Source organism: Bombus pyrosoma, linkage group LG12 (genome assembly GCF_014825855.1).
Source record: "Bombus pyrosoma isolate SC7728 linkage group LG12, ASM1482585v1, whole genome shotgun sequence".
Taxonomy (NCBI): Eukaryota; Metazoa; Arthropoda; class Insecta; order Hymenoptera; family Apidae; genus Bombus; species Bombus pyrosoma.
Window position 1 is genome coordinate 9,024,179 of NC_057781.1, and position 1,027,738 is coordinate 10,051,916.

The following is a 1,027,738-nucleotide window of genomic DNA, read 5'->3' on the forward strand; positions in this document are numbered from 1 at the left end:
CTCGCGTGATACTCGGCCTGATTTTCCGCGCTTGCACACCAAAAAACGAAAGGGACACAGGAGGTTTATCGTAACTTCTTGAACGATCTTCCAAGCGTTCCTGGCTCTACTGTCTTTTGTTTTCTCCTTTCTTCCTTTCCTCTGGAACTGCTGTCTATTTGCCGCTCGCTTCGACGTACAACGACTCTCTGTCACGTCGAGTCGACACCGGTAGTACACAGACTTGGCGTGTTTCCGGTAGCAATGGATGTCTCTCGAGCCAGCTCGATCATACAAACCGACGAGGATGACTGCGATGACCGATCGGCGGACTATGACGACGACCGTGTCTTCTCAGAAATGACTCTTCAACTTTTTTAAGGTTAAGGGACGCGCGTTGACCGTTCTCTCGACGATTCACCGTGTGTCCAGCTACTTCTCTCTCCTCTCTCTCTTTCTTTCTTTCCTCTCCTCTCGTTGCGACGACGACGACGACGACGCACCTTCCTACCAGTCTCTTGTCTCTTTGGCTAGACCACGACACGACGTCCGAGGGGCTCTCTCATTCCGCGTTTTCCCTCTCTCTCTCCTTCTCGTCGCTTCACCCTTTCTCGTTCCCTCTTTCTCTTTCCTCTCATTCGCTCTTTCGCGTGTCCTGGGGGGCAATACGATGCAAACTCGTCACTCTTCTCTTTTTTTTCCCGCTCCTTCTTCCTTGCTCCTTTTTACCAACCGTACGATCTTCTTGTCTCTCCTTGCTCGTGCGTGCACTTTCTCACTCCTTTTTTTCCTTCTTACAGTCTGTCTTATTCTAGCAACTAGAGGCTCGCGAGCGCTAAGCGGGAAACCGACTCGAAATTCGCGAACGCATCGCCTTCCATTGGCTCGTATTGGACCACGTGGCTACCCCACCGACTCCCGCCTCTGTTTCTCATTGGACAATTTTCGCACGCCGGTTTTCGCAGCCGGCAACGTGTCTGTGTCTGCGTGCGTGTTCGCTCTCGCGTGCATGCGTGCTCGCTTGCTCGCTCGCTCGTTCGTTCAGGTTGCGTGCACGCACACGAGCATGCGTGTACGCGAGTAGAAAATGTACATACGCGTGGCCGGTACACGCGTGTGAGCGGCGACTCGCGCGAACGCGTCCACGTTTCTCTTTCTCGCGCCTTCCCATCGTCGTTTCCTTACTCTTTCTCACCGTAGCGCGTGTTCGGTTCCTGCAGAAATCTACCGGGTGTTTTCGGCGAACGGTAGCATGGTTAACGAGTTCCTTGCTCCTGCTTCGTCGTTGGTATTCATATTGAAAGATCGTTGTACGAATCTATCGGCCTTTTTCTTTTTTTCTTTTTTTCTTTTTTTGCTAAGCGCCGCTGGAAACGATGAGACCAGCGAATGAATCGAAGATGCGTATCTTCGTGGCCGATTTACATTTATATAGGCGACTAGATGATTTCTGTACAACTATTTCGTAACCTTCGTTACGTTCCTCTACTGCAGCAACAGTAGGGTAGAATCTATTCTTCTGACTCGTTACAAATGTTTAGGTGCTTGCTTAATGTGCAAGCATCATAGACATTTCAATGAACGATGCTAAAATTAAATGCAAATTTTCTGCCAACTGTTTGTGATGTATACGTGTACGTGAAACGATTATGAAACCTTTTTCACGTAATTTTATTATCATTTTACTAAAATACTAGTAACTTTTTCTAAATTATTAAAACCATTTACGCACGTGAAATTTAAATAATCATGCTTCGGTGTAGTTCGATCATTTTTCGAATAGTTCTAATTCGTAAAAGTTAGAAACGAAATATATCAAGTCGATGAGCGAGCGATTCTATTAATTGGGGAAATGGATGATAAAATTTTATGGAGATGATTTTCGATAGCCTTGCGATACGCTATTTTGCGCACCGTGCAGCCATAGACAAATCCGCTCTTACGTTAGAGCAGTGCCATGTCCACAAAGGGGTGGAGTGAGACAGCTGCCTATGTGGCCAGGGTCAGGGTGCTCTGGGGTAAGAGGTTGGAAAAGGAAGAAACTGCGTCCATGTTGTTTCTATTCACCTGCCTTCCACGAGTAACGATTAATTAGCTAAAATTGCTTTTCTCCTGATTATTGGACGTTGGACGTAGAACGTAAACTGCAAGGACATACGTACGTATTAAATCGGTAGATAATTGTTTGTTCTTTGCAGACCAATGAAATCGTACTGTATATTTCTCGCTAAAAGTTATTTACGTACAAGTTGGAATGCTCGACACACATAGAACATATATACGAATATTTTATTTCCAAGTTGGAATTTTCGCTTCGTTTAATTAAGCGAACAACGGAAGGATATGATAAGTTAACTGATAAATTTATTAGATTCTTTCCTTAAAAAAAATATATCGACGAGAATAGGGTATTTTCACCGAAATAAAAATTATGTTTCGAAATGAAGGATGAATTCAGAATATAGTCGACTACGTTTCGTCGTGCCATCCGGTTTTCCTGTTCCCCTACGTACCCCTCCCAATTTTAGAACGCCTATTCCGACCCTCCGGTAGCTTAGAACTATTCGATTACCCCTGTCCACCGTTTAATGGGGGCGTCCTTAGAGACGTATGCAAAGGAAACTTAGCCACAGGATATTATAAACGCTTCTCTAGCTTGTGTAAAAAAGGCACGGAAATCACAAATATTTGTCGCATTCTTGTAGCTATTAGAATTAGCTTATCTGTAGGTTTGTCTGTATTCTGCCACGTATCTGTAAATCGTAACTAACCATTCGAAACATATTACACTGTTAAGTAATCTAATCACGATTCCTGTAATTTGAATATACTTTCGGTCTTACCAACATAATCCTGTTAAAGCCATAATACGATGCTTAGTAGGTACATTAGCCAGGAACACGCTTTTTTAAACTTCCTATGTGGCTTCCCTCGGTAATGGTATATACCTTGATATATTATATTTCATAGTTTACCTACTCTTAGATACAACAAATTACGTAGCGCCATTTTAAAATTGCATCCTAGTTTCTCGTTTTATTAATGTTCTTCCTACGATCATATTGATATATATATATATGATATTGTGTATATTTTGTTTCACCATTCACATACGCTACATCTGTGTATGAGTATACGTGAAACTTATTTGTAACTTACGAACTTGCCTAGACCCAGTTACAGCCGGTGTAATTAAATTATTAAAAAGTATTTATTACCAAAGAAATATGCGATCCTATTTCAACGAAATAGAAAAGTATAGAAAAGAGAATAAAAGATATCTGAATAATTACAAATAACATGGGAGAATGGTAAACAGCACGCACCGTTCTTTGTCGACGATAATTTGTTTCGTCTCTGTTTACAGTTTTAATTGTTATTTGCGTCTTTCTCTGACATCTATTGTACGGTATATTTCATTGCTTTCCTTAATCACTGGCGAATAAAAGGAAAGGGAGGAGGGAAAATCCGAGTAACGGAAAATGAATTGGAAAGCTGCTGTGGCATTCTCTTGGGTTCGCAGCTGCTACGTGGTGTACACATTATGTGATTTTACTTCGGTCGAGTCGAAAGTACAATCTACATCTGTAACTTGCCATATGTTTCCACGCGATGCATCAAAAAATAGAACACATTTTTCCTGAAAAAGATTCAAGAAAACATAAAAATCATCAAGTTCTCCGTGGATTTAAATTAACCTGCGTCTTACGTTCGACACACCATAATATTGAAAATACAAATATTTAAGGTATACCTATTTGTCGATCCTTACATATACACGCATATCGTCTCATCGTTATTCTAACACGATCAAAGTGATTCTAAGGGTAGAAATACCGATCGGTAAAACGCTTCCTGTTCTTTAATACGATTTTTCCTTTACAGTGGGACATAGTTTGTGCGAAAGCTATTCTTTCTACTTTATGTTAAATGGATTTTTAATTTTTTAATTATTATCCTGGTACACAGAAGCACAAAGTGCAGCGATAGCTGTGAATAGAACTAAAGTAAACATCTAGAAAGGCGTGATTGCGTAAGAGCAATAATTACGTATAGAGTAACAGAGTTTCTCAGTTATAAATATGACGATCGCTACGAGGGACAATTAATTAATAGATTTCGAATCTGTGTTATAAATAGCTTTAGGCGGAGTTTAGAATAAATTACCATCGCACCATGACAGTCGATAAGTTAGGATTTAGGAGATTCCTAACTTGCCAATGCAGCAGCTGCGGTTTCCAACGAGTGAAATTTCGCCCCGTATTTGTCGCTAGAGGGTTTTTAGGCACCGAGAGAAAACATTAGATGGATTCATCGTGATTTTGTTTGCACTTTACCGAATAAACTGTAGTTTCTTCCCTTCGATTTCGTTTAAATTCTCCCGAATTTATCAGAAAGACGTTAGTTTGTAGTACGTGCACGCAACACACAATGCATCTTTGCATTATTATTTTGTAAGAAATTTCTTCTTAAATCCTAATGAAAAATGAGATCGAATCCCTAAAATAACTTATCGTGCGTACAAATAGAGAATTTCTCGTACGTACTTCGTATGACGTTAGAGTCGATTGTTACCAAATATCAAGTAATTACACGCTGAGAATCTTTGAATTTCGACGCTTTTCTATTCCATAAGATACCGAAAACAACGTTACTGCATTTATTTAACTGGATGCGATTATCGTAAAACATAAATCCGTTTACATGATATTTTTCGTATGTAACCGATACTCGTGCGTTGAACAGGATTTCAGAAGACGTTCAGTTTTCGTCCGGGCGAGATCTAATCTCTCAGTGCTCGCTACACCCTCGCAGTAAGTTCTTCTCGTAGATAATTTGGAGCAGCCTGTACCAACAGCCTAATGAACAGTTGGTTCCTATTGGTAGAAGGCGCCCGCGTTTAGGCCTCGTTATGTTACGGTAGCGCAGCTGGCATTGCCCCGGATGGCCTCCCCCCGTTTCCCTCTCCATTCCCTTCCCCATTTTCGAAACGATCCTCGTGCCCCTTCTTATTTCTCTAGCGACTCTAGCTTGTTGGCCTAGAAAACTATTCTCCGAGCAATAAATCGCCCTACACGTACGAATAATCGGATGAAATACGAGCTGTACATGGTCATTATATGGGTTTCGTGGCTAAAATCCAGTGTCTTTTTTCTCCATTTATCTTTTCACCGAATCAAATTTTCCAAAAATTCGTGCCGAGTACGGGAAACAGGGAATTACCCCGTGAACAGCGGCAAACAAGTATTACGCGCAGTAAGATTTATACGAAGGTAGAGAAATAGGAAAGGCTCGACTCGGCTCAACTCGACACGCTAAAATTCCTTGTAAAAATTAGTCACAGTTACGGGAACAATGCCGGCTAGCTATCTTTTAGCCTTTTCTTTTTCTTTTTCTTTTTCTTTTTTTTTTTTTTTTTCTTGAATCGTACCGCATGTTGTCTGTTGGAATTGGATAAGTAAAATTGAATAAAAGATTGAAGACATTTAAGTGGCGAGTTTCCTCAGATAAGGAATCCGTTTGATCGATATTCTACAGAGAGAACGTAGGATCGAGACGAATAACATCGGATAGTTGTAGATTAAAAATTTGAATGTCGAAATTCCAAATATTCAGATTTTCTAAATAGGCTAAACTTTTACATCGTTACATGGAAAATTTGTATTCTTCGATTTGCCTATACACAAATCTCAAATAGCAATTTTTCAACCGTTTCAGACAAAGAATTTTTATCTCTATCGTTTGAAGTCATCTTTCATTCGTTTGCTTGTATGTTTACCCTTGTCTTATTATAGTATCTCCTAATACTATATCTAGCTAATAATAACAAGAACAACAACAATAATAACATCTCCTCTTTACTTCTAATCTTCTCAGGGACAAATCAATTCACTGTGCGATTTAGAAACGGACTTCATTTTCCAATAGTAGATTTAAACATTAGACACAGCTAAAATCAAACGTACAAACAGAATAATTTACTTATAATTCTCAATGAGAATTGATCGTAAAGTTCTTTCAAATAAAAAAAGAAATTTTTCAATGGAATACTCATCTCGATAGAAACGTCTTTTCGTTTTGTTATTCCTATTCTACGTTGTCATATTCTTGCCTGACTTTCTACGGACTAGTGAGCGGCAAGGAAAATCTGTTAGCTGAAAAATGCTAAAAGGGGGAATTTCCGCTTTCCAGTCCTTCTCTTTCCTTCCTTGGTGGATTTTTGTTTTCTTACCGATTTCCCTGGGCTAGTCGCAGGCAAGATTTTCTACTTATCAGGGTCTCTAGCCTGGCAGCTGCAGCTATTTCGAAATGCCGTTGTAACGAGCGTATCCAAAGGATCGAGGAATCCATTATCCCGGCGTGAAATCGTAGGGAAAAAGATGACGTTCCACAAAAAGAACTGATCTCACGGATGGATCCCGTGATGACAATATCCAGGGGTTGCTATGAGTAGTTTTTTTTCACGCAAATCCCTTTTTTTATCTTTGACATAACTCTTTCGGTTCTTCTTACGGTTCGTCCTTTCTCATAATGCTCGTATTCAAGCATCGTTGCCATTGGTCTATCCGACACGAAGATATTCCAAGGGTAAGTTGCCGAAGAAATTCAAATTTTCTTCCACGTGGACTGTATACGATTTTGAATTTTCAAAAATAAATTATCGATTCACGACAATCGTTGTCGTGGAACGTACATATATCGCGTTAACGTTGGATCGCTAAAATCGTTAATTAAACAAATATCGTACAAAGGGTGTATCGTAACTTTAAGTAAAAAGTTTTCCTCTTTTGCTGACCATGATTCATGGGCAAAGGGACTTTTACTTTTAAACGCACCGCGCTATTTCGCTGTGTCGTTTACGGCCGAGAACCGAAAGTGTTTATTGCCATAATATAATCCCTTGGTGAATTTAACTGCAGCGTATCGTTATTGTCTTGGACGGTTACCTGTCCCTAAGATTAGCATGCAGTTATTCCAGCAGATGGAGAATAGGAAAGAATATAGCAACGATGTCTCTTGCGGTTACGCCACGTTAAAGTAGGACAATCGTTTGATATGCCGGAATTAGGATTCTAACGGTTACCGAACCATGTTACTCCTTTCCCAGCGTGTTTTTGCTTGAATAGAACGACACAGCGACAAAGGATAACGTAACGTTCCCAACCGCATCTCTAATCTTCTATAATTTTCTTTTACGTATTCCTGACATTTAATAACGTCACGTCCTAACGCAAAATGATTTGTTCGATGTTACGATAGAAACGATTTATGTATGTGTGTATATGTATAATTAGAAATGTCCACAACGATAATACCGGGAATCTGAATATTCCTTAACGTATACGTAACAGGTATTAAGAGTTGATCGAGAGTAGATAATTATTCGAGAAAATAAAAATGGCGTGTACTATAAACACACGGAACCAACCATGTTGCTCATGTACACGCGTACCTATATGTAGGTAGACGCGTACATGCACATATGGTAGCTGAAGGGGCAGGTTCGAGCACCAACGTTGGCAAAAGGGCCCAGCGTATAAATGGCGGCTGAAAATTCGCAAACTCGCGAACTTTGTACAGATACGTTGATCTCTTTTCGTTACTATGCATTTAGGACGATAAAATTTTCACTTGGAACATCGAATAAATAATGTATTATCCAAGCCACGCTACGTTAAGGTATCAAATACTCGTTTTATTTGGTTCCAACGAATAGGAATATTAAGATATTTAGAATATTTTACAATGAAATCTACCAACTGCACGATTTTCCACAATGTTACCTTTAACGTGCATTGCCCTGTTGATGCAGTGTTCCATTTAAAGTTGCATACGATTATTTCCTACGAAAATTTAACGTTTCTCTTTGGGAAGCAATGCGGTTTGCTTCGTGGCCCTTTTTCAAACGTTGCTTCTTCTTGTCACGTGCCTAATAGATTTCCTGTTTATCCTTGGAACGAATAAATTATATGGCAAATACAGCGCGGCAAAATTGCGATGAAAGTTGTTCCTTTCCTCTTATATGTCTTACGTTCTGTTAAAATTATAAAAATTCAATTTCCGAGGTTACTAATATTCCAATACGACTTGCAGCCTCAATACGACTAGAAGGAAGGGAAATCTACGATAGGAAAAGGTATATACTGTTGTACAGTATTTCTTATTTTCCGCTATTGAAGCTACGCCACCGAATCGACCGGCCATCGTAAACAACAGATTGATATTACTCGCTTTAATACTCGACAAGCTTTTAGCAACATCTATCAGGTTCTTCCAAAAGTTTCTTCTCTTCCATAAGGAAATAGTAGGTGCACAACATCTTTTCTTTTACATTATCGCCATTAGGTTCGACTAGAATCGAACATATTATAAACTCTTACAATCCAAGTTACAGTACCACGCCAAAATAATTTACTTACAGTTCTCAATCAATTATCGATTGATCATGTTCCAATAGAACAAAACGGATCCTCCGTAATTCACTAAAATAGTATAAAACAAGCCAAAAGTTGCGCGTTTATTATTTCCCCATCGAACGAAAGAAACCTTTAGAACGATCTAATGTGTTCCACATACCTAGCGCAGACTTTTATTACCCAAAAGTTACTCCTCTATTCTTCTGCCGCCGATAAAAAGGTCAACTTTGGCGGATAAAATCTATCACATCCACAGATAGTTGCAGATACAGTTCTAGCATCTGGCTGGATGAAAAAGATTCTCGGTTGCGGACGTAGGAGGAGCGGCCACAGATGTAACCCCTCTCCCGTGTTTCCCTTTGAATTTTCATTCGGAAATGGTTAGACGAAGAGGGGACAGGCGGCTTGTAGTTGCATCCCCCCTATTGTCCTCGAATTCACAGTGTGCATCGTTGCATCGCTTTATTCTATGCAACTCGTGGCGACGAGGGAAGCCAACAACGAACATCCTCTGCATGGCGGTGGCCTCTTCTGGAGGGGGAAAATCGGTGGAGGGGTAATGCATGCAGGTGGGGGGTAATGCATTTTGCAGGCTGGAGAACTGCAGCTTCCAACCGCCATAAGACATTCGTACGGTATTTTCGAATACCAGTGGAAATGGTATTTTCCAGCTGGATCTGTTTATTTCTTCGAATTTGCCATACAAATTTTTGACGAAGGATCGGGAAAAGTTTGGAGGAAAATCGTTGCGGCCTATCTCTACCCTGTAGAGAATTGATAGACCATTGTTTTCTGCAAAATTCCGCTAGTATCGGTAGAATTAAAATAAGTCGTTCTTGAATCATCGATATGCATTTTAGACTCTTCCAAGCGCATCTTTTGTTTCTCGTAGAACTATTTTAAGCGAGAATAAATATAGGAACGTTTAGATAGTAAATTTATCCATGTTTTATTAACCAATCGTAATTAATCCGCCAATCCGATGGCGATACGAATTTCCTTCGAAATATTTTAAATAAATCTTAAAAAGAAACAATAGGATATTAGATTTAAGTATTTTAAACGGAGCCGCTATAAATATCTTGAAAAACAATTCGCATAGAATATATAGTACGTTACACATTTTTTTATTATTTTTTATTATTCATCATGAACTTTCGATGGCTTTCGACCTTCCTTACAAACATCATATACCTAACTATACATACAGCGGCGGATAGGAGAAAGTTTTAAAATAAACGAATTTTGTACTAAAAATGAAAAAATCAAGGTAGCTTTCGTACTAGAAATTTCTCCCATTTTGATAACGGTCGTCTATCCTACGCTGCATAAAGTATTGCATTTCATTCGTCGCTCTTATCAAACACGCAAAATTATGGCGTCCTTCTACGCTTTTTATATCTTATAAACCACCTTTTGTCCGCCGCCGTACGCATTATTTGTGCATCTATACGCCCGCAATAATTTGCAACGTATATTTTTCTGTAGTAATTTCACAAAGACGAAGCAGGCTTATATCATTGGTATTAGGAGGAGTCCCTGCTATAACTGCGATCCATTTACTTAAGGGGGTGTCCTGAATGTCCTAAAACAGTTGTCTTCTTGTGATTTTTTTTTGGAAGGGAAAGAAAGAAATGGTGATATTGAATTTTGAGGTATGGTTTTATATATGTTTAACGAATACAAAAAAATTTTTTTTAAGTGAAGAGAAAAATTATAACAGATTTCTAAGCCTGTTTCATGGGCTGCAGTTTTCGATCGGTGGGAAAGACCCACCTCGTAATTCTCGACTGAAACGAAAAAACCAAAAAAGGATTAAATTATTATATATTTTTCTTCTCGATGAACCAGAAAAAGTTCGTCAAAAAGTTTATTTAAATAATTGTTATAGCGCCTTAAAGTTTATCTTTTCATTTTATAAAACACATTTTTTCTTTAAACCCGAGAAAATTTTTAATTTTACACTATTTTCTGCCTTTTTTTTTTTTTAGTTCATCGTTCATTAAAAAAAATTTTTTTGTATTCGTTAAATATATATAAAACCATAGCTCAAAATTCAACAACTTCATTTCTCTCTTTCCCTTCTGAAAAAAATCACAAAAAGACGCTGTCTTAGAACATTCTAATTCAGGACAACCCCTTAATATTCGTGGTTAAAATAATTGTGGTGGAAAGTGAGGCTCTGCCGATCAGCCGACTTCATTACAGATCCATGGCAGACGTCTATTGGCGGAACTGCTTATGGTGGGGCAATGGCAATGCACATTTACGCATGCCGTACGCCGAGTCTTGCATCGTGCATCGCATATTTGACGCCGTGTGGGAGAGACACTGCACGATGGTGGGATACCACATGCGGCGTTAACTGGCAGAGGGGTAATGCATTTTACCAACGGTGCAGCCAGAACTGCAACCGACATTGATACGCCATTCGCTTGCATACTAACGCTGAAACTTTGAACCGTCTTCGACCGCGTATCCGGCGATATTTTCGGGAACCACGGGATTTTCGAGACCCACAGAAGATTTCCGACTTCCGAACGTAACGAACGTTTGAGAATATCCAGCAAAATTGAAGAAACGCGCGAAAGGAAATTTAGGTTTCTTCATTCTGCCCAACGTTGTTTTCTGTTCGTCACAATCCTGTTTACCTTTTGTTACGAAATATCGTACATTTAAAAAGAAAAGAAGGAGTTTTTAGTTGGAAATTTGTTTCTACAAAATCGAGAATTTCAACGATGAAACGCGATAGTGCAATTTTGATTGGAAAAATTGGACGATCGTAGCGTGGAAAAATATTTGTCAGCTACTATATCCGTGTGAAAATGTATAGGAATAATTGTAATTGAACGGAGGCTAAGAGGTCCAAAATTATCGTTTTCCAACGGGTTTTTCCACGTGCATCTCGTAACTGAAAATTCAGTATCGAGAGATGCATGACATGATCGATATTGCGTTGCGTTCGCTGATCCTATTAAAATGAAATTCAGCATCGTGCATGTCACGATTAAAAGGATTAAAAGGAAGATAGAAAAGAAATTTCGATCAAAGATCCACCTCTGGAATAATTTATTTCGAACAATCGTACGTTTGATTTATAGCCTACTGCGTATTAGTATTTTTTCGATATTCCGAACATACCGTGAAACGTAAATATTTCAAAAAGGACGTTAGTTGCTCCTTAGGTCGTATTTGCCATCGTTTAAGTGACAAACTTGTAGAAAAGAAGTTGTCCTCTTTAATGGAAGGAAAAGAAGAATAAGAATAAGAAGATAAATTGGTGTAGTTTAAGATCCTGGAGAAACAAAGGCTGGGATAAGGATGAAAGTAAAAGTTGTCCTTTCTGGAGGCAGTAGCCTGGCTCGTTGGAGCGTGCGTGGTCGGGGCCGCATCGGGAACACGCCTGTCCTGGAAATAGCCTGGGACGTATCTGGTCTTTTCGTCCTCGTGCACGCCGTAAACCTGGAAAAGGAAAGTTGTTCCGGGTATCATCTGCCTGGGAGGCCCTTGCGGCCGATCAGGGTCGCGTCGATGGTTAGACGCGGTAAGGGCTGCTAGCACCGTAAAACTTTCAGGAGGGTGAACTGGGAAAGCGTCGAAGGGGCGTCGAGATATCGGGCGTAAAAATAGAAAGGGACGAAGGCATACCTAGTAGACGGAAGCGGATAGATAGAGGGGAAAGCTGATTGCGAATGGAGAAGGACACAGTGCGAAGGGGAATGATGGCGGGAGCTGAGAGTCAGCGGGATGGAAGGAGAAAGATAAAGAGAAAGTACGTGACAGGGAGGAGAAGGTAAATAGGGGAGAGAAGGAAAACGCACGAGGGTTGATAAGAGAAGGAAGATCGTGCAGAGAGAAAGAAAAGGGTAAACGTAGGGTCGCGGCGCAGAGAGGGAAGCGGAAAGTTAAGGGAGAAGGTTAGTGGACGGGAGGCATAGGCCTTCCTGCAGGCAGGGGTGAGTCACCCTGTATTAACGAGCGGCTACGCCCATTCAAAAGATGGCTGTTTCCCGATTGACCAATTAGATTTCGCGATGTGGCCCGTGTCGAAAAAGCGCGGCAAACGTGACCCTCTTGGCCACCCTGTGGCGCGAGACCTCCGCTGGAGGGATGCTTTTATTTATGTGTCCTTTCTCCCTTCTTTCCCTTCACAACGCCGGGCAAAAAAAGTGTTCTCCCTCCCGCCGCACCGACCCCTCGGCGCTCTTACAATTTCTCCCCCTTTCTTTTTGCTCCACGAAAATTCTACGCGGAAAATGATAATCCGCTTCCGGTAGCGCGCATCTCGCGCAGCCAGCTTTCACCATCTCCTGCTTGCAAGCATCTCGCGCGTGACTATCTTAGCCGTCAGATTCCCACGCTTTTTATTTAATCCTCTATATCGGTCGTATAATCGGTTCGAGAATCGTGATCGATGGAAATTTGTAAGACCGTTCAGAAAATATGGCCACTCTCTTTTTAACAAATTGGGCAAACGGTTGTTTCCCGAACGAAAGATGGAATAACTGAGAACAGACGGCAATTTTTCATTGGAAAAAGATAATAGAGCTAAGATCTTCCCGTTCTTTCGTTATTTTCGTTTTTACTGGTTGCCGCCGAGACGAGGTAGAAAATTGTAAGTAATTATTATTGGCAGTCGAGACGCGGAAAATTTTATAAAGCTTTAATTTCAGTAAATCGAGACACGATCTCCGATGAACTAGCGTTTATTGGAGAATATTTGTATTCATTGGTGTTAGTATTAATTTATGAATTTATCAAAGCCTTTGCCTTTGCTCGATGAATATTATACAAGTAGGGAAAACTAAATAAATGTTTCGCGATATCAGCCGTTCAGCGATAAAGTTTCATTCGGCATTCCAGCATTTTTAATTTTTCCACCTTCCACCAAAATTACCACCTTATGCGTTTTCTGTGCTTTCAACGTGAAAAGGAAATTTGTCGCCGATATCGCGTCGATTCGCGTCACGAAAACTTTTTCAACGTTCTTCGTAAAACCTCCATACGTTAGCAATAAAATATAGCAGAAACGACAATGTTCGATAAAAGCAACGCCTTTTAAAATATTATCTCTAGCGACGTATATCCTTGCACGATGTTTTCTAACTTCCGTTTCTTATCGAGTGCAAGGAAAAACGATCTGACGTGAATATAAAATACACGAAACAATTTTAATAAATGACGTCAAAATGTAGTTCATATTTATCGTTCGACCAAAGAAACGCACGAGCACGCGTCCTTCCCGAATTTTACATCGCTGAAAATTTTCTACCATTTTGCCTTTCGACACTTACTTCGTGAAAGATTCTATTTTCCAAATCTCTGTGAAATAAGAGAAAATTCCAATTTCTATTTTGCAGACGATATTTCGCAGCGCGACGATCGCTTATCGAGTAGTTTGACGACTTGCAAATGGAAGGAACAAGAATTATTTACTTGAACGACAGTTTTTCACGATAATTCTTGTAGAGCAGCAAACCTTAGCTAGGCGAGCTAATCCTACGCCTATGGATTCCTAGAAGCCGGCATGTTCAGGGCTCATTGGGCGTGTATAGACGCTTGTGCGTCGACCTAACAGCACTCTAGGGTGGTGTCGTAGATATACGTTAGCCTGGTACAGAATTTTTAAACCTTCGGCAGGCAAGCGAGGAATTTTCTGACCAAAGTTTGCTTTGTGCCGGGAAATTTGACCTGAAAATCTCCTGTACCAGGAACGTGCGTTTCTGCCTATAAAGCTACAGTGCCATCCCTTCACCCAGGTCAAACTGTTGACAACCTACAATTTTACATTTTTCATATACAACGGTGGAAGGTTTTTGAAGTAAATCTTCCATCTGTACGATCTGTTTGTCGTTTGAACGATCTTACAGCATAGATCGATTTAATCGAAACTGGCATTTCGTTGTATCGAAAGATATTAGCGCGTTTCGTTGTTTTCCCGAGGTTCGTCGTGCTAGGTTAACAGTAAATGGAATCTAAGTTATTTTTAATACCATGTTACAGCGAAACAGAGCGTGTTCGATGGTTTCTGAAACTTCGAATCGAATTTCTCTTCCGGCACGGAATAAAAAGGTCGAAAAATATAGGAAGGTTCTACTTGGAAGTGCGGGACGTTTGAAACTAAAAATAAAACATCGTACTTTCGTTCGATATTTATTACCTAGCTTGATTTACCGAGCAGACAGTACGTAGAAACGGCCTAAGTGTTATTCATCGCTCGAAATGGTTCGACATGTTAGTTTCCACCCGGAAGTAGCCTTCATAGGCGACGAAGAATTTTTTTACTCGTCGTATTGGTAAGGGGGTTGAATGGACGTGTGAAGCAAAGCTGAATGGCTAACGAGATCTTCTCTCGTTTCATAGGCATTAGGTACTTGCACGTGTATACCACCATTCATACGATGGAAACGCTCCAATACACGCATCTTTTCGCTCCATCCAGGAGCGTATCGACGCATGCTCGCTCGATTTTCCACGACACACGAACCACCAGTCAATTTTTTCCTTCCATCTTCGGCGAATCTTCCCGAAATCATACAACGAACAAAGACGCGACAACGCGTATGACATGGCGTCGGCCAACTTGGAAAATTCTCTTCGTTCAGCTACGAGGCTTTCGCGATCGTTTTCGTATTTCGGTAGAGGCATACGTACGTGTACGCAGGGAAAATCGATTTCGACGGCTATCCTCCCGTTAAGTAACGCACAGAGGCATCCGCACTGCCAACTCTCGAAACGCGTGGCTCGCGAGCACGCACGTGTGTATTTTTGAGGGAAGCAGAGGGAGGACGTTGCAGTCCCTTCGTATAATTAGCGTACGGCCCTGGATACACACTTAGACACACGTATCGCAGGTAAAAAGCACGACGGAGGATGGAACAGAGAAGGTTGCACGTGCTTCGTTCACCGGTCGAGGTTGGTACACGGCTTCGCAAGGACAGCGGCCCGGTTTCCACTGGCCGCGCGCATAGACGCGCACAGAGCGAGAAAGAGAGAGAGAGAGAGAGAGAGAGAGAGACAGTCGACATTCAAAGAGCGGTCGCCATTTGCAATCGAAAACAAAAAAAAAAAAAAAAAAAAAGAAAAAAGAAAAAATAGAGAGAAAAAAAAGGAGAGAAATAGAGAAGGAACGGGGAACAAACGGATTCGACCAGGGGGCGATTGCCGGCTCTCTCGGGGTCGTTACCCCCTTTCGGATTTGGGTCACTGCTCCGAGGGAGCTTTGATTCGCCATCGATGAGAAAATTTATTTCACCGTACCAATAGAGAAGCTTGTTTCGTCCAACTTCCCCGTACAACGTGGTCCCGTGAGAAAAAAAATATTGAGAAGCGAGGATGCTCGGCCGATGCTGTCCCCGTGAGAACATCGGAACAACGATTAATTAGGATCGCGCGTGTCCTTCGAAAATGATATATCAATACGATTTGCTAACAGATCGCCGAAACGTTATTTTATTCGTTTATTTAAGACAGATTATTAGAGGATTTCGTTCGAAGCAAACGTTTAATCGACTAAATACGATGAAACGCGAGGTGTACGCACGCTTTTAAACGCATAGGAATTTGCAGTAAGAAACGATGCGAAAATACGGGTCGTTCGATGCAACGTTTATTCGAATACTTGGACGTATCGACGTTCTGGATTTCCATGGCGTCCTGCCTCCTGGAAAACTCATGGAACGCATTAGGGCTTTTCGGGGGTCGTTCCCCTCTTTTCTCGTTCCTCGTGTTCTCAATATCGACCTCGCTTATATTTTCTCGACCCAATGCGAAGGGTCGTTGGCCCCCCCTCCTTTTCGCTCCCGGAAATCGTGGCTCATGTCTCTCAAAAGAGGCCTCGAACAATGGATTTTATTTCCATTGCAGTTCGTGACCTTCTTCGTCTAGTTTTTGCAGAAAACTTTTCCACTCGTATTCCGTGTATTTTTTTTACGAAATTTGCATATTTCTATGACACGTCTTCTGACACGGTAACGGGTTATCATTTTACGAAGAAAAAATAAGTACAGATACACCGAATCTAATATTATACACCGAGTCTAATATTATCTACATCGCGTTTCCATTGTAATCATCGTCAGCGAAATATCGTATCGCGTCTGTAGAATAATCTATGGAACACCGTAATATCGGTGATACTAACGTTCTTACGATGTTTAGGACGTGCCGGATTATCATCTTCGATAGAATCGCAACAACATTTCAGAGAGTATTTTTACGTTTACAAGTCGCATAATTTCTTCTGAACGAGAAGGAAACGTAACGTTTGATGGCGAAAGGCTCCCAACTCTGAACCATCTCGCTCGGTATTACATAAATATTTAACAAGTAAAATAAATTGCACGTAGAGTTCGCATTTTCGAGTATTTAGACGGTACTTGTTACGATATCGTTCCAACTTAATTTCCATTTGGATTTGAAAATTCATCGCGTTAGAGAAAAGCGTGCCTCGCCTGGAAAGAAAAATGATGCTCTTTCATCGATATTTCACGTGAAATTCTACGTTCAGAGAATTTTCATTCGAACCGCTGTTGTCTTGAACATCGTGTAATTATTCGGAACTTTGACGATTCTCGCAATGAAATTACGAGAACGATTTACGTGCCACGTTCGCCGAACCAAGGTTCGATACGTTGTTTTTTCTTCGACGATTTCTCCTAACGAGCTCGTCGAAAAATAAGTGATACGATCGGCAAAAATTCCAGCAAAGTTTCGCCGAAAAGGGATCAAGAGGGTCTTCTACAATTTTCTTATGTGTCTTGTACAATCGGTTGCCAGTGGCAACGCCTCCAGTTACCTCTATAGGTTCGGACCAATTTTTACGCGTTTGCTTCTTCAAAGCGCTGAAGAAAGACCGATCCGGCAGTAAGGACGAAAACGTAGACGTTGTGGGTTAGACTTAAAAGCGAAAGAACGACCCTCCTATCGATAGAAGCGAGCCTGACAGTTTTCACCTGCGAAAAGGAGAGAAGAAGGAAATTACGCGACGTGAAATCTGATGAGAACGTACACGGTGGAAAAGGAGGAAGTGCGTGTTCGTTTGATGTAACATCCTTTTAACGTTTCTCGTCTCAGCTTGTAGCTTCTTCCTGTAAATTGCCATCGAAAGTGCAAATGGACGAAAGGTAGAGGAATTTCTTTTTTTTTTTACGCCTAACGTGTTTCGTTGGAATTGAACGTGGAAAATTTCATACCGTATCTATTTGAAAATGTTAGAAAATAGATGTGTGTACGTCTGTATTGTACGAGCGAGGAATGAAAGAGTGGAAGATAAAAGGGAAAGGTCGTGTTGAACGAACGAATGCGCAATAAAACAAATTCATTTGTGTTTGAGATGTACAGGAGAATAGAGCGCTGTTCGTCGATACTTTAAGTTATTATGTTACGTATAAAATTGTCATTCCGTTCTATATAAATTTTGTATTTAATAAAACGTTACATATTGGGTTGGCAACTAAGTGATTGCCGATTTTGTCATTAGATGGTAATGATAATAATAGTAACAATAGTAATAATAGTATTATTTTAACAGAAAAGTAGGGATATTTTTTTTAAAGAAGCAAAGAATTACAGGAAGTTTCTCGGTTTATCGTAGATTGTATCTCGCGCGAAAGCGAACAGAGAAACGCTTCGTTGTCGTACGACAGTTTTCAATTATTAGAAACTTTCCATCGTATCGCACGTACAGTCTGCGAAATTTCCACGAAGCCATCCATATCTTTTGATAAAATCTTACGATTGCTCCGTTCCAGTGTCAATTTTCTATAAAATTCGAATTAAACTCGAATCAAAATGGAAATCAACGACAATTTCTTCGCTGTTTCCCTATCGATAGCTCGAGTAGCTGCCATTTTCTCGATTTACGTGAAAAATGCCATTTGCCATTGACAAAATCAAATTTTGCGACAAATCTTTTCTCGAGTTTTCTTATCGACAGACGTCCACGCTTCGTTTACCGAGTTTGATAATTCGCTGATTTAATTTCATTGCCCGCAAATGACATAAACTTTTTTACTTATCTTCCATGGAATTCGAGTCCGGTAAACAAACTGGCCATGTTAAAATATAGCAGTTATTTTGGCGCAACCACCGTTTTTCGTGTCTGGACGCGTGAACCGAAGCGTTTTCCCGTTGATAAATAAAATTATTATCTTCGATTCCATCTGTGAACGATATCAACACCATTTTTACACGTACGTTTCTCTTCTAGTTTGTCCAAAATGATGTACAGGAACAACTGTAAGATTTTTCCAAAAAGTGAGAAATGCCTGTAGAAAAGCCTGTAAGTGCAAAGAAAGAAGCTTTCCAGGAGGAAAAGGAACCTTACGCATCAGTATGGTCGAAACCCGTGAAAAAGTAAAGGGCGTTTGTAGAAAATTCTGTGTCGCTTCTCCCCTTACGAAGAAAATTCCATCTCTCGTTCGCTTAGACGGACGACATTGGTACAAGCCGAGAAACAATTAACTAACGTTTATTGGCACTTGTACCTTTTTTTCTATAGAGGCGATGTTACCATTTTTCTGGCATCGTTAATAACTATTTATAAAGGGAAGCGGCATTTTAATATTGTTCCACGATATTATCATCAGTACGTACAATAGAACATTTACCGATAAAAAAATCGACGTTTTTAGCGACTTTATTGAAATTCCGGGCATCGTACGGTAACGATGAAATTTTGTATTTCGAGCCATCTGTAACAAACTAATAAATAAACGGTATACATTTTTTCAAAGATCTTGCTACATGTAATCTTTTTGCTTTTAGGATGATCGCGCGACCGAAAGAATTTTCAGCGAACAGTCGTTAGAATGTTGGTCGAACGAGTCTTAATAACCAAACACTACGAGCCCTTAGTTAACCTTCGTTGTCGATCGGAATCGTGTTCTTTCCTCGAGCTTAAACGTCACATTCTCTTTGGAATGTTTTACCAAATCGAGTAGAACGTCCTTCGACTCATCTTTGTTCTCGCGTAATTGTTTTTCTACGATACGTCATAAATTTTCTGGCGATTAAATTCCTGGGAAAAAATTAAATCGGATATCCGACAGGCGCGCCGTCTGCTGGGAAAAACATTCCGAGATATTTGCAGGTAATTTAGTGGGAAAAATTCAAAAGAGATTAATCGCGTGGCAAAAGAAAATGGCGGTAAGGAAAGCGCGATTCGCAAACTTCGCGAACTGCAGATGGCGCCACTGAATGGGACGAGGAAATACCAACAACGAAATTCGCAATTGCACGTTTCGCACGATTACTTGACAAATATACCGATATATATCAGGTTTCACGGCGCGTATTTAATTTTACGTCGCGTACGGACGAAAAAACCGATGCTATTCGATTAATACAATTTCTCGTACGACGATATACAATTTTCGTTACATCAAGTTTACGTCCACTTGCTATTTGTCGATCCTATTTTTCTAAATTGTCCTTTAGGTTTCTAACGATATTATATTTACGTTGTTATGCGTTAAACTGATTTATCGTGTTATAAATTTTCCACGACTGGTCTGGAACGAAGAAAAGATTCATCGAAAATTTTGTCCGATAGATCCAGTTACAATTTCGTTCGAGATAAAGCAAGATTATAACGTTACCGATAAGAAAACACTGTAAAAGTGGGTGATAATAGTAAATCGAATCTTCGTATTACGTAAGCGACCTGCTACAAAATATTCGTATAATAGCGAAAAATAGTTAGATAAGCCTGTCTGAAAATAGGAAGATAAATATTTCGTCAGAAACCGGATCGTTTATTTCGTGATTTCGCTAAAAACCATATTCCTCCCTTTTCTATTCGTAATTCCTTTAAAAAAATCGCAATTTTTTTCTTTCCTTTAATACTAGAAACGGGCTAAGGCGACGATCCGTAACAACCAACGCATATATTTCGAAAATACCACAAATTTTCTGTCCACCGGTATTTCATTTCATAGAAGGCCGAAAGACGTTGAATACGTCGACGATCGAGTCAAAATTCGAACAGATACAATTGTAAAGCTATGCGTGAAAAGTTGTAAAATAATGTAAGCGTGGAGCGCGAAAAGCGAGAGGGAAGACGACGATGGAACTTTGAATTTCCTTCTAACCGATCGAAATTTATTTACGAAAGTTTTATCGTACGGTTCGGCTAAAGATCCTGCTAAACAGGATGGTTGAACGAAATATTACGATTTTTAACGATGATTTGCAAACGTAGAAAATTACTGGCGACACAGGCGCGACGATCGTAGTTTGGACTTGGAATCGCCGTCAAACGCAGCTTCGCTGTTCTCGCAAATTTTGATTACGAACAGAATTGATCGAACGTTAGGAAAGATATCGTGGAAAATATTCTGGAAAGCCGAGAATTTTCATCTTGTCCCTTTGGTCCTTTGATTTACAAAATGGCGCGGCTTTGCCTGGGCGGCATTATGGTTTCCCCATCCTATAGGGTGAAACTCCATTCCACAAAGCTACCCTTCACGTGGGGTGAACTCTCGATCCCTGGCATACTGAATTCGAAACTAACGCAAGGGAGGGGATAAAGGGAGGAAGGGTGTCCAAAAGGCACTCCCGGGAAATTCCCGGAAAATGGTGTCGGTGCAGCTGGGTTCGCTGGCAGCGCCATCTCGGAATCCTTGTTCATAGTCGTTTAATGAAAACGAACATTGATCGTTGGTAATGTAGGTTTCCTACTTCGAGAACGTAAATCTCGTATTTGTTCAATAACCGAACATCGCGTTTTAGTTCACGAGGTTACAGTCGTGATCGTCGAAATTCTTTCTTTCCTTTCCTTTTTTTTTAATTTAGAGGTAGTTTACGATCGATTCTCATTGAGAATTGTGAGTCAACTTTTCTGGCGTGATACTATGTCGTGTTTGATAATTATTTATCGCGTGTTTGGTTCTAGTTGAATCTAGTGCTTAAATCTAAAGGGTAATGTCTTTTTAGCCCGATCCGACGCGTCAAGAAATCGAGTAACTTGTGGATTTCGGTGGTTGTTAACTCTTATGTTATATCTATTACTCAACTTGGATATTTCTTCTTTGACCGTGGGTATCTTGAGGCCGCGATGTATTGTTTCGTTGGTAACATACCAAGGTGCATCCTAGAGTTTTCGATCGGAATCGTTGAAGAATTTCTATGTTGGAATTATTTGCTGTTCCCCATAGATGATCGTCGAAATGGAAACGAAATTTGGCCGGAAAATTAGGAACAAAACATGGCTACGAAATACAAACGAAATAATCTCCTTTACATTTTCCCACTGAAACAACGTTTTTTTTTTTTTTTTTTGCAAACGAACGTCTATTCTTAATCGTTTATACGTACACGCGTCTACTTTTACGTTAGAATTTTGCTTCTGCGAGTAATATAATTCTACTTGCAGCCAAGCGAGTTTATTTGTTCGAACGTTGTATCGACGGACGATACCTCATCTTCTTTCGAATCCTGCGATTCTTCTTCCGGCGCTATCAACTTGCCCATCATAGCGGCCGAGTAATTTCCCCTTCCTGGATCGTCGAAGACGATTCGATCGTTGAGAATCCATAAACTGTAACGGATCTCGGAAAGAAGTTCGAAGCCCATGCTGCGCGCCCATGCTTGACTGGCGCCGCACGTGAAAAGGCCACCGATCGCTCGTATTCTCAAAGACACCGCAACTTGCACGCAAGCGTTCAGCAACGCGATCTCCACGCCTTTCTCTCGATAAGACGGATGCACACAGAGAACGTACACGCAATAATACTCCTGCTGTCCGAACGTTTTGTGCGCATTCGTTTGCTTGATCAACGTATTCAGCAGATGCATGATCTTGCGCAGACTCTCTCCTTGCAGGATCTACGCGATGGAAACGCATCCCCGTTAGAATCCTTAGACTAATATTTTCTTTTTTTTTTTTTTTTTTTTCGAATATAATACAATCACGCGGAATCTTTAGCACGAATTTCCGAGTTTTGCAAAATTTCTTTCGCTCTTTCGACAATTTCTGCGGCCACGCGTTGCGTTTCATCGCGACGATCCACTGGTTAATCGCGGCGTGGCACTCGTTAAAAACGCGTCAAGTAAGAGGATTCGTTCTCGAGGTTTTTGCCCCGTCGAAGCTTCGCTGGAAGGCAATCGCCAACGCGTCCGCCTTTCGCGGCGCAAATCGCCATCGTACCTGCGCACGATGGTAAGTGTCGGTTTTCTCAGGGTCGCTGTTAATTCGCGCGACAACCGTTCCAACCACACGGCCAGATTTCATACTGGTAGCGATCAGGCTTGTCGTGTCCTTCATCCACGTTCTTACGAGCTCCAGGTAACCGTTCACCGACGTTTCATCTTGGAGCAACGAGGACGCCTTGCACATAGGCTCGTCGCGAAAGAAGTGGCGCTGTGGAAATCAGACGACGCTACAACCTCTCACACCAGACACTTACAGCCGGATACGAAGGTGGTAAAAAAAGGTCGCGCGACGAGTCTGCGCGGCTTCGTACGCTGCATGATTTCGTTTCGTAGCTAAACTTTGATCAGACGCAAAGCTTCGTCGTACTGCGACTCCTTCAAGTCCAATATTCTACATTCGGCCGACGAGCGCCATTCGAGGGGAGCTTTCATCCGAGTCTCCACTCCCAACGCGAATTCGTCTTTTTCCTCGATCGCGTCCATTTCCGACCGATCCGGGTGACCGATATCCTGGAGATTCGCTGTACGACAAGTGCCTCAAGTTAACTTAAACTCGCATTTCGTAGAAGAAAAGAAACGAAAGTTGTATAACACGTTAATATAGAAATACCGAATGTGTCTACGAACGAGTACGTCGAGCCGAGAGGATTCGATAAGAGAACAACTTCAAAGTTGAGAATCGTCGGCAAGTTTGAAAGCAGCGTTAGGTGAAATTCGTGCGTGTGAAACGGTTGAAAATTTCCAATTGAAATTCCTTTATCAGATATATCGGAGGAACCGGGAGATATACGAAATATCAAGCGCGTTAATTCAGTTTGTCGTAATATGTTCGCCAAGAGACAAAGTACGAGGGACAATTCGATCGAGTCTCGCAAGCGGAGCTCGATCAAGGAAAGCGACTTCTTCTCGCTGAATCTTCGTATGCTGGCGATCAGAAAGTTACAAGAGAAGGACGATCTGCACACGGTGGACGCGTCTATGGTGTGGCAGAGACTATCGGCGGGCTATCGGATCGTTGACCTTCGGTTAAACAGATTCATGCAAACGCTCCACTTTGTACTAGTACATCGCCGCCCGAAGTACAGTTTATTACGCTTAAAAGATATCCGTAAATTTCGAAGCAAATCTCTACTCGATCGCCCCGATCACCCTATGCGTCATACGCTCGTTGCTCTAAATGGAAATAAATTTCCTTTTCCCTCGTGCACCTTAAAACACCGATATTTCAAAGAAATTGCACGAATACGGCGAATGCTTCGGATTAGACCGAATCAGATTGGAATTACGCGTGTTTCAGACCTATTTCTGTCGAACGGAACCGCTGTTTAAGGCCGTCGGTTTGTCCGACGACGCCGTCTCCATAAAAATGTTCATGAACGGGGTGTTCAAGCATATGGAAAATATGATTAGCTTCTGCGCAGTTAAAGAGGGAACCAACGATCTCGTAGGTGTACTTGTCGCCTCGATGTTCGAGAAATCTCAATGGTACATTAAGAAGGAACTGTACAGCATCGTGAAACATGTCTTAGTAAGCATAGAAATCGTCGAATTAACATCGCGTTTCAGCAAACCTACGAAGATCGTCGATTTAACATTTACCGAATTGAACGTTCAACTGTTATGATTTACCATGTCTTTTTTCCTCGTAGAAAACGTAGCGATAAATAGTTTTCCGTTTGTAGCAAGGAGAGACGTTGCGTCAGGTAATGACGTTGAAAAACTACGTCACTGGCAAGGCTCAGAGGCACGAAATGATGAACGTGGGCGGACTCGTATGGATCGACATCCTCTGTGTAAAACCCGAGCATCAGAATAATGGCATCGGCACCGCGTTGGTACGTTCTTGCATGGCTCGAGCGAGTTACCTCGAGACCGTTTGCGCCGGACAATTCACTTGCGGAGCTGCCCAAACCATCGGTACGTTTCGTTTCGTCCGCCGTTTCGCGACGACGACGACCAAGCGGTTCGCGTCGTCTTTCAGATAACGCGTCAACGCGATCCGATCCTTTCAGCCAGGAGGTTAAATTTCCAAACGCTCTATGAAATACCGTACGAACATTTGCACAAGGAGAAGAGCAAATTCAAGGTTTTCGGACACTGTCATCCGGAAAATTATTCCATAGCCTGTATGGCTGTTCGAGTGTCACGACCAAAGTTGCAATTACCAATGGCGCCTAGTCCCGCGTACGAGGAGAACCGAGAGAACGATCGAGCCAAGGCCAACAAGAAGCGAAAGAAAGCGAAAAAGAAAGAGTAGGACATATACCGCAACACGTTCAGTGTATTTTTCCTTCAAACTCTCGCCGTTTACTTTTCTCGTCGTTTCACTCCGCTGAAAATCTTCTTACTCGAACGCAATTATACTTATTCTCTAAAATGGAAAACACTGGAGATAGAACGTCGATAGACGAAACGTCGTAGCGCAGATGCAACATACTCGCAGAGTTACGTATTAAAAAATTGTATAACCATAGCAAACCGAAATCTTTCCATGATACCATACTTTTTATCAGACCACGTACGTATACTTTTTTGTTCAACCACGAATATTAAAAGCATATATTATACGCAAAATCGTTCGCTGTATGCTGAAACAAGATCGTTCCCGATGTCAACCTTCGACAATTTAGCGTGACTCCGATGGAAACGCGATCGTGCGATACGATCGTGCCCGTGATTGTTGAAAGTACTCGAGAACAGAGATACAATTTACGTTGTACTGCATCCGGCGGGCGTTCAATTTTACGATTCTCCGAGACACGCGCGAACTTTTTTACAATTCGTCCTTCCATTGACGCTGGGTGACAAAATCCGCTCGTACTGGTAAAGTTTGCCAGAAGTCTATTCTCTCCTGCAGAAGATTCTCCGACATCCGAATGTCGTCTTGTCCTATGTGAAGATACTCGAGATTCTGCGTTCTAACCGGTTTCCATTTGATCGGTATCTTCTCCGACACTTCCGGCGTAGGATTGCTACAATATTAATTAGTCTCTCAGCGCTCGATATCGTCGCATCTTTCGAATAACGATCTAACGGATAACCGACAAATTATCTTTATCGCGCGATCGTATCGGAAATACTTACCCGGAGTTTGCAAAGTTGTACCAAAGGCTGGTGAGAACGTCCACCATATCCAGGTCCTTCTCGCTCAGCGGTATATCCCTGAATAATTGTTCTCCGACAGGAAACAGGTACTGAAGTTCGTCCGCGTGCGATACTCCGTAATTACTGTTAATATCGCCGAATATTCTGCTGAACGACGCGCTTCCTCTGTACGACAGATAGTAATAATACACGGGAGAAGACTGCTTCTCCAGATAGTTGCGCACCGAAGTGCGAGCCGCCTGAGTGAACCAAGCGTCGCTGAACATCTGCGAAATATTCGAACGATTACGACGAGCAAGATAACGGGAGGACCAAAGAACAGAGAAAAGATACTAAACAAGACTGGAGAAGGAATAACAGAGCTAAAAACAATAATAGAGAAGAGGAGGGCGATAGAAGACGGGGAGGAACGACGATAAGGAAGCACAGCAAGCAGGCAAAAGCTTAAAAATTGCCATAGTTTTAGAGACAGAATAATTAAGGGAGTGCAATATAACAGAGTGGATAAGAGGGCAGGTAGATGTATAAGAAGCGAAATAGGTAAACGAGATGTAAAACCGAAAGCTCGTCGAAAGCCGAAAGGCACGGACCAAGCAATAATAAATAAATAAATAAATAATAATTACGACGAGCAAGAGCGATTTATCGCTTGGCCCGTTATCGCTCCCCGAAATTAATCGTAGGAAATTACAAATTAGATTTGCTAAATCTATCTCTTCGTACCGCGACGTATCCGGTGGCCTTCGTCGCGGCAATAAAAATTCGCTGCAACGTAGCTGCATACGTCGATGATTTCGGAGCAGCGAATATATCAAAAGACGAGCTAATTGCCAAGATTCGTGGAAAAATAACAACTTCGATAGAGCTGGCGAATAACGTTACAGAACATCAGTCGCCGAATTCTGAACAACTTTTTGTGCTTTATACAAAGTTGAAGATTAGACGTTGCATCTGGTCTGTGCGTGCACGCGCGTGTGTCAAAATTGTAGGTGCGTCGATGTAGTCGTATCGTTATCGGCAAGTGGTTACGCAAGTCACTACCTACTTATTCGCATTTGACATTGAACGACTGGAATTTTTATCGCCTTTTTCATAATTTATACAGATGCAAATATTTAAAACAACGTTGTCAAAATTCACGAGCACACAACACGTTGACAGCTTCGCACGGCCGCTATGATATCCAACACGTTGGTTCTCGTGTAACTTTGAAAGTAAAATCGACCGCTCGTTATACGTCTAGGAAAAAATTGTTCAGAACGACAACGTATTTGTTCGACAAATTCGTCGCAAATTCTACTTTATCCGAATGCGTAAGTTTCGCGGCGAACTCACGTTGATCAGCTGGAATCGCGTGGAATTGTCAATGGCAGCCTGGCCGAAGTAGAACTTGCGAATTTCGGCGGCCACGCGTTTCTCTTCGCTTTTGCGACACGTTTCGTCGAATACTAACGTTATCGAGGCGAGATCCAAGAAATTTTTGTTCAGCTTCTTAACCAATTCTCCGTTGTTTCGTCCGTACAATCCTAATGAAAAAAAAAAGAGAGAAAAGAAAAATAATATCGGTCGTAAAGTTTCACGAAGGGAAATAACGTTAAGAATCTAACGTGGAACGAGAGAAAACGAGTCGTGCGCTTAACCCGAAAATACCTGGTGCTAGGAGCGATCCTTCCTCGGACATAATTCCTGTCATCCACGGAATGTCCGACAAGCGGCCGTTCCTCGACATAACTACGGGATCTTCCGTTATGAATGCACCAGGGTGAACAGGTTCGATCACAGGTTTGAAGGGTATCGCCGGACAGTAAGCAAACTCCTAACAGAGAAAAAGAAACAGTCGACTTTTACAATGTCCGTGTATCGATTCCCAAAATTCGGTTTCCAAAATTTTCTTTCTTTTCTAACGTTACTCTAGATTTCGTGACACGGATACTATACATAGATTTCGTTAGATTCTCCATGTACAGCGCGATAACTCGAGCGAAGCTGCAGAAACGCCGCCTATCCTTTGATTTCCATGATTTATGGGTACATCGTAGAATATTTGAAACTTTCTTCTCTATATTTTCTTATACGCAACCGGTGGATTCGTTTGGTTTGCGAGATACGCGCGAAAACCTTGCCGCGCTATGCATCGAATTCTACTTATATTGGGTTGGCAACTAAGCGATTATGAGTCAATACCACCTAATGAAAAAATCTGTAATCGCTTAGTTGGCGATTCAATAGATGCGAGCGTGCGTCGGTATCGGCTGCCGGCCGTTTATCTTCTGTTTACGAGCAACGCTTGCGTGAAGTAATAACGAATTAATCAGAAATATAATAAAACGATCGATCGATACTATTTTACGAAATAGAGCGCTGTTATCTCACACAAGCCGCCTCGCCGCGTCCGGATCGAAAAACCTGAAAAATCCATGATATTCGCTTTCGTTCCTGTTATAAGTTACGACACGCGTTTGTTGCAGCCTGGCGTACACACGCCGTGCACAGGGTCTTTAAGCTCGCCCGCGGCTTTCGTTTATAAACAGCGAAGATAAGCGGCCGCCAACCAATACTGACGCATCCGCTGTCGTAAAAGTACACTGTGTGATATCTCCAGTTTTTTGCCAATATCTTGAAAATTAAACGAAATCTACCGCTTTACATAGAGCACGGAGCGATTCAGAATGTTAATTTCTAGAACGTAGGAAAAGATCAGGGACAACGGACGGAACGGAGTCCATCGAAGTTTCAAGCAAAACTCGAGCGTTGTTGGAATCTCTGAAAAACCCGTTTAGACGTTTCCTCAAGGTAGAAACTTGCTTCTCACTTCCGAGAAAATAAAACAACGCAATGAATTTGTCGCTTCGTTCCGAATCGACTTTCTCTTCCTGTCGTGTCGTAGCGTATTTCCTCATTTCCCGACTTATATTTTATATTTTTATATTTTTTCCATCCAAGTTTTCTCGCTACCTTTCGTATTTACTCGACGCGAATAAACGTATCGACTAAGAATTTACATCGGACATTGATTTTCGTTGCTATTCTGAAATGTAGACGCGAGTATTTACCGGGCACGTATGATACGTTCGCAAAGGATCTGGTTTTCCAGAAGTTAGAACTGTCGCGTTAAATATTTAATACGTGCGAAGGACGTACGTTTCTTTTCTATCTCGCGGCATATTTCTCAATTTCCCGACGCAACCAGTTTTCGTCGTGTTGCTCCATTTCGTAACTGATTTACATCGATAACGACGAAAACAAATTTCAAATGGAAAAACTCGTTCGAGACTTGCAAACATGAAACACAACTGTATCGAGGAGATTGATTTGCGGCGCATAAACATCTAGCTGGAAATACAGTAGCGCGATGTATCGTATCACAAAGGTATACGCTATGAAATCACACGGTTGCCTTTTTACCTTGTTTCACTTAACGAACTGTAAATATTAGTTGCGTGAATAACGTAAACTTATATAATAGAAGTCGATCTACGAACATGTTTCTCTTTGTATAGAATTATAAACGCTCAGTGTTAAATTCTAGCGTTTAGACTTCGTTTCTCGCGGCATAGTCTCGTTAATCGTAGAAAAAAAGTGATTTGTCACGAAACGTATTCTATAATTTATGAAATTATATATCAGACGTATTTCTCTCTGTTGTTTTCTTCATCTTATGACGCTTATGACATATTACGACTCTTATAACTTACGATCGTCGAAGCGATCTTCGCTATATCGAACGATTTCCAGTTTTACTACTTTCTTAAAGGTCAATAGTAAATCTTAAATCGTTTCCAATATTTCAAATTTGCGTAATCCTGCTTTCATAATTTTACGATTCTATGTTGCTATGGAACCATATCGTCGAATACATCACGTACTTTACCGGTTATACGCATCTAAAATTAACGAACATAGTCGTATGACCTTCGTTTCTCTCCTCCTAGAAGAACGGAATCTCCTAAAGCAGCGAGGAACAAGATATTTCACTTACTTGAAAAGATCGATCTGTCGCAATAAGTTCGATGGCATCTTTTGTACGCAGGCAATCGACGAGCTGCTTCGAGTCTTTGGAAGGGCAAGCCAGAAGTTGGGCCACCTTCGCGGCTTTCTGTCTCGCCGAACCGGGTTTTGCCACGGCCCAACGACAATCGCCGGTACCGCTTTGCGAGATAACACGATGGAAAAGTCCTGTTTCGTACAAATGTTATACATATATATATATATATGTATGTTTTGCCTAAGTATCGATAATGCCTTTTACGAACAAATGAAATTACGTAATTTTCATTGTTAACCGAGAACGTGACGTTGAATGAATAATAGGATTATTTTACAGCGTGTAAATAATCTGGTATCTTTTTCTATCGATTCTCTGTCCTTGAGCGTTGTTCTTACGCTATCTGTTTTTCCCTATAAAGTAATTTGATATTCAAGATGATACATGCATGGGAATTTTGACTTTTAATTACGCACGATCGCCGTTACTTTTCTTATGAAACTTCGTACTCGATACTCGTTTAAACGAGAGAATTATGAACAACGCCCCAGAGATTACGAAGCGCGCAAACGCTCAGAGCTAGGAACGCCTTACACGTGTTACTTCTTTTCAGCTTGTCGTGTGTCGTTCGTTACGCAATTTCGGAACTTGTCGAGAGTTTTACTACTGTCGCGTGGTAATGGTACGTTTCAAACGTTCGTTGCCTCTACGTAGCCTAACTCGAAACTTGCGATAGGATACGGTAGTACCCCGCACTTGCAGTTCTTCTTTTCTTACCGGTTTCATCCGTACATCTTACGGTTTATCGAAGGTCGATATGATCTTTCTCGGAATTAAAATGTACGTGACCGGTAAATTCGTGAAAGGGCGAATGTATCGAATTCGAAATCTACATATACTCGAGGCAATAATACTACAGGCAAGGCAGAGTGAAGGACGTAGGCTCACCTTTCGACGAATTGCTCATCATGTGATAATGGGCGCTTACACCACCCGCGCTTTCTCCGAAAATAGTCACGCGATTTGGATCACCACCAAAGGCGGCTATATTCTCGTGTACCCAACGAATAGACATTGTCTGATCCTTTAATCCGTTATTTCCAGGACATACTAGATCCTCCGTGCTCAAGAATCCTATTGGCCCGAGTCTATCGTACATATTCGTAAATTTAACGAACGTTAATAAACACGTTGGCATCGTTCAACATCGATAAATCGATTCACCTGTAGTTCACGGTGACGAGAATCACATCGTGATCCAACAAGAATTTAGGATGATAATAGTCAGAATGACCGGCGCCGCAGACCCATCCGCCACCATGCAGCCAAATCATAACCGGATATCCTCCCTTTAATTTGTCTTCCTCAGTGGGCACTTTCGGCGTGTAGACATTCAGATAAAGACAATCCTCGACACCGACGATCTCATCGTCGTAGGTGAAGATATTTCTTTGAATACATATGTTGGCATCGTCTTTAGCCGATCGTATTCCGTCCCAGGCAGCTGCCGGTTTCGGAGCCTGCAAACCGAACAAACGCACGTTCTTGTTCACTCTACGCTACCTCTAGCTATTATAATTATCCTTCTTTACTACGACAGATGAACAAATTCTCAACTTATCGAGCTTCATTATCGTTGGCAACGTCTATTGATAGTTTAACGGTAGCGTATCTACGAGTATAACAATAGAAGTTCTTTTTTAAATAAATTATGACATAAACCTTAACCGTTTCAGGCGTGACGTAAACCTGTGAATTTGATCTGCATAAATAAATACTGAACTAAAGTAAAGCTCAGAAAGTTCGTAAAAACTAACGGAAATTGTTTATTTAAATTAAATTGCCTACTTAAATGTATAATCGCAAGATTAGATATACGAATAAAAATAGGTTTGTAGTTTAAAGTTTGTAGTTTTTGTACCAAAAAAAATCTATTCGTTCGATATCTTTGCTAGACACGTTAGATTCTAATTTCGAGAATTCTTTGATTTTCCGTTCCAACACTTGGCTCTGACGAGCAGATCTCGCATCGTTATTTATTCCAGACACGTTTCATCGAATTGTACTATCAGGAAAGATATCGCGGTATTAGGAAATCCTTTATATAATTCGATGGTACGTGCGATGGTACATGTACCGGGAAAATCTTTTCAAGTTTATGATTAATTTATGGATTCGCGTTAAGAGGTAAAGCATAAGATACTAAAACGTGTAGCACGATTTTCTACAATATGTGGTTCTTCTAATCGAAAAACCGTAAATTCGCTAACAAGACTCTTAAACAAGATTCAAGATCACGGTGGGAAAATCTAACGGGAAGTTTCGCCATTAGAGATATCGCACTTACCTCAAATCTGAGTTCTTCAACAGGTGGAAGCGCATACGGTATGCCCCGAAATCCGGCGAATTCCCTGCCCTTCCTTGTTCTCATGAACAGACCCGACAACGTGCCATTCTTTATTTTTACCAGCGGTGCGTTGGCTGCGGTAAACTCGAACAAGCAAACGCACACCAAACAGAATTTCAACAGACTTCTCAGGTACCTCGTCATCTCAAAATTGACCGAAAGAGTCGTCCGAACACTGTGTGTGCTACTGTTTTCGTATCAGACTCTTCCTATCGGTGTGCTACAAAAAAAAAGAAAAAAAAAAAGAAGAAGAAGAGGAAAGTAGAAGCGATTACGAGTCAGCGATTACACGTATAGATGATAATAAGCGTGATGAATATAATGACTTCTGTAATAGTCGGCAATTTTTATTTCTAATTATACCCTGGAAAATACCGAATCAAATGTACCAAAAGCAACTATCCCATGGATACAGTCGCTACGAGAAGGCCGCTCGATTAATCTAATTAATGATTAACGATACGATGGATGGCTAATGACTCGAGATAATTGGCGCGAGGCAAATATGCCGAACGAATCGCTCTATTATTAGTCGAACAGATTTCTTACTAAATGAGTCACGTTGTTCCTTTATTTCGAAAATGCTTCTAAATACTGGACAAAAAATTGTATACGTACGATCGTAAATAGGCGACTTTTCCGTTCGTTGTGTAAGTAACGGAATAAATTTTAAATGCGGTTAGGAGTGAAACGCGTGTACGATTCACGAAGGCAAAATTACGACTGTTTCAGGTGAGAGTCGTTCCTCTGCTCGTTACTTCGATCATGTTGGGACGCACTCTTCAACACTCACACGACCACACGTATCTTAGTCATTACAGATGTTTCCGGTTGTTCCACTGGAATTGTTAATAGTTGTTTCTTCAACATTTACAGTTACTCGGCGGTACGACTTTTTTGTTAAGATGCAGTACTAACATCGGAGGTAATGTATACGGAGGACTATCTACAAAACCATAACGTGAAAACGATAAACGGTATGGCACAGAGACAAGAGAACGCCTCCCCTCCTTTATGCGTTGCATAACATTTACACACAATATCTGTGTTTATTTGCAAGATTGCATCGGGTCTATCAAAAGTAACAATAAATATATTCAAATTGTTCATTGTATTTTCCTTTTTAATTACTAGTTGCATCTTCTTCAAAGTTAATTATCCGCTTTCGTTAAGGTTTACTGTACGTAACTGTACGTACAAGGAAAAGATGGTCGACAAAAATTCTAAAGAAACAAGAGGCTACAAATTGTACTATCAACTACTTAAATACCGTTATTATATTATATTATTATATTATATTATATTATTAACGACGATAGTAGATCTAAATATAACGCAGCTAAAGAAGCGTTGCATATTAACATCGAATAAAAATCGTAAGGACGTTATTTATAGAATCGTTTTATAATTGTATGTACAAAGTATTACATAGAAATAGGGATTTAACAATAGTCCCATTTTGTAACATGTTTGCTTATAGCATTGTATTTTTAATATTAAAAATAAAAAGTTTCTAGTACAGGACACCGACTTCTACGGGACTAATCTATCGATACGTGATACGCGTATAATAGATCTAATGGCAATAGTTTATCCTACAGAAGAAATAATTAACTCGGCAACGTCTGCGTCTTGACACAGTACGCTAAGTTGCATTGTTACTTGACTGTCCGATATCGCTAATCTTGCTCGCGCAAGGACTTCTTTCCCTCCTCTGAAGACGCCGCTCAATAGTAAATTATGCGTGGCAGCACCAGATTGTACTCGATTGGTTCGCTCCACGGCATCCAAGCCCAAAAATCCTGTGAGACTTTGAATCGCTCCTTCCAAACTGTTCACCGATGAGCCTAAAGCAAACGTTTCTTCCAGCTTGGTGAATCCTCCGGCAGCCGCTGCTTCCCACGCAGCACCGAAATCTAATCCTCTGTTTCCGATTCCGCGAACTTGATCGGCCAACGTCACCTCCAAATCCTCTAACTGGAAATCGCAATTGTTTTTCTTTAATAAACAAGCGCCAAACTTATCGTACAAAGAGCAAATCAAATTTAATACAACGTTAATAAGAATGCCGTTGGTTTTGCCGTATTAATTGTAATTATAGACAAGGAGAAACTGCGCACCATGTATTCGTCGTTGTATCCTTGATCGGCATCTGGAACACCCGTCGCAGGGTCGCAATCGCGAGCTACGAATCGCAGGGTTGTAGGAATAGTAGCAACACTGGCATAAATGTCTTCTGGGTATTTTAATACTGTATATGTTGTACCAAGCTCGTTGTAAGGTAGACGAGGGCATGGAACCTCGGTCACGATCGTATAGCTAAAAAGCAGAGAAAATATCGTCTTTCGGAAGATGAGATATCTTAAAAAAAGAATATACTCTAATATAATTACCCTTCAGGTGCTTCGACAGCTACTCTCACATCCTCGAGTAATTGATCGGAAAGAGTATTTACACAATCGAATTGCAAAATAAGGAATTCCGTGAACGTGTGCTTAACGCACTTAACGTTATATTCCGTTTCCGACTCTGTTAATTCAGAGACGGGCGAAGACTTAAGCAAGGAAGAATCACGAATAATGTTAGCCAAATGTGGTATTTGTGACAATTTTTCCATGAAGCTCTCCTCACGCGTTAATCGAGGCTGTTGTTTCACAGTAGTATGTAGTTCTACTTGTGTTGGTTCTTCGGCCGTTTGCGCTGGTGGAATCTGTAACGCGAACAATCGATCGATCAGACTAGAGAGCTTTTGAATTTCGGAAATTTCGAAGCTTGGATCAATTACCTGCGAGATGTCGAATGGTTCGTCCATCGATGTTTGCATATAATTTCGCAAAGCTCTTTCCAGACTGGGTACGGAGAGAAGAGGAGGCTGTACCAAAGGCAAAATACTTGGTTCGTTTTGTTCCTGTAGAATAGCGCAGTAATAAGCTGCACGATCGCGGACTTCGTCATCCGAATCCAATTGACAGCGGGACAGAAGAACTAGCACGTTTGGTAGTAACGGAGGACATGTTGCTGCAAAACGCGCTAACGCGGTAACTGCGGCTGCACGAACGCTGGCACTCTCCAGAATCACACGATTGTAAATGAAGCGAATATATCGAGATGGTTGTTTCGAAGTTGGCCCTTCCTGACCAAGTAAGTGAAGAATGCGAACGGCGAGCGAGTTATGCTCGCAATCTTCGATAAATTCGCAGAGGTGAGCTAAACCGGCTTCTTTCGCCTCGGCATTTACCTCCATAACAGCTATTATCGTGTCCGCAATTGCTGCTTTGTATTCGAGTCCTCCCTCGTCTCTTAGCATAGCAGAGAGAAAGTTCATCAAAACTGCATGTTTGCGAGGGAATTTTTGACATAGAGCTCTAGGATGAAAGAACTATGTAATATAACTTTTCTCCATACAAGTAAAACTAATTGAAAATAACTGTAATGTTACCTTATAGCTTGTACAACTACGACCTTAAATTCATCTGAAATTTCAGACACAAAGGTAGCAATTTGTTTCATCAATCGATCAACCGAACTTTCCGCTCCAGTTTTTAATAGGGTAGTAATTGCCAACGTAGCGATAGATCTGTTCGAATCGGTGATCAAGTTCTCCAAGTCTAAGTTGCACGCGGTAACCGCCGTTGGATGAGACATGGCAACTTTATTCAAGGTTCTGACAGCGGCGAATCTCAAAGCTGGTTTCTGAGATCCACAGAATAATTGGAGGACGCTAATAGCAGGCGTTATCTCCTTCGTGCAACTTCTTCCAAGATTGATCAAGGCATGCGCCGCTTCGTATACCACCATCTCCGACTTATGACGTAAACAAGATTCTATAAATCCCAATAGTTCTTCTCCTTTGTCGACTTCGTCTAGTAATTTACACGCCATTCTAATTAACATGCAGGCTGCGTAAGGGCTTTTTGGACTTGTTCTCATGAGCTTGGCGACTAACTTAATCACTGCATGTTTATCTGCTTTACGCGCCTGATACAAGACACCAAGGGCATGGTACTGAACCATCACGTTATTAGAATTTAGCGCTTCCTGAGCTTCGTTCGCCCATCTACGTGCTACGTCTCCAGAGACGTTGGTCAAGTGCAAAGAGGAAACTAAAGCAGCGCTGGAAACAGCAGGAGAACGATCTACTATAGCTTGTTTCATATAACGTTCGATAGCTGCTAGCATTCCACCGTCAGTGATGGTACATAACGCTCTTATCGCAGCAGCTCTGTACAAATCTTCTTTCCCGGTCATATCCTTGGTTAAGCTCGACGTAACTATAATCACATCTTCTGCCAGAGAACTCAGTTCCTTGATACCTAGATAGACCAACCTTCTCAGGACAACGTCCCTGGACTGAAATAGCTTGGTCATGGCAAAAAATGCCTCTGTCGCTTCCATCGTACCCAACTGTTCCCCCTGATTCAGTAGGTATAGGATTTTGGTTAGAATGTGCGCGCATTTTCTTGGATTAACCGGAGTGTCGTTGAAGGTACGAGCTTCCTGAAGAACGGTTGTCTTTTCTAGGTTTTGGAAAGGATTTCCCCCACCTATTAACACAAGAATCGCATAAGCAGGTGCACAGAAACGTTCGTCGTACGTGCATTACTTGTTCGAAAAGTACGTATAAACGTCTACTTCGAAAGAATAAAAATCAAGTTACGTGAAACAAAAGAATTCATCGAAGCAAAATTATCTTCCACGACGAGCAGTAGCCTAAATCTGTTTACAAGGAACTGTCACAAGAATAAGACCGATCCGTTTAATTTCGCATAGAAACTTAAACTTATAATAGTATGAGGGGAACGATGTTTATTTATGATTACCATCTTCTTCCTCCTTTTTATCGCGTTTAAAGGCGTTCATTTTGTAAAACCACTGTCAGGAAATTGGAAAATAGAAGACACGTCACCTCGGCTCTTTCACATGGGAACCATAAGAGTGACCTCCGCCATATTGTAACGGCGAGAACTCGAAGCCAGACGTGTACTTTAGACGTCGCAGTTACACGGTAAGTAGTATCTACCGTCGATAAGATCGTACTCTCTCAAGATAAAATAGACGGAAATCGCTGTACAAAAACAAGAACCAGACGAATTATACGACGCGTTGAAAAATGTAAAATGGATCTGTTACCATCAGATTCGAAATTGAAACAAAAGCTCTCGAAGGAGGTCAAGAAGCAGCAATCGAATCGATTTTAAAGGAAAGAAATAAAGGAACGCAAAACGCAAATAGTATTTCACTCTGTTTTCTTACACAATTTCATAGAGCGGTATACAAATAACGATCTCGTTTATAAAATCTTATTCCCTATACAACAGCCACAATTTTCCATTTTGTCGAGCACATATTCTCGTTTGTACGACAAAGTCGCGTTCCGTCGGTATTTCTATATTACCAAATCATCCGTCGAAAGAATAAAAGCTTCTACAGTTTAACACGCTTTCCCTACAACTGGTAATAGCAGGTCCAAAGTTCTTTGGCACGTAAAAACCATATTAATCAATTTAGTCTTCTTTCCTGCTTCATTACTTTCATCGTACATATATATATATATAGTTAACGAACGATCTATCTACAAAATTCACGACGAACGTACCTTACTAACGATTAACGTATTACGATTAGGTAATTCTCTTCTCTATCTCCGTATCGCTCTGCGATTTGTACAATTGTTTCAAGTCGGAAATCGTATTTCTCTTGTCATTCGATTGCGAACTATGTCTTATCCTTTGTACGGTTTGAATTTTCGCGGGCGTCGACGCGTTCTTCTCAGCCGAAACGTCTTCCGAGGACGATCGGTCCTCCGACGACTTGCCCATATCCTTGCTCCACTTGGTTAGCCATTCGCTTGCGACAGTCTGATAGAAACGAAAGAAGAAAAAAAACGGTCGTTACATTTTATTTTCATATTTCTGCGAAAGATAACGATCGAGTCGTATCGCGGTCGACAAGAACAAGCAATTAGCTGAAATTACGTTTTTGTCGTCGTTTCCCGGCGTAGCCACTGCGTTTGACTTCTTCTCCGTCTTCTTTAATCTATCCAATTCCTTCTGTAATTTGCGCTCCAACTGGTACTTGGCCACTGCCTGAGCCAGCGATCCGAGCTCTCCTCTCATCGCGGCGTTGAACATCGCCTGTTTAGAACGCATCGACATTATCGCGACGCAGGTTCAGCAAAGAAAACGCCGATTACGCGATCAGAGGATCGTTTCTACCAAGGTACTCACGTCTCGACGTCTCTTCGAGTCGGCATTGCTAATGGGCTCGGTTTCCGTTTGCGGTCCCAACTCGAACAGCATCTGGAAGTCCGCGTGTTCGCCAAGCCGGAAACCAACGCCTATCCTCGAGTCGGTACCTGTCGCCAGAATCGACACAAGAAGAACAATTCCGGCTAATCGGGCGTACGATTCGGTTGGAACCGGTCGCGCACAGGCGCGCCTCGAAAAGGCGAAACACGCGCGACCAGTGAAAGTACCTCGCGCGTTCGCGTCACGCGACAAAACGTTCTTTTTTTTTCATGCGTATCGAAGCATTGGATTTTGCCGTGGTAATTCGGCTAACTCTGACACGGACAATTACACGTTTACCTTTTTTACGCAATCGCCGTTTACCTTTCTTTATCGGTGGGATATTGGAGTAGATGAGCGACAGTATGGTGGGCAATTCCTCCGGAATAACGAAGCACGTTGCGTCTGAAAACCAATAACGACCACGTTATCGCACGATTTCTTCCTCTACCCGACCCTTGCGATCCGATCATTCTATAGGAATCTTTTCGTATCGACCGTCTCGCTCGTAAGGATGTTTTTGCGCCAGTCAAGCGGACTATGATCGAGGATGTTTGCGACATTCGGGGCAATTCGTCGTAAGTAGGCGAAGGACGCGGTACGCGCGACACGCGTATGCGTAGGAATCGACACTTACGTTCGCAAAGAAACAGCAGGATACACAGCTTCGCTAGGATGTCCTTCGTACCGCACATCGTTTACATCAAACAGATGCTTCCTCTCGTATACTCGCAGCGCACGTGTAGTCCTTGTTCGAGTGTGCGAATATCAATTGACTTTCCTGCCGCCGATCTTCTGTAATTAAAATCGTCGATCACCGACCGTCCTGCCGATCCGTTTCATCGACGAACGTTAATCTCGTCGCGCGTTGTATTCTTTACGCGACGAGACAAAACGCCAACACCGCGCGAACGAACGTTAAACGTCGAACGACGACGTCGCGCGGATTTTCCCAGGCAAATCGAACGAGTTCGATATCGTTGTCCGAATGCGCGTAATTGGAAATCGAAGAGAATCGAAGCAGAAGGGAAGAACGCGAGCACGTTGGCGGATTCAACGGTTGTCGAAGACCGCGAAAACGTCGTCCGACTGGACGCGCGATCGATGGTACTTACATGAAAGTGAAATCTAAACGTCGGTCTGGCAGGTAACACAACGTCGAGCCTGCGTACTCCAGCGAACGCGATAGAATGCAATCACGTTCCTTGGCAGCGCCGGTGCGAGAAAGAGCTCTCGAAAGAAGTGCTCGAGTGAAAGGAGACGTCGGATCGAGGATCGAGGTCACCGTGTCCGAACGACCGTCCATCGATCGGGGATGAACTCTCTCTCCGTTTCCTCGTTGTCTGCCCCTTCCTCCACGGGAGCTCGCCCGTTTGACTTTTCGGCGCGACGCGTCCCATTTGCCCCGAACTTTCTTGCTCTTTTCGAGCACCGTCCGACTCGACGAACACCATTTTCCCAACACGAACTCCACTTTACGGAAATACGATGGATTCTTCAAGTTCGTTCGAATGGAAGGTAAAGAGCATCGAGTTTTCGAAACGGCTGCTTGCGCGCACTTCTATTCAAACAAAACGGTCGTTCGCGCTACTCGCGCGAGCTTCGTTACGACGAAACATCGACCAACTCCATATGGCGTTACGTAAAATTATGTAAAATTATGTTCTCGCGAAATTGTCGTATCGCGTAAAACGGTAATTTTCGGCCTGTCTACGCGAAACGACGATGCGATAAATTCTCCAGAGGCAGGCGAAAGCCCGCAGCGACTCGAGATTCCCCATCGTTGGAGAATTTACCCGGAAAAGCGGGGAAATTATATATTGACTGGAAAGTGAAACTACCTGGTCGATTCGTGTCATTTTCAATGGCAGCTATAGAAACGACTATCCTGTTCCTCGTATACGCTCGACTACCTTTTCGTCGAATACCATCCGAAATAGCGAACCACCGTCCCCCTACCTTTTTCGCCTTATCCGTCGTGTCACACGGTCCGGCATTCTCTCGCCGAGCGAGATATCGATGAATTTTACGCAATCCGATTGCGCAATGCGTCAGCGCTATGTTTCATCGAAGAATAGCGACATTGAGACTAGCGCGCAATAATCTCGTAATACCGATCCGTACGTACGATCATCGAACCTTTTGGTTTTCTCGAAACCGAAACGTTCGTCGACGGGAACAGCAACGCGAACAGCAACGCGAAAAGAGGCGAAGAAAATAGCAACATCGGTGCGCGCGGGAAAAAGCATCTCTTCGGTGTAGCGACGCAACTGGTCGAACTTTACTTGGCAATCGTATACACGCGAGAAGAATAAGGAATCGTTTGGAGAAACTTTGAAAAGAAGAAGAATCTTCGTCTCTTTGAGCGACGTTGCTCTGGACGATCCGTCGTATTTCGATGGTCGGCAAGGTGAACGAGCGATGGTTGCGCAGCCCGTAACGATCGAGCCACGTACCTGTGGAACTTTCTATACAGGTGTTTTAAGTCGCTCGTACCATTACCACGAGGCATTCGTTATCACGGAGAACAGTTTGTCAAACAGCGGATAATTTGTTGTCAGAAGGGAACGCGTATGCGAACGATCTATCGACGTTCCTTCCGTCGCAATTTACGTGGCGCGTAAATCGATTTATCCGACGCGGCGTTTGAATCAGTGGATCGAGTTCGAATTTTTCAGGAGACCGTGAACGCTCGTCGAAGCTTACCGTACTACGATGCAAACGCGTACACGCGACGTAATACGTGCGTAACGGACGACGTTCTGTTGAAAAATATGCACGGTGGCATTGTCTATGGGCGCGCTCTATCATCGGTCCTGTTGATAGGCAAGGCGAACACAGGCGCGATAGCGCGCGCGTTATCAGTCGTAACCCACAGTTTCCTCGTTGAGCGTTCAGGTTTGCCCGCGCATAACGGCGTGTTACGGTAAAATGCCAACCAAGGATCAAATTCTTTCCTCGCTTTTCGCACGATCGAGTCTTATTTAGAAAACTGTCGACGCGACGCGGTGGCGAGAAAATCTGCACAGGACGGTTCGTATCGTATTCGTAGATTCATTGGCTCCGAGCGATTCGTAAGGGCACGTAACGGTTACGTAAATCGTGTATTTAAACGAAAGATTAGCCGGTGAGTCCGTGAAATCGTCTCGGTGACTCGAACGTTGGCGCGTTCAAAACCATTCGACTATGGAGGAACTCGCACGAGGATCGCGTACAACGGCGAGAGTCTACCGGCGATCGAATCGTCGATCGAATCGAGATCGAACCACGTTTTGTATGCGTTAACGTAAGTCGCCCACCGGCGGCTACCGGCCGCGGTAGCGGCGGAGGTACGTAGAGCAGAGTCGTCGAAGCTGGGGAGAGGGGCGCGTAGATAGCGCGTTACTCGTTCTTCCTTCTATGCAGCCGCGTACTTACGTTCGTTGTTCACCGGTAGTTGACGATCGCGCACCAAGTCACCGCGATCGATCCGTTCTTTCGGCCTGTTTCGTCGTCGTCTCGTCGACGACTCGCGAATGCCGTCCGATCGCGCGAAACCGCGAAACTTCCTCTCGTCGTGGGACGCTGTCTTGGCCGAGTGAGTATCGAGCTGCGGAATTTGTCGAGAAATTCGACGATTCGCAGGAAATACCGAAGAGACTTTTATCGCGACGACGCGCGAACGTTCGGCTTCGCCTCGATCGAGCGTCTTACGTTCGACAGGAAGGATACGTAATATCCGGGAGGAAGGAGAACATGGAACCGCCGATAACCGCCGTTGTTCGTCGCGACGTTGCTCGGCTGAAAAGCGACTCGAGACGAACGCTTAATTCGCCCGGTATACGCCATGTACCTGTACGCGGTTTTCTCGCACGGTGCGCTCGGTGTGCGTGAGTTTCCTCCGACCAGCGCTTTATCCCGGCACGCGACTGCAACTCGAATAAAGAGGAAAAAGATCGAAGCGACGGTGGCTGCATTCGGCTCGACGTGCTCCTCCACGTCGGAAGCTTCTTGTCGTTTTTCTCGAGCGGTTAGAAACGAGCGCGAAAAGCACAAGTGTTTTCTGCGCGCATTTAACACCGACTTCTTTCTTTTCTTTCCTGCGACGCGAGAATCGCGCGACAGATGTACGGAACGTGACGACACGACACGCGAGTAATTTTCCTGCTGTCCGCGTCGACCGCCACAAACGCACCGTCTCGGATAAACGTTTGGGAATAATTTCGGTAACGTAGTCAACCGCATCGGGACGAAGTAAACCGTAAAACGGTGAAACTAGAAAGCCGACTAACCGGCGTTTCCGATCGATCATCGATCGTTTGCTTTTAACGTCGATCCGTAGTAATCTTGCAACGTTTCTAGTGAATGGTGCACGGTGACCTTTTTGGCCCATGGGGCCGAATTCTTATCGTCGTAGTGGCAGCGCTGGCCATCGTCCTTCTCTTGCTCGTGATCGCCTGTTTTCTCACGCCAGGATGCCTTGGATACGAATGCGTGAAAAGAAGTAAGCCCTGCCGTTTACGCCCAAACACCTTATTATCGCGTTATTATCACGAGCATTGCCATTCGTACGGGAACGTTTGAGAACGTTCGCCCGATCCATACGCTCGAGTATCTCGTTCGCGATTAAAGCTGTGGCTTACTTGTGAGTTACGAAGCTTCTTGAATTTCACATAAGGACTGCTTGTTTGCGACGAAAAATTTTCGTCGATGATTTTGCTCGCTTCGTCGCTGCACCGGAGCCACTCGAATACCGACACGTTCCATTCATTGAAATTGATCAATTTATTAGAGCGTATTTTATTTTCGTCACGCGTTCCATCTCCGATTGGAACGTCGATCCACCGAAGCGACGTGGTGATCGTTTTCTTTATCGCACGAATACGCCGAGTTTACGAAACGAGGATGTAGCGCGACACAGCGCATCGTTTTGTCGGCTGTCCGAACTCGCGGCCAGGCAATTGGTGTCGGTGCTTAGCGTTGATTAAACGTCTGGCGACTAAGCCGAGCCAGTGGTATTTCATTTTCTCGGCACGTCCGCGAGCTCTGCTTCCGCGCACACGTGCTTGTACATGAAACGCGTGCCGGGAAAAATAATCGCTCGTACGCCTCGCTTTTCATACCTTTCGAGCCAAAGGGCCTTCGAGCCTCGGCTCGCTAATACGCCGACGATCGCTCGGTTTACCGGATGCTCGCGTTTGTCCACTCGCGGAACGCTGCTCGACGCGTTTCAATTGCTATGTGGAACGGAGATTCTTCGCACGCGTTTACGTAAAAACTAAAATGACAAGAACGCGCGGATCAGTCACGAAACTCATCGTAGATCGTTTCTCTCGCGTTCGTTTCAGCTTCGTACGTGTCGCGTATCGCCGCGTCGATTATAAAATTATTCGGCTCTATTCGAAGCGACATTTATCCTCCAACCGAGCGACAGACTATTTGGCTGAAAGGAAGGAAGCTGAAATTCCTGCATGGTGAATCGCGAATCGTGTGTATACGCGGCGGTTGATACATTACGCCATTGTTCGCACAGTTATATTTATACACACATGCAAACGACGACGTTTCCTTCGTTTCCTCCGCGACGTTACGTAATTAGGTATGTCATCCTGCAAACTAACTGCACACAGGTCTTCGATAGCGCCGCTATGAAAACGCCCATCCACCAGGCAACGCGAGAATCTGATCAATTCTTCTATCGGACGAGTATCGTTTTATTTTTTCCCCTCCGACGAAGAGCGTCGCGTCACCCGAATCGTGGTTACAAGTTCGATGAACTTGCCAATTAAAAATGTCGAGTACTCCGCTTTTTAATCGCAATATTAACCAGCTTTTACCTTTCACACGCGTTTATTCACCATGTTAAACGTTTCGAATCCTAGAATGCTCGTCGTTCGAACGTTTTAGAAATCGGCACTCGGTCCGCTATGTGTACGTTAACCAAAGCGCAATTAGCGGCGAGCAATCGCGGCTGTTTACCAATTGCATAATCAAAGCCGAGAATAATTCTTTGCAGAGAGAGAAGCAAAAAGTGTGCCGTTGCGTGTCAAGAGCAAACAGAATGAAAACGTCAAGTTGAACGATGTCAGCTACAGGTCATGGAGATTGGGTAGCCTGTACGAAGGCAGCAGCAACGGTACCTTTCGATTGCTTTTCTTATCCGTTTCTTCTATCAGTCTGTTGTCCAATTTTTACCTCTTCTTCTTCTTCTTTCTCTTTCAACCTGGCTAACAACGCGTTGATAAACTTTTGCGCAGGTACGATCGACGAGAACGTCAGCCCGATCGAGGGCAATTCCTGGAATTCCAACAACGCTCAATTCGGTTGCACCGATACTTCGTCCACCCTGGTGAGCTCCGTTAATCGTGCTGATTTTCATTTTAATTAGCCGAGATCGTGCTGCCTTGTTGATCCATTGGCGCGTGTTACGTTGCAGAATTTGGTGCAAAAGGACAAGCAGAAAGCCGAGAGGAAGCAAAAGGAATTCCCGACGGAACTGACGATAAGCCTGCAGTACTTGCCGCCCTGCGACGAAACTATTACCGGGAAACTCGTTATTGGTATCGAGGTATTAAACGCTTTCCTTTCATCCGATCCTCCTTTCTGCCTACTTTCTCGTCAGAATGGAAATCGAGTTATGAATCTCTAAGGACTCGCGACGTTCCACGGCCTCGGGTTCGTTTCGTTTCGTTTCGTTTCACTTCTCCAACGTTGCTCGATATTTCATCAGCTGTGCCTATACGTACTAATTCTAAGAGGCCGTGTTAACAACGAACGACGTAACGAGTTTCTAGCGACAGACAAAACGCACGGTAGCTCGCTTCGTATCGAAAGAAAGACGGCTAATCGCGAGATTAACATCTCGCAACGTCTTCTTCAATGAAAGAAGAGAACTTAAGCGTTGCGCTGTGTGCAGGCGTTATCCGGCCTTCCTCCGAAGCAATACAACTGCACCTTGGAGCCGTACGTGGCTTTGAACATAACGAAACAATCGTGGAATCACAGGAACCGACAGAAATTACACAGTTTCCGCACGAGGGGTGTCAGGCACACGGCGAGCCCCGTTTTCAAGGAAACGTTCGTCGTGGCCAACGTAAAACCTCACGAAGTTAAGGTACGTACGTTTTTATCGCGCGTATCCTATCGTTGTTTTAACTCAAGGTTAAAAAACACGTCACTCGTCAAACGCATCTACCGTGAAACTCGCTCGAACAAAGTATATTTTACATAACGAACGAACGAAGGTTTAAACAAACGTATCGACGTCGAATGTGTAATTCAGCGCGAAGAAAACGGGCTACGAAGCTACGTAACACGATCGTTTTTCCTTTTTTTAGGAATGGATTCTCGATTTTACGGCGTACGATCGCGACAGATACGCCAACGACACGGAACTGAGCACGCTGAGGGTGTCGCTGAAGGAGGCGAAGCACGTTCTACAGAGTCCAGAGATTCATATGTTCAACTTTAGAATGAAGCAGTCCAATTTGGTACTGGCGTGAAATACATCAAACGTTTCGATTTTACCTCCTTCGATTCCTCTTCGCTTACACGACGTTCTTCGTTACATGTTGCAGGCGCTTGGAAACATTTTATTAGCTATTAGTTATTTACCCACAGCGCAGAGACTGACTATAAACGTAATGAAAGTACGCGACGTGAAGTTTACGCCACCGGTGTCGTGTTTAAACGACTTTAGTAAGCGCCGCACGTAAACTTACTCGCATCTTCGTTTTCCTTCGTACTTTGTTATCGCTGCTCGTTGTTTCCAGGTTTTTACGTCAGGATACTGATGCTCAATGGAAGGACAGGCCAACGAATGAAAAAGAAGAAGACCCGATTCGTCGTTGCGAATTCGCACTCAGAGTTCAACGAAACGCTGACGTTCGACGTATCGTACAATCAATTGGACATAGTGCAATTTCTCGTGGTATTGCGCGGCAAAGTGCGTATCAATTTTGACGACGGTTTACAATTTACGAACGAAATGTCGCGTGACTGGGAAATATTTTAGGCTGCGCCTGCCGAGCCTGCTGCCAGCACCGTAGAGCATCCGAGCGACAGCGAGGATTCGATAACGTCGGTTCAAAGGTCGAAAGACACTTCCATCGGTAAAGTTGCGCTTGGAAAGGGAGTCAGAGGGTCGACAGAAAGGCTACATTGGTTCTCCGTACTTCAAAATCCTAGAAAGCTAGTTACCGTATGGCACGTATTGAAATAACGATCGAAGGACAAGAACGGTAATACGGAAGCTGGATAATCCAACGTTATTGCTCAAACTATCTATAAACGTGCATACTGCTGTTACTATTTGAAGAAATTTGACAACGCAATACGAAAGTATATTTGCGCGACCATTCTCCTATGCGTTTACCTTCAAGTGACGCAAAGGGACGATGTTGCGATATCGTATCTTCCTATAAACGTTTCTCCCAAGTCGGAGACAAAGACGTTTGCGTTGAATAGTTAAACGGTTAAGCAGTGCCATAGTCGGTAGACGACTAAAGTTCGCGGAGGTACATTTACGCCGAAAACAATGATCACGTAAAAGTTGCTTTGTTCGGCCAGTTTATTCGAAACTATCTGAATTTTCTATTATCTTCTATTATCTCGTTTTTGTTTTTCGGAGATGTAAATTCATAAGCGCTCGAGTAATATTTATCGGTTTCCGTAGATATAGTATATTTTGAGCAATAACGTTATATCGTACGTTATATATATACACGAAAACGTGTAAAATATATTTCTATATTTATTTTGCAATTTGATAATATATATACGATAAATATATATACGTTTAAAAGTGCAACCAAAGATCGCGAAAATTGTAAATGTTATAAATATTTGTGCTACTTTGTTAATACATCGAATCTTATTTAAAATGTAACGAAATAAATAGTACTAGGTACGTTCATGACCGTTACATGTTTTGCGTAATTATCGATTAAACCGTCTTTTTCGATTTCCATTTAATCGCGTAAGAAAATGGGAAAAGGAAGGAACGCGTTTGAAATATGGCGGGTTACGGAGAGCGAGCGTTGCAAAGTTCCGGTGTCGCCGACAGAGGGCGGTAGCGTCGCTTCGGTCTCGTAGCAACGTCGAAGAGAGGGGTGCCCGGCCAGTCAGCTTCAGTCTGTTTCGTGACTTGTGAGTGTGTTGTGTTCGTCCTCGTCGTATTCGCATTATTCGGTTATCCCTTCATACGTCGCGAGTTTAGTTACATTACCTGAGAGAAGTGTGTCGTGTACGAGGAGGCGGACGTTCGCCGAACGGTGAGTAACCGATTTGTTCTATCGACATCCTGCTCGATTTCCTGCGAGTCAGAGAGCGTTACGTTGGAAATGTAACCTCCAAAGGCGCTCCCGGGGTCCTTCCACGTAGAACGATATTTAACGCGGCTATCTTTCGCGGATCGTATTGTACGCGTCGGTATCGCACGAAACACGGTATCGACGATATAACGCCGCGATTGGAGAACGAGCAGCCGGCTTCGCCAGTCGCGAAATCCATGTTTGAAAAGAACAAAGTATCGAAACCGCTTCTCGCGGTAATGTCAACCGTTTTTGAATATCGTCCAATAGCAACGCTCGGATTCTCCGTTCGAGATGCTTGAAAACTCCTCGAAGGCCACCGATTTCCCGAAAGCCAAAGCCTCTCGCGATCGAGTCGTCGACGCAACCTTTTGATAACATCGTTTGCGAGTAAATTGCGCAAAGATTTCTATAGTTCCGTTGAAATCATCCGGTGTTGGAATTCTCCGTTCACGTGCTCTGCTGTCAAGCCGCACACAGAAAAAACGAACATGTCGACTACCTGTGCACTTCGATCCCCAACGAATCGAGTTCGTTCCGAGCGTCCGTTGGCCACGTCGCCACCCTCTTTGTCCGGTTCACTCCGACCCAAAATGATTTTAACGACTCGCCCCGAGCTCAAGCTATCTCCGTTCGGTTCTCTTCGAAATCCGTCCTCTCTTTCCTATCTACTCCTCGCCATTACGTTAGGTAGGTTAAGTCGCGAATCTCCCTTCTTTTGAAAAGAGGTTTCATGGCGCAGCCTTTCGCATCGCGATATCCCGTACACTTTCGCGGTAATCTCGATCAGGCATCTAAGATCGCTGTCGGTAACGAGACAATACAGTGGCAAGGAAAGTTACAAAATAATCGGATGCCGTTATCGAGAATGCGTGGGCAATTAACGCGTTTCCGAACGGTTAGTACGTAACGTGCGCCAGGTTGTTGCAACGGTTCACGCGTATGGTGTCGCAGATGCGTTATGCGTTCGATCACGCGGCAGGTCCGTCAACCGGTCACCGTTTCCAAATTACGCGCCCATGTACGTACGTATATACCTGTAAGTAAATAGCCACGAGCGTTCCCCTTATACATCCTGTCGTCGGCAAAAAGAATATCGTACGTTGTTTTTTCGAGCGCACCTCGATATGGCTGAAACTATTATCGATCATCGAAAGCAAAATCCAGTTGAAAAACAAAAGACACGCGCACGCACCCGTACCTCGATTGCTCGTAAATTTCGATCGCCGATATAGCGAGATTGGAATTTAATTCGATTCCGTTTCTTTCTGTATTTTTTCCCCCCCTACGAGACGAACGAACGTTGGTTTTTGCGTTCCGCTCTTGTTTATTTACCTCGGAACGCTATCTGCCGCCGGCTTCGGTTCGTTTCTCCGGAAACAAATTCGAGACGACGGCGATCGCGTGCGAGATCGGTCATTTCGTATCGTGCCTTTCAGTTACATTACGTGAAAACGACGTAAACGCGTCGCATGGCAACGGTACGCGGGACACTTTTGACAGGTTAGCGGTTCTTCGATCTCCACGAAAGAACGTCGTTGGCTTTGTTGACGTATCACGCGAAGGACGTCCCGCGGCTGTAGCAAAAAAAGAGAAGAAGAAGAAAAAAGGTAGCGCGTAGCTTTCCGTGCATCCTCGAAATACGTACGTATCGGTAGGAGTCGGTGTTCGACGAGGATCGTCTATGATTCGATTTAACGACGCGACGCTGGTGTGTACCGGCTATTATCGGTGCCGAGGAACGTCGACTAGGTAACTCGATCTTGCGCTTATTATCGATATCCCAACGTGGTACATGTTTAAACGACTATACCTACATCGTGCACCGTTTGACGACACCGCGGCAAATTTGTACTCGTCGCGGGTGCCACACATGCAACCTGTAAATCGCAGGAAACAAGTATGTACATTTAGCCCGGCGAATAAGCGCGAAGAAATATCGTATCAACGCGCGTTTCGCTAACGTTGCTGCCGGTATACCGGTTTACCCGTCGCATTTAGAAGCTCCTGCGAAACAATATATTTATCATCGTGCTTTCATCAACGTGCGTACTAATCAATTCTTGCACCTAACCACACGCTTTGTACAACGAGAGTAGATATATAGTGTATGAATACGCAGCTGTTAACGTTAATAACGAAACTGTTTTCGTGAAATTTATTCGAAACACTCGTCGCAACAATAAGCACGCTTTGCGGTTAAACGTACGTACGATACACGTAGAGATAACGTCCCTGTGCTTCGTTCGCTGTACTTGCCATGTTTTTATCATCGAACGTTCATTTCTAAGTCGGATTTCCGTTCAATTTTTCTGCAGTTTAAAATACGAAACCAGTTCGTTAGCAAGCTTTTTTTTTACGCAACCATCGACGAATTAACGGTAACGAACTTTCTAAGAAATTGCCGAGCTGACTGCAGCTTGTTCCAGAAACAAAACGAAACGAAACGAAACTTTGTTACTAGAAGGGGGTCGGGAAAAAACTGGTCGGCGGGCAGTTTGATAGAGCGAACCGTAGCGAGAGACGCGCGATGGCCGGCGGTACGGGTTGCTCGATTTCCCACAGGTTTTTATTTAGAGTCGATGCGCATTTTTTTTTTTCGGTCGTCGAGCTATGCCATGCGACACGCGGCCCTGGCTCATTGTCATGCAAATGATTTTTGCGCAACGACGAAAGAGGCTAGCGACGTGAACGTGCTCGATCTACGTACACGTGCATGGGAAAAAGATTCCGGAACGTCCACGCGTCTCTCCAACCCTTTCTCCGCGTATTTGGGTTCTCGTCTTCTTGCCTGTTTCTCGTCGTTTTCCTTTTCCTACCGCCGCTCGTATCTCAACTCTTCCTCAATATCTTAGTTAGTATTTTAGTCATTCCCGCGAATCAAACGCCCTCGTCTTTTCCAATAGCATTACGGAAAACTGCGATATAAAGAAAACTGTCAGGTTGTTACACGCTGTTGCGTTGTGTTTCCACGCGAGAAGCTTTCGCAGGATATTTCAAGTGGCGTCGGGCAATTGTCGCGTTTACTCGATCGACGGTGTATTTTCGACCAGTCGAAAATTCGTAACGAATTTACGTGTCGCAAATTCCCGTTACGATTATAATAATCGACACCACGAACAGATCGATCAACTTATTGCTCTTGGGATAATAGGGGTGATTGATGTGGCTTAACGCTGCGATTAACAGGTTATAAATTCTATATTTCCAACAGCTTCGTACAACGAACAGCTACGCCGTTACGTGCGATATAAATATCGTGGACGATTGTTCGACGGATGAAGACCCGATAGAGATACGTCGACCAATTTGACCGTTGTCGACTTGATGCCGGAGTATTGACTGAACTAATCTCGTAGAAACAGTCGAGTAGACTCCCCTTGTGCCGTGGAAGAAGAAGTTGACTTTTCCTAGTGTAGTAGAAGAAGTAGTTGACTCTCCTAGTGTAGTAGTAGAAGTAGTTGAATCTCCAAGTGTAGTAGAAGAAGTAGTTGACTCTCCTGGTGTAATAAAAGAAGCGAAGTCCGTTCTCGTGTCATTACGAGAAGGAAAGCTCGGTGTGGGTGTGCCTTTCGAACTAAGAACGCCGATTCGTGTTCACACTTTTCGTCAGGAAAGTGAAGGTAAAGATCCGCGATGCCCATTGGTTATGACCCACGTTAATGAACGAAGATAGGAGGAGGAAGCTTCCTACCGAGGTGGCCCGTGGGTAACCGTGTTCATGGGAAAACCCTGCTTTATCGTTGCACAAATATCCCCTTTCTCCGTAATTTGTAAGAACGCGCAATAAACCTAAGGACTGTCTTAAGGACCATTCATAATCCGAAAATACTTGCAGGATTAGAGTTTGAGATAAAAAGATTCCGTTTATGGTGGTTCCTTAGGTTTATCGAGGGTCTGCGTGACGACACGCGGATTGGGGTTACAAACTATTGTGTTGGCAACTATGTGATTGCGGATTTTGTCATTAGGTGGTATTGACAAAAACCGCAATCACTCAGTTGCCAACACAATACTGTACCATTCAATTATAGTCACGCGTTATAGAAATATCGCGAGTCTCGTTTACACCTGCGACCGTAGAAACGCGCATCTTAGACTCGTAGGGAATTGCAGGGCAATTACTAGCGACGGATAAATTGATGCAAGGTGTAACGACGCTTATAGCGGAGCTCGAAGGAAGAGAAGAGAAAGGCGAGAAACGAAATCGAGTCGCCTGGCTGCGATTCCTTAATTCGACAGACGAGGTGGAAGTTGGAAAATCGGGAAGGAAAAGTTTCCAACGTGGACGAAAATCCGTCGAATCGAAAAGTTCGGCTCGAAGCGAAGCGTAACTTTTCAATTTCTATGTGAAAGTTGCTCGATCCTGTGCCGCTGCCGCAACAAAGTCGCAGCTCGTTGAATTAAAAAAGTTGTCGCTTGCTATTATCCTACGCGTCGTCTCGAACGTTTATCGAACGCGTGCCACGAAGAAACAGAGAACACAGCTTCCACAAGGATATATCGTTCGTTTCCTCTTTTTATGAGCCAACGTCGTCGGATTCCTCGCGATTTTTCGATCGACCTCGCTTACGTTCGAGTCTGATCGTATCGTAGATCCGTCGTCGCCGTGTTTCGCAATAGCTCGAGAACCGTGTACGCGTTTTTAAACAATAGCAACCGGGACGATACCGTTGTTCGCACGCACGGCCATACCCGAAAACACGTAAACAAATAAGCCTACGAGCCGTGTCCGTAAACTCGGCGATTATTCGTAATTTCTCGTGGAAAATGCAGCAGCCGGCACGTGCTCGTTAATTAAACGCAGATTCCATAGAAAATCGAAGTGGTTGCCGGGCCGACCCTGACGCTGATCGATCTCGCCCTTGCCAGCTGCAAGTATTTCTACGATATCTGGATATGGCGACGCGCAGAACCGAAACGGCGCCGGAAAATTAATAACTGCGAGCTTTCGAACGATAAATGGAATAATGGGTCGTTTGATGGTACGTATATGGTTTAGAATGGCGTCCCGATTAGGAAAGCGGAGAGTAAGGTGCTAGAATCGCGTGACTGTTCGGTGATGCATCGGGATTCGCGTGTGCCTGCGGTTGGCAGAGGTTTGCAAACGTCGCGAAAGCCATTTAAAACAAAAATAGTGGTCTGAAAATAGGCGGTCTCCTAAATACCATCGAACAATGATTGGCGCGATCGTCGTTCACGGATCAAGAGCGTCATCGTTACTATTTCGGTGGACGTTCGGTGGCACGAAAAAAATAATGTTTATTTGGGTTACTTAAAGGAAGAACAAAAAGCGGCCGGGCCTCTGGTCCACAGTCCGGCTTAATCGTCGGTGTATCAACTGCATCCGGTGCATCGATGTAACTCATTTCTCCGGTTAAACGCTGCTTGCCCGGGGAAAAAGTGCCGCGAGTCCGGTGCAAGCGGTTTCATCGCAGTTACAAATTCCAGCGGGACTGCGCCTATTACGCTACAAATATTTGATGCGAGAAATACGCGAGTTATTCTTCTCGTGCCGCGTACGATCGCGATCGTTTCGAATCGATTCGTTCGCCAACGAAAAGAGCCAGGTAATCGTCGTAATCGTCACGTTTGCGTACAGGTTTTCCTATTTAAATTCGAATTCCAAGCGCAGACGTATTTTATATCGCTTAGTTACCGATCGTCGTTTACGCGTACGTCCAGGAACAAAGATACACACTGGACGCAGCGAGACGATCGCTACCGCGCGTTCGTCCTTCGTTCGAGCAGTACGTTTATTCAAGCGACGACGATAACGCGTTGGCGATCGTAACAGCGGCGGTCAACGCGCTACGTACGCGGTTCCCTCGTAAAAGCCCCGTAAAATTACGAAGCAGCTGTGTCGTTTCGTTCCGCCAAAAAACGGTGCATCGAAGCGCGGTGGTTGGTCGTTTGGCTCGCGTGGGGTGAAACTTTCGAAAGGCTGGCTGGAAGCCCACGAGGTTCTTTGCATTCCCGGCGTCTGATGACGGTTCCCGTTGCACGAGCAGGAACGCGCACGAACACGCGCGTTGACCATTTTACCGTACTTTCCGCTCGAGGATAATTCTCGCGCCCGGTTCCCAGGCCCCATTAAGCTAAATCCACGCTCGTCCCGCGTCTCTCGTCCCTGGAATCGTAACGAACGCTAGCTCGCCGCAAGGAAGAGGGCACCTCGCGTTTACCACGCATCGGCGAATCGAGCGAAACCACTGGAAGAAAAAATTTGGGTCGCGACGATTCAACGTCGCGACTCTCGTCGCTCGTAATTTCCGATTTAAAACGATTTAAGTTCCCAAGACCGAGCGTATTGAATTTCAGCACGTAAAAACGCCTTCTCGAATTGCTTAGTTTACGCGATTCTAATCGTTTCGCACGCGATACGCGATACTCGAGAGGAGAAGCACGCGCATAGGCGGTTGCTTGTGTCTGAAAGACCGAGAAATCGTTCCGACCGACGATCTCTGTCGCGTTTACGAGCGTTTCGGAGTCCGTCGTTTCGTCGACACGCGAATAGGATACGACGACGGACGTCTCGAGGTAGAAATTCGAGAACGTCGATGCATAACTGGGTCGCCGTCGGCGGGCAGGTTGGCTAGAATGCAGTTTTCGATGTAGGCAGTCATTCTGCATTCTGTGCATCTATAAATATATACGTTCGATGGTATTACCCCGTAACAACGGTTTCATCGAACAGTAGTCGCGCGTTCGATCACCTTCCCCACCGTGTTACGACCGTGTGCGACAACCGTGTTACGCTTTGCCGCGGTGACAAAAAATCCGTCTTGCGAAATTATTTCCAGCGGACGAGACGTTGCGTCGTTTTAAACGCGGCCTTTATCTCTCGTTCGGGGAACGACGACGAAGTTTGAGTTTCGTTTGAGGATCGTTCGATACGCGGTGGTATCTTTCTTATGTTTTCGTTCGTTACACGTAAGCGGCGAAGATATTAATTAAGTCGCGATTAATGTTGACGTCGGTAAGGTGACGACATACGTCGTCACCGAGAACTTGCCTTTTTACGCGTAATTAATTCGATGGGAACGTAAGATCAACGAGAAAACTCGTTTCCTCCGATGAGTTACTCGAGCACGGCAAACTTTTCGATCCCACGAGACTTGCCGCGGCCGCCAAGTCCTTGAATTTTCTTCGCGTTGTTAAAACACTCTCGATGGAAAGAGCCAGTATATAGAGTAGAGCGGTTGAAAGTTGGGAGAATGGTCGGGAAATATCTGGCCGCGGTAATTCCGTATCTACTCGCTCAGGGCTAAAGTCAATAGCGAGACTTCTTTCTCCTTCTTCGTTTCTTTCTTTTCGAATTTCACGGCGCTTCTCGTTTCCTACGAGGCCCGTTCCGTTTTAACGAGGAAACGCGTTTGCTCCATCGGCGGGGGTCTATCGGTAGACGCTCGCCTGGAAATTTCTGTACGCGCCCGCTGTTTCGCTTTTTATGCAAATGCGTCCACGTCTCTGCGACGTTGGTTCGGTTTAAGAATAGCGGACGATTAATTCAAAGATGGAAGACGCAAAGTCGACGCGTTTAACTTGCTTCGTATCTGTAGAGAATTGGATCGCGCGTAGATAAACAGTGATTTCTTGAGACAATTAGTCGATCGATGGCTCAATGTCGCGCGATAACGATAAGTTAACGAGCTGGACGCAACGATGAATCACACGACGCTTCTTGGTTCGTCAGAGCGAAGAGAAGCGCGGTGTTCTCGAGTTCTGCACGCGTGCTATAATTCCAGTTACGTCGTTTCCACCGAGTATAAACGTCCGTCCGCGTTACCGGCAGAGATAACAACGCCGACTCCAGAGAGTCGGTGTCTTCAAAGCGGCCCGAGCCAACGGCAACAATTGCCTCTGTTTAAATTTGCCTAGCGATTATCGGCGCCCGTTGTTGATCGTCAAACGCGCGCCTTCTTACCTAAACCATATCGCGGATTTATCAATCGTATCGCGATTCCAGACGATCCTGGCAAAGTAGCCAAAGTACACGCACGTACATCGACGCGATTGTACATACACGCGTTACCTCGCGTTGGATAGAGCGCTCCGTAAGAGAAGCTAATGATCGGAACGTCGGCTAACGTAAGTGAAAGGAGAGCAGATAGAGACGATGTGTCGCTGCTGGAAAATAAATCTCAGCTGTGATATCGACGTGGATTCCAGGACACAAAGGAGACCGAATTCTAGGGCAGAAGAAACGACTGGCTTTCTTCTCGGATGCCGGTCGATCGATCGTCTTTTCTGCAATTAGAAATCCCGCGCTAATCCTTATAGAGCGAACCGCGGGAGCGTGATCGCGTTCGCGTTTCTCGGTGCATTTGTGCGGACGGGCAGCCATATGCGACAATGCGGGAAACAGCGCGCATCCACGCGGCTCTCGGTGTTAATGAAAAACCCGAGGAAAAAGACACGTCGACCAGTTACTTCCTTATATCGAGATCGAGCGATTCGCGTTCAACTCTTTCACGAATACTCGCTTTATTGCCGTAAAAGGCGAATCTCTAGCCGGCCATGTCTCAACTTTTTTCTCCCACTCGTCTTCGTCTTTTGCGTTTATTCGCTTGATCGTCGTTTTTAACGCGAATCGTCGCTCCATAGCGCGATTCCTCGCCGCGCACCGCAAACTTACGGAATCGCGGTACGCTCCATCGGTCGCGAATCGATCCGATTAAGCTACACGCGGTATATTCCGACAACGTAACAATCCTATCGAATAATATTACGTTCGTAGGTAGAACGCGACGCGAAGTCGTTTACGTCGATTTCACAGTCGTAAGAAACGTTTTGTTCGCGAGCGAGGCGCTGCAAAGGAATAAAAGAACGAGGTAAATCTTGGCAAAGCGCGTTTCGCCGAAGAAACAATGAGAGACCGCCAACCGGAAGAAACGGGAAAGCCCGAGAATTCTTTTATTGCGCGATGACTCGTCCATGCGTGAAGCGACATGCAAAAATTTCTGCGCTGATCGTTTGTTCGCTCGCTCGCTCCGCCGCTCTTCCCGTGCGTCCACTCGCGGTTTCTTCGCACCGCGAACACTCGTCTTCTCGCGAACGAGACTGACGCGAGAGTACTCTTCTCGTTTCAGCTAGCTATAGATGGGGAGGAAGAGCGAAATTAATTATAATATCGAAGCGGAGGAACTCGAACGATGTTCCAGACCAGCGGCCGATCGTGTAGATCGTTTCGATTTCTCGCGATATGTCGTCGGAAAACTCCAAAGTCAGCGCAGTTAAAATCCGTTGTTCGTCCTCGTTAGAGGCGTGTGCACGCTTCGCCGATAGGTTTTCGCTGGCGAAATTATTTCATTTCTCCGGCCTGTGCAAGTTTTCGTCGTCCCTTTTTCCTCGATATCCTTGCCATTTGTTCGTTCGTCTCGTCTCCGTTCGCTCCGCGCGACAGCAGCGCAGAAATCGGTCGCGAGTAGTCGTCGAGGCGATAAATCCGCTACATCCCCTTGTTCGTTCTTTGTTTTTGCGCTAATAAATCGCTCTTCTTCGTACGCTGTGCACGGTGTACAGAGCGCGAGTATTTCGATTTTGAGTTACGATTTGATCCTTTTCCCGGTGGAATCGAACTCCACCTCCGACGCTTCGAAACACGTACGTAGCCTTTTCTCTTTGCTTCGCCAGCGACGAACGAATCGCTCGTTTTCTCCCCTCTACTCGCAGCTTTTCTAGCGGCGTGCACATTCCGCTGACTCGCGGATCGTTCCATCGGCATCGTCGACGGGCGAGCGAAACGGCCAGACGATTTTTCACGCAGCTCGTACGTTTTCCACGAGACGTTTAAAGCTTGGGGTGCATTATTTTTAATCTGGCGACTGGCAGAAAGCCGCGTGGAGCGCGTCGCCGAGAAGCGTCGCGCGAAGGAACAGCAGGTTGCGTTCGATATTTCGCGAAACTCGGTGATCCGCGACGGCCGCGAGGCGAAGCTATCGGTTCGTCGAGGTGAATAACCGTGAACACGCGTGCTCGTCGTAAAACGTTCGCCGCTGCGTCGCAACGTGCCGGCCGTAAAAACGCAGCGGGTTGACGCGTAACGTTAACGCACGTTTCTCGATGCGGCCTGGCACGAGAGGGAAGGAGACGAAACGCGACGAGAGGCGCAGGACGAGGAAAACAGAAAACAGGGAATCGCGGAATCGTGGAACGACCCGCGTTGCAACAGCGCTTCCAGGTTCACCGTGCGTGCGCCGCATAGGTGTGTACACACGCTCTCGTATAAACAGGCCGCGTATTTTTAGCGTGGGTCCGTGTCAGATTTCCCGACACTCGCGATACGCTGTAAACTGGATGGCTCGAGCGTACGCTCGCTAGGGGGATGGATGGATGGATAGATGGATGGATGGATGGATGGATGGTTGGCTGGTTGGTTGGTTGATGGTTGCCATGCCTACGTCTCCCTCGACCCTCGTTTCTTCTCTCTCGATCCATTCACCCTTCTATTCGCCCGTCTGTCCGTCGATACCGTTCGTCCACGTCGTTCGATATCCGGTCACCTCTTCGCGTCTTCCGCGCACTCTTATTCTCATTTATGGTTTCTCGGTTATGCTGAGTCCGCGAAACCGACACAATCTTGTCAAAGTCGAGTCGACCGTCCTCCTCGAGCCGTTCGAGAAGATTCAGCGTTTAAGACGCCACCGGGCCGAAACGGTGACACAACCGCCTCGCTTTGTACCGTCGCTCGACGCGCTGAATTTTTTACGTTTAGCGATTCGTCGTCCGAGACCGAGCAAACCTTTCACGTTTCCTACTCTCGCTACTAAACGCCTCGTTCGACGCGTAACACTACCACAGTCGCTCCAACACGGTGCGAGCCGTCGCGTCGCGAGACCTTGGCCTGTCGTTGTTTCGTCTAAAGTCTAAGGTTACGCGTCAGCGTCCACAAAACGGAAACTTTAGTCGGGCAATACGCCGGAGGTTTCGTTTGGGCAGTCGGCCCATAAAAATCGTGTTTCACGCGCCGCAGAACTCACTCAGCGAGGGGTCGCGCGATCACGCGCGTCCAAAGAATACGAAAGCTTTTTAACGGTTTTCGACCTATCGAGCGCGACGCATCGACGGACGACGAGGAACGCTCGACACGCACGCCTCGATTTTCTCCGTACTCTTCGGCGACGCGTCCTGGCTGAACAATGCTGGCCTCTAACGCACACTTTTTACAGGCGTCCAGCGACAACCGCGCGACGTACGCAGCGCAGGAAAACGCGCAAATCGGGGCGAAACGATCGGCGCGAAAGAGAATGTCCGAGAAATATCCGCACTTCCATCGATCGAGGTGCGGTGCTTCTCGATAAATGCACGGATTTTATGGACGCGTGCATCTTCGTACGTATCTTCGTGCGAGAAACGAGTAGCTTGTTACTCTGGCAGCGGTAAATATTATTGGTCAGATTTTTGCGGAATGGTTAGTTTCTAACCGCGTAAACCGTCCCGTCGACCCGTTTATACGTTCAAAGTCTGGCGTAATGCCGCTCCTTGCTCCACTGTTTGTAGATTTATTCCGTAAGACGCGGCTTCGCGTGGACTTTGACCGAAAATAGCTGGCATCGCGCGTCGAGGAAAAACACTCTGTTTTTCTTTCGTTTCGATAATTGAAACGCGATCGAGCGCGACTAATCGCTGCTTCGTCGCGTAAGCGCCGTGTCTTCGTCCCGAATGCACGCGAGCCACGTTTCCACGAGCGATTCCACTCCGATATCGTCGTATATGTCTGTGTCCTCTTTGTTGTTCGTAATTGGAAAGACGCACAGCCGCAGCGAGATCGTCCGCTAAGATACACGTGTGCATTTACGTTTACGCGGAAACGATCGTCGATCAAGGATTTCCGAACCGTTTCCAACGTTTCTACGTTTGCGTCGCACGTTCGATCGTTGGAGGCACGCGATTTACGCGACCAACGTTAATTAACGCAGATGCAGGCGATAAACCTGTACGTGGTAACTTGGACGTGGGACGAAACGTCGATGGAATTGAAAACAGAGATGGAAATTCGTAAACAAATTTGGTTGGTTTAACCGAGGCAGTCGTCCCGCGGGAAGACAGACGGCCCAGGTTGCTGCTATTTCGAGGAAACGGCAACGGGTTGATGGCGTGTAAAAAGAAAGGCTGACGTTAATTAAAGGCTCGACGTAAATCACGTCTTTCGACGTTTCAACGCTGCGTTTTCGGTTCCCCGATGCAAGCCAGGACACCTTTTCGAGGCGACGAGGAGACCTCCATTCGCGTATGAATGAATACGACGACCCGCTTATCGATTAACAGACGAACGAATAACAAACGTATAATCTTCCATGGATGTCGGTACTCGTTCGAGCGAGAATCTCGGACAAAGGAGCATTTTCGAATCTGTCAGCGACGCGGACGCGAGATACAAACACGGTGTCGCGATACCGAGCGGGAATATCGCATAACGTTGAAGGAATTCTGTATCTCGCGGGCGAAACAAAGGATCGCATTCTATATTTGGCGAGATTTGCAACGAAGCAGCATAGACGCTTCGAATCGTCGAGATCCAAGCGACCGGTCTTGGGCACAACGGAATCGTCTTCGGTCGCTGGAAACGGGTCAGCTAATTCTACTACTATGCACTATTTACGTACTATGTACTTGTATCTTACCGTCGTACTATTTTCTTCTGTCTGGTGAGAAAGAACGAAAGGATGTACGAAGAGGAAAATAGACGAACCTGTCCAAGTAAAAAGGTTGTATCGGAAATAAAAAGGAAAGAAAGGGAGAAGCGGCCGAGGTTGGATGGTTGGGTCAGGACGTCGAAGAAGACAACGTGTGCGTACGGGCACGTGTAACGAGCAAACGGTGTTATTTAACGCTGCAGCTATTTCCAGGTGCGTACGTCGCCGGTGTCGAGTGCTACTCACCGCCACGAACTACGACGGCACTCGTGCCAGCCTTTATACCACTTAATCTCCTTTCACCCAGCCCGTCGAAACGAGTCATTTTTAGTGGCACTCCTTTTACTGCCATTTTCGACGTCCGTTTAGCGCAGTCACGGGAATTTTCAGTTTAATCCCGTGCTGCGTCTAGAGCGAAACCGGTTCACGACGCGCGTCGATAGTCAAACGTTTTGCAATATCGAAGGATGCGAGCGAGGTTTTGCTTTTCCCCTTCCGACCTCGGCCTCGCCGTATCGCGAACTACCGGCGTACGTATCATAATCGTCGACCGTTGGCGCTGTCGCGGAGTTTAGTAGCATTTACCGTGAAACGAAGGATACGCAAGCAGTCGACGCAGACCACCAACTCGAGACGGTTCTCGGGATTTACCTTCGTCTCTCGAATCTCTACCGTGTTACGCTAGACGCGGTAGTAGCAGCAGAGTGTTGGTCGCTTGGTCGTGGCGTAACTGCCGCGTCAGAGATTCCATTAGAAGCTAAAAACTTCGTTTGCAAGGGACGGGGCGCTAACTCGACGCGCGAAACGAGCAAAACGAAGAAAAAGGGCAAAAAGGGAACACGGCCAAGATCGTAATCTCGCGCGGCAAGAAATCGCGAGCGAGTTAATGGCAGTGGGAACACGACAGTGGCCGTTAAACGGCGCGTGCAATCTCTTCGGGCGAATCGTTGGTTGTTTTCTTAGCGTTCGGCTCGCTGTAAGCGACGTTGTCGGAAAGAAAAAATCCCGACGAGATCGCTCGATTCGATAAAAACCGTCTCATCATCGCGTAACGCGCCATCCTTCCTCTATAATCCTTCGTGAACTTGGCTCGGCCGTTTAGTCGCGTAATTCGCTCAGATACCTAGTTTTCTTCGCCGCTTTTTTAATAGCCGATTCTCCGGTCGTCGATCCATCCGCCGACGGAATTTCCGTTTCATTCACGTTTCTCACGCACGTTCGAACCGGTACACGCACGAGCGAACGAAAAAGGAACGTAACGAGATAATTCAGCGTATCGTCGATCTCCGGTTACCTAACAGAACGAACCCTTGCAGCAAAGTTGCGGATCGAACGTCGATCGGTCGTACGATACGGCGCTCGTTGCATCGGGCAGATCGCTACCAGCGAGACGCGTCGTTGTATTTACAAATTGCCGGCCAACGATCGCGTTAAACTTTCCTTAGACGCGACTCGAATCGTAACCGAACGTTACGCGATAATTGCGCGTACGCGACGTTCGTTCGGCCTCAAACCGGTATATCCGTTCTTGATCTAAAGTAGAGCGACGCCCCGCGAACGTTTACGTCGATAAGTCCACTCTTTTGTTCCATTTCGAGCCGTGCGCGTTCTTTCTGGTCGTTTCTTGCCGCAGGTAAAAGGATAGAGAGCGTCGTGTGGAATGGTTCCGACACGTAGAGAAAGACGAAACGACCGCGATCGGAAGAAAAAGTCACGTTTTTTCATCTCGTGCGAGATTTTGCAACGCCAACGCGACGCGGTAGGCTCGCGTCCGATACGCCAAGCGGTAATAGCACAACGAAACCATTCTCCGGCCGAACAAGGTCGGCCGAACACGCGTATTTCATCGTATACGTTTCTTCGTGATTCCCTGGAGGGTTTGCCGCGCGCGATATCTCGATAAAACTTTGATAACTCGTCGCGCGATCTCCTACCGTGGAACTCGGTGGCAGATTTCTATATCTGCAAATTTCTCCTACCTCGCGGCTCGTCCGTTAAAATCCGAAGCTTTATCAACGTTGAGATTCCGCTTTAGGCCAGTCCTGACCTGCTTCTCTAACGGGTTAATCCAACGCCGCTTGGATTTTAAAGCGTGCGTGGTTTACGACTATATACGTTTAACTGACGGGATAACCTTTGCGTTCTCGCTGGTCTATCACGCGAATTACAGCTTCGTCAACTCGTATTCACGACGTACGAACAACCTCGCGAACTGCTCGGAAGTTGGGCTGCGACAACGCGGCGTTCCTGACGACGTTTAACCGCTAGGGACGCAAACGATTCATCGATGTCGTCACTCCTTTCTCGCTCGTTTTCGCGTACGGAGTCATCGATTCCGAAAATCTCGATCGTCGGCTGATTAATACGAATTCGGATTCGTAATCGATGGTACGCAAGAGATTTCATCTACCGCGAGTCGATCGTCCTTCCTTCTGAGAAGCTTGCCGTTCGTTTTCAAGAATGCGCCGCTGCTCTAAGTATTTCTTGCAAGGTGAACAGGAAATCCGAATCCGCGACACCGTCTCGCGCGTCACGTACGTCTCGTTCTCGATACACCGGGTTCCTCGCGGATTCGAACGCCAACGATTGTCCCGCTGGCTCAAAGTTTTCTCCTTCGACGAGTTAAATGGAACCGAGGCAATCGGAAAAGCCCATTTCGTGACAATAATTTTTATTTGTAATTAACGCCAGGGAGGATTGTTTTGTACGCGTGGCGGACACGTATTACAAGAGAGTACCGTAAAAGCCGGAGTTGGAAAAGAAAACGGAAATAACGATATTAGATAACAAGTGGTATTAGATAAGCGAGAAAGGAGAAAGAGAAAATCATAAGACGAAATTTACGACTGGCCTTTAACGCTTTGACTGCCACGCCAAAATCACATGTTTCGCTCAGGAAGTATACGGGAGTATTTTTATTATTCAAAGCATATAATTTTTTTTTATTTGGAAGTAGTTTACAATCAATTCTCATTGAGAATTATAAATAAATTTGTTGGGAATTTTGGATCATAGTAGCCGAAATAATGGTATAGGAAGACTAAATTTACACTTGGAATTTATATTAGAATAGTTATGTATTTATTTGATAAACGATTTCAAAGATATTCATCGATACACATTTGCACGCGTCTCACCTTCTTCCAGATCGCACTGTTAACCGACCGAGCAGTTTACATTCCTTTGTTTTAGAGACACAGCGCACACACGTACTTCCACACACTGATATTCACATACAAGTATCACTACTACGCATCTAATCTAGTCCAGCACATAAAATTATACACATTTCGATAAAATTATTCTGGCGTGGTACTATAACGCGAATAATAAATGATTAACGTATATTTGGTTCTAGCTGAATCCAATGTTTAAATCTACAGGGTAACGTCTTTTTAGCCTGCGGATCTGATCCATCGCGTCAAGTAATCGAGTAACTAGTGGGTTTTGGTGGTTGTTAATTCTTATGTTATATCTATTGTTGAATTGGAATATTTCTTCTTTAATTGTAGGTATCTTAAGGTCATCTATTTCTATGAAGAATTTCTATGTTGCAATTACCCGCTGTTCCCCATGTACGGATCTCATAGGTCCAAACAGATTTTAATATGTCTTTATATAGCGTTATTTTACTCTGTACGCTTAAGTTGGGACGTCTGCTAATGAGCAAAATAATAATAAATTGACGATGTGAGACAACGTTCTTCCGCAATGGACCGTTTATTTTATCGATGGTCACGGGTGGCCATCGTGATGTAACATCAATCCACATCAGAGACCAGGTCACAGACCGCGGGCAGTTGTCTGCACATCCTTGGCGCGTATCCTCGGTAGTCTTAAGGATGGGGTCTCGACATTTTTATAGTTAAGGTCCTTCGGACCAAACAAGTATCTTTTGTCCCAGGTTTTCTTTACGTTCATTGTTTGCTATGGGTTGATACGGGAAAGTTAGTTTTCCTCACGTTCGGTATCTTCCGTTAGCAACTTTCTCTCGAGGACGGCTAAAGCCCTTCCTGGTGCACCAACCTTTTTATTATCCAATCGGAAGCGGTGTTTACTGTCCTCACTTTCGTAACTAAAATTGTCATCAACAAATCCGATGGTCCCGTGTCCTTAGGCACAACCAACCCTGGCTTTCCTCAGACACAGTATCGTCGGTAAAATTCACTTATTCTGTATCCTTAGAATAGTCAACGTATGTCTATCGGTTTCTACCCTCGGACCAGTCGCGTACTTGATCGGTGTATACTCAATTGTGAATATTAAGTGAAAAATAAAGTTTAATAGTTGTGTCACGGCTCGACTATCTCGTTTTCGTCGTATAACCCTCAAGTTTACGTGACAGTGGCGCCTTGGTAACAGTTGATAACGACATATTATAACAAGGCTTCGTTTATTTCAACAAACCATTCGAATTCGTTATTTTGTCGCGGGCAAAACGTGCAGAATATATCGTTGTAACGTGTAGAAGATATTAGTAAACGGTATTTGCTGCTTCTATATGTAACAGTAAGGTACGTGCACACTTCTAACTTCAATCATACGATTATAAACCATCATTTGCGATTATTTTCTAAGCTGTGTTTATAATAATATTCGTAGATTATTCCTCAAAGATAGATGCAAGATTTGTTGTCATTTTTTTTATCGATGTCCCGATAGAAATATTTAATTGCTCAATGGGGCACTTTTTGTTTCAAAGCATCTTCTATTTATCGGTTATATTCAAAATGCCCTAACGGTTAATTCTCATACAATTTTTACAATTGCAAAAAGTTCGAGCGTTCCGGTCACCAATGACCCAACGTGGCAGTCAAAGTTCGGATAAGTGAGGAAGGAGAAAGAGAAAATCGCAGGATGGAATTTACGACTGACGTTTAACCGATTGCGGATCGCAAGCCGATAGCTTGAACAAACCTAAACATTTAGAAAGGAAGTCGTTGGTGGTAGGAAACTGCTTATCAATTATTGTATTACAATGTACAAAGACAATTGGTTGCATGGTATTCCGGGTTCAAAGAGAGTAGAATTTCAAGGAAGGCGAGTAACGATGTAAAAGTCGAATTTGCGTAGGATATTAGGCGAGTCTATCGGCCGATAGATAGCCTCACATTTAAGAGATAGATGATAGATTCGTTACACTGGGACGATGTTCGGGAGTCGATAATTATATTTGCGAGGAAATCGCGTTTCCCTTGCGCGACCACGCGAAGGCCTGTCGAATAATCGGAAAACCGGTGTTACCGTTCGACGTGTCTCGTTGGAAGGGACGTCTGGGAAGGTTCGTGCGTCTCGTTTCTCCCGAGATGCATTTTCCAAAACGACGAGCCGAGCTACAGATCGATATCGATGATTCTATCTGTTCGTGGTTATCTCGCTATCTTTACGATCGATTAAGATTATCGCGATTCCTCATCTTGCGACTCGTGACTCATTGCACCCCTTATCTGAATTTCGCAACGACCCGTTATTTTGCATCGGATTTGTCATCCCTGGATTTGTCATCCCCGGATTTGTTTGACGAGAGCGAGTCATACGGAATAGGAGAATCGATATCCGGACGTTTTATACGCGTAGCGTTAACGAGACCTTTTAAAACGCCCATTAAAAACATATTTCTACGCGCGCATTGACGACGAGGTTGAACGAAAGACGAGGAGGCCATTGAGTAAAGGTCGCGCGTGGAGTTAATAGAGACGAGAAAACGTAAAGTTTAAAGATCGGATTGTCGGCTGTAAACGTTGTTCCGGTGCGGTTTAATTAAAAAAAGAAAATACGATCGATCCGCGAACGACCTCGCTTCGGAGACAACGTAACGGATGGCGTAAGGAGATGGGACGGTTGAAAGGCCGAGCCAGGGCGGCGGAAAGAGGAGAGAGAAGGGTACGAGGAAGCGAGGAAAAGGCAGGAAGGAAAGATGGAAGGGTCGGAGAAAACTGGTCGATAATTCGTTGGTTTATATTCCTCCGCAGTGGCTGGTCGCGTCCGCTCGTGAAAAATTTATTTGTCTGCTCAGGCTCGTAACATTTTTACAGCAGGATCAAATAATTCGTCTCGCGTTTAAATAATATATCGCGATTCCAGCTTTGCCCTTTCGTGGCTGCGCGCCTATCTTTTAGCAGACGGCAACCCCAGACACCGTAAAGTGCCAATTTTCTTATGGTTTTCCCTAGACGGACGAGTACTCCCGCAGATCATCTTTTTATGAAAAATATTTTTCCACGAATATTCGCACGTAGATCTTCTCCTGGATATTCAACTTGTATTACGAATTATTTATTTATTTATTTATTTATTTACTTGTTAGTTTTACGGGAAAAGAGAAATTCTTTTAAAGACAAATAAAAGATAGAACGTAAGGGAAAGATAGTAAAAATAGAAAAAGAAATAACAGTAGCAATTTGGAAGAAGTAGCTAAGGTATGAAATTAAGAGTCAAAATAGAAAAGTTACAAAAATCTGTTTTAAAGAGAATCCGTAGATGTTCCGTAAGTAGACTAAATGTATCAGTTCGCGATGGACGGAATTAGCGAAATTTATCGCCCTATTAAAACAGCTGTGATAACCGTAACCCGTGCGATGTTGCTGAGCGTTTAACGGCAAGTAATTTCGCATTCTTCTCGAGGGCGCGATTTATGGGGACTAAATGCACGATCGACGTGCAACTTACGAAACCTCGAAGAATTTTATGTACCAACGTGATGTCGCGCGTGATTCGTCTATGCAATAGGATTTCGAAGAGTCAAACTCCTAATAATATCGTCGTAATTGCGGGAATTAAACCTAACTACGATACCTACTGTGGCTGCGAATCTTAAAAATTCCTGCCGAACATCCTCGATGTCTGTAACGAGAGATTTACAGAAACGGGATCAGCTAATACCACCATAATTATCTTATTCGTTGTCTCTCGAAAATTTATTGCACCTTGTACCTTCCCCCTTATTATCCTTCCTCCTTCGTGCGAATAGAAATTAGGCGATTCTCGCGTCGCGTATCAGTAGGACCGTTGGAACGTTTGGTCAGGCTGTGCCGCCCTCTAATTTACTTATCATCGTCAGCGACGAGGCAGAGCGCTATCGCGTTTAACTCGTTAGCCGAGAAGTGAAAAGAAGCGCGCTGGCTCGGTGCAACGGGGCAACGTCAACATTTTACCGAGTTGCTTCAACTCTGTCGGCTTTATCGTAATCTTTGCTCGGCAAACACTTCTCGGCAAGATACGAAAGATCGCGTCTCCGCTCGATGAAAGGGAAGACTGAGTTTGGTTGGCAAGCACAGTTTTTTTGAAAGCTGTCTTTAGACGGACTCGCACGATTCAGCGGCACTGGCTCGGAGATCCGACCCAGGTTTTCCCTACTCTGTTTGGTTTTCCATCAACGGGAAGTTTGAACGCGCTTCGTGAAAATTAACTCTTTCCCCCCTATATATGTCGGCGTTTCCGACTCGTTTATTTGAACGGTAGAATTTTAAGCGGTTCCCAAGCAGATGGTAAAATTCCAATTTCTCGTTCGGTCAAAGCGTAGGAGAGGTTCGACGCTGACCTCGTTCAAGACGAAGCGATCGTGGAAATTCGGCCGATCAAGGAATATTCGTGGCGTGTGTGTAATCGTAGTTTGGATCAGAGGCAGCGTAGGAACAGCTACGTAGACGCGCTGCGCTGAAGCGTTAAGCATTTCTACGTGACTTTTGTTCCAGATGGAAGCACGTTTTCTCGTATTCTCTTGTTTCTCTCCTTATTGGGTCTTAGAGGTTGTGCCTTATCTTTCCAACTACGTTGTTGCAGCCGTGTACGTCCTTGATTCTTTAACCACACGCGTCATAATTATTAGTCAGAATTATCGATATCGCGATGAAAAATATCTCGGTGGGATCTACTCACGGAATCGTCGCCGAGCGGTTCGTCGAACGCCGTTGAAACGCGAGGCTAGTTGGAAAAAAAAAAAAGAAAAAGAGAATACAGAAAATATAGCAAACACCCTGGAAGAGGAATCGAAAGGAAGGTGATCGTTTCGGAACGAAGCAAAAGCCGTCTATCATTTTCCTATTAATCAGAGCGTTAACCGATTGTACGCGTCAAGGTAAAGGAAGTATGCTAATGAGCGCGAATCGTTGAAAAGCATATTTTCACTGAAAGCTACGTTACATTCTAGAAATATACATACGTATGTACTTATACGTACATGTACGTACGTACTGGTGTAATTGATGCAGACCATAGAAATTAATCGTTTCTTTGAAAGACGGCACGCAGAGCAGATTGCTACGGTAATGCGTCTTCAATTAGAAATTTAATTTACTTTTTAATCTAATTTAATTTATTCGAAAAAACGGGGAAATCCGTTTAACGTCGAGAATATACAAAAACACAAGCAGACACATAGATTCGCGGAAATGTTTTAGAACGCGATACGAGATAATACGGAAAGAAGCTAAGAAGATCCAACAGTTGAGATCGCGATTTTTCGATGCGTAAATTACAGATTTTTAGGTCAAAGACCTAAATCCTTGGATAGCGGAGGACCAAAGGAAAAGGTCTCTTCGCCTATTCTGTTTATTATATCGATGTGGTCGAAGCTGAAAAGGAGAGTGTTTCGTAAAAGAGCTTCGATGATTCGGTAAAAAAAAAAAAAGAAAAAAAAAGACAGTGGATTGCGGAATACAGAAATTCACGAGATTCGAGAGCTTAGTGTAGTTCGAGTAGCTATTTAAAATTTCATGTGAAAATTTTAGGAAATTTTATAATCCTGGTCTTTAACATTGAACGGTCGCCCAATTGTGTAAGTTAATTATCGTAGAAATCGATGCCTTCGAGTTGACCGGGATGTTTGACCAAACGAGATTGCCAACGATTATCGTCGATTATCGGTCGTATCTATCAAGCTTTACACGAACGATACGCGACGAAGCAATTGGTTCTTAAAATATCCGAGCGAGATCAAATCGATATAGATGGTCGTAATAGCGAGCAATAAAGCCGATCGAAAGGTCGTTGCGTCTCGAGGATAGGACGCAGAGAGCGTAGTCCGGAGTGACGGCTGCCTGCGAATGCCTACTCGTCGCTCGCATAATGATCGAAACGCGACCTCTCGATCGTCGAGCTGCTCGCTCGTATCTCTGGCGCACTTGTCGATGCGACCGCGGTGCAAACCGCTCAGCGTACGGATCGCCGTTTCTCGACATTCTCGCTCCGTGTAAACGTATTGGCTGTTTCTCGACCGTCATCGTTCTCTGTGACTCAATCCGTCGAGTCTGTCACGGTACGCGGAACGATAACAGAGAGCTCGGTCGAGGTCGCGGTAGCCGCCGGACGATGAAATCGCGCGTAGGATTCTATCGGTGGACGGTCCGTACTCGTCGAAGCTGTTCGCTACTTTTCACCTCGCGGTTATTTTAACCGCGAGATGGTCGAGACGAAGAGGTAGGCGCAGAGTGGCACAGCGGATGGTTGGCTCGCGGGTCACGTTCCTCGTCTCGTCCCGCCTCTGACAATGCGGCCGCTCGGCGCAACACCGACCGGTCATCATCGAGGCAGCGACGCGCGGTGTACTTCGTCGGCTAACCGGATAGCTTGTGCTACCGTCGCTACCGTCGTCGCTTCGCTCGCCGTGCATCCTGCGGGACCTTGGCAGTGACAAACTGTGCGACCGTCGTACGCATCTACGTCTCGTTTTTCCGAAGCTCGAACCGCTCGCGAGCCATCGCGCCCGCCACTCTCCTGCGATTCTTTGTTCCGCGTTCACTCGCATTCACTCGCGTCCGCGCGCGCTCCTCTCGTCGCACGGGTCAACGAACCGGCCGAGCAAAACCGTCCGTGTTTGCTCGCAGATAATGGTATCGATCATCGTCGACGGTAGCGGAACGCGCGATTACCTTCGCACCTTTGCTGCCGCGTTATCGCCACGTTTACTCTTCGAATGGTATCACCGAGGCGTCAAAGTATACCCGATGCATCTCGAACGTTCGGAATCTTTTTGAAAGACGACGACGACGACGACGTAAGTAGGTACATCTGTTTTGAAGATTCTCTTTCGATCAGTTCACTTCTCGAGGCACAAATTACGTGGCTACGAAGGAACGCTGGAATTTTCGCCAGCGAATAAACGCACGGGCGTCGTACAAATTAGAGCAGAGTAGAGTGGCGGATCAAAGGCCCGAGTTAACCGAGTAGTTAGCCACTGGACTGGCAATCGGTCTCCCCTATGAGACCTTGGCAGTGACAGTCAGCCATGCGAATGGTTACCTTTTTGTAGCATGGTGGTTTCTTCGCCAATGCCGCGTTCGCTAATCTGTTACGTATTACGCGGCGGACCTTTAAACAAACCCACTTTCCGAATCGGGGGCAAAAACGTTACTCCAACGCGTAAAGTTGGTAGCGAAGAAAAAAAGGATGACCGTGGAAGCGTGGAAAATGTCGCGTTAGGCGATTAGTCCGCGGGAGCAAAGAACGCAGTGAAACGCAGAAAAGGGAGAGGACGTTGAATATCGCACGTGCGCGATCACGCGTGTATTTAATATTTATCGCTAGTGACAATGCGTGACGGAAAGATACATCGACTTGGCCGGATAAACGAACGGCCGAGAAATTCCTCGAACCTTTTGCTCGTGCCAGTTTTTCGCGGATTTCGATCCTCTTCTTCGCTTCGAGCGGAAAACCGCGTGGCCTGCCGGGCCGTCTGACCGAAAATAAAACGTCGCGAGAGCCTTAAGTCATCGAAAGCTTTTCTCGCTGTCGCGAAACGACTCTTCGTCGACGAACGGAATCGTCCAGGTGTTGCGCAGTTCAACCCAAGTGCAAAACTGTGATCGTTTTCTCCTAAATGTTCCCTGTTCCGGAACTGTAGCCCGTAAATGGTCGCTGGAAATGGCGTATCGATTATGGAATCGGCCCGGGATACGATGGTTGATCGATGGGAAACATTATCCAATTAATTATACGACGGATCAACGGGCAACAAATTAATTCAACGCGCGACGTAATTTATTTCGCATTGTCCCGTAATTGGTGGGCTGAATGAAAGTGAAAGCTTTCCGTGAATCGCTGCTCGGCGAAAAGGGAATGCAGATTATTCTCGGATCCTTCGCCTTATTTGTCACGTTGCCGATAGATTCGGCCTCGGACACGGATCTAAATATTCTAAATAACGACCATCGGGAACGCCGATCGTACGACTATCGAATGTTAGGTTACGCGCGTTGCTCTACGTGTTTCTCGTGGGAAATAGAAAAGCGATCGTTTCTCGGGCAATGGCTGGCTCGTGTTTCGGGCAAATGTCGTGGAACGAAGTGGAATCGGGCGAGTAGAATGCGCCGCTCGGCCGTTCAAGAGCACCGACGATCAAAGTTTAAGCAAACGTGGGTGTTGAGTCGCGTCGTAAATTGCCACGACGGATTACCAGCTCGTAAAATTTTCAGTTCAAGGCCGGACGAAGGATGCTCGCTCGACGCACCATGGTAGCGAGATCGAATCGCGATTTTCTCAGGAATCGCGCTGAACCAGTGCGTCTTCGGTGTCGTTCGACGTTTTTCTCTTTCTCTCTCCTCCATCGACGCGAGACTTCCTCTATGGGAAAAGCATACGCGCGCGTAAAAGTACACGGAAACGGTTGTCGCGAACGAGCAAGAGCCCTACTTGGACTCTCCGCTCCGTCGTACGTGACACGAGCTCGTAAAATGACTCGAACAGGTTGTCGACGGATTAAAACGTTTCTTATCTTATTGTCAGGTACAACGAACGAAAGATAGACGACACGTTATCGCAAACGTGTCAGCGGTGATAGCGCGTCGTTCGATATCTCGGAATTGTTATGTAAAGCGCGTTTTTCGATCTTCTGTCGGCAGGGCGCGGGCGAAACGCGCTAGATTTCAGCGCGATATCTTCAACGCGTGTAATAAAACGTAATTAAATCGTTGTAAAGTCGCTGGATTCCGTTTTGTCCGGATTCTTTGGCGGCGCGGCTAAGTCGATTTCCGATCCGTTTACCCGTTTTTCGTTTGCTCTTTTCTCCTGGTGCTCCGCGAAGTCTTTTTCAGCCAATGCCGAAAAGATACACCGCGATCGAACAACGATGGACCTACCTTCCGGCTGTGACCTATTTCCCGTAAACTCTTCATTTTCTCGAATTTTTCCCCCGAACGAAAGATAGACCGGTAAATGGTCTGCCCATTCCGATACGGTTCGTTTCCCCTTTTGCTTCTCTCGAGTTCGAAAAGAAACTGGGAACTTTTCAAAGACATCTGGAAGTCGACCTCCACGGCAAACACTTCGATTATATCGAGAGTCGCGTAGGTCGGATAATTTTCCTAGTCATCGAGGAACGATTCGACTCGATACCACGCACGTACACGGGACGACCTGGCATTCCGTAATTCATCGTACCTTCCCTGGCTCTAGGTCATTACGATTCCCACGCTTCCATCGCGACGTTCAACCGTACGTACCGCTGACAGCGGAAGAGCTGGATACTTTAGTCAGCTTGCAACGTTGCACGAAATCCACGATGCGATGGTAAATCGTGCTCGACCGAGATTTACGCTTCGTTTCCCTACGGTTTATCCGCTCGAAAACCATCCAGCGAGATATCGTAAATCGAACCGAAACGAGAGGGAGGTCGCTTGAAATATGACGTTACTGCGATACCAAAGTGGTTGACGCGTGGCATCGAAAGCGATCTGGAGGCGAGACACGGACGTTGGTTCGAACGATAGATGAAATTCGGAGACGGAACGAGGTTCGTTCTACTCGAATTGGCCGCGCTTAGACGATGTTTCGTCGCTCACGCGGTCGATAAGAAGACCGGCGCGCCGACGAATTAGGTTAGCTGCTTCCGGTTCCGAAGAACGGCGAAAGCCTCCACGAGTGATCTCTCACGAGGCGCGGCACCCATGCACCGGAGGATTCACAGCAATTTCTTTGCCCCCAGTACGTGCGCGTTTTTCGAAGCTCGTTCCGTGAAAATACGCTCGTCGCCGGCACCCGGACGATCGGAGCAGAGACGAAGCTGGCTCGTCGTCGATCGTTAACCATCGAGCAGGAGCGAAGGCGACGAGCTACCACGGTTACCGCACGCTGCCTGCCCCTTCGCTGTCTCGTTCGTGCCGTCTTTCTTACGTAAATGCACGCAAGAAATACTCCGTGCGCTCGCCGCGCGTTACCTCTATATTTAGCTAAAGTTATGTCACGTTATCGTACGCGCGACGAGTAACTTTCTTTTTCGATAAAACTCATTCAAAGTGCGTCCGCGCGTCGGCTATTTTTGCACCCGTGGAATCTCGCGCGGCTTCTGCTTATCCGCGACGAGAATCTTTTAAAGCAGATCCCTTTGAATACGCGCGTAGGGGCATGGAAATAGGCGGCCAAACCTCGGCCGGTTGTGTGAAATATCTGGGCGAGGGTGAAGAACGTTTCGAGCGACGAAACTTTTCTCCCTCGGGTCGCGGCCTTTCTCCGCGAAGACGATTTTTCCGGTTTTACGTCTCCATCGAAGCAACTTTTTGTCGTCGTTCCCGTTTCTCGAAAAAGTCTCCTCTTGTTTCCGAGCGATGCTTCAGCGCGCTTCAGCGACGAAATTTTCCTCCAAGTTGCTATGTTTGTTGGGCATCTTTTTACGAACACGCAGCAACCAGAGGTGACGAAAAGAACGGAGCTTCGAAGAGCGTGTCGGGTACGTCGGGAAAAGCGACTCGAAGCAATCTCGCGACGCTATTAACGCGATGAATGGGATTAACGGGCCGGAAAAATGTATCTCGTGTTGCCTACGTTCGTTTCTTGCGCGTACAATGGCGAACATCGTTGTACGCAACGTTTAACGCGAAATTAATGCGTGCAGCGGTTAATTACCATTTGACGTTCCGATATCTTTACGTGGCATCGCGTTTCGAGTTTCGCTCGCGATTCGATTTAGATGTCGATGGAACGGAAATCGGCAAGTGATCGCGAGACAATTTCGCCGGATCGAGAGTTCGATTCCGCGTAAGACAAATCGGAAATGTTTCTTCGTGGTTCGTCGTAGCGGTGCTGGTTCGAAAGGCTTCGCAAAGCGGTCGGCCGACTAGCTGTAACGCTAATGGAAACTTGCCAAAAGCCGTGCTAATGCGGGACCGATTGGCGAATTAGGCCGACGAACATTGTCTTTGGTAATTAAAATCGTACGTTTCGAAGCCGTTGACGATTAGGTCGAGTCGCAGTACAAATTTTACCGCTTTATTTCGCGCAAAACGAGAAACCTTTAATCTGCTCCGTGAAAAAGAAAAATCTCTTCGATCGGCGACCACGTCATCGGATGTTAGACTTGCTTTTGGTCCTATGCCGATGGAGGAACGCGATTTCTCGCCGGTGAAAACGCAAACGAAACGTAACCACTTTCGTGAGATATCTACGGTTCCGGATCGTGAAGTAATCTTACCAGTTCTGCGTCTGCCGCGTTAACTAAGCGTCGTGGGACTCGTAACGGGGAGTCGCGCGAACTCCTTCATTGCGAAATAATCTCTGGGCTCGTGGAACCGGGGCACGTCCGTTTCTCGTTTCGGATCTGTTCGTCGTTCTACGCTGTTGCGCTCGTCTGTTCGCCACGATCGTCTACAACTTTACATAATTCGCCGCGTACGGACGGCTAGAAACCACTTTTCCCGAATCTTTTTCGTTATCGATGATAGCGCGTAACCGAACGAAGAAGGCGAATGGATGACGGTGAAACGGAAGTGGCATCGTCCTTCTCGCGCGCTAAACGTTATGCGTGCCGCTACCATCGAAATTAATAGACCGCCATTACTTGAGCTAGTGAATCGAGTAAGTATTAGGTTCGTTCGTATCTGGTACAACGGCCCGTCTCCCGAACGAAAAGAATAGATACTCGGGTGATGCACCATTTACCACGTGGAACGCCTTTCAATGACGGCGGATTTCGATGACGTTAGAAGACGAGGGTCGCGTCGGTGCTTCCTCGTTAGTTGCTCCACCCTGAATACGTCGACAACAAGGGCAACCGGAAGCCATCCGTTTACGTTATTGCTTATGATTGGGACGTTCGCATTTTAAGAGGCAATAAGAAACGAAGCGTGAAACGTTTCAGCGACTCGCCGTATCTTCCCTATTACGTTCTAGTTTCGTAACACGCGTTTCGTGCTGCTTTGCAGCATACGGGGCGTGCAATTTGTATACCGTGAGATGCGCGCGTGTCTCGTATATCCTCGCGCGGGTCGCGATAGAAACCGCCCAGTCTCCTCTCGGCTTTTCGCTCGTCCGGCAAGCAGAGATTTTTTGACTCGCTGCCAAACGTGTAGGAATAAAATAGCGGGTTCGTAACTCGTTATCTCTGGGATATACAGCCGCGCCAAGTCTTACCCTTGGACCACGGAATCGCGAGAAAGAGAGAGAGAGAGAGAGAAAAGAGATCGGCGATGGGGCATCGAGGGGAAAAGAAAAGGGACAGCCAGGACGATCGAATCGGAAAAATCGGCGATTCTTGGAGGAAGCGGTGGTTTCGCCGCGAAGTGCGTGCGCCGCGAGTAGCGGAGTGGACAGTTTGACGGGGCGTGACTTTCATCGAACCGACGATACCCGATCCCGGCGAAATACCGCAGCCTCCTCGTCTCCTGGATTTTCGAATATTTGGCCGCGGGCCAAGTCCTTCTCATCGGTCGAGCAGCGTCCCGAGCCACGACATCGGATACGTATTAATGGACAAACCTCATCAGCGGTCTGTTAAAGACGCGTTTAACGATGCCCGGACCCGACATCGGCTGCCGTCTTCTCGCAGCCTGCCTTTGCAGCTCATAAATCCTTGCGACAACGAAGCCGGCTACGCGTACCTCGGAACACCGCCGGTAATTGCCTCGGTTCGAGCCGACACGTTATCACGCGCTTTTTATTACCTTCTTCTACTCTTTCCATCTCGTATTTCGGCCATCGTACGTCTCCGATCTTATATTCGCTGCGCCAACCTTCTTTTCGCTGATTCGTCCAGTTCTACTTAATTTCTTCGGCTCGCGTTACCGGACGTTCGAACGAAATTTAAGCGACCCGCTTTACGAATCCACGCGAACAGACGCTTCGTTTCGCGAGAAAATATCTCCACCCCGGCGAACACGCGTAGCAACGATTCGCGTTCGGAGAATTCTTGGCCGGTCGGTCATCGTCGAGTACCTGGCGACGCTGGTCCGAGAAAAGGCGGATTAGTATCGCGCTTTATCGATTTCGTGTCACGATAAACTGCTTTCTGTCGTCGGTGGAAGCCATACTCGCGTGCCTTCTGCCAATCTCTGTACGCTGGAACGTTCCTTGCGGTTCACGGTCGACGTTATCGCGCGCGTAGCCGGAAAAATCGATCGATCCGATCGACGGGCCTGGAAGATCGGAAGGCCGTGTCGTCGTCGCAGACGAACGTCGAAGAGCCGTGCGTGGCAAGGCGATCGCCGACTCGGAGGCGTTACCGAGGGAAATGGAGAGAGGCGAGGTCGATATTCGAGGAATCCCTCCGACGAGCTAGCTCTCCTTATACCTGCTCGTGCATTATCTTCCGTTAACTGCGGCGCATACCGTTATCCATTCCTCGCGTTTGCAACCACCAGCTGTACCGGTCGAGCTGGAATTCGCGTAGGTCTCGATCCGCCACGATCGGGAGACGCGAGCGCGCTTCGTCCACCTTTACTCTTACTTTCGCCCAACGAACGGCCGTTTATCGCCGATCGACTGACTAGCAGATGGTGACACCGATTTTTCACGCGACGCAAATTCCTATCTTTGCATCGGCGTTTGGCAATCTTCCATTGCGTGTCTCTCTTTTGCTTGCAGAACATGGAATGAGAGAATCGAGCTTCCTTCAGGGATGAACTCCTGACGAGAGAGCAACGCCTGCCACCATGATGGAACCGCCAGTTACGAGCAAGGTCCTGCGGGCTCCTAACCTGAAGAGAGGTCAGGAAAACGTCAGGATTCAGGACAGGGTGAGTAGAAGGAAAATTCGTTCGTCCGACTTGCTTTGGGTTGGCAACTAAGTGATCGCGGCTATCGTCGATACCACTTAACGAGAAAATCCGCAATCACTTAGTTGCCAATTCAATAGAATACGCGCATGTTGCTAACAGCTTCTGGCGTTCGTCAGAGTTAGCGCGAACTAGCTTTTGCTCTCTTGTCGCCTACTTTAACTTGTATTAGGTTGTCCGAAAAGCGTCTTTCGTTTACAGACGCGTCTTTTGCAACGATGCATCTTTATGCAAACGCGAAACCTAATCCGTCGAACGTTGTGATCTTTATTTTGATAGGACAAAATGGATCGTCCGTAATTCGATAAAGTAATATAAAACGAAAGAAACTTTTCCGACGACCTAATATCTTCTCCAGGTAACACTGCGAAGACGATCGTCTTTTCTCTGTTCGCTTCTGCGCGAATCTACTAGCAAGCTACTCGCAACGTATTTACGAAAATGCTGCGCCGCAATTGCACGATCTGGAAAATTAGAACCGCGTTGCGTTAAAGAGGAAAGCGCGCTTCGATTAATCGGCGTATCTAACACCGTGGACTATACAGGGCAGTAAGCGGTTATAAACGAGCGATAGCGCATAGTCGACGTCGCCAATTTTTGCCACGCTTTGCACGATCGCGCAGCTTAACAAGCTTTATTACCCCCTGCTTCGATCGCCCGTCGGTAGCGTCGGTCGAATTTTGCCTGGCATGTTTAGAAATTTGGGGAAAATTCGCCACCTTCGGAGCACGGAGTTTTATCGGAAATTCGAAAGTGCAAAAATCCATAGAACGCGTACGTCGTTCCATTTTCTACGAACGTCGTCCCGATAGCGACGCAACGCTGTTTCGAACGTAAAGTTCGAGCAGCCGTCGTTCGACGTTTCATCCGTCGGGATGGAAAACGTGAACGATTGGCGGGACGAACTTTCCGCGATAGAAGCGGCTTCCACAGAAAGCGGCATGACGTACGACTGACACCGGCCAAGACAATAGTCGCAGTCGAACCGTGTGGATTTCTCGATACGCGCCGGATGCGCGTTATTATTATGCATCCCTGTCCATGCAGCAGCCCCGGATTGACGTCACCGCGATTCTCCATTTTTCGAGGGCTCGCCTCGCCTCGTCTCGGAGCTGCGGCTGCGGCCACGCCGCGCCGGTGTGTCAAGTATGCGCGAACGTGGGCGACGCACTGCCGTGCACAACGCGCTGCACTTGCAGCCCGCATTCCGTGGCCGGTCGTTTCTCGAGGCCTCGGAGTCTTCCGCGACGAGTCGCCGCTCTCCGCGGAAAATCTCACCGCTCGTTTCCATGCCACTTTCCCTCTCGAACAGGTGGATCGAATTACACGACTCTCGAGACGCGACGCGACGCGACGCGTGCGCCTGCACACGCTGCCTTCGTTACATCAACCGTCGCGTAACACCCTGTTATTTTGTTGTCTCGCCACCGAGCGTCGCGTTATCGCGATCAACGTGGATGTCTTCGTCTTTCGGCTGTAACATCGTATCAGAGATCGAACAGAGGCTCTCGCCAGTCTTCCATCGACGTATCGTACGACGAACGATACGACGACGTTCGGAAAGAAAAATCTTTGGCAATCGAATTTGAAGCTCGAGGCGTCTTGAAGCGGCGTGAGTCGCTGGCTGGCTCGACGCTCGTTCGAACAAGTGGTCGTCGATAACCGAATAATCTTCTTTACCCTGTGAACCGTGCTTCGAAGCGATTACGACGATAGGCGCCTCCTGTCACTCGAGTCGCGTACTAGGAGATGTACGAACGTTCGATCGACGTTCGTGTCGTGATCGAAACGATCGAACTTTTAAACCATTTTCACGTTTATTCTTAACTTGGAAAGTTAGATTTACCGCTATAGAGAGAGAAGAGTGATCGATGGTTTGAAGAAAAAGCGAGTCCGTTCATTTACTCAGCTGTTTGATGCGATCTTTCGACGTTTGCCCGACGAACGACTGAAACCGATCGTCAAGGTTTCCAGATCGGGGAATGTTTAGATTATCGACGCTCGGTTCGCCGCGAACACCGACGACTGACGCGGTTTCCACGTCTTATCGCCTGCGTTTCTTTAACTTCGCCCGCTTTATCCCTCTTTCCGACGAGTCAAAGCTTCGCCGATCGCGCAGATTGCGTTTGCGATTTTTCCGGGAAAAAGAATGTACGGATTTCTCCTGGAAATTTCAACTTCCAAACTACGAAACTTTGCTCGCGAACGAAAAACGTCGTACGCCCGCGCGAGGTCCGAAATCGCGATTGTATGTAAATGAACGCGTGGGTGGCCGACAGAGAATCGGTTCTACGCTCTGCCCTCGCCAGTTTTTCGGAGCAACGGCGCTGCTTCGTTGCTGATGCCTGTCTCAGCGATCGAGGTTAACATTTTAATCGCTCGCGTTTGGGTCAGTTCGATGAAGGAAAGCGCGCTTGGCAAAGACCTTTCGAATCTTAAATCGATTTTCTCCGACGATTTTGCAAAATATAAATATATTTTGCCATTGACTTCCAAATGATCGCTGTCCACATGAGTCCGCGACCCAAAAGTCCGAATCTGGTCTTGAATTCGGAACTCGTTTCCACCTGACCAAGACCTCGACAAATTCGTCGGGGATGCAGTCGCGAAACAGGTGTATGCCGCTCGCAGCTGGTGCGGATCGTTGACCTAGTCGACACACTTTACCCGGCGAACCGCCTGCTTTTACTTTTTCTTCGAAGGGCCAATGTCATCCGTTTCGTCATTGGTAAATCCGTGTGCCCCTCCACTAGTCGCCAACAACTCGGTCCACGGTCGTACCAGGCGACGTAAACTTCAAAAATGTCCAATCCACCGAATTCTATCGAAAGTTACGTCAACTTTGGCGTCAAAGAAATTTCGACTGTAATTTCCCATCGATTCTTCTCCCTCTTCTTCTCTCGAAACACCGATCAGACAGGTGTGACAGGTGGAAAGTCACATGCCTGTGGCTGGATTCGATTTCCTGTTTCGTCTAACGGCGCGACACAACGCCGGTTCTTCCTCTACGTTCTCAGCGACCGATCTTTTCATTTACATAGCGACTTTGAGTCGATCGATCTGAGATCTCCGATACTTGAAGGAATCGCTAGGTATTTTCTCCGTTTCCTCTCGCTCTTTCGACTTTCGTCGAGGATGCGCCAGTTAAAAGAAGAAAGGAATTAATATACGAGGTAAAAATGACGCGCGTATTCTGCAACCTGGGTGTCTAACACTTTGACCGCCACGGTGATCATTGGTGACCAGAGCGCTCCAACTTCTTACGATTGTGAAAATTGACAATTAGGGCATTTTGAATATAACCGATAAGTAGAAGATACTTTGAAATAAAAAGTGCCCCATTCATCAATTAAACATTTTTATTAGAACATCAATAAAAAAAAATGATAACAAATTTGCATCTAACGGTGCACTGTGTTAAAACACTGCGGCTTCCTGAGCGAAACATGTGATCTCGTGTCAATGACCTGGGAAAACCTTTTAGACTTTATTACATCGGATGTTAATGACCAATAGGGGACACACCTTTGTCTGCCATCACAGCCCTTTCGCGTCCATTTCCATCCTTTCTCGCGTGTCACGGGCTTTTACCACTCGCTTGTAGTCGGCTTTTAATAAAATTGCTTCTTATCACGCGACCAGCTCCTCCTTCCTTCTTTGCTTTTTACCTGCGACTTTTCGGACGATACCTGAACGCTTATAATTCTCGATTCCAAGCAAAAGCGAATTCGTGTACTACGCGAATGGTTGAAAGTGGCACGATTGCTCCATCGAACTTGCACGAATCGGGACAAAGCGAGTTGGAACATTTCCGAGCGAAAAATGCGACCAAGCGATCTTCTTTGATTATACCGTTTCAGGTTTTTGCTCTTCGCGTTTAGCAAACAAAACAGTTTACGGCAACCTGGGTTCTTCATCAGCGTCCGGCTTTTTATTACGAGGCGCGTAAAAGGAAGAAACGTGGTCGACTGCGCGAGAATCCCGGCCAACTGCCATTACGTTCTCTCTCTGTTTTTTTTTTTTTTTTTTTTTTTTTACTGAGTCTTAATCAGCGTCGCATTAACACGTGGCATGGGTCGTTAAAGCGTGCCATTAGATAATTCGCGACTGCCATTCGATCGTTTCGATAGAAGCTTCCATCGGGAAAGGGGAGAAACGTATCGAGCGAATTTCGACCGATAGCGAATCTGCGAGGAATGAATTTTCCATCGCGGAAGCGGAAGGGACGTTGCCTCCGCACGACGGATACGGAGATCAGCGTTTGAATTAATTATTCGGTCGTTCCATTCTAGTCGCGCGAGTTCCATCCTCGATTTGCACGAGTTCGTCCCCTTTCGCGTTTCAAGTTCGTTGCCCGGCCGAATACGCGTTCACGCGAACGAAAATAGATGGCCGATTCTTCCGTTCTCCGTAAAAGAAATAGCGTAACGTATCGAGATTTTTATCTTCAAATAACTTCGTTCCGAAAGCCAAGAGACCGCGTTCGGTTTGTTTCCTTTTCATCGACGAAGCGCGCGATTCCCTCGCAAAACGTCGACCGTATGACGCGCGCTAATACGACGTTCTCGCGTCACCGATTAATAACGTACGTCGATTCTCTGGCGGCCCATCGGCTTCCTATGTAAATTTCGACGAACGTACGTACACGGTTTTGGCGGTTCATCGAATCGACGAGCAACTCGATTACATCATCGGGCTAAATAACTCGACGTCGTTTCTCTGCGATTACGCGTGTGCATATGCGTATTTGCGTTGCTCGATGTCCGACTGTTCGCCGATTGAATTTATCAACGATACCGGCAACTCCCACATTTTCCTACGACCTCGATGGAGCTTGGTCCGAATTACTTGGCGCAACTTTCCTAAAGTAGCGTTCATTCCGTCGATCGTATAACAGCTACTTACGAAGTTAAATTGCAACGGTGGTTCCCGTTTGGCTTTCTCTTCCACTTCCGAAAGAAGTTTTCCACTTCTCTTTTCCATTGCTTAAACTTTACTTAAATGGTTCCCGAGTAACAAACGACGTCCGTTTCACGCGCACTAGCTATGGCCGGGTAACGTATATCTACAGGCATACACCAAGCGATTCCCCGTGGAAAAATAAGAGAAGAACACGGGAGTGATATCTTCTCTGCGCTTCGTTTTCGAGAAAATCGAGTTTCAAAGATTTATCAAGTATGCTGGAACGTGACTACACGTGCCATGTGTATCGAACGTACAGAATACGTTTGCACGATAACACTGGAACTTGCTCGCCAGTCAAATTGACTGGTTTTACGATTTTATTTTAAAATTCCTACTTCGTGTTATATCTTTTTCCCGCGATGATGTAATGACTTTCGCGATGATAACTAAAGGAATAATATAATGAATCTTCTTTTCTCCTTCTTTTAAGTATTCAAAATCAAAATAATTTTGTATCAAGGCTACTTATAAAAATATCGGTCAAAATGTAAAAAGGTCCAGCAATCTGTTTATCGAAGCCCACTTAACCAGTTTCCTCGTTTTCTACAACTTGCCACAGGTTTTCCAAATTTTTACCGAGTATCATTCGATGTGACGATATCGGTTATCAGGAAAATTCCGAATCGATCGCTAACGCTAGAAATACCACAGCAGTCAAAATGATTGGCTCTACAATTGTATAAACGTGTCAATCCTCGTTTAAGGATCCCAGATGGATTAATAACACGAAAAATCTACTAGATAACGTGGAATTGCTTCTGTAAGAAAGTAATAAATCAAATATACAAATATTCTATCGTTGCGTATTTTTTAAAGATCAGTCATTTTAACTGTTTTTGGTAGAAATAGCTTCGTGTTAGCTATCGGTAGTTGTAGCGATAACGCGCGCTGTGGCAATGTCCCGTGTAGTCGAAAGTAAACGCTACGCGACCAGAGCTCGTGGCGCAAGTAGCCGCCTACTTTCGGCGCCAGAAATCCAGAAATTACAGATTCGCTTTCGTCCGGCGGGAGAAGATTTTTCGGGCATACATATTCAGCGTTCCGGTTTTCGTTCGCGATCCGCTGGTTGCATAGACCGTTTCAATCTAAAGCCGCGATCTCGCTTTCGGAGTTTTACTTTCTTCCTTTGAATCGATAGCCTACAATTGCACGGCAATAACCAGGCCAAATTCGAGTTACGTCGTCGGTCAATTTCACCCGACGTTTCCACGCCGCGATTTTAATCCGCGACTCGTCAACGCCGGTTCAATACCGATCGAACTTTCCCTTTCGATGCTTCGTCGCGTTACAAAACGCCACACGCGCGGAGGTGGAGGTGCGAGAGGAGAATCACGCTTCACAGCGACCGTGGGAGGCCGAAAATCGTTTCACTAACGTGGGTGGAAATTTCGTATTCGCCGTCCTTAACGATCGAGGACAGACGAGCCAAGTGCCCACGTAGGATCCTAGAGTAAACACGATCGAGAACACGACGTCGGAAACACGATTTCAATTACGTGGATCGTTTCGTGGAAAGTCCGAAAGGGCGCGAGAAACGTTTCGATAAGAGCGAACATGCACTTGTATACTTCGGTCTGGTTCTTCACTCACGGCAACGGTTGACTGAAAATCGTCTCGATGGAACATCGTCGTTGAATCGCAAGTAGCAAGGACGAGAAAGAAGAAAGCACGATCGAGTAGCGGAGCTCTTCGTCGAGGATTCTCGTCGGGGCGCGAATTTCGAGACGCACGTAACACGCAACTCGATCTTTGGCACTGCTATTCTCATTTCCCGTGGAAGCATCCTCGTCGGTTCTTCGCACCGGTCGACTATAGGAAACGACCACGTACGTCGAAATAGGAGAAAAATGTGGCGAGAGGGAAAAGTAGGGAGAGAGAGGGAGGGAGGGAAAATCGAACGGACATCGTCGGGTAAAGGCTTGGCAAGTGGCAGATATACGTTACAGTCGCGGTCTCGGGAGTGGGGTTACACGATCGTCGGTCGGAGCGGTAGCCTGGAGAACACCTCAGTTCGGAGTCGGACGTCCTCCGTCGCTCTTCTTCCTCCTGCTCTTCCTTCCATCTCCGGTCGCCTCGTTCGTTTTTCTTTCTTTCCGCGACCGGCTCGTTAGCGGTCACGCGATCGCCGGTGCGAGCAATTACCAGCGAATATAAATCGATTCGTTGCGCAACTAACCCGGTCCTCCGAAACGCCACGTCGCGTTCGATTTTAAGTTCGGCCGGTTACGACGGTGTTTTCCTCTGTTCGATGCGGCCAGTGATCGTGCAAGTCTGGCACAGGCCCAGTGTCGTGAATTCGTGAAACGATTTCGTCGGCCAGTGGAGGAAAGGTCGCTGGAACCGAAGAAGGTGCGGATGCGCGAGCGGAAGGAAACGGCTCTCCCGACACCTTTAGCATCGAGGATGCTTTGAGCGACGTTCGTGCTGTTTACGGCGACGCTGCGAATCTCGGAAGCACGCCAGTGCGTCCACACGTCAAGTTAATTTACACGCGTGCTGCGAAGCACCGCGCCGACGCTTCCAAGCTACGATCGTTCGCCGTGTCTGGCAAACGCACGCGATCTAGACGTTGATAAACGTACAGACGAACGTATAGAGGGAGTAGCAAATTGAATGAAAGGAAGATGGAATGAGATGGAATGAGATCTAAGATGCGTGCGCTGGCAAGCCAGCGGAGGATCGTTGTCCGAACCTCTCGATCCGAAACGAAGGTCAAAGTCGCGTCGTAGCGACGATTCGCGGGCAAACGAGAGAAACGACTTCGCGTGCCACTTCGCCAGCAAGGATACGGATAATTTTGATGTTGCATCGCGGTCCCGCGACTCGACGGGGAAAGCCAGGCTCGTCGAGGGAAAACGGCGAGAGATGCGAGAAACCGAGGACACGCGGTGACCGAGAAACACGACACGCGAACACACCCTGCACGGACCCGTGGAGGAAAATTGCACGGGAGAAATGGCTCTGATAGCTTCGAGGAACAGCTCGCCCGTGATACGGGACAAGGAAAGCATACCGGCCTACGACGTACGTATGCACGAACTCGCGATTATCCTCTTCTAACGTCTGCCGACCTTCTGCCGCATCTGTTCGATGTTTTGCGATAGTTCGTTCTTTCCCGACGCTTACTTCCTTCTCGGTCGTCGAGGAGCTTGTCGCGTTGTTGGACAGACACGCGAGGACAACGTATACGCACAACGATAATTTCTCGTAATTGCACCGATCATTTGCCGGGTAAAGTTTACTCGAATGTCGACGATTCCGCCGTAATTGCACTTCCGTGGTAGATGCCGTTAGTCGGAGACTGTCGCGTGGAAGGCTAAGAACGGGACGAATAGAACGATAGTTTGGGAAATTTTCGAGAAGCAGCTCCGTTGTAACTTCCAGCAGAACTCGAGAAAAACCAGTACGAAAATTCATCGCGGCGATGTTATCGATTCGCTGAGATATTAACGACCGTGATATTGAAAAATAATACTGTTGCAACGTAACGGTGTTGCGATCTCGTTATATCACGAACGCGTATCGAAATAGCCGCATTTTCACGTCGAAACATCGCGGGATTACGTAAACGCGTGTACTTCCGATATCGTTCCGGCGTCATGTCCATTCATACGTCTGAAAGAAGGCGCTTTCCTCGCGTTAACCGGCTCTCGGAGGAAACGATTCGCTTTGCTTTTCCTTGCGGACGTCGTGTCTAGTCCGTGTCAGCTCGCGGTCGTAACGTATAGTCCACGGCGGAAAGTGGTAACGTCGATTAGCGAAATCGAATCGCGGCTAACGCTCTGCGAGCGAATTAATCGATCGCGCGGTTCTTCTCCTTCCATAATTCGTATATATTTACATACTTGGCGTTACGCGTTATTACCTTATTTCGTCCAACGTGAATGAAGTTATTACGCGGTCGTTGATCTCCGATGTACGTTTTCGCATTGCGTTTCGATAAATTACCTTTGCTTCTACCTCGATGTCGTAATCTTGGCCGAATAGTCTGGCTGGTTGGATGCAAAACCGACTTGGTCGACGAGTTTGTTAAAGACAGTGTCGAAAGTACCATAATATTGTCGTTAAATCTTATTTCCGTGATTCGACTCGCCGCATCTCGGATTCTTTTACCGCAAGCCGGTTCTTCTTTCTTTCGAGATATCGACGAGTTACCGACTCCGGCGGGAATTACCGGCGACAACTTCCAGTCGCCCGAAATATCGAAGCAAGTAAAATGAAAGTAAACGTCCGCAACTGTGCACAAGGATGAGCTCGTTTAATGACGTTGCAGTTTACTACCGCGCAATAATCCGGCAAACGAACAGTGCCACGGGCTTAATTATTCCGCGAGATTGATAAGGAAAGACCGGTTTCGGAGCGTAAAGGCGAACCGTGTACCTCCTGCGCGTACGTTGCCTTCTGCGTTAACTGGTACATTGTTACCGCGAACAATCGCGTTACAGCGCTCGTTCCAGCAACGCGAGTTCGTTTGTACGCGGATATTTTTTTTTTTTTTAACTATTTTTCGTTATACAATTTTCTTTGTCACGGCGAACAAAAAGGACGAAGCGAAGTCAACTGCACGAGCTACGTAGCTACAGTTAGTCAACGGTTTGAATTTCGCCGCTCGATGCGCACGACGATGATTTCACAGAGACAGTTCGCATCGAATCGTCTTCTAGCGAAGAATCTAACGAGTGAATATAACAAGCGTAAATTCCGAATAGAAAATGTTACGATGCACGTGCACTGGAAAAATATAAATGTGTGTACGTATGCATATGTATGAGTACGTACTTCAGTTTCTGTGGGAGAAAGGGGGCTTTGAAACTACGCTGATTTCACTGTACGCGGTCATTCGGTATCCTTAAGGATATCCTCAAGTTATTAATATATATATTGTCAATATTTCAAGGCGCTCAAAAAGAATCAACGTGTATCGTCAGTACAATGTCGTCGACATTTATCGACAGACCGCATTTTCGTTGAGAAAGTATCGGCGATATTATTGATAGACCTCGTTGCACGAAATTCTCGGTTTTGAACAGCCGTGTTTTACCGCGTTTGTTCCCTAATTTTAATCGACCCACCGTCGAACCTTCGAGTTGTTTCGTTCGGCGACCGATGCAAAAGTTTCTCCGTAAAAGTTGGCGAGGAAAATCGTTGCCACGATAAACGTTGCTGTCTGTGCACGCCGAAGCGATATTGCCGTTTGATCTAACGTTAAAAGCGCGCCCATTGAAAGGCCTCGCGATAGCGTGTTAATAACAGCCAGGCTTCGATGATTCGCATTCATTCGCACGCGGTGGAAAATACCAAATCGCGCCAATCGATTCACCGATGCGATCGTTGCTTCCACCTTGCGAAAAAAAGAGCCATTCACACGTCTCTCCCGCGGCCAGTTTATCGGAACCGAATTGAAATCGACGTGCAATAAGTACGAAGCGGCGTCGGTTCGTTGCACATCGGTGTTCGCGTCGATTCGTCGATCGATCGTACAACGTCGAATCTCTTTTCGCGATTTCCTTGCAACTTTCGAGCGCGAATCGCGAGTTTAACTCTGGACAAGATTTTCACCCGACCGGTAGAGAGCAGGCAGCCAGCCCGTCAAAAATGCACGGAAAGGCAGCGCGTGGCACACTTTCCGCGATAGTCCTTTTCCCCGGCATGCGAGAACGCTGCATCAGGCTCGGCAACCACCTGCCTTCTTTCTACTCGCAGTTTATCTTCGGTACCGTTGCCACGCACCAGCATCGTTTCCAACTTTATCTCTGTCCTAGCTCGCCCAGTGCTACCGACCAATCGAGCGTCGCTCGGCGAATTACGCCTTTAATATGCCACCGCTTGCAAATCGAAAGAAGATACGCCACGTTACTCCTTTTTCTTCTCTTTCCTCTTTCTTTTTTTTTTTTTTTTTTTGTTTGTTTGATCTTAACACTTTACCGACCGGCAGCTCAGGCGCAGATTCTCCCTGGCGCCGGCTCTGTTTCGGTTTAGACTCTCCAATACCATTCTTTTCGTTCATTGAGAATGGTAAGTTTTTCAAATTGGGATAAAATTGTGGGAGCTTAGAAAGCAACGCAACTGAGCAAGGTACCTTAGTACTAAATAACAAATTACTGCTCAGATAATGAGAAAGATCGTCGGCGACAAAAAGCCGATTAATAGCCTATCGAACGGTAAAGTGTTAAGCTGTGATTCACTGTCCTGCCGATCAATTTCCATGTACCTTCTAAGAACACGAGGAGAAATAATATCTTTTACGTCGATGTATCTGAAATTGTAGGCTGTCGTTAACTGTACTGCGTTGCTAATGTCCTCCGCTGTTGAAGCAACGTTAAACATATTTATATTTATATATATATATATATATATATATATATGTCGGAGATGTAGGGACATGGAGCATTTCTTTTGGAATAGAGTTGGGCTCGAGATGACGCAACTGGTCGCTGAACGTAGCCACGGTCACGGGATGAACGTTTTAACCTGACAGAAGTACCGATATTGAGGGAGACGCTGTATTAACGGACAAGCCCCGGCCTGGAGCAATGTCGGCTCTATGCAGGACTGCCTAGCAACGGCGCCTGGAATCCTGTTGATATTCCTAATCAATATGTAATTGACAAATGAGATCCAGGCAGTCTTTTATTGTGATCTCCTTGGAGAATTTACTGATATCGGGGAGTCAGTCTGGAAGAAACCGAGCGACACAGCTAACGTTATTTGCAATTCAGAGAAAGTATAATCTATTGTACAAAGAGTTTCCCGTTGACCGTGGATTCGTTTGAACCCAAGAATATTGTTAAAAGCTGTAATATAATTTAGTTGAGTTAAACAATGGTTAATCCAAATGAAAAATTGATACGCACCCAAAATTCTAATGATAATTCGACACAAAATTCTAGTAATAATTCGACATATATATACATATAAATGTACGTTTAAGGTACGGTTGTTTGGACTCGTCGTACCGTATCTTTAATTATGCCAATCGCTACGCCGACCGCCTCGACCTTTTTGCTGCTAATACCGCTTCGTTGAAACGCAAGCCTTGTATAGGCTTGTGGACGATGATTCGATATTGCGTATGTCTTTTTCGTCTGTCTGTAAGCTGTGTCTATTGGATATTCGTGTATGTCTGTACGCGAAATATTTACCTTTCGTATTGAAAATTTCCCCTGCTACTTTTCGGAGAATACTTGCGAATATTCTTACAAGGAACGGACTGTGGGAGGGTTTTGCATAAAATACATCGATGACATTTTAGTCTTTTCCAAAACATTCGATCAACAGATCAGGCATATAGAGATGTTGATGAGATCTATTAAGAAAGAAGGCTTTCGATTGAAACTGGCAGAAAGTTCAGTAAAATATCTTGGTCGCATCATCGAAAAAAACGGTGTGCGATCAGAGAGAAATAACCTCAGAGCAATACGCGAATTTGAAGCCCAAAGAACAAAGAGAATGTAAGACAGTTACTGGGGAAAATTAATTTTTGTTATAAATTTATAGAAGATGCCTGCAAACTCCTGCAACCAATTCATAATTTATTAAGGAAAAATGTCCTATGGTCAAATAGGTTCCGTTAATAAATGATACGATACGATACGATTAAGCGAACCTGAAACAACTTCCTTCGAACCTTTGGCGAAGGACGTTCGGAGTCCCTTCGATAGGGCGCGTGTAGCGTTCAATTATCATCGCCTCGTAAAATGCGCCGCTTCCAGCTAAACCATTAGCGTTAGCGTTTAGCCTTCTAACCCGGCTTACAGACACACATTTCCAACGCGAAATGGCTAGCTCGACCTCGCTGTAAACAATGCGCGATTATAGATTACAACTACGATATCCATTGGAGGGTCTTTAACGGAGTTATTTAGCGAATAAGAAGCGCGCGAGTGGCGTCGTGGCCGAGCGAACGAATTCGGGAAGCGTTCGTGTGAAGGAAAATACGCGTTTGCGAGGCAAGCGACTTTTTGTCGCGGTCAGCGAGACTGCCGCATCGTATAGGGTTCCTTCGCGTAAATTGAAGCCATTGCAGCACCAACGTGGCCATTATCCTCAGCCGGGGCACGCGTTTCACGGCAAAGTAGACGTACGTTCCCTTTTTCTACCGCTGAACTTTGTTGTTTCGCGAGACGCTTCTCCCCGAGGTCGCAATGAAGCTTCGAGCCATAGCGAAACGAAGGAGAGTAGAGATACGCGTCCACTTGATGCTAGAAGTTTCGTCAGCTACCGTCGAGAGTATTTTTCGCGAGTGGACGCCGCATCGAGAGTGGCTGTCTTGTTTGATCGATCGAGTCGGATAGTCGCTATGAACGCCCACCTGCGAGAAATACTCGGCAGAATGAGTCAGGAATAGCTTTATTCTCGAGCGGACACGCAGCTTAAATCACCAGGTCCATGGCGCTGATCGACCAATCGGTCGATAAATAGACAAATAAATAGGTACATCGAATACATGGCGGAAGCGAGCTAGTCGATGGGTCCTGATTAGATCTGTTCTCACGACTGCGTCGACGTGTAATACGTAAACGTATAGGAACACGTCGTGGAAAGTTCATCGAAGGAGTTTCGACTCTCGAATGCTAATTATAGTTCAAATGGCACACGACTTTTCCCTACACGAACAGAAACGTACGCGCTCTATCGGTCAACCGGTTGATAACCGATCCAACGCGTTCTGCTCGACTCTGTTCCACGCTGTTTTCTCGGCCAGGATGATGCGGGCTGTACGGGCGATTAATCGCCTCGCGGCCGTCGAAAAATATCGCGGACATTAACGCGGTAGGCAGCGAGATCGAAAGATGAGAAGAATCGCCGGTGCACGTGCCCGAGTTCCATTCGATCGGCCCAGTTTAGCGGTCGAATAAATCGATCGATACGGCGCGATATGCCGCGTTTATCGTCGAAGCACGCGTAAATTTCCGTGTCTGACGTTCGCTTAACAACCGTTGTACGCGCTTGTCGGCTGTGTCTACCGTAGACGCGCCTTCTCGCTCGCGTACGAGCTTATTCTTATTCTTCGCCGATGCGGTATAACTGTACCAGGGTGTGGCTTACACGCCGCGACTCGACGCGCCGCACGCGGGGAAAAACGGTCTTGCACGAAACTCCTAATGGCCCGTTAGATCGATCTGCTATGGTAACGCCAATACGTATACTTGCATGCGACTTTCCTCCGACCCTCGTGCGAGTCGCACCCTTCGCCATCCGGTCCGCTTTCAACCACATCGTTTTTGTCATATTTTTTAGAAGGAGAGAAACCTTGCTTGATGATTTTGTGCGCGATCGATTGTAGCACGTGGCAACGAACGGAAACCTATCTCGTTCCAAACAAATTTCTCTGGCCGATTTTATTCCAACCGCGACCTCAAGTTATTGTACTTCGCTCGTTAGCAGCGATCGCTCACGGCCGAGATTCGTTGCATCGCGAAGAAACGGCACGATGAAAACGCGGAAAAAATGTACGGTTAACAGGCACGGCACATTCGCGAAAAGAACGCGATGCGATAGACGTACGATCGATAGATAAACGCGGTGGCGAGGTACAATATCCGACGGCGATCGGTTCCCTCAGTTTTCCAGATGCTTTGGTGTGAACTTGGCTCTATCCGTCGACGATCTTCCCGCGTTTCCCGATTTCTCTCCGAGTTTTACCTCTTTCGTCCGAGAGATATCGCGTTCATCGCACGCGATCGGCAGATCTGTCGACTGGGATATTCCTGACGAAGGCTGGAGAAAAATTCCGCTCGATACCGATCAAGCACGCGTTTCAGCGAGTACCGTTTTACACGCTCCCGTTGGCAAAGGGCGTGCGAACGTTGCTCAGTTTTTCCTACAAGAACAGCGACTGCCGGTCGGACCTCGCAGACGCTACGAAAGAAGAAACGAACGCGTCATTGACCCGTGAAGCAATCGCGTTAAGCTCGACGGCATCGTTTTCTTCCTTTTGTATTCGCTAAAATATGCTACTCGAACGTCGTGGAACGCATCGCGCAATTTCGAAGCGCCAAGGAGATGAATTATTTGAAGCGCTATCTCGTGGAGCTGGCTACGCACGTAGCAGTTTAATTAGCCTTCTCTACCTCGGCCGTTGCAAACGAGTTTAGCGATAAATATTTATCGCGAATAAAGCTACAATCTTGAAACCGTTCTTCGTCGTATATTCCTCCGCGAGTACACGCTGGACGCCTCGTGTATTTTTCACACCTCGCGACACCCGCTTCGAAAATTTACCAATTTCTCGCCAAAGTTTAACTTTCCACGGATTCCCTCGGTTTTGATCAAAGCAACGAAGTTTGTATCTTTTTTCGCGAACTATCCATTGAATCGAAGTGCTTTTTACCTTCCTCTCTTTTCCTTTCTGCTCGATGAAGTAAGATACGGCGCGATTTTGCTCGCAGCTAAATATTTATCGTTGGCAGCGATTAGCTACGTCCTTCGAAAGATTCATCGTCGCGAGTTGTGTTTTGCGTATGCACAGGCATTATCCCTTCCACGATGCTCCGTGTTCCATGCAAAATTACGCATGCCGAGTCACGCGTCGTCGTGGAAAACGTTCCTCGAATACTCGACTAGAATATCGTGGAATCGTTAAATATGTTTTTCTATTAAAACGTCTTCTGGCTGGACGGCGTTCTCGCTGGCAGAAGAAAAGAAAAAAGAAAAATAGGATTTCCGTTAGCGGAGAATTCTTTCCGAATGCCCCGTTGCAGTCTGCGTCAAAGTCGGCCAGCCGACCGGTGTAATTTGCATTACGAGCGACTATTCCGGCGCACCGTAGATGGAAATTGCGATCGTCGAGACCGAAATTTGCATTATGCCACGGCAAAACTGTTTCCGTATCTCGAGTACTGGAACAACTCGAAGCAGTTTGCAAAGTAAACTGTGCCATTAACGAACTTTGCGCAAACGAAATCGCAACCGTTGAGAAGCTTGGGGCGTTCGTTTCTCGGAGCCGCGGCTCGTCGACCGTCGACTTGGAGAGGAGAGCGCACGACGCGTGCACGGCATCGTTGATCGAGGCGCAAATTTGTCGGCTCTTTTCATTGAGTCGCGTCGAACCCTGGCTCGTGTTGCGTAATGTTTCGTATTATACGAAGGAGACCTTGTCTTCCGTCGGTCGTAGATTACGTCACCGTGTACGGTGTATCGCGATGCAGCGACTATAGCCGCTTTCAGCGCATTAGTCTCGGAGATTACGTCTTGTCCGTACGTCTGTTCTTTTCTTCTCAGTCAGTTGGTCCCTCGGTGCTTCTGCGACTGGTCGCGTCTCCCGATGGAACCTCCCGTCGACTGAGGACGTTTCGTCGATTCGAAGAAAGTTCCGTGGGAACGCGAATCATGCTGAGTCGTGTAAGAGACGTTTCTCTTCTTTTGGCTATTGATTGCGTCACGTAGAATTAAGACGAAAGACCGAGGAGCGCGGCAGAAAGAATTACGGTGATTGAGTGTTAATCGCGGCGACGATCGGACGACAGTACGTGATTTGGCGTTGATAACGACCGCCTTCGCCCGCCGACCATGCTGCTTAGTGGATCGATCTCCGGCACTGGCGACACGCGTTTCACATCGGAAGCAACAGAGTGAAAGACGAAGAAGAGGCTAGAACACGTCGCGTAACGCGTAGCAACGTGCACGGTGACTCGCGATAACGTCGGAATCGGTCACGCGAGCTACGCGATGCAGCGGATTTTTCATTGGAAACGGATCTGGGTCGGTCTCGTTATCTCGATCGGTGTACGCCAGAACAGACTTCCCCTACAACTTTTCCATTCGAATCGACGATTCCTGCGAATTTTCGGCTATCGATTGCCTAAAGCCAATTTTCTTGCCAACCAAACGATTTCCGGATCAACGAGCTGGCATCCAGCCGCCACTCCTTCCTGGACGAACTTCAAAAGAAATTTCGACGAACGCTGTTTCTCGATCGTTTCGGCATCGACTGGCAACGAACGCTGTCTCCACGCTGTTCGACGTTTTCGCGGATCGGACGAAAGGAGATTAAGCGAAACGAAAGTTAAACGAAAAGACTGTCGTTGTCCGCTCAGCGACGAAAATGTTTCGTTGATGATTTCGTTGGTACCTGGTGTCGACAAAAAGAGGACACGAATTTACGACGAGTTTGCGAAACGAGTGGAATCGGTACGGTTCTCGAGCTTGGAACGCGATCGCGCCGATATCGGTCGCGTCAAGTGGGCGACACCTTTACGCAGCAACGACGCTCATTTGCATACACAGCCGCGGTCCGCGAACCAGTCGTTTATTCGTCGTCCTTGCGTGGAGCGTGCACAAATACCGCGTTTTGCAACGGACTTTAACGCAACCTACATACGAACAAAGCCGCGCGCTTAACCAAACAGGAAATCTCGAACTCGCTTATTTACTTTGCGGGACGCGCTCGCTCGTTCGTTCGGAGGATCGAGCCTTTCGGCGAATCGCGATCCGCCGCCATGGAAAAATTAACGACGCGGATCTCCTGCGCGAGTTTCCCTTTCGTTCGGACGTTACGAGGCGCTGGAAGCGTGCAAACGCGACCCCGAGAAGAGGAGGCACGCGACGAAAGACGACTGTACGAGGAAACGCGCAAAAAAGTCGGCTAATGTACGTTAACGTGTCGGTAGCTCTCGCTCGCAAGGACGCGCCGACTGTATCATCGCTAAAAGCGTCGCAACCGGTTCCACCAGAAGCGCGCGTTATTCGATCGTTAATCGACCGGTCGAGATAACGAGCCTCATGCATCGAACCCGTCGCGATATCGTCGACCTCGATGTCCGGTCAGCGAGCGATCAATCACCGGCGGACGCTGTTTTTGCGTGTTTTTCGTTCGCAGCGGGCAAACTGGTTCTGGTTTCGCGACAAGTTACACGTTCGCGCCGATGAAACCGCGCTTCTGAAACGACTTTTGTCGAGGAAATTGCCCGAACGATCGGTTCGATCGGCCGACGAGGATCCATCGCGCGCTGATGCGAAGTCGTCGCGACTCCGGAAATCAGATAACCGTCTCGCCACGGCCGATGACAAACGACGAAGGTGAAATTTATAGCCAGTACCTGGCGGCTGTTTCATGGCATTCGTATGCACAGCCGGTCTCTCGCGCACCTTGCGACTTACGACACCGGTACATTTTCCAGCGCGTGTTTCGCGAAACAACGACGACCACGGCAACGGCTACGGTGGTCGTTGCGAAACCTTCCGTCCAACGACCATAGATGTACATAGACAGAAGTCCGTGGCACGCGCGTTCTCGTGCCCACATCCGCCGCGTTACGATTTCCATGGTCCCGTGCTGGTGCTGAACGCAATGGGTGTACGTCGCCAGCGAACCTCTCGATCGACGAGCGCGTAGGTCGACATCACTAGCGCGTTCGTTTCCGAACAAAACCGTCGTATTTCTATCCCAATAACCAAACTCTCGGCCTTGTTCGCCGACTTTTCGTTCAAGGTCTCTCTCCGTGTTACCCAACGGAGATTTCGTCGTTTCGTAGGTTGGTCGCGGATTGTTGAAAAATTTAGTAGCTTCGATACGCCGCTACCGATCGAACGCGTTCGACCGAGAGAAAGTTGGGACTCGTCGTAGATGGACGAGGACCAAATAGACGATGTAGGTTGGCGATCGGTCTTGAAATCGACGATTCGAGCTCGAGTTTTCTAGCCGTGAAAAAATCCATCGACAGAATCTCTACGTTTAAGAGAGATGCTATCGTCCGAGTCGAGCTATCCGTGAACGCGACCGTTAAAATCGTTAGACTCGCAGTAACGATTGGAGAGTTTGTTAAATTACGGAGAACACGCGGCCAGATATTCGTACGCCACGCGCGACACAGTTCTTCGTTTAATCGCACACAACGATGCTCCGATCTTCCCTTTCTATCCGTCGTGGTTTTCTCTGGTCATTGCGGCGATCGATCAGCTGCTCGCTCATAGATGGAAGGTTTCACCCCGCGAGAAATTACTTATACTTTCTCCGAAGCTCGAATCGTTTCGCGTGTCGCGCTCCCCTCCTCCGACACTCGTTTCCTCTAACGAGGCGAATTAATTCCTCGAGATTCTCGGATCACTCTACTTACCACCGGCACGAACGAATCTACTCGCCGGGACACGAACGAATACCGAACGAGAAACTTTGGTCGCACTCGAATCGGTCGCCTTCTCCTTCGTCGTTATTACTACCAGCTGTAAGAATTCGTTTTTTCTCGTTTTTACGTAGTCCGTCGGAATGAATTTTTCTCCGCGTCTGTTGCTCTTATTAACCCATTTACATCATGGCCCTGCTTAACACTAGAGCTACCTCATCAGTCAAATTGACTGGTTTTACGATTTTATTTTAACATTCCTACTTCGTGTTATATCTTTTTCCGCAATGATGTAATCACCTTCGCAAGCATAACTAAAAGAACAGTATAACGAATTTTATTTTGTTCTTTATGCATTCAAACTGAAAATAATTTTGTATCAAGGCTATTTATGCCAATGCCAGTCGAAATGACTGGTACTTGTCAAAGTGTAAGAGGATCCTGCAATCTGTGAAAGTGACTGGCCTTTAAAAAATACGTAATAACAGAATATTATTAATCCATCTGGGATCCCTGAACGAGGGTTGACACGTTTATAAAATTGTAGAGCCAGTCATTTTGACTGCTGCGGTATTTCTAGCGTTAGCGATCGATCCGGAATTTTCCTGATAACCGATATCGTCACATCGAATGATACTCGGTAAAAATTTGAAAAACGTGTGGCAAATTGTAGAAAACGAGGAAACTGGTTAATCGAGCTTCGATAAACACATTGCTGGACCCTTTTACGCTTTGACAAGTACCAATCATTATGACTGGTATTGGTACAATATTATTTTCAGTTTGAATATATAGAGAACAAAATAAAATTCGTTATATTATTCTTTTAGTTATGGTTGCGAAAGTCATTACATCATTGCAGAAAAAAGATATAAAACCAGTCAATTTGACTGGCGGGGTAGTTTTAGTGTTAATACGGTGAAAACGGTTATGGGTAGCGCAGGTTATCCTTTATCGTTGCGTCCTCAATTTTTTCCACCGAACATTTGCGAATAATATCGTTCGGACGCCCACGCGAACCGAGCTAGTCATTCGCGTGACGAACCAATGTCGCGGTAGCGTTCTCCTCTCCGCCTACGCCGATCTCGATTGTCCACGGAGCGGAGCGTAAGACAAGCGTAAGTGTCCCTGGGTGTCGCGTAACCTCCGCCGACTTCGTTCGATGGAATCCTTCGACGAACCTGCGGATATCGCGCGGAGATCGCACCGAGCCGCTATAACGCGATCGCCGCTTCTAGAACGTCGATTTGCTCGTTCGGCCGTTCGATTTACGATCGTTGGACGGGCCGGTCGTTCATCGTGAAAGTCGACGGAAAAGGGAGCAGGTTTTTGCCGGGAAAGAAACATAAAACGCGGACGGAGCGTTCTCGAATGGCGGAAGTTGTTGCGCGTAACCACCCTTAATTATACCGTTACGAGTCATCTTCGGCGAAGACTTTGCGATTACGCAACGATCGCGCAACCGCGACGAATCGCCCTGTCGTTTGGCGCGAATCCCGACGGCTCGGACGATCTCTGCGTTGGCAATTTTATTCTCTTCGATAGATCGTCGATGATTCGTTAAATGGCAAGCGGTCGATGTTTGTCGGTTTCTCGAGTTCCGATTCGCGCCAGTCGCTCAACTTTACGTAGAACGCGAACAACAACGACCAATGAGAATCGTTCGAGTATCGACTGTTAGTCGCAGATACGGTTCGCGAGATTAGAACACTCGTTAAGACGAACTCGTCGCTAGGTTTCCTAAGTTAACGACGACACGGTACGATGGTTCGCGAAAAATTTGACTCGATGCAACTTAATTGCGAACGATCGACAGATGGTTGAACGTTGGAGAGAGAAGGCGCGAGTAGCTTTTCGTCGGACCCCGAAGGAAAGTCGCGAACCATCTACCGAGTTGTTGCGGCGAACACGCGCTGTTACTTTCTACAATCTCGTTTTCGCCCATCGATTTTAAGTTGTTCGAATTCGCCCGTATAGACACACGGTGTCGGTCGAGTTGAAACGACTTGTAGTCGTTCGAGCAGAAATAGCCCGTTCTTCTATCTTCGAACTGGTCACTTCGACCGAGACCTAGTCGCTTCGAGTATAGTTGCGCGATGCGAATGGGATTTAACCGATGAAAATTTTCGCTCAAACAGCGGACTCTTTTCCAGTCGAGTCTGTCGACGTAGCTGGTTAAACGCCGATGATTCGCCAGAGTCGGCACGCGCTGGCAACCGAAAGTCACGAAACGAGTCTTACGACGAAACAATTTCATGGTCTAAAGTTCCAGTGTGCACGGTCGGGCCCCTCGCGCGCCTGCTTCTCCTTTCAAACGTCGTTTCGCGCGATGCGTTCGTTCGGCGACGACGAAATCGCACGATGCTAGGAAGCCAACCATGACGGGCTAGCGTTTTCGTAGCGAAAAAAGACCAGCTGCCCGCCGAATGTAACGCGCCGCGTATTCGTTAAAACTATGGAGGCGGCGGCGTTTGTCTCCCGGGGGACAACTTGGACTGCGCTAGTCCGAAGTGTAGAAGTCTAGAGAAACCAGCCACACGCGGTGAATCTCGGCTTCGAACGAGATTCCCGATGGGGAACATGGAACGAAAGAAAGATTCTCGTTACGCCGCGGTACAGCGGGTTGCTGATATCGATCGGACGAGTTTCTCTGAACTTTTGCCGACAGCCGTGAAAAAAACGGAAGTACGCTGTATTAACAAACTCCGCCTTCGCGAACCATTTCAGATCAATGCCCCAGTGGCGTATCGAGCGAATTTTCCACGCTGGCGTCGCGTATCCACTTGCCCTGGCTTTTCTCTTCCCCTGCCACTCTCTGTCTTCCGGATAACTTCCTTCATAAATAACACGGTGTCTGTCTCTTTGTCGCAGAATCTTCGCGCAACTCGATAATCACCCGCTCGAAAGGCTCGACGAGAGAGCCTCGAGGCCGGTCAGAGGCAATGACAGAGCCTTTGGTTATCGATTATGCAGCCGGTCGAAAATAGCAGCTGCCGTTTACGACGATTCTTGGATCGCGGATCATAGAGAAACAGTTAGAAACACCGAGACGACGTGGAAAATCGCTAACAGTGATTTATCGCAGCGATGGCAGAATCACGATCGCGATAGCGACGCAACCTTATTTAAGACCGTGACTTTTTTCATTCTCGAGTGAATTCGCTCACTGTGATCGTAATTCTTATATTTTGCTCTGAATCATTTCGTGTGGACTATTTCGCGATACAGCGTGCAGAAAGGTATCTGCTTTAGTTTACTTTATTTAATATTAAAAAAAAAAAAAAAAAAAACAGTTGAATTTCCTTTTCTTTATCGTATATCGGTATCTCAAAGATATTCTGTCTTGAAGATATTCGTTCTTGCTGTCAATTTCAAGACCGTAATATATTAATTTGATATCGTTGGTGTAAAAATGACAAGATTACGCGATGCGCGCAAACAACAGTTATATCTCTCCTCCAGTCAGAAGCGATCAGGAAAAATCGCAAATCACCGTGAGGTATTACCGTGATTGAGAACGAACGCGATCGAACTGCTCGTAATTCACAAATAGCAGCTTGCGCTGTCTCTAATTAGACACATCGTACGTCATTCGCGCAGATACATACGAACGAACACTCGCGTAAGTAAATAAGTGGTAAATTCGTTACGTATGACGTTAATCCTTTGCTGCGAAGTACTTACGCGTTAACCAGCAACACAGAGAGAGAGAGTTTAATCGTCGCGCATCGAGCGATTCATCGGTGACGTAACGCGCCTTTCGAGATTAAAATTAATTCTTTTAGAAAGACGAACAGAAGGTGAAGAGAATCTCTACGATTTTGTAGTTTGACGATGATTGCTCAAAAAATTGTCGCTATCGTAGGTGAAGGAACTGGCTGCTAATTTACTTATTTATCGCTTGTTATTACCTTCACGGGCGAAAGAAAAATCCGTTTAGCGGGAAAGATGATAAAACGTAAGACAATAGAAGTAGAAAAGAAATAATAAGTGAGAATTTGGAAGAAGTGGCTGATGTATAGAATCAAAAATCATTGAAAAATCTGTCTTAAAACGTTGACTGCCGCGCGTGTTTTCAATGACTTATTGTCCAAATTGCCCCGATCAACCTCAGTTTTGTATGGAATGCTTTAAAGTTTTACATCCTAAATAATTTTCTTAATAAACAATTTTCCTATTATTTTTATAACAATTCAATTGTTCTGTTACTTCGTGTGGAGTATCTCTTCAAATACCTACGACGATTCTTCGCGAGAGGTCAAATAAGCGTCACCCGAATACCGATCAGAAACTTTGCCGTCGCCCGAATATGGGTGACGCGGCAGTCACCGTGTCAAAGGGGAGAATCTCAGAGATTCCATAGGTTCATCGAGTATATAGTAACGTTGCGATAGACGCTGTTAGCGAAATTCATCGTCCTATTGAAACAGTTACGGTAGTCGTGCTTACGTTGTGTAATTTCGTGTAATTTCGCGTTGTTCCTGATAGGCATATTATATCAAATGCACGAGTGACGGACAAGTTACGAGACCTCTAAGAACGTGCAGGATTCCAAGATTCAAACTCCTAACAATACCGTCGCAATTGTGGGAATTAAACGGTATAGGGGCACTGTACAGCTGCTGGCCAAGTGATTCTTAAAAGTTAGCGTCGAACGTCCCCGATATTCCCGATGTGAGATTTATATAATAAAGAGACCGGATAACGCCGCTATGTTCTGAGATGTTCTGCGATGTTTGATCGATCGACTGTAGCGGCATATGCGTCTTAGGACGTTTCGATACGAAGATGCCCCGCATAGTTGTTTTGCCACAGAAGATTAACACTGTACGACGCACGTAACGTAATAAACAAACTCTGGACAAAGCAATTTCGCTTCCCTCGACCAGTATAAATAGACGACCATGTTCTCCAGAAGTCAGTCAGTCGAGCGACTAAGTATAGCGAATGAGTCCAGCGAAGCAACGTAACAATTAGTATCAGTAGCGCAGTATCGCGCAATCCTCTAACGAATATCATCGAGCCAGCAACGCTTGCGGTTAACTTTGTATTTTACGTTTTAAAATATCTGTAAATATAGTTAATTAAATTAACTCGTCTCGTTATTAATTTAAGCAACAACATGTCACACGGTCCATCACGCGACAATAGGAAATTTCCGAGGGTGTTCGCGTCTCTTACGAGTGTAGATATCCTACGAATTTGACGTGGAGATTTATAGCGACGAGAAATAATATTCCTGTAGTATGTGGTAAAAGTAAAGTGGCAGGAAAAGGTAACGTCAACATCTTTAACGCAAAGGTAACCTGGTATTTAATTTGTTTCAGATCAAACTAGAACGCGTTCTCGGAGTAACCGTATCGAGCAATGCAGCCCTGGATTGCGACGCGACCAGCGAGTTGGTCGCTTATCCTGCCGGGTGAGTTCGAGACCGGTCTACTGCTTTTCTTCGATCGATTCCTCTTCGATTGTATGCACGTCGATCCAACTCTGTTACGTGTACCATCCGCTCCTGTCCTCTTTCCGAACTCTATTCTAATCTCACGATTCCTCCTACGACCCTATTTTCAGCCTAGTTTTCTATATCGGTAGGGAAAGTCGCGATTCGGGCTCGACCTTTTCGATCTTGTGCCTACTCGTAGCGTCTACTCGGTTTCGCGATTAGAATTCCGGACGCCGCGGTACTTTGGAGGCTACGTGGTTACGCTGATATTCTCGTTGGAGACGCGACTCTTGGAAACATCATCGTGGTCGATCGGCTCGGTCGCGTCGTTAGTCTCGCCGTTAGTCTCGCCGTTGCAGCCTCGAAATTATTGCCATCGTCCAGCGAGCTCTAAATCGTTCGCCGATAATAGCCGGTATCGATTGCGGAATTAAAATAATTGGCGGGTTAAGGGGCCGCAAGAACCAGGCAAAAGGGAGAGTGGCGCTCGTCGACGATCGCGCTCGCATCGCGTATCGCCTTGAACGAGATGGAAACTTTTGCTACGGTTTATTTCTACGCGAAGGAAATTGCTCGCGTGAACGGGAGCGGTGAACTCCGTGGCTATTTAACCGTAATCGGAAAGTAGAAGCAGCAAGGTCGACTTTTAAAAATCGTTTCGCTTTTCGCAACTTTCGACGGACCCAATGAACGACGATGTATCGGCGGAGAACTTGGTCGACTGCGGGTCGTGATCGGAATGAAAGAGGAAGGAGGTCGTATTACAAATCCGACAAGTTGTTAGAAGTCGGTCGATATTCGTGGGAACGAGCATGCAGAAGAAAGAAGAGATCCTTTGCACAACGCGCGGCACACGGAAGCGCCGCTTTATCTCGATCGGCGATATCGGATCGCGATATTTCGATAAAGATGCTCGCTGGTCGTTGGTCGGTGGAAGCTTGCGAAACGTCGATAGGCTTGGTCGCGCGCGTGTCCCAGATCCGTTGTTTCTCGCCGTTCGACTTTTCGTTTTTTCGACCGCGATATCCTTCGCCTCAACATCCTCTCAACGATCGATCGAGTCGTCGGGCTAAAAGTCGAAGACGAACCGCCGCTGGTTGGCTGCGTCGTTTCGATTCGCCGATCGAGACGCCTCTTTCTCCCTGAAACTCGAAACACGAAACACGTTTCGAACCTCGTCACACTCGCCTGTGCGATATTTCGAACTCGCGGCAGCTACCGTGGCGCGAACGTTGCGAACTTTTGTTAGACGCCGGCCGTGAAGGAAGAAGGCGACCGTGAAAGAAAGTTCATCTTCGTTAGCGCTTTGTTCGGCGCTGTAAAAAAGTGCACGTGCGATTCTACCGGTCACGGATAAACGCGGACGGTAGAAAAGAAGGCTCGCGCCATGAATGGAAGAATGGCGAAAGTGCGATCGGAAGATTGCGGACTAAGACACTAAGGTATCGCGTGTCAAGAAACAAGCATTTCGTCCGCGCTACGTCGTGCCGCTCTTCTGCGGTTCTCCCAGGCTTTTTCCTCGGAATTCGCTTCGTAGCTGGATCTCGCCTGCCGATGGACGTTCGCTTCTTCGCTTTTCCATTTCTTTCGAATTTCCTCCGCGATCGATCGACGATCGGGAATTCTCGGCGGTGAATTATCTCGTACAGTACGCAACTCGTCGTCTCGCCAAACTCGGGGAAAGACAGTTGACTCGACGAAAAGAAACGTTTCGGTTCGACGACGTTAACGCAACAACGAAACTTTTTTATTCTCAATCATCGTTGAATAAAAGTTTTAGCAAAGTAATTCGTCAATTCTATCGAATATACGCAAAAACGTAAATTAAATCGCGTTTGGTCTTGTTTAAAGAAGGTTTATTAAAAAGATATCGGAAATAAGAAAAGTTTCGTCGTTTCATTCTCGTGGACAATTTAGCGTTGTTTCGTGGGCACATTTGGCTTCCGGTCGGGTTACGCTAGTCAGCCGTCGAACTTTACGGTGTGTCAAGAGGAATATTAGGGTGTCCTTGGGGAAAACTCCCCTCCGTAGCGCGGGGATAACGACCGATCAATTAGGAGGAACATCGTGTCCTGCTCGCTTAGAGAGAAAAACCGTATTCGCCGAGCGACGCGCGCTCGTTAGCCCATTGTATCGCTAATTACGATCGCGATAGAGAAAAACGGCGGAGTAGGATGACGCGTTAACTCGGCGCGTAATCAAACGTCGCTTGACAGAAAGCACGGTGACGAGCGAGAACTCGTGATTTTCGCACGTGCTACTTGAGTCGCCTAAATCCGCGGCGCCATCGAGCCGGACGTCGAGAACGTACATGTCGCGGATACGTCGGGTGCAAGCGAACAAGCAAACAGCTATGTACGGTACTCGGAAATCGGGTCAAGAGAGAGGTGAATGGACCAAAAGATTCTGTGTCGGAGATCCGCCTCGAACGATAAGCGTCGGCGACAATTAAATCGTTCGATCGACCTGGCAACCTCTGCACCTCTTGGCTGTGTACGCGTTTTTGCCGCGTCGAGCCACGGCGATTCTTTCCTTTCGTTTCGTCGACGACTCGATCGGCCTGGTTTACAGGCCGATACGAGACGTTCGTTAGCATCGATGCCGCGATGTTACCAGCTCGAGCGGAATTATGATTCTTCGGTCACGTAATGTAGCGTAATTACGAGCACGAGCATGGTAACGAGCTCGGCGAGATTCCTCGCGCATACGCGTGTTTACGCGTGCGTGAACAAAGCTTCCCCGAGTCGAAAGTAGCTGTTAGCATGCGAGTACTTGCCGGCACCGCGCTCGATTTTCCTCGATGCATCTGGCTACCGTTCGAGTCGCTGCTCCGGCCGATCTCGTTATGTCATCGCGGTTAGTAGCAGTTAGAATTCGCCGCTTCCTCGTCCTCGTCAAATTCTCCTTCTGGTAATAAATCCGCCGTTGGAGGTATCAAAGCGCGTCAAATACGTTAACGTATCTCGCCAGCCATCGATTTTCGTCCTGTTTTAATCGCGTAGGGAACGCCAGATCGGTTACGCGATGATACCGGTTGTACGCGCTAAAGACAACCGTAATAGCGGCTACTCGATACGTTATCCGATAGCGTGCCGGTACTTTCACGAACACTTTTGATACAAAGTCGATGGCGTTACACCAATTACGACCAGCTGTCCGGCAATCGTAGCTCGGCTCGCTGTCGCTTGCGATTTAACAAACCGCCTCGGACGATCACGCGAAACCTTTTAAATTTGACGACGTTTACCGCTCGTCGATTTTTCACGTTCGATGGAACGGAACGGCCGCGCATCCTTGGACGTATCGAGATTTGTTCGTCGATGGCAAGGGACAACGGTTGGACGTATTCGAGCGGCCGATCGCGTATCTGGCAACGACATCGTCGAGAGCTCGACTCCAAGGTTAGAAAGTGCTTGACATTGCGTGTATCGTGTTACGAAGGAAAGTTCCGCTTTCCCGGTTTCTCGATCTACTCTGTTTCCCAGTTTCGAGGTTCCAGATGCGCCGCCAGTTTAATCGACAGAGGCGATAGAGGAATAAACGCGCTAGTCCATTAATTGCCGGAGAAAATCGTGCGCAAAGAAAAGTAATTGCTCCTCTGGTAAATTTCACCTACGGAGAACGCAAGACACGAATTACGGTTTGCTTAGCGTCAGCTATAGACAACGCGAGACCCATATTCCTCGCGCGATCGTGATCGCCTCGGGACTTTCCAAATTCGATAGCATCGAGAACCGTTCCGTTCTTAGAAAATGAAAACTCGACCGGACTGTGTTTACCAACGTCGACATCGGCGAGGCAAAGATAGCGCGCCACCGGTATTTCGAGACGCGATCGCGTACAAGGTAAGTAGATCTTCGAGGTGAGGAAAGTTGGTTCGCATGCCTTGCGTTGGAGAACGCTCGAAACGAAGAAAGTCCCTTATTAATAATTAGGCGAAGCAGCCGAGCGCTGCCGTCTTGTGTTCCGACGACACACTGCCGGAATTAGTCACTGTGGGACAATCTTTTCCGGCTAGCGAGCAAACGTGTTACGCGTTCGAACGGCACGAGCAAGAAAACGAGAGTTTCTTTCTTTCTACGAATACGCTTGCGTACGAAACACGAAACACGGTCCTTAAAATCGCGTACCACCTTTCCTACCTCTGCACTGAGTCGTCGATTACGTTTCGTGCTCGTTCCCTTTTCACATCGGCTCTTACGATCGCTCTTATCCGATACGAAAAAGTCCTGTGCCGATTAAATAAATAAATAAATAAGTAAATCCGTTCCGGAATACGAAGAAAGTAAGTCGTTCGATGAGGCGATTTCGAAAATCTCTAAAGCGGTAAAGCAAAGAGCGTAATCGTTCGCCGAATCGAATTTACCATGCCGAAGTCATAAACGACTCGTATCGTGACCTGTCGTTCCGTCATCGAGATGCAAAGGAACGTGGCGATCGGTCGTTTTAAATCAGCCAGTTCCATCCACTAACTTATTAGAACGCCGTCGACCGGTTTCCATGCTCGATAATCGACCTAGTGACCTTTATACCGGCGACCTTACGTGTTCCTCCGCACGCAACCCGTGGCTAGAAATTACAGTTACAGGCTTCCTGGTGCATCGCTCGGGCTCTCGCGAGACTTTCGTGCGAAGCTTTTGCCATGACGGTAACGTTGCCTTAACGGTACGCTTCTCCGCTCGCAGCGCTCGACCACGCGACAGGCGACGAGACGTTTTTTCTTCCGATAGAGAGTAGCTTGTTCGAAGAAGACTCGAACGTTTGCGGCGGATGTCGCTTTGCTGGCATATGAACTAGAAAAATAACGGTGGAGCAGATAGGAACGTGGATAGAAAAAGTTGCAACGGGCAAACGCACGGCATTCGATTACGAGCCAAGCGATATCGCTGGAACATCCAACTGCCTTTCCTTTGATTTCAGCCATTTTCTGACTTTAGCTGTCGAGGCGCGGCAATCGTTGGTATCGTCCTACCTCGCCCAGCGTGCGTCAGCTTTCGGTAGGTCGTAGATACAGCGATTTTGTTGCGTCGATGGATCGTTGTCAGGGAAATTTCATGCGCGCGAGAGACGCAAGAAGAGTTTATGCCGCTTTTACAGCCCCGTCCGAAGTTTATTTGGTTGCGATCTCACCCCTTCTCGTTCGACCCTAATCTTCTTGATCGATTCGCCTCTGATTTGGAAACGGTCGGATTACGACTCTTCTCTGGAATCGGGTAAAAAGAGTGCGACGCACCGTTGGAATTTCCTTCTCGAAACAGCCTTCGAAAACGAAGGTCCGAGGAAGGTAGACGGTTTGCGCGGGAAAAGTAGATTTTCAGGTTAATCAAATGAAAAGTTTGTATCGGCCCCGAGCTCGGCTTTACGCGCCGCTTGTTTCTCTCTCGCGTTCGACGAGGAAGAAGAACTAGCATCCAGCTACGATTTCTCTACGGTTTCCACGTGTTCCTTTCAGACGCGTCTGACGCGATTCCAGTGCGATTCGAATACAGCTGGAGTCGCGTTCCCACGCCAACCTTTCAGCAACGTTAAAGTAGACCACGCGGCGATTCGACCGACCTACGATCAACGAGGAACGAGATTTTCATTTCGATGAAAATCATCTAGATGATACGGGTCAAGCCCGAGCCCGAACCACTTCCTCCTCGTAAATGGCCCTTCTTCCTGTCCCACACTCGTCGTTTCAGAGTCGCTCTGTATCGATCGCGACGCGCGATTTCCTCCGCATTCTACCACGTAGTAGCCAGCTTCGTAGTTAGCCAATTCCTTGTGCGATAAAATTCTGGAAGGAAAAATGCTCGACTATTCCGACAGTCGTTTATCCGGCCGTCGATTTCGAAGATCACGTTCATTCGTTACGGTAACGAACTCAGCGAGCGGAAAGTGTTTTAATCGGAGGCTAGCCGTATACTCGTTTTGGCGAACCGAAAGCGAAGCGACCGGAAACGCGGCGGACGTGCATGGCGGCTAGCTCGACGAACGCCGTTCGCAAACGGAAACGAACCGTATGCTCGAACGAAAGAGACACGCTTAGTCGATCCGCGATGCGAACTGCTCGCGATTATCGACCGGGGAGAACCGCGCAACTATCTATCCTTGCTTCCACCTTGCCATCTTGCGATCTTCTCTCTTCTCTGACGGAGAATGCTTGGCGCAGTTGCTGCTCGGCGCCGATCTTCTCGTCCTGAGAAGATATCTCGTATGGACGAGCAACGACAAACGTGAAGATAAGTTAACTCTTTGCACTGGAGAACTTTTTCGGTCGGACGTAGCAGCTACTTTGGATGATACGTGTCTTACAGCTAGTAAAATGTTTTATATACAAATTAACATTATATTCTAATGATTTATCTATATTTACATGTTTGAAAATATGATTTGGCAATATTAATCTCTGTATTTCTTGTATGATAATTTATAAAGTATTCAGCAAGATGCATTCTTGAACGTAATTGATCTGATTTTTCAACAGTTGAAAATCAAGTGCCGAAAGTTTCTTTCGTTCTATAAGGAAACGATGGATTTCCTTTTGCATTGTTTTATCGAATTACGTATGATCCATTTTGTTTTATTACTACGCTGTTCTGTTGCTGCGAAACGGACTGTACGTAATTCGATAAAATAATATAAAACGCAAAATATTGCGTGTCTACTATTATTTCCTCGCGAAACGAAGGAACATTTGCGACAACCTAATGCATCTATGAACCTAATAGATCGCGTGAATTGTAACGACTAAAGTAATCAGACGTCGCGCGGTGTTGATGAACGCGTGACAAATTATTTCTAAGGCGTCTTGAAGAAACATTAAGAGAGAACCGGCGGATCATACGAGAACAGGACATAATATCCTTGGCTATTTTACTTACGAACAACGTGCCAAACGTTGCTCTCCTTTTGCCGAGACCCTGCACACTCGAGTTATTAAGAATTATTTCGTCAAGTTTACGAGACAATAGACACGTAGGTTTTGCCATCCATGTTTGACAAACTTACGCTGGACTCCTTGTGTGTTATTTATACGCGAAAAAGAACAGAAAGTGCGACAGAGTGTGATATTCTGAAGTAGATCTGAAAGTACAGAGTTCTAAGAGTGTCGGTACTGCGAAAGAAATTTGGAAACTCTACGAACGAGAGCGAGAGATTTAAAACTACGGGAAATAATACTCTTACAACGCGCTCTGTCAGATTAGACGCGAAGATGATGTCTAGGTTCTTGACACGGCTCAAAGCGGATAAAGGAACACCATTTGTAGCGTATGTGACTATTTTTGTTGCGATTAAATTCGACGACGCGACGCTTAGTCAAATCGGGAGACGAATTACTTAGCAAACACCGTTCGTAGAGTCTATCAAAGTCACTTGGAATTAATGAAACGAGTCACGGATTATCGAGGCTAAGAAAAATCTTAAGATCGTTGGTGTACCGGTAAGCGATAATTAGAGTGACGACAAAACATTAGATGTATCGTCGATGAAAAATATAAGGAGCAGAAGATCAAGGTGAGAACCTCGAGGAACGCTAGAAGTAACCTTGACCTCGCTTGAGAATGTGTTACTAAAACGGAATATTTGCTTTCTGTCGGATAGAAAGTTGGTTAACCACGAGAGCACACACCGCCGTTCATTTCAACAGACTTGAACTCGGCGATCAAAACAAAACGACCGATAGCATCGAAAGCTTTACGAAAATCCGTATATATATATAGCTTCAGCCTGAAACCCATTTTCGATACAATCAGAAAGACAGAGAGGAATTTCATAAGAACAGTTGCGGCGAAGCGTCCAGCGGATAAAACCGTGTCGTCCCAACGACGATGTTATTAAAAAGAAAGGATCTTCGCGTATCTAAAGAGCACGGAGCGTAATTGGAATATAACCGCGTCCCGGTTTAGATCTTCCAACGATCGGTTCGCGAAACGATCCGATCACGATCCACCTAGTTGTCCGGATCCATTTCGACGAGAAACACCGTTCGTGTTCGTTCCATAGAGCGTCGCCGTCGGTCTAAACGTGTTCGTCAACCAGACCGAGTCTGATCGACATCGTCGAGAGTCTGTTCGCTTCTGCCGCGTCTCGACTTGGCCGGTCTAACCCTCGCCTTCCGTCGGTGTCGAGCGATCAAGAACGACGACGATCGTTAACCAATGGAGAGCGCACAGAGACATCGGCGCTAGAACGCGCCGGTATAGACGGTGACTTTTTGCAAGACTGTAAACAGTTATAGACGACGGACGACGAGAAAGTAGCACATATTTTTAGCAGCGTAATCGTAGCTTAGGTCAGCTGCGGTGCAACGACCTGCGACAACTTGACTTTTCACCGTTGATGCTGCGCGCTTTGCTAATTTGTCGGGTCGCCGTCGGGAAATTATTCGGCAAGCTTTTTCGTCTAACGTCATCGCGTGCAATCGCCGCGCGTCCACGACGACAACCAACACTACGTCAGCGAAGAACTTTTTCAGTGCGGTCGGTTTTACGAAAGAGAGTGGACGGAGCAGAGTTGCGGCGAGATTACGTTACGTCGGTGTTTTGCTAACGTAATGTCGGGACAAACGGCAGCGCGTGAAAGAAACGGCCGGTTGACATCGAGTTTATTGACACGTTGCGGTTTAGGTTGGTAAGCGAAATAAATCGCCTCGGTGGACAACGAGATTCAACGAGTCGCACGAGTCGCGTTTCGTGTTACCGCGAACGACCGCGTGCCTCGCAGCTTTACACTTGCCCAGTGGTGCTCGTTGACGCTTTCGGAGACCGCGGTCACGCGATCCGTTTTTGGTGCGTCGTTCGCACTTTCCGGGTTGTTTTTCGTCTCGCCTCTCGTCGTTTGGCGCCGGCCTCTGGAATCCGGAAGTCGAGCGCCAACCGCAGCTGCTTTAGGAGCACTCGTATCCTTTTACTCCCATTAAATTCTTCTCTTTCCATCTTTTTTATCCTCCGATCGATCGACCAGCGCACGATGTACATTCAAATTTTGCTTCGCTTCCAGTTTTGGTTCAGTGAATCGATATCAACTTGACCGAGCGTTACGCCATCAGGTTCGCTCCTGCCAGAAACCGTGTGTACTGCAAGTATTCTAATGTTGCCGCGGTTAGCAGGGTGAGAGACCTTCGTGCGATCGTAATAATCTAAAATACCGGATTTTATTAAGCGTAGCTGTGGCCATTTCAACAACCCTCGTACCCTAATCGGACTTTACTGCTTCCTTCTACTCCTTCGTCTCGATTATGGATCGATCGTATGGCAACCTCGTGTTCAACCTGATAAAAAAGCCAGCAATTTTTCCCAAGACTCCTCGGTTATAAATCTGACTGGCCGATGAATGTGCCCGTGACCATGATTACGCTGCTATCTTGATAAAATATATATTCTATTCGCTCGTAACCAGGCTACTGGCTGATGAGAGGCTGTTTTTCTTTTAAAAACCTTACATAGGTTTAATCTGTCTATAGCAATTCAGCCTTATCAATTTTCACACACAAACCTATCTTTCCAGGTCTCCCTCCTTATTCTACCCTCCGTCCATTTCATCCTGATTTGCTCGCATAAACGCTATTGCCCGCGTATGAGAGCGAGGCAACGCTTTAAGCGATAGCGTCAAATCTTCTTCCACGTCAACCAAGAATTTCGGACAGAAGGTCTCACACAGACAGAAGTCTACGTTTCTCTTATTTTCTCTCACATCGGCGCTCGTCTTTCTCTTATCGCATAGCACTTTCTCGTAAAAGGCATATTTCCCGTTTAACCCGTTCAGAATAAACCAATAGGAACAATGTTCGAAGATCAGACTAAGTAACAACATTCGAAGAATTCTTATTTATGAAATTCTTTCAAACGTACGAGAATCGCGACTCGAGTGCACAGCTGACGGAGCTGAGTGTCACTGAGTCGAAACCGCCGCGCCCATGCGTTTGCAGCGCGTTATCAAATGGACCAAGAAACGCGTAACGCGTGCCGCAGCATTTGCAAGCGAGCGTGACTAACTGTCGCGATATGCACGTTCATCCGTGCGAGTAAACCCGTTACGAGTCATCGATCGAATCCGCGGAGAGTCATCGAATCGTATCGATTTCGAATTAAACGACGGTGCGGACAAAGTGGCAAAAATTCGGTGCAATCGCAGGTGTCGTATCGCTGCGGCGAATTTGCAGCAACCTCTTGCTCGTAATCGTACGCGTCGCTTTCTCCGGCTGCCGGCCAGCAGCGGCAGATCGAAGATGAAGTTATCGTTCGTTCACCCGAGAATTCTCGAATTTCGCGTGTCACGGAGCTTGCCTTCGCTGCTCGTAATGAACGTGTTTCGCGCGAATCGCTCGATTCTTCGTCCGTTTTTCGCTAATTACGATGGCAGATACATATGTATGTTGCGGTCACGATTCAAGCAACGTTTCGTGAGACGCGTTACGACTACGGAATCGACACAAAGGTAGAAGCAACGGATCTAACGGTCGAATTTCTGTCGAATGCCAAAGCGGTTGTGCGAACGGAGAATAACGATTCGAAGCTTCGGATATCGTTCCGTGGTCCGTCGAAGTCGATTGCCTCTGGGATTCGTTAAAATACCCCGTTGATAAACATTTACGGTACAATGCATTAGCGTTAGACGACTACAGTTGAAACGACGAGAAAGAATAGCCAAAAATAGAGGAAAAGATAGGGCTATTTCTGGTTGAACGACTGCGAAGTCGTTTCAACTTGATCGACGCTGTGTTTACACCGACGAATTCGAGCAACCAGTGTCGGTGTTCGACTCGATCGTTCGATCTAGAAGTTGCCTGACGCGAACTAGGTTCAAATATTTGTTCCATCTTCTCGTTTCCTCGACCCGATTCGTCGGAACGGCAAAGTACCCGTTACAAAACGGTGTCGTCCTAGCTCGCGTCTGGTATATCGAGCTCGAGCAACCATGACGAAACCCCGTGGTCCAATCGCGGTTTATCTTATCGCGAACGATTTTGAAAGAAGAAACTTCTTTTTCTACGGTATTTGTGCAAGAACCGCTACTTGAGATCGATCTTCGATGGACCGAAGGATAGCGAAATTCAACGATCGATCCTTCCTTTGTGTTTCAGCTGTACCGTCGTTTTGTTCAACCCACGAAAGAACACTCAGGCCCACGTGTTGAACGCTTGTCGCAAAACGGTAACTTCTTTGGCCCTCGCTGGTGATGGAAGGTTTCTGGCCACCGGAGAGTGCGGCCACATGCCGAACGTTCGAGTTTGGGACATCTCCGATCCGTACAATGCCGTGCAGTTCGCCGAATTTTCCGGACACAAGTACGGCATCAACTGCGTGGTGAGTAGCAAGCGGGGAAAACCTACAACCTGTTCGCGAAAAACGTTCTATCGATCGCGAATAGTCGAAACGAAACTGGAGAAGCTTCGCAGTGGCGAGTGCAGCGAACGCACTGACGAGTCGTTTTTCCTTTTAATAGATCGTTTAATTAACCATATCTGCATTAGCTTCGCGATATCACTGGCGGTATTCGCCAGCGCGTATTCGATTGTCAATCAGATTCTCTCTCTCTCTCTCTCTCTCTCTCTCACTGCCTGGATAATTCTACGGCAGAAATTACTCCGAACATCGTTGGAAACTTTTGTTTCTCGGATCGATACGTCGGGTTTGGTAGTACAAGCTGCCTGTCGGTCACTCGAATCTGCATTACGCGCCAAGAAAATAAAGCGCTTAATTCGAGGGTACGTTTTGTTTCGCCGAGAGGAATTTAATTTCGAGGGTCTTTGTCGCGCCGCTTTGTTCGCGTTTACCTCGGCGCGAACCGCCGGTTTCCACGTGAAATTACTTTCCGCAAGCAGAGAAACCAGCTTTTCGAGTCCTATTGCGACGAATACCGAAAGTACCGCGATGAATGCTCGCGACGAAGAAAGGGTCGCCACCCCGTCGAACGCGCCTTTACGAACTCACGACTTTACCTCTGTTACGTCACCGCTCGCATGTTAATTAAGATCCACGGCTTTTATCTCGGCACCCGCTTACCAAAGACTCCGTTTCGAGCTGCTTCCGTGGCCGTGCGGTTGCTCCTAACGCAACTACGTGTCGTTGCAGATATGTAAAGTTGTAATCATCAAGACCGTGCGCCATCTCTTTCTTCGTTGCGTCGCTTTGCGGATGAAACGCCGTCGCGTAAAAGTATAATTTCTATGGTCGTTCGACCTCGAATAAATATAATTGAAATATTCTCGGGTCAACGACGATTCCGTCTCGCTGGAGACAATTTTCGCGATAGACTGCTAACGAAGAACAAGCAAGCGGTTGCAGCAGCGACGCGCGTTTCGTCGAAGAACGTTGCATTCGCGCCACATTGCACTCGCGAGACGCGTCGACGTCGGACAAAGTGCGTGAATACGAGATCGCATTCTCAGCGAACGGACAACGGTATCTTTTCCTTTTTTCTTTTTTTCCCTCTTTTTTTTTTGTTATTACTCGCCGTTGCATTGTCTCGACATCCGTCGAGTACGACGATCTTTGGTGGAAAACGCGCAAGGTGTTTCGACCGATCTCGCTCAGATTCTCCCGTTTCTTTTCTTGCTTCGGTCGATCGTAATCGAGACGACAAACTGGAGAACGTTTTTACACGCGTGTTCGTGTACGATGGTTTTTTCTCAAGGCATTTTCACCGAGCAACAAGTACGTGGTATCCGTGGGCTCTCAACACGATATGATCGTCAACGTCTGGGACTGGAGGAACAATGTTAAAGTGGCGTCGAACAAAGTCTCGAGCAAAGTGAAGGCCGTCTGCTTCGCGGAAAACGGCAATTACTTCGTTACCGTCGGCAACAGACACGTCAAGTTTTGGTATCTCGAATACTCGCGCAGTGCCAAGGTAAGTCGGACGTTAAAGTGCCGTCTTTGTCTGAAACGAACGCGGTCTTTCTCTTTTCTACCGTGCCCTGATGGATCGAAAAGTAATTTTGCACGGACGAGTCGTAAGGGAAGTAGAAAAGAAAGAAAGAGGACGATCGGAGGGGGAGGCAGGTGGTGAAGTAGAACGGTAACGCGAAGGTGGTGATAGTGGGAACTTTGTTGCGCAGTATAAGGAACCTGTGCCTTTGATGGGTCGGTCTGCCATATTAGGAGAACAGAGAAACAACGATTTCGTGGACGTAGCCTGCGGCCGAGGGGATATGGCGGATTCGACGTACGCGATCACCAAAACGGGGCTTCTATGCGAATTTAATAACAGGAGGCTGTTGGACAAATGGGTGGAGCTTCGTGTAAGTAATGACTTTGCGCGTAATGGCTTTGCCGGATGCTGTGTTTTTAAGGATATTACGCGACCATGAACCGACGAGGCTCGTCGCGACACGCTGCTCTCATCGAGGAATTTGTTTTAACGCATTTGCATGGATTTGCGGTATATCAACTTGTCTGTTGGAATCGTCGAGCGTATACGCGGCACCGTGCAACGCACGACGATGTACCTTGTCCGTAGCTCGTTTCAAGGAGCGGCTGTTTTCAGACGAGCAGTGCCAATTGCATGGCCGTTGGAGACAAATACATCTTCATCGGTTGCGCGGAGGGAATCGTGAGGTGCTTCAGTCCTAACACGCTTCAGTTCATCACCACGTTACCGAGAACGCATTACCTAGGCGTGGACGTCGCTCAGGGATTGTCCATTAGGTGCGAGAATCTAAACGTCTCTTTAGATAAATTTAATCCGACGAGACGATCCATCGGTGTGTCCCTTCATCAAGTCTGTCGTCTGTCGATTGCAGTCACATGTCTCAGCATCCGACGAACGCGAGGTATCCGGACGCGATCGCGCTGGCGTTCGACGAACGGAACAACAAGCTTACCTGCGTCTACAACGACCACAGCATCTACGTGTGGGACGTGCGGGACATCAGGCGGGTCGGCAAGTCCCATTCGTTTCTCTACCATTCGGCGTGTATCTGGGGCGTCGAGATGTATCCCACAGGATCGGATTCCATGACCAGTATGCCGGCTGGCAGTTTCATCACCTGTTCCAGCGACGACACCATCCGCGTGTGGAACCTCGAGAAGGACATCTCCCCGGACGACACGCTCTACAAGCGAAACATCTATAGCAACGAGTTGCTCAAAGTCCTCTACATAGATCCGGAGCTGACTTACTTGAAGGATCTGGATCTGGCCGCTGCCGGGTCGAGCGAAAAGAGCGACGCGTCGTACGACGGACGAAACGGAGTCAGATCGATCCGAGTGAGCCCGGACGGGAAACATTTGGCGTCCGGTGATCGGTCTGGCAATATTCGAATTCACGATCTCTCCTCGTTGGAGGAACTGTGCTTGATCGAGGCGCACGACGCCGAAGTGCTCTGCCTGGAGTATTCCAAGTTCTCCCGATACTCGGCGGAGCCTCCGAGGCTGCTCGCCAGTGCCTCCAGGGATAGGCTGATCCACGTGTTCAGCGTCGATCAAGGATACAACTTTTTGCAAACGCTCGACGATCATAGTTCTTCCATCACTGCCGTTAGGTTCTTCAATCAAAGTAATCAGAGCAATCAGATACAAATGGTCTCCTGCGGTGCCGACAAGAGTATCATCTTTAGGCAGCTGCAATCGGTAAGTCGGTCACCGTTCTCTCGTAGCGTCGTTTCGCGAACGTGGTCGAAGATTTCGATCGTTTCAGACACCGGGAGGAATGCCGCAATTCGCCAGAGGTCACAACGCCCAGGGCAAGACCACTCTGTACGATATGGAGGTCGATTCTGGACAGAAACACGTCTTGACCGCCTGCCAGGACAGGAACATAAGGGTTTACAACGTAACCACGGGTAAACACAGTAAAACGTTCAAGGGGTCTGTCGGCGAAGACGGATCGCTCATCAAAGTCGTTCTGGGTAAGGCAAAGTATAACGGCGAAGCAAACATTTGCGCTTGGTCGCAGCTACTCTGGCGGGGAACGATCGATGGACGACGGTAAACCGCGTAACGTTGCACGTTTCAGACGCATCGGGAATCTACGTAGCTACCTCGTGTACGGATAAGACGTTGTGCGTGTACGATTACTACAGCGGCGAATGCATGGCCACTATGCTCGGTCACTCGGAGTTGGTGACGGGGCTGCGCTTCAGTCCCGACTGTCGCAACCTCGTGTCCGCCAGCGGAGACGGTTGTATATTCGTGTGGCGCGTTCCACGCGACATGGTCGTCACTATGCAGGCGCGTCTCGCTCAGCAAGCGATGCGAGCTGGAAAGTAAGAGAACCTTAACGTTTGCCTCTTATGGTTTCGAACGAAAGAAAAACGCGATCGACGGCACGATATGGATGGAAATGCGATGTTACAGGAGGCCGTCACAAGTGAACGGCACGGGGATCGACATACAGCTGGACAACGAAACTTTCGGCTCGCCACCGCCGGAATTCCTCGATCCAAACGCGAACCCAACGTCGCAGAACGTTGGCGTGGATTACAGATTCAGCGTTGGCCAGCTACCGCTCTGGGCGAAGAAGCAGATAAACACGACGAACGCGGACGAAGGTGCTGTCCTCGGTTCGAACGTGAGACCACTCGGCGTGGACCTGCCGAAGGGCAGATGGGCGCAAAGGGTTCAGCAAGGAGACGGTATAACGGTCAAGTCCGTGTACGACAGCGACGAGGTTATACCGTTTCCTCCGCCTCGTGGCGCTATCGATTCCGATGGCGGTGGCGGAGGCGGCGGTTCGAAAGATAGTTCGATCGACAGCGGAACCGAGACCAAGTGCAGCAGCGATTATCGCAGGGAAACGATCGTCATCAAAAGGGTAAGGTCGCTTTCTGAAACGCGTTACCCGTGGGCAAAGATCGCGCGCTCGTTTCTCTTATCGTTTCCGAGATCATCCTCGGCATCGATCCGCGCTATAAAACGAACCTGCTAATGGATCGATAAATCGTTCCTTCTCTTTTCTTTTCCTTCGAACGGTGCTCACGATACGCTAACGATCGATAACTGGTTCTAGGAAGAGGACGAAACTGTATTTCAACCTTGCCCAGATAGTTACAGAGAATTAGCAGATGAAACGAAACAGGTACTAACTGATTCCCAGTAACACAATAATTGTAATAATTTCTCCGTATCCAGCGAGTGTTATTAGTGTGCATTTGCGAATCGCGGGCAGCTCGCGAGAGAAACAGACCAACCATACTTGCGTTTGTCGTTCACTTTGTCCAGTCAGCTTCCACACACTGCTCAATTTCTTTTATTTTATTTTATTTCCTCCACCATAACGTCAGATTATTTGTTCGCGATTGTTTTGTGTTGATTCTATTTTGTTTCAACCGATGACATATAGGTGATCGGTGGTAACGTGACTGTAACTAGAGGTAGCAATATCACGGAATTGACACGACAATCAAGGAGTCGTCATCATACCGACGATAGCAGTCTTGGCAGCTTTAAATTTGAGGTATAATCTCACTAACGCCTCAGACACACTTTATAGCAAAGCATCGCCAACCAGTAACGCAGTCAAACAAAAAACATCCAAATTACGTACATCGAGTTCAAGAATGGGGTCTCATTGTACATGTCTTTCTATAACTCGTAGCTTTTCAGTTACTCATGTTGGTTGCTTTAATTTCTCGTAATAAGTACATTTATATATATATATATATATATATATATAAATCTAACCTTAGAGCCTCGAAACAGCCGAAACTCACGCTTCATCAAGTAACAATAGCTCGTAGGTGAAACGACGTTCGGAAAGAGGAAGAACGCTCGCGTCTAAAATGTTTTAATTATGTATCGTGTAGGATCACGAGAGTACCGAGCACGACGGAGACGTGGAAGATTATTCGGAAGGAGAGAACGGTACAACCGGTTCAGAGAAATCTCATCATAGGTTGATGTATTATCCTGCACCGGAAGATACGGTGTCGAATCAATTCACCGTAAACGCGATGGACGTCGAAGAACTTCGAAGGTTGGGGACGTCGCCTTCTCGTTTATCGTTTTACGAACTTTGTACGCCCAAGTTATCCGAAAAAGTAATTACCGAAAATGTTTCACAGGTCTCAGAGGAGACAGAAGAAGCCTAGAAACGGGGAGAGCGGTCGAACGAGCGAATTAACCGCTTCTGGCAGTCAAGACGACTCGGACTCCGAGGGCGGCGCTTCGACGCCCAGTGCCGAGCGAAATCCTCTGTCTATGTTGTCGGAAGCTAGTTCGGAGGGATTCGACCAACTGGCCAAGCAGAGTCACCGTGAAAAGTTCCTTAAGAACGCTTTTGAATCTCTTAGCGGTGCCGAAGAGCCTACGAATAGAAGCGTTAAAACGACTAGCATCAGTTCCCAGTTTCACGGAAGGTAATTGCTTATCGTTTATCGTTGCTAATAGATTTCCTCGAGAGCTGACGAAACGAACGCGCGCGATTGCAGACTCAGCGGTAACGGCGATAACGGCGGCAACAACAAGATTCGCAACGCAGCGGTAGTGAACGCAACGAAGCAAGCGAGAGGTGACTCGGACGTCGTGAAGAAGCGCGAAGAGTTGCAAAGGAGAATAGAGGAAACCAGAAGAAAATTGCAAAGCGTAAGTACCGCGAAACGAAACGTTATCGGCACCATTGCGTGCTTCATAGCGATATTGCAGTTTGATGGTTGGTTTTTCAGGTCGGTTATAAGTCGTCGTTAAAAACCAGTCAAAGCATATCCGATTTGAGCAGCCATATACCGGAGAAACATCATCGTTCGAATAGATTGAGCACAGGTAACAAATCTGGTCAACAAACCCAATACTCGAAACCGATCAATCCCTGTAAACCTATACCGAATCCAAAGCCCCCGTTAAAACCTCAACAACTCGTTAACAAAATATCGGTTGTGGGTAATGCGCCACTTAAGCTAGATATTCCGAACGATAACTGCTTATCCAAAAGTCCGACTACGTCGTGCGTAAATGACAAGACAAAACCGTCTCTTAGTCGACCGTTAACGTTAACCTTAAAGAAAACTGAAAAGTATAAGCTATCGCTGAATAAACCGAATCAATCTTTGCCCGAGTCGCCCGTCTGTGAAGAGCTAAAGCTCTTGAAGGAACAGTGTAAAAAGAACGTTAGCCGATTCGCGAGATTCGCTCAGAAAAGGAGATCGTGTAGTTACTTTATCGGACTCGATGACAACGAGGAAGACATGGAAAATATAGCCAAGTCTTTCGAGAGTTTACCGGCGATGAACGAGCGCAACATAGAAAACTTGAACGACCCGATGGACGACGGGGACGAAGGGAACGGAAACTTCAGCGACGACTCCCTGGAAGGTGACTTTAAGAATCCACCTCGACGATGCGTCAGCGATTATCAGATAAACATGCATATCGATCATCAGCAAGGCACTCAGAGAAACTATTCCACGTATCAGACTTTCTCGAAACGGATTCTAACCGGCTCTCAAGAAAGCATCCTTTCGGACGCCTCGGTCGAGTCTTTCTCGAAAGGAAGCGCCGAAATTTTGGATTATAGCCACTACGACAACGACAGGCATTCGAGCGCGAGTTTCTTCCTGTCCCGCCGAAAGATGCAAGCTGGTCGAAGTCACGAAAGCATTCTCACGGACGAATCCGATTATCAGATGTTCCCGTTGCACGAGAACATCGATCACCGAAGCACCGAGAGCGTGTTGACCGACGACTCGGACTCTTTAGTGAAATCCGCGCCGTTGGAGATGCTGTTCGATTCTCACTATAAACGAAAAAGGCAAAATTCGGAAACGTACAGCGGTAATCCGAACAACGCCGTGATACCATCGAGTAATAACGAAAATTCTGCTAACGATCCAACGTCTTGTCGGGCTGTATTCAGATCGAAATCGCTGCAGGACACGCGAATAAGCCAAGCTAGGAACGAGAATAGCTATTCGGAGGATAACGCGCAGCCGGCAACTTGCATCTACTACGAATTCAATTTCAACGATCAGAACGACACGAACGTCGAAATGAGAATCGGAACTAAATCGGACACGATGCCGCGAAGCAACAGCCTAAAAGTTGCAAAGGAGCCGCAGTCGATGTTGATTCTGAACGATTTCGTGGCTCACAAACCACCGAAACCTAAACGCAACTCGGCTCGAACGCAGAGCATGCGGAACAGAGCACGCCCCGCCTGGAACAAGTACGTGGACTCTGCGTCTCAGTCTTCCTGCGTCAAGTCCGCCGATTCCGACAACTATCCGAACAAGTCTCACGGGGAGGACCGAGCAGGCAGAAACGCTGCCGAAGGCAAGTCCGATGCGAACGAATCGTTGCACGCTTCGAAGAGGATCGAGCAGTTGTTGCAACCCTCCAGCTATTCTTTGCAGCCAAGCGACGATAAAGATTCGAAGACCAAGTTTTACAGCCTGCAGACTCGTCGGTCCGACAAAGGTATCGCGTACGACGCGGGTGGACCGATGGACAACTTTGCCTTCGATCCAAACGATTCCTCTTGTCAAACGAAGAGCTATCGAGCCCGCGACGTGGACGAGGATCAAATAGATTCTTCCCAGGCGGAGAGGAATCGACATCGTTGCTTCGAGAATCAGATACCAACGAAAGACACGCAGGAGACCTACGACTCTCTGGAGCCTCCCACAGTCGTCTCCTGCGACTTGCAAGCGACCGGCATGCAAAACGCTTCGAATCTATTGACGACGAACGAACGCATCGACAATTTGGACGCCAGCGTCGATCTCAGAATCACTCGAGCCATCGAAGGGACCGTTAAGTTGCTCTCCAAGGAATTCGAAAACTTGGTGAGAAGGGAGCAATACCTAATGAAAGAGAAGTGTCTGCGAATGTCGCATTGTCAGGAGACGAGCGAAAACTTCGCCAAGCTGGAGGCGGAAAGGGACGGCAGATTTTGTTCGTTGAGGCGCGACATAAGATTCCATTCCGGGGGCGAGGACAGCGATTGCGCGGACACGTCTGCGATGGACAAGTCGATGATGGAAAGCGGTTCCTCCACGTCCGCTTCGAGCTGCACGAACTCGCCAAAGCGAATGTGGCCGCCAGCCTCGCGCTGCCAAAGTCACACGAAGTGGACTAAAACGTTGCCCACCATTAATCAAGCCATTCTACCATCCAAGCATCTGTACGCAGGTACTTCACCTGAAAGAAAATTGTCCTATCATTCTGTTCGTTTCGTTCGTTGCAGTATAGTAGTACAGTTTTTCTTATCTGGATGCCGAGAAACCGTGCCGTTCTGCCGTGATCATTTTCGCTGCTCGATTATCGATCTCGATCGATGCCCACGGGGCAACGTGGTGGCCGCAACACGAGAAAACAAGGTTTTTCGCAACGAAAAGCATGAGAAATCGCGGAGAGAAAAAATAAAGAACCAGTAGCCAACGTTCTCGGATAGTCGAACGCGTCGGGCAAGAAAATCGAGGAACGAGTCGTTAAATGTTTGTCCGAGTGTGTAACGACAACCGTAAATCGTGTAAATACCGTCGTTCGACACTCGGCACAGCACGATCACAAAAGTTTCTCATCGTTTATTACGTTTACGGTAATTTTCTTTTCCGCATCCTAAATGTGAATGTTTACTCTCTATAGTTTTGTTATATCCGTCGATATAGTATCATTGCTATCCGGCCGAAGAGATATTTCGCTTCTTTTATTTTAGTTAGCGACGATAGCGATCGCCTACTTTTCAGTTTGAACATTTACGAACATTTTTTCGAATTTTTCGTTTGGCATGACACGTGATCGACAGCATGTTTTGTCTTCACGATGTAGTTTCATCCAGCTTCCTTGTCCCACTATCGATCACTTTTATCTTATTTTATTAATTATACTCGTGTGCCAAAGTCGATCGCGTTCACCGTGCACGTACTACCAAGCTTCTGTACTGTTATTTCATAGTTCGCATTCGCAGAGTACGAAGTTAGGCCGATCGGCTTTGGACTGGAATTTCCCTTTTTTATTTATCTCACGCACTCGACATACATTTTGCATCTTTGTTTTCCTACGAAAGTCATGATTTTTCGAATTTTTATATTCGCTATAATTCATTAACCAGACGGTTAATCGTACGTTGATCCACCGTCTACGCGATTAATTCGTTGCTTCCGCGATGTGCATGAATGAGAGAAAGCACCTTGCCTTTCAACGTTCTGAAAATTCCTAAACCGTACGTTTCGTTGTTTGAAATTTAAAAGACGTGTAAAGCCCGGCTAAGCAAACCTAATGCCGCGATTAAGAAAGAAAAGACAAAAAAAAGAAAAAAAAGAAAAAGGTCAGAGGTAAGTGTAACTCTATAGAAAAGAGACACGATCATTATAAATACACATTAAAAATCTTTGAGCTAAGGGAAAAAGTAGCTTAGTGCATGTGTGTGCGTGTTGTTGTCGACAGTTGGCAGTAGTGGGGGGCGAATCTCGTCAAAAGTTTTTGACAGCGAAGAAGAGGGGGGTGGCATGCGACGTGCCTGCTCGCTGAGTGATCTTTCCGTCAGCCCGCCAAATAGGTTACTGCATGGCCCGATACAAGGTACCCTTTCATTGTGTGCCACGTCTATGAGGGTCTTTCCAACGACAATTATCTAAATTGCACCGGGAGAACGTCGACGGGCAACTTGGTCTTGCCGTTTCAAAGTTGTTCCTCGTTTTTGCCATTCTTCTTGATGATACATTCGATACAGCCCCTCTACTAGTTGTCAAAGTCACGGTACAAGGTCGTATGATTTTACTAGAAGTTACCTTGGAACGACCCCCTTTTATAATATGGAAACTTTGAAAATCGTTAGTTCGATATTTTGTGTACGCCGATGTCGACGGCATCGTAAACCTCGGCAGAGATTAAACTTCGGATCGTTTAAAACGTTAACGTTATCGGATATGATGATCGATGATATCGTCGCGGTTTTATACAAGGTATCGAACAGTTTCGCTCTTACTTCTCTCTAAAAAAGAAATTTGCTCTGTGCAGTGTTGCATTTTATCGCTAAAAATAGATAGACGATGACTTTACGTAAGGTGAATTTGTTGCTAATTGGTGCTAATAGTTTCAGGAAAAGTAGGTAATAAGAACGCGAACGCTTCGGCGAGAAGTGGACTAGGAAGTGCAAATAGCGGGAATCAGTCGCGGCACGGTTCGACGAAGAATCATTCTTCTCACATGACAAGGAGCAGCAGCGTTGGCGTCCTAAATCAGGTATACGTCAATTCTAGTGAATTGTCAAAGCGCGTGAAATTGTAGGAAATGTGTTCTCCGTTTTAACGATATTGTTGCAGAGTGACTCGGAATCGGACGTTGGAGCTGGAAACAACAGGGGTTGGAACAATCAGACAGGCAGCAACAGAATCAGCGGGCTAATGAGGCCGACGATCAGTTCGCAAAACAAAATCAATCATCAGGCAAAGTCGAACTCCTCTTCTAACAGCAATTTGCCTTCCGTTCTCAGAAGAAGAGGAATGCAGGGAGCATATTCGAGTGGTAATTATCGTCACAGATATTAACCAAAGCTTAAGCAATCAAGTTATCTGCCGATACATCATTGGCTTCAACCATGTCACGCGTATTCTTTCGCAGTAAATCTAAGTCAAGTGGGTAATCAGGAAGATTCGAGTTCGGAAGATACCTCCTCCAATGGAAACGGTGGAAAACCAGCGCTTCCACCGAGACCTCGAAGTATCAGTATCGACCACTCCACGACGAGGTACGTTAAATAGAATTGAAATCTATTTTTCTCTTTTTGTTTTTTTACACGCGTTAATCGGAATTCCATCATCGATGCATCTCGCTTCTTTTTACAGCTTAAGTCTACCCGGTACAACGGTAAGAAGATCGGGATCGACGACGATTATAACTAACGGTCGTAACGGAAATAACACGATGGGACAGAATGCAAGTCGGATGTCGACAACAAATCGCAATCAATTAGATCCTAGCCCACAGGAACTTCCAGTTAAAGATACCGATCGTGCCATCGATGTAGCCAGTGCCGAATGTAAGTATTGCGCGATTATCTTCATTTTCCTTTATTTTGTTTATGTGCGTGTTGTTACACGCACGCGTATTTCTCACAACTCACGATCATCTTGTCGTTTTTCAAAGTGTAAGCATGCAAGATTGCAAGAAGCTGTAATACGATATACGATTATAGATAAACGTACTCGAACGTTCTATCGATTGGGATATTAAGTTTTTATTATTTAATTTTCGTCTGAGAAAATATAATCTAACAAGGATTTTACTATTGCAGTAGGCACGGATAAAACATTAGGTAAACTAAAGACACCTATTGAGAATGCTGTCCTGTGAAAATAATAAATCTTTCAGTCTGTTAAAAATTTGTAAGTGATCATGCTATGACAAGGCAAAAACCATTCAAACAGAATCGTTTCACGCGAATTTTAGTACAGACTAGGATATAATAGTCTGTAGGTCGCTGTATATAATATATGTGCTGTACATGTGACGTTCAGAATTTTCTGAGAGAACGCGTAGCATCGTTTTCCTCGTGAAACGAAAATAATGCAGCTTTTAGTTGAGACTATAAAACGCGTCAAACTGTCATTGCATCTTCGAGTCCGAGATATCGCATTATTTTCCACGTTCCTTCTGCTTTGTATGTGTTTAATTGATCGTGGAGAAAATTCCCTTCGCCTTCGGAGATTCGATCGCTTTTCCAGTTTAACTCTTCTATAAGTATGTAAATACCGCACATAAATGTTGTACATAAAATGCTCACGGAAGAAGTTTGGGACGTTTCGCGTCATGTCAATCATAAGAAAATCACTCGAGGGCCAGCCACGAAGATATTGTTACTTAGCTCATTGCATAGACCTGGAAAATTTAGCTCTCATCGTTAGAATATTACCCAAGTCTCTAGGTCTCGATCACAATAGCATGGTCTCATTACGGATTTTAGAACTGATGTAACCTGCACGCTGCACGATTTCATTCGACCTTTTTTCATGTTGCGAAGCGGGTACTACATGCTGTACATTGAGAATATAAATCATGTAACATCCGCTTGTGTCTGACGTGCATCGTTAAAAGTGTAAATGTTCGGTCGAATCGAACATCTTATCTTTTTCTTATCGCGTGCCGGAACGTTTGCATTTTTAAGCACGTGTTCTTAACGGTAAACCTTTGGCGAGCAGCGTATTAAAGAAACTGTCGCTTTTTGCAGTGTCGACGCAACTGTGCAATACAATCGCAGACGAATTAACACGAACAGCAGACAATGTCGTGCAACTGTACAAACGTTTAACGATAGATAACGAGGATGATCCGTCTCGAGCTAGCATTGACAGGGACACGATGTTGCGCGGCCTCGAGTCGTCCGTAAACGAGACGATGCGCACATTGCGACTGGTGGTCTCAGGCGGCGAAGGCCACGAAGGCTCCGCCAATCCCGAGAACGTTACAATGAACGAAGCCACCGCCAAGTTTCAAGAACTGCTTGCTGGCCAAGACCAAGGAAAAGTGGTTAACATGATGCAGCAATACTCCGAGTTGCTACTGAACATGATGCAACAGAGAATGGGAGGGACGCAGTCAAGCCATACGTAAAATCCGTCCATTCGCTAGTTCTCTAAGAAGAAAACGAACGATCAGGACATCAGCTACACTACACGGTCCTCAGGTACCGTATACGCGAGCACATAAAGCTCCACACCTCTCAATCTCTGTAAACTCTTCCTAAAAGCGTATCGAGACACGGTAGATAGTATTTAAGATCCTGGCTCTGAATTCTTATCTTCGATCTCTCGTTGTTTCCGAGAGTGGTTTTACGAGTGCGCAGGATCAAACGTTTAAGCGTGAACAGTTTTTTTTTTTTTAAATACGCGGAACGGTTGTTTCATTGTAAACGTTGCTGTCAGAAGGTTGGCGATTCAACGAAAAGAATTGTTCGTTTGAAGGTCAATATCAGTTTCTGTTTCTTTTTCTCTTCTTTTTTTTTTTCGAAAGCAACGGATCTTTGTGTTTTCGATTGAACGAGTTTGAATGAATTTTGTCCTTGATCGAGGAGCCGCGTATCGCGTAAGTCGTGTCGTGCACTGAATGGTGTTTCTAGCCAAAGTTAATAGAATATTTATCAGCGATTTCGTGCGACCAAATATACAAGATTCGCGAAAGTTTGAACGGGCTAATTTAGAAACAACTAGAAATGTGACGCGGCAATTTTCAAGTTTCTAGAAATGTTGCGTTTGGAGATCTTTCCTGTCCAATTTGGAAGGAAAAGCGGGAAATGGAATAATTACTCGTATCTTGAGGCCATACGCCGATAAATGCCAATTAACTAAAGACTCTTAGATTAGTTTTCAAACAAATATATATATATATATATATAAATATATATATTTATCGATCATTGCGCGATATATTATAATATTAGTCCTCTTGTTATGTAACCAAAGGTTGTTTGTACCTATGGTCTAAAAAGCAGTCTCCCTTCCTTCCCCCGATATTTGCAAAAGCTTCGAAAAACTGTAATGAACGTATGCAGTGAGCAATGTAAACTTGCCAGTTCGAGTAAAAGAAAAAAAAAAGAGTAACTAGTTTCTAATTAACGCATTTAGATGAAAGATGAATGTGTATCGGCTTTGTAGACTTAACCGTGTGTCTGTCAGGGATAGGAGACGGATATGTGATTTTATATCTTTAAAACGAATATAATCGCCGAATAGGACGGGAGTGTGTCGCCTACTAATTTTACTTAGCAAAGAAGAGATAAACAAGTAATTGTCGAACAATGGATCGCGAGTCGAGATAAGCAAAAACAGTAACAGCGAGAAGTTTCATTTTTCTTCGACGAATTGATTTGAACCGAGCCTACACGATGGATACACGGAAACTGTGCTACGTTAGTAACTGCATATTTTGTCATAGAAATTATAAATATTTTTACACGCGAATAACGTCGAGAGACAAACAAAGCAAAAGTTCCACAAAGTACCGTAAACTTTCGTTGAAAGGTTATACTGGAATTCGAGGGCAGAAAACGGGCTTTACAAGTTTCAAAGGAAGGAATTGCATCGAGGAATCAAAGTATTACGAACACGTATTATTAACGATTTTAACGTTTATTACAAAATACGCGCGATTCGTTTCTCCGTTTAATAAATTGTAATTACGTTTGTCCTCTGTGTAAAGTTTCCATATTGTATGTAATGTATAAAACGTGCCATTTAGGTTAACCAGTATCACTCGCTTGTACTCTATACGAGAACGTTTTATTGCTTCTTTAGGCGTGTATCATTAATCTCTTTGTTGATAAACGTGTAACATATCTTTAGTATCATTCACGGGGACATAGGCCTAAAGTTGTTTTCATTCGATTACATAATTTATTAGATACTGGATTAAGAAAGACGATTCTTACAACAAATTGCAATTCAGTATTGCTTTACTTTATAATAATATCACTTCTTTTTCTTTTCATCGATGACTCGATCGGGAAAATATTATTTTTCATTGTTTAGTCGTGTAATTTTTGCTAGTGAAAGAAGCGACCTTTTTACGGTGGTGACTATTATTCTTGAATGATACGGATCAATACCTTCGCCATTCGTTGGTTCCATATTTTCCAGCGAACATGTCTCAACACGAGTAACGTCGTAATTAATAACCCGCGTATCGTTCGCGGACAGAAGTCGATTTGCTGAAAATCAAAAGTACCTTTTGTCGCTTATAGCGGTTAGAATCTGATATATCTCTACTATCGTGTATCACAACTGCCTATCGTGGTAGATCTTATCGTTTTAGAAAATCGATGTAAATCACTGATTTCGGCGGTGAAGGTGTTGATTTCGTCTAATATATCATTATGTATTATAGAAACTAGGAATATTTTATATTCAATGTCAGCATTTTTGTAATACATGAACGTTAGCGTATAAAATCATGGAAGCGGACGTGAAAGGTGGAAAATGTGTCGAATCTCGTCTTATACATCTCCTCGTATATTTACCCAGCTTTATGTGGTAATGAACCATTCCAAAATTTCACTCTCTCAGTGTAATAATCATCAAAGACATTTAAATACTTTTAATTGATCGCAAAGATGATTAACGGCTTTGTATATTGTTGTATTTGTTATATTAAGACGTATTGTTATGTAATATGTTACTACTCGTTTCTTTAATGTGTATATATTTATTTCAAAGTTTTTGCAGGAAACAAGACAGTTTGGTAACCGCGAATGCCAAATGTAATGATTTCGTCGTGAAAGAATGTAACTTTTTAGCACTTTGTTTTGTATATTATGTTGATAATTAATAATATAATAATTCTTACAAACTGAAGAAATTTTAGCAGTCTTGTCAAAAAATAGAAAACCGATTAAAATATACGTTCAAAGCTTTATTTTCAGAAAACATTGTATTAACAAGAACGAACATCACAGGATGATGAAAAATATCGCTCATCCCGGCGACTCGATGACTAAAAATGTTAAAAAACTCTTATTCTTGTTCTAATTCTCATAAAAATATATAACCGTCTCTATACAATAGGAACACACTCGCTAAATATATGGATATACGTAACATTAAATATAATTTTTAAAAGATAACAATCTCATCGATAGATCAGTGGAACATTACGTGCGAATAAGATTCGTGGAAGACTTGTTTCTGATGATTTTGCATGTCGTGCAATGTAAATACTGTTGTAATATACTGTTATGTTGTCATGATCATATTTCTTATACGGTGTGAAAGGAGTAAGAGTATATGATGAGTAACTGTAAAAGTAAAAAGTATGACGAACCGTCTTATTTAATTTAATAATTCTCTTCATGGAAGACTATATTAAACAAATTATTAGTACTACTATCGTAAAGTCTCCACGTATTCATCTAATATACACAATTATTCGCCACTAATTTTTACATATCTTTTTACCATTTATGTGCCAGTTGTTTGGCGTAATTCCTCTAGCTGCAATGAAAGATAATAGTTTCAATCGGAGGTTTTAAATTTAAAAATTCGAAGTAGGAGATTGATAGAACATTACACGAACCTCCTTCTCTTCGTCCACTTCGTCTTCTTCGTCGGATCCGTGAACCGACGCAGCAGGAGTAGTGTGTCTCGAAGAGGAAGGCGACGGTGGTTCACTAATAGGTCTGGGATAACTGAAACGTCCTACTCCGCTTTCGGCATATTCAGAGGCGAGTTCCGGATAAACGATTGTCAAAGCTTTGATTCTGGCCTGCCGGTAGTACTATTAAAAAAACAATCGTGTATTTAGTTGATTTACTTCGAAAGCTACAAACGTGAAAATAATAAATGAACATTTAAGTAATAAATACACTTACGATGCCAAGGTTTCTCCAGTCGAGTAGATCACTAAGACGTTCGGTACGATTTCTTTGAATAATACGTTGTCGACGACTCAGTCGTGCAAAATCAAACATATAATGAGCAAGTTGTTGAACAGTGTTCTCCAGGCCAATAAATCGTCTGTCCACGATATAAATACCATAACTCATTGGATCAGCTATGTGTTCTTGCATGAAACATCCGAAACCAGATAGATTTGTGGTTATACTGGGGATACCCATAACCGTACATTCTGCAGGTGTGTAACCCCAAGGTTCATAATACGACGGAAAGACACCTAAGTGACATCCTCTGACAAATTCTTCGTAATCAAGCCCAAATAATGGATTCGTCGACGATAGGAATTCTGGATGGAATACTATCTACGATATGAAATTGATACCAGTTACGTATAATTATAACGGGGATAATAACGTTTTAATCACATTGCCGCATAATTACCACGCATAATCGATTACCTTCACTCGATCGTTAACTGTATTGAAAAGATTGCATCTCCTGATGGCGTTTAATACCGGATCGTTCCAGTCGTCTACGACATTGTGCGTGGTGACCGGAGGCAAACCATTTCTTTGCAGGGCATATAAACATCTGAAACGATAGAAATAATTTCAACATGTTCTTTTTTTTTTAAACTCTGATTGAACGCATTGTAATTTCAATCAAATATTACCGTTTAATTTTGATGGTATCTTCTTTCTGTAAAAGATCTTGTGTGTCAGGCATACGACCAGAAAGACACAATTCATACATTCGCTTTCCTATTTTCTGTTGTATGTCGTTAATTGTATCTCTTAAAGATTTGGTAACCTTCAACGAAAAAGCAAATTCTCATATTAATAATCGATACAGTTCTTCGTTGATTTGAGATTATTTCACTTACAGCATGACCACGCAACGACTCTACGTTAAAATTATTAGTTCGCGCTGGAAAAATAAGGAACGCCACGACGGTCATATCAGGTCTAGATGTTTTTAAGTAATGATTCAATCTAGCCAAAGCCTCGATAAATATATCGGCGCCCTTGTTTCCAAACTCGTAACGTCCAGCAATAAAAAAGTATAAGGTTTTATCCAGATCGAAATCATAATGCCTGAAATGGCGATTTAATGCAAATAGTTTATGACACAGAAAACGAATGTTACGTGAATCTGGTATTACGGTTTGCATACCCGTAAAAATGACCCCTCACAAATTCGTGTATTTTTTCCTTGCTAACAGCGTGTAAATTTTGAAATTCATGAATTGCTGCAAATTTCTTCACGTTGAGCCCGTTTGGTGTGATTATATCAGGTTTTCGTCTCAGTAAATGCTCCGCTTCGAAACCTGTTATGTCCGAAACAGTTGTGAATATGTGCGCTAAATGCGTAGCTGCACGTTCCATACAGTATCTATGATAAATTTGACGCTTTCCTGCTTCTTCGTCCACGTTGAACTACAGATGAATTAAAGAGATTAATACGTTCAAATAATATTGACAAAAGTGATTAGATTCAAATAGATAACTACGATACCTTATCTAAATTATTATAGAAATCAATCTTTCCCGCGCATAAGTATCTTCCTAGGAGAGTGGCATGAGTAGTAAAAACTGTAGCAACGTCTACGTGTCTGGTTCTTAATGCGATTATACCAACACCGGCTTGCCATTCGTGACAATGAACCACGATTCGAGGAGGAACGTCGCAATACCCTTCGGCAGCTTGTCTAAGATTTAAAAATTTATTTTTAAAGGAGTAATGAACCAGACAAAAATTGACTTTTGTGTTATGTAAAATTCACCTGAATTCAGAAATAAATTGACACACAAGATAACCAAGAATAACTGCATCATTGGCTTCTATATCCAAATGAGGAATACCAAGATTACAAGTATTCCATAATTCCTGCTTATATTCATCCAACTTCCATGCTGCGCTTCCAATATCAAGCAGAATGATCTGTGGGTTTCCATCCACTAGCCAGGTCCCTGTTATCACCTCAATAAGAACTCTTTACTTTATGGCAAAATAGATCTCATTTGCTTTCAATTTTCGTAGATTTTATTGAAAATAAGGAAAAACAGGGAGCAACTACATCATCTACTTGCAGGGGCGATTGACCTTGAATTAATTTTGGCTTTGTACCTGGACTTTAGCCAAATCGCTATTTTTAGTATATAATGAAATATTACAGTAACTGTGTCAAAACAACAAACTTTTGTCTGATTAATCTGTTCGTGCTCCATTGCATACTCTCTTCTATCACTTTATCTTTGCACAATTAAAGTTTTAATTAAATACAGTACTCAGAGCACTTTATAGAGAATGTTATTTAAACTTACTTTAAATCCTTGGTCACGCAAAGCTTGTACAGCTAAATGCAATGGATTATTATGTGGAAAATCAGCTTCCTCTACTTCAGTACGTGCTGAGGTTTCTTTGTATGGGCCAATAAGACAATATTGATCTCCCATTTCTTCTGTTGATACAAAAGCTTTGGAACGTATTACAGTGTATATACCACCAACTAAAAATGCAATAGTGAAGAGTAATCAATATAAATTAATATATTAACGTTTTGCTTTGGTATATTATGCTTACCCTTATTGGCAGCCTCCCATGCAACTTCAAAATTCCATCGATTTTCATGCTGTGCTGAATATCCACGATCCATAAATTCTAATAAGTCATTACTGCTGTCCATGCGGTAAAATCTCCTGGATACACGTTCTCTTGACATTTTGTTGGCTCTTTTGCACTCTTAAATTTGTACAAATTCAAACCTGTAATTCAGCATGATAGAATATCATCTTTAGAGGAATTAAGATGTACAAAAGTATTTGAATCATTTAATAACAATATATTAGACTTTAATAGTAAATATTTTTAATGGTCTTTTTTCACCTCTTTTTTGTGGAATTTTTTAAATGTATTTTACAATTTTTAATTTAATAGCAATTATACAAGTAATATTCTATATTTTTTTTCTCAAAAGGTATTAAAAAAAATAAGATACAAAATCGACCAAAAAGAACTAAGGATATAGCAATAAAGATAACTCGATATTAATGTAAAAAACAAATACTACATTCCATGCTTAAATCGATTGAATTACTGAAACAACTTCCCGAAGATCAAGATCAACGCGAGCAAGTGCAATTTTACGAGCGTTAAGTATTTTCCTACGTATTTAACTGGCCAAAGTTGTAGCTATATTATACTTGAAAGAAACACGTTGCCCCTTGAAAGAATCTATCGAAGGTCAATGACAGCACTAACGTAAGTATTGCCAGATTGCTACTACTGTAGGGGTTTGCCGGTTCCATTAAACCATGTGGAGTTTACTGTTCCTTAAGAATAGTAAACGAAAACAAAGTATAAAAACTAATGTTTAAATCCGAACAACTCACTTACTTCTGCTCGAAACGATGTATCACAACAGAAAGGGGAAACGATGAAGAACAAGTAGGTTGTGGACGGACGAATAGTTCCACGGTCAACCTCCCGTGAAGGTCACCACAAACTACGAAAGGTCACAGGGACTTAACGGGGCTCGAGTCAGCCCCGGTATCTCGGTCTACTTTAAACACGGCGAACCTTGCTCGATTCACTGATAACCACATTGCCTCGTGTTTCTTTCGTAACAACAGATGGCACGAGATATCTCGAAGAAACCGTCCTTGGCTTATGATCAACCTCGTCAATTTCTTTTGCCGATATATATGTACCTAAATATGCCCCATTCAAGTGCATACTCGCAAAGTGCACACTCGTATGCATACATCCCGATGCAACTGTTGATATTATATTATTTTTGGTTACAACATATACATATATACAAATTGACAAATTCTTACATTTACAAAGAAATTTATCTGGGTCACCAGACAAAATTTGTACTCTTGGATTACTCAATACTCTTAGATTACATTTATAATTCATGTTACAGATTTTTCTCTCTCTGACATTCCTTTTATATGTAAATAAAACACGTTGTGAACATACGTATAAATCAGAGAATAATTATTCACACTAGAAAGGAATCGTGACATATATTGTTCTTAATTTTTAATTATTTATCAAAGTTTTGATTTATTTTTTTCATGTCGAGAAATAGAATATATAAGACGCAATTAAAATTTCATGTACCGCGAAGATTGTATTAAATAATTAGTACGATTGGATGTTTAAAAGTAATTCTCTCAATTTCAACTAGATTTATTCGAAACGATAAAAAATAATAAATAACAGAAATTTTTCGATTTGCGTTTCTTTGCTTCGTTTGAATTAAATTTTTACCGTTTAGTTTCCATAACAACCGTCATTTTTACATCGAATCTATTAGTTCAAGATGTATTCTACCGATGGCGCTTTTAACCACTATATCCTATGTAACTACAAGTTTCCTTCCTAGTACATTTACATATTTATGAAATTATAAATAGCATTATTTTTTGGAGCCACAGTCATATAAACGGATTTGGACTGAACGATAGTATTGTTGTTATTGACGTAATATATATTCCTATGAGACATTTCCTCTTTCTATGTCCATGAGACATTTTTACACGTGAATGCGTTAACGGAACTATCCGTCTATTGAGTCGAAAAAAATCAAGATGGAAAGCAATGGAAGTTCCTGTTCCGCGCATGCGTTATACATATACGTGTATACTATGAATGTCGAGACAGAGCAGAAACATGCTATTCATCTCTGTGTGCCCCGTAGAACAAGACCTTTTTTGTTCTCCATCTTAGTTCTTTTCGACTCAAAAGACGAATTGTTACCCCTAGCGAATATTTAGACCTATTTATATAACCATTGCCGTCACAGATTGTACCAATTAACGCACTCTTTCCGGCTACGTCACTGGTGACGAATGCGCATACGCACGCTTTCGGGACTTTTGTGATAGCGTCGCTATCGGCAGTCCTCGCATGTAGAACTGTTTAAAAAGGTTCTGTTTTGTTAGTAAGGAATAAACACGTGGAAAATTTGCAGACATGGCGGTAAATATTCATTATGAATTAATATTATAATTAGCTAGTTTTTGTACTTTTTACGTTATATTCAACATATTCGTATTACCATGTCTTTGTCTTGTTTATGTCAATTAACCTATTTGGAATACATTCATTTTTCTAAACGTTTGAAAATATAAAGAACGTTTTTGTTTATCGTATTATTTCTACGATAAGATGTGTCGTATCAATTTTAAATAGTATAATGCTTTGTATTTCTATATTTCATCTTTAATGGAATTGAAGCAAAACAAGTTGACATGGCAACTGTTGTTTGATCGATATACTTTTGTAATATTTGGAGAGATAGAAAGATAGAAAGAGCGATAGAATAATAGAAAGAGAATGTTGCATAGAGACCCTTTATGTCATGATCTTATAATGCGTGCACATCGATGTAATAAATATGTAAACATAAAATTGATCAAGCGGTAGCGTCGGTGTAAATGACAGATTACATAAGGACAGAAGAGGCCTTTATACAGTATTCTGTTTCTATTCCCACTGGTGTATTATATCTCTCTATCTCTATGACAATATTGTATGTAGAGTATATTAGCACTATATTAATATAATTACTTTCTTTATTTCAGGCTGTTGCAGCTGCAAAAGTTCAAGAAGTTCGTGAAATCACAAGGATAGAGAGAATTGGTGCACATTCTCATATTAGAGGTTTAGGCTTGGATGATAGTTTAGAACCTCGCCATGTAATATATATTAGTCTTTTATGCATTGTGACTTCAATACCTACTTTCGTTAACTTCATGTATGATTATTTAGGTGTCGCAAGGCATGGTTGGTCAGCTTATGGCACGGAGAGCTGCAGGTGTTGTCCTTGAAATGATTAAGGATGGTAAAATAGCAGGTAGAGCTATATTGTTGGCAGGCCAACCTGGCACTGGAAAAACTGCCATTGCCATGGGAATGGCACAAGCTCTAGGAATGGATACTCCATTTACTTCAATGGCTGGTTCCGAAATATATTCTTTGGAAATGAGTAAAACCGAAGCTCTTACCCAAGCTATTAGAAAGTCCATCGGTGTAAGAATAAAGGAGGAAACAGAAATTATAGAAGGTGAAGTAGTCGAAATACAAGTGGATAGACCTGCTACGGGTATAGGTGCTAAAGTTGGTAAACTAACACTGAAAACAACGGAGATGGAAACAATCTACGATCTAGGAAACAAAATGATCGACAGTTTGATGAAAGAAAAAGTTAGTAAAAACAAGCAATGAACGTTTATCTTTTCGTAACATTGTTTATCGGGTTCCTTACAATTATGATTTGCTTAAGGTACAAGCTGGAGACGTGATTACAATCGACAAAGCCACAGGAAAGATAAATAGACTGGGAAGGTCATTCACTAGAGCTCGTGACTACGATGCAACTGGTTCTCAAACTCGCTTCGTGCAATGTCCCGAGGGTGAATTACAAAAACGGAAGGAGGTCGTGCACACAGTAACTTTACACGAGGTCGATGTTATTAACAGCAGAACCCACGGATTTTTGGCGCTGTTCTCTGGCGATACAGGAGAAATTAAATCAGAAGTGCGAGACCAGATAAATGCGAAAGTCGCTGAATGGCGCGAAGAGGGAAAGGCAGAGATCGTTCCAGGCGTTTTGTTCATCGACGAGGTTCACATGCTCGACATCGAATGCTTCTCGTTTCTTAATCGAGCACTCGAAAATGAAATGGCACCAGTCGTTATTATGGCTACAAATAGAGGTGCCTTATACTCGTGCGTACATGTTGTTTTAATTGATAAAAAATTAATCGTCGAATCTTACAGGTATTACTAGAATCAGAGGAACGAATTACAAAAGTCCGCATGGTATTCCAATAGATCTATTAGATCGTATGATTATCGTTCCAACGAGTCCGTATCAAGAAAAGGAATTGAAGGAAATTCTAAAGATCAGGTGCGAAGAAGAAGATTGCGAAATGGCGGATGATGCTCTAACCGTTCTTACCAGAATCGCATTAGAAACTTCATTGAGATACGCGATTCAGTTGATTACTACTGCTTCTCTCGTTAGCAGGCGAAGGAAGAGTACGGAAGTAAGTATCGTATTATATGTGCTGTTAGTCGAATACGTGCTTCTTGTACTGTTACAAGAACGTAAAGATAATATGTAAATACAGGTCAATATCGATGACGTGAAGCGTGTTTACCAGCTATTCCTCGATGAAAGTAGATCTACACAGTTTCTCAAAGAATATCAAGATGATTTTATGTTCAATGAAATGCGTAAGTAAATTCTGTAGAGAAGAAAGAAAGAAAGAACTAGTAGAATCTTTACGTTTCTCAAATTTCATTCGTGTAATTGTTTCTGTTACAGCGGAAGAACCGATGGAAATATCGTAACGATAGGTAAATAAATAAATTTAAACGCGAATGTTGTTCAATAAAAGTTTATAGTTTTCTACTTATTAATTCCTTTCAATATTTCTTAAATATCTGTCTGGAAGATATACGTAAACGTAATATATAAACATTATAATAGCAGAAACGACGTGCTATAGTTCAAATTAAATATAAAAACTTAACAAATTCTCTCTTCATACTCGCTACAGTTTGGTTTTACAGCGTTTGATTTTTCTTACGATTATTAATAAATTCATAACGACAGAGGTAATTAACTCTAACATTAATCGTCGAGGTAAATTAGTTTTTGGCGTAAACTCTCTGTTACTGCGTGAAACTCAACTTTTGAAATCTGTCGTACATTTAATGTAAATCCGAGATTTGCTTATGATCTATAACTTCGACATTATATATATATATATATATATATATATATATATTTCTGAATATATATATATATATATATAATGTATCACCGTACGATGTTAATGAATATATACCGCTTCATCGATGACAGACTACGATACGAATAAAGTCAATCTGGAACTAGTACGTATATTTTGTACCTTTATGTTTTCTTCTCCTGGCTCTTCTTAACTGTAACAAACGATATTCATTGTTCCTTTCATCGGATATACATGTATACAAATACATACATAGTTTCGCATAAATTTTGCTTACTCGTTATCAATTTTATTCCACCCTCCGGCTTCAAGGACGACTGAGCCTTCTTATCTTTCGATATAAATCCCAAACCATATTCCATTTTGTAGACGGGGAGAGGAATCACCGTGGACGAGACTGGTATCATCACTGAAACAATCGATAGCGAAATTTCGCATTAAATATCACGAGGTTCGGTTCAAGAGTTGCGCTTTAAAGCTTACGCCCCTTAAGGATACAGAAGATAAGTTCATTACGTTTCAGGATATCGCAATTTCTCTCGCATTTCGCTCTACGAATACTGGTAGGCAGAATCGTTTCTTATCAAGTAGGAAAAAGAACGTAGGTAACGTGGCGAGGCGCTAAATATTTATTCCCGGTATCCTTAACGAGGAATATTTGCTTATCGGTTTTAATCGAATATCGATTCGATAAGTAGGCGACTGTCAGTGTCGACGTCGACGTCCATTCGACGAGCTGCAGTCGAGACAGCGAGCTACTCGCGTAAATCTTTGCCATTAAGGTTGCTGTCGTCCATCGCCGCGAAATTTCGATTAAATTCTCATTGGCGAATTCGCTACTGAATTATCTCGTTATTTCTTTGGAATATTTCGTTAAGTCGAGTCAAGATACCTCGACCACGTTAACGCAAGGATGAAAGGGGAAATTTTACGGGGATCGTATTTGAAAATTAGTAGCTTTCGAGTAACGATATATTTTCGTAGCGAAAGTAAAAGAATATTCCACTTACGTAACTCGAGAGAGATTCATTGCGAAGCGATACTCGAGAAGCGTGGATTTTCGCTACGAATCACGTGAACGGTGAACGCATTGAAACGTTCGAAATCACGCGACTACACGGCCAACCTGCCTGCCATACTCGACTGCAGTTGACATTTACGCCGATTAATTATCATATTTAACATTCTCTCTGTTTCTCTCTAATAGTCTAACGAAGGTCGAGTCGTACAGGTTCTACTATCGTCTTGCGCGACACGCGTCTCCTTGCTGCACAGGGTGTAAGAACGAGCGCAATTAGGTGTGTTCGGACGACTCTTAGCAGCTGCGGCCGCAAGCTGTTCAGTTTCCTAACAGAATCTTAATTGCATATTAATCGTTGGCTCGTACCTTCCTATTAATAGCGATCGAACTCTTCGGTGTTATTAAGAAGCCGATAACTCGATAACGCTAATAATCCAATAAACTCGACGTTACTAATGAACCGATAACTCAATTTTCCTAACAGCCTAACTAATTCAATGGTATTAGCTTTTCCGCTCGCCCATTCCCGCTATAACTCTATCCGTACTTTCGATCTTCGATCAATTCCCCAGTTTCTTTGCATCATGCGTTCGCGAGCCAAAGTTCTCTTAGGCTGAAAGGGACGACGAGAAGCAGCTTCGACGTTACAAACGTTCGACGAACAGATAAAGATCGGTACGCAACTTCGCGAGCAAGAACGGGCACGCCGGCGCACCTTTCGATCGTCACGACTCTACCAACGAAAGGAAACGCGGATCAACAGCGGTGGTGCGCGTACTCGTCCAGCGAGTATCCTGCTATCCTAGAAACCAGCCGACAACACGAAACAGGAGACACAACGCTACTCTCCGCTCTAAAAGTTGCACCGGGGATACGATCTACTCGAGATCGCGGCCTCGCTATAATCGTAGCCTACGCTGAACGTGGACTGACGTCATCGGCCCGTTATTCCCACCTGTCAAACGTGGCCTCAAGGAAATTCGGGCTCGAAGAAATCGCTCTTTATTTGGCCAAGAATTGTTCGGGACACAGACGTCGGCGGATACCGACCGATCGTCGGTTTTGTCCTCGCCACGATGCACTCATTGACTGTAATTTATGCTACTCTACGGTCTTTCGCGGTTAGGCAACGAGAAGGCAGATAACGAGCAATAGCGACGGTGTAGCTGGAGTTTGATCGAGTTGTCTGAAGTTCCATCGATACCGGCTCGGTCCTATTCAGACGTCGATAAAACGCCACGCCAAATGACGATGCATTTGTCAACCTGTGGTTTGTCATCGCCGTTTACCATGTACGATCAACAAGGTAAACAAGCCTCGAGAACCGATTGTCGATCCAAAGATTTGCGCGAATTAGTCATCGTTAGTTAGATCACAGTTTATATCTGTTTGTCGAGGTTCGCGTAAGCCGCTTACACACGAAGCAGGAAACGAGACGTCACGCGACTCGATGCTTTCCAAATTGTCGGAAGAACGAAACGAAGCGAATAGAGGCGGAGGAGGCGCGACGCGAATAGAATAGAAAAGCGAAGAAAAGAAAATTCGCTCGCAAGGAGAGAGAGGTCAAGGCGCGTCTTCGTATCGATATGGCACGGGCGGCAACAATTAAGGTGAAAGCTTTTCCGCGGCCAGATGTTCCCGCGCGACCAAGACCTCGATCTCCGTCCAGATCGGAGAAAGAAGCATCGAAACTTTCGATTCTTTAAGAAGCGCCACGAACGCCTCGTTACCTCGCTCGTCTCGTGCTTCGATATTCATCCAGGCAAACGGTAAAGAAATCAGTTTCGCAAAACGAAGGAAGTCTCGTTGCGGAGTCGATCGAGGTTTCTTCGACGTGTTACGCAGCCAGCGAAGACCAGTCCGAATCGCGTAAAACTCGTTGCACGGACAAAATCTCGAACGATTTTTCGTCCCGTTTGACTGGGAGATGCGCGAGAAAGTGAAAAGAAAGCGAGTCACTTTTTCACGGCGCAGCATGGACACAGCTGAGGGAAAACGGAAGAGACACCATTCGCTTGGTCGCGCACTAACGTTACAAATTGCTCCTAATCGAACGTTAAGCGGCAACAGTAGCGCAGATATTATCGCAGATTATCGTCGCTTAGATTTCAATTTCGTGTTAATTTATTTCGTGTTAATTAATCAGAGACGCGTCTTACCTGGCTCGAACACGTTGTCATGGTTTCTTTTGTAGATGGTCGGTTTCGCGTACGTCGTCGCGATCGTCACGAGGAAACAAACGAAAAGAAAGGTCGGAAGAAACGACATGGTTCGCGGGAGGAAGGATCGCGTTTCCGGTGCGATCGTGAGCCGATCGAAGAGAACGAAGTCGCGAGGTTGCTACTCTTGGCGATGTTTGGGCCGGCACTACGCGGAGCAAAGACTAAAGAGGTGAAAACACTTGCCACGAGTGGGGAAAGCTGCGAATAAACAACAGAATTGCCACTCTCCGGCAACTCGCAGCTTCGGATTTCTAGCGCAGCCAAGTACCGCGGCACAGTCAAATTTCTTCAACCGCGAAAGCAAAGTAGATTTTCTGTTTCGAGTCTCACCGCTATGACCCGATCATTCATCCACCTTCGTCCCTGTTTCGCACGAGAGAAGGTTCCCACGATCGATTCCGGTTTCGTTCCGATTCAAAAATTTCCATTTCTACGTTCGACTGGTTCGACGTTCTCTATTTCTAAATGTCACGCGTGGAACGCGACGCATATAGTTTTACACCGCCTCTTTCCCAATCGACAGGGAAATATACAAAGGCTAGCAGAATTTTCATATTTCTCGTCGACACTCGGCAAAAGATATCGCGCAAGGCGAGAAAAAGAGTCGCAAGACGAATCGTATGAGTTGATGACGAGTCGCGTCGATGATGGAACGGCAACGGGAAGGAGACAAGAAAGAGGAGGAAAACATTTCAGACGAACAAAACGAAGGAGCGTCAAGGATTTGTATTAATCATTGACGATATTCGTCATCCGTCGATTTATCTCGCGAGTTCTCGTTTAACGACTAAAGAGCACGACGAGCGACTCGCGGCTCGTGTCGCGCTGGGAAACACAACGCAGAGATGGTCAACGCGGTATTTCGCGCGTTCAACGCGCACTTAATCGCCGAGCATTTTCCTTTCTGGTTGGTTCGCGATCGCGCAACTGTGTCTAAGTTGCGCAACGCGTAACTACGCTGCGTAAAAAAGATGCCAGGGAAAGTGGGAGATTTCGCGAGGAAACGAATCGTCGGACGCGTTTTCGCAAAAGGATGACAGCAGCGAGGAAGAAAGCGGCGAAGCAGTTGGATATCGCGGCGTTAATTATACGGTGGATCGGATCGGTTTAGTTCGGTCCGGTAGTCGAGTCGGGTGTGACAGCAACGACCTGCCGCTGGCCTAACAATGGAAACTGGGTTAAAAAGTGAAAGGATGCAGAGATCGAAGGAGGAACGGCCGTGGCTCCTATTCGGCTCGCTATTCGCTATTCTGTATTCGCGTGGCGATAGAGCTAGTTGCACTGTTCCGGTCCGTATAATCGGCTTTCCGGGTTCAGTGGTTTCCAAATTGGCAGAAATTTCGCTCGGTCGCCGAGGTCGGTTTCGTGTCTAAAGTGACTCGGATTTTTATCTTTATCAAAAATCTCGAATTACCTCGAGAATAACTGTCTTTCTATGCTACGAGCTATATGTATAAATAGCGAGCAACGGGGCAAAGTTTTCTGTTTTGTCCTATTTTTTTTTTTCCACCTCTCCGACGGAGAAATCCCTCCTTTCTCTGCTTGTTGCCTCGCTGCTCTTTTGCGTTAATCACCCCATTAATTACCCGCTGTTTGTTCGTTCTTTCAGCCGTTCGTCGATCGGCAAACGGAAACACGCAAGTCGGCGAAAGTCGTCGCGACTCTCGTTTCATCGTTTCGCGTTCACGTGCGCGCGTTTCTCGCTCACGAAATTTGCTCACCTCGGCCGATTAACTTTATTCGCAACGATGCGAAGCTGTCTGTGTTTCTACCCTCGAAAGACCTGTTATCGCTAAAAGACCGTTTACCGAACGTATAAAGCTTCTCCGTTTTGTCTCACAGCACATTTTGCGCGGTCTAGATGTTATTCAGAAACCTTGTTAAACCTGCTATTTACGAAAGATGCCGTTCCGACGCCTGTAGCTAGCTGTTATCGCGTAACCGGGCCAAGTACGATAGATTTACATAGTCGTTAGCGTTTAAGAATAGTCAGCCTGGTGATTCAACTTGCAGCGTAAACTACCGAAAGGATACAAAATCGCGATACAGAAATTAGAAAATACGTTGAACGAGTATCGAGCGCACGTTCGAAGCGCCATACGTAGGGATCATCGGTAATCGGTAGATCGGTCGCGGATCGAAAACTAAAACGACGGCAGCTAGAATCGATTAGAAGGAGTTGCACGGAACGAGGAAAGGCATGCACGCTGACACATCCGGGTCTTGCCGCGCATAATCTAGCCATTCTGTCGTGGCAGTCTGTTCTTGTATCGGTCGGGATACACGAGCCGAAATTATTTCATCCACCCCCGCGGCTTTATGGAGATGTCAGCGACGGATCGGAGGAGTGCGGGCGACAGGAACGTCACCAACTACCAGGCAAATGGTCTGTAAAAACGTGACGTCATGTTCTCTTTTAGATAGACACCTGCCTCGAAATAGAAAAGATACAGGTATTATGATTTTCAATCAGGGAGGCTACTTATTTTGCGCTCGATTTGACACGAGTCGTACGAGCGTTCTACGTAACGCTCGAAAACCTTGATTTCTCGGCACTCGAGGTATTTTTAAAACGAAAGTTGTTTCAAGTGTCAAGCGTAACCGGGGCATCCTTAGACGTTGATAATTAATAGCATTAGGGATCGTCGATGCACCGACCCTTGATAGAAATTCGATAGGGAAGCACGCATAAGAGCACGGTATGGACAAACAGACGTTCCATTTCGCATAGCGTCATCCCCTGAATCTCCGCTTTCCCCCATTAAGGAGAAAACGAGGGGAATCAAGCGGAATCGAAAGGAGTGACTCAACGTACGAACGATGCGCGCGTTAAACGATACAAATCCCCTGTTTTCGGCTGAAAATACCGATCTCGTCACTGTCAAGAAACTGTGAATTAGGAGACAAGTTTTTTTTTTTGACGGACTAATTTCGCGTGCCACCTCCTTGCACGCCGTATTCTCTCAATTTTGGTCCGAAGATTTCCATCGGTTCCCGAGAAAAATGGATCTCAAAAATTGTTTGAAAAAGCGTCGTTCCTCTCGAGTAGGTTTCTTTCTTTCGCGAATATTGTCCGACAGAGTTTGCGAATTGGAAGCCTCGTGTCGTTTATGGAAGACAGAGCGTTTCCTGTTTGCGTTATAAGCGCGGTCTCTGCTATCGGTAGTTTTCGTGCAATGTCTCTGCTATAAAGCGATCGGTCGTAAAGAGAGCACGATAGCGAACTCCGGACGAGATTTATTACTATTTTTACGGTCTTGAAGGCAATCGTGCATTTTATCGCGTATTCTCGGTGCGCGCACTTGCAACGAACTGCGATAAGTCGAGGCGGAAGTAGAAACAACGTAGATAAGAGAGTCGGATCGCTTCGACCCTTATCGACGATGATCCTCCGTGGAACCTTGGAAATCGCCGTTTGCCCGCGAAACGGTCAATCGATCTGAACCGACGAAGAAAGCACCGAAGAAACGCGAGGCATCGGAAGAGCCTTCGACAGACTCGTTCGTCTCCTCCTTTTCACTTTCCACGGCTGTACTATTTTTTATTAACTCCGCAGTCCAGGCCGTGGTTGACTCGACAGATACGAGGAGAATAGGAGTAGAGAATGGAAGAAGAAGGCTCGTCCGAGTTTTTACTAATTACCAATTATAAAAACTGCTAATCGTTACTCTATCTCTTCTTTGTTTCCTCTTTGCCTTTTTACTCCTTTTCTTTGTACGATTTTTCATGCGATCATGTTTGTCCCAGAAAAGGCTACTCACCAGCCGTTTGATAATAAATTAAATTAAACTAGGTTAAATGCAAGTGACATAATCGTTCCGCCAGGAGCGGTTGATCGGTCGAATAAGCGGCAAATTTCGTTATTTTTCAAGGTAAGTAGAATCGGAGTTGAACGTTATCGTAGCTACCAGTACGTTTCTACTTTCGTCAAGCAACGATCGTGATATCTCTGTATGGTCTTTTGGTCTACCGAGGTATCTTAAAGCGTCGTGAAAGAAAGAAAAGACAGTGTAGCGATGGAAGAGAACGATACGCGGAACGTACGTTGCGAGCCAGCCTTTCGACCGAAACTGTTAATCGATCGAGAACCACAGTCCCACCAAGCAAGCTTCGTATCGTGATTTATACAAGCCGGATGTCGCACCGTATATCGCAATCGAAGATAATTCCGTTTCCTTAATTCGAAACGAGAACACGCGAACCTCATCGTCTCGGACATAGACACCACGGCTATTTGGAATATCGAGCTTTGGGGGACAGAATTTGGCCGGAACAGACCAGTCGCGTAGCGTTGTTCATTCTCCAGTTTTTGCCGAGGTTCCCTCTTTTTCCACCTGCGTTCCGCGAACCGACTCTTTCAGCCGATGGACCGTATCCCGCAACGTTCATCCCTTATCGATGGCTGCGCGGAAAATCGAGCCAAATAGCCCAGACACGGCGTACGTTTCGCTCGGGTTTTCGGATTTTTTGGTAACGAGCGCCGGGAATTCACGAAACACGGCAAGCTGCCGGCTGCTGGCTAAACCCGGCAACTTGGCCGCTCGTAGGAGATATAAAACATCTCGATATTGATTTTAGGCAGTCGCGCGAGGCTTCGGAGTTCGGTAGCGACGACGTCTAGCCGCGTTTGGCTAGAGTCGCGAATAACGCGACCGACTACAGAAATTCACGGTGGACCGAGCGAGACTGATATTCGGGAAAAATCGGTTGACACCCGTCAAACCGTATTGATGGCTGTGCGGTCTCCGCCCCGATAGAAAAAGAGCAGTGGCACGCGAAGCGACCTTTCACGGGACGATGGTTCTAAACCGATGGATAAAACCGACGCACTCTGACGTTCGCGACGATCACTAATTACGAAAAATTGCTCGATACTCGACAGACAGCAGATTCCGTGCTTCCGCAAGGAATTAACGAACGCGAATCGACGAACTGCGGTGGGACGCCGACTCCGACCCATCGATCGCTAGATTGTCGCGCGATTACTTTCGAATCGATAATCATAGCTGCGTAACTCGTGACCGAGATAGCGCAAACAATTGCTGGTAACTGACGCGAGATTTATTCGACGTTCGGTTTGCTCGTAAGGTCCCTTCTTTATTAATCGCGTTCCTCCGATAATATTTTTTGGCTTCGTCGGATGCGTGAGACGTTCAACAGCGACTTTGTAAGTAAAGCGATCGTTTATCGACTATTTCGATGGATTTCACGCAGCCGGGCTATCGGTCTATAAAATAAAACATAAAATATACATAAAGCGAAACGCTTGGCATTGCCACGTTTTCGGAACGGCTAAGAAAATTCGATCGTCGATAGTTTCGATCGTAAAGAATCGGTGGATGGATTAGCAGAGCGATTGTAATCGCGGTTTATGACGCCGAGGAGAACGCGTGTCCGTCGGTGCGACGTATGCGAATCAATCGAAACGACGTTTACGGGTCGTGCACCTTTGAAACCTACCTACGGATAACGACTTGGCGCGACACGTCCAGCCACGAGGTATCTAGACTCGGTACGACAGTTCCTTATGGATTTTACACGACTGTGCACTCGGCGAGGCACAATAGCCACCCCGGTGACTAAGCCGCATTTCCGGGATACGAGAGAGATCTCTTATTTTCCCCATCGGTTCGGCTGCTACTTTCGCGTTGCCACTCCGTTCTCTCGACAACCGCGTGATTAACGAACCTCGGTAAAAATCCTCCGGGTCCTTGCAATCTACTAGTTCCATTTAGAAAGCAGCAATCGACGAGTTCTTAGCCGATATTCTGCCGCTATTCTTCGCTTCTCTGGGCTTTCTCGGTGAAGCACAATTCGACTGGAACCTCGAAACTCGGATGTCTCGATGTGCTCGATTTAACATCCTCGGTATTACAGCGAAGTACTGAACAGAAGGAACACGAAGCGAGGTCTTTCGAAGCGAACGAACCCTCGCTTCTGCAAATTACGTTACACGCGATCCTGTGACAAATGCAGAGACGACGTTGTCTTTTCATCCGTGAATATGGCAATACAGCGGGTTATACAGTAGACTATTTAGCTTTACGTTGGCACGGTGGCAACAGTCGCTTCGCGCAAATTTCTCGTATTCGGATTACGAGCGCACAATGGAGCGCCGTTATCACGCACGCCATCGGTCTTGCGTGCATGCACAATTTTCCGCAGATACGCCTGGAAACGAGTTAAAATCGAAATTCGTGAACGAGATGCTCCGCTCGAGTGATCTCCACCCGCAGCTTGAGATTTACCAATTTTTTCTATTCTCCTTTTCTTCGCGTTACAGCCGACACGTTTCGCTACACGAGTTTGCGTTTATCCAAAAATGTACGACTTCTTCTGTCGAATTTTTCTCTCCCTAACGTCTGTCGACGCGTAAAGCAGTCCATTGCGTTAACGTTACATGCTCGGGAAGCTGTTACTCGCGTGACGCACGGTCACGCGTGGCCGTCAAACGGAAAATCAATCGCCCCAGTCCGCTGGTTTGCGTAATCAAGTGGACGAAGGCCTGACCGAAATCGATCGGTGATCGCCAATGGGAAAACGAAAGTCGCCAATGCGCCCGTCCGACGATTAGATCGTTACAAATTACCCGATTTGCGGTTTATATTCGACTCGATATATAGTCATACGTAGGGTCGATAACTCGCCTAATCGCAATCTGTTGCATCGGGAGGCGCGTGAGTCTGTAGGAAAGGTCGGAACCGTCGGAAGGGTGGTTAAAAAAGAAGGAACGCGCGTGTCGTGGCGAGGCAAATTCATGAAGAGGATGAGAGAGAGTGAGAGAGAGAGAGAGAGAGGGAGCAAGGCGTGGAGATTTTCACGAGGCTAGAAGCACGCGTGCGCGCGATTACGCGTATCCCTGACAAATAACCGAACACAGCCATTCTGGCGTCCCCTATGAGTACGAGCGCTCGAGGAGCTCGTAGGGAATGGTTTGACGGAGATGGACGCAGAGGAGCCGCGTACTCCACCACCGGGCGAGCGAGCGAACGAGAGAAAAAGAGAGAAAATGTGTGGTGTGTGTGGGTGTGTGTGTGTGAAAGAGAGAGAAAGAGAGAGAAGGGCGAAGAGCAGCATACGATATGTGTGCAAACGAAGAGAACAGAGAATCGAGGAGAAACGAGGAGCGAACGAGCAGGGACGAAGGGTGGTTACCGGTAAGAAGGGTGTACTACCCCTCGCTAGAGTCGAGTCTTACCGCGTTAATTGCAAGTACTTCCCTCGGGGTACCGCAACGGGTATACAGTTCCACCCACCTTGCAGGTTCCACCCCATCCAGTAGGGTTTAAGGGTACGCAGGGATGATTCGTGCACCCCTTTTTCCCTTTTCATGCTCACCCGGGTCCTTTCATTCCTCGCCAGTGGTTAAAATATTAGGATTTCCTCGAGGTCTTGTGCGTTCGTGTTAGGGCTATCGCACTAGCCCTCTCCTCCACTCTCTTTCCTCGCGCTTTCTCTCGCTCTCGCCGAGATTCCCTCTCTTCTCTCCCACCGCTGACTCGTCAACGGCTCGACGCGACGCTGCTCCAGCCGATTCTACTCTCGAAAACTCTTCTTACTGCTTGACACCCTCGTTCGAAGCAACGGGCCAAGATTCGAATCAAAGGCGAGCTGCCGTTTCCACCGCTGTCGGTCCCAATATGCCCTTGCGCGTGTATTTCTTTCGCCGTAGCAAATTGTTTTTCGGAATATCCGATTTCCTTTGAACACCTCGAACGATTTCGAAACGAGAATAACCGTTTCCGCGTTTTGGAATACGACGTTCGTTCTACCGCCGTATCTGGTCGAGTAAGTGGTTTTCGCGAGAGAGACAGTCTCGAAAACAAATTTCCGTTCTCTTCGATTGCGAGTATTTCTTTTCTTCTCGACAAAGCTCGGCACGAAGCAGCACGAGCCGATACAAAGCAGAAGAAGAAAAGAAGGGTAGTTACGCGATGGTAGATGCTAGATACGGGAATGTAAAACGTACTGAATTGCGTACTTTCATCTCGAGTACTCGCGGTCTTCTTCCTTGCATTCCCGCTCGCTTGTTACGCTCGCACGCCTCTAATTATCGAGTCATCGCACAACGAGCATAATTGCCGCTGTCAAAGAGCATAGCGTTCCGCTCGTCGCCTTTGTCGCCGTTGCTTCCAGTTGCCAACACCGCCACGCTACCACGAAATAAGACTTGCGCGGACCACGCGGAGAGAGCTACAATGGTTTCTACTTCTTTTCTCGGTTTGAGGAAGCTCGGCGATTCAGTTTGTCAAGATCTCGTGGAGCTTTTGTCGTTCATCGTTGAGAAATTCGCCGAGACGCGGAGAAAAAAGAGTTATCTCGCTCCTTACATTTTGAGTTAACGAGCAGATCGGAGGATTAAACGCTTCCAACTCTTTTCTCTTGCTAATTCACCGGTCCGGCTCCCTTTGACCGTCTCCTATAAAACGAGCAGCGATAAAATTTATCTGGAAAATTTAGGAACGCGTCGCGTGGGCAGAGCGTCCCGCTTCTCTTTAGATCCTTAGATAGAGTAAAAAACGTTGCGTGGTAGCTCTAGCAGAGGTTCCTGACGTGCTTTTATTTCCGTATGCCGTAAGAACTTCTCGTTCGTCCGTCGGTCGCGCGGATTTCAATTTCGGTACACCCTGAAAAGCTGCAGGCTTACGATGAATTTCTCGAACCACGTTCTTCTTTTACCTTCTACCTCTTATTAAATCTCTCAAGCAGTCATCGCGACCACTGAACGACTTAGCAAAAGTTTTCGTACTTCTCCAAAGAAAGTTCGGAGTATTTGCGTCCGAAAACCAACTACCTCGATCGAACGAGTTGACGTAGCTGCACTTTTATGAAAAACGATCGCGAACCAACGTTCCTTCCTTCGACAAACTAAGGTCTTTGTCTAGAACGCTTACCGGGTGCTTTAATTCGAATAATCCTTCGTATCTCGAAGTATAGGAGAACTTTTCTCCGAGCCACGAGCCACGTAACTCGAGCCGAATAATCGCTGATCTCGGCGTTAATCCGCGGAAGAAAAAAGTTGGCTGAAGGCGACGTTTCGCAAAAGGTAGGTAGCTTTCATTGTCGCAAGCAGAATCACGGCGGTAATTTATACGTAAACTTCTGGTACAACAACGTGCCGCGTTACGAAACGGAGCTAGCACTCGAAGAATCTTGTATCGCGCCTCGTGGGAGCAGACCACCCGACCCTCGTCATTTACCATCTATTTTCCGAGCGTCCATGTATGGAATACATATTTAATAGACATTGTATTTACAGCGGCGTAAATCAAACTACGGTATGGACATCGAACGTATGCAAGCCACGCTCGAACGTCACCGTCGCCTTGCCTCGCCTCGCTACGTGTCGCATGGCTTCGTGTCGCGTACCATCGTCGTTGTATCGCATTTGACCACTACGTATTATGTATATTCACGCGTCCACGTGCGACAACGCCACGTTCTGCCGCTCTGTGTCGCGACTACCAATCGAATCCCTCAGCCTTTTCTGCTTTTCGGCCAATTTGCTCGGCCTGTCCGACCTCGTTTCTGTTCGTCCCGGCAAATCGTTTACTTCTCGACGTTCCAAGATGTTACGGTTGCCAAATCGTCCAATTTTTTCAACAGCGAAGACAGAAAAAGAGAGAGGAGGTAATTTTGCACAACGTTCCGGGCAAATGAACGCACCCTCGCAGACGCGCGGACGGCTGATCTTTGAGGAAGCTTCGTTTCCTCAAGAGAAAGAGATACATTAGGAAAGGTACGAAGCGACGGTTTGGGAAACGGAGGAAAAATGGATGGACAAGCAAAAACTGACGAGGACGAAGCGTCAAAGAGTTTGAAGGTAACGATGGTGGAGAGGGCGAAAGCGGGCAGGGAAAAAGGAAGACCGGCGGCAGAGGATAGGAAGAGGGGTGTTTCGAGTGTCTGCTGCTGTTCTGGCCTGTGTTAACACTTTACGCCTCCCTTTTACGTATTACCGTCTCCACTTAAACGCTTTCGTACGAACTTGGACGGTCTGACTCGTAAAATACAGCCGTAACTACTTTCATGCGATACGCCGTGCACACCGAGCGAAAACAGCTCGAGACTCTGCACCCGCTTGAAATTTCTTGATCGCGAATCGAATCGCCCTTTCGCGAAAAATTTTTTCTACGACGATTTACCAACCGACGTAATCGACCTACTATCGAGTAATCGATTTTACAAATAGGAAATATACGAAAGAAACAGATTTACCGAAGCGAGTTCTCGGAACGATGTACGAAACAAATTTCCCAAGTTTGCTCGCGAAAAGTGATTCGGTAATCATCGCCGAGAGAAAATCGTTGTCGGGGAACGAGAGGAATTTGTCGAAACTTCGCCACTTTGATTGCCTCTATATCTTTACACGACTGATCGACGCGTCGACGGTTTTCTGCACTGCGGACGTTTCTATGGATCATTCGCGAACTTCGAAAAAGTAAGATGGAGTCGTTGCGCAACACACGGCAATCGCGTCAACGAAAAAGCTTTGAGATCGGATCTGCGTGATCCAAAAATCTAGGAAAGAAAAGGACGAAGATCTTCGATTACGTCGTCCTTCGTACGTTTTTCTGCAGGCGCCCGAAATGGCTGAAAGTAGCTAGAAGTAGAGGCGTGACAGCTACCCGAGGAACGTAAATTGAAAACGTCGACGATCGAGCGAATTCGAACGATCGAAAGTCGTTGAAAGAATCGATTCGTGTTATTAAATCGGCAGAGACGGCAGCCTGCACATTTCACCGGGTAAACAATGTGCGTTCCGAGGAGTTGGTAGGTTGCAGGATGCTTCAGACTGCATTCGGTTTCCGGTGTCCGGGAGTGGAGCAGGGGCGAGCGCGGTATGCGAGCGACCGTGTCGTCTGCGGTGCGGTGAATAGGCGAAGTGCCAGCTTCGAACTTTGTTGACTCGTCCCAACGCGTAACTTGCATCGTGCTCGATAGAGACAAGTACACAAGTACACAAGTACGACCTACGAGTGGACCGGATTCTAGCTTTTCCCTCTCGGTGCAACACGTTGCATCCCATACACTGCGATTTGCATCGGAGAAAATTTCACGAAAAAAGATCCATTTTTCGCGTTATTTTCTTCGGTGTTGATCGATTAGACGTACAGTCCCATGTATTGCTGACAACTTGGCAACATCAAGAAATAGATATATATATATTGGAGGAAAGCTCTGACGGGAATTGAAAAGTGGCGATACGGGTGGGCAGAGTGACGTAGGATTGTCGATGGGACGGACGACCGTACTTATCTATCGGATGGATAGGAACGAATAACGCGGCTAGCGATTTCAATGAGCAAACCCTACCGGAATAGTGTAAACACGAACGAGAGACGGACACTATCTGGGTAGGAACGAATATGCGTGATTTGCCTGTAGAGATATGCGTAAATCAGCGGTGCATCGACCTTTAACAGGTTGACTGTCGCGCCAATTGTATATCTTTTGTCCGAAATATATTACGCCATAAAGTTCAATTTTTCCAGAATATTTATACGGAATTTGATAATTAGGCAGCGATTTTGTATGCATTTACAGGAGAAATTTAAAGTCGAATAATTGCACAGAATGTATAGATAATATGAAAACGTATTTGAAAGTATAACGCGTTCTATGATACATCGTAGCTAAAACAATTGTTCTTTTTTATTTCTATTAAACTCTGCAGTTTACCGATAATATTATCTTAAATTCATTCGCATCGTTGAACATTTTTCAACGAAATTTATCTTATTTTAATCGCTCTAAAATATTTAACGAGGCGTGGATCACCGATAGCCACAGTGGCAATTAACGCGTTAAACATCAGAGATTTAACGACAGCTCGTATTTTCTATCGGAAAGATCGTATTTTCTTCTCGCAACAATGGACAGAAATTCGTTTCGCGATCCTCCGAGGATCGTTAATACGTCAAAAATAAGGTCGCGCGATTTAAAAGACTTTTTGCGGCAATTTCTATCGTTCGGTGATTTAGCGATTGCACCAACGGCACCGAGAACTTTCCCGTATTTATGGCAATTACGTAGGTCTATGCTGCGGAGGACAGGGCAGAGATTACCAAGAGCCAATTAATCGTATGCGGTTGAACAGTCCGAACCCGAAGGGAAGTCTCCTATTTGTTAGTTTCAAATCCCACTCCACCCACGTTTCTAACGCTGCCAAATAGGAACAGGAGCGATCCTAGGAGCGGACAACGTTAAAACACCGATAAATACACCAGGAGGAGCAAAGCAGTCGCGTATCTCCATAAAGGAAACTCGGATCGAGGGATTCCTCGAGGGATTCGCGAAAAGATCAAAGGCAAAGGTCGTTAATATACGTACGATTAATCCAACTGCCGCATATTTTAGATACACGTACGTCGACAAATTTCCTATTCCATTTTCCGAACGATCGTTGATCGTCCCGCGTTTGTTGCAAAGATCGCGGATCGCGTCGAACAAACAGTGGACCGCCGTTTGCCTATTAGCCAAAGCTAATTTTGGATTTGATTTTACGAATCGTGTACGAAAGTATTCTCACTTCAGATATTTCTATCGTTACGGACTTAAACATGTTATCATTCGAGTTGCGCTGTTGTCTACTGGTTGTCCCTAGATGCGACGTCGGCATGCGATGCGATTTACGGCGCCCTGGCGTCGATATAAAACTTTTTACGATCGCGTGAAAGAAACGTCGTTTCGATTCATCGTTCCTCGATGGCAAATTTAGCGTCGAACGGATAAAAATAAAGCTGAAGTCGATCAACTGGGAGGACGAAGATGGTAGAAATATGAAGAAGGGAGGCAGAGAAGGAAGAAAGACAGGAAGAAACAGTAGAAAACGGGTTGTCAGTCGGTCAGAACTAGCTCGTAAGAAGCCATCCCCCAGGAGCTTTCCGGTGTCAGACGCTTCCTGTGTTCCTATCTGCCTCTATATACCTATCGATCCTCGACCTGCACCCTCCTCTTTGTGCCATCCGACTGTCGTCCCTCTCTTTTCCACCGCCCTTTCGACCTCCTCGTCCCTCCAGGCTCGATCTATATCGTATTCGTACCCCTCTCTACACGAGGTGTCCTCGCTCGTAGCTCGCGCCATAACGCTCAGGGTAATTTACCTTGCATATTTATACGCACGTCTCATCGAGAAAAGTGCCTCCGTTAAATGCTGCTCTTCTTTTCTCTTCTATTCTTTCTTCTCCTCTCTTCTTCTCTTCTTTCCTCTTCGCCCGTCTACTCCTTCTCCCTTCTTCCTCTCTACTCTTTCACCCCGTGTATCTGCCGTTTTCTCTCTTTGCTCGGGGTTAACAACGTTTAATAGATTCTCGCTAGCGGAGCTTCGATATTCTAGAATCGCGATTTTCTTCAACCGCGAGCGATCAAACGTGAGTCGATGTCGTCTCGTATAGAAATCTCGCGACTCGTCTTTCCACGTTCGCTCGCCTCTTCGTAGTCAATATCATTTTTCAATCGAAGGAAGCGTTTCGTCTTTTCCAAAGAGAATTCAAGCTGAAATGGAATCGCCTCGAGCGCCGTTTCTATTCCGCACAGGGGCGTTTTCAGAACCCTTTCTCGTTTTCTACGCCCGCGACTCCAACGAATCGATCATTTTACGCGAATACCTCGCCGAACGATTCTTAACTCGATCGTTTAGCAGCATCTACGGCTGCGATTAGCCGGATGCGATCGTGAGGCGAAAATATGTTCAGTGACGATCAGAACGCACGAAGGTAGACACCGGTTGAATATGTAAGCAGACAAGGGCCGGAATGACGATACTGGCTTTCGTTAATAATTAATCCGTTAAATGATTAATCGACATTCGGCCGGCCGAACCGTCTGACTTAACCTGTCTAATTCCATCGTAAATGATTCATCGTGTCGATGTCACTTCAAAGTTTATTTCGATCGTAATAGTCGGTACTGTCCTATGAAATAACATTTTCTCGCTTTTATGGAATTTACGCGTTAAAATTGGTATCCGTTACATCTAGCCAGCGAGATCGAAGGCTGCCGGCAATCAATTTGCAATTACGCGACCCGATTTTCCGTAATCCCTTTCGAACAATTTCTTTTCAGAGACGATCGCTACCAAACGGCGAGTTCTTCTTCGTAAATTGATTCTCCGTTTCTATCGGAGGAAAAGACGGTACGCTCTGTTAGATCTCTCGCGAGTCCAATTTATACTCGCTGCTTCGGCTCATCCGATGGAAATTTGTTTCGAGGCAAACGCTTATGTAAATAAATTCTCGACACGGTGAGAAATACTTTGAAATTCTATAAGAGCGTTTCGGTTCGCGGAAATTCAGCAAACGTCGTAATCCTACAAATAATATAGAAGAATTTCACGTTGATCAGAAGTTGTGGAAGGTACACGCGATGACCGAGGTAAAATCATTCGACAACGATCGTATCGGATGGTCTACGCCTATCTTTTAAACCGAGGGAAACTGGACGGGACAACGAGAATCGCATTTGCGCGTAAAAGTTTGAAAACTAGGGATTTTCGCACGCTGCAAATCGCACGTCTTTCAAAAGGAAAACGCGGATGCAACGATTACCGGTCGAAGGACGCGAGATCGATCGAAAATCTCGTTTGTTTCTTACCTCGGACACAAACCACGAGTAGTTACCCTGGTACCGACGAGAACACACCGAGCCATGCCCCACCGTGCACGTTAAACCGAGAGAATCAAAGTCTCCCTAGCTCCGACTCCCTCGCTTTCAGCGATGGCTCCGATCGTTCTCCGTCGCGTTCGCTCGCGCTTTGTAAGAAGCAACTACGTGTTCTGAAATAATCGCGAATTAACCACGTCGACTCCTCTAAGCTCACCGCAAAAACATATCTGGTTGGCGTGATTCGAGTTTGCCTTGGCGCGTCGTTTATCGTCGTAGAAGCGGCGTGTAAAATCGAGGAAACGGAAGCGCGAGAATTCGCTCGAAGAGTATCGACGATGTCGTCGCTCGGTGAACGTCGTCTGCTCGATTCGAATCGAAAGTGGAATCGGACAGACAAGTTGAAACGAGAACGTATCCGAAACGATTTGTTCATCGGCCGGGACAGTTTCGAAGAGACTCGAAGCGGTCGCTACGCACCACCGATTCAGCCAGAGTGAAGGAAGGGGTGGCCGCAGGGGTGGCGACGAGTTTGGAAGTGCGCGCGCAACTTACCCCCTCTGTTGGTGCCCGTGTAACACGTAATCGAACTAGGAGCGCCGCGGTTCGTCGTCAGCTCCGTCATCCGCGAACGACAGGGGCCAAATCGTTGACCACACACGGCTGGATAAATCGACTATCCGTCGAAACGAAAAGAAAATCCAAGCCTGGTGGATGTTTCGTTCGAATCGATCCGGTCCTCGGACAAGTTTCTAGCGAATCTAGTGAAATATCGGTGGCAGTGGCGGTGATGGTGACGGTGACGGTGATGGTGGTGGTGGTGGTGCATGAGTCCGCGTAGGGTGGAGGTACTGGGGGAGTAAAGGGACAGTCGGTGAGCTTCGTAGTCTCCTCCCGTGTTGGCTGGACGTGGATTCGAAAAGGGCGATCCGAAGGTCGAAAACGATCGGGAAAAGGAAAATCGTTTCGATTGGTGCGGAGCGAAAGTTCGAAGGTTGCGAGCGAGCGGCGAAGGGCGAGAAAGCACCGTCGTAGGTAGAAGAGGGTACTACACCGCGGGCGTTTCGCGAACCGAGACAGGGGATCGTCGCGGTGACTCGCGAACGGTCAAACCATAAGTCGGAGTGCGTCGGTTACGTCGCAATGGCGCCGAACGCGGCTCCGTCGAGGAGCGACTCGGTTTCCGACGGAGCCGCCGGTGATGGAGCGACCGTGAGCCGTTCACGTGAGCCCACCCCATGTTACTAGAACCGCCGCCGTGGCCCGTGCTCGTGATCCAACCGATTCCGGACTCGTACGAGTTCCCCGTTTCCTCATTTGCCCCCGTTCGGTGAACGCGAATCGGCCAACCACCATGAAAAGGATCCGCAAGAGGCAGCCGCGCAAGATGAAAGGCCGGTCGCGCGAGTGACAGTGCGTGTACATGTGTCAGAGCCGAGTGGTGGGCAAGTTTTCGGGTGATCGTTCGGTTCGTCGATTTTTCGATTTGTCGTGGCCGTCGCCACCCGTGTCCTCTCGCTCGTCGTCGAAAGGAACGGGGGTATCTCCCTTTGACGATCCGGCAGAACGATCTGCCAGCGATCGTCGTCTACTCGCCGATCGCCATGCCGTGGATTATCGCCGACACGAAACACCGCTCCGTCACGGAGTGATCCTGCGAGGACGGGCAGCACGCGAAACAGAGAGGACCAATCGTAGGAAGAAAAACCGAAGGAGAGTCTAGCGGAGAAAGGAGGAACGGAACGAAAGGAGGAAGCGAAAGAGGGAAAGAAAGGAGCGGAAGAGGCCGGTACGCTGGCTGGGTGGGTGGTGAAAGGAAGTTTGCAGGAGATTCGTTACCGGCAAGCCAGGGTTTCTAGGATAATCTAGCCAACCTGGCGGACCAGGAGGAAGGTGGCTCGACGATGCAGGACAAGGAGAGCCCCGTCGGGTCCAACACCCAGGAGACCCATCAGTACGTTGGTCCTTATCGACTGGAGAAGACCTTGGGAAAAGGCCAGACAGGTAAGTGCAGCGGATCCCTCGCGCATTTTCTACCTCAAAGATCTCACGACTCGTACGATACGTTGTCGACGATACCTTGTTTGCGAAGCTTCCACGTTCGTCCGATCGAGACTCTTTTCGATCGTTGACGCCAAGGATCTGCATCGACGAGTTTACGGGAAGAACAAAGTCTCGAGACGAGACGAACGACTTTTCCTCTTAAGCTACTCGTCTTGGAACGAGAAAGAGTCTTTGGACGAATAAATTCGAATTAACCGTTATGTCGGAATCTATAGGTTGTTACTTTAGTAAACCGCATGGCTGCGGTATAAATAGAGCTCGATGCGTGTTTCGGTTTGCACATTGTTGTATCACCCCCAACGTGATGCAACGTCGGTCACGCGAGATATCGGAGCACGCAGTCGCATCGAGCCTTCGACGAAATTCGTACGACCCCTCTCGTTCTATTTACGTTACGAAATATAGCTAGCGCGCGCTATTAACTTTTCACGAAACGATAATTTACCGGCTGATTACGTGACTTCCATTGACGATCTCGTAGCTTTCCTTTTCGGTCGGTACATCGATCGATTCGAAGGAGAAAGGATCTTCGGGGCTGCTTGTTACGCTTCGTTCGATCGTCCACGGTCCAAGGACGTGCCTCTGGTTTTGCACAGAGTATCCAGCGGCATAATCGCGTTCCGTGGAAGATATAACCGGGTTGCATAGGAAACGAATTTCATTACGCGGTTAAAGGACGATTCTGGATCGGAAAGAGAAGAGAGGATGGAGCTACCCCACCTCTTGGACGAGTTGCCGCGAACGCTTTCAACGTGGCGTCTTTTAACGCGTTGCGTTACCCCAAAAGCGACCAGAATCGCGAAGAAACGGGTTCCCTGAGGAAGAAGAATGCGCTTTTCATTCGCCGCGTATACAGTTTTCCGTACTACGAGCCGGCGACTGTTTCTGTGAACTCGGCCGTAAACAAAAGCCCGTCGAGACAATCGTTGAAACAATCGTCGTGCTACACAGTAATCAGGTTGACCGATTAACCCTCGGACGACCGCGATGAGTTTATCCTGACTCAATGCGATATATGCCAACGTGGCATACGTAAAAATCGTTGTATTCGTTTCAAGCGAGACTATGTTACAACTACGCGATTTATTCCCATTCGTGATTTATCGAGAAATAACGTAAAACGATGTCGATCTCTATTTCTATATATTTTTTCAAGAAAGTCATTGCTAGAATACAAAATATTGGATGAGAACGAGACCCAATACGGAACTCCGCGTCGGTAGTTGGTGAGTTAAACGAAGATTCAGCTTTGAAACGGACGTCGTCTTCTCTTCTCTCGCGTAATTTTGACTATGGAAACCTTGTATCGACCTGTACGGAACGAAGACAAACTCAAAGGAGTTTGAGAAAACGCGAGCTGACGTGTTTTGCCGATTAAAGCCGATTACGGTTTATGACGAAGTCACAAACGCGATCGTTCGACGTGATCCTTTGCGGCTACGTCGTGCAACGAACAGACGAGAGGACAACGAGGAAGAGGTTTCGACGAAGAAGCGTGCGTCATCCCCGCGAGAGTAAACGATAATGTTACAAAGCGCGCTTCGGACTTCGTCTCTACTCGACTCGACTCGACTTTGCGTCGAACGACGATTTCTATCCCGACCAAACGCACGAGCACGAAGTTCGTTCGAGTAGAAAATCGTGCTGTTTCGCGGGAATTTACATCACGCGACGCGGCGCACTCCCACGCTGCCAACTAACGTTAGAAGCTACTTCTACCAAAATGACCGGTCTTTGAAAAATATTCTATCGAATATTCGTACATTTATCGATTTGTTACTCTCTTGCGAAAGAAATTCCACGCTGTGTAGTACAGTTTTGGTATTATCAACCGATTTGGGACCATAATCCCTAAACGAAGGCTTGGCACGTTTATAAAATCGCAAAACCAAGTCATTTTCGCTGGTGTGGTAGTTCCAGCGTTAGCATCGTGATCGATGCGGAACTTTCCTGATAATTGACAGCGTCGTATTGAACGATACGCGGCAGAAATTTGAAAAACCCGTGGGAAGTTGTAGGAAACGAGGCAACTGGTTAATTCGGGTTCGATAAACAGATTGAAAAACCCTCTTACACTTTGACAAGTGCCAGTCGTTTTCACTGGCATTGGTATAAGTAACCACAAAATTGTTTTGCTTTTGAATACAAACAAAACAAGAAAAGAAAGACAAAATTCGTTATATCGTTTCGTTAGTTATCGTCGCAAAAGTCATTACATCATGGTAGGAGAAAAATGTAACGCGAAGTAGGCATTTAAAAATAAAATTGTAAAACCAGTCGTTTCGACTGGCGTGGTAGTTCCAGTGTTGATATCCCGACGGATTCTGTATCCAGGAACGGAATTCTACGAGATACGAAGTAAAGTGGAATCTAATGAAATTGCAAGTCGCGTACCGAATCGCAATATTCGCTTGTGGTCGAAGCACAGGTACGCGTGCACGCGATACACCGCGACAATCGATGAAGACGTCCCGCGAGCGAAGGTTACCGTTGTCGTTATTGTTATAGTTAGCCCGTGTCGTGTAAGAAACTTTCGAGTCCAGAGACCGCGGCTCCAAGATGAACGAGTTCGCAGGGCGTGACGCGACAAATCGATGCGATCGAACGTTATGCGGCAAAACAAATTCTTCCTCGTACTCGTGTCAACTTTCATCGTCTTTTTTCCTACGATCGGACCAGCCACTCTCGTCGATTTATTGGCCCGAATTGAACGGAATTCGAGCAGCAAACAGTTGAAAATAAAAATTATTCCGCGGTTAGAACACACGGGAAAAGCGTCTGTTTCGCGGTCGACGCCGAAGAATTAGACGAGCGAGGGTGACCGAATATCACGTCGTTAAAATTATAAAATTGTAGCAAACGGTGTTTCTTTCAAAGTTGCAAAGTGTTGGCTGCTATTAAGCGAATTGCAGAGGCGAATTCGTATCACGCAAAGAGGAAATGAGAAAGGAACGTTATTAAATCTGCCAAGCAGCCAACTGCTTCCCATAGGGACGATTTAACCTGATTTGCTTGCCAAATATCCTTGAGAGATCGCGCGTTTCGATTTTCAAATAGCCACGTCACGTCGCGTTGGAACAAGGTAAACCGGAAAATTGGACTACTGCGGAATCCGCTTGCCTTTCTTCCTCGCGAAAGGCGTCCCACGCGATAATTTACCTACGCGTTGTACTTATACGCGCAAACCTTGAACTATTCGGACAACAACGACATGCCGGAATAATGCCAAGGCGGAAAGAACAGAGTAGAAATTTGACGGTGAGCTTCTATCGAATGCCAAATTCGTTCTCGAACAAAGGATCGCGCTGTTGTTCGCTCTTGTCGCGGATTCTCGTTCATCGAACGTGTTATCTCGCAGAAGAGAAGTAACGAAGATGTCTTTCGGAATTAATATACGCCTGGGTTGATAATAATTTTCCGATAAAGCCGTGACAGACGCACGGGGGACGTTCGTGCGTTGGCGAATTCAAGAGAATTCGATGAAGCGTGCAATCCGTGAAATATCGAGATATAATTCGATTTGGTTGGCGAACGCGGTCCTGTCGAATACGAAAAAGGGATGCCGGTAAATACATTTGCGTGTTGCGTCGTGGGTCATCGGCCGACAGAATCGTCGACGATCGCGTTTAAAATAAATTCTTCCGTTCTCGTTTCGAGAATCTCGCGACGATATTTGACGCTTCGTAGACGCTTTGTACTTCACTCGTGCATATCCTCCGCGTATCCGCTAGCTTTATTTATTTCGTTTACGCATATACCTTTGAACCATCGAAAGGAAAACTCACCGCGCGTTTTGTTCTTCATTTTGAATCGACGTTGATTAACAACTGTCTCGATCGGATTACAGATTTGACGCCACGCTAGATTTGCAATTTTCGTTGCATCGAGACGAGAAAAGATTCGACGATAAGCAGCGATACAAGATTACCACACTGATAACCAGCATGAAAAGTCGACACGGATGGTCTGACACAGATTCGTCGAATTAGTTGCGAACAGTACCTTGACAGATGTAGGCTCGGATCGACTCGTCGTCGTCCCCGACGTATCCTCGGCACGAGCAGGGCTTCTCTGCTCTATACCATAAAACGACCGATTATACGTACTTAGCCTCGTGTACGCGCATATTTGCCTACGCGAGGACTATATTTAAAATATCGTGGCGCAATTATTAGCCGATATTTAAATATTCCATCAGCTAGACACTCGATAATGAAGCGGCTAGAAAATAGAACGACCTTGAGATGAAAATCCGCTGGCATCGCAGCCTCCCGTTTATCGCGTTTTATCGCGAGTGCAACGTGAAGATCGGAGAACGAGAGATCGACGATGCGTACAGACAACGTGTTTCCATCGCCATCGCGTTATCGAATTATCGTCGACGCAACGTACATTCGTGCACCGTAAGAACATCGAGGAAACAGCGACGCGTTATCGACAGTTGCGTGTCGTAGGTACGGCGCCAATTGCGTTACAAAACGGTCGAAATGTAAATTTCGGAGAGATTGATTTCCACGAGGGAAAATCGAGGGCTGGCATCGATGCCGGTAAATCGTGCGTGATGCAAGTCGTTAGGGAAAGTGCACTTTAACGCCCTATAGCGGCGCTAATGCAATTCTCGTCGATTTGTTGGCGAGCGCGACCAGTCCACTTCCCTCGCCAAATTTTCATCCGATTGACCGACACGTGGATCGCGGTTGCGATCGCTTAAACGCGCTTTTCGAAATGTACCGGCGACCTTCTTCCGTTGTCCGTTCACAACGAAACGCGACGCGAAACGATGGTTGATTGGAGCGCGTTGATCGCCAACAATTTTTCCGTCATCTGGTTCGATACAAAATTCCGATTCGTTAGCGTCGAATGTGTGGCCGTAACGAGGATAGGTCGTGTTTAATAGGGACAAAGAAAAATCGTCTGGAGCGTTATGAAATGCTCGATAAATTGGAAGAGGAATTATAATCAGCAGGAAAATCGTAAAAGCGGACTCGCAGAAAGGCCATTCGATTAATTAATTGACGAAGGTCGTTCGATTCTTCTAAGCCGTCGCCGACGCAACGGGCTCCGGTTCTTTGCATCGTTTTCCTTCTTTTCTTTTTTTCTTTTTTTTCGCCCTTCTACTTAAAGAACAAAAGGAGGGAGGAGCCTACAGCCGGCTGCTTTTAAACGGATAAAGACATCGCGTCGCTGTGGTCTTCGGAGACGGTTTAAGCCAATTTAGCTGGTCCTATAAATCTTCCTTTCCGCGTTATTCCCTCCCATCTGTTCCATCATATTTTCTCTTCCTCCGTCTATCTTTCGTTTTCCTTGTCGTCGCAAATACCTACGCCCTAGAGCCGTAATTCCTGGTTGTACGAATAGCTCGTTTCCACGTATTCTGCTACCCAATAATTTCCCAATAAATCGTAGCTGATTTGCAATTCGATTTCGCTAACGCCAAAGTTGCCTTCCGTCCTAAAACGTTGAAGCGATTCGTTGACGTTAACGGCAGTCGAATAATCCGACGCTCTCGTTCTTACAGACATTCTGCATAATCGTAGAACGCTCGTAAACGCTTTTGACTAGTGAAGCGCGCGCTGATACAACGAAGAACAGAAATCAAGTTGGAAAACGTGTGTTTGACTCTGTTGACGGGTATCTGTATCGGTATCTGTAGGTTGAAAAGTAATTTCACGAACGAGGGTGCATTCGCGAATTAATTACGAGCCCCGTAAAACGGTCTATGGGCTGTCGTTTGATATTTGAAGTAGGGTTGCGGTGGTCGAAACGTTTCAAACGTTTAGCTACCCGGCCAGATTTCCGCTCCAAACGTCTCGTCGTCGTCCGTGTACATCTTCGGCGTGGCTTTCGCGATTACTCGATTCGAAACTGCTGTTCATCGTACAACCCTTCGCCCGCAGTCGACTACTTATCGTGGCGAAATAATTGGACGAGAGGGTCTCACGGAAACAACGAAGCAAAAGACAGAAAGCAGAATTGCAATCGTAGAAGGAAAAGTAACCGCTTCAACGACGTTATCGTTGCACGATGACAGAGCAGTGGCGCGGCACGACACGATGTTGCACGCTTGGAACGATAAGCACGAGTCGATCGTCCGTTGGCGGAAATATTCCAGAATTTACCCTAAATACGTCGAATCGTTTAAGTTTGCGCGTTTCCGCGCGGAGAATGCTCGCGATCCAATTTAAACTTGTCATTCGATTTACTCGAAGCACAAAATGTATGTTTTCGATTAAAGTTGACAACGACAAAAGCGTATCCTATTCCGTTCTTCTTTGTCACGATTTTAACTACTTTTTCCCTCTCCGCGGCTCTTAAACTCCGTAATTCAACTACCAGCAAAGAATCACAGTCGTTGCGTTGCTCTACGATTTCCAATCTCGTGGTCGCGTTTCTCGCGCTCAAAGCGCTTGGCTGGCGTGCGTGTGAAATTAGCGAAATTACCAATGGAATTATGGCGCGTAACGTAAGCAACGCTTGACGCAAAGTCCTTGCTGGAAAACTTTCCGTGATTTAGCAAATGGAAGCAACTCGAAACCACTCGGCTGAAACCTCTCTGTTTGCTTATCGAGGTAGGAAAGTGTGAACACATAGGATCGTGCAGAAGGTTCTCGAACAGTGACTCGAATCTCGAAAAAAATACGTCACGCGTCGTACATCGTATCTATTTTTCCACTGTTATTGTCGTACGGAACGTGTTTTACAAACTTGCTCGTAGCTTTAAAAGAGCAGTAGACTCAATGGCGACACAACGTCACCGGTATGAATTGCCTTTTGCCCTGGCGATACAACGCGGATCGAGAGAAAGCCGCGCTCAACAGCGACTAAAACGAACAAAGTAGATGCGACTAACGGAACAAACGATTTTTACGGCTAACATCGAGCCATTCGTTTTTTTCGCTTGCCAAAAGATTCGTCGAGCAAGAAAAAAAAGGCGAAACGGACAAAGAAGGACGATCGCGCTGATCCAGGCTGAATGCAACGAGCCACTCTTTGTACAAGGAGCTCTACTTGCCGCGACCCTACTCAGCAGCTTTCCAGATTTTCTCTCGCGAGATTGTCCGACTAAAAACGACTGTACCACTCGAGCCGGGCTACTTCGTTCGCAGTGATACGACGTTCCGAAGCAGCGACGCGACGCGACGCGGCGTCGCGCCTTCCGAAACAGAATCCGAAACCGAATTCAAGTTTTAGTTTCTTCCGCAAACGATCGTCGACGAAAGCGTATTGGTCGAATTAAGGGAACAGTTAATCGCGAACACGTTTGCTTCAGGATTGGTCAAACTCGGGGTCCACTGTGTGTTGGGCAAGAAGGTGGCGATCAAGATCATCAACAGGGAAAAATTGTCAGAGTCGGTGCTGATGAAGGTGGAACGGGAGATCGCGATTATGAAACTGATCGACCATCCGCACGTGCTCGGCCTCTCTGACGTATACGAGAACAAAAAATATCTGTGAGTACCTAGAAAGAGACTGAATTTTTCTGCGAATTTTTCCGCTTTGAGCGAGTCGAGGAAAAACCGAGACTCGCTCGAGATTCATCAAGCTACAGAAGTCGTTGAACTTTAATTCGGCCGTTTGGAAAAAAGAGTATTCGTTGACTCGGACAAACTCAGAGAGTGAGAAAGAGAGAGAGAGAGAGAGTGAGTGGGAAAACAGCAAAATCTACAGACTAGACAAAAGTGTTTTACTCACGGTGGCAGAGAAGAGAATACACGCTCGGAAAAGTCGGAGTGTACCAGCACTGAAATTGCGCTTGTTCGTTTCAGATATCTTGTTCTGGAACACGTTTCGGGCGGGGAGCTTTTCGACTATTTAGTGAAAAAGGGTAGACTAACGCCGAAGGAAGCGAGGAGATTTTTTCGACAAATCATTTCTGCTTTAGATTTTTGTCATAGTCATAGTATTTGGTGAGTAATGTGAAATTCTCTTCTATTCGAATATATAAAAACGTTGCTTTGAAAAGAATCGGGTCGAAGAGAGATATTTCGTGGAAATACGCAGCCGAAAAACACTTGCTAAATCTGTCGCCAAAGCGTATCCAAAGAAATCTCGGTCAGTTGGTTCGACGCAAAAACCATATCGTTCGAAGGACGATGCGAAATTTCTCTCCATTAATTTCGTATGTAACGACGACTCGATAACAGAGTTTTATTCAGACGCGAAGGGTCCCCCAAGTTCTAGATAACATCGGGGATACCTACCACGATCGAATAAATCTAGAAATGGACCTAATTTCTCGCAGGGACACCGTGTAACATCGGTTTCGATCGATCGGACATTTAAATTACGTGACCCTAAACCGGGCCACCACTTAGGGTAAGGGCAGTCACAGACGGCTTCACCGGCTAGGAATTTTAGTAAGTCGCTGTGCGTGAACGGAAAATTTTACTCGACTAGTCGACTCGACCGATCGTAGTCGAGTTACTTGGGAGGACCCGTGTCTGTAGCCGCCCTAACGCGGTAGTATTAGGTTGTCCGAAAAGTTTCTTTCGTTTTATGAGGAAACGATAGTCGCACAACGTTTTCTGGTTTATATTATTTCGTCGAATTACGTACGATCCATTTTGTCCTGTTGAGATAAACACCGCGACATTTCACAAACTTGGTTTGATACGAAGGTGCATTGTTGTAAAAAAGATGTTTGCGAAAGAAAGACACTTTGCGGACAACCTAATAATTGGTATCGCGTGGAGCGTACCATTCGATATAACCGAGTCGCGGGTTTCTCCTTTTCAGTCACAGAGACTTGAAGCCTGAAAATTTGTTATTGGACGAGAAGAATAATATCAAGATAGCGGATTTCGGAATGGCGTCGTTGCAACCTGCCGGCTCCATGCTGGAAACCAGCTGCGGTTCTCCTCATTACGCCTGTCCCGAAGTGATTCGAGTAAGTTTCGTCTCTAGCCTGCGCGAGTATTCGCTTCGCCTGCCTAACTTTAATAATTTTGTCGTTAGCCGTAGAAAAGGAGGAAAAGATTGATAACGAAACGGTAATCACGGTCTTTTAAAATACACTTTCTGCTTTCTTGCGTTTCCCTTTTGCCGCTCGCCAAGAAAACCATCGAGACGAGTTACTACTGTTTTATCGTTAGCCAAACGTTCCCGTTTCTCGGGAATTTAATTAAAAGGGGGGAAAAACACGGAATAATTGCGCGTTTGCAGGGTGAGAAATACGACGGAAGGAAGGCAGACGTTTGGTCGTGCGGGGTGATACTTTACGCGCTTCTGGTAGGTGCGTTGCCCTTCGACGACGACAACTTAAGAAAATTATTAGAAAAAGTGAAACGAGGCGTGTTCTACATACCGCACTTCGTGCCGCCCGAGTGTCAGAATCTGCTGAAGGGGATGATCGAAGTAGATCCGGACAAGAGACTAACGGTAAGTTAGTTTCGCTTTAATATCTCGTTGTTGGTCCGTTAAACGGTTGGTCTGATTGGCCGAAAACGATTCCAAGTGGAAAGAAGGGTCCATCGGTTGCATCGATCATGCAACTGTCATAAAACAAGCCGACTCTCGGCGCCCACGTTTAACGGGCTAAATTCGAGAGAAATGGTGCGGCAGGCAACGGATCCTAATTTCGAATTTCCTCAGCTGGCGGAGATAAACAGGCACGTGTGGGTGACGGCGGCGGGCAAAGGCGAGTTAGAATTAGAGCTGTCGATGATGGACGTGGTGCAGACGCACGTTATTCCGTCCGTGGAGGCGATCGATCCGGACGTGTTGCAAGCGATCGCGAGCCTAGGTTGCTTCAAGGAACGGGACAAACTGATTCAAGAACTGCTCAGCCCGAAGTAAGCGTGGTGGCATGAACCGAAAGACAAAGTTAGCAATTTGCCTCCAGATTAGTTGCTCCCATTCGATTCCTTGGTTCCATTGTCGCGCGTTTCTCTAAAAATCAAAGGACATATCTTCCTATCGAGCGGCAAACAAAAAGTTGTCAATCGCTAAAGGATCTAAATCGCATTTTTCTGTACGTATTCTCCGAACAGTTTCGGTCGTTTCTAACGTTCTACGGTTTTCTCGGTGCAGTCACAACACGGAGAAGGTGATCTATTTTCTACTGTTGGAGCGAAAACGGAGAAGACCGGCGTGCGAGGACGAGCTGGAAGTAATGAGAGGAGGTATGAGAGGATCCGCCGGACAATTGGAAGCGGATCCACCGAGAAAGCGAGTGGACACGTGTCGAGTAAACGGTAGCACGGCCCTGAATCTCGGCGAAATTAGTCACGGTTCTCCTTTAACGCCTCGAAGGCAGTCGAGGTAAGTAGAATAGAAAACGATCGTTCCTGTCGAGTATCACGAATCGGATCGAACACTGTGTGAAAAGCTGCTAGGCTAGGCGACACGCTCGATCGTTTCACGTATTACTATCTCCGGGCTTCGTCGAAGTTGACGATCGCGTGACCACCGCGATTGGTCTCTCGACGCGAATGCATCGCGTGCACGATTTCACGTGTATTCCCTTTAGGTACCTTTCTTCCGTTCTCTTTGCTTTCTCCCCTCGTGACGGGTCACGTGCGAGCTTCGTTCGCACGATTAGCTTTCGTTCGATTAGAACCGTGTCTCGAGCATCCTGCGACGAACCGATTCCGTGAACGAATCGATGGAACGCCAAGCTCGCGAAACAACGCACAATCTGGTCCGAGTCGCGGCTTCCAAATATCCTGAATATCGTTCTCTAAAGTCTAGACGCTTGCGCGAGATCGTTCAAGGGCGGATCAGGACAGACGCTAATACCACTTGTCGCCATAATCCCGTCTAATACCAACGTTGTTCGCAACAAATACCCTTTAGCGGTCGCTCGAGCCCTCTGTCATCTCGTCTATCTCTGGTCACGATCTTTGTCTCAAACGTGCTCAAACCTGTCGCGAATTAGATCGACAAAACATTCTCTTTTTTACAGCATTAGGCATCATGCGCGTCGTTCGCCAAGTACGGGATGCCACACACACGCGTCGCATTCGCACGCATCGACGCCAGGTAGTTCGCCGTTGCACGGCTCGAACGCCGTCGCAGGATTGTTAAGTCCTCACAGGGCACCGCCGACCTCGCATCTAGGCCAGACGATGAGTCCTCACCGGCTGTCGTCGGTAACGACCGCAGCGGGCAACGGAAACACCAGCGTACCGCCTGTCGTGGCCCCTGTTCCGGTTCTACCCAACGTGGGAATAGAAATAAATGACGTCCAGCAGGGTGAGCGTTCGCATTATTTTCTCTCTTGTTCTCTTTCTGGTTTTACTCGGCGTTATAAAAATCAATCGGGTCGTTTTACGAGACTTTGCCTAAAGGAATCTCCTCGTTGTTATTCGCGATAATTCAACGCGAAGAAACGGACGATCGTTTGCTTAGAAAACGCAAATAATCGAATTTCTTCTTCGGGGCAAACCCCGATTATTCCACGGGTCTTTGGTCCCGTTGCTCGACGAGGATTCGATCGAGCGGAAACAAAGGATAAGTCAAATTATCGCTTTACGGTATGTAATGCCACAGCTTGACCGATTCGGGTATCTAACAGCAGTTTACGAAACACTTTGCAGAAATAACGTCGAGATTTTAATGGCGTTATCTAACCAAGCGTTAGATCGCTGAACAAGAAACTATCCGATGTCCTTCTACACGATCGATACACCCTGCCAGGTTACGTTATTTCGATGAATAATCCATTCTTCCGAAGTGCCCTGTAGATTGTGTTTCGTGAATTAATCGACTGTAAATCCTCCTAAAACTAGTTAGCTGGCTCAAAGCTCGAAGATGCATTTATACGTCACGAAGCGTACCAAAATACATTAGGTGGTCCGAAAAGTGTCTTTCTTTTACAAACGTGTCTTTTACAACGATGCATCTTTATACGAACGTGAAACCTAATCTGTGAAACGTCGTGGTCTTCGTCTTGATAGAACAAAATCGATCATACGTAATTCAATAAAATAATAGAAACGTTGCGCATCTATTATTTCCTTATAAAACGAAAGAAACTGATGTATCTGCTGAAAAGCGCGATCCACCAACGACGGTATATAGTAACACGTTTGCTTTCTCGTAAACTCGACGACAGGATACTTCTTCGATCGGAGAGTAGAGTCATTGGCATAAATAAACATCCAATTAGAGAAGAACGTTTGATCTGGAACCTGGTAAAATGGGTAAAAGTAGCTGAACCGAGGTGCAGGTGTCCAGAGTGTTTGTACGGGGCAAGTGGCGAAAGCCTTGTCTGAGTGCGCGTGTTTTATCTTGCCAGAAAGGGCTAATAGCTGAGACGGTTTTAAAAAATGCAAGTGACCGTGCTTACACCGCATAACGAGCACGACGTATCATTGTTAAAGACTGGATACGCGAGCATTCATCGTCGACGAGCACACTCGCTTCTTCCTTTTCTTTTCTCCCTCTTTTCAACACCGTGATCGGCCGAAACACGGAAGAAGCATCCTTTCTTCCAGACGACGCTACGCATTGTTTTGCTCTTCAACCTCCTTCGCGTACAACGCAAACGTCCAATTCTGCGTTTATCGCGCGCAATTAGAAATATACGTAATATTCGGCTAAATTCGTTCACCTTCGTAACTTCGCGTTTGCTTCGGAACGCAAAGGATACGCGATGGTACAGGTAAAGAATAGTCCGTTTCGCAGTAGTCGCGGTCGGCGTTACACCGCCAGGCTCGCCGCACACCGGCGCCGGATCTAGCGCCCATCACTGGCGATCGAGGTTGACGACCATCAAGAACTCGTTCCTTGGTAGTCCCCGATTTCATCGACGCAAGTTGCTCACAAGCGCCGAGGAGGTAGGTTCTCTTGATTTTTCACCTTTTTCAACGAAGCGGAGGAAACAAAGAATGGAAATTAAACGTGGTTCGCTTTGTCCCGCGAAGGTACATCTCACGCCGGATTCCTCCCCGGAACTTACGAAGAAATCATGGTTCGGTAGTCTGATGACCACGGAAAAAGACGAAACGTTCACCATTCTGGTAAAAGGGAAGGCTCTGGCCAGCGTCAAAGCCGACCTGATTCACGCCTTTTTATCGGTAAGTTTACATCGAAACTTCGTACGCTCGTGTGCGCTGTTTACACGGGCCCACGTTAAAGGCAAGTTTCGTTCAACAGATAGCGGAATTGTCTCACAGCGTAAGCTCGCCGATGTCCTTCAAAGTGGAATACAAAAGGGGAAGTACGGCGCCGGCAATGTTCCAAAGACAAGTCCGTTTTCAAGTGGACATTAGCGCCATATCGAAACAGCCGAACGAACCATTGTTCGCTATTACTTTTACTCTGCTAAGCGGTAAGTGAATTCTCTGGTTTTCCATCGCACCGCCAACCTTCTTCATTTCCGATAGTAAAGAGCTTTCGCATTTTTTCGCCTCCTGGATAATCGAATAATTTCGCGCGCCACGTTAATTTGCGAAATATCGAGTTGGCGAAAGTACGGCCGAGGGTACGAAGCACCCTCGGAAACAAGCCGCGGACAAGGGTAGATCGGTAAGGTGGTGGCGTTTGGCAATCGTCCAAGCGCAACTAGATCGATGTTACCTAGGCAAGTGGAATTTTGCCGTCTTGTCGGCGTATGTGCGCGTGTATAATTACAAGTCACAAGTCGCGGTGCCCTCGGGTTTTTCTCTTACGGTTGGTCGCTCGTTCGCGCGCCGCTTGATTTACACCGCGTGCGTCTACTCGACGAGGTAATCCCGTTCCAGCCGTACGTTCCGTCCCGATTTCGATACGCGGCACCCAACGACGACTACAATTTTCCATCGATGTTTTATCTTTCAGGAAACATCCGAAGATTTCGAAGGGTCTGCGAGCACATTCAGTCGCAGGTCTGCTCGAGAAGCGTAGGAATAAATTTGGGAGGGCAGAGCCGCGCGGCACCGCCTAGTCCGCGAGCATCTCGGAAATTTACCACGGAGATGAGCGAAAGTTCCAGCTGCGGTAGCGACACCAGCGAACGGTTATTTCTCAGCCCGCACCCAGCTACCAGACAGGTAGTCTGTTTCAACAAGGTAGTGCATCGTCATCTTCCTTCTCCCGCCCATCATTCTCGCGATAATTCTTTCCTTATCTCGCAAAAATCATTCTTCGTGGAAAGCAATTACGACAGGTGATAGCCTTCGATTTATTTTTAAACGTCGAGCCGATTTTCGGTGTTCTGATATCGACAAATTCCTGCTCGTGCGATTCACGACCTTCGTAGTCCCTTCTCGTAGTATATGGCACGCGTAGAAAATAACGTGTCTGTTGCTCGCGCTGTGCACCGAAAACTACGTTAGATGCAAACAGCCAAGTAGCCGCTGGCACGGTAGCAAACCCATTTACGAGAGAAGCCATTAGACGAAACGAAATGATTTTTCTCGTTAAAAAGTAACCGTGTTTCATTGGCATTGTCAGTCGCATAGTAGCCAATTACGCGTTAGTCGTAGCTAGTCCCACGCAATAACAATATCAAGAGTTGGGAAACATGGTGAATCGAAAATTACTGTTTTCAGATCGACTCGGACATCGAATCGGACACGTCCGTGTTTGACGTGAAATCGCCGACCCGCGAGAACGGTCGCAGAAGTTCCACGTCAACGAACAACAACAACCCGTTACCAGGCGACGCGACGCCGACTCCTGGAAGTCCGACAAAGGCGGTGCGTAGTAATTCGGAGAGTCAAAACACGCCGGAGAAAAAATGCGTAACAACGATGAGCGGCAATAACATAGCGTGATACTACCAGAACTTCCGTTTCGAGTTTCGATCAAGCTTGAAGAACTTGTGGGACAGTGCCCAGAGATTCTGGTGACCTTCGTACGAGCAGCTCGCTCTATCTCCGATCAAGAAACGATCCAACGCCGGGCAGGCAGCAACGATTCTGAGACGAAGCTTCGGCCGAGGACGGAATAGACTTCAAGGAGGCATTACCGATCCGAAAGGAAAGATCGACGTTTAACCGAAAAATCGAATAAAAATACCTCGACACGACTTCCTTACGTCGCGAGCAAACGAACGAGAGATTGTAACGGATAAATTCGCAGCATCGAAAGCGATCGAGGAGAGACGATCCTGAGGAAAAGTTCGGCAATAGTCGTCGTTCCGACAGACGAAGACCAGAGAAACGAGACATCCGTGTGAAAGGAGAGTAAATGAGATTCGAATGAAAAATACGAAGGAAATGCTCGACGTCCAACTCTCGGATCGTTCGGCGACGCATCTCGTGCACAAAATATATTCGACTGGCAAAAACAACGGAGGAAATTTGTGCCGCAACGCGAATCCTTCTCTTTTGATGTTTCGTTCGCATAGTGATCGTGTGATCGTGTGATCGTTTTGTCAAATCGTAGCACGGTTTTACCTGAAAGTGAAGTGCAATAGTGACATCGTACCGGTATACGTCGGATCGTGCCGTTGTAAGAATGGTTTACCGGTACGTATATCTTGTTGTGTATCGTCAATTAGCGATTTCGTTTTACCTTTTCGTTTGTTTCGAAGAAAAAGCTGGAGAAGTTAAGCGAAAATCGACCGCGGCTAATTTCCTCAACTGTCGTACGAACAGGTTTCAAACTTCTCGTCGAGTCGAGCTTTCAGTGGAAATCGATTTTCCGTTAACCTCTCCGGCTTTTCCGATTTTAAACATCGTTGGGACGGTTGCGTTCATCGTAGACGCTAATTAGTTGCATCTTTAGGCGATTCTTTAAACGAATAACTTTGTTGCATATTGCTATTGCGTCGACCATTAGCTATTCGATTTTCTTATTGTTGAACAAGTCGAAACGTTATACAACGTCGATTATCCGAAAGTCGAGTTTTGAAACTTTCGGCCAAACGTTCTACGCGCTTCTCGCCATAAGTATGCGCTATTCTCTTTCTTCCTTTGTTTCCAATAGCCAATAGTTTTTCTTCAGCAATCTAACGGATCAACTAGTCGTGAATTCGCGGACACCGAGTCTTTCTTACTCGCTTCAGGCAATCGATGTTTTATCGGAAAGAACAAAGAGTCGGATATATGCCTTATACGCAAAAATACCCTAATGTTGATTCCAAGCCGCCTTAATCAAATATAAAGTAATGCAACTAATGTTCCACTAATGGGAGTAAATATTAAAGTTTTGTGAAACGAAACTTCTCGAGTTAAGTGGGGAAATGGAAACTCTGGAGAAGAGACGCTTGTTCGGTCGACGTTTCACATTAACGCTATTTTTACATTGCGCGATAAAGACGATACTTTCTAATTTGTTTAGTGCTTCGAAGAATCTAGTGTAAACTGATAGGCGTATTTTTGCGCGGAGAGAAAAAGACGAAAAACAGGAAGATTCTGACGTTCGCCGGCATTTTTCATCTTCGCTCTCGTGAAATTTTCGAACGGCGGACAAGCCACGTTTACGATCGCGCATCGTTTCGCATGCTGACAATTTCGAATCTGGAATTTTTGAATCCTCGATCGTCTTATCAGCGACTCGCTGTTACAGCCAGCTCCTATTTCTCGGTACACGATCGCGAACCAGGAAACGTTACGAACGAGTCGCTGAAATTGTCTCGCGATGTTTCTATAACTTTTACGGGACGCGCGTAGTAGAGAGAAAAAGAGAAACGGAGGATCAGCGGGGAATGTAGGAAAAAGAAACGCGTTAAGGGAGAAAGAAAAGAAGAAAATCCACTCGCGACGCAACGATCGCGTCGAGAGATTTATTTTTTGCACGCACGAGAAAACATTTCAAAAAGACTAATATATAAATATATAAATACGAATATAAATATATAAATAAATGAATAAATAAATAAATATACATATATATATATAAATATCAACAATTTATATATATATATATATATGTATAAATACACACACACACACACGCGTACATATATGTATAAGTAGATTTCACTTACGAGCGACGCGTTGCAACGCGTACGGCTTCTTGTCTGCTACTTATGCGAAAATAGACGACGAAAATGAGGAACGGAGGGAAAGAGAAGGGACGAGAGAACGCAGCAAGATGAAATCTAGCGTTTCTAACCATAGACTAAATAGAGATAAGTGATTTCAAAAGAAAAGAAAAAAAATGTTATAATTAAATATCGTACACGTTTTTCTCAATACACAGAAACATATCTCGAAAATAATCCTGGCTTCTTAGTGGAACGACGAATGCATCGTGAACGTGATTATAGAAAGAAAAGAAGAGCACCGTTTTTAATCAAAGGCTCGCTACGTAGACGTAACCAAAGTCGAATCCTGCCGAACGTAGAAGTCTCGACGAACCGAACGAAACGCCCGTGTATCCCTGGTCGACGCGACTCACGTGGTTACAAACGGATCGACCCTAGAATGTTAAACGGTCATACCGAACCGTGCAAAATCGCCTAGCGTTTATATTTTTGTTAAATATATCGAGGAAAAAAGCTGCGCGTTCGCGAACCGCTACGCTCCGTGCGTTAAAATCGATCGGACGGGAGATTAGCCAAAGTATGTTGTAACGTAATTTTCGACGAGAAGCAAGACACGTTCGAGACGGTCGGAGTAGTAGTACTCGACAACGAAAGAAGCGTTGCAAGTGTCGTCGGAAAGGAGGGAATGGTTTTCAGTTTCCGTAATTCGATCGTCGGTCGATACACGGCGCAGCAATCGGAGATGGATCCCGTGAAAGTTTGCCATTCTAGTAACGCTCGATCGATAAATCTTAACGGCAGACGAGTCGAGACGAGGCGTTAGTGATATTAAAGTTTTCGCGATTAGATAGACATAGGCAAGAGAATTCGAACCTTAGATGTTCGCTCGAATCAAAAATATTGCAATGTCGAAGCCCTTAACGATCCCCGATAGTTCTCTCGCTTTAGATATTTAAATTGTACATTGTACGGCGCACGACGACTCGTTCCTACATAAACAGCTACGTACGAATTATATCGAGAGAAAGGAGTGTGCGGATCGTTGTTCCGACCAACGCTTCGAAAACGGAGACATTCTTTTTGCCAAGAAAAACGACATAGTCGTAGTCTTCACTAGGTAAAAATTCGTTGCGATCCTATGGACGACGCAACGACATTTTGTTATATCACGGGACGCGGATCAAAATTATAGGGTAACGTTTGCTCGTAAGAGGTTCGAATTATTTTCTCTCCGTATCATCGCTGCGTTTTTCCCTCGTGAAAATCGACTGCAACAAAAGGAAACGTTTCGGGTTTTCTTCTCGAGGTATGACAGCCGGTTTCGACGATGGCAAGATGGACGAACAAAGAGCGTCGTAACAACAGAAAAGCGAAAGATAGTCGGACGTAAGCCTGGTTTAATTGATAGGCGATTAGATTACTCGTTCTTACCGATTCCCCTATTTGTACCACAACATTCCATTAAGAAGCTTGCAGATAGAAAATAAAAAGATGCTGTAATCGTTTGACGTACGGCACCTTCTATGCTTCTGATCCAGACGGAGAATGAAAGCAGCAAAGAAACAGAGAGGAAGAATGCGTACAAGCGTGAACGACGGATCGTTTGTTGCGTGTCGAGGAAATAAAACGGGCTTTGCAATACGCGAAATCGCAAGTAAACTAATAAAATGGTAGAGAGAGAGAGAGAGAGAGAGAGAGAGAAAGAGACGGGAAGCAAGAGAGCGTGTATGTGCGTGAGTGTGTTATGCGTGAGCGAGGAGAGATTGCTGTTGGATAGCAGAAGCGACTCGTTGATATTTTATGCGTCATACAACATAACACACACCACTAATTCGTAAATTCAACTTAGACGTAAGCTTGCGGTTATCTATTTACTAATTGCGGATTAATGTAAAACCATTCGTAAGACGTAAGTAACATAGACGTAACTAAAGAAAGGGGGAAAACTCGTAGGATGATCACGGGAATGGGAAAAAGAGGAAGATGCGAGGCAGGGGGTGTGAGAGGGAGGGAGACGAGGAAACAAGGAGAAACAAATTACCGGCCATACTAAGCTAGGATTTTATATCGTGCGAATTTAAGAATGGAGAAAAATACTAAAGTACTTCGGTGAATACTCGAGTGAATGGATTAGCTGTCGAGCATGAAATAGCTCGGCATCATTTTCTGTCTGCTGCTTTTTCTTTGCAATTGGGCGTGCCGCGTGGCGCACGCGCTTGCCTCACCTGTCACGCGTATCGCACGACGGACAATTAATAATACTCGCTATCCCTCATGTGTCTCCGATTTATTTTTCGATTCGCTTTTGCCTCACGTGACTCTGTGCCGACGCGCGGCGATTCCTTTCGATCACCTGTCTCGATCCGATAAAAACGTTGCCACCGTTCTCTGATGTACGTTTCTACCCGTTTCGTTTATCGAATCTGTACAACTTTTCGATCGACTCTGTTAAAATAATACTCGAATCGTTCTAACGTGTATCTCGTAAACGATCAGGATTATTATCCGATCGTCGTCGCTCTGTCTACTTTCTGTTACCGTTCTCTTACCCCTATTTTATTCGTTTCCCGAAATACACAACCGTAAATCGTTCGCGGTATCTACGTTTATCACATATACTTTGAATACCAAAATCCACTTTCCGTTATATACGTACGTATAGGATACTATTGTTCGGATGTATTTGCAAAAGTCTGCCGACTCGTTTGATGGAAGAAGAAGTCTGAATGAGATTCACCGTGCTTGTCGCTGAGCGCACAGAGGGCATGCGTGCTTTTCCTGGTGTATAGAGACGAGATTGCCGAGCAGAAATAATAAATGCAACAGCGTCTCTTCGACTGGACATAAATCTATAGGAATTATACGAATTCCCAATACCGTATCCTTAAGGCATTAAGCTAGGCAAATAGAGATTTTTATACAATTTATAAGGCGATTTGCAATCGATTGATTTATCGCACGTTTACTTGTTGACGTTTTGTTATATACACACGGGCGCACTATGCTTTCGAACCTGCATCGTGGCAGCCTTGTTTAAGGAATCCGATTAAACAGATTATAGCGTTGCATCATTGAAATACCGTTGTCAGATCGTACGGAAATCCAGTCGACCAATTTGTTTTCTCATAGAAACCCGTACGAACAAGAATCATCCTCGTGTTACTTGCTTCTTTTTTGAGTAAAAAAAAAAAAAAGAAGAAGAAGAAAAGGAAGAGACGACTAACTCGCGTTCGTAGCTTCTTTCAGCCTCGTGAACCGATCCGATCACTTTCGCTGTACTTATTCAGAGATATAAAGCTCCGTAGAGATAATGGAAAATAAACGATTGATAATAATAATAATAAAAAAAAAATACCATTGAAAACACTCTATCCACTGTTTGCGTTGGATTCGTCGAGCGAGTGGTCACTACGGTAGGAAGGTTGCTGCGATGCACGCATCGTAGCGCCTAGATGAGAACGCATTACCTATTGTAAGATATTCTCTCTCGTCGCTCGAGGTTTAAAACTAATCGATTATTATCGTGCTTCTGACACATTCGTATAATTATCGTGTGTATTTACGAATCTCTGTACGGGCGTGATGTGGTACACAACGGATAGATAAGCAAGAGAGATCAAACGAAGAACGAAGCTCGAAGGTTGCCCACGTACGTTGACCATCAACGATTCCGTTCACGAACAATGTTCGCCTTGACGCGCAAATCAGATTCTTTCCGCTGGAACGAGGCTGATTGCCACACGGGGACGTCGGTAACGTCGTTCCGTTACTCTCTGCACGAAACTGAAACCTCTGCCAACCTCTCGAGCTCGCCAACCGCTCCAATTAGCTTATCGACTAGAACGAAACACCTCGTTCCCCTATCATTACCAGCTTCGTCTTCGAATTCACCTTCGGATTTACTTACTGACGCGTTTCCAAGCGAAAGCATTTATCACGAACGCGACACCGTAACTCGATTCCTCCCGCAGAACGAACGCCAAATCTTATCGAACCGTCGCCTCTTTTTTCATATATCACGAATCATGCTCTATCGTTCTCACAGATTGTCTCTTCGTTTAGGTTTCATTGATCGTAACCGGTCGCAAAAAAAAAGAGAATATGTTGGCAATGCGTCAAATTTTCATCGTTCAAATGCGAGTGACTGGGTTCACACCGAGGAAGCCTTCAAAGATTCGTCCCAAACGGTTCCATCTATAGAGGGAGAAGCGTGAAATTTCGAAACGAACGGTAAACTCGTAAAGAGGCAGAAGCGGAAAAGAGGAAAGGGAGCATTGTCCTAAGATAGAAGCGTTGCCTTGGCACGGTAGGTCGGCGCACCTTCGGCCAATTCGATCTTGCACGGTCGCGAATTAACCCCGCGACCAACAACGTCCGACTAGTTAGTAAAGTTTAGTAAAGGCGTGAATCTGTAGTTCCACTGTGTTGATCGCTGTATTGTAAGCAAAATCGACTAGAAACACACCCGGAGACGCTTCTTTTCACGCTATACTGTTCGCTGGGTTACCGACTTCTTCACCGTTTACGCGTAGACGCCACCGTGCACCGATTTTTAGTATTTCAATGCTTTTCACCTTAACACGCAACACGCGTTTAGTTTTCTTCTTATGGTTGGCAACAACTTTCTACCCTTTGCACTTGTACCGGTATTATTCTTCGTGCCGTATCGTATTCACGAAACTGGGATATAATCGATGTTAAATAATCATCGTTATTTTGTACAAGAAGGCCCTGGTACTTTTATAAATATGGCTACGCCATTGTGTATTTTAATTTAAAAAAATGGGAAAGTATATTTGATGGAAGGTTTGACGCGATAGCGCGTTACGTTGAAATTGACGCAAAGTGCAAAGGGACGAACGATAATTTTCTTATACAGCCGATTCGACGAAAACAACTGACGAAGATATTGTTACGTCGTAGGAACGGATAAAAAATGGTACGAACGCGAAATAACGTTGCTCAGGGCTGTCGGAAGATTATTGACCAAGATTACTATGCGATCGTTGCTACTAAAAAGAAAGAAAAAATCAAAACGCCTTTTCAATAGGGAAACCCTTAGTGCTGAATTATCCATATTCATAGCCGTAGCAACGAAGATATTGCTTTCACGATTGATTTAGCAATCTCACGATACACCTTTAATACAGGCATATCTCAACGATAAAAAGTTTCAAAATCGAAATGTCGTACACGAGGGATCCACGAGTCGTATCTCGTGCAAACGAGCTTCGATTTCTATTGTGAGTATCGATTATATGTATTTCGTGTGAAGTCTTTCACTATTGTAGCAGTATAATAATCTATTAAACGATAAAGAAAATCATATTGACGTACGAAGTGGATAGTAGTGATAAGTTACGGACGCTTTCAAACGTTATTCAAAGTTCAAATTGTCTAGAAATTTAAAATTCTCGAATGACGGACATCTGTAAATGATCGTTTGAATAAAAATTTTGACGTTTCGAACTAACGAATTCCTAGTTTCAATTTATCGAATACCGATTAGATAACTGAGTAACTTGCGACGTTTGTTACGATAAGATTTTGTATAAAGTTGCAAAAATGAAATAGCACGTTTATTATCGATTGTTATGCGCGTATCGAAACAAAACGATTGTCACCTGCGAATTTCGTGTGAAACAGTTCATATCAAAGATACATAATCAATATTCTATTTAGAGGATCCCAGAGGTACAGCGATTCGATTTGCCAATTACGCGTTGTATGTACCGAGTATTTAGTAACGTCCATGACAACTGACAATAACGGCTGTGAGTCCGAAGATGTGTTTTCTGAAAAGTATTCCTTATTGTAAACCATTTCGCTTGACTTGCCTGCGTGAATTTAAACTTCCGTTGAAATTCTAGTGGGAACCGATCGTACAACGCTGTATTCACACAATAGAAACAATTCGATAGACAGGCTTCGATTATACATTCGATTATTCGATGTGTACCGAATAACATAAAAAGTAACTGTGGTTCGTAACTTTAACAATAGCATTACCTTGCTATGCTATTATTTCAAGAAGATGAAAGCTCGAGATTTGTTCATTTCTAACAGAGCGTTAGAGCAGTTGCAAATATGTTTGAGTATTAAATTTTTGGTCGGTTTTCACAAAAGAAATTTCAGAAAACGGAACGACGATCTATCTAATCGATGCATGAGTACAATAATGATATACATACATACATACATACATACATAGGTACTCACCATATGCAGCCGATTACGACGAAGTTACAAAATACTTGTCGCTTATTTTGCAAATAAAGAGCACTCCTAACAAAAAGTGGTTACATCGATTTGAGAGTCGTTAATTTGCATCACAGAATTAATCAATGACCGCGTCACACAAACGGTCGCAGGAGATGTACAAACAATGGAACTTTAGGCCGGTTTCAACGATATAGGGGAAACACCGATGAAATATATTGACAATTTTGATTATGTGATAAAAGAAAATCGTTCGAAATTTTGAAAAAGTACAACTTTACGAAAGAAGACACAAACTTGTTCAAAGACTCGAAAACCTCCACGCCGGAAACACGAGAGAAGAATATGGCTTCGAGTTGCTTTCCAAGTTGATGCAATTATCGATCGTGAAATCGATTAACCACCTTTGAAATGCCCGCGTTTAGCGGCAAACTGACTCCATAAAATTTGAACGATCGTGTTCAGAGGGATTAGGGATTTGCGCTAAATTCGATGCACTTGCAGTAAACTATTTTTTTACGAAGAGAAAAGAAACAATCCTGCCCTGAAACCCTTGTTCCGCATAACGAAGAACTAGTTTCTTTTTTTAAACGTTCAATTCCTGAAACCACGGCAACGGTGTACGCATATTGTGATTCGAGTGTCTCACGGTCCCACGAATCGATTAAATAGTTTCTTTCTTGTCGACCTTAAATGGGTATGTATATATCACCTTGTTTTGGAGAAAAAAAACGATCATTACACCACCAGATGTAACCAACATTGATATCACAATTGTTTTATTTTATTTCACTTTATCGAATAACAATTCAGTCGATTATTGAATTACCTTTTCTATAGTTTACTTGTGAAGCAAACTACAAATACAGTGTACAGTTATTGTACTAACGAATACTACTGGTACTTGTCACGCAATGACTATGGATTATTATGTATTATTATAAAATAATATCGTTAGTTTTCAAGCAAACGAATAAACACGAGAATGTGGGGAGATAAAAATTGTAACATATTTGTTGATGGCCAATATCAAATATGTATAAAAGTAATAATAATGCAACATTACTAATAAACAAATATTACTAATTCAGTTGTAAACTTAATTCCTAAATTATAATATAAATATCATCTCTATACGCTTCATATATGCAACATAATATAACAAATAGTCAAGCTCTGATGATTAAATATGTATTTGTTTTTTATTGCATCTATTTATATACATATATACACACATATGCTTGTTAAGAGATCTATGTACATAGTAATCTCCTATTTATATGTATAAGAAAATTCTTTACGTTATGGAAACAATTATAAAAACAATTTAAATAATTGCAAGTAATTTCATATTAAAAACTTCATAATCCAACGACAAATGTATTTAACTTTGTTTTTGTTTTGAGTTTGTAATTTAAGCATAAGGTAGAAAGATGGAAAGATTGCAACACTACATCAAACTACACGACTACATATACATAAACTTCTGTATGAGCTACATGGTTGGTTGCTCTGTCGAGTCAACTTTTCCGTGGTACGATATTATGAAAATTCTAATCTGCATTTGTTTATTGAACTGTTGTTAATTAAGTTAAATTAAGTTAAAGAATGCCGAAACGTGCATGTCCTTTTGAAGATAATTTACTACCCCAATTAAAAGTACACGTAGGCCAGAAGCAAATAGACAACGGCGTCTGTCAAGAGGAACGAATGAAGAATGTCTATGGTACGGAGGTTATAATATAGGAATATCAACCGATATTATAATAATATACACTCTGTTTATTCTATTTTATATAGATAAAACAATGGATTTATTGAAAGAAGGTGTAAAAGTACTGTCGCGAAGATTAAATACTTCTATAGAATTGAATTCTATCGATGTACCATCATCGAAAACTCCTTCTTCGTGCAAATCCAAAAATGAACGTATCTCAAAACAAATGGTGTTGAATAGTAAACTAGAATTATTAGGAGCAGATAAAGCTATAAAGGTAAGTTATTTACACTTATTAACAATAGTAAAATCTATCTATTATAAATTTATTGTTATTATCAATATTACAAACATTTATCATTAATCCAATATAATCCAACCTATATGTATAGAGATTTTAAAATATGATAAAATTAACACCTTTCTCTTTTCCTTTATATCCTGTAAGGATGTTCGACCGAAGTATGATCTTTGTGAATGCAGTCGAGTGATAGATCAAAGCATGTTCAGCAAATGTTCCTATTGTGATCAAATTTTATGTAATTCTTGTCTCTTTGAGTGTATTAGTTGCTCAGAGCTATTTTGTCAAAACTGTTCGCTGCCTACGTAAGTTAGCTTAATCTTGGAATATATATATATACATATATATATATATTTGGTGGATTTCATTTTTCTTTATTTTTCTTTTTTTTTTTCAGATATGATTACGAAGAACAAACTAAATGCCTTAATTGTTATAAATAGGACTCAAATATATGTATATTTTTTATACTCATTTTGTAAGTTACATATTTCTACTCACATTGGCTAATATATAAAGGATCTTAAATTAATTAAAAAAATGTAGTATTAAATGAAAGAATTACCTGTTATCCTATCCGCATCCTATTCTTGTCATTAAAAAAAATATGTACTATTTGATGTGAACTTACTTTTGCATATGTAATAAATGTTATGTTTGTTGTTCATCACGAAGAAGATTGGACAAAAATTCATTACAATTATGACATTGCTTAATTGAAAGTTAGAAATGTACAAATTAAAACTAATAGGGAAAAAACAAAAGACTATCATTCAGATAATACCCCATAGAAAAGAGAAATTCACTAAAGTACGTATGATAAAACGTTACTATAATTTCGACGAATTCAGAATGATTTAAGAAATCAGCAATCGTTGATTTATGATACATGATATATTGCAAATTATCAGTTGTATTGAATAATTTAAATTTCGTAAATGAATAAGAAAATTAACAAGACATTTCAAATAAAATAAATACTTAGAGCGGGAAACGTATTTGTATTTCTGTATACATATATACGTACCGTTATCGCATATTCACGTGGGTTCTCTAAGAAATCTGAGTGACAGTAAGTAAGCCGGCTTTCAAACGAAAGATCTTAAATTTAGACCAGCAACGGTAGGAGATATTAATATCTACATTACTTTCAGTTATTATATTGCATTTACATGTATCACAAAATTACATTTCTATATAATATGTATTTATATCGTTCATTTTAATTTAAAAATTATTTTCAGAATAAAATTCTAATTATTAGCGTGAAATGGATTTCTCATTTTATTTTTAAATCGACGTGATAAAGTTAGATTAATTATTATATTATAAATTTCTTTTTATATTCAGATACCGATATGATTAAAAGAAGGAAAGCATCAAAGTTACCGGTACAAATCAATGAAGATGAAGATACTAATAACATATCAAAAAGCAATACTTTGGTAAGATATTTACATTATCTTAAAATTTTATTACTAGCAACAGAAATTAAAATTAACAGTAGATCGTGTACTTATAGAATGTTAAAGAGAAAAAAGAATACGATTTATCCCAAGAAATGAATATGAAACAAAAGGTAAAACAGAAGAGCACAAAAAAGTGTCAGAAAGTTAGTAAACAAATAAGTGTTTCAAACATGATTCTCAAATATAATGCGAAAGCATATAAATATCAAATTCAGCAGTTAAATCTATTGTTCAAAAAATCTTTAAAATATCCAATGCTTACACAAGATGAATTATATATGTTATTTGCAAAATATAAATCCGATGGACATTATAAAATTAATAAGAACTTACCACCATTTACGAGCCTTCTTGTTAATACACGTGATATGTTTAAAGAAAATCATTGTTATAATCAGTTTTCTGATATACAAAAAACAAAGCCTGAAAACAATGGGGAAACAATTGCAAATTCATATTCTAACACCTTTAATAGAAATCAACATGTAGAAGAAAATCCAAAGGTGTATGAAATTCTGCAATCAAATGTAAAACAGGATGTACTGAAATGTACAGAAACCCCTCAAGTAAATAATATAGACAGCAGAATACAAAATAAATATCTTTATAATGATCAGAACTTCTTACACAGTAGCAATTATAATCATTTATGTATGAACTACAATATGCAATCATATAATAACTTAGATATATTAAATGATATACAGTATTGTGCTCAATCAAAAGTAGACACTAAGAAAGTTTCTGATGCAGAAAAGAAACAATTTTCATGCAATTTAATAAAGTCACAAGATATTGCCTCTGAAGAACATCAAAATTGCAGATATATGAATAAGAATTTACTTTGTAACATACCTGATACACAATATGAAAATTTAACCAACAGTGAAATTCCACAACAAAATGATATACACTATTCATTGCAGTATAACAATTTTTCATTGAGTCCAAACTTTTACAATGATTGCTATTTAAATAAATGCAATAATGTGGCTCCTATCAATAATAACAATAATTATCAATCAAAAAATGTACAATCAATTTGTATTCCTCACATCAATAATTTAGAATCATGTCTTGATATGAAAAATTTGGTTGCTCCTCATCAGTTGCCATTGGCAAGAAATCATTTAGAAGAACAAGGTAATTTAAACTTACCTATTCGTACAGAGACATATTCTGTGTTGAGCAACAAAAATTTGCCATATGTTTCCAATGAAAATGTCAGTAATATTCAGGCAGATTTTAATGCTTACAATACAAATTCAACTGTGATCTCAGATGATATTCTGTCACAAACAAACGCATTTAATCCATTGCATGCTAATATGGCCAATCAGTACAACTAAAATATTATAATATTTAAATATTACTCTTTAAATTTATACAAGATTTTATATATTTTTTTACTATAAATATTTGAAGATATATATATATATATATATATATATACATACTTAACAATATATAGTATAAATCTCGAAAATGTATTTAATATACATAGTTTAGTTTTAAATACAAAGAAAACATAATATATTAATGTACAAGTTATTCTACACTTTTATTTCTCGTTTCATTTTCTATAGATATATCAGTTTGAGTTTTTATAAATAAACATATTTAAAAATTTATAATAGGTGAAACACACAACTGCGCGTGAATATAATTATATAAGTTGAGGTATTATAGTTTATTAAGCAATATTTGAGTTGAGAATTTTAATTACAATTTATATAATCTATAAGCTGTAAAAATTCATTATGTTTTTGTAACAAATAAAATATATACTATGATAAAATTTAAAGCGTTTTAAGTTTGTACTTAATTAAATTAAAACATGGTCCCAATAAACCTTTTAAGTATCACTTTCATAATACTCAGTATTGAAATATATTAATGATTTTCATACAAAACCTCTTTTGATTTCTTACAAAATAATGACTGCATCTTTTTATATAAAAAATGTTAAGTACAAAATACATATAATGCAATACAAAAAGTTATTAACAATTTCATTTGAAATAAAAAACGATAAAAATGATAATACTATTCATGAACTTAATGTAAAAGAAGACAATGAATTTATGAAAGCACTATTAAGGTTCTTCGCATTTTGCTTGCGTTCGTTTCCTTTTGTAAAACCTATTAAAAATTTAACAGTTAATTACAAAATATATTCTGAAACTGAGAACTTCGTGATTATATTGACAATAAGATATTATGACAAAAATTTGATTAAATGTCAGTTTATTATATTATTGGCAAAAAAATGTCCGTGCGCGCGCACACACACACACATGCACAGAATAAGAATTATATAAAGAAGATCCTTACAAGTCATAAGGGTGTTATGTTTGTATGGTCCTTTATATTTTTTCGATATCCAGAAAAATCTGTTACCAAATCAATTTCATCAATATCTTCACCTAGGAGGCGACCCTCTACATCGTCCTTAGATCTCCTAAATAGCCTGCAATTGAATTGAACAAGGCAAACAAATTATTAAATTTATTCCAGAAATGTTGAAATATCGATATATAAATTAAAACTTGTATTACCTTATCTTATACTTAAAGATGAGACTGTATCTTATAACTATTTGTCACGTTTTTCTATGTTAAGCTACAGATACAGTAAAATATTATAAAAGCAATCTAAATATCATATTGTTAATTAATAATTTTGCAGTAATATAAGCATTTGAAGAAAGTTAAAGTATTTTCAAGTATTATATGAAATATAAATTCAGTAACCAAATTAGTTACAACATACTTTATACATCACTGCTATTTGCTGTAAGCAAATTAACTGGATACACAGCCAAATTAGCCCGAGAAAAAAGGTGCTATAATTTATTCCTCTCGCAATCAATCAAAAATATTGCTGCAATCTCAAATATTGCTGCAACATTATAAACCTTCAACACAATTTCCAATTAATATGCAGATCATAAAAAGTAGCTACGGTAAAAGCGTGCAGAAGTACATATGTACAAAAATTGAAAACCAATCCTTAGGATCAAATAATATTATTATTATTATTATTTAATAGATAACATATACATGTTCAAAAGATATGAATATTTATTTACAAAATATATATATATATATATGTATTTTCTTCTCTTCTTACAATAACTGGAATCGATGTACAGTAAGAAATAGCTTATTTAATATCAGTTATTTACTTTTAATACAATATTTACAGTTTAGTATAGTAAAATTGCTCCTGTATCAATTGTTGCTTTAGCACATTATTTACAACAGGAAGCGACATGTTTCACCAAGTTTTTGTTTGATAAAATTTCTTTTCAGTCAGTCTTATATTGTTCTAGATGTAGTTAACAATAAGTCTCCAAAGATAATTTCATAAGTTTAATTTAAAGTTCACAGCCTATTTTACTCATTCACAATACAATTAAAATGTTGAGATATCAATAGAAAATTTGCTACTTAAGTTATGAAACATATTACAACTAGGATTATAGTAGTTTTACTACAATCACTAGTTAGTTAAATTAAATATTTTTAATATCTTTGTTAGTTTAATATATTAATAATATAAATGATAAATAACAAGCACATCAAATTTAATAGAACTACCACCTTGATATTAGTATGATACAATTAAGAAGGCAACACGAATGTATGATGTCAGGTTTGCCGCAATTCTATTAGGCAGTAGGATTATTACAGTTCTGCACAAATTTCGAGAGCATAGAAGGTGTTTGTGCGTACCTGGACAATGTCGATGTTGATCTATGCATAATAGGTATTACAGTATCATCTAAACCACGATGAAGAGATATTGTATCTAGATCAATCATTCTTGCAGTAGAATGAGCATGCATCGCTGATAAATATTCTGGTGTTTCTAAAGTGGTCTTCGTTGGTTTACGATACCTGCGGAAAATAAAATAAACAACATTGAAATTTACAAATACTGTATTCCTTGAATGCAAAAATATTTCTTCTTTATGCGGTTCTTACAATTTTAGTAACAAAGAACTACCAACTACAGATGCTGAGCTTAATGCCATCGCCGCTGACGACATCCAAGGTTGAAGAAAAAACCCGAAAGAGCTAAATATTCCAGCAGCAATAGGAATACCCAACAAATTATAGATACTGGCAAATAAAAAATTCAATCTTATTCGACGAACTGTTTTTCTCGATAGATCCAGACACGCAATAACATCTAGAAGATCGTTCTAAAAAATTGTTATTAATAGAGTATTTGTTGTATAAATATAAAATATCGAAACTTTTTCATTAAATTTTTAACTCACTCGCATGAGGACTACATCGGCAGCTTCCACAGCAACATCCGTACCAGAAGATATTGCAATGCCAACGTCTGATTGTGCAAGGGCAGGACTATCATTAACACCATCTCCTACCATTGCAACTCTTAGGCCTTGATCTTGTAAACGCTGAATTTTAGCAACTTTGTGCGAAGGTAACACTTCTGCAAATACTCTAGTAATACCAACCTACATGAATAACAGATATTATGAATTGATAAAAAGTCATAAGCGAACTCATTGAGCGAAAGGAAGCTTACTTGTCTAGCAATAGAAACAGCAGTCTTTCTATTATCTCCTGTTAAAAGAATGACTTCCAAACCCATTTTTTTCAAAGTATAGATTGCCAGATGGGCTTCTGGTTTAACCGTATCTGCTACACTGATCATAGCCACCAGTACATTATTCACTGCTGCTAAAACAGCAGTATGTCCCAGATCTTCTTCGGTAACCATTTTCAACTCTACTTCTTGTGGTATATTAATAGCATTTCTTCGCATCCACTCCCTGTTACCAACGCAAATTTCATATACATCGTCAGGACTAGTCTGGTCACCATGGGAATCCGGACTTAGCAACAATTCCAAATTTTGTCTCGTGCTCGAAATTGGCGTAACATCGATCGACACATTATTTAAATTATGCGTTCCAGAAGGTAATCTTTTTACCTCGTTAGTATAGTTAAGAATCTTATCAGATTTTAATGCATCGGCCAACGTAGTTGAAATGTGTGATACTTTACATTTAAGTCCGCAACCAGCAACTGCTTGAAAATTCATGCACTGTCCAGTTGCTTCGGAGCCTATCGTTTCCTTCACGTATCGCACAATTGCTTAAGAAAAAAAAGCAGTTTATTGAAAATTGTACGCTAGACATAATATATAAAAATATAAGTATTTTCAATCAGTTTCACCTGATGCGATCGGATGTTCGCTATTTGTTTCAGCTGTACAGATAATGACCAAGAACTTTGCTAGTGAATAAGCTGTTTCATTTACAAAGAGATTTATCTTTGTTACCATTGGTATACCATGTGTTATTGTTCCGGTCTTATCGAATACAATACATTTAACTTTGTGCGCATTTTCCAAAGGTTCAGCACCTTTTATTAAGATACCATTTAATGCTCCGACTCCAGTACCAACCATAACAGCAGTTGGCGTAGCCAATCCTAAAGCGCATGGACAAGCTATTGCTAATACGCAAAGCGCGCTTCGAAAAGCATATTGAAATATAATTTCTTCTCTATTCATTCCGTGTTTATTGATTTGGTCGTTGTGCGAGATTGGTAAACTGTTTACATTTACATATCCCACTATTATCCAAACGAGTAAAGTTACTATAGAAACAACTATAACAAGAGGTATGAAATAACCAGCTATCTTATCGGCTAAATGTTGGATAGGTGCCTTATTCGTTTGTGCCTCTTCTACTAATCGTACAATTTGTGCCAATGTCGTGTGTTCTCCTGTATGCGTGGCAGTAATTAGAAGCGGACCATTTTGATTTATCGAGCCACCTATTACAACCGATCCCTTCTTTTTTGGCACCGGCATACTTTCCCCGGTAATTAGGCTCTCGTCGCAAGTAGAATTGCCTGATAAAACTCTACCATCGACGGGAACTTTGGCACCTTGCACTACTTTTAGGACATCGCCTCGTTGTACTAAATCTATACTGATTAAACGCTCAGATAGTAGTTCATTATTAGGGCCCAAAGTAACCAGGACCGCGTCCGTTGCTTTCAAAGACAATAATTTCGATAACGCCTCCGAGGTTTTACCCTGAAAAAATTAATTGCTTTTTATTAATTTTCGTGACAGTTATATCAACGTAAGCACAATGTTTAATAAAAGATTGAAAACCTTTGCGACGTGTTCTAACCATCTTCCTAAACTGATGAACACTAACAACATCGGAGGAGTGTCAAAAAATGTCTGAGGACTAACGTGTTCCTGCATTATCATGGCTGCTGTAAGTACGGCAACTGAGTACAAATAAGATATCGTAGTCGTCATAGAAATTAAAACATCCATATTAGTTGTACCGTGTTTCAAAGCTTTGTACGCTTGAACGTAAAAATGCCAGCCGCCAAAAAACTATAAATATCATTTTGTCAAGATTTCTACATAATTTCGTAATTTATAAAGAAATATTTGGAATTACCTGGACTGGTGTAGAAAATATGAAAAGGATTAAGTTTTCCCAGGAAAGACCAGGAACTACGCAACACATATCTTCGTGCGTTTTTTCACCAACAGACATGATTACCATAAAGTACGTCATGGCTAACATACACGGTATGCCAAAAATTAAGGACACTAAGAACGCTGTCCGCCACTTGTTTATTTCTTCCCTACATAAAAACGAAAGATATACTTATTTCAATTTATTTAAAAACTCGTGAAATAAATTTACCTCTGATCCAAGTAGTCTCTGTTTTCTTTATCTTTATTGATAAATAACATTGCGGTGAAACCTAATTTGTTAATGCATTCGATAATGTCCCTGACGCCAATTTTTTCCACATCGTATTTGAATTTGCCACGTTGAGTTGCCAACGCGACAGCGGCAGAATGGACGCCTGGCAATTTCCTCACAGTCGATTCTATCTTATTCACGCAAGATGCACATGTCATACCTGTGATCTATAAAAAATCAATATTAAGAACGATGTTGTCAACTTCGTGTCGTGGACTTGGGAAGTTAATAATCAGCTCACTTTTAATTCAATGTCTCCCTCTCCAGTGCCAAGTTCCTCGATCAAAGTAGTAGGGAAGCCCAATTCCGATATGCTAGAAGAAATGTCGATCGCCCTTATCTTATTCGGATCAAAGGCAACTTCTGCCTTGGCCGCCATCAATGCGACCAAGATATTATTTACACCGTATAATTTTTTGCAATGTTTTTCTATGGCAGCAACGCAGGAAGCACAGGTCATCCCCTTTGAGCAATACACCGATTCATAACTTCAAAGCATTAACGCGAAGATGAATCAGGATTATTTTCACGCGTAATATTTACCGTTATATGTAAAAAGCATTTTGCTATTTCGTTTTGAGTCTTTACATCACCTCCCCCATTCATTTGCAACGGAAGTTCCTCTTGCGCAGAATTGTTTTTTAACGATAAATTCATTGGTGTTTCCTCTCCTACAACTTTACCGTTTACTTCTTTAACAAACGAATTAAAACCCATTTCCTCGACGAACCCTGATATTTGTTCAGCCGTTAGGACTTTATCGTTATAAGAAACCGTAGCTTCCTTCTTCTCTAAACTAACGTTCGCCTGCTTTATTCCTGCTTTCTCCGATAAACCATCTGCAACAGAAATAGCAAAGAAACGCGATAACTTGTCTATACCAGCAAGAATCGGTTTAACAAAATTCGGTACTCACCGGTGATAGTTTTAACGCAAGACGCACAAGTCATTCCATCGATATGTACAGTACAAGTACCGATAGTTAATTGCAACGAATCACTTTTTTGTATCTTTTCAGTAGAGTTAGTTTCGTCGCTGCAAAGGGAAGCGGTGAATCCCATATCCTCTATCGCCTCGACCAATTCGTTCGGCGTAATTTCTCCCGCTTTATATTCGATGTAACCGAGCTTCTCCTCTAGGATTACTTTAACGCTTAAAACCTCCGGCCGGCCACCTATGGTTCCCTCGATGTTCTTCACACAGCTCTGACATCTCATACCCTCGATATTAACCTTCATAGTGGAAGCATTCGTGGAATCTTTCATTTTCTGCGGCCGAGAAACGCACACCATCGGTGTCGTGCCTTCGTAATCGGTATCGTCCTCCCCATCGCTAAACAATCAGAAAGAATCGATCTTTTCAATTTAACCCGCCTTTGAAAGACGTCCAACTGCACGAAGATAATACGCAATACGCGTTGCGTCCAGTCATTAGAATTAATTATAACGATAAGCATTTGTGACATTAAGGTACATCAATAAATAACAAAGAACGTCATCGAAATATCGTAGCAATTATCGTGGTCACATTAGCGTGCCTATACCTGCATTATGCAACCGAAGCAGCTTGGCTATCGTTCGTTTTATAAACGATAAAAGAAAGTAATTGTCATCGGTCGATCTTCGAAGCGAGTTATTCGTTTAAACGTTAGAATACGATCGAGCGAACATATTTCTTTCCAATTACAGTGATTTTCCTCCAAATTGAACGTCAATGATCAAAACGATGAGCAGCACCATCTTCTCGTCATCGATTCGAATTTTTAACGAGCAATTAGCAAAATTAGTCTTATTAAAAACGCGATATTATCGTTTACAGTGACCCGAAACGTAAATAAGCTACGTTACTCTCTCTTATCTTAAGAGGAAATACTTTCTGTTTTATGTAACTTGCACGTTTGTCGGTTAATGTGAAAATTGTACAGGAAAATAATGCGCTCGAGTCAGCATCTCTCGCGATACGACTGTTTCGATCGTTCGGTAATCTCTTCTTTGTTCTTTAAAGCAGATTACACCGAGATCTGTATATCGTCATCGATTAACGCGGGAGCTACGAAAGAACTTGTCGTAAGCGCGATGTAATTGGCGATCGCTATTATGTATTCGAAACACATAACGATACATAACGAAAATACGATCTTGCCTTTACAGGATTCGAAAAATCTTACCAAAACGAGCTCGTTGACCCATATCTTTTTCGAATTAAGGGCTGCCTATCGTTGTCCATCTTTCTAATTGCAAGTATGATCACGTTTCCGTTTCTGCGGTTTTATAGATCCTTCAAGAACGAACGACCGTTATATCCGTGGAATTATGCGCATAATCACGATCCCATTGGGTCAAGGTATTAGACGAAAACATTCTAACGATAAACGTTGCTCGCGGGACGATAAAACTGAGCCGAATCTCGCGACAAGTCCGTACTTGTTCGCGAAAAGGGGAAAAAGAAGAAGAAGAAGAAGAAGAAGAAAAGAAAAGGCGGACGAAAGCTGCGATGATCGAAAGAGAAATTTTTGAACGCGTTAAAAATATTTATCAAGGCAAAGTATCATCGGTGGATATATTCCTAATGAAAAATGTCCTGACTTGCGTCGATCGAAATTTCGGGGAGGAAGCGCGGTAACGAGGGTAGGCAGTTTGGCGAAGTTAAATATTTCGAAAGAAATTGAAAAAAAAAAAGAATCGTAGATTGGACAAATGGAGGAACCGGACGACGAACACCAAAGTATCAACGAGATAATCTATCGGATCGCTCACAAAAACGCGATCATTGGCTCCTTTGTCGTGTAGCCGTGATCGTTTTATAAGATCAGCCCAAGGATTTCCGGAATTGTACGTGCAATGGATACAATTAGCCAGTGTTGTGGCCAGATCGAGATCACACATTCCTTGAAAGCGAACAGATTCCAATGACGACGAGTGGGGCGCGCACCAAACGCGCGTTCGTGTGTTTGACTGGAATTGATATCACAGACCGACTGATAACTCCTCTAATCGCCATGCTACGCGATACCGTCTTTTTGCTCACGGCACTTATTCGATCGCTCGTTACTCCTCTCTACAAGGACAGTTGCGCACGACCTTTTCTCACTTCGTTCGTACGATACTCGAGTTTAGAAATTCCCTTCTACTAGTGTTCCAACGATACTGTAACAGTAGCCGCATTGAAATTGTTCGGAATAGACGCGATACAGACGCTCGCTTTGCACGCGTACCAGTGCATACACGTAGGAAGGGAAAAAGGAAAGAGATGAAACGTCGAAAGAGAAACGTCTCGTCACACTTTCTGCGCGCGCGATTTTCTCCCCTTCATCAAATATCCATAGATTAAATAAATGTTGCCAACGTCGTCTCTCAAATTAAATTAAGTTCGTACTACTATACCGTAGCAACGAATTACCTATTAAGTTATGGCTACAGCGTGCTCTCTCTCTCTCTCTCTCTCTCTCTCTCTCTTTTTCTCTGATTAACGAAACGTGTGAAGACCGAAATGCACAAACATACTAATAAACTCGTAAGAATCTATTCGTCGTTTGATTCGTCGGAACACGCATCCGCTGTAAGCGTAGCGTTAATTGCATGGTGCGCGATATACATTTTGCAAACAAATTAGCAAGAGAAGGAGGAAAACCTTCTGTCGCTCTATCGCGTTTCAAGCGTTGAGTTTTCTGAAACGGTTTACGAAACGAGTAAAAGAAAAGGTACTGACCCAAGTAGTTTCATATTCTCATCGATCATATTGTCGTAAAACTGCAAGCAAGGGAACGACTGATAGTGGAAATTTGACCGTTTCGCTACTAATTTCTTGTGAACTTTGCACAAAGGTAAAGGATATTTCATCATCCTAGATGGAACTTCAGTTTTCCCAAGATCATATACATATGTGTGTGTGTATATATATATATATATATATATATCCTGTAATGATCTTGTTCGTCATGCATCGAACGAATCCACTTCATAAGAAAATGACCGTAACGAATGAAAATACCGATGATGTACTCTTCGTTATCAGTTCTTTTACATAGAATATCGAACCAAGGAAACCAGCTGCAGTGTCTGTTTCGCTGCTGTTTATTTGTTTACGGGCGTAAATTTTGCATAAGCGAATTCAAGCTTTATTTACAAGACTCTATAGAAACTATAGAAGACTCTGGTAAAGCACGTTTCAGTCTAACGTTACCCTTTCTTCCACTTTCTCTATGTTATTTTAATTTCTCATTCGACAGTTGTACAGCAGCTGATACTGATAACGACGCACTCTTCCTACTTTCCTCGATTCATACGTTAATAAACGCTTCGTTCAGCGGTGTCTAACTGCAAAAGACGTTCGTTCGACTTTGAGCCGCAATGTGTACTTATACAAAGCAAAGCATGGTATCTAAACCGATGTCGCTTTCTCGCGTCGTTATCCTCGTCGTACACGTAAATATTTAAGTATACGCATCGGATCGTTTCTCTTCTCTTTAACTTCACGCTTCTATTACTTGTCGCTGGTGAACTATTTTTCGATGCTTGATGGCTTTACGACCGTGGTATAATTGCGGGGAACACGTAAAACCGCAAGCCTTTATCTTGTTTCCTTTTCTTCGACCGCTTCGTAAAAGCACTATCTTTCAAAATAAAACTCGTGTCGAATACTCGGTGACAACTAAACTGACCGGAGAATAGATTGAAAGAAATCGAAGAACGCGTTTAATTATTTTCATTGAATCTACGTTCGAACGATGCCACATTGTCGATGATATTTATACGCAAACAGACGAACGACGGAGTCATCAAAAACTCGAAACTATGTTGAAAAGAGTTCGATGTAAAACGAAATTAATTCGATCGAACGAAAGAGTGAATATGGTACACTGGCCAAAGAACGGAACGCGTTGAACAGCTGGAAGCGAATACATGATTTCGCTGTGACTAGGTGTACATATACCTGAAAATGGATCGAATAAGAATGGCATGAACAAGAGAGAAAGTGGTGTTCCAGATCCACGTAGCGAAAGATAGAACGGATTGATTTCTCGGCTGTATAATTGCCTTGTGCGTCTATTTTTTTTCATTTATTGAATCATATCATGTTTAATATTGTATTTCGATTCTTGGTGAAAAGATAAGTTTTTATCGCTTTTTTGATAAGTAAAATACGGATAAAAGGATCAGAAATAGATATGCTATTCATAATATTGATTGATCTAACGAATGACTTACCCCAAGTATTTTGTAGAATTCAGTAATTTGTACCGCCACGTTTTTGCGATCTTCCGCATTACGATACGATTGCATAAAATAAATCGAAAGAGTAATCGTTAAAATGTAAAGAACGTCACGATAGCATAATGTTTTACGAATTGACTCGCGATAAAATTGGAGTTATTCGATAGGCGAAGCGAAGGAAATACGTTTGTTACACACTTATAGGTTTGAACGATCGATAGATCACGATCAAATTTCGAATCGATCTATCCCCCTGTGTCGATTAGAAAATAAAACTACTGCGAGTCACCAAGTGCTTTTTGAAATATGAGCGCTCAATAACATTCTTCTGTTCTTCGCGTTTCGTCATCAAAGCATTGTCGTTTAATTTTCAAAACTATCGCGCGTTATTTTACGTCTTCGATACGATCAACTTATATGTATTACTTTTTTAACAAAGTTACGTTTCCTTTATATACGCGTTTCCTCTTACCAATTACCAATACGAATTTAACGGAACGAAAAAATAATTTGTCCTTGGACAATTGGCAATATTTAAATAATTAAAGTTAAGCGATAATACTATCAACAATAATTATCCATGCCACATATTTACTCTGTACAAAGCAACCATTTTTGTTCTATTCTTCTCTGCCATTTAACCTGTTTGATTAGCATTATAAAAGATACGCAAACGTATGTATAAAATTAAATACAAAATTAATCGTAAAATAATACAATATTTTGTAATCTTTAATATAAAAATATGTTATATTTTGTGTAAATATTCATAGTACGAACAAATCACTTACTCTTCTTTTGTTACTGTCAGCTCTGCATTTGCGGCATCTTCTCTGTCAGCCTGTTCTGTAAAGTCAATGATTAAACGTTGATTTCAAATATGATACAATTATTTAATGCAAATTCATTGTGAAAATTATGTCAAGCAATAATTTGTAACAGATACATAATATTACCTGTACTGATTTTATTAAGCTGATGATTGTCATCTATTAATGTCTTTGTATTAATTTCTGATTCCATTTCCTCTGTAAAATAACACTCCAAGTAAATAAACATAAAAAAGTATAATTAATACGATTAATTAATACCATTCTCAAATATATCCAAATTCAAAAACACTAAGATCAATATAATTGGTAACAATTGATAAGAATAAATGAGTAACTACAATATTTTTTAATCGCTACGTGAAAAATCTAAGAAAAGAGTTAAAAATGGAATAGCCAATAAAATGAATTAAATCATCAGTTAATATTCATTCGCTCTATTATTCACCACTATACATATGTAACTGTCATATCCGATAAATAAGATTACTATATACATTTTTAACATTATTACGCATGATTAAGAAAATGCGAAAAAATAGAATACATACCAATAAAATCAAATTTGAAAATAAAATGTTTTCATCAAAGTGAACAGTTCAATTTATGATTCACTTTTTTCACTATCTTACACACATAATGCACCATCAGAGAGGAATACATTACTGGCAAAATCTTATTTACCGATTACAATTGTGAACATACACTTTACTTTTGATAAATTAATAAAAAAACAAAAATATATATATAAACATGTGATCTAAAATAAGTTTACAAAACTTATTAGGTTAAACGGATTCTTGTTCTATACACTGTTCTAACTGGATACTATCAGAATTGTTTAATGAATGTAATCTAACCTACAAAAAATTCATAGTTAAACCGAAATTAATGGATTTGATTAGTAATAAACTATGTGAATATCAGCACAGGCAATAAATAGACAATAGGTTTCTATTCACATTTATCACACTGAATTGTTGGTACTTCGGCAGCAGCAGCAGCAGCAGCAGCAACACCTTTTCCTATTAGATTACAGCGCTCTATGGCTAGCGGCCGATTTGCAAAGCACACCTTACGACATTACAACCTTATCCCCACCACGGGAGTTATGAGATCTGTGTAATTAAGTTAGTATTCGACTGTTGCCGGCATACAGGGAGTATGTCGAAATTAAAATGTTTGTCAATTTTGGCATTTCAAATGTTTTTAGTAAAAAGTATAGATGGTTCGATAGGTGATAGAGCTCAATTTTACAGTTTGTGCCTGGAAAAATGTCATAATGATAATTGCGATAATGGTACGTATTTTCAATAATGTATCAGGGAGAAACTCAGTGACATAGTAAATTGTGACAAAAGCTTAAAAAAATTATGATTAATAATGCTATTACACATTAATGTTATTACATTATGTAATAACTACATAATGTAAGTACACACCGATTATTACATTATTAATATATGTACATTATTATATGTACATACCGATGTTAACTGATCATTTTACAGATCAAAAATTTAAGGTACTACCTTCCTTATCATTAAGATTATTATTTTGGTCTTGTAAGGAAGATTGTAGTTACAGCTGTAGTTGGAAGACAGTGGATTATTTTACATCTCATGGTTTAACAGTTCCTCAATTTCATGGAAAGGTATATGACATACATAAACATACATAACATAACATAACATACAATAACATACATAAATATAGAGTAAAATATAAATTTTATAAACAACTGATTTTTATTTTAGTGGCCATTTATTCGTATTTTTGGCTGTCAAGAACCCGCTTCTGTCGTATTTTCCATATTAAATTTTTATGCTCATGTTACTATGTATTGGAAATTTAATAGAAAATATGGATGTACTTATCCTATGTTTTACATATGGACTTATTTTAGTTTGGTATATATCTATTATTTATATAAATATAATTCCCGTATTATATCATTTATATAAATATTTCTTATGTAAATTTAAAAAAATTTAATTCCAGATATGCATGCATGGATGGTTTTGGTCGTCTATTTTTCATGCAAGAGATACTCCATTCACAGAAGTAATGGATTATTCCTGTGCATTTATTATGGTGCTTACATTACTGTATTGTATGCTACTAAGGTAATTTATACAATTGTTAGATAGAATAGAATATTAATAGAAACATTTTAAAGATATCTCTTTGTACATTTTAGAATAACTTATAAAAACAACAGGTTATTTATTGTGATTACATGTGGATACCTTAGCACTCTATATTCACATTTATCCCACTTATGGTCTGGTTACATTAATTATGACTATAATATGAAATTTAATATAGTTACAGGTAATTTAATAAAGTATTTGTATTTCTTTCAATAATCAGACGTTTTTTAATTAAAAATTATGACTAATCATCGTAATGTTACAGGTTTCTTGACATTTGTTATAACAATGATATGGTGGCACCGTAATCGTAAAAAATTATCTTATATTTATCTAATTGGTTGGTTTAATATATTAACAGTTTTTGTTACTATATTGGAAATAGCAGATTTTGCACCAATCTTTTGGATATTTGATGCTCATTCTTTGTGGCACGCCAGCACAGTTCCTCTTACAATTTTGTTGTATAGGTCAGTATAATTTATTTAGTACAATGTTAATACATTCTAAATATATTTTTATATAAAATTTTTAGGTTCATGATGGCAGATTGTTCTTATTTGAATAAATGTTACAGTAAGTTAATATTAGATATTGATCATCATATACATTAGTAATATCATTACTAGTCATATATTTCTTTTGAGGTACTAAAGTGTTATTTCATTGTTACTTTACAAAATAGTAAATATTATTCCGTATTTTTTTGTTAATTATAAAATACTATTTTTTATTAACATTAAATGAAATTTCCAAAACAGAAATATATTTCTTTCATGTGCTACTTAGTATATCAGTAGTATATATATTTTATTACTTTTTTTTGAAGATATTGTTTATACACACACATACATATATATATATATCCAAGTTATAACTTATAATAAAGTAAAATTTAAAATATAATGATAAATACAATGAATTTGTAATATATATATTTTTTTTAGATTGATATGAATGATTATCTGTTAAAATATCATTGAACACATTTCTTCAATCTACTTCTTGTTTTTGTAAATATTAATGTGCAACATGGCAGGATTAGCTGTCATTGGCAATGTAATTAATACTAAATATCAAACATTTTAGTGTCAACATATGAATTTAGAGCAAGGTATTAGTTCTGACTTAATACTGCCAGAGCTCATTGCATTTATTACTTAATACAGAAAAACATATAAATACTTTGGGGAATGTGTTGTAATATGAAGATATAATTGCATAATGTTTATATTAATTAAACCATTGACCGATTGATAGAACAATAGGTTTTAAGTACCCGATATACATTTAAATTATTCGTATACCTTAATATGTAACAAGTAGTATACATATAATATAACAATCAATAAGATGTATACAATATTTTAAAGGCACGTTACATTAAACATTCTCTAGTTTCGATAGTACATATGCATATGTATATTACTGACATTTAATATAAAAATGTAATAATGTACCTAATAATTTTGAACGCTACTTCCAGAGAAATAAGTTTCCATTATGGGTACAAATTAAAACCTCTAATAATTGTTATATTGTAAATAAGATTAAACAATTTAATCTTTCTTATGTAAATGTAATATAATTAAATATATTACTCGTATAAGTCACAGTGTAAAGATAATGTGAGTCTGATTTTTTCATTAGCATTGAACTCTAGAGTTAAGTATCTTTGTTCTAATAATCTTATGTTACAAAATTAATGGCAAGTTTGCATTTATTATGACTTTTTTAGTTTGCAATTGTCAATTTTTTAATAAAAAAGAAATTGTACAAATTTTGCAAAACAAAAAGTGCATTTTATATAAAGTCAGTCTTATTATAAAATGTATCAAATAATTTCTGTATAGCTTACAGAAATATTTAATATTAAATAAATGCATCTTTCATATCTAAAACTGAAAGTAATTTTATACCATGTTTCTATTTAGTTGTAATAGATATTGTTTCATTATATGAATGTAAAATTGTATAAAATTTAGAATTAAATCGTATAGTTTTCCTTACATATTTTTTTCTTTTATACTTAATATAATTGTGCGCTTGTATAAATATGCAAATTAAATAACATTATTGTCGTAAAGTAACCTTTATATTTTTTAATGTTCTTACGATTTTAATATTTTGAATAATTTCATAAAGATTTTTGGTAAAAGTATATAGTTAAAAAAAGATTTATAAAAAGTCAATGGCCCAAATATTATTGAAAAATATAACTACTGATGTAGTTATTAAATAGATAGTAAGTACATATAAAACATTATAAATTTTTGTGCTTTTCTAAAAAAATTATATGGATAAATAAGTCGATATATCACAATATGGATACCAAACTTTTTGCATCAATCTACTTCTTCTTCTCCTTCTTTTTTTGAAGAATTAATTTTTGCTGTAACTTTCATTGTAAGTACTTTAAATGTAAATATATAAGATAGTATATATCAATCAATAATCTGTAATGTTTCTGTTATAAATGTTTAGCGTTTAAATAATGCCTCACTTTCTGGATTATCTTCTCTATGTTTTTCGAGATTTCCTGACAAAGTAGGATCTGGCCGCCGTCTTTTAAAGAATCCGAGTTTTCGAAGAACCAAACTAATTAAGACAAATAACAACAAACCTGCTGCAACAGCTATTATGATTACCCATATTGGTACTGGTTCACCATCTTGGTGATCAAGAAGATTCGGATATACAATTATTTCAGCCTAGATATTAAAATATAATTATGAAGTTAAAAATGCCGAATACATGGCATTAAAGTATAATTACAATTATACTCACAATTGCATAATCATCTTTTAAATTTTCTTGTTGTATTACAACATTTGGTGGTATAACAATTTTTGCATTAGAACCAATTTTTACTTCGTCTACTTTTGGATAATCTTCTACAAGAGTAGAATTCCATAATCTAAACATATGACAAAGTTTATTTAGCAAATAAAAAATTCATTTAAAAAATGTTTGTATAACTAAAAAATATTAAACATTACCTTGCTTTAACAGTAATAATTGCCTCCTGTTTTCGTTGCAAATTGTATATAAAGCATGTAATATCAAAGCACTTTGCTGTCCCAGCCTTACAATTCTATAATATTTAATGATAGTTCTTAAGTGTTTATTATATTTCCAAGATAATAGTATTTTTTAAATTAATAAATTACTTACCATCGAAACTACTTGACGTCTGTGACCATCTTTATCAATGATCGTTCGTGTATTAACAACTTTTTCTGTATCTCGTCTAGTTCTCATGTGATTAGTATGATTGTGTGGCAAGGGAGGAGGAGTAGATATTACAGATTGGAATACATCAATATCATCATAGCTTATACTATCTTGCAATTTTAGTGGATTAACTGCTTGCCCTGGTGGTAATATACATTCACCATCACCTAAAGCTACAAAGTTGTAGAGTAAGTAAATATATTGTATATATTTCAATATTAAATAAGATATAAAAACACGTTAAATTACAATAGAAAGAAATTTTACCTTGTACAGTTGGTAGCTCTTCTAAATACAAAAGCCATTTACCATGGGCTTTGTCATTCGCAACCTCATAGGGCCACGAAATGTGAACTTCTAAACTACTTACTCTCCATGGACCTTCGTTGAACACTTCGTACACATGCGATACTTTCGGTCCTACTTCATTTAAATGTTTTATGGCAGATTCACCTATAACTGGACCACCATAGAAGGCCCACTGAATTTTCGCACTCCTATAATTTTAATCATTTGTTTATAATTAATGTGTGATTTCATTTTGTATTACATTATCATCCTTTCTTGATATACAATTGTAAATAAATGTTACCCTTTAATTGATAATTCTGCTTGTTTCAATACTGTAGCTTGTAATCTTATAGGTTCTTTTTCTTTTATTTCTTTTGAAGTCGAATTTGCAAATATTACAAATTCCAATTGTGATTTATTATCTTCTAGTTCTTTTGGATCAAATCTTACTTGTATATTTACTAGTTTGTCTTTTTTAAAAGGATTTCCAATAGAACAGCCTACTATAGTCGCATTATATAAATTACAGATTGCAGAATCATTGCTTTTACTAGCGATATAATTTAAACTTTGAGAATGAACAATAAATAATTGTGCTTCATACGCAGATTCCCCAATATTAGACACGTTCACATCAACCACAACTTCGTCTCTTTCACCAAGGAGAAGTTCGTAGAAATTTGGTTTCACCGAAGAAGCTAATAATTGAGCACATTAATAATTTCCATAAATGTTTTTTAATTTAATATTTCAATAATTTTAGTTATTCGGAAATATACCTGATAGATTTAATCGAGCCTTTACTTGCAGATCACTTTCACAGATATCATTATTACCACAATCTTTTTGAAAGGTGGCTTCAAATACACGAGCAGCTTCTTGTTGGTTTAATATAGGGTAATTCTTTATATCAGGTAAAGGTTCTCCTTCAGCTGGCATAATTGGTTCTTCTTGTATTAATGAGTAATTTAAGCGGAATTTAATAGGTGATTGAATATCACGTGTATTTTCCTAAAAATTATTAATAAACACATTTATAATGAAGACATTGAGTCTCTGGTAAAAATATTATTTCTAATATACCTTCAAATAGACTATTTCTTTTTGGCAATGCTTCAATTTTGTTGTATCTAAATGAACAGTACGATTTACGTAATGTAAATGAGAATACCCAGTTCCAAACCAAACTCTAGAAAATTTTTTAACTCCGGTATAAGTTTCAGCTTCAATATAATAATTTAATTTTAGATTTTGCATATCTTCTTCCTTTACTAAAGATTTTGTCTCACAACAAGCTTCAAATGAGAAACTGCAACAAATTAATTACAATTTTATATGGAAATAATCTTACTTCTAAATTTTATTAAATTATATTTACCAGGTATGGTTTGAATCCGGATCTTCTGGACACCCAACTTTATTAGGATCTATAGGCTCAATTTTTTCTTGGAACGTACCATCTTTTTTTAAATAATGAATAGAAGTCGTAATATCAATGATTTTTTTCGAACGAAGAAGTGCTACAGCGTCGTTTTCATAAGCTCCTACTAATAAATCGAAATATCCATTTTGATCCATATCAATTCCACCACTTAGTGAATAGCCAAATGTTTGTAATGGTTCTGGCATATCTTCTGCATGTATAACCTAAAGTTAACAAATCTCCGCGATATAAAAAAGTATATTACATAAATATAGAAAATTAGTTTATTTCCATAATATTGTAGATAATAATGTAACAGTACCTGTGATGGTACTGTGATTATTCCATTCTTTGAACCAAGATATATGTATACTGTTCCTTTTTTTTCATATGGGGCTCCAATAGCAATGTCGTCATATCCATCTTTATTTAAGTCTTTCAGATTTGTCAGAGCAAATCCAAATCTATAATTAAATTATAGTTATTTATTCTTGTATATTCAATTCTATAGAGTGTTCCAATCTTACCCAGCCATACGTAGTCGGTATATTTTATACATCAAAATAAAACAAAAATGCCATATAAACATATGTTATCAAAAATATTATGATATCTTCTGGCTGCTACTAAACGCAAATATTCCTAAGCTACTAACACTTTGTGCCGTAGTAATGCACGTTCGTTACCGCTCATTTCGTATATTGTTTTTCTTTTGTTATAACTCTTTAACAATGCATACAATGACATATGTTTATACGACATTCTTTCCTTATCTATTTTGAGCTATAAAATGTACTGGGACATCTTATATATGCGAAGTTAAAAGGAAATAAAACCTTGATTCTTCACGCCCAACAAGTTTAATAGGTTTACTTTTTTCACGTTTCTTGTAAGCTTTTTGTAATTCAGTATATACATATACTGCACCCCCTTCTGCCTTATTGAAATAAAAAGGTGCAGCTACAATAAGATCGTCAACTCTAAAAGCAAAAAAGTGAAGAAGTGTAATTATGCAATTAAAAAAGATATATGCTTATTATGTGCTTAGAAACAATATATAAAGAATTATACTTGTCTCCGTTAACATCTGCAGAAGTAATTTCATATCCAAAACTTGAAGCAAATTGTTCGCCATCCAAAATAAGAGCAACATCCATATCTGGCTTAAAATCGCGTCGTGTAAGTAGAACAACTTGACCTGTACCATTTGAACGCGGGGCTCCAGCAGCATAAGCTAATCCAGTACCAAAGAAATCACCCACAGTAACAGACATTCCTGTAAATTGATTTGTTCTGTTTTTCTTACTTGTACAATAACTTAATAAACTAACTTTATTATCATCAAATACCATACTACCATATATATAAGAAATATATTATCTTCATATGAAATATTTACCTAAATAACTATATTTGTTAACGGGAGAAGAATCTTGCATTGGAGCATTATAAACTGTATTATCCCTAGTTAAAAATTCATCTGAAACGGTAAAGAGATATAAAGTCCCTCTCCAAGTATGTGGGCCGGGAGTACCAATAACGACACGATTTTCCGAAGTAAGTACACCACTGGTTCCTGCTTGACAATATCCAAACTGTTCATGTGCTCTGAAATAGAATCATAACTTTTGATTAATTCTTTCAAAAATATTAATTGTAAAGATTGTTAAATGAATTTACTTGTTGGTAGGTTTCCCAGAGCAAGGTTTTTTTAAATCTTGATATTTCAAATCTTGTGTCAATATATAACATTGCCCTTGACCCCATTGAGAATCTGCTGTTTTTACAATATGTCTATGAGCACAAACCTAGAAATTTATTGTACCATATTATATTCAATTTAATAGTATTAATAGATAAAATATGATGAAATTCATACCATTACTTTGCCACCAGAGCCTTGACTGCGCACTGTTACTCCTAACCATTGATTATCTTTAATTTCATCATTACCAGGTGGTATTAGATCATCAGATTCAAGATCTAAAATGCAGAAAACAATTTATTAAACGATTGGTAATGATAATAAATAATTGTATAATATACATGGTGTTCATTTTACAACATAAATGTTTCCTGTCAGAAACTTCATACAATAAAGTTATTGTCATTTATGTCTTCAAATTACCTAGTAATCTTCTCCTGTTTTATATTATATAATAACTTTATGTCACTGTGAAAGAAGTAAAGGAAAGGAAGACGGTTAAATATTTGCATGTATTATAAAATAAAAATATTCTGCCTAATTTGGAAAGAAAATAAAATAAAAATAAGAGTTGAATAATATAAACGATTATCTATGAAATTTCATGCTATAGCAAATAAAGAATAGATATCGGAAAGATTATTAAGAAGCAACAATAATTAAATATATTATTCATAAAACACATGAGAACATACATAATTTTATTCCTTTGTGTTATCTATAAATTGCGTACTTCTAAAATGCAGATGTGTAGTTAGTAAGAATATAGTTGCAAATATCAGAAAATGTTAATAGTGCATTTGATAGAAAATATTCTTTGAATCACAAAATACAAGTAATGCAATAAAATAATTTTTATATCATAACTTAAAATGCCATGCTGACATAAAAATGAGCATATCAATATAAATATATATATACAAAATCACAATAAAATAATTCATAATAATAAATTAAATGACTGCTCATTCAAATAACACCATTCAATAACTTACTTGTGTCATACAGACTCCCTTCTGCTGCTCGTTAACCAACACATAATTTAACAAAAAAATAATCTTATTATATGTATAACATAAAATAAAGCACAATAACTTAATGACTTTATGAAATAATAACATAAAAAAATGACATGCACAATGACTACACCAAAATCATATATAAACATAAGATGACACTTAGACAATACTATAGCATAGAAATAAAAAATATGTGTATAATTTTACTGATAAAATATGAATTAGCTTAGATAACAATACGTTATTTAGTTAAATTTTGACTTGTTTCAAATATAACAAGTTTTAACATACTTTTATTAATGTAACATTAGTATAGTAAATACAATATGCTTATGAAAATTAAATGTTTCAATACAATGTAGAATTAAATTTTATAACCAATAAATAAGATGTTTATATCAGTATTTCTGAAGAACTTTTTTAAATTAGAAACATACTTAATCGTCCATCTGTAATCACTTGAGTGCAATCTGTTTTATATGTTGTTAAAGGACATTGCCACAATGCACCGGATCTATTAGTTTCTGGTTGCCTATTTTGATCTAAAGGAGCTCCAATTAACATCCTGTAACAGATATTATCCTTAAAGCTTTCTTAATGCATGCTTCTTGTTTATCTAAGCCTTATCTTACCATCATATATTATATCAGTGATGTAATTAGTAGATAAAAGTATAAATTAATAAAATATTAACAATACAATATTTTGTACATAATACATATAAGTATGTATTGTTATGTATAGTATACATATACATGTATACATTCTCTTGATAATTTTAATTACAACAAACTATTATAAGTAGCACATACCAGCTTTTCGATATTGTTCCATCGTCGGAAGTTTCTTGATGTTCGGCTACAGAGTAACCGAAATAAGATCCATTTAATCCTTTTTTGATAACAGGTATTCTTGGTTCTAAATTAAAAGTGTGCACAAAGCATACGTTCAAAACGACCAGAACCAGTTGATAACATCTCATTTTGTGGTTAACTTTAACCGTTCTTGCACATATAATATGATAAAGGTATAAAGGTATAAATAATATCTGACCTCGTACAAGTTCTTATCGCTACAACTATTTTTATATACTTTTTCTGACTTTATTACTATAACATTCATCTGCACCTTTTAAACAAGCATAGGATCTAGCAGATCCACCCACGCAATCTATACACAAGTTTTTTCGATGGCAGTGACAACTATATTTTATAATTTTATAGAAGGCAATATTTTATGGAAAAATATTACCAATTATATTTTATTAAAATTTTTATTGTTCGAAATTTTATGAAATCTTTATATGTATAAATATATGCTAAAAGTTTCTTATCTATGCATAGATAATTAAACAAAATTAGTATAAAATAATTTACTCTCTTAAGTACATTTCTGTAGTATTTTATTTTTATCATTGTAATTATCATATCAAAAAATTATTAAAAATTCTTTGAATGTACATACATTTATGTGATTTAATTAATTAATATATATATTTATGTGATTTAAAGACCGATTAGTAATAGAACGATTCAGATTAGATTCGATTATAAAATATCGATAACTAACGATATCAAATAGCAGAATTGCACTATAGTTGCGTGTTGCGTGACGAGTTACGAATTGTTTGTCAAATCAAGCATATTTACTTATATGTTAAAAGGATGAAATAATATTTATGACAGACAGATTTTTAATATTTAGTAAAAATGTATTATTTTAGACATAAAAAATTGGTTACGACCTTCAATATAGTAAGAAATATGGGTAAAGATACATCTTTCTAAATTATAAAGCCTTCTGCATTTTTTAACCTATTTTGACATATCGGTATCATAAGTTTCTAAACATGAGAGGGAGAATAATTTTATGAATGAAATTAAATATTGAGCTTTTATAAAATATTTCAGCCACCCTTAGAAGATTTTATCGAAAAACAAATATATTATTGTGTGATGGAAAATTTGAAATTACACTTGACCAAAGGAAGCTCAAAACACCACAAGGAAAGATATTACAAGTGGAAAGCAAACCTTTAGCTTTGGCTATAGCAACAGAATGGGATATGCAGAAAAACATTATTGATAGAAGTAGTATGCATCTGGTAAGTTTATCTTCAAAATTATAAGTATAAGTATAATACATAATTTAATAAACAAGATCTAATATATTTATACATTCAATTTTACAGACAGCCCTGTGTAATACTGTAATAGATAATCCTAACAATCATACAAAGCAAGATATGGCAAATTACATTGTGAATTGTTTGGAAATGGATACAATACTATTTCACTCATACGTAAATATGTTATATTGTTTAATGTTGTTTATATGATGTAAGACATTTATTAAACAGAGAATAATTATAGGAAAATGAGGAATTATACAAGATACAAACTGAAAATTGGGATCCACTAGTACAATGGTTTTGTGACAAATATGGAGTGAATTTGGTTAAAACTCAGAGTATAGAAGCTCCTACTGTATCTTCAGAAACTAAAACAGTATTGACAAGACACTTAATGTCCTACAATTATAGTGCAGTTTATGGTAAATGATTTTCTTATTAATATATACAAATATGCAATCAATGTTACGAAACTATTATATTTGTAGGTTTTATGTATGGAGTGGATGCAATCAAATCTGTAATCCTTACCCTAGCTGCAGCAGAAAGAGTAATTAGTATACAGGAAGCCGTAAGGCAATCGCGCTTGGAGGAAAATTATCAAGTGTGTATAACAATTTGTATACTAAAAAGTTTACAGCTAACATATGTTTCTCTGCTGAATGTTACTTTACTTTTTATTGTAGATTTCTCATTGGGGTTCTGTAGAATGGTTCCATGATCAAAATAAATATGACTTACAAGCTCGTTTAGCTGCAGCTATCTTATTTGTGCATTTGAACTCTTATTCTGTGTCATGTCAACCAAAAATAGATAATAAGAATGTTGATTAATTTATAAAAATTAATTGAATAAATTTCGTACAAAACTTGTACATGTGGTGTATTGGAATGAAATGAAAAAGTAACAATTTTTTTACTAGTTTGAAGTATGACAAGAAGATGGGTCAACAGAAGATAATGCCTCTACTGGTATGGAACAATCAGATCCCATCCATTCTTTTGTACAAATACAACTGAAATAATTAATTGATATTTTATGTAGATATTAAAGATTATATACTAGCTATAAGTTAACTTACCTATATGTAGCTCCATGATTTAAACATACTGCACCATTTTTGCATAAATGACGAATGCATTCATTTCTATGACATTCACCAACGCCACGACCTGTTGCAGGACTTGAATTGGTTATTGGATAAATAGCGGTTTCTGTGCGTAATTCAATGTCAAATATACAACCAGAAAATCCAGTATGAAGGGGCAAATCGTGAGGTAAAGATTCAAAATTTTTTGATTTGTGTCCACCTGAACAGAAATAATTTTTATAAATAATGTTGCATGCAGGTTATCTATCTTCTAATATAAACTTCTTAAATAAAATTATCAAATTATGGAAAGCGAACCGATATAAAGTATTGGTGATACATCGAGTCGTGTCATGGTTCCAACCACTCGCCCAGTTATATTGCCTATACCATCCACTGCAAGCCATGCATCTCGACCCTTTCTTCCGATTCTAATCGTATATGCTATATGACTTTTACTTGCTGTTGCTGTCATTGTTGCAGCACTCAATGGAACATTTGTAAATATTCTACGAACGCCTAGAGAATATTTTCACGAAATTCAACAGGGCTAAGAAGATCTGTAAATATCTAAAATATTAAGATGTATTACCTGCTCCTAAATCCCAGGTTAACATAATATAACCACGAACATATGTTATGGAAAGATGATCTGATAGATCTTGGCGTGATCCACTTTGCCCTAAATAAGCTATCAAAGATATTTGTTCGTAAGTACGCGGTATGACCTTCAATTTCAATTCCATTGCATCTTTTATAGAATTTGAAATGCCGTAAGCAATGTATGATGAGAATCCAGGTACAAGTACAGAAAATGATGGTCGCATTATAACAGTATCTAGAAGTGTAGGATAAAAAATAATTATATTTTATTTTCGAGATACATATGTATATTTATAACAATATTACCTTCCTCGCATAAGAGCCCATGAGTTCCAAGTGGGCAAACGCAAACGAAACCCGTACCCGGTGAACTAATACAAGTTGCACCCAAGGCACAAGGATTTTCATCGCACGTTGAACGTTCACAAAATGGGCCTGTATATCTATTCAATTAAATAATATCCTATTTGACGATATTTTTTAATACCAAATTTTGTTGAATAAATTCCAAATTACCTTACCCAGCTATGCATCTACAACGTATTGCACCATTTATTTCTTCGCACGCACCGAAATTTTGACATGGATTTGATAAGCACAGAAACGATGTGCAATCTTCAATTTGAAACGTTTCTGTGGAATCACGGATGAAATGACGTGGTATATCGTTTATCTATATTAATAAAACATGCTTTTTAATTTTCCGAATGCTTTCAAATATACATATACATATGTAAGAAAGACGAACTTTCAATGAGTTCATACAGCCAGTAAATCCCATAGAGACGTGAGCGAAATAGTGAGAAAATACCAATGGTATACCACCTAAATGTAAATTGGCATGTCGTGGAAGACTTCCACGTAATGGTAAAGTTTGTTCTCCACTGACTGCCGTTGTTCCATTTACTAGCAAACGAGCCGAACATTTGTTAGTTTCATTTTTCATGAAATATTGAAACCTGCATATATGAAGTAAGCGAATACAATGCATGGATATGATAAGTAATATATTATCGTCTTTGTATTATTTTACCTCGTATCAATATCCGCTTCATACCCGTTATCGATAGGCGAATCTATTTCACCCAATAACATAGTTTCAAGTCCGCAGGAAAATTGAAACTTTAAAGAACCATATTCCAAATATACCAATGCGTATTTTTCATCGTCGAAATAAACATGCAATATAATGCCATCCTTATAACGTGTTCGAAGCCTGACAAAAATTTTTAATGTTGCGTTATTGTCGTTTGAAATTTCTACATCAACGTGTTGTCTCGCGTATGATTTTCCATTAAACGCCGCCCGTATTATACTTGGTCCAGGTTTACAATCTTCACGGCGTGAACAGTTACACTAGAAAAAGATAATGCCTCTGTAACAAAAAATTTATTTCTAAGTAAGAAAGAAAAAAATGTAATACTTGCATCGCTATCATTGCGCGTAGGTGATATTGTGGAACTTGAACACAAAATTCCATGGCATTCAGGAATTATGGTACTCTTTGAAGTTGTTGGCGATTCAGTTTTCGTTGAATATTGTTCATGGTCACTATCGGTAGTATTCTCATCGTATATTGGTTTTACAGAGCTGCTAGTTGTTACAGATGAAGATATATTGTTAGCGAAGGCGGGCGTAGAACTTTCCACTTCTGTACTTGAAGATTTTGTTAATTCTGTAGAGGTCCACTTATCCGTAAATGTCTGAGGTATAGTTCTTGGCACTTCTGTTATTGGCGTACTCGAGTCAGAGCTTTTATTTTGCCAAAACTCTGTAAAATTGGAGGAGGATGCAACGGTAGGGAATGAACCATTATTTCTTTCACTTTCTGTCGTCGTAGATTCCTCTGTCGTTCTTCCAACAGATGCAGTTACATCTGGATAATGCCTAATTGACATAAAATAGAACAGATCGTTCATTTTAGCATACTATTATTTTTATACAATTACTCGTGATTTATAGATTATTGTTACCCTGTACTTGGAACATATCTCGTCGTGCTACTAGTTTCGGGAGTCGTATCGCCGGTGGACGTGAACATCCTGTCACCGTTCTCATGATAAATAATTTCAGTCGTAGTCGTTTCATTGTGAATCGATTTCTGTGTCAAATATTCTGTCTCAACTTTTATGGGCGACGTTACCGAATAGACTTCGCTTGAAACACTGGGAAATGTTCGAAGTTCTAACGGGACTGTTTCAGTTTGAGATATCTCTTTACTTGTAACAGAATACACAGCCGAGACATCGGTAACAAACGGAGTACTTTCTGTGATGCTACCACCAATGTTGCTACTAACGGTGGTACCGCTACTGCTACTAAGAAAGTCGAAACTCTTATCAGTCGAAGACGTTGTTTCTATAAAAGGGTACCATACTGTGTAGAGACGACTAGTGCTTTTAAGAGAAGTCGAAGACTGTGCTGTCGTGGAAGCAGTAATTGACGATGATGTCTCGATTTCTGGCAGTGTCGATGATTTTGGTGTAAAAGAAGTAAGAGTAATACTCCTTTGATCGTTATCAGTCTCGAGTGTTTCTTCGATAGTGGAGAAAGTCGATGGAAGATCGTAGACATTGCAAAATGGTCCACTGTAGAACGTTGGGCAAGCACAAGTGAAGCTATTGATACCGTCGATACAAGTGCCTCCGTTCTCACAATTTGCAAATTTCGACTCACAGTCGTCGTATTTTAGTTCGCATAACGCACCATGATAATCTGGTACACAGTAACAGACTGGTCGCTCGTCTTCAAATAAGCATACTGCATCATTTTCGCAAGGATTCTCTTCGCACGGTACGATGGCTTTATCGCAATCTTTACCAGTATATCCTTGTGAAGAACGTTTAACATTAACATTTAACAATACGACAAAGTTAACTCTTTATAAATTATAAATTCAGTTTCTACATCATTATTGATAATAAATAATTACAACTTACCAAATAAACAAGCACAAGTGTACGAAGCAGGAATGTTAATGCAAAGACCGCCGTTCTTACACGGCGATGTGATGCATTCATCAATATCTTCGTCGCACAATCGACCTGTCCAACCTTCGTAATAAAAAGAATTAATCTTCGGTATATTTAAATTTAATACTCGAATTAAAATGTAAATTGCCTAGATTATTCAATAAAATATTACACCTTCCGAGCAGCGACAAAAAAAAGAGAATCCAGGTCCTTCCACGCATTCACCTCCATTTTTACATATTGTATCGTTACAAACCGAAGCATCGATTTCGCAATAGTCTCCTTAAAAATGAACAAATTATAAGATCGAATGGAACAACTTTTGGCGTACCAATTTTTACGCTTCTGTACCTGAATATCCATCAGGACATTGACAGGTAATACCATCGTAATCGAGGCAAGTCCCGTTATTCAGGCATGGTTGATTCGAACATTCGCTATATCTTTGTTCACAGTTTATACCTAAAAATGCACACCGTAATATAATGTACAATAGTAAAGTACTTGATTATCCGTGTGATCATACGAACATAAAAAATTGATTTCATTTTTGCAACTCCGTAAGGAAATCGAAGCACGAACATCATTTAATTTCACCCTCTATGCTAACACGTCAACGGGTCGTTTTCGAAACATGCCATGAAAAGTAAACAAAGGAATCATGAATTACCTACAAACCCTTCAGTACAGGTGCAATTATAAGCTGCAACAGCATCGTTGCATGTCCCTCCGTTGAGGCAAGGATTCGACCAACAATCATTCCAATTGATCTCGCAATTGATTCCAGTGTAACCGTCGATACAGTAGCAAGAATAAGTGCTGTATTATATGCACGGGACGAATGACTAATATATTAATTTTAAAAACTTATACAAAGTCGCCTTTTATTTATAATCTTTTTTTTTTGTTTTTTGTTTTTTTTTTTAATTAAATATAAAGAGTGAGAAGTATTTATTTTATTTTGAATTATTTATGTACCTGTTCGCGTCTTCTAAACAAATTCCGTACATGCAGGGATCACCGCTGCAATTTATACCTCGTGAAAAACCAATCGTTAAGAGAAAAAACGTTGCCAGAAGAAGGATCTTCTCTTTCGTAAACCTTTCAGTAAGCACCCTTCTATAATGCATTCTGAATAAAAATAGCGTAACTTTCACATAGATGTTTACTATAGATCATTCCAAACTTTTTATATGATACGAAAACCCGTAAAGTATTTAGATTTATGAAATTATATTTATACAATTATTTTAATATAGATGGTAAAATCAATTAATGTCTTGTATCTCAATGCTTTAATTAATTTATGAAAAGGATCAAAGAAACGTGAATCGCAAATGATGCGCCACTTCCATCGGTTTACACTTTTCTCAATGATATAACTATCCGAATGCGATATAGATATGCTTTATACTTTAACTAGTATTTGTAGCAGGTAGTTGACCACTTGGTAGTCTTAGCAACGCTTAGGACTATACAAACGATAATACCTATCGGATACGCTTGCGTGAAAATTTGATTCATCAATAATAACTTTTATTTTATCTAATGATTGATCGAAAAAATCTCAGTTCATTAACGAAAGATTAATTTTATTTCTATTTCATTATACTCATATTTATATGAAATATATGGCAAACCAGAATATTATTATTTTACATCGTGACTTTTATTTCTTCCTTTCTGATCGACGATTAAAAATGATACGTACGAAGTAATGGATATCGAAATACGAGCGTTACTTACAAAATTCCAACTCTATTTTGAACCGAAACTGGATACACTGGCGAGAAATGCGATAGCAGCACATGCTCGCATAATAATAATACAACCAACCATGTGAAACGTCGATCTTTCATATACATAAGCGAGTTTGTTTTACAGTAACGTTTCCTTTTAGACGTAGGAAAAAATCAGAAGCTGTCTGGCGATCGAGGGGTTTAATCGAATCTCGAATTTCTGGAAATTAAATTCTGCAAATGAAATTATAATTTCGGCTCGTTGAATAACGTTCTAACCTACCGTAATGAATATCCTAGGTGTACTTCAAAAGTTCTGAGAACATAAACAAGAAAAAATTACATTGAAAAATGTTGTGGATATATATTTCCAATTCTTTCGCGACTTTTTGCCCAGCCTGTATGAATGCATTACATAATGAACGTATTCTTAAACGTATATATACTCTGAAGTATATGTGAAGTATATGTGAAGTATATGAAGTACTGGTTACAGTACCACCACCCTTTGGAATCAGTCGTCAGAATCTTTCAAGCGTCACTCTAGAGTATCATTATTTAACATGAGTCTTCAGGATATTATAGAACCGGAGAAAGTAGAGGAGGTGTTATTGTCTCATTTAAAGGAAAATAAGATCTTCCTGAAAGGACCAAAACCGTGGACTATTCGTTCTTCACTATTGGGTGGTCGTGGCATGTTCGCCACCCGAGACATCAAACAAAATGAATTAATATTCATTGATTCGCCTCTATTAGTCGGACCTAAATACACAGGCAAATATTTTGAAATGTGCGTATCATGTTACAAGAACGAATGCGCATTATTTCCGTGCGACAGAGGTTGTGGCTTGCCAGTTTGCTCGACTCAATGTGAAAATTCGCCAAAGCATGTGAATTATGAATGTGAATATCTTAAATCATTGGTACCGACTTGCGGTACCGATTGGTCCCCAAACTTATTACTGGCTGTGGTACCCATTCGTGCACTCTTTCTAACGGAACAACAGCGTAAATGCTTGGCAACGCTTCAGTCTGATAAAAATCTGACTTGTTATCCCGAGGTACGACTTCGTTATATTATTAGCTTTTTGAAGATTTCTCTAATGATGAGAAAGATATTTTTTTAAAGAAATCTTCTTGCGTAGGTGGGATGTATAAATATGTCTGTTTCAGTGCTTAAAGAATAAGTAATGACCTTATGACTAAATTTAAGGACTACTAAACTTCATTATACACTTATATTTCTATAATAATGAATGTTATCAGATTTAATGAAGAGTATTAAGAAAATAAAGTATGAAAAATTGCGTATCGTATTTTAAATCTTAATACGCATAAAACAGTTTCTAAAAATATTAATGTTACTAACATGATAATTATTATTGGTATTAATATTTGCTTAGTGATCAAAATTACGTAAAATATTTATGATATTTTTCATTTTTATCTCCTGTTATTATAAAAATAATTTCTGTGAAAAGATCGAACAATTGAAAAAGAATGTGACCAATTCTCCAAGCGAGGAAGATATGGATTTGATGAAGCATGTGTGCAGAATACTTAATACGAATTCGTTTGAAACGATTATGGTCCACGACAAGGAGCATTCTGCGAGTTTACGAGGACTTTATTCTATTGCCTCGTTCCAAAATCATTGTTGCGTACCGAATACGAGACATCATTTCGATGGAGAATTGCGGATGTATGTTAGCGCTGCCCTTCCGATTGCTGCTGGAGAGGAGATCACTAGCACTTATACAAGTTTATTTTGGGATACAACATTACGGCGGAAATTTTTAAGTGTAACTAAACACTTCTCCTGCATGTGCAAAAGATGCAGTGATCCTACGGCAAGTTTACATCTAATGATTACTTTTAAATGTATAAACGTATGCATTAAAGATTAAAATATAAAAATGTATGATTTTGAACGGTACATATTAGGAATTTAAATCTAGGCTAGGTGCACTGTTATGCGCATCTGACAAATGTTCCGGAGAGTTATTACCCCTAGATCCTCTTAATATGACTACTCCTTGGATTTGTGATAAATGTGCCATAACCCTAAATCATCGGCAGGTATTTATATAAATTATTTAAAATTTAATAATTTCAAAAATATTCCATAGATATAGTTAATAACCATATTTATTTATTTCACTTGTTGTATGATTAATAATTTGTTCTAGGCTTCCTAGATAATTTTTTAATGTATTTTAGTCTTTAAGAATTTTTCTAATTTCCAGTTTAGAATTAAATAACGTTAAAGTTTAATAACAAGTTTTGTATTTGCAATTTTTTCATTTAAGCGCATTGATTTAATTTTATTATTAACTATTAATTACTAACTTTAATTAATAACTAAAATGTTTTCGACCTCGGTAACTTTCTCTCAATTCTAGGTAAATACTTCATTTTTTTTCCTTTTTACTAGATATGTTCGATTCGTTCAGGTATAGCGGGAATCATAAAGGAAGTTTTATGCAAAACACCACGCGAGATCTATAAGTTTCTGCAGAAGGAGCTTTCACTTTTGACTCCTTGGAGCAATTACTGTATTGTAGATATGAAGTTTCGAATTGTTTCGTATTATGGCAGGAGTGATGGCGCCAAATGGGAAGGTGCGGATAATATACAAATATATTTTGTTAAAAATATATTACTTTGTATATTATATGATATTTTTTCAAACATTATGTTAGATTTAAGTGATACTGAGCTGAATCTAAAAGCGAAATTCTGCAACGATTTACTTTCTGTACTGGATACTTTAAATTGTGGTGATTGTAGAAAAAGAGGTAAATTCGTTTAAAACGAGGTCTAGAATTTTGCTATCTTTCTACTAATATTAATATTATATATAAAATATTAAATATATATGTATCTTGATTTAATATTTCAGGTCTTATTTTATATGAACTATATTGCACAAATCTTGAAAAAATAAAACGATCTAAACAACAACCAAATATTGAGGAAGTATGTCTAAATTTCGTTGTTATACTTGTATTATTCATTTATTGATGTTGTCTTGATATGTTTTATCTTTACATCGAATATCCTTTTTAGCTTGATGAAAATCAACGTATATTAAAAAAGGCAATCGTTATACTACAAAACGATATTATTTCGGCTGTTACATTTGAATATGATAAAAACTATTTTAAACAACCAATTGCTGTATAAAAGATATTATCGACGAATAAAACATAAAATATACTTATAACCGTATAATAAAATAACTTACAGAACAATAAAGAAAACGTGTAATTCTTTTAAAATGAAATTGTATCGTTTAGAAAACTGTCATATTTTTTAAAAATAATGTTCAATTTTAGTAACTATAATTTCGATAAAGGAGACATAAAGATTGAATAATATACAAAAAGACATTTAGTTATGGAAAATTAAAGAACTAGATATTAAGAAAAACGTATCAATTTAATCTCTTTTTACATTGCACCCCAGATGGCTAAATTGACAGCAAGAAATAGCTAAATAGCTGTATCAGACTAGCAGGTAATAAAGTGATGCACTTGTACCCTATGCTCTATCGTATATGGTATAATAGCAAAGTGCAATTTTGTTGTTTCATACTGCCTGTTGTAATAAACATTTTGCTTCTTCATATAAAGCTGTACAAGGTCTTAAAACTTCTAAATCGTAATCGATATCCTCATCAATATTTACATTATTATTCCTATAACATAATAATATTATGCATTGTTATTCTGTTAAAGCTATGTCATTCTACTAAAAAAATAAAATATTTACCTGTACAGAAAATCATCCACTGTAGGTAGCATATCATTGTTTAAGTCACCTAGCAAACGATTTCGTGCAAGTGCTGTATGCATAAATGCAACATTATGGAAAAAAAATTCTGAATGATCTGAAAATAATTATTTGGTTAAATAAATACGATTAAAGTAACTGTCACTAAAAAAAAATTAATCGGATAACAAACCGTCTTTCCCATATTTTTTTGCCAGTTTCTTCATTACATCTTCGCCTGCGTATTTCGCAGAGACACCAACTCTATGCAGAATTGCTTTGCACTGCCAACGATTTTCTGAATTCTGATTGCATGATGTAGATTTGCGAGGTTGTGTTTCTTTAACAAGACTTTCCCAGTCAACTCCTAAAGCATCGCCTAAACCTTTACCACTCGTTTTAATGTCTTCCTCTAACTCACCATCAGAAATTTCTTCAAAGTCCATAGTTTCCATATTTTCGTCTTCCATATTTCTGTGAACAATTTTAGTTATTAACCCAGCGATTATTGTATATTACATATAGTAATAGTAAATGAACTTTAGAAATTAAAAATATTACCTAAAGGACATTGCATCAGTATTATCTTTCCCTTTTGTGTTAAAGACTGCTTCCTCTATAGTTTCTTTTGGAGATGAGAGGTCTGCTTCTTGAGTTGTTAACTGACCATCTCGTTGTATAGTATCAGGAGTTTTCTTAGTTACTCGTGTTTTATTTGCATCCATATCCTGTAGATATTAATATTAAATAATAATGTAAGCTTACGAAGTAATAATGATCTAGCTTAGTTATACACAAATAAATGGAACATACTGTGATATCTTCCATATTTAATATGTCATCTGGATCATCACTAATGTCACTGAGATCGCTTTCAGTATGAAGTGTCTGTAAAGACTCATCAATGCAAGTACGTTTTGATTCGGAGGTAACAGTTTCCTTCGTTTCGGATTTTTCTTTCGATACAGCCTTCTTTTGAAAAGTATCTGTAGATTTCTCTCGAGTTGTAGATAATTTACCTTCTGCAAGCTCCATTAACTTTTTATTAATAGGTTCTTCTTTCATACTACCATATAAAGATGCTTGTTTAGAACTATGAACTGTACATTCATCTCTAGTTTCAGAACTGTTATAAGTTCGTCTTTTACTAAAAAGGAAACAAATTAACTTGTTATAAAAGTAATTAAATAAACAAGAGTTACATCTCATGGCATACTTATGTGATGTGGATTCTGCTATTTCTAATTCCTTAGATCGATCGTTTCTATAATGGCCTCGAATATGCACTGATTGATTATCCCATTTTCGAGAATCACTTGATTTCCAATCTGACACAGAATTATCATATCGAGAATTCCAATCATCATCATGCACTTCTGACCGAGGAAGACTATCTCTGCTGTCCCATAATCCTCTTACTCGCCATTCTCTTTCTTCCCAATCAACAGGTCCATAAACTCGTTCTCTGCCATGTTCTACATCACGATGATGACTATCCCAATCATCGTTAGGAACATTTTCGTCCCTAGTATAAACATACAAATTTAAATATTTTCGTTACTAGTCATAAGGATTAATAACTACAGCTATCAACATACCGTATGGAGGTGTTACTCCTCAACTTTTCTCCAGGATAAAGTGGATGCCTGTGATGATGATGATGATGTCGATGATCATCAAATGAAGTTCTATCAGTAGTTTGAACGACATATCTAGATTCCCGGGATCTTTCTTCACGAATTCCGCGTCTTTCATCAAACGGACTATCATATCTCCTTCCGTCAACAGTTTTTCTTCTATCATCTTCATGAACATGGTGATCACGATAATCTAAATGTGAAGACGCTTCGTCCTGTTCGTCCCAATGTTCTGATAAACGCCCGTAGTTTCTATTATAGTTTCTGTCTATTTCAATTGTTCGTCGTGGACTAGTCTCGCGTCTTTCGATTAAACGATCAACTTTGGTTGGTGTAACGCGTGATTGATCGTGTTCAGATGTATGATTTCGATCATATCTTGTACTAAATCGTCTGTGTCTTTCGCGATCATAGTGCCCGATATCTATTCTGTCAATTAAATTATCTCGCGAACTTGACAACGTAGGCGGTGCGGATGAAGACGATGAAGATGCTATAGAAGACTGAACGGCTGGTAAAGAAGGAGCTTGTGGCAATGGCGGAGCATTGTGCACACCTTTATCGAGCAACGATGTTCTATCCAAAGATCTTTCTCGCGGAAAACGATCAACACGATCCCTAGGTGAATTTACACCAGCTTTACGAGCTGGTGTATCTTTATCTACAGTATTTCTATCGTATCTACCATCAATACGCTGAGATGTTCTATCCCTATCAGAAAGAGCTTTCGTTTCGGATCGTTCTCTTTCTCTATCGCTTCTACGTTCTCGAGTTCCATTTTTCTCAAAGGCATTATCCTTCACCACTATTCGTTCTTTATCCCGACTATAACGTGAACTTTTATCTAAACTTAACGACGTTGTAACTAAAGGTGGTACATCTCTATCTCTTGCTTTTATTGGTTCTTTTTCTCTGTCACGGTCTCGATCCCGATCGCGATCGCGATCCCTATCACGATCCCGATCTCTATCACGATCGCGATCTCGATCTCTATCTCTCTCTCGCTCACGATCACGTTCTCGATCTCTATCTCGATCACGATCTCTTTCCCGTGGTCGTTCACGACAACGTTCTTGTAGATCTTCTTTGTCTTTATCACGAGCATCTCGTTGATCTCGAGCAAGCCTCGAATGCCCACGTTCATCCCTCGTATGCTCTTTATCACGTCGTTCTCTGCTCTTTTGGCGGGTCTTTTCTCCTAAATAAGTTTTATCATCAAACTCTTTGCCAATCCTTCTATGGCTTTCTTCTTGATTCGATACTTGTCTAGTTTTATTATTTTGTTCATTTTTTCTTATGTCCTCCCTGTCTTTAGTTTTATCACTTTTATGTGATTCGCGATCTTTTTTTTCCGTATCTCGAGATCTGTTTGTAGAAAGCTGTCTATCTTGAGCTTTTGGCGGTGTGAGTTCTCTTTTGGATCTTGATGACTTTTCAGGTGTACGACTACGGCGAGTTTTCGTTGAAATCGTTTCTTTTGAATGTTGGTGTTTCGATCTTTCGGATGTCGGAGGTGTTCTAGAACGTATATCTTTATCCTTACATTTCGCCTTTAATCTTTCGTTTGTTTTTATTTTTTCGTCTATTGCACGACTTTTTTCTTTGTCCTGTTCTTTGACTTTATCAAAAGGTTTATTCTTAGCGTTGTCTTTAGATAATTCATCTACATCTCTCACTTTCTTGTAATGTCTATCTTCTTTATCCATATCTCTAGCTTTTACTGCTTTGGGGGATTCACTTCTATTTCTCTCTCTAACTTTACTAGATGTTCCATGATGAGGCACAGATACAGAGGAACCTAATACTGCAGTTGTCGTTGATGTTACTGCTGTAGAAGCTTGTATTGCTGGTGACCTTGTACGAGGTGTGGAAGAATGTTTCTTTGATGTTGTAGATGAACTATATTTCTTCGCAGATCTAGCACTAATCTCCTTTTTTGTGGAACTACTTTCAAACTTACGTTTTTTCTTCACTGACGGTTTTTCATTTTTTGTTCCAAGCCTTTTCAGTTTTAATCTGTCAAGGTTATTAAATTATAATAAGTACTAAGTTCATATATTTAAATCAAATATATTAATTATTAATCTGTCATCTTGTAACGCTTATACTATAAATAATACATTTATAAAAAAATTGGCTATTGATTCATAAAAAAAACATTGTCTTAATGTAGTGTTTTATTTCAAAAACAAAAAAGCATGGTAACATATATATTATGACTTACTTCCTTCTTCTTTCTTTATCTTCATCATAGTCGGTAGATCCACTATGATGCCGTTTAGATTTAATCTTTTTAACTTTTTTACGTGAATCAGATGTTGAACTAGAAGATGAATCTTCACTGCTAGAACTACTACTACTGCTAGATGTACTTGAAGTATGAGAACTAGAGGAAGAAGTCATAGCCTTTTTTTTCTGTCTCACTTTATCTTTCCCATGAACCTCTTTATCTTTCTTCATTTGTAGTTCTAGTTCACGCTGTAACAACTGTCTACGTCTTTCTAAGACTTTTTCGTCCTCGTATTCCAAATCTGTTTGATTCCACTCTTCCAAATTTAAATCAGGGCTATGAGATGGCTTTTTTATGATCTTAGAAGTAAGCCTTTTAAACGGATCCTCAATAAGCTATATATTATAAACATATATGTAAATATCCATCTTCAAATGAGATAATATGCTTGTAATTTTTCTAAGCAAACTTTCTATACTAAAAGTATGATAATACAGATTATGCACTTACTCCTGCTGTACTTGCAATAGCATTATCCTTTTTGGCACGCTTGGACGGACTTATTAATGTGTGAGTATTTGCATATCTAGTTGCAATATCAAGAAAAGAAAATGGTGATCATCTTAAATAAAATGAGAGTGATAATTCTTACTGTATTATTTAAATAATAACTTTAACAATTTCACTGTTTATTACTATAAAAGACAAATGCATATTTAATTTTCTATGCAAAAGTAAATCAACTTCAAAATTATACTTGCTTGCAATTCTTTCCATACGAACAGCTGCCGTTTAGTGCCCAGTTTCTACAATAATCCGATGAATTTTGGCCGGCAGTAACTGCTGGTTTGGTCCCCAACCTCTCAAACACACTTGGTCGACGAGAGTCTGTATTACATTTCGTAGGGTCAACCGTTATCTTCCTTATGTTTGATTTTGACATATTATCACCATAAAACAATTATGTTTTCACAATGGAAGCACATAACTGCAGCATGCAAATATTCATTTGCTATGGAATCACCATTAATCAATTAAGCATTCACGAATACAGTCACGGTTTTCGAAAGATTGATAAAGCATTTAAAAGCTAAGAAACATAAGCAGCTCTTTACGTTTTGTATAATAATTCTTTTTATGAACGGTAATATCTTAATATTTACATATATAATTCGTTTTTACATATTTTTAAAGGCTAACCCCAGATATATGTAATCTACTGCATACGACTGAAGTACCGAACTGTACAGAAAACAATAGTGCTAACTCAATGAAGTTGTGTATAAAATGTGGTTCAATATTGCCAACCGATAGCGATAAATATTATAAGTAGATTTAAATATTTTTAATCTATAATATTTTATTAAATATAAAAAAAAGAGAAATTAAAAAAATTGCTATGTGTATATAAAATCATTTATATACATTTTAATAGTATTTCTCGCGTTATATATAATGCATTTATTAGCACAGTAGGAAAAATATATTATTAATGTAATACATTTATTGCTTTAACGGAAATAAAATTTTTAGAACATATATAAAAAGTTCAAATGTATTAAAAGTCAATTAGGAATAAATAACTAAAATGTGAAATGTTGAACTTCAAAAATATTTATCACGATGTTTATTTCAAAATAGAATTATTCATATAAATGTATAATAATTTTTTAAAATTATCTTGTGATATGAATCTAAAATTGAAAGGAATCTATAATTCCTTACCTAATTTTATTTCTAATTTACCATTAGTAATATCAATTGTAACATACAAATAATTGTAATTATCTATAATTTATTTCCATATTTCTAATAAATAGTAATATATGTATATAAAAACTTTAAAACTTTTAAACTTTTAAACTTTTAAACTTTAAAATTTATGCGTAACTCCGACTATTACTTCTAGTACCATAAACGTTTTATGACATTGAAGACTGAGGGAGTTAGTTTTCATTGATACATTGTTTATTCCTTCTCTTTAAGGTTAAAATATCGTTATATTCTAATTTTGTTTATTGGATAACAATTTTGTTTAGTGAATAACAATTTTGTTTACTTTAATTATTTATGTAGTTCATATTAAATGTTAATACAAATGTTTTACAGATTGTTTTACAATGCCTCACCAATGTAATTGTGGTGTTACACACGATGATGCAGAATTAGGTGTACAATATAGTTTATATGAAAAAATTGATATAGAAAATGTAGAATGTTTAAATGAATTTGAAGAAGCTACCGGAGCTACTGTATTTAAACCATGGGAAAATAGACTGGACAGAAATAAAGTAATTATTTGTTTATATATTTAAACATTTAATACAAATATTTTTCAAACTATAATTATAATTTTACATTACAATTTATCTTTCTTTTTCAGTATGTTGAAAGTGATATGGATAATGAACTTCTATTTAACATTCCGTATGTTTTTTATTTGAACGTACTATTTGTAAGGATACATAGATATTGTCATCTTTTTTCAGGTTTACAGGAAATATAAAATTAAAAGGCCTCATTATTATTGGAGGAGAAGATGATTTGCATCCAAATAAAGTAAAATTGTAAATATCCCTGAGTTTGAATGTCTAGAAACAAAGTTTAACCTATACAAATACAAAATATGTTTTATTAGTATCGAAACAAATATTTTATTCTTTTAGGTATAAAAATAGGCCACATATGACATTTGATGATGTGGCTACAGAACCTGAACAAGAATTTGAATTATGTGTAGACACAATGGGAGTACATGAATATTCTCCTAAGTATGCATGTTTTATTATGCTACTGAGCATTATATAAAGCATTATAATAATATAAAAATATAATACAATTTTTACTGTAGGGTGGTTAAATTCTCATCTGTACATCATTTAAGTTTGTACTTTACTGGTACTGAAAGAACAGATAAAATAAAACTTTATTATATCGGATTAAAAGGTGAATGGGCACCTTCACATCATCATGGTGTTACAATTTGTACCTATGAATTACGTCCTCAAATGAGTGATCATCCAAAAGGATATAACAAAGATGTTAATAGAACAGTTAGTTGATTTTATAACAGAAAATTGATAGAAGATGCACTCTGCATTAATAAAGAAAATAATTTCAAATAATTTCAAGCTAATAAATATTTGTATTCAATTCATGTTTTACTTGTTAATCTTATTTTGAAATTCAATTAAATTTTTGTATATTAAATATTATTATTTTTAATAAATAAAGAACTCCATCGCACGAAGCTGTATGTATACTTTCCCGACAAAGGCTGTGATATTCGGTAAATATATTCGGAAACAAATTAAATCAAAAATTAGTATGTACTAGTAACGTCGCAATCAGTTATTAAATAGACATTTTTTAGTATTAAATTCGTTTCTTCTAACATTTTGTAGAATAATAAAAAGAAAAATAATTTAAAAAATTCGTAACATGATTATTCGTTAAATCGCTTTCTAAATTCGTTTAATCGTTTTAAATCGTTATATTTAATGATATATTTGAAAAACAAAACAATTATACTGCGTTGCTCCGTGACAAAAATAATTCTTCGTTTCATTCATGAAATTTTCTGTACTATCAAAAGTAACGCGTTCCTCGAGGTTTGCTTTGATCATCCCTTCTCTTCTCTGTTCCCTTCCACTATATGAGCACCAACTTAAAACTTTGATACATACGTACATATGTACTTGATATCGCGAGAAACAACGTTCACTAAGTTCAACAATCGCAGCTCATGGCACACGCGACTGTCAGCTCGTCCGCTGAGGCAAATAGGCAAGATAAAAAAAATGCAAGTGAAAATATCATCTGTACCTCAATGGATTATTCAGTGTCATCAGCTACGAAGCAACCCTTACCACCGGACGGAGGATGGGGCTACATCGTAGTTTTAGCATCCTTTTTAATCCATGTAATTGGTAAGCTGCCGATTTTTCCTCGTTTCATTATACTTTCTTAAAACTTCATTTTAAGTTTAGTTTAAAATTTATATCGAAGAAACATGCCGCCAACTTCCTCTTTTCATTTTTAATTTCAAATTTTATGTTGCCGTTAAACGTATATGTATTTAAAATATTATAAATTTAATACAAATACCGTAAAGTAGATTTTATATACTAAAAAAAACCACACAACTTTTATCTCTAATTTTTTATCTTTATCTAAAATATAATTATTATACTCCTACTTATAATAAGCATTTCAATGAAAGTACACTTATTCCTCTTTTTCGAGAGATTTATCGTTTACGCCGTTACCATTACGATCACGTTTTAGATATATTAATCGAATAAATGATATCTTTATTAATTTAGAATAAAAAAGAACATTCTGAGATAAAACAATAAAAAGAAAAGACTTGACGAAATTGTAAAATTTTCATTTAGATTCCGCTTCGTATTTACACTATATCAAGAACAATTTTTAATCTTTATGAAAAATTCATTCAAGCTAATTTACGATTTATACATTAACAAATCGATTTTTTTAATCTCATAAAAATGTCATAAAAAGAAGTTTTATTCCCTTTACTTTGTTAATTCTACATTATCATTCCTTTTATTCAATAGGTATTACGTTAATTGAATAAAATAACGAAAAGAAGCAAAACGAGTTAAAACCATTTTCAATTTCTTAGATCTCCTATCTCGTGTTCAAAACATGATTTATGAAAGAGCGATACTTAAGAACGTTGACATATTTTCTCTCGTACGAGAACAGATTTGTAACATGTGTTTATTATTATGTGCTTATTACAAAACAGAATATTACCAAATACAGTAAATTAAGCGTGCTCTACATTATGCACAAATCATGCACATGTACCATTATGTGCGTGATGGTTCGAAAAAAGAAAAATGACCTTGCAAGCATGTTTACTGGTGCATCCTCGATTTCTTGCTGGTTTTAACTTTCCCAAGAATACACATATCTTGACGAAATCGATAAAAGATAATCATTGTTTCCTTTCTTTTATAAATACATATACTTATATAATTCGGAAAAAATGTATAGATATACATATTTGCTTAATATAACTGTTTATAATGAAACGATCAATTTTTAGATCAATCAGATTTATATTAGATTTTAATTGATAATTAGTACATTATAAGATGACACAAAGTTTCCGCGCATCACAAAAATAGAAAAAGCAGATTTAAAAAAGCGCTGGCCTTGGCATTACAGAAACATTAAAATGATATGTTACATATATCTATGCGTCTTTTTAGCTTCTTATCTTGACACACAAAAATATTTCTATTAGATGTTTTCTTACATTATTAGCTTGTTTTCTCCTCGTGTAGGCATCATATTAGATGTATTAAAATTTAAAGCCGATGATTGTATCTGTGACGAAAAAGTTATGGTAACAGGGTTATCGATACCAATACATATAAAAGGAGGATTAGAACGACCTTTGAAATTATTTCCATTTGAAAAATGAAGATATCAATATGCTATGCGATGAGAGAATTTTAACGAAGATTATTTCGTTACAAAGACAATACCAGCGATCGAACCGTTGAGTTATTGCACTTTGTTCGTCACTTACCATATGTATGGAAATATACTCATACAGAGAAACTTTGATTACGCATAACAGTAATTTCACGATACGTGAAATCAGAATATGATACGAAAAACATATTTTTTATATGGTAGTGACTAAGAATTGCGTTATACCACCTTTGAGGTGATACGAAATATGCGTCTGTTGAAAAATATTAAATTCATGTTATACCATTCATTTAATATTACGTAGTACATGATTGCTCTTAAATATCGTAATAGTTGATTACATTTATTGTAACTACGATTGAAAATAAAATAAAATAAAACAAGAACAGTTTCACAAGAAGGAAAGTAATAATGAAGCGATAACTTAAGGATGAATAGTATAATGCAACTTCCTATTAACGAATTAGGTTAAATAGATTACTCATTTTATTATCAATTCCTTTATTTATTGTAACACTGACGTTAATTTCATTAACAAAAACAAAAGTCATTAGAATAACAAGTATAAGATATCGTTCGTTTATTTCTCTTCCCAACGAAGAGGTTACTTACTATATATATTATTTAGTTCTTTAACCATCCTTTACTAAACAGTATTTTACAACAAAAATTCTATTTATATGAAAGAACAATATATTTTTGTTGCAGCGGATGGAGTGACATATTCGTTCGGTGTTTTTTATTTAGAACTTCTGTATTATTTCGAGGAGGGAAAAGGTGCAACTGCATGGATTGCGTCGATATTAGTCGGTGTTACTTTGTGCTCAGGTAAACTTTTCATCCACGATAATTTCGATTTCTCAAAAACATAACGGAAGATTGATTAAAGGTCCGATATCAAGTTTATTCGTAAATAAATTTGGATGCCGGGCTGTAACTATAGCTGGTTCGATATTGGCCAGTGCATGTTTATTGGCGAGTATGTGGGCTCGAAACATTATAACATTATACTTTACGATCGGCATTGGAACAGGTGAAAATATTTGTATTACTTTATATAGAAACTTTTGATGCCAGCGTATAAGTTCAGAAGCAATTTGTTCTTATTACAGGACTAGGTTTTGGATTGATCTATTTACCTGCTATTGTCAGCGTGACATGTTATTTTGAAAAGTATCGGTCCCTTGCAACGGGAATCGCAGTATGCGGTTCTGGTTTAGGCACATTAATTTTTGCACCTTGCTTGGATTACTTTATAGCGACATACGGATGGCGAGGAGCGATTTTAATTTGTTCTGGAATCGTTCTGAACTGCACCGTTCTTGGAGCGCTTTTTAGGCCCCTTAAAACGGATAAACGAAAAAAGAGAAGTTCTACAGAGGTACAGGATTCTTGTATGTATTATTATAAGAAACTTAATAACAGCATTTACATCGCGTAATAAATAGCATCGAACTATACATGAAATCGAATTATAAAAAATAAAGAAGAATGAAAGCGCAATTTATACAAACGTATAAATTGCGCTTTACAAGCGTATATTATATATATGTTTGTTATATGTATGTGAGATCAGATGCGTTGAATAAGATATATAAACATTTCATGTATTTAAACCAGCGGTACCGTATCGTCATAGATCTAGGTTTCAATTTTCAGAAATCTTCACGGAACATGAAAAATAATCCTGAAGAATATTCAAATAATTTATCTAATGAGGAACAAAGTAAAAAGATATACAGTGTGAGTTTTCGAAAGGAAAATAATCGTGCTGGTTTAAAGTCCCTGAGTCAACCTGTTTTGATCTCAAATAATGTGATACAAGGGAGTTTAGAGAATATTCATAAAGAGCAGTCAGTATTTATTCTATATATATATCTATTCAATATTAATATTTTAAGCATTAACATCTATTATCATTATTATTATTATAAAAGTGCAGAGAGATAAACACAGACATCTTTTTCAATATATAAAATATAAAATTTTGTAATTTTCTAATACGATTATTATTAACACATAGTTCTTATTTACAGCTCTAATTTAATGCAAGGATATAGCGAAGAAATCTTTCATATTCATAAGTCCACTACAAGTTTACCTAATAAAATAGATTATATAAAAGCTGTTAATAAAGAATTTAAAATTAGTATTGACAGAAAGCTCAATGCCTTTCAAGAAGATGTAACCATTTCTCTGTTAAAAGATCCAGTATTTATATTATTTACTTTCTCTAATTTCTGCACCAGTATTGGATTTTATGTACCATATATCTATGTATTGGTATGTATACTTGCTTTTATTAAAAATGTTCTTAATCTTTTGATAACAGAAACTATTTAATTTGTTTATAAACGACTTCTGTTTAACATATTTTTACAAAAACTGTGTATTATAAAAGTTGTAATTCTTAATATATTTATGATTATGCCATATTTCATGAAAATATTGATTATAGCCTCAAGCTGAAGAACGAGGAATTAATAAAAAGGATGCAAGTTATCTTCTTGCAATAATCGGAATTGCTAATACAGTTGGTCGTATAATCTTAGGATATGTTTCAGACAAGCCATGGGTTAATCGACTATTAATATATAATTTATGTCTTACTATATGTGGAATTTGTAAGCATTACTTTTGTTATTATTTATAAAATTTAATCAAACCTCTTAAATAGTATTAATAGATTAATATCTAATTGAAAATCGTGCATGATGTTTAATCTTTGTGTATTTTTCCAGCTACAACTCTTAGTGCATTCTGCACATCTTTTGCCTCATTCACACTTTATTCCTCTATATTTGGATTCACGTCTGGCGCTTATGTTGGTCTTACATCTGTGATTTTAGTAGATTTATTGGGTTTAAATCGTCTCACCAATGCTTTTGGACAGCTTTTACTATTTCAAGGTTTTGCATCACTTTTAGGACCACCCATTGCAGGTGTGTCAACAATGTTTTAAGTCATAAGTTTTATTTTCTTAACCTTTTTATAATTCATAATTTTAGGATGGTTATATGATGTACTTCAATCTTATGATCCCGGATTTTTCACTGCTGGTGGTATGATAACTATTAGTGGATTAATTTTATTTTTTATACCTACAATTCAACAAAAAATTCATAAAAATGTAAATACTCAAAGAACTAAAAACATAATAAATAATTAATTTATCCAAAATACTTATTGCTTTCTTATAATTATTAAGAAATGTTTTGCCATTTAATTTATCTATACTTCTAACTACAGAATGAATATTATGATACAAATATATGATCTAATAAACTTGAAATTCATTAAATAAAATTGCTGGGTAATTTCACATCACTTTATTTTGTTAAACTTTGAAGAACTTGTACTACATCATCTGTTATTTGTGTACGTAAAAATTCATGTATTCTTCCTACTGTTTCAGTCTTTAAGTTAACGTTGTTATTTACCAGCTGATTTATTACCTAAAAAGATAATACAACAAAATTGTAACTATTAAGTTATTACTTATGTTTTTTATTACATATATTCTACTACTGTAATTATGCAATTATGAAAAGTACATTTCAAACAACATAATATATGTAACTTTTATTCTAACTTATTGAAAATAACTCAAAAAAAAAGATTTGTGACATAATAATCTATATAAAATTTGTAATTTATAAAATTAAAATTACATACCCTTATCAACCACGTTTTATGAGATGGAAAATCAATCATAAAATCATGTAACTGTTTGTCCATAGGCACAAATGTTACATTATTTGATTTGTTATTTAACATCAATATCGAATCTGGATCAGTGCTTTCTATTAGGTTCTTACTGATATTTACAAAATTATATGTATCATTTTTAAATATTGAAGCTTGTCTGAGATCAGAAGCAATAATTTTATAAAAATATTCACCTTTGAAATATCGCACTATAAAAAAAATGTAAGTGTTGTTAGTCTAAATATATTTATTCTATATATGTCTTAATGTTTCAGACTTACTATATATACCAGCTTCTATTATCTTTTTTTTCCTCAATAGTAATAATACGTAAGCATTATTAATCACTGTTTCACTTATATTATGTTTTATTAATAAATTTCTTGTGTGAGATATTTCTCCAAAAGTAAATGGTAAAACGTAATCAGTAATTGTATCAATGCAAGGTAATATATTAAAGTCATTGATCATAATTTTAAGAATACCTAAAATACCTAAAAGCATATACTTATTGATACAACCAATATTAATGAAATATTGACAGTATTGATGAATTTTATTAATACTTTAAAAATTAATAAGTTATATACCTTCTAAATCATACTTAGTTGCCCGTCTAAGTAAAAGTGGCCAAAAATAATGTGGCTTTATCAGATAATGACTTTTAAATATTTTAAGCAAAGGAAGAGATAAATGGTCATTCTTCATTAACGAATAATATAATAATATTAAAAAACATTTCTTGAACACTGTTTCGTCTTTAGAAATCGTACATAGCTTAATAACATCATTAATTAACTAAAATAAATATATTAGAAGTAAATACTGAAATATGGAAAATGTGACAACAAAAAAGGATATTGTTCTTACCACTCTATTATTAACTACATGTTCTAAAATTAATCTCAGAATATTTTCAAATTGGGGGTGTTTATCATGTAAACCTATACATGATAGTGCCTTTGTAGCTAAGTATACGTGATTAATACTTATTAACTTCAATATAATTTCTATTTCAGTATTTAGAATGGTATTCTTTTTTTTTAAATATTCATACATCTAAAACAAAATGTTCCATTATTAACTTTTCTGGTACACGTTAATGGTACTTTATCACAAAGTTTTTAGAAATTCTTACAGTATGAACATCATTGATGTTATTATTCCCTATTAATATATAAATCACATTTAAAATATTTTTGTTAGAGAAGTGTATGTTGTTTAAATTGCAATGCTGAATTATTTCTTTGATTTTAGCAATATTATTCAATTTAGCATGAGTATATATAAGAGCAGCATATGTTTCAGTAGTTAATTTTAATTTCTGTTGCCTCATATAGTTTAGAATTTTATTTGCATTCTCTATATCTCTGAAAAATATACACTCACGTTAGTTATTAAAAAATTAAATATCGTACTAATTATTAAAATATTGTAATGTTTATTAAATAAATCTTGTATATTTACCCAGATTGAGAATATCCTAATATTAATGAATTAAAGACAGATTCCGATATAGGAAATTGTAACTTCCGCATATCTTCAACAAACATTAATGCCATGTCAATATTTCCCTTCATACAACAATATTTAATACATATCTTATATGTGATATCATTTGGATAAATTTGTTTACATTTCATGTGCATTAATAATTCCATAGTTGAAAAATTATATTCATTTCTTGTATATAAATTTAAAAGCTCATTATAATGGGCTGTGGACATCTCAAAATCTTCAAATTCAATGTAAAAAAGATACATTAAATTATGTTTTTTTATTAATTTTAAGTCATAGAATAAATATGTAATACTGAGAACATACTGCACACATCCAAAATCAACCATAAAGATCTTCCGAGTTTTACTTTGTCTACTGGTAAACAATCGATTAATTTATTACACCAGGAAAGTAACAAGAGTATCTTATAAGTATCAATAACATCTGCAATATGCATACCATCTTTTTAAAGAAAAATTTTATATATATATATATATACACATATATATATTAATATTGCAATAATACGTGTTTGTTTATACTTACGCACTGAATTTATAAGATCTATAATACTTGCCATTTCTGTTCTCTGTACACACTTGTGTATTTCCATGTGTCTACGTATACTATTAAATTTTTTATTTATTAGATTTTTATTACAATACTCATCAGTGTACGGTATCGATATTGTATCCCTATTAATATATAACTGTTTATAAACTACATTAATAAATATATAATACATTTAAAAGACTAACCTTTCTAACATATTAAATGTTTTATTACGTAGACGAGGTACAAAATGTATCATTTTCTTGTTTTCGTTTAGTATCGCAATTTTTAAGTGATTTTGAAAATGATTTACACATTTTAATAAAATATTTATCATGATAAATTGACACTCGTTAATAAAATTGATGCAGCGCTCTTCACATGAAATACTTGAATTACCTAACCCTATAACCTACAATGATAAATTCTTCCCAATAAAACAATATACACAACGTATTAAAAATATAATTATTCGTTTGTTTCATTAATGAGTTGGCAATAACTAATTTAACATCAATTATTTATTAGAGTCTTATAACATAAACGGATTATAAAAAACAGTACTGTCAACATTTGCCACTAATTTCATGTAGTCGTCTTAAGATTCAATAGATTAATATACTCATATCAGAGGTAAAATATTATTACATTTTATTGTATATATGTGCAATATTTTTGTATATAGAACTGTTTGTATAAATTTGTATATACTAAAATATTTGAATTATTAGATATATCCAAAAATATATTTTCAAATTAGATCTCGCACTTCTAACAATTTTGTACAAGAATTATCAAAATTTTGTTACAGTTATACGTAAAATATCCACACATTGAACAGTTTACATGTTGTTTTATATGCAAAAATGTAAAAAATAGTTTAAAAGGTATATCAGTATCAGAAAATAAATAAGATGTAATGAAAAATTAACATTAATACATAAAATAATGTATCTTACTATTATCTAATATAAACATTAAATAAGATTACAAACTTCTACATCGTATTACATTTATGTCAAACTTTAAAGTACCTTTGAAGATATTTGTTTTCATTATACTATAGTATGTTTATCTAAAATTATCTGGAAGTCACGAAAATGAAACAGTTTTTACATTTTGCATTACAATATTACAATACATACTTTGTTATATTAAAAATTTCATTTTTGTAATATCAACATTAAATTTTATAATTATCTTACAAAAATTCTTCACACCAATCAGAGAGGCATTGATAACAATCACTAGATTGTTTTGCATTAGCAGAACACAAATCTTTCATCCATTCTTGGAACAGTTCTCTGTTCTTTTTTAAAACCAAATATTGTCCAAGTACTACATATGCCTGTAAGTATGTTAATAAGTATTAATATATTAATATTAAATTAAATGAATGTTTCAATTCTTTACCAAGTTATTGGTACATATAAAAAGTATTATTTACTCAATATTACTCAATATTACTTAAATTTTAACATTGTTTATATTTGTCTTAGTTATTCTTAGATACTTTTAATAATTCGCTTTTTCATTTCATTTTAAAGAAATATTAATAAAATACAAATTATTAATCAGATTCATATAAAAATGTTATACTTTGTCAAAACCAGCTGCTTCCAATCTACGACCTAGAACTTCTCCAACTCCAGCAAGATCTGTAACAGGCTTATCACCCATTGGTTCAGCAACAAAGTTTTTGTGTTTCTGTGATGTGCTCGACATGTTTCTGAAAATGAAAATAAATCTTTATTCTGTACGACAAGCACAATAATTAAACATAGTACTCTTTTATTCTTATATTAAATGAAAGATCAAGACTAAACATAACTGACATAAAACAAATATGATTTAATTATTTTATTAAAATTTGCGTTTATATACCTTTAGATACAATAATTAAATAATATACCTATTTTTATAAAATACATACCTCAAACAACTTTTTATGAACTAAGTTTAAATTATTTCTACTAATTACTGCGTTTATATAGTTACTTTTTTTTTTATTGCAAATTTATGGTAGCCTGAATATTAAATTTGTAATTAATTGTTCACTTTAGGATTACAATATCCTCTTCTTTAGTAAAATATACGCCTTTAAAAAAAATTAAACACAACACTATCAAAGCGACTTACATTTATATAAATTTATATAAAATTGTAGAACGGAAATCTATGTAAAATTGTATGCACATGATAGCTGGTTTCTATGTAACTAAATAAGTCTATTTTTACTACTGTATTTCACGGTATTAAACTTAATTACGATTAAATTAAAGTTATTATTAACTATAAGACGCTAAAATGTGTTTTAAAATATAATTTTTTAAGTATTTATAAGTAGATATACGACTTTAAGTTTAAAAACGTACATGTACGAGATATAAAAAAATTCTTCTAAAAAATCTTATTTCTTAGCATTAAAAGGAAAAGAATAAAGTTATTAAAATATAAATCACATAAGTATATATGCACGTATATATTCCGCTATAGAAAAATTAATTAATAAATGAAGATACTACAAATAGGTTTCATAAGATGAGCTTTAATAAATATTTTTAAAGTACATTCAAAAAACAATGCGATTATTTTATTATATAAAATAATATAGAATAATCTTACAAAACGTACATAAATTAAATTCAATAAATTATGACTTCTTATATTTTATAAATTCAATGTGTCATAAAGTAAAGTGTCGACACCATCGGTGTGTTTGTAAGCAGAAAGCGTTTCGTTTCTTGTCTATTCGTTTACGAAATTGGGTTATCGTCGAAAAGATGAAGCGGTCAATATGTGAAATATAAATAGAAATATATAATGTTGTTAAAACATTTTAAATTTCATTTTAATTTGTTACAGTGATGTTGTAAAGTTCAAATTTATGTGATTACTTATAAAACTGTTAAAAACACTAGAATTTCTGACATATATTGTGCTCCAATCACGGAAGAACCATTATGTTGTGTCAACGTAATCGACGGCAGCACCGACGCCTCTTCAGTAATTAACCAAACAAAATGGACACCAAGATAACGATTAAGCGAACAATCGTGCAGTAGATTTACATGGAATGTCCAGGAGAATGGGATTAACGTGTACACTACAGTGAGTCTTATTTAATTATTGCAAAATCCCGGTTTTTCATAATAATAACTCGTAAGTTCATATAAATTGCTTATATATTTCTTAATTTTAACAATATTGAAACTTAATTTTGACACTTCAAACCAGAATAAAACTGTATAATGTTATATTACATTCATAGATGTTTAGTATGCGAAATAAAAATATAACGTTTCTGTAATATTTCAATATTTTTCACTGATCTCTTATAGTTTTGCGTTATAGTTTTTCTATGCTGTGAGTACTCTGTTTTATTTCTGTTATGGAAAAATATAAATTCTCAATATTTTTAGTTTGTATCCCACTTTTCATAATAAATTATGGTTTGATTGTAGATTGCGTAGGGATGTGTGAGACCGTTATTAGTTTGACCACGTTTCACATGATAGGTATTTAATTTTTGTCCTTTTGTGTTATACTTTCTTTGTCAATCGATTATAAAAATGTATTTAGCAAAATTACCCATTATTATGTAGTATAATAAAATTCATAATCGCTGAATGTTACTGAAATTACATAAAGTCTATTCTTTTTAATATACTTGTATAAATCTATTGAATTATATTACATGACGATGTTTCATTGATATAGCTGTGAAACATTTACAAACTTAAAATCAAATAAGTATTTCTTTCAAAATAATAATCTTGAAACTATGAAAATTGATTCATTAGCTATGTATTTATTTTAAGGTAAGCATAAGCTTATTGTCTATAAATCTTCAATAATTGCTAATATTTTTAATTTATACATTATAGTAAAACTATTATAGGTAGATTCTCTCTGTTTCTCTCTCTCTCTCTCTCTCTCTCTCTCTCTCTCTCTCACTTGAAAACAACAAACTTTTTGTACATTTTCCTATTAAATAAAAAATGTCTATTTCTTACTTTTTGATAGTAAATAAATCGATAATTATAACTTTTGCAATTCGTTATTTAAAATTGAAAAATAATTGATAGAATTATTAGAATTAGAATTAGAATTGATGGAATTTGTTTGTGTATAACTAGCCATAAAAAATAAAATCTTGTCACAAATTTTTTAAAATTTGTGTTTCTCTAGTCATTAGCGATTCATTATTCGATAAATTATGTGATTTGGTTTCTTTATTACAATAAGTATGTGTGTGCGTGTGTGCGCGCGCGCGCGCGTGTGTATGCATTCAATCAAATAAAATGAAATATAATGTTAAATACACTCGTGATTCATTAAAGATGTTGTATATACTTACACATTCAAGCTGATACCTAAAGGACAGGATTGGTTAATCGAATATCCTGCCCTGGTATCCTACTTTATAAGGTAAAATCTGATTGGTTCTCTTTGTGGTATAATTCGGACTCCGCCTTACTACCGCCAATTGCGTTGTGTGTTTTTACCATGATGCCAAATACTTTATGTGCTAGGAGTGTAATTCTTGGAAGGTTGCAGCGTCCAATCTCTTTTCTTCTTCCCGTTGTTTTCTGTTTTCATTCAGTGAATATACTATATTCACACATTAAACTTATGCATTTACACATATGTTGATACATACATATATATATGCATTTATATACGCAAATTTTATTATACATCATACTTGAAAAGTATTTAAAATATACTTACTTTCTCAAATGTAAATAAAAATATAATATTTAATTGGTTGAAATGCATATACAAACATATGATTCACAATTTTCATTGATTTTTTGTTTTTATAATAAATCACGTTACTATTTTACTTTCGATCTTAAATAACTATGTTCTTATTGTACATTTTATAAATTAATTTTGTTCATTTATATATCGCAATCATTGCACGTTGTGTATCATAATGTCACTTCTCGAAATCTAAGTACTTATACCCATATTCATATTCAAAAATATTCATATTTACATGGCGATTTGATTAATTTCTTTCTGGCAGAAGATTAAATAGATTTTCTACTAGTAATTTTCGATAGAAAATACACTGAAATATATGCATATAAGTTTATATAACTACTTAAATATTAATTCAGTTTTATATAAAATTGATTATATAAAATTATTTAAATGTAATTGATAAGTAATTCGAATTCATTCCAGTATTTCAATCGTGTTTTGAGCTCTATGTTTCATGTTTCAATTGTATAATCATGATTAAAGTAGATTCCAAGTTTTTATTCTTTTAATCGATAATATGAATTTGTTCATAGTTTTAAATATCCACGGAACAATATACATGCAAATAAATTTATTTTTTATTTTTTATTAGTTTCTATTGACTCAAGTAATGACTCTATGAAGAAATAAAAGATTTGGGAGAAAAACATACAAACATTTCGAAAATTAAAAAAAATTGTGATTTCTTATTCTTCAGAGAAAAAGTTTAATCAAATCAACATTCGTTCAATTGAGTATAATTATTCGATTAGTACAGGAGTTATGGAATAAATATATCTAGTCATTTAAATGCTTTATTTTCTAACATAAATATTTTTCCATTTTTATTTCATTAATGATCTTTTTTTCAAATTACTAACAGTCATTAAAGATGTTAAGATATACAATGGCTACAAAAAGTACTTGTAAGTACATATCCTTATTTTTCGATGAAGCGTTTTTTTTTGCAGGTATCACGTTTCATTTTCATAGTATTCAATTTTTGCAGTTATATGAATATACCAGCAATATGATATGAAAATTAACAGTTGAACTCAATTAATTAGTATGTAATTGCTATAATAAACATTTCTTGTAGTCATTGTGTAAATACAATAAATTTGATAATTTCTTGATATTTCGATTTTTTCAGTTCTATATGAACCAAATAAATAGTTGTTTTTACAATGATAAATCGAAAAAATCCATAACTAATTCAAATGCATTATTATTTCTTTTTTTTTCATGTTTATTACATGCGCGTGTCTATACATGCACAGAGGTTTTTAAGTGGCAAAGAGAGATGCGCGCGCCACCAGGTGGTGCAGTGAGTGAGTGTGCGCGCATGACGTGAAAGGTAGCTGTATAAGTTTCTACAGATGTTACGATTTCTAACTAGTGTGTGTAACGGCCTCCGTTGTACAGCAGGACAGGATAGGATAGGGTAGGGTAAGAGAGAAGAGTAGTCCTTCGTTGTGAACTGTACTAAAGGAGGAAAGCGGCGTGGGGAGGACAGGGGCTGGGAGAGAGAGAGAGAGAGAGAGGGAGGAGGGGGGGTGAGAGAGGGCAGAGAGATGTGTAGAATGATTCGGGCCTATGGACACGCTTGCACCTCGACGGTTCGCGCCGCAGCCGCAGCCGCAGCCACCGTCGATGAAAATCTTGTATACGCGCGCGCAAACAAGGGTGGTTTTTCGATAAAACATTAACATATAACTACATCCATCAAGTAATATATGTTTCGAGACGCGTTTTCTACGAAATATAGAAAGAAATAGTGAATTGTGCGAAGTGAAGTGACGCTTTGGTGCTTGAATATCGAGCGTCGCGGTGGCCGCTACGAGAGTTCTCTTGGAAGCCCAAACGGAAATCTCTCACGATAATGGCGTACTTTCCGACGATCCGTGCTTTTTTTTCACCGAGTCGCTTCGATTCCCCCTGATATTATTACTATGCTCGTATTTAACTCGGCGTGCGTCCAAATTCCACGAATTTGAAAGAGAAATTTTGTCGATAATAAAATTACGCTCGCAATAAAGTGTGAGAACTTTCTATACCTATCTTAACAGTTTCTTCTTGTTCACCCTTGTAATATACTTAATGTGTGCATTTTTAGTTCGTATCCTAATAAGAGCAAGAATTTCCTTTCGTATATTATAGTGCCGCTGTCAGTGCATCAGGTTTGTAAGGTGTTTTCTCTTCTTTTTTTTTTTTTTTTTCGAGTTTCTTTTTCGCTTTGTGTTCATGTGCATGTATCGATATTTGAAGATTTTTACATATCGGTTTTGCAATTTTACCAGCGTGTCAGCAATGTGCAATAATACCATATTGTTACTTAAAAAAAAAATGTTCCTTTTATTGTCTATACTGGTTAACAGCATGCTTGAATCTTTCATTATTCGTTTTAAATGAAAAAAGTACCAGATCTATAACTTTTTAATAAACAATAATATACATTATTTTTTTGCAATTTATATTAATTTTTTATATTTTTTAAATGGTTTCAAATAGTCCTATTATATATTTTCAATATGCTGACAGATTTCATCCTTTTAACATAAAATAATTATTTTCTATTGGTTTTAGTAAATCTGTAAAGTTATCTTGAAACTACTTTTAATTTTTGTATGTATGATTTATATACATTTTGTTATGCTCATATTGTAATTATCATATCTCTTTTTAATGTTAGGTTATGTTAATTTGATCATATTAATGAATATATACAAGCATATATAAGTAGGTATATCCAATGTGTAATATAACAATTTAAATCTAGGTTGATAAAAAATGTGCAAATGAAACTGTATATAATGCAATGCTTGTATTTTTAGAAAAAATAAATACAGTAATTATTAAATTGTAGCAATTATGACTATTTTATACTAATTATTATAAATAAAGATATTATTTTTGTGGCAAACATAAATCAACAAGAGATTACAAGTTCTATAAAAATATATATTGCAAATACTAATCAATATATTGATTATTAAAATGTAATAATTATAAATGTAAAACTAGTTAAAGTTATTAAATTATACTTTTATTGTGATTGACATAAAATGATATTCTATATAGTTTTGTGTTATATTTTTTGTAAGTGACTAAAATTTGTAATTAAGTATATAATATATAATATATAATATTTTAATATTACATAAGTATCAACATGAAGATGTTTATAAATAATAATTTTTATATATATATCTGTATTCTACAAAAATGTGGACTTTATTTGTGTTTCTATTTCCTGTATCTGGGAATCATATTAGGACATATTCCAAGGGGAAAAGGTTATAGCGATTATGAGAAATTAAGCCATAAGCGTATAGCTTTTTCCCTTTGGCATTTGTCACTGTCATCATATAGTACCTAATACTGAAAATTATACAAATAATATAAATATTGTAGAAATGAATTAGAACGTTAAATTTTATATACATAAAAATAAAATAAATATTTAATGCAATTTTAATGAACATTGTTTCAGGCAAAAAAGACGTGGATTAACAATGGGCACGTTAATGTCTGAAAGAGAGACTATAAGATATTCTCTTGAGCCTGAAATAGAGGCGAAGAGTCCTGCAGCATAGACATGGACTCGTACGATTTGTTTGGTGAAGATGTTAGTGGCTCGATGCTTGATGCTCTTCCTGACCTCGGGGGGAACGATCATTTTGACCCTGCAGGTACAACTAATTCTGTGGTAGTATCTAGAGATGGTCCAAACGCTGGTGTTAATGGAGGAGGGAGTTATATTAGTCAATCTTATATATCTCAAGAATCTCCACTTCAAAAATTAACTTCGTTTGGTGGATCTGATTTTGGAAGTGCTAATCAATTGCAAAATCCATCGCAACGCAACATGTTTAATCAAAATCTTGGTACGTTTGACAATGGTGCACCACAGCGTGCTATGGTGCCTGGAGCATTTCAAAATCAAGCTCGAAATATGGCACCACAACATAGAGGGCCTCATCCTGGTAGTGGAGGACAATATCCTAATTATAATGATAACATGTATTCAATGGAGCAACAGCATTCAATGACTAGAGCGAATATGTCTATAGATCCAAGTATGCAAGGTTGGCCAGGTAGTGGAGGCGCTTATCCACAAATGCAGAGACATTATAATCAGATGGCACCACAACCTGGTACTTTCCGACAACATATACCTCCACAGTATTCTCATCAACAAGATCAAAGTGGAGTGATGAATCAAAAATTACAGCAACAACAACATTTTAGTAATCAGCAAAGTATGATAGGAAATATGGGTGTGCCACATCAAGCAATGCAAGCTGGTGGAACAGGTAGTGTTTATCAACATATGGTTGGACAACAGCAGCATTACCAGCAAGGAAGTTCTGTTACAATGTATCAAACATCTCCTGGGTATCCAGGCTTTGCCTCAGCTATTCATCAGCAGCAACAACAGCAGCAGCAACAGCAACAACAAACTCAACAACCACCACAAAGGATGCCACATCATCATCCGTCTCATCCAACTCATCAAACACATCCTTCACATCCTCAACAGTATCCTCAACATTCACAGCATCCTAATACACAACAGCAACAACCTATAGACTCTCAATATTCTCATCATGCAACTTCAATGTTCAATCAACCTCAACATTCTGGACCTGCAACGCAATTTGGCACAGCCAAACATGCCACAAGTCCCCAATATCGTGCAGCTTTTCCACAGTTGTCACCTCAAATGTCACCTAGACCTCAGATGTCGCCGCGACCACCTGCAGTACAACAGCAAATGTCTCCTAGACCTATTATGTCACCAGCTAAACCTAATACATTATCTCCACATCCACATGTTCAACTTCCACATCAACAGTCAAACCAACCTGGTACAATGTCTGTGTCACCATGTCCTCCAACTTCAATGCAGATGAATCCAACATCGCAACAAACTACTCTTCAAGCACTGGAGCAGATGGTGATTCCAGGTGCTACTGTAACAAATTCTAACGTTTCAAGTCAAGATTATAATCAGTTTCAGACACGTCCATCAATGTCACAAACACCAAATGTTTTATCTCAGTCTACCGCACAAAATTCTATGTCGCCAATAACAGGTCCTAGGATGCCAATGCCAACCCAGTGGTCACATCCACAACAACAGCAGCAACAAATAAGGCCAAATGTGAATGAAGATAGAAGTATAGTAGAAACTCAACCTCCAGTATCTGAACAAAGCCCATCAATGTTTCCAGTAGCTGGAACAGAAACTATTCATAATGTTGCAGAAACTACAGTTAGAGATCCTACGGATTCTGTTCATAACACAATAGAATCTTCAAAGTCAGAGAATGAAACATTACATCAAAATGTTCAAGAACAACAAGATGTGCTTAACCAACAAGCTGATACTTTGATGCAAAATAGTTCACAAAATAATTCGCCTTTAGAGCATACATCTGGGAAAATATCTCAGGAAACTGTACAATCATTACCAACTTCTAGTACAAATGGAAATGTTGATTGTTCAAGTATTTCAACAATATCTCAACAACAATTGACACAAAATCAAGTTCAGACTCCTGTTTCTACTATTGAGAATCAGAATACGTGTGATAAGAAACCAAATGATCAACATTTAGAGCTGACTCCAGTAAATTGTCCAACTAATAGTAATGCAACTGCACACCCTCAGCAACCTACAGTTAGCAATCAAGCAGTGCAGCAGCAGCAGCAGCACAATCAACAGCAACCTATCAGTTGTCCACAACAACCAGTACAACTTCATATGAATCAACCACAAGTAGTATCAGCACAACAATCTCCAGTACAGCCTCAACAGTCACTGCAGTCTTCACAACAGCCACAAATAAGCCAAGTACAACAACCTCAAACAGCTCAACAATCATCTTCCCAACAACAATTGCAACAAATAAATACTTCTCAACAGCAACCATCGATTACTCAGTCTCAGCAATCTTCAATATCACAGCCACAAATTTCACAACCTCAATTGGTACAGCCACCACCACCACCTCAACCAGCTTCAAGTTGTATAAATCAGGTTCAATCAACACAGCAATCTCAACCACATATAACTTCGCAAGTTGGTATAATTTCTCAGAATGCACCAGTAGTTTCGTCTCAGTTGTCACAGGTACAGGCACCTTTACAAAATTCAGCTCCTCAAATACAAAACCAGCCTAATCAAGTTCCATCTACACACCAACAACAAATTCCTACAGTTAATCAAAGTAATAATATAGTATTACCATCTCATCAAACTGCAGTATCAGTGCCAAATTCACAAACTCCTCACCAAGTGCAACAAAATTTCACAGAATATACAAATATGCAAAAAAATAACATTTATTCAAATGAAATGTTAGTGGGTTCTGGTCAACAGTATCCCTCTGGCGGTGATATTGTTAGTGGTAGCACTATGCCAAATATGTATAACATGCCACAAAATCCAACATCAACAGCAGTTACATCTGCTGGTTTTGGTAATTCATGTGCTCCAGTTACACATCACCAAGAAAAAGCTGCACTGCAACAGCAACTGCAAGAATTATATTGTATGCCCCCAGCAAGTGAGAATCAAGAAAAAATTGTTTCTATACAAGAAAAATTACAAGCTCTGCAACAACATGAGACTAATGATCAGTGTAATGGTGGACCACAATGCATATTGCAAACCCCAATGTTTACAGCAGCAGCTGTTGTTGATAGTCCACAGGTAAATTATTATATTTTATTTTTGTTATATATAAACAATATATTATTATAGATAATATATAATATTATAGATAAGGGGAATCTTTTTAATGAATTTACTTTAATCCTTTCTATAAATAGGTTTCAAGTACTACTGGTCGTGGTCGTAGTAAAGGCACACCTAGGGCTAAAAAGAGTAGGAAGAAAGCTGATAAAGAAGCAATTACTCCTGCAGTAGTTACTCAGCAACAGCCAGAACAGCCATTATCAGATAACCAAGTAACTCCTGGAGACAGTAGTAATATTGTTGATAGTGCAGCAGATTCTGAGGATATTAAGCCATCTTCTGGCGATATAGAAGAAGAATGGAGTAAAGGCAGGAAGTCGCGGCCACCTACCAGAAAACCACGTAAACCAAAGGAGCCAAAGGAGCCAAAAGAACCAAAAGAGCCAAAAGAGCCGAAAGTTAAGAAAGAACCAAAACCACCAAAGGAAGCAAAATCTCCAAAAGTACCAAGAAAGAGAAATAAAGACAAAGATTCAACAAAACGTAATAGAAAGTAAGTTATTTTGTAAATACTGCCTCTTAATTTTCATTTGTTAGAACAGTAATTATTTCTTTGAATACTTTCTATCTTTACAGAAAAACTAATCATTCTGAATCAGCTGATGATGAAGTTATTCAAGAAAATGAAGAAACTGCAGTCTCTGATTCAAGTGCAATTAAAGAATCAGATACAAAACCACCTGAACCATCCATCCAAAGTGATCAGGAACAAGTACATTCTTCAACTACTGAGCCATTAGTAACTGAAATAAAAGATCAAAATAAACAAAAAGGAGACTCAGAGGATAGTCCAGCAGATGAAAAGAAAGAAGAAAATTCAGATGTTGGCACAGTTACAGAAACTGCTACACCTAATAAGAAAAAGGCTGCTGCTCGTAAAAGATCGGTTGGGAAGGTTTCGTTAGGGAAATCACCTAGAAGTTCAAAGTATGTTATTTTAAAATATTGAATATTGATAAGTAATAGTATTTCTTATTTGTAATTTCCATTTTAACACGTTCCTCTTTATTTCATTAATTTACCAAATTTTATTAGGAAACGAAAAAGTCGAATTGCGCCTGATTCTGACGGTGAAGAATTAGCTGCAACGCCTCCGCCATCACCAGAAGCTGGAGATGATAATAAAAGGCGTTCAGCAAGAAATACGCATCGTAAGAAATATGTGGATGATGTAATGCTTAGATTTTCAGATGATGATGTACCTCTTCAGGATGCTCAGCTTTCTAAAAAAGTAGAGGGTACAAATACCGCCAAACCTGTTTCTGTCAAAAAAGATAATGAAGGTGGTGAAGTTGGGCCTAATAAACCTAACTTTGTGTATATTGTATGTATTATGTTAATATATTCTTCATATATTAAAATTGTATTCGTAAAAATTTTAAAGTAATAATTTTTATGCATTATAGAATACAACAGATGAAGATTCCATGGTTGTGCAACATATATTGTGTTCTCGCATAGGGAAAAGAGAAGTCAAACCTACTGTCCCAGAAGTGAAAACTGAGACATCTGCTGAAAAAAATGATAATAGTGCTCCTGATACAAAGAATAAAGAAGGGGAAAATGAGTCAAAAGAAGAAACATCTGAAAAAGAATCAGTCTCAGAAACGAGTAATAAGGATGAAGATGATACTGAGACTTCTGAAGATAAAAGTATCAATGATGTAAAAGATAAAAGTAAAAGTGAAGGAACAATTACAGAATCTAAACAAGAAAATGCAGTAGCAGATGTGAAGCCTCAAATAGTAGAAGTTGAGGAATATTTTGTTAAATATAGAAATTTTTCATATTTGCATTGTGAATGGAGGACTGAAGAAGAATTATATAAGGGCGATAAAAGAATTCAGGCCAAGCTGAAAAGATTCAAGCAAAAACAACAACAAAACACTAATATCTTTGAAAATGTAATTATTTTGTACCTGTATATTTTACAACAGTTTTGATATTCTTTTATTTCTTAATATTAGATAGGTAGATATAAATAATCAAAGTTATGGTTTTTTTTTTAGACCGAGGATGACCCATTTAATCCAGATTTTGTAGAAGTAGATAGAGTGCTTGATGAAGCAACACATACTGATCCAACAACTGGAGAAACTTTAAAACACTATTTAGTTAAATGGCGATCTCTTCAATATGAAGATTCCACATGGGAATTAGAAGAAGATGTTGATCCAGAAAAAATAGCTCAATTTATAAAGTTTAACAAAGTACCCCCTAAGGATCAGTGGAAGGTAATATGTTATTATATTAGTATATTATAATATTATAATTATATAATATAATGTTTAACATCAAAATAATTATTAATATCTATTTAGCCCAAAAAGAAACCAAATGCGTCAGCGTGGGTAAAATTAGAGGAATCACCAATTTATAAAAATAATAACAGTTTGCGACCGTATCAATTAGAAGGCCTTAATTGGTTGCTTTTTTCGTGGTATAATGGACATAATTGCATTCTTGCCGATGAAATGGGTTTAGGAAAAACAATTCAGTCTTTGACATTTGTGGATGCAGTATACAAGTATGGCATTCGTGGACCATTTTTAATAATAGCTCCACTCTCGACCATTCCAAATTGGCAACGTGAATTTGAAAGTTGGACGGATATGAATGTTGTAGTATATCACGGATCGTAAGTACAATTTTTTCGCAGTTTTATATTTGAAAATAAAATACATTTTACTATGAAGTCTTTTACTTACAGTGCAGCAAGTCGAACTATGCTTCAAGAATATGAAGTTTATTATAAAAATGAAAAAGGACAGCAAATTAAAGATTTAATCAAATTTAATGTACTGATAACTACATTTGAAATAATTATAACAGATTTTAACGAATTACGGGGCTATAATTGGAGACTCTGCGTTATAGACGAAGCTCATAGACTAAAGAATAGAAATTGCAAATTACTTGAAGGTCTTAGACAATTAAATTTAGAACATAGAGTTCTTTTATCTGGTACACCTTTACAAAATAATGTCAATGAGCTTTTTTCATTATTGAATTTTCTTGAACCAGTGCAGTTCTCTAGTAGTGAAGCATTCCTTAAAGAATTTGGTAATTTGAGTAGTGAAAGTGAAGTCCATAAGCTACAACTTCTCTTGAAGCCAATGATGTTACGTCGACTTAAGGAAGATGTAGAGAAATCGTTAGCTCCAAAGGAAGAAACAGTAGTTGAGGTGGCTAATATTATTAACACAAGTTTGTTTATGCATATTTGAAAATTAATAAATAATTTATAATAAATTATGCTCTTTTATCGTTCAGGTGGAATTAACGAATATACAAAAAAAATATTATCGTGGCATTCTTGAAAGGAATTTCTCTTTCCTCGCAAAAGGAACCACATCAGCTAACATTCCGAATCTCATGAATACAATGATGGAATTAAGAAAGTGCTGTATCCATCCATTCCTACTTAATGGCGCAGAAGATCAAATACAATTGGATTACAAAACTGGTGAAAAGGAAGATTCAGAAGCTTATTACCATGCACTAGTAAATAGCTCTGGAAAAATGGTATTAATTGATAAGTTACTGCCAAAACTCAAAGCCAGTGGTCATAGAGTGTTAATATTTAGTCAGATGGTGAAATGTTTAGATCTATTGGAAGATTATTTATTATATAAAAAGTAAGAGTTATTAATTTTTACTTTATTGTAAATATTCTTTTACGATATTTATATCTTTATCAAAAATGTTTATTTAGGTATCCGTATGAAAGAATTGATGGTCGAATTCGGGGAAATTTAAGACAAGCTGCAATTGATCGTTATAGTAAACCTGACTCCGACAGATTCGTTTTTCTTCTTTGTACTAAAGCAGGAGGTCTTGGGATTAATCTTACAGCAGCAGATACTGTTATTATATATGATAGTGATTGGAATCCACAAAATGATTTACAGGTTTTAATTGGATTTACTCTATTTTAGTAAAGCTATTGAATTTTTGTACTTATACGTGAAACAATAACTAGAATATTGTATGCGTTGTTAAATTACAAATACATATATTAAATTTGTATGCAGGCTCAAGCTCGATGTCATAGAATTGGTCAACAAAAAATGGTGAAAGTATATCGATTACTTTGCCGAAATACTTATGAAAGGGAAATGTTTGATAAAGCTTCTTTGAAACTTGGATTAGATAAAGCAATTTTGCAATCTATGAATACAAGTCAAGGGGGCAAAGATCCAAGTAATAAACAGTTGACTAAGAAAGAAATAGAGGATCTATTAAAAAAGGGTGCTTATGGTGCTATTATGGATGACGATAATGCCGGAGATAAATTTTGTGAGGAAGATATAGAACAAATACTTGAACGAAGAACACAAGTAAGTAAACTGTTGTTTCGTTAGCTAAAAGTTCCTCACTTTTATGTGTGTTTACTAATTTAGAAAAATTCAATTATATAGATTATAACGATAGAAGCAGAGAAAGGATCGACGTTTTCAAAAGCTAGTTTTGCATGCTCATCTAATAGATCAGATATAAATATTGATGACCCAGATTTTTGGAAGAAATGGGCAAAGAAAGCTGAGATTGATACAACAGAGAAAAAAGAAGAAGATGAATTAGTGATATCAGAACCAAGGCGAAGAACACAAATCAAACGATATGGCCATGACGAATCTGTCGTTATGTCAGATCTTGATAGTTCTGATGATAATAGCGACGATGAAACAAGTAGTGGGTTAACAGGTAGAGGTATGTTCATTCTTAGTGCATGTTAAAAGACAATACCGTTCTTAACTTCATCAAATTAACGTGATACCTGGAATGGAATTATCCTACGATAATTACAAAGGTATTGGGTCACATTTAAATATCCTGTTTCAAATATTTCATGCCTTTTATCCTCATAAAACTAGCAAAACAGTTATTCGTTTTAATATCTTTTTATTTGTAAAAGTTCCTTAATTTTTGTATAGTAGAACATATTAAAATATTGGTATAAATGTTGAATTATCAAACTTTGTAGATACTAACTTCACTGTGTTGTGTTCAACATATAATTGTAAATATATATATATACATATATATATACATACATACATATCTATATTCGTCAAGTGATATTTTGTTGTATTAAGATCTTTTTTCTAATTACGTACATGTTTATGAGAAACTCGGGATTTATTAAAGGATTTTAGAATAGTTTAAAAAAGTGAAATAATGTCAGTTTTTTTAGTTTTTCAACAAAACAAATTAACAACATAACAACAATTTTATGGTATACATTCTCAATTAATTTCTTTGCTTTTGAAATTTTCACAAATAAATTTCCATAAAACGTTAAATAGAAACGCTAGATATATGTACATACTTTTCTATTATTTTTATTCAGAGAATGTTACATACACATATAAGCATAATCACGTGCATGTATGCCTACACCATTAATATTATCATAATAATGTTTAAAATATGTTATTCCTGTTCTATAAGCTGTTTTTATTGGTGTGTTTGCCAAAAATTAAAATGTTTAAATATATTTTATTCTTACATACTATAAAAAAATCTTTATTGTAACATAAGTTTAGGACATTGTATTTGTGTAATGCATGGCAAACTGAATAGGTGTTTCTTTACATAATTTATACAACATTCATGAACATAGATATAACATTCACTAGATACAAGTAACATAAACTATCATGATAAGAATTTAATGCAGTTAATTTTATTATTTAATTAATGTAGATATTTTTTTATTATTTAATAACTGTTTATTAATATTTTTAATACTTCTTTTACCATATTAATTGAGTAAAAGTTTCTTAATGTTTATTTAATATTTTATCCTTCAATTCTTAATTTACTAATTCAATTTATTTCTCATTTTTCAAAATAAGTAATTGTTTCTACGTATGTATATTTGTAAATTTCGAAAGAATATCAACTTCTATCTCGTGAACTCACAACATAAATACTATCTTCCTTCGAGCCATATTTGTAATGTTGCTTGCCATTACTACAGAATTATTTATATTTACATTATAAAGAATCGAACTTCCACACATCTATATTTTATTTTAATACTAGTTCATAATAAGGTATATAGTAATATGTTTTTTTATCATTATAAGGTAAAAAGCGAAGAGATAAATTCGGTAAGAAGACACGGAAATTCTGCGATGAATATGTTCCTCGGGAAGGTGAGGTGGTATATGGAAGTTGGGCACGAAGCGAATGCTTTAAGGTCGAACGAGGCTTACTAACGTTTGGATGGGGTCGATGGGAAGAGATTCTTCAACACAGTCAGTTTCGTCGAGGATGGCGTGAAGTTGATGTTGAAGATTGTGCACGAGTCATTTTACTCTATTGTCTCCGTTACTATCGCGGCGATGAAAAAATTCGTAACTTCATCTGTGATCTTATTACGCCTGTAGAAAATGGAGAAAAGATCAAGACTGTGTGTGTTAATACTAGTGGACGAAATAACAGACAAAAGAAGAAAGGGCGAATTAGAGAAGGTAGAGAAACACGGGGATCAATGATCAATGGAGGTCCAAATGATCCTAATCATTGGAGTAACGCTGAAAAGTATGACGGAGACATATTTCTTGAAAGTAATTACAGGAAACACTTGAGTCGTCATGCAAATAAGTACGTACATCAAATACAACAATCTCTTTCATGATAAAATTCGTTAAAAAATATTTCTAGTTGAAAGTACTGCTTAATTTTATTAAAATTTTGTATTGTGTACAGAGTACTGTTACGCGTGCGAATGCTTTACTATATCAAACATGAGATTATTGGAGACTTAGTCCAGCATATATCTGATGGCGTCCATGTCAGGTTAGTGATTTTATATGTATATATATTATATATATGTATATATATATAAACACGCGCGCGCGCGCGCGTATACACATACACTTATATATATTTACTTACTTTTAAATCTCCATTATTCTACGCTCTACTGACTATCATAGAATATCATGCACTTACTTACACGCTTATACGGAGCTTTATAGTTGCATGTGCGATGTATTTGTTTATCCTGGGAGCTGTAATTGTATGAGGAATGCTCATAGAGCTAAACCATGTTTATTTTGTAGCTCTATAAATAGCTATTAATCGCTGATCCTATATTACTAATATAAAAATTTTCCCATCCTATTTTATAAACATGTATATGATTATATACACGATTTTTAAATTACTGTAAACACTTTGTACGGCTTACTATGGTCAAAGATGGTCAACTCAGCAACATCATGGTAAGAGACAGCTATAAAGCAGTGCACTGTATTAAAGGGGCAAACAGAATAGGAAGTTTGAAAAGTTTACTTACGTTTATACTTAATTGAGAGCGAAAGGGACGAGAAAAATAAATAACGATTCCTTAAATATTATCTAATATAATATGCCTCTTTTCTATGTTTATTTAACAACAAACATTGTAATTTACGGTTCTATTAAAATTCATAAAAATATAAAACTTTTATAATCTAAACGATTGGCATACATAAATTGGCAAATTGTAAATGAAACCGCCCTACAGTGCGTTGCGGATAAACCCTCCACAGTTGACGGAACGGCCAGCGAAGTGGTGGGACTCCCAAGCAGACAAATCCTTAATAGTTGGCTGCTACAAACACGGCTACGAGAATTACGACCAGATGAGGATTGATCCCGCGCTTTCTTTCATTACAAGCTGCCCTCCCCCTTCCCAGTCTCAGACCACACAAAATAAGTAAGTAACTATTCTTTTTACGTTGTTTTATATATATATATTTTATATATATATATATGTGCCACTGCTGTTTCATTCTAACATATATGGCTTGCATGCTGTTTAAATTTGCTTAAGATAATGCCTCTGCTAGAATTAGTGTATAAATTTTCCTTTTCATTTTATTCATACTTTTATTCGTACCTTAACAGTGAAGGAATTTCGTATTTTTACCTGTTTTAAGATATTACTTTCTACTAGCTTTTATTTACAGTGGAGACGGATGATGCATATAATATACCAATATACAATGATTATTTAAGTGTTTCTTATAAACAGTCAATACATTATTGTTATATATACTTAATAACTTCTGTTTATAACGTAAATTTTTAGTATTCGCAGCATTTTAAAGTGGTAATCATGAAAATCTTTTTAGTTTTGATATTATACACTTTTAGATTATAGTTTCAAAATAACTGTTATATTTATAATTGGTTAAGTATATGTATGTTTTCACAATTAAATACGTACTAGAAAGATTTGTTTAGTAAAAATTAAAAAGATTAAAAATATACTTCGTAAAATATATGATGTAAAATTAAGTTTTAACTTAAAATATTTAAACATTTCAGCAGCAGCAGTAGAGACGATACTAGTTTAGAGAATGACATTGAAGATGTTGAATCTCTTGGAATGATAAAAGATTCAAAAGATTCTGATAAATTTAATCGAGAAACACCTACTGATTCACCTGCTTTACCTAATAAGGCAGATACACCTGGACCTGAACCTAGTAGTAGTCATGAAGGAAATGATGGCTTATTAGATGACGAAAAGACTTGGCCGTCCGTGGTCGATCTTAATACTCGTTTACGTCGAGTAATTTCTTCCTATCAGCGAAGTGTAAAAAAGGAAGATGTAAAAGTATTACAAAAATCAAAGTCAGGGATGGAAAATGATACAACTGTAAATCATGCTACTTCAATGAATGAGCCACCTTTAAATATGCAAGGATGGGACTTACAACAACTTGCTATGTATCTTTTGGTAAGTTATTATATTCAAAATATTTAGTGTAAAAAATAAAAATGTTATCTAGAACATATCAACTCTTTTATTTTACATAGAAAATGGAAAGAAGAGAAAAGATGGAAGCTATGATAAAAGAAAGAGAACGAACTCGTATTGAAGAACAAAAGACAAAATGGTCCCGTCGTGAAGAAAGTGAATTTTTAAGAGTTGTATCGACATACGGTGTTAATTATGATAGAAAGAAAGCACAGTATGATTGGACAAAATTTAAAAGTATAGCTAGATTTGATAAGAAAACAGATAATGATCTCACAGATTATTATATGTCTTTTAGAGCAATGTGTAAAAAAGTATGTAACGCTAAATTGAATGACGAAGATGGTATGTTTATAATTATATTTATATACAATTAAAAGCTGTAATATTATGGCTCAATCATTGACATTATATATACAATATTATGCAGCATATTTTATGCTTTAATCTGAAAATATGAAAATTGTTTACATATTTGATATTTATTATAAATATCAAAGTACTAAATACGATATATATATCTCAGATTTTTCAGACGTTCCTGTTGATCATCTCAGTCCGGCAAAAGCAAGACAGATATTAGATCGCGTAGACCTTTTAAGCAAAATACGCGAAGAAATTTTATCCCATCCTCATTTGGAGGAACGACTTTCATTATGTCAACCATCTGGTGATACACCTGATTGGTGGCAACCTGGAAAACACGATAAAGAATTATTGCTTGGTGCGGCAAAACATGGTTTAGGAAGAACTGATATAACTATCTTAAATGACCCTGATTTTTCATTTCATAAACTTTTAAATAAAAATATGTATAGTAATATTCAAACGTCTAAAGTCTCGGATAAATCTGAGAAAGCAATCAAAATTGAAAACAGAGAAGACATATTAAAATTCGATAAAGATGAAATACTTGTAAAATTGGAAAAAGGTGAAGGTACTTTGAAAATTGAAAAAGTGGGTGCAAAAAAAGATAAGGATATAAATATCGCGGAAAAGCGAACGGAGCATACGGATCTGGAAAAAAGCCAAGTAGAATTAACTATTATAAAGGCTGAAAATAAAACTGAAGAAAAACCTATCAGTAATGCATTAACTATTACAACCGTTGCAAGAAATATGCCATCAGACAAGGAGTACACTACGAAAATAAAAACTGAAGAAAAGAATGAAGTAGTGATAGAATCAGTAAAAAATGAAATTTTTAAAACTGATCAAATATCAGGAATTAACAAAACAGATGAAACAAAAACGAGTAATGTCACAACGAATATCGAAGAAGCGACACCTATAAAAATAGAGAAAGAAAATCAAAGCAAGGAGAAAGAAATACCAGCAGAGACTGACAAAGAAGTTCAAGAAGAAAAGCCAAAAGAGTCTCAAACTCAAGAAACAAATGAAAAAAATTTATTAGAACAAAAAGAGTCTGTAGATATAGTAGAAAAATCAACGGAAAATAATGAAAATATAACGGCGGAAAGTGATAAAGTAAGTGTGAAAATAGATGCCCCAGTTGTTAAAGAGGAGATAGAAGTACCAGAAAGTAAACCAGGGGATACAAGCAAAGATAAAGCAAAGGTGTGCAAAATCGAGGATAAGTGTAATGTTCAAGCAGCAGAACTTAAAGCAATGTTTCCCGATTTGGAAGTTATTCAACCGTTGTCACGATTAACGCAAATTGATACATTTGTTCTCCGTGACAAAACAGTAGATTATAACGAACCAACGGTTGTGCAACTTCTATCGCACAATAGTAACAGTACTATCAAATGGCCAAAGGTAAATTGAATCCTATATTTTTATGTACATTTAGAATTGACTTGGGGAATTTTTTTAGGAACATGCAATTGAAGCTCGTTTGATGCATATCGTACATGCTATTGAACACAAAGAATGGCCTGTATCTATAAATTTTAGTGCTGGTGATGAATCAGATGTACCTTCAAATGAAAAAGAATGTTCAGAGGTGATAACTATAACTACAGATCATGGAATATCACGCAATACAACAACTGGGAATAATATCTCACAATCTAAAAAACGAAAGAGGCATATTGCTATTGATGTAGAAACTGAAAGGGGTAAAATTAGTAAAAATTAAACTAATAATCTTTTTTAATTTTCTTTAAAAGGATTCATAACTATATAGTTTTTGTATTTTTAGCAAAACTTCATGCATTATTAAATAGTAGTAGCCACACGGTTACTCAGTCTCCTGCGACTTTAAGTAAACCTACTGTATTATCTGGATCTAATACATGGGAGATAAATGATGAATCACAATCGGAAGAATCGAGGCGTTCAACACCGGTTCAACCACCTCCAGCGCATCAGCAAACACGAACACAAAATATACCCTTTGATTTAAAATATACAGTTCCTGGAAAACCAACTGTAATTCCTGGGACTTCGAGTACTTTGACTCCTATAGATCTATCTGCTGGGTATAATTTTTCATAAATATAATGTCTATAATTTTAATATAAAACATGTTTTTAATTATGTATTTATATAATGTTTACATTTTAGATACCCAAAAACAAGTACAGATAATAATAAAGATATTATGAACGAGGTTCAAGACTTTTCAATGCCAAATAAAAACAAACAAATTAGTAGTAATAAAGGGAAATTAGATAGTATGTTAGACAAATTGATGAAGAGAAAGAATTGTGTATGTATAAATATATGAACTATTTATTCAGTTATTTATATAAACACCTAAATTATAAATATGAATAATAACCAAAAATTTATTATATTTTTATAAAGCCAACAGATGAACCTATAATTGGAAAGGAGAAAAAACGGAGAAAACTTGACGAAATAGTACTAGGATTAAGTGCAGCAAAGGAACAACAAAGTAGTCACTATCCTGAACATAGTAAAAAGAGTACAATTACACCAAATGTAACTGTTACTCCAACTTCAGCGCCGATAGGGCTTCCAAATCCTCCAACAAGTACTCAGAAACCGTTTTCCATTACTGTAACTTCGATTCCGTCTTCACGAGCATCAAATTCTACTTCTGGCTTACCGCCCCCATCATTACATTCACATAAAGATAGTTTTTCTGCCTTACTTGTTCAAGCAGAGCAACAAAATCGCGAATTTAAAAAGCAACAGCAGCATCAACAACAAACTCAACAGCAACAACAACAGCAGCAACAGCAACAACCAAATTTTAATTCAACGCATTCGTCATCAGCAAGCGGACACAAAAAGAGTTATGAAGCGATGATTGCAGACATTAATAAAGTCGCTGAATATTCCTCTAAAATCGGATCCTATTCTCATGAGGCTAAAGTGAATAAATGGTTAGCTGAGCAAACTGCTATGTCTGAACAATTAGGTGCAGAATATTTAAACGCACCAAGACGACGGCGACCGCGTGTTGATCCTTCTTTATTAGATTGGAAAAAATTGACTGGAGAAGAGAATGTCGCTGTAATTAATCGATTAACAGGCAAAAAGGTTTGAATACAAAATTTTATTTTTTCCTATGTTATATATGTATTTATATTAATTATGTAAGTGCAATTTAATTATGTATATTTTTATTTACTTATTACTTACTACATACCTTATTATGTATATATGTTAATTTACGTACATCTATTTTAGGTTACAGGCAGTAAAGCACCACAATTAAAGCGCTTAGGTCAATGGTTGATTGAGAACCCAATGTTTGATGTTGACCCAAAATGGGCCGAACTTGTGAAAGAACGAGGAAACCTTCCACACGATTTACAAAAAAGATTGTCAGGAAATGATAGAAGTTATGTTAATAAGGGTAAAAGCCCAGGAAGACCTCCCATGATGCCAAGTCCTACTAGTCAGCAGTCCGCAAATCAAGCTAATTTAGCAGCTACATCAATGGCTTCAGGTTTAAACTTTCCTTCGCTGGGTAATTTGAATAACTCTCTTCTATCAGGCCTCTCTCTTGGCAATTTTGATCCAAAGAACAATCCTCTTTTAATGCCATTTGGTGGTTTACCCAATCTGGGTGCATTGAGTGGACTGGGCAATTTGAGTAACCTGAGTAATATGAGTTTAACGAATTCTTTATTTGCGAATCTTGCTGGTCTTGGTTTGCCATCTTTAGCAGGTATGGAAGCTGCTTTAGGTGCAACAGCAACTAGTACAGCAGCTGAGACCAATCCTGTTGTTAGTTCTGTCAGCAGCAAAAATACAGGTTCTGCTAATATTAGCAGTGTTAATAAGTCATCTCGTAATAAATTGGAGCCTCCTACAAGTAAATCATCGGTGCCTTCAACTTCATCAGCATCGTCTACGATATCAACAACGACACCATTCCCCTTCTTTTTCCCAAACCCCAGTCTTTTATACACACCGTTGGGTTTGGGTGGTTTGAATCCATTCTCAATGCAACCTGGTGGAGTATCGTCGGCCTACGAAAGTCTTGCCCAATGTGGGCTTCTAAATCCATCCACTTCGAGTGCCTCAGCAGTGCGTAAACCAGCGTCTTCAGCAAGTAACTCGAGGCAACGTGATACAATTACCGAATCAACGACTAAACGAAAGGATGCAGAGAAGAAATCCAGATATTCTATCGATCCTACGATAACATTACAACAGTACACGGATATGACGTTACATAATGAAGAAAGACGTAGAATAGAACCAGAAAAACGAGAAACCTTGGAACAAAATGATGCGGCAGATCTTTCGGAAAGACGAACCGACAGGAAAAACAAAGAACAAGAAATGAAAGAAGCCCTGGAGCATTTAAGTAGAACTAGTGCAGAACTTTTAACAAGAAATCTAGAAGATCAACGACTGAGTGACAAAAGGAATCGTAACATAGATCATAATCAAAGTTCAGAGCAACAAACTCCAAGTATGCTTGAAGTAACCCTTGAACCTGTCAATAAGAAGACAAGAATTGAAATTGAAGTTAGCACACGACCTGTGACAACTGCTGTAACAACTACGGTAACTTCAGCAGATGTAACAACAGTTGATGTAGAACATGGCACACGACCATCAAGTACAACAACTAAACAAAGTTCCGTAGAAGAGAATAATGTATTCAGTGAAACATCTCTGAGTACTAATAATAAAAAGGAAATTGATGAAACGGCTGCTACAGTAACAACAAGTATCTCGACTACAGTTACAGTTACAGTTGCATCTACTGTTACGCCTACATCAACACCCACACGTACACCAACGCCTACACTTACGCCTACATCTACGCCTACATCTACGCCTACATCTACACCCACACCTACACCTACACCTACATCCATAACTGCACCTACATCTACAACATCGATAACAACAGCCCTGGAAGATGCAACTACATCACAACAAAGTACTACAAATACTAAGAGCGATGCGTCGAAACTTCCATCAGAAATAGAAGAAGATAACAAAGGTACTAAAGGCAAGAAAGCACGAAGTGGAAAACGATTAAGTGTAGAACCTCCTCCAGAAAGAAAAAATCTTCGTTCTAGTGCGGGAAGACAAGCGAGAGCAGCAGCAGAACGGCAAGCAAGAATGGAAGGTGAATTGCAATCAGATCAACAAGACACTCACACAACGAGCGAGTGAAGTGAATTTTTTTAAGTGGGTTTTAAATAATACTAGTGTTGTTAATGATCCTACGTTGTTGCGATTATTTTTGTTGCAAACTTCTGCAGTGTATTCGCACAACGATTCACAAAAAATCATCGATTCATAAACATTTATATACATGAATGAATCAATGAAACGACAATTCTTAATTAAACAGAGCACAAGTGCATTCAAAGAACTTGAAAGAACGAAAAAAAAAAAACAGTTATAAAATTTGATTTTTCCTTCCAATTTATATGGAAATAATGGGAGAAATACAAGTAAACCATGTACACATTACCATTGCTATCATTGTGAATGTATAACATTGAAGCTGTTAAGTACGAAGGCTGGCAATAGTATTTTATCATTCGATATATTGTGTGGTAATTAACTTTTAATTATATAACATTACAATAACAAATTATAATTTTGTTAAATTTATTATTCTTTACAATCTTTATTGGTTTTGACGAGGGACTGTTATACAATAACTGCTATTTCATTATTGCGTAAACGCGCAATGGATCATTCAAATATAAGATATAATCATACTGTAGTAAAGTAAAATTAGTAATAACTTAATAAAAAAAAAAACAGTGTAAATATTATATAATTATGCCTAGAGACTATAAGTGATTGTGTACTTGGAGAAATGTATATAACACAGTGTACTTTTAATTACATTAGGTGATACAATAAACAGCTTTTTTTGTTGTTTGCAAATGCCAACATTAGAATCTTTGTTTTGATAATTATGTACACCTTTAATAATGAACATATAAAAAATAAGTTATGTATTGTATTAATAGAATCAGTGAAGAATGTGCATGGATAATAATATGACCAATGAAAGCCTAAAAGTACATAAAACTTTTTTAAGTATATTTTAGCGAATTGTTTCTAATTATTTTTATCGTGAATTATTAATAAGAAATTTTAAATAAAAATTGTTCGTTTCTATTAGATTTTCTTTGGAATCGTAAGCTGCCGTATACCGACATTATGGCACTAAAGAGGATACGCTTATTTATAAACTGTATTTCAAGGAATGACATAATATTGAACAGAATTTAATATATATATTATCAAATATATGTATTTTAATTTTTAAAAACATAAATTTTGATAATTTAAAAGAATACATTGTAAAATAATAATTTCTCATCTTGCAAAGTATTATTTTTTACAGCGGTTGCGACACAACGCGCACGTAAGGTTTGCCCGATGGTAATGGTACGATTTTAATATTATTGTACAGTGTTTTTGCTTCTTCATCGGAAACAGTAGGCTGAATCATCACTTGATCACCTGCCTAAAGATCATTATACAAAATTAATTTTTTTAATAGATGTAGTGATGTTTTAATTAATAAATAAGGTCATAGATAAAAACCTTCCAATCAACTGGAGTTGCTACTTTATGCTTCTCAGTTAATTGCAGCGATTCGATAACTCTCAAAATTTCACTGTGTTCGAAAATTATGTTAATGAATAATATATTAATAAAAATAAATTTCAACCATTAAAAATATAAGAATAAAGTTACTCGAAATTTCTTCCAGTGGTTGCAGGGTATAAAATTGATAATCGCATTTTTTTAGCAGGATCAATAATAAATACTGCTCTAGCAGTCATCGGTATGCCACGATCATCAACTTCTGCAGGATCTAACATTCCCAATAACGTTGCGAGTTTACGCGTTTCATCTTCTATTATTGGGTATGGGAATTCTTTATCGGTCATTTCAGCATAGGCTTTTATATCCTGAAAAATGATTATGCTTTGTAAACTTGTAATAATTTCGTTCCTATTTTTTTTATTAACAATATATTTCTAATGAAGAAACTATAATAAAAGCATACTTCTATCCATTTCCGGTGAGAATCTACCGAATTACATGATAATGCAATAACTTTAACTCCCAACTTTTCAAATTCGGGCATCAATTTCAATACCCGAGCCAGCTCTGTTGTACATACTGGTGTAAAATCATTTGGATGAGAAAACAAAATTGCCCACCTGTGTGAAACATAAATTAATTTTTCTAATTTTAATATAATCTTACATGCCAATAAAGTCATATTTATGCATGATTTTGTATCACTGAATGATTTGAAATTATATGAATAGTAAATAATATACTCAAATATAAATATAAAGACTAGTTATATAAATTTATAATAAAAAATATATAATAAACATTTACATATGTATATACGTTAAAAAATGTAACAGAAAATATTAGAGGTTATGTTTCTTAAAGAAAATATTGTCTCACGAATTATCAAGCCATTCATGCAAGTTAATTGAGCCCATTTGAGTGTCCGCTGCAAAATTTGGAAACGTTTCACCTAACAAGACCATTTTTACATGTAAAAAAAGTACTTTCAAAATTAACCACTATAACGATTTTGATACAGAACGCAGTAAGTTGGTATCCAGGTACATAGAATATTTGGAAATATGACTATCTCTGACGATGAAAGCGTTGCTAAGGTGATCATATAACTATATAAATTCGAACACAATTAGAAGATATTATAAGAACACGATATTTCAACATGATATTTTTTTAATTAATTCGTGTAATATAAGAATAAATATTTGCAATGTATAAATATTTATTATAATATCAATTAAGAGATAATTTGGTAACTAATTTTAAGTATTATATTTCATTCGAATCTTAAATTTAAATTTGTACTTTTACAAGATTATTTATGTACATCAAATACAAGATTTAAAAAATTAAAAAATTCCCGCTAAACAAATATTACAATGCATGTATTACATAAAACTGTAGAGGGCATAATGAAACCTCAGTACATACATTATAATATTTAGTTAGCGGAGGTTTTTAAATTTTAAAGTAACGAAGAAGTGTAATAAGTTAAAATATCGATTAAACCAAATATAAAAATATATCATATCGCTATTATATTAAGAATTAAATATAGATAATGTATTACTATAAAATTTTACATTATGTTTACGATTATAAAATACTACTTCCTCTCTGCTATTACTAATATTGTCTATTTATATTAAGTTGATATCCTAGCACGATTGTATCAGATCGTATCACGATTGTGGTCGTATACTTAGGCCTGGCAATTCCCGTCGTGATAGGCTGTTAATATCATAAGATATGTTTATTACGTCGCTACGATCGCTGGATACGTGAAACAAATATGTGTTTATATATCTACAGTAAGCATATATGTATGACATACATTTCCGTAGTACGTACAGCGCGTTTTACACATAGTAATAATTCAGTTATACAATTTTCAAAAATGTGTAATCGATTCTCTTCAAAGTTTATTACTATCGCAACTAAATTTTATTCCACCGTTTTTATTCAACCAACTCATAAATTTACGGTCTTGCAACCTAAGTATCCTGTACAAACGCATATATTAACAACACGATGTTATAGTACGCAAAACCTATCTGAAGAAGTAAGTGAACATTATAGGAAATTGCATGAAGAAGAATTAAACTCTCTCCTAAAAGATCCGAAATACAAAGCTATGTATGATAAATACAATTTAGAAATACAGTACACAAAATATGATACAGAGAAAGTACCTAAAAAATTAACCGCATATAATTGGTTACATTTACTACAAACAAAATCAAAAAGCGAAAGAAGGTTGTGTTTAATATCTATTTGAATATAAAAAATGGTCAAAAGGTTCATTCATATATTAATTTTTGTTTTGTATTGTAAATATTTAGGTCATATATACAATTTCTTTGGAAATTGGATATGAAAAACAAACACGAAAAGGAGAAAAAATTATTAAAGAAGAAAGAAAAGGCAGAAAATTATGTTGAAGATGATACATATGGATTAAGTAAATGTACAATGTTTCACAGAATACGTACACAAACAATAAGTGATTTTTATAATGGCAGATTGATAAGTGCTATGTTACATGAACCAGTACTAATATTTGACGTTGGATTTGAAGAATATATGTCACCACATGAGAGGGCGAATTGTGCAAAACAACTATCATATTCATTCGCAATGAATCGACTACACAATAGTCCCTTTAATCTATATTTCTGTAATGCTAACAAGAATGGTATTATTATGAACTTATTACATAAAATAATACCATCTTTGTACAATCCAGAATTTCCATTAAATATCACATCAAAATGCTATTTAGAAACATTTGATAGAAATAAATTAGTATATCTTACCCCTCATACTGACACAGTTTTAAGAAAGTATGATGCTAATTTAATATATATAATTGGTGCAATGGTAGATAAGGTAATTAATATTATATTTTTATATAGTTTATGCTACAAATGAAATATTAGTTATAAATATTAATTGAATATTAATCGATAAAATTGATGCGAACAAAAAGATTTATTAGAAAATTAATAATATTTTCAGAAATATCCTCAACCAGTTTCATATCAAAAAGCTAAGCAACAAGGTATTAAAATGATGAAGTTGCCTTTAAGTGAAAGATTAAAATGGGGTTCAGGATCTTCAAAAAATCTTCCTATCAACCAAGTTCTTTCTATCATGTTAGATTTGAAACATACTAAGAATTGGGATGTGGCAATGAAAAATATACCTAAACGAAAATTACAACAAGCAAGGATACAGTTACAGGGAAGAAGATTGTTAAAAAATGCAAAAATATTAGAATACTTATATAGAAATAGAACTTCAAACTTAACAAATAAAAAGTAACGTTTCTTACACATTTGAAATCAAATAAAGTTATAAATATAAATTATTGAATATAGTTATCAATTTTAACCTATACTTTAGTTTTTAATATAATTTCTTTAGTCAATCTTTAAATTGCATGTATTATTTTTATATCAGAAGCAAATAACATTTTATGAATGAAATTTATGCTTCTGTTTTACTATAATAGGACTTTTAAATGTAATACGAATAACGTATATAGAAATGCATATATAATTAATGATATATTACTCTGTGACATACATACATACAATATAATACAGATATACATGTATACACAGTTATATGTACATTATATGCGTCCTAAATACTAATAATATAATAAAAGAAATTTGTTATTATTAATAACCAATATTATTTACTGGTATTAAAATTATGAGATAAACATTTTAATGTTACCTATTCTATATTGAAAGTAATATTATAAAAACATATTATCTTATATATAAGAATGCACTCATAAAAAATAATTATGTTCTTGAATAAATACATTTGCGTTTTTAATATTTCTAGCTTTTTAATCGATTGACTGGAATTTATTTAGTATAATTTATTTATACAGTTCATTATGTTAAATATAATTAAATATGTATAATGATCACTTTTATAAAGATCTTATAAAGATCTAAATCTAAAATTTATTGACAGTTAATCTTTATTTTACACTTTTTGATTTCACTGTTCACGAACAAATTTTTTTATTTCAACAGTTACGAGATTAATTTATAAAAGGTATTCGTATGTAGTAATTTTTTACTGTCTTTTTAATGCGAGTAATACTGACATTACTGACGCATGAATGGTTAGTGTGTTCAAAAAAAGGAGATTAAAAGTAAGACATGTATCATACATTTTTTGCACTAAAACGAGGGTAAAAGACATACAAAATTACCTTTTCTTGTATGTGATTATGTATTAAAACTTCTATTGTCTACAAGATTTGTTGTGCAGATAATATGTATAAATTATAACAATAACAAACCTTAAAGCGACTAACCTATATTAATTGAACTTTGTAGTTAAAACTTTCTGATTAATTGTAAATGACATGATATCTCATGACGAGATAAAAGTTGAGGTAGTTCCGATAAATGGAGAAAAAATTGAAGGAAAAGAAGAAACTGTTGTTTTTGTTGAACAGTTTGTTAAAGACGTGTGTGATTTTAGTTCCCAGTATGGAAGTAATATTAGTATTTCCTATACAGCCTATAATATTGCTGGGAATCCAAGTAAATTTCCTGATTATGGAGATTTTCCACAAGCTTTTGTTATGGTATGTTAATTTTGTAAAAATCAAAACTGTTAAGTAAACAATTGTAAACAATGCATGAAAATAAAAGTATCAAACAGTTTTTCATGGACTAGAATAAGCTATCTGGATTGGTTTTGTATATTATCAAAATGTTAACGACATTTTAGTTTTAATCAACGCTTTAATATTTTATTGCATAATAGCAGGCCAAGAGTATATGATGCTGACTTTAATAATATTGTATTTTATACCTGAAAATTTTGGAAACTATTAATTATATATTCTTAGAACTCTAGAGTTAAAATTCTAGGAAAAAATGATTTGTAAAGTATTATTTCGGCTATATGAAATTAATAACAAAAAATGTTTTATGCCTTTTTATTCATGCTACATTATATCTAATAGATTATAATTTTAGAGAACATATGGACGATGGTGGGACAAGGCACCTTCAAGATTAATGGATTATATGCCACAGAATAACATAGACGTTACAAGTCAGGATTATATAGGTATATAGCTCTTAATTTAAAAATTAAATACTTTCTAGCATTTAATGTTTATATTGTAATATTTCAATTATTTGTAGTAATATTTTATGTTTTTATTCTTAAAGATATTTTTAACTTATTGGAATATTATACTGATACCATTAATGCTTATGATATATGAAAAATGGAAATAAATTACAATATTTTTTATATTATCAAGATCTAGAATATTATCAAGAGGTATATCCAATTAGAGTATCAATATATGAAACTTACAATCCTGGAAGTGTAATTGGAATTTGGGCACAAAACTCTGAGGGCAAATGGTATCAATTATGGAATGGATTTCCTCAAGTTCTGCCACACAAGCCAAGAATATTTTCTCCATACTTGCAGCTATGTAATTTTAAGACAAAAATGATAAGACTGGAATTTAATCATAGTTTATTAGACTACTATACAGAGTTAGATGCTGTATTACTTATTGGTACATCAGAATTAATTGTACCTAATAATTTGCATAATCAAAATCTGAATGACCTTTCTAAAGAATTGGGTTACCTTAAACAAAGTGATGATGATATTTATAATTTAACACCAGATTATTTAAAGGCAAATCAGGATTTAACAGTTCTTAAAAAGACACTTTCTGAACACTGTAAGCTTTTTAAAAGGTATGTTGATATACAACCGTTGATATTTTAGTTCTCTAATAAATCAATGAATATTGCCTGAACATTATTACAGCAAAGGAATAGATAATATAACCAAGGGCAAATTAGTATCTAAGATAGGACAACATTATCAGTCTGTTCCTCCTATAGAAGAAGCATTCAAAAGTTTACAACAGTTTTTACAAGAAGATTTTCCAAAACTTATTAGAGATATTCATCATTCAATACCAAATACCTTAAATGAACAAGATAATTCTCTTCAAGAAAGATCTTCAGTGGCTTCGACTGATTTTGAAAATCAACCATGTGGCACTTTCTCAGCACTTCCAGTAAAATATGATATCATGATTTGTTATATCTTATTATATCTATTACTAATAATGCATTTTTACAGGATGAGACGGTACTAAAAATTTTGAAGAATTTAGATTTAAGATCATTATGCTGTTTATGCAGAGTAAATAAACACTTTAACAATATTGCAAGAGATGCTTTGTTATATACAAGTCTTAATTTAAAACCTTACTGGCATTGTTTAGACACATCTGCATTAAATAGTTTAGCACCTAGGTGTCATTATTTACAACAATTAGATCTTTCATGGTGTGGAAATTATAATATGATTAAATATCAAGATTTTATAAATTTTCTTCATATATCTGGCAGTGTTCTGACTCATTTAAGACTAAACTGTTGTCAATTTGTAAATGATGCTATTATCTTTGAAATTTCAAAAGTATGTAAGAATTTGAAAGGTAAATATTATTGACATATTTTTTATTAAACATTTAAAAATTGTCTGTTGAAAATGTAATATATTATTTTTAGAACTATGTTTATGTAACTGTATGGGTATAACAAACGAAGGATTTTCGAAACTCGAAAACTTGAAGTTCCTTGAACGTTTGGAGCTTTACAGAACAACTATCGAGACTTCTACATTATGTTCTATTTTAAAGAAGAATACTCAAATGCGACATTTAAATTTGGCAGGAATGCATGATCGTTTAAATATAGACGAAGTTGCTGTTGAATTAGGAAATTCTTGTCCATATTTGGAAAGTGTAGACTTTTGGAAAGCACAAACTTTAACTCCATATGGAGTTAGAGCTTTGTCTCACTGTACTAAACTTCGAGAAGTGGATTTTGGATGGTGGTATGTTCTCGAAAAAATATTGTATCATTTATATAATTAACGAATTTCAATGTGTTTATCATTCGTTTTATCATTTTCTTCATAGCGGTGGAATGGGCGCTCCTGGTGACTCTCTACGAGCATTATTGTTTTCCTGTCGTTATTTAGAAAAAGTATTTTTAGCAGCACTTAGAGGATTAACAGATCGCGACTTGGAGCCACTTTTATTATGTCAACGACTGCAACAATTAGACCTATTAGGGGCTCGTTCTCTTACTCCTGATATATGTTACGGAATTTTATTGTTTTGTCCAAAATTAGAAATGATTGATCTTAGTTTCTGTGAAGGTATTAATGATTTTATAGTGCAGGAATGGCGTCAGCAATATCCTCATGTTTCTATTAAAAGAAGTTTTCAAGTAACCAACTCTAATATGATATAACAAACATTCCATGTTATTTATTACATCGATTTTAATTTAAAGTATTTTAAGTATAAATAGGTTTGTTAAATTTTATAACTTTGATTAATACTATAAAGACTGTAATATTGTTGTATATAATTGCATAAAAAATGTTATTACTAAAGTATCTGTACATAAGTATCCATTTTTTCATAAGAATATACATATGTGTACTTTTATATTTGAAATTGCAGTTTAATATATGTGTAGTATAAGAAAATATCCATACGTGTAGAAGCAATAGTACGATTAAAAATATCCAAGTTGCATAATATATATTATATTTAATACGAAATGAATAATTTGATGTGATAAGTTGTAAATTTCTATAAAAATTTATAAATAATAATTCTTATAATTAAAACTCGTATAACCTTTGCATTTGTTTAATTGATATTTTAATTTAAAATAATATTTTCATAATTTAAAATCATTTACAACACATGATGTAATGATTGATTTAAAAAGATACAGTGTGTGAGATAAAATAGTGATTTGTTATAACAGGTCATAATAGGTTATGGCGTAGTGATAATACTAATAGTAAGTGGAAGGGGACGAATGGTTAATGTATATATACGTACGCACGTGGTTGCTTTCTGGTATAGGTTATATAAACTATTTAGTGAAAGAATCACGTTTCAGACAATGAAAAATGTAAAAAATGTGATTTTTTAAAATCAAGGTACATATATATATGTATTTAATTTGATGTATTGAAAATAATGAATACCGATTTACAAAGTAAGAAATCATACAATACCAGAAGTGATATCAAAGAAAAGGAGAGAGGAGGTAGGAAATGTTATTTTCTAAGTTTTTCTGTGAAATTTTATCGTGTAATAGTATTTCTATATTTCCACATTACTATATCATGTTTATTTTTATAATATTAAAATTTTTATCTAATAAATTTCATTCACAATTTGAAAATATTATTAATTGCAGAAGACAATTATGTAGATGTTGCACATATTAATGATAATATGCAAATAGTTGATAAATACGATGATACAAATATGTTGAAAAGGAAGCTGGTTTGTGATGGAACTAAAAAACTAAGCAAAAAACAGAAAAAAAGAAATATCATAGATTCATCTATAAATGATATGAGTCATGAAGAATATGCAACAAAACACGAGGAAACATTCCAAGAATTTCAAGGTGATATATAGATCGAATATTTAAATATAATTGATGATTTTATATATGTTTTTCTACATTATTTGTAATTGTATAAACATATTTTCTTACAAATGTAGAAACTAACAACAGAGGTGAAGAAAATAAGGAAGGTGAAAGAGATATAGATAGACAAACAGAATATTTGGATGGAAAATATTTTAGAAGAAGTTTCAACTCTACAAATGATTTAGATATGTTAAAAAAATTTGTAAAAATTTGCAATGAGAACAAAAAAAGGGATTTGGCTGCAGAATATTTAAACGCAGGTGGCAATATTTTGGAAATATTAAAATTTTTAGCTGCAGAAAAGAAAGAAATTAGTAATGCTATCACTGTATTTTCTGCATTAAGGATATTATTAATAAAGTAAGTATTCTATAAGTTTAAATGTTTCTTATTAAACTGTAGTTTCTCAATTTAACTATTAATCTCTTTTGTATTTAGAATATTAGCACAGTATCCACAATATCAATCTAGTGCAGAAAGTGCATGTCGCCATTTGATTAATTCGCATTTATCAATAATTCACTCGATGTTGTCTATAAAAAGTAATACAAAACAACAAAAAGTAGTTTTACAATTATTTGCTGCAATAGTCTCATTAGGTGGAAATATTCCACGTGAATTACTTACCCACTTGTCTTTACCAATGGGAGTTGTTAAATCTCTTGTGCAACATACAAAACCTACAGATAATCAAAATACAAGGAGCTGTTTTATTCATTTTATCCTGGCTTTCTTAGTAGAAGGAAATGTATCAATTATTAGAACTCTTATAGATAAACGTGATTTGTTTTATAGTATATTTCCTGATTTAATATATGATTCTAAAGACATTGTTGCTTTGGTTTTAACTACTCTTAAAACTTATATTCTTCAAAATCCAAAAATTAGTAAAACAATGAAGTTACAATTATTTTCAACATCAATTATTCAAAATCTTGTGTGTCTTTATAATTGGAAAGGTCCAAATAATTGCCCAAAACTAAAAAATCGGAGTTCTATTCCACATTCGCAACATTTTGAAGAAAAAGAGGTATTACTAAACAATTAAATAACAAGTTAATAATATATTGTATGTATATATACTAATAATTATAAAATATATTTTGATTTAGGTAGTTACAGGAATTATACATGATTTTTTAATTTTATTGTTAACGTCGCATCGGTATGGTATTGTTTTTCATGATTATATGCTTGGTACTTCACATATAAAACGTAATCATGTGATAAATACAGTACTTCAGAGCTTAGACCGACCTTGGGAACATGAAAAACCATCAGATCTAGTAGTTAAGATATTGAAAGCGTGTCCTGATTTAATTAAATCACAATTTACTCTTCTGGAACCATATATTGAACCAAGGGTTTCATTGAAATGGATTACAGCAATAAAATTTGTAAGAGAGGTAAACAGTTTAGTTTATTCCTTATTTTAAATATTGACATTAATGAATGTTCATATTAACCATATTAAATGTTTCTTAAATGTTCGTATTAATCAATCTTATTGCAGATAATACAGTCAGTGGATATGAGTATCTGTGTAAAGACATGTTCGTTAGAATTGAATGTAATACAATTAGCAAGTGCAGTAGTATCTTTAACCTTACCTGGAGTAATTTTGAAGCAAGCAATTATGCCATCCTTATCCCATTCTAATGTAATAATACAGCATCAGGCAGTACTTACACTTATATCTATGTTTCATCAGACACAGAAGTGTTTATCAATATTAAAAGCAGTTTATAAGGAAGATAATGATTACTGCACTTTTAAAGATTGTGTAACAGAATATATGATGAAGGTAAACGTATATTTTGGTAAAGCACAAATTAAAGATTTAAAAATTAGTCCCCGAGTAAATTATAAAATGCAACAAAATAATAACTTTCTCTTTAGAATGTACCAAATTTAAATATGATATTGAATGTGTGGAGCGGTGATTTCACATCAAATCAAATTGAAGATAACAGTAATGACATGGAATACATTGTAGAACCAAAGAAATATGAACACCTGACAGCTGTTCTACATTTATTGCATATATATATTGAAGCGTGTCCGAAATTGTTAGATACATTATGTGATATGTCATCTGATACATTTTTAAATACATTGAACAAATTGGAAGATATCAGTGTAGTTGAATTTAATGTTATAAAAGTAAATGCTATTCAATTTCTTGTTATAGTGCAGCCTTATGAATTTTCACCGGATAAGGTGTGTAAAATATTATAATTCGTGTTAAATAATTAATAACAAATATTTTGTATTTTTTATATTAATAAATAAACGTTTCTTTTCAGAAAATATTTAAGGATGCGCTGTCATTTCTAATATCTGCTTTAAATGAAGAAACATCTTCAGTTACATTATGCACAAAAGCAACAATAAGAACTTTATTAAATGCTACTGGAATGTTTGAGGGATGTAGTGATCATTTGGATATTTGGATTAATGGTTTCATAAATTTAAATGATAGAAAGAAAGTAATAAAATGGTTTGTTCGTATTGTAAAAAAAGCTGCTGAAGATATAGAAAAATATGTAAATGAAATAATTAAAGCTGAAGAAATTATTAATCATGAAGTAATACATATTGGCAAATTACAGGACATATTTGACGGTAAACTTTAATTTTATTCTTAAACGCATCGATATAATATGCGATGTTATCTTTTTTTTTGCACTTTGCAGAATTGACAGAAAAATCTGCTATTCATAAAAATTTGGAAAATAATATTTTACGTATGCAACGCCTGACCTCAATATCACCTCTCTTATGTTGCATGTTACATAAGACAAAGGAAGATTCACATCCTTCGATTTTATCTTATTTGTCTTACGTTTTAATACATACGTTGCATTATCAAGTAATACCTCAATGTTTAATATATTTAACTAAAGATATGCCAATGTTACCAGTAAAGGAGTATTTATTGAGTTGGCTAGAAGGCAATCAATTCGTTTATATTAAAAATATAATTCCCACAATGACTTTATTATGTAAATTAAACTTAGTGTTTTTGTCTGATACTAAATTACAGATGGATCAAATATTTAATGGTAGCAATATAATTACTTTTCAGTACAATGAGGAAAGTATAACAATTCATCATTCCTTGTCTACATATGAAGTTGCATATTTGTTTAAAATGACTACATTCTATTTAGTACAACATACTAAAAAGAGTGTTTTAACAAAAGTGCAATATGACAATTATAGATGTTTATTAATGTCGCTATTGTATATTGCACAGGATAGTGTAGATAGCGTTATTTTTTTAGAAGAATGTGCAAAATCGATCTTCACTCATCCTATTATTCTGCATTATTTTTCTCCAATTTATCAAAAGAATAAAAATATTGTAAGAAGTATGATAACTCTTACAGTTACCGACGTTTGTAGTATGTTAAACAATTTGTATAAAAGATGTAATACTAGAAATTTATTTATTCATTTCAAAAATAAGTTACTTACGCAACTATGTAAAATGATAGACAAAAGACAAAAAGATGAAAAGATAAATAATCTTGATATGATTATCACCTTGTTAGAGGTTTTGCAACCAACAGCAAAAGATGTTGTATATTTATTAAAGAGGCTAGTGAAATTAGAGGATACTATGTTTATTTCAAACGATAAGAAAAGTTTATCAGTACACGGGCATTTAATTTCTAAACTTTTAGAAATAATTAATGCTAATGAGATAAAATCTGAGCGAAATGTATTTTTTGAGCTTGATACAGAATTTGTTAGAGATTTGTGTTTACACTTACTTTTCTTAAAATTGAACTCAATTACCAATTTTGAAATATGGGAAACAGCTTTACATGGATACCTTTCAAATTTTTCATTCAATATTGGTGGCATTGATGCAGGTAAGTTGTTTTCACAAAATTTTACGTTAATGTACCATTTCATAACCACATTATTACGTGTTATTATGTAATTGCAGATATTTTTACGTCATTATTATCAACAAAAATTACGGATACGACTGTAAATTTAATTTCATTTTTAATTAGAAAAAATATAAGATTTATACCTATTTTTATGGAATGTGTAAAAAAGTCGAAAAATATGGAAAAGGGTAACATTATATTGCCAATAGTTGCAAGTAATTTAAATTTTAATTGGGATCAGGACTTTCTGCAAGATTTGAGGAAACATTATGAAACTGAAATTATATGTTATCTATGTGATCCTAAAGATGTAAAACCTTGGATAGAAGAAAATGTTATTGCAATTTCTTATTTAATTAAAACTACATTTAATCTTAAAATATGTAATGATATATGTAGTATGATTTTACAAACTGGTGATAAATTGAATATGGTATCTATACATTACATAAAAATTCTTCAAAGTATGTACAATAAATCTGCTGCCTTAGAAACAGAGAGTGAAAAGCTGATCATGAATTTGATACAAATCTTTCTTTACATCGTTACTGTAACTTTAAAAAAAGAATCTAAGAATGTGCAAAAACTTCATATCCTTTGTGAAATATTACGCGATGCTGTTAAACATTTAAGAGAAAAAGGGAAAGTTTTTGAATTTGAGGCCTTAAGTACCAACCATTCGTGGTTACAATTTACACGATTTTCTCTAAAATTTGGTCTTAAAGAATTAAAAGGTGATAAGAAAGAAGTACCAATATTAAGAACTTTATGCATTTTATGCGATATTGCATATAAAAATGGTAGTAACAATGAATATGTCAAAACTTTGTTTGAAATGGCAACTTCTCATTCTGAATTTATTAATATTATGCTAGGCTCATCAGAGACTAAAAGTATGTATATAATAATGATAGTGTGTAATTATAATAGCTGCAACGTATTTAATTATTTTATTTTTTAGGAGATCTAGTAGAGTTATTATGGATTCTTATGCAAAAGAATAAAGAAGTTATGAGATCAACACACATACCTGTTTATTTAGCGGCGTACAATGCTACTTTAAACGAAGCCGATCAATATATTTTATTCGTAAGAATAAATAAAATTAATTAACCAGCAAAATTTATACTAGTTTTTAGAAAAATATTAATGTATAGATTTATTTCAGATTTTGCAGTATTATGAAAATAATAATGTTAATATTTATGAATATCGGCCATATGTGTGGGGTAATGTGGCCACAACATATTATAGCGTGAAAGGTGAAGTACACACGGCTTTGTGGAGGCAACCATCTGTTACGCAAGTCCTTAACTTATTTGAAGAAGATATAGTAAACAATACTATAAAAGAATACCCTGTGGACAGATCTTTGAAGGTGGTTTTCATTGACTTTCACCAAATATTAAAAAATGTATTGAACTTTATTGGACTTCAATTTAAACTATTTGTTTCTTTAAATTTTATACTTTATAGGATAGTGAATTATATAGAGCAAATAATATATACGATCCAGCATTTTATTTACCGTTATTATATTTTTTACTATCAGAAAATAATGTTGTATCATGTCATAAAGTTGCTCAAAGTGGTGCACTAGCATTAACACTTGCTGCATGTAGCAGCAAGCATTCTGACGTTCGAATGATAGCTTATACTATTATTACAAGATATTATACTCATTTGGAAGCTTCTAGGTATATTTTATAGAAAATAATAATTTAGTTATATATATTGTCATACGTGATGGTGTAATATATATATAAATTTTTTCCTATTTATAGCTCCAAAACAAAGTTATTATGGATGCGATTAATAGATGCATTGCGTTACGGTATTATATCACAGAAATTAGAACTGAATAATATACGTATAAACTGTTTAGTTTCTACGTTTTTAGCAAGAACGTCTCTGATCGCTACACAACCATTGCACCCTCTTTATTCAGTCTTACAAATATTTCTGGTCGCTAAACCAGCATTAGATATAAACACAATACCCGAGTTGTTACAGCTTTTGCACAGTTCTGATGTGGAATATAAAGCACACAGATGTTGGATTTTGGAGATTATTCGTGATAGTATGAAAACAGAGGCTGAATTGGACATAGCCTTCAAATGTGTTTTGTTTAAAATGCTCCTAGACTTTTATATTTCTAATCTTTCAGACTCAAATACGAAGGTATGATTTAAAAACATTAAATCACTAATTTCTTTCTTTAAACTGATCTAATGTATTTTTATTTCAGAAACTTATATTAGATATCATTGATGCTACATTAAAAATAACGAAAGCCTCTATACTTTTTATAGAATGTTATGGAATACTTCCATGGTTATTAGAAGTTGCAAGGAATTTGCCTAAACGCGAAATACAACATTTTGAGCTCGTAGTGAAAATAATGGACAAACTTCTAAATACCATATTGAATATGAAAGGGGACATCGTTCACTACAAATTAATGATTTTAAATATTGCATTATGTTTGAAATCACATTTAACTAAAGATATCAGGATTGAGATTTTTACATTATATATCAACATTTTGCAAAAATTACTACTCTCGAAGCATATGAAAATAATTGTTACTAAAGAACAGATATTAGAAATTCTTGAATTTTCGACAAAAATATTAGATAATACAGGGGAATGTGACGATATGTTACGTTTCGGTTGTGAATACGTAACCAAAATAGATTGTTTAGAAGATGACGATGAAGTTCAGATAGCGAGAAATAGTTTGAGAACGTTGGTGTGGACATGGTGTGTCCATGAAACAAATTGATTTATAATTTTTGTATACTCTATAAATACTATAATTATATTATATTTAATAATAAGGAATTTTTCAGTATTTCTTTATGGTATATCTATCTAGTATATTTTAAACTTGTTCTATATCGTAGCAAGTATCAACAATATCTTTTTGGATAAAATGTATGTACAAAAACGTCTGCATTGGGATCTCTATATTTTCCTGTATGATGTCTCAGTACTATTATAACACAATTAATATCTAATTCCTCGGAATCCGCCGTACCATTGTAGAATTCCATCATTTGAGGTAGAATAAAATGATTCGTTTGTAAATCTCTACGCGACAACTCTACAGCTATGGATGTCGCGCCAGTATTTAATTCTTTCATTGCTCGCCTCGCTTTTGCATGACTTAAGACGAGATGGGCGACATTGTCTTGATCCGTTCTACTCAAAAAACCAGATTTCCTTGAATGCGTCGTTCGAGAATAGTTCTCGACGCTATCCTCTGGGCCTGTAGCAAATCTGTCGGATGCGTGCCCTCTTGGATGACCAAGTGCTCTACAATCGTGACACAAAACATTTTGCGACTTGTCAAGAATGATAGCCGCTGCTCTAGGTGATGTACCGATATATCGAGCACCGCCCATCATTAGCTGTTTTGCATTATTATTCGAGGATAAAAATTTATCGATTTGATCGATTAAATGTTTGGAATTATTTGTTAAAAAATCAATAGTATTATTTCTTAAATCGTCAGTGCTTTCTCCACTTTGAGCAGCTATTGCTGCAAATAGACACGCGTTTAAATCCAGCTCGACATTAATAGGATCTATATTATTTAATAGCGTCCAATGTCCTATTAAATTTGACTGTTTGTGATATTCTACGTCGATGAAATCCTTGGTCGATCTTTGATTCGTTGGATCATCTATCGTTTGATATAAGTTATCTTTCGATCTCCATATTCGAATAGATTTCCCTGTTATAGTACTTAGCGCGTTTACGTGAATCAAATTACCCGGCCCGTAATTTTTTAGATCGTTAACAATGAATTTAGCTAATTTGATTTTGCGCAATTGTTTGCTTTTTATGTTCTGGTATTTATCGTTCGATCTTTTGCGATTTTCGCGCATTTTTCTGTCCCGCTGTATTTGATTTTGTGAGTCATCGTTATCCGAAAAACTTTCGATTTTCTTAATATCAGGCATCGCATTTTGTTTTTTTATCACTATGCTTTTTTAAATTTTTAATGCATTTTAGTTGCTTCTTACGTGTACATCCATCCCTTTTCTTATTTCACTGTATTATCATTGTTTTATAAGTTGGGACGAGTAATTTACATTTTCTAATGAAACAACGATTAATAACATTAATTACAGTGTTAAATAATCGAAGGAGAGAGGAAGACACGCCTCGTTACAAAAATATTTGCCATTTAATTATAAGCATGATTATCGAAGGAAATTTAACGTAAAATCAAATATGCAAGAGGATTAATTATTGGAACGATAACATATGCAAAAGTACCTTAATACAAAGATAATACATCTCGAAGGTTTGTATTTCCCATAATTTCGTTAATTAAATACCAAAATTTCGAATATCCTGCCAAATATTTGTGGTTGCAGTTACATTTTAAATTTTCAGTTCAATCTTCATCTTTAACATTTTATACAGACGTTTCCGTTACGTTCACTTTTTTTTTTTTTTATTTTTTGCATATTTCATTCGACAAACGAAATTCATCGTCGAAGCATATCGAACAGCGTGGCGAAACTGATAAAAGAAAATGTCACGAGTCCATATTTATCTACTTTTTGATTTTGATATCAGTCAGTGGCTAAGACATTTCAATTTCTGAAAGTTTCGTAGATATAACTTTCTTAAAAATAGGTGACGTATCTACGAAACCTTATAACAGGCCAACAGCTAAAAATACAATTTAACGATAAACATTTTTTAAACATTTACTAGAAATCAAAACGCGCGTTTAATCCCACGACCAATTGAAACGTCCAATGGTATGCATAATATGGAATTTACGGAGCCGTATGGAACCGATCGCGAAATCCCGCAATCGCTTGCTTTCCCTCGAGTTTCTCTAGTTTCTATCCTAAGCGAAATTACATCAACCGTTGATCCAGCGAAAAATAACACGTGCCCTTTTTTTGTTTTACTCAATTTTTCTCCATCTGCAAGACGATTCAGCGATCGGACGATCCCCATCGCGATGATAAACGCGAGTTTTTAAAGTGGGAAACTCGAGTGGAAGCTTGCCGTAAGCATGGCCGTAAAGCACGATGGCAGAAGCGGAAAGTACGAGAGGATCGGTTCCCGGTTTGCATTTATTGCGGCGAACGTCTCGCTCGGTAGGCGTGCTCGAGAGAGAAATCGTTCGCTGGCCGAAGAGAAAAAGAGGGTTTAAGGGCCAGGAGAAAAAGGGAAGCGTTCGTGGCGGTTGGAAATGAGCGGGGAATCGAAAGGCAGAAGGGGGTGAGCCACGAAGAGACATGGTGGGGATCCTCTGGATGCTCGCTCGATCCGCGGCTTTCGTTGCTCCGTGCCACGATCCATGGATCAGTCTTGGTGCAACCGTCCCTTCGAACTGGTTGCCGCCAACGTGATTTAACGCGTCGTCTTCCATCGATTTAAATGTTTCGTGCGAGTACCTGTCCGCCTCCACCTTCCAACGAAACGGTATGAGCTGGTTTTTGCTCGAGTGCTCGTGTTTTTCAGTCGTTCCGCCGGAGGAGACTGCGTTTACGCGCACAAACCTTTTGGCAACGGTCGTTGTCGTAAATAGCGCACCACACGAGAAATTTATCCGTTGCTGAAGCAACGACGAAATGCTCGATCGAGAGCGATGCGTGTTCGAGCGTCTGTTGCGCTTTATTCCGTTCGGACGTTCGGTGATTTGAACGCTCGGGCGAGCGATGTTCTTCTTCGGTCTGTAGAACCTGCAAGAATTTCGCAGCAGTGAGACGTTTGACGTTAGTTTTGTACGAGTATCCTTTGATTTGGAGATTGGATGCGACAGAGGAAGTATAAATTAATCGCTATCTACGAGCAATAAGGATATTTTTAATAGTCCTTTGTAGCAAGTAATTGATTTTAAATTCGCAAGTTGTTCGCCACGAACGTGTCTTTGTAAGTATATCGGTGAATTTGAAGCACAAGTTTTACTGGAATTAATCTCGATACGGACGGATATAGATTCTGTTTTATCATTTTAAAAGATTAGTCCGATTTTATATTTCTTTGAAATTCAGATATCGTTAAATTCGTGAATTTCCGCTCGAAAGATGAAATGAATTCTGGTTTCGGTGTTCGAGTTTTGTTAGCTTCTATCGCGCAAGTATATTCGTGCCATTTCGTTCGTCGTTTCGAGGCGATATACGGCGGCATTGATGCCGCGAAGAACGTGTTCGATGGTGATATCAACGCCCGCATGAGAAAGTTGCGACCATCGATTCGCGATTACTTTACTTTAAACGGACTTCTCTGGTCTCTTCGCCTTTGTATCTCGAGTATTTTCACATAATGCACATAATATACCTAAATCGTTCGATCGATTGACTCGAACGTAGATCGCGCGACGCGTTAAAGTCCATTGGAAGATCCATCAAGTGCGTTTTATAGTATTCTTCTTCGAAAGAAATTTTCAAACCTTCACGTTTGCAGCAGCAAATCTTTTGCAACGCTTGCTTCCGTCAAATTTTTTATTATCACGTGTGGGGAAAAAGGAAAAAAGTGGCGTGTCTGTATGTGGAGTATCTGAAATAAGCGTCGTTTTGTGAAATATTCGTTTGGAAATCGGTGTCTGTGACGACAAACAGTGAAGAAGAGGAAGAAAAGGAAGAAGAAGAGGGAAGAAGAGGCAAAGCGATCGATACAATCGTCGAGAGCAAAATAAATATTTCTCTCAGTGTGGCTAGAGTGGTTCTATCGACGAGTGATCGTGATGTGTTTTCCAATCTATATAATTGACGCAGTTTGTTAGTAATATGGTGTGAAACAGGTGATCGCGTTTGGATTACGAGTATCTGGAAATTCACTTTCGACCAATCATGTATGGCTGGTGAGTAAACATTATTACGTCTATTAACAATATTTCGCTGAAACATGTTCAACTCGTCTTTCTTCCCACGTACTTACGATGGCTACAAGCATTTTTTATCGGTTTCTACGTTTCATTCTCGTCCTATCAAACTTTTCCTAGTCGTACGTAGCTGGTTTTAATGGAATTTAATATACTTGAACTTGGATCAACTAGCGTGCGAATGTTACTGACGAAAATACTTTTCTTCGTCACCGCGTGCAATGAATCCACTAGAAAAAAAGAGAAGAAGAAAAACGCAGAAAAAATAACGGAGACTTTAACGTTCGGTAGTTCTGCGAATCGTTCTATTCCATTTTGACTGCATAATATAATAGTCGAGCAAAATTCAAGCGTACTTTTCGTGGAAGCACCTATCAACGAAACGCAGAACGTTGTTCCGAACGAAAGGCGGCGTCGTTTCGTGGAAGTCGTGAGTTTAACGTTCGCGTTCATGCTGAAAGGGACTGACGAGCCGCGAAACGTGCACGCACCGCCTAACGAACGTATGCCTTGAATGTCCAGCCGAGTCCGCGTACGCATAAACCCGGCACGTGTATATATTTATTGTGTTCTTTATTCAGTATGCATCCGGTGGGCTGCGTGGCACAGATAATAATGCGTTCGTCGTTGGTAACGCAACAGCGACTACCTGTTCAACTTTTCCGGCGACGATCCCTAGGTTCGTGGTATCCGTGGCGCGACGTCCTCGTCACGCGTCTGACGCATCGCCTTGACAAATCCGCCCTCTTTCGCGTTACGTTACCGCGTTTCGCGTTCTAGAAACGATTAAAATCGCCTGCCATCGGTATCGTTGACGATGATCGGCGTTATCGGACCAATTGGTAAAATCTTCGCCAAAGATCGTAGAATTGACGCGACCTTTTACTTGCTTCTCGTAATTCGTAAAATCTTGCGAATTTGGCTGGCAGAACGTGTGGAAAGAAAAAGCAAGAGAGACAACGTGCTGCGAAAGGTTGGCCGTTGCGACGAGTATCACGTGAGAAAGGTAAACCGTATGCGCGTATAGCAGGAAATGCAGTGGAAAGATAGCGAACGAGCACCTGCTGCGGCGAGCTGTTCGATGCATAGGTAATATAAACGCAATAATTCCGTATTGGACAGCGACGAGGCTTTAACTTGGCAGAAAATACGAATTCTACGTTGGTAAGTCGACTCCGTTCGGTTAAAAAACGTTCGAGAGCAACGAAACATTCTTCCTCGAGGATCTAAGTTACAGCGTTTCCGAACGAGATGGCTGTATAAATATCGATAGTAAAATTAATTGAGTTCTGTTAGCACAGATGATATCGCATACCGGTTTTCCAGGAATGTAACGCGGTTCATTCATGTTTTACATCGTACGCGAATACATTATGGCGTTCTTTGCGCGTTATTTCCACCGATTCAATGGCGGATCGGCATCGCAGATAGAAGCCGACTCGAAGATTTTCCCCCATTAAGCGCGAAAAATAAAAAGAATCTTCTTCCTTTGGAAATCTTTGCTCCACCGTTTTTCTTACCTTCGTTTATTAGAAGCTTTCGTCGTTTCCTTTATTTTACATCATTCGCGTTTCTACGATTCCAATCGTACACATCCAAAGAGAAGATGATGATCTTCGCGTAAACGGAGATTTATTTGCAGAAGAAGAAAGAGACGGGGAAAGTGTGGAACAAGATAGAAGCGACAAATCGCTGTATTAGGATCGAATTTATGACGTTCGATACGTAAATTATTCTATTCGCCCAGACTGTCTTGCAGGATAAATAAATTCTAGCAAATTCCACACGGTTAGCATCGTAAGCCGCAACAGAGCGTAACGTACGCTACGTACAGAGATATATTAACGCGATTGTATCGGTGAATACGACGCAGGGGTCTTACAAATTTCACTGTAATTCGTCGGAAGCGGCCTGCGAGTAACTAGTTTGCGATTTTTCTTATTCCTCTCACGCTGTAGCCGATAATTCGCGTTAATTGAGTCAGCGATCAACGTTACTAAGAGGCAATTTCTTTCAGATTATCGTAATTGTAAATATTCTAAGTATACTTTATCCTTTCGACGATCAGGCGTATCTTGAAAGGCATTTGATCGAAATTTTCATCGAGTAGCGGATGTTACGACGAGACTGTGGAAGCAAGCAAATGTTCGCTCGCAAATTCCGAGTAATTCGGCTGAATTTCACATTCGATGGAAAAAAGGATAAATTATTATCGAAGTTAATGGCGCAGCGTTTACGGAAGGTATCGTTAACTCGTATTATCTTTGAAAACAACGTGTATTGTTAATACGAAGGTAAGGTACGTGGTTCTTTTTTAACACGGCCAAACTACCACAATCTTTGAAAGTACCGTGTGTAACAGGGTTAATTAAGCGTTGCCGATGACTCAATTTCCAAGTTGATCGGTCACGTCGATCCGGACGGGCCGTAGGACAGACCGTAAGAGATTTCAGTGAAATGTGACTCCTCCGACGAAAACCTGTCATTAACGGCACCCTTTTTGCACGCGCAAGTAAAAGACCTACACCATCAAAAGTCTGTCCCAGTTGAGTTTCAGCGACCAAAATATCGTACGAGTACGATTTCACCGACACATTCTGTCGAACAGTTTCTCATTTTTATTCGACACGTCGCGTTTATTCGCTTCGTTCGAACGTTCCATTTGCTGTTTCCGAGCTTTCGAAAAATATCGATCAATTTATTTCGCGAGATCTTTTTTCGCTATATCTCGAAACAGTTTCGTCTCTCCCCTGAAGAAGCAGACCGCCGTGTCTACGAAACGTCGGGCCAAAATGCAAGCGCCAAGTGCAATTGCGAAATCAAAATCCTTCGTTCGCCGTTCAAATATCGTAGATGTTCGTACGGTTGAAAGAAATCTCGAGTCTGAAGACTTCGGAAGAAGTTTCAGCTTCAAAATTGAACAAGATTGGATAAGAACGCGATTGGACATTTTTACGTACTTCTACGCGTATTTTCACGCAAGTACCAAGTGCAATTGCGAAATCAAAATCCTTCGTTCGCCGTTCAAATATCGTAGATGTTCGTACGGTTGAAAGAAATCTCGAGTCTGAAGACCTCGGAAGGAGTTTCGGCTTCAAAATTGAACAAGATTCGATAAGAACGCGATTGGAGGTTTTTAGTTCTATGCGTATTCTCACGCAAGGCAGAATATTATTGGCGTTCGGCAAAGGGACAACCGGTAATTAAACTTTGCTCTTTCATTATCTGCTTGCCTCGGGGATGAACGTGATCGCGATGAAGGTTCGTGGTATCTCTGAGTTATTGCCACCGTAACGATAATTCGGTATTGCAAAACACGATGAAGGACATGCAAAGTTCGTGCGTGCAGATTGATAAGCAGTTTAATACCGAGCCGCTGTTCCGTATTTTATGCGTCCGCAAATACGTTTAACGTTATCGACGGTCTGTAACCGACGTAACGTGGTACTTGGTACTTGCGTCTTTTCAAGTTCCCTTTCAAGTTCGACGGCGATTAAAGAATTAATAAATCTGGAATTAATCGACGTAAGCATAAATATTTGTCGAAATTACGTACGTATGTTGGTCTGTTTGACACGAGCGATATAATTTACGACCGCGATTCCCAGTTTCCGTATTTGGCTCTCAACGAGTTACAAACGAGATTAAACCGATTCACAAGTTCAAATCAACCGAACGATGGAAATTCGTAAAATCGACATTGAAATTCGCTTGCTCGTTCGAGTCTCAGCATCGCCAAAGAACGATCATCGTCGCTGTTATTCGCGAAATTGTCCGATCGAATTTCTAACGAGACAAATAGACGCGATTATTCCCTAACGATGATTGGCTCTTAATGGATTAACCATAACCATAATTCAAACTACGACGTAACACGAGAGAGAACGTAGATCATAGCGTTGCTACCGATATCTACAACAACAAACTGCTAGTAATTACGCTGCGTCTATAAATAATAAGAACGTTAACGTTATATTCGACACTTGGATCTAACTCGGAAGAACGTAGATCATACGCAGGCAAAATTTATTCCCCAGTTAATAACTGACACACGCGTCATGTTTTCTTTATTCAGAATTAATCTCACCACTATGTGCATAAATGAATTCGTCGTCGATCAAACGATATAAACTAGTCGCGATATAAAAGCCGTGTAAATTATTCCGCGCGCCGTACTAATAAATTATTTACAAGTGATAATAGGCGTTCGCTTTAACGCCACGTAGCCTCGCATCGAGGTAACAAGACTCGCTCTTACGACCACACGCTTTCTCTGTTCGACGTTTTCGAATCGACGTTTTTCCACGACCGATCATGCTCGATCCCTCTCGATCTTTCGTATCTACGTTAGAAAATCGTGGATCGGTCGAACGCCTGGAAAGGTACTCGAGCGTAAAATTTCCTGGTAGCGGAACCCGATCCATTTATCTAATATCTCGTCACGCGTGTGTATACATTCTTGTCCTATGCATTAATTAGCCTAATCGTGGCGGCACAATCGTTCGACCGAGATGCGCTTGTTCGCAGAATCTCGGAATAGACGACGGTATAAGCGACGCGGTGCCGCATAATTAGACAGGATACGAGGAGCCGCAGATGTAATCGTCGCAGGCTGCATCAAAAGTGAGATCGCCGTATCGCTGTTTGCTGGAATATCGTTGCTTTTGAAACGAGTTTCAAAACCGACGACGCGACTACCAAGTTCAATGAATATCGCTGTCGATTGCATCTTGTTACGTATTATGCGTTTTGAGCGGCGCAGCGAGTTGCTCGGATAAGCGCGTGGACAGGTTCGTGAAACTTGGATTCGCGCGATATTGACCGATTCGACGAGGCGAACCAAGAGAATCTGTTTCCAAGTGTCTCGTTCTTCGTGGAAGGTTGTATCATATTTGAAGGTATTTGGTTGTTCGCGATTTTGCCGCGATGCCACGGGATTAGGTGTTCGCTGTTTAAAGTGGTGTGGCCGACTCGATAGCTCGCAGGTATTTAACTGTTGAAGCGGGTCCCACTTCGAGGAGAACTCCACATCTTTTCTAAAGTCTAATTTTCTTCGTACTCGAAGCCATCGAGTATTGTTTAGCACTAAATCAATTTAAAGGAATTCTCAGGCTCATAGCTTCCTAGGAACACAATGATGCAACGTGGTACAGACGGGACGGTTTTCCGTAATTGTAAAAGACCCATAGACCCATGGCTTCCTCTTTGTCTATTACGAGATGAAACCTTAACATTAATCCTTGGTGCTTCTATGGCACACTCCACCTTTATTCTGCCATATTATGTCAATTTTAGCGTGGGAGATATCGTAGCCTCGTTTAACGTAAATTCGTGGATAGTCAAGGGAAATGGTAATAATACGAATAAATTACGAAGCGCCGTCGAACGAACCGAGACACTACGCACCGATCGGTGTAAAACGCGACAAATAACGGGCGAGGTTTTCGTTTTCGAGAGCAATGTCTCGAGTTCTCGGGACTTTCAGCGGACCGGTCTGCCCACTGCGATCGCAAGAGGATCGACGAACGAAAAAAAAAAGAGGGGAAAAAGAAAGAGCAAAGTAAGAAAAAGGAAGAATTCTACCGTAGGAAACGGCGCATTACACGTCTTGGTGAACACCGTAGTCTTTGCGAGCCGATAGCAGGACCTTAAATCCTCGTTGCGGTCTCTCGTATCTACGATACACGGTGACATTGGACGTTTCTTTGGCGTGCTCGGTATCACCGACTTCTTAATCTCGGACGTGACAAATTACTTCGTCGTGTCGAGGAACGCGTATACTTCTTCCCCGCCTCTTCGCCGCTGTTCCGTTTTATTTGCATCTTTATGCCAGCCGGCGCTGCGCGTGATCCGGGAAGCGTATTCGGAGAGAGAAGTTGAAAAATATGTCGGATATATCGGCCCGCAACAACAACTCTCAGTCGAGAATCGATTATTTGTTGCCTCGCTCCTTCATCCCATCGGACCCTATCTCGTGCGAGTCGAGTGATTATTTCAGGAATCGACGAATAACCGTATGGAAGTGAAAAAGTTATAGGGCGATTAGGACCTCGTGGAAGGATCAACGAAGAAATATTTCGCGTTTTATCATTCGCATCTTGCGAAGAATAGATAGGCGAGCGACGATAAGCGAGAAGTTATCTTTTAAATGAATCATACGTTGACACGGAAACTACGTGGAGTTCTATTTTCGTGACACGAATCCTCTGGAAATATTTAGGGAGAATTTATTGGATGGAAATTCACGTTTGCTGAAGATACAAAAACCGTAAGAACGTCCGACATAAATTTCATAATGGAGAAGAAAAGACACGAGGTCTTATTATTTGAAAATTTATCGATTGGCTATTGCACGCCACAACAATTTTATCATGGCGATTCTTCGTTTTCCTTTTGCTAGCAAAAATAATTATTATCCCACAGTTGTATCGATTTTCTTCGCCGTTTCGTAAAAATCTAAATTCAATTACCCCGTACATTACGCTAGAGCGCGTTTCAAGCACGAACGATATTCGCATAAAACCAATTAATCCAATCACGAGGAACAAGAAACTTTCTCTTATCCCGATCGAACATCGAAATCCGACGAGTCAACGAGGAGGGTGGATTATCCTTTGTCGAACTTTACGATTCGTCGTTCGTTACTTTGCTACGTTGTACAGGCAGGGTTGTAAGCGTTATATCTACGCGCATGTAGCGCGGTGAATTTCGAAGGAACGCACGAAACCGACGATAATTTATTCCGCGGCCGTAAACTTCGCGGCGGACAGCCTTCCTACGCTTGTTTCCTCTCGAGCCAAAAGTGCTAAGCAAACACGTATACAGGGGGTCTCTTCTCCCGGTGCGAGTATACGTTTTCTCCTTTTTTCCCTTTCTCTCTCTCTCCATCTTCCGAGTGATTTTTTCCTTTCCCTTTTTCCTTTCCGTTTCCCTTTCACCTACGCTTCTCTATCTCCGTATCTGCGCGTTTTACCTCAGCCTTTGCACGCGCATGTACACGGAGTTTCCTCCTTTTCTCCACAAACTTTGTTCTCCTCGCCACACAAAGATTTTATACGATGTTTCTCGATGCAAATGTTTGATTAAGCGGTTGTAGGCGAACGTTGAACGTGCTTTGAAATACGTATGCACGTACGATCTTATTGAAAAGCGTAAGAGCGCATATTTAAAGTTTTCCGGAATTTTGTCACTTTGTCGCGAAGTCATAGATCGCGTTCCGTATCTTCTTGTAATTTTTGCAGAGGGTTTTTCGCAGAAAAATTTGACGCGACGTCTCTCGTCTCGTTCGTTTCGACGAGAAAAGTAGGAAACAGCCTGCGTATACTTTGTCCTCTCGCCTGTTGCCTTCCCGTACGCGTATTTCCGCGTGAAATCGATATGAATATTCTTGCGCCGTGGTTTTTACGCCACAGGCCCGCGGCTTTCGTGTTTCTTTGAGAAGAATTCGCCGATGGCCGCTTCTCCGTTCGGGGAATTTAACACGGTGGCCATTGTGCACTCGGTATCGCCGCTCCTTCGGACAAAAGAATTTCGAAATGTATTTTTCTTGCTTTTAACACGGTGGTAAGGGACGAAAGTCGAGTTGCGAATTTCAATTTTTCAAGCGGGTTATGTAGTTTCATCGCGTACGTGCAATAAAGATCACTAGGCTGTGAAAAAGTACACACCTTGCAACGCTCTGGTGCAACAACTGCACGGACGCTTCTCCAGAACGTTCTCAACTGTTCTCCTGCGAGAGGCAGAATCGTTGTAAGGACGACCTCGAGCAACAATTATCTTCGTTGCTCGAGTTAATCAGGGGTCGCGATCTAAGCGAAAATTCAAATTACTCTAATCGCCGGCAGAGATTGCAGCGGTTGTCCCGTGTACGAAGAAACCACGATCCCGTTGCTGTAATTAATAGAACACGGAGAGTGCAGATTTATCGTGCTCACCCTGTTGTGCCAGCCGAGGGATCGGACCTTCGAATTATCGAATTATCTAATCGCGCTTGTTAACACCGTGTTTCCATGCTAAGAGGTAGGACAGATTTATTGGAGCGAGGATCGATGGACGCGTTCGTCGACGATCTGCAGCTTTTCCTTTGGCATTCTCGATGAAATTGCCGGCAAAGGGTACGTACCACGCTGTAGGATCTCGTGGACACGCGAGATCGTCGGCTGCGCAAAACGCCAAAGGCGCTAATCGAACCGGAGATCGTAAGGGTTTCTCCTGGTTGCCGCAACGCTTCCACGTTCTCAACGCGATAAACCGAACGATGCGTGATAACGACGCGTCTATGCTATTTGTTCGACACGCGGATCATACGGAACACGGATGTTTTCTTTCGTGAATAACGATGAGAATGCGAGAAGCGTGAGTTCCGACTCGTAGATTTTATCGTAGGATGCTGCGGCTACGTATTTTCAGGATTGGCCATTGTCTTACTTTTGCTTTATAAACCGGCGGAAAGTTACTATCCGCATGTACGTACGCTCTTTAAACGTTGTACCATCCACGCGCCGTTTACTCGATTCACTTTTCTCGCCAATAAATAACAACATCCGTATAAATCAAACTGGAGATCGCGTGTACCGCGTTCTCCCATAAATAAGCTGTTGCATAACGCGATCCCGTTGTCTCGGTATCTGAACCACATTCCGCAGTGAAAAAAAAAAAAAAAAAAAAAAAAAGAACGCGATCGAATCCACCATTCTGGCGCTTCGCAAACGAGTTTTACATATTGGCCGATTCGTAGGAAACGCGCATCGATTTGCATACGAGATCCTGCTTAATTCACGCGGTCACGTTAACGAGCCTGGTTAAACCAGTAGATAAATTCGAGATCGAGGCGTTTCTACACGCGTAATGCTAAATCCTGAGATCGATCTTAAACATCGTGGATCAACGAAGAGATTCTGCAAACGCGAATAATAAGGATATTGTTTTTTTCCTTCGGTCGTTCGTGTTTTCACGAGGCTCGTTCCTTTCCCCGTTTACCGCCGGACTTGGCGCGCATCTTCGCTGAAGCTTCTTGCCATTTCTGTCTTGTTGCGAGTAAAGAACAGCATGATCGAGCCAGATCGTTCGTAAAAAATTCCATCGTCGAAAGGAAGCTGTATTCAAGACGAAGATATCGCCTGTTATCCTGGAAAAACGAAATACGCAGCGACATTCGTATTGCCTCGAGTGGTCTCTCTTCGTTGTTACATCGCTGATTCTTGTTATTTGAAGCTAATACGAGATCTTCTTGCACAACGACACGCTACTTCTTTACTTTTATTCTTATCTTTGACAAAAACGCGTGCTATAGGGCGTTCAGGTTATTAGATGTATAATGAGAGAGACGCGTGGATAAATTATAAGGTAGAAAAATATATTTGAAATACGGAAGTGAAAAGTACAAAAAATTGAAATAATAATATGAGCTGGTCCAGATCCGCACGCTAGCAGTGTTACTCTATAACTGAAAAACCCTGAAGCCAACGTCGCCTGTCGACTGTTTATGGTCTGCCTTCGTCGCAATCTTTTGTCTATACGCTGTCGATGGCTTCGGTGTTTTAGAAAGCTAAAAAGACCAGATGTAGAGTTTTCTTAAAAGCGATGACCTTCAACATAGGGGAAAAAGAGGATAACGACGGATGATCGAGATTTATCGTCAGATTTAAAGCGATTCGCATGGTACAAATATCTAATTTAAACGATATTATATCGAACAAATGTATCATTTTTCTCGGTAAACAGCTACGTCTGAATACGTTTTCTATTTGTTCGTTTATTCGCTCCGATATCTGCTTATATTCTCTCTTCGTTTACCTTCTCAGCTTGTTTACATTTCTGGCTTATTTATATTCCCCATTCGTTTGTTTACATTCTCATAAAAGCATATACACGTCGAAGTGGGTATTAACTTGTAGTAGAGTGAAATCGCTTCTTACGGTACAAGCGTAACGTTGCGTATCACGATTGATACAGTCGTCGGGGCTGATACTTTCTTCGTCTTGATACGATCAAATGTTACATGGAGCACGATCGCAGGTATAAAACAGCGTGAGTTTCCTCGCCGCAGCTCCTGTGCCGTTAATCGTCGCGCGTTACGATAATACGAGCTTGACGATCGGCGTACCATTAAACCCAATAACAGGGTTTGTACAAATAAATAAAAGTGTACAAAGACATGGGAACATGGCGGAATCCTGTACGCTCGTTTGCTCAACCAAATACATCCACCTTCGTCCTAAATTGTCCCTATAATTCATACCAGTTTCGTTTATCGAGAAATCTACTGCGACCATTTCACTTCTTAATATGTCGTTTCCATCACGATAGATATTATCGCTGCCGGATATAAATGAACAATATTACGTCCTATCCTTTTCAAGATTACGATTCCCTTATTTTTTTTACAAGAATAAAGTTCCTCCGTTTCTCCGACGATCGAAAGCCATCGTTCTCGCGTATTCGTTATCCGTTGGTTAATCGTAACGTAGAAGGTGTTGCGAATTATCGACTAAAGAGCAACCGGTCGGGTCAAACCGATCGGTCGATATCGCGTACCTCGAGTGACTTAACGCTCAAGGTGGAGAAGGTTTAATAGATCGAGCGTTAGAGTAATCTAGCACTGTGTTTGCACTTGTCGTATGAAAGTAAAGTGTGATGTTATGAACACGGCGGTGGTAAGATCTTGTTGGGAATGAAGTATTCAACCCGCATGGTACGATGTCTGACGATGAAGTGTCCTAGTATGTCGCTGATTCTCTTGCCCAGCCGTTGGGTCTCGTCCGTTCGTCGTGCCATCCCGTGGTTTTTCTCTGACCTTTGAGTCCTTAGGTTTACAGCTCGGGGAGGACAAGTAATTCGGAATTTCTCAAAGAAGGGAATGGCCGTGCCGTAAAGGGACGGCCACTCAAAATTCCGAACAGAAGGAGAAACAAATTCTTTTTGCGAGTTGTGAATGATGGAGGAAAGGCAGGCGGTCGTAGCGATTGACGGTGAATCTCGATCGTAAAGAGAGCGAAAAACAAAAGCAGACTTAAAACGTTACCAAAGGTAGCAATATCCTGCCTTGCTCGCCGATGCTCATTAGGATCTGTCAGTACTTTCACGCCGATCGCATTCTCGATCGATCGACTGCTCCGGTGTGTGAGAATCGTGTTGTTCGATCGCTCGTCCGGCAACGACAATTATACAGCGCCGCGGCTGCCTTTCTATCACGACTCGCGTGTTTTCCGCGCGCTCGTAAGGGCGGATCCGATTCCTTTAGCAAGAACCATCCGTCGAATCGTTTATTCCCCTTTCGAACGTACGTGATTCTCTCAGTTGGAAGAAATATCACGAGGAAATGGGAATTTAATGAAGCGGCCATAGAGGCTACCCGCGCCGGCTAAGGATTCATTAATAATTCGCCGCGGCGCGGCGGTTCAGCTAACAGATGCGAAACTGCAATTCCATTACCCGTATTTCAGTTATATATCTGGTAAGCGATAGTTGTTATTGGCATTATTGAATTATTTCGTATCGATTATTTCAATTGCACTGGTTAAGCGAACCGGTCTCAGGGTAACCAGATCAATGGACAGTCGATGTTCTTCGCTTGTTTCTTCTCTTTGCGGAAAAATTCCCGCTAATAGGTCCAGCTAAAGGGCCGAGTAACAGTCGTGGCTAAGTCAGTCAATCGCTATCTTTATCTTCCGGAAGATAGTCTTCTAGCTCTGTGGCTGTAAAACATTCGTCATACCTTTCCAAACGATGAGTCGCAGTAAAGAATAAAATTGTGAAACTCAAGGGACGATGTTTCCAAGAGTTGGAATATGCGATTAAATCGAAACTCTGAAAATCAGAACTCGCATCACTGTGGTTTTTAACTCGTCGAACGAGATATGTTACCGAAACGCGAATGAACCCGTGGCGTCAGCTTCAGAAGTTTTGATCGCAACGAAAGCAGATTTTCTGATAGAAACGGCAACGACACCGCGTCCAGATCGTCGCTGTTGCTGGCTATGGCTAGCGGATTCTACGTACGAGACTGGCTTAGGTACGATATCGATTCAGTGCCGAGAAAAACTCGTCGAGCGTCTGGTCTTGCAGGATTTTCAAGAAAGCTACGGCTCGGTCGCGTATCTGCTCGTCGGTTCTGGATCTTCCAAGACGAGTCCGTTGCTTTCTCGATATTATTCCACGCTGGTGACGCATACGCTTTACGGAAACAGCGTCGTTTGATAAAACTGCGGGAGATTCTCCGTGGAATGAAGTTTACAGGACGCGTGATCGGAATCGTATCTGGTCGAACAATTCCCGAGGCGTTTTGTTTTTGACCTTCTGGTTCGAATAGATGCGAGATGTTCGGTAACGAGCGGATCGGTAACACGAATGGCAAGAGAGTCGTGTACGTTTTCTTCTACGGTTGTAAGTGTCGTATAAACGGACGCTATACGGAGACAGGAATGAAAAGCGTCGAATAAGATTGTGTCATTGAAGGATCCGCAGAAATGGAAATATTTAGATTCTCGAGATTTACTAATTATTAAAACGACTTAATAAATAATAGTTAATTATATACGTAATCCCGACGTTTGTCCTGATATTTATGTGTTATTTATAATATAATACTTTGAGGTTTGAACCGAACGAATCGATAATATCCTGATTGAAAACGTGGATATTATGCTAATAGCGATCCAGAGTTCAGAGATCCGGTACCGTTACGTCTGATCAAATGGATTAAATCGCGGATCGATCGACTGCATACTTATTACCGATTATTTATTATTAATTGAATTATAATTTATCCAAGAGCAAGCGAAATTATTCGATCCTGCGATGAATACGTATCGGGCCTGCTTTATGTAAAACCTCTATTCGTTTGTTCCCTTCGTCCGAACTTTTATTTTCGTCATGTTGCGAGCATACTTCCACCGTGGCACATCTTCTCGTAAACAATCTCCAATTAAAATTTCTTTTCTCGCGTTCCCTCGTTTCCACCACATTTCCATATTTCGCCGGAGGATGTATACGCGCGCATAAATATCGTCGGCGACTCTGTATCGCTTTGCGGAATCGCTCGCGCGGTTCAAAGAACGAACCGGATAAGCGTGCGATTAATGGATGGGTCGTAAGATTCATAAATGTTGAGGGCTTAGAGAAATTCGCCGTGATTCACAGCTGGATACGTGGTTGTGATAAATCTGCTATAATTTGCCATGTGCCGACAGCACGGTAATTGAATTAATTCTAGTTGAAATCGAACACCGTGGACGTCGATAGGTTGTTCCTGGAGCGATTAGGAGCCGAGCAACAGTAGCGTCGAGACACGTTGCGGCTCGTGAGCGACGTTTACATTAGGCAACTCTCCTCGATCCACCGACCTCGATCGACTTTAAAAATTCAAAATCGACCGTGTAAATAAAATTTTAATCGCGTAGAAAAGATCGTTCTGATCGTTCAACTACGTGTTACCTATCTTTGCTTTGGATTAAGTCCTTCTGCACTGTAATTTGCTAACTGGTAATATCGGTAAATGATAAGTTACATAATCGTATCGATCATGGACTCGTTTCTTTATGATTTTTCAATTTTAATAAACGAATCACGTAGACTCGTAATCTGTATATATTCGCTACTGGAATTTTATTTCCTTTGCTATATGCCTCGCGTATTTTCTGATTATATGCATAGGAGCCTTCACAGGCGATAGTCAGAGAAACCTGTAGGTTTTCCTTTTTCTCGAAAGCAAACTCTGATCGTTACGATTTCGTTGTTGACAGCCGTAGGCGGACTGCACGCATTTCCTTGATAATTACATCGATACGTACTACCAGCGACGTTAACTAAGAGTTTTTGCTTCGTGTTCTGCTAGCAGGAAGTACTCGCGGAACGCCAGCGATACGATCCATAATTTGCCGCAATTATGTCAATTTAGACTTTCACTGGACTCGCGCGATCTTTATTCCATTGAATTTCTGCTCGGAATTAATAAACCTGTAGTCGCGGCGATATTTGTGCTGGTACTGTAATTGTTGTGCAATTATTGGCACAGAAATGAAGATAGATAACGATGTAACGTACCTATATGCATCGTTTTGCTATTAGTAATTCGTCGAGTAATTTCCCCGAACGACAGATAAGAAATTACTTTAACAATTTCAAACCAACTAACTTCATCTTTGAACGCGTGATGTAACGCAGAGAATCTATGATGCTCGTATCCGTGGTAATATATAATTATTTAAACATCGAATCTCTACAATTATTTTCCTCTGCTTATCGTACTTGCAGAGATCAGCAACACGTTGTTGGCCAAAAACGGTAACATTCTTGCTACCGCATGAAATCAACGTTTCTTCCTTTTTAACTCGAACTACGCACGTCCGCGAGAATGAAATTCCTCGACTATGTTCCTCGAAAAGGTTCCCTCGACCAAATTGTTGTTCCATCAATGCCAAAGTGGTAAATTCGTTAAGATGGTTCCGTGGCAGCCTTTCCAGTCGAACGATCGCGCAATCCAATTTACTCTCATTATTCGTAATTGGTCGCGAGGGAAACGATGTTACGGCCGTACTGGACAACCGGCAATTCTTGCACGGCCATTGTTGCTTGGCATCTCGTTGCATGCGGAATACGCCATAGCGAAGGAGGAAGCGGAGCGCGCTAGGAAGCGTAGTTACCGTGCCTAGCTACCATGGCCCAGCATCGTTAGAATTTCAAAAATCATTGCCCTCATGACCATAACGCGTACCGTTAGAAAAACTGTTAATAACGCTCGGTTCCGACCATTACAGTGTTCAATGACTGTTGCGAGTATAATAATGACGTAACGCGGCCAACGGGTCTGCTTAACGCACCCGCAGCCGCGTCAATTTTTTTACCATTGAAAGTCTCCGGCCAAAGCAAGACGATTCGCTACGTTATTGGCTACTGGTCGTTCCGTGTTTTCTTTGATCACGGAATTATTCAACGGAGTTGCTCGCACGGTTTTTGCGCTTTTTCCAGAGAGAGGAAGCCGAGGTTGCGTTTCTTAAAGGATATTCATCTCGATAGCGAATCGCGGCGATTTATTTCCCGTAATTTGCGCGAACGAGGATGTCGAATCGCAGAAGCAGATAATTCGACGAGCGCTTGCCATAGAGATATTCGTTCGCTGAGAAGGAAATCGAAGAAGTTGCAACGAAAAAAGATTCGAAAGACCGGCATCTTTGATCCTCGTTCGATCGCGTACCGATTTTTCCGTGCGAAGTATTTATTTATTCATCGTATCGTACTAATTGCTATCTCGAATCCATCAGACGCTATCAACGTCTTTTTATTTATGCCAAGTAGGGGATGTATCGTTTCCGGCACCCCTTTGCAGATGCTAATGGCGACAAGGTGGTTTGTTTTCTCGAAACTACATTAGCCCATCGCGGCGATAAAATATCTGAACGTTTGCAACTGCGAACAACGAGATAACCGACGTTCCGTGTAATACATTACGTCTCACCTTCTAAAGTACCACGTCGTATGTACAATACGCTTATAAGTGCATGTTGCCTTTAACTATACGCTTTGTACACCTTGTACCGATCGTGATGCGTGCGTGTTATATCTTTCCCAGTACACCTTGCTGTCGATGTATAAATTTACGCATTTCTCACTCGCGCCTACGCGAATGGATCCTGGACACCGTGTAACGAACTATGTATTTGCGTTTGCTAGGAGATACGCTCATAGATCTAGACACTCGTCGTTCGTTCTTCGGGCAGACTTAATGGCAAATTGACCATGAGATTTTCCTTGTAATCTTCCCTCGACTTTCTTCCAGTAATTTACGTTTTTTACCACTTTCGTTTATTTTTTCTCGTCACGTTCAATCGTACGGTTTGTGTCTTAATATCGCAGGGTACGCGTGTCTTCTGCGTAGGTACGTAAGGAAATACGCATAAAGGTAATGAGTCAACGGCAGATTCGGATCGGAGGAGACTCATATTGTTGTGTCGCCTTGGAGTGTCAACGTTGTTTTGCTTTGTTAAGTTCAAAGGTGAACGAACTCCGCACGAAATATTATCGCTGTTATTTCTAATCGTCAACCGGAGTTACGTTCGAACACTTTTCGTAATAACAACTGTAATTGTAAACAGACGAACGTGCTCTCTAGGACAATTATTGTAGCGAGCCATTGAGTCGAATAGCGAGCTACGATTACGACCGGCATACAATATCTCTGTACTTGTATTTAAAGTGATTTTAATTTAATTTAAGTGATTTACAATTTTATCACTCGTTTCTTTAATAAACTAACACGTTTAATAAACCACCTCAGTAATTTTATAGAATAGTCCGCAGTGATGTTCGCGATCGTCTAAGCTTGCAGAGTGCGTTCAGCGTTTCTCCCGAGAAAAAAATATTTTTATAGACGCTGTGTTTATTCCGTTCGCTATGAAGTATTGTTTACATCATTTTTTTTATTTTATGGGCTTTCTGAATGGTTTATGGTCTGTTTACTGTTCATTGTTAGGATAGAAGAAGGATAGGAAGAAGGGTGCGCGCTTGACTAAAAGATTCGAACGTTTCTTACTTTGTAAGTAAACAAAGAATTTTTTTACGAATCTATGTTCCTTCCTGTAACTTTTTATAAGAACCAAATATCCTATCGCTTACAAATATCAAGGAGGAATTAATTGAAAGGAAACGTTCGCGATATTAGGAGCGGCGTGCTTTTTTACCTTTTCCCTTTTCGACGTTCAGAATCGTATTCCTTCGGGAGAGTCGCTGCCCTCGATCAGATACCTCGACCAAATAATCCAACAAAACGTGCCTGATGAGTTTTTCTAGTAGCGGTCGTAACGTAAGGTGGTCGTTTCGAGGATCGTCGTACGATTTCCATTCATCATTTTAAACGAGCACGGTTTTAACTGGCCTTGCTGCGTGTAAGTTACCCGTAACATCGCGATAAGATTGGCCGATCGAAAACAAAAACAGTAACGCGTTCATTATTTATTTCCAGTTTTCTTTATCGTCTTTAGGTTCCTCTCTTACCTCGTAATCTCGCGTCAGACTACGATATATCGTAGTTCAAGTCCACGAAAATTGCCATGCTAAGACGAACTGTTCACGTTCTATGCTAATCTTTTACTAAATGTATGTTGCACAGCGATTATCTTGTAACTTCTATGTACCTATGTATGCTATGTGTTGTAACGTCTATACAATTGTAACTGCGACAGTTTGAAAAACCTATGTTTGTGAAAATTTTTAAAAAGCTTTCTATCGTAAGCGTTCGAATATTTTCGTCAGCCACTTTAGCTTACGTTACCAGAATCGGTTTCCCAACTGGTAGTTGAGATGAAAAACGCTGCTCCATGTACGGATCGGGCTCGTCATCTTACCCTTGGGACCGACCTCGAACGAATCATTAGCTGTACCGTGCATTAACGTGGGCGTAACCGTAGACCCGATCTCTCGATCGAGTCATCGTCATCGCCAAAACAATAACGGCCCGCGGCGAATTAATAGTATCGGAGATAAATGGCCGGTGTTGGAGCTAGCCCGAATTATTCCATGGTGAAAAAACGGAGCAGCTGTCGGAAGGCGAAACGCCATGAATACTCAACCACCGGCCTTGCGTTGGAAACGGTTTTTTTAGGTCGATCAAGCATTTCGCTTGGAAGCAAGTCGACCGCGTGTTGCGATTAGCGGATTATAACGGCGCGGCAGCCTGAAAGCTTCGCTCGCGGTAATGTGCCAGTTGGGATTAAGTTGTTCGCGTTTGTTGGAATTAAGCGTCTAGCGCTCGGTTGTTAGAGAACAGTCGAGAGAAACGTGTAAACGAACGTAAATTGGATGATACGTGGATTTGTTGGGATTAACGAGATACGCTAATTAGCAGCGACCGATTTAACGAACGTTTCAAGTTCGAGGGATTTGAATTTTTCACGCCTATTATCTCTCAATAGCTTGGAATTATCTTGGCTAACGAATTTGGAAAAATCGATGGTGTAGGTTTTATTTAGATCTACGTTGTTTACGTAGCGAGTTAGCTTAGAAATTTGTATGAATTTAAGAGAGTCGATGGAATAAATCAATTAGCAAGAGTTTGTTATGGAACGAATCTTTGGAACTAAAATTACGTTTCCTTTTTTTTTTATATTTCTTTTAAATAACTTCAATGGATTGTCTTACTCGAAAGCTTCTCTTCAAACCAGTTCGCGTTTTTCCAATTGCGAAAAGTTTTTGCTTTCGTCCGAGCGAGCTTAACCAGGCGAAAGATCGGTAGCATTTCCCGGAATTCATGTAAAATTACGCTCGTATTCCTTCGTTATTATTGTCCCTTGAACAGAGAAAGAACTGGCGTAAATGGCATTACCGTCTGATTTATAAAGTGTTTCTGTTTAAAGGTGGAACATGTTTATTTCCATCTTCGTTTCTCTCGATACGATTCTGCAGAAGTAACGTTCATGAATCGCAATTGAAACAATAACGAGCAGAGGCATCAGGTACAAAAAACGAGAATGTGGTAACAAACCAGCGATTAGCAGCTCGGCAACCGCACTTTCCCTCTAATATGATCGCTCGGTGCAGTTTCATCGAGATCGATGATAAAAAGGGGTTCGGGGCGGACTGTTATCGTCCCTCTGGTGAATCGTAAGAAACGCGACGAAAAAAAAAAGGAAACTCTTGTTCTGTCTGGTTCTTCGTAGCGTGCATATCGACGGTTGTCGGACACGATACCGGTTTTACGAAGCGACGTTGATCTTGTTCCGCCGTATCTTCGGAGAATTACGCAATGCGTTCTCGCAAGATGATGCGAATCTCACGTACATCGTCGTTCGCCATAGATCTTCGATCATTTTGTCTGAAAATTTGACGGGGAATGGCTCGAACTTTGATACGAATTCTCGACGAAAATAAATATTTAAGTACGCGGTTAATCACGATCGGTATCTACGTGATTTTATCACTCACCGGGCGGTCTCCCTTTCTCTCTCTCTCTCTTTCTCTCTCTTACTAGCTGAAATACTTTAGTGGATATTAAGGATATTTCCGAGCTATCAGCGCAAACTTAACAACTGGTTAGAAGAATGGAAAAACTCTTAATACGTATACACAGGATCGTTTCCACCTGTACTTAGTTTTTTAGTTAGCAACTAACTAAATGGTTTTATGTTTGTTCGTTAGTGTGACTCGTACTTTATAGCGTGGAAATTCGTTTACTTTTGTTTCCTCACGACTGAAGTTAAACATAGGACATTTAATATTCTTTACATGTTCGATAATAGCAAATAAAGTTGTATTATACAGGTTGTTATGGAATAATGACTAAATATATTAAGTCGAAGGAAGCGAAGCAAAGATAAAAGGAATGACAAAAGTTCGTCTTGAACGAGAAACGACTTGTATACGACTGTACGAGAAACAAAATAAAATAGACAACTCGATCGTATCGCTTGCGTTTCTCTTAAAGAAACCGACCCAGTAGTCTTGTATATTGTACGTTCCATTCTTTCGAACTCGAGCAATCATAACAGTTTCGATAATTGGTTTTCGATTATCACCGATTATTACCAGATACCAACTCGAAGACGAATGGCCAAGAAAGAGTCATTACTATCGACCATTCTAATCGGGATATCGATGATCTTAACGAAGGTGAATTCGCTAATTACAAGAGTCACGATCGTTCAACGATTTACGATCGCAACGAAAAGTAGAGATCGATCGCGATCTTTCGCGCCGGTTGCCACCGGATCGCCACTCCTTTTTATTCGATCGGCATCTTTACTCAACCTTGGTAATTTGTACGCATTATCGTAACGCGATACAAAATTGTCGGCCAACTTTTGCTTATCGCTGGAGCAACTCGCGCGAACGTGGGACGATCGGTTTACGGATAACAGAGCGACACCGAAGTGCGCTTTAATTGGATTTTTTGAAAACGTTTAATCAACCAGCGTTGAACGCGTAGCAAGACTAACGATGAACTTGTACCGTAGACATTCCACAATTATCGCGTTTATATCGACTAACGACACGATTGGTTACTCGAATACTTTAAAGTTTAAAGACGCTTGAAATTTCTCAGTATCGCGCGAATTTCAGGCTATTTCTCGTATTTCGCTCTCGTTTTAGTAAGTGAAAAGAATTTGTCAGGTCTTAAGAGAATGAGATTTTTTTCATATTTCGTTGAAACCGAAGATATTCTTTAACTTTAGAAAAATATGATCGAGTGGAAGATGACGAAGAGAACGTGACGGAGAGTCACGTGTCACTCAGTGACGAGCAACGTTTTCTAATGTCCTTAACGTTCTACAACGTTTTATTGAAATTCTGAACGATTGGTAGCCGCTGAACCAGTAGCTCCGAAAATTCGTGCGACGAACGAACGAAAAAGAGTCGAGGCATAATGAAGACGTAGCCGTATAAGAAACGTGTGCCAGGAATCCAATTAAACCGCTTCAATTCCCTTGCTATCTTAATCGTCGACTATTAAATTTAGCCCGCTACCTCGATAAAATGGCAAACTATGCCGCGATCATAACGAACCGGTCCAGGCTTCTAACACGGAAACCACGAGCGTCGAAAGAAAGAACGCTCGTGCGCTGGATCGTCGACAACTTTCGAGTGGAACGTGTACGTCATAATGCAACTTACAATCGAAAATTAAGCAATAATCGCGCGGACGTGGCCGCCGTGAAACCAAGAGCTGATTGATGGAATTGGCGATGTCGTCTGTAATTAAGTGCCGCGAAAACGGTATAAGTGAGACGTATATCAACGGACAGGAGTAAGTTAATGAGGCGTATGCATACATATAAGTGAAGTAAATGGGGAGAGACGCGTATTCAATCAACGTTCACGTTAAATTGCAAACGAACGCGAAATGTCCGCTTGGCCAAAGCGATCGCGGTTAATTGGTAATTACCTGGATAGAGATCGGCAAGATTATCTCGCTATTATGCCAGAAATGCTTTGGTCTGTACTTTTTATTGAAATTTAAGATTAAGATCGGAGATGGGATTGGTGATTAGAATGGAAAGTAATTGGTATTAAAGATAAAATAAAATAAAATAAAATGAAACGAAATAAAATAAAATAAAGCGAGGTAAAGTAAAATGAAAAAATATAGATAGTTGAATCAACCAAACCGCTATCAATCTGTAAGTAGTATAGTCATTTCACTACACAGATAGATGACTTCAACGCGCGTTTTCCATCGCAAAAATAAAAATTCTTAAAGTTTCGTCGATCCTTATCGATCGTAGATTAAGGAAAGCAAATACGATACAAGTACGTTTGCACAATTTACACGGAGCAAGTACATTTCTAGTTCTCTGTAATTGAAGCATGAACGTTATTGCGAACAAGTATTCCTGAACGTACGGCATTCGTCAACGATCAATGACCATGTACGTTACGTTAATGTTTCAGAAGAACAAAGAGTAATTAAATTCTACCAGCTCTAAGAAATTTTTCTCCGAAGAAGGGAAACATAACGAGAACATTGAAAGCGAGAGGAGCAATTTTTCTCCGCCATAAAGACATCATCGAACACCGCGTTCCTCGAGTTGGCCTGGCGGTTTTTCTGCGTCGAAAGGGAAAATGGTTTGTTCCGCGGCCATTCTGCCGTTAATTGGGAAAATGATTTTATCCGGAGGTCTTTACGCGAGCGCATAAGAGCGGATTGAAAGCGCGCGGAATCTGCGCGGCGTTGATCTTGCCACAGCCGAAAGAAATAGCGGACAATTATCTACTCATCCCTTTTACTACCGCGGGAACGAAACACGCTGGTTCACTCCAGCTACGCTACGCATTCCTTTGCACTCCTGCAGTTAGCATTGCGCCGAGAATCGCCGATTCCCATGATACCCGATTCCCCGGTGGTGAGCTTTATTCGGTGAATTAAACGGGCAAATTACGGCCGATCCTCCTCGTAAAACGTATCACGCTCTCTAATATATCGGCCGGGATATTAATATGTTTACCGAACGGTTCGAAGAATCCTTCTCGGCTTAATCGAAAGGATTTACAAGTTGGTAGAAGCCAGGAGTTACCTCTTTTTATCTGCAGGTTAAGCGAAATGATCCATACGATTAATCGAGTCCGGTGTAACCGGCACGGAACGGCGTTATTCTGGGATTTCGATCACTCGACAAGTAGAAGCGACTATGTTAGTCAGACCGGCGTGTAATTTCTGTATCTAATCTGCCTTAATGTAGAAGCGATTAAGTTTCCTTTCGAATAGTCGATTTATTTGAGCCATAGATTCATCGAGGACAGTAAAATAACGTTGCCGAGTAACGAATACAAGTAACTTCTATCTCGCTCCTTTAAAGCGTCTTGTCTAACATTTGTTCGTTTTTCAAGATATGTCGAGGTATATTTGAAATTGCTCGTGTTCTCGAAGCAGACTTATACCACGCAGGCTACTGTCGCTAAATATTTCGGATGAAACGAAGAGAAAGAAATGGCAGGAAGAAACAATTTCGGTGCGATATAAAACGTGGACTAAAATCAAGCAACGGAATTCAAATCTAACTTCAAATCTATCCCAGCCACGGCGACCATTCGACGATGCTCAATTCGAAAGTCAATTCCTCTTTCCTCTTTTTTATCCCTTACTGCGAAGCCAGACTCGTTACCAGTTCGAAGTAACCTCGAACTCGTCTCCAGGTATATACGAAACTGTTTCCATTAGCACTAAACCATCGGATTTAATGCGAGCTTGGTCGTGTTCGTGTTGTGCGTTCCAGTTCTAAGAACTCCGTGTCCATTCTTACGACGCGGCGGCGAGAGAGAAGCAGAGATTCCGTTTGTGTTGCTTTTGTTCTCCGTTTTGTACGTATGGTACACACGTGATAACGTGGCTATCAATATATTTTACCAGCGCACGTGCGCTGCTCCAGTGTTTGCCACGTGTTCCCATATACGGTCGTCCGGAGGAACCACTCCCATAGGAGGCGCAATTAACTGTCCATCGATGGTATTAACGGCACAAAGGCACATGGAGAAATCCGCAGTGTTCGTCGCGAGAAAAATCGATAAAATTAATCGCTAATCGGTCAACCGTGTACATAATAATTCGAATCGAAGGATGGACGCTTAATAAAAATGACGCGAGACGATGGAACACGAGTCGAATTTGTCCGTTTTCCGGTTTCGACGGTTAATACGACGATCGGTGATTTAACGAACAGCACGGTGATTAATGAACGAGTTATCAGTCGTATGGATCATCGACGTATCATGGCGGCCGCCTGATCGATGATTTTGACAGGTGAATTTGTTAAATACAGGAAATTAGCGTGAAATTGGATATCAGGAACTTAGAGATTAGAATATTACGCAGGGAAATATTTGATGATTTTCATTTATCAATTTCTAGGTGCGATGGTCGTCTACGACGGCGATCATTTGTGTCTTTAGAATACTCCGCATGTTAATCAAACAGCTAAAAAATTCTACCAAATGTCCAAATTGGACAAATTGCTTGAATGTAAATTATTAAATAAAAAGAGAAAAATTTGTGTCTTTAGAAGACTTTAGAACGTTTTGAGCGTCGGACGCTACGCGTATAAAGTCAACGCGTGAAAAATGTTCGATTCTAAAAAAGGACAAAATTATATCATCGCTGGAAACAAATTTTCTTACACGTATTCGCGTGTGTTTTTGTAGAATGACACGGGTGGAACTCACGGAACGTGGACAGCAGCGTTTAAGATCGCGTACATCCAATTTAATTGTTCAATTTCAATGTGAGCACGTGAGATTCTTCTTTCCTACGTGATATCTCTCTAAATAAACACCGTACGAGGTTTATACCGATTTTTCTTGTCGAAGCAGAGATAGCATCGCGATTTTTCATTTCGTTTTTCCTACGTCGACGACCCTGGTAGATGGTGGACATCGATCACCGTCAATTCATCGCCAGCGTACAATTTATCCTCCTGCGAGCCCAGAGATTATAGGAGTTGGGCGCCGCGTGCAGATTCTTCATCAGGATCGTTCTTTGACGTATAGTTAGGCTTGGCCGTGCGAGTTCCCTCCGCTTTTAATGGCACTCGAAAACAATATGACTTTACGGCCGATAAAATTCGCCTCGGTGAGATGTTCCGCGCTGTTGTTGCATTTCTCTCTTAACCTTCGTATTTCCGTGTACCTTTCGTCTCCGGTTATCGCAAGCTACTAATTTCGAAGAAAAGATTACAACTTCAAGCGAAAAATATGCGACATAAGATACAAATGAATGAAATATCTTTTCGTTTGTGAAAAGAAGCAACGAGAGGTTTGCTTGCCTCGAAGAAATTAATCCATTCCCATTTTTATTCTGTTTGATATACGGAAGAACTTTTCACGTCGATTCTCTCGTTCTACCAGAAATAACGTGAATCTATTTATCTAATTGTAGTTTTATAATTAGAGAAATAAAGATATTCTTAGAGGAAATTCCAGAAAAAGGAATAGATTTAGCGTTTTATTTTGCCAAGAAACGACACAGTAGGCAGCGTTTAAAATCAACTCTTCTCCTGTATCGTGGTTCGTGCGTACTGGAACGGTGATTCGACGTATAGTCCATTTGCTGCATTCGCATCTTTTACATTCAGCGTCTCCGGTATTACAACCGTGGTTATACACGAATCACGACGTAAGCGCGCGTTCTTGCCAGCTGTGATGACCTGTTTTGAGGTTTCGAATGGTTAACAATGGTTCCGCGAGGGATCGATATTGCCATCTTACCGAGTCATGAAGCATACACTGGTAAGATGACATGAAAAGATCAGCTTAAAGGATGCTTTTAACCCGTTCGTTATTCAGTTTGTAATCAGATTTGCCGGAACGTGTCCGCTTTGCTTAGCATTGAAAATGTATAACGAAGGTATCGGAAGCATCGGCTGACATTCTCACAGCAGTATAAACGTGAAAAGTCAGATCCAGTTTCTTTTACGTTCATTTAACGGTTCCTTAACTCTTCGAGGAATATTCGTGAAATAATTCCTGTTGAATTTCATCGTACTTCTTTGTTATAGATAAGGCTGTCGTATAAAGAATAAGGAAACAATGGATACGATCGGATAAGATTGGAAATGTTTTATAAATTAGAATTGCAAAACGGCCAGATAAGTGGTAGGATGAATTCGTTCGTTAATTAAATGCTTCGACGCGTTAGTCGGTGGGTGTACGTAATGCGATCAAATATTCCTGCCAGTCATCGTTGGAATACAATGGATTTTCATGGCCGATGAACTTGAACATAAAACGATTACGTGCGCTAAACTTCTGTCTTCTCGTATCTTACACGAACATACTTTTCGTATTTTTTCTACGTTGCCACATATTTATGAAGATTTTCTTCAAGACACGCGTGTTGCATGTTTGGAACATCTTCTTTCATTTCTTTTCTCCAAAAGAATAATTGCAGATATTCGCTTGGCAACTAAGCGATTGCGGATATTGTGAATACCAGCTGATGACAAAATCCGCAATCACTTAGTTGCCAACTCAATAGTTCCATCGATCCGGCTTTCGGAAGTCTCAAACGTTAAGAATCACGTGGAATCGATATTTTTGTAGAACCGTCGGGGACTGTCGTGCGATTTTAACGAAGCACGAAGACAATACCGTTCTCGAACAATAAGATCGATACTGGTTCCGCGTGTCCACCGATGCTACGCGAATCCTATGCCAGGCCCTTTCTTTTTCTTCCGTGTCTCTGGCTGCGTATCGCCACTTGTTATCTGCCTGTACACCTCTTGCAGTCTCATCGTTCTCGACGTTGTACAATTGGCATACAATAGTGCGTATAGAATTAGAATCGGCGATATGCCGCTTTGTACTCGTTAGGAATCGACTTACGAGTCCGACGATGCAACCCGGTTCTATATTGATGTACCTTGTACAGAACGATCGCGATGTCTATCGTAACTTTCGATGTTCGATGCTTATTCTCTATCTGCTTCGACTTCCACGCACCGTCGCTTTTTTCTTAGTTCGTATGGAAATTTTTGAAAATCTCCGGATCACGATTTATCCTCTACAGCGTAGAATTCCTATGACCATTCGTGTACGTCGCATTGTTCCGTGTTATACTGTTCCACCCTCGCACGAATCACGTTTCAAAGCTCAAGGGTAATGTTTCCAGTCAAAACATTGCAGGCGGTAGAGCCTATAGCATTCAAGACGAACTTGAAGAATATCACGAAAAAGCGATTGCATTTTACTCGGATCTAAAGATCAGCTTAATCTTCCAAATTTATTTCGCTATTGTTTCGTTCGTGTTTGAGAATTGTACACGGTATAAATCGCGTAATATCCGTACGAGTGGCTTGACAAGATAGGACTCGTCACAATAATCAACGATAAGGGTTAAAAGAATACGACGATGCAGAAATCCAGAAGCAGTGGCTCGAAAATCAATTACGAATTAATATTACCCAATATGGTTCACCGTCCTGTCTTTACGTCTATCAATAGGCCATTGGAAACAAGTTTTCCAGCGATTACTCGCCGAAATACATCCATCGAGGGCTGATTTAGCCGGCATTGGTCAATTACGGAGAAGAATCCGGCGAGTTGGCCGCGATCTTGCCTCCGATAACGCGTGACAGAGTTGTTCGTTTCTCCGCCAGGGTATATTATGCCGGACCGTGGCTAATAATTAATAAAGACCTTCATATGGACCAGCGTGGCATTAAGTCGTTAGAACCGGTGAAATCGATTGGAAAATACTTACAACGGCAATTTTGTTAAGCTGGTGCCGATAACGTTTGATGGCGAGGCAAAACCTGAATGTAACCGATCATATTGCAGCTGGTATCGATCGCCAACCACTATGATCCGTTCTCCACTGTGGTTTGCGATCATCGATATCGCGGTTAAAATAAATAGACTGGAATCCTGAGCCGCGGCTCGATCCTCTACGGACAACCACGAGAACACGAAACGTATAGGACGGTGTCGGTCCAGGGATCGTTGTTTGTTTCGTGACGTCGCGTCAAATAACGGCTCGTGTCGCTTCAACGTATCGTCGGATAGCGTCGCTTTTTATCGTTTTGGCAAATGCCTGACACGTCCGTCGAACGTTACAATTAAACGTGCAGACGAGAAGTTGGAAAAATGGGAATGGTCGAATCTTCTTTCGAACTCGAATTACCGTTGCCAAGATCTCGCGTGATCTCGAACGATGCTGATCTATCACGATGGTAACGATTCTGCGAATAACGTAATCTTTAATAATAATAATAATAATACTCTTGTTACTATAATATAATAAACGACGACGGTTATGGTCCGCATTGCATTCATGGTCAGCACGCACGATAGTAATCCAGACACTAATTAAGAAACCGGTAATGCCGGGTTACCAGGGCTATTTAATAACTCAATATATGTAATTATCGATGGATTATTTAATTTCAGTCGCAATTGCCTGCAAATGGTACCACGTCGCCACGAGCCTCTGCATTGTTCTTGCCTTGCGATGCGTTCATGCGTGCACGCGTTTTCGCGACGTTACCTAGGCGTGGCTGCTTCCTTTTAATTGCGTTTCATGACGCGTTACTCGATCCACAAGATTAATATCGCCATCTACATACTCGAAGATTTATAGCCGTTATAAATAGATATTCAAAATCGGTCGTTGTAAGACTGTTATCAGATGTTGTAAGATCATGCCGTTGGCGTTTCTGTTAGACAGACAGCACCATACAATACTCGTCGTAGCGTCATCCGGTAACAGAAAAAAGCCTACATCCAGACAAGCTGCTGTCTCGCGTGGCTGGCGTATAAACGTGAACTCGATAAAGGGATGCTAGGTAACCGCAGATAATTCAGGTAGCGAGGGAGAGAGAGTCCATTGAAGCGTCTCGCTTGTATTCAAATTCGACGTTCACGAGCGTGACCGTGTCACGTAATCGATAGGTGAGCACCAACACGCCGGATGGGGTGCGTCGTCCTTTTAAAGGCAGGACGTAATCTCGCCTGGCCACGTCAGTCATTGCCTGTGCGTTATCTCGGTCGCATCTCGTTGACTCTATTTCCCATCGCCGTTTAACCCTGCGGCATCGCGATAGACGCGTGTTTTAAACGCGTGCTTCGATGCACACCTGCCTATAAATCCGCTACCCGGTTACTACAAGCACCGTGTGTTCCCTCGATTCACCTGTTGATTCCACGAACGACCATGTTCTCTGCGAGTTACGTGTGTATGAAGTTACACGGTGAAGTGACTGAAGTGCAACCATCGAGTTTTCATGGGATGTGGGACGATTGAGGCGTACACGTGGTCGAATATCCGTGGAATCGTGGAAGGAAAGTTTCTTTGAGGTGAAAGTCATCGCGAAGACGATCTTTTCCCGTTACGTGTATAATTTGAATCGTAAATCATTTAATTACCGATCGTATTAATTTTACTTCTGAGATTCGTATCTCCAAGGTTGTAATAACGGATGTAATTAATGTCTGTTTATAAATTTCAGCAAGTAATACAGCAAGTAATTTATTCTTTTGAGAAATCGTTTAACAATCCGTTCGACACTCGTATTCGCGATAGAAGTATAATAATACTTTACCCATCTTTTTTCTTTTTTTGCTATTTAATCGCATCTCTTTAATACGGAGTTCAATGAGAAACGCAAGGCCATCGTGACACGATTGAACGCTCCCCTACTACGGTAACCCAGTTTTATGGAACTTGCAGAAGAAATTATATCTCGTTACATATTCCTCGTTCCTTCTCAATTCCATTCCTGTCGTTACCGTTTAATTACGATGTCTCTCTTTTTGTTTTTCGTATTTCCGCTTAATGAGTATTACGTGGCAAAATTTCTCCTTCGTGTCGAACTTGATCCACTTTTTATTGAAACTAATTAAGATTTCTTTTTGCTCGCTTGAAATTTCATCTCTTTTTAAGCAACCGCTATACCGTTATAAGCTTCGTCTCTCCTTCTATTTCTTAATTTCCTTCAGCCAACGAATAGACGGACAAACTGTGTTACTTTCAGTTGACAAAATATAGTTAAAACGGACAAACGTGATAAACCTCATCGCCATCCATAGACCGAATATACCAATGTGTTTAGAGGCTGAAGTTCGTTCAACTAATAACGAAGCATCTTATGCAATCACAAGGAACACGGGAGCTGAAAGTATAAAAAATGCGAAAGCATCTACAAAGACTTCCGCGTTTCCATGAATATTCATTAATCAACGGCGATCATCAATTCTCCGCACGAAAAATTTACATACTTGGATCTTCCATCGACCTTGCAGAGAAATTTCGAAATTGTGAAAAAGGAACGTATAAACCGCAACATTTAACTTGTCGACTCGTTGTTATCGTTACACGACAAATTATTACGCAAGGGGACCAAGTTGTTTTCTTGAAACTTACAATCATACGATGTATAGCCATAGAATTTGCAGAATTTCGAAGGAATCCACGAGACGATAAGGACGAACAAATCGTTTCGATTTTGCCTGTTGAATGTGCCCGGGTTTACAAGCTCGCTCGAACGTCGAACGAATCGACATGATCGGCGACGGGTTGGCGTCGATACGCGGAAAGAACGAGACGCCTGTGCATAGTGTGCACGCGGCTGCTATGCAAATATGTTACAAATAGTACCGGGAACAGCGTATTTGAAATGCCAGCCGGTATCTGGGCTCGTGGATCGGTTTTGACTGAATACCTCATTAGAGCGGGACACCGGTTCTCGGTAAAACGTCGTTAGGCGTATCCTACGTTCGGTTCGTTGGCGGACTTCGCTTTCCCTCCGTTGAAATTCCGTCACGGCCGTTTTTGCCATGCTGCCGTTTAAGGTAAATAAATTAAGCACGGTTGTCCGATCGTGTAAAAACGCGCCGAGTTCGTTTCTTCGTATTATCCTTGCCGCTATAACGGCTACATAATGGATTGGTCACGAATTTTTAACGCCAAAAGTAAACCATTTGTTGGACGCTATTGAAGCTTAAAGTTGTTGATTTTAGTAATTATTAGGTTACGTGAAATAATTGATGGAAACGATCGAATATCAATTCGACAATGGAATATCCTTTCGCCTTTGCGAAGAAAAACAGACACGGATAAGGGTAATTTTCGTTGGAAACTCGTTATCTATCGTGGTGGAAGATATTTCGTTTTTATCTGCACCTTAAAAATGGTAGAACCGAACGTGATATTCGAGCAATCTCATCGAAGACTTTACGGCGCACCGGTAAAGCTATTTGAACCATAATGGTTTTCTGTTTCGTTCGAATAGGGAAACGATCGTAAAACCGTCCCGTTTGCATGGCATTCGTGTATATCTTCATTTTCATTCGTTTCCATTGGAAGTTCAATCGCGATTTCAGTCGTATCGAGAAGGTTTTCACGGTGATACTTAAAGGCGCCTAACGATACCGAACATGGTTGTAAATAAATATTGCGATTATAACGAACGCGTCCCAGGGTATTGCTCCTTTTGGTTACAATAGCGAGCTGATAGCCCTTTTCTTGCCGATGGAGCGAGAAGAACCGGTTTGCGTACGCGTCGACAACCTTGGGAGTAGAACAATCGAAATTACTTGCAGCCTGCCATTAACGTCTCGCGAACAGATCAATTTTTTCTTAATCCAATATTTTTGCCACTCTAAAAGACTCGTTATTTCCTTATGTTCGTAGGTAATAACAATTTACGTTAGGTTTAACCTACGGCGCTGCGCAGAAGGTTCTGGTCGGTTAGGTCGTTCGCTTCGCAGTCGAAAGAATTTTCGCTCGTACTGGCTATAAGGACGTGAAAGATAAGCGAAAATACAATATTTAACTACGTAATATTAATAAGATTCTCTTAAATATCGTTTCTTGCCAGTTCTTCTACGTAAACTGATAAGATCCATCTGTCTATCGACACGAACGAAATCGAACAGCGTCTAAAATTAAAAAACCTAACTCCTATCAAGTCCTATCGATTGCCTACGATCTAACGATATTAATCGAACGTCAAGACTCACAAGGCCCGGGAACCGTTCGTAATTTCTACCACCCTCGCCGTCTTCTATGCGATTGAAACTAAACACGCAGCCGTAGCACGTGTTCCACCAAAAAGCGCGATTCTCCAAACAACGCTGACCGCGAGAATACACGGCGTCCCGGAGAATTCAATTTCACGAACAATTCGAAACATTCAGAAAATCACGGGTGGAACACGCTCGAAACAACTTGGCTTGTTTCTTGCCAGCGGCTCGGTTGATCCCGTGGTCGTGGATCGGCGTCAAGTTGATTTCTCAGTCGTAGCCTGGCCAGTCGAGGATGAGCATTTAATTGAACGCTTTGTTCTCGATGGTTTTTGCCGCTGTAGCCTCCGTCTGATTGGTCCACCCTGATCACGGAAGGAATGTTCTCCTCGTTCGAGTTTCTGTCTTGGTAGACGGATAACGCAGGGGAGACATTCTTATCTCGCGGGATCTCTAATTAAAAGATTTCTCATTGCCGCCTTCGCCTTCGGGTAGACAACGAGAAACGGGGCGTTCGATCGTCGGGATGCCGACGACGGATGCCGATGCCAGCCGTTAATCGACGCCGATTCCGGTTAATCGGTAATTAGCGATGCGGATGCGGTATCCAATCGCTGCTCGAATGATCGAAAACGATGGATCGTTGCTTGTTCAGTTGGAATAGACGAGGGTGCTTCCCATCCGCGATTCGACATTGTTAATTGAAATCTGATAGAGATTGACTGGTAGCTTCGTCTGCATCGGTAATTTTGTCGTTTGCGATTTCACCGCCTGGTTTAACTCTTCGCATTCGATATTTTATACCATGTAATCAGCGTCGAATATTCTGAACGCAGATACTAAGTTCTATAGCTTGACGGTATATAGAAGAATAATCTGAAATAATAAGAAAAAATCCAGTTTGAAATATTACGTAACTTTTAATAAAGAACGCTAGTCAAAGAAGAGGTAGCAAACGATGGCTAAACGTACGTCGTTAAAGTCTTGCATTGAGAGAAATCGCCACTGGATTTCACCGTTTCAAAGGAACCTCTCGAAGTAAAGTTAAGATAAATTGAAGGTTCAGCTTGTAAATTTCATACTTAGCTCTTTTATTGCGATATCAGAATCCTAAGGGGCAACTCGTTTGCAACCGAAATGATCGCGCATTTCGCGCGCATTCTTCGCTTTATTCGACCACTTGGCAAATTAATTACGACCTGGTCGGGCAACAGGGCGGTATTATCTAAATCATAATTTGCCACCATCATTGATACGACGTCAATTAATAACATTACCGCGTTTAATCATTTCACGAGTTATGACCAAAAGAAACACGCTTCGTTCCCGTTTTGCATATTCCACGGTGTTCGGAGTATTTTAATTAGCGTAATGGATGGCTGACGATTTCTTTCGGGTACGCGGTGTTTTACCTGTGGAAACAGGGTCAGAGATGCCGCGAACGAGGGCCGAGGTCCTGTTGGATATGTACGGACACGCAGAAGGAGGGATTTCTCGTGCGTACGTGATGTAAGTCCACTGTAATTAAGAATTCCATTTTACTTGGTAAACGAGAAGAGAAATCGGCTACGTATACGGTCGCCAGAGAACGTTCGTGTGTAGGAAACTACACTTCGACTTTGATACGTGGAAAATAGTCTCTGCTATTAAAAATATCTTTCAACATCCATAACTTTGTCAATTTCTAGAGTTTACACGTATATTTCTATAAGGTTCTGCGTATATACTTTTGAAATTATAGTTTTTAAGAAATTGTGAAAGATCGGTTTTATTAAGATCCATAACGGAATATTTTCTCAAACGATCTGTGATCTTTGTCGCAACTCTATTCTACGATCTATCAGTTAGTATCTCGCGCACATATCATGCAAATAAATGACGGAGAAATGTTGCACGATGAAATTAGACCCTTTGGAACTTTCCTCGATATAACAGGTGCTGCGAGGTCCCTACAGAGACGATAATTTTCTGTGCGTTCCACGACCGTTCCCCGTGTAATTATTAACCAAAGACAAGCGAGCCAAGAAAGTATGCTTTATGACCCTGTCTTTCGAGCAACTGCCGCTGATTACGGGTACATCGGTTGATCGTTTGCGGTCGTGATTCAAGGCTTCTTGCGTCGATTTCTAGTAAACCGTCGCTTTTCCGTTATTCCTCGCGTCGATCCACCGTTGATTGAATGTTTATCCGGTTTACGGCCATTGCGATTAAATTTTGTTACCTTACTTGGCGATTTTTTTTCTTAACTCGGTCGATGTCTTTGCTCAAAGTTGTCCTTTAATTTCGATATGTTCGAAATTATCAAAGTCGAACGGTAACATAGTTTCCGTAGAAAAGTTACTTTCTATCGATCATCGTAAAATATTTTTATTCGTACAGAAGCGAATTGTTGGCATAATTTACTTAAAAGAAAAAAAAACGAAAGACGGTAATTTCGACGCTATTTGATTAATCTTACGCTAATGGAGCGTGTCAATTGTAATTTTTAGTTACAATTACAATTCGTTTATTAATGCAGCAGGTTCGCTATAAACATCCATTTTTACTTTTTACTTCAAACTCTCGAAACATTTTCCTTCCTCGATGAGTTTCTTATTTTTGTTTAAGCTATCGAACGAGCACGTTAATAAAAACGTCGGTAGTTAGACAAAAGAGAATGTTCTGCGAAGAAAGATAAGTTGTAATTAAATTCTTCGAAAGCCTAATTGGAAGAAAGGATGATTTATGAGGTTGTTTTCGACGAACTTCCTTATTGATAGCATTCTTGATTTAGATCGTTGCTCGATATTCACGTGGTTTTTCCGATGAAACGATAGCGTAATCGAATAAAGTCAGGCATAGAAGACGTCTATTTATATCGACCGTATCATCGTTTGAATTTCCTTCGTCTTAATTCCGTCTCGAATTTAGCGCCACATCGATGTTTAATTCAATTCGTTTCTCCTCGCTTCTTCTTCGTGTTTGTATCCCTTCGTATATCTTCTTCCTAAAATACTTTGTTCGTAAGATGTGTGAAAGACGTGAAAAATGTTAACATCATATTGAATACCGAAACCAATTATTTAAAAACAGTACGGTTAATTTAAAGTTAAATTACAGTCTGGAAAAGATTATTGTATCAAGTGTTTATATGAATAATTGGAAACAGCGTAGTGGAAATAGCACATTTGCGTTTTGGAAACATAACACACGCGCGAACACATTTTGTGTTTTGGAAAGATTACTAGACATTACGTTTTGATTTTCGCGCCCTGCTACCTCAGATCGCAGCGCCACGCGCGGTATAACATTGCATATCTTTACAACGCGCGTTTCGACACATATGAGGTGCAATAACGTTAAGATTAACAAATATTATATTCTCAATTCGCTTTCTAACAAGAATAGTGCTAGGATATTCGTCACGATCGTTTGTGCTGCCGGAAGTTTGGTAAGTTACTGTTTAGATGACAAATTATTGCTTTTTCATCGTATTTTGGTACAGTTGATAACGAGCTCGAAAGGTTGTGTTATATATTACGTTCTTTTTTGTTCTCAAGTTATTAAGCTATGTTGTCGGATACGGTGGTTGGTTCGATGAAAGACGCTTCTCCTTTACCGATCACGATGACGAAGGATGGATACGCGATAATTAAATCGCCGTTGGATCGAGAGAATAAGGTGGACTCGTTGATTGCACAGGTCGCTTGATTTATATTCGATCGAAAGAAAAATTAAACAGGCGGTTTCGCGATAAGTGGAGTATGAAGGATATAAGTTTCTTTATGGTAAGTGTTCAAATTCTTTCGCGAATCGCTATATATATATATATATATATTTGAGTAAAGAGAACAGATTGAATGGTCATTTGAATTGTCCACTTGTTGGATATTAATTTAATTCAATTTAATTTAACCGTCATTTTTCCAGCATAGTAATTTGTTCCGTGGTGTTACATTGACATAACTCTTCATACATTGATAAATGACCCAATCAACAGGTTAATATTTAAGCTTAACTTCACGATGCCGATATAATTAAGGGAATATTATATACTATATATTATCTTGAATTTTTTATGTACGTAGTTTTAATCGAAAGTAGCCGGAAGCAAAAAGAGCAATATTCGTTTCGTAAGTAGAGTCTGATGTGGGAGAATTATCATCGATTTCTCAAATATCGTTTAACGAGGTGTGATTGATCGATCGTCGATATCGGGTTACGATACGTTTCGTATAAATTGCGTACAGGAAATTTAATTATTGCGATGAATGCGTGATCGTCTAAACGAATCGAGTATCCGCATATTAATTTACTATAATTTTAGAACACAGTTGTATACATGTTCGGAGGGCAGAAACTATTCTTTGCCTAGTATTGTAGATCTCCACTTAGCGTGGTCGGGTCGTTGAGAGAAATCGCGGTATCATTAATCAACGTCGCCCCTTGAAAGTTTCGTATTATATCGATGCACTTGCTCGCAACTGTATATACGCGTGTCTACGAGACGTTTCACTTCGATTCACGATGAACGGTACTGAGAATTTAATAGATTATGGCATGGATTGTCATTGCGAAATAATCTATCACGACGCAAGAAGGTTCATTGTGAATATACAGCAAGTCAAGCGAATTAAGTAAGAGTATCTTCGACGGGTTAATATACGAAAATTCTAAAGAACATTCTATAGCAGAGGAAAGGGTGGAATCTAAGGTTATTACCACCAAGTATCTTAAGGCTAATTAAACTCCCGAAGAAAGCCTTCATCTACGTCGTTAATTTTACAAAGATCGTTTACGACGTTAATGAACCGAAGCGCATACATGCAAATATAACCGTATTCCCTATTCGAATTACACGACTGGTATACCGAATAAACGTCCTTGCATCGCTTCCAACGCCATTCGCCACTTTCTGATAGGCTAATGATTTTCGCTTATCGTAGGAAAACCGAATATTATATAATTTTGCGTTTTATGAGATGGCTCGCCCGATAATAAGAAAATGAGAGTAGGGGAAAAAGCGCGTAATCTGTTGTATCAATCAGTTTGTTTAATATCCTATTTTCTTTTTCTATCGTTTCTTTCTCCTAGGTTCTTCAAAGGACGTCTGGTCGAGGGGCGGAGGTCTTAATAAATACCGTTCAACTCGACATCTCCTTATTAAACAAAAACGAGAAAATTGTAACGCACTTGCGTCGAGGATACTCGCATTTAATGTTCCAGTCGGTCGTTTAATATTATAATGTTAATCATCCTTTTCGTTTTAATGGAATAGCGGCAGCAAACTATAACTTGCGCAACGAAAGTAAAGCAAACGCTTATTTCGTCAGATCATCTCATCATACGAAGGCCGGAAGCTTAAATATTTTACAAGATAAAGCTAAATTAACGTGACAATTAAATTAATATTATTTTGCATGCAATATCGTGACTATTTCACGTTAAAGTACTTTCTCTTGGCTAGCAAGGGACGTAGAAATTAGAAAATCAACAAAAGTGGACTATCGTCGTTTTCTACAGAGATTTTTATAAATGCGTCTGATTTGGGCCTGGAAAATTAGTTGGGTAGAATTAAAGGATACGTCCACGAGTCATTTAATATCGTTATAACGAGTGACTCAGAAACACAGGGATCATTCAGCAAGTATTTTTCCTCTCGACTCACGAATCCATCGCGTCCATTGTCTCCGAAAACAATGGTGGCCTGTATCATTGTTCCCTTTATAGAGGATGCGCGTCGTTTTCTTCGTTGTCACGCCCTTTCCGTCCTTCTAATGAAGATCTGACCGCCTGGATTATGAATGCGATTCTATGTGTAATATTAATTTGATCAGAGGCGTGCATATCCTCCAACCGTGTCGAAAATAATGTGCTTGGAATACGTTAAGGCAGGGCCTTTGTTATTTATTATACAATGTGTTTGTTTTATCCGAACTATATGTATGATGGAATATTTCATAATTTCATAATTGTTATTAATAATGGAACGTGTCGAGCTAGGGCTTTTGTTATTTAGCATACAATGTGTTTATTTTATTCGAATTATATTTACGATGGAATATTTCAGAAGAGGCTGAAAGTATCGATAAAATATTTATTTATACATTTTCTATTACAATTCACAATCAGCAGGTTGTTGAGAGTTTCGGTATAGTATGTTTCGTCGCGAATTATTACCTTCTCAAGATGTAAATTGGTATCATAGCTGGGTTTATAAGATTTATTTTGAATCCCTGGATGATTCCAGACATTCGACTTCCTGTTTCTTAATTGCCGCAATGAATATGCTACGGATTTTTGCATCCGTAAATACGGAGAGTCTCGAATTCGCAGAAATTCACCTGTTGGTTTTGTTCCCTTTCTATATAGCATGCGCGTAATGTCCTTAACCGGTTGACATCCGGCGGAAACCTGAATTCCCAGCTTTATCTGTTACAAGTTTCGAATCGTGCATAGTGATAAAACCTCGTAAGGAAAAGGTTACTAAGAAATCATCCATGAATGTTACGAATGTAATGTAGCGATAATTGACTTCGGATGCCAATTCATTAACTAACAGACTACTTCATTATGTTAACGATGATTCCAATAGCTCACGAAAGTATTTGAACAACACTCGTCATAGAAAGCTGTTACGCGTGTGTCGCGTTTCGAGTAAATATCTTGTAACTTTTGTGTATATTTTCAGATTTATTTCAAAATTCACGAATGCGACGACAACAGCGGGCAGCTCATTTCAAATGCTAATAAGATTTCAGAATCTTTCGTATAACACGCATAGTATATTTATCTATGAAAGATTTGCACGAGCGTTGGAATACCTTCGTGAGCTATTTTATAATTTCTGTCAATTTCTTTGCTTAAGAAAAATGTAAAAATTGCCGTTGAAAGGCAGTAAAAGTTGCTCTTTAAATATCTATCTCTCGTTTTCTTTTTATCGTATCGTCGCTGTCGTTGACTCTATAGGAAAAGGGAATCGTTTCGAAGGAATCCGATTCGATGAAACGTAGAAAAACCGAGATCGTTCGCCGATTCGATGATCTTGTTCCGAAAGAAACTCGCGATACCGGCGTATTTGACGTAATAATCCGCACTGGTTGCACGAAAAGCAGCCGTTTTAGATCGAATTCCTCTAATGACAGTCCATTTCCTTTTCTTTTGCAGATGCGTGGCTGGAATGGCAGAAAAGTTACGCGAGGCGGCCGCACGTGGCGACGTAGCGCGAGTTGCGCGACTCCTCGACGAAGATATTAAACCACTGCCGGACGAAGTGAGTCTCCTTCTCCGTTTTTTCCTTTATCATCGACCAGATCTTATTTTTTTATCGTATTGTCGCGACGAAGCTGTCGCGGTAAATGACTTAAGAGCCACATTGATCGAACACCATAATCTGAAAGATACAGAGAATCGACCATGTTACAAACGCTGTTGCTTAAATTTATCTGAGAATTTACTATCGTCTATGGCCATCTTCTTGCGACAAATGAACTTGCGGAAGTAAGCAACTTCTTTCTCGCTTGTTTCTTATTATAAAATTCAACACGAACGATCAAAATTACGTAAAGGTTGAAGAATGATAGATCAAACTAACGAAATTATGTGGAATCGATAGATTTGGCATCTGAGCAACTCGTCTCGTGCGAAAGGATCCTCAAAAAGAGAGGTTGATCGTTTGCAAAAGAGATTTCTAGAGATGCGAGTTTGGATGACCGTTCGGCCCACTTCTAATTATAGCACGCCAAGTCATAGATTGATCGAGCCTGGGTTTCATTAGAGGTATACGAGCCTGAGAATGTAGTATATTAATTACATTACATATTTACATCTGGGGTTGTGACAGTCGCCGTCGGTGGGAATGTAGATAAGCGTGTTCGGTGTGCATTTGTCAAAAGATTGTCTGGAAGCCTGCGGGGAAACGTTGCCCGATTATCCACGCATTCATTACAATTACTTCTTCCTTAATTGCGCCGATGAAATTAATCGTCGTGCGGTTTTTTTCCACTTCAGCCAGCGGCTAACTTCGAGCTAAAGTGCTTTATTATGCGAGAAGCCGACACGTTCATCGCGATTCATCGTCGTCGGCCAATGCACCGAATAATTGAAATTATATCGATCGACGTAAGTCGCGGCAAAATAGCTTTCCTTCCTGATAAAATTACATTCGTTGGATTCTTCAAGTCTTTTTTCGCGTTGATCCATTTTATCCTTTATCGTACTGGAGAGAACGAGGCAACTTAAAAATAAGGGTATTCATCTTGAAAAATTCCTTATTTTTTTTATCCAAGGAATACTCTGTTCATTTTTTTCTCCTCGATAATGTACATATGCTCTCTATACGTGTTTCGTATTAGTAATTCTTCTTTCTCAACGATATATCGCATTTTTCAAATTCTTATTTTCTATATCAATTCTATATCGTTTTGCTCGTCTCTCTCCTTATCTGCTAGGATAATTCCGTTTTCTAAATATTCCATTTATTTTTCTAATCTCCATGTCATATTGGTTGTACCTACGTGTGATATTTTCTACTAAACTCGTAAAGAACACTCCAACTTCGAACTTTATGGCTTTACTTACCATCTCACACGTGGCAAGCGTTTCTCGAGTGATTCTTAGTCGAGACGAACGAATCGTACGGTTCCATGGGATCGCGATATTGGTTGAAACAGAATTTATGGTGGCTACACGTCCACCGCGGTTGATTCATATACGCAACTATTTACTATTTGATATATTACGCTTTCTGCATCTAAGGTTGCATGGATAAGATATACTTCTTCATTAACACACGGAGTTAGTGCGCTCTTATTACCCGAGGCAACGAGCCACAACCTTACAGGAAATCTGAACATACATAGGTTACTCGCCGTGTCAAAATGATGTATACTCTCATTTGTTAAATTTGCGTAACCTATGTCTTTAACATCGGACAGGAAGAGGCGTATAGTAGTACTAATGTGTCTAGTATTTAAGTCTAGCATTAAACAGTATTTAGTATCTAACAGGGATTAAAATTCCAATTTCGATCTAATTCTTCTACGCCGCCTTACGGTGCATCGTCTCTGTTCGAAGAAAAATTCACTTCGCTGTAGTTTTCCAATCTTTCTCTCGTTCGACGAGTGAGAAGGCTTTGAACGTTCTAAGAAAATCTGCCATAAAATGGTAACGAGAAATTACGCGTGTCAGTAACGTTTCCTTCATATTTCTCGCGAATTTAAGAAATCTTTCAAGGATAGAAAAGTACTGTTCGGTCAAATGTGAATGGAAAAAATGCAAACATTGACGAGAAATTTATGTAAATAATAAGATCAGGGGGGACTCGGCTATGTTAGTTGCAAAGATGCATCGGGTAGCGTTGCTTGAGCCCCTGTTCGGCTAATTAAGCCTGCGTCCTGTCTGATCGCAGCAGCTAATTCGACACGAGAAATGCGTGTGTTACAAACTGAAATGCGGGTACCTATTAATTACGTTGCTAATTGATCCTCTGGTGAATCACGAGCGGCGAGCAATGCTTAGGGAAACTTAATTCGCCGATAAAGTTTGCACTTTCCTTCTCCGCTCTTCTCTCGAGATAGTTTCTTAATTTTATCTACAGATTCGAAAGCTTCGCTGATCCTGGATTTCTCATAATCATTTAGTTCGTTGATTTCTTCATTTCTTCGTTCATCGACTCTTTCGTCGTTGAACGTTCGATTCTTTAAATAATTATCTTTAACTATTTTACCTTGTAATATTTACCAGAGTATCAAGTATTTTATATTTCGAGTATGTTTATCCACGATATTTATCGAAGATATATTTTCATTTACAGAATGGCAGAAGTCCTCTTTTATTGGCTGCGGCAGGCGGCCACGTGGATGTCTGCGAAACGTTACTTCTTCGTGAAATCGACGTCAACGCTGCGGACAACGTGAGTGAATATTTATTAATTCGTTTACTTGCGCAAAGTTGTGTGACAAGTTCCGTTTTATGGAAGCTCCGTTCATACCGTAATATCGTAAATAATTATGATTAGTTTGTTAATGATAAATGGATTAAATAGACGTTAATTAAACAGAAAACAATGCTTATTAAACACGAACTAGTTGCAACAAACGTATAATAATTAAAACAACTAGAAAATTAATTAACAATTCTCGTCAACGCAAATTCAACTCTCTCTTAACAACGCTATCTCGACAGCGCAATCCGCACTCTCTGACTTCTCAACTCATACTGCTGTTAATTCGTTTATCGTCCCCTAGCAACCTCTTGTCTTTTGTCTTAGTCCCCTACGCACATGCTCAACAACCGCTTGTTTATAATTCGCACCTCAGCAACCGCTTGTTTATAATTCGCACTTCAGCAACCGTTTGTTTACAATCCGCACGACACCCTCCAGTACAGTACTGTAGTATCATGGACGAGGGGCCTGAAGGGTGTCGTGTGAATTATAAACAAGCGGTTGTCGAGCATGTATGTAGTGAGGCTAGGACAAAAGACAAGGGATTGCTAGGCGGCAATAAACGAATTAATAACAGTACGAGTCGAAATGTCAAAGAGTGCGGATTGCGTTGATGAGAGTCGAGTCGTTGATTGATTATTTAGTTGTGCTGATTATTATACGTTTGCTGCGATTAGTTCGTGTTTAACGAACATTATTCTCTGTACAACTAACACCTGTTCAATCTACTTATCATTGATAAACTAATTAAAGTAGTCACGATACTACAATAGATACAGATAGATACAGTCTCGTAAATTCCAATAACTTTCAATTAAAAATAATTTTAAGAAACTGTTCTATTTAAAGCCGATTTCGAGTTAAAAGTAAAATAGAAAGAGATAGAAAAATATTCAGAAAAATCATGGCGTGTAATTCGAGGGATAAAGAGCCTAAATTCCGAGCTGCGGGCAACCCGGGCTTCGCTAATAATTCACGAGCTTAGGTGGGTTGGTCCGCGCGTCAGTCGTCCAATATATCAATACACCGTCTAATGAAGGGTGTAGGGATAATTACACTTGTAATTGCTGGTTTACGTACTTGTCTTGCAGCTCATGCTCGTATCGCGTAAGTAGAAAGTCGTCGATGATATTTAATCGAATCCTTAATTCGATTTACAAAGAATAATTATCTATCGATTCTGTACAACCCACGGGTAATCATAAAACATTGCCGCGACGCGGATATTAAACGGAAAATTACATGCGTAGACTGTAATACGTAGAAAATTGAGCGCTGCTTACAGAATCGATTCTAGACACGAAGAGGATAAAAATGTAATACTAAAAAGAAAATTCCTAAATAAATTTCTTTATATCAAAAATCAAATCGACCGAAATGCACCATCCGCCTCTTAACCGTTTGAGTCCCAGGGATCATTGAAGAAACAGAGTCGAAAAATCCTGAACAGCGCGATAGCGCTTGCCTTATTTGTTACTTTATGAAATACATATATATTGTTATATATGCGTACTGTTAGTTTATAAATATTTCGAGCTTTGTTCAATAAAAATTATCGAAAAGATAACATTGAAACACAAAATACCGTCAGTCGTCCTTAGCGTTCAAATGTATTTGGACCTTTCAGCACAGAAATTAAACAGCGCGATCGCGCTGCTTGGGACTCAAACGGTTGAGAAAGAAAAAAGAAAGAGAAAGGAGAGAAGAAGAAAAGGATAAAAAGGAAAGAGCTTAATGAGCCGAAAAATCTTATCGCTAACATGATCGAATTCCGTTGCTCTTAAAAAAGAGCACAGCATCCCTTCTCTCGACATATTATACCACTTTCTAAGCGATCCTAAGACGCTATATAGAGCGCTAGGGTATCAAGCGAAGACAATGATTCATTTGAAAGAACGGAAAAAGCAATCGGGATCGTCTGGAGTCTCGGTTATCGTGCAAGAAGATCCGGCTGGGTTCCAGATCGGCCACAATGCTTCCATTGCCGCGTTGACTGACGGCCAATCTTCTCTCGCCATTGGCCGCAGAACACGTTTGGCTAGATCCTACCAGCAAGGGGTATTGCGAGGTGGCTGTATTTAGAATCGGTGTACACACCGCTGGTGGCCACCAGATATTCACACTAAATTCCCGTGAATATCTTCTTGCATCTCGTACGAACACAGTATTGCTCGCTTTCTCTTCGCTTTTTCATTATTTTTCGTTTATCACGAATTTCTAGTCGTACACCGGTACAAGAGTTAATCGACAAATCTGGAACGTGTGTGCTGAAAGATCGTATCTCGTGGGATTTAAATCGAAACGCGAACGTCGAACCCCTTAAACGATGTCGTTTTAATCACGACGAACGCGTTGATTAATTTCGACTGCAGCGGATTCGAGGAATTTATCTTTATGGCTTTCGATTAATTTTCCAGTTGCTTCCCGCTGTCACGGTAGCTGCTTTGACGACTAAATTTTTGTAGCGTGCGCAGTAAAATGATCAGAATCGTGATACGAAATTCTATGTTTGTCATACGCGGTTAAACCTGAATGGCAAAGATCTTCCGGATCCTCTTCGATATTCTTCCTTCTCAATTCTTCTCTTCTTCCATCCCAAACGAGCGTACACGTGTATCTTCGATACGTCTCCGAAGCCACGACCTTTACAAAATTCCATATATACATATATAATATTTTCCAAAAAAAGAAAAAGAAACAGGAAAAAAAGAGACCCGTAATTTCTCTGTACTCGCACCTCTTATTCCGATCTTCGTGTCTCTCCTCGCCCTTCCATTGTGCTCACGAAAATATGGAACAACGATATGCAAACGCGAATAACATCGATCGAAAGGTTAATTGGTGTCATGGTTAAGCGGCTTAAAGGGGGGGATCTTTCCGGCATCGAACCACGACTTTGGCCGTTTTTTTGCAACTGGCTATGGCGGATGGTAGCGACGGGGCCGTTATGTACATGTATCTTTTGTCTGCATAAGGCAATCCGGTAAGGAACGTTGCTACGGAGAGAACGTTGTCTGTGTATCTGCAAATGAAAGATAGATATTTATTGGTGTCCGATCGTAGAAATCTACAGCGGCCCCCTATCTATGCCCTTTTCCAATCGATTGCACGGGTGCCTATCGAGGTTTATGGAAACGTGCGCGGACAATTATGCGCGCTTTCAAAGAAGCTCGAACAAGTTTTTCTACCGATGGATTTCCACTTGGAAAGACGAAATGCGAACTTTCTTTTGAACGGTCGATCGAGCGTCGTGGAATTGTTCTTCGAAGCAAGTAAATTAGCGTATTTTCTTTGACGTATAATCGATAAGCTGACATTTTTACGTTCTTCAGATATTAAATTCCGAATGAAACTCTCTTTCTGTTCTCTAACTTTTTGATTGTATTTTTCTCCGCTTCTGAATAAAAATGATCAACGTTGAATAATTGAACAAACGTGAATTATGAGAAATTTGGATGTTTCTCGAGAAATATTGCATCGTAGAATTGTTTAATATATTCACGGAGATGGAACATTTGGCGAATATAAACATTAGAAATTCCGGAGTACGCTATGTTTCGAGAATGTTCGATTCTGTTACAATTGATCGAAGCTGGAATTATAAAACGTTTAGAAGCTCATCACGATGCAGTATCGTGACGAAAGAATTCTGTAAGTTATCGACGTGCACCGCATGCAAAAGGCGTACCGAAGGAAGTATAAAAGGAGATGCTTGAATGGCATTTACAGCCATGAAATTTACGACGATTTACCGACATTCTCGTGCTGCTTTTATTTGTACCGCATAGTTGCGTTGCTACCTCGCTCGGATACGACGAATCGCGTCGAGTATTCTAAATCGCACGCCAGATTTACCGCACGACTGTAAACGCGGCAATTTGAAGGATCACGTTCGGGTCGTACGCCAAACTCGAAAGAATCGAAAGTTACGTAAAATAGTTGATCGAATATTCTGAAAAAAAATTCACAAGGCTTTCGAAACATCCGATCGATTCACTTTGTTATTTTTACTCAAAATTTCACTACGGCATCCTTGTTGCAAATGTATATTTCATTTCCATTTCCAATTTCTACTTACGGTGACTGTAAAAACTACTCGACAGACAAATTGTTAGTTACTATAGAAAAGTATATGACGTAAGTATACGAAGTATAACGTTGGTGAAGCTTCAGAATATTTTCTACGACACACAAACACGACACGCGCGACATGTTCCTAAATAATTTCTAAAAACTTTTACAAGTATCTATAAATAGTGAAATTTCCTGAGTTTCTTCCCTCTGTGTATAATATTTTTATTTATTCCTCCGTGAATCACCGAACAAGCCAACATTTTCCAATTATAGAACGATGAGTTGAACCGAGTACGAGCCTGCTCTATCGTGGCATCGAACATGCATACCACCGTTATCGTTAAAAACATCTAATCCAACAATTTACTGTAACCTTAATAGCGTAATATAATGGTTATTGGGACAGGCAAGAAAGCTGTCGGTTGGTAACGTCGTTTAAAAACGAGTCTAAAGCCGGATTCACAGTTAACCGTGTCCTACGGGGTTGGTGTTTGCATTCGTTTAGACTCGTAACTCTTCTAAAATATCGAGGAAGGTGAATGGAAAGAAATCCCCGGCGCTCTCTCTCTCTCTATAGCGTTCCAAAAGCTACAGCCTGTTAGATAAACTCCAGCTGCGTTCGTGTTTCAAAAGATTTCTATGGAGCTGTTCCTCCCTCTTTCCGTCATTCTTTTTCTTCTTCAGACAAGATTTATACGGCGTTGGGTTTACGGGTCGTGTGTTTTTTCCCGAGATTCTGCCGCGAGGAATTTGGCACACATTCTTCTTGCCTCGCTGTGGCCGAAGATGCACAAGGTCTATAATTATGGTAGGTCTGAAAATAGCGTTTTAGAGGAACATAGGCGGTGTCGGAGCGATTGCTCCTTTTTCAAACCGGATTTCGACCATGATCCGTCTGTCGGACGTCTTTGGGCTATCTTTTGGTCTCAGACTCGATTATCATACGTCCTTGAGGGGATTTTTCTTCCTTTCGTCTTCTTCTATCTTTTTTTTTTTTCGTTTCTTTCTCTTCTTTTTCGATGTCGGTGCCTTGAATCGATGAATTGCCGAGACTTGCAGATTGCCGCACAGCTTCAAGGCGCAAGCGGTGCTAACCGAAGGCGGTTTCGAATAGTTCACGAGCGATTCTAATCGAGAAAGAAGTTTGGAATGTGTTACGTGCGCCAAGGTTTCAGATTGTTTCTAGGAATTTTTCTACAGACATTGACCCTTAATTGGCGATAAATTGGCGATAAATGAATGATTTATAGATCGTAATTTACAATACTGTATCCTGAATTCTAAAAGGTATTTCTGTTCGGCGCGCATTTCCCCTCACGGTGATTACATACAGTTTTTGCGCGTACCCTTGTTTTTCCATTTAATCACGTTCCACGCATTGTATTTTTACTCAGATTTTTATAATCGAAAAAGAAAACTATGTACGAAATTCGATTTAATCGAACCCGATCGATCAGTATATAAATAAACACGGTCGAGCACATGGAAAGTAGAAACTACGAAAATCCTATTTCCGATATCGTTCTCCGGCTTCCTTCGATCGTCGCCATGTTGGTTGCAATTCGAACGGGTCAAACCGTAGCACCGTTTAACGAGACTCGATTCAATTACAACGTAATTCGAGCGATTCGTCTTGGAGGTGCGTGGACGTGCTGACTAATGGATTCCCATGTTCATTCATCTAAACGGAAAAGTATATTTTACCGCATTAAGCATACACGATGTCGTGCGTTCATCCATCTAGCAGGCCATAAAATCAAGCTGCATGGTCGCGGAGTTGCGCAATACGAGGATGCGTTGCACGATGAGCCGACAGAGATCGACCGTGCGTCCTGTACTTTCTCCGTAATTATACATAAGCAACGATCAGACGAATAATCTGGGAAACACGATGGCAGACCGGTAGCCGCCATTGCAACGTCATCCTCGTAGAACCGGTGTTGGCCAGCCGTTATCGCGAAGGTTGATTCGCGTATTTGTACTTGTAAATCTCTCTGTACCGTATCAATCATCGAACCACTGGTCTAAGGTCTAATTACCAGCCGCGTTGCCGATCATTTATAACGAATACGATGTTATTAACTAATCACGAGGCCTGGTGATGTATGATTTCGTATTACATCTGCCTGTACGTGTTTTGCAAGTGTCTAGCGGTTCTTTTTCACGATTCTTTTACAACGTTCTAATAATCCGCGAGGAACACGACACGACGCGACACCGGACAAGTGAAAATATTGGCTGTAAGCCCGTGACTCTCTTCTGCTTTCACTTTTCCACTCCAACATGCTCTGGACCGTCCTCGTGGTTTTTGCGGTCTTTGAGATTTATGGAGTTCTGGTCGGTCGAATTCTGAGATTGCATTCGCGTTCATGAGCGTGATCGAGTTCGAAGGTCGGTTAGGTTAAACAAGGATCTGTGGATTTTTGATTTATATGTCTGCTACTGTCTATATATTTGCCGCACTTGGCGCAATTCCGTTAAAAAGAGAGAAAAGAAAAAAATTCTCGTGCAATCGACGTCTAACCGTAACCGGTCGTTTAAGCGTAGCGTAGCATCGATTTTCATCAAATTTCAAATATTACTTCTTCGTGCGTACCAATTAATGCCTACTATCGTTCTCGTTGATATCTACCAGCTGCATATTATTATCGTTTGCCTGCTGACGATATCGTTTCGTTGAGCGAACATTACGAGTGCGTATTTATCGAGATTTATTGGTACAGTTGTATCGCAACGGTTGTACGAATGGATTTTCACGAGGGACCATTTATTCGCGGCGAATTTAAACACGTTATCGGGCTGTTTTATGGCCTCGTTATCTCTAGCTTTTTAAATTCACCGAGCTGGCCACTTTTGCTGCGGCAAGGGCGTCGTTTACCATTTTCCAGGTGCCATTCGTTGCGGAACGAGGCAAAATTAGTCAATCCAGGTCTAAGTGGAACGAACACTTAAGGGTAAACAGGAGTTCTTACGTCGAGATTTACGTTGCCTGGAAGCTGCTGAAGCCTCTGATTAAGATTCTATCGTTATTTAATACCGGTTGCCGTACTACGAAGTCAACATACGGTCATCTTCTCCGTTCTCTCTTTAGTGGCGAAGTAATAATCTACTAACAAATTCAAGTTCGAAAGCTACTTCAGATACACACGGATTAATTGCATCTTGAAAGAGAGAGCAGATTAATCTCTCGTTCTTATTTGCATAATAATGTATTTACAGTGGGTATCGGAGAGCTTCCGATCAGACTGGTCTTTTAAATTATTAAAAATAGTTCTTTTGAAAATTGAATGACGTTATAATCCGCAAGACACAGCGCGTATACGTATTTTACACGCGCAACAGCTTTGTATCTTTTAAAGATTGTTTATTTTCGAGAACTTTTAGCAGCCAACGTGATCGAATATTAATTACAGACGAACATTCATCGAAAATTCCTTTTTCTTTCACCAAAGAATATATTATTTTAAATAATCGAACGAAAACGAATAATAATTACTCCGTGCAGTCACACGGTAATAATTACTCTGTCGCTGGAATTAACAGCAATAATTACTAGAAGATGAAAAGTGGCTGCGTCGACAACGAGATATACAAAATTGTTCACTGTGCTGCGTTTGGCGCACTCGAACATGCAACCTGGAACTGTTCGGCCGTTGCATCGGTTCCAGCCCTATGCGTCGTTGCGCGCCAGGAACAATGATACCAGTTTGACTGGTGTGCTTCTCCCACTCGGCGAAACCAGCATACACTGTATGTATCGCGATCCGATGGCCCTGCTTCGTTTTATGCAACGCTCTCGAGGACGATATCGCGATCGTTCGACGTTACGACGCTGAAGAAATTGATAAGGACCTCGTGACAGCGACGGCCTCGTCACAGCCTTCGATACGCTCCACCTTCCGAATAAACGATTCGAAAGAAAGCCAAGTGAAAGCCGAGCAACTGTGTCGATATCTTGCGTTAACAATGGCTATATCGGGGATATAGAGGTGCGAGTGGTATTCGTCGATAATTGAACAGAATATCGCGCGAATCGACCACCACGCACGTACTGGCAGCTGGATTTTCCTTTGTATTCGTTGGCTTTTACGATTCTATCGGCTTCAGCGAACCTGAAAATTAATTCACCTCGTAGCAACGAATGTGACGTTTATGCGCTGTTCACGCTTCTATTTAATCCTTCGACAAATGAAGAAGTTACGATTCGATGGCTACGTAAAATCGAGAATACAAATTCATAGCTCTGTATTTTATTCGATTTTATGCGTTGCTCCTTTTTTGTTTTTTTGTTTTTTTTTTTTTTTTTTTTTTGAAGGATTCTAGGCAAACCGAAGTATTTCTGTTATTTTTCTACAAGCGGTTTTTATGGCTAACAAAGTTGCCACACTATGTCGTAAAGCTGTCACGCTTTCGATTTTCGTGGATCGAACGACGGCGTGAAGGATATGGATGTTTTAATTAGGAGAAAGTGCAAAGGCCTCGCGAAATAGGTCTCTCGGGCATCGACTTCCATTTTAACGCGCTCTAAGACACTTTGTGCAACGAAATATCGAAGCAATAATTTCTTTAAAACATATACACCGACTTTCTGCTTTCCCGGTAACAAGACCGAAGAAATGAAAATCTAGTACAGATTTTTGTCGCCTTCTAAATGCTCTGACAAGTTGTACCGTATTTTGGCTATTTCATATATTTTCCCATACTTCCATTTAAATTTCTTTAAGTTTCTCATAAAAATCCCACCATCGATGCCAACGATACGTGACACGGTGAAACGCTTGAACGAAACGACGAAGCATCTGGTTGAAATCAACGTCGGACCACATGAAACGCGAAGACGCAAGACGAACAACTTGAAATCGCCAGATATCTCGTTCGAAGGATCCTAAATAAATAAAAATCAGATTCGCGAGATCGTTGTCCGTAGATGCAACAGGTTTAAACAATTTCACGCTACATCAGACGCGGCATACGTGCGTTCTGGACAAAAAAATCTTGCTTTACAAACGCGTTGAATCGTCGTTGAAAATTACAGCTATCTCGAACCTCAGGCATACATTCTCCGGTATATTGCACGTAAGTAGTTGCCTAAGAACGGCACGAGAGATCGATCGCTCTTTATGTGGAGCATCGTTGCAACGATCTTCGTGCGCCATCGCGTCGGTCGCCTATTGTGCATCGAACCGATGTAATGGCGGATAAGACCACGGCCAGAGAAATCTCGGGTAAAAACGGCACGCTATGTGCGATTCGTAATTGAAGATTGGATACGGAGTAGCAGGTTAATAGCGGCTCTATATCTTCGTATTGTTGCCGTGTTCTTGCATTAATTTCTTTGACAATTCGCGTGGAAGTTCCGCGACGCGTACCCCTCAGGACTCGCCACAACGGCGTTGACTTTTTCACCGTACTTTCTCCCCTCGACGTTATTCTTAAAAAGAGTGTGGAAAAGAAAAGAAAATGATTCATTCGTGTCATATACTTTCCGGTCTATCGGAACGGAAAGTTCGTACTAAATTGTCGCATAAATCGAAAGCGAAACGAGCCGTTGCCCGATCATTTCTCATTAACAACGTCTTCAAGGTGTACGTAATAAATAACGCGTTATGCCGTGTTATTGGTGGTTTTTGGTGCGATGGTTGTTTGGCCCGGTTGCTTGTTACTTGTCAGTGGGGACGGTAAAAAAGTGCCACGTTGTTCGCAAAATTTATTCCTTGCCTGTTGCACCGAAGGAAGGTAGCGCGATGGTTGTCGGTGGAGAGAGGTTGGAACTCGTTATGTTTCGGCCACGTCGAGGGGATTTCAAGTCGAAAGACCGTGTACGTCTGCTAAGGGAATCAACACGGGCTGGCCGTGCGTCGAGAAAGGTAGACACCTGTACACTTTGCTGCGAAACCAAAAAAGAAAAGAGAAGAAAGGAAGAGGAAAGAGAGGAAAAAGAATACAGCGAAGACGACGTTAATTAACAACTGGCCTTTACGTCTTTCAGGCGGTCGTCTGATCATTAAATACCGAACCTCTAGTTCGCGTCCCGTACCACTGTAATAATTATAAACCGTGATTCGTATCATAATAGATGGAAAAATTCAGTTTCACTCGTCGGCTGATTTCTACCGCTTTTTCTTTAAGCAGGACTTATTAGGTTTTAGCGGAGTTGGCACGAGGATGGTAGCTTGTTCGAAACTTGTATTACATATTTTTTTTACCAGTTTGTCGTATTTTACGTAGTCGCGAATCTCTATGTTTTCTTTTCTTTAACGTGTTTCGAGATTTTCAGATCGTTCGAATTACGATCGTTCTACGAATCTGAACAAATTTTCCTACGTTATAAAAATAATAATTTCGCCACGTTTTCAATTATCTTATTTCAGACGTTGTATCGCTTATTCGCACGACTTGCTCGTATTTTACGACGTGTAAAGAACTCTCACGATCTTAGCAATAAAAACATCCCTAAAAATGATTCCTTCCTCGACCAAATGAAACGTACCGTTATATAATTACATCCTGTCTCTTTAACGAATTTATTCGTTAAATTGGCAAGGATATGCCACGCGTAAGATCCATAAGACGAAGGAAGAAACACAAAGAGGCGATAGAGGTTGGAAAAAATTCTCCATTCGCTTCTTGTACCGCGCAAGAATTTTCTAATCATCGTCGTTCGATGGTATTCGGCGGAACGGTGAAAGTTTCGTTGGCGATTTAACGTAAATACGCGCACGTGATTATCCGCGAATGCAACGTGTCGGTATTCTCGTTATGAATTTCAAGATCTACCATTGGTACCGGTTGATGATTGGAAAAAGTAGTCGCGAGCTGGTCGATTGGCATGCTGGTTTTTACTTGGCCGGTACGCGGTGCATCCCGATCCAGCCTCTTGCTTTTCCTTTACATCGACAGCCTTGTTTTATGGTAGAAATTGTTCGGGTAATCGTGGAATCGATGGCCACTCCACTGACGTGCAACGTAGACAAGTGGATACTTTGAAGATGGAAGTTTTTTCTTCGTCTCTTAACAACCTTCGATTTAACATAAAAAATGTAGGAAAATTGGTCGCCCGCATTGAGAAATTATCAAGGATGATGTTATTTTCGGAAAGTCGATAGGTTTATCAAGCAATTTGCTAGCATTATCCCGCCGAAGATGGAAACTGAGAAAGAAATTAATTAACAAATTGAAAATACGAAAAGGATAATATCGCGATAATAAAGGGAAATAACATTTATCATTTTATTTTAGAGCCAGGTAAATTACACGCCGGTTAACGGGAGGGAGAGGATTAATCATTTTTCAAATTACGATAGAAGTGGAATAAAAATGAACGAGCCCTGGCGGTTCTCGGTTTACCAGTTGCCGGTTAATTCACTTTCAAACTAAATTAATCCGAAATCGTTTGTCCGTTTATATCGAGAAATTTGATTCCAATGGAAATGTTTTATTCAAGACCAATCGATCGAAGCTACGTGAGAATCTACGTTGTTTCTCTCGTTTCCTTCGAAAATTCTATAGTCGAAACTATAGTCTAAACGTTGGTCGATGTAATTGGAGAAGCCCTGACTTACTTTGATCGCGACTTAACGGCGGTTTAATAATGCTGAAACGGGGAGGCTTCGTTTCTTCGCGGAGGCTTCCTCTGCATCAGCTGCCGGCATAATGCGAATACTTAACGCGCTTGCATCGAAAATAAGGATCGTTAAAGCGTCCAAGAAAATGAGCTTCGCAGGGTAATTACGTTTTCCACGGTCCGATGTGTACAAGGAAGCGACGCTTAATTATACAACGTTACGCGTATCGTTTCGTTTTATTCGGATGCGTTGTCGGGTTAAAAAAAGGATCGATATCTGTCGAGTTTCTCTGGCCGGTCGAATCGTTTCGTACGATGAAACGATTATTAAACCAGATTCAAAGGGGAAAGGAGAAACGTGGAATAACAGGAAGCTCGTGTAATCGACGGGCTAACGAAAAAGGTAACGATGACTGCGAAGAGAATATTTAGATATTAAGTTGCAGACTGCATCTCAGAAAACGAACGATTCATTTTTATTGACTTGATAATACGCATTATACTACGGTTAATTACGAGAGAAACTAAACAATCTTGTTTGGTAATTTCAAAATCACCATCAGTGACTTTTAAAGTCCTTTTTTCACAACTTAACGTACTTGTTGAGAATCGTCGATCTTAATCGCCGAAATAAAAGTAAAGGAACACTAAGGTTACACTTAGAATTCATATTAAAATTGTTTTAGATTTATTTGACAAACGATTTCCAGGATCTTCGTCGATATACATTTGCACGCGTCTCGGCACTCTCTTTGTCTCACGATCTTCCATACCACACTGCCAACGGAACAATCACATTCATCTGTTCTTCGAGACGTCGCGCACACACACACTTCCACACACTCGTATTCACATATGTGTGTTACTACTACGCGGCCAATCTAGTCTAGCACACAAAATTATACATATCTCAATAGTATTGAATATGTTTATCGTTCGTCTCGCTCGACGAAGATAATTCATCCGTGGAAATGTCAAAGAAGCATCAACGTACGTCGGCATTTGCAATTTCGTTCTACGATTCAACCTACAAATTGTCTTATCTCCCGTCTTTTATCCCTCTTCGTTCGATCGATCGGCAAAATTCATTCGCGAAAGTTCAACGCGTTATTACTTGCTCCTCGAACGAGTTTCTTACGAAATAGAAGACGCGTTAAGGTTTCGTTTCTCTCGTATCGTCGATGTTTACCACGATACACGGCGTTCTCGATGTCCTGTAGGAATTTTTATTACGGCATCTTGCAAGAAAGAAAACCGAGAAAAGACAGAAAACACGACGCTGTACTTTTTCAACTATGTTTCTAAAAGCGTCGCTATAAACACGATATTACGCTCATAGAAGTAAGAATTTTTACAAATATCGTCGGACACGTAAAAGGCGTGTACGAGTGTTGGAACTGTCTCTCGTGAGCAAGCAATCCATGCGATCAGAGAGCCATTCTATCGGCCATTTACCATTCAAGAGCGAAACGAAGCGGTTCACAGCATTGACTCGTCGTAGACTTTGAAGTTCACTCGGTTCTCATTGCCCATTCTTGCTGCTGTGCTTTAACGCGCCGCTTTCCGGCCCGCTCGAAATGCCAGTTGAGATTTCATAACGCACGGTAACGACAGAGCTGCACGTTGACGGGGTTTTCGGTTAGCTGCAACAGTCAAATACGAGCACGTCGGTCTCTTCGCGCGTCTATTATGCGGTTGATGAGATCGCAGCGTGAGACGCAACGACGAAGATACTCGCGGCCGTAGTAGCATCGTCGCGGTGGAAGACGCGCGAAACGGTAACTGCGTGCATGGTACGAGCTGGTTGCAGCCGTTTAAGGGAACGCCAGCACGATGCTATCGTGGTAAAAATGATAATGGTCCGTGCCGCGTTGACAAAGTGCGACTAGTTGTACGGAACGGCGGAATGTTGAAAAATTGAGAAGGGGCAAGCTTGGAATACGAGTAAATGCCACGTATTGCGCGTGTGTACCCGCCAACTATGCTATTTCGCGACAAACCGTGTGCGTGAATTATTCCCAGACAGCATCGTTGTCCGAGAGATTGCGTTTATTTTTTGTAAATTACAGTTACTCCCCTTGTTGCGAGTGGAAAGCGCGTTGAACGATCGTTTGGGAGGTTTTGTTCGTTTTCCGTGAATTACAGTTACCTCGTAACAGACGGGAGAGTTCGTCAAATCGACCGAAAGTTAATCGGATTTTGTATCGCGAAACGAAAGTGCGCACCAGCTTCCGTGGCTGTGAACGCTCCTTTAAATTCCATGCAATTCTTCACGGAGGATGAATTTTGTTTTCGTAACGCACCAACCATAAGCTACGTTCCATTAAGGATCCTTCGCAGATGACAGAATATTAGCGTGCATAATGCTGGAAGAAACGTATCCAGATTGTAAACCTGTTTAGTTAACGCGTACCTGTTACTCGAGAATGACTTTCCTTCCTTCGGTCTTACCATGGGTCGCGCGTCAAATTTTTCTTCTTCCTTTCTTCCCACACATCTTGGAATATTATCGAAACGTTATAAAATTATTACAGTCTTTAGAATCGTCAAATTTATTAAGGTAATTTGCAATCGATAAGCTGGACGATTAATCGTACGAACAAAATTCTAAAAGCAACAGGTAGAAATCAAGCTGTTCGGATTCCCCACCGAGACACTCTTAGCTCGTAGCTCACCGAAGCAGTCAGGTTACTCTTACCCAATATCATCCACCATCTACGTCTTAATGAAACGCGTGTTTGGATTCTAGAACGGATTTCTCTGGATAATTCGCTCTAATGCTCGAAAAAAAGAAGAAGAAAAAGAAACAAAAAAAAAAAAAAAAAAAGAGAGATTTAGGAACAGAGTTTCGTGCGACTGAGAGAATTACTCGAGAGATCGTAGATCAACATCAAATGTCTTCGTTATACGAAGCTACGTGTATTCACGAGTACGACGTTTCGCACTGTAACCATTAATTTACAACAAATTCTCAATATCCGATGTTTATGCTTCTTGGAATTTTGGAATACGAGGAGACTCGTATATCCTTCCACATTATTCGATTATTCGTCCTTAAAAATTCATTCTCTGCGTCTCGCATTTCTACACGCCTCTCTGATATACAGAAAGAAGCTTAAAATTCAGACTTGCGTGTTTACGAGCGCAACTTGCGTTACGACGTTTCCAGTAACTTTGCGCTAAACGCTTTTGTCTTACCACGTCGATAACAATCATCTGTCCCGAGGAATTTAATCCTGTTAATTCAATTACCACCCAATTAGAATCCATTCTCGCCGAATGGATCTGTTTTCTAGAATCGACTTGCCTCTTTCTGTCGCTCCATCCTTTAAGCTTCCTTTCGTCCACCGCTACGTAAACGTAGTTGAGTCCACCTACACGTGGTTACTGTCAGCGAGAAACTTCGATTCTCCACGGCGCCCTGGTTGCCAAACACGATTTCACGTGTTGTCGAGCGGTCGATCGAACGTGTCTTTTGTCGACAGAGGTATCCCTCGGGGTGACAGCAACTGCCGCTAACGTCCGAGTTAATCGGCCCGCCAAACGCTCCTATAACGCGTCGATGGCGGATGACTTATCGCGGAAATAAAGACTGGCCGCGCGCCGATCGAACCTCAGATTACGCGTACGGTTACCTGTCTACCTTTCGATGTTTTATTTATCTCGATTCGCGCACAGACAGCCAGCCCCGTTCTGTACGAACCGTCCTTCGATCGCGATCGATTTCTTGCTTTGTCTCGCCAGTTGAGCTAGCTCCAGACGAAGCTGCAGGATGGAAAGTTCAACGATACGTCTCGTAAGTTTATTCCCCGTGGATCTGTTGGCAATTTTACGACCAAAGGAGTTTGTATATCCACCAGGTAGGCTTATTTGATTTTTGTCATTTCAATTGTACGTAGAACGACACCTTTTAATTATCTTACGACGAAGGAATTTACGATAAAATCACGTAACAGCGGATAAGCGTGAGTTGGCGATAAACGCGAGGGAAAGCTTAGTCGAGGTTCTGTAATGGCAGCTACTTGGTTTGCGGTGGTTTGATGAAAGGGCGAGAGTCCGTGGCATTATTTGCGGCTTTTCACTCGCGGCTGCGGGTTAAAGGTGCGACTTTGACTGTCGTGCAATTGCCCCGGCGTCGATTGTAGCCTCGAACGTATAATGTTCTCGCCAGAACACTATCGTTAGCGTGTCTAGGATAACGCGTGAGAATCGTTGCAGTAGGCCTTTCGAGCGTTGGCATCGTGTCGCGTGTCGAACAGCTTTTCTCCCGATTTATTACGATTCTTAAATCGCTCGCTGAAAGGTCGCTTCACCGATCGTAGCTCGGCTACGATCATCCTGATTTTTAAGAAACTTCGGACGCAGAATGTTACGTAACGCGCGAAGAAACGTTGAACGATTTCGAATTCAAATCATTTTCCATAAATTTCTTTAACCAGTTCGCGACAACGTTCTCTTCGGATATTTTTCTTTTAGACTTACGGTTATTTCGTCTGTTATCTCGAGATCCTGACAACAAAAAGTACATAACAATATAAAAAGGGTATAAGTTGATGTTGCGTAAATTGTGAGAGCTTGGAACTCGTAAAACCAGTCCATTAAGGGCGAAGGCTACACGTCGAAGAATCTTCCCTTGGGAAGATAGAGCATCGAATAAAGCTGCCTATCAACGGTATGTCGGTCAAGCTGGAACAAGCGTCGAAACACGGCCCTCGAAGCGACGCGTAACAGTTAAACGATAAATCAGCTCGTCTTTATCGCGAGCAGGCTGTCGGTAATATATTCCGGTTAGGAGCGGGAAAAATCGTTTCGGAGGCGGTTCCTTCGTCTAGGAAACTCTGGTAAATTTTCTATTCGACCGTCGTAAATAATAATTATTTACAGACCGATTACGCCATAGAGTACGTCGTCTGTTCGTTAAGGTTTTCAATAGCAAGACTATTATTAATAAAATTAATGGATTAGGTTTAAATAGCAAGATTAATTATTTTCCAAGCTTCGCGACGCTAGATGATCGACGTTAGTAAATCTTCCACACGAACGTTCGTTCCTACAAATAAATTCGTAAGGTACGAAAGAACCTTTTTCACAGATCGGAGTTGATCGAGTTGTTGAGATAAATATCAGGTTGGTACGATCATTCCTACACGCAGAATCGATACGACTACTTACGATTCTCTTCTGTTTTCACGTTCGCCATGTGTTTTTATCTGAGTATGCGGTGTGTTGTGGTGGAATACAGAGCATACAAAGCTAATCTGTGTGAATCAATTAAATATGAAAGACCAAACTTATTTAATAACACGAGCATCGACTCGAAGCCTGATTATCTGAAAATTAACCGAGTCTTCGTGCAAATAAATAGATAAGTTGCGTCCGATTGTACGTGAAACTAATTAACCAGGAAGTCGCGCGTGTTTCTTCGAGCCAAGGAGAATCGTTTCGTCGAACGCATTTCGAACGCGCGCCTCGCTCGCGATAGCGTCGCCTTAAACGAGTATCGCTAATCCGCTTGGTTCGCGATCGAACAGAGACTATTCTCTCATCGACGCGGTGCAATTTCGATCTACGTACTCGTACACTATGAGGCTATGCTATTTCCGTATAGTCACGAACGCGGCTTTCTTATTATCCTGATACCGTGCAACCCTCTGCTCACCTCGAAGCCTTCGTCGTCGTTCAACCCGGATTTCAAACAGGATTTCGAAGGTTTTCGAAGAGTAAATTGATCGTAATTTAGGAAACACGGGTTAATAAACGATTCGATGTGTCAAAGAAGGTTTTTTCTTAAAACATTTTTAAAGTAGTTTTCAAAGTAAATCGATGACACTGGAAACTGTAGTTGATACGACGCGAAAGATTTTTCGTTCGAGCAACCAATTCCGCTATTTCGAGCATCCATATCGCACGGAAGAATCCTTTTATTCCTTGACGGTTCTTGGACCCGCATTGATTCAGAAAAATTCGGAATTATCGTTTCGACACGGCATTCGTTCGCGAGGCTGCGAACAATGGCATCTTAACTCGCCACGCCGTTTCAAGCGGTCAGCTCGACCAATTAGTCCCTATTGTAGCAGCAAATGCGAGTAAAGCTCGTAGAAGAATCGCGTGGTTGCATCGTGTACGCGTCGAGAATACTCGGCGCTCGACCACGTGCGTTCTCCAGACACATCAGAGGCGTTAAGAATACCTCGAGTTATTCTAATGATAAATCAGCATAGGTATGAACGTCTTCGTTAACAAATGGCTGTGCTACCTACGTCGTCCTTGTTAATCGGAATCGATTATCGTAGGCTCAGGCGGCGATCACAATATCGTTGGTTCGTTAGAATCGCTTGACGCAATCGCGGTAGGAAAAGTGACATTTTCCGGAAATCACGACGTTGCTCGAAACAGAATTCGTAATTCTGATAAGATAACGTAAATTATGTTGAAAGAAAAGCTACGAAACGAGGTATGTCTCGCGTTAACGCGACGTTGGTCTTTAATAGATTAACGTCGATCTTTTTGCACAATTTGCCATTTAAATTCGAAATGGTAGAACGCTCGTGTGCATAATTACGTATCGCTATGTGTAAATATCCAATATAAATCCTCGTTGAGAAATACGCAAGCGACTTTTAATAAGCAACCGGTTCTAACAAAGTTCGTTTAATAAAACGTAACCGCTCGTTATCGGCTATTTAACGACTGTTTTGAACGCGCTATGCCGATTAGAAGTATCCATAAGATAAACGACATTAATTTACTAAGTACTCGAGCGAGGATAATTAAACGTTCTCGCATCAACGAGTAGAAGATAAGAAGATTGTAGCGAGACGTTGGCCGGGGTGAGAAAACGACGATGGATCGGATGTTTTTTCGTGGATTCTCGCGTTCGGCCGTGTCGAACGAAATGAGTTTCGTACACGGAAACCGCTTGGTTCGATCTTAGTACTTTATCCAATGGTGAAATACAGGCATTAGCGTAATGAAATTGCATCGTTTACGCTGGAACGCGGCGATCTCGCGCTGCGAAATGGTATAGCTTAATTAAGGTTCGTCTAGATGCCGACGCTCGGGTGAAATATCGCGATCGTTGCTTTGTTTTTGTAATAACCGTCCTTAATTGCACTTTGATCCTAGTATCGCGACACGCCCCTGGCTGAATCGTGGCGCGAGTAATTGTTTTCCTACAAAAACCGACTTTTAACCGTGAACCAGTAACTTTCGCAACGTCCTTGCATTCAGAAGCTTCGACGCTTAACGTTTTCTCGAATTCTTCTTGAGATTGTTGCGATCCCAGTTCTCACGATTACAGAAATTGATCCATTCGTTTTGTTATCAAACTCGCGTCGAATTACTCTTTCATAATCTACGTTCTTACCACGTTTCCTACTATTACTGGAATTTTATTTGCTTATAAGAGGGCTTTTTACTACGATTTAGAATGTAGGACTTGATTGCTGTAAGAAAAGGTAGTTTGGCTGCAGCATGGATAATGATACACTAATAAAGTACAATAAATCGGTAAGCAGTGAAATAAAATTGCAGGGACATAGATACCAGGCTACGTAATTCCCAAGTCACGTGGCGCATACAGAAGATTATATTAACAGCCTTACCGTAGCGAGCTGCAAAAACTTCGTAAGCAGTCGTTCAATTTCACGAAAGTCTTGCTGAGAAATTATCATCGAGGAATAACCCCTCTTTATTTCATACATCGCTCGACAGCGTTCTTAATCCTCGTTAGATCTGCCTACTTTCGTAGTTCCGCTCGATACTCGCCGTTAAACATCGGACAACCTTTTAACGTAAACCGTAGGCTTAGTACGTATTAATTTTCCGCCTAAATGGAACAAAAATCCATCACTTTCTCTGGATTCTCGTGTTTTCAGAAACAGACGAGCGTCACGCGAGGCCGCGCGTGCACTCTTCGACACGAAGAGCCTGCGAGCATAAATTGGTTGGTGAAAAATACGCGTGTCGCGCGATAAATCCCTGCTTCCTTCTGCCTTTTTTTTTTTTATTTTCCCGTGGCGCCATCGGCATGCACCCCGGACGACCGTTAATTTGCACGTAAATAAGCGTCGGACGCTAGATGGGCCGAGCTCGTAAAATTATTCATCTCTCTGTAATTTATAAATACCCTTGACCCAAGCGTTCGCGTTACTTTCGTTATAGCGGTGTAAATATCGTAAGAGTTTCTCCGGAGCTCTCCGTTTCGCTTATACGCGTAATATATTCGCATCTGCTTGTAATCCAGGTTTTACGGTCGCCCCGTGGCTCGTGAAATCAATAATTTTCAATTTAATTGCGATCAACACCGGTTCCTGCGGACAGTCGATTTTTCTGATCGTCGCGACGGGTCCAATTAACGATCCTTCGTGAATGATCATGCATTTCGGAAGTAGCTGCTTACTCCCATATCAATTTGTATAACTTAGATGTTTATCATTTTGTGCTTTTAATTGCGCGACTCGTACGCTGTTCCACGTAGGTTCGTAGGATTCTCTTTCTTCTTCTTCTTCTTTTTTTTTTTTTTTTTACAAAATACTTCTTTCGTCGATCGATCCTCCGATTATACTTGCGATAAATTATCTACTTTATCCTGCTACTCACGAGGGTTGACCTGCTTATTGTACTTATGGCTGGGAATATTTTTCCATCTTCCATAGTGTTATTCTTCCATCTATCCGAAAGATCCCACGTTCAGATGTAAATCTACGTTAGCTGGAATACAAAGTATTTCTAGGTATCGACCTCGTTAACCGGACGCTGGGTGGTTTTAATAAGCAATTATAAGCGCGACCTGTTGACCCACGGAAACGAAATCATGAGTTCCGAGAAGAACTCGTGCCGATCCCTCGCAGGATCTCTCAGACAACATCTCTGAAGTCACGACTTGGTACATTTTGTACCGGTATCTTTCCAGGAAGGTAATCCTCGGGCGAATTGCTCTTTCTTTCGGCTGAAACATCTATGCGAGCTACGTATACGAGGGCAGGATCAAAGATTACTTTGAAGATTACCGAGCCGATTTTCAACGTTCGCTTTTCAACCTGAGTCTCTGCTTTTTAAAAGCGGATGCTTCTAGGCGCTAGAATCTCCAAGGTTACTTGACACGTTCCCCGTGCAATGGGAAACAAACGGTCAAAGCGATGTCCGAAGAATTTTTCCGATTAAAAAGTGACTGTCGTCTGAATGACTGTACTTGTAAGTACTTGATACGACTTTGATATCCATCTAAAACGAAGAGACAACATGACGTATAAACATGGAATGCGGTACGTAAAACGTAATAATAATAATAATAATAATAATACTAATAAATACTCGCTATTAGTTAGACAATAATAAGCTATTAGAGTAGGATGATTTTCTTAATCTCTTAACTAGCAGTTGCAACAAATAACTTTAATCGACCAACACGAGCGACGAGAAATATGCATAAGCTACTTTTGCATAAACGAATGAGAAGGATATGTCAGACGTCCAGCTATAATTGATCCACGCGAAGAATTATGAATTACTATTGCAGACGATTGCGGAAACCGCCATCTAATAGAATAGTAATTACAAGAGTGTTAGGATCTTTTAGATCGTCACGGTAATGGATTGAAGCTCTGATTAGATGTATCAAGATGATCGTAATGAGGAATCGTGTACGTTAATTGATGCGAAACGGCAATCGTTGCGAGATTACGTTGCATGCGATGTATATAAGCGCGAAAGAGAATTTGAGAAAAAGAAAAGGGAAAAAGGTCGAGTCGCTTGGACGTTTCTGCTTCTTTTTCTCTTTCCTGCGAATTTCTTATTATTTACACGTGCACACGTGCAAGGTGAGCAGAGAGCCGAGGTATTAATCGCCAGGGGGACAGTGATTTATGTCGGCTGCATCAGGAACTCATTAGGCCAAGTAGCGGATGACGTGTAACGGCGCGAAATTTAATTTCATCTTTTCCGAGCTACCGCCATTTTGCCTATTTCTCGCCGTCGCGAAATTAATGGAAATTTTAGAAACACGTACGTTGTCCATCCGCGTCTCCGATACCTGCTTTTTCACGTTGATTCTTCTAATTTCATAAGTATTCACGGAAACGCCAATAAGGAGGTGCGAGGAATTGGCGAATTCTTGAAACCTTGACACGTTAAGTCGCGATATTTTCTTATATTTTATTACATTTATATCTCTTTATTACAAAATATCGAACAGATAGTTTGATCGCTTGTCGACCTTCGTTTAGATTTTAATTTCAACGAGATCATAAAGAGGAATCAGTCTCGTTGTTTTCGAACGATCAGTGGAAGAACATCGCCATTGTTAGCTAGGAAAAAGTATTCCCCAACGACCACGATGAGTTGAAAAGAAAAAGCAGCTCGTTCGGAATAATATTTCATGAATCTCTAGTTCGCCCCTTTGAGAAACTTACATTTCTTCTCGAGGAATTTAAATTAAAGGAAACGCGCGTTCCGTTATAAACGTACGCCGGTAATTTATCGAAATTGCCATGAAACGATTCGATCATCATCACGGCAGCACGATAATCGCGTTTTCCAAAAACGTTCGTACCTCGATGGTTTACCACGTGTTCCGCTGATGAAGATCGATGTAAATTAGAGCGTAGGACGTTTTAGTCGTGTCTTTTTTACTTTAGACTAACGACTGTGCTCTAATGGCACGTTAATCGAACAGAGGGGTCCCACTAAATGGCACCGCAGTGCAAAATTGTCGTGCAGTGATCGACGGCGATCAGATTCGTAGATCCTTTCGGTCGTAAACCGAAACGGGACAACCAGGTGAAATACAGGAAGCGGAGATAGTCGTGGCTGCAGGTACGCATTTTATTAGCAGCTATTAATCTTTCGCCGACAGAGTATTACTGCACACGGGTATTTAACACCGCGGGTTATGAAAATTCACTCTTCTCTAAAAAAGTACATCATCTAGTTACCGCTGATATCATCGGCACAGATATCTCACGTTTTATGCTCGTCGTTTCTTACTAGGCTCGTACTCGTTTTACGTAATTCATACTACTTTTTCCGTTTCTTTTTCATCTGGCTATAGCTGCCATTTATTATTTCTAACTTCGGACACCGTACGTCCCTGCGAGAAAAGATACAGCCGAGAATCGAGTTTCGTTGAACGGAATCGTATAGCGCTTAACGTCCATTGGAAATATCGAACGTTCTTTTCTTTCGAACAAGGCAATTCTATTGGGTTGGCAATTAAGTGATTGCGGATTTTGTCATTACCACTTATGACAAAACCCGCGATCACTTAGTTGCCAACACATCTTCGTCGTCGATTTACCTAACCGACAAACAATATGAAATCTTCCTTCGAAGGCGAGTACAAAATATCACGTCATTTACTTATCCGCCCAAATATAATCTAACCTGTTCCAAATTGCGCAACCAATTATTATACTTGGTCGAAAAAAGGATTAGAAACCCATCTGAGTGAACAGTGCCTGCAGGCGTCTCGTTTCCTCGTTGTTGTTATTATTTCTATCGCGTTATTATTCATCGTCTTCATTAATCTTCCATTAAATCGACAAAAAGCGCGGTAATTCGAAAAGAGCCCAAGGAAATCGACGAGACTCGTAGTTTCCGTAGATTTCGTGTTCGGTCGATCGAGGAATTTTCCGCAGGCGAATATTTTCACGACACGAAATGTCTCATTTCGCATACAAAATCGTTCGCCACGCGAATAAAGAGACATTGGCGAAAGAAACGACAGAAACTGGGCGTAATTTGTCGAGATGATTGTAATTTGTAGGAAGGACAGGCTGGATGGGTGTTCTCTAGTGTTCAACTAAATGTTCCTCATCGGGATAATGAGAGGATTTGCTCGTCCCGGCTGCATTAGAGCAAATGATCCGGTAGATGCGCTCCATCACTTCTCGCGCGTTCCTCGTTGCGACGATGCACGTCCTTGTTCGTTCCTTGACTGTACAGTTACTCGGATGGGAAACTCGGCCAATGACTCCGAGGAACAGCAGCGAAATAGCAACCGAACAGGTGACGTTAGTTTTGGATACGTTAGGCGTTGATTTTACCTTCGATCTACGATAAACGCGCAATTGAAAAGCTCGGTTGAAAAGCGGCAGAAGCGCGATTTTTTCTACGAAGCGGATCGGCATAGAAACGACGCGCAACGTTCGTACGTATTTACCTAGAAAAATGGTACGAACGTTCTCTAACGCTAGGTTGATACAGTTATTCGGAACGAAATGGGAAACTCGGCCAATGACTCCGTGAAACAGCAATGACATAGCGGCGGAAGTGTCGACCTTGGTTTTAGACGCGGCACGCAAGTTTCAAGCTTAAGTCGATGATTTGCTCGTTAAGTTAACGAGGTTTTATCATAAATCTCTCGAAACTTGTACTAGCTTCTTTCATCCCACTTTCACTTACAAGCTTGTTGTACGAAACCGCGTGAAAAAACAGTCGATTCATTCATTAAATCTTACGAACGAGTTGACGTTAAACCTGTTTTGACAACCCCGATATCCGCGAACCCGTTAACGAATACGCTCGTCTACGGTTCCGTGCGTGCAATAATTGCCATTATCGGGAATTAAGCAAAGAAGAGAAAACGCGTGGTGGAAAAGCCAGTCGCACGGAATTCTTATTCGTCGCGGGCAACGCAAGAAACGTTCCAAGGATTCTTGAATTGATTTTATTGCGATTGAAATGTAATTGGGTTTGCAATAAATTCACTTCTTTCCGATACTTTCTAAGTGAAATTAAATACACCTGATCCGCGTCTCTATATCACGTTTCGCGGTTTTCGAATTTTATTACGAGATTCTAAGGATCGTGGAGTTTGCGTGAAATTTTGATCGAAGGAGTTGACCGATTGTCCCAGACATTGACGAGATCTCTGCGTCTTTAACGATGACCAGAGGGATCAACTTTGCTTCTAGATATTTCGCAGAGGCGGCACGGCGGTGAGAACCTGTGGGATTCTTTATCGATGCCTGTCACTTCTTACCATTCCTGATGAAACGTATTTATTAAGAGCTCGACGTGCCTGCGTACATTTCTTCAGGCGTCGTACGGTCGCGTTACAGTTATCGAAGAACACCGTAAAAACCGCTAAGAAACCTGGCGAACTTTCAAGATAGGATCGCGCGTTCGACTATCTCTGAAAACGATTATGCGCTATATATGTACGTTAAACCACGAACGAACTTCCTTTAATGTAACGCGCTTCTTTCTTCTCGCTTGCGAATTAATAACAAAATTGAAAGATCCACGATCCATAAATTATCGCGCCGATCTCGTGTGATTCTCGTGCGACGCACGATCGAAATTACGATGTCTAAGATTTATAGCCGTATAGTTTCCAATTTTATCTTGTTTCTCTACGTCATCCATCTACTTATCCTTCGATGCAGCTCGTTAATATTCGACCTTCCGTCGAACAACTCGATCGATCTTGATTTCTCGTAAAACCCGTACACTACCCTCTCCGATGTATCTGAATATCGCAACGGTTGAAGATAAGAAAGGGAAGAAGGGAAAGATAAGAAATACTGGAAAAGATCGTAGAACCGTTGGATTCGCGATAGAAAGTGGCAGCGGCGATTTACGGAAAATCAAAAAATTGCTGGAAGGCGTGCAGCCGCGAACGAGGAAGTCCATATTCACCGGCTGAAGAAGCTCGAACGTGATCTGAAGAGGAAATGGGACCACTGGGTGGGAGTGAGCCAAAGAGATGCTCGCAGACGGCTGAAAAAACTCGCGGGACTCGCCGCGACTCGTTTCGTCTCTCATCTTCCAACGAGGAAATGCTTGATGATGGACGAAGCGTCTTGATTACGTCTCCGAGTCATCTGGTCGCGCGATAATTACGACGTGAAGCTATTCGCTTGTGTATATGTACGTGTCGTTCTACGTATTATGTATGTCTCCTATGCGTTACTTGATATAGATGTACTTTATTTTTAATGCATAATACGTATTTTCGTACGAAATTGCCGAAGGCGCAAGTATCGCGCGGAGATGAGACAAGGTGGTTTGGTGTTAGTGGACCTTCCTTTTCGCGAGGAGGGGAAAACGCAATTACGCATACCCAGTGACCCGTGTCACAGGGTCATGCGGGACTCGGCAGGTGGTACGCCACTAAAAACCCCTCCTCTATCCGCTCCAACCCCGGAACCGCAAACGGCGTTAGTGGACCTAAGTCGAATAAAGCCTAACTTTGCAATACATAAGGTCAGAAAATATTATCAAAAAGTTTCGACATTCGCCGTCTGCGCGTGATATTACGTATATAATGAATTCGATTTATACGTAATTCTGTGAAAAAACGATCACCGTCGGGATTATGAAACGAGCGTCTAATCATGTAGATAATATTCGAACACCTTAGAATCGTAATATATGTTTGTTTGGAAGAGTAATAAAAGAGCTTCTCTAGAGATATAGAAATATACGGGTGTATAATAATGTTGTTAACGGCGATGTTATTAATCGTTGGGGGGGAGGCTGATATATTGACTGTCATGGATGCGACAACCGATCATTCTAATCTACGACACGAAAGCGGCTAGGAAAAGCAAAAGCCTTTTACACGGTAAATCAATTCGTAATCGTGGCCTTGCAGTACGATCTTACTAACCCAACGGACACGAGGCAACACGAGACGATCTGTACGCCGGTGATTCTTCGACGTTGAATGATTTAACTCCGCGAATAGATCAGCCGATTAAACGTTAAATACTTTAAAATGAGAGAAAATATACATCAGCCACCTGCCATTCAAACCATCGACCAGATAAACGTTTTCATATTAACCTTCAGGTAATACGATAACTGGTGCACGAATTTAGTTCACTTTTCGAGTTTCCTGCCTTTCTGTTTCGTTTATTCGTCCGTGCACTTTTTTTCTACGACATCGACACCACCGGTTTCGTTCTCTTCCTTCCCTTTGTCTCTATATCTCCCTTCGTCATGCACGTGCATCGAACCGCCTACCTAACGCGAATAATTTTATTTTCTCGCCAGCCGGCGAGCGTGGCCAGTCGTGAAAGCAACAAATTAACCGACGACGCTATCGTAGGTCGATACCGGCTATGTAAGCACAGTGAGTTATAGAGTGTTCGCTGCAACCTTTGCCGTGCACGACCCGCTACCTAAAGCCAGTCCCGTTTCCACGTGTAACAAACGTAATTACGCGTGGTAATTGCCTCGCTTTGTCGTTCTCGACGATCGTACATAGCGTTATTGTCGAACGTTAGAAAAATTCCGCAATTGCTCGCTTACTTTTACAGATGACTCTATTCGAACGATAGGTTTTCACGAAATGATATTTCGCGTTCGTCGCTTACATAAAACACGATACATTCTTTTAAAGGGTGAAAACGTACCGAGGCAGGGAATAAGGTAGAACTTAAATTAGTTCCGAAACTAACGGGATAATGCAAGGATTTTAGAAACCGAAGGTGATTGTCGTTTTCGTGAAGTTTTTCGATCACTGTTATCTTTCCAGCGGAAGATCGGAGGGTACGTGGATGTTTTAATTCGTAGCTGAAACGCGTACATAATATAATAATCATGCAGACCAGGGATAAAATAAATGGAGATTAGCAATTTTTCCGTAATTTCACGCTCTTTTTATGGTTACAATGATTTTATGATGTCAATTACATCGGTCACGATGAAATCTCTGAAAGACCGGACGGAAACGCTTCTCTTATCGTCCACAACCTAATTCGTTGTAACAGAGATTAATAGACCCAAACAAAGCCTATTTCATTAGATAAGGCAACTATCAACCTCATTCGTTAGAGTGAAATAACATGCACAGAAAAATACTATCGCAAACAGTCTACGAGTCTCTTGAAAGAATTTGGTATCGATTAAAGCGTAAGAAAAATTGACGAATAAATAGATATTAATTTTTATAATTAACATAAATTTACGATTCCTATTGCGTTTATAAATATTCATTAAATAAAATAAATAATTAAAGACGGAGGCGTAAGAAGAAGAAGAAGAAGAAGAATATTTCGCGTAAACAAAATTTTGACCATCTTAGTTTATTCGAATATTTCCTACGATGTGATAAGAGTATTTTTCAGTGGAAAAAAAAAGAAAAAATGTCCTCGACCGTGACAGGATTCGAACCTGCAATCTTCGGATCCGAAGTCCGACGCCTTATCCGTTAGGCCACACGGTCATCTAGGGGTGGTTACCCCGTTTACGAAAACCTTCATCCTATCCGACATTGAATTTCATTAAAAACCCATAAATAAAGTTCGATTTTACATATTACATATTTTAGGTTGATTTTCGAGATCTATTACTACCGTAGAATTAATAAAATACGAAATTTATGCTAATTATATAATATGCCTACTGACCGGTATAATTGAGTCATTTTGCCTTTTCTGGTGGAACACGATGTTCACATGTTAACAAAAAGTATGATCAAAAGACGTATAAACATACGTATTCAAGTTTATACTTGAATTTATTTCTTTAAATGTCTATATTTCTTAAATTATGGGTAGCATAGTATACGTATTCTCGAGATGTATTTCTAATGGAGGTAAAATATCTCGATAAGATTTCTAGAAGCGTAATTCAACATTTTACTTGATTTTTATCATTTCTCGCTCAATTGATCGTTCTAGTAATAACAAGGTAGCAAACTTTATTGCAAATAAAATTCAGTAATATCCTTCCAATTATAACAATATGCTCCACCTTAGAACTTCTATCGGTGCTTCTTTGAGCAATATAATGCTCGAAAGGATTCCCAATCCACAAGAAAAAAAGAACGGAAGCAGAAAAAAATACCAAACACGCATCTACTGTAAAATTCACCACTAAATCTCGCCCTACACCCGAACGTCCGATTCCCATTCGTTCGACGCTGTGCACAATACTCTCAACGTTCGAAATAAAAATCGCAAAAATCAAAAATGAAAGGAAGAGCAGGAACCTATTTTATCTACAGCGAGGCCCCATTGTTCCTCTTGTTATTGAATACATACATACATACACACATACATACATACATACATACACACATACATACATACATACATACGCATATACACACGCAGATACATCGAAGAGGGAACTGAAACGTGTGAGATAGGGCTTTCCGTGCTTCACCATAAATTCTCTACCCAAACGCCATCGCGCTCCACTCGGTTCGAGGCCGGAACAGGCTTAATGAAACCGACGATGAGGCGGTAGACACGCGGCAATTATCGAACCGAGTATTCGAGACTGTTCGGTGCTCGGGGCGACCGTACCTTCGGAAATACAATCGTGGAAAAACAATTTTGCATAAAGGGAAGATAACAGCGAGGGTTTTGATCGACGATAAACATGGAGGCCCCACGGCTCGTCGCGATTTCTTTTCGTTGCCGATCCACGTGAAACATAGAGGATCCTCTTCTTCTTCGTTTCCTTTTTATTCGTCGTCGTCGTCGTCTTCTTCTTCTTCATCCTCTTCTTCATCTCCTCGTTCTTTTTCTTCATCTTCATGGATGCAAGCGAGATAAATCAAGGCCGTGCAATAAATTCAAAAGACTCGGACGTTTTATCCTTCGGTAAATACGCTGATACAGAGGATGATTTAACAGTTCCCGCCTCGCGGTGTAGCTTGTTAGTTAGACAAATGTAGCGTTGTCGTTGTGACTCTCTTCCTCTCTCTCCCTCTCTCTCTCTCTCTTTCTCTGTTTGTATCTGTCTCTCTCTCCCTGTGTTTCGCATGCGAAGCTTGGTGATGGTGTAGCGGGTCTTGGGAACTTGGCTTTATTTGGACGATAAAAGCCGAGGCCGGTTTCATTCGAACAAATGCCAGCGTGTCCTTCGAATTTCGCTTCGTATGGCTCCTCGTTGCCCATTGCAATGTTGTGCTTCGTGCTTCATGCTGTTCCATCGTGGAGACGGGTGTTAAGGTATCATAGCTACTGCCACCTTTTACGATTAAAGGTTTGGTAGTGCTATTTTACAAAAATTATATCTCGAGATAAAGACTTGTTTAAACGTATCACTGCGAGAGTTTTAGATAGCAAGAGACAAAAGTGAGAACGCCTTCCTTCTCTATGTACTTGCCGATTATTCTTTTTTAAATATTCGTTGAATTTTCCACGGCGCAAGGCCCACTTGCTCGTTGTTCCATGCAGAGCTCCAGTTAAATGGTAATACCGTTTCATTGATCGCGTTGCGCAACGCGACATTGCGTCATGGTGAAATTTCGAATATTTCGGTGTCTTCGCCGTAGAAGATTCATAATTCGTTCATGTACTGTCGCCATTTAATACGCGATACCGTTTAATAAACAACTTTAATAAACTTTGAATAGTAAAAGAGCTTATTGCTAATTACGTTTGTGTATCTTACGAGATAAAAATATTTCTGTGGAAAATTAAACGGTAATCATAAAAAGATGAGCAGACGTGGCGATGGTAGACAGCTGAAATCGAACGAAATTATTCTTGATGTAAGGTGGAACGTGCCCAGAGAATCGCATGCCAACATGGTATCCCACTATTGTCCAAAAGGCAATTAGCATGCCTCTGCTGACTCTTCTAGAAAAGAGGGGTGAATACATTAAACACTCCTCCGGATACTCGTCGATCGTGCGTGGGAGAACGTATTTCTGTGAACGTGGTACACGTAACGTGCAACATATTTATTTCATAGACACCCGTTACCTAAATGTTCCCGTATATACAACAACTAACAACCACTTTCGTTACTTACCAAAAATATTACCAAGGATTATCGTCCGAAGATTGTCGAATATTTTCGAGAACTTACTTCAACCTTCTGCCTTTTACTTTCTTCGACGGTATATTACGTCAATATTAGTTTGATGTATTTGTCAGTTTAAAAGTCTCATTAGATATTAAAAAGTATTCTATGAAATATTCCACTTGAAGAAATCACCTTTCAATTACGATATTGCGAGCTTCTAAGTTTAAGTCGAATTTCTAACATTTAAGCATTCCAAACCACGAGCCAGCGTCTAAACGGGGGAAAAATAGAAGAAAAATGAACGCGGACGTAACTGACAATGGACGGTAGACTAAAGTATATTAAGCGTTGTGGAGACGAGGGCCCGGGTAAAGCGGACTGAATGGCCGAGTTAATTTAGATTCCTCGGTGTACCTCTTGCGGCGTAAAAGACGTCGAAACGTCCGGGCGCGTTTCAATGTTACGTGATGGAAGCCCGCAGCCCGCTCTACGGACTAAAGCGCGTAATTGACGTAACAACGTACATCATGAACTTTCGCATAGCCGCTGCCCGTTCCCATTTATGGCGTTAACTAACGACGGGTGGCCATAACGCGACCACGAAGGGCTACCATAGCGATACACCGGCACGATTGCCCCGGTGAAAGCCGGGCCATTGTCTCTGTTCGCGGTCGTTTCGACCGAACAAGTGTTTCCGCGGCTCCCTGCCATGCATCCGCTCTCTTTCTGATTTATCTGCGCTTTGTACAGAAGACACTCTTCTCTGACGTACATCTTCCAACCTGTTAGCTCGTCTATGCGAATCTATGGTACCCAGTTTTAACTGCAAAATGTCACGTTGCAAAGGTTGAAGCAGGAAGCACTACATACGTACATCCTCGCTTAAGATTTTTTAAACGATTTTTATTTGTACGTTGGCGCAATCCTACGCTACGTATGTCTTCCAGTTCTTGATCCGCCGAACCGTATATGTACCGTTGCGAATTCGTTCAGCACAGCTTTGCACTTTTTCGTATGCAACGCTGGTCATTTAGAGATTCCGTTGTGCAATTTCTTCGAGTTTTATAACACGCGTTTCCTCTGCTCGCTACTGATTCTCGTAGTTTACTCGCATCCTAGTAATTATCGTAGATAAATGAAACGTCTACTCGATACACGTGTGATTTATGTACATAGCTGCCGAGTAATTTTATTATGCGATTTTATAAAACTTCCTTTTGACAAAAACCATCGACACATCTTATATACGTTGATTTTTATTTGTCGTTGTTCCGCGATTCTCAGAAACTTCAGGCAATAAATATTGTCATTGGGTTTGGCATCGTTACGACCAGTTGTTTGGTCGTTTTTCGGCCCTGCAGGATTTATACGCTTCCTCGAACATCGAACAACCTTTAATCATTCATGGATAGAACAACGTGCAATGTTAATTATCGGTGGAAGCGCTGCAAGTTTCGTTCTGCTTGTCAATAGCGATTAAAGTATTATAAACACGCAGCAGAACGGCGGCTTTCAAACATGGATTACGGGATCATGGGCCGGTTTGGCCGACTAAAGGGCGTGTTACATTGCATACCAGCGTGCCTCGTATTGGGCCTCTGCGCAGTGCGTGTGCAAAATTCATGGAACGGTCCACAAAATCTCCGTTGCCGTGTTCTTGCATCTTCCCTTGCGCCTATAATCTTCCAAGACCGTTCGCAGGGACTGAATTTCTCATCGAACGTAGTTCCATTTCGATTTCCGAAACATTCATCTAATAATCTCATCAATTTCATGAACTTCTCTATCTATCTGTATTTGTTGAAATATTAATTGGAAGAAAATTCCAATGAAATTTAGAAAATTGTAAGTTAATTGTAGTAATAATTTTCGGACAAAAAAATAGAAATTTAAACGAACTATGACGCTGCGAGTACATAGAAGGCGAAGGTAATAATACGAAGTTACAACAAGATTACAATAATAACGAATCAAGTTACGCCCTTGTTACAAGATTGAACAGATCACGCTTGTACTCCATCATCTAGCTCGTATCTTTTATTTGTCAACATTAGCAAATTCATCTATTATAAAACAAATCCCTATAATGAAATAACTATCATAAGAACTGTTATACAAGCTTGAAGAAGTCGAGGCATCGCTGACATCAATTTTACGGTCGTCATACGAGACTAATCTGGCTGATTAAAATTAACACGCTCGATGGCGTATCGCTTAATTATGTCTCCTGCTTTACCGACGCGATAATTTACTTAGCCTTGTAAATGTTGTTCGATGCGTAAAAAACGAGCACATTCTTCATCCGTGTACGTAGTGTTAGGTACTTAAAGATTATTCGATCGGTAATAGCTCTTCGTGGTTAAGTAACTTAATTAGCGATTAACAGGAATGGCCGACGCGCACTGTGGTTAGTCTAATCCCTGGATTATAGGTTGAACGAAGTACAGCTGACACGAGAAGACCACGAGCACTTCCGGTAAAAGGGGAGGGACAAGGTGTAGCGTATCATTATCGAATATACGGTTCGTGTATTTCCTGCAGGTGAACGATCATTTTCGAAACGCTACGTGAAACGTGTAAAAAACCAAGATTTTTAATTTAAATTTTTTACTACGAAATTTGTCTTTATGTTGCGATACGTTCGTTAAGAATCTTCGAACGAAGTTGATTTCTAGACCAAGAAATACGACAAAGATATAAATACAATGGCAATGTATATCTCGTAGGAATAGAATAATTTCTCTCTTACAACGATCGTTTCAAGACGAATGCGTATAATGCAACCGATTTCTCACTAGCATCGCGGTTTCCCTTCTCACGATAAATTCCTTACAATATAATAATATTAATTGCAATTATAGTAATTCATCTTCAATTAGCCATAACAGTCTACGAGTAAGTTCCCTTGTTTGTTTCCAATTTAGCCAGTCAAACGAGACGCGTTCTTATTTCAAATGCTTGATGAGATAAGAAATGTACATTAAATGTTTGAAAGGCTCCTACATGCATGAGAAAGACTATGATTAACCGCATCATGGTTGTATACGGAATACATTGTTCTCGGTAGACAAGGCAGCGAGAAAGCACAAGTTTCTGTTAACACTAAACAACGACGTTACGAAAAACTTGGCAGTTTCAGAGAGAACGTAGTCAGGTAATTAAGACAGGATTGTTAGTCCGGTTCGTCTCGCGGAAAGTAAAGGGTCGCTATAAATGTTTCAGCAGTTGCATTAACACGGTTTTCATTCGACGATCGCACCTTGTTGGGCTGTTACTCGCTTTAACGTGCCGTGAAATCGACGTCCTCGCGAAATTATTTCGGTTTCTTTCCGTTAACGAGACTACTTGCCGTAGGAAGTGGAAAAGAATTGCCCGAAAAAAGGTACCAGCGGCTCGACTGTTACGTTCTCGAAAAATTGCTAACCCTTCAAATTTTTCAATTTTCGAGCCTGAAAATTATTAATTCCAGCAATTCCTAAGACGTTAGTTCGTGTTCCATTGGTTCGTTGAAATTTATCGCTCTTTCCGCCTCCATAAAATTACTGCGAACATCGAGACACGACTAATCCTCGGACGATGAAACTAAAACGAAAAAAGTTAGAAAGTCCTCGTTCAACGTTTCTCAACTTCTCAAGTTTCTAAAATAATCTCTGCAATGAAATCTTCGTAAAAGCACGCGTAAAGCTATAAAAGCAAAACTTTCATTCGCCTGTTTTAGTAAACGTTGACTTTTAAGCGAATAAAATCCAACACCTGGTTTCGTATTAACGTTCACGAAACTTGAAAGCGATAAACCTGATCCTCGAGATATTATAATATATTCCTAGCTACTCTATAAATTGAATCAAAATTACGATCGAACCGTCGATCATATAGTATCGGATAACAAAAATTAGATAACAAGCTGTTACGATAAATAAGCGAACAAACTCGTCTGGAATGGAAGAACGATCGTATTTCATGCACGAGCCTGTTAAAATTAAGGAATGGCGCGAAAGCTGGTTTCTTTGTACGGAAAAGGAAAGGGCGCGAGTTTTCTCGGTCGTTGAAGAAAGACGACCGCTCTCAAGCTGCAGTTCCATCACTCACAAGCAATTTGAATGATTCATGAGTGCACGCGTCCGTCGTCCGCACGAGAAGGGGGGAAAAATAACTAAGTTTCCCGTTTACAACCGTAGGAGATTTTCATGTAGGACTTGTCGATGATCCCTAGTCGCTCGTTGAAAATCTTGCAGCCACACCGCGAAGGGGGTGAAGTTTCGCTCGGAGGGATAGCTTCATGATTTATGGAAGATGCGTCGAGTACCTACCGCGTTGGAATTATTGGCAAGATCCTGATATGTCTTCGTCGCAATTGTCATCCCGATTGTAGGACGGTAGTATCTTGCCACGTCAAATGGCCACGTTGACCATTTGTCCATTTGCGATCTCGTCCGGACACGGTTTTCAGCGGACAGTTCCAGCGTATTGATTTCCATTTGAAGAGGATACGTATTTCGTTTGGCGAGTGCGCTGAATATTAGTAGCACGCGTAAGAACAGGTCTTTGGAGTTTCGATCTTGAAAGACTAATCTAGCAACGTTAAACGTTTTTCAATCGGTCTTTATCTCACGTCTCGGGACTTTGCATTTTCAAATGTTCAAACAGTCTGTCGAATAGTCGAATTTTCAAATTTCAGGATTTTTATATTGCCAATTACATCGCCAATGGTAATCGGTGTAATCGTAAAATAGATTTAATTTTGTTAATCGCTTTAGAGGTGCCGTTTGCGTTTGAGTTAAGCTACGGATAGATAGAAAAATAACATTCCTGGATGTATGTGTCGAAGGTCTTGACCTGAGCTAATAGATTAAGAGACGTATCTGGGAAGACCAATATTATTCGATAAAAAGGAAAAGCCGAGTTGCCACACTTTTACCATACTATGTAGGTATCTATGTGCGAATTTACGTTTAAATTTAACCATTATTAACGCGCAGAGGCAGCGAACCCTAACGAGAATACAACCTCTTTTATTATAATCGACTGACCGGCGAATAATGTGGATTCATCGATGGACACGTCGATAGATTTGATAATACGTTCGCGGTATCTGTTGAGAAATCTAGCAGGAGGTACTCGTGTTTCGCATCTACGAATTTTTCCAGGATGTAATTGCGTACTGAAACGATCGTGCATCACGTGTGCGATAAGTTAATCGCGATATTCGATCGTACGATAAGGGGGTTAACGCGTTTCGAGGAACAGATGCAGGAAACACGTTTTCTCTGCTGTTGGCGTTTATACGTACTTTTTGAAATCTTAATTTCTCTACTACGATAAAACTTCTATAAAAAATAGAACAAGTTATCGATCAGCTTTCTGCGCTTTCTTACGTATCGAAATAGATTCTCTGTACGGCAAAATACAAAGATTACCTTTCGTTCATCTTTCGCCAACGATAACGTTTATACGCGTAGAGCTGGTTCGACTAAATAAAAAGGAAAATTCCGTTGAAATAATCGTTTGCCCCAAGACAAACAATTATCGGTTTAACGCTTCACACCTTTCTAAATGTATTTAGCATAGATATCGTTTTCGACGCCCACGTCAAAGTGACTTTTTCTTCCATTTTCTACTTAACGGTAAACCAAGTTACGTGAAACACCGTGAGCTCGAGACACCTTTAAGAATTTATACGTGACAGTTTCTTAGAGGCAGACAGTTCGTCTGTGAACTACTTAGGGATTTCTCTATCTTTTTAGTGAGCCATTCCCTCGTCCCATCGTATATGTACGATCGTCCAGACCCTTTCGACTACCAGCACCAGATAAGACGATCGTTCGGCCGTGGAATTTTTTAATTTATGACCATACGAAAACTCCGTGGACAACGAGTTTTTGTCTCTATTAGCTTTTAACGAGATTGAAACGTTCACGTCAAACACTTTATTACTTTCTCTTCTTTTTACGTCTTCTTCTTGGTAAGGCAACGGAGTTCGGTTACGTGTCTATGAATAGATCGATCGTCGACGAGATCGTGTTCGTTCGTTGCTTTTTATACCGAAATCTTATTCGATTTTATTCGAATGAGGAAAAATTTGGGTTCACGTTAATAAAGATTCTTTAAAGTTCGTATCGTATTACAGTCTGTCAGTTCCATCTGGAAAATAAATGCTCGTACAAGGCCATATTTTTGTAAACCTAAGAAACGATATACGATGGTATAGAGAGTTAAGGATCTATTTGATGTACGGACGCTCCTAAAGACGTTTCATATTTATAGCGGAATAAATCAGGAGGCAAAAAGAATTTCTGATACAGAGAATTTTTAATGTACTTTCTAGCGGACGTTGGCAAAACATGGAATGCCATCCATCATAATCATCTCGGTAAAAGTGTATCATTGGAATGAACGACGTTGCTCGATGCCAGCGAAAACTGGAATGAAACGAATCTCGAGTTTAGGCACGTTCCACCAGGGATACAAGATTTCAAACGCAAACATAATATATTAACGTTTGCAAACGTTGCAAGCGAAAGAAAACGTGCTGATAAATCTTTCATAACTTATAATGTCACTGGGACGCTTTAGAATTCTTATAATTCCGCTACAAGACATTCGCGTGTATCAAATATGAAATTAGTAAAAACGTTCGTTAAAACATATCTGTTGAACGTTAATAATTTTTTATCTTCATTTTCTTTCAGACTGGTGTCACGGCATTGCAGAGGACTGCTACCGAGGGCCATTTGGAGGTAGTGGAATTATTGCTGAAACACGGCGGCGACGTTGCTCGTCAGGATAACGTGGTGAGTCAGAATTTCGTCTCATCGTATACTCTTTTCCTATTGTGTTTTTAATACGGCGACAGATCGTTACATCGCGGCCGTGAAACTACGTTACTTGGAAATCTACGTACTCGTTTACGAACATTTCCTTCCATTTGCTTCTCTAAATAATTTTACCCTTCATCGACTTCGGTGACTTTAACGCACGGTTAGACAAGAAGCGCTACCTCCCGCGCAATGCTTCTTCCCCTATTCTACAGTATATTACAGTATAAACGTAAGTAGCTATATATACACGCATATTTCCATTTTCCAAAATTACGCTATTTTATCGGACTTTTACGTTCGACTTTTAAACTTCATTTTATTCGCCGCTGTGAATCGTCGCGATCGGTCGAGCTACACAAAATCTGAGTTGGCATACGGCTAACTCCAAACTGTATATAAACCGCGATTATCTCCGTCTATTTCCAAAGAAGATACAAAATACAAAGAGAACCATATCGAAACCAAGGGAAGATGCATTCACGAGGAAAACTCGTTCCGCGCGTCAGAAACGCATAAACGTATGTTTCTTTAGATATTTACCAGCCCTTCGGGCGAACAAATCCAAGAGCTGCACAGTATACTCTTGCGTTGATACGCGTATGTTGGTTGGGCGAGCCTTTGGGCGCACAGCACCCGGTCCACGAACAGAAAAACGAGAGGAAAAAGCCGGCGCGGAGAAATCGCTACCGGGAAGAGCGACACGGAGGATCGCGATAATTTCGCGTTTTTTCTTTTTCTTTCTTCTTTCTTTAGAAGAAACAATTTACGGAGATTTTTGCTGCTACGCATTGGCAGCGGTCTTTTATCACTTTCTCGAAGTCGATCCCTCGGGGCGTGGATTTTTATCGTTTTGCCACGGCAGTTTCGTAACGCCCTGGCGGAACGTGTCCCCCTTTACCGTGGTTAACGAGAACGCGACACTCTCCATGGATAATAAATCCACGGCTGTACCGTGTCCATGTCGCTTGATAGATGCGATTACAGCCGAGAGGATATGGTATATCGCCAAAGCGACTTCGTTGTAAATCGGCGAAAGTAAATTGGGAAATGGCGACGATGCAGAGATTTCTGTTTTCTGCGGAACAACATCGCGAATTCTTGGGATCGCGAGTGTACGTACTCGGGTAGATAAATTTACGGCGAAATTGAGTACAAGAGGAACGCAATGTACGTATCGTGGAATATCGTCGGCGAAGGTGGCATTATTTCGGGGTCACAGTTATCGCGTCGGATGTCAAGGGATAACGACGGTCGTTCAATCTGAAAGTTTATAGAAAAAAGGTATAAGAAACTGTTTATATTCTAATTTTGTCATAATACGGTTCAGTTCAGTTTGCATACACCATCGTTGCTCGCCAATGTGTTGTACGATGCCAAACGATATGTCACGTATGGGAATCTGACTCGGTTCTTTCGTGAGTGCAATTTTTCCTGTTGGATCAGCTATTAGGTTGTCCGAAAAGTTTCTTTCGTTTTATGAGGATACAATAGACGCACAACGTTTTTTGTTTTATATTATTTTGTCGAATTACGTACGATCCATTCTGTTCCGTTGAGATAAACATCGCGACATTTCACAGATTTGGTTTCACGTTTAGACGAAAGTGCGCTGTTGTAAAGAACGCGTTTGCGAAAGAAAGATACTTTTCGGACAATACTTCGTTCCCAATGATATTCTTACGGCAAGGGATTCACAATGTGGCAACTTTTTTGCCAGAAACGGACAGTTTATGGCATAGTTGTGGGACGAGCATGTTCGTTTCACTTTTGTTAATTGCGATAGGACGGATTCCTTGCAATTAAAATATTTTACTTGATTAGGGTAGAATTTAAAGCAGGAAATAGTTACACCGCCGGTATTAAGAAACTCGTTGACGGTTAGCACAAATTACCCGCTGTTCGTTGGCTTGGAAAAGTACGTAAGTGATTTCTGTCATTGAGCAGGACGGTAGTAATTATCGAAGGAAGGAAAACGCATCTGCGAACGTTCGATCAACATTCGGCTACCGAAAGTCTCGTTAATATCGTATGCAAATCGAATGCAGCATGTTGCTGGCGACTGTTCGCAGGTGCGAACGTACCACGAAACTCTTGATCGATGATTATCTCGTCGGCCACGACGATACACGCTGCTGTCATCAAAGGTCAGAGTATGATAGGATCGATATCAACGCCGTCATTAAGTCGTAAACCGTTTAATGGCTGTCATTACCGATATCGTATCGCGTTTATCCTGGTTTCGCGTTAAAGAGCCGCGTTCTCGCCGACCGGGCACAGCGATTTCGACATTTTTACAAGGCAGCAATTTCGCGGATGGTACCAGAGCCGCTTCGCGAAACCAACGACAAGAAAATCACGGTAGGCGTGTATATTTTACGTCTTAATGACGGCCTCTTATTGATCCCCGAATCTTGCCACGATCGGCCACGAAACACCACAGAAGCCTTCTTAAATGATATTTATAATACCGTCAGAGAAACGTGATGCGGTAAAGTGATGCGTTTAAACAACGTAATCGCGTACTTTGCTACTGAGACAGAATTACGTCTACGTTATTTTTGTTGAGAATTTTGAATCTTAATTGCCGAAATAATGGTATAGGAACACTAAATTTACACTTGGAACTTATATTAGAATAGTTATATATTTATCTGATAAACGATTTCAAAGATATTCATCGATACACATTTGCACGCGTCTCACCTTCTTCCAGATCGGACTATTAACGGACAGAACAGTTTACATTCCTTTATTTTCGAGACATACACATACTTCCACACACTGATATTCACGTACAAGTATCACTACTATGCAGCTAACCTAATCTATCACATAAAATTATACATATCAATAATTTTCATTTCTGATTTGAACCGTTTAGATTCTTCGACTATATTATTCTTCGTCGTAAACCTATTTATTGAAAGATCACCTAAATAACAATAGATTGCGAGGTAGATTTAAAAAATGCTATTTATAACATCGCCGCTCTTCTCTGAATTTTAATTTACGTGATTGCACGTTTCTCGATTTATAGCCAGGAGTCTGCGAACGTCATTTATTTCAACGAAATTTTACTTAGCGCTCGATTAAATAAACTTCAGCTGGATGAATTCGCGTAACTGAACGCGAACTCGTACGCGCGCCAGATCTCTTCGTTACTCCATGCTTCGTGCATTGTTAAATTTCATAAAATGTCGAATAAAGAATTAAGCTTGTCTTACCCGTACCGCGTTTGATCGACGTGAAATTCGACCGATATCTCGAAGAGGAATAACATTACGGTTACTATAAGCGACTTAACGTTTGACGTATCACGATCTGCCCTAAGTAGAAGCGATTGGAAAACGATTAATCCACGGCGCGGCGCGGCGCGCGGCCAAACATTTTCGATTGATTATTATCGCGCCGATAATCGTGGTTGGTATCGATGGGATCGTTTAATGAGCAACAGACACGTACTTAAGTCGGGAGGAGCGGCCATGCTGGCCCCGTAATGCGTGGTATTAAGCGCGCAGAAAATATTTATCTTCTGTGTTGTTCGAATAGTTTCGCGGAATTCCACGCTGCTCAGATGTACGGGGCTGCTCCTTAAACTCGCTTGCCGGCCAAGAAGATACGAATATATTATTTCTATGGGAGACGGTGAGACTCCATCGACCATCGTTTGATGAAATTATGGAAATTTATGTATCAGGAAATTGTAAATTTCTGCTGCTGGCCATAATTATCGCTGGATCTACGTATGGTACCTTTTCGCTATATTTCGCGTGGAAACATCGCTATATGGATATGACAAACGTAACGCTTTTAATTAATTATTGCTTCTATACCTGTTCTTTTATGCGAATCGACGTGATTGTAGCTTTTATCAGAATATGGTCAACGAGATTAGGTACATACAGCTTATCGATCTGTTGACGCTGGAGAGTCGTTTACTAGATGGTTTATACGAGGATAAATTGTTAATTTGACGCAGATAAATATATGCAGATTAGGATTATTTTTGTTTTATTTCATATAACCTTTCGTTCGACGATGAATTTTCTCATTGAGAAACTCCTTCTCTCCTAACTGTGTGCCAATCTTTTACCAAGACTTTACGCCACTTAACACTTTGACTGCCACGATGGTCGTATGTGACGCCACGGGGTCATTGAACTTACAATTGTAAAAATTGAATATAAATCGGCAGTTTGAATATAACCGATAAATAGAAGATACTTTGAAATAAAAAGTACCCCATTGAACAATTAAACATTTTTATTAGAACGTCGATAACAAAAAATGGGGACAAATTTTGCATCTAACGGTGCACTGTGTCAACACTAGAACTATCACACCGGTCAAATTGACTGGGTTTACAATTTTATTTTGAAATTCCTACTTCGTGTTATATTTTTTCCACAATCGGTGTAATCACTTCCGCAACGATAATTAAAAGGATGATATAATGAATTTTATTTTGTCTTTCATGTATTCAAACTGAGCATAATTTTGTATCAAGGCTACTTATACCAACAGCAGTGAAAATGATTGGTACTTGTCAAAGTGTAAAAGGGTGCTGCAATCTGTTCATCGAACCTCAATTAACCAGTTTCCTCGTTTTCTACAACTTGCCACACGTTTTTCAAATTTTTACTGCGTGTCATTCGATACGATGATATCAGATATGAGAAAAATTCCGGATCGATCGCTACATCGCTAGATGCTGACACTAGAAATATCACAGCAGTCAAAATGACTGGTTCTACAACTTTATAAATGTGTCAACCCTCATCTAGGGATCCCAGATGGATTAATAATACCAAAAATGTACTACATAACATGGAATTGCTTCTGTAAGAAAGCAATAAATCAATAAATATACAAATATTCTATTATTACATATTTTTTAAAGACCAGTCATTTCGATTGGTTTTGGCAAAAATACCTTCGTGTTAACTATCGGTAGTTCTAGTGTTAAAACCCTGCGGCGTCCTGAGCGAAACACGTGATTTCGGCGTGGCAGTCAAAGTGTTAATTTCCTTTCTACTTCGAACGTAAAATTTCTTCGATCCTCGTTCAGACGTTACCATTCAGCTCCACGAAACAACGAACCATCTTCCACGAATTCTTCCGTCGTACGATATATACAGAACAGGATTTTAACAAGATTCGTGGTAGAATTTTGCACGGCGGGGAGTCCCCGAAGCGCATTCCCCTTTTTCAATCGGCGCGATTCGCAATTCCCGATGTTATCCTGGTTCGAGTGACAGCTCGGCGATATCTCGCCGCGTATATTCGCGGCAACCAGGATGCAAATGTCGAAAGACTCGAGATCGGCCAAGAACAAAACGGTGAACGAGTCGCGGAGGGCTATCGACGCTCGTGAATCGGTTCTCGATAGGAAAGAGAAAGAAACGCGTCGGCGCGAAAGAATGCGCTACCACGAGCGTCTCTTTCTCGCGAAATTCCATTCTTTGTATCTTGCATTCTCTGGATGTGCCACGTCTGTTAAGCCCCTGCTTTCGTTCTTCGCTGTTAACGATTTTTAGTTGGCTGAAAATTTATGCAGGTACAACATAATCGACGAGTTTCGTCGATAAGATAAACGTCCGAACGTTCTTTTCATCGAACTCGCCTCAATGTCATCAACTTTGGCTGATCTTCGCTCAGTATTTCGAAAATTGGAAAATTATAGCAACGCTTATCGGTATTATCATTAGATTGTCCGAAAAGTTTCTTCCGTTCTATAAGGAAATAATGGAAGCACAATATTTTTTGTTTCCTATTAGTTTATCGAATTATGCACGAACGTAATAATAGAAATAGAACGAAATGAATGATACCTAATTCAATAAAATAATATAAGACAAAAATTGTTGTTCATCTATTGTCAATTTACGAAACGAAAGAAACTTTTCGGACAAGCTAATAATTTTAGACAGTCTTTTCCTCCAACTATCGCCTCTTCGCATCTCCCACAACGTTTTTCATCGCTTTTATGCGCGCATTTCACGAAACGTCGAACGAGACGCGGAACGAAAGAGCCGATTTTTCGACGTCAATAAGAAGAAAAGAGGATCGAATACGCATTGGAAGATACGAAGACGCGATACATGGATCCTTGAAGCGTCGATCGACAGTCGGTTGTGCGGTGTTCGTGGTTCTTTTTCACCGATTTTCACGTCCGACATGGTTGCTCGTTTTCTACCTTTGCCGTTGTGCTGCATCGCAATCGAGAATCGCGATCTATTCCCTCGAGGCGATTCTGCAACGTCGATAATTGCTTCATTTGGATACGAGGCCGCGGATAGGTTAATTGTAAGTTTCAAGTGGATGTGATTGAAGAAGCGATTACGAGCGTTACTTTGTAACATGGCCGCACACTGATGGATATAACGTTGTTTTTCAATGAAATTAATAACAGGGTATGTTCCGATATTAAATATTAAATTACCGGGCTATTGGATACTTTCAATAAGAAAAAATCGAACAAATAACATCAACTTGTACCGTATCGTTACAGGGATTATGGGAAATAAAAGAAGCTTCGTAAAAATTCGAACAGCTTCCTCGCGATACCTTTAACATGCTTTTAGCGTTTAATATTTCTTCATCACGGTCGATTAATCGTTACGTAATAATTTCTCTTTCGTTCCGTAGACACGATCGTGCCTTATTTTTAATACTCGTTTTGCGATATAGTCGAATATAGAAGATCGACAAATCCAAAGTAATCCACATATTTCCTCAATTTTAGTTCTAAATAGTAATAATATTAATAATATTAACTGAAAAGTAATAATAAATTTATACTTATGTTATACGTGCTGTGTATTGTAGTATCGTATCAAATTATAAACAATCGGTCGAGGAACATGTGCGTGGTGGGGCTAAGACAAAAGACAAGGGGTTGCTAAGGGACAACAACGAATTAACAGTCATTGCGAGTTGAGACGTCAGAGAGTGCGAAGATTCGTGGTGAAGAAAGCTGCAAACTAACTGTCTAGTTGTCTTAATTATAATACGTTATTGTGATTAGTTCACGTTAAACAACCATCGTCTTCTGTTTAATCAACATTTATTCTAAATAAACTAATTGTAGTAAAGATCCTACAATAATATTAACTAAAGAGTTTTTTATTATATTGTTTATTTTTTTAATTTTACAATTTGTCCAGTGGGACATTAGGTAAAATGTTATAACATATGATTGAATAGCATGTGGATGGTTACCCCCAGCGGGGTGCCATCTTCGCGTTTTTTAGTTTATATCCTTCATGAGATCAGCTGGGTGTTTCCTTTTTAGTCTTCTTTCCATTTTTGCGTTGATCGCTTCCGTAGCCAGCCTGTTCGGGTGTGTTGTTATTCTTTCTCTGTACCTTTCCGCGTATCTGGTAATCTCCTCCTTGACCGTTGGTATTCCGAGGTCCTTCCGTATATCCTCGTTTCTAACGTACCATGGAGCGTTTACTATTGTTTTCAGAATTTTTTATTGTAATGTCTCTATTTTGTTTATATGGCTCTTTGCTGCTGTCCCCCATAGTGGTATTCCGTATGTCCGGATTGGTTTTATAATTGTTTTATATATTTTAAGTTTATTTTCTATGCTTAGTTTGGATTTTCGACTTGTTAGCCAGTGCATGTGTCTCCTTGTTGTCTGTATTTTGTCTGTTATTGTTTTGATATGCTGTTTCCATGTGAGTTGTGTATCTATGTGGAGTCCTAGGTATTTGACTTGTCTTGTTTGTGTTATGTGCGTGCCGTTCAGTAGGATGTTTGGTGGCGTCTGTTTTCGCAATGTGAATGTAATATGGTTGCATAACTAAAGAGTGATAATAAATTTCTACTTGTGTTATACGTGTTGTGTACATTGCTTACGTGTATTAATTGCTCTTTTCTTTTACTCGCTAAAATCATAAGAGGATACGTTAACGCAGCGAGTTCCTCGAATATTCGAATATCATAAACGTTTCGTACCACGAATAGCATTCGAACAAATCGCATTTCCATAAGGATAAATCAGTTTCTGGAGTACAAGAGAAAGTACTCTAAGCTAATCGTTGGGTCGTGCTCGTTAGAGGCACGCTAACGCTTCGATGCGACCCCATGGAAGGATTCGGTAATTGCTATTAAACCGGACTAACTATAATTCCATTTCTTATTTCGTCGAAGAATTTACGCGTACGATGGTCTCGGTGACACCGGCCTTTTGTCACGTTCTCTCGCGGCAATTTCTTTCGCCTCGCCAGAGTTTCCTGAATGCATCCGGATAGGATTCTCCTTCTAGATATTTTATTTGCCCCGGCAACTGCATTCCACCGGTCAAAACCTGGCAGATGCTCGTTTCTCCTCGCGTAAGGCCAGACCAAACGGAGAAATAAAAATAACGACGAGTTCTCAGCTTCTTTCGTTATTTGGAAGAAACAAATTTTCGGTAAACTGGAAAAATACAGTGTTACGTCCGGTGATTCTTTACGTTCCAGGCGGCCACCAGCTGTGCACATAGAATTAAGCGGACCGCAGTGATCCTACGGAACTGTCGTAAAACGAGGCTTTTCGATCTACCGTTAAGGCCGTCAATTGACATAAAACATCTTCGAGTCAAGAGGTTCCCTATGGTTATTGCTCCATCAGGTAAAAATTGGGGAAACGTGAGTTTTCCCATGTTCCCCGGGATTCCACCCACACTGGAGCAGTGGTGGGGGCGATCGCCACCGAGTAAGAGTTTTCCTTTGCAACAGCATCGTCACCGGACTTCACTGGTTCATCATCTTTAGAACAGTAAACGTCTCTTTACCGGGTTTCCACCCTTCGATTATTCACCTTAATTTACTTAATTTATATCTTACGCACCAGCGTAACTATATTTTCTACAAAGTTGTTGGAACTATCTGCGAACTGTTGATCAAGCATTCTACTCATTAAATTACCTCTATTATCCTAATCGAAATGGGGGATCGATCAGTTTCGTGGCGTCGATTGTCTAATCGTAACGGGAATTTACGACTCCCGTTGACGCGCTTCCTCGCGATCGCGTCTCTCCGCGACTGGTCGGAAAGACATAGAGTTTTACAGCTTCGTCGACAGTTCGAATGTCGCACCATGCGACAAAGGGTGAGCGTTCTCCGTAGCTCGTTTTCTCTCGTCGAAATTCCAAGGTGCCCGTTAACCTGAGCTCCGATAAAGACGCTAAAATCAAATTGATTATCCAATGAAATTTGCAACTAGAAAGCGAGCACTAGGATGCATCTTGATTCGTCGCGTTCCCATATCTTCGTTGCCATATACACGCGAACCGGGTGCACCGTGGACGCCGATTATGGCGAGGAAACGCCACGTCGAACAGATCGTGCCTCTTAGACTTGCACTTTCGCTACTATGTGAAAACGATCGAGCGCACGCTAGATACAACAATTTCTCCGAACCCCTATTTACAGAGGCAATTTATGAGGGTAGACCTACGATCAATAAAGAATTCACGATGCTGCGAGAGCCAGTCGCGTGTTCGCGTACAGACCTCGCGATTTATATGGTATCGGCACCGTTTCGTTTCGCATTAGTTAACGATTACACATCGTTTAGATCGTGTTTCTTATCGGCCCGTGGTTTCGTGTTCTTCAAGCCGGAACCAACCTGTTATACGCTTATTCTTCTTCGTCTTTTTATCCTGTCTTTCGTTCGCAACGAAGGAGAAGCCAGCGGTCGAATCAGGTTTTTAGTTATACACGTCCGTATTCGTTTGTCATCTCTTACGTGGCTTCTTGGATGTTTCTTTACAAACGAGAATCGTGAGGGAAAAAAACGTAATAATTTATCTAACTGTTGAGAATTTTGGATCTTAATAGCCGAAATAATGGTATAGGAACACTAAATTTACACTTGGAATTTATATTAGAATAGTTATGTATTTATTTGATAAACGATTTCAAAGATATTCATCGATACACATTTGCACGCGTCTCACCTTCTTCCAGATCGGACTGTTAACCGACAGAACAGTTTACATTCCTTTGTTTTCGAGACACAGCGCACACGCGTACTTCCACACACTGATATTCACATACAAGTATCACTACTACGCGGCTGATCTAGTCTAGCACATAAAATTATACATATCTCAATACTAACAAGTATCTTTCATGTTTCTTTAGTTTTCTTATTAGACGTGTCTATACGCAGTGTTGGTCGGTTTCCTGAATGTTATTTTCATTGGGAAATATTTGAACACAAAGTTGCGTATTTTAGGCCACGGAATGTTTACGAAGGATATTCTCAAAAGTTCAAAATTTCTTTTCGATGGTTCAATTTAAAAAATTGCGTTACACAGGTACATAGGAAATTATTTACGGTGTTAGAAGATAAGAGTTGCAGATTTTGCAGCCACGTTCGCCATACGAACGAAGAAGGAACTTTCCATCTGCCATCGAGGTATCGGCGCAAAAAAGCGGATGGTTCAGTAAGCATGCGCTTGCACGGGCACAATGTAACCGTTCGTCTAAGTGAATTTAGAGCGTCTCGAAGCTTGTAGCAAGCGTAGTGCCACATAACTTTTACGATCTAGTAATTTCAGGCCGCGGCACGGATCGCCAATTTCCCAGTTACCGTGCTACGTGTCGTGACGAACGATCGCGTGCTCCTCCGTTCTCGCTTTACATGCGTGGCTCACGTGTCGCGAGGCGTGTCGACTTCTGCACGAGATGGTCGTGGATATATTCAATCCATGGAACAGGTTTAAGGGAAAACGCGCAAGAAGAAGACGTTAAAGCCTCCCCATGCCGGAATAGAACCGCAGGATACGCGTTTTACGCGATCAACTGTTTTTTGTCATGACGGATCGTTTGCTAGGAGGCTCGATTGCCAACATCGTGCAAGCTTCTACAAGTAGACACCTCTCTGCTACTGTTCGCCTGCTTCGATAATAGTTTAATGCGGTGAGCTTGGAATTTAACGTAGCGGGGATGCGATTGTTTGATTAATCGCAGGTTGAAAAGCGATGAAACTGGAATATTTAAAAGTAGTCGGGAATTTCAAACGATTACGCACGTAATTTTGGTCGTGTAATTTCAGCTGCGATTGTCTCACTTTCCCTTCTGTTGAAAAAGATCTCCATTCGAATTTTTCTAACGATCTTTATCCAGCTACATCGTCGTATAGCTGGTCGGAAATTCTTATCAACGAGGGAAAAGTAAAAGCGTCGCGCATCCCGATTCCTCCAGCAAAGAAGATTATCTTTATCGGCATATTGCGTGTTTAAATTTTACTGTCGATACATATATATGTAAACTCCCTGGGGAGTTCAAGGGTGAATAGGGACTTTCTTTGTTTCACGGACAGGACGATTTTCTTTGTTTTGCGGACAGCCATTTTGAGAGACGCTCATTTCCCAAATGGACGGGCAAAGAGCAACATCAGAGATAGACAAGACCATAGAAGAAAGAGTAATTATTTAAAACATTGAAAATTGACGGAGAAGAGTACGTTGAAAATCGAGAATCGATTTTCAGGTAGACACTGCACAAAACTTGTTATTTATCGTTTACTGTTATTAATTGCTTGCTGTTTATTTAATTATTACTGTTATTGATTGTTATTTACTTCTGTATTTCATTTAAGTATTTTCACAATAAACTCGATTTTCAGACTTCAGAATCGATCCTCTGAATTACCACGTGATTAACGATCTTACATATATTTATATACTCATACAAGGTGTTTCAATCTTGAAAGTCGGAACGTATTTCGTAGAAGGTTTAGGAATCTCGATGATACAGAGTGGAAAAAAAGTGCCGAGCCCTGTACCGTAGCCTTTCGGCTCGTTTCCACGGGCGTGTCGGAAAAACAACGACAGAGGCGATCCTTTTAATTAGACAGCGCCGCGCGAGTCCTGTGAACCGGCGTCGTTATAAGTGGCACCGAGAGAACACGGACACGGCAAAAACTAAAGTGGATCATGCGGCGTATCCTACAAAGAAAATCTCTGTCGCGAACATGGAAACCCGGCATCGACGTGGACCGCGCCGATCGACTTTCACGGTCAAGTATACGCCGCCATATGAGATTGTAAATGTGACAAATGAGTGGAACGGGACCTCTAAACGTTCCACGTGATCGAGAAATCGCGGAGAAGACGCGAGACTCGTCTAATTCAGATAAACCAAAACATTTGTGTTAGATCGTCCAAAAAGTTTCTTTCGTTTTGTAAGGAAATAATGGATGCACAGTATTTCTCGTTTTATATTATTTTATCGAATTACGTATGATCGATTTTGTTCTATCGAGATAAATATCACAACGTTTGACAAATTAGGTTTCGTGTTTGTATAAAGATGCGTCGTTGTAAAAGACGTGTCTGTAAGAGAAAGACACTCCTCTGACAACTTAATAGATATCAGGATTTTACCATAACGCGTGATCGAATTGTTAGGCTCTTTCGCGTAATAATGGTGACACAGTTAACGTCGTTAGTTGGTAAACTTGTATGCAGGAAGATAATATCAAAGGATAATATTTCTCTAAAGGATAAATTAAACTAATCAACTTTAGATTTTTAAGTGGCCGTTATTAAACCCTCTTGCGTTAAAAACATGGAATGAAAATACTAAGCTCTTCAAACTTGAAATAAGTGATCGTCTCGAAGCGATTATAATAATTTGGGATCCCTCTACGAGCAATTTTTCAGTATTTTTTTAATTCACCAAGGAGAAGGTATTTTCGAAGCGAGTTAATTGAACCATCAGACAAGCGAAATGGACTTTTAATTTTGATTTCGTTGTGAAGGGTGCCGAGGAAAGTCGTAAAGAACCTTTAATGTCTGTAGATTAATAAGTACGGTGGCAAAAAGGGTTATTTAATTGCGGACCATTGGTGCGAAATTATTGGATTATTACGGTTTTAAAATTGAATGCAATACAATCGCGACAATTAATCCGTCGTTGATTGCAAAGATGTTTAAAATCTGAAGCAAATGGCTGATGGCACAAAAGCACAAAAGCGAGTACGAAAGTTTCTTTCGTTCCCCCCTGTGTTTCCCATGATTTCCAATTATTCGACTTTATTATCAAAGAACGTTATTATAAAAAAAAAAAAAAAAACTCAAAGACATCGCTGTTTAAATCGTAAAATATCTTTATTTTCGCTTAATCGTGTTTTATACGAAACCCTATCGTACAATACGAAACGTACTAAACGATATTCTAACGAGAAGGAAGTTTCTTATAGTTCCGCGTTTTAATTATGATTTTCCAAGGATACGAGGAAGTGATCTTTTCTAAAATAATAGCTCGATCAGTTCTCATGTAATTTATCATGTCGGTTATCGAGCAACTATCGTTAGAATATGCACGTAACCTTATCTTAATCATCGATCGTACAACGATGGGATACCGCGGATGATCGGTTTTCACGCGAAAAGAGTATTCCATTAGCCTAACCTAATTAATCGATAATGCGCTGAATGGGCGAGAAAATCGAGGATAGAAGACGCACGAGTCGTTTAATTAACGCTACCATGGAAACGCGGCTACCCCATTACGCGAATTATTTCGCATCTTTATATGGAACGAATTAACTATTCTGTATTGCACGTTCACGCCGTTGTGAAAGCTTCCTTTTAACCAACGATCATCGCGAAACACGATGCAACATTCGCCAGCTCGAACGTCTTACCATAATCTATGCAATTGAAATACCATAGAATCTTTATGGTATGTTGGGCGGTGAAATGATGCGTTTCCTACAAAATATTCATTCGCTATCCATTTACGCGACAGCAAAGTAAGTAAGTAAGTTTCCAGTCTTTTATAATTCGAAATAAAATTGCTGAGAAAAATGCAGTTTTTGAATGAAAAATGCAGTTTTCAAGTGGGAAGAACGTTTAGATGGAAAGTGGGTACGCTAAAAAGCTATGGAAAAATGTAGTCTTTATTCTATGACCGTTTTGACGCTTTGTTTTGGCGAATCAGTTTCCCTTAATTTCGTTTGCTCGATTTACTGCAATCTTCTTTCCGCGTCGGCGGCGATTTCAATTGTGGTTTCGCAGAAATCGCTTCCAATTACGGTTCGACGAACAAACGTGTTCCTTCGAGCATTAGAAACGATTGTACGTTAGTTTCCACGATAGGTATCCTGTAGTGGAAATATTATTTCAAACACAAACATTTTCTATGTATTATATCAACTAAGAACATCGACTGGCAACTTATAATTAATCGCGATAACTTGACACGCTCGTTTGTTCGTGTACCAAAAAAAATTTCAATTTCCTCCGCTTAATTAACAGCTGGATCGTAATATTTTCCTAAACAAAAGTGAAAAAACTAAATCGAAATAAAATGTTCGCTCAACCTTTAAATATTACAACGAGCGAGTAGTGGAGCTTTAATTTCGCGCGCAAATCATCTCGGCCTATATAGTTATTAGCCACGGTTCTTGCGAACAAAACCTCGCCATCCCCCTTTAGCTCGTCCAGCAATTCCAATTAAGCGAGTGCTCAATTAGTCGAACGGGCGCCCATGATCTCGCACACCGTAGGACGCAACAAACGACGCTAACAGTATCAGTGTCGGGCCAGAAACTGGTCTCCGACAACGAGGTGTCGCCGAAAAGCAAAAACCGCCTGAACTCGTACGCGGTTGTAACTCTTCCCCTAATGATACGTTGTCCGTCTAATTACCAGAGCCAAGGAATTAGAAGGGAAAGGTAAATGGCACCGGGTGATGCTGGTTTCGCGAGGATAGGCCATTGCCTGTAGCTCTCTGGCTATCGTTGCTCTTTTCAGTAAACGTCGATCCGGCATCAATCAGAAGCAGCATGGTGCTCGTTAGTCGTGAACGCATGCCACGTGAAACAAAGTCCAGGAAAGTCGAGTCATAAGTCACTGGGCCGAATGACGTTTCGCTTTTAATCTAGGTCGATAACGTGACCATAAGATCGGCCTCTTTCTCTATCTTTCTGTCTGCTGTTCAAGATGTATCGATTAGGCGACTCTGTTCCGTTTCTTCTTCTCGTCTCGGTCAATGGATGATGGACGAACTTGCTTCGACTTAGAACGTAGGAGTGGCACGGTTGATCGGCATAGTCCGTGGACGTCGATATCTGATACGAGTCAGTTAAGTTGCTTTTTTCAGACCGTCGTCAATGTAGGTAGTTTTGCAAGATTTAACGATGATCGCTGGAACATCCGTTGATTCGGTCAAAGAAAGGTTAACGATTTTGAGTTGGCAGTCGAGAACCCAAGGAAATCTAATTAATAGCTTTGGATAATGGTATCCAGAAATTATCATTCTACCGAACGATACCTAAACGATCGGTCCTAACGATGTTGTATATGCGTGACTTGTGTATATGTAATAATGAAAATTCGAAAGTCTAATAATTACTGCGTTGAATATTTATAGCGATTTTGAAGGATACTAGAATATCACGCATCCCACTTCCTATGTACATGTAATTGGAAATCCAGTGTTTGCGCATTTCACGGTTTTATTTAGAATGGGACAAGGAACGGTACATCGGCGAGGAAATCGATTGCATCGATAGTAAATTTCATTAAGTGACAGGAGACAGATAACGCGGCCCATATGCCAATTCGTTTCGCGTATTCGAAATGCCACTCTTGCCTCTGTTTAAGGGCATTATTACAGGATAACCCTATGTTTACGAACTCATTGTGCAGGTCGTGGCTATTGTGTCACGGTGCTCGTACGTAACTACACGATGGCAATCCCGTGTGGGAAACAACGGAAAAAATAGACGCGCCTAAAATAGACCGAACGGTAAAACGACAGAGAACACGCTGGATCTGCGCTCGTGATGTTAATCGTTGCATTATCTTGGAAACAGGAGAGATTTCGTAAGAAAGATTCTGAATCGTGCATTACGTAACACGAATTGCCTACCAAGATAGCGGTTAAATACGTGTAGTTACGTCGTTACATAATAAAAATGCGGTTTTGATTCTTGACACGATTTAATTTAAAAAATAGAACTCGTTCTTCGTATTGTAGTCATTTGTTCGTCTAATTATACATACGTATACTCTGTAATACGAGATAATGTTCCAGATAATTTTAGTAATCGAAATATATTTTCGTTAACAAAAATCGTTTAATGCTTATCAATTTGCATAGTAATAACGATTATACCTGGGCGTATGAGATAAAAATAGAAATAAAAAAAAAAAGTTTGGCAGCAGTAGGATTCGAACTCGCGACGAACTGGTCGCGCGAATATCGCCGTGTTTGAGTATAACGTAGTGTAAAATAATCGATAATTATAACGATGTAATTATATTCAAATGTTTGTTATTGCATTTAAAAAAATGCAAAAGAATTTGTCAGAAGTGGGATTCGAACCCACGCCCTCAGAGAGGACCAGAACGCCCAGAACTCAGTTTCGAACTGAGAAGGTGTGAACCTTGAGTCTGGCGCCTTAGACCGCTCGGCCATCCTGACATGTACGAGCATTCGTTCGCTTTATGGTTTATACCGATCTGAAATGAATCGATCGTTGTGGTTATACGAATATTTTACGAAATTTACGCAATATTAATTTACTCTGAATGCAAATCTTAATTGAATAAATTTTTTATTCCATGTAATCTTATACAGTATCAATAACCTCGGATCATTCGATTTTCAGTGTCGATTGCGTAGTCGGTGTTGGTAGTCACTCGTTCCACGTGCTTCGTGCAATTACTCGACGCATCGAATAACGAATAAAGATGACTAAGGAATAATTTTTATAAATAATTACTTACAAACAAACGTTGGGATTTTACAAGCTATTTTTTATTCGTCATTCGAAATAAAATTTGCTCAACTCTTGCCTAGACCCATCACTACCAATACTATGCATATAACATAAAGTATTAATAGTATCAATAATATCAATAACGTTAAATTATACAATCGTCAGTGTCAACTCGTCTCTACCATATGATAATAATAAAAAAGGAAATAATATTTCTATCTGTACGATATAACTGCATTAATTCGAGACAGCTGAATCGTCAGCCTCAACCCATCACTACCAATACTATACATGTAACATAAAGTATCAATAATATCAATAACGTTAAATTATACAATCGCCAGTGTCAACTCGTCGCTACCATATGATAATAATAAAAAAGAAAATAATATATCTATCTGTATAATATAACTGCATTAATTCGAGACCGCTGAATCGTCAGCCTCAACCCATCGCTACCAATACCACTCGTTCTCATTCGTTGTTATCTGAGTGCAAAGACCCAAACGCGGTACCTCTTCCGTCCCAAAAAAGAGAAGAAGCTGAACGTTACAGACGAAGCGAAACGATACAGGAGGAGGGCACACGGTGGTTACGATTCATCGTGCACGTTCCTGCGGATCTCTGGCGGCCGAACCACCCACAACTCCGACAATGGCGTGGGAGCAAAAGAGGTGTCAGTGGCCGTGGCATATCTCGAGTTTATTATACGGGTCGACCCATCTTACTGGTTAGAATGGTCGTATCGAAGACGCGCTCGTCATTACGACCTCGCAAGAGGAGGGTTTCTCGGATGGAGCCTATTTTACGAGCCACGAAGAATCGTCGCCTGGAAGAAGTTTCGTTGGTATCCGGCCGTATTACTCAACGTCTTATGGGATCGTACGGGGGGCTCGTAAATCTCGCCGAATGATTGAGCGAGCTACTAATCCGATATACCTATTCCAATGAGAAAAGAAAAAGAAGAAATAGAAAATGGTAACTCGTGGAAAGTTAAGGAAAGATGTAACGCGACAGATAATGCTGCGAGTGGAATTCAAAGGGAAGATGGATGTAGACTCTTCAGACGGTAGCTTCTGGATTTTGTAATTCTTGGGTCTTTCAAATTATGCTATTTGGAACTTCGGAAATTTTATAATACATTCGATAGAAATTTCTTTACGAGTATCGATGCTTCGTTTACGAATTTTAATGATTCAATCGCGGTGTTTACGATTCGTAAAGAAAACGATCGCCATACGCTCTCATACGTAAGAGGCAATTGAAGATAAATTCATATCTACAGAAGGAAATTGAGGGAATTAATCGTCGTTTGTTTTTATCACTGCGAAAAACAGGTTTTATGAAACGATCGAATCAATTGGAATTTAATTAGGGACGCTTTAGAGGCAAACGACGATAGTCTCGAGTGAAAGTGCGACGACAGAAAAGAAAAACCGTCGCCCTGGCGTACATGGAATTACAAGCGCGATAATTAGTCGTGAAAGTGTATCGGTAAAAAGTGTCTCATAAGAGAGGAATGTCTTTTCGCGCAATTATTCTCGGAAGATAAGAAAGAACGAAAGAAGAAGGACGTCGGTGGATATTTCCTCGTTTATTCTTCGTCATGATCACGTTATCAATCTTCTGACTGCCATACGATCGGGAGAAATCGCGGTGACACGACCGCTGGAAAAACTGTGTCTAACCGCGTCGATACTCGATACGTACCGTAAAGTCGCGTCGCACTTTTATCCAATTAGCTTGACGCGTATCTCACGTTGTCTCCGCGGCACCGGTGTTATTTTACACCAGCCACTGGCCCAGATTTCTCTGCGCTCTATACGGACACACTTTAAAACCCTATTGAGTAGGGTGAAAACCACCAAACCGTGCCACGTGTATTTCTATACTCAAAATAGTTTTAATCTCTCTCCATATCTGTCGTACCAAAAAAAAGAAAAAACAGAACAAAGAAAAGAAACATAAATCGTGCCATGAGATTTCCATCGAAGCAGCCAGTAGTTCCCTCCTCCGTTATTTCATCGCACGGATCCTGTTCTTCAGTTTCGACTTTTCGCCACGGTTTCCTTGAAAGCGAAAGAGGAACGCGTGGATTTATACGAGCAGGAAGCACGGAAAAAATATCTGTTCCTGTAGCGTGACCGACGTGGAATGCCGAGATCTAGCTGGTTCGCGATCAAACGGATGAGAGAATCTGCAGCCTGGAGCTGCGACTAGACGCAACGTATGCAAAGATGTTATGCATCAGGCTATATCCAGTTGGCTACTTGCGCGTTGCGAGGTGAACAAACTCTCGCTGCTTTTCTACCTCTTCTTTCTATATACCTGTCTCTTTTAATATTGCAATACTTATATTCATCTGTAGCGAGCTACGCTTATTTTATCACAAATAAGCGGCAAACTAATAGAGTTTGCCTTCTTCTCTCTCCCGTGTTCTCCCAGTTTGATTGTAAAAACTGAATGAGGGAATACGCTTGGAAATTGTTGTCGTGCCCCGTGTAGCTATATGAGCTGTCATTTTCATTTACGGAATTAAATTGCAGATGTTAGGTACACAGGGCTGAGAGATCGATCGTGGGAAAGGTTGCGAGGGTAATTTGGATTTGTATATTATGCCATAGAACGTTGATAGAAAGATTGTGAAATTAGTAAAAAAATATAATGCAATTATTTTTTACAGCTGGAGTAGAAGTATTTTCTATATGAAATAATACAAAAGATCTTCTTTTATTTCTAACATAATTTTCCACGTTCATTTGTTATCATTTCATTTCCTCTCTAATAGACTTGGAAGCATAGAGACTCGAAGAAAGGATAGATCATAACTCTTGCGTAGACTTGCGCGTAAGAGTCCGCGTAAATAACAATGTAACGCTATTCGTGAAAATAATCAGACACTCCAAAGTAGAATACGTATAAACCTTTCTCTCGAAGAAACAGCTTGTGCAACAAGAGCTTTGTATTCGATTTCACGAGACGACTATCTCTCGAAGAAGCCACGCTGGTAACTATTCATAGATACAATTATTAATCCAACTGGAACGTTTATTCAAGCTCTCTAAATATATCGTTGATATTATATTATGCTACAGAAAACGCGTACACGTTCACGTACACGTAGGTATATTCAAAGCAGGATCATTTTCAAAGACGATAACCACTTATCAGGCTGCGAGTCCTGCGGGGTGGACGTGGCCATCTTACGGCGTATACGTGAGATAATGGCGAAGCTGCTGGCAACTTCTGACGTTGATTCTCTTTTTGGCCGTAAATCGGCGGCCCCTTAGAAGCCGCGATAAATTACTTTACGCCTGAATCGGGGCTAACGCCATGGAATCCCGTGGAAATGCGCGGCGTACAGAGTTCCTGCATAGCGTTCGTTTTGTTCGCGGGTATCGTTCCAAGTGGCTTAATGACTGCGGCACAGGGATCGGTAACGAGACCGAAGTTACGGTTGATAACGCGATTCTTCGAAAATTTTACGAGCCATCTTACGTTTCTACAAGTGTTCGAATACATTCGTGAACAACCGTGCCTAATACGATCTAACTACCTGTCAATTACGTTGTTATCAGGATATAAATACTCGAGGGGATGATGAGAATCGGATGAATGTGCATTATGGCGTTGCTAGATCCGTCTAAACGGATACGCGTTGGAACTGGTTTCAACCTCGCACGGAACGTTTCGTACGCGGTTCCTCGAGCCCTTAATCCGACATGCAGATGCGTTATCCGGCAAAAGGGATCTTTATACCACTAGGGGTTCGTCGCATTATGCGCTGCGTATTCGCCACCGTAAATCTGCCAACAGGGCTCACCGGTTGTCAATTATTTCGTTATCAGCGTGATAAATCGACACTGTTCGCCGGGACAATTGTCGATTGGTTGGTTATCGCGCCGGCTCCATCTGCCACTTGTCAGTTGTTCGCTCGACTTCGTTATCAGGTTAACCCATATTGATAACGAGCGACGAAGAAGAAGAACGCGTCGACACGTAACGGCGTACACTTTCGCTGCTACAGAAATTAGTCTTTTGATTATCGCTAAATTAACTTTCCCAACGAAACTTCGTTAATCATCGTCGATGACGTACACGTCATATTCGATTTGAGGCTGTTCGAATCTTCAATAGCGATATTCCGGTAAACATGCTTCGAACGTAAATTGCATCCTGATAGCAATTACGAAACAAATGCAGGCGTACAAACGTACGATCACTCGGAATGCTTGCCACGCGTGAAACGATTTTGCGAATTCGAAAGGACACGACGGCAGTGTGCCAGGACCCCCTCGATTCTAATCTCCAGTACCAAGCAATCGCCAATTACCTCGTTATCAGACCGAGTGTCAGCCACGTAATACGAATAATAGTAGAAGCATCGACCGAGATAAATCTGTATCAGTTTACCCCGGCAATGCCGCGCATTCGAACGGATGCGGTGGAACTGGTTTTCTTCACGGCGATAAAAGTTCCTCCGCGGATCCGTTGAACGGAAGAGGGACTGTTGTTTTGGTCGAGGTGCAACCGCTGTGAAAAGCCTTCAACACTTTTATAAGAACGCTAAGCGTTTAAATACCGTGGAACGCTATTGAAGCCCGACACGAAACGAACAGACTTTAGAGACGACTTGCGTTTCACGGTGTCCATTTATTTCGCGATGACAGACGATTAAAGGATTTGACGAGGGGCGTGGATATATGGAACGATCTTTCTGCGTATAACGTACGTTTTGGTTAATAACGACCAGAAACTACAGAGTAGGGATAACAATGGAGACGCGTATGACATCCGAGACGGAGATTATCGTAAGATAATTTCAAATTTATCTTAGAAATAAATCTTTCAGTTTTTATTTTTTAACTCTTCCTTCTCTCCTTCGTTCCTTCTAGTATATTATATCAACTTCAAGCGTCCTCTGTGTAATCCTGTTCCCAAGATTTTAATCGGGCTTCCTTAAATTTACTCGTTGATGAGCCTACGCGATAGTAAAAAAAATGAAAAAGTGAATTTTTGAATTTTTTCAGCGGTCAACCAATTACAGCTTGTTCTACGAATTCATGAAATTACTTTTCCACGAGAATTTCAAAATGTTTAACCGATTATTGATCGAATTAATGTTTAATCAAAATGTTCAATTCAACATGGTTGAAAAATTCACCCGATCAATGGCTAAACAAATGCCTCATACACGATGAATTTTATTGGGCAATGGTCTGATTTAAGGGGGAACGATACGAGGAATAAACAACGTCGCGAGTAAAGGTAGTAGCTCGATAATGTCTTCACGGTGAAGCATGACGGTGCCAGGGATGTTAATGTAACCACGAAGACCAAGAACGACGAGGACGCCGACTAACTTGTGATCCCTGGTCGGGTCGTCGTGACCCGGCTTACATTAACTTCTGACTCCTTCTCTGCTCCTTTGCGTCTCTGTTCTCCTCTTAAAGTCGGTTCACACCGCTCTGATAAGATCGACGCGCCAAAATGTCACGCGTCATAAATATTCCAATAAAACGTCGCAGCTGCGAAGAGACCAAGCGAAGCAATTTGGTCGTACGCATTTGAGAAAATTGAATTTCGACGCGAGATAAATGGAACTGCATAAACGTTCAACCGTGGAATAGAAACAGTGAAATAATCGAAATGAATATTGCTCGAGGAATATCGATTCGGGCGAATAATAGATTAAGCCGAATCGAGGAAAGATTAGAAACTTAAAAAATTAGATTAATGGGCTGATTTATCGGCACCGGGGCTTCCGGGTGTGCGCAATGTCTTTACCGGTGTTCTGCGAGCATTCCAATTAGATAAAAATATTCTTGGACGCAATGGGGTAATTTTTCTTCTGCTATCTTTTCAAATCGATTCGTTTGATTCTGTTAAGAAGATAATGCGCACAGATCTAGTGATTTATCTAGTGATTTATCCAGTAATTTCCCAGGATTTTTGAACAAGGTCACATAGCATGGTAGACGATTGCCATTCTCCATTCGAAATCTTTCTCCGCCTTCTCCTTGGTAAGACGATTTCTCCGTTATTCTATCAGCGCATAAATTGTTTCCATTTAAACAAAACGAGGAAACTATCTATAAAATATATGAATGGACGAAGGAAAGGAAGGAATTGGTATTTAATATTCCTAGCAACCTGCAAGTTATCTTAAAGCGTACTCGCGCGTGAGTAGATTGAATATAAACTAAACTTGTTTCTTGAACATACATATTTATATTTTGCATAATAAAAAGTTGAACCCTTCGTATGGCAAACATGGCGAATATGGAAGATTGAATTTTTCAATATGCAAAATAATAAATCTTACGACGATACGAGTGTGTTTCTATTCCATTCACGTGTGGGTAGAACTTTAGGATCTATAAAAGGGTTCTGTTGCTCCGTTGGCATGAAACGCACGCATGCATCAGCGGACACTCGACGCGAGTTCACGTGCGTGTCTTCACTTCCTTGATCTCCATCGAGTCTCTTGCTACGCTCCTTGCTTAGGGCTGACAGTTATTATACGCTTAATCATTGTTTATCATTCCATGGTGTTTACAGTGCACATAATCCTGCCGTAAGAACCGTGATACGAATCGCGTTAATGGTGTTTCTAACGGGAAGACGATCTTCATCCATATTTTTATATCTTTTATGATTAGAACGACAATGCCTCTCTTCTCTTCCGTTATATTTATCGTAGTATTTTTACTGATGAAAAATCCTACTCGTTATTCTGTTTGTCGACGCCAAGTTCAACTTCTCTATGGAAGAAGACACCTTTCGATGTTCTTTCTTATTTTTTTTATTTCATATTTTCTAGGAAAATAAACGAACACATACTACCCATATCATCTATAACAATCTGCGATCAAATTCCGAATAATATAATGTTCCTCCTCCAGTCGCAAACATTCCAAGTATTAAACATCTCTGTGACTCGTTGCCAATCAGCAGATTGGATAAAGTCACTGTCGAGCATCAACGAGCTGGACAAGAATCCTGTTCAAATTAAATTCCGCATAAAAAATCTCTTCGCCAGTCCGAAACATTCCAGATCGTAATATAAACGCGTGAAACATAAAACGCGTCGAGGGGCAATTCTCAAATGAAATTCTCGGTTGGTTCGCGGATAAATTCCTTACGCCACGCTGCCGCACCGTACTTCGGCGTGAACACCGTCTTAATCCCCCGTGAGATTGGCCAACCGGTGAGACGAGAGTAAATCGTTGACATTGCGATTGACCTTTGGCAATCAACCGGGTGACCATTGCGCAGCCGACGATACTCGCGGTTGTTTCATTATAAAGACACCGCTAATCAAGTACGTCCGATCGCGAGATGAGATGCAAGCTGGTCTTCTATTAGCTGTGCCAGAGCCAGGGTGGAGATACGTCGTAAATTGAATGCTCGTTCACGAGGAAAAAATTCAATCTGGTAATCGAGGGTAATATTCTGGGTAATTGGATACAGAGTAGATATTTAATTGACTGCCTGTTTTATACGAAGATTTGGTATCTGCGTGTTACGTGCTTCTTCCATAATTAACAATTATTCTCTTTGTTTTTCTGTCTTTTTCTTTTCCTTTTTTTTTTTTTTTTTTTTTTTTTTGAGATTACGGTGACCAGTTTCTCGTCAATTTCGACTCAACGATAATTTCAGATATCAGAGCGAATATTTTAGGTTTAAGCGAAAGAATAGAGTTTTCCAGGGTTGAACCGGTGAACGTGCAAATTACGTAGACTTTCAGAAAAACATGGAATTGCTTTAAAAGACTAACGACTTCATTAGTATACTTCTTCGAAATATTTACTCTTTTTCGCTTTGTATTCCTTAAACGTCGTTGTGTGAACTTTTGCTGCCCTTTTTCCATCACAAGGTTTCCAATTTATCGCGTTCGCTTACCACGAAGACTACTCGTTAGCGTCTAAGTTACCGGGACTGAATTTTTTTATGACGATAGAGACGTTGCCCTAAAGCATTCCATAATCACATGTTCCAATGCTTAATTTTTAATTCTTTAGCACGAGGCGAAGCGAAACGCGATCGTCTGCATCGAACAGCTAGCATCGTGTAACGGTAACGGCACCCGTTAAGCTGCGGTTACGGTTGACGGTCCCCAAGACCGGCATCGAGTTATGGTAATGCTCGCCGCGTAATCAACATGCGAAAAGGCTACTTACAGTGGCCAAGCTGATGTACAGGCGGCTTCCTGAAGAATCTACGACTACTTTCGATAATTGGAGCAAAGTGAATTCAGGAATTTGGAGAATATTAAACCTTTGCATAGGTCCTAATCGTTGTTTCGAAGAGAAATGATATTATTATTTCGAAACGAAAATTTTAATAACAATAAAAGCCGTAAAAATCAGTCCAGTGAAAGTAAGGATTCTCGTTTTTTCAATTTAATAATAAATTGTAATTTTTAGCGATTCGTAATTCGCTGGATCTGAGAAAGAACGACAAATGTTAAAAAAGGAAGACACGTCGGTGTTGTTGGAGAGATTTTTGTGACCTGACGTCGAAACGAGTAGAGTCAAATTCGATATAAAATAGCCAGAAGAGACGTGAACCAGTGAAATTGTTGTTTCATAGATTCTAGGTTCTTCTCTACGTGGGTGTTTGTTTAGAACCGCGTGGATAATAGAATTGGATGTCGGATGTGAGTCAGCGAAAGAGCACTGAGAAGAGGAATGGGCTATAAAGATTGTTTCTTTTTTTTTTGCGACTTTTAGATTTCGTAAATGTCAATAAGACGAGGGTAACAATTTGGGTGGCTACGTACAAGGTGGTCTATAAACCTGTCTCTATAATACGAGTATTTGGATTAAGTGTCAAATGCGTACCAAATGAGAAACTTCCTCATAAAAGTCTCCGATCGTCTCGCGTTTCTCAAATAAGTAGTATACCTTTCCATTTTCATATCCTTTTTACAACTTTTACGCTGACTATCTGACTAACTTTTACGCGTCACCGTATTATTAGGTTGTCCGAAAAGTGTCTTTCTTTTATGGACTTCTACGACAACGCATCGTTGTACAAACACGAAACCTAATCTGTCGAACGTTGTAATCTTTATCTTGGTAGGACAAAATGGATCATATCGTAATTCGATAAAATAATATAAAACGAAAACTGTTGTGCATTCATTAGTTCCTTATAAAACGAAAGAAACTTTCCGGACGACCTGATACATAGGATCTATGCGAAGAATCGGACACATTCGTAATATTTCATATTTAATTCCACAAAATTATTTCACGAAACTGACAATTAACGAGCATTGAAAACACGAAATCTTCTATGTATTAGATTAAATTGCCTGGGAACGTTATTGGAGCGGAATTTCAGTGAGAAGATTGTTTGCCTCGTGTATTAACGACGGGGGCAGCTGGTTGCAATTACTTCGGTTTCAGGGCAACGCGTTTCATTACCGCAAGATTGATCGAAACGAAGCTCCGTTTATTATTATAAACGTAGCGTATGTAGCTACGTAGGCATCGTGTAATTTGCATCGAGCGTACACATTTTCTTGGCCTCTGCGTGTAACAACGCGTGGATTTCGCGAAAGTGTGTCAATAATGAATACGGCGAGAAGAATTATGAGAAGGATGAGACCGGTCCACGCTGAATAAATTAACCGGCTCGTAGCAGTTTCGATATAGTAAATGTTTTTTCATGATACCGGAATTAATTGCACCGGTTGTAAGAACATGGATCTTTGGCTTTCTTTAACGCGAGCCAGCGGCGTCGATTAAATCTCGACTTTGATCGTTCCACCGCTCGGATTACAAAGTCTTCATTGTAATCACCTATATTTCCATGAAAATTTTCGTTCACCCCGCCTTTTCGACAGGCGATGAAACGATCATAATTTTTGCGATATTTTCAGGTTGGCTTTCCAGTTGATTACAATGTAACGTGCAACGGAGGATGTAAAATGCTGATAGGAAATAATAATAAATAACAACGAATCGATCAATAATCGATAGATGCCATTAGTTCTTTTTTACCTTTGATAGTCTCCTCGAGGTCTTTCCCGGCTAATCCAATCGTAATTTCATATTTTTCAACTGCACAAGGTATTTCGTATTTGTAACATATGGCACCCACTTTAGACGTACCTTGGGTCACAACTTTGTACAGTCGATTTTTATACTTCAGTAACGTGCAACTGTTTACCTGTACGAGAAATGCCCGAACTAGAGTCGCGTTCGACCTGGATACATGGCGTTACAGTCATGAAGTTTCTGAATTTTTCAAAGAATTGAAAATCAATTTTACTATCGCTACTTGAACGTAATAAGAAAGAAGGATTGCTTACCATTTATCATTACAGCTTTCTCGGCGTTGAAATTCCTTCAGCTTGTACCAACTTATAGTCTGTACGTCAATTACGTTTGATGCTCGATTAGATCAAACAGATAAACGAACGAAGTTATTCGAGATGTGTAACATCTCGTATCATCTCTCGTTGTGTCATTTCAGGTGGCAGTTGTTCTTACCGATCATGCGAATGATATCTTCAACTTCTTATCGAAAAATCAACTCCTCACACCTCGTTTCATTTTATTAGGTTGACAAGTTTATTTACGTTTCACTAACGTAGACATTTCGAGGGACGTTCTAAAAGTTATTTAAAGAACATAAAGATACGTATGTGTATCTGAACGTTTGAACGAAGGATAGCCATGTATTTTACGAGTTACTTGTTAATTAGATAACTTTTATGCAAAAACAATAATAACACTCTATCAAATTCACTGCTCAATCTATGAAATATCCGTGCAAGAAGAATTTCTTCCACAAAATGAGATTCCAAATTATATGCTAATCGCGTCAACCACAGAGACGATTATTATTAATACGTAAAAATTCTCGTTGTATATTTATCTCGTAATATACTTCGCTGGTTCTGCTGATCTAACGTGGGTAACGTGAAAAATCGTGGCTACGGTCACGTTCGAAATACACCGGGTGATATTCAAGTTAATCGATTCCAAAATACACGTTAATTGCTCTGGAAACCAGTTTGGAATTTTTAATGAAACCGCTGGTAGGTACATACCGTTAGATTAATCGCTCGTTCGTTTCTCAAATAAGTTTAATTCCAACCCTTGAACATCGTCCTGCTGGTTTTTACCGCGTCGATGAGAGGCTGGTGTCCGGCGGCGAGCGACAAATTTAATTGTAAAATGGACGGAAAACTCGCGCGAAACCGTGTCCGGTTCGAAGATGATTAATCATCGTAATGGTCGCGTGAAGTAGATTGAAGTTTCTACCTCGTTTTATCTCGTTCAGCGATGTTGCACGTCGTTGGAGAAAATATAGCGCGATGGCTGTGCGTCGTCGAACTATGGGACGGAAAACGCGTTGCTCGTTAGAAACGCGAAATGATGGATGAGAAGCTCGAGATCGGTGACGATTGATACAAAATTACTTTCGTCCCATATGCAATGTCCCCCGAGATTTATTATTTTTCATTTTATGTACATCCTCGAGATACTGTTCTGTAATTCCTTAAAGAATTATAGGTACGAATTAATGTGACGGTTTCGAATGTAAAAGGAAAAATGAATTAACTAGATGGGAATTGAATGTAGGGACATACGTGTTAAATTGACAGCTGTGATTACGGCGCGTCTCTTCGTTATTAATAACGTCTCGATTTTTAATTAATAAGCATAATCGAATTCATCAACTTCTTGTTTATTCGTTCTACGGTAGTTTCTTTCTTCCTTAAGACGTATCTTAATTTCATTTCAACATTTCATTAATGAAATTTATTAATCGTGAAGGATAATTCGTACTCGTAAGACAGAATTAAGTTTTCTCAGTTTCGATTTATAACTCTAAAAACACGTTAAAGAAGTTCCTCGTTCTGATCAAAAATGAAACTAACGAAGAGATTGTAAAAAATCGATTTCATATTACCGGAATACTATATACCGGCATAAGCAATTCATATAAATTATACTACCCTAATAATTCATTCTGAGACTATAAAATTGTCTCATAATCGTATAAAACAGCATTTTCACTCCTCTCCTCTACTCGTTCCTTGGCGTATCGTCAAACCATGCGACTGGTCATCATCATCTCTCGAAATAAAAATCGGCAAATCGAAATAGAAATCGAAATTCTTGAAATCCTGTAAGAAATACAAAATATCCTGGGACAAGTTGGCTTTTTCTAGACGCAGACACGCGTGTACGATTGAAATCTTGGTGGTGATAGTTAATGATAGAAGATAGGCGTGCGAGTGCACGAGTCACGTTTATTCGCTGAGGAACCAGTGTGGACGTCGGCATGTAATCGCGATGCTCGACGAGCTAAATACGTCGACAACGGCGGGCAAATAAAACGCGTCGACAACCAGGTGACTCGTACAGGAATGTGGATCGACCGATTAGAAAATTGAAAGGAGCGGAAGCGTCGTGGGAAGTGTCTCGTTTCAGACAGATCTTCCACCGTGACAGGAATAAATTTCATTTAAATAAATCGAAAACGACGCGAACTTCGTTAATTAATAATTAAGTCTCGCTTTTTGACAGGCGTTTCACCGGGAAAATGTTGTACGTGCTTTCGCATAGGAAAGCGTATTTTAATCAGTCGACGGCCGTGAAACGACAGCCGAGAGATTTAGCGGTGAAATTATTGTGGAAAAAGATTACAGTTGAATGATTTGTAGTTAGAACTGTAGTATCGATGTAACGGGAGACAGATACTTCGTGAAGTATAATTGGTATCTGTGATACAGGATGTTAGGTGTAAACGATACGTATAATTAGCGTGGTAATAAGCGGTAGGTTGTATGTTGAATTAACTGACTTTTATTGTTACAAAAAGCGTTGCCTTGCAAGCGGCATAATCTTCTCGCCATAAGTGAAAAACTGCATCGGCTGAAGCTGAAAAACATCAGCCATACCGTTTCCCTTAAAAAATCAACTCGAAATAATTTCACTTTCGTCTTTCGTCTATCTCGTGAAGCTGAAGAGTATCTAAGGAAATCTCAAACGTTTCTTTCAGGCTATTTCAAGAACATTTAACATTTCGTTAACATTAATGTCCATTACGGCGATGAAAGTAGCCAGCCACGGTTGTAATGGTGAACGACGTCCAGAGGAGACTTTCGTGTCAGTTGTTGAAAAAGAAACGAAGGAGAGAAACCACAGCATGACTAGAAGGACGTTATACAACGTGAACGTCCACCGTTCAGGGTGGAGTGTCATTACGTCGTTTATTAAAATGTTTTTCCCAAAATGTTGCTGCGGCAAGGAAAGAAGGAAATGAGTGTGAAATATCGTACTTTGCGGAATTAAAGCGGATTTTAAAAGCGTTATTTCGTAATTTATCTCAAGGTTCTCCGTGGTCGCTCCATTTCGTAGCTGTTTCTCATAGGAAAAGCTAGAAAGCTAATCTAAATCTTTTTTCCGAACCTCCGAAAATTAATCACGAATAATAACTGTAACTCTATTCGTATTTGTTAAGATATCCTGTCATAATTCTACGCGAATACTAAAATTACTGTAAAAAGTCTACTATCAAATTCTTATTGCTATTAAATTACTATTAAAAGCGTCGCTATTAGAGTCACGAATCGATTAAAGCCAACGTCGTTAAAAGGTTAATTAAATCTCTTAGAAATTACACAATTCCGCGCAAGTACTTCCTACGAGCGAATTTTCCAACGTAACAACCACGATAGGGATCTCCCTGTACTTTCGTAATAAGGGTCGCATTATCGAGATTACAAAAGACCTTGGACGATGGGCAGTTTGAAAATCAACGGTGGGTCGACTCCATCGCTGCCCGCAGCGAGAATAGACGCTGATGGCGTTAGCCTTGATAATCTCGACTATCTCGGACAAAGTGTCTTGCACGGTGCCTCTGCGTTCATGCAGTATCATTACTATAGTAGATCAACGGAAGTGTAGTCGCCAGTCTTCTCGAAGCTGTCACGTAACGAGTATAACCCGACACTTGGCGTCGTTCTGCGGTACGTCAGAATTTTTTGCCCTTTGATATTAACATTCAGCGACCGGACGTTGATGCGCCAACCGCGCTCAGAATTTCATTTATTTACGTCCGATGAATCGTTACCATGTTCATTCAGTGGGAAACATTTGAAGCTGGAATTTGTATCTTTCTTTCGTTAATCTGCTATGTTGCGATGTCGCGTGCCCTTCCATTCTCACTGAATTTTTCTTTTTCTCTTCTTAAAACTCGTCAACCTGCCATCTCTCCTCCACCACCGAGCCAATCGACTATTTTATCTACTCGATTTAATTTCCACTATTCGCCGAACGGGATTTCTTTGCCGGCGGAGCTTTTTCGGAGAATGTTTGCAGCTGCGCGACGATTCGTTCGACCAGTTTAAAACTACACTTTCTTGCGTGTACTCGTTTACTCGGTCGATGCAAGTGGGCGGGCGTATTCTGAAACGCGTGTAACAACAAGAAACCAGCTACAACATAATGCAACTATTTTCCATCATTACGGAATCGCAGCGCGTACGCTGTGCCCGAGCTGCGTGGCCGTTTTATGCCATTTTTAGAACGTATCGTCTGCCACGTCTCGAAAGAGAGAGTATACCGTCCGATAGCTTCTTGTCTACGTCGCGCGGCGTGCCTCAACTCGCGCTTCGATTCTTCTTCGCGGAATACAACCTCTCGTTATCCGAAGCTTTTACGACCTCCAGACGCCTGCATTGAGTTATTTCTCCTTTATAAGGTATCGCTTTTAGATTTATCGAAACTTGTACGAATTAACGGAGTAATTGATACGACGGAGTATTAACGAACAGAGAAATCTCTATGTTTCCGATACTATTGCGTCTGATTAATGTTTTCGATTTTCCAATGAGCCCCGACAGCATAAATATTAGTCGCGATGAAAGGTCAGGCGACTTCGAGTCAGCGCAGTCAACGTGTTTAAAGTTCAACTCCGTTCTTTACAGTTTTCTCACATTAAACGTCTTCTCGTGTACAGCAGTTTGAAATTAAAATCAGACTGGCAGATGCTGTCTTAATTAACTTCTCCGCAGAAGCAACGATTGGAAACATCGAAGACCGAATGAAACTACATTGATTTCAATTTCGATGAATCGAACCGTGTAAACGGCTCTTACAAGAAGCGTAACGAACCGGATACTCGATGTTACTGCTAACAGCAGACGGTCAATTCCCTCGTGCAACGCGCCATGCAAACGTTTCTTGTACAATTCTCGATAACTTGCAATAATTGTCGCGGTAAATTGTTGCATCCACGGTATCGGTTTTCTTTAACTCGCACCAGGCCACGAGGCAAACATAGTCGGACAAATTTACATTTCTTGCCAGGTCGTTGGAAGGTTCTACGACGGTGCGTGTCGTACGCGTATTTCGCTCGTAATAGTCGCGTGAAAGAGCGACGAAAGAGGAGGAAAGAGGCTGCTCCAAATAAAATGGCAACGCCAAGGGAAAATAACACGTAAGTTGCACGCAACGGACGTATCGCGCACGATGTCCCGAAGGAACGGGCATAGCCGTGGAATCGAAGCTGGAAAATCGTGCGTGAAATTTATAACTAGCGAACACCTTTTTCTTTTACGTGGTCGGTTCGTTGCGTACGGTCCACAGGTGTTCGTTAAGGGAGGAAGCGAAGGCAACGTGTAACTGATTCTTGATTTCAGACCGGTCGTTTCATTCTCCGCGTTCGCCTCTCTTTCCAAGGGGAATTCTAATTCGTGACTAGATTCAAGATAGAGCAAATGATCTTTCATGGGAAACTGTCACGTTGATACGTGTCATTCTTTCTTTTATACGAACGAATCGGTAACATTTGCAATTTGAGGGAAGATTTCGTTCAGAAGTTGCAACTCTTAACTTGCTCTACGTTCGAAACATATCTTTGCAGAGCAACCAACCGATCTGTATTATTTACGCATAAACGTAATTAGTTAGAAATGACACTTTGGTACTTCGTGTTTCTTATCCGTAAATCTTTTTACTAAGCCTAGGCCAACCATAATTTCACCACTGGTAAGCAATACGCTCGATCTCCAATTAACCCAAGCACAATCTCAGCAAACCCGTTCGTCCTCGAAAACCCTCATCAAGCGAACCGAACCTCCAAACCCAGGAACCTAACCACTTAGATCTCTCACGAAGTCCATAAAAGCCTCAAAAATCGAGCTCGTAATCGCAAATCGGTTGGTCGATCGCACGGTCGCCGGTCGGTTTCATGTTTCATAATCAAACCGTAAAACGGAGAGCGAGTATATACCGGCGGATCACGCCGGCTGAAAAGGCTCTGGCGGCGTGCAACCATGTTCCCGAACACAATAAAGCATCCGCTTTACGACGATGCTACATAGGATTTTATTATAATGCGAGATCTCCCATGCTTATGGCATGTAAAGATCAAGTCCTCCATTAATACTCGTAGCAGTTAACTAATTCTTTGATCGTCTTCCTTTTCATACGATACTTCTTTCTCGTCGATAGCCGCTACTCTTCTATAGCTGATATTTGTACATTTTTCCGTACACGTACAGGGTGTTACAGATTTCTATCGACAAATTTTTCCAGCACGTTTGACAGGCTACTTGAAGCGATAGATGTAGCAAAAACCATGGGCCTACTCGTCTTCGTTCTCGAGATACGATAGGGAAGGTAGTATAAACAAGCTGCTTAACTTCCAACGCGGCCGACTATTTTTACTGCTTGTTTCCCTCTTGTAATGTTCTAACTCGACAACGATCGTACGTCGGAAACGAGGACAAACCAAGCCACGCTGCTGCGTGTAACGTTTCTTGCCCAAAACGACCTCCCAACTCAACACGTTGGCAAAAATCTTGTGGATTGAGATCTAGAACAGCCTGTAGATGTTAATAGGATATTTCACCGTTTCGAAGTTGCCGACGGCGAGTCGGTATCGTGATACTCGATTCGCCTCGCGCGAGACCCGGACTGTGTAGACACTCTTCGAGATAGGTCTCGTCGTGTAGCTGCCGTTTAACGTACGGGACGAGCGGCAACGAAAGCAGAGAACCCTTCGATCCTTCGCTTCCTGCATCTGGCTATGCCAGATAACCGGTCACAATTGACTCGTAATTCATTTGCGTTGCCGCGTATCCTGTGTAATCGATGCAGCGCAGCCAGCCTCTCGTCGTTCAACCTCCACCGACAATGAGTCGCGCTGTGTCGAACGAGGAAGAAGGGCGAAGCATTTGCATGGCGGGACGATTATATCGTGCGTAGCCGGGGAACAGGGATAGAAGAACAGGGAAGAAAAAAGAACACGGACGAACGAGGACGCGAAATCGATTAAGACCCTCTTAATGCTCCCTTCCACCTCGATCCGGCGCGGTCATTTTTCATCCAGGTCGTCCTTCCAGCTTCTTCCTCTCTTCTTCCAGCCTCTGTTTACCTTGCACTCCACCGGGATGGATCGATCTCGGCGAGTTCGACGTGCGCACGATCAAATGAGTTGAAAATCACCGCCCCGGACCGTTATAGTTCCACATGCGCTGGACAACGTGCTTGGTACCGTGCGATCCCAGTGCAAGGCGTTCTCCACGTACATGGTTGCGCGCAATTGCACTCGCAGAAGGCTTACGGATTAGTAGGAAGTTCGTTACGAGGATTATCATTTGGTGTTTCGCGTTTGTGAATGTTGATAGTAACGCAGGAACGTTCGGTGAGTGATGTGTTGAAGTTTGTGGTGCTGGACAGGTTTCTGTATCGCGGAACGTGTAATTAATCCGTTAAGGATCGAGATAGTCTATGTGGAATTTGAATGGAGGGAACAGCGACGAACAAAATATTAAACGAATTCTTGCAATTCCTTCTAATTCCTTTTCATAGCCACAGCGTTGAAAAGCGGAATTTGAGAACGTAAATCGAAGGATAAAATTGCGAATGTTGACGCAACTTAATAGAAAATTCATAACCATCGAATCGATAGTTGTGGAAAAATGTAGGAAATAAAACGAAGGTTTAAGAGGAAAGATCTGCATCAGCCTGGCACGGCTTCCGTACGGAATGGTGCTTGGGATAAAAAGGGCGATAGAATAAAGTAAGGAATGCGCTTGACCTTGAACCTTTAGGTCTTGGGGTTATAACCGAGTCCCTCGCGTCCTGTTTACACGGTAAAACGTTTCCCTCAGGAAGATATCTTCTTCGATAATAACGTAACATCCCCTGTTTTCCATACTGAACTTTCATTGCGCAACCTTTCATTATATCGCTAATTAATAGTCGCTCGCGTTTTTCCATAACATCAATTTCCAATTTCTTCCTAATTGATCTGAAATTCAAATTTGTTTTATCCTATTATGAAATCAATGAATATTCCTCGTTAAAGGAATATCGAATACAGACGAAGATAATTCACGACTTGAAATCTCAGTCATTGTTAAAACCGAGAGAAATTTCATAAAATCGTACAGTGCCAGGAAACGAGCTGACGATTCTATCGAGCCATAATTTTCTCCATTCGTCGTATTACACGTTTGAAATAAAAACAAAATTATTTTATCCCGCAACGATAGAACTAAACCTGCGAGAAGAACGAATTGTTCGATCAAGGAACACTCGGTCGGAAATGAACCGAACCTTTATCCAAAAGCTTCGATCAAAAACTTGACGATTCTTGGGGGAAAAAGAATGCGAGGATGTGGCTGCAGCAAGCGGTTGATCTCATCCGAGGAAGCAGATCGCGGCAGCTGCGTCTGGCCCGCTGCGCGCGTATATGGAAATATAGCGTGTACCAGCCATACCGAGCAGGTGATCCGGCTCTTCTTGCCGGCCACGATTAATGCGGGGCATTTTTCCCTCAGCTCCTGTGAATAATACCGGCGAATTCTCCGCGGTATTTCGCATTCTTTTCGCCGGACAAACACCGATTTCTGTGCGCGTCCGCCTCACAGAGGAAAAGAAACGGCCGTGTGGATGCCTCGCGCGTGTAATGTATCTTCCTGAGAGAAAGGAACATCTACATACCGCGAATTCAACGAATGTACCACAGACTACTTCCAGGGAGTAGCTAATGGCCGCTGGTTGTTTCGAGCGATCGTTCGAAATCGAAGAAAATTCTCCGTTTCTTTCTTCGCGTAAATCGAATGAAAAACAAAGCAGGCACAATTGGAATATCTTAGTTTTCAGGGAAAATAGGAAACGCGTGGAAGTTCGAGCAATAAGTTCTCACTGACAAGTTGATCGCCTTGCTTCTTCTTTCTGGTTGAACGTAACGAGCGTTTTATATTTGAAAGAAAAGCGGAAGATGAAAGACGAAAGTCTGCCTTAAGCGGATAATGACCACGCGTTTCCAACGATCACCGAGCATTCAGACAAACTTTGGATCTGTTCGTTTGTTCGGTGAAAATTACAGGTTACCTTACGAGAGAAACAGCCTATAGTTATATGCATATAGAGTGATCATTAAAAATCGAAAGCTCTGCTAGCATATTCTTTGCCTCGTCAAATACGAATAACTGAATTCTTTTATTCCAAAAGGAGGAGGGAAGCTACGTTCTATTAAACTGCATGAATAATCTTATTTCTCAGTAAAGGGAGTATATTATTACCCAAGGATAAGAAGTAGTTTCGTCGCGTTTCCTTCGTCTCGCTCGGTATTCCTGCGAAATAAACGTTCAACGGTCATAATAAAAATGAACCGATTGCCACCGAACGATGGTTACAAGCGGAAACGCGAGATTTAGAAGCGCGTCATTCCGATTTCTACGATCGAAAGATCGAACGACTCCGATCTAGCTGACTGTCCACGCGATCGTCATCGTTATACCGGTGACTGGAACGACGTGTAGGTCGTGTAGCCAGTGTCGCGGCGACGCGACGCCGAGGCAAAGCACACGGTTTCCGCGAACAGATCTGGATGCCGATTAAAGTCTCGGTGTTTGATATAGACTGCGCTGTCCGTTGTCGTCCTCCGCCTCGTCTCGCGAGAGATCGTCGGCCGCGCACCTCTCCCGTTTTACTTTTCTTTTCACCTCGTTAGAAGCTTTCTCGCGAAATCGTTAGGCCTGGAGAGTCGTACAGCGCCGTTTCCGGATCAGAATTTATAGTTTAATTAGCGTGGCGGCTGCAACGCGTATTTCAGACGTTTAACGCGGCGACAGGGGTAAGGCACCGAACAACGGTACACCAAAGCCTCGTCTGGAGACGCGAAACGCGGAGAAAGAAGATGGCTTCCGTGAAACTTCCGTCAGGATTATCTGCCTGTCCTTTACCAAACGCTCTTGCACGATAATTTACTTACCAATAACGTTAATAATCCGACGACTCGTAAGTAGACCGCGGATCTTTCTGCGTTCATGGAGAATTTAAGAATACAACAAGAATGAAAAATATTTCAAGCAAAGTACTAGCAAATTTAAATGGAATTCGCGGGGAAAGAGAAAGTTAGGAGAAATGAAATTTCGTGGAACAATCTGACCGGCAGGATGAGAAACGTTTAAAATAATTAGTAGAAGGTGTACTGTGACTCGAGGGTATAAATATAGACGTTCGTACGATTTAACGCTTCGCATAATTAATGACGATCGAATGGCGGGACTAGCGGAGAAAGTTGCAGTATCGAGAGTAATAATAATTAATAACGGTGATCTTACGGAAAGTGAAAGTTTGCTACTTCTTTCTAGGAAGTAGTTTAAATAAATTGTAGAATACTCGAACGAGAGTCAATACGAAAGTAGAGATATCGTAATTTTACGATATACTTGAACGTTAAGTAATATGTGTATCTAACATTACGTTACGCTTTTATTTTGTTATTAAAGATGAAACGACGATATTACGATTCGAGAGTCATACAGGAATCGTCCGATGGGAAACATCGGTTCGGAGGTGCGGATTAGTCGTGCCTAACCGCATCATAGCGTAACGCGAGTCTAATTTACGTACAATAGGAAGGAAAAACCGGGACAATGGTTTATCAAGATGTCTATCTATCGACACGCAACGGGTGGAACCGGTATTTCTGCGATTATTGTCCTGACGTGAATGAATGAATCTAATTGCGATGCAGCAGCTTGAAAAAAGGATGTTGCGAAGTTTTCTGTGGTCGCACTACTGTGTTCGAATAGTAACAATGAATTAGCGGAGATCGTAGATAGCCGATAAATTATTCCTTTTAATTCCCTGAAAATATTCATTTTTCTACTTTGCATAACAAGCTGTTCCGTCTTTACGTATCGAATATTGTTGAAGTAACTACTTCGGGAAGAACTCTACATCTTTTCTTTCGTAAAAGAAAGAAAAGAATATAATTTAGTGAAAAAAATTCAAAATAAGAAGAGGTCCATACCATTGTGTATTTTGAATATAAATTTTGCTTTGGATTACAAGGTGTAAAAACAAAAGAGCTATAAGTAGATTTCTGTTGCTGCTTCTTGTAGCCTTCAGCTAGAGCTACACACCAAGGTTAACTCTTTGGTAATGTCCTTTGCTATAAATATATGAACGTGCCTCCTATCATATTCTTACTGTATTGTAACACTGAAAGAATGAGAATCTGGATCAGCATACGCTATACCTGTACTTATATGTATACCTTTTTTCTTTTTTCTTTTATCGCACGTGGAGAAATCCTCATGGACACTCCGCTGCTGACTAAAACTCCACGATGACCATGCTACGCGTATGACAGGGGTGCTCCAGGAACCTCTTACGAATTATCTTTCCGTTATATCTATACCTATACTTATTTCAATATATTTTTCTATTACAAATTCATCCACTCGTCCCTCTATCGGTCATCCTCAACGGATATCAAAGAGTTTCTAACTATCGGATTCGAATTCCATCCACGAAGATAATTAAAGTAAATGAAATACCTTCATCGCTTCAACCTTTTTCGATTGAAATAAAACTCTAACCTGCATCCGACGGCATTGTTGTCAGCTACGACGATGAAGAATAACGCGCAAAGATACCAATGTGTGTAATCAGAGTGATTAAAATAACGTTCGATGAATACCTTGTAGCGTCATTGGTTTTAAAACGAAGCGATCGGATATCGATAAACCTGGCCCGATCTCGACGTAATTATACGAACGAGAGATTTGATGCTTTTCTTTGTCGATAGAGGTTCGAATGGTGGCGCGTTTTCAGCCTTCGATCCTGGCATATCTCTCTTTTTCCCCTCTGATTTGACTTACGCAAGAAGAGAAAAAGGAAGAAGGCGGAGGCAGCGATGTGAGAACGTAATGATCCTTCGCAGAGGAGAGACGATCGCGGCCGCCTCGACTCCTCTAATGACTCGGGACTGATAGATAGCCTCCGCGACGATCGACAACTTCGACTCGGTACCGTGGACCTTGAATAATAAGTTACATAAATTACTCGCTTACCCTGCCCAGCTCTCGACGACACGACAGAGGGATAATGGCGGACCTTTCGGGGTAAGAATGTTACGAGTATCGAGAATCGAGGGTAATCTTATCAATTCTTATTTATTAATTAACCTAGAGAATCTCAGAATCTTGACAATTTCGAATTTTCGATGTCTCGAAGAATTTCCAACCTTTCAAACATCACAATTTTGAAACTTTCAAGCCTAATGTCCGCGTTTCTAAGGAATTTCTGCGAATCTTCTCACAGCATTCACTATTCTCATCACCACCACCTTCGCATTTCCAATCCTCTTCCTGCCACTATTTCCACGCAGACTCCGGTAACCACAGTTCCCGAGAACGATGTACAAAAACCACAAAACAATGCTTCGTAAAGTTCCATCTTTCCCCAATGGCCATCAAGTTTATCTCAGAAACTCGTTCTTCGATAATCATTGCGAAGTAGTTTCGTCGCTCCTCTCCTCTCTCTCTCTCTCTCTCTCTCTCTCTCTCTCTCTCTCTCTCGGCTCTCATTTCGAAACACCTTGCAGTACTAGCAGCTGTCGCCTGGTAGTAGCCGACGCAACGTTTCCACGGCTAAACGGCCAGAAAACGGCGTTCGTGCATTTTGCGTAAACAGATAACTCGTGTCGGCTGATGCATTGCGACCAGTGGAAATGTCAGAAGTTAACAATGCCAGCTTTTACTGGTGATTTAGAACCGCGTTGCTGCCGCTTCGTGGGCGTGCGCGCATTTGTCCTTACTCGCGTGCACGTCTCTTCCAAGCTGATACAAAGCAGCCACGTACAGATGGAGAACAAGACCGTCACAGATTTTTCTCTTCGGGTAACTCTCTTGCTTCCTTTTATTTTCCTTTCTTCTTTCTCTGGTTAAAGAATTCCACCGAACATCCTCTTTCTTCTCTGTTTCGAAACGCATGTCGCTTGAATGATAATGCACGAGCTTCGTTACGCTTCGAGTTTCGTTGCGTGCACAGTAAACGTTATGGCGCTATGTGTGTGTATTTCTGAACAGATGGAAATCCTCGAAGGAAATATTATTTATATATATATATATATATATATATATATATATTTATATATCAAAAATTATCTGTAATTATTTGGAATTAACAGTCCATCGAGCTTACTAGTTAGTTTCGCTATTGGCAAAAAGAATCTTCAAAAATAATCTTCCATTTACTGTCGCTTTTTAAACCACCCAAGTGATTTTGTTTCTATTTAATAAGTCGACGATGCTTTCCACTTAATTGTATCCATTTATATGATAAATAACGTTACGTCAACCAACGACGTAACTATCAATTAGGTAAAAAGAAAGGAACATAAGGGAGGTCTGGTAAACCTTGGTAATTTTGTACTTAGTGTTTTGCGCGCAGTATCCTTTTACAGACGGACAAATAAAAAGAAGAAGAAATGAGAAGAAACGGAGACGAAGAAGAAGAAGAGTACAGCTATGATCTCGGTAGGAGAAACACAGCGTGCTCGGTTTTTCGCGATTCTTGCCGCGGTGAAGATACGAGATGCGCGCTTAGAAACCGGAATCGGTTTCCGTAATTTTCAGCGTGCCTGGACGGACAGCGATGATCAATCTTACGGTGATTCGACGCAGCTGCCTCGGAAAGAAGCGGTCTCGAACGTCCTTCGAAAGGAAATGCAAGTAAAAGGGAATCGATTATGTTCGATCGGCCACTAAATCAAACTCTTTCGTTGAAAAACGTCTCAAAAATTTCTTAGATGTGTTACAGATCTGTTGCAGGAATAACAATTTTCTTCCACTGATTTTTAACATCTTTTCTCTAATACGAGAACGCAATTACAATTCTGCTGTTTTCAATGCAATTTTCAATCTTCCAGATAAGACAATTCTTCATATTTCCATTTCTCGACGTCGCATCGATTAAATCTCCTTCCGCGTGTCCGTCGATTTGATAAATTTCACGAGGTTCTCTCCACTTTCTTCCGAACCAAACACTCGCTTGAGCTCCCTAAGGATTTTGTACTCGTCGCGAGGTTCGTCCAATTTTGGGCAAAAGTAGGACGCTTTTTCCATCAAAAATTGCCTCTTGCAAAAAGTTATGTAAGTTCTTAAAATAGCTGTTTACCAGTACAGTTACAAGCAATAACCGTCCTTCTGTCGTTGTGGTCACATCGCGGACCATTGTTCCAGTTTAGCTCGAACAAACAGAGGCGAAGCGTCTTGTAGTAAAGCTTGTCAGATCGGCGAGGCGTTGTTCTTGGATCATTGAAGGAGAACCAAACGACGAATAAACATCCACGTTGAAAACGATCTCTGAATTCCCTCGGTGGATGTAAAACCGCGAACGAGTTGCGGTTGCGAAAACACAGCGTGTACTTTAAATCTTGCCACCGGTCAGATATCGCACCTACTGGATTGAGCGACTTCACATTCTCCATTATTCTTTCTGCTCCTTTAAATTCTTTCTTTTTCTCTTCTTTTAAATGGTGTTGAATTTCCACACGTTGATTTAAAAACCAATAACACAGTCACGATATTGTACGAAATATGTACAGTGGTGGTACATTTAAGAATTACTTTGCTCTTTTCTGTTCTTTCTTTATAATATATCGTTCGTTATAATATATTTTAGAATCGTCTCTTTCCTCCCTTTTCTTCCTTCTGTTCCCTTGTAATTCTTCTCCATCCACTTTTCCTTTTCGCTTTTTGTTTATCCTTTGTCTTTCCGAAACAAATAAATCCTATGATTGCAAGAGAGAAGTTTTCAATTCACGGCAAAAGTTTCTGATGAAAAATGAGATTTTGTATCGGAAGAAAATTATTCGCGAACAGGTGGCGCACAAAATTGCAATTTTGTATCGGCAGAATATAAATGTGGTTTGCAACAGGGTTTCAAATAAATGTACAGCTTTCTAAACTTTAATTTCTTCGATACCGACGCAGTGTACAAAGTGTCCTTAAATAACTAAAGAATCGACGATCGACCTAACACAGATGATTCGTTAGAGTTTCGCTTAGTTGCAATATTTTTGCTTGCTTTCGTCCCAACTGCTTCGTCAAAAGCCACGCGACTTCCGTAACAGGAAATATAAAAATAAACGATTATTAATAATTACATTTCACAAAGCCACGCAAAAGTTGAATTCAATTTATATGCAAAAGACTCATATATGCATACATACATACAAATCGCGTAAAATACTGCTTGTATAAAAAATAGCATTATTACGGAAATACAAATCGTAAACGCGATACAGACGGTTATTAAGCAACCGTGGCTCTCCAATAATAATCGAAGAAAAATGCTTTGGTACGCGAAGCGAAAAGAAATGCGACTTGTGGCGCGAGTTGGTATAATGGCCGACGTATATTATGCACATGCAACAATGCCTGGAGCAAGCATCTTCTTTACAAAGCCACCGATCGGCTTTCCAAGTGGTACGTGTCAGGGACGCATCAAGGAATCTGCCCTTTGCATTCGTCAGATCCTGTTCCTGCGTCTCAATGTCGATGAACGGAAACCACCGGCCATTGTGACATCCTATTGATCTCGCTGCACTTACGCTTACAATTTCTACCTAATCCTTTTGACATTATATACCAGATTCAGCTTTTTACTTTGTATAATAAGACGTGTTCAGTTCGGAGTGGTTTAATGGAATAGTTCGATCTGCGAGAGAAACGAAGCCAGTGGAAAGAGGACGAAGCGATAGGTGCGTGGATTTGTCGCGAAGGGATGATATTTTGCTTTTCTCCGCGTTTTCGATAAACGTGGATGTTAAATAGAAATGTAAAGAATCGTATGCTGGAAACATAGAATGTAAATTAGACGTAATTTAATTAAACGTAAGTTACATGTATGATGTGAAAATATGAAAGTCGAAATAGAATCTCTTTGGTGGAACACAGAGGACCATTATTAAGCAACCATAAATTAAGCAACAATTTTCACCGGCTCGATCTGATCACGAAACGCAGGATTTCCAGGTGACTGTTTATACATGTCAGATGCTTATCGGACAGCGTCCGTTAGCCATCTATTCTTACGTTGAATTAAAGCTACAACCCGCTCGTTTGCTCCTATAAATTTTCCACCCGTATTTTCCCTTGGCACACCTGCCATTTCTTCCAACTTACTGATCGAATTAATCTTTTCTCCGCTGAAACACGTTATATTACAACTTTATATCGCGACGACTACACGTGTGGTATATCGCGAGTCGAAAATATAGAACAAAATTTTGTCGCATCGTATAATTTGGAAGGGTGAAATTACCGAACCAAGGTGTGAAAAACGAGATATGGCACGTAGAAAACGTAGCGTGTCGAACGAATAAAGGAAGATAGCAGCGACACGGGGCGAGGAATCGGCACGACGCGCGTTTCTTTAAATCGCTCCTTTAAAATATTTATCCTCGACATCGGAGGCTACATTTACAGCAACTTGCAAACGATTCGAGTAAATATCGTTTAGGAAGACAAACAGACGTAACGGTATCGCTAAACTTCGGAAGCTATAAAAAGTGACATCGACAGCTTCGACTTTCAAGCGTCTGAAACGACCCAAGCAACCAACTCGTAACCGGTTCGCTGCGAGCCACAAGGATCCTCCACTTCCTTTGTTTGACGAAAGAGGACGACGAAAGGGTGCGAGTTAAAATTAGAAGAATGTCAGCTCTGCGGAGCGATGATCTCGCGCCTTGTCCGCCCCTGGCCCGCTACATTGTGGTTTATTCTGTCGGGCAAACCGCACACACGTTCGTTTTACCTGAGAAAGACTCGTGCTTGCCCGAGAGTGTGTTCCCTCGGTTGCGCGCGCAACAAAGGGGAAAAAAGCTGAAACCGTGGTGGAAGGAAGAAGAAGAAGAAGAAGAAGACGAAGAAGAAGAAGAAGAAGAAGAAGAAGCCGGCATTCGATGCGAGCTCAGAGCTAGGGAGAAGAGGAACCTGGCCGTAGGAACCTTCGCCGTAGCTGGCGAACGCCTCGATGGTCAATGAACCATGGCACACGCGACTCTCGCGCGCGCAACACGCTCGTCGTAGCGCGAACACACGCGTCCTCCGCTGCTATCTCGTCTCGTTATTACGCACGATACGACCCACTGATGGATCGATCGAATCGATGCGCGGCCGGAATAAAGGCGTGATCGCCAGACTTCTTTTTCTTCGCCTTGATTTTCCTTGACCAACCATGGGTAGACGATTTGTGCGCCGTTTCTTCTTGTCCGCGCGTGAACCGCAAAGCATATAGGTAGAGAAAGACGAACAGGAAATGGGACCAGAAGAGCGTTTCAGAGATGGGATGGGCATCTGCCTCGTGGCGATTGCTCGCAACTTGTTTTTCTTTCGCCGACCAACCATGGGATTAGAATGTGCGAACGGTGGTAGTTGGACGAGGATGATGTCGGTGATCGAGGTTGATGATGCCGGCTGTGAAAGGGGAGGATGCAGGTTCGTTTCGATTTCAAGAAACGAAGAATCTGATTGTGAGAAAATTTGGGAAACGGGGAAAGTCTTGCAGCGGCTGTAAATTCGCGTGTCAGTGTATTCGTTCTAACACTTGTACGCTGATTAATTCGATCGATAATTATGTATGTATATATAGTTTTTGTTTAATGGTACTTTCGCACGACTACGAGAATTTGATGCGAATGAAAGGTACAAGTGTGGCGACCACGCGCGAGACGAATTGCGTCTAAGATTTTAATTACGTTTGGTCGTTATCATGCGCAGTGAGTTCTACCGAGTAGATGGAATCGACGTAGCATAACGCGCAACACGGAGTCTCATGGCGATTTATACGTTCTTTTAAATAGATACTTTTACCTCGAAGGTCGAACCAGTGATTAGTCTTCTTTGAGTTTCATTCAGGCGTGGTGAATAACTAATAAATGAAACGCGATTCCTTACGGTAATCTGTTAACTTTTTTAAACGAGTACGCTTCTAGTTTTATGATATAAACGACGATTACTTTCCATAGTACCCAAAGCTATCGAACCAACTTATCCATTAACTTGATTAATCTACGAATATTTATCAGATTCTTAACAACCGAGATGTCAAAGAAGTCTGATAAGTATCTTTATAAAAATTACTAAAGTTATTAAAATTCTCTCTCTGTCTCTCTCTACTTGTTGGCGTTTAGCAATGAAAATTGGTTCGCGACTTCTGCCTAAAGCAAAAAGGTATTACATAATTGGCCCACTTTCTCTTGCCATCTTATACGTACAATTCCCTGTTGTTGGTCATCGATAATTTCGAGGATAAAATATAAAATTGACCATTTGAAACATATTTTCTGACCGATACGCGCAACGCGATCGATAGAATCGATAAAATCGACGAGCCTCCCGATCGACGCCATAACGTCCCAACAAGAACACCGGCGATCTAACAAGCAGGAAACGAGAACTGGCTTGAAACTGTTTAGTTGATGGCACTGAAGGCCTCGTGGCGATTGTTAAGGATTTTCCAGGCGGACATGCACGCTTCGAGGACCTCACTTTGGCGATTAGTCTTCTTGAAGTTTCTTAATCGTTCGGCGGGGAAGCCTGCAGCGAGTCGATCAGAGATTTTGATGAAGTTCGCTGGTTGTTACGCATAACATGTCCTGATAGATGGATGGTCTTGACGGAATAAAGGTGTAATGTTCTAAGGAACATAGGAACTGACGAGCAGGTAATAGGATACCTCTCGAGACCGTTGATGACACCAGCCTGGTAATAGATGCCGATGCCTTTTGAATTCATCTTCTTTCTAAAAAAAAAAAAAAAGAAAAAAATGCGCGCGAATCTCGAAGAAAAATGGAACGTAATCGATGATCACGACGTCGATTAATTACGTCGACTGTTGAAAAGTGCTTTCTATTCCGGTCTTTGAGAAAGATACCAAATCCTATTCTACGAATCTCCGTATATACAGGTATATTCCTGATGGAGAAGATAGCGAAGAAGAGTTGCGTGAAGGAGTCTGGTTGGAAGAATCATAGATAAATGTACGAGATAATTCTATGAACCATGTCCTAATATTCAGACGATATGGATACGCTCTCGACGGTGCAGGATAAAATTCGAGAGAAACTCGAGCAAGATTCGTTGTTACGTAGGTGTTCGCGAAATTCTCTTCGCTTGCATCAACATGAACACGCTGCTCGATAATCATCGCGAACGGTACAGGAAATTCTTACAGGTTACATACCGACACGATCTCGCTCTGGATGCAGTCACCATGACAATACATTATGCATGTGCTCCTCGGGGCTGTTCCACTCGTATGATACGAAAATGACAATGGTCTTACAAATTGCTCTACGCAACGTCTACCAGCTTGTTGCATTCTAAACAATTTTTCGTCGCACGACTCGACGCTTTGCAGAGAATCGTTCAAATTCCAAAGGACGCGTCGTTGGAGATGCACGAAACTCCTTGGTGCATCTGAAGAAATAGTCGTGGCAACCTAATTACTCGGAATCTACAAGAGCCGCCCAACTAACAAAATTCACCTACTTCTCTCTCTCTTTCTCTCTTTCTCTCTCTCTCTCTCTCTCTCTCTGACGAGAAACTCGCCGATCCACCCCGAACTAACGAACCCTCGATTCTCCTTGAGAACCACCCTGACGCGAACAGAAGACAATGCACGAGGTACGATCCGCGAGAGGAAAAAATGGGATGATGCATGGCGGTTCTGGCGGCGACTTCCGAGTCCTCCGGAGGTCCGCGAGCGTGCACGTACGTCCACGCGCTTCGACGAACAACGTTCTCTTCCTCCGGTTGAGCGATAGCATCGTGATGACCCTTGGAGCAGTCGCCTCGAAAGGCCACGCTTGACCCATCCTGCTCGCGTCGTTGTCCACCAGGTATATAGCTATCGACGTTGGCTTGGCCGACGAGGCGCGTCGTGATCGCGCCTTTCAGGGTCAACGAAGGCCTAGAACAGCGAAAGCAAGAAGAAGACACCGGGCTAGCTAAGGAGCACAGAGAAATCGTCTGCGAGAGGGTTCAACAGCCTGGATAAATATATAATAAATCATACGAAGCTATGGAGGCAACCATCGGCTATTATTATCACGTAGCTCGGTGCTGTTTCTTCCGACGAAAACAGGAGGAAATTCATTTTCCTCGAGTATCGTTCGCTGTGTACGATTGAATACGATTGTGAGATGACGTGAATGAGGAAGCCGCGCTAAGTGTACATATCCATCGGTGAACAGAGACGTTCGCGTACGCGCTGTCTTCTGTCGTAGTGATTTAGAACCTGATGCATTTAACGAACTCCTGTCCGTAGTTGGAATTAGCTGTACGGTTATTGGCGGATTCTCGTCGGTGTTTCACGGTAGCGAGCTGTCTCGCTACCGTCTTTTAGCTTCGTATTTCGTACGGATGGTGTTGCTATTTTTTCTTTCTTTTTCGTAATTGTATTTTTCCAACACGTTTCGAATCGGCTGTACGATTCAATTTGTTTAGAACAAAGAGCAACGCGTATTTGTAAATGTCGATGGCTGAAATCTCGAAATTACCAAGCGCCATTCATATTTGCCAATCGCTACGTTCGTACCTGTCGTGGGAGTATCCCTTCACCATTTAACGAGTTAATTCCAATATTTTTGCGATAATAGCCGCGTACAGTTACCTGTCGATTAACGTGCCATCGTTCTCTTTGCGACTTTAACCCGCAGCCTCCTGCATTTCTCTAAATCGTTTACCGCGGAGTACACGCGAACGCATCGCGTGTAAGCCGGTCATCGGTAAATATGGCATCAGAAGGTTCAACTTTAACCCAGCAAGGGGCGAACAAGCACGAGAAACGGTCGTTGGTCGACGCGTGAGATTCATCCTCGAGGACCTCGCGGAAATTTCTTTCTCTTCTTTTCGTGGAAACGCGGAGAAAAACGCGACGGCGAGACGGCGGTGTTGCGATCATTGACGTCACTGCGTGAAACCGATACGTGGGCTGGGTGTTTCGCCGCGGGACACCAGCGGCAAATTGTCCGTGCAAAAGCAGAAAATCGAGGCCGGGAATATCGCGAGGTGTGCACGCCGCACGAGTTTCGCGCAAAGAATTTAACAACGTAGTTACAGGCCATTTCGTTTCTACATACGTACGTACATCGGAATTAGAAGCAAATTACATGTACATAGGTTTTCTGATAAAAAATACGATCCACAGCAAGATCATTTACGTTAATGATTTTCTCGGAACGGTGAAGATATTTTTATTTCGCAGGATAACCGTTAAGGTTGCGTTAAGGTTTTTTGCAGATTTTTCCTCTTTTCGCGTGGAAGAAAAAGAACGACTGGAGTTTTTTCTTTCGATGTGCGTATCTTCAACCCTACCTAACAAGATTTTGCTTGGCTAATGAGAGAAAAAGTTACGATAGATTGCAGTTTTTCATACTAACGAAGGTACCAAGGGCTAATGACTGCTATAAATTGATCGCACGATGGCGAAGCAACGGAACAATGATAAAACGAGAAGTAGTGGGAAACGGGTACGATAACTGGCGAGTCGCGTGCTATCGCAAAGGGTCGGAGGAGAAACATTTAGCGTTTATATCAAAGTTATCGAGCGTGAATGATTAAATGTACAGCGACGAAAGAGTATCTCGATAAAACGATATAATTTTCGTATCGCGGCGATGAAATTAAATTCGTTATCTGGTTTCAATGAACCGAAAGGAGAGACAACGAATCTATTGTCAGATTCGTTCGAATTAATTTTCCTTACGGAGAAAAGAAAACCCTTGAAAGTTCCACTTCCAAAAGACCATCCTGTTTGTTTTATAGATTTCAATCTTCTCGTTTCGGATGAAAGTAGAATTAAAGCCGAGCTGTAACGTCTACCATTAAATCGAAGAAGACAGCCGCGTTTAACTTTCTCATCAACCACCAACGGTATTCATTTACGTCCTTGCCATAATATCGAGCCACTCGTAACACGGATTATGACACTCGATTCGACGAAATCTAATTTGAACTCGAACTTCAATCTCGATCCTTCGGTCCAAAGATTACGAAATATAACGAAAACGTATCGAAAGTAAGTGCATCCCGTTTTTCATACAGCGATTTTAACAGCCTAATCTCGGCCGAAACTGCTACTAAAAAGATTGTAAAACTGTAGGATCAAAGGACTGTAAAATACGGTTACGCGATCGGTGGCCTTCTTGTCGCCAGATTATTTCTTCTTTTTACAATATTCTTCGCTATAGATTTTAATGCGTCGTTTAAAGATGGGAGGGAAACGACGCGACGCGGCATCGTTTGGATACGCGAATTCGCAAAATGGCATATCTTGGACGTTTATCCGGACGAGTGGCGAACGAAACGCAGCGCGTACAGAGCTGATCTAAATTGAATAGGCATTTTGCGACGCAGCGCGCGACACTACCCGGCCTGAAGGGAACCGCCCACGATAAAGTTGGCCGGATCGCTCGAGCCACGTTCGAGATTTCACGTCTCCATTTAGCTGGTTTTCCCTTCTGGACGTTTACGTGTTCCTACACGCTTTAACTCCGCGATTGACGTGTTTACCAGCTTGCAAATATAGTTTTATCGCGCAGAATACAGCGGAACGGCGAAGGGAAATGACCAGGTTGTAAAGTATGCGCCGATCCTTCGAAGCTTGTAAGGAAATAACTGGACCTGTAAATCGAGTCGTTAGCTTAAACCATTCACAGTCAGCGCGATATTTTATACGCGATTTTTTCCATTCAATTGCGTTATCGAACTCTGTTTCGTCTAAAAACAAAGTTTCCATCGATACTGGTTTTCCTACGCTTTCGTGTAACCGATCGTTAAGTCTCGATCGAGCATCGTGTTAAGGCGAATCGATCAGTTTCATAAATTCATCGTTGTCCGTAAACTTCTGTTCGCGATACTCCTAAAAATCGACGCTCTTAAATGACTGGCAAATGGCGATTCACCGAACCAGTCGCGCATTATCGATACGTGGAAAACAGAGCTAAACGACTGCGAATAAATTATGCCGGGATATATCTCTGTAGGATAAATAAGAAGAAGATACGATGTTATGCGTTGCACCCGACAACGCATCGTCAAGCTCTCTGACCGTCGGTTCCAGCGTTTCTCGGCAAAGTAAATCAATTAATCGTCATTACCAGTGGTCGGACAGATAGCTACGAATCGGTGAGGAACACAGTTGGAACGGTGATTAACGATCTGTCGTCGTTTTGCCCGATTTCGTATCCGATACGACGAAGAGACCGCCGCGCCTGTCTATATCAACAGTAAGTAATCCTTCGCTTCTTTTTCCCTTTTTCCCGGCTCGTATCCCCTCGTCCTGTTGATCCAGTCCGACCGACAAGCGCGGACAAGCTTTGATCGATCGGTATCATCTTCGAGCCGCGTCCGTACTTCGTTCGACTTCGTCAATCGATCGGCGCGTGTTTCAGCATGGAAATTCAGCGTTGCACGAGGCGTCGTGGCGCGGATACAGCAGGACGGTTGCCGCCCTGGCGAAGGCCCTTGGCACCCAACGAGCACCTCTACACGCGAGAAATCTGGCTGGATTCGCGCCGCTCCACCTCGCCTGCCAAAATGGCCACAACCAAAGCTGCCGCGAACTCCTGCTGGCCGGATGCAATCCCGACCTTCAAAACAACGTGAGTTACAGCTTCGATCTCTTCCCTTTGTTTCCTCTTCGTTGCTTTCTTCCGTACGTACCTCCTCCTTTCGGCCTTTCGAAGTTCGCTAACTTTAACGCGCCTTCAAACACGCGTTCGTCGTGTTTCGGTTCCGCGCGTGTACGGAAATTAATCGGCGAGGTGGCTGATTCAAAAAGGGTTCGATCGAGCGAACGTTTAACATACAGGGGAATTGAATTGAATCGAATATGAGATAGTTAGGTTTTTAGCCGGTTGAGACTCGTTTGAAAAAGCTAGGCTACGACGAGTGTACTCGTGGGAAACAGCTAAAACTTGTTTGTATTTGTTTGCTGAAAACGTTGTTCGATTCCGGAAGTCTGTTAGAGCGATTGTAGCGAAACTTGCAGGTGATTTTAACAGGCTTGCGATTTTTCAGTACGGAGACACACCGTTGCATACGTCTGCCAGGTACGGACACGCAGGAGTGACGAGGATTTTGATCTCTGCGCTTTGTCGAGTATCGGATCAGAATAAAGTAAGTAGCAATTTGAAACACTTGCCACGTCGTTCAAAGTTTCTCTTTTCTCGCGTAGCCTAAAGCGAGGAGGTTGTACGTGTGGTCGTACTTTCCTCCCGTACTCCACCATTGTTTCCAGAATTTTCTTTAACTTTATAAATACCCAAGGTCGAGCTTCCGCGCGATACCCTTCTTATCCCATAGATTTCTATCTGCCCCTTCCCACTTGGGTATTCCACGATCAAAGTCCATCCAAGAAACATGAAAAAGAAAAGTCTGTGTCGAACGATCATCCTCGTATCTGCGCGCATCGATCGCGCGGGTCTCTGGTACCCGAGAGAAGCATCCGCCGATAAAGCGGCTAAAACACGAGTAAAAACCCCATGCCCATGGTAAAAGACGGCTTGTGCGAGGACTAACGATCGTTTCTAAACGCAGAACGGCGACACGGCGTTGCACATCGCGGCGGCCATGGGACGTCGGAAGCTGACGAGGATCCTGCTGGAGGCTGGCTGCGACCGTAGCCTGCGGAACAAGCAGGGGGAGACCGCGAAGGACATCGCCAGGCGCAAGAACCTGCAAGAGATATTGGAGATAATCGGTAAAGCGCGAAGCAAGAGCAGAACGCGGAGCAAGAGTCGCGAGGAGGAGAGTACTCCGGCTACTCTGGACAAGGTCGACGGGAAGAGCAGCAGCAAGAACGAGAAGAAACGAGAGAAGACCGGTAGTGGGACCAGCGGCAGCAGGGATAGTTGCACGAAGAAGGAGAAAAAGAAGCACAAATCGTCCGCCAAGCAGAACAAGGTGCACTTCGAGAAGGCCGTGATGGGCAGACAGTGGTCACCGTACGGTTGCCACTACTATCCCGATCCGGAAGCGTTTCCTCAGCCGCGTTTGGATTCCCTGCCACCGGATCCACTAGGCCGTGGCGAACAGTACTATTTGGACCTGGCTGGAAACATCAGGAAGGGCCCGGTGGGAGTGGGATACACGTGCTACTGTGCCCCGTTCTTCAGGCACATGGAGGCCAAGTTGGAGAGGGACAAGGCTGAGTTGAAGGCTCATATAGATCAGGCGCACGAGAGATTGGACTTGAAGGTGGCCAATTTAGAGAGGAGGACCAGGGGGCAAATCTCGGAATTGACTAGATGCGTGGCGGCGGAAAGGTCTAGGTGCGACGAGAGGCACATGCATCTTCAGCAACGTCTTTCCAGAGGTGGGAAGGGAAGACACAGCGAAAGACCGGCTAAAGCCACGTTCAACAACGATCAACAGTTCCCACCTGCTCGTGCCAGGTCTCTGGAGGATCTGCTGGACGACAGACCTCACGATAGAAGCTTCGAGATCCCCGGAGAGACACCGATTCATCGAGGTAGCCTCGACGATCTTGATATTCCTGCTATACCGCGACTCAGCAAGTCCATGAGGGACCTACCGTCCGGTTCTGGTGTCTCGAGGTCAACGCTGAGGGTACTCGACGTGCCTGCCAGATTGAACGAAACCTTCGACGGCGTGATCAAACAGGATCGTAGCTCGCCGCTAGGCGCCGCCTCTTCGCCGTCGATCGGATCCAGGCAACAGGTCCATCAGCAACGCGTGAGTGTGTAACCGGTGGTTCTTTTTATTAACTACGCTAAGCGTTCACGAAGGTGTTGATTAAGCTGCAAGACTCTAATGACACGTTGCGGATGGTACGTGGGTCCCGTTTACGACCAGAAGATAGGATCGAACCCTCTGGTGTTTAGATTCTTTCTCAGAGTTTTAACGGCCCCATGTATGTATTACAGGCAGAGCTAATTGTTTTATCTACCCTCTTTTTTCATTGAGTCGTTCAGATTATTAACGTGGTAAGATGGGAGATAAAATGGTAATAAAGCGGATTGGTGATGTAACGTAACCAATGCCTTTATGTAACGCTTGATCGAGGGCTGCGAAAAGTATCGGCACGCGCATACTTATTTCCCAACCGAGCGGTTTTTATCAGATTCTACGTTTCATCTTCGTGGTATGAAATGTTTGTGTTCGGCACGAAAGTACTTACTGTTACGTACAATAGTGTGCAAATATTTTTTGTAGTCTCTGTAAACGATATCTTCGTACTTATACGCTTGTTTTAAACTAAGAAACTGTCAGCAGGATCTTTCATCTCGAGATCATGGCATAAATTCGTGCCAGGACGAAAGTAGCGCGACGCGAAAGAACGAGGACACGTCGAACGAGTGGAAATCTTCAGGGCGACGCAGCGTGCACGAGATGATTAAGCGATTTCAACAAGTACCTGGCATGCATAACGGTTGGAGGGGCCCGCGTTCCGGAAGCAGCGAACCCACCAGTCCAGAGCACAGTCAGTGTTCTCAAAATCAAAGAGTCCAACCACAAGGTGGTGTAGGGAACAGCTGGCGTGGCGAAGGTGAAGCTACTTTACGTGCACTTTAAATCCATAGCAGATGCTTTAACGGATTTTTTGTAAAGTCCTTAAGAAACTAGCTAAACTCAATTTTTGTTATCTTTGTCTATAACATTTCCATGTATGTGACCGACTTGACGAATAAATTTGTCGACAATAAGTTGGTCGACGATAGTGGTAAATCGTTTTTATAGTAATTTACCATGCTAAAATGTAGGCAATGACAGCGAGAGTAGCGAGGGGGACGAGGACGAGCAACCGGAAGCATTAAGCGGCGGAATTTCTGGGAAAGGAGTGATATCAGAGCACGTGCATTACGACAGTATCGCCAGAATGCCATATAGGTCCCGTAATGCGGTTTATAGCCCAACACCGCCTTTGCATGACGCACATAATGATTCTGGATATAGCACTCGCATGTATGGTTCTAGCAAAGGTGCTTCACCTTCGTTATCAGGTAAATATATTAACTATCGTGTGATTTTAACATATTACATATCTCGTTATACTTTTTTACATTTTATTTTTTTTTTTTACTCAATTTCTTATAACTTCTTCTGCTATTTGCTCTTTTAGGTCAATTAGAGTGCGATGTAATTCTTCCGACCACACCAAACGCATTCTCCAGTGGAGAACAACTGGCTGCGCTGTTAGAACAACCGAGGAACCATGATCTTACGGTCTACGAGCGCGGTGCCGATAATTGCGTTATTAATATCGGAACAGCCAGTCTTGTTTAACATGTATCAATTCGGTCAACGTATTATTTGGAAACGAATTCTGTACTTCCAAAGACATCGATATTTTGATATAAGTTGATGATACCTACTCAGGTGTTAATATAATTTTTTTCTTTTTTAAATACGTGTAAATTTAAATTGGTTATTTTGTTAATAGATTCTTTTGTACAAAATGATTCTTGTTTCAAAGAATAGAATATTGTCGTTATGTAAATAATTTATAAACGTACTTTGAACGGTAACGTGTTGAAACTTACCGAATCTCCGTCTAGATTTATCGTCGCAAATCGAACGTATTTATTGTCGCGAAAAGTTTTATCAAGTGCTGCTGAAACTATGAAAAGATTAGAGAAAATAAAGTATTAAAGAATTCTCTACAAACGGAGTAGAATAAGCATAGGTAATTCTTTTTTTTAATCAGTATGTAACGTTCTGTTAAAAATTATTAATATCATCCTCGTAAGAGGAAAGATTACGTACCTATAAACCGCCATGTGTGTACCATAATAATAGATTGAACTATATCTATTTATTATGTAAATGCTTTTTTCTTCATTCACAATACTGTTATATCACTAGTAAATACGTCGATTTAATTTTGTACGATTGTAATTAAAGACTACGTGTCTCGTTCAAAAACTGAATGTATTATGGAACAATAAGCGTGATTAAATAACAAATGAAATCTCCGAATATTATATTCTACATTTATTTATAACACAGACAGAAATGCATATTCTGCTATCGACGAATGATACAGAGGCGTGCCCGTTAACGAATGCGAATTAGCAGCCTCAATTTTTACAACAACGTAATCACCAATTTTTATTGATCTCGTGTCACTTGAATATTTTCCAGTAGGTATAGTCATGGAGGGAATTATTACTCGCGTGTTACCATCGTTCCTTGCTTGAAAATTTTCGTTCGACCGCTTACTGGTCTAAAATTAATTATTACATATTTTACCGATATATCATCATTCTACAACATAGTTGAATTACAATAAATTGTAAATTATCTTACTTGCTCTACAAGCACAAGCTGTAATTGCCCAATCTGTAATTTATTTACATTTTCCACCTCCGTTCTATATGTGGACACCATTCTTTCGAGCCGATTTTGTTTAATACTCGGTGGTACGTCATCCTTGTAACGACGATGTGCAGTCGTTTTCTACGATTAATAATAAAAGGTTTCCATTTTTCAAATATACTATACTACATGAATTTTATAAAATGTGTATTACCTCCCGCATGCTGTAAGAGAAAAGGAAGGCTTTATTATATTTCACCAGTTCTATCAATGATAATGTATCTTGAAATTCCTCTTCCGTTTCACCACAAAATCCGGTAATAAAGTCACTAGAGAAACACATGTTCGGAATAGTTTCACGTATATGATGCACCAAATCTATATATGCTTCGCGCGTGTATCCTCTTCTCATTCTTTCCAAAACCGCGGAATTACCGCTTTGAGCAGGTAAATGAATTTGTTTACAAATATTCGGCCTTTCCGCTATCAATTGTAAAACTTCATCTGGGAAATCTTTTGGATGAGGCGATGTGAATCTGGAAATGATTTATAACGATATTCAATAACAATAGCTATTTTCAAACGTAAAAATATTTTTAGTACCTGATCCTCATCTCTGGATTGATACGAGACACTTCGTCTAATAACTCAACGAAACGACGTCCACCTTTTTTGTTTTTATATACTGTTTTGAAACCTTTTGCTAATTGTGTTTCCATATTATTATTAACATAGAATTCCGATTGAGATGTATCTCTATAACTGTTTACATTCTGCCCAAGAAGTATCACTTCCTTTACACCTTCGTCAGATAAAGATTGAACCTCTTTCACTATGCTGTCGATTGGTCTTGATCTTTCCCTTCCTCTTGTGAATGGTACGATACAGTATGTGCACATGTTATCGCAACCACGCATTATGGTGCTAACAAAATATGAAGAAAACACATATAAAGGTAGTTATAATAATTGTAAATTATACAACAATGAAAAGGATAACAGATTACACATATGCACTGGTGGAACTTGGATCTAATCTCACTGGTGTAACATCTGCATATGTTTCATCAAATGACAAAACAACATTAATAGCAGTTTCATTGTCCGGTACAGACAATAGCCTTGGTAAATCCTTGTAACTGTCTGGCCCAGCTATGACGTCAACAAGTTTACCCTTTTCTAATATTCTATCCTTTAATCGTTCTGCCATACATCCTATTACAATAAGATAGTATATATAATATCGTAATATTAATATATTATAAATCTATTACCTATGCATATAAAGTTATAGTTATACCTAACAAACCGATTTTCACAGGAAAACTTTTATTCTTTTTCCTTGTATTATTTAAATCAGTTAACTTGTTCCATACTTTCTGCTCTGCATTATCTCTAATAGAACATGTGATTAGTAGAATTATATTAGCTTCTATTATATTATCTACTTTTCTGTAACCATGAGATTTTAGAATGGACCAGATTACCTCTGCGTCATTTACATTCATTTGGCAGCCATAAACTTCAAAGTAAACTAAAAGGAATATAATTTGATGAATACAAAAATTAACGCCATACGTGAGATTTGCAGTTTCTTTCAATATTACTAATTTAAGACATTTTGTCTTTATTTACCCTTTTGATCAGAGCCATCAATATTTTGTATATAAGGAATATTTGGTACGCTAATAGTTTCACTAGAAACTTCAATTTTAGGTGCCAAGAAATCTTTGAGCGATGGTCCAGTTTTTGACAAATCTCTAAAGTGTTTCAAATCAGAAGATTTTCTTTCAATTTCTTTATTTCTTTCAATTTCCAATCGAGTAAAAGTCGTATACACTGTTTGATATTGTTGAAAATTATAAATTTCTACACTGTTACATCGTGCGAATTTTTTAATAAACCACTTCATTGTTAGTGTATAATTTGTTTTAGAAGCTTTAATTTGTTTTAATGAACTTAACATAACTGTACCAATCATTATTGACTTTTAATATGAGATGACACTGAACTAATAACGTAAATACTGTATATATATAATCTACTTAGAAATAGGTTATGTAACGTAAAACACTTTTATAAAATCTTCATGGAAAATAATTATTTTATAGTTTGTTAAGTTTTTTGAACATAAATTACAAAATCAACGTTAACTAGATGCTTTTCATGTCACTTTGATTTCTCCGAATTATTGTAGTAACTACATTTGAATCATACTGACAATAAGACACCCTAGACATGTCTGAACATCAGTGGCTTTCAACTTACATTGTTACGCTTTTATTTAACTTATAACATTAAATTAGTCTAGTAAATTTAAGAATATAAAGGGAATAGTTTCTACATGAAATACAAAGTAATAATTTTTCATATATATATTTTTATGGATTTATTATACAAATTTAATGTGTTATTTAATGATGCGCAGCTGCTTTCCTCATCTGCACAAGTATGTTTCCAAGTTCTTCACGCTTCCTCTTAGCTCTGATGTGTGTGCCCAACTGTAAAATATAAGAATAGAATATAATATTCATTTGGAATATATAACACTTGAAGTGACAAAATTTATTGACATCCTTACCCTCCTCTTCAAGAATTTTAAGGCACGCTTATCCTTGGATACTTTCAACAATTCCATAGCACGTTTCTCGTATGGTGCATGTCCAGTTACCTCACGGATTAAATCTCTAACAAACTTACTGTGTTTGGTTTGTCTCTAGAATTAGAAGATTTATGAGCACATAATACTAATCTTTATAATTAGTGAATTACTTTTACTTTGTATCGTTCTTTGTTTTATAAATTGTTTAATTACGAAATATAAACAGAAATAATGTAGTACAGGAGTATCATCATAAAACACGAATGTTTATCACTGTTGCGTACTAACCCCTTTCAGTCTTGCGGGCAAAACGCATACTGTCTTTTTCCGTTCATTTTTATTCTTTGCCACACGAATCTTAGTCGTTTTATGGCCCCTGTTAAGACCAACTGCTAATTCGTACCTCGGAGTCATCCTACAATATTAAAACGCCGTGACTTTTATAGGTTAGGTCATCAAACGTAACAATAGAACATTACTTAATAATATTATACATATTACACTGCAATTGCTTATAAAAGTACTTATTATTATACAAATACAATTGATTTCACAAGATCATATAGATATTTTGAGATTCAGTTTGACACGAACCTTCACGGCAGAAATACAATGGTAAAAAGAGATATAATCTTGTTTTCAATGAAAGATATTTTGTGATTCTTTGTGCGCATGCGCTATGAAATCATCTTGTCTGATTTTCAAGTATGCGACAGAATTTTTTATACTTCAAAAATTTCATATGTCTAGATAAATTTTTAAATGTGTTAATTATACTTAATTGCAAATTCAACTGGAAAAATTGCTCAATTCAACTGCAAATACATAATAAATTTTTAAACTTCGTAATATACGTTTATTATATAATTGATATAAATTCCCTATGAAATATTTTGTTCTCTTTGAAACACTATATCTTTTTTAAAATGATATCATAAGAATATTTATGTTTTTTATGTTTTAGTCTATAATAATTTAACAACATATATGTACATATATATATATATATATGTCTGTTTTAAAACTTTTGATCCTGCAATATAGATTTTAATATTTCATACAGTGGACATCTTGCGCCACAGTCGATAAATCTTTATCAACTTCACGATTGTGATTCGTAATTGCTGCGGTGTCAGATTTTTGAAGGGAATTCTTTAATTTATATTACAGAACGGTATGAGCGTCATATACGCGATCATATCGCTTTTCTTAAAAACGTCTACCTCGTAACATTTATTTTCACTGACAAGGAACCATGTCGAAGATGAAAAACATTCCAAATAACTTAACCAAGTGGGATCTGTCAGAGGATTCTCTGGCACCGTTAACCGATTACCAAAAAGAATGTTTATTGAATTTAGAAGAAGAATTGTTCCCTGACAGCAATTTGAAAACTGAGGAGACAGATGATACCGTATGCGCAAGCGAAGAAACTAAGAAATCAGTACAAATAGAACGATGCCAAGATCTATTAGAACATTATGCCAAGTTAGAGAAAGAGTGTATGGACAGGAAAGATATGAAATATGTGTTGTACCTTAATGAACTACAATCTCGACGACAAGAGTGTCATGAACTTTGTCTTCAAATAGAAGAAGCATTAGAAGATTTCACTCTGTTATATAAACAATTTTCAGAGGTTTCTGATAAAACGATATCACTTTATGATGCTAGCGAGCAGCTTGATTCAGATCAAAGAAAATTAAATTCTACCATAGAAAACATCACAGAATATGTGAAATATTTTAAAGATATTGATATGATGATGGAAAAACTAGAAGCACCTACGTTATCAGTGAATAGTGAAATGTTTTTTAATATTCTAGATAAAATTGATACCAACATAGACTTTGTGCAGAATAATCTTTCGTTTAAAGAAAGCAATACTTATCTAATCAAATATAAACACTGTCAATCTAAGGCAATATCGATGATGCAAAATTATATTTTTAATCTATTTAGCAAGACCACGGAAAGTATATTGAATTTAAAAGATAATGATGATTCCCAAGATAATGCAGACGCAGCTTTAGCTCTTTTCTACGGAAGATTTCAAACTATTTTGTCAAAAGCTAGACCAGTTATAGAACAAATCGAAGCAAAATCTTATAAGAGACAGGAATATGACAGCTTATTGTCAGAGTGCCATCAATGTTATTGGAGTCAAAGAGGATTAGTATTAGGCAGTAGTGTACAAAAGTCTCTAATGTCTGTAAAGGAGAAATACAATGGTGATCATTGTAGCCTGGTACGAAATTCATGTGCATTGCTGTTACATGCATCGATGGACGAGTATAAATTATTTTACGAGTTTTTTTCTAAACCATCCAGTGGATTAACAGCATACCTTGAAAGCTTATGTACATCCTTGTATGATACACTTAGACCATTCATAATTCATATTAATCATTTGGAGACATTAGCTGAAATTTGTTGCATTTTGAGGATTGAAATGTTAGATGAACATGTTCAAAACAATTTTGAACCATTAGAAGGTTTTGGTAACATTTGTCTGCAATTGTTGCATGATGTACAGGAGAGACTGGTTTTCCGTGCACACCTCTACTTGCAGTCTGATGTTTTGAATTATAATCCATCACCAGGTGATTTGGCATATCCAGAAAAGTTAAAGATGATGGAAGATATAGCAGAATCAATAAGAGAAGAATCCAGACAGACAAAAATGAAAAAAATATCTATTTCATCTAATGATGATAATAATCTAGAACCAATATCTAGGAATCATATAGAAATAGATTCTATCTACCAAAAGACACATATGGGGAATTCACCAGCAGATCTTCATGGAATGTGGTATCCTACTGTTCGTAGGACATTAGTATGTTTATCAAGATTATATAGATGCGTGGACAGATCTGTATTCCAATCTCTGAGTCAGGAAGCAATATCTCTTTGTGTACAGAGTATAGAAAATGCAAGGCATGAAATAGAGAAAAGAGCATCATCCTTAGATGCAGAACTTTTTCAAATAAAACATTTGCTCATTTTAAGAGAACAAATTGCACCATTTCAAGTAGACTTCACCATAAAAGAATATAGCCTGGATTTTTCTAAAGTTAAGACAGCAGCATTTGGTTTATTAGAAAAGAGTTCAAGACTTTTTACTTTGTCAAATAATGCATTACTAGAATTTTTATTGGAGGGAGCACCTCAAATGAAGGAGCAACTAATAGACTCAAGGAAGCACGTGGATAATAAATTGAAATACACTTGTCAACGTCTCATACAGCATGCAACATTTTTATTGATACATCCAATTTTGAAACTGTTAGAAAGGGAGAAGTTATATGCCAATACCCCAGATGCATCTCCAGAACATGCTCTTGGAAATCCTCAAGATGTTGCAGCAGCAATTAGCGAGGTATTACGGATAATTAAGTTTAAATGTCCTGAAATTCAACAACTGATGCAACTATATCTCTCTAATAAGGAAACAGAGTTTATTTTGTTTAGGCCAGTAAAAAATAATGTCTGTGCTGCATTTACTCAACTATATCAAATACTGAGTAAATATTATAATTCAGAAGAACTTTTATTAATTGCATGTCCATTACCAGAGCAAATATCTGTTATGCTAAGCTCATCCAGTCTTACTCATGGAAAAAATACACAAAGCACTGCAAAAAAGACGTAGCAAAAATGAATTAGCAAGTTTTTATAATTAGATACTGTATATTAACGCTATCTGCGATCCGTAATCAAATTACGAATTTATTTTAAATATTTCTTTTGAAAAAATAAATATTAATATATAGCGAATATTTTATATTTTTAAGTAAATTATGTAAAATCTGTATAAATAATTCATAATTCCATATACAATAGCTCAGATATCCAAGTAAAATTACAAAAGCTATTGCAATTTATAACGCCCTGTATTAAAGAATACTACACGATATTTTAATTCTTTGTAATGTACTTTAAGAACACGTAATTTTTATATTACGAACATGTACATATTTAAAATCTTAAATTAAATTAACACACCACGAAATTTGTACATCCCCTTAAATGGGATTTATGGTCTTAAATAAATTTTTACAGAAATTGTTATGAGTTTAAAACAAGAAAAGGTGTATATTTTTGTAGCAAACAGTACTATAGTGTGTCATATTGCGATGATACTAGGGATTTAATTTTTCCAATTGTATTTGAAAACATGATTAATTGCTAATATATATAAGTGATAACGATATACTTTACATATTGTCTATTTATTCTAATCTTACAAAACTACTTTCCTATACCCTTTTCTCTTACAGAAAAGAACACAATAACTTACTTGTTTACGATCTTAATTTATAAATTTATTTATTATACTTAATACATAGTTTTCCATATATTTAAATAAGTACTAGTATCAAAACTTTGCGCTATAGCTTGTTGAAAAATATATAAAATTATGGTGTTATTATAATTCATATTTTTCAGCTAATTCACACACGCTGTACCACAGGATGTAATATATTAGAAATTGGACTATATTCCTCTTCAGATTTACTTTCGTAAGATTTCAGAGGAAAATGTTTATTGAATTCTTCAATAATATTCGTTGTTGGTGGATGTAAATAATCTTGTACAGAGACGTATTTCGGGCCGCCAAATGTATCCAATACTACGACTGAAATTATTTTCAATTTTGCGAAATAGAAATGATGATCTGTAACAATTAACACAATATTTTTAAATGTATATTTCATAGTGATATCTTTCATTAATTGACTTCATTTATTAAAGAAAATTCTTACCTGCTGGCATATTAATTAGACCTGGATGACGCGTGAAAACTGCTTTTTTAGCTACTTCGATTTCCGCACTTTCATTTTTTAACTGTAAAAGATACAATAATACTTGTTAATTATTTCATTAGTTTAAATATTCTGTAAATAAAAAATCTACTAACTGGTTTGATCTTGCCGGTTAGAAGAACCCTGGCACAACGTGGATCCATAGGATCCCACCGCTTGTTTCTACAGTACTCCCCTTGGGCTAATGACATCAACATCGAGGCCCGATTATCTTTCTATAATTAGATCGAAATTGATTTTCAATAAAATAGGAAATAAAGATAAGAAAATAAAAAAAGGATAGTGATTAAGATTTTAATAAAAAATAATCGAATATTCAATATAATACGTATTGATATTGCTCACTATCTTATCAGACGATGGTAATATTATTAAACGTATTTTTGCGACTGCGATACATATTAATAATAGTGTTACAAAAATGCTTACTGCAAGATCTTTAGCTGTAAAATCCAGGGTAGTAAGGTAAAGATATGGAACCCCTGATCCATTCCCTAAAAGTCCATCGCTGTAGGAAACTAAATTTACAGCTGGAAACGATTCGATTTCCTTTCTTGCGCTGATTGTCGCCACGGATACCCAATCTGTATATGTACATAAAATTATTGGCAATTATATTTACATTATAATTAGCTGCTATTATATGTTAAAAAAAAACTAATTAACATAGTGAAGAATACTACTTACGTATTTAATTGTTAACATAGTTACCATTAATAACGATATTAATAATAAATAAGATATTTAAGCAACTAAAGTTATATACGCGATTACAGCGTATACAATGAAAATGATGTCATACACATGTATACAATATACATATATATTCACAGATTATTAAAAAACAATAAATTTGCATAATAAAACAAATAAACAAATAATTTTACTTCGAAGGTAATTGAATTTAATGAGAGTAAGTACGTAAATAATTCGTATGTTAAATATGTTATTTATTTGAACAAACAACGTTTCAATGGCTAGATTAGACAAAATATCTTCAGTGATAATAATTATTTGACTAGTCACGACTTGACTCATCATGACTTCTTCGATATTGAATTTTGAATGATTTCGTATTACCGAAAGTAATATTTATTTAACTTGGGCAATATTCATTTATAATATTCATTTATAGTTGTGCATCGAAAATCTGGAAAGCCGCCAAGGCTAAGCGTTCAGAGTTCTAATATTAACTTTTACCTAACTCGGTACAGATAACCGCATATCTACATTATATGTGCAGATATTCTTTCTACTCTCTTTATTAATTTCCGAATGATTCATAATTTTGCACTGAAATGTGACGCTTTTGTTTGAGAAGTAGCTGTTTGCGCAATTTGAATTTCAAAATAAAGAAGAACCGTAATAACGTTTTATTAGTTTTGAAAACGTTGTTACTATGAAAAAAAACGTATTCTTTTACCAGCTTGATTGACAATGTATCTTGCCATTAAAGCTGCCTGATCGATGGGTGGTGGATTATTGACAGGAAGTTGTCGGTCTTCTTCGGACGATTTGTATATATTATGATGATCTTCGTGATGTTGATGTTTTTCGTATTTAATTTCTCTCGGACCATTCTCACCCATTTCCTTCGCTTTCTTCCATTTCAAAAACTCCTCGAATTCTTGCCATTGTTCAGCCTCCGAAAACTGTGAATACTTCTTCGCTTCGATCGTGAAGATCAAAAAAGATAAGAAGACTGCGAATCGAAAAATCATGGTTTGTGTCCACGACTGTTTCACTCTGACGGTAAACGCTTACTAAAACGGAACAAAAGTACACTATCGTTTTGCAATTCTCTTTTAGATTTCTCACTTATATAGCCTCCTACAAGTATGAGAGCGATGACCACAAGCTCCAATGACTGTTCAGTATATTCGTGCTGACACTGCTGACTCAAGGTCAATATATCGAACGTCAAAGTTGTACATCATGCTATGTGAGAATTAGTGAAACTGAAAAACATAACCTAAAGTTTGGAAAACTTCAAGTGTTTTGTTTGCACCTGTTTTATTAATTAATTGAAAAGCGAAGTTTTAAATTAGTGAATTATTATTACATCGATGATAAATAGTGGTGTTCTAGATTTAAATGGAGCTTCGAAAACTTTTTAATTTTAATTTTTGGAGATAACGAATTGATTATTTTTCATAAAGGTGATTTTATAGTTAATTTCAGTTTATATCTTAAATGAGCGTTTTAAAAAGCATCGACAATTAGTATAGTGAAGTATAAGGAAAGTAATTTCATGGGAAAGAGGTTATTATTAACCTTACTATTAACCTCTTTATTAACCTTATAAGGTAGCCACTGAACATTGTCGAGTAACGTAATTTATCATTTTATTTTCTTTATCTCTAGGTTCTGCGACCTTTCTCTTCTAGTGAAAAGTATGATTATTATAATATAAAACGACAAAAATATGTAATTGTTATTCAATATAGTATGTTGGTTGCTATATTTTTGGTAAAAAAAAGGTAATTTTTAAAATTTTATGTTTCAAAATATCCATTCTTTTCAGCATAATAAATAACATTTGATTTGGGCATTAAAGACTAGAGGAAGCTAGAATTTATTAGAATTTGAATGAAAACTGATAGCTTTCATAATGATTTATGTCAATCCGCTGTAACCTTATCTTTCTAAAAGATATCATGAATTTCTAAATGGGGAATAATATAAATACCTAGAGATATTTATATCCAATTTAATTTGAACCTAACCATTATTTCGGCAATGAAATAGAACAAATAAATTTGCTATTAGTCTTGTAATTCTTATGTATGATTTTAGTTTTTTATACATTTTTGAAGAATAATTTAACTTAAGGGATGTTTTTATATGCACTGCATCATTTGTGTATTCATAGACTTTGGCAATTAATATAAGTATTTTCTCTATACGAAATGCTTCTGCACATATTCAATTTTTTGGCATTTACATGTGCGACATCGGTATTTGGTGGAAGCTGATTTACATCCAATTTTAGGTATTTCTTATCCCTCTGGTAGATGGATGTTAATAGATATTATGCCTTATTTAAGTATTAGAACTTGTCGATAAGATTTCAAACATACGCAGATTAATCTAAATTAGTCAGGTAAATATTAATTATAAAGGATAAAATGAAATTTACAAATAATACAATAATAATAAAATAATATAACTTATATGTATTTCAAACTTAAATTGTGAATAAAAATATAAACAAGAAATGTTTATAATTTGTCGTGTATTGTATTCCGATGAAAGATGTGGAATGATAAATTTGTTTAAATTTTGTAAAGCATTAAAAAGCACAATATTGTAAATTTGCTAATCGTGAGTGGACATATTATTTTTTGAAGAATATTGTAGAATTATGACGAAAAGAAAATTCAATCTTTCATCATTTTAAAATTATAATATATAATTTTTTAATCCCAAGGGTGAAAGCTGTACTGAATCACAAGTTTTTGTTTTACCAAGATGGAGACGTTATGCATATATTTTAATGCTTAAGTCACTGCCTTACAATTTTCTTTCAACGAAAATAAATTCCGTAGAAATATTCCGAAAAATTATGAATAGAAATATTCAACAGGTGGATCTTACAGCACATAAAATTGTATTTACATGTGTACTCGTCAAAAAACAATTCATCAATTTACAACAAAACATAATAATCTCTTTGAAAGAATTCGCTACCTCTAGCAACATGTATGTCCATGCTTAGTAACTTTTACTTAAACAAACAAGATTCGTTGCACATTCGCATAGCTTGTTTTTTTAAAGGTAAGCGCCTTTTACATTTAAATATCCGTATGCAATTGGTAAGGCAGTGATTTATCGTTATCGGACAAATCGATATGTATTAACGTTTACGTTGCCAAGATTCGAACAATCAAATTTAATACGTGACTTTTGTTGGCAACGATTAATAAATGTAACTGATAGATTGATAAAATTGATAGAACGTTAAAATAATTAGTTTTCTATATTAATAGAGATAGCGATTTCCTTCGTAGTGTTACATACTCTCTTTTTTTCTATCACACTCACACTCTCTCCTTTCTCTCGCACAGAAACAACGCTTCTTTTCATTTATAAGCAAAAAGGTAAACATTATTCTTCTCTATCCGATCCTCTTAAATTAACGCTAAAAAACGTGTAACGATTGCACTGTTGACTTCACTAAAGTCATCGTATTTACGCAACAAAATGTTACAAGTATAAAAAATTTACGACAAGTACGGCTTCTCGAGTAAATTTATCGCTAACAACCACGCCAGCGTTTCTTCTTTTTCTCTCTCTCTCTCTTTTTTTTTACAGCAATAACGCTGGTAAATCTCTGTCTTCGTTCCTCTGTTGTTCCTCCTTTCGTGCGTTATCCTCGTGTTCACGTGGGACTGATTGGTCACCGCGTTTCGAGATTCACCGTTTTGCCCCTTGAGCGTCGCATCAAAACATATTCTTCTCCTCTTTGTTTCAAATTTATTCCTTCCCTTTTTTGTGTTTCTCTTTCTTTTTCTTTTTTTTTCTTTTTTAAGAAACTCCTATCCTCAGTTTTGCTTTCGCGAATATCTCCGAAAATGTCAACATACATAATAATTTATTTCTATTATATTACAATAAGTCGTTCTACATAGTCAAGAATAGAGAGCAGCGATTTTTTACAGTTCAATTGGCACATTGGATGCGCGCGTATGATCGCTTGGGTGATAGGAAAAGACGCGGGGATAAAATATGAAAACTAGCTTAGGGGAAGATAGAAACGATGAGCTTGTGGCGAAAGTGAAGAATAGATAAAGCGAAAATAGGAGATAACCGAAAGGGAAAGATGAACAAATGTATGGAAGGAGAGAGGGGAAACGAGAGGGGAAATCGGTGTACAGAGATGCCGAGGTGAATATGATATCACTGATATGCATGTGGGGACTTTGGGCTCAGAATTTTCAGTTACTTAAGTACACGTCTCTCGCGTGCCGGCGCACGCCACTAGGACGTCGAACTGTACCAACCGTTCGTCGTCGACTTGTTCGTCGGATGGTAAATGTGGAAACCAGCCCCAGCAGCCGGGTGATGATAAAATTGCGCCTGCTCGCTTAAACCGGCCGAGGCATACGCTGCAGCAGCGTCCAACGCGCTCGGATGAACAGCAGCCGAGTACACTTGTGGCTTTAAAGGCAATGGTTGCGCTGGCTCGTATTGGTGTCGTAACACGGGATCGCTATAAGCCGACGAGCCTTCGTAGCTGCTTATCACGTTTACCGGATGCAGCTGTTGCTGTTGTTGTTGTTGTTGCTTGTCCCTCGGTGAAACGGACGACGGTGGAGTCATCGCCGAGTGATAATCGACCGTGTAACCGCTGGCGGTAGAATACGAGGAAACCAGACTGGTGAACGCATCGGCGCAACTTGTTCCGGTGGAATTTTTCTGATTGTGTGTTGCTAACACAAATTGATGTTCGCCATAGGTGCTGGATCCTTCGGAGCCAGGTGGAGTGGGTAGAGGACCACTGGGTGTCGTGTCCCCGGCGTAATAGGTTCCACCGGAAGAGGAGGTTCTTGTAGTACTACTGGACGTGATTCCGTGAACGTTAGCTCGTATCACGCTCTCTCTGTTGGCGTATAATTGTCGTAGAAGAGCGGACGCTGGCAATGGCGCGGTAGTCGACTGTTGCGGACTTAGATGTCCCAGATGATGATGAGCTCCGATCCATTGTATCGTACTCCTCTGCTGTTGCTGCTTGAGCAACGCGTCCGTGCTGAAATCCGTAGGCTGATGCAGCGTCGGTGAATGGGATTTATTTAGATTCTGAACTGGCAGATGCTTGGACATCGCCTGCTCTAGATCTTTCACGGAGGTGCCGGTACTGTCGGCGTTGCTCGTTCTATCTTCCACGCGTCTCGATTTAGGACTGGCCGAGCACAGTACTTGCTCACCTCCTGAAATGGAATGGTTTGATGGAGCTGGACTTAGAGCGTGGCTTCTCTCGTTATTCGTGACTTTCACCGTTGAATCGTCCTCCTCGTCCTCCTCCTCGATCGAGCTGCTATCGTCCTCGTGCAGCTTTCGCTTGTGTCCACGTAATTTCACTACGAGCGTGTTAATGTTTCCTACCGCTGTCTGCGGCTCTTGCTGTAACTGAGCTATGTTGTCGTGATGCCGGCTGCCTCGTTTTTCGCTCTCCGAGCCGCGAGTATCTTCGCGATCTTCAGGCGGCGACCTGTGAGGGTGTTCTTGATGCTGGTTCGGTGGTCCACCGTGATTTCTTCCTTCTGAAACGCGTTACGATGCTATCTTAGCGATTAGAAAGTTTTGGACTATCGACGAAGATCAAGTAGCTATATTCGGTCATTTTTAGGAAGAATAGCGGAAAGAAAGAAGTCGCAATTTATACCTCCTCTATCGATTTATACCTCCTCTATCGGCATCCGGTGATCCATTTTCTGGATCGTTTCCAGCCGCGTCCTCACGCTTGACACCCATCACGCCTTCTTCCAGTTGACAACAGTCCATGATTAAATTCTCGAACTCTCGACCACTGAAACAATTTGTTCGATCCGAGAATTTCAACGTAACGTTATGCTTAATCTTAGACGAATTATCTTACACCATGAAATCTACCTTATAACATAATTGACACAGATGATATTTTGCTCCTCCGCGTTTTTCGAATTGCACACTACCGTGGCGCACGTCTGTAACCATGTGTATCCTCCGCTTTTATTCATTAATCTATAATAATGCGTTAACACTTGCCCCTTGTGAATCACTGAAACAAACGACATCGTTCTGATGTAACCAACCGGCTAAAATAACGAGCAAAGAGTCAAGTGAATTCAATTTGTATTCCATAATGATTAAACGAAGCACGAGTTAAGTGGATAAACGAAGTAAACGAAAATCTGTGGAAATACTTACGGTCGATGTGAGATTTCCGAAGACGATTCGCATCTTCCCCATGGCACAACGTATAAAGATTCTTCCCCGTTAATTCGTCGGCTGTATAATCTAATAATTCGGACACCCTATAGATCAACATAAAAACGGTACACTAAGTTGTTCGTAATCACAAAAGCTAATTATCATAGAAAGATATCAAACGGAGAAAGAATAAGATAAGATGAGATAAACTTATGGAGAATTAATTAGAACGAGATAGATGAAAAATAGAGAAATGGACAAAGGAATGGAATTTTCTAGAAAATTTCCTGTAACGCTCACCTTGGCTCACAATGCGCTATCCGAAAGTCGAAACTGATCCGCGTGACGAACATGTCGGCTTCGAGGCGAATTTCGTGCACACTTGGCGGAGGAAGTGCGATCGCCAGGCCAACCATGCCTATCAATGGTGGTGCAGACTTTCTTGAATGGCCAAACGTATACTGCGGTCTCAAACGGCACAGTAATAACACGACCTGAATTCGTAATTGCTTATTAACATCCATGGGTTTCGTTAACTCGACGCAATTGATTCGCGATTCGTTAAACCGATTAAATCAAGGATTCACAGAATTCGATCGATGGTAAATTACGATAGATCGATGATAGATAAGTAAATCGTGATTGCTATCAATTAGAATATTTTACTTTGTCATGTTTAGTGGAAAGTTACGGTTCGAAGAATCTTTGGAACACAGAATGAGAATGTTTAAGCATCGGAACGAGAGAAGATGAGAGAGTAATCTTTGAAAATATAGGATTTCTGAGGGAACAGTGTACTCACCCTATAACCAGACGATTTGAAATGGCAGCCCCTTTTCGTTAAAGTGGATTTCATCCTCACGCAGAACGCACGATCGTATCCCTTGTAAAGATTATTTGCCGATAACGACATTACCGACGACACTATAATTAAATTAAAAACAACGCGTGAATATTCGTTACTTACAGGCGCGCGTACGCGTGTACAGAAGAATACCGATTTTCTTCTTCGAATTATACTTCGGGCCATCAATATTCAATTGGAAACTTCAAAAATTCAGGAGGAAGCAACATCTTGGTTCATAAATTACGACAAAGTGCCACAAGCAACGAATAAAAAATGAGACATTTTTCTACATGGATAAAAAGCGAAACAAAAATCGGATCAAACGAATGAATATTTCTTAGATAGAACGATAAAACTACGTTCAAACAAAGAGAAAAAGTTAGTCGCTGCTTCGTCGAGATTTATCAACGACGCATCTATTCACGATCCTTTAGCGGCTACTGAAAGTTTATCAACTTCGTAATCTCGACGCGAATGATGTCATCACGGCTCGTTCAGTCGACGAGAGACGCGTCGTTCAAAGGAATACACGTCGCGACAGAAACTTACCGTCGGGATTCGCGGTGGAAGATGAACCGTGTTCTTCGGACGCCGCGCTACTCGGCGACGCTAAACCGGAGCTCGACGAGTGTGGACCGGAAGAGGTGCTCGATGTCAGTCCCAGGCCTAATTGTTCCGCGACTTCCGCGTGGTCTTGCTGATGAACGTAATCGAAAACGCTTGATCCCGTCATCTCTACCTGAAATTCGCAAAAACGTCGTTTTCTCTCGTGTCCTTCGATATTTTCTCAATTTCGGAATTTTATCGTATGTCCTAGTAAGTAAATTAGTTCAATAAGAACTTTCGATCAGAGACAAGCTATTACGTTGACTTTTCCTTCAAGAATTCGAAGTACGAGACAAATGCGAGTCTGGTGGAAGAACACGTGTTTAAACATCGTAATTTCCTTGACAAGTCGCAGAAAGGTGACTTAATTAGAGGAAAAACTGCAGTCGAGAACAGCTTTCTCGAGGTGGTCTCGTTGCAGGGAAACTCTGCGGGCCTTAATACGATAGTTTCTACGAAAAACTGCTTCGACGTGACCGACGGTTTCCTCTCGTTCGACGGCAATGGCTATCTGTTTTTGCGTAAAAGAATTTACGAAAACCCGTGTTTCGCAGCGCGAAATATTTTTTAAAGGATCCCTTCCACCAACAAATGCGGGTAACTCCATTGTTTTTCAAAGTGGTATTTTTCAAGCGAATCCTAAAACGTAGTAAAAACACGGGACACGTTTGAAACCGAAATTTTATTATTAAAACTTTGCGGAACGGCGTGACGGTGGAATATCGATAAATACCGACAACAACGGGAAACAAAACGATTTGTATTTTTCGCTGGAATAACACGCCCGTTATTTAATTACAAGTATCTCTATCAATAAAAGGACTTCGTTCGATAGATATCCGAAGGAAAAATGTTTCGGTATCGTCTATCTATAGATAAAATCGGTGTTTTAATTATTCAATGGTTAATAAATTCTCTGAATATTCTCAGCCACGTAATTATTATCATTTTTAATATAGCTTCTTCTTGATCTGGCGCAATTACTTAAACACTCAGGCAACCCTAACACGTCGATTTACCCTTCGATCCGAAGATTCCGGGAACTTGCTCAAAGACAAAGCACGTAAGAGTATGTAAATCCCGCGAAGTAGATTACTAGCTCAGAGGGGTACGGTTTCCCATCGGGGGAGGCTTCGACGATCGACGGAGGAAGAGACCGAGAAAGAGAGAGAGACAGTCAATTTCATCGGGCACGGAAACTTTAATTTCAATCGAACTTGCCGACAGAATAATAATAATACTAAAACCAGTACCCTCGTAACCCACCAAACAGCGAAGGGAGAACCATTAAAAATCAACCACGCCAACGAGACTTGGAAATCGTTAACGTACCGGAACGCCATGGAACTATATCGCGTTCCTCGCTAGAGGGTGCAGGCTCCGAATGGAGGAAAGAAGTAGGAGCCTTCGGGAACGATACGATTGCAATACGGGGCGAGCGAAAGAACAGCTTCCACTCGACTCGATTTCCATGTCTGCGCTGGAACATCTACCTACGGCCACGCATTCCGTTGGCCGGTTCTCTCTCGCAAGAAGAAATACCTCCGGAACACAGGGGCTGCCGGCGGCCATGTTTGTGGCAACGTCGGCGCCGGTTTCCCGAATCCCCGAAACACCCTATTGATTGCTCCACGAGTCTCGCAGAACCGAGCTGGTACACCGGTCACCTCCCGTTCACCTCCTGTTCCTCCCGCTATAGCACTCTATCCATCTCTGTTGCTCCGTTTCTCCGTTCCACGCTCCCTTCCCAGTCTAGCTGTTCCTCTCCGTCTGTCTGTCTGTTTGTCTCTTTCTGTCTGTCTGTCTCTCTCTCTCTCTCTTTTCTCCATCTACCTTCACGGGCGGCATTAGGAATGGCGAACACGCCGCCGTGCAGAGGCTACGTGAGCCGCATGCGACCACCCCCGCCCCCAACCACCACCCATCCTTCCCTCGTCTATGTCATGCTTGGTGCCAGCCAGTATGGCCGCCAACTCGTACAACCTTCTCCTCTTTTCCTCCCTTGACCTCTCTCTCTCTCTCTTCTTCCCTCTCTTTCGTCCTTATCCACCTCCTCTTTTTCCCGAGCCATGCTACCTCGCGTCGTTGCTTCTTTTCCCTCTTCTCCTCGTCTCTTCCCTTCTTTTTCATCGTTCGCCGTGGCCACCTCCGCCACCGCCTTCGTCTCTTACCCTTCGTTCCTCTTCATCGAGCTTCTCCTTTTTCCACGGGCCGTGTTCCCTCGGTGTGCTGCTATCTTTGCCCTTCCGGCTCGCGCATACGTGCCAGCCTCACGTGCATGCCTGTGTCTTATATGTCTTCCGCTTCATTTCACCCACCCCGCCGCCACCACCTATCTCTTCTACGCCCTGGCTTCGTTCGTTCGTTCGTTCGTTCGTCTTTTACTTCCTCTCCCCTTCGTGCCCAAACCCTCTCTTTTCCTCTCTCTCTCTCTTTCTCTCTCTTTTTCTCTGTTTAGCTTCATCCCTATACTATACTCGTTTAGTCTAGGTTCCATCAACATCCCCGCGAACAAGTCACGCTTACAACGACGATTCGTAAGGGAACGGACAAGCTAGCTACACACTCACCTGTGAGAGTCCAAGGTAAATTGAGACGGTCTCGGATATGTACAGGAACCGTCCATCAGCGGCGACCGCCATCGCGAACCCGTCCAACGACTGAAACGGAAAATATGAGTGCAATCGCTCTTCAGCCTCTTTCTATCTCCTTTTTCTTTCGTTTGCTCTTTTACTTATTTTCTTCTTTCTACCGGCACCAACGTGGCATCCCGGTTATCTCGCGATCACTTCCAGCCCCCTTCTGTCAGCTCCTGGGACACCGGCGTCCGAATCTTTGTCGCAATTTTCGCTTACGATTATTTCCCTTTTCTGTTTTAATTTTGTCACATTACTCGTTACTCCAGACCGCGGATTTTTACGCGTTTATAAGAATGTCGAGGGCGCAGAAGTACACATAACGATTCACATAAGGTACCAAGGTATGTAAAATATAACAGAGGCGAGAAAAGATATTTGAAAATCTATGAAAATACGAACTCGTATGAAAATCCGCGGTTGATCAAGTCGAGTAAATAATTTACAGTAACTTTATTATTCACAGGATATTGAAGGGGGTTGGAAGTAATTTTCCGAGCTTCGTTCTCACTACTTTTTCTATACTGGAAAGGTGAACAAATTTCTTTCGTATAAACGATTTCTTCGAAGTCGTTTCGAGACCAATTACTTTGCATCGATGTAAGATTTGTTATTATTACAGGTATTTTTCGACTTCGATGCGTGCTTCGAATGCAACAAAAAATGCAAAATTACGCTTACTTGAAGTATGTGGGTACCCTGATGTACATCGAAGTGCTCCATCGTAGCGGATGCTGATGACCTCACACGATTCGCACCTGGAATCAGAAACATTCGCGGCGTGTACGTGGATTCTGCGTTATTGAACGCGATGATGAATGTCCGAGTTTCCATTTGAATCGGCACGGTTCAAAGCAATTTAGCATTCCTCTGTTTTTCCTACATTCAAGTTTAGACGCTTCCGTAAAGAATATGACAGATCCATAGTGATCGTGTAACGATATGTATGTTAAAGATAAATTTGTATTCGACAGCTAGCATCAAATTGCATATTGCCGTGCATATAGCCAACGATGAATAATAATGAACAAACGGAACTCGATAAATCAACATTCCGCGGTGGTTTCTCTCGATCATCAATTTCTGACATAAATCTCGTTTAAGAAAGAAGATCACGGTTTATAATAAACAATTGTCTCACTCGGAGCATTCTGCAAAGATTCTATTATTCTAGAGCTTTTCTAACGACTCTAGAATATCACGAATCTCCTGAATACGATCAACTTGCACGATCTTTTCTACAGTTTTCTACGGTTCAGTTTAACAAACTCTTCGTCACTTCACATTTCCCTTCGCGTGAATTAGAGATTTGTTTCTTTCAGGATTAAGACATTCTTTAAGCAAACGAAAAGCTCAGCCCTGGCAACTAACAGCAACTAAATCTATTAAATTTCCAGTATGATGAATTATACGAGTTATTTGTTTTCACCATTGCGGTATTTCTACCGTTAAACACGGCGGAGCATCGAAATTTCCATATTATGTTAATCCCGTGCCCAAAGCACTGTCATTCTAACCACCCAAAATCTCTTTCAACATCCCCAACGTAGAGTCCCAGTGGACGGGTCAGCAAAGAGTTAATAAAGACGTTTGCTCGGCCGAATTGATTGACGTCCACCGATCGTACGCTACCTCCGCTTTATTCCGACCATTGTGACTCACTGCTGAGTTCAACCCCCGAAGATAGCATCCTAACCACGCGGTGACCCCTTTGCGTCTTCTTCTCTCCCCTCGTTTAACAAACAAGACGTTCCTGCTTCTTGCCCGTAATAATAAACTCCACCCACGCTCTCGGGGACGTCGTAATGAAAGACTTAGAAGACTCGATCAAACTCGACGCGAACCGCTTAATCTGTTAAGCTCCACGGAGCAGGAACGAGTCGAAGTGGCTGGCTAACTGGTCGAATTGATCAGCGTCTGGCTTTCGCTACCCGGTCGACAAGTTCGTTCTGATATTTCGGACCCGGATCCCCGAATAATCCAACCGGACTTTCGCCCATCCGACGAACGCGTTTCCTACAGCCACGACAACCGTTCGTTTCGTTTCGTTTCGACGACGATTCGTGAATACCGATTAAACTTTTACCGATCGAGGTCTCTTTCGCGCACGATCGTTCACTGTACGTTCGTTTACACGGAATAGCGGAGCTGGTAATTTTTTGAGAGGTTCGATCGCTTGACGCGAAGCGAATGGATCGTTGCAGCGAAACGTTCTTGTGCAATTGATAGTTGGTTCGTCGATGAGAGAAATAGAGTGAATTTTTATTACAGTTTTAAGTAAATTTAGAGTCAAAATTAAACGGAGAATTGAGTTTTAATTCTTGATCGATCGATATTCTTGGAGTTTCGATATTTAAATTTGAATTACACGTTACATAGTGTGTTGTAACAATACACGCAACATACGCAACGATCAATTTGATGTTATCTAATTTTAATCCCCATTCCGTATCGTATGCAGTGAAAATTACTTTTCCAATTAAACTGTAGAATATGTAAAATACAAAATAAAATTACTTATGTAATGTAATCTTCAAACAGATTGTAATTATTTATGATTCGTCGAAACAATATGAAAGAATATTTTCCAATTGTGAAGTTACCTATCAAAGTAGATTATTATCTTGGTTAAAAGGAGCTGTATAAAATATAGAAGCTGTAAATAATAACCGTACGATAAATACGACGTTAGATGGAGGAAACTTAATTTAGACCTGTAGTGGAAGCTACCTGGCCGTCATAATATTTTGACAAGTATCTAACGGAACGTTTTGCTCGTCTGTCCGGTGGCTCGCAGATATTTCCTTGGGGATGATGGAAAAATATCCGTGCTGCCGGCGTGATCAATTTAGCAAAGATCGAGCTTGGTAATAGGTTATTTTTTCGCGACGAGTGTTGAACGAATAATGTGCAGATCGACGTTTGTTATTACAGAAATTCTGTTCCTTCGATATAAGGTCTGACGAAGTGGGAGATAAGAGAATTTCTACGTAATACGGTTTATGAGGACAAAAAAAAAAAAAAAAAAAAGAAAACACACGGGAAAGCTGAACAGGATTGAAAGATAAGGAACGTAAAAGAATCAATTTAAAACTGCATCAGACACTCTGCGCTATCTGAACACCGTAAAACGCACGCTGTTTGGAATGCACTCCGCCAATTTAGATTGCTTTGCCAACTTCTGGGTGCTTTTACGGGAAACGATGGACTCGTTTCAAGTTTGTTAAGTGAAATTACCATCCACAGGTTCTCTCTTGTTCCCGTATTATCGCTCAAAATTGCCGGAGACATCGAATTTTGAAGTAAAGTACGAGAAAGCAGTTTGACATTATCCCGAGCAAAGAAATCCTACAATTGTCCAAACGTTTTCATAAAATTACCTTTTTTTTTTAAATTAATTTCTACAAAAACAGATTTCTCGTCGTTCCAGTTCAACGACGAATCTTCGACAACGAACGTCCAATCTCTAAACTAAACGCTCTTCGATTTTCTGAATCAATCTCTCGAAGCTCGCGTTTGCTCGAAAGCGTAGCTTCGCGCATCGAAACCACCCTTTTCACCTTCGAACGAAACACGAAAAGGAGAAAGGGGGACTAACCTGGCGATAAAAAGATAAAAAAGCAACTGAAGCAAAAATAAAACCAAGACTAGACCCTCGGAAGAGGAAGACGCGGTAGGCAGAGAAGAAAGAAAATAAATCAACCGACGTGTCTGGAAATCTTTAACGCATTTTACTTCGTTAAGTCGAGAGGTCTCTCGTTCCAGTTGTGTGGCAGTGACATGCGGCGAGGGTGAACCGGCCGCGGTGGATTTAGTTTGACGAGGAGCTGCGGCTGCGATGTGCGGACGGTGCCTAACTCAATTTCGTTAGTTTAGTTACATTGGCGGTTGGTAACGCGAGGCCCATGCAGGGGTTGCCGTGATTAGATTTCCATGTAGGTAGTGGTGCAGCTACCTAAGCCTTTATACGTACCGCTTTACATGTACGCGCAGACAGCCTCTGTCTCACCCTCTCTCCTTCCTTTCGTCTCTGTCTTTGCACGACCACACGACAAATATTAACTCAACTCAAAGCCATCAGCCCTTCGATTCACGAAAGTAACGCCGATGAATAAGCGAATTCTCTCGACGATCTTATTTCCTGTGTTCCGCCTCGTTGCAGCGTGGATTCTTTCGAGTAGGTGGAACCTTTCGGAGAACCGAGGGCGCGCGTAACGAGTAGACGACAGGGTTGATAGAAAGGGGATGCATGTTTTTGTGGAAGATCGTGGATTACGATCGACGACCAGGTTTTTTGGGGGAGAATTGCGGAATTGGACGATTGTTGGGCCGATCGAAAGGGAAAGGGGTGAATCGATGGAATATTAGGCCAATCGTTGTCGTTGGTTATCGTTTCTTTCGAAAACGTATCCTTGGAAGAAATTGGAAAGGATTAAATCTTATTTAATCGTTTATATAATTGTCTGGACGTTTCATTAACCTGCTGATTTATAATATTAGTATGAGTCACGTTTGTGGTAAGTTACGTTCGTAACAGAGCCCAGGTTGATCTCTAACTTCAATCTCTATTCGTCTTAGATCGAAAATTAAATTCCAATTACATATAATATATATCGGATAAATGATCGAACTTCGCCCCTTGTTCCTACTATATTATTTACGTAAAACAATAAATTTCTCGAATCTATCAAGTATCAGAAAGCAATTCTGATAAATTTCTTTGTGTTTGAAGCCTGCTTGAACCATGCAACTTTACTGACAGGGATGAACAGCGGTCCTTTAGCGTTTCAATGTTTCTCGAATCGAGGCGAAGAGATGTCCACGGCTTTCCCATTTCCGTTAAATGAACCACGAAAATGAAGAAAGCCAATGGCGATGGTATCGCTCGATTATACCCGACAATTCTCTATTACTATGTATCTGCGAATCTTGTGCCGGTTGCTTGGTCACTCTCCAGTTATAAACGATATCGCGAGGTTCGATCTATTGCCGGTTCGCTTGCGCGAATTCTTAAGAAGACCTTTGTCCGGTTAATTCGATACCGGTGTACCGTGAATTTCCATCGAAATTCAACGCTCTCACCCTCACCCCTTTATCGCGATCGGCCAACGATACCGCACGATTCGAGCAACGCGATACCATTGCAATTAATTTGCGACGATGCGAAGCCAAGATTCCACCATTTCTCTGATTAGACGCGTAAATTTTGTTCTATTCGTTTGTTCGCGATCTTATTTTACAGATAAACAATTGCGTGACGTTGACTCTTTAGGTAAAAGTTTTGTCCCGATTCTCTGAGAAAACAATTCCTTTATCCACCGAACGATCGATCTTTAAGATAACGTATCTGCATTTTCGATTCGTCGTCGTTTTAACGATTGACTGATTTTGCAACGAGTTTCACTTTCTACCGTGCTTTCACCCTGAAAGACACGTTTTGCCGCGCGACTACACGCTCGTCGATCTTCAACAGCGAAACGACTCCCCTATCGGGGTTAAATACTGATCCATCAACAGATATCACCAGCAGATACACTTTCTAATAAGCGGGGGTTCCAATCATCTGTGTTGTTTCCACGTCGAAGCTACGATAGCTCTTTCACCAAAGAGGGTTGAGGGAATATCTCTTTTCTCGGACAGAACGATCGCGTTCTTCCTGTTCGTTGAACAGTCGATAATATTTAATCAAACGTTGGTTTCGTGACGTGAATTTTCAACTATTTATTATATCATAAATATCATTTATCGTGTATCGTCAATAAAATACTCAGAGTATAATATCTACCGTTGTGATATTTGGCGAGTTTAATTTTCATCTCTTTAGTAGCGTCGATGTAAGTACGAATCTGCATGAACATCCGCAGTCCAACAATAGCATTTAGCATAATGATTCGTTAGCAAGTTACATCCACTGGATTTGTCTTTCTCGCGTTAATATTTTCATAATATCGACGATTATGAACGCAGTGCAGTATCAATAGGTTTAATAACGAGGTCCTTACCTTTGCCAGATTTATTTGGCGGTGGCCCATCCCGATTCCATGGCGGGTCTCCGTGACCCGAGAACTCCCGAAGTTTGAGGTACGAGATGGTTAGCCTTATTATAGAGGCTTTGTCCAACTGGGAGGTAATAGCCGCCGGTAATGGCAGCATTTTCGCTAACTCGTAGAACTCGAAGTTCTCCTTCCCCCTTCGAGACCTGGCAGCGTCTCTGCTTTTTTCCTTGCGCAGCTCGAGGATGCTGTAACAGACAGAAAAGCGAAACGGGAGAAGGTTAGACGAGCAGGAATATCGTGGCACGGATAAATCAAATTCATTTTGCTTCTTTCGTCTTTTTTCTCTCGCAACTTCGATCATGTCAAAATGTTCCCTTTCATACGACGTAGAACGGAAGGGATCGATTTTAATTTCGTAACGAGATATTCGAGACGGTCGCGACCATGGTTCGTCGCTAGATGAACTTTATTTTCCAAATATTTCCATGTTTGACGAAATACACTCGCGTTGTTCGGAATATTTAATTAATTGTTTGAAAAAATAGGGGAAACAATATCGCGCAGTGTGTAAAGCTTCTAAAATAATTTATCGATTTCATTCGATGTTACACTTTTATAAATTTGATATCAAAGTGTCAGCGACAGGTTCGTATTTAGGTAACTATTTTATATTTTACTCTCATGGTGGTTTTACTCTCTTGTTTAATAAAACATCTTTCCGTTTATTCAGCTTTCGTTTTCTTTTATAGCTGATCAACGATGCCACAGGATTCCCTATATTCCATACAATGTTGGCGCGGATGGTTTTACAAGTTTACGACAAATCGAAGCGCGTGTAACCGTTCACGCATCCAGAATAGAAAGAATGTCCGATTCCTGTCCGAAATTCAATTACATATTTGCTGGTATCATAAGGTATTCGTTACGCGTAGTCCTTCCGCAAGGACTCTCTTACTTGATATGCTAACAACGAATTAACCATCTCTATTGGAATCGCGTTACAGCTATTGACCTAGAGTACGTAGTATCCCAGGGTGACTGTTTCTTTAACGATCCATTGCGATCATACGTTGGAAATCTGGACTTAATCGTATTCTAATAAATTATAGCGTGATCGTCCAAGAATCATAGTAGTTTAAGTCAAACTTCAAAGGCGTTAATCATAAAATAACGTTAATCTCTACGTCCATTACGCAGTACCACGTTTAAAACGTACCGCGAGAAAGGACTGAATTAATTATAAAACTAAAGCGATCATAGAAAAATTGAAATACGCGATCGTGAATTTAAACTCTTCGGAGTTTCGATTCACGCCGCTACCACGTTCTGCTCGATTTTAATCGAACTCGCGAAAGAACGTTCGTCAACTCTTTCGCGAAACTACCCCATTCTTCCTCCGTTAGAATCGAAAGGCATGCGCATGTCGATTTATCGAATCGCACGGACGAAACGTCCTATATTAGCTAATTTTAAACGAAACAGCTAATTGAACTAATACCGTGGACGATGTATCGACAGTTTGCAGACGGATAGGCGAGTATAGGCGTGGCGGCGCGAGCGGCTACGATCGTAGAGCAAACGCGCGGCAAAGGCGGCCACCCGCTCGGCCAGCATACATTATTCAAACGCTATCATGCCTGTGTTTGCTGACATGCCAGCCGAATGTATCTGGGTGAATGTCGACGTAACATTAACCACGCCCCGTGGACGGCCCCTCGATTCCGGTTTTGCATTTAAACATTAAACGCTGACCAATGGGAACGTAATCCGCATTATTCGAAACCCGTTCCTCCCTCTACTCGTCACGGTCATTAACCTTTTGTTAACCAGGGAGCAATCGGTCCCCGTGTTCCCGGACGATCCACTCGTTCTATCCAAATGTTCGATTATCGTGGACTTACGCCTATGATGACCAGCGACGTATATTTTCGCGCGATAGTGAAAAGGGGTGAAAATAAGTTCCGGTCCAGCGGGCGTGAAATTACGGCCGAAACGAGAAAAATTATTGCTCGGGTTCATCCATTTGGTTATAGGATTTTTGTAGCGTTTTAACCTGTTCAGGGATGAACCTTCTTAAGGCAAGATAGCGACATCTTTTTTCTCGTTTTGGCTATATTTCTTTTGATATTATACGTTCGACGAACGATTGATACCGACGATTCGGATCGTAATTAATAACGTGGTAGAAATTACACGAGAGACTTGTATCGTATATTTTGATATCGGAGAGTTGTCGCAGCTAAATTATAGATTCATAATTTTATGAGGTGCTGGGCCGGTTAAATGAATTAAACATGGGTCGTTAATCCAGTTCCAGCCTTGAATGATCTTTAACAAACATCTTGACACACATAAAACTGAATATTTTCACGCGTTCCCTATTATTCATTTCTATTACGTAATCGATCGGGTCTATACAAACTCCTGGAATTCGACGTGCATTGGCACAAGAAACGTCTCAAAAATTTGGAACAACTTAATGCTACCTACTGTGTCGTGTACGTTCCCATCAAATCTTTGACAAAACGTAAAACGATTTCTCTCCAAATTGAACGGCCGTTAATTCCGAACATTCTCAACTCGCGAAAGAAACGAATATCAGCAAGATTTATCCCTGGCGATTAACGAAGAACGTGGCATCGACAGTTTGAAAAAAAAAAAGAAAAAAATAGAAGAAAGCTCGCGGCAATTAAACGCGCCATTTAGCCAGGGTGGAAGGGTTACGAAGAAGATGGGATTTTTATTAGGCTGCTATCGCGCTTAACGGCTGTAAAACGAGGATCCCATGGTCGCCCCTTTTCGTTGATCGCGCGAACGCCATCCGGAACACGACGTTGCCTCATTACAATGGTCTCTCCGCGTCGCTGAAAAGTCGTAAAGACTGGAAGAAGGGGTGGAAAGACCAGGCCGCCATTCGGTCACCGTCTTGTTTCCGCATTTTACAAGCGTGCCGCTACTTTCCATCGTCTCTCCGCACCCCCGAGACAAACGCGGCAAGAAGCTCCTTCTATTCTTGCTCCCACAGGGACAATCACCGGCACCATCCCCAATTTCCTTTTCTCTGTCTTAGCGTTCGGTCGTAGCACGCGACGGACGAGAACACGAATTCGAAAACACGGTCGCGGTAGAAATTTCATTTGCCAACGATGCCACCGACGCAATTCTTTCTCCCGATACGTTAGAGGAACCTCTACTGGTAATTTAAAGTTTCTCCGAGGGTTGGAAGTTTATTTTCCACGTTCTTTCGAGAATGCGGCTGTAATTTGTAGTTGGAGCACCGAAGGATCGGGCTCGGCAAAGTACGACGAAATGACAGTTAAAGAGCGTTAAACTGGTTCTTTATGCGAGAATCGATTGGATTTGTTTGGATTGGCTGAAAGGAGGTGGTTGATTTTTACCGGCGGTTTGCGGTCGCGTAGAGAAGAATTGTGAAAGTTCGCGGACGCTGGGATCAAGTTATGCAATTTGCGATCGTTGGTGTCGAGAGGAAGACGGAGAAAATGGAGAAGACGCGTGCTTTTCAGTTTCGTCCAGTTGACCAATGTGGTTTCGGATGTTGTTTAATTATTGTTCGCGTCTATGTAGCGCAATAATATAACGAAATTATGCAATACAATTTTAAGGCTTCGATGAATTTTTTACGAGATCGTCGTTTGGCCAGCATTTTAACGCGAATACGTGGGCGAGTGGTGCACCGTATCATTCGTTAATGCGGAATCCCATCGTTTTACCGTTGAACCAGCCTGTCGGACGAGCAATAAGCGAACGCAAAATTTTTTTACCGCTCGTATCGGTTCAAGGGTTCCGTTGGAATTTGGGATAGGAACACGGTCGCGCGCACTGACTTTTTACGACGGCGAATGCAGAAACGAGCGTGCTACGTGCATCGCATACGGGACCGTATGCAACGATGCTTACTAAAATGCGGGCACTCTGTCGTGAGTTACGTCAAACAGTCGCTCCTGCACGGATCTGATCGCTTTCTTCGTGAATTTCCACCTGAGAAAAAAATCGTTCAACTATGTTCTCGACGTGTAAATTTCGACGAATGTCTCCGGTCGAATAAATGGTTTGATTTTTACTCTTATTTTCGACGAAATTTTATTTACGCTCGTAGATGTTGAATCGCGCGAGTATATATTTGTCGAGAGAATTTTGGTGTTTTCTCGTTCGTAAAACGATAATTTTAGATCAATGAAAGGATCGTGAATGTTTCTAAAGTACTAGATACCTTAATGACAAACACGAAGAAATTACATTAACGATATCGTCTCTTATTCTACGACAGAAAGTTCTTGAATGGAAGAGACGAAAGATATAAAAAGATTGATAGAATTGTCGTGGCTGTATAGATAAAAATATAGGGTACTTTTCCATCGTTTCTAGGTGAAACGCTATAATATATCATCGGACGTTTGTATCGCAGACGACTGCACGCGTTGCATAGCAATCGTGTAGTGGTGGCATAGTAATTGTACGCCTAATTGCGTATAGAGGAGAAATTCTGTATAATTTTAATAATCAATTGGAAAGTGGAAATGAGAAAGGCTGGCAGTCCTATGCGGGCTATTTCTTTCTTCTTCGTTGTCGAATCTGTAACGGTTTTAGGGAACGAGAAAACGGTCGAACTGAAACGATAGCGTTAAAAATACCATAATACTCGTACGATATAACAATAAAATAAATTGGCAAGTGAAATTTGCTAAAATACTTTTACGGTCCATCTATTGGATTTTCGAACAGTCTCTTAATGCTTTTGACGAAACATTATTTTTGATAAATGTTTTCAACGATCCTATTCGTCATGCAAATCGCGATATCAATTGCGATGCGTTTGTTGTTGTTCGTGAGAATGCCGCGTCAGTGTCAACCGTGAATCATCTTTGAAAACTGCGTACTTATTTTATTTGAAACTCATTTTAAACGTAGTTTATTTCTAACACCTTGCAAGGCAACACTGTTGCCTGCATTCGAATTGCAAAAAAATCTGCAGCCTTAATCGCTGCTCGTTGTATGTTAATGCAACGAAATGAACGATACCTTTTCAGAACGAGACGCCTCAGGCTTTGATCGATACCTACATACCGAGAAAACATAAATGGAAAAATATTTTTCTCCTTCCATCTAGGATCTTACATTGCTTCAAGTTGCGATCAACATTGAAATTTAACGCGGAACGTATTAGAATCGAAGATTAAACGAAATTCAAGTAATAACCTGTTACTTATCTTATCAACTTGTAAAACATCTTCGCAATCTTATACCAAAGTGTGTGATCAACCGTGGAAAAAATCATACGCTACGCGACAAGTTTAAGTTATCTACTAGTTTAGATCTAACTCTTGGAAAGACTATATTATTTATAGAACGTTCCGATATAACACTTTTCCTAAAACAATGTGACCGCTATAAAAGATCAATAGCCTTTCAAAATCCAAGATATCAAGTCCCACTATCCCATTGCAAGTTAGCCCGGGGTCAAAAATTAACCTCGATATTATCAGGAAGAATTCCCCTGAAATCCCGAGAATCAAAGAGGTCGAAGAACACGAATAACGTTGCCAACGTGGAAGAGGAATTCCGACGCGATCGTCGAAGAGCTTGGTCACGGAACGCGGGCCAAAGTGCGATTAGAGGTGGCTTCCGCTGCTGATTGTGCAAAGATAAAGGAAAGGGAGGCGCGAAGGATGGGTGGCTAAGGTTGCTGCGTCCGTTTTTCCCCAGAGGTATTCCCTAGAAGCTGGCCAGCCTCGAACGAGAAGCACCGACGTGTCTGCAGAAGTGCGAAAATAAAATTACGCGGAACTTTCGGTCAAATTTGTTGAAATTGGGCGGCAGACTGGTCGAACGGGCCAAGGCAAGGGCTCCTCGCGGTTCCCATGGGACACGGGATAGAACGCTGCTGTGTTTCACCCCCGTGAGCCACGGCATAGCTATATCCGTAGCCATATCGTTGAAGGGTGGCAAACGCGCCTTGGACACATAAGGATCCTCGTGTTCTCGGCCGTGCTAAGTGCCGGCCATCAATAATTCAGCAGAGGATCCTGACGAGGTTATCGAGACGATCCTTTCGATCGAGGTGCCGCGCCGTTGGATTTTTCATCCGCCGATTTCTAGTTGCCTCGGAATTATTGATGATAGCCTCGAGAAGGTGGGGGCTAATTCTTCTTAATCCTGACGTTCTCCTTCGGTCTGCATAAACCGAAATGAACGTTTCATCTCGATGGATATTATTTAAATAACGTTTGAAACGTTCGAGTATTTTGCTTTCCGAGCGGTTCAAAATGTTCGCTATACAACGAGATTAAACATAAACGGGCGCTTGCATATGCATTTCATAGCTAACGTAGGCGACAGTTGCGAGTACGCTCGCTTCAAGTAGAATAGGACATCTTTGGTCAGACGCCAAATATGCGAAAACTGAATGGCTTATGGAAGTTTGACGCATCGAAGAATCATTCGTTTGATCGAATGTCGATAGTATGTTAAACCATTGTACGTTTCTGTAGTACGTGGATGATCGTTCTATCTAATAAAATTTCAAGAATCAACGAAGCTAGCTCTAGCAGAAATGCGATCGCCATTTGCGAAGATCGCTTGATCTCGAATCTAGGAAATTTATACATTCATCGATATCACTCCGAGTGATCGTTTTACCTAACGAAATTATCAGAACCAACGAAACTACCACGTATCCTATTAGAGGTGTACCTGTTATCCGTGAAAAGCGTTTCGCCCTAAATCTGACGAATTTGTACATCCACCAAACTCACCCTCGACGATCTTTCTTCTCGATAGAGTTTCAAAAGTCAATAAAACTACGGCGCAGAATGATTCCATACATAATAATTTTAATTTTATTTTATTCGCGGCTCTGTGCCCTTTACGTGTTGAAAAATCCACAGTACAAAGTAACACCGGTGCTGAGAATAATACTAAGTATCGCTATACAAAGTTTAGACAAGCGTACGCACAAACATATTATAGATATAGTTTACTTGTTACAATTAAATCATATTCAATGAGATTTTCGTACATAGCAGCAGAGGATCGAAGAATAAGTCTGCTTGGTTCGCGTATTTATTCGCAGCACTACAAATTCTGGCAACCGTATCGGTGTGACCGAATCTCGACCTAGAAGCCGGCACATAAAACAAGGGCACGTGCTTGATGGAATGGGAATGCACATTTAAAGTTAACCGAGCCTAACAAACGAAGGCTATCGGTTTTATTATTTATAATATCGTGCAGCAAGAAAACGGGAAAAAGAGCGAGCAATTAACAGGCATCGAGGGAATTATGATGGCCGGGCGCGGTAGGCCGACTACTCGAGCTAATTCAATTAAACAATTCATTTGCCGGTCCGAAGCACCACCTGAGGGCACGTCCCATTCCCGTCGACGCTTCTCTCCGCGTCCGCGTCCGTGTGTTCCGGTCCAAGTGTGCGCCGATATGGAGGAGCGAACGTGAGCTGGAGAAGGACCAAACCTCCCTACCCGTTCCCGTGGGAGTCGTAGCCTCGCGCTACAATACAATGCTCCTAATGTTACGGCTCCAGTTTCGACATAATTTTCTTTCGCGGCCCTTTTGGCTATCGGATGCCCGGCCTTTTGTACCACTTCGACAAAGAAAATGTCATTTCCGGTGGCCGGCTCGATAACGAGGGAAAATTCGCAGGCCTCCGACGTTGCTGCGAATGTTAGCCGTTTCTTACGTTTTCCAGGAACCTTTGATACATCGTCTCGTCGATAAACGAAATCCTTTTAATCGAAAGATTCGCGCGTTGTTTTCGAACTGAGAACTGTATAATCGTATTTGCTGTAAATCAACGTTCGAATGTTTAGCAGCAAATCGTGGGAAATAATTCGATCGTATCGTCACGTGCGATGCAGACTACGTCCACAGTTCTCGAATCTTATCAAACTCAAAGAGAAACCATTCTAGAACGCAGTCTAAAGCACGCAGAAGCATGTAGAACGTTCGCAAAGCATCCTTTAGCCGCTTCTAACGTATCTACCTGGCGAAATCAGCGACGAGCCGTCCGCTAAGAGCCGCGATTCAGCCCGAATTCTAACCTATTCGAGTGAAACGTGGACGCAAAAGGGCCCGCTGTTGGAAAAATATTTCGTCCACGGCTTGGCGGTGTCTCAATGAAACCCCATCCAGCATGGCCACGAAGAAAACGAGCGAGTCGCGGCGAGTCGTGGAAAAAGAGATGGTGGAAGCAAGGAGGAGGGAAAAAGAGACAATACGATAACCACTAAATTATCCCAGCACATCCGGCGATGTAAATCACGAGGTAGTCGCGCGCATCAGCGTACGCTGCACCGACTAGGAGAAAGGAGGAGAAAAAATGAAAAAAAAAGAAGAAAGAAAAGAAAAAAGAATTAGAAAAAAGGAGAAACAAACGGAGATGAAGAAAGAAATCGGGAAGACGGTATGAAAGACAGAAAAAGCGTGGACCTCCGAGGTATACGCGTATAAAGGCACGTATATAGAGAGGTACACGCGTATATAGACACAGGGAAGAGGGAAACGGAGGGAAAAAGAGACAGAGAGAGGCCGGATAGAGAGACAGAGGGAAGTTGGTTCTTGATGACGCGCAGATAAGGGAGGGCTTAAAGTCTACGTGATGTGGTTCCCGATGCGTCCGGGCGGAGGTCGAGCCTGAGAACTTTCGGTAAACGTACTCGGAGACTCGGACGAAACGTAGCTTCTCCCTCTGCCGGAAGAACCCCTTTTGCATTTTCGATAGTGGCCACGTTACGACCCGACACACGCTCGATATACTTGATCGTGCTCCCCGGTACTGACCTCCGAAAACTAGACGCCGAGGTGACGCGCTTGATTCATCCCCTTTCACTCGGGACATCTATCGGTCTTTGGGGTTGTTACTTCGGGCTTTTTGCTATACGCGTTGATTCCACGCGATGGCGGCGCCTCGAATTTTCGAACGAGACACGAAAGTGAACGAATAAGAGGGAAATTCTGAATGGCGGTTCGGCCGTAATTTTAGCGATCTTTTATAACGTTCGAAGTCTTTCTTTAAAGACGTTCTTCGTCTGGAATTTCGCAGCCAGGTATAAGAGGTAAATGGTTGTAAGAAAATTTTAATTCGCAGTCGAGTTGTAAGAATCGTAAGAATTCTTGTTTCGAGTAATTTTGTGTTACGTCAACGATTTCAACGCGTGAAATCTGACGTAAATTTAGAAACGATTCAAAGTGTCGTACTGCATACGAAAAAAAATCCTGTTTGACTTCCTGTCTCGAATAATCATCGACAGTTTGACGCACGAGGAAAGCTGGAGTCTAGTCTCCTAGGGGTCTCACGTTCACAACTTGCATCCGGACATTCTCATGTCCCTACTTCCGGGAACGTGAGGCCCGTAACGGCAACACCCTCGCCAAACTCAGGCAGAACTTGCGGTCACTGCTCTTTGTCCTAGTATGCTTTTATTTGATAACGATAAGCATGTCGGTAAGATGTTACCTTGAGATCGAGCAATATTTGAAAAATAGCAGAATGAGATTTTCGATAGCTGCGTTTAACGAAAAAGCGCGAGGAAATATACTATCGTACAGTGATTAATCGTAATTATACACCGAGCATTCTGGAAACGTCGAGTATGAAAGTGAAACGTGACTGTACGTAGTCAGACGAAATATTAAGCTTGATATTATCAATCTAGCCATTAACTCGCTGAGCTATAATTATAGCAGCATATTACTCGAAAATTTTTATCATCCATTTACTCGATTAGTCGAATAACAACTTTTAACTTATCGCTTCTGTCTATCTTTAATTTGGTCAGACAATTTCAGTCCTATTCTACTCTCAATATACCTATCACGTGTCAGGGTAAATTTTCCCACAATATTTGCCATAAATTATTCAATTATTCTCGTTAGACGAACGCTGTTGAATTCTTACAAAACATAATTAAGAAAGATTGAGTCAAACACTACAACTGGTCAAATTTGTAAAACGAATCAATTACTCTGCGAACAATTATAAAATCGGCCAATGAAGCCATTAATAAGCTGTTACGGTGCTTGATATGACAGTAAACGATCAATTGAACGATCAAGCAAGGAGTTGAAATAAACCGATCTTCTAGATTCTAAACAGATCTTCAATAATTCTACTTATGCGGAACTGAAATTGTCAACAACTTCTCCAAACGCGACTGGTGCTACCTTCCAAACGAACGGTTTAAAGGAAGTTCAACCGCATCTGCGTCAAGCACAAAAATCAAAAATCAAAAATCAAATGAAATGCCCGCAGCCGCAACCTCGGTTCCAATCAAGCACCGTCGGTTTCTCGGCATCTCAAGGACCGATCCTGCGATTCGTCCTGCATTAAGGCACTTTCATCCCTCCTATGGCTACCACGGTATGTCTAACTATGCGCGCAATAACGGGGCTGAAGTCCAGAGTGGTGATCGGATCCGTAGAACGAACATCGAGGAATAATGGAAAGAGGGCGGGGTTGAAAATACGAAGGTAGTGTTGACGGCTCCCCGGGATGCCCCGTCAGCATCAGCGTTCCTCTCTAATCGTATCGGGTTTACTGCCGTGGCGTGACGTACTCATCTGTACCATCGGTTTACCAGCCTTCAACCCTCTGTACCCACCAACGCCACCCATCACAATTCCCATTATCCACTCGCTGTGACAGAGCTCTCTTGGGACCAGCTACCGGCGACGCTATTTCACCGAGGGATCCGACGAATTCTTCTTCGGCAGCGTAGATACCTGACCGACCACCCTGCCCACTTTGACGAGGATGTGTCAAAATAGAGATTCCTTGTCTGCTTTCGACCTCCAACTGATTCAACGGTTTATGGAGTAAAACTAATCCGAATCGAAGCGGTAGAATCGTAAAAACTCGGGTGAGAAGCGAGATACAGAGATTTTCGTTCGGAAGATGATTGTTTAAGGGATGGTTCTTGGAAGATTGGAAGTTTCGTGGTAGAAAGTATCCGATCGCCTCTAATCTAGGGAAAATTTTGCCATCCGTTGTTTCCCAGCAACAACGGTGTTTTACTACGATCATTATCGACAGTGTCTCCTCGATGGATATCATTGTAGTCTTGATATATCGTTCGCTATTCTGTTTCGTACAAGATTCAATAGTCATATGTTCAATAGAACAGATGTTCGCATTTTATAGACGAAGAACGAGTTCATATCTTTTGTGTTTTATCGATACGGATGAAAGAAGGATCCAGACGAACGAAGAACGTAATTTTTCGAAATTCCAGACCAAGAAGAAACGGATGAGTAACGGGACGAATGGGAATATCGTATCAACCATTGTTCAGTCTTGAATGGATTCAAGCTGAGAAAAACAATTAAACACATATACAGTGAGCAAGGCTCGCATAATTCGTTAAAATTTTACAAATGAATAAGCCTTTGGCGAAACTAGGCGCAAACGGAAACGGTCTTTTTCCGCTTGTCAGAGGTTGAATTATTAGGTTGATAATAGCAGCGCGGAAAGAACACAAGGGGAACGATATTACCCTATAAAATCATATCTCGACCGGCAAAAAACTTGGGTGGCTGATATTTTCGGCCACTTTACAGGCTCGTAAAGCTTCATTACAATCGTTCGTACGCACGAAACATAATCGAGATCTTCTCTTTTGCCAATCTGAAATTCGCGCTATTCGCTGTATGAAAGAGAAAAAGGAAGATAAGAAATAAACAGGAGCAGAGGATTCTCTCTACCGTTTGATTTTAATTAATCATCGCCATTGCTTTAATAGCTCGTGACCTATAATTTACGAATATTTGAACATCGTGTTTCACAGTCCAAAAGAATGTCGAGGAAGCAAGAAACACGTTATTTTCATGCGTAAAAGATATCATTATGCCATTTATACGAAGATGGTGCCAATTAGCAGGGAAAAAGGATGACTGGGCCTGCTCCTAATAACTGGCCAATTACGTAACTGCGTTTGTATCGGCAATCGTGCACCACTTTTATATATCGCCGAAATTGTTAACCCTCGTAACGCGACCACTTTCCTTCCAGATCCTCCTTGAATTTTATTTTTTTCTTTTCTTCTTTGGGGAGAGGGAATCACGAGGTTGAATTTGACAACTTGAAAATTGGACGAATTCACAGATAATGTTAGTACAGTTTTACGGAAAACGAGGATTACTCGCGTGAACAAATAAAATGAAAATTACAATAGGACAATAAGTGACAGAATCAGTGCCATTCTGCGTAAGGAGGATGCGTGTTCTGAAGAACTGCACCGACAAACGAAACTACCTACATATTTAATCGGTTTGATGTTTTGAATCCGTCAGAACACGTATCCGCTATAACTATAAATTTTCAAATCAAAATGATCCGCGATTGTCGTTTCATCGATTTCAAGCGAATCTACGCGAAATTAGTTTCACACCAGGGAACGATGATCAAACCCTTGCGGATCGATGATCCACAGAAAGATCGAATCCATGGGATACATCGTGGACGTCCAGAACCATTTGGACGCAGTGGTTCGTTTCCGGCGCGACGAACGAATGGCGGCGCCGCGTTATACAATTTCGTTTATAAATCGAAGCGAAAACTGGATTTACTGGTACTCCTTTGTTCCGTGGGTTTCGCGCGACCGCCATTAAAAACTCGTGGTTCGCGTATGCCAGCGAAAAAAAGAGGAAACAGAGGATACGTATGCAAATTGATGGATGAAGCAACGAAACCGCGGATATTCGATTCTCGTTGCAAAATTCACCTTCGTTACCATTTTTTTCCCTCCGTAGTTCTACGTCGTTTCATTATTCAATCAGTGTTCGACTGATTTCTTTTCTCGATTTCTCCTTCGACAAGAATAAAGAATAGAAGAAAGACAGATGGAACGTTCGATCGAAGTAGGAAAAAAAATAAAGGAATATTCGAACGCTATCACACCGTTGGTGCGAGCTCTCCAACGAAGACGGTGATTGATAGCCTGATAAAAATTCGACATCCTGCGCGCGAGGAATGATTTACAGTTAGAACATCAACTTTATAGCGCACTATTTACAGCATAGCCTCAAGTGACGTCATTGTCGCTCTACGTATGTCACATATTAATGTCTATCGTTGTCTGAATCGTAACGTCGAGACGACGGACGAAGACGACGTTGAATCGACGGGGAAATCGATTGCTCGAAGAAGAAGACATTACTCGCGCGCTGGCTGGACACCGCGCTGGAAATTTGTTCGAACTGATTCTTGATGCACACAGTGTTTCTAGCTTCGATATTTAGAATGCTTAAAAATGTACGAGAACGAAGAAAATCAAAAGAGAAAGAAACAGAGAAGGATGAAGCGTAGGAGGAAATATAAATTATACGGTTAGCAGGCAGTTCTTCAAACGAATCGATACGATGGATATTATCAATTCAGGTTTTCAGAAGTCACATATAAACTGGCAATTTCATTGCTTGGATACACGATTAGAATCCAATTTCTCGAGAAATCAATTATTTACCTAGGTAATTTGTTACACAGAGAGACGGCATAAATAATCGTTTCAAGGTTGATCAGTATAGGTTTTGAGCGATTGGATTATCGGACGACTGAGAAAAATTTCCAGTTTGAACGAAGTCGGAAATACTCTGTGCATCGATTGAAGTTTGATACTTTTTAATAAGGAAGTTCTGTATATGTAAAAATGTATCGACTGGTAACTATCGTGTCTTTCCTTAACAGATAAAAGTCGTGTTTGAAGTATTTTATGGTTTATGGTTAAGTGAACGAGTAAATCGTCGCGATCTACCTCGAGAGAGCAGTTTGCTACGCATCTCTAGCCCTTTCGCTGCTAGAAACCGATAAGTGGCACAATTTATTGACGAATCAATGAAATGTCATCTTAGTCCAACCTGTTTTCTCGTACGAGCGTAAAATGTGATAAAATATGTATAATGTACGCTGTAGCCGATCATCCGTCATACAACTTTCACGAAATCATTTGTTAAACGCATCGTTATAGAAAGCTCTAGAAACTTTGTTTCACGTGACATACTGCACTTGATTTCACGATACCAACATCCTTGAAAAATATCCAAATAATATAATAATTCATTGCATACTTCCACAATGACTGCTATATTGCGAACCGATGCTACTTTAGATTTGACAAATATCTTGGTAATCGTGTATTAACTACACAAAGAATCGGAGAATCCCGATTGGCAGTTCTGTTAAAAAATTAGCTATCGAACCATACACGGTAACGATTTATCCTTCTCTTAAATAAAAATAATTAGACAAAGATGTACAGGTGTATGCGATAATCGAAGTTTCGTTGATTATTTCTACGAAATCTTGACAAAATCCACTCGTTAAGCATTTACGAAATTCAAGGACCAGTATTCATAAGACGAGTGACAAATTACCGCGAACATCTTCGTCGACGGCGGGAAAGGGTTGGACCTGTCTGAAGAGGGTCGCGCCTCCTCCATGAACGCAGACACGCGTTTCACCCCTCTCGCGATTAACGCTCTCGTCAGTTGCGAGGCGACAAATCGAAAACAACGTTTCCCCTCTTGTTCGCCAAAGCTACCAACCGTTCGTCGATGGATCCTGTCGTCGCGACCCTTTCGTTTGGCAGGAAAACAATGGCGATTACGGGATCTAAACGACGACCCCGTCACCCGTTTGAGGTATCGTTTCCCAAAGGGTCGTCAACCGGCAGGAATTCAACCCCTGTTGGTTTGTTCGATCCCACCCCTACCGTCGCATCGAAAGGGCTAGGTAGATCGTAACGTCGGAATAAGATTATTAACGTTAACTACTAATAATTGTAAGACGTCTATTAAAATATACGATAGTAAGAAAAATAAGTATAAGAGAAACAACATGCCCTGGCTCGAGGAGAGGACCCTGACTCTGTTTGTACGGGACACAGAGGTCCGCCGGTACGAACCAGGAGTGCGTGAACGCGGGGTTGATGTTGAGCGCCCCAGCGGCCCCTTGATGGGGTCCGCCGACATCGACGCCGACACCGACACCGACCCCGACCGGGCTTTGTCGTTGAAAGCCCCCATAATCCATGGCCATCTGATACGGCAACATTTCTCTTTCTTTCTCTATCCTCTCTCTTTCCTCCCTTTTTCTCTTTTCCTTCCTATCCCTCTTTCTTTCCTTCTCTTTCCCCTCTTGCTTCGTTCGTTTCTTCGTTCTTCTCTTCTCTTCGAGATTATCGTAGGTCACTGTTTGTCACACTGCCGCGCGCCGTCTGTCGAGTACACCACCAGGCAGACAACGACAAGTTCGCGTTCCAAACGCAACAACACCAAACAACAAGCGGTCACACCAAACGAAACGATAGTCACATTCTATCGCGCATCATCGTCCATCGCGTGTCCCGTCCTCTTCCCGCGTCATCGTCGTCGAACCACCGGAACGTCGTCGGCATCGAGGGTTGTTCGCACGCGGTTGTTCGAGCCCCGAAAACCGATATACCGTATAGAAGAGAAACGAAAGGAACACCACCGGGGCGAATACGCGAGTACGTGTATCGTTGTCCGTGTCTATATGTGATACGACGTGAGAGCTCACGCGCGCGCACGTGCGTGTCAACAACTCTAAGCTCTCGGACTCTCGCGTCGTGGACCAGCTGTTACGGGTCCTGGTCGACGGGACGGTCCCTTCGATCGCTCGAATCACGCGCCCGATGTACGCCACGGACGTGGGGGTCGCAGACAGCTAAACGGCTGCTTCGTGACCGAACGACAGACTAGACCGGACTGTACCGGCTGTGTAACGTGAGCCGTGTCGCGAGCCCTGTCGGGGCGAGCGAGACAGATCTCGTTGGCGAGAAAAAGAGCGAGAAAGAGGGCGCGAGAGCGTGCGCCGAGTGGCGGGCGGTACGGCCCCGCCCACGACAGGGTGGTTCGACAAATCGCGTGCCGCGGTCACGCTCTGTTGCCACGCCTACCACCGCCGCCGCCGCGACACCGACACGGCGCACTCTCTCTCTCGACCTGCTTGCGTCACTGCACCCTTTGTTGACAGACAGAGCGGCCGTGCGGCGAGCGCCGCACACAGTCGCGGTCGCGGTTACCTCGGTCGCCGCGTAGGCCCCGCCCACCGCCGCTAATGACATTTGCCGGATGGTTAAGAGGTCGGCTCGTATACCTACGAACCTGGGAGAGACTACCTTGTCGCGAGCCAAGGGCGACGTTCCCCGGAAGTGGCCCGTAAGCGAGCCACGTGCGCGCCTGCCGATTCTTAACCCTTGCCGTGTCATGCAGTTTTCACCGCTTTCGCCGACGAGCTATCGTCCGTTGCTGCCCGGTTTTTCCGTTTTTTTCCCTCTTTTTCTCCTCTCCGTTCTGCTTTAGTTCAGAAAGTGCTCCGAATCGACGAGAATAATCGAATTCGCGTTATTCGACAGCGGGCATAGTGCGCTTCGTATCGATCTTCCGAGGAATGAATGGACGCGTTAGGATACCTGTTTTCGTTCTCTCCTCTCCTTTTTTCAGCCGCTTGTTGTGACGCTGTCTTTCTTTTTTTCCTTTTACCAAAATCACGTGTTTTTTGGAGCACGCTAGTTCCTTCTCTCCTTTCTTTTTTTTTTTTTTTCGTCGCAGTCTTTAGCTGCCATTGCTAAAACGGTCACGTGGGAGTTGTTCGACGCTCAAATTGCATCACGGACCGGCTTTCTTTTTGTTTTCCAAGCGTCCGCCGGTATTGATGCGTTGAATTGCTTCCGTCACAGAGATCGTGGATCTAGTTATATCGCATTGATTTTTAAGAAAATAAGCGAGATCATTTTCTCCCATATCCGCGATCATGAAGCCGATCATGAAGTAAATTACGTTCGGAACGTATATCGCGATTTTAGTACATGCAACAGTTTAAAGTCACTTCGCTCTCTGTAAATAGCATTTCTAGAACATCGCATTGGATAAATTTTCAAACACCATGCACGCTCGTTCCACTGAATAGAAATCGCAAGGTTGCGCTAATAGAAAATAGGAAGCGTATTCGATATGGCAGAAATAACGTGCGTTGTTATTTCCGTTTAACTTGGGAGCAACGGCGAAACGACACAAGACACGGCGAATCGGCCCTGTCTCATGGTTATTCATAAACCGCGACTTTTTCTGTTACTCAATCGCCGATTCGATCGTCGATTTATCTCACGCAGCGTCTTTATGCAATTATGCCGGAGAATGCACGACACGTAATAAAATAGCCGAGAAATCGATACGAAATGCGACACGAACGGCGAGCAAAATCGCCTCGTCAGACACCGGTGAAAATAACCACTACGCTGCGTTATTTCGCGTTTCTGCCCGCAAGGTGGGAGACTCGCTACACGTGTAATTGACTGCGGCACCCACACCCTTCCTTGACGCCATCTTTCATTTTCATTAGTCGCGTAGTGCTATATACTATTCGATACGCTCCTTCCGCAACTTAATGGTAGAATTATACGATAAATATGTAGTATAGTTGACGAGAAAATATATTTATCCAAGGTGTTAAAAATTATTCGAGTACCTGGCAGAGTTTAGGTGGTCGAAGAACGAATCAGAACAGTAAAACAGATATGGGGTGTTTATGCAGACACGATTAAAAAGATCATCCGCAGTCTAATCATAATGCTCACAGACGACATTTACATACCGTGATTGGCCTTTGTCCGTGACTAAGGCTACGATGACTAAGAAAAATTTTAAACCGTTGATAAATAATGCACCTGGTAGTTTTGTCTAGTTCTACAGAATATCAACTTCTCCGTACACGTTCATTAGAGCCTTACAATTATCTATCCTTAAACATTCGAACGCATTTTTCTACCACCCTGTACGTATCTACCTATAATCTCTCAAGAAACACAGATTCGTATCTACGATCCTCGTCAGCCGCACCCGCTCCGCGATATCCAGGATACGAGCAAGTTGATCCAGCAAGGGTCAACGTTGCGTTAACAGCGATATTTGCTTTTGACATCGTAACTCCGAAAGAAAGTTTCATGAATTCGCTCGATGTTCTTCTCGTCGCGATCTTTTCTACCCAGATTGCTGTAATCTTATGAAATTTCAAAATCTCGAAGCACCTGTAACACCACGATAAATCATCGCTTGATTCGCAACTGGTTGACAATCAGGCAAGCAACGAAATACCTTTCAGCTGTAGTTCTTCCCTCAAAGCGGAATTCGTGGACAAGAAGAGTGGCGACGTGCCGAAGTTAATTCGTCGAATATCTAGTCAGGTTTCTCTCGACCCTAAACCCGAAGCTAAGCAACGAAAGATTCCTCAACTGCTATTTTTCTCCCGAAGCGGAATTCAATCGTGAGCAACAAGCGTCGCGTCGTTAAGGGACTCGAGCCGGCCGGGAATTAATTCATCGAACATCCAATCAGGCTTTTCCCGGGAACGCGAGGCGCGACGATCGCGGCCTGTGCACGAGAAAGAATCGTGCGGCTGAGGATCCGTCCGTGGCTGGGTGCAACGAGCGACCGGTACTTAGCATGCATCCCCCGATACGAAGGATTCCTTATTGTATCGTTGCACGTGAGCGTAATGCACAAATATGAACTTAGCTGCGGGCTCGTTCCTCGTTCGAGTCTCTCTCCTCCGCGTTCGGTGATAACTCCCGTCCTCATAATCATACATATGGATGTCCCGTGTACGTTGGCTGTTCGTCTCTCTCGTCTGACCAACGCGCCGTGTGTCTGTTTACGCGACGAACAATACGAACGAGGCATTGTTCCTGGCCGGTCGAGTCTAGGCGATCGGTAACGAGGCAAAACGGGGCGATTTCTAAGCATCGTAGACGCGATCGTTAATCGGTATGCGAGAAAGAAAGAGATAAGCGGCAGCCGTTCCGACCAAGTTCGGGAAGAACGGCTTCCAGGAAAACGTTTTCTAAATTGTCGATCGTCTACGTGGCTTATTGTGTTTCAGAGGTAGCGTGGTTCATCGTTGAGGACGAGACAATAGTGTTTTCTCTAGCTTTTCCTATTCTTTGCGTAGGTATCAGTAAGTATGATTCGAAGTTGAAGTACGTAAGCGCAATTCGATGGCTGATTGATTTCATCGCTTTACTATGCATTTACTGTAATTCCACGTATTTTATAACGACTTGCTTGCAGAAGCATCGAGACAGATCCTTGTCATCCAACGAAGCGCTTTTCTATCCAACTCCGCGTTTCACGTTTTCTTCTCTGCTCTGCTAAAAATCTAAACGAAATAAAATCGATACGAAGCGCGAAAGCGAAGCGAAACGACGAAATAGGCAACGCGACGCGTAACTCGAACCACCCACGTACCGTACACGTCTATTCGTCTAAGTTGGATCCGTTTTACGGGAACGATGGCTAGCCGCGACTTGGAACAGTCGCTTCTTGAATCTCGGATAATATCACTTTTATGCGCGTAGCGATCGGTATCTAACCCTTTCGAGGGCCATGCATCAGCGCGAGCATAAACGTCGACCGGGGGGTAAAGAAGGGCCCATAAAATCCGCCCTCGCGGACGCGATAAGAGTTATCTCCGTTCTCTAATTGAAAGTTAATTGGTCCGGCGGTTTAGTCGGCCGCGATGGAAGCCGACCGTTTGCCAACTAGAGACGCTCGAACCCCAAAGCCTAGGGGCGGCAATTTAGCGAATTGCGCCGCAGCTACAATAATGAGACCCTATCTTATGGCGTTCCACGGCGACACAGCAGCCCGGGACCATACACCACGCGTTCAACCACGCCATACACGCCGTCGACGAGCAACTCCGGGGCGGCACTCTCCAGCCACGAGTAACACGTATTACCTACCGCGTTACGTGCCGCGCCGAGTCGTCCCACGTGCTCGTAATAAACCGGCCCTCTTCCTTCGCGTAATCGAGAATTTCCGACAAACACGTACCGCGAACCTGGCCTGGTACGCTGCTACGTTAGGTAGGTACATCGCATCATCGCTGAGATTGCGATCGGCCCATCGGAGCAAACGCTCCGCTTCCTTGCACGTGTCCTCCGGGTTCGATATGAAAATTCGGCTTTCGCTCGCTGGTGAAAAGGTTCCAGGTGAACATGCTTTTGTACCTTTACTTGATTCCAACGGTTTCAGCGTCTTTGTTGTTTTGGGCTTTGGGATTGGCTAAGCGAAGATGGGAGCTCGTGTAGTTTTGCAACGAAGGCGTTGGGTTTGAGTGAAATTTTCGTCTGTTTCTTTCTTTTTTTTTTTTTTTTTTCGTTCTGGTAGAATGTTAGTAGGGCTTGCGTTCGGAAATTTGGAATTGGTTGAAAAGAGGCGAAAGTTTTCGTAGCTTTTCTGGCGGAAGGCTTTGGTTCGAGTTACATGACGACGAAGAAAGGGGTGAGAGGGAGTATTTGGTCTTTGCTGTTCATCCATTTGTGTGGATATTTGATAACATTCGAGCGATGGTAGAAGCAAGCAGACTGCGTTTTGTACAAAAAAATCTCTCACTTTCAATCGTTTCGTTGGTTGTAACAGAAATTCGCCCTGTTCTTCCTTATAAAAGGAGGAACGAGATTGATCGTATCACTAAAGATCCACTTGTTTGGCATTAAACTAACATTAAACGAAACGTTTTATTATACGTGAGAGAATTATGATCGAGAAACGATGGAAAATAGAAGCATCTGGTTGAAAGAAATATTATACTTGTTGGTAGAGAAAGATTCTATCGGAATATTTCGAATCGGTATAAATTAAGCTGATTAATCGACGGTGTTTCCTAGCACGAGTTCCATAAACCAGTTCTTCACGATTCTTTTAGAAAAGTTGCTTCTGTACGGAAAACCGCACAAATTTATGGCGTGTTTCCATGAAGACTGGAGTAAAAGTTTCGTGGTAAAGTATGATGTAGTCTTGTTGCTCGGGCAAGATCGGACAAGAGATAATAATTGCTACGAAATGTCAAGTGTATCAACGGGAATCTTGCTTGTATCTACCTTAGGCTAACAGATGAAAAGATCCTTTCGAATCTTTTTAACGAGGATCGGTAAATTTATTAACGTATAGAAAATTTCATCGAATTATAAATTTTGACGTTCGTGTTTGGATAGTTAAATAAATCTCATCTATTCGGAAATAATATTTCTGGCTATTTTCTAAAAAGAATATTCATTCTTTTTATTGTTAACACGAGTAGTATTAAAATTTCGTTAAACAAAAATTTGGCATTTAAAAATGTACGTCCCGATATTCAAATGATGAAGGTATAATGTAGGTATAATATAGGTAAGCCAAACGCATTAAGAAATGTATCCGTAGACATTTTACGAGGGTCTGCAGGGATATTCAAATAAAGTTATCGACAAAACAAACAAGAATCAGAGACAAGCGATCTCGGGAAAATAACCGGATCGTCGCGTCTTATTCGACTAACAAATTAATCCGATTAAACGGATTGATTATACGAGGGTTGCGTGGCGCGTTGAGTTGATCGGGGATTGCCCGTAAAATTACAGTTGGGGTACAACGCTCGACACGGTTCCGTCACTCGAGAATACATCGACACCTGTAGTAAAATAAGCAACACGCGATCGAATGAATTAATTTAATTAATTTCATTGCAGCACTCACCGGATTTTATCTTTTCTGGTCGATATTTCACGCTCCATAAAAGAAACACAAATAATCGTACACTTTAAAATATACACATTCGTAACGTTATTGTTTCACACTACTCTTCGGTTTACGTAGTTGATCACTAAACCGCGAATATTTATACATTCAGATACGAAAAGCCCAATGCTTCAAAAATGCACATAACGAGAAAAAATATATAGAACGTTACAATTTGGCGTGTCAATAAAAATATAAATTTGCATAAACGTTCGCAGTCTGTTAATTCCTGCGACTTCCAACCTTATGACTTTATGCTCGACGAATTCTAAAAACTTGGACCAACTTGCACGATTCACACGAATCTGTGAATCGTCATAGATCGTCAGATTAGCTTTCATTTTTTGCAACGTTCGCCTGCGGGCCACGAAAAATGCAAAAGATCGGGGAATGTGTGGGCGAGTTGGTAGGGTGGTGGTTGGTCGGTGGCTGTAATTTTTCAAATTGCAACGCAGTCGTTCACCCCCGACTTCTGCCCCGCGGACGGAAACGGCGATCCCCCCACTTCACCCTCGCCACCCCCTTCCCGCCCACGGATCCTCCCTACGTTTCCACTGGTACAAGGGGTGGCAGCCGGCTACTAACGAGAAACGAAGTTATTTGAGGGTTCTGCAGAAAGGAGTCGAACAATCATAATAATCAAGTGCGATTCGCGTTTATTGTCGGCGATTATTGCTTGCCACCCTCTTGGAAATTAAGCGCGTCGCTCTTCTTTAGCCGGAGGGTAGCACGCGCGCGCGGATCCATAGATAAATAATAACAACGAAGCGAAAGGAACAGAGTTAAAGAGATACGAGGTGGTGAGAGAGTTTGGAGGAAGAATTTTTAATTCGGAGGGGTACTTGTTCTCGACGAGGTCTAAATTTCTAGAGATAGTTCTAGAGATAGTTGAACTCATTAAAAATCGACGTTGCATTAAGGTAACATTCTGTTCGCAATTTTTTCAATTCTCAGACTCGGCGAGTCTTCCGCATTTGCTTAATATTTCTTTTTCACTTACGATAATACTACTTTTTCCCCATTTATTTACAAATTACAAAATCTTCTTGTATTTTCGATGGGACGAATATTTAAGGGATGTTTAAATAAAGGATAAACAATGGCGTGAACGAGGCAGGAAGCTGGAAATACAAGAATAGATATCCCTTTACGTAGGGGAATGTAAGGTAGATTTAATGCTGGACTATCGCGCAGATAGGTCACGTTATTAGCATACTTGCCCCCGCATCCCTTTTGCATTTACATTTTCCAGGCATCATTTGATGTAATTGTACAAAGTAAATTCGCAGCGGCAAAGGAACATCCGCCTGTTTTCGAGTTTACGCTAAACGAAATCAAGCTACAGTCTTGACAGCCTTCCCTTTACACTCGGCTAATTCGGAAAACTAATTTGTCAAGCCAGACTCGTCGATCTTTATTCACAGACAGAATTTACGTTACAAATATCCTCTCAAAATCGTCACCAATTAAGATTATTCAACGATAAAAGTTACAATTTTTACCGTTTCAAAATTTGTTTAGCGGCGAAGATTAACGACGAAGATAGATCGATTTAAACGAGAAAATAACAAAAAAGATGATCTTATCTACATAAATGTATGCGAACCTGCTCTCTCCTCTCTCACACAATCTTCTTCTCCCACAAAAAACACACGAATCACGTGACAAATCACGCGTCGATATTACATCACCTAACAAATTATAACGCCGAAACTTGTCCAAGAAGATCCATCAGTGCATGCGGATGTGACACGATCTTCGATCACGTGCCGCTTCCTCCGACCGCAACAACCACACTGTGTCCCTCGTGCTCTCTTTCCAATTATGCTTGTCGCCGAAACAGATTAGCAAGATGAATTCTTCGTCCCCTTCCGTTCTCGCCGCGATATACATATCGTGTAATATTTTTTCCGCGTCGTCGGTGGAAAGAGAAGAAAGAAAAAAGCTTGGAGAAGACGGGGGCGTCTCGTGGTCGCGTCTCTACGAGAGCTACCCCCAACGAGCCACCCTTCTGCGTTACTTAATTATCCTTCGCCGGGTCTGTTCGCCCCGCAAGGAGCCGATCGGTCTAACTTCGTTTCGCGACGACCCCAACGCCGAAATTATCGTCGGCCCGGTATTTGTCTAGGACCCTGGATTTCGTTAACGTCGTCGACGACTCTAGAAAAAGCTGACGACCGAATTTCGGCCGATATTGTTGTAGCTTTTCTCGTTTTTACTCTGCTGCATTTTTCTCTAATCGTTTCATTGAACGTGCGTCATTTTAAGATTAGAAAATTACTTTTCTAAATTGCAGTTTTCCATTGTTTTCAACTTGCTTGGAAATTATTTCGAAAAATCGCCTCGAAAGAGAAATGCGTACTTTGCGATTTTTCCTTTACAAAATGCTTTCTTTTTAAAAAATATTAAACCTAACCCCAATTCTTACTTTTCCATACTCGTCTCTTTTCGTAGCGTTTCTTTCGTGATCGGATATTCTCTGTTAGAGCGAAGAACGTCTGAAGAGGATAAAGTATTTCCAAAAGGATTATTAATCTTACGCTACATCGATCCCTCGTCTCGAGAAGTATGCATACTATTCTTAACTTCTCGTTCAATTGACTCGGCAATTAATAGGTTTTAATAACAAGATACGAACTGTTAATGCAAAATATATTTCCACCTATTTCTTCTTTTTTCGTCTTTGAAACGTGCCCGATAAGAAGTGGCAAGTTCTAGAGGAAAGAGAAAGTTGCGCAGTGCCGTTATTTAACAAAGTAGGCGAAGCAGTGGAAATAGCAGCGCGTGGAGTGTACGAATGCGGTACAATGGGGCCATTTTAGGTTGAAATCTGGTCGATCGGCCAAGGCCCGCAGTTGATTAGACTCTATTTACAGGAGGCGAGTTTAGCGGCTCAACCCCTCTTCCCTTTAGTCTATTTTGTCCCCTTTGCGGCAAATCAACCGGCATACAGAAGCACGGCCTTCTTCAGCGAATTTTCCTAGCACAACGCTAATTTCGACCGAAATACGGCCACGTTCGATCGACCGAAATACCCTTTGATGAGAAAAAGGAAACGAAAGGGGAAAGGCTAACGAATCACGAAACAAACAACTGTTTTGTACAGATTCTTTCCGAGATAAATAATATAAATTCTTTTTTTGCGAAACGAATAAAATATAGAAAAACGTAAGAAGATTCGATATTCGTCCTTTGTAAAATTTCAAAGGTATTTCAGACACTTGTGAAAAATGTCAAGGGACACGAGTTGTTTCGTCACAGCTAAGATCAAATAGATTTACAGCAATCATCTTTGAGATTTTAGAAAGCAAGTAAAATACGTATTGTAACGTTGCAACGGAAAGTATATAATTAGAGGAATATATAATATATTACCGTAATATGTAAGCAAATTTTAAGTTGTGCAATTAGAAACGAGCGAAACGAGTTCAATATTCGCTTCTACTCTTTCCCACGCTAAATCTTGTCTAGAAGTTATGTAATTCTTGATATTGAGTTTTCATAGTAGACTCTGCCACGTAATATCTGATAGGTTCGTCCTCTTTTTTTGATTTGAGTTCAGTGTCTTTAGTCAGTTCACTTGAACGTTTCTTTTCCCTATACCTTTTCCTTTTAATTTGATTCTCTTTCCTCCAACGAATGAATTATTTGTTCTAGTTTCTCCTAAGAAATTAATCAAAATTGAAAGTGATCGGTTTGGCTTCTCAGGAGATCCAATTAATCAAATATGCGAATTTGATGTCTGATCGTCATCTGACAACAGCACGCTTATAAACGGAATTCTATCGATCCACACGAGCTAATTTCAATTTCACAGCCGACAATTTATTTTTCACTTTGAAAGCCGAACGAAACGCACGAAGCTAGGTCGCTTCGTAAGGAACGATTCGGACGAAAGTCCCTCGATGGAGAGGCATCGACGTTCCTTCCGGCGGGATAAAAGAAAAGTAGCCGTTTCAGAATGTGCGAACGCGTCGTCCGTACGAGGCCCCGTCGCTGTCACGAAATAGGGATTGGAGAACGAAAATAATAGGGTTCAACCCTTATCGGCGAAGCAATCAAATCCCCCTTCAGCAACACACTGGCATTCACTGAACTTTAAAATCAAATAATGCCTATTAAAATAACAATACGCATCCTACGTCGACCAGGTTAAACATTCTCTCGCCTACGTTAACCCGGTTTTCGTAGCGCGCCGAATACGCATTACCATACGGGATCGGGTTACGAAAATCGAGTTACGAATGCCGACGCGACTTTCATGCGTATCCAGCACCGTTCCCGAGCTCGAAACCCTTTAATACACGAATCCGAGACGGCCGCTAATACAATTATTTGCGTTGCCAGAGTAATGTCTCGTCGGTTCTCGTTCGCGGCCAATTCGAACATTTCCAACTTGGATTTTTCGACGATTCGATCGGAAAATGTTCTTTAGCCATCTGCGATCACGATATTTTTTATTTATTTAAAAATATCCTCCTATTCGCATTTATGAAATTTCTATAACAATCCTGAACAGCTTGATCGTACTTTTTCCTAATGTAACGCATTGGGAAAGAAAGAACCAGACAGATCGTGGAGATTTTTAGAAACGTTGTCGACGCAGATATCGCAAACTTGCGTTTGTCGAATTTCTATAAAAATTCTACGAGTCAAACGTTTCGGTTCAATTTCTTCTTCTTTTTTCTTTTCCTATCAAATCTTTGGCGCGACGAGGTTCGATCGCCTTCTCTCAAAAAGCGTTGAAAATTACGAACGTTTACCAGATTTCCGTAATACTCTTTGAACGATAGAGATCCAATTCTTTTTCCTTCTTTCGATTAAATCTCCGGAGCATAGAAATTTTCTGAAGGGGCAAGCTTCGCACGTTCTGCCCGCGCAATAAATCGGATAAAAAGGCGCGAGGATGATCGCAGAAAATTACGGATTGCGTAGGAGAAGTGCGGATTGACATACGGCGGTATGGCAGTTTTCCGCTTTATTTAAACGTTTGCAATATTTAGAAGAGAACGAGCCTCGTAGAATGTTCCCTTGAGACGGGGGAGGCCTGGTTTATCTGTGCCGTTCGCTCGGGGAGGATTCACGACGGCTATTAGGACAACAGCTGATCGTACCGATCGATGCTTATTACCATATACATTCTTTATTGGCACGTTAACCATTCTCACGATTTCTGTCATTTCTGTAACGTGCGTTACATTAATATTTTCAACGAAGCAACTCCGTTAAATCTAGTTAATTCTAGTTAATTAAAAGATTTTTCCAATTTCTTTGTTTAGGTACGCGTCCTTTTCGCCTGTCTCATTTCTGATAAAAATAGACAAGCTGAGGGACGATTACGTTAATTCATTCACTGTCACTGATGCATACGTCGCATCGATTCGATCATTTAACACATTCGAGGCCGATGACTTTTGATCAGAACTCTCGCAGATGATCAGATTTTTGCATTTGTAATAAAAGATAGCTGAAACTACTCGACGTAGGAATAGAGGAAACATCCGACATCAAAATTACACAATACATTCCTAGTAAGAATTTTAAGAAGATTAAATTTCAAGAACGAGAAAATTATATGATATGTATATAATAGGTATAGTAAATGTTATTTATACTTGTAATTGTCTGAGAATATGCTGAAAATACCGACGACATACACGCGTTGTCTGTCATTGCGACGAGATTTTACCGCTCGGCATATACGCTGTGCTATCGGTTTCGAATATGTTAAGTAACGTCGACGACACAATTCTTGTATTTTACTTTCCTTACGTTTGGACGAAATAGAGCAACGGCCTGTGTATTGGAATAAGCATTATTACTTAACCAGTTAGCTGTTTCGACGTGTATACTCGTCACGAAGATACGGCAATATTTCGCGTTACGACGAGCCCTGTCAGTAATAAAATTAAAAAATAAAACAGTCGTCTCGTTACAACTCAATTCTATATTATAACAGCCACACGTACTCCATGTTCGACGAGTATGCTTGCTTTTATTTATTATATCTATTATAGGTACACGCTTTCCGAAGTTCTCAAAGATATCGCAACAGCTAACTGGTTAGGATAAAGACGTCTTCACCGAAAATAGCATGCAACTGTAGCAATCGTTAGTCGTATAACGTTAGCAGCAACGAAGATTATACGATACCCATCACCCACCAATAATGATCCAAACGAAAAAAAAAAAAAAAAAAAATTCTGCAATCAGACTTTGAAATGGATCTAAAGTAGAATAGAAAATGTCGATCTAATCAAGTTACATATAAAACAACTTCGAAATATACGTATACACATAGGTCTGTCTGACTCTCTCCGAGCGGACGCTTACTTTCACCCCTTCCCCCGTCTTTCCACGTTTCCCACGAGGTCCGATGGTACTTTTCCACGCGACGTTCGTCGGTCGAAACGCGGGAGATTTTCGAAATCGACACGGTTTCGATCGGAAGTGGGTCGGTCGCGTTCGGTACCGTCCGATTTCCGTCGCCCTCAGCTCGTTGCCAATCACGGAAAAGGGAAGGTCCGCGAAGCCGAAGGCAAAGAGCTAAACATAGAATGGAAAGGTGATGTTCGTATCGAGTGGCCGCGCCGGTGGCGCCGGTGATCTAACGACCGGTGCTGACAACCGGATGCGAGAACAGAGACCGATACACGGCCTAGCCGGCCTCCCCGCCCTCCGGCCATTAACATGCAGCCCGCGACCGTACATATTTTGGGGAGTCCCCGCGAAGAATACCAATATTCCTGCTTTGACATTCCAATAAAACGCGGCCGTTTTGTTTATGAGCTTGTACGGCCGCGTCGGTGTGCGCGACGTGCGCTACGCTTATTTGCATGTGGCGCGAGTGCTGGAGCGAGTGCGCGCGCGCGCGCGCACAGACGCGTACCAACCCTTTTCACCCTTCCTCTGTTCGCCATCCCTTTCGAATTTTCCATTTTTCCCCGGATTTTTCCTTTAGCTCTGTAATTGCTTCATTTGCAATCGCGTCGATCGACGCACGAGTACGATGCCTCGTTATTTGTCGATTTTTCGAAATTTTTTTTCCCATCTGGGAGATTCCGACGCGTTATTTTGTAGCGGTGATTCCGTTGGTTCTGTTTTGGATTATTCTCTATTCGTTCGGTAGATTTTAGTTTCGGTTTTAACAATTTTCGACGAGTCTTTTTCGATAATCCAGGGGATTTTGATCAATTTTCAGGCGTTATTTTGCAGTTGCGTTTCCCTGAGATATATCGAAAGCACGCAACTCTGAATGTTTACGGCTCCGTTTTCCATTTCGTAGATTTTAAGCGATCGTTTTGTTTATTCGGTAGGTTTTAGTTTCGGTTCGGATGCTTGTTTAACGAAGCTTTACTTCTTCGAGTTGTTGTTCCTTTTTTATGCCCGATGCTCGTCACGTCTTTCTCCGTTCTTCTTCCTCCTCCACGTATCCCCCTCTCTTCTGTTTCTCCTCGTCGCTTTTTTATATTCTCCGATTCGTTGATCCCGCTCGTAGAAATTATCTTCGGGCACCGGGAGCGAATTCAGACGTGGCTAAACGAATGACAATCCACGCTGACGGCACAAACGAAGACAAATGGATCTATGCGCGGTAAAAAGAGGAAATTCATAGAACTCATCGTGGCAATCAGAACGAATCGTGTAAAGGGTATCTAATTATCACGGAAAATCCAATTTTTGTTCGTTCTTTATACGCGTTGACGTGCCGTTTGCCATGGCGCCGTTTCTTGATTCACCGATTCGATGAAGAAACGACAGAAAATATAAATTACTGTTATAAATATTATTAAACGAATGTTACGCGTATCGAGTATTTTGATATGATACACCGTCCGAAGAACTTATCGTTGCTCGTCGAATACGCGCGCTAAGTTCGATACGTCAAAGATTTAGTCACTCGCACCTACCACTTTCCCCGCAGACCTTTCATTCGCGATTTCATTTGCATTCATCGATTATTACAATTATGCCGGAGAAGAAAGAAGAAATAAATAGAAACACGTGCAAATGGAAACGTCAGAGAGCGTAATTAACGTGCCGACGATCGAAATTCATTTCGTGTCGGCCCCCTGCGCCACCCTCGAACAGTTTACTGCCTAATGGCGAACCGCGATACTTTCAGCGTTCTTAAATTACGACGTTTTATCGTTCGTGTACAAGGAAGTTATCTGCGAGACCCGGTGCATATTTCTTTCGCTTGAAAATAACGGAACGCCAGGGAAACGGCGGAGAGATCGCAGATAATCGTTAAATTATTATTTTCGCGGAGTTGGCGGGGATGAGACTGGTCGTGACTAATCTGCCGACGGAAGAAAACCGCCCTGGAACGTGGTCGAAGAGCCAACAACGGATTCGTGCGATTTTACGATCTGTATTCTTGCTCTTCGCTAAGTTTCTTCATCGTGCGACAGCATACGCTTTACTATCGACGATAAAGATCTTTCTAATTTACTCGACGATCCGTTCTACCAACGCGAACGTCGTATTTGGTGTTCGTGGCAACTTTTACGCAAAGACGTTGAAGCGATTTTTCAGATTCGATGACTTTTTTTCCAGGAGAACAGAGTTGATAACGAAGAAATAGCTGTGGCAGAACTTTTAGCGACGACGGTAGCTCGACAGATTTATGGACGTTGATTCTTTTTATGGAAATTCTATCGCCGATGGGTGCTGTACGTTAAATAATTCGCAGGGGCAGACGCGGTTTAATATATTATTTAAATTTATGATAGTTATCGTAATTGCTTGTATTGTATTTGTTATCAATCCGAATTACCGGTTTTGTATGAAAATTATTTCATCGATTTCTTCCCGAAATAAAAAATTGCTGATTTATTAGCCGTAATATGTATTCATCTCGAAAATAGAAGGAATATACGTTGCGATCTAATAAAGCTGTATTTTTCGTTTCAGAAATTAATTCGAAACGATGGAAAGAATTAATTCGCTGCCAGTGGATGGCACAATTCACAAGAATCTAAGCAATAACGTTATATCTTCTTAACATCATCTTCGCGTTTTTCAACCCTTCGTTACCTTCATCTTTTCACGCTGTAGATATACACATCGACATGCAAAAAAAGAAAAAAGAAAAGCGAAGAGAAAAATATCTTTTCTACGCACCATAGAATATCAAAATCAAGGAACAATAAATCCCAGAAGAAACCGTTATCGCGTACTGTCAAATCCATCTCTCCCTCCCCCCCCCCTATGTTCCTGCACTTTAACGTAACACGTCTCAACCACTGAAACCCACCCAAAGGCCGCACAACGAATCGCGTGACACGAGCGACAAACAACGTTCGAGAAATTTTCAATCGCGGTATGAAAAAAGGTTTGGTGGAAAAAAAGTGACAAGGGGATCGTATCGGCGGCGAAGACGGCGATAATAGGTCGAAGAGGGTCGATTCCAGGAGCGCGAGCATTCAACGGCAGGAAATGGAGAATTACAAAGCACACTAGAATATACATGGCCTCGCATCGGTGTCCGGCTCGCGGTCGCCGCTACGCGCGCGTTATTCTCGTTGGTATGTGGCTTCAAATTACGGCCGCTCCCTCGTTACATCGCTCATCGGACCATCCAGCCGCAAACCGCACAGTGGTGCTTTGCGCCACGGCCTCGCATCTATATATTAAGATTATTGCTGACCGCCTCTATTTACCACTCGTATTCATTCTTTGTCCATCGCTTGTCTCCATCGAATATCAACTATCAAGTGACAAGGGTAACCTTTGCGTGAAACCTCTCGAAACCCGGAGAAATCCTGCTGATTATTCTTTTTTTCCTTTTACATTACATTATCGGTGAAACTATCCGTCGTGCTCAGTTCCTCGAGCTTACCATTTCGTCGCGCTCGTAAGAGCGTCGAGATCCTACTATTGGGTCTTCGCATGTATCGGGTTGTTAGGGAAGTGGTATTTTTATTACTAAGTAGAAGCACCGAGTCGAGTTTTAAATTTTTCTATATGAAACGAACGGTAGAAACTGCAGTGCAGATGTTCGTCGGTGACATTTTTATCGATACGATTAAAAAGATGAAAGCCAAATAGAGATTCGTGGCATCTACTAAAAATATTTTAAGTTGTGCTTTTGATATATCTTACATGTTCTTTCGTATTATGCGTCTTCGGAAAATGTTTGCATCCTAAGTTTTCCCATAAATGCAATCTGATAAGAAACGTCAAAAATACCGCTCGACCCCCGACGATAAACCGACCTATGCAGTCGAGTCGAATCGATCGACGCATGGACGAGTGTTCGAAATGAAACGATTCAACTTCTGGTTGGCATTCGAGTCGAGGGACAAGTTTCTTCTGCACAGATTTCCGGTATGCAAATCGAGCCGTGAGTCTTGGAAAAATGTCGCGGAATCTAAGATGCACGACGGGTTCTTGTGGGTGGTGCGCGATTGTCGTTCTTTCGTTCGCGCCTCTGCGTATTGTAAATAACGACGTTAGCGGTTCGATTCGTCTTGCCGAGTTTTTCGATTCACCGCTGCCAGTATCGTCGTGGTTAATTGAAACGGTGGTCGAGGGAACGACTGCGTGTAATTGCAGCTTCCGAGAAACCAAAGTTCTCCCTGGTTTTTGCGCACGATGACGGGAACCGTGGTTTTCGGTCACTTCGATCGCCAACGTCTTTTTTTTTTTTTATTCCCAATCGTTTCTTAGTTCGTTGCGCCGATGTTTGACGTCGGTTGTGTTTATCGAAATTTGATGACGGTCTCTTTTTCCGCGATACGTGGATGATTGATCGAGAGTACTTTTTGTCGGGTGATAATCTTTCTATGATAGAATAAGGCGGTTTTATAAGAAGAAGAGGAAGATTTATTTCGAACATTCTATCATTCTCATTGTCCGAGTTATTGGCTGACTACGGATTTTTATTTTCTTTTTTTTTCAGGCAAATTTATATTTTTACAATTTATACCCACATATATATAGATATATATAAAAGAAGTAAATTACACCTGGCGAGTAAACTTCTTCGAATAAGGAGATCCACGAAAGCGTCGTCAATGAACGGCTGTAAACGCGAATTAGCGAATGAAAACGACACCCGTGAAAGTTTTCCGTGATCGTGCGTCGAAACGACCACATCCTCGGTGTTGTTCGAAGGATAAGGGCTTGCCGAAGGAGTTGCCATCGAAGGATAGGAAGAATCAGAGAATTCAGGAAGCAGACTCCGGGGTAACAGGTTGAAGTGGCAGAGGGTACCGTTATGCGAACGTAGAAGGGGTGGGAGGGTGAATCTTTGTCCCGATCTTCGGTCGCGCCTAACAGAGACGTTAGGTTCATCGCGCGGAGTCACCGGTATAATATATTGCCGGACACGGGTTACCGTTAGTTCGCCCTGCACCGGCTGCCCGAAAAATCCAGATCGAGCCATAGATTTCGCTGGAACCGTCCGACCAGGCGACGCTCGATTTCCAAGATATCCTCTCTCCCACCTTCGACTACACGAGTCAGAAAAGACATACAGTGTCCGGTGTTGTTGTCGTGGCTCTCTTTACACGGTTAGCTCGATGAAAGATAGGGGGCGAGAAATGGTGAATCGCTTATCGAAAGCAGTCCCGGGAATTTGCGACGCGTGACGACAGCGCTTTTAACGGGACTCGAGCTGGTGTCGTTCCTGTTTCGGGGCTTGTCGTGCGGAGAATATTTTTCGATCACGAGGCTCGTTTGGGGGTGTTGAATGGGGATGAGACAGGTAGACGGGCGTACCAGCTGTAACGTGGATGGTTTATAGTTGAAAGATCTGATGTCTGATTCCAGCGATATAGCGTTTTCTGCTTGATTTTGAAATCTTTTATTTGTACGAACGGTGTTTCTTGCGGTGGCTGTTGGTCTCTTGTTTGATTTTTAAATCGTTGATTCATCTCGGTATGTCTCTTGTCGCGGGCTACTTCTTACCGTAGGAAGAAGATGCAATTTGCTTGATTTTTAGCGGGCAAACAGCCTATTGCGGTGTTGTTTGTTCTTTATGATTGGAAAACTGTTCGATTTATTGGCTGCGATATCGAAACGGTTGATTCTACTTGATTTTATTGGATAACGTTATGTAATATGCCTTTGCCTTGAAGGGAGAAGAAAATATTCAAGGACTCTCCGTTTGACCTTCTTACGATCCACCTCTGATAGATCGTGTGCTCGATGCGAAGATATTTGGTCGGAGTTGCCACTAGCAGGGCAGCGGTGCCCGTTTAGAAGGAAGCTACAGACCGGCGGCGACATACGTATCTCGCGCCAGCAATATGCACGCGGACCAACAGTATATTTATCATGTAAGCAAGCAATTTAGGGGCGATCATTTTTCACGGGTCGCCGTCGACTTTGGATCCCGGGGGTTCCGGCTACCGAGAAGCAGAGGGGGGAAAAGCGACTGTGGTGTTATTGGCCGGCGGCCGAAGACCAAACGGACATCACCCTCCCGAAGACCTTCGACCTGACTAATGGTTCTTGCTTTTTGCTCCGTACGAACTCTTCTCTATCTTTCTTTCGCTAGATGTATGCTGATGAACCGTCGATACGATAGCTATTCTTCCTCCCTGACGCGTTATTTCGATAGGTAAACGCATCTAAATACATAGTGGGTTCGCTGTCAATTCGACACGGATCCGATGTGTATCGTTCGGTTTTGAAAATTGGACCAATAAATAAACTAGAGAAAAGTGGAAGCGATCGAATTCGTGATCATACGACACAGCTTTTTCTCACGAAGTTTTCATTTCTCTCGCAAGGATATTGGATTTTTCGTCAGCTACCTTTCACATCTTTGCGCTAATTAATCTTTTGCTTATTAGTTGTACGCATAGTATAGAAACAAGCAGTTCTGAAATATAATTTTAGGGAGGAATAGATGGGATGAATAATTTAGTAGGATATCGCGAGTGATCCCGTTTGAAGTTGCTAGAACGATAATTTAGATTGCGCGAAGCTTCGAACGTCGAACGCCGGGCAACTAATTTCACCTCTATGCGATTTCGCCTTGCTTATAATTCTATATTTCACGTTCCGTAATCAAACTTCGCTTCTTCCAAGAAGGAAATCGTGATAAAACTTCGAACGAAACATTGTTCTACCGAGGTATTAGTGGAAATTCACTACCACCACATTTTAATTGCTTTAACTCCAAAAACTCGTTTCCTCGCTATTGCAGCGCTGATTCGCAACCCTAATCATATCGGAACTATAAATTTATGTTAAGGAATGGCTCGTATAAAAAATTATCCCATACGACGTACGACATTCGCGTTTCTCTCCTGATGTCTCTTCCCCTGAGTGAAATGAAAGAGATCGGTCTCTCTTGCAGTAAAGAACATAGAGAAGAACTCTTCGGCAATGACAAGCACACCTTCCATACGTCCATCTCTGCGAATATCCCAAAATGATTCTCCATTTCTCTTAACCTCCATGAAATTGAAAATTATCTAGAAATTACCCGCGGCTCGTGAGATAATATTCTTCCGTGGAAAAAGTAACGGGTTTCCCGGTACTCTGACAGATGAAAAAAAAGAAAAGAAAAAAAGGAAAGAGTATCGAGAAGCAAGGCACGGAACTGTAACGGCCTGTTAAAGATAAGGAAATGAGGTGTCGCAGGCAGCGATCTCGGAGAAGAAGCCGGAAGGGTCCTTTCGCGTCTTCGTCGAGCACCCCTTGGGGGATTTTTCGTGCGCCGTTTCCAGCCGTGAAGCGTTCCGCTTGCGTTTCGAATACCTTTACACTCGGACGCCCTGCTGGCCAGCCCTTTCTCCCCCGGCGCGAATCGACCCCAACAGTTTCCTCCCTTTTACGAATAACTAAGGACCAACGGTCCGTCCAATCGTAATTCTACTCGATCGATCGATCGTGTTTCCATTTCGTTGGAATTCGAAAGAAACAGATATCGTTCTGCTTGGAAATTTCGTTAATATCTTGGGATAAATCTGTCGATTAATCTATGAACGATGGATAATATTTCACTCGGAATTGTTTATGGCGAGATGTTGGCGAATTATTCATCGCCGTGTAGGCACGCGTCTTAAATTCGTGAAATTTGTCCTCGGGAAGGGTTACAGCGAGGCGAAATTCTGCGAGTTAGTCGTCACCACGGACGAGGGGCAATCGCGATAAATCAGATAAAACGGCGTTATGTACGATAATATTCGCTCTTTTATCTTCTCTTTCTCATTCTCTTTTTGTGGAATTTTCATGGGCTTTTAGAACCTATTTTTCTTTTTTCTTTTTTTAATTATTGTAGTATCATGGACGAGGAACCTGGGGGGTGCTACGCGGATTATAAACAAGCGGTTGCCGAGCATATACGTAGTGAGGCTAAGACAAAAGACAAGGGGTTGCTAGGGGCGAATGAACGAATTAACAGCGGTACGAGTTGAGATGTCAAAGAGTGCGGATTGCGTTGATGAGAGTCGTTGATTAAACACTCAGCTGTGGCAATTATTGTACGTTTGCTGCGATTAGTTCATGTTCAACAAACATTATTTTCTGTTCGATTAACACCTGTTCGATCTACTTATCATTAATAAACTAATTATAGCAGTTACGATACTACGTTATACTTAGGTGATGGAACCGTATCTAAATGTATTACGCACTATCAACAGGTAAAATGTACGCGACATGTATATAACGCGTTAAATATGAAAGAAAGTAATCTCAGATTTGCAACGAGATACCAATTGTTTACTTCTTGGAAAGAAAGATACATAATTTGTGAATTTTCTATAATCCGCTTATATCGCTTAATATCGAATTTAATTCGATCTCGTATAAATAAATATGCCTAAATAATACGTAAGATAAAGAAGCGTACATGTTTATCGGAAAGCCATGAAAACTTGCCCGTAATTTACGTATTTACCCCTGTATTTCTCCCTTAGTTGTGTCTTGCTGGTGCACTTGTAAGTCAGTTGCAAATTCGATGTTAGCCAGAGAATTCTTATCTTAATGTAGCAAATAACTGGAGGGACCGACGGAGAGTGCGGTAGATAACAGTACCTACCGATCTAATCTCACAGTTGATTTAACTCGCTTCATAATTCTTCAAGCTAATCTCAATCCACGTAGGTATAAGCATCGCTTCTCCCTTATATGCTCCACGAACATCTACATACGCATTTAATTAAGTGAACTAGGGAGATCACCGTACCGCGACTCTTTGCCTCGTTGTTTTTTCAATTGCCTTTTTCGCCGACTTCGTCCACTTTGTTTGCCACCCTTTTTTTCTTCTTCTAAAGATATATTTATATATCTTCCATTTATATTTCTTCCATTTATTTATTTCTGTATATTCGATGGAAATGCCCTCTTCTAGGAAATAATTAATGAAAGTGCTCAAACTGGAGACAGTCTCAAACCCCGGCATTCGTCGATAAGAGTATGCAAATTAAAAATACTTACGATGTTCAACGTTCATTCGACAACTAATTCGTTAAAAAAAAAAAAAAAAAGGGAAAAGAAGAGAAGAAAACAATATAATTCCTGAAACCAAGGAATTTTAACACTGGAACTACCGATAGTTGACACGAAGCAATTTTTATAACAATCAGTCAAAATGACTGGTCTTTAAAAAATACGTAATAATAGAATATTTTTATATTTTTGATTTATTACTTTCTTACAGAAGCAATTCCATGTTATGTAGTGGATTTTTGGTATTATTATCCATCTGGGACCATGATCCCTAAAAGAGGGTTGACACGTTTATAAAATTGTAGAGCCAGTCGTTTCGACTGGTGTGGCATTTCTAGTGTTAGCATCTGGCGATCGATCCGGGATTTTCCTGTTAACTGATATCATCATATCGAATGATAGGCGATAAAAATTTGCAAAACGTGTGGGACGTTGTAAAAAACGAGGAAACTGGTAAATCGGGTTCCGTCTTTACTGCTATTGGTGTAAATAGCTTTGATACGAAATTATTTTCAGTTTGAATACATAGAAAGGAAAATAAAGTTCATTATATTATTCTCTCAGTTATGGTTGCGAAAGTGATTACATCATTGCGGAGAAAGATATAACACGAAGCAGGAATTTGAAAATAAAATCGTAAAACTAGTCAATTTGACTGGCGCGGTAGTTGTAGCGTTAACGCAAGCTCGGTCTCGAGTCCAAGTTCAACAGTCACGAACCCTCGACACCCACTCCCACGTCGATATAAGCTGCCCAGATATAAATAACTAAAAATTAGTAGTACGTAAATGTACGACACGTACGGTTGGCTTCGATTGACCGGAAAGGGGGAGCGATAGCAGACGACGGACAAGCGAAAGAAGAAGAAGAAGACGAGGCAGCAGAAGAAGAAGAAGAAGAAGAAGAAGAAGGGGGTCGTGAACGAAGGAGTGAACTCGGGGGAGCGGGAAACGAAGAGAGACAACGAATGGATCGTAACAATCGCGCACCCACACCGTTGCAGTTGGTCGAGTCGGTGAATGAGACTTGCCCAATAAAGTGTGCACACTGTTGGAAGCGTAACGAGGAGAATGCATACCAGGATTGTGCAACGTGTTACGCAGTCGGCGATTTGTCTTGGTTATTAATGACGGGGTGGGACAGGGCGTATGCATTATTTAGTATACCATTACCCCTTTATTTGGCGACCGATCGATCAAGCAGATTCGACCGATCACGGCGAGCGTAAGTGGAAAAAGATTTACCGATACGTCACGGTGAAGCGGTGTCGTGGGCAGCGAAGAGTCTGACCTTTGTTTTGAAAGTTGCAAAGAACAATGGGAATTCGAAGGTCTACGAAGTTTCTATGAATCGATAGAAGGTCAGGTGGAAATTATTTATTGGAGAGTTTGACGTATGAATATTCTATGAATCGATAGAAGGTTGGTCGAAGATCGCTGCTCATCGGAGAGTTCCATGTAGTTTGCTTTGGTTTGATTTAGTCGAAAATTGGTATGGATAGCAGGTTTAGCATAGCTTTAGGCGACGAGGATCAGTGCGATTACGTATTCCGATCTAAACTCGAATCGACATTTCCTATTAATCTTTGCTTAAAAATATGTCGATCGAAGGTCTAAATATAAGACGAAGGATATGTGTGTCCTTGGAGAATCTTTCTCTTCAGCCTGCTCGTCCTCTCTGCCCACTTAATTACCCCATAATGGATACACGATTCTTACACGACATCGAGTCCACCCCAGCGTCGTTTTAAAGCCAGCAATCACGCCGCATAATACTGCCATTAGATAACATAATCGAAAGTGGATTTATGGTAGGCAACGGATGAAGCGGGATAGAAAGTTTCAAAGAACAGAGAGTGTAACGACCCGATGAATTTTAAGGGTGAGCCGGATGCTTCCGTCACGGATGGTTCTCGACGGTGAACGACTTTGAAAACTTTCTTCCAACGACTTGCACGAAGAACGAATGAAATTTTACCAATTTTACGAAACAAATTTTACGCCTATCGGTCGCTCGACTCGACTATGTTTCACGTAAAATTGTAAATAAAAGATTGCCACCTGCGAATTCGCTAATATTATCGATCGGTAAATTATCCTGCACGACGGCCCTGAAATTCTACATCGACTTCGCCGAAGATTCAGGATATCAAAAGAATTTTCCACCGGATTTACACCATGCGATTTCTCACCCCGTCGAAAAGATCCCCCTTCGATTCCCCTGAATTTTAGACTTCTGCCTCAATTACCCTGGATTCGAGCGTGGAAAGACGATTGTCGCGTGCAAGGAGAGCTTGTCTCTGGCATTTCCACGTACACGCGAACACAAGCACGCGCGTATTCACGCTCATTGTAAAACCAATGATTTTCAGGGTGAAGCTCGGGGTTACGCGAGCCCTTAAACGACTGACAAGTCCTCCCCCGAGGCCTGTCCCGTGTCTCTTTAAAATCGTGAGATTTTCAAAACAGATGCACCCCGACCGCCGTGAAATGGCTTTTTAAACTGCTCGACCAATGTAACGCGCCAGGGGATACCCTCCTCGCTCTGATCCTGCCAGTAACAATCTTGAAACGACCGTCTCGTGTTTTCCAACCGATATCTTCCCGCGGGGAGCATCGTGATTTCATGTACTTCCGCTTAGAATTGCCGAATATTTATGAACGCATAAATACACGTTCGAACGGGTGTAAAATTTTGTCTCCCGGTGCTTCAGCGAATGTTATCCCAAGAAGTTGCAAGGGTGGTTTTGTTAAAGGGGATATTATCGCGACACTTTTCCGTGTTATCTGCGATTATTCCAAATGTTTCTATTTTAAATGCAAAAGATTTCCTGGCAACTTTGTGCCAATCGTGAATTATTTCAAAACCATGAGCTTTAAATGAAAAAAGTGTCCTAGTAAATTTTGTTACAGTTGCTTATAGCACAAAATTTACCGAAGCTACGCGTATAAATTTCTTAGCGAATTTCTCGCGAAGAAATGAAATGTCGACGTTTCTTTCTTACCTCTATTTTTTTCTTTTTTTTTTTTTTTGTTTTATTCCAACTTAGAAAAAATGGAAATGAGATAATATTTCATATCATTAGATATATCGATATTTGTATACTGTACTTCGTGTGCAGTATTTCCTGTCACAGTTACACGACATTTACCAAGAGAGAGAGAGAGAGAGAGAGAGATCATGCTACTGGGAAAGATAATAAAGCCTGCCAAATAGAGATCTACGCGAGCGTGTCGTCCCGCAAATTATCCACAATCATTTATTACATTGTTCCGCTAATTCCAGAATCATATGCCGGACCTTACCGAGCAAATACAGCTTATATTGCGCGTCTGTCAGCTCCTAACGGGATTTACGAAGATCTTAATGAAGCGTGGGGTGCTAGGTAAGAAATAGTCATAAATACGTCGCCACCCCTGCGTATCGGCCTCTGGCGTTAATATCAGAAACGTGTGTCGTTGAATTAAAATGACTTTTGTGACACCGAATCGAAGCTTTTCGCGATCCCGTTATTTTACACTTACGTTCCCTTCTCCTCTCTTCTGTAAACTTTTCCTCCCACCTCCCCCGAACGATGCGAATGCGACAAGATCGAGGATATTACCTCTTCAAATGGAAAATGATGCGAGTGTTGTACCGAATGTTATTACAAGTACAGCAGGCGAGAAAATAATTTAAAAAAGTTTAGAAGAGATGCCAAGTTGCGAGCGTAAAAACTATATATACGTCGAGTTCTCATTGGGCTTAGGGGCGTGTAACGAATCTTCGATTGGATTTGGCCATTGTTGTTACACGATATACACGATATTTACCGGTACAAATTTGATTATTACAGAGTTTGACAAATAATTGTGGCGATTAGATACGCGAGATGCTAATGACAACGATCTCAGGTTCAATAACGAATCAACGGTCAACGGTCAACGGTCAAAAGTCTATGTCGAACTGAACTTACTGGTCCACGATTCGAGCGTAACTCAACTTACTTGTCCACAGTACAAGTAGAACTCGACTAATTCCCGGTCTAAGTGAAACCGCACTTATATACTCTTCTCCCTACCTCTCTGTACCCCTCGGGTCAACTGTATTTTGAAGGAGAGCTATACAATTACTCCGTACCTCTGTTAGGTAAAAGCGTCCATTGTCGTAAATCTCGGGCACGCGTAATCCGATTAAATTATAAACAATCAGTTGTAAGTTTTATTATTTAAGTACAGCTATAACGAAAAGTCTAGACCAAAGTATCGGGGGTCTTGGCAAAAATTCCAAAGGAAACGCCCCGATGTCCTTTCATCTCCGACGTATATGTAATTAATATGTAATTTTTGTTTATACTAAAAATCTTCAATTCCGACATTTACATCATTCGCCATTCCAACTTTTCAACTGGAAAAGATTCAATCTCTTGAACAGCCGGGAATTGGAACGAACCGAATCACGCGTGATCCTTTTATCACACAAATTAATAAAACAGCAGCTATTCCAGAGGAAGCTTAGCTCTCGCTGGTAAACGTCGTTAGGCTGGTGATCATGTTCGCTCAAAGACGCCAATTTACATGTTTTTCGAATTGCGCGAATTTATTTACGCGATCTTGAGAATCACGGTAATGGAAAATATAAATTCGACTGTAACTCGGTTGTAAACGCGGCACGTCGACAAGTTACAACAAAAGAAAGAAGATGAAGAGAAGAGAACCTCGTGCCCAGCTAGCGTGACACTTTGATAGCGATTCATCACGGTTTACTACTTTTTCATGCGCATTCCGCAGGTAACTTCGTCACTCGACAGCCTGGACATCGGATCATCGATTTATCGCTTCGGTTGCTGGCTTCGCACGCACCGTTTATGGTTTGGGAATCGATCCATTTTTTCCACACTTTTTAAGGAAATTAAGCGTCTAGAACCGCGGCGTCACGTTTCGCGCGATTCTGCCAGATCGCGTGAAACTTTGGCCGCAATTCGATTCCAGTTCGTTCCTCGTCGGAATACAAATACATCGTAGTAATATCATTTTTTTAATTGCTTCTTTCCGCATAGTTTCGTCCTTTTTAGTAATTCGTCGGCTTCATTTTTCGCGAATCTACTCTCGTCCGTGTGTATTTTTTTTTTATCCAAAGTAGCGATTTGTTAGTTTTTTAAAAATACTAAATGTACAAATGTTGGGTTTAATAAGCTCGTAGCGAACCCGTTGATAATATCTAAGGAACGTAACTGAAGATCAGTGAATTAATCGTTAAATAAATTCGTCGTTCGAGTAAATTATCAACGAAAATGTTAATTTTCGTTTTACAAAAAGTTACGTTTCCTTTCGCTTCGATGAAAAATTTTCTTTATTAAAATCTCGTTATTGCGTGAGTGGGGGATCGAACAGTCTCTAGGGATCTGTAATACCGACAGAACCGTGACTCTCAGGCTCTTTAGTACCGATTCCCTCCGTGCGATGGCACACGGTTCTACGGTCCAATCGGTCCGCACCTTTTTCAAATGCGCTTATGCAATTTGACATTTTAAATTAGCAAAACAACACCAGTTTTGCTAATCGCCGAATACAAACGATAAAACTTACGTACATTTATCATTCTTTATGAAATATAACGGTAATTGATCTCGATCGAACAAAAACACCTTTACCATATTAATATCTACACAAACCTTGCTATTTTTCCATACCATAGGTATATACCTTCATCGTCAAAAGATTCCTAAAAAGTAAATTCTATTTCTATCTCAATTTTCCTTATAATTTGCCAATCTTCAATTTTCGTCCCAATATTCCACCAGTGATATATCCACCGAAACGGAGTAATACGATAAAAGTACGATCGAACGTTCCTCCCCTCCCCCAAAAAACGACAAATTCATTTCGCCAAAATTATACCAAATCGTCGACAACTTCCTTTCCCTTTAATTACGCTGCAATCTAAAATACGTAAACGCATTCGCTTTCGCCAATACTCAATTAAGAGAATCTGTCTCAATCGCGCGGCCGCGTCTCAGAAACGACCCCCGCGTTGTTCAGTTCGTTGAACGAGTTCTCCCCTAAGTATCGTCTTTTGGCGCGTATATCTCGTTCAATTGGAGTCAAACATCCAGCAAGAAGCATCTCGGAACGTTTCAACGAACGGTAACTTTTATAAAAGCTGAATCTCGGAAGTGTGGCGCAATTACACCCCTGGCGGGCCGTGGTGGTTGATGTCGCGACGGGATATTCCTGACGATGAAAGGAGGGAACATGTAATCACGTTAATTGAGTGTAGATAGGCCTCGTTGACGACTCCTTCATTACGCCGCAAGAGGGTTCCTAACCGCACAATTACCCGCTAACTTCGCCACTGTCGTTTCTCACCGCTCTGAGCCTTTCGATGCCCACGATAACGTTCAAACGTCGCGTGACACTTTTGCAATCTCGTTTACCCGTTCTCTATCTGGTCCCATAGTCTGCATGGTGTTTTCATCGCTCCGTACGACTGTGGCGAACGTTTGGTCGAATAAACGAATAAACCCAATAAACATAACACGGCATTTCGGCTACCTTTCGTTTGAAGGATTTTTCTAGTTCGTTGTCATCGTGTACGATTACCTCGTTCTGCTAGTTTGGCAATGGGACGGCGGAACAGAAGGAGTTGTTGGGAGCAACGTTTCAACACTTTCCAATCGCATCGTCTGGTTTTTTGAGACAACATCGATGAAAGAATCGAGTGTCGTACCAATACGTTTACGCGGAAGCAGCGACTGGATTGCAAAACGATATAAAACCATAGAAACTAAAATTCATTCGCAACGATCGACGCAGATACACTGGCAATAATTTTCTTGCGAATCACAAACGTTCGTTTCGTGCTTTCTCAAACAGCGTGAAAGCGCTGATTATCAGAAGATTCTCTTAGGTCGTTAATCTCGTCGCTGTACCAGAAATCCTTCGCCCGCAGACTTGAGAGCCTCGCGTCAACGAAAATCGATCTCCCTTCCACATGGAAAAATAGCAACAAATCCCTAGGATCCATCCTTGGACCCCCGCAGGCGTAAGAAAGATCCTGATGGCGGTCGCAAGGAAGCTTGGTGAAAGAGGGCCGGGGCAGGTCGGCGGAGCACAGCGAAAGCCATCCGGCTTTTCTTATTAACTTCGAATTTTTTCGCAAAGTGCCGCGAGACCACGATCTTCCTGGAATACCAATGAGGAGGTGGCATTATGCTCCGCGGTAAACGAGAAAGGTACGAATCGAGTAACTCAAGGGTGACCAATGGAGGGTGAGTGTCGGTGGCGCTTAAGAGTTTAGGGGATGGCGAGGAACAAGATGACGAGAAGGTTGGGACCAAACGACAAACCGTGTCCCTTCCTCGGTGATCGATCGGAAAGAGAGAGAGAGAGAGAGAAAGAGAGAGAGAGAGAGAGAGAGAGAGAAAGAGAGCTCGTCATTCCTGTCAATTAAGCTTTCAGTGGTGTCAGTCGATGCTCGGGAACGGGACAAAATCTAATTCACCTGTGCCTTGCGATTCTCGATCGGTTGATGCTTGATCGACGTGTAGGGATTATCGTTTAGGTTGTACGTAGTTGTACGAAGTTGTACGACGGGCGTAGATCGAAAATGAAATTGGTCAACGGTTGTACGTATCCAGATGCGATAAAAGTTTGGCTAGTTGCGGAGGGTAAAATTGCGTAATCGACAGGAGTAAAGAAATTGAAACGATGAAGACGAAACACGTACGTACAATGTATAAGAAAGAAATGATAGCGCGATTAGACTGGCAACGTGATTTTAAGAACACTGAAAAATCAATCATCGAACCCCTGTATTTATCATCGCGGTATCTCAAATTCCCAAACACTCGGTTCTAGTTAATAAACGACGCGGACATAATAACGAGAAGAACGTTCTAATGGAGGTTGGTCGTGCAATACGTCGAATACGAGGAGGAAGATCGTAAGGTTTAGCGACGGGGTGAAGGTTGGACAACGTTTGTACGATAGGATAGACGATAGTGTAAGAGTCCGAGAGCCGATAGGGGTGACGCAGTGGGTGGGTGGCCCCGCCAATATGCCGTCGTCCATACATCACGCGAGGGCGACCCGACAAACTGGGGAAACCTGACCAGAAATATGATGTCATTTATATGGTAATACATCGGAATCCCGTCATTTAGATACTTCGATGATTAATGCCCCCGACAAGACAGCGCCAGCTGCTTCCTTCGCTTCCCGTTTTCGGACCACCTTCTTTTCCAGAAGTGCGCCCGATTTTTCGGGCAAATCTCGACGCCACGATAAAATGTAGCGGGTACTGGGACGCGTGTGAACATTTGGTCACGCCATTGTTGAGGGGACGAGGGAGAAAGAGTTTGGCAGATAAATTTACTACCGTGACTCTTGCCTTCTTCTCCTAGTTAGAATCTGCAACAGTTGCGAAGGAATTTTCAGAGGTTTGCTTGCTGTTAGCGAGCTAGCGAGGTGTTAGAAATTAGTTGACCGACATGTTGATACACTTTTTTCACTTTTACCAGTGTCAATCGAAGGATTTCTCGCGGTAAGAAAGTGACTCTTGTTTGAGAAAAGGAAAAACAGCGAACCATTCTTCATAAACCTACGAGTTTCGAAAAGTCTCCCGAGATATCTTCTCCTGCTCACACAACAGAAAAGAGTAGAAGAAGCGAGGGACAGGAAGGCGAGAAACACCTCGAGAGGTGTCCAAGTCGCTCTCTTCTCGTAGGTTTTGAAGTCGGCAGAGGAGCAAAAGCGAGGACGGAAACGGCGAAGGCGGAGCGCAGTGCTTACATCCTCTGCTCTTTTTGCACGGGGGACGAAATCGAAATTGGTTTTGGACTTGATAGTGCGCGCAATTATGTATCAACCCATACGCATACACCGCAAACTGGACCCGGGCAAGCGGTCTGGCGGGCACATTTCAATTATTAGAGGGAATTACTCGCAGAGAGCGTCCATCATCTTCTATACTTATTTTCTGCTCGCAACCACCACACATACGCACACAATCCTGCATACACTTCTATACCGTGCCCCGTTACAAACACTAAACTCGTCTCTCCACTCTACTACTCTCGTCTCTCCGTCTTTTTCTTTCTCTATGCTCAGCCATGGAGATGATCCTATGAGGTTATATGCGAGAGGTAGGCATCATCAGAGTGCATCATCAGAGCGGTGAGAAAATAGCCTTCAATTGTGATTACAGGGGCGGCTCGGGTTCGCCTTGGCATGGCATCGCTCGCTCACTGAATCTGTCTACTTGTACGTTCGTCCTGTCCATTGGTTCGCCTCGCCGCCGACCAGGAACCGCGTCTGTGTGCGAAGGTATCGTGATTTAAGTAATACGAACGAGCTAGTATTGTCACTGATAGCGACTCGTAACCGCCAGTTCTATGGTTATCCCTTTGGTGTACCGCCAGATTTCATATTCGTTCGATCGGGGGTTGTTTCGAGATCGTTAAGAAGCTTCGAGGTGTCGTGGTCGAGCTGTGTCGAAGTCTCGCGACGTTTTCACTTGCACGACGCAACGTCTCTCCGAATTCTTCGCCTTTCTACAAATTGTCAGTCGTTAATCGTTAGTTTATCTACTAGTCGCGAGCATGCACCGATCCCAGAAGACGTAACCGTGGAATGACTTACCAAACTTGGTGGAATGATACAGCAATGAAAGAAAATGGAGCGCGAGAGACTTACCTAAAAATCAAAAACACAAGAATATTATCCATCTCGTGGCATACGTTTTGTAAACGATGAAAATTGAAATTTAAATACCGATCTTACGTACAATTTCTCTAGCTTCCTCAACACGGCCAAGGATTAAACAGTGAATCCCTCCAAACCTATTTATCAGCTCCTGCACACTGTTCTACGGATTGAAACGTTTCTCAAATTTACCAAGTTCTCGGCACTGTATATCTCTTCTGTAAAAAATCTCTCCGACCAGTCGCGAGAAATTCAATTATCCAAAGACGATACACCGGAAACGGCTGATGTCTAAGCGCGATTCACGGTGCTCGAGTTAGGTAGATGGTGGAACTTACGAGCAGCTTATAAGTGAAACGAAGAGCGTGCGTGCTGTGTGTGCGGGTTCCTTTGGGACGAAGGTGCAGAACAATAAAACAAGAAAGTTATAAGTATGACTAAGCAAGAAGGTGGAAAGACGCGACGCGATGATTCCCATTGGAGTGATTCCATGATGAAGGCCCCCTTTTCCGGGATGCCTGGACACGCTTTCTTGTCCCTAGGCGTGTCGCATTACTAGATTAGATGGAGAGCGACCCTTAGATAGTGCAACGTTCCCTTCGTCCCAATGATACCTTGGAAATTACGCGACATATCCAGAAACCCTGCTTGCCTTTCCTCTAAAACCACCTTTTCTCAGCCTTCCGCTTCGAAATACATGTTTGCCTCGCTTTCCATGGCTACGCGTTCTACGTGGACGCATGTGGACGGCACGTGGTGATCCATGCTGAAGTCAATTTTCTATCATTTTGTTAACTTTTCAACTTTCAATCCCATGTTTCTTTTAACTCTACATTTTTCTATATTTTCCTCGGCAATTTTTTATTCTGTAATGCGCGTGGTAAAGCAACCACGTTGTTCCACTGTTCGGATATTTTTACGTTGAAATTTACTCGAACGTTTGTCAGATGTTAAAGCTTCAAGCCGATTTATGCACGCACTGGTTTGGTAGCTTAACAAAGATTAACTCTGCTGTTCTCCTCGGCTCTTTATGACTCCAGATAAAGATACATATTCAACGACAAGTTTCTAGAACTGTTTGAACAACGAGGCTGGCACGCGAGTTTTAGAGAACGCAACAGAAGCCACGAAACGAAGCAGGGCACGAGAGAGGTAGAGCTGCGTTAAATGGCAAGTTTTCACTAATGTTTCTTGTTTCGGGAACTTTAATACGCTCTTTAAGCCGGTCGAGACTTTCATGCTTAACGCTTGGATTTGGTTAACGAGCGGCGCGGACGCCTCGTCTGCAACTTCGTGATATAAGAATGGCTTGTAATGCGGTCATTTAGCTTACAAGCCGGATACTTCGTTAATAGCTCGTGACTAATCGTCGCTTGACTCTGTTTCGCGTTACGTGCGACCCGCGCCCGTGAAATTTCGCTTCGATATGGAAAACAAGGAACGGTGAGCGGAGAAGAGAAATCGTGGGAACGCTGGAAAATTGGAAACTAAAGAAAATACGTCCAGAATCCAGTCGATACCCGATACGAACGTTTTATCGTCATATTTCAATCGATTTATATTTTGATCACGATTCGAAGAGGCTTCTTTTTTTTTTATATAAAAGTATATGTGTAACGTCTCGAAGAATTTTTACTGAGATTATTTTTCAACAATTTCATCGATGTGTGTAGATATTTCGTTGGTCGAGCAAGTAAAATTTTGTTGACAGAAAATTTGTAGCATTACGTAGAGCGTATAACGATATGGTACAATGTACGATGCATGTTATACGTACTTTACGTAGCTACGAACGATCCGACGAGAGAGGAAAGGCGGAATATCCAGAAAGAAGAGAAAAAGGTATAGAGGGAAAACGGTGAAAAAGAAGAGGACGAGAAGAAAGAAAGAGGAAAGTAGGTTCTTGCCTAATTGCGGACTTCATCAGCGGGCAGCACAGTGGGCGCTCTTGATTAAGAATTTAATTGCGGCTGATTTACATCCGCCTCTCAAAACGAACATCTATTTTCGGGGCGCAAACTATGCTTGGCCGCTAATTGGCTTTCTGATTTTTCCTCGAAAGGGTTCGCTCTCGAGCCGAGCTCGCCCGGTTGGGTTGCGCGCGTGTTCATACTTCACCTGTCGGACGCTGATAGTCCCCGTTAATAGTTTCTTTCTTGGTAAGGAGCGAAAGGGCAGATAAATTCGCGTAAGAGGCAGTGCATCATCGTAAGTCAGATACGAGAGAGAGTTGATCAACGGTTTGCATCTCGCGCAAAATCCTCTACGCGCGCGCTCCATCTCCCTTCGCTCGCTCGTTTCGTCCGTTGAAGAGAGCAATAGACAGAAATGCGCTGGTTAAATTAATTACAGAGGCAAGATCGCGAGCAAACCACGGCCATAAACAAAGCGGGACGATCGGCTGATCATTACCTCGATAGGCTTGATAATAACATGCAACGCGCTGCTCTTTCGCAGTGAACACGTGCACACACGCCGACGCTTTTTCGATGCAACGCGGCTCGATCATCGTTCCGGCTGCGGGAGACCTTAAATTTCACGCTCAAACGTTTATTCTATTTCTGGAGTTAATGACCAAGGTGGCTGAGGGTGGAAAGGAGTGTTAAGCACCGTGTAAGTGTTTTGTGACGTGGTCTCGAGAGGTGGTTGGAAAAGAAAATTAACGCTTGCCAGTATTTTTGTGGATTTTAGGTTTGACTAATGGTTCGAAGCTCGGTTTCGGAACGATCGGCAAAGGAAGAGGAAAAGTAAGAAGATTTGCGTGTAAGGAAAGCTTTGATAACCAGATCTTTTCTCTGTATCTCGAGGGTTGAAGGCAAGAACAATTTTCTTTCTTTATTTTTTCAAGAAGCAAATAAACGAAATTTGTATCAAAGTAGATTGAAAATTAAAGGTATCGGGGATTCGAATTCAAATTTATATTGAAATACGAAAGATTTTCTAATCTAAATTTGCAAGTTTTGATCGTCGAAGTTTTGGTATCCTTCGCAGGAATTTTCGAATCTCTTCAGAGTTGAACACCGCAGAGCAGATTGCCGTGTCGCTACAATGTGTCATTCGAAGTATACGCCTCGACGGCTGTGCCAACTCGTAAAACTCATCTGCGGTCATCGTTCGATGTGTAATATTAAGCTCTAAATCACGTACAACTGGCTCCGCCCTTTATACGGCACACGCACACACGGTTACAAAGCTACGTTAATTGGCATATACGAAGCAAAGTTTAAATCATCTCTTGCATATTCTTCATTTTATACGGAATAAAGGTAATGCAGGTAAGTGTAACAGAACTTTCAATAAATTCCATGCTTTTGTCTAGAGCGCGGTACTTGGTACATTTAACGGGCGAACACTATCCAATTACAAATCCAATAACTTCGATATCTCAACAATATCGATGAACGTGCATACGCTTTTCAAAAAACCTGACTCTTTTCATCGCTGTCGAACGGAAGTAACCGTCGAAACGTCATGTGAGAATCGATCATTCGCGAGGCTCATTAACAGCGAGTTCGATTCGTATCAATGACATCACAGGAGCCGTGAAAACGCTCCGGAAGTCGTATCACGTTCCGGCCAGTTCATTCTTCACTCGTAGGTAGGTAGACTGACCGATGTGGTGACGCCCCTTTTACAAAGCTTGTCCCACTGCTACCTGTGTGTACCTGTACAGTTGGTAAGAAGAGAGCCGCTGCCATAACAGGGTCTCCTGGTACCTCGGCCACAACTATTCCGATGGTCATTCACCAATCTCGTCTCTCATCTTCATCTTTTTATATCATCTCCTCCACGCTGACTAGGTTTCTTCCTAGCTCCCCCTTTACCTCTTTGGCTTCAGATCGGATTATCCTCTTTTTCTTCGCCTCTTTTTCTTTCCACGATCTTCCGTGCGAGCCACTGCCCGATGTCCTTCCCGATAGATCGTCTCGTTTCTCTTTTGCTTCCTGTTTCGAGATCTCGAGTGGAGGTCTGTATTTAACGAGTACGTGCGTCGATGCTTTCCAAGGGTCGTTACGAGTAGATTTACGCAAACTTGTACTTTCATCGAAATACAAGTACAACAATTGAATGTAAATTTTCTATCGCACGTTGAACGCTTCGATGAACGTGATTCGGTGATTTTTCATTAATTCTCCATTCGGTGTCTTCCGCACAGCTGTTAAAACGCGTCGTTTGTTCGAGCTTCCAATGACCGTATGCGATTATCACTCGCGTAACTTTGCTATATTCGCGGTAGAAACGGATTTCAATGGAAAGACAAACGAGTATCGCGCGGATCGGAAGACAAATTAGTTGGATAAAAATTCGTGTGACGCCGCAGGGAGGAAAGTAAAAGTACAGGGGTCTGGTTTGTGACGAAACACGGCCCCAATGACCCGGCAACATGCGGTGCAGAGGTAACCTGAGACTTCAACGCACGGCAGATGATATCGTCGCTGACATCTACGTTAGCACGGCGAAGAAATACCGGTTCGTCTGAAGCTTTCGTCTGCACCGACTCTTATCACGGCCTCGTCAAGCGTCCTTATGAAAGGGACAGCACGTGCGAGCAAATGGAGCAAAGTCACATTTCAAGGTTGTTTCCAATGTCATCTTAATCGCGTCCGAGCTTCGAACTATCGGAACATCAAACGAAGATGAAAATGCGCTTATCTCTATTTATCGGAAGGTTAATTTCGAAAGACCGGGCGATGGAAAGTACAAAGTGGAGGAGAGAGACAAGGGATCGTTTACACGTAACACGACATATTGAGAATTTACGAGCAACGCGCAAATCAAAAGAAGACAGACGCGCGTAATATAACGCGTGATGCATGATCGCGGTGGGATAGAAACACGATGTTCGTAATAAAAGAATAAACTCGTTGGTATATGGGATCGTAAAGTCGGAAGCGATTTACGCGCAGAGGGATGCATGGTGGGAACGCGACAGGATGAGCAGGGTGAGAATGTAGAATATGCAATATCGTTCTACTTTTTTTCCTACGTTCGTCCTTCCCCCTTTAATCTTTATCCAAAGTCATACGTTTTTAGATCAAGAATCGGACATATTTAAAAAAGAAAACGCAAGAACGAAGCGTCGAGATCATTGATTGATTTGGCTCGAGGTTTCAGTAATAGATAAAGATACTAAAATAAGATCATCCGGCGAATTGAACGATCTAATTTATCTTTTCTGCTAAAAGTTAAAATAAATCGCAATTATGCAAATGAGATGAACCCTAATAGACGCGTAGCTTGTTTCAAGAAATTGCTAATTAAAACTGACAAACTGGAAAATCTAGACGAATTACGTAAGATCGGCCATGCATTTAAATCTTAATTACTTTTGCTGCGGGCTTTCGATCGATCAATCGTAAGGAACGCGGCCAACGTAATATTTAGTTCTCTCGTTTTTCTCTTCTTATAAATAAATGTTTTCTTCAAATATATGGACGACAGACCTAAAATGGCGAAACTACCTTGAACGATAACTTATTGAAAGGCTCGATATGAGCCATCATGGTTCGTTAAATTTTCCATTGCACTCGGAGACGAGGCTGCATTTCACTTTATGCCAAGTCTCCAGGCAGCGATGTCGCCTGAAGGTAAACATAGGTTGAAATGCTCCCTCAGGGACAAATGAAGTAGGCAAAATACGTGCGTGACAAAGGAAAGAAAGCGAGCAAATAGAATTGAAATTCTTATTGTCATCGTGTCGATCTGCGTACACCTTTTAACCTTGAAATTCGACCACGCTATTAAATGTATTTGTTAGCAGAATGTTAACTCTTCAATGGCGGAGCACGCTAATTGACGCCTTGTGTGAAATAATCACGCAGGAAGGTATAATCACGAGGATGAACCGTATAATATATAATTTGAATAATGTTAAATAAATATCGTGCAGTCTGTGCTATCTTTAAATTTTCATATTAATATGTTGATCAACCTGAATTATACAATCCGAAGGAAATTACTGTTCACGGCAGAAGCACTCCGTAGATTATTAGAATATTATACATTAACAGCTTCTTGTGCTAATTTCATCGCGGACAACGAGCGATTAAAAATTTGTTACTATGCCATAATCGAAAGTATCGTAAAAAATAATAGAAACATTAATTCGCGTAATGTTCTTGTCAGTGCGTTATTAGACTTCCTTATGTGGCGATGTCAAATATAGATTTTTAGTTTCCAACGAAACGAGTCAGGATTCGTGTTTTACTTACGATTACCGAAGTACAGCGGATTCTCAGGTACTCTAACGCCACCAAGACACGTAATACCCTCACCCATTTTCGCGACATGTGTGCGAAGCGCTCTGGAGCAATACAAATATTGAACTTGTCGGCGCAGTGTTCGACGAACGACTCCCGGCTGGAACGAACCATCACGCATGATCGAAAATTAAAACACGAATTGATCGATCCCATTGCGGAATTTCCTCGTCTATTAATCGTCTATCAAGACGAATCTTTTCCCTCTTGCGAACGATTCGATGGCAATTTGATTAGAATATTTCGTTAACTTTTATCCGACTGTTCTAGCGCAGAAAGTTTCATTTCAACTTCTTGAATATTATTTTATTTCAAGTTATTACTTGAGATTTGATCGTATTGAAGATACTCTGTAATTTTTATCCGATCCGAACGTAATTGTTAAAGAGAAGAGTATGGAACGTGAAATTTAAATGGACTAAAAGGTATATTTAGCGTCTGAAGGATTACCTCGTAGGAGAACTTGATTCTATTCCGATATTTTGTATGCGATTTATCAAATATAAGAGTATAGATCGCGCATGAAATTCGTGAGTTATGGTACAGTAATTATGATTATAAGAGAAAATTGATCGAGTTGAGGTTGAACTGACGAGACGGAGTCATTAACGTCCATAGCTGGCAGCTAATGAACTAGCCATTTCTCGAGAGCGAACTACTCTTTCTTTATAGTTATAATGTTGTCTAAAGGCAGGCTATTAAAAGTGAATGAATTAACACCAGCATAGCAGAACTACTACTAATTTAAGTGAGTCTTTGATTAACGCAGTTACAAGGTTGCATTCGTGATACAAGTTATTATAATATAAATTAAAGCACTTCCTCGGGCCGTGATCCACCACGTACAGATTCGATGTTAATAATTACATGCTTGATTTTAATTATTCGCGATTACAAAATTACACGATCCAGTTTACGAATTGTGTGTGCAACGCCTATCTAATATTTTAATTAAAACTTTCAATTGCTTCGACGAGTTCCATCTAATCTGCATACGCTACACGATATTTAATAATAATTTAAACATATTCCTTTCTGAATTCGTTGCTGGAAATTGATGATTTTAATAAATTATCAATTACTTTAATTAATATGTTCCATTTTACAGCATTGAATGTCGAACGCGTGCGAATTCAATTCAATGTTACGTGTCCGTGCAAAATTCACTCGTGTAATTTGGTTTGCGTAATAAGAAATTAACGAAGATCTCGCGTGTCTTGGTCTGGTCCGATGTCATCTCTATTTTCACGGGCAGGTTCGCGTCTCTTTTTGTCCCTGACCGAGGACAGTGCGCTTACCGGACCGACAGCGTTTCTTAGAACGTGGCAGAAGTGTCCATCACTGGCTCTGGAAACTTTGCTCGGGAAAGAAAGTGGTGAGCCCGTTGTCTTTGTCGCTACCGCTTCTCGGAAACCATCGAGCGAAATTCAGAAATCATATTTCATAGAAGACGCATGCTCGCCTCACTGTGGATTAAATTTTTCGGGCTCATCCTCGTCCTCGTCATCTCCCTGACATCGTTCGCAAAATGATATTTGCTTCGTTTTGTCTTTCAACGATCTAGAAACGGTGTATCTTTCCACGCGTGTCGTACTACGACTTACAGAACCTGTGCCATCTAACTACCTTCGATTTAAGCTTCGCTCTAAATTATTCGCAACTTTACATTTCGCAATATCAAAAATTCGTTCGAACGAACTTTCAGCAACGTTCAGAGAGAGCTTCAAAGAATCTCGTCGAGTTTCTTGTTACAGAAGCATCGCAAAAACCGTCTCATAAAACGTGTCCAAGAAATTCACCCCATCCGGTAGACACTTAAACGATGATTTTCTCCTCGCGTCACTACCACGACCAATTTGTCACGAATAATTTGCATAGGTATGGACAAACTCGTGGTACATCGACAGGAACGATTCGCTCACGGGGGTAATGGCTCGAAGCTTGGCCGATCGGGCAAACACATTGGCGTATCGTGGTCGAGAACGCATGACCTCTGAACACCGCTAAATCAACACCACCGATCTGACTCTCGCGGAACGAACCCAGGCAATTATTTGCACCGAGATTTATGAGTTTGTACGGAACGGACAGCATCGGCTTCTTCTTCTTCTTCTTCTTCTTCTTCTTCCTCTTCTTCTTCTTCTTCTTCTCCTCTTTCTCTTCTTCTTCTTCCTCCTCTTCGTGTACACGTAAACGCAGACGATCTATCTTTCTTCGTTGAACCGTGTGTCTCGAAGGGAACACTCAACTCTCGCACGGTTTTCTTTTCCCCGCGCTCTTTGACTTCATTTATCTCGGACGCACTTGTTCACCCGGCCAGGAATCACTTTTCGCATCGTAATTACACGTGGCCGCGCAATCTCTCAATAATTCAATCGCGCGGATGATCGCGCGCGCGCGCGTGCGCTCCATAGGAAGAAGAAGAAGAAGAAGAGAGAGAACGAATGCGTTCGAGTTGTATTTTTAATTCGGCGCATCTTGCAAACATGGTCTTTTTCTATTCGCTAGAACCACGATATCGTAGAGCAGTAATTGCCAGAGTGAATTTTTCCCGACGTTTCCGCCAAACGCGATAGTTTGATGAACGATTTCTTGACTCGACTGGTGGGAAAATGGAGTAATTGTTCGAAATCGTTGGCGAGACGTGTGCGTGCAGGAAGATAGGCTTCCTTCTTGCTCTTTCATTTCTTTTCCTACGTGTTCACGGACAATACTTTTTGTTTCTTGACTTTTCGATGTTTCGACACATTTTTAGTTAAGACACGCTGAATTTTGTACTGCGTGCTGCTCGAAGCAAGTAGGGGATTCTTTGTAACGTTACTCTGATTTTTTACGATTGTTCAGGGCACCTTGATAGTAGCGATGTTAAATTATTAAAGAATAAATTTCTTATTCTCAAGTTAGCTGCCAAGATTTTTAATAAAAATCGTTCGGCACAAATTCAATATGGCCAAAGTGAAGAAAGTTTCGCACGGTCTGTTCAGATATGAGGATCGGAACAGTGGAAGCGGAGGAGGAATGAATATAAGCTCGAGTTACGAGCAAGGAAGTTTTTTTATCGCGCTTTTACGTCGCATATGCTTGGCCCTGGGGCGCCAAACGATACTTCTAAGGGACGACCAGGATCAACCCCCTCGCCCATCGACTTACTTGCAGTGTAAACAAATTAAGGAATCGTCCACGGTCCCGGTTTACGACCACCTTCACCTACAATACATGCAGTGAATCTTTTATGACGCAGCTACGAACAAGCAGGCAAACGCTTTCTGCCATTATGAGCTACTTCCTCGGTGTAGATCAATTTTCATTAAAAAGGAAAGAAAAGAAGGAGACAAAATCTAGAGAACATTCTTTAAAATAGCAGAGAAAGTATCAAACTATAAAAGTCACTTTGAAAAGTTTCTGGCATTTTTTCAACAGAGAGGTCTCTTCGTATATAAAGTTTGTCAATTTCGAAACTGATTCCATCTGATCCCGAGATATATCTTGAAACTTTTTTCACTGAACGTTATTTGTTTGGAAGAAACTGGGTTTTGCTTACTCCAGAAGTTTCTCCGTCGAATTTTATTAATTTCTAAACTTCTCTTGCTATATTTTATTCTGTTTGGAATATTCTTTGAATGTTTCATTTTCTTCCTTAATATGCTCTCTGTGTAGTTTCATCAGATTCCAAATATATCATACAGATATTCTACGAACCCCTTTTTTCCGAGTCTCTTTCTTCTTTACTCAAAATTCTCTCTTTGCTCAAATCTTACTTTACTCAACCCTAGTTCTGAAATTTTCAATTTGATCCGTCAATTTGAATCAAAATTCTCTCACAGGTAAAGCAACATCTCCAGAAAGAACATCCTTCGATCCTGCGCAGCCCGAGTTTCTACGTTTCCTACTGGAAGCCAAAGACTAATACGAGAGGATAAAAACCGCGAATCATCGTCAAGTCAACTAATTCCCGCTCCATTTCCCATTTTTAACCCAGAACCATTCGCCTTCTCGACTTAACCACGAAACCCTCTTCAGAAACCCCTTCGAAGCCCTCGAAACAACTTTCCAAAAGACTTCCCCTAGTCCTAAACGATCTCGACCTGTTGGCTTTCGAGCAGAAGCCTCGATCCATGGTCGTCGAAGTGAAACGAGGGCGTTCGAGTAATTATGACGCGATCGTGGCGGATGGGTCCGTCGTTTCGCGGCAGAAATGGGATTCAAAGGGAGACAGGGCTGAGTCGTCGCCGGTCGGAAGGTACGAGACCTTCGGGGCCAGAGTTTTAGGGGCGAGCCGGCCTCTTATTGCTCCCCGAGTGGCCGCAAAACGAACTTTGATCAAATTCTACTGCGGTCGCATAAAACTGACCGGTTCGCCGGCCGTCCCGGGTTATGGTCCCGATAAATGATTCATCCATACGTTAGATACGACTCGATACCGGCATGTGTCTTTCCGGAGATGTACTTTCGATCCTGTTCAACGTCCAACGGTTCCTTCGATGCGCGAACGTCGATCATCGTCCAGATCTTTTACGACTTGCGCTAAGTCCACGCTGGCGTTTCTCTATCGGTACTTTGGCTAAGCCGCTAAATCCGATCGATGGAGGCTTCGGCAGTGGACGAAGATGTTCGTTCGACGCGTTTGTGCACGGTGAGATATTTAATGGCGTTGTTCGAGATGGTTTCTTTGCGTTTCGTGGACCGACATCGAGATTACGTTGGGATTTGGATGCTTGGTTTATTGCGTTTACACGAGATAATGCGATCTGTTTCACAATGTACGAATACATACGGTATGGTATACTAATAAAATGTCGAGTTTCAGATTTTTGCTTTGTCATATGCGTTATTGATTGATTGTTCCAAGTCGTAGAATAATCGAACGAGATCTTCTTCCATTTCCTTAATACGAGGTTGCCAGATCCGGTGTACGCGTACTATCGATAAATTTCCCAAAAATATCTAAACAATTTAGCACTCGATTCAATTTCGTCAAAACCAAACGCCATCGAAGATCTCCAAACGTAATGTAAATTTTTAAAAAACGACGATCCAAGGAACGCAACGAATTTCGAAGTCATATACTACCAACCCAAAATTAAGAAACTACCCTCTTACGAACAATCCACACGGAAATACCTTGGAAAAATCTTCGTGTCCCTTCTCACGCTACATTGTCCCCTGAAATATATCAATCCCACCGAAACCCCGAACGTTTCACCCTGTACAGACACGGATACGAGGAAGAACCATCGTCCGCGAGGCAGAAGCGGAGCCCATTACGGGCAGCTAGATAGTTCACGTGACATATTTCTTTCAATATAGCGGAACATCCGTCAGACTTTGGCCATGGACGATTCTAGCGGTTCTGTTGCGGACAATCTTGCAGAAACAATTCCGCAGGATGTCTGGAATGCGACGACCTTTGGCCATCGGGATCCTCGGATCACCGACACTGACCATCTCCTTTGCATAACGACGCCGTGCTCCATCCCCGAGCTAAGTCGCCAGGCCACGTTTCGACCCTGCGTCGAAAAGCACGCGTCCATCCAACGAAAAGGCCGATACGCAAGGCCACCCTACGAGCACACACCGCGCTTACACGCTGCAATAACAATAATATCTGTATATGATGGCGGGCAACGTCGCGTCGCATCATCCCCGAAGCTTCTTCGTCTACGGTGCACGTGGATTTCATACATAGGAATGGGCCACTATGATGTGGATCAGCATTCAATTGTATCGAAATTTCGCCAGGAGAAATCCAACTTCAATTCGATGCGGCATGTTTTTCTCAAACGAGTGTGAGCGTATGCGTGTGGGTTGGCTCGGTTTGGCTTTCGTTGGTTTTTTGGATTTTTCCGAAGATGCGGGTCTTCCGGGCTGAAGCCGATCGTAACGCGCGAATAGCAATCTATTCGGGTAAAACGGTGTTGTACATGGGAAATTGTGGGATTAATTTATACGTAGAGTAGAATTTTATTTATGCAAATTCATGGAGGGACGAATGGTTCGTATATTGTAATATGAATTGTTTAACGGAAGTTCACTGACTCGCTCAATTACCTTTGGTTTTTCGTTTATGCGATGGGAGGTCACGTTCGGACAAGCGGATGCAGCTGTTAGTATTAGATCGAAGTTCGCTTGATCTACTGCGATGAACGTTTAATTCAAGTAGACAGAATTTTTATTCGCTTCTGCGCGACGCTTCGATTTGAACAGCGTCTTAGTAACCGACGAAACGAAAGGGAATAAAATGCAAATGAGAAATTACGTTCGGTTAGTTGGCGTGTTTGAAAATTATAGAGAGGCCCGGCGACGTTTCGCGTACACCCGCCGCTTTTCTTTTCGCTAATTTAAATGTCAAAGCAAATTATTTGATTATTTGCTATGCAAATGAAATTGTTTAAGGCGGAGAAGCGGAGGAGGTGAATCCTGTTGGCGAGACTGTACCTGGGCCGACATCTACGAAACCCGGGGATAATTCGGTCGCGTTAATTGGATCAAGGAGCCGGATTGAGGAGCGATCCTCCTTAGCCGTACAGAGGGAGACTCGACCCTAGTTTAATTATGCTTCTCGAGTTTCGAGCATGTCGCAATAATAGCGATACAATCCGCGGGACCCCGCTCCAATTATTATCCATTTTGCTTTCGGGAAAGCCGGAGATCGAACCGCTGTGATAAGGAATTTTATTTCAATGATTAACGTAATTTCGGATGTATTACGACTAGCTCGATGGTCGACGTGAATGAACGAAAGTTTCCGATTTCTCCCCATCTTCTCTTTAATCTTCTCCATGTTAAATTTAATAATTCTTTCCTAAATTACGCAAAATTTGTATCGCGTTGATACTCCGATTCCATATCTTTTTTCATTCTCACGATGTCTCGTATACGCTTACATTTATTCATCAAGTTTTTCAGAAATCAAATGGTCCCTTTCCCTCTTTCCTCTCCGTTGGATTACTAGTCTCGTGATTAATACGCATTGAAATTCGCGTTTTCCGTTATTTCCAATTTAACCGCCCTGCCTCTATCCGGCGACATACTCATAATAATGTTAATCATAGCCGCAAATAACCATGTTTCCACCGTGAAGATTGAATGAGCTTTCCTAAGAAAGAAAAAAAAAAAAAAAAGATACGATCGTCGCATTAACGAAATTGGCGTTTTTAATATTGTACGCCGTTCGTCGCATCCCGATTTGCATAATTATCGTGCGTGGCCTAAAACGGTCAAGATATTTTCCCTTTCCACTCGTTCTCTTTTCCTTTTTTCCCTTTTCCCCCCGCCCCTTATTAATTTTATTCGTCTTAATGGTCGTCTATCTTTTCCCGGGATAAGAGAAACGACCACGCTGCGCTGGTCGGAAAAATCGTACACCGCCAACGAGTATTATAATAAATTTCACGGATAAGAATCGGGCGTAAACTTCGCAACGACAATTTTAGGAGGCTATGATCGCCGCATGAATATTCATGCCAAGGAGAGCGACCTCGTGCTTCCTCCCCTCCCCCCCCACGCTTTTGTAATTAGTAATCGAAACCGACGTAAACGAGAGAAAAGGTTGCCAGAAAGTTACCGCTACGATATCGGCAAGTCTTCGATGAATGGCGATCCGGGATCGTCGATCTTATACTTTACTTTGTCGCATCTTTGTGTAGTGAAATTCAGTGCAATAAATAAAAATATCAAGAAAATAACGAAGAATCCGTCGAAGTTTCAAACTCGATTTTATCGAAAACCAGTCCTCGAATGGAAAAATTGTATTCCATCCCTGAATTCTAGTGCCTAATCCTGAACGATTAACGACTAGTGTTCTGAAATATTCTGCAAAGTTCATTCATCATAGTGCTTCTGGTGTTTGCAACAGATAGTTAGGCGTGCGTTACAATTGTGACACAATATGTCGGGAGAATCTGGCACGTAATAAAAATTCGAAAGCTTGTATCGTGTAATTTGTTATACGACATTTTTCAAAGATAAAAAACAGTGTGTGTAATTTATCGAAGGCTAATTAATCATAGCTAAAAGCTTTCTTATCTCGAATGATTTATTGCTTTCTACTATTCACGCTCGCAGTCCGAGTCAATGAATGCTGATAGCTGCGCGACAAATGTAAACTTTGCATTATTAACAGGATCTCCGGTTCGTTCATTAAAACGAGAGATACGGTGTGAATATCTTAGAAAACGCGCTCGAAATTTACATATCTTTCGTGGATCATTATTCAACGTCACGCGGTATTAACGTTAATGTTACGAACATGTCCAATGCTTCGTTATTCCTTTCATCGTTTTACTTCGATATTATCTCTGTGCAACGTTGGCCAGTTTTTGCAGTAATTAACTTTCAATTCTATTCATCGACTAGAAAATATTATTTCGCGAAATTCCAAACGATATTTCGCCAAGCGAACGCTCGATTAGTTTAAATAAAGAGATTCAAATACTTAAGATAACAAAATGGGCCGTTCGATATGATATCCGCTACACAGCAAATTCAGACAAGAGGATCAGATATTAGTCAGCAAAAATTTGTTCGTGAAATTGAAGGCTCAGTTTGAAACGGAATGCAAGGACTTAGAAGGGCTAGCGGAGCTCGTCATTGGAAACTGGAGAAGTAGCGGTGAGAAGGGCGACGGGAGTCACCCTTTCGACCGCTTTCCACGGCCACTAGCTATTTCTCTCACTCGAGAGAGCACTCCGCGCAATCTGCCGCCCCGCATTTGCATACATAAGCTATTAAGCAGCTCTTTTCATTTCCTCCCGTTTATGACAGTTTAGTTAGAATAATGTTTTACAAGATTGCCGCGTGAACACTGCTTCGCCTAATGACATTTCTCCATCTGATTAATGCCCCTCCGCGTTATCGTTCACCATGCCATGCCACCGTTTAAACGACCTTTCGAAATCGATCGAGTCCAGCCGAACTGAACCGCTTCGTACCGAGCGATCGAAAAGAAATGCCTTTTGTCGTTGAATTAGAATTTTAGAAAATGTCACAGTTCCCTATCTTCTTATCGTTATTTCTACAGACTTTATCGTGCGAAACTTGATTTCCTTACAAACATTAATCGAATAAAATCTTCAAAGGTCTGTACAAATTTCCATTCTTCAACTTTCCGTTTAACTTTGCGCAAGGAATTCTCGCAAGCAAGTTTGATGATAATCTGTTTGAAGTTAATAAAAACCACGAGAGAAATTTTTAATGAAAATTCTTGTCCCGTATCATAAGTTTTTACGAGGCACTTGTATTACGATGGTTTTGCAGAAGATATTAAATAATCGGTGAAACAATACATCTGGTAATATGTCGGTCTGTGATGCGCGAGAGGCTGGCTGCTCGTTTTTATTGTCCTCTTTATGGACACGGGACGAGCCGTTTTGAAGGCGCGTGTCATTATTTACGACGTTGCCTCTATTTTAAGATGATACCGTGGCTTAAGACACGAAATTTATAACCGCGAACGCGCCATATGCGTTCCTTTGTGAACCAACAGCAATGTTTCGAGATATCCGTAACGAATACGCGGCACTTGTAATTCATGAGTCCCCGTAACATTATGTGCTAAATATCTCTCGTTACTCTTGTCCGCCGTAACCAAGGAAAGTTGCACCATTTTCGATGTGATATCGCGATTACGCAACACGTGTAGAAAAATCGATGTGAAATCCAGATTAACAAAAAGATACGAAGATGCGAACAAGGCGTATAAGATAAATTAAAACGAATTGCTATGGCTCGTGTGACTATACGAAATGGAAATATTTGGATTCTCTTCTTCGACTTAAAGAGAAAATGTAATGGAATTTTGGACAATGAAAGTACGAGAGGAGATAGCCGCAGAAGGCAGATAACAAGTATGCAAATTCCCCCCTTGAACCGATACAATATTTACAAGACTTTCAATGTTTCAGAGGCGCAGTAGCCTACTGTATTATTTATACTCCATTGCTTATGAATAACTGCTTCTATCCGAAACGCATACGTATCTGCACTTAAAGTGGAATTTATATCGCGGCCGTTTCTCTTTTTCCGCCAACGTTTTCGATTATTTGTATTCATAGGCCAGGAATCGGGCAAATGTGGGAATTTCTGTCACTCGGAAGAATATTAGCGGACAACATTGGATACTCGTTATCGTTCTGTAAAAATTAGTTAAACTTTCAAAAGTTCAACTAACTGTCCTAAATAATTCTAATCGAAAGTAAAATGAGAATCATTTTTCGAAACGCGTTGTAAATTCATAATCAAGTAATATTCAAGTGGCGGTAAACTCTCTTTCACTCAATATATATCTTCTTATCGCTGCATATCGAAACCATCGATCCGCTCGATCCACGTATAGAGACAGTGTTTTCATTTACGAGTTAACAACGTTGCAAAAGCAGGATCAAGCTCTCTTGTCCGTGGCGTGGCCTCGCCGGCGAGATTTCATTAGAGGGCCGGTGATATCGCGGCAGAAGAAGAATAATAAGTTGAAGCGCAATTAATAAACGCTCTCGATCGGCGTCGTATATCAGGATGGGTAATTAAGCGCGTAACTATAGAATCTCGAGGCGTGGCCATCCCTGGCTAACCTGTTGTACGCCGCGACGAGGGAGGGCGGTATTATTAGTCGCAAGACGCTATAAATATAAGCCGTTACGAATTAAAAGAACCTTCCCTGCCTTTATTACAACATTTTTAATTACTGTGAAATGGCCTGAAATTTTTTTCATCCCTCCTCTACTTCATCTACTTCGTCTACTTGCTCCGTTTACGAGCTGCGAGAAAACGCACGGCCGCTAATTAAACGGAACGCTTCAAATGCCGAACACCGAGCGCGTTAGATCGGTCCCCTTTCGCAAGCATCCATATCCGCCCCCTCCCTCCACCCAGTTCTTCTTTCTTTCTTTCTTTCTTTTCTTCGATTCCAGTTCGAGGGGTGTATCTCGCGAACTATGTCCTATGTTCGAAATAATCGATTTTAAGCAAGTAGGAATTCTATCGAATCGTTCTGCGTTGTGCAGTACGAGGATCGGCCGAAGCGTCGGAAACTTCTTGTTCGTTAGGATTCTTCCTGACCAGCCTGTGGATTTTTACGTAATTTCATACATTTACGGAGATAATTATAGAAATGAAATCCAAACAGAGATTTATGCGACTTGTCAAACATCGCTGTACCGTAACCTTTCGTAGCTTTAAATTTACATCACGCAACAGCCATAACTAAAGTTGAGAAAGTTACAGCGTAAAAATGTACGCTTTCGACTGATCGCTACTTCCATTTTCCAACTGAAAGATTTTCTGTGCGGTGGAACTTTTCAGCAATTCGTATATCCACGAAGCAACATTTTTCGAAAGAAAAATTTTCCGTGACAAAGTAGCTTTTCAACGATGCAAACGCGGATTCTGGTCGAAAGGAAGCCACGTTAGCGTTCGCATCGTTTGCATATCCTTTTGAAGCTGGCCTCCACGGAGGAAGAGTGTAATCCGTTTCAGTCGCTCAGTTTATTCTGCATTGTGTTAATACACATACAATGGCCGGTCGCATAAGATACGGTGTGTGCATGTAGACCAGACGCGCGACCTATTCAAAAGGTGAGTATGCAATTGAAGAAAAATGCATGTCCTCTCGTCGGACCGTTCAAAAGCTCGGGAAAGCATTTCCATACATTTACAATTCTATTATGCATTTCTTTATGACGCCGTCGTTATAATAAGCGCGGCCCGAACGCAGAGGCTTATTAGCAGTTATCGGTCAACGTTCTGCTAACAATGCTTCTTCTTCTCCTTTTTCTTCCTTTTTGGTTTTCCCCTTCTTCCCCTTCTTCTTCTTTTTCTTCTTCTTCTTCTTCTTTTGTTATTTTCACCATTGACGACATTGTTTGTTAAACGTAGATTCTGTACAATGAAATTTCAAATTCTGTTAAATTCTTTTATTATCGTTTGTTTCACGCTCTTCCAGATATTATTTTTGCTTGCGTTATTTACGAGATTATATTGCCTGAAGATTACGGAAGAAGCATAAGCACAATTTTCTTCGTTCTCGAATCTTTAAGATTTCTCTCCATTTGATATAAATCATTCGAAGGATTCCTTTCCACTTTATATTTGAAATAATACCGTATTTTTATCCAATCGCCAGCGCGACGCAAAACCATCCAATTTTCAAAATTCCACGCATCGAATCATCGAAAAACACGACAATCTTGCTTGCCAATCTTCCATTTAATTCCGAAAACAAACTGAACCACCCATCCCAAATCGTACATCAACAATTTCCTTGTAACCGACCTACCCGGCACATTGTCATGCAAACTGGCGTTGGAGAAAGAAAGAAATAAAGAGGGGACAGAGGAAGAAATTTCAGCAGGCATGAAAACGTTCAATTTCGACTGGGTCGATTCGCCGATTCCTAAATAGAAGGTAGAGCATCGTCGTCGAGCACCACAGGTCTTCGATGTTTAATCGTCTGTCAAATTCACGGTACGCAAGCTCGCTATCAATTCGCTTACAGGGGGTAGAAGAACGCGTAAGAAGGGGGGAAAACGACTTGTATCGGAAGACTAGTACGTGAAAAGTTACAATCGGCACGGAAGGTACGATTTTAATAACCATCCGTCTCGAATCGCAATTAGGTGGCAGTCCAAGCACGAGAAAACGAGTTTCATCCTTCTGTCCCTCATCCTTTTCCAATTTTCTTTCATTTTGGGGCTCCTTTTACCATCTCCATTCGCCATTCGTGTATTTTTAAATAATTCTTCGCGTTCCTTTTTCATTCGCGACTCGCCGTTATCTCTTTCCCCGCCGCTTTATTTCACATTTTCCTTACGTTCTATTTCTATCCTCTCTTTTGTCGTTTCTCCTTCCTTTCATTCCAGACTTCGCGTCTTTCCCATAACACACATAGTCGGTTTGATTAGAACGACACGAGCGATAGAACGCGCCCCGCGAGGAGGAATACGATCGTCCTATGTATTCATTTGCTGAACACGTTCACCGCGTGTAAACTAATTTACTCGGAGAGAATCGGCTAGCTACCGTTACGTACATTATAATGTATACACGCATGTTCGATACTCGCTGCTTATTTCTTCCTCTCCTTTTCTCTCCGAATTTTTCTTTTTTTTTTGTAAGATCACTATGCTATCTATAATTGATATCTATGAAGAATCGATGTATCTTTGGTAATATAGTATGATTACGGAGTAAGGAAATTAAACACAACGTATCGCCGATGAACTTGATTCCCCGATATGTATAGTGCTTGAGACGCGTTTATTCTATAGGTTAGTTTGTTTGCTTTAGTAGCAATGCGTTAATTACATTTCCCGTGAATAGCTGCACGTTCTTTTTTGGTTTCTATGCAATTATAGCACTGTCACCGCGTGATATATGTATGCTCCGTTTCTATGTCAAGTACTTGGTTTATTTTACTCAGCTCGTTTCTTTGCCGTTGAGAACGTATCGTCGATTCGCTGCATGTCCTAGTCTCGGCAGCGCTGTACTCTTCGGTCTTACGATTAACTAACTATCTAGCCTCGCGAGGTTTAAATTAAAAAAAAAAGAGAGAAAAAGAGACAGACATCTTTAAGATTAAGAGTTAAGGATATAATCGTACGCGATATTGCTTATACAGAATATCGAGTGTGAAAGATTTAACGGTCGAATGACATTTATTGCCACGAAGCTCGTCGCGGTATAAATTTTCCTCAAGTTTGATGGCAAGATCGCGGCAAGTTGACGCCTTAAATGTCGTCCCTCGACGAAGAAGATTCAACGTGATCGTTATTATGAGCGTAGCGGCTCTCGTCCGGGGAACTCTTCTCAATTAAAACCGCCTTAATGTATGCATCGAGTTCTATGTTCTGTAGCGGAAGCCGCGAGAGGGACTCTAAGGTGTTTGGCCGTGAGAGACGGTTTGATTTAAGATGAGACGTCAAGTGTAGCAACTTCGAAGGGCGAGGCAAAATCCTCCGTGTCAATTCTCAGAGCAATCTGCCGATGCAGATTAGGATAGTCTCTGTTCGTCCTTTGCTCGCGCACGATTCCACCGCCGACTCTTCTCTTCTCGTGATCTCGCGTGTCGAGATTAATTGGGTCGAATTGTCCTGACGGAATTAATGTCGCGAGTTCGATTCGCCGCGAACGTTTTGCAAACTAACGAGCTACCGCGATCTCGCTCCCCGCCCGTTTCGATTAATTGTACCGCGTTCATCGCTGATTTACGAGTTACTCTCTTAATATACGAGTTTCTTGCTTCTTCGTTTACGGACGAGAGCCGTCTAATGAGATTTTAATGAAATGAATGCAGTTGGAAGCTGATTTTGTTGAATTTGTTAAAGATCAGTGGCTAGAGCGATAGACGTAGTGGCAACTTTTTAAACTTCTACGGAAAGATAAACGAAGGAAAATGAAAGACGTCGAGCAGTTTGCAAATCCTATTACATACATATATTTCCCCTTTATACGCTGACGAAAATTAATGCGTGCAATTTAACGCTTTTTACGAGGAATCGTTTAGACGTTAACGTAATAGCCGTGTAACAGGTATACGCAAAGAGCCTGCTATAAACGCCATGACAACGTGTATGTATGAAAATGAGGTACAAATTCAAAGTTCCATATCTGTCGCCTTCGCTGCTACGTATAATCATTTTCAAACCGAACTGGCGCTATTCTTCTACGATATCCTCGTAAAAAAAAAAAAAGAAAAATGTGAAACAAAAGATCAGGCGTATCAGTAACGATTACTTTGTTTCTGCCTGAAATTTAAGAAACTTCACGAGGATAGAAAAGTACGATTGGGGTGAAAACGATCGAAAGAACGAAGCCGAGTTAAAGACTAACGACAGTCATGGATGCACAAGGTGCATTATGACGACGAGTAGGTCCAGAAGTTACGTAACGAGCAGCTATTTGACATGGGACGTGTGTTAGCCAAGGGCTGTGAGCTTTCTCTCCTCCCGTTGCTTGCACTTAGCTGAGGGGTGAGTGTCCTGGGGATGCGAGCCTCCAACTGTTATGGTCAGGATTACCCCCGGGGTCGATGCGTTGGGGTCTCTCCATTCCCCCCGCTGACCGACACACTTAGAACAACAATAACTCAGTAATCCACGCGGACCTGCGTCTGGGCGCCGATGAAAAATGTAAAAATCCGGAAAACCGCTGCCGCGTGACAGTTCAATACATTTTAAATGCGTTCCGGCGCATTTGTGGAATACGATAAGCATCCACGATATCCAACACCCCCAATATGTCCGTTATTTATTGTCAGATTTATGGAATAAACGAGTAGCGTGTCACAGCAGGCTTAAACCATGTGGTTTCTCCGATTATGCGCGCGTGTGTGTAGTTTTGTTCTATTATTAATGCTTCTGGATACGGATGATGCAGAGTGTGTAGAAGTATATGTATGAACCATTTTTAGGAAGTTTAAACAAGCTAAGGGTGATTTTATAAATATTCTATCGATCGCTGAGAGAAGAAATTAATTTGCGTGTATATCTTTGAGATTACTTTCTTCATATCGTTCGCTTCGTTTCGATCCTATCATCGAATTAATTTATGAAGATTTTCCAGGCATTCGACCGATTTGGAATATTCGTGGCTCTTTCTTCAGCCACGTACAATTGGCAACATGGAAATATAGTTAGAGGGATACCTTTTGAAAAGAGTGGCCTAACAGGGTGCGGAGTTTACGCTGGCGGCGTTGAGTGGATCCTAATAAAAGACTATAGTCGGCTTATCGAATCTCGGATTTGCGGTGGCGGAGAGTGTTCATAGCCTGTAGCCATATTCACCCCTCTGTCAACCTTCAACCTCCGGCTCCATTATCCTAGCTTTCCGTCGCGATATCATTTACCGACACTTCCAGTATCTTGAGGAACGTTTGGTCTTATGGCGCGCGAAATCTCCGCGCTGGAGATTTGAATGTCCCGGAACCGAGACGCGAGGTGTTATAAACCAAGGATCTGCTACAGTACGCGTCGATAATCGTTAAATCTTCTATGCGTAGTAGCTACTCGATAAATTTTTAAACGTTTTAAAATTTTAATAGTACGACGTATGACGTTTGCGTGTTTTACGTTTTTCTCGAAATTAAAGAAATTCTGATACAAGTACGATTAGATTGGATCGAACGTAATTGAAGAACGAAAATTCGCTCGAAGGAAAATTTCGCTGGAAAAGGGCGACATCTTCGAGTGACTTGTAACGAATTAGAAAATACTTAGTCATAACAACAAGGAAAGAATGGAGCGAAGGAAGAGCTCTCTCGATGATGATCGAAACGATGAACGGTTAAAGGAGACAAAAGAAAAGAAAAAAAAAAAAGAAAAAGATGAGAAAGAAGAGAGGAAAGAATAGGAGGGTTGGTGGAATGCCTTTATACGGCGCATCTCTATGAGATTCTTTCACGACACGCCGATTTAAAATGCCTTTTAAGAAGCTAGGTAGGGATTGGTGGAATTGTGCCGGGCTGAATCGAACGTTCAACGTCTGTACCCTCTGATGCTCCGTAAGTTGCATTCCTACTTTCTACCTTAATAAGAACGTCTACGTGTTCGTGTCTATACTTATGCAACGAACCGTGCTCGATTAGACGCCGTGGAAAGGAGCAATATTCGATTTGCCCCTTCGATGAAACGTTCGATCTTCTTGCACAGTTCTTAATTCGGCGCAACGCTTGTTATTAGAAATATAGCTAGAGGATGAGTTCTTTCTTTTCGTACTTTCTAATGTTAATGTTATTTCGTAATATTATTATTACGGAATGGGAAGCTTAACGTTGGAAAATCTTTATAGTTTTACGAAATATACAGATTCTAAGCTGTAGAGGTTCTACAAGCTCGGGACGGTAAAGTTAGTTTCGAAATGGCAAGAGGCGATATCAAATTAAAGACATAATGCTTTTCTGTAATTGCGTGCCAAACTTGTGATAGACAAAACTTACGAAACGATCTGATGTTACGTTTTTTTACGATCTTCGTATATTGTAGAAATTACATTAATTTCTAACCAGTCTCCTAATGATAAATAGCGATAAATGAAGGAATAAAGAATTAAGAAGTGGAGAAGATTCGAAAGGAGGAGGATTTAGAGGGAGGGGAAGGGGATGAAGCATCGCGCGAGCATAGAAGACGAACAAGGGAGTCCAAGCGGTCCTTCGGGAAACAAAAGCGCTCGTTTGGCCGCATTATAATACAACGACAGTGAACATATCCCCGCAACTTAAAATCGCGCTGCTTTGCAATTCCGCTCTCCATCTCGAATTTTTACATAATCGCGTTTCAAAGCCGGATAATATTTATACGATAATTGAGCTGGCCACGTCGGCGCACGATAATGCACGCACATTATGGAAATGTGTAAACGCGGTGCTTTGATCATTTTCTCCATTCGTCGGATTACATTGCCTCTACTCCTTCTTCTTCTTCTTCTTCTTCTTCTTCTTCTCCTCGTTCTTTAGTTCTTGAAGTTCCTTTTCCCGAGACGATTTTTTCTTATAAAGCAACGAGCATATTATTTGCTACTTTTTAAGTTTTTTAAAGCTTGATGTTTTTAATAACGAGATTGCGTAATTAGAGGTGACTGCGTTATAACAGTTACTTGCAGGTTGGAAGCTATTGTTCCGAACGTTGTAATATTCTTCGATCGTATATTGAAATTAGCTTTTTTCTTATATATATTGTCCAATACAATGATGACAATCGCATCTCGTTACGGTGCTAATGAGATTCCAAGATGTTTTGTATGAAACATACAATCTATGTATATATAAAAGATTTGTATGCAAAGTATTTCGCGAGGCTATGCGACACTCAACCTAATAAAACACACGTGGACGATGCAATCACCGATGATCGACGTCGTCGACATCGTCGATGTGGACGAGGACCATGGTGTTCGTTGCGTAAGCCCATATGTATATAGAGGATCGCAGGCCCGCGAGACGACTTTGAACCGGCCATTATGGAGATTCATAGGAAGCATATTATGCGTTATATTATGCGTATGCAAACGGAATTACGTGTTCGAGGTCGCGGCTCAGGGGATAAAACGCGAGCAAGGCGAAAACTTTTGGTAATGGGGATTATTACCCACGGGTACGAGGCACGATTACGGTTCGACTCGCGTCCCGCCGCAGTTTAGTCCCATTTACATTGTTAATAGAATCATTATTAGGTTATCGTGGCGATTTATTCGACTAATTGGGACCCGGACCATTCGTGGGCCCAGAGGAAAAATGCTCGGCTCGATCAGAACGCTCGACTGTGGCCGCTTCGAGCGCCGGTTAACGCCGATTCGACGTTCCGTTCTAGCCACGAATATTCGAACGTTATTATCCTGCTGATACAGGCTGCGAAATCATAGAGCAGCGAGCGGGCGCGCGAGGGCCTGGCTCTGAAAAAAAGTTAATCGTCGAGTAGCGCAATAATTACTTTCGCCCGGCTCTGCCCTACCAGCTTCACCGCGAATACGCTTGCTCCTCGTCTCGCGCGTTTCCATCCTTCACCTGCGTATTCGCCAATCATTACGTTTTTAATGGAAATTTATCGTTCTCTTTTTTGCCTCGTTGGTTCGCTGTTTGGCTTCGCGTTTTTGTGATGTTGATTTTTGCTTGAAAGGAATGAAAGGATGCGATGTGTGACAAATGAGTTTCTTCGAATACGACGGAATACGACGGGCTTGTGAATTGAACGAATTTGAGAAGTCGAAATTGCAAGAAGTAAGAGAGGATTATATTTTAACGGGAATAAGGAAGAACTATGGTACTGAAAGAAGAGTCGGATAACAATTTAACATGACAATGTCTGACAATTCGAGAAAATTCGTCAGATTCGCGATTCCGCGATCTTCTACCACCATGGAAAGGTAACTATCAGCTTGCAGAGAATCGCGTATACTACGTTCGGCTGCCAGGTAATTTGCATCACAAGAAAAAAGTCCTCGATACCTTAAAAATTCTCAACGTCGTTTACTCCTCATTTTCGAGCTATCCAACCACATCGATTCGCACGGCAGCTGCCTCGAAATTTCGTCGGACCCCTTCAATCGCGCGATTTGCATCCTTCGGCCTTTAGCGAGTCGCTCAATTGCTAGCAAATATCATTTGTAAATAGAAATAAATTCTGTGAATCTTTTGGAATAATAGCAAACTGAGCATTAGCACCGGCGTTTACAACTACAATCAAGTTCCGAAGTATAAAGAAACGTAGAATCCCAAATAAATATTTTTCAACATAAACGATTTCTTCAATATATATTAAAAAAAAAAAAAAAAAAGAGAAAACACATCAATCTCTTCCCTAAATTCAAGTAAATAGCTATACTCAAAAAATGATCTACTTCGAATAAGAAACATTCTCCCTGCAGAAGAAACAGAGTAAAAAGAGCCAAAGCAAAGCAAAGAAAGGAACAGAAGGAAGACTGCAGTATCAAAGAAAACAAACCAACAAATAAAAAGGAAATGAACGGAAGCAAAAAAGAAACGAAGGCAAATAGAAGAAACGAACTCGGGGCATGCATTCTGACTAAGTGCTGGCATACCTTTCGAAAGCGTAGTGTCTCTCGTCAAATCTGTAACACATAAACAAGCATACGTCACTACAACAGCATTGGTAGAGGATCCGGCGCTGGGGTCATTGGATCAGAATAAAAGCCAGTGTGTGCTAGCCCGACCCGTTTTATAAACTAGTTTCGTGCAGCCTTTTCAGAGCGAGGGAGAACGAGAGAAGAAACCGCGTGGATAGAGGAAGGGAAAAACGAACGAAGAAAGAAGGCAGGGGATGGAGGATAAAAGTGAAGGGTGGCTGGATGAAGATTCAGGTGGGTAAAAAGTGAAAGAGAGAGAGAGAAAGAAAATGGGGAGAAGAACCGCGAATATTATTTGAGCCGGTAGACGGGTAGTTTGGTGCACATAAGTAGTTATACCTATAAGTAGACATAATCATCACCAGCGTAGGTAGGCAGACGGGTAAGGTTAATTTCCAAACCCCGTATTATGGTCCCCGAATCAAGTTTTCCATAGTATAATAAGCAATTTTATGACGTGCACTCGTAATTATATTGAGATTAGATAAGACCGGACCCGTTTAGTTTTTGCAGCCCCTAACCTGCACGGGCATTGTCCAAGTGGAAAAATTTGGACCCGCGACAAGGTTTGTGTGCGTCCGTGTGTGCGATTCGATACGTCTTCGTAGAACGTCTATACGTTCACGTGACTTTGATGATACGTCTGTGCCTCTCGGGAACATCGTTAAGGATGAAATCGATCAGCTTCATTTCGATAATGAAAGCTGCAACATGCCGATGATTATCCAGTTGGTAATCATTTGAAATAATATTTAAATAGGTGGAATGTGCGTTTCGTGGATTCGTTCCCGAGTCTTTAAACTATTTACTGTCGGCGAATTTAGAAAAGTTACGAGAAGAACTGACTTAACTTCCGAACATTGAAATCACACCGTGGTTATTCAAATTCTCTGTTTTCAGTAACGATTCCATTTTCTGCGATCTGTGAATCGAAAAACCACGGTCGTATGCTCTGAACGATCCGAGATCGATTTGCAAAGAAGGATGGAGAAGAAGCAAGCGTACCGGGAGCGATGGTTTTTGTTTGGCGCGAAACTCGAACCGACAACAAACAAGCCCCGCGACACGTTGCATTTACAATGCTATTTTTCTCCTAAATGGAACTTCTTTTGATATCGCGATCGAGAAGATCGGCAGAGGCCGGCGTTTTTCCGATAGGCCGTGATCGAGGGTGCGCGGGCCCGCGGCTCGGAATGTCGGACGAACCGATAAAAACCGAATCAAATATCCTACCGTTCGGTCTTCGTGGGCCTCGGCCCCGACTAATGAAAATACCCATTGTTAACCGGCCGGTTTTGCGCCGAGAAATTTTCGGCCCCAGTATCTCGATCTCGTGCGGCATTTCACTGCCGGACGTATTAGGCTGAACACGTAATTACTGCGAGTTTCTTTCCGCCCTTCCTCTCCAACAGCGTACACGTTCTCCTATTTTGGACGCGCCGATCGTTTGAATTGACTCGATGGATAGGAAAAAGTCGCGAGAAGATGCTCTTGGTTGCTCTTGGAAATCGGCGAGAATGTTCTTTTGGTTAGTGGCGATGGGAGGAATTTTTTATTCGATGAAGCCACAGGGAAAACGATGGTCGAAAGCGTTGCTTATATGAGAATCCTTTTGATTCAGACGTTATTTCTTTCAAGTTCCGATCTTTCACTGTAAGAGATCTGTTTTATTCGTTAAACGTGATAATTCACGCCTTTCTTTGGATATATATTTTCGTATGCTGTGTATATACGTAATACGCGGTCTGTACATTTTTTCGTTCTTAAATTCAAACCTAATTCATTCTTAACAAAGAGCGAGTGCAATTTCGTTTGACGAACAAATTTTCGAGACGTCTTGGGTATCGAAGAAAGCACGAAGTTTCAACGCGGAAGACGAGTTGTGGCCTCCGTTGGGAACGTCGATGGCCACACGACAATCGCAGTCAATTGCCATTACGGGAAATTAAATCAGTCGTGCTTCTATTTACGCGGACCCCAGCGCCGTGTAAATTGAACGACCACCGAGAGATAACGCCGAGACACTCGATGGTGTAACTGGAAGACGGAATCGAAATCGAAACGAACGAGATCGAACCTCCGACGAGGTTTCACATTATAGTATAAATGTATATTCGCAAATGCGATGGAAATTCAAAGAAACAATCAATCTACTTGACCTCGTAGGAAGAATTTAAATTCGCAATAAAAGAAGATTGAACTGACAAGGAGAAAAGATTTTATCGTACAATCATATAAGCATACGCTATCGTCGCTGCAACGTTAAAAATTCTCCGCTACTAAACAAACGACACGTGATCAGAAATCCTCTACCAAAATACACTGTCGACAACGCCATCGAATTAAACGCCACGTTAAAATTTCCTCGGCACACGTACAACCAAGTCAGCGAAGCAATTCTAGACACGATCGAAGATACTATTTATCGAAAACGATCTATCAAAATACGCTATCAACGAATCGAACACCACGATACAAGTTGCCTGGTACTAAGCAAAGTCTGTAAAGCCGCGGTAACGTAATGGTATCTCTCGTTTGATCCGCGACGTCGACTCAAGGCTCGAGGCATCGAGAAGATGTCGAAGCGGTGTATCGAGCTATTGACCTCGAAAAAGGAGGAGAAGAAGCCTCGGAGCTTCATTGAACGAGTCGAGAGGGTCGATACCGCGGGCGAACGGAAGAACGTGAAAACAATTTGAATCGCGGCCGGTTGCATTCATTTGGGGATCGGTTTTGGAACGGTTTCTCCCTGATCCGCATTTAAGTTAGCCTCACGTTCGGCCGCAGCACGTGATCCAGCTGCTCGAGAGGAATCCCACGTATCCGTGACGTCACTCCTATCTCGGCCCTCTTGGTCGAACACCAAGCTGCACGAGCCGATACCGGGCGCGAGCGCGAGACTTCTGTCTAGTCGCCTGACTTATTAGGAATTCCGCTCGTCCCACGTGCAGAAATTCGGCTGCGCCACGTGCATTCGCCGGACGCACGTTCTTATAATTTGCGAGACGTCGCTGGACTGCTTAAACCGACGCACAGCCCTCTTTCTACACCCGGTTCTCCGATCCTTGTCGACCGAATCGGTTCACCGTTCACGGCTCTTGTTAGCCCTGTCGATGCTACCATGCACGTACACAGACTCGCGAAAGTATTCAGATGCTTGTAAACAAATACCTTTTACGAGCGTATTGCGCGTTACATTTTCATTAGCACCGTTGACGAGATCCGAATGTCTTCGTCCTTGGAAAGTATTCGTGTGATTGCTACGTTGTATCGACGCTTACTCACTTTTGCCAGTGCTTTGAAGCTAGCTAGGAGCTAGGTTACAAGCTTGGATTCGAAATAAGAAGAATTAGGTTACATTTTTTGAGAAAATTTATGCGATGAGTATTTGAATTCTCTAAATGTCTCTGGTATCTCTTCCTACCTCGTCGATATCTTATCGATGTTTATCAAAAGTCGCTCTTACTTCGTGCGTTTATATCGGTGATTTTTAACGTTTAACACGTACGTGTAAATTTACGTAAATACTTCTACGTATTAATCTTTTTAATCTACGTCGAAAATAATCGAGCCTGGCCGAAACTTCTGTCGAATCAAGCTCGCTGTTTGAATCGCTAACAAACTCGTCTGCTTATTTGTAATGGAAACAGGAGATATCGTAACAATCGTGTTTCAACTAAAAATGACGAATGTTCTCCGAAATCTACGGACTACCCACCGATTTGATTTTTTCGCCGAGATATCATCGATCTCGTAAACGTTAGTTTCGTGGCAGAGGTGCCTTTTTGCGAAACGAACGATCAGCAGCCCGCATCATTCCTATTAATCACCACATTATCATTTAATTGATACTCTCGCGGCATGGCGTATAATGCCAGAAAAATATGCGGAGGCAGCGTATTCTTTCGGCCGTGCAGGAACTTTTTTAGCTCCCCTAAATCATGTCAGATAATAAGTCTCCGCGAATGTCCTAACGTACGGCGTGATAATTCACGATGATAGATATCGTAGCCGAATATTCGCATAATCCTTTCTTTATATTGGTCGATCAAGGGAATAAGATTTGTGGTGAAGCATCGGCGCCCCGTGGATACGCGCATGCCCCCTTCGTAGCTCTCTAAATCTTGCGCCATTTTGGACCATATTCGGTCACGCGACTTTTCCTTTCTTCTTTTCTTTTCTAAGAAGAACGCGGACCTTGACAATTTTAGACGCCCCTAACGTTAAATAAAATAATCGAAGATCACGAAGGAGAAATACCTGGCAAGTATACTTTCGGTTCTGCGATACTTTACAGAAAAACAAACGGAAGGAAAAGAGGACGATGAGAAATTCTACGGGAAGGATATTCCACAGAAAAGGAAGAAAAATCTTTACGATTATGTGTTTCTTATGTACGTGATACAAAAGAAAGTCTGTAAATCTGACAGGCAGGCTGTAAACAAGTATGTAGTACTTGGAAGAAACATCAAAGAACCAAGCTAAGGCGGTCGTCGGAAGAAAAGAAGAACACTCGTATATCGTAAACTTCTTGTATGAATTAAACAAACTGAGTATCCGATATAAGCAAAACAACAACAAACCGACCGAACATCGAACAACACATCCATCGTCCACCATAGCCTCCAAATCATTCACTCCCTTCTCAAACCTCTCCGCACTTCCATAGAACTTTAGAAACCTCTACAGAACCTTTCGTCATTTGAACAAAAAAAAAAAAAAAAAAAAAAAAAAAAAAAAAAAAAAAAAAAAAAAAAAAAAAAAAAAAAAAAAAAAAAAAAAAAAAAAAAAAAAAAAAAAAAAAAAAGAAAAAAAAAACGGAGAAGAAAGAAAAAAGAAAAAAGATAGAGAGAAAGGGAGAAAAAGAAAGAAACGGTAAAAAAAGTTGGAAAACAAAGGGGGAGCAAAAAAAAGGAGTAGAGGCACGGAGTCGCGGTTCAAGCCGGTAACACGGGACACGGTGAAGAGAGAAGAATGCTCGGTATAGATCACCGGTCCAGAGCGTAACGCGGGGCATTGGTTACGGTAGGCGAGAGCGTGTAGAAACGCGCATTGTCGAGCTCTCATAAGACCAGGAGGAAATCGCGCGCGACAATAGAAGGAGAGTCGGGGCACTCTTCGTGGCAATAGAGGCCGAACGAGTCGGCTGGAAGAAGAGGTGTTGCGCGCGTTCGTCGCATAAGAAAAGTACCGAGCCGATGTCTCGACGCGGCCGTCCCAACCAACTCGGGGAAAAATCCTCCTTCGTCATTGTTTCGCTCGTTTCTCTTCCTTTCAACGTTATTTATCGGCCGGTTGAATATTCAGCCAGCACCGGGCACAAAACCGTCGGGACACAATCAGAGGAGCCATTTGGACCTGTGAGAGGCCAAGAAAGTTGGGAACGCACGAGCTGCCACACGGTGTTCTGTGAGACGCGAGTACCCGACGACGACGACGACGACGCGAACGCGTATAAACGCAAGAGAGTCTCGGCCGTGCTCGCACACGCGCGTTCCGCGTGGATATTGTTGGGGAACGAGGTTGGACGTTGGACGAGCAGCACCGTCAACGCGAGTACAATGCCGCAAGAACGGCGGAATGCATTAATATTAATAGTGGCACCGAAGGAGTCTCCCGTAACGGTGGCTGGAGTCAGGTGAGGCCGTTCCTGCATGAGACCTTTCTGATGTTCACCGGCGAAATCTCTGAATGTCGTCTCTCGCGAGAAGATTCTTCTTTTTCTTTGTCTTTTTCACGTTGTTTTTGCTCCTTCTTTTTCGGGTTTGTTCAGTTGTTACGTTTTTTAAGGTAGTTTTAACGAGGTTGGACGAGTTGATTCAGTTTGTCGGAGTTGATGCCGGTCGATGTATCTTATTTGGCGAGATTTTGATACGCTCGATCTAATAGATTTTCCGGGGACACAACTTTTTCTACGATCGGAGGTATTTTATCTCGGAGAAGTCGATTTGTTTGATAATTAATAAATTTTCCTCAAATTAATTCCCAATGTAATATTCTCAACGACAGATTCTTCTTGTAGACGAACTTCATCGATCGTTAATCGATCATAATCTATCCTTAAGAAGTTAAGAGATCTTCGAACATCGAAGTCCATCGACTTGGCTTTTTACCGGCTCGAATAATCGAGTGAACGTTCGATCGCTCGAACTTTTTCACCAGTAGCGCAATTTTTTCTCGAATGGCCGTGTTTCCACGCGTACAAAGGATTCGGCCGACCGCTTGTTAGGTTGGCAGCCCAAGCAGAGGCATACTTGCCATTCGATAAGGTTGTCGCCTGGAGCATTGGTTACGCCTCCGAGGTCGCCACCCGTTTACGCCCACGTAGGTACCTTTTCTTTATCATCACACCTTCACGGTTACTCGCCGTTCCGCCGTGTTACACGAACCTCTGCAGTTTAACTGTTAAACCGTACCTGCCCCGCCATTAGTACGTGCGAACGTTCAATTATATCATCGGGGTATTTTAATCTTTGTCCGAACGAACAGCGAAATGCGATCAAATAGTTTTCTAGACGAAGAACGACGAAGAACTACCGTTTGCAGCGGTTATTTCTCCATGTGGATTTTGTATTTTTTAATAGATTTTGATTTACTGGGTCGAAAAAATATTTAGTAAACTTCCTCGTCTTTTGTAGAAAAGAAAGTATTTTACATGGATCGACGACTCTCTGCAAATTTAATCTTCAGCATTAATACCATTAACCGAGATTCCGGTTAACGCTACACACTAGAGACAATGATCTACAAGCGAAAAACAGAGGTCGGAAATTTTGACGAAATCTCTGTTAAGATAAGAGAAACCGCGTCGTCCCTCTGGTCTCACCAGCAGTACAACAATACGGGCTGATGAATTATTGTCAACATCAGAATGGGTTAGGACCTTCTGCAGAAATTTCATACATACATGTATATGTATATATATATCTGCAAGGCGGCATCTTCATAACGCGAGCAAAGGATTTTGATAGTCTTGTAGGTTCAGTCCTAAAGAACGTGGCGAGATGGAGAACGAGATACACCGTGGCAGATGCTTTGTTACGCACTGTGGTGCATAGGTGTATGAGTCATCGTTGTATTAATTAAACAAATCCCGAGGATGCATAATTCCTTCAAGTTCAAGATGCGCGATTTTTTTTTTTTTTTAAATTCATTTCCTCTTACTAGCGAAATGCATAATTTTCTCATTCGACTTTCTCACATTTGCAACTCTGAGAGTAACATCTTCTTTTAACTTTATCTCGCCTCTCAACCCCTTTTTCATTCTTCCATTTATTCTCGACGGATTATTAAAATTAATATTATCATCAATGAAAGAAATATAGAAAATATTCTTCACTAATAAGTGGAAGATTTGGAACAACAGGAATCTGAACGATACGTTATCAGCGTTTGAGTTTAAGAGGGTACGCGTACGAGGGTATGCTAATTTCGTGAGTTAAACGCGCGTAGGGTAGATTAGGCTTACAATGATACTTGCAGGGGTTATAACGTAATTTAAATTAATGAGAGAACGAAACACGAGCATCTCATTACGTATCGTTGAGTTAAACCTACCAGACAAATCTTTCTCTTTTACATTCACACTCATACTCTATTAAACTTAATGTTTCGATATTTCATATTTAATATCACCTACATATACATATATAAAATTACTAAGCTGAAAATATACCGGAAGTTCAATCCACAAATCTAACTCTAACCATCTCAGTTACGTTCAAACACAGTCTAATCTCCAGCGTGTTTTAAAAAAAAAACAGTAAAGACGACACAGTTCGACGGAGTAAGAAAAGGAAGTAGAAGGATTCTACTGAAGGACCGAACAAAGAGCGGTGATGGGGAACGTGTGTGCGTGGACGCCGGGGGAGAAATAACACAGCTCGTGAAATGGCTTAGGAGAAGAGCTGATCCGACTTCGGATCGGGCCAAGGCGTTTCGTTGGTCGCTTGACCTCGTCGGGTAATAAGAATAAATGTGATTCTATTACGGGTTCAATTGTTACTGCGGCAGATAGGCCGTCCTCGAAGCCTCCGACGAAAGAGGGTAGATGATCGCGACCGATAGCACGGTCCAGGATGATTTTACCTGTACCGACGCCGCTTTTTCGCTCCTGATTGCCACCGATATCGATATTTCGATGGCCTGAACGATTGTTCGTGGCGACTGAATTAGAATTGCGTACTGGAAATAGTTCGCCCTAATCAAATTTGTCTGTGTCAAAGTGTTAATTGCCATTGTGCAATTGCGAACGATTGTAGATGTGTCGACGAGTAAGTCGACAGTTGATCAAGTTGGTTTGTGCTTTATCTGATCGTAGGAACTTGAAATGCGATTTTTACAGACAAATTGTAGTTTCATTTGTAGATGTTAGCAGTACGTATTTTACACCGTTAGAAAATTTCGCTTGTAGTTCACAAAGAAAAGAAAAGGATGCTGCTATATGTTTTTGAAAAAGTTTTATAGGGTGCTGCTTCATACGATGGATTATTAATAGCTGAAAGCACATGTTCGTAAAATAATTTGGCATTTTCTATACTTTTGAAACGCAATTGATATTTAGAACGTTCGGTCATCAAAGAAAAATCACAGAAATATGAGGAATTCGAAGCAACACCGAAAACTCAAGCACTCGCGAGAAATTACTCAACAGGATAAAACGTACTCACCGTGCGTTGACAGAGGTAGGATTTCCAACGTCGTCCATGGACGGTTTCCTAGAATGAAACCACGAATGAAATTCGTTATTGTTCGCCTGCAGCTGCATTAGAGCGGGGTATTTATACGTGCTGTATAGATTAGGCGTTTGCCACATTCTGCTGTACATTTCCGCGTCCATCGTTCTTTTACTGTCTGTCTGTTCAATCCCGAAGAGACCAACCCTCAGAATCCCACCCCATTATGTCTATTCATAACCCACTACCTCAAAGTACCCTTCCGATCACTTTAAATAACCCAAATATCCATCGAACAAATCAGATCCTCTCAAGTTGACAAATCACCAAACAATTTCTCTCCAACAACGTTTCTTTGCCCGAATGACACCAGCAAGAAAAAAACATTCATCCCGTCGGTGTTCACCAAAGGATCACCGAAAATCAGCGAAATCGAATCGAAAATCAAAGTTATAATACGATAACGAAAATTTGTCCTCCTCTTCGCGATACAACTTCGTTCTTCGTTCTACTCTGTCAAATTTTCACGTTCACAAAGCGTCACTTAAACCGTGTCCAAAAAGAAAGTTCCATCGCTAAATTCTCCACTTCTTTCCAAATTCGTATCCAAGCGAGTAACACGTGGTTGAGCAACGACTCGACGCGAGTGGACGTTGCGAAGTACAACCCCCGATGACGAAGAGGAATAGAAAGGGAGGAAGAAGAGGACGAGCGCGCGAGTACCGCGACCGAGGACAAGACTTTTGACAGGCGCAACACGCACGCGGTCTGAGGGCGTGTGCATAAGTGTCATCGAGTAGAGGCGCGTGTCGGTCTCATGCTCGGCCTTGCCCGAGCCACCCCCGTCAAACGTCACCCCCACCAGTTGGTTGTCGCTCACTGCGCGCGCCCCTAGCGCGACTTTCTCGCGCCACACGCGCGCCTACCCCTCGACCAGGGATGTTTAACCCCTGGGCGAGTCTGCACGGTTGCCCGAGAACTCGTTACGTCGCTGTTAATTGCTAACGACGTGGATCTCGCGGGTGGTTCTCAGGTAAGCGATGGTTTTTTGAAAGAGTTTAGGATCGTAGTTCGTTCAAAAATACTGATCGTTATAAGAATGCCCGATACTGATTCTCTTAACGATCGTTTTCGTTTATTTATATTGGTCGCGAGAGTACCGGAAAGTTTTAATTCAACTTCGGTTGAAGGTTGTACGTAGCGGCGACGTTGTTTTGCCCGGAGTTTGTTTATCGTTACGTTTTGTACGTCAAGACGGTGTCGATAATGTCCCGAGGCAAAACAACAACACGAGTCGCTGTCGATTCGCATCGTCCTCTGACTCATGTGCTGCTACATATCGTTTCGAGTATCATATTTCTAGGAATATATCGAAAAAAAGAATTTCAGATCACAATTGCTACGTCTTCCGGGACAAAGTTACGCGATCATGTTTTTTTGATCACGACACGCAAGAAGTCGGTGCTCCATCTTCATTTGCCTGAGATCAGAAGGGCTGCGATGCCAATAAAACGGGCTATCTCGATGGTGGATTGTGTATCTGTGTCTATGCCACAACGTCACCCCTCTTTCGATCCGAAAGTTTCTCTCGAAGGGAAGATCACCTATTAAAACCCAGTGGGATTATATTCTTAGAATGTATTAATGTTGTCAGAATACAAACTGATATCACACCGATATATGTATATATTTTTCCCCTTCTCCAATAGATACAAAAGAGATAAAAATTTAACTCTGACTCTTTTTAAACAATATTCTTATTCGTTGGAATTTTAAAACGCGTCATAAATATCGAAATACTGAATTTTTTTTTAGCAGGAAGAACTACAAACATCTATATTTTTATCGATACGTATTACGAGAAAGACTTCCGATTGTTATGTTAAGGGATTTTGTCAGGAAATACGGGAAACTTTCACCGGCTTAATTATGAAGCACAACCAAGCAACCTCTCATTAGCAAACGCACGATACTTTTCCTACGAAAGAAAAAGTGAAGCGTAGCCTGGTTACGCTAGATTTTATAACGCCTTAACCGGTAACTAGTCCGGCTGGTGCACGTCTACAGAGAAGCTCGGAGCCTAACCGCTGGACGTTCCTTTTACGAAGACGTTTCCTATGCTGAACTGTTACGACACGATGATGCTCATTGCCACCGACGATGTAGACGCTACATAAGTGCTAATGAGCGCTTCTTCTACCAGATTTCCATCCTTCTCTGCCTTTCCCATCGATTACCGATCCAATCGTACGCGTAGAATGTTAACGAAGAATTTTTTTATCAATTTCAACGAGTGCTAATAATATTTCTGATATGGCCAGAAGAAAGAGCTGTTAATACGAAGCTTAAAAATATGTAATTAGAAGAAACGAATTCAACAGCAAATTAGTTTCGCGCATGAGTAAAAAATAAAGTTGATTGGAAATTTATGACGACTAATAATTAACAGAAATAGATTATTACCGAGTTATAAATATGTATAGGGTTATAGATTTGCAAGCGTAGATATTAAATACGAATAAATATAGAAGGGTAGAAATATCTCTTGGTATTAAATTCATCTTTGACACGATACGATATTAATCATCTGTAATTGAATTACATGCACGTGGAAATTGTTCTGATCAACGTGTAGCCACGATAGATATGTTGGAATAAATTCTGGAATGTAGACACAGTGTTCCGTGTTTTGTCTCGAATCGATCGAAGCATGTGTGTAATATGTAATTACCGGTTACACGTTTTATGGCAGGCTAAATGGTTTCCTGGTTTCTTTCAATACTTGATAATCGATTCACGAGGTGATAAATAAGGTGATACCGTCAAATGGGAATATTAGAAGACTCGAATTATCGACATCTTTAATACGGCTCTCAGCAAGCTCCCTGCCAGCTCTCCGAAGAATTCTCCTATTTATTAAAACCTTTTTAAAAAAGATGGTCGAAAGATATTTGCAAATTCTTCGCAAATATATCCTCTTACCGTATAAGAGGAATCTCATGGATTTTTTACATTTTTTTACATCAAACATACGTAGCGACGGAATTAACAACATCGATATGTTTAAACGTCTTCTACGCGGAAGTATCAAAGATCTGTGCACTGCCTCGAACAACCCCTCTGAATCCCGAATCACGCACGAAAGAACCAAGTAACATTCTCTCTAAGCTCGGCGCGGAGTAAAAATGGATTTGGTGCTGGTCGGTGTGTCCGTGGCAAAAAGCACCTCTCGCGGGGTTCACGAAGGTTGATGGAGCGCGGCGTGTGTGTGCATGGAATGGAAGGGAGGACGCAAAGAAAAGGCTTAAGCCGAGGGTTTCAACGGAGGAGGGCAGAAGTAAGTATCCGATACCAAATTAAATGATAGGACGGCGTGCGCGCCGCTACCGGAGACCTGTCCTCATTCCAGCGCCATTTTCGGAAAACAGCATTTCATTGCCGCTGCAGCCCGACCAGGGTATAAGGAGGGTGGTATAAGGGAAAAAACTGAAAAAACCGAAAGAAATAGAAAGAGAGAGACAGAGAGAAGAAAAGCTCTCTCACGCGCACAGAGACGTACATAATCGCGGACAATGCGACCCGTATACGGGTCCAGCGATCGCGATAAAAAGTTATTTGTCAATTAATACACGCGTACCGCGTAGTTAGTCGCCATGAATACGCATGGAGGATACACGAAGACGAGGAAGCAACGGTGGCCACCGGTTAATGTTGTCGCATTACGCTGATGAGAAGAAGCCAATCATAGGGGGATCTTTACCACGGCGGCGGCAGATGGCGAAAAACACCACGAATCCGAGCGGATCGGTGGAATCGTTTCTAGAAGAGCACGGCCACTACAATGGAATGCTTTGACCGGATCCGATGCCCGTTCAAGATCCTACGGGACAGGATGGATCTTGAAGCTGCCCCGTCAGCCTGTGATCCTCGCTGTCGATTCGCCACGCATTTTTAGCAGCGTGCCGCACAAAGCGCTCTCGAAATTGGCTTCACCGCGATACGCGTGTCCCCCCAACGGCCGTGCTCCCGATCCTCCTTCTTCCTCTTACGTCAGCTCTCTGTTTTCTGCCTTTCATTCGCGCGTCTTCCATTCTAACCTGTTAACTCGAGAAAGACCAGTGCGAACTCGCGAGTTGAAACGTAATCGTTACAGCTTTCTTTTCAATAATCCGTGGATAAGAAAATTATTCGGCTGGATTGCTATGTTTCGATGTGCTCGTCACGAAGCTACTTAATACCGTAGGTGCGTGGTTTACGTCAAATTCTCTTCTCCTTGATATACTTGTTACTTGTATTGGCGATAAAATTTAACAGATGCGATTGACGCACCTCGATAGACAACATTTCATACACATTTCAACCTAACGTTTATCCATCTCGCATCATCGACACATCGTTACGGCCATATTCGTAATACGAAATACAAGATTTATATCCGTAGAATCATCTGGAATAAGATTAACTCGCGTTCCATACCAAAACCGACAGATGCGTCGATATTTGTGAACGTGAGTAATTTCCAAGTTGTAGAGCTACGTTACAGAGGATTAACGTAGAAGACCTGGTTTCGCTATTGGCATCATCGAGAAGATGAAAACGATGTCCTCGAGTGGTTACGCGCCACACATTTTCCATTAAAGGCGGATGGGCAAGAAGAGCAACGAGCGGCGCGCGATTATATTAATTAGCGAATACCGTGAAACCCGCGTAGGCCGAAAAGAAAATCCGCCACGTAGCAAATATATATCGATGACGGGGCGAAAAAAGCCGGAATGCAAAAGGCCGAGGGTGAGGGAAGCGGTTTGGCACATTTTTTGAATCGCAGGAATGCCGATACAAGCTATTAGAGGGAGAGTCTGGGGCTTCTTACGTGGAATCGTTAACCTCGGACGGTAGCCACCCGATAAAAGACATCGCGGACGAGCTCTGAATTAATGAATCGAACGGATGTAAAACTGTCGCCCCGGCTAACTGTCAGAAGAAACGGAAACTGTACCGGGACGATCCTTGTAACGATAGTTTCGCGGCCAGCTGGACACGACCGCTCTTACGCCCGTTAAGGATTTTTTCGTTTACGCGTAAACGTAAGTACGTCTACGTGAATAGACTATGTGGATACACGTTCAAATCGTTTTCGAGTTTAACTAGGGAAGTACACGCTGTGTACAATGTTTTGCAAGCATTAAGAAGTTGTACTTGATTTACGCAGAATGCTAAATTTCCGAGTTTTTGGCGCGCGTCGTTGGAGTCTGCCTTCTTTGAAATACAATTTGTTTCCCTTCCTTTTCTTGTAACATCGACGATCTATCGCATATCGTATTAGATCGCGTGTAAAAGGAGAACTCAGCTGATTAATCGATACATCGAAATATCTTGTAGCTTTAAAATACTATTAAGTCGGAGCTATCTGTAGCTTTCCGAAAGGATCACATCCTCATCTATCGATCGCATCAAAGAAGAAAATTACAAATCACGTTGGCCGATGTTAAGAAGATGTATAACGCGAATCACCATTCGCTTATCTCATATCGATTGCAACAGGGAGACGAATCGAAGAAGACACCGCGACACACCGTGAAAGCTGCAAGGTGGATGGCGTCGAACGATTTCATCGGATTCTCGCCGCAAGGGTCAAGTATACGAAGAGAACCGTACGATAGAGAGAAAAGGAAGGCGCGGCGGCGAAACGTACGGTGGAACAGAGACGGAGAGACGGAGAGCGTGCAAAAGAACGAAAGAAAGAAAGAGAGATGTTTGTACGCGCGCGTGTGCCTTGTGGTCACCCGTGGGCCTTCCATTCAACCGGTGGCTCGACTCGCCCACTCATTCCTTCATTCATACACGCTGCACGCGATTTGAATCGATAAGCAAACCACGGAAGCGAATCTTTCCTATTGGCTTGGCCACTGCCTCGTTATCCGCGTTTCTACACGCAATTCTCCGTGTTCTCTTCTTTCTCGTCAATCTTTCAGTCCAGCATATCGCATCGAACGAAGTTACTACATTGTTTTCTCGAGAAAATAATTTTTCCTACATCTTTGTGAATTCTCGTGCTTTTTCAAAATCCTATTATTACGTAGTATTGCGATTGGAAAAGAAGCTGGTGTTCTTCGATATCGTTCGAAATTGATTGTTTAATAATTTTCTAGTAATTTTCAAGAGCCAGAGAATTATTCATCCTTCATTTGGGATCGTATTACCGATAAGAAAAAACGGAGATTCGGATTTAGGTTCTCGGATATTAGCACGATTCGACGAGAATGGTTATCGAGATTCGACTCGATATCCTTTATAATTCCTTCGAGATCAGTCGGGAACTGCAGGCTATTAACGACTACCTTCTTATTATATTATACCGTGTAACTATTCCGATATCAACGTGTGCCACGCATAGTACGTACATCCCACATCGTGTGGAAGTTTCTGAAATAAAACACCAATATCTCGAATGATATTGCGATAATTCAGACCGAATCTAACCCCAGATTCCCTTAGCGAACAGGGGCAGGCCAACGAACGCGTTTCCCGTAAAGCTGCGATGATCGTCGATCCCCGATGCTCGAGGAGGATCCAGAAGCCACCGATCCGGAGTAGCAACCAGCAGCGGCAGCAGCAGCAACAACACGCGGAGAAGAAGAGACAGAAGCAAAAGTAGAAGAATAAGGAGAAGAGAACGTGAGAAAGAAGAAGTGCTACGATCTTGAAAGGCAGAGAGTTCGAGTGAGAAAGACGAAGAAGCCGAAGAGGGCGAGGAACGTGGAGGCGGAGGAGGCCAAGGTGGAGGTGGAGGCGGTGGAAGGGTGAAAGGGTGAGCGAGGGGGGCTACGACCGGTCGGCTGGACAGACGCATGGACGGACGGGATGGAAAGACAGACAGGACTGGAGACCGCTCATTACGGGCGGCGCATGCGCGAGGAATGCGGCGGCTCTGGTCTTCTCGATACAATAAATATAGGATCGGATCGGATCGGCAGGCCAGGCCGAACGAAGACCAACTTATCGGCCATGGTAATGGAGGAAAAGAGATAGGACGATGGATAAAGAGGAGGTACGCAGTAGAGGATGGACAGACACACGTAGAAGCAACGTTCAGCGGGAAAGTAAGGATGAATCGATGAACGAATCGGCGGACAACAATGCCGAGCGTAGTAACGACATCCAGTTAAATCGAACGCCAGCAAAAAAATACGCGGTTGTTTAAGAGACCAGGCTTATACCAGGCCGGGACGCGTATCCTTGGCTCGAGCCGATCACGGCTTCCGGCAAACGACCCGTCCGTCGTTCCTCTGTTATTACGATAGCGGGCCGACCCTATCGCGATCGGTGCGCGATCGATCGCTGATGAATTAGTTTCTTTTTTTTTTTTATGTAAGGTCGAGTTGTGTTTGGTTAATGGAGATAGTCCTTTGGATCCGAGAGCACAGCTGCTCCAGAACTCCATTTATTCGAATTTGTCAAAGAGGACAAAGAGCTACGAATGGATATCATCGGTATCATAGCCGATCCATTGGATGAAATTATCTTCCTGGATAAATAATAATCGACGTTGTATCGCAAGGAAACGGATATTAGAGGATTAGAAAGAGGATAAGAGATAAGAAAGAAGATAACGAATGACATCGCATCACGATGGTTTATGACATAAGTATATCTAAATAACACCGCGGTTAAATGGAACGTAATTTAATTCAACGGTCGTAAAACCGCGTAATTGCACAATTAGAAAATTGAGATAAAAAAGCAACGGCGGCATTTATCCGTCCTTAGTTCGTAAAAATTTGATTATCGGTATCGCTTAAGAGTCGACGAGAGTAACATTAATTAAAATCATTAGAGGGACAAGATGAATGAAAGAGGAAAAGCACAAACAGCCTGTAATCCGGACACGTTTTTCATTCATTATCGATAATTTCTGGCGAACAACGCCATTAAGCTCGGTAGAAGAAGCGACTCACACGCGAACGCGATCGGCAGTACGCGCTCGTTCAAAGTTAGAGGGTCGCGATGCACTTGAAAGATGAGCACCCGGTTTAAAATTGTAGGGAGCGGACGTGGCCGATGTATTCGCGATATAAACGCTGATCAATCAGCTCGCCGGTGCATTTAATCGATAGATCAATAATTATTAACCTGGCTGAGGGAACAGGGCCTCCGCAAGATTGCCCGCTTTACGAATTCCCATCCTGATAGTTTTGTTTCGCGACTTATAAATTGCCTGTCTCTAACGATCTCTTTCAGATGAACAGCTCATTAACGACGCGTATAAATTATTCCAACGATATTTCAACGATATCGTCCAATCGCCGATGTATTCACCTATATCGATCGATGCATCCACCTCGTAAACGAACCATTTTCGTCGAGCATCGATTTATCGGCGATACGTTCCATTCTATATCACAGAAGATCGTTGTTCGCCTATAATAATGTATCAATTTCCACTGTTTCTATGCAAATCCAGCTAGTTTCTTACATGGTGCAGACGTATTTTATTTGATCGTTTTATGCTCGATCTTTTAATATAGTCCGTAGTATAATTACGAAAGAAACTCGATGATTCGTGATATTTTTCGTTTGAAACGGAGCGTGTTTCGAGAGAATTCGAGCTTGGAGCGAAACTTTGCATTGAAATATTTCAAGGAAAGTAATATGCCAAATCGTAGGGCGATATTTCAAGAAACATGCCAAATGATTACAAAATTATATTACAAAAGATCCGATTTCAGTCTTCTCGATTATCCTTTTTTTCGCTTCACTGTATATTTTGGTGGCAAAAAATGCAATTGGGCGAACGATAAATTAAATAAAAGCTGGCCGATCGACTGGTAATATATGTTCTTCTTACCGATGAGACCTGGTGGACCAATTACGCCATATTCCTTGCACGTGGTCCCCAGGCGACTTATAAAAAGACAAAAAAGATGGAAAGACGTCGTATGCCGGTCGTATGCCGATAACGTCGTGCGAGCGTTATTAATTATCGTGGTCCGGCTGTTCGCAATTAGCGCTGGATCAGTTTCGGCTAATTACATCGAACCAAGTGTCGTCATTAATTACTTCCCATCGTCCGTTGAATTCATTTACAATAGCTTTCCCTGAAAAGCTGTCCCGGATCCTTCTACGATCTTGCAAACTACGCTCACGGCCCTGCCTAGTTCGTTACAATACTCTTCGCGACGATGCGTCGAGCTTCGTCTTTGTGACTGTGGTGCATTTATTAGAACAATTTGTCAGAACACGCATTCGCTATAACTGTAGCTTATGTGCGCTGGAACAGCTGCGTGGAAATTGCTACAAAGAGAGACGATTATAGAATCTAATGAAAGATTAGATCTTGGATCGCCTATACTTAAACGCTTGTCACAGAAAACTTCTACGCACGTATTACGTGTGTTATATTATACAAAGTTTGAAATTTCGTTAACGCTATAATAAAACACAACTATCACGATTATGCGTAATACATTCGCACACAATACATACGTACGAGATTTCTACGCATAATGTTCGGGTACTTTCTTGCGCATCGTTCGAGATCGAGTTGCCCATAATAGTACACATTACGATAGCAGCAAATAGTTTCCCTATTTGAAACCTCATCACACGCAAATAAGCGGAACGGCGCAGAACGTGGACCATCCCGCTGGAAAAAGTGGATTTGAAGCGGCGTGCGAATAGTCAGAGCGGAGAGAAAGTATTCGTGGAAGGGCAAAAAGCCGGCATCGACATGTCGATCGAAAGAAGTGTCGCTAATTTGATGTAGCCGGTGTATACGGCGGATCGTATGGCGGAGTGGTTTGGTCACTCGCGAGTTGATTTATACCAGTGGGCAAGAACCTCGTGGCAAAGCTCGTTGCCTTGCTCATTGCTTCCACCGCTTGTCTCCGTTCTCTCTCTCTTTCCGTGCTCACTTTAAACAATGGAATTGCGTCGCGACGTCAATCTCTCTGTATTATTCACCTCGCCCCTTCACTCCTCTATATCCCTAGTTGTTCCCTGTTTTCGCTACCTTTTCTGTCTTTCTCCGCCACGATTTTTTCCTTTTTCGATCTTTGTTCCTTCGTTTTTCTTCTTCCTCTCGTTTTTTCCCCAAGAGTTTCTCTTTTTCTGCATCTGTCGCTCCTCGCGGGAGGGAATACATCGAGAGTCGAAGGATCGTTTAAAACGGTGTTACCAACGCCTAACGCCTCGCGTCAAGGGTGTGTCTTTCGACTCTCGAGTCTTCGCCACGCATCTTTTCTAATTTCACGGATATCAGTTCAAGGTTTGCATGGAATACGCGTGATCGATAGATAGGTACGTGTTTTTCGCGGCAATTCGAACAATATCTTCCGATGGTATTTGTTGCTTTGTTGGAAGCGATTTGAGGCAGGTAATCGTAAAGTTGGTTGGACAGTTTTGGAGAAAGTGAAAGAAAGCAGGAACGAGTGGCGAATAAATCGAGTTGAGAAAGAGTAGATTGAGTTTGATAATATTTGAGGAACGTGTTCTGTGTAGCACGTTTGAAACGTGTTCGTCTGGGTTAATATTATGTTTGTAGCACCTGTCACGAATGAGAAATAGAAAAACAAAGATGTCCTAACGAGCAATTCCTACCGGAAATATTACATACACATAAGGAAAAATATTAGCCAATCATCGCATTTTATGAATACAGATAATCCTAGAAATGAGAATTGTTTCTTGTAATAACAGCAAGTCATCTTACCTGTCTGTCCAACAGAGAGCGTCATCTCGATACCTAGAACAAGCGAACACAAAAATTTTATTAATCTCGTATATTATCAAAAATCCTAGTAATAATGCATTTAATGATAATAGTCAATAAAGTGCTTGCATCATTTCCATAAAGATTGAGACAATTGCGATTGATTATAAGTTGCTGGACATTTAAACAGCTCAGGATCTTAATAAATCAACGTTATACGTGTGAGATAAAAATATAATAAAAAAAACTATACTAAATCGTATCAGAAATCTATCTTGAAGAATATTTCATTCAAGATGAACGAGTATCCCGTATGAATTACGGGTAAGATATTACGTACGTAATTATAAGTTACCTATAAGTCATCCGACATGATTTCTGTAATTATGAGCATACTATATAATATCTCATAAATATCTGATCTGCATATAGCAGTTCAAGAAGCTTAAAAGTAAAATCCATATAAATAGCAATTTAAAATCGTACTTTCCTCGACGAATGCAACAATATCGATTATATTAATTTGTTATGGTGTACGATCTTTGCTCGGTCCCCTATACGCCAGTCTCAAGACCCGAGAGAACGTATCACAGCTTACAGGAAAAAGCTTTTATATGAAAGCCTAGCTGTGAATAAGATCGCCGTCGTAAATTGTGCGCGAGGCTAATCTCACGGTTGAACGCGGCCATAGACTTCACTTCGTTTGACTTCGACGAGTAGCGAGACCCTCGAAAAAAACTCTCTGTCGAACGAATTCGCAAGCTTTTCAATTCGTTCGTTCCTTGCAGTTTGCTTTTATTGGAAGCTAATGCTTTGGTTTACGAAACCCCAACTTTGTAGCTATTTTCACCTATATCAGTAGCGAGATAGGTTTATGCCATTAATCTCGAAGTTGCATAGAATAAATTTTAATAACTTTACGTTGACAAAAACACTCTCGAAACATCGATATCACAATTTTCTCTACCATCGATTCCACTCGCCCAACGCAACTCCTACAACGACGCTAAAATTCACCCCAAAGCGTAAAAAGAAAAAAAAAAGAGAAAAGCACCTAAAAGGCGTCCCCTTCCTCCATTCTTACCCCCATGAAACTGAAACTGGAAAATCGTGAAAACCCTGGCAAAGTCGGAGAGAGAAAGAGAGAGAACGAGACAAGGAACGAAATAAATGAGAGAATCGAGATCAGAAGTTGGTGCGCGTGGTGTCGCGGATGAATCAGAAGGTGCGAAGAAAGTGGGGCCTGTCAACGGGACATGATTTAAAGCCAAATATTACGACAGAGAGCACATTTCTCGAGCGTCCCGGCCCGGTTTCACCCTAGCGCGGCGTCGCGGCACGGGGGTGGCTGCGACGCGAAGGGATGAGCCGTAAGTCGTGCAGATATGTTCGCCACGGTTTATTACCGGGATGCCGGAATGGCCCAAGCCCGTAGGAACATTGATTTAATGCGGGAGTAATTGGGCGACCGGACGTCTCTATGAGCACGCCACCTTCCACCGCTAATGTGTTCCCGCCCTTCTAACCTTTCGGTTAACCACCATGCAAGCGAGCCACGCTTCAACCCCCTCTTTCTATCTTTTACTTTCTCTGTCTAACGTTGTACAACCTCCACCCACGGGACGTGAGAAAGGCGAACGCTTTATTGCCGCTTTTATTGCTCGACGAGTTTTAGCCGCAGTTCGGATCGGCTTATGGCGCTTATTAAACTTTGATGTCACCAAATCGCTCTCGCGCGCCTTTATCTATACCATCCGCCTCGCTCGTGGCGTGCATGCTTATCTGTTGGGAATAATGTGGGAGAAGAAGAAAAGTTGGCAGGTTGGTACAAGAGGAAATTTAGAGTTGGTAACTGTATTTTTTATCCTGATTTTGAGAACCGATACGACATCGTAGGGGATGGTTCGGAGTTTCGACGTTGGTTAGGATTTCAGTCAGTGGTTTTGTTAGAATTGGTCGAATAGCAAAGCTGTATAGTGAAATATCTGATCTTTCTATCAGATACGCTGGAGAAATATATACTTCGTAATCGTAATATTTTTACAACCGAAAGGCGTAATATATTTATCCGTATCTTCGGAATTTTTCTATCTTTTACATATTTTTAGATGATTCGTCTGTGTAAACGATTTTCGAAATTTTCCTCCATAATAGTTTTTCGAAAACTCGCGAGTATCGAATCGCAACTTCTCCTCTTACGAATTATTCTTTCGCTCGTTCTATCAAAAGTACAGATGCTGTTGCGCTTTATTTTTATTATTTTTATTATCTGCGGAACCAATCTTCTGGAAGTGAATGTTAACTTCAGAAGCACGATCGTCGTTAATGTCGGGACGTTACCGCTTGCAGTTTGGCAGATCGGACACCCCTAAAACCTCATACGATACGCGTAACAGCCCATGATTCTCACCTTGGACGATATCGTCGTATATTCAGACACTCGACGACAATGTGTCTTTACGAGTCCATAGAAGGGTAAAGTTTCTTACTTTCCCGTAAAATTTTGTTGCCTCGACGGAGAGATTCCCGTTAAACGGGCAAACGGTATTACCAGAATTCACACTGATGATCGGCATCGCGTGCAGCAAATTGAAGGTTGCGCGTAGATTTGCGTGCGATATCGATGATGAAGTCTTCGAGCTGCTCAAATTTTATTAGCCACGAACTCCGTAATCGCCGTGAAGTAAATGCAAATGATTTCAGGCTGAAATAGGCGGTTGAGTCTTATTTTTCCCGCTTCACGTAACACGAATTAACCAGTTGGGATAATGCCCGAAAATTACCGAGCATTTAGTCCCCCGAAGAATGCGCGAACCTGGACACAGGCCTCTTCTCTCATCATATGCCATCTATCGAACGTGTTTACGCAGTTACAGTATACTGAAAAGTATTTCAAAATTCATATGGTTGATTCTGTGTAAACATCCATATAAATGATTCTATATACACGACAGTTTTGACGCCAATCTATAAATTTATACAAAAAGTCCTCTTCCTTCTTCCTAAACTAATCGCTGCGCTTCTATTCGAACCAACGATTCTATTAATTTTATCGATTTCGTCAATTCTATTATATCACTGCGAATCGACTTTTCAATAAAATTGCTCCCCTCGCCCCCCAAAAAAAAAAAAAAAAAAAAATCGACAGAGTCGACTCTGAAAATTACCATTGTCGTATCAACGGTAGAAAATCACCATTTCGCGACACGTGTCGATAAGACGAAACAGATCGGAAGACGTAGGCGTACCGCAAACGTGCCTTACGAGCAGTCATAATACGGGGGGCAGAGGTTTGCATCCACACATGGTGCGACCACGTGTTCCAAGCCGAGCCGGCAGCCGAACGGTGTAAACTTTAACTTTGCCTAACACCGGCTGCGCGGAATGTCCGTCCCGAGGACGAGCTGCCTTTCGATCCCGGCGTTGCTCTACAGAGGGTGAGAGTTCGCGCGGGGATAAACGCAGAAACACGGCGAGCCGAAGCAGAACGCTGAAACGCGGCGGGGGAAACGCGACATGTATGTAATAACTAAGTGATGTGTCGGCATAGTAAGTGGCATTTTCGTTTGCCACACCTTGTGTAAAGAGGAACGTCGGAGGATACGAGAGTTTTAGGGTCGTCTCCCTTTCTTTTCAGTCGTTGACGATCGTGTTTGGTTTCCAGTTGTCTGATGTGAATTTATAAAATTTGGCAAAACATTTGTGGAAAATCACCAGAATACTATGGAAACGCGCGATGTACAAAGATACGCTTTTCGCGATATTTGTCGTGTTCTCATTCGAACCATATCGCCGTTTAAACTCTAAACTTCCTTAAACGCATCTCAAATTCGTTTTCCAAAGCTTCCCCTATCAAAGAACCAATTGCCAGAACTCCACTTAAATCTCCTATCTCTAACGTCGCTATCGATTCTCCCTGTCGAACTAGGTTCAACCTTCAACGCTCGTCACAACTTTTTAACACGTTTTCCACGCTCATCCCCTTCGAAATTACTTCATGGAAATGCAATCTGAAAATTCACTTCCATACTCGCGAACCATTACTCGAAATCGCTTGGCGTTAACGTCCAACGAGACCGATTCCCTGAAATCTTTTTTCCATCCGTAATCCGTATGGTATTGTACCGGCGTTAATTGTAAGTTGAGAGAGAGAGGGAGAGAGAGAAAGAGAGAGAGAGACAGACAGCCAGAAAGAGAGAGATACTCAGGAACGATCGGGTGGCCGGATAAGAAACGCATTCCGGTTTTCGTCCGAAGAGACATCGGCGGAACTGGGCCTGGGTCTCTGACGGTATTGGAAGAGAGGGTTTTTCAGTGGTGCCGCCTCGTGTCTCTTCTCCCGACATCCGTGCGAATGTAGGAGCGTCGGGTGTGGTGTTCCAGAAGAGAGGCAAGCCTGCTACTGGTTCTCGAGGCTGTATATGCGGCCGCAAGAATGTTCGCCGTGTTGGTTCGATTAATCAGTGGTTTTTCGTGGCCTCGCTCTGGGCCAATAGAGGTAGAAAAACTTAACGTATGTGATAATGCGCCAGCTATGCTTCTGCCCTCTGTTCTTTCACTACTTCTCTCCTCTTCCCTTCTCCTTTCGTTCTTCCATCCTCTCCTTCTCCCGTTTTACCGTTGATCTTGCTCTCTTTCTACTCGATACGCGTTTCGTCACAAGCTGGAACGTGGACCGCGCGCCCGTGCTGAATATATACCTACAGCGAAACGGCCACGGCCGAGCCGACGCCAGGATCACTGACCGGCAGGATGCTGTCTTGCAAGGGACTCAAACTTTTTTCACAGCGACAGCCACGAGGACACGTAACCAGAGGTCCGGCTCAAATATACTCGAACGCACCGGGGACGCGATATTTCAGCTGTGATCTTTAACGAGCGCGTCGCGGTTCGCTCGCGCGACCCACACCGCTACGGCGGATCAACAAGAGAGAGATAGAGCATTTGCTCCTCGACCGGCTCCGTGATCATTTTCCGATCGGATAAATTGATATGGATCGTTTCTTTCCTGGTCTCCTGGTTTTTGCCTCCGTTGTCGTTATCGTTGTTCACCGGTGATACCAGTGCCGTGGTTTCTTCTGTCGTTTCTTCGCTGCCTTCTAGTTTCATTGCCTGGGGTAATGGATGAGATACAAAGGATGTTGTTCGGAGAATGTTTAGAAACGTTTAATTTCTTGCTAGTAGTTGCCTGTAGTTTGTTGCTTGTTCGAGGAGTTGATATTAATTTTACCGGTGATAAGTTCCCTTTCTTTACGATAGATACAGGTAAACTTCAAACGTATTTGGCCTTATAGTTGAGCGCATTACATATTTTCGACCAAAAAGTCGGAAAAAGACGCGATAAGAAGAATTATCCATACATCTTTAAAGAAGGAATCGATGTTCGAGGAACGCGTGAGAAACAAAACCTCGTCTGCTGCGTCTTCTAATTCGATCGCAACCTCAAACACAATCCCATTATACTTTCATCATACATTGGTCGCTTCTCGTTAAAACCGCAAGAACGCAAACACAACATGCAAAACGATGCACAGGATGGCAGACGTCTACGTTAGAAACAAGGAATCGTTCGTGCAACGATACTCGGCTCTTCTAGCCGATACAATTTCGCGTAGGGAGCGTAATGGCACGCTTCAATCACGTTTTCCCTGTACGAACGTGGCGTTGCTGGAGAAAACGTTTTGCTGTTAATCCAATACCGCAAAATCATCCAATTCCACGGCGAATTGTCACGGTTGCGCGTTTTTCCGCCGCGGAAAAACGTCCGTAGTTCGGTGATTAGTCTTTTTACGTTAACCTGGTTAAGATTACGCTTGGCTGGCCACGTACAAAAAGCATCGGTCTCGCTCGAACGCAGCTTTCGTGACGAAGAAAACGTCCGATTGACACGCGTTATGACATTCTGGTCTCGTGGCGTTGCGAAACACGCGTCCACCGATCGAAATCGACGTATAGAAAAATGGATGGAATCGAGATCGACGGTTCGATCGAGGGAATAGGTTGACGTCGAGTTCCGTTCGACAATGCTCGCTTTCCCCTTCCGACTTGCGTCACGTCGCACCTTCACGCTCTGATCGAACAAGCTTTTTTACTTTGCAACGTTCCTCGGAAAAATGGACACGCGTATGATTCCTTTGGTTTCGTTCGATCGAGCGCCGTGTATGGGGCAAAGATTCGGGCGATTGGATATTTGTTGCAATAAGCGAGGTAATTAGTGGAACGAGGTGAGATTGGGTCTTAATTGGGTTTGGTGAAGTGTTTCGTGCTTTTCGAGCTAAAAAGTCGGCTAAAAATAGTCCTCTTTATATACCTTCATAGGAGAAGATTCTTTGTTATATCTACGATAAGAAGTATATGGTTAAAAATACGTAACACGATGTATACGAATCACTCGCGATCTCGTTAAACGTTTTATCATGACGCGCAAATTGTCATTTATAGACCTCCCGATCAGAAATCCATTAACATCGACCACTTTCCTAAGTTAATAAATGCACGTACTATTTCCGCGATAGCCGTTAAAGTTTCGCAATATCATTAACTCTGTCGACTCACACTTCTGCGAATCGAAAGCAGAAAACCGAGAACGTTTCTTCTATAAGGACAATTTCTTAAAGGCGTAGACAATTCCAGGACATTCCCACGCCACGAACGAGTCCGTTCCACGACCATTGTCGATCACCAGCTATCGGCAAGAAATCCATCCACCTTTGATACTCTCGTCCACGCTAACCTCGGTAGAACATTCGATGTCTCAGTCTTAGGTTTTATTGAAAAACGCGAGGCCAGGACGTGACGAAGCGATTAGGCGGAGCGGCGATGAAACGGATCACGGAACGTACGCGGATCGAACGAGACGCATAAATCCTTTCTGGATACCGGCAGCAGACGACAAGAGGAGGAACAAGACCACTAGGAACGAAGAAACGGCGAAGGACGGTTCTCTGGATCTCTCTGGAACGGGTGAGAAGATATCGTTGGCCGCGAGGTGTCTCCTCGCTTTCACAGTTTTATAATAAAATCGCCGTGTGCGAAGGGTAGAGTGTAAGAGAAAAAAGCAGAGAGAAGTTCTCGCGGAGATCGACAAAAAGGAGGCGTGCGTTTGGAAAAACACGAGATTTCAATTAAAGAGACAAGCTTAGTAATGAGGCAGCGTGGATTTATTGGCTCTCGATTCACGGCGTGGCGCCAAAACGTCTGCGTGTGTTGCTCCGCGGCCTGTGTGCCGATCCGCTTCGGGTCTCCCTCTGGTCCGCTCGAGCGCTCCGTCAGCAGCCAGCACGCGCGTGTTAATGTATGCGTGCGTGCACGTGCCCTACGGGCCACTCGGACCCTTGCAACCGGCCCTTTATTCGCCCCGACGCACACACCACAACCGTACGTTCTCCACCAGCCTGTATAAAACGGCCACCTCCTCGATCGACCGCGTTACTTCGACCTACCTACCATATTCCCCTGGAATTAGCTCATTTGCATCCGATCGAGATTCATTACCGTATTGCCGGGTAATAGGACAGTCTCATTCGACCAAGATCTTTTTCTCCCCGTCTCCTTCTATCTTTGCTCCTGCAACTGTCTCTCCTTGCTCCCTTATCTATCCTGGCCCCGATATTTCCACTACCGACGGCCTTCCACGGACACGACCGCTCTTAATGCGTTTCTCGTCGGTCTCTTGAGGCGGATCGGTAGGAGGCTGTGCGGTATTTTATGTATGCGAGAGAACGCACGTGAAATTCAGGTGAAAAATTGACATTTAATCGTGGTTGTTGAAAACATTTCAACCATATCTTATATTATTTGAATTCGAAAATAAAAGGGTAGTAATATACCTGACTGATACACACATTCGTGGTAGCTTAGCGCGTGATGTTTCGAATAAACAAATTCGAATGGCGAATAAACAAATTTTCCTCCAAGTGAAATAGGTATTTTAGCAGTAGGGCGTGAGAATATAGGGTGTTTGAAAAGTTTGAAATCGAGATGAATCGTACAGATAGCGTCGGTATCGCGTTACTTGCGAGTTTTTCTATGGAATGGTAGGTAAACTTTTGACTCTTCCTTGAATTGAACTTGTGCAGAAATAAACTGTTAAATGTATATCAAATGGCTATGGTGGTTATATTGGAAAATGTTTGAGTAATAGGTGATTTAGGTAATAGGTAATTTTACTCCGTGTGAAATGCATATGTATCAAAGAGTAGGATGCAAGATGTTTGAGAAATTCAAAATCGAGGTTGGTGATAGCGAGGCAGTATCGACGTTCCTTTTTGTAAAATAAAGAAGCAGATTTTTGAGCTTTGTTCGGGCGGAAATTGCTTACTAAAGCGTGAAAGGTGAAAAGTATATAAAATACTCGATAAAAATGATATCGCTGATAAACGTAACTTTGTTCGCGAGTAAAGCGGTACAAATTACTTAAATAAACATCGTAATCCGTGTATAGTAACACAGCTTTCCTCGATGAAGCGTTGCGAGTTAAGCGAGTAAAAACGAAATTAACTTTGAACAAACAAAATCGCCGAAGGTTTAAACGCGAGGAAGATAAGCGCCGAGAAGGCTGGCTGTTTTAAGTATCTTGTAACAGCGACAATCGATGTCGTTAAGTTATCAGACCGGACAGTGGTCTCGACACTTTGCATAATTGCCGAAGCCTAATTAACTTCTTTCGGCTCGAGGTGGAACTTAACGCACAGATAACATTATTTTCACAGTAATAAACGAGCTACGATCGTGACTGCTTCTGATAAGAAACTATTTCCTTTCTGCTTTCACTGTACCTTTCGAATAATTTTTCTTCTTTTTTCCTCCACCTTTTTTTTTACAGATTTTTAGTATCGACACTTCCACAGATTTAATTAACGTCGATAATCTTACTTGTTGCAGAAATAGATCTTGAATAATCACAGATAAACATATCGCGATTATTTTATAATAATTCGCTATTTAATAGAAGAGAGATAATATCTGAAATATCCCGTTTGGTATATCTTTTGTTTTTCTATCTGCGAATCATCGTAGTTTTATTGAGTAAATTCCTTACGTACTTCTTGCTAGGCTCATTTGCTACGTGCAACGAGATTGCGTAAACTGTTTGCAGTTTAAAGGAAACTCCGGCTGAAAAATACTTAACAAGCGTGTACATATAATAAAATTACTCTCTCAATACGTTTTCTGACATCGAACCAAAACGCATTCGTCATTAACGCAAAAAGAACGCGAGATCCGATCTTTTCCGCCGTTGGTATTAAAGACATTTTCTGCGGATAATTTTCAATCAATGGCGTAACTAAATGCAGGAATGTTCCTACAGATTGTTCAGGATCGTATAAAATGCTTCGCACGGTAATCTCAGTACGCTAACAACACTGACGAAAACATAATTATAGTTTGTGTACTCTACGTCCATTACTTTCTTGTCGATATCGAGCAAGCTACGCGAACTCGTAATTTTATGAGAAAATACTTGTATAAGCGTATAAAATATCGTTAATTAAAATTCAAAAACATATAAAACAATTTTTATACGATACTTAGAAATACAAGGTGATTCTTATTTTAGATTAAATCCTATAACCTGGAAAACTATTTCATCTTGATTGCCTCCATTATAGTACATCAAGAATGTACGATTCGATTTGCAATTCGTATTTTTTCAACGATAAAGAATATAGAATGGTTAATATCCATTGCAATAGCTATAATTTGAAGCAAGTACAAATTAAAGCCAGTTGCCCAGGCGAATCTGTAAACTGTGTTTCATACTGTATCTATTTCAGGTCTTTGTTACCTAACTTTGCTAAAACATTTTATCAAATACGCATCTACCGTGATACTCGATCCTATTTTCTACCAGCGAAATCAGTTTTTCAAAAGAAAATACTTTATTCTCCCAGCAAATCCTTGTTCTCGCTATTGTATTGCCAAATTGCGAGAGAGCCGCGTCGCAAGAAACGACCAGACAATTCTGTCGCGGTCTCGCGGTTCTTGGCGTTCGTCTGGTGCGGTCACAATCGAACTGGCCTTTTCCATTCGGAGCTGCCTATAGGTCGTTCGTTCACGGTGTATCGATTAACAAGGCTCTTATCTCGTTTAAGGATTTTTATGGAGAACGTTATAGGCCTGAGCAAGGAGCACGGTCGTCGTGTCCACGGGGGAGAAAACATCGTCGGCACCGCGGCTTAAAGACATGATCCGGCGCGTAATCGTGTTTCGTGGCCGGAGCCCCGATAAAAACGCCACGATACGAATCGACGGCCGATTAGCCGTGGGCTACGAATCGCCCAACGTCCTACATTATATCATGTAATTTTTATCGGATCTCAAGTACGATCTCTCGGTACTGAACGGCGGAAATTATGCATAAGACTGATCATCATTTGCCCGGGATAGTTTATATCGGAACGAAGAACAGCCCTTTAAGCTCGGTCTCTTGGACATCGGTGCCTGACGAAATTGCTAATTCCTTCGTCTTCCCTATTACGCTCGGGACGTTTTGAGGGGAGGCACGCTTTAAGAGGCAACCTGGTGGCCAAGTTGCCCATCGAGACGATCGCTTAACGATCGCTGACAAAACCTTTTAACGTCACGAGGTGTGTACAGGGCCGTTTCGACGTGAATTCGTCCCTGCAACCGGATGCAAAGTGTCGGTAGCATCATTTGTTCCGGAGCAGCTTATGGCCATATTGCGTACATACTCGCATCGAGGCAAGCCGCCGTTGGTGGTACGCGAAAAGATTTCAATGTAACCAACCGCGAGGCCACGCCATGATACATTTTTCAACGCTGTAATCCCCCGTTTCGGATGTTAAACCGATGTTCCGCGTGTGTTATTAGGGACGATTATCATACAACCGAATCGCGGCGCGCGAACCGTCCGTATTTCGGAATCGTTATCCACGATATACGAGGCCGCGGTTGTTATTAATAACTATTCCACCGCGTGGCATCCCGATGCTTTGTCCAGAGTCTCGCTCGTAAAATTACGCCCTTTCTGGGTTGTGAAGCCTGCCTTTCGATACAGGTGGACGCCGATGGTCCGGGGCCGCAGATGCAGATAGAGCAGTATCATTTCCCAAAGAGCATGGACTGTGAATACAATTATTGCTTGGAATCTAAAAAAGATCATACGGAACGAAATATACTTTAACAAATTCGCTACTAAGATCTACAGGGCTACCTTACCAGTGAATTTATCTTAACGAATGTACGCAGACGCTTGTGGGAAAATTCAAATACCTTTTTAATTCAGACTGTCATACTGAGCAGAACATACAGAATACAGAACAGTCATACTGTTCCATAATTCTGTACGTTTTCGTCGTATTACTTGTATCACTCAACTAACGACTACCGATTGAAACTTCAGTTTCTTCGATGCAAGTGACCAAAAATATAAAATTTCTTCATCGAAAACGCCCAGTCCTGAAAAACCATTTATTCGATCCGGCTGCCTACTTATCCGCGAGAAATAAAAAGCGTGCTGCATTATATTCCTCGATACCCCCATGTCTGTCGATTCAACAAATTTCCGACGGGATTAAGGGAAACCCCACAGATATAGTAGCAAAAACAAAAACAATTACAGCGGAGCCGAAAACGTTGACTCGCGGTAAGAACGCGGCAGCAGAAGGAAAGCCGGCCTTTTTCTCGGACAAGCGCCGTATTCGGCGTCTGTTCCGCGCTGGATAAAAACCGCGGGACCGCGTACGGTACTCGAGTACGGTACTCGATCCGCAACACGAGCTGTACCGAAGCTGTGGCCCCGCCGGATCCAATGAATAATACAGCCGCGGCACAATTAGCCCCGCCGTTTTCAATTTAATCGGCGAATTATCAACCCTTCAGGGAACGGGCGACTGGTTCGCCGCAAGAAAGGATCGGCGCGCACCACCACGGCATCCGGTACATATCGTGATACCAAGGCATCACGGTGGAAGTCGGCTTTCGCACAGCGGGTAGCGAGACGCGCAAAGAAGCTGCGCGGTTACCACGCGTTACTGAGCTCCCGTTCGACGTTTGTTAACATCTCTTAAGTAACATGGTGCAACGTACGTAGTTTGTATGCGAAATTGCTGAAAGAGATGGAACAGTGTCCGTTTAGCTGCTGCAAGTCGGCTCTTTGTCGGTGAATCTATTCAGGAAGATATATATATATATTGTAGGAATTTCTTTTCTGGCTTAATCAATTGAAAGTTAGTGGTGTGTTTGTGCAGTGGAATAACGACGACGAATAGTGGTATGCTTTTGTAGCAAAGCAATGTTGATGGTGAAACGTGCGTGTTTGAGTAGCAGAGTAGAATATAGAGTAGAGTAGAGCATTGAAAATGGCAGAAAAATGTTTATGTAGTACAGAGTGATGTGTTTATGTGGCAAAACAACGACGATGGTAAGAGCAGATTTATAGTGATGATATGTTTGAATAGTAGAATATAGTGTAATAATAGCGGAATGATGAAAGTGGTAGAAAATAGTATGCTCTATGTGGTAAAATAGTAACGACGCTGAACGAAATGTGTGCAGAGTAAAGTGGTATGTTGTTAAAGGATCGTAAAGGTAGAAAGTAGTGTGCTCTTACGTGATAGAGTATGGGCGGTAGATTCTGATAAACGAATCGCATAAATGTTGAAAGAATCTGTGTAAATCTCTTTTTATATCTTTCAAGTATATACTTTGTATATATATATATATATATACATCTCCTATAATTTAATTTTCATAGCTGTTTGTAGAATCGAAGCTGAGTATCTGTAGTTCGAATGGAATATTGGGATATTCAGGTGTAGAATTTTTCCTACTATCAAACTGATATGTATCGCGAAATACAGATGATTTATGAAAGGAGGAAAGAGGTAAATTTCGAATTCTGTAGCTTGAATTAAGCATGGCGAGCAAGAAAAACAGATTGAATAAAGATGGACGAAGAGAAAAAAAGATTGATCGCTGTAGTTCGATTATCGGAATGAAAACAAGTTCTTCCACGTTACGATTCACTGACTTACTACGACTAGTCGTAGGCTGAAGAAACGTTCCACTACCGGAGAGAATCATCGATAAATCGGAACATCCACGAGTCGATTCTCTTCCTTTCTCATTCAATCGTTCTTTAAAAACGAGAAAAAAGCGGAACGGTAACTTAATAGAACGATGGTCTGTGCCACGAAAAATATTACGATGCAATACCTCGTGCCTCAATGGCTATATAAACGACTTATAAACGATGTACGAACTCTTGAAACGCTTAATATTCATTGAACACGATATTTACCAGACTACTGTCGTTAATCAACCTAAGTACAATAGGTATTCTGATTACTTAATGGCTTCATATACGAATACTACTGACCTACTGATTGTATAGTAGCGTCGACGTTCGACGAGACAAGCATTTCCGATTTACGATCGAGGGATACGGATCGTAAAGATATTCGTTCGATATCTTCTCGAGTAAAAACAATGAACGTTTGGTTAAATAAGGAAATGTCATTTTTGAACGGAGAATTGCCTAGTGGATATGCTGAGAACCCTTGTTCAACTCGGTCACAGTCATCCTTTCAATTGGCGCTGCTTGTTTGAGATTGTTCGCGATTAAGTCGCGTTCACACCAAAACCTACGTCGTGTTCAGAATAGAAGCGGCAGATGATGATGATTCATTTTTAATATTTCTGGAGAATATTGCGTTAACGAGAAATATATAAAATATCGAAAAAGATCTAAACAATATACATTACATTACTTGGATTCGAAGGGACAGCATACCTACATATAGACCAAGATGCCTAGTAGGTTAATTATGCATCCGATGATCGCATCTATGCATTCCTGACCTCTTGTCTGGCGATATTGACCCTCGTTAATGATATCGGATTTACGATTATCAGCAAATTACGATTTTTTTCGTTCAAATTGAATAAATCAAACGTTATAAAAAAATCACGTGTACAGTCTACGCATGGAATATCAGCGAAATAAATTGTACCTAAAAATACGTTGTGTACACAGCCGAATCTAGCATCAAAAATTACAATTAATAATTTTAACTTTAAAGCATATCTCTGCACCTAAATTGCGTCTTAAGTTTTTCATGTGTTAACAATAATCAAACATGTAATCTATCGATTTTTTACATCGCAAACAACACAAACTAATCTAATTTCAAAAATGGAAGTTTTTTACACACATTACAAACGAAGAACGTTCGAACGTTCACGTCTTACGGTCCAATTCTCAAAAATATACGGCATAGGTGCAACAAGACTAAGGAAGAGTGTAAATGCGTTCTCGGGACAGTTTAATCAGAAGTTCAGTCTAATCAGAGGTTCGCGCTCCCGCCGAAAGGCGCGTTTACACGGACGTACGTATACGGGCGTACACGACGTTAATCGCGGCGGTATGTGGCGACGACGAACAGTACCGCCTACACAATCACTTGACCTCCCTACGCCCCCGTATCTCTCAGTTAACCTTATCAACTCGATTCAACTCGACCTAACCGGTGTCGGACCGATGCGGCTCGAAAGCAGACGCGCCGCTTACCTACATTCACGTTCCTTCGTTTCGCCACGGGGCACCGTAATATCTTGCTTTACGCGCTCTGAATAAATATCGAACGACTATCGATCCGGTCTCTAGCCCACCTCTAGCCGGGTCAGTCGTAAAGAGCTGCCTCGAAACGTTCAATTTGCGACTGTTGTTTCACGCGTTTAAGGTTCTGAATTATTGTTTTATTAGTAGAATGGAAATGTTTATACATACATGAGAAATTAAAAAATACTTATCTTTGTGTAAATTAACGTAGTTGCTAATGAGCGCAATAGACAGATCAAAGAAATAGATTTAAATAAAGAAAGAAGTACACAGAGTGCATAGAATATATAAAAATGTAATTCTGACAGATTTGATTGAAATCTTTCGTAAAATTTATCGAGGAAAACGGGAAATAAAAATGGAGCTAGCTGATAGGAAACGAGAAATTGGCAACGAAGGAATATTTCAGATTTAAATCGCGTTTTAACGAAGAAATCCGCGCCCCCTTGTTTGTACGTCACGTGAAATATCGCGATAACTCCTGCAGGGAGCTGCTACTCGGATTTGTATGCGTTCGAGGCAACGTCGAACGGGGCCCGACTGTCTCATTATTATCTCGTTTCGCGCGAGTAATTCATTTTTATGTATGTCGAAGTTCTGTTCGGTGATTCACGGGCGTCTCACGCGGTGCACCCGAGCATATTTGAAATTCCCAGCTCGTCTAATTGTGCCGATTCTACCTGCACGACTGTATCTTTTGATCGAGCCAGAAGAAAAACTTTTCATATTTTGTTGATTATTCGTTTCTGATTTCTTTTCCTTTTGCTTCTCCTGTCGAATCATGAAAATGTTATCGCATGAAAATTTCCGTTTAATAGAGGCTAGAAATTTCTTCTCGTTATATTATATAATGATAAACTATTTACGATGTTATTATCTATTTATCATAATTAAGCGATCATCGTAATCTTTGATCGACTATTTCACTTTATCTAAATTTATTCATCTTGATTACGTTATTAGCGACTGACTCATTTTAGTCAATACTGCTTAGGATTCCTAACCTATACGAATGTTATCGACGAAGTAATCGATCGATAATTACCGACCTTGGCTTAACAAATAGAATCATTGGCTGAATACGTGAGAAGAACAAGTGTCATAGTACATGAGGAAAGTAACAGTTTGAAAGATCGCAGAAGTATCGCTATTATGTGTTACAATTAACTTCAGCGTGTAATTATAGAAATCGGACGAATTATGAAAAAAGGAAAAACCTTACCAAAAAAGTTGAAATCCATCCGATAGATGTAATAAAGGTGGACTGCATATTCGGTGGTATATACAATTTAAAAATACCAAAGGAACAAAACTTTCGGAACTAATATCACTAATATATCACTCGTAACACTTTCACGATTGAAAATTCAAACGATATTTGAAAGATTAACTGCATAATTCGACGATCGGATGCTGACACAAACTGCGCGGATTTATTGCCGACGGCCATTTTTGTCTACTAGTTACTTCGAAGTCAAAATAATGTTAAATATTTAGACGCATATAGATAAATTGTTTTAAATTTCATTTATACTGTTAAATACTTGTGAAAGAAAAATATGGTTATACATTTCACGGGTAGTATTTCAATTTATTTAACAAATATTTTGATATAGTATGAAATATGGAAAGGAAATATGAGACGAGAAATGTCGCGAAGAAAATGTTCTGGAATAATCAATGAAAACAAAAAAAAAAAAAAAAAACGCAATAACTTCGAAACATGAGTCTCGATGTTATTCGTAGCTATTAACTTTTTTATGCTTAAAGTTGTTAAAGCAAAGTATTTTAGATATTATGATATTCAGTCAGTTCAAGCAATTTCTTACACGTTTGCTATGGTTAGTTTACAGTATTTTTATATGTATTCTACGCACGTAGTCATCTGGCTTAATTTCCTCTTCCCAAATGAGATATCTTACTTCGTTTTAAAAAATTACCTGATCACAAACATTTATCATCACAAGCTGAATCATGTCGTCACGAATCATCCATTTAAAAATTATAGAGAGAAACACTTACCTCCGCCATATACTCAATGAACATGAAGCAAAGAGAAATTTTATCCAAAAACAAAGACACGCGTCAAAGATTATGTCGAAGGTTCAGACCAAACAGAAACAAGGGTGTATAGGGGAACCGTAAGGATGGGGATGGCGAGTATCAATCTAATAGTAATGAGCAGTGATGCCGAGCGGAAGACTTTGAAATATACATTATGCGGGGATTATGTTTATGCATGCGGGAAAGGCGGCGAGAGCATTTTTCTTTTGATATGCCTTCCGCGACTCCCGCGAGGAGCATCTCCGCGCGGTGGCTGTGAGATTTGAATAAAAGTATCTGGCCGAGTCACTCTGCCGGGGAGCAATTCGCCAGCTGCTTTTTACAACTGCGTGCTCTCATTAAATATGTATAGATTCGCGCCCCGAGCATGTTCCCCCGGATTCGGCCGCCCCCCTTCACCCCTCGTCAGCTCCTTATATCCCTGGCCCGATAATAGAACCGCGCGAACGATTACCAAAAACATATGTTTTAAAGATTGCACGCCGCGGGACAGATATATCGTGGCCGCTATCATTTTTTCCAGAGAGTCTAACCGCGATTCCGCGCGTACGACGTACGGTAAATCACTCGAAAATAGAAGGATTGGAAGGGAGTAATTTTTTATTTCAAGTGATCGATACGATAAACTTGAACATCTTATCCTATGTAATGAGGTTATTTGATCTGTCAAAGCTTCGGCATCAAGAAATTGACGGAAGGTGAAGTTGATCGCCTTGGCTTCTAGGAGGTTGAATAGTAGTAGGTATAATGTTACGCTAGATGGTAGCAATAATTTCAATATAACAAAGATGGAATTTAATCATACCAATTTTCTACCAATAATAATTTGTATAAAGAATACTATTAAGAGTACATAAAGTTAACCGTGGTAATTCGAAGACTTTTTCAGAGAATAACGAAGATCACAACAAGGGAATGCGCGTAGAATTGGGATGCTGAGAAAAGAACTTCTTCGTCCCAGGAGCGATTTATTCATAAACCCTAACAACCATGATAATGCGTATCCTGTACTCAGAAATTACCTGTCGAATAAAAGTAGAAAAGAAAGAAGATAAAGAGGCGGAAGGAACACAACGAAATTCACCGGTCACTCTGTCTACGTACAGGTAGTCCTGGCGATATGCACTTGAATTGCGAATAATTACGATGAATGTACCGTATGATTTAACTTCTTAACGCGGTCTCCCGACATTTCCAGGTCGATTAACTTCGGCTCGCTAGCAGTCAGTCAGTCAATCATTAGGTAATGAGGCCGTGTTTGGAGGCCGGTGTAACCGGACATCGATAGTCCGTATAAACGTATCGCCGTCCGCATAGAATAGGTCTCGTGATCTTATCGTCACGGTTTCATGTAATGCTAATGGACACATGGTAGCCCAATATGTACCTTAAACGAAAGGGTTAATATGATAGCGGGATAATGCGCGGACATTAAGGAGCCGGACGAGGCACGCCGGACAAATTATGAAGAGAAGCATCCAGACGAAACGAGATCTCGTTTGTTGCTGCCTCCTTGAAGGTAAGCAAAGAAAACGGATCGCGAAGCAAATTGTCATTCGTCGGAGTTCGAACGGAATCGCCTGTTTCCTTCTTAAGGATCAGCAACTTGTTACCAAGGACTTAGCTTCTTGTTACAATTTTTTCAGGCTGATTATTAGATACAAGGATCGTGATTATGTTGCGGGCTTGTTATTGTTTGAAGAAAAAACTTTGCTACAATTTCTCGTGCAATTATTAAGAAGATGGATCGCGGTCGTGTTGCTAGTTGCGAGTAAATTCGTTGCGAGCTTGTTACGCTAAGTATATACTTAACAGACCAGATACTTTCTGAGTAGTTAATGAGGATTAAAAACGAAGTATTGGAAAATAATGAAACTATCCTGACGTTCAAGGCCACAATCATTTTTCATCCAGATCTCGAATGAAAAAGCACGTTGTAAGTCTTGCAATTTAGCAAGCAAACTCGTGCTTACATTCTTTATTAAGATGCAACGTCGCCGGCGGTTTCATTTCTCCTAGGAACAAATGGGCCGCAAGTTATCACCCCGAGAGAGCGCGACCCTTCCATTTAAAAAATGTAAATTTGTTAATGCAACAGTAGTGGGAGAGCGTGAAAATTCGCTCGACAACCCTGCCATTTCTCCGGCTTGGTTCGTAGCCACCCTATTACCTGAGACTATTATCCAATACAAAAAATCAAATAAAGTATGCTAAGTTACGCTTCGAAGACTTAGGGAGTCAGCGAGAACTGTCGAGGGGTTGTAGGAACATTTTTTTCTTACGCCCTTCCCCACCCTTTAGCAGCGTGCCCAGCTACGTCTGGCAACACCCATCGGCCACTTACACGCTTTCTTCGTCGCTTCCTATTAACTTTCAACAGGGTGTAAGAATTAAACGAGTCTTAAAGCCCGCGCGCGATTTATAGGCGGACAAACGCGAAAATTACATCGACGATGCTGATAAAATTTTACTCCAAATTATCTGTAAATATCGGGGACGAGACAATTGTCGATACATACAAAATAATTCCAATGTTTTATATCGTTCGTGGATATTATCTTAAATATATTGTCTGGAACTAAGAACTAAGATTTTTGAAGAATCGCTAGAAGAATCAAATCTTGTCAAGGCTATCTTGTCTCGGTAAAGATGAAATTTTATGGACTGGAAAAGTCATCGAACGAAATATTTGTTAAAATAAGACAAGCAAGATAAGATGATCGTATTCTGTCTAATAGATAAATATAGAAGTCGCGTCTGATATCGTTGGAAGAAGCAGACGAGCATCGATTGTATCACGGAAATCACCGTTCTTAACCGTACAAAATGTTCATGGCTATGACTCGTGATTCTCGAAGCTATTCTCATATCACGTAAATGGATATAACTTTCTACTAACGACCAGCTACGCACCGCGATATCGAGCTACGATTTTCTATCGTTGCATAAGCTGTAATAAGGTTGACGTAATGTGATCAGAAAAAGGTATTGGTCCAAACACCGTGCCGCGAAGCACAGCGCGAAAGTTTCATAAAAACTCACATTTTACGCTTCGATAGGTTTCATTACTCAGTCGATACATATCATTCGATGTTCTTCTACGCTATAAAAAGTAGGAAAAAACTGCGGAATTCTACGATCAGCGTGATGTTGTCATCGCGATGTTTACCGTAGAAAAGCGAAATGATAAGCGTCTACGACACAATATCGACAGGTTATAATCTGCGAATATAGATAAATTTCGAAATTAAGATGCGACTTTAATATTACTACAAAAACTGTCGAGTGACGTACGTCAAATATGCTGGACAACGTTTAACGCAGATTACAAAAACGACGACTCGATAAACCTTAAATAGTATTCCAAGAGCAGAGACACTGAGCCATTAAAATACGCACTTGTTCTGCGAACAAGCACACGGCCACTTTTACTGCTTTCCAGAAAATAATGACAAATATGGTACTTTGTGGCTCAAACTTAATACCCGGTCGTTTGCGAAATACTCGTCGCTTTACTGCATTCCACGTCGTCGGACCTTGACTTCGTCCAAGATATAGTTCCCGATTTATGAGAAATATCGGGCGCCGCGGCAGCGATCGCCACTGAACACTGTTGGAATTCTACCGAGAATTTAGTTGCCATTAAAAAAAAAAGTCTATGCAGTTACATGTCCGCTTTCTTGTCCGCGTTACGTATAAACAGCCGTGGAATACCAGTAGGCTCGATTCAAACAATCCAGTTTCTTGGAAGTTCTTTCACGAACGTTTCAGGGGTGGAACGATTGCCTCGAATCGATGAAGAACCAAATGGGAGATACTTAACGGAGGAAGAGTTTAGAGACGGACGATGTTCATAGCCAAGTTACAACTATCGAAAAATATTTTTGCGATTGCACGAAAGTATGAAGATTAACAAATGGATTAACAAATCGAATATTTCATGAGAAATTTGTGGTGATCAAAGAAGAATTGTTCGTAGGAATATCCATTCTTGAAACAACAGGTTGAACGGTGAACTTTAAACCGCACGCGGCCTTGATAGCCAAGTGCATCGAAATAAAACGTAGCAAAGTAGCGTGCAAGGCGTAGGGCTCTCTTTTTCTCAATGGGCGTTTTTCAAACTAATTAAAGCGGATATTAAATCACTTCTGCGGTACACACCCTTCGGTTTCACTGATGTACGACCTATTAATTAACGTTTCCGATGCTGCAGAATATTACTTGCCTCCGTACCATCCTGAAGATTGCCGAGATATTTGTCTGATTGGATACCGAGTAAACGAAACTTTGCAAGAAGCTTGCAGAGCTGACACTTTATGGCTTTCGTATAAAATATAGTTTTATACATTATAAAAGTTGCCAGTCAGAATAACGTATACGTAACTCTAACCGAGCGCATATTTTTGCACAAAAGTATCGCAAATTGCGATCCAACCATTACGCTCTGGCGTACATCGCAACATTAGAGACATAAGTCAACATCGCACAAAGTCACCACTGCAAAATTAGCAACTAGCTACACGTTTCTACGTATATTCTTTCTGTAGAAAAATTACCACTCAACGAGAAAATATTCGAATTCTCATACTTCGCATATGGTTACAAAGTATCTACGTTGATTTTAATTGCGATATTAAAGTTTAGTACTTTTTCATACACTCGTTGGATTAAACTTCTTCTCCAAAATCATCACTTAACTTCCAGACACAGCCTTTACCAGTATTTTCCTTGCAAAGCGCCGTTTTCAGGACTGTATGGAGCGACATGGTCTCGAAATTCGGGAAAAAGGAAGCGCAGGGGCAGCCGGCCGGTCCGACAAAGGACGAGAGAATCCCTCGGGAGGCACGGCACGAGTGGGTCAGTGACGTCGGGCACGGGACAGCGTGCATATCGAAGGAGGGACGACGGGAGGGAAGAAGCCAGCGGCCCTCCTCGAATGATCTTGACTCGAGGGGGAGACGGCGTGCGAGCGAGCGAGAGACGCGGCTGGGCCGCGGGCGAGTTGTATAATATGAACGCGCCGGACCGCGGCGCAGTTTCGGCAGGCTATAATCAATTCTGATTGCAGTCCAGCATCGCAGCGCGATCCACCGGGCCGATAGCTGAGAAAAAAGTTCGCGCTTCCAACTACCGGGCTGCCCATGGTACTACGGCCCGTTCGAGGGACCGAGGGGAACCAGCTACCAGGGTGTACTAGCGATTGCGACTTCGGATGAGGATGCAAAGTGGAAAAAGGAAAATATTGGAAGAATAGATTAGAAAAGGGTACGAAGGAGAAAAGTTCAGGAGCGAAGAAGATATATAATCCTATGTTATAGAATTATAGAATCCTATATAGCCATAAAAACATCACAAGCAACCTTACAACAAATATAACTGGAAAAGATAAAAAGACTTTCTTCCAATGCGGGAGGTGTTTTGCCAAAGTAGGCCATTCGCCAAATTCACGTGTTCTAAAGTTTAGAACCTCGAAACAGAAATTGCGTACTCGAAAGAGTAAAAGAGGGACGAAGCAGCATCGACTGGATAAAAACGGAATCGAGTTATTTTATTTATCGGTTGGTCAGCAGCCAGCCTGGCTACGCCTTCGAAGTCTCGCGAGCTATCGTTGGACACGCGGGAGGGAAAGAGAGAAGCGAGGAGAAGTCGGGTCCAGGCGAGGCCAGACTGCAGTCTCTCGGTTCTTCGGTTCTCCTCTGCCATCGAATGGTTCGGGGAACGGCGGAAGAATGCATCCATCGGTTGTGCATCGGTGCAACAGCAACAAGAGTGCGCGCGCGCGCGCGCGCACTCTTCTTAGGAGACAACCCTTTTTTCCTCGCCCCTTCTTTCTTCCTCTCTCGCGACGTACGTTCGATTCGTACGTTCTTTTCCATCCCATTCGAAGAGTCCGATTCTTCTTCTCTTTCTCTGCGATGTGTCGCGCGAGCGTCCGGCCCCATTAGCAGTTGGACGAGCCATCATTCAATAACGCTCTCAATGCCTGTGCGACCGTGTCTGCCGCGTGCACACTGTCCGTGTGCAGCCGACACGCGTGTCGTCGTACGACTGATCATCGTGCACCAGTTTCTCTCAACTGGCTGCCTCGCGATCGAATTCGACTACCGTGAAGAACGACTGCAATACTCGTCGAAACTTGGGGTTCGCTCGTTTTATATGACCCAGTCAAAAGCCAAATTCAACAACTCTACTTTTTATAAGCTTCATAATTTAACAATCGATTTAGTAACATCAACGAGATAGCATTTAATTTCAGATTCGGTCAATGTGCTCTATTAACGGAATTCTAGATACTGTTACAAAATAATGATGAAAGACACGTAGCAGTAACTTGATCGAAGATCGTAAAACGAACGCGTCGTCGCTTGGTTAATTAGCAGCACGTTGTCATCAATTTTGTTCCATCACGAGAGAACTTAAAGCTCGATGATGCATCGCGGAGATATTAAACGCAGCCATCTCTGGTTTGTCCGTCAATCTCCAGACAAACTGTCAGCAGATCCGTATGTACACATCGAAGGCCTGCAATTTAAGTCGGCCAGACTCGACTGACAATGCTGGTGCGCGATCGACACCGGTATTATGCGCGTCAGATTACAATTTACATTTCGTATCTTAATTTCAAGCGGATCAAGATTAAACACATGGTCCGATCGTGATTTCGTTATTTACTCGACGATGCGCAAAATAATTTTAATCGAATGTTTATAGTCTGACCGACAGAATTAATAGTTATACTCTTTTTACGTTTGTTTTGGTAGTACATGTAGAATTTGTAAATTATTTATTTCTTTTTTTTTATAGAAAAAAATCATGTACATAACGGAATGTCGAAGGCTATTAGTTTATTGACATTATCGGTCTCTTAGTTATCGTTATTTATAATGTTACATTCGAGATTATTATACTTGCAAATGGCGGGCAAAGCGATTAATTTTCGTTCGAACAAAGCGACGATGGTTTTGCGGTCATTCCCTCTTATTGCGGATTCAATATCGCGCGTGCACACGTATGATTTATAATACTGATTAAATCCTTCGTATTTATCATTTTGCCACTGTCGGCACGTGTGTAACCGGTTCTCGCTCACGTAGCTTTTCGACAAATTTCGCGAAATCAACTACGTCCGATTTCGCTGAATCACAATGCGTTAATTAAGTATATTATTAGACGCGGTTTTTACCTATCTCTGGCAATTATATCGACGACGAAATTTCTACGGTAATCCATTAAGGCCATCAAAATTTTAATCTACTAAAATTGATTTACAAAATATTCACCTGTCGATGTTTCTTTTATAACATTCCGTTTATCGTTAAAATTAAGTAAGAAGTGGCGACTCTACATCGGAAATGTGCCCTCCTTAATTGAATTTCATATAATCGTTTATTAGGCGTAATTATTTTCCTGGAAAAACATTTTTTCCAACTACTTGTTATATCAATTACGAAAATGTAACGCGAAGCACGAGTCGCGGTCGTTTTTCTCGTTGCTTAATCGAATTTATTTAAAATGGTCGGCTTACATTACAGTCGCGGCACATTTCGACATCCGGCCACGCTTCTGAGTAACATCATTATCGATAAGATCAAAGAAACCCGGTCTACTCGAGTTTTCAGTGGAAAGTAACCTGTCAAGTCGGTCAGTAGCTCTACACGTTTCTACGACAATGAGGTGTCAGACGTGTGTAACTTTAGAGGTACTCTTAAACCTTCGATGAACGTAGAAAACAGGTGAGTATGCTTAATGTCAATAATTTTCGAGTAAAGACGCGTATAAGTTTCATAGAACTGTGTAATTTTAAAATAAATATAAGTATTCCGCTCTGGGCTGTTTAAATATTGTCTTAAACGTTAGAAAAATTTAAAACCTGTTTTTAAGGAAAATTCGTTTCAACGAGTAACGTAGCAATAATATAGCGTTTAATGCATTGACAAAGAATCGAAGAATGATAGTAGAGATTTAGACGATTTTCCAAATATATTTTAATACCGTTTGCAGATTATGTCTATATATATATATTTTTTTTTTTGAAATTTCTACGAATACGCGTCGGAGCTAGATCCCCTCAGATTATAAGAGCGTGTTAAAGGGCTGTACATTAGGATATTACAATTAGCTTTAACGAACTTCATCATATGTTGACCTACTTACATCTTACCAGCAGCACAAGTAAAACGATGATTAACGATCTCGAATGGAGTATAATAATACTCCTTCTGATACTTAATCGCACTATTTCTCACTTGCAACGTGTTAAATAACCCGAGGTCTAAACGAGGTGTCTGCCTAAAGTAACGTCTGTCAGTCTAGTTACTAATTCTACTGATCGTGTTCATCTTCAGTTAAAGTACAACTTCATATCGCACTACAAGTGCCCCGTAATCTCTTTACCAAATTAAGCTACTCAAATAACATTTTAGGCCCGCATTCTAATCTGGAAAAATTCAAATATTGAAATTTTCAAATATTTAAACGTTCGAAGAATCAAATACTCAAAGATTTGAATACGTACGTTCAAACGTTCAAATATTTAAATATTTCAAACTTTCCAAGTCTCGGGCAACCAGAAATTTAAATACCACGCTTCTCAAACTTCCAGATATTCAAACGTTTCAAAATTTCAAATACACCAAAGTTTTGAAGCTATTGCTCCAATTCCACAGCTTCAGGGTATTTCCTAAACGCGATTAATCGAAAAAGTCGAATATTTTTCGCAATTCTCGAACGATTGATCTCAGTTTGATAAAGCTTTTATTATTAACAAATACGGTAATAAAGCTATCGTTGGTCCAGCTGTGCGCGAAACATCGGTAAGCGCACGTACGCAACGGGACACGATAAATCCAATTAGGACGAGCACGAGCAGCAACGATTATCGGAACTGTTTAATCTAATGCAAATACCGGACGATTGCATCTGTCAATAGAGGTTCGAGGCCGTCTTGAGTAGCGGCAGCTTCGAGTATACTGACAGAAGTACCCGAGGCACGACACGGCAACAAGTGGTGCTCGACGCACCGCTAGGTCAACACGTCGTCCGCGTACTCTCGTTCTCGTACGTCGAAGACGGAGTTCTTTTCACCGGACAACTTCTGTGACATTATACTTCGAGCACCACTTCAATCTATCCGTCAAACATCGCCGCGGAGCACACAACGAGAAAGGCAAATGTTGTCCGAGTTCTCCTCTGGGAACGCTTTACCTCGAATCAGGTGAAATAGATGAGTTTTAGGGATTGAGATTTAAACATCTAGGATTCATGATTCACGATCGTGTTATTTCTTAAAAAGATGTAATTTTCGCGATGCTCGTTCACGCTCATAATGCAAACTCCTCTTCGCCTAGAAGTACAGCTGTGCTTCTCAATAACGTTTCAGTGGAATGATAAAAGGTGAAATAAATTTTGTCATCGATTAATATCAGCGAAGCGTTTCGAGCGATTAAATAGTACGATTATTCCGGCGATGAAAAGAAAGGAGACGCATGATGGGCAGAGAATGGAAGAGAACGGAGCAACGCTCGTTATTTCGAGCGCCTGGGCTGCCGGATAATTGATAGCGGAATGCTAATAACCTGGACGAGCCACGGATTATAATAAGTTTCTTGCGTGCCGCTTCTTGCGTTCGATCGCTGTTCTCGCTAACGCTGTCACAGCCGGCTCTGTCAGCTTATCACGCCGATGCTAATTAATCGGCCGGGGGAATCTGGCTGAACGGAGACAAATCGGGAATAGTTTTTCATGATGTCGTCAAAACATAAGTAGGATAGGATTAAGGAACGATTAAAGCAGGAATTAATCTCGCGAGTCAATTTTTTTCTGGCTGGTTTAAGAGAATTTAATATGAAAGATGAATAGCTTCAGATTTCAATTACTTCAGTATGCAATTTTGCGAGTGAATTAGAATGAGGTCAAATGAGATCGAAGGAAAGGTGGGGTTAATCCGAGAAAACTGTAGGAAAAATCGACGAAATGTTTCGAAAGGAATTCTATAAAATTATACGATTTGAATTTCATTTCACTTAAAAATTGAGATTTATATTCGAAATTTAAACATGACATGCAGTGTAAGCAATCAAGCGAATTCTGTTGCAACGTTTCAAAAATAATTCTGGAGGTCGGCTATTTTCATCAAGTTATTCGATTTAAGTTTTTTCCAAGCTCGACGTGGATATGGTATATTAAGTGCATATTAGAGAGATTCGATGGCGAGATAAGACGATGGAAAAGGCAAACGTGTACAAATACTAGTTAGCTATCCTATAATTGAATGGTGAAATATATTTTTTGAACTAACAAATTACGAGCTGCACTGTGTATCTTAGAGAATATCAATCAGAAATTAATATCGGTCTTTGTTGCCGAGAGGCTGTAATTAACCGCGTGTTTGTCTAATGAACAAGAATTCATTAAAATCTGTAAAAAGACCAACCTAAATTTCACAATCTATAAATAGATTGCAACTTTTCATAGAAATTTTCATTGTTCGCGCGTAAATTTATCTCGATTTTTAGAGAGACGAACTGAAATCTCCCGATGAAAGCAAATTGTTTACTTTACAGAAATTTCATATAATTTATAGTTTGTTACGCCTCTGTAAATCCAATTTACTATATCGCTCCTACTACATTCTCCGACTATGACTATGTACGCGATATCATCCAACTCCGAAATTGTCCTGACAATCGCAAGTTACACAAGCAACAGCTCCCTTCGTCCCAAAAGAATCAATCGACAACGACGAAGGAGAAAAACGGAAATGAAAACACGAGAAGGGGAATGATACATAGAAACGATTAATCGAGGCCTATTGAAAATGGGCGATGCCCATTTATCGTACACGTATCCTATTCGGCCGGCGAATAGATTTACGACACAACGTGCGAAAATTGGTAAAAAATCTTAATACAATTTGCTAGAAGATTAAACTACGGCGAGTGTATAATTACACGAATGGTTCGTACACTTCCTTTTCAGACCCTGGCCGAGATTACGTATCGCCGTGTACTGCATTATGGAGTGTGAATAATTATAGTACACGAGTGGAACCGATGAACGAGTGTGTGCTCGCGCGCGCGCGCGCGCGCGACCACATCCATGCCATCGCGACGATTAACAAAGAACAACCGTGGCAGCTTTTCGAAAGGCTTCCTCGAAACCCTGAAGGAGGCAGAAACCGGGTGGAGAACCAGAAGAAGAAGAAGTAGGAGGAGGAGGAGGAGGAGGAGGAGGAGGAGGAGGAGGACACAAAAAAGTCGTATCGAAGCGGCTATCTCGATTAGATCTCTGTATCGGATCCATCGATCGTCTTGTCAATTACACGGAATCGTATATCGAGCCGCGTAAATTACGGAACACGCGTCTCACGTGAAATAATATTGTACGTTACGCGACGTTCGGTCGTCGTAAATGTGTGTGCGCGGGCGCACGTTCGCAAGGGAAAAATGTAATTGCCATCGGTGGGATGAGAATCGGCAAAGCCCGATATCGTTCGCGTGCTTCGCTCCTAGAGCAATTTAGGAAATTGATAACGAACACCAAAGTGGCGCCGCTGCAACTGTGCATTAAGGACGGGAAAATTGAAACCCGCGTTTCAATGCTAGACATTGTTTCGTTGTCGGGGTTAACGTTTTTGCTGGAGTGATTCTTGAAATTGTTGCCGTGTGGTAATTATTAGAGTTGCTTTATCTCGATGTTTTTCCCGAGGGACATTAATTAGGAAGTTTATGCCGTTGAAGAAGCGCGAACGAGATTTTGTCAGAATTTTACGTTCGGATATCCTGTTTTTGATTTACTGTAAATAAGTAGATATTATTATTGGAAAAGAAATTAGAAGAAGCTGCACTAGATCGTACAGTAACGTATGAATATTTCTCTGCTTTTGGAAAGTAGTGATTTATTGTACGTCTGAATTACTTCTTTCTGTCTGACTATGAATAAGTAGAGTCTACTGCAGCAAAGTTGTTGCATCAGATCATCAGATATGTAACGCGAGTGTTCTTCTTTGTCGAGATGAATGTAACAATAATTTATTAACAATGAAATAAAGCTTAATCTATGTTTGCACATCTTCTTTCGTTATGTTAAGCAAATAAATGTTGCGGTTGAAAAAGAAATTGTTCAGTCCAAATATAGATACAAATGACTTATTCGCAATCATCGCTCACAAACTATTTAAATATTCATGCGCGTATCTTCTCCGTATTGGCAGAAACAGCTTCGACCTCTATACCAAACACTCTTTCGTCCGCGAGTATAGCGTAGAGGAAAGGGTTAAAGGGTTAAACGAAACACACTGCCATCAAAGGCTCGATCAGAAAAAAACACGAGACAATCTCTAACTTAGTTTCTTATTTCCACGCACGTCCACAGTTCGGATTCACGTTCGAATCCAGAGTTGTCATAACTAATTGAATCTTCACGCGTGTACGTACACCGCGCGAGTCAGGATAAACGCTCGAGCCGATAGAATCGCTCAGCACGAGATAAACTTGTCCGTGGCTGAAGTTTATTAACGTGCGCACACGGCCCGGTTACATGTCGAGGAAAAGAAATCGACTTTATAAATATTATACGAGAGACACGCGTGTGCAACGGCGAACTGGTTTTCGCTGTGAGCGTTGCGTTATCAGCGAACCAGTTACAGCACTTCCACGACCCGCCTCTCGCCGATCCCGAAAATTTCAAAACTTCACGCACGTCTCACCGATGAAACCGACGTTTCTACTTCCTTGAAATATCTTGTCGCCACGTGTCGAGAACGCTACCGTGCGAGTTACGTGTAAATTACCGCTTCGAGCCTGTTTTTCGGCAAGGGAAACGTTTCTGTATATAACGTGGTTCACTTACAGAAACTTCTTACGGATATCTAACAGTTAGAAATTTTACGACCGCTGTAACGAAACGCGGCAATCAAGATTACTTACCAAGACAACTTACAAGATATCTGTCGGTAGCAGACACTTCGCAGAGATCGTCAGAACAGTTAGTTGATCAGTCAAAGTATCGTCAACGAGCAACTTCTCTCGCGCGATAATTGCAAACCATCTGCCTAATCCTTTTTTTTAGTCAGCTTTAAACTTGATACACCAAAAAAGAAAAAAGAAAAAACAAGTCAAGAACGAAGAGGAAATAAATAATAGAAGGTTCGATGGATTCTCGACGTTTCAGTCATTTCTGGTAGCAAGTTCGTTCGTGCAGGCCACGTTCGTCCACCGCGTGCCAAATTACATTAAAACACCGTACGTGTCGAGCATGCTCGGCTAGATACGAACAACGAGATGTGTACAGTGTATTCGCGAAATAAAACCCTTAGACAGAAAGTTAGCTCGCATGTCCCCCGTAATTTACGCATGAACAAGCGACATATTATTTCGCGTAATCACGCTCCAACCATATGAAAAGTTACTTTATGCGGTTTATGTGGCGTTATACCGCTACCGAGAGCAAAAGGGAATAGGGGATGAAGAGGGAAAAAGAGGAGAATAGATATAGGCATGGTTACACATCGAACTACATAACCAGCTATTGGTCATTTAATTATTATATCCTGTCTCATAAATTATTCAGTTCTGTAACGTTTGCCGATCTTCGGGAATTATTTATTGCGCGCACGTGAAGGGGGTAACAAACGCGTCTAATTATTCGCGTGGAATATATTTTTGCGCGATTTACAACCAGCGATCATCGATAGTTGCGGCATCGTTCGCGGATCTTCGGATTTTTCGTGTAGCCTACCGTGTAACCATGTGTTCCACCAGTGCGTTTACGGCACTGATAGCAGAATTCGTAATGTTTGGAAGTGATTTTAGTTAAGTTCCGGAACTTTGCAGGAGTTTGTCTATGTGTGGAGGGAGATTTAGGGAAAAATGGGCAAATATTAGCCAGGTTAAAGATAATCTCATACGTTATATAACTCCAATTTCGACTTTCGAATAAACTATTTGTTTTTGGTTGAAGAGGATCAAGAGAATCACGAAGTGGAAGGCTGAAGACTGGTATGAGAGAAACGTCAACGAACTTGATTGTCTAATAGGAACTAAGGTAAAGAGAGTATTTAAGCAAGGTGTTTGCTCGAAATGGGTAAACACGAGAGTATTCGTTTAGCAGAGAAATATTTACAAGGTAAATTTCCAAGGCTGACATTGCCTACCTATCCGCTCGACGGTGCATCGAATCTGATATGGAAAAGAGCAACTCGATCGTAAAAGCAATAATATCGGTAAGAAAAGAAGGAACCAACCATACAGATTTACGTAAAAGTATATACGTTAAAGATTCAAATCAGATTACAGAACTAACCGAACGCTGGATAATCGGACTGAAAGTAAAATATTGTACATTAAAACGAATAACTCGATACCAATTGATATACAAATATTTGTATCTCGACACGTATAATTTCCAAGGCATCTGTACGATAGTCAAAATAATAGCCGTAGCTACAGCAAATTTTTATTATATATTCCAGGAAACAAAAATCAGAGAATCCTTATCCTAGATATTCCCTTAAACAATATTTACTTGGAACTTCTATTGGTAAATTGCCAATGCATCAATCATAAACCTCATGCTCGATCATGCTAAATAAGATACATGTACCTGTATCCTAAGAAACTTTAAACCACGTTATTCGAAAAAGCTAGCGCTATTCTCAATGGATCTTAAACGGCAACTAAAGTATCGTTATCTTAGATACTCTCCGAAACAAAATCTTTGTGATAAAATCACCAATACTCCGACCAACGATAATCTTTTTTAAATAAGCTATATATATATATATATATATATACTAGGAAGCGTTTAACTACCATGATAACCAATACGGTATCTGACTATCGCAGCTTTCGGTAACGAACCTAACGAAAGGTTCAAAGACAAAAAAACAAGCCCCAAGTAGAATCGATTTAGAACACGGATCAGACGATGGACTAACCTGTAGTAAGGGAATCCCTGGTGAACGTGAAGGTCCATAGGCATGGCAGGATGCGTAGGGCCATGGTGTGCCGGTGCGGGGGTGTACTCACCGGCCGCGGACAGGGGTGGCTGCATCATGCTCGCCGCGGCAGCCGCATGGTGGCCGGCGAGCATCGCCCCCCAATGAAAACCCGGGGCACCGGGCATCGCCGACGGATGTTCCAGTTCGAGGCCGCGGTGACTCGTCGAGGGTAACGCACCACTTCCGGCAGATCCTCCGGCGATACCGGCGGCTCCACCAGCACCGCTTCCGGCGACACCGCCGCCGCGGTGCATTAGCCAGCCCTCCACCACGAACGTCGATCTTGTCCGTCTGTTGAAACACCGTGAATCACACCCAACAATAATGTTACCTCGTACGAAAAAAAACCACACACCCACCGATCAAAACAACGGACACTTCCGTGTCTTTTTCCCACGCGAACCCTCTCTATATCTCTTCTACTCTACTAGCAACAAGCTTCCCCCTTTACGTACATATACCTCCACCAAGAACGAGAAAACAAACCCCCGACGAATAATAGCAATCACTTGACACACTGTCGACACATGATCGGTCCCATGCACGACGCGAGCCGGCGGCCTATCCGCGAGCCTGCCACCGGCTCCGGAACACGGCTCACCGGACACTCTCGCGATCCACTATCGAGGAGGATGCGGACGTTGAAGCGCGTAGTAGCACTTGGCGGTCGCGGTGATAGCGCGGTGGTCTCCCTGGTGCCGATCGGCGTCGTCGTCGTCGGCGGCGCGGTCCTCGCCGGATGTTCACGGTTACGCGGGGGAGACAGGTGTTCCCGTAGGTTCCTCTCGCGAGCCGCTGCAGCTGGACGGACCCGGAGAGTGGCGCAGCCTTTAGCTCGGCCATGAATGACGCGCCGTACCTCGAGCTACTTCGCGGAGGCGGGGCCTACTCGCGCCCACGTGACACCTACCGCCTCCATCCTCTCCCCCAACACCGTGTCGCTGCCCAACCCTCCCCTACCTAACCGCGACCCGCGTTCTCTCCCTCCCGACACCGTTCCGGCCCCGCTCTCTCCACGCCAGCTGTGCCACTACCACCACCACCGTCACCACCACCAAAGTCGATACCGCGTCCTCCGCCGTCCACCGACGAACCTTGCACCCGGACGGTACCACCGACGATTCCAACGCAAATCTACCACCACCGTTGATCATCCTCTCGACGAAGACTCTGCTGCTTCAATAGCTTCCCCACGGAGAGTTCCTGTCGCACAGTTTCCTAAGTTTTCAGAACAGAATTGAGGCTATTGTTGCAGCGGATACGTATTTCCACGAATTCAGAATCATCAGACGTATACGTATAAATCCTTGTGAGTTTCTTGTCATTTGTTTGAAAAAATTTCTTTCAAATTTCTTTGAATGTCCGTGGTGCTGTGTAAAAAAAAAAAATGTAAAAAGGACTGTAAAAATCATTGTACCTAAGTAACGTACGTTTTTACGCATTTTGTTACTCGCTTCAAAAGGTTTGCAATCACTAACTGGTATAACTATAGCTTTTTTAAAGTTCGTAAAGTTTAAAGAATTATAAATTCTAACTACAAGTTAATTAGGGCATAACGAGTAAACGTGAAAGATAATAACGTTAATTGTTTTTTATGGTTCGGATTATTGATATTGCATAATAGTATACGAAGTCTGTTTTATATAAGGAGCAATAAATATAATAAGGTTGACAAAAACCTCCACGCATAAACGAGGTGAAACTTCTTACGGAAATTCGCCCTTTCACTCGGCGCGTACGGTGTTTTATTGCATTCCAACGGTAATGATCTATCAGCGGATACCATTTTGCGCCATTATTGTATTCATTATCAAATTATCTTCCATATTGTTTGACCATATGGAGCGCTCGTTCTCTGTCTTGTCTCGACTTCTTGACACGAATTTTCTTCCCTCGTTTTCTTTTTCTATTCTTCATAACGAGTTATTAAAAATTTTAGTGAAAGCGCGGTCGATCGACTCAGTTTCTGGTAATATTTTATGTAAGTCGTGCTCGAGCGAAAACAAATGCATCGCACGGGTTGAAGCAACAAAACCTGCGAGGTACCGCCTCCGATTATGAGACGTGGAACGAGAGAGCACGTCGACACCCCCGCGGATCGACCGCACCGTAGACGCAAGCTCGTTCTGACGTAACACTTGTTGAGCCGATTCACCCCCGCGGCCATCCCTCGATGGACATTTAGTAAACGACCGAGGGATGTGCGATGGAATTTCTGTTATCAACGGCTGGACCTGATCGCGGGCGAGACAAGTTCACCACGAACGATTTTCATCCTCTCAATTGTAATTTCTCGTGACAAAGATTGAATAGAGGATCGTGGTCGACGATCCAACGAGGATAGAAAATGAATCTTTTAACTGGAAATTAATCGGAAACGTCTATACGTAATGAGGAAGTTCGAATGGCTAACTTAATTTTTATCAAACGTGATTGCTTCTCTCTCAATTTTTTCAAAGATTAACATTTTCGGGAAGAGACTCGTAATTTTGCCGCAAGCTCGTAGCTCCGTCCTTTTGCGACGATTTCTTGGAGGCGAATAAAGAAATTTGATTCTCTTAGATGCATATTAAGATGTGACGAGGAGCATGGTATAAAGTAATTGATATTTATTAGGATTATATTTTTATTTATAGGATAACAGATATTCCGGCGTTTGTTCTATTTTGACGGTTTGATAACACATACGAGACCGAACAGGGCACGATAAGTATTACAGCACGCAGTCGGAATTATTGGGAACAATATATAAAATATGTGAGGCCAGGCACGTCCTCATAATTCTATCCTACTACCCCAAAGTGTCGGAAATATATCGTTTCTTCGACAGTCTTGACAATTCGTTTGATCCTTAACAGAATCGTGAGTAGAATCGGTCGGGAGCGTACGAGAATTATCCAAATTCCCGATCGTATTCTGTCACGCAAGTATGTAAAATTTTTCTATCCTGTCTGATTTCTCGATCCAACATCGTTTCTTTAGAGTCTACGATAACTTGTAACAAAATATAAAATAAGATATAACAAAAAATAAAAGAAAACAGGGACCGAAGAGAAAATAGCGAATTGAAACCACGCGAACACACTCCGACGCAACATTCTCGTTAAAAATAGCAAACGCCCTTCTCCCGTTGCTTTTCATTTTCGCGAACCGCGTTCGCCAGCGTCGAATTATTACTTCTAATCAGAGATTCAGGTACGCGAATGGAAAATAAAAGCACCGGAGTCGCGCGGAGAGGGTTAAATCAGCCGACCGTCGGCATCAGGGCCCTCCGGTTGTAACCGGGCTGCTACAATAAAAAATTTAATCAAAATGCCCTCTTGGTAATTTACAGCTCGACCAGTCTCAACCCTTTGGCCGGCGAGGGTGGGAAGAAGCGAGGAAGAACGGGTGGAAGAAGAAGGGTTGGTCGGACGATAGAGAGAAGAAGAACCCCGTAGGAGTCATAGACGAGCACGACACAGGCCATTTCATCGCGAAGGGGCTCGTCCCTGTAAAAAATAATACTTGTCTTCGCTCATTCGCTCCTATTGAGCCCGCCACTCTCTCTTACCTCGACCCCCGCTGTCGTCTCGTAAATTACAAATTAGAAACGTCAACGTGCTGTTGTAAACGCTTGAAACAAGGGGTGTGTACGTCTTTTACGTGATACGGGAAGCATCTGTGACGAATCGGTACGCTCTAGAACTTTCTTTAGCAACGATTAACAAATAAATAGAATTTGTTTTATTCGTCTTCGGAAAAATTATTCTACTACGATCGCGTCGTTGCTCTCCGAAAATTACGACGACTCTGCGATATTTGAAAGAATCGCGTTTCACAATACTAGCCTGAAATGGAGTAAAAGAAACGAATAAAGAAAACGAAATTATAATCGACAGTTCCTCGGAAGATCGTTCTATCGTAGTTGTTTGATATTCCGCGAGAAATCGTATTAGAATGGTACGAACGGCTTAATGGCGTAATCCCGTTCCGAAAATTGCAACGCGTTACTCGTCGCATGATTAAAGGGCATATCTATGCACGTCCGATTAAAGACCGCCGCGGTCGCAGCAATAATTTATTTACAGCTCCAACTTACGATATCCTGGAACCATTAAAGTAGATTCCCGGAGAAAAGTTTCGGCCGTGGTTGCCTACCTGGTGGGTACAGGTGTGAGTCGTAATAACATAGCGGCCGCGCCCTTTAACCTCTAATATCCCTACCTTCGTACTGACTTCACTAACGCCGCCAACAATCGGCCCCGGGTACACCGCAATCATCCTCTACCTCTGTATCAATCGCCAGCGGATCATTATTGCGAATACACTTAGCATTGCGCTTTCTCCACCGTTACTTTTGGCACTGTACACGTGTACGCGCCGCTCGGAAATATTCTATCGTGCTATTCCCTTTTTCAGTCGGCGCTTATCCAATTTTTCGCGTCTTTGAAGATTCCGTCTTTCCAATCGTCGTATTTCCGAAGATTCGCTGCGGTTTTGGAAATATTGTCGAGGGATCAGTGCAGTTGAGAAATTACAAGTTTATTAAGAATTTAGGTTTACGAAAAGTTCGCAAGGTTTGGAAAGTTTAAAAATGATATCGACTTTTTTGTCGAATGTGTCTCTTTATTTTCTTATACTTTCGATGGAACATTCTTCTCTTAACGTTATTTAACGTTAATGTCGACAACCGAGTAGGTATGTAGCCAAGTACGTAGGTATCTGGCTAACAAATTTGTTCTCGTCGTTTTATACGAGTCTTCGAGTAGCGTAACTTCATTCTTGCGAAATATTTGATGCAATGACAAATGACGAAGATACTAAATGTCTTGTTTCTCGTGATTCATCCTGTATATCTCTCTAACAAGATCGTTTTTTTTTTTCTCTTTTCTCTGTGTCGGAAGTGGAAGGTGGAGAGGTTGGAGATACGACGGAATGAAGAGACGTAAAATGTTGTCCAAAACTGTAATTTATTTCTCCATGGTGCCAAAATACACTAGAATACTCCGTAATCGTAGAAAATATTATTGATATTGTTCGGGTATAAGTATATAACACGTTAAACGCAATGACATGTGAATGATGATTGAAATGGCATGAAATTTTCATACGAATGGGGTGTACACTTGAGATGGGATATATGATATGAATGGCAAAGTCGCACAAGTCTGAGCAAATAAAATTAACGATACGTATAAGTAGCGAAAAAAGTAAGAAACAGTAAGAACACTAAAAAAAAAAAAAAACACGTTCGTTCGATAAAATTTCATACGTAAATCGTATTCAAAGTATGTTCGACCAAAGTAAAATTTCGATACAGACAAATTTGTTCGACGCATTTTAAAGATCGATAAAAATACTGTTCGATTAAAAAAATAAAATAAAATAAAAGAAATACTGGCGACGAACGTGTTTCCTTATAATTAAAGGATCGATCTATTCGGCGCTGTAATCGGCGAAAATTGACAGAAATTAATCTACAGAACGAATAAAGGAATTTTTCGAAAATAAAAGAACATTCAAGAAATAAATCAAAAGGTTGATCAAAGGCCATGCAGTAGGTTCATGCCTGACATTACGGCGCCAAACTACAGAGCGTTGTAAGAAGTACGCGATACTTGAATTCGATCGCGTTCTCGAGGAATTCAAATGAAATCTTACTGATACGATCAAATTCAATCCTCCTCCATGAACCAAGTCGTTCTTATTAAACGCGATATTCAGGAAGAAAAAGTACAGAAAAGTATACCCAACAATCGATAGAAGATAAAAATTACACCGATCCATAATACTATAAAGGGATAAAAGAGATCAAGGTTCGTGGAGGGTTAATGTCGCTTGTATTCTTAAGATGCCAATACAAACAGGCATCGTACTCTCGAAAGTACACATTCGATAGCTTTGTCGCAAAATAGTCCGCGGTTTCTTCTTTTACAAAATTTTGCATCGCGCCTAAAGATATTCGAAAAAAGGTACAAAGTAAAATTTGTCGAATTTCGGACAAAAAATTTCGATCACGGTAATAACAATGACCGTGACAGAAATAGAAACCGCGGGCCGCCGTTAAAAATATCGATTATCGTAATACAATTTGCAAACGAATCACTTTCGATTCCGCGATTAAACGCGTAATTAAATTCCTTTCTTTCCTCCTTTCCTCTTTTTTTCTTTTCTTTTTTTTTTTAGATTTTTCCCCAATATACAGCAACACGTTCTAGCGTTGCCCTATATCATGATTTTCGTTTAAAAGTAAAACCGCATGCAATGTATAATCTAAGTAGCCGCTACAGCAACGCAAAGGTGAATACATTTTCGCGACAAATCAAAGCTGTACAAAGCACGACACGATTCATTTTTTCCATCAATTCTTTTCCTTTTATTTTTTCACTTCGCGAGCAGACGCTCGCTCGATGCGGTGATGATACGAATGAAACGGAGGAAAAACAAGATACTTCTCGTTAATCCTATATATTTATATATAAGTAATATTTTGATTTCTCAGGTACTTTATACACGTTATGATAGGTAGAGTAGGCAGGTGAGGCAGACCTCATGTTCGTCGACTTCAGGTTTTCCATTCAAAAGTTTCCGCCATCGACGTGCTTTCAGACGACGTCGATGTTGAACGTAAAACACGAATTCGATGACCAAGGACTTGTAACCATGGAACTTGTCTCCTAATGTACTGTTTAAAGGATCGAATTAGGTTGTTCGATCAGAAGAATCGTTGCTTCTTTAAGTAGTACAGTCTAAGACAGTTTCCCTAGAGTGCAGGATAACGCTCTAGCATTATGTTTGCGTAAACAGAGCAATTTTCATCCTTAGATAGCTGAATCACGAAACAGAAACTTGTAAATAAATTTGAAAGTTGACGAAATTCTTTTAAGCAATATTTTATCTTATATTACGAACTCGAACGATAAATTTTCCTCTATCGTAACTTTTTGCGTACATTTTTAACGAAGTACAGCAGGAGCAATGATACTTACAATTTTCTAAAGCAATTAATTCTCAAAAATTATGACGGATTACATCTCGTTGGGTGAAAATCGCTCTGTCCTCGCGTTAAGCTTTTCTCTTCGACATCGAACGACCCCTGAGGGTGTCGTCGTCTTGCAGATCTCAATGAAAAGTTCTACTCGATCCCATAGGACGATCTGTTTAATAAAAAATCAAGTATTCAGAGAATACAAGAGGCTCTTTTTAAGCTCTGTGCCCTGTGTATGGATACTAATTGCGTGCGTGTGTGTATGTGTGTGTGTGTGTGTGTACACGTATGATGTCACCATTTGTCGTCGCCGTCGTGAACACGTAAGTACAGCATTTCAAACTTTGGATCGTCAATGGTATATTCTTTGAAACATTGGAAGAATTATACATCGATCCATCGGTTACTGTTACCTTTTCCCCTTTTTTCTCTTCTCTCTCTCTCTCTCTCATTTATTTTTTTTCCTCTTTTCTTTTCTGTATCTTACTAAATTATCTCTCACGTTCCTTTTATCTTATTATAACGTAGCATGCTTATGAATATACAGTTTTACTTTGATCAATGCTTGATCCGCCTGATTCCAAACTCTATTCTCCTGTGTCATATCCTCTGACACAAACACAACGCACAAACAGTGCTCAAACTCAAACACGCTCAATAACGCTCAGACGCCATAATCTTATTATGGAGTCTGCTATGTGCAGTGCAAAAATATAAGTCTGCGAGACATTTTGCAAACTTCTTCTTTCTCGGGGACCCTTGCTATCTCTCGTTTCGCATGTTTCTTTCGCGATAACGACTGGTCCTGCGCGAAGAGTTAGCGTCTCGACAGAAGTGTATCATCCATCCACTGTTAGATGCGAACACATTCGTTCAATCTCTTTTAAACGCATGCACGCTTACACGGTAAGCATCGTGCACAAACTGTTGAAACCTACCAAATCGATCTAATCATCCTCTAACAATAAGTTCGATCTGTTCTTAAAAGGAGCTCTAATACGATCGCTCTATTTTCCAACAAATAACGCGTTTTACTTCGACGTATACAAATTTATACATATTCTTTACGTGTATTGATTATGTTTGATTATAGTTGATTATATTTGATTTTTTGTTGCCTCGTTCGTTGAAAAATTGAGCGATCCTAACGACTCACGTCGAAGCACAATATTAATCGCATTACGCTCTAACGAAGCTGAAATTGAAACATCCTATCGCCTACGAACCCCTTTCACCTCACAAAATATTTCACAAAATATACCACTTTAATTTTCGTTCGCCTCTACGATAAATCAATAGCTATACGTGTATGTTTTCTTTTTTAAAAATTTTTTAATACAAAAAATATCGTTTGATCTTAAAGTGCGATCGATTCTTTCTACAGGCGCGCTATTTACATTAATTCTACTTCCTTATTTTCATCTTGTTTAATCTACCAATTTTAATTAATCTAAAATATGTAAGATCGCGTCTCATGTAAATTGGCCAAAGTATCGTACAAAATGTAGAACTGTGCTCTTGCAAATGAAAAATGTAGCACGAAAGATAAAACGCAAGAAATGTTTGAGCTCTCGAAAAGATTCAGTCGATTGAACGAAACGTCGTGAACGTTCGTTACTGTAAATTTGTGTCGTACAAAACTGTCCTCTATATTTTACCGCGTAGAAAACTGTGACGAAATATTTTCCATCCATATTATCAAATAATAATTATCCCTACGATGTACAAAAATAAAATTCGAAACCTTTTTTTTTTTTCTTTTTTTTAGATGCTTTTATTTTCGCTATCTATTACTCCGTGTCACGCAAGTTTTCGAGCGATCGTGCTGAAATAAATTGATCGAATTAAAGGTTGCGTGACGGAACTGTAATCTTATTACTCCCTATCGAAGATCAGTTCGCTTGGAAAACCATGTGGATAATCACAGCGTTTAATATTCAGCATGTATCAATGATTATAATATGAAAACCTTCGGTAAAGGTTTTATACAAGCTCGCGTACAGGGTGTTTCATTTCAAGCGAGCCATGCGCATTTCAACGCCGTCGTAATAAGTAAAATAAGTTTTTGAACGAAAATCGAAGCGTGGAAAATTTCCAAGCAAATATTGCCCGATATTTATTGTATTCGTATACATTGTCTTTCAATCGAATCTTATTGCGTCTAAGTATTTGTACCTTCAAGGATTAACAAGATATAGTTGAATCTTTCGAGAGTAATATTTATATTTTAAATTTCCGATAATCGGACATCTCTTAATATCTCGTAATCTATAAGAGTACATTTTAGAAGATAAAACTTATTCTCCTAATTTTCATCCAACATATTTTATATCGCTAACACGCGATTCAGTTAAAATGAAACACCGTATACAAGAAACGTTACTAAACACCCTAACATTAGTACCGTTGCAAGTTATCGAAACGATCTACTCGATACAAGTAAAGTGACCCTTCATGCGACAACTACAAGCGATGAGGATATGTGTATAAAAACCCACGCATTCGTGTTTCCTTAATATACCATGTTAACATTTCGTTAGTTCGACAAATAAATGTCAATGTAAATCGACAGAACTGTCAGATTTCAATTAGTTCCGTTGTTCGTATGGCAAGAACGAATAAAGTTCCCAATAAACAACAGACAGATTCCTAAAGACCCGTTCTCATATTCACCTTTGAATTCTCGCCGAAGTCATCCCCCAACTCAAAGACTATTTACTTTCATCGTCAATAATATACCTTCACACGTTTCTACCGTCATCGTCTCCGTCATCATTGCCCTCTTACAATCAAACGACGAACAATTTCATCGTCTAATATATATATATATATATATATTTTTTTTTTCAAACATTTTTATCATCTATTTTACCATCGTCTTTTATGATTTTTTTTCTTTTCTTTACCTTTTCTCAGTCGTCAAGCAACGAGCAGCAAACATGGCTGTCGATTCAACCACATGATCGCAATATCAGCGAATCATATCACTTGAGGGTGTGTTTTCGATCAACATTTACCCTTTTATTTATTTATTTATTTATTTATTTGTTACGTATTTTCTTTCATCCTCGTCATTGGATAAATTTTTACCAAACTCGTTTACCACGAGAATTATTGTTCCTCGATATCCACAAGATCCTTCGTACGAAGTATATCATTTGATGACAAAAATGCGGACAGAACCGCGAAGTTCGATGGAACTTCAGAAAATAGCGCGTCTCGCGATTCTTCGATATCAGATGTTCCCCGAAGAAGCAAGATGACTTTACTTCACGTAGCACGATCTCGTGACTACGTATGCGGTTTTCAAACACGATATCGCTGGTATTTTAATGAAATTATCACGGAGACGGGCCACGTGAGCGTGTGTGTGTGTGTGTGTGTCAGTCAGATGTTAGTTTCATTAAAATTCCAGAAACCTGTGTCTGCAATTCAGATCTCTTTTCGGCGTCGCCGTTTTCCTCCGCTAGACTCAAAGGCAACTTTGGTCCCTTTCTTCCTTTTTTATTAACTTTTTTTCTTTTTTCTTTGTCGGAACGGTCGAAAAGAGAGTCTGAAAATTTCTACGCGAGAGAAGTTCGTCTGCTGAAACTCTGATTACCAGAATCCTTTCGTTCGTTGGTCGTTTACTTACCGACATAGATTTTTTAAAGAGCAAGATACGGAAATCTTCGTTCTTCTTCTATTTTTTTCTTTATGCGTCTTGTAAACGTCAATTTATTTCGATCGACTGATTCAGAATTTCAGCAAAAGAAGTTCACCCGCATTCTCTACTCTACGGTAGCAGTCGACCATCGGCCAATGCTACCAACTGCTGTAAACAACCATCGTCCACATAAAAAACAGAAACAAAAACAAAATCGTTGAAAACAATCAAACGATACTACTGTCGTTTAACATCGCATGCATGATACTCGTCGAACATCAGCGTTCGCGTATAGAACATCGTTCCCTTTGTTTCCCAATCATTCGGAGAACGCTATAAAATATCTCCTCTCCCGATTGACATTAAATTACAAACAATAATACGTATATGTATATATATATATAATTTGCAACATATATATAAATAAATATTTATACTATATAACAAAAAGCGCGCCACTGATTCATTGATCAGTTTCGAAAACCTCGAACTCGATATTATGCGAGAAAAGATTTCATTCATTCGTTCATCGTTATCGTTACTTGTCCTTGCAAATTCTCTGAAATGAAGATAAAGTTATTCTCTTTATAAATATCTGTCAACCTTATCTTTTTTCTTTGTTTTTCTTTTTTTTTTAATTGTTTTGCTATTCATCTGAACTTCTACGTCGTTCCTATATTTCGTTGAATCTTTCGTTCTTCAAGAATTTGCGGAATTATGCTACGAGGTTTCGATTCGTCGTTATATTCGAAGGCTCGAAGATTGTCTACGTAGATCTCGACCCTCTCATTCATTCTCGATTTCGCACGTGGCTAGAGCAGGTATACGAAGTTATACTTACCTCTCGTTTCATACTCGATTCGCACAGTTAAATATCTGATTTTGTAAAAACGTATAAAAAAGTTCTTCCTCATTCGTCGTTCTTTTTTTTTTTCTTTTTCCTGTTTTGACCTAGTGCTCACAGTCTCTACGTCGCGCCTCAGTCACTTCTATATTATTAATCTATACCGTTCTTCACCTTCTTCTATCATTTTTTTCTTTTTTTTATTTTCTATCGTATCAAAATCTCAAACGAGCGCAGACCTTCTCTCTATCGTACGTGAAATAAAACAGGGAACCATCACATAGTTCGAAGAGAATCTTTTTCTTGTGGACGAAGTCGTCGTAAGCTTGAGCTTTGTGCTTTAAATTGACTCGATTACTGAACACTCGGAATTATTTATGGCAGTGCAAGCGTAAAGTAAAAGATTTTGGAAGAATTTTCGTAGTGAGATCGAGAATCGAACGTGTCAAGAAAAATAAAAAAAAAGATTACAGTTTATGCATTTCAGCCTCAATGGAAAAATATTAACGCTAAGCGATATTGTGCTTTTTCACACTTGTGTAGAATACTTTCAGTATAAATATAGTTTAAATACAAAAAGTTGAAATATAAATATAAAACTTCGGTATTTCAGAAACGACGACTGAACACCAAAAATCTGGACGATACAATCAGCTTAATGCGTTTACAACACAAAATCGATGATAACTCTGACTTTTTATATTGTTCCCAACTTAATTGACGACGTATTGATAATCGATACCACGAATTTCGCGAAAATCGTGCGCTCTTCGTACTATTCTTGGCTGGAAAGTTGTCTGGCGATGAAACATCGCGAATCTAATTTTCTCTGCGTTAGAACAAAAGCGCCTTTAATGACACAATTTTCGAAATAAAGCGCGCGTATCATTATCGGAGTGAGACGCTGAAATCCGCGAATCGGTCGTTTATTTCTACAGATGGAGAGAACTTCTGCGAAGAAACAAACAGAATAGCTGTTGCTTCTCTGTTATTCTGCTGGCTAAACTCTCCAACCATGCATAGTATTATTTATCAATCTATTCACCTACTAATTTTATCGTGCATCGCGCGACCAACAGAATGGAGCAGATTATGCTCGGTGACTGAGGGTTCGACTGATCTCTCTCATACGAACGATGTCTTCCGTGGAGATTCCATGGAGTACGACGCCGCGTCAGGCTTTTCCAACAGACGATTGGCGTCGTGACGCTCACACAGGTGGAGGACCCCTAACGTAGCGTAGCTGAGGGGTCAGCGAGAAGTTCAACGTGTTCGTCGCCTCGCAGCAATGCGGCTCGAGGAGACAGGCGGCGCAGAAGAGGGCGACCAGGGCCAACTGGAATGGCAGAGCTGCTCTGAGGATGCGCCAGACCCAACTGTGGGGAAGACCAGGCTCGTTGTCGGGGTCTCCTCCATCCGTGGCGCCGCTTTTCACTGCGTTCGTCGCGATTAGCTCCGCACCTTCCTTCAACATCTCCGTAACACCAGCCTTCTTGCGCTTGCTGCACAGTGGACAGAAGGAACATCCAATTTTTTCTGATTATTCCATGAATTTGAATCATTTTTTAATTCGTGTTCTTGCTTTGTCGAGGGGTCGAGGAGATTCAAGGAGTCGAGTGTTGGTTTGATAATGACGCTGTGGATGACGCGGGTGATAGAAGATACGTTGGCTGTGAGGAGGATGTTATATAACCGGCTGCAAGTATTATCGAAGGAATCTCGTGGATTTTCAGGAAAAAAGTAGAAAGGAAACGTTAGTCTTCGGTTTAGTAACACGAATAGGCCAAGAACAGCGCGTATGAATTCGTTCGAGCAGATATTACTCGATTCTGTATTAGATTCTTATTGGAGAAATTGCAGAATACTTTATTAAACACGTTCGTAAGAAACGAAGAAACGGAACGGAACAAGTACCGCTGGTTAACAGAATGCACGATGATCAGATTAGTTTCTATGCTCGGGATTAAATTAGTTACAAAGTCGACTAACCGCGAACTTCGGTTAGCCGTGAGACTTTAAGGTGTCCGCTTAATCAAGCAAATTAATTTACAGCGTCTCTTGGGAGAAAGTGAGGCCAGGAAATGAGTAAAAGGTAGGTTCTTGGGGAAATCAAATACGATGTACATTTCCGTATTTTGGGACGTTGGTAAGTGACTTTCAGTGTACTCTCATATTTACAACAACCATACAATAACGATATAAAAAATTCATGCTACTCTGTTTGAACGAAAAGTGTCCTAATTTTTTATGCACACCGAGGGTACATTTTTCGTTCTTCCTTTTTATTGGCTTGCCCCACTTTTTGTTTCCTCCAAAGCGAATGAAACGCTATTAACGTTAGAAGGAATAAAAAATAATGGAAGCAGAGACGTTTCTAGAATCGAAACGAGAAAAAAAGGAAGGAAAAAATACGAGTAGACACGAGAGAGGGAGCTTTTACAACTTTTTTTATGATGCAATATGCCCGGTGTTCTATGCTCACGAAAACTAAACCTATTACCGTTGCCACTGTGCAGTGATTAAATGCGACTATAAAAAAAGCATCCTTCAAACAAAGTTAAATAAGGTAGCGCGGTGATAATGGGAATTCGGAGTAATTGCGATTGAAAGAGCGGCTCACGAAGCCGGTCCGCTAGGGAAACCAAGTAAAACAAGGAAAACACACGTTTTAATGCACTTCGTGTCCCTAATCTTTATTTTCTGCCAGCCTAGATATTATTGCCGTAGCAATAGAATTCAAATATCACTGACTAAATCTTTAATAATAAAATGATATAGCAAAATAATATAGTATATATAGTACTAATAAAAAATATAGTAAATGCAACGTAAAATGAAACATTTTATTCGCGTTTATCGATACGATAGTATGGTACAACTTCGAAATCAAAAGTAGTGATTTTCAGACAGGTATTTCAGAAATTATCGATGGTTAATTAAAAGAATCTAAAAGAAAGATGTTTGACAATTGCGTGGTAGAGAAAATAAGCGTCGAATATTATTAATTCGTTCCGAGCCTTAAAGGTGGTTACCACGAGAAATGTTCATTCATAGCTAACTTCTTATATTCAAATGAGTGGACGCGTTATGGAAACGCCTTTATGAACGAGCAAGTTCTTGTCCCCGCGTCTAAATAGACGCCTTCATTCTTTGCTGCTCATTTTGACGTTATGTAAATGGAATGTGCGCCGAGGAAGTCGTTCTTTATCCCCTCGAAGGTGTTGAAAGTCTGAATAAATTAAAAAAAAAAAAAAAAAGAAAAGAAAACACGCGTCCGTACATTTACCTCGACGGAACTTTCGCTTTAGTACATTAAGACTCATCTTGCAAGAAAATTTTCTAATCAACTTCCTTGCAACTGTATTAACGTAATTAAAGAAGATAAGAATAGATACGAGACAAAGCGTGAAGATACAAGCGCGCGTAAAGAGAGAAAATTTGTTCAAAGAAGAACGGAGAAATTTCGTGTTACATCGAATTTCGCAAAAAGGCTACGAAAGGTTCCACGAAGATATCGATTATTAATAGTTCCAATTTTATCAAAAACTTTCTAACGGTTCCATTTAGTTAATCGCCCGATTATAAAATAAAAAGAAACCGGATAAAAACGAAACATAGCCGAAAAACCAAAGTCTGCTTTATAAAACGTAGTACAGGATATATCGTAAAATATACGACGAAATTATACGAAAATGAAAAAAAAATCGGTACTCACTCTATAAAATGATGGACTTGACCGCTCGTTCTTTTCGCAGCTCGCGCCTCGACACTGGCAGCAGTGCGTACGATTAATTCGCGACACTGTTTCTGAAGATCTCGTAGCTCCGTTTCCGCGTCCTCGACACGTTGCAGGAGTTCGACGAGGGCCTCGCTTCCGGGCGCCAGCTGACTCTCCAAACTGCGGGTCAGACGACGAAGGGCGGCCAATCTTCGCTCCCGTTCGCTCAACTCTTGCTCGCTGCCGCTGTCAGAGATGCCACTGTCGGACAACGAGCCACCTTCCTGCGTCAGACTGATCGGTGGCGAGTCACCGAATTTCGCTAACACCCCACTGCCCACCTCCTCCGTGGTCGAGTCTTTTAGCACCGTCCCGTTCTGCAACACGAACCAGTCGAGTATTCGGCTTTCGTTCCAACGACAGAGGCTTGTCTTTGTCTTTGCTTGCTGCTCTTGTTGGATTCTTTCGAGAGGTGGATAACTGATGGTTTTGGAGGTTTCGTTGCTTTTCGCTTGGCATTATATAACAGGGTTATATCACGGTCTTTTCAGGGAATAACGCGTGCTTCGATGATTTGAGTTACAGAGAGGATAGGAATAAATGAGAAGCTGCGTATGAATTGTTGCGGTCAAACGATCGTTGAAGCTTTCAAGCGATAGCTCGGAATAGCACGATGTTTACGATGAAACGCGACACTTCGAAATCTCCATCGATCGATTTTACAGGGAAAATCACGAAAGGATGTGCCACTTAAACCTTGCCACTGATTAGATCACGGGATGCTGATAGGTATAAATACACCCCGAGAGAATACGATATCGAATATTGCATAATCCAGTGTTGGTTATTGCCGGCGGCTAATCGGAAGGCATATAAGACGATTATATGGAGGAAGAGGGGGATACGAAGATGGGGTGAACGAAAGAAAGGAAGCAGACGGAATCCGCAGGGGCGTATAGCGTCATCTGGAACGTCTGTTCCCAAAATTTTTAGATGTTTAGAAAAATGGAACGTCATGTATTCGATCAATCGCAACTATAAAAGAAACGCTAGATAATCTTGTCAATACGAGAAATGACAGGTTATGACGGTATTCCCGATATATAGGGGTCGAAGTGAAGAATTTATTGGGGTTGTTATATGTGTTTCTGACCTAAGATCGATAAATCTTACAAGGGACACGGTTTGCAACCGTTCGTTCGAATTATTCTCTTAACGCTAAGACTGATAGATCGACGAGGACCTATCGACAAAAAGGCTATAAATCTAAGTAGATCAATTTTCTTCTTAGCAAGAACGAATTTGGTAACTGTTAGCAACAATCATAGAAAATTTTTGAAATTATCGCACCAGCTATCGAAAAAGATGTCTAAAGGAAACTTGCCTGTAGATCGAGACGAAGCTAGTTTTCAATTCTCTCTTCGCCTCGCTCGGCATCTGTAACGTCTTTCAAAGAACACCACTGACAACCCTACTAGTCTCGACGTGTCACCATCACATGTCCGTCCCTATTTCAATACAAACTTATCATCTCCGGAAAAAGGTCCGCCACGAAGCAAACCAAAAATAAAATACCAAAGATAGAAAATAGAAAGAAAATATAACCAGTCACGAAACCTTAATATCAAACAATAGTAGTAGTAGTAGTAGTAGTAGTAATAGTAGTAGTAGTAGTAGTAGTAGTAGTAATAATAATAATACAAAAAAGAATATGAGAGTGCGGAGAGTCGCGAGACGAGGATGAAGAGACGAGAGCGAAAAGGGTGGAGAGAAAGGGGTGGAAAAGCGGGAGAGAAGAGGGTTGGAAGAAAGAGAGGGTTGGTTTAGGCTGTTGCAGCAACGGGGCAGAGGGGGAGGGGTGGGAGAGCCTCCGGTAATGAAAAGCGCGATCCGCATACCAAGTAGCAACCTTCAACCTAACCTATATATAAGTCGGTATACTCTTGTATAACGGATAGTAGGTACGAAGTGAGTCTCGAGTCAGAATCCACGTTGCCCGAAGGACCAATCACGTAGAAGAAAACTGCGAGAATTCCTTATTTCCGGTCTAGTAAGGCGCCCTGGTAACAGCAATACTCTCTTCACTCTTTCTCTCTTTCATCCTTTCTTTCTCTTTTTTTATTTTCCTTCTTTGATGTTGAAAAGACTAACCTTGGAATAATATATCGCGTGTCATCGCAGCGGATAGAGGGTTCAGATCGAACGTTTTTGGAGTACGAGCTATCGTATCGATGAAACGAGGCGACTTCGTTTGCGAATGTCGATGGAGCTTCCTCCGAGTTTGGAAATAGATGCTGAGCGAAGATCAGTGGAGTCCTTTCGAGGGACTTTTCTACGACTTCTGAGTTCTTTACAAGGTGGAGCTCGTATTCTTTGAAGTTTAGTCGCGAATGTGACCGTCTTCGAGTTCCATTTGAAACGAAAATGAAAGCTCGTTAATTCTTTTTCCGTGGATATCTTCTTAACGTTTTCGGATTCTGTCGCAGATATGAATAGAACGCTAGCGATCTCACCAATTCCCTTGATCGTTCGTAAGTTTGTCTATGAATACCAAAAAAAAAAAAAAGAAAAAGAAAAAGATATTTCCGAATTAGAGTATTTAAAACATCGATACACTTTCGAATCTCCTTACAAACATCGACAAATTATCTTCGATCGCGAAAAATAATATGCAAGCTCACATCGCAACGATGTAACGAGCGAACGAACTGTTTCCATCGGATCTTATAATTAGACCCATCTAATTCGATCGGTGAGTATAATTAGGACTTGGCGACGAGAATGAAACTAATGTAACGGTCTAAAAGGGCAGGCAGATAGATGAGCGATAAAATCGTTGTCGAAGCATCGATGTCCCGGACGAAGCAACGTTACAGCTGAACCTACGTGGAAGGTTCACGCGGTTAAAAGCGAGTCTGAGTTATTGCACGTGAAAAGTAAAACTGGGTATTACGGAGATAATTGGCCGAGGCAACGAGTCCAGCAATTTTTCCTGTCTCCTGTTAATTCGAGATATCGCGTTACATAAATTTGCGGTTACCCTCGGTTTCTCAAGGCAACTTCTCTTTCAAACGAATGTTCTCCGTTGCCTTTTCAGACGCTCCGAGTTTTACGACAGACTTTAACGTTAACACGCTGGTAATTTGTTTTTAAATACAATTTTTAATCTCTTTTAATCAAAAGCCAAACCGCTTGATTACCTGTGTACACGACCAATATTCGATCTTCCACGACAGATGACTTCCTTAAGCTTATTTAGTCGCAGAAGATGCGTGAATAACGATGAAACGTAAGACCAAATTTTCAAACTAACGCGTCATACATGCCGAAATATCTGATCGGAAGGCAATAAAAAAGAAAGAAGGAAAATATAATTTCCAAAAAGCAGCTAAGGAAACAATAGGTTGAAATGTCTATGTCGGACGAGTTGCTCGACCGGAAGTGCTAATCAAGCAGCTCAGCCTCTTAATCTCTAACCCACGTAGAAAGTGGCGCTCGTCGACACCGGTATATCCGGCGGCTACAACTGGTCAGTCGACCGTTCCGGCAGCGATATTAAATTTGTATTTTTACGCTGATTCCACGGGCCATTCTCGTACGTGAGTCGAAAGGGAATCGTTCGGACGATTAACGATCCCAGCTCCCTAGGGAGTCGCTGGTTCTGAGGTAGCCAACTCCAACGTTTCCCAATGGCGACTCTCCTATGTGAACCTAAAACTCGTCCTCTTACCCGTCTCCTACTATCGTCTTTCCTATTCGCTAATATTTTATTTAACACCTATCAAAATTTATGGATTTTTCTCGCCCGGCCAACAGCTACTCTAGAATTTAATGCTACCTCCGCGTAGAAGCAACGTTTAGTCCGGTTTGCGGTTAAAAATGCGAAACAATAGGGTCATGCCTCCGGAGGAAGATGAAATTTTTATATAAAATCAAATGGAAACGAATTGCAAAGCAAAAGTACATTCTTTACGTTTTGCAATTTGACTTTCTTATGACAATTTCTCATTTCATCAATCACCTTCTTTCAATTTCATATTCTTTGATTTCCCAGCGATTTCACAAAGAATTAATTGAAACGTAGCTGAAAATCAGAAAAATTCTACGTTTAAGAAAAGAAAGATTCTTGTACGCGTGGAACATGTTTGGAAGATTATAAAAGCGAAGAAGACCAAGGCAAATCTAAAAACAAGAAACAACTATAAAACGTACGATTAATTGTTGCACGCCATTTACCCTCCGAGATAAACGCAAGTAGAATCGGTAGTCGCGGTGGAACTATTACCGTTCCATATCTCTAACGGCCCCCGTTGGTTTTATCGCTTCAATCGGAATTCCTTCTTCCATTATCCGTTCTCTCGTCCTATCCTCGCATCCACGACCAGCTTCTTCTCCTTCTTCTTCTTCTAAGATTCGAAGAAGGTGGAACTCTTAACGCGAAGCATTTTGTCGAGCGGTGAAACGCGTCTGCCTGGCTCGGGCAAAGTATCGTATCGGAAAAAGGAGAAAAGAAAGATGTAACGTCGCGTGCATGAAATTATCCCCACGAGTGTCGTAGATCGACGAAGCCGAGCGGATTGCTCCGTCTTGACGCGACTTTGAATATTCGCCCGGAAACGGAGTTCATTGGCGGAACAACGACTGCAAGAGCACCGTTAAAACGTTTGCTATAGAGAAACTTGGGGGTTGCTGCCTGGAACGAGGCTCCTTCTTGCTTTTCTTGGGGTAAAAATATCGCGTCGCGAGCCATACGTCTTCCGGACAGGCGAAATAAGCGCGGGGACAATTGCAAGTTGAAAAGGTAACAGCTCGTTTCGCCTTGCTTTTTTCTCGCACTGGATGTTGTAATATTCTTTTACTTTTTTTTTAAGAGGGTGGTTGCTGTCTTCTTTCTTTTTCTTCAAGATTTAGTAACGTAAAGATGGAAAAATGTCAATCGGATGCTTTGGAATTTATCGGATGATGAAGACTCGTCGTCCCAATTTGTTGAAGAGAAGGGAGGAAAATTGATGGAGATCTTAAAGTATAGGGACAGAACCAAAATCAAATGTATCGAACACGGTATATTTACCGTCTCATTTGCCGTCGTAGCATATTTGAATGCCGAAAAATAAGTTCACAACGATTTGGTTAATAAACTCAAATTGTCGAAGAAGAAGCGGGATACGGTCTATAAATAGTGGTAGTTTCAGGAAGGTGGCGCGAGAAGGGGAAAGACGGGGGTGAGATTAGAAGGGTACGTTTGACAGATGACACTTGTCGATATCGTGTTTCGGTTAAACGCCATCGCATCCCCCTATTTCCACCATATCCGTCTTACATTTGCATATAGAGTAAATCTCTTGGCAAGGTCTTGGCCTCGCGTTTGCCTCCACGCTTTTATGGACTTAAGGAGAAAAGTAGCTCGAGGTGAAGCAGGTGGCAGGTTTGTTATCACGGTTTCCGATTGGCCTGGCCCCGTGTTCCGCTTGTCAGAGAAACGTGCCGCCCGCCACGCGATATTTCCACGTCGACGTTCCTCATTTTTTTCCCTCGCCGCTACGCGATTAGAATAACTGGTTTCGCACGATTGCTCGACTTACTGTGCGGCGCCTAACGTTCGATTCTCGTTCCGTTTCCTCGTTTCTGCCGCTAATTACTAGATCGAACGGAAATTGCAGAGATTCGAGTAATTGGATCTTGTAATCAAAAGATAATGTTTAGCCAATTAATCGTATCGTTCTTTAATCATAAGATAAAAGAAGAAAATAGAATTCACGATGGAAAAGGAATGTTACGCATACAAAAAAAAAATTCGTAGCCTGAAACGGGTAGTTTTTCGATCCCTTTGAGAGAAGACCCTTCATCGTGAGATTTTACTTGGAGGAAAAACAGAGAGTTGAGCAAAAGGTTCCTTCTTTTTGCCGAGCAGAAGACGAACCAATAAACATGATTCGCCTTATAATCTCGCCTTCCTTAGGAGAGCCATATCCCCAAAGTTCTTCCGCTCAGGCAATCTACGCGGGGAAATGGTTTTATGCACACAAGTGATACCCACGGGAACCGTTACCCCGTCCAAGGACGTTGAATAATTGCTACCAGCTATCCAACCGATTGAAAATCAAGGATACCGTGGGAATATCGTCCAAACGATTTATCAATGATTTCGTTGTTTCCGCAATCGTCGATAAATGGTAATCGCAATGTCCATAGTCAAACATAAAAAGAAAAGAAAAAGAATTGGAACAATACTTAAGGCAACTCTGCGTTCTTTCGGTCACTTTCGACTCGATCGTGTTTCTCTGTCGCTAACAAATCTTCCGAGTTTCTTAAATTTTTCAATTTCTCGAAGTCTAGTCAATTCTCGTCTATAAATTTTCTTCGAATGGAAGAAGAGGCAGAGAGAGGTCGAAAGAGTAATAGCCGTCATAAGCAGCGAAACAAAGAGGAAGAGACACGATCGAAATAGGAAAAGGATAAAGGACCGAGGCTGGACTGGCAGATGGCCATTATATCCAAGCGCGGATCGGTCGCTGCAAATCGGTCGACGCGCACTTAGTATCGTCCGCCTTTTCTTCTCTTCTTTGGCCGTTTCAATGCCTCTAATCGTCACACGTACAGACGTACACGTACGTACGGCAATAGAATCCGAACGATATTCGATCGCGGATCGATGTATCGTACAATAAGACACGATTTTCCAGTCGAACGGAGGATAACTTTCGTCGACACACGCGTTGCGGATGAACACACCTTATCGCGTTCCTCGCGTGTAACGTTTCCCAGTGTTTCTCTCGTAGCAGCAAAATTTGTCTAAAAGTCTAAAAAGTCTAAAAATCTACCCTAGATTATTATTCACGCGTAGGACACAGAGAAATGACATAACGCGCGTGGAACTTCTAATAAGAACGCGTTAGCGTAGGACGTTGCAGAGACCCAGATGTTCGTGAAATAAAAACGTTACGATATTCCCCGTTTTAGCGAAATCACTTCCGACACTCTTCGCGCGGCACTGAAAAACTTTATTGTCCAACCATTTTCCACCATTACCAGCCTCACTCGTTTCGCTAACCTTTACAACGCTCCATCGAACGATACGAATGGTATTTTAAAAATGGACATTCGCTCTCTTGAGAACGTAAAACGATTCGCCGTATTCGTAAAAATCAAGGATACACGTAACACTTGATCTTACCTGACAATTCATGTCTTGCTTCTCGGACAGCAATCTGGCGACGTGACGAACAGACGAAGCAACCTCTGAAGTAGCTCCTGCTTGTAAGGCCACGTCCAAAACTGCCAGGGTATCCTTATCCCTCCGTAGCACGCACTGAAGCTCAGCTAAACGTATGCTAAACTGCTGGACGGCTTGCAGGGCGCACAATTGTTGATTACCCCTGCAAAATACCGTTTAGAGAAGATTATCATCGATGGGCATGTTGGAGGTAATAGATCTGATGAATCAACCTACTTGAGCTCCAGACTCTGAATTCTTATATTGGGTTGACAACTAAGTGATTGCGGATTTTGTCATTAGATGGTATCGACAAAATCCGCAATCACTTAGTTGCTAACGCAATACATCAGCGATTTCTAACGGGGACGAGCGTAACGGGAATCTGGCGAAATTCGAAGAGGGAAATTGTAAAAGGAACGATGCGCGCTGACCGTTTGAAGTTTGCTCGAATATTTCTAAGATTTACAGTTGAATTCGAAGGATTTATACGGCGAATATCGTATTGAATTTCGTGCTGTCGGGTTTCATTAGACGTTTAAAGGTAATACTATGCAGCTTAATGAACCATATCCGACGAAATTAACGGAGACATTGGAGAAGGGAAGGAGCGACAGAGGTGAGGCAAAAGCAAGAGGAGAGACATAGACGCAATTGGTTCGAATTAAGGTAATCAATGCGTGCTAATTTACCAAACTAATATTTAACGAAATATAACTCGCAAATATTAATAAACGCGTGAAGAAATATTTCACGGAAAAGTATCACGAGGAAAGAAAACGTTAACTTTTTCCTTCCAATCGCTTTCTAAGCATGAAAATGCAAAGAATTGTAAATATCTTCTAGTTCTCCTAGATCTAGCGAACAAACTGAAAATCCGAATCTATTCCCGGACGTGTTCCTTTTCTGGATGCGATCGATCCGCGACGTTCGATAAACAGACGGCTGTTCCAGGTTCTCGGAATCGGTGAAAGCGAGCTACGAAATTGAATGGAAAAATCGCGAGTCGGGTCAACACAATAAAAAGTGGAACGAGGGCAAAGCCTCTTGGCAAACAGTAAGACGTCAAATTATTAGCGGATCTCCCCGATGGCGGTATCGGCAAATAGAAACACTTTAGGTCAATCCTAGCGCCCTAGGCTCGCACGAATGAAACCAGGAAGACTGGTTTTTCGCCTGCTTCCCGCATTGGCGTGTGATTGAAAAAATTCCTTCCACTTCTCGGAAGGATAGCCGCACTGAATAGAAACGAGACGGAAATTCGTAAGTATTCGATCAGCTTGCAATAACTTACGATTTTAACTTGCGTTTCGCGAAATTACTTGACCTATCTATTGAGTAACACACTCAACTCTGCAGGATCCCAACAGGATATCGATTTTATTAGATCTTTAGCGCGTCGCGAAACGATTGCAAACGATAGGACGCCTCAACATTTTTCTAACGTTTCGAATTTTATAATCTTGAACTTGTTTCAAACTGCATACGTATTTGCAAGGGTTTCGGTGCTTCATTTGCAGAATTTGTTGCATATTCAAAATGTTGAAAAATGACGACGGACACATCGTGAAAGATGGCACGGCTATGTTCGAAAAATGAAGCGTCGAGTAACATCGGTCGATTTGTACGTTGCGGAGAGTGGCGTGCGCTCGTGCAAAGAATAGAAATTCCTGGGGAGCTTGCAAGGGATAGAATTGACCTCTGTAAAAGCCCAGTGGGTCACTGGTAAACCCTTTTGCATGGGTCAGACCCCTATCAGACGGGGGAATCAAGTGCTCATACGGCAATTAAAACGCGAGTTGAGCGGCCGCGACGTGCCTTTCGCTTGGAACACGTATCAATTTCAAGGTCCGTGATTTGCTTGACCTGCCCGAGAAACGCCCCTACGTTTACAGCCGTACACCATCACTTTCGTCTAATCTAATATTTGCTTGTACAGGAATTTCACGATACTAACGCGTATGATTGTGCGATAAATTTTAGCAACGCGAGGAAGAAAAACGTTTAAACCACAGCAAAAAATTTGTAGAGAAAAAAGATAGCGCATATATCGTAATATATTTTACGAGATAAATATGGAAGTTAAAATATTTTTCCCACCAAGCTTCCACCCATCTTTAAGTTGTATAGCTTCATACATTCGAAACGTTAAAAATCGCCGAGACAACTATAAAGTTGTTCGCGTTAAACGCGTCTATTTTCTAAAATTGTTCGTAATAGTATATTATAGAAGACTTTAAACGGATGGTTTAGGAACGGCGGTTTAGAAACGTGGAAGATTAAACTGACGATCCCAGCTAAAACTAGTAATCCTTTGACACGGGTCAAAATCCCAAAGATTCGAGCCCTCGTTGCCGGTACCTATGGTGTCTACGGTTCCCGCTGTGTTTGCTTTCGAGGCTTCATTGCCTCTCATAATATTTGCCCAACGTCACACGCCGGCCAGCGAACGGTCAGTCAATGATCCTAAACCAGCTATTCCACGCGCTTCGAAACTCGATAACCTCGTACCCTCTCCGAGGGAAAAGCAAGTCTCTTCAACAAGCAGGAAGACCTCGAGCAATTGTAAATGTCGTTAAACGCCTAATCGGCCGTTTCATGCCGCCACCTAGTTCGTCTTGTCGGAGGATTCTTCTTTCAGGACATGAAAATGAATAGCAGAAACTATCCATAGAATTTTTCAGACTCTAACTTTCGCGCTTTCGTGAAACTACTTTCCGATTATTCCCAATTCTTTCGCAAGTTTCTCTAATTTTCGAAGCTCGTTCAATGATTTTCCAACTAACGTCCGCGCGTGACTATCGCTCGAATAAATAACTATTATCCGATACTCACTTTTGAAAGGTTTCATCCCAAACGCGATACAAATCGGCCACGCCATCCTTCAGCGCCGTGAAGATCGACGAGCTAGAATTACCGACATCGGTGATCAGTCTGTGAGTCTGGACGTTCAACGACAGCATCCTCGCCTTACGATCCCTCAACGCAGCCAGTTCAGCCTGCAACATTAAATATACATTTTTAGTGGTTGCCTTCTTCCACTAACTCGAACGAATTGCTCCGTTCTTCGCGATTACGACGTAGGGGTTGGTTTTGGGGTTGCGGGTGATATATAAACTGGTCACAGTAGCAGACCAAAGAAAGCTAACTGTACATCTCGCAGCGAGAACAAAGGGTCCATTCCCATTCCCATAGAGAATCATTGCAAGTATTTCTATTACGATAAATGTGAGCATCGCTATATGCGATATATTACATATATTCGTAATTTTATATTTACTTAAATATTTATAGTTTTCTCTCTTTCTCCCTTGAACTTTAAAAGGGATGTCAACCAAATAAACTAGCATCATGTACGTAACTGGTCTCGAACTCTATTTCGCGAAGGTTATTCGTTCGATACCGAGGACGCGAGATCGGACATCAAGAGCGAAATAAGCAAAGATACGTTTATCAGGAAGAACATAACCGAACTATAAGGGTTGTAAGAGCGCAAGGTAGACACGATGGAGTAACCACGTCACGTTGTCACGTCTCCGTCGTCCTACTGCAGGAGGCGACCGACGAGGGCCGCATAAATAAACCCAGCTTTACGACGGCGACGCAGCCCGTAACAGAACGAAAACGAGAGCCCCTCCGCTTTCTCCGCTTCGTCCACCCACCCTCTCTCTCTCTCTCTCTCTCTTGCTCTCTTTGCCAACCCACCGCGTGTCATTTCTCTCGCGTGACGAGCAGCAGAGTTCGGCAGAGACGCTCGTAAAACCTGCTCTTCTTGCGGTCATCCAGCGTCTCGCGTCTCCCTCTTCGTGTTTCCTTTCCACCTTCGTGTACCATCGAGTAATTTCTGTCCTCGAAACGACAGAGTTTACTACTGTTTCCTACTTGCATTCGTATCGTACGCCGATCTCCTTCGGAATTCCCCGGAATCAGAGAGCTCCGACTCCTTCGCTTCTTTCGGGTTGCCTCGCGGAAATTGAAAGTTTGCCACTTGGGCGGGGGAGGAGAGAGAAATTGATTCTCAAAGCTGATTTTTAGAAATTGCATCTGGGCAAGATTATCGCCGCGATGGACGCGCGTTGCGGCGAATTATCGTTTTGATAAACTGAATGCGTCGAAGGAATCAAGTTTGAGCTCCTTAAGTCCACCGTAACCATAGCCTAAGTTTTAGTCCTGGAAAAATGTTCGCGGGAATAGAAGAAAGTAGATAGGGACAGTATCTGTCAGACACAAATAGATACGCGAGTTTACGTACAGACGCACGGTCTGCGTGTGGATTGTCTGGATCTACTTGCACTGCCGGCTACGCGTGTTGGGACATCTACCGACCATTTACATTCGACCATTTGATTCTTTTATACCAAAAGTATATTTTCAGTAAAATATACAGCAGTACGAGCGACAAATGGGACGGCGGTAGATACGGACGTACGGCTGGAACTTTGGTTTCGTTCAAGATTCTCCATCGCCCTCCATCGATCAAAGGATCCCCTTGCTCAACTGCAACGTGTAAGGACCGTAGAACGACATGCTGTCACCGATAACCTCTGACGTGTAGATTAGCTTCGTATCACGCGTTCGATTTGTTACGGTCAACGTCGTTTATTGTTGCTATTCGTTTCGTGCTTATAAACTTCCGACTTTATAGACTAATACATATTGCATGTACGGCACCTTTTATCTGCATTCTTTTAAAAAAGATGCAGAGGAACGAATCGATATTCTCGAGGGCTGCGCGGCTAATCGATGCAAATCCGTGCACGAGCAAACGTCGTCTACGTAGCAGCGATTCCAGGCACGCTATCGAAGAGGTCAGACGCGTGAAAAGCGGCGGTTCACGCTTGGCGTGCGTGAGTCCGTGCTGCCTTTCCGCAGAAACCCGCCAGACAGAGGAAAAGAGTCATAGGAAAAGAAAGGAGAAAGAAGAGGCGCGGTAGCGCGGCTGTCCGACAGCGGTCGCGACGAAAAGTGGCTGGCATTGATATTCCGAGCACATCGCGAACGCAGAAGCAGCAGCTTCGCGGCCGTTCCCCTCCGCGCGGTAACCACCCACCGCATTCGCCCGTTTCCCTCTGGGGCCCAGGTCCAGCCTCCGACAACCCTCTCCGATCCCTCGTTACAAGCTTTCCCTCCAGCCAACGTCCCTTTCCACCGTCGCCAACACGCAGACACGCACATTCCGATCTAATTCAATTTCCAATCAACAGCCAATCAATTGATTCGAATTTGGTATACAGAGCGGTCGGCTGGCTGCCGCTGCGGCCTCTGCATGCCTATGAGGCTACCAGATTTCTCTGTCTCGTTCTCGCTCCCCTGTCTTTCTCCTTCTCGCGTTCTTTGGCACGAGGTGTCGTCTCTGTTTAAAGCCACGCGTGCCCCGTTCAACCGGGCAATTAGCTTTTTACCTGGCCTCGTAACGGCGCACTCTGACCGCGATACCGATGATCCAGGAGTAGCAACAAGAAAGAGGGGATTCAGAGGACTCTTGGTACTTTGGATCGAAGAGGGGAACTGAGAAAGAGTTTTAGAGAATGCTATAATCAGGATGGCGAGAAATCACGTTTCACGCGTATCGAGTTAATGAAATTCGTGCTGTTCGATATCGTGTACTTCGGTGCTGATCGAGGATAGCTGAAGTTAATCCTCTTGACGCTGCGACGAGATCGGCTCTCGCGTTAAAAGCGACCAACAATACGTGGATTATTGTACGTTGTGTTTATAGAAAAATCGAATACACTTTCCATCGCGATATCTGGATATCTGGAAGCAACGAACGATTAAAGAGACGGGTAAATAGACAACTGGATAAAACTCGAGTTTTCTACGGTCTCGAGATACGAGATAGGACTCGTTAAGCAACGCGATTGGTCGCAGGTAGCGACGTTAAACGTACGAAGCGACGTGCTTGAATGCTCGTCGACGAGCCCGGTTCCATCGGTGAATGCTGCTTTTTCCTGCCGCCGCTACAGTATTTTAATTGCAGCGTGTCACGGGAGAAGGCGGGATTTTTAAAAAAAGGAGGCCGCCACCGGTCGACGCGACGCAAGAAAAAGCAACGCGCGGCGTTCGAACGCGATCGAACCGAATAAAGGCACGGCAAAAGCCACTCGAAATAGCTCGTATCGACTTTGCGGCTGGCTAACGAGCTTCCGCGCCGTGAAAGCCTTTCGCGATTAACCTCGCGGTCCTCACGGACGCGTCGAATCTGTATACGTTGCTCGTTTACGATCTTAAGCTGCTTGAAAGTTCGTTACCCGTGCACGCGCGAGGAATTCCAACCGAAGATTGCGAACGATCGAACCAAGTCGTTGTCGAAGTTTTTAGTATGTCTGGGGCGTGGCTTTTATAGACACTTCATCGAATCGAATTGATTTTCTCGCGCGATGCGGTGGGACGACGATGGGTTAGGTCAAGGAAGAGCGAGCCTCTGGCAAGCCAAACCGATCAACTGCAATTTTTTCTCGATTTCTCAGAATATATCTATCCCGATACAAACGCGACATTCCGACTAACTGAAAATTTAGATGTCAAACGACAGATCCACCAAAATCTCACAAAATCCCCTAAACCTGCGCCTGGAACGATTGCTCGATCGTCTGTTTCGTCGTAACTGGCCTGCGAACGTTTATACATACGCGAAAGTAGGAAAAGCACGGGGAATGCACGCGACGCGCAAATGTAACGAAAAATATTCGCGGTATGGAGCACTAAACTCGAGTTCTAAACTCGAAACGAACGTCTCCTTATCTGTCTCTACGAAGATACGATTTAATCGTGAAATTGCAAAGGAACAGGGAAGAGAAACAGCGACTCTCGGCCGAGACACACTGAACTATCGTACCAAGAACTCCGTCTGTCCGCGTTAAAAATGCCAGACGATTTGTAAGAGTCGAGACTTTTCTCACGGGGTAGACGAGATCGTCCACAGGCGGATCACGCAGTGGAAAGTGCGAACGATCGCTAATGAGCGGAATATCGAGACACGAGACGCTAACCGTCGTGGAATTACGCAATAACGTTAATCAGCGGTCCGGCGTGTCGCGCACGATCCGCAATAGCGTGGCACACAGGCTCGATTCAAGCCTGTTTACGAATGCGTAATACACGAGGAACATTCCATTCGGATTCGCGCGCCACGCCGCCGCTGCACACTCGCTCATTCCATCGCGCTTTCCGTCGTACGTCGTGCATGCGAAATATTCTGCTCGACTCGGAGAATCGTATCCGCGAACCAACGCGGCTAATCGATTCCTCGACTGGTTAACGTCGATTCGATTCCCGTCTCAACGAGAATCTGTCTGTCCTTCTGGCGAACGTGTCGATGCTTCCAACGTTTCCTTTCCCGCCCCCGCCCCCCTTTTATTTTTCAGTCCGTGTATCGCGCGACGTTTCACGCTGAGAATCTTGCTTACACCGTATAAGTGCACCGAGCAGCACGTTTACGCAAATTCATATTTTCACGAGCAAGAAATTTCCCGAAGAGACGAGGAAGCTGGCCTACGAGTTGCTATGGAAAACATTTCCACGAAACATTTCAAACGAGAATCAACCGATATAAAACCTTTAAAACCTTCTCACGCCGTTTTAACTCCGCTCAAAATCCGGCCAAAAAAAAAAGCACTCTCGCCCGCAAAACCAGTATGTAACGCGAAGCCCCGCTTTCCACAGCGAGCTAATCCTCGAAGCGCGTGCTTCTCCAACCCCAGTGCGCGGCTTACCTCAACGGCGCGTCAACCCTCTCTCGCTAGCCCTAAACCATCGACAGTCTTCGTCGCGTGCGAAACCTCGTGCACACGCTCGGCCCTGTCGTACGTCGTCTGTCAGCTCGGTCTGCCACATTGGAGCACGTGGGGCGAAGCAGGCTCTCGAACTTGGACCCAGCGTTTCGTCGTAGCTCGTCGATCGAACCGCTGGATGAGGACCGGTTACGTGGAACGTGGCACGCGAAAACATGTAAAACAAGAAGCACGTGGGGAGAGGAGGGGAGGCGAGGTGAATGTCGGCGGCTAGACAGCCTCGCGCCTGCTGCATAATGCAGCACAGCGACGAGTTCACCCGGCAAATGTTGGACGCTAATACATCTTGATGATAGATAGGGAGCATGTGTTTGGTCTTCGCAATGAGGTTGGTAGGGATGTTAGGGATATTACGAGGAACAGGGGGACGAGGGGCGTGCAGCAGGCCACGAGGAGAGAGCAGGATGGTTTGCGAGCGAGAAAGGGAGAGGAGAAAAAGGGTGAAGAAGAAAAAGACGGGAAAAAGCGTAAGACCGGGGGAGGATCGAAGAAAGTTGAGGCGAAAATGAGAAGAAGAGCCCCTGGTGTAGCGGAGAATCGTGGAAAGTAAGCGAGACGAAGAGAGAAACAGGAAGGAGGTGGAGACCAGGGTGTTCCAGAGGTTTCCAGAGAGGGGTTCACGGAGGGTAGAGGCAGGCCGGGGATGACTCTCGGGGGGTGGAACTCAGAGGGTTGGCCAGGTTCGTCGGCGTTCGCTCTGGCGAGTTGCGATGCCGGGCACGTCGCCGTCAGACGAGCGTACGTGCGACACGACTACGCTTTTACGCCACTCTCTGCCTCTATCCTTGCCTCCTGACTGGTCTCTCCCTCTCTTTATACTCCTCTTCCTCCGCGACCGCCATCCCCGGTTGTTCCGCTCTCCATCGTGCCCTACACCATCCCCCTTTTCCTCTTTTTCTTACTTCTATTTCGCCTACTTTCATCTCCAGCCCCTCCCCGTCACGGCTCTCTCCAACTTCTCGAGGATGTTTTTAATAATGCCCGGGCTTGTTCCGCTCCGGCGAACGCTCGCGAATACTTTCCCAAATCGAATGTCGCGCGTTAAAACGGGGATCAACGAGATCCGATTTAAGAGATTTAGAGGAACTTCAGTTTTCACGCGTGGCAATGTATTTGATGATGGATAAAAACGCTTGGTACTGTTCGAAAGATGACATATTTAGTCGAACGTTGTCGAAGAATTGCTTTACGAGCCGAACAACGTCTTTTGCTTGTGTCTCTGGTTAGTTTTTGACTATATCGAAGCGGGAGAGGATTACGGGATATTCTTACCGTCGGTGTGTAATTTTATTTCAACGATATAGCGGAAAAATCGTGACTTTCGATACTTAACTCAAGGAAAAAGAATGATTTTGCGCCATCTATAGTCGGCGTTTATTCAGAGAAGATGGTATATCAGTCGGTATACGATTCATCTGTAAGATACCGACGAAGAGATTCAATTACCGACCAAGGCGATCTTATCGACACTTGGTACGTTTGTATTAGACACGAACCGGGAGGAACAGCGTCACCGGATCTCGCGATTTAAAAGCATAATTTATATCGAGATCTTTCAAAAAACACCGTTATTACGCACCTCGCAGCAAAAGTGATACCGTGAGATATCTGGTCAGAAATACCTCGCGTATAATATCCCATAACGTTACTGTTAATATTATTATACGGTTGCAGCGATAGAAATGCCAAGTTCTTACCGTGATTCGATTAATTCGCTCGTCCAGTACGTGAGGTTGCTGGAGAGTGATCTCGTACGAGAAGAGTCTATCGTGTGCTGCTTTGAATTCCGTACGTAGATCCATTAACTCACGATGAAGCGTAGTGGCCATTTGTGTTTCCTCCATTCTAGCTGCCAGGGACTCCCACTTTTCCAATACACCTGAAATATAAGAAATATTTGTAAAGATCACAATCGACGAAAATGTTAAAAAATGAAAATAAAAAAAAATAAAAAGAAAAAGAATAGTCTCTATGAAAGAATCAGTATTGCAAGGGAAACGTAAAAAATAAATAAGTTTTAAAAAACTAAATGACACTGTATCGTAGAACGAAAAGTTATATTTTAGAATACCAAGTAAAGTTTTATTATACTTCTTTTTCCATAAGAAACAGAGAGTTCTCAGCGGAAACAGCTTAGCTAATTGCACACAATAACTTCCTTTCGCGTGACGATCCTAACGTTACTCCGTTCCCAGGCATCGTCAGCGTTATGTCAGAGAAGATAAGTCACATATTTAAGGTCAAGCGGCTTATATGTGCATGCATGAATATGCAGCAGCTCGCATGGCTTCGATGACCTGTTTCTTCGATACTTTCCTTCGATACTTTCTTCATCGGGACAACGCTGCGCCCTTAAAAATATGTAGAAACGACTGCGATGGGTGATTCGACCGGCTGATACCGTTTTGAACGGCGCGCTCCGATTTAAGAACTTTCACTTTTACGAGCCCACGAACCTTCCACTTATATTTCCATAAATCTCTGTCTGGAAGAGAGAAGAGCGTCGCTCTATATTTACGATATTTCGAATCTTCGATCTGAAGATTGAAAATTTCAAGTTTCAAGGTGCGGAATTGTAAGATTTCGAGATCTGCGACTGTAAGCTTCAAGTCGAAACTTTCGATGGCTACTATACGCCGTTGAGACGATACGAAGTAGAGTTAGAAAAATGAAGAAAAAAAAAAAAAAGAAATTCTTGCGTTCGTTTTCTCCAGTAAAAATGGATTGAAAAATCGTAAAAACGTCCCGGCATTTATGCTTTCGCCGACATGACGGTAATTAGGACATTTTCCACTCTCTATAACATCCGGAATGTTTTCCAGTCTAACGCGTGCCATTCGAGCGATTTCGAATGGAATAACAGTTAAGATAGATAATTATCGAACTAATTGCATACTTTCTTCCAGATAATTGCGTAGGTACGAGTTTCGTATCGCCTCGGTATGACACCACAGCAAGTCAAAAAAGAAGAATTCTTGCATCGTAGCATCTCGCCATTGTATTGCAATCACTTAGTTGCCAACCCAATATCTACAGTTAAGAGACTTCGCTCGTGTCGAGATCAAAGCCGGATCGAAGAAGCCAGCAACCCCTCCAAGGAAATGTTACCGGATTAACATAGAATAAATAAATTCGATCGATAAAATAATTGCTGAAATTAATTTCCAAAATGGACCGACCGAGTTCCAAAGCCACGCGCTACGATCAATTCGCATGAACGTGTAACGTAAGGATATTCCGCGAGAGGAATAAAACAATGTTACGAATGAAAGTCAGTGGAAAATAAAAGACGAGTGAAAAAGAAGCGTAAGACGTGGAAGATCGAGGTCGTGGAAATCGTAAGTTATTAACAGCTCAACATCCAGATACGATTCCTTGATTACCGAGTTCTAATCAATGTTTGATGTCACTACACACGACCTATCGCTCAGTCCATGCTCCGTTACACCGTGATCCTTGCTTCAAATTGCGTTCGATTAAATACGAATACCTGTTGTCCGCGAAGTGTCTTCCTATGATACAAAAGTAATAAATTATTCGGTGAAAGCCGATCGAATTGCCCCTTTCTGTTCAGCGTGGTAACCGTGACCGAGACACTCGAGTAATTACTGTCCCATAAAAAGAAGCAAGAATTGGAAGAAAGTGAATAGTAAAGGGGAAAGGAGCACGGTATTAGGAATTACCGTAGACAATTCGCACAACAGGTGCGATCAACGATGATCGATGGCCCAACGACGGTTAACGAGCGACCAAGCGAATGTTTTACGGACCACGGCCACCTGAACGTTAAAACAAGAACCAACGAGAAACAAAGTGTTTCGTGGTAATGAGAATTTCTCGAAACGAAAAGAAACCCAGCTGACATTAGAAGAAACAGCGAGGACTGATCGATTCGTTGAAAGTTAACGATTTTCGAGAGATTAATTGCCTATTTCGCGAACTAAGTTGCGAACGTATAAAATTATTCTGCGTGCGAATAAAACGCGTTACAACGCGCTAATCAGACTGTGGATATACAAAATATCTACGGTGCTCGAACGAGAAGTTTCTCTCTATGACCTCGATACCGTTGATTTTTCTAGATACAATAATAACCGTTGGAAATAAAAATGTGAATGGTTATCCTGTGATGTGGCAATAGACTGCGATAGTGCAGCGATAAGCGAACGAAAGAAGATTTAAAATCTATAGATAAGATATCTAAACGTACATATATGATTATGATAATGGACAAATAGCATATAATTTCGAAGTGACGGTACGCGTTACAGAAAGTTGGACATTTAAGAAAACACGAATCCACGTAAGTAGGATAAAAAAATTCAGCCAGAAGAAACCTAACAATTAGTCGGCAGAGATCCAAGAGCGCAGCGTCTAATTCGCATAATCATCAACAATCCATGACGATGCCAATAAAAATAGCTGGAAGGCCTTTAGGTTTTTCAATCTACATTCGCGGTATCGTACTACGATCCGCGTGCACCGCGGGCTCCTACCGCGCCCGATAAAAACGTAACGCGATTTCTAGGCTACGAAGGAAAATCTCGAGCCGGCTTTTTCACGCTTTTCTCGGAAAAAACAACTTTCACTTTGTCACGGCTGGTTTACAAAAACAGCTACGCGGTGGACTACAGTTATCGAGTGAAATCTCGAATTCCGAGCCGTCGTCGAAACGGGTCGAGAACTGCCGTGTAACCTTTGAAAACAAAGAGAAAAAGTTCCCACTTTTTCTGCGTTTCATGAAATCGCCGGAATTAGTCCGTGAATTTTACGCGACACACAAATAGACGAATACGCTACCCTCGAACATAAAACGCAGAATCTAAATTCATAAAAGGAAATGACACTGTCGTTAAAGCGACTTTCGTATCCGCGATTCCTAGCTACGCGAGCCAAACCATCGATCGTGTTCAGCCGGTAAATCGATCCGCCGCATCGAACAACTAAACCGCTTAAAAATTCAAACGAAACGTAATTATTATTTTCATATTGCACGATGTTCGCGAAACTATGGCATCGATTTCCATTAAATTTCTCATTCCCACGAGTACGCTATAAGAAGGTTCGGATCTCGTTATAAAGAAATTTCGCGTGACCGGCAATCAACAGGATCCGTGTATCCTGTCACGGATATTATTATGGCAACAAGCTCGTTGACAAATGCTGAAAATGGCAGGAAGAGCGTGTCGGTGCGCGTGTGCGCGCTCGCACGAGGAGCAACAGGGGCGAGACGCTCGGGAAAACATTGTCGATGGAAAGCAATGAATTTCACACTGACCTACAGGAAATGACGGCGAATGCGCGGAATAATTGTGGCCTGCGTGGTATCGTGTATTACACGTAATATACGTCCCGCGTTATCACGGTCGAACGATTACGTTCAGTAGAGCAGAAATCGGTGGACGAGCGTACGGTACGTCTTTCTTTCTGCGACCGTCTCCTCTCTTTTTTCTTTTCCCTTTTTCTCGTTTCTTTTTTTTTTTTCGATCGCCTTCGGATCGTCTTTGACAAAGTGGAACGTCGAATTTCGAAGAATCACCGAGCAGAGTGCAATCTGCGTAATTTTCTGGCCGATAGCTGAAATTAGCCTAAAGGAACGATCAGGATGATCGAACGGATAGCCTTCGGCCAACGTTTCTGGAGGAAGCAATTAATCTTGAGAATCGAACGCTTGCCGCATTAGTCCGACATTATTATTATTATTTCTGAACCGTACGGCTGATAAGAGCGAACGAATTATCGTGGTAGATGTTCTGCCGCGGGTACATCTTTCGGTGCAGATGTAAATCTAAATGAAAAGTTGGATTTCTTAACTACATGAATATGTAGCGACAGGTGAAACGCGACGAGTCACGTTTTCTGTTCTTTGCGCCGCTATTTTAACATTCGTAACGCTCTCCACTAGTTCCGTATTATTAAGACCGTGTTTTTATGCAGTTTTAGAATCAAACGCTTTTTTCATCCCCCTTGGAAATTACGAAGCGAGATACGTTAATTATTTCCGTCGCATTTTTCTTACGAGCCTTCGTGGATCGATCGCTCTTTTCCGGTTAACGTTTTTTTTTTTCTTTTTCCGAGTAATCGTTTTTTTTTTACTTGAAATACGACTATAAATTCTCATGATTGATGATCGAACTGCGGAAAAAAGGATATGCCTATGCGTTATAAACACTTTAACGTATGTTTATCGTTGAATTTATTATCCATCGTCGTTCGTAGATAAATAACAAATAAAACGATTCGCTGCAGTAGCCTAGTCATCAAACTGTGTACCTCACAAGTAAACCATAAGTGATTTTCTTTCAACTACGCAAAACTACGCACTGTAACTAACATAAAGCCTGTAACTACGCCACTGTAATTCTCTTTAAGCAGTACATGCGCTCGTAATCACTCGCTAAAACCATAAAACGATCGAGCTTATCCATCGAAAATAGCGCAACATAGATCCTTAACTGTTACATCGGTTTCATGGTCAGCGAGAACGATCATCGCAGAACCTGGTGAATACTAAACGTTCAGACGATTTGTAAGATAGTTTCCAACGAAACAGGACCAAGAAAGATACGTATTATTAGTACTTTCTCCGATCGTGTTTGCCAATTTATCACGTTAGTTGCTGTCGGTATCGCGAGTACTTACTCACGTACGTCTTAATGATTAATTAGCGCCCTCTGCCACGAACGATTTCGAAACTCACATAATCCCGACCACACGTCTCAATCCATAGCCCGAGAATAATTTATTCGTAGACCGCTCCTGTAATCTACCGCGAACGCTTTCATTTGGATCTATCACGCGCACGCTCCGTTTGTAGTAATTTGCATAATTCGATCCTTTTAATTGGCCGACGATCGTCCTCCGTAGAAGGTCAAAGTATCGTCGATTCAGCGTAAAAGTTACCTTTTCCCTTCGGCGAACGTTCCAAGGTAATTGAAAAAATGTAACGCGACAGTGGTACCGATCATCGTGTTCCTTTCCTTCGGTACGAAATACATTGATAACGCGATCAAGTCGAGCATCGCAACTACGTCGAGTAACATCCGCGGATACACCCACGTGTGCTCGTGCGAACAGCGTGTTATGAAAGCGACCACGTCGAAACAGGTCAACGTTAACGCGAGAATGAATGCAAGCTCGTTAATCAACTACCTTCTAAAGTTTCTATCGGAATGGGATCTTGGACAACGGAGAAACGGTTGCCGGACGATTGTGTTCCCGGGCTTTCTACTGTAACTCCTCGCCGAGCAACCGTTGCTCCGTGGCTACGTTCCAATAAAATCGAACGTTGCTCCATTAGCTTCCGCGGTTTGGAGCCGAAGATGGAAAAAAAAAGGGAAACGGAAGAGAATGAAATTATAAAAGAAGTGTTCGACAAATTCAGGAACAAAGGGGAATTCCAGGTGGAGTATTTGCCGATCGCTTGGGCGTAATGAAAATACAAATCGATTACGTTAAGCTATTAATAAGGCTTGGCATCGGACGGTGACTTTGAATTAGAGACAGATCGCACGACGCACTTTGTTTCTCGTCGATCCCGTTCAATTTTCGATGGACTGGAATTATTTTCTCGCCTTTTCGAATTTAATTCGACGATGCACTCGTAAGAAATTATCTTCGTTCTTTCGTGTTTATCTTGTTTAAATTTCTGCGCGTCGAATTGTTGCGAGTTTTAGATCTGGTTACCGACGGAAATTCAAGGTTGAAATCTTGTTTTGCAGAGGTAGGATTATGTCAGAAGCCCGCGGTAAAATTAACCGTGAATTCAACATCTTCTGGCACGTCTATACGCATCACGAATTACGAACTACCTAACCAGTGGAAAATAATCGATAGTCTCGTGGGAGACATACGTATGTATCAATACGCCACTCCCGCGACTTTGGCTTTTCATTTTAATTAATTCGCTGAGCTATTATTTAGCGAAAATTACTCGAACTTTTATTGCGAATCTACAAAATTCCCATGAAAAAAAAAAAAAAATACAAACTGACCATTTTGACTACTCTGGCAATGTTAGCGTTAAGGAAACGTTCCATGCAATTTACATGTATCGTCATCTTTGTAACGAAACTGGTAAACCGATCGTTTCGTTTGATTCGTTCAAGAAAAATTCAAGTTTCTTGTAAATTTCTCTTTGTGCAGAAATAAGAACACAAAAATGTGAAGACGTAAGAACCAGGCATTAATAACAAAAGCCATGCATGAACATTGAACGTAGATACAGATCGATAGATATTCAGAGAGCTCGCGTCATGCGATTCTCGTTTCACGTCATCTCAGCCCGACGTCCGTCCTGACCCGCTTTTGCGCGTCAATAATATCGTTGTTAGCGAGGATAAACCAGATCCAATGAAATTCGTCGTTGGATCACAAAATCGAATAACAGAGTTCAGTTGGTTCTGGCGAGACGACGAAAGGTATACGAGCAACCGATTTGACAGGTAACGGAACGCTGATGAAGAAGAATACCAGGTTATCTTCCGGGATGATGTCAGAGATCGAACGTTTCTACACCGAAACGCGAAAGAGTAGGTATGTTTACACGAGAGGACGAAAGCAGGCCGACGTTAAAATATACTGGTAAAAATTCGGATTAACGGTATACCGGGAAGATTTGAGAGAAGAAACGCGATCAGAGATCGAGTAATGTTTCGTAACGTTCACTGAATAGCATCTTAAAATTTTGATAATTAGATTAAGAAGACAGCGTAATATGGATTTTGCTAGTTTGCCAGATGAAACGATACAACGTTTAAAAAGGGATGGACGTTTACGGATGGAGGCTTCTAAATATACGAAAGATTACGTACAAGTATCATCCGGCTGATCCTCCGCGATAATCTGCTGGTGCGCGTAACAGGTATCCGGTGCGTCTTTCCTGACACTGGTCTCCTCTTTTACAAACACCATGATTTATTTTCCGAACGCGAGTCACGATTTATTTTTCTCGAGAATCGCTGTTTTCTAATTCACCGTGCCAATTATGCTTGAACTGCTAGAATAATCCAGCGTGTCCACGATTTCACTTAAAATTCCAAGACTCTTCTCCTTTTTACGGAGAAACGATCACTGAAACGTCTAACTTTTTACTGTTATAGTAAACCGGTACTTCGACTCTCGCAACTTTGTTCCAGCGAATCTGAAAGTAACGAAGTTATACGCCGAAAATATTCTCCTCTTATTCTCTATCCTAATCTTCGAACTTCCAATCTCTGAATTTGCAGTTGCAATGAAAATTATCGAACGAGCGTACGTATGTATCGATTCTTCGCAATGCTAGGGATTTCCAAAGTAGCACAGGAGATGTGGGAACGGTTCGAAAAGCGCGCTGCTTTGCGAAACGTCAAACGCGGCGCGTGGCGGATCAGCTGTTGAGTGGAAGAAAAGGCGAGCCGCGAGAAGCAGAATAAACGGCGCGACTCGCGCCAGGAAAACCGAGCTACTGACCGGGTACACGCGGCCGACGATTCTTCGACAACACGAGTACGAGCACGAGCACGAGCACGGCCGAGTACCGGTTCGTGAAGTTCCGTCGGCTATATAGTGCTTCTTATAAGGTGAGACCCGAAGGTGTACCGATGCACTCGCGTCTTGCAACACTCCTACGCGAGTACACCCACACGCGGATTATCGCGACCAAACAATCGACCGCGACCGGTCTAATCGTATTTCCCTTCAGGGTCGGTTTGATTCGCCGGTCGCGATAATCGTTTGTTAGCTCGATGGAAGAAGACTCGGCAGAGTTCAACGTTTGTTTAATGGACGGTGAACGGGATGAAGTCGGAGCTCTTCGCGCACGTTTCTGGGGTAATACGCTTGGAAAGATCGGTGTCGGTTGAATACATTTTGATTTCAGGTGAACCGGCTTTAGAGCCGATCTTTAAGGCAAAATGGATGAAGTTGTTCCATTCGTCGAGCAAGTTGCGACAGACTTATCGCAACCGTGACGCTGATACGTATGTTGAATCATTTTCGAGTCAACAGGATGTTTCTATCGATAAAACGTTTTTTGAAAAATTGTGAATTGTATCTCATTATATTTAATAAAGCTATTCTTGGAAAATAATACACAAATGAAATTTTATCCGTCTATAGCAACAAAGAAGAGAAAGATAAAGAAGGTATAGAAGATTGCGTAGAATTGGATGTTTATCGATCTGATTGTGATCTGTATCGTAGATCAAGCATGTTATCATAGATTCGATATTACAAAGCTAGTGCAATCTCAGCGAGATGTTGGCCACTTTTAAACGGAAATCGTGTTAAGGCTGTATGCAACGCAATCGAAGTTACTACTATGCCCCCCCCCCCCGCTTAAAAGCTACTTGTTCTAGCAATTAAGAAAATTGGTTCCGCCGCTACACGGAATACGTTTTTAGAGGTTTCATGCTGCAAGCAGATACATAAGTGCTGTAAAGACTACTTATTCGTCGATTTAATAGCATTCGGTTGTTTGATAATGTAGAGGCTTACTGTAATTAAGAGAAATGTATATATAATCGAGATGATTAAATTCCACAAGATTCCATAATTTTATTCGAAATCGTTCATAAATAATAAACATATTAACGAGGAGTTACTTCATGATCTGTTAAATCTATTTAATATGCATAATAAGCTCTATATCTTCGAGGCACTCTATCGTATGAATCAAAGAAACATTATTCAAACTATACAGATACTACCAAACTAGAGATAAGGGCTGATGATCCAAATAATATTCACTGTAGGTGATAAAAGAAACAAAAGGATAATTAGTAGTAGGAAGCCACAACAAAGCAGTGTTTATTACATAATGGTTACAATATGAACGGTATACAAAAGTGAACTAAAAATCAAAATACTCTAAAGGTTTGTTACACTCGCGCTTGAGTTCGTTGCAACAAATAAAAGATTAATAAGGAAGGTATTAATTAAAAATTAAATTATATAAACAAGCGAGAAAAATCCAATATTCGTGTTGTAAAAAAAATATAAAGATACGTACAGTTTGCGTTTCCTCCAGCAATATTCTTCCCCCCCCTCCCCCTTTTTTTATTACAGATTCGTTTTTAAGTTAAGTAGTAATTGTGACGTAATCCTTTCGTAAAAAAAGATCTCACATTGTCGGAAGTTAACTAGTATCAGTATCAGCTAATGTATTACTAGTAATATTATCTCGCAACTTTCAATTATTTCAAAGGTGAAATTTAAAAATACATTTTACATTACGTAAAATGATATTTAAATTATTGTTAATTACTAGGGGGCATGATCCTCGGTCAAATTGAACATTAATGTGCAAATATAATTCGCTCTTTAGCATGCAGATGATCAACTTATAGTTGAGGAAAATTTACACATGCATTTGTATCTCGATGCCATATAAGGATCGTTGTATCGTACATTGCTTCTGTGCACAAGTCTTCGTTTAAATATAATTAATTAATGATCTTTAAAGATCTTAATCTTTTCTATATATACATTTGAGCAAACGTATCACAAGAATTCAAATATTAATTACATTATATACCACGAACAGTTTGATTCACTCGTTATTCTTTACAATTTTTATTCTAAAATTAAGTACAAGATTTATTGATCAATTATAATTACGGTTAGTATCAATAACGCTACTTCAAATGCATACACTTCTGAGAAATACAGTTTCGAAGTATGTACATCGAAAGCAAAAAATGCACATTTGTAACGTACTATAATACGTAATGCGTATCAGTCTTTGCGATTGCTTTACAATAATATTTACACAAGCTGCTTTATGAAACAACGCTTAAATCGAGTCGATTTAAAATTCTAATCGTTAAATCCACTCGGATCTTTCTGCGTTAATTATCACTCTTATTTCGAAAATGAATTTCCTTCGATTATGTTTGAATACTATAAAGATTTGAAAGAACATTTTCAAACGTGTTCGTCAAAAGATTCGTCGCATGATATAAGTAAAAATATTTTGTAACTTTTCTGCTCCCGTATGTTCCCTCTATGGGATATTAAAATCAAAATCGTCTTCGCGTTAGAGAATAAAATAATAAAATTACGAAAGAAGCAAAAATACAAGTCCGCTCAGAGCAGTAACTAATACAGCGGCCATGTACGACAGTGAAATAGAAAATGATCGACGGTGAATTTGATTGTACTCACCACGAATTTGTTTCACGTATTTTTCGCTTCGGAACGAATTGCTGACGGACTCCAATAACGCGTGCAGACACCGCAGATTTTCGCTACACGCACATTCCACTTCGGTCTACAACATAAAAACTTGCGTCAGTCTACGTATTCCATTGTCTTTAATTGGAAGTAAAAAGAATTACTCTAGCAACATTCCGTGAAATCAAATTCAGCTTTCGTTAACATTTCTACGTATATTGAGATATTAGCAAAAAAGAAGTGAGAAAGAATCCAAGCACAATGTTCTTACTATGTTCATGCTAAAAATATCGCCTATTGCTCAAAATAATTAAAAACCTGTGTGTAAAAGACAATTCAACGCAGTTTCATGCATAGATAATTTATTAAAGGAATTATATTTATTAAAGGAAATAAGTATAGTATAAAACAACTCTTCTTCCTTTTAATTATTTTAGGAATTCTTTTGACTATTTCAAGCAATCTACATTGTTTATTCCCATCGCCGTAGAAAATTTTATTCTAAATAAATACACTTTTCCGATCTTTAAATTATTCAATACTGTTACCCACTCGATATAGCAAATCATTTAGAAGTAGTAAAAATGCGACAATATACTTACGGCAAAATTAAAGTATAAAAGATCTTAAGTACACCTTGTAAATCACCAATCAAAAGCAATTATTCATTAGCAATAACTCTCAGGGAATGTACTCTTGCAAAAGACAACATGGAATCGCTCATGAAGCGAATTCAGGGACATGTACAATAATAACTTGGATATTTGTCAACATGATTTGTAAGTACGGGCTACACAAGCAGGATAAGGATAGAATAGTAAACATGCAAGTGAACAGTATTAGTACAACCTCCTTTTCCTATTTTCCATCATTATTCGAATGATATTCGTTATTGTCAGCTTTACTAATTTCATTCGTGAGTAAAAATTCTTTATTTACATACTATATTATTTATTGCTAAAAGGTAATAATAAAATAGATCAGATGGACGATCAGAAACACATAAAAAGAAAATTTTTATATTACAATTTTATTTATATTTATACAATGATTGCCAGTTTGTCCTTTTATGCCACTGTTTCAAAGCATGTACGTGTCAAGCAATCCTATATAATATGTTAGATATACATATATCTTAACTTTCCTTTAAAAAAAAAAAAATACATATAAATTATTTATATATTATAAATAATAAGAAAAATCACGTCTATCAAGGGACCTTCGTCAAGTAATAAGTTCAAGCAGTAGCGTTTAGAAGTAAAAATAAAACTGTAAAATAAATACCTAGAAAGCAGAAAGCATCACACACCAAATACACGACATTCCTCATACTTATTAACTAAATTAAACGATTGGAAGATTATCAAAAATACAAGAAAACGAGACGATATAATCTTGGTGAGGAAAGCACACAAAGCACACAAGCAGAGAAATTAATTGTCCTTCTTTTTAATTGCGCCATACAGTCATTAAGAAAAAGTATTTTATACGGGCGCATAGGCGCATGACAAGAATACCGGCGGCAATAAACTTGCAATAAAGCCACGAAAAGAAACATTGTACGCTTCTTTGCAAGTATTTCAAAAATTTAGACCGGGATTGTACTATGAAGTACAAACTGAATGAGCTACCTACGTTATCTTGCGGTATCGTGCCGTTGCACGACCTCGAGAATAAACTTTCAGCAAGTGATAACTGAGACTGCGACTTCTCGATTACGTTCCGTATATCCTCCACGTCACTGTCGCTGTCTTCCGTGGTATCGGTTATTTCCTGTAACAAATTTCAAATTATTCTTAATTTTCTTGTATTACTCTCTTATGCGGTGTAACATTGATTTTACTTTAAGATCAATCCGTGTTAATATATTAACAAAAAGAAAGTTCATTGTTATTATTTCGTAAATAATGGCTGTTACATTAATGAGTTTGGAAATTTTAAGAGCAATGGTAGCGTACTACTGGTTAATATGTATTGAAGTCAAGCATGGAAGCCAAACATTCTCTTTGTCTGCTATTGCCATTGGCGCGCAAAACCCGTTTGAAGTCAAGGACAAATTTTTTAAAACATAGCTATCGTAGTTATCCGATTTATTGGTCGAGATAACGAACTGATTCTACTGTACACAGAAATGATTTTAACAACGCGATACGTATATCATATGTGAAAATTAAATTCAATAGGTATCTAATTTGATTTTATTTGCAACTGTTGGTAAATTGTTTTTATCAATTATACAACAGTAGATGTTAATTATTTATTTGTATTAAACTGTAATATATTTTGAGCAATTATTACTGCACATGAGAAATATTTTCAACGTATATAAAAATTCAATAAACGATATATATATATATATATATAAAATTTCATTCAGAGAAAGTGTAATTCGTAGAAATTTCCACTCGATATTTATCATTAAAATTCTGAACCAGATACCGCCTGCGAGACATTTCTAGCAGTGACTGTATGTGTAATTACATCGTTTATCCTCGTTAAGATATCATCATCGTGAAGACGCGTTCGTCTCAAAGAAGACTTGATAAGACACAGAGAGATGCAACGGAGAAATGTGTTGTGCGAAAGAAAATTTCTTTTCGAGATAATGTTATACGTACATTGAATAGAAAGTACTATCCAATGATCATTATGTTTGAATTACCCTCGAGATGAAAAGAAAGATAACTCATGAATAATTTATGCGTCTAGATGGAGTATATGCAAAAATTGAGTAAAGTATGCTCGAGCATATCTGGTACAAGGTAACAATTCGGCGTAAGGTCAAGGCAAATATTAAAGTGATTTTGTGGTTGGACAGATAAAATTAAATTTTTATTTGCTGCAGAAGAATTACATTCATTCTACGGCAATGTACAAACAGCGATTCTTTATTTTTCCATAAAATGAAACACTACAACACAGAGGAAGGAGCTATGACTAAACTACGACACCGGTATAATATTTCTGTCAAACAAAATTCCAGACATGATTTCATTGAGAAACAAAACAATAAATCGTTGCGCATTAAGGCAATTAACTAAATCACACTAGGGATATGTAAACTACATGGACATTTGGCGTGGATAACAGAAATTATTGTTCTATTCTTAATGTAATGATACCAATGTCGATTTTCATTATACAAATATTGACTCATATGCGATTCCATATACTGACCCATGTTATATACAAGATAATGGAAATCCGTGTGCAAAGATATAGCAGATGTATCGTCACAGAAAGAATATGGACACTTGGTCAAGAAAGAGTAATAGAATGGAACGTACATGATCCATACGACTTCTAGGCAGTGGAGAACTAGCGGGCATTGCGCTCATACTGGAGGCACAGTCGGATTGACTATCAAGGAAGTTTCGGTAATCATCCCCAAAGTCCAATAATCTTCGTGCCGTTTCTACGTCTGGCGCTTCACTGTATGGCTCGCTCATATATTTCTCCTATTGAAAAGAGATCAGTTTAGGAATAAGTATTTGCTTATTTACTCCATTTATATGAATATCGATATAATCCTTTTAATTAAATAAATCATTTCGAAAGAATTAGAAACGTTAGGAACTTGTCGATACGAGTGTTCATTTCCACCTAATTATTAGCCTCAATTACATAAGCCAATTTCTCTAGTCTACTCTTTAATGGTATCATTATGGTAACGATAATATTAAGCGAAATTTTCAACAGATAAAAGTTAAATTTCCTAAAACGATCTTACCTATCAACGTACTCCATCGTATCCTCACAATCGATTTCAAAGAATCGCATAAAATTTTTATTCATTCACTTCTGATCCTAATTATTGTCTGTTACGTAACAACCTAACTCTGTTAAAGGCGATATCAGGAAAAAGAAATACCAAAAAATTAATATCAAAACGAAAACAAAAAATAAAACAAAAAGGGAAAAGAACAGGAATTTTGTTTCGTACGATTCCAGTTGAAACCAGTTACCTGATAATTATCCCAAGCTTGATCGGAAATCGAGTTGTTTCCGAGGCTATTCATTTCGATGTCGCTATCGACGTTCAGTTGCTGATTGCACAGCTCCTTATTGCTTGGAACGGTATCGTAGTAGGCGAAGCAGCCTCGCGTATAGTTACGTTGTTCCTCACCCTCGGTCTCGGATGTGGAAGCCACCGAAGTACAGCAAGGTAACCTGAACGGCGGTGTCGGGTCGCTGACGATCGTCCTCTCCGCCGAGAGTTGCTGATGAGCGGTGCACCCCGAGAAAGAGCCGGATTTTACCAGGGTAGTCAAACGACCGTGACAGTCTCTCGAAATGGTGCGCATCGCGCGATTTCCGCTTATTTTACGCGGTGAACGTTGCTGATTCGACGAGCTGCCATCACTTCCCGCCGAATGATTCGCGGTCACACCTTCCGAACTGGAGTCACTTTTACGACCCTATGTAAACGGAAAAGCGAGAAAGCATGGAAACACGAGAAAACAATTTTAATAGCTTTGGCGCGCTCTTTTCTAGCTACGAGCAAGCGGCATCGCCTTACCAGGTTCTTCTTACGCAACCTGCTCTTTTTCCTGCGCAACGAACTGTTTCGAACCACACGGCCGTCGTGGCAAATGATCGACTCCTCCAATAACGTGGACGTCGAGTTGTTGAACGATTTCCGTGATCCTCTGTAATTCAAATGAGGTGAAATTAAAATGTCTGCCAGTTCGATGAGGCAATAGGGTATCGAGGCAACGCGACGTCGCGGTTGTCGACACGCGATGGATTTGAATAATGCGCTCCCATGCGCATCGATTACACTATAAATCGATGTGTATACCTCGATGGTTCTAATTACACGCGCCCGAGTCTCGAGAGCGAAAGATACTGTAACTTATTCATTGAAGCAAGTTGAAAACTTGAAAATTTCGAACGTTGAAAGTAAAAAAGATCTAAAAGCAAAAGTTTCAATTCAGAAATTTAGATTTCTAATAATCTTTCTACGATCTATTCGTTCTAATTATAACCAATTCGCAATATTATCTCTGCGATAAAAATTCGCTTCTAAAACGAGCAAACAAAGACACGTAGAATTATCTACTTACGTTGCATCGAGGGACACGGATTTAGTGGGCGGTGTAGCGATTAACTGGTGGAGCGCAGTTTCGCTTATGGAGAACTGCGAAATCGGGTCATTGGTTTGGTTCAAATTCGAGTTGTTCCCGATCTGTGAGATACAAGATACGCTCCACGGTCTGGGCCCGTTGTGCTTCTGCTTGGAGCGCATCACGACTTTTGGCGTACTCGTGTCCAGCATTGGATGCGCCTCGTTGATCGGCGTTTTCTCAGCGTCGTCGAATATCTCTTGCGACACAGATTGAGACGTGCAACCTAGCGCACCTTCGAATCTGCGATACGTCGCAACGCTACTCTGCAGATCCTCCGATGAAACCGACTGCCTCTCCCCATCGGATTCTTCCGTCGTATACTCGCCACTGGCATCGCAGCTATCCAACGGCTGTAATTCGCGCTGATTACAATTGTTACGAAACGTTATAATTCCCCCTTAGACCTCGTTACAACTGGCGCGCATGATCAGACTGACGATTCGGTTCCTTGACCGTTTTATATTCCTTTTATAATTCTTGTTTCCTTTTGCTCTTCACGTACTTTACCTTTCTTTTCGAAATATTATTCTAGCTTTTTATTTAATTATCGCGTTTTCAATGCTCGTTTAAGAACGAACGATGATGGAGTAAGATATTTCGAAAGCGGATATTATACCTGCGCGTTTTCTTTCGAATCGTTAATGTAACTTGATCGAATCCAAACAAGCATTTTAAACATCGATTAAGTAACTCATCGACGACAAAGGATCGAGATATCACGTGTCCATTCTTTCACATTGTTGCGAAATATTCAATTCGCAAAGCGGAGGAAGCTTGGACATCGTACGTGAATCGACAATTCCCAACGGAAAGCCAATTACGTTAAATTCAATTACATTAAATTCCAAAGAGCGACCTTGTTGCCTTCCGATTAGCATGAAATAATCTTCTTCCCATTAAATAAAAGAACAAAAGAAAAAAACCGGAAGAGGAAAAAACGTCGAGCTATTCACCCCGTGACAATAGCAATAACTACAACCTACCTGCGACGTGGATCGTCCGTCGTGGCTTCGTACAGAGTTCAGTTTCAACCATTCCTTGATCCTCGCGTATTTGGCGCGATGATTATTCGTTATACCCTCCTTATCATCGAGAATGAGCTGAGGGAAAGTCTTCGTTGCACCGTTGCGCCTTTCCTCTCCGACTAATTTCTCTACTTCCTTAATTAGCCTTTGGATGCTCGTCTTGTCGTTTCTCGTTTCGTCGTCACTGTCTTTCTCGCAGCGAGAAGACGCGTCGGTTTCGTTTGAAGTCTCGTTGACACCCTCCATGTTGGAAGTCTCTTTTACGGGCTTCATTTCGCTCGTTTTCGCGTTTCCCTCGCTAGCTCGTGGTTGACTCTGCCCCTCGCCGAAGTCCAGACGCACCAGAACGTTGGTCTTGCGTTGCTCCGTCGTAACGTTATTCACCCGCGATGACGTGTACGTCCACTCTTCCTCCGACGAGTCCTCCGCTACGATCGCCGCCTCCTCGTTCTGCTCAGAGTCGGTGTCCAAGTGGCGGAAGTAGAAGGTCGCGCAATTCTTCGATTTCCTGTCGGACCTAATGCGAAACGACACGGATCAGTGGTGTGAAATTCTGATTATCTCTCGTGGACTCTCATCGTCTAAAGAGCTTAATAAAAGCCTGAACTTTTTACGTATTCTTTAAGAGGGCGATTAATATCTCCGTCGCTTTCGAATACTCCGAACTTTGAATACTTTGATTATTCCGAATATTCTCAGTATTTTGAAATTTGTATGATTTTACTCGAACATCGTGATTAGTAAGTGGTATCTAGGTAAATTTTGATAAAGTAGATCTGTGTTTTCGAAGAATACAGTATTTCGTGAGTACTGAATGTTTCATAGAGATAAATTGGTTTAACCCTCTGTGTATCCCGTTACTTTCCTTGAAACGAAACTTTTCGTTATCGTCGGAGTTTCTTACTCTTCGAACTTCGGGAACGTTTACTTTCGCATCATCTCTATAAAACACCTTCTTCAGAAAGTTTTCTCCAATTACCATACCGATTACAAAACATTAGCAAGTGTGAACGACGAAGATGAATAAAAATACTAACGCGTTGATCAAACGGAACATTAACACGAACTCTCTGAACGCAGCACCAACATATTCGTGCACGTCAATTAGGCGTACACGCCCACGCGATAAAATCCTGATAAGGTGATCTTACGTGTTAAAAGAGGCGACCTCCTCAGTCGTTCTGCGACGTTTCACTGGCTCGTTGGCGGCTAAATTGCCGTTCGATTGTTCAGAGTTCCCTGGCTGGCCGTCGATCTGGTCGCAGCTCTCCTCGATGGCCGTCGAATTTGTCATCGGTACGGTGTCAGGTGTCGGTGGCATGTCGTACTCTTCGTCTTCGCTTACCGCACCTTCCTCGATGTCAGCTTCTTCGCCCTGATCGCCTAACGTGCTCGCGATTCGATTAACTTCTTGGAGATTTTCCACTCCGTCGGACTTTGTGTCCATCACATAAACCGGACATAATTCATCCTGCAAACAGACGTTAAGAAGTGTTTCTTTATTTTTCTGTTTTTCACTATTTCAGTTGAGAAATTCCGTGGACATTTTAAGATTCAAAACTTTTGATAACCGGTAAGATTACACTAATCCGGATCGTGCCGCGTTGTCATAAAGACGCTTTTTTCTTAGTAAAATAGATCGATTGTGTTTGAAACATAATCGACGGTGAGAACTGTACGTTCACATCACACCGCTGCGACTGACCGAGCGCGAGGCGCGTGCAGATTATCACGATAATTTTCTACGATAAGCAGTTAATTATCGATCAAGTCGCTAACTGGCGCACCAACGCAAACAACTGTCCGATCTCATCAAAATATCACGGCAGTAAACGAATAGAATTTTTTGTTTCTTTCTGAGACGCAAAGAAAATAACAAATATCACGCAACCTACGTAATTAAACCTACATTTTTTCATTTGTATATCAATCTAATAAATGTTACAATTATCCAGCACAAATCTACCTTTCTATCGTAATAAATATACCGTAATAAATTACTGCAGATCGATCAAACTTTTTAAAATATTTGGAATAGAAAATAAACATTCCGACGCCTCGATCACGTTTCCTACAACAAGTTTTCGAGAAATGTCTTCCGCGTATCAGCATATCGAAACATAATAAAACGCATACGTGTCGAATACGCGTGTGTACGGTCCGCTGTATAATGGCGGCACATCGGCGTGTATACGTGCTCGTTTCGCGGCAGATTTCTTTCCACTTAACACACTCAGTGACGGTATGCGAACGCCATTCCGGTCATTATTATTTGTTGCTCGACAAAACGGATTCTCTCTCGTGCTCCATAAAATCGAGCGTGATGCAACCGTGAAAATTTCACGCTTCGAAGTGTTTCTCGCGTTACCTCGACCGATCGTATGCGCGCTTTCGTTCGTCGGTCGATTCCATTCGTACTTGACGAAACGGCAAAAACGTTTCGATCGATCGAAGAAAAACGAGAAACACGCCGACGCCATTAAGATTTCAGGTTACAGCTATTTTCACTACGGTGAGATTCTCGCTGTGACTATGAAAATAAAACGGCTAATTCGCTTCGTTAACTGATTTGCCTCTTGATACTTGTCCTTTTTCTCTCTTGTTTGAGTTGTTTCAGAAGCAAACATACGGGGGAAGTACAAGTCGTTTTTGATACATGTCCGGTAACAGGGAAATGCTGGACTAGTTGGAACGAGCAAAAAATATTTTCAAGATCAACTCCGTTGGTTGGAGCGAAGAAAATAAAGACAGGCACGGTAACGTGACAAAATAATGGAATGTAATAACGTTCAATGTAACGACGAGGTAAGAAACTGGTTTCTTCTGTGTAGGAAACGCAGATGTTCGAAACGAACGAAAGAAAATAAATATATATGTACATTCGTTTCTGATTAGTCGAGAAGAGGGTTGATGCAATGGAAGCACGTTCCTCGGCGTCACGTACGCGTAATTACTCGTCAATTTCAATTTTATTTTATTTTGCCTCGTGAATATTTCAAAAGGTAAAAGGCCCCGCGTGCACTTTCTCTCGTCGAGTTCTCATTCCGCTCGCAGAGTAACGCGTTTGGAACAAGAAACACTTTTCGAGCTTCCTCGAGAGAGAAAAAAATGAAGAGCAGAGAAAAAAAGAAATACGAGAGAGAAAAAGAAATACCGTTCTCTCTGCCTACCATCCGCAAACTTCTTACCGAACAATTTCTTCGTTCGGAGTTATTCGGAGGATTTTAACGATACCTGTGCCAGTTTCATGTCACGAGACTCTGTCAATCAATGGAGGAAGGTCTAGTTAAAGAAGCGATGCGAGGCGATAAATCCTCGTGAGTTTGACGCGCTTCGATTCGATTCAGGTGTTAATTAATGTACACGAAAACGAAAAGTCCGGCGTCGTAAATCAATTTCACCGTGCAACAAAGAGATGGAACGCCGACGAACGCGTTCCACTCTGCGAGCTATAGTGTTGCCAGGCGTACACAAAAAGAGCTTGTTTCAACTGCTATCAAAAAAAAATGGAACGATATAATTAGTAGCAGCAGCGGCAAAAAAAAAGAAAAGAAAAGGAAAAAGAAAATGTTGAACTTATATACACGAAACTTTGCTATTTCATTTAATTTTGTTATATCACTTTACTCTAACAAAGAGATATAGTCTCAGTTAAAAAACTACAAAGTTATCTACCTCTAGGGAACAATTAATTCACTCGAAACATCCAGATTAATCTTACAAATTGGTTTCATCGACTAACAAAGAGATGCAACGAAAGGAACGCGGTGGAACCGCGCTTGAACCGCGCTTGAACCCGTGCCACGCACTATAATCACGTTGTGTCGTAGCTCGCGAACGATAGATCATTCACACTGGTAACGCACGTGTGACGAGTAACGTTACACTGTGTACGCTTGATGCACTCGTGATGCCATCCACACACCAGAAAAACATCATCCATTTGTTTTTACACCAACTTTCCCCGATAAACCTGAAAGATACGGGTACAAAAATTGAAATTACGAGAATGTTCAAAATAGAATGTTCGAAATAGACAACGGGTAGATCGAGATAGAAGTTGCACACAGATTGCAAGTTGAGGTATACGAGGGACATCGACCACTTTTGTTCTGGGAACTAGACAATAGCTGCTAATAAGGATCAGGCTCATCTCCATATTCAGGTATCCGCCGCCGTCTCGTAGATCTAAGCTATTTGATGGTCTTCGAGAGATGTTTCGTAGTTTCAGACAACGAATTATAAGGCAGAGAGCGTTAGAAAATGACTAGGAAGGAGGATAATGATTCGTAGAAAAGGAAAGTCGAGTGCTACGTTGTAGAGTGGAAATGAAGTTAATACGTTTCCGAGTATGAGACAATTGGAGTTATTCTTCGAGATCTACCGATTTGAATTCCGAAACCACTGAGGTGACGTTCGAAATAATAATTAACGCGAAAGCTGGAGTTTTCTCTTTTAAGGATAATTCAACTTTCTTGTATGAAAGAGATCGTTTGATTGGAAATAAATAAAGAATAACGATTCCATTGATTCGGATATACTCCAGTCCTATCTTATGATGTTTTTCAGAATATCATATTCGAATCGCTATAGAGAAACACGTGTGCGTTCAAATCGTTTGAAATCGTTGAATATAGTTGAAGCGCGAAAATGAGTTGAGAAACGGCATGGAACGTGGTCCGGATTTTATTCGATTCGATCATACGCGGACGTAGTAACGCATGCACCAAGTATGCAAGATAGTTTTTTGTACTCGAAACGAAACAATAGCCGTTAGCTAATAAGGATCAAGTTCACTTCCACAGTCAGGTGTCGAATAACCCCGAATAACCACGCCAGTAACGTTTTCCAAGCCGATCCAATATCGAAGCACAGGAAACCTAGCTCGACAAATATTTCCAATTTTTTAAATTCTCGAGCATCTACAAAATACTCGAACTGCTTCGTTTTTAAATCTTAGCCGCTAAGCTTCAAATCGGTATTCCCTAGTACGAAAAATTACACTGAGAACCGTTCGTTAATGCTTGAAATAATCTTCTCAATTCGTCACACGAATCAATTCGAGTTTCACTGAAACACCACAAAGACACCACTAAGTATATCGCCCACGGATCAAAGACTTTCTCGAGCGTAAATCAAAGGCTAATCAACTCGCGACGAACGAGCCGGATCCACCGCTAATCCACGGGTTCATCTTCGTTAACGAATCCACGAACAACACACAGGCACACGTGCGATACACCATGGATCGTCAACCGAACAGTCGCCTCGCTCTAATCAAGCAAACTTCCTCCCGAAGGCTCGTGCTCCATTGTTCTTCGGCAACAGTTTGGGAAACGTTGCCATACCGGTTTCACGACTCTTCTATACGGTGTATGTTCTCGAACAGCGAATATCCCGCTAAATATCCTTGCTGCAAGAAGAAAATAATTGCAAATATATAAATTTTGTGTACGCACCTCGAAATAGGATCCGTCGCTGATCGATCGATTCTCGGAAGACGCGTCGGTATCGGACAGGTCCGCTCTGCTAGTAGCTGGATCCTCGTAGTATCGCGATCTCGTGGCTCTGTGGCGTTTCGAACGCGTCGAACGAGCCGACTGACCCGGGGATTCCCTTCCAGAACCTCGCGAGTGTCTACGGCTGAGTCGAGGCTGCTTCGTGACTGGCTCCTCGTCGCTGTCGCTACTGCAGCGGTAAGGCACCAAGTTCTGAAACACGCCGAACAGCCGAATCACTTCATCTGATAATCTTCGTTCGTCCGCCACGCCTGTTACGTACCAGTCTCTGATTCTATCAAAATGTCTAGGTAAATCGGTCTGCCTACCACGCGCGTGTTTATGAATCCTTTGTCGGACTCGAGGATGAACTCTTCGAGGGAATTATTGGGTAGTTTAAATCTCTGTCTCGTGATTTTAGTTTTTAGTCTCCTTTTGGTTTTGCGAGTTTGCGTTTCTGTCGGATCAAAGTACAGAGACTACGGATGCGTGGATTGTATTATACGATTGCGAGACGAAACTGAATCTTAGAACAGCGATTGAATTTTGATTGACGTACTTTTTGTTACAAATATAGCTTGATGGTATAATTGTAGAGAATAGACTCTGATATAACGCTACCTTTTTATTGTCACTGTATTTACCTAGAATGAAAAGAAAAAAAAAATAGAGAGTCACTGGAACGTCGAGAAATATAAAAGAGAGGAGACTAAAGGAACAATATGTCCGTTTCTATAGCGGTAATTTCTTGTCGACGAGCCACGACAAGGAGAAACTGGACGCGGCAAAAATTAGATGAGAAACGCGTATCCACAAAGCTTGGAATAATTTTTCCACGGTTTTATCCTATTCTCGATTCAAACTAATTTTACGCTGGCGCCGATCCAACTCGAGTTTTCTGTGAATTCGTATAAAACATCGTTTCCTCCTTCTTTGCTCTCCAAAATTTCCATCAGCCTTCAAACCTCGCCCGTGCCGAAAGAAATTTCCGCCGATGTCTGGCGTTCTGTGACAATACGAATTAACACGTTTCCTGATCAGAGTGACACTCGCAGACCATAGTGTATTTAGCATTTTTCGTATGAATAATCTTTTTTTTTTTTTTTTGCACTTTGAATATGTAATCTGCACGGCTTTCTTTCTCTTCTTCTGCATACATTTCAAATGTAAATGTTAGATCGAAATTAATTGCAAATGAAAAATTCTAGCATGTGTTCCCGTTTTCCACGATATTAAGCCATAATATATTCCCAAGAATCTCTAGAAATCCATACGCTGTTATTAAACGAAAAACGAAAGTGAAAATCGCGAATCATAATGCGTAGTCGTAGTGAGCCTCGATTATTAGTTTCTTTCCAACAATACACAAAGGCTGGAAACGATTACGAGTACGCAAAGCCTCTTTAATTACAGATCGAAATCACATCGAAATCAATGATTATCCCGACCGTTGAAGGCATTCACTAGCAAGAGCTGTGCCATTGGCAGCGTGGCCAAGCGACACAACGTGACTAACGAAAGACGTTCGATGGACGCGACTGATACAGTCTAGAGAACGTGTGTGTATCAGCCGACGAATAAATGCAAAATTAATGGTCGATTTCACCGTAGTTCGAGTAAATTTAGACACCGGTGATTTATAGGATTAACCGTACACCTCGGGAACCGAGATATTATTGTCGTATCAATTAAACGCACGCGTTAATCGGACCCAAGGCGTTTCAACTTGATTTCCAATTTCGCGTGTGCAATGGCTTACTTAGCGTTAATTATCCGTCGAGTGTTTAAAGGACCATTCTTCTTTGCCTACTCTTATCATCTCCAACGTGAAAGTTGTAATTTATTTCTTATTGACGATGAAACGGAATTTATTGGAAAATAAAGAAATTTCAAGAATATCACCAGCCTATTCTTGCGTTTCAGTGTACATTGCACATGGAAGGATAAAGCGTCTTCTAATGTAAGTTAGTAGTATAAATATCGGGAAACGTGGTAAGTAGATAATCTCCGGTATACGATTGATAAGAGGAAGAAATAAATGCAAGTGCCCGATAAGATCTGTTATGTCTTCGATATGATTCAAGACACGTTGAATTCAGTGGAAATTTATTCTTTAATAATCTTGAATAATCGTGACATCATCGCCTATAATAGTACGTAAAATTTCAAGATCCTTTTTATCGAACAAATATTAAAGAAATAGAATGTTTGAAAGATCTTAGACCAATGGTACTTTTACATGAACGCTGTAGCAGGACGTTTCGCCTCCAGTAAATAATCGCGTTTTACGACCTGATCTTCTTAATGGATTAATTTAATTGTTGGTCAAAGCCGGGTGAAAGGCGTGTCAGTGAAACATCCTGATAATAATCGTTACATCTTAGTTAGATCGTTTCTAAGCAGAGCGATGCTTACAAAAGACCACGCAATTTTCATCTAATTTATTAACTTTCTACGGTCTAGATAAAGGAATTCTTTCCAACAGACGAACTTAATACTAAACATAAAATGACATTGAACAGACGAAAACATTTCTAACGTTAATGAAAGGAAATTACGTTATAGAAATATCCAAATTTCAATTTACAATTGGCTACTTGTAAGTAAAATTTAGCAAATGTAGAAACAATAAAATTTTTAATGTACATGCACGGTTAATTAAGTTTCAAACGCTGGCTATTAATTACATCTACATATTTTTAATGATAAAAACTTCTTAGATTCCATTTCTCTCAACAGATAAGCTGCTAGCAAATCTAATCTCCGACCAGAATAAATATACAAAATAATCGGAATTTTTTTCGCTTCTTTTTCGTTCTAGCGCAGGAGCCTCTGATAGTTTAGAAAACAAACTATCTGGCGATAGTTTTAATTGAACTAAACGATAACGACTAGCACATCTTTGACAATAAACAATGATTTTTACAATGTATTAACTGCATATAAAATAAATATAGCAGGAATAACGATTTAATAAATAACTTCTTAAATATTATCCCCACTGCACGAATAATTCTGCAATAAAGAAACTCACCGCAAGATCGAACAGGCACAGATCGAACTAGATTTGTAATAAAATTATCGGGTTTTGTACTTTCGATTCTTTCAATTGAAAAATAACCTAATACAATAAAATATCGGTACTAAGAGGAAAGCGGATAAATAGGGAAGTTTTCCACGGCTACTGGTAATCGAGGAAAACAAAAAACGGGTAGAGAAGCAGATTCACAACTGTCGGCTAGGAACTCGCTCCGCGGTACTTGGAACTTACTAGAAACCGCAATGGAAAAAATAAACGAAAAAGCTGTCCTGGGCAGAAGAGAAAGCCGAGGATACACGCATCTTCTTACTCGTACAATTCTTCCGTAACAAAGGCCGAGAAAAGCCACAACCGTTAATCAACGACCGCCAGAGCTTGTCTGATTTTTGGACAACCGGCAGTTGAATCACAGTGACCCCTTTTGAGTCTTTATATTACCCTTACTTTCTTTCCAAACACAACTTGCGAGAGTAGCGCGTAATTTAAAAAAAAATAAACAAATATTTACCACGAAATGTTAAGAATTTGGTTAGGCGAACGGCAGGGAAAAAAAAGTGATTAGACATTTAAGCAATTTGCAATTTCTAGAATCTTTGAGAATCCGTCAAAACTCTTCGTTACTTTCACTTCTATTCTAACTATTTACGAAAGGAATGTACACTGTATGAGAAATCTCATAATTAGAAATTTATTGTTACCAAGGAGAAATATATACACTTATAGTTAATTTGCTAAACGCGGAGAAGAAATCTGCGATTCCGCTAGAATCTTTTCGGCTTCAAAGCCTTGAAAACACTACGTTGCTTTCACTTCAACTATTCGAAACAGGAACACACACTGAACACACGAAATTTCATAAAATCTTCGCCTAACGCAATACGGTATCCTTGAGATCCGCGGTATACGATTAAAATCGAATTTCTCAGTCGCTCGATCAACCCTATGGAACACCTTTTAGATTTACTTCGAGACTCTTCGATCGTTCGCGAAAGAATTCCATGCATTCCAAGAAATATCAGAAATTTATCACTGACACTTGGCAGGCAAACCTTACCAGATCCAAAGTAAACAAGTAAAAATCGACTTCGTTAATAATCCACGCACTTACGCAATTCTGTCGCCCTCGTGTTTCTCAGAATCGTTCGCAATCGACTAGCTAGCTGCGCCCGTAAATACGTAATAAAGTTCAGCAGGATCAACGGGCCAGAACGGCCGATTCAAAGGTGTTGAGCACGAGGAAAAGTAAATCATTCACTCTTATTTCGACCGGCTAGTCACGGTTTTGCACCGGGTGACGGGAGCCAAATGTCAGACGGTCTTTGATCCGCGTATCGAACTTGACTGAATATCTAATATCCAAACTAATTACCAGCGATGGACGGAGGACCATCTTCGCTGTAGCGTGCTTCGTAGAAGACTGACAGGAATGTCGGGTCGATCAACGGTCGTTACTTGGGCGACCTGTTGATACGGGCTACCTGAACGCGTTTCGAGACCGGGATACCTGGCCGTAACTTGGATGTAATGAACATCCCCCACCCCCGGTTCCACGTGTATTACCTGGAGGTTAACGCAGGAAAAGTCAGATGCTGAGAAGAATTGAAACGTGTCTTAGTAACGTTTCTCTGTAATAAAAGCGATGGTCTCTCTGGCTTATTACGCTTATTAGAGTATACTGTCTTTGAATAGGGTACACTCAAAAGTCTCAGGTATATCCTATTCTTAATAATTATCTGCAGAATTTCATGATCGTGCGTTTCTAAACAATATCCTTGGAATCGATAATAGCGAAACTACGGCTGTTTATAAAAAAAACTACGCAGGACGATATGTAAAAATACTTCAAATATTCAAAGTATGGTACTCGCTGAAATATTTAATGGGTAAAACGAGTTTTTGCTTGTTAAAAATATGAATTTGCATAAACATCCGCGGTCTAGTGTTGTCTGTGTTCCAAGTGACACTCGACGAATCTTGGGGAAACGAACTGCAAAATATTGAGCGTCTGACCATTCCGTTCTCTATCTACAGTAAAGATGATAGGAAACTACAAAAGTTTAAGGATGGAAAGTTCAATGTTGGTAACCTTCAAACGAATGGAAAATACTTTTAGAACTAGTTAGGGGTTTATATACCTAAGTATAATTAAAAACTGTTGAAATGTACTACGCTTTTTAGTAGATAGGTATATGTGTTGGTATATATACAGAGAAGATGAAAATAAATAAGACGATAAATTTTACGTTAGAAAGTGTACAGTTATTCTACCATCCTTTTATGATCGACTCTCGTGGATGACTTGATTAATCAATACTTCCGGTTGGCAGGGACCCATAGTCTTTTTCTTCTTTTCCAGCAACGTTACATTCTACGCGAAATCTACTCTGTGTCCGATTACGATTAATATCCTACATGAAGCCTAATATCCGACATCTATCATTGAACGTTTCGTTTAAGTTTAAGTTTATGAACGTTTCCGAGGGAAACATTAAGAGAACCGAGACACGAGCGTTTCGCAAAGTTTCGTCTCGCAGCGTGCGACGCGTCATTGCTTGAATAAATTTGCGTCGAATGGCCGCGGTACGGTCCGGCCATGAACTACACCTTGTTCATCGCTATTTAGAACCACCACTTTCGCCTTTTCAAGCCAGCGTTTCCCCGAGAAAGGGACACGGCACCATGCGTGTCAAAAGATCAACCAACAGAGATAAACGGTAACTCGCTTGGGCACTTTGCACATCAGCGAAACCTCCACCGAGAAAAATGGCTGCGTTCCTTTTCGAAACCGTTCTTCCTCGTATTCGCAGCACGGTGTTTTCTCAACAGGCAGATGGAAGTAAAAAATTCTCGATGATTACGAAACGCACGCAAACGAACGTCAATTTATCTATCCATATTCGTTCGTAATATAATAATAATAATTTTATACGTAGATGCAATATAAAATAGTTGTAGAGAGAAACAGAGTTGTAAAGAGAAATTTCTAAAGCGAGATATTGGAGTAATCTAATAACTAAGAAACAAAGAATGATATATGACTTTCTAAAAGTTGTAATCGATAGAAATTTCACTTTCCATTGGTCGATTTTAATTAAAACTACGGATTCTGTTCAAAAATGTAATTGCCCCGTAATCCTTTCGATTTTTGTTCCATTTACTTCGAGTTAAATGGCATTAACCCGAGAAATACGACTTTTTCACCGACAAAGATGTTCTTCTAGCCGGTTGATTCGACTGCGCCTCTTATTTATAGCCGCTATAAACGTAAGAGAACGAGACACGCGAAACGATGTCGTTAGACACGGGCAAACTCCAGCTGTCATTAATCGAACATGTTAGAATACTTCTTCTCTTTACCCGTGACGATTACCTACTGAATCAGACGTGAACCAAACCGTTGAAAAACGATCGTTCACCCTAGGAAGTCTCATAATGCACAGTGCGGCCATTGAGAAAAATTCGCAGGTTACACCTGCGTTACTACCTGACGTATAAACATTTGCGCCAGGTATGCCCATTGCAATATAAGACAAGGCCAACTTTCGATATTTTAATCCATGGACGACTGGTGACAAATTGTTGTACGCCAAAGATATAATGAAACGTCCACCAGTCCCCTTCCTTCTGTACCAAATTCTCCAGCTTTTCGTGAAGACGTTAAACTTCGTAATAAAAATGTCCCTTTGAAGAGTCGTAAACGTAACGACTGACAATGAATAAAAAGTTCCTTGCTGCTTACTAGATATTTTAAGGATTTCGATAGTTTCGCATCGAATGTTTTAGTAGAAACAAAACGGTTAATTTTTTCATGCTCAAAGTATCGAACTGAGATAATTATTTTGTGACTAAATCGATATGATAAAAATAGACGTATGTGTATATGTATATTAACAAAAGTTGTGTCAACTGATTTGATCTTGCAAAAGGTACACTTTCGATTTTTGATACTCGCGGAACGAAAACTTTGCTGCTCCTTTTATCTATCAAAAAGTGCGACTAAGTAGCACGAAACAGATGAAAAGTAACTTTAAGAAATCGTAACTAACGATAGGCGCGTTATTAGAAAAATAATTATCCGTTCCAATAAAACAGGTTTTGGATAAAAACGCGGTGCAAAATATATAGTCTCTCCAAGTAAGTTACAGTTTGCTGTAATCCACGTATAGTAACGTTTAATTATCTTTACTACTCTACGTTTACGGGTTAGCGAATGGTCGTAAACAATTTCGAGTGCGTGAGTGCATTTTCTACCGAGTGTATGCGAGAACGTAGAGAAAAACAGGAGCGGGAAAAGAGGTAGAAAGTTAATCCAAAAATACGGAACAGGACTGTGAGGTCCGTACAGGCGGTATAAAATACGCAACACAGTTCTCGCAGAATCAGGACTCGAATATCCTCGCGTAGACAAACATTTATATAAAGGAAAGAAGGGAAAAAAATAGAAACGATGTCTGTTGGGGATTATGGCGCATAAACGGTAATACAGAAATGGCTATAGTAGCGATCGTTAGACTTGCAAATAAGTAACCACGCGATGCTTAAACGCTGCAATTTAATATCCCCGTATTTCCCTTGGAGAGGTGAAATATATGCGGACACACATGAGTAGATATGCTCCATTATGCGACCCTCGCATGGACTTTCCATTCGTCTTGGGAAGAACGAAAAGTCCGACGCGAGATACACTCGAAATCGAAACATGGATCGAATTTCATGTCGCATGAATTTTATTGCTCGGTGCATACTACGTCGTAAACTCATGCGCTATTAAAATCTACGAGACTTCAACGAAAACTCGAACGTTCAAAGTGTCATAGAGTAAAATAATGCTAATTAATTGGAATACGATCCGATAGGATAATTATCAAGAGACAACGGATCGACGGCTTTCGACGATATCACGCAAGAGAGTCGCTAGCATCCGACCGAAGAGAAGATGTCCTGCCGTCTGTTCGCACGCTTTCCTCTTCGACCGAGCGAACGAGTTACGCGGTTGACATCAACGTTAAATAAACGCAAGCAGGTAAGGATTTATGGGCGTCCTGTAAATTACTTGATCAACTGGCGTGCAAATCATTCGGGAACACGAAAACACGTTCATTCAAATCGACCGGTCGAGACTGAATTATCGCGGCCTAGCCCGGTTCCTTGGGAATATCAGACCTGGTCACGCGACAAGCAATCAAAAATGTATGCAAAACGAGAAACGAGAAACGGAACTCGACCCCGAGTGTCACGTGATATTGCTACATTCATAGCGAGCACGTGGCTCTATCACTTTCACGGAACCGAGTTGTACTTCCGCGAATTGTTATGGCGAACCAAGGAAACAACAAAAGACGATCGAATAATAATTAATTCGTGAAGATGTTTAATATAGTATCCGGATGGCAGTATTTTTGTTCTCGATGTACCTTTCCGCGTGTATTTTGGGTCGCTGAAGCCGAGAAAGAGGGTCACTTTCACGGAAATGAACAGTTCTAACAATTCGTTCTTACGAACATTTAGCCGACAAGGGTCATAACTTTAGAAATCCGCGTAAGACCGTGATCGTACAGAAAGCGATAAGCGGTAAGCGGCAAAACAAGCGATGACACAACCAATGCCAATGCCCTAAATGCTAATTTTGCCGCCTACCGTTCATTGTATGATCAATGATCGGCGGTCTATCCGGTCGCAACATAAAAAAATGATCCAAATTTGACTCAATCCTCGCGATTCAAACGCGTACAGACTAAGCTGCACAGTAGTTTAAGAGTACGAAATGTTAAAAAACGGTGTCGTCGACATCCACGAAGACGTCATACGTTAACGGTTGACCGAAATTTCTCACGCCTTATTTGCATATGATACGAACTTCATTTTCGGCTTCGAAGACCTCAAAACCCCCTAAAAATTGTCCGGGATACTATACTAGAGCCGAAAATAAATATAATATCTTAAATCTCTTAGAAGATCTGAATGGAGACCTACATTTGAAAGATTATTTATGTTTCATTTACTTCGTGTAATTCTCTACACGAGTCGTTCGCTACGTGTTAACACCAAGTTCGACATCGATTTCCGTAAGTGAAAATTGTCCTACGGAGAAAACGACGATTTATGGTCACTCGAAGCGCTAACATCGATTAATAGGAATATTTTACGCGACTATGGCGCGTGGGACAAGTTCGACCAGTTATATCGCTTCTCTTCGCTCTTCTCGAGAGACGAAACAACTCCGAAAAGGATAAATGTTTCCAAAGAATCGGCGAGTACGTGATGTTAGCCATATCGGCGAGACTCGTGTTTTTTCAATGATATCGTAACGTTGAGTCGATATTTCGAACGGTGAGTCACCAAGTTCAGCGATGAAATCGTGGCGATACCATTTCTAAAAAGATCCCTAGCAGCGCACGCTGTCTGGGAAGACTTATGTTCCAGGAAATGCGATCTTTCCGCGATTCAAAGTATTTCATTTCACTTTTACCGCTTTTACCGGGCTTAAATATTACTTATTACTTTAATCGTCGAGTTTCCTTGAAACAAGAGCGAGTCTACCATGCGAGCAGTTAATCAAATGAAAATTACGGCTTTCCATCTTTTCAAATATTTCGTTTTCTATCGTGTTTCTTATTTTAACAGTATCCATCAACGACAACAGTATCCATGAGAAACGATGGGATAATGAAAATTGGAAATGGATGAGGGGAAAAAATACTCCGCAGATGATAATAACTCAATTTTCCGCACCACGATCCGCTTCCGAACGTAATTCGATCGATCTATCACAGTCTCTGTCACTCGTTCTTGCTACGATATTTACTGTAATATCCGATTTTTCCTTTGCGATCGAATTTCACACTCTTCCGTAAATTCGCACGTGCAAGTTTCACGTGCTTCGCGGTAATCGGCACGCGGATATATATCACCGTGGCATCTCGTGCTCCACAGTGAAACTTGCCGCTAAATATTCCACTTTCGTGCGCACCCCGCGAGTATCATCGCACGAGTCGTTAAGCATCCCACGAAATGAGGTAATTTTCTACGCGATCGCCGTCAGCCACGAAATCTACCGCCTCGGCCCGATGAAACGGAAAAAGAAAACCACCGTGGAGGCTCGGAGAAATCTCTCGATTAAAAATGAATCAACAAATCGTTGGATAGCTCGGCTACCTCCTTACAGTTGATCAACCATTGGCTCTTTGAGCATGGCCAATTACCTAACGATTAAACTTGGATCGACTACTCGAGCGGGACCGAGGCGCGTGCAAATTACGTTGCTCCGCTCTTACGTGCAACGTACTATCAACACGCCATAGCACATTCAGCGTAGCCTTCGTGTTCATCAATGAAAACGGAGGCTGATGTCACGTTTCACTCGAAGGCAGACGAAAGTAAAAATCATCCAACGCGAGATTTCCTTTTACCAAGCGTATAACGTTGTGCTGCTTCGCGTATAGGAAAAAAAAAATCGTGGCCAACCCCTTCTTCCTCGCAGCCAGGTTTTCTCTTCGGGAACTTGACGCGTGTGATCCTTCGACATGCTGGCAAACGTGTTTTTCTTGTCTCCTTCGCCGAAGAAGGCACTTAGTGGCACTTACCGCGACCCTCTTGGCTACTACGATCTGACAACAAGCTTTTCATCGAGATACAAAAGGAGAAGCACATTTTCGAAGTGTTTCCGGCTAATGAAAACATAGCGATATTCATCGAATCATCTAAACTCCGTCATCTTCGAATTCGATCTTGACAAGACAAATTAATCGAGCACCCCTGTGCTAGCCTACACTGTGCTTGCTATTTCTGAAATTGAACGAAGCGACATCGCGCGAAACGAGCAGAATCAGCGCGGAGGAAGGCGTGAAAAATTCAAATTCAGGACAGACCGGAAATCCTTGCCGCGTCGGTACGCCTCGCGTGAAAGTTTTAGGCGGACACACGTTGCATCTAGCACGGTCTATGAGCGCGAGTGAAACCGGGCCTTTGTATACACGCGCCAGGCTGATTGCTCGCGTTAATCGAACTTTATGCGCGGGATCGCTTTACCGTGCAAACACGTTCGGCCGATATGAATGGCCGGTTGCTTGAAGCGTTCGTTCGACACGGATAAATTTGCCCGAAAAACAAAAGGTAAAAAAGACAGAGAAAAATAGGAAAAGGACGGGAACGGAGAGTAGGATCGTAGTCGCAATCGGTCGATTTATCGTATGTGCTCTCCCCGGATGCAATTCGTCCTAATAATTAACGATTTCCCCGGTTAGGCTGACACTTTTTATTCGATTATAAATTTAGTGCGGACTAGCTCTATCTGGGAGGATGTAGGTTTCGTGGAGGCCGTAAAAACAGGGACACAGCGTTCTCGCGCTTCCTGCTTGCTTACGAGGCTGTGTACGATCGGCCCGATTCTCGATACAGGTCGATAACGCTTTGCCTGTCCGCCGCTGCGGTTCGGGTAAACTGGCGTTTCTTATAATCGACGTAATTATAGAATGATGGTATTGCAGCGTCGATCGTGTAATTACATATTTAGTATTATAAAATAAAATTTGATCTCGTTTCTTAATGACTCGTGAAAGTATTAAGAGAATGCAAATTATTCGTTACACATACATACAAGTATCGATGGAATATTCGATAGAAAATACATTGGCGTGCAATCTGAAAAATAGTTGTATAATAGGAGACGCAGAAACCAACTATAATTTCTCGCTGCCTGTTAATCACGTTGAACAAGACACGCTTCAAGCCGCACAAATCTCATCTCATTCGCAAACACCCACTACTAAGACTGTTCGGCGAACACTCGAGGTATTATCATATTCACTTACAAGCCTCCTACATAGAGGCCAGCAGACTTCCTCGTTGCACTAAAATTACGGAACCTTCGCGAGAGCCAATCATCTCGTTAACATACAAAGCGATCTAAGAAACTCGTCGAAGATTTCAACCGTACACTCGATAATCGTAAAAATAAATACGGAACACTCGCTTAACGAGGATCATCCGAGATACCTAAACTCGTGATAATAGTCGCAAAGTATCCATTGAAACAAGACTCTTTGGTATAAATTGAAGATCGTTGGACGTTTAAAGCGAAAAGAAGAAAAAACACGGGGGAGGGGATGTGAGGGACGGACGGTGGGGAAATAAAAGCATCCGATTCTTCGCATCGTGCTGTAGAATTAATAAATTTTTACGGTCAACGCTGGCTGGACGAACTTTCACGTGGTTTCGAGAGAATGAACGAGCATGAAAAGGAACGCATTCGCTACGCGATCGCGAGTTAATGGCCAAACCGACAACACCGAACGTCGTGAAATCTTTTTAACGGCGTGCATTCATTTGTTCTTTCACGTGGACACTCGTTCCACTGGGTGGCACGGGTTTTACGCTGCTACTAAAAGGCTAATAACAAAAGTAGAGAAATTCCTGGCTGAGAAATCCTTGATAGCACCACGAGAAACTAGTAATATAGTTTCGTAAAATTAGCGTGTCTTCTTTTATTGCTTACTTTTTACACGTCTGTGTTTGTAAAATATGAATATAGAGGCAGAGAAAATGTTTACGGAAATGTGAGAATTTTATAGCTGAAAAAGGATCGCGTCAATGTCGAGATAATTCGCAACTCGATAATTCGGTTAACAGCGCAAAAATCACTTCCACCTGTACGGTTGTTGAAAGTTTCCGGTTATATAGCGTGGTCTTATTAAACTGTTAAGATAACCTGCCTCTGAAAAGACAGGTTTGTTGCATAATTATATACCCTAACTATAACGCGATATTATTAAATTTCTTGTAAGAAGAATTTTGTTGATATATAACTTTTACTTAAAATGGAGATACGCTTGGCAGCTGAAAAAATTGTAGCTTTATGTTTTCGAATCTCTAAATTAAAGAGAAGAAGTTAATAAACTAAAAGCACCGTACGTTTAATAATCACGTCAAAGACGTCATTCTCTTAACCCATAAATCCCTGTCAATAATTAAGTTACCCAGAGTGCATGTAAACGTGCGCGTAATGAAAACGTGCAACATTCCATTAACCCGGCACACGCACAAAAGTCGAACAGGATAACGTTTAACTAAAACGTTCTCAATCGCGTGCACCGTGAATACGCAAATTCCTCGATAAATACGGTGAAAAGATCGAAGATCATGAAGCATACTGATCTTTGGAGAAACTTTGATGATACGTTCTGATATTGAGCCAGTGATAAAATTCACTTGGATGACGATTAATTCAAATCAAGTTCTTGCAGTCGCGTGAAAGTACTACTAAATGGTACAAAATCCAATACACCTTGACTTAATTAATTGAAAGCTAATTAATAAATAATTAGAATACTTTTTAGCAACCGTATCTCAGATAAAATTTGATCATCAATGATATCTTTGTCAGGTTTAACGAAAGTGACGAAACTACGGCAGTACGTTGAATTAATACGAAAAGTGCGATCTTGCAAGAAACTTTTGGAAAAATCATCGATCATCCCACTTTGGTATACTAACAGTTAATACAGACATGTCCGAACTATATATTTCCTTCTCAGTTCCCAAGCTAAGAATTCTCTTTTAACATGGAGGTAAATGCGTGTAGTTACACTTAATGCGAATTATCTCCTTTTGTGCTGGAGTTTCTAATTTGAAGCTTGCTCTTCTAGCAGATCGCTTCACGAGACCGTTCCTCCTGACATCTGTTTTTGTAATTCTAATCAGTTGCCATTGTGAGTGGACTTATCAGGAATGTTGGTAACGTTAGTTGGCTCACTACAGCGGGTATGGAAAACAAATTGCCGTTTCGTACAATAATTCCGAGTGATAAATCTTGAACAGGTGTAAGCGTTGTATTTGATTTGAATAGAAGTGGCGCGGTTAACAGTCGGCATCGGTGAATCTTTATTTGCGATTTAGATGAATTTAGTACTTGTTATTCGCTCAGTCTATTTTGTGGCAATTATTCGCGAAAGAATAAAATTTAGCAGAAACAAGAATGTAAACTCACCTTACTGCTTATACGAGACACAAGAGTTTCGATGTGACACTGCCATTCCAAAGCTCGTAGAAACAGCAAATGCCATCGGCGTTCCAAAGATCTCGCTGTTCGTAAAGCTTGTGGCGGTTCCCGTTGTTCCCGTTGCTCCGCTTGATCCTGTTCCTGCTCCTTTTGCTGTGCTTGCTGCTGATTGACAACTTTATCTCCTAATTTAACGACCGAACTGACGATTCGACCATGTGCTTCTATGTCTCGTTGGAGTACCTATAATCATAAAGGATTCATCTCACGATTACCAAATGTAGAAGTTTATCGCTCAGAGATACCGTGATTGTTATAAACGATGGGATAAATTTTGCACGAATAGAATGCAAGTGTTTCGTGTATGATACGGTAAAAATACCATAGAAGGTGTCAGTGGCTGTAATGTGATTTAAATGCTGTCGTTCCGCGTTAAATTTCAAGCTACTAATGACAATCGCCAACGAGTACATAAATCAGCTAATGTTAAGTATCAAAATTAGTATCATCTTCAGGATTGGAAAGCGTGTTAAGTGAACAGCGAAATGTATGGTTATTAAGTATACGAATATTCGAAAGTACCCGGAAGCCCACGCGAAGATCGATTTATGGGCTTTAAATTGCGTTTCGACCAAGTACCGTTATCAGAGGCGATCTTCCGAAAGTTTTCTTTCACGCCGACCACTGGTAGATTAAGTCATGCATTTACAAGCATGCGCTGCATAATAACACTATTAAAGCAGTACATTAAAATTCCGGTCAGATAAATCGCCGACAAAAGAGAAAAAGAAAGAAGAAATTAACGACTTTGAATAATTATTTTGCCGACCCAGAATCACTGAACGTATCACGAGCCACCCTGAGGTCATGAAACCTTGATAGCTTGATCCTCAAGGTCTCGTATAGAGTACGTCAAAGCCAGCTGTAGGAAACGTGGATATCGCTAGTTGACACCATCGATGTCGGATTTCAAGTCATCTGACCCAGAAGTTGTGGATCTAGCCACGAACCACCACAGAGTCATCGGACACTGCACAAACCCTGTAGTCGTGACACTCGCTACGGATCACATTGGGGTCGTGACACTTCCAGCTGCCTGACCCCTGGATCATGAGATCCGCCTTGTATCATTGGAATCCACGTCTTACACCGTCTCAAGAAATCCCTAGCAAGTTCCACGACCTCAAGGTCCTTCGCGGTTAGGTGGTGCTCAAGCGATTCAAGGATGGTTCAACGATTCGCCGCTCTGTGGTGATCTTTGCTGGGTTTCACAAGTTCGAGCCATAAAACTCAAGATTCGTGAAACTGAAGAATATTTAGAGCTAATTGAGCGATCTATAGTCCGTGATAGATCTCACAATTTAGATCTAATTGACCTGTCGTGGATTACGCTATGGACTGGATGACAGTCCGATACTGAGCAACTCGAAATCGGCCATATTAACATGTCCAACTGATTCGTAGATCATACGATGGTAAATACAGAGCAACGTTGAGTACTAGAATTCGTTTTACTGTCGTACTGTAGACAGATCGGTAAACGCCAAAATTTCAACGATCCTATAGTCGTTAGAATCGTGACAAGATCTAGTTCTGCGTCCTACAGCTATAATTATCTCATTTACAATTCGTCTAACCTGAAGATTACGAGCATGAAACTTAACAGACCATTTCCTTTAACATTACATTCCACGACAACAGCTGTTGACGTTTTTGTTGGCAAAATGATTAAGTACGTGTTGAGTGACAGCGACTATTCGCAACTTTCTCGTCTAAATTTAATCGAGCATCAAATTCAAACAGGTATTTCATCTGTCAATTATCCCGTAATAAGTGTAAGTACAAATATAGCACTTCCGATATGCAGCTGAAGTGATACGAAGCTCGTCGCGGCCCAATGCAGACAGCCACACTTTCTCGCTTTTCAGTCCTGTCTTCGGTTTCCTCCTTTCTACGAACGCCTGACCAGGTGAAATTCATCAATTCGAGGCTCGCAGCGAAAAAAAGGAACGAATCACGCCGAATAGGCGGTGCAGCACGAGAAGGAAAGCGATACGATGCCCGCAGAAATACAACGCGGCGAGTTTCCTGCGCGCGGAGCATCGTTCGACCATGATATTCCCACTGCGAAGGAAGTATAAAGTAGGATTATGATTTTCCTGCCCACGGCGGGATTTAAATTAGCGATAAGAGCAGCCGCGTACGGTCCTCGTTTCCTTTTTGCCTTCCACTCTACTTTCTTATTCCGTGAATAATCATCGTTTGCACATAATTAACCCGGTGTTTTTCTTCAAATTAGCCGTGTGTCGGTTTTACGTCGTCGCGTATGCCGTTACGCTGTGCGCGATTTTTTACGGAATACGGTCTCTCTGTTTCCAGTTTTTTACGCGCGAGATCACACCTCGCGAGTCGATCGATTACAGCAGCTCGTTTGCATCGTCTTACACATATGCATCTGTCGATAAATTTCGATATTTCATACTTATGCGCTCGAAATGGCTATTCAGACTGTATACTAATTTTTTGTCGAATATATTTTCCCGGTAAATATCCTAGAACGATATTAATCACGACAATCGTCGTGTCTCGTTGCAGCGCCAATAAAATTGAAAAATGTTTTATATAACACGCGCCATATGTATCTACGTCGAAGCTTTCTATCGACCTTCGACAGAGCAGCGCGTATCACGATAATCCGTTGCAATGAAATTTCACGTTACCCTGTCGTTGCATCTAGTTTCTTGTTACGTGTAATCAAATACATTGGGCTGGTTATGCAGCGTAGAGAGAACGAACGGAGATTTTCACAGAGGAACGAGAGACGTTCTCTCGCAAGCCACCAGTGGAAGCGTAATGAGCACTGCGTCGAAATGCTTGACTTGCTTCGCGGAAGCAATAAAGGCATTTAACTGCTTTCTTTTGTACGCGTGTGCTTAACCTTTGCGCCCAAGCGTAGAGTGTCCGCGTTCGCTGTGCACCGCGATGACCCGAACAGTGATTTATTTCCAACCACGGCAAAATAGAGAAATATAGAGAAGCAGAAGAGATCCGCCAGGATAACGATCTAATCTGCCCCTTTGTGAAAAAGGAAAATCGCGCCGCATGAATCATCCAACGAACAGAATCCGGTAGAACGGTCGGTTGATTGCGATGCGAATCGCAAATTTCGTGCTTTTCGCTGTCACGTGTATCGCCGCCAAATCGATGATACGCGTTTTTCCAAGAGCCGAGACTTTCCAACAGCCAACGCAACGTACAGTGGTCTGGAAAGCCATTTCATCGCCATTTCGTCCGAACCAATGCCAGACACCATTGAAAATCCACGTGTACTAATTCTTCCAACAAAATATTCGCGACAAAGCTAATAACCATAAAATTTAACGACCTACCACAAGTTCGTGCTAGCCGAAACTATAAAAAAAAAACATCATCAAGTCTGACAAAGCTATCCACTTTCCCATCTAACACGAATATTTACTGAAAGTTTACGCAACCTTCAACAGCAACGATCGACGCAGCTTCTTCATTTATCCTGACGCTTGTACATCACGAAACTCGCAATAAGCAAAGTACTTCAAAGTCGTATCTTTTAAGCCATCTCCTCCAGTATTTCGATCGAACGAGTCATCTCGAACGAAATGTATCGACTCGTTTCACGTACTCGACACGAACGAATTTAGGCTGTACGCACGCTGGCGACAATTTGTCGCTTTCGCTCGCATTAATCAAGAGTTCGGTTTCTTCTTCTCTTAAGAACAAGAAAGTCGTTCTGAAATCGCGTCGTCGAATACGCACACAGCTTCAAGCTCGAATCGGCAAAGAAAATTTCAGACCAGCGAACTGCTATTGCAATCGTCAAGTCAATGAAATTTTAGAGTTTAAGCGCACAGGTAACGCTAGTACTACCAGTTCGATCGAACCTCGTTCACACCTACTGTATCTGTTCCAGCGACTATACGATCTTTGTCTCCTGCGAAGCGAAGTAGCTGGAACAAGCAGAGAACAAAGACGTTGCGGGTCCCGAGTCTATCCGCAGCTCACATTAGCCCACTTTCTCCCATAGATTGCGTACGATTACGCGCGATTGTTCCACTTTATCTGTCCGCGGTGCGGACCGTGTTGCTTTCGACTGGCTCCTCGGCTCGTCGTTGAGTTTTTCCCGGCGACTTGGTCTCGTCCGCGCGAGAACAATGCCTGCGGAAGAGGCTCGGTCTTATCTGATATTGAAGATCGACGTTTAGATAAAACATAATTGGCGTTTCGCGGTTAAGACGGTGTTCGGGTATTGAACTGCGGAGAAAGACCACGGGAGGAAATTCGAATCGAGGCGTTCACGGAGAGACACACCTGCCTCGTCTCTTCGAGTGAAAATTGCGTGAAAGCCAAAAGAGAAAAAGACCACTAATTTGTTTCGATCGCTGGATTCGATTTTCTAGCCGGTGTCGGTTAACTTCGATTTCTATAGCCGGGAAAGTACACACCCATCAACCGTGGAAAACCTAGTGGTTTCGAACGAGATCATCGAAGACGCGCGGCTTTTCATACGATCTCCAACAGATTGATGTAGATAGATAGATGCAGTTTAGTTTATTCGAGACGCGTCTATCGGAAATTTAGAAATTTCAGATGGCTCATTTAGATTGATTCGGATTTGTTGGAATAAATGACGTTGCCTTACCTTTATTCGAATATCTAAATCGAATCTAGTGGTTTGCTAGATAATTGGTGTCATGAGTCACGGTCAGTTAGACTTTTAGCATTTCATATCGCGTATCGCACTGTTATGAGATTCTTGTAAGCAAATAATAGGGATATATTTAGGACGATACCACGGAGATAAGCGATTACGAACGATAAAAGTATTTGATAGATTTCCTCAAATGCTACACGATACTTCGTACGTGACCGTGCCGACCACTTTTAAAGATAAAGACTTGAAATAATAAAGAATGATTTCTCTGAAAAATGAACGTTATCTTCCGGTAGAAGAATAGAACATATATTGCTTTACTCTTAGAGACGTGTAAATATTTAGAGGAAGAACTTGAATTTCTGTTTGTTAGCTGTTACCGTAGAAGTCCACATGTACGTCTCTACGCGTACAATTCGCTGACACTTGCCCTCTTTTTCAATTTGTCTACGAGCTTAATTTGTAATCAAAGTCACGAATAAATTCGAATAAATTACATATTTATAAAAAAAAAAAAAAAAATGAAAAAATTCAGTCGAAAGAAATGCATTTAAAGTATGTTTTACATAAGTTATCCTTAGAAGTTACGCTACAAAGTACTGCGTTATGCAGCTTGTGCACACTCGGACTCTCTTTACATTCCCGCGAAGTTTACTTTTTCCTGTACACACGACTCTCCCATGGTCACAAACATTCTTCACTGGCCTTCGACTTGACTGGCTAGATATCGTTCAACGGACATTTCCTTTTCTAAATACATACGTAGCACGAAATATTCGTAAAATAGTCTGCTTGTGCAAACTCGATCCGTGTCGTATATTTTTCATCTTCTAATCAGAGAACCAATTTCTTTTCCAAGTGTTCGCGGAATAATCTTCCTGCGTTCTATATCCATATCAAAATAGCCACGAAGAAAGAAAAAAAGAGGATACGATAACGGTGGAAAGTGCAAGGGAGCACGGCCCCATAAAAATGCTATCGAAAGTATCAAGCGTGACGGAATAAATACATATTAGAAAAGTTATCTAAATCTTCAGGCACGAAGTCACATTTCACTAAATTGAAGTCGGCGGGCTGTGCGAAAAACAGGATCGATCTCGGAGAAATCGTAAACATTTAACAATTCTACTAGAACGGATCGATACGTCGGTGAATATTCTTAAAACAAATCGGTAAAATTATTATCGAGATCGATCGTCTAGCGGAAATCGAAAGTTCTCGAAGCGGTAAAATTGAGTGGTTGTCGGTCGGTGATCGAAGCTGTTAAAAATCAACGAGGAAACGCGGCTTATGTTCAACGTCCGTTAACTTCGTAGAAAATGTAACGGTGTTGAGTTTCCGATCTGTTGAACTATCGAGCCACGCATCGAAAAAGATTTTCGAGACGACGTCCGATCGCTCCATCTCGGAGCAGAGCGGCGCGCGGCGTTACGCTGCTTTTATAGTAGAAAGTTTCAAACACGTGCCGATACATCATAGAACAATACGCCACATGCTCCGTTCCTTGTTCCGACTTTACATCGAGTTAGTCGAGTACTTATTTCCTACCCTGCAATCGCCATTCGGTCTTACCGATGGATGGATTTTTGTCCTGCCAAGAATTCTTATATGAAACCGTAGTTATCAGATCGGTGATTCGATTGTAAGCAACATTGCGACAAATGGGCCATTAATCTTGCAAATTATCAATCGCCGTTGATTCTATTTGCGAATCGATAACGATAGCTTGAACGATCGATACTTTAGCGATTCTGGGGAAAAATCGAAAGCTAGGATCGCTGTTCGTTTATCGCGAGATTTTACACGACTGGATCATATTTCCTTTCCATAAAAGTTTTCAATTTTTGCGTACGAGAAATTAATAAAACATTCGTTCATAATTTCCTGTTGGTCGACTCTTCTTGCAGGAGATTCTGGTAACTGTCTGCAGAAAATAAAAACTAATTCTTGGAAACAGGTCAACACCGTTAGTTTGTACAAGTTGTCGGAACTTGTTAAAGGATCCGTGCAATCATCCTCGGTGTTTTTTTTTCTTCGAACCGCGTAATCATTCGGCTTACGTAAACGTTTAACTAAGCGTGTGGCGATGGATAAGCAGTACCAACTGCAAGATACGTGCGGAAGCTTGGTCAGATTTGAGGTTAGAGTAACAGTTTTCGCAGAATTTACGGAATGCCTTTACTATCTTGAGCAAGCGAACCTCTGTGCTACAACAGGCTACCGACCAAAGAAGACGCTGCGATGGTGGAAATGTAGCGTGCAGAGAGAAGCTATCGTAATGATGCGTTCGATGACGTATCGAGGATGTTTCGCAACGGTATCGGATGATCGATTAGGGATGTAATCGTATGATTATTTCGTGGTACCGTATTTTCAATTATAAAACAGAGTCTGCGAGAAGAGAGAGAAAACCCACGTCCTCTTGTTGCGCTCACGTGTTACTTGCTATTGGAAAATTGTTCGTGGGATGGACGGTATTGGTTAAGATGCATTTTGTATTTAAATATGAAAATTATGAGGAAAAGATATAAGTAGGACTTTTTTGATCGTTTAAAAATACGTAGCTGACTGACAATATTCCGAAAGAAACAAACGATATTAAATCTAATTGTTGCGTTAGTTTAACCTCGTATACTTGAAATCTTCGATGGTTTGATTCTTCGATATAAAAATTCTCGATATTTAAGATGTTTAAGCGTTTAAATACACACGGAGAATATCATATTCTCTCTACGTGATATACGTGAAATAATAATGTTGTTCCGGCGATGACTGTGAAGTAGGCCATAGTGTCAGTAAAGCTCGACTCTGGTGCTATCGCTAATCACGATCGTTTATGTTCTTCGAGTAAAAGTGATGGATATACTTGACCGATGACGAACATTCCGACAGCCCGTTCAATTTACATGACATTTCTCCAGACTCGATTTATGGTACGCGACAGTATATCGAGTGTCGCGTTATGCAAAGCACGATACTTAACGTCACTCCGTATCCGTGAGACACTCGACCAATTGCTCTTTTATTGCTACTTTATCATTTCCAGTTACTACTACCGTTTCAAGATCTACCGCCTCGTGCGAATTGCACGTGAAAATTTGCACGTACGATCTGCGCGTGTCAGTCCATCTGGTACAAAGAATCGTGTCACCACGCCCAAAAACGAAACCACGCCATACTTACCAACGCCATAAATATACCCCTAAATAAGAGCAAAAGTCAGAAGACGAGAATCAAACAATCGAATTATCGACGATTTCGCGCGAAGGAATTAGTCACGATTAGCGTGATTCAAGCGTTCCGTAGTACATGTTAAGTCCCGATTAAAGCAGGAATTATTTATAACTGATAAAAAGATTCGCGTTTATTTATCCCATAACACGTTCAGAACCACTTGAATTATTTCATTTGGTCCTTAATGGATTAAAATTTATCTCGCTTTAGTCGTCCGAAAAATCTTAGTACAAGGCAAGCATCGGGTAGGTATATCTCCGATGCATCGATCGTTAACTTTCTCGTGGACAAGCATCTCGCTGTTCACGGAGATTCGGTGCAGCGTGTCAGCAGCTTTTTAGCCGTGAGCACGACCTATTTAGTGGAATACGTCGGTTTATCGCGAGCAGACCGCCGTACCCCTCGGCTCGTCAATCGTCTCGATTTTTCGTGTTCGTGCGTGCTGGCGTGCACGCGCGCGAAAGTCCTACCAGCGTTAAGTATCGCGCGACGATATCGTTTTATCTGGCGAATTGATGAAAAATCCGACTCTTAATCTGGCGAACAGCCGTGCGTGCTGTCGTGACAGATGGCAGCCGTGGCAAAGGCAACAGTCACGATTCCGTTTTCCTTTTGCACGTTACGCAATGCTTGTTTTATCGGTTCGCGTGGAAATTTCGTTGTGACGCTTGTTATGGCGGCTCTTACGGCCTTCCAGTAATTGTACAGCTACCCACCGGAATTATACATTGATTACGTCGTTGCATGGAATCTTATCGTAGGTCTGGGATTTCTCGTATGCAATTTTTTCAAACGGCGTAGGAACACGTCGGATAATCTCGCCAGTTGACGTTACGCGCTTCTGTTGGGCGCGGGAAAACTCGTATGGAAATTTTATTGGCCTCGGGATCGATAACCGTGACCGGAAATGCATTGTTTCTCGTTACGTTAATCGATGGAATTTTATTGTAGGAGCTGGAACGTTCGAAGCGACTCTTGCATGGAAATTCTTTTTATCGATGCTGGAACAGGTTAACGAATACCGCGAATGTAAACTCCAAACAAAGCATGGCCAAACTATTCCTTCTCTTCGTATATCGTACTTTTATTTTAACGTTTCGAAAATAAACGTACTATCTAATCTACTATCTATAACGAATCTCGAAGAAATCTCTCCGCTAACTTATTTTCATCTAACGAAGAAACTTCCAACTCGCTCTCGACCAAGCAATTATCTACCATCGGTAGGATACACGCTTACCTACTTCCCACAAAAATGTCTTGAACTCGTCCCACAATTTTCCACGCGATTTCCTATCCTCTCCTGCTGCTCGTTAAGCCTGCGTCGTTTAATTCCATGTCCATGAGTTCAAGTCTAAAAGCCGCTAGAACGCGGCAACGAGCACATCTATCCATGGGAAAGTTGGAGGATAGGTGTTAGAATGTGACGGAGTAGCGTGTGCTCGGAAGAACCGAGGACAGGGGCGTTCTTGTCCGTGTAACCGGCATAAAGTAGTCCATAATTCACGGTTGAATCCACGCCGAGATTACGGTTACGCTGAAACCGCTGGCAGCTCGCTGTCTCGGTAGCCGTGCGCCAGGTATCGACCGACAGTTATTGACTTTCATGCCAGTCCGCGGATTCCCTGTATCCTCAATGGAAAACAAATCGCGCGATCTACGTGATCTCGATACGATTCTCGCTAGATAGTCGATAGCCATGGATCTCAATGAAATTATTGGACGGAGTCTCGAAGAACTGGATCGGTGAAAGGTTGATGATTCGTTGCGTTGGAGATTGCAAAAGACGATTGCCATGAAGCTCAAAAAATGTCGCAATTATAAATACCAAGTGGAAATGTGTTAACGATGCTCTAAATTAATCTTTGGCAGACCGAAAATTTAATTCGTTACCGAACATCGTAGTCGCTGGGTCTATCGGCTGCTGTTCTAAAAGCTGTCAGAATACCCGGCAAAGTGGAGAAATAAAAAGGGAAGACGAATGGATTAAATTATCGTTGGCTTCTGACAGGATGTGTGTGTTGCGGATAATGGTAAATGATAGCGAATAATAACGATAAGATAAAAGCAGGGGGAATTAGAATATTGTTCAATCCGGAGAGAGTTTAAACGAGGAAAGTTCGTGATGTTGTAATAATAGAGCGGTAATGTTACGACGTTGTGGAGCTATGTTAAGTTTATGGTGATTAGTTTAATGATGCTATGAGATAAAATAACAACGTCTAGCGATTGAATCATCTACCGCAGCGTAGAGTTAATAATGTATTTTATAAAACTCGTGTAGTCGGCTTCCTCTTCGCGAGCAAGAGGGTGTACATGAAACTGTGGGTACATTAAATTCTAATTTTTCTTACGAGATTACTGCTGATATAGACTATGCGTTAATATACCGTGTGATCGTTTCTTTTTTTTTCTTTTCTTTTATTCTCCTTTTCTTATTTCCGTCGACGAGATTCTTTCTACTTCAAACGAGAAGAATAACCTTGGATGGTTGGAAATACAAAATTATAGTTTACACGTAAATCTGCACTCCATAAATTATCTTCCAATCGCTTGGAACAAATTGTAGCGGAGGAAGAGCGTAGAAATTCTAAAGTTAGAAAACTCTTATTACAAGAAGAATTCAGCAAGAACAGTTCCCACCATCGAAAGGAAGAAGAAACATTAAAAGAAGTGTTCTAAAATTTTCAAACGTTCTATCGAACCAATTTTACAGCAAGAGGTTGGAACGAACCTTTCGGAAAGAAGAAGAAAGGTCTCGCGAGGTGATTCCTCGTGGGTGTACGGAGTCACCATCGTCGACCATAAGAACCATAAGACACGATTCGCGTTGATGTTCGCCGGCGCGCGTTCGCGAGGCGAATTGAACGGATTCATAGCGTAGGCGTGCAAACACATCCACGCACAGTCAGTCTCTATAATCGTGGCCCGTACCGATTTGAATAGGAAGTCGAGGCCGATTACCTTGGCAGCGTGCTTCAACCGTGTTATCAAGAAAAGTCGGCGTGTTCCTGAAAATCTAAGCAACGGCGTACAACACATTAGCCTACACGCAGCCAAGAATTATGGACGCGATTACGTTTCTCCGTTTTGCACGATCACTCGAATGCGCGATTCCGAAAGCATTTACCTCCGACGATATATCCGTAATTATTCTGTGCGCGTGTACACTGTACGCGCGCCGCTTGTTATTCCTATTAGCAATGCGCTTAGAAGCTTGGGAGAATCATAATGGAGGCTGTTTAATGGAGAAAAATTTTCTTTTTTTAGCGTTTTCTTTTTTTAACCATTTCTCTTCGGTCTTTTTCTTTCCTTCCCTCTTTTTTTTAAATCGAATCGTACACATACACCGTCAGACATAAGCAGCGGAACAACTAGATACCGTTTGCTTATACTTACTCTAATAAATTCTACTTTATTTAATATTCTGCGTTGTAGCAAACGTTACATATAAGACATGATACAAATGAAATAACAGATGTACAGTAAAATAATTTAAAAAAAGAAGCAAATCGGCCAGAGGTTGCTTTAAACGAGACGGTGTAGCGTTCGCGGAGAAACACAGAAAATAAAAAGCAACAGTGTAGAAAACAAATTTCCAGAACGGTGTTTGCCGCACGAACATAGAACAGCGTTCATAGACGGTGCTAATGAAGCTAGTAACCCCTGTGCTAATATTAAAGAACCGTTTCCGCCGTTTGAAAACGGTTCTTCGTTAAATGCCCCGTCAACCGCAATTAAACCGCGCTCGCGTTTACACGCGTAGAGCTTAGTTTAAAACGTTGTTAAAGCCGCGTTTAGAGAACGTTGAAATTAATTCACCGAGCGTTTCGCTGGCTTCTAAACTTCTGTATAGCAGGATAGGTGTTGCGTAATAGGTATGCATTTTACAGAAATTGTGCAACACGAGCATGATGCAAAATCGATAAAGCTGCCATTGGAAACTAGAACATCGATTGCAAAATAAGATTGTAACATGAAAAAGTACAGAGTAGCGTACTGATGATTAACGATAGCGGTTGCGATGAAGAAACTGAATTTTTTAATGCTTATAGTCATCGAAAGTTTTGTTCGAAAGTAACACGAAGTAAGACGTTCAAAACTACCGAACGATATGACAGAAAATTGCTACAAGTATCAGGTATACGTCGTATATCATCTATACCTATAGTTAAATAACTGCAACACCTCTAATAAGTCAGAGTGCATAGGTGGCATTTATTTAGAGTTCGTGTTGTTCAGGATTTGGAGTGGCCGTCGATTACGTCCCGTCCAAACCAGGCGTCTAAACACCTTTATTGCGGACGCATCATAAATCTTAGCATTTCTATAGCTGAGGTCCTTAAGACCGCGCAAGTATCTTTCGAGCCGAAGCATTCCGTAGAGTTATTGTTCATTTCGAGAAAACACGGAAAAGCGGATTTTTCCCATGCAATGCCATCCACGAGCGTCCTTCGATCGGGGACGGTTAACACCCGTCCTTACCCACCAGTTTCGTCTTATGCAATTAGCAGCGATGACCGTTGTCCTCACTTTCCTAACGAAACTTGAGCGTTGATAACGTTCACAGTTCGCCATATCAATCGATCGGTTGGAACCTGACTGATTGCCAATTAGTTGAGAATTCGCATCACGTGTCGTGCCCCAGCAGCATCGATGACATTCGTTAATAATAGTTTGTACTTCAGGGCATCAACCAGCAGACGCTAAGCCACGCAATGTTACCGGTTTCCATTGATTTATCGATCCATTGAAAGGGCGAGATAGCCAGGTTTTGGTGGCACCGATAAAAGGCGTTACTAATCGGCTAATGGGAAGGATCGATGAAAATAGAACACGGCATACAAAAGGAAAGGTATCCTGAAATCATTGTAGTCGGTTCCTAGACTATGACTGATTTAGTATCTTTTTAACTGCCATCGATAAATCTTGCTCCATTAAGAAAATAGACTTGCACCTTTTTAGACCCGTTTGTCCAACCCGATCGCATAAAACGTTCAGACGCGATTATTACTGGAAATTCGAAACATCAATAACGTTTCTAACATTCGGTCGCTTATTATAATACTCGTTAAATACGATCGGAATAATTAAACGTTTTAAGGGCAAAAGAAAGAAAAGGAAAGGAAGCTGTGACGTACAGAAAAATGACTTTAACGTAAGATATGAATATCTACGGAGACTATAATAGTCGAAAATCACAGATGGAAAGTGTAATAAGAGCGTCTTTGTCGATTTTCTGACTTCGACGTACGTGCTTTTTACGCTGACTGAAAAGAAGCGCATGAACTTCGATCGGCCTATCGTATTCACCATGCATCCACTTCAATATCTCATTTCTACTTAAATACTCATTCTAATTCAACAGTTACTCAACATCGTTATACAACCTAGAAGCAAAGCGATCAGCTCCGATTTCCCATCGCGAACAGACCAAAACGAGGATACCGATCGATGGATCGACAAGGCAGAAACACGTCGAAGCGATCTCTAACTCACGACAGCTTTCCATTTCCGCGAAAAACGCGGATCACTGGAACGAACGGAAGGGGCAGACCGATCCCCGGGCAATTCCGTCAAAATAGGCCGTGACGATTTTGATTAAGTTTCACCTATTCACCGTATCCGACTCGGTGGACCGTGACTACGAGCGTTTATCCGGAGACCGTGCGCTTTCTAAGAGCTTATCGGTACACGAATTGCGGAGAGACGAGCCCGGAGAGTTCGTCGTGACCGGTTCACGCGAATATCTCAACCAGATCCACGGAAAATCGACACGAACGTGAAACGGTAGGCCGATGTAAGCGTAGGCGTGGCACTGTTCCTGCCCTCCGAACCTTTTCGGTGAATCCAAAGTCGCTTCTCGTTGAAATCGTTTCGGGGAACGAGCTGGGCTTGGCCAATTTACTTACTTTGTTCCTTCTTACTTCTTTATAGATCATTCGCAGAGATTCGAACGTTTATCGTGAGAATCTCCTCTTTCTTTCCTTCTTCGTGTTTCGCGGGTTCGATCGCTTCCGAGCTATCGAGAGATCGATTTGTAATGTCTGGCTGAGTTAAGTTATAGCGGAGGAGTTCGATGATAAATGGAAGTCGAGGTGGAAGGTCCGTGTGAGGTTTTAAAGCACGTTCGATGGGTCGGTGTCTTGTGGAATAGAAGGATATATCGAGTGCGTAGGAACGAACAGACTTTCGAGTCTCGCGTCTTTTTTTATCTGTCGTAGTTTGGTCGAGAAATATTTAGAAAAATACCAGCCGGGAATCGAAACTACGCCTCTTAAATTAGCCATCCGACACCTTAATCGCTTCACTATGAGCCCTCGCGTATAACTCATACGTTGAAATGCTATCCTGCAAGTAAACTGACAATGAGCTGTAAAATCGTTAAAGTTTAAAACAGCAATCTCGCGACTTTATACGAGAATGAGTTATAAAGTCAAGAAAAAGCAGATATTTTGTCTTAACCAGGATATTAGGGAATGGTCGTGAAGTACTAACGCGATGCTAAAGTTTCTTGGTATTTCAATTTCTCTGCTAAAATATTACCTTGCAGAAGATTCTTGTTGAGACATTAAACTCTGGCTATGATCATACCGTGCGGTCTTCAAAAGACTATTAAACTATTCAACTATTAAAAACCTGTTAAAAATGATTTAACCTATTTCCGAATCTGAATCACTATACTTACGTTGAATACGCTTGTTACGATCCAAACACGGGCAAAAAGAGTTAGTTATAATTTTGATAGTTCGATTTTATCTTTACTGCCGATCTCTGCGATTCTCTCTGCGACGTGCGATTAAATTTGCCACGGTCAATCGCTAATTCCCGCGAAAATGGGTCTCGCCGCTTTGCCATCGGATCGATTCTACGATCTCGATACGAGACACCGTGCGATTCACGGTTTCAATCGGTGTATTCAAATGTCTAATCACCGATTTTCCTCGTGCACGTTCCTTTTTCCTTTCCCTTCCCTCTTAAGATGAAAATAAATGGAACGGTGGTTGCGTGCATAATTTTCTCCGAGAGTTTCACGACGAATTCGCTATTAAACCGCGATGATTATGCTCTCGTTGGTTGACTGCAGGCGATCGTAAACCATCCGAAGTAGCCAAGATCGTTTATTGTAAAATACAGCAAGAAGATCGACGAGTTTCGCCTCTTTATCTCGCCATGGGATTCTCCAACGGAGAGATAGAGGAGCGAAACGATATCTAAGCGCAGGCATCGACCGCGATACGCAACGATTTATGCCTCGCTATTAACAGATGCTTCGTTTTCTGACGATCCAGATATTTTTGCAAATTTAACGCGTTCTACATCGATCTAGCGTAGTAACATACCTACTTATCTATCATTTATATCTGGTTTAATTGAAACGACGATATCGGTAAAAAAAAAAGGAAGAGAAAAAAAAGAAAAGAAACCGTTGAGATCAAATCAAAAACTTATTTTCAATCTTCAATTATAGAAAATAATAAATAGCATTAAATTTCACCGCAATGAACTTCTTTCTTTTCTTCTTCTTCTGTATCATAGAGTTCTCTTGGTGTCTAGAGAAATAGCAATTAAATCATTAGATTAAGATTCCAGTCCCGATCTTTGAATTTACTCAAGTTCTCTTGAACCTTGTAAATGCCGGTTATCAGTTACAGAATCGATATCGAATTAGAACACAGAATATGCTATCTAATCAAGTACCTTCGAAGATGTTAATTTATGAACGTTAGAAAAATTATTATCGTTTATCCATACACTATGACGAGCATTGATTTGAGGAGAAAAAATTCCTCGGCTAAAAACAGACAGTGAAATTACTCGATACGACTTCTGATAATTTCTGACAAACAGCAAGCTGAACTTTTCCGTGAGAAGGGAGAACATATTGTTTCGAAAAGAGCATATTGTCTGTTTTCCCTATCAACGTGTTTCATAGGAGTTCGATACTTCCTGGTGGCGATCATATCGGGCAACATTTTACCGTTCTACTTTCGATAACATCTGAAACACAATACGTTCTAATTCCGGGCCACGACGTTCGTTTATGGGCTGTAAAACTAGGCACGTTCTTCTAGGGGTACCATTAACGGCACAGTTTTTGCCGCGCAGCCGGACAAAGTCACGAAACTCTCGTAGCGGTCTCCTTCCATATTTGGCGACTCGAAAAGAAGTATCGCCGATGTCTTTTACGTCGTGTTGATTACCAGCTGAAATACAATTTGCGCCTCCTCGACAGCGTTACCTTCCTCTAGGAGGTTAATCATCTCAGAAGAAGAAACGTCCGAACACTCGAGACAGCTCCGAGCGCAATTTCATTTAGACTCGATCACGCGATATCATCATAACACTTTCACGTGTTAAATTTAATTTCCATGTATCGATCGTTCTACGCTGGTCGAACGATCTTTCAAATTATTTTGGCAACTCTTGAGAATCCAGGTAACGGATATCTTTTGGTTCGATCTAGATAGCATTTAAATTGTTACGTGATAATTAATTAGGTCACAGAACGTTCAATTTCGTGTTATTTGTTGGAGATAACAAGTGGTGAGTTCGCGCTCGCCATCCATATGCAGTTACAATAAATAGTAATTAGAAGCTAGTTCTAGATACGATCGATAGGTTTAAGATGTTCTTTTGTTTTTATCCCTAGTCCATGTAAGAAAGTGCAATAAAGATTTTTCGGCTCAGAACGGTTTGATAGATTTATCCAAAGAATAAAATAATGGCTATTGCGACCGTACCTCTGAATACAGAAATAATAAACATTATTCTTGCCGTAATATATTTTTTCAGAGAATTAAACACTCTGAAAATCCCATAAAATCGAGACCTCGCGACGATGTCTAATATTTCGTAAACTAGAAAATCTCTAGAACAGAGAAGAACTTCAAAGCTGGTTTAAACAGCTCGTAAATCACAGTTATACGGAGTAACATTATCGACTGTTGCATCGGAAATTCGGTTGCAATTAAAATTACATAATTTCCCGTGTTGTTAGCGACGCGAGGTTAAACACCGAGGCTATGTGCGAGCGAGCGCTCATGGAAGGCAATAATTTAGCGAAACGAGCTCGTGCAGTGGGAAACCGAGTAACGCGGACGTAACCGCTCATAAATACGCGAATGATGCCGTCGCATGACTCATTGACTAGTTTTCTAAAGCGGTTCGCGCATTGACACAGCCGTTCGTCGAGACTGAAAGTCCTCAAAATCACTTTCCATCGGATCCTATTCGGCCACGAATCTCGGTCTTTATGGGCGTACGGTCGCAGCTAAACGGGAGTGCTGGAGGATTAATCCCGGATAATAAACGAGACGAGTCCCGAATAAAGCAACGATCGTAAATCATCGATTTCTAGGAAAAGTTTCTCGCGATGCTGTCGTTTCGAAAGGTTGAACGACCGAGCTATGAAACTCGCCTGATTTAAACGCGATTTTGGTTTATTTAGATCCGGTTTAAAATGCAGAATAGCGGAATTCGGTCTCGAAATTTTACTAAATTTTATGTTAAACTATTCGCTCAAGCGCATAGCATCGTTACTTAAGAACGTAAAGTCACTCGTAAAACTTTTATGCAAAAGTCGTGCTATGCTAAATATCGATATATCTATAAAAAAAGAGAATGCGATTTTTGTTCAAATAAAATTTCGTCGTACTAAAGGGACTAAAATTTTGCCTCGGTGACGAAAGAAAGTACATTTCTCGTGACACATAAGCCGCTAATCCTAGCGTGTATCGGTTGTAAGAGCACTTCCGTGTCATCGGAGTTACAGATTGAGTACAGTGGAATGATAGGAGCGTAGTCAGACACCATGGAGGGTCTGTTTCCTGCGCACAGTGAGCACATCGAATGGATGGATGTATGCAAGTGCTAAGAGGCTGCGGGAATCAAAGTGGCTCTTAAAAATATAAATAGAAACAGCGGTTGTGCGACACTACTATGGATCTTTGATGATCGACGTTTTTTTCTTCTTTACGCGTTTTGCTCTTCTTCCGTAACGGAGGTTCTGCTCGAAGATGATAGCCATTTGGCTGTGAAAATTCCTCCTTTCCTGGAAGCCATATTTCGAATGTCATAGTTTCATGGTATTTAAAAGACGTGGTATAGCCTGTCCTTTAGGGTTTCGATGTTTGCGATTACACACATAGTTCACACCCAATGAGCATAAAATGATTTCTTAATGCTTATAAACCGTGAATGGAATTTCAGACATGCAAATTCGCACGCGTATTACGGCCAGTTTAAAATGCACCTGGCTCCGCTACTTTCATCCATTACGCAATCTCGAAGCCTATTAAAAAATGAGCAATAAAGAGAAAAAAGACTGGAGTTCCTGGAGGTAGCAAGATTTCACCGCTTCCAAAGTTTCTACGATATTAGATAAAATGAAAAAATACGATCGTTAAGATTTTAATCGTCTTAATAGAGAAGTTCAAGTAAACTGATAAGAAAGGAAATGCGAGAGCTAGATAAACAAAGAATCTTAATTACTACAACGGAAATAATTGCGCGTACGCGCTCTTTGTTACAGTGGAGTGCACCAGGCTTCTACCAACGCGTACCTTAATGCCTCTATCTTTAAAAACCTGTATATCTGGTCTTTAACCTTATCCGATCGTCTAAACTTTTTTGCCGTTGGCAAAAGGATTCCATCAATGTAACCGACACGAATACCACCAGTACTACCGCGATCAAACATAATTATAAATCACGTTCGAAATATAATTTACGACTCGTGTTCCGATCTCTGGGACGACTGAAAAAAGTAATCGAAATCTCCGACACTGCGCGTTTTAAATTTTAAGAACCATCATCGAGCAATTACCAACGAATTATCTCCAACGATATAAAGAATAGTTTCTCTCGTAAAGTAAGGATCGGGCAGATCATTCGCGAACGAATAAATTACAAAACTTCAGCCATCGTGGTGTTTCTTTCTTCCAGCCACTAAGTACAAATATCAGGGAATAATGAAGTAATCAGAGAAGCCCTAAAGCCAAGGAGGGGACTTGTCGCGGTGCAAACCAGCACGAAGGTTTAAAACATCAACTGCCTCTTTCGAAGGCTTCCCTTCGCTTTAAAAGGATCAACGATGGCGACATTGAATCGCTGTTTTTTACCAACCTAGAGCAGAAACTTCCAGCGGGATTCTAGCTAGCCAGTGTGCCCGTGGGAAACGAAACACGCATACAACCGTGAGCACGTTGCATCGTATTCATCTTGTCCCAGCGTTGCATTAAATCCCGCTGCAAACCACACGAAGTCGCGATCTGCAAAAACTAGCAGAACAGTCTGTCTTCTCTTTGCGTTTACCCGTTCGGAAGACTAATATTAAATCGACCGTGCACTTTATACGTTGGAACTGACATCACGCTGATACAATTTCTTTATCGTTGCAGCGAGTCTTGGAATTTTCTCGATTCAACTGGGTTTCGTCGTTTCTTTTCCGAGAATTTTCCAGAGTAACGAGTCATTTCCGTTCTTTGTCATACGTTTGGAGAAACGACGCGTTCGATGATCCATTTTATAAACGATATAATAGAAATTCCTCGAACGTAATTAAGAATAAATGTATACTCCTCGCATCGATGTGATTTATCGAGTAACGTGATTAGTTTTCTAAAACTATATAGCTCGTCAAATTACAAGCAACCTATCACCTCCTTTCCAACTATTAATTCCACGAAACGAAACGTATCGCATGTTTACATCAAACAACGAATAATGTTTATAACTATGTCTGTGTTTACCGGAGGAACAAGTAATGGAACAGGAAATATGTGCATAGTAAATTTTACTACATTGCAAATTATCCAAGGTACACTCCATTCCGTTGAATTCACAGACGTTTAATATCGAGTTTGTTAATTTCCATTAAATGAAATATTTTTTACTACGAGTAATAAAATTTATTCCGCCGTATTCTGTTCTGCTCTCAATTATCCGACGTACTAAAGAAACACAACAGTAGTAATATAGTATCTAGTCTTACAGACATACTTAACGCATTATGCGAAACTTTCCAAAAGTCTCATTAACGCTGTTAATAAAATATTTCATTGAAATGCATTAATACGCTCGCAGTAAATATCATGCAATTTCTAACATCTTGGAATTTTTAATTTTATGAACAGAACCGCCGTGTCTCGTTACGTTAGTAATGAAATTCCAAATTTCGTACAACGCACGTTCCACGTATTCGTAACAATTTCCCGTGATAACCGTTCGAATATTTTCGTAAGTCGCGGGCGCTGCGCGCACTACTCCGTACAATTAGTCGTGAAATGAACGTTCTTCTGGAATTCCATCGGCGAATCGCGATGTGGGGATACGATACTTTTCGCCGTGCAAGACCTTGCACTCCGCGGCATGTGGCACGATCGCCGCGGGCGCACGCGCTATTCTAAATGCGGCGAGATAGAAAGAGGAGAAAAAAATCAGGGCCCCGGAAAAAATGTTCGATTCCCTTTCACTTACACGCCGCGGCTTGCAAATGACGCAACGGCCACAATGTATCGACGTACCAACAACGGCATTATACACGTATCCTCTCGCGGTTCGTGCATCTGGAGACGCGAGTTTCTGGAAAACGTGCAGAACCGCGACCTTCTCCAGGGTTCCAGTCACTCTACGCCACTATCCATAAATATTTCTCCGTATTCGATTTAATCGCGATACCTGCAACTCAATTTTCCCTTAGCTTCTATCGTGCACCTGTGCAGGCTGTCCCGCCGCGAGAATCGTGCGTGATCGGCGAATCGTGTCGTGAATTCGACATTAGAATTCGTTTTGTCCAACGATCAACGATCTTCCAGAGATTTTCTACTAACGCGAGCAATTTCCGAAGGATTTCGAAGGAATCGAAGATAAAATACAAGGAATTGGGTCGGTTCGAAGCTTTCGATGGTTTTGTCGCTTTAGTATTAGGTTGTCCGAAAAGTGTCTTTCCTTTACAGACCCGGCTTTTGCAACGACGCGTCTTTATACAAACATGGAACCTAATCTGTCGAACGTTGTAATTTTTATCTCGATAGAACAAGATGGATAAAATAATATAAAGCGAAAAACGTTGTACATGCATTATTTCCTTAGAAAACGAAAGAAACTTTTCGGACGACTTAATAAAATTCGGAGAAGCGAGCGAATCTTAATCGATACGCTAACGAAATCGATAAAGATGACGTTGTACGTGGTAAACAGGAAAGAAGGGAAAAAGACAGAGAAAAAGTAACGAACGTGTTACTTATTAGTTGCCACATCACCCTGTAAAATACACCTTTCCCTCAAACTATTTCTAGCAACGTATAATGAATACCGGTCATCTATATCTCGACTACTTTTTCACGCGTCTTCCCGTTCTTTAAACGAATCGAATCAGTTCATTTATCGAAGGTTCGCGCAAAGGAAATTGTCTAAAATAAACGCAACAGGGGCGTTGATATTTTTCTGCGTTCGTGACGTAGCGAGAATCGAACGGGCAAATGCTAGGTAAAAAGTCCAAGTAAAATTTTACTGCGCTGTAATTACAGCGCTCGGAAAATTGCACGACTTTTACACGATTTCCTTGAACACAATGTCCACTATTAAGCTGTTCGAGTTAGTTGAAACGAGCAAACACGAAAATAGATAACCAGGGAGAAATCCTTATCGCGAAAAAGTTTCTCCGAAACTTTATCGGCAAGTTAGAAGGATTTAATTAAATCATTACCTGTCGAGAAGGAAGCCGACGGTGACACGAGTTTTCCTCCCCGAACGTGTGTTTTCATAATGACGCGGGTTACACGTTACGAGTTAAGAAAGTGCCATAAAACTGAAACGCGATACAAAGATCGCTGTTAACTCGATCCTTACATGAAATCACGATATTCGTTGAAATTACCATCGAAATCTCGCTCGTAGTTTCGGTTTCTTTAATCATGAGATTTACGTGATCGATTTATGTCGTGGTATAAAGGAAATCGACGTTGGTTCGATAAATGAAACCGAAGTTGAGATCATACAATAAAGATCATGCAAATATTCAACGACTCGATTATCCATCGTACTAATAAGCCTCGACATTCAGTACCATCTTTGATGTAGCTACGATGGTTGTTCAGGATATATTGTGCATTAACTTTTTATTATTAATACGTAGAAACAAGCCTATCTACGTCGGTGGTGGAACGTTAAAGATAGTGGGCCAAGTTTAGTTTATGCCCGCGGCTTCGATCGCGGAAGAGAGTAGCGTTAGGCGCATAAATAGTATACGTAGTATTCGTAAGTGGTTGAAATTATTGGGTGCCGCGCGTCCTCTTATTATTAGAAACTGAAGTGCATCAAATGATACACTTGATCGGTTTCATCGGAGCCCCGGTTTCGTTCGCACTTTGAACAGTAAATGATTGGTTCCGTTACAAAATTCACCACGTGGCAACGTGGTTCGACCAAGCAATGGAAACGGTGGACTCTGGAAGAGCATCGCTCGAGTAGCGGATAAACCAGATCGAAAGGAATTCCAGTTTATTGATTTTATTCGAATTACATCAATAGAAATTTCTTTTCCTTTTCTCTCTTACATTACACGCGTAAATTTATTAATAATTACAATTTAATACGTTTCTGTAATATATTATACGATCGATTTGTTTCGCTCTTTTTTTCTCTCGAATATCTAAGTAAATCTAGCGTATCGTAGTAACTGCTTAGCCAACATTCCACGGCAAAGGCTATCTAAATTCGTTGCTCCGAGAAACGCATTTCCAATAACGCTCTCCGTCGTTCGTTGCTCGCAACTTCGCCTCGCAATTCCCCTTCGCTCGATTATATCGTTTATCGTCTCTACCGAGCAATATTTGTGCAACTTTCACTGTATTTAATGAAGTATTGCTTCAATTGAACCGTTGTTCGGCTGTGCAACTTTGCAGACTCTAAGATCGCTTCAGCCGAGTGCAATAGATTCTCTTCATTATTGTGTGCGATTAAATCGTGTGGCAGAACGAACGATTTATGAATATTGCGCGAATGAAGACTAAATCACGATCGATTCGGAAGACGTCGAATATTTATTGTCGCTCTGACGAAGAATACACGAGAAGATTTTCTTCTCGCGATATACGAATTCGCGATATACGCGTGAACCAGTTAAACTACCCCTTTAATCACCGACATGTACGTGTAACACGACGTAAGAATTAGAAAATCTTTATCGTATATTTCTCGCATAGCATTCGTAACTTAACTCGAAATACCTAGCATTCACCGCGTTAAATAACCGAGCGATCCGAAAAGCCGCTTCGCGAGCGACCCGCTTCTGAAGATTAAACGCTGGAATCGCGTAAAATCGCGTAAAATCGAATAACTCGGTTGTCCGACAAACAACCGAAACCCTATCGCGTCTACACTGCACTTAACCTACGTTCATTGAACATGGACGAGCCAACGTTATCACGGAATATCTAGCGCAAGAATCTGGTACAACGTCAAACCACTCGACGTACATAGATCACTTCTTCGGCCGCAAAAGGCGTAGCTCTTGCTTTCTGTACGCGATCTTAATAACCGATGATTACGCCCAGCAGAAGAGTAATATTCACAGCGGATTGGAAATGAAACCACATTTAATACGTAGATTAACGGTACCCGAGATGCGGAGGCAGGTGTTCAGAAAGTTCCCTCCCGGAGACGAGAACGGAAAAAAGGTACCTTAGCCGTAATCAGACACCATTAGGCAGGTCTGTTCTACTCGCTCACTTTCTGCACGTTGTTTCGTTATTTTCCATCTTCCCTCGTAATTCGAACGGAAGAAACGCAAAAATAAAAACAGGATAGATTACAGGCATACAGTAGCTACGTGTATTTCGTTGTATGTTGTGCAAAACATTTCATTGGCAATAATTTCAAACTTCATTAGCATCAATCAGACGGAGTTAACCTGATTACGACTATATTGAACGGGTAGTGACATTTCGAAATCTTTTATACGGCACATACAATGTACACGTCGTAGTAAGTTTTCTGTTCTAGGTGTCCAAATACTTTCGTGAGCCATTGTAGAAGATCACAGATATCACCAGCGAAGGGAAATCCTGCTTCCAATCGAAGAAAAACCAGATTTCCAATGTTGCGTGACCGTTTCGAAGGAGCATAAAGCACAGGCAGAATTTTTCCATTAGCAAAGCTGTCCGTTAAATGACAGTGAAATTAATCGGATTATTAGTCGATGTCGGATTAGACTCGTTAATCGATCGATCAAGAATCGATCTTAGGTCGAGTTGGACGGGGTTCGATGCGTAAGTAGAGGAACGGAATGATTTGCGTGGTTTCATCCGGGTCTAACGATCGTCTCACTCGAACGACCGCGTATGATGTCATTGCGAGAGACACGCATTTCTAATTCGAGAAACTCGCAAACCTGCTACGAATGTTTGTCCTAGCGCGTCTCTGCATTTGTTCCGGCACGCGTCACTGAATTCGTCATTTAGTCATTTCGTTCTCGAAAGCAGATGCACGAGCATCGCGTGAACCGTGTCCATCTGTTGCTATCGAGAACCGGTATTAAGACTGCTGGCGATTGTTCGCGTGTTTCTATTTGTGTATTTCGTTACACTTCGTTTCGTTCGAACAAATATCGCAGTGGCAGGTAGCGAAACTCGATGGCATTTTACGTACAAGAAAATTAATAGGATCATTTTATGGAAATTATCCGAGCTTTCGCTATTATGAGTTTCCGTTATGACGCAGGGGAAATGAATTACGGATTATCCGCGTGATGTGCGTTTGACAGGTTCGTTCGAGTTAAAATCAAGGACTAAAAATAATTCTCTTCTAGCAACGTGTCGCTCACTTTCTGCAAAATTTCCGATCGTGCCAATTCGAAAATTTCTTTCCTTTCTTTTTACTTCGTACGCTTTCGAACGTTTTGTATCTCCCGTTGGTATTTGTAAAAACTTTCGCCCGATATTTATCAGGAACGACAGTATTCCTATTTATAAATAAACAGGTAAACGCATAAATAGAGTAGCGGTTCTCTTAGCAAAATAAGCATTTCGACACGATCTCGATTGTATTCAAATACGTCAAGAGAAGAAACTGGTCGCCGTGTAAGCGTTATATTGTACAAGTTGTTTTATAGAAAGTTTCGTCTTGTTTACACGTTTTTAAGGGGCCGTATAATTACTGCCACCCAATCCGGAAATACTTTCGACCGTTAAGTCGATCAAAATATATGCCGGGAAAGGAACGGGCGCGTACAACGAGACAAAAAAAAAAGAAAAAAGAGAATACGTCGCTTTTCGAAGGAAAGCAAAACGCGGTTGAGTTAAATCAAGCTGGCGAAATGCAGGAAGAATTCATTATCTAAACCCGTCTCACGCTCGTTTTCGATTATCGAGAGCTCGATTAATTACGTCAGCGCAACACATCGCGATTAAATAACGAGTCAGAGCAAATGCTGTAATAGAATATATTTCGATCGTTTGACACTGCTCGAAGATAGAATATGCTCCAAGTACCCAAAAATTTCAATATTTCTAATTGGCAATTAGACGAAGGCAGAAATTGTGGTTTTTAATATTTACCCAATTTCTCTTCCTTCCTGCAATATTTTGTATTCTTCTCTTTCTGATAAATTACAAATTTAGGATATAGAACGTACTAAAAATTTCTTCAGATTCTTTCATAAGCCTAGAGCAGTCAAAAAGTGAAACTTTGACGACGGACAAAAGTTTACCTATCGAAAGTTAATTAAAGATCGACGATATTACTGCTGAACACATCGGTCTGATAATTACGTTCATCGAATGTTATCGATTGACAGGCGCTTTCTTTTTATCGTACTCGATACTGTTAGCCGAAAACACGTAAAAGTCGACCGACGTTTCAGCTATTCTTCCATCGTCCACTTTTCTTTCGTCTGACAAGCAGGAACTGCTTTTTTCGATGCTTTCGTAATACGCATTATGTATAAAGATCGGAGTAAAAATACGTTACGAATTTTACGATATAAATAAAATAGCGTTACAGCACGTTTATAGACGTAAAACCTGCGATTGCGCGTGAGTTTTCTTGGAGAAATTTTCGTTAAAAAGACCACAAGGAACTATAACATCTGACAGTGAAATATTTAATGAAAATTAACGCTAACGCGAATCATTTTATCTTATTACTTTATTTACCAACTTTCTACGCTTGAATCGTCCGCCGCCTGTAATATTCTTAGTATCGAATCGAAACGAATCAAGCTCATCAATTAACGTTTCCCTTCCATAGTATTGAGCGCGAGGACATAAGGATCGATCAAGCAAATTATACAAAGACAGACTTTCATCGCGACAGGCAACGATAAATCGAAACGGTAGGTTCGTCGGACCAGCTTTCAACAGTTTCAACGCGAAAGACAGCCAGAAAATCGAGAAGCAAAAGCGGGATTGAACAAACTAGCCTCGCTTCTATCTCACATCTTATTCGAACACGTTGCAAGTGTGTAATGCTTTGAGGTATAGCGCCGACCAACGATGCGATTTCGCATTGCTGCATCGGTGGCGTTGTGTAATTCGGCAGACTTGGTATTTTCAATGGACAGATGGCACACCGGTGTGCACTGCATCCTCGGAATTCCCTCCACGTGTACTACTGTCTCTTTAGAAATCGTTAAATAAAGATTCTTCCTTTCGAATCTCCGAATTAAAAAACTTCTCTGGAAAATTTTAGAGCAAACAAATAACTCGTTAGAAATTGTTCGACGATAGAATTTATTTTACAGAAGCATTGCGCTGCTCGCCTGCGTGGAATCTCGAACGCCTGGACGCGGCCTACGGTATGAACAAAAGTTTTTAGCTAGCGAGAGAACGAAAGTTTTTAGCTGGCGACGACAGATTCACGGTCTTTTACGAAGAAGCGAACGTGGTTGGAGCGCGTCGGTGGACACGCTCGTGAGAGATCTCTGTCGCTGGAAGAGGTCAGAAAAAGCCGAACAGACATCGGCGATCAAGGTTTCCCGCCGTTTTAACCAACATGTGAAACGCAGCCTTCCGGCATACGGAAGAATGGCTCGACCGAGCGAGAGGGATATACGCGTGGCCGGCCACCAGACGTTCAACTCACCGACCATAGAAAAGTATTTTTGGAATCGCACGGTCGCTCGTCACTCCACGGAACTCCATCCCTGCGCGGACGTCAGAATTATTGACCCCTTTCCGTTGCGTCGTAACAAACCGATTCTCCGCTACGAGAATCTCAAGCGTACGACTTTTGTTTCCACACACTTTGTCGAAGATCTTTGTTCCCTTTGATATATATTTTTCAATGATTAGCTTCGGAGGGAATATTATATGAAAATTAGTCTGATAATATTATTGATTTAATATACATATTTTAATAGCTACTATCGTAAAGATCGCCTGTAATTCACAGTTTGGAAAAGCAATCTATTTCTGCGTAGTTCGTTAGCGACGCGGTTCGAACAAATTAAAATTGCTCCGTTTACTTTCATCGCACCCTGTACATGGCATACCGAGATACAAGAGCGCGTCGTAACACTCACAAGTATACTCGAGGCTGTGAAAAAAAAAAGAAAAAGAAAAAGAAGTGGTTTGATAGCGCAAGAACGATAAACGAAACTCAACAAGTAGCCGATCTTCGAGAGCTACGATATAACGCGCGAACCGAGCAAACCCGAAGCGAATATAAAAGAAATATTGTCACGGCTTGAGGCTGACATCCATTCGAAAATAGCAGGTGTCGTTAATTCTGGATCGCCACGCAATATTCGGAGCAGCGAACTGTTAAGTCACGTAACTTAATATGCGTACGCGAAGCATCGTACACATCCACCACGAATTCCCGAGTTGGCTCTACTTTTTGGCACCTGCCGATGACGCACCTTGATTCACCGAAACTCGTACTCGTTACATAATTATCCTACAAATTTAGTTCATAAATCTTCTTCATCTTCGATCGATTTTAATCCAAGTCCGATCAAAGTTAAACAAAACGATCTCCCTCCTTGTTATTATTTTATTAGAAAAAATAATAATTGGAATGTAATTTGAACGTATCGCAATCTGTAAAATGTAACACGTAAATATCTTGAAACGCAGTCTGTACAATGTTTGCAAACATTTGCGAGTTCGTCTCTCAGAAGGGTTTCAATTTTGTAACGTTCGGAAGGGGAAAAAGGTCGATGGTTCGAACAACGACGAACGATAGAGGGTAATTTCTACGAAAATTATTATGCAACGTACATCTGTCCACTTTAACTAATGGTAAAAATATGGACGCACAGTTATAACTATACAGCGGAAGAACGAAACGACAATGGAAAGAGGGGTCGGAGTAATTATTCATGCTAGGCTGAATTTTGAATGGACGCGGTAAGTACGTTCGCGTCTGCGTTTGTACGATCCTTCTGGCGTTTTAAATCAGATGAAAGTATCTTGAACGAAAATCTTGTTCTTGCGTTACTTTCCCTTGTAAACGAAGGCCTATTAATTTTACAACATGCGGCTGTACTATTTGTTCCGCGATACGAAGGCCAATGTTTATCCTACAAGAGCTAGAAACTTTACAAACAAAGCCTTATCTGATGATTTCTACGATTTACTTAAACAATCTTTACGATCCACTGAAAAAAATGTTTCCAGAGTCATAAACTTGCTATCTTTAAGTAGCCCGCACGGGTAAAACGTACAGCTCGCTTCGTCGCTCGGTTCAACGAGGATACAACAAGCGGAGAACTAATAAATCAGCTCGTCATTCTACGAAAGACACGCTCTCGTAATTAACCCGTTCAATGCCACGTGACTCAATCACGATTACATCAATTACCGAACGCTGAACTCAAGAAGACAACTTTCTCGTTTCAACACCGAAGGCAAACCAACTAAAAAGGCATCCGTATAATCGATCCGATACTATTCTCGACTAATTGCCTACAATTAAATAATCCGATATAACTTGTAGCGAACTATCAATTTCAAAGAAACGCGTCTCATCGGACAAAGTACGGTGGTTGTTCGCAATTGCTCCAGAAGGATGACAAATCGGGCGAACAGCGAAGCCAAAACGAAAAAAAGGGAACGAACGAGCGTAACGACGAAATCCGGTTGACGATAACAATAAATAACCGAGGAAACGGCTAGTACGGATAACTGCATTCTTCCGTAATTCTAAACGCGGCCGGCTTAATTACACAGCTCGCCAGGAACGTCGTCGCGTTGCCATTATCGTCTGCCTGCCGCTGGCGATCCCATAAAAATTCGCTAAGATCTACTTTCTCTTTATATGGACAATTCAACGTGAACTCGCCCGACCTCAAACGACCGACTTCAACGACCGCGAATGTCGTTCATCCGACCGGAGCCTCCACGTGGTTGCACAAGGTGTCAGTCGAACGCACCGAGCGTGCCACGCAGCCTACCGTCCCCTCGACGTTGCATCTTCGTCACACCTGGTCTCACCCTTTCGTAGCTTGCTAAAGAATGCACAGAAAAATGTGCAGTTTAATGCTGGAAAACGTACAAATATTTCTAGTATTCTTCTTTACAGTGTCACTTTTTTAAGTTTGTAGTATCTATCGTATCTAAAAAGCGGAATAGAAGAGCGTTAAGATATTATTCGATACAGAAGCCTGGATAAGATTTGACATAGTAAGACAAGCGTTTTATAACATAGCTAATATAAGAATTATGAAAAATTTGAACCAGCTATAGGGATGAAATTTCTTCCTCCATTTTTATCGACGATTTTAAAAACTCTGACGATCTAATAACTATTAAAATATTATCGGAATCGTACTAAACCCGCGTGTTTTACGGCGGTTATCTTCAAACGCATACTCAGGAAGTCAACCAGCTATCGGTCATCTCGAAATCATCGCCATAAATAATATTTCAAAGGGAACTGGACTTTGACGAGTCCGTATACCACCCGAAGCAACTCACAGACATCGGATCGATCTTCGTTACTGTGTTATAGCAACGCCTATAGATACCGGCTTATCAGCGAAAGATACGTATTGGTAAACACGACGTACTCCAGCGGCGGTATACTAACATTTCTACTTCTGTTATTCTACGAGAAAAATCAATCGACCACCGGATAAGAAGTTAAAATCTATATCGATGCAAACACACATCCTGCAGCGATTCGACCAACGAACCACTCTTCTTCCGTCTCTTTATCCATATTGTCCATCGTACGAAAGGAATAAATCGATCATGGCAGACGAGGAACGTCCTCGTCCGGCTGCATAGCAGCGGATTACCTGAAGCGGAGCGTCCCTGACGACGAGCAACAAACCGGAGCGGTGCCACGATAAACGGATAGAGGACTCGCGCCATAGTTCGTAGGAAGTCGCTGGCCGCTATTTGCTTCTAGAAATCGATACATCCGCGACGTAACGAGCCGATCCTCCGTGACGATTGCGCGGAACTCGTCGTATCCTGGAGTCCCGAGAAACACGATACAGATAGGTTGGAGCGTGTCTCTTTGGTATCGCTGGTATCCCGGAACGAACACGAGCGTTGCCGGAGGACCGCGAGTAGCAAGAGAGTAAATACGAGTAGTTGGAAATCGCGAGGCGAGTTACGAGGCGAGTTACGAGTCGAGTTTCGAGTAGAGTTTCGAGCGGTAAAGCCGCGTCGCACCGGCTATCGAGGATTCCAGGAAAACGTATTAACCGACGCGGAACGCACAGCCTGATAATCGCTGCTACGGAAATCGTTCGTTTCCATAGGGCTGTGGAAAACAGGAAACAGAGGGGTGGTACCTGAACAGTTTTACGATTGTTTTACTTGAAATCAGCATCGCATCGACCGCGGCTGGATTTTTATTTTAGGACCACGTCGTGACTAGCCACGAACCACCATTTTCGTTTTGTCTCTGTCTTTCTTTATGTTTCGCTATACTCTGCTTCTGTTGTTCTCGACGTTTCTTATTCCGTTTCTGTTAGACTATAGGTTATTTTCTGTCTGATCACCTCGCCGCAGGCACGCGAAAATCGCGGTTCGTGGCGTACGCAACGTGTCAAGCGTCCCGAACCTCTCGATCACAACACTATCTAGTCTCTTTGTACGCAAATATAACAATGGAACGGCGATACGTGGAACGAGGCTAACGCGCACGAAGCAGCGGCAACGCTGCCTCGAGGACGAGCAGACGTAATCCTTTCTCACACTCACAGGACGATCGCGTACATAAGACGCTATGTATCGCGTATATTACGTATATTCGAGTAAAACTTACGAATGCTAAACTACGTAGAGAAACTGCAAGAACGAAAACGTTGTGGAGGATACGTTACCGAAATGTATATCCACTCCAGCGTCGGTTAAACGACGGTCAGACCAGGGCACACGTGACTCGTAGACGGTCGATCCGGAGAACTGGTCGAGAGAACTGGTCTCGAGGAAGGATCGTGCGATCGATGCACGTCTAGAGGACGGAAAGAGAACAGGAACCGTGCTTTGAAGAATACACGAGGAAACCACCAACCGGCATCGCGAGGCCGCACTACCAGAGCCGTGCTCTGCGAACACTGCAACTGCTTCTTCCTCTTCGGTTTGCCGCTGCTCGCCGGCACATTTCGCGTGGCCGCGTGCGCTCTCTGCTTACTCGCGTGTCACCACGCACCGGTCGGACGGCTGCGCGAACGGTGCGCGTCCCTCTTCTTCGCCCGTGGCACGCTGGACGGACCACGTTCTTCGGCACCGCGAGCACGACGCACCATTCGAACCCGAACCCTCGATACACAACGACGCTCGCGAAGGTTCCGTATATTCCTTTCTTCTCTTCTCGCGCAGTTTTGTTTCTAAGTCGGTCTGTATCTCGCGGCCGCGAGGGAACCGCGTCGGATGAAACGGACAACTACGATGGAGAGATAGGGAAACAGGGAGAACTCAGGTAGGTAGAGATAGGTGGGTAGGTAGGTGGCAAGAGGAAGAGGCGTCGATGTACAGGACTTAAGATAGAAGAAGCGCGAGAGAGACTGAACGAGGGAGGTGGAAAAAAGAAAGAGCGCGGGAGAGGGGAAAGAAAGGTAGGGGGAATGAATAAAGAAACGGTTGGAACGGCTATGGACCAACCGGCCGGAGGACGGCACGAGCGTGCCAGAAGGGAAGAAAAGATCGAGAAGAAGAGAAGTCGCCCGGCTGACCCACAGTTCTACACCGGGTGTGCGTGAATGATATCGAGGGCTTGGGACGTGCCAGACGAGGACAAGGAACGGAGACGAGATACGTGACACACGCTCACGCAAGATGTACAGGAAGAAAAAGAGAGGCGACACCTCTCTTCTCTCCTCGGTGAGGAGGTCGACCGGAGATCGAGAAGAAAACGAACGATCCAGGCGAACCAACAACGGAGTGAGAAAAAAAGAAGGCTAAAAGAGAGAAGAGAAGGAGGAACGGGAATCTTGGAACAAGGTGCGCGCCACTGCGTCCGTCTACCGACGGCGACCGTGGAACGGCGAACTCTGTCGGTTCGTGCAGCCGGCGGCCAGCTGGTGCGCTCCAACACGCTACGAAGCCTGTCGTTCGCGGCCGAGCGCTCGCCTTCGGCAAACATCGGCTCCAAACAAAACTACAAACTTTGTCCGACGCCCCTTGCGCCGCGAGTCCCCTCGGAACACCGTAGGTACGCCGCGCCTGTTGCCGCGCTTGATCCCGCGTGCACAACATCACGCACCGGACCGCCAGGGCCCAGCGTTTCCCTTGATCCAGCACTGTTCTCTCGTCTTCGTAACGTACCGGAGGAGGATGATACGCGGATTCTCTTTCTTAAGAGGCTGATACTTGACTTTGTAGCACGTAGGATGTACGGTCTATAGCTTATTTGATGTCGTTTAATCGTTCCACACTTCGAGAAGTTTGACGGTAATTGGAAGCTCAATCTTTGCGAGCTTCTGGAACGATCCATGCGGCTTTCGGAGCAGACGAACGGAAAGTTCCACTGTCCCGAATCCTCGTATTTAAAGCTTCCAAATTGAAATACAGAATTCGATAGTTGACGAATATTTGCGCCTCGTCGTATCGTCGATTGGTTCGGCGAAGATACTTTCCACGAGGACACTGTTTTGAAAATTCGTTGCTTCTCCGATCCTAAAGCAGCACGGCTAGAAACACGGTTACGTAAGCTTTTCTAAAAATCTCAGCGGACGATAGATTCGATTATCTTCGATTCGTTTAGTACACGCGGATTGAAAATAGCAGGCGATAACGAGGTTAACGCGACGAGCAAATAAAGTGGTTACTCTCGAAACCTTGATTGCCAACGTTGAAAAGTATTATAGAACGAGATGGACGATGCGTGCGGTATCTTTGCAAAGCGAGGATATACGATCGAAAGTCAGACCGATAGAGAACGGCCGTTGGTTTCTTCTTTTTCTTCTTTTTCTTCCTCTTTTTCGATCGTTTAATGACGTGATATCATGACTGTTATATCACGAACACCCTGCCGTAATAAGGTGTACGTTTCTACAGGCTGCTTGCAATTACGTTCCAGTTATTCGTGTTAACGCGTGCTCGCTGTGGTGAAATTATTTAAATGCTTGTACCTGTTTGTTACCAGTTTACAATGTAGCGTTATTACAGCGTTATTCCTGGCTGCTACCTTCCAATGTCATACGTCTAGCGTGTCTCGATTATTCGACCAAAGAAACGCTACTTATAGGTTTCGTTCGATCGAATCGCAGCAGTGAGTTGCGATTTGTCTAGCTCGCAGATTAATCTGAAGGGAACGTTAAAGGAAAAGCTTGTGCGTGTGATAAGATAAAGATAATCCAGTTAATTCTGTGTAACAATATGGCTATAAAATATTTAAGATTCTACACTTAACATTTATCGTCATCCGTTAAACTAGCATCAAACGATTTACTTCACTACCTATCGCGATTATAAATTCTTAGACGTTAGATCGTTGAAATTGGTCAACCAAGCTCTTATCGCAATGTATTAATATGAATCATAGTAAACAAACATCGATAGAGCTGACACATGTTTACTTGAAACTAGATCCTTATTCGGGTTTCTGTGTCAAATAATGCGCACATTTAACTTGCATTTAAACAAATACAATAGCGAGGTTTCTCTCTAAGCTTCCTCGGAACTTGTCGATAGGAGGACCTCCCTCAACGCGTAGTCCCCAAGCCTCTCTTTTTTTAGATCATCGTACCCGCAACGTGGCACACGAACAAAGAGACCAATAGAATATTCCGTTTCTATTTCATGAATATTAAAACACTTTCCAATTAAATCGAATCGTCTGTTGATTCACCGGTGAACCATCGCAACACCGGGTGGCTGGCTCGATTAGCAAACAATGCGTTACAGTTACCATTCTCGTCCGGCTCGTTGTAGAAACGTTGTTACGGCTCCACTTTCAGGACTAATCAGTCCACCGATTATCCCTGCGAATCGTGTTATTCCGATTCCTTTGGCGAAAGGTTTCGCGAAAACGAATTCGTCCCAAGCTACTCGATTCTACAATGAAGCATTAATCACGCGACGATAATCTATTTGTCGGGCAGAAGAACGTACGGCAACGAAGAACCGTCCGATACCGCCGAAAGGAAACCATGGTAAAATCATAAGAATCGAGTGACAAATTGACTGGCTGTGCACGTACGTTCAATGGAGGGAACGTCGGCTGACTTTTGACATTTCACTCGTTAACAACCGCGGTGGCTTCCGCGGCATCGTCGGCGATCAATCACTTTGCGGCAGACGCGAAACTTTCGCGGAAAATATTTTTCGCCGATTTTTACTTTTCTTCGTCTTGCGGCAGACAATTATATCGATTATGCGTGCAACGTAGACGAGTTTCAAACACGAAGTTTCGAAAACGAAATTACAAATGAAATTATTCCATATTTTTATAGAAGACACGTTTCTCGTTTTTTGTTTCCTTTTTATAGAAGAGCAACGAGTTATCAACGAATTGCACGTCAAAACTCGTCTCTGCGATAGATTGGAAAACCGTACTGGAAGAACATTACGATGATACTAATATAATAAAAGAAGTCAACGTAAGAGGAGCTCGAAGGCACGATCAACGACTGGCGGAAATGAAACCTAAAGACTATTACGCATGACTAAATTGAAAAATAGTTTCATAAATAAATCGAACACTGTGCATATTCTGGTCTCGATATATTATCCAACGATGATTTTTCGACGAAAGAAAATTTTTCAGCGAAACGTTCGAGTCAGTGAAGAGTAGGCACGCTGAAAAGACTCACGGCGGATACTAATTAAGGAAGTAGACACGCTATGTTGAATGTAGCACGTCTGCGACGATAAAAGGATAGCGGTGCATAAACGCCTCGGCTAATTACTCAAAAAAGATCCATTGTTATAGATTTGATTAGCCGCGCGTTTCTGTAAAACTGTAATACCACGTTGTTCGCTCGAGTAATCCAATTACCGATGCTCGCGCCACTCCTGCAACTCATTCCGATTGATTTTTAATACGCGATAAGGATGTTCGTAAATCAGGATCGAGACCGCCGATAGAATTAATGGGAGTCTCGTTTAGAAAAATAAAAAAGATCGTAACCAAAATTTCTCGTATGAAATTCAGATCTTTCTCTATTTGCATTTTCGGCCTTTTGTTTATCGTAACAGCGCACCATTGTTATTTTTGTGTGGGCTTTTACATGGACCCTCGACAAATTTCGTATGCACTCGAAAATGCGTGAAACACCTTTTGCATTATGCATGCACCTTTGTCTTGGTTAAATATTTTGAGCCGGAACGTGCATACGGCTTTTAGTATTTTGTACGTAACAGAAGGTATTATGGTAGAAGTAGATAAAAATAACGTTGTGATAATGCAAATGGGGCGCTATCAAATTTATCGACGTCTCACTCGAGTATAAATTATTCAAACGATAATCTAATTGATCTTTCGAGAAACGTTGTGTTGAATTTAACACAAACTTCAGTCCGCGTCCAACTAAATTAATTCTAAACTAATTTTCACTGCTGCATATGTACTGTTTTTCTTAACACCTTAATCCGTGATGCTTCTCTGCAAAATACCTTTTTTTGCCTTATACGAATTTTTGTCACTTCAGACGTCTTTTTATCACATTCTGTTTTGCGTGTAATTAGTATCGTTAGCAAAAAAAAAAAAAACGAGAAAATGGGAAGCTATGAAAAAACACTTTTTTAGAATTCATAGAAAATTCCACGCTCACGTAAACTATTAAATTTACTTGCTCGAGTCTTCCAAAATAAAAAAAAAAAGGAAAAAAAAATAGGGAAGAAAAACGAGCAAATAAACGTATCAAATAAAGGTATCAATGGTGAGAATCGATATTTTATGCCTCGCCTTTGAGCAGATAACCAGGAAGCACGAACAGCCAGCTTGCAGCGTGGAAGTGTTATCTTCGAAGGAATCCCAAGTTTTTCGCAAAGGAGACCACTTGTTTCCAGACAAAAGCTGGCTTCGTGTGAACGTTCGGCACAATGCAATCGACTGGCTGTCGTAAGTCGGAAACAGAATCCCGTAACGCAGAGGAGCGCAACGAGTCGATGCGAGGTGACTTGGCGCAAAAGCACATCGTGAACGAACGTGGGAAGTAGCACCCGGAAATGATTAGGGAACAATAATCTGACGTAGCGAATATGACGAAACGGCCGTAATTTCGATGATAAAACGCATCGGCTGAAACATATTGCGCTCCATATTAACGCATCAGAGACAAATACCACGAGAATACTGATAATGGAGCCGGCAACAAATTACCCGCGCTAATGAGCGTTCCTTAAGAAGAGTTAAAGAGAAAAAGTTACGGCTTTTCATCGTGGAAACCGCATTAACCCTGGCAAGTAATATAACAGTCGCATGCACTCGCGAAAGAAACTGTGTCAACATTTATTTTCCAAGAAACGAAAAGCGAACAAGATTAATATTCTTGGCCGTGTCTGCTGAATAAATTTGCGAAATAGTAATATCCAACTGGGAACAACGTTTATACGTTTAGTCGCGTTGCTCGATACAAATTCCTAATGAGAACACTACGAATTTTCCAAACGATCTAATACGATTATTACAATTTTCGAGAAGTAAAGGGAAAAAAAGAAGGATGGAAGTTGATCGCACGTCGATTCGTACCATTGAGCTATTAGCGAGCTACGTAACTCGCTCTAATCTCGGTCACGTGTACTCGCTATTTCCAGAACGAAACGCTCGCAGAACCAACAAGCTTCCCTTACCAGGCTGTGTAAGCGGTGATAACGATAAACAAACTCTCTTTGGCTACTTGCTTCGCCAACAAAAAGAAAAGAACACGCGTACCGCGTTTCATCGCCGTGTCCGCGGCAGAAAGCACCGCGAATTTAACGAGAGCAGAGGAACGAAATCAATTGCGATCAATCTGACGTGCCAGGTGTGAAATTGCGAGAGCTCGGCTTCGGGAGCGGTGGCATTCTGACGTGGCTGGAACAGGAGCAAAACGAGAATGATACGAGAACAAGTTGTGTATTCAATACGCGGTCTTGTTGTACACACCGTTCCATGAGATGCCGCGTGTTGTCGTTAAGCTGGGTTGCGGTGATAAATCAAGCCGCGATAGCAGGCCAGAAACGAACGATAGTCAAATAGTTAACGTGTTAACATAATCTGTGCATATACGTACCAGGCTAGGAAAAGTGTAACGAGAAAGCAGTCCGTTTACCTTAATCGTGGAACGAAATTGATGCTACGGAACGGGCAATTAATTATCGAAGGCTGGTTGGTCCGCATCGTTCGAGATAATTACGTCTACTAATAATTCGCTGTCGATGATAATTTCGTAAGACAAAGTCGTGAGCAACAGACGTTAATAGAAGCTGATTGCTCGCTGGAATAATTACGGAACGTAATTGGATAGAGTTCGAGAATAAAATCATGCGATTTTCTTGATAATCGACTGGTAATCCGTTGGCAATGGCATTACGTGATTTACCGGCTGCTAGCGTGTAACTTATTACGTATCGCCGCAACGGTCGACCAGGGAAGCTTTCCTTGTACGTAAGCTTCGCCACGAGTAATTACCCGCGCAACTTATAGGTAAGGTGCGTGGTGTTTTCGATGCAAAATTTATACGTACATTACGAACACGCCTATCGTTTGTAACGTGGTTGAGGAAACTGACAAAGTCATTTTCATTATGGCGGGGCAACGTTGAATTCCAGCTTTGGTCTGTGATTTATAACGACAATGCCGGCGTGTGATATCGACGAGAGGGGCAGGCTTGCTCCAGGGACGCCGATTAAGCTTTAACGTCAAACTACATACAAATAGACGCGGCATAAATACATATAAACGCGTACTAAGATGTCGTTTTATTGGACAAACAATTTTTTATCGCGCGGATGACAGCGCAAAGACAAGAGTAAAGTGTTAGAATTTCCAGTCGAATAATTACAACAGGTACTATAAATGTCCAAGCGTACCGAACGAACGACCGTCCACGCGTCTTACCGGTCATTTAGAAACTCTTAAGACGTCTCTTATCGCCTACAACACATCCTACATAAATCACCAGGCAAACCGCGGACCTATTTAGATACAGCTAATCGCTGATCCTGAAAAATCCATGGGATACGTCTTCATACGTACACATCCAAACGATATAAGATAACGTACCTTCCTCGAATACGCGTTTCTTTGTCAACTTTGTTTGCTACGGTCAGAGATACAACTTATTCGTCACGATCAACCAGGAAACCAGAAACGATTCGTTAAGCCATACGCGTAATACTAGTGCATCCAGTCGAAAAATCGTTCTCTGTAGACCTGTTATCTTCGGTCACGGAACGAACGTGGGAGAGTTATATGACGATAACGATATCCACCGTACGCTTAGGTACCCTTTACAACGTTCAATACCACAATATATAACGGGTAAATGACAACCCGTCTGGCGGCTTATCGAGCCGCGCAACGATAGTAAGCGATATTTGAAGTCGATGCTGATAGTTACTCATTTTCTATTACCTGAGAAATTCTAAGGGATTGATAAGTTTTAGTTCGTTTTAGTTCGTTTCGTTCGGTGAAAGTACGATAACGACTTCTTTTGAACATTCTTCTAGGAGTATTATCTTCATCGTACATCTAAACATCTCGGATGGCTTCGGAAAGAAAGAAATAGAATTCCCTTTGGGGCATTTGCATATTTTATCAACATCGATTCTCAATATCTGAATATCTGACGGATACGAATTTCGAATAATTGCATTCTCATCGCTGGTAGATTTAGAAATTGAACCGACATGCAACTAGATCCGTAACTGTAAGCGCCGAGTAACAGCGACGAACATCCAATATTATAATGAGATTTCACTGGTTGTTCTAACTAGATCAGTGTGCCGATTATTTTTACGATCCAAACAACCGACAATTTACGACAGACGACTACGCAATGACTATTAGAATCTCAGTCGAAAGCACTTGCGATTAAAGAAACATTTTACTGCTTTAATGTCAACAAAAACCGACTAATGCCTAAAACTACAAAACCATCGGATCGTTAAATTAGACAGCCGAAGAAGTCGCTTTAACTCTATTATATTACGTTAATATCGTCGTTACGTTAATCATCTATTAATTTTTATTCTTTTTCACGAAAAAGCATAATACGCTTCCTTCTAATAAGAAACTCATCGAGGGGAGAAAAGGACAAAAAGGAACCGAAGCCCGTTCGTTTGAAGCCTATGTGTTAATTCGAAGTTTACTAGCCAAAGTTGCTCTTCCGTGTTTCCCCCGTCGTAAAAAAATGCTCTAATTAAATAAGACAGTTATAATCAGAAGAGGAGGTGAGAAGCAAGGTATATCCGGCCATGGGCGCGTTTAAAACGTAATTACTGACATTACAGGTGCGCTGCTGTAATAGCGCCTCTTTTTTCACCTTCCGCTTCTACTATTTTATATTTCTATCAGAAAAAGCACACATATACGCGTAATAAACGACCAATTATATTCGGGAGGCGTTACGTAGCAAAGCAACGAAAAAGAAAAGTCGATTAAAACGGCACCTTTCGATTTTACTTCTAAGTTAGTACATATTTGTTCGCTTCGATACTTCCTCGTGAAAATCGAGTTTCAATTTTTTGCTGACGAAAAGTGCCACATAGATCCGTAGAAAAATTAAAATAGAGAAAAGCTCGTTTACGTAAAATCGCACCGCGTCCGATTATAGTAATCTCGGTCCTTTCCCTCGCGCTTCCTGTAGTCGCCAGAAAATACCTTTCTCTTCCGCGAGCCTCGAAAAATAACAAAATCAGTCGCAGGAGCCACGTGTCGTGGCGAGATCTTCCTCTTATGACGATAATTTCAAACGATTCTTCTAATTCCATCGGCTTATACCATCAACTACCGGTTCGAGCAAGTACAAGAAGAAGAAATAAAAGCATAACGCGAAGACAAAGACGAAGACGAAGAAGAAGAAGAAGAAGAAGAAGAAGAAGAAGAAGAAGAAGGAGCAGGGAAAGAAGGCGTTGTTTAACGCTTTCTCGTCTAGAACTTTTATGTGTGTTCGACACTGTCGGTCATCTGACTACAAAGTTGTAACGTTTGGGTACAAAACGGTGACTAGGAAACAAGGAAACGCGGAAGAGGCGTTTGAAATGGCCGTTCTAGGAACTCGCGAAGGGATACGTTGAACGATAACCAGTCGACACGGTCGGTTCGATCGAAAAACGATCTCTATGGTAAATCAGGATGATTGATCGAACGTATACCAGACTTCCATGTAAACCGTGCATAATGATGTTCGCATAGGAAACTCGGCGTGTAGTCCTTTGCTGTCTAGTCACTTTCACGCGAGCCACGGATGCGACCTAACTAAAGCTCGCGGGGATTCTCCACTCCCCCGTTTCTTTCTCTCTTGCTTGCTCGACCGGCGAACACGTTCTGAAAAATTCCTGTCTGTGTGGTTCGTGTGTGGTGGGTAGCTGCGCGGGTGGTGTAGTCGAGCGTCCTTTCGGCGGTGCTTTGTTTCGTCCGGACCGAGGTCGACCAAGACCAGACCCACTTTATTTGTTCGTTGAATCGAAGGACGAGGGGCATCGGGTTTCTTTAGAACTGCGTTCCACTCCATTGAAAAGAAATTGGAATTTCTTGAATATTTTATACAGCGATTTTCAGCTGTTTCGTAATGGATGAAAGTTAGAAACAAATATTTCGAGTAGATTTCGAAAGAAGACGTTCAAGCTTTATTTCTCTATAATACATTTTATCGCCGTCATTGTGTTAACGGAGAACTTTTAAAACAATTGTTATTTAATTGTAAATCAAACAAACAGTTCAAAATAAAAAGCTTGTTTACATCCACGCTCCATTTGATCGTTAAATTTCACTCTTCCCATCTTATTGATAAAGTTCTCCGACGTGAACATGTTCATTCGCGAAAAGATATTTCCTTCTTCGAGACAGGAAACCAATTAGCAAGCGAACGTTTATCTATCATTTTATTTTCTTTCTCCCATTCATTTCAATAGAACCGCGATTAACAGTAACTTTATTATGGCGTAATAAAAAATGTATCGGACGATAAACGTTACTCGACATCTGCCAATAAATTTAATCATCCAATTTACATTCCTTTATCTCCATTTTCTAAAAGATGAAAAAAGCCATCTAACGAACAATTATTGTCTGTACTTCCATTTTCCAGTCGTGCTTCGAACGAACGCAGTGAAAGGTAGAATATTCCGGTAGACGCGTTTTTCGTTCGATTTGCTACGATTCGAGCTGTACTTGATTACGCTCGGGGAAACAATGTACGAACGGCGTGCTCCTGCGAAATTAATTTCTGCGCTACAATTAACGCGTCTCTGTCGTTGGTTAATTAAGGTGCACTAAGGAAACGAGACCGCAAAAACATTCTCACGCGATGAGCAATCTCTTGGAACGTATACAATATTTAAACGAGAAGTCACGAAAACGAACAAATGTTTTCTAAACGTTCCGACGAGTTGTGTTTAGCCAGGATTTCTAACCAACGTTAACGTTTAAAGAATGACAACTAGTTTCATCGGAAAAACGATGATCATCAGCGTGATTAAAGCACCATATCAAGTAGAAAGCGTTCGCTGTCGGTCCGCATCCCACATTTCATTTTTCACAGAGGTCCCTATTCTTTCAGTGGCGACGTAACTCTCTATGACCTACTGTAACATTCAAATAACATTTCACGGTGTGCCGTTGCGAGCACAGAACATCGTGGTTCCGTACGTCGAGTATCTTTTTTTTTTTCAAACGGGATGCATACAATCGAGACGAGGAAATTTACGACACCGTGTACCATTCGTCGACGACGTTGGTTTCGTTCCTTTCCGATCCTTTTCGATGATCTCTTCTTCCCTATTGTCACCCACGTAGAGAAACCATTCGCTATCCCAGCTACCTGTTTCTCTCTCTCTCTCTCTCTGATTCTTCTGTTAGAATTTCTTCGCAACAAGCTCAGGGAAGCGTTTATACTCTGGCGAGCAGAGTTAACGCTGGTATTATAATAATGTGGCTGGTACAGGAAGCCGGCACAGTGTCTCTGAACCAACAACCGGTACACTGTTCGCAGCACGGTTTATTATAGCCTCAAATTGTTTCAATTGGTCTTACATGCGGGACTGGCTCTTCAACAAATTCCTCTCCGCGGCCATTGTTCCCCTCATGAGTCACTCTTATCTCTCAACTGCCTCCGTCTGAGTTACCTGATTGAACTTTCACTCGATCATAAGACAGACACCGTTGATAAATTCGCGGGTGATGTCCTCGTATCGAGAAACCCTTTGTCACACGAATCGACGTATTGTCTAGATCGAGAACGATTCACGTGGCGATAAACGGCGACGATGCGACGGGGAGATTCATCGAGTCATGTTCGAGGGAAACGCGTCTCTTACGATTCTTACGGTTCTTACGGTTCTGCTCATACAGAGGAATATACAGGCTTTCTTCCAGCCGGGATTCTAGATGGTCGCGCGTTCAGATCTGAATCGTGGATTGTCACGGCGTGATAAGCGAAAAATTGACGAAGCCACGAACGTAATTTTACGGTACGTTTCCGTGTCGCAAGCACCGCGTTGGGAGATCGGAGGACGTCGTTCGACTCGAATCACGCGATTGCGTCGATTCACGTCGAACGATGGTACATCTTACTAAATGTATGTTTAGCAGGCAAAAAAGGATTATTGAAACGTCGAAGAAATATCGACTCTTCGAACGCTCACTTAGGTACGGTAACGCTTACTTAAGTAGCTATTAAAAAATCGTAAGGCGAGAGGTTAAATCGCCGATGTCTATCCAATCGAGAATCAGCATCTAGGAAGCTTTCATCAAATTTATAACAAGAACAAGATATCAAAGTAATATACATATGGAGGAGTAGTTGGACGAGTACGAAATAGAGTAGAAGGCGCGCGAAGACCCTCCAACAGTCCTTACGCAATCATCGGACGAGACCGGTCGTCAGTCGAGACGAGCCCTAAAACTGCAGTCCCATAGCCAAACATCACCAGCCTATTAACTGCATTTGTACGACTGTCAGTTACTAAAGCTAGCGAAATGGAAGGGGAGGAGTAAGGTTCGTGGACCCAATTGAAGAACCTCCGACCCATTGGAAGACCCCACGATCTTGCAGCGTGCCACCTTACAAAACGTTGATTCTAATCGCCTACACACGAGTCACGCCCGAATATGTCTAGGAATAAATTCCATTGTCGGCAAACGTTGCCTAACCGAGCATCGCCTATACGCTATGTTTGCGTAAACATTAACCTGCGCATCGGCTGCCGATTATGGCAATGATGGAACGAGAGACCGGCCATAATTTAAACAAGAAAGAAACATCCCCTGATCGTTGAGCACGGTGAGCTCGTCCAAACACGTGGGCGTTGCAGTTGCATCGATAGGGCAACAAGAACATTACAAGAAGACCTATGTACGTAAACGTGCGGTCAGCTACGGTGAGCATTATACTTCATTAGATACCAGTTTCGTCACGCTTTCACTCGAACTTGTCCAACAATGAGACGCTGAATTCAAAATGCACTTCGCCTGGATGGCGAGAGACATACGAATATACGGCAGGGGGAAAGTTGCAGTCGTGACTCGGTGACTTTCCACGATCTACATTGTCATTCGCTGGTCCAACGTGATAGGGACCGGTGATTCCTGGTGACCCTCTTGATTAGCAAAAGCAACAATTCTTGTCGTGATTCGGTCTGGACATCGAGTTCGAACCACTCGAACATGTTACCTCGAGAGAGAAAGAGAAAAAGAGAGAGAGAGAGAGAGAGAGGGAGGGAGAAGAAGGGAATTGAAAATCTTTAAAGGTCGATCGCACTTGGAACTTTTCCTCGCCCCGTTGCAACACAATAGTCGATCGAACAATGGCATCGAGCACGCGACCGTTGTTTCTGCATCGAACGAAGACGGCGAGAAAAGATCGTTGGAAGTAGCTCCCGACTACCGTTATTATCGATACTCGTCGATTATTTTAATGCCAGCGTTATGTAACGTGCCCGTGATTCCTGCCAGCTTCACGTGTTTGCAGACAATACCATACCGTGACGAATCCAATTAATCTCTGACCCCGGTTGTCTAGCTCGATCGAACGAATGACAAACTTCCCGCGAACGTGAGTAACCCGTTCGATTCGTCGAACCGCGGATGATCGAGCGTTTGAAAACGTTTCAGATCGTTTGATACCGTTTAACATCGTTTGACGGAAGGATCTGCGATCACGACGCGTCAATCTGCACAGTGATTCTAACCGACGTAGTAGCAGGATTACGGAACGAACAAATTTCCTGAAACATCTCTACGCTTCATCGGTGTTCGCTTTCCGTTTCATCGTCGTTACGCGCTACTGTAAGAAAGTTGTATCAAACGGTGACATTCGTCGACTAGGAGGTCAGTCGGTACGGTGGACAGGCTGACGCGCGACTTACGTGCCTGTTAACCAGTAATATTAATGACGCACGCTTCTCCACAACTTGGACGATACGTAGTCCAACGATGTTTCACAACTTCCAGGCTAATTAGAAGAGATATCGCACTTTGTCATGGTCGGATCTCGTTCCGAATTAACGAGTACCGTTGTAAATGTTACTTGTTCCGCTAATATCGTAATAATAAAGTAAATCAGAGCGGATACTTTCTTATTCTCAGCTAGCAGTACACTTTCGAGCGTGATGACCAATAAAGGATCGTACAATTAACTAAGTTGTATTCGTCGTCTAACTTCATCTGCCTGTCTCTTATCTAGGTCGTGAGAAACTTATCTAACCGCGGTGCTTCTAAAAAAAAGCTTTGTATATATTGGATCATCGTGTATATCGTATATAAACAAACGGAATTTATGGGAAAAGGCTTAATCTTGCCACGAACGTTACGAGAATCAACGTATTTTTGCCTGCTTTCTTACAGGCGTCTTGGCTAATTAAAAACACAAGAAACGCTTATCCCGCGTTATAAGTCCCCATCATGAATTTCGCAGGATAAGATACGACGAAAAATCTGCGCAATAATGTTTATGAAAACACTGATCGTCGATTAGATTTTGCAATGCAAACGCGTCTATTTATCAAGGTACGTGGATGATTCCACGGAGAAACCGCTACGTGGCACGAAAATCATGGCAGTTACATTTCCGAACGAGCGTAACCTAAATCAAAAAGTCCGTACTCTCGTGTTCCGTCAGAGAAATCGCGCGAACGAAAAAAGATTCCGTGTGTTCCTTTTAAATACAGCAGTGAAAGCAAAACAGTCATAGACAAATGGAATTTATTGTTAGAGGCAGATTTTAATAACCGCTTTAACATAACGGTGCTACCATGAACATGATGAGAGATTGAAAATAAAATGAGAAGATGAAACGAGGAAAATATAATGAGATTTAGAGCAATATAAACTTTCTATCGGTAGCATTCTTTTATACTCAATTTGCGAGTTTCGTAGTGCCTGTACTCTTCTGATTCGTACGAAGAACGATAAGTCGCATTTCTAGTATTTTATGGAATAGCAAAGTCATAGAATCAACAAAAATGGTATTCTTCTATTTTTCTTCGTCATTTTCATATATATAAAAAGAGAAAACCATCATCGATCGAATAGCGTTCCTTGTTAGTCAGAAACGTTGTAGCCTACTAACTTGAAATAAATCCAGTAGTTCTTCTGTACTTCCTGCGCCATTAAAAACGTCATGATATTCCACTGAAATCTCTATAAAATCCACGAACTCTCCTCGGTAGTTCAGGCTTGGAACAACATTCGGTGCGATCGCGATAAGGTGGAAGAAACATTCGGTTGGCGGGACTTTGAAAGTCGATGTAGATTAGAGTCGGTGAGCAGTGAGGGAGCAGGAAGAATAAATTGAACCGCAAAGGGTTAATTAAACGCATACGTGCATGACGCGCGCGAGCTGAAACTGGTTGATATCGAGCGAACTGGCTACGTTTCGGTGATAGTGACCCAGTAGCTCGGAGCGACGCGACGCGACATAACAATTCTGCTTCCAAAGTAGCGGTACCCATCGATGCTCGATGCTTCACCCTGCGGACACTTCACCGCTTCCCAGTAAACAATTAGACGTGACTTGCTCCAGATCCGTAGCAACTACCGTTGCTCGTCTCTCCATCATCCTTCACGATGCACAAAAATTCCCAGTGACTCGTGCCACCGGTCGCCACATTACACGTGGTCGAGAGGTTCACTTGCTCGTTGATTTATCGATCCAGAGAAACAGAAGCTATAACGATTTCAAAAGTGGATACTAACGAGTCGTAGATAGATGCATAAGTTGTCTTTCTCGTCTGACTATTGTGGTTTGGAGTAAATGCGGGGTGGGGCAGTGCTCGACGCGTGGAAATGATCGATTGGAAAGAGTATGGAGATAGTTGAAAGCTTCAAGAACGATAAATGTTGAGATCGATGTTCGATTCCTCGGTATGTAAAATTTTCTGATTTTCAAACGTTAATGAGAAATATAGCGAATCGAATGAAAGAAAAATAAGAAAACGCCAGCTTCGGTTTCTCGTTGCAAAATGCTTGTATTCGATCTTTTCTCCACGCATACATGGTACAATGAATCACAGTTCGATGTTACAATTCGTAGAATTTTTTATTTCATTCAAAGTTTCGTATCAATTTCAGGGCGTAAGAAATAACTGGAAGACAAGTATCGCGCGATTCTATGTCGTGGAATGAATATCGCATGGAAATTCAATGCCTCCGATTGCAGTACAAAGTCAGCGAAGCATCAATGCTATCCAGGCATTCTATTTGCATAACAAAGTAAATAAATCCGATCGACTTGCAACATGGTAATTTTTCGTCCAACGTCCCTCTATCGTCAAACCGAAAGCGATCAAAACGACGCTTAATCAGATTATAATTACCATCAATTCCTATGCTCTTTCTATATATACTACATCGATATACGTTACGTTATAGTGGTTGGAATCGTGAAAAACCTATGAATTTCTAACGAAATAATGATGTCAAGCTGTAAATTGGGAAATATTTATTTCTTTGCAAATGTTTCTCAGTACAGATTTTTGTGCACGTTTAAATTTCGCACAAGTGCATAAAAATCCGTCGATTAATCGTCGTCTGATAAAACCTACGTTTCCTTTCGGCGAAGTGTTATTTTAAAAAGAAATTTTTTACCGAGATACTGAAACGAGAAAATATAGTAAAAACATTATATTTTCTTTCGTTGAAATTCAGGTTTATTTAAAAAATGCTGAACAATATTCCGCAGGTTTCGATAATATATCAGTGTGAAATACTTCTGATAAGCAATTAATATTCTGGCAAATTAAATCGAGAGAAACGCAAACTCGAAGAAACATATTTCTTAAAGGTAACTCGGCGTAAACGTAAAAGATTAAGTACACGGCGTACCCATTGATTTAACGAACTGACGAGCGTATCGTTTCGAGGGAATCGTAGAATGAAGAAATAACGATTTACGATACGTAATTTCAACGGATACAATAATAACGACACTTTCACGTCGTTTAGGCAAGTTACACGCAAACGAACGTGTAACTTGAAGTTCAATAAAACAAGAATCCTCATTGCGCGTTGCATAAACCTTTCAGCGACGCGTGTAAATAATAATGTAATATTGGTTCTTCGAACCGATACACGCTGTAATTTATGCCAGGCGCGAAAAGGTTAAAAGATCACAGGAGATTTCATTTTGCGCGAGGTCAGCGATCGATTCCGCGGAATCGGAAGAAAGTAAAAGCATTTCTTGTCCTTCCACATGCGGACGAAGAGGAAACAGTATTACAATTTAGTAACTAAACATTTTGAAGATTTTTAATAATAAAAATGTAGTTCTTTAAACAGACGAAGAAAGAAAAGTTTATCAAACTTTGTAATCAAACTTTTTTCAATTAGTAAGAAAAGAATTCTGTTCAAAATATGTACATTCGGATAATAAACCATACAGTTGATAAAGAAACGGAAGTTTGTCTATTGGATTCTAATTATAAAGGAAGTGGAGTTAAAGCGACATAATAATTATAATCTGAATAAGCTTATGAAAATTTATGCGAACATTATTCAACGATGTATGTAGGTGCGGAATAACATTAGCAATCGTGCGAACGGATATAGACAATGAATGAAATCGTACGATTAATTACCGGATAATCATTACAATTTGCTGTAAAATTTACATTTGCAGACTTTCTACAACACACAATTCGGCAATTAAAAGAAACATATTATTAAACGTATCTACTAAATTTCAATATACAATATAATTATTACGATATGATTATTCAAATAAGCTACCGCTATCTTAACCCACTTTAATTTTTAAACCTAATAAAAATTCGGTCGCTTCTATCGATTTCTACAGACTATAGATTCCTCCATGATGAAATTAAATACATACATTCGTTAAATACTTCAACATCCATCAACGTGATAGATACGCTAAAATATACTTTATAGGCACTTCTACTCATCTTTCAGTCGCTAATATCAACTCGGTATCGATCTTCAATTTTACACGATTCACGAGCATCAATGAGCATTCGTAACATACGTCCCCTAGGAGACACTCGAACGAAGAAGACTGGTCGAATAACGTTTACTTCCATCGAGAGGCACAAGTACCGCCGTCATCAATCTTCATCAGCATTCTGAAATTCTATCGATCGAACAATCCGAACGTGTAACGATACACAACGTAAAATAAATTATGCGTTCCCCTTACGTCAGATCCCCCCTTAGATCGTTCCCCTTAGATCATTATCGTACTTGTGGCACGTATTTCTCTTTTCCCTTTTTCCTTCTTTTCGTTCCGTCAATAGTACCTGCTCGCGGCCTTAATACCGACTTTCATTTTATTTTCTCCATCGAATCGGAAAATCACGCGTATGATAGATTAATTGCTTTATCTGCAGATTCAATATCCATGTATCGCAGCCGTACTACGATAGCCTCAGTGCGTTTAACGAATGACGTATATGAAAGATTCTGAGTCGCGCGATAATTCTCGAAAAAATCAGCCCCTTTGCCGAGCGTGCACTTGAACAATAAGTTTCTAGAAATTAATTAACCACGAAGGCGCGAGTACTTTCACGATGATAAATGTTCCAGCACTGATTGGTGTTTACACTCCGAACGAATGTTCGGTGCTTTTATTTGCTAACGTAACGTTTTATTTGCAATTGTAAGGCAAACTAGATACGTGGCAAACTTAAATCCTTTTCTTCTTTTACTCTGATTTTATAAAATTCAATGTAACTCTGTTTAACTTTCGATCGGTACCTGGATAATTCAGAAGGATTTGAAACAAGTTGCTTAATTGCAGAGTACTTCGTTTCAATCTGTATTTTGTACGTAATAAGGATCATGCATATCATTTATCGCGTAAAATATTGAATATCGATAAAAATTGAGACTTCACGGTTTGCAGAGTTAAAGGTGATCTGGATCTTCGTACCGAACGTAATAGCAGCTTTCACTGTAACACTACGGGCAGAGGATTGCGTAACGTAGAAGCTAGTCAACGTTTGTGAAGCACGTTTCAACCTTGACTATTTTTTACACGCGTGACTCGGAAATAATTTATAGAGTGATCGTAAAATACACAGATGTTCGAAACAACGAATTTTCTATTTCATAGCTGAGACTGAAGATTCTATGGAATTTGCTTAAAGTTAACATGGCATGTGGCTTTGATAGGGAGCAACGAACCGGGGCATAAACAAATTTATTCGCGCCAGCTTACAGAGCTAAATTTAAAGTTATTCGATGGACGCTTTCGTTCGATTTTATCGATCGAAAGAGTAAAACGAGACAAGATAATCGTGTTAAAATTTCAAAAGCATGATACGCAATCGCTGTTATCTACAAATCTAATTAATTATCTTCTAATTTGTAAAAATTCAATTAGAAAGATAATAATTTTAACGATGAAGAAATTCTTGCACTTTTTGCTCAAAACAAATTGCAACATAAAAAGTATGCTTGGTCCTCATAAATCAAATTCTTTCGAAACAATTTTAAACATTTTTAAGGATACATAAAAGTACGTGTTTTGAAACAGAAAGAAATTCAATTAAAGAGAAGTAACTTTTACTGTTCGTGTTATCAAGATTCTCTTGCATCTGAGAACGAAAGCTACTTCCACGTTGAATTAAGAATTAATTAGTTAAAAATTCATATCTTATTTTAATTTCGACATTTATAGTATCTTATTATTACAATATCGTAATAAGGTTTCGCATACATTTTCTCGCACTACTCTACAACTTACGTTTAGAATGAAGTAATCTTATATTGCAACGAATAATATTTAATACTAATCCTACCTGATTCAAAATATTGCTAATAATTACAACTCATTCTCTAAATAACACAGGTGATTAAACTGAAAAATCGAAAACAGAAAATCATAAATATGTTTGCAATCGTGATTGTGAAATACAGCGGGATGAGAATGAAATAAGGCAGATTCGACTATCTTTCTACACAATATGTAGCCAGTAAAAAAATTCAAAAACTCACACACTCGCAGCATCATCGCGTTACGGTACACAATACTGTAGTTATGCATACATTCACGAGGTCCAGTACGTATCATGTTTTGTGTTGGGATGCAATTAAGGGGGGAGAAAAGGAACGAAAGAAGAAGATAGAAAACACGGTAGAAAGATACGGAACTAACACGAGTCGAGTTCCCGACGCCCACCTGATCATACAGTACAGAGTCGACAGAGAATCGTGCTGAAACTAAACGCGCGTCGACTATCGTCTCGCCATGACAAAAGTAAAACTTGCTCCATTATTTCTGGCTGAGATTACGCAATTATTGACAAGAAATCACAACGAAAATTCCAGGTATTAAGCATCGATTAATTTCGTCGTGATCGCTTCAAAAATGGGCTTCGATCGCTTTTTTAAGTTGCTTTTGATATATTCACGCCTGTTACGTATATTTCAAGCATGCCGAGCGTAATTATTTACTATTACCAACGTTTATCCCATACGCCTCTTTAAGTGTGCGTTGTCGACTGTTTCCGTTAACAATAAAGAGATATATCCGGCTCACAAACGGAAACGGCATACATATTTGTAATATTGATTTAGCACCTTAATGACTCGTATAATATCTAAACGCGTCGCTCGTATTCGTTTGCCCGGATATACTAGTAACTCTAATTCAACGGCTTCATCACGGTTTAATAAGCTCTATTTTTATTCAATTTAGTATACAACTTTTTCGACGTTTTTTTTATCGACGTTTTCAACGAACATGTATATATTTTATCAAAGGTATATTACTCGTTGCAATGTAACAGCTTTATATACTATAAAAAATTACTATTTTTATGTCACTCACCATATGCTCCACTGCTTTTTCCTCGAGCTCTGCTAACGTCCAGTCTACATGAAAGCTCAAAGGCTGAAGGCGGGATTCCATTTCACGGAGCCATTTCCTTAAACACTTTACTTCATGCTCGAAATCTATAATGCAAATTTTTATTTAAATATTTTGAACTCACAGATGAAAATATAATTAATGAACTTCCTATTTCAATGAGAAAATTACCTGCCGATATATCCTGTTGATTAGATACAGGCCGCTCAACAGGTGCCATAATTTGTTCAACTAATTCCCATTTTGCATTTAAATGGTCAACACGCCACGCCACTTCATCTTTCAAAGCAGGGGCACGTGACACTAATTTTCCAGCCTGATCATTAAATAACTTTCTTCTATATGCCCTACGTCGCAGCTCCTCCATGTGAGCCTTAAATTTATATTTTACAATTATTTAATTTTTTGAAAGATAAACAATTTAGCACAGCATGCTATACTTAAATGATACATACCGCACGCAGACTTTTATCTAATAAATTTTCTTCTTTGCAATAAACCAATTCTTGAAGAACCCTTAGCCATGAATATAACTCTGAAAATTGACTACTAACTTCTTTCAAACTCCATGACTGCGTAGATACATCAGTCTCGTCCCATGTTAATTCACCATTAGCTTCCTATTAATGACAGATTAAAACATAATATAGCATAAGTCATATATGCTTTATGTCTAATTATATTATAAATATCTAAATCAGGTACATACTCTACAACTATCTATCAAATTAGTATCCATAATATAATCATAGTTAGAACGTATTGCTGCCCAAAACTCATCTTTGCTATCTTCACGATTTGTCCACAAACGTTGATTGTGAAGTTGCTTTGGATCTTTCCTGCGATACAAATAAATTATTAAATGTAATATAAATAATATAAACTGTATAAAATATTAACTATAGGAAATATGAAAGATTATACAAACCTCTTTTTTGTGAGACTGTTGTATGGCCTTTCTATCGCTACCCCAGCTTGGCCATGTTTTTCTAAACCATGGCCCAGCGGTTGTAGCGAAGATAAGGAAAAACTTATCTTCATGGCTTTGCAGTGGTCTGTAATTTTCAAACAGAAAGAGCATGTATTCAAGTTTATTGTGTATAAACTATGAGAATTAAAGAATAATAACCATCAAACATAAAATTCTAGAATTACATTTCATTTATGGACACTTTACTATTAAAGTGATGCATCTTTAACCTTAAAGAGATAAGGATTAAGGTGCATAAAACAAGTTATAACGCATATATTTACAATGTATACTTTATATACATTATAAACATAAGACAAAATCAAGAATACTAAACTTAATAATATATTTCAAATGTCAATAAACATTTGCAGTTGCAATTACATGCCTACTTTACTGACACTATTTTAAATCATTATGATACTGGGGAAAGTTTAATGAATGTAATATAATCAAATCTTTTCATATATTCTCCTTTATTTGTAAATATGAAAATAGTTATACCCAGTTATAACTAAATTTACAAAGAAACAACGAAAGAATCAAAAATATAACCTTTAGACTATTATTTATAAAGATACTTTTCTCTATTTCAAAACTGTCAAATGTCTTTCACATAATTTACCTGCCACGTATAAGATACTACATCTCACATATGCGGAAATATAAAAAATATCTACGTTTCATGCCATTCTTTGAATTCTCACGTCACTGAAAAGAATTAATCGTACTCAATGCATTAGACGCAACACAACGTAGAGTCTTTCTACCTGAATTATCTTCAACATTGAACACATTAGTCGAACACACGTGTAGATACAACATTTAGAGGTGTTAATGTATACACACTATACATAAGCAATTTGTACAGGTAGAGCGTCCAAGTGTGTACATTTTATCAGAAATACAAGAGTCTCGTATCATATACGCTCCGGCTTACGTTTTACAAGATAAGCACACAAGAATATACAAAGTCGTTCAAACGTTCGCGTATTCCACCGGAATACTCACTCATTCTTATCGTAAGTAGTCATGAAATAAAGTTAGCATTCTTTGAAATGGTTTCTGTTTAAATGTATTATTCAGCACAGTAGAAAAAAAAACGTGATTGAGGAAACCGGAGAACGTTGCAACGAGAACTCGAGTTGGAGGGGCTGCACTCCACTGCATACATTCAAGGCACAGCTTCTTGCCTTGCAAGTAGGTATGCAAACAATATATCGATACACCTGACCCGAGGCATCGGTCCAAATAGATTTCAAATAAAGTTTATTCAACTTTTATTGTAGCCACCGTCAATTCGGTTTCGATGCATCGATCGTAGTATCGTATCGATATCCCCAACCATGGGTTTTTTACATTCTTTCCCAAGGGAAACGTTACTGAAAACTTTTAGTAATATTGCATTCACTCACTCATATTACTCGTCGCAACGCTGAATAGACAGGCGATCCATTTGGGCGAACGTTAATTACTTGCCGATAACATTTGCACAATTTTTATCCCAACGAAACCGCCAATTTTTTTTTAACAAAATACCGCCTTACACACCACTGTGCACACCGACATGCACCAACGTGCACTGTCGTACTGCGCATGCGTGTTCGCGATAAGTGTAAGGAGCTCGACTCATGGCGGATTCTTAGTAAGATATCTATTCTTGTTATTGGAATAAAGTGAGATGAACTGATGCGTAAGAAACTAAGATGGGATAGAATTAGGAGAGATATTCTCGTATATGCAATAAGAAAGTCTAAATAGACGCGATAAATTATTAGGCAAACTACCATGCGGCGTACGTGTCATACTTGCGTATAGGTATTTTTAATATATATTTTAGAACGATTGAACTATCAAAGATGACACGTTTAAACTATCCGGATGAAACAGGTTTTGTATAAACAAAATGTAGAAAAAAAGGTTTAATGTAAAATTTATTAGTCACTAGACTATAATAGTTAACGTTATGAAATAAAAGTAATATCTTCATGACGTTAATTTTCTTATCTTTATCACTTTTAAAGTTTCCATATTGCGTACTATTATTGCAAATAATATCATTATTGTCTTATAAATTATATACGAAATAAATTGAAATGTTAAAGAGAATCTTCGTGCATCTATTTATTCATTAACAAGTATTGACAATGCGTAGAAACCACAAATTTCCGTGTTCTTATATTTCAACATATCATCCTTTCCTGACATCAATAGTCATATAATCTTTCGACATAAACATATAAATTCATATCACAACACATCTTTAATATAAATAACTTTGTAATCTTCTTTTCTTTACAATTCTTTGCTATTGAAACGATAAAATATCTTATTGAATGCATAAAAATGTCAAATATTCTTTACCACTAAATATTCCAATTACTAGTTTTACTAGCTCTAAATTTTGCAAAAAGATGCTTGATCTATTTTTTAATGTAACTTGTAACTTAAATGAACTACTCAACTTCAATTGCTCGTGAAAGTTATTGAACAGGTCAGGAAAATACATAAAGGACAGGTAAAATATATGAACAATCACAGCTGCAAATCAATTCGTTTATTTCGAATTGTACGTTATTCAAAAATCTCAACGAGAGTCAGTTTAGTATTCTTCGGCTCCCTCTCCCTCACCCTCCGCGGAATCCATACCAACCTCCTCATAGTCCTTCTCCAAAGCGGCGAGATCTTCACGTGCTTCGGAGAATTCACCTTCCTCCATACCTTCGCCGACGTACCAATGTACAAATGCTCTCTTGGCATACATTAAATCGAATTTATGATCAAGTCGGGCCCAAGCTTCTGCGATAGCGGTAGTATTCGACAACATGCAGACAGCTCGTTGCACTTTAGCAAGGTCACCACCCGGTACGACGGTAGGTGGTTGATAGTTAATGCCAACTTTGAATCCAGTTGGACACCAGTCGACAAATTGAATAGTGCGCTTAGTCTTGATAGTTGCGATGGCCGCATTAACATCTTTGGGTACAACGTCTCCTCTGTACAACATACAACACGCCATATACTTTCCGTGTCGAGGATCGCATTTTACCATCTGGTTAGCCGGTTCGAAGCAAGCATTCGTAATTTCCGCTACGGAAAGTTGTTCGTGATACGCCTTTTCAGCGGAGATGACCGGGGCGTAAGTAACCAGAGGGAAGTGAATCCTTGGGTAGGGTACTAAATTAGTCTGGAATTCCGTCAGATCAACGTTAAGAGCGCCATCGAAACGAAGCGAGGCAGTGATCGAAGAAACGATTTGACCGATCAATCGGTTTAGATTCGTGTATGTAGGTCTTTCGATGTCCAAATTACGGCGACAGATATCATAAATAGCCTCATTGTCGACCATAAAAGCACAATCGGAATGTTCTAAAGTGGTATGGGTGGTGAGAATTGAGTTATAGGGTTCGACCACAGCAGTGGAAACTTGTGGGGCTGGGTAAATAGCGAATTCCAGCTTCGACTTCTTTCCATAATCCACGGACAAGCGTTCCATCAACAAAGATGTGAAACCAGAGCCAGTGCCACCTCCAAAGGAGTGGAAGATGAGGAAACCTTGGAGTCCAGTACATTGATCTGCGAGTTTACGAATACGATCTAGAACAAGGTCAACAATTTCCTTGCCAATGGTGTAATGCCCACGAGCATAATTGTTCGCTGCATCTTCTTTGCCTGTGATCAATTGTTCTGGATGGAAGAGCTGACGATAGGTGCCTGTGCGAACCTCGTCTACAACAAAAATTGATATAATGAAGAACTTGTCTAATTTATTCTAAAAAATATACAAAAATTATTAATATGGAAATAATAATTACATACCGACTACTGTTGGCTCTAAGTCAATGAAAACCGCTCTGGGAACGTGTTTTCCAGCACCTGTTTCACTGAAGAAAGTATTGAAACTGTCATCACCTCCTCCAATGGTTTTATCTGATGGCATCTGACCATCAGGTTGAATACCATGTTCCAGACAGTATAACTCCCAACAGGCATTTCCAATTTGAACTCCAGCCTGGCCAACGTGGATTGAGATACATTCACGCTGAAAAAATTTAAATAAATTTAAATTGTGCAGTCTGGATTTATAAAATAATACTAGTATATATTTTTTATCTTCTTTTTATTGAAGATTATTCCAAATATTTTTTGTTACATCGTGGAGCGTATTGCTTTTAATTTCAATAACATTTAAAACGGTTTCTGTATAAAAGATATTTGATAGACATCATTCACGAAGTATCGATCGCGTCGCTCAAAACGACGCGACGCGCATTTCCCCCGCCGCTCGATAACGTGAAACAAAGAAATGCCTAGTTTTCATTTTTTTTTGTCCTATATACATTCTACAACCAATTTCACAAATTATGTTTTATGCAAGCATAACTGTTATCCGAGATATAAATGTTTTAACTATTTTAACGGTATTTAGATATTAAACGAGTCGCAACGGAAAGGGCGGAGCCGGCCGGTGCAGAAGTTACAGTCAAGTCACTTTTTATGAATAACACCGCTGATATAACTGATCGTTTCCCGCGAGCAGAATTTCTCAGAAATGTTTACTCACCATTTTGAAGTCTAGGGATTTGCTTTACGCTCTTGTAGAAAGTGAATAGTCGATAGTTGGAGCAAGTAATGGAGCTTCTGCTATCAACCACACACAATGCACGGTCGAAAACCAAACGATTAATGCGCGAGGGACGCTTGCTACCGGATCTTATACCCCTGACCCTCTACTCTTTTGGCGCACAGTCATTGGTCGCTAGTGACCTCACCCATGTTTCTGATTGGTCAACAGAAGACCGCAGAACGCCACAACGCCTTCACGCATGTTTTCTACGTGCAAAATATAGTACCTAGCCTCCTGTCATGCGACATTTATTTTATTGATTTTACAAATTTCGACGGGCACAGCAAGGAAATTGGTATGTAACGCTCTGTTCATTGGCTCGATAACGATTGATTAGCAAGGAAATATTCGTAATGCGGAAAGCTGTTTTATTCAGGTATGGACCGGGTTCATCGTGCAATGGAACAAAATCTAAGCATCTTAACGGTTAGTTTTGAATATTCTAACAAATTCTCGTTAAGTTTCTTAAAAGATTACTAGATCATATCATAGAAATTTATTTTTAAGAATGACAGTCTCTTGTATTAACTAGTTGTAACAGGAGACATTTTAAATTGCTCAGATGTACGACCTTTGCATTTATTATACATGCATATGAACTTGCATACACACGTACATACATACATACAATGTATGCATAATGTAATCTTGTCCTCATTAACAAAAAGTGTCACAGATAGCAGGACAACACGCTGTAACACTATAGGCTGTAATTAATATAAGTCTAGTATTAATTATTAAGTTTTAAAATAGGACAGTTTTTTAGAGTTTCTGTTACAACATTAAGAGATTGAACCTTGTTTACATATTAATTAATACAGAATGCATTTCACAAAGTCCTTCACGCACGGTTGCAATTGCAGTTAAGAATTTTATTGAGAATTACTTTCTATGAAGATTGATCGGAGAACAACTTTTATTACACGTTGCAAATATTACATAGTTATAGATGGATTTTCTCGATCAGAGTGTGTCACAGAGAGATTGTCATAAGAATTTCACGATGCACTTGCGGAAAGATACGCGAGAGAAAGTTGCCTCAAAGTAGTACATACTTGTATTACTATTCTGCTAACATAAAATTACAAATTCTTTTCTTCTGCATATTTCATTAAAAAAAATATCCAGTATCATAGAAATTAGTATTTAAAAATATTGTTATCGCCATGTATTTCATTTTGTTATCTTTAAATTTGCATTGTCTCGTGAAAAATGGATGTTCTGCGAAGCAATGCAAAAAAACACGACACTTATTCTTAGTTGCAAAACCACTGCGGTTGGATATGGGCGTTGAACTTGTCCATTGGTTAATAATAGACATTGCGTCGCAGAATTTCTATTCAGAAGTTACCTGTATGTGCAAACCCTAGGAAATTGCGGAATCAACCAAATGAAAATGTTTCATTCTTTGTCAAAATAATTTCTTATCCAAAAATGTATAACATTCATTTTCTCTTTACACATTAGAACAAGCTTTTTTATCAATGATTTAAAATGTCGACAAACAAATAATCTCTTCCAATCATACACTTATATCCGTTTTCGTTACATAGACTCGGAAACAAGCAGAAATATTGACCGACCGTGTAATTACGTAAGTGGTCATATTCCGTCAGATTGTATCCATTTCTGAGAATGAATCGATAACTTCGTAAAAGTCAATCTATAACACCAAAAATCCTCAGGACAAAATAGTAATGCAACATATTCGTCGTCACTTTTCTAACTTTTCTGTATTTATTAATATTAGATCATACATATATGTAGATGTTCTTCGATATGCAGAAGTGACAAAGAAGGATGGGACTCGCCGTGAGAGAACGCTTCTGCTACTCAACCGTTCACTTTTTCTAAAATTGGTCACAGACGGTCGGTTCTCGCGTAAGGAAAGCGGTAAATCGTGACGATCCTCTTCTCTAGAGAACTTGTAGGGTGGGGCACAGAGTATTCCCTCTGGGAATAACTCCTTTGTATGACGTGCACGTAAAAATTACGTTGTTTCCTGAGAGAACTCTGGACTTAGTTTGTTGATGTTTTTAGACCATAATAGCAATTTTTAAAGCATTATATAAGCATCAAATTTCGAATAACAACGTATAACTCGTGTTATTCGTAATCGCGCGAAATTTTACGCGACTGAAATGTTTGAACAATTAGTGTCTTCATAAATTTGTACTCGATGTTATTGATTATTATACGGCACATAATACGAATCTGTATCTTATAGCAATATTGTTTTTTTTTATATATGATCACAGAAATTGATCTTCTACATTAACATAATCGATACCGGTACAACTGCACAATGATGTAACATATCGACCACGCGCTTATTGTCCTTGTATTTGCAGAGATCTTGTTCTCCAAATATAGTAAGCCAGCGATCCAAGGCTTTTTGTCTTATACCTCATTTCTATTCGCGCAAATAGCTACTTGATCAATTAGTTTTTTAAGATTTAATTTTTTCAAATTTTATGTCTCTTTAATATGAAACAATGAAAAAATAAGTAGAATCATCAAAATTAAGGTTTTCACTTGGAATAAAATTATTAAAGAACACTTACCTGAAATCATTTTGACAGTCAGCATTCACCATTAATGACCAGAGTTACCATATTTATCGGTGACTAATCCTGAACTTGTGACATTTAATAATAGTCAATTATTGATCATTAAACTGACATTAAGTTACGAATCGAAATACCTTGATCGTTAGTCGGGATCGAATAATACCTGATAATCAATAGTTTTTGCGATAGATTCTTTTTTTATTTTCTGACTCGTCAGAATATTTAACGCGACAGCAATGCCATTAGCTATCAAATGCTAGGAAAATGAACAAGCGTGATAAAAGGATAGAGGAATTCGTGTAGGTAGAGGATTATTTTTCAATAGAAGAAACGCATATATTAGTTGTATATACTTGCTTAGTAATATATAGAGTGCCTATAACGTGTATTTCTGAGAACAAATAAATCACATATAATTTACAAAAAGGAACTTGACGCGGCGCTTAATATTGCTCTTATCGTCAGATAATAGATAAAGGTATTATTATCTATACTGTGTGTTTTTAGGCATATGAATTTTTTTTTCTTTCTTTTTTTGAAAGATCAACATTATGCGCGTACTCGCTCGTACATCATGTACACTTGCAAAAGAAATTCAAGGTTTGTCGTATATCTTGTTGCTTGCATTCACGTACAAGATATTGCTCGAAATAACGTAAGCCATATTCATCGTACGATACATTTAAAAAATAATATCAAAGTAAAAATATATCGTCTTTTTTCCTTTAAATCTCTGTGCACCATCGTGAAAATTGTACACCGGGCAGTGAATCATGTAGAAAAATGACCAAAAGTTTGGAAATTTCAGAATATCGTTACTCGAACAACGTTTTTCTTTTTTTTTTTTTGGCAATTACAGAATTAATCTTTTGCACAATATCATTCTCCTTAAACGATACACAGTGTACAAAGGATAACGTTTCGTTCTGTCAAAAACACGAGTACTTCGATGAGTTCGATAGGATACGTGCCCGATCTTAAAATACGTTTTCTCGCCATTTAGCTGTAAGTTTAATATGAAGTGTTCAATACTCGTATCGCAACTCCAGTATCGATATCTACGACAAAATCATTAAAGATATCTAGTTGTTCTAGCTGTACTTTCTTGGAGTACCAATGACATTTGTATGAGATACTATTGTCTAGTTCATTAATTTAACGTACGTCTATAGATCTGTCGATTGGTATCGTCGGAATAATTTCATTCCGCAACAAATTACTGCGTGCATTGTTACAATTATTTTTAAATATCTCGTTATGAAACGCAGACGAAAGTACAGAGCCTGAGAACCGTCAGAAATCTATCAATTCACACGATAGCGAGACATTTTATTTTTTGTCGTCGATCCTATGACTACGATATAAAACGGCACGACGTCTACATCTAAACTTTTATCTATGTACAATAAACGCTGGGCGAAATCCTCGCGAAAACGTTGATCAGTTTCAATCGAAACCGGCCGCTCGAGGTTCGCCGTAAAATTTCTATCGCTGATTTTTCAAGATTGATCAGCGCTATGTCTAAATTTATATCTAGATTATTCCAAGTATTTGCACGAGTTGTATGGAAGGTTTCCATCGAACAGATTCGAGCGAAAAACTTCTCGTCATATTTTCTTCCTTTCGTTCGACTCGAAACACGCTCGGTTTCGTTCGATATTCTTGCGTAGCGACATTAGAACCGTTTATCCGCGTACATTTGAACAAAACGCTTCGAAAAGTACGTTTTTATTTAAAAATAGGGAAATAGTGAAAATGGAAAGAAGAAAATTCGAAAGAATTGTACATAGTCGAGAAAAAAGTGATCTTTCAACGTGATCGAATCGTTTGGTATAGGGCAGTGCTTGAAAGAACAACGTCGACCATAATAATTCCGCATTACGTTTGTTCCTCTCGTAGACTTTTCCTTTATGCCTTCTTATTGTATTCATATCGATTACTTAGAATAATTCCGAACACCGATAAAGATACTGTTCGATTAAATATTAGAAAATCACTTTGGCAACACTGAATCGTGTGTTGTTTCGCCTTGCTTCTTGAACCTGCTGTTTCTCACTGGGTTTGACGATTCATAGTAGTTAACAGTATAATGCGCTCTACCTAAACATACAATGGCACGATTGGCCTTGACCCTAGGCCGAATTTCAGGGTCGTTACATCGCTACTCCAAATGGTTAAGCCGTTAACTAACGCCATCGCTGACGGAATAAATTATCCTTGATGCGAGACACTTGGGATTAACTCTGGGCAATGTTTTCTTCGTTCACCCGTTAATCGTTAAATACAAATCTTCAAGTCCAAAAAGATCGATACTGTCGGTCGATATTCGATCGATTCGCCTCCTTCGAACGTATAATTCGTCAGAAGAATAAGATTCACGGCCTCGACGATCGAGCAAGATTCACGTTTGACAAGGACTACGTGGACTCCATCGAAACGTTTGAAACGTTTACGCACGAGTAATTAGACATTACTCGCCTTCACCTTGTTCGTTATTCTGCAAGAGTGAACCAATGTGGAATCCGTAGCCCATTCGATTGGCGAGGCCTGTCACGGATCAGAGATTCTCCTCGTCCGCATCTTCGTCCTCCGAACCTCCGTAATTTTCTCCACTGTCTTGACGGTCAACCGCAACGAATAGCGCCATAAAACCTTTGTTCGATATCGTGTCGTCCGTTCTGAACCTTACCAGCAATGCCTCGTTTATCGATATGAAGTCCGTGGTATTCTAAAATAAATGAATTGCATATTAAAATTCAATGACGATACAAATGGCTGGATTGTGTTCAAGCATCGATACGTAAAAACGAACTTTGCTTTTCATTCAAGCCAGAAGATAAGACTTACGCTATTTCCACAATATCGTCCATACAGAAGACCAGACGTATCTAAACCGGAATAAACTTCGACGAAATCGTAATTGCAGTCGCTCTCTGATTCCAATTGGAACGTGACAAACGTGAGATGTACGTTTTTGCCAGGCGGTGCCTCGATCGCCCAATCGCAATCGGTCCTGTGGTCGTAATTGTGGGTGCCGTACTTCGCATGAGAGTACAAATGCTTTACTTCAGTCGTGGCAATCAAGTGGCCACCGCAAGCTGTAGAACGAGATTAGGTGAACGAAATTGTACCTAACATTTTAAATTACTCGATACTATCGCAGACGTAAAATGAATCGCTACGATGCTTCAGAAAGCAGCACAGTACACCTCGATACTTTCATTTATTGAATTCGATCGATCATTAACACCGACATATCTGTCTTTTTCGGAATTTTTAATATAATTCTGTAGATTTGAATCGTTTCTTAATGGAAATATATATCAGGCACGCTTGTACATTTTTTTCATTGAACAGAAAAATTCACTCAAGCACAACATTTTTCTGGCACATTCTGATATTTCTCATGCGATTCTGATGGTCGCACGAGATTTTACGAAAAATCGCGCAAAGCACGAAAGAGGTCGTGCTTTAAAAGGCAAGATTGATGCTATGGTGGAAATCTTACAGAAGTAAGTCACATTCTTAATAACGAAAGTGCGATTACTTCGTTCAAATTGATGGCACTCTTACCTGTACTGTGAGTCGCAAGGAAACCTTTCCTTTGGACGGAAGCATCGCTCTTAAATACCATATACATTTGATTGCCAGTTGCGAGGATTGGATGCGGCTCTTTGGTACCGCAAAATTTGCCCAGAACGTGACTATCCGGTGAATCGCCGTCGTAAATAGCGATATGATCGTAATTGCATTCTTGATGGGATTCCATCTCGAAAACTTTGAAAACCTGGATGATTTCGAAATCGTATCAAATTTATAAATTTCCGCGCAATTAAATAAAATTCTAGTTAGTAAAATTATAAAACGATTCTTAGATACTAACTAATTTAATACGATGTCCTGGTTTGGTAACAAAGTGCCAGACGCAATCCTTAAGGCCGGGATAATAGTCTGGATAGTTTGGCGATGTTATAGTACCCATGGGTGCGACAATTTCATACTTGCAACCGCCCTCCTTGCAGTCATGGCCATTTTCATGAAGCGTAAAACCGTTGTGACACGAACATTGATAAGATCCTATCGTGTTCCTGCACTCGTGTTGACAACCACCGTTGTTGTTCGAGCATTCGTCCATGTCCGTGAAGAAGACGGCGGCGAAACCAGTTTTTTGAATACTGTAATCGCAGAGAGTGAAAGAGAGAGAGAGAGAATATCAGAAAAGAATATATTTTGCTAAGTCAGGGTTCCCTTAAAATTTATAAACCAGCTAATAACAAAATTTAAGTGATTTACCTATTATCAGACGTGAATGTCACTCTTAAAGAGTTTCCCTCCGAGGTAATCAACGATGGTAGCCTCGAACCGCAAAAAATACCATGTTTTCTCAAAAGATCGTCTCCGAGCTTGCTGCTTACTTCCACAGAATCGTATTCGCAGTCCTGTTGTCGAGCATTATTGCCTTCTAGATCGAAGTGCGTGAAATTCAGCGTGATACGATATTGAGGCGGAGCTATGATTTCCCAGACACAATCCTTGTTTCCCGGGTAAGTTACCGGAAACGAGGGGCTCGTGATAGTTCCGTTACTATCCTCGAATACTCCGCCACAGGCATCTGACGGACATAAATATACGTTAGCTGGCGTAAAGAGATATACCGAAAATCTGCTGTCACTCAAATAATTCTAAAGAGAGTACTTGAAGGGAAGAAGAATTTTTCAATATTTTCTACAATATACCTTCACAGTGTTTTCCATCGGAATGTAATTCGTAGCCAGGTTTACAGGAACATTCGAATCCACCCAAAGTATTGATGCAATTGTGTTCGCAGCCGTGCTCGATCAAAACACACTCGTCGAATTCTAAAGAAAAAAAAAAAAAATGTACCGGAAGCATCGATTAAACTCTCTTCGATTGATTTGGAAAAATTCGCTCTACTTTATATTCTCTTTAATTCACGCTTCGATGAGTCTCTCTCAAAATTCATTTACTACCAAGAAGATACCTTAGCCGAAGATTACTGGTATAAGATAAAAGGATAAAGCAAATCCAATCGACATCCATTGAAACTCGATCGAACGTAAAACTGGAGCGTACCTTTCATGAACGTGGCCGAGAACCCAGCCTTCTGTACGGACCCGTCGCTAACGAACTTCACCAGAAGTTTGTTACCGGTGGACTTAATGTCCGGCGGTATTTTGTAACCGCAGTAAACCCCGATCAATGGCGAGTCCGCGTTATGACCGTCCCGCACCTCCACATAGTCGTACACGCAGTTGTCGTGGTTTTCGATCTCGAACGATTGAAACTTTAGCGCCACTTGGAAGTTCTGCGGCACGGACAACTTCCAGACGCACTCCTTGCTCGACTGATAGCCCTCCGGATAGTTAGGCGATTCCAAATGGCCTGTGTCTTCCACCTCGATTTCACCGCCACACACAGCCTCGTAGCTCGCAGTAAACCCACGATGTCCTGTCTGATGGCTCGACGTCACATATGTAACCAGCATTCGACTTCCGGTCGAGACCACCGGTTCGTGGATCTTTCCGCTTCCGCAGTATCGACCTGCGTTGCGATTAAATTGTTGTTACGAGAATATTGTCCCGATGAATACACTCGAGGCATCGACTTGTATTCTGATATTGCGTTCGAACGATTTTTCGATTTTTCGAAATGGAGAGCTGAGAATTACGATGGTTAATCCAGTGCTCTATATTTGTTGTTAGATCTTCGTCAATTTCCTAGAATTCATTGAACGCGATAATAACCACGAGAATAATCGTGTATTGAATAATCGTAATATTGAAACATCGGTTATTCCATAAACCTAGTTCTACGATGTGTCTCTCCCCCTGTGAATAGCGGCGTATCGGGATCACCTTAAAACCCGAAATCCAATCAAGTAAAATACGATATTCATATTGACCGTGCGCAGGACCATAAAGGATTATACAAATCTTATATAACGTTGACAAACTAAATGCTTCGATAAATTTCTATTTCGAACGAAACCTGCTATCGTATTCTTTGTTTTAAAAACATCATTTTCTGCCCGTTAATTACTGCCATGCAAAAGATAAATAGTGGATATATTCGTAAACAGAATTTTCCATAGAAACATCGGAATAAGGCCAACAGGAATTTCCTTAGCCGCGGTGAATGCAATATTCGTGATATATACCCGCGATACAGTCGGACCGGGGATAAGTATAAATTTTGTGTTTCGGCTTCGTTATCACGCGTTCTACTTACCCAGCACGTTGCTTTTGAACCAGTATCCGTCTCTGATCTCCAAATAGTCGCTGCGACAAAAATTGCTCTTAAATATATCGAGCGACGTGATGTTCAACACTATTCGTTCGCCGTGGGTCGCCGTGATTCTCCATTCGCATCGTTCGCCCTCCACTGGCGGTGACCTGTTCGGATGATCCAAGATCGGTGATCCGAAACTCCCACTGTTTTCTTGAAACGTCCTGCCACATTCTGTGAAAATACAAATTAGATATTTACCCAAAAGCTCACAGTTAATGATACATTTCTTCGCTAAAAGTACCGGTCTCTGTAATATACTAAAAAAAAAAGTATGCTATATCGATAATTACAATCAATGCTGTGGTAAAAGCATCCTGATACGTTTCCAGTATTTGCAAAAATGACTAGTATGTTTATCAACTCACTGTAGCATCTGTAAAGAAGGTTCGTCTGAGCGATATCCCCCTCGCTGAGTCGAAGTCTCTGACCAATCTCAGGCCGCTTCTTGCCATGAATTTCCATTGGTAAAATCGTGTCTAGGTACGTCCCTCTCGAAAACGTGTTCTTCGCGTAATGCATAATGGAATCGTAATCGTACGGCAAACCAAGTGAATTCACTTCCTCCTCTGTCAGTTTATTGAAGTTGTACTCCTGACCTATAAAGAATTTTTTAAAATTCCATTAAACCATAGTTAACGTAACATACGCACGCAAATCGATACAGACTAATCTCTAACGTTCGTACGCTCTCGCATGTCTGACGTACGGTCGCGCATTATATGGTACGTGCACGCAAACATTCGAAATACGAGGTCAGGATCGTCAACCGAGATCCAAATTGACCACTTCGAATCGACAAACGTCTGACGCTTACAGCATCGGGAACTAGCGTCAGGTAACTGTCTCTGTGTAACTATAGTCGGTAACTCGACGTGCCATCGAAGAAACAAAGCCGGCCGATTTCATCGACTATCCAGTTGCTTCCAAAGCGCCATTCGACATTGTCAATCGTTTCGGGTATACACAAAGTCTGGCAACGTCGCACGGACGATATTCGCACGTTTCGGCGGAGTCTCGAGTGTTATTCGATCGTACAGGCTGTAGCCGGTGTTTCGATCTTTGTTTGACCATCGAAAACGGATCAGTAACCTTAACGAAACCACAACAACGGCACGAGCGTTCCTCGCGCGATTTTGTCGAGCCGAGGCGAGCTTGCGTGACCGAAGGTGCAATTTCACCGCCTAAACAGATGGTGCTGGGTCTCGCTAATTAAACAGCTCGTTACCATTCCTGTTATGAGTATCCATTAATCGGAATGCGATCACCCGTTCAGGGACTGTCACATCGTGTGTAAATATTAGAATACCGGCCCTCGATTAGTTGTCATCGCTAATGATTGGTGAGATTTGCTCGGCACCCCGTTGCCAAATTGGTCCATTAATCTAAAACGGATATCTATTCGCCTATTCGCGAAGGTAAACCCGCGCCACGGCCATTTCCTAGCTGAAACGGAATCGAGAGTCAAGCACGTACCAAAAAGCCATGCTCCTCGTGCGGGATCCTTCTCACGTTCGCCAAACATCGATGACTGGTAACGACGTCAAAGCGTTCGCGAAACGACGCTGCTGTGATTCGATATCGTTAAAGTACGTTTATACGTTCCTTTAATGGTTAGAATGAAACATCCTTAGCGTGTATGGGATCTTAGGTAGGTATGAAAATAGAATAGTTTGTTTTTGTAACTTGGCTTTATTTGAACTATACTTTGTTGGAATATTTGGAGGAAGAGAGGCGACGGTGGTGGAAAAATTTCACTTACCAGACATGATATTGTCACGGATAATCTGTACATGACGATCGCGATCGGGTCTCGTGTGCTCGTGCCAAAAGCCAACCACGTGGCCCAACTCGTGAACCACTATTCCGAACTTGTCGCAATTCTTCCCGATACTTATCGCCTGCGGGCCGTTTCCTCGTTTCCCGACGAACGAGCAGCATCTGTGAAGTTGTTTCAAAAGCGAAATGAAAGAGATTCTGCAAATGAAACTTATATTGATATACATCGAAGGACACTGTCTTCTCCGTCACATTCTCTTGCTACGCAAGAAACGATATAAAAATATGTATTTTTCTAACGAACCGAAACTATTACAACGATAGTATATCAAAGTTGCTACGTCTTATGAAAAATGAATTTCTTCGGAAAACCAGTATTTAAAGATTCTTTCTTTTCTTATCCATGAATTAACAAACTCACCCGCACGGCCTTTCCGTGAACAGTATGTAATTAGGATGCTCTTGAGGAAGCCTTTCGACGAATTTAACGCATGTGAAATTCTCCCAATGCCTCATGGCTTGCTTGAACAGAGCTTTGTGAGCACCGGAAAAATTTCCATCGATCTCGTACGGGATCACTCCGTGATCCCATACACGTTCCTTGCGTGCTGTCGCGGCTCTTCGGGTCCTGCTGGAAAATCTATGTCTCGTGGTACCACGTTTGTTTGCCGAATACTTTGGTTTATGCTCCATGTCGTAGAATTCTATCGAACGTAGCTGTCGATCGTGCAACGACACTACCTCGTCTGAAGAGTCATCGAAATCTCGTCTGACTAGGGGAACCTTGCGACCACGATGCCTCCTTTTCGTTGCTCTGCAAACGAATATGTTCATTGATTTAGTTTTCCCTAACCTTCGATGTATTCCTTTCTTTGCTTCCTTTTCCTCTTTTAAACAATTTGGATATCATTCTTTGTGCAATCCTCTAGAGAAATATCGTAAAGATATCTCCCAAAAATTATTTTGATATTTTATTTTTATCGTGCGATTTTTCGCTAGAATAATATAATAATCTGAAGCAAAGTTCGTTAAATGTTGCTATTCTGACTATACCGTAATACTTTTTGAAGCTCTTGTCAAAATTTCTACGCGTGATTGCCAGATTTTTTGAAAATCCACGATCTATAATCTTTAGAACCAAATACCACGGAATGAGAATCGTTTAATTTTATAATCGGATACGCACGGTCGTAAGAGGTTTATATCACTTACTTGCTCCTTGAAAACGCTTAAAGAGAATCACCTAAAACGGTCGTAAAGGGGCCCGTCTAAATTTTCATTCTCGACTCAATTTTCGTCGAATCGCATTCTTTCCCCGCTATTCCATATTCGCCGAAACATCGTTCCCGTCAAGGGTAAGAGATTCCCCAGTTAATCTTCCCGTGTCGTGCTTTTACGATCTCTAGCGTTATTTACGTGACGCGAAGCTGGTCGAGTTTCCCCTACTTTTTTCCTTTTTTTCTCTTAGTGAAAGAAAAAAGCCAGGTTTCGGGGTTGAGGGGCAAAAAGAAGCTCGTAAAAAAAGAGGAGAAAAAATGGCAAAAGAAAGAGAGAAAAAAGAAACACGAAACACCGGAAAATTTACTCACAAGAGCGGCATCGAAACGTTCAACGCTGGGGTCGTTAAAAAACTGTAAGACCGGAAAATTTACGGCGCAAAGTAGCAGCCATCAAATGTTTAATGTAACCGGAATACCGGGATCGTTAATGGTGAAAGTCTGCTTGCCATTTATTAATATCCTATTAGCGTAATATCGAATATTATTGTCGAAGTTTCGCGAGGTTCGCCCGCGACCTACCCCATTATCGTCTTGTAAATAGCAATTTCCATCGTACGCTCGATCGTGTGCCGCGTCGTAAAACGGTCACACGTGTTTCAAAGGATAATCAACATCGGTCACCGGATGTTTACTAAGTAAATAACCGGACGGATAACGGGGTTGAAGTTGACCGGCTGGTGCAATCCTCTTCTGACTTCGATAGCGACCAAATAGTTTATGGACTCGCAGCGAATTGTTATGATTGTATCGCGTCTCGTGAAAGTTAAAAGAACGCACGTTCGTTTATAACGAAACGGTGGAGAACGACAAGGGGACAAAAAACGAGACGAAACGACGAGGAACGAGGCAAAGCTGCCGCGAAAACAGGTGTTCGCGGTTATAAAAATGGCCGCGAAACACGGCATTAAAGCGGACCGTTGCTTCGCGAATTGAATGTACCGGCAGTTGAGCTTTTTTACGATATCGGATGAAATTGCCACCAGCCTGGAACAAACGCGCTTTTTAGAGGCCCTTCGGTCGCGCGGCCTCCGCGGGCACCCCTTTATCGGTCGGAAAAAAGCAATCGTGGCTAACGAACTGACCGGCCAAGTGTTCAATTCCAACTTTGATGAAACGTGTATTTATGTGTTGCGCCGTGTTGGACATTCGCTCGGGATAAAGGTACATCGTTTTACACCAAATACTTTGCTATTTGTAAATACGGATAATCTTGCCGATATGAGAATGATCGACGACGTACTGAAATCTAAAAGTGTTTCTTCGTCACAAACAGCGAGCGTGTATTCTACTCCCTGTAATATTTATTTTATCTCGTTCGAAGAGAAAGTGTGAGAAAGCGAGAAACACGAAGCGTGTTCGCGACGTACGAAGATATGTACGTGATGCGAAAAGATTACGCGTGATACAGATTCTATTAAGTTTTGTGGGTCGCTGGAATAACTTCACGACGCAACGGATAAAAAATGGATAGTAGAAGACATTCGATTGTATAAACACGATAAAGCTGGTATGGAGGAACTGGATGCCAAGGATTTTGTGTTACGAAACTCAATACAAAACTTGTCCGTGGTAAGGTTCGATACTGATGACTGTAGGTCGCGAGGATTCTATCAGAACGACATCCAGAATCTCGAGGCCGGCAGGTCTTCGATATCGGCGATTCCGCACTTACGAGGCACGATATCAGCAAGAATTTCAGCTTTAAAGATATGAAACTTGATAGAGGAAAAAATCTTTCCTGCATCGAGGTATACGATATCGGCAACCCTCGAATTCTAGAACTCGGTCAAAACGATTCTCGAATCTGGAACAGTTTCTTGAACGAAGAATATTCTTTAACCGCGTATTCCTATTGAGAGATTTTATACCTCTTGGCCCTAAGGAAATGTTGTGAGAAGACTGGGTCGCTATCTTTCGCTGAATTTTAATGAAACATGCAAAATGAGTTCGCAATTAAATGTAAAAGATTTTTAAGAGATATCTTTCGTTTTAACGAAAAGGAAAATTAAAACTTTAGCGTAGATTTCTTTTCATACGCTTGGTTACTTTATAACGAAGCAGGAACGTACACTTTGTACACTGAAAACGCAAGTGGTGTTTTACACTTTGTCGTACATATTGGAATAACGTAGCCTCCTCGACGGAGTTGAAAAAAAGAATTTCTACCTCTGTACTAGCCGCATTTCTGTTTGCATAATACGAGGAAACGCAATAAAATCTTTCGGCAAATATCTCACGGGCACACGGCGGTCTACCCCATGCATATTCATTCGTAGAAACGAGGCAAAATCGCGAAAGAACTTTAAGCCACCGATTTGAGATACTTCTCGTATGAGCGGATTAGCACAAGTTTTATCGATAGAAAGCTTGTCTAAAGACCACTAGATAGTTAATCCTCGTTGCAGAGAGTTTCTTATAAAAAATCTTATAGAAAATGTTGCCCCAACAAATGAGTAGTAGAAATTTCAATCTAACACCAACATCATTTATCCTGTAACAAACCGTTTCGTACGAAGAGCGATAAGCGAGACTCATTAACGAAATAAATGTTATCATCGAAAGAACAGATTTTAATTCGATCTAGTGAAATGTACGATCATGTCGTTTGAAATATCAGAAGAGAGCTTGCAAAGCATCGCTCGCGCAACTCACCGTCCCAGCCAGAAATTATCAACCGAATTAACAATTAACAAAACAATCTCCGACAAAAATCAAATCATCTCGCTTGCCGGGCTCCAACCCTCGGTTATATCCAAACTAGTGAATTACCTCATCCCGAAAATTCAATCGCCCTCCCCTCGTAATCCTGTATCAGAGAATCCGCCAAAAAATAAACTCGCTCCCAAAAAGCAGGGACACAATTTATCCTGTCCCCTGCTCGGTTCGAATCCGCGAAAACGAATGGTATCGGGTTAGGGGGTATGAGAACGGAAAGAAGGGGAGAAAAGGTGGAGCACGGGGGTGAGGTTTGCGAGGGGAGTGACACTTTGAAAAATAATTTGCCCCCTTCGCGTAAACATCGGAGCTCGCCGCGGAACGAGGCTCGCACGCGTGTGCCACGGCTCTGCCCCTCGTTTATTAGTACTAATTACCGCGGGGCGTAATTCTCCCCGGATTTCCTATCTCCCCACCCTAGGTTGGTCGCGAGGGGTGAACCACCCTTGCAGCGGCGACTCTCGACCGGCAGCAGTCAAGCTATGCGCTTCTGAATCGGCGCGGCATTACAATTAATTAACGGGGCCTCGAGCGAGCGAACGAGCGAGCGAGCGAGCAGCCTCCATTAAGGGTGCGCTAGCGAGCTTCGTGAACGAACTACCAGAGAAAAAGGGAGAGGAAGAGAGAGGAAGAAGAACGGTGGTTCGTGTACGTGTAAATCGTAGAAATTCACGGCTGCTGGTGGAAAACCGACAGAGCGCTTTTCTTTAACAACGTTTACTCGAAGTCTTCGCCGAGGATCTTTCTCTTCCTTTCGTTTTGTTTCTTTGACTTTTACGATCGTAGCCGTCGTTATAGAGTAGCGGGATGGTACGAGTTTTACGATTCAGCCCCTCGCGACTTGTCCTATGAAATAAATATCTCTTCGGTCTCGATTCGCGCTGAAACACGAAATCCCATTATTACGCTCCCTTACGGTGGTGACTCTTTTGTTAACACGACACGAATCGCCAGAGATTGATACGTTATATCGCAGGACAGAGTTGTTCGCAACTTACGACAGTTGATAATGAAACGTTTCGTTTTATGGAAAAGCGAGGGTTGTTCCAGAAAATTGAGAAATTGAGAAACAGGGGTTTGAAGTAGGTGTTGATTAATGGTGAGGTTACCCGAACTGATTCCAGGAAACTGTTTTAGCCAGTTGTTCGGTTCGACACTGGCGCCGCTTGTAATACTTGTCAGTGTCAGTCAACGTTAGTCGTATTAACGAAGGCAAAAGAAAGATTATTTGTGTTAAAGCGATTTCCGCTTGACGCGTTTCCAGCGTGAAAATGAAAGATGTATGCGGCCTGTCCTATGAACAAATTGAACCGGCGAACAAGGCTTAAGAAACCTTCGTAAACTCCCGGATAATTGCGAAATAATATAGTTTAGAAGACGAGCTCTTGTCGAATATCTTTCGCTTTTACGTATTAAACAAATTCATTCACCATTCATCGGATACAAAATACATACGACGGCTCAGGCAAATATTTGGACATCTTGTACTGCGTTTTTGAAGATTCTTCCTTGCCTTTTGTCCCTGCGTTTATGTATGTTGCTGTCAAGGAATATATGTTTCGACAAATTAGACGTCGCGTCCGTTTCGTAATTCAGGTCAACTGCTATAGCTTCGAAGATATCCGAGGCTGGAAACAATACGTCTCGCTTAATACCGTGTCTAGCAATACTCGCGCTGCGAGCAACAAAACCTGCAATCCGTTGTTTTCATTGTGGCGATCTTGTCGGGGTTGCAGTAAATGCGGTCCTGGATCTAAAACGTAACGATAATCGCGCGATTCGCTCCAATCTCGGTATCCATTAAATCCCAATGTCGAAACTTCCAACCCTTAGCGGTTTCTAGGGTTAAGTAGGTTTTACCGGCGGTAGCAGAGTCAGTGGCTGATACTTTCACGGTAAAAGGAACACGCCACTAAAAGGGAATACATTTCGATGATCTTGACCGCGATAGCGTTCCTCTTATCTTAGCGAAACAAATATTCTTAAATTGAAACTAAGATAAGGGAATATTCCTTTTTAGATAAAAGTTAAAAAAATCAAATCATCGGAATTGGCGCTTACAAAAGTGGTAAGTTATAAGAAAGCAAATTTACTTTTCACAATTTGGCCGAACGTTCCACGATCACGTTCCCGAACGAGCATATATTCCGGAAGTCTCGTCAGGTTCGATCGAGCCGGCGCTAAATTCATTGAAAAGTCACGCGACTCGGCCGTATGTCATCCTTTTCTCTTTCACGCTGCATTCAGAGAACCATTCGATTCTATCGGAGGAACACCATCGGTTGACCCGACGTGGATTTCAATCAAACGATCGCGAGACGCATAGATCATTCTATTAGCTTTGACGTGTGCTAGTTACCACCCCTTCGAATGTCGATCCATCTCTCTACACTGGCGGTCGAACCCTCCCCTAACCAGCAAGCAATAAACCACAATATAATATATCAGTGTCCCGGCCATACTGAAATAATCCAGCCCGACCCAGGTTGGAATTTAACGAATCACGATTTTTCATCAATCAGCGGAACGACAATGAAAACGCGATTCGCGGCTTTCCCCGTTTCTCGCGTCCCTGATATTTTCACTCCCCTCCCCCCTCCCCAAGGGTCTGTTTTGTTCGGTCCGTTTTACTGTCATCGTCCTCCGCGTAACTTATCACCACTGAATAAAGCCCGCGTCTAATATATATCAATATTAACGCCGAGCTTGCAACCTTGTGATTTGTTATGTCGCCTCGAGCGAGTGCTTCGTTGGCAATTAATTAATGAACCGGGTGTTAAATTAATCGTGATTTGTTTCAGCGCGACTTCTTGCACGTTAATGGGAAAAATTAATTTCATCGGTGTAGCTTCCCCGTTCTTCTTAAACAACACGAGACAAATTATTCTTTTAAAAAATATTATTCATTCGGATTTGATTGAGACTTGTTTTAAGCAATCGATATAAACGAAGCTTTATGTATACAGGAAAATCTCGACTTTGTAGAAAATTTAACGAACGGATACTTTAAAACGTAGAGTATTTAATCTTCTCGTTTGCTTCTTTCAAGCAACGCGAACTATTTGACTATTCAACATTCCGTTAAATCGATTCCGTGTATCCAATTTTTATATCATCGTATCAACTTGACACCAAAGAGGAAATTACATTTCGAAACATCTAAAATGATTAACAAACAAGAGTTAATGAAATTAATATCAGCAACCATTACATTACCGGCCTGTTAAATTGCTTATTATCAATCCCGTCAAACAAAATATAGAAATATTTGAAGCGAAGCCAGTTCATCGGGCTTGCGTATTTATCCCAGGAAATCGAATTCACACAGGAACGAACGATCCTGTGACGCGTATACGAGAGCGCGGTTTTAATCGAATTCATCGAAACGCGCCTTAAATTCATCCCCTTTCACCCGTCCATTCCACTGTCCATAGTTCAATAGACAACAAGCGCACGATAATCTCGCGGTACTGATAACGCGCAACGAAAAGAGTCAAGTGCAGCCGGAGGCGCAAGGACGGAAGTCACGGAGGACAGAGGAAAATGATGAGTTACGGCGACCGATTCACCACCGACGGACCGACGTATTCGCTGAATACGAAATTTTCTCCGACTGATCTCGATAAATCACTCGAATCCCATCTTTCTCTTTTCCAACCATTTCTTTTTTTCCTTTTTTTTTCCATCGGTTTCTATCTACCTCTCCCTCCTCTCTGCTCTCCTTTTTGCGTCTTCATTTGCCCGATGGTCGAAATTGAAGCGAAAGAAAAGGGGAAAAGAAATAGAGAGAGAGAGAGCACGATAAGAAGAAGTTATCCCCGTGGCATGATCGTCTTCACGGATCCTTCAATGAAAAACGTTTAAGACCAGATCAGATTGAACCGATGGAGAAATTAATGCGTCTTGAGCTTCGCTCGTTTTTAATCGATACTCGAAGCTGACTGAAATTTACAGCTCGACTCGATCCTCCGCTGGTCGACAAGGGGAAAAAGCGGATTTCAAAACTTCCTTATCGCCCTGTAATTAATGCGTTCGCGCGCGCTTTCTTAATTGGAATTCCTGCGTTCAATAATTACGTGGCAATTCGACGGCCACTGCGCCTCAATGTAATTGATCGTTTTACGATTCTATCAGGGGATGAGAGAAGGCTATTCGTTCGTTCGTTTATTAAGGACGTATTTTCATTCATGCGACTTTACTTATACGTATAATAATAAATACGAGCGATTGTTACTTGGTAATTCGTCGAGTATGATTCGTCACGATTTTCCTATGCTTAAGAACGCGTTTTAAATGATTAGTTGTTAGTTAAATCTCTGATCTTTCGTCCATCGCAGCTGCTGTCGTCAAACGTTCTGTTCAGAGTTTAAACGTTCGAAAGTGCATTTTGTAACACGAGTACCTTTAAGAAGAAAATACGTGTAGGATTTCTTGAATATCGTGGAAATTTGTTGAGTAACAGAAAGTTTCGATATCGAATTTCGAAGAAGAGTTTTTAACGTGCTTTTTAATCGCTTCGCTTAAGAGGTACTCGATAGAAGAGAGCCACACGGAAATGAAGGTAGAAATTTCTGCGGATACAGGGCTTGACCACGTCAAAGGTATCAGGTTCTTCTTGCTTGATCCTCTCTAGGATTCTCCGTAGCTTCATTGGGAGATCACAGTGAGATCGTGTTTCATGGTGTCGAACTCAGGTCGTAAATAAACGCTTTCGTAAGCCTGCTGAGTATCACTGTAAGCGTGAAAAAGGAACGAGGAGAAGCTATAACCGAGAACTGCTGATTTGCGAGCACAAGAGAGAACGCGCAGGAAATCGAGAAATCAATGTTTGCGGTTCAAAATTTAATATATGTCGGTAGTAAATTTCATGTGAATATTTTAACGGTAATATTAAATATCGTTTAATAATTTTAATATCGGTAGATATTGTATTCATTACTGGCATCTCTTGTATCCATTACCGGATTTATTTAAGTACGCTTGAAATTCCAATTTTTCGCATGTTCTGTTTTAAATAACGATAAAAAATATGTCGAAAGTGAATGTTATTACGCAACCAACTCGATTTAGAAAATGTTATTCATCGACGTTAATATAAAAGATGCAGTTTCACGGGAACTACCGGCGAAACTAAAAAACCCGGATTTTCTCCAGTACATTTTACCGATATCGTCCTTTCTACTCCTTTTTTGGTCTTCATCCCCCGTAGGTTTTCAGAGAGGAGCGCATAATCTATAGACGAACACATCCGCAACCGGTCAGAGACACTAGTGTGCCGATGTTGACAGGTTATTGGCAGTTCAAGGGCTGAAAATGCCCGACCGGCACTATCGGTCCCCATTTTCCAGCTTTACGATGACGACCATTGTTATTGGCATAGTAGCCCTACCAGCGGAAAATTGTTGGTGATAGGGAGGGTGCGAGTTAAAAGAGCGAACTCTATTATCGAACACGGCAATACACTTAATCACTTCTCTATCGGAAATAGAGTATGGTTCTTTTTTTAACTTCCCAATGGGTACTTCAGCTTGGAGGTCTTTTGTTAAAACGTTTCCCGCTGGTTTTATTCGAAAAAGTAAAATCCGGTTCTTCCGCTTAATCATTAGATTTTATAGGTCAGTACGTTAGAAATGTCATTATCGAATTCCTAAAATGAAATGGGAAAAGTATTAACCAGGAACATGAGCAAGTTGGGTATCTCATGTAACGTTTTCGTGGTCAAGCAGCGTGGTCAATAAAATACGAGATAAGATTTAGTTCGAAAGATATCAATTTATAAATTTCTGACTTGTTTCATATTTCCTGGTACGTCGATCGAATATTAACATCTTGTGGGTAATCTAAACGCTATAAATTTCTGCCAGACTCCAAAACCTTCCCAATCGATCGGACGATAACTTTCCTTGACAAATGTGCTTTACTCCGTAGAATTTTGTCGACGCTTTACACGAAATAAGATGATTTCCTTGTTTTCTTTTATGAAATTATTTCGCATGCGTATCTATTTCTAGATTCGAATAATATTTTTCTAAAGGCGTAAGAATACGCCGGGTTCGTCGTATTCTTAAAATTGTAATAAAGTAAGAATTGAAACAACTGTTTCTTCGATCAAAGTTATATTTAAAAAGAAAAGTTTTCAAATACAAACGCACGATAAACGTGAATCATTAAGGGGAAGTAAAGAAATTCTCGTACCTTCTACGGTGATGACGACGATGACGCCGTTTCGATGCGTTCCGTGTGCTGCTTTCCGGTTGAATGGTGAACACTTCCTCGACGTTTTCCACGTTCGTGGTTTTTATTTGGTTCACGTTCTCAGTAGTCGTGGGAAACGCGTTCAACTCTTGAGACGTTCTCAAAAATGCTTCCATCGATTTTGTAGCGTTCACGTTCGACGCCGTTTGCGAGGCTTCACGCCCTTGTTTTCGAGCGGAATGTCTTTTCTTGGTTGGTGGGGTGGTTGATTCTAGCCTAAACATTTGATATTTTTCACGAAACCGCTTTAAAATCGTCGAAACCTTTGCAATTAAAAACTATAAATTCAATATTTCATTCGGAAATTCGGAAATTCCGTGTTCAAAATTGAAATTTGTCTATCATGAAATTTGTGTTTACTATAAAATTACAATAAAGTGCGGCGGAAGATAGTTAAAACCTGTACCACAAACGAGACTTGTGTCATTTATAGAATATTTCCAGCAAAACAATAAATTGATATACGCGCAACATAACATTGACAAGCATGTAAAGCGGGCACAAGGCATATTCTATATCATCCGCTTTTAATTAATACTAGGTATCTAAATACTTTTAATTGTCACTCAAAATACGAAAATGTATCGCTTCGCGTCGTAGGTTTTCAGATAAATGTTACCCTGTTGTTTATTTTAAATACCCGACCAACTCTCCAACAAAATATTTTACGAATTCGTATACGTAATATCGTCTATTAAAATAATTCGTTCTCTCGAAAACAGAAATCACGAGTACCATTAAAAAAGTTAAATCTGGTCTTACACAGCAAAATATACGTTTACAAATTCATTACGAAAAAGAGTTTGAAAATTACACGAGGATAAAAACAGGTGCAATAATGTAGAAGCATTTCGCATTAAAAAATTCTCTGTGAAGCGAAACATGCTATTCCTGGCGTTTGGATTAACTTGTCCGACTCCTATACTCAAAAAAAAAAAAAAAAGAAAAAAGAAAAGAAAAATAGAAGAAAATGAGAAAGAAAGGTTACCACCTAAGTGGTGTGACATGGCACGTATTTTGAGTTGAAAATCTCAGATCATCGTCACGTTCGCGTAACTTTCGCGTGAAATTTTCGTGCCGCTCTACCTGAATTCAACGCCTTCGTCCCTCACCCCAGGCCTAGCATCTTCGTTCCTCGCGTTAAAACTGAATCCACCCTCGAACTCGCCGTCCATGCTGTATTGATTCCGGTCCACCATAATTGGTTCGGATTTCTCTTGAGAAGCCACGATCTCCTCGTTCTCCTGATGCGCCTCGTTAGCGTCGTGCTCATTTTTAAATTGAAGGATCTCTGAAACGACACCTGTCGCTAGCATACATCGACCAACTGGCTACCTCAACGGATATACCATCCGAATGATGGAAAAGTTTGCCCCCAGAAAACTTTTTTACCTGTAAGACCCTCTTCTTCGACTTGAAGACCCTCTTTCAGCACCTCGTCCCGATACTTCTCCAGCTCTTCCAAGTAACTCTTGTTGAGTTTTTGCTGTCGCCATTCGGTCTCGTATTTGATATTCGGCAGCGCGATATCGCCCAGAAACCCACCTGAAACGTAAACATATCGACGCACACATTCATGAATCTATCTTGATACGAAGCTTATGACTAGACTACGGGTAATTGATTACGCTCGTTTTATCTTATCTCCCGTTTCTCTGCTGTATCTTTCAACTCTTTCTCATCCTAGTATCTTCGATTCGTCTCTCTGTAGATCTACCGAGTGCAATTACTCTTGCTACAATTATAGTTATCCGTATAGCCTCTCGTTACGACAAAACGTCCTTCTAACCGAGTTGTCGTGTTTGTACGTTCGAAACGTTTATCCTTCCCTCTCGTGCGTGTAACGATACACATCTGACATCAAGTTAATGCCATTTAATCGCGAGCAGGCATACTCGGCTGGTGAATCCGGCTCGTATTTGGGAATTTCGTTATTTCGTATTTGAGGAGAACGACGGAAGGAGCTGACGCTTTCGCGATCCACCGTATCTAACGAATCTCGTGTGTGCGCGTGCTGACAAAGATTGAACATTACCCTCCGGTGGCCACGTAATTCTCGAATTTACATTCCCCCGTCTGCACGTGCTTCGGACTTTCGACGTTCACCGTCCATATGTCTTGTTAGCGATACCAGCTGTGGGATAGCGAGTTTCCAAGACACTCGGCTGCTATAGCGTGGCACATTGCACAGCCTTATTATCAACGTTCATAAATCATGGAACGTGGTGTTATCGGCGAAGAGAGAGAGAGAGAGAGAGTTTGTTCGACTGCAGTTGTTTCGACCGATGTAAACAGCCTCGGTCGCGTTATCAGCTATCAGGAGCGGGTCGAAGATTCGTGACGAGAAAAGGAACGAACCGTTAGAATAGATCGCGCGAGAACAGGAAAGAAGTAAAATAGTTACCGAATATTCTGAAAAATCACGTAAGGTACACTCTTTCAAGGAATGATCGACCACCGTCTTTTATCGCTCTTCGACTCGGTTTTAACGACACGTACCGAGAAAAGATAGGTTTACGGAGGACGAAGACCGTTTTGTTGGAAAGAAGGATTATTCAATTCCGTGTCAATCACCTGGTCGATTTCCTATTATTAGTTAGAGAGTCGGATGCTCGATGGAGTAATAATTAAATGATCGAGACGAAAGGGATTGTAATTGTTGCTGTTGCCAATGTTGATTCGATCAAATGGATTCGACTATTCCTGTTTTGGAACGAGGAAATCGCTCGGAAAAGAAAGTGGAATTAAACGAAACGGCTTTATGGAAATCTGTCTAAAATATCGGAAGCTTTGCACAAGTTGCTAGCCTATTATAGGGCATCGATCTTTCCATCGACCTCGTCTCGTCTCGTTCGGATTATAAGTGGCGTAAAGAACCCAACCAGCGGGGTGAACGTGAATGAATCGAATATAAGAAACGAGAAGGACGTTGAACGGAGGACAGTTATCTTTATTGGGAAAGTTAAAGCACCGTTCAAAAAATAGCTATTAATGTACGATATTTGAATATCAGAAATTCGTGTCAACTATTCATTGATTATTGGCGTTGCAATATTGGCGTAACTGGCCAATGTTAATAAAAGATGCTTTAGTCATTTCTGTAGCTGTTATAGACAAACAATGCCTATCATAATAAAAAACAAATTAGCGAAATCTTGATTATTCGAATTAATCGTGACACATAGTTGGATAATCGAATTTTTATGTTTACTAACACTTCTTACTGCTCTTAATCGCTTCTGATTACCACATTAATGACGGTACACGCCAAGAGTCGTCTTAATTAACGATAAACACTGGTAATTCATGTACCGATGCCTCCAATCGAGCGATTTTTATGAGAAATAATTATATTACATAAATGCCCACCGAACCTGTTTTAACTCATAAAACACTTTAGGAAAACCATCGATCTTTCTTCTTATTTTCTGAGAATGCCTCCGGTAACAGGTTGCTCATAGTAGTCGATAAAGTTTTAAATACAAATTTCAAACGATCTGCTATCAACTTGCTAAAAATAACACGCTTCTTGACCTCTCGATTCCTTTTCTTCTAAACACGAGCGAACGAGCAACAATGAACAGCATCGTGGTACATCAACGTTATATCGTTTTAAGTGATAGATCCGTATAATTCGCACGAAACGAGTCGACGCTGCATTTTGGCGAAATGGAAGCGTATAAGCGTCTAATTGAGTGGAGTCGGCGCGCGTGATTCCACGATCGTTGTGAGATTGCAGCATTCCACATGTCGTACGCTTCGTTTTTGGCCTTTGACCCCCGGCGGCAGGCGGTTTTGCTCGGTATCGTTGACGAAATACCCTCGCGGTCACGCTTATCGGTGTTTTCATAGCGGAAGGCTATTGTGAAAAATTCAGAATTTTACGCGCAGCCGCACTGACCTGTGCTCATCTGAGTAATAATTTTCTTCCTTGCTACGCGGAGCACGAGTGACGAACTTGTTCGTATCCCATTTTCCTTTTTCTATTTCTTTTTCTCTTTTTCCAACCAAATCACGAAGTTATTTGTTTCAGTAAAAATTCATAAACTGTTTTCTAACGAGTTCTTTCAATGAATCGTACATACTGTAGCTCGCAAAAATAATTGAACGTTTATAGATATTCTTTTAAATATATTACGCGTATCGTACAAAGGATTTCGTATGATACACGTGATTCATGTTCACTTTCGTCAACTACTGTACACTCATCCGATAAAGATGGCCACATTTTCCAAATCTTTTATGGCATTCCAAAAATGAAACCTTGTTTCGACTCGTTCAGAGGAAACAATTTCGTTATGTATAATTTTTACGGGCAGTCGCTCGTGTATTTTCCACCTACAGAAAATTGTTCTCTCGACGATGGGACCTTTTGATCGACCGTCATTGCGAACGTAGAAATGTTTTGAAATACACTGTGTTTTTTCTCTCGTCGCTTGTAATTTCGCAAAACGGCGTTAATTGTTTGAAAAATATCGTGCGTTCGAGTTTCGAGAGTCGTGATAAATTTCATGTTCGAAAATTTCCTGAAATTATTCGCGAAGTTCTTTTTCACGCGGCTTCGCATTGAGCGGCTCAGGTATTAGCGGAACTTGGCGAGTCGCGAGTATTCGATGACACTCGTCGGCGATTCGTGTCAACGACGCCGTTGTTACTTCGATTTGAGAGCGTTCGCTCTCATTCAGAAATTCGGTGAGCCGCGGTAACGATCGTCGCGGATAGAACTTGTGCCGCCAGAACCATCGAAACCAACCGTGGAAACAATGCTTTCTCTTAAACTTTCCTTCGTTCTATGTTCGATACTTCGATAGCTTCCTAAATATGAGAAATTAATATTTCTTATATTTTTATATCATGCATTTTTATTTCTATTTCTATAGATGTTCTTATCGAAATAGACTGATTTGGCTGTCCGAGGGTCAAAGTCGTATCACTGCAATTTACAGCCTGGTGATTCCATGAAAAGGTAATAAGTGTTGCTTCCAATTACCAGTTCGTCGTTAATTGATGATTAAAATGATTATGCACTTTGATAAAATGCACATACTGTTACTACAATGTCGTCAAAGTGTCTGTGCACTTATAAGTGGTAATGCAAGTAAAGAGGAATATTTAAAGATATGAAAATTTCATTATTCGAAACTTACTCTTTGGAGAATGTCTTCGAAGAAGTGTTATAACGAGCGAATTATAATTTATTATCAAGTTTAACTTCTTTCCTCTAACGCTTAATTACTACCTAATTACTTCGTTTTTACTTCAAGAGGTTATCATTATCGGAGTTCACCTATTGACCGTAGTCGAAATTAATCTATCTACAGCGACTGGAATGTGAATTTTAAAGCATTCGTTTCTATATAGTACGTCTTATTGTTAGTTTGCCTGTTTCTTAATGTGAAAGTGCTTATTGAAGAGGGTTGAAAAAGTAAAGATAAGCGTACAACGTCATTATCTACGTGCAGCGTCCAACATCTATCGTATGGTTAACAAAACACGTATTATGTAGCCATGTTGTAATATATTCAACGTAGACTGTGTATCTCAAACAAAGTACATGTTTGATCAGCTGTAGTTCTGTACGACATAATATGACGCGGAATCGCCTACAGCGGGGCAACGAAACATCATTTCGAGGATAAAGATCGATCCCGTTAAACACGAGAAGCACTGAGAGATTGTTAGACAGAGAACGAATGTGCAATAAACGAAAAAATAATGAAAACCGGGAAAAAAAGAATGTAATGGAAATTGAAAAATCCACTTACATTTATCTTTTATGAAAATACATTCCGATTGAATAGTTAATTCTTAATAAAAATGTTTGCATCTCGGTTCTGGGTAAGTTTTTAAGTTTCTCAGCGATGAAGCGCTATTTATCAGAGAAAATAAAGCATTGGGAGGAAATAGGCTATTCAAGTATTCTTTCGCTCATTAATCAGTCGAACCGCGTTTACCATCCTCCGCCACAGATGCAAACACGAGTGTAAAAGCGAATCGAGTAAATGTTGACCTGAGATCACATAAATATTGGTCAAACATCGATGTACCACGCGAGATCAACATTAAATGCGAATGTTTGTCGCGTGTCAATATTAATTGTTCGATAGAAGTTTATACTTCGCTTTCCGGGGCTTTCTTCTTCCTCCTTTTTATTTGTAATTATGGATTGAACAAGTGTTTACCAGGTATTCATTGTATAAAAGTAAACATGACACAGATTTATCGTTGAAGCTGATCGCGAGATATAAACTGAATTATCAATTAAAAGTTACGTAAATGTTATTGAAAGGTTTTCGTATAAAGTCGAGGCTTTTACAGCGAGACTAGCACAGTGTGTGCCGCGCAACGTAAGATTTATGTAGCTCGGTAAATACATTGATCTCGCGTAATATCTAGGTCAATACGAAATCCCGTACATCGCGCAATTGAACGTAAGCCAACAACGAAACAGGCCGACTAAAAAATTATTCCACTGCATAGAAAGGACTATCATGAATATCTAACATAATACATCTAGAATATCTAATAGAATACATCTATCGTCCGAATAAAATGGTTATTGTTTAAATATACGAACATATACGTTTCCTCTATAAAGTTTTATATTATAGAATTTCACTGAAATTTTTCAAACGAAACATTAAAATAAAACAAAAACATTGAAATTTGCTGAATTATCGTTTTGAAAGAAATATTCCAGTGTTTCGCTTTGTCAAACGTTTTGTACTTTCTAGATGCTTTCTAGATACCAATAGATACGATCGTGATAGCCGAGTCTCCTAGCAATGCGAATAAAATTTCACGATATTATTTCGCGTAATACGCATAGTACATTCATAAATGGCGTGCTCATAAAAGCCTGTGTACATCGATTTTGTCACTTGTACCACGTTTTGTGCTGCGAGCTCTCCGTATCCGTTACAAAGCCAATACCACTTACAATAAGAACGCTATCTTTTCTTTCTTCGCGTCAGTTCAATACGAAGGGCGTCCTGCGAGGAAGAAAAACTGAACGGAACACGAGAGATCGCCATTGTTACCCGGGTATATCTTATCGATAGAGCCGATCGATTTCCTTTAATTAATCCAGTCGCGGACCGCGCACATCGGACTCGTCCCTATGTTGAACGTAATGTTGGCGTGTGTCCTATTAATGGCAGTGAATAATTTGTCTATCTAGAAATTAGCGAACACGACCCTGCCCACCGGGCCGAGTCGACGTCGATATCTCACCCCCTTCTGTTAACGAGGTCGCAATCGTCGAATTCGCCACCGATGAATTTGCCCCGAGTCGTAAATACCGGCTGCAATGTCGCCGCGACCGGTAACTCGTGGACAACGCCGGCACGATTTATTCGATCCAATTAATTCTTTCACGTTACGAGATACCCACTATGACGCGACTTTTTCTAGGCGACATTATCGCGATCGAAAGCGTAGATTCGTGAAAGTTAATTGGCAATTCTCGATACCGTAATTCCCTAATGCCCGATACCATAGAGTCGATTTAGTATTTTCAACGATATGATTCATATTTCAAGCGTATTCAATGCGGTGAGTTTATAGTTTCCGAAGGAGTAACTCACGAAGTGGTTATATTCCATCGAATTGATTCACCGCCTTCCCACGACTAATTCACGCGCTTGTTACTTTATGGGGTTAATTTAAATTTTTATTGCACCGTCGGTGGTGATGGTTTATACGTCGCTTTTAATCGTCCAGGTGAAAATAATGCGCCGAATATTACGTAATAACGGGGTACTTTATATCCTATGTTTTATGCCGGCATAATTTTCTACAATACATAAAGTCGTCGATTTTTTAAAGATTCCGTCGTTGCTCGAAGCGCGTGATAGCGTTAAATCTTTTCGACGTCGATTTAAAGGTAAGCGGAACGTGATTAATAATTCGCGATATACGAACGTATCTATGGACGTTACTGTTTTAGTATATTTTTGATGAAGTTGACTGCAATGCCGATGAAACGGGTTGGCAGGGGTGGGGGTAGAGGGGGGTTCGTTCGAAAAGGACATGGTTTAGAGTTGGAAGGCTGACAATGTCAACTATGCGGATAATTACGTATGATGTGGTTCATAAAGTTCGCCTCGCGTTCCAAAATTCACTTGCCGCGTTCTAATTTATAATCTATAGAATATAATCACACACGGAAACTAAATTTAATTTCTTAGCACGTTAACTTCATATACATACAAATTACGCTACAATAAATTACAATATTCTATCAAAATTCATAATTTGTCAATCGAACGATATTGTTAATTAGTAAATTACGATGCAAAGGGACGACGAATGAACTCATCTACGATAGAATTTAAAAGGCAAAACACGATATACATGCGGCGATCCCTTTCCTATTAAATCATGAAAGGATTAAAAGTCACCCCATTGATTCATACGCGACCCGCGAGCATTTAAACGCATCCGCGACAAAATCAGGATAAATAAATAAAATCGGCGAAACCTTTCCGATGGCCGGGATTAAACGCTGCCGCCAGCATTCAGATGTCCGATCCGGTTAATTAATTAGGCGCGTTCACGTACACACCGGGTATTGCCAGTAGTCCCTTGAGGGCTAGGGACGGGGGTCGAAATCGGCAGATTCACGGCGATACAATCGTAAATACGTCGTGGCTGGCAACGAGTATTAGGAGCGTACGTATTAGTCAACGGACCGTGCACGCATATCCTTCCCTCCGTTGTGTTGTCCACGATTCATTAATTTATGGTGTTTCACGATCGTTTCGGTAAATCTGCAAGCGTAACGTGCATTTCCCTCGCAGCCCCTATTCACGTGACACCGATATTTTAATTATATCGTTCGCGGGACCGCACACGGCAGAACCAGCGTATTACGACGTCGTGTCGCATTATGCGTACGTCCTATGCATTTGTCCCTAGGCTACTATTCCGTCGCATCGTATACCATCGTTCGTTTAACATTTAAATGAACCTTTTTTCCCTTAGTTTGCCTCGAGCAAGTTCCAGTTCTGTCGGATCTCGCGGTGTGTTTACCTTCTTGCACCTATCTCGCGCAGCTCTCCTTAATTCAGTCTCCTCCAGATATTGCGAAAACTTTCTTCCCAGAGTTTATAGGAGTTTTCTTGCTCGGCTGTTCGTCGTGTCTCACTGTTTACGCAAGTAATTCCCTCGTGAGTAAAGTCGCATTCTTTGTACCATATTTTATATATTTATCGAGAGAATTATTGCTCGCTATTATTATTTACTAGCTAACTGTGTAATTCGCATAAACACGTTGTAAACGTCGAAACCAGTGACGAGTACACAGTGGACGAGAAAAACTCTTCCTAAAGACGCGATGGAAATTTTGTCACTTCGAAAGATTCTTAAAGATTTCCGAGTTTCGAAAATCTCTCGAGAGTCTGATGGCCTGATATACCAAAAAAAAATCCAAGTTCCTGAAGTTGAACAATATTTTCGACGTCGTGTAATCAATTCGTGCGCTCTTGAAAGGAATATCAGGTATATATTTTGAATCGCGAACAATAGAGTCGATTCCGAGCAACTACTCGAAACGTTACATGTATAAAAAAATAAAAAACGAAAGAGAGGGAGAGGGAGAGAAAGAGAGAGAGAGAGAGAGAGAGAGAGAAACATAAACGACAAAAAATAATCTGTAGGATGATTGATCCACTCGAAATAAGTCAAGCGACATTGTCGCTTCTTTTCAATGGCCATCGAGAAGGGTTACGGAATATCGATAGACATTCGAGGGAAAACAAAACGAGAATCGTCAAATTCAATTTTCCATCGCGTCACGTACAGTACACCGTCGCTCTATGAATTTTGTTGCAGAAGCGTACGCACACCGACGCAATCGGTTACAAACCGCATAATGCCAAACCCCTGTTCGCTTCGAGCCGGTGATTTCGTGCCATTCAGCCCGTGGATTCGCCGGAATATTTGATGCTCGGTTAAAATCGCATTCTAGACCTCCCAGTAATGAACCGGAACGATTAACTCTACTTACCGTCGAACAATTCTCAGTCGAAGCGATCGCACTTTTCGCGCGTACTCCCTTTCCCACGTCGATCCTGCGTAATATCATTTTTTTTTTTTTACAGACATTCTTTTTCTTCTTTATAGAAAGCACGTATAAATAATTTATTAGGTATGTAATTTCGTTCGAGTTTAATTAATTCAGTTGGCGGAGAAACGCCGAGAAATAATCGCGCGAACGTTCTGCAATTTGAAAACGTTGACTTCAACGATGTAGAAGACGAGATTAGTACGACGCTTTTATTTTTCCGTTGAAATAAAAAGAGGTGCTTTTTGTGGAATTAGAGAATCGCAATGATTCTTTCGGAGCTATTATCAGGAGTGGCTGCAATTCGCTGGATGATACGGAGAGATTATTTTCGAGCCCCATTTCCTCGATGAAAGCCCCGCGACAACACAATCGTACCCCTTATCTAACCGAGAAATTTCATCCTATCGTTAACTTTTAACCGCGTTCGAAAGTAGAAGGATAATTTTATCAATTTCTTTCGTCGGAGGCGTGGAACGGAGTCCGGACTGGAAAATCAGTAGAGAGCGTGTAACGAGCAAGATAACGTTCTTTGTGTACCATTCAAGCATTTGCTTTTGAATAACTCTGAAAGAAAATAAATTACAGTTACGCAATTCAATCTGCGTTTTCCATCGAGTCCTCGACTTTGCGAAACCTTCTTCTTACATTCTTTTTGAATTGGAAAAAGTACCGTGGAACTTCTGACTTTAATTTAAAAGAATTCCCTTTGTCTCGCGAAGAAATGGATATTCTTTGTCAATCAATTTCAAGCGAGTCGTACAGCTCAATGAAAATAAGCAGATTTAGCTCGTCAATCTAAATTCTATTATTATTCCGACATCGATGCAACCATTCATCGGTAAGAAAACTAACTTTTCTAAAGTTCTTGGTACGTGCGTCTACGATATCGTTTCCAGGAAACTCGCATTCATGCGGAGAGCATAATCTGTTCGAATTACGTCGCGATTAATGCTGAAACGTGTAAGGAGGTTAAATAACATTGAAACTGCGATCGGTGCAACCACAGGATTGTGGCTGACAGCCAAACGGAAGGTCGGAAGTGGTTCAATCTCCGAATCGATCTCAGAAGCCTCCTTTTCCATTTCCAGGACATTTGCAAGAGCATTGATGTTATGAGAAGGAGAGGGACAGACGGAACACTTTACAGACCGGGCCAGACAAGAGCTACTTCCGGTTAGCTGGATAGAACCGGCTTTCCTATCCAACAACTTTCGATAGTTCGTCGAGCAATCGTATCGTCGATTCAATCTCCGTTAAATTTTCTGGGGATCTGCTTGTCTAATCTGTTATGTTTCTCCCTCTTTTTCTCTTTTCTTGCTCTTTTCTACTTCACCGACGTTACTTTACCGATATTCATAACGCGCATGTTATTTCATTTCTCGATCGCTCATCAACGATAGACAACGTTTTAAATCGATAAATATTTTGGCGAGTACGAGTGAAAAAATATCTTTGCAACAACGAACGTTGTTTGTTCAAACATAGTTGTTAACCCGCAATGCGAGAATATAGAAGCAAAGATTACATTTCGTGCGCAGGAAAATCACGCGAAAACGAGTTCCACTCATAAACTATGCTACTTCGCGTTGAAACAGTCACTTTTGTCTTCCTAATTCCCTTTGTTTCATCCCCTGCAAGCGTAAAACAACAAGACGAATATGTGGTACATAAATCATAAGATGAGTTATGATGGCATTTCACGGGGAACTTTCAGCTCTACTAAAATAAATTTCAAGTGTATTTCGGTCCTCGGCCAGGAAGTAACGTACTATCATCTAATTAATATAATACTAGCCATTTTTTATCATTATTCGATTTGCGTTTCCATTCTCTTCGTTATTACATAGAAAACATATCTCGTACCTTCTTTTACACGTAATAAATAAAACCCGCGGAATCGGAATCTAAAGGAAAATTATTCAAATTGATTCTAACATCGAAATGTATAGTTTCAAAAATTAAAAGTAGAAGTTGCAATCTATTAAACTCTGAAAAAATCTGTAGATTATCTGTATTATTCGGCTGTCCACAACGATAGCTCATCGAATCGAACGAATAGCAAGTAGCCCGCGTCTCTGGACGTCACTTTCGGAGCGATGTCTCGGATTTTCATCGATGAAATTATACGTTTCTTGTACGCGAGAAGAGCGAGAAAGAGAGACAGGCAGAGGAAAAGGGGCACAGCTCACCGACAACTTTTCGTAGCCGGGATTCGACGATAATGCGTCGTGCCGCGTTTCATACAGATATAGAAGCCCGGTGTACGTGTGTCGTATTGATTCGAATGGAGAAGCCTCTCGCATCGCAGCGAACCTCTATCGCGTCGGATTAAACGCTTGCGTATGCTACTGACGTCAACTTTCCGTCCCTTTTTTTCTCCCTCTTGTCCACTTCGTTCTCCCGTCGAACGATCCAGTGCAACTTGCATCGATACGGAGATCTCTTTCTCTATTTTCTTCCCTTTATTTTCCCCTTCGTCTTCTTTCCTTTGCTTTTGCCTCCTTGTGCACCACAGCCTTTTGCCATTTTTTGCATCTTTTGTTTCCGCACTTGATCTAAGAGCGACAGGCTCCTCCGAATCGACGTGCAAATGCAAGCGCGACGACTTTACACGTCGATTGTTTGCGTGTAACTCCAGATGAGAACTTTTCACACTCGATACTTTCTTAGTACACGGAGCGATCTTGCGAATTTTTGTCGAGCGTTTGAAGTTACTACACGTGCGCAGGAAAACGGACCATGCAATACAATGCGAGAAAGAATCCTCCGTAAACTCTCTAAACACACAGTCCTAAACATTCTATACGCATTCGCATGATCTTCTTGCGAGAATTCTTCGCATCGAGAACCATCGTAAACGTACGAGCAACGCCTTTGTTCCCATCCACGCTCTTGCTTTATTCCATCTCGCAGCTCATCCAACCGAATGAAAACGACACCGAAGATGGAAACACTTTTCCTCTTGCTTTTTCGGGCGGATACGGTGCGCTTCGCTGTACCGGATATCGCCCAAAGAGCATATGTCCGAGGATCAATCGAAGTCGATGCAAGTTGGAAGGGCGGCACATCCGCCTTTCTCTCTATCCTCCGATCAACCAGCCAAGAGATAGCCTATCAACCCGTGACACGCTCATGGCGATCCGTATGGCTTTACCTCTGGCTGCACCCTATACAAAGGAAATGGCAAACCGACGTTTCTTCCTATTTATTCGCCGCGAATTGACAAAGAAGTTTTCGCCTGTACCGTCACCCGAGTCAAGAGTTTCGCTCTCTGGCCGTGAATCTGTTTTCGTGTCTCGCGGAATATGAGATTGACGTTGAATAATGCATCTCTGGCCCCTTCGACGAGCACCACGATCTTCGTTTTACGCTCTCGCGACCGAATCCACCTTTAATTGTATTCCGTTCTTCATTCTGCGTTCATATTCGCACGCTGCTCGAAATAATTAGGGCTTTGTTCGCTCGCACGATTTTGCTGCTGCTCGGTAGATCGCGTCAGACGCTTTCAGTGACTTTCCTGTTGGGTAAACTCTTCCGCTGGACGACTTGGTCAAAACCGTTAGAACATTAAATACTTCAACGGATCGCGAGAAATAAAAGGAGCTAGATTGGACATTTTAACTAAGCGGGGCAGGTTGATCGTTCATCGAATAATAAATTAAAGGAAATCGCTATATCGGTTGTTTGTAAGTATATTGTACGATTACCAAGAAACGGACGAAATTTATAGAAATTCCGTACGGATATTATTTCGAATTTGAGTGGAAAAGTGGCCGATGGTCATTTCGGTCGAACGTGGAAGACGAGCATTCTGCAGAATCAAAGTCAGGAAGCGCGCTGCTACGCAGAAGCTAGCCGGACGTGATGAAAACTTATCCCTCAGGATTAGGTTGACTTCTCACCTGGGATGAGAGTCGACTCGCGGAAAAGGAAGACCCGAGTAAAAAGGAACGTCTGATGACCTCTGACACCGACCGAATATTTTTCTTTCTCTTTTCGTTTCCATCTTCAGACTCTTTCAGACTTCGCACGATCGGAGGACATTCTTTGTCGCGCCATTTTCCATGCAATCTATTACAAAACGAATTTTCTATCTTTTTCTTTTTACATGTCGACAGACGAAAGCAGAAGATTTATGAAAAATTACTTCGAAAATCGCGATTCGTTACTTTCAGAAGTGAACGAATGATTGAAATAATGTAAGGAGCGAAACACCGAAAGAATTACACGCGTTCTTTTCAATTTTTTTGTTCTCCTTTTCCGATACCACACTGGGAAACTTTCTACGTGGTTATCTTTTCAGTTCCACTTTAACGCGGCAAAGCTGGCATGAACTTTGGATAATACGAAATTGAAATGCGTCGGAAAGAAACAACGTTCGAGAAATGCTTTTTAGATTCGTCGTAAGACTACCCATCCACAGGGCAGAACCGAACGGATAACAATTCGGAAGTTACCAATTTCTAAAGTCTCGATTGTGTCCGAACGATTGAAAAGTTTCCGAAGTTCATATATATTTCGAAGAAGTTTAACTTTCGCTTAAATCCACCTCAAAATTAATCCGCCGATATTCCTGATCTAAACTTTTATCTCGATATCGAACTTTGTTGTTGGAAAATTTTCTTTGAATGATAATATTATCCTTAATCGAGCGACTCGGAAGTTTTAAGTTTCATTAGTTAAGCTCGATACAATTAACGTTTAATATTTCGAAAAACGAGCGACCTGTTTTCACAAACTAATTTGTTTAGTTAGCAGGCAGATAATCGCCAACTTTAATCCGTCGTGGTCAACGTAGCGTTAACGTAACCATTCATTTGCAACTTTTTTAATCAGCGTGCATCACGAAATTCTAGTTTTTAACACGGCGAGTATAAAAGAGCATAATTCTTCGTCAAAAAGGGCCAACAAACATTTTTCTTCTGTACACCACACGCTTTTCCAAAAAAAGCCTGTCGTTTTCGCCGCTCCGTTAGAAACAGACGCGCGTTAACTCTACCATCGAATCGTGTGTCCGCACGTTATTACCGTGCAAACGTAAAACGTAAAACTGGTAAAAATTTTCCGGTCGTTTAGACGGGCAAATTATCCTGCTTATTCGTGTCGAAGATAAAACGCGAAGAAACTTGGTCGTCACGGTACGGTAAACAGAATCGGATCGGATGTTTGCTCGCGACATCGCGTCGTGGTCGTTCTCGATTCATATGCGTTCACGGTTGGCACATTCCACAGCGGAATTCCAAGTGAAATTTTGAACCTGCTCGATCGTAGGCGGTGCACACGGACGACCGACACGTTGCTACAGTTACCATAGTATACGCGGTGTCTCTGACCCACATAGTGGGCGAGGTGGGCGTTCAAGCCGGAAACAGGCCGGGGATAACGGTTGCAAGACGAGGATGGAAAAGGGACGTGGACAGTGGTGGGATAGAAAAGTCGGGGAGAACAAAACCCGTACGCGAAGCGAAGGAAACGGGCCGAGGACAAGACTAAATGAAACGAGGTTGACTGTCGGTCCTCTTGCACCCCCTCACCTTCTTCTCTCGCGTCTCTCTCACCCTCCGTTTCTCTCTTGCCAACGTTCTTCCTTGCTCTTTTCTCGGTGAACAAAGCGGAGACACGGTCACGTTACCGAGTAACGTTCGGACGTTCTTGGATACGACGGCGATTCGCGCTGCACAACCTAGCGAGAATTATTTCGACGTTCCGGCGTGCTGCTTCCGCTGCTGAAATTTGAACAAACGACACGGTTGCTTGTTAGTCGCGCATAATGCACGTGGAAATCCGAGTTTATGGCACCCCTTGACGTATGCGTGTAAGTACGTGAGCGGGTCGCGCAGCTTGGTTTACCTCGGAACTTTGGGGACGTTCGATTCGCGTCGAACGATCGATCTTGGCAGAATCTTTGCGATAGTAGAATGGTACCAAGGATATACTTTGCAGTTAGAAATTCGACCGTCCTATCGTCAAAGCATCCTGATATTCGAATATTCTGCAACTACAAACCATTACGAACAACTGCAAATAAAGTGCGATCTCATAACGTTAAGAATGCTACGAACTTATCCGATAAAACTCGCGGTATACGTAATCACCGCAACTATTATCGTACTGTTTCTCTATCCTTTTATTATCGTTTGTTCGCTAGATGGACGGTGTTAAAGCAGATACTATCAACGACAAATCATTCTGCATCGTCGAATCCATTTATCCGTTTCGTTCACAATCTGCTTTCAAAGGTTTTCAATTACTTTGGCGCGTGTCCGTCAATGATACGCGTCTATTGTCAACCGCGCGACACACCGGGCAATTTGTTGGCGGCAAAGTCGCAAAAGAATCGAATGCTCGAGGATTCGTTTTTACCTCGTGTCAACCGATGCCTGTTAAACCGATGATCACCGGCATATCTCACGGTATTCTTCGCGTTCGATACGGAGAAAAATTCTGGCAATAAATTGTTGCGGAGATTGATGGGCCGCTATACTATGCTATTACCCAAACTACAATATGGCTTGTGCTCGTTTTCTTCGGTGAAAAATAGCGCTAGCCGCTACTTGGCCGCGTATTTATATTATATGAGACCACCGAATTCCACTGAAAAATGAATATCCGCGTTTATCCCTTTCTACTTCTTAGGATCGCTTAACCGAACGGTTTCAACACCAACGTTTCGTTAGCGCAACATTTTTTGTTTCTAATCTGTTTTTAGTTAATTCGGTCGATTCGGAAAAAGAAGTGGGAATTCTCTATCGTGGCAACGCGAAGGAATTTTTCGAAGTAGGAAATCTGTAGAGAAACGCGTATAATAGTTTAACAAAGAAGTCGCATAGAGCTCGATTAGCGTAATTATGCGTTAATTGTGAACTATTAGGACGCAGGAAGCAGCGGCACGCGTAGAAAGGCGCACCTAATTTCATATCGAGAACGAAAAAAAGAATTGAAGCTACACTTTCGCGGGACGTTAATGAAGTGAGAGTGAATTAAATTTTCTTTGATCTCGTCGTAAAGTACGTTTCGCGGAAGGGGTAACTTTCTCGTGAAACGCGTACCAGGTATAACTTAAAACCATCAACGATATCCCTTTATCGTAACGCGACGACGTCTTCCTCGAAATAATAATTCACGCAATTCCTATTTTAATAACGCGAATTTCATAACGTTAAAAGCTAAAACTTTTCGCGCTGAATAAAATCATCCGTGAAATAGCGTATCTTTTAGAGATAAAAATTGCAAAAAATGCAAACAAGAAGTAGACCAAGGAAAATATGCAAAAATCTTCGTCAAGGATGGCCTTAATTTCCCCGTAATTAAACCATCTACGTAGCTATCTCTTCTTCCCGCTCGTGCTACATATGCGCGAGACTAAAAACATCTTGAAGATCGGCCGCGTTCGATAACACGGAATTCTTTTCTCCCGCGAGAATTCGTTTAAAAGAACTTACGGCGTAAGTCTTACTTACGCGTAGAAACGCGAGGCGTCCTGTATCGAGCCGCAAATGATTTTTCTTCGGCCATTTAATAACATTTCTGTTGCTTGCATAAGGGTTAGAGTAGAAGGGGGTAAAAATGTAAGAAAGAAACACGCGCAAAAAGGAAACAGTCGTGTACGCGAAGGGCAGACAAGCTGACCAACTGCTCGGCGAAATGAGGAGGAAAACGGTTATCGCGCAACCGGAAAGGGACCGAACGCGATCGTGGACCGTACTGTTAAGTAGAATGGAATAATTAAAGCGGTATTTGCGGCTGGATTATTTCAACGGCGACGGAAACAGCGGCGCAAAAACTGACTGGCCACCGGTGGAGAAAAATCGTTGGAAAGTGAAGGAGAAGAGAGAAAGAAAGAGAAATGACTGGACAGCTGCCAAGTGCAATGCGGGGAGAATGCCATCCGCAGAGATCGCCGATGAGGGTCGGACCAACCCTTAATTTCTGTTTACTTCGTATAATGCCTTTCCACCGGGACAAGGGATTAGAGGGAAGGAGCCGTTTCTCGATGCGTTATTGTAGGTTACTGGATTTCCAAGCGATTGTGCTTCTGTTACCATTCCACGAACGAATCAATTCGTTACTCGACCTCTGCCCACTTCCTTAGGCTAAGTATTATCGTTTATCGAACAGATATACCGTGGCTCGCGAAAGTATTTCGACGTTTAACATAGAAAACTTTGATGCGTACATCGCATATGATGTACATATACGTACGTGTTATGTAAATTGTTTTGAAATTTCATTAGTATTATTACGAGACACGGCGCAACTAACACGATTATACCGATCTTCAAAATCGGATGAAGAATATGTATATAGACGTTGCAAGATATTCGTTGCTTTGGCGAAGGTTTGTTTTATCATGCGGAAACTTTTATTTGACTTTAATTTGAAAATATGATAATGCAAGATCTTGGATAGGAATTTTACATCGTTGTGTCTACGTATAGATTGGATAGTAAGATATCTTGTACTTAAAAATTCCAGCTGTTTCGACGCGTGCGTTAGACGCTGTCGTCTTTCGATCCTCTTCTTTCTTTTTTTTTTGCTACGAAATTAGTGCCAGACGAATCGATAGACCCCTCACTTTTCATGCCCCACACTTTTCGAGCCACTTTAGTCGCTTTGAACTTGCTTCCATTAATGGCGCGAAATGGATCTAATTTCGATACTTAGCTTACTCGTTCTAAAACCTTTCAAAAAATTATTGACCGATTTCATATTAACTATCTGCTAGTAATTTCATATCTCGTAAAATGGTAATAATCAGTAGCAATTTTTCGCGCGATGCTCAAAGCTGGGCGTTTCCCCTCGAAATATTTTTTTTATCGATTTATTTAAATATCATTAACTGGAGCTAATTGAATCGACGCAATTTAATCCCTTGGTATTTTTCCCCTGGCAAAATACTTCGTAAAATATGCTCGAGAACGTTGCCGGCTGGAAATTTCAAAACATAACTGGAAATTTTCATCGAACACCGAAATAATTAATTAATCGCAGTTTTACGTTCGACCGCGCAACACGCTACGAGATCGATGGATTTTGTTTGAAACTGTCAAAAATAATAATTCCCTGGCGCAGACTCTCAAGTTCGTTAATTTTCTCCTCGCTTAATTATGTTGTTAAGAAACTCGACAACAACTGACCTTAGCGTCGTGGCAAACCCTCGACATTCTGTTACTATTGTCAACGACAGCCAGTGCACAAGTGTATATCTCATTATAAGAAGACGTTGAAGGGTTAAAGAGAAAAGAAGAGGAACCGCGAAGGAAAGAAAAAATGGTAACGAGCGGCAGACAGGAGAAGAACGCGACGGAACGACGGAAAGGAAAAAAGAAGAAAGAGACGAAAATCGTGGCGAGGGACGCGTGTGTTGCATCTCTTTGGAATTAAAGCGGCGGAAGGTACTTCGAGTTGCCGCGTGTCAAGGGTGAATGCCAGTCGTTGAAGAATATAATATCCGCGAAGGAACAAGATTCGTATAATTTCGTGTAATTAATATCTCGACATAGTAAATCGTATATACGATAATTCACGAAAGCATTCGAACATTTATCACGGAAAATTTCTACGAATATACCTACCACGCGCGTTATACGAAACTCTGTAAAGTTTCGTTGACACTGTCGCGAGACACGACTATCGTCGGATAATTGGGCGGATGGAATAAGCATTGTTATTGAAAATCATATCGACGAGTGTACGCGTGGGTGGTTTATAAATCGCGAAGTTACACGAGAGAAAAACATTCAGGAACTAGACGACAGCGTTAATCGAATTACTTGATTACACTCCCGCGGGCGCGGCTTCGTTTATGCCAATTAGCGCGCTCGTTAGCGGTAAACGCCACATCGTGTCACGAGAGAATCGTCCTCGTTGTTATTTCTCTCTATATCTCGTTATTCCGTTTCGTTCGTGGCGTATACGCCGCAGGAACGTTTGATCTGCTTTTTCCATCGATGCGCTCGTTCCCCGTCGCTTGTTTAACAGACTTCATTAAAAGATATGTACATCGAAAACAAACAGGGGAAGGAGGGAAAAGTGGAAGTACAGGGGAGAGCGTTTCCTTCCGGTGAATTTCAATAAATTATTCGTTTAAACGTTGCTCCATTGTGTGCTCTCGCGCGTTCATGTTCGTTTGTTCGCTTTTTCCCGCGATTTTAGCCCGGGACCTTTCGCTAATGCAATTACGCGAGGAAAAAAGACCCCCTCTATAATATTATCGAGAAACGATTTTAAAGGAACGCTCGCGCCGGTACAGTTTCTTCGTGCAAACAGAGATAGTTATCGTGCACCGGACGAAATTATATTTTCAATTGCAGAAAGTCAAGAGTTTCTCAGTTTGATCACCGAGCGCCTTTTTTTACGCTTTCTAGGATTAGAATAATTACAATAAGATCTATTGTCGGAGAGGATCACTCTGTATGTTTTCTCCTTACGCGGCACGACCAATCAAATTTCCTGCAAGAAGTACAAAGAAAATTCTAACATCCAATAAAGTCATGTTCCTTTGAGGTCGCTTTATAAATGGCATTCCATATATTCCGCGATATCACGCAGAACGTACGAATGCGCTGTATTACAACGCGCAATAGGATTTAATCAAACATAACGCTGCTACGAAATAGCGTGAATAAACGCCGCATAAATTGCACCACCACGGACCTCTGTAAATCTTATATCGGGAACATAAGCTATCAGAAATAATATTAGAAAGACAGTAAAATTCTTTAACTCGATAACGCCGTAAGACGAGCCTGCAAATACCATACCAGTTTACAGATACGATACCATTGCCCAACATTTTCGCGAAATGTGGAACGTCTCGAAGAGGCCATCGCATTTGCCCAACTCTCCTAAATACCAATGAAACGTTGCGGCGTACACCATCACCGGTGTAAATCGAGACGTACGATGTTCGATTCGAAGAGCGGTCACCCCGTTCCGCGAACGAACTCGAGGCGTTCTCACGCGATGCTTGGAATTCCTGGCGGAGTTGCTCCGAAGGAATATCTATTTCCGGAGCAAAGGCGTGTTCCCAGCGCGTAACCGCGTGATTGCGCGGACGTATCGGAATACTGGGCGACACGTAACTACTACGAGAGGTGTGATATTACATCTGTATTATATCGATGTGCACCATTCAGCCCGGTGGGACTCGTTCGCCCCTCGGAGGATTAAGGTCGTGCGCGGGCCACGCCACGTTACTATGTACAATATGCGAACAGCCTGGTGCTACCTGGACGTTGTCTCGATGAGGCCGTCTCAGCTATCTACCGCTCGAATTCGGTATTTAGAACACCGTCAGACAAAGTCAGTTAATTGCCAAATGGACGATACTAAGGGATTGCTCCCTGATGAGATTTAACTTTATAACGTTGGGTTACGCTGGCTGGATAAATTATGCTCGGTGACAAACGAGCTCTAGATTCCTAACGCCGATTCCACGCGTTATATGCACGTACAGGGTGCTCTGTAATATTATATGGAACTGGCTTTAGGAATTGGTGACAATGAAAAATATTCGTACGAATATTTACGAGAAACGAGTATCGTGTCCTGTCATTTTTCCCCGATTGCTTTTACGCGAGATGCTCGAACCATCGTGACGTATTTAAAGATACGCTGGTTGAAGAAAGTTTTCGAACATCCATTCGTTAATTCGACAAAAGATAGAGTCGATCAGTTTCACTGCCGAGAGATTTAATTCTTGAAATATTACGGAACACCCTGTGTATATAACTACGCGGTTAAATATAACGTATTACCGAAACGTTATATCGTGTTTGGATTCGTCGGTGTGTCGGAGATGTTGACCAGCGACAAGGGAGAAGAGAAGAAGAGTAATTGGGAAAGTTGCAACGTAACGGAATAAGATGATAAGAATTTAGCGGGATCATATTCCGACGACCGAATGAAAAGCGGTCTTCTATGGTTCCTCTTTAGGGGACCAAGTGTAACTTCCAGCTCTTTGAAAGTGAAGCTGAATCGGGCTTCATTGATTTCATGGACAAGTTCCTCGGGGAATCGCAGCCAACTCCACGCGAACTCTCAATTACGATCGAGAAGTGAGCTCTGATTTTCGACGACTGATTTATCGGCGTTTACCTTGTTCGAGTTCTTCGACCAAACTGTCTCGCACAGAGTTACGGCACAGTAAAGTAGACGTTATAACAGACGTTACAAAATGAAGACAAAGGCGTTCCTAAGGAATAAAATGTTAAGGAATTAAAAGGATACGTAGTGGCCAGAAAAGGTATTGACGCACCATAGTAATTTATTATAGCGTTCGCGTATATACCAGACAAATGTGAGCCGACATTCCTTTAAATACTTATGTCGATATCGCGCGACTATCATCAGCGGTTTGAAACATTTTTCGCGAGAATAACGGGAACCGTTCTGTTCCCTTGCTACGTTCGTTTCGTGTCCATTTTCGATCAAGTCAGCAATGCATATTGGAATGCTACTCCGTTTCTTCCGTTGCTGTCGTTCCTCAGATAGACCCGAAACGTTAGAACATGTAGCGACACGGTAGAAAATTATTCCAGCTATCCGACTGTTCAAGAATTGGATGGAACGCGCGCCACTCGAATAATCTTATGATTCATCCACGTGTTCAAAGTTTTAAACGTCCTAAAATTCCCCAGCGAATTTGTTGCAATAGAATAGTTAGCATTCTCGCGTAGAAGATTTATGCTCGTGAGATGTTGAGAAAAATAACGAATATCAACGATTCCGCGAAATATTTAAGTCGTTCGTAACGAATAATCGTTAATGGTCGAAATTAAAGTCAGAAATGTCCATAAATATATTTAACATCTTTTGCCCCTCGTTTTCACTCCTTTCTTACTCCGTTATACGTCAGTTGGAAGGAAACTTTCGTAACGTTAACATTGTCTGGAGTTAAAAACGGGGTAGAGAAAATTAAATTTTTACATTGTCTCTGACTGGAATTACTCGTAGGTAGCAAAAGTATGAAGCATTTTTAATAAAAATTACGTAAAAGCAGAGAGGAGTCGAAAAGTCTCCATGGAATATACAAAATTTATTCGAACGTCGAATCCCTTTAAAAAATCCAATAGCGTGGAAACGAAAATAGTTTCCTTGATTTTTTACACGTCGAAGTGCCTACGAATTATGCACTAGCCAGTCGATATACGAGAAAACAATGCAACGGGGGTGCAAGAGTGAAACGTCGGGCAAATGGAAAAGAGTGGGAAACTCGGAAAACCTGACCGCATGTTTCGCGGAGATAAAAGTTTAACGAAAAACAAAGTGAGAACGTTGAATGGGACGCGAGAAGAGGAAACGAGAGTGGAGGAAAGAGAGAGAGAGAGAGAGAGACGGAGAAAAAAAAAGAAAGAGAGTACGTACGTACGTCCATCCGTTAGGGGCAGTTCGCGGAACTTTCAAGCTGCCATAGGAAATGTCGAGAATGCTAAAATGCATTAAAATTCATCGCGTAATGACCGTCATAACCGACTCGGCTCCGTTGAAAACCTTCCCCCTGAAGGAGGAATTCTTTTCACCGAGAAGAAACGAGACTCGTGTAAAAATCAGAGAGGACTCGCTGCTTCGTGCTTCGTTAGAATTAACGGGTAGTATTTTACGCAACATCGAAAAGAATAACGTTAATATCTGACCGTAATATCTTTGACCGATTGGAGATCGCGCGAGTGTTTTGTCAACGAATTTTGACTTTCTCTTCTTACGCTTGTATGTAATACACTTTGATATCCAGCCAGAGATTTCTCATAACATTTCGTTATTCCATGGTAGTTTACGATAGAAGCGCCACGAACTTTTTCGACAATTCGTCAACGCTGTTAACAAATCGCTTTGCTTGGTTCGAACAACTTTATCTTACCTTACCTACTTACAGGACAAGAATATATTCCAAAGAATATACGTAAACGCGTAAGCACTCGTGAGACGTATTCGCGCGCTTTCCACGCGCTATCGACGATAGATCAATTTCCGCGCGGAAGCAAAGTGTCGGTGGCTGCTAAACCCACGTCGCAATCGCGTGTAATCCACAATAAACAGCTGATAGACCGACGTACCGTGAAATCCTCTGAAACACGCGAAACCTTCGAAGTACACCTTTCGATTCTACCTTTTCCGCCGTGGCCAACGAGAAGCCGCGGTCCTCCCCATACGCGTGCGGATTCTATAAAATCGATATTTATACATCTCGTATCGGGTGCATTCGCGCATCGAGTTTCGCGCTCTACTGGAGGGAACTTTTTGAACTTTGCCTCCTCCTTCGTTTCCCCTTTTTCACGCTCTTATCGACGATCGACGGTGGTCAAGAGGGGATCGGCAAACGTGGAAAGAAACGTAGAAATAAAAAAAGAAGGGAAAAAGAAACAAAGAAGAGAGAGGAAAGAGAACGAAGAGAAGGTAAAGAAGGCAAGATCGATCTGGAAAATCCTCGTTCACGTAAGATCCAGCGCGCGGTCACGACGAAGATCGTCCCGAGCTAACGAGCAAAAAGCACGAGGTACCGTTCTGCGTGCTTTAGACTCGGCCCGATGAAAAGACTGACCGCTCGAGTATCGTGGAGCTCGCGTGCGCTATAATGCAACTCGCTGCACGCGACCGATGCACGCTCGACGAACCTGCTTTTCATGTCCCAATTGCGGCTAGACCCGCCTACGTCAACTACGCTCCACGGAACATTTCGTGCCCGTGGCTCGCATCTTCCCGATACCTTTCGTTCTCTCTCCAATTTCTCTGATATCCCTCTTTCTCTCTTTCTCCAAGCGTAAAAAGTAACATCTTACAGAGTTGTATCGTTGCTTTGTTTCAAGTATATACAGATATAATTGCCTGACTTAAATATCGCCATTTGGAAAGTTTTATTTCTACGTTTTGGAGGAAGCACGAAGCTAACAGAAAGTGTTTCCCTGTCGTTTGCATAAGTGTTTTTTTCCGGGCAATGAGCTCACGTGGACCTCTTAAGAGTCACGCTGTATATTTCGTAATAAGCGCGCTACGCAAGCGGCCGACGAAGATTTTAATTGTAAAGCAGCGTGAGAGGAAAAACTGCAGAAAATTTCCTGGCTAATTAACAGTAGCGTGGATATGATTTAGAGCGGCTGTTTTAATTGATCATCGCTCTACAATTACGTTCCGCTAGCACGCACCTTCTTCAGTTAGGTGTATTAAACAGTAACAATTATTCTGATCGTATCCGACACGATATATCGGTGCAATTTTCCAAAGAATCGAAGATTCACAGGAAATTTCTCTGGGAATAGGCGGGATTTATCGTTCCCAATTATTCTTCCATATATGCAAAACGCCCATTAGTATCGTAACGCGTGTAGATCCTTTCGTGTAGAAACTTCTTTGTTAATAAGAATCTTCGAAGTCGACGCTTTCTAGGATCTGTTCCTTTTTCTTCTTCGACGCAAACACCGGCTATTTTATTTCTTCTCTCTTAATCCTATTGTCTTGAATCAGTTGCGAGGAAGCAACGGGAGGAAATGAAAAGAAACGACGAAGAAAGCTTCATGGACGCAAGCAAGCGGAGTTGGAAAAACCTTAGCGGAGATCGATATGGGGAAATAAAATCTTCCATTTCTCGTCGGGCTGGTAATTTCATGGAAGTTCCACCGAGCCGAGATAGGAAAAAGTCAGTCGCGTCGATAATTGCCTCCATAATGGCCCGTGGAGTTTGACGAGAAGAAAAAATTCACCGCACCGATGAAAAATCCTACGGCGGAAAGGTCATCTCCGCAAACACGCGCCCAAAATTTCTAGATTTTCCTTCATTTTCGCGCGAAATCTGTCTATCTTGATACACGCGTTTTTATGCCATCGATAATAAATCGATAACTGTAAGGAACGTTCCTATGGCTGAGAATCATAGTGATGAAACATGCTAACATAAAGAATTTAATTTAACGAAGTAAGAGTTGATCGATCGTCAATTTAATTTTTTTTTTTTTTTTTTTTTTTTTGAATGAGATAAATCGTATAAAATGGAAAAAATCGCATTTTAAGAACCAAGTACGAAGTAAGTAGTCAGCGAGCGGATATTTTCGCGATGGGTTGCATGTATACGGACGATAAATTTGCATTAGTACAATGCGTTCTTTGGTGAATCGACACGATCTTCTAGCCCAATGAATATCGCGCTGCTACGATAACATAGAGGTAACAGATTGTATCGAAAAATGAAAATCTTTCGATATGCCGCGACAACTAGCTTACAAGTGGCAATTTGTAATACAACGAGTATCTTTATTTTTGTTGGAATACATACACGGCAGATGAAAGATTAATTTGGCGTTGCACAAAATCGCATATTACGACATCTTTATCATTACCGCGTATTGTGGCGGCTAAACAAAATTTTTTTCTGTGTCAGAAAATCAATATGGGTAGGAGATAAAACGTGCCACTGAATGAACGTTCTATTACTGGAGCCGTTCAACAGCGAGCCACGTCGTTTTTTATTCAAATCAGACGAGGATAAATTGTTTCACTCACGGAATATTTATTAGTAAGTTCTCGCAGTTGCCGACTTAATAAGTTCGCTTCTATCTTCTGCCGCGCGGCTTTCAGTATTATCGTTGTTCTTATTTACATTAAGTACGTTCAACTTATGGCTGATTACACTCTTGAAAATCAATGGGCACTATCGTCCTAACGTGCACGTTATAATTTCCTATATTGTCCACGGTTTCTTCGACAAACGTTTAATCAATCGTCGACGCTTATTACTTATTCAACGTCTCGACTATTCAATCGTAAGCAGCGTGAAAAAGCGGATAAGAGAAGCGGAACGAAAAAGTATATCTTAACGGTTAAGCGTTATGCGTACAAAGAACTTTAAAAATCATGTACGCGACCGAGCGTCGAGGAGTTAATAGCGGGCGAGAGAAATTTTTTAAAGAAAGAGAAAATCTTCTAGACGGTTTATGATAAGATTGTACCACGTTGCAACGTAACGCACAGTAATAAAGGAAAATCATCGACTCTCTATCGCTCTCTCGTTTTCAACCAGTCTTTAACAAAATCTCCATTCTCGCGAGGTTAACACATTGTTGGCTACAGCTGACGGATCGACGAGGTTTCCTTGAAATCAAACGTGTATAATTAGCAAGACCACCGATATCCTAATATTACGACGAGCAGGTAAATAAATTGGGTAAATGAAATTCTACGCGTGTGCACGAAGAGAAAATTACATGGAGCCTATAAACCATCGGCGGCCACTCGAGCAAACAATCAAGCCGTGAACCACGACGGAAGCGAAAAGGCTTGTTACTCGTCGGTACGAGCGACGCATTTTCCTCCCCTTTTCCGTGGGAATCCGTAGAATCGAATCGAAAGGCCGTTTCCCAGTGACGCTTAAGAAAGGTAAGTGTAAGCTAGACATAACAAGTTGTTGTTCGGAACAGAGTGCCATCGGCGGTAGGTATTCGAGATATTACCCGGTTGGCTTTTGATCTTAATCTTAATTGCTGAAACTTCTCCGTGAAAGAGGATAATTCAAAGCCGAACTTCTCCCCCTTCGCCCTCTCTGTCCACCCTTATTCTTCCGTACCTCCTTCGCGGGTTCGTCGAGCAAATTTGCAAACGATAAAAACGAATCGGACCGTTTGTTCGTTGTCGAGCCGCAATTAGCAATAGCTCGAACGATTATAATCGATGACGATTCGTACACAGTACTTTATTATCAACCTTCTCCCATCCTCCTTTTCATCGTTAACGTCTCGTACACCGATGAAGTCGTACATCGATCGGTTATATAATATTTGTGGTTCCGTCGGAAGCAACGGAAGCGAGAAAACTGGAAAATTAATGTTTTCTCGGTAAGATACCGGATAGCTGGAAGAAACTTCGTTCCACTTCGATCGATGTTGCCGTGTTTTTGCGGTACATAGTTTGAAAGTCCAAGTCTCCGTCGCGTTTTTCCCGCCGAATCGACTTCGTACGATGTTTGTCGGCGTTTACTTTGGCTCGACGCGATACCGATTCGCGTTATTCGCCGGTTTCGCCTCGCGGTTTATTTGGATTAATCGTTAAACGCTCGTAAACCGGTTTTAGTTAAACGGCCCGACAAAGAGGGGTCGAAGGAAAAGAAAAAAGAGATGCTTTCGAAGAAAACTTGGAAAGTTTCCGATAGAAGGGAACGCTTCTTGTACACTCGGAGGAGCTGTTGCCGAGGAAGAAATTTTCCAAAGCGAAGAACAGGGAAAAGAAAATCGAGTTGCTGTCAACGGGTATCGATCAAGCTGCTTGTAAAACTAAAAACTTCGCTTGCATATCGCTTACAAACTCGATTAAGAATTACTAAAACTTCCTATTAAATTGAAAAAAGCGTCACGAGAGCGTGTAATCCAATTTGATGTGGAAAAAAGAAGAGAAAGAACAACGCCAATAACGCGCTACCATTAAGAGCGCAAACAGAAGCGCGTTATTGGTGAGCGTAATTATTCATAAAACAAATTGTAATTCGATATCGAGCTATGCCGATGGCCCCACGAAAATACAAGTGTTGGTCATCGACGTAACGATAACCGAACGTTCAACAAGCACTGCTGACAATACGATAATGCCAGTATAGTAGCATCTTCCTCTGCTTCTCGTTCTTCTTCGTAAACAGAGATTAGATACCGAGCGAAACGGTGGACGGAGCTCTCTGTTGTACGTTCTATTCGTCCTCGGCCTTCTCTCTTTTTTCCAAACCAACAACCTTTCCAAAGGATCATCGCGTCGGTTTTCATTGTCGTTCACGGCCGTGCCAGTTTTACAGATCTCGTGTTTATACGCGGTCCTTTCTAGAGGCAGGTCCAGGACGATCACTCGAGAAATATAAAAGGCTCCTTGCGGCAGTCCCCATCCAACGATCCTGGACCCTTCGAGTGTCGAATGCTCGTCTTAGCTATTACAACGAGTATGCTAGACCCTGAGAGAAAGAAAGATTATCGGACCAGATTCTTCGGCAAGGATTACTGCCTCTTTTCCTATTATGTTCCCTCTCTATCGAGCAATCTCGCCCTGTCCTCGCGTCTCTGTGGCTTCGCTTCGTTAATTCGGAAAGCATAAGCCTCGATTTATGTCTCGAGACTCAAAGGATCGTCTCTCGTTCGATTTTCGCTCGATCTTGCCCACAAGCTTTATGACACGCCGGGGAAATGGCATCTATGCGCGACAATATAAACGATAGCTTGGCTTTGATTCAGTTGGCCAAACTCGATCGAACCGCCGACATTATGGCTGCGAAGGACCAAGAAACGATCGAGACTTTTCCAATGGATGCGCGTTCTTGATTCCAACGTCTTACGTGGGTCTCCGAGTAATAACCTTTCGACGATTATTTGCTTCACACACAAGAATATTCTTCCACTCGATATTCGTACTTGGAGGTGGATAGTTTCAACGCTGAGCTGTGCTCTCATCGTTTACGTCGTGTTACGAGTTATTTAGCGTTTTCGAGCGATCCGAAGATTCAAATGTTCGTACAATTTGAACAGATCTTTTTATAATAATGGAAACGTTACGAGCAAATTCTACTGCAAAGATACACACAGAGAATACTCGAGCAATGCGCTTGCTTGTGATCGCCGATATGTTGCAATACCATACGGATTCCATATCGAGCGTAACGATGCTTCTTCGTAATTATATCTCCTACAGTTAACTATTTCGCAACGTGTATTACGAAATTAGCGGAAAAAGAGGAAAATTTCTTTCCTATCTATACCACCGTGCCGATAACGTACACATTTTTATCACTTTCATAGCGAATCGAAGATATATGTTTTATATAATTGCATTTACATAGCATCGAAACACTCGCGCTTAATTGAATCTAAACATTTATCGAGCATGTAATTAGAAGTACATTAATTGCACAATTTCTCTCGGTCAATTGCCGGGGGGGGGGGAGGGAGGGATTCCATATTCGACGTAGTGACGTTTCCATTAAATTTTTTATTTACGATTTATATATTTCATTAATTGTAAATAATAGACATTTATACGCGAAATATTTTCAGTTTCCCTTTGGTAGGAAGAGAATCTCGTTGCAGCGATCGGAATCGTTCTAAATATTTTCCGCTCCGCGAAATCTTTCGTTCCTAATCTCTATTTCGTTTTATGACAATGATTTCTACGTATAGAAAGAAACATCGCGGCACGCCATGTTCCTGATGTTCGCAGCTATCCGCGAGATATCTTTTCTTCGCTTACCCGCCTTACAGATGTCCACATCGACGTCGTCGCTGATGCCACGAGGGAACTTGGTATTCAACAGCTCTTCCACGGTGAATTTATGCCTGTGCCTTCCGACGGTGTTCTCGTTCTCCCCGGGATCGGCGTCGACCGCCCGGCAATCGGCGCATCGACTCGCCAAACAGAGGATGGAAAGCAACGGCAGCAATCTCATCTCGATATCGTCGATATCGGGGTCCAAACGACACGAGTGCCTTCTTCCCTCTATGTACCCAGCTAGGCCATAAAAGACCAGTCGTACTACCGCCTACACCAACGCATTTGCCACTACTTCTCTTTCACCCTCTTCTCGTTTCCACCTTTCGACGTCCTCGTCCTCCGCCGACGACTCGAGACCACCACTCGAAACGCGGGAGAAATTTTCTCGAGTGGGATGCCACCGATCACATGTCCGAACTCAGTCACGCTCGATGGATGCGATCGATACGTCGTCCTTGCCCTCGCCTCGTTCAGCCGACCAAAAAAGGAGGAGAAAAAAAAAAACAAAACAAAAAGGATCTATGGAAATAACGTGAAGACCAAAAGCGAAGGAAGAACTACCCTTTGTCGCAGATGCACAACGAAGCACGAGCAAACCGGAGAAGACACGTGAGACGAGACGCGATGAAAAACGGTAAAATCGGCGTAGATACGCGCGGTCACAGAAGGTAGAAGGGAGATGAAGCAAACGAGTGATACGCGCCTTCACGCGATGAAAACGTAATCGCTACTGAAGAGTTCGGTCGGACGTCGATCGAGGAACATGACGAGCGTACGTCATCGGGCAAACGAAGCGATAAGAGACGATCGCGAGGAAGGCGAGCGGGAGCGCGGGTCAAAGTTCGTGTCACAGATTAGAGGGACGGATTGCCGGCGGCGATCGTCCTTGCGTGGAGAACGTGGAGAACAGACTGATCGTCCCTCGCGGCCGACACGACGCGTCGTTCGAAAGCGCGCGCTCGTACTGGCATTAAGTCGAGAGAGGGATAGAGGAGGAGGGGGATATGTATGTATATCTAGAGGGGATGCCGGGAACAAGCAGTCTCCTCCCTCGCAAACCTGCACGGCACGAGGGTGGCCGAGACACTGACCGAGCTTCCGTCGTTCGGCCACCAGCGAACCCTAAAGAATCCTCGGCCCTCCGAAAAACACTTGTACCGCTCGCTCGTACATAGATTCCCGTCGATTCTCGTCGCGTTTGATCGTCCGTCGTTCGATAAAGATACGACGACAACGCACGAGCAAATATCTCGTAACCATATTTATCTTACTAATTCCAGATATATTTTAGATACGCATAATTAAGAAAAATAAAGAAACAATTATCTGTTTCCGGATTTAACAAACGTATCCCTGAAAAAAATGTCAGCATTTATTCTGCGCTTTCGAAAAACGAATAGATCTGGTACACTTTAACGCGTGAAAATCTTCAAAACGATCGCGAACGCGTCACGTGTTCGATCCCTTCGATTCTATATCGAGAAAGATTGAAAACAAACTCTTTCGCTCGTCGATTCTCAAAAAATGATCAGAATACGCGTGAGATTATTGAAAGATAAAAAATAAAAAAATGTATCGATGCACGTATCGACGTTGTCATTCGGTTTCCTCCTCGTGCTCGATACGTGCAGCGATTTCTCACTGAACGTGTCGATGTTTTTGCGACAATAAAAATAACAGAAGAATCCAAGGGAATCTCGAAACGTATATTTTTCGTTGGTTGGCCAATCAGCATTAATCCAAACAAATACGAATCAAATACCTGGAATATTCGTAGCATAGCGAATCCCATCTATAATTCATCGAACGTCCATGACGATCCTTGTCACGAATTTACATACACCGTCACCGCGGCGATTTTCGACGCGCTTTCGTTCGCTAAAAGATCGGACAACCGCCGAATTACACGGTGGAACGTGTCCCTGGCAAACTATCGCCCGTTGCATTTAAAAATTAACGGTACCGCTTGCGTATAGCAGTGGCGCGAGGCTACTTAAAAGGCGCTATTTCTAGAAGAACGGTGGCGGTGCTGAAGCGTCGCTTTCGGCCACACATATTGATAAATATTCCAAAAGTGGCGGGGCTTGTCGCCCACGGAAACACGTGTTTCATATCCCACGCAACGACCTGTATCGGTCAAGTATCGGATTACTGTCATGGGATCACCCTTTAGGAACCCTGCCTGTCTATCCGAGGGTAAGTGCATGTCGACGCTGCACAGAAACCCTCCACGAGAATAATCTCTGAAGGTACGAGGGAAAAACCGAATTCTCTGTTAACATCACGCACGAACGAACGAAACAGGACTGACGACAGTACGGCGACGAATCAGAGATCAGCCTGAGATACTAGTCAAAGTCCTGCGATCATTCCGATACTTTGAACGTGAACCTAACCCGTAGGTCTAGCTTTAGTTTCGTACAAATCCGTTCGTAGGTATCACGACACTTGCAGAAAGCGAGATCGACGTCGAGAAAGATTAGGAAATTATTCAAATCTTTAAGAATATCGCCAAGGTGGGTATAGAAAAAAATACGAGATATCGAGGTAAATCAAAAATTCTTATATTCGATATTACGATAGAACTCTTTTCTTCGCGTATGATATCATTGTGATTGAGAATCGGCGGGAAACGGTTGACTCGTGCGATTTAAACGGACCGTTAGATTCACGAGTCGCGTTTAATTAAAATCATTAGGGGAAGGAATATTAGGAGCAATAAGTTAGGTGTTCGTGGCCACAGCTGCACGTGAAACGTTACATATAAAGGTAATAATATATTCAGCGGTACAGTAATCGTGGAAGCCTTTGTAGAAGCTTCGGCGATGCTCGATAAAAATTTCATCGCTTCATATCGCACGCTCGACTTCCTACCGTTGAAATTCTTCGCGCAACAACAGTTTTTCCTTCAATTATGTTATCCATCGTGTACGATGCGTCGATGTATCCATCAAAGACGAAAACGCACACGTTACAACGATTAATCGCTCGTAAATTATCCCACGCAGAATCTCGAAATATCAAATTTGCGAATCACATTGAATCGCAGTGATTAAACGAACGAAAAAGCGATGGGAATCCACAACGGAATATCTCTTACGTAACGATACTCTGTACGAGTGGAAAGTTTGCTACGATTAGCGTGAAATACGTTAAACACCCTTGTTCTTCTGTTCGCTCGGTTTCGTTAGATTCCCAGCCCGTTCGCGAAGAAACGAAAGGAGAAACGGAAACGGCGGTGCAATTAAACCGGAACCGTTTAAATTTATTCCTGCAGGACGTTTCGGTCGAACGAAACGACGGCCTTTTTGTCGGTGGTTGCAGACTTTCCGAAAATTCGAGCAGCCGGAAGCATGATATCCCCTTGCGAACCAGATCCGAAACTTTTCCGCTCGCGCGTGCTTTTCTTCGCTTCGCTTCGTTTCGTTTCGTTTCGCGTTCGCTGTCTAATATTCCTGCGCTTCGTTGCATAACATGGAAAACTCGAAAGTCCACCATCTCCACCAGTACGGTATGCCGCTGCGCCACCGTGTTCGATGGCGAAATAATTAACGTGGAAACTTTCCACGCGATTGAAAGATCTCGCGTTTACGATAGAGGGGCGCCGCTCTAAAGTGGATCGTCGCCGAGCAAGCGACATTAATTAAAATCGTAGAGTTTAAGCCCAACCCGCTTAGACCCGCTTCCTCCACTCGTGTGTCGTTCTCTGTCGCCTGGTTCGGTTACCGAGAACCGTGCAAGAATTTTTCACGCGCGAACAGGGAAATTCGTGGAAATGGAACCCGAGAAGGTTTTTTCTCTACACCTTCGAAGATAGGGATCCGAGCATCGCTGCTCGAGCGACGCGTTTTCGGTGTAATTCCCGCAGTAAATTAGCCATAAGCGCATCCGGTCGATTGGTTCTTACGTGGAAGTTGGTCGTTTAATGGCTGTTTGGCTGATAGTTTGGTTAGGAGCCGGAGAATTGATAATTGAATCGTTAATTCAGCGAGAATACGTAATTGCTTCTGTTACCTTGACAAAATTATTTATCTTTGATGGGAGCATGTTTTTGTTTGCAATAGTTTCAGTTTTAGATGGTGCTTGAATTGATCCTAGTTAAACGGGATTAGATTTTGGTAATAGGCTTTCCGATTCACTGAACTAACGATTATCAGTGTTCGTTAGCGATGATAGAACTTTAGTCGGCGAATTAAACGAGACACAGAGGAAAAAGAGCGACAAGATTTCTGATTTGAAAAGATTATGGATAAAGTTGGAAATATCGATAGAGAAACCTATATGCCTTCGAACGTTAAAATACTTGGCTACGCGTAGTCATAAAGCCTACCTATGAAACCTACTTACGAACTGTACGTATCGTTTCCTGTACTTATCTCGTTATTAGAAAGACTGTGCACTTGTTCCACTTTTTCGCTGGTCTTCAAATATTCATGAATGATATCATACTATGACATATGAAAATCACACATATACATAAAGCGTAAGAAATTTCAGAAGGGAAGAAATTACAAAAATAAATATACCGCTGTTGAACACTTTTTCTCTCTGCTCGGTTGTAGAACGATCGCTTCATTTAGAAACCGGTGGTAGCCGGTGAATCGCTCGCCTGGCAAATACACTCCGGGCCAGCGAAGTCTTACGGGGAAATTGTTCCATTGTGATTTTAATTCATTCGCGGTTTAACGACACGTCGTAGCGGGGCAAAGTTGCCGACGGTGGCCGAAGAGAAGCGGAAGAAAAGGTAAAAACGATGAAAGAAAAGGGGCGCCATTCGGCAGAGGCAACGAGGAAAGAAGCGAGAAACCTTCTCCGATACGGAGGACGAAAAAGCAGCGCGCGAGCTCGTTTAAACAAGCTGCCAACGAGCAATTAATCAGCGTTAACATGCGCTCTTTACTGCGCGCATAATGAAGCCGATTAGATGCGCGTCGAAGCTTTCATCTCTCCAGACTGCGTCTCTCGTTAGACAGTCTCGTTTCGCCGATATCGCGGAAGAAGAAAGAATCGAGGGCCGAGAGGCAGGGGAATCTCGAACGGGGCTAAACATCATTTCTGAGGCCTAACGATATCGTCGTTCGAGATAAGCTTAATATTCGAAACGCGACGTCTGCCGCGACGAGATACTACACGAGGACCTTTCTCGTACGACAGTGTTCTTCAATTTTTAATCGACGGAAATAGGAAACTACATCGACGTTTATCGAAAATTTCCGTGAGTTTTAAAAGGAAAAACGATTCATTGGGTTTCTCGTGATTTATCGATGAGCCGTGGAAAATAGAATATAGATCGCGATAGTTTTCGGTGATTTTCGAATTGAAAACGAGGTTGAAGAACACTGACACGGGAAGCAGATTATCTTACCAGCGAGGCGGAAGTATACCGTCGGTATTACCGGTAGCTTCGCGAACTTACGAGGGGATATTCAGATCGATCATTCCGGTTGAATATTTTCTGGTAATGGAACGTGGAGCCAGCGTAATGATGTGCTTCGATGGAATCGTGTATCGCGAATGACTGCTTCTTCTACGATCGTTCTGAATAAAGGAAGGACTTTTCAAACTTTTAATGATCGCGAGAATGAAGGAATTAAATTTTGCTGCAAAGTGTTTTAGTATTCAGGAGGTTAAAATAGCAAAAATAGAAAAGAAAAAAGGCTAAGACCGTTAAACCATTCCTATGATCACGTTTTTTCTTATTTTTTCTTTATTTTCTAAATAAAAATATATGTATACCTTTTTACGTACGCACGACGTCCTAGAATCGCGAATGATAAAATGTATCTGTAATTCTAATTGATATTATAACTTAGTTGGTAACTTACGCACTTCATTTTGGGACACCTTGTACATTCGATTTCGTGCAACTCGATATCGGTACGATTGTTTTTAGCCGTTCGTTACAACGAGCCTTTACATACAGCTGCGTAAACGATACTGAACTGCCCCCAAAAAAATAACAAAACAGAAGGCTAACTTTTTTTACGTCGAAATTTTACCCGCAGACGCACCTTGTCTGATTTCGCAGAAGTACTATGCTCTGCGCGCAAAAAGGGGAGAGCATCGAGCGTGTTGCATATATGGCCCTATTCATTGACTAACTCATTGCTCGTCGGTCGAACGATAAATAGCTTTGTACAACTTTAATTCCTTGGGTACAAAGAATGCTTGTGCTGCGTTTCGCGAACTACGTGTGCTCGAAACAAGGTCATAACGAAAGTACTGGTACTTTTATCTGCCAGTTATCGTGACTACTTTCATCTTCGATGCCATTTCGGTGTAGAAAAGTGAAGAATAAATATGAATTTTAAATGTGTACTCACCTAAGATGCATTTTCGAATTCGTTTTATAACTGATCTTCGTTGAAGTATAGCATTAATAATAGCGTGATCAATAAGACGAACGTGTTTTTTCAGATAGACACTAACGTTCGTTACTTTTTTCCGTTAAATTTTCATTGACTAAATACAGGATAGATCTGACATTATATGGGACTTCGAGTCTCCCGTTTCGAAATTACCGACCTCGAAAAAGATCAGTCTTCCTTACGCCCTCTGCGATTTGTTACGGCGAATATAGGAAGTACGTATATTTAACTCGGTCGACAAACGCGAAAAGAATGAACCTGACATCACTGGTCAATGTTGGAATTTTATATCGCGCCACCACCGACCACTATGTTTGTGGCGTCAAATGTTCTGTAATACCGACCATTCAGAGGTTTTAGTACGCCCTCTACAATTTATTACATGACATGGAGTCATTGACTCCATTGATTTCTATCTTTTTATGCCCATTTATAATTAAATTTTCTCTATTTGAGATTAGAAACTATTTGTACTCTTAGATTGCAGTCATACAATGTCATTCACTCATAACTGAATCATTGATGAAGGATAGGCATGACATTAAATGGAACCTCCATGGGAATCCTTATCTCACGTTCTGAAATACCGACTTCGAAGAAAGTAGAATGTTTCTCACGCCCTTTACAATTTATAACATTTTTATTCTCGACTTTTTAATTCTCGAGCGCATATAAATTATTGTACATAGAATCATATTAAAATCATAAAAAAGAGAGCCAGTGTAATATCAGTTGTAATATTGGAAATCTATTACTATTTGTAAAGCGATACACATGTTAACATTCCGAGTATATTTGAAAAACAATATCGGGCTAAAAATTATTTTAGTACAGTCCAGTCTAGATCAGATAGACACCGAGAAGAATATTGAGTCACCCAGACTGGGTTAAACTATCTCCCCGCAGAAAAGATAGATACTTATGTTAAAACTATTGCGAGTCCTTTATATACGATGATGTTTATCTGATTTGAAACGAACTCGGTGTTTATCGCGAAAGTTGTCATCGCGATGGTGGTTGCGGGTTCAGTCGAGGATATGCGGCCCTGGCCGATTAGTACTGCGGTATTCGGACGGAGTTTAGACCTGTAATTTGATGTCCTTCATAATTCTGTCCAGTGGGTTCCTCCCACCGACAGTGGACCCCACTAGTTCAGCTGGGGCATACCTTGGTAATCCTGTTCAATGGTCCCTCCCACCGGGTGCCCCATTTGTTCAGTTGGAGCGTGCCAGATTACAGGCCTGTATGCTCGATACTTCCCTGGACCACCGCGGCATCGTCGGTCGGTGGCTTCGAGCGTAGCTCGTGTAAGTTTCGAACGGCGAGACAGGAATCGAGCGATGGTCAATCGCTAGACCTCCCGCTGCAACTTAGAGTTATCTTGTACACGGCAGTGCGACGCTTATGTTGATGTTTCTTCCGAGAGATCGCGAGTTCGTTCATTTCGAGCGGCCATATTTTATTTTCTAACTGATCGCGGTTCTTTTTGTCTTGGCATTTTCAAAGGATGTTCTGTTAAGAAATGTTAGGGCGATTAGATAAGCGTTTGATATTTTAAAAGATATTAGTGTCTCGAAAGTAGAGCGTTAGATTTTAACAAAACGTCCCGAATTTCCTTGTTGCCAGACACGAAAATATAAGTAAAGGGTCAGTAGCTTCGTTTTTTTCCCTCCGTTGCAAGTTAGGCGAATGTACTGAGTGTATTTGGTACTGAATGATGCCAGCAGAGTTGCGAATTATTGTACGATGTTCGTAAGAGTAGATGTAATCGGTGTGTGGGAAGTGGATGTTGCACGATTAATTTTAAGCTGGTAAATATCCGTGTAATCGTTCTATGGAAGATAGATGACGTGTGCACGCTTATTTTCAAGGTTTAGGTTTAAGTATTCATTTTAACTCTCAACTTAGACAACTAACATGGTATGCGTTCGTCTTAACTTTAATTAATAGATATACCTTGGTAAATTATTAGTACCTGGCGTGGATCGTTTTAATTAATTTTAAGATAGATATGTTCAGGCAAAATCCATTTTGCGTGCTTTTTGTAGAAAAATACATTGTCTAACATAGAGCGAAAAGTTTAAAACTCCTTCATCTAATCTTTATAAAAATTTAATTATTAAATAGGATAATGGATTTAACAAATAGTTTGTAGTTACATTTCCTTTTATTTCGTTTTAAGTTAAAGTTTTTGATGAGAAAGATTGTCAGTAGTATCTATTTAGTATCTATTTTTAATATCTATCTTCAGCTTCATTTTTAAGTAAATTTCAGTTTTAAGATCTAGATGAAATTGAAGTTAATTCATTATGAAAGGACACGAACAACAAAATCTTTGTTTTAATTGTTACTTTTTAACTTCGCTTCTAAATTTTAAATAAAGTTTCGAAGTTAGTTTTAAGCCTTAGTTTTAGTATAATTGTAAAAATCGATAAACTCGATTGATATATTTATCTTTAGCGATCTTTGCATCGATCTTTTTATTTCTTCCGTTGTTCTTTAACTTTTTCCATAAGGCGTAATTTGTATGTTTGAATTATCAATAAATTGTATTGTGCGTTTTTGAGTCAGTCTTCCTATACTCGATAATATTACTCCGTTAATTTTCAATAATTATGCTATTAATTTATAACTATAGTCTCCCATTAATTAAAAATAATTATGCTCTTAGTTTATAACAGTTACACCTTTTGACTATGATACTACGGTTATTTTCATCATAAACTGACATTTGATATAAATTAACATAGTTCTAAGTGAAAAACTAGGTCCACAGAAGTGTAAGTTTAATTTTATCTTGTAAAAAATATCAAAATTATAAAAATGATTATTGTAATAGATTAATGGAGGTGCCAATTTACAATAAAAATAAAAAGATTAATAAGTTTGATTCTATTATATTGGAAAAACATCGTTGATGTCAACAAACCATTACCGTTCGATTGAATTTAAGGCACCTTGACAACGGTTTGTGGAAAAGTATATAAGGAACATGCAACTCGCGCGCGGCTCATTTGTGTTTCAACTCCCGTACCGTGAAGATCGAAAAAACAATTTCGACGAATTAAATTATCTATTTATAACATCTAAATTATTACTTTACAACATCTAAACCATTAATTTATAACATATAAACTAATAATTAACAACATTTAAACTATTAATTTATTACATTAACTATTAATTTATTACATTTAAACTACGAATTCATAACATTTAAACTATTAATTCACAAGATTTAAACCATTAATTCACAATATTTAAACCATTAATTTACAACATTTAAACCATTAATTCATAACATTTAAACTATTAATTTATTACATTTAAACTATTAATTTATTACATTCAAACTGTTAATTTACAACATTTAAGTAATTAATTTATAACACTTAAGCTATTAATTTATAACATTTGAGCCATTAATTTACTACATTTAAACTGTTAATTTATACACTTAAGCCATTAATTTCTAACATTTGTGCCATTAATTTATAACATTTAAGCCATTAATTTCTAACATTTAAACTATTAATTTATAATATTTAAGCCATTAATTTATAACATTTAAGCCATTAATTTATAACATTTAAACTATTAATTTATAATATTTAAGCCATTAATTTATAACATTTAAGCCATTAATGTATAACATTTAAACTATTTATTATTTATAACATTTATGTCCAATTTACGATAAAAATTAAGAAATTGTTCAATTTGATTTTCTTATAATGGAAAACCTGTCCTTTACTATGTCAGAAAGTCGTTACCGTTTGATTGACATCACATCACCTTGTCAAGTTATATAAGGAACACAGAAGTCACGCGGGAGCTCTTTCGTGCTTGAACTCCCGGAGAGTGAACATGGAAAAGGATCTTAAATATAAGGTAAGTAAACAAAATATCAAATAATAACATTGAAACTAGTAATATATAACGTCTAAGCTATTAATTTATAACATTTAAGCCATTAATTTCCAACATATCAACTAGTAATTTATAACATTTAAGCCATTAATTTCTAACATTTAAACTATTAATTTATAATATTTAAGCCATTAATTTATAACATTTAAACTATGAATTTATGTCACTTAAGCCATTAATTTATAATATTTGAGACATTGATTTATAACATTTAAACTATGAATTTATATCACTTAAGCCATTAATTTATAACATTTCAACTATTAATTTATAATATTTAAGCCATTAATTTATAACATTTGAGCCATTAATTTCTAACATTTAAACTACTAATTTATATTATTTAAGCCATTAATTTATAACATTTAAACTATGAATTTATATCACTTAAGCCATTAATTTATAATATTTAAGACATTAATTTATAACATTTAAGCTATGAATTTATATCACTTAAGTCATTAATTTATAATATTCAAGACATTAATTTATAACATTTAAACTATGAATTTATATCACTTAAGCCATTAATTTATAATATTTAAGACATTAATTTATAACATTTAAACTATTAATTTATAACATTTAAACCGTTATTTTATAGATTTAAGCCATTAATCTAAAACAGCTACTTTATAACCATATCCTCCCATTAATTAAAAGTAATTATGCTCTTAATTCATAGCAGTTGTACCATTAATCGGAAGCAATTCTACATTCATTGATTTAAATCAATACCACCAATTCGTAGTGAGTAAATTAATGATTTATTTTGGTTTATTTAATATTAACGAAATCTTTCAAGTTCCTGAAGTGCTATTTTATTTTTATATAGCATTATTTTTAAATTTTGAATACAGTATTTAATTTCTCATTTCACTATTTCGTATAAAACCAGTGGTAACGCAGAGTGTACCTATTGAGTGTCTGGATGGGATGTAATTTTCCATGTCTGCACAAAATCAAGGAAACAACGCCGTATTCATGGAATCAAGGAAGCAAGTGTAATTTAATCGAAGACAACGACATTTCATCATTCATCCATACGCGCTACAATTGGATGGTTTCGTTTCTTCGATGATAAGTTCAATATTCAAGTATGATTATGCGGATCCACGTACTACAGCTATTCTAATTAATAAATTTCAGTACACGCTACATCTTTGTTATAAAATAATTTTACATCTCTGCTTCCAATGCTTAAAAACTCTTTATGTAAATGGGACCCGAGCGTAGTTACCTCCTCGTGGTGGGTCCCGGTAATTGGTATCGTTTTCTAAATAATAATACACTAAGTACTATTTTTAATATTAGTATTATTATTTGAAAAACGATATCAAGCTAAAAACTACTTGAATATAGTCTGGTCTCGATCATCCAAAATAATTTTGGTGATCTAGACTGGACTAATACCCCCCTGCAGGGGCACCGTGGGACACCGTGGGACATCGCGGGACACCGCGGGACACCGTGGGATGCGTGCGTCTTAGCCTTAATTAATCGTAAGATAGATACCTATGTTATGTGCATTGTAAGCTCATTCTGTACAAAGATACTTATCTATCTTGGAACGAAAAATAGAAATCGCGTCTTCCTTGATCCTCCCGCTTATCACATTGGAAGAATTATTCCCGCGATTTATCTGCTCACGGTCGCTCAGTTCTTTCAAACTGTAGCGTGACGTACTCGCTCGCGCGTATTCCGGGTACGTGCGGGTCAACGTGCACTGGACAACTCTTTGGATTCGTAAGTCGCCCCAAGGACACCTCTGTCTTGGTGACTACTCGAAAACTGCTCCTCGGTTGTCGCGAATCGCGGAAGTTGTCATCGCGCTGGTGATACCTGAGTCGTAGATCTGCAATCCTGTCCGATTGGTACTTCGGTACTTGGGCAGGGGCCTGCATTTAACGTCCTCCGTAATCCTGTTCAAGTGGCAAACCCGCGGGGGTGGACCCCACTGTTCAGTTGGGGCCTTGCCTTTGTAATCCTGATCAGCGGTCCCTCCCCGGGCCGTCACTTGTTCAGTTGGAGTGTGTTAAATTGCAGGCCCATTTGCTAGATCGCTGGTATCATCGGTTGGTGCCATCGACCGTGATACNAATGCTTGGGCTTTCCGCTGAACCTTAGGGTTATCTGGTGCACGGGGGTACGTCACGTAGGTTTGTTAGTTCCTTCGAGAGATCGCGATTTCGCTAGTTCCGGGCGCGCCGCGATGTTTCTTTTATCGTCTGATTGTTGGGGCTCCTTTTCCATAGTAGCCTCATTTTTTTTCTTTCGTTCCAAGTTAGACAAATGTGTTTTTGATACGGAATGCTGCCGATAGGGTTGCGAATTATTGTACGATGTTTGTACTGATCGATGTAATCGTTGTGTGTGAGATGCATATATCGTTGTGTGGGAGATAGATATTGCGTTGTGTAAGCTTTGTTTTACGTTTGTAAAGACTCGTGTAACTGCTGCGTACGAGATAGATGTTTCGCGGTTAGGCTACGAAATAACTATCTCTTTACGCAGGCCCATGATCAAATAGAGTCAGAACTCGACATTCTTGCCAATAGGTTGAATGTCGAGATCGATGTGTAATGTTAAATAATTCATGGGCGGGTCTCGTGCGTAGTCACCTCCTCGTGGTGAGACCCGGTAATTGGTATCGTTTTCCAAAAGTTAATCAGTCGATTAATTTTTGGAAAACGATACCAAGCTAAGAACTACGCACCAGTCCAGTTTGGGTCACCAAAAGCCGTCAAAAGAATTTTGGATGATCTAAACTGGACTAATACCCCCCTGCGGGGGCACCGTGGGACACCGTGGGACACCGTGGGACATCGCGGGACACCGCGGGACACCGTGGGACACCGATGGACACCGTGGGACGCCGTGGGACACCGTGGCACGCCGTGGGACACCGTGGGATGCGTGCGTTTTAGCCTTAATTAATCGTAAGATAGATACCTATGTTATGTGTATTGTAAGCTCATTCTGTACAAAGATACTTATCCATCTTGGAGCGAAAAATAGAAATCTCGTCTCCCTTGATCCCATTGCTTACCACATTGGAAGAATTGTTCCCGCGATTTATCGGTTCGCGGTCGCTCAGTTCTTTCAAACTGTAGCGTGACGTACTCGCTCGCGCGTATTCCGGGTATGTGCGGGTCAACGTGCACTGGACAACTCTATGGATTCGTAAGTCGCATTTCGTTTCATTAAATTTATTCTAAGAGGTAGCGTTGCGATATTGTTCCATCGCGAGTTCTATTAATTTTTCCCTTTAGCGTTGCGATAATGAATGATCGCGTTTTGTTAAGTAGAGTTGTGTTTACAAAATGCTCAAATGCCCTCCGACTGCATTTGTCGGACACTGTTCCTGGATCACACGTACAGCTTCAAGAGCTGTACAAGTGTGATCGTTCATCGGCAACCTCCTAAATGGTTGCACTGCGATCCCTCGCTATTAGTGTTGCGTATTTTTTTAAATATGAGTGCATAGATTTATATTTATTAGCGTTGCGTATCAAATTTCGGGAATTTTCAGAATTTTTTTTTTTTTTAATGGTAGATTAATTGATATTGCAGACATAACGAAGCACTCATCGCGTTTTGTTTTGAGAATTTCCTGCTTCATAAATAATAGTAGCAAATTAGCGTTGCGAAACAATAATATTCCGTTCCACTCACGGTTTGATCGGGTTTATATAGAGTGGAACACGATCGAATTTTAATAGTCCTTCTGGCCACTGTTTTGTTTCTTTTCCAACGCCCCTTTTTAATGCGTCCCTTATTACTACGGTTATTACTGAAATTACTGCTATAAGACGTATTTTTTTGTCAGTATTAACGTTACCATGACTGCTAAAATATACTTTTATTCGTGACTTTGTTACGAATGTATAATATATATATATATATACATGTATGAAATTGTGAGCGATTTCATGCGTAACAAAGTATTATAATGAAATATTTTAATGTTACTATGAAGGCTTGAAATATTTTTGAAAATTTAATTCATTGCTATTGGAATTAATGCTGGCGATTGTTCGTTCTTAGAACCATAACTTTTCGACCGCGATATTTTCAATCTTTGCGATCATCGTTCGTTTGTAACAAAAATTCTGCACAAAACGATTTATGTGTTGTAGGAAATAACAGGTACTGTTAAAAGTTAAACGACAAAACAAGTTTTCAATTTTTGATTCAGTTTAAATTGAATTACTTAAAGTTCTTGTTTTCAACGTAACCCTAATTTCGATCAAAAGGATACAGATGATTCCCTATTTTTGCTAAAATTTAATCAATAGTAATTTGATCTATAATTGACCATTATTAGTAGTTTATTTTTCATGTATAAAATGTTCTCGTTTTAGAGATGCCTGTTTCTTCGATATACCAAATCCAATAAATGAGTTAGCATCTTAAATATGTATGCTTAAGATTCAAAAGAATGAGAGGAATAAGGGAAGTGAACAAAAGAAAGAAGCTAATACTACGAAATAACATTTGAACCTTACCCATCAGGGAGTAATTATACATATATTATAGAATTTTACTAAGCTTTCCTCGATAGAATTTGTTTCTTCGGTTGAATTTGCTTCTTCGGTTGAATTTTTTCTCCGGTTAAATTTGTTTCTTCGGTTGAATTTGTTCCTTCGATTGAATTTCCCTTTCCTTTCCCTTTATTATATTTAGATTATTACGTACATAGTGTAAGTAGATATTTAGATTTTTACGTAAGTGTGATTTATGGTTAGGTAGGCTACTTTGAGGTTGTAATCTAAGTAACTAAGTAGGTAAGGTGCAGGTAGTAAATAGATTGATATAATAGTAGCTCCTTTTGCTGTTTGTTTTGAACATTATGTACACGGACATCAAAAGGAGTATTTATTTGACGATGAATTATTAAGATCTTTTTGTGTAAAAGGAGGGTGGATGGGTCGCGGATAGGGTGGGTCTCCATTCGCAGCACCTCCTCGTGGTGAGATCTGGGCAATCATATTATTTGATACATAATTACTAATTATATCACTATACAGCAAAGTAATTAACCGTATAACTAGTATAATTATTAATTATATGGCAAGTAATATGAGCTAATTGGCTGCAATCCTGACTAGGTGTTCGTATCAATGCATCTATGTTATATTACATTAGTGAAATATAATTCAGATATAATTTAGAAGTGTAACTAATAACAAGTACTTTTCGTATTGAGTATAGTGTAAATAAGAATGGAGTATTTTAGAATTAAATAACTCTATCCAAACTTCTTATGGATTTCCAAGAGTAAGCAGGTTTAATGTTCAATCTACCATTCTCTTCTTTTTTTGCAAAACGTCGCGTGGGTTCGTTTACGTCTCTGAATATCATAGTCTTCTTCTATACGACTTGCCGAGATAAGTTGTCCCTCGTGTGTCGTTCGGTTTAATTTAAGGGTCACTGTGTGCCCCGCTATATAGGCAGACCTCCTTTCACTCGTATAAAAGGGTCTGCTCGCGTGCAGGGATATTGTGACCGATTTTTAATTGTCAGTAACTGAAAAACAAAATCGAAAATGCAATTTTTTATCTTTGATCTTCGTCCTATTTCGGTTTCAAGAATCATCCCTTAAATTTCCTGATGCCTGTAGCCGAACGCCCTGTACTCGTGTATATAATAATCGATTTGAGAATACAAGAGTAAAAATAGATTCAGAAGATTCAAAAATTTATATTTTTATGTTCAGATATATTAAATTTCAATTTTATTTGGAAATAATTAAACGAATCATTTAATTAGTATCGTACAGTAATGTCACGTCCATTCTGTGCTGCATCTGCGATGGAATGTCGGATTGTAGGTTACCTACCTATGCAACAGGAGATTCGATGTAACTTGCGAGATCCACCGAAAGATAGCGCTGGCGGCGAGCTCCCGGCATTCCACGGGTCGTTCGAAACGGGAGATGCGCGCGCGTTCGATGAAGACATGCGCGAGACAAGCGGCCGCAGTCTCGACAGTCAGTGCATGGCGGCCCGAGGCCCATCGATATCGTATCGCGTAGCACTCGAGATACGCGTTCGAATACACGAGTGCGTCCGTGGTGCACCGGGAAACGTCTCTCGTCTTTCGACCGATCGGTCGTAGGAGTACCGTCGTGGTTGACACAGTGCGTGACGCTTGTGCGACAGGATTTTTCGTCCTCGCGGGATCTCGTGGAGTAGCCGGAATCGTTAGGCGACAGCTAGAGCACACGGGCCATCGTTCCGGTGAGTATTCACATGGAATAATATTTTAAACCGCGTCTCCAATCGGTCCAGAGGCTATGCGTTACACGTTTCGCCCTTTCTACCATAACTGTATAACTGCCAATTGGAGTGACAGGATACTCTGATTCTTTAAAATGACATTTCACCGTTTCAAATCCACGTATCACTTTTTCGTTAATGTCATGGTATAACATATACCGTATAATATATATACGTTGTCTGAATGGAAGGACAATCGTATATCCCTCTCGTTGCCGTATTAGCGCGGATATCCTCGCAACACGAGGGCTGCGTGTTCGCTGGACGCGAACAAAGTAGTATACATATATACCATCATAGGATGACGTATCCGGCAACGGTGTTCAATGATCTGGAAAATATCGAAGGGACAGACGCAGAGATTCGGTGTCATTGGCACGGATTTCTCCTTGATATCTTTATTTCTCGTACCTTGAATCTGCGTGTAACTCTCCAGTCTCTTCCATTTTCCTTCCTTTTTCTCGTCTTCGCGTACCGATGTCCGTGTGAAGTCCACACCCGCAGCGTTGCCAAACGCTACAGGTGTGGTCATTGACTTTGATCGAAAGATTTGTTGTTATTTATCGACTATGGAAAGTATCGCGTGCGCTACTTCGGAATTTTTGTTTCCTTTTTTTTTTTTTTTTTTTCGATGGAAGCGGAATTTTGCTCACGGGCGCGAGCGTCGCTTATGCCTACCTGTAACATCACTTTCACGATTCCTGGCGGCTACGTGGGCGAGCGGGCACGCTCGATTCGAGTAAACTGAACAAGGTTAACACAGACGGACAAGGTTAACGTTAATTCGTTCGGCATTTATGTTTCGGAGTACCGTAAGGTATCTCAAGATTATCGCGAGCAGTTTCAAACCCATATTTCTGTCAATGTCACATCCGTTGTTTTTTCGTTATGATTCTTGGGAAAAATAGAAAATTGTTGAAGTCTCGGTATCTGAAATATTATATAGCGGCGATAAGTATTTGAAACCCGTATTGTTTCGAAGGTATTTACACTGTACGGTAGATAATTCTAATCTCGTTACGATTCTTTTGAAAAATAATGGATGTTTTAATTTTTCGTTAGCTCAATCGTTCATGGTAAATTAGATACCTGCACAGTCTTCTGAGTCTGACTAAATGTCCTAGCTCTTTTTCAGAAGAAAAAGAAGAAAGAAAATGATCGTCTACCTTTGAGAGCATTTTCTAAAAAATAGCTATTACAATTTCATTGCTAAAACTCGATAGCAACTCCAGTCACGTAATATTCACACGCTGCTGTAACTATTTCCTAAATTCTTATCTCTCACATTCGTAAGGTTATCGGTAATTTGCATTTTTATACGTTCCAATCTCGTATACTTAACGGTATTCGACGTAAAATCGTCGAAATCAACGTCGCTCGTAATCGTTACATTGGTACGCGCAATTTCCCCGTAATAAGATTCGCCCGATACGACGACGGTCAATTCGAGGATGTACAGTATCGCAGAGCCACGCGGCCTCCGTGAAACGAACGAGGTTAACGCGGAAGAACAAGGTTAACGTAGACGACGCCAGATGCTCGTGCGTCCAAGTCGTAATCTAGTCTTATCGGTCGAAGGGAACATTCAGGCTAACATTGCTTATCAATTCACGGTTGAAAACAGAGGTTGCCAGCGTGCGATGTTAAGTTTGAATCGTCTCCGCGTTTACCGGAAGCGGAAGCAATATCGCGTGTGACACCGGGTCTCGCGCATTTGCGCTTAATTGCGACGATAAAAACGATCGCCGTAATGATTATAGATAAGCGCGAGCTTCAAACGAAGTTTCTCCGAAGTTTTTCTTTCTTTGCGCTTTTAATCCTGTCTCGTACGAGATTCGTCGTAAATTTTTACGATCGTATCCTCGCAACTGTACATCGTCGATATTTTTGCTCCGAAACAAGGCGATAGAAAGGGAAACGAGGAGATACGTTGGAATTACAAGCGCTCGTTAAATTTTACATGGCGGGGAACGCGTCGAAGGCGAGTACAATAGGTTAGTGGTGACCGGTTAGACGAGAAGGAGAACGAATTCATCTGCCTGTTCGTTTTTTTTCGTTCGGTTACTCCGCTTTTCTTTCGCACGAGCTAAGAGCTATTCTCTGGAACAGAGAGCGAACAGAGGCATATTTATGTAGGTACACCAACTGAGAACACTCTTGTCCCGAGAATGGTCACTCGAGTAGCGAATTAGTGGAATTAGCGACGCAGTTTCTTTCCGTCCTTTTTGATCCTTTTTGCTGTCTGATCGCGATTATCGCGCATTCGCTAACGTTATTTCAATAAGATAGCAAGAAGTAGGTATTTTTTTTGTTGTTATACCGCGAATATGATTGTTCCGTCTTATATCGGTTTAGGGTCATTCAATTCAAAGAATTATCTATTATCTACGATAACTTCGATCGAGCTTTTATCGAACCTGTTTAAAATTTCTTTTTCATTCGAACTTTTCATATTCCGCAAGACGATTTATAATTTCGACGAAATGAAAAATATTAGCCGTTCCGGACAGTCGAAATTTTCCGACAGCGGAATTTTCAATGTCATCGTTCTCCAGTGCAATTCTGCAGAACGTTCGCAACTCTTCGATAATCGATCGATGGACAGCGGCGGCGCGACGCCCCGTTGAAATTCAGCCGTCAGCCCATGACTCTCGCAGCTTCCACATTCGATAGAAAGTATTTCAGCGGGGATTGTACGTGGTTATTGACCTTGTTCATGACCTCCATCGCAATTACGCTGGCGCGTTGCGCTTTTCAAGGATATTGAGCCGGCGGCGAGTCGATCGATGAGGTCTTCAACCGGGGTCCGCTTTTTCCCTGTCTTCCCTCTTCTTTTTTCATTCTTTCCTTTCCCTTCTTTTTCTTCGCCTTCTTTTTTTCGATCCCTGTTGCTCCGCTTTTCTTCGTCCTCTCTCCCCTCCTTGCTCATGGAATGGAACGGAACTCTGATATTCGCCAAGCTTCGATGAAGCCGCACCGCTTTCGAAGTATAAGTGCGTCGTCTATTAATAGAGCTCTCTGTCTCTCTTTTTCTCTATTTCTTTCTTTTTTTCTCTCTGTGCACACCGGTATTCTCCAGAAAGGGAATACTTGGGACGGGAAGGCGAAGAAGAGGGTGGTAGGAGACGTGCAGCCTTTTTGCCGTACGCAGACCCGTGTGCCTCGCGCGTGTGGGATGCGTACACCCATTTTCCGCGCTACTCGACGAGCCAAGCGGCCAGACAGAAAAAAGATAGAAATGTCCAATAAAGATAAAGTCCTGAAACGGTTCCTGCGTGCGTGTTGCGTTATTCTACCGCGCTTCTTGCTCGGAATTCGTACGGTTACGCGGTGCCCTCCTGTCTGTCTATCTGCCTGTCTATATCACTTTCGCCTGTTTCCCTTTCGCTCGTGTACGATCTCCAGCGTACACTGTCCACGTCCAAACATTGTGGCCGGATAAAAATCCGGTTTCCACTGTCTTTTTGGAAGTCTATGGGGTTTTCTTGCTCGAAGCGGTATGTCTTTTTGTATTTTTGTTTTTTTTTTTTAGAAAAAATGATACCGCAATGTGTGCTATTTGGAGTAACGGGTTATGTTAGTACATTGTTGCGGAGATGTGTGCGTGTGTTTAACGTGTATCTCGTATGCTATCTCTGTCACGAATTCATGTTACGACGGATCCTTTGAATTTTGAATGAGATGGGGATCGCTGTGATTTTTGGATGATAATAATTCCAGAGATACCCTTTTTGATCTCTTTTAAATTTAATGGAGGGCAGGAGTAGCCCGAATATTTGAATACTTAACAGCACCCAAGGCACCTGCTATCTGCTGTTCTTATCTCGCGTAAACGCAGACTTATCGTTGCGAAGAAGAGAGCGATGCGCAAATATTTAGCCACGTCAAAGCGTGGCTTTTTATCGCGATAAAGGCGCGAACAGCTGATGCATTATCTCCGATAGCGATCGCGTTCTCCGATTTGCTGATCTCATTTATAGTACCAGAGAATACGGCCCATTATCTACGCTGGTCTCCGTAAACTTTGCTTTCCTAGCAACGATCGTATCTCTGTCGCGTTCCCGCTATCTTGTCTTCGCGCACGGAAATCAATTCCGTGGAAATGAAGTTCTTCCATGAATCCGGGTTTAATCAAACGCACCCCAACCGTGGCTGATGTGCTCCGTTCCGTATATTCTCTTCGCACATTGTCCTCTTCTCGACTTTGTTTAGCCGCGACTCTCCACCTCCCCTTTTTCACCGCCAGTACATCGCGAAGAAATTTTCATTTTGCCGCACAGTGGGACGTTCCGACGATCTAACAAGACAAAATACAATTTCGATAGTGATTTAAACGTATAAAAATTTATTATCTGGTAGGATTATCTGGGTTTAAGAGGGAGGATCGCTCGCGTCGAAAGGATATTAGAACGAAGCTAAGTATAACTCGCCTTGTAATTCGTCGAACTCGGCTATGAACAATATTTAGGGCATCTTGACTGTTTCATTTTCTCGAGAAGATAAAACAGTCCGAATTAAAAATCCTTAAGGATTTTCAAAGTTAAAATATAGTTGTACGTAATGGAATACAAGAGAAATAAAAAAGAATTACAAGTTTCTTCGCGTTGGGCGGTCGTTTCAACACATTGTGCGCCGCAATTCAATTTCTCCTTTGCATTTTCTTCTTTTCAGGGCCTTTAATCGTCGAACAGTGGCTGCACGGGACGGCGCGTGCTCGTCTTTTCTCGAATCTCTTCTCTCGTCTCCCCGGGGACCGGCTTTATCCCGAATGTTTACAGGGTTTATCTTCGCACCCTCCGGAGTGGTCTGTAGTCACTTACGTCCGTGTCCCCGCTTATACACCGCTCGCGACCTCACACTACGTGGCTAGGGATTCCCTGAAGGGGTTGCGAGGATCGCAAGACGCCAGCATTCGTGTCCTCGCGTGTATGCGCCAGTCGCGTGTTACCAATTGTTTCCTTTCTTTCTCTCCTCTTTCTGGCCTCGCGTAAATAAATAACGGAATTACACAGTTTCATGGAGGCTAGAAGATTTGTTCGTTCCCCGAAGCGACGGCCTTGCGGCTTTGCTTATGAATTTTCTTCCGCGTATTGTGCGGCGTTCGGAAGCGCGCTCTGTCTGTGTCGTTTGAACGTTATTGAGCGGAGCTGGCGAAAAGCTGATGAGTTTGGAAGATCGTTTGTTTGAGATTGTAATTGGACGTTTGTACGTCGTACCGTATGAAAAATTCCTCTGCACGGGATAGTACCTCTGCTCGTGGAAGAGTATTTTCGGAGAAACGGTAGCAAATGGTTTTTTGAGAATTCGCAAATATGGTGAAACAAGTGTAAGGATGGGATTTGCATTTGTATTTGAAAGGAAGGAATTTGTACGCTCTGTTCTTATTTAGTACCTTATTTAGCATTGAGCGAAGTCTGCATACTGCAGCCTCCTTCGCCGTTAATCAGACTCCCATTAAAGCAAAACGTTTAACGTAAATTAAAACGTGGAGAATTTTGTTCGCGTGGTTATTCGTAACGGGATCGTAAATCTCGCAAAGCATCTACGACGCTGGTTATACCTAATTATTTTAACGATGCGCGTTTTAACTTTCGATGCAAGCAAGTATCCATATATTCTTGTAATTAATATTTTCTTAATTTTCAGTACTATTATTTCCTGTGTAATACAATTTCATTATTTAGTTAATAATTTCCTACTCAGAGGATAATCTTCTTCCTAGAGATATGTAGTGACTTGAAAGATCATTCGAAAATTCTCTGCTACGATACTTATCAATTTTTAGTCGCAATTATTTCTCTCGCACCCCGTTAAAGTAAAATTATCCTTGAACACGGTCTTGTTTTCTCGCAGAACAAAACCAAATACGAATCCTGCATAGTTATATGTTGGAACAAGCTTCTGGACTTCGAACGATGCATCAACTCTTCATCGTACTATCGATTCATGTAACAGATTCTCTAAATGATATCTGAGTCTTCGCGTCGCGTCATATTAAATCGCTGCTGGTAAATACATCGTCGTACCGTAACGTTACCCCGAGAAAATCTGCACAGTCATTTAAGAAGATGCAAATCGCATATCCCTAAACACCGCGAGTTAACGAACACGATTCCGAGCGACACGACGTTTATTCGTGGCTCGGGCAGCTCGGACTAATTAGAAACGTCACCAGTTTTCGTTAGGGCTGTATGGATCCGGTAAACACTTTGTAAATCACGCACCGACGGCAGGCAACCCCCTGCAGGAACATGCGTGCACCTATGCAGTCGGTGCACGCAGGCGTGCTGCAGGTAGACGACGCGTGCCTTCACTGTTTTCCAAAGGTGGTGCACTCGAGCTGCACCCTTCCGACGTTCGAGAAGTCACACACGCGATTCCGTCATTAATTGTACGAACGTTGCACGCACGCACGTATGCACGCACGCACGCACGCACGCACTTTGCTCACGATATATAGCCGCTTCCCTTTTCGTCGAGCGCTTCTGTCGTGAGTTTCTGTCGTGAATTTCTGTCGTGAGTTTCGCCCATCGTCGCGTCTCTTTCCGTTTCGTTCTACGCTTCCTATGCTTCTTTTTCCAAATCGTTTTCCATTTACTGCCCTTCTTTATATGGTTTTCTATTTGCTACGTTTGGTACATCCTTTTGTATTCGATGCCCTACTTTCTACGCCATTTCGTTCATCGCGTTGCGCTTTTATCTCGTCTTTTTTCCTCGCGCTTTGTTTCTTTCTTTCGTTTTGTCGTCCATACCTCTTCTTTATATATGCTTCGCACCTAGTCTTGTTTCTTTGTATATCGGTTTGCGTTTAACGTACTATTTTCCTCTGGTTTTTGTTCATCGTGTCCTGCTTTCTCCCAACGCGCTTCCCTCTCGTCTCGTTTCATCCATAGAGATCTCCTTCGTTTCATTTTGCATTGGATAGTTTTTTATGTGTTTTGCACTTGACATCTTCGTTTTATATCGCGGTTTTGGCGTTCGTTTTATTACGCGATGCCCCATTTTCCCGAAAGTTTTGTCCATCGTGTTCCGTTCCTTTCCTTTTTGTTTTATCGCTTATACCTTCCGCCTATCGTTCTTTCTTTCGCTTGATTTCGTTCGTCATCTCTCTTTCCCGTACAATGCCTTTTTAAATTCACCGTATCGTGCCTCGTGGATCGATCGGGCAACAGTTCAACGATAATCAATAGCCTCTTACAAATATAGTACGCTTCCGCGCGAGGGGTGTGAAAATTTCACGCTCCGATAACTGATTTCGAAGCACGTGAACGCGAATCGAGCTCGCTCGCTGGAATTCTTAATGGTTCGTCACGAATGACCGTGGAGAATTCGTAAGATCGTCGAGGTGCTGGCTTTGTCGAGATACGATCAGATTGTTTCGTCTGAATCTCGCCGCGCGTTGCTTTGCCTTTTACGCGCCACCTCTCGCCACTGAATATTTCACGTAGCTCGAAAAGCTTCCCACAGTCTGACTTTTCTATCGCGATAAGAAGAAACACAATTGAATTAGCACGGTTTCCATGATTCGATTAATCTTGTGTATTTCTGTCTTTTCATAAATTTCACAAACAGAAATAAGCGACAGAAAATCGAGTAACGAGTGTATAACAAATGATTTTGTTAACTGTACGAACCGAGCTTTGGCAGACAGGCATATATTAATATCGTAAATATACTTTTATAAATATTATTTGCATCCTTCAAGAACTAGTCGTGAATTTATTCCTAAGGAAATCGCAGTCGTAAAATGTTTGTCTCAGTCACTGTTGGCGAACATATTCAGCAGCGAGTGCGCGGCTTAAGGGTAAACGGTGTATCTGTTCCTCGTGTAAACTTCATCTGGAAACCTCTTTGTCGCGCAATGCCGTGGAAATAGAGAAAAACGAGATACGTAGACGAAATTGCTCGTTCGATTCTGTTCATCGTACAGCAACTCGTTGTTCCTTCTGCACTCTGTATGCTTTTCGCGATGGCGTGAGTCGCAGTCGCGCCTAAATTACAATCCTCAGCACGTGTTTCAAATGTTCTCTCGCGTGCCACTTCCCTCACTTTGTCTCGCTGTCTTTGTCTCGCGTATAACTCGCAGGCTTAAAGGACAATATTAGCGTTTGATGGTTTACACGAAGTTGTAGCCGAGCTTGTTCCTGTCTGGACGCTGGTAATGACGAACATTAGGCAAAATTACTGTTAGAACATGATTGCTTGGAATTGAAGCTTCAAATTGACGCGTGATACCGCGTGAAATTACGTATCGGCTGCGCTCGATTATCTGCCGTGAGAAACGACTCCGGTTATTCCGTTTGCGAGCTCATTGCTCGTGTTTTATTTAATGTTCCTTAAATAGACGTATCTCGGCTGTTCGTGGGTACTTGCACGTTCTCGAGGTAAGTGGTTTCAACTGAAAATACCGTGTTATTCTACGCATTACAAAGTACTCGTAATTCACTTCCTTTCTCTACAGTTGTTACATAATTTTATCTATACATATATGTATCTTCTATATAAGTGGATACCATAGAACTCTTCAGGATGGCATGATAATTTAGATAGAATATCTTTACACGAATAATCACAATCCTACTGAATCGATAAAAATGTATTTATCACGTGTATCGTATGTATCTTTTCACTGATCTTGGAATGATAAATTGAAATATCCACTTGCGAGACCGATAAAAGATGTATCAAAATTTCTGCTAAAACATCGCATTGAAAACTACGTTGTGCTCGACGTTCAATTTCTCTGCGCTGCAGCCGAGTTAGACGATCGATTGAAAATTTATCAATGGGAATCTTTGTCGAACTGCGTAGCTCGGATACTTCGCGTCGAAGTCCGCAGAGTTTTCACAGCTGTCCCGGCCAGAAGGCAGCCGTCTATATTTACTCCACACTTTCGGCTTTCCGGTTTCCTCGTTTCCTTTAACGGCGAGTTCACGGAAGTTCGTTAATGTACAAACTCCGATCTATTATTAGAGGAACGCGCGTACGCGTATATAACGTTCGTGGCGGTCTATCGCGGTCCTGACCGTTCTAGAAAGCTTCCTTCGGCGAGTCAGATCGATGTATCGCCTCTCGAAAAGATCGATTTCGATGGTTGGAAGGAGTCACGAATTCGAGTCGTGGCTTCGTACTCGGCAATGTCGGGGCTCTCTCGAGGCCTGTTCCTGTGCCTCAGGAACGTGAAAACGATCGATAACTCAGTGGAACGCCCCCATTGTCGAGAGGAGAAAGGAAGAAGGACAGCCGGCCCTCCCTTTCTCTCTTTCTCCCCCTTTGGCCGTTCTTTTCAAACGGGAGAATGCGCGGCCAAGAAGCTCCTTTAACCTTTTCGAAGTATATACTAGCGAGTTGGAGAAGTCGGCCAGACTCGTCGATAAGATGACAAAAGAAGAAATAATCCTCTATTGGCGGTCTATTCTTATTGACGATGCGTGGGAATGAAATGAGATATGAAACAGTTGGACGAGTTTCTATTCTCTTTTTTCTTTTACCGACTCTTTGGTATCGTCGATCGATGGTAAATTAGAGACGTGTTTCAAGAGAAGAACATAATCGACAGGCTTAAATTCAGCGTTAATTACCTTTAATTTCTGAAGCTTCTATCACTCGCTCACATCGTTAAGCACGCGTTTGCACCTACCAATTTACGTTAACCAATTTACGTCCCATCATACACACAACGCGAGGCTCATAATGGAGCAATTCATCGATTGGAGTAATCGGTCAGATTAAACCAATTGTCGGAGCACGATCGAAAATCTCGTGTTCGGTTCGTTCAACGACCGATCTCTTCTCTCCGCGTTCGCCGAGGAAAACGTTTAAACATCCGTGGTATCGTCGGTCCACCGTTTCTGACCGATTACATCGAACGCGCGTAATTGCTGTCTGAGCCGATTCTCGAGCGCACGCCGTGTTCCATCTTTTGAAACGGAGCAAGGTGCACTCGAAACAAAGCTGCGCAGCCTGTTCGTTTGCCTGTGATTGCCGCACCGGCGTTTTTGTCCCGGCGCCGTTTGCCGGTTGCACGCTGTACGTCCAACGGCGTGGAAATGCTGCCGCGTTTCCACCACCGTTGCGGAAACGGAGAAGACAGAGACGGATGCGGTGCTTCCACCACCAGAACAATGAGACCTAAGGAAATTACCCAGCGTGTTTTCGTGAATCTTCTCGTACGCGAGAACGATTTAGTATCCGAAATTTTTTCCTCTTTCCTTTGCATTCTTTCTTCCTTCTTTCACCTTTTATTGACGTCTTTTCGGTGGCTGTAAAACGTGTCGGTACACCGTTCTACTTATCGTAGTAGTTACATACTGGATAATTAGATCGAATCAAGTAGGTCGTATTCAAGGAGAACAATGTTTCGCTATGTTATCACGAAATTCGTGAAAAATTACTGGAAAATTGTTTCATAGCGAATATACGAAGCATTATAATTTCAACCGGAATAGCGTCGTTCTATCGATAGGTTCGTGGTCGAATGTTTGCTTTCAGTCTGATCTTTACAATGTAATAGATGCTCGTACACGAAGATTATTATATAGCTTTGTAACCAATATCGTACATTTCCTACAGTGAACATTCTCTTCCTGCTTCGAATGACTTCAGGCTGGTTAGGTGGGCGTTTACGAAGCACCAGTTTACTTAAATTGATACAGTTGTATCCGTTGGAAAGATAAAGAAGATGGTAGGAAATGTGCACACGTTCACGGATAGTGACAGGTTGCTTACTTTGCTTTACTGCGGAATCGTGCTGGAAATCATAGTCCTCGAATCCCGTTTGTAACAATAGAAATTTCAGAATTTGTAGAACGCGTTTCATTTTCTAAAAATATGTTATTATGAATTTACTGCTAAGCGGAACGCGTATCTTATATTTTCTTCAATTGCTAAGTATTTAAAATTGTTACTCTTGAATATTACATTAAGTACATATTACATTAAGTTACAGCGGGATTAAATTAGACGCAAGCAATAAACTATGCGTTTTAACCAGATCATACATCTGCAAACACGTGCAAACTTGTCGCACACACTGTGTTCAACGCTTCAACAAAAGATCCCACCGCGAATAAATATTTCCATCAGTTTGTTTGGCCACGTGTCTTCCGTTTACAAGCGTTTTGGTTGGCCGGAAGCGTCCAACACCTCCAAGACACCCACGTATACGTTAGCTCACTCGGCAGAAGAGGTTATTACGCGTGACTTATTAAAGATTCGCAATGGTGGGTGGTCAGAGGCGTGTTCAGTTATTTGTTCCCGAACGTCTTCGTCGTATTGGTGGACGCCTTCCTCATTTCCGTTCTGCTTTTCACTTTTTTCCAACGAAGAATTATTGTCATCGCGCATCATCATAACGCAATAATCTGTCAAATGTCTCGTCGGACAAATTTCAGAAAAGTATATGGATAATAAAAGAAAATCTTTTTAAAGAACCAGCAAGTCGCTAGAAAAAGTTGGCAAATTCGTTCGTTTCGCGCGGTCGCTATTCTTATCTATGGCTGCGCGCCTTGGAAATACGAATTACCCAGGTAGATTTGGCACCATTTGCCCCACGCCGTTCCCTTATCGGGAACCTGGACGTTCCGCAGGCGCGGAGCTCGTGTGCCTACACTTTGCGTAGGTGCAACCTGCAGCTACATTCGTAACGTGCCGCAATGTTACGCTAATGCGCTTTAGAAACGATCGTGTGTGCGGGGTTCAAGGTTCCAGGACTGCTTGTTTCGCAGGCTGCGTGATATAAAGTTCTTGCTTTTTTTTTATCTCGGTCTGAAGATGAAAGATCATGTGCATGTACGTAGAAGTTGATTTTTCTTGAGAACTAGGCTCGGATTAATGGCGTTTCATGGTTATTTGTTCGAACGGATTGGCAAGTTTCTAATGAATTTTATAAATAGCAAGGCTATTATGTTTGGTATGCAGATGTACGTAGTTGATCGAAATTCAGGCGTGGTTTAGGAATGCTACATAACATACGTTAGGAATGTTCGTAAAGTAGAACGCCAAGTTTTGTAACAACTATGCGAGTTAACTGCAATTAAGTAACGTATCTTTGCAACATCGATGATGATGTAACTTAACGATCGAATATGTTTCCAAAGCGAGCGATTACTTGACGTTGCTGAAAGAAACATGAAATTAAGAAAAGTAAAGCGAACGAATAAAATAATATCTCGTTAAAGCAAACTGAATAGCAAAATCTTGGTAGCTTCGATGTTCGGATATCAAAGGTCGGAAAGTTAAGGCGTTATTTCCGTAACAGGCCGTTGAAGAGCCATTAATAGTTTGATAATCGTTATTATCGGTGTCTCGGTTTCCGGTCCAAAAATCATATTCCGTCCGTGTCTGTGTCGCGCGATGAGGAGTACGGAGTAGCATTGGACTGGTTCGGGAGCAGAGGGATCAGGAATATTTCGGGCAACAAAGGAAGCCTTTTGATATCCTTTGGCCCGTCGCGCACGAAGAAGCAGATAATCAAGCTTAATTAAAACGATTATATCCGCAAATCGAGCGGCAACGAGAATGCGGGCTTTCGAGCGCTTTCTTCCCTTTCAACCAATTACCTTCAGCGAGCTTTCAAATCGAAGGGAGCACCGTCGAGGAAAAGAAAGAGAGAATGAAAGAGTAATACAGAAGCCCCGGTATACGCGATTGAAGTTTCATTCTCTTCGAAGGGTACGTTTTAACGGAGTGCTTTCAGATGCTTCGCCGTGAATTACTTACGACCCAAAGTGATCCGGAATGTTGTCCGTAGAAAGACTTTAATCTCGCGTCTTTCGTCGTTTTTTCCTTCCAAGTATTACTTTCTCTTTCGTTTGCTGTTTTCCGGTTCGTTCCGAACAGGTGTATATAGAGTGAACCCGCATGGGTGGATACGCTCGTGCAGCAAGACGTTCTGCAAAGGTAAATCGAGAAGGAAAAATGAAGATTCCTCGTTGCAGGTGCCGTTTCTTTTATTTTTTTTTTTTGGAAAATTGAGTTCGAAGGTTCGTTGAATACAAGCACGCTTGTAATATAGAGGAGCAAAAGAAGAAGTGATGAAAAATATTGCTACAGGTGTTGGAATACTTTCGCGAGTCAGTGTATTTCGTATCTGAAACGACTTCCTGTCCTAATGTACCACCTGTCGCAGTTCACCCTGTACATCGCTGCTTGCTTTCTTATTCCGTTCGTTACTCTCGCACGCCATTCTTCGTGCGATGATCTCGTCCGGAACGATCCCGTTCATAATCTTAATACGATGCCACGTAAGCGCGAAAGCATCCGCGACAGATGTAAATAGCCGGGTTACGTGGCGACATGATTTTCCGACCGGGTGTTCGAGCGTTTCCAAAGGCGAAGAGGAAAAATTGGAAACGACAATTTTTCCGCGGTGAAAAAATCGTGGCCGCGTTGATGGTTAGCGGCGAAACAGCGCCGGAGTTTCGCCAGGTCGGCAATTAACGGAATTAGCGCGAGTCAAAGGGATTTCGTTGGTTCATAGGGACACGCCGGAGGCTGTGGAAACCGTAGTTACCAGGTCGACATTTTATCAACGAAAAAGGTGTCGGGGATGTTCCCTCTGTCTCGGGGCGACGAGAGCATTATGCTCGAGTTTTTTTCGTTCACGCCTTTTTCCATCGTTATCAAAGAGCCCCGCGATGTAAGCACGTTACCTTTTGAAACGATACACCCTGAGGATGAGCCCTAAGACACTAGCAGGTCTCTCTTAAAGCGGACGACTCGACGAACCGTTTAGAACCGCGTTGCTGTTACGCGAATCAGTGCTAATAAGTCGTTGAAAGAGCGATTAACTCTCTTACGCGTGTTTCTTTTTCGATATTCTTGTTAGATCCGTTTCATCCTTTTTAATTTCGTCCATATGAATGACGAGGTCTCTAAAGTGTGACTTTGAATAGCTGCGGATGCTAATCAGATGGGGATTTTTTTAGAGGGACGAGCTTCTTTCGTTTGCTTTTCTTTTGCTTCGAAAGAGACACTTATGGTATATAGCTCGATCTCTTGCTGAAAAGATTGCTCCATCATTAGAGTATTACTTCAATTTAACGAAGGATAGAAAATACTTGGTACGTGGATCGCCATTTTATCGCATGTTTCAGAGTTCAACGTCAATAACGATTTCCAGTCTGCACGCGGGCAGAAATACTTTCCACGAATAAAATTTCTCTCCGGTGAAAAGTGCCACTCCGTGTAACGATTTTCGTTCGTGCAAAGTTGTAAGTTGAAGTTGGGGCGTATAAACGCCAAGTCAGGTTGCCAGCAACGACCGAACTGCCGGGGAAAATGCGGTGGACGGTAAATTACCGCAGGGTGGATCGTGCTCGTTAACTTATCTCGAATGTCTCCATTACGTTTCTCTTGTGTACGGTTGTCGGATTGTTAAAAAGACTTTCGCTATGCACAGCGGGAAACTGTGTAGTACGTAATCATTTTCAATGGTTTCACCTCGATACGAAGTTTCGGCTCCATCGTCTTTGAATTTGCGGCGATTTTTGTTCGCAGCCGTAGAGAACCTGCTGCGAAAAACGACCTGAATTTTACGATCCCTCACATCCGTCTGCTTCCTTGTTATTACTTTCACAGAAGGGCGATTAGAATACGAAGTGATTATGGTGGAGCATATTCACGGAAGACGTCCCTACGGTGGTAGTTTGGTAACCGAGTCTGTTTTAATTTGCACGATTGCGGAAGAGCAACGTTGTTATTTTGCTCAAAGTGGCGTTGTTCGGTGATTATTTCACTTTGGTGGAATAGTCTTGAGACACAGTCTCGAAATTTCGAAGAGAGTTGCTTTAACTTGTTCGTTGTTGATAAATTGTCTGCTCAGTTTGATTGCGTAATGTCTTTTGGAAAATAATTCGCACAAATGTGTTTTGGAGAAGATACGGACTCGTCAATTGGTAAAGCAACGCATAAAATTTTTTGGCGCGATTATAAAAGTGAAGATTAAGCAGCGAAACAAGTTACAATAGTTGTCGAACAAATAGACTGGCAAAATATACATTTACGACAAGTTGTTATTTATTACAGATGACTAAGACCCTATTACGCTGTTAATACCTTGCCATGGTATGCAAAAATGGTTGCGTCATTAGAAAAAGGTTGATTTAATCGCAGCCGACTGCGAAATTCTGTTTGCCCGTTTACTGTTTATCGCTCGATACGTCCCACGGTTATAACATAACGATTTCATGTTTGCCCACGTATGTCTGTTAGTTTAATACGACCAACCTACCTCTTGAACATGTTTGTAATTGCAGAAAGTAGGATTCAGCTGTTCTGCTATCGAGCTTGAGAAAAGATCTGTATAAAATAAGCTAAAAATCTCCATTTCTCCGTTTGTAAAGGTTTGTTCTTCCGAAGGAGATTATTTAATTAATATTATTATATATTACATTATATTTGGTACATAATAATAATAATAACAATACATAGAACATCGTTGCCTTTCTATCATAGAATACTATTTACAGGATGAGCGAAAAGAGCAACGAAGAGAATCGCACTTGTCGGAAATTTCTACCACGTTTTACAACTTTCCGCGAAGCTTGAACGCTTTATATGTGTAACATGTTGCTTAGATCTCATGAACCTCAAAATTTTTATCGACCAAGTAAAAGTTAAATTTCTCTCGAATAGTTATTCCGACAACGTACGTAAGCGCGCTATTACATAATGCAGTAACCGTGCGAACGAGAAGATCGTACACATAAAATTTGTACACACACACACACACACACGCATTTCTAAAACGCTGGATATTTCTAAAAATAGCAGGAAATTGAAACAACTCGTACAGTCGGTCTTAATTTGCAATCGATATCGTTCAAGTATTTAGCTACCGTGGTAGAGTCTCGTTTATCCGAACAAGTCAGAGGACAAGACATATTAAGGACAAACCTTCTCTGATATATTTTCTAACTATATTCAACTTTTTAATGCCAACTATCAAGTATGAAGCCCATACTATATTTTACTCTTTCGTATCGTAGGTAGTACCTGTATAGGTGTACGTATGTATAGGTACTATCCATATTCTGTTCATTGATTTACCATCAATATCGTCACAAAATTCCATCAGACGATCCATCGTATGCTCCCTCGCGGGATACCTTATTGAAACATTAAATTTCCAATAACACGACGGCGACGACGACACCGAAGCATCATCCACGGGACGTGCCCCGTTAAATATTCGTGGTCGTTGCATACACGTTATACGCGTGTGTATCTACATGTCAAAGGGATTGGAAAGAGAGCGTAGTAGCGCGGACTTGGGCTTTAAAGAGTTTGTTGACTGTACGCACGTGATTTGCGCGTCTACATTACAAAGTGACTCTCCTGCTTTTGAGACCGCGCGCGTGTTTCTCCGTCTGTCCGTTCAGCGTCGTCCATTTTCCCCTTCACGGATCCGAAGAGGATCGAGTACGGAGAGAGCAGAGAGAACGAAGCTTTCGGAGTCGAGAGGAGCGCTCGTTGACGGAAAGGCCGTGGGGGTTGGTATCGTCATGGAACGGGGATGGACGGGGCCACAAGCAGCTTTGCAGTCCTCAAGTACTTCCCGAAACGCTTAGAAATCGTGTTTAAGGGAAAGCAGTTTCACCATTCAAATTCGAGCGGTTCTGATAGGCCAGAGAATGTGTGCCTGGGGGACGATTATCGTTCTCCAAGGGCCTTCGCGACCTCTTCGCGGATCAGCCACGCGGAAATTCGAGTTTCGTGGATGGATTAATTTGCTAACGTTGCTCGAGTCTCTCTCTCTCTCTTTCTCTCTCTCTTTCACCGCAATATTGTTTGAACGCTGACTATGCACATTTTTCGAGTGTTGTTGGATCTTGTATGAAGTTTAAGCGGTCGGATCGAAGTCGTTTTGGGCTTCGAGAAGATAATTGGAGAACATAGATTTATTTTTTGACGAATTAGGATACTTTCTTTTGTCGACACCGTGCTTGTTCTTGGCAACTTAAATTCAAATATTCCTTCGTCGTCAACTTATTCCGATCATAAGTCTATTCGATCTTCTCTGTTGAAACGCGTTCTCCGCCAACTACGGGACTCTTAGATTTCAGTTTATCAACCTTTGGAGAATCCTTTGGATACCGTAAGAAAGATTTGGGTTAGGTTTAGAAAAGGGAAACAGGTTTAAATGGCGGTCTCTCGAGGGAGCCGATGAATTCGATTGATAGCCAGGACGGCGCACCTTGCACGATGGAATTCCGAGAGTATCGGAAATGGAGCGCGTTTCCTGTGAAACGGAAGCAAACGTTGGTTTGTTTCTCGCGGTGTCAGCGTTGAACGAGCCGATGCACTGCTGAAATAACCCCTTTCACCCCTCGACCGTTGCCCCTTAGCCTCGTGTAATTAATGAAGTTACGCTAATGCAATAATGTAGCGTCGCCGTACACTATCCCCATCCTCTTGCTCGGTGATTCCTGTCGTTAATGCCGGTTCGTCGGAGGCGATTGTCATCCCAGGGAATTCAAAGGGTCGTCATTAACGCGTAGCCAGGCTGGTTTTATATTTGCAAGGATGCTGCGGTGACGAGCGTGGAAACAAGCGTATCTGCCTCGTCAGTGCGTCCGTTCCTTTTGGATGGAGACGCGAAAAGCGCGTTTCATCGAGTTGGCTTGCCTCGATAGCGAAGCATCTTCGTGTTTCGCAATGTGTATACGAAGTTCGTGGTCGTTGAAGTTTGAAGATCAAATTGAAAAGTTGTATTGTCACGGTGATCGATTCTTACAAACTTTTGTGTTTCGTGTCGCGAAGAAGAATGGCTACTCTTGTACTTCGAAGAACTTTTAAGGAGTTGTTGTAAAGGGAAAGTTTCCTGTTTCCAATTCGTAGTTATTCTTTCAAGCTTGGTGCAGTTATTTAATTTTCTAAAACTGATATTCAACGAAGTACGAGCATATTGCATATGTTACAGCCCGATATAAAGTTAAACAATTGAGACACCCGGATGACGTCACATCTATAAAGCGGACGAGTCGGCACGGACGACTTTCCTCATGCAGAGCATGGCGTTAAATTAAAATACTGCAGGTCAGACACGTAGACACTTTTGGGTTACAACGATGTTCTCGCTTTGACGATAGCTCGTGCCAAACGATAGACCGCCGCTCGTGGGAAAGCGGCTGTTTCGGCGGATCGAATAAACGTTCAGATCGCGTCGAGCTCGTGGTCGGAGAATTCGAATCGTGATCCCCGTGGCACGTTTGACGAAAAGCATTTACATTTTACGGTCAGGCTCGCCATCGTACCGGTATAGTGCCGTTGGAAACGTTGAACGCTCAAAGAAACATTACGTAGCTACTCTCGCTTAATTAATCCAATTAAGCCCGTGGCGAGCGAAATATTCCTGGCCGCGACTACTCTTGCTGCAACGCGCTTAACAAACGTCGTATAGACGCCGTACACGCTCTGTTTCAGAGATTCATGTATGTGTTTAAACTCGTAACGTTTGATATCGTCGAGTAACATTGCCGTTACCGAGCGTTCTGCGTAATGAGAGGCAGAATGCGTATAAAGAGGTTTGCAGGCGATCGAATTCTATCCGTTTATTCGCGTTAATCGCCAGTGATGGAGTTATTCAAATAAGTAGATATTCGATAGGATCGAATGAGATTTTGTTCGATTTTATCGAAATCGGGGAAATTTTACCTTCTAATGAACGATTTGCAACGCGGAAAAGATTTCACGTTCGAATAATCGATTCGTACAGCGCTGATCGTTTCATCTCTGCGACTCTGTTCCGTCAATCACGCGGAAGCGCTGCGAATAATGGAGCAATAAAGCATTTGCGCGAATTTATTCGTCGAGCAAACGGCTTGGAACGAGTTATGGAACATGCTCGAACGACGAACCTCTGACTTTCCATAAGATAACACGGGCTGCACCTCGACTGCCCCGATGGCAGCTTCCTCGCGGTTTGTTTGCTTTTTTCTGTATGCACGTAGACACCGAGAGATACGGTAGGAGGTGCGGCTAACCGAGTCAACCACAGTTAATAATCCTGTTCCCGTGATCGTAGTCGTCGCCACTGTTAAACAGACGTTCTCGTCTTAATAAGCGAACGAAATCGTAAGCCGATTAACACCGATCCGTATTACTTTGATTATCGAAGAGATTAATAGACTTTTAGATGGAATTAACTCCTTAATTAACGTTCTTTTGCTTATTTTTTTATTAATTTTAAGTTAACGTTAATTTTATGTTAACTTGCACGTTTCGTAAGATTTTTGATCAAACCCACCAAAGAGTTTTCGAGCGAAGGGATAACGTAACTCGTCCAGCTGACAGCGCGTGCAAGCAAAAATCAATTTATCAATCACTCGTTGATTTTGATCGTAGCTGAAAGGTTAATAGCAACGGCCGAACGATTTCTTGCCAGATTAGCCTCATCTGGCCTAGCCATTGTCTTCTATTACACTTTCTGCTAGCCGATTCACGACGAATGATTGATCTTTCGAACGTACAAGGGACGCGATACACTCTCTCTACGAGCTAGTTTTACAATTGGTAGTTCGCATACCGTCCCACGATAATCAGCGGTTCGTTATCGGCTGAATTGCTGGCTGACTGACGACGATTCGCCTGCTCGTTTCGTACGCTTCACCGTCCTCGAACCATGCCGTTTCATTCCGTTTCGATTCGCGAAAGGTCAATGGTACAACGCCTCATGCACATTGTTGCACGGCCGCTTGTCACGCCGAAGCGAGGCTATTGATTTTCAGATATGCGTCCAATTCGCCTGGGAGATTGTCTTTTGCGATCATGCAACCCAAGTATTCTCATCTGTAATACGCCGATGCTTGATGTTTGATGAAAATAGGAATATTTCATATTTTTCTGATAGTTTGATCGTTTCTTGAAATATAGTTGGATCAATGGGATTTTTAAAGAATTATTTCGGTTACTTCAATATGCGTGTATCGCGAAATAAAGTTCAGTTTAATCGATATAATTCATTGGTAAGGTTGGCGATAAATAGTTGGAACCGAATGTTGATTCGGATCGTACCGCTAATTTGTAGCGTAAACTGAATTAAATCTTTTCGTTGTTTGCACAAATCGTCTGCTTTAAATATTTCCTTTTCATGCCTACTTGTAAACCGACGTTATGTAATCTGACCGTATGATCTTATAAAGTACGCTGAAACGCTAAATAAAAAAATATACTTTATCTCATGATATTTGGCCACTTTGCCTTCCGAGGCAATTAGGAGGAGGGTCTAATTTTGCTAACATTCTGCCATCTTTCGCTTCACGTTAAAGTGTGAAATCAAAAATATTCTTTTAGTTTCGGCCACCCAACGCATCTCCCTTAATCTCTTTTTTCAATGAAAAAGAAGTATTGTAGAATCAAAAACATGAACGATACTTTTTTCTCAGTCGAAATACGAATTTTACGAAGCCAGGGGCCTGATGAAAAATAAAATTAAGCTAGGTTCGTATACTTAATTCCTAACAATCTTCTTAACAATGTTCTCGATAATTCGCTTGAACGAAATAATTGATGTTAGCTTAGGGTTAATCGGCGTTTATCGGATACTTGGCGTGGAAGCGAGCCGAAACATAACTTTCTCAATGACTTTAATTTTCGCGTTCCCGCTTACCCTACTGCCGTTATTTTCTACCATCCTCTTCCTTGTACCCGTAATACACGCGCGGATGCATCTGACGAGAACGTTTTCCGGTTTTCGAGTGGCGTGCTCGTTTCAACCGGTATACGAAATTGGTTTCGTACGCCTCGGCAAAGTACCTCATTTTCCTGGACTCTTCGCTCCAGCGTACATCCCTATTTATGTTTTCGCGATGCAACAAAACTGCATTGTCGATAGAGGAAACCGGATTGCCTTCGTGTCGAAAACTTGCCGCACGTTCGCAGGATATCTCGTTTTGTCAAAATTGACTATTCTAAGGATCGCGTCGAGACCGGATTAAACGTACCTTGGCTAAATTTTCCTACCACAGTCGACGCGATGGATTTTTACGCGATAGTGTTTCAAAGAAATAGACGCAGAATGTAGCGCGAAAGTTGGGTGGAGAGATCGATGCGGCACCATCGTAAATGTAAATTGCGTACGAAATAATGTACACCATAAGCGCGTTATTGAACATTACGTATACCCACGCCTCTAATGGCTCCCTTTGGCTAGCAAACGTATGCCAGGTATTTGCCCCTCATTACCATCTACGTTGCGTCACTCGACTCGCGTTCACCCGCTGTCTATTCAAAACAAATTGACTAATTATAATTGCATAACACACGGATACCACGGATTCGCGATTCAGGCCTGATTGCTTTTAATTATCGCTGACAAACCTGCTTCTCTTTCTTCTGTCTCGTCGTAGCGCGTTTTGTCTTTTCTATTTACGCAAAACCATTCGTTGCGTCAAGTGAAATCGACCAGTGGTCGATTTTGGATTCGTCTTTGTAGCTGGTTCGTGTTGATAAGAACACGATCGTAACGAGCGATGCTACCATGTCAACGACTTAATTTGCGGATTCGGGAAAAACGTGATGTAACGACACCCTAACACGTGATTTCTACGTTCGGGTGACCCCTACGAGTCGAACAATCTCACGCGACCCTCCTTGAATTGCCTGCCATTTTGATTCGGTACTGATACGTGTGTCACAATACGATGCTAATAAAGTGCCTTTAACGTATGTTAGAAATGTTAGCAATCAAAACTGGCGAACTTGGGAACGTTCCTTATTTGTAAAGCCTTCACGGAACAGAAATAAATTGTATGCGATAAAAATACTGTGCACTGATCTAAATCCATGTTTATTGCGTTGAACATGTTAATTTCGTCGATTCGCGGCTGGTACAGTGTTAAATGTAAAATAAGTGTTGGAAATTTCCAGAACTGATACACCAAGGGTGTTTATTAGCACATCATCTCCGTAATATTTCACAAAATTCAAATACGCGTGGAATTAAATAGCGTTGCGTGCGGAGATTGATAGGAAGCTAGGAGTAGGTCACGTGCGCGGAGCATGCTTCGTAACGCGTTAATTATTCGCATCAATAAATTTGAACCGAACATTGTATCAACCTCCTTTTAATGTACAAAGATAGTTTTGCTTATCTAGAATGGAGGACATAAAGTTCCAAAAGTGGAACACGTAAAAGTAGGCCTGCTTCATCCTCCGATACGTTTTATTTCGTCGAAACTCGCGTTATTTCTTCCAATTATCCAGCAATATGATCTCTCAGCAGTTCGGAAACCCGTGCTTCTTTCGCCATAAATCCACCTGTTTCATCTATACCTCTCGAAAAACGACGACCTCTTCGTCGTAAAACCTACACACCAAATGTACGTGATACTACGACGTATCGTGCCTTTTCGAACCTGTACGACGCGTCCAAAGTGACACCAGGCCCCATAAATCGAACCGCCGCTCGTAAAATCGAAATTCGTTGCCAGCGGATGTGACTTTTCCACACGATCCCGTTGTCGATCACAGTTAACACCTCTACTTTGTCCTTCGTCCGATGGTAATTCGCTTGGATCCCCGGTTCGTGCATTCGTATGCATAATGCGCGCGAGTTGGCCGGCAGCTCTTTCGTTGATCGAATCTCAGATACGCGGATGCAGGTCCTCCCGATGTGTGCACGCACGCTTCTCCACGGTAAATCGTAGGTGTGCATTAGACGTGCATTGTGCCCGGTTAACAAGCCATCCGGTCGCCCGGGGCTTCCGTTTATTCCGCCATTAGCCGAGCTCGTGTTTCATCGGCGCAAAACCTGGTAATTCGCCGATTGGCTCGTGCCAGATATATTCGCCGAACGATTCTGCCGAGGCATAGGCGTTGGTGAAAGGACTACGTGGACACAGGCGTTCGACTGACGTGTTTTTCTTTTCGAGTGTTTTACAGATTCGTGTTTGCATCGTGGAGAGCGCAAGTTGAGAGATATTTTGAATAGGCTGGCTGCCTAATTATTAGTGAAAGTCACGTTTGCAGTTGCGGCTCGGTTAGTGTACGACGATTAGGTGCACAGGTTGCAATGCCTCTTCGGCACAACGACCCCGTCTCGATGCTTTGGCTTAATGAGACTCTGTATTCCTCTTTGTATCGCGATGCATTCGTTCTGCGACGATGATTTTGCCGTACAACGCAGATCCATAATCCTCTTAAACTAGCAATTGGATCGGACAAACCGTATAAATAAACCGAATAACGAAACTCGTCTCTCGCTTTCCTATTTTTCTTCCGTTTCCTCGCGATAGAAAACGAGTGATTTTTTTTGGACTGAAACATCGGTAAACATTAAATTGTCTAAAACATACAGTGATACAAATGTCGAATAAAGAGTTCTCAGGCCCTTGGATTTTGATTTTGAAGAATGGGACGAATTTGATTAAAGAATCGAAAGAACTGAATTTTCAAACGTAATTTATTCGGTAGAATATAATTTGGAGCCGAAATTGGTCCCGGCCATTTTAGGTCTCTAGAAACACCGGCGGTCTTGAATCTTTTCGCGTGGGTGTGACCACAGCGCGGTTATTTATGATACCTGCGGAGAAGCTAGAAACTCGTTTCGAATTTTCGAGCACGGGGTGGTCCTGTTCCGTGGATTCTTTCTCACAGTGACCAGGTTGCTTGTACCACGAATATGTCTCGCGTGTTCTCTGATTTGTAGATTCGTGACGAAGTTTCGTAAAAAGCGAACCAATCTTTTTATTCGTTCGTATTTCATGGTGGATCAATGGCGATAATAAATATATCGGTAGATAATGGTAATTTTTACGATTTATATGTTAGATCCTTGATACTCAATGAAATATCGGTGTTATGCGTGAGCGTTGAAACTTATTCCGATAAATAATGTATTATTATTGCAAGTTTTTTGCCACTTGGTTTAAATTCGAATGTAGAGTTTGATGGTTCACTTTATGTTCTCTCTGCCGGTTTTTCCCTTCTCGGGTCAAAGTGTCCATTTTTCAAGTTCTTAAGTTCTGCGGCTGAACAGCCGTTCGTTTACGACGTCAAGTGCATAAATTCTTGAAATGTTTCTTGCACGTTCACTGTCGCTCTTGCCTTTTCTTTTTTCTTTTTTTGCATGATAAATGCGTTTCTCGAATAGTCTCCGAAATGTTTCATTAATTCCCCGGTGGCTGGGATTAAGAAAGTATTCAGAATTACTGTTTTATGCTTCTAAAATATCGCTACAAAACAGCTCGTTTTTCATTACTTCCAAGATACTGTGTTTCCGTATCAACTTAATACGCGCGCGCGTGTATAAATATCCTGTTTCCCCTGATGCGCTATACGGTATAACTTATTTATTTTCTAGAACAGGCTTTCGTATCTGTTTCAGTATATCTAAGCATCAGAGTAGCAAAACACTATTTAGACAAAAATTTTTCACTAATTTCGTCCTCGGACACGATCCGGGCAGAATCAACGATTCGAAGTAGAATTAGTTGGAACAGTCAGACACGAACCAAGTTACCACTTGATTTCGTTGTAGGTAAATTCATTAGATATCGTACTGTATCGATTGAAAATTTGAAATTATTTTTGCTATTTGTACGTATACTAAAGTAACAATATTACTTCTAATTAATTAACTTAATTTTAACCAATCCTAATAAAGTTAATGCTATAGGTACCAAAAATAATTTCCTCTATTTCCATATAGATGCTCGTCTAGAAAAATTTCTAAAATAACAAAATTCTATCTTATCTTCTATTAAAATTCATAGAATCTATAGTGCAGATACTGTTCAAACTGTTGGTCGGTAGCGTGCCTAATGTAGTATTTCTAGCTGTAAGTCGGTTAAGTACCGGTTTTATTCGCACCTGGTAAATCGTGCTCGTCTATTTCCGACGTATGAACCGGCAGTTGATAAAATCCGACGATTATTTGGCCAGAGTTGCGTTTGTAAACTATGTTATCTGTACTACGCTTGCAGTTTACAGAGCTGTGATCGCGTTTCTCGCCGGACGACCGCGGTTACCGAGGATTATGCGCTTGTCTCGCGATAGCGCCGCATTGTTCCCGATTTGTTTGCAGCGATTTGACGTCAACGGCAAACAGTCCTCAGGCACGCGAGAATACTTGTTCTTGAATTGGTATTGAACTACTCGCTGCAGAAACGTCGATCACTCTGGGACGTTCTTCGTCAGAGTCTGGACACTGTTTACATGGAATTTCTTCGGACGGTAGGCGTTCGAACGATAAACTATCTTCTGTAGTTAATGAAAGAAAGTAAGATTAATTAATTAGGTTAATGGGAAGAGATTTGAATATACGATGAATTTCTTCTTAATAAAAAAATTATACGAGAGACTCTTTTGTAAACGATAACCTCTAAGTGATCAATGATTAATAACATGAGTTGAAACATTTCACAGTCGTAATTAAAATTTATGTAAAATAAAGTAATTTCTGAAACGTTAAAAAGCTCGTGGAAACAAAATTGACATTGAAATGTACAAGTTTGAGAGTTGAATTTTCCGCTGTATTTAATTCATTTTTATTCATTTCATACGCTGAACACGAGGACGCAGGAAAAATAACGCGCGGAAGCGGAGCAGGGGTTAAATTCAAGCTAAATGCAACGCGAATGGACCATTTGCAAGTCGAATTTTTCGATGGCGCGCTCTCATCCGTGGAGTTAAACGATCCAGAGCGAGGCAACGTATTGACCCGGTACTGCGCGCCAGAAACTTTTCTCTCCTTCGTTTCTTATCTCTCACGTGGCGTCGTAAAGTACGAGAACGAGCTCTAATTACCACGTTCACGGTGTTTCGAAAGCGATTTCCATTTTCGTGATCCAGCGTGGCGCGCAATTTTGCCCGCGCGCGGTATCATCTCGAGTGCCCGAGAAGAAACTACGTTCCCGCCCGAGAATTCCTTCTCGTTAGCTCGTGCTTACATTCTCGTAAGGTTTTGACGGCGAGCATACTCGAAACCCTTCGAAAGAATTGATTTTAACGAGATAATGGACACGGAAATTGAAAACGTGCCTATACTCTCGCCCAATGAGATCCCATTAGACATTGCGTTACAAACTTTGAGATTAATCTTAAAATGTATACGATGCAACGTGCTGGAAATTATTAGTTCAGTTCGGTAACATCTTATATCACGCTATGTTACGAGATGGAAAATATAGAATTTATTAGATCGTATCAAATAATTCTGGAAAATGTGAAATTGTCCACATTCGTGAAGACTAGACGAGCCACAGACGTTTGTCAGATATCTCCGACAAGGAACAGCAAGTTGCTCGTTTCGACTTAATTAAAAGACTCAAGATCAAAATTCCGACTGTGTTAGAGTCGTAATATGCGAAGTAAGTGCGATCTACGTGAATATACGATTGCCGTACACACTCAACGTACGATCGATGCGCTTCGAGTGCAGTTACATACGACATAACGGTCCATCTTCCTCCTTCTCTGTTCCTTCTTATTCGCCTTCTATTTCCTTCCTTCATTCTGTTGCCTGGTCGCAGGTTGTCCGAGATCGTCCTCCACTGTTATATAGACTCGCCTGTACATACGTGAACGCCCAGAGATATCGTCGATCCTTTTCAATCTTCTGTACGACCCTGACTCCTCTCGTTGTGTATTTCTTAGCCCCTTGCACGCCACAACAATGACCCACTTCGTGCTTGTTCGTGTTTCTGTGAGAGTTTCTACCGGGGAAAACCTTCGCCGACTCGTGACAAGGTATTTCCCACCTTGAAACCTTGTTTAGTGTTTAGCTTCTCTGGCAATATTAGGGGAATTTCGCTGGAGAATGCGAGGTGTGATAAAAAGGTGTGAAACCTGGGTCGCGAACGTGGTATAAAGGAAGAAAAGTATACATTTCTCGCATACACGTTGTACCTATATACGAACGAAATAAAGAATTGGACAGGAGAATACCATCTACTTATTTTGGTCCCTTAATCGTATTCATCGAAATATTTATGAATTTGCATACATGAACATTCGCAATGCATTTCAAAAACATTCGTGATTTATTTAGCCGTTGGAATATCTTTCTGAAAAAAAATGAAAATGCACACACGACCTCTGCTCTTGGTCTTTTCAAAGTGCATGTGGTTCCATAAAACCATAAAATATACAAATTTCATCCAAACATGAATTTTATCGCGAAGACAAGGTTATAAATTCAACGGAGGCGATCGACGAAATCACTGAATTTCCTTTGCGAGTGGAACCGTTCGAAACGTTGATTGAGACAAGAAAGAGAGTCCAGTGGATGCCGAGTCTTATCAGGAGGGCCGTTTCGCCATTGTAATTCATTGAATCGATATTGTTGGCCGTCCGGTGTACGCTTCGAGATTCCTCGTCGCGTATGGGAATAATCTGACGCGATATATCTTTGGGAAAAAAGCTGGTCACGGGGTCGTCTACGAGAATACGCTCGGAGGTGCGGGTTTCTTGCGCCATGGGACCCCATAAACGGGCCACGGTGGTAGCCAAATATGGTCAGGAATGTTACCAAACATTGATTGAGATTAAAAGAAGGCATCTCGCGTTTCCAAGTTGGAACACAAAGATTCGAAGAATGACTCGACGATTCGATTCTGCGAACGCGCCTCTTCCCTCCATTTATATCTCGTGTCTTGCGTTTTTAACCGTTTAGTATCAACTTTACGATCCGATTAGTCAAAACGGTTAATTCGTAACTTCTCGTAAGAATTTTGCGGATTTATAGGCATCGTTATTAACGTAGCGTCTTCTACATTTTCTACACATTTAGCTAAAGAAATCTATATATTTAAGTTCATAATAATACAAGATGTAATACCGTTGGAGGATAGCATAAATTATGAAGTATTTACAATTAGAATTAGAATTAACAGTTCGCACTTACGAAGTTGTACGATACTGTAAGTACATAATTCGTGTCTGCATACATCGTAAAGCTACGCGTTAATGGGTTAAATTATGCGATAAGTTACAGCTCGAATAACTTCTCTTGCATCGCTCGTGTTTCATACGAATAGGCAGTGCTGTTTAAGATAACGCAGACGTAAAAATTTAATATTTTGTCTGTTACATTGTTTGTCGCTTTTCTTTCGTTTTTTTTTTTTTCTTTTTTATCGTAATAGAAACAATTTACGTATGAAAAATTGCTATACCATACAACGATACTGCATATCTGTAGAATGATCTGTATTTTTTAGGAATTTAGGAATTTAAATCGAAAGATTAAGATAAAGTTAATTGCACGTTTGCTTCGACGTAATATGATTTTTCTTGGATTTACTCTAACGATAATGCTATAGCGATAACGACTCGAGCACGTTACAAACGGTGCTCCGTTTAGTGTTGCCTAAATGGACTACATCATCGTTCTGTCACGTTTCAGAGCACTCAATAATGCTTGAAAGTATCGTGATTGTTTCCTGAGCGTGTCGTGACTGGACTGTCATTAGAAACCGAATCTTATAATCATGATACTTACGTGTGTATATAACGTGAAACTACAGCGAATACGTGTGGCCTATAACTTTAATAAATTTTCTATAAATTCGAATAATCGTCGTCGTTCTCTTTCACAAGAGATACTATTGAGCCATTAAATGTTGCAAAGAAGATAACACACCTGAGAAACGTCTTTGAACAAAGTCGTAAAATCTTGGTTGAAGCGAGTTTCGTACGACGTTCGAGAAACGGTCCTCGAATTAGGTTATCGTCGTTATTCTGAATGGCTAAATCCGGGAAGATTAGATTTCAGATTATTTTGTTGACTGAAACAGCCTTGTATACGCACCGACATGGTTCGTTAGGTGTCGCAACACTTGAAAGGGATACTTATCGAATAAAATGGTCGCGTCGTCTCGTAGATCGAACCGGAAGCAAAGTTCACTCTTCCGTTTCACTCGCGCTTCTCGATTCCTTTCACATCCATACATCGAGTCTCTTCGGGTCCGTTTTCTGCGCTTTGTAAGCAGGCAGCCAGCTCGCGATGCCAACGGGGGAGAGTTCGCGTCGCACGTTCGAATCGACTTCCGCTCGCAGAAAGCACGTGTGCCGTCTTTCCGCTTCGTCTTGCCGATCCATCATTACCTTCACGCTATATCGTGTATCGTGTCATTAATGCTTGTTGTTAACAGAATCGATTAATCAGCTATCTTTGACTCGTTGAATTTGATTTTCTCTTATCGATGTATATCTGATCCAAGGGGACGATTCTTCATCCAACTTTTACGATCGACGATAAAGCTTTCGTCCCTTGCGATTAACGTGTTTCCTAACGTTTGAACATCAGGATGTTCGAGTTCAGATACCGAAGGCTCTAACGCACAACGTGCAAGTACAAACTCGCAGGAAGTCGTGAATTACAAATTACAAAGTTGCCGTATTACAATTTCAAGAAACTCGTTTTATAACCCGGCCTTAAAGATCGCGTTCGAATTTGATGGTTGCGGGACACGGAAGCGGCGCGGTGCCTAGTAAAGCGAGTGAGAAGCCAGGGGCAAGATTCATGATTACGTGCATGGTAGAACGCGGTGAATCCTGTTTCAACCCGTCCATATCGGGTCGAAGTTACAAGCAGACCGGCAATGCACACAGACTGACTTATATACACGCGTAATACACGGAGTGTGTGCAGGATACATCTCGCGTTGTATGTGTCGGTGCAGTGTACAGGTATACGGGAAATCTGGATATATATAGGTATGCATATCGCGGAAATAGTGTGACGTAGTCGATGGGATTACCCCGGGGCACCGATATCTCTCCTGCACTTCGCGTATCTGTGTGTACACGTGCACAGCACGGCAATGGTACACAGTTTCGAGCACACGGCGCGTTGTTGCGTTCTCGACGAAGCGAGAAGGATCATCGAGGCGAGTCGAGTCTGTTTCACGGCCGATCACAGGGCTACGCTCACAGTCGCCGTGTTTGAATAACGCGATCGAGAAATCGATCGGCTTGTAGACGCGTAAAGCATACGCGTATTTTTTCAATCTTCGATTGGGAAGATTACGCGAATTGAATCGAACTTCGCGTGTCTCCTCGTTGAGAAACTGCGGAGGCGCGATGCCTCGAATTGGCTGATTTTTATTCTCGTTGCTCAATTTCTAGAGATACGTCGATAGTGAAAGCGGACAGGTCGGTTTGTTTCGTATGGTGCTTTATTTATGGTAGGTTTCGCTGAAAATTTCGAGACTAGATAGTAATCGAATATCATGCGCGATAAATGCGACGAGCCTATTTTTGTTGATTTTCTAACTGTTACGTTATTTGGGGCTGAAAAGACGTAGAAACGGAGTAACCTGATGATCGTAGGGAACGGCGATGTGCGACCTACATTCGATGAATAGACCTTCAATTGCAACGCGTTTGCTTGGAACTATTACGTGTAATTGTAGATTATCTCGAATCAATTGCCAGCCAGAGGACTCAAGGCAATAATCCCCCATGAAATTTCTTGGCTATCGTATCGCTTGATCTCTACCCTTTCCACTTTATTACGTTTACATCGTTCTATTTTCTCGTCTCGACAACACAAGGCTTTACGATTTAGCGGATAGAACAAGTTTCTAAATTTATACCGGCGTTTCGCGATCTTGTAAATTCTATACGCTTTAAATATTTTCTCCCTTTTTTTTCTGCAAAAGGACTGCTCGCGATTCGTTCAACTTCAACGAAACCATAGAAAACCGTAGAGTCAACGCAATTGCTTGTTCTTCGACCAACGATTCAGACTAGGAAGTTCTTGCTTCGGTAACTGGAATAAACTTCGGTTCTATTAATCCTACCGAGAAACTTCAGCCTCTAAACTTTCACGTTTAACCGAGAGGAAGTCTTACGCCGATCAAGAAAGAATTTCTAATTCTCCGTAAATCGAAGTATGTATTTCGTTCTGTAACAACTCTTAGACGTTTCCTGTGTAAATCGATATTCAACGATAGTTCGGTCGACTAACGCTTTGCTGTCTGACGGAAAAGTTAGGCTGTTTCGTTTAATCCTTCGATATAAGGCGTAATAAAATGGCCAAGAATTCAAAGTGAACGAATTGGAAAATAATTATTAGTAGTTAGAAGCGAAATAACCTGTTAGACCGAAAGTTTTATAATTAACGAAGTTCTGTACAAGCCAAAGGTATGACTATCAAGATCGGTTCGTTAAACGTTCGATATACGTAATATCGTTCCGTTTGCGTGCGTGCTCGGGGAAAGGGTCAACGGTCTAGCCTGACGAAGAATTTTCTCTCGCAACCATGACTTTGTGGCCGCGTTCAGAGTCCGACGGTAACTCTCGTCACGCAACGAGCATTCGTGCGAACACAACGCGGTCCAAAGCGAAAACCAAGGTGTGAAACACCGCCGATCGGGATGTGTATCGGCGAGTGGAGAGGCGGCAGGAACAAGGACTTCGAACGCGCGTCCGCAAGCAGACGTTGATACAGTGCCTAATAGAAATATTGATTTCAGGGTCGATGCACCTTGCGGCGTTACCATGTTCGATGCGTGTTTCTACGTCTTAAGAAACACCGGTACGAATCTCTAATCACGCCATACAAACGATAGGATTAATCGGGACGATATGCGTTGTACAAGTAGTTGGATAATTTTCTGAAATTGGATATAAATCGTATAACAATGGTCGTAATGGATGTTAGAGCTATGGAAAGAACGACCGGATATCGAACGGACGCACGGCGTCAAGTCGGTGGTAAGTCGATCGAAATCCTATATTTAGAAGTGGAAACTGTCGGTACTCGAGTACGATAGTCCACGTACGACGCATCTATTCCCGTGTTCCGGTCTTCTCGCTTGCTCGGCTCTTTCGTTTTTCGTCTGGCGTTCTGTCCTCGCCTCATTGACGAATTCTCGTTCCTCCTTCTACGCAAGTCCGTTCGGAGAAACGGAAACGCAGAACTCTGCCCGCGAAGATTGAGCGAAATACGAAGCAAATTATCTTTATCGCGTTAAGCTTCTTTTCTCATGAAATCGAGATCGTTCCTCGTCGTAAAATATTTTCTGTCGCAACTTTTAATTTCTTGCCGATAATGTCCTGTGGGTGTGTGTGTGTGTTTATCTGTGTGTGTGTTTGCGGGTGGGTGGGTGAGTACAAGACAATCAATACTCGCTCGTTTCACGGTGTAATTTATCGTCGGCGAGATTATAAAGGCGTGGAGTTTTATCCGTTCGAGCTATTCCATCGCAACTTCTCTAAGAAATTCTTCATTAACCAGAACGAACACATGAACAAAGAATTCAGTCATTCAGCTAGACGATACCGATGGGCCACCTCGATTGTGTGCAAGGTTAGACCACGTACCATCGTAATCGTTCATTCACAAGCTGCTCGGGTTGCGTACGTTTGTTTAAATTCGCGAACGCGTCGCTATTTGTAACTGTGTTCTATTTTAACCGACTACATTTAGTATTCAAATAAAGTATGTCGCGAGCCGATCATCGAGATAAAAAGACTATGAAAGGTATCGTATATTTTACGTTAGTAAAGTGGTGAATTCGCAATATGAATTTCGTTTTTACGGAGTGGTGCTCGAATATGCTTTTACATTTCAAAATTTTTTCCACGAAGCAGTTAACTGGAAATGTTTGTGAACGACCATTATCTGTAAGTATTACTTTAAAACATCACGCCGATACGCGCCAGTGACGCTCGTTTTTCATTATCGAACGTTAACAGCTTCCGAGCGATATGGCGAAATAAACGAAGTTTCGTTATACCATCTGTCAGTACAATTTGCAATTATTTCGGAACAATATCTCGTCAATAAAAAAGATTTACCACTAGAATAAATTCTCGAATACAATACGTTTTCGTTTTAATTTCCGTAATAATGTCCTTTTCTCTCCTTAATCCTCTAGTCCGCGGTCCCTCGGTATCTTTCTTTTTTTTTTTTTCATACGTTGATTTTACGTCAAACACCGTTATCCCGAAGAAAAATGGTGGAAATATCAATTCATTTGAACCAAAAAGATACGCCGTCATAAGTCTCATTACTCTTAACAACTGACATTTATTAACAATTCTGAGCTACCGTAATCTTTATTAAGTTTAATTAAGTTCATGTAGCAACATGGTAGACACCGACCATCTCCCCTTCGTGGCAAGCTACGTTGATTGATTTGCCTGCGAATCCATTGTGTTATTGCACGACCGTGAAGAAAATATCGCGCGTCAAGAACGCCGCGAATTACTCGGAACGCGTTCTCGATTGATCGCGTTTCGCGGTTGTCGCTATCTTCGAATCTCCTGAGAATCGTTTCAGCCAGACACACAAATCAATGTTGTATGACTCACGTGGAAATCAGCCGACACCCACGCGTCTTCTCCGCGAAGCATTTCCGATCTTCCCTGAGCTCTTACAGTGGCCGTGAGTCGGTCATGCTTCCGTGACGTTTCTTAATTAACCCTGATAAATACATTTGCATAATACGCTTTATCGTATCGTACGCATATTGTCCATGCTATTACGTAACTTTGCCAAATCGTTCTTTCGAAATGACAAGAATTGCGTGTTTAATGGCGAGATCGATAGGTAAAGCAGAATACGAGGATTGCGTGGAGCTTTTCAAGTGCACTCGCGACAAGAATGCGACACAACGACGTACCCAACGATATTTGACGTCATCTCGAGTTGGTACGCGTTATATGGAACAGTCAAGGCATTCATCGAAGAATTCGTACTAGATCCGCCAGCTTATCAATAAAGCGAAGCTGAATGGGATTGTACACGAAACTGTCGATGGTTCTTGCAGCCGAAAAACACGTGGACCATTGACTGGCTGATCTTGTCGAGCAGTGAACGAATTTCACGAACGCGTGACCGAAACGAGAACTTGAAAGGGTTCAACGATGCGTCAAAATAATGAGGCGCGATGAATGAAAATTTTCATCGAGTTTACCGACGATTTTTCCACGCTGTTCCAAACAGCTTTTGAAGAGAACGATCTCCGTGCTTCTCTTCCTTATCTTCCTTTTGTCTTTTGTTCGTTAGCTACGAATCGTTAGTACATATGGTAAATAATATTATTTGAAAAATGAAAGTAACTGATAGGTATGTAGCGTGTATGGTTATTGATTTTAATATTAGAGAATAAATATACGTAATATTACATTATTTGTATATAATATTGTTTATAGAATTTTTTCTGTTTATGCGAACCTGTGTCAGAGAACAATTGGTTCGCATTATTGGAATTTATATTGTAATAGGAATTTATTCGGCTCAAACAAGTGGATTCGGCTATTCATGATCAGACAGGTGTATTCGATCGACGACAGTTCATTTCACTACGCACTAAATTCTGTTCGTATAAAGATATTCTATGTACTGTCTTTTTTACTATCCTATACAGTATCGCATAGATTACAAGGTAAATTCTAAAATGCTAATTCTAAATGCCGATACAATTTCGAAACTTTATACGACACGCATCGTACACCGATAAAGATCGTCTACACGTGTACCAATACGTTTTCGAGCCTGTGTACATCCTCGAGCAGATACTAATTGTCGCAATTAGTCTTTGAGAATAGCTGACGATCCGGGAAACTCGTTTCCGTGGAAAACAATTTCTCCGATCAATTCGATTCGGCGAGAGAGCAGCGACGATTGGAGCGGCGTATGAACGCGGTTGAAACCGAGGTAGTTGGATCGCGTAAGCTGAAAGCTCCCCTATCCGTTTCCTTTCGTTCGTTCGTTCGTTCGTTTTCTCCTGCTGCGAGTCGTCGCGCTCGTCTCGTTTCACCGCAGCCACCAGCTGCCTGTTCTTCCTTTTGTGGCGCCTCGAAACGCCATATTACGCACTTTCGAGATGCGCGCCACGTTCTCGCTCTACGGAGGATGATCTCGAGAGAGAAAGCAGGCGAACGAATAGGCGGCGATACACGATAACCGAGATCGACGGGGGAGAAACATGGAAACGAACGGGAGGGGAACACGGGAATGCAAAATATACGAGAATAAAAAGAACGATAAGGTACACGCGGTTGAAACAAGGATGAAAGATAACGGGACTCGTGCAAGCGAGAAGGGAAAGGATCGTAGAGATTGGAAAACGTAGCATCGAGCTATTTGTTTAAAGAATTCGCAAAGTTTAAATAATCGTTGAATCGAATGATTCTTCGGTAAGTTCAATCGCTGTGTAATTAAGTAGTTTGGTAATTATTACAAATGGCAAGTTCGTGGAGTATCAATTTATTTGAGGCTCGGAAATGTTTACTTGGAAAAGAAAAATCGACGTTGTCCTTTTGTCGTAATCGATTTGCATTTTGGATTGTACGTCGGTATAGGAATTAAGGTGTGATAATTGAATAATATGTTTCACGCAAATTCGTTCGCAAAAGGTAATACGTATCATCGGATAAACTCGACACGATTAAACGTGTTTGATTTATTCAAATTACTCGTTTCCCTTTGTAATGACTAACTCGGTAAGAGCGGCCACTGTGAGCCAGATAAAGAGCGAACGAGATGGAGGTTCTCTCTTGCTTGAAAGAGCAGACGGAGCGGCGATGCCAAGTTTGGAACCGTTAACATATTTCCATTCATAACCCGGCTGCTCTTCGCTCTTTTTTCTACGTAAAAGTCAGCGACCGGCGTGCGTAAGGGAGGATCCGCATGGAGCGACACTGAAGTTGTATACTCGGTTCTCGTAAAAAACGAAGACGAAACAGGACACACGAGCATCCGGTTCGTAATTGACGGATCGACGGGACTATTTCTGTTGAAAACAAGTAACGAGAAGAGCTGCAGAACGTTGACGCTTAATCTCACTGAAAATATCTAAAAAAAATAACAATTTTTCCATTACGTCTCTCTTCTTGCGAGACGACGATCTTTTCTCATGAATTCCCCCCTTTACCGTCTGTCGATCTGTCTTCTTGTCAAAGGGCCCATTCAATCGTTGCGAAATGACCGTGTAAAAGGGCTACGCCGCCTCTTAGATCGATGGTCGGTCGTGTTTGTAGCGACTTGGCTTTTGCGACGTGTTGACAGATGCTCGTGTATCGTGCGACAATCGTACGACGCTAACGCGGATATTATGGATGCTAGAAGATTCCGAATGGACACTAACGGATGAGTGGAAGAAAGTCGATACCGTATGTTGGTCGTTGGTAAAAACTCGACACCGTGGCTCGTGTGCATAAATATTTTAGCGAGTCGATGGCAAAGAATTTCACGTAACAACACCAGCTCATGTGGTACGGATTGCCAACCATGTGATAGCATGTGCACGAGTTGGTGCTTGGATTTTCTGAAAACCATTAAATTAATTAATTATACCATCGGTTGAAACAATTATAACTCTCCACACCAATTTACTCCGATCCATACTTATTTTATTGAAGAATCCATTATAAAAATCGAAGGATTGGCAATCAGTAGAATAGTCCATTAAATTATTTATTATTAAATTATTTATTAAATTATTAAATAAAAATCGAAGTACCTGCTTATACAACAATGAAATAATATAGACAAAATTACCCAGATCGTTTATGATCTCGTTACAAAACCTGCTCCCTTCGAGTGGGATTTTCAATTCTTGAAAATTCGGTTATAGCGCTCTCCTCGAGTATTCAAATATTGGCGCGTGTAAAAGGGCAACGTCGTCTCGAGTAAATTCGTTGGTAATCGTTCGATCGGTCGTACGGTAGCTGCTCGAAGGTGGTGCCAAGTCGCAGGCGTATTATTATTTAGTATTGCCACGGGCAACGACAGTGTACGCGGTTTATTGAGCGGCCAACTCGTCCGAGTACCGTTCTTGCGCGCCGCATCGTCGCATCTCGGTCAGAAATGGCTCTATGAAATGGCCCCGGTTGCTTTTCATCGTTTACTTTTAGCGAGACTCGTTCGACGAGCTACGAATCAAGTCGTCGTTGCTACTTGTCGAGACGTTGACATTCGCCACGTGGGCAGATCCGAAATCATGATACAGAGAGATGGTATTTCAAGCTGTAGAGATATCAAAGACCGGAATCGTTTTTATTAACGCGTTCTTATTTATGGCGAGGTAGTGGGATCTACCGCGCGTGTCGATATGGAGAAATTATGTGATATCGGGCAGAGGATGAATAGGAATGGTTGTAACGTATGAAATTGAAATAACGGAATATTTTATTCGGAATACGAAATGGCAATGATCTGTTTGAAGAGCCGTTCGAGTTGAATAACTGCGCCACAGTTTATTAAATGGATTCTGTTTTTGTATTCGAATCCTATGGGATAGTCATAATCCTTCTTCGTTATTGCACGATAGTATCCATTCTGGAATAATATAAATTCATATTTTAATTCTCGCATTCAAAATATCGCGTAATCTTTCACCCACGCGTAAACTATAAATTGAAAGATTCTTACGCGTTCGCTCCAACTTCACAAAATCCTTCACATAATCCTTTCCCGTTCTTCCTGACTTTACTTTGAACTTTTGTTTCGTTGGAAATTCTCTTACAGCGCCGTGGTGATGCTCGCCGCGCGTCCGAAGAGATTACGAAAAATAAATTAATTCGAGGCGGAGTCTCGTAAAATCGAAGCTTACCGAACAACGTACCGTTATAACCACCTACCAAGAACATCGGTTCTCGTTCTCGTCGTGTTACACGGGGCAGAACTTTCACCCGGAACCTTTACGATAAGTCGTGGACCGCGGGTTAGTCTTCTCTCCCCGAGAAAGTTGTCGCACGCGTGACTCATCGAACACCCTCCAACAGAGAAAGATCGTGGAATCGAGTTCGATGCATTTTTCGCCTCTTTCTTCGGTATGTTTCTGTCTTTCCTTTGAAACTCACCTTGGTGGTCTTCCACCAGGGGAGGTAAAGTAAATTGCACCGTACTAAGGTGAGGATCGATCGATTCAGGGCGTTGCACGGGGCGAAGAAACTACGTGAGACGAGGAAACAGCTCGTCGGGGTTGTTGCATCCCCTCGAGTACGTATCGAGATTAGTTCAGAACCCTGCAGTTCTTTCTCCACTTCTTCTAAGGATTTTTCCTCAGATTTCTGCTCTGGATTCTGTTTTTCCTTATTCCCTATTTTCCGTCTTGTTCTTGTATTTTTCTAGCTTATCTTCTTCGTCATAAAATTGTCAAATACTTGTTATTTTATACTGACATCTTGCTAGTTGTATTTTTTAATAATTGCGAATTCAACATAAATGGCATCGGTGAATTGAAATTAGAATAAGACGAAATTAAAAGGATCTTGAACGAGTATTTCATTTTACTGAATTTTATTCTCTTACGACGATAAATTGAGTTGGTACAGGAATTAATTGGAGATTCTTTGATGTGGTGAAATATATCCGTTCTTTAAGAGGAGCTTGCAGAAATTTTTACTTGATACTCATCCTTAAAACGAAATTGAATACCGTGAAAGAGGGATGCCCGGGGGTGGCTCGATAACTGTGCACAGGGTTAAGAGGGTTAAGGGATAATGCAGCAACACCATCGGAGAGTTAAAAGCGGCGATAACCTGATCGTAATCGAGCTGTAAATCTAGTCTGTCGTTTTTAAACTCCGTGATTTCAATTGAATCAAAGCGCGTTCGAAATAAATACCTTTTAATTCGCGCAATCAAGATTTAATGAAATTATATTTGAGATAGATCGTTTGTTTCCGAAAGAAAAAACAAAAGTAGCTTCATTGAAATATTCGAATTTATTCGTGCAAATTTTCTATTCTTTGTAATTTTACAATCGTCAAAGCGCTGTGGCAAATGTATCGCATATTTATAATATTTATACAACGCTCCTACAACGTACAATAATTTCATTCCCTCGATCACCGTATGATAATTCTATGTTACGATCTATATCGCATTATGCCATAATTATTAAACTTTTCATCTTCCGCCGTTCATATTTCACGAGTCTGTAATCCTCGAAGAAGTCTAAGCTCTTGTATCACTTTCATCCCTCGCCTTGAACGTTCTCGTGGAGGGACGCCTCTCGTAATTCAACCATTCCCTTTCCAAGGTAGGATACCGTTAAACCGAGGACAAACAGCCTCGAAATCCTCCTATTGGACGCGATTCAGACAGCTTGTTTGCACGGTATCTCGTTCGATGCTCCTCGATAACGTTGTCCAAGTGTGGCGAAGCTCTGAATAGCCAGGTTATCGTTGTAACCCAGATTGATTTAATGCAGCAACGATCGCTCGATAAAACGGTATCCTTCGTAAAGTGGGTTTGGTCGAAGATTCACAGATCTTGATCTCCGGTATGAGAAGAATGCTATAATTATGTGGTAAGCTAGATTTTCTGAAAAATATATCTCGTAATCAAAATAAAATATCAAGTATTTAGTGAAAGGACATTTTTGTAAATTCACGAAAATAATTTGAATGTCGTATGTGAAAATTAGACTGTGTGGATTCTTCATTTTCTTTTCCAATAGATGCTGTTTCTACTAAAATTTCAAAATCTTTCGATAAGATAAAATGTTAAAAAATATTACCGCGTTTCTTACGTACGTTTAAAAGAATTCGGTATCCGAGAATATCGACGCCAGCGCAACGTGCGTGCAATTCAATCTACGTGGTTCGTAAATGCACGCGTGTACATACGCGAATGCTAAGATCGATAGGAATCGATACCAGCTGACTGTATTTGTTGGGCGAACGCGAGCGTCAGTGTACGTACACGCGCCGACCAATGCATTCTTCGATCGATCTCGCGTCAATTCGTTGGCATCAGAGTCGGATTACCTCGCTAGGATTGCGGAACGTATCGCAAATATGGCGATTTAAGGAAGTGGAGTTGTTGTAAACATCGTTGTCGACGAGGATCGCTTCGGCTAGGTTCAATTCTGCATCAGACATTCAAGGAATTATACAGTATCCTTTTTTCTAGTTTCGAACTCTTCCGAGATTCTATCTTCAGTTTCCAATTTTAAATTTAGCGATTTGAAATTTACAGTTTGCACATTTTCGGCTAATCTTTAATGCAAGATACTTGTCTTCTTGGAACACCACCAACTGCACCCGGTTTACCACGGCAAACTTGAAGGACGTTGTCCGGTCTAATCTTCGGATTGCAGCTCCGCTTAAGTATCTCTCGATCTTGTGTCCATCACAGGCAAATACTCGTCAAAGCGAGCTCGACGTTAATAGCAATCCATGCTGTCGGTCTCGTTGATCCGGCATCGATGGATTTCGAGTTTGCGGTCTGCACTACACGTTAGAAACGCGGCCGGAAGATCGAAACCGATCGGTTTGCTACTCTCTGCTCAGAGACTCGGTCACCGGAGAAATCATTGGTCTTTGATTTTCTATGGTATTTATTAGATTAACCGTATCCTCGATTCATCCGCGCGAATCGTTCTCCTTTTCTATTCTGTGCAATCGCTTTTCCAGTTTATTAAAGTGGCGGTTAGAAGTTTCTTTTTCTTTCTTCGCGGCCACACGTTCGATATCGCGAGGCGTTATGATGGCCATTTTCTCGACGAAAGCGTCGAAAATGACGGAATCCCGTGGAATTTTACCTGATAATCTCGACTCGACCACGATCGTGGTGTCTCGAGCGTTTTTCCCTCGACAGATCGATTTCTCGCGAGCAACTCTTCGCTGAAACGGGACACGTGCCACTGAATACCTGCAAATTGGCGGCTTCACGCACGATCAGGTTTCGCGAACAGCGATAAAACACATGTTTAACAAACGATCCCGCGCTACTGGGGTTCGTTAATGTACAAATTACGGTTGCCGGTGTAATTGTTCGTTACAATACCGGTGTTGTTTAGAAAGTTAATTTTCCGCGATGGAGATGCGTCGATCTATCGAGTGAATCTTAAATGATCCAATCTGAGCTCTGTTGCTTCGAATGGTAAATCAATATGTATATTAATATTCGGAGTAATGGCGAAGATAATATTGCTGAAGTGATTTAGAATCGAGCGTGGTTCATATTCAATTTTCAAATAAAATCTATCTTTTGTTTCTCATGGAATGGAAGAAACATTAAATACATTGTATATATTTTAAACGGCGTATTCATTTAAAACCATGGAATTAATGTTTTCGAACTGGGAACGGAAGAGAAAACATTGTGCGTCGTTGTATAGCATACGTTTTGGAGAAAAAACGCTAAACTAAATTAAAATGGAACTTTACTCGATATTGTCGCGTTGAACAAGAGCAAAAGTTTCGCGTGTTTTATTTGCAATTTTACGTCGCAAGGACGTATGTTTTATTAAAAAAAAGGGAACGACCAGGTAGAATTTTCCTGCGGATCGCTTTTGTAATAAAACGCGTGTTTGAACATTTGAAGAACCACTTGAAGCGTTTTATTTCGGCATGAACCGTGGCAGAAATATCTCTGGAAAATCTCATTTTGGCGCAGATACCATTCATTACGTTGAAATATATTCGAAATACGCGGGGAGGATGGGACAGAAAACTCGATAACGTGTCTGTGTTTTTATGCTACGTAAAATGAAACGATGCGTAGTTTTGTTTTTCGTATAAACAAGCTACATGCTGTTTTATTTCATCGTAAAGATATCTTCGTTCAGCTGGCTAAAAAAATGATCGTATGAAATCTTGGAAGCATCGTTCGAATCCATAGACCTACTTTTTTAAAACACGAAATAAATTACTTTGATCGATCGGTAAAGTTTAGTCGTCATTGTTAGTTTATGTTTCTTACCATCCTCGTTATTACCACAATGAATAAACGATAAATTATGCGAAATTTAGTTCTTGGAAAATTATTGTAATCGAAAGATGTATTTCATTTCCATTACCGAAACCATAGACTATAGCGTTACATAGAACAACAGAGGGAACCATCAAACTGTATTTCAACACTGTTATGCCTAGGAGGCATGTTTCAACCAGAAAGCTGTTCATAACGTGTACCTGAAAGGCACATCGACCACAAAACGCATCTACCCCTCGCATTAAATTAATCCCTCGCGTGTGATATTTTTCTTCTTTGAAGCCTCACTACTTTGTTTGACGGACAACGTTACGTATAACTTCGATAAGCTATCAAAAAGCATCATCTCTATCCTGTTTGTCGGTATATGTTTCATTTTTACTGCTTTACACGTTTTACGCGATATTCTTCAAAAATAAATACATTCACGAGGCTCGCGTTTTCAATGGTTTTACACGTTGACAAATTCTAGCAAATCATTCACAATGTTTATCTGCAATATTTGAAAAATATCGAAAAATATTTCTAAAAACGTTGTAATCCGAATTGTTATAGGTAATTTTTGTAAGATAGCACGTTTGACTCTCGAATACAGCAATTTTCTGATCTTCAGAATTTTTTTAGATATCGATATGCTTCGACAGTTTCAAAGAATTCTATTTATTGCCGTTAGTTCGAAAGACGGGTGTGCGTTACGTAATGAAACGTGTGCTGCGTACATAGTCGGCGCGAGAAGCAAACCACCCCTGCTAGGTCGTTACATTATTAATCGAGCAATCGATATCTCGGTCTATGTTCCGTGCATCTATGTTTCGCACGCTTCATCGAATGGTTCCACGACAAAACCTTGCAAGGACGCGCAAACCGGCTGTACCGTGAGCGCATTCTTTCCTCTCTCTGCTCTCCGATCGCTTCCTGTTTTCATGACGAGCGGTACAACCGACTCAATGCCATCCATCGAAACGACTTTTTGTGAAAATTCTTTGCGCATAACTGGGTTAATTCCAGAACAAGGGCAGCGACTCTGATATAGCACTCGTCGTTTAATTAATTCTAGAACAGGTATGCCGTCATTGCGGAATCGATTCCATCTGAACACGAGCATATAATTAAATGACATAGATCTATCGAAGCCAAACTATTTTATCACAAAATTGAAATCTACCTTGGAGCTAACGCGACAGAAAGTACATTTTTTAAACTCCGTCCAAATCAATGATAAAAAGAGTATGCAGGATTCTAAGCGCACGTATCGTCAATTTTAACGTACAAAAAGTAAGCTACCTGAATTATTCTGCTTTGGTTTTATTATTCAAGACTCGAGGCAACTGTCTCTATATATTCTGTGACCACAAACTAAAAGGTAGAAAAAAAAAAAAAAAAAGAGAAAACAGCCACCGGTAAAGAAGAGACGATTCGACAAGCATTACCTATTCAGTGTCGTAAAGTTTGCATGTTTGGTTGGTGCACGCGTTAATTATTCCGTCGCGTCGATGAAATTAACGATGACCTCGCGCATCCGTTCTATGACATCGGGTCGCGATAAACCCTTGCAAGGACAGCTACGGCAACTTGAAATAAACTCGTTCCTCTCACTCCGCTAGTCGCCGATGGTAATTATCATCGTCCTGCGATGCAGTTCTACTCCCGTGGAACTTTTGCCACTTTTCTATACCTTCGAATGGGATATCATCTATTCTGTCATAACTAGAAAATAAATTTTCTTCGTATACATACACGTATCAAGTTCATCGAGAAATGAGATGATCAGTAGATTTCGCTTGTTTCTTTCCTTTTTCGATATATTGATAATTCGTTTAGATTTGTTTAGAAATTGCGTATCGCGTGTTTCTCCACCTACTTTCGCTACAAACATAGTCGCTTAGTCGTCGATATTTCTAGCGTAAGAATAATCGTCTTAAAACGAGAATGATACCATTTTACACCGGCCTTACCTATCACATTCTCGACAGGATCGATGACAAATACTCGAAGAGCGTAAAAAATTCATACACTGGCAGAGACAGTTAACTCATCGATCGACAACCCTGAACCAGTTTCTGCTTCAACTACTGAACCGAGCCTGTACTGTTGCAACGTATCACAATGATGGTAGACTCGAACGAAAGGGACCGCTTCATTGTTTTCCCATGATGGTATCGAGATGGTAATTGGCGTACACGCGTGCGTGGCGTTTGTCGAACTGTGTGACGCGAGTCGAATTAATGGGACCGACAGGATCCAGCTGCAGTCGGCGATCGTGCAGAATCTAAACGGCCGGTTTCTGACCGCGTACGTGCGCGAAATAGAGTTGCCTTCGTCGAGAGAGCGCCGTCCGTGGAATCAGTAAGAAGTTCGTTTTTCTCGAGACGCTGAGACGCGGTGTTACTTGGCGTGTGCGGAACTCGTGCCTAATTGTGCCGATTACGCGTTTCTATTAATTGAAACGTGCCGAGTAAATTTGATATTCCGCCGATTCCGCTGGTTTCCGTGGCAAACGTCGTGCAATTGTAGCGTTCCAGTCGTTCAATGTTACGGATATCGTGCGAATTCGCTCGAACCATCAAAATACCGATATAAAAAATAAATGAAATATAAAGAGAATTTTTATCCTCCGCATTTCCATCAACGATGAAGCTCGTCCTTTAATCAACGATCGCGGACGAAATTTATTAAAAGCTTAAACGATGTAACATAGTTGTACGTTGCACGCGTATTCGTTGTGTTTAAATTATTAATCGAATTAGATGTTCCTTGGCAATTTATCGTGTAATCGTCGTGTAATTTTTCCATTTTGTTCTTTTTGATAAAGAAAAGAAAGCTAACAAGCTTGTATCTGTAGCTCGTTGGTGATATATAACCTGTAAATTAAATTTTGCTACAACTTGCAATTTGCTTCGGGACGGTCGTACTTCGGTTATTTATGGCTCTCATGTAGACTCGCTTGAAATACGACGATGTTATCACGGATACCATCGAATATTCAACGACGCAACGTTGCACAGAATATTTGATAGCATAAAGTCACGAGGACTTTTTTTTTCGTCCACTTTGATACGAATTTTATCGATCGAATAGATTCGTTTTGGCAATAACGAGCGTTTCGATCATTTTTTCTTTTTTTTTTTCTTTTTTATTTCATCCGACTAACATTTTACGCCTGGATTATACTTTTTATTATGCATCGTTATCATCGCTATGTTTAAACGTTGCGCAATAAAATATTCAGTGAACAGATCGAAAGGGAAAAGTCGGCCGCACGAAGGCTTTCATGCCTGGTGAACATTGTCGGTTGATGTCGATCACTATGAACGACCATTGACGCGCTAAATTAAATTTTCCGTCGGTTTATAAATTGTCTCGCTCTGATCGAGCTGTTATTACACTTTGTCGTCGATATTCTTCGTAACGTGATAACACGGAAAAGAGAAACATTCATAGGGAATGATCGTAACAAAATGTTAAAATGGAATTTGACGGATTAACATGGATTTACTGGTAATAGCTATTTTCTTAATCAAACGATTTATAGAAAATTCTGACCAGATATTTTCAATCGCAATTTTCAATCGCAATTGATCAAGCACAATCTGACGAAGCACATCTGTAACTGATATCGTGGCTGTCGTCCAAACGTGTCGAAAGAGACTTCAGATTCATCGTTTATTCGCTAATCAACGCTTCTGCCGGTACAAAAGACAAAAAACACTGCGAGGATAGTTTCGCTTTAAAAGCGTCGATGCACGTATATTTACCGATGACATACTCGCAGATATGCGTAAGAAAACGAGTCATCTCTGGTTTTCTTTCTAAGCGATATTACATAAAACTGTTCGCTGCAAGGCCTCGTTGACTTCTCGATGATTTAACGTTACCGTCACTTCGACCGTTCATTATACCGTATGTAGACATACGTAGACTGCTTACGTTGCTCAATCGCATGATTCATTCAACAGATTCAACAGAAACACAAAAGAGAAATGCGATCACGAATTTATATCTTTCTAGCGGCGTTAAATTCGATTCGATTTGTCTCGCGACAAATTTTATATAAACCGAGTGTTACCGTAATATATCGATGTTTTTATCTCGTAACTCGTAAAATCGTAAAAGCTGTTTACGCGACAAAGGTTTATTTGCAACTCGAAAGTTATCGACTTGCTAATATCGTCGGATACCCACCCAGTAACTGTCGTATACGAGAGAGCAGATGATCGATATCCGAGTTAAAGAGCTCGATAAATGAAAACGTATAACAGGCGTATAACAAACAACAATTATGCTGAATATCGACGACCAATTGAAATTCGCAGACGATTGTCCTCTTAACAGTTTTGTTTACGTAACGCGGAAAATTTCAGAGACAAAAGCGACCGCTTGCTGGCAGTGGAGAAGGCAACGAGGCCGGAATCCCAATGACCGCGAATCGTCTTCGTGAATTACGTCAGATCCATTTATCATTCGCGTCGCAAGCGAATTCCATAGACGTGGATCGTCCGTGGTATTCGAAGTAATTGCGGAACGGCGCAGTGAAATCCAATAAATTCCGGCTCGGTCGAACAGTTTTTCGTGAATCTGACCCATTGAAACGTTTGCGTCACAGCTCCAGCCGAGTTTTCGGCCCGACGAAAAGGAATTGGCGCGTGCAAAATTGTTTCTGCCGTTGAGGTGTATAGCGAATAGAATATTCAGTAACGAGACGGCTTGGATTTTAGTCAGGCAAAAGGGAATTTAATGTCCGTAAACTGTCTCTCGCTGCTTTCTCTTCTGTGCGTTCGGTGTTCGTGAAATTTCGACGAAATTGAAAACGCAATGGAACCGAGCGATTCGCGAAACGAAGAATTAAGCGGATCGTCGTGCAAACAGAAGATCAAACCATTTGCCAAAGAGAACGTTCTTATTTCAAACTCGATCTTTCCATCCACAAATCTTTCTCTGCCTACGTAGCAACATTGTCATTTCGATGTAAAACCACATCGTGTATAACTTTCACACGACGATGTAGACTACCGGCGTATGTGTACGCCTGAACGTATGCAAACGAGCGAGCAAACGCGTAATAACGGCCTCGCGTCGATTACGAAAGGAGCTGTGCAGATCTGAATTAAAAGACAGTTCGATGTATGCGTCAATGGATAGAGCGCCGAGGCGCGTCCTCCGCAAAAATAAGAATTTATATCGCGACACTGTTAATCGCTCATTAGTTATAGGTCGAGCGTTCGTGTGGCCGCTGGGAAGCCGGCGTAGGCTTTCTTCGGCTTGATTTACAGCCGAGGTATACGCAGCCCGCTTCGATCCTCGTACACGGCTACATAAAATGTTACTTAACTCCGCCCGAAGTAAATCGATTTCTGCGGTTAATTCGCCGCTATTCCGCGCAAACTTTGCATACTCTCCGCTACACGCACACGGGAACCGCGTTGTTCCTTTTCACTGTCGCGTCGGTTGGTTTGGTCGAGATTTATGCCTCGTCGAACGAAAAATATCGATGGTCAGCTCTGACCTCACCGATGGTGGGTGAATGTTGATTGTTGAAATTTATGCGAAGAGATGGTGAAGTTTCCGTTGGAACTTCGTGTCGTTACTTGGCTATATATTTATTGTAAATTTGGAATTGTGGGATAACGATGATCGATATTCGACGTGGATAAAAAATTATTGACGAACCTGTCGCAATAACGTTGCGTAGTCTGTCAATTGGATGGCAAATTGACTCTTTTTAACGATAAAAATGGCTAAAATTATTCAGAAGCACGGGAATCCATCGAACACGTACGTCCATTCGGAATATAACACGCGTCACCAATTAAGGATTAAACAGGGTTGCGGCAGTTTCGAGTAGCGAGTTGCTCGTCACACGGTGTGTCACTTTGTGGCTAACGACGTGTGCCGGCGTTTCGATCGATGTCTGAAGTGGTCGTTTAGAGGCGCAAGAACGGCGAAAAACAAACCCTCGCCTCGTCGCTTTCCACGCAACACGTGCAACGAAAAGGTGATTGCTGTCGCTGGTTTGCGATCGTCACTCCAATTTACAACAATGGTCAAAGATAATATCATTGCATTTTGTCGACAGCGTCTTTCAACAGTTCGAATGACGCACATCGTCTTAAAACGACTATCCGACCGAGAAAAAGTCGTCCAAGAATCTATTTTTATGAGACATCCTATTATATCTGACATGTATTTTCGTTTCTTTTTCAATTCCGGCGAATCTCGTTTCACGTTTTCGCGTGAAAAACATGTTTTCAAAATAACTCTGCCACTTATACGCAGTTGAGGATATGACGGTCGAAACGAGGAACAAAACAGTCTGCATTTTGTATATATATCTTTTTGTGTGTATATTTTTCGGGGAAATGGGTAACGTCAGTATGCAGTTTCCCGTACGTACAAACACGTCGGCGACTGCCGCTTTGAGTTTTCCCCCCGAGATTGCACGTTCGTTCGCAACGAGCTGCACTTTGATCCTCCACAGAAGAAAGTTTTTTTCGCTGCTGGCATTTTTCCTCGCCGCTTCCGGTGTTTATTATCACGCGCGAACCGCGAAGTCACGAGACACCAACACCGGCTCGTGTTGCCTTTCGTTCGTCCCCGTAAAACGCGTTATTTGCAACGTTGCCGGGAAATTCGTTGAAAACCCGTCCGACGAAAGCGTTCAACCCTTTCGCGTGTGTTTCTGGCTAGCAACCACCGTCGTTTCAATTTCTCTTGCCTCTTTCTATCTTTCTTTTTTCTTTTCCCTTTAAGAACAGTTTGATATTGTTTAGAAAAATCGCAGACGGACTCTTTGAATTTTCCTATACAAGTTCCCGTTTTCTTGGTCCTGAATTCATAGATCGTGAGTCGCCTCTGTAATTTTTCTATTTTTTGTACAAACTCTATGCGTGATTCGCATGCTTTTTTTCGTAAAATATACGGATAAAAGCTTATCCCTCTCTTTGAATTATGTATTTTTCAGCGTTATGTTCTGCAACATAGAGAAATAAAAACGTGAAGCTGTATTCCTTGAACTCTTCGTATTCCTTGAGTTTCTCGTATTCCTTGAATAAGCAATTTTTGATCGAGAGATATTGCGTTTCTAGAAGATCGAAGCTCAGTTTAAGGAGCAAAATGGGAGGCGCAGCCTACGCGAGAACAAACCATTGTGGAAACTAACGCGATATTATATCGTGGTTTGGTAGTTTTGTAGAGAAGATTGTAGAGAACGTTGCAGAGAAGATTACACACCGAAAAACCATTGTGTATCGTACTTTTGAAAACACGTCGCCAGTTGCAGCCTCTTAAACGCGATACAGTATGAGATTATTCTACATAGATTGTGATCACTTATGGCTTCATATGCCATGACGCAATGATACACGTATATTTTCTCTGCAGAAGCTGATTTACATATTTTTGACGTCAGTCGTTTTTCACGTGTGTCACAGTGATCCATCGTTGCCCGTTCCATAATAAAAAGCCTCGTTATAACATCACGGTCGTCAGAAGTTTAACCGTTCCATTTATAACTTACGACGATTTTTTACTGAACAGTTTCTTTTCGACGGTGTCTAACAATATTTCTTACGAAAGACAATTTTAATATCGACCTATTTCTTTTCTCTCTCTCGTCCAAAAGACTGCTGGATTTCCTACTCTTCTTTCGAAGTTGCAACTGTTTCCCACAAAGAGGGCTCTTTTCACGGCTAAAATTTTCCCATTCTCGATCAAGTAGGTCGATCTCCGCAGCTACGAAGTTCACATTTTCAACAACATTCTGGCTCGTGATTTTGCCAGTGAAAGCAAGCAGAATGGAGAAGCACGAACCACGGTGGCTGGTTCGTTCAACAACGTTCGTTCACAACGAGCTAAGTTTGGCAATGAACCACTTGGCCGGAGTTCAAAAACTTTTTAGTGAAGTTCTTTGGACGATCGTGCCCCAGGAAGACGGTGACTAACGAGCAACGAGTGCGTCACACTCCTCTTCTGGGCGCCACAACCTGTTTTTTCAATGTTTGCGCTCGCCTTGGTAGGCGTATGTCGGCGTCACGCGTTCATGCCTTCACTACCGGCTTTTCTGGTCAGTCGTTCGTATTTCATTTTTCATACCCGGCTCGTCCTAAAGTGGGACACGAGTTCTCGTGACTGAGCGCGTTTCACGCCGACGACGTCTCCGACGCTCTTTCCTCAGACCTTTGCTCCACGTTTCGCGTCTATCCGTTTCCCTCGCCGTTTACGAACGAGAAAATATTTGAGGCAAACTTTGGCACAGTATCGACATATCGCGATTTACTCGCAGAACGTTGGTTAATTATTCGCAAAATAGTCGAATCGAGATGTCGATCGTAGAAATCTCGCTTCTGCAAATCGCTAAAGAATCGCTTTGTCAGTCGCTGAAGTACATTTTCCGGAAAATTATTTCAATTTCGAAATTACTTCGCTATCTGTACGAAACCACGCGTTCAATCGCATCTATAAATTCCATAGCCGGCATAAACTCGAGCTCAGTCTCCTGCCGATCGTTTCTAACGCGATTACGAGGCTCGCAAAAGTCGGAAGCAGTCGGGCCAGCTGGCAGGCATAATTATCACCGATTAATCGTGCCCTCGAACAGGTCGAGCTGGCTGTCGCAACAACGTCGCGGGTAAATCGTGCGTGGAAGACGTGAACTCCGCCTGTGAGATGTCAGTGTCAAGCCTGTTGGTTTCTTTCGTGCGTTTCATAATGCATCCAGCGGGTCGACGTGCGTCGTAGAAAGGCGCGACGCTATTTCGACGCGAGTCGCACGCGAACTCGTCGGACGGCTGTCACTCATCGGCGCAATTTGTGTCGATGAGACTGCGAGTCCGAGAAGGGAAGGCTTCTGAAACGTTTACCGGTGCCCATTAGCAGGGATTTCCAAGGGGTGTGCGAATCAGGGGTTCGAATTCCATTTCGAGTGTCGCGTCGCGTCGCCCCGACGCCACCACAAATTCGTTTCGTCTATTGTCCACGCCATTTCAAGTTTATTGCGCAAGTGTAGGCTGTTTTTTAAGAGACCGAAGTTGGCAAAGAGTTGGTTTGCTAGAGAGGGTTAGAGAGGGCTCTCGCATACAGCCAAGTTAGATAGAAATCGGCTAAAACGTGTGATATATTTTCTAAAGCTTTAGGCTTTGCAAACGTGTCTTTACGATACGATTATTCGCGATGAAAAATTCTATTTTGATTAAATATTACACGACGATGAAATTATCTGCTATTGTAAGACGAACGTTTATAACAGCGGTAATAAACCCCTCAAGGTCTTTAATGCAGCTATCATACTATTTACTATTATGAGATTTAAAATTTGTTAGCGCATCGAAGGTTGTACGTTTGCCAACGTATCTTTCGTATAATTATCCCAATGGATGTTGCGTATTTAATGAGGTGAATCAACGTGTCGCGTTCGTGTATTTACAGAGGATAAGGAGAATCGCATAGACTACGGTTGTAAGCTGGATTAAGGACGGCGTACATCATGGAGCGTTACGAGGAGGAAGGCGAGGACAGCGACAACGAGACAGACCCGGAACAACTCTTGAACGAATGGCTCGGCGAGTTGGACAGCCTGACTGCGGTAAGTTTTTAAGCGAACTTTGCGTTTTATCAATTCGTTTTATCATAATCGACTATGTTAATCGCCACTCAATTATTAAATTGCATTTATCGGGCGAGTAACGATATTCGGTTTTAATTGTTTGCGACTAACGAAGAAACTTCCTCTAAAAAGTAGTTCTTATCTCATAATTAATTTGTAGCAAGAATAACAAGCTATTTATTTGTTCGTAATTGATTTATTCGTAAGATGGTTTACGTTCAGCTGGAACGGTTCCAGTTGTGGTACCACGTCGCTCGATCGGCGTCGATTCACGCGTAGTCTGAATTCCAAATAATTCGTCGGTAGGCGCTTGTCCGCACGAAAAACAACATATCGTTGTTTCGAGTTGTACGAAAGGCTCGGTTTTCGAGCGATCGCGATGCAATTTCGCCGGTCCTTTCATTCGTCCGGTTTCGCCGTTGAATCGCACGAATTTTCGTCGATTCGAATCGAAGTTTACGGGTCGGATTGTCTGTGTGCGTATAAATCTTACGTACAATGAAAACGAGATTTCAATCTGCTCGTTCAGCGTAACGAATCGATTTTCATCGCGTTGCTCGATAGAATGGCCGGGCATCGCGAGCGTACAATAGCAGCCGCAAAGCGACAAATTGTCGACAATTGACGCGGCTGAACGATTGCGATTCGAACTTTGTCCGTTCGACCACGGAATTTCCAGCGGCTTTCCGTCTCCAGGTTCCGGTCCCGCGACAATCGTTTGCACCGTTAATTGGACAGGAGTGGTCTGCAGTTTGTTGAACATTATTTTCTACGAAACCTCGATGAACTTTCCGTATCGCTTTTTGATCAAATCCGGAGAGGTTGTCCTCCGTTTCACCGAGAGGACAATTAATCCGTTGAAAAGTTCGCTTCTCGTTCCTCTTGTTATCTTCGAATTTTTACACTTCGATAATGAAATAGCGTAATATCTGTACGAATGGATACGAGACAGGCGATTAGCTGGAAAATAGTAATGGAAAGCTCGGCAAGTGGAGATCGAGGTTGTCGGTTCATAAACGACGCGTGAAAATTGCGTTGCTCGTTAGGATAGCAACGGTTTTCGAGTAAGGTTGCTCGAGCGTATCTCAGCGACGACGAGCGATAGATACGAGAGCACGAAGAGCAGTTCACTCGTGCAGCAGAGGATAGATTAAACGCGTTGAAGTCGCGGCCAACGACCGAAAGAGTTCTTACACTTGCACTTGCACTTGCACTTGGTGCCGCTGTTTCGAACCGCGCCACGGAAAATCGATAGCTACGTGTTAGGTATCGCTTATCCGCACTTCCTACTCGATCATATCGGAATGGAGGTTTATCGGTCTATCGCCTGGCGTCAGCTAATTGGAATTTTCTTTATTTTCAAACAGGTTATTCGATTCCCTTTATTATTTCTATTGTCGTAAGTTTTAGCGCCATTATCGAGTGGTTTCATGAGTCTCGTTGCTGTTTATCGAAACCGGACGCTGGAATGGTTCAGGTGTTTGTACGTAGCAGTAAACGAACAGTCGTTTCGAGTAGCTTCTGATAGAATGGGATTAGCTCGATGGATAAAACGGCAATCAAACGTAATAGAACGATATAACGTGGCATACATACAGGTACCATTAACCGTTTAGATTCGATATTAGCAGGTTCGATGCTTTCCTAATTACATCAATCTGTGTGTTAGACCTCTCAGGCTATCGCTAGGATATTAGCAAGATTAGAATTCTATTCTCGTAGAATCGTCATTTTCTACGAATAATCGAAGCGTTAATCGTTTTGCTTTTACTCCTACGCTTATTAGAACGCTATTCTAGAAGGCATAATTCATATCCGTATAATTATGAGACGATAGACAGCAATAGTATTATGGTTAATCGCGAGCGACGAACCAATATCGGTGAAAGTTTAGACAATGGAAGCAACGTTATTGAAAGACGTGGTAACAAAACAAATAATCAAATCGAAAGCATAGGAAAGTATGTCAAAACGTCAATTTAATCAATTTTGTCCATGTTTCGCGCACCATTCACAATACTGTTAGTTCGATTTCATGTTATTTCTACGCTTCGATGGTCAACATGATTGAGACTACCACTTCAACCTTTGTCCCAGAATCGTATCCTGTGTCCGTAGAAATATTTTAAACTTTCTGGCTCGACATCGACGAAGAATGTTGTTTATTTCTAGAATATTTCAGACATCAGATCCTACGAAATAACAAATTTGATGGCAAAGGATAACGTTCGGAATCTTTCGTTTCGATAAGTTTTTCATAAGCTGTAGCTTCAACCATGACAAAAGTATAGCGTTGCGTGTGCAACAATGGTTCGCGTGCTTGTACGAGTACGGGAAGGTGTTCGATTATCTGTCTAGCGCGATGCGCGCGCCGGATCCTTCCTGTCCGAGAGCGGAAAGGTGAGAGAGCTTTTGCACTTGCACTTGGCGGTGCATCGGAGGTCGGTCAAGGCGCCTCTGCACAGATCGATAACCTGGCAACGCGGAATGGATAACGTTTGCAGCGTGGTCGGTGACCCCGGCACAAGCTACTCGCCAATATTCGAGTACGTTTGCCGGTTCGATCATTGAAAACCAGGCAGGCAAGACCTTTTGTCCGATATTTTTTCAAATTGCCCGGATACCGGTTTCATTGATTAATGAATCGAGTAACTCGATATCGTGTTTCGATTCGTTTGCCACTTGTTTGCCACTTTCGTCGCAATCCATTTCTATATGTAGTTTTTTTTCTTTTTTTTCTTTTTTCAGATAATTATACATTTTTTTAATTGTTATCTTAAAAGCAATCTTTACCATTATCATACAAAACTGTTAACTCTATGGGGATCCTCTTTTTGGTTAATTAATCTTTCTCGACTGTTTTGAATAAATTATCACGTATTTGATATATCGTTAGTCTTTCAAATAGATAACGATCTTTCTAGTTTCTCTTTAATTTATTTGGAAATTTTTGTGGAGAAATATCTCTGGAAGTATCACGTATCTCGAGACCACGTACGTATTTTTGCTCGGTAAATTGGAACAGCAAAGATTGTTAAACCGAGTATACAGTAGACAATCGCCGATGCACGCGTGCGTGTACGTTGTATCTCTCGTTTTATGATTCTGTTGCACGTCACGTATAAGATTTCCCTCTAGAGCGGCGAATTGCACAATTGGATTCCGAGAATGCAGATGAAACTACAACGATGTTAATTTGTCCTCTCCATAGTGAACACAATGCTTAATTGTAATGTGCCACATATCATTGTTGTTACTTCTCTTGTCGAGAGACGACTAATCTTCTGTCGTTATTACTCATTTTTATCGTGTCACTTTATTAAACGAACTTTACAAATTAAAATACTGCGAGCATCTTACGTTCGCTCGAATATATCACGATAAAACGACGTATTTATTTTGATCGATTAATTGTTAAACTACGACAGTTCATTATTTTGTACGAGGTTAATTATTTTATTGCATATCTATCTTTCGTTAGCTCGCTGTAGCGCGATCTGATATTTCAAACTCGAATTTTCCTGGTTCGCGTATACCGCGTTATCTTCCTCCAGTATGTTACCGGCTCGATGCAGTTCTCTGTTTTATCCATCGCCGGTAAAGTTTCCACGAGCGCCGTCTCAGCGCGCTCGAAACTTTCGGAATTCAAATACGTGTGGCGCGAATGCAGCTTCGAACATTTATATTAAAAATATAAGAATTAAATTATTCTTAAAATAATATTTTCCTATGAAATCTAAATGGTTCGTTTTTACGAGTCACCAATTTACAATTTCTCTTGCGATCTGATTAAATTTTGTATTATACACCCTGTAATTCTCACTTAAAACGATTAATTCCTGGCAAACTAAAATTAAATCGTCGATCGAAATTATCATATTTCCTAAACTTCGTACTGTCTTCGCCGTTCTTCTATTAACATACGCAATTATTTCCCGTAATCGTATTTGAATAAAATTGTACTGCTCGTAATGGATCATTAGTTAAGATAGCTGCCAGCGTATTCACAGCATCGCTTAGTCCTTGACATAATAAAGGTAGAATCGTGTTATACCAAATGATTAGGTACATCCACCATAAAATAGACAAATGTCTGAGAACTTCCGGCGGCTATTAGTATGCGGGCTTCGTTGTATCCGCATCCGTGCGACTCTTCTTAGCATTGTTAAGCGACCAGAGCTTCTGTACCTCGATATTGCTATGTCCGGTTCTAATTCCCTGTGATTTCATTGATAGAACGAAAAAATTTCTTAGAACCAATATGCGCTCTCCGGCGATCCCTCTACGAAGAAATTGATCGAATTGAATCGTACCGATGGAACATCAGGCTAAATGAAGGTAAAATTTGCTTTAGCGTGTCGCTAAAAGTTGGACCAGGATGCTTGGCAGATGTTAGCATCCGCATAGGGATCTTCAAAGAGAAGGAAAGTGCTCGAAAGTTTTTCTAAAATGACCCCAAATTTTCATCTTAAATTAAGAACTTTAATTTACGCTACCTACTACTTTCAGTCCAGAGAGCACCAGAAGGAAGCTTAGAGTGTCATTGTCGAATAGAAGTTTCAAAAGAACAATTTAGTCTGTCATCGGCAGAGATGGAGCATCTGGTTTCGAAAGCTAGACCTCTTTGTTGGTTTTCGGCCACGGCAACAGTGTTGTGCGTGAAAAGAAAGAAACACAGAGAGAAAAGCGTGGAAAGGAAGACCGAGCGTGTATAGAATAGTCCAGGTAGCGGCTCGACCCACGTGCCCAGAGGCAGCTGCAATTTGACAGGTCTTCCTCCTCTGCTTTAAACTCCCTCGTATCCTCGTAAGGCGATCCTCTCTTCCGCGTCTCGATGAGGCTTCTGTTTTCGTCAGCCTCGGGGTCAGGCGAACCGTTATCACTGCGCCTCGTTGCAGGTGACCGCATCACGCGAAACCGATACCGCGATCCTTGGTTTGATTCAGTTTGTAACCCAGAGAAACGAAGTCACCCTTTACGCGAATGTTTGCAACTGCTGATAATAAAAATCTTACTATCGCCAAAAGACGATCCGGGTATACCTAGATTTTCCCATTTCCTGTAAAATTCAGTTTACCGTAAGTTAGGGTAAGTGGCGGAATGGAGAAGATCGATGGTAATTGTCCGAGTTTTCCGACCACCAAACTCTTCTCTCGAGTATCAACACAAACGAACTTCCATTTTCATGACGAGGGTAGGTAGCAGAGAAAATCGAAGGAATAGAAAACTCCTATCTCGCATCAGACACGCGACCCGTCTGCCATCTGTTGCTGTCCTCTCCTAATCTTTTTCGAGATCTGTGCAACAAACTGGAAATACTACTACCACTGCACAACTCTCGAGCATCTCTTTAGCTCTGCTTAAAATTCACGAAGCTTTTCCATTACGCGATCATTTTACATTGAAGATTCTGTTGAAGATTCAAGATTAGGACCAACGTGTTATCCATTATAGCTGGACATTCTAGCATTTAAATGCTAAGTTTGTCATTTTCATTTGACGTCTCCGTGTTTGGTCCGTAATATCTATTTATGGGTCAATTACTAAGATACATACATAAAACGTTCAAAGCATACTGCTTATAAAATTGAGGACATAAACTAGATCTCTGGTTAGGTTCTATTTCTTTCTTTCTTTTTTTTTAATTCAATAAATTTTCATAAAAATTCGTAACCCGTCGACCACCTCTGTAATTCACTATAATAGCAATCAAGGATTAGGAAACGTCGGAGCTATTTTCAGTAATCGCTTTAATTGGAGTACTCTGTAGAACATCGTAAACCCAACTAAATCCCCGTTGCATTTTCTCTACTTTTCCATCTACAATACGATCTCTCGTCAAAGAAGTGCTACTAATGACGAAACAAGCAACGAATTCGTGGGACTGTCTGAGGAGGGGAGAGGACTCTCGAGACGGATCGAAGGTTCGAGAAACGAGGAATGACGCGCGGTTTTAAGTGCGCTCATCCTCGTGGCTCGATGTCTGTACCGTATTGCCGAGGCTCAACACTCTCAACCTCGACACCTCCGGAACAGGGGAAGCCTGGCCCGTCGCGTATGTGTACGGGTCTCGTCCTTTCGGTTGCAGCTGCCTCGTAGCTGCAGCACGTGTTCTTCTTCACCGGGGCAGGTGGTTGGCGTCGTTAAGCAATCGCCTCCCCCTCGACGAAGGCCGAGATTTGAACGTGGCACGGTCGACCAACAGGAACGAGAGATCTTTTACGACAAAGAGGAAACGTAGTTTGTTGGACGAAGAAAGCAAGTGGTTCAGCACGAGGCATGGAAGAAAAGAGGGTAGGTGTTCGGGATCCGACGGGATGAGAAAGGTAGCTGAACATAATCGAAGATATAATATACATGAAGGCGGATTATACGGCAAAGTTGGAGCGATATTCGCGAAAATCCGATCATCCGTGGATCAGCGAAATTGTTTCCATAAGAGAGGAGCCTGATACTTTCAAAGATACCGGGTTGGTTTACCGGGAATGGAATTTTTGTCGTTCAGAATCGTGGTTTTATCAAAATTAATTAATTTGTTTGTTCGGGGAGTTGAATCGCTTCGTGGTTAACAAGGTTATCTTACAGTTACGATCTTGTATCATCTTAGCTTCTTCGCATAATATCTGTTCATCTTTTGAATGCTTTCGATATGTCTTTCCTTTCACGAAAGAAACGTAATTCTGAATTATAAGAACCTTGGCGACTGGGTTTTCATCCCTCTGACGTGTCAGCATAGCGCGCAACTTAGCTCAGTGTCTCGTAGTCTGTGGAGAAGTTACGCCACCACGAATCGCCGTGAAAAAAAGAAACTGAGTGTAAAGAAGTGAAAAAAGGATGGTACGAAAGAATAGCACGAAGGGAAGAAGGACGGAACGAGAAGCAGGTGATGAGATCTTGGTTCTCGCTCGTGACCGGTTCCTGGATCATGGATATGCAGTTTACTGCCGCTTAATAAGCTGTAATAAGGACTGCCGGTACCCTCGCCATTCGATATTCCGTATGCGATAAATCTCACCGACGCGGCCGTAACGCGAATTGCGCAGGGGCGAGTCCACGAGACGAGCAGGTGAATCGTGACTCGTTTCGATACCGGTGACGACGCTGTCTGCCAACGTGGCCCCTTCTAACGAGCTTCTTCCAAAGCTATCCTCCCGGTATCCGTTCCGTTTGACTTTGATTTGTCCGTTGCTCGATCGTCGTCGACAGAATAATGGAACTCGACGATTCCTTAACGAGTTCTCTGATCATTGCACGATCAATGGATGGTGATCTCTCGTAGCCGAAATCCCATTTTATTTATTTATTTATTATTTATTTAGTCCGTGCCTCTCGGCTTTGGACGAACTTTCACTTTTTAAAACCCCTTATTGCACTTATCACATTCTTACCTCTAATCTAAAACTAATGCTTACGATCTATTTCAACTTATGCCTACAAATTATTGCAACTTAAGCCTACACACTATTGCCACTTTGGTCTTTTTGCTACCTTCCTGTCATTCCACCCCTTCTTGTATTGCCTTTACCCTTCTTTTCTCTATTATCTCTCTTGGGTCCATTAGTCCTTCCCCAGTCCCATTCAATATTTTTTCCTTTTCCTTTGCTCCTCTTGTTATTTCACATTCTTTTACTACATGTCTCAGGTCCTCTTCTTCTCTTCCACATAATCTGCACCTTCTTTATTCCTCCTCTTTCCAATGTTCTTTCGCTTTGGTCTCGTTTCCACCAACCTGAATCTGGCTATAATTTTTCTGTCCTTCCACTTCATCCTCCCTTCCAAGTACTTTGGCATCTCATCTTTGGTTATGTTCCTGTAGTGTCTGTTGTATTTGGATTCCCTTATCCTTTTCCTCCTCTCTTCTGTTTCCCTCTTCCTTCTTTTACCAGCTCCTTTTCCGATTCTAGAGTTCTTTCCTCGTACCTTGCTGGAAATCCCATTTTTCAGCTGCAATTTTTACTTAGAACACCATGGATTTTCCCGGTTATTCGATAAATCTATAAGATGAAAGTTTCGATATCTGTTCGACCGTTTGCGGAGAGACACGCCAACGGCAGTCGTAAATTCCCGTTACGATTTGATAATATTCGTTATTTCCCTATTTCGGTTGGGATAATAGAGATAGTCGAACTGATTATAACACTGAATTAACAGGTTACAATATACACTTTATTGCAACAACTTTGTAGATATAAATAGTAAGTAACAAGTTAAACCGATGAATGATCAATGAAAACCAGTCAAGAGATGGTGACTGACCTAAGTCTGAAGGATCAGTCAAGATATTGCCTGGTCAACGGATGAAAAACCCGTGATGTTTGGTGACGATGCTGTCGAGGAGGAAAACTATTGATGGGTTTTGGCAGTCTCGCTAACGATTATTTGCAGCTAAATATGACCGGGACAAACCTGCTTTTCCCAATTTTTACCTGATTGAACAATAACTCCAAGGGACGTCTCTACCTGAAAGATACTTTGCAACAATTAAGAACGGTAAAGTAAAATTGTTTAGTTCGATGGTCGTTCCTTAGAATTATTGCGGTATGACTAATTACATTTGTACAGCTGGTGACTTTCTTGACCGAGGGATGGATTCTGATTTATGTAGAGAGTCAAGGAACCTAACAGTATCGAAACATCTCGAATAAATTTTCATCTAGAAAAATCCAGAGCTTCGGAATTAGATATTTCGCTGGAAAGCGACCAAATTGTTAGAAGAAAATATAGACGAAATTGTTAAGAAAATATGGAGGAGAGAAAATTCACGCGAGAGTTAAACGACCGTCGGTATCTCCGTTCCAGGAAGCTTCGTTAAATAAATTGGTTCGTACACTTTACGTCCCGACACCTTCAATATCTCGACACATAGGTATGCGAGTATACGACACCGCGGAATATTTAGCTGCCTGGTTCAACCGCTACTACGAGGAATTATGGACAATAAACAGACAATAAAGGCACGAGGAGCCTGAGCGAAGGGAATTGGAGCTATAATAAATCTCACTTTTTGGTTGGCGGCATTGGGTTAGGTCTCGTCTACCACGCAAACTTATCGTTAGGATCGATCAGGGTCTTAACGACATAAGGGTTACGTTCTTGCCCTTGTGAATAGGGGCGGTCCACCCCCTCGTGCGGGCTTCTCCGGGCTTCCTTTCGATGGCGATTCGACAAAGAATCTTCCTCTCGTTTCTCTCTCTTGTTCCAAGGACTCCACTCATCCGACTGGATGTTGTGGGGCGAGAGGAGAACAGGAAAGATGGAGAGATTTTTCTTCCTTTCTTCTCCCGTCTTCTTTCTTTCTTTGGTAAATCAGATGCAGAATCGTCTCTCGTCGCAGCAGCGTGCAACAGTTGGCGAGGAGGAAACATCTGTCGGTCGCGGCGCATGCGTATCCCTCAGGTAGAACCTGCACCAATCCAGGGATTCTCAAATTTTTCACGAGATTCCTGAGACTTACTTGCGAAGATCGTTTTGATCTTGTACAGTAAGCAAGCAAATGATCGATTGGTAGATCGAAGTTATGGTACGTCAAAGTTTTTTTTGGAATTTTATTTTCGTTGCTTTATAGAACTTGCTTCTTAGTACTGAAATTAATTGACGATATTTCATTTTTCCTGTCTCGTAGAAGATATTTCAATTGATTCTTCCGAACTTTGTAAACATTGAAAATGAATTGCAAACGAAACTGAACGCAACAAACGCAATATTTTCCTGTATCTCAATGAGCAATTGGTTCTTTTCAGAGCTCGCGTAATTACTCAAGCGTATTTATGCGAGTTGTAATAGGTGCTCGCGATTACGAATCCTAACGATCGTTGGCGTAACAACGGCCGCGATAACGCAACGACTGGGCGATTGTCAGGACAAGAGAAGTTGCAGTTACCGGTACGATTAAAGAGCGTACAATCGCGTTCCAGTTTTAAGAGCTGAACGACTCGTTCGGAAAGAACGCCGCGTGTTTTGACGATCACGTAATTGCTCGCAGCTTTTCCGGTCGCTTTTTCCGCGTGATATTTTCATCCGACGGAAGTAGGTGACTAGTTCCACCGCATGGTAGCTCCTATTAGACTTTCCTCTCGTCGAACCAACAAATTTTAGTAACGATCATCGTTCAGAACCGGATGATTCGTCTTTGCTCAGGCCATTTCCAGTTCTATTTTTACGGCTTCGTTGTATGTATATTCGTCGAACAGAGAGTTTCAACCACGTTGCACGGCTATTTCAAAAAGAATAAGTTCAGCATCGTTAATTAGACGAGGAAACATAATTTTCCTTTGGGAAACGTTTTTATGCTACACGCATATATATGAGTATACTAAGTATTTGAGTATGAGTATAAGAATGAGTATTTCAAAAGATGCCTTGCAATCGCCGCGCAAAGGTTAAGTTTCTTATCCTTCCTCCATACATTATCTGTCAAATGAAATACGAAATCTCATTAAAGAAAGTGCAACGGCCGTTCCGTTGCAGAGAAAATGCTGCTTAGACGCTTCCAGTGGTCGTTTGGCCGACTGTTTAAGGCCACCGGGATTAATGGATTAATTACAGGCCGCTCGTTTGTCCTGTCGTTTCCTTGGTGAAAAGGAGCGACACAGCCGTCCGATAATCCGGCTGTAATTAAAATTTAACGTCTCTTCGGTTTCCAATAGCTCGCCGAGTGAAATTCAATTAGCCCTAACGACGAATTACGCCGATCGCGTTCGATCGGATCTACAACGAGAGTTCAAGATGGCCGTGGAGTTTCTTTCGATAGGGTTGCGCTGACTCATACGAAAATTGCGTATCCGCTTCCTGACGCGAGGGTTGAAACGCCCTCCGTGCTGTGTCCCACGCCGGCTATCGTTTGTTATTATTCCGATTCTGATGCAAATTCATCGGTCACTCGAACGTTTTATTAGTCACTGGGTGCAATATGGTGGCGGCTGTGACGATGGTGGTCAACTCGATGCAAGATTATCCTTTAATTCTCGCTGCAACATTATCGACGGATCTATGTAAATTGCTGTAAACGAAAAAAAAAAAAAAAAGAAGAAAAGAAAACAGCACGACCGTGGTAATTGGTAATTTTCGACGTTAAACGAAACAAACGCGATCGCGTCGCATTTGGTATCGTTCGTTTAAATTTCTGCAGTGACCCGTGGCGTTCAAACGGTTATCCTGCAAACTGCACGATGCAATTGGAAAAAAGCGGAAAAGCAAAAAATAGAAAATGGCAAACAACGGTGAAATACGAACACAGAGGGAATGAATAATCGAATCGTTGGGTGTTATTCGGTACAAAGGTACGGTGCTCGTTGCCTGGTACCGAGTTACACGCAACGTCTACGAACGAACGGAAGGGACGTGCTTTCGTTAATTTACGACACCTTTGGGTTCTCGAATTTCGTTTGATCGCTCTCGTTGCGAAAGTTAGGAAGCGAACGTTCGCTTCCCGCTACTTTTTCCGCGTAATTGAAGCGATATCGAATCCCCTGGAACGACGTAGAATATTAGTCTCGCAGCACGAGGTTCACCGGTAGTTACCATTTCTAAATGTGTATCTTTTTGTTAGTTGGCGTGAGGAGTCAATACGAGGGTAGAAATCTACGCGATTCGTTTAATCTGGAGAAACTAACAGTTTACGTAAAAATAAGACGAGAGAATGATACAACTGGTAATTATCATTACGTTACATCGGACCTGTATCGTAGATGCATTACACTCCATAAATGTCTGGATACTTACGACACAAATTTTATTGACGATTATTCTTCGTGCTTGACGCACGATAATAAATAGTATTATTCTCGATCGAAGTACTTGGCACGGTAATTTCTTCGACATGGCTCGTGCCACAAAAAAGATTCCAGGCTGAAGAGAATCTTCGTCCTTGCGGTGGTTCGTGACAGGAAGCACTCGATGCTTTTGATCAATGAGCAGTGATCACCGGTAGGAAGCAGAAAAATAATATGTTTCGATGGACGCGAGAAACGAGCGGAGAAAACCACAGATATTCCCGCTTGAAAACGGCCTGTGAACGTGAAATTAATAGCAATATTCAGCGGAGTTACGCAAGCTGACAGATGTCCCCGGTATAGTTTGAATCAGTTGACCTACATCCATTCGGATGCGATCTTCGCCGAGGCAGATTTCAAGGAAGACATTTTTATGCAATATTCTGTTCAATCGTAACCAAGAACCAAGAGATGTAAAAGAGAAGATACAAGAAGAACTTTGGTTTTGTATCTCGCGTTGGTTTTCTCGTTTTCAGCAATGATCATGAATATGAGTCTCCGTGCAGTTATGGAAGATGTAAAAATGTACAAAGTAAAAGTATCTGTGCCTTAGAATTTCCTACGAACGCATAAAATTCAAGAACCTAGCGACATCGCTGGTTCGACGAAGATCAGTTTCGCGATGAAAAATTTGAGCTGCGCGATCGTTACGGTGTAAGCTGCATGGAAGCTGAAAGATCGGCGAATTAGATGGTATGGTTGACGACGCCGCCACAATGCAACCTTGAAATACGAAAGAACGTCTATTCTGAAATTCAAGAGCGCAAACTGGGTCACCCGGATCTCGATACTTCCTCCTTTTTTTCTTCTGTATCGTAGAACTAGTCCTTGGAGGTTATCTCGCCTATAGGTGTGCCTCCTGCGAACCGTTTCGTTGTGTAACGAGAAGTTTCTCAGAGGAAATGGAACGAGCTGTATTGTCTACATCGGTGGAAGAAGGATCTTTGAACTTGGTTAAGATTCGCGATATCGATGCCTCGTGATCTTTTGCGACGACGTCTATTGATCGATCATCTTCGAAGATGACACGATAAAATTCCTGATCGTCGCGAATTAAGAATAAAGAGGAGAGAAGAGGGTGAGCAGAGCAACTCGGAATTTCAGGAAAAATATCAGCCAAACTACGTTAACCCGTTACAGAAGAAAAAGGAAAGGCGAACGAGAGAAGAATTTTACGAAGAATGTCATAAACCTTGTGTTTTGATCGAGAAATTTCTAAAAATACGCTCGATCGTGGATAACGACAATTTTACGAGCTCGTAAACTGTCGTCTAGAGAAGATAACCGAGACAAAGACGTTGAACCGAGATTTGTTGGAAAAGTGTGGAGGTTTGGATCGGTTCGCAGGAACGAAAAGGAGAGGATTTTGAGAAACACTGCGTATCTGTGCCGAGCGCCACGCGACCAGGTCGTCCGGTCGGGCTGGGTGCCGGGTGTTGTTGAAATCAACGTGGTGGGGTTCCTTCGACGACCACAACCGGAGCCTTATGCCTTCAGTCGACTCTCGGCTCTCACTGCGACTCGAGCTGGCTGAGATTCCGTTAATTAAGCATCGAGCGATCCGCCAAGGGTGGCTGGTACACAACAGGTGAACGCATCACCGCGTGTACGCGATCGAGATCTGATTACCCGTGGAGAAAATCGGTCGTCCGAAAAAGATCTCGTCTGAGATTGCGTACGACCTACAGACACCACAAAGGACTCGTGTTCGACTCTCAACGAAAGCTAATTATTGCGAGGCAATCGTTGAAACCGTAAGAGACCATTGACGAAGAAAGATCAGAGGATGAATTAATTTAATCGACGAATAAAGAGAAACGACTCGTACGAGGAAGAACATCGAATATCAAAAGTATCAAAGACCTGTTGAAGAGGATTCAAAGTCGGAGAAGGATCCAGTGTCTGCAGGGTCGCCGTGACAAAAGGCTACTATTTTAAAGCCGTGTACCCATTTGTGAATCCCGCGGAGACAGACTCGAGCGATCGTCACGGTCGATCCGAAGATCGATCCGACCAGTTCCTTTTACCGGTCGATCACCCCGATCCCGCGTCAGACTCGCTCGTGGAGCGGGACGTGCACGTCGCGTACGCGTCGTCGGCTGTTAATTAGTACGTGGGTGCCGTGATAGAGCGAAGGAGGTCGGTCGACTGTCGGGGAAGAGGGGAGGGTGTGCACAGAGCGAGAAGCAGACCGAGAGAAGAGAAAAGAGAAAGAAGGAAGGAGCCGAGAGAGTGGCACGGTGGACGCAAAGAGATGCCGAAAGCGGAGGGAGCACGATTTAGAGGAGCAGAAGAGAGCATCGAGAAATAAAAGAGGCGAGAAGAGGGTTGGTTAAGCGAGTGAAGCCGGAGGAGACAGTTAAATAGATGCAGGAATCTGTACGCGGCGCCATGCTGCTGTAGCAGTGAGAAAAAATATTCGGTTTCCTCGGTGTCTCTGTGTGTATGTTCGTGTCCGTGTCGATGTAACATAGGAATCTCAGGAGCGTATCAGTCAGCACGTTTGCAACCGGTTAAAGGGACGTGAATTCGCTCGAGGACCAGTTTGCGACAGTGGCATTAACCTGTCCGGACAGTTAGAGGAAACGGTGAACGACGTACGTTTCGTGAACATTCTCGTGGCTAAAGAACACGAGCGAAAGGAATCGTGGCGACACACGATCGCCAAAATATCTACTTAATATCTAAAGAGGCTTCGTTCGATCGTTTCCTTTCTTTTTTTTTTTTTCTCATCCGAAGGGGAGATTCGATCGATGATCCTCGAACAGAGTGACTATTTTGTTTTTTAAACGACGAGCGAATATCGATCGAAAATGTTGTGCGGCTCGTTCAGGAAGAAGAGGAGGCATCCAGGAGAGGAGTATCGATTGGTCAGATCCAATACGATGCCTAGAATCCTGTCCATGAAGGAGGGCAGTTTGGTCACGGTCCGGAGAACAAAGTCCTCGAGGGTGGCGGCTCGATCCTCGCATCTCAGGGATCTTCTGCACACGGTAAGCCATAAACGCGCGCGATCTTGTGTCGCGATTCGTTACTCGTCGCTGCTACGTGGCGGCATGAGTCGCGCTATTTTCTATCGCAATAAAGTCGATCTCGATACAGCGAAGAATTTGGTTCGCGATTTGTTGTTCTTTACGGTGTCTTGGTTCATCGATATTTATCATCGAAATATTAATCGATACTCTGGATTTATCCGTCATAGATCGATTTTTCGAAATGACGCTTCGGTTAATAAATTTTTGTTAATTCTTTGGAGAAAGGATTCGAAGGATCGTCCCTTAATTTACAAATTTTATACGACGAAAATGTTAACATTCTAACACCGTATAGAATTGGTTTTATTTGTTTGACGAGATCGAAACTGCGCTTTTTGAATGCCGCGCCAATTTAGCATCAGGTGCGCTTTATAGTTCTACATCAATCCTCGAAACATCGGTGACTCTTTCGTGTTTCCATCGCTCGAAAGCAGCTGTTTGAACTTGGATAAACGACTTCGACCATGTAACAGCTGCTACCCGCGAGGCGATTAGATAAATTTAGTAAAATCACCACTCAAAGACATCGTGTTCCACTCAGAAGTATACATCAATTTACGAGAGCAATCTTTCTAAACGCAAGAACACGATAACGTTTTATCTTCTTTCGTGATGCATTCTCTATGTAAAAATTCTTTTCTTTCTTTTTATAAATAAAGCATTTATAGAAAATGTAATGTTACGCGAATACGTAGAATGTACATAATGTACAAAAATATACAAAATATGCAAAGCGTGGTACTCGTTAGGATAATTAACAGCCGAAACGAATCTCTGGTTAGATTCGATTTTTTAAATCGGGTTTAAGGAAACAAAAATTTGCATAAACATTCGCAGTCTGGTCGTAATCTAAAATTCATACATGCTTAAAATTTCTCCGATACAACAAAATTACGGTACTTACAAGATTGCTTCAGCCGAAAACTATCGATTTAAGTTAGGTCAGCTCCTCTGAATTTACATAACCTACATATAAGATATTCATCGAAGACGCGTCGATCGATTCCCGGAATCGTAATTCTCGATGGTCCGCCCCGTTCCACCGATTGGTGAAAATTCCAAGGAACACACTATATTCCAGGTCTACCTGCATTTTGCTCCGTATTCGTATTTATCCGACAATAAGAAGCTTCGAACCGGCCAATCGATTGTCCCTCAAAGGTCTCGAATCGTCTTTTCCAATTTACATACGTGAATTCGAACGCATTACGTCGTTTACATATGTATGCACGCGACGACGTAGTCCGGCTGGCGTGTACATGTGCGTTTCATTGCATAATTTACGACGCCGTGCCCGGACACTATTGCAAGAGCGATCGAAGCGTGTTTAAACGGTCGAGGTGGTATCGATTTGTTTGGAAGCGAGAAGCGAGAGCAATCGACGAACGATTCGAGTCGATTTGCCGATTCAGATTCCGGCTAATCCTAATCGTGCGATTTACGCGGCTAACACCCTCATGATGGCCTTTGCCAATCCAGCTACTTGTTTCCGGTCGAAGCAACTTGCACGCATTTAGGGGAGTCGGCTGATTTGCAGCTGATTCATGGGCCATTGTCTACACTTTGCTGGATTCCTGAGCTTGGGAATTGTAGCGATTTCAACGTTCTGTTAGATTAATTTGTTTGTCGGACACCATCGATAGGACGATCCAATTATAAATATTCAGAACAACGATATAAATCAAAGCGAAACAATTCTCACGAACGTGTAAATATTCTAAACCTTATTTCTTTTAAAAATATATTGCAAAACCAATAAAGAAACTAATAAAGAAATACGAAGCTCGTGCTCGAGGAACCAGCATACCTCCAACAACCTTCCAATGTAACATACTTAACCACGAAAAAAGCGTCCGAGAAATGTGAAAAGAGTAAAACAGGTAAAGCGAACGAGGCAACGAGGCTAGCTACGCGTTGCATCGTGCAGAAATTCGGCACGTCTTCCAAGAAGCTCGGTGGATTCCTGGTTACACGATCGTTTCAGGGCAAAATACGGAGTAAGCAGGGGGAGGGGGGCTGGGATGGTATCGATCGGTGGATCAGGGGATCCGGTCACGATGAGCTTGGTGGCTCGGTGCCGGTTCCATCGTGTTCATCGTCTTTGTCGTCGTCTTCCCGAAACTCCCGGTGTTCCTTTTTCGGTCTAAATCCGGCCACGGAGAGGCGCCTGCGACCACTCGCAGAAGTCGCCACGAGATACTCGTGAGAGAAAGAAGGAAAGGGAGAAGAAAGACCAAAAGGAGGCTGTGCAAGCCACCTTCTCGAGATGTTCGCCTTATAAGGCGTCCTCTGGGTGCTCGGCCGTCCATTAGAAATCCTTTGTCGTCCCGACCTCTTTTTCCGGACGGATTCTCGAGGGCTTTTCGTCGCCGGGATAGAATTCGCGGTCCAACCTGATGGATAGCGAACGGATCGCTAGGAGCACGTTGGTGTTGGAATACCGCAGAAAGGGTTTTTAAGATAATGAGAAAGCGAGCTGTTCTTTGTCCACTTGAGAGAATTACCTGACGAGAAGACGAGCGACGAAGGATACCGTTGAAACAACGCGATCCGAATGAGCTTTCTAACGCTGTAAAACCAGGATTCTTCGCGAGATGAGTCTTTTTACGAAAAGAAATCTACTCGGCGTCTCCGGAGATCGGCCAGCTCTGATTCCTTTACCGCAGCCTCCGGTATTGTCCCGGATTAAGCCCCTTGCTCGTTGCTCTTCGTTTGTTTGCAGCATTAATGAGAGGGTCGTATAGTGTCTGAGCGCTTTCCATTCGAGCACGGATCATTGGCGAGTTGCAATTATTACGAAGCTGAAACTTCTTCTAATAGAACTCACGGAAAAATTAGAAGAAAAGAAAACTTCCTCTTTCCCTTTCCAGATCTTCCATGACTGTATCGAATCGTTTTACTTATTGTCAGTTTCATCATCGTAATATATGTAATTTATCTACGATAGATCAAAACTAAGGTATTCGGAATGGTATTTTGGGGATGAAACAATTTACGTTCCAGTTGTTTAATCGCGTACTTAAAATTACAAATTCGCATAAACGACACTGTCTGCGTACAATAATATGATCAAAATTCAATTACCTGCTAAGGTTATAAATATCCTCTTGGCTTCAGAGTAGCAAGAAAATCGATCACGAGCAAGAAACAGATTCCATTTCGGCAAAACAAAATTCTAACAGCGTGAAAATTTGTTGCTCGGCTTGGTTAATTCCGTTAAGGTTTTTCGACCGACACCTTTGTGGTACGTGTCTCACCTCGCTCCACCTCTCTTCTTCCACAGAAGTGCAGGGAAACGGTCTCGACTCGATTTCTATAATTGCCGTAGCACTTTTTCAACGGCCTTCATTGCCAAGTAATCGCCACTGCCTTTCACTATTCAACGTCCAACGAGAAGTTTTCAATAGATCGTTCGACTCGCATAGTCGAAGAGCGTAGAACCAGGAAACCCAGCTGAAATATATCGTGAACAGCGATCGAATTCGCTCCACGGAGGACAGTTTTTTCACCCCTTCAGGGTAAAACGCGCCGGAGAACAAGCGATTTCATCTCGCTGGCAATTTGTGTACCCGGTCAGCCCGGTTCGTTCCCTGCCTGTCCGCTTTTGTTCGCTCTTTTTGTTCGTCCCATTCTTCCTCCCTTCTTCTTCGTCTTCTTCTTCTTCGTCTTCTTCTCCTTCTTCTTCTTCTTCTTCATCTTCGTTTTCTTCTTCGGCGCGGTCTTCTCCTCTCGTTGGAATTCCACCTCCCACTCCAGTACCCGCGAAATATCTCGACGCATTCTTGCGCATCGTGCTGGTCCGATTTGTGCCTCCTGACGGTCTTAAGGACCTGTTACGACTCCTTTCAACCATACAAGGATGGTATATGGTGCTATGGAATTAAGGGAATAACTTGTAAAATTATGGAAACAAGTTTTCGATGATCCGAGGAAGATGATGTCGTTTCGTTGCGTTTTAAGAAGTCCGAATTGCAGGTGAATGAACATTTCTAGAGAAATGGAAATGATAGAAAATAATTGAATCGAATGTAGAAATAGCTTTTTTGTTAGCTGGTTTCGCTTGAAAACGGCACTACCTGTTCTAGTTCTGTGACTTATCGCAGATATCCTATTGTATTCTATAGAAACGTTTTACTTATTTTTATTCGATATACCGCAATAACTGACTTATACAACTCATAACAGGACGTTAATAATAATAAGAACGCTTCTGGCAACTATTCTCGCCTAAGGGGAAACGAGGCTCGCCAATCTCCGTAACTGGCAGCAGATATCATCGATCCCGTTCCCAGATCTTTCTCGTAGATTTACACGAGACGCCTCTAAATGCGTTTCTTCCCGCTTTTCTTCCGGTAACCTTCTATTAACGTCTCGACGATGCCGCGCGGCGTTCCCTTGAAAATTGCGCAATCGCCGCGAGATCTAGCACGCGGATCGTTCTATTAGCGCTGACGAACACCAGTAACTACAAACCACGGTTCGACGAACTTCCATCGTAGCGACGCGCCCTATATTTCGTTATCACGCCGTCGTTAAACCAGTCGACTCGGCTTTTTCCTTTCGCCGATAACGCGATTCTGCAGTTCAATTGTCGCCGAGGGTTGCGCAACAACTCGTTCTTAAACCGTTGCTTTTTACGTCGTAGAACAACGAAAGAAAGGCCGCTCTCCTTTTTTTTCTCCAGAACATAATCACATCGTGTTCTGTGTCGATATTCTATGGAGAAAATAGACGTACGGTACTGGCAATATCGAATATACGTGGAATTTAATTTAAAACAATTCAAAAAATACGGAATTAGAGCAAAGCGGAAAGTCTAGTCTGAAACGAAGCATCGCACAAAATGCAATTTTATTACTAGCCGGCGATTCGTTTGACTCGATTCGTTGGAGCGTTCTTTACCTCGCACGGCATCCTCTAGATTGGTTTACGCCGGTTTCAATTTGTGGCGCCGTCCGCGAGGCTTCTTCTAATTACCGCTAATTAGAGCCGATGCTGTAAGTGCCGGCTGTTCTCTGTTGGCTCGTTGAAAGGAATTCCCTCGACTATTGGCGTCGCCTAGTTTCCAGGAACGTTACTTTATCCGGCAACGGGACAGAGACTCTGAAAACGATACCGGCGCTTCTTCTTGCGTTACATTCTCGTTAGTCTCGACATTTTGCATATCAAAAATTTGGATCTTGGCGTTTGCGAAGGGTAACTCGTGGACGAGCGTTTAAGCTTTAATCTATACTTAAATTATTCAAGTTTATATAATTCAAGTTTAAGTTTCAAACTTTAGAATCAAAACTTTTAGATAAAATTTCACAGTTGCAAATTTTGTAACTCAGAGGTTCGTATTTCGTTTCAATCTAAAACCCTAATTTACGAATAAAATTTCAAATTACAAATTTTGTGATTTTTGTGACAATAGATTAAATTTATTTGTAAAACCGTAAGCATACGACTTCCTACGTTAGATTTCAGGCTCCAATTCGAATGTTACGACTTTCAAACGTGACTGTTTTCCGCCGTCTATTCTTCGTTCTCCAACGAAAGAGGAAACGAAACGCGTTCTCTGTTTAACTTACATTATTCACCCTGTTCCAACAGGCTCCGTTTCACGTATGCAGTTTCCCGGCGTTGAGAACGAGAGGAAAAATTCGAGCACAGTTGAAAGAAACATTAAAAAGCGTCCAACAGCGTTCGTACGTGTTACAGGGGAACTCTCTGGTAAACTTGGTCGCGGCAACAATCGCGTAAGTCTGTTACAACTGCACAAAGGTCCGCGAACGAGTATGACGATTCTAGGAGAAGTTAAATCGGGCCCACATGCGCATTTCATTGGGCGTGGTCGTTGCAGGTATTCCATTTAATCCCAGCGACACCGGCGACGAGGCACGATCTACGTTGCTGCAGAATTCTCAGCCGCAGTAAACTATCGAGTTCATGCTTCCATATTTCGTTAAACTCGCCTCTAAACTCGGACAACAAAAAACGATGAACGCGGTTGTCTAGCGTTCTTTGCAGAAGCTACACGATCTTGCTGGCATTTTCTAGAAAAATTGTTCACACAATGAACTGTAATGAATTGTTACGCTCGATTCGTGCTAGTTGATACGACCATCTGCACGCTGGCAAATTCTTGGGATCGAGATCTATAGCTTTATTGGTGTGCAAAATGGTACAACTCTTCTTCAGGTTATTTATTATGAAATCGACAATAATCGGTGGCTTTGGTGACTTGGAAAAACTTCTATGATACGTTATCATTGCGTGTAATTTCGATAAACTCTAAGAAAATAACTTCCCAATTTCTTCAAATCTGATATCTTACGTCGAACGCGATGAATCTCTTTGGTTTTCTTGACTGGCCAATGCAGCGGCGAGGGACTCCTGAAAGGACGCTAAGGTCCTGTCGTGGGATAGCCTCCGCTTCCCAGGGACCCTTTTGGCCTCGGTAAGCTCGTGCGGCGTTTATTTCTTTACCCTCTTCTCTCTTACCTCTTTTTCTCTCTCGTAGTCGTTGCTTCATACCTTGCCTCTTACCGCTCTGCGAGATGTAAATCTTTCGAGATGAACTTTTGCCTCTTGCGTCAGCCGACGACTTCAAAGGTCCGAAACTCAGACCATGAGCTGGTCAGCTCCATGGAACAGACACGGTGGTTACAGCACCGGCACCACCGGTTAAAAATTAACGACGTACTTCTTCGTTCTCTCGGAGAACTCTTTTACACGATTCTCGACAACTCGACGAATTCGTGGGATTTGTTAACGTCGCGTCTCCGAAGTTTCGTGATTTTTTTTCTCCTGACTGGGAGTAGTTGTAGGTTGAATTTAAATTTGTCGGCTGTTTGACTTTGACGTTGATTAAATATGTCGGCTCGAGGTTAAGATAAAGGAAAAAGCTGTTGTAGAAAATGTTGCGAATTCGAAACTTTAGCTGAAAAACACCCGTTAATATTTTACTAACACAAAGATGTACGTATCTTTCATCAAGCTTTTTCTCCAATTTCACTTCAGTTGTAAATTATATTACATAATTCTTAACATAAATTCGCAAAAACAAGCAAAATGTAAATGAAACTGTTAGATGTAGCAGCTGAAAGCTTCGCATTGAACGTCATCGAATCCATGTTCATTTTTCGCTTGTACTTGAAAATGCCGATCATTATACCGTCAAGTACCTTTGCTACGAGCGGCAGCTATCCGCCATATTGTCGATATCGGGGGACACACGAGCGTGGACCGTTCGCGAGAACGGTACCGTCGGCATCGAAAGCGAGAAGAACCTAGGAAGCGCATTAGCTCGCCTGAAAAGTGGCACACGCGAACCAACCTGGCAACTTGTCGCGAAGGAACGAGCACACCGAGAGAAAGATACGAGTGTGAAGCTGCTCCGTGAGAAGAGTTCGGAGATTTCGACACATTGTTTCCATTCGCACCTATCTCGTCCGGGCCACGAATTTCTTGTAAACTCCCACGCGTATGGTCGCTGAGATCGTTCGAGAAACGCGAGGTCGGGCTTCTCTAGGTGCATTCAACTCGTCCCGGGCAGCGTTGGTGGGGTTTAATGGGCAGCATGTCGTTCCGTGAACACCGGCAATCATGACTTACGCGTATCGACGCGCGAGTGCGCGCGAGAGCAACCCTCGGATACGCGCGAAACGCATAGGACGCCCGAGCATAATGCCACGGGAACGCTTTACTCGTGGCCTGTTTCAATTTAATGCACAATTGCTCGCTCCGTGTCCCGCTTTGCGTTTCCTTTCTTCGCCGATCGGTTCTTTCGTTTATGTGCACAGCCTCGTTGCTTTGTATGTGTGTTCTTGTATATATGTTCGCGGCCGTTCGTGTGGCCTGGTTGAGTTTTCAGGATAATGCAACGACGAGAAATGGGCTCGTTGTTCCTTGTAGGTGTCACGCGGACATGATAATCATTCGCGATATGAGCATTTTTAATAGCGACCCGTGAGAAATGGATCAGATTAAATGGTTTGTAGCTCGATAATTGATATTATATTAACGGTTATTATTCTTATTTCTCGATAATTTATATCGAGAATCTAAATCGTTTAGCAGCTATTTTAAGTACGTGAATTTCCTATGAAGAGACGGGACATGAGTCTTTCGAAAGATTTATTTCTATATTTAGTACTATTTTTCGGCCCTTCAAATAACGGTAGTCGCGGTTTGACTTGGCCCTAGAGGCTGACTTATTCAAGTAGCGTAAAATAAAATAAAAAGAGTACATCATTCATGGAATAAAATGAGATAAAATGTGAAATCGAACATTGGCTTTCCCTTTATCCCCGGACAAGACGATATTGATAAGCGCATTACGTAATCAGGAGAACAGTTCCCGTTTTCTCGAAGCGATCGCAGTAAGCTAAATTATCAAGAGCCTTCTTCCTGACGCGGTTCCTGGAAAGCCGCTATTACCAACGGCCGATAATCAAGCGATAACGATCGTCCGTGTCCAGCAGCGGCGAGAGTGTGCGGCTGGTAGAATGCATTTTGCATGCACCACGGTATCCCAGATTACGGCGCCGAGCGCTGTTAATTGGTGCACACAGCACGATTGCGCCAGGATGCAACTGCCGGTGTGACTGCATTCTCCTCGCTGCAGCGCTCGCTAGTCCGAATTCTTCGCGTGTTAAAATGAAACGCGAGCTCGATTCTCCATCCGCGGATAATTACTCCTATCTCGGCACGTGATTACACACACGATGCGAAAACTAACGAACAAAAGAGGAATGGACATTTATACGAATCTTGCGTTTCCTTGTTGATTGGGCGCGGCGGGGAATCTTATTTGCTTTCAAATCAATAAAAAAATTGGATGTCTGTTCAAAAAGCAGGGAATAGTAATCGAATGGCAGCCATGATATTTCAATATCGATAACATCCGAATGCTATACCGTCATCACGGTCGAGAGGTTCGAAAAAAGCGAATGCAAATACACATACATACGTATACAATGTATATACAGGAAGCAGGAGAACGCGAGAGTATCGTTTTCCAGTTCAATGCCAGGCTCGATATCGTACACTATGTTTCATCTACCAATGTCTGCATGTATCATGTATGGTTGTTCTACCTTCTACCCGAAAGGCTCCATTCGGTGGTCAGGATGTCGCTACGTGGTGCACGTAGACGACGATAACGCGGTTTCATTGCGTGCTCCGATCGAATGGCAACATCGTGGCAACGAACGAGGAGGCGAAATCAATTAACTCGGCCACGTGTGTGGACGCACACGAACCTGACCTCCCGTTTTCCATTGTACACGCGCGCAGTAGTACGCGTAGTACAACCTACAGGGTTACGTATGCCGTATACTATACGTACGTTCCCTCCGTACGTATATAGGCAGCGTTGTCCTGAACGAGCGCGGCCTGTACTCGCGTACATTAGCCGCGTGGGTTGCCATGGGCAACCCATGACTAACACACGTTCCAGCATCACGTGTCTCTCCCTGCGTCTATCCCTTTCTCTCGTGGTTCGGCCCAGTGCCGTCTTAACTGGAGGCGCTGCGCGTCTGTCCTCTCGTTTCGTCTATTTTATCACCATTTTGCGTTATTTCTATGTTGTATTCTTATCTTTTGTACAAGAGCGATATTTTATACAAGAAAACTTTTACAAGAGAATTGTCTCGTTCGATTAGATGAAAGTTCCTCCGAAAGTTTGGATAACCGAAGCTAATCGAGAATTTGTTCGTGCTTCGAGTGTTTGAAGACACATAAAATTTGGAAGTAAAACGAAGTAGAGGTTAGTAAATGTTTTGTTTAACGTGATTGGAAAATTTGTAGTTGCTTTTATCCATTTTTTGACAATATCGCATAAAGAGATTGCATAATGATATACGTAAAGTGGGTGGTTATTTGTTAACTATGTAACAAATCTGTATTTATCGAGTAATAGATAGAAACTACATAGTAGTATTATACATTAATCAATAATAAATGCGTGAAAATATGGCTACCTTTTTTCGTATGCATTTCCTAGCTACGATACTGAGGGTCAATCTTCGTCCTGTGAATTATGTCCATCTTTTTCTAGGGTATTTCGCTTCTTCAAGTGCCCTAGCATCGGGTTTGCTCTTCTTCTCCTCGTTCTTACCGTGGCATACTTGCCATTTTCATCGTCCCTCTTTCTTTCTCGATGGTGCCTAGTTCAGGGATGTACCGCGGTCCATTGCGATTCAACGATGCGTGATTTACATGGCTTACGTAATATTTCACGAATTCATGGGGTGGTCCGGAATATCGATTATTCTAATCGCTGTTGATTACTCTATTTTATTACTCTAGAGTGGTTCTCCTGTAGAATTGCTATTTATTTACGCTTCTCGAATGGTAATTTCATATTTTCCGAACGCTTTTAATGTAATCCCATATATAATAAATTTTTACTGAGATTTATTACAATTTGTTTGAAACATTCTGAGCCAAATCGTTAATTTTATAGATTTTTTACATAAAATTTCAGTCGGTGATCGCGTTAATAAATAAATTACATGGAATTTTGATCCAAATTAATAATTTCGTTACCAATCCGGCTCTTCGTTACTGAGCTAAGGAATGTTTTCGTTCGCTAAACAAAAGCTTCGTTTACATCTAGGAGCTAATAACCTGGACGAATTCCAACATTCGATCTTACCTGTTCCATGAGATTGTTGCTATATCTGTATCTCATAAATAATGTCACCCATGTCGAGCTAGAGTGGCGGTCTCTCGCGAACGATTCTTCCTTATCGGTAATTTGTTCCTCTGTACGAATCCATATCGTGGATCCCACGCGACCAAAGCATAAAAAAATGAAATCCCCTGCGCTAGAAGAAAGTCGCTATTTCTGGTATCCCTCGGGGCGTTAGATCCAGGGTCTCGACTGAAAACGGATCGTCCCTGAACTCGTAGCTCGTAGCGACTCCACACGAAATGGAAGGGGTCATGGAACTGCGGAGAGGGAGGAAAGGATCGAGTTGAAGAGAGACAGACAGTTCCTGGTGGGGGAGGATGAAGGACATGAGCAAGAGGAAGAGAAACGGAACAGGGATGCTGCTCTTGAACAGAGACGGTATGCACAGGCTAAAAAACGAAAGAGGAAGAGAAAAAATTATTCCTGGCCACCCTCGTTACGCGTTTCTTTCCTCTTTTCTTCGCCTCTGTCCAGCTACGGAATATAGTTGACGTTTTTCGTGCAGCCACGGGAAAGGAAAAGCCGCGGCGAAAGAGGATGGGAAACGTAGTGAAGGAAAGGGAGGTCAAACAGAAACGCGGGAGCATAGCGGTAGAAGAAAAGAGGAAGTCGGGATAGACGGGGGAAATAGAGTGGTGCTGGAGCGAGGAGGGAAGCTGTACGAAATATAGAGGACAGCGTGGTCGCGGTATAATATATACGACGAGGCTGGTAAACGAAGGACAGAGGGAGAGAAACGGAGGGGTCGAGAGTTACCAAAGAAACAGAAACGAACGAAACGGAGAAGGAAAACGCGAGGCCAACAAAGGGTGGGAGGAAGATGGCGCAAAAGCAGCGGCATAGAACGTATAGAGAACAGAGAGGGCGCTAGAGGCGCACGGAACGCTCTAGAGTGGAACCGAGACGGGATGACGAAACTACGAGGAGGAGAAAGAAGAAATTAAACGGAGAAAGAGGCTGGAACGAGAGAGAGAGATAGACGTTAGGTCTGACGAATCATCGGAGAGGGACGGAAAATATGATGTGACTACGAGCGACCGGGAAAGAACGACGAGAACTGGAGGGAACGAAAAGGTGAAAAGCATAAGAGAGAGGGATGATTCACTGAAAAGAGCGAGAGTGAACGACGCATGGGGCTTTCACGGATACGAGAGAGAAAGTTTAGTGGCAGTCGAAAAGAGAGGGAGAGGACAGACAAGGCACGTCTAGGTAAAACAGAGCGAGAAAAGGCTGGCAGCAGCAGAGACGAGACAGAGTGCGCCCACCAAGCCGCCTCCATACCACCTCCAGCATTCCCGGCCTGCACACACAGTTGCAGCTGCACCGCCGCCGTGGCTCGCTCGTGTGCACATGCGAGACTGCGCGCGCGTCCGTCTCTCGCTCGCAATCATCTCTTGGTTCGCCGGTACGTTCTGTGTATTAACGACGCGTTCTCTTCTGGATATCGAGCCGTATAGCGTGTGAGTTTTTCCTCTCGATAAGAGAGCCTCATGTTGAAAGATCTAGTCGGTCAGTTTGACTCGTGACTATCGTACGAGAAGGATCGTTTTCTCTCAATCGGATTATCGTGTCAACGTTTTTTTCGCAACTTCGGAAAACTTCCTTACGACGTTCTTTTTTTTTTTTGTAAATCTTTTTTATACTCTTCTGACAAAATCATTTTGCCGCATCGTACAGTGAAACGTACAGTGAATAAGTTTTTTGGAGTTCGTCGTTATCAGGGCATACACGATTGGTGCACGTGTGCATCCGTGGTCCCGGTGCGCACGGTATATCGGAGCTTCGATCAACCAGAGAAGCCCGGCACCTCGTTAGCGTCACGGATATATTACATAGTCAACGCGAAAAGCTTTGACATTTGGCAAATGTCAGTGACAGTCGCTGGCGGAGTGGCTTCCGCGTAATCGGAGCGTGGTTCGTGATAAACGATAAGGAAAGCGGCCGTTGTAGTTCGTTTCAGTGTTTCCCATTTCGACATACGAATCCGACCGGTTGTTTTCATCAATCTCGTGCTACAAGATCGAATTCGAGAAGAGACATGTGATCTTGTGTTGGAACCGAGTAAGGAATAGAATCGAGAAGAAGCATCAACTGGTCTGGCCAACTCCGAAGGCTCAAAAGTCTTGAAGATGGACTGGATGAGGAGACAGGACATTAAGGAGGAGTCACCGGAAACTCCTACCGCTCTGACACCGGATGAACCTGACGAGTGCTACTTCGAGGAAGACACCTCGATAGACGAGGGCATGGTACGTGATTCGCGTGGCAATTGCCACTCACACCGTTCATTTATCGAGATACAAAGTCCTTTATTTGTAAATTTAAGCCTTGAGAAATTGATTCGTCGAATATATTTTAGCTAAATTTCGTTTTCGGTTGCCCCCATATCCTATACATTATTTCGTATTTTCTCATAGTATTCGATAAACGGAGACAAAATTTAGCAGTTTTGAATCTAAGAATAATTAAAAACTAGTGTGTTGGAGTGGACTAGCGCGATGGAAACCGGTCCACGGCGTCCGTCGTAAAAATCGTTAATTTTCGATTACGTAACCGCGTATGGTTTGTCACGTTCGAAACGCGTGTCACCATACACGCGGTCTCTTTTATTAATGGAAAAGTCTGCGTGTTAATTTAACGCGTCGCCACGCACGAGGAACGTTTCGAAAGTTCGCTCCGATCTTCACGCCGATCTCGTTCCTGTCGAGCAACGTGTGAGGGCAACACCGACGTTACGCATCGATCTCAGTGGAACTTTGCAGGAACGTGAAAAAGCAGCACACTCTCCTAGTATTTCGATATTAGACGTCGATAGTCAGAAATTGCGCGCATTTTATATTCGTATAGCTAACTCGATTCTATTTCACGCAACGATCGTCGCCAATCTCCTAAAAATTATCGGGAATTCTCGACAGATAGTAATTGAAATCAACGTACATTGGCTCACAGCCACGTAAATTCTGCGAGCTTCTTTCTTCCAGCCGTGAGGCAAACTCGCGGAGATCCACCGGGCAGGGATTTAGGTCTGCCATTAATTTTGCTTTATCTCACCTTGACCCTTCCCTCCGCGCCCCTTTTTAATCTTTACGAGGCTGCGCGAAGTAAGAAGTTATTACGACGCTTCCTTCCGGCGAGCAACGCCGTAATTGTTATGATTTTAGCGGTGAAGTTGGAGCGGAGGAAGGTCTTCTCTATCGTTGCTTTTAAACGCTTGATGGATCTATCTGGAAGTTTTGAAATGGCACGAAGAAATACTATTGTTAAAATGTAATATTTCGATGGGAGCAAAATGTTGATTCGTTCGTTACGCGTTATCTTATTTCATACTATCTTCTCTTCTTTCGAGAAGAATATTTCGTACCAAGGATTGGAAAGTTGAACTTACGTTGTTCAGTTTAGGATGAAATTTTAAATTTAGAAATTACAGTTACGTGCTAAGAAGAAAGTTAAAATTTCATGTTTATTAAATCGAGTGATTCGATCTTTTTCGTGCCTTTATCGTGCAACTCCAGACCTCGTTTAAAATTCTATCTTCAACATTCGTGCAGACTCTTCACCACCTATATTCTCATACCAGTCTGCACTCCATATTTACGATCATTTACTATCAGAAGACTGTGGATGGTTTATTTTAAACTTTCGTAGCGAGACTATCGTGTGTCACCATCGGATCTTCAACCGAATCTGCACCAACAATCACGCGCAGCCGTGTTTCGTTCGCGTGCAAAGTCCCTGTTAGATTCCTCGATTTCCCTAACGATACCCTCACGGAGGAGCGTCGCGATTTCGTTGCATCGATGGAGTAATGGTATCTCGAGTTACCTCCGGGTAATTGGTACGCGGGGTGGTCGAGCAGCATAAGCGTGCAATGGCCGTTAAGGGAAATTCGAACACGTGTCACGAACCCTTTCCTTCGACCGACAGGGCGCGAACGTTGCAACGAGTTTAAGTGGGCAACGAGAAAATGGACTCGAGTGTAAAGTTACCTCGAATCTACAGTTACGGGCATTGTTGCGGCCGTTCTGTTGCCTCTGAAGTGGCTGCTTGAATTACGGTGCTGAAGCCCCGGGCTCGTGAGCACGGGGCCAGGCGACCGTTGTACGCACCGCTTAATAATGCGTGGCCGCGATATAAACATTTAACGCGCTCACGAAAGATCGATAGTTTGATCGTAATGTGCTTGAAACGTTGCGATCAATAGGGTCTGTCGTGTGTTGCGCAAAGGGAGAGGGGAAATTGGAGAGTCGAGCGGTATCTGCATAAAGCGTGGGAGGTAATGTAGCGATTTCGCGTTTGCAGCTGTGTTTCTGGTTTAAGGCTCTCTGCTTCGCTGTTTCGTGAAATATTTTTCATGATGTAATCGCCGTTTTCTCATTCTGATACATCGTTCTTAATTTGTCAATTGTAATACTTGTTGTCGTATGTGGAAAGTTTCTTTTGTGCTTAGAAAATGTGTGGTAATTAAGCGAGGTTCAGCTTGATTGATAGAGAGGATGATTCCGAGTAACGTAAGCGGTGTAATGAAAATATAAATAGATGAATATGTAGATTTCTTTTGTCGGGAACAAGATGAGTAACGAATAAAACTCGATCTAACCCATTATTAAATCGCAACATTCAACCATCCAATCTCCTTCACCGAAACGTCCTTCACGCTTCCGTTCCTCGTACTTAACGATCGAGCTCGCTGCAAACAACTCGCAGTGAAAAAAAAATCGTGTTAAAGATTAAGCTAATTACCCATGTAACCCGTGTTCGTTATCTGTTTCGTGTTTTGGTGAACGCTCGTGGTCACGCGGCGAATACATCGGACGAGGATCAGCGACGTCGCGGTTATCACAGCAGCGTACCGGCGAAAGACGGAAGTCACGTGAGCTCTGGTAGCCTCTGTTCAGTATCAGAGACGGGCACGGGCTCGTTTTTTCTTCCTAGACCCGAGCTCGATAAGAGGAAACGATAAAAGTCGCTGGAAGCCGCTTCGAAACCTTGGCAACGTCGTGCTTCCAGACCAAAGGGCCAAGGATGATTCAGCGCCAGCTGCACGCCTAAACTCGCCCTCGAAAATTTGTTAGTCAAAATCGAAGGAAAAGGTGGACACACACGATCGATCCTCTTCGTGACGCGCTTCGAGAGACACGCGTTCCTCTCGAACACTCTTCCGTCTGCAAATTACACCACGAGATTTATAGCTCGCCACGTCGTTTTTTCGCCGTCGATCGTGAACGATCGCTCCGCGGAATTGGTATAATTTATGAATTGCGCCGCCTTGCCGCACTCCTTGTCTCGGTAAATCATGCGGTGTCGCGTGATTACCCGCTATCTCGTGTTTCCCTTTTTTCCTACTCGTTACACGGACAATGCCGCACGAAGACGACTTTTTGACGGTCTATCGTGGGCGGTTTCCAGAGGATGTCTACTCGTTGGGATATATTGCCGTAGAAAAAGGAAAAACGTGTATATAGAAAATAAACGAGGCTATTAACATGCCAGAGTGGAAATCTATCGCTACTCCCGACAAGCACTATGTTCTATCATAATTAATTTTCTGTTCGAACTTCGACAAACTTTAAAAATCTGACCGAAACATCAAACGTTGAGTATAATCGTAATCGGCGTACAGTTGTGCCTCGAACATCTGTTACTGTTGCTGAAAAACATCATATTCCACGTATTTACGATATTTTCCCAATTGTATCAACTCCGACAGATTTCAACAAACCCAAAAATATGCTCGTCGAAACATCAAACGTCGAGTACGATTACAATCCGTACTCAGACCGGGGAGTTGGTAGTTAAAGCGATTTCCACGAAAGCGAAACGAGGTAGTATGACAGCATCGAACGCGAATGCCCGGAGATGGAGGGAAATATAATTTCAATCGCAAAGAGGGAACCCATAGGCAGTGCGGCGCTGCAGGCAGAATACCAGGGGGATGTTGGCGACCAGTCACCGTGGCTGCTCACCCTCTCATCCTGTGCCTCCACGTTGTGGGGGATGAAGCATGACTCACCGGGTGCCACCAACCCTGTTTTTCGGCTGTCTCGTGCCGGGAATCCACCCTAGAACGGTCTCTCTCCCTCGCGGATCAAACGGAACGAGGAGAGAACGAGCATTATCATAATCCGTGTCGACAGGCTGTAGAAAAAAAATACGGAGTCAGCCACGCTCAGGTGTCGTTCGCCTGTCGTTGTTTGCCACGCTAGCCGAAAGAATCCGAGTCACGATGACTTGGGGTGGGTCGTCACGGACGACTGGATTGCTTTGGAAGTTAACGCGATGGTTCTAATTCCTGTTTGCGGAGATGAGAACTGATCTGTCACGTACCACGACGAAACCGTTCTTCTTTCCTTTATTAACAGCTCTGAATCGGGAGAGTTAGCTCTCTTGAATAGCTCTCGCGAGTAGCTCGGATTTATCGATTGATTTTGGTGGAGGAGATTTCGATTCTGGATTGGATGGATATGTATACTTCATCGCAATGTTACGAATACTTGAGTTTCTTTTCCAATTTTATAAAATTACCTACAAACCGATGGAAAAAATATTTGAAAATTCTGTTTTTATAAGTACGTCTACGTAGGATCTTACAAAAAGGCCATCAACACACCGGAAACTCTTTTCTTTGTTACTCAAACAAAAACTGCGTGACCTAAAAGAATTTCACATCGTTACACAATAAAAAGCTCTCACTCTCGTATTACCATACTGAACTAATATATCTTAAAGCACTCGTGTCTACATTTAAAGAACAAAAACTTGTAGATCCATTTCTTTTTCATCGTCCAGCTGTATTTCGAATCGTAGGCTTAGAAACAACGAATGGAATAAAATAGAAAAAAGAACGTTGCCGTCCACACGTGGCTGGGGGAGGCCGATGGTGTCTTCATCGCGTTTGCTTAACGAATTAATCACATTATTTTCGTTCGTCTTGCCCTCCATGCCCTAGATAGCATGGCAAGAGGAAGGGCGGGGAGGTGTACGTGATATGGCATCTGGAAAAGCTCGCATCTGCTATGCAATACGAAGAAACGAGTTTCGATGTCGAAAAGAGATTACGTACCTTTCGAAGGAGGAGGAATACGCTGGATTTATGCGTTTCCTTTGGGCGTGCTTGAGGCCGATATGTGCTTTCGGACGATCATTATTGCACGAAGACGGCTGGACTGTGGGGCGAACGAGCTCCGCGCACCCTCCATACTTCAAGGACGGAGGTTATCTTTTATCATCCCTCGATTCAATCGATCGAGGAGAAATTATTATCTGTTTTGGTAGACAGCTGGAACAGGGAATTACTTTTTTATCTCGATTCCAGTCTACTCAATTGGCACGAGCTTTCAAGAAGCTCGTAATATACTCGCTTATCGAATCACTTTTTGTTTGTGACGAACTGATTTCGTTAAATCTCTACGCGATTTATTTTATTATTGTTAGGTTTTCTTTTCAAACCCTCCCATTTTGTGTAGTTATACACTTACTTTGAATTAAGCGATTCAACAGACGTATCGATCGACTTGACGAAATTGAGAAGTGCGGAAAAGCGATGAAAAGATTTATTTAATTAAGTATAGAACGCACATAGAACGTCCAAAGTATAACGCTCGTTAGAATACGTAGTAGGTGAAACAAATCTCTATTTAGATCCTATTTCTTTAGTTATTCAGATCACAATCGCAAATATCTACCTTAACTTGCAAGAAGTGCACGATCGTTCACAACGAAGCAAACTTTTACAATTCAAATCGGTCAAATGCAACTGTAAAATAATCAATGTTTCCCTCGATGTCGCAGCGTAGTATATCATGCAGCCATAGTTTTCCGATAGCGTGACTCGGATTTGGATTTTCAGTCGTGAAGGCTGTAATTTGAAATTCATACAAGACCATCCGATGAATCGAAGTGGACTTAACGCGACGAGCAGACACGTTGCTTCGAACGATTTGCCAAACGCGAGCCGACGTGATATCGATTCACCAGGCCCGATGGACCTTTTTGCTTAGCGTTGCAAGGGGATTCTGCGACTGGTCGGCCATTCGGTGCAAAAACCTCGCCAAAGAGAGAGAGAGAGAAAGATCTCGGCGTGGGCGAATGGTTATTATTGCTTGGCGCCAGACTGGAGGGGTCTCCATACTAAGAACGTGTTTCAACTTCGCTATTCTCTCGCGAACGAAAGAATCGCAGGCGAAAGCGATGGAATCATCGACAGCCCCGGGGATATCGTGCACTTTCGACCCCTTCGTTCTTCTAACCGATCACACTCGCTCGATATCGTAGGTCTATTGTTTATTCGAAATTACTGTAATCGCCTAGGTGAAAGAGAGTTTCAAAAAATCGGAATTATTTGTTGCTTTTCTTGTTCCATTGTAAAATGGATACGCGTGTTGTTGTTAACCTTGTAACGATCTTCGAGTTTCTGTGTTTCAATTGCGCTTTCGCTTTTTAGGCGAGATTACTTCGCTTTAGGAATATTTAGGGCTTGATTATTCAGATTTTTCTATAGACAAGTTGAAACGATCGTCGTGATGATGGTCGTAAATTTAACGACAAGCGGTCGTTGTCACCATTAGGAATTTCTGGTTGTTCGGACTGGTTTGAAGCTCTACCTAGATTAGATTCTTTATGGAATGTCATTTATCACAAAGTCGAGGTTCTCGTGCTTTCAACCACGATATCGGTCAAACTTAAAGCGACGACGCCACTTCGATAAAAGTAGGAAGAAGTATCCTTCGTAAGCCAATTAAACACCTCGTTACGATCCACACGATGTTGGACATTCTTGTTCCTTTTTTTCTATTCGAAAAAGGGAAGGAAAATTGGCCCATTTACAACATAAAGTATCAGGTTGATGTTTTCTCTTCGAAACTAAGGTTTCCTGAGTTAAACTGTGCTGAGCTTCAGCTGTCAAACGAAGCAAATATTTTTAAACTTAGGGTAATGTAGTTTGGCTTAGCTTTCCGTTAAGATCGCTGGCTTCAGAAACTCGCGCGTTCCTTGGGGTACCCTGCTGGATTCCGGGGCTGACGCGCGATATTTTCAAAGTGGATTCGCCTGATAATATGGAACGCTGGTAATGTAGTTAAACCGAGGTATCGAGTAAATTCTCTTGATTTTCCCGACGATTCCGTGTTAGATTCTCTATCTAACGAGCGCGATTCCGCGTCCCGGAGAACTGGACAATCGCGAAACGTCGCGCAGATAACCTCGACCGCGAGGGTATCGGCTTTCTTATTGTCACCCCAGCTGCAGGAGGAACGTAACGCGAGACGTAGCCGCAGAATGTCGCGGCCAGATTACGACAGCCATTTCTATGTGCACTCTCGCCCCGCGCGGCGTAACGGTTATGGACGGACGTAAGATGTTGCACACCGCGCTCGGCTACGTTATACGCGCTGTAAGAGAAATTGGAGAGCAGTTGGATGAACTCTGCCAGGTATTGTATCTGTATGCTGGTTTCGGTTTTGATAAAATTGTCTTTTACCGTGAGCCACGGAGACTACGAAAATCTTTAAATATTAGCAGTTGAATGTAAACCCGAAAAATGTAAGAGGATTTTCCTGAAATTAAAGAAACTACCTGTTTGGGATTTAGTTTACTAGTTTATATATTTCAACTTGTACTGTACCGCAGAAAACCATCGTCAAACATCAGCATAGCCGCCACGAACGCTCAAAAAATCTCGAACCAACGTTCTAATGCCTCTCTTCAAACGTTTCGACATTTCCCGATATCGGGCGATACACCGGTAACATTGAGAGAAGATCGAGAACCAATCCGAATCTTGCGCAACCCTTAACAAAGGCACGGATTTCCCAGGGTATCGTTGTGTAGGTGGATCGGGCAGAGAACGAAGAGACGAAGATGCGATGAAGAGACAATGCGAGGATTACAGACTCGTCGCGTCAAGACCCATCATCGTGTTCTCCCTGCGAGTGCTCCCGGGTGCTCCGGTTCGCTCTCGTGGCTCACAAAAGGGTGCTTTTTCACACGGAAATGCCAGCACGACACTCGGGGCCGGATTAATCGAGCGGAACGAGTAGCGCGCGCTATGGAACACTCGGCGAACAGCGGCCACGATCCGCGATCGTTTCTCATTGTTCCATGTCCGCCTCGTGATTCTCAGCCGAACGCGGTTCCCTGGCGTGCTCCTGATTAAACACGTGATTACGAAACTCGGGAACCTGTTACCGTTTCGCGATCGAAAGCCGATCGGTTGTCGATTGCTTTTTCGTCCACGAATGGAAGATCTTTCGACGTACGAGATTGACCTTTTCGTGGTTGCCCGATTTAGAATGAACGTGTATAGCGATTCGGGAGGAGAGAGAGGGGGGAGGTAAAAATGGTTAGGAGGTTGTAAATTTTGTTTTGATATGTTTCATGATGTTTATTCCAGTGGGTTCTACAGTGTAGGACATTATTTTTCTGATTTGTTTGATTGTGAGAATTATTGATGCTACAAAATAAGTCTTTCTCCTTTTTATGGATGGATTGCACGTTAGTAGGTAGGAGGAGATATTTTGTAGAGGCCAAAGGTCTTGTGCAGTTTTTTGGTTTCTTTTTAACGTTATTAGCCGGTAATAATGGACGTTCTGGCTAATTATTATGGATAATACGTTTATCGTGTGGTGACTCAGCGCTGATAGTGAATCATTGGTCGTAAATAGTTGGTCACCACTTTGTTAATGATTCTATTTACTGGAAACAAAGTCAAGTACGTCGAAAGCAAATACTAAAACTCGGAACAAGAATGAAGTGCGAAATGTCTCGTAACGACCAAATATTTGAGACGGACGATCAAAGTCAAAATGCCTAATCCTATAGAATTATCCAAATATTAGAAACAAACATCTGCGAGCAGTAGCCAAATTCCTGTCGTAAGGAATGATCGTGCATATTACGAGCATATTAGGCATAAGCTGGCACGTGGAAACTCTGCAAATCCGTCGACGAAAAGCTTTACGTGACTAAGCACGTTCACGCCAATCGTTTGACCGTGACCGTACATAACCTTTGCTCCTTTCAGTTCCTGCGCCGTGCTTCCTTCCTCTGTTTCTTCCTTGCGAATGTGATTTCACCACTTCAGAAACTTCTCGACGCTGGACTTTGAAACTTGGTAACTTTGAAACACGCTAGTTCGCAAGGGTGTCGAAGGAGCTTTTCGAAAGATCAAACATTACGACAATGCCCCTTCGATGTTAGCCGAACTTGGATGTTTGGAGAGCATGTCACCGCTGGCATTCCTGCAGAGGACCGACCATATTCTATACTTAAAGAACATCGTAACGGTGCTGGAGGATGGAGTTCCGACGAAAGTAGTTCGTTACCACGAAGATTATCTCGATCTAACGTCCAGTCCACAGTTTGAGGAATTTTAGCGATCATTAGGTTGCGGACACGGAGCACTCTTATGTATTTTTCTTTTTTTTTATCTCAACAGGAATCTGACCAGAACATGACTTTAAGACGCCTTTAAATCGTTTTATTGCCGGTTCTCACAGTTTTTTTCTTTTTTTTTTCTAGATGCATCATTAGTCTAACGAGAATATGAAATAGTTTCGAAGATCATGGTTTTTCTCCAAGATGTTGAAGTTTAGATAGAAGCAAATGCGAGTTAGAATAAGTATGATTCAGCTGCTTTCGCTTTCCATTCTGCTCGCGTGAAGATTGCTGCGAGCGCAACACGTTCTTCGTATCATTATTCAACGCCAATGAATAGGCTCTTTCCTTGAAACATCTTACATACGACGATCTCATTTGGTGCGGATTATACTAGGATTTTCTACCGTTCCAGTTTTTCAGAATATTGAAGATTTAGAATATCTATACATCTCTCTACATTTTTAAAAGTATTCAATGCTGTTATAACAAATCTTTATTTGTACCAACGTTTAATCACACGGTGGAATTTAATACTAGAACTATCACACCAGTTAAAATGGCTGGTTTTACAATTTTATTTTAAAATTCCTACTACGTGTTACATTTTCTCCCGCAATGATGTAACGACGTTTGCAGCGACCACTAAAGGAACCTTCTTTTAGGTATTCAGAATCAAAATAATTTTGTATCGTGGCTACTTATACCAATACCAATCGAAATAACTGATTCTCGTCGAAGTGTGAAAGAGCCCTACAATCTGTTTACCGAATCCGATTGTGACCAGTTTCCTCGTTTTGTACACGTTTTTAGTATTTTTATTGCCTATGTCATTCAATATGATAATGTCAATTATCAGGAGAATTCCGGATCGATCACCAGGTCGCTAGATGTTAATCGAATATTCGATAGGAGCATTTATCGCGTGAGCAACATGCAACGAAATGCGGTTGATTTAAGTTTTCTTCTCAAGTAAGTTGCATCGGAGAGTGTTAGCAAGTTTAGTACTTAATCTGTTATCGCTAGTGGGAATTCCGAGACCCTCCGAGTGCACTTATTTTTATCGTCGACGTCCCAAATCGTGAGCAGCCGCTTTTATTTTCGACGACGAGACAGTTTCATTGACATACACGGCGCCCCATTTCTTTCGCTTTCCGAGGGTGAACCGTGTTCCCTTTATGGAGTGATTACTCGCGCTTCAAGATGAAGTCGAGGTTTTCGGATGGCTTGTCACGAGCCTCTGACACTTCGAAATTGTTTCGTTCTATCTTTACTTCTTTTTCTACATCTGGGTCATTTTATATCTGTATACGGAAACCTCATCCCTTCGAAAAATAATTTGAGAAGTTAAAGAAAAATAACGGTGAAGTAACGTTGCGATTCGATATTAAAATTCGGACCAGTTAAAAAATTCATTGGCACGTTTTCCTGAGAAATATTCGCTCTAAAATGCTTTATATTCCTCTGAACATTCTCGGCTTAATCTCTAAGTTTCCACACGCATTTGAACTTCCTCTTCACGCGCCATTAGAACATTCCGACGTGAGTTCGTAATAGCATTCCGATATGTGCGAACAACTCTTGTTACAACATCGTTTTCTGAGTTTCCAATGTTACTAAATATTACTATTACTACTACTACTACCAACAATAGTATTACTAAATCACTTCGTTTCCTCGCTCCTCTTCTAAGATCTGAATCCAAATCCTTTTCTAAAATCTAAAATCCAAAAAGGAGATACACAAGAAATTTTGGAGTTCACCAATTGTCATTTTTATTATCGTGCAAAGATAATACTAATATTCTTTCGTTTGATAACAGGGCAGTTTCCATCGCTTGATATTTCTTCGTGACATAAAGGATCTTATAAACTTCATCCGAGTCTGCTTCAATTCTACTCTTCTCTTAAAAATTTCCAATCGAATCAATTTATTTTCCTAATAAAATGAAACTACCGGTTGCACCCCAATCGCTCGAAATCTCTCGAAATTTCTTCCGATTCAAGATCGACGAAGTCCATTGTCCAGCTTCGTGCGTTAAAAATCTCGTCCGTTTTCAGCTGGACTATCACGTTCCTCCTATTTCGAGAATCGTTTCCGTGCTGGGATTTCTATTTACAGGTAAACCTAGTGGACGGAATCGTCCGTGTAATCTGCGCGAACGTGATCGGGGAGGTAGGAACTGGAGTCGGAACCCGGCTCGTCCGTACTAGAACTATTCGAGCTTAGATCGCGAAGGTTGCGAGCAGAATGCAATCCGCAGATGTCGAGCAGCTGCCGCGGCAAATTGCTTTCGTGTCTTGCATTTAATCCCGCATTGGTAGCTTCTCTAGGCAAGCGTCGAGGACGAACGGGACGCCACAGCTGGCAGGGACTTTCAAATTCGACAATGCTCGTAGCCTGGAATAATATTTCCCAGCCGAGAGCTTGACACGCAGGGGGAAACTAGCTTCCTGTTTCACGACCTTCGTTCCGTTTTACGATGTTGCATCGGTACAAAATCCTTTTTTCGTTTGCGACCGAAGTGGAGAAATTTCGAGTTATTTCTGGAGACTTGGAAGGTTACAGTCTGTTACAAGAGTTCACGTTACGGCTATCGAATTCTACGTACCTGACTTACCCAGGAAACAGAAAACACGTTTTGCTAGAAAATAATTTTTTTTCAATTAAAATACTTAATTTCAAGACACTTAATTCACAATGATCTTGGAGAAAACTTTATTTATTGAAGACATTTTCCATCTTATTTTTCTATAATTCTAACCATATCCTAATATCGTCAGGATTCGGCTCTTTTTCTTTTTTTTTTCCAAACGAGCAAACCCGAACGAACAGCAGGGGAAGCGGGCTATCGCAGAAACAAAGTAGTTTCGGGGTATTCGTGGAAACTTTCGAATTTCGGCTCGTTACACGAAGCACGTTTTCAGTCCGGTTTCGACGATGGAGTTCGTTTCGCACTCGAGTCCGTCGAGTAACTTCGTTTAATCGCTCGCACCCTCGCGGCCTCGTCGCGATTTTATCGGGCGATATTTTATCGAAGGGGAGAAAAGTTGGGTTTAACGATGGACAAGCGGAAAAAGTTTCGTAATAATTTCACGAATTTCGTTCGTCGTCGGGATTTTTGTCGAAGAGGATAAGAGAGGGGGCAGATTGAAAATCAACCGGCCGTCGTCGGTAATTATTTCGACGAAAAGAAGAAAAAGAAAAAGAACGAGGTAGATGCCGAAGAAAAATCGTGAGGCATCGTGCTTTCCGGTGTTTCTATTTTGAAGATGCCTTCGTGCCGCCGCTTGTATAATGTGGCTCGATGTTGCGTTAGGTTCGTGCCGCCATTGTCCAGCGGATTGCCTCGTAAAATCTAATACTTTGTATTCGGATTAGACGGGTTTAAGGGCTCGTAACAAAAGCAGCAACCCTGGGGCGCGGCAGAAATCATTTCCTAGGCGAGTCAAAGGGAGATTGGAAAGAGAGATGGTGTCCGATTACGGCCTTCTTTATTGGCGTCCTTATCGCTCGGACAAATAATTATTGCCCTTGAAGTCGTGAAAAAGTTATCTGACATGAGTTTTCTTATTCGTAGTTGTTCCTTACACCGTGAATATTTTCATTTGTCGATAGAATATTGAAATGATCACCGAAACGAAGTATTCGTCGATAAAGCGACGATAGGGGTTTGGTAAATATTTTTGTAATTTTAGCAAAACTACCATTTGACTGTTAAAGTCTGTTTGTTTGTCCACTAAAATATTATTTGAATGAATGAATGAATAAAGATAGGGTATATTTGAAAATAGCACTCGAAGCGAAATAATGGTTACTGACCTGTACAAAGGTAACGGCGCAAGAGATAGTGTTCAAATCTTGTTTTCAGATGTTACTATCGAAACATTCTATTGTTGCTACCTACACCGTAAAGATTTAAGGAGAGCTAAAGTGCTTCGATACTGGGTTTCTTATACACACAACGTGGTTATTGTTTATACAAAGATACAAAGTTTATTTTTTATCTTTCTGGTAACGAAAGAATATCGATATCGAAAGTCGATGACAGGTTTCGCGAAACATTTCTCAATTGACGACCAGAATCATCAGGCTTGCAGAAAGTTTTCTATTTGTTATGTCGAAAGGAGTTAAAAATTGTTATTCACGCGCACCTGAAGGTGCCTCCCAATTAAGAGTTACCATCGGTTTGCGGGAAAATCGCAAAGGGTTGCCAGTTTATCAAGCCACGACGATCTTCTTTTCGCAGCTGGACGTCTTCCGGAAGTTCGGAGGCGGAACGAATCGGAGGTTGCGGCGTGTCGATCGCGAACATCGTCGTTCCAATGGACGAACTCGACGATATGCCAGGCTCGTCCGCAAGGTTAACAGCCGCTTCCGGAAATTTAGTAAATTGTATGCGCGCCGGCGTGGCGCGTGCCTCCGCATAAATTGCCTCTGCATGCAACCCCTTTCGCGCTACCCTTCCTTCCCTTCTCGCCTTCGGTCGCTGTTTTGCTGCGTGCAGCCAACGCCGAAAATAAATTCGCGCCGCTGCCCTGGGCCAGATAATGAGCGTTATCGCTGCCGCGTCTCCGCATCGAGATTAATCGCGAATTTAAATGCGTTCATAGGGCCGATCCGAGGGGTAGATTCGACTGACCCGTCATCCTGCCGGGGCTCGGCTAGGCTTTCGACTTTGTCGATGAGCTGGCTGAACAGATAAGGGCTAATTGAATATCTCGTACTTTCGGATGATTTTTGAAAATGGATCGTTTGGTAGGTGGAGATAGTGTCACGGATTACGATTTTGGGATTTATCTTAAAGAAGGAAGACCACTTATCAGCAACAAGTTTCACTTTTCTCGTTAGGTGGCCCAACAGCGAGACGCAGGTTCAAGAGAAAGAATGTTAAGTGTCCGGTTCTATTTAGTCTAAAGCCTCTTTAATCTAGTATATACGGCACGTAGTTTAAAATAACGTTGGAGAATTTATTTGGTTGCATGGGAAAACGTGTGCACGTTTGTGTACACTTCATAGGAGAACGTAGTTGATAAAGAGTTCGGTCTGAAGTGACTTAGGAGGGAAGGAACACACGAAGAGTGAATTGGTTATGAATAGAGCGAAAGATTTCGAACGATCTTGCCTCGATTTTAATATTATCGATATCTTATTACTAGACCATGTATTTTTGTTTTCCTTCTGTTTCGAAATAAGAGACAGGGTTTGAGCGAAAGCAAATTCCAATCAAGCTCCATTATTACCTTCAACAATCGCACGAGCTCGTATAAAGTAGCCACGAAACCCTAACGAACGCCCTAACTAATTCACCTACATTATTTTATTCCTCCCCTTGGCACAGTGAAAACACGCAATTAAAGGGCTATTGTACGCCCATCGCATCGAAAACCGAAATATCATCCCTCGCGGGCACGAAAAATATTGACACGACCGGAGTGGTTGTCCGTATTGGAACACAATGTGTAACGAGGAAGAAAAAGACGGAGCAGAGAAAGCGAGAACGACTAGAGAAGAGCGAGAAATAACGGTGAAAGGGAAAAGGAGGGGAAGCACGGTGGTTGCGTGGGCGTAGGCCAACGCAAACAGAGGAACGCATATCAGTACAATAAGTTATAACAAATGGTTACCGCGGTCGTTCTCTTTTCCTCGTTTCCCTCCTTTTCACTCGTATAAGAGAGTTTTAGAAGTATAGTAAAGGTGTAACAGAGACAGGGAGAAAAAGGGAGGAAGGCACGGTGAGGACGCGTAAGAGGGCGCGAAGAAGAGAACGGTGCCACGCCTCGGTATATAAAAATATCGGGCGGCAGTAGGCGTTTAAATAAGCTTCCAGCCACGTCTACGCGAGTCCTCGAAAACGAGACGAGAAAAAGGAGCGTCGCTTGTCTCCACGTGGAATGAGAAATGACTCGCGAGAGGATATATCGGGTTTTATGGGATCCGTAAGAACCGCCGCCACCCGTTACCAAAATGAACGACGAGCAATAATATTATTAGTGCGCTCCTACGGAAGCTCGTAAATCAATCGCATTATCCATACGATTATTAATAATTGTGCTGCGTTTATATAAATATGCAAGAGTGCATTTTTTATTCCCCGTTAATTATATCGTTAATTATATCGTTAATTATATCCGCGAGGATATTAACAACCGTTAGTTCATATGTTGCAGTGTACCGAGAGTAGATTATTAATTTTTCGTAGACGGGCAAAATTATTGGCGACGTTAAATGCAAGACGTAAAACAGCCGGGCCAATAATTCAAGAGCGACACGATGGATCGTCGGTGAAGCAGCTCGAGAAATAATTACGCGACGATGAACGTCGCGAGATACGATAATGGCGACGTAATTTTTGTAAACAAAAGAGCACGACGCGACTCTGTCTCAAGTCATTTCCGCTCGGCGAGACGGCGAGTCGTCGTTTCCTTCGGCGGGCGCGTTCATTGTCGCGCGATCAGAATGAGAATTTCGGTCGCGATCGCACCGAGAGCCACGCAGAGAAAGTTGCCAAGCCGGTGGATGCTAATAATCGCACGCGTTGCAATCGAATCGCTTCGATTAAGAGCGCGTCGCTTCTCGTGCGATTATTTTAACATCTTTACCACACCATGCGACGACCACTTTCTCTCAATTTTTCCATCGACCGTAGAGAAACGGCGTTCCGCCACGCGTTTACGAAACCTGTTTGCCCTTTTCTCGTATCTGATTCGCCGCAAGGTCGACGTGTGACGCGATAACAAACGTCAATCGATACTTATCGATCGATGCTTGCACGAGCAATCGACACGAATGGCTATAATAGCCGGTTGATATCCAGCGTCAATATCGCTTTTTGGTGTGAAACGCGTGAACATGGACACCTTGCTTCGAAAGCTTGGACGCGTTTCGTCTCGTACAGATGTTCGAGTTTTGTGTGTCGTTATCCTCGCTCGCTTGAAACGAGTATGAAACGTGGTTTCACCTTTGTTGCACGGAATCGCGTGTAAAAATGTCGTGAGCCGGCGGTTAAATATCACGGCGCTCTGATATTAAACGTCTGGCTGGGCCGAGTAAAGCGATTCGAATGTTTCGGTAGATTGTTAAGTTTGATGCGAATGGTTCTTCTGCTTAAGGTGTTTAACCTTTTACGACCACTAAAAAATTAATTTTTAAATGGTCGGACTTATCGGACAAATTCGACGAACGCACAAATTTGATCGTTCTCTTCGTTGGTTTATTTGTTTAGTTAATTTGTCGAGTTATTGATTATAATTTGATCATTGCAATTATAAAATTGGCTGAATTGTATCGTTGCGTCATTTAGTCAGTATTTATGGACAAGTAACACGTGTAAAAATTGGTTGAGAATATGAGGAAAAGGCCACTGTAGTTTATGCTAACATAACGGCAGAACCTTCGTCTTTCAAACGGTTCGTTTTCGTCTGGTTTAGTCATTTCTCTATGTTCACGCTTGTTAGTGTGAACAGGTCCACCTATATTTACGTATGGAAACGTCATTTCGAAGGCAAGAACTGCTTTTTCGATTGCCAACGACTCGACACCATGGACGGAACGTTTATGCCACGATCCTTCTTGGCCACATGAAATACAGCAAGGGTTTCGCCCTTGAAAGCCCAATAAAAACTGTCTTGTGCCCAAATGCATCGGTAGCTGGAAAATATCCCGTGTCCTATTTACACTATGTTTCTCACATATTGTTCTCAATGTTCAAGTTTCAGAAACTTAGGTTCGACAGAAATTAGTGTGAGCTTCTGTAATTTCATACGGTTCTATTCGTTGACCTAAATACATTGTATAAAATTTCATTTCTCGGGTTGTTTAAGTCGAAAGATTTAGATGAAAAATTATAACACAATTTCTGGAATCTTATTTATTATGGCAATTTAGTTTATTATTTATAGCAATTTAGGAGTTTCACCAATCGGGCGATGATGTTGGAAGCATTAGATATTTTTTTTTTTTTTTCCTCGAAATTTACGATTGTTTATGCCACTTCTTAACGATGAATCGACGAGGTTCATGATTTACTTAGATTCATTGATGTAAAAAGATTCTTCTCGTCTTTAGAAAACCCCAAATCGTCTTTAGAAGAAGATAAAATTGGTACAAATGATTTATCCAATCGTATCCTTAAAAATATAATCTCTGCTATAAACTTCTTCTCTTTCTTCCACGCGTCCCTCCCTCGACCATGAAAGTATGCAAAAGGCCGAAGACTTCGATAAAGATTCCTTTTATAGAAGCCAGTGGAAGAGTATTATCAGACACCGAACGATTTCCGTCCAAAGGAAAAAGGTCTTCGTTGCCTTGTTGAATACTCTTTGTTCCAGCAGTTTGTTCTCGAATCAGCGGACAAATCCTTCTCGCGATCCTTGCAAAGTTCGTGATCCTTTGACCAATACAGTCCCGCTCCATGGCCACCTTTTGTTCGTCTCGCTTTGTCAGAGTGTATCGGCTTTTCTGCCATCTTGCTCCCTGGGCTTTCAACCTGGGTCTCTCGTTGTTTTATTCCAGATCAACCCACGGTCAACCGCCGATTGAAATTGCTCGATCTGGAACTCCATCTTCTTGTCCAACTCCGTCACACTTTCGCGTCCTTTGAGCCGGAGAGAACGAGATTTCCTGCCTTCTGGATCGCCGCAAATAGGATTTCGTGCCACGTGTAGATTTGAAAGTTTCTTCGTGGTAGCTTCCACCTCGCTGACGGCAGCCTTTTTCGCGCGCTTACCGGAAATAGTTCGTGGAAATTCCCTGGGGAGAGGAATGGTGATTCGGGACGAGGATCGCCAAAGGTTCGTCGATTTATTTGACCGTGCGTCTCCGGGATGAGAAGAAACAAACGTTCTTTGAAGAGGTTCCCTTTTCGCGGCCGTGTCCTTGGCGGCCACCACTGCTGGCATTTCATCGACTTGAATTTTAATAACTTTTTGAACCCATTGACAGACGTTACGAAGATGCAATGAATTTGGTTCTTCATGTATCTTCTTAAATAATTTCGTTCGGTACAAGTTGAACTCTTGAAACCTAACCCTGTCCTAATACGATCGGAATCTTTATTCGTTCGACATAATAGCATACTACAACGCATCAAATGTATAAAATTTCGAATCTTGACAATAGCATGTCTAACCAAATTGTCTGACAATGAACCAGCATCAGTCCGTCTGGCCCCAGAATGGCGAATTCCGTTATACTTGAATCATTCTCGGCCGAGAATACCTTGCGTTGGAAAGGTGACGCGGTGTCGAGACGGTCGTCGTCGTCTTTGAAGAACGCAGGCAGGTCCGAGGGCACCGACTGCTACCTATAAATAGTGGCCGGTGTTAACCGCGTTCGACTATTATTGGAAACGTCGCGGTTCTTCCTTTTGATTTGGTCTTTTCGCGAATTTCGCGAAAATCCTGCCACGTCCAGAGGCATCGACCATGCAGACGACGATTTTCTTTGGCGGTCAGGGCCTGGTGGGCGTGCAAAGACATGCAGCCGACCAAAATAGACGATGATACTTGAACCTCGAGAAGTTCTCTACCGAATCGTTCGATCTATTAATAATCGACCATCGAAGTGATATTTTGTCTCGCGTGGTTGATCGAGACCACGACGATCCAATCTCTCTGAGTAAATTTCAGTTCGGCCGAAACGAGAAAGACGGATGCCTACAAGTTTGCAAGGATACTGGGAACCAGAGGTCCTGTGAAAGTTTGACTATTCCATAGTTGTTTCATGGTTGGGTAGACCCATCGATATTTATCTGCTCACAGTCTGGCGCGTACTTAAGCGTGGGAAACGACCACGTGATGTACACGTGGGTTCTAGTTCAGGGCCGGTCTATCGATAATTTTTGTATCCACATTTTGTTTCATGTTCACCATAAAAGCGAGGATCCGGTGTATCGATGGATTTCGTTCATTTCGTATTATTCGCTCGGTGAAAAAGCGATCGATTTGCGCGAGTCACGAACGACTCGACGTTGTATAGCTTTAATCCTGCCGGATCTTTATTCGACATCGGGAATCAAGTTTATCTGCTCTTAAATCTAAAGCCTTAGCCTCGAATATTATATTTTTATCCTCCATGTATTTTAGTAGCGGCTGATAGTATATTTTTGATGAAAATGAAACGAAAATCGTGGAGCCTGTGTATAAAAAGTTCGAGAGTTCTCAGAATTTACGGTAAAATGTGTGATCTTTAAATTTAAACTTTGAACTTTGAACTTTGAAAAACCGATATCACCGAATTGAAATTCGAAATTTCTCTAAAATTAAAGCTTCCCAATTTAATTCACAGACTTCGAAGCCGTATTATTTTAATCTTAAACCACTGAACTCGTGTGTTTTATTTTAGATTTTCCTCTATTCTTATCCTCCCTTTTCTCTATTTTTAACCTAATCTTAGTAGAAAGTCAGCGATCTCGAAAATTCTACGCATCTCTCGAAGAATCCCTTTTATTCTTCCGTCGCCGTGCCTCTGATCTCTCATTCTTCGCTGTCGAAACCATTAAGGGAAATTCTAATCGACAAAACTCGGAGTAAGGCTGGAGGACGAAGGCTCCGTCTATATTTAAACTGGCGGGCCACGATGTGCGATTGGGATGCGTGGAAATGCCACGGGACGTGCTTAACGAGCGGAAGTATGTACGTTGCAGCTGCAGTTGCGACGAAAAGGAAACGCCCGACGATGTTGTACCTCGTCTTCTACCTTCAAACATTTCGCCAAGTATCTTCGTTAAAAATGTTTAACAATTTTCTTCTCTTTGCTTTCATTGAATATTTATCACTTGGCTCGCTATGTTCTATTCTATTCAAACAAATTATACTTTAACGTGCAACGCGCGACATCTTTCGCATATTTTTACGAAAATTCTGAATAAAATACACCGACGCTTTGCGGACGATGGTTCGTCATTGAAATAGTCGGAAAGAAATAAAATAAAAATTGCAACTGCTTTTTCGAAAGTTGGAACAACATAGATACGTAGAAATTTATACGCAGTTTCGTCTGGCGTAGTGGAAACGAATGGAAATGCGGTTGAATGCGTCCGAAACGTTGACCGAGAGCCGGTCGATGAGTTCGCTTAGCGAGAGAACAGGAAGTTCTATCGTGCGCTTTCCATGGGATTAGAATTTGTTGAATCGCGTGCCTGTGTCCACGGCCCTTTGTTTAACTTTCGGCTTGTGCCTCTATCCGATGCTCTGTGATTTTTTTTAAGTCAACCAGAACACGTCCGTTTGCGGTGATTCGCACGGACGCTCTGGAAACGATGCACGTTCGATTGGAAAATCCAAAGGTTCTTCAAACAGGCTGTAAAAATTTGAAACGGCTTTTCGGCTGATTGGATAATGAATTCCACTAGCAGAGAATCTAATGGAAAATAAAAGCGTCGAATGTTTTGTAATTTGCTACGTAATGTGTGAAGATTCGATTTGCTGTTGGAGTTGAACGTTCGCAGTGGCATAGTGAGTCTCGATAAATCCCGAGATTTCCATTGCTTCGCCAAGACCCGTTGTATGCGAGTCTTTTGACACGGAAGCCACGCAGAGTGTACGCGAGCTGGGGAAGACGATTTGCCTCTCGTCGGTCAATTACCGGCGAATTGGAGCGTCCATGCGCGTTGCTGAAGTGTCCACTTCCTTGAAACGATCCAATTTTGCTCCGTGGCAAACCAATATCGTTCAATTGCCGTGGCTGTTGGCAAGAAATTGCGGCGAACCATTTGCCGCACGCACGTAGCCACGCTCGTTTCGCAATTAACGTTTTCATTCTGCCAGTAACTGTCGATGCTTTGTAACTGTCGTTATACTACACCGTTTTCGTCCATTGAATCGACGTAAAATAATTTAACGGGATTCTATTACATCATAAAGGCACGCGAGTGACGCACAAAACGACGATTGGTAATTACTTTTTAATTTTGTTTCTGATACTAAAAAATCAATTTTCGTTACAGTCATTTTATTTTCATTTTCAGCAGAATGGTAAATTGCTTGGTAAAATGAGCGACCGAGAGTGTTCTCTATAATAAGCCCAGCTGTGCGCTAATAATGCTTACATCGATCGCACGAAAGTTTAATTATATAGAATCATCGCAATTAATCTCGTTACTCACGTAAGGAGAGATTAATTGCGTGGTTTCTGATGTCTGTAATTAAGCAGTGTGCGAAGTGTGTTTGAAATAAGAAGTAACTGAGTGATCGTTTTGTCGTGATAACTGCTGTAATCACGTTCTAACGATATTCTTCACTATCTCCTTTTATCGAAAAAGGAATTATTCGCAATTAATTGAACGTAGAGAATCATAAATGCCTAGGGGCCAATACAGCGGAATAAGAACGTAGACGAAACGATGTAAACGTAATACAAAAATTATTGCTCTATCGATAACTAATACTCGAACTTTGTTACCGTATCGACTTAATAATCTCAACTATTGCTAGTTGCAACCATTAATTGAAAGTACGTGTCACTGATTCGAAACATTCAAACATTAGTATCGATTTGATTCGAAGTGCTCGATCTTGTTCTTCAAACCGATACCACGAATCGATGACTTCGCAGTCAGGTACGGTATAAGGCACATCGAGAGGAGCGATCGATTCGACTCGAAATCCTCGACGTTCTCTGCCCGCTGTTGGCAATAACGCGAACAAACAGCACGGTTTCCAATTACTGGGTCGCACAATGAGACTGGGGCGTGGTCGATTAAAAGTCTATCGAACGTAGCCGTGGCGAGCGAGTTTTGTACGATAACCCGGAAAAACCGAAACGTCCAAAGCTCCAAACATAATCGTCCCCCGTTGCTATTTTCACCGTTGTTCGGCCACCGTATCTCGTTGCAGTGACGTATCGGAAAAGATACGGCTGGTCCGTTGATTTTCTCGTCACTTTCCAACGATACCGTGCCAACTGGAACGAGATGATGAACGAGAAGATGAACGAGAAAAATTGGAGAAAAAAGAGCGCGGAATGTTTTTCTTGCTTCGTCTCGCTTTTTAGTAGGTAGTCGTTGGAAATTGCGGATGCAGCTCCTCGTGGCTACTGCCAGAGATATAATGAATAGTCTGTGTGTATCAAGTTGTTCCAAGTAGAATTTTGTTTTCTTATGAGAGGAAAGAACGACGATGCAGGTTCAAGCATATGTATGGTTGGCTCTAGAGGAAAAGATAGTCTGCAAAGAACGTTAAATGACACATAGGAGGAATATGTTAGGTTCTAAGATATACGACGTTGTAGGAAGTTAATTAAGCTAACGGGTTTTAACGTACGAAAATGTACCGATGCACGTTGACGTAGAACACGTGTTTCGCTTTGAACGATACCAACAAACGGGGGAGTAATTGCGACCCGTGGCAACGTTAACCGGTTTTGCCAACTTTATAAAATAATTAACGAACCTAATTACCACGGTAATGGAGCTTTTGTTGAATATCTAACCAAGCAACTGCGATTACGTTCTTCCCTTGTCGTTGCGGAAAAACGGTCCCTGTAGACCTGTGCTGTTTTGAATGGATACACGCTGCCAGTGAAATTAAATTATTATGTATTATATATTAATTATGATAACGTGTAATATCACGAAGTATCAGTGATACAATGATGTAATTATTCTTCGATGTACATTTTTTGTTAGTATATTATATTAATCCTTAAAATCGACTTTTAAATGTAAATATATCTCTTTAAGCAACGTAAGCAGTACAAGCAGCATGTTACTTGCCATTTATAATTATCGTAAGAAAGACATCGATTTTATAGGAAATCTGTGACGCGTAAGAGGTAGTCCGCAATTAATAGCACCTGGTTCTATGAGCGAGATCCGAAGGAATCTTTTCCCCGTTTCTGCCCAAGAGGTTAATGCTTTTCTTCCAAGAGGCGTTTAATTCTTTTTTTTTTTTTTCAATTTTACATAAAAACATTATTAAAATATGCAAATAAATACAATTGCTACAGAAACTGCATAATTTTTAAATATACGTGGCAATTGAAGGTTGATAGCAGGATGGTTCCATAGCATAAAATACACCAGAATTCGAAGAAAACGATCAATCTTCTCCCTAATCTTCTGAAAATTCCCCGGTTTATAACGAGTCATTGTTCACGATAAAAACATGTAACAGATAAAATGTTAAGCACAAAGTCCTATAGTTGTCACCTATCGGTTGGATCAGCAATAAAAGGAAGTAGCAGGGAAACATCATCGGTTATCTTCGCATCGTACGATCGCTCGTTTCGAAAAAAGCGCGTACGACGCAGCTTGTATGTGTATCGCGTTTATCGAAACGATGCAGATAAGCAGCATCCTGTTTGCTCGTCGCTACGTCAAAATTTGTCATCGACTATGAAAAAATACGATGAACGAGGTCTTCTCATCCCCTACACCTTTCCACCTTATTCTTCCTTTTCTCGTTTCAACGCAACTGATCTTACAATCTGTCTTGATTTACTCGTTTTCTGTGCTACGGACTATCGCCAGAAAACGTTTCAAACCGGTCACCTTTATAACATTCTGTTAGACACAGAATGCCAGGAACCTTCACGCCCTCCTTTACTCTTGTCGTCGTTAGTCTATTTTTTCATCGTTTCGCGCGTTCGATCGACACGTTCGATTGGCGAAACGACAAAGGCCCGTGGCGCGATCGTTATAGCACTCGGCGAGAGAACCACGTCAATCTCGTGTATCGCGGCCTGCCTTGTTGTTCGTTAATTGAATCGTGCTAGGAGAAATTGTCGAGACAATGGATCGAGCGCTATTGCGTTGCGTTTCCAAGCGTGGTCGGGGCCCGCGGTTTTTAGAACGGTTATTTTTAACCGAGAAAAGCGCGTGCACGCGTGCTCATTGTTGTTATACAAGCGACCGGTTGTTGCGTAAGCCCCGTGTTCACCGATATGATGTGCTTTACGCCAGCATGAAGCGGAGAAATGCGCTCCTCGCGCTCTGTTGGATGCTGTCTCGTCGTTGTGCTCTGCGGAGCAGCCAATTGTGAAACTTGCAGATAATATTGTCGGATTAATAAGGATCAGAGGTGCGAAATTTGACTGGATAAAGTTTAGCAACGTGCGAAATTCATAGGAATAGAGAGAATACTCCAATTGTGTCGCATATACATAAAAATGTATGAATACACTTGGATCTAAATCTGTGAATCCAAATTTTTTATTGTTAATATTTTTGAATTTTTGAATTGACAATTGTAAAGGATAACGCTATCCGTTCGAAAACTTTCGTTCGTTTCAACTTATGTGCAGCTCTTATTACATGCCATTTCATAAACTTGTCAATCTGCACGTTCGTTCTCTAGAAACTTTTCACTCGCAGCTTGAAACTGGTTGCAGTAAATCTCGTCGTAGGAAAGAGAAATTTATTTCGCGCCATCGAGCTCAGCCTCTGTACTTCGAGTATTATTTTCTCTTTTCAGGGCTATTCGATAACGTCAGCCACTCGAGAAATATCATAAAACGGTATCTCAATGATAAGACGCGAAGTAGGAAAAGAATACGAGCTGGAAGGAGGTAAAGAGATACGAAGAGGTAAAAGCTTCGCCGGTATTGTTGCGATGTTCTTCGATAACTTTCGATTCTCACCAGTGAAACTTCCTCTACCAGCCACGCTATTTATCGCGACTCGTATCGATAGGCGTATAGGTTCTGCGATAAATCTACTGCTCGTAGATCGCGACTTGGTATCAGATTTAATTTCGATAAGTGACGAAGTCGCGGCTTCGATACTTTTAGCTTTTCAGCTAGATACTTTACCATAAAATACGCCTCGTGGATGGTCGAACCACCCTTAATAATGCTAATGGACGGACGAGCGAGTCTGCCAAGACGGTAAAAAAAAGAAAAAGAAAATTAACGTTGAAAAAACAAGAAGACGAAATCGAGACACGAAAAAGAAGGAAATGCCAAAGGCAGGATTGCCTTTTAGTTCATTCCCTTTGAACTACTCGTGGCAAACGCGAAACGCGGGGGTGCACGTAATCGATTACATACACGCGTGCATGCCCTTCGCGATTTAATTGGTTCGTTGAAACGATTTTATGCACCGGTGAATGAAATTTCGGCGATTCTCTCTTCGTTCGTGAAGATCAATTAGGCTTTTACGAGATTCGCGTTTACTTCCATCTTGTTTACGATTGAGACTCGCATGCTGGTTAAAAAGGTCAGCTAGCATCCAAACGGAACGTCAATCGTATATTTGCGTAATGAGGTTGAGAAATGGAGAAAAAGTGGCGTTGATCGATATCGCTTCTGCGAGGATAATCCGTGATAAAAATTTATACTTTCACCGTTTAAGAAATTCATGCATTCCCAGCCCATGTGAATCAACAATTGACGCGTCGCGTGTTTCCGAACCCACCTACCGCTTCTCAAACATCGATTTATCAAAGTGTTCATCATGAATGGACATCCGTGAACGAACGATAGCTTACGTAGAACCGTGAAGGAGCAGCTTGCGTTTTATCGAACGGAGCCCGATGCCATAAAATCAGAAACAAACGTGTCGTTGTTTCCGTAAGAAAACACGGATAGTCCTATGCAAACAAGATTGATAATTTATTGGGGAAAAACGATGAACACTCTCGACTAAGCAAACTAAGTAAATATATCGTGGAATCTTTGCGAAATTTTCTGATCCGCTACTTGCACGCACGCGTGACTTTGCAAATATGTAACATCGTTCCTCCATTCACGATACTTTTAAGCCGGTTGCATGAGATCACGAGTTTCTCGTTCGCCTTGATACGTCGCTGTCGAAGGGTGGCGATAATTAATCATCAGCACCCTCGTGAATAAGGGAGGTCGATTCCAGGGTGGATATTAGGGTAGCAGTTTTAGCGACTAGATGGGAGATCCGATCTAATTCGTCAGCCGACTGACGGGACGATTCTCTGTGAACAATCGGCCGACAGACGGTCTATTTCGTTGTCTGGTTCAATTTGAGACTGACTTTTTCAACTTCCTCTTTGGCCAGTGAACTGGTCGCTCTTAACTCTGCGTCAGTGTGGTGAGAAGATGTAACACGAGCTGTGTGATTTTTAAAGAAACCAATCTTTCGAGGCATTTAAGCTCTTGTGCTATATAACATTTTAGCAGGATGTCTTCCTGTATACTTCTTGTTAACTTTTCTTAAAAAAAAAAAAAAGAAAAAACATAATTCGTTGTTATAGTTACAAACTTTTTGCAAGGTCAGACGAAAGCGCAATAGCAAACAAATTATCCATTTTCATCACGAAATTTAATTAATGTCACTCGTCTCGATCAAGCAACGTTCGAGCGAACGTATATCGCGACGGCAAATCGTTTTAATTTAGATGCCGTTAAAATTTCTGCGGGTGCCCTCTGAATAGGGAGACAAATCGGCCGACATTAGGGCGACGGTTTTAGGGACTAGGCACCGGGTCTAATTTACCATTTTACTCGGCAGGATGTTCCTCGTTCCCTCGAAGAATCGCACGATACGCGGTGATAAGCGGCGAACTTTAAAGGAACGTTGCTTCCTGGCTGAACGGTCTCGTGAATGTCGCGTGATACTTCTGCCCTATCGTGTTTAGAATCTAGACTTAGACAACTGTACGGTTGGCCATCCGCTCACATCTGCGTGCAAAATTTCTGGAAACAAGCCTGCGCAGACACTGTGGGAAACGTTGAAGAAACAGAGAGCGAGTCGTGAAGATGCTATCGGCGAATTTTAAATTTAAAACGAGCAATTGCAGAGTTATATTTTGAAGATGCAAAGTCCAGATCATGTGTGATGTGTTATTAGGCTGTTATTTGCAAGTCAATCAGCTGAATATCTTCGTTCGTTCATCGTTCAGTGAGATGGATGGATATGAAGGCAAAATACTTTTCAAAATATTATACAATTGCTATATCTCAATTAATTAAATATTTTGAAGCCTTTCTAAGATTAAAAGCGTTTTTAACATTCCGCCATAATTGCGCCATAATTATGAGTCAAATTATGCTGCCAAAATTATAAACAATTATATAATTGTCATTCGACAGAACTATTTAGTCATTTATCATCATATATCGTACGAAACATTTATTTTCTCACATTTTCCCGCGGATAAAATGTAAAGGAAAGGATATTCCAACCTTTCTCCGTCATTCTCGTAAACATCATTCAGCCTTCCGTCGTTTCACGTCCAATTAATTTCTGGCGGGGCTTTCATTCTCCGAAAGCAAAGAGACAGAGGAGAGACGAGTCGATATCTCGTCATCGACGACAAAAAGGAGCGATGACATCGCGCGGACATACGCAAGTCTCTAGTGCTGCGTGCATTGTGGCTCGAGAGCTGCACTCTCCAATGCATTTTCGTGCACCGGATATGCAAGCACGCGACGGCTTAGCCAACGACGCATGTTTATTCCTCGTGGATACCGAATATTTTTCTTCGTCGTCGTCGAATTGACAGGTAACACGTACGTGACGTTTAAAACCCTGCATTTTCGAGATGGATGTTCGCATAGAAAAATTTCGATGGAAATTTTTCGTTGGAACGCCGACGATTTTTCCGTGATTGACGGTAGATGCTGGATAAGTCTATGGAATGAAAAATTGAACGTTCCACCTTGGTGACTTTGTCATGTTCGTCCGATGAATAGCAATGCTAGCGTGGAAGTGTATTAGTCCTTTCTTATTAAATGATCAGCGATACTATTTTCTTTTTACAAAGTATTTTCAATTTTTGCTTTAACTCTGGCGGTCGATTATTAATAATAGATTTTTAATTCGTTAATTCGTTAAAACGTCCAGAATACATAGGAGTACACTGTGAATGAATATGGAACCCTCAGCAAGATACAAAACCGTATTTAATTAAGCCGTTTCCTGCTTCTTGTTTTCCACTTCCTCTTTGTTCCTTGCTTTTTATCGTTTGTTTATTCAACACAGATATAACGTAGCTGCAACGATATACCTTTTGTGCAAACGGCTGAACCTTAGGACGCAAAACCGCTATGAAACGCGCGAGAACATCAAACGTGTCCTCGTGTACTTATTTTCAAGTCAGAATTAAACTTATGTTTCTCGTTAGAAAACCAAGAGAACGGTTCCTCGGGCGATTTCTGCTGCCTCGGCAACGAGTCTATAATTATATTTGCCTCCGTATCTCGCTTTGCGTTTCTCAGAGTTCTGCTGGACGTTTTGGAACGCAGCCTTAGCTGCATACGCAGACGCTTCGAAATAAACGATCGAACAGCACGGAATTCGAATTTCACGCGATCGAACTATGAACTTGAATTTTTGGACGATCAAGCTTGTAAAAGAAAATCGCGTACGTGAAATATGAAACAGGCGATAAAGAAAAGTTTCAAACGGATTAGAATAGCATGGAGTAATTTGTACGATGAAAAGAAAAATGGAATAAAATGTTTGAAATTCATCTGGAATCAAATCTCTTTGACTAGAATAGAAAATGAAAATCACCATCTGAAAGGATACAGCCAAGCCAATCTTCTGCTTTGTTTGTTTCGACAAACGACTGATCGACGTTCGCCCGTATATTTTCATGGCTACGGCCGACTGTCTCTCCATTACCAAAACTCTAATTGGGGTTGAGCCGCAGCCGATGCGGTGGCGAGATTATACAGCGCGAGGCAAGTGTACACATGGTAATAGGCACCTTCAGATCGTGTTTCTGCGTTGCGACGATAATGGAAGCCAAAGAGACGCTTGTTAGAGCCAAGTTGGAGCATAGTGCGTGGTCCCCGAGTATGTTTGAGCGTGTTCCAACAATCGATTCATTTGCCATGCCCTTAGATTTCCTGCAAACGTGGCTACGGGTCAAGGCTACGGAATATTAGCGAAGAAACAAGCGTGTTTTCTCCGCTTTCTTGAAAATTATGAAAGACATACAGAGATAAAACAGTATCTGTTGATACTTTTACGATTATCTTCAATTTTTCAGGCAAGTAGCCTTAGTCAATAAGATTGATAAAATCGATAAAAGAAAGGAGAAAATTCTGCGATAATTTCATATAGTATATAACATTAACGGTATCGCGATTATATGACAGTTGCGATCGTCGATTCTCAGAGACTTCGCTGCAATTTATCAAATAAATTCCCTGACACGAACCGTATCAGAAACAATTTTGCACATGTCACGTTAACTTCGTTCCTTTCGAACGTCATCAATAATGCAATTTCTTATGCTTTCCTTTCTTATTTCGTTGTATCTAACCTTTGCGAGAAATATAGCCGCTGTAGAGACAGTCACGTAGCGAATTTATTTTTGTATCTCCTTCGGAACAAAATAAATATCGAACGATGTTCCTCCAGAGACTTGCAAAGCTGCAAAGCGTTTTGAATCGAACTTTCGCTCTGATAGACGGTTCACAAGCTTTCTCTATTTTTCTTGCTCAATTGTCAGTTTCGAGAAGACGCTTTATCTTACTACCTGACTCCCAATTTTATTCCCTCGAATTCGCTTGCCTTTTCTCATCTCCGTCCGTGTAAAAGGCGCAATATGTTCGAACGCAAAGTTCATTTAACCGATTGAATTTATACATTTGTATCCGATCTACCGTTTCGTCTCAAGATTTTTGTTTGCTGGATTCGATATTTCCAGTTCATTGAATTCCTGTTTACGAATCCATATGATTTTCGGAGGAATTCATAGTTACTTCGTCTGCTGAATATTATTTTCGCAGATATACCGTATTTGTTCATTTACTCTAAATTGAACAGATATTATTTTGTCGGTTAAATATCGCTTCCGCAAATATTCCCAGCAATGCTCGATTTCATATAAATTTTCTATTCCGAGAAAATTGAATGTCAAAGTTACGTGGCTATTTACATAACCATGAAAAAGCTAGGAAATTATAAAACGATCTATCAGTTGTCCATTCAGGAATTAAACATTCTTCAGACGAAATGTTATTCTTACAGAACCATATAGTCGATCCTCCATTAAACGAACACGAATGATATCAGAGACTATAAAATGAGTCCTCGTAAGAATTTACCAGCATCAAAAATCATTTAAAAATAAATATCCCTCACCTACGTGTGAATTTCTTCCAAAAATCGCAAATGAGTCCATCGTAAAGAGAAAAACGGTCAGAGAAATGCTAACAGAATGACAATTGCTCGATGAAAGTTGCCGTCAAATGGGCGCGAGTCGCGGACAAACAAACGTCGATATTAAAAGGTGCCATCGGGAATGTCGCGGTGGTTCGTTGTGCCAAGTGTTTTCGGGGGAAGCGGAATTTTCCATCGCGAAACGGGGGCTGGACACGGGCAATCGTCGACGGAGGGTTGCGTCGTATCAACCTCCACGATTACGCAGGTTCGTGTAGGTGCGTGAATGCACGACCGAGCTCGAATACAACACCTGAGCGAATGCATCTGCTGGTCCAACGAACCTTGTTTCTCTCTGACTCTCCCCCTGCCTGTTTTCTAGTCCGTGGAGGGGTAATTCGACTCCCGTGAGTTGTTATGGCGGCGTTGCATCGAGTGCAGTTGGGGTGGTGCGAACAAGTCAACGCGTCGGACCAGAAACTATGAAAAGAAAGTTCTGAAGAAAAGAAAAACCGATGAAATTTCTGAAGGATGTTTCGTTCTTACGCGTGTACGTACAGTCGGATGAAACGAGCTGTGTTGTAACGCATGAAACGTCTGGTTTTTAATGATTGGTATTTCGTAAAATATAAGATACGATCGTATTATAAATCGTAAATTATGTAATAATTATATGACATCGTATTGTCGTTAATTATAGCAGTAAATTATTATACACGTAAAACATAAAAATCGTGTACATAAGAAAATAGAATGGTAAAGAAATTCTAATGGATGGATCACGTGCAGTTTTCGTAAGCTCGCTGTTATTTTAACGCAGCGATCACGTCGTAAGATTTATATCATGACTTTGTGGAGAGAAAATTGTGAAAATCGTACGAGAGATTATAGGAGGTAGGATGCATCGGTGCATCGATGCGGTTCCGTCTTTAATTAAATTCGCCCAAAGCCGGGGCGGCGTTCGTTAAATCCTTTTAATTAAGCTCGTTTCATCAGCAGGCGCAGGCCGTGCTCGTGGCGAACTGAAAACACACTAACAATCCTGCGATTATATTCATTTTCACCGTAACAATAAATTGCAGAAGTTTCACCCCCCTCCCCCCCAAAACTGAATTATAGATGATACTTTGGTAAACTAAAGTACTATCAGATCAAAGCCATAAATTCATAACCGAAACTATTATGTAAACAAGCTATTCTTTAACCTTAATTAAAGTTTCCACGGTTTATTATACGAAATTAGCACAAGAAATTGCATTGTTAATGCTAATCGACATACTGTATAATTATATATAATTATATATAATTATATAAAACTAATCGTATAATCATACAATTATTTGTAATTAGTCACTTAAGGCAAATAACATTTTATATCGTAATGTTACGACAAAACAATATTACAAAAATATATATAAAAACAAGACGTTGGCAAGATAAAATCGATTGACAACGTGGTGGATCTTAAACCTGTTTTCCCGTAAAGAATAGGAGTACTGTCATTGCCCTGTACACTTCGTACGGAGGAAATGTTCCAAGAAACACATTAGGTAGAATGGAATCTGCTCAGTTGAAATTTGCCCTTTGCTAGTGCAAGCCATTTGGCCGCGCGTGTCTTTATCGTATCTCCGGCAGGGGGTGTTCGCAGGACGATTTCCTCGCAGCATTGCGCAGGAAAAAGTATCGCCGTAGTCCTGTGTTCCTGCGGGAACAGGCGGAATCGATAGCCGCACATGCGCGTGTTGGACGCAGAGGGAAGCAAAGGGGAAGGAGGAAGAGAACGAGAGAGAGATAGGAAGTTTCTCCTCTCGTTCGTTCACGTCGTGGAGGGAATCGAGAGGGCGAGGGACGAAGAACCGACCGGCTCCACGTTGAATCCCTCGCGGATCAGCATCCAGTGCCTGCAATACCACGCCAGTACGCGATCACGCCGGTCGTCCGTGTCCACTTCGAACCGTCCACCTCGAATCTCGATCGTAATCCGACCGATCGTTCCAAATCTTTCCGAATTTTTCACAGGATGTTCCTTCACACTCCTTGAAGATCTCTGACGATGAAGATTCCTGCGATTTTTTGCGTGTCGCATCAATGATTTCCACGTTATCGTTAATTGACATGTTCTTGTTTCTCAGTGAAAAAGTATCGACGTCGAAACGTAAATATAGATTTTTGTGAATCGAACTATGGAAACTAATGGGATAGATCTTGCTGGTCGATGGTTATAAATATTGGGACAGGTTCAGTGTCTTACAGATTTTAGACGCGTCGTTAACGTTAGAAAGATTTCTTCGAAGACTTGTTCGGGGATTGTAAGCGAAGTCGAGTCAATCGCAGGATGTGATCGATTCCTCTACGGGCTGTCCCATCGCCGGAAATCGCGTACTCTATCCGTTCGGCACGGGAGGAAATCTGAGTGACCGATGATTTCATTAGCCTGGTCACGCGAGAGGAGCTTGGACGTTGTTGTGAAACGGAGGCCCATGACGGCCGACCGTTCCCCGCGATGACTATCGTTAAACGATCGCTCGGCCAGGTTCAAGGACTGTTATTGGCCACGACACCGTGCTATCCTCCCCCTTGTAGCGTAGTCTCCGATTCTTAGCGTCGATCGAGGATCGTGGTGGAACGCAGAAAGTCTAGACGTATAAAACCAACTTCCTCCGAAGTAAACAATTCGTTCTTAATCTACGAACTGGCTTCTTCTAACTTCATTTACGAGATTCCATCCGTTCTTCCGATTTGTGCTGAATGTTTCTCTTCATAGTCGCGTGAATTATGCCGGGAATAATTATCAGTTTATACGTCCATACAAATAATCGTAAAGAGAAATTACGAAAGAAAGAAGACACGATATTCTTCAAGAAGATGCTGTAAACGAGAGTTTGTGAGCAGAAGCGAGGCTATCAGGAAGCAGAAGCTTTCCAGGCTGCCAAATGGATAGGTTTTTCCGATGGAAAAGCCACAAGGCACAGGAGGACGTGAGTAGTATGCAGGAGAGAAGCAGAGAAATTTACATTTGATTGGGTAGATCGCTGAGTTGGCTTCTTATGGTTTGGTATGGCTTGGTCGAAAACGGTCCCATGGCATGGGATAAAGGACCGTAGGATAACACGCGAAGAATAAGAGAGGAAACGAGCAAAGAGGGAGTCGTAGAAAGTTTGAAGATGAAATTATGCATGTATTAGGAGACTATGCTTAAGCGGGGTTCTCTCAGGTGGAACGGGTTCCTAGAAATTGTAACTCGCCAGCGATTTCCTCTATACTCTCTGTGAACGCGTAGGATTATGCTTTCCGAACCGGTTTCCGCATTTAAAACACCAGGTTACGTGTAATGCGCGATCATCTCGCGGAAAGTTGGCCTGAATGAACGAAACACCGACAGAAGATGCGGATTCCTGTTCGTAAAACGTGCAACTTTGTATCAAATGGATCGATCAAAATGGATGTCGTGTTAAAAGTGCCTATTTAAGAAATATATAACTTGGAGTCGATTCGAAACATTCAGTTTATAGGTACAGAAATCAAACCTCTACGGTTTGCTCCTCTCAGATTCTATCGGTAATAGAGAGCACGAATAAAATTGTACATGGCAATTTCAATATCGCTGAAGCTTCGTTAGAGCAATTCGAATGTTTTATCGTCAGATTTTCATATCATTACCCTCTCAAACGCCACTAGTACCTTAATATTCTCATAAATATCCAAAACGGGAATAACGCTACGAAATTGGATACAACGACCTTTATATCGTTGCGGTAAATTTCGGGGTTCGAGGAAATGTCGGGGAACATCGTATTGGCACGAGATGCTGTTCCAACAGAGGCAGCCAAAAAGGGAGGGGTTTCTTCGGGGATTCTTCCGGACGGGGACAAATCACGTATTTCTCTCGCGCAACCCAGTGTCTCTGTGTCCTGAGCCAAGAAGAGGATTAAACACACTCATGGTATTTTTTCCCCTTCGTGGCAAAGAATTCTAACGTCGTTCGTCAGACTTTCTCCGTAACGTGACTCCTACTATACCTCCTTATTTCAACCCCTTAATCCGACCTTAAGTCGGACGAATGCGATAATTTAGAATTCTTCGATCTTCCAGATACGACTTCGACCTCCTACGAGCTTTCTTATGTTGTCAGCCAAAGTAAGGATAAAAGATTCTTCCAAAGGGTAGATACCCCATTTCTTCTCTGGTCTTAAGCATCAATAAAGGGTGGCTGAAGATGTTTAATATTAAGTTGGCACGTCAGGCGCATACAGACGGCACCTGCATTTCCCCGAGGGTTGTTCCGCTCTCGCACACGGGTGACAGGCTTATTTCCGGACGATTTTACGGCTGTTCTCGTGAAACATGCTTCTTACTTAAGCTTGACAGTCGATGCGCCGAAATATTCTACGGTCGTGATGAATGCGGTATCTGCAATATTCGCGATAGCTTCCATTGACTGCGTCCATGTCCATTAATCATTCCAGCGAATCGAATGGCTATGGACATTCGCTTTTGCGTTAATGCTCGCCGAGGCAGATGGCAATTAAAAGCGACTGACGGAATGGTATCTTTATTTTTCGTTAATTAGGCTTCCGGTGAGAGGTATCAGGGTGTAGATTGTTTTTCCCGTCTCGCATCTTCGGACGTAAAAGTTTCTCGTAAATTTTCATAAATATTCGATCACGCCGCTTGAAAGCAAAAACATTTGCTTACGACGAGAAAATTGGTAGATTCGAGGCCAACGCAAGTTTGAAAGAGCAATCGCAACACAATAAAAAAAGAAAAGGAATCTGCACGATCCGATGCAAGTTGCGCGAACCATCGTCGGAAGCGTGTTCTCGAAACTTTTTAAACCGTTCTTTCCAGTCGTTTGCTCGCGTTGTTTGCACGATGTTACAGCTGTTTCTTTGAGAGACCGTTCCAGCGTGAAAAGTTTCTCGCTCGAGTCGAGAGAAACAACCCGCGTGATATCGTTCGCCGGTTGAATCGAGGAAAGTTCGATCCTCGGCTGTTGAGTTTTTATCGCCGAGCGATAAAGCTCGGGCGAAGAAAGGTTCTCAGCGAGAATAAATTGGCGGCAAGCGGCCTTTCTCTCCTTTGGCTTTTTCGTTGGGAAAAAGCACGAGTCCTCGAGAGGGTAGTGTTGTAAAAGGCCAAGAAAGCGTAGTCGACTCGAGTCGAGAGTAAACTCGTACTTTGCGCGGGTAAACCGACACTCGGCCGAGTGCGAGCTTTCTGCTCTTTTCAACTCGCGTTCCGTCGCCCGGAAGGGACCCCGTGGCCATGAAAAATGTAAGGTCGCGCGCACCCCGTGCCGCGTACAAATTATTTCATCATCGGCGGAGAACGTCTCGAGGGGATATTTCGTGGTCTCTAGAGAACGCTTGCTGCGTCTTCCGCTTGTCGTTTATAGGCTTTCGCCTCGTAAACCTGTTCGTTTCGGCTGGAGATATTTTCATTATTTGCAACTACGAAAGATAGATTTGTTTAACGTCGATGGCGGTGGTGTTAAAATCGACGTGCTCGACATTTCTTTTGTCTAAAAAAAAAAGTAGGGGTTGAAATGGATCGTCGATGTTCTTTAACCTGTTAAGCGTTCTACACGTTGTTTCGTTTCTGTCGAAACAAGATACTAAACCATCTCGTCTACGGATAAACCGACAATTCAGAAAGGAACACGATACTTCAAAAGCAGCATAAATTAGACGAACATGTATCACCGCAAACGTTATCGTTTGAAACATACGGTATCACTCTGGTTGGAATAGTTCAGAAACTTGATTCCTTGACCGTTTCGAGGACGTTAACCGGCGGATAAGATCCCAATCGAGCGATTTCCTTGCTCTCCCGTTGTTTCACTCCCACGCGCGCTCGCCTCATCGCTCGCTGATCGATTAACTTCTCAGCGAGGGAATCGACGTAGGAATCCTGGGAGAAATTCGTTCTCCGCTATCGCAGCGTGGTATCTGACCCCGTGAACGTCAATAACACGGCTAAATATCCGTGACAATGCTCCGCGCGAGATACGACCAACGTAACCGTCCACGAGTTTCGCGTTACAGGAAGAGTCGACTTATCCGGTCGAATCTAATTGTTGTGCCTGATGGCCGAATGGTGGTTACCGGGTCGTTCACCACGTTTACACCCACATTGCGTTTACCAGCTCGACGGGAGAAGCCATCGCTGTAACACGCGTCCCTCTATATTCTCGTGAACGTAAGCCCCAGCGATTTATTGGGTTTGATGCACCTCGCTGAACTCGAAAATGAACAGTTCTCTCTTTTAACGGTTAGTTTGTGTGTCTCGTATTTTCTCTGTGATAAACATTTTTTGGTGTTCGATATAGGATCTTCGATTAATCGCCGTTATAAATAATTCCCTGACATTCATGCAAAGAACGATATAAAAGCGTACGAAACGGAAGAGACAATAAGCTCGTAATTCGCTAATAACACGTAGGATGAAAGGTCTAATTTGATTTGCAAGCAGATTTGAAAGATCTCTTTCGCCAATCACGATCCACTTGGTAAAGTGTCATCAAGCATTCTAAGCAACGCCACGCCAGTTTCACCCTGTCGTTTACAAGTCACCCCGTGTTTCCAGTCGCTTCAGCTATTCAGCCATCGAAGAATCGCCGATACAGCGTCCCATGAGATCCTATGTGCCCTCCGGTCACACAGCTAGAGAGAGCCAGGTCGTGGAGAGAGGAGAGGGATGGAGAGAGGCGATCTATCAGGCGTAGCGAAACGTGTACACGGGGTACACACGGCGAGCCCAGTTTTCTCCTATCCGCTGGAACGTTTTACGTTCCTGTGTTTCTGTGTATGTGTTCACGTTGTGCACGTGTACGTGGCGAAGCCGAAGGCATTGTGTGTTCACCGTGTGGAGCTGTTGCTTGATTAACCGCCGTAGAACGCCGCATGTACATACACGGCCGAGCGGGCAACTCGGTTCTCGCATTATTTACGGTTAATGGTTCAAAACGCGGAAGTCCGCTGGCTGTGCGCCACCGCGAGAGAAGCGCTCGCTGGACCTCTTCCTCAGAGAACGCCACTTTTTCAAAATCTTCTCCCAGTCGCGATGTTGTAGATCGCGTGGAAATTGTCCAGAATTGCTAAGACGTTCCTTATTACCGAACAATGGGATATTCTGCGCTCTAAGTGGCAGAATACCAATTATTCGCAATCCAATTGTTATTTCCATTATAGAAATTGCATACAATTTTCAAATAAAATGGTATTCTAAAGTAAATTTCTGGATGCTCGACGTCGACGGCCGCTGGAAACGGAAGCACAAACTTCTCCCGCGCAAACATCCCTTTAAGAGGCAAGTTTCGCCACCTTCGGGCTACGATACACAGAAACAGCACCGTTTCTTCGTTATCATTGCATGCACGCGTCTGCAAAACAATCGAATATCTGGAAGTCTTCCAGTTCTCCCTTTTCCACCCTTCTCGGCAACTTCGACGGTACTTCACTGCCAACAATTCCTATTTCGCCCCAGAGCGTCGAATCAGTCCTACGGAAACGTCCTTGGAGCGCGCGTTGAAATTTCGCCGCGTTCACCGATCTCGCGAAATTGATCGCGGAACAATGTGAGATCATCCGTAGGAAATTGGGTGAGCGACTCCGCGGTTTCACGTAAATCGCATTTCCAGCCGAGTTAGGAACGTAAAAGGATCTCGAGCGGATTATCGATCGATCGTGTTGCAGCAAGAAGTGTCGGTAGACCGCGAGGAACTACGGATTCAGCTCGCGTTTGCGCCTCTATTTCTGTTACAGAGGACTCATCGTGTTGTTTTCTTTGTCGGACGTGCTTGCGTTATCGACACCGTTTCTAGGGTGGTAAATGATTTATTTCTGTATGTTCAGCCAGCGGCTGTGACATAGTGCGCTTGGACATAGCTGAAGAAGAACTTTCGACGTTCTTTTTGTGAAGTGAATTACGCGTGGAAGAGTTTGGTGGGGAATTTTTCGATGATGTCTCTTTGATTAGAATTGGTGGCGTTGGCGATAGTTTTACTGTTTCAACGATACCTATACTTGTGATGTATCATGTCGTTTGATCGATCGATCGATTGCACAACCTGTATACCGTTGTGTAACGTTAATATCTCGTACATTACATATATTACGAAATATCGAATGCAAAGTATTTTTTCTCAAACCAGAAAATCTTTAAAACTTCTTTATTCAACAGTGCCTATAAATAACAACGCTAAAATAAATAACTAACTAACGTTAGAACAAATTGCTGTTGCAGGGTCTGGACAATGTGAGCTCAGCGACCCTCAGGCCTTTCAACTCGGACATCAACACGCCGAGAATCGATAGCTATAGGTTCTCCATGGCAAATCTGGAAGGTGAGCTATCTTTTTTTGTATCCAAAATTCTCAATAGAGATCGATCGTTCCGTCTCTAATTTCCGTAATTTCCGCGGCTGTGACATTGCGCCGTTCTAAAAAAACGTTTCCTTCGGGACAAAAAATCCGACTTCCTCCTTTGTTCAATACCGTGAACGTCCGTCCATGTTCATACACGACCTGTGTCTCGTATCTAGGACAGTTTTTCTAACGTTCCACCCTCCTCCATTTCGTGCTTCGTGAATAAACGGAAGGGACATCGCGCACAAAAGAGACGTTTCATCCCGCGAGATTGTGGCGTAGCTTTTTTTTTTTTTTACCCTCGGAAACGCGCTCGTGGAACGCAAAGAAAACGACGATGTTTTCGTTGATCTTACTCTCTGATTAAATCGGCTGTTGGTGGCGTGCAAATGTCCCTCCACTAATGTTCGTGAAACCGAGTCGACGGCAAATGAGTTTTTCTGTGGACAAAGAGGGGACGCATCGGTAAAGAGCAATTTCCGGTGTTTTATTGCACCTTGTGCTGCGATTTCGTGGCGACACGGCGATGCGACGAAGAATCTGATCAGGCACGATGATCTTATCGTCGATAAAAGCATTTCGAGATCGTAAATTACATGGTTATTGGAAAACTTGAACGTTAAATGACCGTTTAGGTTAGAGGATTTAATAATTTGCTTACCACGGACGATGAGCAAGACGTCGTTTAATGTTATCGAAAGTTTTCGACTGTTGGTTACTTTGAAGGTAAAAGTGGTGAAATTAGTTTCAGTCCTGGGTACGAAGTTTTCAACTAAGGAAATCGTATTGAAGTTACACGTAGTTGTTTAATATTAAACCTCGCTGTATCGTAAAATTGTAAAAAGTATTATATTTTGAACTTTTTTTTTATATATATATATATATATATATATATATATATATATACCTTTTTCTTTTTACACATTACGAGTCTTCTGTGCATTTTTATGTCCTTACATTTCCCATAAACGAATAAAAATGCGCAGTCCATTGATTACTAATTCCTTTCACTCGACTCTTTTTACTATTCCTTTCGACAGAGTCGTAAAAACGTAGGAGGAATTGAAAAGCGAAGAAATATTCCTATTTCCCCCAGTGTATTTCTTTGAGTGCCACAAACGTCTAGTAAGCAGGCTGAAGCGTAGAAAATTCGACGCTGGTCGAACGTGATGCCTGGTTCGGTGGTGGCTCGAATCGCCGGTCACGTCGTCTCCTGCGGCGATTCTGCGGCAACGGCAGCTGCAACTGCAACGGCATCGAGCCTCGCACCTACACCACGCGCTTTATCTTAAATCTTTTGAACTAGCTCCAACCTCTCCGTCGCGCAACGAGAAAAATCCCTGCCTCGTCGTATCAGCGAATTTATGCTCGATAGTGGCGCATAGCAGGCTCTAACCGCACGGTGCGCGCGCCCGATAGTCTGAAAAATCCTGTACCATGCTTGTATCTCAGCTTCGCACCTTCTTCCTCGCCTCTGGCTTTGAAAAACTCCGCCCTCTTTTCGGTCGTTCGATTCATTTGCTTCTTTTTGACTGTTAAATTTAACTTTATTGCTTGGTGGTTCTGTCTTATCACGGGTATTTCCGACTTTTTATTTTTTCAAGACAATGTTCAGGATAAACAAAAATTATTTCATATTTTATTTGAACTCGAGGTACGTGATTGATTTTAAAGAGCAATATTATTCAAGGTTTTAGTACGTTTTTCTATCTCGAACGTTCTTTAGATACAATTTTTATACTCTCTCGTTCAAAATGACCTATAATACCTCGTTAAAAATCGTTTTACATTACCCAAGTACTTGTTTGAAAAGCGCAATGACGATAGTACTTCACGGAAGTACGATAATTCACGTTAAAACCTTTAATTATAGAAAAGAGGCGAGAGCGACACGAAGAGGATGAGTACTGAAAAAGTTTAAATACGTGCGTTAAAAATACGTTAAAAATGTACGCGTTGAAAGACGAAGTAATTTATAAAGTGACAGTAGAATCTGCTCCTGAGAATTGATACGAGCGTGTGTGTTTTAATTAATGTACACTCGGATTGAAATCGGAATTACCACGGCAGTTTCATTACCGCGATGCAATATTCTCCACTTTTAATCCGTTCTTTCTACCTTTTCCGTTTTCCGAGCTTTCGCTTTCCTTCAGTCTTTTTGCTCTTCGCTCTTTAATTATTCCTTGAACTTTCATTCGCACCTCGCTCAAAGGGCGAGACACGGTTTTACGGCGATCGTGAAACGTTCTCAAACCAATTTGATAAACGTCGTTGAAATCACGTTTAAACGAATAAAATTATAGCCATTTCATTAATTTATCTCGTTAATGTAGAATGTCGATTAAAACGTCGTTATTGTATGCGAAACTGTTTACCTGTACGTAAATTTTAATTACCAATTAACACCATCGAAACGTATGATTACCTGTGACTAAGTTTTATTCGACGCGTAAATTATTCAACGTTTCGCTGGATCGTGTTCGAATTAATTTACGTTCAAATTTATTCGATCTATTCTTAAGCTGTCTCGCTGTATCCTACACGCGTAATTTAAAAACACGCTTCATTCGTGCTTGAACTTTGGTTACCCGCAGCTGTCCTCTTTATTAAGGATCCTTGCTTCTTCCGTCGCAAAGTAAACGCGCAGTGAAAAGAAGAACCGACACAAAAGAGGCTCGAAAGAAGCCAAACGTGTGCTCAAAGGACTAATGACTGTTGCGTTCGGCTTGAAACAGGACAGTAGGGGGTAAAATTGGTAACTTGACGAAACTTAAGGAGGGCAAGTCATGAAAAATTAATCGCTATTTTTTATTCATTCAAACTTCCTTGTACTTCGCAGCAGGGACATACCATTATGGCTTGTATTTTATCGTTTACCTCTTTTCTATTTATATTTATGAGTAAAGTAAATGGATTTTTTAAACTTTAATTTTGTTGCTACCAGTAAGAAGCAATTTCACGATCGTCTCATTCTCATTTCTAAAACTAAATTTTGTACCTTGGTCCCGTTTCTTTAGTCGCTCGGTCGTAAACACGTAAATTTGCATAAACATTCGCGGTTTAATCACGATCGAAGAAAAGTACGAAACGCAAACGTGTACCAGGAAAATTGCACGCTCAGTTGTTCGTTGCGATCCGGTATCTTCGCAGAGGATTGCCGTGGCATCTCTAGAGGGGCAGGCTACGATCGAGTTGTAAAAATGCCGAACAGCTCGGGACTTGCATTCAATTACAGCGACGTAGCCTCGCAGAAATTTAATCAATCATCTCGCGACGCATTAAAATAGCCCAAGCGCATACTACGCTGGCGTCGTTTCATATCTTCCGTCCGTTTTCCCCTCTTGGACATTCTGCATGCGTTTATAACGAAATTCTAAGTTAATGATGTTAAGTTCGCAACGGTTGTACCGCGACGAGACCCGCGCAATTTCCATCGTTCCGGAATATTCGTCGTAGCCCTATCGCTTCGAAGACCTGGTGAATGTTGTGGTACCGAATTTAATCTCGTTGATGGACGCTTAAAGAGCTCTCGGTTGAGAGGTAGAAGTTTCGATGGCAAAGAAATCGGAAGCTTTTAGAGTAATCTAAATTTTGCAAATTTAATAAAAATGTTAAATGAAATGTTCCATGCCACGATCGTGGCAGTGCATCGATTTAATGATTTAAAATATTGTGTTTCATACATATGAGATATTTGAATAGTCGGAGAAGTAGCATAAAGTATTTGTGAAGCGAGTTAATTAATTTCAAGAAGACAACCGTCATAATTTAAATTGAAGATAATCGTGCTCGTCGCGCGATCGCGTATCGCACTTATGCACGCTTTTCTTATCTCTGTATTACCCGATATACTTCAATGGATGGTTTTACGATATCGCGGCGATCATAAAATCTCTTTATCAACGCGCTTTTACGGAGCTCTCACGGAACGACCATCGGCACTTTCGATCGTCGCGATCACCGCTCGCTTATCATCTCGTAAAAGCATTCTCATCGAATAGAAAATAAAACCTTGCAGCGAATTTCGTCTTCCTTTGCGTCATCAAGTATTTTATCTGTAGCGCGAGGGTAATGTGATCGTCGTGCGAGATTTGGTAGGTGCGATAAATACAACAGTCTGATATACCGCGAATGTTATGTTCCAAAGATGAAATGACTTTTGGAGAATTCAACTGCCTGAAAAATATGGATGTATCGTAGGATCTCCTACATTTGATAGTAATTAACATAAAGACGCGTTTAAATTTTTAAAACCTTCCAAGTGTATAATAAAATTTTCTTTTTATTTATCTGAATTTAAAAAGCTCAGCAAAAACTGCACTATAGCAGAGTTGCCAAAATATTGACGCTAAACTGCTCTGCAATGTGCAAATATCGCAAAAATATCCGAGTAAAATTCATTTCTGCGCGCTATGTATTTTTCCCGGATAAGTTTTATTTGAAGAACAGAGGAGAACGAACGCGTACGAGCTAATATTGATGCAAATTTTAAATAGTCTAGCCGGGTGCATTCGCTGAAGAGCAACGAGCGGTAATAAAACAGGTGAAATTCATTTCCTATAAAGCACACGAAACCAAGCGAAAAGGTTTAATGCAAGCAGTTAGGTATCGTTCTTTGTGTCGATCTACCTAATAATTTTATTGTCCACCATATTAGATACAATATGTTTGCGCGTTTCCTCTTATCGTACGTAGCCAGGAACAAACGTAACTAATATCGGAAGCAATTAAGTTTTTAATGACTTCTTTATGTTACGCGCGATAAAAACGACCAATCGATGCTGAAAAATTCAATATACGTTCGAACGATGTGGTAAAAGCGTTGGTTGGAATACATTTGGTAATATTTCAGAATTTTACAGGCTTCAGGCGAATAAAATTTGTACAGTATTTTGAAGCGAAATGTATTTTCAATAAAGTTTTCGTGACTCTTTTACGATTGATGTTCTATATTAAAAATTAAATCGTTAGTTGAATTTTAAAGCATTTTGGTAAAATTTCACGACGTATATTTTACGTTTTATGGCATTATGGAACAACGGCTGTAAATATTGGACCTTCAAAGTTTTTGTATTCTAACTTAACATTTTTAAATTAATGGATAATATAATTTACAAAAGTTTGTTTTCATATTATTTATTTTATTCTTATTTAGTATCTCTTTATTATTCTTGTAGGTAAGTAGAACATAGCGCCTTGTGTACTTCGTAAAATAATTTTCATCAGATTACAAATAATATGTATAAAATGATCAAATTGATTAGTCGACGTTTATCTGTTTGGAGCTACAGAAATGAATGAAATGTTGCGACCCCGGAGAAAGGCTCGAGAATACGGATTTTTACGCCATTCAAAATATCTCCATTGCGCGTTCTAAAGGAAATCCCTGCTCTCCTAGCTCGTTAATTTATTCTCTTTGACAAATTGTTTCTTCTTAGTCGAGAACGAGCATCCTGTGGGAAAGGTTGCGGCAGAAATTGCCAGAGGCCACGAGGCTGAACCGGTCGTATTAGGTTCCAGCCTCTTCTGACGAATAATGTCGCGAGTTTATTTCACTGTCACCCCCCGTGCCGCGGCATAATTCACCCCGCGGATTTTATTACGATTCCGAGACACGGTTTTCTTACCTCCGCGAGGGTGAATTTATTCTTTGAACCCCAGAAAGAGGGTTGGGACCGTGGCACGCGATCAACGTCGTGTGCGTGAATTTGAGAAACGAAAGAGGAACGTCGGCGAATGTTTCTGCGCGTATTAATTGTGCTTCGACGTAAAGAAACCAAATTCAGAGAAATAATGTGTGTCACGTGTTATTAGAGGACTGTGAGGAATTTCCAAAAAAAAAAAAAAAAAGAGAAAAAAGAAGATAATTATACCTGGCTATTTTTCTAGCGTTATTAAAATCTATTTACCAAAGTAATTACGCTAAATATCACGGTGATGGCGATGCATTAATCGTGACGCGCGTCCTCGTGATCCGAGGGTTACTCGATCGCCAGGAAGATAACGCTCGTACGGCATCGTCGGTGAAAAAAATTACATGCCGCCCAAACGAGCGAGAGAAACTCGCCTGAGAGAAAAATTATTACTGCAGATTAGTCCAGCCTGCCTTCTTACGACAGACCTAAAGTGACTGTCATTATATTTCACGGCAATGCTGCAGCCTGATTAACGAGTGCTCGTGCGCTCGAGCCACCGCAGCTGTTTTATCGCACGACACAGCCTTAAGGTTCTTACTCTGTCGCGTTTAACCTAATTACATACTTTCCTCGGGAGGTACGATCTTCGTGCTAGCGCGACGATCTGTTTAATTGCACGAAAAAATTCATCGTTTCCCGTTAGACCACTCGTCGTCGCATACTCCGTGTCCACGCTCATAGCTTGTCTAGTGTGAAATTATACATCATTTTCCCCTGGCCATTTTTCCATTGTGATATAAATTCGTATATTTAGACTCTAGTCATAATTAAAACAGTATGATATACGACGGGAAATAAAATGTGCATCTATCATCGTATTTTGGTTTCAATTAAAGTTAACGTTAAATATCTATCTACGTGTTTTTCGTTGTTGCAAAAAAGAAGGGAAAAAAGCGCGTTAACGTTAAAAAATCCTGTTTACTGTTAATACCGGTAGTTTAAGGTTTCTTGAAAATTGCAAAGAAACATTTTAACGATTCCTCGAGTTACATACCAGACACGAAGCGTCAATTTATTTATCCTTGCTAGAAGTCACGGTTAGCTTGACGATCGTCAAGTCAAGTTTCCCGACGTCTTCAAACGTCGTTCGTGCACGCTCTTTCGTGCGTGCACACGCAACACCGAAGGTTGCACTTGTGTGTACAGTGCACAAGCCGGACTTAACAAAACGTGGGGCCGTTCGTGACACAGGGCGGGGCTCATTAGTTAATTAAACAAACGTGTGGGTCACGTGCGGACGATCGAAGGTTACAGGCCCCTTTTGTTAATTCGCTGCCTTTGCTCGTTTGCGCGCTTACACGCGGTTCATTTTTGGCAATGATTTCTAGCGCGTAACGTATGCGTAAGCGTTTCCCGTGAAATTTGCTCTTCTTGCTTCTTCTTTAAATAATAATTCGCGTGAAGAACTATTCCGAGAAGGTTAAGAACGAAAAATATGAAGAATCATGGCAACGTGATTGATTTGGACGTTGAAGTTACTTAGTACTCGTACATAGTATGAGATTATTTTGATGATATTTCAAAAAAATATTTTAAAAGCAAATATCGAAGGGGAATAATAAAAGTTCGTGTTGAAAAAAGGAGATTCTTTTTGAAAGACGACTTTTTGAAGTACAAGCTGCTGGTAAAATTTATGTTAATTTGTAGAGAGAGATTTACTACAATACTTTCACTATCGGAAGTTAAAAAACTTACGACAGAACACAAGAGTCAATTGGAATATTCACTTCCTCATAGTGTTGCATTAAATTTAAATTTTACAACGATAAAGGGAAATTGACGTTTGAGTCGTATGATTCGTTCTTGGAAAAAGCCTCTTCGTCTTTAGAAACGCAATTATTATTCTTCTCCTGGCACATCCCATTGTCGGTTTTCGCGGTGACGGAGCAATCATCGTCGATGACACCACGAATCAATCCATAGGCTGCGAATTGTCGCGATAATTGCAACACGAGGCGTATACGCGAACGGCTCCGCTTTCATCGCGACGGTCGTTCGCCTCGTGCGACGTATCGGCTGCCAATTAAGCCCGATAGGAAATTGTTGTCGGTGTTTTGCAAAAAATATCGCCGTGTCAGCGTGTACTTTGTCACGCGTGACCGCCATGCGAAGCGCTTCTATTCGTTTACACGCGACAATAATTCCGACGGCTTCGTTTTCCTTTGTCATTTCTCTGTCATTTCTCAACAAACGTGTAGCGATAATAAAATTGAAAGTAAATAGACACATTCGTTATGCTAGGAAAACGATTGGTTAAAGTAGCTACAGTTTAATGCAGTTTTCTGCCGAGAATTGCAACTTTTGTCTGGTTAAGTACAGTTATTTTTTTATATAAAATGGAGATTTTCAATGATCTACGATAACCTGCACCTCCGTACGTTCTATTCAAATACTCGGCAAAGATCCGACGGTAAGAAATATCCACAATTTTCCTAGCTCGCAGGGAAATCGTAAAAGAAAACCCACGTCGGTTCATTTCAAGCGAACTTGGCTAACAGCGCGACGAAATCACCCGATAGCATTATCAAAACGTTAATTACTTGCGAGCCGTGGCTCGTTGCTGCTGCTATCTATGCAGAACGATCGACCTGTCCGAATTATCGCGTGGTTCGTCCGCGTTCCGTGCGCGGTTTCAATGGTAATAAGCTCGACGTTCGAAGAGCGAACGCCGTGCTATAGAAAAGCGATGAAATAGATGCGAAATAAATGACCGGTGCAAATTTCCCTCGATAGAAAGCTGGATGAACGTTGAAGCGTGACGATGTGAAATAATTAATCAACGAGAAAGAAGAAAAAAGAGACGAAGAGAGAAAAAGTGTTCCTTTGTTCGATTTTCAACGTCGAATTCGTCGCCTGAAGCACGCTCGACTCTGGCGCTCGATTATTCGCCCGCTATTGTTCGATTTGCGCCGCTCGAATCTCGATGAAAATACGCTTTAACGCATTACGAACGTTAAACGCACTCTCGGCCTCTTTTCCAGCGGTTTGCGCTTATAAATATCGGGAATTATTGAAATACACGAGAATCGACGATTGTTGCGAAGTTCGAGTTATAGTCGATCGCCGAACGATTGAAATTCTTTTGTGTACGTACTGTATGTGTTACGTAAAACATTCTGAAATTTCATTAGCAACTGTAATGAGACACGACTGTCATGATCGTATTGGTGCAATTAATACACGTAACATCGACGTGAAACTTCCAAATTGATAAAAAATTGTACACCTTGTCGCAAAAATACGCAACACAGACGGAGTCGCAAAAAGCTTCGTAATTTTATCGCAATTCGTCACATATCGAATTTTTTCGCTCGATCTGCCAGTTGCAAGCGAATTAATCGTTTCCGAACCATGATGAGATAACGCGGGAATACCGGTTTTCTCCGTACAATTGGTTAAATATGACGCAGCTGCGGCGTCAGATTCAGCGTCAATAAAAAGGTACGGCAAAGGTTATCCACGTTCTCATTAACACCCGTCGAATAGCGCTTAGGAGTCGCAGTTCCATTTTCTTCCATCTATTTCTTCCTTTCGCCTCCCTCGGAAAGGTCAGTTGGTGGAGCCCCAAAGCGGTCGAAACGATCTGTTATATCTGCCGTCTTAGCTAATTAATTTATTAATTATCAACGTTTAATCGTTGGCGCGTGCTCTCTCTAACTCTTTAGAAAAGATATTGCGTGGACGTAATAAAGAATAAAGAAGAAACAATATTTCTTAAGTAGGAAAACTCTTTTTGTTTGTTTCCGTCATTCGTACAAGCCTCCTCGATGTCACTTCGTTCAGTATAATTCCTAATTAACGATGTACTGTATGCGAAAATTACAATTGAAACGATTCGAATTCCGTTTCATTGATGGAACACTGATTCACTTGATTTTCTTGAAATCGAAGCTATTAACGAAACGAAGTTCAAACAGATGAATCGCGCCAGCTTGAACTACTTAGATGCGAACGCAAAACTGAACGGCGTATTCAGATAAGCGTAACAGATTTATAGAAAGTATTGCGGTATCGTTCGATAAAATTAACGAGCCTCTCGCGGGTGGATCAAGGGGTCAGACACTGATTGTTAGCCGACGCCACTATGGAAAATGCGATTTTCGTCGATGAAAGATAGTCACAAAGAAAGTTGCGAGGAAATATTAGTCGTCAGAGGAGACGTGCAAGTCGAATGATTTATGCGGTTCGATTAATCTAGGTTACGCGTTTATCGTTCGCTTTGCGTATTCGCATAATCGACAGGGGTGAACGAACCTTAGGCTTGCGATCGCAATCGTATTGCTCGTCCGTACGTTGTCGAGCAGAGAACGAAAAGTGCTGAAAGAACTAGGTTGGTCAAAGTATGATAAGAGTATCGATGAATTTACTGTGATAACTGGACTGCCGGTATTTATGCAATTTTATATTTTTATGAACTCGACTAAAGAAACGGAACCCAAGTATCCACTGAGTATTACGATAAATATTTTATTTTCGATATTTTCTATCTTTACGCATATTATGTGCTTTCCGTAGGTCTTTTTAACTCTTCGATTTTCAAAAAATCCGTGTACCTTCACAGTCTAACTAATAAAATTATTCTAAGAATTTGCTTGATTTTGCTTGAAGAATTTGTTTGATATCGGTTTGCGAGCAGCTCTATAAAGTAGTAAGTGTTTGAGTAAATAATAGGAAGATATGAGAATCAACAATGACTATGATTTTGTTACTGGGACGAGAAAGTCGGCATTGTTTAATATTTTCGTAGTGATCGAATATATTTGCAGAATCTTTGATTACACGTATTCCCGAAACATTCAAATCGTTAAATTCGTAACTTGTTTGAGGTATATGAAATGTACAAATTAATTGAAAATATACACGTCTATACGAAACGTCTCGCATGGTAGCTACGCAGTTTCGTCGAAGAAAACCACGCGGAACAGACGAATGTTACGTAAAGCGCATAGAAAATGTCGATACCGCTGTTCGAGGCCCGTTTGAACGAGAAAGGGAAGAAGAAGCTCTGACACGGTCGCAAGACGGCGATAACCGTATCGAACCGCATTAATCACCGTCCACCCTTTGTTTCCTTCGTTGTTCCCGACACGTTTGACACGCTCGAACTCGGTCCTGGCGACACGAATTACAACGCGAATTAGTTGTAAATCCAACGGAGAAACGATGCACACGAGCGTTGCGTTGGACGGCGTCGATTGTAATTTATCAAATCGCCCGTTGGCGCCCACACTTCAATCAATACGAATCTTCTGCCCGGTCCGTGAACTCTCTCGTTCTCCGTGTCGGCTGTGTCTGCTTCTACGTACGCGGCAACGAACGAAACTCATCCATGCACACCGCCTGAAGAGCGCAATTTAATCGGCTTGAACGACGTTTCCCTATTTCCGAGTAATTCTCATCGTATAATCGTCTGATCATTGCGCTGAGAGAACCGGAACGATTAGATCTGACGATTCTCAAAGATCGACGGACGTCGATTATCGATAATATTGCTTGTGATATTAAAATAATATCGAAAGGTGAATGAACCTGTTATACAACCTAATAGTACTGTCAGCGAAACTCTTGTTTGGTAGAGAAACTTGTCGAGGCGTATTCTTGCGTTTGAAGGAATTTGTCGGTTGCTGGAGAAGCGGCAGGGCGTGGGTGGAGTTTAAAGTAATTAGGAAATTGAGTCTCCGCGTGCTTATAGAGTATGGGTGCGAATATTAAAGGAACAGAAGTACTTAATGCAGAAAGTTTTTGTTAATTAGGAAAGCAAAAGTAGACATTCCGGTTATGGCACCAAAGGGTGTTTGTTTCGAGGTAGGTTTGACTTTAAAAACACTTTCCATCGGAGAAGGAAGTTGAGAATTTATAAATGCAGGACATTTGCTTGTAATTTTCGAAGGAAATATATGGGCATGTTCACTTCCTCCTTTAAACATAAATACAGTGAAAATATCGGTTTTATTCGATCAGATCGTAGTTGAGATTACAACTATAAATTGATCCGCTTAATAAAGTGGTTATCGTACAACAGCTTTCACGGGCTGTTACATTTTATGCCGCGCTATAAAACGTATTAGCACTTTCACGTTCGGTGATTCTTAGTTACATTTGATCAACGAATACAATACGTATCACGGCTCAATGAAACGCAGAGAATATTAAATCAAAAGAGTGTAATCCTTAAACGAAAGATTGACATCGCTTAAGCAACGATCCGAAGAATCAGACACGAAGAATCACGGCAATATTAAATTCAATTCGAAAGAATCGGAACGTGTGACCATTTTTAATTCTTAATCTCTGTTTCAAAATTCACTAATTCATAATTTATACCGCGCTCCTCCTCTTTTCTCTTTCCTCCTTGGTGCTTTCGTTCGAGCCAATGATCGCGTGAAATAATTTTTAACGCTAATAGGCAGCCTAATGGACGTTTGCGTAATTCTCTGTGCACGTCCAACCCTCTTTACCGCGGCGGAGACATACCACGTACGAGCTGCGAGGCTACACCTACACGCAAGCGTGGAGCGCGTCCGCGCGGAAAACTCTCCAGGCAAGAGGCAAGTGTGTTCACCTTAAGGCCTTTAGTCGAGCGCCGTCGCACGCGCCGTAAACATCATGCGTTTGTGTCGCGAACCTCGCGGTCTGTTGCCCCTTCCGTACCTCGATTATCTCGCGTAATCCTCACGGTATCGATCGTTGATACACTTGGACGCGAAGCTTCGTCGATTTCTAATCTTCGCGTTTAATTCCGCGCGATAATAAATCACGTTTTTGCCAAGTTAATCGAATTAACAGCGTGTTCTGTCGTTCGACGAAACTTCTCTGTCGCGAGTTTATATCGAGTACTTGATAAATCGATCAATTTGTGAACCGTAAGATACTACGAAGATTGTTGGCTGTTTATAAACAGCGATCAGTAACCTGGAGTGTTGACAACATTACGACCCTGTACATACGTAGTACGAGAAATTGGTTGCTTGTTTTGTACCATGGATTTCATGGATCTTAGCCGCTGATCGACTTTGACAAGAGGATATCGTTCCTTGTCGATCGAAACATGCTCGCGAATTTCGGAAGCAACGAGAGTATACTGGGTTATCTGGCCAGCAAAGGTACGTTGGCTCACGTTGCGTCCAATTAAGGATCTTTAGATTAGAGATGATCGTTCGCGGGCGTACGCTGAAATTACACACTTGGCTTTGTCCGCTTGATAATACGCGAGAAAGCAGATAGAAAGTAGGCTTACCGGTGCTTCAGGGACGAATTCTGTTTGGATTTCGAGATCGCTTTCATTGTGATAAGGATACTCTTTTCGATGTTTGTTTCAGGCCATTTTGTCGATCGCTTTGAACGCGTCGTTGGCCTTAGTAGCTGGATCTTTCCTCGAGACAGATATCGCGATATTTTGTAGAATTGTTACGCATGCCAATTGTTACGATCGTTTCATTTGTTCCAGCTTTTAATCGGAAGATCCTAATCACAATCAAAAAGACATGTCCCTCAAGATATTGTAATCTATATTTCAAGCGTATCGATCCAATCGCTTTACAAATGTTTAACGTGTTATTTAACTCGAGCGAAGTAAGTAAATTTGTTCATTTGCAAAGGAAAGTAAACGCAGTTCTCTACCATAAACGAAAACCAGCAAGAATCGTCTGTTATTCAGGTGCACAGAAAGTGTGCACAGACTGTAAAGTCAGCTCGGTGCGTTCACACGTTGAATGGATGACGCGTTTCGCCCCCGGACTCCCTAAAAATTTTATAGTTTCCTCGTCGCTGTACGAGGAGAGAGGCTATGAGAGATACGTGATACGTGTCGTATCGTCGAGGAGGATCGCGCGCGAACGTGGTTGGGCATTAACGCGACTCGAAAACTCCACCGACTCACGTGCATCACCTCTGTGTCGACCGTGGATCCTTCTGGGAATACAAATTGGACGTTTCTCGTGTTCCATCGGACGCCATGAAACGGTGGTAGACGCGTGACTAACGGTAATCCATGGCATATTCGCGAGTTACGAGGCTCGCTCGTTTTCCCGGGTTATTTCATCGTTTGTAAACGTGGAAAGTGCTATCGCGAACCGTGCACGCTCGTCACGGTTTCGTTTTCGTTCGAAACATGCCGTTGAATCGAGTTTGGTCGTGTTTCAGTCGCCACTAGCCTCTGAATAAGTTGGCCTCTTTGTTACAGATTTTTTAGGTTTAACGTTTCATCGAACGTGAATGAATCGATGATTCTATAGAATTCTGTAACAAAAGAAAAGAATTTGTCTATTAGTTGTTTTTAAGTAATGTTTACTAATTGTTTGCAGGCTAAAATTGCAATCATGAACAGTAAATACCGTCCGTTCTTTTTGCGCATAGTATTCATAAAGATCAATAATCATCGAAAGGAAAATTATGCACCCCCGTTTTGCTGATGGCTTCCAGGCACGCAATTTGATATATCATCGACTAAGATTTCGTATATTTAGCTTCACGAGTCTAAACTTACCAGTAACCTGACGATCAATGTGGTCTAACGTTTCTAAAAATATTTGCTTAATTCTATCAATTTAATATTTTGTTACCGTACGCTCTGATCGAAGATCGAAGCAGATTTATTTTACACGTATATGGGTTATTTATTCATTCGAAAGCGTTGTATTAAATTCATTGTACTCGACTGTACAAAAAAAAATTTAATTGGTTTCATTGTAGAAATTTAAGGCTTAATCCTCAAGGTTTATTACACCGATTCGAAGAGATCGTAGTAGCGTTCCAATCTTTCGTCATATTTATTTGTAATATTTTTTTTTTCAATTATATCTTATTTGAATAATTTTAAACTACATTAATATACAATACACATGCGTCATCGATGACCATGAAAAACGTAATAAATCAGTGGATAGAATTGCTAATTTATACGTAATTGCTTCCTTGTGTAAATGGATATAAAGAAGAGTTTAACGACACTCATTTGTGGGAACATTAATGAGCATTCTTCGAGGAAAGTCGTATTTTCGTATACGCATATCTGTTCTCGTATATCTTCTTAACTAGCGTCGTAAAACGAAATAAGATTAAGCATGAACGAAGGAAATTGTATATTAACAGAGCAACGAATAACACGATAGTTATCAAAATTTCATAATGTATCGTGTACGACTTACTCGGCTCGATTTTCCTCCGTACAAGTTCCATTTCCACCTAGAACACTACTGAAACTTCTACCTTAGGGACAATTGTGCTTTACTCGCTTTCAACGCTCGTTTAAACTAGTTCGAGGAGGATTACCAATGAAACGTTATCATAGATAACGTAAGAAGCTTTCTGCACGCCGTTTTCCACCGAGTTTCCCCCAGCTCGCATAAAGTACCTTCCGTGGAACTTCCGTTCCCATTGTTATCGTTCGTTGGTCAGAACCTGCCGTGCGGAAGCATTGGTTCTCGGCTGATCGACGATGTTAAGTCTGCCAACGTTTGGACCTCATTGTTAAGCAGATGAGTATTCGGAAACTGTGAATGGTTAGTTTTCGGCTAACAATCGGTGATTAGCGACCCATGGTCTGAACTACAGCCAACGTCAAAGATTTAACCGCCCAAGGTAGTTTTCCCTGTCATTAGGAGTTCTATCAAGTGCACCGTGAAATGGGAAGGTTCTCGCGTCATTTGTTTCGTCGTATTTTATATTCATATTATTTCATTCAAATGTATCAAACATTTGCACGATACTGTAGAAAAGAAGAGGGGAAATTTTGTAATTATATTTGTATAAAATAAAATGAAACGATATAGTCACTTCGGATAAGTAGAAGATTGTGGAGAATTTAATAAGGTAATCGCAATTTTTCTATAACTCACTTCCGATGAGATAACAAAAATTGAAGAATAAAAAGTATATTGTTTTATAAAATGCATTGTACGTTTACGTGATGTAGATGCACGTCGGGTTCTTTTCACTACCAAGAAGTTGAACGTCAGCACGTTAGAAATTCGATGCGAGCCACGAATGAGAATCCGATTGATAAAGTTAGTCCGAGTTTCTTGGGTTTCCTATTCGTGGTAGCCGACGCGGAGATTCGCGTTCATTCGCGTAGCTCGACAATCCCGAACAAGATACCGTCACATTCCATATCGACTCTGTCATTCGTTCTGTCAACCTTTGATGGAGTTTCTGAATGCTGCTGATATGTATACTCTGTGTTCAGCAAATGGGTTTGCCTTTTGTTCGAAGAAAAAGAGCAAACGACCTGAGTGATCTAGATACTGTCTGTAAAATAATATCTTCAGATCGTAGCTAATGACTTGATTGCATGTGTATAACGTATAAGTAGTATAAAGTACATATGTATTAAAAACGTCTAAAAAGGAAATTAATATATATATATATATATCTTCATACAGAACTGCTTACTCGTTTAAAGAACTATTTAATGTTTGTTGCAACAGCATTGGGACATAAATTAATGGAAAAATATAAATTTCGCAATAATAGCAAGTAACAATCGCTATTGCCTGGCTTATTTATTTTTCTGCTCCATTAGCACGACACCGTATGATCCGAATTAGAAGCGATCTTGACACTAATTCGCGAGTAACTGATCACCTCGATAATCCGTGTTCGTCGGATCTTTTACGCCGATATACGTAGCTTGTTAGATGTACAACGCGTATCGCGTATTCGTTTCAGGTAAAACGCTGGAAAGGGTTTCCAGTATTTAGAGTGCCTGCACACGTGCCCTTAGTTGCACTCGCGATGCTCGCAGTGGAATGTCCGTCGTCTTCGGACGATTCGCAAGAATTTCATTCTCAGTTGCTATTCGTTAATTGCGAGTCGTATTATGAAAGGAGAACACTCGACGAATGTAATCTTTTTCCATGGTGAAATAACTGCGGCAAATTTTTAAATCGTTTGTTTTGAATCTTTTGTGCCACAATTACACGCCTCGTTATATATTAAATAGGATTGAATGTAGATAAAAGAATGGATTTATAATGGAAAATAAAAACGAAATGAGAAATTGAAAGTTATGTCTCGAAGAATCACTTTAGAAATGATAGACGATAAGGATTTTGTGGCTAGTTACGAATGTCGGTTGCATAATCCGTTTAAATAATTTCCACCGGGTAAAGGAATCGACTCTTGCCTTTACCGACTATGAGCTAATTTCGTTAATTATCTTAACGAAGTCGATATTATCACGCGCGGGTAACGATCCACGATAATTATTGCGCTATACGAAGGAGGATATTCGAGACTTGAGGACTGTTACCTTCTACGTTTCGTATGCGATATTTCCTGGAGGATCATTACGGCAAAAATCGTTGAAAAATAAACGACGAAGGAAGTACAAATGGCAACACGGAAACGTTCGCTAGCTGAGACGAACTTATTGCCGTTGGAACTTATGACCGTCGCGTCGTATCGTACAAATGTAAAGAACACCGATACTCGATATTCTTTTCTCCATTTCTTAATAGAGGTACTGTTCAGTGTAACGAAGATTGAAATATATTGATCGACCGAAACGATTGAAAGTATTGGCCCACGAAACGAGACGAGAAGGTAATTAGATTTCTAACAGATAGCGGAAGAAAATTTAACGTGAAAAATCGATGATTAACGAAATAAGTAGATTTTTCGTAAATTTGATCGTATCTCAGTATCATAACATTTTATCTCAAAGAATAATCAATTTTCTACTTACACACGCGAGGGAAATGTTAAAATACAACTTTCCCGAAACCACTAATTACAGCCTATAAAATACCAAAATACTCGCCTTAACGTTATTTTTCTCGATTGCCGGCAAATTGGTAAAAAAGAAAAAAAAAAAGAAATCATTTACTGACGCGCACGAACGGCGTGAACAAATTCCAAAAACAGGCATCGACCGGTTTACAGGCAAACGATCTACGGATGCAATTAAAACCGTTCGTTTCTTCGTCAGCCAAGGACTTTCGCCTCTGTGTTGCACGAGGTCAGGTACACGAGTCTCGCGGGTCCGAGGCCTCGTTTCACATTCGAGGAACACGAGCGAACGTGCGGTTACCAGATGACCGTACAATCGTGCGGGTAATTAGCGCGGAACTGGTTTCATCGTCGGATCGCTCATAATTCGTGTCCCGACCATTAGCAGTTTCCCTGCGATCGTAATCGTTGAACACGATCCTTCTTTTAGCGTACCAACGTGGGATATTCACTTTTACTCTCCTTTATCTGCTTTATCTATCCTTTATTCTTCTTTGTCTTTCTTCTTTTTCTTTGCATCCGTTGTCCGGTTGCTTTGTTCTATATGGCTTTAAGTCGATCAATCGAGTTCATTTGTTGTTCCTTTGTCGCAGATTCTCAGGATGTCGATCTGGATGCTATCCTCGGAGAGCTGTGCGCCCTGGAGCGCCGCTGCGACGGCGACATCGCTTCTACACCTGCACCCGATTCGCAGAGACAGGGCCGACCTAACAGCACCAGAATCACTGCTGGGGACAATACCGATATCGGGAAAAATGAAGGAGGTTTGTTTATTAAGAATTTAATTCATCAGACGAGTTTTCTTCTTTTTCCTCCTACTTTTAATGACTCGAGTGTAATTATTGAATTATCTCGCGAAGATTCGTTGCTCGAAATAATAGACAGATTGATAGAGTAGCCTTCTTTTCTGGCAAAAACGCAAAGTGGAATAGAAATTTCGATTTTTTACATTCTCTGAGTAGACTCGAGAGTGATTAGATTATCTGGTTAAATAATTTCATCGATAACTAGTGGTATTATTGACGATATGGTATTTCAGAATTTTTATGTGCTACGAGAAATATCCAAGATAAAATTGTTATCGTATAGCAATATCAACTTTCTAGGGATAAATGAAGACATTTAAAGAGAATTATTGAATCAGTAAAATTTACTTTCTATGGCTAGAGCCATTCAAACATTCCTATCCGACGTTATCTAATTTGCAGAACACTCAAGTACGGCTAGGTGAAACAGTTACTCGAAACTTGTAATTGCAAAGCTGTTTGCAGTTGTACCTCATGCATTGTTTAACAGCTGTCAAATATTTGTTCCAGCTATGCGCACCGATAGTCCTGACAATGACAGCGCGTTCTCGGACACGGTGTCGATGCTGTCCAGCGAGAGTTCCGCGAGCAGCAGCGGTTCCGGGCACAAACCACCTCAGACCGCCATGCACACAGGTCCTCAGCAACAATCTCATCAACTCATGGGTGAGTTTCGATGCGTAGTCCAATCTTCGAACCGCTAAATTCCAATGTTATTCTCAGATAATAAATATTACTTAAATTATTTATGTATTAATACCGATGTATTTTTTCTTCTTCTCCTTTTTAAGACGCTGCAAGCCGAGTCAAGGCAGAGAAAATCCGCTTGGCGTTGGAAAAGATGCGCGAAGCCAGCGTTCAAAAGCTCTTCATCAAAGCGTTCACCTTGGACGGCAGTGGTAAAAGTTTGCTTGTAGACGAAGGAATGAGCGTAGCGCACGTGTGCAGGCTTCTAGCTGATAAAAATCACGTGCCAATGGATCCAAAGTGGACGGTGGTCGAGCATTTGCCTGATCTTTTCATGGGTAAAGATATCTTCATATCGTTTATTATTAAATGACGGTAAAAAAAAAGTCGCAGGCGTTTATATTGTAATTATGATTTCATTTTTCAGAGAGGGTATACGAAGATCACGAGTTGCTGGTAGAAAATCTTTTACTGTGGACCAGAGACTCGAAAAATAAGCTGCTTTTCGTCGAGAGGCCAGAGAAAACTCAATTGTTTCTTACTCCAGAGAAATTCCTTTTAGGTCCATCCGATAGGAGTAGCGGCGAATATGACGATCATTCGCGTAATATTCTTTTAGAAGAATTCTTTTCCAGCAGCAATGTTGGTGTACCAGAGGTAATTAGTCGTTAATAATTTCGATTTATTACATGTTAGTTTACGCTATCTTATCGGATCACTGTTTTTTTTTTTAATCAGAAATTATGGAAGAAGAAAGATAGTGTCTTAATAGGATGAAGTCATTCATCACGATGAATGGCATAAAAAATTGACTGTATTTATTTATACGCCTCATCACTCTATATATAAAATCTAAATAAAACCTTTTGTCGACTGTTAAATTTATTATTTGTATTAATTATGCAGGTCGAAGGACCATTGTATCTAAAATCAGACAGCAAAAAGGGATGGAAGAGGTATCACTTTATTCTACGAGCATCCGGCCTCTATTATTGGCCAAAGGAAAAAGCTCGCACCGCTCGTGACCTGATTTGTCTGGCTACTTTCGACGTGAATCAGATTTACTACGGCATTGGTTGGAAGAAAAAATACAAAGCTCCAACAGACTTCTGTTTCGCTGTCAAACATCCCAGATTGCAGCAGCCAAAATCGACAAAGTACATCAAATTCCTCTGCGCTGAGGATAACGCGTCCTTGGAACGATGGATGGTTGGAATCAGGGTGGCCAAATATGGAAGACAGTTGATGGAAAATTACAGAACCCTGGTCGATGAACTTGCCCAGGAGGATCTCGACATGTTGGCCCACGCAAGATCCTGTTCCGTTAGCTCGATCGCTGTACCGGCACAGAATCAAACTCAGTACAACACGACCAACGATAACGCTCGTCAGTTCACGGAGAATTCAAGGCACAACGCGGAAGTAGCTAATACTAGACAGTATGACAGCCAGAGACAAAGTTACAATTCTGAACAACGACAAAGTTATAACAACGATGGTAGACTGAGCAGAGCCAGCAGCTCGAGTTCCAGTGGATGCCTTTCTGATGGAGCACCCAGTAGTTGCGAGGTAATTAGACAGATTTGTAATTTCATTTGTTTTCTCGAGAGACTGATACTGTTAACACATCCAAGATCGGTGATGTGGATGTTGGAAAATCATAACTGTGCTCAATCTTGTCGAGATAGACCAGTCTCGATAGCGTTTAGCATTAGACGACAGCATATTTTCCCCCCTATATACTATTGAATGGTTACATTACAAGTATATTTTATTTTATATTGTAGGTAGCTTTCGAGTGTGGCGAATTTCCAACAGGTACGATAAAAAGGAAGCCCTCGATGAATCCAAAATTGCCCCTAACATCGATTACGAGACAATTGAAGGAAGTAGGTGAAACAGTTCGCGATGAGCCGGATTCTTGTCCGAGTCCAACGAGCTCGGGTTCTGGAACATTGACCAGAAGGCATAGTCGAAGGAGGAGCGGCACTGATTCGGATGGATCTGGAACTTTGAAGAGACATCATCGATCTGGCAACGCGACTCCAGTTAGTCCTGTACCGCCTGGCACACCGGTTAGGGAACGAGCAAGTCCAATGGGATACAACAGATCAGAGAATCAGGAACCGAAGACACCAACGAGTCCGATACCATCGTGTATGGTGAGTATTAGAGGTTTCCATACATCTCAATTACCAAGTTGATGAAAGAAGATATTAAAATGCTTTGCCGAGTGCAAAAGATCGAAATTCACAAATATATCGTTTAACAATTTTAGAACAATCATTAACGAAAAATGTCACTTTTGCAGATGGATTCGATTACTTCGTTACCCCCACCGCCATCACCCTCAAGAGTGGCAGAGGAAGGAGAATCCGACAATGAACCACTTCCTCCACCTCCTCCAGAAATGTTCCGATCGAATCTCTCCCTGGATTCTCTACCACCGCCTCCGGCACCTGGTGAACTGCCAATGTGCAACACTCCAGAGCTCACGGGTTCTTCGTTAAGTCTGGCATCTCTTCCGCCACCTCCAAGTCCTTTAGTCGGTGAAACAGGAACTATCCGACGCGCTAGGCCCAAGCAATCCACACCTACAAACTCAGTAACTCCAGAGAGTACGCCAACTCACACGTCATCTAGACCGTCGACCAATCAGCAGATGTATTCGAATCCAAGCAACCCGACGATACAGAATAACCAGAGCTATAGTTCAAATACACAAAACGCTCTTCACGCGAACAACGCGACAAATTCGGTACCCTCTCCGCATAGTTCCTATCCAGGGTCCAGCGCCAGCACACCAACGTACGTTCCAAGTTCGCCAAACTTTGCCTCGCCTCCCCCATTCGTTCCTCCGCCAGCTTATGGATCCCAGCAACAGCACGGCAACAGTTCAAGCCTGACGAGACAAAACTCAAAGGTAGAATCGATATACGGAACCCATCCGACGGTTCACCAACACAACACGGTTCAACCAATCAGGCCAAATCCGAACATGGACACTGTGCGACGAAGTGCCATGAAGCAAGGTTCCGGACATTACGCGGCTCCTCCTTATCTAGCAGAGTTGAAAGCTGCCTCCAGTCCTCAGCCTCAGCGTAGAGTAACCATTCAAGAACCACCAACGTCGCCCAAATCGAAGACGGGTACTGGCAAGAAGATCACGTTCAATCTTCCGCCTCAGCAGGAACCAGGGAGTCCAGCTTTGCCACAGAGAAAACCGATGCCACCGAGAAGGTCGGATAGCACGAGGCTCACATCTCCCAAGAAGCTTGCTGCATCTGACCAGGCGCCTCCAGGTGATTTCTTAAAGGATCTTCAGAGAGTAATGAGGAAAAAGTGGCAGGTTGCACAGAAATGTAAACTGGATTCGACCACCACTCCTCACGAAGTTCTTGGTTTTCGCGATCCACCGCCTGCTGTGGCTGATTACAGAGAGACCAACGTGTCGAACTGGGTTCAGGAACACTATGGAGCTGATAATTTATATGAGAATGTTTACGCGACGGATCCACACGCTCCAGTGGAGTACGCATCCAGTCCAGCCCGGCAATCAACTGTCAGGTTCGCAGATGAGAATCGCAGCATTAATATCGTGAACGCGATCGCCAGTAAAAGAAGGCCACCTCCGCCACCACCGAAAAGGGCAGAAACTACCCATCTGACCACCACCAGGGCGATGCACTGACAATAGCAGATACTTCAGCCCCATCCCGAAAGGCGATGGTTTTGCTGTTTGTGCAGCTGGTGGAAGGGCTAACAGAGGGCGAGAGTACGAGGTCCTAATAATCGTGTCTACACGTTGATCGTTCTCTATGTCTATCGTATGCCTTCGAACGAGGCGACGAAGAGAAAAGCGAAAGATCGACGATTATCCTTGAAGAGAAGTTCAGCTTTATGTCGTTTGTCGTACGTCGCCAGAGTTTTGCATGGAATCACACGGCTTGCCTGGAAAATCCTTTGGTGTCTACCCAGAAATTCAAACAGCTGCGGCCCGTTTTCTAGGATAATCGATGTACAATCGTAGGGTCTCGAGGACAAACAGTCCGATCGATACTGCCAATCGAAACTGATCACGACGAACCGAGTTGACGGGTCACAGGCTCGAGCTCGGCCGGTCGAATATAGGAGAATTTTCTTTAGCGACAAGTTTTTTGGTACACCGCGAATCGGTGCTGCGGATTAACTTATCAACGAGTATCGATGTCAAACATCAATCTCAGCGCCGATATGTCGACGGCCGATCATGTTTAGGGCGTAAAGAAAACAAATACTGCCGTATATATTGAGGATGTGATATAATAAGTCTTAAGCTGCTAACTTTCGTTGTCCCTTCGGGAGCTTGGGACGATTGTCGATTTCCAAGCGATTTCGATGTCGATTTTTATTTCGATACCGCCACCAACTTGCGATCTTTTCGGTTGGTGACGAACGGATTTAAAAATGATAAAAAAAAATGAAAAAAAAAAAAAAAGAAAGAAGGATAAGAAAATTAACGCACGAGAATCGCGATCGCATTTCTCTGTGCAAATGAAATAATCCAGAGTTCACTAGGCTTAGCTAAGTATCTCTGATATTCGCTGACGCGCGTTAAATAAGATGAAAGGACGGTTGTTTTTTACGTTATTCCAAAGGACAACAATTGTATCGTGACGCGAATAAAATGAATATGAACGATGAATACAAACGAGATGGAAATTTTGTTATTTCGTGGAGGAGGAGATGTTCCTCGTGCACATGAAATGAAAAAAACGAGAACAAGAGGAAAAAGACACCGTTCACAGAACCACACGCAAGACGAACACGTACTGCGTTTTTTAAAAGCCTCGTACATAGGTGTGTATGTATATAAATGAAACACGTATGAGCGTTTATATCAGTATATCGACTTTTTGATGCTGTATGTTTAGATGGTATCGTACGATATTGAAATATCCTCTGCGACGTGTACGCGATAACGCATAATCTATTTCGATGGACCTCGATCGTGAATTCTACGCGCGACGCTATTTGCTCTTCGTCGCCGAGGCTATTACACATACACACAATACACATACACGCAAGAATACATCCAATTTTTACGACCAACGCGATTGTTACGCTAACTCTTTAACGTATCGCGCGACCTACAACTCGAGATCTTGTTCATGAAATTTTCATCTCTTCTTTCCGTTTTCATTACGATGCCTCAACTTCCTACTAAATTATCGATGACATCGGAACGTGACTCGTTAAACGAGACTTCGAAGCGATTGAACAATTTCGTTTTCGATCGATCGCAGGAAATACGTGGACTTTGAAATTTATTTGTACCGAGCTTATTACGTTAACGTAATTTTACCTCTTACTGACTGTACACTGTTAATCCGTATTTCAACAAGTGAAATGAGAAATAAAATAAGGATTCGATGTTGTCAATCTTATATGATTTGGTGCACGATCGAACAAGACTTCTTCTTTTACTTTTCTTTCGTTTTTTCTTTTTTTCTTTCTTTTTTTTTAATCGACATATGAAAACAACTTCTCATGGATTATATCGATTTGTACCAAATCAAGTATACTTACATACTTTTAAGAATCACTGTTTTTTAACATATTGTCTGTTAATTACGTATACATTATATGCATTAATATCGATTTAATTCACTCGAACGTTTCTAACACTTGATAGCTCGGTTCGCTATTCTCACAAGTCCACGATGCATCGACACGTTTGAAAATTCATAAAGTCGATAGCGTCGAGTGATCAAGAACGATCTCGGAGAGCATCCATCAACTTTTCTACGCTGCTTCACCCATATCTGTCTCAATCTTTCTAATCAATGAACTTAGAGCAACCACGCTCTACCGTACCGTTTTATACAACCATATCGATTAAGAGCAATACGAGAAGGGGGCATTTTCTGCCATTAGAACTCGTGTGATCGCCAATGAAACTTGCAACAACGGCCATCTAACAACCAAGCTGTCTAATTTTTCATATCGGAGCTATCTACCAAGGAGGGCTGTTAGATTTTTTCAATGTTTCCAACTAGAACACGATTCTTGTGTTCTTATCGAATCATTTTAATTTTGACAAGAGAATTAGATAAAAAATGGAGTCTCGTCGAGTCGTGAACTTTTTACGACGTCATATACCGGAAGAAGCGACGAAGATACGATATTTTCTACTAGCCGATTTTGATAAAGAGCTAGGTGTCAAAGGGAGACTTTTTTACGCGTATCCAGTGCCTCTCCTGGTGAGCATTTTTTCTAATCACCCAAACACCGACACACGAGACTCCTGCAACCGTTTCTTCAAAATAATTCATAAGGTGTGAAAGAATAGGAGGGGAGAGGGTTGATGTCGATTTAGAGTGATAATCGTCTGCCGTGCCCGCGGTCCAATTAAAATAAACCAATAATAGTGACGGTAACGATATTGATAACAATATTCGTTTTTTTTTTTGGGGGACTAATCGTATTATCGATCTTAACGATATTTCACTGTCGTATGCGTCTGTCTTTTACGATAGACTCGCGTTTCTACGATTATCCTGTGACCGGCTTTTCCGCGTTCAGGATGGTCTGCTTGATCATCGACTAGTACCACGTGGAGCTCCTTTAACGCGGTTGCTCGAGATTGAAGAGGAAAAATATATGGATACGACTTAGAGAAGAATGTTAGGGCGATAGGTTTGAAGAAGAGAATTTTGATATCATTTAATATTATTTTATTTGCGATTGGAAATAGCGAAGGAGTGATTCCTGGTGTAGCTTGTTTCGAATTGAAGGGAAAACTAGCTTTTCATTTTCAAGCTATCTTTTTGATCAAGCGTAAAGAATAAAAAGTAAATAGGCGTATAATTTTAAAAAGGAATATTTTATGTTTAAGATGAGGAGCTGAAAATTGTTCTTCCGTTGTTCTTATTAGTTTTTGATATCTTAGAAGTGGAAAGTATAATATAGTTTTGAGTAAATGTCGGAGTAATTTCTATTAATATCGAACACCCTGTAACTGACACGATTTAAGCGATGTTTTTACATATATTTGTATTATTTTGTAAGGTTCGATTTATTTATTTTAATTTTGTACATAATTGTGATTCTAAAGTTAGTACAAATATTTAATAAAAGTATGTAGAAACGAATAGGATGTTTTAAGTTCATATCTTAATTTAATATATAGAGATTTGTTTTTCTTTTAGCGATATCTTCCTTTTATGGTTAACCCGGATATTAAATAAAGAACAGTGGTTAACGTTCGGGTTACCGAGGGAAACTTATACGTTTGTTTAATTCGTGTCTATGTCTACCATCGATAAAATTATTCACACAAATCGCAACGCGAGAGGACGTTGAAAAATATGTAAAAGGAAAATATAATAGAAAGATAATTCCATTATTACAGTAACTAGACATTTAAATATTTGTTCACCGTAATATAAGAAAAAAAAAAAAAAAAAGAAAACAGAGCATAGAAAAATACCTAAAGTATTTTCATAAAATATAACGCACGATTAACTGTACTATCGCGACAACTAATAAAGCAATAAAACATTTTCTAATACTGCGAGAAAGGAAAGGAAAGAAACACTTTATCATATGGAAGTTTATTCACACGTTTTACCAATATTAATTGCGTTTCTCGCTAGACGACACTTTATGAAGTTGCCTTTTCTTGAGCAACCCCGCAAAGAAAAACTCGCGCCACGTGGTTCCAGTTTCTCGGAAATTTTGTAAGAACGGCCGGCGCGAAGCGAACAACTCCTTTTTATACCCGTACAGTTTAAGGAAACATTAATCGTGCTAAACGACAAGAAAGAAAGAAATTCATAGAACGAGAGAGAGAGAGAGAGAGAGAGAGAGAGAAAAAGCATGTCGAAAAACAGCAGGTAGCCTTAGCGGTAGATTGCTTGATCGTTTCCGTAGCCGCTGATGAACGCTGATTTGATTGAGTGCCGCACACTTTGGAGCGCCGGCAAGAACGATCACGATCAACGATATATGGACGATCGGCGATTTATGTCATGTATCTATGTTCATTCTACGATTAAAATGGTCGCCGATCTTCGAGAAAAATAATTTCACGCCAAAAAAAGGAAAAGAAAAGAAAGAGATCATTCGGCGATGGAACACCGTGTCGATCGAGACTCGCGTTTATTGATCGAGTGGTTCGACTGGAAAATTGAATTCCCTTGCTTTTTAGTAAAAGGGTCGAGTGCAATTGGAGGAAATTTGTAAACGACGTAAGATCGTGTATTGTACGATCGTGAATGAGGGAGAAATAGGAAATGGATAAATGTTAACGACGATTGTAAAGGAATCGATGGTGTGTTCTTGAAGACGACAAGATGAAAGGGGGAGAAAAAAGATAACACGTTTATCGTTGTGTATCTCGTACCTAACTACGCTTTCTTTTCTTCTTTCTCTGATACCGCGTATACCCTGTGTTGTACGTACGTTTTTTGTAAATATTGTAACGAACAGACGAGACAGAGCGCAGGAAGATGAGATAAAAATGAACGATCGTCGAAGGGGTTGTGAGAGACGCCCGCGACCGATTTTAATAATAATAAACGCACTATTTATGACGATTAGGAGAAGGTGATTTTTCGTTTTTGTCGCGCACTACACGCGTACACGCACGTACGAATCGTATCGAAGTGGTGAAGCTTAACGAAATATAACGGGAGGGCGTGAAAAAAAAGAAGGGAAAAATATAGAATGGAAAAATCCAGTCTTGCGAACGGGGCTCCACTGCGTTTCGTTTGATTTATCTGGTTAACTGTTTGGCCAACGAATAGAAACGAACCCTCTGGACACACTGTTTTTGCAAATCTTATCGATTTACGTTTCTCTTGCGCATACTTTTAGAAGTTAGACCCGTTTAATAGTTGTTTCTCGCTAATTTCTGTTTTTCTTTTTCTTTTCTTTCCGTTCTTTTTCTCTTTTAGACTATCGCGACGTTAAAAAAAGAAAACAAAGAAAAAAAAGCGACAATATCGATTAGTTTGAAGGGATCTATCTCGACGCCGATTGTTTTTTCGATATATTGACACCGAATGAAAATGACAAAAAAAAAAAAAAAAAATGCAAGCAGCAGTTGAAATATTATAGGTATTATATTCATGTTTTTATGTAAATAAATTTTTGGTATATTTCAATGATCGTGGATTTGTTTCTTTCTTACCCCTTTGTATCGTCTAAATTGTCATTCACGACGTGTGGCTTGGATTAATCTACTTACATGCGTTAAATTTCACACGTCTTTCTTTTTTTTTATTATTATTATCTATAAATATCGATCTTGTGATCTATTTGATACTCTTCTTTATTAATACATATATCATGGACAGTATCTTATTCAACGCAGACGTGATTATCACTTTTTCAAAAGGATTGCAATATTTTCTCGTAAACGAAGCGAAGGAAATTCCAAAACAGCGAAAAAACGAAGCACGTCAATAAATCAAGCCCGATATATTCCTGTGTAAGTAGCGATTTTCATTCTCCATTTTCATCCTTAGAATATCTTCGGAGGAAGATCTCGGATCTTGGAGGTCGAAGACTTTCCATTCCAGCGAGCGCAAGTGATAAAACTGTGCTCGTTGCTGTTCATAAAGCGCTCCAATAAAAAAGCTTCGCTTTTTAATATTCCCGTGGTGCAGCAGAGGCCGTGTCGTGCAAGTACGCATAAACTGTTCGGCTATTGAATTTCCTTTGCATAAAGCCGGTGCTCGTATATGCTCGTATAACGTAATATCATCTCTGATATACGATAAAAAAATTAAACGTCCATTTTCGGTGTTTCGACGCTTCGTCGAGCGATTTTTCAATCTCGTCCCGTAAAACCAGTTTATCTTACAACGAAGTAAATTTTGTAAAAAAAGGAAGATTCCATCACCCGTGTAATCGAACGTGTCTATTAGGTTTGTGAAGATTATTAGTAAAGAGAGAGAGAGAGAGATAGACTTTCTTATTTTTTTCTATTCTTCTATCCTTTCTAATGTTTCTTTGTTCGATGTTCGCAGGACTGCAACCGATTTATTTTATATTTTTGTGCACTCTATAGTTTATAGCCTGTTACTAGAAATGCTTCAAAATGTCGATGAAGAAATAGGAAGCATTTAATCGACTAACATTGCATTAGTACGTATGTATGTTGAATTATTGACAGCAAATATGACGCGTGATAATGTAATTGTCATAATTTCAGGATTATGATAATTACAACGATACGGATAAGTAAGTAATTTTCTTTTCGGTGGTACTGCTTTCGTAACCATGGCCCATACATTACCTTCGCCTATGTTGTTTCATAACTCGAGAAGATTGACGTAAATATATGAAATTGCCGGCTGGTTGGCCGCCGCCCGTGGGCGCGGAGCACAATTTTATAGGTTCCTTTTACGACTTATGGGAGTCGTGTGTTCTACTTTGCGTTTACGTTATACGCGACCCTCGAGCGTTTACGTCCTCCTCCGTCAGGAATCCTGCTCTTTTTCTTCTTCTTCTTCTTCTTCTTCTTCTTTTCTTCTCTATCAGAAGCCATCCGAAAATTCCTATCTTGCTTCCCTTTCGAATTCTTCGAGGGTATACTACTCCCCTTTAGATCTTTCTCTTACACGCACGAGAATATGAAAGCGTCGCTGCCACAAAACTTTTACGCGTAACGCGTCCCGTTTCACGACTCAAATTGATGCACGTGCTTCGCCGTGAAATTCTGCTGCTCGGGGCTTCGGATGTTATCAAACTTTCGTTTTCAGGTTTTCCCTTTTCTTTAATTTATTAGTCTCCCTTGCGCGGACATAGGTTTGATCGAATCGCTCGGGACATGCGAGAAATTTGTAAGCGTAAAATTTGTAACTACGACGCTTCAGTTACAAACAGCTATCGATCAGAAATGATTCGATTTGAATAGACTGGAGCAGCTGTCGAGATATGTTAATTGGCTACTGTCGATTATAATTTCATTTTTTAAAGTCACTACGCTTCGTCCGCTTATCCTTCCAACCGTCTTTGCTCCGTTAGCGTATTTAACGAAGCTGCGAGCGTGTCTAGACAAGAATTCGAAAGAAGGTTCGAACACTCGAGGCACCTCGAGCGATATGGCACGAGATTTCGCAAAAACGTCGCTGTAGATTGAGTTCCACCTTAGGTAGTTCTTTTTTCATGGCTCGCCTCGTTTTTCTAATTCGCTAACGATTTCGCGGCCGTGGGCATCACGGGACGCTCGATTACGAGTTTAAGGTAGCCGACACTGGAACAGCGTCGGCGGCGGCGAGCTCGACTCCTCGTAAAATTATCCGTAATAAAATCGTGATTTACGCGCGTGTTCCTGGAAAGCAGACCGCTCGAAACGTTCCACTATCCTCTACTCCGCAGTTCCCCACTTGTGTCTGTTTTATCTGTCCGTTCGTTCCATGGTTCGGGATGGTTGTACGAGGTCGACGCAACTCCACGAGAATCATCGCGTTCCTCTCCGTTCTCTTAAAACACTTTGACCTTTCCGTGCTTCGCGTTATTTTCCAGCCATGTCGAAAGGTTCCATCGACGGAGATTCGAAACAGACTTTCTGCATCTTCTGCTTTGCCGCAAATCTTCGCTAAAGAGATCCATCGTCGCGTCTTTTACATTTTTAACGCACTTTATCGTTTTTCTTGCTTTTATCGTTTCAACGGCCCACTGGCAAACGAAAATTTTAGGAGAAACGTTCACGAAGAAAATCTTCCTTCAATTCATTTCTCATTCACGGCCAAAATTAGTCGGCCATAAAATTTCTAATAATCCTCCAATTCCCACCCGATCTACCCAGGTAATTTCCAGCAATTCAGCCTGAAACGGTGTCCCATTAAAGCTGGCCACAAGTATCGTGGAAATCTTGAATCTGCCGCGGGACAGAGTATAAAAAAGCCACCGCAACGACTTCTTCGTTTCCAACCATTTTATTGACTTCACAGACGAGTTTGTCTATCCGACGGCCAGTCAATTAAGTTTGATCGTCGAAAGTTCCGTGGACCGGGGATCAGCATAAGCTGGCGCGTACGCAAACCCCGATATTCCTGCCGGGCCAATCGGACGTTGCGAGCTCGTGGGATCGGCATCGGTTTTACGATCGCTCGATGCCAGACGTTCCATCGAAATTAAGATTCAGAGGCAGAAACTTCGTAAGTACTAAAGGGATGTTCGAGACGGGTTATTTTATGCGTTTGCGCGCCCCGCGTTTTATGCGGACCTCGCGAATAATCGTCGAACGACACGTTTCTTCTTCCGTAGACGGAAAATCTTCCGTGGAATTTTTTCATTTTATGGAATCGTTGAAATTTCTCAGGCTGTCTGCGAAGCTTCTTCGAATTTTGGTATTTGTCGCTTTGCAAATTAAATTACGAATAAGACGGATTGGAAATCTCAAAGTTCAAACTGCCACGAGTTCGACGAGCAACAAGGAGAGAAGAGCCGAGCAGAAGCTTCGTTTTCATGGCCGTGAGACTACCAACGGTTCACTGTACGCACACTGACCGACATTCCTGCGGTGCTTGGGAATGTGGACGCTCCACAACCGTGTCGCAAGATTAAAAATCGCTCGTGTGAATCATCCGCGAACGAGGCGCCATGCCTTCGGGGTGAACATTGGCGAACGATGAGTCAAGGTTAGGTGGATGATTCAAGAGGAAGTTGAAGGGACAAGGAACTTTCTAAGACCGAAGCACGACTATTACGTTTGAAAACTGGAATTCTACGAATGCATGTAACATCAGCAGAGACGAGGACGTCGATCTAGCGTTGAGAAGCGAGGATATTCATTGCGGCTAGTTCGTTTCACCGTTTGCGGTAACGTAAATTCCAGCGTCACGTAGAAGCGGAACCCTTTGCGCATGATAACGCGCTTGTATAATAACGTAAGTGTTTAGTTTCCACGTACACGAGAATTTCACGCAGCGGTCGAAAATATAATTTATCGCGTAACAAGCTCACGCGAATTAAATCTCTTTTCCATCTTGAAAATATAGCAACAATTCCTATGCTAAGCCAGTAGGATCATTATAGCCGGCTGAAAATAAACAATGAACAGATTTCGTAGATTATGTGTTTCGGTATGTAGCAAACGATCGGTATGAATAATTCCTCGACGAGAATTACAGCGTACCGGTACAGCAGGAACGATAAAACGTTTTTAATATGACGAAAGCACAGCCTCATGTAACATAATTTCCCTCAGTTAAGAATCACAGTATGCTATACAATCGAATGAATTTCACTTATTGGATTTCTGAGTAATTGAAAGGTAATCGAACGTTACGGACCGGTTCCCACGGAGTTTCGGCATCTTTACTTTGTTGTTCGACAACTCGAAATTATGCTAATTTAATTTATGGCAGTGGCTCACGCGTCTGACGTATGTATACGTTTGCCTTCTCAGTATGTGACCAATAATTTTCGTTCGTCTCCTTCTCGTTAAACAGCCAGAATATTTCCGCTCTTCGTCGCGTTCGATCGGCCTCTTCCATCGTACCTTTTCAGCGCTTTCTCTCCCAGATCTTCGATCGTCTGCCACTGGAAACATTGTATTAATTGGGCGATCGAGCATCTCTAATTTATGAGAGTTCGTAGCACGTGCGCCCACCCAGGCTTAAGAATATTTTTCAAGTAGGACGGCTAGCCGACAACACGATCTCTGTTGCCGCGTTGTTTCGACGATAAAATCGTCGCGGTATTCTTACTTGTCGAAAACCCAACTCCGGCCCAATTTCCTACGCTTTATGTTAATAGGATTTCTACATCGGGTTATACTTTGCCCCGTTCCTCTTCGCATTTTCTACGCGTTTTTCTTTTCTTTCTCTTTTCGACGGAATTGTGACTTTATCTTCGAGTCAATGACGATGGCCGTCACATATCTTCCATTGAAGTTTCAAGAAGTTTATTCGAGAAGCGACGTAGTCAGACGTTGCGTAATCGTCGTCGAATGCTCGTACACTTAACGAGAGACTCGTAGCTACCACGAACGGAAAAATCGAAATCATCGTAACTGGATTCGTTCACTTTCTGGATGAAAATAAGCGAGAGACTGAATATCTTTGAATCGCATTCTATATTTACCCCTTGATCCACGAAACACTCGACCGAGATGCAAATTCTCAACATAAACCAGAAGAGATTCGCCGAACGCTCGTCGCTGACAAAAGACTGATGGTTTTGATCGATGAACCAAAAGGAAACGCTAACGTTAATCCCGAAAAGAGAAGGCAACGGTGTTCACCGAGAAGCACGGAAGTAGCCGGTGTGGCTTCGCTCGAGCGAAACGCCTCTTAAAGAGGATGTATGGGATTAAGATAATAGTCCCGAGAGGGAAGGAACTCGGAAGGTGAAGGAGGCGAAGGCAAAAACGAGCGATATGATGTGGGTCAAAGTCTTTGGGACTGGGTCGCCGGCGTTCGGCTCCTTCCTCGAGAACAGGCCGTCCCTCGCGAGCTTCTTCGGGATCGTCGCTGTGAGACGAGAGGTGGAGAAGGTCGGGGTTGATTTCAATTCCCGTAACGTCAGCCACCCGATACATCTACGTGTACGGAAGAAGATGTACCTTACCCTTCGTAAGTATTAGAACGCTTAAGTACAAAGAAATGGAATAAATCTATTAAATCGTTAGGAAATTTCTTACGAGTTTTAAACATTAACTGGTTTAGGAATTCTTGAAAATTTTAGTAAAAAGTTGTTCAAGTTACTTTACGTAAAAACTGTATAAAAGTGTAAAAGTTATTAGAATGCGCTGGTGCTGATATGAAAAGATATAACGATGAGTAATTTTATCGAATGAAAAAAATTTGGAATTTTTATAACGCGCGTAAAAAGAAAAAAAAAAAGAAGGAAACAGACGCGTGAGGAAATCATTGGTATTATTTCCTTTTTAATAAATTTTCTCATATCTCAAGATATTTATCTCAATACACATTAAGAATCCACACCGTAATAAAATGTCCCACCCTAATCGTTTAATTCCAGCATGAATTGTTCCAACGGACACGGAGTCGGCCTAAATCGTTCCAAAATCATAAAAATCACTTCAAGCTGGACCCGTTAGCCTGCAGGAAGGAAATGAAATCCCGTGGCTGTGTGACAGATTCATTACAGGTTGATATCACGAACCAGAGAAGAAAGAGAGACAAAGAAGAACCGAGAGGTTTTGGGCGATGACCGATGATGCGTGGGGTAGGTTCTCGTCTCTTCTTCATTTTTCACCCTCACGTGCTACTAACCATCTCTCCTATACATCCCGCCGGCGCACCCTTAATAATATAACGCCATAAGAACGATAAAGTTACCGCCCCTCGGTGAGTGTTATTTTATCGCAATACTTGGATCTTAATCTTTCTGTGTATCTTCAAGCCCAAGAAAGATATTAACATCGTAAGACGTGTTAAAGGGGGCTTGAAATTTTGTTAGAAGCTTTCCCCATCGACGCTAGTCATTTTTAAATAGTCGCGTTATATAGTTTTTTAATTGTTAACATTGAGAATTTCATAGGAGGATAGATCTCGGGATTCGAAACTTGGTCGATGAGAAACGTGTGAGATAAAACACTGCATCATCGATTTATATTACTTTTCCACGTTAAATACGCATAAACTAAACAATCATAAAACACTCCTTATTCGCTGAAACTCCGTTATATTCTAGCAATAAAATTTCAAATCCTCGGATTATAGATCTGACGATCTTCGCATCTTTTCGAAACGAGTTATCCCCTTCCGCCATCTCTACCAATAACATCATCTAACGAAACGGAGGCTACCAAGCGAATTCTGCCCAATAACAATCGAGCAAATCGTTATTGCCGCGATCAGGCCGAGCAACGAATATAACAAAAATCGTAACAACGGTCGTAAAAGCGACGGTAGGACGGTCGCCTCATTAGCCCATCCCCTCGTGAGATCAGAATAGATAGGAACAACGCGAATTTACATACTGACGAAAGTTGCCCAGCCGGTTTCCAATTATCAGCGTGGAAAATGGAAATGGCATAGCAGCCACGTTCCCGTAGCCACGAAATTTCACTTTCCACCCTCCCACGTCCACCGGCCACCACCATCACCACCACGTAGCTACCAGGCCACACCATGCTCTGTTCTATCCTATCTTCCAACGCTATAAATTAATACTAATCTCGGAGCCCGTTGTGCAGGCCTCCTCCTGCCCCTTCCATGAACTAGGATGCGTGGGGCTGGGTTTTGGTGGACGGGGGCGTTTGGATTTATTGGGATTCGAGTAACTCCGTACGACGTTATCGTGCCGCCGTTCTCCTCCATGCCGTGCTTCGCCACTGACCTCTTCAAGTTCCACTGAAACACACTCCGGTCAGATACCGGTTAGAGTTCTCCATACACACAGAAACTGTTTTCAGATTATGGCGAAGACCGTGGTGGCATCGTGTCCACTCGAATGAAACTATCGTTGGTAGAGAAGCGCTTGTTGAGTTGATAAACGGCCGCCGTTTTAGTTTAAAAGTGTCCCGCGTTACTCGATGTTTCGCTTAAAAGCCACGTTTTCGTAGCTTTTTACAATCGGTTAACATAGTTGATGAAGGAGATGTGGAAGGTTAGAGGGGTATTGATTCAGGGCAGAGTTGCGACGACGATGACAGAATCTATATTATTGATTGATTTTCTTACGTATTACGGGTATATTTCAGAGTTTAACAGATTCCGTGTTTGACCTACATAGGCAACTATAGACTATTCCTCGTACACTCTAGGAATGTTTTTAAATCTTGTAGGTAATGCGCGTAATGATTCGTCAATTTATAACGTTATGTGATGGAAGTTACATAGTTTGTGTATTCGTTTGTACTAGAAAATTGAACAAACGAATAATCAATCTTTCGTTTAAGTAGCATAGGTGTAAATATATGAATCTCTTCTCAAGTTCGATCTTTTTAATTTTCTTCGTAAGAAAATACGAGTTTGCGTAAAAGTCCACGTTCTACGCACAAGGTATTCATCAGAGGTGTCTACAAGTGTTCAAACATTTTGATGAGTCATTGTACGAGTATCGTGTTGATAGCAGAACGTGGATAGTTGGTCGAAAAGTGGTCAGAAATAGAACAGCAAGGAAAGAGACACGATAAAGTGGGCGAAAGCGGGTTGCAGACGGCAACACTTTCGTCCGCCCGTTTATATTCACGTTTTACGAGCACCACTTCAGACCACTTGCAAGCACTTGACACCTAGTCTGGCTTCTGAAACTGATCCGCCACTAATAAACCTTGGCCTTGATACGCTCGAAACGCGTCTCCTTTTCGAGTGGCGGCTTCCGGATTCAACGGGCCGCGAGCAATCGGCCGGCGTGCCGCGATTTTTCTTTGTTCTTTCTTCACCAGGGCGTGGCTGCCTTCGATTTTCACCCCTTTCCACCCATCCGCCAAGGAAACTCGCCATTTATTCATTAAAGGCACGAACGGCCATGAGAATCGACGAAGAACCTCGATTTTCAATTCTCCGCTCGTGATGACCCGTTTTACATCTACCTTCTACATCTTCCTTTTCTCTTCCTCCCCCTCCCTCTCGCCGTTCCTTAAATTAAATTCCTTTACCATCTCGAGAAATGACGAATTTTATTGTAAATTTCAATGGAACTAGATTTTCACCGTGGTTGCACGTTATTGTACGATAAAAGTGATATACATATTAAGGTGGAGAAGCTCTATCGAAGTTGATTTGGATAATTTTCATATGTATAGTTAGTAACGCATATCTACAATTATTCGATATTTATTTGCGTTAAAGTACGAAATTAATTATCTGGACATTTTGAAAAGTTTCAGATTATTTTCAATTCTTCGGAATGTAATAATCATAATTTCCTTACTTTTTTTTTTTTTTTAAACAGTTACTAATTTATCAAGCTATTATCAGTCTTTTGATAAATATAGAATTCTTTTTGTTCTAGTCTCCTATATCGTGCTCATCATACGTATCTTATATTGTGAAAAGTTATTCCGTACAAAGCTCTACAAATGTGCATAACAATACATTATGATGTAGTACGAGGATATGCCTGTGTACAGTTGTTCGTGGAAATCTACTACACCATATTTCAAATCCCATTTTTCATTCCGTTTACACATATTCCTTTTATTCCTCTCTTCTATTGTTTCAGCACTTTTGCCTATCCTCAACGTATGTAAAACATATCACATATTTCTCCTCGCAACTCGAAGGTCTACCTTCGATAAATATAGCTAAGTGTAGCCGACTCGAAGTTCCGAAAACGACTGCCACTTCCATTTCATTAAAAATTCAAAAAACGCGAAGCCTGCAACCCCACGTCATAAAAAATTCCCAACAACTTACCTACTAATTCTATTTCTTATGCCAAGTGTACGAAACCTACGGCTCTCCGACAAACGAAATTCCAGAAACCTGCGTGCCGAAAATCTTATCCGTACGCCGGTGTCCGAAAACTGAGAACCACTGCAGCGTGTCTAATGTAAGAGGAAGAGATCGGAGTTGGAGGAGGTGAGAGTGAACGTGCGTAGCTGAAGGGGCAGCTCGGCAAGCCGGACTTCGAGGTCCTCCTTCGAGCCTCCGGCCCCCGTCGCCATCCTCCTCCACCTCTGTCCTTCACCCTTCTCCGGCCTGTTCAGACTTCACCCCGCGCTTCCATCCCTTTTTCTCTCAGCGACGACCCCCAGGAACGAAGCAGGGCTGGCTTCACGACGAGCTCGGAGATGGTGGAGGCGAAGGAGGCGGCTGGAGGTGGCCGAGGAGGGTGGAAATGCTGGAGGAGGGTGGGTTAGGTCTGAGCCTAGATCAATACTCGCATCTCTGCCGGCTGGACCAGGCCGGACATTGCGTTCCGAAGCTCACCTTCTAGCCGATATCAACCCTCCTACGGCATCCCTTTCCCTCGTGTTGCCACCCTCGCTCTCTCCTCTGCTCCACCTCTTTTCTCCTCCTTTCAACCCCTCTTTCACGACCTCTTGGCCGGCCAACTCTGCCAGCTCTAGCATCGCCACCCTTCCTCCTCACCCTCTTCCACCACCTCCTCCACTTTCTTCCCCCCGTTCCATTTGCATCCGCTTGTCTGGAGGCAAAGGTTTTTTGGTGGAAGGATTTTTTTTCACCCTCCGTCGACGTGCCGGACGTGTCTCCGTTGCTGTTTATTCTTCGGGGGGTAGTAGCGTTGGTCGATGGGTGTCGAGCCGCCGTTTCCTTTTCTGATATATTTTGATCATGGATGTTTGCTGGTAGTTTGATCAAATCGCCAGGTTGATTTTGGTACGTGTAATAGTTGGTGAACAAGGGCGAAAATGGGCTGTAATACGAATATCCATATGCTGGCCTTAACGTCTAACGTCTTCGAACTGACATAACAGTATACGATATGCAAAATAAATAATAATAAATAAATAATAAGTTACAATGACAATAAAGATTAAGGAATCGCCTTAGCTTCCCAAAACGCTGGTAAATATTAAAAGCTAAGAGAAAGCTATAAGGCTGAATTAATAAAAAATTCTTTCAATTTAAGAGCCATATCTTTTGAAATAAAACAATGAAAATTTCAAATTATCTGAATCCGATTGAATAAGAAGGACTCGCTAGTCATTCTGTCTGTTTCGTAACATCTTTATACCGTCTCACGACAGACGAACAAAAGGAAATAAAGAATTCACGAAAGGAATCTCTTTAGCCTGATCCACAATGAGGATGTAAAGAGTTCATCGTTCATTCTATGCGTAGAAAGGCGCGAAGAAAAAAGAAAGAAGAAAGCCGTGTATTCCGGTCGGTTGGCCGCAACAAACCCACGAGAATAACGATTATGACTTCCGTGCAGCAAACACCGTGTAAACGGGACGGCGAACAATTCAATCCTACTCCGACCACCTTTTCCACCCACCCTCTTATGCTTAACCACCCCTTTGGTCGATGTGGCACGCGTGTGGAAATGCCTGCGTGCACGCACGACAATAAAAGTATCGCCGGATCCATTACCTTAATTGGAAGGTGGCTAAGGGATGGTTTTATGGTATTTCCTTCTCCAGGCAATCTCGCATTCCAATGCATCTTTCTTCCGTCTTGCGATAGACAGATTTGAATTTCCCTAAATTCATGGAATTTTACATGGATATGAATAAATCGATAATATATTCAAACAGAGTTGAGTAGAAATGCTAAAATATCAAATAATAATAAAATAGAATCAGCAAGTGGTTCGGTACAAATACAATCGGAAAAATGATATTTAATCTTTGAACGGTAAGCTGAAAAAAGAACGTAATTCCATCGTTTAAAATTGATGAGATTTTTATTACAACGTAAATTATATAGATTCTTCATATACCGTGTGTCTAATACGTATACACGGATGTTTCGACGAAACGACAATCCCACGTTCGTGAAATCTTTCCGAACGCGTGAATGGCTTTAATCGGTGTTCATCAAGTGGTAAAGTGGCCATGCTGCGGAAAAATATTTTCATTCGATTAATTTAAATACACGTGCGAAAACATAGGAAACGACCGGCAGCGTGTGCTAATTTACAATTCATCCTTTGTTTCGAAGAACAATAAAGGCAGTGATGACAAGGGTAACGAGGGGGTTACGATTCGAGCAGTGAAAATATGAGGCACTCGTGCGCTCTCTTAATTTCTATTTTCTCAAAATTGAAAAACAACGCGATGATTAACGGCTTTTAAGGGGCAGAAGGCAGTGGGCGATGTAGATAAAAATACAATGAACAAAATATATTTGATATGCTAATAGTTTTTGTGAAACACGTAACTCAAATGTATTCATTTTTCATCTAAGTTCATATAACTGATTATAACACGGTGAGGTAACTCACGGCACTTTGAATAATCCAAAAGTACAAATAATAGTGAAATTACTATTATTACTATTATATCCAGTTTGAAAGCTGTTATTTTACTGAATACCATGGTCCTTGTGAGTAAAAACTCATGGCACTTTTTAGGGAATATATAACACTAACAACTAGCTCGCATCTGAATGACAATTGTCACTTAATGTTTCGAATGTAAAGATTGAAAAATATCAAAGAAATATAAAATAATTTCACGCCGCGATGTACGCTTCTTCGCTATGATTTAACAGTGTTTGTCCAGGAATCCAAAAAACGAATATGCGTATAAATTGAAGAAATTTAAATCCTACAAATTGCACCACCTCTCTTGCGTTAGTTAAATTCGAGACAATCTAAAGATAAATGAAATATATTATTAATATACAATTAAAGGGAAATCTTCTAATTTAATTATATGCGCGAATACTCACTTCAACTCCTTCTATACTAAGGCTGATAACGTTAAAATAAATCTGTGCTAATACGGACAATTACAGCAATTTCAACAGTTCAGTAGCAATTTCACGAGGAGCCACGCTGTACGTGTCCACGCCAAAATCGAAATCAACTAGAAAGTTTTTAACTTCAGCAGGAATCTACCAGCAGAAAGACCGACATTGTTGTATAAATGTAAACTAGAATGGAAATAAACTACACCAAAGATCGACGAAAAGAATTTCCTTTCATTTTGATATCTAACGCACCTACGAATAGAATAAAATATAATTGTGTTTCCTTGAATGCCATAATATCGAATAATCTTATTTTCTGGCCGGTTCGTGTAATATTCGTAAGCATTTTTAATGGATAAAAGTACATCTTTGGTCTGTAATAAGAAAAAGAAAAGAAAGTCTGGTAAGGTTAGCGTGAAGGATTGTAATAGAGCGAGAATTAAATTAATTAATCAACTCTGAATATTCATGGATTAAACGAGGTAAGAAAAGGTATCTTATCTTCTCCAGAAGATAAAAATCGGGTTGAAATACGACAACTGGCACGAGAGGTTTGTTAAGATCGGGCGTATGGATTCGACGATCGAATCCATTGGTTGCGAATCCGCACGTTGAATAATCCTCTGATCCGGAGAAAGATGTAATAAAATATAAAATTACAAAAGTAAAGAAGTAAAAACATGACGAGGAGATCGATGCTTGAGAAAAGTAAGAAATTCTATTCTGTGCCAAATTGTCAGACTCTGCTATAAAAATTTTAGTAGTTTCAATGTCACTCTCCTCATTTACAATTACGATTGCAGCATATGTTGTAGTATAATGAGAAAAACAGCACATACGAAAGAAATGTTATACGTTGTTAACATTGTCCGCTATATATCGAAGGCACCGAAGAAATTCTCCATGCGAAGGTTCCGCCTTACTCTAAAATGAAAATCGTTCTAACGTGGCGAGTTATTCTTTCTGTAGCCTGTTTTAGTAGGACATTTGATAACGATCAGTCATTTCGCTTATTAAGCAGAACGTTCTCTGTGAAATGGTGGAAAAGAAAAGAGAGAAAAAAAAACAGTAATTTTCTTTAATTAGCTATCATTTCACGAATGTATTTACCATTAAAGGAATAGGTAGAATTTCGAGATCTTTTTAAAGAACGTAAAAATATTGTCTCTTGGATTTAATGAATGTAGAAAGACCGACTACTGCCATTGTTTAAATAATTAACTAAATCCTTAATGATTCAGCAATTAAATAAAAGTAACGGCAATAATCGATATGGATTTGTTTTAGCAGTCCGCCTTTCGAAAAATTACGATAAAATTAGGAAAAAAAGAATAAAAATAAAGTTACGAAAAATATTGAACAAAAATCAATTATATTTCACACAAAATGTAACGCAGACCTTCCTTCGTTCAAAGATAATTATTGTACTTATAATGTTGATCGGTGTTGCATTAATTCTAAAAAAAAGAAATTGTTAAAAGGATATCATCGTTCACACGATATTCAAGTCATACACCAAGATACCTATAAGGCTAGATCTTATCCTTGCACGTCCTTCCATTCCATCTTCCACGAAATCATAGCTTTGACTCTATTGCAGATATATGTTAACTTCGATTAATCCTATTCGGTATGTATGTATGTACTTCCCTTAAAAGATCATTGAATGGCACTCGTATTTCTATCACCGGTAGAGGTACTATTTATCCGATAAAAAGCAATTTTTCTCACAAATCGGGAGAGAATTCGTCGATTGGTTAAACCCACCTGGTACCTTTCCAAAATATCTAAATTTAAACTTTCTTTCATTCCAATCATTGGAAAACCAAATTCCAATTTTCGCACCGTTCGCGGCGCAGAAGTAGAGACGCAACTTCCCTCGGAAAACGAATTTCAACCTCCAATTTCACTTCTATCGCGTTCCATCCATCCTGTACAAAAAATTGTAATCCAGCGCTCGGTCTAGCAACAGGAACTTTTAAAACGCTTCCGAATGATGAAGGAATGCTTGGCGGAAAAGAGAGCGAAAGGGAGAACCACTGTGCACTGGTCAATTTCCCCTTAGTTTCGTCTCGCGCGGGAAGGATGGACGCGTGCGGTCTTTCTCTCTCTCTCCTTCTTTCTCTCTTTCTCTTTCTCTCTACACCCCGAATACGCCACGCTATACGTAGCCGTAAACGACCAAGCCGAGAAAGAGAAACGTGCCCGCACACCCTGTATTTACAAATACACGTAGGAAAGCACACGCACTCGGGGGAGGCCACCAGCACGTACCGGCCGCCGAGAAAATTCAACCGGTCGGTTCATTTGCATGCTCGTCTTTTTCCGATCCCTCGAACGCTCCCTCCTTTCGGATTCAACCAACGACGCGTTACTATGATAACCGGGGAGGAATTTTCTTTGTTCACCCCTTCCAAACCCCCGTGGCCATCAGCGGCTGAAACGCCAGCGAGGAACAGCTTGTCCAGCATCCTCCTACGAATTGGTCGTTGCACGGGCAAAATCGTCCGAATCCGCGAAATCATCCGGCTTTTCGGTATAATTGCAACGTTTGTATTTAGAGGATATTTATAGGAGGGCTTGGAAAAATAAAAAGTACGGTGCTAAAATGTTAAGATTTAGTAGAGTTTTATTTGGAATGTGTGTTAGCTTAATTGATCGGAAGTATAAGAAAGCAATTCCACGAGCGCATCGAAAGCACGAGCGCACAGGTCTCTTGCGGGAACGTGTAATTTCAATTTCATCTCAACGAATCATCGAAATCTATCACACTATACATTTCCAATATCAGCGTTGCGAGATTCTTAAAATTTCAGGCAAAGAAAGTTCACAGATATCTTACGAGCTTGTAATTTCATTTCGCAACTAGAAGATTTCTTATGTATATACATACATAGTTTAATCATAGAGTTATGGAAGAAAATTCTTTTGCTGATAAAATCATAACGATTCGAGATTCATCTCGGCAAAGTTCAAAGATCGAACTTCAATTTAAGATTCATCGCAACACGCAGCAAGGGAAGCCACCACGGTTTTCGATCTCCATTGAATTTGATCCGACCAGCAGCTTAATTATCATTCCAATTCGATCCGTTTTACCTCACGTAGACGATACTCTACAGGGGCGAGTTTCTGCGTAGTTTCTTAAAGAAGACCCACTCTGCTGTTCACTTTGTTTTTCTTGGAACTCTAATAGGGTCGCCTTTCTCCGCAACCTCTATCCATCGTCTCGTCTTGTTTCTCTCTCGCGCTGCCGCTATTCCGGAATTTCAACCGGCCGCTTTCGCGATAGAACGTCCTCTCGCTGTTGTATCATCCCCTGTCCCTTTTAACCCAAGCTTTTCGCCAGCCTATTTTCTGTATAATTTTCCGAACGAAACGAAAATACTTGTGTTGCTTTTTTAAGCAGAAACGTGCTCGACAGTTTTGTTAATTTCACCGACTTCTGTCGTAAGTATTTCCAAAGTTGGAAAATGGAGGAAGGAAAACACGATTTATTTTCTGAATATGTTTCCTGAATGACTTCTAGAGGAAGGTTTATAGTTAGAGAGAAAGAAATGTTGCGTGAATTGTTTTCTTAATCTTCTTCCTATTCCTTTTCTCAATCTTTCTCCACCGGATTTAAAATTGACTATTTTATTTATTTGTTATTAGAGACTGACAGTGTCTCGTAATATATCGAACAAATAATACGAACCAATAAAAGTTGTAACAAAAAATACTTTCTTAAGAAACTTCTTTCTTTCGTCGATACGACATGTTCACACCCTTTTTCTTCATTCTTATTGCTCGAGGATTTAAACCGGTTTTTCGTGAATTATCCATGGGCGACTTCGGTTACGGTCTACCATATAGTTAATTGGATAACTCGTCTCGTAATCAGACGATAATACAAGGGTATCTGGCCCGGTAGTTTGCGATACAAGTTTTACAATGTGTACACGTTGTCAGTCGTGCTGTGCCGCGACGATAATTAGACCCGCGTTAAATTATTACTTTTCCGAACGCCGCCGCGTGGAAACACACGACTCGATGATTGGCCCACTTCCATTCTTCTCTTGATCTCCTTTTCGTTCGAACGCTGCGAAGGGGAGGATTAATAATGCCATGATTTTACGGTTGCCTGACAAAAGCACCGTAATTCGGATCCAACCGTGATGGCGGGAATCGATGAACGTTTTTCTCTATAATTCAAGGAATTTTTATTCTCTCGGTGTACTTCTGTACTTGTCATTTAACGAGAACATTTAACGTTCGAACATTACAGGATAGAAATATAATAAGTAAATTTTGCTTGATTTTCTGACTTTAACATCATCGTAGGATTAAACAGGAGGCTCTTCGTATGACATAATCGAAAACCAGCCTGTTATGCTTCCAGCCGAGAGTCTTTTAAAAATACCTGATAAGTCGACAAATTTGTATGAAAACCAAAGATGCAATTATTGTTACTTATCTTTAGCATCATTGCGTTACAATAATTTGGAAATTTTGAAGTGGATGGAAGAACGCACGTTCATCTCCAAAGGCAAAAAGAAATGACAATTTTTTATTGATAGCGGACTGCATTTTAAAACGACCCCTATGCAAAATAAGAAATACGAATTATCGCGTTCTCTTAGACTGTAGTCTTTATTTAATAAGAAAGCATGCCTCATTTAATAAGGAGTAATTTTCTGCAGTAATTTTCTCCAGTAATTTTCTCCGGTAATTTGCTTATCGTAATATCAAGTACGAACATAGATGCACCATCATCTTTTAAACGGACATGCTTTTCTATTAATACACATAAATCGTGTGCTTCTGCAGATCAAACAAGAAGCAGACCGTACGAAGATCCAGTTTTTCGACACAAAACACCATTACAGATACGGAAAAAGATGGAGAATGCAGAGAGCCGCGATTACAACGATGGGACGTTCGCATGTTCGACGTGGTCATGGTAATTGCGTATTCTCCGGTCCGTGGAATTTTTAAAACACGAACGAGAACGCGGACCGGAAACCCGGTGGACGAAGAAGTCGTGATTTCCATACGCGAGCGCTCGATCGAGCCGGAATGGCTGACGTGTTGGAAATAATTAAACGGGACAAGGGAAACCGAGAGAAAAAACGAAGGGAATATCGACACGGTTAATGATAGTATGTATTTTGCTTGTAACCGGGGCCGAGATCTCGCACAAAATTAACGCTGAGACGCTGCGGAACCCTTAACGCATGCAAACTTAATTACATGCGATCTCTCGCGATTCCATACCCGTTCGTGATACGTACAAATTTAATTAACCGCTTGTTCCGCAATATTTAACCTTCCTCTGTGTCAGCGAAGAGTGTATAACGAAGATTAATGGTGGATTAACGCGCCACCACTGTTACGCGATAAAATGACCGATTTATCGTTAATTGTAACAAAAGTTTTCGAAATCTTTTACATGCTTCTGTAATTTGAAATTATAATTCGGAAATTTTTATTTTACTTGAAAATTTGTTAAACGATACTGAGATGTGAAAGTTCGTGTCTTGCTCGAAAATTTGTTGGATAATTTTCACGATGAGACGTTTAAAAAGTGGGAGTAATTAATTTTAACAGACTTTTCCGGTTAAAAACTTGTAAACACAGGTAAAATCATTGGGAACGCGATGAGACACCAAGCCTACCACGCTAATTGCAAAAAGTATTTGAAACTTTGTGTCGTAAAATTTGTCTCGATTACCGCATTCAGCATTTTCTATCGCACTTCAACGTTCGATACGAAACTTCTTAAAATGAGTTCAGGTATTTATGTAACTATCACCTTAAGAAGCTTACGGCAAGAATTTCGTCTTGGCACTACAGAGCGATAACTTAGTCGTTTAAACCCACGGACGATAAACTTGGTGGCATCCAGTTCGCGAAACAATTAAATTCTCTCGATAACTCGTAACCCGCGCAGATATGACAGCTCTAGGAAAGACAGCTTGAAACTAAATAAACTGGGTCAGTTGTCACGTTGCCAAAGCACAATTCATTCCAAGAATACCTGCCAATACTCCTTTACCAATCGATCAATAACAAACCGATATCGCTATCAGATCCTAAAGAAAACCATCTATCATCAGCATCTTCAATACGTTACGTCCAAAGAAACTATTCTACACAAATTTCTCACATTTGCTTGTATTTTATTCAGAGAACCATCGGTTGGCCACCACTGTTCACTTTCTCCGTGTAGGAGAGCGCGAGCTAAGCAACAGAGAAACCATGGAAGGGTGGTGGAGAGAACGACAGAGACGGAGAACCCTTTGGCGTCTCACCCCTTCGGCTACCCGTCAAGCCAGTCTCACTCTCGCTCTCGATTCGCTCTCACTCGTGTCCTCCGCAGCCCTCTTCATCTCTCACACTCTTCAACCGGCCCCACCCCCGCCTCGTATCCGCGTCTTCTCCCTCCTGACAAGTGAGAGTGGACCTTGGTCCAGCGCTGAATCGACCCTCTTTGCGTCCACCCTCTCCTCCCCTCAAACACCCCTGAACCCCTCAACAACCCCCGGCAACCCTCCACGATTCCAATGATCCAACCTTCCTTCTTCCACCTTCTTCCACTCTCCCCGTTCCTCCTTCGTCACCACGTTCCTCGGGCTTTTCTCTGGCCTCTGCACGTCGCCGCACCCTAATCCCCCATCTCGAAGATACGTCTACCCTCGAACTGCCGTATCGATTGGCGAGAGCCACGCCAGAGAGCGCCACTGAGCTATACCTTAAAATTTTAGGAAAAATTTCGACAGGATTTTGATAATCTTTGGCGAAGGGGTTGGTTTGAATTTTGACTGGTAGCGTGGATACTGGAGGGTTTGGCTGGAAAGGAATATACCAGATGCGGCGTCTGAACGACGAGTTTAGCTGTTGGGAGAGGACCAGTTAAGTTGACACGTGGATGATAACTTCATCGTTGTTCGTTGTTGTTAAATTTAAGGGACGATTTTCAAAAGTTTCATACGTGTTTTCTCTGGTCTTTCTTTTCCTTTTCAGTAGCATAGTTTGAATGAACGATTTATAGAAAGTTTAAGACTGTTGTACCATGAATAGCTGCGGGTGGAAAGACTTTGCGTTGCATCGTCGACATCCCTTTCCGAGAAAGTTTCCCCGAGGGCGGAAGTTAAAGACACCGGGGACATTGTCCTGCCTTGAGTCGTTGTTACGCCTCGAGAAGCTGCAACTTTCGCAGAAGCGATTCTTTCGACGAAACAACACTGTCGAAAATCGTGTTTCCAGAGTGGATTACGATTTAAAGAAAAAATTCTCAAATACTCTGCTACTATGATACTTCGAACTTGTTCTATTTCTACGATTTTTCGTTATTTTTAGTTAGTTAGTTTAGTTAGAAATAAATGGACCAGTCAGTCCGTAGCTTTGTTCCATTTGCTTTAGAGATAAACGACGAATTAAAAGAAACGAAGTGACAATGTTGGGGCTGTATAAAAGGCTTCGTTTCTCGATAGTCTTAAACCGGTCGATTGACTTTACACAAAGGGCAGTATCTCTGGTTAAGAAGCCGAACGAAAGCCGAACGAAAGGTCGATTTCCAATTATATCCCCGCGCGAGGATAAACCTTGCTAAGCCTAAACGAAAGAGTAACACCTAATGATATTCCGGCGTGCCGATCGTAAAAGCGTACAATGTAATCTGGATACCGGTGATTTCCTACTTTCGTCGATCCTAATGAAAAACGGCTAACGACGTCCCTAACGGACGCATAAAACCGATCGTGAATCGAGTAGTTGTCGAACGAGCCGTTACACTACACACGATCATCCGTTCGTGATCGAACGTTAGCCACATAGTAACCGATTGCCTCTTAGTTGGTCGAGAAAGCCCTGCCCACTTCTCTATTTTCCTATTTTAATAAAATGGAACGTGCCGCGACTCACAAAAGTATTCGAATACTCATAGAAATCCTTTACGCGATATATACATGATTTTCTGTTGTTAGTGTTGGAGGATTTTTGTAGTCCAACTACATATCGTAGAACGACTTTGCGTTTGATGCAAAACCTTCTTTTACGATCGATTTGACGTGACACATCCACACGCGCTCGAAATCCGACCAAGTCACCGCGATCTACCCAGACGATCATAAAAAAAGCAATTAGCGGTCGACGCGTTTAATCGCCTCGTAAAATCCATCGTACGCGCTCTTTACATTTAGCTTCGCCTTCCTTCTCTCACCCGTCGTTGCTTTCATCTTTGTTACACGAAGGTTTCTATCCTTAGCTGCTTTTCAGCTGAAGGAAACGACTGTTTAACAACCGATAAAGCCCTTCGTTCGTAGCCGGATAACAAGGCTCGCCGCGTGCTGGGATACAAAAAAACGTTATGACGAATTAGGGCCACCCTTAGGTCTTTCGTTCTTGAAGGAGAAACCTGCGGAAGAAGACCTACCCCAAGGATAAATGTGTTTCCGGAGCAGCTAATGCGCGAGGGTACTGAGGATTCTCGGAACGTTTGCGCTGTTCTGATTCACTGACTAGCACGGATTACGTTTAACGAGGTTAGTGCATTTCTGGCAACTGTTGATTGTATTTCGTGGTCTTCGGAGAGCAGATGCGGGGTTAGAGGGGTAGAATGGATAGAGGAAAAGCGGTTTAAGTATTTTTGGACAAATGCATATTAAGAAAATAAAAATGTAACGTTAAATGCAGATATTAATCGACGTTTCCTTGGTACACGCTGTTGAAACGATTTGTTTAACGAATAATTTTTTTATGTAAATAGAGCGTTATTCTTTGAACAGTGTTTCGCAAAAAACCTACTCCAAGGCTTCTCTGATTTCAGGCCAGTCTGATTCCACTGAAGGACTTTTCTGCGTGAATGATATTTGGTTACAAGTTATTGATTTTGACAATGCTAATCATTAATAGAGTATTTATCACGATGTATATTTTATAATAACCTTCATACACTTGTGTAAGTATTTCATTTATTTAACGTATATGGTCGTGTTTAAAGAGATCGATACTAATTTAAAGGACAATAAATGCAGTCAAGGTAATTTTTTAAATTGTGATTCAGTTCTTTATTTATGCATCGCAGATTGATAAAGTAAACATGACATGGCCAATGAATAATTTATAAGAAATTTAATTGAGAATATAAATAGAGATAAACCTTGAGCTATTAAGTTGTCTGACCTTTAGCGCCTGTTTCTACTACGTCCTTCCTATACGTGGAACTATATCATAGATGTATACTGCCTGTTCCACTGGCAATCTCGGAATAATCAATAACCGAATCTACTACTAATCGATACAAATTACATATAGATAAATGTCACACCCTAATTTAGGTTAATACAATTATTTATAAGAACGGAATGAATCAAATGGACATCTTATAATTTCTATAAAAGGAGAAATTATGTCAAGATGAGTGAATTGATTTCTTCCTTCCTTCATTTTCTTTAGACACTATACTTCTCTTTAATGGAAATATATTAATCTTAATGCGATAATGATAATAATAATAGATCAATGCGTATTAAATTTCGTTTCTTCGAAGTTCGAATTTAGTTGAATCAATACCATCCGTTAATCGTCAATTTATTGTACACTTTTTATATCCATAAAAATATATCTAGTAAGAATCGTTCTACCACTCTAATACTTGCGCACAGGTGCAATAACAGTTTATCAAAGGAAATACGGAAGGAGATAAATTGCAAAGCCCGTTGCTCGGCCCACGTAACAGCTTGCTCGTTATGCAGCTGGTTCGCAATCTCATCGGGGAAATTTTCTTCTTAACCATCGATAAGACGGTGAGCAAACTTAGGATCGGAAAACTTACCCCTTCTATGCGTGCCATCCCCGTGGAAAAAGGGTCGCGGGATTATCCGGGTCGTATCTCCATAAAGGCGACTCCGCAACCGTCGACTTTTCGCCACAGTTTGTAGTTCTTAAAGGGGATCCGGTAAACGCGGTCGTCATCTTAAAAACGATCGGACGAAAGAAGAGAATCGTGAATTAAATTCGATCGTCCGATTAAAATCGTCCATCGTAAATGATAAAATCCACTGTTCCGAGAAACGACGTTCAAAACTATAAAAATTCTCGTTAGTAAAATCTCTCGAAAGCAAGCTACCAAGGCAAAAGTTCGACGAGTGTTCGTTTTCAAAAGGTTTATCATTCGCCTACAATTCACAGCCCTTCTATCGCTCAAATCGTAGGATCCACCGTAGCCAGTCTTTCCGTCTTCGATCGAGCCTAACGCTCAAAATCAAGCATCGTTCAGGGCTACCATCGTTCCGATCGGTTCAGTCCAGGAAGATCCACGGGATGACCTAATAATATCCGAACGGAATCGCGTGCACGCGATTTTATCGGGCCGCCGGTTAATCGATAAAGCGGCACAAACGAGTCCGTACGAACGCGGAAATTACGTCGCCCTACCTAATATCGTGGCCGGTCGACCGTTTAAATTAATTAACCGGTACTTTTGAAAAAGTAGGTACGCTATGCCTGGCAGGAGCATTATGCACGGGTCGGCTGGTTGCGCGAAAACGAACATTAACAAACACCCGCGGACCAAACGGAGCGTCCTCCTCGTCGTATCAGTCTCGTATGGACGTAATTTGTGCGAATATCACACGAAAGAGGACACCGAGCAAAGAAGAAAAAAAAGGTTGGAAATACGTGGAGAGAGGAGTTTTTATATAGAAGGTACTTTTGGCTCTAACTCTCGCGACTCGTTCCGGAATTTCCGTGCTCAAAGGACGAAAAAACGAGTGGTCCGTGGGCGAGGACGAGCTAAAAGCGGTTCGTCTCTCGAAGCAGCCGCCTCCGATAGAAGTACCGTTGTGGCGCGGCGGTAGCGGCAGCCCGTCGTCTCACTCGTCTCTGATGTCTGCGTTAACTCTATTTGAAATTTTAAAATTCAATGAGCCAATCCGATCGAGTATATTGCCGGCTCGTGCTTCTGCTCTTTTCTCTTTTTGCGGATGGTTCGCGGAGCCACTACCGCGAAAGAAAAAGGGGGGACTGGCGAGGGCCTTTGTGATACGTTTTAACGGGGTTCCCTTCGGCCTTTTCGAATTCTCGATAGATCAAAAGCGTCGACCAACCTCGTCGACCAGCTTCGTCAACACCGACGAACCACATCTATACGCCTATCTCTCTTCTGCGTTTGTTTCTCACCCTCTCTGTTCTTTCTCGTCCTCTTTCGGTTCCTCGTCCTCCTCGTCTGCCTCCCTCTTGGACGTCGTCAACGTCGTGGTTCGACTGGTTCGGGACGGGCGTTTTCTGTCGCGCGCGCGAAAACTTTTGCGAGCCGAGCCTCTCGTTCGCTGGCACGTGAAATTCCTGTGCGAGGGTTTAATAATCACGCGGCGAGCGTCCGCTTTGTGGCGCGCGACAAAGCGAATTGATTTGTTTTATAAATTGGGGTAGGTCTGTTTGCTTGGCTAACTTTCGGAGGATAGCCGTGTAGGGACCATTCTATGCGCCCCCGTGTCTCTCTCCATCGAAGAGAGGTAAATTAAAGGGAGACGCCGAGTCTCGAATCACGTTGCTCTCTCCCTTTCTCTCTCTTTCTTTCTCTTCCTCTCTCCCCCTTTCTCCTTCTCTTTGTAGTCGATACTGAATTATTCTTTTGTTTTTTGTTTTCTTTAACTCAGGGGACTGCTTGTCTAACGGCAAGGGGGTTGATTGTGTTTTCGTAGAACTTTCTGAGACACGGCGTAAAAGCGGAATTTATCGTGTAAAATATTACGAGGATATTTGACGGATTGGATATCGTAATGGCGTAACAACTGCTTTAAGATCTGCATCGTCGCAACGAAAATTCCACGTAACAACACCCTCCAACGCGACCACATATTAACATCCAATATAAGATAACCGAACCTGTATTTAATTCCCTTGCAACGTGTTTACAGCACAAGGAGAAAAAAGAACAGCACGAAAGAAAATTGCTTAATTACAAATCCGTCGACAACGATCGTTAGGAAATGTATCACCTAGGCGCACTTTCTCCTTTCATCCCCAAAAGAGCCACGTATCTGTGTACGAAATTATCCCGAGTAATCGTTACACGAGCGTCATCCCCTTCGGCACGTAATAAATTCTTAAGAACCGTCCAAGGTGTCGGCCGATAACGACCGGTCGTTTACTGGCGTATAAATGAAAAAGCGAGACGTCCTGTTCGCCACGGCCGGAAGCCCGTAATTCTGCACCACCCTCCGCGCCTTCTAATAAATGCCTCGTGCCGTTCGCCCGGACATAGATATAATTCACTGCTGATTATATATAATATATCCAGTCGTACGTGTTTCTCTACGCCATTGTTCTGACTTTATTAAGCGATTCCATTCAAAGCAGCCTTCCCCACCGCTGTCGCCGGACGACCGTGTTGATTCGTTTAAACGCCGCGTCTTGCGAGTTTATTTAATCTGATCGTCGCAATTAAGCGGCTCTTTTTTACGGAATTTTTTTTCACAAAGTATTTAACGACTTTTTAAGAGTAATTTTACGCGTTAATCGAGTATGGTAATCTTATCGCTACTGCAGTAATTCTAGGAAATTACGATCGTAGAAAAATTTCGAAGGATTCATCCCTCTCTCTCTCTCTCTCTCTTTTTCGCAACAGAAATTTAAGAGAAAGAAAATGATACTTTAAAAATATTTTATTAAGAATTTCTAATTTGAAGCGCAAAGGCGAAGATAATTGTTTCCCGAAGGGTCCAAAATCATCCCCTACGTTATTCAGCCTTGGCACACGCACCGAACTGTATGCGAATGTGTGTACAAGGTCAGGGGGTTGGCAGGCTGCGTTATTGGAAGAGGAATATCGTGGGAAAGGGAAAAGGGGAGTGGTTCCGCTGATAACAAGACTGTTCACCACGTGACTTCAATACAGAGCTGCAAAAGGGGCTGGCATCGATACACGAAACGCGAGCACGCTTCTCAATTGCGGGGAAATAGTCGTACGCGGCTTGAATTGTTTTTACGTTTCTGTTTTCCAGGAAATTCATTCTTTCCCATTTTTATCCGTTCCGAAGGAAATTTTCTCCTTTCCATACAGTTTCCTTGGTCCTTACACATTCCAAACGGGCTTGATAATTACAAATATAGAAACAAGACGAACTGTTTACAGTAAGCATAAAAATTATTTATCTTAATGGTATGTACAAAAACAGGAATTATATAAAGTTATTTAATTGATTTCCCTATAAATTCTGTGCGGCATCTTTTAATTAATTTCGAGCTGAGTGAAGTCTGAGAGTATATGTGCACGTATGCGTATATTAAAGTTTGACTTCGCAACGAAATTTCCACGCGTAATTACAAATTTATATATCATTACAAATATTTCGCAACGGCATAAACAATTTAATTTATACCATCGAATATCAGCAGAATTAACCGATTCTGACTCTACATCTGCATAATCTCTTTCTATTTTTAATGACTGCGTGCCATTTCGAAAACCAGTCCCGCGAAACAAACCACATCGGACGTCGTTATCGTCATAGTTAATAACCATATTTCTTTCAACTGGCTGCACGTTGACAAGCGCAGGATAACATATAAAACGAGAAATTACATTTGCTGAACATAAGCGCGCGATCACTCGACGTCTTAATGCCAGTTTCTTTCTCATAACCGCATAGAGAACGATCGAGAGGAATGGTTATTTATTTTATTCGAAATGTTCCGAAAAGGAAAGGAAAGGAAGATTACGGAGAAGAAAAGAACAGGAAAAAAAGAGACATAGTAAGGTAAGGTTATTCGAGCTGATCAGAAGTCAAACTCGGCTTTTTATCAGTTTCTCAATTTCTTTATATAATTACACGATTAATGTTCAACTATCGAGATAACAATTATTTATAATTTCTATAAGTTCGTCTCCATGAATTTAATAAAAAAAAAAAAAAGAAGAAATAATAAATACCTAGTTCTCCTGATTGAAATAACCCTACGGAAAATAAGAAAGAAACGTTACGTTCCGGCGAATAATTCAGTCGGTTAAGGTTAAGGGAACGTTCTCTTTCGGCTCGGTTATCCGCGTCGACCGTTTCTCTCGTACGCGATAATTGCCGGCGTTATTAAAAACAGTTTATGCCAGCCAGATCAGTCCGGCGTTCGTTAGTAGAACGCGTTCTGAGAATCCGATTTTAATAGGCGCGTAGTTTCCCGTGAAACGCTCCGAGTCGACCAGAACGATTTTACGACTGCTCGTTCCACGGCCTTTCGGTGGCGTACCGGGGCAAACAAGAGGAATGGTTCCGTGCTGCTTAAGAGACTCGGCCGAATAATTAAAATTGATGTGACGGCAAATGTTGCCGCGTACATGTAAATCAGTTGGCATCCCAACGCAGATGACGCAATCCACCCCCTACCACGATCCACGTTTCTTTTTCCTCTTCCTTTCATCGAACGTTTTCGATCGTGAGTTTAAAAATCGTTCGGATTTTAGAGCGATATAAAGTTTATATCGAGGATACGGTGCCATCGTTTCGGAAAACGAAACGTTTTGTACGACTCGTGTGGCATTCTCTTTCCTCGTTTATTTTCGAGATTCGCGAACATCAGCCGGTGCATACGAATTAGTCGCATTAGTCCTCAGGCAGTTAAATGTTTTCGACGAGGTTTCGTCTTTCCAGGTTTTGTTCCACACGTATATACAGATATTTTCAGACTTTCGCCGTATTACACGTTCTTTGGGGTTGCTCCATTCTTTGTATGGTTACGTTCGATTACGGTGATCGTGCAAGACGAATGGAATGAGATTTGATTTGGCTCGCTTTAAGTTCGTGCCTCTCACAGATACCATTAGTATTCGAATTAGCATAGTGAATAGAGTCATGTCTTTGGAAATCTTTTCATCGATCGGTCGACCATTCCTTCACGTTGTACTAATCCGTATCGAAGATACATACTTCGTATAATACGAACGATTTCCAGAAATATAATCAACGATTCGATCGATTTATTCAATTGAATTAATTTTAATTATTAACTATCCCCTTACTTCTCCGACTAACTGTAGTACAACGCAATAACGTCGTCCCAAACTAACTCGCCGATGGTTCCACGTGTCGTTTAACATTTCCATTGTACGTCGAATACGAGAAACGTGTGTAAGTACGTGGACGCGTGTAAAGTCGAGTGCAACGGGACACTCGACATCCGTGACACTTTAACGACTCTCTGAGCGATCGAGGAAGGTTGTCGGTTCCCTGCGAAGTTCGGTCATGAGTTCGCGTCGCGATCGAATTTTTCGCTCTTTCGTTACGGTCGACGGGCACGCGATTCGAACCCGGCGAGTTCGAGTTCGACCAACGCTGAATTTGTTGGCAACGACACTCACCGTAATCGCGAGACGCCGTTTCCGCGAGATTTACGACCAATTCCGTCGATGTTTCTTGGATAAGCGAGTGACGTTCTAATGACGCTGTTCCGACTGACACTGGGAACCAGGATTATTATTAATCACACAAACAAAACCGATCGTAAACTCTGGAAACTTAATTTACGATTTTTCCTCGCGATGCTGACGTTCGTTTATTTACCCGGCAATTGTTTGTTTGTCTCTCTCTCTCCCTCGCTCGCTCTTGAGAAGAATAGAATGATGCTATAAAATTCGAATATATTTATTAGGTAGTATTTTTCCAATTTGCTTATATCGAATGCCAGTAGTAAATAAAGAATTGTGATATCATGAAAAAATATTTGTGATCATCTTTTGAGAAATAGGTTTTAAATAGAGAACGCACGTGTAAAGAATTTCATTTACATTTACGTTTGTTTATAATAACTGTAATTTACAATAATATTTTTCGTCATATTACTGTTACACTGACATTTATACAAATTTTTAATATCTAATCAATCTTCATTCGTAGTTCAGCAATTATCAATCGTTAGAAGTTAACAAATACGTGTGTTTCGTTTAAACTGAAAATCATTACTTCTGACTTTTACATCATTTACCGTCTCAACTGGTCAATTGTTCGAGCCTCAGTTTTCAAAGAAACGGTAAAATTGTAACCATGCCCCTCCTCTGTAAAAAGTACCTTTCGAAGCAATATAATTCGGGTTATAGAGCTTCTCGTGCCAGGCTCTAGTTTTTGAGGCCTGTTATTGTCAGTAGAATGAGCAGTCATGAACGGGCACGTGAGTGATGGACGAGGAAAGAGCTCGCGAGCCAGCCTGAGAGAAACCGCGTGTATCCATCGAAGGCGGAAGAGCGAGCCGACGAGAAATAGGTGAGAAAGTGAGATGAAGAGAGGAGGATAGTATTTGCCAGTTCGCAAGCAATTATCGCGCGCGAATCGCGCCACTTGCTGCTACGTAAATTGGCTCGCGTTGGTTATATCGATCTTGTTCAGTAATTTAAGCCGAGTTAAACTTCGTGCCACGATCGATGATAACGCGGTCTACGGTATATTCGAACCTATTCCTCCTCTCTGCCTTTTAACTCGCGACGAATTTAATAGCCGCGAGAAATCCAGTTGATTGACGGCGCGTGGAAACCGAGGTTGTGAGAAAATCGTGTTATTTGATTATTTTTTCAGTTGACCCTGAAGAGAAATATTTCCAAGTGTAACGATTATTTCCATGGCCGAGGAACGATATTCTTACACGTCATTATGTATACTTCTCGACTTTCTAATTTTTTCTTCCCGATGAAACATTTCAAAAAATGACGGCAAATAATTTCTACGAAAGCTCCGTAACCTTACGGATCCTGAATTTATTTCAATTCGTCAGATCCCTAGGAAGGAAGTTCCATCACGAGGGCAACCAATTGATGATCCAGCACGACATCCGCAGGAATAATGGGTTCCTTTTGGAGTGGGTCCTTGCCGTTGCGCAGTGTCCCAACGAGTATCCTTAAAATTCCGCGAATACGAAGGATCCGCGTAGCACGTCATAATCATAATTAACCCCGTCGTCCTTTCTAACGAATAAGCTTCAAGGTAAAAACGTACTTTACCGTAACGTGACTCTCGTTTCGCCCGGCGCTGCCGGTTCATCTTAACTTTACAAACAGACGGTGCGGGACAATAGTTACCCTCCAGTTTCGGAATTACAACGTCTACCGGGTCGGGGTATCATAATATCGTACATACATACATATATAATACCCTGCCCGACAGCCGTACAAGGACCTTCACTCGGCGAACACGAAACACATCCCCGACCCAACCCCCGTTCGCGCAATACCCCTCCGTATACTTGGCCAACTCGCCGGATGAAATCTTAACGAGAGGCACGGCCCGCTTCGAAAACCATCCCCACCGACAATGATGGACCGGTTTTTTTTACTTCTTCTTGCGGTTTCGTCCTTATCCCGGAAAAATACCTTGCAATTAAGCCGCATTTCGGGAGACAGGTGGCACGTTGTACAGCCACTGTTTCTGGTTTCATCAGCGACTTTCCGGGAAATTTGGTAAATTGTGTAAAGATGCGACAGCGACTGGGTTAATTTCGCTATTTTTACCCTAACGATATTCTAAATTTATCTCTTCTTCTCTGCTTCCATAGAAACTACCTCCTCTATCGTGAAATGTCATCCGTTCTAATTTCAATCTTCACCTACTTCTATGCCAGACTCTAAATGAATTATCTCGTTCGAGCCTTTCTACCATCTTGCATAATCGATAATATATCTAATAAAACGCGGCCAGAGTGTTCCATTTCCGATGGTTAAAGATTCCCCATCCGGTAGCGTGCCAAGAGATACCTACAGCGATATCGCAGGCTGTTCAGGAATTCCGTTCCACGCGAGTCGATTTTTACGCATTTAACAATATGAATAATGCAGAAACGAGGTAATTCGTGCACCGTACAGCTCTCGCGACGTCGTCGTCGTCGTCGTCGTCGTAGAACAAAGTCGAACGATTTTGCGAGGTAATTAACGATTCCTCGCGGCAATTTCGCGAGATCTTCGGCACGTTGTAACGACCAACCGAGATACGGCCGGCTCCTCTCTTTAGATCACTTGCTAAAAACTCTGTAAATTATCGCTGCAAGTTTATACGGTGACACGGGAGCGCGCAGACGCGGTTGGTACACCCATAATTGCACTAATTATTATTGTTTCGGCAGAGGGTTGGGGACGACCGGACGGAAAAGTCTCTCTCTTAACTTCCGCGACGTCTCCCGAACGGTTTACGGCCGACGACACGGTAAAGTTCTCGTGTAAGACCGGTTCAACGCCATGCGACGATTTCTTCGTCTAGAAAGTATGATGGGGGAGAGGTGGTCACGCGTTCCTGGCGATCGATGTGCTTGAACGTTTCTTCTGTTTTGCTTTGAATATCGTCGAAATGATCTAGGTATTTCTTACCAAGTAATCTCTCTTGCTTACTTTATCAATGAATTAACAGGTTGTAGGTCATTGATTTCTCTTCTATGATCCTACAATATTACGTTAAAAAGAATAACGAGGTGATTTGTAATTATTAAATTTATTCTTGTCGTATACGATACAGGTAAACCTATCGATTAATTTCGTTATATCTAGATAAGCTACTGTTATAAAAATATATATGATTATACGATTACTTTTCTTTGTCTCAATATCAGAAGAGAAATGCTCGAAAATAGAGATATTTGGGCGCAGTTTATGCGGATAAAATATTCCCACGACCAGTTGGTATGCTTAACCTGGTTTCGCACCATCTATTTTTCATGTACGATATGTATATTACAAGTATAGAATCAACGCGTCGTGGTGTGTAGTTGTGCACGCGAAAATGTACGGATATGTCGAAATGCTTACAGGTGTGCACACACGGAACATTCTATGATACCAACCCCCGCGAGGGTTTGTCGAGCGCTAAAGGTGGAACACGCCAGTTCGTGCTCAGACGTGACTCGAGACGCAACCCCATTTTTTATCTACCTCACAGATTGTTTCTTATCACGTTTTAGTAAACTCCTGAACTGCGTACAGCTGAAAGTCAGGTACGTAACTTTCTCTGGTATATTTTCGAAATCTTGTTAGCTACTTTTCTGTCGACTGTGTTTAAGTAATTTTGTTTGCGGTAACTTTCTTTCTCTGGAATTTTCTGAATAATACTCGTGTACGTTGGTAGCGTAGAAAGGGGCGGAATTTGTTAATATTTGCAAACGCGTTTTCATCGTCGCAGATCGCGCCTATCGTTGTATTTTGCTGCAAAATTATAACGAAAAACAATTTGCCTTAATTCCGTAGACAAACCACGCGAACAAGAAATTGCTCTTTTTCCCTATAACTAAAATTCTAAATCGATTTCTCTTTTCATTCGCGTTATCCAAAACCCGTAGCTTTTTACCGATATGTATAGAATCCCACGGAATTGTAAACGAACAGAGAAGAAAAGTCGAAGTAAAATACCATCGGTGATCCGTCGGCAACAATTTGATCCGACATAGACTCGGTAAGAGCTATAATCGTAGCTGACCGCGTAAAATTTCGACCGTTCGCCCCCGGCGGTGGGGCGAACGCGCCGATTTATCATTTCAACGTGTCTGGATTCTGGTAAATTGCGACGTCTCACAATTCGATTCGATTCGATTTCACCGCGAAATTTCGCCGCGGACTGAGAAACAAGAACGAAGAAGGAGGCGCTTTGGTCTCTCAAATAAATTAAACGCCGACGAAACCGCTCCTTTTCTATCGTGTGTGTATGCATGTATGTATATGTGTACGCGTGCGTGCGTGCGTGCGTGCGTTCTCTCGCGCACGATGGTCGGAACAAAGAGCGGGCCGACCCGGAGCGGCGTAGAAATATCGGGACAAATCGCGTTGCGTAAGCTGGCTGGCGTCCACATCGTCCGCCTCCTTTTTATTTCCCGGAAATTTCGCCGGCAAATTTATTCGTCGCGCTGAGCCACGGTCGAAAGGACAGAAGACGACGGCCAGAAACGTTCGCCGCCATTTTGACGGAGTTTCAACGCGGTTACCGTCGCCTTGGATGAGGTACCGAGGTGTTGCAGAAAAAGATAATTAACATTATGAGATCGTAATTGATATTTGTATTTTGGAGAGTGTTAATAGCTCGAACGAATTTTTTCAGAATACGTAGTTTTCTATTTATTTTTCGATTTTCTGTATTTAGGTAATCGCATTAAAATTGCCAATTTCAATTTTGAGGACTAAGTAACAATTTATTCGTGCGTGAGACTATTAGCAGGATTTTTTTACTGATATTTTTAATTCAAACGAATTTAAATACTTTAAACAAGTTCAGTAGCGATATTAACAATTAAAGTTGTGGCGTGAGAGACAAGCGCAACCAATCTTTATTTCTTCGTATGCATTTCCTTGTTATCATTAAGAATTTCTGTAGAAATGAAACAATCAAACAGCAACTTTAAGTATATTCTACAAAAATTATCAGTTTTTATTAAACAGTGGTCGACGACGACAAAGAATTCAGAGCTTTTGCGCACACGTATAGGTGGTCTTACTTTACGATACACAACGAAATATCGTTCATATTGTTGGTCCCCTGCATTTTACCGAAATTTAATAGCATGCGAGCGCTGGCGCCGCCAGCTATGATTTCAAAGCGTCCATAAAATGTTGGAGACAACGCTGTTTTAGAGGAAAAACGGAAGTTTATTTGGGTATCTCTGGGTCCTTCTTTCCTGACATGTGTTCATTTTCTCTTCCGAATTTCGTTTAATTCAGCTGTGTTTCTGCAAGCTGACTCATACATAACGTATCACAAACTATTTTCTCCGAAACTATTAAAGATATAACTTTGTTTTCTTATATGAGCGTCTAGAGATCAGAGTGCTACGTAAGGAAGCAAATCAGAGAATGTTGCATTTGTTTGCGTTTACACAGATATGCTGAAAATATTCCGGTATAAGTCGGCGAAATAGAAACGTGACTGAATTTTGGACAACTAGAAGTTTATTAAACATCACGCTCAGTCCAGCTTACTCAAAATTCTCTGGTAAATTTATGTGTTGAACTTACACGACTTCGTAAATATTGAAATTATATAAAATACTTGAATTGTTTTCTATCTCTCACGATCGAAAGATATTCTCGAACAATTAAAAAATATAATTTTTATTAATTCTTATCGGATATTAAATATTCATTTATCGGGTGTTTTTTTTTTTTTTTTGTTCGAGATTCTTTGCATATTAAAAATATCAAAATCACAATGACACTAAATTATAACGCATCGCATAACCTGTCACGAGCATTGGCTTGCGACCAGAAGAATAAAGAGGTCTTTCTAAAAACCGATGCATTTAAATAAAACAGAGCAGCTGTCCTTCCATCATCATATATCGTGCATTTGCCAAATTGCTCGCTGTATGACAAAAAGCATCGACCCACGACATCGATCATTTTTTTTTTATCTCGTAGAAACAGCAGCGGCCGAAAGCTACAGGACCATCAAACAGACAACTCCTGCATCCGTTGCACCGTTCTGATATTCTCCGTCTCTTTTATCACCTGTCGCGAAATCCGTTCCACGAAATTAGCAGCTGTCGCAAAGCCGATTTACCATGTCGTTTATAACATGCAAACAAGTTTATCCCAATTTCGTTATAGACGCGTGCATGTCTTCGTACATTTGTGCCAACTTACAATAGCAAGCGTATAAATAGAGAAATTATGTCAAATCCAATTTAGACATTCAGTTCGTAATTATAGCTCGGAACCAAAATTTGGAAACGATATAGGCCGATATCATTTGCAATAATACTATTTGATTTTTATGTTAAAATTGTCAAACGAAAGGAAATATTTTATAATAAAATTAAAGTAGAGACAATCTGTTTTATAAGTCCATGGTGCGAATATTAATAGTATAATCAATTTTGTAACAGTTAATACTTTTGAAATGTTCAGAATAATGTCGAGATACATATCATGCTCTCAACAATTTTTAATAGTAAAGGATTCAACTTTAATTATTTTTTTTTTTTATCAACTTATCGATTTATCATGTTCTTCTGCTACGATCTTCATATTACGTTACAATACAAATTCAAAGAGATACGAGGCACAAAGCAGTGTCAGAAAACGCGGATCAGACGCCATGAGAGCGAGGCCAGGTTATCCTTGATATTTAACGATTGATTGGCAGGATTGGCAATTTGGCCAATTACCCTCGAGTTCCTCGAGTTTCGCGGAATAACGAATCAAAATTACATAGTCGGACCCCGAAAGTATCCTGGATCGGGAATAAAATCTCGATTCGAGGCCGAAGGGCGTCGATCAGAATAGACGGTGTTCGCCGTTTAATCCAGAGAAACGTGAATCGACCAGATTTATCACAAAATAAATTGATGAGTTACGTTCGATAATTGGAAACCGCTAATTTCCTGTGAATTCGAGGGATTTTGGTTGAGAGAAACTCTGTAGGTTTGCTAGTTGTTACATGGAGATAATTAGCGAAACCACGGTGATTGATAAAGAAATTAACGGTATAATCGAAGAACGAAATAATAATTCTGGGATATGTATATGTCGGAGATGAAAGAACACCGGAGCCTTCCTTGAGAACTTGGGGAGAATCCCGTAATATTGTAATCCGGATTTCACCATAGCCATAATTAAATAATTGTCATTCAATCCGATCGTGTTTATTTGAGATTTGTAACAGTGAGCTTGGGCCCGAGGCGACAATCAGTCGCCAACGTAGCCGCGGTCAAGGGATAAANATTCGTTATCGAACCCAGGATCATTGTCATTAGCGTCTCGAGTATCTAATTACCACGGTTACTTGTCGATATCTGTAACAATCATATTTGCTCTAGTCAATATCTTCTCTATTGCATAACGACAATGTCTGTTTACAACGAAGATTTCTTTCACGCCCTTAACCCCAGCTCTAATCATAACGCTTCTCCGACATATATAAGCGGTTTAACTGGCTCTTTTGCTTCAGATTTTGTGAAAGTAATTTTTATGAAAATCGTTCGATTGCTCCTGTAATCATTGAAAATTTGTTCGGATCGTGCCTCTTGAATTTTCCTTTTTCCTTCTCTTTTGCTCGTAAATTTTAGTTTCAATTTGATATCGAATTCGCTACTTTCGCATGTTTTGCGGAACGATTTTACACAACATTTCGCGCCTGACTGTAATAAAGTAGCTCTTCGATCTCATAAACGTTATCCCACGTTGTCTCGATTACGCTTAATGCCTTGGAATTTGCCATTTAATAGCGTTAAAAAAGAAAAGAAAAAATATTTAATGCCTTGAAATTAATTTTTTTCGCGGCTTGTCTTCTCTGTCAGCATGCTTCAAAATATATACAGGGCTGTTGGTAAGATTAAACCGTTTATAAGGTAAGATAACTTTATATAGTAATTCATAAACATTACCAAACTGCCCGCTATGTGAATCTTCAGGGTATAGAAAAATATGCAATTTAATTTTCTTCACCACATTTATGCTTTTTATAGGCAGGTTAATCACGACGATCTTTATTTATTTGCCGATAAAAAAAAAAAAAAACGTCCAGTATAGCATTTCGTAACTTCTACTCGACTACTTGTACACGTGCTTCAGCGTATGAATTAAAATTATCCATAAAAAGTTGTCTTCGCACGGTTTTGAATTTACATTTCATCGGAACCTACACATTCGAACTGGCTGGCCAATATATTTGTTTCCCCAAATTTTCCTCCACGTTCACCGCGACCATTACCACAGTTACACGGCCATTCGACTCGGCCCGATAAAATCGAAGAGCCCACGACAACGGCGTCTGCGAAAGTTTCAAGGAAGCCCATTTCGACTTAGCAATTTCGCCGGGACTATTTCCACTTTTCCAATTCTTTCACCCCCTCGTCTGCCGCGGTGTTTCCCCGCGTGGTCGTGACTTTTCCACGCAGCTCTCCGAGAGAGTCGTAAAGTCCCGGGCGCGCTCGAACCCGGCGCGGCTATCGATTTCACGTGTTTCCTTTCGGAAATTGCCTTGTTTTTTTTTTCTCTCCCCCGCAGCAGCGTGTGTGTTTCGGGCCACGGGGGAAAGATCGATACGATATCGCGATACCTTCGACCACCGAGCTGGGTGGTCTCTCCGAGGAGTGACCACGCTTTCTCTGTAAATCCGCCTTAATTCGCGCCCCCTCCACCCGACACAATACAACGTTTTGTTTAATTATACGTGCATCGTTAAATAATAAATTGATCGTAGTATAAAATGATTCAGCGATCGAAAAAATGTTGTGTCATTTTCTTACAAGAATTTGAGATTCTTTTGTAAGAATTTTATTTCACGAATTTTATCTTCGATTAATGTGAAACGTGAAAATGAAAACATATAGGCACACATTATCCCATTCGTTATAGTAAATTCATGCGTAACAAGCGATAAAACAACACCTAACTAGCGCATAACTCTTCCTATGTATATATCCTCTGTGCTAAAATTAGCCGATTATTCTCGTAACAACCAATTTCGAATTTACTTTAACAACAATTGTTATCTCCGACTGGAGAAACGAGAAAAATTCTCTATTTACATAAACACGGAATTCACCCGCTAAAAGACCAACACACAACGTTACAATGCACCACGTATTCGTCCTTATTCGTAACAAATCTCCTAACACAATAAGAAGAAAAGAATTGACGATAGCAATGTAGATCCTTCAATCGTTGCGCCATTTCACAGCAGCTTCCGAGATCACGCGGATGGGAATGAAAAAAAGAGGAAAAGATTCACGAACCCCGAAAGAACGAGGAAGGAAACGAGGAGAGCAACGACGAGAGAGAGAATAACGCTTTAAATCGCTCGGCGGGGTCGAGAGGACGCGGAACGGAGCTCGGCCGAGCTCGCCTCGTAATCCAGACAGATGGGACTCGTTAATGGGACGCGCGAGTAATTTGCAAGAAATCTAATAACACCGTGGATGTCTCTCTCCCTTGCTCTCTCTCTCTCTCTCCCTCCCTCTCTGTCTCTCTTTGCTCCTCTCCCGTCCCCTTTCACGGCCCATAATTCGTGGCCTGACTTTTCCCCCTTGCTGGCCGTCGTTGGCCTCTCTCTAATGACAATACACAGGGAGGGCATCCCGCTCGTGAAAATTAAAATTCGCCCCGAAGCGCTAGTGAATCGCGCGGCCGCGCGCTCGTTCTCGTCCACACACGCTGGACACATTGCGCGTTAAATTCGTCGGCGACGCGAAAAAAGAAAGAAAAGAGCACGGTGAATTGTGTGCATGAACCAGCCACGACGATGTGTGCTCGGTCTTTTAAGTCGCGAGCTTTTTAAGCAATTTTCCAGAGAGAAATTCTTCACGATGAGAATTAGAAATTTTGTAGGCTCGCAAGAGGCTGGAAAATTGGCAAGCGTATAATCCTGATGAGTAGACTATGAATTTTCATGCAAGTTTATGGTTCTAGGAATGGGATTAAAAATTAGAATTAAAGATCTAAAATCTGAATAAATTCGTTTCATCCTTTAAACATCGCAACGAGAAATTTCATCTGGTAATTTCACGTATTTCCGTATTATCTACACTCTGTGTATTTTTGCACGTTTAAATTTCCAGATATAAATGAGACGAAGATTGTCATAATTTTCAACAATTCGCCGCGACTCGAGTCCATCGCTATCTACTCGCGATCTCGGTGTGTGGGTGCACACGCGATGCAACTTCGTGGCAGTATAGTATAGAGAGAAAAGGCTGAAGAAGGGTCGGGGGTGGAAGGAGCAGGACTCGTTAAGCAGTTTGCGGTTCGTCCCGGCCTTTTTTTCAAGGCGCGCCTTTAATGTAAACATATTCCGCGAAGAGATTGGCATCTTCCTCTGTTTCGCTAACTTTCTCTGTTTCCTGTCCTGTTCCTCCGCTTGTGCCTCTGCTTTCCGCCGGTAGAGCTATTCTATTTGTGCCTTGGCATTCTCGTTCCCCACCCGAGTTTCCGCTCCTCCGTTCGCCGAGCCTAAGCGCGTTTTGTTTCGCGCGTCTTCGTTCTTTTGCGAATCAGCCTTGCCTTCGTTGGTCCACCCACGAAGATCGATCTGGGAATCGGCCGGACGGTGATCTTTTGATGATGGAGCTGGATGAAAGTCCGATTCCCCTTTATAAATTGATTCTTGCTTTCTCAGTGTGGTACATCGGTTCGATGAAATTGCTCGTGGCGCTCGTTGGACAACGTTTCCGTCCGCTGTATTCGATTTATTTATTGATCCCCCAGAGAGCATCGTATGAGTAACGCTGCAAGAATACATGATGGAAGAGCTTATTCCGTGGTAATCGATGAATAGGATGCAGCATATTTTCTTCCAAATTAAGAACAGCTTGCTTGTCTCGTGTAATCGTTGATCGGTTGGTTTGTTCGGGTTTTTGCAAGTTTAAAAAGGTTTCCCGTCCTTTACGGTAATCTTATGTAGTCGAATCTTCGCTATCAGAATGTCAATTAATAAATTCGAGAATGGTGCTTTGTGAGAAAAAATGAAGAACACGAGCGAAAGCTAAAAGAAATTGCCAAATGTTTATTGCAATATTGTGATTTCGTCCAACGTCGATAACAAACTTTAAAATTTTCAAAATAATTCTATCCCCTGCGTATCTCTTTTACCACATTTCAGCCCGAATTCTTTGGTTCTCGTGTAACGTCACTTCAGCTAACGTTCGTGAAATGAAACGAAATCGCTTCTTTCGTGTGGGACAGGAATCACGACTCTCGTCGTCCACTGTTCGCTTCACCGGAATAGAATCTTCGTTTTAACGTGAACCAAGTAGCATCGAACGCTTTCAATCGCTCTCGACAGTGGTTCGCGTCGACGTGAACCGGTCATCTTGCATTATCATCGTGAGGCGCGTCCTTGGTCCAAGGAAACGATCAGATCCCGCGTAATACGATCCAAGCGGAATCCGTAAGTCGCGCTGTCCTCACGCTCGGTTAGCGTGACGAATCGATAATGAGCCACGTTTCAATTTTAATCGACGTCACAGGGATTTGTCTCTGCCGCGAATAGAGTCCTCGACGTGGTCCCATGCCATCGGCTGTTTCGCGTTTCTGCTCGAAAAAAGAAATCGGCCGTAGAAGTCGGGTAACTCGATCTGCACGAACACCTACGAAATCGAATTATACCGGCTGACACGCCATGAATTTTAATCGGCTCTTAATCTCCATCGGCTCTGTCCCGGACCGTTACGTTTCTCGATCGCCGCGCGCTCCTTTCGCTTTTCGCAATACATTGTTTTACCACGAAACGAACGGTCGAGAGTATCCAGATATACAGGCTCACAGACCGCCTCGGGATGTTTGGAGATCATTTGTTCGGGATCGTGGAAAATGTCATTGTGTTATGTAATTATTAGAATTATCTTGAGAAGAGAATGAGAAAAGGGAAGAAAGAAGAAAAATTTACAGAAAAATGTAGAAAATTATGTAGAATATCGAAAGTTAATGAGACAATTTACGTTACGTTAGATCTCATCGTTTCAGTTACGTCCGTGAAGATATAAATTTACCAGCAAATCGCATTCAATTAACGTTACAACCAAACTTCCCTAACTGAATACATTTACATTTGCAAAAGTAACATTTGTTTTTTAAATTCCCCTGTGTACGTGAGTCCTCTCTATCCGGAAAAGAGAAAAGAAAAGGACATACTTTACGCGCAATAAATCTTCCAATTGATCCAGGATCGTTCAAATTCCCCTGTTCAAATACAATTCTAGCGGGAGATCGGCAAACGACCAAATAAACATAGTGCACGCGATAATCTCGCGTTCAGCTTGGCGAATGCGACTGTAATTAAAAGCTGAACGCCGTTCTGATATCGTCGGCTACCGAACAACGAAATTCCCTCTGGGACCCATTAACATAGCTCGCGGCGCTCCCGTTAATCACCAATTTTATCGCCATTAACGATCCTTCGCCGATTAACTCGAGGCCGGAACGCACGCGCGAAACATCGTTACGAATTAATGGCCGTTTCGTTGGAACGGTACCGGTGGTCCGGTGTGAAACACGAGCGAGAACAGAATGAAAGAGAAGGAATTCCTTCAAAAAATCGGGACCGGTCAGTCAGTCAGTCGGACAGATCCCCGGCGGCAAGTACCTCTGACACTAGAGCTTATAGTCGAGAGAGAGAGAGAGAGAGAGAGAGAGAGTGAGTTAATCTATCCCACGCGCGTTGGCCAGCAGCCAAGAACAGGAGGAACAACATTCGAAATAGCCTGCTAAACAACGCTTTTAATGCGTTGCCACGGTCTCGAAAGCCGGTCCTCGCGCGACCGCCACCTCTGTCTACCGAAATCGGACCACCTGCTGATCGGGAATTACCAGAAACCGACGTACCGTTTGCTACGCCCGCCGCGATGATTCTCGATCGATCTGTATACCCTCGTGTTGATGAATCGCGGGAAACAGGATATTCGGAGTGTCAAAGGAATGCCGGATGAGTTATATTGGAAGACGCCATCGTGACTGGTGCGTCAAAGTCGCGGTATTGGGAGAGTGTTAATTTCTTAACCTTTGCTCCGCATCATTTTTGAAGTATGACAAGATTGTTTTGGATTTGACAATTGGTACGACTATTGGAATACTAGGAAACAATTTTTTAAATCTATTTAAACATACTGAAATTTTCTTAATCGAATAAAAGCTTCTAGCTGTGTAGAATATATCGATAATTTGGAAATTAATTATCGCGAAAATGTAATAAATTGCTTAGCTGTTTGTTTAAAGAACACAGATAGATATTGCAGCGAGTGGAAGTTGGAGAACAGAGGATAGGTGTCAAGTCTATTCGTGGACAATCGTCTTATCATCTTACTAACCTGTAATGATTGTGTCTAAACTCGACGACAATACAGTCCCTCCCTCATTCAATAAACTAGCGTTGATAATTCCCCTCGGTTGATATCATGGATCTCGTTAATGATCGTTACAATCTCGGCACAAAAGCAGCGATCGTTGTAGAAACAAGCTCGCACGATCTCCATGGACCGGTTAGCCTCACGTTTCGCAACCTAGTAGGACAATTTAATCGAACCGCATGCAATTACCCGTAGGTTCTCTCCGTCGATCGACCCGGCACCGCTTGAATTTCCAAACGATGTTGCCATGCTGCTAAAACACGCTACTCGATGATCCACAACGTACGATCTACCCGGATCTTACGAAGAATAACCGAACGAACGATCTGGCTATCTGATCATCGTCGGCCATTAACGTTTCGTTGCAACAACGCCGGCTGTCGGAAACTCTTCAACTTTCTCCAACGAAAAGTCTCCTGCGCGATTGCATTGGCCGTCTCAAGATCACGGTTCAAGGTCATTCCGTTCGAGTTCAACCTCACTGTTTCTCTGTGAAGATAAAAAGAAGCAGAGGGAGGAAAAAGAAGTATAAAAAAGAGAGGAACGAGGAGCGTGGTAAAAGAAAGAGGAGAACGACGTGCGGATGATCGATGGTGAGAATCGGTTGGACCAGTCACTGTGGCTTCGTACAGGAGAAGACATCAGCTTGCGGAGGAGGTGCCAGGACTCTACATTCGGCGCCTCACGCTTGAGGACCCCAGGAGCGCGAGGGAACCCTCGAGTTCAAGGTCACAGTCTCCGGCACGCCATATCTGTCATCCTACCACCGGTTACGTGCCCTCCTCCAGGAGATCCTCGAGGTATTCTCTCTTGTAGCAACCGAGACCGCACGTGCACTGTCACTGATCTGCGGTGAACTTCGGAATTCCCTCGGTGCATCGGCGATCGATGCAAGTCACTCGGGACGCGATAGTTGCTCCGCGCTGTCGATGTTTCATGTAGGGTATATTTTTGACTTGTATTTCCAGTAGATCGAAATATTTCCTCTGAAAACTGCTTTGTACTCGTAAAACCAGTAGTCGACAGAGCGATCATTTTGAAAGAAGGAAATTTCTATATAAGAAAGGTCGTCCATCGGGTAACTTATTCCTCCAATATGATTTAATCGATTATCCGTATCATTTAATTATATTAATTTATTAGATTAGACAGTTTTAGTAAAGTAGCGCGTTTTCGTTATATACATTTTGTTACAAAAATTCTGTACGACGTATGTTAATGAACAATATCTTCTAGTTGCAAAATTTACTCACTTAGACTTAGCTAATTCGTCGTTCTAAGGGGAAGAAACATGATATTACAATTTCCTCTGCCTATAATCGCGAAACAACAATTTTGTGAGACGGATGAATCCCCAGAGACAGGATTTCCTAGGCGATTAACCGAAACTTCGACCTAGTCAACGTTGTTCGCTACCCGAGGATCCGCTTGGCCCGTTAATGCGACGTAGGAACCCGTAATTAAACGCACTAAAATTTAACTGTCGGGACAGAAGGAACGATCGGTGCCGCGCGACTTAATAAAGCCTCGAAGGCGATCGTGCCCTCGCAGCCGGCATTATAACGTTATTAAAGCAGCTATCGCATCGAAAGCACGAACGTCTATCTGAACGTCATTATCGTCGACGTTCTTCTCTCTTTTATCTTCGTCTATCCAGAGTCTCTAGAGTGCCGTCTCGCTGTTCCAAATGCTTGCGCTCCGGGAATTTGTCTTTTTCTTCAATTCGAAACGGGACGTTCCGGTGAACACGAACGCGGTATTATATTTCGAGGCTGACCCCGGGACAGCTCGAGATCCGGGCAAGGTTACCGAGTTTATTGCGAGTTTAGGACGTGCTCTCGTTTCTCGTGAATCCACCACCAGCGTGGATCGGCCGTCTCTCAGAAAGAATTCCTTCTTCTTCTTCGTCGCCTCCCGTTGCTTTCGTTATCGTGGCCCATTTATCGACCGCTTTCGGACGCGTTCCTATCCCACGTTTTCTGTCCTGTACCGAGTCCGCTTTGCTACCAGGCGATTGTTTTCAATTCACTCGAGGCGATAAAATCTTCTAGATAATCTAATAAAGCGAGGAACTTCTAATTTGAAAGTTTTCATCGTTGAAAGATTTTTATTAGCTACGTAGAGTCACGATCTACCGTTCAATTCATTTTACTTTTCTTTGTTTCGTTATTATCTAACGCCGCAACTATCGGATAAAGAAAATATATTTAAAAATTCACAGCCTAATAATAATTATGTGTTGATCTTAATAAAGGTCAACGTTAATTTTATCAAAGGCATCTGTATGTTTTTAGTAATTTGCGGAAGCAACAGATCCGAATCTTCCATAGTTCGACCTTAAGTTCTCTATTTTGCCTAACTTGCTATAAAATGGACGAATTGGACATTTAAATATACATTGCGTATATTATTAAGATATTCCTACGTGTATTATAACAGAAACGATATTTAATATTTCTCAATAGTCGAACGCTTACACGATCTCGAAGATGAAGTGTATCATTTCGTTAGGCTGGTTCTTTTCAAACGACAAGAAGTCATCGTGAAGGAAGATGGTTACGAAGTGAATTTGAAAAGCGTCGGTAACTTCATCATGATGAAGCTCTTCTCGTTGTCGAAGTGCTACTGCTTCATCTTTTCACACAATTTCGTTTCTCTTTTTACTCTGTTACTTCGCTTCCCTTGCAACTTCCTCGTAGTGCTTCCTACTTGAAATCACGACTGACATTTGAAAAGCTCTTGGAAACCAATTATTATTTACTCGAAAACACGAGAAATTGGGAAAAAGACTAGAAAAAGGTAGATTAATCGATTTCTTCTATCCTTCCTGCTATTCAATAAAAAATAATTTTAACGTATCTTATGTAATTGCAACAAAACTCACAATCTTTAGACGTTCTAAATACATCAATCTAAAAAACAAATACATTAATTAATAATTAAAGACGTTCCAAATAAATTAATTAATCTACCCTAAAGTACTACTCCTTTCATACCTTTTAAAAATCAGAAAAGTAAAGAGCGAAAATCAAATCACAGCAAACAGAGCTATCGATGATGATGGTATCAATTCCAGGCTTAAAACGAAACTCAATTTTCCAAGCAAAGAATTGAGTCTAATTCGATCAGTGTCTGATCCACGCTGTAATCGTGATCGTGAATGAAACAGTTATAGGTCGTGGCTGGAAAGGATCCGGAAGGAGAGGCCACCTTTCCTGACGATCGTCTCTCTGGAGCTTCCAGAGTCTTCGATTCCTTTGATCGAATCACAGGCAAGTGCACGGGCCAAGGTCGTCGAAACCAAGGACGACATTCTGGACGAACTCCTGGATAAGGTCACGCCGAACGACGCAGGGACGAAGTCGGAGCTGGAAGGAAGGAAGAGATCGTCGAGGAAGTCTCGACGCAGAAGAGGCAAAGAGTTCCTGGAATGCACGAAAGGAGCTCCAACCCTCGAAGAATGCACGAAGAACATCGTCCAAGGTCAATTCAAAGTCTGCAGTTCTGGCGAACGTTTACTCAGTGGCATTCCTGGTATTCGCGAGCGCGTAAGGGAATCTGTTTTATGCACAGACCTTTCGAAGTTCGTTCGATTCGCGAGAAACGAAGATTAGCGAGCATCGACAACCTGTTCGCTTCTTCACGGGCTTTGGAACACTTGGGACATGCTTCGAGATAGTAGTCGATTGGTGTTCGAGACGGTCAAAAGTATCGATTTGCGAGGAACCTTGGACAAGTTAAAACCGTATGATTAAATATACAGATGATGTAAAATTTGCAAAAAAGTTTTGGTCAGTTTTTAGATAAATGTTGTGTAAATTTGTGTAGTCAGAAATTGGTTGATCAACTCTCGACTAACAGCGAGAAATAATTTACACGTCTAACTTTATACTTTACATGGTAAAATATTTCCTATGGCCATATATTTAAAATACTATACGGTAAGAAAGTTCATCTGCTAATTTATTTAATTATTGAAAAGTAATAAAATTGCCAATAATCCTATGATATAGCGCCAATATCGTCTAGAAAAATTAATATTCAAACTTATTCAATTATAAAAAATTATCAGTCGGTAACTAATCTCCACTTCCTACATTGACGTTAAACAGGTTGCAGTTTCTAGGTGCACGGGCGCTACGCCTAACATACTGCACTCCATTAATTTCTTACCATCTTCCACGCCAAAGTATAAATTTCCCCATTGTGACCATAAATCATTCTCTACGCTAACTGGACCAGAAGAAGAAGAACGAGAAGAAAAATTAATATTAATTAAATACCATAAAATTGGATCATCGCTTATTCGATTTTCGTTTCCAGGTCCGAGCCGTGCACGATTATCGAACCTGGATCTCCAAGACGTCACCAAGTGCATCTGTGCCGAGATATCCGGAAACGTTCGCGTCGATATCGACTCGGAGGTAGAGGCTGATCACGAATCGCGATCCTCCAGCCCGGAAATGACTCACACCATACGGATCGCGATGAAGCAGCACGATCGTACGGGCTGCAGGATCGACGACGGCGTAGAAACGGAAGGAAACGGAAGATCGAGGCCGGAAACGGACCGGAGAAACGTCCAGGCGAGGAAGGAGACAACCAAGGAGGACGGAGCTTGCAACGGTGTGAACGACGCCTTAGATTTCACGTTGAATTGCAGCAGCGTGCGACTGACGTGCCGTGACACGAGCCTCAGGACGGGGACACCCGGTGAAAAGCAACAGAGACCGGAAACGCGGAATTAATCTGCGCTGGTTTTGTCCGCGAATCGTTCAAATTTCATGCCCAGACAATGCAAGGTCGTTAATTGTTCCGCTGATTCAAAGAAAAATATTTCTGTTTCAAGCGATGAAACAATGTTGAAAAACTGTCGCTCCGGAGGAAAGTTAATTGAGAAACATCTTATGTAACAGTAGTTTTCATCTTGCATTTAGACCAATAGTTTCCAATCGGTGTGAACGTTACTTGAGTAGTAGGGAATTTTTACTTTTGTATTTTTAATTATTTGTTCTTCTTAATCCAAGACAAAAATGTTTCTGCTACGGGAGGACCTTGTAACGAAGAAAGCATTTCTTGTTGTGAAGAGAGCTATTATGGGGATGGAAAGTTTTATTTTAGAAAGTTTTACATTGGGAAAAGTGTTCAAGGTTCTTTAAGTTTTAACGGTATTTTTCTTTTAGACGGTGGTTGTAATCTTTGGAGAATGAAAAATTTTAAATTTTGGATTTTAAACAGGTTTCTAAGTTTTCATACTATTGCTTGATGAAGTTGAATAATGCGCTGTTTATTGGGAATCCATATATCACATAGGATGTGCTTAATTCGTAATAATCTCGAGGTCGGAAGTTCATAAACGCTATTTATCACGTAATTCAAATGTTGCAAATAAATCTTTGATCGGTATAAATGTTTAAAAGCGAGAAAATCCGGACGTTTGACGTTTCTTAGAATCGAAGATATATTAAGACGATGCAATTGTTCGTGTAGCATCGCGAAAGACGTATATAAATTCTTGGATATTACAGAAATCAGAGAAAACGTGGATCAGAGAAGTATAATTTTTTGTGGTAGACAACCGATCAGAGATTTTCCCCAATATTACTGTTTAATAATATCTCGTTAATGCTTAATGATACTATAATAAAAAATAATATAAAATTTACTTATTCAACCTTTGCTGCTTAAGAAACAAGTCTAAAGAAGAACACGCGCTATTTGTTTCATTATGTAGCAATCTGTGGCACCCAGAGCAAACAGAGAATCGTAGCCGCGTGAATTCCAGCAGCGGCATAGTTTTTACCAAAGCGTGATCGTGATGGTTCGGTCTCGAGGCGGTGCTATCGAAACGTCGAATTACAGTGGCAGCGCGGCGGCCGAGCTGAAAGGAATTTGGCTGCGAAGGATCGATCCCTCATCGCGGGAACATCCGAATTAAAGGAATTCCAGTGCTACGATCGCGTCGATGCCATTAGACCTTCTATTCCTCTCGGTGAAAAAAGGCTTTTGGAGATCGCTGCGAAGGAAAGCTCGCCCGGCCCGAAACCATGAATCTTTCGCGCGGCAATAAATCGCGAATCGTTGCCTCGATTTCCACGAAACTCGCACCGACGCGACGTGCACGCATACTCGCATACCCGCGTCCAGTTAGCCTATTAATTAGCTCGACTAATAAATCGCGACTGGCCCGAGGAACAAGACAGAGAGAACGCGTTAGTTGTCGTCCTTTTACGTGGAAGGAAGAAAGGGATACTAAAAGGGATGTCGAGAAGAAGACGAAGAGGAGGAAGAAGAAGAAGACGGAGAAGACGAAGAAGAAGAAGGAGAAGAAGAAGAAGCAACGTACGAATTTCGTCTCGCGGTGGACCAGCACAAGAGATGAGAATCGTGAGTCTAGGCTGGCCCCTTGGAAGGCCAAGCCAGCCCAAACCGGGTGAGAGAAGTTGGCCGGCTTCTCTTCTCTTCGTCTCTCCTTTTCTCTTCTCTCTCGTGTCCTCTCTAGTATCCCCTTTCCCTCGCTTTGAGCGCCTGGTCGCTGTTCCTCCTCGCATTTTTATTTTGTCTGTGCTGTGTGCGCTGCTCCTTCGTAGGGCGAAAATGGTTCATGGCCGTTTCTAACCGCCGATTTCGCCGCGAATCCTGCCAGGAGGATCGACCTCTGTTCTCCTTGCTTCTCCTTCCCCTGCTGTCTCTTCTTCTTTCGCTAGTAATTTGTTTTTCCCAGCTTTTCTTCGGTAATTGTGCTCTTTATCAAGTTAATCGCGTCTTTTGCATTTTTTTTTTTTTCTATTTCAACTAACAGAATTCTTTAATGGTGTGTGGCGTTATAAGAATTAAAAGTAATCAAAGGATAAAATATAGATTGTCAATGCGTTTGTTCGAACGGTCGAAGTTTTTATCGAGGTTGTAGCTATCAAAGTTTACTTTTTGACAATGAAGACTTCATGCGAAGGGATTCATTGTATAATTCGAAGAATAGGTTTGACGATGGACTGAGAGCGAATAGAACAATGTTCGAAGACGAGCGATCAAGTTAAGTAGGTATTTCAGCAAGTACTTTCGTCGGTCCATAACCACCAGCGAGTAAAGAAGTAATGACAGCGGTTCGATGAAGTAACCGGACACGAGGATGAACGAAAAGGAGGGACTTTAAAGGGAAAATAATGACGCGAGGGAACATTCGCTTATGACGTAGTAATTACGCGAATACAATGATTAAGCGAATTCTGGTTCTCGACGACTTTTTTACTTCCGTAATTTGACTACAGAGAGGACGTACAACGAGCATAAAAGTGTTCATTATTCTTCCCTGCGATTCGATGAGGCATGAAACTATCTTCTATTAAGACCGTATTTGGAGATTATGGAATTTTTCATATTTTCAAATCCAATGATCGTTCTCATAATTCAAGAGGAAAATTTCTTTCTGGTTTCTTTTGCACGGTAATTCAGCTACATAATGTTATTAGCAAAATTCTATAGCGTCACAAGTTGGAGCTAATTTTTCTTGCGTTGACGCAACTGTAAGCCAAATTACAATCGTCGAATTCAACGTGGAGCTGTAAAGTGATAAAATCTCTGGAAGAAGATCGAAATAAATATTCCCTTTGTTGCCAGGATTCATCCCTTTTTCCTTCGATTTACGTTTCTTCGTCGCCCTATCTGCCCGCCGCGTCCATTCCTTTTGCCTCATCCTTGAAATCGATTAGCGTGTTTACTCGATCGAGACGCGGCTGAGTAACGTGCGAACAGCGCGGCGGCCAAATACAATCGCGAACTTGCAAGACAAAGAGGACTTTGTTGCTCGCTGATGAGATCGCGACGCCTCCCCCTTTCTTCGCTTTCTTTTTCTCTTCTCTTCGCTCATCGAGAATACGATTAGAAGAGTAGGAGAGATAGAACGAATGCACGAGCAACATCGAGATAGAAAATTGATACGTCGATTGCCACGTGAATGGAGAAAAAAGAAAAAGTCGAAGATGTTCTGCTCGTTGTGCGTTCGACGATCGTTTCGAGCAACCATATGGATTTCCTCGATTCCTTCGATTTCTTCGATTCCTTGGAAATTATCGAACCCATCCGTTTTGATCCGACTAATGTTTTGGAGTACGAGCAACGTTGTAGATAACCCGGAGCATGTTGCTGATCGTAAAAGTTGATGATACTTGCCTGTTGAACGATTGGAAAGAAAATATGAATAGGATTATGGAGCAAAGATTTGATAATAACGATAAATGATAATGAAACTTTGAGTACAAACATCTTCTGGCATAAATCCATTTTATGAATCGAAGTCGTAATCTATTAGATTTATTAGACAAGAATATTTTAATTGATACAGGAAATTACGAGAGCAAGTTAAGTATCAATGACAGACAACGAAAGCGGTTATATAGCATGACTTGCCAAAGAATCGAAGAATAACAAAGGGCACTGTTAACCAAGATAACGGTCCAATTAAAAAATTCAAGCGATATCTCGCGATTGAAACGCTGACACTTTTATCAGTATGGTTTCCTTCCATCATTTTGCTTTCTTGGATCCGATGTAGCTCTCTCCGTATCACGGGTCACGAATACTTCCAAGAAACCTAAGAACATCGTAACGATAGAAAGAATGCTCCATTTATCATGTTAAACTGTTGCATTGAAGCAATTTAGTACGCGCTGAATAGTCTTCTGAAAGATCTTTCAGTTGCACTGTAAATCCACTTTCAGAATTTTAAATCCCTCGCGTACCTTTCCATTACTCTTAAACCTTTCAATTCCTTATTCTTTACCTTCGTATCTTTATATTTTCCGTTCGATAAAATAATCTTCTAAACTTCTAATCCTGGCAGATCCGCAATTTAAATTCCAATCGCGAGCGAAACCAAAATGGTCAAGATTTATTCCAAGAATTAAGACAAACTACGTAATCTTCGAACGTTCACTTTCCACGAATAATCCAAGTCACGTTTCATCGAACGCATCTCTAAATAAAAAGAGAGGTCCGGATTTTATCTGTCTCGTTATTAGAAACTAACGACGTTTCCTCGATCGGTTTTAATTCGACCGCAACGATCGTGATTCTGTCGATCGAATAAAGTAGCTCCGTAGATTCCGGCCATAGCTTCAGCTCTCTCGAAACTTCTCTCTCTCTCTCTCTCTCTCTCTCTAGATCCGCGCCTCGTATCGAACTCTTTTCCTTTACGGGCCATTAGAATCGCCCGAAGCTCCAATAAAACCCGGCGAGATTGCGTTCACGGTTCCGCAGACGATCGAGAAAACGGCGAGTTCCGCGGGCCGACGTTCATTACCTCGATACGAAATTAAAGATCCGTTTGCAGCGTGTCGCGTTAACCGGTTCCAGGGTGCATTTCGCCTGACTGAAACGCTCCACGCGACGACACCGTCCGAAATTAAGATATCGAGCATATTCCGTCCCTTAAGTGGCATCTCTCGCTCGAACCAGCATTCGATTAGCCTCGACAGACCGATTAATTCCGCCGATTCGTTGAAACGTCCGTTTTTAACTGTGCCTCGTTCGATGTGAACAACCTTTTGCTCGGCAACATGTCCGATACTGTGTTCGTAACCATCGCGACTCGTTTTCCCCGATTGTAATTGCGAGATTTATTGCCCCCATGGAGTGTGACTCATTTAAGATGTGTAATACAGATTGTGGCATTAATAATAATCGTTATAATGCGAGTAGCTGTTTCGAATGACACGTGTGAGCTTATAGTCTTCATAGGTTGCAACTATTAGTGTATTTACAGTCGTTGGTATAATACGAGCCATTGGGTAGTAGAATCGATCAATTCCACTGTTTTTCCTTTTTTTTTTTTTTTTTTTTAAACCACCCCATTAACTTCGATGGAGTTGGTCAGTTTAGTGTCTGTGATTTATACACCTATTAGCGAGTTAGTGTGTTGAATGTTATTTATTAAACGTTCGGGACCGGGTATCGTCTTAAACGATTATTCATCGCGCAATTCTTCAAACACAGATTCACTAACCCAGTCTTTCTTCTCGTTCATCATCCAGCAAAGGAGACAGAGATCGCCGAGCAGTGTAACTATCGCGTTTAGCGTAATCGCGTACAAAATGAACGTTCGCGCGCGTTCGCGTTTGGCAACGTTTAATTATCGGTCCGATACAATGGCCGGCCCGGTAACAGACGGGCCACCGCGGCAGTCGACCAAAAAGTCTATCATTAAAAACGAGCCCCGTTCTGGGTGAGAATAAAAGTACAAAGTATTTCGAACGAAGAAAAAAAGAAAAAAAAGAAGAGAAAACACCGCTAGGAAAAACAAGGAACAAGAAGAGCTAGTAGAAGAAGCAGAAGAAGTGGAGGTGGACGAAGAAGAAAAGAAAAGATGGACCATGCCGCGATACCTTAAAATGATCATCGCTTTAAAAGATCGGAGAACTGGTGGAGGGAGTAGAATAGAGGAGATAAAAGAAGTAGTAGGTATATCCTTGATGAGCGATCGTTATCACGATGAAAATGCAGTCTCGGATCGATCCACTGCAGTCGATTCCTCCCTGGCTTCTTTTATTAGACTGCCAATTTCATAGCGTCTTCTCGCTTCCACTCTCGTCTTCTACGTTACTATCGTCTCTATCGCGCTTTCACGTTTCTTCCCTTTGTCGTTCTATCCCTTTCCACTCTGTGTCTGTTGTTCGTCGTCCACAGTTTGCCCGTTTCTTTCTTCCCGGTCTTCGTCTCGTTCATCTTCCACGTTCTCTCGCTTCTTCTACGCTTCCTTTTTCTTCGCTCGTTCGAAATCTCGCCGATTCCACAGCGAAACGTGTACATACACTCGGGGACAGATTCTAATTTCAAATCTTTGAAACGGTAGCATCGGATTGTTAAAAAATTTCGTTGCCTTTTTAGTACGAACGTCGATCAAATAACGGGATGTCTAAACGGATACTGCCTTTGCTTGGATATTAAAAAGAATCAAATAGAAACGTGAGAAATTCGTTAATAAAATTTGTTCCTTCTTTCGGTGAGACAATAGCTACAAGATTTATTTATATATTAGGTTGTCCGAAAAGTCTCTTTCGTTTTATGTGGAAATTATAGACGCACAACGTTTTTTGTTTCATATTATTTTGTCAAATTACGTACGATCCATTTCGTTCTGTTGAGATAAATAGCGCGACATTTCGCGGACTTGGTTTCACGTTTGTACGACAGTGCGAAAGAAAGACACTTTTCGGACAACCTAATACTAACTGTCTTGTCTTTCTCTTTCATTCCTTGGCCAGAAATTCGGTTCTCCTGCATAACCATCCGCTTTCCAACGTTTATCTCGGCCGTGACGTCACACGACGTAGCGCACATGTTCCGACATCGTCGGAAGAATCATTCGATTATGCAGAGTCGCGAGGGAATCGTGAATTTCACAGGGAGCTCCTTTGTCGCGTGCTCCAAAGCTCCGTTTTCTTCGCGATTGCCCCTCTTTTATTGGGGACCTTGATGGCTCGCAGCCGCGTTACATCGAACGGACACGTTCACCGGAAAAACAGCTTGAACGGAAGATAGCTGTTGAATGTGGAGAAGGAAGTTGACAAAAAGGAGGGAAGTTGTAGTTTCTTTCAATTTCTTCGTACAAAGGGTGGAAAAGTTTTAAACTTTTCTTCGCATAGTACGACGGTTTTTCGAGTTTCGTTAAGAAGCTGCGAATTTTACTTGATATTCCAGACAAAACGATTTAACAATTTCATTATATATTTATTATAAATAAAGAGATTTTTTTATGTCTGACAGAGTTACATTTCTGGAGTGACCGCTACGTTAATTTAAATTCGTGCGTAAAACTTTTGAAATAAATGTAAACTCCAAATTTCCAGAAATAAATTACAAATATGGAGAAACCGTATCTTCGTTAGTACTCGGTTACATGTAACGTGCAAGCCTTCGGCGAATTGCATCCTTAACAATTTGTCCGCTTCCGAGTTGCTTCTTTTCAATGTAATTTATTTTAACCAGATCCGACCGCTCGGGAGAATTTCTGCAACTCAGACATCGTTTTTATATACAATATTCTTTTAAGGCGAAGAAGAAGGCGGGGGATTTCAATTTTCCTGTCACCGAGCCCCGTTCCATCAATCTCGAGAACCGTGGCATCGAAGTGGAAAACGAACTCGATGACTTCCCGGTAAGAAGGCGTCTCTCCGAGTTACGGACTCCTTTGTGCACCTATATTCGATGCCTTGAAACAAAAAAATAAAACCTACCACTTAACAAATCCTACTTGGAACTCAATGTTCCAAGTTTAAACAATTCTACCTTTCTTCTGCTATATTACTTTCGTACAAGAAGATTAAATTAGCTGTAACGATCCATTTTATACTCATAAAAATACTTCCATATCTTGGACAGTCGTCGTCTCGAAAATTTTATATCGACGAAACATAATTACGCAATTAAAACCGAGACGATTTGTTTAACTCATCGAGAACCAACGTTGCTTTAGCCCAACGTTTCATCTTCACCTTCTTCTTTCTCTTTCCATTCGAACGCCACAACTCTTCGAATCTTGAAGAAATTGAAGTATCCTATAGCATCACGATAAAATATTTCTTGCTAGATCATAGTTTGTATATTCCTTGTTGTGTATCGGATGTGTGACGGCCCTCTTGCGACGTATCTGTTATTTTAATACATTTGTTGTGTTTTTGCAAAACGATTTATCCCCCTCGTTTTATTTGATAAACACGTTTATGCAATCTTTCGAAATGATTTCACTGCTTGGTCCCTAACGAGTTAATTAAAATTTCTTCGTTCGCAACATTATTTTCATAATTACCCAACGGCGTTCTGATGAACTCGGTGCAACAAAATATTATTCTCGAACGTCGAGTAAAAAATGATTGCCAGCTTTCATAACCAGTTCCCAAGGAGAAAAAACAGTCTCATCCGTCTTATTCGAGGAAATTGAGAGGATCGACATCCGAGCGGAATATCCAAGATCCTTCTGCTTGTTCGGGCTCGATCCGAAAGAAGACCGTCGAATATTCAATCCCGCGAGCAATTTCCATTCGTCCCGATGATTTCCCCGCCGAGATCGAGTTAATGAGAATATAATCTTAGTTGTGCGTGGTCTCGTTCGTTCCGTGCAGCCAATACTCTTGCCATTTTACATTCCGTGTCCTCCTTCGTTCCATCCGTTCTTCCCTCTGCGCTGCATCCGGTCCTTCCTTCCGCCAATTACTCTCGTCCCGACGTCGTCGACCGGAATTATCGTCGTCCCTAGAACGGATCCACCGACAGGACTTTTCCTGCCTTTTCCACCTCGCTCCTGGGCTTTGCCGATCTTGCCATTTTTCACGGATCTTCTCGCTGTGTAAAAGAAGATCGTTCTCGTTTCAACCAGCTGCATAGGGTTTCGTCAGATTCAGAACAGGAAGAGTACGATGCCGCGATGGAACTTCGTACGTAATAAATCTGTTACCATAAGAGCGTGGATGTTTATGCAAATTTATATCCTTATGAACAGGACTGAAGAAACGGAGGCTAGGTAGAGATTTGTTTCATCTACTAAATGTTATAACGAGCACCGTACCTACTTTGCATATTTTATGCACGTTTGCGTATTATGCGAATTCACGCGTATCTTTGCGCCTTGCACAATTTTTCATCATCGCAGTCTAATTATTGTTTGTCATGCTAGGCACGATAAGTCCACGAAACGAATCACGTTATGTTTCAGTGGTTATTCAAAATTTCCTCGACTATCCAAATCCACTTTACGCGGTATGACGAGCTGACAGTCGCGCGAGGTCTTTAATTAAGAGACAAACTAATCGACTTTCGCGCAGACGAACGCACACACCGTGGCAAACGACGTCTCGACGCCATCGTCGAATTTTATTATTGTCGCCAATTGACATACAATTCGAAAGACGTTGCCGATTATTAAACGGTGCATCATGGTCGTACAATGGCCCACCGACGACCGCACAGGAAGGCTTCTATCACCGTTGATTTAGCTTCATTACGATTTTTATTAATAATTTCACTAATTGCCCGGTTTGCCGAATTAATTGGCCGCGTCTGGGAACCGTGCGACGTACGTTTCCGTCTTTTAAAGTATGCTGCACTTACGCGACCATTAAAATCTAATAACATCTCTCCGTGATCGCGTTTGCTATCTGAAATTTTCCATTTACATAGATCGGCCTTGTTTAAGTTTAGAGAATAATCGAATTGTGACTCTCGACATTAAACGAGATGTTGCATAAGCTGTGTCAAGTTCTTGTCGCTTGTAAAGCACCAGTCATCGTTTCTAAGAAACTCTGTTACGAATATTATCTCTAAGATGTAGAGTTACTTAGGCTCCAGCTGGCAGCTGTATAATTTAATCTTGATTGCGAGATGTTTTTGAGAATTAATTTTCTTATAACGAAGAGAGGACTGTGTCACGCGTTTTGGAACCAAATACCGTAATTCTTTTTCCTGTAAAAAAAAAAATATATATATATATAGAAAAATTCATTTTTATCTTGTATAATATCTGCCGCAGATCGAGCTTTATTTATTCATTGAAGCAGCGTTTAGCCCTGTTCTATCATGTAATAGTCTGTTTCGTTTGTTTTAATATTACGCTATGCCGGCTGATTTGAAATTACGGTTCCTTCCAAACTATAGATAGATTACTTCGAAATGATCATAAACAGTTAACTTTAATTTTAGCTTCACTGCCATAAGAACATCTCCTCGACGGTGATTAACAATTGAAAATAATATAAACTTCGTATGGCTAAAATTGTTTAAAATAATGTAAAATTACGTAATACAAAGTAACAGTAAGGTAACAACTTTGGAGAAAAATTTTTTGACAAATCCATCTATCGTTGGTTGTACACTTTAGGGAACACTCACGATCAAGCAGCTGCAACGAAATCGATGGAATGCCGTTCTCCAGGTTGCACCAGAACTTGGCTGGTAACCCGGCTCGATCAACGCACCGATAAAGCACGTCGCTGCGGTGGCTAAAATAAACCTTTGTCATTTTTTTTATTCGCACTAAATTAATCACCGCCGACCGGGAAATATTTCACCGCAATGCGAGATGTTTTATTATAAGATAACGACGAATGGTCGAAACGCGGCCTCCTCGGGAATATTCCAAATTAACTGATTTGATAAACGAGTCGCGTCCATTGATATACTGTTATTCGTTAAAACGCTCGAAACCAGAAAGCTGGAGAAAATTTATGCACAGAAATAAGAAGGTAAATGTTCCAAGACAAACATTCGCACATGGTATAAATAGTACCGATTTTTTAAGACCTTACGTTTTCAGCAATTACGGCCATATTTTTACTTTTATTATAAAACGCAAAATTATTGTCGGATTAAACGCGGTATAAATTATCAAGAATCTTTCGAAAGAAAAATAATTGCACTGTCAAACGACGAAGCCTCGAAATTTAGTTTTTCAGGCAATACGATTCATCGTTGTGATACTTGCGGATGAGTAGACATTTTTAAGTTTCGTTTCACTTTCGCTAGATAAGAAAAGAAAACATCTGTCGTGATGCTTGAACTAAACGCTTCTATCTTGCTCAGTTCACACTACGAATCATCGATAAGACTCATCTTTCCGAACTCTAGAATCAATGAACCATTAACAACTCGTCAATTCACCAAACAGAGCTCAACACAAACGAAGTATCTTGAAAAAAAAGAAGACCATGAATAACCCTCTTTCACTTCAAATCAGCGAGAAGAAACCACTTCTATCGTCCAAACTCTTTTTTTCCTCTCTCTTTCTCTCTCTCTCTCTCTCTCAAAACTACCCCTCTCTCAAAGCCTGAGAAACTAAGAACAGAAACTCGATTATGACGATGAGGCGAATCGATCGACTCGAGCCTTCCTCGATTCCAGCGTCTGATTACGATCCCTCGATGTCAGCGGCGCGCGAAACAACGCGCAGGGATCGCAGGAATGTCGCTTAATCGCGACGGAAGGAATGATCGAAGTAAGACGTCGAAGGGGTGGCGACGGGTCGTAATTCGATTTGCGAATTGCTCGTTCGACGACGAGGTTCCCTCGGCCACGGTTGATGCCTCAACAAGTTGTATACATGTAATCTGACCCAGATCCTGGGGTCTAAGTGAGGTCTAACACGAGGGAGAAAAGGGAAAGAGGAGGCGGAGGAGGAGAAGAAGGAGGATGAGACGGAGGAGGAGGACGAAAGAGACGAAGGAAGGAGGACCGGAGGGTTCTTCGGAAGCAGACAAACAAAATATAACAGCGCGAGTTACAAGGAAGGATCCCGAGGAGATGAAGGGTCTCTGACTATCTCTCGCTCTCTCGTTCCAGCGATCTCCTTGAAGAAGGAGAAGGAGAAAGGGTGTACCCTCTTGAAGCATGAATGGATTACGAAGAGCCGTGTTCATTCATTCGCTCCTTAGCGGCCTAGAAACCCACAAAAAGTGTATCTCTCGAAGCAACGGTGGCGTACCAGTGGCGTAGACCATGATCGCGGCCTTCTGGCTACCAGGCTGTCTTTTTGCTCGTAGCTGTAACTTTGCCCTGTTTGCGGAACGCTCACCCCGCCCCGGGGATAGTAATTGGGATGTTGTTAAATCGTTACGTGGGAAACGGTGGATGCGCTTCCCTTTTCGACGACCGGCTGCCTCGTAGCGGCTCTCTGTTTGACGAACCGGCTCGAATTGTCGTTTTCGTGGTTTGCACCGGATCGGGAACTCGTTCGTTGACGGTCAGCTGACAGGAAATGAGGATAGTTCTTGCAGCTTCTTAGTTTAGCGTGGAGCGGTGTTTATGGTTGTTGCGTCGCTTTCGTTTTTGTTCCCTTCTCTAAGTCTTTTCTATTCTTATAAACTTCCTTTAAATTACGAATATTTTCCAGATAAAATGTTGGAAGAATCGAGAAGTAACCTGTTTCACGATTGCATATATCGTAATTAATAGCGATCAGATTGAACGTAACGATATATTTCGCTCGATAAAGATAAAAGAGGGAATGAAAAGGTAAAGATTAAATCAGCAAGGGGATATTACGATACCTGAGTACCGGGCCTCTCGAATCCGTTACACGCGCGAGAACAGAAAGGATGATAAAGATTCGACTGCAAGGCCGAGATACTATTGAAGCCCGTTGACCCAGGTCGGTTTCCACCGGAGGCTGAAGTCGTGGGATTATATTCATGGCGCTTCGTCAATCTTAACCCGGCCTTGATTCGTCCATCAATCCATTTCTTTCGAAAGGAACAAGTCGTGAATTACTCAAAGTAGATTGTGAAATATCTGCATGCAATGGTAAAGTAGAATCATATATTTATTAACTTGTACACTGACGCGTTTCAACGTTCATATAAATATATCAAATATCATTAATATTATCTTGTTGCACTGTAAAATGCATGTGATTATCAAATAACGTGTTCCTGTTTAAATGTAATACTCGAAAAATGATTTTAAAATCGTAATTAGATTAAAAGTCGAAGAGGAAAGTAAAAATTATTAACGAGCAGTAAGAATTTTAATCGTATAGAATCGTGATATTCGAACTGATTTTAGCAAATCCCATATATCAGGCTTTCACATATTCTTTGTAGATAAAGAGACATTTTGACATATTACGCGAACGAGATTGAATTTTCTTTTCATAGGAGAATAGAAATACGTCTCAAGATTGGGGTCTACCCAGAGGAAATCATTCTTGAACCGTTAAATCATTTCCGGTTGGCGCCGATTTCTTGAAATTCTACAAGTAGGCTTCGCCATTTCCATTCACAATACGAACACACAACTTTCTTAAATCTAATTTCCAAGAAATTTCTACCACGTCGAATATTCTGAATTATGCCTATTCGCTGCTTGTCAAATATCTATTAATTTTGTTTCTATAATTATAATAACCTTGCGTCTATCTTTTAAACTTTCTTCTGTCCACTGTCGCGTAACAGCTGAGAAGATATCGATCTAGAACGCGAAACGAAATCAAAGCGAACAGAGAAGCAAATATCGATCGTCGAATAAGTAGGAAGGTTTAACGAGATATCGTTAGGTTAGAAGGGAAGTGGAAGCCACGAGTTTGACCGACCTTTCTCAAACTTAGAGACCCATTGAGGAAGGAGGGCAAAGGTCTTTTAATGGAGACGGGAACAGAGAAAGACGGAAGGAAGAGATGGAAGTAAGAGACAAGATTTTGCGAAGGGTCGTTTGCTTTTTGCTCGTCTGAGATGTCGCCGGCAAATGTGCGAAGAAGCCATCTCTTCTCGCGCCGTTTTGCGCCTAATTGAAAGCGACAGTGACCCACTTATACCACCTATGCCACAGATTCTTTTTCTTCTTGCGACGGCGGACGTGCCGATCGTAAAAACTCGGCAACGACGACCTAACGGCTATTATTCGTTGTGTTCGGCGACAGACCGCCTCACGGTCCGTTCCACGATTTCTCTTCAACGATTAGAAGAAACTACGAATTTCAGCCTACAGCCAGTTACAGAAGTCGATATATACCCTTCGAATTTTAAGTATAAAAAAGTATTAAAAAATATAAAAAATAAAATATTTTCGATTTCCTTTGGTAAATCGAAATCGCGGAAAATCGTTGCGCGTAGACTTTTTAAACTGATTATACGTGTAATTGGATAATTCGAAGAATTATAGAGCGAAGGATGTATCATTGAATTAAAAAAAAAATAGCGAGGTAGAAAAATAGGACGCTGATTGATCAGCTGCTTGAACTTTAGAACTTTCATTTATTGCATTTATAAAAAAAGAATTCATAATTGCTGTAATGATATCCAAGCTACTATGATGTCATAGTATTGCTAAACGTTAAATGTAAAAACTTTTATGCTGAACAAAATTAACGATGATGCAATATCGTGATTAATTGCAATTGTTTGCAGCATTCTACCATCGAAAGATATACGTGGTCGTTCTTTTTTTTTTTTTTTTGTGGCTACATACGGAGAGATTAGGCAAAACGCGAACGAAAGATTTGCAAAGACGAAACGCAGTTTCGGATAAAACCTCGAATGAGATACAACTGTGAGTAGCAGCAGATACTCTCTGAAACGTCTAGCCTTTGGTCAGCAAAGCCGCAAGCGGAGTCGATTTCTCTGAAACCGCAGTAAGAACGACTGCTATTGACATTACACCTATCCTAACACTTCAATTATTAGCGCTTCAAACGTTTATCTGCTCATATCCCCTTGAATGAAGGTATTACAATTGGACTAACGGACCGAACATAGCATTATTAAACGTAAAAAGGAATCTAACGATCCTTCGCATTAGCTTCATTTAAGGCGATTATGCGATACACGATTAATTCGTCTCCTCTTCTTCGCTTACGTAACCACGTACACATACGAGTTGTCTATAACGTATAATGTTGCAAGCTTCAATCTGTTTGATCTCGATTCGAGAAATTTATCTTAAAACTTATATTTATAGCTCCTCTTCTATGATACATTCTCATAAATTTACATACATAGTTCCGACAGTTTGTTTCCATAATTATTAGAACTATTTCGTATATTCGACTTTTACAATTCATTGCTTCTCCGAGGAACAATTCCTTTGCGTTTCTCCGAGCCCTAGAGTTTCACAAACTTCTCGATCAGAAGACCACCTATGGACTGCGTGTCACATATTTTCAATTCTTGTTACACAGAAGATCATCTGCCCTGAATACTCGCGTTTATCGTAATCTGATGGAAGAACGTTCGTTTCTAGTTTCCGGGAAAGAAGATGCCCGGTGCTGTTCCGCAACGTGGCAAGGGATGGAATCGTCTCGTGATCCAACGGACGATGTATCCGCGTACACGTCCCGGGGTAATTACTATCGGCCGGATAGGAAGAACGCTCGGTGGCCGTACAAGCCAGGATCCGCGCTGACTTATTATTTCTTAGTGATTTTCTGAATTGCGCCGGCCACGAACGCGAGCAATGTCTTCGTGACGTAAACGAGATAATGGCGAGCTCTGCTCGCATACCCACGATGTAGACATAATGACGACGCCGGCTATGGGATTATAGTTCGGCCAGCAACTCTCAACCGCTCGTTCGACATCGTCTCTTTTAAAAGAACGACGATAGTGGAGTCGCGCTGCTCAGCGCGCATGGTCTCGTTTCCCCTTGGGGCAATTTCGCGCGTTTGCCAGAGATACACGAATTCAGATACGCGCCGTCGGCAATTAGTCCGTCTAGCGAGATTACAACTGCGATCAAATTGAATCGGGACCTCGGCAATTATGGCAAATATAATAAGCGCGCTCGCGGCCGCCATGACCGGCCGTAATTACACCGAGAGAACGGGCCACTCCGTTCTTTTGTTATCTCAATTTTCAGTTACGCGCCGCTTCGATTCCGCTACGAACTCCTCTTGTCTGTTGCTGTCTAAACGATTTCGCGGGCCACGGAACTCGTGACCAGAGTAAAATGGCGTTAGGTTCTCGTTACGGTGGGGATGCGTTTTCTGACCAACTAACGTTCTGACGAATAGACCCATTGCTACAAATTTTAATAACGAACGTTTTCAAAAATACAAATTGTCGACGCCACGTTTGGTGACTCGTAGAACTTGAGCCTCGAAGTTCGTAAACTAAATATCACGATTCTCGTATAGAAAACGATCGATCGCCTAAAATAAATAACAAAAATTCTCGCAATTGCCACGTTCCTCGTATACGACCCTTCGGTGTAACTTCCTTTGTGTACGGTCCAGGAAGCAGTAAACACAGTTCCCCCGATAGGAAACGTATCTTTAAAAGATCACGAATGCTCGACGATTCCATCGATAAGCCGTGGTCGTTTCGTGAGCAGAGCTAACACGAGACCGTGGAAGCAAAAGGTGGTAACGGGGAGGGTTGGCACCGAAAGACACACGAACTTGGGAAAAAGATAAGTACCTGTCGGGCATAACTTTCCTCTTTGGTCCGCCATTAGAGCAATTTGAACGTCTCTTCGGAGCCGCGGCGGCAAAAAAAGCCGATGAGTCGTTGCGCTAGACTGAAGAATGATCGGAGAGGCGCCGAACCGCTTTCCCCTCTTCCTCTCTGACTTTCAATCTTACGCTCTTTCGACTATCTTCCTTCCTCTTGCTCGTCCTGCAGTCACGTATCCTTACTCGTCTCTCACACCTGAAAAACCTTCTTCTTCTCTGTCTAGCCACGAACAAACTCCTTAACTCTATCTCTATTTTCTACCATCTTCTTCGTCCCTCGTTGGTCCAGCTCGCTCTTACAGGACTCGTTAGATTCACCCGGGGATTATGTTTCGTGCTATTATAGCTCTCTCCGGCGAGGAACACCCGCGCTTCTTCTCTCCGTTCTCTTCTCGCTTCTGTTCGCCGTATTTCTTCTTCCTTTCTCTTCTGGTTGTTTCTCCTCCTTCGATCCCCACTGGTACACAAGACATCGTCGTTTCTTCTGCCCACGAGGAGGCCCGGCGGCGCTGATTGATAAAATAGTTGGCTCGTCAGTGCTGAGTGCCGAATAATTGGTTTGTCAGTCAAAGGTGATCGCGTGAAAGGATAATGCTTGTCAACGGGAACGGCCGCGACACGCGTAGTGCGCCGCTTTTTCGTCCTCACCACGCCAAAGGTGATCTTCAACCATGGAAAACGTACAGCCAAAAACGATGCCTTGCTCGGTATACCAATTGATCGCTCAAGGTCCTCTCTCCAATCGTCGGATACGAGTGATTCACTCTTTCGTCGTCGTGATTCAGTTTTACATACTATGCTGCACGTTTTGCAGACCGTGTAGTCGTTGGATCGTGTTCTGCATCTTTCAAGAAAATAACGAGACGGAGTAGACGTTTGTCAAATTGCGCGGTGGAACATGTTCTTTAACTACATTCAACCGTTAATTACGAACCTGCTACGGATACAGTTTGATCGGGAAAATTCTGCTGGTGGATTTTGCTTGAACCAAAGAAACTTACGCAGGTAGCTAGTTTGTTCCTCCGAAATCGAACACTAATCGTAGCAAAATTAGAATCTTCACGGAGAACAGAGCTGGTCAAACTTTTGTGGAACTAATGTACGGAATTGTCTGCCCCTCGACGAGTTCAGATAGATAAAGTTTCAGCGTACAAACTTTTTTTTTTTTTTTTTTATATTGTTTATTTTTAATTTTACAATTTGTCCAGTGGGACATTAGGTAAAATGTTATAACATATGATTGAATAGCATGTGGATGGTTACCCCCAGCGGGGTGCCATCTTCGCGTTTTTTAGTTTATATCCTTTATGAGATCAGCTGGGTGTTTCCTTTTTAGTCTTCTTTCTATTCTTGTGNTTATTAAATCCGTCGTTTTATTTATGAAGTAGGTTTCGCCATTATTTGTTATTTTTATCGTTGGTATTTGCTGTTGCATTTTATATTCTCGACCGTTTGGCGATGGGCCTGTCGTTAGTCCTTTGTTTTCCCACTTGTCGCACTTTCACTGAAGCACTGTTTCGCACGTCCGTCTGGCACGGCTGCTCGGGCAGCACTCCAGCGTACAAACTGTACTTAACGCGGTGTAGTGATCGATGACTCATTGGATTCGATAAAAAGAACAGCGACAAATTAAAAGTTGAAGAAGTCAATAAACGAACAGTTCAGAGCTATATCGACCGACAAAGTAACCGGAGGGTGTACATCATCATTCAGCCAGGTCCGAGCGGCGTCATACTTTCTCACGAAATCATTTTTAACATTCTCGAAGCGGTGACACCGCGTAGAGGAGAAGGGAGAACAGAGAGAGAGAGAGAGAGAGAAAGAGAGAGGAGAATGGAATGGGGTATCTCGGCGATTTTGAGCAGTACAAACATCAATTTCGGTCCTGGGGGCGTGCAACACGGGACGCAAAAAGAAAATCTCGAAACGGACGTAGATCTCTACGTGGGATCAGGTATATCCTGGAACAGGCCAGCAGCTATCCGTCTCGGTCCCTCTGCAGAATGTTAGAAGATATATTATACTCGAAGAGGGTGGTAACACTTGTTTGATTCAATTCCAGGAACAAGCTCCAAGGCGCCCGTTCAATTTTTCTTCCGCCAAGGGAACTCCCGCCTCTTCCACTTGCGTACGCGTATATATGTATGCTGCCTATGCATGTGTGTATACGCGCGTACACACCGCCGTCCCCATAGCTCACGACACGGATTCGAGGTCATTACAGAAATGTGATAAGAATATGATGTCCGCTATATAAATCTCTTGGCAATTGATCGACCTTGATTGCAGGGAATAACCATTTTTCTTCGTTGCGTCCGAGGCGCTTCTGGGTGAGTAGTATGGTTTATTGAAGGGTTTCGCTTCGTGTTTGGACTGTTTAATACATTTACCGTGTAGGATATGGATCCAAGTTCGTAGTACATAGTGCTTTTAGATACATATGTGTACAATATTGACTTGAATACAGGATTTTTATTAGTTATTCATTCGTCAGTTAACTCCTAACGTAATTCTTCTTCCGTCGACATACAATAATAATTGAACTAAAAATCTATTATCGCTTCGATTCGTTAAAGGTTCATGCTTATATCTGATTAAACGTTGCTTATAATTTCGAGCGGAATTCTTCGTGACCAAATATCGGAAACAATGGGACAAAGCTTTGGAGATAAGCGAGTCCCGCGTTATTGCACTCGAACCGATTGGAGTTTGAATTACCAGGGTCAATAGACGGTCGATGCAACCTGTTGCGATAAAGTTGTTCCGGCGTTCAGATCGAGTCGAACGAGGACGCCAGTTGAACGAGGTCACAAGGAATAAAGTTGTCGAGACACAACCTCAGGAACACGATTCCTTCATATGATCTCCCACGACTCGAGACATCTTGCACGGAAGAAGACCAAGGAAAAAAAAGAGAAGGAAAAAGAAAGAAGGAAGAAAAAAGAACAAAATAAAGAGAAAAAAACAATCCAAATAAAAGAATGAAAAGGAACGACCATAGAAGCAGATCAATGGGTCAACCTGTCGCAATAAAAATCTCGTGGCTACCTGAGTAAAGCGAAGTAACGGGGTAGGTGGCAGTTTAACCATCGTGTTCAGGATCGTCGGTGGCATAATCAGGATGCTAGAGTAGCGCTACCTGGATGTCGGTGATGGCGGGGGCTGAAAGGAGCGCCATCGAGGAAGGAAGGAAGAGAAGGAACGCGCGTGATGTCCGCAAGAAAGCGAGGTAAAAGGTGTCGCGGTGGGCCTGCTGCATGCGGGCACGCGTTAGAATCCGATTGTGTCCCGGAAGGGAAGAAGGAGAAGAAGAAGAAGAAGAAGAAGAAGGGCAGGAAAAAAAAGGAGGCAAGTGGAAGAACTGCGGCCTCAGAGACGGAGACGGAAAAAAGGGCAGTGGGTAGGAAAGGAGAAGAAAACGGAACGGGTGGCCGGCCAAACGAACCCTTCCTCCCAGCTCGACCAGCCCCGCTGGACTTTAATTCCTGCTATTATTGAAATACGTGGCCGCCACGTGCCACGGGGCGACTGCTCTTTCCTTCCTACCGTTTCAGCCCACAGCGTCAAGGGAGAGTTCTGCACGCGAAAATCGGAACGCGCACACACGGCTGGAATGTGACTTGCCGCTCGAGGTATACGTATACCTGAGACCCCCTGGATGCTCCTCCTCGAGGATAAACTTTCTTCGTTGCTACTCGTCTTACCGGATACCGTCTTATAGGCACCATTGAATTACATGTAAATGTTTTCCGTGTGTAATTGTAAAGATATAGATACATACTTACGAAATATAATATATTTTACGAATATATTATACGCGTGATACGAAACATTTCGAAATTTCTGACTTTGAAAATAACTTTTATCAAATAAATTAATGTCTATGGTATTGTAAACAGTCTGAGCGTTCGATGTTACGCGTATAATTATTATCGTGAAATCCGTTAAAACTATGTAATAACCGAGTGGAACGATTGCACGGTTGATAGCGTTCCTGTTGCTATTCATTTTTGTGTCATTGACGCAATAAATTTCTATAGTGAACGGTTCTAATGTACGTTAGTATATTAGTTGATTTTTATACTGACCTATAAAATTTGTATAATACAGGTAATTGGAGCTTGATGATATTTTAAACAGTCTCAGTGTTTGGTATTAAGTACAATTATGACCGTGAAATCGGCTAAAATTATGTAATTATTGTGTTAAACCGTTGCAACGTTGATACAAAAAACAGGGCAAGTAGAAGAAAACACAGTAAAGTAGAATGTAATTGCACAGCTCTGCCGGAACTCGACAAGATAATCCAGTTGGTAAACGGCCGAGGTGCATTAAAGTTTCAACCGCGCTTTCGGCCTATCCGTCGATAACGATAATGACAAACATTATCACGGAAGTTTATCAATGCAAACACGCGTCGCCGCAAACACTAGATTAGATTCCCTTCACAAGCAAATTTAACGTTCCTACTGATAAAAAAAAAAGAAAAAAAAAGAAGGCAGAGAAACAAGTCGAGGAAAAAAGCGAAAAGGGGAGGAAAGGAAAAATAAAATACGATAAAAAAATCCAGATAATGGCTCGTTCAGCGAGCACAAAAAATTCTATCGTCACGACGAACCTGCTGATTACTTTAATCACCGAGAGAAAAAATGCTCTAAATGCTTTACAGTATGCACGATATAATCGCAATTTATAGTGTGATCGCACACACGATCGTTTGCTTGGTTGTGTGCGCCCATTTAGCGAGTGCAACTGCAGATCTCTGATAAACACGAACCTGCCATAGCTCGGTGTCATAATATTACAGTCATTATGGTAACAACGTTTTCCTCGCAGCATCGTATGCCCGGATACTTATGCATCGTGATCTGCCATCTCGTCTGGTATATAAACTGGTCGTGAAGATCATTGTGCAAGCCAGACAACAGATTTGCACTGTAACGTTAACTCGCGGCAATCGATAGTTCCTTAATGCCGGTGCCGTACTTACGGTGTGTCATTCACGAATAACCACGTTTCTTGTTATTAATCAACATTTAACGCTGCTCTTCGAGTAAATGAAAAAAAGATAGATATTTTTATAATTAATTTAATTTGATACAAGATGTAGATTTATTATTCCGTGTATTATTCGCATCGTTAACCATTTCCCATCTTTCATTCGCCACTTGTTAGATGGATTATGAGCAATCAATAAAAATGCAACATCATCATTACTATTATTATCTAACGTTCTTTATAATTCTCACGTTTGTCATCGTAAATATCGCAAGGAAGGATTCATTAAAGGAATTCATTACACCTGTTAAGTATCGCGCCATTGTCTTGCCGAGCTGGCTCGTGAATAATACACCGATGACGCCATAAACGACAGTTTATGATGTATCAGTTAATAGTCTTCTCCTAGAAGGGCACTTAGCCAGGGTACTTGTAGTCGAGTGGCCGGCGCCCATATATTTTATTCATGAATCACGAGGAACACCCCACGATTAGGCAGGATACTCGTGAAATCGGTTCCTCCTTGTAATCCGTAACGACGTGTTTATGCCGTCGTCGTAGGCGAAACTTTCGCACGATTTCTCGGGAAAGATCTCCTCCTGTCTTTCTTCTTCCATCTTGTCCCCCTCCCCCTTTGCCCCTCTCTTTCTCTTTCTTTCATCGATTTTTCGCTTTTTCTTTCGTGAACCTCGATCCACGATGGACGATAAGGTTGAATTTACAACAAGGATATCAAGACTCATCCTCGCGAGCAGTATTTTTTGAGACGCTGCCCCATCAGCTCATTCCTACCACCAGAGTTTTTATATTCACCATAAAATTCAACGTATTCGTTGGTTAAAGTAATTCTACAATTATAGGTCTGCCATAACAGTCGGCAATTTTCTACACAATTTGTGCACCATCCTCGACTTTCGCGTGTCAGAATTATAACGATGTTATATCGTTACAGCAAAGACCATTCTGCACGATAATTTACTAATTAACGATATCAGCGACGATGTTAAATAAGATTTAGATAAAGCGTTGTTAACTTCTTGTGAAAACAGTTCATCATTTCTCGACTGCTTCTGAAATTTGTAATATAAATTGCTGTAGCATCTGTCCGTTTACACGAGAAATCAAGAAACTTCTAATCAAAGGTTGCAGTTCCCAAGCGAAAGGAGGTTCGATGAAACGCACGACAGCTAAATACGCGAATGGAAATCTGCAAGTTCACGTCGATACATGATCACGTTTCGGTCCCGTCTCGATCTGCTACGAAGTCTCTTTCTAATGACTATCTGGCCGCCGATGCATCTGTTGAACGGTAAATTACACGTGTCAGCCAATATTTCGTTATTATCGTGACAGGCGAACTGACGTACACGGCTTTACAAAGTAAGTGAGAATAACAATGATTAATATTCGTAACAACCTAACGACAAGGGTCACACGCGTGTGTACGTACGGTGCACGTGGTATTAATTGTTGCATGAAGCAAATGGTATAGCTGCAGAGCCAGTTACACCGTTCGAAGGATAAGGTAAACATCCTGACGTCCTGCTATTGCTATTACCCGACCCTGGTACTATTATTATCTTCACGATAACATGTAATGAATGAGAGAAAACGAGCGCGCCATTATCGATAATTTTCCCTCAGGTGCATCGTATCCTTAATGTCCCTGCTTAGGCGGTTTTCTAATATCCACGTAAACCACCAGGCCCTCGGAGCGTCTCGAAAATGAAATTATCGCATGGCCAGCCATCATGGCGATCCTTAAATATTCCTTCGTTCGCTGGTAAATCGTAGGTGGCTTGACGAGGGTTTTCTTGATCACGCGACAACGTTGTCACGATCATTGATGGATCTCCGTCGATGGAATAATCACGATACTTTGAATCTATTTGAATTTCGTTTCGAGTCTCCTCGCGTGTTTAAAATATTACCGATGGAAGGAGGATCCTTTGACGTGCAGTTTAACATTTTCGACTTTCTTGCCCCCTTTTAATGAAAGGTAGTTTAACGCTGATTCGCGTTTATACGTGGAACAAATATTAATATATTTATTAATTTCACCGTGAGAATCAATTTTGATAACGAGAGCCAGCGGCGTGTTAGAAAGCAACACGATATCTACTTCGATGTAGTTTCGATAGCGATTAAAGCCACAATCTGAAATCTAAAACTGGTTCTCCTTTCAATTAGTCGCAATCCCATTAATGAGATCGCGACATTATTCCAACTGCAGGTTTGTCATGATAGCCGTGTATAAGCTTTTAAAACGATCTCGCGCTTAATTTTATAGGCGCTTCAGTTGCCAACTCTGCTCGAAACATGCATTTACAATTGTGAAATTAATACATAAACAGAGACCCTTTAGATTATCCTGATTTATAGTCACGTTACTGGCTGCGCCTTCGGAGCAAATATTAAACGGATTAAGTGGAGTCTTTTTAACAGCGAACGAAGACATTTTATTACATTAACAAAGTTGCTTATAGCAATAAATTTATACGAGAAAAAAATTGTTTTCAGGAATCGTAATAATTTCACGCGCTATTCATAAATTTTTCAATCTGTATCGTAAATGATATTCTTTATGGACCAACACTGGTCAGTAAGCATAGAAAGTCAGCGATCTGTCAGGTAAAACGACATCGATGAAGCACGAAATATTTGTTAAATCGATATTCCACGATCGTTGTTCAGCTTTCGTCCCGATAATACCAAAATTCGCTATAATCGTTTCACGATTCGTTCGCGTCCATGCAAACATCGAACGTTCCGACCGAAACTTTCGAAAGTACTCCATAAACACTGGAAGAGAAGGGTTAATCGCACGAAAGAGATGGAAAAAAGGGTTAGGAAGGCTAACGGGATCTTCGGCCACGGGACTCGGTTTCGGCTCACTCCCACGATGTGGGACCGTGATCCACGTTGCAAGCGCCATAACGGGCGCCATTCAAGAAAATAGTGAACGCGGTATAAAAGAAAAGTCGACGGATAGAGCAGTTGAACGCGCGCGGCCAATAGACATGAAACTCGAACTGGCTTCGTTCGAAAGATCGGGAGCGCGCCTCCATTCGACGAGTCGTTCATTTCCCAGAGTAATTCGAACGAGTTTCGTCCGGTATCCAGTTACCGGTGCTCTGACATCGGGATGATTCACCGTTATCCCCTTCCCCTCTTTCTTCGAAACGAATATTCAAGCCGAATAGAAATTTCAGGCGGCAATTTCCCCGTTCGACTAATCTTCCAAGAGATTCGTAGCGCAACTACGAACCGTAGTTGGGATACACTGCCTGTCGAAGGCACTTGATTGTCCTTCAGAAATTGAAGAGGAATTTGTTGAATAAATGTTAGGGTGCGCTGAGAGGGCTGTGCAGTTTTGTTTGGAGTTCATATCGCATTGGAGGGATAAGAGCTACATTTAGGTAGGAGCAAGAATAGGGCAAAGGGTAACAGAGATTTCTTTAGGTAAATATAAAATTGTTGTGCAATTCGTGCATTTTGAACGAGTGATACAAGAGATACAAGAATAAATGAACAGCTTTTGCAGTTGTTTGAACTTTCGGAAAACTTTACTGCTACCATTTTTCCTCCTCATCTGTCTATGTAATTCTCGAGAAAATACTACGGTATCGTGTCAATTTTATAGCTTTACATCATGACAGGATCGTTAGTTTTCAAGAACTATTCTTTTCCTTGGATCAACTCGCATGTTGCAATAAGAAAAAGCAAACAGGAGAAACAATATCGCGGTATCCTTCGTTCCAAGATATTCATCCAACGTTTTGAGTCCTGTCGATATTATAGGAGAGGTAGAATTATCCAAATCGACGGAGATCGTTCTGATATTGAAATTATAATCGCATCGAGACACGTACTCGGATCTGTCGGCCAGACTGACAAGCTTCGACACTTTAACGACCGGAAACGTGGCCGCAATATTAGCCGTGTTTCCTCGTGTTCATTCGTGCTCTCCCACCTACAGTCACCGGCCCTTCTAATCCACTACGAAAACTTTTCGACCAACGAGTGAATCTCCAGCGCGTTCCAGGCGGCCCGTCATTATAGACGGTGACTCAGAGAGCGAAACCAGTTTTCGTGCCTTTGCGCTTCCTTTTTTGCGCCACGCGGTATATGACGTTATACAGGGAGTTACCGATCGTAGCCAGGACCCGATGGAATTCGACGGACGCCACCTACTCTTTTCTTCGTGTGAAAATTTCTTTCCACGCGTGTTTTTCGCGGGCTACCGTTTTGTAGGACAGTTTCGAAGCTTAGAGATTTATAGATATATCGATCGATGTGATCAATTTTCCTTATACTTTACCTGCAATGAGAATCTAAATTTCTTGATAAGCGGTATTACGTAAATAGTATTACACACATTCATGTAACGTACATTGCGATGTCTACGCACGTAATAAAAAGATTTCTCTTACCGATATCCTATCATTACAAATCTTTTACAACTATGTCAGCGATCTACGCAATCACATTGATTGATGTGAGAATATGTTGGAGAAAATAAACTCGTGTCTAGAATTTCTAAATAGAAGTTTAATTACCAGCTGTTGGAAATGAACTTCGAGAAGAGGAAAACGTTCTGTAATTAAACATCAAAACTTAATTTTATGTTGCATCCAGTTAAATGTTAAGTATCTTCCATCTTCGATACACCGACACTGCAACCTAATTTAACCTGCTATTACCTACAACATTCAGCTAATCCTACCTCTTATTACAAATAATACCTATAATCACGAGTATGACACTTTTGCAGACTCCATTTCTTAAAACTTCCTTCTCTATCCTCCTGTGTCCAATATAAACGTTCTAATTCGCAGACTACTTTCACATTCCTCGCCTTGTACGAAAAACTAACATCACGAATATTTTTGCACCCATCGTCTATAGTCGTTTTCTATACTTTCCTCGATGAAAGTCGATTTTGTCTCGATCGAATTGCTTTCACCCAAATCGCCCATGTCACAACTTCCATAATTAAAATACTGTTTCGCTCTTCGCTATTGAAAACTTCGAATAAAAAGGACGGTTGAGAAGAGGGGAAGATTTTCATGAGTCGGCTTAAACTGCGTCGATGTCTTTATTAATGAACAGACCGCGTAGAAATAACCGGGCTGGAAAAGCAACAAGGGCGCGCCGCCTGGAACTGGAAATCTGAATCGGCGCTGATTGGGGGGATTCGCGTTCTTGTTTGCTTTTGGACTGTTGAAAAATTCGGCACGATGAATAGGCGTTCCGAGAACGTGTTTCGACTCGCGACGTGGCCCGCAGAAGAAGAAAAAGTGCAAGGTGAACGGAACGAGTCGGACCAAGAGATAATCGAAATCTAATGCAGCCGCGGGATTTCTTTTTCTCCGCCGCGAGACTTGTTGATCGTGTTGAACGCGTCGCTTCAGTGCCCATAGAAACGTTTAATTGTACCGGTGAATGTAAATCAGATGATAAATGAGATATTTTTGCAATAAGGTCAGTTTATTTCTTTTTCAATCGTTTTAATTAATTCATGCAAGGTACGATAACGTATTCCATTTACGTGGAATAGAAAATGAACGATGAAGAAAGAAATTTAAAATTTTAGAGGACGGCTTAGTTTCTAGCTGCTAAATCAACGAAATACAAATACTTTGTGCAAATAAATTTTTATCCATCTAACGAAGAACATATCTCGTCGAGTTAATTATAAAACGAACAGATATCGACTATTAAATCGATATCGACTATTAAAGGATCGGGATTAACCGTGTATTCCTACATTTTTAAATTATTCCATTGTATTCTTCAAATCTCGTAAAGGTTCATTTAGATAGTCCGAGATACATAGTAGTTTAGACTGAGAATAAATGGATATCCTCGAACCTGGTTTTACAAATGTCAATTTCTATCGTTCGAACAAGAAGTTATAGGTGGAACAGAGGATCAGCGAACCTCAACTATAAATTTGGATAAATGGAGTTTTACTACGTCGTTAATCATACTGTTACATGCAGCGTACCTAGGTTTTAAATTAACCCGCACTTTGCATATTTATTGACTGCAGCAAGATGACTGGCACTCCTTGCCGATAGCGGATTATCGATTTAATGCTGTGATTACAATGTTATCTTGGAAATGTATCCATTGTTGCTGCGTTGGTAAGCTACTATGTCCAATAGGGAATTCATTTCTTTCTTTCTTTTTTCTTTAAACGCTTCTTATTCTAATCTCGATGTTTGCAATAGATGTTGACAATAGATGTGTTCTTTCTTTTTTTATTTGGTAGACTATTTACGATGAATTCTCATTGAGAATTACAAGTAAATTAAACGATGGATGTTTACAATAAATGTTGACGAAGACTGAAGAAGAGCTTAGCCTGTTAATAATGTAACAAAGATCATAAATTATCCTTACCAGCTATGAAATAAATATCGGTTGATTGGTTAGATTAGAATTGAAATTAAATTCCCGTCTTTCTGTAAAAAGGCAAGCGTAATTTTTTACAACATGGAACTTTAAACTTAGGTAAAAATTCCTCGAGCCACATATTATGTAAGATTGAGAAACGGCAAGAATGTTTCGGAGAAGCGTTTCAATTTACGGCGTGTACCCCACCTGCCGGTTGCACGAGAGATAGAAATACACGAAAAGAAGCGAAGAAACGAAACGGAGAAAAAATCGAATTTCGTGGTAGAGCTTCGGTACGAGAAACTGGCAAATCTTTGGGATTCCACTAAACCGGAATGAAGGAATAGGGGAATACGGGAATTATGCCTCTCGGGGGTGGAGTTCATTTTCTATGCTGAATGCAGTTGACTATACTTTTTTTCCAATGCGAACGACGTTGCTCCTCCTTCGTAATGTGTATCACTCGATCGTCCAACGATTTTTCCATAAGTTACTCGAAATTCTTGCCATATTGCGTACTAATATTTTTAGAAGCGTGTACTCTCGTTCTATTGTCAAAATTTTGCTTCGTTTAGCTTTTGGAACACATTAATAATCATTATCGAACATCTCAAGTGAAAAATCGAATAAACAAACTTTTAATACAAAATTTAAAAAATACTAACAATCATTATTATCGACGAGGGAAGAGCAAAACGAAACTATTCTATCTCCTCTATTCAATCTACCTGCCGTGGAAAAATTATCTTTGCATCTCGTAACCTCTAATTTTCCGTATCAGATGCCGAATCTCCATGCACGAACTACCATCGGTGACCCACGTTTCTCGCTATCGCATCGAACTTCATCGTTCTCTCCAAGGGACGTCGTGATCCCACTCGATGCTGCCCGTTCTACCGGAAACGGAGATGCAAGCTCCGCGAATCGCCACGAAATCGACTCGACGCGACGCCTCCGGGAATCTTTGCTTCCTCTCGCCGTGGACTCGTTCGATTTCTACGGCTGACCGGATCTATCCGCGAACGCCTCGAGCCTCCGTGTGTGTAGAAGACACGATTAAGGGGATGGTGGATCAGAGTGGAGCAGCAGGGTGACCGTAAAGAGACGCGCAGGGAGGGAGGGTGAGCCAAAGAACAAGGGAAGGGTCGACGAAGCGCGCGGCGGAACAAGAAGAAGACGAGGCCAACGTTAAAAAAGAGAAGTCGATGCACGAATCGAGATGCAATTTGATCCGTGGCCAGGTTCTTCTTCTGCCACTACGGAACGACGGGGCTGAAGTTGGTAGTCCTCGAGCTCACTTGACGTGAATGAGGTGACAGGCATTGTCCCACATGTTCTCGTGTACTCGCGTCTCTTGCCCTCTTTGATCGCATATATAATGCGTTCTCCGCGTGCACGCGGCACCCTTTTGAGATTTTTCTACTCCTTCCTCTTTCTTTCTTTCTTTTCCATCTTCCTCGTCCTCTTCTTCTTCTTCTTCTTCTTCTTCTCCTTCCTGGTCCTCGTCTGCTTCTTCTTCAGTTTCTTTCTCCCTTTGGTGTTCTCTTCTCCTATTCCTCTTCTTCTTCCCCCAACTTTTTATCTTTAAAATCTTCTTCTGCCTCGTTTGTTTCGTTTTCTTCTTTAACGTCCTGCTCTTCCTCAGCGTCTATTCACGTCGACAAAATTGACAACAATTCGTGCATTTATCACCGCCTCGATGAACTTCCACGAGTGGGTTTCGGTTGCATCGCTGGCCGAGACTCTGGATTATTCTTAGCAGACGTTTTATTGGAGCTTTAAATTTTACTTTATGACTCGTGGAAGAAGGAAAGAAGTAGAATTGGCGTGTCTTACGTGTATATCGGAGACGCTTTCACGGACACGGTTAATTTTAAAACGTTGTCTCGATCTTGCTTTCAAAATGGAGAAGCATGTTTTGTCGGAATTTTAAGGATTCCGGAGAATGTGCTAATTCCCCGCAGCAGTAATTAAGCATTCCATCCTGAATGAATTCTGTATTCGTTATGAGAACATTATACGTACTCTAGATTAAACGTGATTATTTTCTTCAAGTAAAGTTGATCGCATTAGCTTCCGAGAGATTCATATATAATTTCAAACAAATTTTATACGTTTTGGAAAATTATCTATTTATCTATTTTATCTTTTGTTATTGAACGAGGTGATGAAGGTGATAGTTATCGGTCAGAGGTAGAGGTAGATACGTGGAATGTTATATGCTATTCGTAATTGTTAGACGAATCGTGGGTCCTTGTGGGAGCGTGTCGCGATGAATTTTCGGAACGCGAGCGTGCACGATGCGTTTCACGGGATCTCACGTTCCACGGGGCCGAGTTCCATCTTACTGAGTCAGTCGTAGCCAACGGCGATTAAAATCTTTAGTGTGACTACACGAATTTCTAAAGAGATCGCTCAAACTGCTTCACTACCAGCTAGTCAAAAACGTTTTATCAAATTGTAACCGCAAAATACACTGAAATTCGTCGAATAATACTTGCGTACTGCGTCGTAAAAGGAAAAGAAACAGGCACGTAACGAAGAAGAGGTGTACGTTCTGAGTTCAATTGTAAACTCACACGAAGATGGTACCCCGCTGGGGGTAGCCACCCACATGATAAATCAAACAGCTAAAAAATTCTGCCAAATGTCCAAATTGGACAAATTGTCAATGTAAAAAATTAAATAAAAAAAAAAAAAAAAGAAATTGTAAATCTGATGCGCAAACGAACGAGATGTTGTAAACTCGTAAGTGCCGTTGTAAAGTTTAGCCGACTTAATCACTTTCGTTCGAGCGACGCCCTAAAGTGTTCAATATTTCATCTCTTTGTTTCTGGACAACGCGTGAATTTCCTTTCCATCTGTTTCTAACTGTGACCGTTAAAATTTTCTTTTACCAAAAGTATGCTTTATTGCGTCCTTTTATTATTATACTCTTTCCCTATTCGTTTGAAAATAGAAGAGCAATAAATATTCCACCCTCGATAAACACATAGACTCGCAACAACGTACGATAAATTTCGAATTGGATTTATCTTGAGTGCCTTGCGAACTATGATACGAGTTATGCTAATTAATCGTCTTAATTTTTCGACTTTAACCCATTTCCTCATCTCGTTCGTAATACCCTTTCTATCTTCTTTGCACTTGGACAGTGATATCTTCATCGAGCGCGGGATTCGCGGCAATTCGTAGTGTAATCGACGAACAGACAAGTTCAAACAAACGTCGCCAGTAAAAGATACAATAAAAATGACGATAGCCGGGGCTGGTGCACGAGGCGTCCCGCTAGCACGGCATGCTTGAAACTGCTAACGACACTCCACCACGCGTATTTCGCGTTATTACCGCGCATTTACGACATCTTTACACCGTGTGCCGGCAACAGGTTGCACCGGCACCCCCGGTGCATTTACTACGCATGCAGTAAACCGAATAAGTCCTGCTTTGTTAAACGAGCTGGCTCCCTATGGGAACAGAATCATTTCGGCAAGTTAGTCTCCGCTTTGCTACGCGCCGCTATTCTCCACCGTTTTATTTAATTAACAGCTGCCGGGAAATTAGCGAAGCAGCTCGTGCTACACGTTTCCGCGATACCACGGAATTACTCGCTTTTCCTCCACTTCTTTGCAGAGACATCGCGTTACGGCGTTAACAACGTGTTGAGATAAGAGATTTATATTCCCTTTGCGTGTTTGTTCGTTTTTTCCTTCTTGCCAGCGGTTGGACTTGCGTTGATAATTTTATATGTATATTTAATTTTTATACCCGCACCTACATTCAACTCGATAGAATTTCATTGAAGGAATTATGTTCAATTTGCTTGTTGAAATGGTATTTCCGATTGTTTTGCTTGATTATTATATCTTTCTTGCGAAGCTTTTGGAGCGTAGTTGCTAGATTATCTTCTATTGTTTTATTTAATTAAGAGGTAGACGCAACTTGTTAGGAAAGCTTCTTGAGTACCTTGTATAATGTTGACAGTAAGTAAATTGTGCCGTTAGAAGTTGATGTAAGAAACGTCCTCAGTTCTGAACTATTTCTAGTCGTTATATTTAATTAGTATATGTGTTGTGAAATTTCTTTAAAGTATTCGTCTATCGTATCGTAGGAAAATTCTTTTTAAAGATCAATATCAAACGATATTATCTGGAATAATAATCAATAAAAAAAATTCATAAAGAAAATTCATACAGGATAGTCTCGATCAAAGGGTATTGTATGTATAAAACGATTGTTAAAAATGCAGCACGAAACAAAGGGTAACATCCATATTTATGAAAAGAATTTTACAAACCTATCGGAACATTGCAGAAACCTTTTATGGATCGTTTGGAAATGCGTGTTACGAAACGGCGCAGCTTTAATCGTTGTCGAACCATCGGCCAAATTAATTAAGCCTACGGAGGCCCGTAATTAAATCGCTTTCAAATCAGTTGCTCCTTCTAATGAATATTCCAAACCTGTTCGTACTAGGTGCATTCCTTCGTCGATTAGGCTTTATCCAGCTTTTGTCATCCTTTACAATTCTCTAGAAGCTGCAGCACGAAATTCTTCGACGGCCTGTACGTTTTAAATTTCCATTTTTACAACTTGTTTTGCTGCATGAGAAACACGTAATGCTCGGAGTTTCGCAGAGACTATTAAAACCAGATATTAGAGTATCGTTAAATTTTAGAAAATCTAGACAGAGTATCGTTTTATGCACTCTTTTTCGTTCTATATCGGATCATAAATGTTAAGATATTGGAAAATTTTGGAAAATTCACGGGGAGAATCATTTTACGTTTTACGCTTCTTGGAATTTTTAAATAAATTTCTTAATATATTTCGTACTAAAAAAAATTAAATTTTTATACTGAGATATTTTTAGAAGTAGCGTGTAAAAAATGATTGAAAGATCAAGAAAGTTTAAAAAAGGTGCAAGCATATTTTCTTGGCGAATTCCTAAAGAAAGCTCGTTTCTGGGTGCTTTATCAAGAAAAAGTTCTACCCAGAGAACTCGATCAATGGCGCAGAAGAAATTTATCGTTTTTAGTTGCTACCTGAAAGGTGCAATTTTCCAAGGAAAGCCGTTCAATGGTTGAACTGAATTTTGGTACCACGTCGATAACGGAAGATGAAAAAGAGGGTGGGTGACGACGTTAAACCTATTGTTACATGTTGCAAGTACTGCAACAGTTCTCCATTGCCGTACTTTGGACAATAATAATGGAAGAATGTCGAGCGTTTCGTTGCATCGACCAGAATGATCAAACACGTTCAAGCATAAAGGAAGAAAACGACCGACAACGATTTTGAACGTCGAGCTATCTTTAGTACACTTCCATTTTCGAAAAACATAATGCATCTGGTATATTATATTGAAATGTAAAAAAGTGCAAGTATCATAAAAAGTATTTATTTTTTCTTATTTAATGCAAAATTTAAAAAAGAAAAGGGGAATGAAAATGTTTAAGAAAACGACATGTCTCGAGATGAAAACGTAAATTATAGTTTGAAGAAAGAAGTAACGAACAAATTTACTTCTTTCAGCGAATGCTTCGATTTCTTAGATCTATTAGGTATTTTGTCATGTTATTTTAGTCAGGTGTTAGTCACATTATTTTAGTCAGACACTAGTCTCATTATTCTGATCACTATTGATGAAACAATGTTTAAGACCAGTTAGTGTTTACCAGTTAGAGTCATTTCTCTCACACAAGTTCTTATTGTTATTATCATTAGCAGTGTTTAAAAGGAACGAAACGCGAAAAAGCTCATTTCCCGTGCACTCTAATCGACCTGGAACGCTGCACTTCCAGGGACCCCATTAATGTTGTGAATTCTTGCATCACAACAAAATATTTGCTTTTCAGCAGGGCCTGTTTGTATAGGTGCACGCGGGCCTTCCAAGGTCTTTCTTTCAATTCTTTTGCCCTCTCGTTTCCTTCCAGAAGATCTTTCGTCTCCTTTTCTACGTCAACCGAACGTACTAACCGGTCCAAAAACATTCGTCCACAAATAACACGTGGTGTCTACAATTTATGTTCGCTTCAGGTTCCATGCTATTGTTATATCTCGAGCTTCCTCAAAGCCTCGCATTTTCCTAGCTGCCGAAATTTCCAAGAATCTTCGAAAAATGATGGCTACCATCTGTAGGAAATATTACGTCGTTTTCAATTTGTTCTTTTTCTACTTTTCCCATGAAATATTTACAGTTGCTACGTGCTATTCTTTATTATATTTTAAGCCTTTGTTAAAATTTCGAGAATAATGAATACTTGAGACTAGCAGATATTTCTTCAGTAGAATTTATTTTCGTAATTTAAATTTCAGTGAGAGTCGTAAAATTAGAAAACCGTAAAACCTCGGTATCTACAACAATCTTCGTCTATTCTCCGAGGATAGTACATCGCTTTTGCATCTATTTTACTAATATTAGGTTGTCCGAAATGTTTCTTATAAGGAAATAATAGACGCACAATGTTTTTTGTATTTTTTTTTTTTGTTTTATATTATAATACCACGCCAGAATAATTTACCTATAATTCTCAATGAGAATTGATTGTAAACTAAAACTTCCAAATAAAAATAAAAAAAGTAAAAAACACAATAATACAAATAGAACGAAATGGATCACACCTAATTCAATAAAATATTATAAAACAGAAATTGTTGTTTATCTATTATCACCTTATAAAACAACACGAAGATGGCACCCCGCTGGGGGTAACCATCCACGTGCTATTCAATCACATGTTACAACATTTTACCTAATGTCCCACTGGACAAATTGTAAAATTAAAAATAAACAATATAAAAAAAAAAAACCTTATAAAACGAAAGAAACTTTTCCGGGCAACCTAATAATAAGGACCAAAACGTTCCAACATGCAACAGAACGTGAAGAATCTCTGGCGACTCTTTTCTTTTTAAATAAATGGCAACCTAGCAACGTACTCGTTATTTATCGAGGAAAACGTTCAATAGTCACGCTGCCCGCTTGTTTCCTCGTTGAAATTCCCGGGCACAGAGTCGCGTCGATTCGAAATATTGTTTCGTGCGGTCCTCTGTTCGCGGGTCCGCATTACGACGAACAATAATTATGAATTACCGTCCGATAATCGCTAATTTCGCGTAATGGCCGGGGTCTTATCTCGCAACGGCGAGGCTCACGCTCGAAATCAAGTCATTCGCGTTGCATTACGATCGCATTATGATTACCCCGCGTAGTAATTTGCGAGCGAGCTGTAATGCCTCTTCATGCACCGCAACGTTTTGCAACTCGGATTGCACTTATCTGTTGCTCTCTATCATTGCTCTTTGTGCCTGGAGGGATCATCAATGCTTTTTGCAACAGGCCAACAGTAAATGAGCCTTACTGGAACCTACCTTTCTTCGTTTCTCGTATTTACCTCTGTCGTTTTTTTCCTCCCTCCCTTCAACCCTCTCCCGATCCGTCTTCTTCGCGATCCTTGCTTTACCCCGTTCGATCAAGGTCGCCTAATTATCGTGTCGTTGCGAAATCGTTGCGCCGATACGGTGGAAACCTTCGTTTTTGAGCGTTTCGCGTATTCCGAGTTCCGTGAAACGATTACTTTCGTCGAATGTTGAATCTCCCTGGCAATGATTTGTTTGTTAACGAGTTAATTGATGTTTCAACGCGAAATTAAATATTCTGTTATCAACGTTAAATAAGTTCGCGAATAAATATTTTGAAATCAGGATAAATCACAAATCAACTTGCAGACTTTGTAACGACTATTTCTTTTAATGTAGTATTTTTATTTCTAACTGCTTTTCTAACTCTCCTTCTTACAACATTCAAACATTTATTCTACGACTCGATTGGAATCGAAGAAACGCACAGTCTTTCGTTGCCTGCACCATCGTTCAAGTCTCCACGACGCGATTAAATTTCAAACACGCCCCGAATTACGTAGCGCCGAATCGATTCGCGCTTTCCCGAACAAAACGCGTCCAAACGTCGAACCATAAAAAGCAACAGTTGCAGACCGTGAACCAAGCACGGGTTCGAGGAAAAGGGTTCGACCCCTGTGGAATAAAAAATCGAAGTCATCGTCGCGTCACGTAATTTGTGGCACATGTCGTTACCCTCTCGAATTCGATTAAACGCGTAACGTGTAATTTCCTCCCTTACTCTGCTCCTTGCGGTAACCTCATCAATGAAAAGTAACAATTCTTTTCTTTATTCTCTCCTTTACCTCCCCCTCAAGGGATACCCCGTCGCGAAACGGTCCATCGAGGCAAGAAAAACTGCGTTGCTGGTCGTCACGGTTTCGTGTTACACACTGAAGGAACGTTGCGAGAGACCAGACCGGATGTCTGTCGACCGGAAGTAAATATTATTCCCGTAGGTGCATCCAGCTCTCCCAGGAACGCTACAATGCGTCGATTGTGTGCGTTCCATTCACCGGCAGGAGGCTTCGCGTTTGAAAATTCGCTTGGCGATGCTGTCGAAGATGAAACGACACACCGGTCACAAAACTATTCGAGACGAAGATGGAGAAGGATACGAAGAAGGGAGCAGGCCATTTTTCGAATTTTCCGGTACGCAAAGAAGGCCGAGGAAAAGTTGCCAGCGCTTTTGTCGAGACGTCCACTTAGATTCTTCTCGCGAAACGGTTCACTGGAGAACCACGATTACCGATGCTTTTCTTCGTCCTCGTATCGCTCGTTCATCTCCTCTCCGACTCTTTTAAAACGTGGATTTGCTCGGTCTCCTCCTTCGTGACTCGCAATCGTGACGGGACGTCTTTGATGACAGCTACGCAGCCGGATCCGAATTGTTTCCTTTGCCTTTCTTTTCGTCTTCTTCGTCTGGCTCGTGTTTCTTCTAACATTGTTTCTTCGTATTACCTGGCTGGCCTTCCTGCTTCTGTTTCAAATGAACGATCTGATCGAGCGACAAACTTTGTACATTTTGGAATATCGGTAGCTTGAAAGAGAAGTTTCCGGCGTATGTACATCTAAAAATGTGTATATTAGTATCCATATTTTTATTCACACAAAATATTCGCATAAACTATGTACATCTTCGCTGGAAAGTTTCAGGACATTTTGAATTTTTAGCAAAATTGCATTACTTGCGGATTATAAATTTAACGGTGTAGATCGTACATCAGAAATTTTAAATTAAAGCAGTTCAAAATTATCCTCCAATCTGTTTTATCTCGCTTAAGAGCAACACTCTCGAATTCGGTTCGAATTTTCGAGCTCCATCTAGAAAACGTTGGCAACACGATCGACGGTTGATCGGCATTTCAAACGCGTCCCAACCGTTTGTGGAATGGAAGCGGAGCGGAGGCGAACACAAACGAAAAACGGAGGGAAACGTGGAAGGTAAGAGAGTGGTGGCTCGTAGTGACCACCCTTGCTGGACGAGTCCATTTTCCTCGACACGGGGGTGTCGACTCGTTATGCGTATTTGAGACTAGGTTACCGATGTCTATGTGGAATTCCTGGAAGAGAAGATTTATTTTTCTAAAGAGGATGCCTAATGGCGTGCCACGGACCGAGAAACTCTAAAGTGGCTGAGTTACGATCTTGTAACCAAGGCTTCCATAACGTCGGCATCGGTTCACTCTTGGCCATCTTTGTTTCTCACGCGTTACTTTCAATTTTTCTGTCATTTTCTCTCATGGCTTTCCCGAAAATTCACTTCAAAGAGGTGCATACCGCTGGCTGCGAAAAAGAAAAAAAAAAAAAAAGGAAGGCGAGACGGGTAGTCTTCGCACTTCCCGAGAATATCTTGAACGGCAAAAAAATTATCTCTATTGCTGTTGACGCTTTTTTTCAATTAAACGAATTTACACTTCTCTCCATTTCCGGAGATTTAACGATGGAACGGTGTATTGGCGTTTCCCACGATATTTTGGAGATAATTATACGATTAGATGGGTGGATTTAATTTTAATTTTTTTTTAATAAATTTTAATTTCAACGCACGACGGTTCATCTATTTCCTAACTTTTCATATACGTCAATGCTGTATTTAAAACGGTCTAGATACCGGTGGTCGTGAAATTTTCTCTATATTTAATATTATCCTAGTACATTCGATAATCGACGAAGTGAAATCCATCAGATGAATTCTAAACGATGCAACGTCACTCTGGCCCTTCGAAACGCTACATTCCTTGTTCGTGGGCCGTGAAATCCTGCAGCGGCCACGGCGAATTATCTACCGAAATGGAAAATAAAAAGAATCTCGCTCTCTCTTTTACCCGCGTGAATGACCACTGACGAAGAGGTGGTGAGAAATAAGACAATTACATTTCAAGAAAGTCGAGGCGATATTAAAAGTCGCGCGTGTTTACGATCCTGTTTCCACGGCGACTTTCGATTTCGAAGTAACCCGGCTACAATGTAAATAAAACGTTGCCTCCTATAAACTTCGGAAGGAGGAGAAATAACGAGCCTGGGGGAAGAAAAGTTGAAGAGCCGTCTTGTAATTTAACGTAGGAAAGAAACCGGTTTCCCGCAAAACGCAGAAACGGGTCCTCTTCTCGTTCATCCACCGTCGCGGAGCCAGAGTAAGACAAAGAGGGAAGACAAAGGAGAAAAAGAAACGGGTACGAGAAAAAGACAGCTAAAACGCGTGGACAGCAGAAGGAAAAGAAAGAAGAATGGTAGGGGTACGAGAAAAAGATCCAGACCTGCCATCCTTCTTCTCCGCTGCTGGAAAAACGAACGTTTTTCGAAAAGCTCGTACGAACGGAAACATGGCGGCTTTCCACGGGGATGAAACCTGTTGCCAAAGCCTCCAGGCCCCTCTCTCCGAACGGTTCTAAGCTTCTACGACGCCTTATCCACTCTCCACCCTCCCTTCCTCCTACAGTGAACGCTTTTGAAATTCTCCTCCGTCACTGCTCGAATGGACTGCAGCACAAAACCCTGATCTTCCGTATGGTTTTCGGAATAAAATCGTTCCCGTGGAACGTAAATTGACTGTTCCACCCCTTTCGTTTCTGTTCTCGTCCTTTTCTCTCTCTTGTGAATTGGTAAACGCGAGAATGTCTTTGTAATCGACCATCGTGACGGTGTAGTAGGTGTGGGAATGTATGATTTTAGACTTTATTTGGATTCATGGAAACTAAGCTATAGTATATACAGGTCGATTACTAAAAACTGTGATATAGTTGATTATTAAGTAAAGTTTATAAGTGTTATTCTTTTTTTTTTTTTATTAAATATAAAATATTAAATTCTATATAGTAATCAGACGTTTGAGCATTTTGACAGCGAATCCTCTACAACGACATATGGTTTGAAACGTATATCTCGTACCCATCTGTTCATCCATTTCGAGAATTATTTTATTTCCATGTTTTTTTTTTATTATTTATTTAAATTTTACAATTTGTCCAGTAGGACATATTTCCATACGATTATATCGTTTTCTTTTGCCATTATACGGTTACTTTGTCATCGAGTAACTCGAGTGAAGGATTGTAATGAATAATAACAACACCTAACGAAAGGATAATATTCCCAATAAATTAAAATAGAATAAAATTTCATTTTACCCATCTCCGACAAACACTTTTATCAAAACCTAATTTCATGCCACCCGTAATATTTTCCAACACTGCAATCTAAATAAAACAAAATCGTCGAAACTTCCACCTCTAACCCCGCCTCCCTCTCTCCAAAGAAATCTGGTAGATTAGAAGCTAAATGGTGCGATAAATTTTTGTACGCGTGAGTTTCGACAAGAATGTCGTGGCATTAAAAAAGAATTAAAAGGGGGAAACAAAAGCGGAAGAACAGAAAGCGAAAAAAAATGAGCTCGGATAGAGAACGCGCAAAGAGGGAAGCAATTAAGCTTTCTCCTGATTTATTTCAGGCATAAATAATTTTGTAGAAGTACTAATTATCGCCTCCGCTTTGAATCTATATCTCTTCCCTCTCTCGTTCGGCCTGCTCACACGTTCTCTTTCTCTTTCCCACCCTTCGTCGTTAGCTCAAGATGAAAGCACCCGCTTCTGCGTGGCCAAACTTCCCGTGAAGCGATAAATTTCTAGAAACAATAGGAAACTCCGGGGCTAGACAATAGAAGAAATATATGTACCGCCTAGAGAGTCCTGTTCCAACGTAGACGGAAGCGGGGCCTCGAGTTTATTTTGAGGAAAAAAGAGGGTGCCACTGTCGGTAGAGGGGGCGAAGGGGTGAAAAAGAAGCGGGCCAATTCGCCTCTGTTTTTCCTTTCCTGAACACGGGATATGAGAGAGCAGGCTAACACCGTGTCCTGTAGATTCGCTCTGGAGATTGCGAACTGTTGGTCAAACACTACTGAAAAATAAATGGTAGGCCTTGATTTTCTTTGACGCTGAGTTCTTGGCCTCAAAGAAATTCGGCTGTCGTTAAGGAGCTGGATTTTAAGCACGTAACCTCGAAACCGGCTACGTGATGCTCGAACAGTTTTGAATCTTTTCTTGGCAAGTTTCTACCGTTTCTATGTAAGAATGTAAGCGGTGAATTTTTCTAACTTAACATATTGATAACTTAACTTGATCGAAAAATACAGAGTACGAGAGGATACGAATTAATAGCAAAAATTGTAATTAAGTTTATACGTAAGCCAATATTGTACGAAGCTGATTTTTGTAAAACGTGTAGTCACTTTCGATTCTCGCTGTGTATTATCAATTAACAAAGAATTTTAATAAAGTGAAATTCTGTCACGATCGAAAGTGAAATGTTTGGGAAATGTTGTGTTACGTTTGATGCGCCGAGAGCAAATCACCCTCAAAGGCCACTTCAATCAGTTTATGAATTTCCGAGAAAATATTAGCGTACAACGACGGGAGTCTTACGTTTTATAAACTGAAAACGTTTCGTGGAAACGGCGGTGTATTCAGCGGCGACGCATGGCTCTGAAGATTCGTCGATTTTCTACTATTCAAAATAATGGGAAACGTCTGTTGAACGTCAGTCAACGTCAGTCCACGTTGCTCCACCCCCGTGTTCCATGGACGGCTGAAAAAAGGCACAACAAAACACGGAAATTATCTATCTTTGGCCGACGCTGCTCCGTTCCGACAATGGGAGCCGAATTAGTCTGGAACGTTAATTACACCGTGCTGTCGGATGACATGTTGCCCATCGATAAATAACAAAAGACACGAGCCTTCGCCTAGTCCGTTTCATTCGGACTATAATTATATTAAAAAATCATTCCAAGTTGTTTTGCGATTTGACGTACGAACACAGTTGGCAGAAAAATTATTCCCTTTTATAATCGATCTGTTCGAAATTCTAGCTATTTCTCACCATCCAGACGCGTAATCGTACCCAGTCGAAAATTTATGAACTTTTTAGGTTCTTCCAATTGGAGATCTAAATTTCGAACTTTGTAAATTCCGAGGATCTATAAATTCTGTAACTTTTAACGGAATTTTGTCGAACGCGTTAACAGTTTTAATTTATTCTCTTAGCGTAAGTGACGATGACAATTAAATATTTCGCTATGACCTTTGCTTCCTTTACCACTTTTAATATTTCTTTCCATTATTTCCATATTTAATATATTTATAGCGCACGTATAATCTACAGTACAAACTTTGTCAGCGCAAAATTCTGACGTGTGTTCGTAACGCGATAAACTTCAATGAACGATTGTCAACAAGAAGTTAGTCAAAAATTCATGAGTTAGCCATGTATGTTGTTTACTATTACGAATAGAATTTTTTATTTACTTACTTTAACTGGTATGACTTATGGTTTGCTATGACACGAAACAGAAGAATACTGATAGCTCATAAATATCTACAAAGTCAAGCTGGTTCAAGCAATGGAGCCATGACGAACTATCTTCCGATTTTATCCCACAAAATCTGGTATAATAAACAATTTCACAAATAAGAAGCATAACAGTTGGAACGAAAGGTCTGCGATGTTCGTCTGTAACCAAAAGAATCGCAGCGAAGTAGAAAGCTGTTTTTCCAGGAAACCTAACGACTACGACAGAAGACAAATGGAAGAAGACGTTAATTACACGAGGTCTCTGAAAATGAATTTAACCAGGTCGGGGTATCTAGGAGTAAGATCTGTTAAGGAGAGAAAGAGGCGTGTTCGCTTCTTACGTTACTCGCACATTTCTAAGAGAGACAGGAAGAGAAAGGATCTCCCGCTGGGAACATTGCCATGCCGGGTTTCGCCAAATAGTTTTTCGAAAAATGCCGCTGATGCACTTGTTTCGTGAACGCGTAGGGACAGGTAGAAACGACGAGGACAAAGCAAAACTCCAGGAAACTCTCACCTGTCCTCGATTTTCCCCCCCTCTCTTTTTTTCTCTTCGGCTGCATAGACGGATGATCGATCACTGAAAAACAACGAGGGGAGAACAACGGCGAGTTGCTTGAACGCTAACGAATGATCTCTAAATTTCTGCTTCGAGAACAACAAACGCGTTTCCGCGTGTAGCCTCGGAACTTTGCTGGCGAAGCGGAAATCGAGCTATGCTCAAGCGATTTTTGATATCCAAGGAAGGATACAGAGAAAGTACGACGTTTGATCGGTAACAAACAACGAGAGGGGTAGAACTTTCGAAGTTTCAGCCCGTGAGCTGTTTTCCAGGACTTTTGATGGTTTATTGGCGTTGAAATCGAGTTGGGGAATTGATTTTTGTTCTTGTTCTTTCGCCGTGGTAGAGAGCCGCGAGCAAATGGGAAAATAAGCGAAAGTGAAGCGATTTAAAATTTTCATCCTAACTTTCAGTCTCTGAATCTGTTATTTCTCTTGTTTACGATACATCAATCAAATATCGCAAATATCGTATAGACGAGCCAGAGAAAAGAATGGACATAAGAATTCTCCTATTCTTAGAAGAATTCCTGGACGATCATTTTTAAAACACGTCTATCGAGAATATTTTCTAAGTTTCTAATGAACATAATTTAAATAAACGAGTATCACGAATTCGGAAATTCAATTACATCTCGCGAACAAGTAAAAGTCCAAGAAAATAAATGTACAAAAGGGAAAGAGGAAGAGTGGAAAGTACACAAAATAAATACGAGTGTAATGGCGATCGTCGAAACAATCGAATCAGTTCGATTTACCGTCGTTTTCCTGACGTGGTTACTTCCGTTCTTCTATTGTACGCGATCCACGCCGCTAACTAATGAGTGATCAGGGCAGAAAACACGTGCAACGCTCGAATCTCGCGTCTTTGCCTTCGCTTTCGATAGCCCCTCATTACTCGAGCGCGTTCGAGTAACGACCTCGACGAGATCTCGGAACGGTTTTTTGTATCGCGGGGTCGAAGTCTCTCGCCGCTGATCAGAATCGCGCGATAACGTTCCGGCTGGTACGTCGACGTCGTAAATTATGGCCGATCGAGTTCGGCACGGCCACTCGTTTCTTCAGGATTCGAAGGTGAATATCTGCGGAGGATCCTTCCATCCTTGAGACGGGCCGGATCGAGGAACGAGGCACTTCCCGCTGCTAGCCCCGGATACCGAGAGTAAATCCGCGTTGATATCTCTTTATCCGTCCTCTCCTTCTCGTCCTACCCCCCTTTTTTCGCACCGTTCGCGCGCGCCTTCGCCACAAACAGAATATTCCTCCGGCGCGCCCTATTAAGCCTGTCGATTATCGACGCGCTAAGAATCGCGAATTAGCTGGAAAACAGCTGCTGCTAATCGATGATCTACCCACCACGTTTCTACGATGGAATTTGGAATTTTTGGAAGAAGTTTAGAGAAATAACGATCCATGTTCTTCTCTTCTCGACCTTTCAGATTTTCGCGATTGAAAGGTAGACGTTAGTCGTTTGTGCAGGTACGGGAAATGTAAATTTTTATTTTTTTTTTTTTTTTGTTTATTTAATAATTTACATTCACAATTTGTCCAATTTGGACATTTGGTAGAATTCTTTGGCTGTTTGATTATCATGTGGGTGGCTACCCTCAGCGGGGTACCATCTTCGTGTTTGTTAGGTTATATCCTGAGGGAAATTTAAATGAAAAGAAATATAGACATCGGATATAATCTTGGAATCGTTTAACGTGACTTCAACGTGTATTGTGCAATTGCATATTGTTGGGCGTAACGCTCTTTCAATGTTTTCGCGCCTTCGTCGTTGAAAAGAGTGGACGAAGAAATTATCTAATAAAGGATTTTGAGAAAATGTAGAAAGGGCTCTTTTGTTCCTACAAAGGTGTCCCTACATAATGCATATTTATGCAATATACTATATATCCTGTCTTGAAATCACTGCAGAATTTCATTTAATTAGTATGGAGGCATTTCTGTTTTCATCTGACGGATTAGCTCAAAGAGGTCGAATGAGAAGTAGAAGATAAAGAACTAAAAGAAGAGAGAGAAGAAGGAGAAGAAGAAGAAGACGAAGACAAAGAAGTTCACTCCTAATGGCGTTTTCTTAATGAACGTTTCCTTTGTCTTGACCAAACAACGGAGTGCCGAGTCTGCCTTTCGAGCTCAGTCGTGAGATAAATAAATTCAAAATTTTCACAGCTACTAAAGCAGAGAGGAGAACGTGTTAATTGTGGTTCTATTCTAATATAAACATCATTCGCCACGGGTATACAATGATAAAAGATTATACGTTCCAACAATTGTATGTATGTATCTAAACGACTGAGTGCTCTTCCTTGATAAATTTTTAAACTCTTAATGCATCTCTGAATAATTCCTCGATGTCTCGTAATTTACGTAGCGTAATTAAAAATTCCATTTCTTTGCGGCAATCTCTACTTTCCGGTCCCATCTCAATCAAAAATGTCGCGATTAAAGTAAACCCTTGTTTCGTCTATTTTACTGTTGTCCAAATAAATATTACAAGACTATCCTTTGACAGTGACGCCTGAGCGAGTTTTCTTTATTCTATTTAATACGAAATTATGGAATTATATCGAAACTTTACGTTCTACTGTTCCACGATTCCTCCGCAGCTTGCCACAAGTTCGAAGACGTACGTACATCGCGGAGCAATTAAAGCTCGCGAATGTCGGCGCGATAAAGTAGAATGTAGGAGTGGTAGCCTAAAGTCACTTTAGGAATAATTCACGGGGTGGCGAGGCCCCCGAATGATCCCGCCCCCACTGAAACGCTCGCATTCCGGGATGAGCTCGTTTCGTCGGTGAAAATGAGTAACGGCCAAACAGACGGAATATGGTCCGGCACCTTCAATAAAGGTTCCAAAGCGGAAAGGCTGCTGTTGCAGCGACTTGTCAGTTGTCACGAATACCCGAGCAAGGATTGGCACACTGACACAGTGGCGTGTTGCATTATTAAACCGGCAACAGCGCGCCCAAGGACGCGGCCGGAATTGGCCCCGAGCAAAAATTAGCCGGCTGTCGCTCAACCGTGGAATTAGCCCGCGAGCAGAAGCGTCCTTCGAACGACTGGCCATTCCTCTCCGGAGCGGCTCTCCTTTCGTTCACAGGATCGAGACGCCGCTGTAATTGACGGAAGATCAACCGATTCTCTGACTTTAGCGTTCCGCCTATAGTCATCGATACTGTACTCGCTTAGATATTTTCTTTCGTTTTATTATATCAAAATCTCCTTATCTTTCATTCTTATATGTTATATTACGTATATCATTTCCAAGTCGAGAATCTTCTCTTCTACACGTAAACCTATGATTTTTTGACTTCTTTAACTTTTCCATGTGTAAACGCATCTATTTCAGAATTCATCGGTGAAACAAGAATCGTTAAAAATCGTACGTTTCGTACGTTTCGACCTCGTGCATGCAATACACATACTACACGCTCTAAGAAAAGACACTTTTCGTTTCTTCTACCACGACCAATATTTTGTTTCCATAAATGATTTAGCGAACACGAAAAATCTCTTGTAGTATCGACGTATTTTGAATGCCGGGAGTGCGAGAAAGAGAAGAGACGAGAAAAGAGAGGCAAGTAGGAAAAGGGGAGGTTGAAAGGATGGTCCAGAGAACCATCTTCCAGGTCCACGTTTTCTCGACCCTACCTAATCCCCTCTCTTTTCTCCCTTTCGCTGTCCTTACCTTCACTCTCACTCTTTGCTTTTACCTTCCCTGACTCTGATCCTTTTCTACTTCCTCCTTGTTCCACCCTCTCTCCTTTCCCCCTTGCTTCTCGTTTATCCGCATCGTCTTCCGTCCTCGCATCTCTTCCGTCCTCCTTCACCACCGTATCCATCCACCTGCTTTCACCCTTCTCTCTGGCACAGTACCACCCTTCAGTGGCACCCTCGCAAACCATTCGAGCTATCCAACCCCCTTCGGATATCTCCATACGCCACTTACCGGGCTCAGGATGTTCTCCGTGCGTACGTGTGTGGAATCTGCAAGCACCGATAAGGTCACGCGATTATATTCCTAGTTTATTTGCATTAAGATTGTAATTTCGTGGATCTTTTGTTTTCGATAGCGAATAGACGTGGAAACGAGAATTGAAGATTATACAGGGTAAACGAAACTTTCAATAAGCTATATTCTTCTTCGACCTTGTGAGATAATGTTACCATTTAGGTGCCAACATTTAAGAAATCTAGAAATTTGCAGACGTCTAAAGTGTACGATCGCCACGCGCGAAACGACATGGCTATATTATTATTTTACTTGGGAAACGTACTGTCGCTTTAAGATTAATATTAAAATCTTATTATCAGAGAGTTTCTTAAATGCGGAGAACTTAATTTTTCAAGAAGAGATGTTAAACCGCGCGTTTCCTAAAATTTCGTCTTAAAGATTATCACTTTCTATCGAATTTTAAATGAATATTCCTCTACCTGAAGCCATCAACGTGTATAAATGCCGCCCTCGACCAAGCAAAAAATGTATAACAACGTCACTCAAGGAACGTATCGTCTCGGAAACATCGAAGAAGATACTCGCGTAACACTTTGAGTTCCCCATAAAAGCCATCATCCCTCGACAATTTCTTCGACCTGCATCAACCGCCTGGTGGCTTCTCCTGCGCGCGTCAGGTGATTAAAAGCAATAAAGCCGAAGTAATGTCGCGTGCAGGGATCCGGTAACGCGGCAAAAAGAGACTCGACGATAAAAAAAGAAACGTTCCTTATCGTCGTGGTGATCAGTTACTCGAGCTTGAGCGTCACTGTCCTCGGTCCGTTCTGCTCTCGGTGAAGGGGTGGCCACCCTTCGTCCGACTGCAGAATGTTGTCGCTGGAGGCGGCAGCGACGGTGGTCAGAGAAAGCTACGCGTCCACCAGAGACAGGGAGGCCGACGGAGGAAAAAGAGCGAGAGATATGGGGTGGCTGGCCGTGGGGTGGTAGCCAGCTAAGGGGGTGGACTTTAGAGTCCACCCAAGGGGAGCCAAAGCGACTAGATGGCAGGGGCGACCGGGAGAGAGGCAGAGAATTTACGCCCGCCAGTGAATTCCTACAAGACCTCATATCGTACGCGCGCACGCACCAACATGCCTACGCATACATGCACGCGGATACGTGCTCAAACGTGTGCGTACGTTCACATACATACACGTAGGTATTATACCGTAGATATAAAAATTATTAATTAAAATTATACGCACTATCGTATTTACTATACTATATTTGCATAATGATTGCTTAGATCCAAATATATTAAATTTCGTATCTAACAGTAGTATACCTATATCGCTACAGAAATTTGATACTACGAAAATGAAATGTATAGAGCCCGATAAAACAGCGATTCATTGGAAAATAAGGGTGTGCACCAATACTTTTTTATAGTCGCTGTATATATACTCGTATATACAATAAACGTATGTATACATACGAGTATATACATGTATATATACATAGGTGAACGCACATGCGGGAGATAGCGTATAGGAGAATTCTCGCACGTTTGTGAATTGTTCCAGCCCTAGCGAAGGGAATCCATAAATTTTGCAACACATGGACCGGGGGAATTCGTCAAGGTTCCTGATTATTTGCGCTCTGTTATTACCCGTCCTACTGTTTCTATCGTGAATCGCCACATGTCCTACGTATGGTGTTTATTCGTCGATCAGCGTAAAGATATTGCGTATGATAATGGCATAGGAGGATAGTGTGATGGGAATTTTGTATTAGTCCCGAGACTAGTAAATCTTTCAACGCGATAGTGATGATCGAACGTAATTAATAAAACCGTTGTATATGTTAATTTTCTTAACACATTTCCAATTTACATTTACTCAGTGAACTGAGAGTAAATTGTTTCGATGAAATGAACGAAACACGTATAAGCGTGTTTATCTCCGTGAACCAGTGTTCCACGAGTAATCCTGCAACGATGTCAGCTCTACGTACGCTCGTTACCGAAGTTAAATGTCAATAAACAGTCGCGTAGACCGGAATGCCGAGGCACCTTAACGTTGAACCAAACAGAAGCGGCAAAGCAAGGCGCCAATCACGCGCGAAGACAAACACCGACGTCGGACCATCGCTGATTGCCGAGGAAGTCCTTCCAGAACCTTGCTATTCCTGCTGGTAGGCAATGCTCCGCGCCATGGAGGACAACGTACCCTGAATACGAAATCAAAAGGCGTCCGTGGACGCACAAGTTCTTGGCCCACGAAGTTCAAATATTCGGCTTGAGCGCGGCTCAGATGCACATGGACGCTTAATGGTGACCTTGCAATTATTAAACAAGCTCTTTAAGTTTCGCGGAAATTCAATTGGACATTCATTGAAATTCCAACAGCTACGGGAAGAAGTCCGACAGCTACATTTTCGGATGATCAAATTTTTGTAAAGAAAATTTCTAGAAGGAAGGATTTAGATAGTTTGCAATTCTGTAGAAATTTGTAGTTTGTCGAATCGCATGTAGTTTCGGAAGTTTTCGGAGAGACGACGGATAAGACAGAACGGTGAAACGTTTAAATTACGTTGGAGCTGTTGGAAACAATATTTCGTCGCTTTCGATAGATCGATGTCTATCATCGGGTTGCATGATACGCGGCCAGCGCGCAACGAGAACGATTCGGGAGTCAGGGATCAACTTAGCCGTGTCTTCGGTTCAACCGATTTGATTTCAGGGCGTGACGTCAAAAGAAGGAGCAGATATCGAGGGATGTGTTTCGCTTGTCCAAGCCACGGCCTCGTGAATATTCCAAGCTCTAAAAGCTTCTCTTCCCCCTTTCTGCCCGGTCTACTTGCCCAGATGTACGACGAACGAAGGGTCCATCACGTCCATAACAAGCTTTCTCTCTCCCTCCCTCCCTGCCCTCTTCGCCTCCTCTCTGTCTACGCTTGTTCTCCTCTTTTTCCTCTCTCGGTTCGAGATCTCTCCCTCGCACTAGCCTCTCTAGGCCTCCTCGAGGAAAGCTCTCAAAGGGTCCAGGGCTACGGAGACGTTGGCACCAGGGGAGCGAACCAGAGAAGGCCAGAGAACGGAAGAGACGAGCTCCAAGGCGAGACGGATAGAGGAACAAGAGGAAGAGAACCGACCTACCGCGCCTACGTTAGGTAAATTCGGTGTAACTCGAGGGGATGAGGATAAGAGAGAGGAGCTGGCTCTGCCAAGGGGAGAGCGAGAGGAAGATCGACGAAGACCAACAGCGAAAGACGAAGAGAGAATTTGCTAGGAGGAGACCATCGCCCACAGGGGTGGACCAGTGATCGATAGCCACACACTACGTCCGCCACCACCTTCGAAGCCTGGACTCTTCCTATGTTGGATAACTCGGCGAGCTTCCAATCTACCAAAGCGTTTTGCCTGTCGTTCCACGGAATTTACATTCGGAAAGTAGGATTATGGTTACAGTGGATGCGTATTCGAAAGAGCTGACGTTTTCAGGAATGAAACATCCGAATATCGCAATGCATACTCCGATAAGAAGCTGTATATATATATGTGATTATCTTTGATTAAAATCTTCCAATTTTTATTCCACGTCCTATCCAAGTTTTAACAAGCAATAACAAGAAAGCAAGGAACGATGTATCAAGTACAATTTCTTGGTACCTCCTTTTATACATCGTCCAACCGAACTCGAGGAATTTTCTAACGATAAAAAAGAAAAACGCGACTGAATGTAAAATGTTCGAAAGAACGCAGCAGGGTTAAAGATCGCAGCACCCAAAACGATTCGATTTATGGGATAAGATATGGCGAAAGAAAGGTTTGTCTGAGAAGATCGATTAATGCCGAGGAATTTAGTACAGCTCTGAAGTAACCGGTTTGACGGAGTATATAAAACTTGCACGAGTTGGTGGTTTCACGAATACTTCCCTTTGCTTCGAGCTTCTTCACAATTTCCCCGAACTAGTTTTACGCGACGACCGAGAAATTCCATCGAATCATTAGTCTTCTTTGACAAGAGAACCACGGTGACCGGTGTTTGTTCAGGTGGTAGCAGGGATTAGAGCTCAGTTCAGCGAGTTCCGATCCAGATTTTGCCTCCACCGCTACGACCTTTCCAAAATCGCCCGACATTAGCATCGACTGTCGTTCAACCGGTCTAATTGGGATTTTCCCAGCGTTGCGTTCGAACGAATTCAGCAGTTCCAACCAATCTACCCAATTTACGCAACATCGCCGTTTCTCTTATAGACCGAGCAAGATCGCAAGATTCCTACATTTCTAACATTCGAAATGTTGATTCTCGTTCTACGCTGATTCAAATATCACGAATGAAAACAGCATTTAATTTAGATTTTTCAACGCGTCCAATTATAAGGGTAACTCATAATTCACGTTTAAGCAATGTTCGCCATGAAGCACAAAAGCGGAGGCAGGCTACGATTTATCTCGAAGCTGATACGGGCCAAAATTTTTTACATGGCTGTGGCCTGCTGCAAGTAAGTGCACTTTTCCCGCGAAGAGAGGCGTTACTTCCCGCCATTACGACCCGCAAAGATTAACAGCGGCTTCCTGCTCGTCCGTCCGTCCGTCGGCCATTCGACGTTCTCCTTTTTCGTGGCGCGCAACTAATTGCGACGATGCAGGCATATTTCTGCTCTCGCACACCGCCCGAGAAAAATGGTGCCTGCCACCTTTAGCCACCCTCTGACCAACCCTCGATGCTTTTTTCAGCCGCGCACAGACCCACCAACTGTGTATTGTGCGCCTTTTTCTGGTACCGTTCGTTCTTCTCTCCGTTGGTTCCGTCTGCAACGAGAACGCGTTTCGAACCAACACGTGCACTCACCGTGTGCCTACTACTTTTCATCGTATGCCTGTCTTCGTTGCTCTTTGGCTTTGGCTCTTGGTCGTTTCTCTCATCTTTCTCTCTTGTGCCACCGATTCTCTCCCTGGTAGAGGCCTCTTGTCTCTTTATTCTCCGTACCACCGTCCTCTCTCTTCACCTTTTCCCTTTCTCTCTGGTTCTCTCCCGTTTGGCTTTTATTGCGGCGAGTTTTCCCCGCATTTGCGGTGACTGGGTTTTCCCGAAATCGCGATTAGCACCACGACTCTCCGCAACCACGTGCTACTCTGCCTGCACGTGATTTACTTTTATTACCACGCCGCCAGAGCAGCTCTTCCTTTCTCATTTTCGCTGCTGCGTTATTATGAAGCCGTTACGCGTTATTGTAGCTACTTATGGCTACCGATGACTGATACTGCTGCCTGAAATTTCTATGTATCGGTAGAACGTAAACTTTCCACTCGATAGAAGAAATAATTTATTTTCCCCTATTTCGCCGTCGAAAACGTTCTACATTATTTTATATCTTATTGGATTATTATACTTTTATTTCAATCAATAAATAATAATCAAATAAAACGAGAATCGAAAAGAAACGAATCTTCTCTTTGCCGTGTTCCAATAAACGAAACTCTGTACGATTTGCTTGGAAATGTCGAGTTCGCTACGTAGCTGTCGCGACAATCCGACGAAATTCCTTTGAAGGTGATTCATTGGGATCTTGTTCGAGGAATTATTTATACCGTGTCCAGGATCAACGAGCCTTATATTCCAGAAAAAAAGGAGTATAAAATCAAGGGGACCGGAATCGCCGCGTATACGAACGAGAATAAGGGACGTTGTCCCAAGAGTGCCACGATCCCGGGATTTGTTTGCCACCACCTACCCCCGCAAACGTGCTTTCATGTAACGGAGTCAATTCCAATGGGGAAACGCGAATCCTGCGCGTTTTGTGTATCACCGAATACGGCCAGGATTCGAATTAATATTTACGTACGACGCGGAACGTTCTCTCTGTCTTCTCTGAGTTTGTTGTCACGATTTTTAAGACGAGAATTGTGTAGGTGTAATAGGTGTGCGTTACATCACGGAAACGTATCAAGCATACGAGAAATAGTTCGTGGTTGTTCGTTTAAATTTAACGAGAGAGATTAAACGGTTCTTCAAAACTCGATATGAAACCCGATTCAAAGTTCGGAGAATTTCACTCTCCTTGTAAATACATTTTCACAATAATTCGAACGTTATTTAAAAAAGAAACAAACGAATAAAAATATAACAAATAGACATAGAAGAAAGTCGCACTAGTTGTAAAACTAGTTGTAAATGCTTCTCCTGATATTTTCAATTTCACCAGACTAGTACGTAAACTACAGAAAAAAAAAGAAAAATGCTTTTATCACTGTTCTACGACTTCATTCTGATCATTTAACAACTATAAAAATTCCCCGAAATTCCTTAGTCCATTAAAGATTGCCTTACAACGTCAATTGAACATGGAATAGAACCAACAACATTTTTCATTTTTGCTCGGTAAAGAGCACCCTCTGGTCGTCGGTGCAGCGTCGTGACGCGGCTCTGAAGAACGCTCGGTGTAGAGGGACGAGAGATGCGGAAAGGCAGATAGAGGAAAACGTAGCCGGATGAATGCAGCCGGTAGATTCGGCATGGATTTCCAGCGACGGTAAAACCGTCACGATTTCCGTGCGATTGTCGCTGTGAACGGTCGGACAAGCATTGTCCGTGGAGCAAGAAGAGACGCAGCGGGTGGCAAACGTTAGGAAATTCGCCCGAGGAGGGGCTGCACGGAGGTCAGAAGGGGGTGGCAAAAGGCTAAGCCGAAACCTTTTTCAACGACGAAGGCTTCTCTCTCGCTCTTCCTCTTTCACTTCGTTCCGCGCATTGTACACGCTGTCGTTTCTCTTTCTTCGCACTTTTTACCTTTTCTTCTTCCCGTTTCACTCCTTGTCTTCCTTCCTCTTTCTTTTCCTCTCTGCCTTGTACTCGAAGGAACGCAAAGGTGGTATGCAATCTCTGTCTGTCTTTCGGTGCAAGCCAAGAGGATTATACACGTTTCCGTAGCCAGCTTCTTCTTTGTCCATCTTCTGTCGCTTTGTACCGCATCGAAGGAGGCAGGCGGGTACGCGCGAGCCTTCCTCTTTGTCTCGGGCCATTCCACTTTTCCGTTGTTTACTTTGCCGGGCGTTTTTCTCGTCGGCCGATCGCGCGAGCCTCACTTTCGCCTTCCGCGAGACCTGTTCCCTAACTCGTTCTCCTGCTTAATTGGCTTCTCCGTCGCGATTTATGGCGCTTCCAGGGGTGACAGGGTAATTTCTTTTGGACTCGAGAATGTCCGCGATCTGGACGTAGCGGCATAGTGTGGCAAATTTTTGCGAGCCAGCCGATGCGAGTGATAGGGATGGATGGGGGCATTCCCATCGTACGGAGAAAAATCGGGAAAATTGAATGAAACTACGAGAAATTGTCGATACAAGGAAAGATGGTTCTTTTTAGATATAAATATAATATGTGATATTAAAACGAGAAATATGTTGGATAAATATCGATCGTAGTATTATTCACGAATGTCCACGTAGCGAATAAATCCGGCTAGCAATTAAAAATAATTTACGTTACTCTCGACCTACTTTATTCTTCCGTCCGACGTTGTAACAGTGATTAACGATAATTACAGCCTAAAAACAACCTATCCAAGATCAATTGACCTTAGTAAATCTATACTTCTCTGCCCAAAGAAGCTTCTAATTAAGAAACGATGCAACCAACAGGTTGATAGAGTTTAACAGAGTATAAATGCAACGAGAGAGTTTCCTTTCTTGCCAGGTATTTTCCGCTGGGTTTACGACGTTCGCGTTGAAGAATCGCCGCGGTGCAGAGAATGTCTCGAAGACAAACGGCGAGTGGCCGAGTGCGTGTCAATGGCCCCGCGCCAAAATTGCAGAAACACCGTCGAAGCACAGTGATGGCTTTTCGGTCCTTTTGCTTGATTTTTGGTAATTACGCCGCGCGGAAGGCTAGCAATCTCGTAGCCTGGGCCCTTGCCTCCGCGAAACTTCTCCCGATGATAGCTCGGCAAATAACAGAGAGACGGTTGGCGAGGCGGATGGCAAGAGTTGCCAGTAGACTCTCCTCCTCGTTGGACGTTCCATCCTGGTCGCCGATTGTTCCACGTCGATCGTCGTGGATCGTGTAATTGGATCCGTGGCTACGTAGCGAACGCGGGACCCACAGCTCCACGAAATTCGTCTTTCGTACCTCGCTACGAAAGCGGACCAACAACACGTCCACGGGAATAATAATCCCTCGAGTTTACACGAAGTCCCGGCTCTGGCCTCGTAACAATCGATTAAACGCCGTCTGTCGAACCGCCCGGAATTTCACGACGTATGAACTGATTCTTAATTAGAGTGGAAAGGGACGAACAGGTATTGTTTAGCTAAGGGTGTGATTCAATTACGCGAAAATGGGTTGAGTAACTCAAGCATTAATCATAATTGCATTAAATGTAACGATATTTAAAGCGTGTAATTTATAGCGTATTTGACGAGTCTCTCTCATGCTACATTGTGCAAGGGTTAACCTTAAGAATCTCTTTGGTACCTCGTCTGGTACATCATAATTCATAAATAGCCGCTGCAGTATAAAAACGGTCAGTTTAAGGATATAAAAATTCTCGTAATTCGCATATACCTTTCTACCAGAACCAGAATCAGTCTACGAAATAATTAATACCGTCTTCCAGTTCTTTTGTTACTTCCGTTCATTGAAGGGGTCGTCGCACGATACTTCGTGAATTAATTAGGCTTCAGATTATTTCGTTAAGAAGAGAAGAAACGTCGCTATGGGAACCACGGATTTCCCTGGTTAAATCGTGACAAGTGATAATTGCCGGACAGAGTACGTCGTAAATCTATCGACGCGTTCTTTGGTATGCAAAAAGATGCAAGGAAGGTTCTTGGAGGAATTCGACGACAACTATATTCCCGGATTCTGGCTGTTCTCAAAGCGACACTGTCCGACCAAGAAAAGACCGTAGAGAAAGTCCTGGCGGGAGTAAGGTAATCTCCGTTTGTGGAGGAGTTCCTGGTGCGAGAGTATCCATCAGCGTTATCTTGAAATCTTCAAGGGCCCGGTATGGATTCATTAAGGGCTAGCTTCATTAGTATCCCAGGAGGGACTCTTTGTACATAAGCGTTTCTTTCACCTTCCTTTCCCTTATCCTTCTGTTGCGTTAATTTTCTCTTTGTAATCCTGACAGTGTTTCGTCCTCCTTAACGACTCCTTACTTCCACCAATTTTTAGATTCGTTCAACGTCCGGAAAATCTGCCCCGTTAACCACGGTTAAATATATACTGCGATCGGATTTTATTCGTTGTGGTGAGAGGAAAACGAATATACGTGTAACAATTATGCGAAATTGTAGAGTGTAGCTGATGGTGATTTCGTGTCTTTTTAAAAAATTCCTTTCAAAGCAGATACAAACTTTACTCTAGCATCCTTCTAACGAGATGTCTCTTAAGAAAATAAACGCTCGATTCGAACATTTTTCCAGGAAAGATTCTTCTAACTCTTTGAGTGCTGAATACTCTCTGCGAAAGCAACCCGCGTGAATGGCACGCGCCTAGCGGTTGCTATCGTTAGAAAAACGGAATACTTTTTTCGCTAATGTGAACTATGTTGATCGAATATGCAAAGTTCGACTAAGTTATAATTCTAACACCTGTATACCTGTATGTTTATAGAAATTCTCGTTCCTTCTCTTTTCTGTACTCAAAGCTAGAAGTAATTCGATTTTAGTTAGCCTTGTATTGAAATTTACATCAATAACCAAAATTCTGAAACGCGCCGTCTCGTTCATGAAACACGAGTATCCACTATTTGGTATGAAATGAGTGTCTGCGCATTCTTTCAGCTGCATGCGCCAACGTGCATACATATTCGAGTGGGCACGTCATATTGGTAACAGAATTTCGTGGAAGCATGTGATTCCAACTGGAGACATTTTAAAAATTCTGTGCACGAGGTCGAGGTCTTCCATGAACGCAAACGGAGAACACAAGGGACGTTGGCTTATGGTCGACACAGAAAACGATCTAGGATAAACTAGCGAAAAAGGAAGGACCTCCCGTGGTGCGTAGAACAATGGCGCAGAGAATGCTCGACCATCGAAGATCTTGAAGTATTTACGATGTCGGGCTGGACTTGAGCACGACATGAGGTTATCGATGCTTCCAACTGAAGCTAAGATCCGGTGAAAATCAGGGAGAAGCGAGAAACCAAAGAGAAAAAAATTTTTTTTTTCTTTTTTTAGAAGTAGTTTACAATCAATTCTCGTTGAAAATTATAAGTAAATTATTCTGACGTGGTACTATAACGTGAATAATAAATGATTATCGTATGTTTGGTACTAGCTGAATCTAATGTTTAAATATAGAGGGTTCTTTTAGTCTGATTCGTCGAGTCAAGTAATTGAGTTGAGTTTAACTAATGGGTTTTGGTGGTTGTTAATCTTTATGTTACGTCTATTACTGAATTTGGATATTTCTTCTTTAACTGTAGATATCTTAAGGTCGCGAAGAGAAAAAATGGAAAATGAAAATGGAGTGTGTGTTCGTTGAAAATCAAATCCAAAGGAGTAATACGTAATGAGTTTACGCAGAATTATTTCTGTAGAAACATATGGCGCATCTGATTAACAGTTTAGAAATCCAGAGAAACGGTTTATTTCCAAACGTTCGGTCGATCGGCTCGGCCTGAATCCGCAAATAACATTAATACTATGGCTGCAAAACAATGCGGTTGCTGAAAGCGTACCCTCGACCGAACAAATAACATTCGTAGGGAATTAACAGTTATGTCGAAGAACAAACGGTGCCTGCCTGCGTGCACCTCACTTTGCACCCCGCGACTAATCGCATTACCGTTTCCCTGAAAGCTCGTCTCTCGTTTCGGACGCTAGAAATCCTCAGGAAAATTCCGCAGGTAGACGACCAAGTCCATTGTTCGCGCGTCCCTTCGAAATCTTTATTGTTTTAGCCGAAATATTATTTCAGGCATCGTTCGAAGGTACATACCTCGAAGCTACCCAAGGCTCTCCTAAAACTCTGTTTTTTCATCCTTTATGGATTTCTCCGTTTATTCTATTCTATTTATGCATGTTTCGCAGACCAAGTAATTTCTTGCTCGTGCGCTTGAGTTTTTTTTTTATTATTATTAATTTACAATAAATTCTCGCATTGAGAATTTTCAGTAATTATCTCAGTAATTTGGCGTGGCGCAGTGACATGGCTAATTATTTATAAGTTAATACTTATTATAGGTAAGTATAATTATAAATAAGTATTATAAATAAGTAAATATTACTTAATATAAATATCTTGTTAAATCTTGTGCTCAGACCTGGAAGATGGAGTTCCGCTGGGGGTAACCATCCACGTGGTATATTTTTATCAAAACTTAAATTATAATATTTTACCAAATGTCCTAATGGACAAATTGTAAAATGTAAACAAACAATAAATAAAAAAAATCTTGTGCTTAGGTCTAACGGGTAGTGTTTTTTTAACCTGCGGATCTGGTCCGACGTATTAAGTAATTTAGTAATTAGGGGGTTTCGATGTTTGTTGACTCTTTTGCTATATTTTGTTATTTCTTCTTCGACTGCGGGTATCTTGAGGTTGCGATATATTTCTTCGTTGGTGACAGACCAGGGTGCATTTATTAGGGACCTTAGCGTTTTCGATTCGAAGCGTTCAAGTATTTCAATGTTGGAATTATTTGCTCTTCCCCATAGCTGGATTCCGTAACGTTTGAGTTATTGACTGAATTAACAAGACGAATGCTTTTAATAAATTTTTAACAAAAGGAATTTAGGAGAAAGCTGAATCGGCGTGAGGACTTGGAAGATGTTTTATTGATTATTATTTATTATAATTCCGAATAATTCTAGGAGACATGCATTAAGAAAGGACAATTTATCACTTTCCTTGGTTTTCTAATGTTATCTAATAACGTGTCTCTGTAATGTATCTAATATGTTGTCTAATAATATTAATAACAAATAGCTTGGCTAATCAATCTTTTCGAAACATATTGTCAGTGATTTTCCTATTCCTTACATTCCTATTCCTATTCCTATTCCTATTATCCTTTACAATTTGCGACTAGAGCTATTTCTTTATTCTACAATTAGTCATATTTCAATTTGTTTTTTAGTTTTTCAATTACACTCATTTACGTTCAATTACACTCGCTTTATATATATGTCGGAGATGGAAGGACACTGGAGCCTCCCGTTTGGAACTATGGGAAAATCCCGTAATATTGTAATCTAGATTCTACTATAGCCGTAATTAAACAATTATCATTCATTGTATTTGTTCGAGACTTGTGATAGTGGGATTGGGTTCGAGGTGACACAACTGGTCGCCGAACGTAGCCGCGGTCACGGGATGAACATTTTTCCTCGGAGATGTCAATATAATGGAACACACGTTGTATTAACAATCAAACTCCAAGCAGAGATTGCCTAGCAACGGCGATTGGAACCTTCTCGAAGCTTCCGACCAGTATATAACAAACGAACGCAATCGAAAAGGAAGGAAAATTTCCATTAGTCTATCATTCGTGCGATCGCCTTGAAGAGTTACACACAAGAGAAGTATATACAGAGCGTCCCATTAAACGTGTTTGCGTGTTAAAGTATTTTACGTTTAATAAAGAGTTATCCTGTTGACCGTGGATTCGTTATCGAGCCTAGAATCATTGTCACTAGCGTCTCGAGTATCTAATTACCACGGTTACTTGTCCATATCTGTAACAATCGTGTTTGCATTAGTCAATATTTTCTCTATTGCATAACGACAAAGTCTAGCCATAACGAAGATTCGTTTCACGCCCCTTTAACCCCAACCCTAATCATAATGTGGATCCGATATATATATATATATATGTACTTTCTTACTTTGAATATATGTGCTTTCAAAGAATATCTTCGTTCTATTCTCCTCGATCTTTTCGCAACTTTTCGTGGCTTATAACATCCTAAGAAGCTACTCGATATCATAACTATAAATACGAAGACGTTCCACCAGCGATTCTAAAAAATTGTCCCGTAAAGTCAATACGTGTAAAATATGTTCACGAAGAACATCAAGAATTTATCAATTGCGCAGCTTTCTCTTTTCTTCAACATCCTTTAAAATACGGAACGAGAAACGTCCTAAGTTTGACTCCTAGCGATCGCCCGACACGAAGCTGTTCCTGTTTTTGAATGGTTAGCGCGACTCATCGCGCGTTCGATGAGAAATCGTGTATACTGTCCCCAGAGCTAAAAAGAGGGAGCAGGGATAATCCCATCGGTGACACAATGTTCGCGTAACCGACGGTCGTAAGGACTCGAGGTGTAAAGAAGGAGAGGAAGAAGAAGAAGAAGAAGAAGAAGAAGAAGAAGGAGAAGGCGGAGGACAAGGATGGTGTTCGAAGAACTCGTCACACTCGCACCCCATAATCCTCCAGCGGCATTCACGATCAGACTTACCACGCGCACACATGCAGAGAGTTACGGACACGGACAGATTGAAATACAGAGAAGAGAGCAACGTACACGTACGCGTGCGATGGAGAAATCGGCGCGCGCGAACCAGGAGAAAACGAGTCGCACGACCTGAATAACTCCGCCTGGATGTTTCTAATGCGTGGCTTAGCAGGCTCACGAGTTCGTGAAGAGGACCGATGAACTTCGGATAATCATCCGACCCCCTCTGTCTCTTTCTTCTCGTCGCTTGATTCCTTTTCTCGCGCAGACTTCTTTTCCATTCTTCCGGGGGGAACAATCTAACTTTTCCCCGGTGGCGAGGAGGCAGACGCTTCTGTGACTAATTTCGGGGGTTGCAGACATTCCGTGCGTGGTTTCGGAAATATCGGATAATGCTTTTGCGAGGATCCTGTGCGAATTCGACGAATATCTTTCGTGTCGTAGAATTTTTCATTTCGATCTTTCGACGTGCTCGAGAATACCTTGAGATACCTTAAGTAACAAGGATATATTAATGTAAGATGGGTAAAATAATCTTGGGAAATGTATTAGGTTGTCCGAAGAGTTTCTTTCGTTTCATAAGTGAAATAATAGATGCACAACATTTCTTATTTTATATTATTTTATGGATTTATGTATGATCCTTGTTGTAGTAATAGAATAAAATGGATCAAACATAATTCAATAAAATAATATAAAACAAAAAATGTTGTGCATCTACTTATTTGCTTATAAAACGAAAAGAACTTTTCGGGCAACCTAATGGAAGATCGACTTACTCGATTGGTTTGCGTGTGTCGACATTTAACAGTACGAAATATGATCGCACAAATTTCTAATTAAGAAACGATCAGTTAGTAGCGTTAACACGTTAATAAAGGTAGCTTGTAAATTTATATTCCATGAATTTCTAAGTGGCTGGTCTCTTTAAACGGAGAGATTTCGACAGTACCATTCGAAAATCCTGAAGAGCACCGTGGTACACGATCAAATTACAAGACCAACGCAACTCTCCGAAGTCCATATTCCTCCCCATCGCTTTCACCGTCTGTCGGTCTGATAGCACGATTACCGTGCTGTCAAATTCCGTATCAAACACGAGGATCCCTGGAGCCGTTACGTCCCATCACGAAGAAACGATTTCTCCCGCGAAGAAATGAAAAAGCTTGTTGTCTCGTCACGAGTAACGCTCGAGGGTCTCGCAAGTCGATCAAATTCCATCCGTTGGAACGCGAACGACGACAAAGTACGATCAATGGGACTACGTATGCGAAGAAAAAGGACGAAAAGATAAAAAGAGAAAGAAAGAGATTCAAACGTGAAAAACGTAAGACGGTATGAATAAAAGTAGCAGAGAGGAGCGGGGAGGTGGAGGGGGGGGGGGTGAAAGTAACGAAAGGAGAGAGGGACGATATCGTAAGCGTTTACGACGTCGTTTTGCCTCGATAAATATGCTCGGAACCCTTTTTCAAGGGATGCAAAACACCCCTCTTGGTAGGCGGGGTGCAACGAAACCTGTGTAATCTGCCATACGTTTCCCATGAATATGCATCTGCGAGGCTAATGCGATTTGATTCACGATTGGCCTAAGTGTACGGGGGAAACGGGAAGGGAAGATCTCTTGAAAGCTACAATAATTCGATACGTCGACCATGAGGGCACAAATTAACGTTTGTTAGCGTAACGTAACGTTCCTCTGCCGTTCGATCGCGGAGACGATGCGATTCCCTGATGAAAATAAATCGCTCGCCGAGCCGAGGATTAAAGATTCCCTTTTTGTGCCTCGAAAATTGGTAACGACCGGTTATTTCGTTCGCATGAAAAATATATAGCTGTTCATCTGGGATTACTGCACAGTTCTCGTTCAATTCCGTCTGCTATGAGCTTGACAAAGCGCGTTGTGTCAAATTTTATACGTTGATGGACAAGTTTCCGACGATATATATACGTATAGATAAATTCCAATTTCTGAAAAATTCCTGATGTTAGTGACAGAATATATATCACCGTCTACAATTACTTAAACTTCAAAACGAGCATTGCCGACGTAATTCTTCGGAAGGTAAATGATTTCCCCTGAAAGTAGAATCTTGCTTCATACATCGCGCAATTTTGGAAAACGTAACTACTTCTTTTATCTGTAAAAGACATCGTTATCTCGTGTTTCTAAAATGCCTCTTATTTTAAACTTACGACCTCCCCCATTAAGATCTAAATCTTGATATTGCGCGCACGAATCTCGGCTTTCCAGTAATAAAAATGTCAACGGAAAACTCAGTTTCCCTGCGAAATATCCGCTGGAAATAGGAACAGCTATCTCTATAACCGCGCAAATTAAGTAATTCTAATTTACGCACGTTTTACGACTGGACAGTAAATCGCGAGGTATCGCTCACTCTCATTTTATCTTCGTTTCCTGGGCAAATTTACTGCGCAAATTTGTCGGAGCGTTGCTTTACACCGACACGTCTACAAGGGGATTTAATAAATCACCAGTACAATTAGCAAGTTGTCGAGGTTCATGATGTTTCGTTAGGTAGGCTAAGTCGGATATACTCGTCTATTCTCGATTCATACGCTTTTACGATCCTTCTATGCTTCGATATTCTTTCATCTTCGAGAAAATCCTAAGCTGCATTCGGAATGTCTTCTTTCGTCAACTTTGTAGTACGTAAGATGCAGGTGCGGGTAACGGGGGGTAAGGTTTTAATTGTTTTACTGCCCGGGAGATTTCTAAAGGGCCAACTGCACAACAATAAAACCGATTTTACCGGACCCTCGTAAACTTTATGTCAACACGGTACACCGAGCAGCGCCAAGTTTTCACTATCCAGGGAAGCTCCAACGATTTGTGCTTCCTGGTTGTAAGAAAAGGCGATAGCGGAAGCGTTAGACGAGGCTAAAGAAAATAAGGAAAAATGAAAAACGGGAAAAGCGTTTAAGAACTCACCTGTTTACACAAAAATCGTCGATTTTTAACTCTCTCTTCTCCTCTTCTTCTTTAATAATCCGGCGAATATTCGCAAAAAACACGAACCAAGTACACCGAGGGTCGAAAGTTCTCTTGGCACGCAGTGGTTTACGCTGGAAATAAAGAGGACTAGCATGAACAATTACCAAGAGTGATTAACGAGATGACCTCGTAGCCTCACAGATCGTTGTCTCTCCCAGGAATTACGCTTGTAATTTAGATACTGTCGATGGCCGAGCGTACTGCTGGTAGCCCCGGGGTACTGTTATTCCTGGAATTAAATAGAATAGCTGGAGTCCTTGCACCTGGAAATCCTTCCTTGCAATTGTGCGACACCTGGTACACGCACTTGATCTCGGTCGGATAGCACAATGGCGCATGATCGATTCCCTGATCTTATCTTCTTCCGTTTTCTTAACGATTCTCTTCCGTAAATCGATAAATATAGACAGGAAGCGTGCGTGAAAAGTCTTTTATAGAAAGTTGGAGATTTCGTATTTATGATGTACGTATATTACGGACAATTTTTGTTAAAACGGATCTCTTCGCACGAGAAGATCGTAACATATTAATATTTTTGATATTAATAACGGCAGACGTGAAATTGTAAAAATATTTGCAATCTATCAGTGATCGAGTAAAAAGAAATAAAAAAAAAAAAAGACGGATTAAAAAACAAACACCGGCCGCTTGACAGGGCGTCAACATCGTTAGCTTCTCTTTTTCACTAAAACTCGGAAGACACCTGTATCATTTCCTATATGATCCCTCTGCGGTAAACAGGTTAATCCTCGATTGACTCTTCTTTGCACACAGGTTCGACCTGACCATCTTATTGTAGTAAAAAAGGGGAACGTACGTGAGCGGAAGAGAGACGGATTACAGTCCGGCACGCGACCAGAGAACCGCAGAGGTACGGTGACAAAAAGGTCGGCGGATGCGACGTAGCCGTCACACACGCCTGCATGGTGTGCGTCTCTCGTTTGGGTCGGTGAGGTTGAACGAGGTCGGTGGTTCGCCTCCTTAACATAAACCTCGGACCTTCCGTTAACGTTGATCAATTGGACGAAGGCGCTTCCTTGCCCGTGGCCGTCGTGTCGGCTAGACAGCTTGTCGATAAGCTTCGTGGCAACCGGACGAGGCAACGACGACGTCCCTGCGATCTCGCGGATCACGGCTTGTAACGAGAACAGCTCGGTTAATCGACGTAAACGAGCCTTCGAAAGCTGTCGCGACTACCCTTCCGGCAGTAAGGGTAGAAGCGAGGGGTATTGTACCGCGCAGTTCCTTGCAGGAAAGATCTTTTGTGCATGAACGGATAAAGAGCAACCAAAGAAGGCCGTTGTGCGCTCTATTAGAGACGTACACGCTCGCGTAACTTTGTTCTTTCAAATTTCATTTCCTTATATATATTTATATTTGAACACAATTGTATATTATTTAATGAACGAGTAATTTTCTGGCACAGAATGTTGAATATTTTGGAATATTTTGACGTCTCGCGTGGAATGATTCAAAATTAGTTTTTATCAAAGAGCGGAGAATATTAGAAAAGGAATACCGTTTAAGAAAACTATATTCTATGCGATATATATAAATACATTTATTAGCGTTCGAAGGTATTCCAATACTTTGATTGATTTGTTACGTTAGAATTATTTGTTACAAATTCGCGTTATTCATAGCATAAACTAAAAATGCGTGGATACTCGGCGAACCGTAAACTTAGTAAATGTAAATTCTGCAGGCGACTGAAAACACCGAGAAGCATGGCACACGATTTCACGCGAAATGGCTGGTAAACGATTTCCGATACATTTCTGCTCGAGAATGTTTGTACATCTCGGCTAGTTAAAGCGAGTAACAATAAATACTTGTTCATGTTTGTGAACATGTACGGTTTGTGCGCGCAGTTCGATTTATGTCAGTTCGTTCTATCGTATTTTCGAAAAAATATATAATTCGTGGTAGAAAACCGGTTGCCCCGAGCATGGTAAACAAACTCGTGTATGTTCGCGTTCTGTTTACTCTTTCATATGTTTATCTCCGCTTCGTGGGTATAAGGATTCGAGTAAACATCTATTTTGCATTTTATTTGGTCGCCACCGAGATCAAATTTTGTTTGCAACAAGGTAGTTGTTTTGAACGTTCCGTTTGAATAGAGTCGATCAGTGTAAAATTAATTTAATGAAAACGTACTATTGAATTTGTCATTTTGCTCTGGTATACCTTTATAGCCGAGCAAACAGAAACCTTATTTTCCTAAACCTTACGCAGAACAATTAGCTTATCGTTTAAAATATATATACAAAAATAAATCACAATCTTTAACAGAATTTGAAAAACTTTCTCAAATACGTCTCAACAATTCATTTACTAAATAATTGTCAAAATAACGATACTCAAACGATATATTTTCTCGATAATGTTCCAAGTGATACGCGCAGTTTTATTTTCCATATACCTTAACGTTATTAATTTTCATACATTTAGAAACTCTCGACACGAAAATTCATAAAAATGTTAAAACCATAATATTAGTCGAAAAGTTTCTTTCGTTTTATAAGAAAATAATGGATGCACAACATTTTATCCGTTTTATATCATTTTATCGAATTACGATAATGATCGATTTTGTTCTATCAAGATAAAAATCACAACGTTCGATAGAATAGGTTTCACCTTTGTATAAAGATGCATCGTTGTAAAAGACGTGTTTGTAAAAGAAAGACACTTTTCGAACAATATCTATAAAAACATGGAATCTCAATTATCGAAAATTGATCATGCGTATCTTGTAATTGACTCTTTCAAAAAACTGTTAACCATCTTTTGCAATTAGGGACGTACGAGACTCTCCCACATTATATAACAAGATTGTTAGGTTCCATCGCTAATCTATTATCTCACGTCAGATAAATGGTGCGCGTACATGATGCGATACCAAGCCATCGAACGATGTTATCGAAGTCGACGTGCAAACTTGAACAAAACTTCTACTCGCCCGTATTACCGCGTAGAACAACTTCGTCAGGTCGCGTAGAACAGAAAGGGTTCTGCACTTTCGACGTTGTCTCGAGGTCGGGACGACAGGTTGTCGATAAACCACGGCCACTGCACTAGTCATGTCGATGGACACTTTGTATCGCGATGCGTTCGGCATAAACGTTCCGCTGTTCTCGATGCCACGACGCGAACTGCGTCCTCTTAAATAACGTGACTTATTAGCGCCGTGATTGTTACGGAAAGAAAAACGTTCTGTTGACATCGTTGAACAGTAGCGAAATTGTTTTGTTTACGTTCGAAGTTTCTTCCAGGACAAACCTCTCTCTGTGGACTGAACGTGTCAAGATGAAAAATGTGTATACGCACGAAATCGTTTATTTAAATCGAATTTTCGGCACATGCGTGTGTATAGTTTCGTAAAAATATTGTATATCTATTCAAACTAATTTGTACGTAGCTCTATGCATATGTATCGACCACGTTCCTTTTTGATAATTCTATATACATTCCACAAACAATGTTTATCAATTGTATAAATAAGTGATAAGAATACGAAAGAAGGTAACCGATATAGAATTCAAAATATTCAACGTAAAATCAATACTGTTCACGATTGTTTGCAGTCGGTATCTTTCCTCCATATAAAAACGTACTCTCCCTAAGAAATCACAAATGACTGAAACATTAGGGATTCTTATTGTACGTGACTGATGAGCAACGAGAAAGTAACGAAATACGTAAGTGCAATGTTCCGGAACAATTTGTTGATAATGAAGAGAGGAGTTTCTAAGAAGACCTCTATTGATCGAAGCAGATAAGAATTATCAATTTTTGGAAGAGTGTAAATTGTAACTTGTTTTGAGTATATTCGATTCATATCGAATTTCCGTTTAACTTATCAAAAATGTAATCACCTCGTAGGAAACTTCTTTCATGAATATTAATAAATACCAATGAGGACAGAAATAGAAGTAGGTAACAAATATACAACAACTTGCATTTAAAGCAAACGGTTGCATAAAATTTGATCCGTATATTATTTTGGAAATTACAAAGTATGAACTTTCGTTTCGCAAAGTAACACACCCCTTTACAGCAAATATATTTTAATTAAATAAAAGCCAATTTATAAACCTATTAAGTGACATAATAGAAATATCGATCGAAAAGAAATTTTGATTGCACTCTTCCTCGTTCCCATGAGCTGCTAAAGAGAAGCAAGAAAAATAGAAGAGGGCATTTTCATGGGATGTAGGTCATCGATTCAAGACTATGGAGGATATCCTGTCCATAGATCGGTAAAAGGAACAGAAGAGAAGAGGAAGGAGCGTGAAGTGCGTTTATGAATGAGTAATCCCGAGGACCTGACCTTCGGATCTTGTGCACTTGCGTCATGCCTCCGCCCTTGGAGACACCCCCTTCCGGTTCGATGATTTCAGGGGTTGCGAGCGCCGTATGCCGCAACAACTGTCATCTTAAATTTTCGGCGGCGGTGAGATTTACCTTCGCCGGTATTCTCGTAGCTACGACGAGCACGAATAAATCCGTGACGGAATTTAACGCGCTAAGAATGCCCAGCATCGGTATGTTACCGTAAAAATATGTGAAATATGATCGTGTTAAATTAAGTAGAAAACTTGAAGTCTCAGGGACAATAGTACAGTTAGGTGTTTAATTCTCATATAAAAACTTTTCAGCAATTTGGAGAACGAATTTTATGAATAGGAAAGAAAAATATTAAATTTCCAGGAAAAGAACAAAGGGTAATTCCAGGCTATTAAAGATAATAGAGGAATAGCCTAGTGACTAGAATAGAAAATCCTTTAATAACTTTGAAGGAATCCAACTATGGGGAACAGCAAGTAATTCCAACATTGAAATACTTTAACGCTTCGAATCGAAAACGCTGAGATCCCTAATAAATGCACCCTGGTATGTCACCAACGACGTAATACATCGCGACCTCAAGATACCCACAGTCAAAGAAAAAATAACAAAATATAGCAACAGATATAGCAAAAGAGTCAACAAACATCGAAATCCCCTAATTACTAAATTACTTGATACGTCGGACCAGATTCGCAGGCTAAAAAAACACCACCCGTTAGACCTAAGCACAAGATTTAACTAGATGTTTATATTAATTAATATTTACTTATTTATAATACTTATTTGTAATTAAACTTATCTACGATAAGTATTAACTTATTATAAATAATTAGCCACGTCACTGCGCCGTGCCAAATTACTGAGAAAATTACTGAAAATTCTCAAAGCGAATAGAATGTAAATTACTAATAAATAAAGAGAAAAAGAAATAACTTTGAAGGAATGCAATTTAGTACGTCATTGTAATTTTTATAGGATTTCAACTAACAAATGACTTGAGAACGATATACATTTTGCTTATGAATAGAATTATTTGCACCGAATATATAAACTAATGGCTGTCATACAAGTTGAAGGGACTAAATTTTACGAGTCAATTTTGAGTACAAATAATACTGGGAAAACGAACGACGCTTTATTACAAGGGTCCGTATTGATCCTATCTCATCCGGAAGTCTTCCAAAATCTTGGCAGAAGTAAGTACAAATGACTTTTATGATATATAATGGTTGAACATGAGCTGAATGAGAATTTGCTTCGGTACTGTAATAAAACTATCAAAATTAAAAGAAGAATTATGTGTTCCCTTTGCAGTTTAACTTTTACAGTTATCAGTTAGAAACTCTGAAACATGTGCTAAGAAATACTTTAAAAATAATTTCTATTATATCTCTGGTTATATGCTGCCGCATCTACTTCTAATGATTCTGGGACATACGGAAGATGGAAAGGCAACGATCATCGCGTATGCCATATTTTTCCAGAAACCCCCCAAAACTAGCGTGGAAACAGCGATCGTCAAACACGAATCCGTCGTTTCCACGTCCGTCAAGATTTGCCCGCAAAATGGATCTCCTCTCGTCCAACCCCTATCGTCACAATGCGTGCAAGCCTTTTTTCCGTAGCTTCCTGTCGAAGCGGATTCCTTTAACCGGGCGAAACCAAGCCCCTGCAACAGGCACATGTGTGCGCACGACACATCACCGTCGAAACTTATTTTAACGTGAAAACGCTAGAAAGAATTCCGTGGGAACTGACTAGGAGAGGTAAGCAAGAGTTGGATTTCCTAAAGAAAAGGAAAAACGCTCCTCCCGTTTCTCTGTGTGTTCAGGCATTTATATCGAAGGGATCGACGAGAGGGGTAAGATCGTTATTAAGGGAGAAACGAATGATTTTTTTTTATCTTCCGTGGAAGAATCGGTGGTAGGTATTATTTATATTGGAGATCGATGAATTCTTTAATATCAGACCGTTAATCGTATATTCGGATGAACTCTATTACAGAAATAAGTTGAACTGGCATTAAACTATGGTATAAAGACAGTTCATCCGAAGACGCGATCGTCTTTGATAAAAATCTTTGATAACGAATTTTTCAAACGAACAATTCATGGAATATTTATCTTTCATCTTCCGAAAAAAATATCTGTCGTTCGTCTACGAAAAGAATATTATACTAAAAATCTCTTTTGGAGTCTTCTACAGTTCCAGCTACGACTTCTTATAAATCATAGTCGTACTGTTATTCACCCTTCGTTCTTTCATGAAAACCGTGTCACGACCCTTGGACTTCGTTAGAGAAGGTTTCGAGAAATTTGCACCACTTTGATATGTAATAACGATTGCTTGGAAGGCGAATTATTGTCGAAGAAAAGGTGAAATATTGCCACGAAGAGGGTTACGACCGTTTTTGCCGATCATACTAGGAAAGGGTTGAAACCCTCCGCAGCGAATAGGCCAAAGATTCGCCATATCAAGGTTAAATCGACGAGGGTCGCGAGAATTGACGATCGATAGGGCAAATTCCGTAGAAAAGAAGGCAATTTTTGCGGTAAACGGCCCTCTTTTTCGCGCGATTTGTGCTCTCGAGGAAAGGGCGAGGCGAGTTGCCTTTTTAACGCGCAATCTTGCAGATTTTACAGAAAAGGGTTACGCGAAAGGCTTTCCCGTAGGGTCGTTTTCTATTTTCGAAGTAAAATCTTCTTGAAAAGTAAATTGTACCGATGTTGGGCAGAAAGATTTGCCATGTGGGAAAATATTTTTTTAGGATGGATTTCAATTACGGAGGAGAATCGAACATTTTTGTGTCGAAGAAAGTCGTCAAATTTCACGAATCACGCAGGTATTTTTGGAAGTTTCAACAAGTAGGAAGAAAAAACCGTTGCTGCTGTAGAGGAAATTTACAAGCTTAGGATTATAACGGATCTGAAAAAAAAAATGTGTAGCGAAGCATTCTTAGGATCGTCGGTTTTTGCCACTATGAAAATATGCAGGAAAAATATGAAAAAATTATACGACATTCTAATTGTTTCAGGAGCGATCAGAAATATGTTGTTTCGTTGTATACAGAGGAATGTTTGAATACACGGCATTAATGTGTTTTGTCAGAAACAATATTTGCACTTTCGAAACCAACAATTTCATTTTGAAGCATAAAACAACTACGCTATGTGTACGGAATCAAGTTGCATAAATAAGATGCATACATAACCGGTGCTCAAATATTTTTCTTCTTCTTTCCACAAATGATATGACAAAATATGCTTCGCGAGGCATCGGTATGTCGATGCTACGAAAATTATCGAAAAATCTTTTTATTCGAAAAATTCGTAATTATATAATAAATAATTATATAATAAATAATTTTAGGGCAGAATTATTGACGAAACCAGAGAAGGAAGGAGAAATTCGAGGAAATGGACAAACGCGCCCGTGTGTATACCATACGAGCAGAATACACGTGTGTCGCATTATGATGTACAACGTGCACACGCACGACCGACACACAATTCCATTGTCGAAGGTATCCCTTGTTTGCTCGAGGATCTGGCGAGCAGCTGATTGGGATTTTCGCTCTCGTCAAGTCTTGTGGATTACACATGGCACGTCGCTTTCGTAACGACGCTGATGCCGTATTTGCGCGCGGAGGAAATAAGAAAAAAGTATTGTTTGAGGGCGGTTCAACCTCGTTCAAGAAGACATCACTGACGTGGAAAGGAAATCTGCGAAAAAATTGTTGGTGAAAATTCGTTCGGACATAAAACGATGTTTTAATTCAATTCTTAGGTAGGTTATATTTTTTTCCTATAAACGATTACAAATAAAGTGACACTTCAACTTTAATAAAAAATCAACGTTAACTTAACCGAAAACACGTTGCACGTACACGATAGTTGTAAAAAAAAAACAGAAACGAAATCCGAAATTCGTCATTTCAATGGACCTGGTAGCTCCAGTGTTAAATCAATCATTTTGTAATTTAAAGTAAAATACAAGTAATTACAAAATAAAAGGATATGATTATCGAACCTACATACGATCCTCGAGTATCTATCTCGACGAATCGATCAGTCGCATGTTGCAGAAAGTGCAAGAATTTAGCAGAGTTTTCAAGGGTTAATAATCTCGAGCCCGATAATAACGATCTCGTTCAAAGGTTCCCGTACGGAACGGCAAAAATGTAGCCACCCCCTCGAATCCCCGAGTCGGGACGGCAATGTGGCATTAGTAAAAACGCGATATTGTCTGACTCAACAGGTTGCAGCCATCCCAATCCCCACCTCCCAACACTTGCACCGCTGTGCCACCCCACACGCCACCTTCGCTCGGCGCTGTATTAAATAAATCTGGCGATGGGGTGATTTCTCTCCCTTTTGTTGAATTCTTGGGGTAACTGAGTGACACGTAAAACTCATCGAGGATTTAATCAATCTTTGTCAACGTTTAAAATAGTTGCACTCCTGATCGTTTCCTTTCAAATTGCCGTGATACGATATTATTGTATACATATATAGGATTTTTGAAATAAAATAGTAACATTTCGTGCGTGAAAATAAGTACAAGTATTTTTACGAAAGTAGCAATAATTGATTATAATTTCTAGTTGAGCTTCTGTTAATAGGAAAAATGTTGACGTAAGACACAAGTAGGTCTTTTGAACTATAAAATTAAACGGGAATTACGTCATTGTAAAATTTCGACATCGCCGTGTTTTGTCGGCTTCCGTTCTTGCCAAAAGGACGCTCATTAAAGCCAGAATTCAAAGAACCCGCGACGCTAACATTTTTCGACCATGTGTTGACCAGCCGCGAGTACTCAAACAATATCTCGCATTTCCTCCTCGTAACCTTAAACTGCACAGCTACTAAGAGTCGGAACGAAAATGCCTGTACACAATTCTAAACCCACACAAGCATAAGCGTAGCTCTTGTTTCCTAGTACCATATTCTTCGATAGATTTTCCATCCGCTTCGCCTTCTTACGCGAAGTATCGCGTCGCGCTTGAAGCTAAATATACTTGGCGTCGCATCCCGTGCGATTTCACCCTTGGCAAACTTCTGCCAAACCTAACACGAAGAAGCATCATCGTTCGCCAGTTGGAAAAGCATCGGACGAAAACTCAGTTCTCGTGGTCGAAATTCCATCGATCACCGGAATCCCCAATCGAGCAGAACTTGGAAGAATCGTCCGCTTGGAATCGTCGATTCTCGGTTTGCGAATGCGAAAAGCATCCCCCTTGGACCGTTCCACATGGAACAGCGTCGACAACTTCTCCAAGTATTCGCCGGTGGTTCACGAACGAGCAGATAAATCTCGAGAACGATGGGCAGAGCCTGTAGAACGAACCGCGTCGGCATTGAGCCGACCAACAGGGTCGTACCATCGCGCTATTCAGGTTCGCAAGAGCATGTCTCTGTTCGGCTAGAGCCGCGAGAAGTGGGGAGAAGGCAAATGCACCGGCACCAGGGAGAAGACCAGGTGCATCCCGTGGAGCCTGGGAAGCGCAAACTACAGCGCAACGAGAAAACGCGGACAGACAGATGCTACCTACCATCGTACCGCCTGGGCCCTTCGTATTCGGCGTCTATGTGCACAGACGCCGACGTCGCCGACGGAGACTCTGTTTGCTCTCGAGAGCGCGACCATCGTCGCTCTCTCCGAATTTGGGACCGTGGATGCACCAGCGGACTGGCATTGTCCAAGGACCTTGAGAAAGTCGTTAGGATCTCCCGCGATTCTTTTGTAAAGCGCTACTGCTGCATGGAGTGAGAGTTGCCGATGAACTTGACACGTTTAAACAATATATTAACTCGTCAATCTTGTAACTTTTTTTAAATAGAAATTTTTATAACAATGGTATGGAATATTAATGGAAAGCGAAATAAACACCAATTGAATCAAAATTTTGATACTTGACGATTTAAGATGTTATTTAACAATAGCGAAAACGTACATTGGAATTGTGTAAGAAGCGATTTCCAATGGTGTTCATAATCAAGAGAAAGTTCTGTAAATATATGTATCAGTTATGTCGAAGAAAGTATAAGTTATTGGACATGGCGTAACCAATAGACCATACAAATATTATATATTAACCATGACTGACGTACTGTTTCCTAAAATTATCTGATTGAACGTTCGTATCGTTTATTGACGATCTTTTGTAATCGTTTCGCAATTTCACATCGACTAACCTATAATTATGTATTTAACCAGATGCAGTTATATTTCATCCTTTCGTAAACCTAAATACAAAGTTACGCAATTAACGTTTCATCCTATAAGACGAAACACAAATTCATTATAATTAACGTATAACAACATTTGCGTAATTTTAGGATTGTGAAGTATCGACGTAAGATTAACTATTCGTGTCACGATCTTCAACTTCTCGTTACTTTATTCCTATCTACTTACATAATTAAACTATTCCATAAATCAAATTTAATATCAAACAATCTGTTGAAATTAAATTTGATCAAACTTCATTAAATTTCATTAAACTCAATTTATTCTATAAAACCAGTAAATATTCTGCGTATAGGTAGGTGATTTTAATTAAAATACTTTTAACGAATGCACATATTTACATGATGCGAATTGAAATTACATTTTTATTTGAATAAATAATTGATAATAATTTGATCGAAGATACCCAAATGTTTTTCCGTAAAAGAACGAAACGCGATAACCTCGATGTTCGCTGATTTGATAATTCTAGCGTTCGAGCGAAATTAAATTTCACCGGTACAAAACTTTCCTCAAAAACCTCATACACGAATTAAATCAAATCGACGATTTTCGACAAATTGATGACAAATATCAAAAATAAATCCCAAACGTCGGTTCCTGCGCGTATTATTCGGTGACCTTGTAAACTTGGCGCTCCTCTCACCCCGAAAAAATAAAGAAACGGTCGACGAAACAAGTTACAAACGTTCAGGTCACTTATCCCCAACTTTCTCCATCGCTTTCACCAGCCTCCTCTCGCCGAACAATCGAACGATTATCACCGTATTATTTGTACTATGTAAGCGTTACGCAAGTGGCCACTAAAATCCTTTCACGGCTCTGCCATGGGACTCGGACCTCGGATGTCGAAGGTGTCTGTAAACTGGGAAACGCGCGGAAAACCGAGCGACATGTGCATAATAACCGCGTGGGATCCGTTCCACAGACTGGCCGTGGCACGATGACGAATCACAAGCCAGGATGATTTACGAGCGATCAACCTAGCCCCGCCTCGAGATAAGATTAAGTAACGGTGATAATACGTGGCGCGATAACGTCGATTCATTCGCGGCTTTTACCTCACGGGAGAGTTTCTAGACCTTGGCCGCGGTAGATAAATTTTGCACAGAATGTGGGAATTGCGTTTTTCGAGTGGAAAAATTCATGGTCTCGGTTTCATCCTTCATTTGTTCGTCGACGCTTCGAGAACGTGCCTTCGGAGGAATTTTTTTCCATCATCTTGCGTTTACTCGAGACTGATTGATTGTTGACCGAGAGTTTTTGGTGTATTTCATTGACACTGGATCTCCTTTTCACCCTGATTTTTGCGCGCAAGCGAGCGACGATTTTAGATTATTTTTTTCTTTTTATTTTGTTTCTTTTCTTTTTTTTTGAGAGTTTCATTTTGGTGGATTTGTGTTCGATTCGATCGACATTGGTGAATCTACGTTCGATGTAACAGGTTGCATTGATTTTACGATTTAATTAGCTGATCAGCTTGTACGGTATCTGGTGGTCTGCGCGACATAGATTGATCCGAGTCTATCCGATCGTAAATGAGATGATAACAAGTTTGCGTTGACGTGACTGTAAGAAGTATCGAACTGTATTACAACATTCGAACATTTGTTTGTTATTTTCAATAAAGAAAAGAGAATTTAGACGAAGTATGAAATTTTGTTTAATAAGCATCTCAAATTACGATAGCGCATGCCTGATTGTAAACAGCTTGATGAATAATTTGAGTTGAAATATATTTCTGATAGTTTGAAGGTAACGGGGCAAACTTTTCTCTATCTGTTGTTTTTAATAAATGAAGTAAAATCCATATTTTTGTTGAATATACATACGATTCGAAGCGTGATAACTTAGTAACGTGAAATTACTCTCATAGATAACTGAAACGCGTTTGGAACAGAAATTTTATTGTGTTTGAACAGTAATAAATTTCCGTGTAAATAGCAAGAAAACGATATAAAAAGCCTTTTATCTGGATTTAAATCGTAATAAATCTAAATATAAATAAAGCGTATTCGAACTTTAAAATACCTTTCGTCGAGGCGGCGTTTTTTCAACTCGCTTATTTGATAGGAAAAAAGAATTCTACGCGTAAAAGGGACGCGTGACAGATTTATTGATCGAATTTTAGGAAAGAACCGTGGACAAACGGAGTTTCCCTTCCCTGATCATAATTCTCTCGAGATGAAGTGGCATAAGACGATCAGACCGAACACACGTAGGATACAATAATACGACAGGGACACCGTAAGTCGATCTTTGCCCGGAAGTATCACTATATAGAGAACTCCATGAAGAATTTTCCGTGTCGGAACTTCCATCGTACAGGACCTACCTCAATCTTTAGCTAGCCTATAATTGTTCCTGACCTATGGTTAATCGAAAGGCAACTGGCCGTTTGACGTTTAAAAAGGAAATTTGTTACTTGACAGAAATGTTGGTGAGAATATTGAAACAACGATTATAACGTTTACACGTCAACGTTTATTAAAATCTTGTCTACAGTGGTGTAACTAAATGTCTGTAATTAAATTCAATGTTTCAGTTTCCAAACTTTAAGATATCCGATTTTTCAATCGAAATTTTATCGGAAATATAGCAACGCGTTAAATCTTCGATAAATAAAATCTGTAATTCGATTACGTACGTTAATCGTACAATTTTCACGGTATTCCAGCGGCGTTTCAAACCATTTAATTTCTATAAAGCTTGCAGATAGCTCGAACCCTTCGAGAACTCGTTTCCAAGCTCGCAGGCCCTTCGATATCTCCATATCCATTCGCGATCTGTTCAAACATTTTTAAATTCGAATATTTAAAAAAAAAAGAAAAATTGAAGCGTTTGCACGGCGAAATTGCTCGAGAAAGCATCGGGAATAGTCGGTGGAGCGGCCATTACCAGGAATACCTATTCTTCCACAGACAAAAGAACTGCGAGCCCATCCGAATAAGAACGAAAAAGAAAGGACTCGCGGCGAAGCGAACGATTCGAACGTTGGAAATCGCGAGTACCGATCGAGCTACCTGTTATCTGCGTTATCGGGACGATTTATGCCCTCGTACGGCTCGTTTCTCAAATTTCGTCGGGGTCTCTCGTATCCTTTCGACGAGCACCACGATAAAGAAAGAAGGGAAGCTGCATTGTCATGTAGGGTATGCATCGTCTTCTGAAAAAATGTGGCGGCCGCGCCGAGGAAGCCAAACGGATAGATAAAGCGGCGAGGAAGAGAAACGTGAGGATGCAACTCATTACGACAGCTGTCTTCGGTGTGGGAAAAATTTTAGGATACCCATCAACCCGACCGAATCGAACACCCAAAGCTGCGGGGGTTTTTGATTTTAAGGGAATCGTGAACGGAACGTTTACTAACGTTATAAGGTTACCGAGTATCTCGCTTGACGATCGATGTGATCGGGGCAAATCAATTTTTAGCATTTTCTGTCGCGAAGTATTAGGATTTACGTAATACTTGTATATATGTAGTTGATGAAAGTTGATCGAGGAACTAACGATACAGATGCAAATTGATAAAACGCTACATCTTCATTTTAGCTATTCTCATTAGCGAAGAAGGAAGAGTCTCGTCGATATCTTTTAAAACTTACTATCCGATAAAAAAAATGTACCATATTAGCTTGGAACCACGAATCTCTTCGGGACGCAGGAAATCCAACGTGGAAGAAATATTACATTCCATTACCGAAAAACTTCTCTCACAAAATCGTATCTCTTCATTAATCCGTCCGACGAAGATTTTATCCGCCGTTAGGTGGCGTACACCTGAAACGTGGGTTTCAGTAGTAACTTTTAAAAGACCTTACCATGATACACGGAGTCTCGGTGAATTCTCCTTTCAGCGCCCCAGTCGCGAGTTGGCAAAGGGCGAATCGCGAGCGCGAAACCGCGTAATAAAATTACGTTGGACGGCACAGTGCTCGTATTCTTTCATAATCGTTGCCCCGTTTCCCCTCGCTGGCCCTGGCGACTGGTCGCGCGGTGTTGAACCGGTGCCGCGCCGGTTCGCGGGTTAATAAACACAAATGTATGCAACGTTCCCGTCCACGTGAGTGATACTGAAATATGAACGGCAATCTTTCGCCGTTCCACCCTTTAATCTCGTTCCGCGTGAAAAATGTGTTTTATATATTTCACCGGATAATCACCCGAATTGTTAAAGGCTGAGTCGGGGCTGTGCGCGGCGCGTAAGCGTGGCCCAAGTTCAGCCGAGGGTCTCACAGCCTTGGAGGAACATATGGTCCACGGGCCGAGGGCATCGTTCATTGGCCGACACGTAGACTCGTAATCTTGCTATTTATCACAGGATGTGAGAGGGGAGGCGGAGAATAAGAAGGGGGAACTTATTCCTTCTTTTTCCTCGCCTCCATTTTTTTTTTTTTATTCTTCTTCTACTTCTTCTTCTTCTTTTCCATCGGGAGTTACGCGCATCGGGAAAACGAGTTTAAACGATACGGACAAGACTCGCGTATCGTCCCGCAGGATCGTGTATGATTATGTGTGATTATGCAATTTCAGCGATAATAATCCGGCCTGGAAACGCGATTTTCCATGCGCCGAGGGAAAAGAATTTCGAACCGGCGGAATCGGCGAACTATATACAGGTAAAAACAGGTATATTCTCGACTTCGCTCGTGTAAATTACTTACCGTTGCCGTTTTCCATCCTTCCATGCGAACAATCAAGCCATCCGTGTGTAGCGAGCCGGGCAACATATTCTACCACACAATGAGTAAAGTTTCTGTATTAAATCTCGGAGATTGCCGTTTCCCGTAATTTGTCGAAGGAAATAATTTCCTCGCGTACCAAGATTTAAAGTGGATATCTTTACTCAAACTTACCGTTTTATATTTAACCTCGGTTTAGTCTTCGTCTTCTATTTACCTCGATAATATATTTCGATGGACATCGATTTTCCGCAAAGTACGAACTCGAGAAGATGTTGATTTATTATTATTTTTTGTATCTTTCAAACTCATTTATTTCGTTTATTTTATTAAGGGTATCTTACGACGAGAGAGGATAGAGCGAGGATAGAAGGAATAGGACGGGATGGATTCATAGTAAAAAAAATACAGAAACAATCTTAGTCTGGATATTAATTATTTATTAATTAGCTAATATTCTGAAAACGTATGAACATTTGTACATGTGTTTTGTATGAGGTACTTGTTATGGCATTCGTCGAATACGTAATTAACACCGTATTAGACACGTACACAGACAGGCGAAGAGGATCGTGCGTCTGTATACGAATCTGTACGTGCGCCTACATAAGTCGATCATCTTCATTTCCTTTCTTTACTATCGTTTTCTCTGCTTCATTGTTTCATATTTTTCTCCTATTCGTGGCGGCAGTGTACTCCTTACGGAAGGACAATTGCAAGTTTTTTTTTTTTAATTCTTTTATATATATATATAAATAAACCGACGATAGAATCGGACTAAGCACTTCGTTTCGTCTATTTTTCATCTTTTTTACTCTTTCTCATTTTTCTATGCGCACGGATTGATTTCATTTGAACGATTGGATGGCTTTAGGTGACGTTCTCAAATAACGAGCTATTAAATTTATGTATATAATCGTGTATATCGCAGCGTCGCATCGCTTCCTACGTTTGTTGATTTTCTTCGACACAGAACTCGATGATCGTGCGCGCAAAGATCTCAAATCGAACTGTTGAATCGCTTTTGTAAATTATGCACACATGTCGTTGTTCAATTACGACTAAATTTTCTGTAAGTTAACGATACTTCTAGCCTCTTCGTTAAAAAAAAAAAAAAAAAAAAAACACCTCGACCTCTGCTATAAGTAATCTATTTATCATAAAAAAAACACAAGGTTGGAAGATATATTTTATGCGCTTGATAACGTTTTCCAATGTCTGTATTAAAAAAAGAAATAACATTTTTAAAGGCAGAGTGTATATTTTGAAGGGAATCTTTTCATCGAGTGATTTCTTTTACGCACCGATGATCGAAGCACCGCGGTAGAAGTTGAAAAATGGGCTCTGAATACGTACATAGACCTCGATTGTCTGATCGATTGCGCGCCAATGTTCAAAAGGTCACCGAGTGAATTTCGTGGATACGCGGAACGTGAGACAACGATTCGCGTCCGCTACGTATATAGTTCCTTAATTAGCTTATAGTAATGTCCTAAAATTTAAATATATATATATATTCATTTATTTATATATTTATACCAAAAAACATTCGTTCACAACGAATTAGAAAACATAAAATTTTAGCTAAAAACGCATAGTATAATATAGTGAATTACATCTAACATCTTTATTCTCGATTTATCATCCTTCCTTTCTTCGAAATACATTCCGTCTACTCTTTCTCTTCCTTTCTTTCTTCCATTCTGTTTCTTTCGACAAACTTCCTCACCCTCATCCCCGCCATCTAAACGGTAGACAAATAGCATTCAATCTATTGCTTCATCATCAGGTATATATTACCTAAGCCTAACAATGATGGGACTCGTCGCCGTGTCTACGCGGAACAAACTTTCGCGAACAACACTTTTAAAAATTCCCTCGAATTCAATCGATGATCGTACACCATCACTACCACCCACTGTTACTACGAACATCGAATAGGAACACGCCTATGAAATCGGCTCGTTGTATAAACGCGCGATCATCGATCGTTGATTCCGCGTAACTTTCGATTCGCGATCGACTCGCCTTTCCTCTTTTACATTTTCATTCCGTTCCGAATGTCAGATCACGCGAAGCTGCCAGACACGCGTGCGATAAATGCGTTGAACTCGCATCGAAAGATTTCTCGGACGCGTCCGTTACGATCCTCAACTTACGATTCCTCGAAACGCCGCCAGGGATTAAGAAATTTCGTAAAAGCGATCGCTGTTCAACGTGATCGAGCAACGTGAAATCGACGCAGCTCGCCGCTGTCCGGAGCTGTTTCCAGAAGAGGCGTTCGCGAATCGAGCGTTTCCTTGCGCCGAGTCCGCAACAATTTACTAAATTACAGAATGCCCAAGGTTACGAGTGCGCGACGAGAGGCTGGCGTCGGGGGAGGAATATTACACCAGGGGTTTAGGAGACTCGACGGGGGCGTGGACACGAACGAAACACCGTGCGGACAGGGTGATGATGCGTGAACGGTTCGCCGCGGTCAGGATATTTCGCGGAGTCACGCACGCCCGTGCACTCCGATATTAACGAAAATTGATCAACAAAATCGCGGTACGTTGTATCCCGTACAGCGACCACACGAATGCAAAATTTGACGGAATTATTCTTGACGCGAGCGCGAGTTCGGTCCCGAGAGTCAAAGGTCCGTGCATAGTTGGATCGTTCGATCGGTTCGCGAGACGATAATGCCGGCTCTGATTCTCTAACTAATATTTGGATCGTCCATACACATAAAGATTTCTCTCTGATCGTCGGAATTCACGAACGTTGAGAAGAGTTTACGTTCAAGGTTTGTACTTGTATCTGCGTCGAGACGGAAAATTAAAATAAGGAAATCAGATAGAAATAAGGAAATCTTTTGTGTGTATTCTGACATAAAATATATTTATAAAAACAAAATTAAACACGTATAAAATAATACAAATCTTAAATTTACAATTATCTCCCTTCATTATGGATTCTACACATTCTTTCCCCCCACAATTTTCTATCTAACCATTCTACCGTCTTACGTCGACGTTGGTTAATTAATCGTAAGTAGGAAAAGAAGAGACATGGAGAGGCGAGAAAAAAAAAAAAAAGGGGGAGCAACAGAGACTTCTTCTTTTGATACATAGAGCGTTTCACCTACGTATTTTCCTTTCACGTCGGATTTTTTCGCTCGCATTCTTTTGGAATCCTTTTCTCTGTCTTTCATTTATCATACGTTTTTACTGTAATGTTTGTGTATATATATGTAATATATAAAATTCGCGTCTCACTCACACACGTACATACATATATAGATGCAAACCCATCTTCTATACCCGCGCACACGCATACGAACAAACGTATACACACGCTCTTCTCTTTCTTCTTCTTCATGTATTTTAATCGTTCACAATTTTTATCGACGCACTATTATTATGGCACATAACAAGGAATGGATAAGAATTTCTTCTACTTTCCCTTCCTTTCCGCATCTCTCTCATACTAATCTCACCCCCTCTCACGCACGCACATGCCTTCTCTTATTCCTTATCTGCATCATTACTCACACGCGTTCCCATTTTCCCACACGCATA

The 1,027,738-nt window shown here is 41.2% G+C and overlaps 42 protein-coding genes, 4 long non-coding RNA genes and 2 other non-coding genes across 124 annotated transcripts; 22 read left to right on the top strand and 26 right to left on the bottom strand.

The window, feature by feature from the left end:
* Positions 1 to 21,761: 21,761 nt before the first annotated feature.
* LOC122573330 lies at positions 21,762 to 23,033 on the bottom strand. The gene is made up of 3 exons (XM_043739520.1): positions 22,890 to 23,033; positions 22,546 to 22,758; positions 21,762 to 22,223 (listed from the first exon to the last, which is right to left on the bottom strand). The coding sequence occupies exons 1-3, from the start codon at positions 23,031 to 23,033 to the stop codon at positions 21,762 to 21,764; spliced, it is 819 nt and encodes a 272-aa protein (XP_043595455.1).
* Positions 23,034 to 23,364: 331 nt separating this feature from the next.
* Positions 23,365 to 24,663, top strand: LOC122573727. The gene is made up of 3 exons (XM_043740487.1): positions 23,365 to 23,873; positions 23,941 to 24,078; positions 24,233 to 24,663. Exons 1-3 carry the CDS (start codon positions 23,376 to 23,378, stop codon positions 24,533 to 24,535), a joined length of 939 nt encoding a protein of 312 aa, XP_043596422.1. The 5' UTR covers positions 23,365 to 23,375; the 3' UTR covers positions 24,536 to 24,663.
* A 150-nt stretch (positions 24,664 to 24,813) lies between these two features.
* On the bottom strand, positions 24,814 to 32,979 carry LOC122573329 (venom carboxylesterase-6-like). The gene is made up of 9 exons (XM_043739519.1): positions 32,666 to 32,979; positions 31,988 to 32,267; positions 30,865 to 31,160; positions 30,589 to 30,788; positions 29,635 to 29,831; positions 27,306 to 27,471; positions 26,991 to 27,181; positions 25,635 to 25,921; positions 24,814 to 25,522 (listed from the first exon to the last, which is right to left on the bottom strand). Exons 2-9 carry the CDS (start codon positions 32,189 to 32,191, stop codon positions 25,324 to 25,326), a joined length of 1,740 nt encoding a protein of 579 aa, XP_043595454.1. The 5' UTR covers positions 32,192 to 32,267; positions 32,666 to 32,979; the 3' UTR covers positions 24,814 to 25,323.
* Positions 32,980 to 33,432: 453 nt separating this feature from the next.
* Positions 33,433 to 37,021, bottom strand: LOC122573328 (coatomer subunit gamma). 4 transcript variants are annotated; one of them, XM_043739516.1, is made up of 7 exons: positions 36,868 to 36,996; positions 36,705 to 36,777; positions 35,487 to 36,591; positions 34,833 to 35,412; positions 34,441 to 34,757; positions 34,168 to 34,366; positions 33,433 to 34,024 (listed from the first exon to the last, which is right to left on the bottom strand). In XM_043739516.1, the coding sequence occupies exons 1-7, from the start codon at positions 36,868 to 36,870 to the stop codon at positions 33,638 to 33,640; spliced, it is 2,664 nt and encodes an 887-aa protein (XP_043595451.1). In that variant the 5' UTR covers positions 36,871 to 36,996; the 3' UTR covers positions 33,433 to 33,637. The 4 variants fall into 4 exon arrangements, with proteins under 4 accessions (XP_043595451.1, XP_043595452.1, XP_043595453.1 ...); XM_043739517.1 differs by lacking the exon at positions 36,705 to 36,777 and having other exon boundaries at positions 36,868 to 37,020; XM_043739518.1 differs by lacking the exon at positions 36,868 to 36,996 and having other exon boundaries at positions 36,705 to 36,861.
* A 255-nt stretch (positions 37,022 to 37,276) lies between these two features.
* LOC122573349 lies at positions 37,277 to 43,419 on the bottom strand. Of its 5 annotated transcripts, none has more exons than XM_043739576.1 (6): positions 42,957 to 43,419; positions 38,972 to 39,129; positions 38,659 to 38,739; positions 38,275 to 38,402; positions 38,023 to 38,181; positions 37,277 to 37,905 (listed from the first exon to the last, which is right to left on the bottom strand). In XM_043739576.1, the coding sequence occupies exons 2-6, from the start codon at positions 39,027 to 39,029 to the stop codon at positions 37,669 to 37,671; spliced, it is 663 nt and encodes a 220-aa protein (XP_043595511.1). In that variant the 5' UTR covers positions 39,030 to 39,129; positions 42,957 to 43,419; the 3' UTR covers positions 37,277 to 37,668. The 5 variants fall into 5 exon arrangements, with proteins under 5 accessions (XP_043595511.1, XP_043595509.1, XP_043595510.1 ...); XM_043739574.1 differs by lacking the exon at positions 42,957 to 43,419 and adding an exon at positions 42,606 to 42,743; XM_043739575.1 differs by lacking the exon at positions 42,957 to 43,419 and adding an exon at positions 41,752 to 41,883.
* Positions 41,191 to 47,236, top strand: LOC122573345 (synaptotagmin-2-like). 10 transcript variants are annotated; one of them, XM_043739562.1, is made up of 10 exons: positions 41,191 to 41,260; positions 42,676 to 42,817; positions 44,330 to 44,449; positions 44,571 to 44,662; positions 44,750 to 44,881; positions 45,230 to 45,427; positions 45,651 to 45,803; positions 45,891 to 46,011; positions 46,086 to 46,258; positions 46,328 to 47,236. In XM_043739562.1, the coding sequence occupies exons 2-10, from the start codon at positions 42,679 to 42,681 to the stop codon at positions 46,532 to 46,534; spliced, it is 1,335 nt and encodes a 444-aa protein (XP_043595497.1). In that variant the 5' UTR covers positions 41,191 to 41,260; positions 42,676 to 42,678; the 3' UTR covers positions 46,535 to 47,236. The 10 variants fall into 10 exon arrangements, with proteins under 10 accessions (XP_043595497.1, XP_043595496.1, XP_043595492.1 ...); XM_043739561.1 differs by having other exon boundaries at positions 41,230 to 41,367; XM_043739560.1 differs by lacking the exon at positions 41,191 to 41,260 and adding an exon at positions 41,775 to 41,911.
* Positions 47,237 to 47,435: 199 nt separating this feature from the next.
* On the top strand, positions 47,436 to 128,920 carry LOC122573336 (mitogen-activated protein kinase-binding protein 1). Of its 4 annotated transcripts, XM_043739534.1 has the most exons (23): positions 47,437 to 47,585; positions 77,051 to 77,202; positions 101,597 to 101,688; positions 112,781 to 113,003; positions 114,334 to 114,549; positions 114,758 to 114,940; positions 115,186 to 115,346; positions 115,442 to 116,270; positions 116,338 to 116,548; positions 116,656 to 116,905; positions 116,997 to 117,453; positions 117,649 to 117,717; positions 117,982 to 118,095; positions 118,445 to 118,614; positions 118,703 to 118,996; positions 119,069 to 119,222; positions 119,303 to 119,399; positions 123,021 to 123,155; positions 123,670 to 123,818; positions 123,899 to 124,100; positions 124,197 to 124,323; positions 124,421 to 124,614; positions 125,803 to 128,920. In XM_043739534.1, exons 2-23 carry the CDS (start codon positions 77,119 to 77,121, stop codon positions 126,183 to 126,185), a joined length of 4,794 nt encoding a protein of 1,597 aa, XP_043595469.1. In that variant the 5' UTR covers positions 47,437 to 47,585; positions 77,051 to 77,118; the 3' UTR covers positions 126,186 to 128,920. The 4 variants fall into 4 exon arrangements, with proteins under 4 accessions (XP_043595464.1, XP_043595466.1, XP_043595469.1 ...); XM_043739529.1 differs by lacking the exon at positions 123,021 to 123,155 and having other exon boundaries at positions 47,436 to 47,585; positions 119,303 to 121,763; XM_043739531.1 differs by lacking the exons at positions 123,021 to 123,155; positions 125,803 to 128,920 and adding an exon at positions 124,870 to 125,743 and having other exon boundaries at positions 47,436 to 47,585; positions 119,303 to 121,763.
* Positions 128,921 to 128,957: 37 nt separating this feature from the next.
* LOC122573341 (glycogen [starch] synthase) lies at positions 128,958 to 133,577 on the bottom strand. The gene is made up of 12 exons (XM_043739551.1): positions 133,355 to 133,577; positions 132,542 to 132,723; positions 132,283 to 132,467; positions 131,742 to 131,938; positions 131,474 to 131,666; positions 131,132 to 131,394; positions 130,842 to 131,052; positions 130,632 to 130,768; positions 130,417 to 130,549; positions 129,934 to 130,320; positions 129,639 to 129,839; positions 128,958 to 129,556 (listed from the first exon to the last, which is right to left on the bottom strand). Exons 2-12 carry the CDS (start codon positions 132,678 to 132,680, stop codon positions 129,524 to 129,526), a joined length of 2,079 nt encoding a protein of 692 aa, XP_043595486.1. The 5' UTR covers positions 132,681 to 132,723; positions 133,355 to 133,577; the 3' UTR covers positions 128,958 to 129,523.
* Positions 133,578 to 134,363: 786 nt separating this feature from the next.
* On the top strand, positions 134,364 to 137,398 carry LOC122573343 (ruvB-like 2). The gene is made up of 8 exons (XM_043739553.1): positions 134,364 to 134,452; positions 134,775 to 134,950; positions 135,556 to 135,669; positions 135,743 to 136,177; positions 136,257 to 136,689; positions 136,754 to 137,022; positions 137,107 to 137,212; positions 137,304 to 137,398. The coding sequence occupies exons 2-8, from the start codon at positions 134,945 to 134,947 to the stop codon at positions 137,327 to 137,329; spliced, it is 1,389 nt and encodes a 462-aa protein (XP_043595488.1). The 5' UTR covers positions 134,364 to 134,452; positions 134,775 to 134,944; the 3' UTR covers positions 137,330 to 137,398.
* Positions 137,361 to 141,160, bottom strand: LOC122573350. Of its 2 annotated transcripts, XR_006318716.1 has the most exons (4): positions 140,914 to 141,160; positions 138,011 to 138,142; positions 137,796 to 137,926; positions 137,361 to 137,751 (listed from the first exon to the last, which is right to left on the bottom strand). XR_006318716.1 is itself a non-coding variant. In XM_043739577.1 (3 exons), exons 1-3 carry the CDS (start codon positions 141,020 to 141,022, stop codon positions 137,898 to 137,900), a joined length of 270 nt encoding a protein of 89 aa, XP_043595512.1. In that variant the 5' UTR covers positions 141,023 to 141,160; the 3' UTR covers positions 137,361 to 137,897. The 2 variants fall into 2 exon arrangements, 1 of the variants encoding a protein (XP_043595512.1); XM_043739577.1 differs by having other exon boundaries at positions 137,361 to 137,926.
* Positions 141,161 to 141,420: 260 nt separating this feature from the next.
* Positions 141,421 to 182,066, top strand: LOC122573340 (serine/threonine-protein kinase BRSK2). Of its 6 annotated transcripts, XR_006318715.1 has the most exons (14): positions 141,421 to 157,584; positions 164,915 to 165,095; positions 165,411 to 165,551; positions 166,381 to 166,531; positions 166,807 to 167,022; positions 167,236 to 167,435; positions 167,674 to 167,904; positions 168,548 to 168,837; positions 170,260 to 170,423; positions 170,511 to 170,663; positions 170,743 to 170,917; positions 171,406 to 171,635; positions 172,119 to 173,039; positions 178,565 to 182,066. XR_006318715.1 is itself a non-coding variant. In XM_043739545.1 (13 exons), exons 1-13 carry the CDS (start codon positions 157,485 to 157,487, stop codon positions 172,341 to 172,343), a joined length of 2,457 nt encoding a protein of 818 aa, XP_043595480.1. In that variant the 5' UTR covers positions 141,421 to 157,484; the 3' UTR covers positions 172,344 to 182,066. The 6 variants fall into 6 exon arrangements, 5 of the variants coding, with proteins under 5 accessions (XP_043595480.1, XP_043595483.1, XP_043595481.1 ...); XM_043739545.1 differs by having other exon boundaries at positions 172,119 to 182,066; XM_043739548.1 differs by having other exon boundaries at positions 171,406 to 171,617; positions 172,119 to 182,066.
* Positions 182,067 to 182,204: 138 nt separating this feature from the next.
* LOC122573344 (apoptosis regulatory protein Siva-like) lies at positions 182,205 to 185,557 on the top strand. Of its 2 annotated transcripts, XM_043739555.1 has the most exons (4): positions 182,205 to 182,447; positions 182,522 to 182,715; positions 182,887 to 183,044; positions 183,137 to 183,292. In XM_043739555.1, exons 1-4 carry the CDS (start codon positions 182,330 to 182,332, stop codon positions 183,180 to 183,182), a joined length of 516 nt encoding a protein of 171 aa, XP_043595490.1. In that variant the 5' UTR covers positions 182,205 to 182,329; the 3' UTR covers positions 183,183 to 183,292. The 2 variants fall into 2 exon arrangements, with proteins under 2 accessions (XP_043595490.1, XP_043595489.1); XM_043739554.1 differs by lacking the exons at positions 182,205 to 182,447; positions 182,887 to 183,044; positions 183,137 to 183,292 and adding exons at positions 184,090 to 184,184; positions 184,262 to 185,557 and having other exon boundaries at positions 182,577 to 182,715.
* Positions 185,129 to 198,067, bottom strand: LOC122573337 (copper-transporting ATPase 1). 11 transcript variants are annotated; one of them, XR_006318711.1, is made up of 17 exons: positions 197,587 to 197,990; positions 197,162 to 197,233; positions 196,997 to 197,051; positions 191,909 to 192,324; positions 191,536 to 191,831; positions 191,234 to 191,455; positions 190,930 to 191,159; positions 190,678 to 190,867; positions 190,377 to 190,610; positions 189,425 to 190,295; positions 188,772 to 189,343; positions 188,497 to 188,700; positions 188,198 to 188,418; positions 187,946 to 188,110; positions 186,543 to 186,678; positions 185,367 to 185,497; positions 185,129 to 185,204 (listed from the first exon to the last, which is right to left on the bottom strand). XR_006318711.1 is itself a non-coding variant. In XM_043739536.1 (16 exons), the coding sequence occupies exons 2-15, from the start codon at positions 197,226 to 197,228 to the stop codon at positions 186,546 to 186,548; spliced, it is 3,876 nt and encodes a 1,291-aa protein (XP_043595471.1). In that variant the 5' UTR covers positions 197,229 to 197,233; positions 197,587 to 197,990; the 3' UTR covers positions 186,325 to 186,350; positions 186,543 to 186,545. The 11 variants fall into 11 exon arrangements, 6 of the variants coding, with proteins under 6 accessions (XP_043595471.1, XP_043595472.1, XP_043595470.1 ...); XR_006318710.1 differs by having other exon boundaries at positions 185,367 to 185,553; XR_006318713.1 differs by lacking the exons at positions 185,129 to 185,204; positions 185,367 to 185,497 and adding exons at positions 186,767 to 186,830; positions 186,981 to 187,125 and having other exon boundaries at positions 186,562 to 186,678.
* A 104-nt stretch (positions 198,068 to 198,171) lies between these two features.
* LOC122573346 (post-GPI attachment to proteins factor 3) lies at positions 198,172 to 200,766 on the top strand. Of its 3 annotated transcripts, none has more exons than XM_043739568.1 (8): positions 198,172 to 198,335; positions 198,547 to 198,689; positions 198,793 to 198,945; positions 199,037 to 199,161; positions 199,236 to 199,369; positions 199,454 to 199,658; positions 199,724 to 199,764; positions 200,136 to 200,766. In XM_043739568.1, the coding sequence occupies exons 1-8, from the start codon at positions 198,200 to 198,202 to the stop codon at positions 200,138 to 200,140; spliced, it is 942 nt and encodes a 313-aa protein (XP_043595503.1). In that variant the 5' UTR covers positions 198,172 to 198,199; the 3' UTR covers positions 200,141 to 200,766. The 3 variants fall into 3 exon arrangements, with proteins under 3 accessions (XP_043595503.1, XP_043595502.1, XP_043595504.1); XM_043739569.1 differs by having other exon boundaries at positions 198,185 to 198,215; positions 198,295 to 198,335; positions 198,561 to 198,689; positions 199,724 to 200,766; XM_043739567.1 differs by having other exon boundaries at positions 199,724 to 200,766.
* On the bottom strand, positions 199,654 to 208,063 carry LOC122573339 (integrin alpha-PS1). Of its 2 annotated transcripts, XM_043739543.1 has the most exons (18): positions 207,673 to 208,063; positions 207,298 to 207,425; positions 206,837 to 206,860; positions 206,016 to 206,119; positions 205,817 to 205,944; positions 205,536 to 205,744; positions 205,208 to 205,412; positions 204,973 to 205,116; positions 204,459 to 204,600; positions 204,092 to 204,360; positions 203,797 to 204,022; positions 203,493 to 203,724; positions 203,015 to 203,411; positions 202,690 to 202,919; positions 202,363 to 202,595; positions 202,188 to 202,282; positions 201,976 to 202,105; positions 199,654 to 201,899 (listed from the first exon to the last, which is right to left on the bottom strand). In XM_043739543.1, exons 1-18 carry the CDS (start codon positions 207,840 to 207,842, stop codon positions 201,669 to 201,671), a joined length of 3,297 nt encoding a protein of 1,098 aa, XP_043595478.1. In that variant the 5' UTR covers positions 207,843 to 208,063; the 3' UTR covers positions 199,654 to 201,668. The 2 variants fall into 2 exon arrangements, with proteins under 2 accessions (XP_043595478.1, XP_043595479.1); XM_043739544.1 differs by lacking the exon at positions 206,837 to 206,860 and having other exon boundaries at positions 207,673 to 208,062.
* A 302-nt stretch (positions 208,064 to 208,365) lies between these two features.
* LOC122573348 (ATP synthase mitochondrial F1 complex assembly factor 2) lies at positions 208,366 to 209,865 on the top strand. The gene is made up of 6 exons (XM_043739570.1): positions 208,366 to 208,627; positions 208,771 to 208,964; positions 209,052 to 209,162; positions 209,233 to 209,413; positions 209,480 to 209,595; positions 209,678 to 209,865. Exons 1-6 carry the CDS (start codon positions 208,570 to 208,572, stop codon positions 209,822 to 209,824), a joined length of 807 nt encoding a protein of 268 aa, XP_043595505.1. The 5' UTR covers positions 208,366 to 208,569; the 3' UTR covers positions 209,825 to 209,865.
* A 2-nt stretch (positions 209,866 to 209,867) lies between these two features.
* LOC122573338 (protein eyes shut) lies at positions 209,868 to 215,735 on the bottom strand. Its single transcript, XM_043739542.1, has 17 exons — positions 215,679 to 215,735; positions 215,403 to 215,615; positions 214,635 to 214,787; positions 214,327 to 214,475; positions 214,008 to 214,118; positions 213,831 to 213,938; positions 213,624 to 213,737; positions 212,658 to 213,513; positions 212,112 to 212,571; positions 211,718 to 212,040; positions 211,433 to 211,643; positions 211,206 to 211,357; positions 210,991 to 211,127; positions 210,674 to 210,919; positions 210,400 to 210,600; positions 210,073 to 210,301; positions 209,868 to 210,006 (listed from the first exon to the last, which is right to left on the bottom strand). The coding sequence occupies exons 2-17, from the start codon at positions 215,519 to 215,521 to the stop codon at positions 209,910 to 209,912; spliced, it is 3,666 nt and encodes a 1,221-aa protein (XP_043595477.1). The 5' UTR covers positions 215,522 to 215,615; positions 215,679 to 215,735; the 3' UTR covers positions 209,868 to 209,909.
* Positions 215,736 to 215,804: 69 nt separating this feature from the next.
* LOC122573342 (SET domain-containing protein SmydA-8-like) lies at positions 215,805 to 218,669 on the top strand. The gene is made up of 7 exons (XM_043739552.1): positions 215,805 to 216,456; positions 216,877 to 217,245; positions 217,340 to 217,474; positions 217,830 to 218,016; positions 218,098 to 218,193; positions 218,298 to 218,374; positions 218,465 to 218,669. Exons 1-7 carry the CDS (start codon positions 215,959 to 215,961, stop codon positions 218,579 to 218,581), a joined length of 1,479 nt encoding a protein of 492 aa, XP_043595487.1. The 5' UTR covers positions 215,805 to 215,958; the 3' UTR covers positions 218,582 to 218,669.
* A 148-nt stretch (positions 218,670 to 218,817) lies between these two features.
* Positions 218,818 to 224,276, bottom strand: LOC122573351 (zinc finger CCCH domain-containing protein 13-like). Its single transcript, XM_043739578.1, has 10 exons — positions 223,798 to 224,276; positions 223,547 to 223,622; positions 223,031 to 223,431; positions 220,768 to 222,822; positions 220,386 to 220,694; positions 219,983 to 220,316; positions 219,731 to 219,897; positions 219,363 to 219,643; positions 219,170 to 219,287; positions 218,818 to 219,095 (listed from the first exon to the last, which is right to left on the bottom strand). The coding sequence occupies exons 1-10, from the start codon at positions 223,977 to 223,979 to the stop codon at positions 218,987 to 218,989; spliced, it is 4,032 nt and encodes a 1,343-aa protein (XP_043595513.1). The 5' UTR covers positions 223,980 to 224,276; the 3' UTR covers positions 218,818 to 218,986.
* Positions 224,277 to 224,934: 658 nt separating this feature from the next.
* LOC122573441 (PITH domain-containing protein GA19395) lies at positions 224,935 to 226,275 on the top strand. 2 transcript variants are annotated; one of them, XM_043739804.1, is made up of 6 exons: positions 224,935 to 225,022; positions 225,146 to 225,327; positions 225,420 to 225,463; positions 225,526 to 225,603; positions 225,703 to 225,807; positions 225,888 to 226,274. In XM_043739804.1, the coding sequence occupies exons 2-6, from the start codon at positions 225,157 to 225,159 to the stop codon at positions 226,096 to 226,098; spliced, it is 609 nt and encodes a 202-aa protein (XP_043595739.1). In that variant the 5' UTR covers positions 224,935 to 225,022; positions 225,146 to 225,156; the 3' UTR covers positions 226,099 to 226,274. The 2 variants fall into 2 exon arrangements, with proteins under 2 accessions (XP_043595739.1, XP_043595740.1); XM_043739805.1 differs by having other exon boundaries at positions 225,006 to 225,074; positions 225,888 to 226,275.
* Positions 226,276 to 226,728: 453 nt separating this feature from the next.
* LOC122573440 (monocarboxylate transporter 12-B-like) lies at positions 226,729 to 231,690 on the top strand. 2 transcript variants are annotated; one of them, XM_043739803.1, is made up of 9 exons: positions 226,729 to 226,965; positions 229,217 to 229,336; positions 229,398 to 229,541; positions 229,621 to 229,889; positions 230,168 to 230,361; positions 230,545 to 230,791; positions 230,967 to 231,132; positions 231,250 to 231,417; positions 231,517 to 231,690. In XM_043739803.1, exons 1-9 carry the CDS (start codon positions 226,782 to 226,784, stop codon positions 231,675 to 231,677), a joined length of 1,653 nt encoding a protein of 550 aa, XP_043595738.1. In that variant the 5' UTR covers positions 226,729 to 226,781; the 3' UTR covers positions 231,678 to 231,690. The 2 variants fall into 2 exon arrangements, with proteins under 2 accessions (XP_043595738.1, XP_043595737.1); XM_043739802.1 differs by having other exon boundaries at positions 226,730 to 226,965; positions 231,250 to 231,450.
* Positions 231,475 to 234,807, bottom strand: LOC122573439 (leucine-rich PPR motif-containing protein, mitochondrial). 4 transcript variants are annotated; one of them, XM_043739799.1, is made up of 11 exons: positions 234,475 to 234,807; positions 234,263 to 234,411; positions 234,041 to 234,178; positions 233,684 to 233,951; positions 233,355 to 233,586; positions 233,087 to 233,275; positions 232,807 to 233,014; positions 232,498 to 232,710; positions 232,184 to 232,425; positions 231,837 to 231,963; positions 231,475 to 231,609 (listed from the first exon to the last, which is right to left on the bottom strand). In XM_043739799.1, the coding sequence occupies exons 1-10, from the start codon at positions 234,603 to 234,605 to the stop codon at positions 231,838 to 231,840; spliced, it is 1,896 nt and encodes a 631-aa protein (XP_043595734.1). In that variant the 5' UTR covers positions 234,606 to 234,807; the 3' UTR covers positions 231,475 to 231,609; position 231,837. The 4 variants fall into 4 exon arrangements, with proteins under 4 accessions (XP_043595734.1, XP_043595732.1, XP_043595735.1 ...); XM_043739797.1 differs by lacking the exon at positions 231,475 to 231,609 and having other exon boundaries at positions 231,688 to 231,963; XM_043739800.1 differs by lacking the exon at positions 231,475 to 231,609 and having other exon boundaries at positions 231,693 to 231,963; positions 234,041 to 234,160.
* Positions 234,808 to 234,992: 185 nt separating this feature from the next.
* Positions 234,993 to 236,416, bottom strand: LOC122573442 (barrier-to-autointegration factor). The gene is made up of 3 exons (XM_043739806.1): positions 236,202 to 236,416; positions 235,868 to 235,997; positions 234,993 to 235,616 (listed from the first exon to the last, which is right to left on the bottom strand). Exons 2-3 carry the CDS (start codon positions 235,991 to 235,993, stop codon positions 235,470 to 235,472), a joined length of 273 nt encoding a protein of 90 aa, XP_043595741.1. The 5' UTR covers positions 235,994 to 235,997; positions 236,202 to 236,416; the 3' UTR covers positions 234,993 to 235,469.
* Positions 236,417 to 236,980: 564 nt separating this feature from the next.
* LOC122573988 (chromodomain-helicase-DNA-binding protein 7) lies at positions 236,981 to 260,870 on the top strand. Of its 7 annotated transcripts, XM_043741060.1 has the most exons (25): positions 240,596 to 241,060; positions 241,137 to 241,200; positions 242,514 to 245,741; positions 245,861 to 246,279; positions 246,363 to 246,713; positions 246,822 to 247,110; positions 247,193 to 247,690; positions 247,796 to 248,020; positions 248,108 to 248,424; positions 248,497 to 248,971; positions 249,060 to 249,424; positions 249,502 to 249,697; positions 249,821 to 250,126; positions 250,208 to 250,499; positions 251,882 to 252,401; positions 252,507 to 252,596; positions 253,309 to 253,500; positions 254,115 to 254,529; positions 254,610 to 254,895; positions 255,077 to 256,329; positions 256,388 to 256,631; positions 256,715 to 256,994; positions 257,080 to 257,224; positions 257,323 to 258,024; positions 258,175 to 260,870. In XM_043741060.1, exons 3-25 carry the CDS (start codon positions 242,619 to 242,621, stop codon positions 260,125 to 260,127), a joined length of 12,936 nt encoding a protein of 4,311 aa, XP_043596995.1. In that variant the 5' UTR covers positions 240,596 to 241,060; positions 241,137 to 241,200; positions 242,514 to 242,618; the 3' UTR covers positions 260,128 to 260,870. The 7 variants fall into 7 exon arrangements, with proteins under 7 accessions (XP_043596998.1, XP_043596994.1, XP_043596999.1 ...); XM_043741063.1 differs by lacking the exons at positions 240,596 to 241,060; positions 241,137 to 241,200 and adding an exon at positions 236,981 to 237,379 and having other exon boundaries at positions 250,208 to 250,493; XM_043741059.1 differs by lacking the exons at positions 240,596 to 241,060; positions 241,137 to 241,200 and adding an exon at positions 236,982 to 237,379.
* A 343-nt stretch (positions 260,871 to 261,213) lies between these two features.
* On the bottom strand, positions 261,214 to 262,669 carry LOC122573990 (peroxiredoxin-6). Its single transcript, XM_043741068.1, has 5 exons — positions 262,411 to 262,669; positions 261,995 to 262,151; positions 261,679 to 261,896; positions 261,526 to 261,598; positions 261,214 to 261,445 (listed from the first exon to the last, which is right to left on the bottom strand). Exons 1-5 carry the CDS (start codon positions 262,494 to 262,496, stop codon positions 261,317 to 261,319), a joined length of 663 nt encoding a protein of 220 aa, XP_043597003.1. The 5' UTR covers positions 262,497 to 262,669; the 3' UTR covers positions 261,214 to 261,316.
* A 459-nt stretch (positions 262,670 to 263,128) lies between these two features.
* LOC122573989 (mitochondrial ribonuclease P protein 1 homolog) lies at positions 263,129 to 264,901 on the top strand. Its single transcript, XM_043741066.1, has 3 exons — positions 263,129 to 263,787; positions 263,874 to 264,420; positions 264,550 to 264,901. The coding sequence occupies exons 1-3, from the start codon at positions 263,324 to 263,326 to the stop codon at positions 264,853 to 264,855; spliced, it is 1,317 nt and encodes a 438-aa protein (XP_043597001.1). The 5' UTR covers positions 263,129 to 263,323; the 3' UTR covers positions 264,856 to 264,901.
* Positions 264,902 to 265,372: 471 nt separating this feature from the next.
* LOC122573416 (F-box/LRR-repeat protein 4) lies at positions 265,373 to 269,131 on the top strand. Of its 2 annotated transcripts, XM_043739752.1 has the most exons (7): positions 265,373 to 266,149; positions 266,547 to 266,640; positions 266,840 to 267,293; positions 267,367 to 267,622; positions 267,688 to 268,048; positions 268,122 to 268,449; positions 268,535 to 269,131. In XM_043739752.1, the coding sequence occupies exons 1-7, from the start codon at positions 265,925 to 265,927 to the stop codon at positions 268,869 to 268,871; spliced, it is 2,055 nt and encodes a 684-aa protein (XP_043595687.1). In that variant the 5' UTR covers positions 265,373 to 265,924; the 3' UTR covers positions 268,872 to 269,131. The 2 variants fall into 2 exon arrangements, with proteins under 2 accessions (XP_043595687.1, XP_043595688.1); XM_043739753.1 differs by lacking the exon at positions 265,373 to 266,149 and having other exon boundaries at positions 266,745 to 267,293.
* A 344-nt stretch (positions 269,132 to 269,475) lies between these two features.
* LOC122573415 (nucleolar pre-ribosomal-associated protein 1) lies at positions 269,476 to 276,842 on the top strand. The gene is made up of 15 exons (XM_043739751.1): positions 269,476 to 269,687; positions 269,841 to 270,056; positions 270,155 to 270,443; positions 270,522 to 271,113; positions 271,196 to 271,489; positions 271,597 to 271,887; positions 271,983 to 272,303; positions 272,390 to 272,708; positions 272,780 to 273,964; positions 274,042 to 274,881; positions 274,950 to 275,077; positions 275,157 to 275,366; positions 275,465 to 275,685; positions 275,773 to 276,169; positions 276,237 to 276,842. Exons 1-15 carry the CDS (start codon positions 269,618 to 269,620, stop codon positions 276,771 to 276,773), a joined length of 5,910 nt encoding a protein of 1,969 aa, XP_043595686.1. The 5' UTR covers positions 269,476 to 269,617; the 3' UTR covers positions 276,774 to 276,842.
* LOC122573418 lies at positions 271,151 to 273,994 on the bottom strand. Of its 2 annotated transcripts, XR_006318738.1 has the most exons (4): positions 273,863 to 273,994; positions 271,694 to 271,780; positions 271,420 to 271,622; positions 271,151 to 271,340 (listed from the first exon to the last, which is right to left on the bottom strand). It is a non-coding gene; the product is annotated as an uncharacterized LOC122573418 (long non-coding RNA). The 2 variants fall into 2 exon arrangements; XR_006318737.1 differs by lacking the exon at positions 273,863 to 273,994 and having other exon boundaries at positions 271,694 to 271,831.
* Positions 276,843 to 276,900: 58 nt separating the features above from the next.
* LOC122573417 lies at positions 276,901 to 277,956 on the bottom strand. The gene has a single exon (XM_043739754.1). It carries the CDS (start codon positions 277,954 to 277,956, stop codon positions 276,901 to 276,903), a length of 1,056 nt encoding a protein of 351 aa, XP_043595689.1.
* A 1,399-nt stretch (positions 277,957 to 279,355) lies between these two features.
* On the top strand, positions 279,356 to 413,698 carry LOC122573679 (ankyrin repeat domain-containing protein 6). 9 transcript variants are annotated; one of them, XM_043740378.1, is made up of 12 exons: positions 309,148 to 313,292; positions 315,171 to 315,213; positions 315,323 to 315,550; positions 318,930 to 319,035; positions 321,577 to 321,675; positions 358,750 to 358,851; positions 409,363 to 409,572; positions 409,991 to 410,089; positions 410,510 to 411,667; positions 412,205 to 412,481; positions 412,696 to 412,935; positions 413,055 to 413,698. In XM_043740378.1, the coding sequence occupies exons 4-12, from the start codon at positions 318,943 to 318,945 to the stop codon at positions 413,216 to 413,218; spliced, it is 2,442 nt and encodes an 813-aa protein (XP_043596313.1). In that variant the 5' UTR covers positions 309,148 to 313,292; positions 315,171 to 315,213; positions 315,323 to 315,550; positions 318,930 to 318,942; the 3' UTR covers positions 413,219 to 413,698. The 9 variants fall into 9 exon arrangements, with proteins under 9 accessions (XP_043596318.1, XP_043596315.1, XP_043596317.1 ...); XM_043740383.1 differs by lacking the exons at positions 309,148 to 313,292; positions 315,171 to 315,213; positions 315,323 to 315,550 and adding exons at positions 279,356 to 279,895; positions 280,430 to 280,826; XM_043740381.1 differs by lacking the exon at positions 315,171 to 315,213.
* Positions 349,448 to 349,520, bottom strand: Trnar-ucg. The gene has a single exon. It is a non-coding gene; the product is annotated as a tRNA-Arg (tRNA).
* On the bottom strand, positions 375,198 to 375,317 carry Trnal-caa. The gene is made up of 2 exons: positions 375,280 to 375,317; positions 375,198 to 375,242 (listed from the first exon to the last, which is right to left on the bottom strand). It is a non-coding gene; the product is annotated as a tRNA-Leu (tRNA).
* Positions 413,699 to 413,844: 146 nt separating the features above from the next.
* On the bottom strand, positions 413,845 to 416,473 carry LOC122573681 (CDK5RAP1-like protein). The gene is made up of 7 exons (XM_043740387.1): positions 415,885 to 416,473; positions 415,550 to 415,783; positions 415,257 to 415,464; positions 414,854 to 415,174; positions 414,465 to 414,786; positions 414,242 to 414,391; positions 413,845 to 414,158 (listed from the first exon to the last, which is right to left on the bottom strand). The coding sequence occupies exons 1-7, from the start codon at positions 416,228 to 416,230 to the stop codon at positions 413,931 to 413,933; spliced, it is 1,809 nt and encodes a 602-aa protein (XP_043596322.1). The 5' UTR covers positions 416,231 to 416,473; the 3' UTR covers positions 413,845 to 413,930.
* A 136-nt stretch (positions 416,474 to 416,609) lies between these two features.
* LOC122573683 (60S ribosomal protein L36) lies at positions 416,610 to 417,538 on the bottom strand. The gene is made up of 4 exons (XM_043740389.1): positions 417,446 to 417,538; positions 417,140 to 417,266; positions 416,831 to 416,965; positions 416,610 to 416,750 (listed from the first exon to the last, which is right to left on the bottom strand). The coding sequence occupies exons 2-4, from the start codon at positions 417,263 to 417,265 to the stop codon at positions 416,664 to 416,666; spliced, it is 348 nt and encodes a 115-aa protein (XP_043596324.1). The 5' UTR covers position 417,266; positions 417,446 to 417,538; the 3' UTR covers positions 416,610 to 416,663.
* Positions 417,539 to 417,925: 387 nt separating this feature from the next.
* On the top strand, positions 417,926 to 421,074 carry LOC122573680 (conserved oligomeric Golgi complex subunit 3). The gene has a single exon (XM_043740386.1). The coding sequence runs from the start codon at positions 418,107 to 418,109 to the stop codon at positions 420,504 to 420,506; it is 2,400 nt and encodes a 799-aa protein (XP_043596321.1). The 5' UTR covers positions 417,926 to 418,106; the 3' UTR covers positions 420,507 to 421,074.
* Positions 421,075 to 421,157: 83 nt separating this feature from the next.
* Positions 421,158 to 423,541, bottom strand: LOC122573682 (protein CREG1). The gene is made up of 5 exons (XM_043740388.1): positions 423,104 to 423,541; positions 422,110 to 422,264; positions 421,776 to 421,895; positions 421,621 to 421,702; positions 421,158 to 421,532 (listed from the first exon to the last, which is right to left on the bottom strand). The coding sequence occupies exons 1-5, from the start codon at positions 423,399 to 423,401 to the stop codon at positions 421,309 to 421,311; spliced, it is 879 nt and encodes a 292-aa protein (XP_043596323.1). The 5' UTR covers positions 423,402 to 423,541; the 3' UTR covers positions 421,158 to 421,308.
* A 154-nt stretch (positions 423,542 to 423,695) lies between these two features.
* Positions 423,696 to 426,466, top strand: LOC122573684. 2 transcript variants are annotated; one of them, XR_006318794.1, is made up of 2 exons: positions 423,696 to 423,942; positions 424,045 to 426,466. It is a non-coding gene; the product is annotated as an uncharacterized LOC122573684 (long non-coding RNA). The 2 variants fall into 2 exon arrangements; XR_006318793.1 differs by having other exon boundaries at positions 423,696 to 423,839.
* On the bottom strand, positions 425,272 to 563,120 carry LOC122573677 (protein trachealess). Of its 6 annotated transcripts, XM_043740370.1 has the most exons (14): positions 562,170 to 563,120; positions 530,587 to 530,619; positions 519,873 to 519,920; positions 511,159 to 511,188; positions 438,684 to 438,922; positions 433,363 to 433,439; positions 432,616 to 432,705; positions 429,989 to 430,178; positions 429,395 to 429,516; positions 428,893 to 429,086; positions 428,590 to 428,696; positions 428,293 to 428,440; positions 428,085 to 428,209; positions 425,272 to 427,943 (listed from the first exon to the last, which is right to left on the bottom strand). In XM_043740370.1, the coding sequence occupies exons 1-14, from the start codon at positions 562,484 to 562,486 to the stop codon at positions 426,661 to 426,663; spliced, it is 3,003 nt and encodes a 1,000-aa protein (XP_043596305.1). In that variant the 5' UTR covers positions 562,487 to 563,120; the 3' UTR covers positions 425,272 to 426,660. The 6 variants fall into 6 exon arrangements, with proteins under 6 accessions (XP_043596305.1, XP_043596307.1, XP_043596306.1 ...); XM_043740372.1 differs by lacking the exon at positions 519,873 to 519,920 and having other exon boundaries at positions 562,170 to 563,119; XM_043740371.1 differs by lacking the exon at positions 511,159 to 511,188 and having other exon boundaries at positions 562,170 to 563,119.
* On the bottom strand, positions 484,491 to 485,708 carry LOC122573685. The gene is made up of 3 exons (XR_006318795.1): positions 485,460 to 485,708; positions 485,315 to 485,368; positions 484,491 to 485,226 (listed from the first exon to the last, which is right to left on the bottom strand). It is a non-coding gene; the product is annotated as an uncharacterized LOC122573685 (long non-coding RNA).
* A 4,045-nt stretch (positions 563,121 to 567,165) lies between the features above and the next one.
* On the bottom strand, positions 567,166 to 684,581 carry LOC122573733. Of its 5 annotated transcripts, none has more exons than XM_043740494.1 (21): positions 684,443 to 684,581; positions 682,986 to 683,112; positions 682,767 to 682,896; positions 682,513 to 682,677; positions 682,229 to 682,430; positions 682,019 to 682,143; positions 630,246 to 630,500; positions 616,183 to 616,434; positions 611,875 to 612,194; positions 610,682 to 611,240; positions 609,636 to 610,060; positions 609,089 to 609,218; positions 608,535 to 608,987; positions 607,857 to 608,027; positions 606,205 to 606,342; positions 604,561 to 604,666; positions 594,114 to 594,295; positions 587,459 to 587,622; positions 584,585 to 584,786; positions 577,408 to 577,787; positions 567,166 to 575,194 (listed from the first exon to the last, which is right to left on the bottom strand). In XM_043740494.1, the coding sequence occupies exons 1-21, from the start codon at positions 684,444 to 684,446 to the stop codon at positions 574,903 to 574,905; spliced, it is 4,782 nt and encodes a 1,593-aa protein (XP_043596429.1). In that variant the 5' UTR covers positions 684,447 to 684,581; the 3' UTR covers positions 567,166 to 574,902. The 5 variants fall into 5 exon arrangements, with proteins under 5 accessions (XP_043596429.1, XP_043596430.1, XP_043596428.1 ...); XM_043740495.1 differs by lacking the exon at positions 684,443 to 684,581 and adding an exon at positions 684,039 to 684,177; XM_043740493.1 differs by lacking the exon at positions 684,443 to 684,581 and adding an exon at positions 683,798 to 683,936 and having other exon boundaries at positions 609,636 to 610,048.
* Positions 599,071 to 602,485, top strand: LOC122573736. 3 transcript variants are annotated; one of them, XR_006318814.1, is made up of 2 exons: positions 599,071 to 600,019; positions 600,138 to 602,485. It is a non-coding gene; the product is annotated as an uncharacterized LOC122573736 (long non-coding RNA). The 3 variants fall into 3 exon arrangements; XR_006318815.1 differs by having other exon boundaries at positions 599,071 to 599,819; XR_006318813.1 differs by having other exon boundaries at positions 599,071 to 599,345.
* Positions 684,582 to 685,569: 988 nt separating the features above from the next.
* LOC122573735 (tubulin alpha-1 chain) lies at positions 685,570 to 687,741 on the bottom strand. The gene is made up of 3 exons (XM_043740498.1): positions 687,592 to 687,741; positions 686,847 to 687,069; positions 685,570 to 686,756 (listed from the first exon to the last, which is right to left on the bottom strand). The coding sequence occupies exons 1-3, from the start codon at positions 687,592 to 687,594 to the stop codon at positions 685,630 to 685,632; spliced, it is 1,353 nt and encodes a 450-aa protein (XP_043596433.1). The 5' UTR covers positions 687,595 to 687,741; the 3' UTR covers positions 685,570 to 685,629.
* A 2,822-nt stretch (positions 687,742 to 690,563) lies between these two features.
* Positions 690,564 to 739,883, bottom strand: LOC122573734 (bone morphogenetic protein 1-like). The gene is made up of 15 exons (XM_043740497.1): positions 738,834 to 739,883; positions 709,952 to 710,104; positions 709,646 to 709,850; positions 708,500 to 708,775; positions 698,731 to 699,123; positions 698,293 to 698,471; positions 696,899 to 697,129; positions 696,474 to 696,704; positions 695,319 to 695,786; positions 694,961 to 695,083; positions 694,518 to 694,836; positions 694,108 to 694,399; positions 693,798 to 694,011; positions 693,072 to 693,322; positions 690,564 to 692,952 (listed from the first exon to the last, which is right to left on the bottom strand). Exons 1-15 carry the CDS (start codon positions 739,027 to 739,029, stop codon positions 692,782 to 692,784), a joined length of 3,702 nt encoding a protein of 1,233 aa, XP_043596432.1. The 5' UTR covers positions 739,030 to 739,883; the 3' UTR covers positions 690,564 to 692,781.
* A 15,253-nt stretch (positions 739,884 to 755,136) lies between these two features.
* Positions 755,137 to 899,353, top strand: LOC122573326 (amyloid beta A4 precursor protein-binding family B member 1-interacting protein-like). 5 transcript variants are annotated; one of them, XM_043739511.1, is made up of 10 exons: positions 755,137 to 755,394; positions 806,479 to 806,635; positions 872,786 to 872,885; positions 890,923 to 891,093; positions 891,646 to 891,801; positions 891,927 to 892,160; positions 892,250 to 892,479; positions 892,729 to 893,391; positions 893,610 to 893,984; positions 894,134 to 899,353. In XM_043739511.1, the coding sequence occupies exons 2-10, from the start codon at positions 806,537 to 806,539 to the stop codon at positions 895,511 to 895,513; spliced, it is 3,408 nt and encodes a 1,135-aa protein (XP_043595446.1). In that variant the 5' UTR covers positions 755,137 to 755,394; positions 806,479 to 806,536; the 3' UTR covers positions 895,514 to 899,353. The 5 variants fall into 5 exon arrangements, with proteins under 5 accessions (XP_043595446.1, XP_043595447.1, XP_043595444.1 ...); XM_043739512.1 differs by lacking the exon at positions 755,137 to 755,394 and adding an exon at positions 805,700 to 805,721; XM_043739509.1 differs by lacking the exons at positions 755,137 to 755,394; positions 806,479 to 806,635 and adding an exon at positions 821,226 to 821,420.
* Positions 899,354 to 941,055: 41,702 nt separating this feature from the next.
* LOC122573728 lies at positions 941,056 to 947,442 on the top strand. The gene is made up of 4 exons (XM_043740488.1): positions 941,056 to 941,092; positions 942,505 to 942,691; positions 945,061 to 945,374; positions 946,215 to 947,442. The coding sequence occupies exons 1-4, from the start codon at positions 941,056 to 941,058 to the stop codon at positions 946,637 to 946,639; spliced, it is 963 nt and encodes a 320-aa protein (XP_043596423.1). The 3' UTR covers positions 946,640 to 947,442.
* A 16,955-nt stretch (positions 947,443 to 964,397) lies between these two features.
* On the top strand, positions 964,398 to 966,742 carry LOC122573949. Its single transcript, XM_043740979.1, has 4 exons — positions 964,398 to 964,771; positions 964,880 to 965,031; positions 965,107 to 965,147; positions 965,539 to 966,742. The coding sequence occupies exons 1-4, from the start codon at positions 964,651 to 964,653 to the stop codon at positions 965,678 to 965,680; spliced, it is 456 nt and encodes a 151-aa protein (XP_043596914.1). The 5' UTR covers positions 964,398 to 964,650; the 3' UTR covers positions 965,681 to 966,742.
* A 25,438-nt stretch (positions 966,743 to 992,180) lies between these two features.
* LOC122573729 lies at positions 992,181 to 1,009,816 on the bottom strand. The gene is made up of 3 exons (XM_043740489.1): positions 1,009,733 to 1,009,816; positions 1,008,829 to 1,008,962; positions 992,181 to 992,520 (listed from the first exon to the last, which is right to left on the bottom strand). The coding sequence occupies exons 1-3, from the start codon at positions 1,009,814 to 1,009,816 to the stop codon at positions 992,181 to 992,183; spliced, it is 558 nt and encodes a 185-aa protein (XP_043596424.1).
* Positions 1,009,817 to 1,027,738: the final 17,922 nt, after the last annotated feature.

Excerpts from the sequence above, each read along its gene's own strand:
- LOC122573734 (XM_043740497.1), bottom strand. The coding sequence starts at position 739,029 with ATGAGATTGCTGCCGTTGCTTTCCATCCTCTGTTTGGCGAGTCGATGC. Across the intron at positions 698,472-698,730 it reads TTCACGGAAAGGCCGTGCGG|ATGCTGCTCGTTCGTCGGGA; the intron begins GTGAGTTTGTTA and ends ACAACTTCACAG. Across the intron at positions 695,787-696,473 it reads GTTCAAAAGCAACGTGCTGG|GTCGATACTGCGGAAGCGGA; the intron begins GTAAGTAGAACG and ends ATCGCAACGCAG.
- LOC122573351 (XM_043739578.1), bottom strand. The coding sequence starts at position 223,979 with ATGTCAAAATCAAACATAAGGAAGATAACGGTTGACCCTACGAAATGT. Across the intron at positions 223,432-223,546 it reads CTATTGCAAGTACAGCAGGA|CTTATTGAGGATCCGTTTAA; the intron begins GTAAGTGCATAA and ends TATAATATATAG. Across the intron at positions 222,823-223,030 it reads GATAAAGAAAGAAGAAGGAA|ATTAAAACTGAAAAGGCTTG; the intron begins GTAAGTCATAAT and ends TAACCTTGACAG.
- LOC122573440 (XM_043739802.1), top strand. The coding sequence starts at position 226,782 with ATGGCACACGCGACTGTCAGCTCGTCCGCTGAGGCAAATAGGCAAGAT. Across the intron at positions 229,542-229,620 it reads TACGATCGGCATTGGAACAG|GACTAGGTTTTGGATTGATC; the intron begins GTGAAAATATTT and ends TTCTTATTACAG. Across the intron at positions 231,133-231,249 it reads TCTTACTATATGTGGAATTT|CTACAACTCTTAGTGCATTC; the intron begins GTAAGCATTACT and ends GTATTTTTCCAG.
- LOC122573330 (XM_043739520.1), bottom strand. The coding sequence starts at position 23,033 with ATGGACGCGATCGAGGAAAAAGACGAATTCGCGTTGGGAGTGGAGACT. Across the intron at positions 22,759-22,889 it reads AAGCTTTGCGTCTGATCAAA|CGCCACTTCTTTCGCGACGA; the intron begins GTTTAGCTACGA and ends TGATTTCCACAG. Across the intron at positions 22,224-22,545 it reads ACACTTACCATCGTGCGCAG|ATCCTGCAAGGAGAGAGTCT; the intron begins GTACGATGGCGA and ends TCCATCGCGTAG.
- LOC122573326 (XM_043739509.1), top strand. The coding sequence starts at position 821,241 with ATGTTGTGCGGCTCGTTCAGGAAGAAGAGGAGGCATCCAGGAGAGGAG. Across the intron at positions 872,886-890,922 it reads CTCCATGGCAAATCTGGAAG|ATTCTCAGGATGTCGATCTG; the intron begins GTGAGCTATCTT and ends CCTTTGTCGCAG. Across the intron at positions 892,161-892,249 it reads TTTGCCTGATCTTTTCATGG|AGAGGGTATACGAAGATCAC; the intron begins GTAAAGATATCT and ends TTCATTTTTCAG.
- LOC122573350 (XM_043739577.1), bottom strand. The coding sequence starts at position 141,022 with ATGTCGTTTCTTCCGACCTTTCTTTTCGTTTGTTTCCTCGTGACGATC. Across the intron at positions 138,143-140,913 it reads TGACAACGTGTTCGAGCCAG|TGATGATACCAGTCTCGTCC; the intron begins GTAAGACGCGTC and ends CGATTGTTTCAG. Across the intron at positions 137,927-138,010 it reads TGGAATAAAATTGATAACGA|TTAAGAAGAGCCAGGAGAAG; the intron begins GTAAGCAAAATT and ends CGTTTGTTACAG.
- LOC122573682 (XM_043740388.1), bottom strand. The coding sequence starts at position 423,401 with ATGATTTTTCGATTCGCAGTCTTCTTATCTTTTTTGATCTTCACGATC. Across the intron at positions 421,703-421,775 it reads TAACCGGCAAGATCAAACCA|TTAAAAAATGAAAGTGCGGA; the intron begins GTTAGTAGATTT and ends TATCTTTTACAG. Across the intron at positions 421,533-421,620 it reads TCTAATTAATATGCCAGCAG|ATCATCATTTCTATTTCGCA; the intron begins GTAAGAATTTTC and ends TAATTGTTACAG.
- LOC122573949 (XM_043740979.1), top strand. The coding sequence starts at position 964,651 with ATGGAATGGGGTATCTCGGCGATTTTGAGCAGTACAAACATCAATTTC. Across the intron at positions 964,772-964,879 it reads AGATCTCTACGTGGGATCAG|GAACAAGCTCCAAGGCGCCC; the intron begins GTATATCCTGGA and ends ATTCAATTCCAG. Across the intron at positions 965,148-965,538 it reads TGCGTCCGAGGCGCTTCTGG|GGTCAATAGACGGTCGATGC; the intron begins GTGAGTAGTATG and ends TTGAATTACCAG.
- LOC122573679 (XM_043740376.1), top strand. The coding sequence starts at position 313,159 with ATGGCTGACGATTTCTTTCGGGTACGCGGTGTTTTACCTGTGGAAACA. Across the intron at positions 409,573-409,990 it reads ATCCCGACCTTCAAAACAAC|TACGGAGACACACCGTTGCA; the intron begins GTGAGTTACAGC and ends GCGATTTTTCAG. Across the intron at positions 410,090-410,509 it reads GAGTATCGGATCAGAATAAA|AACGGCGACACGGCGTTGCA; the intron begins GTAAGTAGCAAT and ends TTCTAAACGCAG.
- LOC122573677 (XM_043740370.1), bottom strand. The coding sequence starts at position 562,486 with ATGCACCGCGGCGGCGGTGTCGCCGGAAGCGGTGCTGGTGGAGCCGCC. Across the intron at positions 511,189-519,872 it reads CCTACCTCTGTCAACGCACG|ATTTGACGAGAGACACTACG; the intron begins GTGAGTACGTTT and ends TATGTGTTACAG. Across the intron at positions 428,697-428,892 it reads ATAGCGCATTGTGAGCCAAG|GGTGTCCGAATTATTAGATT; the intron begins GTGAGCGTTACA and ends GTTGATCTATAG.
- LOC122573989 (XM_043741066.1), top strand. The coding sequence starts at position 263,324 with ATGTGTTTATATATCTACAGTAAGCATATATGTATGACATACATTTCC. Across the intron at positions 263,788-263,873 it reads AAATCAAAAAGCGAAAGAAG|GTCATATATACAATTTCTTT; the intron begins GTTGTGTTTAAT and ends GTAAATATTTAG. Across the intron at positions 264,421-264,549 it reads TTGGTGCAATGGTAGATAAG|AAATATCCTCAACCAGTTTC; the intron begins GTAATTAATATT and ends TAATATTTTCAG.
- LOC122573735 (XM_043740498.1), bottom strand. Across the intron at positions 686,757-686,846 it reads CTTAGAGCCAACAGTAGTCG|ACGAGGTTCGCACAGGCACC; the intron begins GTATGTAATTAT and ends TTTTTGTTGTAG.
- LOC122573416 (XM_043739752.1), top strand. The coding sequence starts at position 265,925 with ATGATATCTCATGACGAGATAAAAGTTGAGGTAGTTCCGATAAATGGA. Across the intron at positions 266,150-266,546 it reads TTCCACAAGCTTTTGTTATG|AGAACATATGGACGATGGTG; the intron begins GTATGTTAATTT and ends TTATAATTTTAG. Across the intron at positions 268,049-268,121 it reads AGTATGTAAGAATTTGAAAG|AACTATGTTTATGTAACTGT; the intron begins GTAAATATTATT and ends TATTATTTTTAG.
- LOC122573680 (XM_043740386.1), top strand. The coding sequence starts at position 418,107 with ATGTCGAAGATGAAAAACATTCCAAATAACTTAACCAAGTGGGATCTG.
- LOC122573338 (XM_043739542.1), bottom strand. The coding sequence starts at position 215,521 with ATGTATATGAAAGATCGACGTTTCACATGGTTGGTTGTATTATTATTA. Across the intron at positions 214,476-214,634 it reads TGTTTAGAAGACGCGAACAG|CACTTATTCTTGCTACTGTA; the intron begins GTACATAAATAA and ends CATATAATACAG. Across the intron at positions 210,007-210,072 it reads AATCATGGAGCTACATATAG|TTGTATTTGTACAAAAGAAT; the intron begins GTAAGTTAACTT and ends TAATTATTTCAG.
- LOC122573727 (XM_043740487.1), top strand. The coding sequence starts at position 23,376 with ATGTTCGCCAAGAGACAAAGTACGAGGGACAATTCGATCGAGTCTCGC. Across the intron at positions 23,874-23,940 it reads TTCTGTCGAACGGAACCGCT|CATATGGAAAATATGATTAG; the intron begins GTTTAAGGCCGT and ends GGGGTGTTCAAG. Across the intron at positions 24,079-24,232 it reads GCATCGTGAAACATGTCTTA|CAAGGAGAGACGTTGCGTCA; the intron begins GTAAGCATAGAA and ends TTCCGTTTGTAG.
- LOC122573990 (XM_043741068.1), bottom strand. The coding sequence starts at position 262,496 with ATGGTCTTGTTAGGTGAAACGTTTCCAAATTTTGCAGCGGACACTCAA. Across the intron at positions 262,152-262,410 it reads CATGAATGGCTTGATAATTC|GTGGGCAATTTTGTTTTCTC; the intron begins GTGAGACAATAT and ends TGTTTCACACAG. Across the intron at positions 261,446-261,525 it reads CAACTCCAGTTGATTGGAAG|GCAGGTGATCAAGTGATGAT; the intron begins GTTTTTATCTAT and ends AATGATCTTTAG.
- LOC122573348 (XM_043739570.1), top strand. The coding sequence starts at position 208,570 with ATGTATTATTTTAGACATAAAAAATTGGTTACGACCTTCAATATAGTA. Across the intron at positions 209,414-209,479 it reads CAATTATAGTGCAGTTTATG|GTTTTATGTATGGAGTGGAT; the intron begins GTAAATGATTTT and ends TTATATTTGTAG. Across the intron at positions 209,596-209,677 it reads GCTTGGAGGAAAATTATCAA|ATTTCTCATTGGGGTTCTGT; the intron begins GTGTGTATAACA and ends TTTTTATTGTAG.
- LOC122573328 (XM_043739515.1), bottom strand. The coding sequence starts at position 36,907 with ATGAACGCCTTTAAACGCGATAAAAAGGAGGAAGAAGATG. Across the intron at positions 36,592-36,867 it reads TAAAAAGGAGGAAGAAGATG|GTGGGGGAAATCCTTTCCAA; the intron begins GTAATCATAAAT and ends TTGTGTTAATAG. Across the intron at positions 34,025-34,167 it reads GATACAACGACGAATACATG|TTAGAGGATTTGGAGGTGAC; the intron begins GTGCGCAGTTTC and ends TGCGATTTCCAG.
- LOC122573342 (XM_043739552.1), top strand. The coding sequence starts at position 215,959 with ATGAGTCTTCAGGATATTATAGAACCGGAGAAAGTAGAGGAGGTGTTA. Across the intron at positions 217,246-217,339 it reads AAAGATGCAGTGATCCTACG|GAATTTAAATCTAGGCTAGG; the intron begins GCAAGTTTACAT and ends GGTACATATTAG. Across the intron at positions 217,475-217,829 it reads TAACCCTAAATCATCGGCAG|ATATGTTCGATTCGTTCAGG; the intron begins GTATTTATATAA and ends CCTTTTTACTAG.
- LOC122573344 (XM_043739554.1), top strand. The coding sequence starts at position 184,098 with ATGATTAAAAGAAGGAAAGCATCAAAGTTACCGGTACAAATCAATGAA. Across the intron at positions 184,185-184,261 it reads TATCAAAAAGCAATACTTTG|AATGTTAAAGAGAAAAAAGA; the intron begins GTAAGATATTTA and ends GTGTACTTATAG.
- LOC122573439 (XM_043739799.1), bottom strand. The coding sequence starts at position 234,605 with ATGATAAATATTTTATTAAAATGTGTAAATCATTTTCAAAATCACTTA. Across the intron at positions 233,015-233,086 it reads ATGTAGTTAATAATAGAGTG|TTAATTAATGATGTTATTAA; the intron begins GTAAGAACAATA and ends TATTTATTTTAG. Across the intron at positions 231,964-232,183 it reads ATAAAACGTGGTTGATAAGG|GTAATAAATCAGCTGGTAAA; the intron begins GTATGTAATTTT and ends TTATCTTTTTAG.
- LOC122573340 (XM_043739545.1), top strand. The coding sequence starts at position 157,485 with ATGCAGGACAAGGAGAGCCCCGTCGGGTCCAACACCCAGGAGACCCAT. Across the intron at positions 166,532-166,806 it reads CCTGTCCCGAAGTGATTCGA|GGTGAGAAATACGACGGAAG; the intron begins GTAAGTTTCGTC and ends GCGCGTTTGCAG. Across the intron at positions 167,436-167,673 it reads CAAGAACTGCTCAGCCCGAA|TCACAACACGGAGAAGGTGA; the intron begins GTAAGCGTGGTG and ends TTCTCGGTGCAG.
- LOC122573683 (XM_043740389.1), bottom strand. The coding sequence starts at position 417,265 with ATGACTCCGAGGTACGAATTAGCAGTTGGTCTTAACAGGGGCCATAAA. Across the intron at positions 416,966-417,139 it reads TGCCCGCAAGACTGAAAGGG|AGACAAACCAAACACAGTAA; the intron begins GTTAGTACGCAA and ends TTCTAATTCTAG. Across the intron at positions 416,751-416,830 it reads TAAAATTCTTGAAGAGGAGG|TTGGGCACACACATCAGAGC; the intron begins GTAAGGATGTCA and ends TATATTTTACAG.
- LOC122573349 (XM_043739576.1), bottom strand. The coding sequence starts at position 39,029 with ATGTGCGGTACGAAGGACATCCTAGCGAAGCTGTGTATCCTGCTGTTT. Across the intron at positions 38,403-38,658 it reads TATCCCACCGATAAAGAAAG|GTACCGACTCGAGGATAGGC; the intron begins GTAAACGGCGAT and ends TTCTGGCGACAG. Across the intron at positions 37,906-38,022 it reads CGGGAAACGACGACAAAAAC|ACTGTCGCAAGCGAATGGCT; the intron begins GTAATTTCAGCT and ends CGTTTCTATCAG.
- LOC122573339 (XM_043739543.1), bottom strand. The coding sequence starts at position 207,842 with ATGAGATGTTATCAACTGGTTCTGGTCGTTTTGAACGTATGCTTTGTG. Across the intron at positions 205,745-205,816 it reads TCTGGGAAACCTACCAACAA|AGCACATGAACAGTTTGGAT; the intron begins GTAAATTCATTT and ends ATTCTATTTCAG. Across the intron at positions 202,596-202,689 it reads AGAGCTACCAACTGTACAAG|CTTTAGGTGATGGTGAATGT; the intron begins GTAAAATTTCTT and ends ACAACTTTGTAG.
- LOC122573346 (XM_043739567.1), top strand. The coding sequence starts at position 198,200 with ATGTCGAAATTAAAATGTTTGTCAATTTTGGCATTTCAAATGTTTTTA. Across the intron at positions 199,162-199,235 it reads CTGTATTGTATGCTACTAAG|AATAACTTATAAAAACAACA; the intron begins GTAATTTATACA and ends TGTACATTTTAG. Across the intron at positions 199,370-199,453 it reads GAAATTTAATATAGTTACAG|GTTTCTTGACATTTGTTATA; the intron begins GTAATTTAATAA and ends GTAATGTTACAG.
- LOC122573341 (XM_043739551.1), bottom strand. The coding sequence starts at position 132,680 with ATGTCAAGAGAACGTGTATCCAGGAGATTTTACCGCATGGACAGCAGT. Across the intron at positions 132,468-132,541 it reads ATGGGAGGCTGCCAATAAGG|TTGGTGGTATATACACTGTA; the intron begins GTAAGCATAATA and ends TTGCATTTTTAG. Across the intron at positions 131,939-132,282 it reads TGCGTGACCAAGGATTTAAA|GTGATAACAGGGACCTGGCT; the intron begins GTAAGTTTAAAT and ends GTTCTTATTGAG.
- LOC122573988 (XM_043741059.1), top strand. The coding sequence starts at position 242,619 with ATGGACTCGTACGATTTGTTTGGTGAAGATGTTAGTGGCTCGATGCTT. Across the intron at positions 248,021-248,107 it reads CCCCTAAGGATCAGTGGAAG|CCCAAAAAGAAACCAAATGC; the intron begins GTAATATGTTAT and ends ATATCTATTTAG. Across the intron at positions 250,500-251,881 it reads TAGTGGGTTAACAGGTAGAG|GTAAAAAGCGAAGAGATAAA; the intron begins GTATGTTCATTC and ends TATCATTATAAG.
- LOC122573329 (XM_043739519.1), bottom strand. The coding sequence starts at position 32,191 with ATGACGAGGTACCTGAGAAGTCTGTTGAAATTCTGTTTGGTGTGCGTT. Across the intron at positions 27,472-29,634 it reads CGACAGATCGATCTTTTCAA|GAGTTTGCTTACTGTCCGGC; the intron begins GTAAGTGAAATA and ends TTTCTCTGTTAG. Across the intron at positions 25,922-26,990 it reads CGCGATTCCAGCTGATCAAC|ATGTTCAGCGACGCTTGGTT; the intron begins GTGAGTTCGCCG and ends AATATTTCGCAG.
- LOC122573336 (XM_043739529.1), top strand. The coding sequence starts at position 77,119 with ATGATGGAACCGCCAGTTACGAGCAAGGTCCTGCGGGCTCCTAACCTG. Across the intron at positions 116,271-116,337 it reads TCTTTAGGCAGCTGCAATCG|ACACCGGGAGGAATGCCGCA; the intron begins GTAAGTCGGTCA and ends CGATCGTTTCAG. Across the intron at positions 118,615-118,702 it reads GACGTCGAAGAACTTCGAAG|GTCTCAGAGGAGACAGAAGA; the intron begins GTTGGGGACGTC and ends AATGTTTCACAG.
- LOC122573441 (XM_043739804.1), top strand. The coding sequence starts at position 225,157 with ATGCCTCACCAATGTAATTGTGGTGTTACACACGATGATGCAGAATTA. Across the intron at positions 225,328-225,419 it reads ATAGACTGGACAGAAATAAA|TATGTTGAAAGTGATATGGA; the intron begins GTAATTATTTGT and ends TTTCTTTTTCAG. Across the intron at positions 225,808-225,887 it reads GTACATGAATATTCTCCTAA|GGTGGTTAAATTCTCATCTG; the intron begins GTATGCATGTTT and ends TTTTTACTGTAG.
- LOC122573733 (XM_043740492.1), bottom strand. The coding sequence starts at position 683,852 with ATGTTGTATCTACACGTGTGTTCGACTAATGTGTTCAATGTTGAAGAT. Across the intron at positions 606,343-607,856 it reads CTAGAAGTCGTATGGATCAT|GAAATAACCGATACCACGGA; the intron begins GTACGTTCCATT and ends AATTTGTTACAG. Across the intron at positions 587,623-594,113 it reads AGCGAATTAATCGAATCACG|GCTGAACTGGCTGCGTTGAG; the intron begins GTAAGAACTTGG and ends TTAATGTTGCAG.
- LOC122573415 (XM_043739751.1), top strand. The coding sequence starts at position 269,618 with ATGAATACCGATTTACAAAGTAAGAAATCATACAATACCAGAAGTGAT. Across the intron at positions 271,490-271,596 it reads CAATAAAATTTGTAAGAGAG|ATAATACAGTCAGTGGATAT; the intron begins GTAAACAGTTTA and ends ATCTTATTGCAG. Across the intron at positions 275,686-275,772 it reads ACTCATTTGGAAGCTTCTAG|CTCCAAAACAAAGTTATTAT; the intron begins GTATATTTTATA and ends TCCTATTTATAG.
- LOC122573729 (XM_043740489.1), bottom strand. The coding sequence starts at position 1,009,816 with ATGCAGGCGTGTGTGACGGCTACGTCGCATCCGCCGACCTTTTTGTCA. Across the intron at positions 1,008,963-1,009,732 it reads CTCTGGTCGCGTGCCGGACT|CGTAAACCACTGCGTGCCAA; the intron begins GTAATCCGTCTC and ends CTTTATTTCCAG. Across the intron at positions 992,521-1,008,828 it reads GACGATTTTTGTGTAAACAG|ATTCCACACACGTACGCACG; the intron begins GTGAGTTCTTAA and ends CGGTGCTTGCAG.
- LOC122573337 (XM_043739536.1), bottom strand. The coding sequence starts at position 197,228 with ATGGAATCAGAAATTAATACAAAGACATTAATAGATGACAATCATCAG. Across the intron at positions 192,325-196,996 it reads CTGACAGTAACAAAAGAAGA|CGATGGGGAGGACGATACCG; the intron begins GTAAGTGATTTG and ends CTGATTGTTTAG. Across the intron at positions 188,111-188,197 it reads AGTTCTTTGTTACTAAAATT|GTATCGTAAACCAACGAAGA; the intron begins GTAAGAACCGCA and ends TATTTTCCGCAG.
- LOC122573345 (XM_043739556.1), top strand. The coding sequence starts at position 41,734 with ATGCAGCCGCGTACTTACGTTCGTTGTTCACCGGTAGTTGACGATCGC. Across the intron at positions 44,450-44,570 it reads GTACGAAGGCAGCAGCAACG|GTACGATCGACGAGAACGTC; the intron begins GTACCTTTCGAT and ends ACTTTTGCGCAG. Across the intron at positions 44,882-45,229 it reads AACTCGTTATTGGTATCGAG|GCGTTATCCGGCCTTCCTCC; the intron begins GTATTAAACGCT and ends CGCTGTGTGCAG.
- LOC122573417 (XM_043739754.1), bottom strand. The coding sequence starts at position 277,956 with ATGCCTGATATTAAGAAAATCGAAAGTTTTTCGGATAACGATGACTCA.
- LOC122573343 (XM_043739553.1), top strand. Across the intron at positions 136,690-136,753 it reads TATTATGGCTACAAATAGAG|GTATTACTAGAATCAGAGGA; the intron begins GTGCCTTATACT and ends CGAATCTTACAG. Across the intron at positions 137,023-137,106 it reads GGCGAAGGAAGAGTACGGAA|GTCAATATCGATGACGTGAA; the intron begins GTAAGTATCGTA and ends ATGTAAATACAG.
- LOC122573681 (XM_043740387.1), bottom strand. The coding sequence starts at position 416,230 with ATGATTGGTACAGTTATGTTAAGTTCATTAAAACAAATTAAAGCTTCT. Across the intron at positions 415,175-415,256 it reads AGTTCCACCAGTGCATATGT|CACCATAATGCGTGGTTGCG; the intron begins GTAATCTGTTAT and ends ATATTTTGTTAG. Across the intron at positions 414,787-414,853 it reads AATCCAGAGATGAGGATCAG|ATTCACATCGCCTCATCCAA; the intron begins GTACTAAAAATA and ends AATCATTTCCAG.
- LOC122573442 (XM_043739806.1), bottom strand. The coding sequence starts at position 235,993 with ATGTCGAGCACATCACAGAAACACAAAAACTTTGTTGCTGAACCAATG. Across the intron at positions 235,617-235,867 it reads AAGCAGCTGGTTTTGACAAA|GCATATGTAGTACTTGGACA; the intron begins GTATAACATTTT and ends ACATACTTACAG.
- LOC122573728 (XM_043740488.1), top strand. The coding sequence starts at position 941,056 with ATGAAAGAGAAGGAATTCCTTCAAAAAATCGGGACCG. Across the intron at positions 942,692-945,060 it reads TCCTCCAGGAGATCCTCGAG|TTATAGGTCGTGGCTGGAAA; the intron begins GTATTCTCTCTT and ends TGAATGAAACAG. Across the intron at positions 945,375-946,214 it reads CACGAAGAACATCGTCCAAG|GTCCGAGCCGTGCACGATTA; the intron begins GTCAATTCAAAG and ends TTTCGTTTCCAG.